The following is a 1,114,613-nucleotide window of genomic DNA, read 5'->3' as shown; positions in this document are numbered from 1 at the left end:
AAAAGCTAGCCTAATTATGTTTAGAAAATTCTTTAATTTACTCTGAACTTTTGAGATAACCTCATATAACCTCTAAATGTAATGTTTAGAAGTTATATGAGTGATTTGCCTTTCACTCTTTTTATCGTGTTCTCAAAAACACTATATACAAAAATTTCTTATTCACCACCATGAAGGTCAGATAAATAACTAAATATACAAGTATTTTCCTCCTTTGGAGATATTATGTTGCATGATACTCCATATTCTCTTGCTATTTCAGCATTTTAAGAAAGGTCTTTTCTGCCTTTAATTTTTTTTTTAAGTTTGTAACTTTGATTTATGAAATTTTTGAGTTTTCAGTTACTTACAAGCAGAGAAATATAAGAAAAGAAAAATGAAAAAAGAGGCAAGCACAAATTCTAAAAGGATAAAAGAATTAAAGAATTATAGTGTCCTGAAGCTTAATAATTTAATGTCATCATAAACATTGAAAGTGTAGTGTATAATCCATGATATACACTACGACTTTTTTTTGTTTTTTTCATGGCACAGTATATCAGAATTGGTGATATATTCAGTGATGATATATCATACTTTTGTCATGTTCATGATATTTATAACCACATTCATTATTTAATAAACAAAAATTATCCTGAATTAAGGTGTAATTTACTGAGATAACTCTCACATTAAATATAACATTTTTCTTGTCAACAGTTTTCATCTATCAGCTATCATTGGAAGTAATTCCAGAGGGGGGGGGGTTCATATGATTTTCCCATGCAAGAAAAAATATTATTATTGTTATTAACAAGAATATTATTATTAACAGTAAGTGTTATTATTAACATACAGTAACAACCATAGAGTATACTGTATGTACCATTTATATTCTTTCACTGTCTGCACCCTCCCCTTCTCAGGGTAAGACATTCTGTGCACCTACCACTGTCAGTGAAAAAAAAAGCTACAATCATTGTGGAGGTTTGGTTTACACACACACACACACACTGCAAAGTGTATTGTACCATTCTTTATATTCATTCACTGTCTGTACTTTCATCTTCCCTCTCAGGCAATTCATTCTTTGCACGCACCACTGTTCATGCAAAAGAATTACTTGTGACAGGTATGGTGGGGAAATCACAACCAACAAGTGGCTTGGATAGGACTAGTTATAGACCTAAAAATGAACTGCTTTACATGCCAGAAATATCAGAAATAAGGAGATGAAATGATTTTCACTTATTGAGTTTATTTTCTCCAAAAATCATTGGAATAAGTGAATCATGGTTGAATGAAGATGATATCGTAATGGGAATAGAAATGGAAGAATACAGTATTTTTCATTAGGATAGAAAAGACTAGAAGGGAGGGGAATTGTTGTTGTTGCTGCTGATGATAGCAGTGGAATTATATCCACATAAAGTAGACATGAAAGAGGGAAATAATGGTAATTGTTATGATGCAATGTAGTGTAAAGTGGAGGTTGACAGGAAAACAGTTGCATGTTGCTATAGGCCAGGGAATGTGGAGGATGGTGATGAATAGATATATAAACAACTTGGATTAGTGAATAATGGAAGGGTAATTGTTATGGCGATTTTAATTATGGCAGTATAGATTGAAATGAAGAGATAGCGCTTAGGAATAAGGAAAATGAATTTCTTCTTCTTATTCTTATTATTATTATTCAGGCCTCCATGGAGTCAAAAGACTCATCGTGGGAGGTCCTTCCTAAGAACATAAAGTCTGTCAAGACTCATCGAGGGGAGGTTCCCCCTAAGAAACACAAAGTCTATCATACCACTCCTTAAACTCATTGACCGTTCTCGCCCTCACCACCCTATCAGGCAATGCATTCCACGGCTCAACCACGCTCCATGCAAAGAAACCACTCCTCACCCTCTTGCTCACAGTTTCCTTTCATAACTTCCAGGGATGGCCTCTTGTCATCACTCCTTCCTGCTGTTCAACCAAGTGAAAGAACTCCCCAGTGTCAACCCTGTAACCACCTCTCAACAGTTTAAAAGTCTCAATCATATCACCTCTACTTCTTCTATCTGCCAAACTCTGCAGTCCACATTCCCTCAGCCAATTCTCATAACTATCCTTGTACAGTCCTGAGACCATCTTTGTCATCCGTCTTGTATCTTTTCCACAGTTAATTTATCCCCTTCAAATCCTGGGGACCAAAACTGAGAACAATAATCCAAGTGTGGTCTGATCAGAGACTTATACAACAGAATGATAACCCTCTTATCTCTGCAGGTCAGTTTCCCTCTCATAATTGCAGCAATCCTCTGTGTTACCTTCAACACCTTTGCAATATCTCCCCTAAACTTCAGGTTTCTATCAATCATCAACCCCAGATCTCTTGTCTCCCCAACTTCCTCCAGTATAACTCCTCCCATAGAGTATGCAGCATCCCATCGATGTTTCCCAAACCTCAAGACCTTACATTTTGCTGCATTAAACTGACACCCCCATTCATTTGCCCATCTATCTAGATTATTCAAATTCTCTTGCAGGGCTACCACATCTGCACTATTACTAATAATCCTTCCCAGCTTCGCATCATCTGCAAACAACTGAATATCCCCTTGCAATCCACTGGCAATGTCATTGATATAAAGGTTAAACAATATAGGTCCTAGTACTGAGCCCTGTAGGACCCCACTTGCAACCTTCTGTCTCCTTGAAACTGCTCCACCATACACAACTCTCTGATACCTATCAGACTGCCAATCCTGAATCCAGTTGACCAATCTGACATCCAGACCCATGTGTTGCAACTTAAATATCAGCTTATCACATGGCACCCTGTCAAATGCCTTTGCTAAGTCTAAGAAAATTGCAGTATATGCCTTTCACTCATCTAATGTTCTTGTAACTTTATTATAAAAGGCTAGCATATTGCTAAAACAAGAGCGCCCTTTCACAAATCCATGTTGACTCTCACAGATAACATTACCCTCATCTGCCCAGTGCTGTATACGGTCCCACACTACTTTCTCCAAGATCTTAACAACTACTGATGACACACAGACTGGTCTATAATTAGACACTTCCAGTCTGTTACCACCCTTATGCAATGACACTATCTTACCTTCCTTCCATTCCCTGGGCATCTTTGCTGAAGCCAGACTTTCATTGAAAAGCCAGGTTAAAGGCACTGTCAGTTCCCTAGCACATTCTCTCAAAACTCGTGGTGAAATACCATCCAGTCCCAAAGCTTTATTGACATCCAGAGTTCTCAGTATCTGAAACACACTCTCCTCCTGTACCTCTAAACCTTGAACCTGCCCTATCCCGCTAGCATTAAAACTGACTCCTCCAGGATGAAATACTCCAATAAAGTGGACATTGAACAATTCCACTATGTCCTCTGCATCAGTCACTCTATTCCTATTTTTATCCCACAATATCATTCTTCCACGGTCATTTCTCCTCCTACTGGCCACATAGCTAAAAAATTCCCTAGGATTTTCTTTGGATCTTAGGGCCAATCTCCTCTCATATTCCAGTTTCGCTTTCCTTACCACACTAGTCACTCTTCTGGCCTGTGTCTTATATTCTTCATGCATCCTCTCTTCACCTGTCTCCTTATATCCCTTCCATAGCCTCTTTTTCACATGCAATTCCTGTTTAATATTGTTTGTCATCCACTTTACTCCAAATTGTGTCCTCTTCTTCACTCGTGGTATACAACTTACCGTGGTATACAACTTACCACAATATCATTCTTCCACGGTCATTTCTCCTCCTACTGGCCACATAGCTAAAAAATTCCCTAGGATTTTCTTTGGATCTTAGGGCCAATCTCCTCTCATATTCCAGTTTCGCTTTCCTTACCACACTAGTCACTCTTCTGGCCTGTGTCTTATATTCTTCATGCATCCTCTCTTCACCTGTCTCCTTATATCCCTTCCATAGCCTCTTTTTCACATGCAATTCCTGTTTAATATTGTTTGTCATCCACTTTACTCCAAATTGTGTCCTCTTCTTCACTCGTGGTATACAACTTACCATTGCTGCTAACAAATATTCTTTCACAATTTCCCACGCACTAACGATATCCTGGCCTTCCAATTCCTCCCTCCATGAAACTTCCCGAAGTTGATGTCTAAGACTATTATAATCACCTGCATTATAATTACACATAAGTTCCCGTCTCTTTGATACTCCTGCATGTCTATTCATTTTCCAAGTCAAAACCATATGGTCACTCTCTCCAACTGGTGGAGAGATATCATCTCAGTTATTATCAACTCTTCTGATGCTATAACCAAATCTAAAACTCTTGAACCTCTTGTTCCCTCTGTTACATGTTGCCTAAGACATTTGTACCTCAAGAATTCTAGAAATTCCATTCCACTATTGCTACATGCATCTTCCTCTCTCCAGTTTATACTACTGTAGTTAAAATCTCTCATAACAATCATTCTTCTTGCACTTGCCAAACTTAGCTGTCTAACATCTCCTGGTTCCCATCCTCCGTGCTCCTGGGTCTGTAGCAACACCCCACTAAATATCGTGTCTTGTCTACCTCTATCTCACACCATATGCTCTCAAAGTCATTTGTCTCACTTCCTTCCAAAGCCTCCACTCTTAGAGGACATAGGTCATCACTTATCATAAGCAGTACCCCACCACCACGCTTTCCCCTCCTATCCTGACAAAAAATGCTATACCCAGCGACTTCTATTCCTGTTATTATATCCCCTTCTGTCAACCACGTGTCAGTGATCGCAATAATTTTTGGCCAGGCTGATGGTACATGCGCCACCAATTCGTCTCCCTTATTGCGGATACTCCTGGCATTAGTATAAAGCATATAAATGCCATTGTTTCTATACCCAGCATTATCCCTTCTAGACTCCACTGGGCTCAGTGTTACCTGACATTGTCTCCCTTCTCCCAAGTATCCATTCCCACAAGAGGCCACCCCTGCTATCATCCTCCCTGGGACTCGTTCAGAACAACAATCTCTCCAGATGCCTGCTTCCTTCCTCATTCAAATGTAAATGGTCTCTCGCATACAATTCCTCTCTTTCCTCAAACGCACTCCAAGCATCCACATATACTATACCAGTCCTCTCTTGTCACACATTCTTGCTATTATGCCATTCAATATCACCGCTCTTCTGTTCAGCTCATCATTATCATACCTAGGCAACACACAACTATTTTTCCTCTCTCTGTCTTCTTCTGTACAGTCTCGAGCAAAAACCTCATATCTCTCGCTGTCTGACTTACATTACCACTCAAGTCATTCGTTCCTACCATCACAATCATCTCATCCACCCTTTCACCTCTCTTAATTGCCATATCCACCCTTTCTATTGTTCCTCCTGGCAAACACTCCTCACGCATCCTATCTTGAACACCACGGATCATTGAGTTGCCATACATTATACCTCTTACCATTCCCTCTCTCCTATTGTTTCCATTCTCTCCTCTTCTTTCATTCCCATAGGTCTCTCTCATTCCCTCTCCTCTACTGCTATTCTCTCTTCTAGCATTCCCATACCTCTCTCTCCTACTGTTTCCATTCTCTCCTCTTCTAGCACTCCCGTACATCTCTCTCATTCCCTCTCTCCTACTGTTTCCATTTTCTCCACTTCTAGCACTTCCATATCCCTCTCTCATTCTGTCTCTGCTACTGTTTCCATCCTCTCGTCTTCTAGCACTTCCATATCTCTCTCTCATTTCCTCTCTTCTACTGTTTCCATTCTCTCCTCTTCTAGCACCCCCATACCTCTCACTCATGCTCCTTAAATTCTCTCTCTCTCTCCTACTCTGATTCTCCTTGCATTTATCTCTTCCATTCTCCTAATCTTATCTTTCATACTTCTGCTCTCATTCACAAGACATTCCACCTCCTCTTTCAACTCATCTATCTCCCTCTGCAGGTCAGTCACTCTTAATCTAAATTGACTCTCCCAAACAAAACCATCTCCTAAACTTTCACAGTCACTCACACCTTCCACACTATCAACTATTATTTTCTCATTCATATATATCTTTTTTTCATTCTCTCCTATCGCACTACTTGTCTTCCTACATTCATTCCCCGTTCCTGGAGCAACAAAGTCGGATATCGATATTTCTAATGCACTTATTTCCTCCAACTGCCTGCATTTTGCGCATATATGCTCTCCGCTCTTTCACAAGCCACATATCTAATTCCCGAGACGCATATATGCCGCAAGTACTGCATGCCACAAAGTCCCTTATGATATTGCTAATAATTGATGCAGGATATTTCTTGAGAGATAACTATCTCAGGCAGTTATCAAGCATGCAAAAGAGGGCATGTGAGGATCGAGAGTGACTGATCTGATCATTTCATCAGAAGATATATTTGTGAGTGGGGTTTCTCACTTTCCTCCAGTTGGTGGGAATGATCATGAAGTGATCACCTGGGTTGAGGCTAGTCATATGCAGATTTCTGTAGGAAAGGATATATACGGAAGTACAAGGCTGGTGTTAATGAGAAACTTTGAAGACAGCTTGGAGCTATAACATCTAATGAGGAGTTGAGCGGTAAGGAAATAAATACTGCTTGGGAACTGATGAAGAAATACTATGAAAGCCAAAAGGGGGGGATAAGGAAAGTGTCAAATGGATGAATGAGGGCTTAAGCATGAAATCTGGAAGAAGAAGAAGGCCCTTTGGAGACAGTACAAGATAAATAATAATGGTAATAATCAGTTACATAAAGAGTATAAAGAACAAGCTAGGAGAGTGACTCAGTAAGGAAAATAAAAGTGGAGTAAGAGCAGAAATTGGTAAATCAGGCGAAGAAAAACTCTAGAGAGCATTTCTAGATATGTAGCAAGTAGAAGGAAGAATTGTTATAGTAAGATGATGTTAATGGATGAAATTTGTAAAATGGTAACTGCTGCAGAAGAAATTGTTGAGGTATTCAGTGATCAATTTATAAGGATGTTTCATCCTGATTAGGGTGGAATCATGAGGAACTCAAGTGTAAAGGACATAGGAGAGAATGGCTTAATTGTGAGTGAGCAGGAGGTATATGAAGAAATAAATAACCTTGATGTCAGTAAGGTGATAGGATTTGATGACATATCACTGCGTGTCTTAAGGGAATGTTCCAGGGAATTGGTAGTAGCATTGGCATGTCTGCTTAATAAGAGTCTTGCAACAGCACAGGTTCCAAGGGAGTCGAAAGAAGGTAAAATTGTTCCACAGCATAAAGGTGGTGATAAGGCCAATCGGTATATCTGGAGTTGTGGTAAAGGTACTAGAAAGATTAACGAGAAGTAGGATACAGAAATGGATTGATAACAACAGTATTCTCTGTGGTTATTAATATGGGTTTGTTAATGGGAGATAATGTTTTACTAACTTATGTACAACTTATGTATAACAAGGTGACAAATACCTTGGACAGGGGAGGTGCATATACAGTGGTGTATTTGGATCTTACAAAAGCCTTTGATAGACTGCCACACAACAAGTTGTTAAATAAATTGAAACAGGTAAGATTGGATAACAGACTTCTGAGTTGGATCAGTGACTGGCTGTCAGATAGGTATCAGAAAGTTGTATATGGGAGTGCAGTATCCCAAAAGAGGAAGGCCACTAGTGAAGGGCCATACTTGCACTTTTCCCAAGGTGTACACTTGTATTTAAGGGTCCCAAACAATGAGGGAGAGGCCCTGCTCTAGGGCCTCTCCCTCATTGTTTGGGGCCCTTAAATTGGTCCCAATTTTTGGGATTCCAGCTAGAGCCTCGTGTGCCTGTGCATAAGTATGGCCCTGAACTAGTGGTGTGCTATAGGGGTCAGTTTTGGGACCATTGTTGTTCAGTTTGTATATTAATGATATTGGGATGGGTTTACCTAGTGATATGCCACTGTTTGCAGATGATGCAAAATTGGGGAGAGCAATGCAGAGTCAAGCAGATGTTATGACCTTATAGGAGGGCTTGAATAGATTGCATGAATGGGCAGGTAAGTGGAACTGTCAGTTCAGTGTTGCATAGGGTAAGGTTTTCAAATTTGGCAAGCAACAATGGGATGCAAAGTATACACTTGGTGGGGAAACTTTAAAGGAGGTAGAGGAAACGAGAGATCTGGGACAAGGATGAAATTCAGGGACCACATTGCACAAGTTGTGAAGCCATCACATCGGATAATGGCAATGATGTGGAAGACCCTGACATACAGAAATAAAGAGGTTATGATGCCATTGTACAAGTTCTTGATTAGGTCTCATATGGATTATTGTGCACAGATTTGGTTCCTGGATTTTCATGGTGATGAGAATACGTTAGAAAGGGTACAGAGAAGATTCACAAAAGTGGAATGTGGAGTACAAGGGCAGATTGAGAGAATGTAAATTGCAAAGCCTCGTGAATAGGAGTAAGAGGTGGAGGATATGATTGAGACATAAGCTAGTCTGGGATTGTTATTAAGAGGCCATTGCTGGAAACTGCATTAGGAGGGTGTGTATGTAGAGGCATGAGGGGCAGGTTCTTTGCATGGAGAGAGTGGTGGTGAGTGGAATGCATTGCTTGAGTGTGTTGTGAATGTAGTCACACTGAATCAGTTTAAGACATTGTTGGATGAGCATTGTGTGCAATAGTCCCACGATGAGTCTTACTTTATGGAGGTCATTTGTTAATAATAATACTCACCACTTCCTTATGCTTCTCAAGGATGGTTCCTTGTCCTTGTTTCTTCCCTATGTCTTGCCCATTGAAAAATTTCTCCTGTATCTATCTGGTAAATACCACCCAGCTTATTAAATGCCTTAATCATATTATCCTTTCATCTTCAAAGTTCTGTCTACTAAACTCTACAGATTACACATCCTCAATTTGTCCTCATAGCTAACTTTTCACAGTACTGAAATCAGAAATCATTTTAACTACTTCTTTGTTATCTGTCAATGATGGGTTTGAGTCCCTTATGAACAAATCTTTCCCATCTGGCTCTATCTCTAGCCATTTCTGTCATCTCTGAACCCATGAATTGTGACCTTTCCATCCTATTCAAATCCCAACAACCAAATCTGAGCACAGTGGCCCAGATGTAGTCTAATAAGAATTTTATAATTGGAGCCATTACACTTTTATCTCTTGTGGTCAATGTCATCAGTATTTCAGTAGTCCTCTGAGTGCCTTCACCACTTTTGCATTGTGTCCCCTGAATTTCTGGTTTTTCTGCTAAGATCCCTTACCATTTTTATCCATTATTTTTTCCACAGATGAAGTGCGCAGTCTTCTAATTCAAGGTTCAAGCTTTATGCTTAGCCATGGTAAATGAATATCCTCACTCACCTACTTTTCCCCCACTTATTACAACCCTCCTGAAAGAGCTGCAACATTGCTGCTATTTATAATAACTATTCCCAGTTTCACATAGCTACATCTAATTGAATATATTCTTCAAACCAATGAGTACTAAGAACTTTATGCTTACGTAAAGTTCCCAATACTGACCTGTGGAACTCCACTTGTAATTTTTCTTTGATGTTGTCAGCTTTGTTGGCTGAAAGTTAGTGTATCCACTCTCTAACCAATAGGCTGCTAGTTCAAATTCTGCCATGGGCATGGATGTTTGTGAATGTCTTTAGGAAGGAGATGAATTTCATCACCCACTGTGAGATTACCCCCACTTATTGAAGACTTGAAGCTGCTTGAAAAAGTTCCATGTTTAGTCTCTAGAGTAGGTTGTTTCCATACTGTAATTATTATTATGATTCAGGCCCCCATGGAGTCAAAAGTCTCATAATGAGAGGTCCTTCTTAGAAAACACAAAATCTATCATACCACTTCTTGAACTCATTGACCATTGGTGCTCTCACCACTCTATCAGGCAATGCATTCCACGGTTCAACCACCGTCCATGCAAAGAAACCACTCCTCACCCTCTTGCTCACAGCTTCCTTTCATAACTTCCAGGAATAGCCCCTCATCCTTGCTCCTTCCCCCTGTTCCACCAAGTGAGAGAACTCCCCAATGTCAATGTTGTAATTACCTCTCAACAGTTTAAAAGTCTCAATCATATCACCTCTCCTATCTCCCAAACTCTGCAGTCCACATTCCCTCAGCTGATCCTCATAACCAACATGTATTGTCCTGAAACCATCGTTGTTATCCACCTCTGTACCATTTCCACAGTTAATTTATCCCCTTCAAATCCTGGGGATCAAATTTGAGAACAGTAGTCCAAGTGTGGTTTGATCAGGGCTTTATACAATGGAATGACGAATCTTTTATCTCTGCAGGTCAGCTTCCTTTTCAGTATTGCAGAAATCCTCTGGGTTACCTTCACCACCTTTGCAATATGTTCCCTGAATTTCAGGTTTCTATCAATCATCACCCCCCCCCAGATCCCTTATCTCTTCTACTTCCTCCAGTAAAGCTCCTCCAACAGAGTATGCTGCCTCCCATTGATGTATCCCAAACTTCAAGTCTTTACATTTTGCTGCATTAAACAGAAAAAACCCCCATTCATTTGCCCATCCATCCAGTTTATAAAAATCTTCTTGCAGGGCTGTCACATCTGCAAACAACTAAATATCCTTTCAATCCACTGACATTGTCATTGATATAAAGGTTAAACAATACAGATCCCAGTACTGATCTCTGTGGCACCCCACTTGTAACTTTCTGCCTCCTTGATATTGCCTCACCATACACAACTCTCTGATGCCTATCAGATAGCTAGTCCTGATCCAGTTGACTAATCTGACATCTAAACCCATGTGCTGCAACTTAAATATCAGCTTATCCTGTGGCATCCTGTCAAATGCCTTTGCAAAATCCAAAAAAATAGCAGAATATGCTTTTCCCTCATCCACCACTCTTGTCACGGTATTTTAATAGGCAATCATATTACTAAAACAAGAGCACCTCTTAACAAATCCATGTTGACTCTCACAGATAACATTACCCTCATCTGCCCAATGCTGTATATGGTCCCTCACTAATTTCTCCAAGATCTTAACTACTACTGATGAAACACAAACTAGTCTACAATTTGACACTTCTGGTGTCCTACCACCCATATGCAATGGTAGTATCTTCTATTCCTTAGGTCAACGGATACTTTTCCCCTCCTATCCTTTAGAAAAATGCTGTACCCTGCTACTTCTATTCCTGTTATTATATCATCTTCCATCAACTGCATTTCAGAGATCCCAATAATCTTTGAACAGACTGATGTTATCAATCTGTTCATCTCCAGTTCACCACCAGTTCATCTCCTTTATTCTAGATACTCCTGTTATTAGTATAAAGCATAAAAATGTCACTGTTTCTATACCTGTCATTATCCCCCCCTCCTGACTTCACGGGATTCAGCGTTACCTGATGTATTCCCCCTTCTTCCAAGCATCTATTCCCACAAGAGGCCACCCCTGCTATTATCCACCCTGGTAATTCTAGTTTCCCTGCATTGATACACTGACTTGTTCAGAGAACAGCAGTCTCTCCAGATGTCTATATATCTTCCTTATTCAAATACAAGTATCTTGCATACAGTTCCTTTTTGTCCTCAAATGTTTTCCAAGCCTCTCTTCTGACACATTCTGGCTATTCATTATTTATGCTACTATATATATATATATTAATACTACTGAATATTACTGAATGAAAAATAAAATTAATAAAAAAAGTAGAAAAAAAATTGTTAGTCCATTCACAATACAAATTTTCTATTCCAGTTTTCATCCATCCAAGTCAGGTTGAGACTCCTGCTTTATAAACAATATGCATACAATAAACTTGCAAACAGCTTAATGACAGTCATAAAGTAATCACAGTAATTAAAATACTACCGATAAAACTGATATAAACAATATAATTACTTGTCAGTGACAAGAAATTACATCAAAAATTCCTGTTTTTATCCTTTACCCAAGCATATAAGCAAACAAGAGTTGTTCAAAAGGAGTTTCTCATTGTTCATGTATGGAATTCCATGCAGTTTTCTGTCAAATGCCTTTGCAGAGTTCAGCAGTATGATTATCTAGCTCTTTACATTTCATATTAGATTATTTCAATAGGTGTTATGTTTCAATTAGTTTTAAGTTGTTATATACAGTGCCTCAGACAAGTCTATTTAATTTTAGCTTAGCTCTAATAAGGTCCCAAGGGAGTGAAAGGAAGTCAAAATAGTTCAATTCCATTGTATAAACGAAGCTCCAAGCTGGAGGTCACAAATTATAGACCACTCCATATCTTACAAATGATGGGTTAACTTATTGAAGAAGTTGATCAAAGGCAGAATACAGGAATGGATTTAGATATAATTAATTGGATATGAAGCTAGTAATATGAGGATTGACTAGGGCAGTGTTATTCATGACTTATTTTTCACGGCATTAACAACACCACACAATTTTATCCAAGAGATGTTTTATTAACTGCTTATATTTCGCTGATTTTCAATTCAGCATCATCAGAGCACAACACACTTGTGCACGTGACAGTGAGTGAGTGAAACTATACAATTGCAATGGACAAGAGATTTAAAGTCCTATTTTTGTGCCATCTAACAAAAAAACAAAACAAAAAAAAAACAGCTATGCAGGAGTTTCTCTTAGGATAACAGTGTCCCAAATTTTTGGCAAATTAATGCAACCATATTTATTAAGGCTGGGAGAATTCTTCAAAGCCATTGCTTACTCAAAAAATAGCTCAATGAATTAGATCTGAAAGATCTTTTGATGGCTTTTTCTCCTTCAAGTATGCATATGTATAAAGGGGATAGTACTTTATAAATCAGCTAATCTTTCCTAACTTTTTATTGTATACATTTTTTTTTTTTTGTTAGGAAATTTATTGAACTTTTTAGTTATCTTACACCAGCTACTTAGGTGGCGCTTTTTGGAATTGTCAGTTATTGTTTAATTTGAGCTTAAAATGTACTGAAGATGCCCGCCATTGTTGATTAATTACTAAAAGCAACTGAATCATAGGCTCACTGCCCCACGTTGTTGAGGGTTTTTTTCGTAGCCCTTACATAACTCCAGGAGACTCCGGATTGGTATGGAAGATATCAAGGAACAGATTAAGACTAAACAAGGAGGAGTCAGAAGTTTTAAAACTTATCATGGCAAAGTTTGAGGCTGACTGGCTGGGTTATTTAAACCTGTATGCCCAAACAAATGATCCAGAAGTAGAGGATGAAGAAACCCAAGGGGAATTCATAACTGTTACACCATCTAAAAACCTCCATCATAACTCACAAGAAGAGCACTCCAACAAACGGAGAACAGCAGACAATCTTTTGGAGGATGACTCGCCCACACAGGACGCATCGAAAAGCTTGGAGAGGGTCCCTCCAGTTATTCTTCAGGACAAGGACAAATGGATTTCTGTCATATCAAAACATCACATACTCCTGGGCAAAAAACTCAGATGAGGGAGTCAAAATCCAGCCAGCTACCATCACTGACTACAGGCAGATGACAAGGCTATTGAACACCAAAAATCTTCCTTACCATACATTCGCTTTACCGAGTGAAAAGACCTTAAAGGTGGTAATATGTGGAGTCACAGAAGGAATCACTCCAGAAGAAATCTCAGCTGATTTAAGCAACCAAAGCCTGACCCCAATCAAAGTAAGTAGGATGCTCAGGTCTGATAAAAGGCCAATGCCTTTAGTACTCGTGCAGATTGATAACACCCAGAAGAAAATATATGAGATGACTGCTGTCTGCGGCCTCAGAATTACTACAGAACCTCTAAGAAAGAGAGCATCAGCAGGACTGCCACAGATGTCAGCGGTTTGGGCACGCCCAAAAGCTATGCCAGGCCAACTTCAGGTGCTTAAAATATGGTGAAGGCTACCAGTCCATCATATGCACCAAGCCAAGATCTACACCAGCTAAGTGCGCAAACTGGGGAGGTCCTCACCCTGCGAACTATAAAGGATGCATAGCACACCCGAAGAACCGTGGGTCTCCCTAAACCGCTCATCCATCACCCAGCAGTGACCCCCTAGGGAACTGTGCAGATCGTCATCCAGTTCAAATAACCACCTTGACAGCTCAGAAAGGAAATCAACCTGAAACCAGGACCAAAACATATGCCGAGGCTGCATGATCCAAGAATACTTCCTCCAACGAATTTACAAACTCCAACCTTGCATCAGTTCTAACCGCCTCACTAGCTACCATGCTTAAGGAATTCAGCAAAACAAATCCTACACCATCCTCCACGAAGAAATTCCTTCAAGGTACCCATTCCATTCTGACAGCACTCAATCATGAGCAATAGGAAATATAAGCCTAACTCGCTTACCATAACTGCATGGAATGCAAACAGATTGAACAACAAAATCCTTAAACTATAAGTGTTCACTCACAGATCTACTCCTGATATAATTCTAGTTAATGAGACTCATCTCAGACCAGCTAATAACCCTAAATTATGGAACTATGCAATGTACAAAACAGACAGACTCACTGCCAGTGGAGGAGGCACAGCCATATTCATTAACTACATAAGCCACAATGTACTGACCAATCCACAAACCAAGAACCTAGAGACAACAGGCATCGAAGTCCATACAAACAATGCTGGCAGTATCAAAATCTATGCAGTATACAACCCACCCAGCATTCCATTACTGGTATCTGACTTGGCTCCACAGACTCCATCATCATGGCTGGAGATTTCAATGCCAAGTATACAGCTTGGTATAGCTTCACAATCAATGACAAAGCCACACCCTAAACCATTACTCAACGTAAAATTCTATTGTTATAGCCGGCACCACAGAGCCCACTCATCACAGTCCAAATGGAAGATCAGACGTACTGGACATCGCAGTCCTTAGAAACATCAGATACCAATACCAACTGGAAACGCTAAACGAATTATCATCTGATCCCAACCCCATTCTGCTCAAGCTCAATACACAAGAACAATGCTCTCCTCTACACTCCTTTATATCATGGGAAAAGCTCTCCAAGACTTTCAGACCACATTGGCCCAACACCCATCATCCATAACAAAGAGGAGATAGATATAGCTGTCAATAACCTTACTTACCAAATTAAAAAAGCATTAGCTTCAGTCACACAAACTACAGTTTTTCATTCCAGTGGTCGGATCCCTGAGGAAATTATGGAACTGATCAGGCTGAAAAACAGAGCCAGAAAGAGGTACCATAACACAAAAGCCCCACAAGATAAAACAGCTTTGAATAATTTAAATAGACAAGTTCAGGAAGCTCTACAAAAACATCGAAATCAAGATTGGGAAACCAAACTGAACACTCTGAACCCAGAGGATAACTCCATCTGGAAATTCTTGAGAACCCTCCACAATAAAAGGCAACTCATACCCCAATTCAGACCAAGAAAGGAACAGCTCACACTGACCAAGAAAAAGCAGAAGCTTTGGTTTACAATTTGGAAACTCAGTGTAACCCCCTCTTACGAGAATTTAAACGTCAGTCTAATCTACAAGATTCACTGCAGAGTCAGACTGGTTATAACAGAACAAAAAGAGAAGGCAGAACTCATCACACCCACTTCTCCAGCAGAAGTTATAAATATCATAACCCACTTGAATAATAACAAGGCTCAGACGGAATCACAAACAGAACAATCAAATTACTCCCCAGAAAGGCCATTGTGCACCTGGTCAATATTATCAATACAATAATCAGATTCAAATATTTTCCCTTAGTATGGAAAATGACTGACATCATACCAATCAAAACGATTGAAAAAACCCTCAATTTCCCAAAAGCTACAGATCTATCAGCCTACTGTCCAGCCTGGGTAAGGTTGCAGAAAAAGTCATCCTTACAAGGCTTCAATCAGCAACATAAACTAGGTACTATCCCTAATGAGCAGTTCGGATTCAGGAAAAACCATAGCACAACACATTAGATTCAATGACTGGTTGAATTTATCATCACAGGTTTTAACTGGAACCTCCACACTGCTGCGGTCCTTATAGACACTGCAAAGGCTTTTGACAAGGTGTGGCACCAGGGTCTTCTCTACAAACTGATCAAATTTAACATGCCAACTAATCTAATAAATATCATAGACAGTTACCTTAAAGACAGATTTATGCAAGTAAAAATAAATGAAACCGTAAACCAGACGCAACATCCTTGCAGGGTTCTCTTCTGGCTCCCCTGCTGTTTTCTATCTACATAGCTGATATTCCACAAAATTCAAGTTCAATACCCACATTATTATATGCGGATGATACTGCTTTATTAGCAAGATCTTTCAGTCCCAAACTAGCTATTAAAAGACTCCAAAACAGTATTCACACATTCGAGAAATGGCTGATGGACTGCAGAATCCAAACAAACCCACTGAAGAATTCAGCCATCCTGTTCACCAAAAAGAGGTTTCAGATCAAGGAAGGCATTCACCTGCTAGGTGTCAAGATCCCATGGCAGAATGAAGTCAAATACACTGGACAAAAAACTCCAATTCACCAATCATATTAAACACAAGCTCAAAGACATCCAAAGCAATCGCCCAGCTCTGCTCCATGATCAACACAAGAAGTAAACTGGATATCTGGAGCAAACTACTCATATATACAAAATGGTAATATGCCCAGTCATCATGCATCTTCTGCACGGAGCCACACCTCGAACACAAATAATCAAAAACTGCAGAGGATACAGAACAAATGCCTGAGAATGATTCTGGATGCCCCATGGTTTATCAGAAACTCCCAGATTCACAAAGAAGTCAACATTCTCTACATCGCATCCTTCCTCCATGATCTAGCAGCAAAGTTCTTCACCAAGACAAATAATCATCCAAACCTGCTGATCAAGCAAGCTTCAGACTACAAAGAAACAGAATTCTACAGATACAAAAGACCCAAGTCAATTCTATGATCAGCTGAACACAGCTAATCTCACTGCCCTTCTTGGGAGAGCTTAACGCTCAATAACTCTCCACTCAAAGAACTCCCCCTCAGACAAAGGGGAATATGAAAAGCATTTATGCTTCACCCATCAAGTCAGCAACGTTCTACGTTCTGCATGTGACACACAGGCGAAAATTATACTATTAAATAATTTTTGTATGTGAGTTTCCGTTATTAATTTTGTATCGATATGTCTACTCACGGTATACCCCTTTTAAAACTTATTGCTAGACTTCACGGAGAGTATTTCCAAACAATCTGCTAGATACAGTAAAGTATTTGTAAAGAAGGCCAAATGCATTAACAGATTAATATTCCTTAAACTTGGTAAGATGGCTCAGGTTATTCCTACCTGTTGTAAAAGAAGGTTTTAGGTCCCCAAAAGCTCATCGGATCTACTTAAAAGCTAGTAGGTCTCTTTTAAATAATCAGCTACACGAAGCTAAAAAATCTCTTGCCCTCTTAAATAGAGAAATTATGGACATCAAAAACGCTCTAGAATCTGCAATTCTTACTTTTAATGATTCTCGTGACAAGCTAAAACGCAAATTTCAATCACTGGTCAGCCTACCTAGATCCAGTAATAATGCTATTGATATAGATAAAGTAGTTATAAATGTTTCCGGATGTCCACTAACAGACTGTGAACGTTTTGTTTTATCAAAAGGACATGATTTCGCCGTTACGCCGAATATGATGCCCCTGATGGATTTTTTTCATAACATAGATAGAGGTATTCGATCCTTATCCCAAAAAACAGAACAGGTTACGTTTTGAATGTGCGAAAATTCTTTTTAATGCCAAGCCACCTCGTCCTAATCTTTCTTACGCTGAGTTTAAAGCATTGAAATCACTGAAGAACAACCATAATTTAATTATTACTAAATCTGACAAAGGGAAGGCTGTAGTGACTCAAGATAGGAAGGAATATGAGAGAAAAATGTCTCTATTACTTCGCGACTATTCAACTTATAGGCCTCTTACATCGGATCCTACCAGGAGTCAATTGAAGAGACTTAATTCTCTTATAGATAATGTATCTACATGGAATGAAGATCAACAGAAAAAAACTTAAAACCTTCTTCGGTTGTCCACCTAGATTGTATGGTCTTCCGAAAGTTCATAAACCAGGCATTTTGTTGAGACCAGTCGTAGATTGTATAGGTTGCCCCACTCACAAAATCTCAAAACGTTTATCAAATTTATTCTCTTCAACTAGAAGAACTGATACTTATAAAAATTACTTCGGATTTCAAAAATAAAATTTCAGATCTTCATTTGAGCGTTTCTGATATCATGATCAGTTTAGATGTTGTTTCTTTATTTACAAATGTGCCTCTTTCTGAATGCATTGAATTCCTGCAACAGGAATTTCCTTCAGACATTGTAAAATTATTTGATTTTGTAATACATTCTGGTTATTTTTCCTTTAAAAATAAGTTGTATCAACAAATTGAAGGAACAGCAATGGGCAATCCTCTTTCTCTTGCTATCTCCAATTTCTTTATGGAACATTTTGAACAACGTATCTTTGACAACATTTCTCCCAGACCTACTCATTGGTTCAGATATGTCGATGACATTTTTGCTGTATGGAATGGCTCTTCTGATGAACTTCAACAGTTTCTCACTAAGTTAAACGCATTTCATCCTAGGATCAAGTTTGCCCTAGAAGTAGAATCAAATAAGCAGTTAGCCTTTTTAGATCTTCTAATTCTTCGTCAACCAGATGGTAACATATTTCTCAGTCTATAGAACGAAGACTCATACAGGCCATTATATCCATGCTGAATCTCATCACCATCCCAGTACAAAGGCAGGAACTATTAAAACACTGGTTCATCGGGCCCACTCCTTTTATTCTTCACATGATCTTTTACAGAAAGAAGTGCAATATATAACTTCTTCCTTTCTATCTAATGGTTATAAGAATTGCTTCATTAAAATAGCTTTGAGTAATTTTAATGTCTTCCTCTTCAAATATAGAACAAATAACGTACATTCTTATCCCTTATGTACAAGGCATTAGTGAATGTATAGCAAAAGTTTTAAAACCACTGAATATTTTTGTTGCCTTTCGACCGTTCAGAAAAATCTCCACCTTTCTCACTTCTCCTAAGCACAAGCTTCCACATCTTAATTTTACAGGTGTCTACCAGATTCTGTGCTCTTGTGGATTATCTTATTTCGGACAAACAGAAAGATCTGCCTCTATTCAGCTAGAATAACACCAATCTTATATTGAATACTTTAAACCTAAAAAGTCTGGACTTGCAGAACTTGCCCTCTTCACTAGACATAGAGTTCATTGGAGAAAGACAAGAGTTCTTCACAAAAGTCGGTTCCTCATGGAACGCCTTTATAAAGAAACGTGAAACTTTACTTCATTCTCCTAACTTAAACATATCCGACGGCTTACGTCTTAGGTCTTACGTCTTACGTCAAGGCGTGGGTGGTCGTGGGATTGTTGGCATAAACCTTAGACTTCAAAAAACCCCAAAGAAAAAAGTCCAACGGCGTTATGTCACACGATCTGGGAATGACTCATGCAGTAATTGAATTGTTTCTCGGGCTGTATGGCATGTGGCACGGTCTGGTTGAAACCACATGTCGTCCATATCCATATCTTGCAATTTAGGCACAAAAAACTGGATTATCATGTCGCGATAGCGAGCACCATTAACTGTTATTGCCTTACCAGCCGCATTTTCGAAGAAGAATGGACCGATGATGCCTCCAGCCCAAAACCCGCACCAAACAGTGACACGTTGTGGATGCATTTGTTTCTCGACAATCACTTGTGGATTTTCTGAACCCCAAATGCGACAATTTTGTCGATTAAAGAAGCCATCAAGATGAAAATGAGCCTCATCGCTGAAGATGATTTTGTTCGAAAAATAAGCATCCACTTGTTCCATAATCCATTCAACGAACTCTCTTCGCTGTGTGTGGTCATTTTTAATAACACTGAACTGTCAGCTGTCACGTTGTCTTTTTTTTTTCTCTCGTTGGCAACACTTTACCGCACAAGTGGCGCTAAATTTAAATCTCGCGTGAATTTTGGGACACCCTGTATATATATATATATATATATATATATATATTTTTTTTTTTTTTTTTGTTAGGAAATTTATTGACCTTTTCAGTTATCTTACACCTGGTACTTAGGTGGCGCTTTTTGGAATTGTCAGTTATTGTTTAATTTGAGCTTAACATGTACTGAAGATGCCTGTGACACAGGCGAAAATTATACTATTAAATAATCTTTGTACGTGAGTTTTCCCGTTATTAATTTTGTATCGATATGTGTTCAGATGTTGCAACTACAGGTAGTAAAGATACCGGAACAATGAAGCCAGAAGAAGTACTGGGCCTGGGTTGGTGAGTAAAGGATGCTATTGTATCCTTTATACATTCAAAATAGCTCTTTCCTGTTCTTGTAACTCACAAGTCATTGCATCATCATCACCATGAGTATCGTTTCTTGCTTTTTGATTATCTTGATTCTTTTGGGTTCAAGGAATGGTAAACTTTATGTTTCCTAAAAACTTAAAAACTTATGTTTCTTAATATGATAAACTTTATGTTTCCTAAAAACGACCTCCCACGATGAGTCTTTTGACTCCATGGAGGCCTGGATAATAATAATACTTATTATTATTATTATTATTTGTTGAGGAACTCTACATTGATGTGGATGGTTGTTGTGGTGTTACAAAATCTGTAATAGATCTGCATCGCTTGGCTCATTCCTGCCTTTCTGCTTCATGTTACTCTTTGCGTTTCAGTGATCCAGATTTATGCATTTCTTTTCCATTCAGGTAGGGGTAATATTCCTGAAATTAAAACTTAATTAAAAATAATCCACGTTGGGAAAAATGAACATCTACAATTACGATTACGCCGCAAGAACACATCGGTGGAAATATGCTTTATAGATGCATCTATTTATTAACAACAAGTTTAACAACCACAGTAATTTTAACTAACAGGGAGCCTGTGTAGCTCAGTGGATGTGGCGTTTGCATACCACGGCGCTTGGCCGCACGAAGGAAGACTTGGTTTCGAGTTTAGTCGGCGACTAGAGGAAATTTTTCTAAGCCTTTTTTCGACCGGTTCCCGAGATAGTCGATCTCTGGCACGGGCAAGCGGGTTTTTCATCCCGTAAACTCAAGAAAATCGACCGTAGAACCCGCATTATTTCAGACATTAAATATATTGTGTTAGGGTTTGGGACCACGAGATGGCGGCACATTTGAGCCGTCTCTCTCTCTCTTCTCTGTGTACCGCTTAATTAGTGATAGCCTTGGGCCATCTATTTCTGATTTTTACCAGTGGAGATTGAACTGCCCATTCAGTCTCCAAAAGTTAGATAGGGCTAAATGGCCTCGCCTACTCCCTTATACGGGAATAAAAAAAAAGGCGTTAGCTGGTTTTTTTTTTTAGCTGTGTAATTTTAACTGTAGAGTACATAAAAATATCATTATTTATTGAACTTGTATTATGCGTACATATTATTATTTGAGAGACTGCAGCTTAAATATATTTACTATCTAGTATTTTTATTCTAATTTTATACAATGAAAGAAAATACATGATATTTAAATTAAAGGGCATAGGGCCACAGCATATAAAAAATATTAATTAAATACACACCTTTTTATAAAACACAGCAAGCACGAGGTGAAGAGCTGAAGAAGCACACTCAAACTGAGGCCGACACAATGAAAAATATTTGCTGTCATTGCAATGTATGCAATAGCTTGATACAAAGTTGACTCCGGCTGCACGTCACGATCCCAGGCTGAAAGCACCATTGTGCAGTCGCAATGTTAAAGATCCGAGCCGGTATAACGTATGCGTCGGCCTCACATAATCCAAATCAGAATTGTTTTTCAAAGGGAGCCTGTGTAGCTCAGTTGTTGTGGCGTTTGCACACCACAGCGCTTAACCGCACGAAAGAGGAATTCTTGGTTTCGAATCTAGTCGGCGACTAGAAGAAATTTTTCTAAACCTTTTTTCGACCGGTTCTCAAAGTTAGTCGATCTCTGGCACCGACAAGCGGGTTTTTTCTCCCGGGGTGCTTAAGGGTCAAAGCTGTATAACTGAGAGGAGACCTCCACATAGCCTTTAAAGGAATGCGGAGAACCGACCAGGGCTTCTGACCTAATGTCCAATCCTCACCTTCTCGTGGTGCACCCTGTTGGGTATCTACTTGGATACTGAACGAACGAGGATGGGCTGGCAATTTGGGATTTAGCCGACCAAATTGTATTCTTATTGGTTAAACCAAAATAAAAAATGATGGTACAACATGACAAAATTTCATGCCGGCTGAGGCATCGTCCGGTTAAACAAGGCCCCAGTTGTTTTCGCCAGGGAACCAAGGCGAACAGCGAAAAGTCAGCTACTGGAACAAATCTGAAAACAAACCCCAACTCAACATCACCAGAGTTAAAGATCGGTACTATCAACGTAAGAAGCCTGAATGGCAAAGAAATGGAGCTAGCTGAGGAATTAGATAAGTACCAAATCGACATAATAGGGGTGACTGAAACAAAAAGGACAAAAACTGGTGATATCTTTCTGAGCAATAAATATAAAATGTTATATTCAGGCAATGACAATCAAGGAAAAGAAGGAGTAGCCATAGTATTCAACTATGGCTACTCCTTTCAAGAAGATTAGCAGTCAGTCTCAAGTAGAGTAACGCGGGCAAATATGAGAATGGGAAACTGGACAACGAGACTTATTTGTGCCTATGGTCCCACAGAAGGTTCTACTAAGGTAGAAGTGGAGGAATTTTTTGAAGCTTTAAAAAAAGCAACTGACACAGTGAAAAAGGAAAAGTTGTTCCTTGTTGCGGATCTAAATAGCAGAGTAGGAAATGATTGTGAGACATACAAAAATATTTTGGGAAAATTTGGAGAAAAGAGCAAAGCTAATAATAATGGCAAATATCTGTTGGATTTCTGCTCAGGACATGGACTGGTTATTACTAACACCATGTTCCAACATAAAAATGTGCACAAATTCACATGGAGAGAAGAGGCTAGGAATAAGAAAAGTCTCATTGACTATGTTATTGTTGATAGTGATGTTTTCTCCCTGGTGCAGGACACCAGAGTGTACAGAGGATTTGAAATTGGAAGTGATCACTATTTAGTCTTGAGCAAGATAAAATTGAATTTCATATCGAAAAGAATGACATCTAAGAAAGTTTTAAAACGAATAAAAGTTGAGCGGCTCTCAGATGTGAACTGTAGACTGAAATATACAAAGATTATTGAAGAAAAAATGAAAGCGTTTGAGAACAGGAATCAAACCTTGGAGATTCAGTGGCAAACTCTGAAGAAAACATTGATTGATTCTGCCAGAGAGGCATGTGGCAAGGTTGTCTGCAAGGATAAAAAAATCAGAACTCCCTGGTGGACACAGAAAGTTAAAGAGGCAGTGAAGGAAAAGAAGAAAGCATATCCAAAGTTCTTGTCAAATAAGTCAGCTTGTGCTCTTAGAGAATATAGAGACAAATGCAAGAATGCTAAACACTATGTAAGACTAGCTAAACAAAAGTCATGGGATGACTTTGGCAAGAATATAGAAAATAAATATCAAGAAGGTGGCAAAATATTCTGGAGGTTGTTGAAGAAGCTTAGGAATGGAGGAAAGGGTGCTGTATAAGGAGTTAGAGATGATAAAGGTGACATGAAAACTGGAGAAAAAGATATCCTTGACATATGGAGTAATTACTTTGATAAACTGCTAAATGAAACATGCAGTGATGACAGCACAGTGGTAAAAAACACTGACCAGGCATGCAAGCAGGAATACATATCCATACTTGAAGTAGAAAAAGCCATCAAAGTCTTGAAATGTCGAAAGGCAGCTGGAGTATATGATATTCGACCAGAAATGCTGAAGTATGGTGGTATAAGAGTCTTACAGTGGCTGCATTGCATAGTTCAGTAAGTCTGGACAGAGGGACGAATTCCCGATGATTGGAGTAGAGCTCTCATAGTACCCATATATAAAAAGGAAAATTAAAACTGAATGTGAGAATTACAAAGGTATTTCCCTACTGAGTGTTTCTATGCAAGTATACTTGATAAACGGTTGAGAAGAATTGTGGAAGAAAAGCTTGGTGAAGAACAAGCTGGATTCAGGCCAAACAGAGGCTGTCAGGATCAGATCTTCACTTTACGACAAATAGTCGAGAAAGCATGGGAATATAACAAAGATCTGTATTTAAGTTTTGTCGATTTGGAAAAGGCATATGATAAGGTACCAAGAGAGAAGTTATTCAATACGCTGCAGTTATATGGTGTCAATGGGGCATTATATCAAGCAATACTTAGTCTTTATTTGAGTTGTAAGTCAGCAGTTAGGATTGAAGGAGGTACAGGAAGATGGTTTAATGTTAAATCTGGTGTGAGACAGGGATGTACATTATCCCCTCTGTTATTCATTATCTATATGGATCACATTATGAAGGAAAGTGGTATTAAAAATGATATCAGAATTGGAGATGTTAATGTCTCTTTGCTTTATGCTGACGATGTTATACTTGTAAATATATCCGCAACAAGTTTGCAAGATTCCCTGACTAAATTGAATAACTGTTGTAATAGATATGGTATGAAGGTCAGTAATACAAAGACAATCAAAATAGGTAGAATCATTGAAAATGTCAACTGTATTGTTAACGAAGAACCTGTGGAACAAGTAAAACATTTCAGCTACTTAGGCACGATTTTTACTGAAGATGGTAAATTAAATATAGAAATAGACAATAGAATCAGCAAAGCTGGTATGGTGGGAAGTCAATTGAATAAATTCATATGGAATAAGAGAGAAATTAGTCGGAACACTAAATTAGCTGTATACAAGTCAGTGTTCAAACCAGTTTTAACTTATGGATCTGAGAGCTGGGTCAGAAGTAAAACACTTGACCAAAGACTAGAGACCGCAGATATGAGAGTCCTGAGAAAGATTATAGGCGTGAACAGATGGCATCAATGGCAATATCATATTAAAAACGAAGATATTAGGAAAGAACTTGACATTGTCTGCATCCAGGAATGCATTAGCAGAGCTAATCTCAGGTAGTATGGTCACTTAAACAGAATGGGCGAGGAAAGATTAGCAAAACAAGTGTTCTCGGCCAGGTTGGCAGCAAAACGACCCAGAGGAAGACCAAGTTATAGGTGGATTGATACGGTACAAAGTGCCTTATACCAGTTCTTCCCAAACTTCTGGATGTCAGGGCCCCCTTTGTAAAAATTAAAATATTTCACGGCCCCCCCTCGAAAAAAAATCGTAATAGAGAGATATATTATTATAATATTTATTGTATTTATATTCAACACAAAACGTACACAGCGAATATTGCAAAAATCAAATGCAAATATTACATTTTTTGCCTCTTACCGTTTGGTTCTGAAGACGATGCGGGCTGTTCTGGTAAAATATGAATACTATCCTTTTTTTTTTTGAGTCTGTTTCTGCTTCTTCTGATTGTTCGCGGAAATTTTTTTTTTATTTTTTATCAGTCACTTATCCATCTCAGGGTTAAATTTTTTAACGTAGAATAGATCAAATAATATCACCCTTTACCGATACTTGCACACCTCAGACTGATAACATGAAATTAGTGAATATTATCTGAATAAGGGAATTCCCCAGACCAGGAACATTTTTCTGTTTTGTGACTTTTCTCCCCTTTAAGGTAAATAAGCCTAACGCGAAACAGATAGCAAAGGCACTCTGTTTATTAAAACGTGCATATGATTAGTGCGGTATTAACAAAAGATCGCGCAACCGAAAGATAAAAACATAGCTGACAATTGAGTTGAAATATGCTAACTCTCTTCAACCGAATTCCATATGTGAAACTGCCATAACTTGTTTACTGAGTAATATATATATATATATATTACTTAGTTTAACACTTTTACGAATTTTAACACGTTTACAATTTTAACACGTGTGGTTGAATTTTATTGCTGCCTTGGGAAATCGAACTCACACACATCTAATTAAAAACAATAGTTTTTAGTTAGATACTGTGTTTGCCCATGCAACATATGGTTTTGTTTCAGTCTATACAGCATAGTTTCTGTATGAGGGGACATGTGATTCATTAATTAGTGTTAATTGCACTATTTGTTGAGAAATATATTACACAGACTCCTCATACCTTATTCACTGGCATAATAAAAGTACTTGTTTTTATTGCCTCTGCAGTATAGTGGCTGTTAGGGAGGGCCCACTGCAAGGGAGTTACTATCTCCTCACATGAACTTTTAAGCTTTTTTCATGTGTGAAGTATATGCAAAACTTTTATTGGTAACAGAAAACTAGCTCGGATGAGAGTGATAATATAAAACGAGTTTGATATGTATATAAAGTCAATATCAACAGTGCCTGATTACGAACGCGTGATGAAAGGGACAGGAAGATTTGGAGCTTCCCTGGAGAGCATTCGAAGTAAATACAATTAACCACTGCTTTGAAATGAAACATATGAATAAGCAATATTTACTAATATTCATTAAGAGCCGAAATACGCAGGAAGCAAAGTTTGTGAACCAATGTGTGAATTTTTCCATTAAAATATAAAAAATAACAAAAAATAATAATAAATAATAAAAGTTAAATACGTTTTTTTTTAAATAAAAAAATCTACTTAGTCTTAAAACATTTTAAATTTGCTTTCATTATTTCACGGCCCCCCTCAACAAAACCTACGGCCCCCAAGGGGGCCGCGGCCCACAGTTTGGGAAGCGCTGCCTTAGACGATAGAAATATAAGATCTGATAATGTTGGAGTCTTGACAAGTAACAGACTGATTTGGAGGAAAATTGTAGATAGGAAGTTAGTAATGATGTAATTTTTTTATGTAGTACTATCATATCCTGTACACCCCTTGTGGGTACATGGCAGGAATTTGATGATGATGATGATGAACTCGGGTTTTTCGTCCCGTAAAATTTAGAAAATCGACCGTAGAACTCACATTATTTCAGACATTAAATACGAGTGTTATGGTTAGGGACCACGAGATTGCGGCACTTGTTGAGCCGCCTCTCTTCACTGCGTGCCGCTTAATTAGTGATAGCTTTGGGCCGGCTATCTCTGATGGGGTACCAGTGGAGATTGAACTACCCACTCAGTCTCCAAAAGTTAGATAGGCCTAAAAAAGGCCTCGCCTACTCCCTATATACGGGAATAAAAAGGCGTTAGCTGATTTTTTTTATATAAAGTATCCTTGAAAAATGATTTTATTAATTTTTTTATTAAAATAGTAATACAACGTAAATTTTAGTTGCATACAGTAATAATATTGGAACTTCTATTATATTTTCAAGATGCTAAGGTCATTAACATTATTAACATATTGTCTAATGTTTAAGGGGCCACTTCATCAGGGGTCCGCTGGCCATCGAGATAGCTGACACACACTGGCTGGTCCGCCACTGGATATAGTAGATGTGTTTAATGAGCAGTTCATTAAATTATTCCATCGTTGTAATTGTAACATAATGCAGAACTTGAGAACACTAGGAATGAGGGAGGAACCAGTGATGGTGAGTGAGCAGGAGATATATGAGGAATTGAGCAAATTTGATATCAATAAGGCTATGGGAGGACTTGATGGTATATCGCTGTGTGTGTCTTGACGGAATGTTCAAGGGGACTTAAAAACAGCTTTAACTGGTTCCTTGGATTAATCTATGACTCATGTTCTACATGAGTCATAGATTAATCCAAGTGTAGAAGGAGTGGAGAGATGGTAATATTCAGCTTCATAAAGTGGGGCGGGTGGGTGGTGGTAATAAGACTAGAACATTAGCATGGATAAGAGATGGCTGACTGATAGATATCAAACGGTGATATGCCGGGGCTCTCAGTCTGCACGGTTTAAGGTAACCAGGGGTGTACCACAAGAATCAGTGCTTGGTCCACTGTTATTTGATCTGTACATTAATGATAATGGGAAGGATATTTTGACAACCGACATACAGATGTTTTATGATGATGCAAATATAGGTAGTGTAAGCAGGAATGCTGCTGATATGCAGAACTTGCAGAATGATTCGAATAGGCTTGAATTGTGGGCATGCGAAAATGGGTGTCAGTTCAATGTGAGTAACTGTAAAATCATTCGCTTCCTCGTGATTAGATATCCAATGTCGTATTATATTGGTGGGACTAGGCTAGAAGAAACTGATGAGGCTAGGGATATTGGAGTATTAATAGATAGGAAATGAAGTTCAGGGGGGTCATGTGGCAAACATTGCAAATACAACTCAAAAGATAATTGCAATGCTTAAACGAACGTTCACATGTAAAGGTAAGGATGTTATTTTACCTCTTTACAAGGCCTTGATAAGACCTCACTTGGACTATTGCATGCAAGTCTGGTCTTATGGTTTCCTATGTGATTCTGATATATTGGAGAGAGTACAAAGCAGTGTTAAAATGATATCAGGATTGTGGAATGCTGATTATGAAGACAGATTGATAATTTGTAGACTGCAGACACTAGCAAACAGAAGAAAGGGAGGTGATATTGAGATTTACAAACTTCTGAAAGGGTCATACAGGATTTTAACTGATGGAATTTTTCAATTTATGGAAGTTGGGGAAAGGACGAGAAGGCATCCTTGGAAACTGAGAATGAAGGCCTCCAAGAAGGGTGTGAGGGCTACATTTTTCTCTCAGAGGGTGGTGCGTAATTCGAATGGATTAACATTGGATGTTGTGAGTGCAAGCAGTCTGAATGAATTCAAGAATAAATGTGATAGCTGTGTGTGTGGTATCTGGCCTCCCTCGATGAGTCTCTGACTCCATGGAAGTCTATCTTAATAATAATAATAATATGCGTTCAAACTTCTAATACTAATAATATAAAAATAATTAGTAAAAGCAAGAGTTAGTTCAAGGATAGGCAATTCTCTGACTGAACCAAACTCTTCTAGATGGGAGGCATATCCAAATGTCGACGAAGAAGAATGAGCAAATATAGAGTTGAGCTTTGTATGTGTGTGTGTGTAGGTGCGTACACGTAGGTACTACGCATACCACATACAAAAAAAAATCAAATATTGCAGGTATAATTTTGAGATTATTTTATTTGATCCACAATTTGTATCTACTATATCTTTATCACACGCATTTCTATTGCGTGGCATATGTAAATTTGTTAATCCGAAGAATTCGATTAACAGACCTCCATCGAAAGATGACAATGACCACTTTCGTGATACTCAAAACTTTTCATATGCTCCAGCAACCTTTAATGATTACGAGCACATCTTATTTCGAGAAGTATCTGGAAGTTTCGAGAAGTATCTGGAAGGCACTAGGCAGCGCACTCGAACGAACTACTGCTTCAGCCATCTACCTGGGACGTTAGTATTAGTACTTAAGTACCACTTGGCGCTGGTAGATGGCTGAAGAAGCATGTTTGTTTAATATTTATTTTTATAGGATTTTATGTAAAGTATCAAATGCACAGCGTTCCTTGTGAATCTGGAAAGCATTTTACAATTCTAAATACCGCAGTATAGCTTAGTGGCCCGCGGGCTTCATTGAAATTATTTTTTATTTAATCGCGTTTTAATGTTAAGTAGCCATTTTTTCAAAATGGCTGGCGGGCTACGGCAAAGAGCTCCCCGGGCCATGCGTTGAAGACCCCTGACTTATGTCAAGTTATTTTTTTGATATCTTCAGTTTTGATATGATTCTGCCACCTAATCACGTCTCTTGTTTTCTCAGAACTTTTATAGCTGTGAACTCGATTATTTCTAACGCTTCTTGGAGTAGTAGATGATTTATCCTCTAAATGAGAACAACAACTTGATTATTAAAGCCCATGAAATTGTTTTAAAAGCACTAATTATTCTTTTAAGCAGAATTTCCAAAGATTTAATGTGCAGTAGGGTTTCAATCATTCCTGTTGGAAACATCATTTGCAGCTGATTTTCCATCCTACCATCTTTACTTATTCTGTTTTCTGCTACAAGTGGGGTCCCACAGGGCTCAGTACTAGGACCTGTATTGTTTATCCTTTATATCAATGACATTGTCAGTGGATTCAGTTGTTTGCGGATGATGTGAAGCTGGGAAAGGTTATTAGTAATAGTGAAGATATGGTAGCCCCGCAAGAGGATTTGAATAAACTAGACTGATGGGCAAATAAATGGGGGTATCGGTTTAATGCAGCAAAATGTAAGGTCTTGAGGTTTGGGAAACTTCATATGCTGTTGAAGGAGTTGTACTGGAGGAAGTAGGGGAGACAAGAGATCTGGGGTTGATTGATAGAAACCATTCCACCTAATATGTCCCCTGAAATTCAGGGGACATATTAGGTGGAATGGCATATTAGAAGGTAACACAGAGGATTACTGCAATGCTGAGAAAGACGCTAACCTGCAGAGATAAAAGGGTTATCATTCCATTGTATAAGACCCTGATCAGATCAAACTTAGACTATTAATTGATCAACTTCATTAGAAATTTTGCCGAAAATGACTAATTGTTTTGAAAGCTTGGAGACAAATAATTACATGAATAAATTTTTGTAATTATTGATTTAATTAAATAATTACATCAATAAATATCTTTTAGCTTTTTTATTTGATGTAATTATTTGTCGATGTAAACTATAAATATATTATTTTCATTTTGCATCTATTTTAAGGATCTTTAATTCTTGGGAAAAACTATTCAGAATTAATCATTTTTAGCACAATTTCATATATAAAAAAATTGACTGGCATCTTTTATTAAAAATCAACTAATTAATTAATCCTAAATTAAATTATTTCAGTTTAAAAGCAACAAAATCATAAAAGTAACAAGTAAAATAATATTAAATTACATAAACTTACCTTTTAAATTTTTTTCTGTTTAAATTTGTTTCACTATAAATTTACAATTCACATTTCACTCAGTAACTCACTAGACACATAGGGTAAACTATCCAGCCACTGTTCACAAATCAGAAAATGATGAACCAAAAACAGGAACACATGACGTATTTTATTGCTGCAATAAAAAACGTGTTCTATGGCTACCCAGCTGTGGGCCGGAAAATGCAACCCATAATAAAATTTTAAGACTGACAAAGTATCCCAGGGTCGAGGGTGTAAGATTATATATTGCAATCAATTTTACGATTATAATTTGTGGAATGTTTTAATCGATTCCGGGGGTGGGGAAGTTCCCCATTACAGATGCTTATTTGTATTAGGAATAATTCGATAAGGCACTACAAAAAAAAATAAATAAATAAAACAACAATGATCAGCTAACACCTTTTATTCCCTTATAAAGGAAGTAGACGAGGCCTTTTAATCTTATCTAGATTTTTGGAGACTGAGTTAGCAGTTCAATCTCTACCAGTAGCCAATCAGAGACAGCTGGCTCATTACTATCACTCATTGTAAGCGGCCACTGATGGAGAGACGAGCAAACAAGTGCTGCCATCTCTTGTTACCTAACCCTAACCGTCTGAAATAATGTGGGTTCTACGGCCGAGTTTCTTAAGTTTTAAGGGACGAAAAAACCGAGGTTCCGGGAGAAAAAACCCACTTGCCTATGCCAGAGATCAACAAACTTGAGAACCGGTCGAAGATAGGCTTAGAAAAAGTCCCTCCATTCGACGACTAGATTTTTAAGTTAAGTCTCTACCTTCGGGTGGCCAGCATAGAGGATGCAAGTTCCATTTCCACTGGCGTACACAGGCTCACTACGGTAATAATAATATTTATATAATAATAATAATAATAATAATAATAATAATAATAATAATAATAATAATAATAATAATAATAATAATAATAATAATAATCTACACAAGCATTAATGGTTTAGAGTTTTTTCAAAATTCATCCACAATTTCTGATGAATTACTTGATTGCTTATTTATCATCCAATGAATTGTCTTTTGGTGAAATTTTTTGTGTAGTTTACTTTGTCTTATTAGTTTAAAGCAAATCTAAAGTTCGTTGTTTGTAAATTGAAACATTTATTTGCTACAGTGACTTATTCTTATATCTAGTTACTTTAAAGGTATGTGTTCTGTGAGTGAATTCAAAATTCAAATTTCTTATTATTTTTAATGAAATATAATGTTTTGAATATATATAATGAAAAAATTGGTTTACCTCCTGCTTGACGGTTGCAGTGTCAATTCTATATCGTATTAACCACACACGCTACAACAATTGTATACTACTGTCTAATGCTAGCCATTTTTCCAGCAAATGATAGACAGAGGATAACGTGTGTGTGTTCTCTGGTTATTTTGTCGGATGAAACAACTGCGATTCGACAAATTATAAACCGTGCCATCTCTGTATGAGACACTGTAAATATACAGTGTCTGTATCGATTTATCGCTCGAATTACAGGAACATGATAGTGATTTTACATTAATGGACCGTGTCACGTGGCTTTCTTGATAAAATTCTTCAAGACAGTTAATACATAGACATTATATTCGTGCCTAAGCAGAGATACAGAAAATTATCAATTCTGAAATTAATGTCTGCTAGAGAACCAATTTTTTATTGTATGTATGTATTTATTTATTTATTTTTGCGCCATCTTTAGCCGACATTACTAACTTAATAGTTTCAGCTTATTCTCTACTAATATAGCTTTCAGGTTTCGTATTTTAAAATGGCACACTTCACATAGTAATATTTAAGCAGCAATTATCTCATCAATCATTGCGAAAACACGTCATGCTGGTACTGTTTCTGTGTCTACATCGCAGAAGAAAATGAAATTAGCAAATGCGAAACAAATACACAGAACAATAGCGACACCTGTGAATGAAAGTAGGTTAAGTGATCTGAAGAGGTAAATTAGAAATTTTTGGTAGCCCTGATTGGTTGATTAATTATTCATTAGAATGCTGTTCATCGTCAGTAGTCTTCTGCAGGTGTGTCTCTTTTATTTTTCAATCTTTACGATAAGATTTCATGTCGAAATATTCTCATTAGCTTGATGCGCCTTAATGACAATTTCCTGTACACATTAAGCGAATCTCTCAACTATTTGCAAATCATATTTTCTGAATTATATTGAAATGTATTCTTAGCTTCTTGTTTAAGAAATTATGAACCGAAAAATAACTAAAGCTCCTAAGATTAAATGGGTGAGAATATTGCTTGCTCTCTGTTGCTTAACTGGATTTCTATATCAAACAGTCACATATATGAAGATGTATTTCACTTACCCGACTATAGTGAACTTGGATATGAAAATTCCTTACATCATTGACTCCCAGCTATAACCGTGTGCGACCACAATGGGTAAGTCTTTAAATTTATAGAAATTTAAATAAATATCATTTGAATTAATATGCATTTTTCGAATTAAAACAGCGCAATAAAGTGTATTAATAGTCTTCAGTACACGTCGTGCTTAAACTGCATCCTATCCGAATTATGCACCTGACTTAATTACGAGTTTCGAATCAGTTAGAATTGTCAATAATTGTTCAATATACCTGACACTTATTATCACAGGTCAGTATAGTAGTATATATTATTACATACTAGTAAGAGAGTATGTCTGAAAGGATTTAAAATGTGATCAAAGGCACTGCTAATTGTATTCTCTCTCACACACACACACACACACACACACACACACACACACACACACACACACACACACACACACACACACACACACACACACACACACACACACACACACACACACACACACACACACACACACACACAAACACACACACACCACCTAGATTTTGATCGTAACAATCATGATCTAGTTGGATTGATGCAGTTAGTAGTGCCTTAGACGAAAATATTAGATGTGACCATTTATTAGGGACTTTCCAAATAACGTATTAATATTGCAAGAAAGTGCTGACTAGAGCTTGTATGTATTACTGTGATGATATCCTGCGCCCATGAAGGTACATATCGGGAAATTGATTATGTTGATTTTAAAAGAAAAATGGATATATTGTACTTCTTTTAAATTGATATACACTATGTTGACAAAAAGTATTTGGACGCCTTACATATAGTACTTTGCAAATTTCGGATCCTACCACATACAGATATTCAGGGAGTGTCTGCGTAAGTCTGGTAATAAAAGGCGGGATGGACTGCATGTCAGTCCATTGCGCTGTACTCGATGTCAAGATGTCAGTTCAGCTGAACATGTGTTGAAAGATGTCCCTGCAGGATTTTAGTGTTGAAAGATGTCCCTGCAGGATTTTCCAGGTTGAGTGAGAGTTCACTGCTGATGTGTGGGATGCGCGAAAATTCCGAGACAGAGCTCGTCGATCTCGGTCAGTGAGTGCCTCCAAGAGCGTTTTCTTGCTGTGGTAGCATCATCAACTTTCCATCTATGAATGACATAAGCATCAAAACGCTCTTGGAGGCACTCACTGACCGAGATCGACGAGCTCTGTCTCGGAATTTTCGCGCATCCCACACATCAGCAGTGAACTCTCACTCAACCTGGAAAATCCTGCAGGGACATCTTTCAACACTAAACTATCTGCAGAGAGTTGCATGCCTTAGGTTACCATGCAAGAGCTTCTGCAAACAAGCCACACATTTCCCCCAAACGACGTTTGGACTGGTGTCTTTTACTCCGTTCTGGACTTCCGTAGATAGATTTGTAGAGCGACGAATCACGCTGCGAAATGTTTGACTCATGTCCGTTTTTGTATCTGGAGATTACCAGGGAACGGTTCCAGCGGAACAGCATCATTCCACCTGTCAAGTTTGATGGAGGGTCAGTAATGGTGTGGGATGTTTCCGTTGGATGAGGTTTGGTCCATTGGTGGACCTGCCCAAAACCATGACATCTAATGGCTACCTGGACAACTTCATGCTTCCGGTGGTATGGAAATACTTTGGCAGTGACCCTTGTATATTTCAGCACTGCTCCATGCACTGCGTGTCCGAGATTGGTTTCCACAAAACAACGCGAAGTGTTGGACTTTCCGGTTAAGAGTCCCAACCTCAACCCCATCGAACATCTTTGGGACGAATTAGAACACCGAATTCGCTCCAGACCGCACTGGCTGTCATTAGTATCAGTAATTGTGGTAGCTTTGTGCAAGGAATGAAAGAATATTCCTGTTGCGACATATCAGAAATTGGTCTTAAGTCTTTCTGACAACAACTACCTGAAAGGTAGTTGTTGTCAGCAAGACTAAAGGTGGTTCCTCTCGGTTCTAGAAATGTAATTAAACCACATGTTTTTAACCACAACTAGGTATCCAAATGCTTTTGTCAACATAGTGTATATCGTAAGCTTTTTCATATCTTTTTTTTTAATTAACGCTTTAGGTTGAGAAAATCAGCCTACTGTGCAGATTTTCCTGATTTATGCGTGAAGGAGAAGAATGTCAGCCTTTTGTGAAGAAGCTCGTTACTGTTGGTTCAAAGAACCGGAGGGAAGTTTACAGTGTGAGTAATTTTCGATTTTCAATAGAGTGCAACTGTAATCCCTAATCATGATAATAATTTGTTCAATAAATTTCAGTAATTTCAGTGACTATATGCCACTTAAGTAATAGTAGTGATAAATATAGTGTACAGCAATAAAAATATGTTGCTGACTCATATTTCCCAAATGCTTTTTTTTTTGTAGTATCTTTCGTGAAAGTAGTTGTTTGTTAGGTAATAAAAACGTAAATTGTCAAATATTCATCAATATAAACCTGTGTGCCTCAGCGGAAGTGACGCTTAGCATCCACAACGATAACCCACCGTAAGTTCGATTCTCGTCACCGACTAGAAAAATTTTTAAAACCCTTTTATCAACTGATTCCCGAGAATTAGTCGATCTCTGGTAGTACGGACAAGCGGGTTTTTCGTCCCGTAAACTTAAGAAAATCGACTGTAGAACCCACAATATTTAAGACACTGGACATAGTGTTAGAATTAGGGACCACGATATGGCGGCACTTGTCAGCTGCCTCTCTTCACCGGTGCTATGTATAATGAGTGATAGCTTTAGCCTACTATTTCTGATTGGATACCAGTCGAGATTGAAGTGCCCCCTCAGTCTCCAAAAGTTGGATAGGGCTAAAACGGCCTCGCCTACTCCTTATAGGGTAATAAATTTTTTTGAAGTAGAAATTTAATTTAAATAATGAAAATAATTTTGAAAAGAAATTGAATCTATGTGAATGTGAATATCATTCGGTAGTGGATTTATGAACAATAACCCGCCGTAAGTTCGATTCCCGTCGCCCACTAGAACGTTTTTAAAGCCTATTATTTTTATGGCTATTTTACCTGCTTTTGTTTAGGAGTGCCCTGTTTTAATGTCATTGGCTTTTTACTCAAGAATTCTTAGGGCATTTTAGAGACAAATATATGTGGCATAATAGAAGAAAATTCGCACATACCTTTTCTTGGATGTTGTTGCCTGTCTTCTTTCTGCGGTGTGCATACTTCTGCTGTTATGGTGATGAAAGGGGAGTGGGGGGGGGACGTAGGCAATGTGGGAGAATTAATTTGAACAAACACGTTTTTTTGTAAAATATATATTATTTTTAAGGGTGGGCGGAGCGCTTTTTTGTAGGGTGGGAAAAATATGAAAAAGGGGGGCTGAAAATAGTAACTGTTTTTTAGAGGAAGGAAAAGGATTTATGGCAAAAGGGGGGCCCTTTTTTTATCTTTTTCCCACCCTACAAAACAAGCGCTCCGCGGAGAGGATGAAATGTATTTAGCGAGAGGATGAAATCTAGTGGAGAGGATGAAATGTATTTAGCGAGGCAGAGTAGAGTGCCCTCCTGCGATGAGCCCTTGGATTACCTGGAGTTGCCGCGTAATAATAATAATAAAATAAGGAATTTCCTCTGAATGAAAGCCATAGTTCTGTCCATTTTTTTTTCTTCTTGTAAAACAGTAAGTGCCAATACCCCTTATTTGTTGGCAGGAGAAATTGAAAATGAAAAGGATATGACCACACGAAAAGAAATCTAAAAATTTCTAAGTTTATAACATATAGTTTGTTAAGCATAAATTTATTATAAAAGTATATAATAAATAAATAAAATGTATACGACAGTTTTTAAGTAAACAATTTATATAGCAAATATAAAAGAATGTTTTACATAGAAACTATACTGAGTTAGCTTTGCATTAGGAACACTCCTACCCCGATTTACATATTCGGTGATAATGAAGTACCACATGATATCAACGTCACTTGTGGCTCCTATAAATGGACACACGTGCCCTCTGTACGTAATCAGTAAACGTTTGCCACTAATAGAGAAACGTGGCGACGTAAGCCAATTTTGACCGCGGGTAGGTGCCAGTATTTCGGAAACAGGCCGCACTTGTGGGTTGCTCCCGTACTACGGTATCAAGGGTGTTCCAGGACTGGATTAATCATGAACAGACATCCAATAGGACTCACATTGGTCAGCCACGCGAGGTTGATCCTAAAGGTCAGCGTCAGGTGCCAGTACTGGTATTTCAGCAACGACGTACAACTGTCACACAGCTCTACCACCAGTACAACAGCGGGGGCAATTCGACCCATTTCCGCATGCACCATGACCATAAGAAAGAAAAAAAAAACCTTTTTGCAAGCAACTGTCTGCTTTTTTTAAATAAATAAACGCATTTTATTTACAGAAAAAATATAATACGAATTTCCACATTTTTAAAATTTAATTTATTTTATTTTATCTTTTACCTGTGTAGCTCAGTGGATGTGGCGTTTGCACACCATCGCGCTAGGCCGCACGAAGGAAGTCTTGGTTTCGAGTCTAGTCGGCGACTAGAGGAAATTTTTCTAAGCCTTTTTTCGACCGGTTCCCGAGTTAGTCGATCTCTGGCACGGGCAAGCAGGTTTTTCCTCCCGGAAACTCGGGTTTTTCGTCCTGTAAACTCAAGAAAATCGACCGTAGAACCCACATTATTTCAGTCATTAAATATATTGTGTTAGGGTTAGAGACCACGAGATGGCGGCACATTTGAGCCGTCTCTCTTCACTGCGTACCGCTTAATTAGTGATAGCCTTGGGCCATCTGTCTCTGATTGGGTACCAGTGGAGATTGAACTGCCCACTCAGTCTCCAAAAGTTAGATAGGGCTAAATGGCCTCGCCTACTCCCGTATATACGGGAATAAAAAGGCGTTAGCTGATTTTTTTATTTTTTTATTTTATCTTTTAGCATTAGTTGCAAAATAAGTTACGAAATAAGTTGCAAAATAAGGGTACGTTTATTTTATTTTATTTATGGACTTGAAAAAAATACAAATGAATAGCGAAATAATACCAATGGCGAATTTCACGAAGTATTTATCCTTTTAATTATTGGCTATCGCTCAATAATTTAACTGATAAATAACTGTTTGCAACTTTGATTTATTTGCTAACATTCTGTTTTCTTTACTTCGCTATTAAAATGTTTTTAGTACCATTAACCCCCTTTCCCTCCATTCGGAAAGAAACTCACCTTCTCTCTCTCTCTCTCTCTCTCTTTTTTTTTGTTGACAATGAAAATTTTTTTGTAAAATCTCAAATACTTAAAAATAATATAAGATGCTTTTGTTTTCCCTTGATTTTTTTAAAAGAATACTTGAATGGTTGTTTATTTAAAATAATTAATTTATACGTATGATTTAAAGTCGGTATAGCAAATTAACGTCGAATTTAAAGTCGGTATAGCAAATTGACAAGTTTTAAAACTTTAAAACAACGCGTAAAATTTAAATAAAAGAAAAAATTATATTCACAAGCAGTGGAATTCTATCGAAAATTATTTTTAGCCAAGGTAATAGCAGTGAGATCTTATATTGACATTTTAAAAATATTTTTTATGTTAGATATATTTCATAACTAATAAGCAAGCAAATTTCTTTTTCCCCTACTAAGGCATGTGTAAATGTCATAATTTGAGTATACAAATATACAAAAATATATTACTGCCATGTCAGTAAATGTCATTTTACATTCAAACCATACGTCAATTTTATTTTATTTTATTCATTAATTCGCAAAGCTGTAGTGATATAAGATTTTTTTTTTAATTCTATACGGAGAATAAATATAAAAATAAAAATGATATATATGTATAATTTATGAGGATATGAAAGAAATGAACTACAAGATTTTTTTTTAAAAAAAACATATCGACGAGGATGGGATTCGAACCCACGCGGGGAAACCCCAATGGATTAGCAGTCCATCGCCTTAACCACTCGGCCACCTCTTTTTTTTTTTTTTTTTTTTTTTTTTTTTTTTTTTTTTTTTTTTTTTTTTTTTTTTTTAAATATACAGTTAATTCTATTTACATACCATATATAATTATATATCACACTTATTATATATTTACCAATCTATATATTCTACAAGATAAATCATATATACATCTGTACAGCGAAATAACATTTGCATGCAATGAAGTAGGAGAGCACTTTTTTTTTCCTGCGGTAGGAGATCTGTTCCAAGTGTCTGTTCCAAGTGACTCAGGTGCTGTTTCCTCTGGTGGAAGTGGAGAGTTAGTATCCTTCCGAATTTACTTCCAATTTGCCCCATTTCCACTAGGAGTGATGAAGGTGTCGTTCTGTTGTTGGTTGGAGGGTTCATCTGATGTAAGGTTGGAGGTTAAGTGTGTCCATTCTTCTGTAGTCATTCTTCTGGACTGGACCGAATTGGTGATCTCCTCCTGGATGTAGTGATGTAATTTCGATATTGTTCCGGGACTGTCTTCCCTTCCATACGCTTGGTCGCATCTGTGAGCCCAAATTGCGTACATCGTTAGGATTAGAACAATTGTTTGCACCCTGTTTATATGTTTTCCTTTTAGCCAGAATAACATTTCTTCATTGATTACTTTGATTTCTGGAAGCCATCTTTTAACGGCTTTCCAAGTTACTTCTGCTTCCTTGCAATATAACATTAGGTGGTATAGTGTCTCCGGTTCCTGGCAAAACTGACATGTTGCATGCCCTTCAAGGGGTATACCTTTAGCCACTATCCACATCTTGGTTGGTAGGCAGGCATGGTGTACTTTAAAGAAGAAGGTTTTATACTTTGGATGTATTGGGAGCTTGAAGATATTGTTTAATACCGGACTGAGTGTGATTTGTCCTCTTCTTAATTCTCTATGTTGTGGTATGGGAATGGTTGTTCTGCTTAGTTTGTAGTATGTTGCTTTTGTTTTTTGACTTATTAAGGTTTCAGTGTTGATGCGATCTGTTACAAATACGTATCCCTCCGCCATCTCTGTAAACATTCTGGGAACTCTTCCGTGAATCTCTGGCATTGTGCTGATTATTCTGTGTGGAAGGCATTTCTGTAGAAATGCTATTGCATATCCGTGGTATGACTTGGTGTTTGCTGTTTCTGCCGTCTTCGCTCTGTTGATAACTGTTTTTAAGTGGATATTAATTAGACCTAGACCTCCTGCTTCTAATTCGTGAAAGAGCGTTGTTCTCCTCATCGGTTCGTACCGAGAGCCCCAGATGTAGGTGGCGCACAGCCTGTGGATCTTGTCTGCCCATTGCCCATGGTACGGGATGTTGTTCACTTTGTACCAGATGCGAGAGGATAAATATATATTACATATTCGCGCTTTTCCTCTTACAGATAGTTGTCTTGGGCGCATAGTATTTATTTTCCACGCAACAGCTGCGTGGAGTTCTTTCCACTGTTTTTCATACGTTTCTGGGCCGCCTATTTTAACTCCCAGAACCGGTAAGTATTCCTGAGTTCTTATGCCTTGAGGAATCTCAGGGTTCTTTTCCCATTTTCCTATTAGCATGCAATGAGATTTATTCAGGTTTACTTTCAGGGCAGAAGCTCTTGCAAAGGCGTCTAGTAATTTCATTGACTCTTCAATGGATGTTTCCGTCTCTAGGGTTAATGTGATGTCGTCAGCATATGCCAATATTTTTGCTTGGCTCTCCCCGTGAATGTTTGTTCCCTTGATTTCTTTGTTGGAGTTGATCGCTCTGATGACTGGTTCTAGTGCAAGGACAAAGAGGGCCATAGATAGGGGGTCTCCCTGTCTCACTGAGCATTTCATTTTAAAAGATGCGGATAGCTTCCTGTTCACGATTACTTGACTTTCTGCATTCTCGTAGAAAGTTTGCAGCCAGTTCCTAAATTTTGGGCCAAATCCCATTTCCTCTACAACTTTGAATATATATACGTGGCTTATGGTGTCAAACGCCTTTTCTATATCCAAGCCTAGTAGGACACAGGGTTTGTCAGTCAGACTGTAGTACTCGTATACTGATCTTAAATGAGTAATTGTGTCTGCTATATTTCTGCCCTTAATTGCACAGGTCTGTGCGGGAGATATTAATTTCTGTAGGTACTTCTGGATTCTATTGGATAGGATTTTTGAGATGATCTTGTAATCGGTGTTTAAAAGTGTTATCCCTCTCCATTGCTTTATGTCTTTTAATTTTTCTGTGTCTGAAGTTTTCGGGATAAGTGTGATGTACCCTGTGCTGAATCTGTCTGGTTTTATTTGTGTTTGGTATATTTCTTGGGTCATTCTCATAAATAAATGCTCGAATTTTTGGAAGTAGTGCTTGTAAAATTCGTTTGTAAGACCGTCTTCTCCTGGGGATTTCTTGTCTGGTAAATGCCTTACTGTTTGCCTGAATTCTGCTGCTGTTATCGGGATGTCAAATTCTTCCGCCTCTTTCTGGGATATCTTAGGTATGAATGGGAGGAATTTGTTTCTGTCCCGTTCCTCGCTTTGTTTTTCCGAAAACAGTGTTGCGAAGTATTCGTGAATAGTATGCAGTAGTTCCGCATCTTCTTGAATGATTTTCCCATCGTAGTGTAAACATTCTATTCTCTTTCTTTCATAATTCCTTTTTTCGAAAATCCAAGCTGTGGATGTTTTGCCCTCATCATTTTCTATGGTTCTTAACCGGGAGCGGAGCCATGCTCCTTCTATTTCCTGAAGTTGTTGCGCCTTAATTTTTTCTCTAATTAGATTTATTTCTTGTTTAACTTCTGGTTTGGTCCGATCCATGTAGTACAGGCTGGATAGTTTCTTTAGATCTGTCTCTCTTTCTTGGTTTTGCTGGTGTTTTCTTTTAGTGCTAATTTTTATGGCTGCGTTTTTAATTTTTCTTTTGAAAGTTTCCCAGGCTATTATTGGATTGACTATTTTTTCTACGTCTGATATTATATTTTGTACTTCTTTGTTGAATTCTTCATCTTTCGTTAAGTTCTGATTAAATTTATACAGTGGGAAATTTCTGTTGACGAATTTTGTTCTTTTTTCCTTGTGAGGGGGTTGAAATTCTGCTATTACCATGTAGTGGTCGCTGAAAGTTACAGGGATATGTTCAACACTGCTCGCAGTGAAGCCTCTGTATTGGGACACGTAAACCCTGTCGATTCTTGAGGCGTTCCCAGGAGCGAAATGTGTGAACTCCTTTTTTCTTGGATGCAAGAATCTGAAGGCATCTGTTAGCCCGCAATCTACAAAGGTCTTGATGTGTCCTTTCTGTGGCGCTTGGGACACTTTCTCCTGATCAATGTAGGGCTGTTCCACGAAGTTCATGTCACCTGCAATTACTGTTATGTTCTTCTGTTGCAGATTTTCTTTGATTATCTGCCAAAATGTTGTTTTTTCTTCACGTTTTGTTGGACCGTACACATTCATTAAGGTTATTATTTGATTGTCGAGATGTATGTCAACTTCTAGGGTCCTGTGCCTGACAGAGACTTCGTGGGACAGCAGTTGCATGTGTGGTGCCTTTTTGATAAGGACAGCTACTCCACCGCTAGAACTACTGCTGGCAGGTTCATTGATTAGGATGTAGTGATGGGCTAGTCTTTTTTCTAGTCGTATTATTGGCTCTGGCGAGTGAATTCTTGTTTCCTGCAGCATTACGATGTCTGGCAATTTTTTGTGAATTTCATTGATCAGCAGGTTTTGGCATTCTTTGGTATTTATCCCGTTACAATTTAGGCTCATTAACTTCATTTTGGTTCTGATTTGTTCTGTTACAATTATTCGGATAGTTTTATGTTTTGCTTCTGGCTCTGGTGGTATTTGGCGTGACCTTAATTTTTGTTCTTCGCTGTGTTTTAGGAGCTACGTTTTGTGTTGCTGGCGACTTGCTACTTGTTTGCCCTTGGGATTTCGGATTACAGGTTATTTGTGACTCATTTGAGATTTCCTGCTTGTCACCTGTACAGTTCTTTCCACTAATCTCTTCCCTCGGTAATGGCTCAGGGCGACTTTCTGGAATTTCACTTTCTCTGCCTTCCCCCCTCTTATCGTCTGATATAGACATTTCTGGAACAGTGGTTTTGTTGTCTTTTTGTAACGTGAAGTTTTTTTTTCCTTCATTGTCAGTTGATGAGTTGTTGCTTCCTTTGTTATTCTCCCTATTTTCTTCTTTACCTTTGTTATGCCCATCTGTGTCTTGCACATCCTCTTCTCCGCCTTCTATGTCTGGGGACTCTTCGTTTTGCCTCAATATGGAAGCGTACGTGCTACCCTTGCATTGATCTGCTGTATGACCTATGCGGTTGCACTTTTCACATTTCGGCTCATTGCAGTGTCTGCGTAGATGTCCGATTTTTTTACAGCGGAAGCAGGATGGCGGTCTTCCTGGGACCACTACTATTCCCATAACCTTTTTCACTCTTATAGTATATGGGATGTCGTCAATTTTTGCACCTTCGTTGAGTTCTATGACTAATTTTTTTTTGTTGCTTAGGACATGAGACCAGTCATCATTCTTAATTGTTGATATATTTTCCAAAAATTCTATTTTTCCGAATCTTTCAAAGTGGAGAGCAACCAAGTGATTTGGTATGTGGGGTGGCATCCAGTGTATTAAAATTTCTAATTTTCTACATGCATTTATATTAATAATTTCACTGGTGCCATTCCTCACTTGGATGTTCCCCATGCTGGCAAATCGTTCTTTAACGGTCAGTTGTTTGAACGACAATAGAAAAGCATAATTGTATTTTAAATGACCTAAATGCCACACATCACTTCCTTTAACTTTGTTTTCCGTAAGGCTTTTAATTATGTCCTCCTCGGTGTAAGGACCGCATTTTGCGTCACATTTAAGAATAACAGTTTTAGACCAGTCTATTTCGGGTGGTAAGTTTAAGGATTTTAATAGGTCCTGCGAGTTAAGACCTTCAGACCGATTTTCTTGTTCACTATCTACTTTAGGTTCAAAATTGTTATTTCTATTCATTATGCTATTCATATCACGAAATGGTTGAAACCAAGAGGTACTTACAGTTCCTTCTAACCTTCGCATTAGCCTGCGAAGCTACGGTTGATCTTCGGTCTTCCTCTGCGGCCTGCAGCTTGGGGGTCGGGGCAAGGGTCGCGCGGATTACTAACAATAGGGAGCACTAGAAAACACGTCTGCACTCTATGAAAGCTAGAGGCACTCTCACCAACCACTCGGCCACCTCGTCCGCATGAAATGTTGCTTTGTTTTACTTGGAAATTGGCGAATCTACTACCGATGCGCCAGTCTTCTTTTCATCTGTAAGTAAACATTAAGTGTTAGTTATTAGTTATTAAAACATTAAAGTGTTAGTTATTAGTTATTAAAACATTAAAGTGTTAGTTTGGTCTCTTAACCATCTGTTATCGAATTCTGATGCAATCTTTCATTTACTTCTCTTTATGTATTCGTTCTGAAATACGATAGTGGCTTTGCTTACAGACTAAAGATTTATTTACATGCTTATTTATTTTTTTATTATTGAACAGAAATAATAAATTACTGTAATGTCATTTCAACAATTCAATTGAAAAAAATCATATAAATTGTATAAAGAATTCTATAAATATTTTTATATGATTTCAATAATATAAAGAACTATTATTAAAAAATATTAACATTAATAAATATTTATTTTGAATACATTTTATATTTGTGATACAAAAAATATAAAAAATAATATATAAAAAATAATTTAACTAAATTTTAGCTTATCTAGACCAATGGTGGCGAACCTTTTTATGTCCGCGTGCCAAAAGTTTACAAATCGAGTTGCTGACGTGCCGGCGCGTGCCAAAAATTTACAAATCAAGTTGCCGACGTGCCCGGTACGTCAGCAACTCATTAATACAACACTAATTAATTAATTAACATTAATTAATACAAAATTAATTACAGACTTTTATTGAGACAAGTTTAAAAATTAATATAGAATTTCACAATAATAAACATAATTTGACATACACATTGTCGTATTCAAATCAATATTAACCTATTATCAATTTATTAATTTATCAATATATCAATTTATTAATGAGATTTTTGCTGTTGTACATTAGATGCCAAATGCTTTATATCAGGTTCATCTTTTGTCACTTTTAGTAATACACACGCGGATCTAGATTCATCAGTCATTTTATTTCTTGAAGTGTCTTTTATAAAATTCATTTCAAAAAATAATGACTCACAAGCATATGTAGACGAGAAATTGATAATATAGCCATCGCTATTTTTTTAAACAACAAAAGGTTTCAGGAATGGCATTCCAAGTTCTCAATATTTCCTCTTCTGCATTCTTTTTAATTGCCCCCAATAATCGATCATTTTCCATTATTTCCAAGTCATTTCTCAAATCGACAAACTTTTGTTTCCATATAGAACTAGATTGAAAATCGATTAGTTGCATTTCTATATCTTCCAAATTCAGCCACTCGAAAATCTCCAAATTGAGTTTATCTGTTGATGTTGTGTCCGGATCCAAAATAAATTTTGATGTCTCTGCAAATTGCCTGAACTGCGTAAATCTTGAAGAAAATTTCGTTGATTATCGACTAAATAACTGTAGAAAACTCTTTTGTCAATTTAACTTGATCCATTTTTTCATGGGATTCTAGATCTGAAAAGACTTCTTTTGTATTTGGAAAATATCGGAAGGTGTTGGAAATGACATCATGATTAAAATTTGGTAATTTAGCTTCGAATGCTTTGATTAAATCAAACATGACAATAATTGTCTTGTTAACGCAGTTTAACATTTAATTCATTTAAAAGTAAACACAAATCAGTAAAAAACATTAATTTCGAAAGCCATTCGACGTTCATTAATTGATTGTATTTTTCAATGATTTTCTCATTATGTAAAAAAAAGTCTGACTTCATCTAAACACTCAACATATCTTTGAAGAGCTTTCCCATGACTTAACCATCGGACGTTGTTGTACATAAGTAAACCATTGTACACCGAGTTTACCTCACTTAATAATTCTATAAATTTTTCGTTTATTTAAAGCGCGTGCCGATATAAAATTGACCAATTTTGTTACAATGCTCATAATATCTTAGAGTGGCACATAGAACCTGCTGATGTATAATACAATGAAAACCCAGAACTGAATGTCCAATATATTTGGTAAATAAATTGACGAACCCATTAGCTTGATAAGGGTAGCAAAAATGCAGTATGAGCAGCAGTTAGCTAAAGCGGCCAAAAAAAATCCTAAGGAGTTTTTTCGATATGTCGCCAGTAGAAGAAAGAATGATTATGGTAGAATGGGATTGATTGGTGAAAACGGAGGAAATATAACCGCTGCGGAGGATATAGTTGAGATATTTAGTGAGCAATTTCTAAAGGTATTTCATTCTTGTGAATGTGACATCATGCAGAACTTGAAAGCAGTGGGAGAGGAGGAGGAGGAGGAACTGTTAGTAAGTGAACAGCAGGTATATGAGGAATTGAATAGACTTGATGTAAATAAGGCTGTGGGACTTGATGCTATTTCACCACGTGTCTTGAGGGAATGTGCCAGAGAGTTAACAACAGCTTTTGTATATCTTTTCAACATGAGTCTCTCACTGGGTCAAGTTCCAAAAGAGTGGAAAAGAGGGTAAAATTGTTCCCATTCATAAGGGAGGTCATAAGAGTAAGGCTTTGAATTATAAACCGGTCTGTGTGTCTGGAGTTGTGGTCAAGGTATTAGAGAAGTTAGTTAGGAATAAAGTTCAGAATTGGGTTGACAATAGAAAAATACTCTTTGGTGGCCAGCATGGATTTACTAAAGGAAAATCGTGCTTTAGCAACCTGCTTACTTTTTATAATAAGGGTATTGCATATACAGTGGTATATTTAGATTTTGCAAAGGAGTTTGAGAAATTGTCACATGACAAGCTGGTAATTAAATTGGAACGGATGGGGCTGAACAGTAGATTGGTTCACTGGATTGCAGATTGGTTGTCTGATAGGTATCAGCGAGTTGTCTATGGAGGAGCGATATCCCAGAAGAGGAAAGTTACTAGTAGCGTACCTCAAGGGTCTGTTTTGGGTCCATTGCTGTTTAATTTATATGTAAATGATATCTGGAGAGGTCTGAATGGTGATGTGCAGTTGTTTGCAGATGATGCAAAGTTGGGCAGAGCTATCAGGAGTGTGGATACTGTAGCTTTGCAAGAGGACTTGAATACACTGTCTGAATGGGTAAATAAGTGGGGATGTCAATTCAATGTTTCAAAGTGTAAGGTTTGAAATTTGGGAAGCAGAGATGGGATGTAAAGTACACAGTCGGTGCGAATATCTTGGAAGAGGTAGAGGAAATGAGAGATCTGGGAGTGATTGTAGACAAGGACCTAAAATTTCGGGGACATGTTACTAAAATAGTGAAGACAACACAGCGGATAATGGGAATGATGCGGAGGACATTGACTTGTAGAAGTAAGGATGTTATGGTTCCTTTGTATAAGGCTTTGATCAGGCCACATATGGATTACTGTGCACAGATCTGGTCACCTGGTTTTCAAAAAGATGAAATTGCGTTGGAAAAAGTTCAGAGGCGATTGACTAAGGTGGTTTCTGGTCTCTGGAATGTAGAATATGAAGACAGATTGACAAAATGCAATTTGCAGAAATTGGTGGATAGAAGGAGGAGGGGGGATATGATTGAGACATATAAGCTGTTAAGTGGTTATTACCAGATTAACGTCGGGGAGGTTTTGCACAGAATGGGTGAGGATAGCAGGAGAACAGGAGGTCATTCCTGGAAGCTGTATAAGGAGGGTGTGAGCAAGGGAGTGAGGAGCAGTTTTTTTTGCATGGAGAGTGGTGAATGATTGGAATGCTTTGCCCGAGAGTGTGGTGTGTGCAGAGATAGTGAATATATTTAAGGCACAGTATGATAAACTGTGTGTATAAGAGTGGACCTCCCACAATGAGTCTTTGACTCCATGAGGTTTTTATAATAATAATAATAATTTCCCTCTCCAGTCATACTGCGAGCACCATCAGTAGTTACTGATACAATTTTGGAGGGATCTATATCTCTTTCAGCAAATGCATTTACAACTGCGTTGCAAATATATATTCCTTTTGTTGTTGTTGTTGATGATGTTAAACTTATCAATTCTTCTTTGATGTTATTCCCAACACAATAACGAATCAAAATTGCTAAACGAGCTGATCCAGTTATGTCAGTACTCTCATCAAGACAAAGAGAAATTAAAAAAAAGATTTTATATCTGTTTTTTGCTGATGAGTTATATTTTTAGCCATTTCTATGATTCTATCTTTCACCATGTTTCTAGCCAAAGGCATATCTTTTATTCTATGAATAATTTTTTCCTTGTTTTCAAAATCTTCAAAGAGAACTGTTGCGCATTTTAACCATGCTTCTTTTATATATTCCTCATCACTAAAAGGTTTCCTGTGTTTGGCAATTATATTTGAAAAAAACTAGCAGCAGTTATATTTGAACGACTGCCGATAAATTTCATTAGGGTTGTTGAGTGGATATTCCTATTTTTAATTGCCCGAGCAATACATTTTTTCTGTTCGTCCTTGCTTTTCTCAAGGAGCGATTTATGGTTTGTCTCATAATGCCGTTTTACTGACGACGTTCTGCACACAACTGTCCCGGAACATAAAACGCATATTGCTTTATTGTCTTTATTAATCATGCCATACTCTTCAGTCCACCAGTTTGGAACTCTCTTCTGCTTGACTGTGATAATTTTCGTTTTTTATTTTCGCCAGCCATGTTCGGTAGAACTGTGCCAAAATAATTCACAGCTTAAATAAAATGCATTTTTTATAGTTTTTAAAAAAAATCAACATTTTATTATATGCCTAAATTAAATTATCTTTATAATTCACATTTACAGTAGCAAAAACAAAACAGTGCACATATGCAACAATAATGCACTTGCCGCTGCTTATTTCTGCCTACTGGCGGATGCGCGGTGCGAAATGCATAATGAAAGCACGTGCGATTAGAAAAGGGAATGGTCAGGGAATTCTAAGGATCAGTCGTTATCAATTCTTTTTCTATAGACTGTATTTTTATTTATTCTTAGTGTATTAGACGGCTCAGTCCCAACAAACTTACTCGTAAATACCGTTCCCACTTTTTTTAAAGTTCATACATTAAACTAACATAAGTATTAATATTATATAAATTAAGTGGATATTAAATCCAACATTATTTCAAAGCCGACTACAGTAACTATAGAATTTTCGTGGGAAATTTGACCAATGAACTTACGGTAATACACTCGCCGCCATACTATCAGTTGCTCTAGCGAAGGGATCGGGAACCGGCGGCCCCGGAGCAGCATGCGGCTCTTGGCTGAACAAAGTGCGGCTCTTTTATATTGAACTAAAAGATACATAATTAATACAAACAACTAAATATTGTTTTTTGATACGACCTGTTCGTGTCGCTAGATACTATGCATGTGACGTGTGTTACGCATGACATTTTATGACACGAACAACTGACAACTACGTTACATTTGAAATACCGCTAAATTTGAGATGGGGGTATAGCTCAGTGGTAGAGAGAGAAGTTGTTTGGATAGCGACCAGTGCAGACGTGTTTTTTTGTGCTCCGTGTCTAAGCTATTTTCCCATTGTAAGTGGATTACTTCGGCTTAAGCCGATCACCAGTGTGATTGCCCGTGTTCCCGCAAGTAATTGCCGTAGGAATGTCGACCACAGTTAAATCTGTAACTCAACTCTGCAAGTCTACAGTATCCAGTTTGGCCACTTTTATTGGAAAAGAAAATACAGAAAAGGATTCTACAATGAAATCTCCAGAAATCGCCGAATAATTCTAAGGATATCGGAATGGACGTCTTGAACTCGCTAAACCTACCTGAAGAACTTGATTGGACAAAAGCCTGCATATTGAAATGCGACCCTGTCGGTGCCCCATACACAGAGGAGGATATAATAGAAGGTTTAAAAGCAAAGGTAAGAGGTTCTGATGTGTGGCACCTAGGTGCGTTAAAATATAATTATGTATTTCTAATATCTTTTAAACACCTATCTGTGAAAGACAATTTTGTTAAACTAAGAGAAATTATTGTTCATAATTTAAAATGTGAAATAATACCCATTAGTAAATGCCGTAAAATTGACATTGTTATACACTGGTTACCCCCCCCCCCCAAATATCAAACAGATTGGTAGCTATGCACTTTGAAAAATTCGGGAAAATTGAAATTTTAGAAAATATCGCCAGTTGTAAAGATAAAGAGTGGGCCCATGTTCTCTCTAATAAGAAAAAATTAACTATAACTCTGAACGAAGATACAAAAGTAGAAGATATACCGTACGTAATTAAGGTTCAAAAAATGACCGGAATAGTCATAATTCCAGGACGACCTCCGGCATGTTTCAGATGCAGGAAAATTGGACATTTGCGAAAGCAGTGTACGGCACCTAAGTGTGATAAATGCAAAAGAATCGGACATGATACGGAAGACTGTAAAGGGCAAACATATGCATGAATGTTGGTTAAACGACCAGCAGTAAACCAACCAAACCAAGAAGAAGAGCTAGAGTCAGTAGATGATGTACAAGAAAATAATAATACTGTACATCATCTAGAAGAAGAAAACCAAATAGGCACTAACGAGGAGGAATTGGAGCGGGGTGATTCTCAAAATACATCAATTGTGCCATCACAACCAGTGGATCCAGAAGGAGAAAAAACAACGGAAGAAAGAGAAAGGAATAGTACTGGTTTAGAAACAGATAAAAATCAGGTATCTATGAGAAAAGAGGGAGAAAAGAATATGACACCTGACGAAAGAGGAAAACATGAAGCAAACGGCAGCGCTTCTACCCCAGGGAGACGTAAAAAAATCCAGTTCGTACCTAATGTAAAAGCAAAAAGAGAAAAAGGAAAAACAGAAAGAAATAAAGCCTGCTAATATATATATATACAAAAATTGAAGAATAAGACAATATACCAGACCCAAGTAGATATAGTAATGCTACAAGATACCAGATTAAAACAAAATTCAGAAGCAGAACAAAAACTACACAGAAATCTGCAGTGCCACTACTACATTCTTGGCGAACAAGCCCAAAGTAATGGCATTGCAGGTTTAATGACTTTGATAAGTAAGAGAAGTAGCATACAATTATTATCACACTCTACTCTAATAGAACACAGAGTGCTAGAGGTTGAAATAGTCTGAGAAGATCAAATAGTGTCGTTAATTAATGTATACGGCCCGGCTGAACACACACAAAAAAAAACACTTTTGGGAGACCCTAGAAACCAAACTAGCAAACACAAGAAATATAATTGCGGCCGGAGACATGAATTTTGTAGAAAACAATATATTAGACATAGAGGTAAAAAATGCTATAACAAAAAACAATTTTTCACACATTATACAGCGATGTCAACTCAAAGACATATTCCGAGAATTACATCCAACATGTAAAGCTTATACTCATTATTCCCCCACCAATGCCTCACGGCTAGACAAAATCTACATAAGCCGATATATGGGATTAGCCGTTAAGGAGGTTTGTCACTTGCCATTGACTTTTAGCGACCACTACATGGTTAAGGGCAAACTTTCTCATGAGGCTAACGACAGAAATATATACACCAACAGAAACTACCCACTCTGGAAGCTAAACAACAGTATAATCAACACAGACACATTTACAACAGAAATAAAAAGAATATTAGACAACATAACAGAAATAGAAAATCCAGTGTATGCCTGGAACCAGTTCAAAATACATTTAAAACAGGCTGCTATAAAAATAGGAAAACATAAGAAATATACAAGAAAAAAGAAGCATAATCAAAGAACTAACACGACAATACAACACAGACAGAACCCTCCCAGAAAATAAAATAGCTATCAACGCTCTTAAAGCAAAATTGAAACAAATAGAAATAAAAGAGACTGAAGGGGCCTGGATACGTGCAAAAATCAGAACAATGGAACATGATGAAGGGAAGTCCAAAGCAGCTTGGCTCTTTGAAGAGCAGAGAAAACAAAAAAACACCATTCATAAAATAAAACATGAGGGGACAGAGGTCGAGGGAGATGCAAATCTCCTCCGATTCTTCCACTCACAATACACAAGTACCGTCTCCCAAAATCAAAGTGACAAAACAGAAACACAAAATTTATTAAAAACCTTACCGAGATTATCAAAGTCAGAAGCTGAAATTATAGATTCCCCCATTACAAAAATTGAATGCAAAAATACTATAAAGTCCCTGTCACTACACAAATCTCCAGGACCTGACGGTCTCACGGCGGAATTTTATAAAGCTTACTACCCCCTGTTTGAGACACTATTTGTGAAAATGCTGAACGAAATACAGAATTCGGAAAGCATCCCAGAATATTTCAACCTCGGTTACATAACACTGATACCAAAAAATAAAGACACCACAAACAACGCAAACTCACAATGGAGAGTCATTACACTCCTGAATACAGACTATAAAATCTTATCCAAAATCATATCACAACGAATTCAAATACACATACATAAAATAATATCAGGATTCCAAACCTGCGGCGTTAAAAACAGAAAAATAGAAGATAATATTCTGACAGTTAGATGCATATATGAACACTACCAGGCAACACAACAACCATGCCTGTTGGTAAGTCTGGACATAGAAAAAGCCTTCGATTCGGTTAGTCACCAGTACCTGAAAGAAGTCATTAAAACTGCAGGTTTCGGGAAGAAATTTCAAAACTTAATGTCAAACATATATAACACTGCACAGTCACGACTCATAATCAACAAGAAACTGTCGACACCTGTTAAAATTGACTGCTCGGTTAGATCATAGATAAGCTGTCTCGGGGAGACAGCTTATCTATGATCCTATTTGCTCTTGCTTTAGACCCGGTGATACGAGCGATATCGGGACATCCCGGCATAGCGGGTACTCATATAGGAGAAGAAGGTAAAACAAAAGTACTAGCCTATGCCGACGATGTTACGTTAACGCTAACCACAGCCGAGTCCTTCACGATTGCTTGTAATGTATTTAAATCTTTTGAAAAGGCATCCGCATTAAAACTCAACTTTCATAAATGCCACGCGATGTTCGTCGGCAGGTGGGCAAATAAGCCAACCGTGCCAAACGAAATTAAAATTAATGAACACCTCCCTCTTTTAGGAATCACCATAGGGGACCAAACCCATCATAACAAGCAATGGGAAGTAGCTCATAACAAAATTACTAAAAAAAATTCACAAATGAGACCCAGACAACTATCAATTAGAAGCAGGGCAAAAATATGTAACCAGCTCTTACTATCAAAAATATGGTACCTTGTAGCCAACATTAATTACAATGGCAACGAAGTTGACAAAATTCACAGAGAATGTGCAAAATTTATTTGGGATTCGAAATACGAACCCATACGAAGGTGTACAATATTTCATGATATAGAAGCTGGAGGACTTGGTTTAATAAATGTACATTTAAAAACTCTAAGTGCAAGAGCAAAAATCATAGAGAGAGCTTACTCAGAACACAAAGCATGGAGTGCATATATCATACACTACACGCGAAGAATAATGCCCCACCAAATAATTTATTCTCTTCCACAATCGAATGGCAAAATACCAAAAATGTTCATTGAAGTTGCGGAAGGGTATAAATTCATTAATAATCATACAGCAATAAAAGATTTCCTCAAAATGAAACCAAAAATTGCACTTATCACTCTCACGCGAGCAGTTATACCACCACCACAACACCGAGAGTTTGAAAAAGGTAAAATTAAATTATCCAATGTACTCAAAAAGGCATTCAGATTACCCATACACCCGAAACTAAAAACATTTTATTACAAGGTTCACCACGCTTGCCTACCCACCAGAATGTGGTGCGCATACAAAGGTATTCCACTTCAAGCCCCAGCCAGATGCTACTTCTGCCTGAACCAGAAACACTATATCACATAATGTTATACTGCCCCCACACCTCTCCAATATGGAACTGTTCAGAAATTTATAAAACACAAAGAACCGGTCACAGAACACACACACTATTCTGGCTAAAGGACGGAAACATAACAATAACCGAAGCAATTGTAATTATAACAACAATGTACTCTATCTGGACATACAGATGTGACAGAATTTATGGAAGAGATACCAGCCCAGATATAATGCAAAAACTTAACAAACAACTAAATGAAATCATAACAGACACAATAAACAGAAAAAAGATAACCAAACACCAATGGCGGAAGACAGGCCTTATCTCTGATGAATATGAAGAAAACATACAAATAATAGAAATAAAAGATCCACCATAAAGAAAAAATGAAAACAAGCCAATATAATTCACTCTGAAAGAAAAAATAATGGAATAGAAAACTAAACACATAATGTAAATATGTATATATAAGTGTAGAAATATTGTATAGTAATGAACAGATCTATTTGCATAAGAGGAAGTATATGTCTTATAATTTTCAGTTGGTAAAAATATGTTAATATTTCAATGGATGTTAAATGACAAAATAACTGCCCAAAAGATTGCACAGGACTCTAGGTGAAAATAGACATTGGGCATGTTATCATGTTGTAAAAAAAAAAAAAAAAAAAATGTAAATAATAATAAATAAATAAATACATAAATCAAAAATGTTAACTGAAATAAGCATGCCATGTACTTATTGCATATATGTTATTGTATTATTTTATTGTATTCATTATCATGCTGTAAATGAAAATTGTTAACTGAAATAAGCATGCTATGTACTTATTGTATATATGTAAATAGTTCGTCCGAATGTACATAGATGCTTTTGAGAAAATAAAATACAGTAGCTCAGTGGTAGAGCGTTCGCTTTGCATGTGAAAGGCACCGGGTTCGATCCCCGGCACCTCCAGTTAAATTAACTTGAAATTTCCATGGTGTAGTGGTGGTTATCACATGCGCAAGGCCCCCGGACGGAAACAGTTTTTCGATAAGGTGGAGGTGTCGCACTGATATGATCGTTGGCTTGTCGAGAGCTCCTGAAAAGATTAGTAGTATTTTGTGTTATCATTGGCAATTTTATTAGAATTTTACGTAGTATTGTTTGCTTTTTTGTTTCTTGGTGTGTCTGTGCAATTTTTGTGTGTTTTCTGTGTTATTTTAATTATTATTTTTAAGATAAGATAGCACACATATGGCACTGATAAAAAAAATGGCGGCCAGGTCGCCATGTTTGTTTAAGAGTTTTGATGTAAACGAGTTTATGCAATGTGCTGTCTGTGAGATGTATGCTTTGTGAAGAGCGGTAGGAGTCTGGTTAGATGGTGATAGTGGAGTTAATATGTGCAGAAAGTGTAAGGAGAATGAGGATCTCAAGCGTATTTCGGGTGGCGAGAGTGATATCGTTAACGATAGTCAGAATGTAGAAAATGGCGGTGTGATAGAGAATTGCGAGGTAGTGCGAGATAGGTGTGAGAGCGTCGTTGAAAGTGTAAATGAAGGTGGAAATAGAAGGTGGAAATGAAGAACGAATGGATGATTTGATTGATAATGAAATTGGTGAGATAAATTCGAGTAGTGAAATCGCACGTTTGAACGGAGCGATACACAGAGCAAAAAGGCAACTGGAGGGTATGGGAAAATGTGTGCTGAACGTACCGACTAATCAACGGCGAAAGTCTGTTACAAAAAATAATAGAATGTTCGTAAACGTCAATAAAATGAAGGAGCGAGTGCTGTATGGGGATTCTCTATTAAGAGGTGTGATAGTTGAGAGTTTGACGAAATCGTACCAGCCGGGTGCGAACATAAAGGACGTCAGCGAATCTATTCGAGTGCAAAAACAGAGGGTGAAAGAGATGAAAATCGTGGCAGGAACAAATGATTTGAAAGAAGACAAAATGGAAATGATAGAGGATGTGAGGGAATTACTTGAGGTAGCAAGAGAGAAGAGTGAGAGAGTTAGGATGGTTAGTATTTTACCACGGTATGACAGTGAAGTGTTTAGAAGGAGGGCCATAATTGCCAATGACTTTATGCGTGGGTTATGCATGGAGAGTGGTGCGGAATTCGTGGATGTGTGCAGTGAGTTTGATGGGCGAGAGGATTTATATAAGATGAATGGGTTACATTGGAATGGAGTTGGTATACGGAGGCTTGAAAAAGTGTTGATGAATGATGTGGAAGTGGATGTACAGACTCAGGGAAACTAGATTTATTAAGGGGGGGAGTAGATATGCAGACTTTAGGGAGCCAGTTGAGTGTATGAATGAGTATAATATGCCCGAGCGAGTACGAAGGACAACAAATCAGAATGGGATAGTTAGTATAAGGCATCAAAGTAGGGATGGGACAAATGGGCTTCTGCAATTCATGTACACTAATGCCAGGAGTATTAGAAACAAGAAGGAAGAGTTTTTGGCCTTGGTTGGCACTTCCAGGCCACAGGTTGTTGGTATTAGTGAAACATGGCTGACAGAAGATGATAAAGCTAGTGGGATTGAATGCGACGGGTATAGCGTGTTCAGGAGTGACAGGGAGAATAAAAAGGGGGAGGAGTGTTATTGATGATAGCTGATGAGTTGCAGCCAAGCAGTATAGAAGTTGAACTGCAGGATAGAGAAAAGATCACATTTGAGGCTGTTTGGTGTGAGATAGAATCTAGCAGAACAAAATATACAATTGGGTGCTGCTATAGACCAGGTGATGGAATAGATGGTGGGGATAGTATGCATAGGCAAATAGAAGAAATGAGTGGAAGGAGGGCAATTATTATGGGTGATTTCAATTATGGTAACATTGACTGGAAATTAAGGGATAACTATCTGCGACAGCATGTAGTGGAAAATACCAGGGGACAAAGAGTGCTTGACCTAGTAATTGCAATTCGTTACAGCCACATTCTCAGTAAAACTGAGAATGTGGCTGTAAAGAACATGACCATGTTGCCACCAATTGGTGAGAGTGACCATAAGGTCATGACTTGGGAGGTGGCTAAAGGAGTGGAATTTACAATTAAGACAGGGTATATGTGAAATTACCGGGCTGGTAAGTATGACAAGCTTAGGAGTGTGCTTGGCTCAGTGCCATGGCATGTAAAACTGCAAGGGCTGGATGTTGATAGTGCATGCGAGGTGGTTAAGAAGTGTTTACAGGAGGCAATGGTCGACTGTATACCAAGAGTCCGAATAATAAATCAAGTAGGGGTTAAATAGATGAATAACAGTATTAAGCTTGAGCTGCAAAAAAAGAAACAATTGTGGAGGGAATTTAAGGAGAAAGGTGACCAACAGGCACAGGAACAGTGTAAAAAGGGGTGGTAAGAAAAGCAAAAGCGGATTACGAAAGAAAATTGGCCATTGCAGGCTAAAGAGAATCCCAAACAGTTTTTTCAATATGTTGCAAGTAAAAGGAAAAATGTTCATGGCAGAATGATTTTAAAAAATGCTGAGGGTAGGGAGGTAACCGAATCAGTCGATAGAGTGGAATTACTGAGCGAGCACTTTGCAAGAGTATATCATCCAGGTGGTCACATTGCAGGAATGGAAGAACCAACAGCTCATACTGGAATTGTGATAAATGAAGTAGAGGTAACTAGTCTATTACAGAACCTCAATGTCAATACATCTGTGGAATTCGATGGTATACCAGCTCGTGTCGTACGTGAAGCGGCTAAAGAATTGTCAGTGCCCTTGACCATTTTGTTTAATTTGAGCCTTGGGTCTGGGTCAGTCCCAAGGAGGTGGAAAGAGGGGAAAATAGTTCCGCTGCATAAAGGTGGTTCCAAGGCTGCTGTTGAAAATTACCGGCCAATGAGCATAACAGGAATCATTGTCAAGATCTTGGAGAAAATAGTCAAGAGGAAAATAGAAGATTGGACAGATGAAAATGGGATACTGTATCGGGGACAGCATGGTATTCTGAAGGGTAGGTCATGCCTGAGTAACTTGCTCACGTATTATAACACAGTGACGGCTGAACTGGATAAGGGTAATGGGTTTACAGTGATTCTACTGGACCTTGCTAAGGTCTTTGACAGGATACCACATGGAATTCTAATCAGTAAATTGCAGCATATGGGGTTGGATATAAGGTTGGTGAGATGGATAGGAGGGTGGTTGACGAAGAGATATCAGAGAGTGGTTTATTCAGGAGTAGAGTCCACAAGACGGCCTGTGACTAGTGGTGTGCCACAAGGATCTGTTCCTGGACCACTGCTGTTTAATTTGTTCATTAATGATATAGGAAAGGATCTGAGAGGAACAGTTCATTTGTTTGCGGATGATGCAAAGTTGGGTAGGGCAATAGTGAATGCAGATGATGTCAAAATTTTGCAAGATGATTTGGATAGATTGGAGGTCTGGGCTAAGGAGAATGGATGTCAATTTAATGTGGCAAAATGTAAGGTTATACATTTTGGGGTGAAAAGACAGTTTACTACATTGGCGGAACTGTACTGCAGGAAATTGATGAGGCACGAGATTTAGGAGTCTTGGTGAATAAGGAATTGAAGTTTAGGGGGAACATTGAAAAAGTGGCCAAATCAGCTCATCAAATCACTTGGTTGCTGAAGAATACGTTGACAAGCAGGTTGTTCCTCTGTATCGAGCCTTGATAAGACCTCATCTCGACTACTGTGCCCAGATTTGGTCACCTAGGTTTCTTCTTGATGGGGAGGAGGTGGAGAGGATCCGGAGGCGAGTGACCAAGATGATAGCAGGTCTGTGGAATGAACCTTATGAGAACAGGTTGAGGATTTGTGGGTTTCAAAAATTGGTTGATAGGCGGAGGAGGAGAGATATGATTGAGACATTCAAATTACTGATGGGTTTCTATAAAATTAATTCAGAAGATATTTTTGAGAACAGGGCTGGTTGTGGGAGGACTAGGGGACATTCACGGCTTTAGTTTCAAATTCTTTTTGATTTTTACCACAACTAAAAAGAGTGATGGATGTTGTGCGAATGATCAATTTCATCCGATTTCAGGCGTTGAATCACAGACTTTTTGACGCATTTTTAGAGGAACTGGGCAAAAGTGCTTTTTAGAGCTGGGTTCTTTACTTTTAGAGTGGTGAATGAGTGGAATGGGCTGCCAGAGTCTGTGGTGGATGCTGTGACAGTGAATGAGTTTAAGGCAAGGTATGATAGATACTGTATGAATGTTGACTTGTTGTGATGAATATGATTTGGGGCCTCCCTCGATGAGTCTAATGACTCCCTGGAGTTGCCAGTAATAATAATAATATTAATAATGTTAACCCTGCCTAAGGTAACTAGCGCCACGGCGAAAATTTGAACTAATTGATCACTGTCCTGTCAAACATCACGGTTTTTAGATACATAGGGATTTTAACTGTCAAAATAAATATTCTGTTAGTTAACTTATTTATTGTGGTACTAAACTGGTGTTTATATTAGTGTCAGGTAATGTTGTGCACAAATTAATTTTTATTATGTTATTATGTTGAATTTGTGTTTTTACTTGCAGGTAAATTTGTGAAAATAACCCTCCTAATATGAGTTCAAGAAAAAGAAAAATAAATGAAGAAAACAGAGGAATCAATAAAATGTGAATAGAGAAATTTACATTTATAGAAGGAAATGGAAATCAGCAAGGTTTAATTTGTCATCTACGACTTCAAAATAACAAATCAAGTAATGTCGAATGACATTATCGAGGAAAACATTTAGACGTCAGTAAAAAATATCCGGAGGGTGATAATTGAAAAAAAAAAAAAAAGCTATTGAAGAATTTCAAAGAAAACATCGCTTCAGCAAAGAAATTTGTCAACTTGGACGAAATCTTCGTCGATACTACTGAAGCAAGTTTTTTGTTATCCCTTGAAATAGCAAAAGCGTGAAAACCTTTTATCGATGGTGAATTTCTAAAATGTTGCATGTATAATGTCTCTGAAATTGTATTTAAGGATATGAAAAATAAGGACAAGATACGTAAAAAAATTAAAGATTTACCTCTTTCGGCTAGAACTGTCAAGGAAAGGATTGTAACAATTTCTGCAGAAGTTTCAAATATGAATTATGGGTATTAATTCTGCCGATTTTATCTCTATTGCGGTTGGTGAATCAAATGATATTTCCAATATGGCAGAATGCTGCGTAATGGTTAAATATATCACATCTTCCGGTATTCGAGAACTTCTCGATCTGCTAACACGCAAAGGACACACTACGGGTCAAGATATTTCAGAAAACCTTCTAACAAGTTTACAGAATAAAAATATAAATATTAATAATATAGTATGTATTGCGACCGATGGCGCGCCTTCTATGATTGAAAAATAAGGGGGTTTGTTTGTTAAATTATTCTCCACTCATATTCCACATGGAGTTATTTCATTCCATTGCATTTTGCATCAAGAGGCTTTAGTTGCAAATTCTTTTTGATTTTTACCACAACTAAAAAGAGTGATGGATGTTGTTGTGCGAATGATCAATTTCATCCGATTTCAGGCGTTGAATCACAGACTTTTTGACGCATTTTTAGAGGAACTAGGCAGTCAATATAAAGATTTAGTGATATTTACATCTGTACGATGGTTATCAAAAGGAAAAGCATTGAAACGTTTTTTTCAGTGTTTAAAAGAAGTAATAGTTTTCTTAACCAAGACGAAAAGCCAAACGGCTATTTTTTCTGGCGAAGTTAATTAAATTAAGGGGATAAAAATTCGGCATGAAACTCTTAGATCGTAGTTTTCGATCTTAGAGTTTCGCATACTGGCTGTAAAATAATAAGGGATTTTTATCCCCTTAATTCTTTTTCTTAACCACTAAAAATTATAACGTAAATCACGTGGAACTTCTCAGTAATTCCGAACGGATACAAAATTTTTGTTTTTTGCTTGATGTGACAGAACATTTTAATAAGCTAAATTTGAAGTTGCAAGGGAAGGGAAACATAGCCTTACAATAACCGGAGGAAGTCCTTACCTTTGAACAGAAACTAAGAATGTTTTTCGAAGATGTTACTGAAGAAAAATTTATATATTTTGAAAATCTAAAAAAATTATAGATTGAATTTAAATCAAGAAAAAGTTGATTGCAAAATATTCGCTGAAATGATTACTGTAATTTTAGATTCATTTACAATCAGATTTCAGGATTTTAAAAAACATCAGGGTATGATGAAATTTATATTACATCTGTGAAATTGCAATTTAAAATTAATAGATATTGAAGCTTTTCCCGGAATATCAATTGCAGAACTACAAATGGAGCTTCTGGAAATTCAGAATAAAAGCATCTGGGTACAAAAACGTCAGGAAACGTCAGCACAAATTGAAGAAAATGAGGAAACCATGGAAGAAACACCACAGGAAATTATATTTAAATATTGGAAGTCTTTCCCAACTAATTATTCAAATACCAGGCGACTTGCTTTTGGGGTTTTGACTCTTTTCGGTTCAACGTACAATTGCGAACAATTTTTCTCTTCAATGAATTACATTAAAAATAAGTATAGGAACAAATTGCCTGATGAAAGTTTGAAAGCCGAATTACTATTAAAATGCACGACATACAATCCAGATTTAAGTAAAATGGCTGAGAAGATGCAAAATCCAAAGTCTCGTTAGTGAATTTTGAATTAAAATAATCAAATATCTATTATAATACATAATGTTGTATTTTTGTTCGGACTAATTCTTTTTGCAATACAAATTGTGACTTTTTTGCAATATTACACTTGCTTAAACATGTTTTGTCATTAAAAACTTAATATTATTTTATTTATTGAACATATAAAAATTTATATGCAAAAATAAAAGTGGTATTTGATATCTGGAAGTACTGAATTAAAAACAAATTTACCTAAGTTTGAACTAACTGCAACTTTGAGTCACCGGGAAAAATCGAATTGAAGTTGCGGCTCCCAAAATTTTGTTTTAATTAATTTTTTTGGTGGAATGGCTCTTTGGTTCAAAAAGGTTCCCAAACCCTGCTCTAGCGGCTAAGGCAACTCGTAGTATGGTGGCGAGTGTATTCCCGTAAGATCTCTGGTCAAATTTCGCAAGGAACGTCTATAGTTTCTGTAGTCGGCTTTGAAATAATGTTGGATTTAATATCCACTTAATTTATATAATTTTGTATCGCCGATGTGAAACCTTTTGGGCTATTTATTTTAGTAAATAAGTATTAATAATTAATTATGGCATAATCATAAAGAGTATTAATACACTTAATGTATACGTTGTAGCATGTCTACAAATATAAAAGTACGCATTTAAATTAGTTATCAATCACAGAACTAATGCTACAATATTGTAGTTTATTCAGGACAACAGCATTAAATTAACTTCTGGTAAGTTTCATTGACATATCCCATTCTGATCACCAAAAATTTATAATATTATTCAGTATTAAAATTGATTATTGTATTATTAAATTGATTTTAATGATGTTGGTTTGAAAAAAAAAAAACGGTAGTGAGAAAAATATTTATGCATTGTAACTCACCATAGAAGTCAGCGGAGCAGGGGAAGCAGCAGAAGGATGTCGACTTGTCGATGAACGCTTACCGTCGAATATAACTTGCCCTCGCGTATAACTGGCACCCCTGATTTCACTTTACGAAAAAATACATTAAAAGGGTTTGCATATATACCTCCCACACAAAAAACAACACACCCTCCCAACAGCCATTATATACTGTAGATGCAAGAAAAAAAAAAAAAGTTTTATTGTATCCCTGAATAAGGTACAGAGGCTTTTGCAGTCTGTGTAATATATTTCTCAACAAATAGTGCAATTAGAGACAGCTGGAATAAAAACGGCGCCTAATTAATGAATTACATGTATCCCTCTCACAGAAACTAAGCTGTATAAGCAAGCAATACCATATTTTGCACTGGAAACACAGTATTTAACTAAAACTATTGTCCAATTTTTCAATTACATGAAATAAGTGTTTGTTTAATTGCATTTGAAATTCTCGATGTCATTAAGACAGATCACAAAGGCTAACTTCAAATAAAATTCTACCACGAATTGAAACATGCCATATAATGCTTGTGTGAGTTCCCATTCCAGCTCAAACAAAAACGAGGCAATAAAAACCAATCATGGGTTGAACCTTTGTGTGAGTTGAGCCCGCCGGTAATGAGAAGTTCTGTCGGAACGATTTATTGTATCCCTGAATAAGGTACAGAGGCTTTTGCAGTCTGTGTAATATATTTCTCAACAAATAGTGCAATTAGAGACAGCTGGAATAAAAACGGCGCCTAATTAATGAATTACATGTATCCCTCTCACAGAAACTAAGCTGTATAAGCAAGCAATACCATATTTTGCACTGGAAACACAGTATTTAACTGAAACTATTGTCCAATTTTTCAATTACATGAAATAAGTGTTTGTTTAATTGCATTTGAAATTCTCGATGTCATTAAGACAGATCACAAAGGCTAACTTCAAATAAAATTCTACCACGAATTGAAACATGCCATATAATGCTTGTGTGAGTTCCCATTCCAGCTCAAACAAAAACGAGGCAATAAAAACCAATCATGGGTTGAAACTTTGTGTGAGTTGAGCCCGCCGGTAATGAGAAGTTCTGTCGGAACGATAAACGACACCCCGTTGTGAATGTCTTAAAACTAAGAAATATATAGTGAATGTTGTTATGACAGTTGCAGATGTTATGGAATTCGGTTGAAGAGAATTAGCATTTCAATCCAAAAATTGTCGGTTCCATTTGTCTTTGGGTCGCGTGATCTTTTGTTAATACCGCACCAATCAAATTCATGTCTTCATAGCTGCTCTCTCCTGTAAAACAAAATTTAACTTGTACGCATTGTAACAATTAAAAAAAAAGGTGGAATGATTTATAAGCGTATAAAAGGATATCACATGTAAATCGTTGACGTGCCAGCAAAATTCTCGGGCGTGCAACCTCTGGCACGCGTACCATAGGTTCGCCACCACTGCCTTAGGCCATAAGTCATACTGGACGGCTAAAGCGTGACCTTTGGACCTTAGCCTACATTCAACTTACTCTCATACACTGCATAGGATAGGATATTCTAATTTAACTATAATTTTATATAAATTTCCATTTTGACTCTGTACAAAATAGGTTAAGTTTCACATTTCTAAATTAAACATTTCTTCACTTCTGCTTTAAAGTTATAATATACATATTTATAATGTACATTTACATTTATAATGTAAATATACATATCAATCAATGATAGTGGTGTCGAGGCTAGCTGGTGAACGGACGTGCTATCGGAGAGCTCCTGAGAGATTTGTGTTTTTTGTTGATTTATTGGTGTTTTGGATTCAATTTAATGGACTTAAGTGTTTAATTTTGGTATATTATTAGAGCTTTATTAACGTGGTTAGTGTACTAAAGTGTTTTATAACATAATCTATGTCGGGAAGTCGCCGCTAGATGAATTCGTAATGAGTAGTGTTCGTGCAAGCTCCAGATAAGATAAGTATCATTTTCAGTTATCGATACAAATTACTTAATATTGTGTAGTTTTGTTTTGTTTGCCTGGCGTATTTTAGTGCGTCTATTTTTGGTGTGTTATAACGTTTAATTTGACAAAACACGTTACAGGTAAATATGGCACCTGTGCGTAGGAAAATGGCGGCCAGTAATGAAGGTTCGCCATCGTTATCAAAGAACGGTAGCATAAAAGAAATGAGTCAGTGTACTAGCTGTGAAATGTACGCTTTGCGCAGTGCGGTCGGAGTGTGGTTAGATGATGATAAAGGATTGAATGTGTGTAGAAAATGTAGGGAGAATGCGGAATTGAAGTGTATTTCGGATCGTGAGTGTGATATTTTTGTCAACCTTCAGAATGAAGGAAATAGGGATATGACAAGAAACGGCAAGGTTGTACATGAAAATTGTGAGAGTGTGAATGTAGAAAGTGTGAATGATAGTATAAATGGTTTCTCAGAGAACAAAAAAGATGAGATAGATGCATTGAGTGAGATCGCGTTGTTGAATGGTGCGATAGAAAGAGCAAAACAGCAGCTAGAGTGCATGAACAAAAGTAGACTGAATGAACCAACCAATAATAAAAGGTATGACAGGAAAAATAGACGTATGAATGTGAACATGAACAAAATGAAGGATAGAGTGCTGTATGGAGACTCGTTAGTACGAGGTGTGTTAGTAGAGGATTTGACAAAATCGTACCAACCTGGTGCGACCATAAAGGACGTAACTGCGTCTATTAGAGAGCAAAAAGAAAGGGTGAAAGAAATGATTGTTGTGGCAGGTACGAATGATTTGAAAGGAGATAAAATGGAAATGATAGAAGACCTGAATGAATTGTTTGAGGTAGCAAAAGAAAAGAGTGAGAGAGTTAGAATGATTAGTCTTTTGCCACGGTATGACAGTGAAATGTTTAAAAGGAGGGCTATAATTGCAAATGACTTTATGCGTGGGTTATGTATGACGAGTGGTGTGGAATTTGTGGAGTGAGTTTGATGGGCGAAAGGATCTATATAAGATGGATGGCTTGCATTTGAATGGTTACGGTGTAAGAAGACTTGAGAAAGTGTTGCTGAATGTAGTGGATGTGCAAATTCAGGGAAACTAGATTTGTTAGGGGGGGGTAGAGATACAGTCCTTATGGAGGCAGTTGAATGTAAGAATGAATATAATATGCCAGAGCAAATAAGGACAACAAATCTGAGTGGGATAGTTAATATAAGGCATCAAGGTAGGGTTGGGGATAATGGGGGTCTTAAATTCATGTACACTAATACTAGGAGTATTAGGAACAAGAAGGAAGAGTTTTTGGCCATGGTTGGCACTTCCTTACCACAGGTTATTGGTATTAGTGAAACATGGCTGACTGTAGATGATATAACTAGTGGGATTGAATGTGATGGGTATAGTGTTCAGGAATGACAGAGAGAATAAAATGGGGGAAGGAGTATTGTTGATGATAGCTGATGAGCTCCAGCCAAGGAGAATAGAAGTTGAATTGCAGGATAGAGAAAAGAGCACATTTGAGGCCATTTGGTGTGAGATTGTGGCTAGCAGAACTAAATATACAATTGGGTGCTGCTATAGACCAGGTGATGGAAAAGATGGTGGTGACAGTATACACAAGCAAATAGAAGAAATGGGTGGAAGGAGGGTGATTATTATGGGAGATTTCAACTATGGTCGCATTGATTGGAGTGAGGAGAGGACACACGGGAAGAAGGAAATGGATTTTATGCGGTTATTAAGGGATAACTATCTGTGACAGCATGTAATGGAAAATACTAGGGGTCAGAGAGTGCTTGACCTAGTAATTACATCTGAGGATTTGGCTGTAACAAATATGACCACATTGCCACCAATCGGTGAGAGTGATCATAGGGTCTTAACTTGGGAGGTGGCTAAAGGTGTAGAATTTTCAATTAAGACAGGGTACATGTGGAATTATCGGGCAGGAAAGTATGACAAGCTTAGGTGTTTGATTGGTTCAGTGCCATGGCATGTACAACTGAAAGGACTAGAAGTTGATAGTGCATGGGAGGTAGTTAAGAAGTGCTTGCATGAAGCAATGGCTGACTGTATACCTAGAGTCCGAATAATAAATCAAGTATTGGTTAAATGGATGAATAACACCATTAAGCTTGAGTTGCAAAAAAAGAAACAACTATGGAGGGAATTTAAGGAGAAGGGTGACCGGCAGGCACATGAACGGTATAAAGCGCAGGCCAGAAGGGTGACGAGTGTGGTAAGAAAAGCAAAAAAGGATTACGAAAGAACATTGGCCATGCAGGCTAAAGAGAATCCTAAACAGTTTTGGAGATATGTAGCAAGTAAAAGGAAAAATGTACATGGCAGATTGATTTTAAAGAATGCCGATGGTAAGGAGGTAACTGAATCAGTTGAGATAGTTGAGTTACTGAGTGAGCACTTTGCAAAAGTATATCATCCAGGTGGTGACATTGCAGAAACGAATAAACCAGTAGATTATACGGGAATTGTGGTTAATGAAGTGGAGGTGAGTAGTCTATTGCATAACCTCAATGTCAATACATCTGTGGGATTGGATGGTATACCAGCTCGTGTTGTACGAGAAGCAGCTAAAGAATTGTCAGTACCCTTGACCATTTTGTTTAATTTGAGTCTCGGGTCTGGGTTAGTCACAAGTGGGTGGAAAGAGGGGAAAATAGTTCCACTGCATAAAGGTGGTTCCAAGACTGCTGTTGTAAATTACCGACCGATTAGCATATCAGGAATCATTGTCAAGGTCTTAGAGAAAATAGTCAAGAGGAAAATACAAGATTGGATAGAAGAAAATGGGATACTGTATCGGGGACAGCATGGTTTTGCGAAGGGTAGGTCATGCCTCAGTAACTTGTTCACGTATTATAACACAGTGACAGCTGAACTGGATAAGGGTAATGGGTTTACGATGATTCTACTGGACCTTGCCAAGGCCTTTGACAGGATTCCACATGGAATTCTAATCAGTAAATTGCAGCATATGGGAATTGAAATAGGGTTGGTGAGATGGATAGGAGGGTGGTTGACGGAGAGATATCAGAGACTGGTTTACTCGGGAGTAGAGTCCACAAGACGGCCTGTGACTAGTGGTGTGCCACAAGGATCTGTTCTTGGACCACTGCTGTTTAATTTGTTCATAAATGATATAGGAAATGATCTGAGAGGAACAGTTCATTTGTTTGCGGATGATGCGAAGTTGGGTAGGGCAATAGTGAATGCAGATGACGTCAAAATTTTGCAGGATGATTTGGATAGATTGGAGGTCTGGGCTAAAGAGAATGGATGTCAGTTTAATGTGGCAAAATGTAAGGTTATGCATTTTGGGGTGAAAAGATTGGCGGTGGTTTACTGCATTGGTTGAACCCTGCTCCAGGAAATTGGTGAGGCACGAGATTTAGGAGTGTTGGTAGATAAGGAATTGAAATTTAGGTGACACATTGCAAAAGTGACCAAAACAGCTCATCAAATCACTTGGTTGCTGAAGAATACGTTGACAAGTAGAGACAAGCAGGTTATTGTTCCTCTCTATCGAGCCTTGATAAGACCCAATCTAGACTACTGTGCTCAGATTTGGTCACCTAGGTTTCTTCTTGATGGGGAGGAGGTGGAGAGGATCCAGAGGCGAGTGACCAAGATGATAGCAGGTCTGTGGAATGAACCGTATGAGAACAGGTTGAGGATTTGTGGGTTGCAAAAATTGGTTGATAGGCGGAGGAGGGGAGATATGATTGAGACATTCAAATTACTGAAGGGTTTCTATAAAATTAATTCAGAAGATATTTTTGAGAACAGGGCTGGTTGTGGGAGGACTAGGGGACATCCATGGAAACTGGGCAAAGTGTGGTTAGTAAAGGTGTTAGAGCTGGGTTCTTTACTTTTAGAGTAGTGAATGAGTGGAATGCGCTCCCTGAGTCTGTAGTGGATGCTGTGACAGTGAATGAGTTTAAGGCGACGTATGATAGATACTGTATGAATGTCAAATAGTTGTGATGAATATGATTTGGGGCCTCCCTCGATGAGTCTAATGACTCCCTGGAGTTGCCAGTAATAATAGTAATAATAATAAAAAAAAAAATCAGCTAACGCCTTTTTATTCCCGTATATACGGGAGTAGGCGAGGCCATTTAGCCCTATCTAACTTTTGGAGACTGAGTGGGCAGTTCAATCTCTACTGGTATCCAATCAGAGACAGATGGCCCAAGGCTATCACTAATTAAGCGGTACGCAGTGAAGAGAGACGGCTCAAATGTGCCGCCATCTCGTGGTCTCTAACCCTAACACAATATATTTAATGTCTGAAATAATGTGGGTTCTACGGTCGATTTTCTTGAGTTTACAGGACGAAAAACCCGAGTTTCCGGGAGGAAAAACCTGGTTGCCCTTGCCAGAGATCGACTAACTCGGGAACCGGTCGAAAAAAGGCTTAGAAAAATTTCCTCCAGTCGCCGACTAGACTCGAAACCAGGACTTCCTTCGTGCGGCCTAGCGCGGTGGTATGCAAACGCCACATCCACTGAGCTACACAGGCTCTCTAGTAATAATAATAGTAATAATATTTATTTCCTTGCCAAAGTACAAGTTTCACTGCCTACAATTAAGATTTGTTAGATCCTGAATGAATTAATCTTTTATCCAAATTTTGATCATTCAGGACAACACCCACTCACTGAACGTTTTTTTTTCCCCTTTTTTCACCATTCGCATTTCTCTTGCTTTTTTTTGGAGGAGGGGGATATCGTTTATTCTACGATTTTCTTTAAGTATTTTTAAAATACGGTTAAAAAGAAAAAAAAAAGCAGTTATCTCTCTGTTCCTAATTATCTGTACATCTGATAGGCTTTGCAGTTTTTCGTTTTGTTGTATTGAAATTTAAAAAAATAAACAAAATAAAAATTTATAGTTATGGTTTGGGACCACGAGAGGGCGGCAGTTGACTACCGTATTCTCTTCCCTGGATGGCAATTAAAAATCATTTACAGTCATAGACCAGCTATCATGATTGGCTAATAGTGGAGATTGGCTGTTTCCCTTTCCCACCAGTTTCCAAAAAGTTAATGCTAAATGTATTTGCCTGTTCCCTTTGGGAAATAAAAGGTATTAGCAGATTCATTATTTTAGTTTAGGGCTAATTATTCAAGTTCGGGTACAATTAACATTCAGTCATATCTCATTTTAATTACATAAAATACATTCATTGCATTTTATAATTTTTTCATTGTTAATATTTAGGTAATCGTCTCCCATACCTTGTAGTTAATGTTTTATGTTAGTGACCAGATGTTTGTTATTAATGCTGATAGGATTTTTTAATAGGTCTTAACACGGTATCTTTTTCGCAAGGACCAGTAGATTTTTTTTCTTTCGGAATCGCGGGGTTGAAATCTTTGAGAAAAGCCGACAGTATAGCACATGCTATTTGAGATAATAACATACCAATTAGAGTTCAGGAACACTAGATGGCGGACGTTCTTTCGTCGTTATCCCTACCCCGAAGTATTGAAATCATCTGTAGCTCTGATCTTAACTAGCGGTGCCGAATAGAAATGGAGACTAACTGCGTACAAATTTTCAAAAGTTGAGTAGGACCGAAAGAAATTTTATCTAATTCCTTTAGAGAATAAAGGTGTTAGGAGATTTATTTCTGTGACACAATATATGTTTGAATAATATCGTAATGTATTTTCCATAAGAATGCTCAATCGATGATCAATCTAATGATTTCAGTGATCTGGACGGGTCAGGAGTTTTCATCAGTAAAACAGATTTTCATCCTACATTGAAGACAAACCACCCAGAAGAACACACTCCGTTTACAGACATAAATAAATAAAATAAACACAATCTTCAGTCCTAGTGATTTTATACTTTAACAATAACGTATCACCTTATTTGTCCAAATTCCAATTAGGTATTCTTTGTTTCAATTCTTATTTACGTTTTGTAGTGGATTCCATTTTAATAAGATCCACACATCCATGCCAACTAATATTCTTAAAGTACTTTAGCATGAGCTTTATTAAATAAAACTCTCACTGAGGGATAAAAAATGAGCCATCATTTTCTTTCTTAGCACAGTTACTCCAGTGGTAGTTCCTAATTTAAATTACGATTTTGTTCCTGGTTTCATTTAATAAATGAAATTTTATTAAAATATGAATCAATTAAAGTTTATACTAATATTCACAATTTTAATTATAAATTTAGATTATCTCCGGTCATTGTTACAGAGTTATATGATAGCTATAGTACTTTCAACATTAATAACGAAGTTATTAATGTTGAAAGTCAATCTATTATAGCTATAGCTATAATAGATTGACTTTCTCTTATTTTGTTTTCAAGTGTAACATTATTTGCCTTGACTCATCATGAAGACTCACTTGTTATATATCGTCTTTTATAGACAAGAAGATAAAAAAAGATATCGAATGAGGAATGTTTTTCCGATTTTCCCCCAGAATGTCAGTAAGTAGACATTTGTGCCTTGATCAATGTAGGTATGTATACACGATAAAGGTATTCGAAGTTGGTTTTTAAATCTTTTTTTTTTTTTTTTTATCTCTTAATAACAGTTTTCACTGTGAGACTTGTAAACTATGTCTTACGATTGTCTCAGTCAAATAAGAAACCGCACAAATTATGGGTGGTTAGTCCAATTACAAAATGTCATGTACATCGATTCCAAGAAGCAGTCATTGATTTGTATATAGGAATCAATGAATGAATTTCCTCATTGAATCTTAAGATGTTATCGAAAGTCAAAATTATGAGAAGAAATAGGAATCATTTTTATTTTGAAATGATTTCTCTCAAAAATTAACGAGCTAGTTCAAGTCGGTGGATGAAAACCAGGGTGATATTAAGACAGGTAATATTAAGGATGCATCGCAAAATGTGGTTGCTGTATATATTGTAATATTTTCAACACAAATAATGGACACACCCGTTATTAATGTTGAAAATAATGGCTTTTGATATTTTCATTTGTCTTTATAGCGTTGAAAAATACGAGGTACTGATCCAGGAGTCACAGTATGCAGAGGCGAAGATACGTATTCGCTGTGTTATTGTTTCCATCATTAGATATTAGACTAGTGGATTGGAATGGCAATTCTGTAGTTCTGCTCTTCATCCGGAAGGCTGTAAGTTTGAATCACTCTGTTGCTATGGATGTTCGTGATTGTCTTTAGGTGGGAGATGAATTTTTGCTTAGTGGGAAACCACTGCCCGCTTATTACAGGCCTGAAGTGGCTTAAAAAATTTCATGTTTGGTCTCTAGAGCAGGGTTTCTGATTATTTAAACAATATAACAGAAATAAAAAAATAAAGATTAAATTAATTAAACTGAAAACATATCATTAACCCTCTCAGAGTACTAACGTCACATAAAAAAAGAATAAAAAAAACGAAAGTGATCAAATAGTTGCGTATTGCGAAGAGCACTATGGAGAAGGACGGTTACCAGTGGGGGTTCCACAGGTTCAGTGTAGAACCATTCAGCTTTTCTGTCAATCAATTGCAGTGATGATGTTTGCAGATATGATAGCTTAGTGTGAAGTTTTGAACTTTGGGATCTACAGATGACTCTCTTACTGGATGTATACATGATACTCGATGAAACAGATTCTTGTCAAAAAAATTGATAGTTCAAAAGACACACTGCAAAGGTAATTAAGACAACACTGGGGAATGCTACTACACTGAAATGGACTGTGATAAAGGTGTAGTTGCAATTAATTCATTGCTAGTACATTTTATAAAAGTCCTGATTAGACTACAAATATTTGAACAACTGTACTTTCTACTTTCCAGATTAGAAAGGAATAAAGAAACTTTAGGGATGGATAAATGTGGATAACAAATACCATATTAGGACTGTGGCAGGATGGCTATGAAGAGAGAGAGAGTGAGAGAGATCAAGGGCGCGTAATTTGTAGAATTTTGCATTTTTTTTATGTGAGAGTCGCTCACTATAGGTTGTAAACCTGTAGTATATTATCACCGTGGACAAGCTAAGGATTTTTACAATTATTTTTATTTCGTTTTTATTTTTTAATATAATCTAGAAGCCTTCCTTTAGAGACCGCAACAATGAATTTTTTCAAGCCAAGCAGTGGTCTCACACCGTGAGATAAAGTTATCTCTCACCTAAAGACAATCACAAACATCAAAGCCTAGGGCAGGATTTCTATCCACAGTCTGTTGGTTGGAAAGTAAGTACATGAAGCACTCAGTCAACCAGACTGGCAAAGTTGAGCAGATAGTTTTTTAATAGACAGAAGTCGGACGAGTGATCTGATCGAGACATTTGGGATCATTAATTTCAGAGGAACTTTAACTAGAGGTTTTAATTAGTGGACGTTTGGTAGAGTTCTTTCTTTCAAAAATAGGGTTTTTAAACAAGAAATCGACTCTTCCTGCATGATATATACCTATTGGGATTTAGCTTTCAAAGAGGGCGGCAGTTGTCTGCTGCTGTTTCCCCGCCACCACCACCACATACACCTGAAAGTAGATTCCCCAACAAGCCATGAGCTCAGCTATTAGTGAAGGTGGAAGTTGCCCATCAATCTTCAAAAAGGACTAAAAGGAGCGATCTTGTTAACTTTGGGAGAATAAAAGTCATTAGAAATCTGCTATTTTTCGTGTTAGAAGTCTTATTTTTCACCTTACCGGTTGCGATAAACTTCTTAATGCAGTGTTACTAGTGACTAGAACCGTCTCAGCAAGGCAGTGACGTATTTCTCCCTTTGCCGAAAGTTAAAAAAAGTTGAGGGGGGAAATCTCTTCTACATGAAGCTCCCTCTTTCGTCTAGTCCTTGAAGAACCTTTATAAGGTGGTCTCATACGGAGGTGGTACGGTTTTTTCATTCCATAAAACAGACAAACAACGAAAAGAGTACACACTGAATTACTAGACATTGTACGTTAACTTCATAGCCTTAGTTGCTTCATCTATAATTATAAATAGTCCAATGTAATTTAATTTCTTTCTTTTTTTTTTGTATTAAACAATAAAGTATGCATTTATCTATTATGAACATTGTCAGTTGTTTCAAGAATTTCCATTCTAATCATTCTAATTTTTTTGCTTTGCAGGATAATTGTCGAAAGAGCGGAATTCATCTTCAGAAGTGAGTTTTGGCAATCTAAGAAGGAGGACACTAAATACGTATTAATTAATCTTTAATCTGACTTATAATAGTGGTAGCCATAATTAAGTTGGATAGTTATTTAATAAATAATTGTTAAAATAATCTACTTTCTAACACTTTACATTTTTAAGTTATAATGAGATCTTGAAACAAAGTAGATTGATACGAATTCGTCAAAGAATCAGAGATAGTAGGATTGGAATTTAGTTTCCTTTAAAGTAAAACCCCTTCTGCAGAAATGCACTTTTCCCTAATTGTTTCTTGCACTTCTCAAAATATTTATCGAAATTCTTTTTGGAATGTCCAAAAAATATCTTCTCGAAATGCCATTTTATAGCCTCGATATTATCAATCCGTCGCCTGTCAGAATATGCCAAGCCTAAGAGCAAAGAAAAAAGTTATATAATTATAGCAAAAATTATAAGTTATTAAAAATGACAACAGCGTAATAATAATAATAATATCGAATGGTTATAAACGTATGGTGCATTAGTCACATCGGTAGGTTAAGAGTTGCAGAATCCTTCAATAAGAGGGTTAAGTTCTCACACCGGATAATGAAAATCATCCGCCACTTAAATACATTTATAAACATACATGATGCAGTATGATTTTAATCCATCCATTGTATTCATTCAGCCAACGAACCTTGCATGCTGAAATGTGATAGAAAGTACCTTATAGAACAGTTCCATGGAGACATCGTCCCATTATGATCACTTGGCCTACAGTTGTTTCAGAATGGATCTGTGACGGATTTCTTTCCCAAAGTATTTATTCCACTTCCTCCTTCATGTGCTCATTTAGGTTGAGATCCAATTACTGAACAAGCCAATAAACTGTGAATAAAGTAACTCGCATACTCCTCGGACCATTCTCAAACGATGTATGCCTTGAGAAATGATGCATTATCCTATTAGAAGTAACCATTACTAGATGCATGAACTGGAGGAGAGGGAGAGGTGAGGAAGCGCAAATACTCGGCAACAATATTCTAGTAGACTACTGCATTACATACCAGTAATACAGACTAACATCTTGTTGATGTTAGTGGCTAACACTCTTGGCAGGGTGACGGTTTCAATTAGAATTGAGTATACGTACATGCTGGCGCCAACAGTCGTAGCACCCTCTGCCACTTGGGTCGCACTGTTGGCCCATTATTGATCGAGCGCACGTATCATCCCTCCCCTCCACACGCAAAGTAATGAAATAGAATTTCATGGACAAAGAAGACACATTGCTGGATGTTCTAGCTATTAAAGTTCTCCGCCCGATAATTCTTTTTTTAGTAATCTGCTTTAGGTTACTATGCGCTGTAGCTTCCCTTAGTCCAGATTACAGCTTTGTCTTTATTATTGATAAACATTCTATTCTTTGGATTCAAGGCTGGGTTTAGGTTTGAAAGTATTTTTTTTTTTTTTAATGTCTTATTTTTTTTCCTATGGCATTGAACCTCGAATGGATAAACGACCCTATGAAGAATGTGATTTTGTACGAGAGAATGTTTCTAATTAACACTCTTGTAATAATAATGATAAATGAAGAAACAGATGATGTGTTATTTTTTAAAACTGAGCTGTTGTATTATATAAATAATTTAACTGTTATTATATGTTTGGCCTATTTAATTGTACTAAGTTGTTTTATTGTTATCCCAATATGATCAGTGAACTTCAATAGCTCAGTTGGTTTCGACGAAACCGTTTGGACGACCGAGGTTCGAATCCCGTCTATGGGACGAAGGATCTATATATCAGGCTTTTTGACTGAAGGTGAGTTAGCCGGTTTCATACAGAAGGAAGGGTTTTGCTTCCGGAAACGCCAAAGACGCAAACAGCTTTTTTGAACACAAATCCTTTGATTTATTGAAATCAAAACTGGAAAATTCTGTTTTCGTTTATTTATTTACATATGTTATTTTTTCTCGTTTAAATTCTGAAGTAATCTTTGCCCCTAATCTGGTTCTTATTTCTGTTTAATAGCTGTTCGTATATCGTTGTCAAGATACGATTTCGACGGATGGAAGTCACTGTTTTCAAGTTGAAGTCTCAATACGAAGTATGTATATCCATTTTGACAATATTGTCCTCCTGATAATCCTAGTGGATCATGTCTATATCACCTAAATGTCTTATTTACTCCTATAGGATTGATTACTGGAGTACATATCAGGTTATTTCGTATTTAGGAATAATTTATTTACTTATTTATTGTTTATTTCTTCATTTATTTGATCACTGAATTCGCCCTTGATGAGGTTCTCCCCCCCCCCCCCCCTCACGAATTTCAATTGAAGGCGGGTTAGCTGATCTCATACGAATTTAGAGAATTTTTCCTCCCGGAAACTGTGTTTTTTAATTGTGCAAACACACAGAGAAACCGACCAATCGAAATGCTTGCTTCGACCATAACGCCAAATAGCTCACAAAGCTTCTTCCCCTCCAATTTTTGGTTCTTATTTGGTGGACGAAATTTTTTCCGATCAAGATTATCTAACTAGTTGGAGGGAGTTTTAAACATTGACGTCTGTCAGGGTAGTGGTGAACCTGCAGTCCATTGCCCAACGCTTTAGACAATCACCTGCAAGATTTTCTGAAAGCACTTCTGAAATCAATACAACACATTTTAGCAGTTTTTTCTTTTTCTGCACACTTTGGATGCCTTCAACCATTCAAAGAGACAATACCATTGACTTGTTTCGAAAGTTAATAGGTTATTAATAGAACCCGTGTAGTATATATAGAGTTCTCGGTCGGGACGGAGAGATAGTGGAGGGAATTTTCTATGAACCCCAACTGCAAAAAACTGATATAACCAATGAGCTTCCTGAAGACGTATATCTAATCGAACAAGTACTTAAACACCGCAAACAGAAAGGAAAGCTTCAGTATTTTGTTATGGTTTTCCCTCATCGTATAATTCTTGGGTTCGTAGCGAAGATGTTTTACTTAACCCTTCCCAGTAACGCCAGTATGAAAATGTTTCCTACTAACATGTGGTGGTAATTCCAAGTGGAATTACCCCACGAGATCAGACTTAAAGGTAAATGGGAAGTTGCTCTTGCCGAAATTCATCTTCCGGGAGAATTTAATAAATCGATTCCGCTTACGATGAGTTTCATATGATACGTGGAATTGGAGGAGTCAACACTGTCGACAACAACAACAACAACATTACAGGAAATAATGTTTTGGAAAAGTCTAAAGAAGAATTTTAAAAAGTGTGCAAGATCCCCCATGGCAGTTACAATTCACCCTCTGAACTTCAAGCAGGGTTTGATGCGAGTTCTGTGATTACCATTTCTCTGAAAGTCCCAAAAGATTATAACCTCTTGATTCCGCAGGGTTGGGCCTTCTACTGGGTTTTAATCATATTGGTGTAAGACTGAAAGGCATAATCACTGGGAAATATCCAGTTGATATAAAGAGGGGTGTAGCCGCATATTTTGTTTATTCTGATTTAATCCAAGAGCAGATAGTTGGTAATACCGTGCACCACTCCACTGTTACGAGTTGTTCAGTGCAGCACTAAGTTTTCCTTCGTGTTTGCTCACCCTGATTATTATCTGTTACGAAAACAAACATTTCAGTGAATCTGCATTGAAACTCGTTCTAACAGTGGCGAGCTGTTTCACTTTCGCGGCGGCAAGACAATAGTTAAATTACACTTCAGACAAGCGAAGGATGACTGATTATCTGATATTACACGCTGCAGTCAGGTGGGTGCTCAAGTATTTGTGGGGCCCCACACCACAGCGTGGGCACGGCTTAGGTAGCGTTTTAAGAAGTGCCTTCTCCTTTTTAAGTCCACTTTTAAAACCTGCAGCTCAATTTGTCTGTCGTCAAGCCTTAAAAGCCTTGACGACCAGCAGATGATAGGTGTATTAGAAGGGTTACCTGTACGTCGCCCCTTTATCAACAGAGCATCAGAAGCTGGGAAATCATTGCTGATAAAGCTCAGAAACGATTACTTCAGAAAGGTCAAGGAAGCAAGAAAAAGAAGGCGATGAATATTAAAACACGCAAGCGTGATGACATCTTTTTCTGAGGATATGATGTCGGAGTTAGATCGTTTTCCCTGCCCTAGCGTCAACTTGTGTGTAAAAAGAAGTTCTTATGTCACCTACCAACCAATATCCAGTACTGACGCTGGAAGTCCTGTGAAATTTTGCATACCAGGTACATCTAAAGAATACTTGGATTTGGGAAAATCATACATTAATCGATAAAATTATGCAGTTTAATATAATTCAAAATTACTTAAAAATGAAATCCATTCATTAAATTGTAATTAAAGGAATGGATTTACAATTTTTGGACATTACAATTAAATCGTTTAATTGTAATGTCCAATATTTAAAGAGACGGAGTAAACACGATAAGCACTACGGACACTCTGCTACTGGCACAAACTGCATATAACCAACAGTGGAACTGCGCTACGGACAGTGCCGCATTACGCTAATAGCTCGCATCTCACTATGACGTGCATATGCTTGTACGGGTAGCAATATGACACTGGTAAACACAATGCTGCTAGCGTCCTTCACCCATCTAGGTGCTACAAGATGGATTTTATCATTTTTTATACAAAATAAGACAATTGTATAGGATTGTTGATAAAATTAAATATTACAAGCATATATAAATAAATTAATTAATATATTTATATATCGAGAAAAATTAGGGGTGTTGCAGTTCTGCAGCGCCTATGCACGAGCCACCCCTGGTCAAAATAAACCAAAAGATTCAGTTCGCTCACCTGTCTGTGTTTGACAAGTCAAACCTGGTATATCCCATCAATCGAGTGCAAGTGCCTTATTTTTCGATTCCAATGGTCATGTCAGATGCCACAAGAGACAACCGGTATCTAGGTGAAATACCATCTACATTAATTATTGGACTGGTCGCTAGTGATGGATTTAATGGCACTTTCAACAGAAATCTTTAATTTTCACCATTTCAATCTGAATTTTCTTGTGATGACAGTTGATGGTATTCAGTATCCCTCGCAACCGTTGACTCCAAACTACGAAGAAAGTCATAGCAGATATTACATGTCACTGTTCACATCACTTGGCAAGTAGAACAGAGACTGTGGTAATGACATTTCTTATGAGGAATACGTAAAGGGAAATGTTCTCTATGGATTTGACTTATCGCCAGATCAAAATATCGTAGCCCACATGTCAGCCTGTTAAGAAGAGGAGGTGTGCTCCTCGAAGTGAAATTTGCTCAACCTCTTCCTGAAAACATCACAGTGGTTCTTTATGCAGAATTTGAGTATACGTTATCCGTAACAAAGGATCGTTCTGTGTTACTGGACTATGAACACTGAACAATTAGTAAGTAAGCATACTAGAGTAAACCCACCACAAGAGAAGGTGGGATTAGGAGTTTGTGAGAAATTGTCACTTCATCCGATCAGACCACAACAGTCGATGTTCGTCGTGAACACAGATCCGACCTGGTTGCCAGAACAACATTGGCGCAACCTATCTATATCAAAGACAAACGCGGCGATTTTTTCGATAGCTTCGGTCGTCCACCTGAAAGAGACATTGTTAACTTTCCGAATATCAACACTAATAAATAGCATTATAACAGTGTGCCTGTAGAAGCTAAGGAATCAGTCACATGTGGTTTGCATTGTGTATATTTTTTAATATTGAGTGTCGTGGTCTTTGTATGCAAAATATTATTAGCAAATGTTATTCTAATGATTTGTGTTAAATGATATTGTTGTCACGTATGCTGTACCAGATCATTTACTGAAAATTAAAAATAATTTTAAAACAATTTCATTTACCATTTTTTCCACACCAGTTTCTTATTCCCACGCAGTCTTCGGAGAGATAAAAAGACGAAATTGGCGTTGGTTCTTCGAGCTCTCCTCTGGATGGGGAGTGGACTGGAAACATTTTCCTCACCTGGAGTGATTGATGTTGATGCCTGATGGGAATGGGGTTGGGTATTCTGTTTGCACACGGTAAGATCCGGATGCTTGTTTTCCGAATGTGACAGCCGTTGTTCCTGTTGCTCTCCTTCTATGTGAGCCAGTTGGTTTTTCAAATCTAAATAGTTCTGCAAAACACTTAAATATGCTTTTACTTTTTCATCTGGATTTTCGTTAGACCTTTTAAAAATGGCAATCATTTCATCATCTAGATTGCACACCTCAAGGGTGGTTGGAGAAGCAAAACATTTTTAAACATACGATTCATTTTCTAATAAGTGAACTCTTATTAGAAATTGATACTGCCTAATAATTGGAACAGTGCTCCCAGTGCTGAAAATCCAGTTTTCTTATAGTAATGAATGGAACCGATTTGTTACTTAGTGTTCATATAATTTCTTTTTCCTTTGTAGGAGTGCCTTTTGGTGATTATTTAGTGGAATATTTCCAGATAAACATTTTTGCAGATTTCACAGAGTATCGTGATTTGGCAGGAGGTACAGTGTTTTAGAGCATCATTTGCCTGTTTGGGAGAGGAATGAGATAAGTACTTGATGAGATATGCATATCGTTTGAGTAGATCAGCCATTCGGGAACATAGACTATATTGGGTTCTTCCCCAGGCAAGATGCACGAGCGTAAGCGTATTATCTGGTGTTTTCTGTCTAAAGCCTAAAATTAAATATGAGTGGGGTTCCCGTGTTATGTCTTTATAAAATCTCTACTAACACTCCCGACTGCCCCGGAAACACTTGAGCAGCAAGATGAGAAATTTGTAATGAGTCTCGTGGATTTTTAAATGCAAAAACATAATGGCTATTGAGAGTAATTGTCCGAAAATGTGTTCCTTGAGAGAATAACTTTTGTGTCAGCAGAACGACACTGAGGTTACGGTGATGTGACCCTTTTATGAAAACATCGGCTATTTCCGTGCTGTCCTTAGCCTGGTGAACTAAATCATCGATTATGAGTAAATTTCTCACATTTGAATCAAATTCAGGTAATTCACGAATTCTATGTTGGTAAATGTTTTAAATTTATCCTGATTTTAACTGTAACAGTATACGATTTGCTCTGGTGGTGGGTTGATTAGATGTTTACATTGTTCTATGAGAGACAATACGAAGGTTGTTTTTCCTGACTGAGTGGCTCCCAAAATAATGCATACATTCATTTACATGCATTATTTCGGAAACTACTCAGCTCCCGAAATAGTGCACATACTGAAAATAATAACATAATTAGACTGTGATTATTTTTATATAATAAGAGATCATTTAAGAATAGATACATACTTGTTCTTTTTTAATACCAGTTAAATCACCCCATCAAGATTTTGTGTGTGTGTATTACACTCACCATGTAATTATACCAAAGTAGAATTAGTAGAATTTTTTAAATTCTAAACTTATTAAATTCTAAAAAAAAAGCGCTACCATGGAATAATAGTAACAATAACAGTGATGTGTATATTGCACAAGAGAAAGGCGACACTGCAGATTATCGTGTGGGAAACAATCATGAATTTTTTTTTTACCTACCAGGTAAAATGTTGTTTAGTGTTCTGTCCACCTTTTGCTTATGGGGTATATGAGTGCAAGAAATTATCCTTTATCCTTCCATAGGGAAAAGTGCATGTGTCTGTTGACACAATGCACTTAGCAAAAGTGTATCAAAATCTTTTGAATTTTATGTTTTTGTTAAAGAGATCGTTTTGAATTGAGAGGTCCACTTGTCATGGACAAAATGTAGCACAGAAATTTGAATGTTTTGTGGCTCACCCCTTACCTCTGCTATCACAGATTCCAGATTAATATCTGTCAAAGCAAGGGAAATTTTAAAGTAATACCTTTGCATTTGGTCACAATCTTACTCCTCCTCCCGCTTTCTGTAGGAATTAGATGTGGGACCCGTCGTAACAAACTCAACAACACCATTGACTTCATCACATAGCTCCCCAAGACCAGTGGACGGTGAATATTCCCCTGGTTTTTCGGCGAAAATGACAGAATCCGTATCAGTGTACAAAAGCAGTCTTTGCAAAGGTTCCATGACCTCATAACTTTATCCTACGTTAGGCAGCTACAAATGAAGAGATGACAGCATTTCCTTTCCTATTTTCAGGCTCAGTGCCTTCATTTGGAGAGTAGGCAACCATCATCTGCTCTTCTGAAACTAACTTGGCATCTTGGATAACTTTGCTGTTATCTAGGAATAGTTCTATGAGGTCTTCATAACAGGAAATCACTTGGGTTTGATTTCTTAACATTTTCATGCCAAGCCTTCCCCATAGGGAATTCAAACAAAGTTTAGCAAGCGAACACTTACCAGGGTTTTTACTAATGTGTTCACTATTTAACATAACACTTTCCCTTAGGAAAAGCTCATCCAGATAAGCTTGCTGGTTTTTACCCTCAGGTCATCCAGATGATTCCTGTTTCAGCTACAGAAATGTATCAATATAGTGAGCAAAGAAGTTTTCTTCACCTTCAAATTTTTTTTAGAAAATTGCCACACACACCTCATATAATTCTAAAACTTTAGAATTATATGAGCAGCAGCAGAATTAGATCTCACTGGTAAGATCTAATTCTGGAGTGCACAAAATGTCTGCAAACAATCGGTCCACATGAGAGCATGTTGGGGCCATTTCAGAAGCACAGTGACCACACAAGGGGAAGATTAATTTTTCATTTACAGTGATGGGCAAAACCGGTAAGAAGAGGTCATCAGGTGCTTCCACTTTTGCATGGCAAATATCAAAGTATACCCCAGGACTATAATCAAAATTATCGAGAATAACTTCGGGATGTCCCATAGGAAATATTTGTATTTCATTACCCATGGATAAAGGCTATTGAAGTCCAAATAGCAAATAACTTACCCTTCTGATTGAGTTTTGTGATACATTTTGTAGTAATCGGTTCTGCCACCATGCAGAGCACTATGAGGCAAAATGGGATCTGGAATTCTAAGAGCAGCAATAAAGTTTTTCATGGCTATGTTTTCTGAAATTTCCTTATTTAGTTGACATTCCCAAATTGAGATTATCTCGAATCCTTTGATACTAAAATAGCTTTTGCGATCCTTTAATAAAAAAGGGTAATCATATATGTGTTTTTATGGGTGGAAAGAATTTGGTCTGTAGCATTTTTGACAACCATGGTGGAAAATTCCGTAAAACTCATATATAATGTTTCCACTTTTCTCATTGACAAAATAAGATCCGATGCGGACTTCACCCCCAACGGAATGGGCATGTCGCATGGATATGTTGTTCTGTTGTTCTAGCCATTTGAGCCATGCCAAAGCCTTTGGACATTGCACGTTTCCACCCCCCCCATAACTCAGAGTAGGAAGTATGGCCAAAGTATTAGGTTTTACAAGGTTCTGGATAAATCCTCTCAAACATACTCCAGTAATTGTTATGTCATGAAGAAACGGGTCGATTTGAATGAGCTGCATGAAGAGAGTGAAAAGTGTTGCAGCTGTCACGCAAAACATGCATGGTGTCCTTTGTATAAGCCAATAGTTCCAGTTTCAGGCAGTATCTAGCCAATTTTCGTACCAATTCTCAAACTCTGTACGAGTTTTTGTTCATAAATTCGGCTGGAAATATGATTTTTCGGGGATGGCTCCATGATAATCCAGCGAATCGGATGTATGGAACGTATGAGAAAAGAAACCCTTACAAAGTTCTGGCAGATCAAATATGGCTGGTAATAGATAGCAAGTATCTGTGATCCATCAATCACTAGGCTGGGCTGGAAATTTTTTGCAAAAAGATATTCCAAAATAAAATACCTCTCAAAATCACAAAAAATTGTGTGCAATCAAACAGACATTTTCGTATTTTGGGTTTGATAGTCTGAAGAATCCTACCATCTTGGTCCTGTTTCATGATATTCTTGACAGAAAACAACTCGTCTAGAAACTGACCCACACAGTTTTCACCCCAGAACATGCGTTGTGACTACCAAAATCAGCAATACACAATACTAGAACATGACGATGATTTTCAGCAATAGTTTCTTTGTCAAAGTAGATCATAGAAAGTTGCTTATTTATGACCTCTGGTTTGAGCACATAACATTTCTGTTTAGGGTGTTCAATCTTGCAATGTCAACAGTAATTTTCAGGTGGACAGACATGGCTTTTATCTGTAAAGAAAGTAGCCAAACATTGCCTGCAATGATGAATTTTTGTACAAATAGTTTTTGGTGAAAATTCAAACTTTTGTTGCCATAGAAAAATCTGTTGCATAACTTGCACAAAAGAAGGTCCTGCACACTATGACTGGCATTTGTGCAACAGTGGATGCATACATTTAAATATCTATGCATTTGCAATTCGATTGCATTTTTGAATGTTTTCAAAGAACTGGGGCAATAATAGACACCCCCAAACAGAGCAGGAACACTATGCGCTAGGTCATAATGATGATTGCGATATAAAAGACAGATATGTTTATTTGCATTTGGTACCTGAAACATCACAGAAAAATCAGCATCTGCCAAAAAAATTACGATTTGGTATTTTGGAGTCAAATGACTGAAATAAAGCTGCCTCTTGAACATCACATGCACTGAGCTGAACCCCTGCAATTTTGTGGAGAGTTAAAGCCCTCTTTGTTTGTATCCGTTTACAATCTAACTGCTCTTGTCTGTATGTTTTAGCATCAGTGTGTGAAGAAACACCCAGAACAAGTGCTCAAGCCATGCAAAGATTGTCTTTGTTATTAATTTCTACAATAGCTTATTTGGTTTTCAGAAATTCATCCAAGCTAAGCAGCATTCTTCGTTTCACATTGGTTCTTCCACTACCTTGATTACTGATATTAATAAGAACAACATCTATTGTAAGATCATTTGCCAATAGGAAGTCACGTTTTGATTGGGCAACAGCATAGAAGGCATGAATTATCCTTTGGATGGTTAATTCAGAGAGTAACATAAATAGTAAATTTATGTTGCTCTCTAAACTGGAGGCACTGATACCCAACGACACATGAGAAAAATTTCCTAAGGTTGATAAATGATGAATCATAATTCAGTATGTTGATGTCAGCATCAACATACTGAATTATGAATGATCAGTAATTAAAAAAAATTACATTCTAGATTTCAGAGATCGCTTTTAGAAAATAAATGTTACTCATCACAAGGTGTTTTTTGTCATTTCTACACTATGCAATCCGTTCACTAACACAATTTTACTATTCATCCATACCCTTTCCCTCACCCTAAACACCAAAAATATAATGACTTATGGACATTTCAGTTAACAGAAAACAGTTGGAATTATTTTAATGAACATGTTTTAAAAAAAAAAAAAAAAACTTACGAGCAGTGGTCATTTGAATTTTGAAATATCATATAAAGTAACTGCACTCAACAAATATTATCTGTTTTGGGTGTATATGATAAAAGAAAAATCTCAACTGATGTTAATATTTTCAAATGATCATTGCTATGATTAAACTATACAAAAGAAACATTAACTTACTTTTTCTCCAGAATGGCTCATCTTGAAACTAATGAACTTCTGAATGCAAATAGATATTCCAAAATAGTTGAAAATAAGGAATCTCTGCAACTATGTATTTATAAAGAATCATAACCAATAAAAAACCAATAACGAGAATACTTGACATCCAATAAGCATAGTTCTCACCATTCACATGAGGTCAAGTTCCAAAGGTTGGTTCATATATCCTTCTGTTACCATTCATCGATATACTCGAAAACCAGAACTGATAATAATCTCAATTAGAATGTGGGTGTCATTAGCACCACATAAGAACTGCTCATAAACATCAAAAGGGAATATATGAGTCATGATTAAAGATAACACTATAGTGTAAATTTCTAAATGTTTGTAACTTTGTAACAGAAAGTTAACATAAAATATACTACCAAAGCTAATATTCAGGGAAATAATAAATACCTATTTATTTGTGCTGGCAAAAGAAGTAACGTAAGAAGGATGAAGAAAAAAGAAAACGATAAGTCTACAGTGGGGGGAAATATGAACTTTCAGATATCAGTAGAGTTATTCATGCTCAATTTCTTTTTGATGAACACTCAACTTTATTTCGTAAAGAAATTTGTATTTCTGATGGAATTATTGTGAGACATGTCATGACAAAATCACCATCTAGGTGGGAGGAATTACCTGAAAGAGTTAAAAAGCAGAATTCTTGGTTAATTAAATATAATCATCAACTGAAATGGGAAATTGATTCACTATCTCTGGACAAACTAAGAGATTGGATAATACAATCAACATGGAAATATCAAATATGGCTTGCCAAAAGGTAGAGAAAAATCAGAAACTTTATTAAAATTAATAGACAGACGTGTACTTGATTTAAATGATATTAGTTGCCCAAAACGTGAAAAAATGACATCTAATTCTTGTACATGCTATTAGAAACATAACCAAATATTTTGTGCTTATATCAATGCTCAATAATATATGTATTGGTTTAAAAGAAATAAAAATGTAAGCCTTAATTTTACTACGGTGACAATTTCCAATGATCGCACAATGAATAAACTTTCACAGATGAGTGTCATAATGTAGAAAACATCACGTGAACATCACGAACACACCGTGGGTAAACATCCTCTAGAGCAGTGATGGCAAATCTATGACACGCGTGTCAGCACTGACACACTTGAGGGTTGTGACACCTTGGATGTTGAAAAATACTGGTATTCTGATGAAAAAACTAATTTCAGTTTATTAATTTAATTGTAAAATATGAATTCATAGATTGTATATCAATGTCCTATTAAATAAATAGCCTAATATGATAAGTCACCATCTATGATTAAGTAGTTAAATTTATAATGCATGTATGCAAATGGCACATCAAACACGTCAATATTTAAAAAAAAAAAAGGATGTTTGACACACCTGGGTAAAAAGGTTCGCCATCACTGGAGAAACAGTGCGGAAGGTGCATATTTCAGTTCATTTAATTTCTGTATGTTAGATTCAGAAAATATAATATTGTAAATAATATTTCAGTCAAATAAAATGTGTAAACTTGAATGAATTACTGATGGTGTCGTTGATGTGTTATGCAAATTTAAGTAAGACCACATATATTTTTGAAGTCAGTGAATTCAGACAACTTTTTTTTCTCAGTTATTCTACTTAGAATTTGTAATAAAGTTAACTTTTAATTAAAAAAGTAATGAACTTTAAGATTTTAAAATTTTGGAGAAATCAAAATATTCGGATGAGTTATGTACATGAAAAAATGTGTGCGTGTGTGTGCTTGATGGAGGGGGGGGACACTAGTGATAGCCAGTAATTAATTATTTCATAAAATTTGAACATGAAAGAAAAAAACGCATGTGTGTTTAGAAAATGTCCAACTGTTACCTAATGACAAGAAACGTGAATGTAAAGAAAATAAAAATTGCTGGCCTCATCTCTTCACTCTAAACTAAAAATTCCCACAGTCAATAGCAGGAACGAAATACCACACACTTATATTGGAAAATTTGTGCTGCCACCTAGGACAATATTCTCCCATAGTTCCACAATCGAGCCAAAGACCAAATATCCTCCCAGAATTCCAATCTCTAATCATTACCCATAATGCCACACGCAAACAAAAAGCTCATCTCATGTCAATGATAAACACAGCCACATCCCAGAATTCGATGCTCTGACCATTACCGAAAAGTACACACTTGAATCAAACACATAATGTGCCGTCACTTATCTAATTCCCATCTTTTCTACATCTCAATCTTGTCAGAATTCCATACTAAAACCATCACCCAGAATTCCAAACTAAAACCATTACCCACAATTTCACATTCGAACCAAAGACACAACGTGACGTCAATGACGGATATGTCACTCAAGGAAATTCCAAGGATTCCATACTCTATATTATCTCTAACCATCACCCAGAATTCCATATGCGAATAAAAAAGACACGTGATGTGTCCCCCAAAATTCCAAACATTCCATACTCATGACGCCACTGACCTTATCAGCCAATGACATCACGAATCCTTATCTTATCTTGATCTTGTTCAGAGTGACCGGACTACTACTTGCCCCCGTTTTGCCGCTATGTTATTTGATGCAGTAGGCAGTAATGCGCTTGAGCAACGTTTCTATCTCCGGAGAGTAACTTGATAGAATGAGAGAAATTAGAACAGAATATGTTCTAAATATTAGAAGTTTTACGGGAGAAATATAGTTTAATCGAAAGGGCGTTTCTTTAGTGAAAATATGCATCATGAGAGAAACAAACATCACATAATTAACGGATGCCATTTAAGCAAAGCTAGCTTGGGTGTAGATACCTTTGTGTGATGTTTATTTTCTTTATGCATAATATAAATTTTGTGTACATTTTTAGTAATAATGCATTTTTTTATATAGCGCTTGCAAAAGCAAGCATTTACACATTCATGCAATACCTAAATTCGCACGAACCACTTTTATTTGTTTGAAAATAAAGATATGAATTTTCTTTGTCTCTCACTCAATCTATTCAGTTATCCTCTTTTTATAATACTCAGAGTCCCAATACAGTGATAATCAGTGAAAATTTATTAAATCACTCTGGTAGAGGACAGACGACATAGTGATGAAAGCAAAAGAAGATCGATGGAATGCAAGAAGAGTGGAATTGATTGTCTAAGTTCGAAGTGCGATAATACATATTCATCCCTTTGATATTCTCTTGCTGTAGAGAATCTTATATATTTTCAAACCGAACATAAAAAAATGAATTCCGTATCTATATATAAACATTTCGATACTAATACATATTTCTTTACCAATTTCATTTGAATCTTTTTTTTTCCTCTTCAAAACTGTGAGACAGAGGCGTAGCTAGGGGAGGGAAGAGGGGGCGGTTCGCTCGTGGCGGCACTTTGAATCTTTTTGAACTTTTGCAGTTAATTCTAAAATACAGTCTCGAGAACTCACTTCAAAATATTAATATTACTGCGAATTTTCCTCACAATTGCTGTAAGTGTTGCTAGTTGTGAGAGGAGTTTTTCTAAATAAAATTGATTAAGAATTATGTACATTACTATGAAATAGACTTCTCCAATGTCATCGACAATGTTGTTAACAGAAAAGCAAGAAAAATAACATTTTAGAATGTTGAAATTAAAGTTTTACTTCAAAAATAAACATAGTTTTAATTTATTTCCCCATACGTCATTCTGACTTTTTGAAGTAATTTTGGTGTGTACTGAGAGGGGCAGCAAACTCAGGGACCTCCCCGGGCAACAAAAGCTCTAGCTACACCACTGCTGCCAGAGGAGGGTTTGAATTTGTGTTGAAGGAAGTCTCACTCATTATTATTAGGTGACATCTCCAAGGAATCCAAAGAGACATCAATGGAGGGCACCAACTCTACAACTCAATCCACCAACTGCAGCAAACCGAATCATCGACACCAACGTCATATACTCTCCACCACCACTAGTATTTTCACAAACATCCATGCAAAAGGCGGGATTTGAACCTGCAGCCTTTTGGATGGAGAGAGGATATGCTAACCATTCCGCCAACCAGGCCGATAAAAGTTTTATGCTTTACAAAAGTTTTCTCTAAGTATAGAAATTTTCTTAAACTAGTTTCATTTCGCTCCTGATTAAAAACATAAGAAATAATAATATAAAGATTATTAGATAATGGAGCTACCTCACTTGTCCAACCTGAGGCTATAAGGATTAATATAAAATTTTATATTAATTTTCAAGATTTCAGTTTTGTCAGAAATTTCTCCCTCACTGCATCAAACCAAAATAATCCAAAATAGACCAAATGTATTCTTGCAACAAACAAATTTATTATTATTACGTGACACCTCCAAGGAGTGTTGGACTCATCGAGGGAGGGCACCTATACTACAACTCTCCTTCTCCACCACTTAATTCACCAAGTACAGTGAACCACCATCATCTACACCAATGCCATCTACTGCCCACCACAACTAGTATTTTTTGCATATAATTTGCGTTCAAGGACAAGTTTTCTGTACATGGGATGAAGAACCCAAGTTTAAGGGAGAAAAAACTTTCTCCCTTAAAAAAAAAAAAAACGTTTTTTTATTTGCTCTGCAGTTATCAGTATCAGTTGAAGGTGATATCACTAAAAGATATCTGCAAAGGAGGAGCTCGCTCATCTCTGATAGGTTGAGCAGAGATCTTCTGGAGGAGAGGTGAGTGAAGGGAATAGGGAGCATTGCAGGGAAGACCACTGTCACCATCTCACTTCCCTTTCACCACCTGCATGTTTTTTCTCCAAAGTTATCACTATCAGTTGGAGCTGACATCACTAAAAGATATTGGAAAGGGGTGAGCTCGCTTATCTCCCCATGGATGAGCAGAGGAGAGGGTGGGTGGGGGAACTTTGCAGGGAAGACCACTTTCAACCTCTCGACTACCTTTTCACTTCCACCATGTAATGTTTTTTTTTTCCATCCCAACAAGTTTGGACATCCGCAAATGGCTACCTTGCTCATCTCATTGGTTATTAGTTTGAGGTGACATCACTAAAAGACATCTGCAAATGGTGAGCTCGCTCATCTCTCCTTGGATGAATTCGAGCCACATATACTTTATGACATCATGGGGCAAAATTTAAGATAAACTCACATCAACATCAAATCCACCAGCATGCAAAAACATGTCTGCGAGTCATCTGTGCAAAAGTTTCATTTTTGAAGGAACAGGGTAAGGGTCAGGTAAACAATACTATAAGGAAAAACAAATGAGTCTAGAGTCTTTTCAGTTACTGCAATTCGTTCATCCACTGCAGCTATTGTATTGTGTTGTGGTGTTTTGTGTCTAGTAAAGTAAAATAATGAGTGAGCCACAAAAGTGTTTGAAATTTTTTTTTCTTCTGGAAAATAGCACGAGACAAAACTTTTCACATAGCTCTAAAAGGATGGAAACCAATCATTATTTTAGAAGACACATATATTGTGATGTATTTGTTCAGGACCACTTGAGAAAAGTTATGCAGGAAGTGGTCTGATATCCTTGGCTACTTGCAAAGAACAGTTGACTATGAAATGGCTCTCGGTGAGTGTTATATTCTGAAATGCCAAGACGGGGAATTAATGCTTGATGATACAGTTGCTGATGGATGTAAAGTTCTCTTTTAGTTGTGAAGAAGCTGAGAGATTTTCACCAAAAATGTATGACATTACATTGATAATCATTTACTATTTTTGGAAACTGAATTACCAGTAATTCGGTATCAGGGGGAAAATTATCACTAATCATCTACATTCATCAATGATAAAATTAGACCTTCAAGATTTTATTCAATTTGATAAAGATTCTTTATTTTGGGATATTTATGAACATTTTACAAAAACTGCTTGTGTATATCTGGTGATGAAAGAATACACAGAAAGTTAATGAGGCATGGTGTCATTTCCAGACTGATGCAATATCAAATGTATGGAGCAGTACTAACTATGGTGTCTGATCTAAAAACTCTTTTGTGTGACCAGCTATTTTGATGTAATGTAACCAAGAAACAGTGAGTAATGAAAAATTTCTTTATTGAACTCTTTGGAAAATGTCAAGAGTGTAAACTAAATATTGCGAAATATTTTTAGGTAATTACATTTTCGATTTTTTCTCAGTGAATATATTTGAAAATAGTATTTCAGCAAAATAAAATATGCATTTGTAAACTTAAAGAAAGATGTGTGCTTTTGTTGTGTTTTTCTGCAGTGAATTTTTTACTCAGTTATTCTAATTAGAATTTGATATTTAAATCCATAATTTTATACCTTAATTCAATTCTGTTTAATTATTGTAAAAACAATCACCACTGTGAAATTAATGCCAGGAACACGAAAAACAAAGTGGTGAAAACTTATATCCATGTAATTGATATTTTAGAAATTATCTAATGCTACCTTTTGACATTGTTTGAGTTATCTGTAAACATTTCGTTCACATAAATGAAAACCCGAACTGGTAGAATTTGGTGGTTTTACAGAGAGAGAGAGAGAGAGAGAGAGCAGATAATATAACCCAAAAACGTGATGTAAACTCTTAAAGTTTGGTATAGAAAAAAAAAGGCTTGAACTCTCCAGCTAACACAAATACAAATTTTACCTTTTCCCACACAAAGTAAGATAAAAACACATCAACAGTATATTCAGCAGCATGCAAGAACATGTCGTTGAGTCATCTGCTTGAAAGGTTCATTTTTGAAGGAATGGTCAGGATAGGGTTTTGTAAGGTAAACAGTACTATAAGGAAAAAACAAATCAAGTTGAGTGACTTTGGACTTAAGGTAATCATTCATCCACTGCAGCTGCTGTATTGTGTTGTGGTGTTTTGTGTCTGGTAATGGAAAAATATTGGGTGAGCAACAAAATTCTCTGAAAGTTTCTTTGTGAAAAGTTCTAATTGTTTAGAATTTAGTAACAGAACATTAACATAAAATATAAGATCAGAGCTAAAAATCAGTGAAATAATAATTAACTATTTATTTGTGGTGTCATATGAAGTAATGTAAGAAGAATGAAGGAAAACGAATATGAAAAATCGACAGCAGGTGAAAAATACGAATTTTCAATTATCATTGCTATAATTGATTGTCAATTTCTTTTGAATGACTTCAAATTTATTTCGTAAAAGAAATTTGTATTTCTGATGGAATTATTTTAAGATATGCATTGACAAAATCACCTTGTAGTTGGAATGAATTACCACACTTCTTTACCACACTTCGTATATTGTTGAAATAAAAATTATGCCTCTTTCTTCTGAAAATATCTTTCATAATTGACGTTTATTCCAAGGCTCAGCTTCTCTACAGGGTCACAGGCTACTTAAACGCAGATACAATATGTACATTGTTAAAGTGGTGGGAAAAATTAAATATAAAAAAGTAATATATAACATTTCGGTAAATAATATCGTATTTGTTATAACAAATATCGTAACGAATATCGCATATGTTATATGAATGAAAAAGCAATTTGTTACCGAAATATTTTTTGCAATCTATTGATAATTATTGTAGCGTATTTTGTAAATTATTGTACTGAATAACAAAACACAACACATTTTAAAACAAGATTGTTTATTAATCACAATCTAATAAGATAAATCAGAACAAACTGTCTTTGCAAACTCTGAGGAGATATAAACACTAAATAATAATCACAAAGTACAGAAGATATTTGAGTAGGATATTAAATAATAATTAACATTAAAATTCTGTTAATCAACACAAACAGAAAAAATAGGAAAAGAAATACACGCCTATAATTACCACCCACTTGTAGTTAATATGAAGAGAATGAAATTGCAAACCATAACATGAATTATTCATCAATTAATAAAATCATAAAATGCTATGCAAGATTAACAATCACAGCAACAAATGAAGAACTGAATTTGTTCATTGTTTGAAAAATCAGATGTTGAACAAATATTTTGTTATATTAATATTTTCAAAATATGAAGCTTTTATTTAGGAAACTATTTCCGCAGAAAATATTCAGTTTAGAACAATCAAAAGCATCTTTTGAATGATTCACAGTAACATCTGGAAAGAATTCGCTCACATCTAAAATATGTTAAACATTCGCTACTATAAAAAGGCCTTAATTCGTGTTTTCATCTTTTTAGCGAAGGCATTGGTATGTTGCAATACAATGAACTGAACCGACCCTTTTCAAATCGAAAGAACTGTGCTGATTTTCTGTAGAAAAGTGTGATTCCGGATATAAATATATTTACTTAATACCTTATTTAAGTTTCTGAACGCATTATTCAAAAACGAGCGGCATGTCTCGCATTTATAGTAAAGTTTCTCCATTAAATTTCTCCAAAAAAATTATATTTAACAAAAATGAGTTTATTATTTCAAAAATCACTTTATTGAGGTCATTTTATTTTTTAGAAAAATGTTCTTATTGCATAGAAAAACGACTTCTCCTGAATGTGAAGTAAAAAATGTGTTTTTAATGTTACTTAGCCATCTGTATCTGGAGCTAGAGTATCTGGCGAGAAGTTAATTAACCAAGATAAAAATAATCTACCAAAAGGGTAAATTATTGTCTTTTCAGTTTGAATGTTTTTGAAAATGTCTGCCATAAATTTTCAAAAAGGCTCCATGTATTGAACGATTTGATGCCTTTAAACTAACTTGACTCGAAAACGGTATCACAGAAAGTGGATTCTAGTGTAAAGTAATAAACGCTTTTAATCCAGACTGAAAATGACTTCCCAAGTTTCCAAAAAATAGCTTCTCCTGACTGCATGTGTAAATTAATAACGGTACACCGCAGATTTTACCGAAAAATTGGTTTTCCTGAGTGCCAACCAGTCACTGCTTTCCAATTCGCTTAATCTAGAAAATAATCTGGCACAAGTTTCCCAAAAAATGATCTTTCATGAATATTAATTAATAAATCGATTCAAATGGAGTATCAAAGATTTCAAAAAAATTCGAAAGATACATACGTTTAGTGATTATCAAGTAATAAATGTGTTTTCATATTATTTGCCTGTAAAATTAGCATACCACAGCTTTCAAAAGTATTTTTTTTCTTGTGTGAACGTAAAATGACTTATCAAGTTACTTCGTTGTGAAAATAACAGCGAACAAGTTATGCAAGATAATGGAATCCCTCCTGTGTATAAAATTATAATTGTCTTTTCAATTTACTTCATATCGAAAAGGCTTTGCCACATGTTGCATAAGTGAAAGATTTCTTATTGTGAACCAATAAGTGGTTTTTAATATTAGCAGACGAGGTAATTTCCTACTCCATCTGTTAACTGAGTATTTTCTAGCGTATTCTGTAAATGATTTCACTGAATAACAAAAACACGGGGCACATTTCAAAATAAGAGTATGTATTAATCACATGTAACCAGATAAATCAGAACAGCTTTAAAAAATGCGTTTACAAGAACAACTGCCTTCGTAAACTCTAAAATACATGAACATTAATTAGAACCACAAGGTAGAGCAGACGTTTCTAAAAATAATATTACGTCATAATTACCACTAAATTACTATTAAACATGACAAAACAGGAAAATAGAGAAAAGAAATACATGTATAACTACATCCTCTTGAATTAAAAAAAAGAGAATGATAAATTACAAATCACAGAATGAATTGTTTAACAATGGTTCAATCAAGAATTGTTGAATGAATGCCAAGTGCAAATCGAGATTTAACAGTGACAGCAACAAATTGGAAACTCTAGTTCTTTATTGTTCAAAGATCAGATGATTAACAAATATTTTACTATTCAACTAATATTTTCAAAATATGAAGTTAATATTTCGTAAACTTTCAGAAAAATGAACCAATTTAGAAGAAAATGAAATGTATCTTTGAATTTTTAAATATACAAGCAAATGGCTTTTGCAACGTATAGCACGACACTCAGTCGTAAACTTTCTGCCTACAATTCTACAAAAATATTACTAAAGAAAACCATTTCTTTAATATTTTACAAATTATGTTAATAACATCATTTCATTTTGCACAAGTTCTTCATATGTTGCACATTAGAAAAAACACTTATACTGATGGTGAACTAAGAAAATTATTTTCAATATAACTCAGCCGCGAAAGCAATGCAGCATGATAGACATAGCATATACAGAAAAATTGCATATGTGAAGTGTAAAGTATTCTTTTCACTTTACATAACTAGGAAAAAGATTGCATTAAAGTTCACACAGTCTCTCTTGATTTTGAACTCTTAAATGCTTTTCGTACTAATGTGATCTCGGAAACGTTTCACGAAGAAATACTTTCTCGTTAGAAATCCTTTCAGATGAAAATGGTCTTTCCTTTCTTCGTCTGTGAACTCATAAGTGGCTATGAAATCCGAATGCTTCAAGCATGCTTCACAGGAAAATGGATTTTACTGAGCATGAACCAGTAAGTGGTTCATGCTCAGTAAGTGGTATTTAAACGGTGAACTACTAAATGGGATTTCATTTGACTTCTCCATTTAAATACCCTCCCACAAGTTTCACAGCAGAATAATTTCAATTCAGTGTGAACCACTAAATGGGATTTTAATTGACTTCTCCGTGTAAATACCCTCCCACAACGTTCACAGGAGAATGGTTTTTCTTTAGTATGAAATAACAAATGGGATTTCAAGTTTCTTGACAGTAAAAATGCCTTCCCACAATTTTCACAGGAGAATGGTTTTTCTTCAGTATGAATTAACAAATGGGTTTTCAAGGTGCTTGAATATGGAAATGCTTTCCCACAAGTTTCACAAAAGAATGGTTTTTCTTTAGTGTGAACCACTAAATGGGATTTTAATTGACTTCTCCGTTTAAATACCCTCCCACAACGTTCACAGGAGAATGGTTTTGCTTTAGTATGAACTAAGAAATGGGTTTTCAAGTGATTTGTCTGTGAAAATGCCTTCCCACAAGTTTCACAGGAGAACGGTCTTTCTTGATTGTGAACTAACAAATGAGTTTTCAAGTTGCTTGAGTACTGAAATGCCTTCCCACAAGTTTCACAAGAGAATGGTTTTTCTTTAGTGTGGACTACTAAATGGGATTTCACTTGACTTCTACGTTTAAATACCCTCCCACAAGTTTTACAGGAGAATGGTTTTTCTTCAGTATGAACTAACAAATGGGATTTCAAGTTTTTTGTCAGTGAAAATGCCTTCCCACAAGTTTCACAGGAGAATAACTTTTCTTTAGTGTGAACCAACAAATGGGATTTCAAATCATTTTTGCGTGAAAATGCCTTCTCACAAGTTTCACAAAAGAATGGTTTTTCTTGAGTGTGAAATAATAAATGGGTTTTCAAGTTGCTTGAATACTGAAATGCCTTCCCACAAGTTTCACAAGAGAATAGTTTTTCTTTAGTGTGGACTACTAAATGGGATTTCAATTGACTTCTACGTTTAAAAGCATTCCCACAAGTTTCACAGGAGAATGGTTTTTCTGTAGTGTGAACTAATAAATGGTTTTTCAAGTTCCTTGATTTTGGAAATGCCTTCCCACAAGTTTCACAGGAAAATGGCTTTTCTTCATTGTGAACTAACAAATGAGTTTTTAATTTACTTGATATGGAAAAGGCTTTGCCACACATTGCACAAGAGAAAGGTTTCTTACTATGAGAGAATAAGTGGTTTTTTTAAGATTACCGGATTTTATAAATGCTTGAGGAAAAATTTCACAAGATACCTTTAGTGAATGATTGTGGTCTAATAAATGCCTTAACAGGTTACCTGATTTCAAATACGTTTCAACAAATATTACAAGACATCGTTTTTGCTAATATGAACTATCGTATGTTTTCAGCTTCTTTGATTTCAAAATATCTTATCGTAAAAGAGGAAACTGAAAGGTGTTCCTAGTGTGTACGATATAAATTCATTTAAGTCATCCGGTGATTCACACTTTAAATGACTGTTTTTTTGTTGAGCATACATCAATAAACTTGGTCTATGTATTTTTTAAATATCGACTATTTTCACCATATGCTTTGCAATGGATATTTTCCAGATTGTTTTGCGTAAATTATTTTTAGTAGTTCTTTCAGTTCATCCGCGTTTGAATTTTTTAAGAATTAATAATTTGTACATTAATGTTGATAGAAGGCAGCATCATCAGCGTTTCTTCTTTGCCTGCATCAGCTAATTTTTAATTTATTTCTTTTCCTACAAACAAAAATTAGAAACGAATTGTCATGAAAATTGTGAAGTTGTTACAGAGACAAAATTTACTTACTTCTACCAAAAATGTTCTTTGGAATACTCTTCATATTGCACAAAGTTGAAGCATACAATGTTCGGAATATACTAATTAACAATGTTCAATCATTAATTATATGAAAGTTCGCTCTTATTTTTACCCCAATTATAGTAATACTTTAGTAATTATAAATCTATATAATGAAGGATTTATTTCATTAGGGGTTTTAGCAATGGAATCACTGCTTTTTAATGACGTAGTTGTGTAAGAGTGATAATTTTCTTCACTCTTCCCTTCAGTGATGAATACAAAATTATAATACAGAATGATAGGTATAAATATTAAGCCTTATATTTATTTATATAAGTCAAATTGTAATGAATTAATGAATGCATTTTTACAAGATTCTTTTAGCAATTGAAATTATTTTTATGATGAATTCCTGGATGGATACTGTTATGTTCAACGTCTCCACTGACAACATTTTTACACTTTTGACATGTGAAGTGTCAATACTGTGCAATCTATATCCAATCAGATCTAAAACGTCTCTCACTTATATGGGAAGCGTATGTTATCAAGAAATCAGCAATTTCACCGCAGAGTTTGCTCTCTGAGATAGTTATTATTATTATCACGTGACAACTCTAGAGACAAGATATCATCGAGGTAAGAAACTCCATTCTACGCAGTCTCTGTCCACGCCACTTAAGTCTTCATCTGGCCAGGCTACATTCCCGCAACTATAACATCTACTGCCATTAATATCATTTTGAAGTAGGTCCGAATCTGCGTGTGAAATTTAAAAGAATATAGAAAAAATAAATAAACAAAAGCTAATTCCGTATGAAATCGGCAAAATTACTTTCACTTCAGAAACCCCACTAAAAGATTCCTCTCTTTACAAGGAAAATCGAAGCAAGTCTTTCCCACCCAGAGAACTCAGTATTACGTGGTCTTTCCAATTGCACTGCAGAATCGATTTCCAGTTGTTGTATAAATTTGATTTTCTTCCCCCACATGATATTTTTTCTTTTCCGTCTTTAATGTCTGAAACGATAATTAATCGTCCTGTGCTCATATGAGCTAAAATCAGGGTTCCCATTTGTCCCGTTTTTTATAAACATGTCCAGAGTTAATTCCAAAATTCGCATGCTTATTGTTATATATCTTACTTGATCAAATACTTTGCGTGTTATAATTTTTATCGTTTTCTATTCCTATAATGTCGAAATGTAAATGCAGTATTAATGATAATATTAGAAGAGAATTTTCTTTCATTAAAGTTGTAGATTTATTTATTTATGCTTATGGCTACATGAAACTGGTAAGTGAAGAGTACAATCACAATTTCCAGCAACAAATGATGAAAATCGTAACATATAAAAGCTCATTACATAAAAGGCACAACCTGCTTTCTAAGTCCTTCTTTTTAAAAAAAATAAAGCAAAAGTAACTTGTCATAATCAAGCCAGGGACAGTTATCGTCCTGCTGCACCAAGTATGACAAGGCTGCATGCTCTCACAACACTTCACAACATGAATGTAGCTGTATCCGAGGTTTAAGTAGAGAGCAGTTGTGTCTTGTGTGAGAAAACTTGATCATTACAGGAGGTCCATTTCGCATTGTATCATCATCTTCTAACATGAGGAGGAGTTCTGCTGATACTATGACGAGGACTATGAGAGTGATTACGAGAATAACGTTTTCGTAGTGAGACGGGATCGTGATCTTCTGTTTCCTCCATAACTACCAGGGGGATTGAGATATCCTTACCATGCCCCCCCCCGCCAGTAGTGTTGCCTTGTGGTACATTGTTGGTGCTTCAGACAAAAGAAGCCTTAGAGATGAATCACAGGCAACATGAAGCTAATGTTTGAAACAAGGCGTCCAAAGGTTTCTAAGTCTCCTGGACTACTTACAATTATGATGAAAGATGTAGATGAAAATGTGGAATGTACTTTATGTAACTGTAAATTTTACATTTCGCATGGTGGTCGGTCAGACGTAGTTAACCACGTGAAAACGAAAAAAACAAAGCTGCTGTTCGAAATAAGGTTTCCAACTGCAGTATAAGTAATTTTTTAATTGTGAAAACCAAGAGTGAAAGGAAAAAAGAGTTATCACTGGCAGCGCAGGAAGCAACCTTTGCGTATCACACAGCGGTGCATAACCACAGCATTAACTCCGTGGACTGCAAAACAACCATCCTGAAAAAAATTTTCAACGATAAATTCAGGTGTTCGCAAACAACGTGCAAGGAAATAATAACCAATGTTATTGCGCCATTAGCGATAAAGCAGATTGAGAAAGAGCTAAAAGAAGTTCGTTTTATATCAGTACTAGTCGATTCATCAAACCACTTTGACATGAAATTAGTGCTTCTGGTCATTAGATACTCTCATCCAGAAAAAGGTGTGAAGGTGAAGTGTTGTAGTTAGTTAATTTAGGTGGTGAAACTTCAGAACTTTTATTTTCTTATGTGTTGGAAGTGTTGCAGAAGTTAGATCTCCTGAAAAAGGTTATTTGCTATGTCAGCAGTAATACAAATACAAACCTTGGTGGAAAGGGAAAGAATAATCTGTACTTCAAAATGCAAGAAAACAAAGTGAACAATTTAATTGGAATTGGTTGCCCTGCACATGTGATACATAATGCTGTGCAGACTGCTTCCGATTGCTTACTTATCGGTCTTCAGTTAATATTAACAAGATTTACAGAGCGCAGCTGTTGAACGTGTTTTTTCATTAATAAATGCGCTCTGGAGAGATGAAAAAAACAGACTTAAAATCGAGACAATCAACGCTTTAATCATTGTAAAGACATATTTTAAGAATTTCTCTTGTGCTGAGTTCTGTGATCAAATATCAAAAGAAAAAAAAATTCTTGAACAGGTCCATAAATCTTATAAATATTTTTCTAATTAAATATATTTGTGATTAATAATCCTTTTTTAAAGTGAATTTAATGTTAATATATGTTTATAGCAGTATCTAATTTAAAGTGCAACATATATACAGGGTGTTCGGGATAAATTTGACATATTTATAATTAATTATATTTTTCCGTAAGTTACATGTATTAACACACACTTCTCTTCATTTAAAAGTTTGGACCCTTCTTCATTCATATACAAGATGTCAGAAAGGATGGATAGCTGGAACCCACCTGAATCATGGAAGAGAATAACTTGTATCATGATGATTCGTGCCCGCCATCAAAATAAGGATATTACGACTGCTGCCCAATGCTCCCTGAATACAGTAAAAACAATCAGGCATGAACTAGAGACTTGCAATGGTGACTACGAGGATGTAGCAAGAAGAAAGATCCCTAGCAGACGATCTGATTGCGTTCGTACAGCAGAATTCCTCGCAAATCTGCAGGAACAGGTGTTGAAGAACCCTGGCATTGGAATTCGGGCTTTGTTCGTGGAGTTGCTAACTGTAGTCAAGCCCTGGATAACAAGGGTAGCCAATGGTAGGCCGTATGTATGGCAGCAGGATTCGGCCCCTTGCCACACCTCTGGGAAAAGTCAAAAATGGTTGTCTGAAAATTTCTACGACTTCACCAGTCCAAATGTTTGGCCTCCAAACTCCCCAGACCTTAACCCCATGGATTATTTTGTATGGGGCGCAGTTGAAAAAGACACCAATCGCACTTCCAGTAATACAAAAGCCCAGTTAATGGATAAAATTAAAACAGTTTTTGCGGCCCTTCCCAGGGAGACTGTAGCATCAGCTTGTTCGAGGTTCCGAAGCAGAATTGAAGCTGTGATCGATGCTAATGGTGGTTATTTTGAGTTAATCTTGTTGATAGTATTGTAATTAACTCTGCCTGTAATGTTTTTTTGTCAATTCATTAAATTTAATAGATACAAAGAAGATTTTCTTTTTCCTTACGAAACTGTCAAATTTATCCCGAACACCCTGTAATAGTTTTAGTTTTGGTTTTCTTAATTTTTAACATGTCCCGTTTTTTTACAAAATGTCCCGGATTTTTTAAGTAAAAATTTCAGAATGTCCCAGATTTTAGTAAAACATTATGGGAACCCTAGCTAAAATGTCAAAGCATGCTACAATCCCCACTTCCTTTTCACTCAGTGCCGGCACTCGAGTACGTATATTTTGCCAAATTTGCATTTATCTCAAATGAGAAAGCCTGAGAAGTACCATGTGGATGTAATTCTGCCTGACAACAATACCACCTCTTCTATTTTCATATCCTCTTCATCTTACCTGAAAACGCAATATTGTTCACACAATATCCCTATTTCGACAACGTATTTCAACCAAATTGCACTGTCGACTGTGATTTCTCAAGTTTAAAATCTTCTTGCGCTGAAGAAGTACTACCAATAAATAGAATAGTGAAGAATAGGAAAATAAAAGTGACAATAGCAGATAGTAAAAGCAATACTACATATATTATAAAAATAGTAAGATCACTGTTCAAATGATAATAGAGAGTTTGATAGTCTAAAAAACAAACAAACTGGAAATTAACTAGAAAGAACTGTGCAATGTTTGTAACGAAGAGCGGTAGCCATACTAGTTACAATACGCATACAAATGAAGACGTTCGCTGCAAAATTAAACTTCTGTATCTATGACGGCACGTACACGTAACACACGTAACGAACAGCATACTACCTGAGAAATAATATATCACATGAAATATATGATATTTAGAGTGCTAGTATAGTATAGTAGAGTAGAGTTATAGTATGCGTTTAAAATAAAAATCAGCTTTACTTATTGCCGGAGTTAGTCTGTTAACATTTTTGTAGTAGTAACGTGGGAGTAACATGGGAGTTTTCATGTAACATGGTAACATTCTGTAACATGGGAGTTTTCCCAGAAATAATATCCATATTTTTGTTGTAGTTTTCAGTATAGGTATTTGTTGTAGGTGCTTGGTAGTAAGTAGTGAAAAGCTTTGTGAAAATTTTCTTTATTAATCTTGGGAACTACATCGTATACAAAGAAATTTATTACGTTATTCTTTCATATGCTATTCTATTATGTAAATAGATTATATAATGGCAAAATATTAAGAATGGCAAACAGGTCGCTAGTTGAATATGTGAAGAAATTAGTAATGGCCATAGTTCTGATTACTCTATTTTGTGTTCGTGTTAACAATCTTTTGATTGTTGTAGTCATCTGCACCCTACAGGAGTACTTTACTGCCGTAAAGAATTTACTCAAGAATAGTATCACGATCTTAATATATATTCCGTTAATTCCGACCTTCAACTTATTTCTTAAAAATAAGATATGGGGGTTCCATTTAGGGTTGACTCTCGATATGTAAACCCAAATACTTTAGTGGGTTTTTTGTTTGTCTGTTTTCATTTTTGATTAAGCCACGGTTACAATTCTGAATACCAGTACAACTCGTTTCATGCCATTTAATAGTTGCACTGTGATTTCAGTTATTTGTGAAGGTGAAATATATATATAAATTTTTATTGATATTGATTTAAAGGCTATTCATTCTAAACCAGTGATTTAGTTTCAACGAATCATGTTTAATCCGAATTTTCAAATCTTCAATGGTTGCTTCTGTATATATATTAATGCAGTTTCATCAGCGAACGATATTATTTTGCCAAAATATTTGTGCTCACACAAATCATCAGGCACTTTAGGACAAAGTTAGTGCCATCACTATGGACGTATTAACCCGAAAGAAGGGAAACATCCAGTGTCCATCTTTTCAAATCCTCCTGGCACCTCGCGAGTTGCATTATATACAAATTCCATGTACAGTATTTGGTGTTTACAACGCCCCTGGTGGGTTAATATTGGAATTTTTTCCCCCTGAGAGATCGCCTCTGCGCAATGCATTCCTGCAAGATTTCGCAGCATTTGGGTCAGTGTGTGTCACTTCACAAGGCCTTAAACAGGGATATTTTAATTTTGAACACCCTGTATATTGAAATTAGGATAGGTACTAGCATTGAACTTGTAGGATTCCGTATTTTATCATTTTGTTATACTCTTGAAGTGTAACAAAATAATAAAAGCTGATATTTGAAGCTGGTATATTGTTTACGCTTCTTCAAATAGGATTTGAAACAATCATTATAAACTATTATAATACCTTAGATATATCAAGAAAACGACTGATGTGTGCATTTCTTTATTTATACAACTAAACTGTTTTGTGAAACGCCAACACCACTTTTTCCGTATCGAATCCGAATCTGAACCAGTACTAATTAGACTCGTAAAAAGATATGTAATTTAGGTAGCTAGCAATCGTTTTGTTTTTGTTTTTTTTATTGGGATCTCAATAGCCTCTAAGACTCGATAATATAGATAGTGGTCTGTAATATCAGATTTCATTTCTGTTATTTCGTTTGAATAACGGAAGACTGAAGCAATCTTTAAGTTTTCTATCAAGTTCCGATGTTCCAAAGATTTATTAATATGTATAAAGAAACTTTAACTGTAACCTTTGGGCATTTATATGAATATATCCCCCAATCTTTTAATCCGATTAATACATTCATTACTTCATCCTTATTTGCTGGATATAGTTAAAATGAATTAGTTATTCATGAGAGGTGACTTACGTACTTCGCACTGTCTGTACAGGCAAAATCAGAATTACCACAGTTGAAAAAGTCGATCATTCATTTCGAGAAGAAAAAAAAAACAGTGAGTCATCATTGCCTTTTCAGAATTCACGTGAATTTTGTTTAGTATTTGCTGTGAATTTGATTACCAACCGTTCATTCTTTCCATTTTTTTTCTTTGGCGTTTTTTAAGCGAAACTTCCGAAGTTTCAATTACTGAAACTTTCTTTGGATTCTTACTATGCTCATTTTGTAATGTTACTTTAGTCCTAATCGTTTTTAATTCATCTGTAATCCAGCGTATGCGATTATCCTTTTTTAACACTTCTTTTAATATATTATGATTTGCCATAGAGCCTCTGCCAATAATGGCTCAGTTAAGTAAGTTTGAGCGCGGTTAGTAGTTGGAAGGGGTACAATCGTTCGATGCTGTTAGCATACTCTCCCTCGATGAGTTCTATGGACTCCCTGGAGGTGTCAAATAATAATAATAATAATAATAATAATAATCTGCATTTAATTATTTTGATGAATCCCTCATATAATTGATTTATATTTAACAGGTCATCGCCTGATAATTTGTAAATTCTTATATTTCTCAAATGTATTCTAATTTATGCTAGTTTCGATTATATCAACACTACTAGAATTGCTCCTATCACTACTGTCCAGTAGAGATAAAGAGGTGGTCTGTTATATTAGATAGATTGCAGAGGGATATCTCATAGGACACTTCATTCTTATAAATATCTGATCAATACAATTTGGTGAATTGCATGCTTATCTCGTATTACCTTCTGTGTATGCAAGAAACCCATGCCAAGATAATATAGTTTTATATTCTTCACTTTTGCTATTATTCTTATTTCAATGCAAATTCATATCACCGATTAGTATAATATTCTTATGTTTTAATATTTTAGAGCACTATTTAACTCAGATAAAATAAATCAAATGCCATCGTCTGCACGATATATAGCAATACCAGTATATTTCTTACTATGTCATAAATGATCATAGTTTCAGCACAGCGTATTTGATTATAGTGTATGTAGTGAATAGTATTTTATTCTTAAAACAGGATTATTCCACCCGGACGCTTAATCACAACAGTCATGAAAGGCATCGTAATCAACATGAGAAAATCCACCAATTTCAAGTTATTGGATTCATATCCCACTTAATACTAGTATATCTATACATCTTGAATTTCTGAGAAAGGCAACATAAAATTATCTAAATTGTACTCATACCATGCAAAAATATAATATTTGCATGGTATGAGTTGGAAGTAGTATCAAAAAAGTTTTTGTAGGTTAGAACACAGTTTTTTTTTTTGTTTTTTTTTGCAGTTGTCGGGCGTGGCGTAGCTAGATCCAAGGTATTCCACTGATAGTTCATATACATTTGGACGAGCATTGTATCGATATGCACAGTTAGTTAGCATTCAGCTTTCGGTTAGTGATTTCTTTGATTTCGTTTCCTGAGTTGGTCTGGTGGTTTAATCCGTAACACGTTTGTGTGTCGTCCTTCCTCATGAAAAATTTACCATCTCTTACCACAAATACTTAACTGCACCCTTTTCCTTTTGTTCTTATTTCCTTTCTTGATAAAAAGTTGCTTGTTCAGTTTGATCAAATACTCATTATATAGAAAGTCACTGGCTTTAGTTGTTCATCAAACTGTTGGTTACAATCCGGTTGACTTTTCTTACCTCCGTCATCCATTTACTTTTAATATTTTTGTGTCACTGAATAAAAACTGGGATTAGGCCAACGAGCGCTGAGTGCAATATATACCAGCTATAATATCATTGATATTGCAAGCTTCACCCGTTTGGAAAGATGCACCAAAATCAAAGAAAAATAAAGAAAACGTAAAACAAATTTCAACATGTTACGGATAATTAAAGGATACAGGACATAATATCTTTCGAGGTAGCTTACACTATTGCTGGTCTAATGGCACTCTTTCTCCTCAAAATGCAAGAATTTTGTCTTATACATGAATTCACTTCCGGAAGGTGCAACGGAAATCAATACAGATTCAAACTGCTACGAACTTTCGCTTCGCAAAGAACATATATATATATGAAGGGAAAGGACATCTCCGAAAGCTAACGAAAATCACATGGCTATAATATCATTGATTTACACGCTTCACCCGATTGGAAAGATGTGCCAAAATCAAAGAAAACGGTATATTCATGGTATATTGCAGACAGTCCATCATAGCATACAAAAACGATGTTACAGGCAGCATCCCCTGTGTTATTCAAACACCCAAGCAGATCAACTTGATATACTTTGTTCACTTACATATCTCCGGTAATTAGAACTCAACATCTCTCATCAAAAGACAAGACCGCAATAATTTACAGTGATATTAGAAGCACTACAGACGGCATTAAAAAGCACTATAACAAATACTTGATTCAGGTTTTACTCCTATAACATATCGCGCGTGATATCCTAAATTCCTAACTTTACATTTTGTAATGACAATATATCTAGCTCAGCGCACCTACATATATCTAGCATATTTTTCCCTGAGTGATAACAGCAGAATTTGAGTTTGCGTTTATAATTTTATAAATTACAGAAACGATAACTTAAAATTGCCATTTCAGCATCGTGCATAAAGTGTGTAATATAATAATAAATAATCTTATAAATTAGAGAATAGCCATGCACTTAAAATCAGCATTTCATGTCCTTAACTGGAAGAAGTTCTATCGAATTATGCGCGCTTTAAAAATACATATATTCTGTAATTAATATCCAAACTACTTACGTCTCACTGTAATTCCTTCCACCTATCCAAAATTACGCCTTTAAGACCCTTTACGACGGTTGTTGTATCGCTAAACTCAAAACAAACATAACACCATTATCAGTTACAACGACTTCGTATTTTTTTTAAAACAACATATTGTACAGCGCCACCTGATAAGGTAGAATTTAAGAATACATTTATTAAAAATAACAAAATGAGAAAGAGCAGAACTCGTACATATATACTGTATTGCGTAACTGAAGTTATAAAATGAGCGTACAGTATTCGCGTTTATTGCATTCATTGCAATATATTATTATTTTTAATTAAAATATCGTAGTATTGTAGTATATAATTATAACAAAGTAATTATTTAGTAGTAGGCTGACCATGTTTCATTGAGACAAAAACGGGACGGAGGTTATGTAATATTCTGCATTCATGAAAAAGTAAGACGATAAAAAAGTTTTATTACATAAACTTATTAAGTTTTCCATTATTCTTCAGTGACAGAACCCATACAAAAATTTAGATAGACATAGACTGGGACTGTAGTTCACCACGATAGCACAATGAATATTTCTCCGATGAAGTGAACTTACGAAGAAAATTTTGGTCTTTCAATATTTTATCATAAAACTTCTCACACTCCATGACACAGTTTTGTCTTACAGCTAGCATAGTCCTCATTGTATCAACACTTAATCCAGATTTCTCCTTTGACCACATACTATTGATAACAGAAAATATTCTCTCAACAGGTGCTGTAGTTCCTGGAAAACAAAGAATAAACTCTATAATATTACAAACGTCTAGACGTTTTTCTCTCATTTCAGAAAAAGTCTGTACCCATCTATTAGATACAGGAATATTTTCTTTATTCCATCTATCCAACTGCCTCACAATTATAGATTTTATAAGGGTCCACTGATCGAATACAAGAGTTTCTTCTTGGTTTCATAGAAAGTTTTAACTACCTCAAAAACATAGCCTCATTAATTTCTCCTGAATCTACTAACATTCTTCAGTTGTTTTTTGATAGTTAATTTTTTTGATAGTTTCAATAATTACAAACACTTCACTTTTTTCTGGACTCTAAATTGTTTGCAAGATTTCAATGTTCATGGCTACTTCTGCAGCTGAAATACAATATTTTTCAATTAAACTAATGTATGTTTGGAACGTAGATAGACCCTTGATCTCTTGAAATGACAACCATAATTTCAAACAGGGTTCTTCAAACAATTTTCGCAACACAACAGGGCATTTTTTATTTGAGAAAGAAAATAAGAACGAAGGCTATTAAACATGCTTAAAATTCTGGCAATTGATGGACCCGAGTACACAAAATCGTGTATTTGCATGCTCTAACAATTTAGAGTAATTGTTTCCTTCAAAGTCACAATAGTTTTTCGGTTCTTCAACTCTGACTTTGTAAACTGTCCGACCACAGATACGAGAACCTCAGCTGGCAATGTGTCAAGAAGAGTCAGTTCATGTAAAAGGAGGGAAAGAAATAAGGCGATGTACGAATTCGTTACCAACACGCAAAATCACGTGCTTTATACGTAAACGTTTCCAACTATTGTACAAGCAAAATAGTTACCACTTTAAAAACTAGAATTTTCATAAAAGAAAAGCTTATTTTCCGACGTATAATAATAAACACTCATCCCATGAAACGCATTGATTACCCTATTATCGGAATGGATTCGCCTTCTTCTCTTATGCACAGAAGTGTCGAGAGGTCTCCTATCTGTGGTCGCACATTATATCGACGTATTTGTATACTTTCACTGCAAAACATTCAATATCAATTGGAAAACAGTCAACAGCACACTGGAGACAACTGTGTAGAATGTGTGCCCCACAACCAATACCGATAATCTGCCTCTTCGGTTCAGTTTCAAGTTTTTGCTACACATTATTTTTACCAAATCTTTTGCAATCCCCAAAATTAGTGTTCGTGCTATCTGCACACAAAGCAACCATTTTAGTTTGCAAGGGAAATTTATCACTTACTTCCGTCAACATAGCACACTGCAGGTCGAATATTTCACCAGGTAAGGAAATGAAGTCTATAATTTTGTCTTGAACACCACAGTTTGGCAAAACGTACCGCAAAGCGGTTGGAAAAAGTTTGATGTCTTTTTTGTTTGATGCATCTAAACTGATTGTAATGCTTTTTGTTTAATTCAAATCCCATATTTCTTCGCTGAATATGTATGGTGATAAAACGATAGTAATACAATATAAATACGGCAATATAATGTGCTTCTGATTTGATACGTGCTGAAGAAAATTTTGGTACATAAATTTTATTTATAAATGTTTACAAGCACTCTTTTGCGCGAAAACTTTCGCCGTGACGTACAGTATGATATGCAACAAGAGCTTCACTTGCTGCAATTTTATCGCTTTCACTGTCAACATCACGTCTCACCATCAACGAGCTGATGTGTTTTCAGCATCCTTATGTTTCTGGCTACGTAGATGTTGGTTGATGTAGCTTCTGCCTCTATATGAGCAACGGAAAAATGGACATTACAATGTTAGCATACCACTTTTGTTCCATCACTACACATTTTGTCCAGTTTAATAAATTTGTTCTTTCTGGTGATCGTCATTAAAAGTGCAGTTTCGCCTCTTTGACATTGTAAAGATAAACTTAAAGCTTTTAAAAAATAAGACTTAAAGCTTCAAAAATTAAGACGTAAAACTTTAAAAAATATGAAATTTAAACCACCGGCATTGAATAACAGTCACAGATTAGCATACAGGAAAAACAAAAACTAACGCTACAGCAGACCAGACGCAGCGTCTGAGACACGCAAGTGTTGCCAACATGTATTCTTTATTTTCTCTGAATAATTCACTGCAGATATCGATATTTAGATTGAACATCCGACTCCATGGCTATACAAATTACGGGTATCCATGATATTGATATATCATTATAGGTTATAAATAATAAGTTATGACTAACAAATATTAAAGTATATTTATAATTTTTATTAAAAACGAGACAAAGTTGACATTAAAAAAAAAAAAAAAACGACGGAACGCCTGGGAAATATGAAAAAAAAAAAAACGGTACTCTCCAGTTCAAAACGGTACGTATGGTCAGTCTATCCGGAAGGCAGTGGCGCACTCAAGATTTAATATTGGGGGGGGGGGGGGGCGACTTGAGTAAAAGATTTACGAATACACACTACGCATTGCATGCGACCTATGAGTGTATCTACAGTGATTGCCAATACATGAGAAGTAATATAGAAATAGAAGACACAACATAAATAAAATAAAAATAATTAATTTTAATTAGGAAAAGATTTTTGGAAAATTTTCTAGTGTTTATTTCCTTTTTCTTTGGGGGGGGGCTAGGGCCCCTTGTTCCCCTCCCTGGGTGCGCCACTGTTAGAAGGCATTCTATATTATTCGTTACGTTCGGTATAAAATTGTGTGCAAAAGAAGGCGAAAGAAAATAAGTATTGTCCGGCATCTACCTAACTAAGAAAAATGTGCTTTTTATTATTTATGATCATAAAATTTTCCTTATGCAAGAAACTATTTATTACCATTTGCCAATGTAATAAATGTCTGGAGTTTATAAAATGCATAAGAAGCGTTTGGAATATTTCGTTATTGTAGAAGCAAAGAGAAGGCAATGTTTTCCTATAATCTTTCAGGGCTGCATAAATATATATTGTATTAAATATTTTTCAGAATGGACGTCGTACATAGTTCATCACAAAAAAAATTAATTTAATAAACGAACAAATCCCTTTTGACATGTCGCCACTGTCTCAAAGCGGAAATATCAAGGCCTCAAAGCAGCTAATGAGACTATCGTCTGCTTTGAGGCCTTGATATTTCCGCTAAATGATTTCTGTAGTGTTGTTTACTTGAGAAGTGACTTGCTCCTGTCTGCTTATTGGAGTGAAAATTTATCGAAGCTTTATGTCAAATTTTATAAGATTATACCATTTGCAGAATTTTGTTTCTTCTAGAAATCTTTATATTGAAATCGGGATGTGTGTAGTATCTCTTCCACTCAGTGACAGCGATTGAAACTGCGGTATCCAATTGGGAAATCATTTTAGTGGAGCTCCTAATTTCAGATAATTAGGTATTAGAAGTGCATGCTATTAAACAATATTTAAAATTAAATAATATATTCATTGATTATATACTTTTACAAAAAATGATTTTTTTTAAAAAAATACAGATAAATAAATAAATAATATATAAATAAATAATAATTTTTTTGGATGGGTGGGTATTTAATTGTATGAATATAAGCCGACTACCCTAAGGTTTAATTTAAAAGGTTTGTTCAAATCTCTCTTTAAAACGAAAGAAAAAAAAAGAAAGGAAGAAAGAGAAATGTTTTTCCTCGCCATTAAATTACTATTCGTAAGAAAAAGGAAAAACGAAGAACCTTCATCAGCAATTTTCAAATCTGAAGGTGAGTGAGCCCGTCTCATACGGTGGTTCAGAGTTTTTTTCCTTCCGAGAAACTCGTATTTTTCCTTCTGCAAACCAGCAAGAAGAAGAAGAAGACATAAGATGCAGACATAGGATACTACTAAATAAGGATTAACCACCTGTCCTACACCGTCGGATCTGGTTTCAAAATTCTGCATGATATAGATCTAGTCGTAAGTGTAAAACATGAAGGAAGAAAAACTTTACGATTTCTTTATTTTCTGGTTTTATCGTTTGTTTCTTTTTATTATTTGTTTCTATATATTTTCTTGTAAGGGCAATTTATATTCAAAGTATAAAAAATGGGCGGAAAGCGCATATGTGAACTTTTGTCCTATAATGCGCCTTCCCACTCCCCTTAGAGGATATATATCCCCCCCCCCTGTTTCTTACATTCGTAGCAATTATTCAAAGTGTCTTCTGTTCATCTACCCCTGTTCACAAACTAGTGGAACACTTTCAAAGATGTCAGAACATTAAGAACGTGGTCGCATAATCTGAATAAGTTCGGGCTTCTTTATTCAACTCTGGTTTCGTAAATAAAATACAAAGAATTAAAGTGCGAAGAATGCAATGACAATGAATCAGTTTACATGACCTATTCATTTCTAAGTAATTCTAATGCTGCATGCAAAGGATCTACGAGTGCGTGTGTGTGTTCTAGGTTTTTATCAAAACTTTTCTTCCCCTTGTATTTGTGAATGGTTTGGCTGTTAACAAGTAAACCATAAACTGAAATATGAGTTCATATTTCAGTTTATGTGAAATTTTATTTAAAATGTGAGTTAAAAAAAGTATGATTCAAAACACATTTTAAATAAAATTTCACTCCGCTTGAGACAGACTGAAGATCCTTAGCGCTACTTCCTTTCTGAGAGGTTTGTAGCGTTCCATTTCGATTCGTACTCGTTGGACAGACAAGAATTAACCTTGGAAGTAAGACAAAAAGAAGGAATATTAAAGAAATGAATATAATGTGAAACATTTTATGTAGATCAGTATGCCATTCGTATTAAGTGGAAAACATCAAGTTGTTACGATACTACTTAAATCCAGATTTAATTAGAAAGCTGCTTCATTTGTACATAACACAATCAGGATGCATTATGGGAAGATGAAGAAATCATTAACAAAACTCCATCCGTTTCAGTTCTGACTTTACAGTGCCAACGATTTGCGGTTAAAAATTGTTGCCATGTAACAGAACATATTTCTGCCACCATGAAAAGCTTTGAACACAAATGGACTGAAGTATTGGACTAAAACAGACACCCACTCCAGGCGAGAATAAAGGAAGTGAAAACTGAGTGACATCCTGGTCCCCATATTTGATATTTATCCAGATACTTGCAACAAAGTATATGGAGATCGGATGCTTTGCATAACATATATTTTGGATACATTGTGTAATGTTTTCTCTTTACCACGGATACCAAAAAAAATGCATATGGACTATTTATACAAGCCCTTGTCATAATGTGACGCTAAATATTAAAACACACGGGAAAAAAAAAAAACGATATTTATTTTCCGTTAAGTCTAGAACAGAGGTTCCCAAAGTTTTATGTCTTGTGTTCTCCCTTAAACATTTTATAAATTTTGCGTCTCCCTTTCAGATAAAGTGAAAATAAATACATTTGACATGAAAATTAGCTTGGAGTGTATATATTTTTATAATATAAAGCTAAATATAAATTCTTCAAATATAAAAAGTAAGCAAAACTCGGCTTCTTGTATTCTGTCTGAGCGAATTTCAATACATTTCAAATGATTCTAAGATCATCTACTGTCGTTTACCTTCTTCAGCAGCAAGGCTCTGAGTAAACTCTACAGTCATTTCTGAAATATACATGGCAATTGAACTATATCAACCTAGCAAAGGTTTTAAAAATGTTTATCTACATGTCGTTAAAAAAAAAAGTGTTTCATGTTAACAACACGCTCTTCTTATAAAAGTACTCCCAATTCCCAAATGTAGGGTACCCATCTTTGGAAAAACTGCGACAGAACTGTCTACTTTAGACAGTTCTATCACTAACATGCTGATAATTTCATTACAAACAGTTTTCAATTAGTCCATTCCAAAGACAAAGAAAAAACAAAATAAAATATTATTTTAAGGTTTTATTCGAATGTATAAAAGAGTCCTATTCTGTGAAGAATCTGTAGTTCATAGTGAGAGGTAATTGTGATTTGTATGCTCAAAGTTTGGCTTTGCTTTACTCAAAGCTGATCACCAGGATTTGGAGGGGTTGAAGACGCTTTAGAGATGATCCGAGGTGAGGGGGGGGGGGAACAAAAATAATTCCAGGAAATAGTCTGAATGATAATAATCTCTCTCTGTTGTGAAATGAATATTTATATAAAAAAAGGAATACATTCTGTATTGCACACTTAATCCTAGTAGTGACAAAAGAATCTATCAACTATATCTTAGTTGTATATAAAACAATGTTATTACTAATACTAGTAATAACAATTACATGTATTAAATCTACTTGCTGTAACAAAACGGAAGTAATTAGCAATGAAGCTTTGTATCATGGTGTTTAAAATAATGGAACACTTCTAGAAAACCAATAAGATTTTATTGTTATTAAAAACTTATTATTCATTTGCATATATTAATTCTATTCATTGTAACAAACATTTGTATCAGTGTTAATTTTTATTTATCTACTTTTGTGCATATGTAATTTATTTGAAAGAACAAATATTAAAAAAATGGCCTCATATTCTAAAAAGATATATTGGACAAAAATGTCATATTTCTCTTTGATTAAATTTCAAATGAAGTTTACATAATTTGTAATTATTATGTAATAGTTAATAAAATAGGAAAAAGTTCTGAAATGCCATACTAATTTCACATGTAATATTTTATTTCTAAGTTAGACTACAATGATATATTATTATTATTATTATTATTATTATTATTATTTCACTGACTAGCAAAATGTTATATAATTTTTGAAATGTCAGTCATCCTCTGTAAAAACAATTATACACTATTGTTAAAACAAGGAAAGAATTCATTCCTTTTTTCTATTCACAATTTAATTTGCTCATAATTTTTTCTTCAACTTTTTTTTAAATTTAAATATAAACTAGAATTGTATTATAACAAAACAGTTTTTCCACTGGTAAAGAAAGTAAATTATTCTTATTTCACCCAAACATACGAAGTAAGTACAAATTTGTACATTAAATAAATTCAAACCTTAGCAGATGGAGAGAGAGAGAGTTATTTTATGGGATGATAGGGTATCCCATAATGCAATGTGAAATAAACTGCTTCTTAGTAGCATAGTCTTGGAGATATATCACATGCAAACTTATGTTCACATATATCTGTGTAAAATAAGGATGAAAATAAGAAATTTTTGTCAATTATTTGTAAGAGGAACGGATGAAAACTAGTTGGTCTAAAACATAAATGAAATTCAAACAAGATCCTACATAACATCAACAACTATATATTTATATTCTGGTCTTGCTAAATATGTGTTTACGTAACGTGTTCTGTGCACGAAAAGCAATTTCGAATACAAAAAGACATTCTCATACCCCCAGCTGTTATTCATTTTGAAAAGATTCTTTTTAGAGAGAATTAATGCATGTCGTTATTAATTGTTTAAGACAAGATGGACTGCTAATGGTTATTCAATAATCCCCTCCTGCTGTTTCAGTGAAGAGGACAATAACGCTCTCATTGTCCCCATGAAGTGCATCGTAGATATTGCAATGACCAAATGTAAATGCATTTAGATTCAATCAATATTTGTCCCCTTGGAAAACCTTGCAGCTTTGTGGGTAAATACAAGTACGTTCAAAGTCCTCAAACTTTACTTCGGTTGCAACAAGTTGAACTGCACAGCAGCTGCAACAAGATGAAAAATAAACCTAAAATAATAACTTGGAAAAATATTTTCTTTTTGTTTTGTTTGGGAGGTTTAATGTACCAGTTATTTCGCTTTTCGCAGCTGTATCTTAGATTTCCAACTAGGATCGAAATTACCATCAGAACTCCTACAGAAATTGATAAACCTGCCATCACCGTGTGTAACCACAATGGGTAAGCAATGAAGCGAACTGCTTGAATGTAATGGTTACAATTATCCTTTAGAAATAAAATCATTAGGACAACTTTTTATATCGTATTAATTTCTCACTGTTTATATTTTCAGACTTGAAAAATCTGCTTTTTGCCGTGATTTTACTGAAATGTGTGAAAAGCAACAAAACGTTACAAAATATTGTGAGGATAACCCTCGTTATTGTTGGCTAAAGGAACCTCTAGAGGTGTATAAGGTAAGAAACATAAAAATAGTTCCAAAAAGAACGTTCATCACAGCAGGTGCAGCACCTGCTTTTAGATTAGTATTCCAATCTGAATTTGATGGGTTCTCAAAAAAGTAAATTGTTCTAACAATTTATTATTATTACTATTATTATTTAAAACAATTACGTAGGTTCACCCGTGAAAGGTTGCTAACATATAACAAATTTACTACCTTCTTGTTTAGCCTAATGATTTGATAATATAGAAATCTGTCTGCGTTGTTCGTTCCTAAACTAAACAAGGATTCAATGTTTGGTTTCCAAAGACCAAACATTGAATACTTTTATTTTGGACCTCCAATAAGCAGAGCAGTAGTTCCACACCGAGTAAAGAAAATAATCTCCTCACAAACATTGATGCTATGGTGATAGTTTAGATCAGTGGTTCTCAAACTGGGTGCCACAAGGGTGCCGCGAAATTTTGAATCGTTTATTTGAAAAAAGCAAAATATTCAATTGCCACAAATAACTAAATCAAAAACAAAAAAATTATATATTTTGATTTTAATGGATGAAGCGTATATAAAAATTATCATTTTTTGTATCACTCTTATTATATCCTGGGATTTCATTAGATCACCGCGTGTCGTAGAAACTAGATATGTGACGGCACATAAATACTGGGGAAAATATTTGAAATATTTCAAATATTTGAAAAATATTTATGGGTTCTCAAAAAAGTAAAATGGTCTAACAATTTATTATTACAATTTACTTAATACACTTTACAATTATTAAATTATTGAATCATGAAATTTTGAATCGTTTATTTGAAAAAAGCAAAATATTCAATTGCCACAAATAACTAAATCAAAAACAAAAAAATTATATATTTTGATTTTAATGGATGAAGCGTATATAAAAATTATCATTTTTTGTATCACTCTTATTATATCCTGGGATTTCATTAGATCACCGCGTGTCGTAGTAACTAGATATGTGACGGCGCATAAATACTGGGGAAAATGAACTAATGAATGGTTAGTTGTCCTGCTGTCTGTTTTAGTATTTCTCTGTTCAGTGTGACAAGTATTATATATGATCATTTCCCCTAAACAAAAATCATGAGTCTTTTGTCATCGGTGAGAATAAACGAAGTACGATATTAAAGTCGTTAAATTCAGTGAGTAGAGGTTTTTCTTATTGTTATATATTCCAACTATAACGAGAGACATCGTAAACAAATGTTTTTCCTTTTTCCATCCGGAAAAAAAATTATTTACTTGAAATAAATTTTAAAATAAAATATTAAAGTTACATACGCCCTTCAAAATCATGAATAATTTTTTCCTTAAAAAAAGAAGTGAAGATTCTGACGATCAAGAAATGTCTACTTGTAGCAAAGCTAACGAACCAATTCGCACTAATAAATTATCAAAAACTGATACTTGCATTAATGAAGCTTTGACTATTTTTAACGTTCAGCAACAAAAAAGCACTAATGAAACAACAGAAACAGAAAGAATAAGTTCATGTAAAAAGGGAACAATGAAAAAGATGTAAAAACTCGTTTATATCAAGAGAGCTATCTAAAAATGGGATTTACGTGGTGTGGTGATAAATTAATTCCCAGACCTAAGTGTATTTTGTGTGGTTTGGTTCTATCAAATGAGGCTATGGTTCGTAGCAAATTATTGCGACATTTCTCCACAAAACATGACAACTTGTCGAATAAAAATCCTGAATATTTCAAAGAGTTTAATAAGATTATAAGAAAAACAAGGTAAAAGTTTTGTAAGAAAGTTTACAATTTCCGACCGAGTTCAAGAAGCGAGTTATTTAGTCGCTGAAATAATTGCGAAGGAAATGAAGCCTCATACTATCGGCGAAACCTTGATTCGTCCGGCCTAGAAATTGTGAGAACAATTTTGGTACTGAGGCAGAAGAAGAAGAAATAAAGAAGATTCTATTATCAAATGATACTATGAGTAGACATATTAATGATCTGTCAGTCGATATTGAAAAGTCAGTTATAACCAAAATAATCGAATCAAAATTTTTCAGTTTGTAGTTAGATAAGTCAACTGATATCGGTGGTAAAGCATACTTGGTTTTACTCGATTCATTGAAGATGATAAAATTATCGAAGAATTTCTATGCTGCAAGGAATTCGAAAAAACTACGACGGTAAAAGATGTTTTTGATATAATGAACACATATTTTAATACAAATGGTCTATCTTGGAAAACTTGTGTAGGTATAGGTACAGATGGTGCACCCTCTGTGGTTGGAATTACAAAAGGGTTTGTTTCCTTTGCTAGAAAAGAAAATGAGAACATTATAACGACTCATTGCTTCATTCATCGTGAATCATTGGTGGCAAAGACAATAGGCTTGGAATTAAAAAGTGTATTAGAAGAAATCCAGATGGTTAATTATATCAAGGCCAGACCATTAAAATCTAGAATATTTGCAGCACTATGTGAAGAGATGCAATCTCATTACAAGAATCTTCTTCTTCATACCGAAGTAAGATGGCTTTCAAAAGGTCGCGTATTGGATCGTGTTTTTGAACTTAAAGAAGAAATATTAATGTTTTTCCAAAATGAAGACAAACCAGAATTCTATAAATTATTACAAGATGATTTTTGGTGTTCCAAACTAGCCTATTTAACAGACATATTCGATCATCTGAACAAGCTGAACTCCAACATGCAAGGAAGAAATGATAATATTTTGACATCTATAGATAAAATTAAAGCTATTAAAGATAAAATAAAAATGTGGAAGATAAAATTAAGCGCCAACAATGTAGAAATGTTCCTTAAATTTGCCTCCAGAAAATGTAAGAACACTGATCTGCAAAAACTTATTTATCATTTAACATCGTTAGAAGAAAAAATTGACCATTATTTTCCAGACATTTCAGTCAATTTATATGATTGGATTCGAAATCCATTTGTAGAGTCAACATCACCAATGAGTGAGTTAAGTCTTATAGAAGCCGAAGAATTAATTGATATAAGTAACGATCGTACGTTGAGATTGAAGCATTCAGAAATGTGTCTGAATTCATTTTGGATAACAACTATGAAGGAGTACCCCAATATAGGATTCAAAGCACTTATCATCTTATTGCAATTTTGTACATCTTATTTGTGTGAACTGGGTTTTTCTGCACTCGTAAATATTAAAACAAAGAAGAGAGAAAGACTAAGGACCCTTGAAAATGAGATGAGAATATGTCTCTCAAAAACAAGGCCTAATATCAAAGAAATATGCAAACAACACCTGGCACATATTTCACATTAAGTTCATATTTCATTGTATGAACCTTTATAATAGCTTTTTTTTTGTATGTTTTTGGGTTGTTTGAAAATAAATCAATTTAGTTTAAATAAAATCTGTTTTCTTTTAAACACGCTTTCCTTCATATCATTAGTATCTGTAATATCAATTTATTTATGGATTATATATGCGAGTTTTTCACAATCAATTAATCGGCACTTTGCTCTCCATAAAAAGCAAATAATACTAGGGGTGCCGTGAAATTTATTTATTGATTTTAGTGTGTCGCCAGACAAAAAAAGTTTGAGAACCACTGGTTTAGATAATAGTTTGCTTTTCAAAAGGTGGCGCTACGACAGTTTCTTATATTTTTGCATTATGCAGAATCTTATATTCATACGCAATAAATGTTATCTTTGCTTTTCATTTTTTTTTTTTCACTTGAAGAATCGTGTATATTTCACTTTTGCGATTTCATTTCGGTGAATTCTTTCATAACTTTCTGATGTGAACGAGAGTAAAACGATTTCCCTTTAATTACATCAGAGAATTTCAACTTCTGTTTCTAACTAAAGAACAAAACGATATCAGTTGCGTCAAAACATTAATTATGAACATGTATCAGGGTTGGTTATAGACTGAGCATTTGTATTAATTATTATTAACTCATTGTTCTCTCATCAGTAAATTTTCACCATACTGTACGTAAAAATTGAGTGATAAACAAACACTATTTTTGTTTTAATTAAATTTTCTGTATAAAGTGCCTTGTAAATTTTCGTTTGCGTTGGAATTTTGTTTTAAGCTTGGCAAATCACATGAAATTAATATTTCATGTTATTATACATGTATCTCCAAGACCTGACAACCATTACCGTATATAAGCGTTTTACTATAGCCGTTAGTTTCAGTATTTATATAATGTCAAAGCTCTTCGCAAGATATTCCCTGTACTTATATAAATACATGCTGGTATTTCCTCAACAGTACAATGAAGATATGGATCTGGAACTTCAACTCATACCGAGAAAAATACTGAAGAAATATATACCGACGTTCTCTGACCTAGTAGAATACTGTGTGGACTTTTCTAGTGGTGAACATCGTAATTGTAGGTAAACATACTTTATAAAAGAGCTATCCAGGTAGAAATAATCAGTCGTATATTACTTATTGAAAAGTATGTCTTATTGAAATTCTGTAATTTATTTCATTATTTATAATTAAATGAGATATTTTAAATTAATTCATTATATATTAAAACAGGAAGCTGGTACTGAAGATAAACCTTTCGTTTATAATTTTAATTCAGTAAATTAAAATGAATGAAACGTATTTAGGATGAGCAGTTAGAGAAAATACATTGAACTCTATAAGGATCATATAAATATAAAATACTATAGTAAACAAATTAATAATTTTCAATGAAGCTTCCTTTGTAAATAGTAGATAATTTAATTCGTCTACTAATTTATTGAAGTATGGATGCACACAACAGATAATTGCATTCTTACTATCCTATCCTCAAGTCACCTGTCTTAGATTGCTATGTCTGGCTAGTATATTATTATGCGAACTCAGTAAATTCTATGATGGATTTTTCTGAATTGCAGGTATGCAGTAAAAACCTGAGTTTCCGTTGGGGGGGGGGGGGGGAGGCCACTCTACTTAATTTTCTAAAACTTATAAAATAAATCTCCAGAATTAAAAAAAGAATAGCTGCCAAAATGAAGCCTCAGAAAAGTTTCTCAAATCGTATACCAAACATTGAAATTTTACCCGAACTATTGTCATGGAAGTCATCACGTGATTAAGATGCAACCTTAAATTTAAAAAAAATAATAATTAATTAAAAAACTACACATATCGGTCACTGAATTAGAAACTTTTATTTAATAATGTGTTGGACCTCCTTTTACCCGAATTACAGCACATATGCGGTTTGGCACAGCTTTCACAAGGTGTTAGATTGCATCTAGGTCTACAACATACCAGGCGTTCACTAGACAGTCCTTTAACTGGCTCAGATTTGACGAAAAGAGGACTTTTCTCCTGGATCTGTTTTTCTAACATGCCCCATAAATTCAGAATGTAAGACGCTGTCATACTCACTGAACAATTATTGCGTGACGAACAGCAAGAATCGTTGGCTGTGGTGATGGTTGTTTCATGTCGTCTATGAAACAATCATCACCTGCTGGATGAATAGTCAACATTGCAGGATGGACTTGATCGGCAACAATGGCCAGATATCTCTTGCAGAGTACTCGACCTTCCAGTAATATCAGGGAACCAGTTCTGTACTAACAGAACATGCTCTATACCATGATACCATCAGAACCTAGAGTTCTGTTTACAAGACAAACTGGTTCATTGCTTCATGGGTGCTCCCGCAAAACTCTCTTCCTGCAGTTAGTACAGAAACAAGGTTTATGTGACTCGTCAGACCACATGACTTTTATTAAGTCTTCCAGTGTCCAGTCAAGGTGTTCCTGACACCACTGTAGACAAACTTTCCAGTTCTTCGCAGAAATCAGTTGTTTCCGTATAGGCATGCGCCTCCTAATATCGATATCCTTCAATTCTCCGCTCATAGTTCGGTGAGATATGAGTTGGGAATAGTATTCATTAAATTCTTCGGTCAATTGCTACGCACAGGAAGTTCTCTTTTCTCCTTACAAGCCTTCACAGATTATGACCATCTCGTTCCTGATAGAAACTCTTAGGACCACAGCTACACTTCTTAGACAAGCAGCGTAGCTTATTTTCCCACTGATTAAACACCCGGGATATCTCGCCTTTTGAGAAATCCTTCTGCTGCTTTCAAAATCTTGGCTCCAACCACATTGTGGGCAGACATGACATGACTACCCACAATAAGGCTTTTATCGAACTCCGAAAGATCCTTTGTTTTTCTCATTGTTTTCAATTATTGACGATTACTGACATCAGCAGCATTCTTAAATAGTTGTCTAGAACAGTGCTTCCCAACCTTTTTCAAGTCACGGCACACCTCACAAGCATAAATAATTTCACGACACACTATGAAGGAACATTTTTCTATTAACATGATTAATTTCTTCTATTTCATACAGGGATTCAATTAATGAGATATTTCTTTCAATTACTTTTGCATTATAGTACAAAAACATTCCAGCTAGACATTCGTTTCAGATAAGTCTTCTTATGCAGCCATAAGCGCGAAATAAACGAAACAAATGGAATGAAAATACCTAATCCATACATCCTCAGTGATTGATATTTGACATAGTTTTTATATCGCATCTATGAATTAATTTGTCAGATTTTGCTGAGTGAAACTGTGAGTAAATTTTTAGAACACTTATTTTATAAAATTATGATGTGAAAATACAAAAGTAAAATTAATTATACACAAAAGAATTACTGACTATGTATAAATATGCTAATAATAATAATTTAATGATAAAATAAACATTTAGGTATTAATATAAATATCTACAGTATTCTTTTGCCACAGTTAATACATATATTTTCTTCTTATTTCAGTGAGATAGTGGGGCTTGTTTCTGTGAACACACCTTTTTTATATCTTAGTCTATGGTCGAAAGAGCTACACGCAATTCATGATCAAGACTCTTCAATGATGATCTCTTTAAATTCTTGATATTGAGCATAGAACAGAAACTTTGTTCACACATGTATGTTGTAGCAAATGGTAAAAGAATGTTTATAGTTTTTTCGCCGATGGATGGAAACTCATTTTTTGCAGTTACCCAGAATTGAGATAATGGAACATCCTTAAACTCAACTTCAAGGGTACGACCACTTTTTAAGTCTAATAACTCCTCCTTTTCTTTCACTGATAAATCGAATGCCATGTGATCTTATGAAGATGCAAATGGATTTCGAACCCAATCGAATTTCTTTGTCTCCGTTAATTCAAAGTAGTGATGAAGCTTTCTCTCAAGCATGCATAGGTGTTGATCTACAAGTTCTAGTAGTTCTTTTTTACGATTCGAACTACAACACCGACTGAACATTTCAAGGGGACCATTTTTCACCACATATTTCCAAAGTTGAATTTTGTTTTTGAATTCATTAATTTTGTCAGGGCAAGTTAATATATTCTCAAGCGGTCCTTGCATTTTTCGATTAAGTTCATTTAGGTATTCAAATATGTCAGCTAAGTAGGCCATTTTTTGCAACCAGTAATTGTCTTCTAACGTAGCTGAATACTGAGAGTTACCCTCAAAAAATACTTTTAATTCTTCCTTCAACTCATGAACTCTGGACAGAACTCTCCCTCTGACAGTCAACGAACTTCAGTATGGAACAACAAAGATTGATGCTCTGATCCCATTTCATCACATAAAATTGAAAAAAGATGCGATTGAAGTGGTCTACTTTTGATCAAATTCACCATTTTTAAATTGTCATTCATTAAGTGTGGACTTTAATTCTAGAGGTAAACTATTTGAAAGGAGAGCTTCTCTATGAATAAAGCAGTGTATTATTTGAACATCAGGGTTTTCAGACCGAACTTCGGACGCCAAGCCTCTGACCTTTCCTGTCATTGCAGCCACGTCATCAGTACATAAACTTACGCAATTTTTCCATGAAATTGTTTGTTTGTAAAAAAGTATTCATTGATCACTTTAAAGATTTCCTTCCCAGTTGTTTGCTTCTGAAGTTCTTTGCAGAATAAATAATGCTCTTTCAACCCTTTCTCATCAGGAATTCGAACAAGTGCAATTAGCTGACAACAGTTGCTAATATCTGTTGATTCATCAACCTGTAAGGGAAAATTTGTTAACTTCACAAATTTTTTGGATTAGTGTTCCTTCTATGCTAACTGACATGTCTTCAATGCGCCTGCTGATCGTATTATTTGAAAGCGGTACTTTTTCAATTTCTTTTATTTCATCGTATTCTAAGCATAATTTTGAAAATTTCCACACAATCCGGTAAAATGAGTGTTTCGACAATTGTGTGAGGCTTCTTGACTTTAGCTATCAATCTCGTGACTTTGTAACTTGCTTCTAGAGCTCCATTAGATACCGTTGGCTGATCTCATGAAAGAACTTTGCATTTGAATTTGAGTTCGCAGACGTTTAAAATAGTTAAAATCCTTATCTATGTAAGAAGGATGCTTGGTAGAAAGGTGTCGATATAGTTTACTTGACACCATCGCTTCATTTGACAACTTTTCCAGGCATATGAGAAATTGAGGCACAGAAGAATTATCGGAGCACACGAAACCAAATTTCAGATAATTCTCTTTATAGAGTCTATGACTATGTTGCGCCTTAAACTTTTTCTTTGGTTCACTTTCTTAGGCTCGCGAATTTGATGGATTTTCTGATTTTTTAAAATATTTGTCCATTATGGTTGGTAACTGAAAATTAAATTTAATAGAATTAAAATATATGCAAATAAACAAGCCATTGAATAGAAAGATATACATCACATGAAACTAAAAATACTACATTATAATCGAGGATATCAAATAGGCATCAAAACATCAAATAGGAACACGAAACTATGTTAGGAAAGTGCCTATTAATGACAGAAAGTCTACGTTTACCAAGCTTAAGCTATACAAATTACACATTAATCATTTTGTAACTCATAATGTCAGCGTCTATGGTCCAAAAAATATCTCAGATACCTTTTGATTCCGAAGAAAACACATTACGAAAAAAATGGTTAACTATAAGAAAAAAATGACTCACCAGTGTTTATTTTATCATTTTTTATGTTCTACAAACTATCACATTTGTTAAAACACAAATTCAGGAAAAAGACGCAATAAGACATTCCCGCTAAGGTGTTTTACACAGACCACTTAGCAACACTGAACATCCACTTGAACGTAGTTCTTACAAAAATGATCCGCTCTTGAAACACTCGACTGGTACTCTCACAACACAACAGACGACTTGGAACTGAAGCAGAGTAATGATCTTCTGAGTCGTAGATGCAAAATGTGAGGGAGGGAGGGAGTAATGGGAGGAATGGCGCCTATGACATTCTGGGAGGTCGCCTTCACACGTGCGTAGCTAGAAAAGAGCAATAAAGCGAAAAGGGAACCACTCGGCAGCCTAGCCCTCCGGTACCGTCGTCCCATAATCAGAACTTTGCGGTTAAACTTTTCGCGGCACACTTCCAGTCCTTTCGCGGCACACTAGTGTGCCGTGGCACGTCGGTTGGGAAGCACTGGCCTAGAATACATGGTGACGCACGTGACCAAGTAGTTTGCATATATACTTCGTGACGTTTACATATATCTGCATAACGATTTCTAATTCAGGGGCTGGTATGCGTAGCAACACAAAGTTTTTATTTCCTTTCCATTATTCGTTCAACGTATCCATATATTGTCATCAAACTTCGTTTCACTATTAAACCACGCTTCTGTTCATTATTATACGCAAATCGAGACTTTCGCACTCAGTTTATTAATTGTACCATCTTCTGCCGAAATCACATTGGCAACAATATTCATTTGCTGTTAACGCTATTGGCACTTTTAATCTGAATGTATAATATTCGATATTCAAACGATGTAGCTTTTTTTTTTTGAATTTTTATTCAATTTTTTTAAACTTCAGTATTATATGCAAATCTAGATTGTTTTTATTAACAGATCTGATACTCCAGTGGAAGTACCTGATTTCAATGATTATTACCCAGTGACATGTTATTCGTTATTCACTCTGCATGAAAAACCCAACAATTCCCCGGAGAAAATTTCGACTTCAGGAGGTAATGTGAAGTGAAAAAATGTCAATAAAAATTACTTTTTTTTTTGATTCTCCTATTTTTTTTTTTTTTTACTTCCTAAAGATTTTAATAAAATAAAGAGTATTTTATATTGTGAGTACCAGTGGTAACAGCTGTGCTAAAAGGGTTGTAGTATACACCTCGAATTTCCACAAGCAAGTTGCTGTCCACCAACCCCTGTTGACCAGACGATATGTTTCATGAAGGTTTCAATAGTAATACACCTGAACAACAGGACTCTAGATTATTACTATAAACGAATATACTATAAACCTCCACACTGTTCTAACTATAACGCATGTGACAAGTATGATCTGTGTGGAGGAGTTTTTCGTAGTATGTAGTAGTTTTTATGAAGACCCTTCTGAATGAAGAAGTCCCTCCAACTTCTGAAAACACATAGATTCTGCTTTGATGATAACAACGTATTGAACATCTGCGAAATAAACACACCCTAAAGATCGACATCACTGAGAAAATTTAAAATACTTCATGTAAATTGGAAGTTAATTTCAGAAGTATAAAAAAATTTGCCACTTAGACAAATATTGTAATTACAGCACAAAGGTGGGCCTCCACCTTTTCTTTACAAGTTAATATTTTGATATTGCTAGTATTATCCCAATATTTGGGCAATATACTTACTAATAAGCACACCTTGGTTTCCATATAAGGATATATGAAATACACGCAAAAATATCACAATCTCATCATTTCAAATTGACGCTTCAAAATTAGCAAAATGAATTTTGTTTGTATGACAAGTGTGTGTATAACCCACAGCTATTGAAGTAAAGTATGAATTTCTTCATGTGTTTCTACACACACACACACACACACACACACACACACACACACACACACACACACACACACACACACACACACACACACACACACACACACACACACACACACACACACACACACACACACACACACACACATACAGAACCAACCAGAGAGAAAGTGATTCTCTATATGTTCCAAAATTAATTTAATTCAATATTCGTCTGTAAATTCGCTGTGATAAAGTTTAAAGTTGTTAACGTTAAACAAGGTTTCTGAGAGATTACGGAAATTAGTAACAATTGCATGGCCCCCACAAGGGTGAAGCTGACAGGGATCTAGCCTGGAGGCCCGGAATTAGGGGACCCGTCTTGTTGGGTCGGCCAGTTAAGTGAGACTAACAAAAGACAAAAAGAAACTTCATAAAATATGAATGAATATGTGCCGAGAAGAACCACTAGCTTTTGCAATCGTTTCCAATCCATTATCCATCTTTTCAGACTTATGGTTATGCTTCTGAACTTCCCCATTCAAAAGGATTTAATTTAGTTTCTGGTTTTCGTTCGCCCGTCTCGCTTTCTCCTTTAACACTGAACACAATTAAAGGCTTGAAAGAATATTTCAGATCTTATAAAGGTATGCTAATGACAATGTTTTGGCACAAAATATTAGCAAATATAATAAGAACATTATTATACAAAGTAAAGGAATATCTCTTGAGGTCGAGTCCGCACTTATAAGAGAATCAGTGCAAGAGATAGAACACTTACGTAACCCGTGGGAAAGTGTTGTCCAAGAAGCAAAAGTAGTTGCTGAAGCAATCGGTGTGGAACCTCAATTTTGCGAAAATCGAGAAACTACTGTAGAACCTGAAGAAGATTTCAAAATTTTCGTAATTTATCCAGTGTTGGATTTCGTTATGAATGATTTAAACACAAGGTTTGATGCAGCAGATAATATATGTGAATTATTCTCACCTATTTTAAATTTCCACAACTTGGATGATGGTTAACTTATCGCAAAAGCAGCAAAACGTGTGAATATGAATGAAAAAGATCTGTTAAAAGAATTATTGAATGAAATTCTTTACCTTAAAAGTATTCGTAAGATAGTTTTTGGCACAGAAACAAGTCTGGTGAGATTTCTGAACACAATTTATGACAAAAACCTGCAAGGTATATTTGCTAATATCTGCCTCGCCATTAAACTATTTTCACAATACCGGTTACTGTTTTTCCAGCTGAGAGATCGTTCAGCAAATTGGCCAATTCATTGAAAACGTGGCAAAGAAGCACAAGTAGCCAAGAACGACTTAATCACCTAGCAATTTTGTGCATCGAAAATGATTTGGCTAAGCGAGTTGATTTTAATGACATTATTGATAAATTTGCGTCGACAAAAGCTAGAAAATATACTTACTAATAAGCACACCTTATTAAGCACACCTGAAATAATTTTGAATATTATTATTAGTTTGTATTATGTAGATATCGGTAGTTTTTAAATAAATATTACTTTTTTGTTATCATTTAAACTAATTGATCCTAAACCATAGAGACTGTATAGCAATGCGTTGTACATGATTAAACCAATATGGCATTTAAATGAGACACTTTCTGGTTATTCTCTTGAAACTTTATAGAATACACTTAAATGAAAAACATTTCCTAAGACATTTGAAGAAGTGTGTCTAATTTTTTACTTATGTATTTTTTTTTCAAAAAATAAAGTGCATTTGTAAATCCAATACAAATTTTATACCGCACAAATGTAATAACTGATTTTATATGGCACAAGTGTGATAACAACTTTAACTTGTTTAATTTTTTTTATATATCAAATAATACGCGCATTTCAGCTTAATCTGAAGCCCAAAATAACAATGTCGAGCATAATCGAATCCTAAGACTCCTCACACGTGGTCCATTCTGTTTTAATATAATGCTGTCCTATTGCTTTTTAGTCTTTCATAATCTCGAAACCAAATATTTAGCGAAAAATTATCGAATCCTAAGACTCCTCACACGTGGTCCATTCTGTTTTAATACAATGCTGTCCTATTGCTTTTTAGTCTTTCATCGGGCAACACGTTCCACTCACTTCAAGATGAAAATATATTCTTTATTCCCACCATGACTTCACTCTTAATCTCCAAGAATAGCAACTTATTTTCTCCCTCCTACCACGAAAAATGTTGCCTGTTTTTTTTTTCAATTCAGCAATATCCCTTCACTTACTTATCTGCTTTTTATCACTTCTTTGCCAAAACACTACAACCGCACTTTAGTTATCTGTCCGCAAAATCCAACATTCTGCAGGCTTGAAGTCATCCACGTCTACACTTTTTTTCTTCGTGTCTCTCTGAATCTGAATGACTAGATCTATGAATAGCTGTCCAGAATGCTGCCATGAGAGAGTCAGTCATTCATAGTGTAGGTTTACTTTAGCGACTTGATATTTAGACTGAAAGCTACATCCATTGTTACTTACACAAATAAAGAGTTTTCAGAAGCTAAATTAGCTGTCAGGGACATCGAGCCATGTCGTTCAACAGCTTTCAAAATAAAATAATAATAAAAAAAAAGAAACATTTTGATGAATACAGATTAAATATTACTAAATATTCAATTCCATAATTTTCCCTTAAAGCTAGTCTCAAGTCAACTAACAACTAACTTGGCTGTGAAAGTAAAAATAGGTGTTATTCTAGGAGACTGAATAAACATAATTTGTCTGATCTGTGTAATGAGAAAAAAAAATTATGGAACGAGAACATGCAACCTCCATATGAGACTTGTTAACTCACTTTCAGTTGAAAAGCTCTTATAAAGTTTCTTCGCCTGCTAGACATGAGGCTCTCCTAGTCAATATTTAATATTCATAATAATCGGAAAATAGTTAAGATTGGGTATCAAATATTTTAATTAGAGATATTTAGGTATATGGCATCCTCATGCCATGTTTAGTTCTTGGATCGTGTAATGTGCTAAAAAGAGATATTAAATGAATTATAATATTTTTTAACTAACGATAGAGTCTCCGATTTTCATTCAACAGACTGGATACGAATCCCACTGCGACATGGATCCTTGAATCGGTCTTCAGGTAGCAAATAATTTTTCTCCTCAGTTGCGACATCAACAACCAGTTTTATTCACTTGAAATTATTTGGAAAATACATTTTTGGTATCTAGACAGAGATTGCAAATTACCTAATGCTGAAACGAATATTAAAAAGGTTAAATTAAATTATATATATAATAAGAAAAAATTGTGAATGATGCAATTCACCCTTAATATTTTATTTATTTATTTTTTATTTTTCTCAATAGGCTATAGAATCATCCTGTCTCCGCAACCAGACCAGTACTTGATAGATACCCAAGAAGTTTTGGGTCAGATCACAGTCCATTCTCCTTTTCATATTCCTTCCTCTTTTCTAGAAGGTTTTCTTGTGAGACAACAGAAATTCTACTCGGTCCATTTGAAAATGGTTTGTACGTTTAAAATATTTTGTCTGTGAATCTATGATTCTCTTATATTGCATTGGTGTTGCTTCCATTTTAACATGGTGTAAATATTATATCACCGGTTATAAATGTTTAGGTAATGTTTGGTATCTAGAAATATCTTTAAAAATTTGTGTGTGTGTGTGTGTGTGTGTGTGAGAGAGAGAGAGAGAGAGAGAGAGAGAGAGAGAGAGAGAGAGAGAGAGAGAGAGAGAGAGAGAGAGAGAGATACAGAGAGAGAGAGAGGAAAAATTCTTGTTTTTTCTTATCACCAAATTGTCAAATAAGCCGTTGAACGCACACACGATTGAAATACATAGTGCTTCACATTATGGCCTGAGGCGTGTAACCTATTAATTCTAATAATTAGGGATTTTTTAAACCAGAAATCTATATTTTATTATTTTTTTCGTAGACTGAGATTCATCTGCTACAGCATCCCTATGCCACTAACTGCACGGATTACTTGAGCCAGTGGAAAGCGAATGGTGGAAAAGGCCCTGTGAATAGAGAAGTAAATAATCCTTTCATGTGCTTTTAATTTTGATAATTCATAAAGCTCAGTTATGTTTAGTGGACACATCCAATATCTCGTTTACACTGGCATTGGTAATAGTAATAAAGAATTTTATATTCTCATTTGCATGAGTTTAGCCATGCTGTTTGATTTTATCTCAAACACTAAGTTAGTCGGACATGAGCAGTACTTTTAGGTTCCGAGTACTCTGTTTTCCCAATTAATAAGTCAATAAAACCGGACGTCAATCCATAAATATATAATGATCGACGTAATCAGAAAATAACATGGACAATGTTATTTTCTGATTACGTCGATTTACTGCCATCTACCAAGGGTTACTTTTAGAAAAGTTTGGTAGTTCCCTTAAGATGATCCAGTGGATCACGTGTTAGCTTAACAATCAACAGGTAAGTCGTAATTCCGCTGTTTGGGAAAGTCATTACCAAGTCGCCGAGATATAGGATTTTCATCCTCGCAACTAAAAAAAATAAAAATAAAAAAATCAGTGATCCTACACTATTTCAAATGGCAGCAGTTGTATATGCAGTATACCTGCCGATCTCTGACAGTTGGGCGTGAGGCCTGTCAATGAATCTAACTTTTCAGGACAGACAAGTGCCTCCATCTGATGATCAAAAATCCTAACAGGTATATGTTTTGTCTCAAATAGTGTGATTTTTATAGTCGACTTTTATCTTTTATCTTTTAAGGAAGAAACCCTACTTTAACGTGCCGGAGTTCGAGTAGTTTTTTTTTTTTCTTCCATAAACTCGGGTTTTTAATCCTAGGTCTCAAAAATATCTACCATTGAACTCACACTATTTCAGATATAATATAGATATTTCATATATGATATAATTCAGTATTAGTGCTTATATATATCATATATCTTACCTGTGTACATGCGCTAACATAATAAGGTCGTTGTTTATTTTAGACATGCGTTGAAGAATGCAAAGTGCGAAGATACCAAGAACAGTTTGGATGCGTCCATACCTCTTTATTTTATCCTCATGATAATCCGATATGTCGCAATGGTAAGTGAAATATTTAATTTTAACGCCCACTTACAAATTCAAAATGGTTATAAAAGTAATGTTGGTTTAGCAGTGTTAATAGTGATCATTTCTAATTTTTACAGTAACTGTCATGTGTTATCTTAAATTCATTCAATGCTAGAATGCACCCACTTCCATGTATTTTGTCTAGAATGCTTGGCAGTTTTATCTAAGCTCATGCAGAAGAGCATGATGAAAAGAATGTACAAATCAGCTTCATGTAAACGCTGCAGATAGCTTCCCGAAAAAGATATGTACATGTATGGATTGGAAATGCTGGTAAGTGCCACATTCAGTTCGAACAAAAAATGAGAGACAGAGAACAGCTTAATTACTATGAAGGTTCAGATGTTGTCCACCATATCTAATATTAACTCAAGAGAACTTACTAAAATATTTTCGTAATATTAGTAGATGCTTCAGCAGTAGAGTCGATATCTGTTACTTGAATGGATATTTCTGACTTTACGATCAAAAATTAATTAAAGAATGTTTTAGCGAAATAAATTTGATGATATAAGAGCTTCACATATTCAAGGTTCATTCCATACTTGAACTGTTCTTCGTATAACAACTATTCACAATAATATCATTTATTATGTATCTTTAGATATGAGTTACCCAGGCCTGTCAGACGAATGTTTGTCGCAATGCCAACAGGAGTGTTAGTAAGTATACATACAATTTACCTTATGTTACACACCTTTACCTAAAATTTATCAAAATTTTATTACTCAAATATATTACGATATATAAAAATCTAAAGAACGAGAGAATAATAATAATAAAGTTAATAAAAATAAAACAAATATGTTCTGCATTCTGACAACCATATTGTCCTTTTCAGTACTGGAAATTATAGAGTTCGCCGACTTTCAACGATTATTATCAGAGGCTATCGTATTAGTCATCGATTAACTCTTGTGACTGGAGCAAAATTGGTACATCAGAATCAATAAAAGATACAGACGTGATAGTGGAAGAAACCGAAGGAATAGTCAGATTACATCAGCTGCTGTAAAGGGAATACTGAAAAAGGGTTGTGTATTCCTCTCATGCATGAATCAGTGGATTCTCTCATCCAGGAGGTGAAAGGGAAGTTCACACTTGGATTGGCCAGAATCCATATCTAAACCCACTAGACTGCCTTTAGAAAGAGTTGAAATAGTTGAAATATTGATTGAGTGTGAGATAACTATAACCCGGATGGAGTCTTTCAGAATGACAACGCTACGGTCTACCCAAAAGTTCGAGGAATTTCAATAGCGAGGGTGCGCTTCGGTTGTAGAACACACTGTAGTACATTACAACTAGCAGTTCCTTTGATAAATCCGTATGCTAACAGCCGACAAGCTAAGAGGCTGCGTTCTTGGATCATGTGCGTTTTAGTAACATCGTGTTTCAGTGGTTCGGCAATTTTCTTCTCCAACTGAAATGGCGGGTTTTAAGGTGGACGTCGAAGGCGTCCCCAAGGAATCTCTCCTAGTCAAACTGTCAACGACAAGTTTTACAATGCGATTTTGAAGAGGTTAAGGAAATTCGGTACAAACGTCCAGACAAGTGGAAGAACAGCCTAGACCTACATATTACACGTTGTTTGACTGTTCTTGGCTTCCCAAAACACGATAGTGATTCCTCATCCCACCCTCTATTCGCCTGACCTCTCCCCGTGCGACTTTTCCTGTTCCCAAGATGAAATTCTGGCTTACATGGAGTCATTTTGACAAGACAGGATATCCAGCCTTGAGGGCTTCCACAGATGTATGAAATCATTTAAAAACCGCTAAGATCAAAATTTCCAGAACTTTTGTATAGCATCACTTATAATCCGTTATTAAAAAATAAAAAATAAAATAATATAAAGGTCATGAATGCTTTTAAGAGCATCGCAGTTAGTTCCATATGCTATCAATATGCTCCAAGGGATGACGAAAAAGTGCAAGCTTAATTAAAAGTAGCTTAGCATATACCTTAGAGGAAGATTCATATCTTTGTTCATATGTATTCACAAGCAGCATAAGCATTACATATAATTTTTGTATTTATTCGTTTCTCTAATTGTATGTCAGGTTCTCTCTTACCAAGAAAATTTCGATTTGGAACTTCCTAAACTTAGGCATGAGGTTGAAGGAACAATTAAATAGCTCAACAACAATAAGATCTCGGGTGCAGATGGAATCCAAACAGAGTTAATTAAGGCCACAGGGGGATAGGGGGTAAGAGTGTTTCATAGATTGATTACAAGAATATAGGAGACAGGATCATGGCTTGCAGATTGGGAGAAGTCGATCTTCGTCCATTGCATAAGAAGGAGATATGAAGCATTTCGAGAACAACAGAACTATTAGTTTAATCTCTCGTGCAAACAAGATTTTATTAAAGATCATCTTAAATAAGATTGAGTCCAAAGTTGAGGCAGATTCCTTAGGAAGAAATCACATCCTTATGAAGAGCATAGACAGTATGACGAATTTAGACTCCCTACGGTAAAGTGTTTCATAGACTACTCTAAAGCTATGGACTGCGTTCAGCATATGAAATTGTGGGAAGTAATGAAATTAATGGGATTTCCTGAAAACATAATCAGTAATAGCTAACCTAACTTATACAATGAGCTAGGAACCACAGTAAGAACATGTGTTAAATTAAGGAATTGGCTTCAGGTCGTCAAGGGTCTTTAGGCAAGGATGCCTACTTTCCCCTCAGTTGTTTACTATCTATGCTGAGGACATCATGCGTGAATTATCAAATGAACTTCAAACAGAAATTAGGACAGGTGATCGATTGATCAGTAATCTGAGGTATGCTGAGGATACAGTATTCCTTTGTAATGACAAGGAAGAACTAGGACGAATCCTTAACAAAGTTAATAAGATCAGGATTACTTCATCTCAAATCTAGTATGACAAAGATTATAGTTCTCAAATGAAATATACAGATGGAATCTCCTGAGAAGCAAGTGTACCGTAATGGAGAAAGAATTGAGGAGTCAGCAAGTTCGAATATACCTGAGATCCGTTATTAATGTGAAGAATTGCTGTTCAGAAGATGACAGAAGAAAATCAGTAATGGCTAAAACAACAGTCAGAGACTTATTTAAAATCTGGAAGGATGGATCTTTCTTCAGATGAACAGAATTGAGGATCTGATATTTAGCTGCTTTTCCAACAGAGACTTAGGGATGCGAGTAACCTAAAGAAGTCTGATAAGAAAAGGATTGCTGCTTTTGAGATGTGGTGTTACAGAAGGCTGTTGAAGATATCATATACTGAAAGCAAACAAACAGATGGGTGCTGAAAGGATCGGCAGAACTTTAAGGCTCCTTGAAGATATTGACGGAACAAAGCTGAAATACTTTGAACACATTGAAAGGATGGAAGGAGGACTTCTCAGAACAGTAAGAGTAGGCAAAGTTCCATTAAAAAAAAGAGGAAAACGTAGACCTTCAATGAGATGGACGGTGTGTCTGGAGTGACTGATCTTCAGAGAGTTGACGTCTCCAGAAAGGCATACAACAGGACCACAGGGCAAGGACTGGTGTGGAACATTACCAAGGAAAGAAGTGACCATATGGCCTCTGGTGTTGTCCAATGAAGCCAATGGAATGGATGAATTCTATATCGCTCGAGAGGACTATATCAGAATCTGCATTTAATTTAATACTGGCTTAAGTTTAATTTGGCTTAATGTTCCATTAAATTAAATAAGTAGGAAACCATTTCGTTGAGATGTTGTAATAAAAGTATTAAATTTTGGTTAAATTTCACCAACTGCTTTATTTTATTAGCTCCGCAAGATATTATTACGAGGTAAAAGAACAGGACCGACTCGTAGATTTTTCTCTTGTAAGTTTCCTTTCTTCTTCACTGAAGAACTGTTATGTAACTCATTTAGCAGTTGAACTTTAATTGCTATTTTAATAATACGTTCACATGTTCGTTCATTTTGTTTAAGTTAATACATTTAATACAATTCCATATTGAAAATATACATAGTTTAGTTTTCCAAACTGTTCAATGCAATTTTTATCTTCTTCTTCTTCTTCTTCTTCTTCTTCTTCTTCTTCTCTTCAAGGATTAGGAATTTGCCTGTTTCTGATTCACTGGTCTTTCCATCTAGTCTCTGGTCTTCCTCTCTCTCTTTCCCTTTGGTTTATATCTATTCACCTCTTTTTATCCTTATTGGTTTTTATCATTATTGATGTTATTGTGCAATAAACATGCACTATGCGTTCTTTTTGATATTTAACATTTCAGTTGATTATTATTTTCAACTTTCCCATTTCTAGGATGAATGCAGACAAAGGAAAATTCCCATTAACAAGTAAGTGTAATTGATTTTTCTGCTATGAAATATCTATAGAGTTCAAGAAAAGTAATTAAAATTAACCCACTTGAAAAAAGGGAAAAAAAATTATTTTGATGAAACTGAAGAAACAATTATAATTAGAATAATTTGGCAAATCTTTCGGGAAAAGATTTAATACATCATGTGAGTTTAATACCTTTTCGCTTTTCAACCCCAAAAGCACTAAAATAATATGATATCAGCAGTGGTGAATCGAAAAGGGTATCACAATTTTCGAATTAAGTATCTCCAATGGATTTTCATTTATCTATGTGAAAACACGCTTTGGGAAATTGTGTTAATTAAATTTTGAAGTATACTGATAAAAAAACGGTTTAAGAAAATACATATACACAGAAAGATCTTATCATCTGATAGAAATGGTTGTGTTCCTAAGAAATATCTTTTGTTTGTAGACCACCATAAACAAAGATATTGTATCTTGTATTTTTGCCAGTTGAACAAATTCACCATACATAATCAAAAATGGAATGGAATTGCCTATTGTGGATTTTAAATTTTCCATAGGTCATGCTATTTCAGGGATATCTATCAGAAAGTGTTGGGCTAAACATGCATTACTATATATAAGAAATAAAATCTATGTTAATTCCTATACTTTAGCCTACGATTCAAGAAAGTATACTTGATTGGCTAGGAAATTTCAATTTTTTAAATTTATTTGTAAAATAAAACTCATCATCATCATCATGCTTATCAAGAATTTAGGCCTAGCATGGCCTGTTCCGGCCTTAGAAGTCATCGTTGAATCGTTTAAGAGGACGTCCTAGTTTTCTAGGGACGTCCTGGTAAAATAAAAATAAATCCTCTAATACCTTTTATTACCAAAAGGAGCAGGCGGAGGTCTTTTAGCTCATTCTCAGTTTCCTGTGATAGTTCAGCTCAAGGTTATACTGTAAATGAATGAAGTCTTTCTGACAGTTGTCTAATGTCGACAGAAGACAACTGCCGCCATGTAGCGTCCTAACTCCTAAGTATATTATGTCTGAATTTCAGTGAGAGAAAGCCATTTATGTATAGAAAGTGGATGAATTGACAAAATTGGTGGACAGCATCTGTGAGGAAGTTACCAATCCTACTGTTATGAACATTATCTACTTTTCGATATAAGTCATGAAATGGTTTCTAGAACATTGTGTGGACTCTGTCTCATCTGCCCACCCAACCACACACATTACATTTTATCTTAGCTAGAGGCCTACTTACAAATCAGCTTAGGGTTCTACTTATTTATTCTTCATCGGTTGCCGCTTATAATAAGTGATAGTCATGGGCCAGCTATTTCTTATTAGCTGCAAGGACTAAAAGGCCTTGCCTATAAAGGAATAAAAAGGAATTAGCTGATTTTTGATTTTATATATATATACAGGGTGTTCGGGATAAATTTGACAGTTTCGTAAGGAAAAAGAAAATCTTCTTTGTATCTATTAAATTTAATGAATTGACAAAAAAACATTACAGGCAGAGTTAATTACAATACTATCAACAAGATTTACTCAAAATAACCACCATTAGCATCGATCACAGCTTCAATTCTGCTTCGGAACCTCGAACAAGCTGATGCTACGGTCTCCCTGGGAAGGGCCGCAAAAACTGTTTTAATTTTATCCATTAACTGGGCTTTTGTATTACTGGAAGTGCGATTGGTGTCTTTTTCAACTGCGCCCCATACAAAATAATCCATGGGGTTAAGGTCTGAGGAGTTTGGAGGCCAAACATTTGGACTGGTGAAGTCGTAGAAATTTTCAGACAACCATTTTTGACTTTTCCCAGAGGTGTGGCAAGGGGCCGAATCCTGCTGCCATACATACGGCCTACCATTGGCTACCCTTGTTATCCAGGGCTTGACTACAGTTAGCAACTCCACGAAAAAAGCCCGAATTCCAATGCCAGGGTTCTTCAACACCTGTTCCTGCAGATTTGCGAGGAATTCTGCTGTACGAACGCAATCAGATCGTCTGCTAGGGATCTTTCTTCTTGCTACATCCTCGTAGTCACCATTGCAAGTCTCTAGTTCATGCCTGATTGTTTTTACTGTATTCAGGGAGCATTGGGCAGCAGTCGTAATATCCTTATTTTGATGGCGGGCACGAATCATCATGATACAAGTTATTCTCTTCCATGATTCAGGTGGGTTCCAGCTATCCATCCTTTCTGACATCTTGTATATGAATGAAGAAGGATCCAAACTTTTAAATGAAGAGAAGTGTGTGTTAATACATGTAACTTACGGAAAAATATAATTAATTATAAATATGTCAAATTTATCCCGAACACCCTGTATATATACAATATACAATTTTCCTTCAAATCAGTCTGTTACTTGTCAAGACTCCAACATTATCAGATCTTATAGTTCTGTCGTCTAAGGCACTTTGTACCGTATCAATCCACCTATATCTTGGTCTTCCTCTGGGTCGTTTTCCTGCCAACCTGACAGAGAACACTTGTTTTGCTAATCTTTTCTCTCCCATTCTATTTAAGTGACCATACCACCTGAGATTCGCTCTGCTAATGCATTCCTGGATGCTGGCAATGTCAAGTTCTTTCCTAATATCCTCGTTTTTAATATGATAGTGCCATTGATGCCATCAGTTCACGCCTCTAATCTTTCTCAGGACTCTCATATCTGCCGTCTCTAGTCTTTGGTCAAGTGCTTTACTTCTGACCCAGCTCTCAGATCCATAAGTTAAAACTGGTTTGAACACTGTCTTGTATACAGCTAATTTACTGTTCCGACTAATTTCTCTCTTATTCCATATGAATTTATTCAATTGACTTCCCAACATACCAGCTTTCTTGATTCTGTTGTCTATTTCTATATTCAATTTACCATCTTCACTAAAAATCGTGCCTAAGTAGCTGAAATGTTTCACTTGTTCCACAGGTTCTCCATTCACAACACAGTTGACATTTGCAATGATTTTGCCTATTTTCATTGTCTTTGTCTTGCTCACCTTCACACCATATCTATTACAACAGTTATTCAATTTCTTCAGAGAATCTTGCAGACTTGTAGCGGATTTATTTAGAAGTATAACATCATCCGCATAAAGCAAAGTGCTGACATTGACATCTCCAATTTTGATATCATGTTTAATACCACTTTCCTTCATAATGTGATCCATATAGATAATGAATAACAGAGAGGATAATGTACATCCTTGTCTGACACCAGATTTAACATTAAACCATCTTCCTGTACTTCCTTCATTTCTAACTGCTGACTTACAACTCAAATAAAGACTAAGTATTGTTTGATGTAATACCCCATTGACACCATATAACTTTAGCGTACTGAATAGTTTCTCTCTTGGCATCTTGTCATATGCCTTTTCCAAATCGACAAAACTTAAATACTGATTTTTGTTATATTCCCATGCTTTCTCAAACCATTTGTCGTAAAGTGAAGATCTGATCCTGACAGCCTCTATTTGGCCTGAATCCAGCTTGTTCTTCACCAAGCTTTTCTTCCACAATTCTTCTCAATCGTTTCTCAAGTATATATACTTGCATAGATCTTGCCAGGAACATTCAGTAGGGAAATACCTCTGTAATTCTCACATTCAGATTTATTTCCCTTTTTATATATGGGTACTATGAGAGCTCTACTCCAATCATCGGGAATTCGTCCCTCTGTCCAGGCTTTTTGAACTATGCAGTGCAGCCACTGTAAGACTCTTATACCACCATACTTCAGCATTTCTGGTCGAATATCATCTACTCCTGCTGCCTTTCCACATTTCAAGCCTTTGATGGCTTTTTCTACTTCAAGTATGGATATGTATTCCTGATTGCATGCCTCGTCAGTGTTTTTTTACCACTGTGCTGTCATCACTGCTTGTTTCATTTAGCAGTTTTTCAAAGTAATTACTCCATACTTCAAGGATATCTTTTTCTTCCGTTTTCATGTTACCTTTATCATCTCTAACTCCTTTTACAGCACTCTTTCCTCCATTCTTAAGCTTCTTCAACAACCTCCAGAATATTTTGCCACCTTCTTGATATTTATTTTCTATATTCTTGCCAAAGTCCTCCCATGATTTTTGTTTAGCTAGTTTTACAGAGTGTTTAGCATTCTTGCATTTGTCTCTATGTTCGCTAAGAGCACAAGCTGACTTATTTGCCAGGAACTTTTGATATGCTTTCTTCTTTTCCTTCACTGCCTCTTTAATTTCCTGTGTCCACCACTGAGTTTTGATTTTTTTATCCTTGCAGACAACCTCAACACATGCCTGTCTGGCTGAATCAATTAATGTTTTCTTCAAAGTTTGCCACTGAATCTCCAAGGTTTGATTCCTGTTCTCAAACTCTTTCATTTTTTCTTCAATAATCTTTTTGTATTTTAGTCTACAGTACACATCTGAGAGCGGCTCAACTTTTATTCGCTTTAAAACTTTCTTACATGTTATTCTTTTCATTATGAAATTCAATTTTATCCTACTCAAGACTAAATAGTGATCACTTCCAATTTCAAATCCTCTGTACGCTCTGGTGTCCTGCACCAGGGAGAAAACATCACTATCAACAATAACATAGTCAATGAGACTTTTCTTATTCCTAGCCTCTTCTCTCCATGCGAATTTGTGCACATTTTTATGTTGGAACATGGTGTTAGTAATAACCAGTCCATGTCCTGAGCAGAAATCCAACGGATATTTGCCATTATTATTAGCTTTGCTCTTTTCTCCAAATTTCCCCAAAATACTTTTGTATGTCTGACAATCATTTCCTACTCTGCTATTTAGATCCCCAAGGACCAACTTTTCCTTTTTCATTGTGTCAGTTGCTTTTTCTAAAGCCTCAAAAAATTCCTCCACTTCTACCTTAGTAGAACCTTCTGTGGGACCATAGGCACAAATAAGTCTCATTGTCCAGTTCCCCATTCTCATATTTGCCCACATTACTCTACTTGAGACTGACTGCCATTCAAGAAGATTAGCCTCGTATTTTGTGTTGAATACTATGGCTACTCCTTCTTTTCCTTGATTGTCATTGCCTGAATATAACATTTTGTACTTATTGCTCATAAAGATCTCCCCAGTTTTTGTCTTTTTTGTTTCAGTAAAAACCGAGATTACTTATAAAGATTTTATAAGATTAATACAACTATTTTCTGCTTATAATAGCCTTCATCAGGTATTCTTAAAGGAAGAGAATAGTAATAAACATTGAAGTATCTACAAACTTGAAAATACAGGTAAAATATCGCCACACATAATTAATACATAAAAAACGTTGTATTTTTTCAAGTTGTTCTAACAGACGTGCCATTGTTTATTGCAAGTATGCGTGCAGACTTGCAATAAATATTATTCTCCCCTAATATATACATATATATATATATATATATATATGTATGTATGTATATATATATATATATATATATATATATATATATATATATATATATATATATATATATATATATATATATATATATATATATATATATATATATATATATATATATATATATTAGGGGAGAATATTCCGGGTGTGCGGTGTTCATCCACGAAATATCAGTATCACCGATATTATATTTTTGCATTTATCTCTGTTAAAGTCTCCCCTAATTGTTTGCAGACTTTGCGTGATTCCTAAAATTAAACACAATATACCAATGCTTCATTGCCCTCTTCACGAGGATAATGAAGCGTTAGTGCTTCATGAAGATGAACTTCTCACCGCGTAAAATTGTATCACATTCCCATTAATAGCCAGGATGTGCTTTCAAAATGCATAACCTATGCGCCCTTTGAAAAGATGTAAAGAGGGCACAGCGGATCGATTTCTTATCGTTCTGGTATTTTTAAATCGCTGAGAAGGTGAGGCTGGGTGAGCTCACATTGAGCAGCTCGCACTCACCTAGCAGCTGTGATTCGTTATTGTGTCAACCAATCCAATTGAAAGTTGTCACTTGTCATGAGCTTTCTGTATCCAATGGCTGTATTACAAACAGTTGTTACATATGTTTTCTTGAACTGAAAATTTGATATTGGATTAGGATAAAAAAAAAACCTAAACGTTTTTCTTGCTATGCAGTGTAGCATCTGTTGAGGTTGCAAAGTTTTTTAACGATACAGAGACATTTTTATTCTAGTCTTCGGAAACAACAGACAATAAAAAAAATATCTATTCCTAAATAAAAATGAATATTCTGTGTATTATAAGACTTTGTTGATCTGCAAAAAAAACCAGCATATGTGAGATTGATAAGCCAGACAAAGCACTGATACTAAAAAAAAAGTAATTAAATAATTAATTAAAAAAATTAATGAATGTAAGTTTCCCGAAAATGCGTAAAACTCAAGAAAATCTCGAGTAAAATAATTATCGCGTAAAACTCAAGAAAATCGACTTTAGAACCCACACTATTTTAAGACATTCAAAATATTGTGTTAAGGTTAGATACCATGAGATGGCGACACTTGTCAGCTGTCTCTTCACTGCGTGCCACTTAATTAGTGATAAACTTGGGCAGCTATCTCTGATTAGATACCAGTGGAGACTAAACTGCCCACTCAGTCTCCAAAAGTTAGATATGGCTTAAGAGACCTTGCTTACTGCCTATACGGGAATAAAATTTTGATACAGTTAGTCAATCTCTGGAACAGGTAAGAGGGTTTTTTGTCCTATGAACTCAAGAAAATCGGCCGTCGAACCCACACTATTTTCAGACATTAAAAAATATTGTGTTAGGGCCCACGAGATGATGACACTTATTAGCCGCCTTCTTCACTGCATACCGATTAATTAGTGATAGCCTTCTGCCAGTTATATCTGATTGGCTACCATTGAATGGCCCACTCAGTCTAACAGTTAGGGCTAAAACGGCCCCACCTACTCCCTATATGGGAACAAAAAGGCATTAGCTGGATTTTTTGGGGGGAGTGGGGTTTTATATATATATATATATATATATAAAATTTTTTTCTCTTATACGGGAGTAGGCGAGGCCATTTAGCCCTATCTAACTTTTGGAGACTGAGTGGGCACTTCAATCTCCACTGGTACCCAATCAGAGATAGATGGCACAAGACTATCACTCATTAAGCGGTACGCAGTGAAGAGAGACGGTCAAATGTGCCGCCATCTCGTGGTCTAACCCTAACACAATATATTTAATGTCTGAAATAATGTGGGTTCTAGGGTTGATTTTCTTTAGTTTACAGGACGAAAAACCCGATTCCGGGAGGAAAAACCCGCTTTCCCGTGCCAGAGATCGACTAACTCGGGAACTGGTCAAAAAAGGCTTAGAAAAATTTCCTCTAGTTTGCCGACTAGACTCAAAACCAAGTCTTCCTTCGTGCGGCCAAGCACCGTGGTATGCAAACGCCACATCCACTGAGCCTTGGGTATACTATGTTAAAGATATTAAGCAATTTTATAAACTTTGTTTTAATTTCCCAAGTAAGCAAACAGACAATTAAGTCAAGTTTGCGCCTTGAATGTAGTTCAAGTCTGAGGCAATGCGTGGTAAGGTGGTGTAACCTCCGATCACTTTCCTTAGTATTTCCCCCTAATGCAAAGCACATCCCCTTACGGAGATGTATGATGCTGTGCATTAAAGGCAAGGGCCATTACCCAGACCGGTTTCGACTTTTATTGAGGTCTCGTCAGTAAGAGACAGACCAAAAAAAATGCCAAGGTTGAAGTAATGCAGAGCTTAATAATTTGGCCTAAACAAGTTGCCACAAGGTGCTTTGACCTTATTAAGTAAAAATCTCAGGATGAGAGTAAGATGTAGGAATTTTTTTAACTTGGGTATATTATGTTAAAGATACCAAGCAATTTTATAAGCTAGGTTTTAATCCTTTTTACCAAGTAAGCAAACAGACTAGTAAGTCAAGTTTGGAAAGTGATCGGAGTTTATTCTACCTTTACCACGAGTTGCCTCAGACTTGAACTACGTTTAGGTGCAAACTTGACTTACTTGTCTCTTTGCTTACTTGGCAAAAAGGATTAAAACCTAGCTTATAAAATTTCTTGGTATCTTTAACAAAGTATACCCAAGTTAAAAAACTTTCTACATCCTACTCTCATCCTGAGATTTTTATTTAATAAGGTCAAAGCACCTTGTGGAAACTTGTTTAGGTAAAATTTATAAGCTCTGCATTTCTTCGACCATGGTATTTTTTTGGTCTGGCTCCCACTGACGAGACCTCAATAAAGGTCTAAATCGGTCTGGATAGTGGCCCTTTCCTTTAATGCATAGCATCATACTTCTCCTTAAGGGGATGTGTTTCGCATTAGGGGGAAATACTAAGGAAAGTGATCGGAGCTTACCCTACTTTTACCACGAGTTGCCTCAGACTTGAACTACGTTCAGGCGCAAACTTGACTTACTTGTCTCTTTGCTTATTTGGCAAAAAGGATTAAAACCTAGCTTATAAAATTGCTCGGTATCTTTAATATATATCTACCCTATATATAGATAAAATGATAAGCCTTTTTATGTCACGTTTTTTGAAACGTTTTGAAACTCAGAGGCTACCCTGAGTGTCGAGTTTTCAAAATTCAAGTAATCAGAATTGAAGGAAAACTGGCCTACCAGTCCAGAACTCGGGGGGGGGACCCTCTTTCGAGTCTTCAAAATTCGAGTCATCAGAATTCAAGGAGAACCGGCCTACCAGTCCGCAACACAGAGGGGTTGGGTGCCATAGGCGTCAGGTGGGGAGTAGCCTCCAGTAGAGTGTGTGTATATATATATATATATATATATATATATATATATATATATATATATATATATATATATATATATATATATATATATATATATATATATATATATATATATATTGTTAAGGTTAGCAGAACTCGAATTGGCGGCAGTTGTATGTAGTACTGTCCCTTTTTAAATGCTCAGGAATTCACTAGTATCTTTGAACCGTCTATCAGTGACAGCTGGGTAGGTTAAAATTGACGGGAGACAAATCTTCAAAACATTTAGAGTTAAAGCGAATTCATCCACTCACTTTGAGAAATAAAATACATTACAAGATTTTTTAGATTTGAATATACGCTAGCCTCTGATGCTTCTTGTGAAGTTAATTTTTTTTCTTCTGCTTGATATTGCATGTAAACTGATGCATTTAAACTGATTGCATGTAAATTGATCAATTCTGCTTTTTTGCAGCTGTTCAAAAATTCACATCGATATTAATTTTTTGAGAATGGAAATTAGCAGCTACTTTCATAAACCAGTCTACATGGTAATTTTATCTTTTATTTTAATTAGTTACTTATTTATTAATTTTTGCTTAGCTTTAGCTGTGTTAATTTCTTCAAGAATAAATGAAATGAGCTCATCTGTGTTTCGCTGACAGTTCCTATAACTGTACAATATCACAGAAGATGAGTCAGAAGGAAAACTCGAAACTTCGAAGATTATAGGAAATGTATTACTAAAAGTATAGAGCTGGAAGTCTTCCGTTATAGCACATCTTTAATGGTAATCAATAATAATAAGCAGACTATTCCTATTTAGTGAAGTTAATATTCGAGAAAGTACAAATGATGTTCAGAGCAGATTCTTAAAAATTCTAACCTCGGATTCAATACTCAGATGAGCTCATTTGTTTTTCGCTCTTGTATGATTATAAGCCTTGCAGAAAACCATAAGTGTTTCTCACAGTTCCTATACTGTAGTTTTTTTTCTGGCTCACAGCTTGAATTCGAACATAGCTCTGTAAACACCATTTCAAATTATCATGAGAGCGAGCCTACTATCCATATCACCTACATCGTATTTAACACCTCGAACCAAGGACTCAGGAAAGAAAGTTTGTAACTGGTTCGAAACCATTTCTCAATTACATAGATTTCCCGTGTTCTGAAATGGATTTCGAAACACCCACGTCGGAATCAGCCACAGTCAGAATCCATATAAATGATTTGAAATGAGTCATCCTAAAATAGTGCATTGTAAAGAAAGCGAGAAAAAAATTGTGACGGTTTCTTCTCTCTTTGAAAGACATAAGTTCGATTCTCCTCATGGAGGACAGAGAGAATCTTTATATGGACTTCCCACTGAGGGTAGTCTCATATATTGGTGGAAGGGTTTTCCTGAATATGTGGGTTCATCATCCCACGAAGCAGAAAAACAGGACACTAAATACACGCAATTAACAGACTTTATACATTGGCCTCATCGTCATTGCTTTGGACATAACTGAAGCAACCCAGTAGTTGTGGAGACTAATTTTTATCATTCCTCCATTATCAATATATGTTGTAGTATCCACTTCACTGGCGAGTTCATTTCAACCATCATGATATATGGTGTACTTCTAGGTAATATTCTCTAATAGGTCTGCAAGACAAATTACATTGATTGCTAAGTAATGTATATTAGGCATGTGTGTACTTCCAACATGATGGAAATAAGTTTTAAAAGAGGTAAACCGTGAGTAGACATATCGATACAAAATAAATAACTGAAAAAACTCACGTAGAAAGATTATTTAATAGTATAATCTTTGAGTAGTTTTAATATGTCTTCCTCTTCAAACACAGAGGAAATAACGCGCATTATTATCCCTTATGTACAAGGCATCAGTGAACGTATAGCAAAAGTTTTAAATCCACTGAATATTTTTGTTGCCTTTCGACCGTTTAGAAAAATCTCCACCTTTCTCACTTCTCCTAAGGACAAGCTTCCACATCTTAATCATCCAGGTGTCTACCAGATTCCGTACTCTTGTGGATTATCTTATTTCGGACAAACGGGAAGATCTGCCTCTATTCGGCTAGAAGAACACCAATCTTATATTGAATACTTTAAACCTGAAAAGTCTGGACTTTCTGAACATGCCATCTTCACTAGACACAGAGTTCATTGGAGAAAGACAAGAGTTCTTCACAAAAGTCAGTTTCTCATGGAACGCCTTTATAAAGAAACATGTGAAACTCTACTTCATTCTCCTAACTTAAACAGATCCGACGGCTTACGTCTATCCCCTTTATGGGAGATAGTACTTTACAAATCAGCTAATCTTTCCTAACTTTTTATTGTATTATTATTTTTTTTTAAGGAAAGTTATTGACCTTTTTAGTTATCTTACACCAGCTACTTAGGTGGCGCTTTTTGGAATTGTCATTAGTGTTTAATTTTGAGCTTAATGTACTGAAGATGCCTGTGACACACAGGCGAAAATTATACTATTAAATAATCTTTCTACGTGAGTTTTTTCCGTTATTTATTTTGTATCGATGATGGAAATAAAGCACATTTTCCATACAGTTAAAGTGATTACCGTTTCCTTTCCCAGTGGATACTCTGTATAGTGGCCCACAAATCTGAGGCCACCGTGTCCAGTCTATGGATAGAAACCATAGACTTTTTTTTGTCTGCCAGGTTGGACGAAACAGCTAATGAGTCCAATTAAATACATGTCATGTTTCTACTTTTATCTGGTACATTTTTGTACATTTTTGAATAAACACATTAACCAGAAATAAGTCAACATGCTTTAATTACTTATCATTTACAACTTCATTTTTTTTCTTCTTTTTAATTCAAAGAGCTAAAATTCTGTAACGTTTCAGTATTTGAAAATATTTACATAAAGTTTTGTACTTGAGATGATCCTTCCAAAGTCTACTTGTTGACTCACCTTCCACATAATGTTCAATGGATCAAAGATTGTTAAGGAAATTTATAAAAATCTGCTGAAATTCAGATTATTGGTTACAATATTACTTAATTTAACTTAAACGAGTAATTATATTATTATTTTTCTCTTTGCAGGATATTGAGATTCTAGGATATGTTGGTGGTTATGTTGGAGCATGGCTTGGAATATCATTGTTAAATATCTACGACTTTCTAATGAGTGGAATTCATTTCATCTTCTCATCTTGGAAACCATTAAAATCATTTCACGTTCCTCGACGTAGAACACGAATAAAAAAGTTTAGTGATTTATCTAGAAATTGTTGAGGTCAAAAATATAAATGTATGAAACCAATGAGTACATATGCAGTCATATATGTTATGCTGAAATAAATGTTTTTCCCATTATCTGCATTTTATTATATAAGACAAGGCATTAATTATCAAATATCTAACATCGCTGCTCACGATTTAAAATATGCGAAAATTGTTAGATTTGTTCATCAGCAAATCAATGCATTATTACAGTTGAGTTACAAGTACTATTTTATGCACCCAGTCAACTACTTTTCTATGCAATCGCTGAAGCTCTTTTAAACCTAAATTACTTTTCGAAATGGTACAAATGTCTGCTATATGACCAGAAAAATCATCGGTATTGAGATCAGTGATGGTTAAGGTATACATCTACTTTTACCTTGACAAAGGTTTTCAACATTCCCTTGATCTAAATTTTGAGATTACTGACGGTAATGAAATTTGTGATGGACGTATAAGAAATGGGAATCATAAGATTATTGCTACATCATACTAATCAGTTAGAATTTTCAGACGTTATTGATCAGTGCTGTTTTTTTTTTCAAAGTTATTATTATTATTATTATTATTATTATTATTATTATTATTATCAGCATAATCACCATTATCATAATTGTTATTAATATTGCTTAATTCACGTAGCACTGAACACTGAACTATTAATAGACTGCAAATTCGTTAACAATATAATTGTAAATAGCTTGAATGACAATAATAATCTCTCTGTGAAATATATATTTATAAAAAAAAAAAAGAAAAAAGAATACATTCAAACTTATACACTTAATCCCTGTAGAGTCGAAATAATGTTAGCTTATCTTAGTTGTATATAAAACAAACAATGTATACATGTATACAAAATTACTATTATATAACATTCTGTACTAAACCGAAAATATAATATGTGAATAGTCTAAATATAAGTAGCCTGTGTGATAATGATAAATTTTGTCAAACTTAAAAAAAATGAAAAAATATATTTAATAAATGTAAAATGCAGCATGCAATAACGCACAACGCATAACGGTACTGACTTGATGGGTGAAGCATAAATGCTTTTCATATTCCCCTCCATCTGAAAAGGAAAGTTCTTTGAGTGGAGAATTATTGAGCTTTAAGCTCGCCCTGAAAGGGCAGTGAGGTTAACTCTGTTCAGCTGAGCATAGAATTGACTTGGGTCTCTTGTACTTGCAAAAATCTGCTTCATTATAGTCTGAAGCTTGCTTGATCAGTGGGTTCGGATGATTAATTGTCTTATTGAAGAACTTTTCAGCTAGGTCATGAAGAAGAGTTGTGATGTAGGGAATGCTGACGTCTCTGTGGATTTGGGAGTTTCTGATAAACCATGGAGCATCTAAACTCATTCTCAGACATTTGTTTTGTATTCTCTGCAGCTTTTGAATATTTGTCTTCGAAGTGTGACTCCACGCAGGAGATGCATAAGTTATGACTGAGCGTATTACCATCTTGTATATGAGCAGTTTGTTCTGTGTATCTAATTTACTTTTTCTGTTGATCATGGGGTAGAGCTACGCTATTGCTTTAGACGTCTTTGAACTTATGTGTTCTATATGGTTGGTGAATTGTAGTTTTTTATCCAGAATTACTCCAAGATATTTTACTGTATTCTGCCATGGGACTTTAACACCTAGTAAATGTATATCTTCCTTGATTTGAGGCTTTTTTCTAGTGAACAGTATGGCTGAGCTCTTCTGTGGATTGGTTTGAATTCTCCAGTCCATAAACCATCTTTGCAGCGTGTGAATGCTGCTTTGGAGTCTCTTAATAGCCAGTTTTGGGCTGAGAGATCTGGCTAATAATGCAGTGTCATCAGCATATAATGCAGTGATTGTTGAGCTTGGGTTTTGAGGGATATCAGCGATATAGATAGAAAACAGCAAGGGGGACAAGAGTGAGCCCTGCGGTACTCCTGCCAGAACCTTGCGTCTGGTTGATACAGTTTCATTTATTTTGACTTGCATGTATCTGTCTCTGAGGTAAGAGTGAATTATTTTAACTAGATTAATAGGTATATTGAATGTGATGAGTTTGTAGAGAAGACCTTGATGCCACACCTTATCAAAAGCCTTTGCAGCATCTAAAAAGACTGCAGCTGTATGAAGATTCCGGTTGAAGCCTTCGGAAATATATTCAATCAGCCTGTGGATCTGCTGAACAGTAGAATGGTTTTTTCTGATTCCAAATTGCTCATTTGGGATTATATGTAGTTGGTCCGTTTGTGATTGAAGTCTAGTAAGGACTACTTTTTCTGCAATCTTTCCAAGGTTAGACAGAAGACTGATAGGTCTGTAGTTTTCAGGCAGTTGAGCGTTTTTTCCCCATCTTTTTGATTGGTGTGACATCTGCTATTTTCCATGTTAAAGGGAAATACTGGAATCTGAGGATGGCATTAATTATGCTGACTAGATGTACAATGGCTTTTCTGGGGAGAAGTTTAATTATTCTGTTAGTAATTCCATCTGGGCCTGGAGCTTTATTGTTGTTCAGGTGGGTTATAATGTTTATAACTTCTGTTGCAGAAGTGGGTGTGAGAGATTCTAGATCATCTTTTTGTTCTGTTATGGCCTGCCTAACTCGGCGGTGAATCTTGAAGATAAGATTGATGTTCAAATTTTCATATGAGGGGTTGCATTGACTTTCCAAGCTGTCGGCTAGAGCCTCTGCTTTTTCCCCATCATTGTGAGCTATTCCTTTCGAGGTTTGAATTGAGGGTAAAAGTTGTCTTTTGGTGCGGAAGGTTCGCAGAAACTTCCATATGGAGTTGTCCTCAGGGTTTAATTTTGTTAGCTTAGATTCCCACTCCCGGTTTCGATGTGTCTGGAGGGCTTCACGTATTTGTCTGTTTAATTTGTTCAAATTTGCTTTATCTTGAGGAGCTCTTGTGTTATAATACCGCTTTCTGGCTTTGTTTTTCAGTCTAATTAAATCCATAATTTCCTCGGGGATCCGTCCACTAGGGTGAAAAACTGTGGTTTGGGTAACTGCCTTTATTGCATTTTTGATTTGATTGGTAAAGTTGATTGCAGCCATTTCTATCTCCTTTTTAGTATGAATAGTAGGGACTGGGCCAATGTGATCAGGTAAGATTCTGGTGAGTTTGTCACAAGATATGAAAGAGTGGGGAGGGGAGAATTGTTCTTGTGTACCAAGTTTAAGCAGAATAGGGTTGTGATCTGATGAAAGTTCATTTATTGCTTCCAGCTGGTATTGGTATCTGATGTTTTTGAGGACAACTATGTCAAGTACATCTGAACTTCCAGTTGAGCTATGATGGGTGGGCTCTGTGGGTCCGGTTACAACAATAGAATTTTGCGTTGCGTAATGGTTTAGAATTCGACCTTTATCATTGATTGTGGAGCTATGCCAGGCTGTGTGTTTGGCATTAAAGTCACCAGCCATGATGATGGAGTCGGAGAAGCCGAGAATAGGGTCCAAATCGGATACCAGCAATGGAATGCTGGGTGGATTATATACAGCGTAGATTTTGATGTTGCCAGCGTTGTTGGTATTAACTTCAATGCCTGTTATCTCTAGGTTCTTGGTTTGGGGATTGGTCAGAACATTGTGGCTTAGATAGTTTTTAATGTATATAGCTGTTCCTCCTCCACTTCCGGTTAGTCTATCTGTTTTGTACATAGTATAGTTCCGTAATTTGGGATCATTAGCTGGCCTGAGATGTGTTTCGTTTACCAGTATTATGTCAGGATTATGCCTGTGAGAGAACTCTTGTAGTTCTAGGGTTTTATTGCTGAGTCCGTTGGCATTCCATGCCGTGATCATGAGAGAGTTGGGATGGAATTTTCTTCTATTCATTGTTGAGGGCTGTCAGAATTGAGTGGGTACCTTGTAGGAATCTTTTCGTGAAGGACGGTGAAGGATTCGTCAAACTGAATTCTTGTACCATGGTAGCTAGTGAGGCAGTTAGTATTGAAGTTAGATTTGAGCCTATATGGTCATGAGATGGAGTAGCCTTTGTTCGTGCTGCCTCTGCATAAGTTTTAGGCATTTGTTTCCTTTCTTGAGTTATTGGGCTACCGATAGTTTGGGCTGGGGTGTGATTAGCACGGCTGGCTTGAGCATCGCTGAATTGTGTTGGAGGGTAGTTTTTTGTAACCCTCGGTTATTTGGGTGTGTAATGCATCCCTTGTAGTTTGCAGGGTGAGGTCCTCCACAATTTGCTCATTTAGCTGGAGTGGATCTTGGTTTTGTGCACATGACTGTCTGGTGGCCCTCGCCACATTTTAAACATCTGTAATTTGCCTTGCAGAGTTTTGGGGCATGGCCAAACCTTTGGCACCTATGGCACTGCCCAGCCATCGACTTCTTCCTTAGTGGTTCAGTAGAAATTCTGAGGCCACATATCGTTGTTAATTCATAAATCTCTTTCTGTGTCTTATCAATTTCTACGAGTATTAGTGGCATTGGTCTTTTATCTGCCCTGAGCATCCTGCTCACTTTCACTGGTGTTAGGTTCCGACTCATGAGATCAGTGGTGACTTCTTCACAGGTGACACCCTCGGTCACTCCACGAAGCACAACCTTGAGATTTTTCTCGCTGGGTAAAGCAAAAGTATGATATGAGAGACTTTTGTTATCCATTAGTCTTGTTAGCTGTCTGTAGTCAGTGACTGAGGCTGGTTGGATTTTGACTCCTTCATCTTGATTTTTTGCCCAGGAATATGCAATTTTGTGTTCTCCAAGGGCTGTGGTGACAGTGGTCCATTTGTCCTTGTCCCTAAGTATTACTGGTGGAACCTTTTCTTTGGGACTTCTAATGTACATGTGTCTTCATCCATCTGGTTCTTCTATGATTCTTCTTCTTTTGTAAGTGTGCTCCCCTTGAGAGATGTTTTGACAGGGGGATTTTGGTGACAGAGCAGCAATGAGATCCTCTTGTGAGATCTCATTCTCCTCCTCGTCTCCATCATTAGAGTGAATGTACTCTTTTATGAATCCTGGCCAGTCAGTTTCTAATTTGTTTATTATAAGTTTGAGCACTTCTAGAAACTGCTCCTTGTTAAGGAACTGGATGTGATCTTTGATGTTGTCCATCTCAAAGTGGCGATTTCCTGCCAGCAGAGATGGGTTAAAAGCAGTATAATAATCCCGCAGGGCCGGGGGCCTGCCAGCAAAGTATCCTGTAGACCTAGACGGACTACTAGCAATATATGATCCCTCAGGGCTTGAAGCCTGCCAGCAAATGTCCTGTAGACTGAGTTAGTCTACTAGCAATGTAGGCCTAGCGAATCGCGCTTGTAATTACAAATTACTTACCTGGATAAAGCACTATGGAAAATAAAGTAACTGTTTATGGTAGCAAGCAATTAACTACTATTACTAATGAATAAGCATAAATATAAATCGCTAAAAACATATCAAACCGATTTATAATTCATCATCAATAATACACGACACTAAACACTAACACACGAGCCGCCATCTTTTTCACACTCCAGCATGCAATAATATATCTACGTTTCATAACTGTGCACTATATTTTCAAACGATTACTGTGTTGGTAATTATTCTGTTATATGAATTCCACATTGTGCAATTATAAAAACATTAAGTTTGAAATGTATAACATAAGAAATTATATTATGGTTGCCTAAATATTATAAAATATATATGTCATTTCTCTGAGAAGTAATAAAAAGTGAACGTAAAAGTGATACAAAATTATTGTATCGAACTGTACGGATGTTTAATACAGAATTGTAAAGTTGTAAAATTGTGTTTCATTGTTTATAAGATTACAATGTAGATGTGTATAACGTATGTGAAAGTACTTGTATGCTGATATGTACACGTGTATATAATGTAAGATAATAATGTAAAATGGTGAATAGATAGGGATAATAATAGCTCAGTGGAAGTGAGACTTGCATCCTCTGCACGAGGCTGCCCAAAGATAGACTTAAGTTCACGTCTAGTCGCCGACTGTAGAAACTTTTTCTGAGACTTTTTTTGTCCGGTTCCCGAGATAGTGCACTTCTGGCACGAGCAAGTGGGTTTTTTCTCCCAGAAGCTCGGGTTTTTGTCCAGTAAACTCAAGAAAATCGAACGTATAGCCCACATCATTTCAGACAATAACATATCATGTTAGATATCAAGAGATGGCAGCATTTGTTTGCAAGTCTCTTCATCAGTTGAAAGCCATTAGTGATCATCTTGGGTACAATATTCAGCTATCTCTGATTGGCTACCAGTGGAGGTTGAACGCCCACTCAGTCTCCAAAAGCTAGATAGTGTTATAAAGCTCTACTTTATTAAAAAGGGAATAAAAGGTGTTAGGTGTCGTCTTTGACAACACTACTATCAACACTATATATCACCACCACCAATAGTATTTTATATATGTATACTGCGTGTGTTCTCATGGCCGATTTGTCTGTACGTTGGATGACAAAACTGAGTTTTGTGAAGAAGAAATCCTTCTAACACCACATGAGATCGACTAGCCTTCAATTAAAAAGCCCGTGTGAAGATTCCTTTCATCACGACGAGAATTTAACTCAGCTCTTTTTTTAATCGAAGGCGGTAAAGTTCTACCGTTCTTCCAATTGCGCTATTGAAGTTATTCAAGGAGGTATTCCTATGGAGGTTATGAGTGCCATAGCCTTGTAGAAATTGGATTTTCTCAATAGGACTGAACCACATAAAGAAAGACCATTATAGGTTCGATTATATTCCCTGAAGGACTCTATTTAGCTGGTTCCTTAGGTTGTCTTTGTCTGCCACAGACAAATAGGTTTTGCTCCTAGAAATTCAGATTTTCACCCTGCATTACAAAAAAATAATAATAAATAAAAAAAAAAATTCAGTGTAGAATTCCGACCATTACAGACAATAATATAAATCTTATTTATTAAGGGTTAAAGATGGAGGAAGTTTTCCGATGTACGCCCTTTCTGAAAAGCCTCGAGTAATTTGATCACTTGAAGTTAGTATAAGTGAAAGCTTGAAGGATAGAGACTGGACGTCTATCTTCAAAAAGTTAGTTAGGGCTAAATATTATTTTGGAATGAAAGGTGTAAGTAGATTTATTTTATATGATTTTAGTTTTAGGTTACAGGGTTTATTTATTTCTTTTATAGTTAGATTTTTTTCATACGTATCAGTCTGTGTGTTGATTTTTATGCGGCATGAAAATCGTCCTATTCTAGTTATTTAGAATATATTGATTCTACGATATTTCTACTTTATGTTCATTAAATACTATCTTTTTAGATAGTTATTTTAAAGGGTGTTTGACTTGTGTTGTTTAATTCCGTTTCAACATCTTTTATCCAATCTTTCATCGCTTTCTAGGAGAAGAAGTCGAGTGTTAATCTCCATCCCTTTTGAAAGCGATGCAAGGCTGGATAAAAGATGTTGAAAAATAATTAAACGACACTTAGATGGACGACCTTGTCATAACAGAAATGATTCAGAGACAAACAAAGGAAGTGAAGAACTAGAGGGTACTAGGAAGAGATGAACTACTTAGCTTTTGGCTAAAGTACCTGACCAAAACTCACTCGTATAGTTCACCAATTTTACAACTTATTGCAAACAAGTTCAATTTGAAGATGCAAGAAGAGCGTTTGTGATTTCAGTTATTCTAAGTAGTTCTGCTTAATAACTTGCTTGCCAACAATTTTGGGAAATGAGTGGAACATACACATGCTGTGTGTATGTATTGTATATATGCATATACAATCCGCATACCCCAAAGCGTTCTGTTCAGGGCTATGCGAATTGTGTTGATACTAATTTCATAGTTCATTTTTATTCATTTATTTTAGTGTTTCATAGCTATTTAGGTGTTTTAAGTTGCATAGAAGACTGTTGAGCAGAGTAGGTATGATAGTATGATTACATAGCGGCTTAAGTTAGGTATACTTAAAACCGCAGCATGTGCTGCTGTTTTATAGATTTAAAAAGTTTAATTTTGACAGATGAACATTTGCAGTATGCACGTAAGCTGTTATACCTTAGTACTATTTCAACATAGTATGGCATAGTAGATACTTTTCTTAGTTTTCATTGGGATCATATCCTTTACTTGGAAGAATTTTGCTGCAATAATACGAAGTTTTTTCTGGGAGTATTCAACTCATTTGATCCGTGGCAGTTCATGTACTGTCCGACCACAGAAGCGCGAGCTGTCGCTGGCAGATTGCCAAGAAGAGTCAATTCATGTTGAAGAGGGAAAAGGAATAAGTAGATGTACGAATTCGTCACCAACACGCGAAATCTCGTGTTTTATACGTAAAATTTTCCAGCTGTTGAACAAGCAAATTAGTTATTACTTTAAAAACTAGAATGTTCGTAAAAGAAAAGTTAATTTTCCAACGTATAATAGTAAACACTCATCACTGATTACCCTATTGTCGGAATGGATTCGTTCCGACAATAGGGTAATCAGTCGGACCCATCGACACTTCTGATATGCGCAGAAGTGTCGATGGTTCTCGCATCTGTGGGCGTACAGTAAAGGCTAAGGTATTTATTATCACATGACACTTCCAAAAATTCATCGAGAGAGGCAGTAGCGCACTTAGAGTTTAACCTTGGGGGAGAGGGAGAGTTGAGAAGACGATTCGAAAATACACACTACGCATCGCATACGACCTATGACTGAGCATCTGCAATGATCACTCATTCATAAGTAGTATAGAAATAGAAGACACGACACATAAATAAAGAAATGAATTTTTTTTAATTAGGAAAAGATTTTTGGAAAATTTTTCCAAATCCCGGTCCCCTTGGCTCCCCCTCTGGGTGCGGCACTGGAAAGAGGGTACCTACTGTACATCTCTCTGTCTCCACCACTTAATCCATCAAATACACCGAACCGCCACTCCCATTATCATTTACACACAACGCCGTCTACTATCCATCACCACCAATTATTATTTAGTATGAATCTGCAGTCTAATAATAAATTGTTTAACATTTTTTTAAAGTGCTTTACCTGTATTAAAATTAAATTAAAGCATTGATAATTTTGCGAGAAAATTGCATAGTTTAGTTATACAAAGGTGGCAGTATAGTACATGCTAATAAAGACGAAGGTGCGTCTTCCGATAGTCCTTTCTTAATGTTAGTAGCCTGGGTAAGCTGTGTTGTGGGAATGTCTGGTAAGTATAAGTATACTTTAGCGAGAAAAATGTTCGTGGAATTTAGTTTTTAGACTTTTGTTTAATGAATCGAGAGAGTTGGTATAATTAATTTAATGAATAATCCTGCTGGATTAAAGTAGTCTTTGATGATTTTAACATTAGTGAAAACTTGAAGCCGTAATCGATCGTTTAATACATAATCAGTGGCTTATACTTGCTGAATATGTATATGTATATATGTATATTCAGCAAGTATAAGCCGTTAAGGTTTATTATTTATTTATTTTTTATTATTAGTTAAGTAGTACATCAGCTGAGAAACGCAAATTTGTGATAGTGGAAAATTGGGTGAAAAACTTACTCGTAGCGATATTCCCACACTGACTAGTAAATGGAACTTCTATACGGTCTTACCGTGTGTGCAGAATTAGGTAAAGTAACTAGCATGAAATTAGTTCTTAATTGTATTTCCTTTGTGAATGATCATATCCTAATGTGAAATTACAAAAAAAAAACCCGCTTCCGTGCTTCTTAATTTCGCTTTTTACGAATTAACGCTCCCCAGTATTATTTGTTCATTATTATTCATATCAATTTTAGCTAACCTTAAATTGTGAAAAATAGAATGTTTTCTTGCAAATGCTTTTATTTACAGCGATTCCTTTTCTATGTAACACTCGCTTCAATGTGGATTTCAATATATACCTCTACTTCATTCGGAATTTATAGCGACGAATTTGAAATTTTCCAGGGGAATTGAAAACCGCCAATACATACCTTAATTTATACGGTATGAATTAAAGATGCCCAGAAATTCTTCATTTAATCCTTTATCCAAGTACAAGCAATGTTTGCACTTGAAGACTACTTGTTTCATTAAGTGGGCTACTTGTATATAGAGGCTAGTGACTTCACATTAATTGCCTTAATATCCTATAATGCTATGCATTATGAGAAGGGCCACTATCCAGACTGATTGAGACCAGTGGAAGCCAGCCCCAGAAGAGATACCAAGGTAGAAGTAATACAGGAGTTCCATACCTTTAAAATACTTCGAATTGTGGAGGTGGTTGTAAGTTTTTATTTAATTGGTTATTCTATAAATTGGAGATACCAAGAATTATATTATTGAGTTGCACCTCCAGGGAGTCCAAAGACTCATTGAAGGAAAGAATGCCAACAGCATCGAACGATTGATCCCCTTCCAACTACTAACTGTTCAAACTTTTTTGCTCGAGCCATTAGTAGCAGAGGCTCTACCAATCGACCATCCTTGGCCGGCAAGAATATTCTAGTTTAATCCTTTATTCAAGTGTAAGCAAACAATGTGTGAAATATGCTGGCAAAGGTTGGTCGATTGGTAGAGCCTCTGCTACTAATGGCTGAGTTAGTAAGTTTGAGCATGGTTAGTAGTTGGAAGGGGGCCAATTGTTCGATGCTGTTGGCACACTCTCCTTCGATGAGTCTTTGGACTCCCTGGAGGTGTCTAATAATAATAATATCTTCACAAATGAGCTATTTGTATGTAACCAAGTAAAAAAAAACTTTAGACAACTATTTCCAGTCCAGGGTAATTAATAAGGTACTGACACCTTGACATAAGGTTTAAATTATATTATATATGTATGTATGTATATATGTAAAATAAATGATGATATATATATCATTTATTTTACATATCATATATCATTTATGTTAAATATACCAAGTTATTTTAAATATAACCTGGTTTTTTACTCCATTTCCCAAGTAAGCAAACGACCCTGCATGTAGTGCAAGACCAAGGCAACTCGTGGTAAAGGTAGGAATAAGCTCTGATCACTATTCTTAATATTTACCCTTAATGCAAAGCACATCTGGAGATGTATGATGCTATGTATTAAAGGCAAGGGGCCACTACCTAGACTGGTTTCGACCTTTTATTGAGGTCTTGTCAGTGGGAGCCAGGCTAAGAAATACTAAGTTTTAAGTAATACAGAGTATACATATTTTACCAACACAAGTTAACATAAGGTGCTCTGAACTTATTAAATAAAAATCTCAGGATGAGAGATAGATGTAGAAAGTTTTTTACCTTGGGTATAATATATGTTAAAGATACCAAATTATTTTAAATATAAACCTGGTTTTTTACTCCACTCCATTTCCCAAGTAAGCAAACAGACAAGTCAAAGGAACTTGTGTTGATAAAATATGTATAAGCTCTGTATTACTTAAAAGTTAGTATTTCTAAGTCTGGCTCCCACTGATGAGACTTCAAAGGTTGAAACTGGTCTGGGTAGTGGCCCCTTGCCTTTTTAATACATAGCATCATACATCTCCTCCAGATGTGCTTTGCATTAAGGGTAAATATTAAGAATAGTGATCAGAGCTTATGAGTTGCCTTTGTCTTGCACTACGTGCACGGTCAGCTAGACTTGCAGGTGCAAACTTGACTGACTTGTCTGTTTGCTTTGCTTGGGAAATGGAGTAAAAAACCAGGTTTATATTTAAAATAACTTGGTATCTTTAACATATATTATACCCAAGATAGATAAATTTTTTGCTTGGAGAGTAGTGAATCAGTGGACTGTATATGGGAAATATGATTTCAGTGTTATTTCAACCTTGGTATTACACCCAACCTGAATGGGGGTGTAATGCTAATTTGCCTTAGTACACCATAATGCAGAGCATATCATTCATGATCCTTGCTGTCCACCTCAACTCATCACATCACTGTCATATTTTGACAACAGACTTCCTTTCTATCACAATATTATCTTTTATTTTTCTCAACAACCTCCTGATATTCAGCATTATACTCTATATACAAGTAGCCCAGTTCATGAAGAGAATGTGCAAACATTGTTTGTTTACACTTGGATGAAGGATTAAACCAAGAATATAATTTCTTGGCATCTTTATAATATCACCAAGTTTAAAAAAAAAAAAAAAAAAAAGTTCATAGGATAGTTTGTTACATTCAATAATTTTGAATATTGTGAACTATTTTGGAGGGCATCCTGCAATGAGTGTCTGGACCAAAGTACATGAGGAAGCTTTGGACTGACGGGAGGTGTAATAAAAGAATAAAAAAATTTGTATTAACTAGATTTATAGTAGCTTAAATACTCTTACTACTCAGCATGATTACCATAAGTTATTTCTGATTACCCTTTATGAGGTACTTTTTAATAACATTTAGCTGTTTGCATTGTATTGTACTTTAGTCCACATCATTTGTGGACTAATTAAAGCGGTGCTAAATTGAATGACATTTAGGCACGGGATGGTAAACAATTTTGCCATCCTGACTTACTGGATGTTACAATATGAAGCTTCAAATTTTCATTTGGAGAAAATGGTTTGTCATTTATGTACTAAGAGAGCCTTCTATTAACTTCTACTGTTCTCCTTCCATACACCCCATTTCAAGTCTTTCAATGACTATTCTGCCATTCAATTATCTTATTAACTCTGCCATTATCTTATTAACATGCTTATCACCTTAATTTACTATACAAATCCATGCTCTCATTCACCCACCCAGAAAGTTTCCTGCCTTTTTGACAGAATCACAGCATGCCATGCATTTCTGCACAATCTGTGAATCATTAGCATTCATCTCTGCTTCTGCTCACTTACACCATAATAGTTTCCTGTGCATTTGTGGATACATGAATTGCTGTATGCTAACTGTTAAGTCAAAATTGATCATGTTTTTTTTAGATGCATGGATGTATGGGGAATTATGATTATGAACATTAAAAATGCTTCAGAATTGGCATATTAGTCAGCAGTTTGGATGAAATGGTTGCAGTTTACAAATGCTAAAGCTAATGGTGTGAATGGGAAAAATTGTGGTCTCGTTAGTATATATAATGCTTGTACATTTGCTGTTGCTTCATACACTTGATACTAAGAGTTTTGAATAAGAACCTACTTGAATAACTAAAGTGAATGCTGAGTAATGCTCATTTAGGATTAATGGGTTCTTAAAGTGACATGTGCCCATTTCATTTGGATATGCTGTTGTGGCTTATGCAACCTGTGCTATTTGTCAATTTGACCCATACGATTGCATTTTTATCTATGTATAAAAGATAAGAGTGTACAACACATCACTGCTCATCTTAATTGACCCAATACAATTAATTGTAGGATAACTTTGAGTACTTTATCAATTGTCCCCACTGCAGATTTGCTTAATGTGTTTAAGGTGTAAAATTTGAAAGAGGAGGATGAGGCTTACCTCCTTAGATTACAATAGTGTTCCATTGTAAATGTGGGCAAAAAAGTTAATTTATTAAAAACTTGCCTACCATGTGAGTTCATGCTTGCAAAACATGAAACTTGAACATAAACAAGAACTTCAATTGGATTGGTTGATGTAATAACTAATTGCAGCCTCTAGGTGCTATTGTCTCAGAGCTTGTCCTGTCTCACCTTGAGTGCTTTAAAACTAATGCTTAAAATTTGACCCACTGCACCATCTGTACATCTTTTTAAAGGTGTATTCTGAACACACACCCAGGCCAGGAGTTGCTTTTAGTTTACTTTTAGGAATTGAATGAAGTCTAGAAACAATTAATGGAGCCTTTAATGGGAATAAATAGAAAAATATATTGGTGACAGTGCTATTCCGTGAATGAGCACTGCACACCCTGAATATCTGCTCCTGGGTTCTTAGCCATAAATATTAATCTTATTGATTAGTCATAGTTCTTGTTTTGGATAGGATCATGAATATATTAAGTGTTTGCATTGTTTCTGTGGTGTAGTAATCATCATGCAAGGTCCCTGGTTCAATTCCACGTTGAAACAAGGGGGAAATATTTTAAGCTCTTCTGTTCAATATAAGATTGATAGTACATATTCCCCCCCCCCCATGCTCTTTGGAGATCCTTGGAGATGTCACGAAATAGTAATAGTAGTGAAAATAGTATTTTGAGAAGCTCATCCCAGCAGTTATGTCACTAGAAGTATTCAGTTGGGACTTGTAGAGATAGGGAAATGCCACAGCTTGCGTAAACATTGCTGACCAACTTTATCCCTCTTATTTCAGTGGCATAAAATTGGATTGCAACCCAGTTTGAGTACCTGTGAGGAGAGGAACTGTCTGGACTTTCAGATTCCATTGAATAATGTTAACATGTATTGTAATCAATTTTCAGAAATTGTACAGTTGTGTAAGCAGTGTGGCATGAGAGGTATCTGCAGTTCAGTTTTGTAATTGAGCTGTTCGTAAACAATGCCAAAATTAAATCTGACTTATGCATCGTTGGAGTGTAGTGTGTATATTACTCTCCTGGAAAGCTAGATACATTTTTAGCACATGAATTGCCATCTAATCAAGTTTTGCTGCCTGACTCAATGAGAAGTTTATATGCAAAAATTCTCAAGAGGGCTGGGATGACCTGGTGAATTTTAATTCCACCAAACCGTATTGTTTGGAATTAAAACATTTCCTCTTTCCTAGGAAGAAAGACCATGCCACTCAATTTTGAAAATATCCTCTTGGCAACCAGGACCAGTTTTCTTTCTCAGGCTTACATCTCCCATCTGATCTATCCTTGCATAAATGCAACAGGTCCATAGCTTCATCCTCCAAAAAAACTTAGTACTTTCTTCCTGCTCAAATAGACACAAGCTCAGATCTGCCCAACCGTGGAATACTTGATTATATATAGAATGAAGATTAATGAAGACACAACATGCTTGTTTAATGATTTCTATGGGTATTTCCATGGCACTTCTTTGAACTGGCTGCTGCCATTTCTCCACTTTCCTATACTTGTACAAATAAGAGCAGCAGCTGGTCAACATACATATACAGTTCAATTCCAAACTTATCTATTGATCTTCCTTTTTACACCTCTGCTCTTTAAAATAGTCTTCCCCAGTGACAACCTTCAGGCTTTCAAATTCCTCTTCCTACTATTTACCCACACTTGGTACTATCATGTCATATTACAAAAATCTTTCTAGTGATTAAGAATGCAATAAATCCAATTTGAAGTGGAGGTTTCTAGTCAGAGGATTCTTCTGTAATGGGACAAGAACATTGGTGTTTACTAATGCTTTAGTATGTTTAGTAAAGTTTCTAGCTTAATTTTTACTATTTTCTATATATGCCCAATGATTAGAATCCTTACCAGAGAGGGATCTTTAAGTCTGCTGCTTAGAACTATTTTCTTTTCTTACTCTTATTACTATTCTCTTTTTACCTTGCTGTTCTTTTACTTCTAATACTGTTATTTCTGAGCAGGATGCAGATAAAGGAAGTGCCTCTGAGATGGAAGATTATGAGATCTGAGGGCATGTTATAGCATATTTATTTTCAGTATGTTGCAGAAAGAATTAAGGACAGACAAAAAGCAAATTTGCATTTAGTGGTGAATTGCCATTTTGTTGGCAGTGACTCAAACTAAAGGTTATACCAAAACCTTACAAAAAAAATTCTGAATGTTTTGAATTTTAATAAATCTAGTATTTGATCTTTGCTGATTTTGTTAACTCAATTTTAGTTTCCATCTAAATATAATTGATTGTAGAGTTTAAATTATAAGGGATAATTATGTATAAGTAAGGTACAGTGTTAGACTAGCTTTGAATGTAAGAAAGATAGAATACTGGATTAGTTAAAGGGTAGAAAATTATATTGCATGTGAAATGTAAAGGATGCAAAGAAAATAGTTCATACTTTCATTGTCAAGGATCATTGCACTACAGATAACAAGCTACTAATGAAAGTAGCATGTAATTTGTTTGTGCAAAATTACTGGTACAAGTTACTGGCTCAGTAGAACTTGATAGTTCTTTTTTTGAGATTTCCCTTATACCAACAACTTGATAGCTTTTAAAGAGATTTAAAAATACTTGTATGTTACTTCAATTGTATAATAGATGTTAAGCACCTATTTTTGTAAATGAAATGTGTAGAGGGGTTTGAAGTTTGTCAGATATGCAGAAATCATAGGCATCTAAAAATGCACAAACAGTGTTTTAAATTGTCTTGACCCAAGAATGAGGCTTTGATATATTTAAGGAATTGATAAACAAGCAGAAGACATACAATTAAGCATTACTTTGACCATATTTGAAATTACATCAAATGACTGCAAAATATTTGCATCTTAGGTTTAATGTGCATGGCTAGTTTAAAAACCCATCTTCAAAAGAAAGGAAATTCTGAAATTAGACTGAATTACAGACCAAGACTGGTGTATAAGTTCTGAATGGTCTTTGAAACCACAAATTTAATGTGGTTTCAAAAAAATGAACTATTACTATTCCTTTCAGCTATTAGAATTATCTAACACCTAACTCAGGAAATTGATTATGATAATGATAGTTCTTAATAGAACAAACTACTAAGTATTTGACCTTTAGCTTTTACTAAATTTTTTAGTTCTCATACATGCCCAGTGATTACAAACTGCTACCAGAGAGGAATCCTTAAGTCTGCTATGCTGCTCACTTTTTTCTTCTAACCTTTATCTTTTCTTTTTGCTCTTATTCCTTCTAACTTCATTTTGAGCAGAATGCAGATAAAGGAGGTGCCTCAGAGATGGAAGATTATGAGATCTGAGGGCAAATATTAACAGATTCAAATTTGTTTCGGTTGTGTTAAATATGTAGTAATTAAATTTTAAAAAAATGTACTGGTCTTTTTAAGGAGTAGTGTGATATGTTAAGTTTAAATGATCTAACTGCAACATTGATACTGTGCATACACATAAAATTAATGTACCTTGTATCCTGTGCTAAAATACTTGCCTTACAGAATGGGTTGAGTGCCCCACCCCCCAATAAAATGGCAAAAATTAATGTTACTGTTTTCTAATTAACTTGTTTCTTAAACGGTATAGTTTGCTAAGATAAGTAAAAGCTAATTTTTTTCTTTTATAGTTTGCTGGCCCATTAAAGTTTAAAACTGTCTCGTTCAGCCTGAATTCGAAGTAAAAAAACAGCTGGATGTTCATTTTAGAAAAAGGAAAAGTACTTAACACTTTTAATGGCTTAAATTTTAGCTTTGTAATAAATTTTTTATGAAGTTTTTAAATAAAGATTATAATTAAGTAAAGAGCTTAATTTCTCATTTCACCATCACCACAGCTGAAATCTCATCTAATTAATAGAACTGCTTCGATTTTGTATAGGGAACAAATTTCAAACAAGTCAACACAATAGACATATCATACCCATCACATTTTATGTAATAACCACATGAAATGCAGGATGGCAGTTTTCTAAGTTTGGAAGGAATTGATTTACTGTAAAGCAGAATGAATACAACAAAATAAAGGTGGAATGACATGAAGATGGCATAACAATACACATACCAACGAAATTTCAAATTTATTCAATCCATCCACATTCAGTTGTTATATTTCCAGCATATCTATTATTAAATAGATATGCTGGAAATAAATATCCATCATCCACTGAATGTGGATGATGGATATTTATATCAATATTTAAAAAGAATAGAAACTGAACTCGGCTATCGAGGAATGAAGTTATATATACTCTTAAACATGTATAAAATCAAATTAGAATCGAGCATAAATGCTCGATGAATACAAAATGAATAGAAATTAAACCATTAGTTAAGCTACCAGTTTCAATAGGGGTCTAAAAGCTGTCTTTCAAGTTTTGAAAAAACAATTGCATGAACAGTACCTGTCAGTGGCGTTATTTATTTATATGAAAAATTCTAAGTGAGGGGTTTCCATTTCCAGAGTTTGTTATAAAGGGTGTCCCAAAATTCATGCAAGATTTAAATTTAGTGCCATTTGTGTGGTAAAGTGTTGCCAATGAGGGAAAAAAGACAGCCTGACAGTTCAGGGTTATTAAAAATGGAGTGCCACACGAAAGAACAATGCATCTTCATTGTTGAGCAATATTTTAAAAATAAGGTTTGGCAGCTACAGTTCGCAATTTTCATACAAAATATGGTCGGAATAGTGATTTAACTTCCTCAACTGTGAAAAGATTAATTAAAAAATTCAAGGAAACTGGATCAATTAGTGATATGATATTATACACTGGCAGTCGTTCAACAGAAAACATCGAAGCAGTTCGTGAGAGTGCAGGAACATCAATTCGGCACTGTAGTCTTGATTTGGGCATTTTGAGAAGCTCTACAGCGTATTCTCATGAAAGATTTGCATCTTTATGCTTACAAAGTTCAATTGACTCAAGAACTGAAGCCTACTGACCACACAGCAAAGAGTTTGTTTGAATGGATTATGGAACAAGTGGATGCTTATTTTTCGAACAAAATCATCTTCAGCAATGAGGCTCATTTTCATCTTGATGGCTTCGTTAATTGACAAAAAAATCCACAAGTGATTGTTGAGAAACATGCATCCACAACGTGTCGCTGTTTGGTGCGGATTTTGGTCTGGAGGCATCATCGGTCCATTCTTAGAAAATGCAGCTGGTAAGGCAATAACAGTTAATGGTGCTCGCTATGGCGACATGATAATCCAGTTTTTTTATGCCTAAATTGCAAGATATGGATGTGGACGACATGTGGTTTCACCAACATTATGCCACATGCCATACAGCCCGAGAAACAATTCAATTACTGCATGAGTCATTTCCTGGTCATGTAATTTCCAGTTTTGGTGATCAGAATTGGCCACCCAGATCATGTGACTTAACGCTGTTGGACTTTTTTCTTTGGGGTTTTATGAAATCTAAGGTTTATGCCAACAAGCCCACGACCACCTATGCCTTGAAGGAGGAAATTGAGTGCTGTATCAACGAAATTCAGCCACATTTATGCAAAACTGTCATGGAATCATGGAAAATTTCAACAAAAGAGTGCGTATGTGCCAGCAAAGCTGTGGAGGCCATTTACCTGATATGCTATTCCATGCATAACCCTGTATACTTTATGAATCAATAAGGAATTACAATTTTTAATTAAAAACCTGTGTTTTTCTATCAAAATTACTTGTGTGAATTTTGGGACACCCTGTATTATACATATTGAATTTAATGTTTAGAATGGAATGTTCTTAATTATAAACATTCAGAATGTCTTGCTCAAATGCAAAACGTGTTTTTTAAGCCATAACTGCAAAGTCTGTCAGAAAATTTTTTTTTTATTGTAACTGTCAATGCTGCACTGCTGTCAAACCTGCCAATGTATGCTCCTTGCAGTGAAGTCAGCAGATATTATAACAGCCATGGCACCCATCCTATGGATCTTCACTGTGATGCCTGGCAATCTTGCCAGGCATACAATACTGATCAATGGGAATTTTGCACCATTCTTCCTGTAGGCATGTAATGAAGTCATGGACTGTTATGGGGTGGATGTCCCTTGATCCCACAATGTTTAGCATAGTTGATCAGGACGCTGTGTAGACTTCAATCAAGTATGGTGATGTTCGTGTCCACAAACCACACATTTACAACAGCTGCATTATGACATGGTGCATTTTCTTGCTGAAAGAGAATACCACAAAGTAGAAATCATTGCACTGTCCAGAATGTTTGTGGCACAACAGAACTATGTACCACTGCATTTCATAGTTGGGATTATGCACTCCAGAATTTTGAATGGAGTTGGTAAGAAAGGCCTTCATTCCTGTGACAATTATTATCTCTTGGAGTAAATGTCTGGACTGAGTGGAAACAATAGGTTGACCATTTAAGGAAGATAAAAAAAAAAAAAAAAAAACTGGCAATTACAATGGAAAAAAGGTTTTCCATTGTAATTGCCAAAGTGCAACAAATTGAGAGTGGCTGAGGGAACGAGTATTTGTTAGTCATTACAAAAATATTCTACATCAGCTTGGTTGGAATTGGAAGAGGGAAGCCAACTCATGTTGTAGACATTAGTTACCAGGGAAGAGGACTTCAATGTTTGGGTAGTGGTTGCAGAAAGTCAAGCTTCAGGGATGAGAAGGTAAAGTGGACTTGCAGATGAATGGTGTAAGTAAACATGCCAGAGAAGGTTAAAAAAAAAAAAAAAAAAAAAAAAAAGGATTCTGGATTTGATTTGCTGCACCATGGAATATCACATGACACAAGTGGTGAAGGACTTGTACAGAGTAGTTTGGAGAGGCAAGATGCACAGTGATTCAATGTATTGTCAAAACAGGATAGCTCTGGATGTCTGTGTACACTTATTTGTTTTTATTTACACTGAATTTATTTTAATAATTTTTTATACATAATTTTTGGTGTTATTAAAGGGAGTTAATTTACCTGCATTAACGCTACAATACAATTATTTTTCTTTCAAGAGTTGATTTTGGTGAACAATTGTTCATACAGTAGGGACATGCAGTAAGATGTAGATCCTTGAAACATGTTATCCATATCCATACAGATAATACAGATAATAGCCTTTCTCCTTGTAATACAATGGGTGTGAATAGTGCCCTCCACATATTAACTTCATGGTCTGGTCAGCAGTTAATTAGGCCTCCTGATGAAATAATATTGGACAGTCCTGTGTACTTATATCTGGTAGTGGCCCAGTAGTATAAAGTATATCAGGCATAGCTTTTTGAAGGGTATTGCACAGAATGAAAACGGAGGAGGAATAAACCCAGAATTTATGATTATGATGAAGCACGGTATTGGCCACCTGGTAAGCAAAACTGGTGTATCACCAGTTTGCAGGTTATCTAGTGCTTGGAGGGTCTGGCTAAGATTTCCTCCAGCTAAATATTCTGTTGCAGTACAACAATAGAAAAGCTCATAGGTCCTACCAAAATCTGTTTTATAGAAATCAACCACACCACAGAGGTGTTGTATTATGCATCGCCTGTCCATTAATAGTTGCTAGAAGGTAAGGAACAACGTTATTATGGCACTCCATGGTGTCTTAGAAGGCATTATGAAAGACCACAAATTTATTTGCTGAATGGTTTGCCTATTTTCTGGGAGAAAACCCCTATCATGAGACCAACTCTCCTTCCACTGAGTCCACACGGCTTCTCGTGATTTGAATTGAAGTGCTTTCCAACTGAAATAAGTGCACATTGCATCATTCTTCCAAGAGTGCTATCATTCAAAATTTGGTCAGATAGTTGGAACAGTATAACCTACAAAGGTGCCTGTAGAAGAGGGGACCCATACCTGCAACTTTCTCCCACATTTTAACTTGATTAGACCAACTTTTTCAGAATTCTAGCAACATATTCCAAATTTCACTTCTTCCATGACTTCTTGTCATGGAAGAAGTGAAAAGAATAGGAATGGGATGGACAGCTTTTGGAAAATGGAAGAGATTTTTAAACGGCAAAATAAAATCTGAGAACAGAGCAAGACTGTTCAACCAATGTGTATTGCCTGTTATGATGTACGGAGCAGAAACCTGATCAATCAAAAAAGGAAATGCAAAAAACAGAAGAATGGAAAGATGTCTGCTAAACATGACTCGGAGCTAGAACAATTTTTAGATATTGGAGAAAACAAAGGGAAATGGACGGAACACAGTTTTACTGGAGTAGCAGCCACAATCAGCTGGATGACCTGAAAGAAGATGGTCAGATGATAGATGATATAAGAAAAACAATTGAAACTCTTTGGCACCAAGCTCAGGATAGAAACAGATGAAGAGAACTGGGAGGCAATTATAGCCAGAAGTGGCTATAAAAAGGATTAAAAAAAAAAAAAGGTTGATTTAGTACAATCGCCTTCATTTTTGTCCTAATGGGAAGAAATTCAGAGGAATGTATGTATAAGAAATTATTACAAATTTGGTCAAAATTGGTTGATGTACAGGTGAGGCTCAACCCACTTGCCTGTGGCAAATAGATTTTGCCAGCTAGTGAGTAACTGCAAACTGAACAAAATAGCTTTTTAAACTGTCTTTTTACTTTAAACACACAGATGCAGCATCACTGTCAGGTTATGGAACTCTAATCACTTAAGACAAAATATTAAAATAATGATGGTCTGGGGAGAACACATTTGTTGCATGGCAAGTATGATTGCATAATTTGTTGAGCCCTGTGTACAGAGAAGCCCCCCACCACTATAACTTCCATTTTTGTCTAATTAGGCTGAAATTTTCAGGGAACCAAACACAACATAAGGCAGCCAGAAAGAAATTCAAAGTTAAGCAGCTTTCAGAGGTGAACTGTAGACAAAAAATCAAACCTTGAGATTCAGTAGCAGACTGAAGAAAACATTGGTTCATCAAGAGAGGTAAGTGGTGAAGTTGGTTGCAAGGAAAGATCATAACTCCATGGTGGACTTAGGAAGTTAAAGGTAGTCATGGAAAGGAAGTGTATTAATAAAAGTTGGCGACATAACAAGGGTACAAAGTGCATGTGGCAAGTGTCTAACTTGCACCCCCACACACACACAACCCCAAAATGTTATGTTTTGCATGTGTGGTGGGCACCTCTTTCACCATGGCACTGTTAAAAGTTCCTAGCAAGCAAGTCATCTTGAGCACTGAGAAAATACAGAGAAGAAAGTAAAACAGCTAAAAAATAAAGTTAAGGGAAGACTGGTAAGAATAAGTCAGGAAGATGGCAAAATGTTTCTGGAGACTTGGAAAAAAAATGAGAAAAGAGTAATGTAAAAGCAATCTGAGATGTAAATGTGACATGAAGATAGAGATATTCTAGATGTCCGAGTAATTGCTTCAAAGGATTAAGTAAAACGAAGTGACAGTAGTGGTAGAAAATATTCAAGAGGAATAGGATTTGCATTCAAGAGTACACATTAATACTTGATCAGATCAGAAATGCTTAAATAAATGTAGAGGTATAAAAGATTTTCTTGCAGTAACTACTGCAGAATTCATGTTAGAGGTTTGAATGTCAGATGGACTAGAGCTCTCATATCTATTTTTTTGAGATTTGAGATGGAAAATAAAGCAATGCAAGATTTATGCAAGCATAATTAAGAGGCTATGATGACAGTGACTAGAGAAAAATCTGTTCAAATGACAAATGTCACATTTACACCATATATAATTGTATCATTTTATAGAATAATACATAGTCTATATATGATGACAGTGACTAGAGAAAAATCTGTTCAAATGGCAAATGATACAATTATATATGGTGTAAATGTGACATTTTATAGAATAATACATAGTCTATATTTAAGTTGTAAGTCAGCAGTTAGAATTCAGATATACAGGAAGATGGTCTGATTATAAAATCCAAGGTAAGACAAGAATACACCATATCCATTATTCATGATATATGGATCATAATATGAAAATTGCATTAAGTCTATCAAAATTGGAGATGTTTGTTTCAGATCTTTACTTTATGGAGATGATGATATACTTGTACCAGTCTGCTTGATTCCTTAATTAAATTGGGTATATGGATCATAATATGAAAATTGCATCAAGTCTATCAAAATTGGAGATGTTTGTTTCAGCTCTTTACTTTATGGAGATGAAGTTATACTTGTACCAGTCTGCTTGATTCCTTAACTAAATTGGGTAACTGCTCTAACAATTTGGTATGCAGACCAGCAATATAAAAAAAATTACAAAAATATAGGCAGGAACAAAAACATCAATCATCCTGAAGTAAGAACCTATGAAAAAGCATTTCAGCTATTTGTTATAAGTTAGCATGTCAGCCTAGTTGGCTAAGCAATTAACATACCTGCTGTCCAACAGGGTGGGTTCAAACTCAAAGCAGATTTCTGATAGTTTGTAGGTGGTAGATGAATTTCATTGCTCAGTTTGAAACCACCAGCCTGCTTATTGGAAGCCTTGAGTCTTAAGTTCCATGTTTAGTCTTGAACATGGTTTTCAGACTAAGTAAAAAATGTAAAAAAAAAAAAAAAAAAAAAAAGAGACAAAGAAAAAAAAAATTAATCAAAATGGATTTTTTATGGTATTGAAGTGAACACAAGTTATTTTCTGATCTTAAAAGCTAATATTTTGCTGGTATTATATTATATCCAGCATCTTCAGAGCACACAAAGTATGTTACAAATGCGAGACAGCCACAATCTGGTATAACAGTGGGGCTAGTATAAGTAATTGCAGCGTGCAACACAGGACTAAAGTCCTAATTAGGCACCATCTAAGTAAAAAAAAAAAAAAAATAGTCCAAAAAATTTTGTCATTTCAACATGTGCAACAAACACAAGCCTTTCCACATGTGTGAGCAGAGCTAATCTCATATGGAATGGACACCCAAACAGAGAATGGGGAAAGAAAAGTTTGCAAAATATATATTTGATGTCAGAAAAAGAGGTAAAGGAAGAACCCAAGATCTTTGTGTACTGGTGTGTAGTTAGACATGCCTTAGATCAGTGCTTCCTAAACTTTTTGATGTAAAGGCACCCTTGGAAAAATTAAAATATTTCATGGATCCCCATCGGAAAAAATCTTATTACATATTATATTTGTTTTATTTATATAAACATAAACTGCAAATATTACATTTTTAGAATCTTACATACACATTTGACATGGCACACTTAGTCTTAAAACATTTTAAATTTGTTTTCATTATTTTATGGGGCTGCAGACCACAGTTTGGGAAGTGCTAACTTAGACTGAAATATAAGATGTGATTATTAGAATCCTGCCAGATGACTTATTTGGAGGAAAATTGTTGAAAAGAAGTTAATTATTCAAAATTTTCATTATTACAAAACTAACCAGAAATAACTTGCATAAATTTAAATCCTTTATTTCTAGAATTTTTGGCTATGTTTTATAGCCACATTCAATACATTATAGGAAACTAACTACAAAAAAAAAAAGCAATTTAATTGAAAGTGCATGATATATGCACTATCAGCTGCAGGAGAATAACTCCATCTGCATTAACAGATAAATAAAATATTTCCAATTTAAACAATTAATTACAATTTATGAAACACATGAATGGTGAGTATTAGTTAGGATAATTTCCCAAAATTGAGAAAATTTAAGGCAATCATTTTTTGTTATGGTGGGGATTGTGAATGTGTGCATCACAGCTTTCTTTGTACAGTCTTTCCAGAAAAAAATAGGGAGAGATAATGAAGAGATAATGAAGATGTTTAGTTTATAAGTGGGACAGAAAGACTTTTAAATCAATCTGGCAAAGAAGTCTTGTTATTTTTAAGGAGGATTAAGATGCAGGCTATAATTATTTTATTGATATAGTTTTTGTATTATGACCATTAGAGAGTTAAAGGTAGCTCTAATAATACTGGACAACAGAATTTTACAAGTCATACCCCCTGATTAATTTAGTCATTTCTTATATACATTTCTAGGTGCTGAACACGACAATGAAATTTGGCTACAGTTTGTGAGAGATCTGCAATAGTTTCTTATTTCTTATACAACAGAGTAATACATACTCATCACATATCATTTGTATAGCTACTCAGGATCATTGCTAGCGAGCGTCAACCAACATGGAAGTGGACCACTTTCCCAGGTATCGTTTTTCCAATTTCCTGATGGAAATGTTCATTACACTCATCACTAACCGTGCTGCAGTTGTCAGGGAAGAAATCCGAATAGGAATGGAACAAGAGTCATTTTAAGGACATGTTGCAGCAAGTTTGTGATGCAGAGACAAGTCCTCAATCAGTTCCTTGTAGTTTTCTGTCATGACATTTCTGAAGAAGCTAGTTGACACCAGATGAAATGTGTCCCAAGCTTTTTTTCTCATCACCCTGTTTAAGCTTGTCTAACATCTTGTCAATGAAGAGCTCTCAGATCTGAGGACCCACTAAAAAAAAAAAATTAATTTTTGCTTCACTGAGTCAAGGGAATTTATAAGCTAGGTACTTAAAAGCTGAACCCAGTCTGGTCCATGGCTTTAACAAAGTTTTTACCAGACAGAGTTTCATATATGTAGGGACAGTAGCAGAATTTTGTGAGTTTCAGAAAGTGCTGGGTGTTGCACATTCTTCTCTCTGACCTTCAGCGGTTAACTTACAGGCCAGCCTCCTCTTTTCACACAAAATCTTTGCTTGGCTGTGTGTGTATATATATATATATATATATATATATACATATACAGCCGAGCAAAGACTTTGTGTGAAAAGAGACTGGCCTGTCAGTTAATCTCTGAAGGTGTGTAAGTAAGGCAAACAGACTTGCTTGTCTGTTTGCTTACTTGGGAAATGGAGTAAAACCAGGTTTAAAATAGCTTAGTATCTTTAACATATTATTTCTTTATTAGTTCCACACCAGGCATATTTACTCAGTTGGCTAACTGGTACAGAATAAAATCCTGTAATCCTATGAACCTTGAACAAAAATGAAATGGTTAATAAAGCTGCATTGCATGTTTGGCATAATGCACAACTAATTCTAAGATAAAACTAGCAGAGAACTATAAAATAAAGTTTTGTTTGCTCTTCTTTGGGAGAGTTTGTTACATATTACATATAAGTTAAATGACAAGAGACCTTTACTGTATTAAAGTTGAAACGAATTAATAGTTCAAAAATGGTTTAAAGGGGAAGTCGCCGCTAGAGGGATTCGTAGTGTGCTGTGTTCGTGAAAGCTCCTGATAAGATGAGTGTTATTTTCAGTTATCATTGATAAATTTACTTTAATATTGTGTAGTTTTGTTTGCCTTGCGTATCTTAGTGCGTCTGTTTGTGTGTTTTGGTGTTTATAATTTGATAAAATACGTTAGTAAGTGTGGCTCCAGTATGAAGGAAAATGGTGGCCAGTAATGATGGTTTGCCATCTTCTTTCAAGAATGGTAATGTAAAGGAGATGATTCAGTGTACTATCTGCGAAATGTACGCTTCGCGAAGTACGGTTAGATGATAATAAAGGAGTGAATGTGTGTAGAAAATGTAGGGAGAATGAGAAATTGAAGTGTATTTCGGATCGTGAGTGTGATATTTTTGTCAAACTTCAGAATGAAGAAAATAGGGTTATGACAAGAAACGGTGAGGTTCTACCAGAGAATTGTGAGAGTGTGAATGATAGTATTAATGGTTTTACAGAGAGTAAAAAAGATGAGATAGATGCAATGAGTGAGATCGCGTTGTTGAATGGTGCGATACAAAGGGCAAAACAGCAGCTAGAGCGTATGAGCAAAAGTCGACTGAATGAACCAGCCAATAATAAAAAGTATGACAGGAAAAATAGGCATATGAGTGTGAACATGAACAAAATGAAGGATAGAGTGCTGTATGGAGACTTGTTAGTACGAGGTGTGTTAGTAGAGGATTTGACAAAATCGTACCAACCTGTTGCGACCATAAAGGATGTAACTGAGTCTATTAGAGAGCAAAAGGAAAGGGTGAAAGAAATGATTGTTGTGGCAGGTACGAATGATTTGAAAGGAGATAAAATGGAAATGATAGAAGACCTGAATGAATTGTTTGAGGTAGCAAAAGAAAAGAGTGAGAGAGTTAGAATGATTAGTCTTTTGCCACAGTATAACAGCGAAATGTTTAAAAGGAGGCCATAATTGCGAATGACTTTATGCGTGGGTTATGTACGACGAGTGGTGTGGAATTTGTGGATGTGTGGAGCGAGTTCAATGGGCGATCTATATAAGATGGATGGCTTGCATTTGAATGGTTACGGTGTAAGGAGACTTGAGAAAGTGTTGCTGAATGTAGTGGATGTGCAAATTCAGGGAAACTAGATTTATTAAGAGATGGGAGTAGATATACAGTCCTTAGGGAGGCAGTTGAATGTATGAATGAATATAATATGCCCGAGCGAATAAGGACAACAAATCAGAGTGGGATAGTTAGTATAAGGCATCAACGTAGGGTTGGGGCTAATGGGGGTCTTAATTCATGTACACTAATGCTAGGAGTATTAGGAACAAGAAGGAAGAGTTTTTGGCCATGGTTGACACTTCCAGATCACAGGTTATTGGTATTAGTGAATCATGGCTGACTGTAGATGATATAGCTAGTGGGATTGAATGTGATGGGTATAGTGTGTTCAAGAATGACAGGGAGAATAAAATGGGGAGGGGAGTATTGTTGATGATAGCTGATGAGCTACAGCCAAGGAGAATAGAAGTTGAATTGCAGGATAGAGAAAAGAGCACATTTGAGGCCATTTGGTGTGAGATTGCGGCTAGCAGAACTAAATATACAATTGGGTGCTGCTATAGACCAGGTGATGGAAAAGATGGTGGTGAGAGTATGCACAAGCAAATAGAAGAAATGAGTGGAAGGAGGGTAATTATTATCGAAGATTTCAACTATGGTTGCATTGATTGGAGTGAGGAGAGGACACATGGTAGGAAGGAATTGGATTTTATGCGGTTATTAAGGGATAACTATCTGAGACAGCATGTAATGGAAAATACTAGGGGTCAGAGAGTGCTTGACCTAGTAATTACATCTGAGGATTTGGCTATAACAAATATGACCAAATTGCCACCAATTGGTGAGAGTGATCATAGGGTCTTGACTTGGGAGGTGGCTAAAGGTGTGGAATTTTCAATTAAGACAGGGTACATGTGGAATTATCGGGCTGGAAAGTATGACAAGCTTAGGAGTTTGATTGGTTCAATGCCATGGCATGCACAACTGCAAGGACTAGAAGTTGACAGTGCATGGGAGGCAGTTAAGAAGTGTTTGCATGAAGCAATGGCTGACTGTATACCTAGAGTCCGAATAATATATCAAGTAGGGGTTAAATGGATGAATAACACCGTTAAGCTTGAGCTGCAAAAAAAGAAACAACTATGGAGGGAATTTAAGGAGAAAGGTGACCGGCAGGCACATGAACAGTATAAAGCACAGGCCAGAAGGGTAACGAGTGTGGTAAGAAAAGCAAAAAAGGATTATGAAAGAACATTTTTCATGCAGGCTGAAGAGAATCCTAAACAGTTTTTTAGATATGTAGCAAGTAAAAGGAAAAATGTACATGGCAGAATGATTTTAAAGAATGCCGATGGTAGGGAGGTAACTGAATCAGTTGATATAGTTGAGTTACTGAGTGATCACTTTGCAAGTATATATCATCCAGGTGGTGACATTGCAGAAACGAATAAACCAGTAGATTATATGGGAATTGTGGTGAATGAAGTGGAGGTGAGTAGTCTATTGCATAACCTCAATGTGAATACATCCGTGGGGTTGGATGGTATACCAGCTCGTCTCGTACGAGAAGCAGCTAAAGAATTGTCAGTACCCTTGACCATTTTGTTTAATTTGAGTCTCGGGTCTGGGTTAGTCCCGAGGGGATGGAAGGAGGGGAAAATAGTTCCACTGCATAAAGGTGGTTCCAAGACTGCTGTTGTAAATTACCAACCGATTAGCATATCAGGAATCATTGTCAAGGTCTTAGAGAAATTAGTCAAGAAAAGAATACAGGATTGGATAGATGAAAATGGGATATTGTATGGGGGACATGGTTTTGTGAAGGGTAGATCATGCCTCAGTAACTTGCTCATGTTTTATAACACAGTGACGGCTGAACTGGATAGGGGTAATGGGTTTACAGTGATACTTCTGGACCTTGCCAAGGCCTTTGACAGGATACCACATGGAACCCTAATCAGTAAACCGGAGAGGATGGGGATAGATATAGGATTGGTGAGATTGATAGGAGGGTGGTTGAAGGAGAGATACTCGAGTGGTTTATGCAGGAGTGGAGTCTAAAAGATGGCTTGTGTCTAGTGGTGTGCCGCAGGGCTCTGTTCTTGGACCACTGCTTTTCAATTTGTTCATCAATGATATAGGAAAGGATTTGAGAGGAAGTGTTCACTTGTTTGCTGATGATGCAAAGTTGGGTAGAGCAATTGTGAGTGCACAGGATGTCAAAATTTTACAGGATGATTTGGATAGTTTGGAGGACTGGGCTAGGAAAAATGGATGTCAATTTAATGTGGCAAAGCATAAGGTTATGCACTTTGGGGTGAAAAGAATAGCAGCAGTATATCGCATTGGTGGAACCGTACTCCAGGAGATTGATGATTCCAGGGATTTGGGAGTGTTGGTGGATAGGGAATTGAAGTTTAGGGGGCACATTGCAAAAGTGACTAAATCAACTCATCAAATCACTTGGCTTCTGAAAAATACTATAACATGCAGAGACAAACAAGTTGTTGTTCCTCTGTATCGAGCCTTGATAAGACCCCATCTGGACTACTGTGCCCAGTTATGGGCACCAGGGGTTCTTCGTGATGGGGAGGAAGTGGAGAGGATCCAGAGACGAGTGACCAAGATGATAGCAGGTCTGTGGAATGAACCTTATGAGAACAGGTTGAAGATTTGTGGGTTGCAGAAATTGGACGATAGGCAAAGGAGGGGTGATATGATTGAGATGATATGATTGAGACATTCAAATTACTGAAGGGTTTCTATAAGATTGATCCAGAAGATGTTTTTGAAAATATGACTGGTGGTGGGAGGACTGGGGGCCATGCATGGAAGCTGGGCAAGAGCGTGGTTGACAAGGGTGTTAGAGTTAGGTTTTTTACTTGGAGAGTGGTGAACGAGTGGAATAAGCTTCCAGAATCTGTTGTGGGTGCTACGACTGTGAATGAGTTCAAGGCAAGGTATGATAGATACTGTGTCAATGTCGAATAGTTGTTCTTGACATGATGTTAGGGCCTCCCTCGATGAGTCTGTCAACTACTTGGAGTTGCCCGGAACAATAATAACGGTTTAACAGCGGATGTGTGGTGGCATATGTACTTTGAAGGAATTGTCATGTTTTGAAACATAACTGCATGAGATCCAGTCTATACATGTACATGAGATTGTTGATGATGATCAAATGATGTAAGGTGTCTTAATTTTTATTGCACTGAGTATGTGCACATGGCATTTCTAGGTGTCCTTTTTTATAACTAAGCAGTTGCAGTCTATGCAAGGCATTCCTGTTTACTGCCAAAGCACATGACAACCTTCATTGGTTGTATGATTGGCTAATCTGGGTTTGTGTTTTCTCTTCTTTTCCACATCATTAACATGTTCTGAAAATCTCTCTTTCTAAATTGTTCAACATTATGTTAATGATGTGGAAAAGAAGATTGGCTAATCTGAGTTTGTATTTTCTCTTCTTTTCCACATCGTTAACATGTTCTGAATATGTATCTATCTCTGTCTCTAAATTGTTCAACATTATGTTAACGATGTGGAAAAGAAGAGAAAATACAAACCCAGATTAGCCAATCATACAACCAATGAAGGTTGTCATGTGCTTTGGCAGTAAACAAATGTCTTATATAGACTGCAACTGCTTTGCTAGAAAAAAGGACACCTAAAAATGCTATGTGCACGTACTCAGTGCAATAAAAATTAAGACACCTTACATCATTTATCATCATTCATCAACAATCTCATGTGGAGAGACTGAATATCATGTAGTTTCTTCTTGTTGCGAGGCTTATACGCTGGTTAGACATGATAACTAATATTTAAGGAATTGACAGCGTATACTAGAAATATAGATTAAATAAACTTTAATATATACATTCCGATATTTCGGCGAACGTCATGTTGCCATCTTCTTGGGAACTTACTAAAAGACACGTGCACACAAGTACTAATAACAGCAAATGAGACTGAAGCTAGGAAGCTAGCGTTTCCTAAAGTCCTGATTAGAAATATACAGGGTGTTCGGGATAAATTTGACAGTTTCGTAAGGAAAAAGAAAATCTTCTTTGTATCTATTAAATTTAATGAATTGACAAAAAAACATTACAGGCAGAGTTAATTACAATACTATCAACAAGATTTACTCAAAATAACCACCATTAGCATCGATCACAGCTTCAATTCTGCTTCGGAACCTCGAACAAGCTGATGCTACAGTCTCCCTGGGAAGGGCCGCAAAAACTGTTTTAATTTTATCCATTAACTGGGCTTTTGTATTACTGGAAGTGCGATTGGTGTCTTTTTCAACTGCGCCCCATACAAAATAATCCATGGGGTTAAGGTCTGGGGAGTTTGGAGGCCAAACATTTGGACTGGTGAAGTCGTAGAAATTTTCAGACAACCATTTTTGACTTTTCCCAGAGGTGTGGCAAGGGGCCGAATCCTGCTGCCATACATACGGCCTACCATTGGCTACCCTTGTTATCCAGGGCTTGACTACAGTTAGCAACTCCACGAACAAAGCCCGAATTCCAATGCCAGGGTTCTTCAACACCTGTTCCTGCAGATTTGCGAGGAATTCTGCTGTACGAACGCAATCAGATCGTCTGCTAGGGATCTTTCTTCTTGCTACATCCTCGTAGTCACCATTGCAAGTCTCTAGTTCATGCCTGATTGTTTTTACTGTATTCAGGGAGCATTGGGCAGCAGTCGTAATATCCTTATTTTGATGGCGGGCACGAATCATCATGATACAAGTTATTCTCTTCCATGATTCAGGTGGGTTCCAGCTATCCATCCTTTCTGACATCTTGTATATGAATGAAGAAGGGTCCAAACTTTTAAATGAAGAGAAGTGTGTGTTAATACATGTAACTTACGGAAAAATATAATTAATTATAAATATGTCAAATTTATCCCGAACACCCTGTAGATTAAATAAACTTTAATATATACATTCCGATATTTCGGCGAACGTCACGTTGCCATCTTCTTGGGAACTTACTAAAAGACACGTTATTAGTACTTGTGTGCACGTGTCTTTTAGTAAGTTCCCAAGAAGATGGCAACGTGACGTTCGCCGAAATATCGGAATGTATATATTAAAGTTTATTTAATCTATATTTCTAGTATACGCTGTCAATTCCTTAAATATTAGTTATCATGTAGTTTATGCTGCATGAACAGTGGATTTGATAAAATCCTGATTTTTAAGAGGTGTGAGGTGGTTCTAGGAAGATGCAAAAATTGTATAAAAAAAACTTTTATTCTTCATTGTCCAAGGAGCCTTTTTCAAAATCTCTTCTCATACTATATCCAGTGGTGAGCTATAAGGGGCTCGTGTAAGCCCTTTGTTAATTTTTTCTCAAATTTTGCAAGCCCTTTGTTCTTCTTCACTTTTTTTTTTCAAAAAAAAAAAGAAAAAAAATAATTTTTGAAATATATTAAGCAAAAAACTCATACCTAACAAAGTGATTTTATTAAATAAAATATTATAGTTACTGTTACCATTTTACAAATAAGAATTCACTTTTTGTAATCACATAAATAAATCTACTCTATACTTTAAAATGAGCTGAAACGGATGTAGGCTGTAACGTTTTTGTCAAGTTCTTTGAAATGTTTTGAAACTCAGGGGCTAACTTGACTGTCGAGTCTTCAAAATTCGAGTCATCGGAATTCAAGGAGAACCGGCCTACCAGTCCGTAACATGGGAGATTGGGCGCCAGAGCCCCCTTTTGAAGACTCGACACTCGGGGGCTACCCGGAGTGTTGAGTCTTCAAAATTCGAGTCATCAGAATTCAAGGAGAACTGGCCTACCAGTCCGGAACACAGGGGGTTGGGTGCCATAGGCATCAGGGGGCAGAGCCCCCTAGTAGGATTATAAAATACTGCCCCTTGATTGGTATCGTTGATTATCACTTGAAGTATAAAATAAAAACAAAAGAGAAATATAACGTACTTCAATATTATTGTGTTTAGATAATATTTATTTATAAATTATTTGTCAATAAAACTTCTGTTGCAAACAAAAGAAATTTATTTTGTTTATAAAAAAATGCAGACTTTCATATGTGTGATTATAAAAGATTTTACTCTTACTATATTTTGATAGTTAAAAAATGTTTTTCTTATGTAAGATAAATTAACACAGATGATTGTGTGCAAATATTTCATGTTTAGATCATGAAATATTTGTTTAAAAATGATAGCCTTTACAGGTTGATTGTCCCCTTATACTTTTTGATTGGCATTTGTACACAAGCTGTATTAATAAACGTTTTTGTGTGAAATACGGCTTTTTTTTTTTGCTCGATGATGTGAGCCCTTTGTTAAAATTTCCATAGCTCACCACTGCCTATATCTATTTTAAGATATCTGCATCAGTGATTTTTCCACTCTTCCTGCCATGAAAACTACAAACTGTGTGCATGTACTTAGAAAACAGTAAAATTAATGCATGTGAGTAATGACTAGTTGAGTAGTTCATATACTCACAGTGCAAGGGGGGGGGGGACTGATCACATCATTTGTAATGACTGCATTTTAAGTGCACATTAGCCTCTGTAGTTGTCAGTATAGACGAAGCCCTTTGGCTGGAAAGACCTAGGTTTGATTCCTGTCTATGATGTGAGAAACCTTGATCTGGTCTCTTTTGACTAAAGATGAGTTAGCCAGTCTCAGAGGTAGATGTTTTTTTTTTCATCTGGAAACTCGTGTTGTTCGTCCCTCAGAACAGGCAAATTGGTCCTGTGAACATACATGGATTTACAGTCATAAGATACGTATACTTATACTTACCGGTAATTCCACATTAGGAGGGTTCACCCCCTCCCACACACAAAGAGATTGGGGGAGAAAGAAGGGTGAACCCCATACAAATTAATAGCGCACCATTCATAAATTTAGTAAGCAGTGTAAATAGTAAAGAGGTTTTCTTTTAACTAAATGCTGAGAAGTGGAGAAGAATTATTTGAGTGCCTAAGTATTAAAAATAATTAAACATTAAACTTGATAGAATTGTTCAACAGGCTTTTATTTCAAAGATGGAGGATTCCATTAGAGTTAGCTTATACAAAATGACATCAGACGCACAAATATTAGCACCAAGACTTAGCTGTATGATGCTCTACAGCATCAACAGAAGCTATTTGCATTGTAGGTGAAGGCAGTTAGTTTGGCACAGCAAATTGTCAAAAAGTGACCAATGTAGTCAGTTAATATTGGTTAATATAGTATTCCACATCTTTTATAAAATTATTTGAACTGGCTTAACAAATCACAAGTAACAACACGAGCCACCTGACATTTTCAACAGTACAGGAAATAAATATAAAAGAAATTCCTATGAAATGAAATATACTAATGTTTCAAAGATATTATTTTATAAGTTACATTTGTAAAACATTTAACAAAATTTAAAAGAGCATGGCAAATGCTTTTTTTGAAAATTTTTCTAGGTAATACCTATATAATAATGTAACAAAAGACACGTCAAATAGTTGCACTGGTTTATGGTTACAAAGTTTAATCTACAAAATTGCAGACTAAATTTTACAAATAAAAAAAAAAATCACGAATCTTCATTTTATCAACCAAACTAAGTTTTAATAAACTATATTTCATTTATTTTTTTCCTTATTTAAATTATAATATGAACAATAATCAAATTTGTAAAGACAATGTTGAAAACAATAGTTTTTTTTGTTATACATTTAAAACTTCATGAAAGGCACACTCTGCATTTCAAATAGCACTTATTTCAACACCATTAACACAAAAAAGTTCTTATGTATAATTTTCAGTCATATCTTTCTTGTTCTATAACTTTTTTTTTTTTTCATTTATCAGAAATGGATAATTTATTTTGTATTTGAATATCACAAAATACATTATATTGCAATAATGTTTTCAGTAAGCTTTATACATGTTTCAATTCTAAATATGGATACAATTTTTAAATAGGGAAAAAAAAAAAACAAATTGGGATTCACAATGTGCTTTTTCTTCAAATAAATGCTCACCATAAGTCACTTTAATACCATACGATATACTGCGTGTATATATATACACACACACATACACACAAATAAAATGTATATATACAAAACGAATGAAAATTAATTTCTCTAAATAAATGTACTCATAACACCTATCAGGGTATGAAAACATGCTAAAAAATGTATGACTTATTGAACAAGACATTAAGTCAAAAAAATTAAAAATTTATCCATTCTTCTTCCTTTCCCAGAAGTTTACTTTTCAAATAAATAATTGATACCTATTATAAACTTAAAGGGGAACATTGTATATCTTTAATTTTTAAAGATATACACTGATATCACTAAAAGATTATTTGTATATGCATATATGTTTCTGTTTTCAATGTATGCAGTATTTCAGATGTAATAAAAATTTGTAATAACCTACTGATATAAAGATGCAAAGACTTTTTTTCAAATGTAGTGCATCCTATCCGTTTTAGGGTTCATATGTATTAAATATTAATGACTCTAATGCAGAAATTTAATCATACGAATAAAATGTAAATACAAGAGATTAACCAATAATACATTTTTGTCCAGTAGTTAAAATGTTAACTACTTGACTCAAAACAAAGCAATCAATTAAAAACTGGTTAACTTATAATGCATTTGTGTTCAACGTTTTCAGTTAAGGGAGTAAATATGATCTATCAGTAGTTGTAGCAGTAGAAAACTGTCATGCTATATGTGTGTGTGTGTATATATATATATATATATTTTTGCATAAATGCAGAAATTTAATCATACAAATAAAATGTAAATACAAGAGATTAACCAATAATACATTTTTGTCCAGTAGTTAAAATGTTAACTACTTGACTCAAAACAAAGCAATCAATTAAAAACTGGTTAACTTATAATGCATTTGTGTTCAACGTTTTCAGTTAAGGGAGTAAATATGATCTATCAGTAGTTGTAGCGGTAGAAAACTGTCATGCTATATGTGTGTGTGTGTGTGTGTATATATATATATATTTTTTTTTTTTTGCATAAATTATTTTACTTCAAAAATATGAAGTAAAATAATTTAATATTGGTTTGTGATAACATTAAATCCTTAAAGAATTTTCTCATATAATGCAGCTGAGTAATTTACATTTAGCTGGGATACTTTTATTTATTTACTATGAGAGTAAAAAGAAATATTGCAACTTGTAGCAATCTATGATAATTAGTAAGTCACCTGTCATCTTTTAGGAAATGATATTACCCAACAAAAATTTCGAATATCTTTGCTGTTAATTAAAGAAAACCTCAGTTACTTAACCATAATTTGTTGATTCTTATATATATACATATATATGGTTACATAACTGAGGTTTTCTTTAATTAACCTGCGATAAGTCTGAATAATAATACAGATAATATTTGTTTATCAAGTTTCATAGATCACTATTTTTGAAATTAACATAATACTTATTTCTATTTAATCTGTGGCATATGAACATTTCCAGTTATTAAGTTAACAAATACAAGCACTATTTTAAGAAGATTATGAAAAGTTGATTAAAACTAGTATAATAATAGCCAAATTTAACAGAGTGAAAATTAAAACCTGAAGGAATTACCATATACACAACTTTGCTATAGGTTCTACAACCTCTTATGTGTGGGAATGATATTATAAAAAAATAAATTAACTAGTGGTTTAATTTCACCAAGAACTGATTTAATGTCTAAATAAGATTTATTAATAAACCACTAAAAGATTTATCATATGGTAATTTCATCACATTCATGAATTGCATTTATATTCAAAACCATGAACATAACTGTGAAAGTAATATTCTGAAGAAGAAAAATAAAATTAAAAAAACAGACCGCCTAAAACTGCAATTAAGATAACCCTCTTTATTAAATTGAATATAAAATAAAAACCATTGTGAAGAAAGGTTTAAATAAATCTTTTTTTTTTTCGGTAGTTTTGGCATAACTACAATGACATTTCACACTAATATAACATCTGAATTCTCAAATAAAAACTAACATAAGAACATAACTAATAATATTACTGAAAAAAAATTATACTAATTATAACTCAGTACTGATATTTGAAACAGATTTGCTAATTACTGCTAATGGCATCTGGAATTGCTTCTTTTTTTAATATTTCCAGCTAAAATTAATTATGAGGTAGACCACTGAAATTGTATGGACAACAGTTAAAAAAAAAGTTTGGCAGTATAAGAAATGCAAAGAGCATTATACATGGCTAGTGTAAAGACAAAATGTGTGTGTTAGCATGGAATGTTCAGAGAGTCACACTTATCTAACAAACAGAAATAGTATCCCAATGTAATTCAGTATTTTCAATTTATAATTGAAAATTTAATTCAACATTCCACAACAGTGCACATTAAAAATCATTTTTTGTAGGTAGTAATAAAGACAGCGTATAATACAGATTTCATTTTTCCTTGTAATAAATATAAATTATGTAAAGCTACACTCAATGCCACCTAAGAAAATAAAAATTATACAGAATGCAATTAAGAGATAAGTCACAGAAAGATTTCCTAAAATGTAACCATATGATTAAACAATGGCATCCTTAAGAAATGTACATAATTTGTATTAAGGACAACACTAATTTACAAGAGGTCTGGAAGAGTGAAGATATCACTTATTCCACAAAAGTGGCAGTGTAACTATCTGGACATCTTGTTTCTTCTTTCTATCCAGTATGTACATTCATCACATATTTGTCTTATGGCAAACAACTTTTTCTTTTTTTTTTTGTACTTGCCCAAACAGGATCATGCCTGACAGTCTCTATAAAAGGCTGATCTTTCCTCAATTACCTGTAAGTGTTCCATCATTTGTTTATTTAATTGGTCCAAAATTTCAGAGTGGTCTTTTAAGTCTTTTTCATTCTTATCAAACTGATCTTCCATTTCTAGTAAACAAAAAATGAGAATCAGTGTAGTCAAAAACAAAATAGATTTTATAAGTATCTTTGAAAGTAAAAAAATTACTTTGTCACATTTTCAAAAAAATATATATATTTATATCAATGAATACTATTTTGGAATTTTCATGAACTTATTCACTTTTGATATGGTCCTGGCCAAATGCCCACTAAAAATATTAAATTTTAACCAAATTTTACATTTCTGCACCTTTATATATTTTCCTCAAATTTGCACTTCATTTCTTAATCTTAAAACTACAAAAACCTTACCTGATTATCCTTCAAGGCAAAAGACTTCTTTCATTATTTAACCTGAAAATGCATACTTCTAATAGGCTGATGATTTGAGTATGCACACTTCGTAAAGCTTTGTTAGTGTTATGTCTTAGCTTAACTCAATGAAGGCAGTTTGCTGCAAGGTCACCACAAAAATAATCATTGCAACCTATGGCCATTTGATTGGGTTTGGCACAAGCATCTTACTTAATAGTAAGTTCCCATCACATAGTCTGACTTCTCCAACTTGATTGCCAATTTTCTATCTGGACACACATTATGTGCATCCAGACAGAAACATCTACTTCCTTTTATATATATATCAATGACATTCTGAAAACTGGAGTTAACTGCAAATTCAATACATAGTTTTGCTGAATGGTATGTTGTATCCTCATTCAACAAGACGTGCTCTACACAAATCGCCAAAACTTTCAGAATATCAATTTTTACAGACCTGAATTGCCAAATGTTTTTAAATCATCATCATCATCTGCCTTATACCCTCTTTTACCTTGCGGTGTCGAGGGTCCATTGATCATCGGAACTCACTCCGTTTACAGGATAAGGTGGTCAGCCTTATGCCCCGGTGTATCCTATGGCCTGTAGTGTTGGGTTCTCAAGGCCAGTTTGCCTGCTTTGCGGGATGAAAAACCCTGCTGTCCACGCCCAAGACTGGCTAACTTGGCTATGGCTGAGGAAAATCCTTCAGCTCCTCACGTCACCGACGGGAATCGAACCTAGGACATTCCTTCATCAGGCATACGGTTGCGAAGCGCATAGCCACTAGGCTAACCACGCGGACTGTTTTTAAATCTAGTTCTGATAACTTTGATGCCAGCTAGTCAGTTTCTGTTTCTTCTAGTCTTACTTTTGATAACTGACAAATTTCTAGATAAGATGGAATTTCTCTTCTTGGAACTATTCTAACCTTGAATATTTTTCAGAATATTCAAGGTTAGAATATTCTACATTACAAATGGTAATGTAGAATCAACCTGAAGTAAAACTTCAGGTGATACCATTTGTAATTATAGGTAAATATACCTATGAATATTTACTAACTTTATACAAATCAGAAGTCTGTCTAATGAAATACTGCTCTTATATTTGGGGTGTTGTAAGTGCTCACTAAAAATATGTGGCTTAGTAGAGAAGAGACCAATTAGGCAGTTAATAACCCATTTCTAACTAATTCACTCGACTCTTGCACACAAATATTCAGTTTCTGGACACTAATAATCAAAAGTTATATTGTTACTTTTTCTGCTCTCTTCTAAATAAATCTGTTGAAACACATGCAGCAACTGTTCAGCACCTCTTCATATTCACAGAACAATTTTTTGCCTCTTCATTCATTCCTTTAGCTGCTATCTTTTGGAAGCCTTATCCTCCCTCAGTGTATTTCATAAATCTACAGAACTTCAGATTTCGTTGTTAATAATTTTTCTTTTCCTCCTCAACTTTCTACTCGCCCATAGGCATTAACATACTATAGGTTGAATAACCTCTCTCATGTATTCACTAAAATAACTATTTCATATTGAAATACCCACAATAAAGCTTTGTTCCTCCTGCAGAGTGCATAGTGCATACTCATGAACAGCAAAGGCTTCAGCTAACATTGAAGTTATAGACTCAACTTTATTGTGGACTAGACCAGGGGTCGGCAAACTGTTGAGACGGAAGAGCCAAACCTGTCCCTCACAACAATTTAAAAATTATTCGAGAGCCATAAATATATTTTTACAAATAAGGAAAATTTAAAGTAACGTTATAGTAAATTTATAATAATATAATATATAACAAGTTATAATAAAGGCCAAGTTGCCTTTATCACCTTAATGCAGTTTCTGGATGCACCCAGCCAAAAGAGAATACTAAGTTGCAGAAACAGCAAAGCGACATGGACTCTGCTTTCACATTTCGCCATTGCCAACGTTGCCTTGCCCAAGGGCGCTCACTTATTAGTCACTTTGTAGCTCTGCAAATGACCTCAGATGCCGAGGCACCCTAAAACTTAATCCTAATTAGTCATCATTATGTGAATAAAATCCTTTAAAAATTTTATAACTGAAACTATGATAGTTTTATTTTCATTTTCAATTTTACTTCAGAGTCACATGTGCATACCCAAAGAACTGCATGTGGCTCGCGAACTGCAGGTTGCCAACCCCTGGGCTAGACTATGCTTAAACATATATACTGTAATTACGTAGGCAAAGTGGATACTAGATTCAACATTATTTCAAAACAAAACGTTTGTAGAAACTATGAAAGTTTTGTAAGCTGACCTGTGAGCTTACGAGAATACAATCCTTGGCATCCCCAAGTTGCCTTAACTTGCACTACTTAAAAAACAAGGGGGCTGCCCAAGCATCCACATATTCACTTTTTATTAGTGCATTTTTTTAAGGGTTCATTGGTCTGACAGCTGTTTTGAACTGGCTTTATCATGCTTTTTATCCAAGCACTGATTCTCCACAACTTATGCCAAAGCAGTCTAAATCTAAACCAAAAATTCAGCATATGTTCAATGAATGAAGTCAAAAACTCCAGCCTCTTGCTCAAGCTTACAGTAAACTCTGTAATATCTGAAAAAAAAAAAAACATCAACAAATCCAAAGCAGACTTTGTAAGGTCTAAATGTACTAAGCTTGTTTCCTATTCAAATGGCAGGTTAAGTCTTTGGGCAATGCAACCTCTGCTTGTCCATATTTCCACTTCTCTCCCATCTCCTAAAGATAAGGCAGACTCTTTGCATTAGTGGTTTTCAACAGCTCTTGTAGAGACAAGGCAAATCTCTTCCTATTAATCCACACACTGTCCACAGTATGCCTCCTGTGATCTTTTACTAGGAGGACATCAGAATAATACTCAGCCTTGATAAGTCTCCTATCCCTGATGGTATTCCCCCAGTTGTACTAAAAGCTTGTGCTCCAGAACTTGCACCAATCTTGTATTTCCTCTTCAGGATGTCATACTCTTCTGACATCTATTCAACAGCTTGGAAGCAAGCTTTTATTCAGCATTTCCCAAAAAGAGAGATAAAAGTCAACTATCAAACTATGTTGGAAGTTTTTTCACTTGGTTATACTATAAATTAAAGATACCAAGAAATTATATACTTGGTTTAATCCTTAATCCAAGTGTAAGCAAACAAGTTTGCAGCTTAACTATTTTCAGGAATGGGGCAACTCGTATAAAGAAGCTAATGACTTCACTCACTTGCCTTAGTATCCCCAGTCCTGAAAACAGTTCAGACACAAACTTGTTTGCTTATGCTCAGATTAAACCATATATATAATTTCTTGGTATCTTTATTTCATAGTATAAACAAGTGGAAAAACTTCCAACAATTTTCACTAATTCAGAGTATTTTAATAATAAGATGTGACACCTTTTGGCAACTCATATATGAAAATATGACTACTACATTATTTCAACCTTAGTATCACATTTGGGTCTAGCTCCCACTGATGAGACCGCAATAAAGGTCGAAACCAGTCTGGGTAGTGAACCCTTCCCATAATGCATAACATTATACATGTCTGCAAGGAGATGTGCTCTGCATTATGGGATGTGAAGTCATTAGCTTCTTTATATGAGTTGCCCCAGTCCTGAAAATAGTTCAGGTGCAAACTTGTATCTTTAATTTATATCAAACTATGATCCTATTGCTCTGGTTTGATTACTCTTGAAAATGATGAAAAAGTCATCAGCAGCCAACTACTTCACTACTTGGGACTCACTAATTACCACCAGTATCAATTCCACCATTCTTACTCCACAGTGGATTTCCTGGCTAATTTCACTCACCTTTGGACACAGGCATGGAAAACTTTTGAGAAACTTAACTGGTTGTTCCCAATATTTCCAAGGCATTTCATTTAGTCTGGTACTGTGGCCTTCTTATCAAGCTATCATGTTATGGTATTCCTCCTGCTCTTTGTGAGTGGATTGCCAACTTCCTCTCTGGTCATTCATTATGGGTCATGGCACACCTTTTCCTTTAATCAAAATTTTAAATCAGTGGTGGTGTACTCAGGACTCTGAACATCACCTACACTCTTCCTCCAACACCTTCATGATCATCTCTCTCTCTAAAATCCAATCCTATTGAGAGCTTTGGTGTTAACAGTATTCTCCATTCCTCTTTCATTCTCAAAACGTTGTAGCGTTCAGGTGATTAATGCTTCAAGATCCTCTATAACCAGTGCATTAAACACCAATCTCCTTGCCATTCTCAAGTGGGGTGAAGATCTTAAGAAGAAAGACCATCACTCTCCCTCACCATGGACAATATTCTACTTGCCAACCAAGACCAGTTTCTCTTCTTAGATTGACTTTCACATCCAACCTATGCTAGCACAAACACATCATGCATCCATACCCTCTTTGGCCTCCAAAAACCTTTGTAATCCTTTTTGTTCTAAACAGTACTTCTCTTCTGCTTAACTCCTGACACTTTATAAGTCTTAAATCTGCTCAAACTTAGAATGCTGTTCTCACATTAGGAGTGGTGTGCCTTGAACCGCTCTCAGAATGCTTGATTATATATTCAGAAGAGAGCTATTTGCTTAACTGACAACTTCCCCTTCACCAAATCCCTCCACTCACTTTCCCACAGGTGCTTTGTTGCTGCCTTATGTCTTTTCTATAGACATTTCCATGGACACTGATTCACTGAACAGGCCATTACCATCCCTTCACTGTCCTTAAACCATGTATAGCACAGCTCTAAACTTATTGAACCAACTTCTCGACCTCCTCTTTCATTCTCTACACCTCTGCTCTTTGGAAAGGTTGTTATTATTGGAGAAAACAGTAGTTACTACAATGATTACAACCCTCAGCTCTTCAAGAAACAGACCAACATATTTCTTTCTTCTCTTTAATCACCTGCCCGCACACATAGCACTGTTGTATCATAGGTCTTGGGACATCATGTGTGTGTGGTGCTGATATATAAGAAAAGAATAGTGGATCAACACAGACCATAATTAAACATTTGACATTACCATTCTTTCTATTACCACTCCTTCATAAACAAAAAATCTGACATCATTCTCTCAGCCCTTCTGCAATCCATTAATTTATTGATGCAATTTGATGCATGGAGCAATTTGTCAAATGCCTTTGCAAAATTCAGAAATGTCAAATGTTATTATCACTATCATTTTAGCCTTCCAAAAGAGACCTAAGTCCATCAAATGTAGCCTATCAAAGGCATTAACTCTTAATTACTTTAATACGTCTTCTGTCCAAGAAGTTTTTCAGAAGAAAACTTCTCAAGGATTCTAGAAGATTGGGTTTGAGGCTATCTGCTGAAAAGACATGCTGTTATGAAGCTCCTGCAAGATTGGTGATTTTTGTTTTATTGAGTGTTTTCTTAGATTAAATGGTGCATCTTTAGTATATTGTTGTAGTTTTTTTAGTGTATTTATTGTAACACTAAAAAAACTACAACAATATACTAAAGATGCAATCGTAGAAATATTGTCAGTTTTTAATAGTCTTAAGAATGGCATTTCTTAAGACTATTAAAACTCACCAACAGGGCAGTGAATACACAATTTAAAGTTGTTACTTCATGATGATAATAATATAACAGAGGAAATATCCTGATTAAAATAAATTATTAGAAAATCAACCAGAGAATTGGAAAAAGTAGAAAAACATTTAATGAAACTTATGATATGAAAAAGGATCAGAACAAGAAGCGGCAGGAAAGCACTGCACTTGATAATAATAATAACAACAAGGTAAGTCAATTAAAATCTAAAAAAAGAGGTGATATGGTACAAAGATTCAATCATAAATTTGTGCTTACCGAGGACTAATACGTAATAGAAAAACAGAAAGGAAAAGTGAAAGAGATGGTAGTTTTTGTTGGAACCAATAATTTAAGTAGCGACAAATATGATATGAGAGAGAGGATATGAAAGATCTATTGGAAGAAGCTAGAAGAAATGTGAGAGAGCAAAAATTGTAGGCTTGCTACTCAGGACAGTACAGAGTTAAGAAGCAGGGCAATGACAGCAAATGATTTAATGCACAAGCTGTATAGAAGAAATGGATGAAATTTTTTAGACGTGTGGAGTGCATTTGATGGCAGAAAAGACTTGTATAAGAGGGGACAGCCTGCACTTGAATGGATTTAACATCAGACGTCTAGAAAAATTACTTACTGAGATGAGACTTAATGCAAAGTAAGGAAAACTAGATCATCATGGGAGTGGGGAAAATGTGTGTAAAAGTTCAGCTATAGTATGCATATATATGATAAAGATATGAATGGCTTTGAACATGGTTATGCATCTGGCAAAGAGATGGAAATGTATTATTATTATTACATCATACCTCCAGGGAGTCCAAAGACTCATTGAGGGAGGACATCTACTCTACAACTCTTCATCTCACTACTCCACAACCTTCATCACTTAACACCAATGCCATTTACCACCGACTACTACCACTAGAACTTTCACAGTAAATCACAAACATCCATGCTCATGACAGGATTTGAACCCACAGCCTTTTGGCTGGAGAGTGGATATGCAAACCACTCAGCCAACCAGGCTGGTATGCTTTGGGTTCAGATCTTTTGAGTGTGTCTGCAAAGGAAGGTCTATGTGCAAATGCCAGGAGCATCAGAAAAAAAAGGGGGTTGAGAGTTTGTAAATATGTTGTGGCCTAAGATTACTGGCATTAGTGAAGTCTGGCTATTACAATTAGATATTTTAACTGGGACTGAGTGTAAAGGATATGGTATTTTTAAAAATGACAGAAGAGACATGAGAGGAGGGGGGGGGTACTACTAATGATATCAAAACGCATGAAAAGTATAACAGTAATAATGTCCCATGTAGCAGTGAGTTTGAGGCTATCTACCTTGAAGTGGAGGCTAACATCATGGGTGCTGCAACAGACTTGGAAGTTCAGTTGTAGAGGACAATGAAATGCATCGTCAATTTACTCTAATCAACCATTATAATTGACTTAAATTATCAAAACATCGATTGGATAGAACAGAAATCTCATGATAAGAATGAAGGGGAATTTATTAAGTTGTTGCAAGACAACTTTCTCGAACAGCATGTGAAAGAAGGAACCTGAAGGCAAAGAATGTTAGATTAGAATCAGAAGGGGTTTCTGTTAAGAATATGACTTATTTACCACCAGTTGGTGACAATGATCATGCTGATCTTTCCTGGGAAGTAGCTAATTATATTAATGTTCCAATTAGGAAAAGAAACTGAAATACAAAGCTGGGAATTAGAAGAATAATATCATTGGGCCCATGGTTTCAAGAATGCATGGGAATCTTTGAAAAAGTGCTTAAATGAGGAGGTAGTATATAAATGTATCCCTGGAATTCAAAGAATAAATACTGTGGGAGTGAAATAGATGGCAACCTTATTAAGCAAGAGATCCATGGGAAGATTTTGTGGAAGGAATATTGTGAGAATAAGAGTGAGAGGGTTTATGAAATATATAAAGTGCAGGCCAGAAAAGTAACAAGTATTGTGCAGAAAGCTAAATGGGATGGTGAAAAGAAATTGGCTATGCATGCTAAAGGCAATCCAAAAAAGTTTTATCGTTATGCTTCAAATAAAAGAAATAATGGATGTGGAAAAATAACTTTATTGAATGCAGATAGTATTCCAGTGTCAGAAACAGAAATTGTTCAATTATGAATGCTCACTTTACTAAGATATATCAATCAGGTGTATGTAACATGGTGCATAGTGCTACTACTATGTTGGATGAACAGTAAGAGGTGCATGAGAATGAAATTGAAAGGCTATTGCATAACCTGGATAATAACTTGGCAAGAGGGGCAGATGGAATGTCAGCATGTATGCTAAATGCATGTTCAGCTGAAATGGCTATGCCTTTGACAAGTTTGTATAACTTGAGTCTCAGTTATACAAATATAATCTCAGTTATATAGTATGTCTCTCTACCCATCTCTGTATGTGAGAAGTTGATAAGAACTCACATACAGAGATGGGTAGAGAGACATACTATACTCTCCAAGGAACAGCATGAATTTACCAAAGGAAGGTTATGTTTTAGCAATTTGCTCATATAAAGAAGAGAATGTTGGATTTTGCAAAGGCATTTAATAGAATACCACATGAAAGGCAGTTGTATAAACTGGATTACTTTTCTGGTGTACCTCAGGGTTCAGTCCTTGGACCATTGTTTGTTCAATCTACAAATAATGACATTAGGAAAGGTCTAGTACAGGGGTCAGCAATCTTTTTTTTTGGATTGAAGAGCCATTTTTAAAATTATATCTGCTAAAAAAAATTTAGGGAGCTGCACGCAGTGATGAGCAACCAATGGTCCATGGTTGCATGCTCAGGTTTTTTGTGTGGTCCACGATGTTTGTTTTGTATGGCAGAATTAGTATATTTTAATTAAAAATCTATTTTATGAATGTTGATTTGGATTTATTTGTGCAGGTCAAAAAATTAAAATATAGCTAAATAATGAAAATAAATTAATACTTGCTTATCAAAGAAAAAGAACATTCTTTATGCTGATCGAACCGAGTATTTGATTTACTATTTAATTGCTCATCATTGTTTTAAATTTAGAAACTACATTGAAAAATATAATTAAATTATTTATTCTTTTTTTTTTTTTTTTTACAGTAATACGTTATCATACTTGTAATGGGATGGCATGTCACATGAAATTATATGATATTTTTAAATATTAAATAATAAAACAAAGATTTGCTCCCCCTTACAAAAACATATGTATAAAATCCAATAACATGCCTATTTCTTTAATTTTTTTTTTTTTTAAATTTAAAATATCTTCTTAATGCGACTTTTGCTGTTGAACTTCTTCGGATAGTTTCTCAGTATGCGGTGAATATGCTGTAATTTTCATTTTCAAACATGACAAAAGACTCATGTTGTTTAGTAGGTTCTCAACTTACTTTTAATAAAATTCATATTAGAAAATATTTGCTCACAGAAATATGTCGATCCGAAAATTGATAGAAGTCCAAATCCATACGTTTGAAATCACCGAATTTAAGTGGCAGGTAAACAATTCCACATGTCAAATATAATCTGATCTTGCTTTTTAAGATCTTCTATTTCAGACCATTTTTTTTGTATTGCATGGGTAGATTTTTTGTCTTTCCAATTCCTCCAGGTCAGCTTTAAGAGTTCTAAATTTTGAATTCCACAAATCCTGGGTTTTCAGGTCCTCTAACTGAAGTTGAAATGCAGCCTCATCAATTCCAGCAAAAGGTGAAAAAATTTTAATTCGGCAGGATTAATTTCAAGTGGTCACAATAAAAATGACATAGTTGCCTTGTTCTTTCTAAATTTCTCAAATCTCCCATTAAATGCAGATCACATATTTACCACAATTTCTTTGAAAAAGGTTAAATGTATGGAATTATTATCAGCTTGGTATTGTTGATATTTCTTCAACATAGGAAAATGTAATAATGTGCCTTTCTCTAAGTCTGTCGCAAAAAAATATAATTTTTGTTCAAACGAAATCACGTCTAAAAGCAAAACTGCTGTATTATCCTTTCCCTGTAGTTTCTTATTTAGTGTATTTAAATGGGAAGTCATATCCACCATAAAGTAGAACTTTTGTAAAATGTAAATGTAAAGAAGGATCATCGTGTATGATTTCAAAGAGTTCAAACATGAAAGTATTAAATTTTTCAGCATCGCATGTACTATTTTCAATTGTAAAAATCGTTGACTTAATGTAAAATGTCCTTAATTCATTGCAAATGCTAAATTTAGGGTTTTTAGTTTCTAATTTAATAAATAACATTAATTTTGCATTATTCAAAAATAGACTGTTTAATAACGAAAAGAGCCGCAATTATTCATTCAAAGAGCCGCAGGTTGCCGACCCCTCATCTAGTAGGAGATGTGCAATTGTTTGCTGATGATGCAAAGATAGGCAGGGCAATCAGGGATGCTACTGATATCCAACACTTACAGAATGATTTCAATAAGCTGGAAGTTTGGGCAAAAGAAATATGGCTGTCAGTTGAATGTTAGTAAGTGTACTGTATGCCCACAGATGCAAGACCTTTCGACACTTCTGTGCATGTCAGAAGAAGGAGAACCCATTCTGATAATAGGGTAATCAATCCGTCTTGTGGCATGAGTTGTTTATTATTACACGTCAGAAAATTAACTTTTCTTTTATGAACATTGTACTTTTAAAGTGGTAGCTATTTTGCTTATAACAGTTGGAAAATTTTACGTATAAAGCACGTGATTTCGCGTGTTGGTGACCAATTCATACATCCTTTATTTCTTTCTCCCCTTCAGCATGGATTGACTCTTCTTGGCACATTCCTAAATTAGAGTCTCGAATCTGTGGTCGGACAGTAAAGTTATGCACTTTGGAGTGATGAGATTTCCAATGGCATATTATATTATTATTATAAGAGAGACCTCCAGGGAGTCAGAGACTCATCAAGGGAGGCCACATACTACACATGCCAGTTATCATACTTATTCTTGAATTCATTCACACTGCTTGCACTCACAATCTAATGGCAATCCATTTCAATCATGCACTACCCTCTGAGAGAAAAATCTAGCCCTCACACCCTTCTTGGCAGCCTTCATTCTCAGCTTCCAAGGATGTCCTCTTGTCCTTTCCCCACCCTCCATAAATTGAAATCCTGTATGACCCTTTCAGCAGTTTGTAGGCCTCAATCATATCACTCCTGTTTGCTAGTGTCTGCAGTCTACAAATTCTCAATCTGTCTTCATAATCAGTATTCCACAATCCTGATATCATTTTAACACTCTTCTTTGTACTCTCTCCAATATATCAGAATCACAATGGAAACCAGACCTGCACACAATCCAAGTGAGGTCTTATCGAGGCCTTGTAAACAGGCAAAATAACATCCTTATCTTTACATGTGAACATTCGTTTCATTGGAAATACAACTCAAAAGATAATTGCCATTGCAATTATCTTTTGAGTTGTATTTCCAATCTTTGCCACATGGCCCCTAACTTCAACTTCCTATCTATTAGCACTCCAAGATCCCTAGCCTCATCAGTTTCTTCTAGCCTAATCCCACCAATATAATACGACATTGGATATCTAATCATGCCGAAGTGAATAACTTTACATTTACTGACATTGAACTGACACCCATTTTCCCATGCCCACAATTCCAGCCTATTCAAATCATTCTGCAAAGACTGCATATCAGCAGCATTCCTGATTACCCTACCTATCTTTGCATCATCAGCAAATAACTGTATGTCACTTGTCGAATCCTTCCCGATATCATTAATGTACAGATTGAATAACAGTGGACCAAGCACTGATCCTTGTGGTACACCACTTGCAGACTCGATCCCCCTGTATACCACTGTTTGATATCTGTCAGTCAGCCATCTTCTTATCCATTATATAACCCAAACCCATTTTCTCCAATTTATGCAGCAGTCTGCCATGCTGTATTCTGTTAAAAGCCTTAGCAAAATCCAAAAGTATCATGGTGTATCCATTCCCGTTGTCTAGTTCAATGGTAACATTGTTATAGAATGTGAACAAGTTGCTAAAACATGACCTTCCCTTAGTAAACCTATGTTGTTCATTGCAAAGTTGAGATTCAGTGTCAACCCATTTCTGAATGCAGGTCCTAACCAAATTTTCCAAAATCTACACTATCACTCCTAAGATACTAATTGGTCGATAGTTGGATACATTGGTCTTTGCACCACCCTTGTGCAATGGAATTACCATACATTCCTTCCATTCCTGCAGAATCTTCCCTGTTCTGAGACTCATATTAAACATCCTGGTCAAAGGAATGACCAGTTCTTTTAGCACACGTGCTGATATCAGTCCCTATTGCTGAATTCTTATTCAGTTTGTGCAACAGCTCTAATACCTCGGCTTCACACACCTGCGTTTCTTCATCTAGTGAAGAGGTAACAGTGAGCTCAATGTTGCTTTCACCAGGTTGATAGCTTTTAACGAAATGGGCACTCATTAACTGAACAACCTCTTCTGCATCTGTAACCCTCACAGCATCTGGATTTAGAAGAGTTATTCTTTCATATTCATTCTTTCTTTTACTTGCAGCATATCGATAGAATTCTTGTGGGTTGTCTTTAGCACAGAGCTAGTTTCTTTTCATAATCAGACTTTGCTTTCTGTACAACAACTGTGACTATTCTAGCCTGCTGCTTATAATATTCATAACAGGCGTCACTCTTATGCAAATGGTATTCCTTCCACATCATCCTTTTCTTACGAATATCTTGCTAAATAATATTACACATCCATTTGACTCCTACTCTATTTATTCTTTGAACTCTCGGGACACGTTCTGATTTCACATCATTTAAGTATTGTTTAAATGCTTCCCATGCACTGTCGATATTCTTTCCATTCAGCAACTGATCCAAGTGGGGTTACAAATATTAGTGGGGTTATGCTACAAAAAAAAAAAAAAAACTGATAAGGCTAGGGATCTTGGCATAATGGTGGATAGGAATTTGAAGTTCAAAGGTCACATAGCAAGGTTGCAAATACAACTAAGTGGATAATTGCAATGTTGAAGCAAACCTTGACAAAATGGCACCTAGACTACTGTGCACAGATTTGGTCTCCTGGGTTTCAAGTAGATAAAGAAGCTGTAGAAAGGGTGCAAGGAAGAATTGCAAAGATTATATTTGGATTATGGAATTTAAATTATGAAGACAGATTATAGATCCAGCAATCTCATGTTTGGTATTAAAATATTTTTTTAAAAAATCTCATAAAAAATCAAAATCCACATATCAGAAAAGGTTATTTAAAAAAGCACAATTACCTTGTAATTCTTTAAGTTTACTATTAGCATTTTCTGCTAACATTCTTGCTCTTTTACGTAAACCTTCAGCTTTTTCTTTAGCAGCACCACTTATTGAAGCTTTATCATTTAATGCTTGTGCAGCTTCATTGTACTTTTCTTCTAAATCATTGGCATCCTATATAAAACATAAAGTAGAAAAAAAAAGCTAAATGTTTCATTTAGCTTAAATTTATTGTAAACATAACTAAAAACCTATATTTGAGAATGGTACAACCTTTTCTTATCTGAGGTCTAATGTAGAGGTACATCATGTATATGGCAGTAAAATATAATTTTAATATGCTCAAAAAAATTCCGGTAGAAGGGCTTATATGTTGGCTATTCATAACTATTATTACTGAAGAAATTACAACATATAATAAATATTAATTATAACTTTAATTAATACTTCCAATATTTCGACGAAGTCAAATTGTCATCACCAGGAATCCCAGAACAATGATATATGCATGCAGGCACACAGCTTAAATGAGGCCAAAGAAAGGCAACTAAAGTTGGGACTAGAGTCCTAAATAGCACCCCCAGTGAAGTAAATTGGGTGGTCTTGGTCTTGTCACCGGGCTGAAGATCTGAGGATGAGCGCTTCTGAAATCTGGGGCAGTTTCATGCCCAAACTTGTTGAGGTTTGGAAATTTCCTCAGGAATGAGGCAGATTCCAGGAATAACTGCTCATATTTGTATTTACTGCAGTGCAGTAGAGTGACCTTCTTCCAGCATATCTTGTGGTGTGGTCCAAAGCCTGATCAGCAAGTCCAGAGTGTGGTGGTGATAGTAATGGTGGAAAGGGATGTAGTCTGTGTGTTCAGAAATTTTGACATTGGTTGCTCTGCCTTTTTGACCATAGTGGGACATTTTGCAACTGCAAGGGACATAGTAAACACCTGGCATGCTAGAGAACGTAGTGGCTGGTCTTTGGTAGAGCAGATAAGGGATGGCAATTTTTTATGTGGTCTGTAAGTGGTTGTAAGGTTGCATTTCTTTAGGATTTTTGTTATGTGTCCTGTATATATGGAATGGTCATAGATTTTGTGTGGTCTCTGTTCTGAAGGGGGTGGGTTGCATTTAAAGGGGGGGGTTAATATTTTTTGGATTTTTGTGGGGGTTGTAGCCATTGGCTAAGAAAGTGTTGAGAATGTGGGCAAGCTCAGTAATTAGGATATCAGAACTGATGAATTTTTCCTGTTATATAGGGTTTCCTCAAAAATAATAATTCGTAAAAAAAAATGCGATTAGTATAAATAACTATCGTGTAATTTAACCTAGTAGGATGATAATAATAATAATAAAATTGAAGCTTGATGCCTGAGCCATAAAATATTTATGATGACACTGGCATATCAGAACTACATTCCTCTCATCCTTTAAACAAGCCATTGTGGTACTGGATTTTGATTAAAAAAAAATATATATATATATACACACACTCATGTTCACAGAAACTGCATCACCTGCTATAACCATGTTTTTTTTTGGTAATTAAATTTGAATGCCTATTTGAAAAGGGATAATAACACAATAATTGTCACGTATAATGAAGACGGTAATATAGCATTTTTAATATTTTTTTAGTAATATATGGCTCTTTTCAGTATAATGTTACATACAGCTAATTCTCTTTTTACACGACTTTTTATTACACAATTTCGAAATAACACGGTTTAGAAAACAAAAGCAATTCTATTTTTAGACAGAATATTTTGATTTAACACGGTTCAAATGGTGCTTATTTTTAAAATTTCGTTTTGAATTCAGTTCTGTTACAAAAAGTATTTCCATTGTAATTATCATTTCCTAGAATGGTCATATGTACTTAAACTTGAATTTTGGGGAACTTTCTCGATATTTTAAATATTAGGGATTACTCTATGCTACAGAATGTAGACGATTGCGGCTACAATTGTGGCAACAAAAAATCAATTTTTGTAGTTACGATTCCCCGCAGTTAAGCCGATAGATGATCCTTTATATTCACTTGCCATTGGTTCCTGGAAACAGGAGGGTGCTATGCCAATTCCTCAAAGTTAAGTTGGTCCATTACAGGAGGCCCGCCTAAATAAAGCTGCTTGGAAGGAGTTCAGCTGTTTGCTAAACAACCATTTAGTGTTTACAATTTGAAATGGTTACAAGTCTTGTGTTTTGTTTGTGCAATAGAGTTTGTGTCTAAGACCATGGGAAAGGCAATGAAAGGTGTGGATTTCAGCACGTTACCAGTGCATTGGAATTATACAAAGATCTAGTCAAAAAGATATCAACGATTATAGTTCGCGGTTAAAAAAAAAAAAATCAACCTTCAGAATTATTGAAAATTAATGCTAATTTAGTTCCTTTTACTGAAGAAAATATTTCACCATTGCAGTATGAACAGGGTAGCCAAAGTGTTTCAAGTGATGGAAGTGATTTAATTCCAGTCTCACACAAAAGAATGTGGCTACTGTCAGAAAGTGATGGCGAATAAAATTTAACTAATAACTATATGTGGGGGTGTATTTGGATCTTTTTGAATTTGTTTTATTATTGACATACTATTTTCTTTAAGAAAGATACATATGTATATACATTAAATAAGTATTTAAAATTAAAAAAAATATTCCATTAAAATTAAATAGTATATTTTCAAATGTTTTATTTGAAAATAACTTATTGTTCATATTGGGTTTTCACATCTGGAACCATTGTTCTATTTTTCCATATACACTGTATTCTTTTTTACACGGTTTTCATTTACACGTATTTTTCTGGAACCAATCTACCATGTAAATTGAGAACTGGGTGTAATTAGGAAATGACAACAAACTTGAGAAATTTGCTAATATTTCAAAATGTAGTGGACAGTGATATTTTCTCTGGAAAAACAAATACTGGTATTAAAATTTTGTTCAACTACAAAGTTTTACTAACATTCAAAGCTAAAAATCCATTTTTGCTGTTTAGAACTTCGTGAGTCCTCCTATTGCCTTTATTACAGCTTAGCATCAGTAGGGCATTGACAAAATCAATTTCCTGATGGACGCAACTGTCAATTCATGGTTTCATACCCTTATAATGGCTTCTTGGAGCTCCTGAAGTGTTTTTGGCTTCTTCTTGTGTATTTCAGTCTCCATTTGGTACCACCCACAAATTCTCAAATGGGGTTGAAATCTAGGCTGTTTCCTGCAGTAGTCACTGAATCGAGCATTCATTGAGCCACTTATTAACCTGCAACAGAAACTAAAGCTTTTTTAAGTACTAAACTCCAATCATATGGTACATTTGGGGGTTATTAGTATTACTTACACTTTTTGCCCTATGACAAGGGGCAGGCCAATCCTGAAAGATGCAATTCATCATTATGGTAAACTGGTCTCTGATAGTAAGCAGCAATCCTTCTAAAATTTTCTGGTACACTTGTGCATTCACTGAACCTTTTGTGAAATGCAAGTGACCAACACCATGATACGACATGCAGCTCCAGATTATCTGACTGGCTGAGAATTTGACTGTTGACACCAGACAGTCAGGATTGAATTTTTCCCTTGATCATCTTTGAAATGTCTGCACTCGACACCCTTCAGGTTAAACTTTTTCTTGTCAGAAAAAATTACTCTTTTCCACTGATCAGGAGTCCAATTTAACCGATCCAATCTAATTATTTTGGTTAACAAAGGCTTCTTTTTAGGGTGCTTGGCTATCAGTCCCTATCGAATGAGTCTTCTCCTGACAGTTACAGAGCTTGCCACTATTCCTGTTTGTTCTTCCCAGTCCTGTTTGAGTTCTCTGGATGATGCATGGCGATTTTTGAGGCAGAGCTGCTTTAGAACTTGATCTTGGCATGGTGTAGACAGTGGCTTTCTTTCTGTCCCTTCTTCCTTTCAGCAGATCCAGTTTCCTTCACTTTCAACAGCTAGATTGACTACAGGACACCTTTTTAGCTATTTCAAGAGAGGAATAGCTTTCTCTATTCAAAGCTTGAATTGCAATTTTTCTGTGAGATGTTAACTGCACATAACTAGCCAGCGATCTCAGCACAAAAATGTGAAAACTAGCTTTTGCTGTCTATTTATTATTATTATTTCATGACACCTTCAAAGGAGTCCATTCATTGAGGGAGGACACCTACTCTACAACTCTCTGGCTCCACCACTTAATCCACCAATACACCTAACCACCACTACCATCATCAAAAATACCACCAGTATTTTTTGTCAGTAAATTGTGTGTGTTCTGAAGGCCAGTTTGTCTGTATGCGGGATAAAAAACTGGAGTTTCTGGGAGAAAAAACCCTGTTACCTCCATGTGAGATCAGCTAACTCACCTTCAATTATAAAAAAAAAAACATATAAAGATTCCTCTCTTCACAACAAGAATCAAACTTAGGTCTTTTCCAATAGAAAGAGGTGCTTAAGGGTCAAAGCTGTATAACTGAGAGGAGACCTCCACATAGCCTTTAAAGGAATGCGGAGAACCGACCAGGGCTTCTGACCTAATGTCCAATCCTCACCTTCTCGTGGTGCACCCTGTTGGGTATCTACTTTGATACTGAATCAACGAGGATGGCCTGGCAATTTGGGATTTAGCCGACCAAATTGTATTCTTATTGGTTAAACCAAAATAAAAAATGATGGTACAACATGACAAACTTTCATGCCGGCTGGGGCGTCGCCCGGTTAAACAAGGCCCCCGTTGTTTTCGCCAGGGAACCAGGGCGAACAGCGAAAAGTCAGCTACTGGAACAAATCTGAAAACAAACCCCAACTCAACATCTCCAGAGTTAAAGATCGGTACTATCAACGTAAGAAGCCTGAATGGCAAAGAAATGGATCTAGCTGAGGAATTAGATAAGTACCAGATCGACATAATAGGGGTGACTGAAACAAAAAAGACCAATACTGGTGAGATCTTTCTGAGCAATAAATACAAAATGTTATATTCAGGCAATGACAATCAAGGAAAAGAAGGAGTAGCCATAGTATTCAACACAAAATACGAGGCTAATCTTCTTGAATGGCAGTCAGTCTCAAGTAGAGTAATGTGGGCAAATATGAGAATGGGGAACTGGACAATGAGACTTATTTGTGCCTATGGTCCCACAGAAGGTTCTACTAAGGTAGAAGTGGAGGAATTTTTTGAGGCTTTAGAAAAAGCAACTGACACAATGAAAAAGGAAAAGTTGGTCCTTGTTGGGGATCTAAATAGCAGAGTAGGAAATGATTGTGAGACATACAAAAATATTTTGGGAAAATTTGGAGAAAAGAGCAAAGCTAATAATAATGGCAAATATCTGTTGGATTTCTGCTCAGGACATGGACTGGTTATTACTAACACCATGTTCCAACATAAAAATGTGCACAAATTCACATGGAGAGAAGAGGCTAGGAATAAGAAAAGTCTCATTGACTATGTTATTGTTGATAGTGATGTTTTCTCCCTGGTGCAGGACACCAGAGTGTACAGAGGATTTGAAATTGGAAGTGATCACTATTTAGTCTTGAGCAGGATAAAATTGAATTTCATATTGAAAAGAATAACATGTAAGAAAGTTTTAAAGCGAATAAAAGTTGAGCAGCTCTCAGATGTGAACTGGAGACTAAAATACAGAAATATTATTGAAAAGAAAATGAAAGAGTTTGAGAACAGGAATCAAACCTTGGAGATTCAGTGGCAAACTCTGAAGGAAACATTGATTGATTCTGCCAGAGAGGCATGTGGTGAGGTTGTGTGCAAGGATAAAAAAATCAGAACTCCCTGGTGGACACAGGAAGTTAAAGAGGCAGTGAAGGAAAAGAAGAAAGCATATCAAAAGTTCCTGGCAAATAAGTCAGCTTTTACTCTTACAGAATACAGAGACAAATGTAAGAAAGCTAAACAGTGTGTAAAACTAGCTAAACAAAAGTCATGGGAGGACTTTGGCAAGAATATAGAAAATAAATATGAAGAAGGTGGCAAAATATTCTGAAGGTTGTTGAAGAAGCTTAGGAATGGAGGAAAGAGTGCTGTAAAAGGAATTAGAGATGATAAAGGTGAAATGAAACCAGGAGAAAAAGATATCCTTGAAGTATAGAGTAATTACTTTGAAAAACTGCTAAATGAAACAAGCAGTGATGACAGCACAGTGATAAAAAACACTGACCAGGCATGCAGTCAGGAATACATATCCATACTTGAAGTAGAAAAAGCCATCAAAGGCTTGAAATGTGAAAGGCAGCAGGAGTAGATGATATTCGACCAGAAATGCTGAAGTATGGTGGTATAAGAGTCTTACAGTGGCTGCACCGCATAGTTCAGAAAGCTTGGACAGAGGGACGAATTCCCGATGATTGGAGTAGAGCTCTCATAGTACCCATATATAAAAAGGGAAATAAAACTGAATGTGAGAATTACAGAGGTATTTCCCTACTGAGTGTTCCTGGCAAGATCTATGCAAGTATACTTGAGAAAAACGGTTGAGAAGAATTGTGGAAGAAAAGCTTGGTGAAGAACAAGCTGGATTCAGGCCAAATAGAGGCTGTCAGGATCAGATCTTCACTTTACGACAAATAGTCGAGAAAGCATGGGAATATAACAAAGATCTGTATTTAAGTTTTGTCGATTTGGAAAAGGCATATGACAAGGTGCCAAGAGAGAAGCTATTCAGTACGCTAAAGTTATATGGTGTCAATGGGGCATTATATCAAGCAATACTTAGTTTTTATTTGAGTTGTGAGTCAGCAGTTAGAATTGAAGGAAGTACAGGAAGATGGTTTAATGTTAAATCTGGTGTGAGACAGGGATGTACATTATCCCCTCTGTTATTCATTATCTATATGGATCACATTATGAAAGAAAGTGGTATTAAACCTGATATCAAAATTGGAGATGTTAATGTCAGCTCTTTGCTTTATGCGGATGATGTTATACTTCTAAATAAATCCGCTACAAGTCTGCAAGATTCTCTGACTAAATTGAATAGCTGTTGTGATAGATATGGTATGAAGGTCAGTAATGAAAAGACAAAGACAATGAAAATAGGCAGAATCATTGAAAATGTCAACTGTGTTGTGAATGGAGAACCTGTGGAATAAGTAAAACATTTCAGCTACTTAGGCACAATTTTTACTGAAGATGGTAAACTAAATATAGAAATAGACAACAGAATCAGCAAAGCTGGTATCGTTGGAAGTCAATTGAATAAATTCACATGGAATAAGAAAGAAATTAGTCGGAACACTAAATTAGCTGTATACAAGCAGTGTTCAAACCAATTTTAACTTATGGATCTGAGAGCTGGGTCAGAAGTAAAACACTTGACCAAAGACTAGAGACCGCAGATATGAGAGTCCTGAGAAAGATTAGTGGCATGAACAGATGGCATCAATGGCAATATCATATTAAAAATGAGGATATTAGGAAAGAACTTGACATTGTCAGCATCCAGGAATGCGTTAGCAGAGCTAATCTTAGATGGTATGGTCACTTAAATAGAATGGGAGAGGAAAGATTAGCAAAACACGTGTTCTCTGCCAGGTTGGCAGGAAAATGACCCAGAGGAAGACCAAGATATAGGTGGATTGATACAGTACAAAGAGCCTTAGACGATAGAAATATAAGATCTGATAATATTGGAGTCTTGACATTTAACAGACTGATTTGGAGGAAAATTGTAGATAGGAAGTTAGTAATGATGTAATTTTTTCATGTAGTACTGTCATATCCTGTACACCCCTTGAGGGTACATGGCAGGAATTTGATGATGATGATGATGGGAGCAAAGTACTGTCGTTCTTCCAATTGCACTACGGAGTTGTTATATTTATAGCATAAAAGCATACAAATGCTCTATATATAACATTTGTAGCGTTAATAGCATAAAAATTCTGACTTAATAGCAGCAACTATTACATTTTACAGAAACCAGTGGAATGATAGATGATGCCATACAACGAAATATCTAACGATAAACCAATTAAAATGACATTTAACCACTAAATACTATATTTATATAAGGTGATGCAGTTTCTATGAACATGAGTGTGTATATATATATATATATATCCTCTTAAAGACCAGGACAGTTTGCTTTTAATTACCATAATTTAAAATAATTCCATACCAAGCTAACTTCCATACTCACAAAAAAAAAAGATAATTAAAAACCACTGACAACAAGCAATTTACAGACAAAAAAAATACTAGTGGTGGGCAGTAGATGGCGTTGGTATGATGGGTAGTTGCAGTTCGCTGCAGTTGGTGGATTGAGTAGTGGAGATAGAGAGTTGTAGAGTAGATGCCCTCCCTCGATGAGTCCTAGGACTTCTTGGAAGTGTCATGTAATAATAATAATAATAACAAACTCAACCAAGACAAGATTATTAACTTCACTGGAAGGTTAAGGAGAGCAATATGCTAATTCTATCAGAAACTTCAGTTTAACAGTGCAAAATTTGTCTTAGCTTAGTTAAAAATAATAGAAAGTAATAGAAAAGTAAATGAATATAATTTTCCTGCATATTTAGTGTTTGTAGATTTCGAGAAAACCACTGATTCTTTATATCAGTCAGAAATAATAGCTTAAAACCATCCCAAGAAAATTATATTATTAAAAAATATAAAGTTAGATCAGGGAAAAGAATTCAGCAATGAGAGTGGAGTAAGACACAGAAACTTGATATTGCCCAAACTGTTTTCTGTCACCATTTCTGACACCATTTAAGGACTACATTCTGCAAAGTATCCAACAAGACTTTGTACCATGCTGTGCATTCAGCATGTTTGCATCTTGGCAATTAAAAATGTGGCAGGTAAGAGACAGAGGAGGAGTGCATGTCTCTGCATAAAATGTAGACAATTGGCAGACTTCAGTAACATTGATATTAGCATAATCTCGTCTCAGGAATAGTCGTAGCGGTGTGCCATAGTGAGTGAGTGGTGGGCAGAAAAATATGAGTAGTGTGGTTAAGTGAGTGGAACATGCTGATAAATATAACATTAGGGCATGTAGTAGATTTGAAGAAGGGTGTTGATTTTGGCAATGTGTCCCCTAAATTTCAGATCCTTATCCACTATCACCCCAAGATCTTTATTTCCTTCACCTCCAACAATATTATTATTATTATTATTATTACCCCAAGAAGTCAAAGACTCATATTGTGGTGCTGAATACTGAACGAACAAGGATGGGCTGACAATTTGGGATTTAGACAAAGTGTATTCTTATTGGCTAAACTGCAAATAAAATGATGGCACAACATGACACAATTTCATGCCGGCTGGGGCGTCACTGGGTTAAACAAAGGCCCGTTGTTTTCGCAATGGAACCAGGGCGAACAGCGAAAAGTCAGCTACTGAAACAAATCCAGAGTTCAAGATCAGTACTATCAACATAAGAAGCCTAAATGGCAAAGAAATGGACCTAGCCAAGGAATTGGATAAGTACCAGATTGACATAATATGGGTGGTGACTGAAACAAACAAACAAAAAAAAAAAAAAAACTTGTGAGATCTTTCTGAGCAATAAATAAAAATGTTATATTCAGGCAATGACAATCAAGAAAAAAGAGTAGCCATAGTATTCAACACTAAATATGAGCCTAATTTTCTTGAATGGCACGCACCATCAAGTAGAGTGATGTGGGCAAATATCAGAATGATGAACTAGATAATAAGACTTACTTGTGCCTATGGTCCTACCACAGAAGGTTCTAGTAGAGTAAAAGTGGAGGAATTTTTTGAGGCTTTAGAGAAAGCAACTGACACAATGAAAAAGGAAAGGTTGGTCCTTGCTGGGGATCTAAATAGCAGAGTAGAAAATGATTGTCAGACATACAAAAATGTTTTGGGAAAATTTGGAGAAAAGAGCAAAGCTAATAATAATGGTTGGATTTCTACTCAGGACATAGACTGGTTATTACTACACAATGACCCAACATAAAATGTACACAAATTCACATGGAGAGAATGTACAGAGGATTTGAAATTGGAAGTGATCACCATTTAGTCCTGAGCAGGATAAAATTGAACCTAAAAAAAAGGACAAGTAAGAGCGTTTTAAAGCAAATAAAAGTTGAGCAGCTCTCAGATGTGAACTGTAGACTAAAATACATAAACATTATTCAAGAAAAAATGAAAAAGTTTGAGAACAGGAACCAAACCTTGACGATTGAGTGGCAAGCACTGAAGGAAACATTGATTGATTCAGGTAGAGAGGCATGTGGTGAGACTGTCTGCAAGGATAGAAAAATCAGAACTCCATGGTGGACACAGGAAGTTAAAGAGGCAGTGAAGGAAAAGATGAAAGCATATCAAAAGTTCCTGGCAAATAAGTCAGCTTGTGCTCTTAGAGAAAAATACAGAGACAAATGTAAGAAAGCTAAGCACCGTGTAAAACTAGCTAAACAAAACTCATGGGAAAACTTTGGTAAGAACATAGAAAATAAATATCAGGAAGGTGTCAAAATATTCTGGAGGCTGTTGAAAAAGCTCAGAAATGAAGGAAAGAGTGCTGTAAAAGGAATTAGAAATGATAAAGGTATACGAAAACTGGAGAAAAAGATATCCTTGATGTATGGAGCAATTACTTCAAAAAATTGCTTATTAAATGATACAATCAATGACAGCACAGTGGTAAAAAACACTCAACAGGCATACAGTTAGGAATACATATCCATACTTGAAGTAGAAAAAGCCATCAAAAACCTGAAATGTTGAAAGGCATCAGGAGTAGATGATATTCAACCAGAAATGCTCAAGTATGGAGGTATAAAAGTCTTGCTGTGGCTGCACTGCATAGTTCAGAAAGTCTGGTTGAATTCCAGATGATTGGAGTAGAGCTCTTTTAGTAACCATATACAAAAAAAGAAATAAAACTGAATGGGAGAATTACAGAGGTATTTCCTTACTGAGTGTTCCTGGTAAGATTTATGCAAGTATACTTGAGAAACGGTTGAGAAGGGTTGTAGAAGGGAAGCTTGGTGAAGAACAAGCTGGATTCAGGCCAAATAGAGGCTGTCAGGATCAGAATTTCACTTTACGACAAATAGTTGAAAAATCATGGGAACATAACAAAGATCTGTATTTAAGTTTTGTAGACCTGCAAAAGGCATATGACAAGGTGCCAAGAGAAAAGTTATTCAAAATGCTACAGTTATATGGTGTCAATAAGGCATTATATCAAGCAGTACTTAGTCTTTGAGTTGTAAGTCAGCAGTTAGAATTGAAGGAAGTACAGAAAGATGGTTTAATGTTAAATCTGGTGTCAGACAAGGATGCATATTATCCCCTCTGTTATTTATTATCTACATGGATCACATTATGAAGGAAAGTGGTATTAAACCTGATATCAAAATTGGAGATGCTAAAGCTCTTTACTTTATGCAGATGATGTTATACTCCTAAATAAATCCAGTACAATTCTGCAAAATTCCCTGACTAAATTGAATAACTGTTATAATAAATTTGCTATGAAAATCAGCAATAACAAGACAAAGATAATGAAAATAGGCAGAAACATTGAAAATATCAAATGCATAGTGAATGGAGAACCTATAGAACAAGAAAAACATTTCAGTTACTTGGCCATGATTTTTAGTGAAGATGGTAAATTAAATATGGAGACAGACAACAGAATCAACAAAGCTGGTATGGTAGGAAGTCAACTGAATAAATTTATATGGAATATGAGAGAAATTAGTGAAAACACTAAATTAGCTGTATATAAGATAATGTTCAAATCATTTTTAACTTATGAATCTGAGAGCCAAAGACTAGAGACCACAGATATATAAGAGTCCTGAGAAAGATTAGGTGAGCAGATGGCATCAATGGCAATATCATATCAAAAATGAGGATATTAGGAAAGAACTTGACATTGCTAGCATCCAGGAATGTGTTAGCAGAGCTAATCTCAGGTGGTATGGTAACTTAAACAGAATGGGAGAGGAAAAGATTAGCAGAACAAGTGTTGTTTGCCAATTTGGCAGCAAAAAGACTCAGAGGAAGACCAAGATATAGGTTGGTTGATACAGTAAAATTTGCCTTAGAAGACAGAAATATAAGATCTGATAATGTTGGAGTCTTGACAGATAACAGATTGATTTGGAGGAAAATTGTTGATAGGAAGTTAGTAATGATGTAAGTTCTTCATACAGTACTACCATAATATCCTGAACATCCCCTTGAGGGTAAGTATCAGGAATTCGATGATGATGATTGTCGATGGTCTCACTTTTTCAGTCTAAGGATCCACCTAGCTAAGATTTCTTTTCAGAATCATGTATTAATTTATCGACTGCTAAGTTTTCAAAAACTTCCTAAAACAAAATTCTCTGGCCTGCATTCTCAGACTTCCATTATCTATCTTCTTGTTTTCTCTCGTTACCCTGGTGTCAAATGCTCTCTGTCAACTCTCAACTAGACATAAGATGAGCATTTGACATAATAAGATGGTCTAGAGTTTTTACTGTACTGAAATTAACAATATTTATCAGAATCCTACTGAAGAATTGTTTGGAGATCAGAATTTAGGGTTAGCAGTTGACATTCAGGAGGTTTTGGTGATCTATAGTGAAAGTTTGTCAATGAGAAAAGGAATGCAGTGTATTGTCATAAACTTGCCCTTGGATTCAAAGTCAAGTGAAGTATCCAACTACAGAACTGTAACAGAAAATAAACATGCCATGCCATGGATATAGACTACTATTAGATCCAATGGAAGAAAACTTTTTTATACAGAAGTAGTTCAGGAGGTAGAAAGAGACATTATAAAACCAAAATGTGGAAAGGAAGATGAAGCAGGTGACATTCTACTTGAAATGCATAAATATGGAGGTACAAAAATCTTTATGCAGTGCATATATTGTCAATTGAATGAATCCCCCATCTGCTGACTCCATGGAGGGTGTAATAATAATTCAGGAAATGCTGTACCAGAATATTGGAATAGAGCTTTCATTGTATAATTATAAAAAATGGTAAGAAAACTCAATGTAAGAATTATGCATGAATTTTCCATACTGAGTTCTAGGAAATCCTTATACAAGTAGACTTGAGAAAAGGGTGAGAAAAATTGTTGAAGAAAAGTGGTGAAGTACAAGATATGCTTATGCAAAATAAGAGTTACATATTTATACTTTGACATAGTCAAGAAATGAAAGGAATATATAATAAGGATCTCAAAATGCTGTTGATCTCAAAAAAGCATATGATAGCCTATTCTTAAGTTACAAATGAGAAGTCTGAATTTATGGATATAGAGAAAAATAGTGTTTAATCAAACCATCTCCACTATATAATTATGGACCACTTTATTAAGGAAAATGGTGTTATAGTTTGTGTTTTTCCAGTCTGGAAGAGCAGCTTGGAAGAACCAGAAGAAAGCTATTATCCATCTGGAAGAACACAGAAACTATGTCCATTATCTAAACTACAGCTGTTTTGAGATGGCATGCCATGGATATAGACTACTATTAGATCCAATGGAAGAAAACTTTTTTTATACAGAAGCAGATGTAGATATGACTATTTCTAGAATCCACCACAGCACCTCAACATTCTCCAAATCTAAACAAATTTGTCTGCCTTACATGACCAAAACTCTGGAAGACCATCATTTTCACCTTCATTAAGATTCTATCACTGCATGTATAGAAGGTACTAGTTAGGAATGTAGGAACCCACCTTTTTACAATCAGTCTGTATTTGCCTTCTTGTTGGTGTGACTGAGTAAGTATGTAGTGTATTTTTTTATGCCAATGAAGAGGTTGTGACCAAGCTGAGATATTGGCCAAATAATTTAATAACCAAATAAATTTTATTAGTTTATTATTATCTCTAGATGTGTGTTTCCATCTCTAAACAACAAGTGATAATCAATGTTGTCTTAGTATTCATACCAGCTATGGAGGCTCCTAAGTGTGGTGAGACAAAGAAGGAATGATTTTAGGTACAGCATGATGTACCTTAAAATCATTCTCTCTTTGTCTCACCACACTGTTTCAATAGAGTAAAGACTTCTCATAAGGAGTTAAAATATTAAAAAAATAATAAAGTCCAAAAATTCAGATAATCATCAGCACTCATGCTTTATTAGCCTAGAAATTTAGCTGAGAATTCAGTTTAGAAATAAATAGATCTCATTCTGATTAGAAGTTGAGTGCTATTGGAAATTCAGAAATGGTACTTACCTTGTCAATCTAAGAGCAGCAGGCAATAAAAAAGGCATAAAATAATCACAGATTGAGAACTTTTTTCTCTAATATATAAATAATACTTTTTTGGTTTGATCAGAACATATGTCACAAAAATAATTATAATATAAACATGAATTGCAAGTTAATTCTCTATACATATTGCTTTCTGCAGAATGATAAAATAAGAGGTAATTAGTATTTTTTAGGTTCAGAGTGGTCTGTAATTTTAGAGTAAAGACAGAATTCATTTAAGAGGCAATCAAGGCTTTGTCAAGAAATCTTTTTATGACATTCTCTGGCTCTCTTTGTTCCAAACATAGAAATGAAGTATGTAGCCATCCTGGCAAGTCTAATAAGATGATAAGACGCCTGTTTGGTATATGGAATAATGCTGTGAAACTCCTCTAAAAATCCCCATTGTCCTGTCTTCATCTTAATGACAAACTCTTCCACCAATGACAGTTAATCCTATCCATGTAACTTGAGCATAATACTTTATATGCCTGATATGTGGACTGAAGGCCTCCAAATCCACAATTCAACTTTTCTGCTCAAATATTCAGATCTTCAGTTCCCAATGGAAAGGCAGTTCTTAAAATAAAAAATCAACATATTGCAAGTGACTTGAGACCAAAACTCCACCTGCATTCTCACCATATACCAACCTACACAACAAATGTAAAACCACCATCTATAAATCCAAATCTGATTCTGAATGGACCAAATGCAGAAAATCCTCTTGCAGAAATGACAACTGCACTCGATATCTCTTGCAAACTTACTGCAACAACTACTGTCCATGTGTGCTTTCACCAATATAACAAGCATCCAGAGACAAAGTCAACCTCCAAATGTTACACATGACCTAGACCAGTGTTTCCCAACGTGGGGCATACACCCACAGGGGGACAATTTGAATATTTTAGGGGCAATTAGAAAAGGATGTTGCATTCATCACCTCATTATCGATATACTCAAAAAACTCACCATTGTCGGCGATAAATTGTCGATGTTGCAATCCTGACTTTCTGAGAAAAAAAGCTGATATCACTAATACAGCAGTCAACATAAATACAGTATCAAGAAGAACTCAAAGAAAAGCAAAAAGATGAGTCTATTAGAACTTTATTCAACATAAAAGGAACAATGGCATGGCTTTCTGATGAGACAGAAACAAAACCAAAATTCAACTAGTGTTGTAAAAAAAAATACTGTTTCTCTTCCCATTGTCATATTTAGTTGAATGTGGCTTTAGTGCTGTAAAGCCACATGCAAACCATGGGGATTGTAAATGACTAAATTAGTACCTCAATTAAAAACTCTTTGCAGCAAACGCAAGCTCAAGGATCGCATTAACTTGGATTTTATTTTCCAAGTTCAGTTCGATTTACGTTTTATAATATACAAAGTGTAATATAAAATTTATATTCATTGAAGAAAGTCAAATTAAAAACAGTTTTACCTATGTTCCTTTTTTATTTAAAGTACATATTCATACTATACTTTTTCAGAACTTGGTTGACTATTATGTTAGGGGTAGGGGGCATCAAAATCTTTGAGGCGTTCAGGTGGGGCATGATCCAAAAAACGTTGGGAAACACTGACCTAGACAAATCAATACCAGAAACAGTAAACTACCTCTTTCTAATCTTTCATATATTCCAGAAAAACAGCAGAAGAATTTCAAACAACCTAGATTCTTCTGATATTCTGGAGGTACTCACTCAACTGTATTTAACAGTTGTACTCCAATCTTCATTATATATCATCTCTGTATTGTTTTATACTCAGATGGTATCTACTTTACATCATGGAAGTAAACCTATATTCAACCTAATTTAGAACAATGGAGATAAAATCTACCATCAAAATATTGATTCACTTCCTCCACCTCAGTCCTCTTCAAAATAATGGCAAGGGTCAATAACATTGAACTTCTACCACTTGGAGGCCTACTAATATGGATTTTGCTACTGTAGGTACATAAAGATCTCCTGGCTTAGATCAGCCAACCTCCAGACATGTACTATGGAATGGTTTGGCAAAACCAATGGTCTACCTTTGTAATTGGATACGTGGTTTTCTTTTTGGCCCACCAAATTTCCCACCAATGCAGGAGTGCCCAACAGTTCTGTTTAATTGTCTACCCTCTTTCCTTGAAAATAAATAAATGACCTTATCTTACACACACTGATTTCAAACGCTAAAATTTTGCTGATGATGTACCAAATTCCTTCTATTCATTTGACAAAGCTTTGCAGCAGACAATAAGTTTCTGGATATTTGTTCATCCTATTAAATATATCTGGAATGACCACATACAATATTTGGAATAAGTACTTCTTCAAGAATATCCAAGCTTTTTTTTTTTTTATGGTTTGGCAAAACCAATGGTCTACCTTTGTAATTGGATACGTGGTTTTCTTTTTGGCCCACCAAATTTCCCACCAATGCAGGAGTGCCCAACAGTTCTGTTTAATTGTCTACCCTCTTTCCTTGAAAATAAATAAATGACCTTATCTTACACACACTGATTTCAAACGCTAAAATTTTGCTGATGATGTACCAAATTCCTTCTATTCATTTGACAAAGCTTTGCAGCAGACAATAAGTTTCTGGATATTTGTTCATCCTATTAAATATATCTGGAATGACCACATACAATATTTGGAATAAGTACTTCTTCAAGAATATCAAAGCTTTTTTTTTTTTTTTAAACAAAACAAATACTTCCCTTTTCTTGCTGGATGGCAAAGATCATGGTATTAATGGCAGCAAGGTAAAAAAAAAGTTTGTTGTTAAGTATTAGGATATTTATTCTAAATTTAAAGTGACCTTAATCATTGATTTTGGCAGAAGTCATCTGTTTTCAATAACCAGGTAAGAAACTGATGTATCACTATATTATTAAAATATTATGAATCAGAGAAAGTTGCAGGAAGTTTTTTTTACTTGATTGTAAAGTAAACTGGTGTCCAAAAGCTAAGGATGAACTACATATTTATCTGTATATGAAAAAATTTTCATGATTATCACCAAATATGGCCATAAATTTATTGCCAGCATACTAATAAATTATTACACAAAACACGTGTTTTAAATTTCATATAAATTAAATTGCAATACATTTTTGGCAAAAACTGCAAATTTCTAGGCTGTAGTTAAGGAATTAATGTACAGTGCTTACAGAAAACTATGTGGAGAGACATTTCAGTATGGAATATATCCATGCCAAGCTGCAATGCAGGTCTCACGTCGTACTATGCTTAGCACCGAGTGATTCAGGTGTTCTTTAGATAAAGTCGCCCACTCCTTCCTCAGAGCAAGGAAAAGGCCTTGTTTGTTTTCTGGAGGAGAATTTTGAGCAGCAATGCATCTCCTTATTGAATCATAAACGTGTTCTACATGTTTGAGATCTGGGTAGTGTGCTGGCTACTTGATTTGATTAATATCATTGGTCTCCAGAAGTATCTCCACTGCTCATGTACGATGTGGCGTGGTCTTCAGGAAAATAGGCCTCATTGTTACAAATGTCTTGCCACAGTTTGTTGAGATATCTACGTACCTGTGCTTGAACGAAGCTGACCTGCCATGGTGCACTGATCATGTTTTGTTGTTATAACTAACCAAAAATATGTTTTCATGTTCCGTGATAGAGCAAGGACGACATCTGGAACATGCTCCATTGGTTGGAGATGCTGCCCACAGCATGGATGCAACACTATGCAGGATTCCAAACTCTCTACTTCTGCAGCCTTCTTTAAGCTTTCCAATAATTCTTCCTTGCATGAAATCATCTAGATGATGTCTTTGAGACATTACAAGACATCCAAGTTTGCAACTTTATTCCTTCACGAAAACAGCTTTCTTCAACCAAAATTTGCATAGCACAGCTTTTTACTTTTTATCCTGTTGAGTGCTACCACATGATCCCTTTGCACGTGAGTCTAAAATCTGAAAGTGCACTTGCTTTCTACTCAAAATTGTCAGTTATACAAATTGCCACAAACTGTTTCATCTGACTTTGTGGTTGCAATCTTTAGAAATAGTGTTTATCCTAAAGTTTTGGACATCAGTGTGCATTATACTTGGCAAGTAATTATACTGCTGTTTTAATCCTTAGAAAGTTTGCATAAGTATCGCTACACAGCTACTCTACTTTTATTTATAGCAAGCTGTGCTTGCAGCATGTATGCATCCCACCAAATAACTTGGACACTCCTGATGGCATCACTCCAATTGCTCTCAAACATTGTGTTCCCAAGCTAACACCCATCCTGCAGAGTCTCTACAATTTATCATATATACAGTATATCTGGTACTGATTCCAATGCACAGAAGCAATCATATCCATCCTATTCCAAAATAAAAGGCCAAAGAAGTCCATCAAACCATCTGTTCTGTTCTCTACAAAATAAAGGAGGAAATTATCAATAGCCAACTCCTCCTGTGCTACTTAGAGGCTCACCAATTAATCAGCAACCACCATTTAAGATCCACAACTGACCTCGTTCATAGCTTACATCACCCACCACTGAACTCGTGCCATGGAAAGATTCGGAGAAATGTGCTGTTGCCCTTGACATTTCCAAAGCTTTCGACTGTGGCCTACTAAACAAATTGCTATCCTTTGGGCTCCCTGCCACTCTCCATAATTGGGTAGCCAGCTTTCTCTCTGGTCATTTTCTGCAAGTCATGATAGATGGCTCCCTCTCTTCAAGCTTCTTCAATACCAATGCTGGAGTGCCTCAAGGCTCTGTCCTATCACCTATTCTCTTTCTCTTGAACATGAATCACTACTAATCCCATCCAGAGCTTTGCAGATGATAGTACTCTCCACTCATCCTACTCATTTGACAAACTGTACTGGTTGTAGATGATCTTGTAGCCTGGAATGCCAGAGTATTCTTTCCATCTTTCAATGGGCAAAGACAAGCTTACGATGTCAGGAAAACACAATCTTGCATTTTCTCTCATGAAAGAGATTTTAGCTCACCTACCCTTACCCTTAGTAATACACAAATCATCAGACAAGATCAGACCCTCTGGCTCAGACGAACATTTACCTCCGATCTCTCTTGGCATAAACACATCTAATCAATAGCCTCCCCAGCACCCAAAAAAACTAGGCATTCTCTGTTCAAGAGACTATTTTACACCCAACCAACTCTTAACTATATACAAATCTGCCCATGCTTAGAATATTGCTTACATGTTTGGGGTGGTACAACTAAAACTTCCCATAAAATCCTTGATGCTATCTAGAGGCAAGCAATTAGGTTGATAGATGATCCCTCTCTTACAGATTCACTTCAACCTCTATTTCACAGATGCAATGTTCCAGTACATTCTATTGATAAAAAACATTCCTTCACTTTCTGTTGCACCTGTTAATACAAGAGAAGTAGCCATGCAGCATCCCTTTAATGTGCAACTGCAAACACATTGAATCTGCTTATCCTCTTGCTCTTTTATTCCACTATCTCTGTTCTCTGATGACAGGAAGTATTCCCAAACAACTCCAATGTTCTATTCATTGCAATTTTTTTTTTCATTATTCCAAACGTTTTTTTTTTCTTTCTTTCTTTCATTCTTGATCTAAGTTGTGAAGATAGCTTTTTTTGTTAATGATTACACAGTCTATTAATGACTGCAGTCCTATGAATTAAAACATCTTTTTTTGAAAAATATGTTTCAATTCATAACATGATGAAAAATCTTTCAGTTTATTTTTATTTTGATTACAGTGTTATTCTACATATTTGTCTACAATCTGTGGTATACTTTGGTTCCTTACTTGAGTGTTCAAATCATCAACATCATCAAATTCCTGATATATACCCTCAAAGGGTGTACAGGATATGATAGTACATGAAAAATTTACATCATTACTAACTTCCTATCTACAATTTTCCTCCAAATCAGTCTGTTAAATGTCAAGACTCCAATATTATCAGGTCTTATATTTCTGTCTTCTAAGGCACTTTTTACTGTATCAATCCACCTATATCTTGGTCTTCCTCTGGATCTTTTTCCTGCCAACCTGGCAGAGAACACTTGTTTTGCTAATCTTTCCTCACCCATTCTACTTAAGTGACCATACCACCTGAGATTAGCTCTACTAATACATTTCTGGATGCTGACAATGTCAAGTTCTTTCCTAATATCTCCGTCTTTAATATGATATTGATATTTGATGCCATCTGTTCACATCTCTAATCTTTCTTAGGCCTCTCATATCTGCAGTCTATAGTCTTTGGTCAAGTGTTTTACTTCTGACCCAATTCTCAGATCCATAAGTTAAAAATGGTTTGAACACTGTCTTGTATAGAGCTAATTTAGTGTTTTGGCTAATTTCTCCCTTATACCATATAAATTTCTTCAGTTGACTTCCTACCATACCAGCTTTGTTGATTCTGTTGTCTATTTCCATATTTAATTTACCATCTTCACTAAAAATCATGCCTAAGTAGTTGTAATGTTTTACTTGTTCTATAAGTTCTCCATTCACAATGCAGTTGATATTTTCAATGTTGCTGCCTATTTTCATTGTCTATGTCTTTTTAATGCTGACCTTCATACCATATCTATTACAACAGTTATGCAGTTTAGTCAGGTAATCTTGAACACTTGTAGCGGATATATTTAGAAGTATAACATCATCTGCATAAAGCAAAGAGTTGAGATTAACACCTCCAATTTTGATATCAGGTTTAATACCACTTTTCTTCATAATGTGATCCATATAGATAATAAATAACAGAGGGGATAAGGTACATTCTTGTCTGACACCAGATTTAACATTAAATCGCCTTCCTGTACTTCCTTCAATTCTAACTGCTGACTTACAACTCAAATAAAGACTAAGTATTGCTTGATATAATGTCCCATTAATAACATATAACTCTAGCATTTGGAATAGCTTCTCTCTTGGCACCTTGTCATATGCCTTTTGCAGATCTACAAAACTTAAATACAGATCTTTGTTACATTCCCATGATTTCTCAACTATCTGTCGTAAAGTGAAAATCTGATTCAGACAGCCTCTATTTGGCCTGAATCCAGTTTGTTCTTCACCATGCTTCTCTTCCACAATCCTTCTCAACTGTTTCTCAAGTATACTTGCATATATCTTACCAGGAAACTCAGTAATGAAATGCCTCTGTAATTCTCACATTCAGTTTTATTTCCCTTTTTATATATGGGTAGTATGAGAGCTCTACTCCAATCATCGGGAATTCGTTCCTCTGTCCAGGCTTTCTGAACTATGCAGTGCAGCCACTGTAAGACTCTTATACCACCATACTTCAGCATTTCTGGTCAAATATCATCTACTCCTGCTGCCTTTCACATTTTAGGCTTTTGATGGTTTTCTGTACTTCATGTATGGATACGTATTCTTGACTGCATGCCTGGTCAGTGTTTTTTTACCACTGTGCTGTCATCACTGCTTGTTTCATTTAGCAGTTTTTCAAAGTAATTACTCTATAGTTGAGATTCCCGCTAGAGGGCTTCACGGTTCGTAGCGTTTGCAGAGAGCTCCCGAATAGATAAGTATTATTTTGAGAATAAATTGGCAATATTGATTTAATCTTGAGGTGGTATTGTTTGTTTTTGGTAGCTTGGTGTGTCTGTGAGATTTTTGGTGTGATTTCTAGTAGTATTTAGTAGTTTTCTAGTAGTTAAGATTGATAGTATAGCACATGGCACGAGTGCGACGAAAAACAATGGCGACCAAAAATTTGCCGTCTTTGCCCAAAAAACTTGAATGTTAAGGAATTCGTCCAGTGTGATATGTGTGTGTGTATGCGTTCCCAGAAGAGGCTGGAATTTGGAGAGATAATGATAGTGGTGGGAGACAGTGCCGAAAGTGAGGAAATGAAGTGTGGGTCAGATCGTGAGATAGTTGTAGAAGAAAACCAGAATGTGAGAGAAAATAGTGGTTTGACAGTTGTACAAGATAGCAATGAGAGTGGTGATGAGAGAGTGGAAGAAATTATACAGAGAGAGAAAATGGTTTGAATGATAAAAAAAAATGAGAAATTAGCTGTAATGAGTGAGATCACATGGTTACGTGGAGTAATTCACAGGGTGAAGCGGCAGTTGGAGAGACTGCAAAACTCTTTCCCGAACGGCACGGCAAACGGAAATAAACAAGTGTACGAAAGGAAAATAAGCATATGATTGGGAGTGTTTCAGTAATGAAGGAAAGAGTGTAAGTAAGAGGTGAGATAGATGAGAGTTTAACTAAATTGTACTTACTGGGTTCAAAAATTAAGGATGTAAGTGAGAGTATTAAAGTGCAGAAACAGAGGGTGAAAGAAATGATAGTTGTAGCGGGAACAAATGATTTGAAAGCAGATAAATTTGAAATGAGAGAGGATGTGAAGGAATTATTAGAGGTAGCGAAAGAAAAGAGTGACAGAATTAGGATAGTGAGTCTGTTGCTGCGGTATGACAGAGATGAGTTTAGGAGGGCCATAATCGCAAATGACTTTATGTGCAGGTTATGCAGACGGTGTGGTGTGGAGCTTGTTGATGTGTGTCGTGAGTTTGATGGGTGAAAGGATTTGTAAAAGATGGATGGCTTACATTTGAATGGATTTGGTGTGCGAAGACTGGAAAAAGTGTTGCTGAGTGAAGTGAGAGTGGATGTGCAAAATCAGGAAACTTGAACTATTAAGGAGGGGAGGAAGTGAATATGCTGACATCAGTGAGGCATTTGAGTGTAAGAATGCTTATAATGTACCCGAGCCAGTACGAAGGACAGGAAATCAGAATGGGATAGTTAGTATAATGCATCAAGATAGGGGTGGGATAAATGGACCTCTGAATTTCATATACTAATGCCAGGAGTATTAGGAACAAGAAGGAAGAATTTTTGGCCTTGGTTGGCTCTTCCTGGCCACAGGTTATTGGCATTAGTGAAACATGGCTGACAGAAGATGATATAGTTAGTGGGATTGAATGTGTAGGGTATAGTGTGTTCAGGAGGGACAGAGAGAATAAAATGGGGAGAGGAGTGTTATTGATGATAGCTGATGAACTGCAACCAAGGAGAATAGAAGTTGTATTGCAGGATAGTGAAAATAGCTCATTTGAGGCTATTTGGTGTGAGATTGAGACTGACGGAACAGAATTTCCAGTTGGGTGCTGCTTTAGACCAGGTGATGGAATAGATGGTGGAGATAGTATGCATAGGCAAATTGATGAAATGAGTGCAAGGAGGGTAATTATATGGGGAATTTCAACTATGGTAACATTGATTGGAAGGAGGAGAGGACAACTTCAGGAAGGAACTGGCTTTTATCCAATTACTGAGGGATAACTATCTGAGACAACGTAATGGAAAATACTAGGGGTTCGAGAGTACCTGACCTAGTAATAGCATCTGAGAATTTGACTGCAATGAATATGACCATGTTGCCACCTACTGGTGAGAGTGATCATAGGGTCTCGACCTGGGAGGTAGCTAAATGTGTGAATTTCAATTAAAACAGGGTACATGTGGAATTATCGTGCTGACAAGTATGACAAGCTTAGGAGATTGCTTGGTTCCATGCCATGGCATGTAAAACTGCAAGGGATGTGGTCAAGGAGCATTTGCAGGAGGTTATGGCTGACTATATACCTAGCTTCCGAATAGTAAATCAAGTAGGGGTTAAATGGATGAATAACATCTTTAAACTTGAGTTGCAAAAAAAGAAACAACTGTGGAAGGAATTTAAGAAGAAAGGTGACCTGCAGGCATAAAGCACAGGTATAAAGTGCAGGCCAGAAGGATAACGAGTGCGACGACAAAAGTAAAAACGGATTTATGAAAGGAAATTAGCCATGCAAGCTAAAGAGAATCCCAAACAGTTATTTCAATATGCTGCTAACTGTACACGGCAGAATGATTTTAAGGAATGCCGATGGTAGGGAGGTCACTCAATCAGTCGATATAGTGGAATTACTGAGTAAGCACTTTGCAAGAGTATATCATCCAGGTGGTGACATTGAAGGAATGAAGGAACCATTAGTTTATATGGGTACTGTGGTGAATGAAGTGGAGGTGAATAGTCTATTACAGAACCTTAATGCGAATACATCTGTGGGATTGGATGGTATATCAGCATGGGTCTTACGTGAAGCAGCTAAAGAATTGTCAGTGCCCTTGACTTTATTGTTTAATCTGAGTCTCGGGTCTGGTTTAGTCCCTAAGGGGTGGAAAGAGGGGAAAATAGTTCCACTGCATAAAGGAGGTTCCAAGACTACTGTTGCAAATTACCGACCAATCGGCATATCAGGAGTCGTTATCAAAGTCTTGAAGAAAGTAGTCAAGTTAAGAATACAGGAATGGATTGATGAAAATGAGATACTGTATGGGGGACAGCATGGTTTTGTGAAGGATAGATCATGCCTCAGTAACTTGCTCAGGTTTTATAACACAGTGACGGCTGAACTGGATAAGGGTAATGGGTTTACAGTGATACTGCTGGACCTGGCTAAGGCCTTAGACAGGATACCAAATGGAGATCTAATCCATAAACTGCTGCAATATATGGGAATGGATATAGGGTTGGTGAGATGGATAGGAAGGTGGTTGATGGAAAGATATCAGAGAGTAGTTTACTCAGGAGTAGAGTCCAAAAGACAGCCTGTGACTAGTGGTGTGCCACAGGGTTCTGTTCTGGACCACTGCTGTTTAATTTGTTGATTAATGATATAGGAAAGAATATGAAAGGAACGGTTCATTTGTTCGCTGATGATGTTAAGTTGGGTAGGGCAATAGTGAATGCAGAAGATGTCAAAATTTTGCAGGATGATTTGGATAGATTGGTGGTCTGGGCTAAGGAGAATGGATGTCAATTTAATGTGGAAAAATGTAAGGTTATGCATTTTGGGGTGAAAAGATTAGCAGCAGTATACCACATTGGCGGAACTGTACTCCAGGAGCTTGATGAGGCCAAGGACTTGGGAGTGTTGGTGAATATGGAGTTGAAGTTTAGGGGGCACATTGCAAAAGTAGCTAAATCAGCTCATCAAATCACTTGGATGCTGAAGAATACTTTGACGAGCAGAGATAAGCAAGTTTTTGTTCCTCTGTATCGAGCCTTGATAAGACCCCATCTAGATTACTGTGCCCAGATCTGGTCACCTAGGTTTCTTCTTGATGGGGATGAGGTTGAGAGGATCCAGAGGACAGTGACCAAGATGATAGCAGGTCTATGGAATGAACCTTATGAAAACAGGTTGAAGATTTGTGGGTTGCAGAAATTGGTTGATAGGTGGAAAAGAAGAGATATGATTGAGACATTCAAATTGTTGAAGGGTTTCTATAGGATTAATTCAGAGGATATTTTTGAGAACAGGACTGGTGGTGGTGGTAGGACTAGGGGACATCCATGGAAGCTGGGCAAGAGTGTGATTAGTAAGGGTGTAAGAGCTGGTTTTTTTAGAGTAGTGAATGAGTGGAATAAGTTGCTTAAGTCTGTTGTGGGTGCTGTGATAGTGAATGAGTTCAAGGCGAAGTATGATAGATACTGTGTGAATGTCAAATAGTTGTGATGGATATGATGTTTAGGGCCTCCCTCGATGAGTCTAAGGACTCCTTGGAGTCGCCTGTAATAATAATAATAATAGTTCAAGGATATCTTTTTCTCCTGTTTTCATGTAACCTTTATCATCTCTAATTCCTTTCACAGCACTCTTTCCTCCATTTCTGAGCTTCTTCAAGTTTTTCTTCTTACAGAATATCAAGGGCACTAGTTAGCCAAGCGCTGTGGACGTGTCTAAGAAGAGCTCCTGATTGTGATAAGTTATACTAGGAATAATTAAGTATATATGCATAATTGTTCGAGTAAGAGTGGCTGTAAACGTTGTGTGCTGCCAGTATTATTAGTGTGGGAGATTTTTCTTGCCTAAACTTAATTATGATATTGTTATTATTAGACTTAGTAACCTGCAGGAAAAAAAAAAAAAATGGCAGCGGCATCGTCATTCCATGCCTTTAATTTAGATTTCAGTCGTTTCGTTAAGTGTGAGGTCTGTTATATGTATTCTTTCGATTACATAAATGATTTGTGGATGTTTAGAGCGGATGGAAGAAGGGTGTGTGCAAAGTGTGACCTGAACGAGGAACTGAAGAATGCAAATATGAAATTAATGACAGAAAGTGTTAGTAGCGAGAATGTCGTGGGGAAAATGAGTGCACGTTTGAAAGAGAAGGATGGTGAGAAAGAGGAGTGAAAAAATGTTAAAAAATCAGTAGAAAAGAAAAAGAGTGATTTGAAAACCATAACAAATGTTAAAAGGGATGAAAGTGAGGCGAGAGTGGCGGAAGGAAACAAAATTGAGAGAAAGAATGAAACTAGAAATGGTGGGATGCAGAAATTGAAAGTGAAAAAAATCGAAAGAATGGATGATAGCGAAAAAAGAATGAAAGATGGTGAAAGTTGGATGCATGCTGCACTGAAAGTACTGAAACAAAAAAAGATGAATGAGAGTGACAGTGAGAAGAATGATAGCGAAAGTTGTATGTTGGACCGAAAGTATGGAAACAAAGAAGGATGAATGAGAGTGAAAGTGAGAAGAAGGGGTCGAGAGTTGAAAAGACTGAATGATAGAATGTGTTGTAAGATTTGGAAGTTGAATTGGATTGGATGAGGCAAGAAATGAAATGGATGTGGAATGAAATTAAGAGAATTCAGGTCAAAACTATTAAAATAAATCATAATGGCATGAAAGAGTGAACGAAAGATGAGCGAGTGGCATTGTATGGTGACTCCATTATTAAAGGTGTGCTAGAGGATAGAATGCACGAGGTATGTTTTCCAGGTAGTAAAATGCAATGCCTCAATCACACAACTGAGTGATTGAGGTATTGGATATGAGGCAGGAGCGAGCAAAAGAGTTAATAGTATTAATTGATACGAATGATTTCAGAGAAGACAAAGAGAGTGTCAGAATGGATATCAGGAGGCTGATTGGAAGGATAAAAGAGAATAGTGTGACAGGAAGGGTAGTTAGTGTGTTGCCTAGGTATGACTGTGGTGAAATGAGGTGGAGAGCAAGGATTATGAATGATATGCTGGCTGAAATGTGTGAGGAGATGGGAGTACAGTTTGTTAATGTGTGGAATGAGTTTGAGGGACAAAGTGAGCTGTATGGGAGTGATGGACTACATTTGAGTGGTTATGGTGTGAGTCGCTTGGAGAGACTGCTGCTAGAAGGTAGAGGAGTGAATAGAGAAAATGAATCAGATTCAGAGGTAAGTGATGTGGAAGAGCAGGAGAGTAAGACAGTAGAGATTGAAGAGGTGGATATGAATGGGGAAGTGAGTGGTATGAGTATAGAAAATGAGAGAATGAGTGTGCAAGAGGAGCAGGGAAACGGGGAGGCTCAGGGTGGACAGGGGTGCACAGCGTGAGAAAGGTGGATGCTCCAAGAGGAGGTGAGAGCATGTGTAGGCAGGAAAGGAATGGGATGACCAGGGATCAAGAGGAAACAGTTGGAATTGAAAAGGTTTCTAAACTGAAGAAGCAGAAAGGGAAAGAGAATGGAGAGATCACATCGAGTGAGTGGTATCAGTGGAACTAGCTGTAGATGCAGAAATGAGCTGTTGTGTTTGTATGCAAATGCTAGAAGTATAAGAAACAAGTCAGATGAAATGGTTGGACTAATTGCATCTGTTCACCCAAAGATTGTCGGAATAATTGAGACATGGTTGGAAGAGGATTACATCCTGACAGGAATAGAGATGGAAGGGTATGATGTGTTTCATGAGGATAGAAGGATGGGGAGTGCTATTGATGATAGAGAAAGAGTTATGTCCATACAAAGTAGAGATGCAAGACGGAAACAGTGCCAGTGGCTTTGAGGCAGTATGGTGTGAGATAGAAGTGAATGGAATCAAATACTTGGTGGGATGTTGTTATAGACCAGGTAATGTGGATGGTGGTGATAGTGAAATGTATAGTCATAGCCAAGCCAATAAGAAAAGGGTGATCATTATGGGTTATTTTAATTATGGCAATATAGACTGGAATGATGAGATAGCAACTGCAAGTAAAGAAAATGAGTTTCTTGAGTTTTTGAGGGATAACTACCTCAGACAGTATGTAACAGAGGGCACACGAGGATTGAGGGTCTTGAATTTGATCATCTCATCAGAGGATGTAATTATAAATGAGGTGTCAAATCATCCCCCAATTGGTGAGAGTGACCATAAGGTGATTACCTGGGTGGTTGTCAGCAGTGCGAGGACCCCTGTGAGAAAAGGGTATATGTGGAACTACAAGGGGGGTGGGGATTATGAAGAGCTCAGGAGACAGCTTGCGGGTGTAGCATAGAATGAGGAGTTAGCTGGAAAAGAAATCAATGCAGCTTGGGGGATTTTCAAAAACTATCTAGTAGATGCAATGTCTAAATGTATTCCAAGGGTGAGAAGATTAATAAGGTAGGTGTGAGATGGATGAATACAGATTAAGCATGTGATACAGAGAAAAAGGGCATTGTGGAGGCAGCATAAGAAAAGTGGAAATAACCAATTCCATGAGGTCTACAAAGACCAGGCAAGGAGGGTGACTTGGTTGGTGAGAGTAGCTAAAGAGAAGTATGAACAGCAGTTAGCTAATGAAGCCAAAAAGAATCCTAGGGAGTTCTTTCGATATGTAGCCAGCAAAAGAAAGAATGATTATGGAAGGATAACATTGATTGGAGAAAATGGCATAAAGACAGCTGTTGCAGAATGTGTGGTGGAGATACTTAGTGAGCAGTTCATAAAGATCTTTCAATCTTGTGAATGTGACTTCATGGAGAGATTGAGAGCAGTTGATGATGGGGAGGAGAGACTAACCGTAAGTGAGCAAGAGGTGTTTGGGGAGTTGAGTAAACTAGATGTAAATAAGGCTGTGGGACTTGATAATATATCACCGCGTATTCTGAAGAAATGTGCCAGAGAGTTGACACCTTCCTTGACATATTTTTTTAATACGAGTATTGCATTTGGTCAAGTTCCTAAGGAGTGGAAGGAGAACAAGATTGTGCCACTTCATAAAGGAGGTGATCGAACTCAAGCATCGAACTATAGGCCTATCTGTGTGTCAGGTGTTGTGATTAAGTTGTTGGAGAAGCTTGTGAGAACTAGGATCCAGAGTTGGATTGACAACAATGGTATTATCTTTGATGGACAGCATGGATTTGGTAAAGGGATGTCATGTTTTAGTAATCTACTGGGTGATTATAAAATAACGTCAAGTGTTCAGAGCCCTCTAGTGAGTAATGTATTGGACAAAACACACCAATATTCGGTAGACGTACACAGTGGAACAGGATTTGATTTAATGAAATAAAAGTACCAAAAGTCGCCAACAGGGTAAATTTTGGTGCTGCCAAATTAATTTTAGTAGGTGTGACTAATGAATGACTAAATGGCAAATGAGAGACAGCACACATCAATTTCATGACGTTTATTGTTAATTACAAATGAGGTTCAATATGACCACCATTCTGATGTTCCAGGAACTGCATACGGTGCACGACATTTTCCACTGTGGCTCGCAACATATCGGAAATGATCTGTCTAACGTGTAACGTTATTCGATCTTTCAAAGTTGGAATATCGGGTACATGTCCTTGATACACAATGCTTTTAAGAAATCCCCACAGCCAAAAGTCACAAGGATTGAGGTCAGGCAATCTCGGTGGCCGTGGCATGGGAAATGCATGACTAATGATTCTTCTGTCAGAGAAATGTTGTCACAAAACAAATTGTACCTGAAGTCCAATGTGGGGTGGTGCACCATCCTGCATGAAGATGGTCGAATTGAGACAGCCTCTCTGCTGCAGTTGTGGAACCACAAAGTTCTGTAGCATATTGACATACTTGTTAGCATTGACGGAACAGGTCACTGGTCCATTTTGGCGATTTTCCTCGTAAAAGTATGGACCGATGATAAAAGATGCCATAAATCTGCACCACTATGTGACTTTCGGCGAGTGGATAGGCATCTACAGACACACGTGTGGATTAGATGCAGTGCAAATGCGACAGTTGCGTGTATTAATATTGCCGTTCAAATAAAAGTGCACTTCGTCACTCCATAAAATCTGCCATGGCCATGCATCATCCACTTCCATGCGCGCTAAGAATCTCAAAGATAAGTCGATTCATGTGGTCACATCACCAGGGCATAATTCTTGAACATGACTGATTTTATAGGAGTAAAACATCTGATGTAGGATTTTCCACACAGTTGTGTATGCGATATCTGTTTATCGGGATATTGCTAGTGCACTGCTGGTACCCTGCACATTCGTCATCTCTTGTTCCACAATAGCAGTTGCAACGTTAGTGACGGATTGGTTTGCATCCCCTGCCTACCTGCACTGCTAGATTTCCAGTAGTTTCAAATCGCCGAATCAGTTTTCATAAGCTTGTTACTCTAATCGGTCCTTTTCGTAAATTTTTCATACGCTGAAAATCATGAAGATAAGCACTGGCATTTATTGTTCTGCTGATAATAGTTTGACTAACAAAGCACGCTCACGTAAGGTAAGAGGCATTGAAAAGCAGTTCGTCTATGAATGATAAGAAATCTCACAGGCTTTCCTTTTATTGCATGATTACTCACAAGAAACACGAATTAATGCAAATAATGCAAATAATGCAAATTAATGCATTTTACTCTGTAAACAGCACCAAAATTTCCCTTGTTGGCGACTTTTGGTACTCTTTTTTTTTTTTCGGTTAAATCGAATCCCCATGTTCCACTGTGTATACGTCTACCGAATATTGGTGTGTTTCATCCAATACATTACTCACTAGAGGGCTCTGAACACTTGATGTTATTTTATAATCACCCTGTACTTACTTATTACAATAAAGTGACTGCTTCCTTGGACAGAGGAGCAGGATACACAGTAATGTACTTGGATTTCGCAAAGGCTTTTGATAGATTACCTCATTATAAGTTGACAGTCAAACTAAAGCAGATGGGTTTGGATATTAGATTAGTGCATTGAATTGGAGACTGGCTATCTGATAGGTATCAACAAGTTGTGTATGGGGGTGCGATATCCAGGAAAAGGAAAGTTACTAGTGGAGTGCCTCAGGGGATCTGTTTTAGGGCTTCTATATTAATGATATTGGCAAAGATTTGGATGGAGATATTCAGTTGTTTGCAGATGATGCAAAGTTGGGAAGAACCAGAAAGAGTAGTGAAGATGTTGTGGCCCTGCAAGAAGACTTGGATAAATTGAGTGATTGGGCACGGAAATGGGAATGTGAGTTCCATGTTGCAAAATGTAAGGTTTTAAAATTTGGAAAACAAAGATGGAATGTAGAATTTATGCTTGGTGAGAATATATTGTTGGAGGTAGAGGAAATAAGAGATCTGGGGGTGATAAGGATCTGAAATTTAGGGAACACATAGCCAAAATTGTGAAGACAACACAAAGGCTTCTGGGAATGATGCGGTGGACACTGACGTGTAGAAGTAGGGAGATTCTTGTTCCGTTGTATAAGGTTTTGATTAGGCTACACATGGATTATTGTGCCCAGATTTGGTCACTGGGTTTTCAGAAGGATGAAGAGATGTTGGAAAGGGTCCAAAGGCGACTGACTAAGGTAGTTTCTGACCTCTGGAATGTCGAGTATGAGGAAAGATTGAGAAGATGTAATTGGCAAAGTCTGGTGGACAGGAGGAAGAGGGGAGATATGATAGAGACCTATAAGTTGGTAAAGGGTTGTTATAGGATCAATGGTGGAGAAGTTCTACAGAGAATAGTGGGAGACCAGGGGAGAACCAGAGGTCATTCCTGGAAACTGTATAAAGAGGGTGTGAGTAGGAGAGAGAGGCAGGTTTTTTATGTGCAGAGTTGTGAATGATTAGAATGCCTTGCTTGAGAGTGTGGTGTCTGCAAGGAGTTTGAGTGTGTTTAAGACACGGTATGATGAGATGTGTTTGTGATAAAAGGACCTCCCAGATGAGTCTTTGACTCCTTGAGGTAATAATAACAATAATAATATCTTGACACCTTCTTGATATTTATTTTCTATGTTCTTGTCAAAGTCCTCCCATGACTTTTGTTTAGCTAGTGTTACACAGAGTTTAGCTTTCTTACATTTGTCTCTGTATTCTCTAAGAGCATAAGTTGATTTATTTGCCAGGAACTTTTAATATGATTTCTTCTTTTCTTTCACTGTCTTTTTAACTTCCTATGTCCACCATGGAGTTTTGATTTTTCTATCCATGCACACAACCTCACCACATGTCTCTCTGGCTGAATCAATCAGTGTTTTCTTCAGGGCTTGCCACTGAATCTCCAAGTTTTGGTTGCTGCTTTCAAACTCTTTAATTTTTTCTTGAATAATATTTGTGTATTTTAGTCTACAGTTCACATCTTAGAGCTGCTCAAGTTTTATTCTCTTTAAAACTTTCTTACATGTTCTTCTTTTCAATAAGAAATTCAATTTTATCCTGCTCAAGACTAAATGGCGATCACTTCAAATCCTCTATACACTCTGGTGTCCTGCACCAGTGGGAAAATGAAAACATCACTATCAACAATAACATAGTCAATGACACTTTTCTTATTCCTTGCCTCTTCTCTCCATGTGAATTTGTGCATATTTTTATGTTGGAACATTGTGTTAGTAATAACCAGTCCATGTCCTGAACAGAAATCCAACAGGTATTTGCCATTATTATTAGCTTTGCTCTTTTCTCCAAATTTTCTCAAAATATTTTTGTATGTCTGACAATCATTTCCTACTCTGCTATTTAGATCCTCAACAAGAAACAACTTTTCCTTTTTCATTGTGCCAGTTGCTTTCTCTAAAGCCTCAAAAAATTTCTCCACTTCTACTTTAGTAGAACCTTCTGTGGGACCATAGGCAAAAATAAGTCTCATTGTCCAATTCCCCATTCACATATTTTCCCACATCACTCTACTTGTTGCCTGCATTTAGCCTCATATTTAGTGATGAATACTATGGCTACTCTTTTTTCTTGATTGTCATTGCCCGAATATAACATTTTTATTTATTGCTCAGAAAGATCTCAAGTTTTTTTTTTTTTGTTTGTTTGTTTCAGTCACCACCCATATTATGTCAATCTGGTACTTATCCAATTCCTCAGCTAGCTCCATTTCTTTGCCATTCGGGCTTCTTATGGTGATAGTACCGATCTTTAACTCTGGTGATGTTGAGTTGGGGTGTGTTTTTAGATTTATTCCAGTAGCTGACTTTTTGCTGTTTGCCCTGGCGAAAACAATGGGGACCTTGTTTAACCGTTCAATGCCCCAGCCGGCATGAAATTCTATCATGCTGTACCATCAATTTTGTATTTGGTTTAAGCCAATAAGAATACAATCTGGTCAGCTAAATCCCAAATTGCCAGCCCATTCTCGTCCGTTCAGTATCCAGGTTGATACCTAACAGAGTGCATCGTGAGAAGGTGAGGATTGGACATTAGGTCAGAAGCTCTGGTTGGTTCTCCGCATTCCTTTGAGGGCTATGTGGAAATCTCTTCTCAGATATATAGCTTTGACCCTTAAGCACCCCAGTGTTCAAGTCTTACTCTGCAATTATTAATAATTTTTATTACAATGTCTCATCAGCTCTTTTTTCTTTTTTTTTCTCCAAAACAAAACATTTGCCTACCTTCATGATATTTATCTTCTACACTTTTTCCCAAAGCCTTTCCATGAATTTTTGTTTATTTATTTATTTTTTTTTTTTCACACAGCTTTCTCTTCCATTTTCTTGGTCTCCAAGACACATTATTGCTGGCATACAACAGCTAGGAACATTTTTTTAAGATTTTTTTTCTTTTCTCAGATTACCTCTTCAACATCTTGAATCTATCAAAATATTCTAATTTTTTTTATCCATTCACAACTCCATCACATACTTTCCGGTTATGCACTATGTTCAAGTTTGGTTTTTGTTTTCTCAATAATAATACTAATGATATTTATACATTTGAGGCTACAGTTCACTCTAAAAGTTTTTAACATTGATTCTTTTTAAAACCTTTAGTAGATATTTTTCTTTTCAATATGAAAATCCGTTTAATCCTACTCAAAACTAAATGGTGATCATTTCTTTCAAATCCCCTTTATACTTCTTGCATCTACCCCTAGATATTACCACCAACAATAACACAGTCGAGAAGACTTCGTATTTATTATATGCTCTTTTCATGTGAATTTAGTATCTTCATGTTGGAATATGATATTAGTAATTCCTAGTTTGTGTCCTTGAATAGAAATCCAACAAATACTTATTATCATTACTATTAGTTCTGTGCTCTTCTCCAAAATTTTTAAAATCAAAATTTTTTTATGTTTGAGATGCATTTTTCCATTTTGTTGTTTAGGTCTCTGACAAGAACTACCTTTTCCTTTATCATTTTTTTGCTTTAATTACTTGAAAAATTCCTCTACTTCTTTTTAACTAACTTTCTTCAGGACCACAAGCATTCAAGAAGCTTATTTATTTTTATTTTATTTTTTAATATGATTCCATTCCACTGAAAGGGTGTAATCCTATAATATACTGGTGTCAAAAACCTATTTCTGAAGATTACAACCAATTCAGAGGGATGAGCTTGTGGCAATATGGATATGATTTCAAAAGAAAGTGGGTACACATTCAAATTGCATGCAAAGGGATCATGTAGCACTCAACATGATAAAAGACTGTGCTACACAAATTGCGTTTGAAGGAAGCTCTTTTTGTGAATAAAGTTGCAAACTTTGATGTCTTGTAATGACTCAAAGGCATCATTTAGATCAGGGGTGTCCAACCTTTTAGCTTCCCTGGGTCACATTGGCAGAAGATGTGTTGATTTGGGTCACACATAAAATACACTAACACTAATGATAGCTGATGAGCAAAAAAACGTAGAATATATAGTTAACATATTTAAGTAATTTAAACTTCATTAATTCATGAATTTTGTATTATAAAAGTAAAGGACATGACAGCAACATGAAATTAGTGAGATGTTTGACATTGTTTTTGAGACACTAATGCTTCGATATTTGGTTCGATGGAAGTAGTTGCAATTCTCAGAGAGTTCTCAAGGTGCTCATCAGATATTTTGGTTCTAGTTTTATTCTTTGTGTGCTTCATCCTTGAAAATAGCTGCTCACAAATGTAGGTGCTTCCAAATAGCGATGACATGTATAAGGCATGATTGTGAAGTGAGGGATTTTTTTTTCTGGGAAGATATATCTTATAGAAGTCCAGTAAAGAGACATGATCAAATTTTTCTTTAAGTTGAATGTCAGATTGTAGCTCTATGCATTCCATTATGAAAATTGGCAGGTAATATGTTTATGTCAACTGAAAATGGAGTCGCAAAAGATTGATGATTTTTTTTGGAAATCTTGAAACCTGTTCTCAAATTCCTGTATCAAATCAAGGCTGCATATTTTTCGTTGTCCATAGGACTGTGTTTAGCCAACATGTCAAAATGCATAAAATTGTTCGCCTTAATTTGAGATTGACATAGTTCCAGTTTCATTTCGAACGCTGTTATAGTTTGAAACATAGTATTGATCAGTTAGTTTTCACCTTGAAGACGCATGTTTAATTCATTTAAATGAGCGATCAAGTCTACTAAAAATGCCAAATCTGTGAGTCAGTTTTCGTCAAGTTCTGGCACAAATTTTGTTTTTGATTCCATAAACGACTTGATTTCATTTCGCAAATCATAAAATCTTTTCAACATTTTACCTCGACTTAACCATCTTACTTCCGAAAAGTAAATGATGTCCCCATAGTCAGCATCCATAAATTTAAGTAATTCCTGGAATTGGCGATGATTCAATCCCTTGGCCCTTATGAAATTTACAGCCTTGATGACAACCTGCATGACGTTATCCATCTTTAAAGCTTTTGCGCATAAATTTTCTTGGTGTACTATGCAGTGATATTTCATTATATGTAAATTTTGGGAGGCAATTGCATCGTCTTTTATTAATTTTACAAGTCTATCTCTTCTACCTATCATCGCCGAGGCACCATCAGTAGCTATACCAGATATGTTTACAATGGACAAAGAAAATCGCTTTAACGTATTTTTCATTGCTTCGTATAAATCTCGATTAAGTTGTGGCTTTTAATGGCACTAAAGAAGCCATTTCTTCAATGATATTATATTCGTCATCAATACCTCTAAAAAAATTGCCAATTGAGCTGTATTAGTAGCATCAGTACTTTCGTCTATCGCCAAAGCATAAAATTTAAAATTAGCAGCTCTACTCTCCAAACCTTTTTCAATAGATTTTCCTATTTCATCAATTCGCCTGGCTATAGTTTGGTGAGACAAACTGATTTTAGAAAAATCCCCTTTTTTATCAGGGCAAATTATATCTGCCATGCTTTCCATACACTGCTTAATAAACTCACCATAGGCACACGGTTTTGATTTTTTTGCTATCAAGTTTTCAATCACATAACTAGCTTTTACAATAGAATCCGTTTCAGTTGTTATTTTTTTAAAAAAAAACTTTGTTGAGATGATAGACTTTTTTCAGTTCTGCTATTTTGTCTTTACGACACATTCCTTGACACGCACAAAATTTCACAGTATGTTTTTGCATGTAATGCCTTTTCAAATCGTAGTCTTTGAAAACTGGCACAAATTCCCTACAAATTAAGCAGATTGTCTTAGTATTTGCATCAACAAAAAAAGTAATCATCTGTCCATTTTTCATTGAACAATCTTTCTTCTTCTATAATTTTTCTTTTTTTTTTTTTTTTTGGTTTGGTTTTCTTTGGAGACGCCGTGGAAGCTATGCTGGAATTAAAAAAAAAAAAAAAATAGATTGAAAATTAGAAAGCAAGGTTTAATAATAACCAAATCGCCAAATTTTTACCACTAAAAAAATTACTCGCCAAATCACCACAAACACACGTAACGTCTGCACCTTTCTTTGGTGTCAACTCGACTGTTTACAATTGCACATTGAAAGCCATACCAGCGTATCCATGGCGCAGATAGAGAGACATCTATTGCGTGATAAAAGTAGGAAGCAAGAGTGCTAGTGCACCATTTATTATGTGGAGAGGTAACTACTCGCATGGGCGGCAATTCTGAATAAATACAATTATTTGAGAATGATTTTATGAATCTCTCATTGCTAAAGATTGTGTTAAATTCATCGCTTATAAATTATTAGCATGTTAAAATTGTATTTGTAGCATTATTAATGGTATTTTTAGTCACAATCTCATAAAGTTTGTAAATTTACGATTTTTTGTTGGGTTGCATGCGGACCGCGGGTCGAACAAGCAGGATCTAGATGATTTCACATGGGGAAGAATTATTGGAAAGCCTGAAGAAGGCAGAGGAATTACTGATATTGCCAGAGTTTGGATTCTCATACTAGCATTGTATTCAGACTCTGGGCAGTGTTTCAATCCAATGGAATGTGTTCCAGATGTTTGCTAAGAGATTGCCCCCCTCTACCATGGAGCACAAAGACAGATTTTTGGTTATAACAGCAAAACATAATCATAAATTTTGGGCAGAAAGGGTATGCAAAATCTCACATAATTGTCTTGTTTAATATGTTTGTTTTTACAAAATGAGAATTTATTGTTTATATGAATTACATCTCTGTTATGTAAAATATTAATCAAAATGGTAATTATGTCCTTTGCATTATTCAAATTGTCATGTGACGTAAGAATTGTAATAACAGGAGATGTGTGTGTGTGTGTGTGTGTGTGTGTGTGTGTGTGTGTGTGTGTGTGTGTGTGACATGGAGTTTTTGCTGTGAACCTCGGGAATGAGCATGTTGGAAAAACTTTTGTATAAGAGCTGTCGTTTTGTAAGATGGAGAGTTTTCGTAGATTAGAAGGTTGGAAGAAAGGAAGTCGTCATCGCAGATAAGAAAACGAAGAGGCAGTAGAAAAGAGAGAGTAGTCATTGTAGTTGTTGTCAGTAAGACAGAAGTCGACTGGAAGGGCGTAGTTATTGTCACTGAAAAGACACGAGTCAGCAACAAAGTAAATAAGTCAGTGGGAAAGTATAAAAGCTATCACCAGAAAGATGAACAAGAGAATTGACAGGAGAGTAGGAGAATGTCTGAGAACTTTCTTAAATCACTTTCCAAGGATAAGGAACTGTATAGCAAATGTATGCTGAAGTGATAAATGCATCTATGAAGTAATACAGAATCCGTCAAGCCCAAGGAATTGCATTTGGACTACTCAAGTAATATGCTTTTTGTAAAATATTCCTATTGTTTATGAGACCTGTTTTTAATATCTAATTTGGGTAAGTCGAATGACAGATATGTTAAGTATATGTTTGTACATGTTGAACAGAATGTTAAACTTATTGGTAAAATTAATTTGTATTTGTTCTAAGCATTGAATAGGATATGAGGGAGATTTGTTTGAGTTCATTAATGTTAATTTAAAATTAGTTATAAAATGTTTCTTGTGATCAATAATCTCTTGTACATAAATAAAGTAAATATTATGAATTTTATTGAGCTTCATTAATTTGTGCTACATAGAATTACTGAAGTCAATTCATTATCCCAGGATATGAATCTGGAATAATCTAACCAACAAAGTTAAAATTTAAATTATTGTTAATTTACTCCATGACTATTTCTAGTTATTGGTTGGACATAAGGGAGAATAACACACACTTATTATATAAAATAGTATAAAAATCTTAAACACACTAAAGGGCTGTTGATGTGCAATATATAGCCTCTTGCAGTCAAATCATCCCAACCCTCCAGCAGTAGAGCCTGTTTCCACAAACAAGGTTCTGGTGAACCCGGTGAGCATTGCCATCGAAAAGGCATATCTTCCCTAGTTGGAGGATATGCCAACTTAACCGCTAGGTGGTAGATCTTTCATCACCCAGTGAAATGTCACCATAGAGTTATGAACACATTCAAAAATTTCGAACGAAATTTATTGGCAAATTTAATCATGACAGATTTTAAAGTGGCTTCAATAAATGCATTATATGAAACATCTCCAAATAATCAGCAAAAAGGTTGCTTTTTTTCACTTTTCCCCAGTGTATATTTCACAACATTCAAGCTAATGACCTTCAACAACGATACGAAACTGATTCCGAATTTGCAATAAAAATGTGCACGATATTGGCAATTGCTTTTGCGCCATCTACAAATGTTGTACGTGCTTTTGAAGAATTATGTGAAAATAATGACTATCCTGCTGAAGCTCAGTCTGTTCTGCACTACGTAGAAGGAGGCACTTGGATTGGCAAACCTGATCGTTGATCACTTCGTCATCCACGTCGATCACTTGAATATAAATTGCATTGAACATAAATACAATAAATATTATAATAATATATGTCTATATTACAATTTTTTTTTCGATGGGGGGCCATGAAATATTTTAGTTTTTCCAAAGGAGGCCTCGGCATCCATAAGTTTGGGAAGCACTGCACTGGGAAGCTGCTGTGGAAGGGTTACCAAAAACAAACAGCTCATGTGAAGGATAGCACTGTGGGTTCAGCGAACTAATTGGTGCTTCTCATCTGACAATATGGAAGTTTCTAAAAACTTTGAAGGATGAGCAACATTTCAATGAGGGGGAAAATAGAGCAAATATATAGCTGGCAACCAACCTCCTCCTGGTAAGAAACACTACCGAGATACTGCAAAACACTTCAGCTCATCATTAGTGATTATGAAAATCGTGAAACTCTTGATTACTTAAGAGGACTTGCCCATAATATTTTATTTTGAAAACTTTGTGCCTGTGCATTCACTTTTTTGTTTTAGGTTGGTCCATACTATTTTTTTCCCATCCTGCTCAATTTTGAACAGTATGAAATTAAAAGTGTTTCTTTTCATGATCATCAAAACAGTCCTTTTCAGCACTACAAATATTGATAGAGAGATGCCTGATTGTACTGATTCCAGTTCCTCTTGAAGAGAAATTTTTAAGTTGTTTTAATAACAACAGAATAACAATTGCTCCTTTGAAGTGGCTAATAGTACAATTTTGGAGGAATAAAATAAAAACAGAGAGAACCACCACGACTTTCATGCCTTCTAGGTACACAACACTTGTTTTAACATGTTTTAGTGGATAACAAAGTTCAAATAATTTTAATTTTCACTAATAGATTTCATGTTATCTTTTCATGTACAATATCGTTTACAGTGTTCTTTTACCTATTAAAAATAAGTCTCGATTATTACAACTGCCGATTGTTTTCAGAAATCTGAGATCTTTAATAATCCTTTCTGGTTACTAGACAGGTCATCACTAGGCTAAAAGCTACGTCTTAAGATTGCCATGATATGAGTTGGATATAACTATTCTCCCTAAATATTCTTAAATATGGTGCTCTTTCTCCCTCATCATCCTATCCCAGTTCTGTAACAATTAATATTCCATCTAGAGCCTGTAGTAAGAAGGAATATGAATAACTTTATACGTAAATTTCAAAAAAAAAAAAAAGTTTTTTTTTCACATATATCTGTGATGAATTTTCATGCGATTAATTTTCCCCATGATTAAATTTCCAGTGATGAATAATCTCTAAGATGAATTTTTCTCCACGATGAACTGTCCGGACATGCTATGTTGATAGTGCCTTTCAATTCTGTTGACTTTGCAACTTTTTTTGTAGCTGAAGATATTGTTCACCCTGGTTTCTGGACAACAATGAATATGACAATGAAAATGCAAAATTGGCTATGGTTTACGAGAGATCCATAATAGTTTCTTATATAATAGAGTAATGCATATTTATCACATATGCTGGTAAATGTCCGCTTCTACATCCAACATTGCTTTGCCTGTTGTTTGTATAGCTGCTCAGAATCATCTATATTGAGTGTCCAATATAGCCAACATGGCAATGGACCACTTTCCCGGATATCATTTCTCTATCGTTGCAATTTCCTGATGGAAATGCTCAATGTACTCATCACTAACCATGCTGCAATTGTTGGAGAAGAAATCCAAGTGGGAATGGAGCTAATGGATTTTTGAAGATAGTTCAACAGATGTTTTAGGTTGTCGTACGTTGCTTTCATGTACACAGCATGTCCGACTGGAACAGATGGAAGCTGGTTTCCATTATGCAGCAATACCACCTTGAGACTCAATTTCAATGAGTCTATGAATACTTGCCATTCGTGCGAGTCATGTTTGATTCAAAGGGCATCCATCAGGCCATCTACATTGTAGCAAAACACAATGTCATTTTCCTTAAGAAGTAAGGTGCAAATTGCTCAATGACAAGTGCAAAACGAAGTGACTCAAACATTTCTGCTTCAGAAGATTCCATTGTGGAAGTCTTGATCCCAGTAACTCAGCTTTGGCCTTGGACAGCTCCAGATTGCAAAAAAAAATCATTCAGTTCTTTTTGTGTGTGACAATGTGTGGTGCAAATGATGCACCATGGCCAACAAATGGATCATCATTAGATGCCGAAGGCTCAGAAGAACTCGACATCGGTTTGCCTCTGTCCTTATCATCCTCTGAATCGATGGAAAATTATTTCAGAGGTTCAGGAACAGAAAGTCCTTCACCATGTGGAACTGGTCAGAGAGCAGATGGTATATTCAGGTACACTATTGTCCACTTCCTTTTACTCATGATGTCTCCTGAAACAGGTGGTAATATGTAGAAGTAGCAGTTATTTGCATGATTGCTTGGCTCCCTCCAAACCATAGGAACATCAAACAGATCAACACTTTACTGCCTTTCAGCCATTTTGGGAGATTTCTAGCACATGTACCACAGCATATGTGTGGGGCCCAGGCCTTGTCCTGATACCCAATCTTACATCCAAAATAAAGTTGATATGCATTTTTCACTAACAGACATCACTTCCCTTCAAATGTAACAAAAGTTATTTGCACTATTAACACAAGTACAAGACATCACTACTGTTGGATCACTTCTGCAGTACTTATGATGCAGCAGTAAATGGGAGTGTATCCCAGGAAGTTGCACAAGCAATTGCTCACCCTATGAGATTTCACTTTATACTAATGACTGCATCATCTTATGAGAGCAGTCATGACCCAACTGCATTGCATCAGCCAATGATGCAATAGCTCCTGCAGATGTTGTGTATGATTGGCTGATGCAATATGACACAATATGTTGCAATCAGGAGATTGAAATACAGCATTGCCAAATGATACCTATATATGGAATGCAGAATGTGTCTCTCCTAAACAAGAGTCAATCGACAGATTCATTGCCATTTTCATGTTCAGCACATCGAAATGAGTAAAAAGTAAGAATAGCAGTGATATTTTCATTTCAGAGGCAAACTGTGTGTTGTCTAGTGTTTCCTGCTGAAAATTGAAGGGAGGGATGTGTTTCATAGGCCACTGCTACAAATGGAATGACATGTGGCCCTTTTGTACCATCATATTTGTATCAACAAATATGATGATGCCATGGCCACTTTGATGGTTTTATAAGCCGCTGCTCCAAATGGCATGACATGTGCCATAATATTTTTTTTTACAAATATGATGGTATAAAACTGTCTGCCTACCATCCTTGTTTGTTCCTTTAGTAGCCATCTAGTTGTATACAGAATGAACAAGGGAAGGTTCACAACATGGGAAGGTGCAAATTGGACATTTGGCAGAAGATGTCCAGTCAGTTCTCTGCATTCAAAAGCAATGTGGAATTATTTGATATGTATACCACAGTAAATAACTGGTAATTAGTTTACAGAATTAACAACGCATATAAAGTATATTAATTAAAGGTAACTTTAATGAATAACTTCTATATTTCGGCAATGTCACGCTGCCATCTTCAGGAACATAAAGATATGGTATGTGCATGCAGGCACTTACAAAAAAACTCAACCCACTTTAAGGCCAGTATAGAAAACCTCTCACTCCAACACACTGACATTATGATCAGTTTTGATGTCTCCTCCCTATTCACTAATGTCCCACTCAAAGAAACCCTAGAGCTCATCCAAGCCAAGTTTCCTCCCGATATCTCAGCCCTATTTCAGTTCACAATGAACTAGGCTATTTCGTTTGGCAAGGAAAGTTCTACAAACAGATAGAGGGGACAGCCATGGGTTCACCACTTTCCCCACCCTTGGCCAATTTCTTTATGGAGACCTTTGAAGAGAAAGCCTTAAACTCCGCCCCACAAAAACCCACTATTTGGCTTCGTTACGTGGATGATGTGTTCGCTATTTGGCCACATGGCTCAGACTCACTCCACTCCTTCCTAACACACTTAAACAACCAACACCCCAGAGTCCAGTTCACCTTAGAAAAAGAGGAAAACAACACTCTCCCCTTCCTAGACACTTTAATCACCCGCCAGCTTGATGGATCTTTGGTTTTCTCTGTTTACAGAAAACCCACCCATACTGGCAGATACATTCACCAGCAATTCCCCCACCCCTCACAACAATATGGGGTTATAAAAACACTATATAACAGGGCAAAATTAATCTGCTCAGATGACAAGGCTCTAACTACTGAACTAAACCACATCCTCAACACTTAGCCAATGGCTATAACCCCCAAAAAATCCAAAAAATACTCAAACCAGTAAACCACAACCCCCTCCCCCCCTCCACAATAAAGATTACACCAAGTCTATCACCATCCCCTACATCCAGGGCACCTCTAAGAAAATAACCAATATCCTCAAAAAATATGACCTTACTTCTCGTTACAGACCATATAAAAAGTTGGCATCCCTTATCCGCTCTACCAAAGACCAACCACTTCCCCTAGACCTACCTGGTGTATACCAGGTCCCTTGAAGCTGCAAATTGTCCTACTTTGGTCAAACAGGCAGAACAACAAATATCAGGATTTCAGAACACAAAGACTACATCCAGTTTCACCAGTACAGCCGCTCTGGGCTTGCAGACCATGCCTTAGATACCCACCATAAAATTCGTTGGAAGAAAACAAAAATAATACATCGCAGCAGGTTTAAATAATACGAAAGATTATTCAAAGAATCTTCAGCAGCTCTAAAAAACGTTCCTAACCTCAACAAATTTGGGTGCATGAAACTACCCCAAATTTGGGAGACTTACATTATGAGAACTTCAGCCAAACTGCCAAGACTACCAAATTAGCCCACCAGAGGGCACCATTAGGACTTTAGGAACAATATTAGTTTCTTGCTTTCTTCCTCATTTGCTTTGTGAGTGCCTGCGTGCACATACCATATCTTTATGTTCCTGAAGATGGCAGCGTGACGTTGCCGAAATATAGAAGTTATTCATTAAAGTTACCTTTAATTAATATACTTTATATGCGTTGTTAATTCCATAAACTAATTACCAGTTATGTCTGACCAATGTACAAGCCTTGCTACTAGAATCATGATCATCCACAGTAAATAATTTTATTAAGCTAAAATTGAATAGCTATTTAACGTTAAAGCTCATCAAAAGTCACAAATCTAAATTGAAGAGCAATAACAGAAATTTGTATACAACAAAACAGTGAAATGCATTTTATAACAATAAAATCCTTAATCATTTTAACATAAGCAATTAAGAAACTGACACGATAAACACTGCTGGGAATAATTTAAGACACATACACAGCAATAAAACAAGGGTTTGAATCCCCTTGTCAGGAAAACAAAAGTGCAGTATGAGCAGAAATTGGCAAATCAGACGAAGAAAAATCCCAGAGTTTTTCAGATATGTGGCAAGTAGAAGGAAGAACAATCATGGTAAGATGATATTAATGGATGAAAATGGTTACTGCTGAAGAAGACATTGTTGATGTATTCAGTGATCAATTTATGAGAATGTTTTATCTTGATCAGGATAGAATCATGAGGAACTTAAGTACACAGGACATAAGAAAGGATGGCTTAATTGTGAGCAAGCAGAAAGCATTTGAGGAAATAAATAACCTTGATGTCAATAAGGTGATAGGATTTGATGACATATCACCATGCATCTAAAGGGAATGTTCTAGGGCAGTGGCTCCCAACTTTTTTTGCACTTGTGTACTACCCCTTTTAAACCCATTTCTATAAATAGCACCCCTTGTTTTTAGAATAGCAGTGATTCAAACTTAACATTTATTGTTCCATAACTAATGTTTTGCATTTTGTTTACTTTACTTATTTTTCCGCTATTACTGATTATTTCTCATGTAACCCTGAATGGCCCAGCACGTACCCCAGGGGTATGCATACCACCGATTAGAAACTGACGTTCTAGAGAATTGGCAGTAGCATTAACATACCTGTTTAATAAGAGTCTTACAACAGCACTGGTTCCAAGGGAGTGGAAGGAGGGTAATATTGTTCCAATGCATAAAGGTGTTGATAAGGGTGTAGCTTCAAATTATAGGCCGATCTGTATATTTGCAGTTGTGGTAAAGGTACTGGAGAGATTATTATTATTACTATTATTCAGGCCTCCATGGAGTTGAAAGACTGATCATTGGAGGTGCAAATTGGACATTTGGCAGAAGATCTCCAGTCAGTTCTCTGCATTCAAAAGCAATGTGGAATTATTTGATATGTATACTACTGTAAATAATTTTATTAAGCTAAAATTGAACAGCTATTTCATGTTAAAGCTCATCAAAAGTCACAAATCTTAAGAAACAAAGTCTATCAAGACTCATCGAGGGGAGGTTCCCCCCCCTAAGAAACACAAAGTCTATCATACCACTCCTTAAACTTATTGACCGTTCTCACTCTCACCACTCCATTAGGCAATGCATTCCATGGTTCAACCACCCTCCATGCAAAGAAATCACTCTTCACAGTTTCCTTTTGTAACTTCCAGGGATGGCCTCTTGTCATCACCTCTTCCCACTGTTCAACCAAGCAAAAGAACTCACCAGTGTCAACCCTGTAACCACCTCTCAACAGTTTAAAAGTCTCAATCATATCACCTCTCCTTCTTCTATCCACCAAACTCTGCAGTCCACATTCTCTCAGCTAATCCTCATAAATATCACTGTACAGTCCAGAAACCATTTTTGTTATCTGCCTTTGTACCCTTTCCACAGTTAATTTATCCCCTTCAAATCATGGGGACGAAATCTGAGAACAATAGTCCAAGTGTGGTCTGATCAGGATCTTATACAACGGAATGACAACTGTTTTATCTCTGCAATTCAGCGTCCTTCTCATTATTGCAGCAATCTTCTGTGTTACCTTCACCACCTTTGCAATATGTCCCCTAAATTTCAGGATTCTATCAATCATCAACCCCAGATCTATTGTGTCCCCTACTTCCTCCAGTATAACTCCTCCCATAGAGTATGCAGTGTCCCATTGATGTTTCCCAAACCTCAAGATCTTACATTTTGCTGCATTAAACTGACACCCCCCATTCATTTACCTATCTATCTAGCTTATTCAAATCCTCTTGCAGGGTTGCCGCATCTGCACTATTACTAATAATCCTTCCCAGCTTCACATCATCTGCAAAAACTGAATATCCCCTTGCAATCCCTGGACAATGTCATTGATATAAAGGTTAAACAATATAGGTCCCAGTACTGAGCCCTGTGGAACCCCACTTGTAACCCTCTGCTTCCTTGAAACTGTCCCACCATACACAACTCTCTGATATCCATCGGACAGATAATCCTGAATCCAGTTGACCAATCTGACATCCAGACCCGTGTGCTGCAACTTAAATATCAGCTTATCATGTGGTACCCTGTCAAATGCCTTTGCTAAGTTTAAGAAAATGGCAGTACAGGCCTTTCAATCATCTAATGATCTTGTAAATTTATCATAAAAAACTAGCATATTGCTAAAACAAGAACGCCCCTTCACAAATCCATGTTGACTCTCACAGATAACATTACCCTCATCTGCCCAATGCTGTATACGATCCTTCACTACTTCCAAGATCTTACTAATACTGATGACACACAAACTGGCCTATAATTAGACACTTCCAGTCTGTTACCACCCTTATGCAATGGCACTATCTTACCTTCCTTCCATTCCATATGCACCTTTCCTGCAGCCAGACTTTCATTTAAATGACAGGTCAAAAGCACTGTCAGTTCCTTAGCACATTCTCTCAAAACTCTTGGTGAAATACCATCCAATCCCACAGCTTTATTGACATCCAGAGTACTCAGTAGTTGAAACATACTCTCCTCCTGTACCTCTAAACCTTGAACCTGCCCAATCCCTCTATAAAACTGACTCTTCCAGGATGAAATACTCCAATAAAGTGTTCATTGAACAATTCCACTATGTCCTCTGCATCAGTCACTCTATTCCCATTTTTATCCCACAATATCATTCTTCCACAGTCATTTCTTCTCCTACTGGCCACATATCTAAAAAATTCCCTGGGATTTTCTTTGGATCTTAGGACCAATCTCCTCTCATATTCCAGTTTCGCCTTCCTTACCATACTAGTCACTCTTCTCGGCTGTGTCTTATACTTTTCATGCATCTTCTCTTCACCTGTCTCCTTATATCTCTTCCATAGCCTCTTTTTCGGATGCAATTCCTGTTTAATATTGTTTGTCATCCACTTTGCTCCAAATTGTGTCTTCTTCTTCACTCGTGGTATACTACTTACCGTTGCTGCTAACAAACATTCTTTTATAATTTCCCATGCATTAATGATATCCCGGCCTTCCAATTCCTCCCTCCATGAAACTTCCCCAAGTTGACGTCTTAGACTATTATAATCACATGCCTTATAATTCCACATACGTTCCCCATCTCTTTGATACTCCTGCATGTCTATTCATTTTCCAAGTCAAAACAATATGGTCACTCTCTCCAACTGGTGGGAGCGATGTCATCTCAGTTATTATCAACTCTTTTGATGCTATAACCAAATCCAAAACTCTTGAACCTCTTGTTCCCCCTATTACATGTTGCCTAAGACATCTGTCCCTCAAGAATTCTAGAAATTCCATTCCCTTATTGCTACATGCATCTTCCTCTCCCCAGTTTACACAACTGTAGTTAAAATCTCCCATAACAATCATTCTTCTTGCACTTGTCAAACTCAACTGTCTAAACATTTCCTGGTCCCAACCTCTGTGCTCCTGGGTCTGTAGCAACACCCCACTAAATATCCTGTCTTGCCCACCTCTACCTCACACCATATGCTTTCAAAATCATTAGTGCCACTGCCTTCCAAAGTCTCCACTCTTATAGGACATAGGTCGTCACTTATCATAAGCAGTACTCCACCACCATGCTTTCCCTTCCTATCCTGCTGAAAAATGCTGTACCCAGCGAACTTCTATTCCTGTTATTATATCCTCTTCTGTCAACCACGTCTCAGTGATCCCAATAATTTTTGGCCAGGCTGATGCTATCAGCTCCACCAATTCCTCTCCCTTATTCTGGATACTCCTGATATTAGTATAAAGCATATAAATGCCATAGTTTCTATACCCAGCATTATCCCCTCTAGACTCCACTGGGCTCAGTGTTACCTGATGTTACCCATTCCCACAAGAGGCCACCCCTGCTACCATCCTCCCTGGGACACACTGACTTGTTTAGAACAGCAATCTCTCTAGATGCCTACGTCCTTCCTCATTTCAAATGTAAGCAGTCTCTCGCATACAATTCCATGTCCTCAAATGCACTCCAAGCATCCAAATATTCCAGTCCTCTCTTGTCGCAGATTCTAGCTATTATGTCATTCAGTATTGCTGCTCTTCAGCTTGTCATTATCATACCTAGGCAACACACACACACAATCTTTCCTCTCTGTGTCTTGTTTTGTACCACCTCAAGCAAGAATCTCATATCTCTCGCTGCCCTATTTACACCACCACTCAAGTCATTTGTTCCCACCATTACAATCATCTCATCCACCCTTTCACCTCTCTTAACTGCCAAAGCCACACTTTCTATCGTTCCTCCTGGCAAACACTCCTCACGCATCCTATCTTGAACACCACGGATCATTAAGTCGCCATACATTATACCTCTTACCATATTCCCTCTCTCCTATTGTTTCCATTTTCTCCTCTTCTTTCATTCTCAGATCTCTCTCTACTGTTTCCATTTTCTCCTGTTCTAGCACTCCCATATCTCTCTCTCATTCTGTCTCTCCTACTGTTTCCAATCCCACCTCTTCTAGCACTCCAATACGTCTCTCTCTCATTCAGTGTCTCCTACTGTTTCAATTCTCTCCTCTTCTAGCACTCCAAGACCCCCCTCTCTCTCTCTCTCTCATTCAGTGTCGGCTACTGTTTCAATTCTCTCCTCTTCTACCACTCCCATGCCTCTCTCTCATTCCATCTCTCCTACTGTTTCCATTCTCTCCTCTTCTAGCACTCCCATACCCCTCTCTCATTCATTCCCAAAACTCTCTCTCCCCTACTCCGATTTGCCTTGCATTTATCTCTTCCATTCTCCTAATCTCATCTTTCATACTTCTCCTAAGACATTCCACCTCCTCTATCTCCCTCTGCAGGTCAGTCACTCTTAATCGAAATTCACTCTCCCAAACAAAACCATCTCCTAAACCTTCACAGTCACTCACGCCTTCTACACTATCAACTATTATTTTCTCATTCATATTTTTTTTCTTCATTCTCTCCTATCACACTACTCGTCTTCCAGTATTCATTTCCCATTCCTGGAGCAACAAAGTCAGTTATTGAGATATCTACTGCATTTATTTCCTCCGAAGATTGCTGAAAATTAGATTGTACCTAGATTGCTGAAAACTAGGATAGAAAACAGAAATGGGTTGATAATAGCAGTATTCTCTGTGGTTATCAGCATGGGTTTGTTAAATGGAGATCATGTTTTACCAACTTACTTATGTACTATAAGAAGTGACAAATACAGGTATCCCTCGATTAATTAATCCCTGGATGTTACTGGGTATGTCAAAATCGCGTTAACCAAATATAATAATCAATGGTAAAAATTGCAATTCGTCCATGATCGATTACTGTATTGATGATTCATTTTATATGATACTCTTTTAGGAAAGATAAAAAATGAATGCAAATAAATGTTTAATAAATTCTTGTACCTAGATTAGTCACTGCAAGTTTTTTATCAAAAAAAAGTTATCCAGAGTCATTTGAACAATTTTAATTTTTTTCTTATCAGCATAAATTCTATGATAACAAGCAAAAATGACTCTCTAGACCTCAGCAAACAAGCATATTTCGATTAACATCTGGATCCATATCCATTACAGGAATACACTGTATAGCGCAGTTAATTGGTTCCAAGAAGCGTCCGTGCTTTATAAAAAGACCTCGAACCACGTTCGAGGTCTATTTATAAAGGTTTTCAATTTAATTTGTTTATTACAAAAATTTAGGATAATAAAAATGTTCAAAAATGAAAAAAAAATGTTATTTTTATTAACTAAATAACAAATAAAATCCTTTTAAACCGATATAAAAGTTGTAGAAAACAAAACAAACGTTGCTTCAATTTTAGCATACAGTAATTTACTTTTTACTAAAGTAGTCTTTTTAGTGTTCGTTGAACCATCCTTGTCTTTTCAAGTACTAGATCTCTGTAGCATTTGATGGCATTATTGAGACTTTGTCTTACTTTGATGCTTCTTTCCAAATTTGGATCGGCATTTATGAGAAAGTTGGAAGCTTCGTCGATTTTTCTCACAAAAGTTGAAAGGTCAGCAAAGGAAAATTCTTCAACCATGACATCAGTGGGGGTCATCTTCATTGTCTTCTGCTTCATAGGCTCATTGTTGTTCCAACTCCAAAAGGGTTTCATCATCCAGATCATTTGAATGAAAATCAATACATTCGATCATATTGTTACAATCTAAACTTGTAAAACCAAGATCTTAGCCCATCTGCGCAATTTCTGTTGAGATTTCCTTTTTCTGTGTTGCAAAGGCAACAAAGTCCTTTGAACAATGCGGCAAGATATTATGCCTCTTATGTTGCTTTGAGTCACCTCTTGCCAAGATTCATAAATATTTTGAATGGCATCTTTTATGTTAAATTTCTTCCAAAATTCACTCAAAGTCCAAGAATCTTCTTCTTCTGCTGCAGCTTTAATAGCTTGAGCAAAAGTTCGTCGTAAATAGTAAGCCTTGAAAGTGGAGATAATGCCTTGATCCATTGGCTGTAGAATTGATGTTGCGTTTGAAGGGAAAAAATGAATCTTGACATTTTCATCTAAGTCAATCAATAGAGTTGGATGGCCTGGCTCATTGTCTAATAAAAGCGAAATTTTGAAAGGAACATCATTCTTTTTACAATAACTTTTAACTTCAGGGCAAAAACAAGTTTTAAACCAGTCTTCGAAAATTGAACGAGTCACCCACATTTTTTTTTATTTGAATGCCAATGAATGGATAAATTGTTCTTTGTAAAGCCGTTAAGAGCTCTTGGGTTTTCCGCTCTGTACACTAACAGTGGCTTCAATTTTAAATCACCTGATGCATTACCTCCTAGTAAAAGTGTCAATCGGTCTTTTGACACTTTATACCCACCTTGTGTTTTTTCCTTCTCTGCTAGAAATGTGCACGATGGCATTCTTTTCCAGAACAAGCCAGTCTCGTCAGCGTTAAAAATTGAATCATCTGTGTAGCCTTCCTTCTCAATAAGCTCCTTCAATTCATTGGGAAATAATTCTGCAGTTTTAGTGTCAGCACTTGCGCTTTCACCTTGGATTCTTACGTTATGGAGTCCCATACGCTTTTTGAAATTGTAGAACCACCTGCGACTTGCTATAAATGTTTTACTGGTTGTACCTCCTTCATTTTCGCTTTCATTTTCTTTTATTTTGTCATATAGACTTGTTGCTTTTGCCTGGATTATCATTTGACTCAAATGAATCTCTTTTCTGATTACAATCTTCAATCCAGATCATTAGAAGGCGTTCCATATTTTCCATTGTAGAAGATCGATTTCTCATGATCACTTTTGACATATAAGAAGCGGTGCTCATTCCATGTTGTTTAATCTTTTCTTTGCTCTGAATAATTGTTCGTACAGATGACTCATTCATTGAATTCTCACATGCTATTTTAGCAAACAAAGCGCCATTGTCGTGACATTTTATAATTTCAAGTTTCTTCTCTAATGTCAACCACTTGCGTTTTTTTTTTACTCCAACAGTGTCTTTTTTGTTTTGTCTCTTTTCACTCATACTTATTAATAAAAAAATATTAAATACTAATATTAACCTAAATAATAAAATGCCGTGGGGAAAGAACGTGTCTACATGAGAACCAATCGAATAACTACTGCATAAACGTGGCTCTCGACTGTCACTTGCAGTGCACGGGAGTAGCCAGTCGGTGTTAACAATGTTAGTGTAATAATGATAAGTGTAATAACAAAAACCGCGTTAGACCAAAACCCATGTTGTTCAAAACCGCGCTATACAAGGTATTCCTGTACTTCTAAACTGCGAAATATTCCATCCAGTTCTTTGATTATCTCCTTTGGAACATCATATTCACATTCTATTTGTTCATTGTCTTCATGTGTGCATTGTTGTTTAATTTTAAGAAGATCGTTGTCACTGAAATCTTTTGAATTTGAATCCAATAATTCTTTAACATCTTCTGCAACAACACCATCAAAACCAAGGTCTTCACCAATTGCAACGATTTCTTCAACCACGTTGTTCACAGGATTTTGAAAACCACCTAAGCCATTAGCACATTCTGGCAAAAGGTTTTTCCAAACAGCTCTCATGCACTAGAAGACATTTGCTCCCACGAGTCATGAATGTTTTCAATTGCATGTTTTATGTTAAAATTTTTCCAAAATTCTTGGAAAGTAATCGCATTTTTTTTCCATTGTTGTTTCTACTGCCTTTGAGAATGTCTTTTTAAGAAAATAGGCCAGGAAAACACTCCTCGAGGTTTGCATGATTTTGCGTAGTAAATTTAAATTTAAATATAGTAAATATAAAATTTTTCCAAAATTCTTGGAAAGTAATCGCATTTTTTTTCCATTGTTGTTTCTACTGCCTTTGAAAATGTCTTTTTAAGAAAATAGGCCAGGAAAACACTCCTCGAGGTTTGCATGATTTTGTGTAGTAAATTTAAATTTAAATATAGTAAATATAAATTCGCATTAATTAAAACTTTTACTGCATATATAAAGGGACTGTCACAATTAATTTTGCTGTGTTAATCAAATCTAGCGTTAAGCAAGGGATACCTGTACCTTGGACAGGGGAGATGCATATACAGTACAGTGGTGTACTTGGATTGTGATAGACTGCCTCATGACAAACTGTTAAATAAATTGAAATAGATGAGAAGTCTGTGTTGGACCAGTCACTGATCCAACTCAGAAGTCTGTGTTGGATCAGTGACTGGATGTCAGATTGGTATCAGAAAACTGTATATGGGGATGCAGTATCCTGAAAGAGGAAGGTCACTAGTGGTGTACCGCAGGGGTCAGTTTTGAGACCATTGTTGTTCAAATTATGTGTTAATGATATTGGGATGGGTTTAACTAGCGATATGCAGCTGTTTGCAGATGCAGAGTCAGGCAGATGTTATGGTATTACAGAAGGACTTGAATAGATTGCATGAATGGAGAGGTAAGTGGAACTGTCATTTCAATGTTGAAAAGTGTAAGTTTTTGAGATTTGGCAAGCAATGATGGGATGCAAATTACACTTGGTGGAGAAACTTTAAAGGAAGTAGAGGAGATGATAGATCTAGGAGTAATGGTGGACAAGGACCTGAAATTCAGGTGCCACATTGCACAAGTTGTGAAGATGTGACATCGGATAATAGCAATGATGTGGAGGACCCTGACAAACAGAAATAGAGGGGTTATGATGCCACTGTAAGGCTTTGATCAGGCCTCATATGGATTATTGTACACAAATTTGGTCACCAGGTTTTCATAGTGTAAAATCGTGTATAGAAGGAAATTTATGTAAAACACCTTATATACCGATTTTACCAATAAACAAGATAATTCCAATAAAAATTCTCGTGATTTAATAGTGAAAATCTTTATGTTTTAATGAACTGGAATTAATAAATTGTTAATAATTGAGTATTGTAGCCTACAAATGTTTTGCAATAGAACAAAGGAAAATAAGTGTAAAATAATTTGTGTCTAAAAGAATCCTCTAGTCAGCGATAATTCCAGACGGATTATCGTATTAAGTTATAACCTGGGGCATCTACCATCATGAAGGTCAACATTTCACAGAGATTTTCTGCCTTATTGCAACAACCAGAAAAGGTGGCAGGTGCAGAACATCGAATACCCAGGGGAGGACAACATAAGCAAACCCAAGGTCATCGGAGCCGGATAAATAGAGGGTCAATGTAGCGAGTCGAGGCTTTTATTCCTTCTTTGGGTTATTCATCTTACGAGTCAGGTATGCAGTACTGGTCAAGTTCTTGGGTCAGCAAGAAGTTACGAGGTCACGTGGAGTTCCGACCTGAGGTTATAATGTATGCGACGGCAGCGGAGCTTTGCTAACATTGTGGGAGATGATTTGTAATCACCATCGGAGTCCTGCATTCCAGACAGAAAATGCCAAGAGAGCAACATGACTGAGATTAGCAGTTTTGAAAGAAATTTGATGTCGTGTTTCCATGTCACTGAGTTCCTGATGTTCGTTGATAATAAAGAGGGGATCTCACAAGCCCCAGAAAAGGTTCCCGAGTTCAGTGCAAAAGACAAATGGTAACCGAAAGAGATGATTTCAAGGATCATTCAGAGAAGTCCAGATTTATGTTCAAGTAAGGTCTTTCCATTGTTTAACTTGAGAAAAGGATTGTGATGGTGTTTAATTAAGGTTTTGTTTAGATAGGATGCTTGAGGACTTTAGGCCTAATGCTGATATTTGAATTGTTTTGCCCTATGTGAGAGAAAGCCTAGTTTAGATATTTAGGTAATACATATTGTGTTTAATGTTGTAGCTATTGCATAAACTTGCAAATGTTTATCTGAGGATGATTTGAGTTCATCTAGGTTAATGTTTAAGACACGTGGTCCTACTAGAAGTAATTGCATTGAGGGATTAAATGTAAACGTAATTTTGAGTTGTTATTTGGAGCAAAGAAGCAAAATCCACTTGTAACTTATATTTGACCTTTTTGTATATTGCATTAGTGATGAATAAATTGTTTTCTTGTTTAAATAACTTGCCTTATTCCTATTTCCAATGCACTACTTATTAAACTCAATTCTGTGTGTCTTAAAGTAGATACTGCCACGACTGTAGATCAGAAGGTTTAAATTGCTAGATTTTACTTATTATTACGAGAGGAAGGTTCCGTGTGTGTTTTTTTTTTTTTTGGAGGGAGATTCACCTCCCATCTACGTATTTTGGTAGTGCAGCTAGAAATAAAATAAATTTTCCAAAATTCTGTTTAGAATAAATCAGGCAAAGTGGTTGGCTCCAGCTCGAGGCGATTTCTTTGTTCTGTGAGCTTTGCACACCAGTATTTGTAGCCAAACAGATAAGAGAGTAAACAAAGTTAAGAAGATAAGTTTAAGTGAGATAACGTAGATTTACAAAGGCATAGCAGATGACAAAACTATAATAAAAAGAATTAACAAAAGTTTAAGAAAGATAGAATAACTGATAAGACAGCATGTTTTTATCATGGTTTAAATAATTTGATTTGACTAGAGATAAAATAAACCATATGTGTTACAATGGTGACAAGGATATGTTGGAAAGAGTTCAGAGAAGATTCACAAACGTGGTCGGTGGTCTTTGGAATGTGGAGTACGAGGACAGATTGGGAGAATGTAAGTTGCAAAGCCTTGTGAGTAGGAGGAAGAGGAGAGATATGATTGAGACATATAAGCTAGTCAGGTTGTTATTAGGTTGACATGAAAGAGATTTTTCATTGAATGGAAGAGGGGGGGGATATCTTCAGGGACATTATTATCATCTGTTCATGGAGGACAGATGATAATAATAGCATGGAGGCTTGTGAAAATTTTTTCAGTGAATTTCAGCACTAAGTATAATACTACCTTGCTTACTGAATGCCTAAAGTGACTTGAAAAAAATTATTATGTTTGTTCTCTACAACAGAGTTTCTGAATTATCTAAACCTTAGTTTAATAATACTAATGTACTATGGATTTACAACCTTTCATGGATGTGTGTGTGTGTGTGTGTGTGTGTGTGTGAAAAGTGCAACATATAGTATAGCTTATCAGCAAACAGACAGATGGCAATTTTTTTTTCTGTTAGCAAACACAAATGCTTTTTTGTGTTTTCTAACACAAAAAGCATTTAAATTCTGTGTACAGAAATTAAAAAAAGAGACAAACAATAATTATAAATTATCTCACAACTATACACATGCATGCATACCAGTAATTCCAACATACCTTTTCTGCTTGATCAGCTAATTTTACAGCTACGTCTGCTTCCAAGGAAGCTTTCTTGGCATTAAGTTCATTTTCAATGAATTTCTTTTTTAGACGATCCAAACGATCTTTGAGTCCTTCCACATCTTCAACTGATTTATTGGCAACTGCTTGAGCTGCATCGGTTTCACTTGCGATCTTAAACATTAATAAAGAAATTGAGACTTTTTTTTTTCATGAATTTGTGAAGATGTTAAAAATATAAGTAAAAATAAAAATAAAACTGAAATTTATTTACAAATTTTTATATTAGTTACTGTAACTATCATTACCATTACTACTCTTTAACATCAGATCTCCATGGAGTCAAAAAACACATTGCAGGAAGTATACATTTTGAAACACAAACCTTGCCAAACTGTGTTTTAATTCATTCTGTCTGCATTCATTACACTGTCAGGTAATGCATTCCACTCACCAATCACTCTACAATAAAAGGACCTGCTCTTTACTCCCTTGCTCAAACTCTCCTTATAGTGTCCAGGGATAGCCTCTCCATCCCATTATATGAAAAATTTCTACATCCTAAAGACTGGTTACCTTTCTAATATAGCCTCATAACCACGAAAACCAGGTGACTACATCTGTGCACAATAATCCATATGAGGCCTGATATATATACAAATGTATAAAGAACCTGATATGGTTCCTTATACAAAAGAATCATAATCTCTATATTTCTGCACATTAAGGTCCTCTGTATCTTTGCCATAATTTAATGTAATGACTTCACAACTTCTCTAATGTAACCTCTGAACTTCAGGTCCTTGTCTGCCACACTTCCAGATCTACTGCTCCTCAATCTCCTTCAAAATTTCTCCACCAACTGTATACTTTGCATTCCATTGTTGCCTACCAAATTTTACATGTTTCGTTCTTCATCATCTGCAAACAGTTGCATATCTCCAGTTAAATCTAAAACCAACATCATTAATATACAAGTTAAACAATGATGGTCTCCCAGTGGTACATAATTAGTGACTTACCACACCTCCCATGTACAACTTGCTGATACCTATCTGACAGCCAGTCACTTATCCAACTCACTATTTTAGTATCAATTCCATCTACTTCAATTTAGTTAACAACTTGTGTGTCAATCTATCAAAAGCTTTCACAAAACTTAAGTCTACCACCATATATGCATCTCCCTTGTCCAATGCATTTGTTACCTTGTTATAGTATATAAGTAAACTGGTAAAACATGACTTTCCTTTAACAAATCCATGCTGACAATCACAGAAAATATTGCTATTATCAACCCACCTCTCTATCCTAGCTCTCTCACTAACCTCTCCAAACACCTTAACCACAACTCCAGATAGCCAGATTGGCACATAGTTTGCAGCCTCAGCCATATCACCACCAATGTGAAATGGAACAATTTTACCTTTCTTTGGGACTTGTGCTGTTATGAGATTCTTGTTAAATAGGTAAGCCAGAGGTGATTCTAACTCCCTGAAACATTCTCCTAAGACATGTGGTGATATGTCATCAAATCCAATATACTGCCTTACTGACATCAACTTTATTTAACTACTCATATGCTTCTTACTTGCTCATCTTATCTCATTTTCTCCACACTTGATGATCTTATGATTTCACACTGATGAACTGCTCACTGTATACCTGGACTATCTAACTAACCTTATCGACTGAGTCACCTTCCTGGCTTGCTTTTATTCTTTGTATGTCACTGATTATTATCTTATTCATCATATGTTCATGAATTTGTTGATCTTTCTTTCCAAAAAATTTGTTTTTCTGCAACTAATGAGTAAATAAATAAACATGCCTATCAGTAGGCTTCAGAGGAAATGTCTTACCATTTCTGTGCTTCAGAAAATATCCAAAGATATCCAACAAAGAATTCTAAGCATATAATTCTTTGTTGTCCGGACAATCCTTACATTTGATAAATTACTCCTACTTCTGTCATAAGATATATGTAATGCATTTTGTCTTAAAATTCGGAAACATCATACAAGCAACGCTAGTTAAAAAAAAAGGAGTATAATTTTTCTCTCTAAAATAACGCTTAGAATAAAGTTTTATTCTTCACTTAATCTTTCAATTATCTCACCTCCAAATGAACAAATCTTCGAATAACTCATCCTTGAATGGATTAATGACTTCTGGTAATTATACCTCAGTTATCCAACCCTTTAATTGTCCAAATTGGATTTTTCCTACTATGGTTGGTTAATTATGGGATTGATGAATGTGCTAACGTACCCCAATAGCCTATATGCTAAAAGAAATAAAATTGTAATACAGTTTGGGAAAAGTTAACTCTTTAAAACAATATTTAAGAGACCCTCTTTAGATTTATAGCTTCCAGTGACTTATTCATGTTGAGGTTTTTTTGGAAAAGAAAACTATGTGGATACTGAAACATAAATAAATAATTTACTAACTAGAATTAATTATTTACAGCCAATGTTTCAGTAGCTTAAGCTAGCATTATCAGAGGCGATTTAGCATTACATGCTCAGTGAAGACAGAAACTAAAATGATCGCGATAACAAGAACAGTCAGGTGCATAGAGGGTGACAGCAGCACTTTTCATAGTGATTTCTATTGTCAATACAGATGTGTAGATAGGACAGTGTGCCAAAATCTGTCAAAATCATACTCCAAATCATACTGTTATTTAACTGGGTTGTACAAAATTTGTACTGCTTCCAGGAACAGTGTCTCTCTCTCTCTCTCTCTCTCTCTCTGATTTAAAACGGGATTTTTAAAGTAGCCTTTCTTAAAACTTATGAAGTGGTCTTTCACTATGGCATGTTGATACAGTCTGCTTTTTGGCTCTCCATTCCGCAAGTATTTTTTGTGTTCTTTTTTCCTGACCAAAGTAGTTCATCCTTTCTGTCCAAAATATTGGGTTCCACACTTGCAGGGGAATGCTGCAGACACCTAGGAAGGAGAGATGGTCTAGGCATGGGTTTCTCAAACTGTGTTGTGTGGAACACTAGTGTTCTGCAGAAGGTGAATAGGTGTTCCACGAGAAGTTCTGGAATTTGTCATTTTAGTTTTCTAAGCATTTTTCATGAATAAATATTTTATAGTAGAAATATTCTGAGGAGAATAACATTCGTGAATATGTCAAAAAGCTCAGACACAGAACGCCTAATAACATCTGTGTATCGTTAATTTTCACACATCGAAACCTTTCAACATTTGGGAAAGGGAATACCACTGTTCATGACGGGTCATAAAAATTGCCTGCAAGTGGATTATAACAATGGGTGGCATATCCTCTATTCTCAAAACTGAAGGAAATGACATCTGTGTAGAAAATGTCAGTGACCAAACGGCATATTTTTAAACATGGAAAAACATGAATTATCGTTAATTTTCACACATCGAAATCTTTCAACGGTAGTGAAAGAGAATACCGCCATTTATGATGATCATAAAAATTGCCTGCAAGCCAATTACAACAATGGGCGGTGTGTTCACAAAACAAAACGAAATAACATCTGTGCTGCAAATGTTAGTAATCAATCAGCAAGGAAGTATAAAGAAAATTTTTCCACTGAAATTGATGAAGGTAGCCTTGTATCCGGTTCTCAAATCTATTAATACTGAATACTTTCTTTGCAAGTTCGTACTGCAGTGTGTAAGTGCTTTTTCTGAAACCGGAGTGCCATGATTTTATTAAAAGTAATAGGAATACAGATTTAAATTCTAATATGAATAAGAGACAAGGCACTTTGTTTAATTTTGGTATTAAGAAATCTCTTATTGAAGGTGTTTGTAACGGACCAGATAGTGAGCCATCCACCTGAAGCCTACAAAGATCTCCAGGATTTACAAAACGAGGGGAGAAAATTACCAGCACACAGGAGAAAAAGTCTGAATTCACTTGTAAGTACTTATAATAATATTATAAATATATTTGGTGATCAGAATAGCATATGTCAATGAAAATCATAAATTAATTTAATGATAGTTTAAAATAAAAAAAAACCCAGCTAATGCCTTTTTATTCCCGGATATAGGGAGTGGTCCTATCTAACTTTTGGTGACTGAGTGGGCAGTTCAATCTCCACTGGCAGCCAATCAGAGATGGTTGGCCGAAGGCTATCACTAATTAAGCGGCATGCAGTGAAGAGAGATGGCTCAACAAGTACTGCCATCTAGTGGTCCCTAACATAATATATTTAATGTCTGAAATAATGTGGGTTCTACGGTCGATTTCCTTGAGTTTACAGGACAAAAAAACCCGCTTGCCCGTGCCAGAGATCGACTAACTCGGGAACGGTCGAAAAAAAGGCTTGGAAAAATTTCCTCTAGTCGACGACTAGATTCGAAACAAAGTCTTCCTTCATGCGGTCAAGCGCTGCAGTGTGCAAATGCTACATCCACTGAGCTACATACGCTCTATTGATGTTTAATTAATTATTAATTAATAATAAAAATCAGCTAAATTACCAATTAATATTAATTAATACATTACAAAATAACCAAGGTGTTCTGTGAAAATTTCGGTATTTGTGAAGTGTTCCGGCATAGAAAAAGTTTGAGAAACCCTGGTCTAGGCAATCCTTAATTTGTCTTAGTCAGGTAGAAATATTGTTTAGATAGTTTAAAATAAAAAAAAAAAAAACCAGCTAATGCCTTTTTATTCCCAGACTATCTAACTTTTGGTGACTGAGTGGGCAGTTCAATCTCCACTGGCAGCCAATCAGAGATGGTTGGCCCAAGGCTATCACTAATTAAGCGGCATGCAGTTTGTATACAGTTCTGATTCTGTTATTTTAGGAGGAAGCCTAGATTATCTGTTATGCCTTTGATGTAGGGTAAAAATATAGTCTGGTTTTTGGGGAGGAAGAGAATTTGTTGTTCTTTTTAAGGAGTTTGGCAAGGTTTTTTTTTTTTTTTTTTTTTTTTTTTTTGTATCCATTTTGTTGAAATAATGGAGGATGAAATGTCTTTGCCCTGGAAGCTATAGTTTTGAAAATTCGAAGCTTCTGAGTAGGATGGTGGTGTAAAGTGGCATGATTGATATCTTCCTATGTCTGTGGAGACTTGTGGTAAACTTATAAACACTGTTTACAAGTTATTTCTCGTAAATCTGAAATCAAGGTATTTTAGCTGGAACAGCCAGCTCTCGAAACAAATTGAAGGTGTAGCAATGGACTCCCAACTTTCCTCCTCCATTGGAAACTTATACATTTGAATCTTTGGCACTTAATTCTGCCTCCCCAAGCCCAAAGTATGGTTAAGGTACATAGAGATTTGACTGCATGGCCAAGAGGTTAGGTTCTTGTTAAACTTTGTACATTTCCTCAATCATATCCATCCTGGATTTAATTTCATTGTGGAAGGGAAAAAAGGAGCTCTTGCCTTCTTGGATACTTTAGTTATAAGACAAGCAGAGACATGCTTGTCTTATAACTAAAGTGGATCTCTCATATGTTCAGTTTACCATAAGCCCCCCCCCCCCCCCCACACACACAGAAAGATACCTATATGACACTTCACACAATCAACCTGTCCAGAAGCTTGGAATTTTCAAAACCTTAGCCTCCAGGGTAGAGTGAATTTCATCCTCAGTACAAGCACTGCACCTGAGCAACAAGCTTTACTCATATTATTCAAACAAAATGGATACAGACTCTGGCCAAACTCCTTAAAAAGAACAACAAATCCCCTTCCACTCCCCCCCCCCCAAAAAAAAAACAGACTATACATTACACTATATCTTCCCTACATCAAAGGCACAACAGATAAACCAGGCTTTCTCCTGAAATGAGAGAATCAGAACTGTATACAAACCTCTTAAACAAAATTTCTACCTGCTTTAGACAAATTACAGATTGCCTAGACCCTCTCCTTCCTAGGTGTCTATAGCATCCCCTCTCAGTGTGGAACTCAATATTTTGGATGGACAGGATGAACTAGGTAAAAAGAACACAAAAAATACATCTGGAACAGAGAAGCAAAAAAGCACTCTCTCAACATGCCATAGAGAAAGACCATTTCGTAAGATGGAAGAAAGCTAGGCTGCTTTATGATTTTAAACAGATTTTAGCACACTGCCCTATCTATGCATCTGCATTAACAACAGGAATCACCACAGAGTGACACTGTCACCTTCCACACACACACACACAACTGTCCTTGTTATCAAGATCATTTTAGTTTCTGTCTGCATTGAGTGTGTAGTGTTAAATTGCCTCTGATAATGCGAAACGTCGGCTGTAAATAATTAATTCTAGTTAGAAAATTATTTATTTATGTTTCAGGGTCCATGCAGTTTTCTGTTCCAAAAGCTTCGACATGAATAACAGTGGCAGCTATGGAAATTTAAACATGGAATTCCAGTGATCACTGTTGAAAGAGTCGCTTTCAGATAAATCTACTGGTCTCTGTTTTTTCCACTTCTTTATTCTCATCCCTCTACAATCAATATTTCATTGAAATATCAACAAGCAACATGATGATTCACACCTGTTGATTCCTGAAGTATGTTCAGGTGTGCACTTGCTTAAAACTGCCAGTTAAACTTAACAGATTCTTCTTCTACAGGCAGGACAATGTAAAATAAGCTTTTTGAGGTAAGAAAAACAGTTCTATTTTAGTCTCAAAGCTGTTAAGGAAAAAAAAGATGACAAGCCAAGTTCTTGAATTCAGGATTTATTCAGAATTCAGAGTCACTCCAAGAGCATAGTTTGATTAGCTGTCACAGATCCAGGGATTTTTCTTCAGGCATTTACAAAAAAACATTTTCAATATAGGTGGTCAAGGTCAACATCTGATCACATAAACTTCCGTTAGGCCTATATGGGTATATTATGGGTATGGGTAGATGATTGGAGAAACCCTAATTGTACAGCAACTGTTTAAGGAATTTTAGGCAGATGCTTAAAAAAGCAACAGATCAATAGCCTGTAGCAAGAGATGGGTCTTTCCCAAGTTTTAAAATAGCTATTAGGAGAAACGTCTGGTAAGTGGTTCAGCTGAGAACAGAAAGAAAGAGATACAAGAAAAGAGAAAGAAATATTTCACTAAGAGAGAAAGAAAAATTAAAGAGAGTCTTGTACAGTAATTCTATTATAAGAGGTGTGCTTGATGAGAGAATGACAAAATTGTGAGGTACAAATGTTAGCAAGGCTATTAGAATTCAAAAAGGTAAAGTGAAAGAGTTGTGTTTTGGCTTAAACAAATGATTTGAAAGAAGAAAAGTATGGTATGAGGGAGAACATGAAAGAGTTACTGAAAGTAGCAAAAGAAAAGAGTGAGAGAGAGTTACGATACTGAGACTGTTTAGTACTCTCTAAGTACCAAGTCCATTTAAAGCCATTTGAATGGATTTGGTGTTCAGAGTTTGGAAAAAGTGTTGTTGAATGAAGTGAGATTGGATGTGCAAAAGGGAAACTGAAGCTTTTAGGGGGGAGGGGGAAGCTATTGAGTGAATACACAGATATCAGTGGGGGCAGTTGAGTGTAAGAATGTGAAAAAAATGCCTAAATCAGTACTGCAGGTAACAAACCAGAATGGGATAGTGTATGGGGCCATTGCACTTTATGTACACTTGCATTTGAAGCAAGGGACTTTAGGACATTGGTTAGTTCATCTTGGCCAAAGGTTAATGGCATTAGTGAGAGGTGGCAGACAGAAGATGGTATAGCTAGTGGGATAGAATGTAAAGGATGTAGTATTTTCAGGGAGGATAGAGAGAAAAGAATGGGTGGGGTGGTGAGTATTGTTGATGATAGCTGATGAACTGCAACCAAAGCAGGTAGTCAACTGCAGGCCAGTGAAAATAATGCATTTGAGACAATCTGGTGTGAGACAGATGCCATGGAACAAAATATACAGTTGGTTGCTGCTGTAGACCAGGGGATGTGAAGGATAATGTGGATAGATGCATCAAATAAGCTCAATGAGTTGAGGGAGGATAATTATGATGGGGGACTTCAACTATGGGAACATAGACTGGAAGAAAAAAAGGACACATGGGAGAAAGGAAATGGAATTTATGCAGTTACTAAAGAACAATTATTTGAAGCAGCATGCAATGGAAGGTACTAGGGATTTGAGAGTGCTAGATCCAGTAACTACATCAGAGAATTTGTCTATAACCAAGATGACTACACTGCACCAATTGGTGAGGGTGATCATATGGTCTTGACCTGGAGGTGGCTAAATGTGTGGAAGTTTCAGTTAAGAGGGGGATATATGTGGAATTACAGGGCTGGTAAGAATGACAAACTTAGGAGATTGTCCAATCTAATTGGTGAGGGTGATCATATGGTCTTGACCTGGAGGTGGCTAAATGTGTGGAAGTTTCAGTTAAGAGGGGGATATATGTGGAATTACAGGGCTGGTAAGAATGACAAACTTAGGAGATTGTCCAATCTCCTTATTGTAGTCACAGTAAGGAGATTGGAACAGTGCCATGGCATGAAAAAGCAGTCTGGACGTTGATGCTGCATGGGAAGTGGTAAAGAAGTGTTTGAAGGAAGTAATAGTAGACTGTAAGTAATAGCATGCATAGAATCAGGAGAATAAATCAAGTGGAAGTTAAAAGGATGAATATGATCATTTAAGCAGATGTTACAAAAAAGTGGAGGAATTCAAAGAGGAAGGTGACAGCATGCACATGAGCAGCACAAAGCACAAGCCAGAAGGGTGACCAGTATGGTAAGAAAGGCAAAATCAGATAATGAGAGGAAATCAACAGTGCAGACCAAAGATAATCCCAAGCAGTTCTTTCGATATGCTGCAAGTAAAAGGGAGAATGTTTATGGTAGAATAATTTTAATGAATATCGATGGTAGGGAGGAATAGCTGAATAGTTGAATTACTATTCAAATAGTTGAACTGAATAGTTGAAATAGTTGAATTACTAAGTGAACACTTTGTAGGAGTATATCATTCAGGTGGAAATATTGTAGTAACAAGAGAGGTAAGGAATTAAATGGAAATAGAGTAAATGAACTGGAGATACATAGGAACAAAACCTTGATGTGAATACAGCTATGGAATTAGATGGTATACCAGCTTGAGTTTCATAATAAGGTGCTGGAAAATTGGCAGCACCTTTGAGCACATCGTTTAAGTCTCAGCTCTGGGTTGGTCCCAGAGCTGAGACTTAAAGTAGAAAGGTAGAGTAGAAAGAGGGAAAAATAGTTATATTGCATAAAGGAGGCTCCAAGATTGAGGTAGCAAATTACTGACTGATCGGCATCTCAGGAGTGGTGGTCAAGGTTTTGAAGAAGTTTGTTAACGGAAAAATCCAGGACTGAGTAGACAGGCATAGAATACTATATGGTGGGCAACATGGTTTTGTGAATAGCCAGGCCTCAGTAACTTACCTTTTATTATACAGTGACAGATGAGTTGAATAAAGATAATGGGTATATGGTGATACTACTGGACTTTGCAAAGGCTTTTGACAGGATACCACATGGAAGTCTGATAAATAAATTACAGCACATGAAGATAGATATGAATTTGGCAAAATGGATAAGAGAAGACCTGTGACTGGCATGTTGCAGGGTGTGTATTTGGCCATTGCTATTTAATTTGTACATTAATGATATAGGAAATGATATGAGGAAACATCCAGTTGTTTGCCAATGATATAAAATTGGGTAGAACAACGGTCAATAATAATAAGGTTATTTTGGCGTGAAAAAATTATCAGCTGTACACCATATTGATGGAAATGTACTCCAGGACACTGATCAAGATAAGGATTTGTGGTGTTAGTGGATAGGGAGTTAAAATTTAGAGGATATATTGCACAAGTGGCTAAAAATGTGCATAGGATTATTTGGCTGAACGATATACTGAAAAACAGATATAAGCAGTTCGTGTGTAGAGGCTTAAGTGCTGTGAGGACATCATGTTAGAGGCTTAATGGATTTTTTACAACACTCAAAAAGAATTAAAATAGAATTTAATACTTCCTATATTTCGTCCTAGTCACTAGAACATCTACGGGGATTACAAAAACAATTAATGTAACATGCACACAAATATCATACAATACTAAGCCCAACCACGTGGGTGACACTAAAGTCCTATCTAGGTGGAGCGCCCTGTAAGGGCAGTAGTAGGTGGCCTGGAATGTAAGGTGGGGCCTCTGGTGATGAGTGTTTCCCAAATCTTCGGAAGCTTAATGTAACCGTATTTATTAAGATTTGGTTGGTTTCTGAGAGCTGCTGCTGCTTCTAAGAAAAGTCTCTCTTTCTTGAATTTGCTGAGGTGGAACATGGTGGTTTTCTTCCATGATACTCTGTAGGTGGTGTCCAAAACATGGTCAGCCAAGCCTGAATGGCCACAGTTGTGTTTACAGATGTAAGACTTGTGTTTCTCCAGGCAGATGGATGCTGATCTGCCTGTCTGTCCAAAGTACGCCAGCTTACAGGAACAGGGTACTTTGTAAACTCCAGGCAGCGAGAGAGGAGGGAGCTGATCTTTCGTAGAACGGATAAGGGTAGCAAGTTTGCAGTGGGGCTTATATGCTGTGTGTAGGTTGTACTTTTTTAGTATCTTGGCTATTTTTTTGGATGTGCCATGGATGTAGGGTATGGTGATGGCATTTTTAAAATCTTGTTTACGAGAAGGACGGGGAATGGGGGAGGAACTGATTATTTTTTTGATACTGTGTTCGCTGTAGCCATTGGAGAGGAAAGTGCTGTGTATGTGGTTAAGGAATGTGAAGAGAGTTTTTATTTGGAGAGTGGTAAATGAGTGCAATCAAGGGAGGCCCTAAACATTATGGTCCTTTTTCTAAGATGCCATTATACATATTAGCCAACCATTTAATGGCATTTGGACAACAGTTTTAGAGAAGATAAGATATGAAATTCCTTTTTCAGATCTAGAAAGGAATTTCATGCCTTATCTTCTCTAAAACATAATAAGAACATATGAACAACTGCTGTCCATAGTTATTACTATGAACAACAGTTGTTCATGAATGCTGGATAGATGATCTAAGCCAGCTGCTTTCTAGAGGTGTGAAAGCTAGCTTGTGAAAGAAGGGATAAGTGATAGAGCATATTTCTCTTGGATTTTAGCCTTCCTTTATCTCTCTTGTAGCACATTTATCATGCGAAAAAATCATTAGAGAGAAATAACATGCTTTACAATGTCTAACATTGGCATTGTTAGACATCTTATTGTTAACAATAAGATGTTAAGACTAAAATGTCTCACATTGGCAGGGTAATGTTTCTCTGAAGCTCTAGTGCTGGAATGTGAAATCCACAGATGCCATATGGCCATTCCGATGCTCAGTGATGTGCCATACCAGACCTCACCATGTAGTTCTGTTGTATGCTTTTCTGGAGACTTCAACTTTATGAAGATCAGTCACTCCACACACACACACACCATCCATCTCATCGACTGTCTACCCCTTCCTCTTTTTCCAGGAACTTTACCTTCTATTATTGTCCTGAGACGTCCTCCTTTCATCCTTTCAATATGTCCAAAATATTTTAACTTTCTTCTTTCAATATCATTAAGGAGCCTTAAAGTTCTACTGATCTTTTCTAACATTTGTATTCATTTGTATGCCTTTCAGTATATCATATCCTCAAAAGCCTTCTGTAACACCACATCTCACATCCATAAGTTGCTGTTTGAAAAACAACTGCATCCAAAATCCTCAACTTTGTTCCCATGGAGATAGATCCATCATTCCTGATTTAGACAAGTCTCTGACTTGTTTTAGCCATTCCTAATTTTCTTCTGAACAGCAATTCTTCCCATTAATAATGGATCCCAAATACTCAAACTTGCTGCCTTCCTCAATTTTTTTCCATTAAGATACATTTGTTTCTCAAGAGCTTACCTGTTTGTATTTCATTTGAGAAGCATAACCTTTGTCTTGCTAGGATTGAGTTGAAGTCCTTTGTTATTACTGATCTTGTTAACTTTGTCAAAAATTTGTCCTAGTTCTAATTTGTCATTACAAAGGAGTACTGTATCATCATCATACCTCAGATTACCGATCAATCTATCTCCTATCCTAATTCCTGTCTTGAGTTTATACAATGCTTCATAAATGATGTCCTCTGCATAATACTAAACAAGTGAGGAGAAAGTAAACATCCTTGCCTAACTCCTTTTCCAACCTGAAGCCAATCAGTCAATCCAACACCTGCTCTTACTGTGGCTTCTTGCTCCCTGTACAAGTTGGCTATTAACCTGATAGTGTGTTGAGGAAAACTCATTCTTTTCATTACTTCCCATAGTTTCACATGCTGAACAAAGTCAAAAGCTTTAGAGTAGTCTAAGAAACACATTACCAGAGGGAGTCTGAATTCTTCATATTTTTCTGTGATTTGTCTATGACAAAGGATTTGATCTCTGGTGTCCTTAGTTTTCCTAAAACCTGCTTGTTCCTCGGACATTTGTGCCTCAACTTTGGTCTCAATCCTATTTAGCACCTCAACTCTCTGTTCAAAATCCTTCCAAATCCATAGCCTCATCAATTTCCTATAGTCTAGAGTCATCAATGTATTATGTAGTTACATAATCTTTTTATCCCAAACCTTACTTTGTCACATCAAACTGACAATGATTATCTTATACTTGCTCACACTGCCAATTTATTTAAATCATCCAGAAAATCTCTATATTACCTTTGTTAACTACTGTCCTCTCAGATTTACATCATCAGCGCACAACTGGATATCCATCACTATATCATTAATATACAAATGAAACAGCAATGGCCCTAGTACAGAGCTGTGGGACACTTGACATATTCCACTCTCCAGATCTGCCATTCACCCTGCTATCTATCAGCATCATATCAATTCCTATATGGCACCCTTCCAAATGCCTTTGCAAAGTCCAGCAGCATCATCATGCAGCTATCATTATAATGAAAACTATTATGGCCAGTCAGGACGAGCAGATCATATAGGGTCTACTAGTCCCTAATACATTATTATTATTGTCAGCTACTCATTATCATGAAAACTATTACAGCCAGTCAGGACGAGCAGATCATATAGGGTCTACTAGTCCCTAATACATTATTATTATTATTAAGAGACCTCCAGAGAGTCAGAAACTCACTGAGGGAGGCAATACCATTTGGCTATACCGGCTGTTATACCTATTCTTGAATTTATTCACACTACTTGCACACACAACATCCAATGGCAATCGAATCTAAACACATGCCACTCTATGAGAGAAAAGCTACTGTATCAGAATCATCATGGAAACAAGGAGACCAGTCCTGCACGCAATAATCCAAGTGAGTTCTTATCATGCCCTTGTAAAGAGGTAAAATGGCTTCATTACATGTCAAGGTTTGTTTCAGCATTGCAATTATTCTCTAAGTTGTATTTACAATTTTTGCTATATGATCCTCGAACTTCAACTTCCTGTCTACTAAAACTCCAAGATACCTAACCTGATCAGTTTCTTCTAGCATAATATAATATGCCATTGGATATCTAATCACACCAAAGTGCATGACCTTACATTTATTAACATTGAACTGACAGCCATTTTCCCATGCCTTTTCAAATCATTCTGCAAGTACTGCATATCAGCAGCACTCCTGATTACCTTACTTATCTTTGCATCATTAGCAAATAGCTGTATGTCACTTGTCAAATCCTTCCCAATGTCATTAATGTACAGATTGAATAATAATGGACCAAGGACTGATCCTTGAGGTACACTAGTGGTTACTGTGATTCTTGCACATTCACCCCCCCCCCCCCATATACGATTTCTTGATATCTGTCAGTCAACCATCTCTTATCCATGCTAATAATTTATAATCCAATCCTATATTCTCCAATTTATACAACAGTCTGCCATGCTGTATTTTGTCAAAAGCCTTAGCAAATCCAAAAGTATCATGGTGTATCCATTCCCACTGGCAATCGATAATAATAATATTATCATTGTCTAGTTCAATGGTAACATTATTATAGAATGCAAGCAAGTTGCTAAAACATGACATTCCTTTAGTAAACCCATGTTCATTGCAAAGTAGGATTCTCTGTCAACCCACTTCCGAATGCGAGCCCTAACCAAAATCTTCACCACCACCAGCAGTCCTGTGAAACTGATTGCTCGATAGTTGGATACATCGGTCTTTGCCCACTCTTATGCAATGGGATTACCATACAATCTTTCCACTCCTGTAGAAAGAATTATTGCTAGAATGGAAGAACATCTTTGCCTGCTCTTATGCAATGGGATTACCACACATTCTTTCCACTCCTGTAGAAAGAATTATTTCTAGAATGGAAGAACATCTGCAATCTCAATGAAGAATCTACAAAATAAGTAAAATATTTCAGCTATTTAGGCACATTTCTTGGTGAAGATGGCATATTAAAGATGAAAATAGAGAGCAGATAGCAAAGCTGATATGGTGAGGAGCCAGCAGAATAAATTTATATGGAATAAATATGGAATAAAGAAATGAGCTAAAACACTAAACAAGCAGTTAAGACAGTATTCAAACCAATATTAAATTGCGGATCTGAGAGTTGGGTTATAAATAAAACAGAAATGATCAGAGACTAGAAAGCTAAGATATGAGAGTTTTGAAAAGAAAAAAAAATTAGGGAAGTGAACAAATGGCACCAATGGTAGAATCATATAAAAAATTGAGTTATCAGGAAGGAACATGAACATTGTTTGAGGAGAGCTAATCTAAGGTGGGTATGGTCACTTAAAAATGAATATTGGAGGGAAAAGTAGCAAAGTCAGGTGTCTGATGCCAAGACGTGCAGGAAAAGACTCAAAGAATGGCAAGATCTAGGTGGACTGATATAGTCAGAATTGCCCTAGAAAACAGAAAATCTGCCAACAGTGGAATGCTGATGACAGATGGATTGGAGAAAAATTGTTAACAGGAGGTAAGTGATAATGTAAACTTAATCTTGTAATACTATCATAGTATCCTGCATGCCCATGAGGATACATATCAGGAATTTGATGATGACACTTAACATCATAAAGATCCTATTTCAAACTACAGTTGACCCTAGAACAACGCATGGGTTAAGGGCACCGACCCTCCGCGTTGTTCAAAAATCTGTGTATAACTTTTGACTCCCCCAAAACTTATCTGCCAATAGTCTACTGTTGACCAATAACATAAGCAGTCTTACCAATAACATAAACAGTCGATGAACACATATTTTGTATGGTATGTACGTATTATATTTTTACAATAAAGTAAGCTAGAGAAAAGAAATGTTATTAAAGAAAATCATAAGGAAGAGAAAATACATTTACAGTACTGTATTTATCGATACCGTAAGTTTATGTCATCTGTTTACAAGATGAATCATATGTCTGTTCTGAATCATATGTACTTACATCAATATTGTCTTATATGGTTAAAAATAAAATACTATGTATTACTCACATTAGACACCAGAAATGAAAAGATAATGCAAAAAAAAAAAAAAAAAAAGAAATTCACATTTATTTGCAGGTACAACGATTCAGGATAGGATTCATTCTAGGCTTTATGGTAGCCTAGCCTATAGACTTCTGGTTCCCATCTGCCATACGGCCGCGGGAGGGTAGCTATATGCTACCATTCTAGGGAGAGATGATTATGAGCAAGATGGTTTCCCATTGCCTTCCTTGCCGTAAGTATTTATGACTGCAACCTGTGTGTTCACGGGGCCGGTTTGCCTGCTTGCGGGATGAAAAACCTCAGATAAACTGGCGGAAAAAACCCTGCGGCCCACGCCCAAGACCGGCTAACTTGGCTATGGCTGAGGAAGATCCTTAAGCTCCTCACGTCGTGGACGGGAATCAAACCTAGGACACTCCTTCCCCAGGCATATGGTTGCGAAGCGCAAAGCCACTAGGCTAACCGCGCAGACCGCCTATAGACTAATGAATGAATTGTTATAAAATTTTAATTTTATGCTAATTAAGTAATTTAAATAATTAACTAATAACAGTTAATTTTACACAGTTATGATTTAATTAATATATATATATATATTAATTAAATCATAACTTTGCACTACCTTTAAACTTGAACTACATTCAGGCGCAAACTTAACTGTTTTGCTTACTTGGGAGAAGGAGTAAAAAAAACCAAGTTTATAAAATTACTTGGTATCCTTAATATATATTATTTAAAAAAAAACGGCTTTTCAAATTAATTTCCCACCTTGCCTCAACCTCTCCCCACATTTTCCTAACCCCCCTCCCTTTTAACAGCCTAACAGCAGAAGTATGCAGAATGAAGACAACCTAATATCCAAACAAATTATGTGCAAAATTTCTGCCTCGGCTAGTCTGCATATATTTATCATTAAAATACATCTATAATGCTCTAAGAAATTCTTGAGTAAAAACCAATGTTTTTAAAATAAGGGATACTCCTAAATGAAAACAGACAAAAATAGTAAAAATAATAGTTTTTAAGAGGAGTAACATGGGAATTTTCCTGGAAATAATACTTACATTTTTATGTTTGTTTACATTTCTCTCGACTGTGAATGCCCATGTATGGTCTGTAAGTGTTTGTGTGCATAAGTGTTGATAAATTTTAGCTTTTTATAATATTTTGTGTATATTTTATGGTAATAAATGATAAAATAGTCTACTGTCTATATATATTTTATGCATTCATGACAAAACTAATTTTCTTATTTTTTTGATATTTCTAAGCTGCACAGTTCATCTGTAAGTTTTTCAAATTGTTGCAAATCTTCAAAAAAGTTTCCATTATATTTATTTTTAAAAAAATACTTATAAGTTGACTCACACAGTTCAAAACTGCGTTCTTCAAGGGTTGACTATATTTTCAATGGTACAAAAATACAATGCTAATACTATCACTCTCGCTTAACAAGCTTATAATAAGATTAAAAAATAAATTTCTATATATGACAATGAGCCATTTTTAGGGGAGGAGGGTTTTATATTTAAAAAAATACCTGGGTGAGATCTATTTCAGCAGCACCTATGTCATTTTTAGCTTTGTCAATGGCTTCTTGGGCTTTATCCTGAGCTGCTCTGGCTTCCTCTAAAGCATCCTGAACTTGCTTGGCAGTATCCAAAATTGCATCAGCATTCTCTCTTAAAAATTAATTTCATGTATTTGAATTCCAAACAATAATGAACAATTTTTTATAAGTAAACACTGCAATTATCATACCAAAGTGCATGACAAAGTGCATTAATTTATATATAATTTAAATTATATATAAATTAATGGAATATGTTTAAAGGTTTTTAATTCAAACATCATATTCTGATAAAAGGAATCAAGTTATAAGAGCTGTTAATATATACATACTGGCCACTGAATTAGAAACCTTTATGCAGATGTATGTAAACATCATTTATGCAGTGTATATGCCAAATATTTAGCCACATGTGTCATCAAACATTCTAGACAATTATTTAAGAATGCAACTGCTGGTTAGCACTCATCAATGGCATTGATCACAACGGGAAAAACAAATGATTTCGGAGTTCAATAAAGCGTATATTGTGGGTGTCCATTTGGCTGGAGCCATGATTTTGAAAATAAGCAGAGCTGATTGGTTTCTCAAAAGATGACATATCCTGGGTGTTTAATTAGTGACAAAATAACCCACGTTTCTTTTCAAAGGGGAGTTACTGTAGTTCTAAGGCAGCATGTTAGGAAAGAGATTGCTGTCATCTGAGAAGGTCATCAAGAATTTAGTCTTGAGCAGGATAAAATCAAATTTCATATTGAAAAGAATAACATGTAAGAAAGTTTTAAAGCAAATAAAAGTTGAGTAGCTCTCAGATGTGAACTGTAGACTAAAATACACAAAGATTATTGAAGAAAAAATGAAAGAGTTTGAGAACAGAAACCAAACCTTAGAGATTCAGTGGCAAGCCTTGAAGAAAACCCTGATTGATTCAGCCAGAGAGGCATGTGGTGAGGTTGTCTGCAAGGATAGAAAAATCAGAACTCCATGATGGACACAGGAAGTTAAAGAGGCAGTGAAGGAAAAGAAGAAAGCATATCAAAAGTTCCTTGCAAATAAGTCAGCCTGTGCTCTTAGAGAATACAGAAGCAAATGTAAGAAAGCTAAACACTGTGTAAAACTAGCCAAACAAAAGTCATGGGATGACTTTGGCAAGAATATAGAAAATAAATATCAAGAAGGTGGTAAAATATTCTGGAGTTTGTTGAAGAAGGCTGAAATGGCTTAAAGAGTGCTATAAAAGGAATTAAAAATGATGAAGGTGATATGAAAACGGGAGAAAAAGATATCCTTGAAGTATGGAGTAATTATTTCGAAAAATTGCTAAATAAAACAAGCTGTGATAGCACAGTGATAAAAAACACTCAACAGGCATACAGGCAGGAAATACATATCCATACTTGAATTGGAAAAAGCCATCAAAGGCTTGAAATGTGGAAAGGCAGCAGGAGTAGATGATATTTGACCAGAAATAGTTAAGTATGGTGGTATAAAAGTCTTACAGTGGCTGCACTGCATAGTTCAGAAGGCGTGGACAGAGGGACGAATTCTCGATGATTGGAGTATAGCTCTCATAGTATCCATATATAAAAAGGGAAATAAAACAATGTGAGAATTACAGAGGTATTTTCCTACTGAGTGTTCCTGGTAAAATTTATGCTAGTATACTTGAAAAACGGTTGAGAAGAATTTGGGGAAGAAAAGCTTGGTGAAGAACAAGCTGGATTCAGGCCAAATAGAGGCTGTCAGGATCAGATCTTCACTTTATGACAAATAGTCGAGAAATCATCGGAATATAACAAAGATCTGTATTTAAGTTTTGTCGATCTGGAAAAGGCATATGAGAAGGTGCCTAGAAAGAAGCTATTCAATACGCCATAGTTATATGGTGTCAATGGGGCATTATATCAAGCAATACTTTGTCTTTATTTGAGTTGTAAATCAGCAGTTAGGATTGAAGGAAGTACAGGAAGACAGGAAGATAGTTTAATGTTAAATCTGGTGTGAGACAAAGATGTACATTATCTCCTCTGTTATTCATTATCTATATGGATCATATTATGAAGGAAAGTGGTATTAAACTGGATATCAAAATTGTAGATGTTAATGTAAGCTCTGTCCTTTATGCAGATGATGTTATACTTCTAAATAAATCTGCTACAAGTCTGCAAGATTCTCTGACTAAATTGAATAACTGTTGTAGTAGATATGGTATGAAGGTGAGCAATAAAAAGACAAAGGCAATGAAAATAGGCAGAATCGTCGAAAATGTCAACTGCATTGTGAATGGAGAACCTATAGAACAAGTAAAACATTTCAGCTACTTAGGCACAATTTTTAGTGAAGATGGTAAATTAAATATAGAAATAGACAACAGAATCAACAAAGCTGGTATGGTAGGAAGTCAATTAATAAATTATATGAAATAAGAGAGAAATTAGTCAGAACACTAAATTAGCTATATACAAGACAGTGTTCAAACCAGTTTTAACTTATGGATCTGAGAGCTGGGTTAGAAGTAAAACACTTAACCAAAGACTAGAGACTGCAGATATGAGAGTCCTCAGAAAGTTTAGAGGTGTGAACAGATGGTATCAATGGCAATATCATATTAAAAACGAGGATATTAGGAGAGAACTTGACATTGTCAGCATCCAGGAATGCACTAGCAGAGCAATTCTCAGGTGGTATGGTCACTTAAGCAGAATGGGTGAGGAAAGATTAGCAAAACAAGTGTTCTCTGCCAGGTTGGCAGGAAAATGACCCAGAGGAAGGTCAAGATATAGATGGATTGATACAGTACAAAGTGCCTTTGATGATAGAAATATAAGATCTGATAATGTTGGGGTCCTGACAAGTAACAGACTGATTTGGAGGAAAATTGTAGATAGGAAGTTAGTAATGATGTAAATTTTTCATGTAGTATTATCATATCCTGTACACTCCTCCCCTAGAGGGTACATGGCAGGAATTTGATGATGTTTCCAACTCATATCTCACCAAACTATGTGCAAAGAATTAAAGAGGATCAGTATTGGCAGTTGCATGCTTATACAGAAACCACTGATTTCTGCAAAGAACTGGAAAGTTCGTCTTCAGTGGTGTCAGGAACACTGTGATGGGACATTGGAAGACTGAAAACAAGTCATATGGTCCAATGAGTCAAGGTACACCTTGTTCTGTACTGACGGTAGCCAAAGAGTTTGGTGGAGTCCCATGAAGCAATGAACCCAGCTTGCCTTGTAAACACAGCTCAAGCTTCTGGAGGTGGTGTCATGGAGTGGGATATGTTCTGTTAGAATGGAACAGGCCCACTGATACTGCTGGAATGTCAGGTGTCCTCCCAGGAATATGTGAATGTTGTTGCTGATCAAGTTCATTCTGCAATGCTGACTTTTTACCCAGCAGCTAATGGTTATTTTCATGTACGACAATGCTACTGTCCACCATGCAAGAATTGTTGGACAATGGCTCAGCAAGCATGACAGCGACTTGCACTATCTTCCCTGGCCACCACAAAGCCTGGATTTGAACCCCATTGTGAATGTATAGGACACGTTAGAAAAAACAGATCTGGGAGAAAAGTCCTCTTCCATCAAATCTGAGCCAGTTAAAGGACTGTCTTGTGAATATCTGGTATCCTGTAGATGTAGATACAATCCAACACCTTGTGGAATCTATGCTAAACCACACATGTGCTATAATTTGGGCTAAAGGAGTTGGAAGTTCCCCCCCCCACTTGGTTAGACTATAATAAATTTAGTTTAATCCTTTATCCAAGTGTAAGCAAACAAACTTTGCACATGAAGTATCTTCAGGACTGAGGCAACTCGTCGTAAAGGTGGATCAAACTCGCATCACTCCTTGTCTTGGTATCTCCCATAATGCAAAGCACATCGCCTTGCGGACATGTATAATGCTATGCATTAAGGGAAGGGCAACTATCTAGACTGGTTTCAACCTTTATTGAGGTCTCATCAGTAGGAGCCAGACCCAGAGGTGGTGATACTAAGGCGGAAGCAATGGAGAAGTCATATTTACCTATACAAGTTGCCAAAAGGTGTTTCACCTTATTATTAAATTACTCTGGATTTAGAGAAAGATGTTGGAAGTTTTTTTTTTCCCACTTAGACTATAACTGGGAAGTGGCCCTTCCCTTAATGCATAGCATTAAGCTTGGTCCACCTTTACAACAAGTTGCCTCAGTCCTGAAGATACTTCAGGTGCAAACTTTGTTTGCTTACACTTGGATAAAGGATTAAACTAAAGTTATTATAGTCTAACCAAGTGGAAAAAAAATATGACTTCTCCACTGCTGCCACCTTAGTATCACCAGCTCTGGCTCCCACTGACAAAACCTCAATAAAGGTCAAAACCAGTCTGGGTAGTGTCCCTTCGCTTAATGCATAGCATTATACATGTCTACAAGAAGATATGCTTTGCATTATGGGGGATACTAAGACAAGGAGTGATGAGAGCTTGGTCCACCTTTCCCACTGGTTGCCTCAGTCCTGAAGATACTTCAGGTGCAAATTTTGTTTGCTTACACTTGGATATAGGATTAAACTAAATTTATTATAGTCTAACCAAGTGGGAAAAAAAAAACTTCCAACATCTTTCTCTAAATCCAGAGTAATTTAATAATAAGGTGAAACACCTTTTGGCAACTCATATAGGTAAATATGACTTCTCCATTCCACCTTAGTATCACCACCTCTGGGTCTGGCTTCCACTGATGAGACCACAATAAAAGTCGAAACTGGTTATAAGCTTGGGTGATGAATAGCAATGCTATGGCCCATGAAGTTTTAACTGAGGCTTGGCTGTTGCTGTCACCCAGGTCCTGGGTGGGGTTGGAGTGGGAACAAATGGTAATGCTGTAGCCCATGAAGTTAACTGAGGCACGGCTGTTGCTGTTACCCCTCTAATAACATATGAGCAAATGAGTGGCTCTGCTCGGTGGTGGGGTGAGCCTGCCATGGGGTAGAGTCAACACTGAGAGTTCTTCTCAGTGGCAGAGTGAGACTGTTACTGAGGGGAACAATGCTGAGTTTTGGGAGTTTGACCTGTACTTGAACATTCAATAAAGGTTGAAACCGGTCTGGGTAGTGGCCCTTCCCTTAATGCATAGCATTATACATGTCTGCAAGGAGATGTGCTTTGCATTATGGGAGATGCTAAGACAAGGAGTAATGACAGCTTGGTCCACCTTTACCATGAGTTGCCTCAGTCCTGAAGATACTTCAGGCGCAAACTTTATTTGCTTACACTTGGATAAAGGATTAAACTAAATTTATTACGAGCTAAAGGAGGTCCAACAAGGTATTAAATAAAAGTTCGAGTATGTGTAATAGTGACACATTCATAATATAGGTGTCCTCCTGTGATGAGTCTTCGGACTCCTTGGAGGTGTCATGAGTAATAATAATAAAATACTATTTTATAACATGCTGTTTTATAATTATAACTGCCATATTTCAATAACTGTAAAGATGTACCATTTATTCAAACAAGATCAGATTTCAGATAGGTTATACTAGCAGTAAAAATTCAAAAATTCAGCAATTTTAATATAGATGAGTGAATATTCAATTGGGATGCATTTCTGAAAGGTGATTAAATCTCAGAGCTGTATTTTCTACTGGGTTAGATGTTAATAACAAGGAGATTACTAATAACTTCAGCAAAAATCGAATGTTTACTTTATCGGTGGTAATATACCAGTTTTTAATAATGCAATTTCAAAGCAATAAAAAACAAATAAACATACCCCTTATAAATATTTTACTGGCCTGCATCAGCTTAGCTCACTGGATATGAATTATCAATTGTATAGAGATAAGATTCAGGAAGGAGAATGGAAAGGGAACACTACACTGCTTGTGTAAAGAATTATGCAGTTCAGTACAGTCACATGACTACTAATACATGTTTTGTTGGCAATTATCTGTTGATAATAAAATGAAAAACCCTAGAAAGATGCTATAGAGAGATCTGTAGGCAATATTCACTATCAAAGATTAATTATATTTTTTCATGCTATGCTGAATTCTAGAAGTTTCCTTTTTGTGCATTTACCACTTCTCATAGTTAAATAGGTAAAACTTCAGTAGTTGAATTATTGGAAGGGAGGGAATCATAATGTGCAAATACTGAACAGATGAATTGGTTGTTAGAACCCACTAATAATAAAAATCCTTGTCACCAACAATCCCTGGAAGTGAGCAACTGCCCAACTTCATGATATTTTTTTTTCTTCATAACTATGATGGTCACCTTAGAGAGGATACAGTCACTGTAGTAACCTCTAGTAACTATTAATCAACAATAAATACAAAATGCATTTATTTTGCATATGAATATTAATAATTGATACTATTTCAATCTAACATGGTTAGAGAATTGTGGCAAACTTTTCATAACACAGCATTTTTGAGCTTGTGTGTGTGTGTGTGTGTGTGTGTGTGTGTGTGTGTGTGTGTATGTGTGTGTGGAGGGAGGGGGAAGAAGGGACCCCTGCTATTATCTTGGATGTAATTTTTCAACATTTCCATTCTTTTTGGTGAATCCCCACTGTTGACTTGATAGTTGTTATTCAAAAATAAATTATTGGGAAATCCCTTTTTTTTCTATCTTTTATTTTGTTGGGAAGTGCTAGGTTCTGTACTATTGAACTTGTACTTGTTTGAGACCATTAAAAGTGTGATTCTGAAGCATTCAGTTCATGATTTTTAAGGTTTTTTGTAAGGTCATTTAGGTTTTTATTTGATTGTTTTATAAAATTTTTTTTAACATCAATAAAAAGACTTGAAGCATTTGAGATGTGGTTATACAGACGAATGTTAAAAATCCCATGGACAACAAAAACGTCCAATCAGGAAGTACTGAAACAAATGGGGAAATCACGTGAACTTTTAGATACCATAAAAAGAAGGAAAACTGCATATCTTGGTCACCTACTTCGTAATGAAAAATATAAGATACTTCAATTGATTATAAAAGGGAAGATAAATGGAAGAAGAGGACAAGGAAGACGAAGAAAATCTTGGCTGGCAGATATCAGACAGTGGACTGGTATGGACTCTGAGAGACTGCTCAGAATAGCTGAGAATCGCTCAAAATTTGCCAAGGTGGTCGCCGACCTCCGATAGAAGATGGCACTCAAAGAAGAAGATAAACTTTTTACAGGTACTATTACTAAACTTTGTTCTTAGGAACTGCATTGAAATAATTTCTTTGTTATGAATTAAATTCCAACCCTAAATTATGCCTAATGAAAGTTAAAAAAAAAATACCACTCAAAAGAAATTATTTCTCTAGAATCAAAAATACAAATTTTGGATCACCATAAAAAATGGGAGAAAGGCATTGTAAGAATAAGATGTTATTATTATTATTATTATTTAGGCCTCCAAGGAGTCAAAAGACTCATGGCATGCTTAGTAGTGATGAAGAGGAAGAAAATTAAACAAACGTACATTATCTGACATATCACAGTTTGTAAGACAAATGTTCAGTTATTACTATTATTGATAAAAATTAAATTTCTGATAGTTATAAAAATAAGATGATGTATTTTTGCTAGCTTTTGGAACATATCCTCCCCCCTTTTTTTTGTATTGGTTCTTGGTCCCATGGTTTCACACCACACGAGATTTTACAGGAACCTAATTACCATGTAATATGAAGGTTACTTGTACATATAAAAACAATTATAAATTATAGCAGTAATGTTTCTATTGATATAAGAATATTTTGTTAAAACAACAGAAAGCTATATGATATTTAACATTCTGTCCACTGATAGTCTGCACTACTATTATTTTTTAGTCACATGAAAATGATAATGCTCATTATGCTTTATTTGAATATAAATACATCTCCTTTGCAGTTGACATTTAGGTTTCTTTGCATAGCAAGATTTACGAGTCACGTCCAGAAAGTAAGGTTCATTCAGGATTTCCTGCCAAATAAGATATGGGAGGAGGAGGATCAAGCATGTGTGGTAGCATAGAGTGACTCATTAGCTAGCTGTTGACCATTTTACCTTCGTTCTGTTATTGTTTGTTGTCTTCTATGAATAATTTATAATGAGTGCTGTAATAAAAAATTCCACCAGTTGCGAGGTTCATGGTGTGATACAGCTTTTGTTGGCAGAAAACAATAGTGCTGCAGAAAGTCACTGACAACTGTGTAATCAATTCTGTAAGGTTTATGGGCATAACATAATGAGTGATAGTAAGGGTAGGCAATGGTGTTGTTTGTTTAAAGAAGGGTGCAGTGGCAGTGTGTGTGTGTGTGACAGATGATTTGGTGGAAACGACACCATTGCCTAACCTTTCTGTTATTTATTACATTAGGCCTGTAAACCTTACACAATCATCGATCAATTTCTGTGGCATTATTGTTTTCCTCAAAAAAAAAAAAAAAAAAAAAAAAAAAAAAAAAAAAAAAAAAAACGTATCACACCATGAACCTTGCAACTAGCTGGATTTTTTATTCGTAAAACAAACAATAATAGAACAAAAGTAAAATGGTCAACAGCTAGCAAACGAGTCACTCTATGTTACCACACATTTGCAACCTCTATCCGATATCTTATTTAGCAGTAAATTATGAATGGACCTTACTTTCTAGATGCACCTCTTATTATCATGCTCTTCACTACCAAATCAGGCACAGATGGTAGAGCCATGACAGTGTGGGTATACCTATTTCTGACATTTAAAGTAGCTTAGTGAGTTAGGGATGCAGAAGCTATAGACTAATTGAGATATTCTGCTTTTACCAATGCCTAACCTTAGTAGTGATGAAGATTTCTGTTTAATATTTAATTGCTAACTGTAATGAAAACTTTTATAAATAAAAATTTATTTCATTTTACTTACTTTGCTCTGTCTGCCCTTTCTTTAAGTTTCTTAGCTAAATTCAGATCGTCCCTTGTAGCATTCAGAATGGCATCTATATTAGTTAAGCTAGCTATCGTATCATTTATCTGACGTGCCAAATCTGTGATCTGTTCAGGTCTCAGAGATATAGAGAGTGCTAAACACTAGTAAAAATAGTTAAAAATCAGTTAAATACTGTATAGCATAAAAATTTTGTCATAATACAATTATCACTCAATCATCCAATAACAATGGGAAGTTGATTTGCTAGTTGAGTTACGTAAGGTTGATGTGGTTAACTGAATGTACAGCTAACCTGTTCCAAAAGCCAGATTACATGCTGGCCACCCATTGAAGATTGGTAAATCATAGGTTTGATTATTTGAAAGTGAGATAATTAAGAGATCACCATAATTTTTTCTTCCGTCAATAGTAGTAATTATCTTTCTCTAATCATTTAAATTTTATTTTTCACCATAAAGTCCTTGTAAAAAAAGTCAAATGTTTACATTGTTTTGCTTTTATGTGATCAGTTAAACCAGAAATCACATTTATATCACATCAAGACAATTATGTAAAAGCAAAACAATGTAAACAATTAACTTTTTTTTTTTTTTACAAGGACTTTATGGTGAAAAATTAAATTTAAGTGATTAGAGAAAGATAAGTACTGCTATTGAACATGGAGACTGTTCAATAGCAGTGCTTATCTTTCTATATCAGAGCACTGCATTTAGCAATTAATCTTCAGTCATTCCACAGAGAAGGAATAAGACTACTGTAATATATAATCTCCATACTGGTTTATGGTATATGAATTTATAGTTTATGCTTAATTGCTGAAGTAATACCATGAATCAATTTTGTGTGATTGGCTTTTATAGTGATAAAATAAGAACTATAAGAATTATCGGATTGGCATTAAGATACTAATTTGATTTCTATCCTTCATATATATATATGTGTGTGTGTGTGTGTGCGTGCGTGTGTGTGTTAGCATGTGAAAACTAATCCCATCAAAAAAGTCACATCACAACCAGTCACAGAATACAAAAAAAGCCAGAATCCCTTCACTAAAAACTCAATTTCACATCCATTTTACTAACATCTGCAGCATTAACACAAACATAAATGACATTCACCATTACTTGCAGTCTTCCATACCACACATCTTAGTCCTGACAGAAACTCAGATTGCAGCTACATTTACTACTGTCCACTTCCAATGTCTCCTGACAGAGAATGGCTAATTTCGAATCCCTGCTTTTGACCATCTCTGACTCAAGGTTTCCTTGCACCATTCCCTAACATTCACTTGTTGCATTTACTGGTCTCCAAACCCTGATAACTACTCAAACCTCTTCACATTCCTTTCCATTTTTTTCTGCAATCCAGTTATTCAAATACTGAAGTTACCTTCCATGGCAACCTCAATGCCCACAATTCTAAATGGCTTCCCTATTCCAACACCACTGACCAAGTTGGAGGAAAAGAATAACCAAGACAAATCATACATTTACCTACTGGAATTTCTGATAACCCACTTCACTCTCTAAATACTCTATCTCTTTATGACCAATTTTCTTTCCAGATACTCTGCAGAGGCCACTTCTCCTCTTGGGAACCCAGAGAACAATCTTGTACATCTCATCTCTCACAGAATGCCCTTCCTCCGACCACTAATAACCTTGCATCCTCTGGCACTGCAAAGGAACCAACTGGGATGATGTCCAGAATTTCTACTCCTCCTTTCCTTGGTCTGACTATTGTTTCTACTCAACTTACTCTAACACTTTCTTTTAAGGTTACATGGTGATCAGCATTCATATTAATTAAATTAGGGAAACAAAACACACGTGTTAAAAAGATTATTTTACTGATTACAAATAAAATAATAACTTTACGTTTCGACCTCTGTATTAAGGTCATCTTCAGAAGGATACATTCAGAAGTATAAGAACAAGCTACATGCTGTTGCACACTACACAAGTAAATTACATCTACGTTGTTAGCTAATCTTTTTTTCTCTTAGCCTGCCCTCTAGTGGGGAAAAAAAAACTACAATAAACTCTGCTAAAGTCCTCATGTACTAGGATTCTTCTGGAATTATACAGTTATATTACGATTATCTTCTGGATTTGTACAGGTTGCTATTGAATGTTCAAGGGAAAAAAAAAAAAAAAAAAACACTTCACTGGGTCTTGTATTGAGATTTTTCTTTGTGGTTGCTATGAAGATTATTCTAACACTTGCTGTGAATGAGTCACAGAAATTATTCCAACAAAAAAAAAATTGCCTCCTCTCACACATGAAAGTTGTGCCTTCTAGTCCATTGCTAAGGCCATTGGATGCAACTTCTGCTCTAAGTACTTCTACCTCTTTCCCATCCTGATGGCAACACTGTTACTTCATCCAAAGATAAAGATGACCTCCTGGCATCACTTTTTTTTAAACTTGCAATCTAGGCAACGTATATCTCCTGTAGTTTTTCAACAAAAAGACAAAAAAACTACCAAATAACTTGAGTAATAAAAAGTTTTCTGGTCCTGATGGCATCTTTCCATCCTGCATCATTTCTACAATCTATCATACTATCTGGTATTTATCCTAATGCATGGAAGCAATCTCATATCCATCCTATTCCAGAAAAAGGCAATAGAAGGCAAATGACAAACTGCTGACCAATTGCTATCACCTCTTCCTCTCCAAAATAATGGAGATAGTCATCAATAGCCAACTCCTCCACTACTTAGAGGCTCACCAATTAATCAATGACCACTAGTATGGATTTTGCCATTCAAGATCCATAGCTGACCTCATAGCTTACATCACCCACCACGGAACACATGCCATTGAGAGGTTTGGAAAAACTTATGCTGTCATTTCCAAAGCTTTCGACCATGTGTGACATAAAGGCCTGCTAAACAAATTACCATCCTTTGGTCTCCCTGATACTCTCTGTAATTGGGTAGACAGCTTTCTCTGCAGTGATTCTCTGCAAGCGATGGTAGATTGCTTCCTCTCTTCAAGCTTCATAAATTCTGGAGTACCTATCACCTACTCTCTTTCTCTTGAACATAAATGACCTACTTACAATCACCACTAATCCCATCCACAGCTTTACAGGTGATAGTACTCTCCACTCATCCTTTCCATTTGACAATTCATGTACTACTCTGGTATTCCAGGCTACAAGATCATCTACAACCAGTGCCTTAAACATTGATCTACATTTTATCCTTCAATGGGGCGAGGGCAATCTTGTGGTGTTCAATATCAGGAAAACATACTCTTGCATTTTTCTCTCACAAAAGAGATCTCAGCTTACCTACCCATACCCTCAGTAATATACAAACCTCTCTGCTTGGACTAACATTTACCTCCAGTATCTCCTAACATATAAACATATCACATCAACAGCCTCCAAAAAAAATTGGGATTCTCTTTTCTTCAAGAAACTATTTTACACCCACCCAACTCTTAACTATATACAAATCCCAAATCCACCCATGCTTAGAATGCTACTCATATGTTTGGGGGAGTACACCTAAAATTTCCCTTAAAATCCTTAATTGCTCATCTCATGTCCAGAGATGAGCAATTAAGGCTCCTAGATGATCCCTCTCTTGCAGATTCATTTCAACCTCTATCTCACAGATGCAGTGTTCCAGTACTGTGTCTATTCTAAAGGTATTTCCATGGTCACTGCTCCAGTGAATTGGTAACCATCATTCCTCCACTTTCTGTTGCACCTTTTAATACAAGAGTAGCAGCTGTCCAGCATCCCATTATTGTGCAACAGCAAACACATCAAATCTGCTTCTCCTCTTCCTCTTTTATTCCATCTCTGTCCTCTGGAACAGTCTTCCTCATGAAGTATTCCTAAACAACTACAACCTGCAGCTTTTCAAAAAAATAAAAAATAAACTTGTATCTCAGTCTTCATCTGCACCTCCATACACAGCACTGATTTGTTTGTTTCTCAACCTCTTATGTATGAGATTATATATATATTAAAGCTGCTAAATGATTCTGAAGGATTTGCAGTGATTGTTCAAGTGTACAAAAGTGCAGCATTCAGATTTCTGATTTTTTTTATTTAGTTTAATGACAATACAACTGCATTAAAAGAAGAGGCTAGGAACAAGAAAAGTCTCATTGACTATGTTATTGTTGATAGTGATGTTTTCTCCCTGGTGCAGGACACCAGAGTGTACAGAGGATTTGAAATTGGAAGTGATCACTATTTAGTCTTGAGCAGGATAAAATTGAATTTCACATTGAAAATAATAACATTTAAGAAAGTTTTAAAGCAAATAAAAGTTGAGCAGCTCTCAGATGTGAACTGTAGACTAAAATACACAAAGATTATTGAAGAAAAAATGAAAGAGTTTGAGAACAGGAATCAAACCTTGGAGATTCAGTGGCAAACTCTGAAGAAAACATTGATTGATTCTGCAAGAGAGACATGTGGTGAAGTTGTCTGTAAGGATAAAAAAAAATCAGAACTCCCTGGTGGACACAGGAAGTTAAAGAGGCAGTGAAGGAAAAGAAGAAAGCATACCAAAAGTTCCTGTCAAATAAGTCAGCTTGTGCTCTTAGAGAATATAGAGACAAATGCAAGAATGCTAAACACTGTGTAAAACTAGCTAAACAAAAGTCATGGGATGACTTTGGCAAGAATATAGAAAATAAATATCAAGAAGGTGGTAAAATATTCTGGAGGTTGTTGAAGAAGCTTAAGAATGGTGGAAAGAGTGCTGTAAAAGGAATTAGAGATGATAAAGGTGACATGAAAACGCGAGAAAAAGATATCCTTGAAGTATGGAGTAATTACTTTGAAAAACTGCTAAATGAAACAAGCAGTGATGACAGCACAGTGGTAAAAAACACTGACCAGGCATGCAGTCAGGAATACTGACTTTTTCTTCTTCAAGTATGGATATGAATACATATCCATACTTGAAGTAGAAAAAGCCATCAAAGGCTTGAAATGTGGAAAGGCAGCAGGAGTAGATGATATTCGACCAGAAATGCTGAAGTATGGTGGTATAAGAGTCTTACAGTAGCTGCACTGCATAGTTCAGAAAGCCTGGACAGAGGGACGAATTCCAGATGATTGGAGTAGAGCTCTAATAGTATCTATACATAAAAAGGAAAATAAAACTGCATGTGAGAATTACAGAGGTATTTCCCTACTGAGTGTTCCTGGCAAGATCTATGCAAGTATACTTGAGAAACGGTTGAGAAGAATTGTGGAAGAAAAGCTTGGTGAAGAACAAGCTGGATTCAGACCAAATAGAGGCTGTCAGGATCAGATCTTCACTTTACGACAAATAGTCGAGAAATCATCGGAATATAACAAAGATCTGTATTTAAGGTTTGTCGATCTGGAAAAGGCATATGACAAGGTGCCAAGAGAGAAGCTATTCAATACGCTGCAGTTAGAATTGAAGGAAGTACAGGAAGATGGTTTATTATATTATAATAAACCATCAGCAATATTATATGGTGTCAATGGGGCATTATATCAAGCAATATTTAGTCTTTATTTGAGTTGTAAGTCAGCAGTTAGAATTGAAGGAAGTACAGGAAGATGGTTTAATGTTAAATCTGGTGTGAGACAAGGATGTACATTATCCCCTCTGTTATTCATTATCTATATGGATCACATTATGAAGGAAAGTGGTATTAAACATGATATCAAAATTGGAGATGTTAATGTCAGCTCTTTGCTTTATGCGGATGATGTTATATTTCTAAATAAGTCTGCTACAAGTCTGCAAGATTCTCTGACTAAATTGAATAGCTGTTGTAATAGATATGTTTTGAAGGTCAGCAATAAAAAGACAAAGACAATGAAAATAGGCAGAATCATTGAAAATGTCAACTGTGTTGTGAATGGAGAATCTGTGGAACAAGTAAAACATTTCAGCTATTTAGGCACGATTTTTACTGAAGATGGTAAATTAAATATAGAAACAGACAACAGAATCAGCAAATCTGGTATGGTGGGAAGTCAATTGAATAAATTCATATGGAATAAGAGAGAAATTAGTCGGAACACTAAATTAGCTGTATACAAGATAGTGTTCAAACCAGTTTTAACTTATGGATCTGAGAGCTGGGTCAGAAGTAAAACACTTGACCAAAGACTAGAGACCACAGATATGAGAGTCCTGAGAAAGATTATAGGCGTGAACAGATGGCATCAATGGCAATATCATATTAAAAACGAGGATATTAGGAAAGAACTTGACATTGTCAGCATCCAGGAATGCGTTAGCAGAGCTAATCTCAGGTGGTATGGTCACTTAAACAGAATGGGCGAGGAAAGATTAGCAAAACAAATGTTCTCTGCCAGGTTGGCAGCAAAACGACCCAGAGGAAGACCAAGATATAGGTGGATTGATACGGTACAAAGTGCCTTAGATGATAGAAATATAAGATCTGATAATGTTGGAGTCTTGACAAGTAACAGACTGATTTGGAGGAAAATTGTAGATAGGAAATTAATAATGATGTAATTTTTTTCTGTAGTACTATCATATCCTGTACACCCCTTGAGGGTACATGGCAGGAATTTGATGATGATGATGATGAACTGCATTAAATCTTAATAAGTTGCTTTACAATCAATCTATTGTGTAGTGAAATCTCACTATAGCAAAAGTTATTATAACAAACCTGATCACTACTGAAAAGTCCTAACTAAAGCCCAATAGGCACAATGCTGTACTAAAAAAATACAATTCACTAATAGCAAACCATTCAATTAGTCTTCAAGAGTTTGCTACTGTGAGAGTTTATTATAACTGTAATGCACTAATATCGTCATAATTGATGTACTGGCATATTACAGGTCCTAGAGAACTCTGTGTGTAGGATTCAGATTTCTTTTTGAAGTTTACAATAATCATAGAGAAATATGCTGCCAGGATATTACATTTTTATAAAAAATTTGGCATGGTGAAGTAAAATACGATTTCACAAAATAATGCCAGAATTTTAAATGTAAATTCTTTTCATACCAACCTTATCACAATTACCTAATGCAAGATAATTGTTCACTTCTTCAAACAGTTTTGTGTAATGGTACATCATCCTAACAAAAAGGTCAGTGTGTTTTATGATAAACAACAACATTCGAGTCAGTGATTCAATATACACATCATATGAGTCAGGAATTCGTGTGAAATGAGAATAAGTAGTGTGCATTACACTACTACTATACAGCATAAAAATGCTGTGTCCATTTTTCTTCAGAATAATGGACACAGATATCTCTTAGATATGTTAGAAAACTAATCTCTTCAACAGCTTGATGGATGCACTGATATCATTTCTCAGCTAGATGTAGTACTGCTGAATTATGTATTAAACTTTGGAAGCCCACTTTCTGACTGATGGCAAGGTAGAAAATGACTAATTTCAGCCATTAATTCCAAGTAGGATGTGTACTCATCAAAAGTGACCATACTACAAGAGTTAAAAGAATAAATGAGAAAATAATCAGTTTTACTAGATGTGGTAAAGTACATATAGCAAGACCTAAGGTTTCAGACTGGATGTTATACAGGATGACCATAAAATAACTTTCCCCTCTTTGGAGGTACCTGTAGCTAAAACCAATAAACAAAATGAGACCAAATTTTATACTGAGACTTTCGAAGGCATGAGAGATTATTTCTGCAAAAAAAAATTCAGTACCAAAAGTCGCCAATAGGGGAAATTTTGGCACTGGCAGAACTAAAAAACAAGTGGATAATTACATTAAAGGCAGATAAAATGGAACAATAACAATAACACAGGTGTAAGTGACAGCTGTGTCACTAATTCCAGCTGGATATGTGGCACGTTACAATGATAATAAGAATAATAATTAAACTAAAACAACAACTTGTGAGAGAGACAGAAATTAATGCAGTGATTGAACTCACAGGAAATAATGTTTTATTCATCAGAATCAGGGTATGTAAGCTGGATATGTGGCACGTTACAATGATAATAAGAATAATAATTAAACTAAAACAACAACTTGTGAGAGAGACAGAAATTAATGCAGTGATTGAACTCACAGGAAATAATGTTTTATTCATCAGAATCAGGGTCCCCTGGCATACACTACTTTCAATGTGCTGACCTTTCTTGTGTACAACAAATTCCATCCGGTGTGCGACATGCTCTACAGCTGAGCGTAAGGAGTCAGACTGGATGTTCATAACAGCCCATTTTATGTTCTCTTTCAAGACATGCAAGTTGGGAATGCCACAACATACAGGTAAAGGTTTTAAGGTAAAACAACTTAACAAGTAAAGCATGCTGAGGCAAGGTAGGAAGCATATTGAGCACAATTCGTCAGTCATTCGAATAACTGCCTGAAAGTTCCCAATCCCTTTTTAAGACTCGGGAGGTCGAATCTGATCTGACAGATACATGCTAATTGTTAACATGAATATTCTTTAACCTATCTATTGTATAGGTTGAGGGTCAAGAGTAGCTGTGCATGAGTATATTATGAGTGCTATTTCGCACTTTTGTTGCTGTCAGTTTGGTTTAACACGTGTTATTCAAAGATTTGTGATATTTGACCTGTGGAGGTTGCGGCAAATCTGACAGATACTTGCTTATTTTGTAACAAAAATTTTTATTCTTTATATTTCTTTGTTTCAATAATTTCTAGATTGTAACTGATCCATCATGTATTACTGAAATAGAGAGCCAAAGGCTTATTTTTATCATACATATTCTCTAGGAGATGTGCTTTACATTTATAGAAAATACTAAGGAAAGTCATCTGTAGCTTGTTCCACCTTCGCAACGAGTTGCACTACTTATGCTTGTTTCCGTCGAAACTTTTAGTTTCTATATATATTTTCGACATGAAACTCTTGTAGTTTCTATATTCGGCTATGAAATAATGATGGATTCAATATTCACTTAATTTGTACCATCAAAGTATTATATTTGCAGTGTTTGTTCTTTATTTTTTTTGCATTTTAGCACATACTAGTAATGAATGTATCTCTCAGATATACATCGTGTTATGCTACAAAATTACAACCTCGACCTCCTGCAGGTTAAGTAGAATTGGTAGTGCTGTTGTCACATACGCACAGTAAAATTTGCATAATCCTTTTTACCTGCGTTTACTGCAAATATTTGACTGCTTTCAGCTCCACCAACACCGAAATTTCCCCTATCGGCGACTTTTGGTACTAAATCTTTTTTTTTGCGAAAATCATCTCCCCATGCCTTCAAAAGTCTCAGTATAAAATTTGGTCTCATTCCGTTTATTGGTTTTAGCTACAGATGCCCACAAAAGAGAGAAAGTTATTTTATGGCCACCCTGTACTTCATTCCAAAAAACTATATTCCAAATTGCCAGCCAGGTTGGCCGAGTGCTTAGCACATCCGCCAAAAGTCAAGCTGCAGGTTAGAATCTTGCCGTGGGCATAGATGCTTGTGCTTGTCTGTGAAAATACTAGTGGTAGTAGTGGGCTGTAGATGGCATTGGTGTAGATCATAGGTTCCCAAAGTAGGCAGTACTGCCCCCCCCCAGTGGGCACTGAAGCCTTCCAGGGGAGCTATAGTGGGATGAGAAGCATTTGGGGGTGTTCAGGTAGTCTAGGGGTCAGTGGCTCTTTATAGAAGAAATTAATAATATATATTTAAAAATTAATTATTTTCATGATTTTGCGATTAGATAATCATTTAAAATTTAAATATTGAATTTTAATTCATCTTATGCCTGTCTTACATGATCAATTTTTTTATCAATTTTCTATTTCAATTATTTAATCATTTGAAAATTTACCATGTCAGATAGAAATAGATGTTCAATTTTCTCATTGACATAGAAAATTGACGTGTCATACAGGATAGGATATTTTAACTTCTATTTTTTATATACTTAAAAAATGCATTCATTTTTTGCTATTGTAAAAATTGATCATACCATACAGGCTTTAGTCTATCCATGCAGCAGACGAGTCTTAACTAGTAGTATATCGGTCAACTATTATGTAGGTAATTCACTCAATTCAGCATGTTTTGACAGGAATATGAGTGCTTGCAGTGACTTGTTCAAAGCACGAGTACGATGGTATCGCAAACAAGTCAATGCATGCAAGTCGATTCGGGCTAGATTTCAAATCTATAAATACCAGTGGTTTAGGAATAAGTTTCATTATTTTTTGTGTGCTTTGCCAACAATCATCAGTCGAAAGTGTGATAGATGAGCGGAGTCATACAAAGTGTAAATTAAATCTTTTATTTTGTGAATATTTTTGAATTTTATTACTTCATTATGTCTGAATATAAGAAGAAATGTCGACAGTACAGTATTGAGTATTTGAAATATGGTTTTATTCAGTCTCAAATATTTGAAATATGGTTTTATTCAAACTGTTATAATGGGGGCATTACAAATGTTGAAAATTTATTTATCACTAGGTTAGACTATAATAGATTTAGTTTAATCCTTTATCCCAGTGAGAGCAAACAAAGTTTGCGCCTGAAAATATCTTCAGGACTAAATATAGTGTTGTACTATCTTATCCAGTAAGTAGTGCAACACCAAGGCAACTCGTGGCAAAGGTGGAGCAAGCTACCAGGCACTTCTAACCCAGTATCTCCCATAATGCAAAACACATTTCCTATGTGGATATGTATACTGTTATGCATTAAAGGGATTGGCCATCTACCCAGACTAGTTTCGACCTTTATTGAGGTCTCTTCAGTGGGAGCCAGGCCCAGAGCTGGAGATACCAGGCAGAAGCAGTAGCAAGTCATCTGTGCCTATGGGAGTTGCCAAAAGGTTTATCACCTTTTTTAAAAATTACTCTGGATTTAGAGAAAGATGTTGAGTAATTTTTAAAAAAGGTGATAAACCTTTTGGCAACTCCCATAGGCACAGATGACTTGCTACTGCTTCTGCCTGGTATCTCCAGCTCTGGGCCTGGCTCCCACTGAAGAGACCTCAATAAAGGTCGAAACTAGTCTGGGTAGATGGCCAATCCCTTTAATGCATAACAGTATACATATCCACATAGGAAATGTGTTTTGCATTATGGGAGATACTGGGTTAGAAGTGCCTGGTAGCTTGCTCCACCTTTGCCACGAGTTGCCTTGGTGTTGCACTACTTACTGGATAAGATAGTACAACACTATATTTAGTCCTGAAGATATTTTCAGGCGCAAACTTTGTTTGCTCTCACTGGGATAAAGGATTAAACTAAATCTATTATAGGGGGCATTACAAAATTTATGTCTTGCAAAGTGGGCAGTGGCCCGAAAAAGTTTGGCAACCTATGGTGTAGATGATGAAAGTAGTAGTAGTTAGTGGATTGAGTGGTGGAGAATTGTAGAGTAGGTGCCCTCCCTCGATGAGTCTTTGGACTCCCTGGAGGTGTAATAATAATAATAATAATTTATTATTACTTTTTTTTTTTAATGTGATTCCCACCTGTAAAAAGGTGTAAAACTACAGTACATTAGCAAGTAGACTGAGGTTTTTAAAATTTTCTTTTTAATATTTCATTTATTTTAGACACCAAACAAAAAGCTTTTCAAGCCACTTCAGGTCTTTAATGGGTAGAGCAGTGGTCTTGTGCTAGACAATGAAATTCCTTTCCAAACTAAAGATGTTCACAAATATCTGTGTTCACAGTGGGATTCGAACCCACAGCCAGTCGGATGGAGAGCGGTTACACTAACTTGGCTAATCAGGCTGACTAAGATGCACATATGTATTTAAATAATTATGTGCATTTAAAATAATGGAAATCCTACACTAATGATAAGTGAGCACCAAGATGTAGTTATAAACTTCAGTTACATGATGAAATCAATTGAAAACAGTCATTTAAAAATGTCTTAATTAATCTAGTGAAACAGGATCAGAGAATTCAACACAGCTAACCTCATTAGCCAGTACTCTAATTTCTGCAGGGCGAGCTCCTTCAGATTGTAGAAAATGGTCAATTCGATCTAAAAGCACCTCTATTGCAGCTGTAGCATTTTCTGATCTATTTTTAGCAGTCTGTGCACGTTCAAATGCCAGCCGGGCCTCTTCTAATGCCTCATCAGCATCCTGTTTGGCTTCCTCAATCTGAAAATAATTATTAAAAAAACAAAAAAATAAAATTATTAAAAGAACAAAAGTCCTTTTAGGGTGTTTTTTTTTTAATTAGAAACAGAAAAATAAATTTTTATAAATACTAGTTTTGTAGGAAGTTTTTGGTATTGAGACCACATTGTAATATAAGGAGATTATTCAAAATAAACTTTTATAACTTCACAACTGTTTTTAACAGTTGTGAAGTTATAAAAAACATCTAAATGTGTAATTAATCATTAATAGACTTTGTTGTGTAAAATTTTTATGTACCATTTCCCCCAGATGATGTAAGTTGTAAGACTTACATCATCAGGGAGGTCTAATTGTTTTAATTGTTTATTTTTAATAAACTCCTTATATTACAATGTGGTCTCAATACCAAAAACTTCCTACAGAACTGCTTAACCACAGAAATCTACGTGTAACATAAACACTAGTTTTGCTTCGTTCAATAATATCATTATTCAATATTTCCATTATTATTATACGAACTTGCTTTATTATACAAGTGAGATATTAATACCACATTGTCGACGAATAATAGGATATTTAATATTTCATCATCAATGTTTATTCCGCCTTTCATGTCAATTTTTTGAATGATGATGTCCAGAGTGTGTATTGAGATAAGACATCGCCCTGAATCCTCTACTTCAGTTAATTTTAATCAGGTGATTGAAAAGGGTGATATTTGTTGCCTTCTTTGTATATATCTTTTATGAGCTGGATATATGCTATTTCTACTCATTGTTCTGTTAAAGCTTGGACTATTGCGTTATGTTCAACAGCATCAAATGCCTTTTTAAAATCTATAAAAAGAAGACAAAGTGGAATCTGGTATTCTCTGCATCTTTCTGTTAGTTGAGTAATAGTTTGAATCTGATCTATTGTGGAAAAGCCTTTTTTGAAACTGACCTGTTCTTTGCAGCTATTTTCATTAATGGAGGTTTTTATTCTGTTTAGGATAACTCAGGTGAATATTTTATGTGTGTGTGATAATAGACATGGGCTTGTAATTACTGATGCCTTTTTTTATTACTTTTTTGTGCAGAATTATGGTCTTTGATGTTTTCCATTCAGTAGGTGCCTTCCTTAATTGTATATATCGAATAAACCAGCTGACATATTTTCTCTTAAACTTATTCACAATGGATGCACTCACTAGTTCAACAAATAAACTGTTCCACAAACTCACTGCTCTGTAAGGACAAATCTAGTGCTCACTCCTTTCTTAAATGCACACAAACTTAATTTCCATGGATGCCCCCTTGTCCTCTCCTAATCTTCCAAATAACAAAAACCCTTTCTTTACACACCTCTAGCATATCGATTCTTTCTTCTATTTACCAGTGTCTGAAATCCACATACACTCAGTCTATCCTCACACACAATCAACAATCACAAAATCATCCATCTTTTTACTCATCTTTACACCCTGTCCACAGCTTCTTTATCTCATCCAAACAAAGGAGACCAAATCTGCACATGGCAGTCCAGGTGTGATCATATTAAGGCCTTGAAAAGAAGCAAAATGACTTCCTGATCATAACTATCATTTTTCAGGAAATATGTCTTGGCTGTCCTGTCTGTTTAGCTGTAGTAGGACAGTCTGCAACTACAAGGGACCTGGCAGATATGGAATGTCAATTTTTTTATTTGGTCTATAAGTGGTTGTAAGGCTGTATTTCCTTAGGATTTTTGTTAATTTTTCAGATGTGTCCCAGATATATGGAATGGGATAACCAAGAGGAAAAATTTTTTTCCTCTTGGTTATCCTATTATTAATTATTATTATTATTATTATTTAGGCCTCCAATGAGTCAAAAGACTCATCATGGGATGTTCTTCCTAGGAAACACAAGTCTATCAAGACTCATCATGGGAGGTCCCTCCTAGGAAACACAAAGTCTATCATACCACTCCTTAAACTCAATGACCATTCTCACTCTCACCACTCTATCAGGCAATGCATTCCACGGATCAACCATCCTCCATGCAAAGAAACCACTCCTCACCCTCTTGCTCACAGTTTCTTTTTGTAACTTCCAGGGATGGCCCCTTGTCATCACTCCTTCCTGCTGTTCAACCAAGCGAAAGAACTCCCCAGTGTCAAACCTGCAACCACCTCTCAACAGTTTAAAAGTCTCAATCATATCACCTCTCCTTCTTTTATTCACCAAATTCTGCAGGGGATAAATTAACTGTGTGGAGAGAATGTGGAGGGGATAAATTAATCCCCTCCACATTCCCTCAGCCAATCCTCATAACTAACATTCTACAGTCCTGAAACTGTCTTTGTTATCTGCCTCTGAACCCTTTCCACAGTTAATTTATCCCCTTCAAATCCTGGTGACCAAATCTGAGAACAATAGTCTAAGTGTGGTCTGATCAGGATCTTATACAACGGAATGATAACTCTTCTATCTCTGCAGGTCAGTGTCCTTCTCATTATTGCAGCAATCCTCTGTGTTACCTTCACCACCTTTGCAATATGTCCCCTGAATTTCAGGTTCTATCAATCATCAACCCCAGATCTCTTGTCTCCCCTACTTCCTCCAGTATATCTCTTCCAATAAAGTATGCAGCATCCCATTGATGTGTCCCAAACATTTTGGGACACATGGAAAATGTAAAATCAATGTCCAATGGGACATTGATTTTACATTTTGCTGCATTAAACCGATATCCCCCATTAATTTGTCCATCTGTCTAGCTTATTCAAATCCTCTTGCATGACTACCACATCTGCACTATTACTAATAACCCTTCCCAGCTTCACATCATCCCCAAACAACTGATTATCCCCCTACAATCCACTGACTATGTCATTGATATAAAGGTAAACAATATAGGTCCCAGTACTGAGCCCTGTGGGACCCCACTTGTAACCCTCTGCCTCCTTGAAAACGTCCCACCATACACAACTCTCTGATACCTATCGGACAGCCAATCCTGAATCCAGCTGACAAACCTGACATCCAAACCCATGTGCTACAAACTTTAATTAAATTGGATAAATAGAAAGAATATGTTCAAAATCTATACACAGAAAATAATAATGATAATATTTCCAAAGATACACATTTATGAAAATAATGATTCAATTTTTTTTTTTTTGAAATAACAGAAAAAGATATTAATTAAAATAACATAAAATCTTAAGAACATTCAAATATGGAGGGAAACAATTAGCAAAGAATTACATCATATTCTAAATACAGCATTCAAAGAAAGAAAATATCAAATGACTAGTAAAAAAGCCTAATCGTTTTACACATCATTAAAATTATGGACAAAAATAATTGGAAATATAATAAAATAATGTGATTGAATTATCTGATGAGTAACAGGATATAGAAAAAGATAGATAAAAAATCCACGCAATATTTATAATAAAGCAAATTTATAATAAAGAAGATATTTTATTGACCTTGTATATATATGGTGATTCAAAAAGATGGACTCAATTTTGTACGGCTATATTTCCTGAACTATACATTGTATGTGAATGATCTACATAACACTTGAAAGAGGAGGTCCCAAAGTTTGAAATACTACCATTAGAGCACTTGCCTATCTCACAGCCTTGCAGCAACGTCAGTTGTGAGCAAAATGGCTACTATGTAGCACAAAATTTTTTGCATTCATGAGCTCATTAAAACCTAATTGGTGACTGAGTTGAAGCGTGCGTTTTGTCATCGTTTCAACATTGAACCTCCAATGAGGAAGAGCATTTGTCATTAGAATTATCAATTTGAGCAAACAGGTTGTTTGTGTAAGGGAAAAAGGTAGGGCAGAATGTGTGTATATCGGAGGAGAATGTGAGATGAATTTAACAGAGTTTTGAGCGTAACCCATGCAGTGGGGGGGGGGGGGCACATTGAACATCTATAAACTTTAATTGTGAGTATAATCAAATATACTTTATATCATATTTGTCACTAGTTCTATGTTTGATACATAGACTTACAAAATTGAGTCCATCTTTTTGAATCACCCTGTATAAAATATATATATATATATATATATATATATAACTCCCACATATGAAAGGCTGCAAGTCCTACAGATGATGTGTGGCTGGGATTGAGCAAAGTAATCAGCTAACATTCCTCTTAAAGAGTTGGAAGTTGTGGTCTTGGGAAATACTTCAAGGGGGAAGGAAGTTCTACAGAACTGATAATAAATGGAATGTATTTGTAGTCTTGGGAATTACTTGGGAATTAATGTAGTCTTGGGAAATACTTCATGGGGGGAGGAAGTTCTACAGAACTGATATAAATGGAATGAAGTAGAGTTAACCCTCGTATAACGCTGTACCTATACAACATGGTTTCGACATAACTCTTTCTTCTTCTTTCACTACGTGTTATTCCCGCTTCCTCTGCAGGGTCCGCATGTTACTCAGATGCGACTACTTGTTAGTACCACTCCCAACTGACCTGTCGCCTAGTCTGCCGCTGGGGGGGGGGGATATATTTTTGGCTGTATAGGCGTATGTTCACGGGGCAGGTTTGTCTGCTTGCAGGATGAAAAATGCCAGATAAACTGGCAGAAAAAACCCTACTGCCCGCGCCCAAGACCGGCTACCTTGGCTATGGCTGAGGAAGATCCTCAAATTCCTCACGTCTTTGACGGGAATCGAACCTGGGACATTCCTTCCCCAGTCATATGGTTGCGAAGCGCAAAGCCACTAGGCTAACCGCACGGACTTGGTTTCGATATAACGTGGTCTACAAATTGTAGTAACCCTTGTTCAATGCGGTATTATTCAACGCAGTTTCGATAAAAATATGGTCTACAAATTGTAATTACCCTTTATCTTTTTATATATTTTTCACCATGCGACTTAAAAAATCAAATTTTATCTGCGTTAAATTTGTGTCTGCCCATATCGTGCATGTAGTTATAAGTAGCGAATTTATATTAGGGGATATACCCTTCAGCAAGCATATACATCAACTGTTTACCATATAAAGTGTTTATTGTTGAAAATTGTCTTCGTTTTCTGCCAGGAAAGTGCATTAAAATCATAAGTGTGTTAATCTCAAGCTGAGCATTTTATTTTCTGTTGAGTTACATAATTAATATGTAATGCTTTTTTTTATGTAAAAAATTTATTTTTATAATAATGGCCACAGACTGCAACAAAAGGAAAAAAACCAACATTGAAAAGAAAATTAACTTCTCTCAAAGAAAAAAATTAAAATCATGGATCAGTTGAAAAATGGTGAAAACCAAGAGTTGTTGCAAGGACTTTGAATTTAAAACAAAATGAACATAAAATCCGAGAAAGTGATATTGCTGGGTCAACAGTAAATGCAAAGCCTAATGTACGCGATATTCTAATGGAAAAAATGGAGAAATCTCTAATGATTTGGATAGAAGATTGCACTCAAAAGAAAATTCCTTTGGATGGAAATTTTATCAAACAAAAAGCACTCACAGTTTATAAACATTTATAATGCAGACCAGGTGTTCAATGCGGATGAATCCAGGTTATATGGGGAAAAAAATGCAAAAAAACGCACCTATATTTCAAAAAATGAATGATCAGCTTCTGGATTCAAAGTTTCCAAAGATAGAATTACTCTATTGTTTTGTAGTAATACATCAGGTGATTATATGATAAAACCAATGTTTATTAACTAATCCTCGTGCTATGAAAGATTAAAATATGCACTTTATTTTATTTTGCCTAAAACATTTATGCATTATGTACAATGAAGTTTACGTACAATTTGTAATTTTTATACTTTTATACTATGCATTTTTTCTATGTGATCCGAGTCTCGTATAACACGGATATTTATATAATGCGGCATTTCTATGGAAATGCCGCATTATATAAATATCCGTGTTATACGAGGTTTACCTGTATTTCCCAAGACTAAAACTTCCAACTCTTTAAGAGGAACGTTAGCTGATTACTTTGCTCAACCCCATTATGCCCGCATTTCTGCTAAATGTATGCAACAACATTAACAACAGGCTCTGTAACATCCTTTTACAGGTGAACGTTTGAATTACTAAACCAGTTAATCCCAGTGTGTGTGGGGCATAATGGATACCAGTTCTGCTAGAAGTATTCATGGAGATATCTATGAAATGACACAATGCTGAAATGAAGTGATCTACAACAGCGCTTCCCAAACTGTGGGCCGTGGCCCCCTTGGGGGCCGTAGGTTTTGTTGAGGGGGGCTGTGAAATAATGAAAACAAATTTTAAATGTTTTAAGACTAAGTAGATTTTTTTTATTTTAAAATAAACATATTTAACTTTTATTATTTCTTTTTTGTTATTTTTTATATTTTAATGGAAAAATTCACACATTGGTGTTGGTTCACAAACTTTGCTTCCTGCATATTTCTTCGGCGCTTAATGAATATTAGTAAATATTGCTTATTCATATGTTTCATTTCAAACCAGTGGTTAATTGTATTTACTTCGAATGCTCTCCAGGGAAGCTCCAAATCTTCCTGTCCCTTTCATCACGCGTTCGTAATCAGGGACTGTTGATGTTGACTTTATATACATATCAAAACTCGTTTTATATTATCACTATCATCCGAGCTAGTTTTCTGTTACCAATAAAAGTTTTGCATATACTTCACACATGAAAAAAAGCTTAAACAAGTTCATGTGGGGAGATAGTAACTCCCTTGCAGTGGTAAACAACACCCTCCCTAACAGCCGCTATACTGCAGAGGCAATAAAAACAAGTACTTTTATTATGCCAGTGAATAAGGTATGAGGAGTCTGTGTAATATATTTCTCAACAAATAGTGCAATTAGAGACAACTGGGATAAAAACACACTAATTAATGAATCACATGTCCCCTCATACAGAAACTATGCTGTATAGACTGAAACAAAACCATATGTTGCATGGGCGAACACAGTATTTAACTAAAAACTATTGTTATTAATTAGATGTGTGTGTTTGATTTCCCAAGGCAGCAATAAAATTCAACCGAACGTGTTAAAACTAAGTAATATATATATATATATACAGGGTGTTCGGGATAAATTTGACAGTTTCGTAAGGAAAAAGAAAATCTTCTTTGTATCTATTAAATTTAATGAATTGACAAAAAAACATTACAGGCAGAGTTAATTACAATACTATCAACAAGATTTACTCAAAATAACCACCATTAGCATCGATCACAGCTTCAATTCTGCTTCGGAACCTCGAACAAGCTGATGCTACAGTCTCCCTGGGAAGGACCGCAAAAACTGTTTTAATTTTATCCATTAACTGGGCTTTTGTATTACTGGAAGTGCGATTGGTGTCTTTTTCAACTGCGCCCCATACAAAATAATCCATGGGGTTAAGGTCTGGGGAGTTTGGAGGCCAAACATTTGGACTGGTGAAGTCGTAGAAATTTTCAGACAACCATTTTTGACTTTTCCCAGAGGTGTGGCAAGGGGCCGAATCCTGCTGCCATACATACGGCCTACCATTGGCTACCCTTGTTATCCAGGGCTTGACTACAGTTAGCAACTCCACGAACAAAGCCCGAATTCCAATGCCAGGGTTCTTCAACACCTGTTCCTGCAGATTTGCGAGGAATTCTGCTGTACGAACGCAATCAGATCGTCTGCTAGGGATCTTTCTTCTTGCTACATCCTCGTAGTCACCATTGCAAGTCTCTAGTTCATGCCTGATTGTTTTTACTGTATTCAGGGAGCATTGGGCAGCAGTCGTAATATCCTTATTTTGATGGCGGGCACGAATCATCATGATACAAGTTATTCTCTTCCATGATTCAGGTGGGTTCCAGCTATCCATCCTTTCTGACATCTTGTATATGAATGAAGAAGGGTCCAAACTTTTAAATGAAGAGAAGTGTGTGTTAATACATGTAACTTACGGAAAAATATAATTAATTATAAATATGTCAAATTTATCCCGAACACCCTGTATATATAATGAATGTTATGGCAGTTTCACATATGGAATTCGGTTGAAGAGGGTTAGCATGTCAGCTATGCTTTTATCTTTCAGTTGCGCGATCTTTTGTTAATACCGCACCAATCATAGGCACGTTTTAATAACCTGCCTTTGCTGTCTCTTTCACATTAGGCTTAATTACCGTAAAGGGAGAAAAGTCACAAAAGGGAAAAATGTTCCTGGTCCGGGGATTCCCTTATCGGTAAGTGGTGATAATATTTGATCTATTCTATGTTAAAAAATTTAACCCTGAGATGGATAAGTGGCTGATAAAAAATATAAAAAAATTCCTGCGAACAATCAGAAGAAGCAGAAACAGACTCAAAAAAAAAAAAAAAAAAAAAAAAAAAAAAAAAAAAAAAAAAAAAGGACAGTATTTCATATTTTACCAGAACAGCCTGCATCGTCTTCAGAACCAAACGGTAAGAGGCAAAAAATATAATGTATGCATTTGATTTTTGCAATATTCGCTGTATATGTTTTGTATTGAATATAAATACAATAAATATTATAATAATATATCTCTCTATTATGATTTTGGGGGGGGGGCGTGAAATATTTTAATATTTGCAAAGGGGGCCCTGACATTCAGAAGTTTGGGAAGCACTGATCTACGAGACATAGTCTGTGAAAGAAGAGTCATCAAATGACCAAACTGTTATCTTCTGAATAGCATCAAGAATTTTTAGAGAGGTTTTAGGTGCACTACCCCAAATGTGAGAGCAGTATTCCAAGGTTGGGTGAATTTGGAATTTGTACACAGCAAGTAACTGCAGAGATGAAAAGTAACATCTTGAGTGAAAGAGGATGCCAAGTTCTCTGAAAGCTGAGAATATTATAGAAGTGATATGATTATACCAGGAAAGGTCAAGTGTAAGAGAAGAGATATCTGAGAAGAGAAAAGTCTGAGAAGAGATTTCTGATCTTGTTTAAAGCTACTGTTTAATTTGTACATTAACAATATAGGAAAGGATCTGAGAGGAACTGTTCAGTTATTTGCATATGATGCAAAATTGTGTAGAGCAATAGTTAATACAGATGATGTCAAAATTTGCAGGAAATGATTGGGATAGATTGGCAGACTGGGCAAAGGAGAATGGATGTCAGTTTAATGTGGCAGAGTGTAAGGTTATGCAATTTGGGGTGAAAAGCTTACCAGCTGTATACTACGTTGGTGGAACTGTACTCCAGGAAATTGACAAAGCCAGAGACTTGGGAGTGTTACTAGATAGGGAGTTAAAGTTTAGGGGCCGGCTAAAGCAGTCATCAGATTACTTGGTTACTGAAGAATACTTTGATCAGCAGAGACAAGCAGGTTATTGTTCCTCCTTATCAAGCCTTGATAAGACCTCATCTTGACTACTGCATACAAATCTGGGCACCAGGATTTCTCGATGAGGAGCAAGTGGAGAGGATCCAGAGGCGAGTGACCAAGTTCATAGCTGGTCTATGGAATGAACCTTATGAGAATAGGTTGAAGATCTGTGGGTTACAGAAATTGGTTGATAGGTGGAAAAGGGGGTGATATGATTGAGACATACAAATTACTGAGGAATTTTTACACGATTAATTCAGAGGAAATTTTTCAGAACAGGTCTAGTGGTGGAAGAACTAGGGGCCATTAATGGAAACTGAGTAAGAGTGTAGTTAGCAAGGGTGTTAGAACCAGGTTTTCTGCTTGAAGAGAAAATGAGTGGAATAGGTTGCCAGTCTGTTGTGGGTGTCATGACTGTGAATGAGTTCAAAGCAAAGTAACCGTGCAAATGTTGGATAGTTCTTGACATGATGTTTAGGGTCTCCCTCGATGAGTCTAAGGACTCCTTGGAATAGCCCATAATAATAATAATCTTGACTGTTATATTGGGCATTGTCAAAGGTAAGGATAGAGGAACTAAGGTCATTTTTGTGAGAAAAAAAAAATTTGAAGGCATTGAAGATAACTAAATTGGTATTGCCTTATTGCAGGGATGGTGTGGAGATCAGGGCACTTACTGTAGATGATCTTGAAGCTTGAAATGGTTGAGCACTAAAGGTTTGTTATAGGAGTAGGATGGTGGTAGAGAATGCTATCATCAATAAAACTGTGAATAGGATTTGAAGTCAGTAAGAGCAGGCCATTTATGAATATTAGGAAGAGATCACCTGAGGAACACCTGCATTAATCGGAAAATCTAAAGTGGAGCACCTTCCAATATTACACACACTGAACAACTTGAACAAATATGGCAACTCTCATATGCCTTGGAAATATCAAGTGCAAATAGCACAGGTTTCTCCAAACTTTTCCATTGGTTGTGAGAGGTGGGTGATGTAGGCAAGGAGATCTGTTCTGGATTTTGACTGGTGAATCCTCACTGGTCGCTGATCAGTTGATTGTTCTCCAGTTCAAAAGACACTGCTATTGTTGATCTTGTCCATTACTTTAAGATAACACTGAGGTGAGGGGAATAGATTAATAATTTGAAGGTAGACACTAATTCCCCCCCCCCCCCACACACACACCTTTTTCTTTTTTGAAATGGCTGCATATGGGCTTGCTTCCATGCTGTAGGTTGAATGCCAGCTGAGTATTTTATCCCACAAATGGTGCTCAAGAGCACATCACTAGAGCGAGCACAATTTTGTGGGATTACATCAGGACCAGAAGCCTTTTTCGGGATTCAGGTTCTTTAAGATTCTTCTGATTTTTTTCTGACTGGTAGTCACAGGATGCTTGTGATACAGTGTTCCAAGTAAAGAGAGAAGTGATTTTGCTTGGTCATCTATTCTGGAGTTGGAAGAGAAGAATGATGTCAGGCAATCAGCTGTATATGGTTGCAATACTGTGATAAAGATTTTTTTTTTTTTTCAGATTTTCAGTCCTGAAGATACTTCAGGCACAAACTTTGTTTGCTTACACATAAAGGATTAAACTAAATTTATTATAGTCTAACTAAGTGGGTGAAAAAAAACTTCCAATTGTGATAAAAAAAAGAGGAAGCATAGATGGACAAAAGTTGTGCCTAACAACTTTTGTGAACAATCAGAATGAATGACTACCACTGGCATAGGTGGCAAGTTTTCTATATGTAGCCCTTTATAAGTCAGATTTAGCCCTGTTAATGATGGATTTGCATGCATTGCAGGCTTCAGTGAAGGCTGAGAATGAAGCTGGAGTTTTGTCTTAAGCTGCTTATGATAAGCTGTTTTCTTTTCTTGGACCACCCAGGCACAACTTTTGGAAAATTATTGCTTGGATATAGGATGGGAATTTTGAACTGAGTGGAGAATGAAGGCCATCATTCCAACATAGATAATTTTTATGTAACAAGATCACAACTCTGAATATGGAGAATGGAAACAGTAATCTGACCATGGAAAGAGAGTAAAAATCTCAGAGATCTTCCCACTTGACATTATTGTACTGTCAAAGAACTTAAGATTGTGAATGGTTGAGAGGAATGTGTTCCACTAGAAATGACTTGGATGTTATTGCAATCTGAATTACAAAAAAGGGAAGCTTGCTTTAACAGTGCACCTGGAAGGAGAACTAATTAAGAAATGATCCAGTGTTGGGTGAATGGACTGCCAATTCTGGTTGGAAGATAGATGATTTATTTCAGGTCACTGCATAGAGAAAATGCCTCTGCTTTTCTTTCAGCTTGGTCAGTGGAGTTCAAAAAAGGGAGCCAATTAGTGTTGGAAACATTAAAGCTACCAAGGAGATGACTTCACTCTTAGGGAAATTGGATTGCAGGAAATCAAGCTTCAAGATTAAGAAGTCAAAGAGGTCAGAATGATATAGATATTATTTCTGAGAAAATTCCCATGTTACTCCTCTAAAATATTATTTTTATGGCCAATATAACCTACTTTTGAAACGTCAAAATGGCTCACACCCCGTTACTCCTACCACTGACATTTTCCCATCAATCCTGCCTCTTCCCCAAAAAATAGTTTCTATTTTCAGATCCTTCTATCACCTCCCCCCCAAAAAATGCTCTCTACCCCCACCAGTTTTTTTCAAATAATACCCCCACATTACTTTACCCCCACTTTTCCAAACCCCCTTCCTTGAACAGCAGATGAATGCATATCACTGGGATAAGGAGACAGCCAACAACATCTGGAAAAGGTATGTCCAAATATCAGTAATGCCCTAAGATTTGAGTAAAAAGCTAATGACACTGAAAAAAAGGGGAACTCCTAAATGAAAGTAGACTATATTAGCCATAAAAATAATAGGTCAGAATGATTTTCAGAATTATATTAAGGGAAACAGAGACAGATGAAGGATACACAATGATGGAAGGAAATCCTAAATAACAGAAGGTCAAAAAACGAGTAGATTCGAGATTAGACATCCTCTGACAAGGAAAACGAGATTGCACAAGTATCACCCTTGTGACAAAAGGAATCATGTAGGGTATAGGATAGTTAAGATGAGCTGTGGTTGTTGTGACAGAGATTTGGGGTTCTTTACATTCAGATTGGTAAAGTGAATGTGGAAAAAAATTTTTGTAAGTTTTTTTAGTTAAATTTTTTTAGCTAAAGCATTTGACAGAATTGTGTTAAAAGACACACTAACCAAATTAATAATAATAAAAAAAATACCAAATTAAATTTAAAAACAAATTACAAAACAAATCAGTACAAAACTATTAAAATAAATAATGATGGAATGAAAGAGTTAACAAAAGATGAGCGAGTGGTGGTGTATGGCAACTCCATTATTAAAAGTGTGCTGGAGGACAGAATGCACAAGGTATGTTTTCCAAGCGCTAAAATGAGTAGAGTGATTGAGACATTGGATATGACGCAGGAGCGAGCAAAAGAGTTAATAGTATTAATAGGTACGAATGATTTAGAGAAGCCAAAGAGTGTGTCAGAATGGATATCAGGAGGCTGCTTAGAAGGATAAAACAGAATAGTGTGACAGGAAGGGTAGTTAGCGTGTTGCCTAGGTATAACAGTGGTGAAATGAGGCAGAGAGCAGGGATTAGGAATTGATATGCTGGCTGAAATGTGTGAGGAGACGGGAGTACAGTTTGTTAATGTGTGGAATGAGTTTGAGGGACGAAGTGAGCTATGGACTGCTATGAGTATGTATGGGGGAGATGGACTGCATTTGAGTGGTTAAGGTGTGAGTCGCTTGGAGAGACTGTTGCTGGAAGGTAGAGAAGTGAATAGAGAGAATGAATCAGATCGAGTGGGAAGTGATGTGTAAGAGTGGGAGAGTAAGACAGGAGAGATTGAAGAGGTGGTTATGAATGGGGAAGTGAGTGGTATGAGTATAGAAAATGAGAGAATGGGTGTGCAAGAGGAGCAGGGAAACGGGGAGGCTCAGGGTGGACAGGGGTACACAGCAAGAAAGGTGGATGCTCCATGAGGAGGTGAGCATGTGTAGGTAGGAAAGGAATGGGATGACCAGGGATCAAGAGGAAACAGTTGGAATTGAAAAGGGTGAAGAAGCAGAAAGGGAAAAGGCCCCAGTCGAGCATGGAGAGATCACATTGAGGGAGTGATAGTATCAGTGGAACTAGCTGTAGATCGAGAAATGAGCTGTTGTGTTTGTATACAAATGCTAGAAGTATAAGAAACAAGGCAGATGAAATGGTTGCACTAATTGTGTCTGTTCATCCAAAGATTGTCAGAATAAGTGAGACTGATTGGAAGAGGATGATATCCTGGTAGGAATAGAGATGGAAGGGTATGATGTGTTTCGTGAGGACAGAGGGGGTAAAAAGGGAGGGGGGGAGTGCTATTGACAATAGAGAAAGATTTATGTCCATATAAAGTGGAGATGCAAGTGGGAAATAGTGCCATTGGTTTTGAGGCAGTATGGTGTGAGATAGAGGTGAATGGAATCAAATACTTGGTTGGATGTTGTTATAGACCAGGTAATGTTGATGGTGGTGATAATGAAATGCACAATCAAATTAGCCAAGTAAATAAGAAAGGAGTGATCATTATGGGTGATTTTAATTATGGCAATATAGACTGGAATTATGAGATAGCAACTGGAAGTAAAGAAAATGAGTTTCTTGAGTTTTTGAGGGATAACTACCTCAGACAGTATGTAACAGATGGAACACGAGGATTGAGGGTCTGGGATTTGGTCATCTCATCAAAGGATGTAATTGTAAATGAGGTGTCAAATCATCCACTAATTGGTGAGAGTGACCATGAGGTGATTACCTGGGTGGTTGCCAGCAGTGTGAGGACCTTTGTGAGAAAAGCGTATATGTGGAACTACAAGGGGGGTGGGGTGATTATGAAGAGCTCAGGAGACAGCTTGCGGGTGTAGCGTGGCATGAGGAGTTAGCCGGAAAAGAAATCAATGCAGCTGGGGGGATTTTCAAAAACTGTTTAGTAGGTGCAATGTCTAAATGTATTCCAAGGTTGAGAAGGTTAAATAAGGTGGGTGTGAGATGGATGAATACAGAAATTAAGCATGAGATACAGAGAAAAAGGACATTGTGGAGGCAACATAAGAGAAGTAGAAATAACCAATTCCATGAGGTCTACAAAGACAAACCAAGGAGGGTGACTTGGTTGGTGAGGGTAGCTAAAGAGAGGTATGAACAGCAGTTGGCTAATGAAGCCAAAAAGAATCCTAAGGAATTCTTTTGATATGTAGCCAGCAAAAGAAAGAATGATTATGGAGGGATGAAATTGAGTGGAGAAAATGATATAAAGACAGCTGTTGCAGAATGTGTGGTGGAGATACTTAATGAGCAGTTCATAAAGATCTTTCAATCTTGTGAATGTGACTTCATGGAGGGATTGAGAGCAGTTGATGATGGGGAGGAGAGACTGACTGTAGGTGAGCAAGCGGTGTATGGAGAGTTGAGTAAACTAGATGTTAATAAAGCTATGGGAATTGATAATATATCACCACGTATTCTGAAATAATGTGCCAGGGAGTTGACACCTGCCTTGACATATAATTTTAATATGAGTCTTGCACTCGGTCAAGTTCCTAAGGAGTGGAAGGAGGGCAAGATTGTGCCACTTCATAAAGGAGGTGATCAAACTCAAGCATCAAACTATAGGCCTATCTGTGTGTCAGGTGTTGTGGTTAAGTTGTTGGAGAAGCTTGTGAGAATTAGGATCCAGAGTTGGGTTGATAATAATGGTATTATCTTTGATGGACAGCATGGATTTGCTAAAGGGAGGTCATGTTTTAGTAATCTACTTACTTATTACAATAAAGTGACTGCTTCCTTGGACAGAGGAAAAGGATACAGAGTAATATACTTGGATTTCGGAAAGGCTTTTGATAGAGTACCTCATGATAGGTTGACAGTCAAACTAGAGCAGATAGGGTTGGATATTAGATTGGTGCATGCATTGGATTAGAGACTGGCTATCTGATAGGTATCAACAAGTTGTGTATGGGGGAGCGATATCCAGAAAAAGGAAAGTCACTAGTAAAGTGCCTAAGGGGTCTGTTTTAGGTCTATTGCTGTTTAACTTGTATATTAATGATATAGGTGAAGATTTGGATTGAGATATTCAGTTGTTTGCAGAAGATGCAAAGTTGGGACGAACCATTAAGTGTAGTGAAGATGTTGTGGCTTTACAAGAAGACTTGAATAGATTGAGTGATTGGTCACGAAAATGGGGATCTGAGTTCAATGTTGCAAAATGTAAGGTTTTAAAATTTGGAAAACAAAGATGGGATGCAGAATTTATGCTTGGTGAGAATATATTGTTGGAGGTAGAGGAAATAAGAGATCTGGGGGTAATAGTGGATAAGGATCTAAAATTTAGGGGACACATCGCCAAAATTGTGAAGACAACACAAAGGCTTCTGGGAATGATGCAGAGGACACTGACATGTAGAAGTAGGGGGATTCTTGTTCTGTTGTATAAGGCTTTCATTAGGCCACACATGGACTATTTTGCCCAGATTTGGTCACTGGGTTTTCAGAAGGATGAAGAGATGTTGGAAAGGGTTCAAAGGAGACTGACTAAGGTAGTTTCTGACGTCCTGAATGTCTAGTATGAGGAAAGATTGAGAAGATGTAATTTGCAGAGTCTGGTGGAAACGAGGAATAGGGGAGATATGATAAAGACCTACAAGTTGGTAAGGGGTTGTTATAGGATCAATGCTGGAGAAGTTTTACAAAGAATAGTGGGAGATCAGGGGAGAACCAGAGGTCATCCCTGGAAACTGTATAAAGAGGGTGTGAGTAAGGGGGTAAGAGGCAGGTTTTTTTTGTGCAGAGTTGTGAATGATTGGAATGCCTTGCCTGAGAATGTGGTGTCTGCAAAGAGTCTGAATGTGTTTAAAATATGGTATGATGAGCTGTGTGTGTGTGATAAAAGGACCTCTCAGATGAGTCTTTGACTCCATGAAGTCTTGGAGTGGTAATAATAATAATAATAATAAAACAAAACATCTAGAAATAACACTAAATTACTATGACATTGCACAAAATGAAGAACAAGAACAAGCATGAAAAGCTAGTGGAATATGTGGTGAACACCTGAGTGAATAAGAACATCATTATTATTATAATACAGGTATTTCCATGGAATCAAAAGACTCATTACACTAAACTTTATAACACACAATACCTATCATACGGCTCCTTAAAATCATTCACTGTCAAACTGGTGACAGATCACAAATCAGTCACCAGCATGGTCACTCATCTCTGAATCCTTTCAACCACTTCCTGATCCCAAAGAAACCCAAGCAACCAAATTTATGCATAGTGGTTAAGATGTGGCTGAATTATAACATAATAAAGAGGAATAATAACCTTCCTATCTTTACTTGGTAGCATGTTTTTCAACATCCAGCTAATACTTGGAGTTATTTTACCAACTTTTGCAATAGCCCCTCTGAACCTGAACTCCTTGTCCATTAACCCCAAGTCTCCAGTCTCATCAATTTCCTGCAATCTAGTACCATCAATGTGATATGCAGTATGTAACCATTTCAACTCAAAGTGCATAATCTTACATTTTGCAACATTAAATTGACAATCATTATCCTTCATCCACAATGCCAATTTATTTAAATCATCCTGCAGGATATCTACATCACCTTTATCAATTATTATCCTTCCTAGTTGTGCATCATCAACAAACAGAATACCCCCACTCCTTATATCTTTCCCTATATCATTAGTATATAAATTAAAAGAATAGTGGTCCTAGTACAGAACACTGAGGCACTCCACTAGTCATCCTCATTCTCCTAGATTCCACTTCACCATATACTCCTATGTGGTGTCTGTCAATCACCAAAACTATCCATGCTACCAGATTCACATCCATTCTCATTTACTCAACTTTAGTAAGTTTTCCATGCAGTATTCTGTTAAATGCCCTTACAAAATCTAGCAGTATCATGGTAGCTATTTTCTTTATCTAATTCTGCTGTCCTTCTATTATGAAATGTTAGTAAATTACTAAGGCAGGACCTACCTTTTATAAAGATATGCTGTCCTCCACAGAGTATTATATTCATCTCCACTCACTGGTGGATTTTACCTTTAACCAAATTTTCCAATACTTTAGCCACCACTTCTGTGATATTAATTCATTTGTAATTTACTACTGCTGTCTTGGAGAAACCTTTATGTATCTTACCCTCTTTCCATGCCCTTGGAACCTTGCCAGAGCTGACACAGATTGAACAACTTCATCAGAGGCAATGCCAATTCTCTTGCACATTCAGGTCGTACATGGGCCGACAAATCATCTAGTCCCAATGCTGTACTGACATTGATATTTTTCAACATGCTGATCATCTCCTATCTACCTTAATATTCTGATACCAGACTGTTACATCAACAACTGAAAAATCTCCACTTGGATGGCACACTTTTGCTAAGTGATCAACACTCAACTATTTTTGTTTGTTTCTGTCACCTTTCTATTATCACCATTAATTAAAGTCATCCTTTCTCTTACATGATATATAATGAAAAACACTCTTCTGGATTTACTTTAGCCTTTTAGCTAATTTTCTCTCATAATCAGATTTGACATTTCTTAACATACTACTCATCCTTCTTGCTGAGTATTCTGATCACCATTTTCTTTATATTCCCCCCACGATGTTTTCTTTTTTTGCAGTTGTTGCTTTATATCTCTATTCATCCACTTAATCCCCACTTTGGTTATCCTCCAAGTGGAGATTAAGAAACAAAAATAAGAATCTACAAAGATTACAAATACTAACATGTGCAGCAAAAACACATGCAGAATTACAATTAGACAAATGAAGAAAACTGCTGAGATGAAAATATTAAGAAAAAGTGAACTGCCCATGAACCTTAAATGTTATTTAAGAGAGTGGTCTGAAAAGTTCTCAGCCTCGACCATAGATAGCAACACTATCGGCAAGAGATTTTTTTCTTCTTTTTTTCTAAGTTGCTATACCTGTCATAAGCATCCATGTGAAATTGTAAGTCATTCTATCAAGTAGTTTGTTTTATACAGCTGTCTGAAGCAAAAGCGTTGTCTGTATCCCTTGAAATGGATATATTGAATTATGGGACCTCTTCTACTTTGTTTCTGACAATTAAGAAATGGGCTGCCAAGTTTAAATGTGGCCATACCAGCCTTGAAGATGATCCACGTGAAGGATGTCCAAAAAGTGTAACAACACCACCAGAAATCATTGATCAAGTGCACGATATGGTATTGGATGACCGGCAAGTCAAAGTGCATGAAATTGCTGAGACTATAGGCCTTTCAAAAGAACGCATAGGATATATTTTGCACGAAGAATTGCAAATGAAAAAGTTTTGTGCAAGATGGATGCTGCGCTTGCTTACAGTAGATCAAAAACGCACTCACAAAAATCTCTGAACATTGCTTGGAGCATTTTAACAAGAACAAAACCGAAAGAACGTAGGATATATTTTGCATGAAGAATTGCATATGAAAAAGCTTTGTGCAAGATGGGTGCCACGCTTGCTCACAGCAGATCAAAAATGCACTCGAATGAAAATCTCTGAACAGTGCTTGGAGTGTTTTAACAAGAATAAGATTAATATTAAGAAAAAGTGAACTGCCCGTGAACCTGATTTTGTGCATTGATTTATTACTATGGATGAGACTTGGATTCACATTGCAAGCCAGAATCCAAACAGTAGTCAAAAAACAGTGGACAGAAGCCAGTTGTTCAGCGCCAAAGAAGACAAAGTCAGTTCCATCAGCAGGTCATGGCATCAGTGTTTTGGGTTGCTAAAGGCATTTTGTTTATTAATCATCTTGAAAAATAGTAAACCAATAACTGGGGAATATTATTTCGATCTTTAATCAGACTAGATGAAAAAATTCGTGAGAAAAGACTTGGCTTGCAGAAGAAAAAAAAATCATATTTTTTGGCAATGGGAAAATTAAGGGATCTGCACTATGAATTGTTGGAACATCCACCCTATTCCCCAGATTTGGCTCTCTCTGACTTCTATCTCTTCCCGAAACTAAAACTCTCCCTCGCTAGTCAGCGTTTTTCCTTCGAATCAAGAGGGTGATTGCAGCTGTAGAGGGGTATTTTGCAGATCTTACTGAGAACCACTACAGGCATGGAATAATGGTGTTGGAATAAATGTATTAGTCTTAAGGAAGATTATGTTGAAAAATAAAAATAATTTTGAAATTATAAATCCGTTTTTTTATCGTTAAGCCAAGAACTTTTCAGACCACCTTCGTATTAATACTTTATCAATTAAATTTGGTTGGTAATTTAATGTATTCTTTTCTTATCAATTTTTATGTATTATACTTAGACATAATTTGCAATCTATTAGTCTAAGGCTAATTATGTAGAATTATATACACTTATGACAAGGAGACTCTATCATCCAAAATCTTTACAGCAGTCCTTCAAGAAATATTTAATAATATAAACTGGACAAACCTTAGTATAAAAATTAATAACAGAAACTTAACACACCTAAGATATGCAGATGATATCATAATTTTTGCAAACACTCCAGAAGACCTTAATATAATGATAGAAGACCTATATCATGAAAGCAGAAAAGTTGGTCTAAAGATAAACAGAGAAAAAACTAAAATCATGTTTAATTATTTTGTAACACCAAAAAACATAATAACAGAAAACAATTTCTTGGAAAGAGTCTCTTCATATACATACTTAGGTCATCTCATTGATCTAAACTGTGGACTCCAAAAGAAAATAAATAGGAGTTCCAAAAACTTCCAATGAAATAAATAGGAGAGTTCAACTTGCCTGGAGTGCATTCAGAAAATTGAAAAGAATGACATTCCAGTCATCTGATATGGTTGTAAAACTTGGTCGCTAACAAAAGCACTGGCAAATAAATTAACAACTCAAAGAAAAATGGAGAGGTTCTTAACCACAAGTGACTAAAATGGAAATGGGCCAGACATCTATCCAGAAGAGAAGAGGAGCAATGGACCACCGTACTAATGAACTGGATTCCCAAGGAAGGGAAATGATGCTGAGGACATCCTAAAAGAAGGTGGAGTGATGAATTGTCAAATTTTGTTGGAAAAATTGGTCAACCACTACCAAGAACAGAGAAAGGTGGAAACAATTGGAGGAGGCCTTTACCCAGCAGTGGACAGAAAATGGCTGAAAAGAAGATGTTAAAAATGATGCAATTTAAGTGTACATTATTTCGTGACAATAAGATAATTTTGCATAAAGGTTATTCTCTTTAAAATATGAACCACTGTTGAGATTTGACTTTTAATATAAATGACAAAAATTATATCTCTTTCTGAATATACTGCATTATTTAATTAATTCAACATATATTAGCTTACTATTTGTTTACCATCAAAATTTATTTGGCATCTTCTTCTTCTTATTTTTTTTTTTTTTTTTTTTTTGTGGCATGATGGGAGTAACATAGAAAAAACTTCTTGTGTAGAAGAGAGGAATACCACAGCTAGTTTCCCAAACTAGCCATGGTATTTCATGACAAGTTTCTCAAATACTGCTGTGACATATACAATACTGAGCTTCATCATGTTCTTGACATCCTGTGACAAAACAAAGCAATAAACTACAAAGATTAAGTTAAGCTGGAGAAAATCAGAACACATCTGAATATTGTGGAAGTTTTCCATAATGAAAATTTGCTCAACAGTAAGTACATTTAACACCTTCAGCAGTTTGTGGAAAACAAATTGATAAGCTGCTTAGGAATTTTCTATAGCTCTTGGATGAAAACTAAATATTGATAAATCACTTTTCATAATAACTTAAATAAAAATCAAATTAATTTTTAGTAATATACACAGTAAAGATTAATATTACATAACACTATTTTGTGAAATATATTGAAGCATTTTTACACTTACATCACCTAAAAGCTCTTTAGCCTTTTCTTCTTTTTCTTTCAAAGATTTTTCTGCATCTTTAGCTAGTCCAAGGGCATCCTCTGCACGAGTAACAGCTCCATCACTACAACCAAGGCCTCCACAGGTGTCACAACCAGCACCACCACAAAGAGAATCACAACTGTCTACAGTGCCAGACCCACTACATACCTAATAGTGAAAATGAAAATATATTTTAAATATATATTTATTGAAATATCAAAGGAGATGATTTTCTCCTTCGCACTTATCATTAATTTCTAGTGTACAAACTTAAAGAGTTGTACAAAATACTATGAGAGTGCAGTGCAATTACTGTCATTATCAGTTTCCACCAACAATTTTCCTTTTAAATTTTCTTATTATTTATTAAGCCTCTGATTCTATCCATATTTACTTTTCTGTCTTCTAGAACACTCATAATGCATCAATTCGTTTAAGCCAACTTAAATATAAATGAACTGATGGTAAAAAATGGCAGGAAAGCAACCTAAACAGACTTTTAGGTTGCTTTCTTGTCATAACAATGTTCTATTTAAACAATTCTACCATCTTGGATTAGCTCTGTTTACATATTTTTGAATATTAATATTCTCAAGATGTTTTCTAGTATATTCATTTTAAATATGGTGTCAATGATGCCATCCATTTTTCTATTAAACTTTCTCAGAATTCTCATCTGAGGTCTTCAGTCTCTAACAGGCCCTCCCCTAACATTCAGGACCCTAAGCAAGAGTACAAAAGGAAGCTCACATATCATATGTTTAAATATTTAAAAGTTATAAATCACGGTAACAAACTGTTAAATAAAATACATTCTGACCTCCTGTTATGACAATATAGCTTCATAACAGCAAAAATTGAAAAATATGTGTAAAAGTGTGATATTCTATATTAGAGCCTCTGAATGCTCTGAGCAGGCACTCATTGGTAATGTGTGTAGTCAGTCTGATTTTCTGACCTACAATTGCATGCTGAAAAAATCTGCATTCCCCATTTATGGAGTGAATAACTGCATCGACTGTGGCTGATCTGCATTCTGTTGACATAACCCAAATGTTACAGGGAAGTTCAAATCCCGCAGGATGTTGACTACTGAGGAGAGGTTGCCGCTTTACAGAAGCCCTGTGAATCCACTCTGAGCAATGCAGCTAGCTCATTGTAGTTGCCAGAAGCAAGTTTCTAAACATATTCAACTGAATCCAGAATTTATATCATGGTAAATAGGAAGAGATATATCCTCCAATAATTTATTGATCTCATGGTAGGTTCCTATTTCTCCTTATATGGGGTGGTTCTATGTGACTTAGAACTGGAAGTAAAATAAAAGTGTTGTTCTAATAGTACTACTTATAATTTGCACTGTCTAGTTTTAAACTGTGGCAATTTTACTTGTGTGTTGACTGATCAAGCCAAACAGTACTCAGCTCTCGAGTATACTAATCTCAGTACAGAAGCAAGGAGAGTAGATGCATATGCTCCCCAGGATATACCAGCCAGCTTGATGAGAATATTATTCCTTGTTCTCAGTTTAGCAGCCACATTTATTATATGATCATGTTCTATTCAAAATAATACCAAAATACTTGGGATTAGGATAGCAAGGTAAAGATGTCCCATTTAGAGAAATATTTAAAGTGAGGTTAGCCATCTTATTATTTAGATGAAAGCAACAAACAGGACTGTCTTCATTACACTCTATGTAAATCTCCATTTCCTAAAATATCCCCATGCAAGATATTCTCCAAAACCTTGAATCATTTATCCAAAACCTTTACAATCAAGGTCATTGGCATAGGCAAACTGCCAAGAGCATGTTTGCGGGAGAGCTGCTATATACAAGTTGAATAGCAATGGGGCAAGCACAGATCCTTGGGGAAGGCCATTATTTACTCTTCTAGGTTTGCTTTTCTCATTACCCATCATGACCTGGATGATCCTATCAGAAAGCATCTTGTTCAGTAAGTGAGGCATTTCATTGCATTTTGTAATATTCAGGAACTTGTAAATAATCCCCATTTTGCAGACTGTCATAAGCCACAGTAAGGTCTATGAAGACAGCTCCAGTTTTTAAGCTGTTCTCAAACTTGCTTCCATGTGTGTAGTAAGTGCAAAAACCACTTGTAAATAATCCCCATTTTGCAGACTGTCATAAGCCACAGTAAGGTCTATGAAGACAGCTCCAGTTTTTAAGCTGTTCTCAAATCCTGCTTCCATGTGGTAAGTAAGTGCAAGAACCACGGCCCTTGCAATTTTCACATGATCTAAAACCAGCTTGGTCAGGAGGAAGAGGAAGATCAAAGTGATAGCTCTATTATAAATAAGTCTTTTTAACAACTTGTAGCAAACACTAAGAAGAGATATTAGCCTATAGCTTTCTAATCAATTAGCAGGATTCACTGGTTTCAAAATGGCTATGATTTTCACTTATTTAAACTTTGCTGATAATCTACTTGTGTTTAAAATATTTCTGAAGAAATCAGCTAGCCACTTTATCAGCTTTTTATTACAATGTATTAAAAATTCTGGATGAATACCATCAAATCCTGGAGACTTTCCTCGTTTCATTTCCTTAATAGCCATCTTAAATCATAAGCTCCTCTTCAGTGAATGATGAGATACTGAAAGAGTCAGCAGTCTGTCTTTTCAAAATAGATAGCTTATTCTGTAAAAAATTAGAATGTTGATGATCTGACTTGGCTCTAGTCAGTTTCATTTGGAATGACTTCAGCTTTGGGTTAGACATGGTGTGAGGAACCATCCAGTTTTATAAGAAAACTCGATGCCGTACTTTCATGTCTGAAGTTCAAATTTGTAACTCTCATTTTTCCTACTTTTTCTAGCTTCATCTGATTCATGAAACAGTTTATTGGCCACATCTCTTCATCTACTCTCTTGATAGTTATGTTTTTCACATATTTCATTCCATCCTAGTATATATTCTGTATAAGATCTCTTGGGATGGTTTTTTTTTTTTCCCTTTTTTTTTTGCTGCTGTGGCTATGATCATATTCAGAAATCTATCATGGTTTCCAATTTGAAGCAGTATCCACTTAATATTTTTATCTAGCCCAACAAAAAATTCTTTCCAATTAGCCTTAGTAAAATTCCAATGAGGCAGTGATGGGGAATGAATAACTTGTATTTGGGTGCCGACTTCCAGTAGTATGGGTCAATGTTGGGAATGCAGGAAGAGTGATAGTACCTGTCTTGTAATGGGAAGTGTTTCCAAAGGTGTCTCTGGTAGTAAAAGATCGGGGTCAGTTTATGTACTCCATCATTTTGATTTAATAATAGATATACGAGGTGGTATCAAAAAGTTTCGAGACTAGCTCTGTTTACGAGAAATTATTTTATTTATCTACGTTTACACACTATCACCTTCAAAATAGTTCCCCTTGGATATCATTACAGTGCTCCCGGCGTTCTTGCCACTTCTGGAATGTGTCCTGGAAGTCTTCATTTCGAAGCATGTCAAGCACCTTCTGCGATTCGCGCTGGATCTCCGCAATGGTGTCAAAACGGTGACCTTTGAGCTGGATCTTCATCTTCGGGAAACAGGCGAAGTCTGCAGGAGCCAAATCTGGTGAGTAGGGTGGGTGTGGAAGTGAGATCATTTTGTTTCTGGCAAGAAACTCACATGTGAGGAGAGTTTGATGACAGGGTGCATTGTCGTCGTGGAGCATCCAGTTTTTCGCGTACCACAGATCTGGCCCTTTTCGCCGAATGTCCTCCCTCAGATGTCTTAAAACCTGGCAGTAGAACTCGCTATTGACAGTCTGGCCCCTGAGGACAAATTCTCGATGCACAATGCCGTGAATGTCGAAAAAGACAATGAGCATGCACTTGGTCGAGCTGCAGACCTGCCTCGCCTTTTTTGGTCATGGAGATGATGGGCTCTTCCACTGTGAAGACTGTTGCTTCGTCTCAGAGTCGTACCCGTACACCCAAGTTTCATCACCGGTAATGATCCTCGACATGAAGAATGGGTCATCCACGGCATGCTGACAGAGTTCTTGGCAGACTTCGACGTGGTGTTTCTTCTGCTCCTGGGTCAGCAGTCTGGGGACAAACTTGGCAGCAACATGGCGCATGTTCAAATCACACGTGAGGATTGCCTGGACCGTTCTCTGACGATCCTCATGCATAAGTTGCCGAATGGTTTCGACATTTTTGGGGGTTGAGCTCGTTGAAGGTCTTCCTGATCTCTCTCATCATCTTCCAGTGATGTTCTTCCACACTTGAAGCACACGTGCAACTCAAAACACCTCTAATGACTCATTGCAGCATTGCCGTAAACTTGCCGAATCATGTCAAACATCTCTGTGGCAGATTTGCCCAGATTTCATGCAGAATTTCACGTTTGCTCTTTGTTCTAACTTGCTGTCCATGATGAAATCGCAGATGTGGTAATGCAGGTGGTCAGAATAGCATCAGTTGCACAGCTCCCGATGTACACAGGATGATGTCTTCTGGCACACTGACTTATGAAGGTTGGTGCTCCCTGTGACTGTGCCAGCTGTCAGCATGTTACAAACCTAGTCTTGAAACTTTTTGATCCCACCTCGTTTCATTGGAGTCAACTCTCCTGTCACTGATTTAATGTTTCCTTTTTCTTTTTTTTTAAAGGTATTTTAGATAGTACTTATCCAAAGAGCAGAGGCAGTTTCTATGCCAGTCAATTCCTATGGGATTTGATCTAAAAAAAATAATCTAAAGAGCACTTACCCAAAGAGTAGAGCTGGCTGTCACTAAACACACGTATAACCACAGTGATTAGTTTTAATAAGCAAATATCCCAAGTATCTTGGGACATCCTCAGTACAGTAATTCAAATGATACTAGGAATTACATACAGTTAGGGCGCATGATTACAATGGAATCTCAATGTGTGCGCAGTAACATGTTATAAAAATAAATTAAAATATAACTGGGGGAAAGAATCTCCACAGGGTATCTCCTTTATGGATTTACACATTCAAAGAAAAGAAGATGGTTCCGTCGCCATGTTATATTGTAAGCCTACATTTTCAGGTCACTACACTCACAATTCTTCCGCTCATCATCCATCTCAGAAATTTGGCATCATTAAATCACTAGTTACCAGAGCACACAAATTCTGCTCCTCTGAAGAATCTCTAAACCAAGAACTAGAAATAATCAAAAATACAGCCATATTAAATGGATATAATCTTAAAACAACTCAAAAAATCATCAGTTACTTCCCCACACATCAACGTAGACAAGAAGAAGCCCATAGGATTTCCATACCTCATGTCAAAGGCATCTCCGAACGTCTTTCAAAAATTATGAACAATTTTGCCACTACTTACAAACCCATCAACCAGATCTATAACTTGTTACCTTCTCCTAAGTACAAACTCTCACCTCTAATGTTACCTGGCGTTTATGAGATCCCATGCTCCTGCAATTTGTCTTACTTTGGACAGACAGGTAGATCTGTTGAGAAACGCATCTTGGAACATGAAGACCACATTTGTCTTTTTAAACCGCAGAAATCTGGTCTGTCTCAACACGGAGTTGAAAACCCAAACCATAGGATCCATTTGGAAAAGTCGAAACTTTTACATAGATCTTTATTTAAACATGAACATCTATATAAAGAAAGTGCTGAAGTCCTACTACACAGACCAAATTTAAACTGCAACGACGCTCTTACTATTCCTAAAGTTTGGAAAATTCTCATACAAATTGTGTAAAATAGTCTCTTTTTATATGTTCCCCCCCCCTCCAGTTATATTTTAATTTACTTCTATAACACGCATATTGAGATTCTACTGTAATCATACGCCCTAACTGTATGTTATTCCTAGTATTGTTTGAATTACTGTACTGAGGATGTCCCAAAGATACTTGGGGTGAAATATTTACGTATTAAACTAATCACCGTGGTTATACGTGTGTTTTTAGTGATGAATTCACCACACGTTTCATTATATAAAAACGAGTAGAGTCTATGTTTGGCACATGGCAGGAGGGAGGGATGGAATGATGTTGGGTAGAGATGGATCTCAGTATGGTAGCGTTTTCTTTATGAATTTTTAATAGAACTTGTGCCATTATAACATTTATTATACACATGTATTCACAAGAATTCAATAGTAATATAGTATAAAAATAAATAAAATAAAAGTTATAGGTTTTTGCCTACTGCTGAGTAGCTGAGACTTAGCATGGTGCATATTTTTCCTGAGACTGTGCAGTACTAGTGTGCTTGGCACATTGCAGTCTAGTGAAGCCAACACAGACCCAGATCCTAGAGTAACCTGGGCTTAGAGCAGTGGCATCACATGCCCATTTGGGTTGGGTGTGCTGTCGCATGGTTTATGCAACCCACGATACAAAATTCACATCAATTTGACCATGTGATTGCATTTTTATTGATGTATGAAAGTTTTAAGAGTGCATAGGATCATAACTGATCTTAATTTGTCCAATGCAAATATTTGTAGAATAACTTTGAATACTTTAATTTACAATTAAAGTAATTTTAAATATGGAAAGCATAAAGGTCAAATGCTTCATGCACACCATTTATGTAAAAAGCACAAAGGGTATCGGTGTCATAAAAACGTTAGTTCACACTTGATGCATACAAAGATAATCTAATCTCACCATTTCATAGTGAGATTAGATTATTATTGGCAAATACTAGAGTGAGACATGGATAATTTAAATTTTGATATGATTTTTAAATACAGTCATGTAATACGCACAGAAATAAAAAAAATAATTCAAAAGTAACTAAAAACTCGTTTTACTTACAAGTTCCAACCTCCTTCGACTATAGTCATAAAATACGCGAAAGTTGGCAGAAAATGAGACATTCGTTACATCATCAACACTTAAACGTGTGGACAGACTTATGTGTTCGTCGAACATGTTGTTTATTATTTTAACGGTATAGTAGAACACAGAAACTAAGTAAATAATTAATTTATTAACTTGATGCTGATATTTCGCTGGTGTTCTGATGTTGTTTTAGTCTCGCGTATTGTGACAAACAGTGTTTTTGTGCTTTGAAGATGCTGGTTATAACACCAGCGAAATATCAGCATCAAGTTAATAAATTAATTATTTACTTAAATAATAATATTTGGTTAACCGATCAAGTGTTGATCAATATTTTATTAATTAACTGGACCAACTAGTTTCGCCACACTTATCTGTTGGCTTCTTCAGGGCACTAACATATAGGTTTAAACACTCTCACAATTATGCGTAACTGCAAAACTGACAAGAATAAAAACTGACTAGAATACTTTAATTTACAATTAAAGTAATTTTAAATATGGAAAGCATAAAGGTCAAATGCTTCATGCACACCATTTATGTGGAGAAATGAGGCTATCGTCTCATTTCTCCACAACTAACCATGTCATCGAGTGGGACAAAAGCTGTTCCCCCTACTTAGAGGAAGATTACCATTCAAGAATGTTCAAAGAAGCAGCCACAGTCGCCCGTTCTATTGTGAACCTTAACAGAAATCAAGGCCTAATACTGCCAGAGATATGGAAAACCCTAATCAGAGCCTTAAAAACGGAAGAAATGAACTTTAATACAAACTACAGAAGGTTCCTCAGCAAGAGCTAGCTGATCTTGTACACGCGATGCGTGTTTCACTCACGTTCGATACTATTTCATTTGTAATTATTCTAGTCAGTTTTTATTCTTGTCAGTTTTGCAGTTATGCATAATTGTGAGAGTGTTTAAACCTATATGTTAGTGCCCTGAAGAAGCCAACAGATAAGTGTGGCAAAACTAGTTGGTCCAGTTAATTAATAAAATATTGATCAACACTTGATCGGTTAACCAAATATTATTATTTACTATTTATGATCAAGAAAACAACCTTCATGATAATTATTTACTTAGTTTCTGTGTTCTACTATACCGTTAAAATAATAAACAACATCATCAACACTGTTTGCCCATTGTAAATATGGACAAAAAAGTTATAAATTATTTACAGAAAATTATAAATCATCACCATCAAATTCCAGACATGTATCTTCTAGGGGTGCACAGGATATTATTACAAGATAGCACTACATGAAAAACTTGCATCATTACTAATTTCCTATCTACAATTTTCCTCCAAATCAATCTGTTACCTGTCATATTTCTGTCTTCTAAGGCACTTTTTATTGTATCAATCCAATTATACCTTGGTCTTCCTCTGGGTCTTTTTCCTGCCAATATGGCAGAAAACACTTGTTGTGCTACTCTTTCCTCTCCCATTTTGTTTAATTGATCATACCACCTGAGATTAGCTCTGCTAACACATTCCTGGATGCTAACAATGTTAAGTTCTTTCTTAATATCCTTGATTTTAATATGATATTGCCATTGATTCCATCTATTCACAGCCCTAATCTTTCTCAGGACTCTCATATCTGAGGTCTCTAGTCTTTAGTCAAGTGTTTAACTTCTAACCCAGCTGTCAGATCCATAAGTTGCGGATGGAAGAAGGGTGTGTGCGAAATGTGACCTGAACGAGGAATTGATGAATGCGAATATGAAGTTGATGACAGAAAGTGCTAGTACCGATAGTGTCGCGAGTGCACGTTTGAAAGAGAAGGATGGCGGGGAAGACAGGCGAAAAAATGTTAAAAAATCAGGAAAAAAGAAAAAGAGCGATTTGACAACCGTAACGGATGTTAAAAGGGACGAAAGTAAGGCGGAAAGAAACGAAATTGAGAGAACGAATGAAAGTAGAAATGGCGTGGTGCAGAAATCGCAAGTAAAAAAAATCGAAAGAATGAATGATAGCGAAAAAAGAATGACTGATGGCAAAAGTTGGACGCATGTTGGAACGAAAGTACTGAACCAAAGAAAGATGAATGACAGTAAAAGTGAGAAGAATGATAGCGAAAGTTGGACGCATGTTGGAACGAAAGTACGGAAACAAAGAAAGATATGTGAGAGTGAGAAGAATGATAGTGAAAGTTGGACGTATGTTGGACCGAAAGTACGGAAACAAAGAAGGATGAATGAGAGGGAAAGTGAGAAGAGGGGGTCGAGAGTTAGAAAGTTAGAAAGATTTAATGATAGAGTGAATGTGTCGCGAGGTTCAGAAGGTGAATTGGATTGGATGAAGCAAGAAATGAAATGGATGCGGAATGAAATTAAGAGAATTCAGGTCAAAACTATTAAAATAAATCATGATGGCATGAAAGAGATAACAAAAGATGAGCGAGTGGTGTTGTATGGCGACTCCATTATTAAAGGTGTGCTAGAGGATAAAATGCACAAGGTATGTTTTCCAGGCGGTAAAATGAGTAGAGTGATTGAGGCATTGAATATGAGGCGGGAACGAGCAAAAGAGTTAATTGTATTAATTGGTACGAATGATTTGAGAGAGAACAAAGAGCATGTCAAAATGAATGTCAGGAGACTGATTGGAAAGATAAAGGAGAATAGTGTGACAGGAAGGGTGGTCAGTGTGTTGCCTAGGTATGATTGTGGTGAAATGAGGCGGAGAGCAAGGATTATGAATGATATTCTGGCTGAAATGTGTGAGGAGATGGGAGTACAGTTTGTTAATGTGTGGAATGAGTTTGAGGGACGAAGTTAGCTGTATGGGAGCGATGGACTGCATTTGAGTGGTTATGGTGTGAGTCGCTTGGAGAGACTGCTGCTGGAAGGTAGAGAAGTGAATAGAGAGAATGAATCAGATCGAGAGGGGAGTGATGTGGAAGAGCTGGAGAGTAAGACAGGAGAGATTGAAGGAGTGGAAATGAAGGTGGAAGTGAGTGGTATGAGTATAGAAAATGAGAGAATGGGTGTGCAAGAGGAGCAGGGAAACGGCCAGGCTCACGGTGGACAGGGATACACAGCGTAAGAAAGGTGGATGCTCCAAGAGGAGGTGAGAGAATGTGTAGGCAGGAAAGTAATGGGATGATCAGGGATAAAAAGGAAACAGATGGAATTGCAAAGGGTTCTAAAATGAAGAAGCAGAAAGGGAAATGGCCCCAGTCCAGCATAGAGAGATCACATCGAGTGAGTGGTATCAGTGGAACTAGCTGTAGATCCAGAAATGAGTTGTTGTGTTTGTATACCAATGCTAGAAGTATAAGAAACAAGGCAGATGAAATGGTTGCACTAATTGCGTCTGTGCACCCAGAGATTGTCGGAATAAGTGAGACATGGTTAGATGAGGATGACATCCTGACAGGAATAGAGATGGAAAGGTATGATGTGTTTCGTGAGGATAGAAGGGATAAAAAGGGAGGGGGAGTGCTATTGATGATAGAGAAAGAGTTATGTCCATACAAGGTAGAGATGCAAGAGGCAAATGGGGCCAGTGGTTTTGAGGCAGTATGGTGTGAGATAGAGGTGAATAGAATCAAATACTTGGTGGGATGTTGTTATAGACCTGGTAATGTGGATGGTGGTGATAGTGAAATGTATAGTCAAATAAGTCAAGCAAATAAGAAAAGGGTGATCATTATGGGTGATTTTAATTATGGCAATATAGACTGGAATGAAGAGATAGCAACTGGAAGTAAAGAAAATGAGTTTCTTGAGTTTTTGAGGGATAACTACCCCAGACAGTATGTAACAGAGGGCACAAGAGGATTAAGGGTCTTGGATTTGGTCATCTCATCGGAGGATGTAATTATCAATGAGGTATCAAATCATCCACCAATTGGTGAAAGTGACCATGAGGTGATTACTTGGGTGTTTGCCAGCAGTGCAAGGACCCCTGTGAAAAAAGGGTATATGTGGAACTACAAGGGGGGTGATTATGAAGAGCTCAGGAGACAGCTTGCAGGTGTAGCATGGAATGAGGAGTTAGCTGGAAAAGAGATCAATGCAGCTTGGGGGATTTTCAAAAAATATTTAGTGGATGCAATGTCTAAATGTATACCACGGGTGAGAAGGTTAAATAAGTTAGGTGTGAGATGGATGAATAAAGAGATTAAGCATGCAATACAGAGAAAAAGGGCATTGTGGAGGCAGCATAAGAGAAGTGGAAGTAACCAATTTCATGAGTTCTACAAAGACCAGGCAAGGAGAGTGACTTGGTTGGTGAGAGTAGCTAAAGAGAGGTATGAACAGCAGTTAGCTAATGAAGCTAAAAAGAATCCTAGGGAGTTCTTTCGATATGTAGCCAGCAAAAGAAAGAATGATTATGGAAGGATGACATTGATTGGAGGAAATGGTATAAAGACAGCTGTTGCAGAATGTGTGGTGGAGATACTTAATGAGCAGTTCATAAAGATCTTTCAATCTTGTGAATGTGACTTCATGGAGAGATTAAGAGCAGTTGATGATGGGGAGGAGAGACTGACTGTAAGTGAGGAAGAGGTGTTTGGTGAGTTGAGTAAACTAGATGTAAATAAGGCTGTGGGACTTGATAATATATCACCGCGTATTCTGAAGGAATGTGCCGGAGAGTTGACACCTGCCTTGACATATTTTTTTAATATGAGTCTTGCACTTGGTCAAGTCCCTAAAGAGTGGAAGGAGGGCAAGATTGTGCCACTTCATAAAGGAGGTGATCGAACTCAAGCATCAAACTATAGGCCTATCTGTGTGTCAGGTGTTGTGGTTAAGTTGTTGGAGAAGCTTGTGAGAACTAGGATCCAGAGTTGGGTTGACAACAATGGTATAATCTTTGATGGACAGCATGGATTTGCTAAAGGGAGGTCGTGTTTTAGTAATCTACTTACTTATTACAATAAAGTGACTGCTTCCTTGGACAGAGGAGAAGGATACACAGTAATATATTTGGATTTTGCAAAAGCTTTTGATAGAGTACCTCATGATAAGTTGACAGTCAAACTAGAGCAGATGGGGTTGGATATTAGATTAGTGCATTGGATTGGAGACTGGCTATCTGATAGGTATCAACAAGTTGTGTATGGGGGTGCAATATCCAGGAAAAGGAAAGTCACTAGTGGAGTGCCTCAGGGATCTGTTTTAGGGCCATTACTATTTAACTTGTATATTAATGATATTGGCAAAGATTTGGATGGAGATATTCAGTTGTTTGCAGATGATGCAAAGTTGGGGCGAACCATAAAGAGTAGTGAAGATGTTGTGGCCTTGCAAGAAGACTTGAATAAACTGAGTGATTGGGCAAGCAAATGGGGATGTGAGTTCAATGTTACAAAATGTAAGGTTTTAAAATTTGGAAAACAAAGATGGGATGCAGAATTTATGCTTGGTGAGAATATATTGTTGGAAGTAGAGGAAATAAGAGATCTGGGAGTGATAGTGGATAAGGATCTAAAATTTAGGGGACACATCGCCAAAATTGTGAAGACAACACAAAGACTTCTGGGAATGATGAGGAGGACACTGACGTGTAGAAGTAGGGAGATTCTTGTTCCATTGTATAAGGCTTTGATTAGGCCACACATGGACTATTGTGCCCAGATTTGGTCACCTGGTTTTCAGAAGGATGAAGAGATGTTGGAAAGGGTCCAAAGGCGACTGACTAAGGTAGTTTCTGACCTCTGGAATGTCGAGTATGAGGAAAGATTGAAAAGATGTAATTTGCAGAGTCTAGTGGAGAGAAGGAAGAGGGGAGATATGATAGAGACCTACAAGTTGGTAAGGGGTTGTTATAGGATCAATGGTGGAGAAGTTCTACAGAGAATAGTGGGAGATCAGGGGAGAACCAGAGGTCATGCCTGGAAACTGTATAAAGAGGGTGTGAGTAGGGGAGTGAGAGGCAGGTTTTTTTCGTGCAGAGTTGTGAATGATTGGAATGCCTTGCCTGAGAGTGTGGTGTCTGCAAGGAGTTTGAATGTGTTTAAGACCCGGTATGATGAGATGTGTGTGAGATAAAAGGACCTCCTAGATGAGTCTTTGACTCCATGAGGTCTTGTTTAATAATAATAATAATAAGTTAAAATTGGTTTGAACACTGTCTTCTATATAGCTAATTTAGTGTTTTGACTAATTTCTCTTTTATTTCATATAAATTTATTCAGTTGACTTCCTACCATACAGCTTTCTTGATTCTGTTGTCTGTCACCATATTTAATTTATCATCTTCACTAAAAGGGAGGATGTCAAGGCTAGCTGGTGAAAGGACGTACTGTCGCAGAGCTCCTGAAAGATTTGTGATTTTTGTTGATTTATTAATATTTTGTTAGATTTAATTGTGTAATTTTAGTATATTATTGTAGTTTTATTAGTGTAGTTAGTGTACTAAAGTGTCTTATAACATAATCTATGTCAGGAAGTCGCCGCTAGAGGGATTCGTAGTGTGTAGTGTTCGTGAAAGCTCCTGATAAGATAAGTGTTATTTTCAGTTATCATTGATAAATTTACTTTAATTTTGCGTAGTTTTGTTTGCCTTGCGTATTTTAGTGCGTGTGGTTGTGCGTTTTTGGTGTTTATAATTTATAATTTGATAAAATACGTTACTAATAAGTATGGCTCCAGTATGAAGAAAAATGGCGGCCAGTAATGATGGTTCACCATCTTCTTTCAAGAACGGTAATGTAAAGGAGATGATTCAGTGTTCTATCTGCGAAATGTACGCTTTGTGGAGTGCGGTCAGAGTGTAGTCAGATGATAATAAAGGAGTGAATGTGTGTAGAAAATGTAGGGAGAATGAGGAATTGAAGTGTATTTCGGATCGTGAGTGTGATATTTTTGTCAAACTTCAGAATGAAGAAAATAGGGATATGACAAGAAACGGCGAAGTTGTACCAGAGAATTGTGAGAGTGTGAATGTAGTAAGTGTGAATGATAGTATTAATGGTTTTACAGAGAATAAAAAAGATGAGATAGATGCAATGAGTGAGATCGTGTTGTTGAATGGTGTGATACAAAGGGCAAAACAGCAACTAGAGCGTATGAGCAAAAGTCAACTGAACGAACCAGCCAATAATAAAAAGTATGACAGGAAAAATAGGCGTATGAGTGTGAACATGAACAAAATGAAGGACAGAGTGCTGTATGGAGACTCGTTAGTACGAGGTGTGTTAGTAGAGGATTTGACAAAATCGTACCAACCTGGTGCGACCATAAAGGATGTAACTGAGTCTATTAGAGAGCAAAAGGAAAGGGTGAAAGAAATGATTGTTGTGGCAGGTACGAATGATTTGAAAGGAGATAAATTGGAAATGATAGAAGACCTGAATGAATTGTTTGAGGAAGCAAAAGAAAAGAGTGAGAGAGTTAGAATGATTAGTCTTTTGCCACGGTATGACAGTTAAATGTTCAAAAGGAGGGCCATAATTGCGAATGATTTTATGCGTGGGTTATGTATGACGAGTGGTGTGGAATTTGTGGATGTATGGAGCGAGTTCGATGGGCGAAAGGATCTATATAAGATGGATGACTTGCATTTGAATGGTTACGGTGTAAGGAGACTTGAGAAAGTGTTGCTGAATGTAGTGGATGTGCAAATTCAGGGAAACTAGATTTATTAAGGGAGGAGGGTAGATATACAGTCCTTAGGGAGGCAGTTGAATGTATGGATGAATATAATATGCCCGAGCAAATAAGGACAACAAATCAGAGTGGGATAGTTAATATAAGGCATCAAGGTAGGGTTGGGGCTAATGGGGGTCTTAAATTCACGTACACTAATGCTAGGAGTATTAGGAACAAGAAGGAAGAGTTTTTGGCCATGGTTGGCACTTCCAGACCACAGGTTATTGGTATTAGTGAAGCATGGCTGACTGTAGATGATATAGCTAGTGGGATTGAATGTGATGGGTATAGTGTGTTCAGGAATGACAGGGAGAATAAAATGGGAGGAGGAGTATTGTATTGTATGATGATGAATTGCAGGATAGAGAAAAGAATACATTTGAGGATATTTGGTGTGAGATTGTGTATTTAGCAGAACTAAATATGCAATTGGGTGCTGCTATAGACAAGGTGATGGAAAAGATGGTGGTGACAGTATACATAAGCAAATAGAAGAAATGAGTGGAAGGAGGGTAATTATTATTGGAGATTTCAACTATGGTCGCATTGATTGGAGTGAGGAGAGGACACACGGGAGGAAGGAATTGGATTTTATGCGGTTATTAAGGGATAACTATCTGCGACAGCATGTAATGGAAAATACTAGGGGTCAGAGAGTGCTTGACCTAGTAATTACATCTGAGTATTTGGCTGTAACAAATATGACCACATTGCCACCAATTGGTGAGAGTGATCATAGGGTCTTGACTTGGGAGGTGGCTAAAGGTGTGGAATTTTCAATTAAGACAGGGTACATGTGGAATTATCGGGCTGGAAAGTATGACAAGCTTAGGAGTTTGATTGGTTCAGTGCCATGGCATGTACAACTGCAAGGAGTAGAAGTTGATAGTGCATGGGGGGGGCAGTTAAGAAGTGTTTGCATGAAGCAATGGCTGAGTGTATACCTAGAGTCCGAATAATAAATCAAGTAGGGGTTAAATGGATGAATAACACCACTAAGCTTGAGCTGCAAAAAAAGAAACAACTATGGAGGGAATTTAAGGAGAAAGGTGACCGGCAGGCACATGAACGGTATAAAGCGCAGGCCAGAAGGGTAACGAGTGTGGTAAGAAGAGCAAAAAAGGATTACAAAAGAACATTGGCCATGCAGGCTAAAGAGAATCCTAAACAGGTTTTTAGATATGTAGCAAGTAAAAGGGAAAATGTACATTGCAGAATGATTTTAAAGAATGGCGATGGTATGGAGGTAACTGAATCAGTTGATATAGTTGAGTTACTGAGTGAGCACTTTGCAAGTATATATCATCCAGGTGGTGACATTGCAGAAACGAATAAACCAGTAAATTATACGGGAATTGTGGTGAATGAAGTGGAGGTGAGTAGTCTATTGCATAACCTCAATGTCAATACATCCATGGGATTGGATTGTATACCAGCTCGTGTCGTATGAGAAGCAGCTAAAGAATTGTCAGTACCCTTGACCATTTTGTTTAATTTGAGTCTCGGGTCTGGGTTAGTCCCGAGGGGGTAGAAAGAGGGGAAAATAGTTCCACTGCATAAAGGTGGTTCCAAGGCTGCTGTTGTAAATTACCAAACGATTAGCATATCAGGAATCATTGTCAAGGTCTTAGAGAAATTAGTCAAGAAAAGAATACAGGATTGGATAGATGAAAATGGGATATCGTATGGGGGACAACATGGTTTTGTGAATGGTAGATCATGCCTTAGTAACTTGCTCACGTTTTATAACACAGTGATGGCTGAACTGGATAGGGGTAATAAGTTTATAATGATTCTACTGGACCTTGCCAAGGCCTTTGACAGGATACTGCATGGAACCCTAATCAGTAAACTGGAGCAGATGGGGATAGATATAGGGTTGGTGAGATGGATAGGAGGGTGGTTGAAGGAGAGATACCAGAGAGTGGTTTATTCAGGAGTGGAGTCTAAAAGACGGCTTGTGACTAGTGGTGTGCCGCAGGGCTCTGTTCTTGGACCACTGCTTATCAATTTGTTCATCAATGATATAGGAAAGGATTTGAGAGGAAGTGTTCACTTGTTTGCTGATGATGCAAAGTTGGGTAGAGCAATTGTGAGTGCACAGGATGTCAAAATTTTACAGGATGATTTGGATAGTTTGGAGGACTGGGCTAGGAAAAATGGATGTCAATTTAATGTGGCAAAGTGTAAGGTTATGCACTTTGGGGTGAAAAGAATAGCAGCAGTATATCGCATTGGTGGAACCGTACTCCAAGAAATTGATGAGGCCAGGGATTTGGGAGTGTTGGTGGATAGGGAATTGAAGTTTAGGAGCACATTGCAAAAGTGACTAAATAAGCTCATTAAATCACTTGCCTTCTGAAAAATACTTTAACATGCAGAGACAAACAAGTTGTTGTTCCTCTGTATTGAGCCTTGATAAGACCCCATCTGGACTACTGTGCCCAGTTATGGGCACCAGGGTTTCTTCGTGATGGGGAGGAAGTGGAGAGGATCCAGAGACGAGCGACCAAGATGATAGCAGGTCTGTGGAATAAACCTTATGAGAATAGGTTGAAGATTTGTGGGTTGCAGAGATTGGACGATAGGCGAAGGAGATGTGATATGATTGAAACATTCAAATTACTGAAGGGTTTGTATAAGATTGATCCAGAAGATATTTTTGAAAATATGACTGGTGGTGATAGGATTAGGGGCCATGCATGGAAGCTGGGAAAGAGCGTGGTTGACAAAGGTGTTAGAGCTAGGTTTTTTACTTGGAGAGTGGTGAATGAGTGGAATAAGCTTCCAGAGTCTGTTGTGGGTGCTACGACCGTGAATGAGTTCAAGGCAAGGTATGATAGATACTGTGTCAATGTCGAATAGTTGTTCTTGACATGATGTTAGGGCCTCCCTCGATGAGTCTGTCGACTCCTTGGAGTTTCCCGGAACAATAATAATAATAATAATAAAAATTGTGCACAAGTAGCTGAAATGTTTTACTGGTTCTATAGGCTCTTCATTAAAAATGCAACTGATATTTTCAATGCTTCTGCATATTTTCATCCTCTTTGTCTTGCTATTGCTGATTTTCACACCAAATTTATTACAATAGTTATTCAATTTAGTCAGGGTATCTTGCAGCCTTGTACTGAATTTATTGAGGAGTATAACATCGTCTGTTTACAGTAAAGAGCTGAGATTAATATCTCCAATTTTGATATCAGGTTTATTACCACTTTCCTTCATAATGTGATCCATATAGATAATGAATAACAGAGAGGATAATGTACATCCTTGTCTCACACCAGATTTAACATTAAACCATCTTCCTGTACTTCCTTCAATTCTAACTGCTGACTTAGAACTCAAATAAAGACAAAGTATGCTTGATATAATGCCTCATTGACATATAACTATGGCGTATTGAATAGCTTCTCTCTTGTCACCTTGTCATATGCCTTTTCCAGATCGACAAAACTTAAATACAGATCTTTGTTATATTCCATGACTTCTCAACTATTTGTAATACAGTGAAAATCTGATCCTGACAGCCTCTATTTGGGCTGAAACCCGCTTGTTCTTCATCAAACTTCTTTTCCACAGTACTTCTTAAGTATGCTTGCATAAATCTTACCAGGAACACTCAGTAGGGAAATATCTCTGTAATTTTCACATTCAGTTTTATTTCCCTTTTTTATATATGGGTACTATGAGAGCTACTCCAATCATCTGGAATTCATCCCTCTGTCCAGGCTTTCTGAACTATACAGTGCAGCCACTGTAAGACTTTTATACCTCCATACTTGGAAATTTCTGGTTTAATATCATCTACTCCTGCTGCCTTTCCACATTTCAAGCCTTTGATAGCTTTTTCTACTTCAAGTATGGATATGTATTCCTGATTGCATGCCTCGTCAGTGTTTTTTTACCACTGTGCTGTCATCACTGCTTGTTTCATTTAGCAGTTTTTCAAAGTAATTACTCCATACTTCAAGGATATCTTTTTCTCCCATTTGCATGTCACCTTTATCATCTCTAACTCCTTTTACAGCACTCTTTCCTCCATTTTTAAGCTTCTTCAACAGCCTCCAGAATATTTTGCCACCTTCTTGATATTTATTTTCTATGTTCTTGCCAAAGTCCTCCCATGACTTTTGTTTAGCTAGTTTTACACAGTGTTTAGCTTTCTTACATTTGTCTCTGTATTGTCTAAGAGCACAAGCTGACTTATTTGCCAGGAACTTTTGATATGCCTTCTTCTTTTCCTTCACTGCCTCTTTAACTTCCTGTGTCCACCATGGTTCTGATTTTTCTAATCTTGCAGACAACCTCACCACATGCTTCTCTCGGTGAATCAATCAGGGCTTTCTTCAAGGCTTGCCACTGAATCTCCAAGGTTTGGTTCCTGTTCTCAAACTCTTCTTTCATTTTTAATTCAGTAATCTTTGTGTATTTTAGTTTACATTTCACATCTGAGAGCTGTTCAACTTTTATTCGCTTTAAAACTTTCTTACATATTATTCTTTTCAATATGAAATTCAATTTTATCCTGCTCAAGACTAAATAGTGATCACTTCCAATTTCAAATCCTCTGTACACGCTGGTGTCCTGCACCAGGGAAAAAACATCACTATCAACAATAACACAGTCAATGAAACTTTTCTTATTCCTTGCCTGTTCTCTTCATGTGAATTTGTGTACATTTTTATGTCGGGACATTGTGTTAGTAATAACCAGTCCATGTCCTGAGCAGAAATCCAACAGATATTTACCATTACTCTTAGCTTTGCTCTTTTCTTCAAATTTTTCCAAAACATTTTTGTATGTCTGACAATCATTTCCTACTCTGCTATTTAGATCCCCAGCAAGGACCAACTTTTCCTTTTTCATTGTGTCAGTTGCTTTCTCTAAAGTCTTAAAAAATTCCTCCACTTCTACTTTAGTAGAACCTTTTGTGGGAGGACCATAGGCACAAATAAGTCTTATTATCTAGTTCATCATTCTGATATTTGCCCACATCGCTCTACTTGATATTGCCTTCCATTCAAGAAGATTTGCCTCGTATTTAGTGGTGAATACTATATCTACTGCTTTTCCTTGATTGTCATTGCCTGAATATAATATTTTGTATTTATGGCTAAGAAAGATCTCACCAATTTTTGACTTTTTTGTTTCAGTCACCTGTATTATGTTGATCTAGTGCTTATCCAATTCCTCAGCTAGTTCCATTTATTTGCCATTGAGGCTTCTAGTACTGATAGTACCAATCTTGAGCTCTGGTGATGTTGAGTTGTGGTGTGTTTCAGGAAAATTATAAATATATATTAAAAAATTGTCTGTATGGGTATCATAAGCATGTCAATTCACACTTCATGCGTGCAAAACAGATGAAACTCAGAAAACAAAACAAAACAAAACAAAAAAAAAACTCATGAAAAATGAGAACATTCAGTTGGATTGCTTTACACAATAAACAATCACAACCACTAATGATTTCCAGGTGCTATTGTCTCAGCACACACCCTGCCTCACCTTCTGGATTGTTTAAAACTACTGGAATGCTAAGAATTTGTCATGCTGCGCCATCTACACATCTGTTTAAAGAGCTCAAAGGTGTCTCTATTTGTGACTGCACACCTGGGTTATTAGCCTGAATGTAAAGAATGTTCATGAATCGAAATGCCACCTCTTCATGAGCATTAGCATATTGTGTTTTATTTTAGCAATCATGCAAACAATTAGGGGCACTGTTTTAGAGGTTGAAACTGTACTAGTCTGGGTAGTTACTCTTTTCATAATGTATAGCAATATAGATATCCATGGGGGGGGGACATCCTCTGCATTAAAATATAAAGAAGCAATTTAATGTGAAAGTAAACAGCCTCTATACACTAGCTTAAATCATGAAAAAACTTCACATACAAATATTTGTTTACTCATTTAAGTAAAGGTTTAAAACAAGAATATGATTTGTCTAGTATGATTTAGTTTTCATGCCCTTGCTCAATGCACTCTTACACAACTTCCAGAATGATTTCTTGTCCCCCCCCCTTATGTCACAAGAAATTTCTTCCCATCTATCCTACAAATTCCTTTTAGAAATTTATATGTTTCTATCATACCTCCTCTTTTTTGTGTATGAACCAACATTTGTAATCCACAAACTTTTAATCTATCTTCACAGAGAGAGAGATTCCATAGACCTGCCACCATCTTGGTCATTCATCTCTGGATGAATCCTCTCCACCAATTTTTTATTTTTTATTTTATTTTTTTTTTTTTTATTTTTATTTCTCATCTCTAAGAACCTTAGCTAACCAAATCTGTGCACTGGCCAGATATGATTGTATCAGCTGGTTGTGCCACACCCATCTTCTCTTTTCTTTGATTTTGCTCCACTGTACTACTCTTTGATATCTGTTTCCATCTCATCAGTTTCATATCCATCATTATTTGTTCCATTTTACATAGTAGGTCTCTGTATGGTCTCTTATCAAATGCTCTTGCAAAGTCCAGCAATATCACATTGTAGCCATTTATTTTATCTTTGTTTAACCTACTTTTCCAGTACCTTATCAATCACCCTTGAGATACTGATTAGTATATGATTTGATACTTCTACCTTGCAGATTTCCTTACGTAATGGAAGTAGTTGACAAATGTAGCATGTGCATATCAAATGCAAATCATCTGTCTACAGGCACTCTCAGAACACCAAAGAGATGGAAATCGCATTATCATGCAGCAATCAGAATGTACATTATACTTCCTTTAAGAAACTGAAGAAGTACACCTTTAAGATTTCAAAACAGAGTTGGCATTATCTTCTTTGAAAATAATACTTAAATGAAGATAATACTGCTTGCTTTGTATCTTTTTCCAGGAGTAGCAATTGTCTTTGTAATGATGTACTATAAGAACCTTACTCCATTACAGTAATGAAGCAAACATCTATGAGAGAGTTCTATTTTAAAAGCATTGTGAACATCTATGTTGCATTGGCAATCAATGCATAGTATTCTGTAGTCAAGATGGCCTATAATGGGATATAATGTATATTCTGATTGCTGCATGATAATGCAATTTCCATCTCTTCAGTGTTCTGAGAGTGCCTGTAGACAGATGATTTGCATTTGATATGCACATGCTACATTTGTCAACTACTTCCATTACATAAGGAAATCTGCAAGGTAGAAGTATCAAATCATATACTAATCAGTATCTCAAGAGTGATTGATAAAGTACTGGAACACAGTATTCAGTGTGATGGCAAGCTTATGGGAATGTCACTCAGTTTAATTCATTTTCCCTGTATTTAAGATAACTGCAGAACAAACAGTGTTGTCTACACTGAACTGCTTAGATGCTAAGCAGTTCAGTGTTTAGATGTTTAGATGCTTAGATGTAGGTTAAACAATGCTCATTTTGAACCCTGAAGATACTTAATGTACAAACTCTGCTTATGCTTGGATATGGAATTAAAACAAGAATATAACTTCTTGTCTATTATATGAGTAATTTACTTGATAACCAAGCAGAAAAACATTTTACCACTATCTCTTATTTTGAATATTTTAAAATGGTGATACACCATTTTACTATTTGTATATGAAAAAAAAACAAAAAAACTTCTGCATTGATTTAATCCCGATATCTTCCCAAGTTCCCACAGAATAGACATTGGAAAAATTCAGCAAAATCAGTGGATTAACTGCTGATACTGATAAGACAAAATTAAAAGTTTTTGGAAAGTGGGATCTCAGAAGCATTCCCTTTAGACTAACTCTCTATGAGAGAACCTCTGACTATATTCAGAATTCCTGAAGTACAGTTCCAACAGTTACTGAATATTACCAGTTCAAAAACTTATATACAAAAACATTGAAACCTTAAAAGACCGAAAAGCCACATTCCTTTACTTCTAAAGCCATAGTACTTAAAACCGTTATTTCCCTCCATTGCGAAGAATTTATGGAGACAAAAACGCACATGATGGAGTAATTACTTTACTTCAAAGAATCTGGAGGACCCATCTTCTTCTTCTTCTGCAGCTTCTACCACTTAAGTGGGGTCACTGTTTGTAATGAATCTCCTCCACACCTTCCTGTCTTGGGCTGTCACCACATCCAAGTTCTTCATCTTCAAGTCCTCTTCTACCAGCTCCCTCCATCTCTTCTTTGGCCGCCCACGCTTCTGCCTTCCTTGCACATCCATCTACATGACCCTTCTTCCCACATATTCGTCCTCCCTCCTCATCACATGACCAAACCATCTCAACCTTGCCTCCTGTATTTTTGCTCCTAAGTTCGTAACTTTCACTGTTCCCCTGACATAGTCATTTCTCAGACGATCCTTTCTGGTCACACCACATATCCACCTAAGCATTCTCATCTCTGCTACTTCCATCCTGCTGATGTTATTTTTCTTCAGGGCCACAGTTTCTATAGAATATGTCATAGCTGGCCTCACTACTGTCCTATAAATTTTGCCTTTCAGATTGATCGGCACCCTCTTATCGCATAACACTCCAGCCATCTCCCTCCAGTTCCTCCAACCCGCTTGTATCCTGCATCCCACTTCCTTCTCAGCTCCTCCATCTTCTTCCACTGTTGAACCTAAGTATCTAAAGTCTCTCACCTTCCTAACGACATTTCCTTCCAGTTCCAGATCTGTCTCCTGGCTGCCACTGCCCACTGCGCAACACATATACTCTGTCTTACGTCTGCTCAGTCTCATACCTCTCTCTTCCAGTACTTTTCTCCATCTTTCCAGTTTAGTTCCCGCTTCTTCTCTTGAATCTACACACAGCAAGATGTCATCTGCATACAACATTGTCCAAGGCACATCTTCTCTCACCTCCTCTGTTACCACCTCCATCACAATATTAAACAGAAACGGACTTAATGCTGACCCTTGATGCAAGCCAACTGTTACTTGAAAACTTTCTGTCTGTCCCAAACAGGTCCGAACACTTGTCTTCACATTTCTGTACATTTCCCGCACCAACCTGACATATTTCTCTGGCACCTTCTTCTCCCTCAGACACCTCTAGACTTCTTGCCTTGGCACTCTATCGTATGCTTTCTCCAGATCAATAAATACCAGATGTAGCTCCCTTTGTTTCTCTCGATATTTTTCCATCATCTGTCGTAACCCAAAGATAGCATCTGTTGTTCATCTACCAGGCATGAATCCAAATCGTTCCTTTGCAATCTCCACCTCCTTCCTCAATCTACCATCAAGAACCCTTTCTAGGATCTTCATTGTGTGGGACATCAACTTTATTCCTCTAATTTTTACAGTCTTGTGCATCTGCTTTACCCTTGTAGATGGGAACAAGAGTACTCTCCCTCCATTCCTCGGGTATATTTTCCTGTTGGCAAACTTTCATGAACAGGTCCCACAGCAGGTCAATTCCCTCCTCTTCCCCCAGTGCCTTCCATGCCTCCACTAGAATTCTGTCGGGCCCCACCGATTTTCCATTCCTCATCCTCTTCATGGCCTCCGTCACTTCTATTCTACTGATGTTCTGCACCATCCCCTCAGAAGGCTGCCCATCTCCTCTGTGAGTCCTTGCATTTTCCTCATTCAAAAGTCCCTCAAAGTATATTTTCCATCTGTTTCTTATGTCCACATCCCTCCATAATACTCCTCCTTCAGCATCTTTGATCTGCCTCACATGTAAGATGTCTTTTGCTGCTTTATTTCTACATTTCGCTAGTTGGTAAATTTTTCTCTGTCCTTCCTTTGTTTCTAATTGATCATACAGATCTTGATATGCCATGGCCTTCGCCTGTGCCACAACTCTCTTGGCTTCTTGCTTTCTCTCTTTGTACACCTCTCTGTCCTCTTCCACTCTGGAGGACCCATCTGCAACCTATATAGTATACAGAACATGATGGCAGAACCCTAACACAAGAAAACAATATAAGAGGACTGTAGAGATGTGTTTAATGTAGTTCCACTATAAAACATTTTATTTTTTTATAAATTTTATTTTATATGTGTTATTTGTATATTACGATACTTATTATATCTATAAGAAATTTATTTTATTTTGGTAATTTATTATCATCATTATTATTATTATTATTATGAGCAATTCCAAGGAGTCCTTAGACTCATCGAGGGAGGCCCTAAACATCATATCAAGAACAACTATTTGGCATTCGCACAGTATCTATCATACTTTGCTTTGAACTGATTTACAGTCATGGCATCCACAACAAACTCTGGCAGCTTATTCCACTCATTCACTATTCTCCAAGCAAAAAACCTAGTTCTAACACTCTTGCTCAGTTTCCATGGGTGGTCCGTAGTTCTCCCATCACCAGACCTGTTCTGAAAAATTTCCTCTGAATTAATCTTGTAAAAACCCTTCAGTAATTTGAATGTCTCAATCATATCACCCCTTTTCCACCTATCAACCAATTTCTGTAATGCACAGATCTTCAACCTGTTCTCATAAGGTTTATTCCATAGACCAACTATCATCTTGCTCACCTGCCTCTGGTTCCTCTCTACCTCCTCCCCATCAAGAAAAAACCCAGGGGCCCAGTAGTCAAGAGGGGTCTTATTAAGGCACGATAAAGAAGAACAATAACTTGCTTATCTCTGCTCGTCAAAGTATTCTTCGGTAACCAAGTGATCTGATGAGCTGATTTAGCCACTTTTGCTATGTGCCCCCTAAACTTCAACTCCCTATCCACAAACATCCATATCTCTGGCTTCGTCAACCTTCTGAAGTACAGTCCCACCAATGTGATATACTGCTGCTAATTTTTTTCACCCCAAAATGCATAACCTTACACTTTGCTACATTAAACTGACATCCATTCTCATTAGCCCAGACTGCCAATCTATCCAAATCATCCTGCAAAATTTTGACATCATGTGCATTCACTATTGCCCTACCTAACTTTGCTTCATCAGCAAATAAATGAACAGTGCTTCTCAGATCCTTTCCTATATCATTAATGAAAAAATTAAATAGCAGTGGTCCAAGAACAGAACCCTGTGGCACACCACTAGTAACAGGCCTTCTTTTAGACTCCACTCCTGAATAAACTACTCTCTGATATCTCTTCATCAACTACCCTTCTATCCATCTCACCAACCCTATATCCATCCCCACGTGCTGCAGTTTACTGATTAGAATTCCATGTGGTATCTGGTCAAAGGCCTGAGCAAAGTTCAGCAGTATCATTGTAAATCCATTACCCTTATCCAGTTCAGCCATCACTGTATTATAAAATGCGAGCAAGTTACTGAGGCATCTACCCTTCCCAAAACCATGCTGTCCCCCATATAGTATCCCATTTTCATCTATCCATTCCTGTATTTTTCTCTTGACTAATATCTCCAAAACCTTGACAACGATTCCCGATATGCTGATCGGTCAGTAATTTGCAACAGTAGTCTTGGAACCTCCTTTATGCAATTGAAGTATTTTTCCCCTCTTTCCACCCCCTCATATAATTTTTATTTATTTTTATTTTTTTTAACAGAGGTCAGGCTAGGGTAAATGATTAACAAAGCATTTAGATTTAAATGTATTTAAAAGTAGACATTACTTTTGTGTACTGTCATGTAGTTTGTATCCTGTGCATATGTATGTTTTCCTGATGGTGACTTCCTTACAGAAGTTGAAACGTCGAGTGTAATTTTTATAATTCATAAGGGTGACATATTGCACTGGATTTAGTTTGCTGAAAGATAACTTTTTCATATTTGAGTTGATAATATTAGGTTAACTTATTGTAGTTTTTGTTTTAAACGGATGTGTGATTGACTGAGTTATTTAGTTTCTAAGTAAACCTTGTATTTTTTTTTCAAATGCGAGATTGTCAGCATGTCACCAATGCAGAAAAATCATGTTATTGGGTAATGATTTGAATTTGTGGAATTTTGTGCAGTGTGTGTGTGTAAATTGTATTCACTGAGATAATTAAAGGATATGTGGAAGGAAATTGAAACTGGAGAGAAAGTTGTATTAAACGTTTCAAAAATGAGTGCTTATTAGGCAATGAGAATGCAGCAAATGGTAGTAGTGTGCCACGGCATAAAGCACTGCAAGATAAGGATATATGTGAAGGGTGCAGGGGAAAAACAACTTCAGTCCACGATATTGACTTCCGAAAAAAATATAATTAAATTTTCCTTGTTGTCAAAATGCAAGTAAACATAGCATAACAAAATAAAAAAATAACAGACATGGTACATTCATGTATATTAAGCATAATTAATTTAAATAGTACTTAAAAATTAAAAAAACAAATGGCAAATAGGTTGAATTTACAAAAATTGGACTGAAGTTGTTTTTCCCCTGTACCCTTCATATATTAGTAGTGCATGGGAGATAGTTAAAGGAATTTATTTTAAGTTAATTCTTTGGTATACATATAATTTTATCATTTACATAAAAAATTACAATTACAATAATAGTCAAGGTGTTTCTGGCAGCGTTCATTGGTGTTGTGTTGCGTGACGGCATGCTCAGTGCGAAGTTCACATGTTGTGTGTTCAGAACCAAGGCTGCAGTGAAGGAGCATGATGCAACATGGGCAAGTGCTGCCAGTATGCCTCGGATTCATTACGTGTTTGATTTTGAATTAATTTTTGGTTGTTTCACGTTCGGAAACCTTTTACTGTTGCCAAATTTTTCACGACCCCGACATTCGGTTACGATCCACAGTTTAAGAAGTTCTGATCTAGAGGAAGCAGTATTAAATTGTATACCTAAGGTAAGTAAGGATGGTTAATTAGGTAGGAGTTAGATGAATGAGTAATATCATTAAGCATGAGCTGCAGAAGAAGAAAATGCTGTGGAGGGTATACTATTATTATTAAGAGAGACCTCCAGGGAGTCAGACTCATCGAGGGAGGCCACATACTACACACACCAGCTATCATACTTATTCTTGAATTCATTCACACTGCTTGCACTCACAACATCCAATGGCAATCCATTTCAATCATGCACCACACTCTGAGAGAAAACTCAAGCCCTCAATCCCCTTCTTAGCGGCCTTCATTCTCAGCGTCCAAGGATGCCCTTTCATCCTTTCCCCACCCTCCATAAATTGAAAAATTCCATCAATTGAAATACTGTATGACTCTTTCAGAAGTTTGTAAGTCTCAATCATCTTTCCTCTTCCTCCTGCAAACAGGAGGAAGAGGGGAGATATGATTGTCAGTCTACAAATTTTCAATCTGTCTTCATAATCAGTATTCCACAATCCTGATATAATTTTTAACACTCTCCTTTGTACTCTCTCCAGTATATCAGAATCACAACGGAAACCAGGAGACCAGACCTGTGTACAATAGTTCAAGTGAAGTTTTATCAAGGCCTTGTAAAGAAGCAAAATAACATCCTTATCTTTATATGTGAACGTTTGTTTCAGCATTGCAATTATCTTTTGAGTTGTATTTGCAATCTTTGCCACATGACCCCTGAACTTCAACTTCCTATCTATTAACACTCCAAGATTCCTAGCCTCATCAGTTTCTTCTAGCCTAATCCCACCAACATAATACGACATTTTATATTTAATCATGTCAAAATCAATGATTTTACATTTATTGACAATGAACTGACATCCATTTTCCCAAGATCACAATTCCAGTCTATTCAAATCATTCTGTAAGTACTGCATATCAATAGTATTCTTAATTACCCTACCTATCTTTGCATCATCAGCAAATAGCTGTATGTCGCTTGTCAAATCCTTCCCAATATCATTAATGTACAGATTGAATAACAGTAGACCAAGCACTGATCCTTGTGGGGTACACGATTTGTTACCTTAAATCTTGCAGACTCGCTTTCCCCATATACCACTTTTTGATATCTGTCAGTCAGTCATCCTCTTATCCATGCTAATATTCTATAACCCAAACCCATTTTCTCCAATTTATGCAACAGTCTACCATGCTGTATTCTGTCAAAAGCCTTAGCAAGATCCAAATGTATCATGGTGTATCCATTCCCCTTGTCTAGTTCAAGGGTAACATTGTTATAGAATGTGAGCAAGTTGCTTGCTCACATTCTAATACAGCTAGTGTAGTCTAATACAGCTGTGGGATTAGACCTTCCCTTAGTAAACCCATGTTCATTGCAAAGTAGAGATTCACTGTCAATCCATTTCTGAATGAGAGCCCTAACCAATTTTTCCAAAATCTTCACCACCACCACTCCTCAGACCAATGAATCCAACTGGTCAATAGTCGGATACATTGGTCTTTGCATCACCCTTGTGCAATCGAATTACCATACATATCTTCCATTCCTGCAGAATCTTCCTGTTCTGAGACTTATATTAAACAGACTGGTCAAAGGAATCGCCAGTTCAGCTGAACACTCTTTTAGCACGTGCTGATATCCCATCAGTCCCTATTGCTGATTTCTTATTCAATTTGTGCAACAGCTCTAATATCTCATCCTCATACACCTGCATTTCTTCATCTAGTGAAGAGATAACAGGGAGCTCAATGTTGCATACACCAGGTTGATAGCTTTTAACAAAATGGGCACTCATTAACTGAACAACCTGTTCTGCATCTGTAACCCTCATGCAATCTGGATTTAAAAGAGTTATTCTTTCATATTCATTCTTTCTTTTACTTGCAGCATAATATAAATATGATATAAGTATAAACATAAATATAAATACCAGCATGGCAAGGAAGGCAAAATCAGATTATGAGAAGAATCTAGTCAAGGGTGGCAATTAAGAGGAAGAATGACTATGGAAAATTAACCTTAATGAGTGATGATGGGCATGAGATGACAGAAGCAGATAAAATAGTTGAATTACTGAGTAACCACTTTGCAAGGGTATATCATAGTAGTGAAGTTACTACTTTTACATATGTGAGAGACACTAATGTAGAAATAGAGTTGGATGAATTGGAGGTTCTTAGGAAACTGCAGAATCTCAAAGTAAATACAGCTGTGGGATTAGATGGGATATCAACTTGGGTTTTGTAAGAATGTGCAAGAGAAATGGCAATGCCTCTGACTATGCTCTTTAAGTCTCAGCTCTGGTAGAGTTCCAAGGGAGTGGAAAGAAGGCAAAATAATTCCTTTGCATAAGGGAAGTTCTAAGACTAGAGTAGCAAATTAAAGACGAATCAGTATCTCAGGCAAGGTGGTAAAAGTACTGGAAAAATTTGTAAAAAATAAAATTCAAGAATGGTTGGATAAGAATATAATACTGTATGGGGCAACATGGCTTTGTGAAGGATCACTCATGCCTTAGCAATTTACTATCTTTTTATAATACAGTAACAGCAGAATTAGATAAAGGAAATGGCTACACAATGATTCTGCTGGATTTTGCAAATCCAGCGTTTTGCATTCTGTTACGCAAATGTCACACATTCTGGAACTCTGTTTCGCAAATTAGAACAAAGAGGTATAGATATGACACTGATTAAATGGATAAGAGGGTGGTTGCTGGATAGATATCAAAAGTGGCAGAATCAAGCCAAAAAACAGGTGACTAGGTTTGCTGCAAGGTTCAGTGCCAGGACCATTGCTGTTTAATTTATACATAAATGATATAGGAAAAAACCTGAAAGGAAATATTCAGTTGTTTGCTGATTATACAAAATTAGTAGAGTAACAGTTAATCTAGGTGATGTGGAGAGCTTACAAGATGATTTAAATAGGCTGTCACTAAGGGCAAAAGATAATGGGTTCAGTTTAATGTGGAAAAATTTCAAGTTATGCATTTTGGGATAAACAGATTACAAGTTGTGTATCACATTGATGGCACTGTACTCCAGGAAATAGATGAAGCTAGAGATTTATGGGTGGTGGTAGACAGAGAGTTAATGTTTAGAGGACATATTGCTAAGGTTGCTATAGCCCATAAGATTACTTGGCTATTGAAGAACACATTAAGAAGTACAGATAACTAAATTGTTATTCCTCTTTAGAGGCCTTGATATGCTCACATCTGGATTACTATGCTCAAATCTTGTCTTCTGGGTTTCTTGTGGATGAGGAAGCAGTAGAGAGTATCCAGAGGCGATTGACCAAGATGGTGAGTGGTGTGTTTGGAATGTTCCCTATGAGGATAGATTGAAGGTGTGGATTGCAGAAGTTGGTTAATAGGAGAAAAAGAGGGGGATACGATAGAAGCATTTAAGTTGCTTAAAGGGTTTTATAGGATAGATGTAGGGGAAATGTTTCAGTACTCGCCTAGAGGGACCAAAACAAGAGATCATTCCTGGAAGCTGAATAAAGGTGTGGTTAGCAGGGGTGTGAGGGCTAGATTTTTTGCTTGGAGAGTTGAAAATGAGTGGAATGGGTTGCCAAAGTGAGTTCGGAGTGCTTTTGTCTGTTAATGGGTTCAAGGAGAGGCATGATAGATTGTGTAGATAGTTTGGGTCTACTGTGATTAGTCTTTGGACTCAATGGAGGAGTACCATACAATAATAATAATTATAAGTAATGTAATTACTCCAACATGTGTTTTTGTCTCCATAAATTCTTTACAATGAATGCTGATTACTATGTAACTTTAAGGAAAGAACTGCTATATGTTGTTTTATATGTAAGTTGAATGAACCTCCCATAATGAGTCTGTCGACTCCATGGAGAGTGTAATAATAATCTTCACTGCTCAGTTGTACATAATAAATACTATGTACTACTGAAGAAAAGCAATTATATAGTAAACCTGTGCAATGTTTTTTGGTCCAGCCCATACTAAGTTAAAAAAGAATCAAAGAAGCATGAAGGCTTTGGGATTACAGTGTTAAAATTCTGCTATTTAAGTAATACAGCTTCAAAAATCCATAAAATGTTGCAGACATTCTCTGGTACTACCTAAGTTTTCATCTTCCCCTATTTGGAGTAAATGTTTATAAAGATCAAAAAGGTGAGACTGTTCCTGAATACTACAACATTCCATGCTTAACTCTATGATTGCTACAACATTCTAGCATTGACATTCTTTCCATTAATAAAAGAAAAACTTGGAGTAAAGAATCTTTAACTTCTTTCACCACAAACTTCCATAGTTGAGTACTGACAGCAATAGTTTATTTTTCTGAGGTTACCCTAACAGGAGGTATCTTTCTTGTGACCTTCCAATAAATGCCATCAAATGGAGATACTTTAACACCAGAGATCAAATATGTGACATCTGTTACTGACTGGAAATAGTAGAAAATGCATTCAACAGCCATGAGTATTTAGAACAGATTATGTAATATGGGCATTTCATTACTTACAACAGAATAGCTTTCCCTCACCCCCAGTCAACAATGAAAAAAGAATTTTAATTTTTATAATTAATGAATTAAAATACCACTGATAGAAAGTTAGGAAAGTTGAAAGCTAGCAGTATGAAATACAATACAAATGCTTTACAATATCGTACTGTGGAAATTTTATTGCCAGTCAAACAAGTTTTGTATTTAGAAAGAAACATTCTAGGAGATACCAAATTTTTGACTAGGTGGTGTAGACCACCTACATTATGCAATATTCACCATGGGGAGATAAAATTCTGCCTATTTTTACTATGAGAGGTATTTTAAATGGTTCCATCCTCTTAATTTACTGCGGTATTAAGATCAACTGCAGGGATGACTTCTGCCTTTTGTTGTCATCACTAGATATTTTGAAGGCCCTCTGAGTGTTTTGATAATGCCTCATTTTTTTGGACAGGATGATGATGATAGCATTTAGATATATTCCAGTGTTAAGTTTTTTTCTGTAGACTTCAAATGAAAGATTGCCTTGATTTGCAACTGAAATTAGAACATCTAGGAAATGGAAGTAATCTGTTTTTTTTTTTTAAACTTCTAATATGAAATGGATTTTATGGTTTAAGTTCTTAAAGAATTCTATAACTTTGTGGAGAGTTTCTTCAGATGCTGACCAAATTACGAAATTCTGGAAACCCTGCTCTAGAGACTAACATTCCTAGCAGGAATGTCTCTACATTCCTAACAGGCCATTTGGAGATCTCCTCCCACATATCTTGCTTTGACTGTTAAGCAACATGCTACATTAATTTAATCTCTATTTATTGGTGTGTATGACAGAAAGAGAGATCGATGCAGCTCTCACAACATCATACCTTGCTCAGCACCAAGTGATTCAGGAGTTCTTGAGGCAAACTAGCCCACTCCTTCAGAGCAAGAATAAGGCCATGTTTGTTTTTTGGAGGGGGATTTTCAAGCAGCAGTGTGTCTCCCTATTGTATCCCAAATGTGTTCTATGAGAGTGAGATCCAGGTAGTCTGCTGGCCACTTGATTCAATTAATATCCTCTTCTTCAGAAGTATTTACACTGCTTATGTACGATGTGGTGTGGCATTCTCATCCATAAAAATGAATTCACCTACAGCACCACGGAACAATCGAACATGACATTGAAGAACAATGTTGTTCACCATTCATAGTCTCTTTTTCCAGCACTTATAGCTCAGTGCATCCATTAAGCATAATGCCTCCCCAACACCATGACCTTAGCACCACCATATCTATCCCTTTGAAGAACATTCTTGCGATGGTAAGCAGAACCACTTTCACACCAGATCAAGTGTCATATAGAATTGGAGGAAAGATTAAAATGACACTCATCTGTACAGATTTACGTTAGTCCAATTTTTATGCATACACCACCACTGAAAATGTGCTCTATGATGAGCTGTGATGAAGTGAAGCAGACTATAGGCCTTCGGATGTATACGCTATTTGTCATAAATGTCCTGCCAGAGTTTGTCGAGATATCTGTATACCTATGCTTGAATGGAGATTACTTGCAAGCTGACCTGACATAGTTGGTTGATTACGTTTTGCTGTTGAAACCAAAAATCTGTCTTCACACTCCATGGCAACCTTTTAGCAAACATCTGAAACACATTCCATTAGTTTGAAATACTACCCAGAGCCTGGACACAATGCTATTTGAGATTCCATGTGTTGAGACTAGAGTGCTGTGAAGAATTCATATTGGAGGTTTAATGGAATATTATCAGCACTGAGAAAGGATTAAAACTAATTTTAATACTTCCAATATTTTGTCTCAGTCACAGAGACATCTTCAGGGATTACAAAAAACTTTTTGTAACAACACACACAAATAAAATACAACAGTGAGTGAAACTAAAGTCCTATCTAGGTGGTGCATCTACATTCTAGGCCACATGTGCATGTGGCCTAGAATGTATTCACAAACTCTCCCCCCCCACCCCTCTCAGCAATATGGCATTATTAAAACTCTAACCATTAGAGTCCACAATTGTTGTTTCAGTGAAACTGCCCTTTCAACCGAACTCAAACACATACACAACACCTTCCTTTCCAATGGCTACAACGATTACAGAATTAAAAAAAATTATCAAGTCCTTCCCCATTCCCTGGCCATCACTCTTCAGAAGGACTTCAGAAATGCCATCACCATACATACCTTACATCAGGGTTTCTCAAACTGTGTTCCGCGGAAGGTGAATAGGCGTTCCATGAGAAGTTCTGGAATTTGTCATTTTAGTTTTCTAAACATTTTTCATGAATAAATATTTTATAGTAGAAATATTCTGAGGAGAATAATATTCGTGAATATGTCGAAAAGCTCAGACCCAGACCACCTAATAACATCTGTGTATCGTTAATTTTCACACATCGAAACCTTTCAACATTTGGGAAAGGGAATACCGCTGTTTATGACGGGTCATAAAAATTGCCTGTAAGCGGATTATAACAATAGGTGGAGTGTTCTCAAAACTAAAGGAAATGACATCTGTGTAGCAATGTCAGTGACCAAGCGGCATATTTTTAAACATGGAAATATCCATGAATTATTGTTAATTTTCACACATCGAAATCTTTCAACAATCAGGAAAGAGAATACCACCATTTATGACCGATCATAAAAATTCCCTGTAAGCCAATTACAACAATGGACAGCATGTTCTCAAAACTGAACGAAATAACATCTGTGTTGCAAATGTCAGTGACCAATCAGCAAGGAAGTATAAAGAAAATTTTTCCACTGAAATTGAAGATCAAAGTAGTCTGTATCCTCAAATCTATTAATACTGAATACTTTCTTTGCAAGTTCGTATTGCAGTGTGTAAGTGCTTGTTCTGAAACTGGAGTGCCATGATTTTTTTAAAAGTAATAGGAATACAGATTTAAATTCAAATATGAATAAGAGACAAGGCACTTTGTTTAATTTTGTTATTAAGAAATATCTTATTGAAGGTGTTTTTGACTGAACAGATAGTGAGTCATCCACTTCAACCCTACAAAGATCTCCAAGATGTACAAAAGGAGGGGAAAACTACCAGCACACAGGAGAAAAAGTCTGCATTCGCTTGTAAGCACTTATAATAATATTATAAATATATATGGTGATCAGAATGGGATGTGTCAATGAAAATCAGCACAAATTAATTTAATGATGGTTTAATTCATGTTTAATTAATTATTAATTAATAATTAATTATCAATTATTAATTATTAATAAAAAATCAGCTAAACTATCAATTCATTATTAATTAATATATTACAAAATAACCAAAGTGTTCTGTGAAAATTTCAGGATTTGTGACGTGTTCCGTCAGAAAAAGTCCGAGAAACCCTGCCTTACATCCATGGCACATCAGAAAAAATAGCCAGATCATTAAAAAAGTACAACCTCCATACAGCTTTTAAGTCCCAACATAAACTTGCTACCCTTATCTGTTCCACCAAAGATCAGCTCCCTCCTCTCTCTCAGTGCCTGGAGTATATACTTTGTTCCTGTAAACTGGCTTATTTCGGACAGACAGGCAGATCAGCAACTATCTGATTTAGAAGAACATAAGTCTACATCTGCAATCACGATTATGGTCAATCTGGCCTTGCAGACCATGTTTTGGATACAACCCACAGGATCTCCTGAAAAAAAAACCACCATGCTCCACCATAGTAAATTCAAAAAGAAAGACTGTACTTTGAATCTGCATCTGCAGTCAGGAATCAACCTAATTTAAACAAATATGGTTGCATAAAACTTCCCAAAATTTGGGAAACATTAATTATCAGAGATCCCTCTTTACATCCTAGGCCACCTGCAAATGCCCATAGAGGGCACACCACCTAGATAGGACTTTACACTCACTGTTGTATTTTATTTGTGTGTGTTGTTACAAAACGTTTTTTGTAATCCCTGAAGATGTCTCGTGACTGAGACGAAATATTGAAAGCATTAAAATTAGTTTTAATTCCTTTCCCAGTGCTGATAATATTCCATTAAGCCTCCAACATGTACTTCAGTTCAAAATCTGGTAATATCAGTAATTTTGTGGCATGTCAATCTTTCCAATAATTCTTCCCCATGTGAAATCATCTAGATGATGTCTTTGAGACATTACAAGTTTGCAACTTTATTCCTTCACAAAAAGTTTCCTTCAAACACAATTTGCTTAGTGCAGCTTTTGCCTTTTATTTTGTTGAGTGCCACCAGGTGACTCTGCATACAATTCAAAAATTGAAATGTGTACCTGCTTTCTACTCAAATTCATCAGTTATACAAATTGCTGCAGGCTGATATCTGAAATTGTGGTTGTAATCTTCAGAAATAGTTTATCCTCAGGTTTTGAACACTAGTGTATAATCAACAAACTTGTAAGAAAATTATGCTAAATGTAGAACTTTTTCTTTTTAAATTATCAATTTACTTACCAGTTTGTTGATTAGGGGTATCTGGTCTTCTAAATCAGTTATTCGATGACCTGTCGTATTTAAGGCTTTATCATTCTCAGAGTAAGTCTCGTCATAGCGATTTGCTGCTTGATTCAAAAGGCGTTCTGTTCGTTTACGATGTTCTTCTGATTCATAAAGAATTGCTGCAGTCTCTTGAACCCTTCTCTCTGCAGCTTGGGACCTTTTCTGTGCATCTCTGGTTATATTAAGAGCTCCTACAATAAAGAATATAAAAGGAATGTGAAGAAAAATTACTCAGAGATCAGAAATAACATGTAATTTCATACACATGTTAAAGTTATCAAACAAACAAACAAATAAACTGGACAAAGTTAAAAATATGAAGAGGAAGTGTGATTAACAAAGTACAGGCAAAAGTAATATTTCATTTAATTAATTACAGTGCAATATTATATGGGATCCTTCATATATGCAAAATTGAGAAATAATTTGTCTTCAATGTGAAAGAAAAAGCTGAACAATTTTTGGCAATGGAGCAGACTCTTTTTTTTTTAATAACTAGGTTTAAACTGTTGATTTTAATAATGTTTAAAATGATGGATATTAATTAACATACCTGTGTCTTGAAGGTAGGAATGGTGAAAACTTGACTAAAGATTTTGATTGGATTTGAGATGGTATGCAATTTAAAGTGGTGGATAGAAGATAAGTGACAAGTGTAAAAAATATATGAAAGTAGACAAGAATTTTAAAACCAATGACGAAAAAGTTAAAAAAGAAAAGATGAATTTGTGAACTTTGGAATTCAAAAGAACTGAGAATAAAAAAATGTATTATATACACATTAAGCTTGCAATAAACATGATTGGTGTGTATATAATAATACCCCCATGTACCCAACACTTTATACTGCATACCATCTCCATTCCAATCAAAGTTATTAGTCAAGTTTTCAACATCCTTACCTTCAAGACACAGATATGTTAATTAACATCCTTCATTTTAAAAACTATTAACTTCAAAGTTTAAGCCTAGTCATTTAAAAACGGGAAAAATACAGGTAACCCTTGTATAACATGGTACTTATACAACGCAGTTTCGATTTAACACGGTCCACAAATTGTAGTATCCCTTGTGGAATGTGGTACTTATATAACGTGGTTTTGATATAAGAAAGTCTACAAACTGTAGTAACCTTTATCTTTTCATATATTTTTCAATGAGCGACTTAAAAATCAAATTTTATCTTTGTTAAATTTGAGTCTGCCCATATCGTGCATGTAGTTATAAGTAGCGAATTTATATTAGGGGAAATACCCTTTAGCACACATGTACGTCAATTGGTTACCGTATAAAGTGCTTATTGTTGAAAATTGTCTTCATTTTTCAAAAGTGCGTTAATCTCAAGCTGAGCACTTTATTTTTTGGCGAGTTACATACAATATGTAATGCTTTTTTTTTATTAAAATTTTATTTTTATAGTAATGGCCACTTGGAGCACTTTTGTGATATGGTTGAAAACAAATTAGTGAATTAATTGATGGGGAAATAGATTTAAATGAGGAGGAACTGGTACAACTAATAGATGACGGCGAACCAAAGAAGCGGAAAGTTCTGCCAAAGATTCTTTATTGTGATGAACCCATTAAAGAATTCAGTTTAAAGATATTAGCAGAAGGATTGAACTTGGCAAAAAAAGTTATTTTATGGATAATGATCTCTAATGGAGCGCTCCGGAAAATTCACGAAACAATTGGATATTTGTTTAGCTCCGTATTATGAACTTAATAAAAAATTGCAGCATAGTGGTAAGCAAGGGCTTATTACTGACTTCTTGATAACTAAATCAGCTTAAGTATGCAATGAGAATTATACAAATGATGTCCAAGAGATTTCAAGTGATGACGACATCCGGCCACTCGTAAATAAAGAACATCTTACGAAATGTTAGTTTTGAAGAGAGTGATGACAATTAAAATATACACTTTATTTTATATTGTCTAAAACATTTATGCATTATATGTAATGAAGTTTACATATAATTTATATTTTTTTATAATTTTATATTATGTATTTGTTTCATAGTTTATATGTTTTCTTAACTTACATGAATTACTTGAATTAAATAAAAATACATTTTTGTTGGATATGTCATTGTTTATATAATCTTAAAAAACAAACGATTTCAGAAACTAACCCTACTTTCTCTACGTGATCTGAGGCTCACATAACACGATTTATATACCGCGGCATTTCTATGGAACCTAACATCCGCGTTATAGGAGGGTTACCTGTAGCTTAGCTTTTTCTTTCACATTGTAAACATTTTAGGAGCATTATGATTTTCAGTAATATAAAGTATTAATTTGCCTTCTTTATATATTATAAGTATAAAAAGCTGCCTACTCTTTGTTTAATTAAGCTGCCTATACTTTGTCTAATTCAGGCTGGTCAAATGAGTAGAGAATTTCTTTCTGGCACAGTAACAGTTAAAGTGTAATTAACCAAAACAATAAACTTGACAGGAGTTGAATCTGTGCATGATTCATATTCACTATTTAAGTGAAAATTTGTATATCTTCTTCCTGAAGAGGATATACAATCTTCTTTATATGGTATTTTTCAATTGAAGGTGAACTAGCAGATCTCATACAGAAGTAGGAGGGTTTTTCCTTCCAGAAACTCGGGTTTTCCATCCCATGTACAAGCAAATTGGTCATGAGAACACCAGCAATTTACGATGGCCAAAAAATACTGTTGTTAGTGGTGGGCATTGATGGTAGTAATGTCACTGCATTGTAATCAGAGAATTAAGTAGTAGGGGGAGACAGAAAGATGTATGTAGTGGAGTACAGTAGAGTAGAGTACCCTCCCACAATGAGTCTTTGGATTCCTTGGAGCAATCCAAGGACTTGAGTTATTATTACTATTATTAATAATAATAGTAATAATAATGAGAACTCTGGCATACTTCTGTGTTGAAATAGCCACTCTTGGGATATATGAGTGCAGGAATGATTGTGAAGAAATGGGTGTAGTTTCCCAGGTTCTGAATCTGAATGGCAGGTAATGATATTACGTAATGGTAACTGTAATATCATGAAGGACATGTTGAAATGCATGTATACAAATGCACAGAGTATATCAGAAATAAAGGAAAGGAGTTAGCAATGGTTGGCTCAACTTGGCCAAAAATTATTGGCAAAAGCAAGACCTGGTTGTCAGAGAATGATGTAGTTACAGGGATAGAATATAATGGATGTTGTATTTTCAGAGAAGAGAGAAGAAACAGGAGGAGGGGTATTATTAATGATAGCTGAAGATCTTCAACCAACAAAAATAGAAGTTAAGGAAGATTGTAGTTCTGATGGAAATGGTACATTTGAGGCTGTCTGTGTGAGATAGAGGCAACAAAATATACTGTTGGCTGCTATACCCACCAAGGGTCCAGAAGATGTGGATGACATGCATCAGCAGATTAACACAATGCGTGCAGGAAGAGCAATTATTATAGGACACTTCAACTATGGTGATATATATTGAAAGGAAAAAATGGCAAAATGCAAATGAAATTTATACAGTTACTAAGGGATAATTATCCGAAGCAGCACATGATGGAAGGGACCAGGAGTTTGAAAGTGTTAGATCTGGTAACAGCATCAGAAGATCTATCTACAGTAGTGATTGGACCTCTGATTAGGGAAAGTGACCATGCAGTCTTCTCCTGGGAGGTTGATCACCATGTGGAAATTTCAGTCAAGAAAGGGTTTATGTGGAACTACAAAGCTGGTGATTATAACAAACTTGGGAGGCAATTAGAAGCAGTGCCATGGCATAAGAAACTAGATGGATTGAATGTCATTAGTGCATGGGAAGTGGTCAAGAATTGTTTGAGCAAGGCACTATCAGAGTGCATAATACTCAGGGTCAGGAAGATAAACCGAGTAGGGATTAAGTGGAAGACTAACAATATAAAGTAGGAGCTGGAAAAAAAAAAGCATTCTCATTATTATTACTATTATTATTAATGGTAATAATAATTCAAGTGCTTGGATTGCTCCAAGGAATCCAAAGACTCATCATGGGAGAGTACTCTACTCTACTCTACTGTACTCCACTACCTATCTCCAATTACAATGCAGTGACACTACTACCATCAATGGAATCAATGCCCATCATCAACAACAGTATTTTTTTGGCTGTAAATTACTCTGGATTTAGAGAAAGATGTTGAAAGTTTATTTTTCACTTGGTTAGACTATAATAAATTTAGTTTAATCCTTTATCCAAGTGTGAGCAAACAAAGTTTGTGCCTGAAAATATCTTCAGGACTGAGGTAAGGTAGTACAACACCGGGTGACTCACAGCAAAGGTGGATCAAGCTCTCAACTCCTTGTCAGAGTAATTTAATAATAAGGTGGCACACCTTTTGGCAACTCCTATAGGTAAGGATGACTTCCTATTGCTTCTGCCTTAGTATCTCCACTCTGGGCCTGGTTCCCACTGACGAGACCTCAATAAAGGTTGAAACCGGTATGGGTAGTGCTCCCCCCCCTTAATGCATAGCAGTATACATGTCTGCAAGGAGATGTGCTGTGCATTATGGGAGATACTGAGACAAGGAGTTGAGAGCTTGAACCACCTTTGCTGCGAGTTTCCCGGTGTTGTACTACCTTACCTCAGTCCTGAAGGTATTTTCAGGTGCAAACTTTGTTTGTTCACACTTGGATAAAGGATTAAACTAAATTTATCGTTATACTTAGTTTCTCGCTTGCCACTTTCCAGGAATGCGCATGCTCACCAAGAAGTTTGATGTGTGATTGACAGCTGACAAGAACAGCGTTCGGTATAAGGGTAATGGGTGTAAACAAGAAGAGTGTTTGGAAGAAAATTAGAACACAGGCCAGCAGACATCTAGATTCATAGGAAACTGATTTTTTTTTAATGTGACAGTTGGAGGAAAATTAATAAGTATATTCAGATATAAGTATAATAAGACCTAGTTAATACCAAGTTTGTAGTGAACAGAACTTACTTCATATATCTAATAATTTATTAGGACACCTCTCGGCAATACTCATAGAAGGGTTGTAGGTTCTGTTCGCTACAAACTTGGTATTAACTAGGTCTACCTACTCACTGATGAGACTTCAATAAAGGTTGAAACTGGTCTGGGTAGTGACCTTCTCTCATAATGTAGAACAGTAATACAGCTCCTAGGAGCTAAGTTCACATTATGGATAAATATCAAGAATAGTGATCGGAGCTTGCTCCACCTTTGACATGAGTTGCCTCAGCTTGCACTACCTTAAGGATCAGTTGCTGCAGTATCCAGGTATATGCTTATGCTTGGAATCGGCGAACTTTATATAGTTTCTACTATATTCAGCATGAAACTCTTTGAGTTTCTTATTCGGCTAAGAAATGATATGGGATGTAATATCCCTTAACTTAAACAAGTCATATGTCGCTGAATTGAAGCCTTTGGCTCTTCATATATCTAATAAAATATTCAAGAACTTTCTTGCAATAGTCTTTGCAGTTTGATCCTTCATCGACACTGCTTCAGGAAATCTAGTTAGCATATCTATGGCTATTAGAATGTACCTATTACCTTTTTTAGTAATTGGCAGTGGACCTACCACATCAATAGCAACAGCCTGAAAAAGTCTAGTTGGAATTGGAAGTAGTTGTAATGGAGCTTTTCCTCTGAAAGTGGATCTTATTTGGCACTTATGGCATGATTTGACATATGTGAGTATGTCACTCTTCATACCTTTCCAGATATAATGATCCTTTATTCTTTCCCAAGTTCTAGAAAATTCTTGTTGTCCTGCCAAGTCAGAATCATGGAAAGTGTACATAATCCAAGGAATCATTTTAGTTGGTGAATATTTTCACTTTCAACCTTCCATCTTCCATTGGTCTAGATAAGAGTAACCCATCTTTATCTAAATATAAGTTTTCCAGGTTTAAAAATGTATCCAGTTGAGTTTCACCCTTCAATACTGCTTCATAAATAGTTTTAAGTACGGGATCATCTTTCTGAGCTTGGACAATCTCGCCCTTTTCCCAAATTTGTGAACTAGGTTCCTTATTCTTTAGATTCTCAATATTAAACACGTGATCATTATCATCAACATGTTTAAAAACTTCAGGAGACTGCTCTAATTTTCTTTTGTCACCTGATTTCCTGTCTAAATGGCATTCTAGTCCACACAAGGACACTGTATTATCAGTAAAATTGCATGCAAAAGCATGATGTTTCAGAAGATCAGTTCCGAATATTACTTGTACATTTGGATTTGATGATTCTGGAAGAACTATTAATGGATGACAAACTTTCAATGGAAAACAAGGAATTGAAATAAAAGCATCTATTTGCTTATCAGCTGAAATTTCTGATTCAAATATACCCTTTAATTTTATTGGACAACTTAAAATTGAAATGTCATTTGGAATTAGAGGTTTAATTCTGTTAAACAAACTATAAGAAATGAGTGAAATATGTGCACCTGTGTCAAGCAAGATTTCACAAGGCACATCTTCAATAAATCCTTGTGGAACTGTCAAAGGATTATCTCTATTAGCATAAGGAGCTAATGATACATCAAACTCTCTTATAGGGTTGGAGCTGTCTTTAGCTTTACCCATGTATGATGAGTAGTTTGACATTTCTATCCTTGCCAGTATGATATTGAAATAATAATTATTCCCAGATTTTTCTTAATTCTCTGATTTCTTATGTTGAAAACAAGATTTTTCCTTAACATAACAGTCTTTAGCAAAATGACCAGGTTTATTACATCTGGAACCTTTTGGATATTGTTAAATCAGATATCATCTTAAACAGAAGTTCCTGTCCTTCTATTATTGCTCTCTGTTGTCTTTCTATTTCTTCACTAAGAAATGTTTTCAGTTCCTCTAATTTTCCCAAATCATGTAATCGTACCTTGGAATCAGATTCTGGAACATTTTCTGTTAGATTTACAGAAATTTCCTTAGTCTGTTTCCTTTTCTTAGCACCTTTTAATTTTTGAAACTTTCCTTCTCTCACTTTATCTGTAGCCACTGTGTTAGGAGAATGAGTTTCATTATACTGAAAAGAGTTTACCTGTTTATTATTTTCAGAATGAAATATATCTCTAAGTCTCTTTTCCTTTTTCCAAACAAGTTCAAAACACTGTTCAAGATTTTTAACCTTTTTCTTGTATGCTGTTTCTTTCAATTTATCTTTAAGGCCATGTCTAAATTGATTAAACAGCAACCATTCTAAAGAGGATTTCTCTTCAGATGAAACATTAAATTTATGAGCAATGTTTCCAAAGTCTACAATAGTATTCTGAAAGAGACTCCCTATTACTTTGAATGCACTGATGAATTTTCCAAATGTTAGGCCCTAATTCTCTTACACTTGAAAATTCTGATGTCAGCAAACTTTTAAATGTTGCATAACTGTCAGTGTCTCTCAGTAAAGGAGATGTGTTTAAGAATGTTTTGACTTTGCCCAATAATTTATTACAAAGTATAATTAATAAATGAAAATCTGACCATTTTCCTAAATCCCTAATTTTTTCTGCATATTTCAAAAATTTTTCTATGCTTTCACTACTATCTCCTGAGAAAGAAAGTATTACTAAAGTTGGATCGATTAACTTAAAAAATTCCTCATCTTTAACTAAAGAAACTTCACTACTAGAATTGCTATCTCCTGTAGCCATTTTACTTGAGTCAAGATTTACTTTCTGGATTCTAAAAATAAGTTAAGTCATAACCAATCCTGTCGTCGACTGTGCCATTGTATAAAGAAGGAGATTATTTTCATTTTGAGATGTTTATATACAGATGATCTCTGTTCAACAATTATTTTTTTTATTTCTGAGTACACCTATATATTAGTATATTTATTTATTGCACAAGGATTTACTCTGATTGGTGCAGTGACCTCTTTTTTATTATTTCTTTCAGAATCCAAAAAAATCACTGACTCAAGACCAAAATACAAAATAAACACATTTAATAAAACACAAACAATATATATACACTTCAAACAACTTTACATAACTATAACTAATTACAGAGTTAATTGGATTCAAGGCCTTTTAAAAATAAACTTACACTTAAGACTAGACTAAACACTTTGTTTGCACAATGACAAAATGTTCATAGTCAGTTTCTCTCTCTGTCAAGGCCCTTCTCCGAAAACATGACTTATTTCTTCATTTTCATAGGATCCTTTCTCATCACTTATGTAGCACACATTAATTCTTCCTGACTCAATTCTGTCTCTTTTTTAGTAAAAATAATAGTTAGATCCGGCATCCTTAATACAGATGAAACTTCCTAATCAGAGTTTTCTTGAACATTCCTTTTGAATGTAAATAGCAATTTCTTCTTTTATTCCCTAATGCTTATTGACAGTCTTAATTCTTCCACTTTAAAAGAATTCACAGTTCTACGATTCCCTTTTCGGAATCTACTATAAATCTTCCAATTAGTGTTTCTTCCAATATTCCTTTTAAAATGCCTATAGCAATATTTCCCTTTTATTTATCAATACTTATTCCACTTTAAAATATCATAGTTCCATGATTCCTCTTTTCGGAATCTACTATTAATTTTCCTCCGACTGTCACATAAAAAAAACTCAGTTTTCTCTAAATCTAAATGTCTGCCGGCCTGTGTTCTAATTTTCTCTCCAAACACTCTTCTTGTTTACACGTTACCCTGATACCGAACGCTGTTCTTGTCAGCTGTTAATCACACATCAAACTCAACAAGCATGTGCGCTCCTTGAAAGTGGCAAGCGAGAAACTAAGTATAATGGTTGACACGTTGTCTCCGTTAGTGACAAGAGAATGTCTTCATAAAACACAACTTAATATTTTAAACTACAAAAAAATTGTTTAAAGTAACACAACTATTCAAATCCGGTAAGTACATCAATTTTTTAACTTCTTTACATATCATTCTGACAGAATAATTTCAATAACGGGCACATCGCAAGTGCCGACAATGCATGTTATGAAACTAAAACTAATAAACATACTAACATAAACAATATGTAATAATATTCAGAATTTTAAATTATGATTATTTTTACAATATCCTGTATATCCCTTGAGGGTATATATCAGGAATTTGATGATGATGGCTCCATGACAAAAGTAGCAAATTACACACCAATTAGTATCTGTGGAGTGGTGATTAAAAGTAAAATTCAGGAATGGGTGGATAGAAATATGATTTTCTATAGGAGGCAGCATGGCTTTGTAAAAGGTAGGCATGCCTCAGTAATTTAATCACATTTTATGATAAGATGACAGCAGAACTGGATAAAGGAAATGGCTACACCATGATACTGCTAGACTATGCAAAGGCATCTGAAAGAATACCACATAGGAAAACTATTACATAAGTTGGAGCAAATGGAAATGGATATGAGGATGGTGGCATGGATAGGGGAGTGGCTGACAGACATCAGAGGGTGGTGGGGTGGTGTATGGTGGAGTGGAATCAAGATAAATGAGGGTGACTAGTGGAGTACCCCAAGCTCTGTACTAAGACCATTACCCTTTAATTTGTACATCAATGATATGGCAGAAGATTTGAAGGGGGGCATTTGGTTGATAAAGGTTATCAACCAAACTCAATTCAATGTTGTAAAATGTAAGGTAATGCACTTCAGGATGAGAAGATTACACCCTTTGTATCATACTGATGGTACTTTACAGGAAATTGATGCGTCTAGGGATCTGGGTGTGATGGTGGGTAGAGATTTGAATTCAGAGAACATATTGCAAGAGTTGGCAAAATAGCTCAGAGGATTACTTGGATGCTGAAGAACACATTGACATGTAAAGATAGGAAGGTTATTATCCTTCTTTATAAGGCCTATGATTCAGCCACATGTTGGCTACTGTGGCTGAATCATAGGCCTATGTGAGTTCTATACTTCTACACCTCTCTCTCTCTCACTCACTCTCTCGTTTTTTACTTCTTTCCCTCTCATAAAATCGGTTTATAGCATGCACTTGCACCATTTGGTCACCTTCATTTCTTGGGGATGAGAAGGTGGTGGAGAGGATTCAGAAATGAGTGACCAAGCTGGTAACAGGTCTATGGAATGTTTGTTATGAAGACAGATTGAGGATGTGTAGGTTGCAGAATTTAGCTGACAAGTGGAAGAGAGGGGATATGATAGAAACTTATAAGTTACTAAAGGGATTCTATAAGATTGACACAGAAGAAATTTTTCAATACATGGGGAGTAGGGGAAAAACAAGGAATCACATTTGGCAGTTCGCTAAGAGTGTGATTAGTAAGGGTGTGTGGACTAGGTTCTTTACTTAGAGAGTGATGAATGAGTGGAATGGACTTCCAGAGGTGGTCGAGTACCCCAACAGTGAATAGGTTTAAGGGGATGTATGATAGGTATTGTGTCTCCCATAATGATTCTTTTGACTCATTATGGGGTGCCCATATAAATAATTATAAATAAATAATAAATAGTTCATTACTAAACCAAAGCAAGCCATAATTATCAAAAGCCAATATTATGATTATGATCATGATGCATCATGTCCTCGTATATGAGGATGTGATGCGTTTTAATTAAAAGAACAAAAACACATTTTTCTTTAATAATCATGAATATTTATATGATAAATATTTATAAGCCCTCAACTTACATGGTTAATTCATTCCAAAAAAATCCAAACATTAATCTGAACATTATGGATTCATTATCCATAATGTTATGTTACACATTCATTATAAATATGTAATATTGTTATTTACGGTCTATACTTCAACACCTCTCTCTCTCGTTTTTTACTTCTTTCCCTCTCATAAAATCACTTTACAGCATGCACTTGCACCATGGGTTTCTCTTATATAAGACTTGTCGGCATTCATTGTTGTTATGTCTTCAATCAAAATCACCAATAATTTTTCATTTCTTCTATTAATATGCCTTTTTTTTTTCTTGGAAGTGATCATAAATTGCATTGGCTAAACTTTTCATGTACTGCATAATGCAACTTTTTCTTTTATGATAATTCTAACTGTTGATTCATTCATTTCATAAGCATGCTATGAATTTATTACCTTTTCATGTTGTTTAATAATTTCTACTTTTAGTGTCCATAGTTATAATGCACCTCTTCTTGTCATTGTGAATACATGTATTCTCATCACTTTTGCTTTTCTCACACATATTTAAGGTATATATTTTGTTTAGAATAATTACCCACTTAGGTTGATTTAAAAAAGATACACCTTATTCTCAAGGTAGAAACAAACAAAAATGGCAATGATATTAACAGCTGCATGTCAGCTTGATAGGAAAGATATTATGGATTCAGTCATATTTTATAGCCAAATGCAGAAAGAAACTTTTAAATGTTTTGAAAATTTACCAGAGAACATATGAGAATACAACCTTTGAAGTTACTTTGTACATTTTGAGTAGTGCTAACCAAGGTAACTCCAATGCTGAAGGTTATATTCTTATAAGCGCTCTGATAAATTTTCAAAACCTTTTTAAGATTCTTTCTACATCTAGCATAAAATATGGCTGAATCCATAATATCTTCAATTTTAACATCTTACTTGTGCTAAACTAAAGCCGTTTTGGCTCTATGTTTTAGCTATCTATTATGTTCACAAAATGGCACTTAAAATATGCCACTGCTAGTCTTAAGCTGTATATCTACAAACCTACATAACTTTAATCTGTACAAGTCAAGGTCTTACTGTATTATAAATATTATAATTATTTAATAATTATAATATAAAACTAACCTTCTACATTGGCCTCCTGTAATGCTGTTGCATTCTCCTTTAAAGCTTCAGCTTCATTAGTTAAATCCTGGGCTCTCTTTCTGAGATTAGCTAGTTCTAAATTGGCATCATAAGTCCTCTGAGTGGTATTATCAAGCTCTTCATCTAACAAGCTCAAACGTGACTGACTTTCAGTAAGATTGTGTCTATGAATAATAATTTTCAAATTACTATGCTTTTTTTTAAAAATATGATTATTATTTTAATATATATATAACTACACTATAACAATCCCCTTCTTAATATAACTGCACTATTTTGCTCCATATAAGCAGTGGACATTGCTTAGTATTATTACTAGTTACTGCAGTCAGCTAGTGATTATAACATGATTAACATATAATAATCCAACACACCTGCATATTACTATGAGTAGTAGAAAAGAAATTTAGCACCAGGGAGGAATACACTGCTTGGAAAGAAGCCAATGTACACAATAGTGTGAGGAACAAACAGCCATGATAGGACCTCCATTCACTGCAATGACTGCAGTGGGGGGGGTCACTGACTTCCTTTCAAGCAGTGTATTTTGATGATTGTCTTGAAAATAACTATGTCACAACTGTTGGGAAATACTGAAGAGCACAAATGATTCCAGAGTGTAGCAGAAAAAGAACAGCTGGTTTTCGGAAACTGTAGCTACAATGCATATGGATCTTGATAAGTTGCTGCTTATCAGGGGCAAATATTCCAGGTGTGCTAGGTGTGCGGTTCTCATCCACCGAATAGCAATACCACTGACATTATATTTTTGCATTTATTTCCATTAAAGACTCCCCGATTGTTTCCAGATTTTGCATGATTCCTAAAAGTGAACACAATATACTTCATGAAGAGCACACTTTTCGATATGTAAACATTGCATCACATTAGCATTAATAGCCTGGGTGTGTGTTCAAAATACATACACTTTTAAGTCCTTTGAAAAGATGTACAGAGATGGCGCAGTGGGTCAAATTCTTAGCTTTCTAGTAGTTTTAAACTGATCAGAAGGCGAGGCAGGGTGAGCTTTGAGACAATAGCACCTAGACATTGTGATTTGTTATTGTGTCAACAAATCCAATTGAATGTTGTCATTTGTCATGAGCTGCTGTTTTCGTTTTCTGAGTTTCATCTGTTTTGTGTGTGTGAACTGATGTGGTAGGCAAGTTTTTAATATATAATTTTCGATAAATTTATCGAAAACACCTCCAATTTTGATATCAGGTTTAATACCACTTTCCTTCATAATGTGATCCATATAGATAATGTACATCCTTGTCTCACACCAGATTTAACATTAAACCATCTTCCTGTACTTCTTTCAATTCTAACTGCTGACTTACAACTCAAATAAAGACTAAGTATGGCTTGATATAATGCCCCATTGACACCATATAACTGTATCATATTGAATAGTTTGTCTCTTTGCACCTTGTCATATGCCTTTTCCAGATCGACAAAACTTAAATACAGATCTTTGTTATATTCCCATGATTTCTCAACTATTTGTCATAAAGTGAAGATCTGATCCTTACAGCCTCTATTTGGCCTGAATCCAGATTGTTCGTCACCAAGCTTTTCTTCCACAATTTTTCTCAACTGTTTCTCAAGTATACTTGCATAAATCTTACTAAGAACACTCAGCAGGGAAATATCTCTGTAATTCTCACCGGGAATTCGTCTCTCTGTCCAGGCCTTCTGAACTATGCAGTGCGGCCACTGTAAGACTTTTATACCACCATACTTCAGCATTTCTGGTCGAATATCATCTACTCCTCCTGCCTTTCGATATTTCATGCCATTGATGGCTTTTTCTACTTCAAGTATGGATATGTATACCTGACTGTATGCCTGTTGAGTGTTTTTTACCACTGTGCTATTGTAAAAATATGTTATTTTAATTGTCTTATCTTATCATACCTTATATTATCTCTTATACCATCTCTAATTAAATTTTGCCTTCTGTTAACTCTTACATTAAAGCCTTCTTGAACCCCTATCAAATCTTTATATTATACTATTTTTATTAAGTCGTGTCTTATATTAAATCCTCATTTGCTGCACCTTTGTAAATTCTATGTTATCTCATTTAAACTTATCTTCTTAACTTTTACTATACCTCTGACTTATGGCTGCAATTAATAAAGCTCACGTGTGCAAATTTACAGAACAAAGAAATTGCCTCAGGCTAGAGCCAATCACCTTGTCTGACCCACTGGTGTTTATTCTCAACTGAATTTGGAAAATTTATTTAGTTTCTAGCTGCGTCACCAAACTCGTGGGTAGGAATTGAATCTCCCTCCAAAGAAAAACACACAGTAAAACACATGGAACCTTCCTCTCTTAATTCTAAGTAAATCTAGCAACCTAACTTTCTGTTATGCAGTCATGACAATATCTACTTTTAAGGCTCACACAGATTCGAGTTTAATGAGTAGTACATTGGAATTAGAAATCACGCAAGTTATTTAGACAAGAAAACAATTTACTTAACATCAATGAAATGTACAATGGGTTAATTTTAAGTACTAAGTAAATTAGCTTCTATGCTTCAAATTACAACTAATGACTACGTTTACAATTAGTTCCTCATCATAACATTCTGCAGGTTTAGGCAATTGCTATAACACACTAAATACACGATTTTTCACCTTAAATTTTAGCCAGACCTTCTCTCACATATAACAAAATATTGCAAGTATCAGCATAAGGCCTAAAGTCCCCAAGTATCACTATAAAACAAGTCCCTTAATTAAATCACCTTCACAATCTAAATTTTCTTTCTAACTAAACAATGGAAAGTTCTTACTTGAACAGAGGTCTGTACTTCTCTGAATGATCCTTGAAATCATCTCCTTCTGTTATCGTTCGATTTTAGCATTGAACTAGGGTAACTCTTCTGGGTTTTGTGAGATCCTTCTTTATTATCAGCAGACATCAGGAACTTGGCAGCATCAAAACTCGGCACCTAATTTCTTCTAAAACACTTATCTTAGTTGCATCGGTCCCTCGGCAATTTTCTATCTGGTATGCAGGTCTCCGATGGTGATTACAAATCATCTCCCAAGATGTTATCATAGCTCTGCTGCTGATACGTCGTATCATCATACTTCTCGACTCCAGGACCACGATAACTTCTGAAACCCATAGCTTCAGGTCGGAACTCAATGTGACCTTGAAACTTCTCACTGACCTGGGAACGGGAGCAGAAAAACTCTAACTCCAGAAACCAAACTGAATCGCCACACTGAGCTCCCCTTTCTTGCCATCGCAACCCTCTATTTATCTCTCTCCAATGACCTTGGATTCACTTACGTCATTGTCCCCTGGTTAACTCGGTAGTCTGCACCCATCACCCTTCTCAGTCATTGCGTGCAGGCGGGAAAATCCCATGCACTGTTGCCCCTCGAGGTTGCAGTTGCCCCAAGTTATTACTTAATACGATAATCCGTCTGGAATTACAGGTGACTAAGAGGTTTCTTTAGATACAATTTATCTCACACTTGTATTTCTTTGTTCTTTTACAAAACCCTTTAAGGTGACAATATTCAGTAATATACAAAAAATATTATTTCCAAATAAAAAAATATAAAAATTTCTCTATTAACTCACAAGAAATTCTAGTGAATTTTGTTTATAAAATCGGTATACAAGAGGTTTCTGAATAAAGTTCCTTGTATACACGATTTTACACTATAACTGCTTGTTTCATTTAGCAATTTTTTGAAGTAATTACTCCATACGTCAAAGATATCTTTTTCTCCCATTTGCATGTCATCTTTATCATCTCTAACTCCTTTTACAGCACTCTTTCCTCCATTTCTAAGCTTCTTCAACAGCCTCCAGAATATTTTGCCACCTTCTTGATATTTATTTTCTATGTTCTTGCCAAAGTCCTCCCATGACTTTTGTTTAGCTAGTTTTACATAGTGTTTAGCTTTCTTACATTTGTCTCTGTATTGTCTAAGAGCACACAAGCTGACTTATTTGCCAGGAACTTTTGACATGCTTTCTTCTTTTCCTTCACTGCCTCTTTAATTTCCTGTGTCCACCATGGTCCTGATTTTTCTATCCTTGCAGACAACCTCACCACATGCTTCTCTCAGTAAATCAATCAGGGCTTTCTTCAAGACTTGCCACTGAATCTCCAAGGTTTGGTTACTGTTTTCAAACTCTTTTTCATTTTTAATTCAATAATCTTTGTGTATTTTAGTCTACATTTCACATCTGAGAGCTGTTCAACTTTTATTCACTTTAAAACTTTCTTACATGTTATTCTTTCCAATATGAAATTCAATTTTATCCTGCTCAAGACTAAATAGTGATCATGTTTGTAATAGATTTCTTGGTATGATATGTACACAGATGATTAAGAAATTAACTATTTTTTTAACTTAAAAGCTAATATTTCGCTGGTATTATATCCAGCATCTTCAGAGCACACAACACAAAGTATGTTACAAATGCAAGACCACCACAATCCGGTGTAACAGTGAGGTTAGTATAAGTAATTGCAGTGTGCAACAGAAGACTAAAGTCCTAACATAACACCATCTAGGTTTAAAAAAAAAAAAAAAAAAAAAAAAAAAAAAAAATGCAAAGTTTTGAAATAGTAGTCCAAATGAAAGTCTTAGAAAGTTTGAAAAAATGAAATAAAATAAAAGTAATAAATGTTAATTTGGTCTTAAGATGACTGACTCCCAAATCTTTGGTAGATTTATACAGCCATACTTGTTAAGGTTTGGAGTATGTTTTAAGGCTTCTGTTGATTCCAGGAACAACCTCTCTGACTTGTAGAAGCTTCTGTGCATTACTTTTGTTTCTTTCCAATTGATCCTGTGTGCAGGGGTATCCAAAGCATGGTCTACCAGACCCAACTTGGGTCTGGTTTGTTGTTTTGCATTTGTGACAAACTTGGTGTTGTGTGCTCTGAAGATGCTGGATATAATACCAGCGAAATATTAGCTTTTAAATTAATAAATAGTTATTTTCTTAATCATCTGTGTTCATATCAAACCGTGAAACCTATTACAAACATGTCTGATGAACACATAAGCCTATCCACACGTATAAATAGTGATCACTTCCAATTTCAAATCCTCTGTACACTCTGGTGTCCTGCACCAGGAAGAAAACATCACTATCAACAATAACATAGTCAATGAGACTTTTCTTATTCCTTGCCTCTTCTCTCCATGTGAATTTGTGCACATTTCTATGTTGGAACACGGTGTTAGTAATAACCAGTCCACGTCCTGAGCAGAAATCCAACAGGTATTTGCCATTATTATTAGCTTTGCTCTTTTCTCCAAATTTTCCCAAAATATTTTTGTATGTCTGACAATCATTTCCTACTTTGCTATTTAGATCCCCAACAAAGACCAGCGTTTCCTTTTTCATTGTGTCAGGTGCTTTCTCTAAAGCCTCAAAAAATTCCGCCACTTCTACCTTAGTAGAACCTTCTGTGGAACCATAGACACAAATAACTTTCATTGTCCAGTTCCACATTCTGATATTTGCCCACACCACTCTCTTGAGACTGCCTGCCATTCAAGATTAGCCTCATATTTAGTGTTGAATACTATGGCTACTCCTTGTTTTCTTTGAGCTTCAACTTCCTGTCTACTAAAACTACAAGATCCCTAACCTGATCAATTTCCTCCAGCATAATCACACCAATATATTATGACACTGGATATCTAATCACGCCAAAGTGCATGACTTCAATTTATTGACAATTGAACTAATATCCATTTTCCCATGCCCACAATTACAACCTATTAAAATCTTTCTGCTAGTATTTCACATAGACTGCATTTCTGATCATGCTACATATCGGATGGTATTTCACCACGAGTTTTGAGAGAATGTGCTAGGGAACTGACAGTGCCTTTGACTTGGCTTTTTAATGAAAGTCTGGCTGCTGTAAAGGTGCCCATGGAATGGAAGGAAGGTAAAATAGTGCCATTGCATAAGGGCAGTAGCAGACTGGAAGTGTCTAATTATAGACTAGTTTGTGTGTCATCAATAGTTAGTAAGACCTTGGAGAAAGTAGTGAAGGACCGTATACAGCATTGGGCAGATGAGGGTAATGTTATCTGTGAGAGTCAACATGGATTTGTGAAGGAGTGCTCTTGTTTTAGCAATATGCTAGCCTTTTATGATAAAGTTACAAGAGCATTAGATGAGGGAAATGCATATACTGCCATTTTCTTATACTTAGCGAAGGCATTTGACAGGGTGCCACATGATAAGCTGATATTTAAGTTGCAGCACATGGGTCTGGATGTAAGATTGGTCAACTGGATTCAGGATTGGCTGTCCAATAGGTATCAGAGAGTTGTGTATGGTGGGGCAGTTTCAAGGAAGCAGAGGATTACAAGTAGGGTCCCACAGGGCTCAGTACTAGGACCTATATTGTTTAACCTTTATATCAATGACATTGCCAGTGGATTGCAAGGGGATATTCAGTTGCGGATGATGCGAAGCTGGGAATGATTATTAGTAATAGTGCAGATGCTGCAGCCCTGCAAGAGGATTTGAATAAGCTAGATAGATGGGCAAATAAATGGGGGTATCGGTTTAATGCAGCAAAATGTAAGGTCTTAAGGTTTGGGAAACATCGATGGAACACTGCATAATCTATGGGAAGAGTTATACTGTAGGAAGTAGGGGAGATAAGAGATCTGGGGTTGATAATTGATAGAAACCTGAAATTTAGGGGACATATTGCAAAGGTGGCGAAGGTAACACAAAGGATTACTGCAATAATGAGGACACTGACCTGCAGAGATAAAACAGATATCATTCCATTGTATAAGACCCTGATCAGACCACACTTGGACTATTGTTCTCAGATTTGGTTCCCAGGATTTGTAGGGGATAAATTAACTGTGGAAAGGGTACAAAGGCAGATCACAAAGATGGTTTCAGGACTGTACAATGATAGTTATGAGGATCAGCTGAGGGAATGTGGACTGCAGAGTTTGGTGGATAGAAGAAGGAGAGGTGATATGATTGAGACGTTTAAACTGTTGAGAGGTGGTTACAGGGTTGACACGGGGGAGTTCTTTCGCTTGGTTGAACAGCAGGAAGGAGTGATGACAAGAGGCCATCATTGGAAGTTATGAAAGGAAACTGTGAGCAAGAGGGTGAGGAGTGGTTTCTTTGCATGAGGGTGGTTGAACTATGGAATGCATTGCCTGATGGAGTGGTGAGAGCGAAAACGGTCAATGAGTTCAAGGAGTGGTATGATATATGTTTCTTAGGGGGAGGGTCTCCCCTCGATGAGTGTTTTGACTCCATGGAGGCCTGAATAATAATAATCTTTCATCATCAGCAAATAGCTGTATGTCACCTGTCAAATCCTTACCAATGTCATTAACATACAGATTGAATAACCCTGACCAAGGACCTGATCCTTGTGATACACAACTGGTTACCTTAATTTTTGCAGACTCACATCCCCTGTATACCACTTATATAACCTATAAAACTTTAATCTATCCAAATCTATAATCCATTTTATAATCCAAACCCATATTCTCCAATTTATGCAAGACTTCCATGCTGTATTCTGTGAAAAGCCTCAGCAAAAGAGTGGCGCTAGCATCGGCGTAGCACGTGGCGGTGAATTTGAGCAGTGCAGAAGAAAGTGATTTTTAATCAGTGAATAGTCCGTTTTTTTCCCCATTTTTCTACGTTTTTGAGTACTAAATTGTTTCTCTGAATACGAGCGTACTTCAGTGGTTGTTTTTTGGAAGTTAGTTGCTGTCGCGATATAATATATTTTGGTTACCATCGGAATCGAATGCATAATGTTGGAAGACAAAACAAAGCTAAGTTTTCATTACTGTATTTAGTTATATTTCATTTTATTTAGTGTACTTAAATGTTTTGTTCTGCTTGTAATTGTTTGTACTTTTTTTTTCTTATTTATTTAACGGAATTTATTAATTGAATAATTAACGATTACGCTACTTGGCAGTAAGGAATGATGGCAGATTCAGCTGCAGTCGCAAGTGGCGTATCGCCAAGTCCTCTGCCATTAAGAACTCTATTATAAGCAATATCATAAGGGTCTATGTGGCATGCAGTACTTGCGGCATGTATGCGTCTTGGGAATTAGATGTGTGGCTTGTGAAAGAGAGCGGAGAGCGTATGTGCGCAAAATGCAGGCAGCGGGAGGAAATAAGTGCATTCGAAATATCGATATCCGACCTTGTTGCTCCAGGAACGGGAAATGAATGTAGGAAGACAAGTAGTGTGATAGGAGAGAATGAAAAAAATATATATCTGAATGAGAAAATAATAATTGATAGTGTGGAAAGCGTGAGTGACTGTGAAAGTTTAGGAGATGGTTTTGTTTGGGAGAGTGAATTTAGATTAAGAGTGACTGACCTGCAGAGGGAGATAGATGAGCCGAAAGAGGATGTGGAATGTCTTGTGAATGAGAGCAGAAGTATGAAAGATAAGATTAGGAAAATGGAAGAGATAAATGCAAGCCGAATCAGAGTAGGGGGAAGAGAGAGAGAGAGAGAATTTTGGGAGTGTTAGAAGAGGAGAGAAAGGAAACAGAAGAGAGGGAATGAGCGAGAGGTATGTGGGTGCTAGAAGAGGAGAGAATGGAAACAGTAGAAGAGAGGGAATGAGCGAGAGGTATGGGAATGCTAGCAGACGAGAGGATGGAAACAGTAGGAGAGATGGAATGAGAGAGAGATATGGAGGTGTTAGAAGAGGAGAGAATAGAAACAGTAGGAGAGATGGAATGAGAGAGAGGTATGGGAATGCTAGAAGGCGAGAGGATGGAAACAGTAGGAGAGACGGAATGAGAGAGATGTATGGAAGTGCTAGAAGAGGGGAGAATGGAAACAGTAGGAGAGAGAGAGAGAGAGAGAGTATGGGAATGCTAGAAGAGAGGATAGCAGTAGAGGAGAGTGAATGAGAAAGACCCATGGGAATGAAAGAAGAGGAGAGAATGGAAACAATAGGAGAGAGAGAGAGAATGGTAAGAAGTATAATGTATGGCGACTCAATGATCTGTGGTGTTCAAGATAGGATGCGTGAGGAGTGTTTGCCAGGAGGAACAATAGAAAGGGTGGCTATGGCAATTAAGAGAGGTGAAAGGGTGGATGAGATGATTGTGATGGTAGGAACAAATGATTTGAGTGGTAATGTAAGTCGGGCAGCGAGAGATATGAGATTTTTGCTTGAGGCTGTACTGAAGAAGACTGAGAGAGAAAAAATAGTGTGTGTTTTGCCTAGGTATGATAATCATGAGCTGAGCAGAAGAGCGGTGATATTGAATGGCATAATAGCGAGAATGTGTGACAAGAGAGGACTGGCATATGTGGATGCTTGGAGTGCGTTTGAGGAAAGAGAGGAATTGTATGCGAGAGACTGCTTACATTTGAATGAGAAAGGACGTAGGCATCTGGAGAGATTGCTGTTCTGAACGAGTCAGTGTGTCCCAGGTAGGATGATAGCAGGGGTGGCCTCTTGTGGGAATGGATACTTGGGAGAAGGGAGACGACATCGGGTAACACTGAGCCCAGTGGAGTCTAGAAGGGATAATGCTGGGTATAGAAACAATGGCATTTATATGCTTTATACTAATGCTAGGAGTATCCGGAATAATGGAGAGGAATTGGTGGCACAGATAGCATCAGCCTGGCCAAAAATTATTGGGATCACTGAGACGTGGTTGACAGAAGAGGGTATAATAACAGGAATAGAAGTCGCTGGTTATAGCATTTTTCATCAGGATAGGAGGGGAAAGCATGGTGGTGAGGTACTGCTTATGATAAGTGATGACCTATGTCCTCTAAGAGTGGAGGCTTTGGAAGGAAGTGAGACAAATGAATTTGAGAGCATATGGTGTGAAGTAGAGGTAGGCAAGACAGGATATTTAGTGGAGTGTTGCTACAGACCCAGAAGCACAGAGGATGGGGACAAGGAGATGTTTAGACAGCTAAGTTTGGCAAGTGCAAGAAGAATGATTGTTATGGGAGATTTTAACTACAGTAATATAAATTGGAGAGAGGAAGATGCATGTAGCAATAGGGGAATGGAATTTCTAGAATTCTTGAGGGACAAATGTCTTAGGCAACATGCAACAGAGGGAACAAGAAGTTCAAGTTTTGGATTTGGTTATAGCATGAGAAGAGTTGATAATAACTGAGATGACATCTCTCCCACCAGTTGGAGAGAGTGACCATATGGTTTTGACTTGGAAAATGAACAGACATGCAGGAGTATCAAAGAGACGGGAACTTATGTGGAATTATAATGCAGGTGATTATAATAGTCTTAGACATCAACTTTGGGAAGTTTCATGGAGGGAGGAATTGGAAGGCCGGGATATCACTAGTGCGTGGGAAATTGTGAAAGAATATTTGTTAGCAGCAATGGTAAGTTGTATACCACGAGTGAAGAAGAGGACACAATTTGGAGTAAAGTGGATGACAAACAATATTAAACAGGAATTGCATGCAAAAAAGAGGCTATGGAAGAGATATAAGGAGACAGGTGAAGAGAGGATTCATGAAGAACATAAGACACAGGCCAGAAGAGTGACTAGTGTGGTAAGAAAAGCGAAATTGGAATATGAGAGGAGATTAGCCCTAAGATCCAAAGAAAATCCTAGGTAATTTTTTAGCTATGTGGACAGTAGGAGAAGAAATGACTGTGGAAGAATGATATTGTGGGATAAAAAGTTGGAATAGAGTGACTGATGCAGAGAACATAGTGGAACTGTTCAATGAACACTTTATTGGAGTATTTCATCCTAGAGGAGTCAGTTTTAATGCTAGAAGGATAGGGCTTGTTCGAGGTTTAGAGGTACAGGAGGAGAGTGTGTTTCATATATTGAGTAGTCTGGATGTCAGAAAAGATTTGTAACTGGATAGTATTTCACCACGAGTTTTGAAAGAAGGTGTTAGGGAACTGACAGTGCCTTAACCTTGGTTTTCAATGAAAGTCTGGCTTCAGCAAAGGTACCCAGGGAATGGAAGGAAGGTAAGATAGTGCCATTGCATAAGGGTGGTAACAGACTAGAAGTGTCTAATTATAGGCCAGTCTGTGTGTCATCAGTAGTTGTTAAGATCTTGGAGAAAGTAGTGAGGGACCGTATACAGCATTGGGCAGATGAGGGTAATGTTATCTGTGAGAGTCAACATGGATTTGTGAAAGGGCGCTCTTGTTTTAGCAATAAGCTAGCCTTTTATAATAAAGTTACAAGAACATTAGATGAGGGAAATGCATATACTGCCATTTTCTTAGACTTAGCGAAGGCATTTGACAGGGTGACACATGATAAGCTGATATTTAAGTTGCAGCACATGGGTCTGGATGTCAGATTGGTCAACTGGATTCAGGATTGGCTGTCTGATAGGTATCAGAGAGTTGTGTATGGTGGAGCAGTTTCAAGGAGGCAGAGGGTTGCAAGTGGGGTCCCACAGGGCTCAGTACTAGGACCTATATTGTTTAACCTTTATATCAATGACATTGCCAGTGGATTGCAAGGGGATATTCAGTTGCGGATGATGCGAAGCTGGGAAGGATTATTAGTAATAGTGCAGATGCTGCAGCCCTGCAAGAGGATTTGAATAAGCTAGATAGATGGGCAAATAAATGGGGGTATCGGTTTAATACAGCAAAATGTAAGGTCTTGAGGTTTGGGAAACATAGATGGGATGTTGCATACTCTATGGGAGGAGTTATACTGGAGGAAGTAGGGGAGACAAGAGATCTGGGGTTGATTGATAGAATCCTGAAGTTTAGGGGACATATTGCAAAGGTGGTGAAGGTAACACAGAGGATTGCTGCAATTATGAGAAGGACACTGACCTGTAGTAGAGATAAGAGGGTTATCATTCTGTTGTACAAGTCTCTGATCAGACCACAATTGGACTATTGTTCTCAAATTTGGTCCCCAGGATTTGAAGGGGGTAAATTAACTGTGGAAAGGATACAAAGACGGATGACAAAGATAGTTTTAGGACTGTACAAGGATAGTTATGAGGATCGGCTGAGGGAATATGGACTGCAGAGTTTGGTGATATGATTGAGACTTTTAAACTGTTGAGAGGTGGTTACAGGGTTGACACTGGGGAGTTCTTTCGCTTGGTTGAACAGCAGGAAGGAGTGATGACAAGAGGCCATCCCTGGAAGTTACGAAAGGAAAATGTGAGCAAGAGGGTGAGGAGTGGTTTCTTTGTGTGGAGGGTGGTTGAACCGTGGAATGCATTGTCTGATGGAGTGGTGAGAGCGAGAACGGTCAATGAGTTTAAGAAGTGGTATGATAGACTTTGTGTTTCTTAGGGGGGGACCTCCCCTTGATGAGTCTTGACAGACTTTATGTTCTTAGGAAGGACTTCCCACGATGAGTCTTTTGACACCATGGAGGCCTGAATAATAATAATAAAATAAAAAAGTAATATGGTGTATCCATTCTCCCTTATCTAGCTCAATGGTAACATTATTATAGAATCTAAGCAAGTTGCTAAAACATGACCTTTCCTTAGTAATTTTTTGAATGAAAACTATTCATTCCAAAGTAGAGATTCTCTGTCAACCCATTTCTGAATGTGAGATCCAACCAACTTTTCCAAAATATTCATCACCACTCCTGAGATGCTGATTGGTCGATAGTTGGATACATCAGTCTTTGCACCACCCTTATGTACTGGGATTACTGCACAATCTTTCCTGTTCTGAGACTCAAATTATATAGCTTAAGGTAAAGGAATAGCCAGTTCAGCTGAACACACTTTGAGCATCCATGCTAATATCCCATCAGTTTCTACTGCTGAATAAGAATTCAGCAGTAGAGACTGATGGTGATAACTTTTAGCAAAATGGATACTCATCAGCTGAATAATCTATTCTGCATCAGTCACCTGCATACATCATACAATCTGCATTCAGTAGAGTTATTTTTTTTTACATTCATTCTTTCTTTTACTTGCAGCATAATGACAGAATTCTTTTTGGGTTGTTTTTAGCTTGTAGAGCCAGTTGCTTTTCATACTTAGCTCTCCTTACAACAGTTGCGACTCCTCTGGTTTGCTGCTTAACTGACATCATCCTTATGCACAAGATATTCCTTCAACACCATGTTTTTTTATGTATCTCTTGCTTAGTCAGATTACACATCCATTTCACTCCTATCTTATTTAATCTTTGAACTCTAGGGATATATTCTGTTATTGCATCATTTAAGTAATTTTTAAATGAAATGCTTCCCACGCACTGTTGATATCGTTCCCATCCAAATAATTGATACCTTGGCACATAACCCAGCATACCCTTCAGGTGGCCATAATTTCTTGCTTTGCATTTCAGTATGTAACCTTTTCTGATGGAACATTCATAAACTTAGCCACTTCCCAAGTGAGTACCACATGATCACTATCACCAACTGGAGGCAGAAAAGTTATGTCTTCGACTGAAATGCCCTCTGACATTATAATCAAATCTAACACTCTTTGACCTCGAGTTCCTTCTGTTGACATGCTGCTTGAGGAAGTTGTCTCCCAACAGCTTAATAAATTCAGTTTCATTATTTTCATGAGATTTTACTGCTAACCAATCAATGTTTGGATAATTAAAGTCCCCCCATTATGATTACTCATTTTGCACCCATCATCTTTATTTGGTGACGCATTTCTTCATCACTAGCAACTGATCCACTAGGTCTGTAACAACACTTCACTATGTATTTGATATTGTTAGTTTCCACCTCCCACCAGATAGCTTCAAACTCACTGCCACATGAAAAACTATGGAAGGTCCAATTTTGCAACTGACTTTTAAGCTAGAAACTCACAGCCAGCTATTGCATCAGGTGCAATAGCTGCCTGCAATGGCACTGTCATGATGGATAACCAAATTTAACATAAAACCTTGCCAGCACTTTTGAATAACAATGTTGGCTCACTGTTTGTCCCTGTTTAATGAATTCAAAACGAATTATTCCTTTATAATAATAAAAAAAAAAGAAAGAAAAAGAAACAAGCATGTCTTGATCTGTAATTGTGATATTCATGTCACAATCTTGGTGAAGATGATATTTTCCATTGCATGCTTTGCCATTTTGTTTCTGTGTCATATTGAAAACATTAAGTTTCATCAGTAATAACTCTATCAAAAAACAGTCAACTGCGAAGAAAGATTAGAACCAACATGAAGTTGCTACTGCTTTTGATATTCCTGAAAATTCAACTCAAACTCAAAAATGAACTCAAAATTAATGGAACCATCTTTACAGAAAATGTTCTCATTCCCAAATCATTCATCAACATCTTCCTCACTGTTTCAGTCTAAATTTAATTCCTCTGCCATTAATTGAACACTTAATCATCTGCAGGATCAAACTAATAGCTGCAATCTTTCCACATTTTCCTATGTTCAATGAGTTTGTGATCACATAGTTCTTTCATTATCTTTTGTGTCTTCCCCATTCCTCTTTTAACTCTTGTCCACTTGTAGACTACTCTTAACACTTCTAGAATTTTGCTTGCACTTTTACCTAACTTTGCACCAAACGTAACATTAATGCATTGTTCTAAATTCACATGTTCACTCATTTATCCACTGAAAACAACAACATGCACATGCAAATTTTACCACAGCTTGTCAACTACTGGCTTGAATGTTTTGGTACAACTCAAAGCAAATAGTACTATTTCCAAACATGCAGAGTCACATGTTCCCTGACTCATGATACATGTAATAGTATGAGGCTATTTCAAGAGGTTCATTGTCACACCTTGTATTAAAAAAAATTACATCATATGCTCCTACATTCAAGACAGCAGGATGCTGCTACAACAGCATCCTATGACAACAGAAAGCTAGTTCCCATCTCTCTCTCTCTCTCATTTCTAGCTTCTCAGAACCTACTAGAAGAATCTTCAAATTTTACCTGATACCTACATATTTTCACATCAATAAAATTTCTAATTTTTGATAACCATGAAAGACTGACATTTGACTACCTTTAGTTGGTGTATATCGGATTCCTTGTGATTTTAATTTAGTATATCTTGGAGAATGATCATTCTAGAAAAAAAGAATTAGGGATCATTAGTACTAATGTACATTAGAACATTAGTACCTTAAGTACTAATTCATTAATGATATTAATGAATTAGTACATTAGTACTTAAGGTACCAAATATAGTACATTAGTACTATATTTGGTACCTTAAGTTTCTTAAGTTGGGTTTGCACAGAATGGTGCAAACCAACTTAGGTGGGTATCATTTCAACATTGAAATAATACCCACCTAATTCATAACAGCAGTTTTAAATATGTAATGTCTGCCTGAGGGCTATTCACAGGCTTTATTATATTGTCTAAATTTAAATCAGAATGATTTTCTCTCAATCCGAAAACCATGGAGATTCTCATCCTTAGCACAAAATGACCAATCGTTTGTTTGATAAAAATACTTTTTTTACTTATTAATTTTCAATATATTTTTGCTGTGCTGAACAAATTTTTATAATCTATTAGAATGTCACAGATGTTATTAAAACTGGAACTTATTCTTCTTTCTTCTCTATATAAATGACCTTCTTTCACTGGCATTAATTAAACCTTGCTCACAGTTTTGCTGATGATATATACTCCATTCCTCCTACTCATTTAAGGCATTCAAATATCTGAAGATTCAATATCTTTTTATAATAGCCAGTGCCTTTGAAAACACTGATCTACATATTATCCCTCAGTGAAAGATGATAATCTAGTCACCTTCAATGCTTCTTTTTTTTCCTTGCAAAAAAAAAAAAAAAAGAAAAGAAACACTTTGCTTTCATTTCACATACCTTTGAGGATAACCAGGTCACCTGACAAGACAAGATCTCTCTTTTTGAACTAACATTTACCCTTTCCTTCCAGAAACATATCACACCTGCAGCAGCCTTAGCCTTCAAAAACTTGATATCCTCTTTCATTCAAGCCACCATTTGAGTGAAAAAGATACCAAGTTTTTCCAAGTTTGTGAAATCTTAGAATATCTCACATTTAGAAATGTACCAAAAAACTATCAAGAAATTTTTGATAGTTGAAAGTTCATTTTTCACTTGGTTAGACTATAATAAATTTAGTTTAATCCTTTATCCAAGTGTCAGCAAACAAAGTTTATGCCTGAATGTATCTTCAGGACTGGGGTAAGGTAGTACAACACTGGGCAACTCATTTCAAAGGTGGAGCAAGCTAACATCACTCCTATCTCAGTTTGCTTGCTCACACTTGGATAAAGGATTAAACTAAATTTATTATGGTCTAACCAAGTGAAAAATAAACTTTCAACATCTTTCTCTAAATCCAGAGTAATTTAATAAAAAGGTGGCACACCGTTTGGAAACTCCTATAGGTAGAGATAACCTTGCTATTGCTTCTGCCTGGTATCTCCACATCTGGGCCTGGCTCCCACTGAAGAGACCTCAATAAAGGTCGAAACTAATCTGGGTAGTGGCCCTCCCTTTAATGCATAACATTATACATATTCGCAAGGAGATGCGTTTTGCATTTTGGGAGATACTGAGATAGGAGTGATGTTAGCTTGCTCCACCTTTGCAATGAGTTACCCGGTGTTGTACCACCTTACCCCAGTCCTGAAGATACATTCAGGTGCAAACTTTGTTTGCTCGCACTTGGATAAAGGATTAAACTAAATTTATTATATAATTTTTGATAGTGTTCATTTGCTAATCGGTGATCCATCTTTCACATTCATTCCAACCACTATCTCACAGGCAGATCTATTTCTGCCTTATGTTTTTTCTATACATGCATTACTTCCATGGATGCTATTTGCTAAACCTACAATAACATGGAAAACAGCCACCCAAAATTCATTTAAAGTTCAACTGTTGCCAACCAAACCTGCATTTCCCACTCTTCTTTCATACCATCTACCTCTGTTCTGTAATTTCCCAAAGATTATAACTTTCAGCTGTTTAAAAAAAGGACTCCTTCTCTCTCCCAATAATAACAATTAACACTACTTACCATAGGTTCTGAAACCTCTCGCATGTGGGTTTGACATTAGAAAAAACATTTTTTTTATTTGTTCTCTTAATTTAGACAGGAATGGAATTTCATCATAAAAAATAAGATATTTAAATCCATAAAAATATTAAACAAATTTAATTCTTGATTAATAACACCAAGGAATATAATTTTTAAATCTGAAAAATTTCTTTTAAAAACTTAATTCATTATCATACTAGAAATTTAAACAGATTATATTCATTCTGAAAGATACTTTCAAACTTGTAAATTGTATTAGTGAATGATAGATAATGCAGCTGACTAGTAAAGCATTAATTTTTTGCATTCTTTTAAGCATTCACTAAGTACTGTTCGACAGCTGATTTAAAATTTTCAGTTTTCTCTAATATTTCAAACATCTCTGCTGCAATATCCATTGTGCAATATAACATTTACAACTACAGACACGTAATGCATAAGAGTCAGGGATGAGAAACCAAGTCAAATTCAAATTTAAAAAAAATTGATATTTTCTTGGGCTTAAATTGGAAAAACAAAGTGAACTGACATTTTTAACAAAAAAAAAAAAAAAAAAATCAAAATTTGACCCAGAATTGAAGCAAAAGAAAATAAAAAACTTGAATCCAAGTTTAAATAATGAAAAAAAGATGAGTTTAAACCAAAAGAGAGAAAATACACCTATAATTACAACACAAGAAAACTATATCTGGAAATATTCTGGAGGCTATTGAAAAAGCTCAGAAATGGATGAAAGAGTGCTGTAAAACTAATTAGAGATGATAAAGGGGACATGAAAACTTGAGAAAAAGATATCCTTGATGTATGGAGCAATTACTTTGAAAATTTGCTAAATGAAACAAGCAGTGACAGCACAGTGGTAAAAAACACTTAACAGGCATGTAATCAGGAATATATGTCCATACTTGAAATAGAAAAAGCCACCAAAAGCATGAAATGTGGAAAGGCAGAGGGAGTAGATGATATTCAACCAGAAATGTTCAAGTATGGAGGTATAAAAGTCTTGCAGCTGCACCGCAAAGTTCAGAAAGCCTGGAAAGAGGGACAAATTCCAGCTGATTGGAGTAGAGTTCTAATAGTAACCATATAAAAAAAGGAAAATAAAATTAACCAAAAAATTAACAAAATTTTTTTGTTAATTTTTTTGAGTGTTTACTGAGTGTTCCTGATAAGATTTATGCAAAGATATCTGAGAAACGGTTGAGAAGGATTGTAGAAGGGAAGCTTGGTGAAGGACAAGCTGGATTCAGGCCAAATTAACAAAAATTTGATCCAGAATTGAAGAAAAAAGAAAATAAAAAACTTGAATCCAAGTTTTTATTTCTCATCTGAAATAGCATCAATAATTCCTTCACTCACTAAGCTCATTGGAACACGTGCAGCTGCTGCACAACATCCCTTCACAGTATACCTAGAAACAAACAGAACAAGTTTCTTTTCCTTTATCCCTGCAACCGCTGCACTGTGGAACAGTCTCCCACCTGCTGTGTTTCCCAAGGAATAGAATTTAAAGTCATTCAAATCAAATGTAAACAAATTCCTCCTTTCCTAACCCACTACCCATACATGGTACTAATGTACTATAAGTTGACCAACTAACCTTCTGTGTATGGGCTCAGCATAAAAAAAAAAAAAAAAAAAAAAAAAAACAGGATCAGATTTTCACTTTGCAACAAACAGTTGAGAAGTCATGGGAATATAACAAAGATCTGTATTTAAGTTTTGTAGACCTGCAAAATGAATATGACAAGGTGCCATGAGAAAAGCTATTCAAAATGCTACAGTTATATGGTGTCAATGGGGCATTATATCAAGCAATCTTTATTTGAGTTGTAAATCAGCGGTTAGAACTAAAGGAAGTACAGGAAGATGGTTTGATATTAAATCTTGTGTCAGACAAGGATGTACATTATCCCCTCTGTTATTCATTATCTATATTTATTTAAATTAAGGGGATATTAAATCCCACATTATTTCAAAGCCGAATAAGAAACTCAAAGATAGAAATCATCAAAGAGTTTCATGCCAAATATAGCAAACTATAAGAGTTTCAGTGGATTGTAGCGTAAGCTACAGCACATGGTACCATACCAGGGCAACTCATAACAAAGGTGGGTAAAGTTCAGATCACTATTCTTAGTATTTCCCATAATGTAAAACACAACTCCTTCCACCATAATGTATAACATCATACATCTCCTAGGAGTTGTGTTTTACATTATGGGAAATACTAAGAATGGTGATCTGAACTTTACCCACCTTTGCTACAAGTTGCCCTGGTATGGATTGTTTGTGATAGGCCGTATCAGACTGCATACCCAGGGTCAGTAGGATAAATTGAGTAGAGGTTAAATGGATGAGTAGCAATAAAAAGCAGGAGCTTCAAATAAAAAAATAAAAAAAAACACTGTTGAGGGAATACACACAAAAAAGGTGATTATGAGAAATACAAAGTGCAGGCATGAAAGGGTGACTAGTATGGTACAGAATACTAAATCAGATTATAAGAAAAAATTAGCTATGCAGGCCAAAGTAAATTCAAAAGAGTTTTTTGCTATCTAGCAAGTAAGACAAAGAATGATTGTGGAAGGATAACTTACTCAGAACCGATGGTAGTAAAGTGAGAGAAGTATAAGAAATAGTTGAGTTGCTAAGTGATCACTTTGCAAAGGTGTATCAGCCAAGTTGAGACTTTGCAGTTACTGATGTGGAGATTGAGGTATACGAACTGAAGGTGTTCAGCATTTTGAAAAATATCAATATGAATACAGCAGTGAGACTGGATGGCATGTTGGCTTGTGTGCCACGAGAATGTGCAAGAGAACTGTCAGCACCTCTGACGATGTTGTTTAATCCAAGTCTAAGCTCTAGCAAGATTCTAAGGGATAACTTACTCAGTGGCTGATGATAGAAGTGTGAAAGAAGCAGAAGAAATAGTTGAGCTATGAAGTGATCACTCTGCATGAGTGTCAAGACTTTGCAGTTCCTGATGTGAGAATTGAGGTAAACGAATTGTACATGCTCAACATTTTGAAAAATATCAATGTGAATACACAGTGGGGTCTGGATGGCATTTTGGGCAGTGTGCTACAAGAACGTGCAACAAAAATGGTAGCAGCTCTGGAGGCTCCAAGGGAGTGGAAAGAGGGTAAGATTGTTCCATTATATAAAGAGTGGCTCCTAGACAGAAGTAGCAATTACAAGCCAATCAATATCTCAAAAGTGGTGGTTAAAGTATTGAAAAAGTTGGTCAAAGGTAAAATTCACAATTGGATGCAGAGGAATATGATACTCTATGATGGACAGCATAGCTTTGTAAACGACAGGTTCTGCCTTAGTAATAAAGTGACAGTGGAATTGGATAAAGAAAATGGTTACACTACAATAGCTGGACTTTGCAAAGCCATTTGCAAAGTCCAGCTGATAATGCTGGGTATAGAAACAATGGCATTTATATATTTTTAATACTAATGCCAGGAGTATTCGGAATAAGGTAGAGGAATTGGTGGCACTGATAGCATCAGCCTGGCCAAAGATTATTGGGATCACTGAGACGTGGTTGACAGAAGAGGATATAATAACAGGAATAGAAGTAGCTGGGTACAGCATTTTTCTGCAGTATAGGAAGGGAAAGCGTGGTGGTGGAGTACTGCTTATGATAAGTGACAACCTATGCCCTCCAGGAGTGGAGGCTTTGGAAAGCTGTAACACTAATGATTTTGAAAGCATATGGTGTGAGGTGGAGGTGGGCAAGACAGGATATTTAGTGGGATGTTGCTACAGACCAAGGAGCACAGAGGGGTGGGGACCATAAGATGTTGAGACAGTTGAGCATGGTAAGTGCAAGAAGAATGATTGTTATGAGAGATTTTAACTACAGCAGTATAAATTGGGGAGAGGAAGATGCATGTAGCAATAAGGGAATGGAATTTCCAGGCAACATGTAACAGAGGGAACAAGAGATTCAAGAGTTTTGGATTTGGTTATAGCATCAGAAGAGTTGATAATAACTGAGATGACATCTCTCCCACCAGTTGGAAAGAGTGACCATATGATTTTGACTTGGAAAATGAATAGACATGCAGGAGTATCAAAGAGACGGGAACGTACGTGGAATTATAAAGCAGGTGGTTATAATAGTCTTAGACATCAACTTCGTGAAGTTTCGTGGAGGGAAGAATTGGAAGGCCGGGATATCATTAGTGCATGGGAAATTGTGAAGAAATATTTGTTAGCAGCAAGGTAAGCTGTATTCCACGAGTGAAGAAGAGGACACAATTTGGAGTAAAGTGGATGACAAACAATATTAAACAGGAACTGCGCGCGAAAAAGAGACTATGGAAGAGATATAAGCAGACAGGTGAAGAGAAGATGCATGAAGAATATAAGAGACAAGCCAGGAGAGTGACTAGTATGGTAAGGAAGGCAAAACTGGAATATGAGAAAAGATTGGTGCTTAGATACATGGAAAAGCCTACGGAATTTTTTTTTTAGCTATGTGGCCAGTAGGAGGAGAAATGATTGTGGAAGAATGACATTGTGGGATAAAAATGGGAATAGAGTGACTGATGCAGAGGACATAGTGGAATTGTTCAATGAACACTTTATTGGAGTATTTCATCCTGGTGGAGTCAGTTTTAATACTAGAGGGATAGGGCAGGTTCGTGGTTTAGAGGTACAGGAGGAGAGTGTGTTTCAAACATTGAGTACACTGGATGTCAGTAATGTTATGGGACTGGGTGGTTTTTCACCATAAGTTTTGAGAGAATGTGCTAGGGAACTGAGAGTGCCTTTGACCTTCTTTTCAATGAAAGTCTGGCTGCGGGAAAGGTGCCCATTTGACTAGAAGTGTCAAATTATAGGCCACTTTGTGTGTCATCAGTAGTTAGTAAGATCTTGAAGAAAGTAGTGAGGGACTGTATACAGCATTGGGAAGATGAGGGTAATGTTATCTGTGAGAGTCAACATGGATTTATGAAGGGGCGTTCTTGTTTTAGCAATATGCTAGCCTCTTATGATAAAGTTACAAGAGCGTTAGATGAGGGAAGAGCATATGCTACCATTTTCCTAGACTTAGCAAAGGCATTTGACAGGGTGACACATGATAAGTTGATATTCAAGTTGCAGCACATGGGTCTGGATGTCAGATTGGTCAACTGGATAGGTATCAGTGAGTTGTGTATGATGGAGCAGTATCAAAGAGGCAGAAGGTTACAAGTGGTGTTCCACAAGGCTCAGTGCTGGGACATATATTGTTTAACCTTTATATCAAATGACATTGTCCATGGATTGTAAGGGGATATTCAGTTGTTTGCAGATGATGCGAAGCTGGGAAGGGTTATTAGTAATAGTGCAGATGTGGTAGCCCTGCAAGAGGATTTGAATAAGCTAGACAGATGGGCAAATGAATGGGGGATTTCGGTTTAATGCAGCAAAATGTAAGGTCTTGAGGTTTGGGACACATAAATGGGACGCTGCATACTCTATGGAAGGAGTTAAACTGGAGGAAGTAGGGGAGACAAGAGATCTCGGGTTGATGATTGATAGAGAACTGAAATTTAGGGAGACATATTGCAAAGGTAGTGAAGGTAACACAGAGGATTGCTGCAATAATGAGAAGGACACTTAACTGCAGAGATAAAATGGTTATCATTCCATTGTATAAGACTCTGATCAGACCACACTTAGACTATTGATCTCAGATCTGGTCCCCAGGATTTGAAGGGGATAAATTAACTGTCGAAAGGGTACAAAAACGGATAACAAAGATGGTGTCAAGACTGTACAATGTTAGTTATGAGGATCGGCTGAGAGAGCGTGGACTGCAGAGTTTGGTGGATAGAAGAAGGAGAGGTGATATGATAAACTTTTAAACTGTTGAGAGGTGGTTACAGGATTGACACTGGGGAGTTCCTTCGCTTGTTTCAACAGTGGGAAGGAGTCATGACAAGGGGCCATTCCTGGAAGTTATGAAAGGAAACTGTGAGAAAGAGGGTGAGGAGTGGTTTCTTTGCATGGAGGGTGGTTGATTCATGGAATGCATTGCCTGATGGAGTGGTGAGATCGGGAACGGTCAATGCATTTAAAGAGTGGTATGATAGACTTTGTGTTTCCTAGGAGGGCCTCCCTCGATGAGTCTTGATAGACTTGTGTTTCTTAGAAAGGATCTCCCATGATGAGTCTTTTGACTCCATGGAGGCCTGAATAATAATAATAATAATAATTTGAAAGAATACTACATGGAAAACTATTACATAAGTTGGAGCAAATGGGAATGGATATGAAGCTGGAGGCATGGCCAGATGTGTAAGTAACAGGCAGACAAACATTACAGAGCAGTATATAGAGTGTAATCAATGTGAATAAGGTAACTAGTGAAGTACCTCAGGGCTCTGTACTATGGCCACTACTCTTTAATCTGTATTAAGGATATAAGGAATGATTTAAGGTAGGATATTCAGTTATTTGCTGATGATGTAAAACTGGATAGGACAACAGTTCATAAAGGTAAAGTAGATATCCATAAGGATGATTTAAATAAACTAGAATTGTGGGTAAAGGATAATGGTTATCAATTTAATGTTACAAAATGTAAGTTAATAATGCTCTCCAGGATGACATATTGATGTAATGAATTGCAGGAAAATGACAAGGCTAAAGATTTGGGGATGATGGCAGATAAAGATTTGAAGATCAGTGGACATATTGCAAAAGTTTGCAGAATAACTCAAAGGATTACTTGGATGTCGAAAAGTACAAGTAAAGATAGTTGGATAGTAGGAGGTGATAGAGAAAATTCAGACAATCGATCAAGCTGGTGACAGGTCTGTGGAGTACTCACTGTGAGGACAGATTGAAGGTATGTGAGTTGCCGAGTTTAGTTAATAGAAGGGAGGGGACATGATAGGAACTTAAAAGTTATTAAAGGAGTTCTATAAGATTGACACAAAAATTTTTTTCAATATATGATGGACAGAGAAAGAGAACTAGGGGTTGTCCTTTGAAGTTGTGTAAGAGTGTGGTTATTAATGATGTGAGGACTAAATTTTTTACTTGGAGAGTAGTGAATGCATGGAATAGACTGTGGTAGTTGTGAAACCCCGACAATGAATGAGTTTAAGGAGAGGTATGAAAAAGTATTGTGTAAGTAATAGTTAGCATGGGTCTCCAGCAATAAGTCTTTTGACTCAATGGAGATAACTATATAATAATAATATGTCATATAAAAGAGTCGCATCTGGTTGGATTTTAATGAACATATTTAGTAACATAGCTATTTTATTTAAAATAGGAATGATCAATTCATAACAAATATCAAATAATATATTAGAAAATTTTCAGAAATCTAAAAAATGGAATTGAAACCGATGTGTATAAACCGAATTGATAAAAAAATAAATAAAATAAATAATAACTTGAATTGGAAAACATGATAAAAGTGAAATTGAAACAAAAATCAATATTTCTAAAAGGTTTGAACTTCAACTGAAACTTAAGTTGTTATTTTTTCACTTTCCCATCCTTGATAAGAGTTCAATTACATCTGTTAGTTAAATAACATGGATGCCATTTTTATTTTATTATTATTTTTTTAAATTCAAAATTTGAAAAAGTTCTTTCTTGACAATTATTTTACCTCAACTGATTCACAAGTTCTTGCAGTTCTTCAATGTCTGCACCTGTTATATTTGCACTAGCCAATATTTCTCTTACTTCCTCCAGCTTGCCTTCCATTTCAGCAAATTCTTCAGTATAAGCTCCAGTCGTGCCTATCTGTTTAATATGACTTGCAGCATCAAGAAGCTGTTGAGTATGTTCTGTTACAAAAACCGAAAAAAATAAAAAATAAAAAATTTAGAACAGATTTCACAACTTTCCAGAGACTGATTTTCATAATGGCTCATACAAAAACAAGTTTTTTAAAAGAAAATTCATTGACTTCAAGGAATAAACAACTTGTACAAAAACATGCAATCTTGACAATGCAACTAATATGATGAGAACAAAAAACTGAAAATTAAATGTGAGGATGGATTATTTGAAAGTTGTGAAATTATAAGCTCACTCTTTGAATTAGAAAGCATTAAAATGATGAAAGTGATCTTGTGAATTTCCTTCTCCTATTAGCAAAAGCAGTGCATCCACATATCTAATAAGTTACATCTCATAAACAAAATAGTAAATATTAGTCATATGTGATTCATATTTATAAAAAAAATATGCAGTGCAAATGAATCAAAGTATGGCAGCCTTCAAGTCTTGAATGACTAAATAAATTATTTCCACTTTGAGGACATCAAATTAAAATAAACCTAACCTAAGCTATCATCCAGGTATAGAAATCTTAATTTGTATGGAATTAGCAATTTTAAATTAAACCAGATCACTGAAATATTTAATATATGCAATTAGAGCAAGCAGCATCATTATGAGTGAGGGAGTAAAAATCTGCACTCAGGCAATTACTTACCATAATGTGTAGTATAAGGTCCTGAAGGAAGCAATTTAAACAGAAAAAAAAAATCAATTAGGTAGGATTCCAAAGTTTTTAGAATGTGAAAAAGTTTTTCAGATGAAAGCTGATTATTCATGAAAAAAAAATAGGACATAATAGAATTAAATGAGAGAAAGCATTTTAACTATATATATTATCAATATAATAAATTATAAATAAAATTATCAGCAAATGTAAACTTTTTTTTAATAATTTATTTCTGCAGTTTTGCTATGAGAAGAAGCTTTTGTTATATATAAGTATTATTTCTGGGAAAATTCCCATGTTACTCCTCTAAAAAGAAACTATTATATTAATGGCTAATATAGTCTACTTTCGTTTAGGAGTGCCCCCCCTTTTTTTTGCAATGTCATTAGCTCTTGACCTAAAATTCTAAGGCATTACTGAAGTTATAAAACTAATACATGAAGAATAAAAATTGCAGAAATTTTGGACATACCTTTTTGGATGTTGTTTTCTGTCTCCTTATTTCAGCAATGTGCCTTCATATGCTGTTAAAGGAAGGAGGGTTTTTTTGGGGGGAAGTTGGGGTAAAGTAATGTGGGATGTGGGGGAATTATTTGAAAAAAAAACAAGGTTTTTTAATATATGTATAATATTATTATTATTAAGGATGGGTAGAGAGCATTTTGGGAGGGGAGGGGGGAGAGAAGGATCTGACGATACATTTTTTTTGGGGGGGGGGAAGAGAAGCTATTTAATGGGAAAAGTCAGGGGTGGGAGTGATGGTGTGTGAGCTGTTTTGACAACTGTCATCTTCGGAACTCATGGGGGAAGTGGATACTATGTCATGTCAGTTAGGTGTTTCTGTCTATGGTGTACTTGAGTTGTTGTCTCCTATTGGTCAGAGTCGTGACCTAATTTTTATGTTATGGAGCTTCCAATTCTCAGACAATGGGAGAAGTTTGTTTTGATTGTCAGGTTGTTTTACCTGGTTTTGGCTGTTTTATTGGTGTAATTTATAAGGTGTGTTAGGTAATTACGATTTTGAAAAATTTGTTAACTTCTTTATTTCTGTGTTGAGATAATTAAGGTTTGTTGAAAACTTATAAGCATTTATGAATTGTGTTAAGATGACTGATTTTTTTAATCAAATAAGGATGGTATGAGTTAAAATGGAGTTAGTTTTCAATATGTGTGGATTTGTGGTATATTTTCGTGGCTATTTTGTTGTTTGTTCTGACTAATGTCAAGTTTAGGAAATTGATGGATTAGTTTTCATGTTCGGTTTCCTATGGTGAATTTTAGTCTGTTGTTTAATCATTAAGGGATGCCTGTAAGGTGGTGATGCATGTTGGTTCTCCAATGCATAGAATATCATCCACATATCAGCCATAAAAGGTGATGCCAGGAGGGGGGGGGGAGAGAAGGGTTGAGTAAGAATGATTCTATGTGTGCTAGGAACAATTCAGCTAAATGTCTGCTGATGTTTTGTCCCATAGAGTCTGAAAATTTGGATGTACATGTTGTTGTTAAAGCTGAAGTAATCTCAGCAAACTTTTTCAGCTTAACAACAACTCACTTTTGACATGCTCCACTTCTGATACTCTCTTTTGGAATAATCTTTGATGAAGGATTACTTCCCATAATCCTTCATCATTTATGCTTTTCACACACAGAACATTTATCCTCACTAATGAAAATATCACACTGTACAAAATGTTACATCGTATAAAATCTCCCATGTTAAATTCGCTAAATGATAATATATTGGCTGCTATTGCACTGTTAAATTGCTAGACCAGGTGGTTGAGTGGAGTATATCCAATGAATGGTGAAAGATCACTGCCCTACTTATTGGAGGTCTGTAGTGGCTTGAAAAAGTTTACTCATTCTCCAATCAACAGGCTGTGAATTTGAATCCTGCTATAGTCATGAATCATGGATGTTTGTGAATGTCTTCGGGTAGGAGATAAATTTCATCACTTGGCGAGAGATCACTGCCCACTTATTGGAAGTCTGTAGTGGCTTGAAAAAGTTTCATTTTGGTTTCTAGAGCAGAGTTTCCTGATAATATAATATATATTACTTTACATTTTACCTTATACTTTAGATAACTCATTTAAAATATCACATGTATCTAATAGGTAGTGATATATAAATAGATATAGTATTTATTTCAACTACAAAGAGTTTTACAGCCACTGACATTTTTTGCCTCCATCCTGAGTAAGCATGATTCCTTTGCTATTAGAATAATCACTGGAATAAGTGAAACGTGGTTGAATGAAGATGATATCATAATGGGAATAGAAATGGAAGGATACAGTATTTTTTGCGAGGATAGAAAGGACAAGAAGGGAGGGGGAGTGCTGCTGATGATAGCAGGGGAATGAAGTCCACATAAGGTACACATGAAAGGAGAAAATAGTGGCAATGGTTATGAGGCAGTAATGTGGTGTAATGTGGAGGGTGAGAGGAAGACATATTTAGCTGGATGTTGCTATAGGCCTGGGAATGTGGAGGGTGGTGATGAAGAAATGTATAAACAACTTGGTTTAATGAACAAATATGGCAGTATAGATTGGAATGAAGAGATAGCATTTGGGAATAAGGAAATGAATTTCTCAAGTTCTTGAGGGTAACTATCTCAAGCAGAGCATAAAGGAGGGCACGAGATGATCGAGAGTTCTAGATCTGATCATTTCATCAGAAGGGTTTCACACTTTCCTCCAGTTGGTGAAAGTGATCATGAAGTAATCACTGTGTTGTGGCTAGTCATATGCAGACTTTTGTGAGGAAAGGATACATGTGGAATTATAAGACTGGTGATTATGACAAGCCAAGGAGACAGCTTCAAGCTATAACATGAAACGAGGAATAAGGAAATAAATGCTGCATGGGAACTTACAAAGGAAATACATAACAGCATCAAAGTGTGAATGTATTCCGAAAGCTAAAAGGCTGAATAAGGTAGGTGTAAAATGGATGAATGTGGAGCTTAAGCATGAAATCTGGAAAAAGAAAGTGCTTTGAAGGAAGTACAAGATAAATAATGGTAATAATCAATCGCATGAAGAGTATAAAGAATGAGCAAGGAGAGTGACTCAGTTAGTAAGGAAAGCAGAAGTACAGTATAAGCAGAAATTGGCAAATCACGCAAAGAAAAACCCTAGAGAGTTTTCTAGATATGTGGCAAGTAGAAGGAACAGATTGAGAGATGTAAATTGTAGAGCCTCGTGAATAGAAGAAAGAGTGGGAATATGATAGAGACATATAAGCTAGTCAGGGGTTGTTATCGGGTCGACATGGAGGAGATTTTTCATAGAATGGGAGAGGGGAGTAGGATAAGAGGCTATTGCTGGAAACTGTATAAGGAGGATGTGAGAAGAGGAGTGAGGAGTAGGTTCTTTAGATGGAGAGTGGTTGGTGAGTGAAATACATTGCCTAAGTGTAAATATAGACACATTGAATCAGTTTAAAGCATGGCTGGATGACATTGTGAGCAATAGCGACTCCATGGAGGTCAGATGTTAATAATAATTATTATTATTATTAACAGTACTCCTCTTGCTTTTCATCTTTTCTCCTTATCTCCATTTCTATTCCTGCCTATATATGGCATAACCAGGTTTTGGCTATGCCGATTATCCAGAGTCTCTGTAGCTCAGTCGGTATAGACGAAGCCCTTTGGATGGAAAGAGCTGGGTTCGATTTTCATCAGTGATGTGAGGGACCTTTATCTGGTTTCATACGGAAGTAGGTTTTTTTTACCCAGAAACTCGGGTTATTTGTCCCCAAGAACAGGCAAACCGGCTCCATGGACACACGCAGATTACAGTAATGAATATTGCCCTTAGGGGATGCAGCAAGGAGTGACGAACCAGCTGCATTAAAAATTCATTGTGGAAACCCTTCATTTGGGGGGAGGGGAGCTCTAGCAATCTTATGGATGATATCAATCAATCAATTATCCTCAGGTACACTGATTCAATTAATGCCATAAAACTCAACACCCTTATTTCTGATATATGTACTTTTTTTTTTGCATTAGAATAAAAATATAATAGCTCACATAAAGTCCTGTGAGCCCTGCATATTTGATTACTACTCACTTGCGCTGCCTCACTTGTCCACGAATGGTTGGATTGGATTTTAGTGGTACAAGCTGGATTGGATGAGCTGGATGTTTTCTCTTGCAGATTTACCCCCCCCCCACACACTGCTCCAAGAAAAGGCCTAATTTTTGTGCCTTTTACTCTTATTGGGCACAAATAGTAAGACCATTATAAGCACATTGACAATGTTCATATTTCTGACATTAAAAGAGGTCATACAGAGTAAATCGGATGTCCTACTTTTACAGATAACGTTTAAGAAAAGTACCCTATTTTAATAACAGTTTACCACTGCTGATTTGAAAGTTATATTTTTCACTTGGTTAGACTATAATAAATTTAGTTTAATCCTCTATCCAAGTGTGAGCAAACAAAGTTTGTGCCTGAAAATATCTTCAGAACTGACTATGGTGTTGTATTACCTTACTGGGGTAAGGTAGTACAACTCCGGGCAACTCGTAGCAAAGGTGGAGCAAGCTACCAACACTCCTATCCCAGTATCTCCATTAATGCAAAACACATCTCCTTGCAGATTTTACAGATAATGTTTAAGAAAAGTACCCTATTTTAATAACAGTTTACCACTCTGATTTGAAAGTTCATTTTTCACTTGGTTAGACTATAATAAATTTAGTTTAATCCTCTATCCAAGTGTGAGCAAACAAAGTTTGTGCCTGAAAATATCTTCAGGACTGACTATGGTGTTGTATTACCTTACTGGAGTAAGGTAGTACAACTCCGGGCAACTCGTAGCAAAGGTAGAGCAAGCTACCAACACTCCTTTCCCAGTATCTCCCATAATGTAAACCGCATCTCCTTGCAGATATGTATAATGTTATGCATTAAGGGATTGGCCACTACCCAGACTAGTGTCGACCTTTATTGAGGTCTCTTCAGTGGGAGCCAGACCCTACCCCAGTAAGGTAATACAACATACAACACCATTATCTTTCCCAGTATCTCCTATAATGTAAACCGCATCTCCTTGCAGATATGTATAATGTTATGCATTAAGGGATTGGCCACTACCCAGACTAGTGTCGACCTTTATTGAGGTCTCTTCAGTGAGCCAGACCCTACCCCAGTAAGGTAATACAACATACAACACCATTGTGAGTCCTGAAGATATTTTCAGGCGCAAACTTTGTTTGCTCACACTTGGATAAACGATTAAACTAAATTTATTATAATCTAACCAAGTGAAAAATAGACTTTCAACATCTTTCTCTAAATCCAGAGTAATTTAATAAAAAAGGTAGCACACCTTTCGGCAACTCCTATAGGTAAAGATGACCTCACTATTGCTTCTGCCTGGTATCTCCACCAGTGGGCCTGGCTCCCACTGAAGAGACCTCAATCAAGGTCAAAACTAGTCTGGGTAGTGGCCAATCCCTTAATGCATAACATTATACATATCTGCAAGGAGATGTGTTTTGCATTATGGTAGATACTGGGATAGGAGTGTTGGTAGCTTGCTCCACCTTTGCTACGAGTTGCACTACCTTACCCCAGTAAGGTAATACAACACCATAGTCAGTCCTGAAGATATTTTCAAGCACAAACTTCATTTGCTCACATTTGGATAAAGGATTAAACTAAATTTATTATAAACACTGCTGATTTGTTCTTGTATGCACTCTCAAGGGATATAGAGGATACTATGATAGAGTAGTAGTAGTACATAATGAAGTTTGTGTTATTACAAAAGTGCCTGCATAGAGCAATTAGAAGAACAACAGTACATTGGCCTCGACTGGAAAAAGCCTGAGTTTGATTCTCATCATGATGAGAGAAATCTTTATACGGACTTTTTTCAATTGAAAGTGAGTTAGCTGATGTCATACAGAGGTAGAAGGGTTTTCCCCCCTCCCGGAAACTCGAGTCTTTCACAGACAAACTGGCCATCAGAACACACAATTTATATACAAAAAATACTGTTAAAGGCAGTGGTGATAGGAGGTATATGGCATTGATATAGTTATGTGTAGTAGGTGAATTAAGTAGTAGTGGGGAGATGGTGAGATGTGTGTAGTGGATTGGAGTGAAGTTCCCTCCCGGGATGAGTCTTTGGACTCCTTGGAAATGTCATATAATAATAATAATAATAATAATTACTAATGTCCTATCAACAATTTTCCTGAAAATGATTCTTTTATTTGTCAGTACTCCAATAATGATAGAGCTTGCATTTTGGTCTTCTAAGGTACTTCATACTATCAATTCATCTAGGGTCTTTTCCTGCTATTCATGCACAAAACATCTGTTTGGCTAACTTTTCCACTCCTTTTTTTTTAAATGACCACACTACTTAAATGGCCATAAGCTCTGTTCATACATTCTTGAACTAAATCTTTATTTTTCATATGATCTTAGCATTGATGCTGTGGGTTTACTCTTCTAATTTTTCTCAAAACTTGCATATCCTGGTCAGCTGTTTTTTTTCTAACATCTCAGATCCATAAGTGAACACTGGTTTGAATACTGTCAGGTATACTGCTAGTTTAGTGTTTTGGATAATTATCCCATACAAATTTATTCAGCTGACTCTCCATCATTCCAGCTTTGCTAATTCTGATGTCTATTTTCTTATTTAATTCGCCATCTTCACTAAAAATTGTGCTACATAGCAAAAATGTTTAATTTGTTATATAGGTTCTCCACTGGTTCCTGTCCATTTTCATATTTTTATCTCATTATTCAATTTGAAACAAGTGTCTTGAAGATTGTAATGAATTTAGTTAGGAGTATTAACTAAAGAACTGAGTGTGATACTCCTGATTTGTAGTTTAATGCTGATGTACTTCATAATGTAATCCACATAGATGATGCGTGTAGAGAAAGCATACATTCTTGTCTTACATCTGATTTTACATCAAACCATCTTCTAATATATCTTTCATTTCTGACTTGAAACACTACTACTTAAATATAAACTACATATTGCTTTCTATACTGTCATGTTTAACCCATATCTGCAAAACTTAAATACAGATCCTTGCTATATTCTCAGGATTTTTTTAACTACTTTTCTTAAATGGAACATCTGATAATGACAACCTCTATTTGGCCTGAACTCTGCTTATTTATTCTCCAAGTTTCTCTTACACAATATTTCTTAACCTCTTTTCAAGAAGTCTTACATCAATCTTACCTGTACACTCAGCAGGGAAATTCTTCTGTAATTCTCACATTCAGTTTTATTTCTCTTTTCACAGATGGTACTATGAGAGCTTTACTTCAATCATCCAGAATTCTGGATGATAATTCAGAATTCAGAAGGCCTGATCTTATGATCAGGCCTTCTGAATTATGCATTACAACCACCACAAAACATTTATGCTTTCATAAGCTAGAAAAGTTTTGAGTATTGTACGGAAAATTAAGTTGGAGTATAAAAAGAAAATGCCTGCACAGGCTAAAGACAACCCAAAAGAGTTTTATCATTATGTTGCAAGTAAAAGAAAGAATGACTGCGGAAGAATAACTTTACTGAATTTGGATGATAATAAGCTCTATCAACCTGGTGTATGTAATATAGTGCACAGTGCTATCACATTAAATGAAGAGATAGATGTGCACGAGAAGGAGATTCTAGAGTTGTTGCATAACCTTGATAACAATTTGCAATTTGGACAGATAAGATATCAGCATATGTGCAAAAGGAATGTTCAGCTGAACTGGCTAGGCCAGTTACATGTTTGTATAATTTTGGTCTTATTTCAGGAAAGATCCTACAGGAATGGAAGGAATGTATGATAACCTCATTGAATTAGGGAAGTGCAAGCCAGATGTACCTAACTATCAACTTCTCAGTATCTCTGGAGTGACTGTGAAGATTTTAGAGAAATTAGTAAGAAATTGCATACAGCAGTGCGTCCCAAACTTCTGGATGTCAGGGCCCCCTTTGCAAAAATTAAAATATTTCACGCCCCCCCCCCTCGAAAAAAAATCTTAATAGAGAGATACGTTATTATAATATTTATTGTATTTATATTCAATACAAAACATACACAGCGAATATTGCAACATATATTACATTTTTTGCCTCTTACCATTTGGTTCTGAAGACGATGCGGGCTGTTCTGGTAAAATATGAAATACTGTTTTTTTTTTTTTTTTTTTTTTTTTTTTGAGTCTGTTTCTGCTTCTTCTGATTGTTCGCAGGAATTTTTTATATTTTTTATCAGCCACTTATCCATCTCAGGGTTAAATTTTTTTAACATAGAATAGATCAAATAATATCACCACTTACCGATACTGGCACACCACAGACTGATAACATGAAATTAGTGAATATTATCTGAATAAGGGAATCCCTGGACCAGGAACATTTTTCTCTTTTGTGACTTTTCTCCCTTTACGGTAATTAAGCCTAACGCAAAACAGACAGCAAAGGCAGGTTATTAAAACGTGCATATGATTGGTGCAGTATTAACAAACGATCGCACAAACGAAAGATAAAAGCATAGCTGACAATTGAGTTGAAATGCTAACTCTCTTAAACCGAATTCCATATGTGAAGCATTCATTCATTATATATATATATATATATATTACTTAGTTTTAACACTTTTACGAATTTTAACACGTTCGGTTGAATTTTATTGTTGCCTTGGGAAATCGAACTTGCAAACATCTAATTAATAACAATAGTTTTAAGTTAGATACTGTGTTTGCCCATGCCACATATGGTTTTGTTTCAGTCTATACAGCATAGTTTCTGTATGAGGGGATATGCGATTCATTAATTAGTGTGTTTTTATCCCAGTTGTCTTTAATTGCACTATTTGTTGAGAAATATATTACACAGATTCCTCATACCTTATTCACTGGCATAATAAAAGTACTTGTTTTTATTGCCTCTGCAGTATAGTGGCTGTTAGGGAGGGTGTTGTTTACCACTGCAAGGGAGTTACTATCTCCCCACATGAACTTGTTTAAGCTTTTTTTCATGTGTGAAGTATATGCGAAACTTTTATTGGTAACAGAAAACTAGCTCGGATGATAGTGATAATATAAAATGAGTTTTGATATGTATATAAAGTCAACATCAACAGTCCCTGATTACGAGCGCGTAATGAAAGGGACAGGAAGATTTGGAGCTTCCCTGGAGAGCATTCGAAGTAAATACAATTAACCACTGCTTTGAAATGAAACATATGAATAAGCAATATTTACTAATATTCATTAAGCGCCGAAGAAATATGCAGGAAGCAAAGTTTGTGAACCAACACCAATGTGTGAATTTTTCCATTAAAATATAAAAAATAACAAAAAAGAAATAATAAATAATAAAAGTTAAATACATTTCTTTTAAAATAAAAAAAATCTACTTAGTCTTAAAACATTTTAAATTTGTTTTCATTATTTCACGGTCCCCCTCAACAAAACGTATGGCCCCCAAAGGGGGCCGTGGCCCACAGTTCGGGAAGCGCTGGCATACAGAAATGGGTGGACAAAGAAGATATACTTTGAGCAACGTCATGGGTTTACTAAAGGGAGGCCATATCTGAGCAATTTGCTCCTATTTTATAATAATATTATGGCTGAGTTGGATAAAGGGAATGGATACAACTATGATACTGTGTTGGACTTTGCTAAGGCATTTGATAGGATATCACATGAAAGGCTGTTGCATAAACTAGAGAATATGGGATTGGAATTTATTGGCTTGGATAAGTGGGTGGCTGACAGACAGGCATCAGAAAGTAGTATATGAAGGATGTGAAGCTACCAGATTTAAGTGACCAAATGTGTGCCCCAGGGATCAGTCCTTGGATACTGTTGTTTAATTTATACATTATTGATATTGGAAAGGGGCTGAAAGGAGATCTGCAGTTGTTTGCAGATGATGCAAAGATAGACAACAATCAAAGATGCTATTGATAGATTTCCATCCCATTCAAATCACCCTGTAATTGCTCCAGCATTTACAGGGTGATTTGAATGGGATGGAAATGTGAGCAAATGATAATGATTATCAATTCAACGTTAGTAAGTGTAAAGTTATGCACTTTAAAGTGGTGTGATATCCAACAGCATATGGGATTATGCTTGGAGTAACTGATGAGGCTAGAGATCTTGGAGTTATGATGGACAGAAAGTTGAAGTGCATAATCGCATACCAAACATTGCAAATACAGCTCAGAGGATAATTGCGATGTTGAAATAAACATTGACACGTAAGGATTATAGAATAGATTATGAAGAGAGAGAGAGTATGTGGACTGCAGACACTGGTAGACAGAAGAAAGAGGAGTGATATGACAGAGGTTTATAAATAGTGTTATGGTGTAAAATCTCGATGTAGCTTAAAAATACCAAAGCGCTATACATCGATTTTTTTACGGAGGTCAAGTCCCATGAGAATGTTGTAAAAATAACCTTGTTTGTCTCTGTATAGTTTGTACTAGATATTTTTGCAAATAGCCCTTTGGAAATTAACTGTATATACTCCTTTAATAAGAATATGTTAGAGTGTTAAAAACAAAGGCGATGTTTTTGCCGCAGGAGCTGTATGTAATAGATCTACATGGCGGCATAAGAAGGGTTGTTTATAAACTTTGTGTGTATGAGAAAGGCTTACAAGCTCTGCACATAAACACCTCCAAAATCAGTCAGAAAGGTTCAAACAACTTTCCGATGGCCGGCAACTTACATTCAAAAGTGATAAGAAGTGTCCTTAAGAGAATCAATTGGCATTGACTCTCTTAAGGAAACTGTTGGAAATTGATATCAAATTTGCAAAAATAACTCTAACCTCTTTGCAAGTAAACTAGGAGTTTAATAAGTTGAATTTGTAAGCAGAGAATTAATAGGTTTTTGAGTTACAGAGATTAATTAATGTTGAAGTAAAAAGGTTCTAATTTGTGCTAAAGAATTTTTATAGGTGGATAGAGAAAGCAATCTCCCTATTGTTTAATTCATGTATATTTCATAGTAATGTAAATAAAATGTGTTCTGAATTTTTTGTTAAAGGAGTGCTGCCTGATTGTTTATATTACAACTGCACTGTTCCTAAAAATATCGGACTTGTGAGTGGGAAACTAAGTGAGATAGCCAAAGTGTAAAGTTAAGTAAAAGAATAGGTCATGACTGTTTGTGTAAAGTTTTATTGAAGGAATTTGTGTTAGAGAGAGAGAAATCTGCTGGCCGTATTATTGAGTTTTATGCTAATTAAATGATATTAGTGGCGCAGTCTAAATTAAATAAATTTTCTAGTATCTTAGGCATAAGACTCGTAGTGTGAAGGGTGGATAAACATAGTACGTAATAATATAAGCAAGAAAGATTTAGAGAGAGAAAGCATGCACAGCAGCGAATTAGAATAAAGTATAAAGATAAATATTTTAAAAATAACGGTATATAAGGTATAGAAAAAAAATAAAGACACTTAAAATAAAGAGAAATTAACAGCATATGATTACAATGGGATATAGGTTGATAAAATTTTTCATTATATGGATGGTGAGGAGAGGACAAGGAGACATCTGTGGAAGTTGAGTGTGCAGTTAAGACGTTTATTGCATTTACTGATACCCACCACTGTCACTATCACTATGGCATGTCGGGTCTAGCAGACCACTAGCAGACCATGCTTTGGATATGCCTGCACATATACATACTTAGGTCATCTCATTGATATAAACTGTGGACCCCAAAAGGAAATAAATAGGAAAGTTCAACTTGCCTAGAGTGCATTCAGAAAATTGAAAAGCATTTTTCAAAACAACGATGTCCCACTCTGTTTAAAAAGGAAGACATTTAACAAGTGTAGACTTCCAGTCATCACATATGGTTGTGAAACTTGGTCGCTAACAAAAGAGCTGGCAAATAAACTAATAACAACACAAAGAAAAATGAAGAGGTTGATGCTAGGCATCACATTAAAAGATAAAAAGCAAAACACCTGGATAAGAAGCTGACTTACATCACTCTTCACCATAAGCGACTAAAATGGAAATGGGCCGGACATCTATCCAGAAGAGAAGATGAGCAATGGACCACCATACTAACGAACTGGATTCCAAAAGAAGGGAAACGAGGTGGAGGATGTCCTAAAAGAAGGTGGAGTGATGAATTGTCAAATTTTGTTGGGGAAAATTGGTCAGCCATTGCCAAGAATAGAGAAAGGTGGAAAGAACTGGAGGAGGTCTTCGTCGTCTAGCAGTAGACAGAAAATGGCTGAAAAGAAGATGAAGAGCCATAAAGTGAGTGGAACAGTTTGTCCATTGAAGTAGCAAGCGTAACTAGTGCGAATGAGTTTAAGCAAAGGAATGACAACTAGTGAGGATGGTGTAAGACCTCCTTCAATAAGTCCTTGACTCCCTGGGTTCCAAAAAACATATACTAATAATAATACTTTTTGAGCATTTGTGTGAGTATCTACTCCAGCTGCCTTTCCACATTCCAGATTTTTCTACTTCAAGTATTTAGATGTACTCATGATTTCATTGCTCTTGAATATTTTCTACTTCTTTTCCCTCTTCTGTTACTCTTGAACAATCTTTCAAAAAATTTAACTCCAGATGTCTCAAATATCTTTATCTTTAGTTTATGTCATCTCTGTGATTTCCAGTTCATTTTATAGTATTCTTTCCTCCATTTCTTAGCTTTTTCAATAGCATTCAGAATGTGTAAAAAAGGCTCTTACTGCTGAAATCACTCACTTATGCCACACCTTAACCAATGGCTACAATCCCCATAAGATAGACAAAATATTAAATGCTCCCCAGAAACACCACTGACCACCACGGAGAACTACAACAAAACAGTCACCATCCCATACATTAAAGGCACATCAGAAAAGATATCTAGAGCGCTCAATAAACATCAAGCTTGTTCGTGTGATCAAGCTTACTATGGTCAGGCAGGAAGAACTGTGGACATCCGCCTCAGTGAACATAAAAAATACATCTGGCACTATCGCTATGGCAAGTCAGGTCTAGCAGAACATGCTTTGGATATGCCTGTACACAGGTTCAACTGGAAGAAAACAAAAGTGCTGCACAGAAGCTTTTACAACTCAGAGAGCTTGTTCTTAGAATCAACAGAAGCCTTAACCTCAATAAGTATAGCTGTATAAATTTGCCTAAGATTTTGGAGAAAGTCATCTTAAGACATAACTAGTATCTGCTTTCTCTCTCTCTCTTTTTTAAACATAGAGGGCACCTAATTAGGACTTTAGTCTTTGTGTTGTAGCTATAATTGTTCAAACTAGTTCCATTGTTACACCAGATTGTTGTTGCCTCGTGGTCTGTGATAAACTGTTTTTTTTGTGCTCTGAAGATGCTGATCAGAATACCAGCAAAATATCAGCAATAAGTGAATAAATAATTATTTGCTTATCAGTCTGTGTTCTACTATATACCGCCAAAATTAATCAACAAGCATTCAGAACATTTTGTCACCATTGTGATATTTATCTTCTGTATTCTTACCAAAGTCTTCCCATGATTCTGCCAATGAATAGCTTTTGTTTAGCTTCTACAACTTGTCAAAGGCTTTTTTAAGCTACTATATATTTTAAACTTGAAGCTTAATTTTATTAAAAAATTAATATCAGCTGATATTTCTGTAACACTATCATTATCAGAAAAAACACTGTGAAACAGCTAATGAATATTAAAATTAAATCAATGTTGATAATTATATTGGAATGAAAAGCAACTTCTCTGTAAAAAAAAGTCTCATATTGAATCAAAATTTAACTCATTCCCTTTACTACTAAAGAGTGCATCTATGGTGGTGTATGCAAAATTAATTTTTAATGTAATCTCAATAACTCTAGTCAAACTGATTGATCTGACAAAGTTAGATGTGAGGATCATATATAGCCAGTCTGGTTAGTAGACCTGTTCTCCAACCAACAGGCTGCTGGTTTGAATTCTGCCATGGAAATAGATATTGGTGATTGTTCTTAGGTTGGAGATGAATTTCACTGCCTGGTACAAGACCACTGTCCTGCTTATTGGCGGCCTGAAATGACATGAAAAAGTTCCATGTTTGGTCTCTAGAGCAGGGTTTCTAGACTGTAAAAAATAGATTAAAAAAAAATTATATAATTGATAAAAAATCGGAAAAAAATCCTTAGCCAACCCATGGTAACAAATGGATAATAGGACTATATGATTGCAAATAACCTTTTGCGGGTTAAAAAAAAAAAAAAAGATTACATTCATTTCAAACAACTTGGAATGTCTGGTTGGTTGGGAGGTTTGTTGTTTACTGGTGCAAAGATATCGCATCATTACAATGTTTATAGCTATACACAAGGTGATAACAAATAAGTACATAAAAAACATTGCTAAATAAATTACTAAAATGCTATGTAAAAGAGCACAAAATTTAAAAGAAATTAATATGCCATATCTACATACAAGGGTGGTCTGAAAAGTTCTAGGCCTCGACCATAGATGACAAGAACTTTTTTCTTTTTCTAAGTTGGTACATCTGTCATAAGCATCCATGTGAAAATTGCAAGTCATTCTATCAAGTAGTTTGTTTTATAGAGCTGTTGGAAGCAAAAGTGTTGTCTGTATCCCTTGAAATGGATAAAATTGAGTATCGCACAGTTATAAAATTCTTTGTAAAAGAAGGTTTAATGCCAAAAGAAATTCATTCGAAGTTCATAAAAGTTTATGGGCACTCTTCTCCTTCATTTTTAACAATTAAGAAATGGACCTGCCAAGTTTAAACATGGCCATACCAGCCTTGAAGATGATCCACACGAAGAACATCCAAAAAGTGTAACAACACCAGAAATCTTTGATCAAGTGCACGATATGGTATTGGATGACCGGCGAATCAAAGTGCATGACATTGCTGAGACTGAGGCATTTCAAAAGAATGTATAGGATATATTTTGCATGAAGAATTGCACATGAAAAAGCTTTGCGCAAGATGAGTGCCACGCTTGCTCACAGCAGATCAAAAACACACTCGCATGAAAATCTCTGAGCAGTGCTTGGAGTGTTTTTATAAGCATAAAACTGATTTTGTGCATCGATTTATTACTATGGATGAGAACCGGATTCATCATTGCATGCTAGAATCTGAACAGCAGTCAAAACAGTGGACAGAAGCAGGTTGTTTTAGCGCCAAAGAAGACAAATTCAGTTCCTTCAACAGGAAAGCTCATGGCATCAGTGTTTTGGGATTGTAAAGGCATTTTGATTATTAATTATCTTCAAAAGGGTAAAACAATAACCAGGGAATATTATTCTGATCTTTTAACCAGACTAGACGAAAAAATTTGTGAGAAAAGACCCAGTCTGCAGAAAAAAAAAATCATCTTCCATCAGGACAACACACCTGCCCACAAAGGTGCTTTGGCAATGGGAAAATTAAGGGATCTGCACTATAAATTGTTGGAACATGCACCCTATTCCCCAGATTTGGCTCCCTCTGACTTCTGTCTCTTTCTAAGACAAACTCTTTCTCGGTGGTCAGCATTTTTTCTTCGAATCAAGAAGTGATTGCAGCTGTAGAGGAGTATTTTGCAGATCTTACTAAGAACCACTATAGGGATGGGTTAATGGCACTGGAGCATCGCTGGAATAAATGTATTAGTCTTAAGGGAGATTATGTTGAAAAATAAAAACAATTTTGAAATTATAAATTCGTTTTTTGTTGTTAGGCCGAGAACTTTTCAGACCACCCTTATAATTTACATCATCATCAAATTCCTGACATGTACCCTCAAAGGGTGTACAGGATATGATAGTACTACATGAAAAATTTACATAATTACTAACTTCCTATCTACAATTTTCCTCCAAATCAGTCTGTTACTTGTCAAGACTCCAACATTATCAGATCTTATATTTCTATCGTCTAAGGCACTTTGTACTGTATCAATCCACCTATATCTTGGTCTTCCTCTGGGTTGTTTTCTGCCAACTTGGCAGAGAACACTTGTTTTGCTAATCTTTCTTTGCCCATTCTGTTTAAGTGACCATACCACCTGAGATTAGCTCTGCTAATGCATTCCTGGATGTCGACAATATCAAGTTCTTTCCTAATATCCTCATTTTTAATACGATATTGCCATTGATGCCATCTGTTCACACCTCTAATCTTTCTCAGGATTCTCATATCTGCAGTCTCTAGTCTTTGGTAAAGTGTTTTACTTCTGACCCATCTCTCAGATCCATAAGTTAAAACTGGTTTGAACACTGTCTTGTATACAGCCAATTTAGTGTTCCGACTAATTTCTCTTTTATTCCATATGAATTTATTCAATTGACTTCCTACATACCAGCTTTGTTGATTCTGTTGTCTATTCCCATATTTAATTTACCATCTTCACTAAAAATCGTGCCTAAGTAGCTGAAATGTTTTACTTGTTCCGCAGGTTCCCCATTCACAACACAGTTGAAATTTTCAACAATTACCTATTTTCATTGTCTTTGTCTTTTTAATGCTGACCTTCATACCATATCTATTACAACAGTTATTCAATATAGTCAGGGAATCTTGCAAACTTGTAGCGGATTTATTTAGAAGTATAACATCGTCCGCATAAAACAAAGAGCTGACATTAACATCTCCAATTTTGATATCATGTTTAATACAGCTTTCCTTCATAATGTGGTCCATATAGATAATGAATAACAGAGGGGATAATGTACATCCTTGTCTGACACTAGATTTAACATTAAACCATCTTCCTTTACTTCAATTCTAACTGCTGACTTACAACTCAAATAGAGACTAAGTATTGCTTGATATAATGCCCCAATAACACTAGCGTTTAGAATAGCTTGTCATATGCCTTTTTCCAGATTTACAAAACTTAAATACAGATTTTTGTTATATTCCCATGATTTCTCAGCTCTCTGTCGTAAAGTGAAAATGTGATCCTGACAGGTTCTATTTGGCCTGAATCCAGCTTTTTCTTCACCAAGCTTCTCTTCCACAATCCTTCTTAACCATTTCTCAAGTACACTTGCATATATCGTACCAGGAACACTCAGTAATGAAATGCCTCTGTAATTCTCACATTCAGTTTTATTTCCCTTTTTATGTATAGATACTATTAGAGCTCTACTCCAATCATCAGGAATTCATCCCTCTGTGCAGACCTTCTGAACTATGCAGTGCAGCCACTGTAAGACTTTTATGTCACCATACTTCAGCATTTCTGGTCGAATATCATCTACTCCTGCTGAATTTTTACATTTAAGATCAAATCATTGATCCTACATTGACAAGATATGCCTGAGTGTATATGGCTCAGCCAGATTAGAAAAAATTTCATTCCTTTCCTTAGTGAAACACTGGCACACCCCCACAACATAGCAAATGGTATGATGAGTAACACATTTACTCGCACATAGGCAGATTGAAATGTCCTGGCCTCACTTACCATGACATAACTACTGACTATCATGTTAAACATCAAGAAACAGTACTTCATTAGTCCCTTTAACTTTGTGAAGTTATTGAAAGACTTCGGTAAAGACTTACTACATATAACCAGTCTGAATATGAAAAAATTCCATGTCAATTTCCACATCTGAGAGATAGTTATCTGAAAGATAAACATTTAATTTTAAATGATTGTTTAATTATTTGACTCATCTATACCAACTGAGCTATGGAGGCCAATAATTAAACAATCATTTAAAATTAAATGTTTATCTTTTTGGCCTGAATTTGGTTGAAAAGATCTGGTTTCAAATTCCATCTATGATGCGAGGAACCTTTATCAGGTGTTTTCAATCAAATGGCAAGTTAGCCAGTCTCACCCAGAGGGCTTTTTTCTCCTGGAAACTCAAGTTTTTTTGCCCCTCAGAACAAGTAAATCAGTTCCGTGAACAGACAGATCTACACCCATAAATACTTGTCCTTAGGGGATGCAGCAGAGAAATAGCAAGTCAGCTGAATTAAATTGCCTAAATCACCTAATCAGGAGACTCAACCTATCTTGGAGGATGAGAAATGGATGGGATGTCTAATTATTTAATTTTTTTTGTGTCTTAACTTTATTGTGTGTGCATGTGTGAGGAGAGAGGTTGCTTTTCTTTCTGGTGTAACTGTAACTTGACTTGACTTTAATAGTCATTAATTGTTTGCATAATCATTGTATTTGTTCTGACAATGATAGTGTTATACTAGTGACATATTAGCTGTTATTAATTTTTTCAATAAAATTAAGTTAATAATTATTGTGTTTTTATATGTTTTGTTATTTTCCATAATTCATACAGAAGTAGAGAGCCAAGGCTACCCCAGAAATTATATCAACATTGCTAAGACATCACTGAACTCTGCAGATAAGCCCATTATTGATCAAGATTGTGCCATCCAGGTAGTGTGCACCTTTCTGGAGGTCCACACATCACATCACATAACAGGTCTAGCAGCAGGACACTGGATAAACTGAAAAGGGCTAGCACTCACTCACTTTCTCTCTCTACAACCTTCCTTTAACATCATGTGCTTAATGGACTATATACTGCACTCAGAAAGGATTAAAACAGAATTTAATACTTCCTATATTTCATCTCAGTCAATGAGACATCTTCAGGGATTACAAAAAACTAATGTAACATATATACAAATAACACAAAATACTAAGCCCAACCACGTGGGTGACACTAAAGTCCTATCTAGGTGGAGCGCCCTCTAAGGGCGGTTGCAGGTGGCCTGGAATGTAAAGTTGGACCTCTGGTGAAAAGTGTTTCCCAAATCTTAGGAAGCTTAATGCAACCGTATTTATTAAGATTTGGTTGATTCCTGAGAGCTGCTGCTGATTCTAAGAATAGTCTCTCGTTTTTTGAATTTGCTGTGGTGGAGAATGGTGGTTTTTTTCCATGAGATTCTGTAAGATATATCCAAGACATGGTCAGCCAGGCCTGACTGACCATAGTCGTGGTTGCAGATGTATGACTTATGTTCCTCCAGGCAGATGGTTGCTGATCTGCCTGTCTGTCCCAAGTACCCCAGTTTACCAGAACAGGGTACTTTATAAACTCCAGGCACTGAGAGAGGAGGGAGCTGATCTTCTGTAGAGCGGATAAGGGTAGCAAGTTTGCGGTGGGGCTTAAATGCAGTGTGTAGGTTGTACTTTTTAAAAATTTGTCTATTTTTTTGGATGTGCCACGGATGTAGGGTATGGTGACGGCATTTCTGAACTCTTTCTAAAGAGAAGACCGGGAAATGGGGGGAGTAACTGATTATTATTATTTTAATACTGTGATCGCTGTAGCTATTGGAAAGGATAGTGTTATGTATGTGGTCAAGCTCAGTTGTAAGGGTGGCTCCACTGGAACAAAATTTGTAGGCTCTCTTGGTAAGAGTTTTGATAATACCATATTGTTGAGCATGGTGGTGGTGGGAGAGTTTGTGAATGTATCTGCCTGTGTGCATGGGTTTTATGTATACAGTGAAAGAAAGTGTACCATTAAGAAGGGGGTTTAACTAAGGTGTCTAGGAAGGGTAAACTTGTTCTTTTCCTTTTCCATCGTAAACTGGATTCTTGGAAGTAGGCTTGAGGTGACTGAGGAAGGAGTCTAATGTGTGTGTGGGCCATGAGGCCAAATAGAGAACACGTCATCTACATATCTTAGGCCAAATAGAGAACACGTCATCTACATATCTTAGCCAGATAGAAGGTTTGAGATGGCTGAGTCTATGGCTCGTTTTTCAAAATCTTCCATATAAAAATTGGTAAGAGGGGTGAGAGAGAGAGAGAGGGGAGAAACCCATGGTGGTTCCCTCTATCTGCTTGTAGATTTTGTTCTTCCTAGAAAAATAACCAGAATTGATGGCAAAGGAAAAGAGATCTATGATGCCAGACCGGAGGGAGATGATCTACAAAAGATCAGCTCCCTCCTCTATCAGCGCCTGGAGTTTATAAAGTACCCTGTTCCTGTAAAGTGGCATAATTTGGACAGAAAGGCAGATCAGCAACCATCCGCCTGGAGGAACATAAGTCATACATCTGTAATCATGACTATGGTCAGTCAGGCCTGACTAACCATGTCTTGGATACATCCCACAGGATCTCATGGAAAAAACCACCATGCTCCACCACAGCAAATTCAAGACACTATTCTTAGAATCAGCAGCAACTCTCAGGAATCAACCAAATCTTAATAAATATGGTTGCATTAAGCTTCCTAAGATTTGGGAAACACTTATCACCAGAGGTCCCACTTTACATTCCAGGCCACTTACAACCACCCTTAGAGGGTGCTTCACCTACATAGGACTTTAGTGTCACCGACGTCACCACTTGCGCTTAGTATTGAGTGTTATTTGTATACATGTTACATTAGTTTTTTGTAATCCCTGAAGATGTCTCATTGACTGAGACGGAATATAGGAAGTATTAAATTCTGTTTTAATCCTTTCTGAGTGCTATATACAATCCATTAAGCCTCCAACATGATGTCCTCACAGCACTTAAGCCTCTACACACGGATCGTTTAGCATATGTGAAATCTATCTTAGAATACTTCTGAACAGGAGGTATAGTGTGTAAGAGTAACAAATTTATGCTTGCAACCAGATCTTTAAATTTAAGAGAATTCAAAATACTTAGAAATAAAAATAAAAATAATTCAAAATTGTGCAATTATAGTGATTAATAAATGAGATCAGGTATTTAAATTTTATTTAAGAATATGACTAATTAAATCATTATAGTTAATCATGATAATCCATTAATTTTTTAAAAAAATACGGTTTGTAAACAAGAAGATCATTTTTTCGTTACCTTTCAACTCCTGAAGTATACGATCCCAGTTATCAAAACACTCTCCGCAAGGATCACAGTAAGGAGATTGCCCAGTGTACCCTCTTGCACAACGATCACACTGTTCACCAGCAACACCTTTAAGGCATACACAGGATCCATCTTCTCTTTTACACTGAAGTGTGGAGGAACCATCTCTGTTACAGTCACATGCTGAAAAGGTAAGTATCAGATAAGAAAAACACATCCTTTATAATTACAGTAATGATAATTAACAGAAAATATACGTCAACCAATTACTTATGCTCACTATGAGTTATCCCTGCCATCTGGGAATCAATGAGTATTTCATAGTGAGCTTGAATTAAATACTACAGCCTATAAAGTATCTAACAAACTTTTTTTAATGATGATAATTCCAATGAGAAAAGTTTATAAACAAACTATAGTGCAAATATGTGTGTGAGGGGAGGGGGGGGTTAGTATTAAATAACCTGGAAAAACTTACTCCAGAGATCACACATGGTCTGTAATACAAGTCTGTCACCAAAAAAAGTGACTAATCAGTCTATTCCCCCCTATGGGAATAGCAATATTCAAGATCACCTATCACCTAAAGACATAAATATCCACAAACGAGAATTGAACACAAGCCAATAGACTGAAAGAAGAGATGCTATCTATTCAAATAATAAGACTTAATAATAACTATTTACCCAAACTTTTCATCGTCATTGATTTCCCAATATGTATCTTAAAGTTATGTGTGTACAGGATACTATGACAGTACTACATGATTAAGTTTACATTATTATTATCAACAAATTTCCCCCAAATTAGTCTAAAACTTGTCAGCACTCTGATATTGTCACATCTTATTATTATTATTATGTGATACCTTCAGGGAGTCCAAAGACTCATCAAGAGAGGACACTTACTCTACCTCTCCATCTCCACCACTTAATTCGCCAACTATAATGAACCGCAACTACCTTCATCATCTACACCAACAGCATCTTCTGCCGACCATCACCACTAGTATTTTCACAGACAATCCACAAACATCCATGCCCACAGCGGGATTCGAACTCACAGCCTTTTGGTTGACAAGTGGATACATTAACCACTCGGCCAACCAGGCCGGCTGTTATGTTTATTCAGTGATAACTGTGCATTATTCATTCTGTATAAGTTACACATACACAGTTAAAGAATGATATAATTAAGATAATTAACTACAAATATTTCAATTAACATATCGTGAATTGCTGTCAGTGTAAAACAGTTGGAAATTAAAAAATTAAATAACAATAAAGGCATATGGAGAATAGAATCGATCCTTACATGCAGTCACGAGACAGCTAAGATACTATTAGGACCAAATGAAGTGTGCATGTGTGTGATTTACAAAAAAAAAAAATTAAACATCTGTACATGTAATAAAAACTTATGTAATTAAACAGTATCATTCATAATTATAATTTACCATATTTTTGACGTTAAGGTCGAGATCTGGGAGATGTAGAAATACATCGCCCAAATAAAAAGAGAATTGGATGGTTCCTTATCAACATTTATTTTTTGCAAACTTTCCTTTGTTGGGTGAGTGCACTTATTAGATTTTAGATCGCCATCCCTCACAGAAATATGGCACTATGAAATGCCTTCTTTCCAGAGCTCATATTATCTCTTTTTTGTCTACTTCAAGAAGAAATTTCTAGAATTAAAGAAACTGCCATTCTCAATGGTTACAACTCCAAAACAGTAGAGAAGATTATGAACCCTTTTTCTCCACCTTCTAAAGGGTGTCCCAAAATTCACGCAAGATTTAAATTTAGCGCCATTTGTGCGATAAAGTGTTGCCAACAAGAAAAAAAAGACAGCGTGACAGCTGACAGTTCAGGGTTATTAAAAATGGAGCGTTACACGAAAGAACAACGCACTTTCATTGTTGAGCAATATTTTAAAAATAATGAAGATTTGGCAGCTACAGTTCGCAATTTTCGTACAAAATATGGTCGGAATAGTGATTTAACTTCATCAACTGTGAAAAGATTAATTAAAAAATTCAAGCAAACTGGATCAATTAGTGATCTTATACACTCTGGCCGTCCTTCAACAAGTCGTTCAAGAAAACATCGAAGCAGTTTGTGAGAGTGTTGCTGAGAGTCCAGGAACATCAATTCGGCACCGTGGTCTTGAATTGGGCATTTCGAGAAGCTCTCTACAGCTCTCACGAATGATTTGCATCTTTATGCTTACAAAGTTCAATTGACTCAAGAACTGAAGCCTACTGACCACACACAGCGAAGAGAGCTCGCTGAATGGATTATGGAATGACAACAAGTGGATGCTTATTTTTCGACAAAATCATCTTCAGCGATGAGGCTCATTTTCATCTTGATGGCTTCATTAATCGACAAAATTGTCGCATTTGGGGTTCAAGAAAATCCACGAGTGATTGTTGAGAAACAAATGCATCCACAACGTGTCACTGTTTGGTGCGGATTTTGGGCTGGAGGCATCATTGGTCCATTCTTCTTCGAAAATGCGGCTGGTAAGGCAATAACAGTTAATGGTGCTCGCTATCGCAACATGATAATCGAGTTTTTTTGTGCCTAAATTGCAAGATATGGATGTGAACGACATGTAGTTTCAACAAGACGGTGCCACATGCCATACAGCCCGAGAAACAATTCAATTACTGCATGAGTCATTTCCTGGTCATGTAATTTCCCGTTTTGGTGATCAGAATTGGCAGCCCAGATCATGGGACTTAACGCCGTTGAACTTTTTTCTTTGGGGTTTTTTGAAGTCTAAGGTTTATGCCAACAAGCCCACGACCACCCATGCCTTCAAGGATGAAATTGAGCGCTGTATCAACGAAATTCAGCTACACTTATGCAAAACGGTCATGGAAAATTTCGACAAAAGAGTGCTTATGTGCCAGTAAAGCCATGGAGGCCATTTACCCGATATGCTATTCCATGCATAACCCTATACTGTATACTTTATGAATCAATAAGAAATTACAATTTTTAATTAAAAACCTGTGTTTTCTATCAAAATTACTTCTTGCATGAATTTTGGGACACACTATATTAGAAGAGAGGACTCATAAATTTCAGAGTGCATTTCTTACACCTTAAAAATGTTTAATATTACCACAACTTTCCAGCATATAAATTCAATTAGCTCTTTGATATCATCTTAGTACAAGCCATTAGGAAAAAGAAAACCAGGACGTCCTCTTAAACGATTCAACGATGACGTCTAAGGCCAGAACAGGCCATGCTAGGTCTGTTCCGGCCTTAGAAGTCATATTAAATCCTTGATATGTATGATGATATCATCTTCAAAAGATAAAAAATTCCATTTCTACTGCTACCTGGAGTCTATTCAGTCCCATGCAACTGCAAGTTATTTTACTTTGGGCAAACCCAATCTGTTTCAGAAAGGCATACGTGTCTTTCTGAACATCAATCCCATATTACCTCCAAGAAATGGAACAAATTGGGTCTAGCAGAACTTAAGATTGCTAATACTAGCCACAAGATCCTTTGGAATGATGCAAATTTACTACCTAGAGACTCCATTGTGTCTTTTCAAACTGTTTCATTTTTTCTTTAATAATGTTTGTATAGTTGAATGGGGTGTATGGAGAGGTATTACCCTAGTATCAATGTCAGCTGCTGATCTCAAGGTCAGGATATTGGGCTCTGGTTCTTGAATACACACAACTCTCACTTACGGCTCCAAGAAGTTGGTAGTGCACACCAGTGGCTACACCTCGGTAACCTGCCTTGGCTGGCAGGCTAAACTAAGTGAGAGTATCAGCAATATAGAATGTTGTAAATAGGAAATGTCAACCTTTATGTGCACTAAGTCTGGAATGGTCAAGATGGCAGAAGAATCAGCATTGACTGATCAATGGCATCAAGGGCATGACAGCAAGATGTGCGGCACATCGAGGGCACACTCCTGATATCTAAGGGACGTGTGGCCAGCCGTGGTGGAAGAGATTGGAGCCTCACCACGTATTTATCCATGGTCAACCATGAAACACACCATGTCACAATATGAAGTTAGAGATGTGGTTGAGACCTCTGCAACCATCAGCTTTTATAGCTACAGGAAAAAAGAGCTTGAAACGGGAATTGTAAGACAAGAACTAGTAAGGTAGTGTATGAAGATGATATCCCAAATGGGAAGGATATTTCTCAGATGTCCCTTGTCTGAAAACCAGGAACAATCTCTTGAAAAATAGTAACATGGAATGTAAGGACACTCTATGAGGCAGGCAAATTAGACAACTTAATCCAGGAATTAGAAGTGATGAAGGCTGATATTGCAGATAATCAGTGAAGTGAGGTGGACAGATACAGGCATAATAAGAAAAAAAAAATCACACTATAATCTACTATGGCAGTGACTTACAGCTTAACGGAGTAGTTCTAGTCCTAAATAATAGAATTGCAAAATCTCTAGATGGATATTAGCCCATAAATGACAGTCATTACAGTCAAAATAACTGCACAACCATTCAACTTGTATATTATCCAAGCATATGCATCAACCCAAGACCACCCAGATGAAGAGTTGGAACAATTTTATGAAGAACATCCAAACGGCAATCTCTAGTGCTAAGTCAGATGATATTATTATAATGATGGACGACCTAAATTCAAAAGTGGGTTCAGAAAAAAATCTCATTTTGCATGGGAAACCAAGGGCTTGGAATCAGAAATGAAAGAAGTGAAAGACTGATTCAATTCTGTGAAACCAATGACCTAATAACTGCAAACACATTATTTAAACATCCTCCCAGAAGACTATATACATGGAAAAAGCTCTGGGGGACATCTATAGAAACCAAACTGACTATATAATAATAAGCAAAAGATTCCGAAATGCAATAACACAAACAAAAACATATCCTGGGGCAGACATAGGATCAGACCACAACCCAGTGATTGAAAAAATCAAAATAAAAATTAAAATACCAAGCCAACTATTCATAAGAGAAACTTATAATTCAGATTACACTTAACAACCGAGAAGTAAAGGACTGCTTTATAAAAGAATTCACAAAATCCCTTAATAAGTCTGACAACACAACTCACACAGAAAATAGAACACCAATTGATGAAATTAACATGAACTGGCAAACATTCAAGAATATCATCAACAACTTTATTTAAAAGGAAAAGAATAAACCTTGGATAAATGAAAAATATTAAAGTTGACAGAACAAAAAAAAAAAAAAGAAAAAAGTTAAAGAACAAACCTAAATATAAAAGCATGAATAAAGAAATAAAAAAAAAAAAGAACGTAGGAAAGCCAAAGAGGAATGGATTAAGAATAAACGTAGAGATATAGAAAACATAGAAGTAGAGAAATGCATGAAAAGATTGGAGAAATGACAAATACAGTTAATCATGCAAGTGTTATTAGAGACTGAAGAGACCATATTCTAATGGATAAAAAAAAGAAATCATGGAAAGATGAACTGAATACACAAGGAAGTTATACGAGCAACAAAGAAATAATATTTCCTAACAGACAGATCTAGAAGGGACCATCCATTTTACTTTGTGAAGTTGAACACACCGTCAGAAAACTAAAACCACATAAAGCTGCAGGAATAGATAATATCTTGGCAGAATGGTTGAGGGCTCTAAATGAAGGAGGACTGAAATTCCTAACAAAATTATGCAATAAGATATACAAGGCTAGATTTCTACCCAAAGGTATTAATCACTGAATTTTCGTACAATTCCTAAAAAAAAAAAAAAAAAAAAAAAGCTACAAGATGTGTGAAGAGTCCAGGACAATTAGCCTCATCAGTCCTCTTATGTTATTCTTGAAAGAAATAAAAGAAAAATAAACATAGAAATAAATGATACACAAAGTGGCTTCACGGAAAATGTAGATACAAAAGAAGGTATTTTCGTCAGAACAATCATAAAAAAAAGATATCTAGAAAAACAAAAAGATGTGTACCTCTGCTTCATAGATTACAAAAACTGAACATTGTCAAATGCTGAGCATTCGACAATGTTCAGCATGAACAATTAATCGAAATCCTTTCAAAAATAGGCATGGATGGAAAAAACATTAGGCTAATAACTAATCTTTGCTGGAAACAGACCGCATCTTTGAAAATAAATAGAGAGACCTCAGAAGAATTCCCAATTCAGAAAGGTGTGAGACAAGACTGTGTCTAGTCTCCAATTCTCCTGCATAGAGAAGAAATATTTAATAAAATTAGTAACCTCAAAGGAATCACTGTAGGGGACAGAAACATTAATAACCTAAGATAGACAGATAACAGTTCTTCTAGCTGAAAACAAATATGATCTCAAGATTCTTACAGATGAAACCCTCAAGTACAGCAAACAGTATGGCCTCAGTTTCAACTTTAAAAAGACAAAAATCATGATAAATTCAAGATAAAAGAAAATACCAAAAATATGCATCAATATAAAAGGAAATAAATTAGAACAGGTGCAAACATACATATACCTCGGACACTTGATCACAGAGAATGGCAAGACAGAAGATGAAATTAGAAAAAGGAATGAAATCGCAAGGTCAACTTTCAAACAATATGAAAAATCTACTGATATCTAGAGAATTAAATCTGAAAACAAGACTAAGAATCTTCAAATGTTACATACGGTCCACATTATTATACAGAGTAGAGACATGGACACTCTCTAATCTGAGTGTGAAAAAACCGGAGGCCTTTGAAATGTGGATGCTGTGAAGAATTATGAGGATATCGTGGAAAGACAAACGTAGAGGTACTAGAGATGCAAGTATAAACAGAAGCCTGATAAATGAAATTAAAAAGAAAAAAGTCAGCTATTTTGGACATATTTTCAGACATAACTGCTTACAAAGGACACCAAAAAAAGGATAAGACCCCCCATCTGGACTTCTGTGCCCAGTTATGGGCACCAGGGTTTCTTCGTGATGGGGAGGAAGTGGAGAGGGTCCAGAGACGAGTGACCAAGATGATAGCAGGTCTGTGGAATGAACCTTATGAGAATAGGTTGAGGATTTGTGGGTTGCAGAAATTGGACGATAGGCGAAGGAAGGGTGATATGATTGCGACATTCAAATTACTGAAGGGATTTTATAAGATTGATCCAGAAGATATTTTTGAAAATATGACTGGTGGTGGGAGGACTAGGGGCCATGCATGGAAGCTGGGCAAGAGTGTGGTTGACAAGGGTGTTAGAGCTAGGTTTTTTACTTGGAGAGTGGTGAATGAGTGGAATAAGCTTCCAGAGTCTGTTGTGGGTGCTACGACAGTGAATGAGTTCAAGGCAAGATATGATAGATACTGTGTGAATGTTGAATAGTTGTTCCAGACATGATGTTAGGGCCTCCCTCGATGAGTCTGTCGACTCCTTGGAGTTTCCCGGAACAATAATAATAACAATAATAATAATAATAATAATAAAAAGGACACTTCTCGAAGGAACTGTCGAGGGAAAAAGAAGGAGAGGAAGACAAAGACTGGAGTGGATGAAAAATATAAGACTGGACTTCTCCCTCATATGAGGAATGCAACAGAGAGGTGCAGAATAGGACATTGTGGAGACACATGGTAGTCGATCTCCTGGAGGGAGAAGACAACTGACAGGATAGGATAGTTGCGTATTTACAATTCATCTAAGAATGAATTCTGATTCATTCTTGAATTTGATTCTTTCTAAAATTTTCTTATATATTATTATTTTCAATATTATTATCAACAGACTTCCATGAAGTCGAAAGACTCATTATCGAAGTTCTCACTCTCAAATGCACAGGTCATTGTACCTTGACAAATGCATTTACTGTCCCTGCATTCACTACGTTTTCAGGCAATGCATTCCAATCACCCACCACTCTCCATACAAAAAATCTATTCCTCAGTCCCTTTCTCACACCCACCTTATACAGATTCTAGGGATAGCCTCTTGTTCTCTCCATCTCCAGATATTCTATGAAATATCTCATCCACAAAAATCTGGTAATTACCCGTTACCAACTTATATGTCTCGATCGTGTCTTCTCTCTTCCTTCTATCCACCAGGTTCTGCAATTTGCATTCTAGAGACCAGAAACCATCTTAGTCAATCATCTCTAGACCCCCCCCTCCAACATTTCATCACCCATTTGAAAACATGGCAGCCAAATCTGTACACAGTAATCCATATGCAGCCTGATCAAAACCTTGCACAATGGAATCAAATATCCTTACTTCTACATGTCAGTGTTCTCTCATCATTCCCATAATCTGCTGTGTTGTCTTCACAATTTTAGCAAAATGTCCATGAAATTTCAAGTCCTTATCCACCATAACCTCCAAATCTTTCATCTCCTCTACCTCCTCTAAAATATCCCCACCAATTCTATACTCTGCATCCCATCTTTGCTTCCCAAATTTTAAAACCTTACATGTTGCAACATTAAAATGACATCTCCCCCCCCCCACACACACACACTCTCACTCAGATATCTATTTAGATCCTCTTGAAAAGCCACAACATCTGCTCTATTTCTCATAACTGTCCCCAACTTTGAATCATCTACAAATAACTGTATATCACCACTTAAGCCCTTCATTATATTTTTAATTTATTTTGTTTAATTTACATACAAACTGGCCAAAACAAACCCCCAGGACACACCACAAATGACTTTCCTTTTCTAGGATATGACTCCCCCATACACAACCTGCTGATACCTATCAGACAGCCAATCTCCAATCCAACGCACTAATCTACTATCCAACTCCATCTGTTCCAATTTAACTACTAGTTTGTCATGTGGCAATCTATCAAAAGCCTTTGCAAAATCTACATATACGACTGACGAATAACAAGGCGACAAATACCAATGTATTCGTCACCTTGTTATAAGTAAGTAGATTATTAAAACACGATCTTCCTTTAGCAAACCCATGGTGTCTATTAAAGAGAATTCTACTGCTGTCCAAACAAGTTCTAAGTCTTTGTCCTCACTAGCTTCTCCAACACCTTGACCACAACTCCAGACAAGCAGATTGGCTTATAATTCAAAGCCTTTCTTATCATCCCCTTTATGAGGAGGAACAATTTTGATATTAATTTTTATACTACTTAAAACTAAGTGATGATCACTTGCAATTTCAAATCTCCTGTATACTCTTATGTCCCGAACAAGCATGAAGATATCACTATCAACAATAACACAGTCAATAGGCTTTCCTTATTGTGATTTCTCTCCATTTGAACTTGTGCACACCTTTATGTTGGAGCATGGTGTTAGTCATGACTAGTCCATGCCCTGAAAAGAAATCTAGCAGTAACTAATCATTATTATTAGTCTTGCCCTTTTCTATGATTATTTCCAAAACTTTTTCAATGTTCTTTATATGAGCTGCCTTCTCTAATGAGCAAAATGTTCTTCCACTACCTGAAACTGACTTCCACTCTGCTAGAAGTTTATCTTCATATTTGGTGCTGAATGCAATCGCCACACTTCCTTTCTTCGATCATTATTGCCTGAATATAACATCCTGTATTTATTATTTAGTAGGATCTCACTTGTTTTAGTCTTCTTTGCCTCAGTAACACCAATGTGGTACTTCTCCAGTTCTTCTACTGATTCAATTTCCTTTCTGCTGATACCCCTTATGTCGAAAGTGCCTATCGTCAATTCTATAGTTTAAACACAACTGAGTTTAAACTAAACAGTTTAAACATTTTATATACATAAAACATTTAGTATACATAAACATGAATTCCATTACAGAAAACTTATTATTATGAGGATTAGCCAAGATCTCAAATATTTGATCCAGTAGCTAACTTTTCACTGTTTGCCTCTGTTCACTGATGAAAAAGAAAGGGACCTGGTTTAACTGGGTAATGCTCAGCAGACATGACATTTCATTGTGCCATACCATCATGTCTGTTTTTGGTTTAACACGTTCGCTGCCACGCTACTTCGACATAGTCTGTTCCTGTGTGCCAAGCAATTTCACTTCTTCAAGGTCAGTACGGTAATCTCGTTGCCGGCGGTAAGCGTCATACGAGTATACTCGTAGTTGGCTTGTGCAGAGCATATACTATCTATGAGAATACACAGTTTTGGTGCTAGCTCCACAAGCCAAGCATTTTCACTTCTTCAAGGTCAGTACAGTAATCTCGTTGCCGGCGGTAAGCGTCATACGAGTATACTCGTAGCTGGCTTGTGTAGCTGGTTTACCAACTACGAGTATACCCGTAGTGGGCAGCGAACGTGTTAAGCCAATACAGATGCAATTTGGTTGGATAAGTCCTAATTTGCCAGCCCATCCTCAACTGTTCTGTACCCAATGGATACCTACCAATGGAGCACACCACTTGAAGATGAGAATGAACATTAGATCAAAAGCCTCAGTCAGTTCTCACATTTCTTAAAGGCTAAGTGGACGTCTTCTCCCAGTTATCTCACTTTGGCCCTTGCTCACAAACACAAGCTCTCGACATAATGCCTAACCACCAATGAAACATACAAAATAAAACAAAGATAATACATAAATAGAAAATAAAATTACTTAAATTGGCATTTCCTCATGACATTTTGCCAACTATAGAGACAAACCATATAATGTTTTTACTTCTCATTAAATTTAGAATGCATTACAATTGTAAATATGCTATACATGTTTACCCAAAAAACTGTTCTCAGCTGTCACTACAAAATAAAATATTATTTAAATTTTTTTATATGTAAAACCATGTATGATATGCATCGATGAGTCTTTGGACTCCTAGGAAGTGTCATGCAATAATAATAATAATAATGCTATTCTGCAAAGAATCTGTACATCATAAAGAGAAATTCCTTTGCAATTTGTAGAAACTGGTACGTGAAGGTTCTACTCTAATAACATGGAATCTGACTTGTCCAAAAGTTTTGCATTAAGCAGAACTTTTTGTAACCACAGCATATATCACCACATTTAAGCCTTTCAGGTGACACATCTATCCCAGCTGCCTTCATGATTCTGAAGATGATGTCATCTCCATAGTATGATCCATCCATTCTAAAGTATCATCCATCTTGATTAATTCATCCTTGTTGTTATATCGACAATTCTATATTATTTATGCTTAATTTGGTGTTTACTTAAATCTATCCTTTCTTACCTAAAACCTTATACAATCAAAATCCTACCAGCTTCTCTATTGTTATATATTTACCTTTCGTTATTTATTCTTTCTTCTCTTACTTTAATCTTATTCTTATATCTAGGATTGTTTCCTCTTCGGATACTGGCAAATTTATATTTTGCTGCGCCAGCCAGTATCCTATAGCAGAAAAGATCCTTGTTCAGGGAGACAATACTAGAGGCTGAAGATTACTTACACAATATCTTACTTAATGATTAACCAAATATTTTGGTCTGGAAATAGCAGACCATACTCAGTGGTATTACAAGAACAGTTTTTTAAAAAAATAATAAAAGCTAGAATACTAACAATAGCTCGTTAAAAATAGGACAGTCTAATCAAGATTACTCTTTTTTTTTTTTTTTTTCCCCAATCATGTCTCTACTTCAAAATATTCCGTTTCATAGTTAGTGATATAACATCGTGTGGCATGTTCTATTTTTAACAATCTATTGTTAGTATTCTAGCTTTTATTTTTTTTAAAAAAAACTGTTCTTGTAATACCACTGAGGATGGTCTGCTATTTCCAGACCAAAATATTGGTTAATCATTAAGTAAGATATTGTGTAAGTAATCTTCAGCCTCTAGTATTGTCTCCCTGAACAAGGATCTTTTCTGCTATAGGATACTGGCTGGCACAGCAAAATATAAATTTGCCAGTATCCGAAGAGGAAACAATCCTAGATATAAGAATAAGATTAAAGTAAGAGAAGAAAGAATAAATAACGAAAGGTAAATATATAACAATAGAGAAGCTGGTAGGATTTTGATTGTATAAGGTTTTAGGTAAGAAAGGATAGATTTAAGTAAACACCAAATTAAGCATAAATCATATAGAATTGTCGATATAACAACAAGGATGAATTAATCAAGATGGATGATACTTTAGAATGGATGGATGATACTATGGAGATGACATCATCTTCAGAATCATGAAGGCAGCTGGGATAGATGTGTCACCTGAAAGGCTTAAATGTGGTGATATATGCTGTGGTTACAAAAAGTTCTGCTTAATGCAAAACTTTTGGACAGGTCAGATTCCATGTTATTAGAGTAGAACCTTCACGTACCAGTTTCTACAAATTGCAAAGGAATTTCTCTTTATGATGTACAGATTCTTTGCAGAATAGCATCATTATTATTATTATTGCATGACACTTCCTAGGAGTCCAAAGACTCATCGATGCATATCATACATGCTTTTACATATAAAAAAATTTAAATAATATTTTATTTTGTAGTGACAGCTGAGAACAGTTTTTTGGGTAAACATGTATAGCATATTTACAATTGTAATGCATTCTAAATTTAATGAGAAGTAAAAACATTATATGGTTTGTCTCTATAGTTGGCAGAATGTCATGAGGAAATGCCAATTTAAGTAATTTTATTTTCTATTTATGTATTATCTTTGTTTTATTTTGTATGTTTCATTGGTGGTTAGGCATTACGTCGAGAGCTTGTGTTTGTGAGCAAGGGCCAAAGTGAGATAACTGGGAGAAGACGTCCACTTCGCCTTTAAGAAATGTGAGAACTGACTGAGGCTTTTGATCTAATGTTCATTCTCATCTTCAAGTGGTGTGCTCCATTGGTAGGTATCCATTGGGTACAGAACAGTTGAGGATGGGCTGGCAAATTAGGACTTATCCAACCAAATTGCATCTGTATTGGCTTAACACGTTCGCTGCCCACTACGGGTATACTCGTAGTTGGTAAACCAGCTACACAAGTCAGCTACGAGTATACTCGTATGATGCTTACCGCTGGCAACGAGATTACTGTACTGACCTTGAAGAAGTGAAAATGCTTGGCTTGTGGAGCTAGCATCAAAACTGTGTATTCTCATAGATAGTATATGATCTGCACAAGCCAACTACGAGTATACTCATATGACGCTTACCGCCGGCAACGAGATTACCGTACTGACCTTGAAGAAGTGAAATTGCTTGGCATACGGGAACAGACTATGCCGAAGTAGCGTGGCAGCGAACGTGTTAAACCAAAAACAGACATGATGGTATGGCACAATGAAATGTCATGTCTGCTGAGCATTACCCAGTTAAACCAGGTCCCTTTCTTTTTCATCAGTGAACAGAGGCAAACAGTGAAAAGTTAGCTACTGGAACAAATATGGCTCAGAAGAATTGAAGATAGGCACTTTCAACATAAGGGGTATCAGCAGAAAGGAAATTGAATGAGTAGAAGAACTGGAGAAGTACCACATTGGTGTTACTGAGGCAAAGAAGATTAAAACAAGTGAGATCCTACTAAATAATAAATACAGGATGTTATATTCAGGCAATAATGATCGAAGAAATGAAGTGTGGCGATTGCATTCAGCACCAAATATGAAGATAAACTTCTAGCAGAGTGGAAGTCTGTTTCAGGTAGTGGAAGAACGTTCTGCTCATTAGAGAAGGCAGCTTATATAAAGAACATTGAAAAAGTTTTGGAAATAATCATAGAAAAGGGCAAGTCTAATAATAATGATTAGTTACTGCTAGATTTCTTTTCAGGGCATGGACTAGTCATGACTAACACCATGCTCCAACATAAAGGTGTGCACAAGTTCAAATGGAGAGAAATCACAATAAGGAAAGCCTATTGACTGTGTTATTGTTGATAGTGATATCTTCATGCTTGTTCAGGACATAAGAGTATATAGGAGATTTGAAATTGCAAGTGATCATCACTTAGTTTTAAGTAGTATAAAAATTAATATCAAAATTGTTCCTCCTCATAAAGGGGATGATAAGAAAGGCTTTGAATTATAGGCCAATCTGCTTGTCTGGAGTTGTGGTCAAGGTGTTGGAGAAGCTAGTGAGGACAAAGACTTAGAACTTGGGTGGACAGCAGTAGAATTCTTTTTAATAGACACCATGGGTTTGCTAAAGGAAGATCGTGTTTTAATAATCTACTTACTTATTCATCCTTACATATTCACCTATTAACAAATTGTCTTCTCATTTTCCTTCTTCTAAAGACAAACGCTCAACTTTATCTCTTCCTGGAGTTTATCAAATTCCTTGCAACTGTGATCTCTCCTATTTTGGACAGACTGGACGTTCTCTTGAAAACAGAATCCAAGAACATCAATCCTCCATTCTTCACAATAAACCTGAAAAGTCTGGATTGGCTCAACACGGGATTGAAACTGACCACAGCATCTTTTGGTCCAGGACTTGCCTCTTACAGAGATCCCGTTATAGGTTCGAACGTTTGTTCAAGGAAAGCGTGGAGGCCTTGCTCCATCGTCCCAACCTGAATCGTAATGACTGTATATCTATATCAAAAATCTGGGAAAGTCTAATCAAGATTAGTCATTAATTTTTTTTTTTTTTCAATCATGTCTCTACTTCAAAATATTTCGTTTCATACTTAGTGATATAACATCACGCGGCATGTTCTATTTTTAACGATCTATTGTTAGTATTCTAGCTTGTATTTTTTTTTTTAAAAAAAACTGTTCTTGTAATACACTGAGGATGGTCTGCTATTTCCAGACCAAAATATTTGGTTAATTAAATATCTTTCTTGTGTTTACCTGCATATATCCTTCAGTCTTATGTCACAAGTATCCTTAAAACAGCAAATATCTTACTTAAACTGCCGTACAGATTTAGATTATTGCAGTCCTGACCTAAATCTATTATTATATTCACTCTCTAAATCCTTCCCACCAAAATAGGTTCTATTTTTTAAGTGGTAAGTTGGAATCATAATCAGTTATGATTTAGTATTGAGCATAATCACTCAATTATGCTCAATACTAAATAAAACTCGAATTAAGAGGTTAACACTTTCTAAATTAATTAAATCTTATAACTGCATATTGGGATAAATAGCAAATGATATGAAGTTAAGCTAAATACCTTTCAGTAGTATTACTCGCAAGAGAAAACTAACAAACATTCTAATGTTACTGAGATACTAAATTCTACTATTCTTATCGCATCAAGTTAATCCTATCACATACAAAATTACAAAAGATCTCTTCCAAACAATTCTTCTTACTCTCAAAGGAGGTTAACTTTCTAAATAGAGACTGTTCACAGAGTTCTTTAGAATACAGTTCTTAATTTCACATTCGTAAACAATCTTCTCTCTTCTAATGAACTTTCACACAAAATTAGAGTAATTGCACCTTACCGAGCTTTTTCCGCATCGTTCTGCACCAGTGTATGTCTGGATACTTCTCATCTATTGGCTGTTCATACGCCAACGTAGGAGTTACGCTATCTTCATTCCTTCTACTGAAAACGGACTCAAATCTTTGCGTTTCAGGAACAACTCGATGGGACTTTTCAGCAATGGCTTGATTCTGCTAGGACTGGAATTTTTACCTTCAGCATTGCAATGCTTGCAGTCCGACATCTTATCACACACTTCACCCCCCCCCCCCCACGTGAAACTGCCCGCTAACTTTCGAACCACCAAAACAGGAAAACGTTACGACCAGAGAGCCTTTCCGATACAGGCTCAACCCCTTATATTCTTCTATAGAGCGCCCTCCTTTTCCAGTCCCCTTTTTTGCACACAGCCCTTATTTTTTCACCCCTTTGGGTTCATCCTTCGCTTTTACGATGCTGTTATACTTGGATACAATACATGGCAACATAATATTCTGGGTAAGCTACAGCCGCTAGCGTTACGCTGTACACATGTAGCTTTATGCCTTCCAGAAATTATTACTTAGCAACTTTTTAATCATATCGCTATGTATTGACATGATATGGATTTTGAAAATTTGACAATGTATTTCACTTTTGATTTCAGTGAGCTAATTTAAACTGAAGCTAGAAGTATGTACCTTTGTATGATCTTTAAACCATTGAAAAAATACTAAAGATATGTTTTCTGTATTTTATTTTGTAATTAATGCTGTAGTCCCTTTTAATAAATACTTGTTAGTATTATCCCAAATAACTGAGAAATCAGATATTTTGAATATTTATTAAAATATATCAACACAACTGAGTTTAAACTAAACAGTTTAAATATTTTATATACATAAAACATTTAGTGTACATAAACATGAATTCCATTACAGAAAACTTATTATTATGAGGATTAGCCAAGATCTCAAATTTAGAAATGTATAATAGGTCATTAATGTAAAGTGTGAAACTTATTAGATTAACAATATGGCAATTAATGCCATAACATGTTAATTTATCAATATATGTGTTTCTTGTCAGCATAACTTGTACCTAGTCATTGTTGCGTAATTTAGTTAAGTACAATAGCTATACAGGACATTTGTCTTTGGTATTTATTTATTTATTCTAAATGTATTAAATTGATATTAATTTATGCATCTTGTATTTGGTATAATAAATTTAAAAATCAGATGCATTCTCAGTTCAAACTTACATAAAAATGAAACTAATTTTGATATTTTCTCATCACCCTTTAATATAGACATTAAAAAAGAATTTCAAATGGAAATAATTGATTTGCAAAGCAACACTGAACTAAGAAATAAGTTTCAAAATGTTAGTCTTATTGACTTTTATAAGAGTTACTTTCCAACTAATAAATTTATATTGCTGGCTACCCATTCCAGGCGAATAATGAGTTAATTTGATACTTATCTGTGTGAACAACTTTTTTCGAAGAAAATTGTAAAAAATGATAGTCAAAATTGCCTTTATGACGAGCTAAAAATTATATTAGAATTGCAATTTCAAACATACCTCTCAATACTGAAAAGCTTGTTGATGAGAAACAGAGCCAAATATCTCAATGTACTCTTTACTAGCTAGCATTCCAGTTACCTAGCAACAGCTGCTCTAAAAACAACAACTAACATGCATGTCTGTTACTGAGATTCTGTTACTGTGTTATTCCCTAAGGATTATGATATATGGTAAATAACTTGACTACTTACAACTGTATTCAAGTTTCGTTATGTTACTACTTAACCACATGACAGTTCCCCGCCAATGTAGCTGACAAAATACAGATGGAAACTGCCTGTTTATTAAATTCAACCAAAAAATTAAGCAGCAACCTAAACAAATCAGATAAACTGGCCCTCAAATCCCTTAAAAATAACCGTGACATTATTATCACTAAAGCCGATAAAGGGAATGCCACTGTTGTTTTAAATCGGACAACCTACATTGAAAAAATGAACCATTTGGTATCGGACCACAACACCTACCAAATGGTAAATTACAACCCCGTGCAACGTAACAAAAAGAAAACTACTGAACTACTTAAATCAGTTAACACGTGGCCGAAAGAAACAATCAAAAAATTAATACCGCAGTATGTGCCCGCGCACCCAGAATTTATGGCCTACCAAAAGTACACAAAACAAACACGCCATTACGTCCTATTGTGGAAGGAATTGACAGTCCGAATTACTACTTAGCCAAAAAATTAGCGGCCACACTCAAGGAATTGGTTGGTCATTCCCCTTCCTACATAAAAAATACACAACAATTCATAAACAAAATTAAAAATATTACACTCAACGACCAAGATCTATTAGTCAGCTTTGACATAACTTCCCTTTTCACCAATGTCCCAATCAATGATACTATCCTACTCTTACAGAACATATTTCCACACGACATCACGGCCCTCTTTGCCCAAGTACTCCGCTCCGGATATTTTGTGTGGCAAAACAATTTTTACTTTCAAAAAGAAGGTACCGCCATGGGCTTTCCACTCTCCCCCCCAATAGCGAACTTTTATATGGAAGATTTTGAGCAACGAGCTCTAGAATCGACATGCCTAAAGCCCAAAATTTGGCTCAGATACATCAACGATATTTTCGCCATTTGGCCCCACGGCCGCCAAGCACTAGATATATTCCTAGGCCACCTGAAGAACAAACAACACAAACGCATCCAATTTACCATTGAAATAGAAGAAAAACTCTCTTCCGTTCCTAGACACACTTGTCACACGTCTTCCTTCAGGCTGTCTCTCCTTCTCAGTTTACCGCAAACCTACATACACAGGCCAGTACACACACAAAACTTCTTATCACCACCCAACACAAAAACTAGGGGTTATAAGCACCCTTAAACACAGAGCTCAAACCATTTGTTCAACTGAACAAGCTCTTAACCATGAATATGAGACCATCAAACATACCTTTATAAAAAATGGATACAGTATAAAAACCATTCACAAGATCCTTCACAAAGATACCACTAATAACAAAAAAGATTTCAAGAATGCTATTGCTATACCATATGTTAGAGGCATTTCAGAAAAAATAGACAGAACACTACACAAATGCAACATCAAAACCACCTTCAAACCCCCGACAAAATTAAGACACCTACTCAATTCTTCCAAGGATCCCCTGCCACACTTAGCTCACCCAGGGGTTTACAAAATAGATTGCACATGTAACATACCGTACATAGGGGAAACAGGACGAACCATCCCAATCAGAAAGGATGAACACAAATGTCACATAAAATATCTCCATTTTGGAAAAACCGGCCTTTCTGACCACGCACTCGAAACATACCACAGAATTGACTGGAAAGGTACCAAGTCCCTACACCGCACCAAAACCTGGTTTGAGCGGAAATTCAAGGAAGCATGTGAATTGCTCAAACATGATCCGAATCTGAATAAAAATGATGGTCTAACAATTCCAAGAATGTGGAGGACCCATCTACAACCTTCATAGCCACCACAAAGAAAAATCTCAATACAAGAAGACTTGGTGAAGTGTTTTTTTTTTTTTTTTTCCCCCCCTTGAACATTCAATAGCAACCTGTACAAATCCAGAAGATAATCGTAATATAACTGTATAATTCCAGAAGAATCCTAGTACATGAGGACTTTAGCAGAGTTTATTGTAGTTTTTATTTTATTTTTGTTTATTTTATTTTTATTTTAATTTTTTATTTTATTTTTATATTTTTTTATTTTTTTCTTTCCACTAGAGGGCAGGCTAAGAAAAAAGATTAGTTAACAACGTAGATGTAATTTACTTGTATAGAGTGCAACAGCATGTAGCTTGTTCTTATACTTCTGAATGTATCCTTCTGAAGATGCCCTCAATACAGGGGTCGAAACGTAAAGTTATTATTTTATTATTAATCAATAAAATAATCTTTTTAACACGTGTGTTTTGTTTCACTAATTTAATTAATATGAATGCTGATCACCGTGTAACCTTAAAAGAAAGAGACACATGACAGTTCCGATAATACTAAGCATATAACTGCATTACTACATGTGGAAACATACATATATACTTTTAGATTATCTTATATAACAAAAACTTATTTCTCATCGATGAAATTTTCAAACAATATATATATAAAAGTGTAAAAAATGAACATAACTAGTAACTGAATTATATGAGATTGTTACAAGTAAAACCAGATGAAATATTGAATAAAAGAGTTTTAACATCTGCAGACACAGGAAGTGATCACTGACGATTGAGAGGAAAATTTAGAATCCAACAAAATATTAAAGTACACTGGTGTCCAGAACTACAGACAACTACATTTTTACCTGTATATGAAAAAAATTTCATAACTACAGTCAAATGTTGACATAAATTATTGCCTGCATACTAATAAATTGTATCATACAAGAAATATGTTATAAATTCTGTACAAATTAAATTGCAATATGTTTTTGACAAAAGTTACAAATTTCTGTTACTGTTTTCTGTAAACACTGTAAATACAGTGTTTATAGAAAACTATGCAGAGAGACATTTCAGTATGGAATATGTCCACCCTGAACTACAATGCAGCTTTCACAATGTTGTACCTGCTTAGCACAATGTGGTTCATGAGTTCTTGAAGCAAACTGGCCCATTCCTCTTTCAGAGCAAGGATAAGGCCTTGTTTGTTTTCTAGAGGGGAATTTCGAGCAGGCAATGTGTCTACCTATTGCATCTCAATTGTGTTCTATGGGAGTTTAAGATTGGGGAGCGTGGTGGCCATTCGATTCAATTAATATCCTCAGTCTCCAGAAGTATCACCACTGTCATGTACAATGTAGTATGGTACTATCATCCATAAAAATGATTTCTTTGCCTACAGCATCACAGAACAATCGAACATGACATTGCAGAACTTCACTGCCATATGTTCACTAGTCACAGTCCCTTTTTTCCAGCACTCGTAGCTCAGTGCATACATTAAGCATAATGTCTCCCTCACACCATGACTCCAACACCGTCATACCTATCCCTTTCAAGAACATTATCTTGAAAGGGATAGGTACGCAATGGTAAGCAGTACCAGTTTCATGCCAGATCAAGTGTCATCTAGAATTCGAGAAAAGGCTAAAACAACTCTCATCTGTAAAGAGTACATTAGCCCAATGGTGCCTTGCCCCAATTTTTATGGATACGACACCACTGAATCCATACTCTACGATGAGCTGTGGATAAAGTGAAGCAGCCTTCAGGCATATAGGCCTACTTGTCACAGACTAATACCCATGCTTGAATGGAGACAACTTGCAAGGTGACCTGCCATGATGCATTGATTATGTTTTGCAGTTTTAACCAAAAATCTATCTTCATGCACCATGGTAAGTGAGGACGACCTCTTAGAAAACATAACATCTGGAACGCATTCCATTGGTTTAAAATGCTACCCAGAGCCTGGATAAATACTATATGAGATTCCAAATTCTCTGGCAATATCAGTAATTGTGTGGCCTTCTTCAAGCTTTCCAGTAATTCTTCCCTGTAATCATCTAGATCAGAGCTTCCGAAACTGTGGGCTGCGGCTCCCTTGGGGGCCGTGAAATTATGAAAACAAGTTTGAAATGTTTTAAGACTAAGTGTGCCATGTCAAATGTGTAAGTAAGATGTTAAAAATATAATATTTGCATTTGATTTTTGTGATATTCACTGTATATGTTTTGTATTGAATATAATACAATAAATATTATAATAATATATGTCTGTATTACAATTTTTTTTTTTTAATTTTTTATGAAATATTTTAATTTTTCCAAGGGCCTTTACATTCATAAGTTTGGGAAGCACTGTTCTAGATGATGTAGAATCATCTAGAATAATCTAGAAATCATCTAAATGATGTCTTTGAGACATAAGACATCAAAGTATGCAACTTTATTCCTTCATGAAAAGTGCTTTCTTCAAACACAATTCACTTAGCACAGCCTTTTGCCTTTTATCCTGTTGAGTGTAACCATGTGACCCCTTTGCAAGCAATTCAAAATTTTGAATGTGTAGCCACTTTCTACTCAAAATCATCAGTTATACAAATCACCACAAGCTGATTTGTCTGAATTTGCAGTTGTAATCTTCAGAAGTAGTGTTCATCCTTAGGTTTTAGAATACCAGTGTAAAAACCAAAACAAATGACTACAAGGAAAATTAATTTAAGGTTAAATTATTACAAGAAGAAAGCATAATAGTTTACCAAAATAGGCTAAAAGAATGGATTTAAAAAAAAAAAAAAAGAAGTTAACTGTAATGAAGAAGATGTAAATTCTCATTGGGAAAAAATGTAAAATTAACATTAAACAAGCAGCATATGAAGCACTGGGATGAAACAAAGTGGAAAATATAAAACAAGACAGACTGGTAGTATACTGAAGAAATAAAAGCACTATCAGAAACCAAAAACTGCATTTAATACACATTTACAAGAAAAAAACAAATATAGTCAAATATGAAGAATATAAAAGAATAAGAAATTATTTAAATAACAAAATAAGATGCATAAAACAAAAATATTGGGAAGGTGATTCTAAACAACTGGAATATGAAATTTATGGCACACAGAAACAAGCATGGAAAATTATCTAAAATCAAAGAAAAGAAATTTGTGAATACATAAATATATTAATCATAGAAAGAAATCATAAATCAGACATATAGAAATCATAAAACAATGGGAAAACTATTTTACCAAATTAGATGAAGGCGAAGAAGAAATAAAAATGTCTGAATACCAAAGCCAGTAAACACAAATGAAATTGAAATAAATCATAATTTAATAGAATCAGTCATCTCAAAATGAAGAAACAGAAAATCATCTTTTTATCATTATTATTCTTATTATTATTCAGGTCTCCATGGAGTCAAAAGACTCATCATGGGAGCCCCCCCCCCCCCCCCCTGAGAAACACAAAGTCTATCATATCACTCCTTAAACTAATTGACCATTCTCGCACTCACCACTCCATCAGGCAATGCATTCCATGGTTCAACCACCTCCATGCAAAGAAACCACTCCTCACCCTCTTGCAAACAGTTTCCTTGCATAACTTCCAGGGATGGCCTCTTGTCATCACTCCTTCCTGTTGTTCAACCAAGCGAAAGAACTCGCCAGTGTCAACCCTGTACCACCTCTCAACAGTTTAAAAGTCTCAATCATATCACTTCTCCTTCTATCCACCAAACTCTGCAGTCCACATTCCCTCAGCCGATCCTCAAAACTAACATGGTACAGTCCTGAAACCATCTTTGTTATCCACCTTTGTACTGATCAGAGACTTATACAATGGAATGATAACCCTTTAATCTCTGCAGGTCAGTGTTGTCGTTCTCATTATTGCAGCAATCATCTGTGTTACTTTCACCACCGTTGCACTATGTCCACTAAATTTCAGGTTTCTATCAATCATCAACCCCAGATCTCGTCTACCCTACTTCCTCCAGTGTAACTCCTCCCATAGAGTATGCAGCGTCGCATCGATGTTTCCCAAACCTCAAGACCTTACATTTTGCTGCTTTAAACCAGCACCACCATTCATTTGCCTATCTATCTAGCTTATTCAAATCCTCTTGCAGGGCTATCACATCCACACTATTACTAATAATCCTTCCCAGCTTCGCATCATCAGCAAACAACTGAATATCCCCTTGCAATCCACTGACAATATCATTGATATAAAGGTTAAACAATATAGGTCCCGGTACTGAGCCCTGTGGGACCCCATTTGTAACCCCCCCCCCCCCTGCCTCCTTGAAACTGTCCCTCGGGCAGCCAATCCTGAATCCAGTTGACCAATCTAACATCCAGACCCATGTGCTGCAACTTAAATATTAGCTTATAATGTGGCACCCTGTCAAATGAAGAGCGCCCCTTCACAAATCCATGTTGACTCTCACGGATAACACCACCCTCATCTGCCCAATGCTGTATACGGTCCCTCACTACTTTCTCCAAGATCTTAACAACTACTGATGACATGCAAAGTGGACTATAATTAGACACTTCCAGTCTGCTACCACTCTTATACAATGGCACTATCTTACCTACCTTCCATTCCATGGGCACCTTTCCTGCAGCCAGACTTTCATTGAAAAGCCAGGTCAAAGGAACTGTCAGTTCCCTAGCACAGTCTCTCAAAACTCATGGTGAAATACCACCGAGTCCCACAGCTTTATTGACATCCAGAGTACTCAGTATTTGAAACACACTCTCCTCCTGTACCTCTAAACCTTGAACCTGCCCTATCCCTCTAGTATTAAAACTGACTCCTCCAGGATGAAATACTCCAATAAAATGTTCATTGAACAATTCTACTATGTCATCTGTATCAGTCACTCTATTCCCATTTTTATCCCACAATATCATTCTTCCACAGTCATTTGAACTGATGAAATTTATAAATGAATGGAGACATATCATGTAAGGATTTTTGTCACGAAGACTTGCGAATTCTCTTTAAACTGCGTACTTGTGGCAAGGAGGCACGGCAGTCGTAACAACGGAAGCAGACAACGCTTAGGACTGTTTTTAGCAAAGTTTCTGCCGAGTTGTAGAACAAAGTGAGAGAACAAGTACAACATTAGTGTTTGAAAGCAAATATAATTTTCTAGTTAGATCATATACTACAGTATAATAGGTCATCGGCATTGCAAAAAAGAGCTATGAGTTAATTTCAGCGAGCATTCATTCTGCGTAATGATCAAGACTTTCACCAGCTTTACCATTCATCACGAGTCCGAGTTTTACTGGCGCAGTCGATAGGACCTACAAGGTGAGAGTAATTCATTATGTAAATGCATGCTCCCATGCTTTAGAGTTCTATTTTGATTATTTGGGTGAAAGTCTTTTAATACAAAACAAAAAAAAAATGGCGTTCAGAGTTTGTTCAATTCTGGAACAGTAATAGTTTTGATTTCTCACCAGAGAAAGAATACATCAGTATTCAAATTTTGTTCCATCCTGGAACAGTAGTACAATAGTTTGGATAAAAGAAAAATACGCCAGTGTTCAAGCTATATTTTTGTCCCAGATAAATCAGAATAGTTTTTTTTTTTTTTTTTTTTCATTTTAAATTTATTTTGTTCTGTTCTGCATTTACAGATTTGTCCTGTTTTGCATGTTTGTTCTATCTTGGAACAGTCAGTACTTGTGATTTCTCACCAGAGAAAGAACACGACAGTGTTATCATAGTTCATTTTTGCATACTGTTTTGATAGTTCTGTTTCGAGATTTAAGTTATTATATAGTAGCGGTGTAAAATCGAAACTATTTCTTTTTTGTTTTCGCTTTGTTTTTATATATCCACACACACACACACACACACACACACACACACACACACACACACACATATATATATATATATATATATATATATATTTGTGTATTTGAAAGTGTAGTAAATTGTGTAGTTGAAGTTTTTTTTTTTTTTTTTTCTGATAATATTGTAAGATTTATCTATGTTTACAAATGATATGTTGAATTTAGTTATGAATCCAATAATCGCCAAATATATACATCTCTTTATGGGCATTTAAAAAAAAATAAAAATTGCAATTGATTCCTTTTTGAGGGTGATTTCTTTTTTATCAGTAAAGAGAGTTATTGTTAAGCACCATGGCTTATTTAACCAAAGGTAGAAAGGAAGATTTACGTAAATTGGCTGAAGAAATAGGAGAGAAGCCAACTGTTGAAATGAAAGTGATAGATCTTAAAATGATTATTACGGGAAGTAAATTTTATGAAGAAGAATTTGTTAAAGGGATGTTGGAGACTATTATTAGTAAGGTGGGGTAAGGTGGTACAACACCTTTGCAACGAGTTGCCCTGGTGTTGTACCACCTTACCCCAGTCCTGAAAATACTTTCAGGCACAAACTTTGTTTGCTCACACTTGGATAAAGGACTAAACTAATTTTATTATACTCTAACCAAGTGAAAAATAAACTTTCAACATCTTTCTCTAAATCCAGAGTAATTTATTAAAAAAGGGTGGCACACCATTTGGCAACTCCTATAGGTGGAGATGACCTGCTAATGCTTCTGCCTGGTATCTCCACTTGGGCCTGGCTCCCACTGAAGAGACCTCAATAAAGGTCGAAACTAGTCTGGGTAGTGGCCCTTCCCTTAATGCATAACATTAGACATATCCACAAGGAGATGTGTTTTGCATTATGGGAGATACTAAGATAGGAGTGTTGGTAGCTTGCTCCACCTTTGCAACGAGTTGCCCTGGTGTTGTACCACCTTACCCCAGTCCTGAAGATACTTTCAGGCGCAAACTTTGTTTGCTCACACTTGGATAAAGGATTAAACTAATTTTATTATTATTTCGAAGAGTGGATTGGTGGCCTTGATATCAAGGATTTTGAAGGGTTAAAAGATTTAATTATTACGGATCAACTGAAGAAGAAAGTACCACATGAAGTGAGAGAACATCTCTTAGACGACTGGGCAAAATTCGTTTCTCCAACCAAGTTAGCTGACAGACTGGACGAATACGACAGTGTTCGTAGTACATCAAGGAAGCCCATTGGAGCTATTCCGAAGGACAAGGTTACTGAAAAGTTTAGACCTTATACTCTACCTGCTGAGTGAACATTCAAGAATAAGTTATCTCCCTCTCAAAGTCCACTGAGATGGTACCAGCCGCAGTGAATTGATGATTCATATAAGCCTCACTACAAACCAACTTGTTTTACTTGTAGAAAGGAAGGTCATATCGCCAAGTTTTGTATGAAAAATAGTCAGCCAAAAGGTACTCCTGCTACAGCACACAGTAACCTAGTTCAAACGTCTACCACTGGGGATGACAATAAATCAGGTGTGCTGACTGCCAAAATTTCCATTCCAGTATCCAAATCAGTAGACATTGGTCGAAACGTAGATGATTTGAAGGTCGTCAAAATCAAATGTGGAAGTAGGGTTTTAAATGGAATAATAGATACGGGAGCGCAAATATCGGTAGTGTGCGAAGATTTAGTGGCAGATACGCCCCATGATGGAGAAAGTAAGATAGAAATATCTTCTGCTTTCGGAGAAAATGAAATAACACCCTTGAGAATTTTTGAAATGAAAATTGATGATAATTTACATGGTAATGTTCCAGTCACATGTGCCTTCTCAAGAAGACTGGTTACCGATCTGCTACTGAGCTCCTCTGCCTATGAAATACTGGTCGAAAGCGTCGAGCTACATGAGAGTAGTCATCATTGGGAGACAACAGTTCTGAAATCAAAAGATTTAAGTGATAAACGGTCAGAAGATAATGAAGACGAAGACATGCCTTCGAAAATAACCAGTACAGCATTGGCAGTCAGTACGATAGAGTCCCCACCAGGTGCAGAAAATGAGTGTATACCAGAAAAAACAAAATTCGAATTCGGCAAACTTCAAGAGGATGATGAGACACTCCGAAGGTGTTTTGAATGGGCAAAAAGGCAGAAAAATGCCTATGCATTTGACAATGGAGTTCTGCTTCATAACGAACATATTTGTGGAGAGAATATTAGACAAGTAGTGCTACCGTGTGTGAAACGAGAAAATGTCTTAAAGATGGCACATGAAATCCCTCTTGCTGGCCATCTCGGCGAAAAGAAAACCCGTCAGCGAATCAAGTACTCATTCTTTTGGCCTGCCATTAAACAAGATGTGAAAAAATATTGCGAAAGCTGCAAGGAATGTCAAATGAGAAGGACTGCTACATATAGAGATAGAATCCCCATATGACCTATTGTCAGACCAGAAACTCCGTTTGAGGTATGGAGTGTGGATTGTGTCGGACCGTTAGAACCTCCATCGGGAAGAGGACATCGATTCATAATATGTGCTGTTGATTTATGCACTAGATGGGCCGAAGCCATACCTGTCAAGGAAATAAGTGCTAAAACTACATGTAATGTTCTGATGAGGATTTTTACTCAGACGGGATTTCCTAAAATGGTCTGTACCGACCAAAGTACGAATTTCACATCTAAACTCACTCAAGCTTTTGAAGATCTGCTAGGCATAGCTCCACGTTTTTCCACTCCAGGACATCCTGAGAGTATGGGCGCTGTCGAACGTTGGAACAGAACTTTAAAAGAGATGATGAATAAGAATATACAGGAGCATGGAAGAAACTGGGATTTACATCTTCCCTATCTTTTATTCGCATACCGAGAAGTACCACATAGCACTACTGGGTTATCACCTTTCCAGATGGTATATGGAAGATTACCTCCAGGCCCCTTATCTTTGTTAAAGGAAATTTGGACTGGTGGACGAGGCATCCCAACCACTGCCTCTCGCTCGATTGAAAATTATTTACAAGAGCTTCTTGAAAATCTAAGAAAAGCTCATGAAATTGCATCCGAGAATGCCAAAGGGTCTCAAGAACAATACTCCTCCAGATATAATCTTCGTTCCAAAGAAAAATCCTTCATTGTTGGTGAAAAGGTTTTAGTATTGTTACCTTCATCCTATCATAAGCTTTTAAATACTTGGACAGGACCTGCTACAGTCGTCCAACTTACTAGACCACATTCTGCGAAGGTTGAGATGAAGAATGGAAGTATCAGGGAGCTCCACATAAATAAACTTCGACCATATATTCAAAGAATTAATCATGTCGGTCTAGTTTTCGAGCTAGATAAAGATTTCGGAACACTCCACTATGCACCCGCTGACAAGATGAATAAATCAGTCGAAGATATTAGGAAACACCTTGAGGATATGAAAGCTCTCTTGACGGGAGAACAAAAACAAGAACTTTTTGACATCCTGCGGAAATATGCAGATGTTTTTAGTTCCAAACCTGGTCATGCCAAAGTTGACGGACGCTCCATCAAAGTTACAGAGAACTGTTCCCCTAAGAGACTCAAACCCTATAGGGTGCCAATCGCTCTACAAAAGGAAATAGATTGACAAGTCAAAGAACTGTTAGATATGGGTCTCATTGAGCCAAGTGTCAGTGAATGGGCTCATCCCGTGGTTTGTGTGGCTAAGAAAAATGGAAGTGTCAGACTATGCATTGACTTTAGACTGCTAAATAGTTTTACTATTCCAGATGCTTATCCAATGAAAATAGCTTCTGGTGACTATCAATGGAACGTCTTACCGTTTGGAATGAAGAACGTTGGAAGTACATTCCAGAAATCAGTGGATAAAGCACTAGCTCCTCATAAGGCATACTGCCGATCTTATATCGACGATTTGGCTATATTTTCTAAAACATGGTCTGAACATCTCACCCATATAGATGAAATCTTCAAAACATTAAGAGAGGTGGGTTTAACAGTAAACCTAGAAAAATGCGAATTCGGGAAAAATCAAGTGAAGTTCCTCGGTCATTTGATTGGATCCGGTCAACATTCCCAGGACCCAGAGAGGGTCGAGGTTATAAAAGGTTTAGCGACACCAATGACAAAGAAGGAAGTAAGAAGTCTACTTGGGCTGGCTAGCTACTACTGTGACTACATACCACGATTCTCCCAAATTGTATTACCACTGACAAATCTGACTAAGAAAAGTGTCCCAAACAATATTCCTTGGACTACTGAAGCTTTTACGAAACTCAAGGAAGAGCTTATAAAAATGCCTTCTTTGCATACTCCAGATCTCGACAAGCCGTTCCAGTTGTATACAGATGCATCAGCAACAGCAATTGGCGCATGCTTAGCTCAAAACAATGAACAAGGAAAAGAATTGCCCATTGCTTTCTTCAGTAAGAAACTAAATTCCTGTCAAATGAAATGGTCAACTATTGAAAGGGAAGCTTTTTGTGTCTTGGAGGCGTTGAAAAAGCTTGACACATGGGTATTTGGTGCTGAAATACAGGTAATTTCAGATAATAACCCTCTGAGCTATCTAACTAAAAGTGCCCCTCATGGTGCCAAGTTGTCCCGATGGGCTTTAGTCCTACAACATTATAATATGACCGTTATGTATAGAAAGGGTAGTCGTCATGGTAACGCCGATGCCCTTTCCAGATTAAAAACTGATATAATTAATTAATGTTATTGGCTTGTTTCTTAATAATGATTATATATTTACTTGATGTTTAGTTAATGATGATTATATAGTTTTTTTTTGTGTTTTGTTTGTTTGTGGGAGCTGCATCGCACCATAAAGCTCTCACCCCATTTCTTGTATTTTAGAGTCAATTACTCACCTGAGTTTTCTTTTAGATGCAACTTCGACACTCCTGTGATGGATATGCTTCCCCCAAAGGGAGTTGTAAGGATTTTTGTCACGAAGACTTGCGAATTCTCTTTAAACTGTGTACTGGTGGCGAGGAGGTGCGGCAGTCATAACAACGGAAGCAGACGACGCTTAGGACTGTTTTTAGCAAAGTTTCCGACAAGTTGTATCCATTTTTTTTTTTTTTTTTAAATGTGCCCGAAGTGAGAGAACAAGTACAACATTAGTGTTTGAAAGCAAATATAATTTTCTAGTTAGATCATATACTACAGTATAATAGGTCATCGGCATTGCAAAAAAGAGCTATGAGTTAATTTCAGCGAGCATTCATTCTGCGTAATGATCAAGACTTTCACCAGCTTTACCATTCACCACGAGTCTGAGTTTTACTTATCATCATACCAATATTTAAAAAATGGAACAAAATCTGAGCCCCATAACTATCGAAGAATAAACTTACTTTGTACCACCCTAGAAGAATTAGAATCAAGCCTAAATTATAATGATAAATGTCAAATATGCCATAAGTGAAGATTATGTACTGATGTGATATTTGTTAAAAAGCATCATCCATAACGCTAATCACGGGTATAGACCATACTGGTCTGTTCCAGTCTCATTATCGCCGGCCTGATTGGCCAAGTGGTTAGAGTATCTGCTCTCCAGCCTAAAAGGCTGTGGGATCGAATCCTGCCATGGGCATGGATGTTTGTGATTGTCTGTGATGGTGGTTGGCGGCAGATGGCGTTGATGTAGATGATGAAGGTAGTTGCGGTTGGTGGAGTGGTGGAGACGGGGAGTTGTAGAGTAGGTACCGCGTAGAGTAGAACTCCCTGGAGGTGTTAACAATAATAATAATTATTATTATCCATCCAATATCCTTTTTTGAGGTATACCCTGCATTCTCTTTCCTGTTAAAAAGCAAATAACAAAAAAACAAACCAATAAAACAAAAAGAATTTAACAAACCAATAGTTATCTGCTCAACCGGCTTAAAAAAGGCCTTTTCAACAGAATCAGATTACAAAAAATCCCTATAAGGAAAGGGATCAGACAAGGTGATTCTTTTAGTCCATGTTTATTTAACATAATCATGGATGAAATAACAATAGAATTTAAGAAACAGAAATTAAATAGAATAAAAATTTAAAAAGAAAATTTAAATTTGGATGGATGTGCAAATGATGTAGTACAGATGATCCCCAAAAGATTATTCAAATTCAACAGATATACGGCAGTTTTAACACACACATATATCAACACAGAAATCAAAAACAATGATAACTGCAAAAGAACCGGTCAGATATAAATTAGAACTAAATGGAAACTGGAATAAGTAATGAAATTTAAATACCTAGGAATAATTTTGAACAGTGAAAATATAACACAAAATGAAGTAAAAGAACAATCTATGAAGGCTAATAAAATATAAAGATGTCTATAACAGATAAATACAAGATTCAAAATGAAAATAATAATAAAAATAGTTAACAAAACAAAATATGATAGAATTAAAAATGAAAAGATTTATGAAGCATGTCAACTACAACTCATAAACACATGGATAAAAAGAGAGAAGATTGGTTAATCAATATGTTATTTGACGGATGGATCCAAAAAGAAGAGTTAAACTAACCAGAGACTTGAAATGAAATATGAAAAGACCAGTTGATAGTTCTCACTTTTTTTGGTAGACCAAAAAAAGTGAGGACAGACTGCCTGCATTGAAGATGCAACAAGCTGAAGCTTAAAGCAAGAAGACTTTGATCTCTCTCTCTCTCTCTGGTTAATTTCTAAAGCTAGATCTGCTGTTGAAATACCCAAATAATAACACATTTTGGAAAATTATGGAAACAACTACTGTGTTTGAGTAAAACTTTAGTTTAATATAAACCAAAATCAACACTCCGTTGTTGAATTTAGTTTATATTAAACTAAAGTTTACTCAAGCACGGTAGTTGTTTCCATAATTTTCCAAAATGTATTCTGATCATGTAAGAATAAAAGAAAGGACCCAAATAATAAGATCAGCTTTCTTGGTCATGGCATATATACCACAACCTAACACAAATAGGACCATCTACCAACCAGAATACCAAACACCTTTTCTGCTCTTAGTAATTCAGACCACAACCTTGCCCAGTCTCCTTCACTGTGGAATAACATTCACTCGAGTATTCTTGTACTTTTGTCCTCAGGCAATCCATGGGTGCCAAATGGAATGACTCCTGTGACTACTGCTACTCCTCCTTTCTGTATTCCAACTACAGTTTCCATTCTCCCTATCAAAAACACCTGCTCAGACTGAATAACAGAAACAATCACTCCTGAAATGACAGCCTTCTACAGAAAATTCTCAACCACCTACACCTCCTTGAGGCATGTCAGGAATTTGATGATGATGATCATCATCATCCAAACAATTGTTCCTGAACAAGTATATCAAGCACCTCAAGACAAAACTCAGCATATGGCAATCAAGCCTTATATTTTACCTTGCCATGGCCCCCATGGGTGCAACTTTTGTCCATACATATCCCCACTGTTCTCACATCCAGATGTACTTTGGCAACATCTTCCAAAGACAAGGCTGACTTACTGGCATCACTCCTCTAATCTTGCAATGATGACCAAGGAAAAGCACACCCCACTTTACAAAGAATTGCTCATCCCAAGCTACTTCTAGTTCTTCACCAGAAAGAAATCAATAACTTGTATACCAACAAATCATCTGGTCTTCATGATACCCTCCCACTACCATGCTAAAAACTTGTGCTCTAGAATGAACACATCCTATATTGTCTCTTCAGCCTTTTTTACTCAACTGACATCTACCATATAGAATGGAAACAAGTTTGCAATCAGTCCATTATTTGAACTAATCCAAATCCAAACTTACTGAACCAACTTGTTTTCCTGCTGTTTCATTACATCTACTTCTGTTCTTTCAAACACCTCCCTCACTCTGTCTTCCCCAAAGAGTATAGCCTTCAACTACTTAAGAAACATGAAAAATTGTGTACCAGCACACTGCACTACTATGCTGTAGGTCTCTCATGTGTGGATCAAATACATAAAAAAGAACAAGTATGGTTAAGATGCGGAGTCCCTTTATTTGATGTCTGTGAATAGTATATATAAAAAATTTATAGATAGCACTTTTTTGGGGGCAAGAATGAACTGGATGTAGAGAGAATCACTCTTTTTCTGTCTGATCATCATCTCTTCCTAATATATGAGTATTCTTATTTTTCAGCATGTCAGGTAATATTACCTAATTTTGTTGACATGGATGAAATGAGTTGTATGCCAGTCTAAGTGGACTTTCTATAATCATCAAGTGATGTGTCACCTGCTTTTTTTTAATAATTGGCATGTCTAGAATGGAAGTTTGTTATTCCTCACTCTCTCTCTATTTGATAGTGAGCTTTATTTTGTGATGGAGACAAATAAATTCAAGAAGTTATTCAGATCATCTAGACTGTTGCCAATCAATAAAAATATTGCATAACAGCACCATGTAGAAGCTTCAAAATAGTTTACAACAATACTGCTTCAACAAATTTCTCCATGTTCAAGTTTGTAATCAGTGGAATATAAACACAGAAAAACAGAAAAAAGAAAACAAACATAGAAACCTAGAGCTAACACATATTGTCAAATAAAACAACCTCAGATGGTAGTTACTTGATATATTATTTATTTTTTTATAAATGTAACAGAAGAAGCCATTTTTTATATAGAAAATTTGTTTCCATATGATACATCAGGATTTTTTAAGAAGTGTCTTTACTCCTTCTACTTCAAATGGTAAGGCAAGATTAACAATCAATAACATAGATTAGTTATAGGTTCTTCAAAATCATTGTCAGTTATAAATTTATACATGGGAGATTGCAAACTTGTACAGCATCCCTTTCCAGAAATGTCCTAGTATTTATGAAATCTTTACTTGTTTCTGTGGTAAGGTTAACTTAAGTCAGACTGGAGTAAGTTATGAAGTTTGGGAAAGAAAACATCATAGCAATATTGCATAGTGAAAATGAACAGGTGAATTAGGTCTTGCCTCTTTGCAGAAAATGAGGAAATGGAGTGGTCATTGATTTTGATGTCTCATTTCAAATATAACATCCTGTTTAGTTTCTTCAAAGAATCTTGCAAAGTTGTTCACTGGAATGACAACCCGAAAAGGAACAAGGGTCTCATTTTGCATGATATCTGGAAGTCACTCATCTGGTCTTATGGGAGCTTGCAAAACTATCCATGAACTATATGAAATAATGAAATGTATCAAGCATACTACTAACGATCAGCTCTGAATTGTTATGTCTTATCTTAAAAACATAGTTTACAGTGAGTCTTAGTAAATTTCCATGTTTTCTAATTATTGTATGCATTTACATATTTCTTATGTATCAGGGCCTTACACTTTCCATGAGGCAGGCAGGGCCTGAGGCATTAGAGTGCTCTCTCCAGCTCATTGTTTGGGCCCTTAAATTAGCTGGGGGAGCCCCTAATTTTTTGGGGCTCCCCCAGCTAGAGCCTCATGCACCTGTGCATATGTACAGTCCTGTTAGTTATTATACATATTTAGATATGTTCTAGTTATTGTATACATTCAATAATACTATCAGATAAATGACAACAAAAAATGTTAGTACGCTTGTTTAAAATGAAGTAATATTAAGTATTGCGAATGGAGTATTGCGAATAATGAATAAATTTATATGAAATAAGAGAGAAATAAACAAAAAGACCAAATGCTAGCAGTATTCAAAATAAAAGCAGATGAAGAAAATGAAAAGAAAAACAGTAAAATCAGACCCAGTAAAAACAGATATCAAGAATTGATTACAGGTTTAAATCTAAATAAATCAAATATGGAAAGTTGGAAACCTTCTCTACAGACTAAATACTTGATGTCGGACAGGAAGGGCAATGGAAAACTGCCTTGTTCTCTAATCGCTATTCTCTAGTAAAATAGCATTGGTATCTCAACCAATATTTAGATTGACATACTCCAAAAAAAGAAGAGTTATGTTTAAATCATAACTGTAAGATGATATAAACTTGGTTTAATAGGTCAGAGATTTTTGATACAGAATGTTAGCCTACTAGTTTCGTCATCAGGCAGCTTTGTCTGGGCAAGATAACTCTATACAAAACAGCTTAAAGGGAAAAAAAAAAAACAAGCTTAAATTACAACTAATACATAATAATTGAAGGATGAAAACTATCAAATTCATATGAACCATTACATGAACGCATGTATGTTGTCAGTTGGTCGGTCATTGTTTAGCAGGTGTATCCTATAATTGGCTGTGAAGGTGAACTCTGATGTCCTGAGGGATCTTATGAGTGATTTCCAGATGTCACCAAGGATTATACCTTAGTTTCTGCTTAGGCTACCTGTTGGATCACTACTGCAGATTCTTTTATTGAGCGGGAGGTTTAGTCATCTTCTATGTACAGCATAGAAGATGACTACACCTCATTATCCCATTCAATAATGTGGTTTGTGTTGGAAAAATGGAAAGCTAAACTAGAATTGTCTTCTCTGTTATTGTTAACGTCTCTCATATGTTCCTTTTTTCTTATTTCTAAATTTCTAGAAGTTTGTCCAATGTAATTCAATCTGCAAGAACATGGGATGTTGTAAACTCCAGGGTGTTTGTAGAAATCAATCTTGTATTTTGGTGACTGTAACATATTGCAAACAGTTATCTTGCCCATACGAAGCCACCAGTCAGATAGCAAAACTAGTAGGCTAACATTCTGTATCAAAAATCTCCACCCTATTAAACCCAGTTTATATCATCTTATAATATACAGAGGTCGAAAATAACATTCATCATAATTCATAACTGGCTAAGTAAAAAGCATCATTGCTCTCCAACCAACAAACTGTGGGTTTGAATATGATCAAGAGCATGATTGTTTGTTACTCTGCATACTAGAGGTCTGAAGTGACTTGAAAAAGTTTGGTCTCTAGAGAAGGGCTCTTAAATTAGCTAACCTTTATCCATAGTATTAATGTACTACAGGTTTATAGCATTTTGTGGATAGGATTAACATTAAAAAAAAAAAATGCATTTTTCTTCGGGTCAGTTTGTCTGTTTTGCAGACAAATTGACCTGACCTTCTTGTGTCCTAGAAGAGATTTGAATCTAGGGCTCTCCAGCCAAAAGGCAAATGTCACGTTATCACCACTTGATATAACGTTAATCACGTTTAAATTAATGAAATTGAGTAGAATGAATTTCACTCAGTCTCATACCATTAAGTTAAAGCATCTAAAGAATTAAAACTAAAGGCAAATTGTGCAAGTTATATAGAAATATAATTTCTATAAAAATAATTTGAAATAAAAATAATAAACTCACGGAAACATTTAACCTTTGGATTGCCCCAGAAATTGGTTTGGCATTCATTGCATTTCCTTCCTCCATGACCAGGATGACAGTGGCATTGTCCATCAAACTAAAAACAGAAAATAACCGTACTATTATAACTTTAAAAGTTTAAGCTTTTAAGATGTTATTTAATAACATCTTAAAAACAGTTTAAACAAAGTACAATTCTGACTCTCAGTTAGCTCATATACAAATGAAGTCAAGAATAATGATTACAGATTTAAATCTAAATAAATCAAATATGGAAAGTTGGAAATCTTCTCTACAGACTAAACATGGAAATTTTTTTCAAGCCATCAAGACTATTAATGGAGTGGTGACATGTGATATATAGATTTTCCCCGTAAAGTCAACCCCTCCTTCTTGGTATGGCCTGTTTTAACAAATGGTGCTCTAGTGAGATGAGGGGGAGGTGACTGTCACTATGCCTTATAAGCATATATTCCATAGCTGGAAGAAATGCTAATTAGATGTATATTTCTAAGCGGTAGATAACACTTTCATTACCCAGTGAAAATCCCTGCCCTAGTTATTGGAGGCCTTGAATGGCTATTACTATTTTTGTCTCTATAGTAGGGCTTTTCCAGTTTCTGTTCCCCATTCCTTTCATCACATATGAAATGCAGGTGATATATGATATCGTCACATATGATAGCCTTGCTATGCATGCTCTATACACCATAATTAATGAACAAGGGAGCCAGCACCTCCTCCATTCAAGGGTACAACAGTGAAACTATTACCAAAGACCAGCTGCTAGATAATACACGGGTTCAAACCTGTTGGCAACACTTAGGAAAGCTCCTTGATGAGCTGGTGATTAAATGCTCACTCTGCCAGGTTGTATCTAAAGAGAATCTGAATATAGCAGATTAAGGGGAAGGAAGCTATCAAGTCCACACCTGGAGTCTGGGATATGTAAGTTCTACACCCTTGTTGTATGCCATGCTCTACAGATTTTCACAATATTCCAGTAACATGAAAGTCAGTTGTTAGAGATCTAAACACAGAATAGGAAATTAATACTAGATATATAGATAATGGAAAATTTGGAGGAGAGAGAAAAGGAAAGGAAGGCTGATAGCCCTGGTATTATTATTTCTGTTCAAGTCACAGATTACTCATCACTACACCATGTTCTGACAAAGATTTGCACAAATTCTCGAGCACCTCTTCATGTTTCTTTTTCAAGAATGGGTTTGATGTTGTGAGGAGTGCAACATGTATGCGTAGTGAAATGTAAAATAAGTGCTTGTAGAGAGAGACTGAAGAGAAGATGACAGAAGGTATGGATTTGTAGAAAGCATGATACAGACTACAAGTTATCAGTGAATGTGAAACAGACTGAAGGAATGAAAGTGTAAATGTGGATGCCAAAGACTGTGTGAATAACAGAACAAAAGTGAGTGAGGGAGTGAAAGAATGCATGAATGAAGAAACAAAAGTAAGTGATGTGGAAGTAAAAAAGAAAGTAGGAATGAGGAAATGGAAGAAAGGTGTGCCAGAACAAGAAGTGACAGAGAACAAAATTACCAGAATTCAAGATGTGAAGAACGAAACGTTCGAAATAAGAAATGAAATGAGAAATATGCAAAGTGTTATTAAACGTTTGATGGAAAGAAATGAAAGAATGCAAAAGAATAGAATGAAGGAAAATAGAGAAAAAGAGGTGGTGGATGATTTGATAATAGCAATGTATGGAGATTCCATTATTAGAGACATGGAAAATGAAAGATCCATAAGGTCTGCTTTCCAAGAGGGAGAATGAGCCAGATATTTCATGCACCGGATATGAGAAGGAAACAAGCAAGAGAGTTAGTGGTGATTGTGAGAGCAAATGGTTTGGTTGGACATAAGGAGAATGTAAGGATGGATATCAGGTTTATTGAGAAGAGTAAAAGATAACAGTACAGTAGGAAAGATCAGTGTGTTGCTGAGGTATGACAGTGATGAGTTGAGATGGCAAGTGCAAATGATGAATTCATTTTACACAAATTACAGACTGTACAACCATGTTTTAAATAATCATTTTAATTTCCCAACGTTTCGATCTTCATATTAAGATCATCATCATCTGGAGTATACACATATAAACAGAGACAAGCTATATTACATTTCACACAGTGTGCTAAAGAGATAATGATTTGATCAATGGTTATTCTACTGGCATGACCTCTAGTGAAAATAAAATAAAATTAAAATAAATAAATGAAATAAAATAACTACATCAAAGCTATATTCTATTTAAGACAACATCAGAGAAACATTCTTTCATATAGATAGTTTTATTACAGTAAAAATGATGTCCTAATTTAACATGACAATTGTTATATTAGATTTAAGATCCAGGATTATCTATGGTCCTATTTATAATTAACTCTTAGGGTCATATTCTTGGGATTTTTAGACCCTCATTATTGTTAAGATTAGGGTGGTTGATAAGAATCTCATAGGCCTCCTTAATTTATGTTCATACCATGTTTCGGTGTGATGTAAACAACAGGTGCTTTTCCAGTCAATTCTATGTAAAGTGTTCAGGGCATAATCAGAAAGTATGGTCAAGCTGGAGTCTGGAAAACACGTTGTTGAATGAGGTAAAATTGGAGGCATAAAATCAAACTAGAGCTAGGGAGGGGGGGGGACTTTTTGAGTGAGTTTGCAGATACCATAGATACAGATATAAAGACCATTTTGATTCTTTTTAAAACTTTCTTACACATACTTCTTTGCAATATAGCATTCAATGTTATCTACTCAAACTAAACAGTAATCACTTCCTATTTCAAATCCCCTGTACACTCTTGTGTCAATGAGACTTTTCTTATTTCTTCTCTTCACGTAAATTTGTGCACATTTTTATTTTAGAACATGGTATTGGTAATAACTAGTCCATGTCCTGAACAAAAATCAAGCAAGTACTTACCATTATTATTAGCTTTGCTCTTTTCTCCAAATTTTCCAAAAACACTTCTATATGTTTGGTAATCAATTCCTACTCTGCTGTTTAGATCTCCAAAAAATACCACCTTTAGCATTTTCTTTATCTTAACTACCTGCTCTAATGACTTCAAAAAATTCCTCCACCTCTTTCCTAGTAGAACCTTCTATCCCTAGGCACAAATAAGACACATTCTCCAATTCTCCATTCTGATATCCGTTCCCATCATGCTACCTGACATTGTGCTTCAAACCATTCAAACAAGATTATCCTCATATTTCATTCCTTACTTTTGTAACAGGAATGCTTGCTAAATAAATAAATAAAAATTAGTGTTGAATACTATAGCTGACTTTTTTCTTTTTTTTTTGCTGATCATTATTGACTTAATATGACATTTTTTTGTATTTGTTGCTTAGATGAATTTCGCCTGTCTTCTTTGTTTCAGTAATAAGTATTATGTCAATCTGGTACTTACCCAATTCTTCTCTTATTTCCATTTATTTTTCTCTGATGCTTATTATGCTGATGGTCCCAATCTTTAACTCTTTTGATGTTGAGTTGGAGTTTTTTCCAACAGCTGACTTTTTGGGGTTTGCCCTGGTTCTCTGACATAAAGAAAGTGACACTCAAGCTGGCATGAAATTCTATCACTTACTGCCATTATTTTGGTTTAAGCCAATAAGAACAGAGCTTGGTCAGGTAAATCCCAAATTGACAGCCCATTTTTGTTCTTCTATTCTTTCAACATCCAGGTAGCTAATTCCTACTTATAGGGTACATCATGAGAAGATGAAAATTGGATATTTGGTCTGAAGCACTGATCAGTTCACATTTCTTAAAGGTTATATGGGTCTCTCAGTTATCCACCTTTAATTCTTAAGCTGCTAAACTACAAGAAAGTGAAGGGTATGGGAATTTTGTAAACCTCAAAATCTGCCAAATTACAACACAGAACAAACTTTTTTCCCTTGGCTACGGATGCTGCAAAACAGTGGCCATCGGATTTCATTGTTCTGGAAATGATGAACAAACTGCTCATAAATATGTCATAAGCTTAGATCATTTGCTCTACCAACTCCATATGAACGAAAATAATGCTCAACAATAAACATCTTTTCTTCCAATGTCAACACCAATGCTACAGCGAAATGCAATGGTGTAGACTACATATGCTGTTCTATTAGAGTGCATGTGGCCGAACAGCACATTTCATTATGCATGTGCCGAAGGTGTGTCTAAGTTCAGTACTTTTTTTGCACCATATCGTATGAAAAATCAAAAGTAAGGAGAGTACTGTACTGCGATTCTATGATCAAAGAAGTTTGATAACAGAGCAAGATGAAACTGTTTCTCTATGCAAAGATTAAGAATGTTAGTGAATGCAGAGAAGGAAAAGAATGAATTCTTTCAGCAGTGTCACTAACATCCATTCTTTTGGTAAGATTTGACAGGTGACTAATACAGTATAAGTAAAGATATGAAATAGTTACCAGAAGAAGAGAAAGAATAGTGAAAGAGTAAAGAGTGTAAATTTTTTGCCAAGGTATGACAGGAGTGAAATGAGAAGAGCAATGATTGTTGAGTGAATACAAACATTACATAGGAGGAATTATGTGCAATTTGTACATTTATAAGGAAATATAATTGGAAAAAAGGGACTTTTTCCCAATTATCAAGTATTAAAAATATTAAATATTTATCAAGGATTGAATGGGTATACAATTTGTTGCATACCATGTTCAAACAATCCTTGACCACTTCCCATGCACTGATGACATTCATTCCATAATTGCCAGCATTCTAGTTCCACATAAACCCATTCTTGACTGAAATTTCCACATATTGAGCAATTTCCCAGGACAAGACTGCACGGTCATTTTCCCCAATTGGTGGTAGAGTTACTACTGCAGTTATAGATAAATCTTCTGAGGCTATTACCAGATCCAATACTCTCAAACCTTGGTTCCCTCCATCACATGCTGTTTCAAATAATTCTCCCTTAGTAACTGTATAAATTCCATTTTCATTTTGCTATGTGCCCTTTCCTCCTTTGAATCTATATCACCATAGTTGAAGTCTCCCATGGTAATTGCTCAGCCTGCACTCATTGTGCTAATATGCTGATCGCTATCCACATTGCATTTATAGACCTGATTCAGTGGCAAACTCTGAAGAAAACATTGATTGATTCTGCCAGGGAGGCATGTGGTGAGGTTGTCTGCAAGGATAAAAAAAATCAGAACTCCATGCTGGACACAGGAAGTTAAAGAGGCAGTGAAGGAAAAGAAGAAAGCATATCAAAAGTTCCTAAGTCAGCTTGTGTTCTTAGAGAATACAGAGACAAATGCAAGAATGCTAAACACTGTGTAAAACTAGCTAAACAAAAGTCATGGGAGGACTTTGGCAAGAATATAGAAAATAAATATCAAGAAGGTGGCAAAATATTCTGGAGGTTGTTGAAGAAGCTTAGGAATTGAAGAAAGAGTGCTGTAAAAGGAGATAGAGGTGATAAAGGTGACATGAAAACGGGAGAAAAAGATATCCTTGAAGTATGGAGTAATTACTTTGAAAAACTGCTAAATGAAACAAGCAGTGATGATAGCACAGTGGTAAAAAACACTGACCAGGCATGCAGTCAGGAATACATATCCATACTTGAAGTAGAAAAAGCCATCAAAGGCTTGAAATGTGGAAAGGCAGCAGGAGTAGATGATATTCGACCAGAAATGCTGAAGTATGGTGGTATAAGAGTCTTACAGTGGCTGCACTGCATAGTTCATAAAGCCTGGACAGAGGGATGAATTCCCGATGATTGGAATAGAGCTCTCATAGTACCCATACATAAAAAGGGAAATAAAACTGAATGTGAGAATTACAGATATACATCCCTACTGAGTGCTTCTGGTAAGATATATGCAAGTATACTTGAGAAACAGTTGAGAAGAATTGTGGAAGGAAAGCTTGGTGAAGAACAAGCTGGATTCAGGCCAAATAGAGGCTGTCAGGATCAGATCTTCACTTTACGACAAATAGTTGAGAAATCATGGGAATATAACAAAGATCTGTATTTAAGTTTTGTCGATTTGGAAAAGGCATATGACAAGATGCCATGACAGAAGCTATTCAATACGCTACAGTTATATGGTGTCAATGGGGCATTATATCAAGCAATACTTAGTCTTTATTTGAGTTGTAAGTCAGCAGTTAGAATTGAAGGAAGTACAGGAAGATGGTTTAATGTTAAATCTGGTGTGAGACAAGGATGTACATTATCCCCTCTGTTATTCATTATCTATATGGATCACATTATGAAGGAAAGTGGTATTAAACATGATATCAAAATTGGAGATGTTAATGTCAGCTCTTTGCTTTATGCGGATGATGTTATACTTCTAAATAAATCCGCTACAAGTCTGCAAGATTCTCCGACTAAATTGAATAGCTGTTGTAATAGATATGGTATGAAGGTCAGCAATAAAAAAAACAAAGACAATGAAAATAGGCAGAATCATCGAAAATGTCAACTGCGTTGTGAATGGAGAACCTGTGGAACAAGTAAACATTTCAGTTACTTAGGCACGATTTTTAATGAAGATGGTAAATTAAATATAGAAATAGACAACAGAATCAGCAAAGCTGGTATGGTGGGAAGTCAACTGAATAAATTCATATGGAATAAGAGAGAAATTAGTCAGAATACTAAATTAGCTGTATACAAGACAGTGTTCAAACCAGTTTTAACTTATGGATCTGAGAGCTGGGTCAGATGTAAAACACTTGACCAAAGACTAGAGACCGCAGATATGAGAGTCCTGAGAAAGATTAGAGGCGTGAACAGATGGCATCAATGGCAATATCATATTAAAAAGAAGGATATTAGGAAATAACTTGACATTGTCAACATCCAGGAATGCATTAACAGTGCTAATCTCAGGTGGTATGGTCACTTAAACAGAATGGGCGAAGAAAGATTAGCAAAACAAGTGTTCTCTGCCAGGTTGGCAGCAAAACGACCCAGAGGAAGACCAAGATATAGGTGGATTGATACGGTACAAAGTGCCTTAGACGATAGAAATATGAGATCTGATAATGTTGGAGTCTTGACAAGTAACAGACTGATTTGGAGGAAAATTGTAGATAGGAAAATTGTAGGTAGTTAGCAGTGATGTAATTTTTTTCATGTAGTACTATCATATATTCTGTACACCCCTTGAGGGTACATGGCAGGAATTTGATGATGATGAAGATGAGAATTGCTGCCAGTTTCACTTGTGAAATATAAGTGAGAAATCACTTTTAAAAACAATAAAACAAGGAGCATGTATTTACATCAACTTAATCCAGAGCACCACCTGGCCAAGTCAAATGGTTTTTCATGTTATTACACATAATTAAAATATCATTCATATTACATGATGGAAGAAAGAAGAAAAATGAAACCAGAATATGATGTAAAGTCCACTTGCGGTTTCTGGCTACTTTATTCTTCCAATGTATTAATAAAGCAGGTATTACACCATCTAGTGGTGTCTAGTACCAAATATCCTGGCTTTGGTACTAGGCACTTTTATAAAAAAAAAAAAAAAATAAATAAAATATCATAATCCTATAAAATCAGTCAGGGATGTAAAAGCTATTGTATATGGGTGTTATACTAACCTCATTGCATTCAGGAGAAGAAGATCCTAAAGGATCACAATCACAGGGCTCACAGCCTTGTCCACTAGCAATTTTCCAATGGTTAGTCACACAACGGTCACAAAATTGTCCAATTACATTTGGCAAACATGGACACTGACCAGTAAATGAATCACAGGGTCCACCATTAGGATCTGTTCCCAAAAGATTGCACACACATTCTGGAAGATTTTAAAAAAAAAGGAAAAAAAATATTTAAATTATAAGACATCCACAGTTCACTCTTAAATACTAGAAAATATAACTACAAACTGACATAATTACACATTATGTTGAATAATTCAAAACATACTGTACTCTTCATAATCTAAGTTAACTTGATTCATGTTTTTGATGTTCAAATTTAACAATTTAATGGACTGTATATTACATACAAAGTGTGATCAAAAGTACAGTGAATGTAGCCACAGCACTCGATCTATCAAAGGGAGTGAATGGCTTTCGATACACAACACAAAGCTCAATTATTGCCGCAGAGGCTTAAGACGTCTTCTGTCTACAAAAATAAAAGCCTAAATGGAATGCTTATAAATGCATGCATTTATTAAGAAATAAATATTACTTCTTTCTGAAGTAATGAGCTTGTGCAGCAAGCATGGAGAATTCGCTCTTGCTTGCAGGAGCCATCTGTTAGTCATATGATAAGTTTCAAGCTGATCAGTTTGCTTACTTAGTTATAAATCCAGTTTTTGTGTACATGTGATTTGCATCATCACAAAAAGAAGCGGTGTTTGGCAATTTTGTTGGAATTGCATAATCATGTTACTTTGGATCTGAACTTTTTCCAAAACATCATAACAGGAAACAAATCTTGAGTGTGTGTGGTTATGATCCTGAGACTAGGATTCAGAATTCACACTGGAAAACACCCAATTCACATTGGCTGAAGAAGGCATACCAATCGAAATTCAATGTGAAAGTATCATGATGGTCTTTTTTCGATTTGGAGAGGATTGTGTGAATGGAGTTTATACCTAGAGGCACTACATTCAACTTTAAATATTATAAAGAAGTTCTGAAACATCTGCAGGGCAGGCACTGTGCATCAAAAAAGACTGCAGAAATGAGGAAATGGTTTCATATTGTATCACGACAATGCTCCATGCCACACATCCATTCTTCTTCAACAGTTCTTGTTGGGGAAAAAAATTTACCATATGCCTGCATCTGCCATATTCAACAGATTTAGCATCCTGACTTCTGGCTCTTTCCAAAATTGAAATTGACAATGATGGGGAAAGTGTTTTGCAGCAATACAAGAAATTGAAGCAGCCACAACAACATGCCTTAAAGAATTAAAGACAGATGGCTTCCAGAAATGAGTGAGCTAGTGAGTGGAGCTATCATTTTAATGTTCCAAAGTGCAAGGTCTTGAAATTTGGTAGACAAGGTTGAGATGCAGCATATACAATTAATGGGGAAATTTTGAAGTTGGTGGAAGAGATGAGAGAGATGGTGGACAGACACTTGAAGTTTAGAGGTCACACTGCTAAAATTGCAAGAACATCACAACAGATTATGGCAATAATGAGAAGGACATTATTGATAGGCACAAGAAAAGAGGTTACAGTTCCCTTGCACAAGGCTTAAATCAGGACACATATGGACTGCCATGTGTAAATCTGGTCTCCTAGTTTGTTTGCAAGGGGATAAGGATTTATTGTAGAGGGTCCAGAGAAGGATTACTATGTTGGTGTCATTCTACTGAATGTAGATGTGAGAAGAGAATGAGGGAATGCAAGTTGCAAAGTTTTATGAACAGAAGGAGAGGGGATATGATTGAGACATATAAGTTAGTGAGGTTATTGAGTTATAATATTCAACACTAAATACAAAGCTAATATTCTTGAATGACAGGCAATATCAAGATTTGCTGTGGAGTAATATCAAGTGAACTGGACAATGAAACCTATTTGTTTCGATGGTCCCAAAGAAGGTTCTACTAAGGTAGGAGTGGAGGAATTTTTTGAAACTTTAGAGAAAGCAACTGACACAATGAAAAAAGAAAAGTTGGTCCTTGTTGGGGATCTAAACAGCAGAGTGGGAAATGATTATCAGACATACAAAAATGTTTTGGGAAAATTTGGAGAAAAGAGCAAAGCTAATAATAATAGTAAATACCTGTTGGATTTCTGCTCAGGATATGGACTGGTTATTACTAACACAATGTCCCAACATAAAAATGTACACATATTCACATGAAGAGAAGAGGCAAGGAATAAGAAAGTCTCATTGACTATGTTATTGTTGATGTATTCTCACTGGTGCAGGACACCAGATACAGAGGATTTGAAACTGGAAGCGATCACCATTTAGTCTTGAGCAGAATAAAATTGAATTTCATATTGAAAATAAGAACATGTAAGAAAGTTTTAAAGCGAATAAAAGTTGAGCAGCTCTCAGATGTGAAATGTAGACTAAAATACATAAACATTATTCAAGAAAAAATGAAAGGGTTTGAGAACAGAAACCAAACCTTGGAAATTCAGTGTCAAATCCTGAAGAAAACATTGATCGATTCAGCTAGAGAGGCATATGGTGAGGTTGTCTGCAAGGATAGAAAAATCAGAACATCATGGTGGACACAGGAAGTTAAAGAGCCAGTGAAGGAAAAGAAGAAAGCATATCAAAAGTTCTTGGCAAATAAGTCAGCTTGTGCTCTTAGAGAATACAGATACAAATGCAAAAAAGATAAACACTGAATAAAACTAGCTAAAATTCATGTGAAGACTTATTATTATTATTATTACCCCAAGACCTACCAGAGGAGTCAAAGACTCCTTTGGTAGGTCCTTTTATCACACACACAGCTCATCATGCCATGCCTTGAAAACATTCAAACTCTTTGCAGACAAGGCATTCCAATCATCTACAACTGTGCACAAAAATAACCTGCATCTCACTCCCCTACTCACACCCACTTTATACAGTTTCCAGGGATGATCTTTGGTTCTCCCCTGATCTCCCACTATTTTCTGTATAACTTCTCCAGCATTGATCCTATAACAACCCCTTACCAACTTGTAGGTCTCTATCATATCCCCCCCCCTCTTCCTCCTGTCCACCAGACCCTGTAAATTACATCTTCTCAATCTTTCCTCATACTCGACTTTTCAGAGGTCAGAAACTACTTTAGTCAGTCACCTTTGGACCCTTTCCAACATCTCTTCATCCTTCTGAAAACACCAGGTGACCAAATATGGGCACAATAGTCCACGTGTGGCCTAATCAAAGCCTTATATAATACAATCTCCCTGCTTCTACATGTCAGTGTCCTCCGCATCATTCCCAGAAGCCTTTGTGTTGTCTTCAAAATTTTGGATATGTGTCCCCTAAATTTCAGATCCTTATCCACTATCATCCCCAGATCTCTTATTTCTTCCACCTCCAACAATATATCCTCACCAAGCATAAATTCTGCATCCCATCTTTGTTTTCCAAATTTTAAAACCTTACATTTTGCAACATTGAACTCACATCCCCATTTCTGTGCCCAATCACTCAATTTATTCAAGTCTTCTTGTAAGGCCACAACATTTTCACTAATCTTCATAGTTCATCCCAACTTTGCATAATCTGCAAACAACTGAATATCTCCATCCAAATCTTCACCTATATCATTAATATACAAGTTAAACAGTAATGGCCCCAAAACAGACCCATGAGGCACTCCATTGGTGACTTTCCTTTTCCTGGATATCGCTCCCCTCCCCCATACACAACTGTTGATACCTATCAGACAGCCAGTCTCCAATCCAATGCACTAATCTAATATCCAACCCTATCTGCTCTAGTTTGACTATCAATTTATCATGAGGTACTCTATCAAAAGCCATTGAGAAATCTAAGTATATTACTGTGTATCCTTCTCCTCTGTCCAGGGAAGCAGTCACATTATTGTAATAAGTAAATAGATTAATAAAACATGACCTCCCTTTAGCAAATCCATGCTGTCCATCAAAGATAATACCATCGTGTCAACCCAACTCTGGATACTAGTTCTCACAAGCTTCTCCAACAACTCATCCACAACTCCTGACACACAGATAGGCCTATAGTTGGATGCTTGAGTTCAATCACCTCGTTTATGAAGTGGCACAATCTTGCCCTCCTTCCACTCCCTAGAACTTGACCGAGTGTAAGACTTGTATTAAAAAAATATGTCAAGGCAGGTGTCAACTCCCTGGCACATTCCTTCAGAATACGTGGTGATATATTATCAAGTCCCACAGTCTTATTAACATCTATTTTACTCAACTCCCCATACACCTCTTGCTCACTTACAGTCAGTTTCTCCTCCCTATCATCTACTGCTCCCAATCTCTCCATGAAGTCATTCACAAGATTGAAAGACCTTTATGAACTGCTCATTAAGTATCTCCACCACACATTCTGCAACAGCTGTCTTTATACCATTTTTTCATATAAATGTCATCCTTCCATAATCATTCTTTCTTTTGCTGGCTACATATCAAAAGAACTCCTTAGGACTCATTTTAGCTTCATTAACCAACTGCTGTTCATACCTCTCTTTAGCTACCCTAACCAACCAAGTCATCCTCCTTGGCTGGTCTTTGTAGACTTCATGGAATTGGTTATTTCCACTTCTCTTATGCTGTCTCCACAATGCCCTCTTTCTCTGTATCGCATGCTTAATCTCTTTATTTATCCATCTCACACATACCTTATTTAACCTTCTCACCCTTGGAATACATTTAGACATTGCATCTACTAGATAGTTTTTGAAAATCTCACAAGCTGCATTGATCTCTTTTCCAGCTAGCTCCTCATTCCATGCTACACCCACAAGCTATCTCCTGAGCTCTTCATAATCACCCCCCCCCCTTGTAGTTTCACATATACCCTTTTCTCACAGAGGTCCTCACACTGCTGGCACCCATCCAGGTAATCATCTCATGGTCACTCTCACCAATTGGTGGATGATTTGACACCTCATTTATAATTACATCCTCTGAGGATATGACCAAATCCAATACCCTCAATCCTCGCGTGCCCTCTGTTACATACTGTCTGAGGTAGTTATCCCTCAAGAAACTCGTTTTCTTTACTTCCAGTTGCCATCTCATCATTCCAGTCTATGTTGCCATAATTAAAATCGCCCATAATGATCACACTTTTTTATTTGCTTGGCTAATTTGATTATACATTTCATTATCACCACCATCCACATTACCTGATCTATAACAACATCCAACAAAGTATTTGATTCCATTCACCTCTATCTCACACCATACTGCCTCAAAACCAATGGCATTATTTCCCTCTTGCATTTCTACTTTGCATGGACATAATGCTTTCTCTATCGTCAATAGCACTCTCCCTCCTTTCTATCCTCACAAAACACATCACCCTTTAATCTCTAGTCCTTTCAGGATATCATCCTCTTCCAACTGTGTCTCACTTATTCCAACAATCTTTGGTGAAAAGATGCAATTAATGCAACCATTTCACCTGCCTTGTTTCTTATACTTCTAGCATTTGTATACAAACACAACAACTCATTTCTGGATCTACAGACTTTAATATCAGGAATGTGGCAATATATTCCGGAGACTGTTGAAAAAGCTCAGAAATAGGGGAAAGAGTGCTGTAAAAGGAATTAGAGATGACAAAGGTGACATGAAAACTGGAGAAAAAGATATTCTTGATGTATGGAGTATTTACTTCGAAAAATTGTTAAATGAAACAAGCAGTGACAGCATAGTGGTAAAAAAACTCAAAAAGATTGCAATATCAGGAATCAGCTACTGGAACAAATCTGAAAACAAACCCCAACTCAACACCACCAGAGTAAAAGATCGGTACTATCAATGTAAGAAGCCTGAATGGCAAAGAAATGGAGCTAGCTGAGGAATTAGATAAGTACCAGATCGACATAATAGGGGTGACTGAAACAAAAAAGACCAAACTGGTGAGATCTTTCTGAGCAATAAATACAAAATGTTATATTCAGGCAATGAAAATCAAGGAAAAGAAGGAGTAGCCATAGTATTCAACACAAAATACGAGGCTAATCTTCTTGAATGGCAGTCAGTCTCAAGTAGAGTAATGTGGGCAAATATGAGAATGGGGAACTGGACAATGAGACTTATTTGTGCCTATGGTCCCACAGAAGGTTCTACTAAGGTAGAAGTGGAGGAATTTTTTGAGGCTCTAGAAAAAGCAACTGACACAATGAAAAAGGAAAAGTTGGTCCTTGTTGGAGATCTAAATAGCAGAGTAGGAAATGATTGCGAGACATACAAAAATATTTTGGGAAAATTTGGAGAAAAGAGCAAAGCTAATAATAATGGCAAATATCTGTTGGATTTCTGCTCAGGACATGGACTGGTTATTACTAACACCATGTTCCAACATAAAAATGTGCACAAATTCATATAGAGAGAAGAGGCTAGGAATAAGAAAAGTCTCATTGACTATGTTATTGTTGATAGTGATGTTTTCTCCCTGGTGCAAGACACCAGAGTGTACAGAGGATTTGAAATTGGAAGTGATCACTATTTAGTCTTGAGCAGGATAAAATTGAATTTCATATTGAAAAGAATAACATGTAAGAAAGTTTTAAAGCGAATAAAAGTTGAGCAGCTCTCAGATGTGAACTGTAGACTAAAATATGGGAAGATTATTGAAGGGAAGATGAAAGAGTTGTTTGAGAACAGGAATCAAGCCTTGGAGATTCAGTGGCAAACTCTGAAGAAAACATTGATTGATTCTGCCAGAGAGGTATGTAGTGAGGTTGTGTGCAAGGATAAAAAAATCAGAACTCCATGCTGGACACAGGAAGTTAAAGAGGCAGTGAAGGAAAAGAAAAAAGCATATCAAAAGTTCCTGGCAAATAAGTCAGCTTTTACTCTTACAGAATACAGAGACAAATGCAAGAAAGCTAAACAGTATGTAAAACTAGCTAAACAAAAGTCATGGGAGGACTTTGGCAAGAATATAGAAAATAAATATCAAGAAGGTGGCAAAATATTCTGGAGGTTGTTGATGAAGCTTAAGAATGGGGGAAAGAGTGCTGTAAAAGGAGTTAGAGATGATAAAGGTGACATGAAAACAGGAGAAAAAGATATCCTTGAAGTATGGAGTAATTACTTTGAAAAACTGCAAAATGAAACAAGCAGTGATGACAGCACAGTGATAAAAAACACTGACCAGGCATGCAGTCAGAAATACATATCCATACTTGAAGTGGAAAAAGCCATCAAAGGCTTGAAATGTGGAAAGGCAGCAGGAGTAGATGATATTCGACCAGAAATGCTGAAGTATGGTGGTATAAAAGTCTTACAGTGGCACTGCATAGTTCAGAAGGCCTGGACAGAGGGACGAATTCCCGATGATTGGAGTAGAGCTCTCATAGTACCCATATATAAGAAGGGCAATAAAACTGAATGTGAGAATTACAGAGGAACACCCTACTGAGTGTTCCTGGCAAGATCTATGCCAGTATACTTGAGAAACGGTTGAGAAGAATTGTGGAGGAAAAGTCTGGTGAAGAACAAGCTGGATTCAGGCCAAATAGAGGCTGTCAGGATCAGATCTTCACTTTACGACAAACAGCCAAGAAAGCATGGGAATATAACAAAAATCTGTATTTAAGTTTTGTCGATTTGGAAAAGGCATATGACAAGGTGCCAAGAGAGAAGCTATTCAATACGCTACAGTTATATGGTGTCAATGGGGCATTATATCAAGCAATACTTAGTCTTTATTTGAGTTGTAAGTCAGCAGTTAGAATTGAAGGAAGTACAGGAAGATGGTTTAATGTTAAATCTGGTGTGAGACAGGGATGTACATTATCCCCTCTGTTATTCATTATCTATATGGATCACATTATGAAGGAAAGTGGTTTTAAACCTGATATCAAAATTGGAGATGTTAATGTCAGCTCTTTGCGTTATGCGGATGATGTTATACTTCTAAATAAATCAGTTACAAGTCTGCAAGATTCTCTGACTAAATTGAATAGCTGTTGTAATAGATATGGTATGAAGGTCAGCAATAAAAAGACAAAGACAATGAAAATAAGCAGAATCATTGAAAATGTCAACTGTGTTGTGAATGGAGAACCTGTGGAACAAGTAAAACATTTCAGCTACTTAGGCACAATTTTTACTGAAGATGGTAAATTAAATATAGAAATAGACAACAGAATCAGCAAAGCTGGTATGGTGGGAAGTCAATTGAATAAATTCATATGGAATAAGAGAGAAATTAGTCGGAACACTAAATTAGCTGTATACAAGACAGTGTTCAAACCAGTTTTAACTTATGGATCTGAGAGCTGGGTCAGAAGTAAAACACTTGACCAAAGACTAGAGACCGCAGATATGAGAGTCCTGAGAAAGATTATAGGCATGAACAGATGGCATCAATGGCAATATCATATTAAAAATGAGGATATTAGGAAAGAACTTGACATTGTCAGCATCCAGGAATGCATTAGCAGAGCTAATCTCAGGTGGTATGGTCACTTAAATAGAATGGGAGAGGAAAGATTAGCAAAACAAGTGTTCTCTGCCAGGTTGGCAGGAAAACGACCCAGAGGAAGACCAAGATATAGGTGGATTGATACGGTACAAAGTGCCTTTGACGATAGAAATATAAGATCTGATAATGTTGGAGTCTTGACAAGTAACAGACTGATTTGGAGGAAAATTGTAGATAGGAAGTTAGTAATGATGTAATTTTTTCATGTAGTACTGTCATATCCTGTACACCCCTTGAGGGTACATAGCAGGAATTTGATGATGATGATGATGGAATACATAACCATACTTGAAGTAGAAAAAGCCATCAGACACCTGAAATCTGGAAAGGCAGTGGGAGTAAATCAACCAGAAATCGTCAAGTATACAGGTATAAAAGTCTTGCAGTGGCTGCACTGCATAGTTCAGAAGGCCTGGACAGGGGGATGAATTTCAGATGATTGGAGAAGAGCTCTCACAGTACCCATATATAAAAAGGAAAATAAAACTGAACATACAATATATAAAACTTAAAGTATAAGCCATTAGGAAAAAGAAAACCAAGACGTCCTCGTAAAAGATTCAACGATGACTTCTAAGGCCGGAATAAGCCGCTCTAGACCTAAATCCTTGATAGGCATGATGATGAAAACTGAACGTGAGAATTACAGAGGTCTTTCCCTATTGAGTGTTCCTGGTAAGATTTATGCCAGTATGCTAGAAACAGTTGAGAAGGAATGTGGAATGGAAGCTTAGTGAAGATAAGCTTGATTCAGGCCAAACCAAAGCTGTCAGGATCAGATATTCAGTTTATAACAAATAGTTGAGAAATCATTGGAATATAACAAAGATCTGGATTTAAATTTTGTGGATCTGGAAAAGGCATATGATTAGATGCCAAGAGAAAAGCTATTCAAAACACTTCAGTTATGTGGTGTCAATGGAGCATTAGATCTAGCAATACTTAGTCTTTATATGAGTTGTAAGTCAGCAGTTAGAACTGAAGGAAGTATAGGAAGATGGTTTGATATTAAATCTGTTGTCAGACAAGGATGTATATAGTCAATCTCAGCTTTTTACTTTATGCAGATGATGTATGTACTATACTTCGAAATAAATCCGCTAGAAGTCTGTAAGATTCCCTGACTAAATTGAATAACTGTTGTAATAGTTATGGTATGAAGGTCAGCAATAACAACACAAAGGCAATGTATATAGGCAGAAGTAATGAAAATATCAACTGCATCGTGAATGGAGAACCTATAGAACAAGAAAACGTTTCAGCTACTTAGGCACGATTTTTAGTGAAGATGGTAAATTAAATATGGAAATAGACAACACAATCATCAAAACCAATATGATAAGTGAACTAAATAATTTATATGGAATAAGAGAGAAGTTAGTCGAAATACTAAATTAGCTATATACAAGACAGTGTTCAAACCAATTTTAACTTATGGATCTGAGAGCTGGGTTAGAAATAAAACACTTGAAACAAAGACCAGAGACTACAGACATGAGAGAAAGATTAGGACATGAACAGATGGCATCAATGGCAATATCAAATTAAAAACAAGGATATCAGGAAAGAACTTGACATTGTCAACATCCAGGAATGCGTTAACAGTGCTAATCTCAGGTGGTATGGTCACTTAAACAGAATGAGAGAGAGAGAAGGGGGGAGGAAGATTAGCAAAATAAGTGTTCTCTGACAGGTGGCAGGAAAAAGACCCAGAGGAAATCCAAGACATAGGTGGAGTGATACAATAAAAAGTACCTTAGAAGGCAGAAATATAAGATCTGATAATGATAGAGTCTTGACAGATAACAGAATGATTTGGAGGAAAATTGTTGATAGGAAGTTAGTAATGATGTAAGTTCTTCATGTAGTACTATCATAATATCCTGTACACCCCTTGAGAGCACATGAATGAGGTTCCTTCGAGGGATTGGGGGCTGACAAGACTCGACAGAGTCAAAAGCTCTGCAATTCGGGGAAATTCTCAACCGCAGCTTCTCCATGTTGAAAGATCACAGTTACGATAGTACAGGCACCTGGTCAGAATGCCACAAGAGAGGCTCCCCCAGCCTTTGCCAAGCGAGAGGGTGGGAGGCCACGTGGAAGGCGAAAGACTCGCTAGATAGATTATATCTAAAACCTTGGAAAAAAGTCAGGGAGTCCCACCAGAACACCTGAGCTTAGTGGCAGAGGATTGTGACCATTGGAAGTTCCTCTTGCAGCTGCTGCCCCCACAACCCAATTAGGAAAGATGGGCCTTGAAGATGGATGGATGGATTGTTGATAGGAAGTTAGTAATGATGCAAGTTCTTCATGTAGTACTATCATAATATCCTGTACACCCCTTGAGAGCACATGTCAAGAATTTGAACGATGATGATGAAGAAGCTGGTGAGGGGTTGTTGAAAAATTAATGTGGAAGAGATTTTTCATAAAGTATAGAGGGAGACAAGTAGAACTAGATGCCATCTCTGGAAGTATGAAGAGGGTATGAGCAGGGGAGTGAGGAGCAGGTTCTTTGCATGGAGAATGATTGGTGAGTGGAATGCATTGTCTGCTAGTGTTGGTGAGTGCAGAAACTGTGAATGGGTTTAAGGTACAGTTCGATCTTTATTGCACAAGAGAGTATGGACCTCCTGTGATGAGTCCTTTTGAATCTGTGCAGGAAAAAACATTAATAATAATATTTCCCTTTTTACAGACGTACTATAAGAGCTCTAAAAATTAAAGATGCCAAGATTAAATTCTTAGTTTAATCCTTTATCCAAGTGTAAGCAAACAAATTTGCACCTGAGATAACTTCAGGACTCAGCTACTCATATAAAGTGGCTAATAACTTCACATCACTAGCCTTAATATCCTATAATGCAAAGCACATATCCTTTCAGACACATATAATGCTATGCATTATGGGAAGGGTCACTACCCAGAACTGGTTTTGACTTTTATTGAGGTCTCATCAGTTGGAGTGTGCTTTGCATTATAGGATACTAAGGCAAGTGATGTGAAGTGATTAGCCTATATATATACACAAGTTTCCCAGTCCTGAAGTTACTTCAGGCACAAACTTTGCTTGCTTATACTTGGATAAAGGATTAAACCAAAAAAATATATGTTATATATGGAAATATGATGTCTGCATTACTTCAACCTAGGTATTGTTTCTGGGTCTGGTTCCCACTGATGAGACTTCAATAAAGGTCGAAACCAGTCTGGGTAGTGACCCTTCCCATAATGCATAGCATTATACATGTCCAAAAGGATATGTGCTTTGCATTATAGGATACTAAGGCAAGTGATGTGAAGTCATTAGCTTCTATATACGAGTTGCTCAGTCCTGAAGTTACTTCAGGCACAAACTTTGCTTACACTTGGATAAAGGATTAAACCAAGAATATAATTTCTATTCAAGAATTTAATCTTTAATTTATAGTATAACTAAAGTGGAAAAACCTTCGACATCTATAAGAGCTGTACTCCAACTATTCAGAATTCTACCCTCCAACCATGTCCTCTCTATTATCTTCTTTAGCAATTGTAAATTTTTTATACTTCCATATCTGAGCATTTCCAGTTCAATATCATCTACTTCTTATTTCTAGAATTCAGATTTCCTGCTAGTTATGTTTTTCTCTCTACTTCCAATACTGAAATGTACTGGAACTGGGAGGTGAGATAACCAGGAAACTGACTATTCTATCACTAATTATCTAATTTAATAATTTTTCAAATTATATCATACTCATCATCGCCACAAATATTCTTACCTTCAGCTTTTATCATTAATTCTTTCAGGCGACTCATTCTTCATTTCTAAGCTTTTTTCAAAGCCACCAGACCATTTTGCCATCTTTGTGATACTTATCTATATCTTTCCATAAATTTTATTCCGCTACTTTTACACATAAGTTTTCATTTCTTAAGTCTATCAGGAGGTTCTGATTATTATTATTATTATTCAGGCCTCCATAGAGTCAAAAGAGTCATCGTGGGAGGTCCTTCCTAAGAAACACAAAGTCTATCAAGACTCATCGAGGAAAGCCCCCCACACCTCACAAAGTCTATCATACCACTCCTTAAACTCACTGACCATTCTCGCTCTCACCACTCCATCAGGCAATGCATTCCATGGTTCAACCACCCTCCATGCAAAGAAACCACTCCTCACCCTCTTGTAAACAGTTTCCTTTCATAACTTCCAGGGATGGCCTCTTTCATCACTCCCTCCCGCTGTTCATCCAAACGAAAGAACTCCCCAGTGTCTACCCTGCAACCACCTCTCAACAGTTTAAAAGTCTCAATCATATCACCTCTCCTTCTTCTATTCACCAAACTCTGCAGTCCACATTCCCTCAGCCGATCTTGATAACTAACATGGTACAGTCCTGAAACCATCTTTGTTATCCGCCTTTGTAGCCTTTATATAGTTAATTTATCCCCTTCAAATCCTGGGGACCAAATCTGAGAACAACAGTCTAAGTGTGGTCTGATCAGAGACTTATACAACGAAATGATAACCATTTTATCTCTGCAAGTCAGTGTCCTTCTCATTATTGCAGCAATCATCTGTGTTACCTTTACCACCTTTGCAATATGTCCTCTAAATTTCAGGTTTCTATCAATCATCAACCCCCAGATCTCTTGTCTCCCCTACTTCCTCCAGTATAACTCCTCCCATAGAGTATGCAGCGTCCCATCAGTTTCCCAAACCTCAAGACCTTACATTTTGCTGCATTAAACTGAAACCCCCATTCATTTGCCCATCTATCTAGCTTATTGAAATCCTCTTGCAGAGCTACCACATCTGCACTATTACTAATAATCCTTCCCAGCTTCACATCATCTGCAAACAACTGAATATCCCCTTGCAATCCATTGACAATGTCATTGATATAAAGGTTAAGGTTAAACAATATAGGTCCCAGTACTGAGCCCTGTGGGACCCCGCTTGTAACCCTCTGCTTCCTTGAAACTGTCCCACCATACACAACTCTCTGATACCTATCGGACAGCCAATCCTGAATCCAGACCCATGTGCTGCAATCTTAAATATCAGCTTATCACGTGACACCTTGTCAAATGCTTTCGCTAAGTCTAAGAAAATGGCAGTATATGCCTGTCCCTCATCTAATGCTCTTGTAACTTTATTATAAAAGGCTAGCATATTGCTAAAACAAGAGCGCCCCTTCACAAATCCATGTTGACTCACGGATAACACCACCCTCATCTGCCCAATGCTGTATACGGTCCCCCACTACTTTCTCCAAGATCTTAACAATTACTGATGACACACAAACTGGCCTATAATTAGACACTTCCAGTCTGTTACCACCCTTATGCAATGGCACTATCTTACCTTCCTTCCATTCCATGAGCACCTTTCCTGCAGCCAGCCTTTCATTGAAAAGCCAGGTCAAAGGCACTGTCAGTTCCCTAGCACATTCTCTCAAAACTCGTGGTGAAATACCATCCAATCCCACAGCTTTACTGACATCCAGATTACTCAGTATTTGAAACACACTCTCCTCCTGTACTTCTAAACCTTGAACCTGCCCTATCCCTCTAGTATTAAAACTGACTCCTCCAGGATGAAATACTCCAATAAAGTGTTCATTGAACAATTCCACTATGTCCTCTGCATCAGTCACTCTATTCCCATTTTTATCCCACAATATCATTTTTCCACAGCCACTTTTCCTCCTCCACATTGCTAAAAAATTCCCTAGGATTTTCTTTGGAACTTAAGGCCAATCTCCTCTCATATTCCAGTTTCGCCTTCCTTACCATACTAGTCACTCTTCTGGCCTGTGTCTTATAGTAAGAAGTTGACGAGGCTAGGGACTTGAAGTTATTGTGGACAGACAACTTAAGTTTCGAGGGCATATAAACATTGCATGCAAATTCAACGGATGTGTCCACAGCTGAATTAATCAATGTTTTCATCAGATTTTCCAACTTCTACCCTAAACAAGTTTTTGTTTTCAAACTTTTTTATACTTTTCCCAATTGATATCTGCATATTGAAGTATGTAGTTCACATCTGAAATCTGCTTAACTTTGATTTATTTGAAAGGTATCACAAACTTTTCAAATAAATCACAAATTTTTCTTTTCAATGTGATACTTATTATTACTATTCAAGCCTCCATGGAATCAAGAGACTGATCGTGGGAGGTCCTTCCTAGGAAACACAAATTCTATCATACCACTCCTTAAACTCATTGACCGTTTTGCTCTCACCAAAAAAAAAAAGAGTGGGCAAAGGATTTCCCCTCCCTTTTTTTTCTATTTTTTATTTTTTTTATATAGTTCAGAAACTATGCTCGAGAGACCAATGGTATTTTTTTTTTCAAGCCACTTCAAACTTCCAATAAGCAGGGAGGTGGTCTCACATTGGATAATGAAATTTATCTCCCACCTACAATCGCAAACAGTCCACTAAAAATAAATGATGATCACTTCCATGTAATCTGAAACCATATGAATATATTGCTGTCAACAATAACATAATAAATAAGTTTTTTTTTTCTTATTGCTTGAATGCTCTATGCAAATTTATGCACCCTTTTATGCTGGAACATTGTGCTGGTAATAATGAATAACCTGTGTCTTAAATATGCCTATATCTCCAAATTTCCCTGAAACATTTTTGTATGTTTGTGATCCATTTTCTGCTATGTTGTTTGAATTTGAAAAGAATCACTTTTATTAGAGATACCAAGCAATTTTATAAGCTAGGTTTTAATCTTTTTTCCCAAGTAAGCAAACAGACAATCAAGTTTGCACCTGAATTTTCTACAAGAATCACTTTATCCATAATTCGTAAGACCTAGATTCAATTCCCACCAAGAACATGAATAATCGTTATCAGAGCTTTTCAAGTGAAGGTGGGTTAATCGGTCTCATATGGGTGACTCATTTTGGTCATCTCCACAACAAGCAGTTTGGACATGTCCATATTTCTGATGTGTAAAGCATCTCAGGGGATTAGGAATGAAAAGCATAAGAGGGCAGTTGAGATACCCTGCTCTTACAGATGTTGGAGGTTTAGGCATATCAAAAGGAAGGATGATATTCTTGGCGACCATCCCTACTTATTAGAATGCATCTCATACCTGTCACTCCTTGATCTGTAAGATCTGAACACATCTACTCATCAGAACACCAAGGAGATCTCATTCTGATATCACTCCTGTATCAGGTGTTTTATGACATTACTGAGATGTTACAGATCTGATGATATGTCCAAGTGAGCTCATTGAAGTGAGATGATCGAAATATTCCAATTTTCATTGAAAGTGAAATCCAGACTGTGACTGATATTCCACTCATTGATGTTGCACTCAGTAGTTTTACAGAATGTTGCTGACGTGACATTTCAACAAGGGTATCGCCAGGACAAAGTTTCTTAACTGTTTTGGACCTGACAGTCCTAAACCCTTCTGATGAAGAAAGAGGACACTTTACCTACTGACTTTTCAACCGTTGCATGAATGATTAGAAAAACTAGTACATTTATACTGGTATCATGTCATTTGTTTCTTACTTCTGTTATCAAATGATTAACTATAGTATCAGAATTAACTTGAATGGGACCTTCTTAGGGCTCCTGAAACATTTGAGGATGAAGAATTCATGCTCAAGAGACTTTTTATTTGGCAGCAGAGCTTCCCCCAACTTGGATTTTTCATCCTGTAAATTCAAGAAAATCAACTGTAGAACCCACACTATTTCAGATAAGAACATATCCTGTTAGGATTAGGTATCAAGAGATGGCAGCACTTATTTGCAAATCTCTTCATCAGTTGCTGCTTATAATTAATGAGGGTCTTGGCCAGCTGTCTCTGACTGGTTACTAGTGGAGACTGAACTACCCACTCAGTCTCCAAAAGCTAGATAGAGTTAAAAAGGCCTTGCCTACTCTCTATAAGGAAATAAAAGGTGTTAGCTGATTTTTTTTATAAACATATTATCAAACATAATACTGTAATAATATTATAAATTATCATATTATGATAATCAAATTATCATATCCTAAATTATTATATCTCTTGAAAATGCTCTCAATCAAAACATCAAGATTACTATAACTTAAGTAAAAGAATTTTATTCCACATGATGTTACGTGCAGCCTACTCTGCAAATGCTGCATAAGTTACGCCAAACACTCCTCATACAAACAAAATAGTAATAATCCTCAGAGTGCGATATATATATTAAAAAAAGCCAAAAATATTTTATCAACTATTTTACCTAAGCACTGCTGTCTTGTAGCATCACCATAGTGGCCTGGAATACAACGTTCACAATGATGGCCTTCTGTACTATAGAGGCAGCGCAAACATTCTCCTGTATGAGAATCACAGTTTCCAGGCTGAGTCTCATCTACATTGTTGTTACAATCACATTTATGACATTCTCCACCTGGAACTGTTGGGTCTCCAAAATAATTATTGGCACAACGATCACAGCGCTCACCTTTAAAAAAATATATATTTCTAAGTTTGCGACAGTCAATTTTTTTAAAGAAATCGTCACAATATGTATGTCACGTATATTAAATCAAGGAAATAGTATAATACAGCACAAAAACAATTTCAATATAGCAGTTTTCCTTGTGGCTAGAGGAAATCATCCTATAAACTTCTTTTTTTTTTCACTAAGATTTTATTTTTATTCAACCAAATGGACAAAACTAAATTGTGACAACCAAATTGTAGACTGTAACTACTCCTTAATATTTATTTGGTCTAGTTTGAAAAATTACTAGTAAATGATCATTTTTTTTCAAATGAATTCAAGATAATTTCTTTGCCATAGGCTTAACACTCACCATACAATCTTATTTCCCGTAGTAAGATTGTTTTCTGTAACATTAGCTGTTAAAAATGTGAATTATTATACAAAATATTAGTTATATTGTAATAAATAATTCTGACTGATAATTATGTTTACTTTTGTAAATTTTAGAGATGTTTAACTGGGTATGATTAATTACAATATCTTTATTACACTGCAGTTAAGTAGTACAATGCAGAATAAATATGATGGGAATTGCTATTTTTTGAAATAATCTAATCATTACAATGAGGCTAAAGGAAGTGTGGAGGCAGGAAGTAGATTAGAGTGGGGGGGGGGGGCATCTTCAGATGCATTTAACAAAATATATATGTGTGCATGCAAGTTATTCTGCAACTCTAGCTGAAAGAAAAAAAAATTGGAATGGCTTGAAAAACTTTTCAAGCCATTCCAATTTTTTTTCAACTGGATAATCTGCAAGGAACAAATGTGAAAAAAATTATACAATGCAATCCATAATAAAGCTTAATGGTATAACTAACACCAAGAGGGAAAACTACATTTATTAAACTCATTTCCTTATATGGCAGGCACCCTCTATGGGCTGATAACTACAAAGTTAATTCAGAAAAATCCAGCTATTAGGTTTTAAAATGATAGTCTCTATGTTTGGTAAATTAATGCAACCATACGTGTTGAGGTTGGGAGAGTACTTCATAGCTGATGCTGATAGCATCTCAGACCTGTAATGACTTCTACATAAAAAAGATGTTTTTTTCCATCTGATCCTATGTGAAGGAGTATCCAGAGCATGGTCTGCCAATCCCAACTTGCCACACAGATGATGCATTTGACAAAATATATAAACCCGTTTAAGAGTCTGTTTATATATCTGTATATGAGTGTGCTGAAAAGTTGTGATAATCACCATGAAGGAATCGAAATAGAACCATGTAACTTACACATTATTCTACATATTCCCCATGAAGTGTTATACACTTGTTATAATGCCACTACATCATTTGCAATCCTCTGAGAAAAAAGTCTTTCCCCTTGTTGCACAAACCAGTCCTCAGCTGCAGATATGACTTCATCAAGTTCATTTTGTTCCTTTCGAGTATTTTTTTTAAATTTGGGAATAGGAAGTCAGATGGGGCCAGGTCTGATGAATATGGGTGAGACAGACATTGAAAGTCCAAGTTGTGTATGTTGGGTTTCATGAGCAGCGTGAGCAGGTACATTCTCCTGCAAAAGTAACATGCCTCTTCTCAGTTTCGTGTGGTGTTTTTCCTTCAGTACCTCCTTCAATTCCTACAAAGCTGTTGAATAAACGGCTAATTTCACCTTTTTTGAGGTACTTGATAAGGATCACACCATCCATATCACACAGAACCTTCCCTTCTGACTTTTGAGTTCAGACCTTCTTTGGACGTGGAAAATCTTTGGGTCTCAACACCATTGACTGTTGTTTGGTTTCTGGGTCATAGTGATGAAGCCATGTTTCATCAACAGTCGCAATATGAGCCAAACAATTTGCACGTGAAAATGACCCAAAATCCCTTGAGATGACAGCACACGTTCTCTCTTTTGGTCAGCATTCAAACATTTGGGGCCCCACTTCACTGAGAACTTCTGCATGTCCAGATGTTAGTGGATAATTACTCCAACTTGTTCCCTGAATATCCCCAGAGTCTTTGCATGCTATTCACTGGTGTTCATCTATCATCAAGAATCATGGAATGCACTGATGTTTTCAGGTGTGATCACTGTGAAAGGTCTTCCTGACCTAAGAGCATCTGTTGCCTCAGGATGCCCAATTTTAAATTTGGCCACCCATCTAGCAACTGTTGGATATACTGTGGCACAGTCCCCTAAAGTCTCACACAAAGTTTGGTAAATCTCAGTTTCGGATGCAGTATGAAAAACTTGATGACAACCCGCAACTCTGTGTTGTTTTCGAATTTTTTTAAACCTTTGACATGTCTTCTTATATATCATAAAAGAAAAAGAACAAATCATTACAATTTGATGAAACACATGGGGGGTTAAAGGGTTTTAAGATATATTCTTTCTTGTAATTATATCAGTTACTTTAATATAATTTTTGTTGTATGTGTTTATCAGAAATTTTCAGTTCCCCACCTTGTATGTGCATGCATGCAAGTTATTCTGCAACTTCAGCTGAAAGAACTTTATTCAAATTTAGTATTTCAAATTGCACTATAAAGATGAGGTATTGTTATTGTGCTCTCATGATGCTGTGATTACTGTAGCCATTGGAGAGGAAAGTGTTGTGTATGTGGTCAAGCTCAGTTATAAGGGCAGTTCCACTGGAACAAAGATTGTGGGCTCTCTCTCTTGGTTAGAGTTTTAATAATGCCATATTGTTGAGCGGACTGGTTGTGGGAGAGTTTGTGAATGTATCTGCTTGTGTGTGTAGGTTTTCTATATACAGTGAAGAAAAGTGTACCTTTAGGAAGGCGTGTAACTAAGGTGTCTAGGAAGGGTAAACAACTGTTCTTCTTTTTCCATTCCTAGATAACTTGGTTACAAGGCTTCCTAATGGTACACTATAGAAAACCTACGCACACAGGCAGATACATTCACAAACTCTCCCACCACATTCCTGCTCAACAATATGGCATTATTAAAACTCTAACCAAGAGAGCCCACAATCTTTGTTCCAGTGGAACAGCCCTTACAACTGAGCTCGACTACATACACAACACTTTCCTCTCAAATGGGCTACAGCAATCACAGTATTAAAAAAATAATCAGTTCCTTCCCAATTCCCCAGTCTTCTCTTCAGAAAGAGTTTAGACATGCCGTCACCATACCCTACATCCGTGGCACATCCGAAAAATATCCAAGATTTTAAAAAAGTACAACCTACACACAGCATTTAAGCCCCACTGCAAACTTGCTATCCTTATCCATTCTACAAAAGATCAGCTCCCTCCTCTCTCAGTGCCTGGAGTTTATAAAGTGCCATGTTCTTGTAAGATGGGGTACTTTGGACAGACAGGCAGATCAGCAACCATCCACCTAGAGGAACACGTCATATATCTGCAATAATGACTATGGTCAGTCAGGCCTAGCTGACCATGTCTTGGATACAACCCACAGGATCGCATGGAAAAAAACCACCATGCTCAACAGAAAATTTAAAAAAGAGACTATTTTTAGAATCAGCAGCAGCAGCTCTCAGAAATCAACCAAATCTTAATAAATACAGTTGCATTAAGCTTCCTAAGATTTGGGAAAAACTTATCATCAGAGATCCCACCTTACATTCCAGGCCACCTACAACTGCCCTTGGAGGACACTCCACCTAGACAGGACTTTAGAGTCACCCACATGGTTGGGCTTAGTGTATGCATATGTTACATTAGTTTTTTGTAATCCCTGAAGATATCTCAGTGACTGAGATGAAATATAGGAAGTATTAAATTCTGTTTTAATCCTTTCTGAGTGCTGTGTACAATCCATTAAGCCTCCAACATGATGTCCTCACAGCAGTTAAGCCTCAACACATGGATAACTGTTAACCAAAAGAAAATTAAACAGGTTTAGTCTTTTATATATTTGGGACAAATGTTTACATGCAGAGGAAATTCCCCTTAAAGAAATAAAAAGAAGAATAGAGATAACAAGAAAAGCCTTTATTGATATAAAAACTGTTCTAACATCCAGAGACATTAACATAGACACAAGAAAAAGATTAATAAAATGCTATATCTGGTCAAGCCTTCTCTACAACAGTGAAACTTGGACTCTAAATAAAGAAGCAGAGAAAAAATTAGAAGCTTTCAAAATGTGGACCATCAGAAGAATGTTGAAAATATCACAGACAGAGAAAATGAAAAATGAAGATATTTTAAAGAAAGCAAAAATGAAAACAATATTAATAAAAATCAACGAAAACTTAAATATTTTGGACATCTAACTAGCCAAGAAGGCATTCAGAAATTAATATTAGAAAGGAAATTGGATGGAAAAAGAGGCATAGGTAGACCCAGGAGAATGTGGTTTGAAGACATTAAGGACTGGACTGGCTTGAATTACCATAAATGGTCCAGAGCAGCAAAAGAAAGAAAAAAGTTCTGTGACATGGTTACCAACCACCTTCTAGGGGGATGATACTTGAAGAAGAAGAAAAAGATAACACTGAAAATGGAAGTTTTGAGCTGAAGGTTGAAAAATATTAACCACAGAGATGCTTTTCAATAATCTAAAATGAGGGGAAAGAATTATGTTTCTATCTCAGCATAGCATTGTGAGGAGGCAGAAACATATTCTTTCTGTGAAATTAAATTCAAATATAAAAAATACCAACTTAAGTTCATCATAAATGGATATCAAGTGAAATAGTATCTAAAGGTTAGTTAGTTTCATCAACATGCCACACCTACCCCTAGTTAGTTTCATCAGCATGTCACGCCTTCATTTCAACTCTTAATGAGTTGTTTACTTAGGTATTATCCAAATCACTGACTTATAAGCACATTGATTTGACATTACAATGGTCAAAGGGGGAATGCTGTATCATCACATGGAATTTATTTTTTATTGTCAAAAACAAATAGAGATTTTTCCACTTTCAGTCTCTTACAACATTTAGCACTATTGTTATTGGTGTATTTATACACATTCCTACAGCACCAAATATTTTTCTTTTAACATGTTTGTACCAGGCAGTGCCTGCATTTGTAAACCACTGGTGGGAACTAGCTTTAGCATATGTATGCCACATGTAGCATATGTCAGGTAGTAGTTGCATTTTCACAAAGCATATACGCTATGTTAGTTGCAACTTTTTGGTAGAATTTTATTTGTAAAATTAGCATTTATGATGTGTCTAGATGATACTGAATATCTCAAATGTAATTCAAACTGTATGTTAGGAACAAATGTGTTTAGTTAGCTGCTATGTTTAGCACTATAATAAATCTGTTTTGCTTGCATGCATGAAAAGTCTGTGAAAGGGGAATATATATTTCCATTATGAGTGTCACTCCAATTGTCTCTAATTACACTAATTGTTGCTAAATATAGTACACACTGTAAATTCTCTTCATTGTATTGAGTGATAAATAAAGCCACTTGTTTTCCTTGCTTCTGCAGTATAACATTTGTTGAGGTTGGAATGTTTTTCATGGTATAGAAATACCATGAAAGATATTTCTATACTACATCATTTTTTATTCCAGTCTTTGGAAACAACAGATGAAGTAAAAATTGATCTATCTCTGAATAAAAATGAACATTTCTATGTATTATAAGAAGTGGTTGAGCTACAACAAAATACTAGTAGATGTGAGATATCTATTATTGATAAGACAGAAGAACGACTGTCACAAAAAAAAAAAAAAAAAAAAGTAATGAATATAGGATACCCAAAATGTTCATTCTAAACATTACTTCTCTTTGTCTAGCAGCTTTTAAATTCTGAACAGCTGATGTTGATATATAACCATGCTTTAGAATACTGTTTTCACATCTGAGAGTGGCACATCAAAAATCTTCCTCAGAAGATGTGATTTCTCCAGAAGTGTGTAAATCACTTAATAGATTCCTCCCCCACCTCCTCTTTCTTTCTCTATCCACCATTAGGAAGAAAAAAGCAGACTCACAATGTATATCCTCAAAGAATATTACACAGTAATTTGGCAAGCATCCTCCATTCCCTACTTCAAAAAAAATTGCTTCAACAGGTTGTTCAAGGAGCCCTCTGCAGTCATTTGCTTAAAACTCAACAGAAATCAAGGAATGATCCTTCACAACATCTGGAAGTCATCAATTAATATGGGTAATGTTAAAGTTTTTGTTAGTTTTTACTTATGTTATGCAACCTCCTGATGCTGCTGCTAGCTATACAGACAGCAAAACGCATAGAGGAAATACATCTATATAAATAAAAAAATATATATAAGTTAAAACCTGATATTTATTACTCAAGACAGATATGAAATTAAGTGGATCAATATCAGCTGTTTTACTGTGGTCACATGTAATTTCCTCAAAGCAATAATTCTTGGGTACTTTTTAAAAAGGAGAAGAAAAATAACAAACACGGATCACGAAATTTCAGTGAGACATTGCAACCCTACTAATAATACTAAATGGTGAAAAACAGCAAAAAATCTAACTAACTAAATAAAATAATTTCCTGCATAAACCAGAAGATGAGAAGGTCACTTCTTTATGAGTTACATAAAAATATTTCTGATCTTTTAATTTATCAGCAGTATTAACTGACAAATTTTACGCATAACTTACCAGCATACCCAATATCACATAAACAAATAACATTTTGTGTGCGAGAATCCAATTCACAAGTTTGTGCATGACTAATTCCACTGTCTATGGTTCCTGGGCAGGGACATGGTCGGCATGGAATATCTACTCCAAATCTTGGATCTCCATAATAACCTGATTCACATCTGCAAAATAAATAAATAAATAAAATCATTCAACACTTAAATATTTTGCACTATAATTATTTATTTATTAATACCAATAAGCAAACAGTAATGACTGAAGTATGCAGCTCAAAAATATGAATAAAAATGAAATATGAAAAGATCACCAGATATGTAAGTATATATAATTATGGAGTAGACATTTTTACAGATCATATAATAAGTACCAATTTGAATTTTTCTGTGATTAATTTTATGGTTTGAACATAAATCAATGTTAGCCTGAAATTAATTTGTCTTACGTTGTTGTAGTTATAGCCTTTCGACTGTTTAGGGGCAGCTATATATGCCACCATCTAGGTAAATGACTATGAGCAAGGTGGTTCCTGTTGCCTTCCTACATCCTATAACTATACATTTTGTGTTCAGGGGGCCGGTTTGCCTGCTTGCAGGATGACAAACCCCAGATAAACTGATGGAAAAAACCTTGCTGTCCACACCCAAGATCGGCTAACTTGGCTATGGCTGAGGAAGATCTTTAAGCTCTGCATGTCATCGACATGAATCGAACCTAGGACACTCCTTTCCAAGACATATAGTTGCAAAGTGCAAAGCCCTTAGGCCAGTGGTGTTCAACCTTTTTTACTATGCTAGTTACTTTTCTATAAAAAGTTATTCGGCGATCTACTCTCTTATAAGTTATTCGCCGATCTACTCTCTTCTATAGATCACGTTCTCCCAACCTGATATCTGATTATGCAAAAATAAACAACTAAAAAAAAATACACAACTAAAAACTTTATTTGTGTATTTAAAAATTTATTTATCACTTTTAATTATTTTAATACAACAACAACAACAAAAAAAAAAAAAAAAATATATATACTGGAATAAAATATTTATTTCTCTATTTTGGAAAACCAGGTTAGAAAAAACAACAGATTGATTACAAACTCACAAGTTACAGGACATGCTGGTTGATTTAAAAAAAAAAAAAAAAAGTTAATGTGAAATTATGCATTGTTTGGACCTCGCAATATTTTCATAGTCAAGTTGATATGAAGAAGTGGCCAATCGCAAACAATCATCCATGTGATCATTTGTAATTTGGTTTCTTAATTGATTTTTTATGACTGTCATATTTGAAAAAGCGGATTCTGACAAGCATGTCGATCTGAAACACGACAAAATTTTTTGCGCAATATCAGTTAATATTGGGAATTTTTCATGTGCATACTTCCAAATGACTTCATTGTTTATTGATTTTAAATGTAAACTATTCTGAATGTTTATTATCTCAAGCTCTACTTCAGCTTGGTTTATATCAAACAGCCCATTAATTTTATTTAAAATTTCTGTGATGTTCAAGTTTTCTTGAAATGAATTATTGATAAAAGATATGTAATGATTTCAGTTTTATTAAAATCTTTAAATCTTGAATTTATTTCTTCCTCAACTAATTCTATTTCACGAATAAATTCTTTTAAATCATAGCGAAGCATTTCTTGATTTTGTTCAAAAATTTTTAATAAATATGGGAGATGTCTAGATTTGCGATCATTAATATTTTTCTTTAATAAAAGTAAGTATTGTTGAAAAGTTTTTATTGAACTTAACATGTCAATTAAATTTTTATCTCTACCTTGTAACTCTAAATTTAAATTGCTTAATTTTGTACAGAAATCTACTAAAAATGATAAGTGTAACAACCATCTTTTATCACTCAATTGTGGATAAATCCTTTTTCATCAAGAAAATTTTTTATATCGTTAATTAATACAAGAAATCCTTCTAAACACTGACTTCTGCTGAGCCAGCGAACATTATTGTACAACAGAAGTTCTCTATCATCATCTGCCTATAATTTAAATAACCGCTGTTGCAGGGCTTTTCCTCGAACAGAATTTACAATTTTAAATGGAATATCCAAAACATCTTTTTTGTTTAATCTTTTACTACACAGTACTTGTTAGTGAATAATACAGTGGTATGTTAAAAAATCTGGATATTTGTCATTATTTTTACATAATGAAATGAAGCCTGATTTATTACTATCATTGCAGGAGAACTACCAGTAGTAATAGACACAAGTTTATAAAGCAAAAGTTTGTGTTGTTTCACAAATTCATCAAATGCCGAAAAATGCCTTCTCCCCTAGTCCTTCCCCATAATGGTAAAATTTTCAAAAGTTCTTCTTTACTTGAATAATCTTGAAATACCATGCGAATAAATACCATTAACTGAGCAATATCAGTGAAGTCATTTGATTCATCAAATTGTAATGAAAACGCAACACACTGGTGAATGTCTGACATTAACCTGGCCTGGAAACTTTTCTCCGGCAATTGGAACTTTTTCTTTCGGCAATTTGAAACCTTGTCTGTGGCCTAGAAGTAGTCTCTCTCTAGCGACGTCTCAAACCGAGAAGCTCCTTTCTGGAAGGAGGGAAACTCCTCTCTCAAGCAAATGTAGATCTAGGAAGTCTATCTGACGGCGACTCTGGACCGGGCGGCCTCCTCTCTGACAGCAATTCTGGAACCGGGACCCCTTCTGCTTGCTTCAGTCCCTTTTTATTAGGCCTCCTCTGAGACCTCGCATGAAGTCTGGCAATCCCAAAGAATCGGTATGAGTATTTCATCTTAAGTTTCAAGTTCGGCACGCCTTTTGTTCTCCTCCGCTTTCTTTTGATTGCAAGTTGACAGCCATTGGAAAATTGTTTGAACTCTTTCTGATTGACTTCAGAGATGTTTACACTTAGAGCCTGCAAGCCATTCTCATACATACAAGTTTCAATAACAATCTTTCTAATGCCGCCATGTACAGCTTCGGCGACAAAAACATTGCCTTTGTTTTTAACACTGTAACATATTCTTATTAAAGCAGTATATACAGCTAGCTTCAAAAGAGTTATTTACAAAAACATCTAATACAAACTATACTGAGACAAACAAAGTTTATTTTTTTTATAATATTCACATGGGACTTAACCTAAGTAAAAAATCGATGTAATGTGCTTTGGAATATTTAATATTTAAGCTACAATCGAGTTTTACACTTTGCTTATAATCGTATTCACTCAGCACGCTGTTTGACTTCCACTGATCCAAATTAATTCATTTACACGGATTTATAAGAAAATTACTGATTTGACAATTTTAACGAAAAATAAATAAACAATAGCAATACACTTAAAGCGAATTAAAAATAATACAAAATAATGATTTTTTTTTATTTTTATTTTGGTTTAATCAATAAGAATACAATTTGGTCGGCTAAATCCCAAATTGCAGCCCATCCTCGTTCGTTCAGTATCCAAGTAGATACCAAACAGGGTGCACCACGAGAAGGTGAGGATTGGACATTAGGTCAGAAGCCCTGGTCGGTTTTCCGCATTCCTTTAAACGCTATGTGGAGGTCTCCTCTCAGTTATACAGCTTTGACCCTTAAGCACCCCTGATGGTATGACATGACAAAATTTCATGCCGGCTGGGGCGTCGCCCGGTTAAACAAGGCCACCGTTGTTTTCGCCAGGGAACCAGGGCGAACTGGAACAAATTGGAAAACAAACCCCAACTCAACATCACCAGAGTTAAAGATCGGTATTATCAACATAAGAAGCCTGAATGGCAAAGAAATGGAGCTAGCTGAGGAATTAGATAAGTACCAGATCGACATAATAGGGGTGACTGAAACAAAAAAGACAAAAACTGGTGAGATATTTCTGAGCAATAAATACAAAATGTTATATTCAGGCAATGAAAATCAAGGAAAAGAAGGAGTAGCCATAGTATTCAACACAAAATACGAGGCTAATCTTCTTGAATGACAGTCAGTCTCAAGTAGAGTAATGTGAGCAAATTTGAGAATGGGGAACTGGACAATGAGACTAATTTGTGCCTATGGTCCCACAGAAGGTTCTACTAAGGTAGAAGTGGAGGAATTTTTTGAGGCTTTAGAAAAAGCAACTGACACAATGAAAAATGAAAAGTTGGTCCTTGTTGGGGAACTAAATAGCAGAGTAGGAAATGATCGTGAGACATACAAAAATATTTTGGGAAAATTTGGAGAAAAGAGAAAAGCTAATAATAATGGCAAATATCTGTTGGATTTCTGCTCAGGACATGGACTGGTTATTACTAACACCATGTTCCAACATAAAAATGTGCACAAATTCACATGGACAGAAGAGGCAAGGAATAAGAAACGTCTCATTGACTATGTTATTGTTGATAGTGATGTCTTCTCCCTGGTGCAGGACACCAGAGTGTACAGAGGATTTGAAATTGGAAGCGATCACTATTTAATCTTGAGCAGGATAAAATTGAATTTCATATTGAAAAGAATGACATGTAAGAAAGTTTTAAAGCGAATAAAAGTTGAGAAGCTCTCAGATGTGAACTGTAGACTAAAATACACAAATATTATTGAAGAAAAAATGAAAGAGTTTGAGAACAGGAATCGTGCCTTGGAGATTCAGTGGCAAACTCTGAAGAAAACATTGATTGATTCTGCTAGAGAGGTATGTGGTGAGGTTGTCTGCAAGGATAGAAAAATCAGAACTCCATGTTGGACACAGGAAGTTAAAGAGGCAGTGAAGGAAAAGAAGAAAGCATACCAAAAGTTCCTGTCAAATAAGTCAGCTTGTTCTCTTAGAGAATACAGAGACAAATGCAAGAATGCTAAACACTGTGTAAAACTAGCTAAACAAAAGTCATGGGTGGACTTTGGCAAGAATATAGAAAATAAATATCAAGAAGGTGGCAAAATATTCTGGAGGTTGTTGAAGAAGCTAAGGAATGGAGGAAAGAGTGCTGTAAAAGGAGATAGAGGTGATAAAGGTGACATGAAAACGGGAGAAAAAGATATCCTTGAAGTATGGAGTAATTACTTTGAAAAACTGCTAAATGAAACAAGCAGTGATGATAGCACAGTGGTAAAAAACACTGACCAGGCATGCAGTCAAGAATACATATCCATACTTGAAGCAGAAAAAGCCATCAAAGGCTTGAAATGTGGAAAGGCAGCAGGAGTAGATGATATTCGACCAGAAATGCTGAAGTATGGTGGTATAAGAGTGTTACAGTGGCTGCATTGCATAGTTCAGAAAGCCTGGACAGAGGGACAAATTCCTGATGATTGGAGTAGAGCTCTCATAGTACCCATATATAAAAAGGGAAATAAAACTGAATGTGAGAATTACAGAGGTATTTCCCTACTGAGTGTTCCTGGCAAGATCTAGGCAAGTATACTTGAGAAACAGTTGAGAAGAATTGTGGAAGGAAAGCTTGGTGAAGAACAAACTGGATTCAGGCCAAATAGAGGCTGTCAGGATCAGATCTTCACTTTACGACAAATAGTTGAGAAATCATGGGAATATAACAAAGATCTGTATTTAAGTTTTGTCGATTTGGAAAAGGCATATGACAAGGTCCCAAGAGAGAAGCTATTCAATACGCTACAGTTATATGATGTCAATGGGGCATTATATCAAGCAATACTTAGTCTTTATTTGAGTTGTAAGTCAGCAATTAGAATTGAAGGAAGTACAGGAAGATGGTTTAATGTTAAAACTGGTGTGAGACAGGGATGTACATTATCCCCTCTGTTATTCATTATCTATATGGATCACATTATGAAGGAAAGTGGTATTAAATATGATATCAAAATTGGAGATGTTAATGTCAGCTCTTTGCTTTATGCAGATGATGTTATACTTCTAAATAAATCCGCTACAAGTCTGCAAGATTCTCTGACTAAATTGAATAGCTGTTGTAATAGATATGGTATGAAGGTCAGCAATAAAAAGACAAAGACAATGAAAATAGGCAGAATCATTGAAAATGTCAACTGTGTTGTGAATGGAGAACCTGTGGAACAAGTGAAACATTTCAGCTACTTAGGCATGATTTTTTCAGAAGATGGTAAATTAAATATAGAAATAGACAACAGAATCAGCAAATCTGGTATGGTGGGAAGTCAATTGAATAAATTCATATGGAATAAGAGAGAAATTAGTCGGAACACTAAATTACCTGTATTCAAGACAGTGTTCAAACCAGTTTTAACTTATGGATCTGAGAGCTGGGTCAGAAGTAAAACACTTGACCAAAGACTAGAGACCGCTGATATGAGAGTCCTGAGAAAGATTATAGGCGTGAACAGATGGCATCAATGGCAATATCATATTAAAAACGAGGATATTAGGAAAGAACTTGACATTGTCAACATCCAGGAATGTGTTAGCAGAGCTAATCTCAGGTGGTATGGTCACTTAAACAGAATGGGCGAAGAAAGATTAGCAAAACAAGTGTTCTCTGCCAGGTTGGCAGCAAAACGACCCAGAGGAAGACCAAGATATAGGTGGATTGATATGGTACAAAGTGCCTTAGACGATAGAAATATAAGATCTGATAATGTTGGAGTCTTGACAAGTAACAGACTGATTTGGAGGAAAATTGTAGATAGGAAGTTAGTAATGATGTAATTTTTTTCATGTAGTACTATCATATCCTGTACACCCCTTGTGGGTACATGGCAGGAATTTGATGATGATGATGAATAATGATAAATAAAATATTATGTTTTCAGTTTTAATTAAATTTGTAAGTAAGGAGGAATACACAAGAGATCGACCAAACATCGCTCTGCGATCGACGTGTTGAACACCCCTGCCCTAGGCTAACCATGCAGACATGTCTTATATATTGGCTCTAATAATTACTCTTATACAGAGATTTGAGGTGACTGAAAATGAATCTTATTTAAGAAATTTATCCATATAAGAATTAATGAAGATTTTGTTTTAGGATTTCTATAATGATATGTATTTCAACCTCTAGTCATCTCCATCATTCTTTTAAACTTTGTTTATTCAATGTTCTCTGGCACTGAAATAGTTGGAATAGATAATGTAATTTCCTATTTCCTGGCCATTTTTGACATCTAATGATCACAACAGTTGACAGTAATGTACAAAGGATAACAGCAAAATAATAAGAATGGAAACACAGATTGCTGTAATGGAATCAAATGACACGTGCATCAACTTATGGCATTAAGAAATTTGTTAACTTCCAAAGAGGTGAGAAACAATATTTCACATATCTTAAAACAGAGATATGCTAGAGAATTTGTGAAGGTCTGAAAAAGTAATCAAAGTACATTACATGTGTTAATAATTGCTATAGATCAAATTCATCGAGAACTCAATGCATTCAGGTGATGTAAGTTTTTTAAAGATGAAGAAAAATGATGTCTGACAAGAGTGGAAGTGGAAAACCTTCATTATAGATTTGACTAACAAGAATACTGATCACTTGCTGAAGGAGGGTAAAGAATTATTGTTAAAGGTACTGCCAATTTTCCAGATGAAAAATTGGTTCACCTTGGTTCACCATAGAATAAGAGCCAGATTAAACAAAATCTAAGTATGTTCAAGGCGGAATTTCAGTGATAAATCAAAATTTATATGAAAGTCTGCCAAAAAATTCTGACTCAAGTAAAACAAAATTCTCATTGTGATTTTTCAAGTTTTTTTTTTTAACTTGGTTATAAAGTTGGTAGAGCAAATTGTCCAAGCCTATAAAGTGTTCGTGAGCAGTTTATTTATCGTTTCCATAAGTGCACCCTAAGCAATAGTGTCATTATTGCCTTAATTGAGAGGTTGGTGAACCCTGTTCTCCAAGATGACAGAGAACCTTTGCACATGCTATGAAACCTGTCTTGAAAGCCAAGGTACTCATTTCAAGTGCACAACTTATCGCCATTAATACTTTATTCAACCAAGATTCCACCGATAGTTGTGGATGTACATATCATATGTAAACATATGTTTCTTTGTTAATAAACCCATTTTATCCATAACATATATCGTTGTAGTTATTCAGTACTTTTTTTTGGTGCCATACTGTACAACAAATATATTTTACTTAGCACTGGTAATAACAAACTTAATTATGCATAATTAAACTAAATTATGACTTCATCATCTGTGCTAATTTTTGTTCCTTTCAAGTGTTTCTTTAAATTTGGGAATAGAAAACAGTTAGATGGGGCCAGGACTGGCAAATAGGGTGAGTGAGGCAGACAATGAAAGCGCAAGTTGTGTATTGTCTGTTGGGGTTCATGAACAGTGTGAGCAGGTGTGTTGGTCTGCGAAAGCAACACACCTCTGCTCAGTTTTCTGCAGTGTTTTTTTCCTTACTGTTCAATTCCTTTAGAGCTGTTAAATAAACTGCTGCTATAACAGTTTCACCTTTTTTGAGGTACTTGGTAAGGATTACACCATCCATATCCCAAAAGACAATAACAAGAACCTTTCCTGCTGACTGTTGGGTTCTGAACTTCTTTGGCCATGGAGAACCTTTGTGTCTCCACTCCATTGACTGTTGCTTGGTCTCTGGCTCATAGGGTTCAATCCATGTTTCATCAACAGTCACAGTATGAGCCAAAAAATGTGCACCTGATTTCTCAAAATGACCCAAAATCCTGAGATGACAACACGTGTTATATCACAGACGATATATCTAAGAATCATCTCTTCTCAATGCATGTCCCTATTCTTTATTTAACTTCTTTAAAACCAACATGAAAAGAAAAACAAATAATTACACTGCCACTGTAGTTTTAAAAATAAATCTCTCAAAAAAAAATTATATCACAAAAACATAAAAACACAAAAATTTACCAAATCACCAACAATCATTGCATAAATGCAAGCTTAACACTTTCATTCCATCAGATTGCATCAGACAGAAGCCAACTTGATCATATGTCACATTCTTTCTTCATCAGGTAAACCAAGTGTTGCAATTTTTTTTAATGTTTTTATTTATATTTTTCTGTTGTTGGAAATTTCCATGAAAAACAGGCATTTTTGAACTATCTTGATGATGTACTTTCATACAAAAGTATTACAGAAATAATATTACAAATGTCAAGTAATTAAAACACTATTCAATTTTTAAAGCTTTATTTATTAATGGAATTGATTAGGTTTGTTTTGAGATATTATGTATATACAACAAGACTACAACTTGATAATGGCATGATCTTTAAAATAGGGGAAAAAAAAGACAATATTTGCAATAATTTGCATTTGTTTTTGTGTATCTAAACAACACAGTCACTATTATTACACTATTGTGCTTGCTCTGATTGAGTTACGGAAATTATCCACGTGGAAACGAACACCTATATTTCACTCCATTCAAAATTCTACCCAATATGCATATATCAAGTGGCTTGAGACAAAAACTTCACCTTCATTCTCAGCCTACACTGAAGACAGTATCAACTACAAACTGAGCAATAAATCTAAATCTGACGATAAAAGAGCTAAATGTAGAAAACTCACTTTTTATGCAAATGAAAATTGAGGGTCCTCACAAATGCCATAAGTGTAGCATCTGTTCAACTGTGCATACCCTTTTCATTTTTAGCTGTAACACAAAGCAGCAAAGGTTGGTCGATTGGTAGAGCCTCTGCTACTAATGGCTCACAAAAAAAGTTAAGCAAGTTTGAGTGCAGTTAGTAGTTGGAAGGAGTTCAATCATTCGATACTGTTGGCACACTCTCCCTCGATGAGGCTTTGGACACCCTGGAGGTGTCTAATAATAATAATAACAACAACGATGACCACCTAGAATTATTCTTCTTTTTTAAATTCTGCAAACAAATGACCAGGGCAAACTTCCACTTCCTCTAACCATACTTTCTGTGTACTATTTCCAGAAAGACATCAAAACAAATCTTGAATAATCTAGATACCAAAATTTGTAGTCCAGAGCTAAAACCTGTCCTTATATCGCCTATATCTCCATTATACCATCTATAAACTATACGAAGAGGTCTGAAAAGTTCTGATAAACATCTAGAACAAAATGATATTAAGGCAACTGATATAACCACAAGAAGAACATACTAGTAGCAGAGTCATTAAGGTAACTTATGTTCTTAGTTGCTTTAATATCATTTTTGTTCTAGGTGCTTATCAGAACTTTCTGAACCCCCCTCCCCACCACCATCATCGTATATGCCATTTTGGAAACAAATGCAACTGGATATAACTAGTATCAACCATTAACTGGGTTTCTGGTTGTTTATTACTATCATTCCTGATGTTCTCAAGGCTAACTAAGAAATTTGGTTCATTTTAATTAAATGATGTTTATACCTTCATTAATGATACTAAGGTACTAGTGTATGTAGTGTTTCTCCAGAGAAACTGTAAACTTATTTTTTTTTTCATTTCATGTGTCATGGCTGCTGCATTAATGTGTGTAAAACAGCAAAAAGAAAAAAAAACAAACAAACTAACTCCCAGTTTATGTCTGCCTGTGAAACCTTGAAATTTACCCATTAAAATTTGTTTGAATACACCAGATACATGTTCATAATAAGAGTTAGGGATTTTAATGTCTGCCAATATAATAGATATATTTAAGCAAAGATAATAACCAACACATATTACTGAGAAATATATGTAGGTACCTCAAAGTATCTAAAATAATCTAAATTTATTTCTAATATAAATGTTTATTTAACATATGGCTTACTAAGCAAACTAAAGGAAGATTTTAATTATAGGTGGCGTATTGTTTGTGCAGAGAGGTTATTAGTGCTCTGGAAGGATAAGTAACTTCTTCAGATTTCAGTGAGTAATATATGGTTAACTTATTATAGTTTTTGTTATAAACGGATGTGTGATTAACTATAAGTAAAAAAAAAAAAAATACAAGGTTTATAAGTAAACTTGTATATTTGTTTCAATAAGATATTGTCAGCATGGCCCAATGCATGGTAGAACAATGGTGGCAAGACCATGTTATTGAGTGATTTGAATTTGTGGATTTTGTGCAGTGCTGTGTGTGAAATGTATTCGTCGAGAAAATTAAAGGATATTTGGAAGAAGGTTGAAACTGGAGAAAGAGTATGTATTAAATGTTTCAAAAGTGAATGCCTATTAGGTGACCAGAATATAGCAAATAATAGCAGAGTGCATAATATTGACAGTAGGATGGAAGATATCAGAATTAATGTCGAATGTGTGGGCTTGGTAATAGAGGAAAACAAAATAGAGATAAATAAAAGAATAGTGCACTTGAATGTTATCCTTCACTAATGCAGAGGAAATGTTTCAACATTTCCCCTGCATCAGTTAACCTTTGGCTAGAAGGGCCAAAACAAGGGGTCATCCATGAAAGTTGAAAAAGGCATGGTTAGTAAGGGTGTGAGGACAAGATTTTTTGCTTGGAGAGTTGTGAATGATTGGAATGGGTTGCCAGAGTCAGTTGCAAGTGCTTTGTTAATGGGTTCAAGGAGAGGCATGATAGATTGTGTGCATAGTTTGGGTCTCCCACGATGAGTCATCAGGCTCCATGGAGGTGCCCATTCAATAATAATAATAGCACTTGTTATTCAGATGAACACTTTTAGATCACCTAATTTTATTAATTTAATTTTTTTTTTAATATTTTGTTATTTTATCAAATAGATTATATAGTTCTGATCAATTATAAATGCATATATGATTTCCTGAAACCACAGAGAAGTCTGAAATCTCAAAATCCCACCCATCTTCCATACATGAGTAGTTTTTATATTAGGCTCAATGGTCTGTTACAGTCAAGTATCTCGGCATCTTTGAAACATGATTATTACCACAAATGGTAGTGTAGCACTGAAACTGTGCACTGAATTTCAGATATCCCACAAGTTAAAATATAAAAATGACTTAATTCAAAGTTAAGAAGTTAGTAATCAGAAACAATCCGTAAAGTAGCTTCTTAAACATTTGTTTGATTTTTTTGTATATCACAAGCAAGACCTTTTTTGAGATGGTATTATTTTTGACTACTAAAGTCCAACTTAGATGTAAAATAAATTTAGTTATTTTAGATTTGTTAGTCTTTCTGAAAAGATAATAGATATTGGGGTGTAATAATTTGTATATCTAGTGTTGAAATGTTACTAATTATTATTATTAAGAGACCTCCACGGAGTTAGGGACTTACAGAGGAAGGACAATGTACCACACAAACCAGCTATCATACTTATTCTTGAATTCATTCACACTGCTTGCATATACTACATCCAATGGCAATACATTCCAATCATGCACCAACCTACGAAAGAAGAATCTAGCCCTCATTTCTTTCTTAGTGACATTCATTCTCAGCTTCTAAGGATGCATTCACGTCCTTTCCCTACCCTCCATAAAATGAAAAATTACATCATGAAATCCTGTATGACCCTTTCAGAAGTTCATCGTCATCATCAAATTCCTGTTCTCAAACTCTTTCATTTTTCCTTCAATAATCTTTGTGTATTTTAGTCTACAGTTCACATCTGAGAGCTCAACTTTTATTCGCTTTAAAACTTTCTTACATGTCATTCTTTTCAATATGAAATTCAATTTTATCCTGCTCAAGAATATATAGTGATCACTTCCAATTTCAAATTCTCTGTACACTCTAGTCCTGCACCAGGGAGAAAACATCACTATCAACAATAACATAGTCAATGAGACTTTTCTTATTCCTTACCTCTTCTCTCCATGTGAATTTGTGCACATTTTTATGTTGGAACATGGTGTTAGTAATAACCAGCCCATGTCCTGAGTGAAATCCAACAGGTATTTGCCATTATTTTTAGCTTTGCTCTTTTCTCCAAATTTTCCCAAAATATTTTTGTATGTCTGAAAATCACTTCCTACTCTGTTATTTAAATCCCCAACAAGGACCAACTTTTCATTTTTCATTGTGTCAGTGGCTTTTTCTAAAGCCTCAAAAAATTCCTCCACTTCTGCCTTAATAGAACCTTCTGTGGGACCATAGGCACAAATAAGTCTCATTGTCCAGTTCCCCATTCTCATATTTGCCCACATTACTCTACTTGAGACTGACTGCCATTCAAGAAGATGAGCCTTGTATTTTGTGTTGAATACTATGGCTACTTCTTCTTTTCCTTGATTATCATTGCCTGAATATAACATTTTGTATTTATTGCTCAGAAAGATCTCACCAGTTTTTGTCTCAGTCACCCCTATTATGTCGATCTGGTACTTATCTAATTCCTCAGCTAGCTCCATTTCTTTGTCATTTAGGCTTCTTATGTTGATAGTACCGATCTTTAACTTTGGTGATGTTGAGTTGGGGTGTGTTTTCAGATTTGTTCCAGTAGCTGACTTTTTGCTGTTCGCCCTGGTTCCCTGGCGAAAACAACGGGGGCCTTGTTTAACCGGGCGACGCCCCAGCCAGCATGAAATTTTGTCATGTTGTACCATCATTTTGTATTTTGAGAAGTTTCAGAAGTTTGTTCTTTCAGATGTTTGCAAGTCTTAATTATTCATTCCTCTTTCTCCTGTTTGCTAGGTTTTTTTTTTTTTAATGTCGAGCCAATACATGACAGGTTGGTTGATCAACCTAATAGTACATTAGTACCATACATGGGTAGTGGGTTGGGAAAGGAGAAACTTGTTTACATTTGATTTGAAAGACTATATATTATATTTCTTCGGAAACACAACAGGGGGGAGACTGTTCCACAATACAGCGGTTGCAGGATGAAGGAAGACAAAAAGAAACTTGTTCTGTTTATTTCAAGGTGCACTGCCAAGGAATGTTGAGCAGCAACTGCACGTGTTCCAATGAGCTTAGTACTAATGGGGGAATTTTTTATGTTATATCAGGTGAACATTTCTCATGGAAATATTTGTAGAATATACATATTGTGGAAACCAAACATCGATGCAAAAGTTGGGAGGAGCGAGTTGGTAAGAGACGGGTCATTAATGTCTAACTGCTCTGCTCTGTACTGAGTCAAGCATTTTGAGGGAGGTTTTAGGAGCATCATCCCATATGTCAGAGCAGTATTCAATAGCTGGGTAGAATACTGCTCTGGGTAGATGTGTATAACGTTAATAGCTGTTCAGGGGTAAAGTAACATCTTAAGCAAAAGAGAAATCCTAGTTTTTTTGAAGCTGAGGATGCAATGGTTGTGACGTGTTTATGCGAGGAGAGGTTTGATGTCAGGATAAGTCTAAGAAAAGAAATCTCAAATTGTCTGGAAATTTGGGAATCATCAAAAATAATACTGAGAAAAAATGGTTCTTTTTTTATGAGAAATAAGACAGAAATGGGTTTTATTAGCATTGAAATTGATGAAGTTATCTGAACCCCATTGGAGAATGGCTTGAAGATCAAAATTGAGGGCAGGTTGATCTTCTGCAGGTTGAGGTGAGTTGTGTACAGTAAGATTTATCAAATGAAAGGGAGGAGTGCAATGTGCTGTCAAAACTGTGATTGGGTCGGAGGTCAACTGAAGTAGGTCACTGATATATATATATATAGAAGGAAGAGGGTTGTGAGAGAACAGAACCTTATGGAACCCCAGCATTACCTAATGCTGGGGTTCCATAAGGTTCCATAAGTGTAATGGTGAGAGGATAAGGAACCATCCACCATTACACACAGTGTGTGTCCAGACAGAAAGCTCGCAATCCAACTACAGAAGTCCCGAGAAGACCAAATGATAGTAGTTTCCTTAGTAAGCCTTTGTGCCAGACCTGGTCAAAAGCTTTGGAAATATCAAGTGCAACCACTTGAGATCTGCCAAACTTCTCCATGGCATTTGTCCAGAGATGGGTGACATATGTGAGCAGATCTCCTGTTGATCGGCAGTGACAGAATCAATACTGGTGGTGATTTATCATGGGTGCCTTCAAAGTAGAAGTTGGGAATTGGTGATTTTTTTCCATTACTTTAGACAGGACTGAGGTCAGCGAGATAGGCCGGCAGTGACTTGTTATATTTCTTGGGGAATGGGTCGAATATAGGCCAATTTCCAATTTCCATAAGGTTCTGTCCTCTCACAAACCCTCTTCCTTCTATATATATATATATATATATATATCAGTGACCTACTTCAGTTGACCTCCAACCCAATCACAGTTTTGACAGCCAATCACAGTTGCCTGTATATTCGGGGTATGCGAATATACAGGCAACATACGATAAGAGTCAGTACTGGTGCAAACTTTCAGGACAAACTGGAGGAATGCCATCAGGGCCAGGAGTCTTTTTTATGTCTAATTTGGACAGTATTTTTCTGATCTCTTTCTGGCAAAAAAAGACATAGTGGGGCATTATATGTTGGGCATCTGTGAAGCCAGAAGATTGGCTTTTTCTGTGGGTGATGATGCAACAGCGCCATCTGAGTATGATAGGGGTGGGAATAGTGTCTGCAGTCTATAAATTCTCAATCTGTCTTCATACTCAGTATTCCATATCATTCTTAACACTCTTCTTTGTGCACGCACGCACACACACTCTCTCTCTCTCTCTCTCCACTGTATCAGAATCACAACAGAAATCATGAGACCAGATATGTGCACAATAGTCCAAGTGAGGTATTATCAAGGCCTCGTAAAAGAGGCAAAATGACATCCTTATCTTTACGTGTCAAAGTTGTTTCAGCATTGCAATTATCTTCTGAGATGTATTTATTTGCATCTTTGCTACATGGCCCCAATTTCAACTTCATATCTAGCTAACCCTCCAAGATCCCTAGCCTGATCAGTTTCTTCTACTCAGCAATATAATACGATATTGGATATCTAATCATGCCAAAGTGCATGACTTTACATTTACTGACATTGAACTGACATCCATTTTCCTATGCCCACAATTCCAGCCTATTCAAATCATTCTGCAAGCACTGCATATCAGCAGCATTCCTGATTACCCTACCTACCTCTGCATCATCGGCAAATAGCTGTATTATTATCACCCAAGACCCCACAGAATCAAAGACTCATCTAGAAGGTCCTTTTATCATACAAATAGCTCATCATACTCGTGGATAGGCTTATGTGTTCGTCAGACACGTTGTAATAGATTTCACGGTATCTATTTATTAACTTAAAAGCTAATATTTCACTCAGAGCACACAACACAAAGTTTGTTACAAATGCAAGACAACCACAATCCGGTGTAACAGTGGGGTTAGTATAAGTAATTGCAGTGTGCAACACACAAGACTAAAGTCCTAATATTGCACCATCTAGGTTAAAAAAATTGCTCTCACTGCTGAACTTTCTCACCTACATCACACCTTCTTAACCAATGGTTATAATCCCCATAAGATAGATAACACACTAAATGCTACCCAGAAATCCCCCTCTATCTACCACAGAAGACTACAACAAAACTATCACCATCCCATACATAAAAGGCACATCTGAAAAGATATCTAGGGTGCTTAACAAACACCAACTACACACAGTATTTAAACTTTTTGTAACATTAGCAACTCTCATCCATTCACCTAAGGACAAATGCACTCCTTTATCACATCCAGAAGTCTATGAAGTGCACTGTTCTTGCCTACTACGGACAGACAGGAAGAACTGTGGACATCCGCCTCAGTGAACACAAAAAATATATCCGACAATTTCGCTATGGCAAGTCGGGTCTGGCAGACCATGCTTTGGATACCCCTGCACACAGGATCAATTGGAAAGAAACAAAAGTAATGCACTGAAGCTTCTACAAGTCAGAGAGAGGTTGTTCCTGGAATCAAGAGAAGCCTCAAAACATACTCCAAACCTTAACAAGTATGGCTGTATAAATCTACCAAAGATTTGGGAGACAGTCATCTAAGACCAATTTTATTTTTATTTTTTTTACCTAGATGGCACCATATTAGGATTTTAGTCTTCTGTTGCACACTGCAATTACTTATACTAGCCCCACTGTTACACCGGATTGTGGCTGTCTTGCATTTGTAACAAACTTTGTGTTGTGTGCTCTGAAGATGCTGGATACCAGCGAAATATTAGCTTTTAAGTTAATAGTTATTTTCTTATTCATCTGTGTTCATATCATACCGTGAAATCTATTACAACAGCTCATCATACTGTACTTTAAACACGCTCAAATTCTCTGCAGACACCACACTCTCAGGGAAGGCATTCCAATCATTCACAACTCTGCATGCAAAAAACCTGCTTCTCACTCTCCTGCTCACACCCTCTTTATACAGTTTCCAGGGATGACCTCTGGTTCTCCCACTGTTTTCTGTAGAACCTCTCCAACATTGATCCTACAACAACCCCTTACTAACTTGTAGGTCTCTATCATATCTCCCCCTCTGCCTCCTATTAACTCAACTCTGTAACTTGTATCTTCTCATCTTTCCTCATATTCGACATTCCAGAAGTGACTGACTAAGATAGTCAGTCGTCTCTGGACCCTTTCCATAATCTCTTCATCCTTTTGAAAACCAGGTAACCAATATGGGCAGAGTAGTCCATTTGTGGCCTAATCAAAGCCTTATACAATGGAACAAGAATCTCCCTATTTCTACAAGTCAGTGTCCTCTGAATCATTCCCAGAAGTCTTTGTGTTGTCTTCACAATTTTGGCAATATGTCCCCTAAATTTCAGATCCTTATCCACTATCACCCCAAGATCGTTTATTTCCTCCACCTCCAACAATATATCCCCACCGAGCATAAATTTTGCATCCTATCTTCATTTTCCAAATTTTAAAACCTTACATTTTGCAACACTGAACTCGCATCCCTATTCCTGTGCCTAATCACTCAATTTATTCAAGTCTTGTAAGGCCACAACATCTTCTCTACTCTTCATAGTTCATCCCAACTTTGCATCATCTGCAAACAACTGAATATCTAGATCCAAATCTTTGCCAATATCATTAATATAGAAGTTAAACAGCGATGGTCCTAAAACAGACCCGAGGCACACCACTAGTGAGTTTTCTTTTCCAGAATACTGCTCCCCCAAACACAACATGCTGATACTTATCAGATAGCCAGTCTCTGATCCAATGCACTAATCTAACATTCAACCCTATCTGCAGTTTGACCTATCAATTTATCATGCAGTAATCTATCAAAAGCCTTTATGAAAGCTAAGTATATTACTGTGTATCCCTCTCCTCTGTCCAAGAAAGCAGTCACATTATTGTAATAAGTAAATAGATTACTAAAACATGACTGACCTCCCTTTAGCAAATCCATGCTGTCCATCAAAGATAATACCATTGTTGTCAAGCTAATTCTGGATCCTAGGTCTCACAAGCTTCTCCAACAACTAGGATCCAGAATTAGCTTGACAACAATGGTATTATCTTTGATGGACAGCATGGATTTGCTAAAGGGAGGTCAGTCATGTTTTAGTAATCTATTTACTTATTACAATAAGGTGATTGCTTTCTTGGACAGAGGAGAGGGATATCATCAAATTATAGACAGGCCTATAATCTGATGATTGAGTTCTATCTCCCCCCTCCCTTATAAAGTGGCACAATCTTGCCCTCCTTCTACTATTTAGGAACTTGACCCAGTGCAAGACTCATATTAAAAATATATGTCAAGGCAGATGTCAACTCCCTGGAACATTCCTTCATAATACATGGTGATATATTATCAAATCCAACAGCATTATTAAGATCTAGTTTACTCAACTCCCCTTACACCTCTTGCTAACTTACAGTCAGTCTCTCCTCCCCATCATCAACTGTTCTCAATCTCTCCATGAAGCCACATTCACAAGATTGAAAGACTTTTTATGAACTGCTCATTAAGTATCTCCACCACATTTTCCACAACAGCTGCCTTTATATCATTTTCTCCAATTAATGTCATCCTTCCATAATCATTCTTTCTTTTGCTGGCAACGTATCGAAAGAACTCCCTAGGATTCTTTTTGGCTTCATTAGCTAACTACTACTACTCATAACTCACTTTTGCTACCCTTACCAACCAAGTCACTTGCCTTGATTGGTCTTTGTAATCCTCATGGAATTGGTGATTACCACTTCTCTTATGCTGCCTCTATAATGCCCTTTTTCTCTGTATCACATGCTTAATCTCTTTATTCATCCATTTCACACTACCTTATTTAACCTTCTGATCCTCGGAATACATTTAGACATTGCTTCTACTAGATAGTTCTTGAAAATCCCTCAAGCTGCAGTAATCTCTTTTCTAGCTAACTCCTCATTCCATCCTACACCTGCAAGCTGTCTCCTGAGCAATTCATAATCATCTCCCCCCCCCCCTGTAGTTCTACATATACCCTTTTCTCAAAGAGGTCACACTGATGGCAACCACCCAGTTAATCACTACATGTTCATGGTCACTCTCACCAATTTGTGGGCAACTGCCACCTCATTTATAATTAAATCCTTTGATGAGATGATCAAATCCCTCATACTGAGGGTTCCCTCTGTTACATACTGTCTGAAGTAGTTGTCCCTCAAAAACTCAAGAAATCCATTTTCTTTAGTTCCAGTTGCTATCTCATCATCCCAGTCTATATTGCCATAATTAAAATCACCCTTTTTTTATTTGTTTGGCTAATTTGATTAAACATTTCATAGTCACTACCATCCACATTACCAGGTCTATAACAACATCCAACGAAGAATTTCATTCAAAACTACTGGCACTATTTCTCTGTTGCATCTCTACCTTGTATGGACATAACTCTTTCTCTATCATCAATAGCACTCTCCCCCCACCCTTCTATCCTCATGAAACACATACCCTTCCATCTCTATTCCTGTCAGGATGTTGTCCTCATCCAACCATGTCTCACTTATTCCAACAATTTTTAGGTGAAACAGACTCAATTAATGCAAACCATTTCATCTGCCTTGTTTATTACACTTCTAGCATTTGTATACAAACACAGCAGCTCATTCCTGGATCTACAGCTATTTCCAATGATAGCACTCATTCGATGTGATTTCTCCAAGCTCAACTGAAGTCATTTCCCTTTCTGCTTATTCAGTTCAGTCTTCAAATCCAACGGTTTCCCCTTCAGGTCATCCCATTCCTTTCCTGTCTACACATGAATTTACATCCTCTTAGAGCATCCACCTTTCTCATGCTGTGTTCCCCTGTCCACCTTGAGTCTCTCTGTTTCTGTCTGTCTGTCTTGCACACCCATTCTCTCATTCTCTGTACTCATGCCACTCACTTCCTCATTCATAACCACCTCTTCAATCTCTCCAGTCTTACTCTCCCGCTCTTCCACATCGATCAGACGTGGAAGAGCAAGAATGCATCTGATCTCCCACTTGATCAGATGCATTCTCTGCACTACCTTCTGGCAGCAGTTTCTCCAAGTGACTCACACCAAAATTATTCAAATGCAGTCCATCACTCTTATATAATTCACTTTGTTATGCTTACTACCTTTCCTATCACACTATTCTCTTTTATCTGTCTAAGCAACCTCCTGATATTCAATCTGACGTGCTCTATGTTCTCAGTCAAGTTATTTGGACCCATTAAAATTACTAACTCTTTTGCCCGCTTCCTTCTCATATCCAATGCCTCAATCACTCTACTCATTCTACCAGTAAAACATACCTTGTGCATCCTCTCATCCAGCACACCTGAGTCACCATACAATGCCTGTATGTTGCCTTTCAAATTCTTCCCAATATATCATTAATGTATAGAGTGAATAACAATGAAACAAGGACTGATCCTTGTGGTACGCCATTAGTTATTTTATTATTTCAATTTTATTTATTTTATTTTTTTGTATTAATCTTTGTACTGATTATGGGCAGTACTACCCTTATATCATGTCCAGACTTGATATAGGCCTAAGCCTTTACAAGTGTTTTACCCTATACCTGCTCTAGTTATCATTGTAGTCATTCTCTGGTGGCAACGCCATGTCACCAGTGTGCCTGTAGGGCCCCAAGGAAAGAACTTTTATATTCTTCTGTGTAAGCCCAAGACCTTAAATCTTGCAGACTCACATTCCATGTATACCACTTTTTGATATCTGTCAGTCAGCTATCCTCTTATTATTACGGGCAACTCCAAGGAGTTGATAGACTCATCGAGGGAAGCCCTAACATCATGTCAAGAACAACTATTCGACATTCACACAGTATCTATCATACCTCACCTTGAACTCATTCACAGTCTTGGCACCCACAACAGACTCTGGCAGCTTATTCCACTCATTCACCACTCTCCAAGTAAAAAACCTTGCTCTAACACCCTTGTTAACCACGCTCTTGCCCAGCTTCCATGGATGGCCCCTAGTCCTCCCACCACCAGTCCTATTCTCAAAAATATCTTCTGAATTAATCTTATAGAAACCTTTCAGTAATTTGAATGTCTCAATCATACCACCCCTTTTCCACCTATCAACCAATTTCTGCAACCCACAAATCTTCAACCTGTTCTCAATAAGGTTCATTCTATAGACCTGCTATCATCTTGGTCACTCGTCTCTGGATCCTCTCCACCTCCTCCCCATCAAGAAGAAGCCCTGGTGCCCATATCTGGGCACAATAGTCTAGATGGGTCTTATCAAGGCTTGATACAGAGGAACAATAACTTGTTTGTCTCTACTTGTTAAAGTATTTTTCAGCAACCAAGTGATTTTATGAGCTGATTTAGCCACTTTTGCGATGTGCCCCCTAAACTTCAACACCTTTCAACAAAATTTCAAAATTTCAACACCTTATCCACCAACACTCCCAAATCCCTGGCCTCGTCAATCTCCTGGAGTACGGTTCCACCAATGTGATATACTGCTGCTAATCTTTTAACCCTAAAATGCATAATCTTACACTTTGCCACATTAAATTGACATCCATTCACCTTAGCCAAGTCCTCCAAACTATCCAAATCATCCTACAAAATTTTGACATCCTGTGCACTCACTATTGCTCTACCAAACTTTGCATCATCAGCAAACAAATGAACACTTCTTCCCAGATCCTTTCCTATATTGTTAATGAACAAATTGAACAGTAGTGTCCAAGAACAGAACCCTGCGGCACACCACTAGCCACAGGCAGTCTTTTGGACTCTACTCCTGAATAAACCACTCTCTGATATCTCTCCATCAACCACCCTCCTATCCATCTCATCAACCCTATATCCATTCCCATATGCTGCAGTTTACTGAATAGAATTCCATGTGGTATTCTATCAAAGACCTTAGCAAGGTTCAGTAGAATCACTGTAAACCCATTCACATTTATTGGATTCACATTTAACATAATCCACCATGTTAAAGCAAGACTCGTAAATATCATTTGTTGTTAGTCTCTTACTTCTAAATTATTATTCATATAATTACTTGGAGTCTGTTTATTATTGTTTAATTAATTAATCTAAAATATGTATTGGTACTGATAGGACTCTGTATTAAAATATCATTCAGTTTATTTTATTAATTCCTGTGTAAATGTTTTAAGAAATTGTGTGTAAGTAAATTTAAATGTATATTATATGAATTGTGATTTTTTTTTTTATTAACATTACTGAAAGAGAAAGTAATTTTATGTAATTCTTCTGAATGCATTTGATTGGCTGTTGTCAAGGAAATGATGGAGTTAATTTTAGATAGTACGTGCGTGGAGCGTGAGCTATGGTATTCGAAGGGAGAAGGAGTTGATATGAGCTGAACTGGCTAGAACCGGATCTTGGTGGGAAGATTGAAGGTATTTTATTGGAAAACAAAAGAAAGAAGGGGAGAAGCATTCAGGACAGCAAGGAGTAAAGTAACGGGTGGCAGCAGAGGGATTTGGATATGCTGCAAACAGACTTGGAAAGAACCGGGAAATTAATAGACAATTAGGAATATTTATATGGAATTCTAAAATTAAGACTAATTCCAATTGTTTTGAGGAAGAATAGTGCAAAGCTGAAATTAATGCACAGAAAAAAAACAAGGAATAAGTAGATTACCTAAAACGAGTGCGTCAAGACTTGTGAAGCTCTATGTTTAATATTTCAGTTATATAGTGAAGATTCCCTTTGAATAGTGTTACTTCAAAGTGATAGTTAACCTCAGTTTTTAAGTGTGCCTATAGTGAATCCGATGTGCAAAGGATGTAACCCGGTAGGGGAAGTCCATTTTTTTTATATTTCAGCATGAAGAAATAAGAGTTAGCTCCACTTGATATGTGGCATTCTACTAAAATTAGCTGAAGTATGGAGCTTTAAAGTGTTTCCCCCCCTTGAAGTGATAACTGCCTCATAATTGAATTAAGTGTTTGTTGACTAAGAGAGAATTAGAGAGTTCTACTATAAGAGTATTTACTGTAAGATTCTGTAACATTGAACTGTGTGAACCATTTTAATTATTCGGAAGAATGTAGAATTGACAGCTGGATGTCTGATGCCTAATGTTTTATGTTTGTTATGGATACCTCAACTAAGTTGATTTGCATTATCTTGTTTTCAAAGTTATTCTCCTTCGTTGCACCGCTCATAAAAAATATCGGACCTTGCGGAAGCCTTAAATGATATTAACCTCGGCCTGTATAAAGTGAGATTGGAAAAGTTAATTGATGATTGATTCCTCTACATTATATAAACTAGTCTGAATATAAGGTGATGCAGGATAATATCAATTTCTCTATATTCAGATCAGTATCATTCAGCATCTAAAAAATAAAAATGGATAATTTAAATAAGAATAACGTTCCAACAAGATGGCGGATTCAAAGCCAGGATGTACGATCCAACAGTATCCCATTTTCATTATCCAATCCTGTATTTTCCTTTTGAATATTTTCTCCAAGCCCTTGACAACGATTCCTGATATGCTGATCGGTCGGTAATTTACAACAGCAGTCTTGGAACCTCCTTTATGCTGTTGAACTATTTTCCCCTCTTTCCACCCCCCTGGTCAAGGGGGTGGAAATGGTCAAGGGCACTGACAATTCTTTAGCCACTTCACGTACGACACGAGCTGGTATACCATCCAATCCCACAGATGTATTGACATTGAAGTTTTGTAGTAGACTACTCACCTCCACTTCATTCACCACAATTCCCGTATAAGCTATTGGTTCATTCATTCCTGTAATGTCACCACCTGGATGATATACTCTTGCAAAGTGCTCACTCAGTAATTCCACTATAAAAACTGATTCGGTTACCTCCTTATCATCAGCATTCTTTAAAATCATTCTGCCATATACATTTTTTCTTTTACTTGCAACATATCGAAAAAACTGTTTGGGATTCTCTTTAGCCAGCATGGCTAATGTTCTTTCATAATCCGCTTTTGCTTTTCTTACCACACTCGTTACCCTTCTGGCCTGCACTTTATACCATTCACGTGCCTGCCGGTCACCTTTCTCCTTAAATTCCCTCCACAGTTGTTTATTTTTTTACAGCTCAAGCTTAATGGTGTTATTCATCCATTTAACTCCTACTTGATTTATTATTCGGACTCTAGGTATACAGTTAGCCATTGCCTCCTGCAAATACTTCTTAACCACCTCCCATGCACTATCAACATCCAGCTCTTGCAGTTTTACATGCCATGGCACTGAACCAATCAAACTCCTAAGCTTGTCATACTTACCAGCCCGATAATTCCACATGTACCCTGTCTTAATTGTAAATACCACACCTTTAGCCATCTCCCAAGTCAAGACCCTATAATCACTCTCACCAACTGGTGGCAACGTAGTCATATTCGTTACAGCCAAATTCTTAGATGTAACTACTAGGTCAAGAACTCTCTGACCCCTAGTATTTTCCATTACATGCTGTCGCAGATAGTTATCCCTTAATAACCGCATAAAATCCAATTCCTTCCTCCCATGTGTTCTCTCCTCCTTCCAATCAATGTTACCATAGTTGAAGTTATCATTGTATTATCCATGCTAATATTTTACTACCCAGACCCATTTTCTCCAATTTATGCAACAGTTTTCCATGCTATATTCTGTCAAAAGCCTTAGCAAAATCCAAAAGCATCCTGGTGTATCTATTCTCCTTGTCTAGTTCAATGTTAACATTATCATAGAATGTGAGCATGTTGCTAAAGCATGACATTCCCTTAGTAAACCCATGCTGTTCATTGCAAAGTAAAGTTCTCTGTCAACCCATTTCTGAAAATGAGCCCTAACCAATTTTTCTAAAATCTTCACCACCACTCCTGAGATGCTGATTGGTCGATAGTTCGATACATTGGTCTTTGCACAACCCTTGTGCAATGGGATTACCATACATTCTTTCAGTTCCTGCAGAATCTTCCCTGTTCTGAGACTCAAATTATACAGAATGGTCAAAGGAATAGCCAGTCAGCTGAACATTCTTTGAGCATCCATGCTGATATCCCATCAGTCTCTATGTCTCTATTGCTGAATAAGAATTCGGCAATAGGGAGAATATGCTGCATACATCAGGTTTCAACAATGAGATCATTTCCGGGATATCCCATCAATAGGGACTGATGGGATATCCCGTGCTGATATCCTATCAGACCGTATCGCTGAATTCTTATTCAGTTTGTGCAACAGATCTAATACCTTCTCTTCATACACCTGAAATTATTCAGAAGAGGTAGCAATGAACCCGATATTGCATACTCCAGATTGATAGCTTTTAGCAAAATGGGCAATCACTAGTTGAACAACCTCTTCTGCATCTGTCACCCCTCACATCATCTGCAGTCAGAAGCTTTATTCTTTCATATTCATTATTTCTTTTACTTGCAACATATCAATCGAATTCTTGTGGGATGTCTTCAGCTTGCAGAGCCAGTATCTTTTCATATTCAGACTTAGCTTTCCTTACAACAGTTGTCTCTCTTCTGGCCTACTGCTTATAATTTTCATAACAGACATCATCCTTATGCACACAGTATTCCTCCCACATCATCCGTTTCTTATGAATCTCTTCCTTAATAAGATTACACATCCATTTGACTCATACTCTATTTATTCTTCAAATTCTGGGGATTTGGATATTACATCATTTAAATATTTTTTAAATGCTTTCCATGCACTGCCTATATTCTTCCCATCCAGCAACTGATACCATCTGCTAAACTCAGTATACTCCTCAGTTGATCATAATAGTTACACCTTTAACTGAAACTCCCTATGACACTATAGTGAAATTTAAAACTCTTTGACCTCAAGTTCCTGCTGTCACATGCTGCTTGAGGAAGTTACCCCACAACACCTCAAAAATTCGGTTTCATTCTTCTCATGAGATTTAACTGTTACCCAATCAATGTTTGGATAATTAAAGTTGACCATTATTATTACTCTTTTTGCAGCCATTGTCTCTATTTGGTTTTACAATTCTTCATCACTAATGCAAAAAAAACCTCTACCTCCGGTGATAGCCGGTATCATATGGAGGTAGAGGGTTTTTTCACCCATAAACTCGGGTTTGTCATCCCCGAGAACAACCAGTCCTAAGGGATGGTTGAGGAAGGGAGAAACCAGACATAAATAAATCACTAGCAACCAATCTACTAGGTCTGTAACAACATCCCACTATGTAATTGATCTTCTTAGATTTCACCAGATGGCTTGAAATTCACTGCCACATGAAATACTGTTACTAGCACTATAATCATAGTTCTCACCACTAACTGGATTCAAGTCATCTGATATCATTAGCAGCATGAACCTCCACTCCTATCCTGTCTATCCTTCCTAAAAATACTGTACCCTTTACACTCAATACCAAATAGCATGTCTGATTCTGATAGCCAGGTCTTGCTAATGCCTATGATCTGAGGTCCCAACATGTTGACAAAGGCAACAAACTCTACCCATCTGTTTTTGATACTCCTAACATTCGTATATAGACATAAGCTACCTGCATGTTCTTTTGTATACTCCAGTCTGCATGACACAGTTGGATAACTTGCAGATCTCTATTCTTCTCTGCCTTATACATATAGACATCTTTACATATGTTTGATGGGTCCAAACCAGACAAACACAAAGTCGAAATCATTCTCTCCTCATAATCATTTCTATGATAATGCTCATTCCCCTAGTTAGCACAATTTTATAACATTACCAGAGTTACATTCATATCCTCACCATTTCTCCCATAATAATTTAGTTTTCCTGACTCTTGTGTTAGGTCTAATACCAGTTATTAGTTTTCAAAAACATCTGATACCAAACACATTCAGATGTAGGTCGTCCCTCTTAGACAAATCTAATCTTCCCTCATACTCACTTCACATATCTGAAAATTCTCATCCATTCCTTCTACACAGCCTACGCATTGAATCATTTGTCATCAAAGCTCTTCTTCTTCTTAATTCATTTTTATCATATCAAAGTAATATCCTTACTATTTTCGCTTTCTCACTCTTCACGCTTGCCTTTTCCAGCAAGTCTTTCATGTCCTCTCTCATACTGAACTTATTATTATTACATGACATCTCCAGGGAGTCCAAGGACTCATTGCGGGAAGGCATTCTACTCTAATTTGTAAATACATCTCACACTTTCCTACTACTTAATTCTCCTAATATTACGCTACTACCACCATTAATGCCATCTACTGCCCATCATCGCCAACAACAGTATTTTTTCACCACAAATTGTGTGTGTTCTGAAAGTTGATTTGTCTGTATGTGGGATGAAAAACCCAAGTTTCCAAGTTTTCAATTGAAGGTGAGTTAGCTGATCTCATATGGAGGTAGCAAACTCACCTTCAATTGAAAACGCCCATATAAGGATTCCCCTCATCACTATGAGAATCAAAACCAGATCTTTTCCAATCGAAGGATACAATATTCCACTGTTCTTCCAATTGTGCTACAGAGGCACACTAGTTATAGCTAGTTAAGTTGTTAGCACCTACTACAATTACAATCTCATTTACTTTCCTTTTCTGTTTTTGAATTGCATGTGCTGTATTTACTTTTCGCTCCTGGAAAACTTGACATTATAATCTGCTTATCAACAGCATTTTTTATGATAGAATCACCATTCCAAATAATATCCTTCTTTTTACAAACAACGTTACTTACCTGATTCCGTGCATTGTGTTTATTTTGCTGCTTAATTTTCTTTTCCTCCTATGTTTATTCAAATGCTTCTTGAATTTCCCTGCATTGTCTCTCTGATAATCTGCTTTAATTTTATTTTGGAAGTTAATTCATTTTCATTAACCTCCTCAATATCTTAAGCTCCTTAGCAGGACAAGCCTTCTTGTTCTTGACTTTGCTGCTCTTCTTAGCATTACATTTCTTGTGAGTGTTTGGCATCATTTTAAATTATACTTATTATAGCAAATCTTAACAAAAAATATGTTATGAAACACTAAAAACACAGAAATTTACACTAATATATGACAATACACTTTTCTAAGAGAAAAACACGATAAAACAGTGATAATGTTTGTTGTTACTTATGAGGGAAGCAAAAGTTACTGCTGTATTCAAGTTTTAAAAATAATTAGGTGAACTTAGTGCATAGAAGTCTGTGATATGAAGAACTATTATAATGTATGTTACTTTCATTTTGAAATTATAATTAAATAAACTTTCCTGCAATATGAAAAGAATTCTATTGTTTTTCAAGCACAGTGCTGAAAACAGTAGTGGCAGTGCACAATGGTTGACTGGAGTGGAAATTGCTCTAATTTAATTTAGAGTATGTGCAGAAGTGAAAAGAATTTTATGGGATGTTGTTGTTGTTGTCAAGTCCACTGAAGAGCTTCTAGATATGACCATGGAACTGTAGAAACTGTTTTGCCAATCTGCTGAACTTTGATGAAGTAGAGCTTATCTCTAGGTTATTGTCAATTTTCTTTAGAGCAGCAGCGATAGCTGGACAAGAATAGATATGGAATGTCGCTAAGCATTCATTTGTTTGGAAATAGGAAAGAAACAGCAGGAGAAAAACTGTGGACTTTCTTTGTCTTTAATATATGAAGACTGAGAGAGGATACCATTTTTATAAAGAGATAAGTATGAAGTTTATTGTAGTTTTTAATCCATATATGATTTATTTTGTTAAAGCTGAAGAAAACTTTATTACTCTCCAGTTCATATAAAAATGGGTCCCTGTAAAGTTTCTTTTATTTAGGATTCTCAGTCTTAAACGCTACTGAAACAGATGAAATGTTTTTTGTTATTTCTGCAGAAGCTTTGCTATAGAAGGCCAAGTTGTTCTAAAGTGATAAAACTGCTAATAACGTTGTTAGTAGTTTATTCAATGAAGTTAATAAATTTAGTTTAATCCTTTATCCAAGTGTGAGCAAACAAAGTTTGCGCCTGAAAGTATCTTCAAGACTGGGGTAAGGTAGTGCAACACCAGGGCAACTCCGTGCAAAGGTGGAGCAAGCTACTATCACTCCTATCTCAGTATCTCCCATAATGCAAAACACATCTTCTTGCGGATATGTCTAATTTTATGCATTAAGAGAAGGGCCACTACCCAGTCTAATACATAACATTAGACATATCCGCAAGGAGATGTGTTTTGCATTATGGGAGATACTGAGATAGGAGTGATAGTAGCTTGCTCCACCTTTGCATGGAGTTGCCCTGGTGTTGCACTACCTTACCCCAGTCCTGAAGATACTTTCAGGTGCAAACTTTGTTTGCTCACACTTGGATAAAGGATTAAACTAAATTTATTATATTCTAACCAAGTGAAAAATAAACTTTCAACATTATTCAATGAAGCTTGCTGTGACTTTCATATGGAAAGTGAACCAAGTTAATGAGGAGTCTTTGAAGAAAACATCTCTTGTTTTCATCCATGTTCTGTGATGTTAAGATGCAAGAAGAATTTGACTGCCCGTTGTTGCTATACAGAGAACAGGTTTTTGTGGTAATCTTTCTCCTTCATGAATTCAAGAAGAAATAAAAGTTTCTGCAGGAAAAAAGAAACTGAAAGTTAAAAAATTTTTATCCATATCAAATAATAAATGTTAGCTTGTAATATTTGAGTAGAGGCTGTAGCTAGAGCCTTTTTTTATGTTTCCTGGAGTTTTAGAGTTGTGATTTGAAGAAAGTACTGGCACTTGCATAGTTAAGTTGTGTTGTAAGAAATTTAGTTTAATCTTTTATCCAAGTGTGTGCAAACAAAGTTTGCGCCTGAAAGTATCTTCAGGACTGGGGTAAAGTGGTACAACACCGGGCAATTCCTTGCAAAGGTGGAGCAAGCTACCAACACTCCTATCTCAGTATTTCCCACAATACAAAACGCATCTCCTCGCGGATATGTATAATGTTATACATTAAGGGAAGGGCCAGACTAGTTTCGACCTTTATTGAGGTCTCTTCAGTGGTAGTCAGTTTGCAGCAACAACCAATTTGCAGTGAGTTTTCTTGATTTTCTTTGTATTTTGTTTATTTTTTCATAAATTATTATTAATTAAGCCACCTTGGGGCCGCAGAGGAATAGTGATAGCAGCAAAGTGAAAAGGAAAGTTGTTAGAACCACGATAGAGATGAAAAAAGAAATCATATCCAAACATGAAAAATGGCATTCGTGTATCAAATCTTGCTACGCAGTTTGATATGGCGAAATCAACGATATGTACAATACTCAAAAATAAAGAGGCGATTAGGAGAGCTCATGTTGCAAGAGGAGTGAAAGTTCTTACTAAACAAAGATCGCAGACGATTGAAGAAGTGGAAAAATGGTTGCTGATTTGAATAAACAAGGAACAGTTAGCTGGTGATAGTGTTTCTGAGGCTATAATTTGTGAAAAAGCGAGGCGATTACATGACCTGTTAAAGAAAAACCCTGGTACGAGTGCTGATACTGATGTGTTCAAAGCTAGTAGAGAGTGGTTTGAGAAATTTAAGAGGAGAAGCGGCATACATAGTGTGGTTAGGCATGGGGAGGATGCGAGTTCGAACCGAGAAGCTGCTGAGAAATATGTGCAAGAATTTAGTAACTATGCAAAGGCTGAGTGTTTTCTTACTCAAGAAGTGTTCAACTGTCATGAAACCGACCTATTTTGGAAGAAATTGCAAAGAGGACCTACATCACTCAGGAGGAAAAAGCATTGCCAGGACACAAGCCAATGAAGGACAGGCTGACTTGCTATGTGGAAACGCAAGTGGGGACTTCAAGGTCAAGCAATTGCTTGTGTACCACTGTGGAGGAGTTAGTGGAAGATCACAGGAATGAGCTCACCACGGAAGAACTGGAACACCTTCAGAAGGAGCAGGAAAAGACGGAGGTGGAGGAAATGTCTTCAGACACAGAGGAAGGGATTGAGGATGTTCCTAGTTCTTTGATCAAAGAAATGTGTGCAAAATGAGGTGAAGTGCAAAGTTTTGTGGCAAGATATCACCCTCACAAAGCTGTAGCAAACCACATCATAAACCATTTCAATGACAGTGCCATGTCTCACTTCAGAAACATTTTAAAACACAGGCAAAAACAAATCTCATTGGATAGGTTTTTAGTGGGACAGAGGCTCAGTGTGTCTCAAGCAGAGTCAAGTGGTGCCAAGAGACAGAAAAGAGAAAGAAAAAAAAAAACCAGAAGGACAGTAACCTGATGTTTTTATGGAAGGAGACTCCCATTACTCACCTCCTTCTACTTATGCCATCAACTCTCCTCCGTATGTATAGTTAAAGTGAAATTAAATTTTCGTTTTTATTTTATCTATTTATTATGTTTATTCTTTTTATGTAAGATTTTATGCATTTCATTATGTTTGTATACGATCTTATGCATGAAGTACTATTGTAAAGATTAAAATAAACAATCGTCTGGGGTTCGGGAACAGATTAATCCATTTTACATTAATTCTTGCAGAAAAACGGTTTCAGTTTTCAAACAATTGAGTTTCCGAAGAACCTTCAGGAACGAATTAAGTTTGACAACCGAGGTTCCACTGTATCTAAAAATGGTAAAGACCTGTTTGTCTCTAATTCAATTTAATTCAAGGATGAAGGTTGTTGAGGTATGTGACAAAATCTTTTAACTAGGTAACAGAACCAGGCTAGATGGTGTAAATATCATTGACATATCTTTGACAATTTTTAGGCTGTGTTCCTCAATGCTGAAAAGTTTTTGTTTCAAACCACTCTATAAATAAATAGGCTTGCTAAGAGAGAGAGAGAGAAGAGCCCTTTCCTAGTCCTTCCTTCATTTCAAAATATTCATCTTGAAATTTTAAAAATGTGCTATCAATGCAGTATTTAAAGAGATCCACTGTGCCTGGTGGGAAGAGGTCTTGTAATAGTTGTATGGTTTCTTTTCTTGGTACACCGGTGAACAGATTTATTATGTACAAGCTTGCAACTATATCAATAGGAACTATTATGATGTCTTTGATTAGGAACCATTATGATGATTTTCTATGGAGTGTATTGTATTCTTTACATAAGAGGATGTTTTGGCTAATATAAAAGCTTAGTATTTGCTAAATATTTTGATAGCAAAGAAGTTGAGGGGAATCTAACATCAACGATAGTCCTCAATGGCAAGTGCTGTATAAGCACCTTAGGAACTCCATATTTTCTTGGAACCAGGGGATGTCTAGACTCAAGATGTTTGTTTCCTCAGAGCAGTTCATCATGATCTTATTAAGTTGTTGAAATTATGGAAATATCCTGTCGGGATGTGATCCAATTTTTCAACTGAATAGGAAATGTTAGCAGTTATGTAATGCTAGGATGGCAGGAAAAAGATTGAGAGTGAGAGGAAGACCAAGATGTTAAATTGAAATGGAGGTTCCTGAAAAGACTGCTGAAATGTAAGATCTGACAACATTGGAGTTGTAACAGCTAACAGACTAATCTGGAGGAACACTGCTGATAGGAAGTTAGTAATAATGTAAACTTTTCATGTAGTATTATCATAGTATCCTGTACATCCCAGGGTACATATAAGTAATTGTTTTTTGGTTCATTTTGATAAATGGATAAATATCACTTGCAGCTTACTAGTTGACTGCATTACTTCTACCAAATGGCATAATCCTTAATTTTTTAAAAATAATCCCAAACATTTGGCTTTTTTTTCACTCATAAAACAGGCAGACTGGATCTATAAGCACGCACATGCATGTGTGCTTATAGATTTTGTGTGTGTGTGCACGCATGCACACACACAAAAAACAGATTCCGTAAACTATGAATCTGAGAGAGCAGAGCTAACCTCAAGTGATATGGTTTGAGATTAGCTCTGCTCACACATTTCTGAATGATAATGTCAAGTTTCTTCTTAATATCTTTATTTCTAATATGATTGTGCCACTGATGCATCAGTTCCCTCCTCTAATTGTTTTCAGACAAATTGTGGTCCAGTCATGATCAATTATTTCTTTTCTAACACAGCTCACAGATTCATAAGTCAAAAAGTCAAAATTAGTTTACATTGTCTTGTACACTACTTTAATATTCTGACTAATTTCTCTCTTATTCCATATAAATTTATTCAGTTGACTCCCAACCCATATCAGATTTTCTTATTCTGTTATCTATTTCCATAATTAAATTGCCATCTTCACTAAAAATTATGCCTAAATAGCTGAAACATTTTACTTATTCTCTAAGTTTCCCCATACAGGATGCAATTGATGTTTTTGATGTTTCTGCCTTTTTTTTTTTCTTCACCTTCTTTGCTTTTATATTGCTAATTTTCATACCAAATTTGATACAGCAGTTACAATTCAGTTTAGAAATCATGTACATTGTACTGGATTTATTTAACAGTATAATATCATCTGCATAAAGTAAAGTGTTCAGATTAACATCTCCAATTTTGATATCTTCTTTCATAATGTGATCCATATAGATGATTAATAGGAGTCGATATGTGCACACACCCTTGTCCCATACCTAATTTTACATCTAACTATTTTCCTGTACCTCTTTCTAACTTGACTTGCAAACTAATGTTTTCAACAGCTTTTCTCTTGCCATTCTGTCTATGCCTTTTCCCGATCTACAAAACTGAAATGCAGATCCTTGTCACATGCCCATGATTTCTCAGCTGTATGCCTTAAAGTGAAAATCTGATCCTGAAAACTTCTAATTCATTTGAACCCAGATTGTTACTCTTAAAGTTCACCTTAAACTTTTTTTATTTTTTAAAGCCTCTTCTTAGCTATGCTAGCATAAATCTTTCCTGGAACATCAATAGAGAAATTCTTCTGCAATTCTCACATTCAGTATATTTCCCTTTTATCTAGATGGATACTATTAGAGGTCTACTCCAATCATCTGGAATTCAACTTTTTAATCAAGACTTCTGAATCATGCAGCGCTGCCAATGTAAAACTCATAACTCCATGTTTGAATATTTCTGGTTAAATATCGCCTACTTCAAAAGTCTTTTCAGATTTCAGGTTTTAATGGTTCTACCTCAAGTACATATCAATATACACACTACATCTAACTGCATTTCTAATTTTGCTTGAATATTTTCTACCAATTGTGATTGTGACTTATTATCTCAATCTTTCAAAGTAGTTACTATGGACTCCAGAGTACTATCCAGAGATTTCTACTCTGGATATAGAATCAGGGATTCTACATGGCCAGAGTACATATACAGTATACTCTTTCCATTTTGCTAACTTTCTGATATTTACCTTCTGTATTCTTATCAGTCTTCACATAATATTTGTTTAAAGACTCACAAGCTGCTTCACTTACTTTTTCTGTATATTCTCTTAGAGTGCATGCTGACTTACTTGATAGGAACTTTTGATATGCTATCTTTTTTCTATAACTACCACTTTATAACTTCTTCAGCTCATTATGGAAATTCTTATTTTTCTATCCTTGCAGACAAATTCACCACATGTCTCTCTAACTGAATCAATCTGCGTTTTCTTCAGTCTGCAACCGAGTCTCCAAGGTTTATTGTTTTCAAAATTTCATTTTTTCTCCAAGATTTGTATATTTGAATCTACAGCTAACCCCTGAAAGCTGCTCCACTTTAATTATTTTTAAAACTTTCTTACATATTTTCTTTTCAATATGATATTCATTTTTATTCTGAGCAAAATGAAATGGTGATCACATTCTATTTTGAATTTCTGTATACTCATTTTCTGAACAAGCATGAAGATATTGCTATCAACAATAACATAATCAATGAGAGTTTTCTTATTTATCTTGACTTCTTTCCATGTGAATCAGGAAACATCTTTATGTTGGAATGTGGTTTTAGTAAGGACGAGTGTTTGTCCTTAACAGAAATCCAGCAGGTACTTCCTGTTATTATGAACTTTGCTCTTTTCTTCAAATTTTTCCCAAATGTTTCTATCTGTGCTGTTTTCATTTCCTATTCTGCTACTTAAATCTCCAACAAGGACCACTTTTTTCTGTTAAGTAACTTCTCTAATAACTCAAAAAATTCCTCCACTTCTTGCTTAGTAGAACAATCCATGGTACAAAAGTCACAAGTAAATCTATTTGTCCAATTTCCCATTCTGATATCATCCTGCAAAATTTTGACATCATGTACATTCACTATTGCTCTACCCAAGTTTGCATTATCAGCAAATAAATGAACAGTTCCTCTCAGATCCTTTCCTATATCATTATTGAACAAATTAAACAGCAAGGTCCACAAACAAAACCTTGCAGGCCTTCTTTTGGACTCCACTCCTGAATAAACTACTCTCTGATATTTCTTCATCAACCACCCTCCTATCTATCTCACCAATCCTATATCCATCCCTATGTGCTGTAGTTTACTGATTAGAATTTCATGTGGCATCCTGTCAAAGGCCTTAGCAAAGTACAGCAGTATCACTATAAATCCATTATCCTTATCCAGTTCAGCCATCACTGTATTATAAAACGGGAGCAAGTTACTGAGGCATGATCTATCCTTCACAAAACCATGCTGTCCTCCATACAGTATCCCATTTTCATCTATCCATTCCTGTATTTTGCTCTTGACTAATCTCTCTAAAACCTTGACAACAATTCCTGATATGCTGATCAGTCAGTAATTTGCAACAGCAGTCTTGGAACCTCCTTTATGCAATGGAATTATTTTCCCTTCTTTCCACCCCCTCATGACTAACCCAGAGCTGAGACTTAAATTAAACAATATGGTCAAGCGAACTGACAATTCCTTTGTCGCTTCACATAAGACTCGAGCTGGTATACCATCCAATCCCATGTGAATCAGGAAACATCTTTATGTTGGAATGTGGTTTTAGTAAGGACGAGTGTTTGTCCTTAACAGAAATCCAGCAGGTACTTCCTGTTATTATGAACTTTGCTCTTTTCTTCAAATTTTTCCAAAATGTTTCTATTATCAGCCATTGTAAGGTTCTGTAATATACTATTCACCTCCATTTCATTCACTTCAATTCCTGTATCAGCCATTCATTCTCTCATTTCTGCAATATCACAGCCTGGCTTAATGTAGCAAAGTGTAAGGTTATGCATTTTGGGGTGAAAAAATTAGCAGCAGTATATCACATTCGTGAAAACTGTACTCCAGGAGGTTGACGAAACCAGTGATTTGGGTATGTTGGTGGATAGGGAGTTGTAGTTTAGGGACACATAGCAAAAGTGGCTAAATCAGCTCATCAGATCACTTGGTTACTGAAAAATACTTTGACGAGCAGAGATAAGCAAGTTATTGTTCCTCTTTATCAAGCCTTGATAAGACCCCATCTTGACTACTGTGCCCAGATTTGGGCCCCTAGTTTTCTTCTTGATGGGAGGAGGTAGAGAGAATCAAAAGGTTTTTTTATTTTGTATCTAAACACAAATAGTACAGTAGTAAGTAAGTGGTACAACATGATTTACAACAAATTAGGATACATTACAATGAGATCAGCTTAGATTTGGTAGGTGAATTATACAGGGAATAATAATTAAATATGAAAAAAAAAAGGAAACTATAGATAACTTATATACAATAAACATGGTCAGATGTTTATTGCATATAAGTTATCAAAACCTCATCAAATGGGGCTACCTCACTGGGCCAGTGAGGTAGCCCCATTTGATGAGGTTTTGTTTGCAGCGTCCTGTCGTCCGGAGTCTGTTTAGGCTTTTCCAAGTATTCCAGTCCAAGTGGGCACCATGTGGAAGATGTTCGGCTGTTGGAATACCAGTATTATTTTCAGGATATAATGCAAGCCATTGTTGAAGTCTTGTTTCTGGGAGGTTTTTAGGTGGTTCAATACTTGTCAGGAAGCTATGTCGGGATCTTAGTCTTTGGGACACTGCGGTCTGGCCAAACAGTGGGTGGCGTTCATCACTCATTTGTCTGCTTCTTTCATCAGCTGAGAATGCAGATCTTCGAATTGAAGGGGGTGCAATACCAGCCAAAGTATACAGGTCTTTTAGTGGTGTTGGTTTCAGGCATCCTGTAATTAAGCGGCAGCTTTCATTCAATGCTGGATCAAGTTTTTCAGCATGGCAGGATCTGGACCACACTGGGCAGGCATATTCAGCAAAAGAATAGCAAAGGGCCAAGGCAGAAGATCTCAGTGTGCTAGGGTCTGCACCCCATTTGGAGGGGGTAAGTTTTCTTAGTATGTTGTTTCTTGCATTCACTTTTGCCTTTGTTTTTTCTATGTGGGTTTTATATGAGAAGGTGCGAACGAGAGTCGCACCGAGGTAGATTGGTTTCCAGGAATGTTCTATATTAGAGCCTTCCCAAGAAATCTGTAGCTTCCTGTTGGCTTCCTTATTGTTAAGGTGGAAAAGGGCAGTCTGGGTTTTCAAGGAATTTGGTTTTAGTTGATTGCTGGTATAGCATGTGGTTAGACTATTTAAGGCAAGTTATAGAGTAGTTTCAATGGACATGAATTTTTTTGACTGAGTAGCTATGGCAAGGTCATCAGCATAAATAAAATTTCTAGTTCCTGGAAAGATGGGGAGATCATTGACGTAGATGTTGAAAAGTAATGGTAATAACACATGCTTCCCTGGGGAGGCCATTTTTTTGGTGGTGCCAGTGGCTCTTCCTACCCCCAAGGTCCACATAAAAGTGTCTGTTTTCCAAGAGTGATTGGATCAGGAATCCAGAGGTGAGTGACCAGGATGAATAGCTGGTCTATGGAATGAACTTACGAGAACAGGTTGAAGATCTGTGGGTTACAGAAATTGGTTGATAGGTGTGATATGATTGAGATATTCAAATTACTGAAGGGTTTTTACCAAGAATAATTCAGAGGAAATTTTTCAGAACAGGTCTGGTGATGGGAGAACTAGGGGCCATCCATGGAAACTAAGCAAGAGTGTAGTTAGCAAGGATGTTAGAACTAGGTTTTTTACTTGGAGAGTGGTGAATGAGTGGAATAAGTTGCCAGAGTCTGTTGTGGGTGCCATGACTGTGAATGAATTCAAAGCAGAGTATGATAGATACTGCACGAATGCCAGTTGTTCTTGATATGATGATGTTTAGGGCCTCCCTCGATGAGTCTAAGGACTCCATGGAGTTGCCCTTAATAATAATAATATTGCTTGCCATTTAAAAGTTTTCTTGTATTTAGTGTTTAATACTATAGCTGCTCCTTCCTGTCCCTGATCATTATTACCTGAATAAATGTAGCATCTTGTACTTGTTATTCAGGAGCATCTCTCCTGTTTTTGTCTTCTTGGTTTCAGTAACACCAATTATGACAACTAAATACACAAGTGCACAATAAGCAGCGTATTCACAATTTTGTAGATATCACACCATACTAAGACCATGCTCATTTCTTAAAATACAAATTATTAATACTTTTAATAATTTTTAAATCACTCTATATATCCCCTTAATACCATTTCTGATTTTATATATATGATAATTAACTACACCTGAGGGCAACTTCATAGCCTCATGAAAAAATCCATGACACTAGAATGGAAGAAGAAAGACCATACAGGTTTAATTTGTTACCATGAGAAACCTTTTTTTTTAAAAAGTCTTTTTTCAGCCAGTTCCTTAGTTAATTGACTGAAATCCCCATGAAGACACCAAGCATTTATATGGTCTCAACTGTTTTTCAGCTTAAAAATCTGACTACAGAACTTACGATATATTCACACAATAATACTAGTTAGGATTAAGGATGCAAGACAGCAGCAGCGACTTTATTATTTTCATCTTTTCACATTGGCTAGCAATCATGATAATCTTCCAGCAACGGTGAATGTGGACATCGGCTATGGACAATTTCTCAAAGATTAGGAGCCAAGGAGTGCTGTCTATAGCTTTTGTGAAAATAAACATATTGAGGATTTACAAGGAGGAGGGGGGCTAAAAAGTTCTGATAAACAACTAAAACAAAAATTAATGGTTTGTGTAACAATGGAGACTTTTTATCTCAGAGGATTGCAAATGATGCAGCAGCATTGTAACAAATGTATAATACTTCATGGGGAATATGTAGAACAATGCGCATGTTACATGGTTCTACCTCAATTCCTTCATGGTGATTATCACAACTTCTTAGCATACCCTAGTATTTTTACAAGTGTGACCTTTTTTTTTTTTTTTTCTGTGGTCTAAAATTATATCTGTGTTCACTTAATTCTATATCAGCATTCTCTATGACTCAGAATTCATGTAATTATTAGGTGATCCCACATGCTCTAAATTAGATGTGCAACTGACCATTCAAAATTCTTCAGTTAATTTCTTTGTACACGTCCCCCCCACTTCCCAAAAAAAATTCATATCAGTAATATTAGAAGTGGCATCAAAATATTCTTTTTCTGAAATTACTCAATATGATCATAAGATTAAATATTACTTAATGAAGAAATAGCTTATCTCAGAGAAGCATGGGAATCATTAAATTTGATGCTATGCCTAATTACAGAATACTCCTCATGATTTAATGATTTAATTCAAGATAGAAATTATGTTATTACTGTTATTATTTTGGTAACCTCCACGGAGTCTGTTACCATCTTCAACAAATACTACAGTTTATTATTATTATCATCATCATCATCAGATCTCGAAGGAGTCTAATGACTCATCATGGGAGGTCCAACTGTCACTCACACAGTAGATCATACAGTGCCTTAAATGCCTTCACTGTATCTGCACTCACCACATTCTCATGCAATGCATTCCAATCACCTACCACTCTTTGCAATAAACCTACTCCTCATCTGCCTGGTCCCACCCTTTTTATATAGCTTCCAGGGTATAAGAAACTCTGTTCCCCCCATTCTGCTAAAAAAATCCTCATCCATATCACTCTGGTAATAACTACTTAATAACTTATGTGTCTCAATAATATCCTCCCCCCACCTCTTCCCCCCTATTGACTAGACTGTAAATTACACTCTTTCAACCTATCCTCATACCCAACATTCAATAGACCAGGAAACCAATTTAATCAATAGTCTCTAGACCCCTTCAAATATCTCTTCATCCTTTTCAAAACTAGGTGACCAAATCTGTTCCATGGAACCCAATCAAAGTCTTATAACATCCTTACTTTTACATGTCAGTGTCCTCTGTATCATTGCTATAATCCTCTGTGCTGTCCTCACAATTTTAGCAATGTGCCCTAAAATTTTAGGACTTTGTCCACCATTATCTTCGGATCCCTCATCAGGAGATGAAGGATATATTTTCTGATAGATATATATATATATATATATATATATATATATATATTATTATGATTATTATTATTACGTAACACCTCTAGGGAGTCCAAAGACTCATCGAGGGAAGGTGCCTACTTTACAATTCTCCATCTCCGCCAATTCACCAACCGCAATTATCTTCATCTACATCATCTACTGCCGACCACCACTAGTATTTTCACAGACAATCAAACATCCATGCCCACGGAGGGATTCGAACCCGCAGCCTTTTGGCTGGAGAGCGGATACGCTAACCACATGGCCAACCAGGCCGGTAATATATATACTTACTTATATACACAATATATATATATAAATATACTTACATAAATCTTTCCTAGAATATTTTGTAGGAAATTCCTTGTTTTATTTCTCTTTTATATAATCAATATTTAAACAAAAGTTAAACAATACTTCAATGATGCGATATCAGAATGTGTCCTGAGAGTTCGAAGAATAAATAGAGTAGTAGTCAAATGGATGTGTAATCTTATTAAGCAAGGGATTCATAAAAAAAGAATGATGTGGAAGGAATACCGTCTGCATAAGGATGATATTCATTATGAACGTTATAAGCAGCAGACTAGAATAGTCACAACTGTTGTATGGAAAGCAACGAGCATGAAAAGAAACCGACTCTGCATGCTAAAGACAACTCACAAGAATTCTATTGATATGCTGCAAGTAAAAGAAAGAATGAATATGAAAGAATAACTCTTCTAAATCCTGATGGTGAGGGTTACAGATGCAAAAGCGGTGGTTCAGTTAACCTTCCTACCGGCTAGGACGTCTATAGACGTCCAACTAAATCTGGATAAGATTCAGCCCACCTGTTGAAAGAACCTGGATAAGAAGTGCAATTTTACTATCATGTCCATTAGAAAGTGTGATAATCCCTCACGCTGAAGAGAACGGTTAATCGGATTATCTCGCGTTCGTAGCTGCAGTTGCCTATAACAAGAAACGCACTTCCTTTTTCCATGCTGGATAACTGGATTTTAGTTATATAGGATAGAATAAAATAGAGAAATTATTTATATTTTTGTTTTCTCTTTTTATTCTACAATACAATTTTAATGTCTGGCCAAAATAAAGATCTTGCATAATTTCTTCACTTAAATATTGCCTTACCTTGGAGAACCAATTTAATTTTTTAATTTTTTTGCGCTAATTTTTTTCTAATCGCTTACTAGTCAAATGATTTTTCTTTGTTCTCGAAGAAATTAATTCACGATAATTATTTGAAATATTCTTTAATAAAAAAAAGAAAATAAAACCGGCTGCCGACGTTCCAGTTTATATTATTTTTATTTTTGCACAAAACCATCGAAAGCGAATAATACTTCACAGATTTTCTTTAGGACATGCTGGAGCAACTTAGCTTTATAGAGAATAACATGAAATTGTTTAATCATAACCCTAAATTGTTTCTTCATGTTGTATAGTAATTTATTGTTCTTTGTACACAATCTTGGTTTCCTTGTAGAATTGGTCATTACAAAATGAAATTAACAGTTATGATTAATATTTTCTGCATAATTCAGATATTTTATTCTCCAATTTTTAAAGTAAGCGATACATTTGCTTATTTTTATCATTCAAAATATGTAGATCAAATGTGAAATTTCACTTCCTTTCACAATAGAATTGAACTTTATTTCGCCTCTGATAGTTTAACCCCCCCCCCCCCCGTTGTATCACTATCACATACCCGAAAACTGTTATGAAACATAGGTACAGTTTTTATTTAATTCGTTATTTTTCTCTAGTAATTGTTCCACATAACTTTAAATTTTCGATACTGAAACTATGTGGTGATTATTATAAATTAGCAAATTATAAATCAGAAAATATACATATTATTTCCTCATTATTATAAATCAGGAAATGATGTGATATTCGGATATAGGTGAAATTAATATTTGAAAGCACTGTCATCCTTCAAATGCATTATCAGAATAAAGTGAAAAACCAAACAAGAAATTTCTGCCTGTAAAATATTCAGATATTGCTTGAGGCTCTTCAGTGTGCTGCATGCTCTATTGTTCTGTTTCTCACTGGGGGGTTAGTAATCTCCATTAGCTTTGAGCTGGGCAGAAAGGAACTACTGGGCAGAAAAGAATAATTAGTAAGTATATTCAAGACACAATTCATTTACAAGATGGCAAGCAGCAGCAGTAGCAGTGACACTCATGGTAAGAAAAGAAAACTTCGTGGGATGCAGAAAAGTTGGAGCCTTCGCCTTTCGAGCAGCTCTTGTTCTACTGATGAGGAGAGAAATCTTTCTAGCTCTGAAGATAGCGATTCTGCCTGTACTTTAGATATGTCTTCGTGCAGAAAATGGGTGATCGCCACTGAACGTACACCAGCTTGTCCACGGTTTCCCTTCATAGGTAAGCCAGGAATTACTGAAGACTTTGACTCCAGTAATATTTTAAGTTCTTTCCGTCTATTTTTAGACGATGATATTCTTTCCTTCATAGTGGAACAGACTAACCTTTATGCTTGCCAACAACATCAGCAAGTTGAGTACAGTCCGCATTCTCGCAGTAAACTTTGGAGCCCAATAGATATCAACATGCTCCTTACATTTATAGCACTCTTGATTGTGCAAGGTATCGTGAAAAAGCCCGCTCTCGAAATGTATTGGTCTACAGACTGGATTCTGAACACGCCAATGTTTCGTGATGTTATGACTGAAAAACAGTTCAGTCTCATCATGAAGTATTTGCATTTTCAGAATAACGAGGAATACGATCAGGCAACACATCCTTGCCCAGTCCTCAACAAAATTTATGATTTTCTGATGAAAATCCGTCAGAAATGTAGATCACTCTACATTCCTGAGAGAGACTTGAGTATCGATGAAAGCCTTATGCCATTCAAAGGTAGACTGAAATGTAAGCAGTATATTCCCAAAAAGAAAGCGAAGTATGGAGTAAAATTTTTTATGCTTTGCGAATCCGAAAGTGGATATCTTTGGGATTTCAAACCTTATACGGGAAAGCAAACTGTAATCGAGCATGATAAATATTCGGATCTCCCCTTGTCGATGCGTGCAGTAATGCAGTTACTAGACCCTTTACTGGGGAAAGGTTACTGCATTACAATGGATAATTATTATATGTGTCCTGAACTCGCTGATTTGCTTTTACAGCATCGTACAGATAGTTATGGTACTGTAAATGCAAAAAGGCGAGATATGCCTCCAGATCTGGCTCCAGGAAAGCTATCGAAGGGGGAAATCCGAGCTTATCAGCGAGGGAAAGTCTTTGCACTACGTTGGAAAGACAAAAGAGATGTTTTTCTGCTGTCTTCCCTGCACAATCCATCAACGGAATCCGTGGAGAAGCATGGTTTGAAGAAAGAAAAACCTATTGCTGTGTGTGCATACAACGACACTATGGGTGGAGTCGACAGGTGCGATCAGCAGCTATCATTCTACTCTGTAATGAGGAAACAGCATAAAAAATATTACAAAAAAGTGTTTGGACATGTATTAGATTTTGTTATTTGGAACAGTTTCCTCCTGCACAAGAAAAAATGTTTGTCTACCATAACATATCTAGAATACAGAACAGAAATTGCGAAAGCATTGCTGCATGCACATGCGCCTTCTTCAGCAAGCAGAAAAACAGGAAATCCTGCCAGACATCTGAGGTTGAACGCTGCTAACTCCAACCATTATCCGGAAAATCTACCACCAACGGCTAATAAAAAAAAACCTGCACGCAAATGCTATGTATGTAATAAAAAAAATATCAGAAAGGAAACAAAAATCTGGTGCCCTGAGTGTAAAACTGCTTTGTGTGTTTACCCTTGCTTCAAGATGTTCCACACTGTTCAAGAATTTTAAATTCTGAACAGTATGAAATAAAGAATGTTTGTTTTCAAGGCCATCAAAACAGTCCTTTTCAGGACTACAAATATTGATAGAGGGATACCCGAATGTACTGTTTCTTTTTTCATCTTGAAGGCTAATTTTTAAGTTCTTTTTATGACACAGAATGATATTTTCGAAGGAATAAAATATAAGAGGAACTGGAAAGAGTATTCCAGGTAAAGTATTTCACCAAAACAATAAAAAATAATGAAATAAAATCTACCCTATATATATATAGATAGATAGATAGATGTAATAACTTTTTTTTTTTTTAAACTTGGGGATATTGTATATTAGGATAACCAAGTTATTTTATAAACTTGGTTATAAATTTCAAAATAACTGGAAAGGCGAGATATGCCTCCAGATCTGGCTTCAGGAAAGCTATCGAAGGGAAAAATCCGAGCTTAGCAGCGAGGGAAAGTCGTTATTTTATAAACTTGGTAAAAATAACCAAGTTTATAAAATAACTTGGTTATCCTAATATATATATATATATATATATATATAAAATGATAAGCCTTTTTATGTCATGTTTTTCGAAACGTTTTGAAAGTCAGGGGCTACCGTGAGTGTCGAGTCTTCAAAATTCGAGTCATCAGAATTCAGGGGCGGGACCCCCTTTCGAGTTATCACAATTGAAGGAGAACTGGCCTACCATACCGGAACACAGGGGGGGTATAGCCCCCTAGTTAATAAATGAAATATATAAATAATAACGGGAACATTTTCACCTTGCCAACACTCAACATTGATGTGATATGGGTTCCAAATTTCTTGTTTGAGATATATATTACAAAGTTTTGTAATAAAAATTTCTGCTACAATGGAGTTTGGCAGAATCAACAATATTATTACTACCTTATTTCTGTTTCTCGTGTGGGAGAAAAACAGTAAAATGTCACTCTTATAATTATATGAGATGTTATAATGGCAAAAATAGTATGAAAAAAGTCATTTGCACTTTCTCTTCAAAACACAAAGAAAGAACATTGTAAATTCAGCCAGTGGAAAAGAAAATACTACATATTTTTCTTCTATTATCTGATTTTTTTTCTTGTAGTACAAAGAAGAAATCACTGCATAAACATGAAGTCTGTAGGAGGGAAAAAATCTGGAAATTGGTTACATTATAACGAATAGAGAAATCATGTCAGAAAAAATATTCACATAAGATTCTAATCTCAGCAGACAACATTTTCTTCTAGATTAGATATCTAAAGTAACTGAACCTTTGCTACTATTTTACACTGAAATGAATGGGTATGTTCCCCAAGTGATTTACGTTTGTAACAGTTGTCTTACGAACGATTTATGAAATAAATTATCTGAAATATCAGCAGATTGATTAGGTATATACCCCCCCCCTCCCCCCCAAAAAAAAGAAGATTATGAAACGCATATGCACCTTTTCTTTTAAAATAATTCAAATCCTCTTTTTCAAGATAATTGTATGAAATAATTTATAATTTTTTGATAATAAAAGTGAAATTGATTATTATAAATTAAGAAATTATTTTGGCATAAATAATGTATAAGCATGTAAACGAAATGTCAGCATTTCTGTTAGGATATCGGTAATCAACAAACGAAAAGAAAACAAGACATTCTTGGTGTATTCTGCATTACAGCTTGAGGCAATTTAGTGCAACTTTAGTGTTCTCCCCTTTCTTTCTCAATAGCACTGAGAGCAATAAGCCTTCAGCTTTTCTTCCAGCTAAGAGGATATATACCAAGTATTTATAAGACGTAGATTACTTCAGAAATAGCTTCCAGCAGCAGAAGTAATATTTAGATTTTTTTAAAGAAAAACAAACAAAAATAATACTACCGAACTTTCTTTTGTGTGGTATGCATATAAACAATTTTGCATGGTGAAAATATAGCATATTATTTCTAAAATTTCACATAATTTCAGCGGGCAGTAGAACAGCTGGTTTTACATTGCAAATAAATAGAACAGAATTAGAAGTTTCACAATACAATCTGATTGCCGTATATCTTTTGTCAAAATGGTAAAATGAAGTAATTGATTTTGAATGCTGTCTAGAAAAGCTTTCAAACCTGTGAGTTCTAGGAGAGGATAAGGAGGGGGGGGAGAAGCATTAGAAAATCTTCAAAATGAAAAAGAATTTTGAATCATTCCGTATATGATATTTTTCCCATTATATTTTCAACATATCTACGAGGATGTGCACTAGATATTATCGTAATATGCATAATACAAATAAATAAATAAATAAATGACGAAGGCGAAGAATCACTGCTAAAATATCATTGGATATAAATTTTTGATACCAAAAAGACACAATCGGAAACCGAGTAATGCACTGTAGCAATTTAACATTTTTTTTTTGTCTTTATGAATAACAAAAAATCGTTTCTAAAACTGAAATGAGATGATCCATATAATGCTATTTCGCTAGAAACGAAAGAAAAGGGACATATTTATTTCAATAAATATTGTTTAAAAATATAAATATTTGACATAATATTTTCAAAGCAAACATTTGAAAATTCTGAAATTCGAAAAAAAATATTCAATTATTATACGTAAAGTGAAAGATCAATCAGTGCAACTCTTCCAGTTCACTGATTTGTAGAATTACCAAGTATTTATAACACGTAGATTATTTCAGAAATAGCTTCCAGCAGCAGAAGAAGTAATATTTAGATTTTTTTAAAAGAAAAACAAACACAAATAATACTACTGAACTTTCTTTTGTGTGGTATGCATATAAACAATTTTGCATGGTGAAAATATAGCATATCATTTCTAAAATTTCACATAATTTCAGCGGGCAGTAGAACAGCTGGTTTTAGATTGCAAATAAATAGAACAGATTTAGAAGCTTCACGATACAATCTGATTGCCGTATATCTTTTGTCAAAATGGTAAAATTAAGTAATTGATTTTGAATGCTGTCTAGAAAAGCTTTCAAACCTGTATAGAAATTTAGAGTAGGTATGCAATTCAGTTCCAGGAGAGAATAAGGAGTGGGGGAAAGCATTAGAAAATCTTCAAAATGAGCAAAAATGTTGAATCATTCCGTATATGATATTTTTCACATTATATTTTCAACATATCTACGAAGTTATGCACTAGATATTATCGTAATATGCATAATACAAATAAATAAATAAATGACGAAGGGGAAGAATCACTGCTAAAATATCATTGGATATAAATTTTTTAAACCAAAAAGACACAATCGGAAACCGAGTAAGGCAATTTAGCGTTTTAACATTTTTTTATATTTTGTCTTTATGAATAACAAAAAATCGTTTCTCAATCTGAAATGTGATGATCCATATAATGCTATTTCGCTAAAAACGAAAGAAAAAGGACATATTTATTTCAATAAATATTATTTAAAAATATAAATATTTGACATAATATTTTGAAAGCAAACATTTGAAAATTTTAAACTTCGAAAAAAAAATATTCAATTATTATACGTAAAGTGAAAGAACAATCAGTGCATCTCTTCCGGTGCACTGATTTGTAGAATAAAATAAACCAAATTCACTATCACTAAATAGATTCATTGCAAAAGCTGATCAGTGGGCATTTCAGGATTGATTTTTTTTTCGCATATGTGAAATTGGTTTCAATTTTTGGGAAGAGACACAATAAATCATTTTAGAGGAAAGAAAGGTCAAATAACTTAGGACAGTAAATGAAATTCTAAGCAACACAACAGACGTAAAGACAGGGGGGGGGGGGGGGAGACAAAGGTCACTCAGCAACAGTTAATCCACTAATGCTATAGAATAGCCGTAACGAGATTAACGGCGGAGGAAGGTAATGGCATGATAAAAGGTAGAATGCCGACGAAGTTTTGATCCATGAAAAAAGCTAGGGAGAGTTGAATATTTAATCCACACCGGCCGGTTGGGAGGTTAATGAGTAAACATTTTGTTAAAAGCTATCAACCTGGTGTATGCAACATTGAGCTCACTGTTACCTCTTCACTAAATGAAGAAAAGCAGGTGTATGAGGACGAGATATTAGAGCTGTTGCACAAATTTAAGAGTTTAGCAATAGGGACTGATGAGATATCAGCATGTGTGCTAAAAGAGTGTTCAGCTGAACTGGCCATTCCTTTGACCACGCTGTTTAATGAGTCTTAAATCAGGGAAGATTCCACATGAATGGAAGGAATTATAGTAATGCCATTGCACAAGAGTGGTGCAAAGACCGATGTATCCAACTATCGACCGATTAGTATCTCAGTGGTTGTGAAGATTTTGGAAAAATTGGTTAGGGCTCACATTCAGAAATGGGTTGACAGTAAATCTCTACTTTGCAATGAACAACGTGGGTTTACTAAGGGAAGGTCATGTTTTAGCAACTTGCTCACATTCTAAAACAATGTTACCATTGAACTAGACAAGGGGAGTGGATACACCATGATACTTTTAGATTTTGCTAAAACTTTTGACAGAATACAGCATGGCAGACTACATAAATTGGGGAAAATGGGTCTAGGTTATAGAATATTAGTATGGATAAGAGAATGGCTGGCTGACTGACATATCAAAAACTGGTATATGGGGAATGTGAGTCTGCAGATTTAAGGTAACTAGTGGAGTACCACAAGAATCAGTGCTTGGTCCACTGTTATTCAATCTGTACATTACTGATATTGGGAAGGATTTGATAAGTGACATACAGTTATTTGCTGATGATGCAAAGATAGGTAGGGTAATAATTCATGCTGATGATATGCAGTACTTGCAGAATGATTTGAATAGGCTGGAATTGTGGGCATGGGAAAATGGATATTAGTTCAATGTCAGTAAATGTAAAGTCATTCACTTTGGTGTGATTAGATATTCAATGTCATATTATATTGGTGGAATTAGTCTACAAGAAACTGATAAGACACCTGATGAGGCTAGGGATCTTGGGGTGTTAATAGATAGGAAGTTGAAGTTCAGAGGTCATATGGCAAAGATTACAAACAACTCAAAAGATAATTGCAATGGTGCAACGAACATTCACATGCAAAGATAAGGATGTTATTTTGTCTCTTTACAAGGCCTTGATAAGACCTCACCTTGGACTACTGTGCACAGGTCTGGTCTTCTGGTTTCAGTTGCAATTCTGATATATTGGAGAGAGTACAAAGGCAAGTGTTAAAAATGATATCAGGATTGTGGAATACTGATTATGAAGACAGATTAAGAATTTGTAGACTGCAGACACTAGCAAACAAGAGGAAGAGGAGAGATATGATTGAGACTTAGAAACTTCTGAAAGGGTCATACAGGATTTCAATCGATGAAATTTTTCAATTTATGGAGGGTGGGGAAAGGACAAGACGGTATCCTTGGAAGCTGAGAATGAAGGCTGCTAAGAAGCAGGTGAGAACTAGATTTTTTTCCTCTCATAGGGTGGTGTGTGATTGGAATGGATTGCCATTGGATGTTGTGAGTGCAAGCAGTGTGAATGAATTCAAGAATAAGTATGATAGCTGGTTTGTGTAGTATGTGGCCTCCCTCGATGAGTCTCCGACTCCCTGGAGATTTCTTGATGATGATAATAATAATAATAATAATAATAATAATATAAGAAGAGTTCTATTTGAATCTGGAAATTGAGAAATGGATACAACAAGAATAGATAATGTTCAAGTTGAAATATGGAAGTATCTGAAAGCTTTACAATGACTAGCTTTTCAACTGGCAATAAAATTTAATTTTTCTAAATAACTAAGCCAAACATTTACAATATTCTTATCTTCAGTTTCATATCATCTTTATTATCTTTTATTCCTTTTATAGCACTCTTTCTTTCATTTCTAAACTTTTTTTTTCTGACAGGCTCTAGAATAATCACTTGCATTTTCCTTATAATTACACACACACACACACACACACTTCATCTAGGGTCGCTTAAGTGTCAAAGCCAAATAAATGGGAGAAGATCTCTACTCCGCCTTTCAAAAATGTGGAGAACCGTCTGTGGCTTCTGACCTAATGTCCAATTCTCACCTTCATTTGAGGTGCCCCGTTAGTAGGTATCTACTGGGTAATGAACAAGCAAGGATGGGCTGGCAATTTGAGACTTCACTGACAAACTGTATACTCTCTATTGGCTTAACACCAAAAATGCATATGATGGTACCACATATGATTTCATACTGGATGAGGTGTCAGACAACCAGGGTGAGGAATGGAAAGGAAATTGAACTTGCAGAAAAACTGGAAAAGTATCATGTGGATATAACTGGCATGAACAAAACATGGGAGATTTTACTAAATAATAAGTATAAGATGTTATTTTCAGGCAATAATGATCAAGGAAAAGAAAGAGTAGCAATAGCATTCAATATCAAACCTGTAGGTAAACTTCTTGATTGGAGGCAGTTTCAAGTAAAGTTATGTGGGGCAAACTTCAAAATAGGGAAATAGGCAATGAAACTTATTTGTGCCTAGGGCACCATAGAAGGTTCTTCTAAGGAAGAAGTGGAGGAATTTTTTTGAGATATTGGAACAAGCAGCTGACATAATGAAAAAAAAGTGGTTCTTGTTGAAGATCTGAAGAGCAGAATAGGAAATAAATCCTACCAGAGGCATACAGGAACATTTGGAGAAAAGGGCAAAGCTAATAATAATGGTAAGCATTTAATGGACTTTGCTCAGGACATGGACAAGTCATTACTAACACCATGTTTCAACATAAAATTGTGCACAAGTTCATGTGGAGAGAAGATACAAGAAATAAGAAAAGCCTCATTGATGACATCGTTGTAGATAGGTGACATCATGCTGGTTCAGGATACCAGAGTGTACAGAGAATTTGAAATTGGAAGGGACCATTACTTAGTAATAAGCAGTATAAAAATATATATCACATTGAAAAGAACAGCATGAAAGTTTTAAAAACAATTAAAGTTTAGTAACTTTTACAGGTATAGACTCGACTATACAAACATTATTGAAGAAAAAAATAAAACAGATTGAAATGAAACAAATCTTGAAGTTATAGTGGCAAACTTTGACAAACATTGATTGATTCAGCTAGGATGTGAGCAGTGAAGTTGTCAGCAAGGTTAGAAAAATAAGAACATAGTAGACATAAGTTAAAGAAGCAGTCCTGGAAAAGAAGAAAGCATTCCAAAAGTTCCTAGCAAACAAGTTGGCAGATGCACAAAATGACTACAGAGAAAAATATAAGAGAGCTAAACTATACATAAAAGTAGCTAAACAAAAGTCATGGGAAGACTTTGGTAAGAGTATGGAAAATGAATATCAGCATGGTAGCAAAATATTCTGGAGGCTATTGAAGAAGCTTAGAAATGGAGAAAAGAGTACTGTAAAAGGAATAAAATATGATAAAGGTGACATTCAATATCCTGCTTATAAAGTTAATTACTGTGGTTATCGTGTTAAGTTATTATTTATAGTTATGCCATGGGTGACATGAAAACTGAAGATAAGGATATCTTAGATGCCTGGTGTAATCACTCTGAAAGAGTGTTAAACAAACCAAACTGTGACAGAACCATACTAGAAAATTTTCAAGAGGAATGCAAAGAGAAATACATATCAATACTCGAGGTAGAAAAAGCTGTCAAAAACTTGAAATGTGGAAAGGCAGCTGGAGTAGATGATATTTGACCAGAAATGCTAAAGCATGGAGGCATAAAAGTTTTGTAGTGGTTACACTGCATAATTCAGAGAACCTGGTGAGGAAATTGAATTCCTGATGATTGGAATAGAGCTCTTATATTACTCATCTATAAATAATAAAGGGGGGGGGGGGAATAAAGCTGAATGTGAGAACTAAGAGAAATTTTCATGTAAGATTTATGCAAGCATACTTGAAAAGAGGTTGAAAAAGATTGTGAAAGAGAAACTTGGAGAAGAACAAGCTGGGATCAGGCCAAATAGAAGCACGTGGCAGTGGATTTGAGCTGTTGTTAAAAAAAGTGTTTTATAAAAGGTGTATAGTGAATTCTTTTGTGAATTGTGTTCCATTTTTTTCTCAGTAACACAAGGGTTGTTTAGTGGTGCTGCTTTAGAGTTTCGTTGTTACAAATTGTGTTATTTTTGAGTTACCGAGAATGCGAGGTCACAGTCGGGAGTATTGGGGGCAGAAGAAAAGATAAGTTATTCGCTATTTGGTATAGATAAATATAGCATTTATATACAGGGTGTTCGGGATAAATTTGACATATTTATAATTAATTATATTTTTCCATAAGTTACATGTATTAACACACACTTCTCTTCATTTAAAAGTTTGGACCCTTCTTCATTCATATACAAGATGTCAGAAAGGATGGATAGCTGGAACCCACCTGAATCATGGAAGAGAATAACTTGTATCATGATGATTCGTGCCCGCCATCAAAATAAGGATATTACGACTGCTGCCCAATGCTCCCTGAATACAGTAAAAACAATCAGGCATGAACTAGAGACTTGCAATGGTGACTACGAGGATGTAGCAAGAAGAAAGATCCCTAGCAGACGATCTGATTGCGTTCGTACAGCAGAATTCCTGGCAAATCTGCAGGAACAGGTGTTGAAGAACCCTGGCATTGGAATTCGGGCTTTGTTCGTGGAGTTGCTAACTGTAGTCAAGCCCTGGATAACAAGGGTAGCCAATGGTAGGCCGTATGTATGGCAGCAGGATTCGGCCCCTTGCCACACCTCTGGGAAAAGTCAAAAATGGTTGTCTGAAAATTTCTACGACTTCACCAGTCCAAATGTTTGGCCTCCAAACTCCCCAGACCTTAACCCCATGGATTATTTTGTATGGGGCGCAGTTGAAAAAGACACCAATCGCACTTCCAGTAATACAAAAGCCCAGTTAATGGATAAAATTAAAACAGTTTTTGCGGCCCTTCCCAGGGAGACTGTAGCATCAGCTTGTTCGAGGTTCCGAAGCAGAATTGAAGCTGTGATCGATGCTAATGGTGGTTATTTTGAGTAAATCTTGTTGATAGTATTGTAATTAACTCTGCCTGTAATGTTTTTTTGTCAATTCATTAAATTTAATAGATACAAAGAAGATTTTCTTTTTCCTTACGAAACTGTCAAATTTATCCCGAACACCCTGTATATGTATATATACATTTAGTATTTATATATATATATATATATACATATATATATGTATGTATGTATGTATGTATGTACTGAGGTTGATTTACTCGGTTGTTAAACATATTTTTTAAAAGAATTGAATGACATTAACCGAGAGTAAAGGAAAAAGGTTTAATGGTATCACATGACTAGTTTCGGTTTTTTAAAGCCTTCTTCAGGTGTTTTCATAAAAGAAAAAACATTAAACATTGAAGATAAAAACTGTGAACAGCACAGGAAAGTCACTATACATATTTAACATGAAAACATTGTAGTTAACGTATTCAAAGCTGTTCCTTCGTTGACCACATTGTTAGTTGAGTGTGTGCATATATAGAATCTCGTGAGCGCCAGTATGTGATCACAGCAGAATGACAGTCTGCGAGGTTGTAGCTTAAATTATTATTTAAATGTACAGGGTTGAGGATGATTTCTCTAGATTCTACAATTTTTCTCTCCAATTCATCACGGCAATAGAAAATGTTGTTAGATCTATCTCAAAGGATTGTATGACTATGGTTCTGATCATCAGAATCGGCAGAAAAAAGGATATGACTGGATAAAGCACTGGCACATGTTCTCTTGTAAGTGATGTCCCTCCTGTGCTCCTCCATACGCAATTCAATAGACTCATCCGTCTGGCAAAGTAAGGAATGTCGCAGTCACACCATATCTTGTATACACCGGGATATTTCAGATTAATCTGAAACACGTGCATGTGTTTCAGAGAACACGTGCCAGTGCTTTATCCAGCCATATCCTTTTTTCTGCCGATTCTGAAGTTCATAAAGCAAAGAGCTACGTTTGATATCTTTCATTACTAATATCAGGTTTAATGCCACTTTCTTTCATAATGTGATGATGAATAAAAGTGGAGATAATGTGCATTATCCCTGATTTTACACCAAACCATTTTTTTGTATTCTGACTTCTGACTGAGAAATATAAAGTATGTATTGCTCTGTATAATGTTCTATTCACTCCATATAATTATTGAAAAGTTTTTGTCTGGGCACCTTATTGTATGCCTTTTCCAGATCTACAAAATATAAGTACAGATTCTTGTCATATTCCCATTATTATTATCCAGGCCTCCATGGAGTCAAAAGACTCGTCGTGGGAGATCGTTTTTAGGAAACACAAAGTTTATCATACCACTGCTTGAACTCATTGACAATTCCCACTCCAACCACTCTCTCTCAGGCAAGGCATTCCAAGGTTCAACCACCCTCCATGCAAAGAAACCACTCCTCACCCTCTTGCTCACAGTTTCCATTCGTAACTTCCAGGGATGGCCCCTTGTCATCGCTCCTTCCCACCGTTCCACCGAGTGAAAGAAACTGCCTCTCAACAGTTTAAGTCTCGATCATATCACCTCTCCTTCTTCTATCCACCAAACTCTGCAGTCCACATTCCCTCAGTCGATCCTCATAACTCATATTGTACAGTCCTGAAACCATCTTTGTTATCTGCCTCTGTACTGAGGACCAAATCTCAGAACAATAGTCTAAGTGTGGTCTGATCAGGGTCTTATACAACGGAACGATAACTCTTTTATCTCTGCAGGTCGGCATCCTTCTCAGTATTGTATCAATCCTCTGAGTTACTCTCACCACCTTTGCAATATGCTCCCTGAATTTCAGTTTTCTGTCAATCATCACCCCCCCCCCAGATCTCGTCTCCCCCTACCTCCTCCAGTGCAGCTCCTCCAATCAAGTATGCACCCTCCCATCGATGAATCTCAAACCTGAAGACTTTACATTTTGCTGCATTAAACCGACATCCCCAATTCATTTGCTCATCTGTCTAGTTTATTCAAATCCTCTTGCAGGGCTGCCACATCTGCACTATTACTAATAACCCTTCCCATCTTCACATCATCCGTAAACAACTGAATGTCCCCTTGCAATTCACTAACAATGTCATTGATATAAAGGTTGAACAATACAGGTCCCAGTACTGAGCCCTTTGGAACCCCACTTGTAACCTTCTGCTTCCTTGATATTGCCCCACCATACACAACTCTCTGAAACCTATCAGTCAGCCAATCCTGAATCCATTTGACTAACCTGACATTTAAACCCATGTGCTGCAACTTAATTATTAGCTTATCATGTGGCATCCTGTCAAATGCCTTTGAAAAATCCAAAAAAATGGCAGTATATGCCTTTCCCTCATCAACTGCTCTTGTCACTTTATTATAAAAGGCAATCATATTATTAAAGCAAGAGTGCCCCTTAACAAATCCTTGTTGATTCTCACAGATAACACTACCCTCATCTGCTCAACACTGTATATAGTGCCTCACTAATTTCTCCAAGACCTTAACAACTACTGATGACACACAAACAGGCCTATAATTAGACACTTCTAGTCTGCCCTTATGCAATGGCACTATCTTACCTTCCTTCCATTCCCTGGGTACCTTTCCCACAGCCACTTTTATTGAAAAGCCAGGTCAATGGAGCTGTGAGTTCTTTAGCTCAATCTCTCAAAACTCGTGGTGAAATACCATCCAGTCCAACAGCTTTACTGGTATCCAGAGTACTCAGTATTTGGAACACACTCTCCTCTTGCACCTCTAAACCCTGAACCTGCCCTATCCCTCTAGTATTAAAACCTCCTCCAGGATGAAGTACTCCAATAAAGTGCTCAATGAACAACTCCACTATGTCCTCTGCATCAGTCACTCTATTCCCATTTTTATCCCGCAATGTCATTCTTCCACAATCGTTTCTCCGCCTACTGGCCACATAGCTAAAAAATTCCATAGGATTTTCTTTGGATCTTAGTGCCAATCTCTTCTCATATTCCAGTTTTGCCTTCCTCACCATTCTGGTCAATCTCCTGGCCTGCGTCTTATATTCTTCATGTGTCTGTCCTCCACCAATCTCCTTATATCTCTTCCATAATCTCCTTTTCAACTGCAGTTTCTGTTTGATATCGTTTGTCATCCACTTTAAACCAAATTGTGTCTGCTTCTTCACCTGTGGAATACAGCTTACTATTGCTGCTAATAAATATTCTTTCACAATTTCCCAAGCACTAATGATATCCTGGCCTTCCAATTCTGCCCTCCATGGAACTGCTCCTAGTTGACACCTAAGACTATTATAATCACCTTCCTTATAATTCCACATACGTTCCATTTTCTTTGATACACCTGCATGTCTGTTCATCTTCCAAATCAAAACCACATGGTCACTCTCTCCAACTGGTGGGAGAGATGTCATCTCACTTATTATCAGCTCTTCTGATGTTATGACCAAATCCAAAACTCTTGAACCTGTTGTTCCCTCTATTACATGCTGCCGGAGACATTTGTTCCTCAAGAATTCCAGAAATTCTATCCTCTTCTTACTACTTGCATTTTCCTCTTCCCAGTTTATACTGCTGTAGTTAAAATCTCCCATAACAATCATTCTTCTTGCACTTGCCAAGCTCAACTGCATAAACATCTCCTGGTCCCCACCCTCTGTGCTCCCTGGTTTATAGCAACACCCCACTAAATATCCTGTCTTGGCCACTTCTACCTCACACCATATGCTTTCAAAACCATTTGTGTCACTGCCTTCCAAAGCCGCCACTCTTAGAGGACATAAGTCATCACTTATCATAAGCAGTACTCCACCACCATGTTTTCCTTTCTTATCCTGCCAAAAAATGCTGTACCCTGCTCCTTCAATTCCAGTTATTATATCATCCTCTGTCAACCATGTCTCAGAAATCCCAATAATCTTTGACCAGGTTGATGTTTTCAGTGCCACCAATTCATCTCCTTTATTTCGGATACTCCTGGGATTAGTATAGAGCATAAAAATGCACTGCTTCTATACCTATCATTGTCCCCCCCCCCCTCTCGACCTCCCTGGGGTCAATGTTACCTGATGTCGTCCCCCTTTCCCCTGCTGTCATCCACCCTGGGAATTCTAGTTTCCCTGCATTGACACACTAACTCGTTCAGAAAATAGAAATCTTTCCAGATGCCTTCATCCTTCCTCATTCACATGCAAGCAGTCTCTAGCATACAGTTCCCTTCTGTCCTCAAACATCCTCCAAGCATCCACGTATTCCAATCCTCTCTTCTCACACATTCTGGCTATCATGCGATTCAGTATTGCTGCTCTTCTGCTCAGCTCGTCACTATCATACCTGGAAAACACACACACAAAATCTTCCCTCTCTGCGTTTTCTTTTGCACAACTTCAAGCAAGAATTTCAGATCTCTCGCCACCCGATTTATACTGCCTCTCAAGTCATTCGTTCCTACCATCACAATCATTTCATTCATCCTCTCACCCCCTCTTAATTGCCATAGCCACATTTTCTATCATCCCTCCAGGCAAACACACCTCTTTCATCCTATCTTGCACACCAGAGATCATCAAGTCTCCATACATCACACCTCTAACCACTCTGTTCCTTGATTGCTTACCTGCATCCCTCGCTCTCTCACCTCTAACCCTTTCTCTCTGTGTTCCCCCTACTTACCTGCTGTCCTCACATCACTCTGTCCCTGGTTACAGTACTCCCTCGTATTCTTCTCATTTACTCTCTCTGACTGTTTTCATTCTCCCCTCTATCATTCCCACAACTCTCTCTCACTTCCTCTCTTCTACTGTTTCCATTCTCTCCTCTTCTATCATTCCCTCTCCTCTATTGCTCCTATTCTCTCCTCTTCTAGCATTCCCATACTCTCTCTCATTCCCTCTCTCTCTCTCTCCTATTGTTTCTATTCTCTCTTCTAGTATTCCCATACCTCTCTCTCCTACTGTTTCCATTGTCTCCTCTTCTATCATTCCCAAAACTCTCTCTCTCTCCCCTACTCTGATTCGCCTTGCATTTATCTCTTCCATTCTCCTAATCTCATCTTTCATACTTCTCATCTTATTCACAAGACATTCTACCTCCTCTTTCAGCTCATCTGTCACTCTCTGCAAGTCAGTCACTCTTAATCGAAATTCATTCTCCAAAGAAAACCATCTCCGAAACTTTCACAGTCCCTCACGCCTTCCACACTATCAACTATTATTTTCTCATTCATATTTCTTTCTTCATTCTCTCCTATGACACTACTTGTCTTCCGATATTCATTTCCCATTCCTGAAGCAACTAGGTCAGTTATTGATATATCTAATTCATTTATTTCCCTAAATGCATCTAGTGCAGGGTTTCTCAAACTGTGTTCCACAGAGGTGAATAGGTGTTCTGCGAGAAGTTCTGAAATTTGTCATTTTAGTTTTCTAAGCATTTTTCATGAATAAATATTTTATAGTAAAAATATTCTGAGGAGAATAATATTCGTGAATATGTCAAAAAGCTCAGACCCAGAACACCTAATAACATCTGTGTATCGTTAATTTTCACACATCGAAACCTTTCAACATTTGGGAGAGGGAATGCTTCTGTTTATGACAGGTCATAAAAATTGCCTGCAAGCCCATTACAACAATTGGTGTCATATCTTCTGTTCTCAAAACTGAAGGAAATGACATCTTTGTAGCAAATGTCAGTGACCAAGCTGCATATTTTTAAACATGGAAGTATTCATGAATTATCGTTAATTTTCACACACTGAAATCTTTCAACAATCGGGAATGATAATACCGCCGTTTATGACCAATCATAAAAATTGCTCGCAAGCCGATTACAACAATGGGTGGCGTGTTCTCAAAATTGAACGAAATAACATCTGCATTGCAAATATCAGTGACCAATCAGCAAGGAAGTATAAAGCAAATTTTTCACTGAAATTAAAGATCAAGGTAGTCTGTATCTGGTTCGCAAATATGTTACTACTGAATACTTTCTTCGCAAGTTCATATTGCAGTGTGTAAGTGCTTGTTCTGAAACCGGAGTGCCGTGATTTTTTTTAAAGTAATAGGAATACAGAGTTCAAATCTGATATGAATAAGAGACAAGGCACTTTGTTTAATTTTGGTATTAAGAAATCTCTTATTGAGGGTGTTTGTGAAGGAACAGATAGTGAGTCATCTACCTCAAGCCTACAAAGATCTCCAGGATGTATAAAAGGAGGGGAAAACTACCAGCACACGGGAGAAAAAGTCTGCATTCACTCGTAAGTACTTACAATAATATTATAAATATATTTCGTGATCAGAATGGAAATGTCAATGAAAATCAGCACAAATTAATTTAATGTTTGCCTGAACAAACTACGACATGCTACAATATTTCATTAGTCCAGTGATTGATAACTAATTTAAATGTAATTTATATTTGTCAACATGCCACACCATATACAGGGTGTTCGGGATAAATTTGACAGTTTCGTAAGGAAAAAGAAAATCTTCTTTGTATCTATTAAATTTAATGAATTGACAAAAAAAACATTACAGGCAGAGTTAATTACAATACTATCAACAAGATTTACTCAAAATAACCACCATTAGCATCGATCACAGCTTCAATTCTGCTTCGGAACCTCGAACAAGCTGATGCTACAGTCTCCCTGGGAAGGGCCGCAAAAACTGTTTTAATTTTATCCATTAACTGGGCTTTTGTATTACTGGAAGTGCGATTGGTGTCTTTTTCAACTGCGCCCCATACAAAATAATCCATGGGGTTAAGGTCTGGGGAGTTTGGAGGCCAAACATTTGGACTGGTGAAGTCGTAGAAATTTTCAGACAACCATTTTTGACTTTTCCCACAGGTGTGGCAAGGGGCCGAATCCTGCTGCCATACATACGGCCTACCATTGGCTACCCTTGTTATCCAGGGCTTGACTACAGTTAGCAACTCCACGAACAAAGCCCGAATTCCAATGCCAGGGTTCTTCAACACCTGTTCCTGCAGATTTGCGAGGAATTCTGCTGTACGAACGCAATCAGATCGTCTGCTAGGGATCTTTCTTCTTGCTACATCCTCGTAGTCACCATTGCAAGTCTCTAGTTCATTCCTGATTGTTTTTACTGTATTCAGGGAGCATTGGGCAGCAGTCGTAATATCCTTATTTTGATGGCGGGCACGAATCATCATGATACAAGTTATTCTCTTCCATGATTCAGGTGGGTTCCAGCTATCCATCCTTTCTGACATCTTGTATATGAATGAAGAAGGGTCCAAACTTTTAAATGAAGAGAAGTGTGTGTTAATACATGTAACTTACGGAAAAATATAATTAATTATAAATATGTCAAATTTATCCCGAACACCCTGTACATAAGTGTACTAATACGCTTTATGATTATGCCATAATTAATTACAATTAATTAATCATTCTTATTACAATTAATTAATCATTCTTATTACAATTGCTTTTACATTATTTGATACAGTTTAGGACTTTTCTTACAAGTATTGTTACAATTCATATTTACTTTTGTGTATTGCAGTCTTTTTTTACTATTTTGCATTATTCATTTACTTTTATATTATTCGACATTTCTTATTTATAATCTTATTGTTTTTCATACTAAAGTTACCTTTACAACACAATTCTATTTTTTATTATAGCTCTGACAAATATTGGAATTTAAATATTATTGAAAAAATACCCATGGAATCTTGTTTAAAGACAGGAACTTTAACACAAGGAGGAGCAAGTACTTCTGCTGACACATCTACTCGTATGATTGGAGAAGATATGGAATTGCAAACAGTGGTCTCTTCGAAAGTTAATATTAAAGAACAAGAGTCATCTAAGAACAGACCAAAACGAAAGTACCATGAAAGTTATTTAAATTATGGATTTACGTGTATTGGCAATACACATGCTCCTGATGTTTTATGTAATAAAATACTAGTAAACAGTTCTTTGGCTCCAGCTAAATTTCGTAGGCACTTCGAAATGAAACACACTGATTACAAAGGAAAAAGATATACTTTTTTTTAAGAGATGACGTGACTCGCTAGAAAAATCTAAACTTAAAATGGCTACAATTGCTACAACTGAAAATGCAACAGAGGCGTCTTTTCGCATGAGTTACCGCATTGCACTTCATGGTGAAGCTCATACAATTGGTGAGATGCTCATTAAGCCTTGTGTGAAAGACATTGTAACACACATGTTAAACGAACAGGTTGCTAAAAAAATAGATGCAGTACAATTATCAAATGATACTGTTTCACGCCACATCAAAGATCTTTCTGCTGACATAGAAAAAGAGCTAATTCATCGACTTAGACTGCAGCGAATATTCATTGCAAATGGATGAATCTACAGATGTCGCAGGACTCGCTGTATTACTAGTGTTTGTTCGTTATGTATTCGATAAAAGTATTGAAGAAGATTTACTCATGTGCGAATATCTATAAGAAAAAACTACCGGAAAAGATATATTGAACTGTATTAATAATTATATTACAAAACAGGAAATTGGTTGGGAGAAGTGTATTGATATTTGTACAGATGGTGCTCAAGTAGAAAAGATGAAGGGAGTTGTAACACGTATCCTGCAAGTAGCTACAAGAGCCACCAAAAGTCACTGTGTTTTGCATAGACAAGCACTAGTAACAAAAAGAATTCTTACATATTTAAAAACTATTTTGGATGAAGCCGTAAAAATGATCAACTATGTAAAATCCAGATTATTTAAAATTTTGTGCGATGAAATGGGTAGTGCACATAACGCACTTTTATTACATACTGAAGTGAGATGGCTATCCAGAGGAAAAGCATTATTGAGGTTTTTGAACTTCGTAGTGAGTTAATGGTCTTCTTGATGTCACATAATTTAGGACAAAATTTTATTGAATTATTAAGAAATTCTTCATGGTTGATGAGTCTTGCATATCTGGCAAATATTTTTACAAAAGTGCAATGAAATTAACTTATCATTACAAGGAAAGAATATTACAATTTTTAATACAAGAGATAAAATTGCATCTTTTGATAGGAAGTTGCAATTCTGGATTTCTACAGTTGAACAGAATAATTTTGATTGTTTTCCCACCTTGCATGAATTTTTGACTGAAATAAATTCAAAAGTAAATGAAGAAATATCTAACGTAATTTTAGAACACTTGCATGACTTGCAATCAACCCTTTTGCAATATTTTCCAAAATCCAGTGAGGACATTCCTGGGTTCTGAATCCATTTACAGTGACAGCTAAGCCAGCAGGCTTCAGCACAAGTGACTATGAAAATCTAATTGACTTAATTAGTGACTCTGATTTAAAACAAAAATACAAGGAACTACAAATAAATGATTTCTGGACAAGCGTGTCAAAACTAGCTATTCTTGTTTTACTTCCTTTTACAACGACATATTTATGCAAGGCAGGATTTTCATAGTATGCTGCAACCAAATCAAAGTCCAGGAACAGATTCGACGCTACACCAAATATGAGAATTCAACTTTCTAATACTGTGCCTGATATCAAAAGAATTTGTAATTCAAAGACTCAAAAACATCGGAGTCATTAAGGACTTAATTTACAATATACGTTTTACTATTTTTATGTGTTTTGTTTTTACTAACTAACATTTGACAATAAATGATTGTTTTTTCTTAACGCTTAGATTTACTCATTTATTTTATTTATATTTACCTAACCTACAAAACTAGCACACAGGAGAAAAAGTCTGCATTCACTCATAAGTACTTATAATAATATTATAAATTTTTGGTGATCAGAATGGGATATGTCAATGAAAATCAGCACAAATTAATTTAATGATGATTTAATTAATGTTTAATTATTAATTAATTATCGATAATTAATTAACAATAAAATAAGCTAAGTTACCAATTAATTATTAATTAATACATTACAAAATAACTAAGGTGTTCCGTGAACATTTCAGGATTTGTGAAGTGTTCCGTCGTAGAAAAAGTTTGAGAAACCCTGATCTAGTGCAAGTATCCAGAATTCTCTAACTAAATTGAATAACCACTCTAACAAATTTGGCATGAAAATCAGCAATAAAAAGACCAAAGCTATGAAAATAGGCAGGACCACAGAAAACTTCAGATGCATTCTGAATAGAGATCCTACAGAATAAGTAAAATATTTCAGCTATATAGGCACAGTTTTTAGTGAAGGTGGCAAGTTAAATGTAGAAACAGACAACAGAATAAGCAAAGCTGATATGGTGGGTAGACAGCTGAATAGATTTATGTGGAATAAACAAGAAATTAGCCAAAACATGAAACTAGCAGTATACAAGACAGTGTTCAAACTAATTTTAATTCATGGATCTGAGAGTTGGGTCAGAAATAAAGCACTTGATCAAAGACAATCCCACATGACATGATTTCCTAGCTGTATATAACAATGATTTCTTGAGATTCTAACACTGGGACTTAAGTTTTTTCTTGTTTTCTAATTCTTTTAAATGTCTCCATTCTGAGAAAAATTAGGGGAGTGAACCGAAGGCAAAAATGGCAGAATTGTATTAAAAATGAACTATTAGAAATGAACTTGACATTATCAGCATTCAAGAATGTGTCAGCAGAGCAAATCTAAGGTAGTATGGCCACTTAGAATAGCTCAGGAAAGATTAGCAAAACATGTTTGATGTCAAGATGGCAGGAAAAAGAGAGACCCCAGAGGAAGACCAAGATCTAGGTGGATTGATTCAATCAGAAATGCCTTAGAAGGATGGAATGATAGATACAACAATATTGCAGTGCTCACACATAATAGACTGATTTGGAGGGAAACTGTTGATAGGAGATTAATAATAATGTAAATTTAATCTACATTATTATTAATCTCCTGAAACCTGAAAACCCCTTAAGGTATATATCAGGAAATTGATGATGATGAAGAAAATTCAGCTCTTCAACCTTTTTCATATATTTTCTAAGAGCAAATGCTTCTCTAATTGGCCAGAAACTTTTTCTATGATCTCCACCATGTCCCCACTGCCACACCAAACAATCCCTCATGACATGATTTCCTAGCTATACATAATAATGATTTCTTGAGATTCTAACATTGGAAGTTTTTCTTGTTTTCTAAATCTTTTAATTTTATCCAGCAATAGTTGTGCATTTTAAGCTGCTGTTTACATTTTCAAACTGATCAAACAAGCCTTCTTAGAATTTTGACAATTTTGTCCTGATCTTCATTTTTATCCAGCTCAGAAACAGTGATCATTTCCAATTACAAATCCTCTCTAAACTCATATTCTGGAATCAGTCTGAAGATATTATTATTAACACTAATGTGATTAAGAAGACTTCTGTATTTTCTCCAATGATGATAATAACATCTTTGTGGTGAAACATGGTATTAGCAATGACTTCATCCAAAGCAGAAATCCAGAAATTATTATTATTATAAAAGGATCAGTGCTTGTTCCACTATTATTCAATCTGTGCATTAATGATATTGGGAAGGATTTGACAAGTGACATACAGTTATTTGCTGATGATGCAAAGATAGGCAGGGTAATCATGAATGCTGCTGATATGCAGTCCTTGTATATTTTGATTTGTTTCATTAGTTAGTTTCATTTGATTTATTTTGATTAGTTAGATTTGAATAAGCTGGAATTGTGGGCATGGGAAAATGAGTGTCAGTTCAATGTCAGTAAATGCAAAGTCATTCACTTACGCATTATTACCAATTTCGTATTATGTCGTATTATATTGGTGGGATTAAGCTAGAAGAAACTGATGAGGCTAGGGATCTTGGAATGTTAATAGATAGGAAGTTGAAGTTCAGGGGCCATGTGGCAAAGATTGCAAATACAACTCAAAAGATAACTGCAATGCTCAAATGAACATTCACATGTAAAGATAAGGATGTTATTTTGCCTCTTTACAAGGCCTTGATAAGACCTCGCTTGGACTACTGGGCACAGGTCTGGTCTTCTGGTTTCTGATGCAATTCTGATATATTGGAGAGAGTACAAAGGCGAGTGTTAAAAATGATATCAGGATTGTGGAATACTGATTATGGATTATGAAGACAGGTTGAGAATTTGTAAATTGCAGACACTAGCAAACAGGAGAAAGAGGACTGATATGATTGAGACTTACAAACTGCTGAAAGGGTCATACAGGATTTCAATTGATGGGATTTTTCAATTTATGGAGGGTGGGGAAAGGACGAGAGAGCATCCTTGGAGGCTGAGAATGAAGGCTGCCAAGAAGGGTGTAAAGGCTAGTTTTTTCTCTCAGAGGGTGGTGTGCGATTGGAATGGATTGCCATTAGATGTTGTGAGTGCAAGCAGTGTGAATGAATTCAAGAATAAGTATGGTAGCTGGTGTGTGTGTGTGTGTGTGTGTGTGTGTGTGTGTAATATGTGGCCTCCCTCGATGATTCTCTGACTCCCTGGAGGTCTCTCTTAATAATAACAATAAATTATTATTCACCCTATTTGCTATAAATTTGCTATAAATTATTATAGCAAATTTCTTAGAATGAAAACCGGAGTTTCTGGGAGGAAAAAAAACCCTTCTACCTCTGTGTGAGACCAGTTAACTTACCTTCAGCTGAAGCCTTTATAAAAGTAAAGGTTCTTTACATTCTACATGGGATTTGAAATGGGTCTTTAAAACTAAAGGCCATCGTTATTACCAACTAAACTACACAGGCTCATATTCTTCAAACTGAACAGTGATAGTTAATAATATAATACAGAAATACTTTCAACAAAAAAAAATTAATGTATTTAAGATATGGAAAAAGTTCATCACCTGTCACATTTTGGACCAGCAGTAAAATCTCTACACTCAATACAATAGCCAGTATGAGAATCGCATGTATCTGCATGTCCGCTGCAGTCACAACGCTGACAACTGGGATAATTCCAGTAACCAGGTTGGCATTCATCACACTGTCGACCATACGTATTAGGACGGCATTTACATTGACCACTCTGAGCATCACAGAAATTATCAAGGGAACCAACACTATTACAGTCACAAGCTGAAAATGGGGAAGAGAAAAAAATACAGTACTGTATATCAACGCTAATAGTGATTTCTATCACGGAACCAGATACATAACTGACGTTAATCTATGTTAAAATACAAAATTTGCAAATATCTTACAATACAAATTCTCAACAAATGTGAAGGTTATACAACAATTAGGCCTGATTAAAAGTATCTGAGATTTAATGTAATATTTTCAGTACAAATTAAATCTGTAATGTATTTTTCTAGTTATGAAACAAGTAGTTTTTTTTTTCATGGAACCAATTGGATAACAAAAATTAATATAGAAATGCAGCAATTTTTCTATACACATAAATATATATTTATGTATATCAGCCCCACCAAGAGGTCTCGAGGAGTATAACATGACAGCAGCATGTGTCAGCATGTAATTAAGAGAAGAAAGGAATCTAGTAATGTTCTTCTTAAAGAGCTTGATCATATATTCATTAGAGAAAAATGGTGTGGGGACTTTTCTAAAGGACTGATACATGCAATGAAAGAAGAAAAGAATAATAAATTTGAGGTACAATGAGTTTGGAGCTGAATGGTACATAGACGCTTACCAGCAGCAGCAGCTTGCGTTCATATATGATTAGAGGGAAGTAGAGAAATAGTGCTGCTGATCCATGGAAAAGGATCTACAGAAAAAATGCATCTATATCAGGCATTCTGAGCAAGGTTTCTGGTGCACCATCCCAAATAAAAGAAGAGTACTGTTCTTACCTATTGCTCTTATCTCAATTCTGTATAAAGTAATGGAGAAAACTGCATGTAATTAGGATCATAGTATGGATCCACAGGAGATGTCCAGGCCTACAGCACACCTCTGGACTCCTCCCATATGGAAAGGTTTGGAGAAACCTGTACTGTTGCACTTGACATCTCCAAGGCTTTAGATAGGGTCTGGCAATGAGGGCATCCTAACAAACTACCATCATATGGACCGCCTTCGTCCTTATGTAATTAGATTGCAGGTTTTCTCTCAGATGGTTCATTACATGTAATGGCAGATGGTGTTCTCTCTTGAGATTTTTTGTTAATGCCAGTGTTCCTCAGGGCTCTGTCATTTTACCCACCCTCTTCCTGATTTATATAAATGACCTGCTCTCATCAATTATAAACCCTATTCTTTATTTTGCCAATGACAGCACGCTCCACTCATCCTATTCACATGACAAGCCTTGCAGTGCTCAAACAGCTCAAGTTTCATGATCATTTATAATAAGTGCCTTCACACTGATCTCCACTGTATTCTTGATTGGAGTGAAAGAAACAGTCAACTTCAATGCTTCCAAAACACAGTTTTGCTTGTTTTCTTGAAAAAAATACCTCAGATTTTCCCCACTTATTTTTGATAATGCTCAGTTCAACAGTCAAGACCAAATCTCTCTTCTCAGACAGATTCTTATCCCAAATCTTTCTTGGCATAATCATATCATTTTTATAGATCATCAGCTTCCAAAAAACTTGGCATCCTTTTCTGCTCAAGATGGTACTATCTCTTCTGACCAATTACTTACTCTGTATAAATCCCAAATCCAGCCAACGTTGGAATACTTGCGCTAATGTTTCAGGTGGTGCATCTAAAGATCTCCCTAAAAATGATTAATGCTGTTCAGAAAAGGACAGTTTGGTTGGTTGATTAATGACACATCTCTTACAGACTCTCTTCAGCCACTTTCCCAAAGAAGATCAGCAGAATTATCATCTATCATGCCTCCCATTTCTGCCATATTTACAGGAACTTGAGCAATAGCTGCTCAGCATCACTTTACAGTCAAACTGCATATTCAATGAACTTGCTACTTCAAGTCATCTTGCATTCCATCGATTTCAATTCTGTGGAACAGTTCTCCTCCCCCCTCCCCCAAAAAAAGCATTTCCAAAGGAATATAACCTCAAGCAGTTTAAAAAGAATATCAACAGATTGCTCTGCTCCTGACTCCTGCCCACCCATGTCATTTATTTGCTATGGGTCTTTCTGCCCTCATGTATGGGCATAATATATATATAAACTACATATTAAAAGACTGAAGAAAATTGATAAACTCACAGATTGCAAGGGGGGGGGGGGAATAGGGACTTGAAGTATATAGAGCATATTGCATGAAGGGCAACAAAAACCACTAGATCAGTTGAATGTACAAATGAATTGAAAGCAGAGATAAGAAAGTTCTCTTTATAAGAAACAAATCAGTAGGATATATTGCTCTTGATGTAGCTGAGGGCTGCTGCTAGATGGACATCAAAGAGCAATATATGTTGTTGTTGTTATTATTATTATTATTGTTTTGTGTCAGCTTCAAGGACTCATCATGGGAGGGCAATAATTGCCCTCCCATGATGAGTTGGCATTGATTGCCTGGTTTCAGATTCTGGCTATTTTGGGGTACCCCCCCCCCCCTCATGAGCGAGAGCATGCTGGTGGGCTTTGTTTGCTACTGCACAGATATAGAGCTGAGGCTCTATATCTGTGCAGTAGGCTCTATATCTGTGCCAAGATTCAGCAAAATGTTTTGGGCAGAGTCAAGAGTCATTATGATTTTTAAGTTTTTTTTTTTAGCTATATGAAAGAGCAGACTTTTTTATGTCAATCATGATTTTTTGGAATCTTGAGGATATTGAACCAATGAAATCAACAAAGGTTGAAACTAATCTGCATAATAATCATCATCGTCATCACCATCAGTGGCTATAACAGGCACTTAAGCACCCACGACCTTCCAAAAATCTTTGGATTTTGTAACCATAATTTGAGAATAATTTGGTTAGCCCTATGCCTATAAGTATTCTTTGTCTGTAAATTGTATAACACATACATAACACTACTGCCTGGTTTGCCTGGTTGTGGGATAAAACATCTGAATTTCAGGGAGGAAAAAAAATTGCCACACCACTATGAGACTGGCTAAATCACCTCCAAATGAAAAGCTCTGATAAAGGTTCTTTGCATCTTAGATAGGATTCAAACCCAGGTCTTTCCAACCAAAGAGCTTTGTCTAAACTGACTGAGCTATGGAGGTTTTCATATAGTAGGAACTTCCCATAATATTTCTGCATTATGGGATACTAAGGGGAACTTTGTTTTCTTACACTTGGATAAAGGATTATACAATATAATTTCTTGTCAGATATATCTCAGGGCTTTTGTATTATATCTTTAATACCTGCTAAGATTGAAAATTGAAGTTTAGCAAGTATTATTCCAATTCATAGGATGATTCTCTGAATAAAATGCAGAATTACAGACCAGTCAGTCTTATTAGTATTACAGACAAGGTAAGGAAAAAATTAATTAGGAAATGTAAAGGCGAGATCAATTGTGACGAACCTGACTAAACCTTAGATTACTTTCTTTTTTTAATCACCTGGATCTCAGAATAATCCTCTTCTAAACATTACCTCCTGTCATTTATCTGTCAACCAGTTTCCTATGAACACCATTAGGATCATCCATACCTTTGGTGCATTTTAGTACATTTAAGCAGATTCATACATAAAATATATCAAAGGGTTGTTTCTTCTTCTCTCCCGTAGTCCTAAATGGACCGTTGGGTCACTCCTGGCTGGTAGGCGATATTCTTTGTTAGCCTCATCATCTCAGTCTCTTGTTCTTGATGTCAGTTGAGAAAGGGAGGAATTTGTCAATTTTTTGATGTTATCAGTCCATTTTAATCGAGGTCAGCCCCTAACCCTTGATCCTGGAACGACTCCTTCTAGTGCTTGTTTTGGAATGCCATTAGCACTCTCCACATGTCCGAACCATTTCATCTGTCTTCTTCTGATGACTGTCAGAATATTTTCCCTTTTTCTCCTGTCTATTGAATCAATCAGTTTTCGGACATTTTCATTGGTTTAGTATAGGGAATTCTCAAAAGTCTTCTGTAAGTTTTCATTTCAAAAGACAGGAGTCTCATATCATCTTCCCTCAATAAAGTCCAGGCTTCTCAACCATACAAGAGGATAGAATTCACCAAGATGTCAATTAGTCTAATCTTAGTCTGGTTGTGATTGCTAGTCTGCTATCACCCCACAATGGTTTTAACTTCTGTAGGGCTATGATTGCCTTAGCAATTCGGTATTTAATGTCGGTTTTTGAGCGACCATCTTGACTCAATGTGTTTCCTAAATAAGTGAACTTATTTACATTCTCAATTTGTTTATTGCCAATCTGTATCTTTAAGAATTCAATGTCTGATTTATTTTGAGGTTATGATTGCTTTTGTTTTTTGTAGGTTTATGTATAATCCATATTTTTTTAATGTTCTGAAAACACGGCTGGTTATCTTTTGTAATTCTTCTTCACTTTCTGCCAGAAGATCGATATCGTCTGCAAAACATAAGTTATTTATTCTTAGTCCACCAACTACTATTCCAGTGTCATATTCATGAAGAGCTTCATCTATGACATATTCCGGAAAACAATTAAAAAGAAGAGGGGATAAGATGCATCCCTGTCTTACCCCTCTGTTCTGCCCAGAACGGTTCACTGCTGTAATTTTTAATTTCAATTCTCATATCAGATGAGGAATAAAGATATTTAATAATCCTAATGATTTTGCTGTCAATACCATAATGTTCTAAAATTTTCCATAATGCCTCAAAAGCGTTTTGAAGGTCTAAAAAGTTGTGACAGATTATTTTGTTATGTTCTATGTATTTTTCACCTAGTATGCGTATTGTAAAAGTATGGTCGATTGTACTTCTGAACTTCCGGAAACCCGCTTGTTCATCTGATTCAGCTTTCTATTTTCTTTTCAATTCTTTTACAATAGTATTTTTAACAGGATTTTGCTTGGAGACTAATAAGGCTTATTGTTCTGTATTTGCTACATTTATTGCTGTTTCCCTTTTTAGGAATAGCTACAAGGACAGAAGTCTGCCCATCAGAAGGCCAAGTCTCTGTGTTCCATACGTCCTGGAATAAATTTAGCAAGGCGTCTATGATGATGTCACCTCCTTCGCGTATCAGTTCCATTGCAACACTAATTCCTGGTGATTTTCCTATTTTTGAGGAGCCAACTGCTGCAATGACTTCTTTTAATATCGGGTAATCTGCTTCCTCCGAACCTCCTGGCAAAATTCCATCCAAAATATCGTCAGTCCGTTGAGGGTCCTTTTGAAAAAGCTTGGTTGCATAACATTTCCATCTATCAACTATTTTCTGGTTATCTGTGATAGGAGTTCCATCTTCATCTTCTATGCTCCAATTAATTGCAGTAAAAGATTTGGTTAACTTATTGATAATTTGAAAAATACTTTTAGGATTATTTTTATTTAAGTCCTCTTCTATATTTTTACATTTATCTAGTATCCATAAGTTTCTAGCATGTTTGATTTCTATTTTAATAATCTTAGTAATATTTTTATACTGTTCTCTATTATCACCGCTATTAATATGAGATTTCAAATATCTTCTTTCATTGCATAGGTCCAAAATATTTTTGGTTATCCATGGCTCATTGACTTTCCTTTTGTATCCAAGAATTTCTTTAGCTGTCTCAGTTATCTTTTATGAGAAGTATTTGGTTTTAGATTCGATATTATTATATTTCTTGAAGCTTGTGTCAAAAATTTGTTTTAATTTATATTTATATAGTGTATTTATTTGGGGATCTTTTAATTTTTCTATATTACATCTTTTACGAGTTGATTTTGTAGGTAATACTTCCCTCATTTTCATATTCATAGTTGTGATGACCATATTGGCTCCAGGAAATGATCTGGTTCTTGTGAGGTTGATGGAGTTTTTAAATTTTGTGCTTACAAGGATAAAGTCGATTTGGTTATGTGATTTATCATCAGGGGAAGCCCATGTCCATCTTCTGGAAGGTTTATGGGGAAATAGAGTGTTAGTAATGGTGAACTCATTTTGCCTCACAAAATGAGTTCATTTTGTGAGGCAAAATTTATCAATTCAAAACCTCTTTCGTTTGTCTCCCCATAGCCATATGGTCTGACAAATGAGAGAAAATCCTTGCCGATGTCTGTTCCAATTTTGGCATTCCAAATGCCCTGTACAATCAAAAGGTCTTTTCTATTCACTCCGGTGATTGTTGCATTAAGTTGACCATAAAACTCCTCTACTTCAGAGTCCTCTTGGCCTGTGGTTGGGGCATAGACTGTATATTGGTGATATTGAATGGTTTTCCTTTAAAAGAGGTATACCATGAGTAGACATATCGATACAAAATGAATAACGGAAAAAACTCACGTAGAAAGATTATTTAATAGTGTAATTTTCGCCTGTGTATCACAGGCATCTTCAGTACATTAAGCTCAAAATTAAACACTAACTGACAATTACACCAGCTACTTAGGTGGCGCTTTTTGGAATTGTCAGTTAGTGTTTAATTTTGAGCTTAATGTACCGAAGATGCCTGTGATACACAGGCAAAAATTATACTATTAAATAATCTTTCTACGTGAGTTTTTTCCGTTATTTATTTTGTATTGAATGGTTTTCCTCTTAGGCGGACTAGAGCAATTCTGCTATTGACAGGATTGAATTCCATGACAGAATTTTGTGACGATTTGTGTATCAAAAACTCGACACCTTTTCTGCTGCAGTCACATTCAGAGTAAAGAAGCAAATGTCCTTCATCTGTTGTTAGCTCTACTGTTTTGGGCCATCAAATTTCACAAAGTCCCATAACAGTCCATTCATATCTTTTTAGTTCGTGCTGTAGTAATTTGAGTTGACTGATTGTAGCAGAGTCCCAATATTCCAAGTTCCGGTCATTAAATGGTTGCGGAGTCTGAATCTGGATCCAGTTTTTTCATTATTTTTGTCAGTGATAGTGGTGGTGGTGGTGGTAGTAGTGAAAGTCACTAACTTCTCATTGCCACCCCTGTAACTGCTACCAAATGGCAACACGGACCTTGTTGAACTGGGCGACGTCCAAGCCGGCATGGTGTGCTTTGCTAAATCCTTCGCCACGAATGTCTAATGGGCAGTAAATTAGACTAAGACTAATTAAGGTTTGTTTAAACCCAAATAAATCGACACATTAATAACAAAAATAACAAAAATATTTTATTGCATTAAGAAACTAACAGTACATCACAGTGTATGTAAACAACAAGAAGATTCAAAGAGCAGGAACAAGGTAAATATAACAATTAGTTTACCAAACTATTTTTGGCAAACCAGCTATTGTATTTTCCTTGTATTCCTGTTCTTTTAATTCACTTGTTGTTTACACACACTGTGATGTACTGTTAGTTTCAAAACAAAATATTTGTGCTTTTCATTGAAGTTTATTGAAGTAATATTACTTTGATTATTACATTATTTTCGTTGTTTGATTGTAATGCTATGGATACTTTAAATTTTAGACTCGTTAAATCACCAAACTGATTATCTAGGTGACAGAACAGGAAGCCGCATTTAGATGCGAGTCTAAGAGTCAGGTGTGTAAGGAGTCAATTATTCTAGGGCTCAGTGCTGGGGATTCTCATTCTTTAACGTATTCATAAATGATGCAGGTTCCTGTTGAAAAGATCAATTCTTTAATCTTAGAAGATTAAAGTGAAAAATTGGTAAAGTGAAAAGGAAAGTGGGTTCAAATTTAATGTGAACAAATGCAAGTATATTTAATTTGATAAGAAGTTAGTATTAGATGGATATAAGATGAACGGACAGGATTAAGAAAGCATTAAGAAATATACTCAATGGACAAAACATCAGAGATAGGGGTGATGGGAAGTTGACACTGGCATCCCCCCCCCACACAAAGTGAAATGTACCCAAACTGAATGCAGATGGAAAATGGATAGACAACAGAACTTCCCAACAGTATATCACGATCAATGAACATGGATATATGTAGCGATCTTAGCAACTTTAATTGTGAACATATTATTGCCTCATGAAGAACCCTAGGATTCTTGAGGGCAACCGTATCAAAAGTCTACCACGAGTATACCATTAACGGATGTACCAGCACCCACCAAGCAAGCGGTGGCCAACCACATGCCACTGACGACTGTGATCGATGTAGACTGTCCAAGCTCATATAGACCAACTGCAGGGCAATGATGGCATCATATTCAGTTTCAATGTTGGAGGTCAAAGCAGCATCAGCGAGCGAACAGTACAAGAGCCAACACCCTACCACTGTTGACAACTCGTCATTGAGCACTGCACCTCGCCTGTTGTCAGGACCATCAAAACTGGACCTCTGCAGAGTGGATCAATCACATTTTCTGATGAATCCCATTATCTGTTGTACTAAGCTGATGGGAGGGTGTGACATCGACAGCATAAGGCCATGGCCCCATCGTGCCAAGTTGGCTCTGTGATGGTTTGAGGAGCCTTCTCATGCGACACATTAATTCCCTTAGTGTGTCTAGAGAGGTCCTTAAATGCTGCAAACTACCAGAATGTCTGGCTGATCACCTATACACTTTCACTGTATTTGTGTATCCTACAGCCAATGGTCTGTTTCAGCTGGACAATGCACCACCTCACAGGGCTGCAACAACCCAGGCATGGCTCGAGGAACACTCATCTGAGTTTGGAGCCATCCATTGGCTCCCAAGGTTTCCCTGGATTTAAATCTGATCAAATCTCTCTCTCGGATGCCATAGAGCAAGACATCAGATCCATGTATGTAGGACCAATCTAAGGTGCAGTTTTGGACAAGACATGGCTAGAATTGCCTCCGGCATCTGGTGGAGTCAATGCCACCGAGAGTACAAGCTGTTATTCATACTAGAGGAGGACCAACACGCTATTAGGTAGGTATCTCTAATGTTTTGTCCATTGATTGTACAAGGATGTGATATGTTGCTTGATAGGGAATTTTAAGTTTAGAATCACTTTGATAAGAGAACTAGTAAAATTCAGGAAATTGTAAATTTAATCGAAGGACACTTCAATTACCAAAGAAAGAAGTTACCATATCATTAAACATGTCACTTCAGAGAAGGATTGATAAGTGCATGGAAGAATTGCTTGAATTGGTTGAACCATTAATCTTTTTTATTGTTAGGGTTGAAGCCATGTGGGATATCCTTTGCAATTTAAGAAATAATGAGATGGTTGATACAGATGGATTACAGGTTAATTAAATATGTATATATAATTTGTATCATTGTCCCATTCAATTTTGTTCGAATATCTGCTCTTCAACCTACAAGTTTGAATTCCGCAATAGGCATGGATATTTATAAATGTTTTTAGGTGGGAGATGAATTTCTCCACCCAATGCAAGACTACTTCCCCACTTACTGTAAGCCTGAAGTGGTTCAAAAAAGTTCAATGTTTGGCAAATTATGCGAAAAATAAAATAATAAAAGTGAATAAAAGAAAAAAAATACAAAAAACTTTTAAAAAGTCATAAAAATATAAATATATAAGTCCACCCACTTGTAGTAATGTACTATAGGTTTATGATCTTTTATTGGTGGGGGAAACATAAAAAAATGATTATCTAATTTAGCAGCATTGAACATGTTATTTCTGTTCTAAGTTTCTGTATAAATATGTAAATATTTAATAATAATAATAAAGATGAGAAAATGAAGGAGAAAGAAAAGAAAAGATAAGACAATCCAATCTATATGTGAGGTGGTGAATCTCACACTAAGTAAATTTTGGCCACAGTTGTCATGAGTTACCACTATTCACCCTTCCCAACATATTTGGTGGGTCAGTCTTAGTGCTGAGTTGGTTTTCTTCTTTGGGTGCTCTAGTTTTCTTTTGAAAGCATAATGTTGGAGGGGATATGATAGAAATATATGAACTATTAAAAGGATTTTACAGGACTAACATGGAAGACTTTTTTCAATACGTGGCAGGAAGGAAAAGAAAACAATGAGCCCCCTCCAAAAAAAAAAAAAAAAAAAAAAAAAAAGTTGTGTAAGAGTGTGGTTAGCAAGAGTATGACTAGCTTTTGTGCTTAGAGGGTGGTGAATGAGTTCAAGGAGATACATAAGTATTGTGTGAATAATGTTTAGTATGCATCATGCAATGAGACTTTGACACCATGTAGATGCCCAAGTAACTAGATATGAGGAGAAAAAAAAACAGGTGTTGTGCAGAAGAGCTCATAATCAGGACCAACCCCTAGTTATACAGGTATGATGACCACATCATCATGAGCCATTATCAATCCATTATTGGATGATAGCCTCTCCAAGATGATTCCCAGATTGTCCATCAATGGCTTTTCTTCTTCATTGCTCCTGTAACTTTGATGATCTGATGTCAATCTGCTGTCGCTGGTTATTTCACTTCCTATGGTATCCAATCCATAATTGGTCTTGTCATCAAGTAATATGTCCAGCCCACTGCCACTTCCACAGAGACTTTGGTTTGGATTTATCTAAGTACTTTTTTTCTGATTCAGATTTGTGATATCAAGCATATATCTTTCCGTATTAAATTATTATTCTTAGTTTGAGTTTCCTTTACACTTGATGTCCATATTTCTCAACCATATGCTAATATAAAGAGAATGCACTGGTTAAAAACAATTATTACTATGCCTTTTTTTCAGGCATAGTAATAATTGCCTCTTGAATATCAACTGCTTTCCTAATGCTTTCCAGTCAAGTATTGCTAGTCTTTTGACTTCTTTCAAGGTATAATGATCCCCTCATAGCTATTATCCTAAGTAAATGTAGTTATGTGTTCAATTTCATCAGAAATGATTTTTTATTTTGCCTAATTGCACATAGCTATTGAATACAACTCTGACTCTTCTATATGTTAATCTTTATAGCCAGCCATTTTGCTAGCAATTTGGAGTTCACAGATAAATGATCATGTATTTCTCTGAAAACAAAAGGTATAAAAATATTCAGTTTAAATCTATTATTGCAATGGAATCTGAAACTCTTAACAATATATTCATTCAAATACCCTTTCCTCACAAATTATACCTATGACAGTTTAACTTTGCATTCTTCCCTATTAACTAATAAATTATCTTAGTATGTGTGTGTATATATATATTCATTTTTAATATAAACTGACTAAATATATATATATATATATATGTATATGAGTCAAACTTCTCTTTTGTTTGTTTTATTTCATTTTATTCAACCACATGCTAAAAATGGAAAAAGTTGGATTTTACAGGCACCTCCATGGAGTCTGAAGACTTATCGCAGAGACCCAATCTATCCACAAAGTCTATCATACTTCTCCTTGAACATGTTAACAGACAAAGCACTCAAAACTGACTCTGGCAACCCATTCCAATCATTCACAACACTCTAAGCAAAAAATCTAGTCCTCACACTCCTACTTACCACACCTTTATTCAACTTCCAGGGATTACCCCCCACCCCTTGTTCTGGTCCATCTACGTGAGTGCTGAAACATTTCCCTACATCTACCCTATAAAATCCTTTAAGCAACTTAAATGTTTCTATCATATCCCCTCTTTTCCTCCTATTAACCAATTTTTGCAATCTACGCACCTTCAATCTATCCTCATAGGGAACATTCCACATGCAACTTACCATCTTGGTAACTAGCCTCTGAATCCTCTCTACCACTTCATCATCCACAAGAAACCCAGGGGACCAGACTTGAGCACAGTAATCTAGTAATCAAGGCCTTATAAAGAGGAATAACAGCTTAGTTATCTCTACTTGTTAATGTGTTCTTCAATAGCCAAGTAATCTTATGGGCTACCTTAGCAACATGTCCTCTAAACTTTAACTCTCTGTCTATTACACCCCTAAATTTCTAGCTTCATCTATTTCCTGAAGTACCGTGTCATCAATGTGATACAAGGCTTGTAATCTATTTATCCCAAATGCCTAACTTTACATTTCTCCACATTAAACTGACACCATTAACTTCTGCCCATACTGACAGCCTATTTAAATTGTCCTGCAAACTCTCCACATCGCCTTGATTAACTTGCTCTACCTAATTTTGCATCATCAGCAAACAACTGAATATTTCCTTTTAGGTTATTTCCTATATTGTTTATGTAACAAATTAAATGCCTTTAAAACATCCAACAAAATCATGTAGCCATTTCCTTTATCCAATTCAGCTGTTACTCCATTATAAGAAGTTAGTAAATTACTAAGGCATGATCTACCCTTCGCAAAGCCATGTTGACCCTCATACAGTATCATATTTTTATCTACCCATTCTTGAATTCTCTTTTTTACCAATTTTTCTAGTACTTTTACCACCATGCCTGAGATACTAATTGGTCTATAATTTGCTACTACAGTCTTAGAACCTCCCTTATGTAAAGGAATAAAGGAATTATTTTCTCCTCTTTTCACTCCCTTAGAACTCTACCACACTTGAGACTTAAATTAAATTACCTAGTCAAAGACATTGAAAGTTGCCTTGCACATTCTCGCAAAACACTAGCTGATATCCCATCTAATCCCACAGCTATATCAATGCAATAAGCCAAAAACCAGATGATAGGAAGCCTCTTGTAAACGAGAGTGATATTCACAAAAAAAACTAATAGCAATGATTAGTTTTGATTTTTGTGCATTGATGTGCATCATAGCAATGATGATTTTTATAAAGAAATAATAGCCATTCAGAAATTTCAGAAAACAGAGAGAGAGAGAGAGGAAACTTTTTAAAGTAAACTAATATTTTGCTTTCTAAGGTAGCTGAAGTGTCAGTTTTTATATTACAATTTGGTAATGTGTGTTATTTAATGATTCTGTAAATTAACAAACATTGAATTGGTATCATTTATTACTTTTGTTATTATAATTTTGCAGGAAAAAAAAAAAAAAATATATATATATATATACACACACACACACACACACACTTACGCCTACAACCAGATGGTCCAAATCCATATGTCCCAGGTGCACATCTGTCACATCTTCTCCCAACTACATGTAATTTACAAGTACACTGTCCCCCAAGATTATCACAAAGTGTACTTAAGGCACCAGTAGGATCACAGAAACAGTCTAGAATAAATAAATATAAATAATTACACACACACATACAAAGAAAATATAGGTTCAGGTTATACTCATAGTTATTTCTCATATGTGTCCACGACACAAATTTTAATATATGTTAAGTGCCTATCAACTTACCATTTGCATTAATACAACAATCTTCACACATCCTTGATGGAATTTCCGAGCCAATTTCAATTATAAAACAAAACTAACAACACCTATTCACTAATGTGTGATTAACTGTGTTGAGTATGTATAAAATCAATCTGATATACAATGGTGTCCAAAAACCTAAGGACGAACTACATTTTTACCTGTATGTGAAAAAAATTTTCATGACTACAGCTAAACATGAACAAAAATTATTGTCAACATACTAATAAATTATATTATACAAAAAATGTGTTATAAATTTCATATAAATTAAATTGCAATACATTTTTGGCAAAAGTTATAAATTTCCTAAGGACATAGTTAAGGAATTAATGTGTGGAGCTTACAGAAAACTATGCAGAGAGACATTTCTGTAAGGAATATGTCCACTTTGAACTGCATTGTAACTCTCACAATGTCGTACCATGCTTAACACCAAGTGATTAAGGAGTTCTTGAGGCAAACTGGTCCAATCCTCCTTCAGAGCAAGAATAAGGCCTTGTTTTCTTTCTGGAAGGGAATTTCGAACAACAATATGTCTCCCTATTCAGATCTGAGGAGTGTGCTGGCCACTTGTTTCAATTAATATACTCAGTATCCAGAAGTATCTCCACTGCTCATGTACAATGTAGTATGGCACTAAAACCCATAAAAATTAATTCTTTGCCTACAGCACCATGGGACAACAAACATGATGTTGAAGGACTTCATTGCATATCGTTCACCAGTCGTAATCCTCTTTTCCAGCACTCATAGCTCCGTGTATCCATTAACCATAATGCCTCCCTACACCATGACTGCAGCACTGCTGTATCTATCCCTTTCAAGAGCATTCTTGCAATGATAAGCAGTACCATTTTCACACCAGATCAAGTGTTGTCTAGAATCATAGGAAGCTAAATTGATTCATCTGTAAAAAGTACATTAGCCCATCGTTGTCTTGTCCAATTTTTATGAATTCAACATCAATGAAAACATGCACTATGATGGACTGTTGATAAAGGTATGCAGACTACAGGTATGAGCATATAGGTCTTCTTACACAAGATGTTTTGCCACAGTTTCACAGTTTGTCTAGATATCTGCATAACTGAATTTGATCACTGCTGACTTGTAAGCTGACCTGCCACAGTATGTCAATTACATTTTGCCATTATAACCAAAAATCTGTCTTCATACTCCATGGTAGAGCAAGGGTGACCTCTTAGCAAACGTCTGGAACACATTCCATTGGTCTGAAATGCTGCCCAGAACCTGGATACAATGTTATGGGATATTCCAAAATCTCGGGGAATATTAATTCTGCAGCCTTCTTCAATGCAATGATTCCTCCCCATGTGAAATCATCTAGATGATATCTTTGAGACTTTACAAGACATTCAAGTTTGCAATGTTATTTCTTCATGAAAAGAGCTTCCTTCAAACACAATTTGCTTAGCCCAGCCTTTTGTCTTTTATTCTGTTGAGTGCTACCACAACCCTTTTGTGCACATTCGAAAATCTGAATGTTTAACTGCTTTCTGCTCAAAATAGTCAATTATATGACTATTTCGAGCACCATAAGTGGATTCGTCTGAAGTTGCGGTTGTAATTTTTAGAAATAGTGTTCATCCTTAGGTTTTGGACCAGTGTATACGTACTGATATAATCTGATATTTTCCCAGAATCATATCAATAAACAAAAATTTATTATGCAGTAATTTCTTAACTGTCTGAAATAGCTGACCATTGAACAGGTTAGTGTTTCATTTCACTTCTGGTAATTATACCTTCAGTTATCCATCCCCTTCAAATATGCAACTAGCAAATTTGTCTCCTCAAATGAGATAATTGAGAGGTTACTGCATACACACCTGCAGAAATCCACTTGCCATATGTAAGTTATCAGAGATAAATGGCAAATGAATTTTCTTCCTTGACTCCTTCTGGATCTGAAATCCTTACTTACTTTGAACACTTCATCATTCCTTTTTAAAGAATAACAAAAACACTTGCAATTTTAGTTGTTAGTTTTCTCTAAAAGTTATAATATGAATCAGTCATCTTCACTTTCTTTCATCCTTTTATCTTTAAATATCTCCTTTAAGGTTCAGAACTTTATTTTTCTTTCTATATGAAAGACTATGAAAAGTGAACAGCATAGCCTCCATATCTCCTTCCCCAAGATATCCAGTCATCATTGTCGTAACATAACAATTGACAACTTAAACTTTTTCCCCCTCCTATTTGAAAGACTTCATAAATATCACTAGAGTTTCAAAAATCTCTCTTATATCTCTCACAACAACAATATATGTTCTTTTCATTTCACCCATGCTCCACTATGCATCACATTTTCAACTTTCGTTTCAATCATGAAACAAGAAAATGAGACGCTATTACACATATCATTACAGTACTTTAGATTAATGAAAACACAATCTCACACACTTAATGCAAAACAAGTAAGTTTCTAATATTATGAATAAATCTCAATTAAAATAGTGATCATTTTCAATAAATAAAATTTTATAATCAAATCAATGCATTAATTCAGATTAATATTAACCTTAAACACACACAACATATATAATAGGCAATTTGTTATTTAAAAAAAATAATTGTCCTTTTCTCACAAAATAAAATGATAATTATAAACTCAAAAATTAAAATTGGCACAATTTGATTAAACAATGTAGTACATCTAAAAAATCTTATTTTTCAACACCTTTAAGTATGCAATTGTAATATAGTAAGTTTATTTTCACAACTCATAACAAGCATTAGCTTAGTATAATTAAATTCTTGAAGATGTTATTTAAAAAAGAAATTATCTTGCAAAGACAAGTCAAACTATGTGTCAAAACTCAGTCTGCTACCTACTTTCTTGTTGTTTTTCATTAAATTTATTATTTCTCTCCATAACATTTGGTTTTTTAAAACATCACCTATCAGAGGTGATATTCGGCTGGTACAGACTGGTACGGCTGTACCAGTTGTTAAAATTTTCAAAATTTTCCATACCAGTTGTTAAAGGTGTTATTCAATTTTATCATGAGACCACCGGTTAATTAAATTAATAAAGAAAACACACAAGTACCCAGGGTACGATTTATCAGTGCATGCATAATTGGCAGCACTTGGTCACAAGCAGTGACCCATGCATAACAACATACTCGGTGTGTTTTTTACTTTATTTACAAACACCCACATTTTCAAATTTCAACCGTACAATAAGCTGATAATGCCCGATCGAAACCGATGTATTGATCGGGCATTATCAGCTGTCATCAGGTGATACTCTTTCTAATGTGTATGTTTTGGATCATTTGAACAACAGTCGACTGACGACGATTATGGTGTATGCATGTAGAAAGAGTTAATGTTCAAAAGTATGATATTTTAAAATTCATTTCAATTTATAATTAATTGTTAAAAATTTTCTTTGCTTCATCCTCAGAATGAAAAAGCATTTTCTGGATGACTTTTTAAGTAAATCTAAAAAAGTAAACAATAATGACACTGAACAGCTACCTGAAAAATTTCCGAATTCTGAACAAGCAAAACATTTACGAACATCTGCCAGGAACCAAAAAAAATGTTCTTCGATTTTTGCTGAAACTCCAGACTTTTTTCCTAACATTACGCTAGCACAGTCTGTGCAAAAGCTGATAACATTTTCATGTAGATATTTTTCAAGAATCGAAATTAAAGTTTTAAAAATTATTTCCAATGTTCCTTCCAACTCGACAAGATCTATAAAAACTGTTACACGATCTTCGAAATCTTGAATTTCAGATTTCAAATAAACTACTGAAATGCTTTTGTGTGAAATAGTTCAAGCTTTATCAATAATAATTGAAATTTTATGACCTGTATTCATCAGATTTCCAAAAATATTTCTTCTTATTTCTGTGGAGATATGCTTCGCAACAAGTGGAACCATAAATCTTGAATGTAATGCAACTCCCAAATCTACATTTTTTTTCTGTAAAGCTATTAAATTTTTAAAATCACTGAATGGTTTATTGTTTTTAATTATGAAATAGACAGTATTAAAAATGTTTACTGTGCTGTTTAAATACCTTTCATTAGCCATACGGAAAGTTTTTGAAATAATGTTTTTTTCTGCTGTTTTGATTATTTCCCCTGCTTTCTTGTATGATGCGAATTTTCTATGTTTGACAGAACATGATTTACACTCTACTAAAATGTGTAAATGTTTAGCACTTTCAACATTTAACAATTCTACTTTTGAACACTACCGACATCCCACATTTTCATCGCTAATAATATTAAGCCACTTGTATTTAGTTTTAAAATAGTTCAGTTGTTACCATCTTGAACTAATTCCTGTGTGACATTGCAAGATGTTTCAGGTTGTTACAATTGTCGTTGACTTTCAGAAGTATCGTAATTCTCTCTCTTGTTATATTATCAGTGGACAAAGAATGCATACATAATGGATACTTATAATGATATTAAATATTATTTCAATTTGGTTTGTATGCTTTTGCCCAAGGTTTAACTGAAAATTATGATATACAAGGGTGTGGTGAAAAGTTGTGGTAATAACCATAAAGGAATTGAGGTAGAACTATGTAAATCACATATTATTCTACATATTCCCCACAATGTGTTATACACGCGTTACAATGCTGCTGTATCATTTGCAATCCACTAAGAAAAAAGTCAATGGCAAGAGCCACGCCTGCTGACTTTTGGGTTCAGAACTTCTCTGACTGTGGAGAACCTTTGTGTCTCCACTCCACTGACTGTTGCCTGGTCTCTAAGTCATAGTGTTGAAGCCATGTTTCATCAACAGTCACAATATGAGCCAAAAAATGTGCACCTGATTTCTCAAAATGATCCAAAATCCTTTGAGATGACAGCACACATTCTCTCTTTTGGTTGGCATTCAAACATTTGGATCCCACCATATATTTCATTCTGTTAGCCCTCTACTCCACACCAGATAACCTCAAACTCACTGGTACATGGGAATTCTTACCATCAGTTTTCTTGCATTTTTACCCTAACTAGACATAAGTTGTCTGATATGATTAGTAGTATCTCCCTCCTCTTCTATCATTGCTAAAAATAGTATATCTGTTATGTGCAAATTATGAAATCGCACAATTCATGAACTGCATAATGCGCTTGTACAGTTCGTGAAATGTGTAGAATTTTGCACAATTCATGAAATGAGCATTACATTTTCCTCATTTCATGAATTGGGTGCATAGTAACAGCAGCAGTGCATGATGTGCGGAAACTCACAATAAACTGGAGAAGAGCATTTGTTATTGGTTGTTGCTGCAAGTTGCTGTGCTTTTAGAAGATTTTTTGTAATAGTATTAGTCAATACTTTTATAAATTATAGTAAATTTATAAAACATTATATCAGAATTCCTTTCATCATATTTAGTAAGGTTAGTTTTTCATTGGTGTGAGTTGCAGGATGATTTCGATAGATCGGAGGTCTGGGCTAAGGTGAATGGATGTCAATTTAATGTGGCAAAATGTAAAGTTATACATTTTGGAGTTAAAAGATTAACAGCAGTATATCACATTGGTGAAACCGTACTCCAGGAGATTGATGAGGCCAGGGACTTTGGAGTGTTGGTGGAAAGGGAGTTGAAGTTTAGGGGGCACATTGCAAAAGTGACTAAATCAGCTCATCAAATCACTTGGATGCTGAAGAATACTTTGACGAGCAGAGATAAGCAAATTATTGTTCCTTTGTATCGAGCCTTGATAAGACCTCATCTCGACTATTGTGCCCAGATCTGGTCACCTAGGTTTCTTCTTGATGGGGAGTAGGTTGCGAGGATCCAGAGGTGAGTGACCAAGATGGTAGCAGGTCTATGGAATGAACCTTATGAAAACAGGTTAAAGATTTGTGGGTTGCAGAAATTGGTTGATAGGCAGAAAAGAGGAGATATGATTGAGACATTCAAATTGCTGAAGGGTTTCTATAGGATTAATTCAGAGGATATTTTTGAGGACAGGTTTGGTGGTGGGATGACTAGGGGACATCCATGGAAGCTGGGCAAGAGTGTGGTTAGTAAGGGGGTTAGAGCTGGGTTTTTTACTTTTAGAATGGTGAATGAGTGGAATAAGCTGCCAGAGTCTGTTGTGGGTGCTATGACAGTGAATGAGTTCAAGGCAAAGTATGATAGATACTGTGTGAATGTCAAATAGTTGTGATGGACATGATGTTTAGGGCCTCCCTCGATGAGTCTAAGGACTCCTTGGAGTCGCCCATAATAATAATAATAATAAAAATAATAATATGTGATGATTAGGTTTTAAAGAGCATTTCTTATTGTTTGTTGCTGCAAGTTGCATCTTACATAATATGTGACGATTCATCACTATTAACTTAATAAAGTGATATTTTAGGTTTTAAACATCCACATTTGTTAAATTTTAGATCCCTACATCCAAAATGGAAGATTTAGAAAACGCTGTTAGAGAATGTGATATCTTATGGAATAATGAATTCAAACAATATGTCATAAACCTTCTAAATGATAATAGATCTGGGTTTAAAAGAAGTAGACAAGAATATCATCTTAGAAGTAATTATGCTACATCAAATTTAGTTGGTGTAACGAAAGTAGTGACAAAAAATGGTCGATTTATGGCAACAAATTAATCCACTATTTCTATTATTCGTGATATTCATCTCTCTACTGGTCACAAAGGCAAGACAAAAAAACCCACAAGAAAATAACGGAAAAGTATGCTAACATTACACAATGAATTCTTTCCGAATTCATAAAACAATGTGAAAGATGCAGAGAGAAACTAAAAAGGAAGAAATGAGCAGAAAACATAATTGCTCATTTCATGAATTGTGCAAAATTCTACACCTTTCATGAACTGTACAAGCGCTTTACGCAGTTCATGGAATGAGCAAAAATGTTGCGCATTCTATGAATTGTGGAATTTCATAATCTGTACGTAACATATGTTTAAAATGTAATGCTTATTTCATGAATTGCAAAAAATTCTACACATTCCACGAACTGTACAAGCGCGTTATACAGTTCATGGAATGAGCAAAAATGTTGCGCATTCTGTGAATTGTGCAATTTCATAATCTGCACGCACATATCCATTACATTCAATCCCAGTGACCATATCTGATTCAGACAGCCAGGTTTCACTAATGCCAACAATCTTAGGCCATAAAAACGTATTTAACAAAACAACTCAACCACTTTGTTTCTAATGCTCTTGGCATTTGCATATAGACAAAACAAATTACTACCTGGCCTATTCTTATAATTAGATATACAATCTATTTGGCCTTATTGTAGAACTTTCTTCTCCCCCCCAGACATAATGAAAAGGTTCAAACCCATTATATAAACCCATATTAAAACCACTGATATTTTTATTATATTTGCATACCATAGCTGAACTTTCACACACATTTTTCCCATTCCTCCCTTCATGATCTAATTTTCCTGGATCTCTACATTAGGTCTCATCCCAATAAGTAATTTTTCCAGACTCCTGATACCAAATGAATTCAAGTGGAGGATTTAAAAAAATAATAATAATAAAATAAAATAAACCATTACATGTCTATATGAGAATGGCTCACTCACTTTGGCTGTGAGTGTATGCATCTTAGAAGGGATTTAATTCTTGGTCTTTCAAATTGCAGACGCTCTCCTCACAACTTTGCTACAGAGGCAGTCAACAATAATTTGCTGAATTAATAAAAACCTAGGACTTTGATACCATTGGAGAAATTACATGACTAGAAGAAAGTGGAGTAATGAAGGTGGCCTATTTAGTGGAGCAGTGCCCATGAAAATACATAAAGACAATGTGGAAACAGAGCATCTAATAGGCAGATTATCCTCTTCTCAAATATCAGACATTCTTATGGAGGTTTTCTGTGCCATCCCCAAATCTGAGAACAACATTCTAAGGTTGAGCAGATCTTGGATTAATAAAGTCTTAAGATTTGGAGTGATGCTCCCAAGAATTCCCCAAAAATACCTGACTAAGTACACAGGTGAGATGTTTAGGTTTTGTCTCTTTTACACAAATTGAAATTTCTCTTTTGCATAAATATGTTGCATGTATTGATATAGATATTTCCATGGTGGAAATCTATCCCATTCTCCTCTAAATTTATTATGATATATGAAATGGATAGTCACCACTCCTTTCACAGTTCATCTTCAATCTCAAAGTACATCCCACCTCTTTGTTTATTCTCTCTACTGCTGTTCTTAGGAATGGATGCCTTTCTTATGCATTTCCTAATGAGTACAATTTGTATGTTTCCAAATCAAATGTTAACAAATTTCATCTTTCTTGTCACCTTTCTATCCACTGTCAATGCTAATGCACACCATATGTTGAACTACTGTATAAGGGATCACCATCATCTTCTGTTTCTTACTGGGCCTAATGGTGTTATAGCAAAGTAACTTAGATACTAGAACCTAATTATTGCTTGTGATAAGGTGGTTAATCCTGCCTACTATGTCTCTGAATTGTGTATGTCTTCTGGAGTTGCTTGTTTTGTAGGATGAAAAACCCAAGTTTCCAGGGAGGAAAACTCTGTCAACTCCATATGAGACTACTGACCTTCACCTGTAAAGCTCTAATAAAGGATCTTTGTGTCCTGGACAGGATTTGAACTCAGGTCTTTCCAAATAAAGGGTTGATACCAAATCAGTTACAGAGGCTCTGCATAAGAAATATTATACATATATATATATAAAAGATAGGAATAGAAATTAAAGGATAAGAAGACAAAAAAGAGAGAAAGAATAATGTTAATGGTAAGAAAATAATTATATTACTGAAAACAGAAGTAAAGGAAAACAAGAGGTATAAATAGCTTTGATATCAGGTTATCTGATACCACATTATCTGTTCTGAATTTAAGATAAAATAATTAAATAACAATGTATCTAATATGATGTTACTGATTTAGGAATGAAGATTATAATTGTTTAGGCAAACTGATTGCACAAATTAAAAGGAGAGTGATCACAGTGGGAGATTTTAATTAACGAAATATGGACTGGATAGCATATATCATCAAGAAACACATCCACAAATTCCTTTATTCTATTAATCACTTGCCCACATATAGCACTGTTGTGTCATATATCTTATTAAAATATCCCTTTTTAAGGCCCTGTGAAGTGCCACCCAGTGATCCAAATGCTGCGAAAAATTGCAGGAATGCATTGCACACCATGCGAAAACAATATCTGGAAATAAAAAGTAGTTCCAAAATTCACCACCAAGGAGCATTGCTTGGTGTACTGAATGTAGATATAGTAATTTTTTTGTGTATAAGAAGGAGAAAAGAGAAACATCGATAACACATTCACCTCCATTATGCATTCATGTGTTGTACTGTTCAATGAGTTGCCCTTCCCAGTATGCCAGAAACTGCATCCTTTGCACAGTGTGCTCAATGGCAGAATGCAGCAGGTTGGGAGGACAGATGTTGCAACATGCTGCATTATGCTGCCTTTGAGTGCTAGCAAGTTATCAGGATGCTCCTGATAAATCCTGTCATTGAGAAATCCCCAGAACCAGAATTCAGAGGGATCAAATCAGGTGAATGAGGAAACTATGCAGTGGGAAATGCACAGCTGATCACTCTGGCTTCTGTGAAATGTTCTTGAAGAACCTCCTGCATGGATTGACCGATGTGTGGAGGAGCCCCATCCTGAATGAAAATGACTGAATCCATGCACAGGTGCTGCTGTAGCTGTGACACAAAAACATTGTTCGTCATATCACGATACCCCTCAGCAATAACTGAGCAGGTCACATGACCCAACTGGTGAATGCCATTAAAAAAGAATGGTCCAATGATAAACAATATAAACCTGCACCAAACAGTAACTTTGGGTGAATGCAAAGGAATTTGTTGGATTGTATTCATGTTTTGCATAGGCAATACCTGGCAATTGTGGGTTATTCAGAGAGTGAAAGTGAGCCTCATCATCCACGACCATGCAGCATCCAACTCCACTCAAGCAAGGAATGTTAAAGCAAATGCCAGTCGATTTTCAAAATCCTGGGGGCACAACTCCTGTGTCAAGGTTATCTTGAATGGGTAAAAATGCAGAATCTTCCAGAGAATTTCCCAGGCAACCTCTGGCAGACCTAACTCCCAATGAATCCATTTTTTCAAATTGACTAATCATTCATCCCAGAGCGTATAAAAATAGTGGAACTCGTCAACACGTGTTCAGGCAACAAAATTTGCAGAGTGCAGCAACATCATTGCAATTGTTTAGGTAGAACAACTTCACATGCAAAGTTGTACTACACGCTGGGGCATGGTTAGTGCCATCACTGTGGATGGTATTAACAACTAGAATGAAAGGAAAAATCCCATATCCATCTTTTTAAACCATCCTGGCACTTGCCAAATTGTGCAATATACAAATTCCACGCATTTGGTGTTGATATGCCTCTGGTGAATTTTGGAGCTACTTTTTTCTTTCTTTCTTTTATATTACTTCTGCATGAGACACAATGTATTCCTGCAAAGTTTGCAGCATTCACTGGATGGCTCCAGAAGACCTTAAACACAGGGATACTTTAATTTTGATCACCCTGTATGTGTGTTAAAGATACCAAGAAATTAGATTGTTTAATGAAAAATCTCTTAATGTTTAATTCGTATATTAATGATGCTGGAAATAATCTGAGAGAGAATATCTAGTTGTTTGCCTATAATGCTAAAGATGAAATGAAAGATGAACATGCAACTATTTTTTTATTTGCATAAAAGACAATGCTGTTCGCTTGATATGTTGTCCTTGATATCTTTTCTGATACTACCAGAAAAGATATATACAGGGAACTGCAAACTGTTCTTAATCAAATATCCCAACAGAAAAGATCATTAGTATAACAACAGATGAAGCTCAAACCATGGCTAGTATGAATGATGATCGGGATTATTATCCAGAAACATAAAAAGATTAACAAGATGCAAAATAATTATTTCTCACTGCATTTGCAGCAAGAAAATTTGAGTGCAAAAGTTTGCAAAATGTTCAATGTTGTTAAACAGATCATTAAAATTGTAAATTTTATTAGATCTCGAGGACTGAATCATCACGAATTTAAAGAATTTTTTGAGAGATATGGAGAGCAAATATGGCAATATCCTTTTTTAACACCGAGGTTTGATGGTTAAGTCACGACACAATGCTTAAGCATGTGTGCGATTTGAAGAGCAAAATTCAATTATTCTTGGAGATGAAAGACAACCCTTACTCTTGAGAGACACTTGTGACATTATGATTAGGAATTATAGACACGTTAACACAAGAATATTTTAATATTTGCCAAATATTTCAGTCTGAAACTAACAGACTATTTTCAGTGGCTACATAGGAAGAAAGTTTTTAACAAGGTGGAATACCAACAATTGATCATTCAAAAATAGAACGAGCTGCATGATGTTACATTGCTAAGCATTAAAGATAGGAAAAATTTCATCAGTGATGATTAAATTATAGGTATTAATTCACAATTTCATATAATAATATTAAAAATCATCACTCTGATGAAATTTTTCCTCTCTTTAATGCGTGGCAATGTAACATCACGCGGCTCGTTCTACTTTTGAATGATCAATTGTTGGTATTTCACCTTGTTAAAAACTGTTCCTATGTAGCCACTGAAGATAGTCTATTAATTTCAGACTGAAATATTTGGCAAATATTAAAATATTCTTGTGTTAATGTGTCTATAATTCCTGAAAGACAACCTGTTTCCAGAATTTAATGACAAGGATTGGATGTGTGACTTTGCATTTTTATTATTATTATTATTATTAGACACCTCCAGGGAGTCCAAAGACTCATCGAGGAAGGGCATCTACTCTACGACTCTGCTTCCACCAACTGACTGCACTACGTCAACCACCACCACCACTAGTATTCTCACAGACAATCACAAACATCCATGCCCAGGAGGGATTCAAACCTGCAGCCAAGAAGGGATTCAAACACACAGCCTCTTGACTAGAGAGTGGACACGCTAACCACTCGGCCAGATTGGCTGGCATTGACAGTTTTGACATTTTGCATTAACATTATTCAACATTTGAACAAATTAAATGCAAATCTTCAAGGACAGAACAAACTGATTAATGCAATGTTTGATAAAATAAAAGCCTTTGAAAAGAAACTACAAATTTGGAATTGGCAAATGGAACCTAATAATATGGCTCTTTTCCCAATTTTGAGAAGAGAAAATCTGCCTGAAATGAAACAATATGCAGAGGAAATACAGAGACTACAAGAAGAATTCAGTTAGCGGTTCAAAAATTTACACGAAAATTAAACTAATTTTAATATTCTCTCATCACCATTTAATACAGACGTTTAAAGGGTTCCCAAGGAATTTCAAATTAGCCGACCAAATCGTATTCTTATTGGTTTGAACCACAATAGGAAATGATGGTTCAGCATGACAGAATTTCATGCCGGCTGGGATGTCGCTGGCATTGTTGGGGATTCCCCGTTGTTTTCACCTGGGAATTGAGGCAAATGCTGAAAAGTCAGCTACTGGAACAAATCCTAAAACACACAACAAACTCAACATAAGAAGCCTGAATGGCAAAGAAATGGAGCTAGCTGAGGAATTAGGTAAGTACCAGATCGACATAATAGGGGTGACTGAAACAAACAAGACCAAAACTGGTGAGATCTTTCTGAGCAATAAATACAAAATGTTATATTCAGACAATTACAATCAAGGAAAAGAAGGAGTAGCCATAGTATTCAACACAAAATACGAGGCTAATCTTCTTGAATGGCAGTCAGTCTCAAGTAGAGTAATGTGGGCAAATATGAGAATGGGGAACTGGACAATGAGACTTATTTGTGCCTATGGTCCCACAGAAGGTTCTACTAAGGTAGAAGTGGAGGAATTTTTTGAGGCTTTGGAAAAAGCAACTGACACAATGAAAAAGGAAAAGTTGGTCCTTTTTGGGGATCTAAATAGCACAATTGGAAATCTCTTTTCTCCAAATTTTCCCAAAATACAAAAATATTTTGGGAAAATTTGGAGAAAAGAGCAAAACTAATAAAAATGGCAAATACCTGTTCGATTTCTACTCAGGATATGGACTGGTTATTACTAACACAATGTTCCAACGTTAAAATGTGCATAAATTCACATGGAGAGAAGAGGCAAGGAATAAGGAAAGTCTCATTAACTATGTTATTGTTGATAGTGATGTTTTCTCCCTGGTGCAGGATACTGGAGTGTACAGAGATTTGAAATCAGAAGTGATCACCATTTAGTCTTGAGCAGGATAAAATTGAATTTCATATTGAAAAGAATAACATGTAAGAAAGTTTTAAAGCGAATAAAAGTTGAGCAGCTCTCAGATGTGAACTGTAAACTAAAATACGGGAAGATTATTGAAGGGAAGATGAAAGAGTTTGAGAACAGGAATCAAGCCTTGGAGATTCAGTGGCAAGCCTTGAAGAAAATATTGATTGATTCAGCGAGAGAGGCATGTGGTGAGGTTGTCTGCAAGGGTAGAAAAATCAGAACTCCATAATGGGCACAGGAAATTAAAGAGACAGTGAAGGAAAAGAAGAAAGCATATCAAAAGTTCCTGTCAAATAAGTCAGCTTGTGCTCTTAGAGAATACAGAGACAAACGTCACACTACACTAAATACTGTGTAAAACTAGCTACACAAAAGTCATAGGAAGATTTTGGTAAGAACATGGAAAATAAATATAAAGAAATGGCAAAATATTCTGGAGTTTGTTGAAGAAGCTCAGAAATGGCTTAAAGAGTGTTATAAAAGGAATTAAAAATGATAAAGGTGACACTGGTTAAAAAGATATCCTTGATGTATGGAGTAATTACTTCGAAAAATTGTTAAACAAAACAATCAGTGACAGCACAGTGGTAAAAAACACTCAGGCATGCAATCAGGAATACATATCCATACTTCAAGTAGAAAAAAATCATCAAAAGCCTTAAACGTGGAAATGCAGCTGGAGTAGATGATATTCGACTAGAAATGCTCGAGTATGGAGGTATAAAAGTCATACAATAGCTGTACTGCATAGTTCAGAAGATCTGAACAGAGGGACGAATACCAGATGATTGGAGTAGAGCTCTCATAGTGCCCATACTTAAAAAGGGAATAAAACTGAATGTGAGAATTACAAAGGCATTTCTCAACTGAGTGTTCCTGGTATGATTTATGCGTATACTTGAGAAACAGTTGAGAAGGATTGTGAAAGGGAAGTTTGAGAAATCATGGGAATATAACAAATAGTTGAGAAATCATGGGAATATAACAAATATCTGTATTTAAGTTTTGTAGATCTGTAAAAAGCATATGACAAGGTACCAAGAGAGAGAAGCTATTCAAAGTGCCTTAGAAGATAGAAATATAAGATCTGATAATGTTGGAGTCTTGACAGGTAACAGATTGATTTGGAGGAAAATTGTAGATAGAAAGTTAGTAATGATGTAAGTTTTCCTGTAATACTATCATATCCTGTACACCCTTGAGGGTACATGTCAGGAATTTGATGATGATGATGATAATTGATTTGCAAAGCAACGCTGAACTAAGAAATAAGTTTCAAAATGTTAGTCTTATTGACTTTTATAAGAGTTACTTTCCAGCTGATAAATTTCTATTGCTGGCTACCCATTCCAGGCAAATAATGAGTTTATTTGGTAGTACTTATCTGTGTGAACAACTTTTTTTGGAAATGAAAATTGTAAAAAATGATCTTTGAAATCACTTGATGACGAATGACTAAAAAATTGTATTAGAGTCGCAATTTCAAATATACCTCCCAATATTGAAAAGCTTGTTGATGAGAAACAGAGCCAAATATCTCATTAATTAAATTTCAGCAGCTATTTAATTTCTTTTGATTAAAAGAAATTAAAAATGTCCTAGGAATGTATTTATACCTGTGTATATATTGAAAGTATTACTAATAAAAAGTAAATCAAATTTAAAAAATTTTTCATCATAAATCTATGTCGAAAATAACAAATTCCACCCCATAAATTAAATTTTTTTTATTAATATATTAAATTAGTTAATATTGTGTTCGTTGCGGCCCGTAAGGAATCTTAGGTTTTCATTTGCTCATCACTGATACAGACTATTGTGCATAGATCTAGTCACATGGATTTCTTGGGAATGTGGAAGGGGTAGAGAGAGAGAGAATTCAAGGGTGAGTGACCAAAATGATGGCTGATTTGTGCAGTGCTCCTTACAATGACAGATTGAATGTTTGTATTAAATTTAACTAATAGGCAGAAAAAGAGAGGATATAATAGAAGCATATAAATTACTGAAGGAATTTTATAGATTAGATGTTCAAGAAATTTTTCTATACATCATTGGATGCAAGAGAAGAATAGCATCACTTCTGGAATGCTTAGAAAATGGTAAATGAATGGAACTGGATGTCAGAGGCAGTCATGAGTATATTGCCAGTGAGCAAGTTTAAGAAGAAAGAGAGATAATAGGGATTCCATGACGATAACAGTGTAATGATGATAGTAATAATAATAATAAAATACCAATCAATATAAAAATGGAAGAAAAACACAGTAAATACATAGACAATCCAATCTTGTACTAGCAAGTGTAATAAAAGCATAAGAAATTAAAAAAAAAAAAAAGATAGACAAATGCTATTGATGAAAAACAACATATAGACTGTTCCTTCAAAACCAATAAACAGGAAACAGAAGAAATATATAAAAAATGATACAATTAATGTAAAGAAAGCTCACTAAGATACTTGGGAAAGATTTATTAATAAAATAGAAGATATACAGGGAAGATAAAAAATATCCTACAAAAATTAAAGAAATTAAATAATGAAGAAAGAGATATAGCATAAATCAATATAATACATGAGAAACAATGGAGAGAGCATAATAAAAATTGATGATATTTCCCAAAATAACAGTGAATAAATCAATATATATATAAGTTTAGAAAAATTAAAAGAAGCAATAAACGTATCAAAAAATAAAAAAGTAAGTGGATTAGACGACATAAATACAGAGCTTTGGAAGTATGATGGAGAATATTTACATTAGGGATTCTTAAAGCTAATAAGTAACTGTTGGAGATAATGTGAAATACATCAGATTGATTACAAACTAAGATAAACTTATTAATTAATAAATAATTATAATCTTCTGAATGAAAGACTTAAAACTATTGCAATTTTAGATAAATTACACACATACCCATACATATACACGTCTGTGTGCATGTTGATCAGATTATAAAAATATTGCAAACAACAATAAAACAAGGTATTATTAATTATGACTATTATTATTCAGGACTTCCATTAGGTATGAGACTCATCATTGGAAATTTGTTTCAGACAACTCACAACACAAAATATCCTACCATTCCTTAAACTTAATTTAATGTCTGCATTCTCACATCCCTCTTAGGAAATGCATTCTATGGTGTGACCACGCTTCATACAAAGTAAAATGCTACTTCTCATACTCTTACTCAAGGGATAGTCATTGTCTTCTATCCAGCAACCCTTTGCAGATTGAATGCCCTCAATCTTTATAACCAATATTTCACAGTCCTGATATAATTTTTGTTATCTGCCCTTATACCCTCTCCAAGGTTTCTTCATGTCTAGTGACAGATCTGAGTAAAGTAATCCTGATGTGATCTGATCAGGGCATGATATTACAGAATATTTTCTTAATTCTGCTGATATTTAGAGTTGTCTTTACCACCTTGGCAATATGTCCCATGAACTGTGAATTTCTATTCACCATCACTCCATGATCTCTTGCCTCTTCTTCCTCCAGTACAGTTTCATCGACAGAGCATGAAGACTCCATCAGTAGACACCAAAGTTGGTATCTACTGATGGGAATCTAAAGAAGGTACATAACAAAAAATTTACATTTGACTATAACACAATCTTAAAATTTTACAAAAAGCAAATTTCGTAGCATTTAAAGACAAAGACCATATTAGATCAAAAATTGTCAAAGGAGATAAAACAACAGGACAAGTGATACTATTTAATTAAGTTGCATAATAACATATTTAAAAGACAAAGATATTAATGAAAAAATAATAACTTGCATAAAATCTGGAAAAAAAAAACTGAAAAATGTAAGAATGGACATTCAAGCTCTGTTATATGGTTCTTAAAGATGGATTGTTAAAAAGAAAAAAATCAAATATAGGCAACAAAAATGAGATTTTTAAGAAACAATTACTGGATGCACAAAATTTCTCCCTACATAAAACATTGTTTTATGAAGAGAGAAAGGGAAAAGTGAAGTGGATATATACAGAGACTGAAGGGAAAACACACACACACATAATGAGAGAGAGAGAGAGAGAGAGAGAGAGAGAGAGAGAGAAAGACCGATTACAAGATGGAAAGACCAACAAAGCCAGGACACAAGAATAAAAAGAAAATACATAAGCATCTTTAGAAGGTATATAACATAACAAACAAAATCATGAAAAAACAATGACACAATTAAATAGGAAAACTCACAAAACTTACGTGATTACTTACCATGAGCTTGCCCATAAACATGGAACCCAATACTGTACAAATATTTTTTGCATACATCTGGAGGAACTGGACGTACAACAGAATAAAATGCCTGACCACAACGAAAACGCTCAAATTCTTGTCGTCTGTATTCATTTACGACTGAACCTTGGAAGAAAGGTATGCTATCGATTCTTGGTATCAAAGCTATCTGTAAAAATAAAATGTTTCTCAAAGTTATGAAGAACATAATGTATGTACTTTTTTAATAAATGGTAACAGATATCGTATAATAATTAATTATATTCTGATTAAATGCACTTTATAAAATTATGCACAATGCCATTAAATTATTGAAAAATACTGCAAAGTCATAAAAGGGTGCTCTGGATGAAGCCAGGGCACCCTTTCAAGCCAGAGCTTGAAAGCTACAGATTAATCATCTGTAGCTTTCAAGTGTTTATGTGTGAGTGCTGATGCAGGAGTCGTGTGTGTTTCGGTTTTGTTCAAAAGTGAAAGCAAGATGGCAGCTGCTTTGTCTCTAAGAGATCTAAACTTTGATTTCAGAATGTGCAGAATACTATATAAATTCATTAGATTACATGGATAAGGTGTGGATTTTTAAAGCAGATGAAAGGAGAGTACATGAAGCGTGACTTGAATGTGCAGCTGATGAGTAATGTATTAGTGATGTAATGTATTAGTGACTGCTGAAAGTAAATTGAATGCAATGAGAAGAATGAATGCTCATCTTCTTATAGGGAAGAAAGATAAGCTCATCTTATAATAAAAGTGGGTGAGTGATCTTTCTTGCACAAAAAGTCATTCTAAAAGGTGACAGTAGAATGAATGACAAACAATACAGGTAGAGAAAAGGGGATGGTAGAGTGAATGGTATAGTAGCAGTAAATGAAACAGTAGAGACTTGTAAGACTGAGGAAGAAGCGAAAGACAGTGGAAAAGTAGAGAAATGTAGGCAGTATGGTAATAAAGGTGGTACAAAAGATATGAAGTTGCAAGTTTTTTCACTTGGTTATGCTATAAATTAAAGATGCCAAGAAATTATATTCTTGGTTTGATCCTTTATCCAAGTGTAAGCAAACAAAGTTCGCACATGAAGTCACTTCCTGACTTGGTTACTTCTATATAGAGGTAAACGACTCCACATCAATTGTGTTAGTATCCCATAATGCAACCCACACATCCTTCTTAAAATGTATAATTCTATGCATTATGGGAAAGGCAACTATCCATACTGGTTTCGACCTTTATTGAGGTCTCATCAGTGGGAGCCAGACCCAGAAGTGATACCAAGGTTGAAATAATGCAGAAGTCATATTTCCACATAAAAGTAGCTAAAATGTGTCACATCTTATTATTAAAATACTCTGCATAAGAGATAGATGCTGAAAGTTTTTCACTTGCTTACACTACAAATTAAAGATGCCAAGAAATCACATGGTTTCATCCTTTATCCAAGTGTAAGCAAAGTTTTCGTGTCAAGTCACTACACAACTGGGTTATTTGTATATAGAGGCTAATAACTTCACATCAATTGCCTCAGTATTCCATAATACAATGCACACATCCTTATATGATGTTATGCATTACAGGAAGGGCCATAATTATTATTATTATTATTATTTCGGGCGACTTCAGGAGTCCTTAGACTCATCGAGGGAGGCCCTAAACATCATGTCCACACAACTATGCGATTACATTCTCACAGTATCTATCATACCTTGCCTTGAACTCGTTCACCGTCATAGCACCCACAACAGACTCTGGCAGCTTATTCCACTCATTTACCACTCTAAAAGTAAAGAACCCAGCTCTAACACCCCTGCTAACCACACTCTTGCCCAGCTTCCATAGGTGTCCCCTAGTTCTGCCACCACCAGTCCTGATCTCAAAAATATCCTCTGAATTAATCCTATAGAATCCTTTTAGCAATTTGAATGTCTCAATCATATCTCCCCTTTTCTGCCTATCAACTAGTTTCTGCAACCCACAAATCTTCAACCTGTTCTCATATGGTTCATTCCATAGACCTGTTATCATCTTAGTCACTTGCCTCTGGATCCTCTCCACCTCCTCCCTATCAAGAAGGAACCGAGGTGACCAAATCTGGGCACAGTAGTCGAGATGAGGTCTTATCAAGGCTCGGTACAGAGGTACAATAACTTGCTTGTCTCTGCTCGTCAAGATATTTTTCAACAACCAAGTGAGTTGATGAGCTGATTTAGCTACTTTTGCAATGTGCCCCCCTAAACTTCATCTCCCTATCCACCAACACTCCCAAGTCCCTGGCCTCATCAATCTCTTGGAGTACAGTTCCACCAATGTGGTATACTGCTGCTAATCTTTTAACCCCAAAATGCATAACCTTACATTTTGTCACATTAAATTGACATCCATTCTCCTTAGCCCAGAACTCCAATCTATCTAAGTCATCCTGCAAGACTTTGACATCTTCTGCATTCACTATTGCCCTACCCAACTTTGCATCATCAGCGAACAAATGAATTGTTCCACTTAGATCCTTCCCTATATCGTTAATGAACAGATTAAACAGCAGTGGTCCAAGAACAGAACCCTGCGGCACACCACTAGTCACAGGCCGTCTTTTGGACTCTACTCCTGAATAAACTACTCTTTGATATCTCTCCATCAACCAATCACCTATCCACCTCACCAACCCTATATCCATTCCCATATGTTGTAGTTTACGGATTAGTATTCCATGTGGTATCCTGTCAAACGCCTTTGCCAGGTCCAGCAGTATCACTGTAAACCCATTTCCCTTATCCAGCTCAGCCATCACCTTGTTATAAAACTTGAGCAAGTTACTGAAGCATGATCTACCCTTCACAAAGCCATGCTGTCCCCTGTACAGTATCTCATTTTCATCAATCCATTCCTGTATTTTTCCCTTGACTACTTTCTCCAAGACCTTGACAACGACTCCTGATATGCTGATCGGTCGGTAATTTGCAACCGTAGTCTTGGATCCTCCTTTATGCAGTGAAACTATTTTCCCCTCTTTCCACACCTTCGGGACTAAACCAGACCTGAGACTCAGATTAAACAACATGGTCAAGGGCACTGATAATTCCTTAGCCGCTTCACGCAAGACCCATGCCGGTATACCATCCAATCCCACAGATGTGTTCACATTAAGGTTCTGTAATAGACTAGTCACCTCTACTTCATTCATCACTATTCCCGTATAAACTAATAAACTAATGGTTCCTTCATTTTTTCAATGTCACCACCTGGATGATATGCTTTTGCAAAGTGCGCACTCAGTAACTCCACTATATCAACTGATTCAGTGACCTCCTTACCATCGTCATTCCTTAAAATCATTTTGCCGTGTACAGTTTTTTCTTACTTGCAGCATATTGAAATAACTGTTTGGGATTCCCTTTTGCTTGCATAGCTAGTTTCCTTTCATAATCCGCTTTTGCTTTTTTTTACCACACTCGTTACCTTTCTGGCCTGCACTTTATACCGTTCGTGTGCCTGCAGGTCAACCCTTTCTTTAAATTCCCTCCACAGTTGTATCTTTTTTTGCAGCTCAAGCTTAATGGTGTTGTTCATCCATTTAACCCCTACTTGTTTTACTATTCGGACCCTAGGTATACAATCAGCCCTAACCTCCTGTAAATGCTCCTTGATCACTTCCCATGCTCTATCGATGTCCAGCCCTTGCAGTTGTACATGCCATGGCACTGATCCAAGCAATCTCCTAAGCTTGTCATACTTGCCAGCACGGTAATTCCACATATACCCTGTCTTAATCGAAAATTCCACACCTTTAGCCACCTCCCTGTTTGCTTTTTCTGTTGCCATTATCTGTTTGCTTACACTTGGATAAAGGATGAAACCAAGAATATAATTTCCTAGCATCTTTAATTTATAGTATAACCAAGTAAAAAATCTTCCAACATCTATCTCAAAATCCAGAGTATTTTAGTAATAAGGTGTGACACATTTTGCTACTTATATGAAATATGACTTCTGCATTACTTCAACCTTGGTATCACTTCTGGGTCTGTCTCTCACCGATGAGATCTCAATAAAGGTAGAAACTGGTCTGGGTAGTGGCCCTTCCCATTATGGGAAGCATTATGTTAACTAGGAGCATTATCATAGATTTGAAGAAAGGAAAGGAATAATGGAAACCAGTTCGGTGAAGCAGTGCTCATTGAAAACACGTAAAAAAAAAGTTATAAGGCAGAAACAGAACATAGGTGATATAAAGTGATTGGAATGAGAGTCTGAAAAGTGGGGAGAGGGGGGGGAAAATCATCAAATATATATATTCTCTTCTATATAATAACAAGACAAATGATGAGAGGTTTTTAGTGCACAACCTCAAATATGAGAAAAGTAATGTAAGGATGAATGGATTTTAAAATTATTACAGGAAATCATCTGTCATGCAGCACAGTAAATAACTGGAGAGAATATCCAATTATAAAAGCATAAGAAGTAATTAGCGAGAGTAGCATTTCGAGCAGAAAAGGACACCCAGTATTTTGGAGGCTGAATGTGATGTAGATTTTGTATGGAGAAACCATACAGAGGTCAGCTCTAGAAGAGAATGCTAAGCACTGTAAAAGGTATAGAGGGAGTGAGGTGAGATCTCTCCTCGACAGCATTGCTTCGAGAGTGCTGAAATTGATAAGGTTATTCTCAACCCAATGAGCAATGGCAATGAAGAATAACCATTTCTTCTGTTTATGGAAATTTTCAAAGTTTACAATATTTGAGCATTGTAAAGTTTATCAAAAGAAGAACAGAATGTACTGGCATAATGTACATATCAGCAAAACTATGAATGGGTTTTAAAGTGAGAAAGAGTCATTTATTTACAGAAAGAATAGCATAGGAGAAAGTACTTATCTCTGAGCTACTTGAGCAGATGTTTAGAAATTTGAGGAAAGGGAATCATCTGTAATGTAGCACAGTAAATGAATGGAGAGAGAATATCCACTTATAAAGGCTGGAAAGTAAGTAGGACTCAATGACATATCTGATCAAATACACTGGAAGAGTCAAGAGCAACCACATCAATATCTCCAAACTTTTCTATGGCTTCTGTCAAAGGTAGACAATACTTGCTAGGAGATCCACCAGATCTCCTAGTGTGGCAGACCACGTTGGCAATTGGTGATTAATTGGTGGGCCTGGAGGTGGTGAGGAAGAATTCTGATGATGGCCAACTCCATTATTCAAGAGAACTGAGCTGAGAGTGCAAAGATAATAATTTGATGGTTTACTTTTTGATCACTTTTTTGAAATGAGACAAAGACAGGCTTGCTGGCTTTCATACTGTTAAATGAATAATTAAAAGAAACACATGTATTAAGCACAGTGAAAATGATTTGCTTGTAAATATTTCATCCTAATTATTTTAGGACATCATCAGTACAGTAGTTTAAACAATAATAGGAATAACATACAGTTAGGGCGCATGATTACAATAGAATCTCATTAAACGTGCATAATGTCTAATAATTATTTTACACAATTTTGTATGACAATTTCCCATGCTTTAGGAATAGTAAGAACGTCATTGCAGTTTAAATTTGGTCTGTGTATAGGGCTTCAGAACTTTCTTTATATAAACGTTCATGTTTATATAAAGATCTATGTAAAAGTTTAGACTTTTCCCAATCGATCCTATGGCTTGGATTTTCAATTCCGTGTTGAGAGAGGCCAGATTTCTGCGGTTTAAAAAGACGAATGTGGTCTTGATGTTCCAAGATGCGTTTCTGAACAGACCTACCTGTCTGTCCAAAGTAAGACAATTGGCATGAGCATGGAATCTCATAAATGCCAGGCAACATCAAAGGTGAGAGTTTGTCCTTAGGAGAAAGTAACAAGTTGTAAATTTGGTTGATAGGTTCGTAAGTAGTGGAAAAATTGTATTTCTTCATAATTTTAGAAAGACGTTCAGAGATGCTTTTGATGTAAGGTATGGGAATCCTATGGACTTCTTGTCTGGTTTGATGTGTTGGAAAGTGACTGATGTTTTTTGAGTTGTTTTAGGATTATATCCATTTAAGATGGTGTATTTTTGATTACTTCTAATTCTTGGTTTAGAGATTCTTCAGAGGAGCAGAAGTTGTGATTATATCCATCCTAAATGGATATAATCCTAAAACAAATCAAAAAATCATCACACTTTCCCACACATCAAACCAGACAAGAAGAAGTCCATAGGATTCCCATACCTTACGTCAAAGGCATCTCCGAACGTCTTTCTAAAATTATGAAGAAATACAATTTTGCCACTACTTACAAACCTATCAACCAAATTTACAACTTGTTACCTTCTCCTAAGGACAAACTCCCACCATTGATGTTGCCTGGCATTTATGAGATTCCATGCTCATGCCAATTGTCTTACTTTGGACAGACAGGTAGGTCTGTTTGTACATCTCGGAACATCAAGACCACATTCGTCTTTTTAAACCGCAGAAATCTGGCCTCTTTCTCAACACGGAATTGAAAATCCAAGCCATAGGATCGATTGGGAAAAGTCTAAACTTTTACATAGATCTTTATATAAACATGAACGTTTATATAAAGAAAGTTCTGAAGCCCTACTACACAGACCAAATTTAAACTGCAACAATGTTCTTACTATTTCTAAAGTATGGGAAATTGTCATACAAAATTGTGTAAAATAATTATTAGTTTTTTGTTTTTTTTTAACTTCTGTAACACGTTACGCACGTTTAATGAGATTCTATTGTAATCATGCACCCTAACTGTATGTTATTCCTATTATTGTTTAAATTACTGTAACTGATGATGTCCTAAGATACTTAGGATGAAATATTTACAAGTAAATAATTTTCACTGTGGTTAATATGTGTGTTTCTTTTAATTATGATCTCACCACAGCTTTCGTTATTTTAAAAAAAAAAAAAAATTAATAAATGAATAAGAAAGATTGTAGAGACAATATAGGATAGATGCAAGTATTGCACACCACTGAGGAGATACTGGACCAGAAGAGACTTGTTAGTATCCAGACAATTCAGAATTCTTCTGCTAACAAAAGGCCAGAAAAGGCATGGAATATATTTTTGGTATAGTAAGAGGTGATTTGCCGAGATCATCTATGCAGGTGTTGCCAAATAGTGATATTTGGATAATATAATGGTGATACTATCTGGACATGTGTGTATAAATGAGAGAGATGGAGAAGAAACATGGAAGAGCAGAAATAGAATTTGAATGGAATGGCCTGCAGGAACCATTTAGCAAGTTCAGGAAATTTCACTTTATATTACAGACTTTCCTAATATCTTACCACTTACTGCAGATCTCTTACAATAAAATACATATAGAGGGTTCCGCTTGTTGAAGGTTCAAGCCTGTGCAGCTTCAAAAATACAGCACATTGATAACAGCAAGAATGTTGGTAGATACTCTTACAAATGGGTTTTCTCTTACAAATGTTTCTGAAATCTTTTGTAAAAGCTTTCAAAGAAAAAGTTTACAAGAATATAATCAAGTCTAATTTCTGGATGTTTCTGTACCAGTTACCAAGAGTAACCTCTTGGTAACTTAATTAATGAAGCATTCAGGAGAGCTAGCACTCACTCAAAGAAATGAACAATTAATTACACACCTTCAAGATTGGTTTGTAAGTTACAACAAGTATGCTTTGAAACACAAACAATGGAAGCTCACTGAATCACATATCTTCAAGAATGACTTATAATTTATGGTTATGGACAGATTTAACTACAATATCATGATTTATAGCACTATAAAACTTGCAACATCAAGGGATAAGACAAACAAATGCATATCATTACATTATGCAAAATAATAAAAACAAAGATTACTACTTACAGAATCTACTAACACAGAAGCGGATGGTGTTTCTACTTCTCTATCATAGTGCTTAAACTCAATACGAACTTTATAATTCTTTCCTTTTTCTAAACAAGCAGGTGGAAATACTACTGCATATCTTTCCCCTGAAATGCAATATCAAAATTAAAATATATCAGTCCATTAGTCTCAGTAATATGAAGTCCATTAGTCTCAATAATTTGTGCATACGACAGAAATCAAATTTTGCAATACTTATAGTGATTACAATGTTAAACTTAATAAAATTACCATAAATGCTGAAAGCAAAAAAAGAAAAAAAATTACCTGATGGAAGAGATACAGTCTTTATGTCATCCTGAGGAATAGTATTAGCACAAGGTCCTGTAGGATCAACCAGTCCAGGTCGTTCTAAAATCACTTTAGCCTCTTCCCACTGTCCAGGTAGCTGAAACACATAAACTATAAGCATATTATAAATAATAAAATATTTAAAATTTTCCTATATGCTAAAATACTACAAATTTCATAAATAAATAGATATATGAAGAAAATTTTAAAAACAAGTCAAATGAAAAACTTCAATTTACAATATAAACTTCAACAAAATTTTAGACAGAATATTAATAGATTTAAAATTAATTCACCAAAATAGAACTCAGAGATTGTCAGATAACAAGCAGATGAAATGGAAAACACACAGAAGAAAAACATACAAATATGTATACATCTTGTATCTCATTAGAAAATGTATTAAAAGGAGACTTTATATTAGCGAGTATGCAGGATACTATCCAAGAGTTTCTCCCCCCCCCCCCCCAGAGCAAGAAAGTAAAGATTGTGAGTGTGCTGCTTTGCTATGACAGGACAGAACTGAGAAGAAGGGCCATGATTACCAATGAGTCAATGAGAAAATCATGCAGGTGGAATGGTGTGTTGTAGTTTATTGATGTATGGAGTGAGTTTGATGGATGAAAGGATTTGTATATGCCTAATGAACTGCATTTGAATGGTTTTGGAGTTAGACGTCTGAAGAAAGTATTGTTTAGTGAGAATGCGGTAGTGCAAAAACAGAAAAACCAGAGATATTAGGGAGGGTGAAATCAAGCATGTGTCTGGCCATCCCTGTGATAAATGAGCATGGGTATAGTAATGATTATGCAATGTTGAATGGGATTTCACAGGTCTCGAATTTAAATAAGTTGGTAATGACATCAAAAATTATAGGTATCACTAAGACCTGGTTGACTGAAAATGACATAGTTACAGGGATAGAATGTAAAGGGCATTGTATTTTCAGGGAAGATAAAAGGAACAGGACAGGACGTGGGGTATTGCTGATGATAGCTGCAGAATTACAACCAACAAAATTAGAAGTTAAAGAGGATATTAGGTCTGAGGGGAGATGGTTCATTTGAGGCCGTCTGGAGTAGAATAGATGCAAATAGGACAAAATACATTGTTGGGTGCTGCTAGACCAGGAGATCCACAGGAAGATGTAGATGCCATGTATTGGCAAATCAGCACAATGAGTATAGGCTGAACAATTATTATGGGAGACTAACTATGGAGACACCAATTGGATGGAGGAAAGGGGACATAGCAAGATTGAAGTGGGATTTCTACAATTGCTAAGAGATAATTACATGAAACAATGTTATAGAGGGGGGGGGGACAAAGGGTTTGAGGGTGTTGGATCTGATAATAGCATCAGAAGATGTACCCATTACCAAGGTAGACACTCTGCCTCCAATTGGGGAGAGTGACCATGTTCTGAGAAGTTGCCAAACACATGGAGTTCTCTGTCAAAAAGGGTTTATGTTCAACCATAAGGCTGTTGATATGAGAGACTCAGGAGTCATCTTGGAACGTGCCATGGCTTGAGAAGCTATAAGGAGAATATCGGTAGTGCATGGCAAGTGGTCAGAGATTGCTTGAGGGTAGTAGTAGTATCAGACTGCATACCAAAGGTCAGGAGGATAAACCAAGTTGGAATTAAGTAGATGAGTAGGGCTATAAAGCAAGAGATGTAAAAAAAGAAAACACAGAGGAAATATACAGAAAATAGTGATCAGCATACTCACGAGTATGCTGATCACTTGCAGTACAAAGTGCAAGCAAAAAGAGTGACTAGTATGATAAGGAAGGCTAAATCAGACTATGAGAGAGAATTAGCCAAACAGTCCAAGTAAACTCAAAAAAATTTTTTTTGTTATGTAGCAATAAGAGGAAAATGACTATAGTAGAATGACTAAACAATGCTGAAAGCAGGAAGGTGAGTGAGCTAAAAGAAATAGTTGAGTTGTGTTACGTCATTGGTTACTCCTATATTTTACTTTTATTACTCCTTTTATCACTATTTTTCTATTCTACAATCGGACTTAAGAATTATCTCTATTTTGGGGCTTGTCTCCTTTTCGGACATTAACAAATTTATATTTTTAAGCTACGCCAGCCAATATCCTATAATAGAAGGGACTCTTATTCAGAGAGACATTCCCAGAATTTCATGCATATGCCCATTAACAAAACTCTTTACTATGGCCAAGTAGATTTCAACTAACAGTCGTAACCTCTAATCTAAACCTATAAACTTTCAATTCCCTCCTTCTTAGGTTCTAATTTTATGAGTGGTAGTTTGATTCTCATATTCAGGCAAAACTCAGGTATAAAAACAAAACATGTTTATTTGGATCTTAAGACACCTACAACTATAATATATCACACATTCAATGGACTCAAGGTCATGCAATATCAATTCATACTAAGTTAATTCTAAAGTCATACTAAACAATACTAGACAAAGGAAATAAGCACAGTACTATATAAGCAATAATTCTCTTCCATAAGTTACACATTAATATACTCCGATTTAACGTCAAAGAAATTCCAATCAGATTCTATCTGCTACACTTGTCTCATATATTGAATTCTATCTCACTCATATATATTCGTTCCAAGACAATTTGTCTGATGGACACCAGCTATTACAAATCAGAATAATCACTTAGAGTTCTCTAGTAAACTGTCCAAATTCAATCAATATACAATTACTTTCTTTCCTCTAATGCAACTGAGTAACATATAACAAAATTTCTGTACTTTACCAACTCTATGCTGGAAATCAGGTCTGCCAGATCTGTCTACCTTTTGTTAAACACGACTGTACTTCGATCGTGTCCACGTGCTGGTTCTGGTTGGCATCTGATTAGGCTGTACTTCACACATGACAGTGTTCACACATCTACGTTGTCCTTGATTAGCTGCAGGACATACTTGTATCTGCTGCCGCTTCTAAGGAAACGTTCACCGTTCCTCTCTGATGGGACATTTAGCAAAGGCTCGTAACTACTGATGCCGACAACTCACGTTTAAGTTCCATCAGAAATCTATCGAACATCATTAGGAATGGGCTTGCCGTCTGACATCGCTGCCCCATCTCACATCCATCTCGAAACGAAAAAACCAAAATTCCAGGAGTAAAAAAAGCCTTGAAAAACGGTGTGCATTGCCTTTTATTCCTATTTCTTAGTGCCCTCTTTTCCTTCTGTTTTTTTCACATGGCACTTCTCGAACTTGCCCCCTGGTTGATCCCGTATTCTCCCTCTGCTCCAGGAGTGCTCTTTTCCTGGAAAGCGAACTAAAGTTACCTTCTGCGTATGCCACTGCCTGAGGCCCTATGCTCAACCTGCACGGCTCGCACGCGACCTTTGGACTACTGTTTACAACTTACTCACTGACTTACTGTATACAAAATTGTCTTAATGAAAGTAATATTTACACACAAATTCTCTACTTAACAATTTTGAACAGACAACATTAAATCATAATAATTTACATGAAGGGAACATATATTCTTACCCACACTTAGTAATTTCTTTTATTTTCTGCTGGAGTGCAAGTTTCTCCTACAGCTTTTAAATTAAGCATGTTAAATCCTGAATGAATAGTTTCCTTTTCCAAGTTCTTCATTCAAGATCTAACAGTTGCCAAGTGATCATTTTGCAGAAGTGTATCATCCAGGTGGACATTTTACAGTTGCTGATGTTACAGAGACACAAATTAAATTGAGGTAGATGAACAGGAAAAGTTCAGCATATTAAAAAACATGAATGTGAGCACAGCAGTGAGACTGGATGGCATCAACCCATCTATTACATGAATGTGCAAGAGAATTGGCATTTCCTCTGATGAAGTTGTTCAATCTAAGTATCGCCTCTGGCAGAATTCCAAGGGAGTGGAAAGATGGCAAGACAGTACCATTGCATAAAGGTGGCTCCAAGAAAGAGGTAGCAAACTACAGACCAATTAATATATCAGGAGTGGTCATTAAAGTATTGAAAAAGTTGGTGAAAGGTAAAATACAACAGTGGGTGGATAGGGATGCAATACTCTATTGTAGGTAGCATGGATTTGTAAAGAGTAAGTATTATAGTCTTAGTAACTTTTTCACATTTTATAACAAAGTGACAGCAGAATTAGATGAAGATAATGGCACAACCACGATACTGCTCAACTTTGCCAAGGCATTTGACAGAATACCATATGGAAAACTATTACAAAAACTGGAAAGGATGGGAATGGATATGAGGCTAGTAGCATAGATAGAGAGATGGCTGATGGATAGACACCAGAGAGTAGTATATGGTGGGGTGGAGTCCAGGAGAATGATGATGACTAATGGAGTACCACAGGGTTCGGTACTCCATTAGTCCACTACTCTAATTTGTATATCAATGATATAGGAAAAGGGGGATATTCAGTTGTTTGCTGATGATGCAAAGCTGGGAAAAGCAATAGTTGATAAAGATGTAGATATCCCAAAGGATGATTTAAATAAATTGGCATTGTGGGCAAAGGATAATGACTGTCAATTTAATATTATAAAATGATGTAAGGTTATGTACTTCAGGTTGAAAAGGTTGCATATGAATTGGTTTGCAGGAAATTGATGAGCTAAGGGACTTGGGAATAATGGTGGACAAAGAGATGAAGTTCAAAAAGCATATTGCAAAAGTTGGTAAAACAGCTCAACGAATTACTTGGATGTTTGAAAAACGCACTAACATGTAAAGATAAGGAAGTCATTATCCCTCTTTAAAAGGCTATGATTTGGCCATATCTTGACTAGCGCACAGATTTGGTCACGTGGGTTTCTTGGGGACCAGGAGGTGGTCGAAAAGATTCAGAGATGAGTTACCAAGATGGTGACGGGTATTTGGAATACTCCCAATGAGGATAGGTTGAAGGTTTGTTGGTTACAAAGTTTAGTTGATAGGCAGAAAAGGGGGGGACATGACAGAAACTTTTAAAATATTAAAGGGAAAATTTTAAAAAATTCACTTACATCAATTTTATAAAATTGATGCAAGTGAAAATTTTCAATATATGACAAATAACCAGAGAACTAGGGGCCATCTGTGGAAGTTATGTAAGAGTGTGGTTAGTAGATAGTAGAGAGATATGATGGTTGATTTGGATCTCCTGTGATGAGTCTCCATACTACATGGAGATGCTGTAAATAATAATAATAGTAATATTGAATGATGATTTATTATAGTCATTTCAGCAAATTTTCAGTGTACTGATTTTTTTTTTTTTTTTTTACTAATTGATGCTATATTAGTAGGTGATAATGAGTTTGCACATTAGGTTTGAATCTCATGCAATTAAAATAATGTGATATATAACTGTAATATACAACTTATAATCTTTTCAGCCCCAAAGTGCATACCTTCCATTGAACTGAAGCACCCATTGTTCTTTGAAGCCAACTGACTTAATCATCCTACAGGATCTCTACCGCATATTTATTTACTACTTTCTTACCCAGTTTAACATTATCAGCAAACAATTAGATATCTCCCTCCACCCCAATGTCCAAATTAAACAACAGCAACCAAAGTACAGTCTGTGAAACAACCACTGGTCACCTGCCTTCTTGATTCTTCAATACATAACCTACTCTTTGATATCTATTTCAACTTACTGATCGTATTTCTTATATTTTCCCATCGCCCTCCCTTGCTCCTGATTAATGATGCTACTGGATTTATCTTCCTAGTTGTGGATATGTGGTTTGATAATGATTTGCTCAAATGCCTCTTGAAAGCTTCCAATGTACTGCTCCAAGCTGCATCCTAAGTTCATCATAATCATCTGTTCTGTACTTCTAAAATGAAAATTCTGCATGCTGAGCCATCTAAAAGCAGAAGAAATAGTTTAATTACATGGTGATTATTTTGGTGGGGAGAGTGATCAGTCACCTTAATTTGGCAGATGCCAGATTAAGATGACTGATCACTTTCCATAATCATACTTCATTTTGCTTGTCATGTAGCAAAAGATCTCTATGGGATTTACTTTGGCCTGTTCAGGTCAATTTCTCTCCAAATCTAATTTTGCTTTTTTCTCCACAATGCTGGTGTCCCTTCTTTCAGGTGCTTTGTATTGTTCAAGAACCTGTTAAATCAACCTTCTCATATACCCTCCACAGTATTCTATTTTTTTTTATACTTCCTGCTCAATGATTATGATGATACTGATTTATTTAAGATCCACCTCAATTATTCTCCGAACACCTGGTAAGTAATCCGATAATGTAACTTAAATATCCCTGTATGCACTGCTTCATTCTTTGCAGTTTCTTTTATTATGGCAGTGTCCCAAGCTGCTTCCCGAGGATGTCATACTTATTAGTCTTGAAATTCTACATATACCTTCTTAATTGAAGATCCCATATGCTTCATAACCATCCAGATCAAAAGTGCATGATCTCTCTCTAGAGAGAGAGAGAGAGAGAGAGAGAGACACACACAAAGTGATTAACTTGGTTATGGAAAAATACTCTGATGCTAACCATTTGGAAAAAATGGTACACAAAATGGAAACCACAGTAAATTCCATCTCATATTCCCTGTGTGATCTTTCCTCCTTCCAATCAATGTCCTCTATAGGTGAAGTCCCCACAATACAAAGACTGTGAACAAAATGTTCACACCATTCTTCCAGGTGTGAACCAGGAAGAATGGTGTGAACATTTTTAGATTCTTAGAGTGAATTCAATGAACAAAAAGATATAATACTTTAATGTATTTTGAGAAGTTGTCAGGAGAAAGTGTTGTTAATTTTGTTAAGAAATAGGAAGTACAAAATCAGGAATGAGTAGTATGTGCGTGAGAGAGAGAGAGAGAAAGCACCCTTCAGACAATTGAGCGTGGAAGTAGGAATCACCAATAAAAGAAATGCTAAATATGATTTCTTAAGTCAATTTAACCACTGAAATTACATCAGGATTCTATTATAGCACTACATGAGTAAAATTACATTATTACTAACTTCCTATGAACAATTTTCCTCCAGATTAGTCTGTTATTTTTCTTAACTTCGATATCGATGAATTTTATATTTTGGTATTCTTAGTCTTAAGTCCTTCTGAGTCTTCATAGGCCCACAGAAGGTTCTACGAAGGTAGAAGTGGAGGAATTTTTTGAGGCGTTAGAGAAAGCAACTGACACAATGAAAAAGGAAAAGTTGATCTTGTTAGTGATCTAAACAGCACAGTAGGAAATGATTGTCAGACATACAGAAATATTTGGAGAAAAGAGCAAAGCTAATCATAATAACAAATATCTGTTGGGTTTCTGCTCTGGACATGGACTGGTTATTACTAACACAATGTTTCAACATAAAAATGTGCACAAATTCACATGGAAAGAAGAGGCAAGGAATAAGAAAAGTCTCATTTACTATGTTATTGCTCATAGTGATGTTTTCTCCGTGCAGGAAACCAGAGTGTACAGAGAATCTGAAATTGGAAGTGATCACCATTTAATCTTGAGCAGCATAAAATTGAATTTCATATTGAAAAGAGAAAAATATAAGAAAATTTTAAAGCGAATAAAAGTTGAGCAGCTATCAGATGTGAACTGGAGACAAAAATACACAAACATTATTGAAGAAAAAATGAAACAGTTTGAGAACAGGAACCAAACCTTGGCGATTCAGTGGCAAGCCTTGAAGAAAACACTGATGGATTCAGTCAGAGAGGCATGTGGTGAGGTTGTCTGCAACGATAGAAAAATCAGAACTCCATGGCGAACACGGGAAGTTAAAGAGGCAGTGAAGGAAAAGAAGAAAGCATATCAAAAGTTCCTGGCAAATAAGTCAGTTTGTGCTCTTAGAGAATACAGAGACAAATGTAAGAAAGCTAAACTGTACAAATCTAGCTAAACAAAAGTCATGGGAAGACTTTGGTAAGAACACAGAAAATAAATATCAAGAAGGTGGCAAGATATTCTGGTGGTTGTTGAAAAAGCTCAGAAATTGAGGAAAGATTGCTGTAAAAGGAATTAGAGATGATAAAGTTGGTATGAAAACAGAACATAAAAGATATTGTTGAAGTATTTACTTCGAAAATTTGCTAAATGAAACAAGCAGTGATGACAGCACAGTGGTAAAAACACAGAATAGGCATGCAGTCAGGAATATATATTATTATTATTATTATTTGTCACCTCCAGGGAGTCCAAAGACTCATCGAATAAGGGCATTCCACCATTCAATCCACCAATTGACTGCAACTACACCAACGCCATCTACCACCGACCACCACCATTATGTTGCGTCTAGTTCGTCCCTTCTTTTCTTTATAATGTGTATCTTGTATCTCTTTCATTGATATATCGGGACAACTTATTCAAGTTTAGCCTTTATTATTACAGTCGCAATATCAAATTCTATCGCATATGTCTCCACATTAAGTAGGTTGCGTTATTGTTATGCATTCCACATTAATAATAAACTAAGCATTATATCTTGCTTCTCTTATGCTCCTTCTTATGTAATTTAACCTTTAAGGGCCACCAGAAGTTTACCCGTTCCCTGAATTCTATAAATTATCCTGATCACTCAGGCAAATTTATTTTTTTACTGCGCCAGCCTGAGTCTTAAAGTTAGAGATATGCTCTGCCTTTAGGTTAATTACAGAATATCAGGTGCTACTATCAATATAAATCTAATTCCTAGAAACTTGGCCTCTCTGGCATAATTTTACTCTTATTTGCAGTCGTGCCCTTACTTTCAATTGGGACACACACACGCGTTCTTAGGTTTGATATTTTATGAAGGGTCAGGGTCAGTCATCATGATCAGAAACACATATAATTAAAGAATCAAAACATTTACTAAATTCAATTAGCAATTACTTAAATTAAGGGGATATTAAATCCCACATAGTTTTAAAACTGAATAAGAAACTCAAAGATTGGAATCAGAGAGTTTCTTGCCGAATATAGTAAACTATAAAGTATCGGCGACACTAGCGTTAGCCAATGCAAGTGATCCTAGCACGTAGTACAATACCGGACGACTCGTTACAAAGGTGGGGGAAGTTCAGATCGCTATTCTTAGGTATTTTCCATAATGTAAAAACACATTTCCTAGGAAATGCACACACATTTCCTAGGAAATGTGTTTTTACATTATGGAAAATACCTAAGAATAGCGATCTGAACTTCCCCCAAAAGCATACATTTCCTAGGAAAAACACATTTCCTAGGAAATGTATGCTGTTATTAACAGCATAAATTTCCTAGGAAATGTGTTTTTACATTATGGAAAATACCTAAGAATAGCGATCCGAACTTCCCCCACCTTTGCAACGAGTCGTCCGGTATTGTACTACGTACTAGGATCACTTGCATTGGCTAACGCTAGTGTTGCCGATACTTTATAGTTTACTATATTCGGCAAGAAACTCTCTGATTCCAATCTTTGAGTTTCTTATTCAATTTTAAAACTATGTGCGATTTAATATCCCCTTAATTTAAGTAATGTTTTCATTGCCGAAATGAAGCTTATTAGCTCTTTATACTTAAGCAATTAGCAATGCTATACAAGTTAAATTGATCTTCAAATCTAATGTTACCTCTACCTTTCATTCACTCTCACAGTCTTAAAGCATTTTAGTACTTTACTTCAAAATATCAGTAAATTCAATAACTCAATACATATTACATTTATGATTATAACTCATTTTGGACATTAAGGTACTTTAACACATTTTATGACCTCTCTCGGAATAAACATAAAAGAATCTCTATCTGGTTGAAAGTCCTTAAAGTTCGCTTCAAGAAAACATAGTCATTTACACAGATCTTAATTCTTCACTCTTTCTTTTAATACAAATTTCAGATTGCATTCTTTTAAATGTTAGTCAATTCTCAAAAGAGGCTAGAATAAGTGAGAGTACTTATCTATTCTCTTTCTTCAGTTTTCTACCGTCTTTCATTCTTTGTTTCGAATTTGGTTGTCTCGACCTTATCGCCACGTGGGATACACGTGCTCGCCTGGGCTGGGCACTAGCCTTCTGCTTAGGTTTTACGTCGATGATCTTCTCACCACGGCCTGCGGTTAGTCTTACCAAAACTCTACTGCGGTGTCATACTGAACTCTATCGTAAGTCAGCCCTCAAAAATGAGAGCTGAACTGCGAAGAACTCTCAGAGCACATGGAGAGAAACTCAGGAACAAGAAAAAACGGGGTCATTTACTTCCGTGTCGCTGGTTTTATTCGCTCTCCTAGAGCGCCACCTTTACGAGTTTGAAATATCTTATCGTCTCACCCATTGGTCTCCGTTTGGGTGACTTCACCAATTAACATACGGGACTTCTTGTTTCGGGGAACGTACGCGTCATGATGCCTTCTAAGATGTGATGCCCGTGGGTGCTTTCCCTGATCTTACAGTATTTAGGGTGATCTTTGCTCTATGTTATTGAATAGTACACATTCTTTCACTTACAATATTTCATTAATAATTCCTCTCTTATTTTGCCCCTTTTTCTGACTTACATTCATGACTAGAGAGCAGAAACGCTAACCACTCGGCCAGCCAGGCTGGCAATGAAGATGATGATGATTTTTAGCTGTTTGTGTGATTTTGTTCTCTTGTATACTGCAGAATGTCTTGGAATCCTTACCTTTTTTTGTATATAGAAAATGTTACTACTTTTATCATTTTTGTTTTAGAAAAATATGTGTTGAAATCTCAACAAATTTCATTTGCATTTTAAATTTATATCCATATTTGAAGTAGAAAAAGCCATCAAAAGTCTGAAATGTGGAAAAGCAGCAGGAGTAGATGATATTCGACCAGAAATATTCAAGTATGGAGGTATAAATTCTTACAGTGGCTGAACTGCATAGTTCAGAAGGCCTAGACAGAGGGACGAATTCCAGATGATTGGAATAGAGCTCTCATAGTACCCATATATTAAAAGGGAAATAAAACTGAATGTGAGAATTACAGAGGTATTTCCCTACTGAGTGTTCTTGGAAAGATTTATGCAAGTATACTTGAAAAAATGGTCGAGAAGGATTGTGGAAGAGAAGCTTGGTGAAGAACAAGCTGGATTCAGGTCAAATAGAGGCAGTCAGAATGAGTTTTCACTTTACAACAAATAGTTGAGAAATCATGGGAATAGACCAAAGATCTGCATTTATGTTTTGTAGATGTGGAAAAGGCATATGACAAGGGGCGAAGAGAAAAGCTAATCAAAACGCTACAGTTGTATGGTGTCAATGTAGCATTATAGCAAGCAATACTTAGTCTTCATTTGAGTTGTAAGTCAGCAGTTAGAATTGAAGGAAGTACAGGAAGACGGTATAATGTTAAATCTGGTGTCAGACAAGAATGTACCTTATCCCCTCTGTTATTCATTATCTTTATGGATCACATTATGAAGGAAAGTGGTATTAAACCTGATATCAAAATTGGAGATGTTAATCTCAGCTCTTTGTTTATGCGGATGATGTTATACTTCTAAATAAAGCCAGTACAAGTCTGCAAGATTCCCTGACTAAATTGAATAACTGTTGTAATAGATATGGTATGAAAGTCAGCAATAACAAGCCAAAGACAATGAAAATAGGCAGAAGCTTTGAGGATATCAACTGCATTGTGAATGGAGAATCTATTGAAGAAGTAAAACATTTCAGCTAACTAAGGCACAATTTTTAGTGAAGAGGGTAAATTAAATATGGAAATGGACAACAGAATCAACAAAGCTTCCTACAAGAAGTCAACTGAAACAATTCATATGGAATAAGACAGAAATTAATCAAAACACTAAATTAACTCTATACAACAGTGTTCAAGCCAGTTTTAACTTACAAATCCAAGATCTTGCTTCTGAAATAAGACACTTCACCAAAGACTAGAGACTGCAGATATGAGTCCTGAGAAAGACTAGGGGCATGAATAGATGGCATCAATGGCAATGTCATATTAAAAACAAGGATATTAGGAAAGAACTTGACTCATAATCCAGGAATGCATTAGCAGAGCTAATCTCAGGTGGTATGGTCACTTAAGAAGAATGGGAGAGAAAAGATTAGCAAAACAAGTGTTCTCTGCCAGGTTGGCAGGAAAAAGACCAATAGGAAGACCAAGATATAGGCAGATTGATATAGTAAAAAGTGCATTAGAAGATAGAAATATAGGACCTTATAATGTTGGAGTCTTGACAGGTAACAGATTAATTTGGAAGAAAACTGTAGATAGGAAGATAGTGGTGATGTATTATAAGTTTTTCATGTAGTACTATCATATCCTGTACATTCCTTGAGGATACATGTCAGGAATTTGATGATGATTGATGAAGTTTTCCAATTATTAAACAAGAGAAATTCATCTGTCCTGAGATTAAATAGCACGCATCAAGATGGGGCTATGACAATCATATTCATACTCGCTTTTAGGCTGAATAAATTATTTCCTTTAATATTTGGGAAAGGGGAAAAAATTTAAAATTAAAAGCAGATAACTCCTGCATATCTTAAGAGGCAAAACCATATCAGGAAAAAAAAAAAAAATATGACAACATTTTCAGGACAACAAAAAGCAAGTATTCCAATAATTTATTATTATAAGTTTAACATATGGGGTGCTTAAGGATCAAAGCTGCATAACTGAGAGGAAATCTCCATATAGCCTTTAAAGGAATGAGGTGAACCGACTAGGGCTTCTGACCTAATGTCCAATCCTCACTTCTTCTGGTGCAACCTGTTGGGTATCTACCTGGATACTGAACGAACGAGGATGGGTTGGCAATTTGGGATTTAGCTGACCAAATTGAATTCTTATTGGCTTAAATCAATATACTAAATTATGGTGCAACATAACAAAATTTCATGCTGGTAATGGAGTCGCCCATTTACACAAGGCCCCTGTTGTTTTCGGCAGGGAACCAGGGCGAACAGTAAAAAGCCAGCTACTGGAACAAATCTGAAAGCACACCCCCAACACAACTTCACCAGAGATAAAGATTGGTACTATCAACATAAGAAGCCTGAATCGCAAAGAAATGGAGCTAGCTGAGGAATTAGATAAGTACCAGATTGACATAGGAGTGACTGAAACAAAAAAGACAAAAACTGGTGAGATCTTTCTGAGCAATAAATACAAAATGTTATAATCAGGCAATGACAATCAAGGAAAAGAAGGAGTAGCCATAGTATTCAACACAAAATACGAGGCTAATCTTCTTGAATGGCAGGCAATCTCAAGTAGAGTGATGTGGGCTAATATCAGAATGGGGAATTGGACAATGAGACTTATTTGTGCCTATGGTCCCACAGAAGGTTCTACTAAGATACCACAGAAGGTTCTACTAAGGTAGAAGTGGAGGAATTTTTTAATGCTTTAGAGAAAGCAACTGACACAATGAAAAAGGAAAAGTTGGTCCTTGTTGGGGATCTAAACAGCAAAGTACGAAATGATTGTCAGACATACAAAAATGTTTTAGGAAAATTTGGAGAAAAGAGCAAAGCTAATAATAATGGCAAATACCTGTTGGATTTCTGCTCAGAACATGGACTCATTGATACTAACACCATATTCCAACATAAAAATGTGCACAAATTCACATGGAGAGAAGAGGCAAGGAATAAGAAAAGTCTCATTGACTATGTTATTGTTGATAGTGATGTTTTCTCCCTGGTGCAGGACACCAGAGTGTACAGAGGATTTGAAATTGGAAGTGATCACTATTTAGTCTTGAGCAGGATAAAAATGAATTTCATATTGAAAAGAATAACATGTAAGAAAGTTTTAAAGCTGTATAACTGAGAGGAGACCTCCACATAGCCTTTCAAGGAATGCAGAGAACCGACCAGGGCTTCTGACCTAATGTCCAATCCTCACCTTCTTGTGGTGCACTCTGTTGGGTATCTACTGTGATACTGAATGAACGAGGATGGGCTGGCAAATTGGGATTTAGCTGAACAAATTGTATCCTTATTGGTTAAACCAAAATAAAAAATGATGGTACAACATGACAAAATTTCATGCCGGATGGGGCGTCGCCAGGTTAAACAAGGCCCCTGTTGTTTTTGCCAGGGAACCAGGGCGAACAGCAAAAAGTCAGCTACTGGAACAAATCTGAAAACAAACCCCAACTCAACATCACCAGAGTTAAAGATCGGTACTATCAACGTAAGAAGCCTGAATGGCAAAGAAATGGAGCTAGCTGAGGAATTAGATAAGTACCAGATCGACATAATAGGGGTGACTGAAACAAAAAAGACCAAACTGGTGAGATCTTTCTGAGCAATAAATACAAAATGTTATATTCAGGCAATGAAAATCAAGGAAAAAAAGGAGTAGCCATAGTATTCAACACAAAATACGAGGCTAATCTTCTTGAATGGCAGTCAGTCTCAAGTAGAGTAATGTGCGCAAATATGAGAATGGGGAACTGGACAATGAGACTTAATTGTGCCTATGGTCCCACAGAAGGTTCTACTAAGGTAGAAGTGGAGGAATTTTTTGAGGCTTTAGAAAAAGCAACTGACACAATGAAAAAGGAAAAGTTGGGGATCTAAATAACAGAGTAGGAAATGATTGTGAGACATACAAAAATATTTTGGGAAAATTTGTAGAAAAGAGCAAAGCTAATAATAATGGCAAATACCTGTTGGATTTCTGCTCAGGACATGGACTGGTTATTACTAACACCATGTTCCAACATAAAAATGTGCACAAATTCATATAGCGAGAAGAGGCTAGGAATAAGAAAAGTCTCATTGACTATGTTATTGTTGATAGTGATGTTTTCTCCCTGGTGCAAGACACCAGAGTGTACAGAGGATTTGAAATTGGAAGTGATCACTATTTAGTCTTGAGCAGGATAAAATTGAATTTCATATTGAAAAGAATAACATGTAAGAAAGTTTTAAAGTGAATAAAAGTTGAGCAACTCTCAGATGAACTGTAGACTAAAATACAGAAAGATTATTGAAAAGAAAATGAAAGAGTTTGAGAACAGGAATCAAACCCTGGAAATTCAGAGGCAAACTCTGAAGAAAACATTGATTGATTCTGCCAGAGAAGCATGTGGTGAGGTTGTGTGCAAGGATAAAAAAATCAGAACTCCCTGGTGGACACAGGAAGTTAGAGGCAGTGAAGGAAAAAAAGAAAGCATATCAAAAGTTCCTGGCAAATAAGTCAGCTTTTATTCTTACAGCATACAGAGACAAATGTAAGAAAGCTAAACAGTGTGTAAAACTAGATAAACAAAAGTCATGGGAGGACTTTGGCAAGAATATAGAAAATAAATATCAAGAAGGTGGCAAAATATTCTGGAGGTTGTTGAAGAAGCTTAGGAATGGAGGAAAGAGTGCTGTAAAAGGAATTAGAGATGATAAAGGTGACATGAAAACGGTAGAAAAAGATATCCTTGAAGTATGGAGAAATTACTTTGAAAAACTGCTAAATGAAACAGGCAGTGATGACAGCGCAGTGGTAAAAAACACTGACCAGGCATGTAGTCAGGAATACAAATCCATACTTGATGTAGAAAAAGCCATCAAAGGCTTGAAATGTGGAAAGGCAGCAGGAGTAGATGATATTCGACCAGAAATGCTGAAGTATGGTGGTATAAAAGTCTTACAGTGGCTGCACCACTGCATAGTTCAGAAAGCCTGGACAGAGGGACGAATTCCCGATGATTGGAGTAGAGCTCTAATAGTACCGATAAATAAAAAGGGAAAGAAAACTGAATGTGAGAATTATAGAGGTATTTCCCTACTGAGTGTTCCTGGCAAGATCTATGCAAGTATACTTGAGAAATGGTTGAGAAGAATTGTGGAAGAAAAGCATGGTGAAGAACAAGCTGGATTCAGGCCAAATAGAGGCTGTCAGGATCAGATCATCACATTACGAGAAATAGTTGAGAAAGCATGGGAATATAACAAACATCTGTATTTAAGTTTTGTCGATCTGGAAAAGGCATATGACAAGGTGCCAAGAGAGAGAAACTATTCAATAGCTACTTTTATATGGTGTCAATGGGAAATTATATCAAGCAATACTTAGTCTTTAATCGAGTTGTAAGTCAGTAGTTAGAATTGAAGGAAATACAGGAAGATGGTTTAATGTTAAATCTGCTGTGAGACAATGATGTATATTATCCCCTCTGTTATTCATTATCTATTTGGATAACATTATGAATGAAAATGGTATTAAACATGATATCAGAATTGGAGATGTTAATGTCAGCTCTCTGCTTTATGGTGACGATGTTATACTTCTAAATAAATCCGCTACAAGTTTGCAAGATTCCCTGACTAAATTGAATAATTGTTGTAATAGATACGGTATGATGGTCAGCATTTAAAAGACAAAGACAATGAAAATAGGTAGAATCGTTGGAAATGTCAACTGTGTTGTGAACGGAGAACCTGTGGAACAAGTATAATATTTCAGCTACTTAGGCACGATTTTTAGTGAAGATGGTAAATTAAATACGGAAATAGACAACAGAATCAACAAAGCTGGTATGGTAGGAAGTCAATTGAATAAATTCATATGGAATAAGACAGAAATTAGTCAGAACACTAAATTAGCTGTGTATAAGACAGTGTTCAAACCAGTTTTAACTTATGGATCTGAGAGCTGGGTCAATTTGCATATTAAAAACCAGGATATTAGGAAAGAACTTGACATTGTCAACATTCAGGAATGCATTAGGAGAGCTAATCTCAGGTGGTATGGTCACTTAAACAGAACAGGCGAAGAAAGATTAGCAAAACAAGTGTTCTCTGCCAGGTTGGCAGCAAAACGACCCAGAGGAAGACCAAGATATAGGTGGATTGATATGGTACAAAGTGCCTTAGACGATAGAAATATAAGATCTGATAATGTTGGGGTCTTGACAAGTAACAGACTGATTTGGAGGAAAACTGTAGATAGGAAGTTAGTAATGATGTAAATTTTTCATGTAGTACTATCATATGCTGTACACCCCTTGAGGGTACATGGCAGGAATTTGATGATGATGAGTTTAACATAATATATGTAATTTAAACAAATGCAAAAAATTTAAGTAATTGGTCAGTGTAAAAATAGTTTACAATTTTGTTTGGTTTTTTAAATAGAATGAAGTAATACTACCTGATAGATGACCCCATTAATATCGAACCACATCTGAGCAGCATTAAAGAGAGCAACATGATTCATGAGTATAATTCTTTTTCAAGATTTCTGCTGATAATGTATAAAATTTTAGTTTTCTAGAAGTAATCTGTATAATGAAAAACTGTACTTCACTAGAGAAAGCACTTAATGAGATCATTCTTAGCAAGTTAATAGTTTTCATTCCTAAACACTACATTAGATTATCAATAAATGCAGCAGGCAATGTCTCATTCCTGAACAGTCACGGATTACCTGTACGTTAATCAATATTATCAATATAAGGACAAAATAGAAATAGTCCAATGTAGTCTTAATCTACTGATGATCAAATATAATAAGAAAAAACATGAAACTTAACATTTCAGTTGGTTTCATTGTGGAAAAAATAATAATAAAAATAAATAAATAAAAATCATTAATTCTTGATATGAATCTCAAGAGATCAACAGGATACTGCTAGCAGTACACAATTAAACATAATTAAGTGTACATTATTCAAAATATCTTATCAACAGAGTTGTTCCAGTTACTTAGCAGGTGTTATGTCGTTGTTTTCTTAAATATTTTACCTCTATTTCTAGGATAGAAATTCTTATCCGAAGAAACTTTCCCAGAATTCAAGTAATACCTTATATAGATTAAGTAGTTAGGTAGATTGAGTTCTCAGTATACAGCCATGGCCTTGACAATCTTAAATTCCCCTTCTTTCCTCTAAACTTAGGTTCGATATTTTCGTGAGTGGTAAAATTCAATCTCTTATTCAGACAAACTCAGGTATACATGGGAAAACACATTTATTATTTATCTAAGAACATTACAATTTAAATAAAACATATAATCAAGCAAATCAAGGTTAATACTAAAATATAAGTAAAGCAGGGTAATTATAATCAAACAGACAGGCTATTCAAACACACTCATGAGAATCTTATGTTCATCTATATCACAAACATGGATGTCGGTATTAGACTAGATTACTGCTACTAACGACCCATACACATTAAACTTGGTCTAGACAACTTATGAACGTAGACTACCAGTCCAATTCGATTAACATAACACAGGAAATTGTCTCAAGATTTTCTCTCTCTTGTTTTTTAAACTCTGTCCATTTTACACCTTCATCACCAATAGATAACACATAAAAAAGAAGATTTGTACATTACTATCTTGTTAGATGATTTCTCAATCCTTCCGTCTGTTCTTTGTTATAGATTGTCCTTCTGTACGATGGATTGCTGCCACGTGCTCGTCCCGAATTCGCTACTTGTTTCTTCTGGGCTTATGAACTTTTCACGTCGCTGCTTCTAACACGATTTACCTTCAAAGGAATCCTTTTGCTGCTTTCTCATCAGTTAGATCCACACCGATGGTCTAAAACTCGAACATTGCCGTCATCTCGTGCTATATTTTCTTTGATTCACGTAGCTCAGCAACAGGTAACACGCTGCCGCTTTGCCGTCTTTACACATCTTGTCGGGTATCAGGCATGCTGATCTGCTTGGGAACTTCGAGCAGGAGACCCATGAGGAGGGTACATGCGACCAGTGAACACCACAGGAACAGGAGAAAAATGTAAAAAGAAGCAAAAAGGTCCCTCTCAACGATGTGAACCCTTTTTTAAATCCCAATATAGCGTCCTCTTTCCGCACTCCAAACTTGTCTACGACGCTCTCCCATTTGCTGTCACCGAGTGACGTCACCTCCTTGCTGTACGCACATCGCTTTTTTTTCGGGGAACACGAATTTCTTGCGCCTTCTACAAATGCCTACTTATCGCTTGTTACGTCATCTTTGGTGGTAAAATTGCAACCTTTGAACTTTCATTCACACGATGATACACGACTTTATACATGGCATATTTTAACATTGATGTTTTTTGACAAATCAAAATTCCATCTAGTTTAGATAGTAACCTTAAACATAGTACAATTTAATATTTATTTCCTCCTTTGATTTCATTTTAATTTAAGATTCAACTTCTTTTATATTTTAATTCCTCTTTAAGCAAAGTTAATATCTGCATCTTCACATATTATGTCTGTTTTTGCCAAGAGTGCAAGTGTGCCTTTGCTTGATATTGTTCTTGTTAAATCTTGAATGGAGTAGTTCTATTCTTGATAGAGCCATCATTCAAGATCTAACACAGGCCTCCATATTCTCAAATCTAACATTACAGTCCTTCTAAGGTACCACTGAATGCATCCATATAACTAAATCTCAAGTCTTCCAGTGAGCTTTTATTTTTTATATTATTTTGCTAACCTTTCCTCTTCAATTCTGTTTAAGTGATCATACCACCTTAGATCTGTGCTCACACATTCTCATATGCTAATGATAAAGATTCTTTCTAATATCTTCATTTTTAATATGATTTTTTCAGTGGCACCATCTGTACATTCACAACTCTCGTATCTGTGGCCGCTAGTTTTAGGTCAACCATACATTCCATGACTAATTCTCAGATCAGTAAGTTAAAATTCATTTGAGCTATCTTCTATACTTTATTCTAGTTTAGTATTTTCACTAATTTCTCTCTTATTCCATATAAATTTATTCAACTAGCTTCAAACCACACCAGGACTGTTTATTTCCAAATTTAATTTAATTTGATATATTTTACAGCATATTTTAAAAATGTAACATGATCACCAACATGTCATGATTGCAAGTATGCCGAAACAATCTTTGCTAAATGTGGTTGCAATAAAAGTGCTTATAAACTAAAACAGTTTTCTCTTTGCACCTTGTATACCTGTAACTGTTTGAAGTACCATATTTACTCAAATATAACTTGCCCTCGCATCTTGCACCCCTGATTTTACCTTATGAAAAAAGAAATTAAGTAGTTTTGTATATACCTCACACATGAAAAAAGTTTTAAAACTTTAAGAAATAGATAGTGAATGTTGTTATGGTAGTTTCAGATATTCTGGAATTCGGTTGAAGAGAATAAGCATTTTCAACTCACAATTGTTGGCTTGCCTTTGTCATCGAGTTGCGGAATCTTTTGTTAATACCGCACCAAACATATGCATGTCTTCATAGCTGCGCTTTCTCTAACTGGCTACCATTGCTATCCATTTCACACACACTGCTTTCACTTCTCATTAGAGATTCCATTCTTTATCTTGAATTATGAAGTTCAGATTCTGTTGTGATTTAAAAATCGAAAAAATAGAACTTATTATTATTATATTGGCATCTTCATGGAGTCAAAACACCGATTGCAAGAGACCCACACGAACCTTTATACACACAATACCTCTTCTTAAACTTATTCACTCTTTGGGCACTCAACTGATTCTGGCAATCCATTTACTCATTCACCACTCTCAAATAAAAAATTTAGTCTGCACATCTTTATACAACTTTCCTCGATCCTCCCTTTTTTTTGTGGTTCTCACACACAAAATTTTTCTGTAAACCTATAGTACATTAGTACTGTTGGTGGGTAGCGATTTTTATTTTTTGCTTTTATTCCATTTTCATTCATTTTTTTATATTTTTTGTATTTTTTAATTTAATTTTTACATAGGCCAGAAACCCTGCTCTAGAAACCAAACATGAAAAATTTTCAAGCCACTTCAATCCTCCAATAAGCAGATTGGTGGTCTCACAATGGGTGATGAATTTCATAACCACCTAAAGATAATCACAAACATCTGTGCCCACAGTGGGATTTGAACCCACGACCTGTTGGTTGGAGAGTGGATAAATGTTAGCCACTCAGTCAATTAGGTCAGCCCTTAGTTCTCCATCTGTATTAACCATGTACTGAAAAATTTATTGTGTCAATTTTATAGAATCATCCAAACTTTGCAACCCACGCACCTTCCAACTATCCTCCTAGGGAGCATTCGCAGACCTAACACCAGATTGATCACTTGTCTCTCCACCACCACCACCTGTTCATCAAGAAACTAAAGTGACCAAATCTGTGCATAATCAACATGCAATTGAAGCACAGCTTTATAAAGAAGGATAATAACCTCCCTATCTTTACTTGTCCTTTAAGCAATTTTTCCAACTGTTGCACAAAATGCACTCTGAACTTCAATTCCATGTCCACTATTACCCCCAATTCCCTAGCCTCATCAATTTCCTGTAATCCAGTACCATCAATGTGTTACAAGTATGCAACCTAAACCTGAAGTGCATAACCTTACATTTTGCAACAGTAAACTGACAATCATTATCCTTTGCCCACAATACCAATTTATTTAAATCATCCTACAGGATATCTGCATTACCTTTATCAACTGTTACCTTCCCCAGTTTTGCATTATCTGAAAACTGAATATCGTTCCCCTTAAATTTTTTCCCTATATCATTCACATATAAATTAAAGAGTAGTGGCCCTAGTACAGAACTCTGAGGTACTCCACTAGCCATCCTCATTCTCCCAGACGTCAACATATACTACTCTCTTTGGTGTCTATCTGCCAGTCACCCCCACAATCCATGTTACTAGCTTTATATCCATTCCCATTTGCTCCAACTTTTGTAATAGTTTTCCATGCAGTATTCTGTCAAATGGCTTTGCAAAGTCTAGCAGTATCATGGTGTAGGCATTTCTCTTATCTAATTCTGCTGTGAATATAATAAAATGCAAATAAATTACTAGGGCAGGACCTACCTTTTGCATAGGTATGCTTGCTCACCATAGAGTATCATATTGCTATCTGCCTACTACTGGATTTTATCTTTAACCGACTTTTCCAATACATTAACCAGTACTCCTGATATATTAATTGGTCTGTAGTTTGCTACTTCTGTCTGGAGCCACTTTTATGTAATGGAACAATCTTACCCTCTTTCCACTCCCTTGGAACCCTGCCAAAGCTGAGACTTAGATTAAAACAACTTTGTCAGGGGCAGTGCTCCAACGGGCTGACATACCATCCAGTCCCACTGCTGTACCCATATTGATGTTTGTCAACATGCTCAGCACCTCCTGTTCATCTACCTCAACTGTCACATCTGCAACATCTCCACCTGGATGATATATCCTTGCAAAGTGATCACTCAATAACACAACTATTAGTTCTGATTCTGTCAGCTTCCTACCATCAGTTGATTAAAGTCATCCTTTCATAATCATTTTTTCTCTTATTCATTACATAGTGAAAAATGTCTTTTGGATTTACTTTGGCCTGTTTAGCTAGTTTTCTCTCATAATTAGATCTGACCTTTCTTACTAGTTACACTTCTTGCCTGTATACTTTGTAATGCTCATGAATATGTTGATCATCTTTTTGTATATATTCCCTCAACAATATTTTTAAATTTTTTGCAACTCCTGCTTTATATCGCTACAAACCACTTAATCCATGCTTGGTTTTGTCGTCTCAGATACTGTTTCTTTCAAACAATTCCAACTGAATGCTGTAAGTGAAAACTAAAAAGCTGAGTTTGTGTTACAACTGATTGGTGTTGAGATAATTATCAGTTATCTAAACAATAATAAGTTGTTGTTGTTCAATCACAGGTCAAAGTACTACTGAATATCTTGAGTCACAAGCTATTCAGTAGTACTTTGTAGGACAATCCCACCTAATTGTCCTACAAAAGGACAATTAGGTGAGAATTTAAACTTTTAGTATTATTCCTGATTAATTCATGCTGTTTTGAAACTTATAAAAAAGTAGATACATCTGTAAAAGTCCTTTAAATGATGGAATTTTTTTTGGATTGAAGATCTGGAATCAGCACTTTGAAAGACAAAAGATTCAACATTTACAGTTATTAAAAAAAAAAAAGAAGCTTTAATTTGTTCATTGCTATAATCAAAAATAACCACAATAACTCTTCTTTAAGACTGTAAAAGACTATGAAAAGCAATAGGACTGAAATTATAAATTTGTGTATTCTGGATATAACAGTGTGAAATAACTTTATTCAAAAAAAAAAGTAAAAAATAGCTTTAAATTGATAAAAAATATTTAATATTAACCAAGGAAAAAATTCTTACTTTTAACAAAATTTCTTACCTGTGGCTCATAACGAATTACAATATCATATTCCATAGATGCTGGTACATCTCCAATATCAAATTCTAAATGTGATCCTTCAAAAACTCTCATAAAACCTAAGCCTGTCCATGTAGAGTCTCTATCAGGATATGGTTCCCTAACAAGAACCTGGCAGTCCTAAAGGAAATATTGTTGATCATGTCATATAAATATGATTAAATTACTATTAATTGTGAAGTATATATTAAAGTTTATTTTAATTTATATTCCAGTATACGTTGTGAATTCCTTAAGTTATTTAATAATCATGTGTAGCCAATGTATAAAGCCTTTCTACAAGAATATGAATTGCAAAAATACGAACTAAAATAGTCTTAGTTAATAAAATAAAAGAATACGAATAAGCCTTTTAAAAGATAGACTGTCCAGTTTTATTAAGTAAGTTAGAAATGGATAACTAGCTACCCACTGATTGAATCTTCCCCCCCACCCCACCCCATACATCTTATAATAAAAGTATTTATCTTGTATATACACATCAAATTATGAGAAAAATATTTTATAAACAGTGCAGTGAAAAAGTAATGAGAGTCAATTCAAATAAGCTAAAATAAGGATAAGGGAGTGTATTTGCTTACTGGTTGCCTTCAAAATAATTCACATAGTACTAAATATACATGTTATAGGTTCTCCACATCATTCTGCAAAAGGATGACGACAACAACAACAACCTAGTCACCTTCAATAAACAGTTTTGCTCATTTTCTCACAAAAAAGAATTTAGTTCCTCACCATTTACTTTTGATAATGCTTAACTTAATGGTCAAGACCAGATCTCCCTTCTTGAACTAATTCTTATTTCTAGTGTTTCCTGGCATAATCACATCACTTCTATAGCATCTTTAACTTCCAGAAAACTTGGCATCCTGTTTTGCTCAAGATATTACTTCTCTTTTGTCTGGTTAACTTTTTTTTTTTTTAAATGTGGTTCTCATCTATGAAAGGTTTCTGTAAATGTATAACAGATTTGTACTGTGGGTGAACCAGGGATTTTTTTTTTTTTATTACTATTATTTTCTTTTTGGTATTTTTTATTCACTTTTTACATAATCCAGAACGCCTAAACCAGTAAACCAGAGGCCACCACAGGTCTCCAAATATGTGAGGCAGTGGTCTCACACCAGACAATTCATCTTCCACCTGAAGAGAATGACAAAGCCATGCACATTGCAGAATTGAAACCTGCAGCCTATTGGTTGGAGAGCAATATGCTAAGTACCTGGTCAATCAAGCCTGCTTACTCTGTACAAATCTCAAATTCACCCAATCCTGGGAATACTTCTCAAATTTGGGATGATGCACCTAAGACTCCTCTAAAAATTCTTGATGCAATTCAGAGGACAGTGGTTCAGTTAACCAATGAGCTTTCTCTCTCTCTCTCACTCTCACATACAGACTCTCCTCAACCATTATCTCTTTGTCTCTCTTCTACAGATATTTCCATAGTTACTGTTCAGCAGAACTAGCATCTTATGATCTCCATTTCTGCTAAACCTACACTAGAACATGAGCAGTAAATAACCAACATCCTTTTACAGTTGAACTGCAGCTTCACCAAACTTGTTACTTCTGGTCATCTTTTATTCCATCTTCCTTGGGTTTGTGAAACAGCCTTTCGCATTGAGGTATTCCTCAAGGACTACAACCTCCAGCTCTTTAACAGGAATATCAACACCAACTTTAAGAAGAATATCGCTCTCACACACCAGAGGTCTTGTGGCCTCTGGTGTGTGGGAGTGACACACAAAAAAAGTTTAATCATCCTCTTAGACTTGGAGGAAAGTGGAACAATGATTGGAGTCAGTTCATCAGAAAAGTGAGTTCTAGTATTCTTACACTGGTGCTTCTTCATCATCATCAAATTCCTTACACTGGTGCTTCTTCATCATCATCACATTCCTGACATGTACCCTCAAGGGGTACATGTACAGGATATGATAGTACTACATGAAAAATTTACATCATTACTAACTTCCTATCTACAATTTTCCTCCAAATCAGTCTGATACTTGTCAAGACTCCAACATTATCAGATCGTTTTCCTGCCAACCTGCAGAGAACACTTGTTTTGCTAATCTTTCCTCGCCCATTCTGTTTAAGTGACCATACCACCTCACATTAGCTCTGCTAACGCATTCATGGATGATGACAATGTCAAGTTCTTTCCAAATATCCTCATTTTTAATATGATATTGCCATTGATGCCATCTGTTCACACCTCTAATCTTTCTCAGGACTTTCATATCTGCAGTCTCTAGTCTTTGGTCAAGTGTTTTACTTCTGACCCGGCTCTCACATCCATAAGTTAAAACTGGTTTGAACACTGTCTTCTATACAGCTAATTTAGTGTTCCGACTAATTTCTCTCTCTTAATATCTCTTAATATCCCTTAACTTAAATAAGTTCATGTCGCCGAATTGAAGCCTTTGGCTATTCATTATAATTGTTAATTTAATAGGACACCTCTTGGCAATTCTCACAGAAGGGATGTAAGTTCTGTTCGCTACAAACTTGGTATTAACTTGGTCTACCTATTCACTGATAAGACCTCAAAAAAGGTCAAAACCAGTCTGGAAAGTGACCTTCTCTCATAATGTTGAACAATAATACAGCTCCTGGGTAAATATCAAGAATAGTGATAGGAGCTTGCTCCACCCTTTCTATGAGTTGGCTCAGCTTGCACTACCTTCAAGGGTCAGTTGCTGCACTATCCAGGTATTTGTTTATGCTTGGAATCGCCAAACTTTATATAGTTTCTATATTCGGCTAAGAAACAATATGGTATATAATATCCCTTAACTTAAATAAGTTCATGTCGCCGAATTGAAGACTCTAGCTCTTCATTATAATTAGTAATTTCTCTCTCATTCCATGTGAATTTATTCAAATGACTTCCTACCATACCACTTTTGTTGATTCTGTTGTCCATTTCCATATTTAATTTACCATCTTAACTAAAAATCATGCCTAAGTAACTGAAATCTTTTACTTGTTGCACAGGTTTCCCCATTCACAACACAGTTGACATTTTGAACAATTCTACCTATTTTCATTGTCTTTGTCTTTTTAATGCTGACCTTCATACCATATCTATTACAACAGTTATTCAATTTAGTCAGCGAATCTTGCAAACTTGTAGCGGATTTATTTAGAAGTATAACATCGTTGCATAAAGCAAAGGACTGACATTAACATCTCCAATTTTGATATCATGTTTAATACCATTTTCATTCATAATGTTATCCATATAGATAATGAATAACAGATGGGGTAATGTACATCCTTGTCTCACACCAGATTTAACATTAAACCATCTTCCTGTACTTCCTTCAATTCTAACTGCTGACTTACAACTCAAATAAAGACTAAGTATTGCTTGATATAATGTCCCATTGACACCATATAACTAAGTGCATTGAATAGCTTCTCTCTCTTGGCACTTTGTCATTTGTCATATGCCTTTTCCAGATCGACAAAACTTAAATACAGATCTTTGTTATATTCCCATGATTTCTCAACTATCTGTCGTAAAGTGAAGTTCTGATCCTGACAACCTCTATTTGGCCTGAAATCAGCTTGTTCTTCACCAAGCTGTTCTTCCACAATTCTTCTCAACTGTTTCTGAAGTATACTTGCATAGATCGTGCCAGGAACACTCACTAGGGAAATACCTCTGTAATTCTAACATTCAGGAGTATATGATCGAATATCATCTACTCCTGCTGCCTTTCCACATTTCAAGCATTTGATGGCTTTTTCTACTTCAAGTACGGAAATGTATTCCTGACTGTATGCCTGTTGAGCATTTTTTACCATTGTGCTATCACAACTTGTTTCATTTAGCAATTTTTTGAAGTAATTACTCCATACTTCAAGGATATCTTTTTCTCCCATTTTCATGTCACCTTTATCATCTCTAACTCCTTTTACAAAGCTTCTTCAACAACCTTCAGAATATCTTACCACCTTCTTGATATTTAATTTCTATGTTCTTGCCTATGACTTTTGTTTAGCTAGTTTTACACAGTGTTTTGCTTTCTTACATTTGTCTCTATATTCTCTAAGAGCAAAAGCTGACTTATTTGCCAGGAATTTTTGATATGCCTTCTTCTTTTCCTTCACTGCCTCTTTAACTTCCTGTGTCCACAAGGGAGTTCTGATTTTTCTATCCTTGGAGACAATCTCACCACATGCCTCTCTGGCTGAATCAATCAGGGTTTTCTTCAAGGCTTGTCACTGAATTGCCAAGGTTTGGTTCCTGCTCTCAAACTCTTTCAGTTTTTCTTCAATAATCTTTCTGTATTTTAGTCTACAGTTCACATCTGAGAGCTGCTCAACTTTTATTCGCTGTAAAACTTTCTTACATGTCATTCTTTTCAATATGAAATTCAATTTTATCTTGCTCAAGACTAAATAGTGATCACTTCCAATTTCAAATCCTCTGTACACTCTGGTGTCCTGCACCAGGGAGAAAACATCCCTATCAACAATAACATAGTCAATGAGACTTTTCTTATTCCTTGCCTCTTTCTCTCCATGTGAATTTGTGCACATTTTTATGTTGGAACATGGTGTTAGTAATAACCAGTCTATGTCCAGAGCAGAAATCCAACAGGTATTTGCCATTATTATTAGCTTTGTTCTTTTCTCCAAAATATTTTTGTATGTCTGACAATCATTTCCTACTCTGCTATTTAGATCCCCAACAAGGACCAACTTTTCCTTTTTCATTGTGTCAGTTGCTTTTTCTAAAGCCTCAAAATATTCCTCCACTTCTGCCTTAGTAGAATCTTCTGTGGGACCATAGGCACAAATAAGTCTCATTGTCCAGTTCCCCATTCTCATATTTGCCCACATTACTCTACTTGAGACTGACTGCCATTCAAGAAGATTAGCCTCGTATTTTGTTTTGAATACTATGGCTACTCTTCTTTTCCTTGATTTACATTTCCTGAATATAACATTTTGTATTTATTGCTCAGAAAGATCTCACCAGTTTTTGTCTTTTTTGTTTCAGTCACCCCTATTATGTCGATCTGGTACTTATCTAATTCCTCAGCTAGCTCCATTTCTTTGCCATTCAGGCTTCTTATGTTGGGGTGTGCTTTCAGATTTCTTCCAGTAACTGACTTTTCGCTGGGAACAAGGCCCCCATTGTTCCCTGGCGAAAACAATGGGGGCCTTGTTTAACCAGGCGACGCCCCAGCCAGCATGAAATTTTGTCATATTGTACCATCATTTTGTATATTGGTTTAAGCCAATAAGAAAACAATGTAGCTGGCTAAATCCCAAATTGCCAGCCCATCTTCTTTCGTTCGGTATCCAGGTAGATAACCAACAGGGTGCACCACGAGAAGGTGGGCATTGGACAATTGCAAATGAGGAAAAACAGAAGCCTTGGTCGGTTTTCCACATTCCTTTAAAGGCTATGTGGAGGTCTCCTCTCAGTCATACAGCTTTGACCCTTAAGCAACACATTAAGCTTTCTTGTGTTAAATAAATTCTCCCAGATGATGCTGTCAAAAATAAGTAGTGAAACATGTAGGTTTAATTTAAACAATGAGAGTATTTTCTTCATGAAAAAATTACTTCTAAAGATGCAGCAAGCAAAAGGCAGAATGATTATGAAATGGTGACACTAGTGGATGATGGCAGCGTAACCACTGCAGAGGATTTAGTTGAATTATTATAAATTAATGAACATTGTTAATATATTTCATACTGATGCAAATGATATCACGTTATCAATATAATAGAGTCAAATATTACAGATACTAAAATGTCTCTAACATGTCTTCTACAATCGCTCTCAGCAAAATGTTTATTTCACACTACAAAAAACGTCAAATTGGATCATATCTGCAATTTCTACTCACGTTCATTCACCTGGTTATGGTGTTGGTTTTGATGATTCTGATGCATTCTTAGAATATGTTACAAACATTATTCTTATACCCATGAGTAATTCATGTCTCATTCTCTGAACTTTCATTTTATCCAGGTCTTGCCCTCCAACAGGTATGCCAATCCCGCCCACAGTAAAAGTTTAGTGTATGATAATCAGTTGATAAGTAAGTCCCCAACCCAAAATTTCCACTTGTCTTATTCCTAAATAGCAGTTTAAGAATGGAGCAATTTTGTGCCTTATAATCAATTGTTCATAACTTCTGGCCATCTTTGCTTCCTCCCTTCTACATCCTGACAGTCTTGCAACATCACTAAAACATAAAGCTGACCTCCTTGCACCATACTTTCCTCTAACTCATACATTAATGACTAAGGAACCTCTCGCTCTATAATACTTCACACTCAATGCCTCTAATAATCCCAGCAAGAGATCAGGAAAATCCAGAGCAACCTGAATACTAAAAATTTTTTGGTTTCAACACTATTCTTCTTTTTCCTTAATTCATATTCTCCAAGGTTTTCCACTTGGTTTATATTATCTATTTACACTTTCCTACTGTACACACTTGCCAGTCTGTTCAGACTTATGCAGGATGGATTGGTACTCAACAATGAGGTAAAATGCATTACTCAATGAATTAATCCAGTAATGGACATCTATTAAATACTGATCTCCATACCATTATCAAGAGAAAGGAAAGATAATCTAGTCTATTTTAGTTGTAAAATCCTGTGTTAATTCATACAAAAAAATAAAATAAAATAAAAATCTTTATTAAATAGAATTTAGACAGTATTTCTCTCCTGAATACCACTGCTTAAAATAAATAAATCTCCCAAATCCACTTAGCAATAGACTAATCCTCCTAAATTTGGAAAAGGAACCAAAAACATTACTTAAAAATCCTAGATTTAGTTCAGTTAACAATTCCTCGTATGGCTTTTCTGCTGATAATTGCATGGAGAAGATTCATCCGAATTTTCAACTTCTTCATGAAAACATAATCCCACCTCTCTCTCTCTTTCTCTCCATTGGTGGGATTGGTCGCCACAAGAGCAGACTGATGTGTGTGTGTGGAAATATATAGACATGAGGGACAGTTTATGTTGATAATGATAAAAATGAAACAGAATTCAGTAGTATGGTATTCCTTATTAAAGAGGAACATAGTAGATTAATGGAAATAATGCTGACTTTCCCCAAACCAATTTCAACCCAATCAAATAGCATACAACTTTTAACTAAGTGAAATGTTAGGTTCTGAAAATGAACCAGTTATTTTTCACAGACAAGAGTGACACATAGCTCTAGACTGCAAACAATAGGCATGCTAAATACACATCACAAATTTAAGGCTCTTGAGAGCAACACCTGTATTTTTGAATTTTTTCATACCACAGTCTCTGTTTTTCTCTTCATTCCCAACATATAATAGGAAATATTATGTGTGTGTATGTGAATTAATTTAGAAGATTACAAAGTTATGTATGTTATAAAATTACTTACTGGCGATCCTCTTGATAGCTCTGCTTCATAAACCATATAATCTAAGTTGCCTGCAAAGAATCCAGGTTCAGGTTGATCACAACGACGACCAGATACATGTGAACGGCATCTACACTGCCCAGTCACTACGTCACAATTATTGTCAAAAGAACCACCTGGATCACAATCACATGCCTTGCAACCTTCTTCGTCTTCACTCAAACCCCAGTACTCAGGCTAGAGGAGAAAAAAAGTTGGCACCAATTTGCATTACTTGTACACTATAATAAATTAAATGTTTTTTATTATGTAAATATGATCAAATTCTTCAGTATATTTTAATGGTAAAAAAGTCCCATTTTTGTACTGATATTTATACAGAAATCTATATCATAATGTAATTCCATATACTCAGTTATAATAAACCTGTTCCCGTGATTTTTTCTATTTGCCACAAACTTCAGTGGTGAATATTCTTAAGTACTGATAGTTATATTTAGAACTTCATATAATTTTCTTTTAGTTTTTATAAAAAGCAATCATCACATGAATTTGTTTTAATTAAACTTAATTTAACTGATTTCTTAAAATCAGTTTTATAATATATTTAGCTAATTTATAAATTTATCAGTCAAAATATTTTGTGGAGTTAAAAAATAAACTACCAGCATCAAACTTTTACGCTTGGATACTACCTCCCACCGAATCAGTTTTTTAGTATCAATTCTGGCAGAAAACTATTCCATAGGTGGTCCTATAACAATACTTACTTTGGCCATAACTCCAACCAACAACCTCCTATGGACAAATGCTTCAGAACAGTCTGAAAAATCTTCACACAGTCTAGCAGCTGCTTGAGATATTTCCAAGGCATGTCATGTGATCTTGTTTGGTAAAATGACCTTGAACAGGCCATCAGGCTATAGTCTTCTTTAGAGAAGATGGATTATTATCCTCCAATTTCATCAATAGATCCCTGCTAATCCTGCTCTATGAAAGCAATAGCAAGAACATTTACAACTACTTACTTAAATGTGATCTCCACAACTGTTTTCCAATGGAGGAAAAGATAACCTAGCCAAATTTATAAACCCAATCTTGTATCATTTCTAACAAAAAAATGCTTTGTCTGGTTTTATTTTTAATGCCTTTCCAATCTCTAGTTAAAAAGATTCCAGCAGATTCCTTCTTATAATAGTTTCTCCCACAGGAAATCTCTAGGAGAAACCTACATTTGTACCAGTCTTGGCATGTAAAGCATTATCTTCAAATCTGAACCACTGCTTACCGTCTACAAATCACAAAATATATCCTACGGAAAGATACTTCCCATAAGATGCTTAAAATTGTAGACTTCATTCAACAGAGATAGCAATGAAATTTGCAGTCAAGTCTATTATTGTAACTTGGTTTACTCCCTAGCACAAACATTCAGTTTCTGTCTTGTACCTCTTAAACTAAGGTAGTGTACATCTAATTTGCATCTATAATTACATCACTCTCTCTCTCTCCTCAAGTCCTATCAATATTCAAGGAAAACAACCAAATTAATAACAATTTTTCAGTTCAGATTTGTACCCACTGCTCTCCTTTTTTTTTTTTTCCACCCAATTACTAACAATGTCCACTGAAAAAATCTCCAGCAGTATTTCTATTTCTTCTGAATGTCTATAAATATACTACAGATATTCAAATGTTTAACAACCTGCTTCTTTCTACATATCACTGGCCTATATGTGATCCAGCTTGTAAAAGGTTTAAACTTTTTTGTAGGTAGCAGTTTCTGCTCTCTCTCTCTCTCTGTGTGTGTGTGTGTGTGTGTGTGTGTGTGTGTGAGAGAGAGAGAGAGAGAGAGAGAGAGAGATAAGAGATGAAACATGGACAGAACATGATTACAGCACTCTGTTACTATTAACTTTGCTGATAATGAATGACGAAAAAATTTTCGTGTACTATGAATTTTTTCCACCAATAATGTGAAATAATTTCAATAATTTTCACCAATAAGGTGAAAATTATTGAAAGAGTCACCAAGAAAGGAAAGGGAGCTAGTGCATACCATATGATTCAACAGACATTTGCACACCTGCTGTGTTGGAGCTAAATGGAAAATATGATTTCCTATACAGATCAAATAATGGAATTCAATGATACCATGAAAATTATACCAATTACAGACAAGCAGAAAAAGCAAGCTGTTGAATATAATGAATTTCATAGCAGAATCTTGAAATCTATAACAATCACTACATGCTGGCTATGTGATAGATTGACAATTTCTGACAAATTATTTTAAAAAATAAATAAACAAAGACAGTGCATAAACTGTCATTATTCTGCTTTTCTATATAATCTATTTTATATACATTTTAAATGCTATTCTACATACATTTTTCTATATAGAAATAATAACAGCAAAGTAAATTTCTGAAACTATCATTATTTCTGCATTTCTGAAACACATGAATAGAATCATAGAAAACCTCCTATCAAACAATATTCAGTCTATATTTAAGATGTATCTAAGATGTAAGTCAGCAGTTAGAATTGAAGGAAGTACAGGAAGATGGTTGGATGTTAAATCAGGTGAGAGACAAAGGTGTACAAGGGGGAGTGGGGCGGGTCTGGAAAGTTCTGACAAACATATAGAACAAACAAAATGATATTAAAGCAACTGATATAAACACAAGAAAGAACATACTGGTAACAGAGTTATGAAGGTAACTTATTACTATTATTATTCAGGCCTTCATGGAGTCAAAAGACTCATCGTGGGAGGTCCTTCCTAAGAACACAAAGTCTATCAAGACTCATTGAGGAGAGGTTCCCCTTAAGAAACAACAAGTCTTTCATACCACTCCTTAAACTCATTGACCGTTCTCGCTCTCACCACTCCATCAGGCAATAAATTCCATGGTTCAATCACCCTCCATTCAAAGAAACCATTCCTCACCCTCTTGCTCACAGATTCCTTTCGTAACTTCCAGGGGGTCCTCTTTCATCACTCCCTCCCACTGTTCAATAAAGCAAAAGAACTCCCAAGTGTGAACCCTGTAACCACCTCTCAACAGTTTAAAAGTCTCAATCACATCACCTCTCCTTTTTCTATCCACTAAACTTTGCAGTCCACATACCCCCAGCCAATCCTAACTATCACTGTACAGTCCTGAAACCATCTTTGTTATCCGCCTTTGTACCCTTTCCACAGTTAATTTATCCCCTTCAAATGTTTGTTTTTTATATTATCATATGTTCTTTCTTGTGGTTATATCGGTTGCTTTAATCTCATTTTTGTTCTAGGTGTTTATCAGAATATTCTAGACCCCCCCCCCACTCCCTCGTACATTATTTCCACTGTTAGCATCATCTATATGGATCACATTCTGAAGGAAAGTGGTATTAAACCTGATATCAAAATTGTAGATGTTAATCTCAGATCTTTACTTTATGCAGATGATGTAATACTTCTAAATAAATCCAGTTCAAATAAGCATGATTCCCTGAGTAACTGCTATAATAAAATGGGTATGAAAATCAGCAGTAAATAATAAAGACAATGAAAATAGGCAGAAACACTGAAAAAACATCAAATGCATCCTGAATGAAAATCCTATAGAACAAGTAAGACATTTCAGCTATGTAGGCACAATTTTTAGTTAAGATGGCATATTAAATTCAGAAATAAGCAGCAGAATTAGAAAAGCTCGTATCAGCTGAATAAATTTGAAAATAGTCAAAACACTAATCTAGCTATATATAAGACAGTGTTCAAACCAATTTTAACTTATGGATCTGAGAGCTGAGTAAGCAACAAGGCTCTTTTTTCAAAGACTGGAAACTGCAGATATGAGAGTTCTGAGAAAGATTAGGGAAGTGAACAGATGCTTTCAATGATAGTATCATATTAAAAAATGGAGTAGCATTTGTACTAAAAAATAAGATTGCACAATCCTTACTTGGATTTTGGCCCATAAGTGACAGGATAATTGCATTAAAAATTTCAGCTCAACCTTTTAATATTTTTATTGTCCAAATATATGCACATACTTCTGATTACCCAGATGAAGATGTAGAATGTTTCTATGAAGACATTCAAAATGCATTAAACAATGCTAAATCAGATGACATAACTATCGTTATGGGAGATCTAAATGCTGAAGTAGGCTCAAAAAAGATCTCTTCCTGAATGGGAAACTAGGGCCTGGGACATAGGAATCCAAGAGGTGAAATATTAATACAGTTCTGTGAAGAAAACAAACTGGTAATAGCAAATACTTTATTTTGCCACCCTCCTAGAAGATTTTACACATGGAGAGGTCCTGCAGACAGCTGTAGGGACCAGATTGACTCTATAATGATGAAAGAAAGACTGGAATAACATCTTGCAAGCCAAAACATACTCAGGGGCTGATATTGGATCAGATCACAACCCTGTGGTCATTAAAGCAGCAATAAAATTAAAGAAAACAATGAAACTTCTAAACATAGAAAAATATGATCTTGGCTCCCTTAAAAATTAAGAAATACAAGATAAATTTTTAAAGGAACTGGCCCAATCCACTGCTGTTAATGTTCCTGATCCCACCAACTATCCTTACCCTAAAGATAAGACTGAGGATAGATGACAGAAATTTAAAGAGGGCATAAAAAAGGCAGTAAAACAAAACAATTCCCAAATTTGAGAAGAAAATGAGTAAACCCCTGGATGAATGACAAAATACTGAAAATGATGGAGGAAAGAAAGAAACACAAAAATCGTCCTGAATACAAAAAACTTAAACAAGGAGATCAGGAAAGATTGTAGGATTGCAAAAGAACTGGCTCAACAACAAATGCGAGGAAATTGAGCTTCTGGACAAAAAGCACAAAGAACTTCGTGGAAAAGTTTGGGAGCTAACTAGCAAAATCTTGCACAAGGGTAGGCTTTCATTGCATTGAAGATACCAGTGGAAACATCTTAATGGAAAAAGACAAAATAATGGATAGATGGGTAGAGTATTCAGAGGAACTCTACAATCATGATAGAATAGATAAGCCAATGCAAGAAGATTTGGAGGGGCCTCCTATTCTTACCTGGGAAATAACAAATGTCATTAGGAAAATGAAACCAGGAAAGGCTCCAGGAATGGATGGAATTATGGCAGAATATCTAAAGGCTTTAGATGATAAGGCTATAAGATCACTGACTGACATATGTAACAAAATATATGAAACTGGACACCTGTCAAAAGATTTTAAGCACTCAACGTTCCTACCAAGACCTAAAAAATCTAAGACAACCAAATGTGAAGAGCACAGAACAATCAGTCTGATCAGTCAGATAGCAAAAGTTATGTTATATATTGTCCTAGAAAGAAATAAACATCAAATCAAAATGGAAATTAATGAAACACAATCTGGTTTTCAGGAAAATAAAGGAACTAGAGAAGGACTCTTCAACATTAAAACTATTATAGAAAGATATCTGGAGAAGCAGAAAGAAATCTACTTATGTTTTATTGACTACACAAAAGCCTTTGACAATATACAACATGAACAACTAATCAAATGGATCAGAAATTTAGGAATAGATGGTAAAGATACCAGATTACTGATAAATCTATATTGGGAGCAAACTGCCTCAATAAAAATATCAGGAGAAATCTTGGAGGAATTCCCAGTAAAGAAAGGTGTCAGATAAAGTTGTGTTCTTTCTCCTATATTGTTTAACCTCTATACTGAAAATATCTTCCAGCAATTAAAAGAATTTAAAGGAGTCAGCATAGGAGGCAGGAATATAAACAACTTAAAATATGCAGATAATACAGCACTGCTAGCTGAAAAAAAAAAAGATCTTCAAAACCTACTAGAAGAGACGTTGAAGCACTGAAAAATATAGACTTAATTTCAACTTAAAAAAAACCAAAACCAAAAGGGGTGCTTAAGGGTCAAAGCTGTATATCTGAGAGGAGTCTCCACATAGCCTTTCAAGGAATGCGGAGAACTGACCAGGGCTTCTGACCTAATGTCCAATCCTCACCTTCTCGTGGTGCACCCTGTTGGGTATCTACTTGGATACTGAATGAACGAGGATGGGCTGGCTATTTGGGATTTAGCCGACCAAATTGTATTCTTATTGGTTAAACCAAAATAAAAAATGATGGTACAACATGACAAAATTTCATGCCGGCTGGGATGTCGCTCAGTTAAACAAGGCCCACGTTGTTTTCGCCAGGGAACCAGGGCAAACAGTAAAAAGTCAGTACTGGAACAAATCTGAAAACAAACCCCAACTCAACATCACCAGAGTTAAAGATCGGTACTATCAATGTAAGAAGCCTGAATGGAAAAGAAATGGGAAGATCGACATAATAGGGTTGACTGAAACAAAAAAGACCAAAACTGGTGAGATATTTCTGAGCAATAAATACAAAATGTTATATTCAGACAATTACAATCAAGGAAAAGAAGGAGTAGCCATAGTATTCAACACAAAATACGAGGCTAATCTTCTTGAATGGCAGTCAGTCTCAAGTAGAGTAATGTGCGCAAATATGAGAATGGGGAACTGGACAATGAGACTTAATTGTGCCTATGGTCCCACAGAAGGTTCTACTAAGGTAGAAGTGGAGGAATTTTTTGAGGCTTTAGAAAAAGCAACTGACACAATGAAAAAGGAAAAGTTGGGGATCTAAATAACAGAGTAGGAAATGATTGTGAGACATACAAAAATATTTTGGGAAAATTTGGAGAAAAGAGCAAAGCTAATAATAATGGCAAATACCTGTTGGATTTCTGCTCAGGACATGGACTGGTTATTACTAACACCATGTGCCAACATAAAAATGTGCACAAATTCACATGGAGAGAAAGAGGCAAGGAATAAGAAAAGTCTCATTGACTATGTTATTGTTGATAGGGATGTTTTCTCCCTGGTGCAGGACACCAGAGTGTACAGAGGATTTGAAATTGGAAGTGATCACTATTTAGTCTTGAGCAGGATAAAATTGAATTTCATATTGAAAAGAATAACATGTAAGAAAGTTTTACAGCGAATAAAAGTTGAGCAGCTCTCAGATGTGAACTGTAGACTAAAATACACAAAGATTATTGAAGAAAAAATGAAAGAGTTTGAGAACAGGAATCAAACCTTGGAGATTCAGTGGCAAACTATGAAGAAAACATTGATTAATTCTGACAGAGAGGCATGTCTGTAAGGATAAAAAAAATCAGAACACCCTGGTGAACACAGGAAGTTAAAGAGGCAGTGAAGGAAAAGAAGAAAGCATATCAAAAGTTCCTGTCAAATAAGTCAGCTTGTGCTCTTAGAGAATATAGAGACAAATGCAAGAATGCTAAACACTGTGTAAAACTAGCTAAACAAAAGTCATGGGAGGACTTTGGCAAAATATAGAAAATAAATATCAAGAAGGTGGCAAAATATTCTGGAGGTTGTTGAAGAAGCTCAGGAATGGGGGAAAGTGTGCTGTAAAAGGAGTTAGAGATGACAAAGGTGACATGAAAACGCGAGAAAAAGATATTCTTGAAGTATGGAGTAATTACTTTGAAAAACTGCTAAATGAAACAAGCAGCGATGACAGCACAGTGGTAAAAAACACTGACCAGGCTTGCTGTCAGGAATACATATCCATATTTGAAGTAGAAAAAGCCATCAAAGGCTTGAAATGTGGAAAGGCAGCAGGAGTAGATGATATTCGCCCAGAAATGCTGAAGTATGGTGGTGTGAGAGTCTTACAGTGGCTGCACTGCATAGTTCAGAAGGCCTGGACAGAGGGACGAATTCCCAATGATTGGAGTAGAGCTTTCATAGTACCCATATATAAAAAGGGAAATAAAACTGCATGTGAGAATTACAGAGGTGTTTCCCTACTGAGTGTTCCTGGCAAGATCTATGCAAGTATACTTGAGAAACGGTTGAGAAGAATTGTGGAAGAAAAGCTTGGTGAAGAATAAGCTGGATTCAGGCCAAATAGAGACTGTCAGGATCAGATCTTCACTTTACGACAAATAGTCGAGAAAGCATGGGAATATAACAAAGATCTGTATTTAAGTTTTGTCGATTTGGAAAAGACATATGACAAGGTGCCAAGAGAGAAGCTATTCAATATGCTACAGTTATATGGTGTCAATGGGGCATTATATCAAGCAATACTTAGTCTTTATTTGAGTTGTAAGTCAGCAGTTAGAATTGAAGGAAGTACAGGAAGATGGTTTAATGTTAAATCTGGTATGAGACAAGGATGTACATTATCACCTCTGTTATTCATTATTTATATGGATCACATTATGAAGGAAAGTGGTATTAAACATGATATCAAACTTGGAGATGTTAATGTCAGCTCTTTGCTTTATGCGGATGATGTTATACTTCTAAATAAATCCGCTACAAGTCTGCAAGATTCTCTGACTAAATTGAATAGCTGTTGTAATAGATATGGTATGAAGGTCAGCAATAAAAAGACAAAGACAATGAAAATAGGCAGAATCATTGAAAATATCAACTGTGTTGTGAATGGAGAACCTGTGAAACAAGTAAAACATTTCAGCTATTTAGGCACGATTTTTACTGAAGATGGTAAATTAAATATAGAAATAGACAACAGAATCAGCAAAGCTGGTATGGTGGGAAGTCGATTGAATAAATTCATATGGAATAAGAAAGAAATTAGTCGGAACACTAAATTAGCTGTATACAAGACAGTGTTCAAACCAGTTTTAACTTATGGATCTGAGAGCTGGGTCAGAAGTAAAACACTTGATCAAAGACTAGAGACCACAAATATGAGAGTCCTGAGAAAGATTATAAGTGTGAACAGATGGCATCAATGGCAATATCATATTAAAAACGAGGATATTAGGAAAGAACTTGACATTGTCAGCATCCAGGAATGCGTTAGCAGAGCTAATCTCAGGTGGTATGGTCACTTAAACAGAATGGGCGAGGAAAGATTAGCAAAACTAGTGTTCTCTGCCAGGTTAGCAGCAAAACGACCCAGAGGAAGACCAAGATATAGGTGGATTGATACAGTACAAAGTGCCTTAAACGATAGAAATATAAGATCTGAGAATGTTGGAGTCTTGACAAGTAACAGACTGATTTGGAGGAAAATTGTAGATAGGAAATTAATAATGATGTAATTTTTTTTCATGTAGTACTATCATATCCTGTACACCCCTTGAGGGTACATAGCAGGAATTTGATGATGATGACGACGAAAAAAACCAAAACCATGCTGGTAACAAGAGAAAAAGGGAAAATACTCCATATAAATATTAAGATCAGAAGAAATACTTTAGATCAAGTAGAGAGTTATATATATATTTGGGTCAACCAATTACAGAGAATGGAAAGTGTGATAAGGAAATATTAAGAAGAATAGAAATTGCTAGATCAACCTTCATTAGCATGAAAAACATTCTGACCTCAAGGGAAATTCACACAAAAACAAGAATTAGGCTGTCCAAATGCTACATATGGTCAACACTGCTATACGGAGCAGAAACCTGGACAATATCAAAATATTGTGAAAATAGCCTGGCTGGCCGAGTGGTTAGTGTATCTGCTCTCCAGCCAAAAGGCTGCGGATTCGAATCCCGCCATGGGCATGGATGTTTGTGATTGTCTTTGGAAATACTAGTGGTGGTCGGTGGTAGATGGCATTGGTGTAGTTGTGGTCAGTTGGTGGATTGAGTTGTGGAGACAGTTGTAGAGCAGGAGGTGCCCTCCCTCGATGAGTTTTTGGACTCCATGGAGGTGTCAAATAATAATAAATAATAATAATAATAATAATAATAATAATAATAAACTAAAAGCCTTTGAGATGTGGATCCTCAGAAGAATTCTTAGAGTCCCATGGATTGCCAAAAAACTTTAGAAATATTAGAGATGATTAGAGAAGATAGGAATCTGTTGAAAACCATTAAGAAAAGAAGAACCACCTACCTTAGTTACATACTAAGGCACAAATCCCTACAAAAAACACTTCTAGAAGGAATGATACAAGGAAAAAGAAGAAGAGGAAGACAAAGAACAGATTGGATGGGAAATATTAAGGACTGGACCTTTTTTGTCCTATGAAGAATGCAAAAGAGAAGCACAAAACCATACATGGCGGAAGCTCATCGTAGTCAACTTCTTGGAAGGAGATGACATCTGACAAGACAAGACAAGATTAAAAATGAGGATATTAGGAAAATTTGACATTGTTAGTGTTCGAGAATATGTTAGCAGAGCTATTCAGGTGATATGGCCACCTGAACAGAATGGGAGAAAAAAGACCAGGAAGGCCAAGATCTAGGTGGATTGATACAGTAAAAAGTGCATTATTAGACAAAAATATAATATCAGATAATACTGGAATCTTGTCTATAGGAAGTTAGTAATAACATAACTTTTTCAAGTAGTGCTATCATAATATCTTGTACATCCCCTGAGAGTATATATATGGAATTTGATGATAATGATGACAATTTGTGATAATATTCTCAAATAACTTCATCTCTTACATTTACTAAGCTAGTCAAGCACCACTATAGTGCAATTAGTAGAATAAGGGGAAACGGCCATTGTTTCCAAATTTCTTTCTTTTTTTAAGTTAAAAGAAATTTAGTTTATGAACTTTTTAATTTATAGAAGTTAAAATTACATTTTGCAAATATTATATTTTGCAAATCAACATTCCTATGGCATCTTCTGAGCACAAAGAGCATATGCACTTCAGTATTAGTTAGAGGTAGTACTACTTAAATGATATCTATAAGTGATGGTATGAATCAGTAATGCAGTAATAACAAATTATTACTGCAAATGGAAAATCTACATATCTACATCTCAGATTACAACATTTACACAAAAACACACTTGAAAATTACTCACCAAACACTGGTTGCAGTCTCTTCCAACAACATTACGTTTGCAAACACATTCACCAGTATATACATTACATCCTTGGTTACCTATGGTTCCTTGAACATTGCAACTGCATGCTAATATTAATTTAAAAAAAAAAATAATTCTTATAAATTTTTATTACAAGAGTACTATTAATTTTCTAAAATAAATAAAATATTATATAGAATATAATATTTTAATTAAAATTAGAATATAAAATGCGCAGGTATATATTATATACCTGAACATTTTATCATTCAGGCAATGCTAACTGTTAACCTGTTCTTATGGTTTGAATTGCAAAATATGGTTTGAATGGCAAAACATTCTCATCTTCAATTTAATGACAAAACATTCTGCCATTCTTCAGTTTTAACACTAACTATGTGGTCTTCAGTCAAATACATTAAGAAAATCCAATGTGTCAAAGTGCATTATCTCCCCTGTTCAAAATAACTATTACTTTAGTAAACATGATTAATTTCCACAAAAAAGAACTCTTCTTAACCCATCATATCTCACTGCAAAGCAGGTTTATTTACATTGATATTACCCAATACACATCCTACTCCTAACTATATTATCAATAACCTTAACTACTATTCCATATACAGTCAGCTTTCATATAACAAAGTGTTAGAACACACTTACAGCATGAGTGTGTTGTAAAATCATTTGTTATAGGATGAGTGTGCTATAACAAATATTGTTATAGCACATTCATCCTATAAAAAACTACTCAAAAGTTCAAGCCAAAGTCCTAATAACATCAATGCTACTCTAAAGGATAGCAAGCTATTGTCCTGATAATTTTACATGTCACTATATCGAAAACTGAACTGGTCCATTATTTACGCCAGTTCTGTTGTGTCCTTTTATGTCTATTATAATACATTATAGCTATAAGGTTCTGGTTGATTATTTAATCACAAGCTAATTCATTTCATCTGGTAACATCTAGTTTCTGCATTTATTTATATAATTTATTTGACAATATTTGAAGAGTTATTTAAATAAATAACCTTTAAGCCCATTCCACTTTAAAGTGGAAATGGTGTGCCTGTTCCCACTGTTGTCACCTTTGCAAATTGCCAAAATTCTTTCTGATGAACCATGAACCAAATATATAATGAATTATAAATATTCTATATAATCAATAAACGAGGTTTATGTTAAAGATACCAAGCTATTTTAAACCTGGTTTTACTCCATTTCCCAAGTAAGCAAACAGACAAACGTCAAGTTTGTGCCTGCAAGTGTTGCAAGTCTAGCTGACCCTGCACGTAGTGCAAGACCAAGGCAACTCATGGTAAAAGTAGAATAAGCTCTGATCACTACTCTTAATATTTACCCTTAATGCAAAGCACATCTCCTGGAGGAGATGTATGATGCTTTGTATTAAAGGCAAGGGGCCCACTACCCAGACCGGTATCGACCTTTATTGAGGTCTCATCAGTGGGAGCCACACTGGAAATACCAAGATTTTAGTAATACAGAGCTTATAAGTATTTTACCAGAATAAGTTACCATAGGGTGTTTTAACCTTATTAAATAAAAATCTCAGGAGGAGATATAAATATTACATTTATAAATGTTACATTTATAAAAATCTCAGGAGGAGATATAAATGTTACATTTATATCTCCTCCTGAGATTTTTATTTAATAAGGTTAAAACACCTTATGGTAACTTGTTCTGGTAAAATACTTATAAGCTCTGTATTACTAAAATCTTGGTATTTCCAGTGTGGCTCCCACTGATGAGACCTCAATAAAGGTTGAAACCAGTCTGGGTAGTGGGCCCCTTGCCTTTAATACAAAGCATCATACATCTCCTCCAAGAGATGTGCTTTGCATTAAGGGTAAATATTAAGAGTAGTGATCAGAGCTTATTCTACTTTTATCATGAGTTGCCTTGGTCTTGCACTACGTGCAGGGTCAGCTAGACTTGCAACACTTGCAGGTGCAAACTTGACTTGTTTGTCTGTTTGCTTACTTTGGAAATGGAGTAAAACCAGGTTTAAAATAGCTTGGTATCGTTAACATTTATTATACCCAAGGTAAAATACTTTCTAAATGAGGTTTATGTTTTACAGAAAAGATACATGTTATACATTTTAAACATATCTAGAAAATATTTTATATATGTATATAAAAGTTATTTACATTCACAGCCATCAGGATTTTCTGTCAAGAAATTCCAGAATCCATTTTTACACCTATCACAGCGTCTTCCTTCAACATTTCTTTTACAATGACATCTTCCAGCTACAAGTCCAGAAACTGGATCTGTACGTGAATCACAAATACCTTCATCTAAAGAACCACGAGGATCACAGTCACAAGCTATAAAGATAATTAAAATTTAGAAAATGAAGCTGGATAACAGAACATATTAATATATGTGCTCAAAATTAACAGCTTCAGTAATGACTAATTAAATCATGCATGAAATAAATCACAATGGGAAATAATTCTGTAAAGGTCAAGTCTTGAAAGATAGAATCTTGTGATTGCTTAATCTTTAAAAGACAATACTGCTGAAAAATATATTGATTATTGTATAATGTAATTAACTGAATTTTCATATTTTTTCCTCTTATTTTAATTTCTTTATCACATGTAGTAGCCAAAGATAGGTGAGAAAAAGTGATACATGAACATAAACAATAAACCACATGCAACAGTAAACATTATGGGGTGAATGCATGGGAGAATAATGTGAGTTACACATATACCCAGTTATCTGTCAAAGAATGTGTGCATGAAATGTGCAAGAATATAAAATATCTTTGCTATACAATCTTTGCTTTGCATTTTTAAGTCCATAGATAATACTATTTTTTTGTGATCATTGAGCAACTGTTTGTATGCACTGATAAAAATAAATACTTAGTCTTACCAAAATGAATTATTTTTGTGTTATAAAACATGTTCAATAAATTTTTATTTCAAACAGTGTCGAGCTAACATCTTTAGACCAATGTTAAATCAAGTCACAGCAGCTTTACTCCCCCTTCTCCAGTTAAACTGCGAGAGTGTTGCTGAAATCCTTTGCTTCTTGATTGTGGATAGCCAGTAAGTAGAATATTAGTATACTTAGAATGGAAGTCTGCTGTTTAAATTTTAGTGCCGTATATTGACTTGTATGGGGAAAACATACAGAGGATATTTTCAGTGTTGGAATGCTGTGATATCGTAAAAAGGCTCTATATTTTGAATGTAGATTTGATTGATCTGATTTTGCTGATTTGAGTATTATACATGGATAACATTTCTTTGGTAAGTTGTCAATCTGTAAGTTTAGTTGTGAGTAGCAGAACAAATCTGAATAGTCAAGTAAGAAACTGGAGACATTGTATCACTAGGCATTATCAAAGTATAGTTGATGGATTCTGTTGAAAAGTGTACTTGAAATTATCTATCAAGGCCATCTTATCATGACTTCCTTGCTTGTGTGCCATGTGTTTACTGATGAAAATCATGCAGCCTTTTAACTTCAGTAACAAAACATTAGAAATGTTGAGAAAATGTTTGTGTCAGGCTTAGCTGGACATTTTTATACGAACCTCCCCACACACCAAAGTCTTCAGAACTTCTATCACATTGGTGCTGTCTGTGGGCACCAGGTTAAGAGGAAAGAAGAAACCTGTTGGTGTTTTTTCTTGACCAGCTTTAGGATTCAAGTCTTATGTAATAAGTTCTTATGATGTCTTATGATACTTAAGATGTAATATAAATGCATATTATTAAAAAGTTAATTACTGTGGCATACGTGTGAATTTATAGGGTGATACAATACCTCCAAAATTATTCACAGCATGCCTAGAAAAAATATTCCAACTTCTTGATTGGGAAGGGAAAGGTCTGAAGATAAATGGAAAATATTTAAGCCATTTACGCTTTGCAGATGACATAGTTATCTTTACTTCAACTGCGCATGAATTACAGACTCATATCCATGAGCTCCAAATTGCTAGCAAAATAGCAGGCCTAAAGATAAATCTAAAGACCCAAATTATGTTCAATAGCTATGTCCAACCAGAAATAATAAAAATCAATAATGAGGAAATTAAACAAGTAGATCATTACATATATTTAGGACAAAAGATATCAATGGAACAAAATATGGACGAAATTAAAAGGCGCACGATGCTTGGGTGGAAAGCATTTGGAAAATTACATTCAATATTTAAAAGCCAACTACCATTATGCCTGAAGAGAAAAGTTTTTAACCAGTGTATTCTTCCTATACTGACATATATCTGTGAAACATGGACACTGAATGCAAAGGAAATTCAAAAATTAAGAACAACACAATTTAGTATGGAAAGAAGTATGCTTGGTATCACAAGATTGGATCACAAAAGGAATACATGGATAAGAAATGAAACCCAAGTCTCTGACATCATAGGAAGAGTGAAACTTCTGAAGTGGCAACGGGCTGGGGATGCACATGATCTTGCTCGAAGACAAGATCAACGATGGACAAAAGAAGTACTAGATTGGATTCCACTAGAGTAAAAACAACCACGACGCCGACCTAAATCACAGTGGATTGATGATATCATCAGATTTGCAGGAGTGACATGGAAAAGGTGAGCCATGGACAAACAGTTCTGGAGTAATCTTGGAAAGGCCTTCATCCAGCAGTGGGTCGACAATGGCTGATGATGACATGCGAATTTATAGTTATGAATACTCCACAAGTTTCTCTATATAAGAAATACTACAATTAAATGGAGTAAATGGAATATTATATAGAGCAATACATAGTCTGTATGTGAGTTGTAAGTCAGCAGTTAGAATTGAAGGAAATACAGAAAGATAGTTGGATGTAAAATTGGGGGTAAGACAAGGATGCACATTATCTCCACTCTTATTCATCATCTAAGTGGATTGCATTATGAAAGAAAGTGAGATTAAATCTGATATTAATAATCAGAGATATCAAACTCAGCTCTTTGCTATATGTAAATGATGTTGCACTCCTAAACCCATCCAGCACAAGTCTCCAGCATTCTCTAATTAAATTGCATAAACAGCTGTAACAAATTTGGCATGAAAATCAGCAATGAAATAACTATGAAAACAGGCAGGAACATAGAACATTTCAGGTGCATTCCTAATGGAGAAATTATATAGAATAAGTAAAATATTTCAGCTACTTAGGAAGTCTTTAGTGAAGATGGAAAATTATATTTGGAAACAAATAAGGAAGAAGCAAAACTAGTATGATATGGAGAAAAACTGAATAAAGTTATGCTAAGTGGGATAGTAAATCCTGTATTATTTTACAGCCGGGTACGAAACTTGGAGATTGAAATCTAAGAGTTTCCTGCCGAAGAACTATCGGCAAGTCCAGGCGTAAGTGACCACCTGGGTAGTACAACACTAGGACAACTCGTTGCAAAGGTGGAGCAAGCTCCGTCGCTATCCTTAATATTTTCTCATAATGTAAAACGCAGCTCCTAGGAGATGTATTACTGTTTTTCATTATGAGGAGAGGTCACTACCCAGACCGGTTTCGACCTTTATTGAGGTCTCATCAGTGAGTAGGTAGACCTAGAATACCAAGGTTTAAGTGTACCGAACTTACATTTACCCCTACTAATGAATTGCCAGACCACTGTACCCATATATTATTATTACTACGATAAAGAGCCAAGAGGCCTCTTATTGAATAAAGTTATATGGAAGAAAAGAAACATAAGTCGAAACATTAAGATAGCAGCATACAATACAGTGTTCAAACCACTTGTAAGTTATGGATCTGAGAGTTGGGTTAGAAATAAAGCAACTGATCAAAGATTTTTCCTGAACAAATTGTATCAATGGTAGAATTATATTAAAAATGAAGATATTAGGAAGGAACTTGATATTGTCTGCATTCAAGAACATGTCAGCAGAATTAATCTAAGGTAGTTATAACACCCAAATATAATGAGAGAAGAAAGGTTAGCAAAACAAGTGTCTGATGCCAAGATGGCAGGAAATATCCAGAGGAAGACCAACATCTAGATGGATTCATTCAGTCAGAAGTGTCTTAGAAAAATGAAATGTTAGATATGACAATATTGGAATGCTGATAATAATTTGGAGGAAAATTGTTGACAGGGGATTAATAATAATATAAGATTAATCATGTAATGCTGTCACAGCCTGAACACCCCTAGAGGGTACATAACAGAAAACTGATGATATGATGACGATGAACTTTCTTTCTAAAACAGTCTTTTTTCTGAATCATTAGAATTTGTATTATAATTAGATGACATTTAAAAAACAGAACAAGTTAATTTCTTCTTCAAGAAAATATATGGTTCTTGACATAAAACTAAAATTTCAACAAAGATATTCCAAATTCTTAAAGGCAAAAAAATACCCAATTTGATGAGAACACTTATAGCAAGACTAAGAATAAAAGTGGCTGATTCTATAAGTCTTTTAGACTCTATAGGGTCATTCCACAGACCTGCTATCATCTTGGTCACTCGTCTCTGGATCCTCTCCACTTCCTCCCCATCACGAAGAAACCCTGGTGCCCATAACTGGGCACAGTAGTCCAATGGGGTCTTATCAAGGCTCGATACAGAGGAACAACAACTTGTTTGTCTCTGCATGTTAAAGTATTTTTCAGAAGCCAAGTGATTTGGTGAGCTGTTTTAGTCACTTTTGCAATGTGCCCCCTAAACTTCAATTCCCTATCCACCAACACTCCCAAATCCCTGGCCTCATGAATCTCCTGGAGTACGGGATAATAATGTTAAAATATTTGAAACACTATTCATATTGCATTTTTTTTACCTATAATTATTAACTCTAAACACCAAACAATCTGAAACTGAAAAGCTATAAGCATAGCTAACAAAATGATTATTATATATCCATTCTTATTATACCTAAATGTAGAAACTTAAAGTTTCAAAATTTACCAGAGCTTATGATAATATAATCTTTGGCAATACTTAAAACACATGGACCCTGCCAGGAGCATATATTTGCCTTTTTATTAGTGCTTTTAGGTTTCACTGTCCTGTCAGCTGTTTCAAACTGTTAGTTCTCATCAAAGATCAAGAAAGAACTTGAACAGGACATGAACCTTCAGTTTAATACCATGGGAATCCCATGTTGGAAAACTATATTAGTCACGAGTGAACTGTCAACTCTCAGAAAGTACAAATTATAGAGCCAAAAACTTCGATCAGGCTAGTTTAGTTAACAAAATGAAGTATATTATATATCCATTCTTATCAGATATAAAAATTTAAAAGTTTCAAAATATGTAGTTTCAGAATGTAAAGGCTCCTGGGCAAAGTCCATATCTTTTAATTACCAATCCAAGTGGATGGAATTAATACAGAAAATGTAGAACAATTCACATATTTGGGAATTAAAATGACATATGATTTGGACTGTAAAAAAGAAATAAAGATCAAAATTGCAAATGGAAGAACAAATATGAAGGCCATGAATAACATCTGGAAAAGTAGTGATCAGCCTGCAAACAAAACTAAGAGTAATGGAAACATGCATCTTCAGCGGTGTACTGAATGGATCAGAAACATTTTGTCCTTCGAAGAGTCTTAGATATGTCCATGTGCTCCTTGAAATGCTTTGGCTATGTCGATGATTTTGTATGTAATAGAACTGTTGTTCAGGATTAGGGTCTACTGCTTGCAAGGTGTTTATAATTGCTGGACAGGTAAACATGTGAGTGGGTGTCAGTTCAGTATTAGGGCAGTAGTTACTACAGTTTCTATATGTTCTCATATCATCTGTATTGGTCTTCATTCCTCTAAAATGTCCTGTTCAGAGTCTTGTTATCATAGTGGTCTTTCTGTCAACATTGATTTCAGGAATTTGGTGCTGTATCCCTAATTTTAGTGGAATTAGTTTAGAATTTGCTAGTGTGTTAGCATCAGCAAGAGTTGTCATGTTAGTTTCTTGCTTGAGTTCTCTGGCCTCTTTTGATAATTTATCAACTGCTTCATTGTAATCAATATCTACATGAGCAGGAATCCATTGTAAAATGCAACTTTTTCCCAAACACTAGTTTGTTTAAGAGTTTATGGATGTCTTGTGTGAGCTTGGTATTGCCATTTTTGATTGCCTCCATAGCTGATCTTGAGTCACTGTAAATTATAATTCCTCTTATTGTTGAGATGACAATAATTTTAAGTAGGCTTTGAGTGCTTTATTTATTGCATAAAGTTTGCTGGTAAAATTGGAAGCAATTCTCACAGATTCAACTTTTATTGAAAGTTTTTCACCTTTCGGGAGTACAGTAACCCCCCAGATTATGTAATCTGCGACTTAAGCAAATTCGCAGTTAAGTAATAAATCTCGAAAATGTACTAGCGCGTATGAACATGTTTGCAGCTTTTGCATCTTTGACATCCATTGCAGTATGCAACGACATAATGTTAACTAGACTCGGCATTCACAGCAAATGTAACGAATAGTAACAGGCAGTGACAGGTTACCGGTAAATGCCGAGAGCAGCAGAGGGCAAGTGTACAAAAGCCGTAACATTCAAACTGAAACCTACCAATTAGAAATAAGGACTCCGTAAACTATTCCTCCTTTCCCCGACCTGTCAGTAGTCCATGCCTCGCGCAGTTAGTTTAGTCACTTGTTTATCACCATTAGTATTCGTTGTTTATTTACCCTTAAAATGGATTCGAAACGCAAAACTGAATGCGCTGGTAATAAATCTAAAAAACAAAGGTCTGCAATTACTTTAGAAGAAAAGTTGAAAATAATTCTTATGTATGAAGACGGAAAAATTATATCGACAATAGCTCGGGATATAAATCGACCTATTTCGACAGTGAATACTATCTTGATATATTCTTATATATGAATACTTCACTATCCTACGATAGTGAAGGATAAAGTTCACATTTTTCATACTTTTATAGTTTATATTCGAGTGAATACTGCTGCATGATGTTTCATTTATAAAATAATACTGTGTAAGTAATATACATATCTGTATATATAAATACATATAATAATAATAAATATTGCAGTTTCTTACGAAGTTAAACTTAAGCAATTTACAAATCCAACTTACATAAAATTGAAGTTACGTAAAGGTTTACAGAATGCATTACTTACGTAACTCGGGGGGTTACTGTATAAGGAGATCACTAACGCCTCCATTAATCATATTGGTGTCTGACGATCCATCGGTATAACAAATAACCTGTTTGGAGGATGAAAGAAGGTTGATAGTATTTAGGCCTTTTTCTTTGAACATTTCTTTTAATTCTTTTTTTGTACAGAGTTTGGTAAGGTATAGATTTATGGAGGAATTTGAAGGTAAATGAATGGAAAATAGAGGTTCTTTGCTTATGTGGCCATTTAGATCATCAAGACCTATTTCCTTCCTGATAGTGTCATCATATTGTAAAGTCTCCATTTTTGATTCCAATGTTCATAAATTTTTAGGGAGATATGATTGCTTTGGTAGCTTCTGATATTATTAATGAATTTTATGGTGGCAAATTTCTGTCTGTCCTCCAGCAGATCAAGCCCACATTCCTGTTGGGCTCTGATGTTGTTAGTGGATGAGACTGCACCAATGATAATCTTGGATGCTTTTGCTTGTACTTTGTCTAATTTTTCCTTTAACGATGAAGCTGAAGGTGACCAGACAGATGCTGCATATTCCATTATTGGCCTTATTGTTCAGCAAAGCTTTTTCAATATATTTAGTTTTTTTGAGAGCCCTGTTGGAGGTCTCAGAGATGTGTTGTGCAAAACGTAATTCCTGATTGCATAATACCAAGTTTGGTATTATGTTTAGATTTGTTTGGATTTGCGACTTTTTCAATTAGCCTGTTGTGGATCATGACTGAGATTGTAGGAATGTCTATTTTTCCTGTCTGTACTAAAGATGCCTAGTTTTGCTTTATCTGGGTTGATTTTGAGTTTAAGATCAGAAATGTGGGTAATAAATAAGGAATCAAGAAAAAGAATTTTGGCATTTGAAAGAAACTTGTTACAGGAAGATTCTAAGAATAGGATGGATACAGAAATCACAAATGAAGAACTCTATCAGAAGATACAACCAAAGGAGAATCTAATGCAGAGGATTATAAAATGGAAGCTGCAATTATTTGGACACATCTGCAGAATGAATGAGGATCAGAAGATAAAGACATTTATGTTTGGTATTATGGATGGTGTAAACAGAAGAGGTAGACCATACAGAGAATATATAAACGAGATAAAGGACTGGTGTGGAATGGGTGTACAGAAACTGCAGCGCTATGCACTGGACAAAGAAAGGTGGAAGAAGATAGTTAAGGAAGAATCGAATACCAATGGGCAGTGATAATGATGATAAAAAATAAGCAAGCATACTAATTCTACTTGCCCAAGTAGAATTAGTATGCTTGCTTATTAATACAAGAACTGTATTAATGGAATCGTTCCCCATGTTAATCGATGATGAGCCTCCATAGCTCAGTCATTATAGACAAATCCCTTGGGTTGGAAAGACCTGGATTTGATTCCCATTTGTGACATGAGGAACCTTTATCTGGTCTCTTTTGACGAATGGTGAGTTAGCCAGTCTCATATAGTGGTGGTGGGGGAGGGGGTTTCACCGAGAAACTTGGATTTTTCATCCCCCAGAACAGGTAAATCAGTCCCGTGAACACACATGGATTACAGTCGGGGAATACTTACGACAGTCCTTCCAGTCATAGGTCTGATTCGTCAGCACCAAGCCCATATAAATATGGGGGGGAGGATGGTGCCGTACCTCTCTGTAAATTCACACGAAATTATTCACACGAAATAAATAAATAAAATCAATGATAACACCCAAGATATAAGGAAAGAAATGTAAATATGAATTCAGAAAGTAGATCTTTAATGACATGCTGCATCCTATTCCTTTATATGACTATTTCAAGTCTTCTGCAAGATTTCTGTAACCGTCACTTTTAGTAGGATCTACAAAATTGGCAATAAAAGTTTTGAAAGTCTCTGCTGCATTTTTTGAGTAATTTTTAAGATGTTATCAAAACTCTCCATAAGTTTATGAATCTGTGCTCCAATAAAAAAAATACCCTTAAAAAAAACAAAAACAAAAAAAAACAGGTATTAAATGTTGGGCAAGGGGGACACATATACAGTGGCATACTTAGAGATATTGCAAAGGCTTTTGACAGACTGGCACAACCACAAGTTGGTAACTAAACTGAAACGGATGGGAATTGAGTGACAGATTAGTGAGTTAGAGAGGCAATTGGCTCTCAAACAGGTATCAGCAAGTTATGTATGGGGAGTACAGCATCCCAGAAGAGGAAAGTCACATTTAGGTAGGCAAACATATATATGTAACTACAACTTTGTGTTCCACTCCAACACATTGATGGATAAAAACAAAGCTAGAATTTATTAGCAAGAATATAATTATAACAGTAGTATAAATAATTATCATTAGAACAATTCTAATTAATCACTGCTTATGAATAATTAGAAAATCCTGAAAAAAAAAAAAAAACTAGTACAAACTGGGAGTAGAAAATAGTCTCTCTCATCTAAATTGACAGGATTGGCAGATACATTTTATAAATCAAATATTCACTTACGCTGGCAAATATTTGGATCTCTAATATCTCGACCAGGATCCTGATAAAAGAAAGGTTTACAATGCTCGCAGTTTCTTCCCATAGTATTGTGCTGGCACTCATCACATACCCCACCACTGGCTCTTCCAGTGACTTCCCAAACAGCTGGATCAAAATGACATCTTGTGGAATGACCATTGCAACTGCATTCTACAGAGGGAAAAAAAATTAAATAAACATTCTTCTCCAGAAAAGTGTGTGCATGTGTGTGTACACACACACCAAAACAAGCAATATATTAAATTTATCTGAAAGAACAAAAAACTAATAACTCTATAGACTAAAATAATGTTTACATCCAAGTGATTCAAAGGTAACTCTTAAAGAAGAGGAAAACAAATAATGTCAGCATGAAAGAGGTATAACGAAAGACCCATGTGTGGCATTGTATGGTGATTTGATTATTAGGAGTGTGGAAAACAAGAAGATGCACAAGGTTTGTTTCAGAGAGGTAAAATGAATAGAGTGATTGAGGTGTTGGATATGAGGGGGCAAAGGAGACAGTAGTGGTAGTAGGAACAAATATGACTTGACTGGAAACAAGGAGAATGTAAGATTGGATATCAGGAAGCTGTTGAGAAGCTAAAAGATCATATAATAGTATGATAGGAAAGGTAATCGGTGGTGTGTTGCCCAGGTATGACAGTGATGAGATGATGCAGATGGCAAGAAGTATGAATGATATGTTAGCAGAAATGTGTGAAGAAAAAGGAACGCAGTTTGTTAATGTGTGGAATGAGTTTGAAGGAAGAATTGAACTATATAAGAGTGATGGGATGGATTTGAATAGTTAGGGTGCAAGTTTTAGTGCATTTGGTACAAGCACATACCCAATATTATCCTAATATCAGTATGTCCATATCTGGCTTTGATCACCTCCCGTATCCTTTGAGGGAGGCTTTCCACCAATGTGTGGCAGATATCACGTGGAATTTGTCTCCATGAGAAGACTGCTGCTGGAAGGGAGAGTAATGAGTGCAGAGAATGACTCTGGGTAAGTAAGAAGCAATGTGAAAGAGCCGAAAAGTAAGTAAAGAGAGACTGAAGTGGTGATGATGATTTATGGTTTTAATGGTGCAAGGACAGAAAGGTCATACTGCACTATATTAAAGATTATAGTAGTACACAAGGTAAGACAATCACAAACATCCATGCCGACAACAGGATTTGAGCCCCTGACCTGTTGGTTGGAGAGTGGGTATGTTAACCACTGAGTCAACCAGTTAAACGAGGTGTAAGAAAAGCAGCTGGATTTGAAGAAGATTCTGAGATGAGTAAGGAGAAAAAGAAATGACTTGAGGAAGGTATGGAGAAGTCACATCTAATAAATCTGAAACTTGTTATAGATCTAGGAATGAGCAGTTATGTTTGTATATGAATGCTAGAAGTATCAGAAACAAGAGAAATGAAATCGTTGCATTGATTGAGTTCATTCACCCATAAAATTGCTGGAACAAGTGAGACATGGTTGGATGAGGATGACATTCTGACAGGAGTAGATATGAAAGGGTATAATATATTTCATGAAGATAGAAAGCATAAAAATGGAGGTGGAGTGCTACTGATGATAGAAAAAGAGCTGTGTTCATGCAAGGTAGAGATGCAAGGGGGAAATAGTGATAGTGGTTTTTAAGGCTGTGTTACCAGATTACTAAATGGTACCACATTAATAGGTCTATAGCAACATCCCATGAATACTTCATGGGTTGAAGTATTCATGGGATACTTCATAGTGTTAGTGTTCAGGTAATAAGCAAATTAGTCAAGCAAATGGGAAAAGGGTGATTATAGCAATATATATATATTGGGATGATGAAGACCCTCTCTCCTCATGTGCCCTCTGCAACATACCTTAGGTGGTATGTTACAGAGGGCACATGAGGAGAGAGGGTCTTGGATTTGATCATCTCATCAGAGGATGCTATTATAAATGAGGTGTCAAATCTCCCTCCAGTTGGTGAAAGTGACTATGAAGTGATTACCTGGCCAACCATGTGAAGACTGCTGAGAGGAAAGGGCTAGTGGTTGAGCCATTTCCTCTCAGAAAGCGCTGAGAGAAATTATAAGGCTAGTGATTATGAGAAGTGCAGGAGATAACTTACAGCTGAAGTATGGAATGAGTAGTTGAGTGGAAAGGAGATCAATGCCTAAATGCATTTGAATAGGCAGAAGGTTAAATAAGGTAGGTGTGAAATTAAGGTAGGCATTATGGAGGCAACATAAGAGAGGAGTGGAAATAATCAATTCTATGAGGAATACAAAGAACAGCAAGGAGAGTGACTCGGTTGATAAGGGTAGTAAAAGTATGAGCAGAAGTTAGCTAATGAAGCCAAACAAAATCCTAGAGAGTTCTTTTGATATATAGCCAGCAAAAAAAAAAAGAATGATTGTGGTAGGATGGCACTGCTTGGAGAAAATAGTATAAGGACAACTGCTGAAGAGGATATACACTATCTACCAACAATTGTCCAGACACTTTAGCAATTTACATTTGATAGCAGCAAGTGAATTCTGATATCAGGTATCTCCATATCTGGCTTTGATCACCTCCTGTACCCTTTGAGAGAGGCTTTCCACCAATGTGTGGCAGATATCAGATGGAATTTGTCTCCATTCCTCCATCAAAGCAGCACTGAGGTTAGTGACAGATTGAGGACGTCAGGACCTCAATCGCTGCTCCAATTCGTCCCACAGGTGTTCGATGTGATTGAGGTCTGGACTCTGCACATCCCAAGGCAGTTGCTTAACACCCGTCTTTCTTCATATCATTTCATAACAGCTGCAGCTTTGTGTGGCATGGGACATTGTCGTCTTGATAGTAACATGAGTCTGTTCCATAAAAACTCCACAGTGTAGGCAGCACCTGATTATCCAGAATATCAAGGTGCCTTCATGGAACCATGGACAATGACCAGTGGTCCCACTCCAAACCAGCTGAATGCACCCCAAACCATTACTCCACCACCACCAAAACTTTACTGTGGGTACAACACACTGTGGTAACATGCATTCACCATGCTGCCTCCACACCCCAGCCAGACTGGAAACTGGTGAACCTTGATTCATCACTCCAGAGTAACATTTTCCACTGGTCAATTGTCCAGTTCACACACTCTTTGCACCAGGCCAGATGCATTGTTGTGATGTTTGGCTTGTGTGCTGCTGCTCTTCCATAGAAACCCAGTAAATGTAGTTCTTTTCGTACAGTATTAGTGCTCACCATGGTGTTACTGGCACACTGGAATTCATCACAGATGGTTCTGTACCAATTGTTGCCGGTTTTTGAGTGCCACTCATTTCAACACCTTCCTGACCCTGTCAGTCATTTTTGGCAGCCACCATGGGTGTTTTCCTGCACTAGTGATGCCAGAACATCTCCATTTATTGATCACATTACCAACGGTTGATTTTGGATGCTCCAGTTGAATGGCAATGGCACGTGTGAACATGCCACCAACATGACAGCCCACGATGACATCTCTCTCTCGAAGTCACGGAGTTCGCATTGTGTTGCCATACTACCTGTATTCAACTGCTATGATGAAATTCTGCTTCATACTATCTGCACACTAGTTTTTATGTTATTAACAAACCTGGAATGTTCCATAACTTCAAATAACAGGGGTGTCCAGATAATTATTGGTACTTAGTGTTGTAGTTGAGATATTTAATGCGCAGTTCATAATAGTCTTTCATCATTGTGAATGTGACATCACAGAGAGCTTGAGAGCAGTGGATGATGAGGAGGAGTGAATGACTATGAACGAGGAAGAGGCATATGGGGAATTAAGGAAACTTGATGCTAATAAGACTTTGATTCTAGATGATATATCACTGTGTATTTTTAAGGAACGAATGTGCCAACGTGTTGATATCTGCACTAATAGATCTGTTTAATATGAATCTTACACTGGGTCAAGTTCCAAAGGAGAGGAAGAAAGGAAGGCAAGATTGTACTACTTCGTAAAGAAGGTGACAGAATTCAAGCATCAAATTATAGGCCAATCTGTGTGTCAGGTGTTGTGGATAAAGTGTTGGAGAGTCTTGTTTTAGTAATCTACATACTTATTACAATAAGGTGACATCAGCATTGGATGTGGGCAGTGCTGAGCTATAAAGGGCTCGCCTGAGCCCTTTGTTAAATTTTTCTCAAATTTGAGAGCCCCTTGTTCTTTTTGTTTACTTTATTATTTTTTCAAAAAAAAAAAACATACTTTTTTGAAATATATTAAGCAACAAACTCATACAGTAACCAAACAAAGGGATTTTATAAAATAAAATATTATAGTTAGTGTTACTACCATTTTACAAATAAGAATTCCCTTTTGGTAATCACATATAAATAAATCTACTCTATAATATAAAATGATAAGCCTTTTTTGTAACGTTTTTGTATCACATTTTTTGTCAAGTTATTTGAAATGTTTTGAAACTCAGGGGCTACCCTGAGTGTCAAGTCTTCAAAATTCGAGTCATCAGAATTCAAGGAGAACCGGCCTACCGGTCTGGAACTCAGGAAGGTTGGGCGGTGTAGGCGCCGGGGGAAGAAACCCCCGCTTTCGAGTTTTCAAAATTTGAGTCATCAGAATTCAAAAAGAACTGGCCTACCAGTCCAGAACTGGGGGGGAAGAGCCCCCCCCCCCCCCCACACACACACTCAGACTATAAAATAAAGCCCCTTGATTGGTACCGTTGATTATCACTTGAAGTATAAAAACAAAAGAGAAATATAATGTACTTCAATATTGTGTTTAGAAAATATTTATTATTTATAGATTGTCATAAAAACTTCTATTGCAAACAAAAGAAATTTATTTTGTTTATAAAAAATGCGGAATGATTTCTTATGTGCGATTAAAAAAGATTTTATTCTTATCATATTTTGATAGAAAAATGTTTTTCTTATGTAAGATAAATTAACAAAGACGACTGTGTGCAAATATTTCATATTTAGATCATGAAATATTTGTTTAAAAATGATACCCTTTACAGGTTCATTGTCCCCTCATACTTTTTGATTGGCATTTGTACACAAGCCATATTAATAAAAGTTTTTGTGTGAAATACAGCTTTTTTTTGTCGACGATGCGAGCCCTCTGTTAAAATTTCCATAGCTCACCACTGGATGTGGGAGATGGATACACAGTAGTATACTTAGACTGTGCAAAGGCTTTAGATAGATTACCACATAATAAGTTGATAGTCAAACTAGATCGGGGGTTGGATATTAGACTAGTGCATTGGATTGGAGATTAGAAGTCAAATAGGTATCAACAAATTGTGTATGGGGAAGAAATATCCCAGAAGAGGAAGGTCACTAGTGGTGTGCCTCAGGGATCTGTTTTAGGGCCATTGCTGTTTAACCTGTATGCTAATGATATTGGAGAAGATTTGAATGGAGATATTCAGTTCTTTGCAGATGATGCAAAGTTGTGATAAACTATGAGAAGTAGAGCAGAAGTTGTGGCCTTACAAGAAGACTTAAATAGACTAAGTGAATAGACACAGGGGCAGGAATACCAGTTCAGTGTTACGAAATGTAAGGTTTAAAAATTTGGAAAACAAAAATGGGATGTGGAATTTATCCACCTTCATCCCAAGCTCTCTTATATCACCCAACAATATACTCCACCAAGAGTAAAGATCTGAAATTTAGAGAGCATACTGCCAAAATTGTGAGGATTCTGGCAATGATGAAGAGGATGCTTGGTAGTGTTTTCAAAGAGCTCCCGAAAGCTAAGTATAATTTTCAGTGAAAAATGGAATATTGGTTTAAATCTTAACGTAGTATTGTTTATTTTTGGTAGCTTGTTGTCTCTGTGTGATTTTGGTGTGAATTCCATTTTAGCGCCTCCGTAGCACAACTGGAAGAACGAAGGTACGTTGCGCCCTTTAATTAGAAAAGGCCTAAGTTCGATTGCCGTCGTGATGGGAGGAATCTTTATATGGAATTTTTCAATTGAAAGTGAGTTAGCTGATCTCATATGGAGGTAGCAGGGTTTTTTTCTCCCAGAAACTCAGGTTTTTCATCCCACATACAGACAAATCAGCCTTCAGAACACACACAATTTACAGAAAAAAAATACTAGTTGTGGTGGCGATTGTGGGCGGTAGATGGCACTGGTGTTGCTTGGTAGTAGAAGTTCGGTATAGTAGTGGAGACAGGGAGTAGTACAGTGGGTGTCCTCCCGCGATGAGTCTTCGGACTCCTTGGAGGTGTCACGAATAATAATAATAATTTAACTTAGGATTTTAAACATATGTTTCATAGAATAGACATGGCGCCAATGCGACGAAAAATAATGGCGTCCAAAAATACGACGCATTGGCGCCATGTCTATTCTATGAAACATATGTTTAAAATCCTAAGTTAATTATTATTATTATTATAATAATTTATAATTATTATAATAATCGTGAGATTGTTGTGGTTGAAGAAGGCCAGAATGTGAGTGAAAATAGTGGCTTGATAGGGAATTGAGATGTTGTACAAGATGGCAATGAGAGCAGTGATCAAAGAGAGAGTGAAAGCAATTATACAGAGAGAGAAAATGGTTTAAATGATAAAAAAAATGACAAATTATTTGTAAGGAGTGAGATTGAGTGGTTACGCAGAGTGACACACAGTGCGCAGCGGCAGTTGGAGCACCTGCAAAACTCTTTCCAAAATGACTCGGCTAACGGAAATAAGTGTTTGAAAGGAAAAATAAACGTAAGAACAGGAGAGTTTCAGAAATGAAGGAAAGAGTGTTGTACGGTTATTAAGAGGTGTGATAGATGGGAGGTCAACTAAATCGTACTTACTGGGTGTGAAATTTAAGGATGTAAGTGAGAGTATTAGAGCACAAAAGCAGAGGGTGAAAGAATTGATAGTTGTAGTGGGTACGAATAAATTGAAAGGAAATAAATTTTTTATGAGAGAGGACTTGAAAGTATTGTAAAAGGTCACAAAAGAAAAGAGTGACAGAGTTAGGATGGTGATTCTGTTGCCATGGTACGACAGAGAGGAGTTTAGAAGGAGGGCCATAATCACAAATGACTTTATGCGCAGGTTATGCAGACGGTGTGGTGTGGAATATGTGGACGTGTGGAATGAGTTTGATGGGCGAAAGGATTTATACAAGATGGATGGCCTGCATTTGAATGGATTTGGTGTGCGGAGACTGGAAAAAGTGTTCTGAATGAAGTGAAAATGAATGTGCAGAATCAGGGAAACTAGAACTACCAAGGAGGGGGGGGGAGAGAAGTGGATGTGCAGACATCAGTGAGACAGTTGAGTGTAAGAATGGTTGTAACGTACCCGAGCCAGTACTAAGGACAAGTAATCGGAATGGGATAGTTAGCATAATGCATCAAGATAAAGGTGGGACAAAGGGACCTCTGCATTTCATGTATGCTAATGCCAGGAGTATTAGGAACAAGAAGGAAGAATTTTTGGGCTTGGTTGGCTCTCCTAGCCACAGGTTACTGGCATTAGTGAAACATGGCTGATGGAAGATAATATAGTTAGTGGGATAGAATGTGTGGGTTATAGTGTTTAGGAGGGACAGAGAGAATAAAATGGGGGAGGAGTGTTATTGATCATAGCTGATGAACTGCAGCCAAGGAGAATTGAAGTAGTATTGCAGGGTAGTGAAAAGAGCTCATTTGAGGCTATTTGGTGTGAGATTGAGATTGGCAGAACAAAATACACAGTTGGGTGCAGCTATAGACCAGGTGATGGAATAGATGGTGGGGATAGTATGCATAAACAAATTGATGAAATAAGAGGAAGGAGGGTAATTATTATGGGTGATTTCAACTATGGTAACATTGATTGGAAGGAGGAGAGGACACATGTGAGGAAGGAACTGGATTTTATTTAATTATTAAGGGATAACTATCTGAAACAGCATGTAATTGAAAATACTAGGGGTTTGAGAGTGCTTGATCTGGTAATAGCATCTGAGAATTTGACTGTAATGAATATGACAATGTTGACACCTATTGGTAAGAGTGATCATAAGGTCTTGACCTGGGAGGTGGCCTAAAGGTGTGGAATTTTCGATTAAGACAGGGTATATGTGGAATTACCGTGCTGGCATGTATGACAAGCTTAGGAGATTGCTTGGTTCAGTGCCATGGCATGTAAAACCGCAAGGGCTGGATGTCAATAGAGAATGGGAAGTGGTCAAGGAGCATTTACAGGAGGTTATGGCTGATTGTATACCTAGGATCCGAATAGTTAAACAAGTAGGGGTTAAATGGATGAATAACACCATTAAGCTTCAGCTGCAAAAAATGAAACAACTGTGAAGGAAATTTAAAGAGAAAGGTGACCTGCAGGCACACAAATGGTATAAAGCGCAGGCCAGAAGGGTAACGAGTGTGGTAAGAAAACCAAAAGTGGATTATGAAAGGAAACTAGCTATGCAAGTTAAAGAGAATCCCAAACAGTTCTTTCAATATGCTGCATGCAAAAAAAAAAAAACTGTACACGGCAGAATGATTTTAAGGAATGCCGATGGTAATGAGGTCACTGAATCAGTCGATATAGTGGAATTACTGAGTGAGCACTTTGCAAGAGTATATCATCCAGGAGGTGACATTGAAAGAATGAAGGAACCATTAGTTATACAGGAATCGTGATGAATGAAGTGCAGGTGAATAGTCTATTACAGAAACTTAATGTGAATACATCTGTGGGATTGGATGGTATACTAGCACGGGTCTAGCGGCTAAAGAATTACCAGCGCCCTTGACCATGTTGTTTAATCTGTGTCTCAGGTCTGATTTAGTCCCGAAGGTGTGGAAAGAGGGGAAAATAGTTCCACTGCATAAAGGAGGATCCAAGACTACTGTTGAAAATTACCAACTGATCAGCATATCAGGAGTCATTGTCAAGGTCCTGGAGAAAATAGTCAAGGGAAAAATACAGGAATGGATTGATGAAAATGAGATACTGTATATGGGTGTCAGCATGGCTTTGTGAAGGGTAGATCATGTCTCAGTAACTTGCTCAAGTTTTATAACACAGTGACGGCTGAACTGGATAAGGGTAATGGGTTTACAGTGATACTGCTGGACCTGGCTAAGGCCTTTGACAGGATACCACATGGAATTCTAATCCGTAAACTGCAACATATGGGAATCGATATAGGGTTTGCAAGAGTGAGATGGATAGGTGGGTTGCTGATAGAGAGATATCAGAGAGTAGTTTATTCAGGAGTAGAGTCCAAAAGACGGCCTGTGACTAGTGGTGTGCCTCAGGATTCTGTTCTTGGACCACTGCTGTTCAATTTGTTCACTAACGATATAGGGAAGGATCTAAGAGGAACAGTTCATTTCTTCGCTGATGATGCAAAGTTGGGTAGGGCAATAGTGAATGCAGAAGATGTCAAAATCTTGCAGGATGATTTGGATAGATTGGAGTTCTGGGCTAATGAGAATGGATGTCAATTTAATGTGACAAAATATAAGGTTATGCATTTTGGGATGAAAAGATTAGCAGCAGTATACCACACTGGTGGAACTGTACTCCAGGAGATTGATGAGGCCAGGGAATTGGGAATGTTGGTGGATAGGGAGATGAAGTTTTTTTTTTTTTTTTTTTTTTTTTTTTGCAGTGGCTGATTTAGCCACTGCAAAAGTGGCTAAATCAGCTCATCAAATCACTTGGTTGTTGAAAAATACTTTGACGAGCAGAGACAAGCAAGTTATTGTTCCTCTGTACCGAGCCTTGATAAGACCTCATCTCGACTACTGTGCCCAGATTTGGTCACCTAGGTTTCTTCTGGATGGGGAGGAGGTGGAGAGGATCCAGAGGCGAGTGACCAAGATCAAGATGATAGCAGGTCTATGGAATGAACCTTATGAGAACAGGTTGAAGATTTGTGGGTTGCAGAAACCGGTTAATAGGCAGAAAAGGGGAGATATGACTGAGACATTCAAATTGCTGAAGGGTTTCTATAAGATTAATTCAGAGGATAATTTTGAGATCAGGACTGGTGGTGGAAGAACTAGGTGACATCTATGGAAGCTGGGCAAGAGTGTGGTTAGCAAGGGTGTTAGTGCTGGGTTCTTTACTTTTAGAGCAGTAAATGAGTGGAATAAGCTGCCAGAATCTGTTGTGGGTGCTATGACAATGAATGAGTTCAAGGCAAGGTATGATAGATACTGTGAGAATGCCAAATAGTTGTGTGGACATGATGTTTAGGGCCTCCCTCGATGAGTCTAAGGACTCCCAGGAGTAGCCCGTAATAACAAAAAAAAAAAAATAAATAAAAATAAAATGCTGACTTGAAGTAAGGGGATACTGATTCCATTGTAAAAGGCCATTTGGTTTTCAAAAGGATGAAGAGATGTTGGAGAGGGTCCAGAAATGATTGAATAAAATAGCTTCTGATCTCTGCAATGTTGAATATGAAGAAAGGTTGAGAAGATGCAATCTGCAGAGTCTAGTGGATAGGAGGAAGAGCTGTGATATGATACAGATGTACAAGTTGATAAGGAGGTTGTTACAAAATTAACATTGAAGAGGTTTTTCATAAAATGGTGGGAGATTGGGGAAGAACAAGAGGTCATCCTTGGAAGCTGTATAAGGAGGGTATGAGCAAGGAAGTGAGAAGCAGGTTTTCTGCATGGAGAGTTGTGAATGATTGGAATGCAGTGCCTGAGAGCATGGTGTCTGAAGGGAATTTGAATGTATTTAAGGCAAAGTATGATAAGCTGTGTATATGATAAAAGGGACCTCCTAGATGAGTCTGTGACTCCATGGAATCTTAGTATGATGATGTAATAATAATAATAAAGAAGAACTGAAAAAAAAGTGTGAAGTGGTAGGAAACAATGTTGAAATGAATCCATGAAACATTAAATACCAAACACAAAGTTGCCAAGAAAAACGTTTTACATCAATTGATCAACAACTTACTTTTACATGCATTAGTTTGTCTCCCAATAGCTGGTCTCCATGGCTGATCATTGAAAAAATCATCACACTGCTCACAATTAAGTCCTTTTGTGTTATGTGTACACTCACAACGGCCATACACCTGCAACATAAAAAAAAAACAAACATAAAAACGTGTAACAGGAGGTCACTTACCAGTAATTTCTCTAGAGGAGTTGCTAGTAAGGGAGTCATTTTTTTATTTTATTATTATTATTTGCAGTAAAAATAAAAAATAACAATAGTAATAAAAACTATTCCAAATTATAAATGAATTAGAAGCTGACAATGCTGAATATATGTTCTGGTGTTAACGCTTAATAATACCCAAGTTTATATGCAATGTATTGACATACCTCAAAATTCCAATAGTGATATTTGGAATGTTCACCAAACAACTAAATATTCTCAATCACAACACCACTGCAAATGTTTTACTTTTAGGTGGTTACAACCTCCCTAACTTGATTGTAACTTCTGTTTGTCAACATATAAATGCTAATATTAACTGTACTTAACATAGTGTACCACTAGTTTTCATAATGTTCCACAACCTAAGTCAATGTACAATAGTACAAGTAATGATCATGAGAAAAGACTTAAAGGGATAGATCTTGTTCTCATTAATTCAGATTCCATCCACACTATTATCACTATTCACATAATAACTACACAAAGAACAACTATAACTTTAATAGATAAGACCATGCCTCTATGTCAATGTTAACCATGCTGCCGGCCAAGACGTCTATAGACGTCAAGGTTATCATGGATCGAAGTGCATATTAAAATTGTAATACCATTGATATTACATTGAAATATATGATGGATATGAAGCATACGAGGACGCGTATTTGACCCATAATGGCCAGTAAGGTGGTTAATTAGAAAACACTGACATGATGCGAAACAGTACTAGTGCATTTTATATTCCCTTTACTCCTGAGAAAAATATTACTAATTCCAAGCAGTCTGAAATTATGATTTAGGAGTACAAGATGGTCTCTTCTTCCTCTAGGTTTATATTCTAGTGCTAGTTTAGGAATCCTATTGTTATTCATTCTTTCTATGTGGTGAAGCCAATTTTGCTGGTATTCTTCTATTTCTTGTAAGATGTTTTTTTGTATCTAATCATTCAATTATTTCTTTCTTTTGTTTTTCTTTTTATCTAATCTAGTGAGTCCCAGGAGAGGTCTTAGAAACTTCATCTGTGCTGCTTCCAATCTTTGTCTGTTTCTTTGTTTTAGAATCCAAGTTTCCTTCCAAATTTAAGAGATGTTTTAGAGGTCATATTATGTAATCTTAATTAAGTTTCTTTAGTCATGTGTTTTCCAAAATTTCTTTTAATTATGCCATTCATTCTGTTGTAAATTTGTAGTCTTGTTTCCAATTGTGAATCAGTATTGCATTAAGAGATTATATTTCCTAGGTAATTAATTGAATTCTGTAACTTGTTCTATTATTTTATTGTTAAGCATAATTTTGGGTTTTGCCACACATTGCCATAGCTTTTGTTTCTGCTTCAGAAATTTTCATTTTAAATTTTTTTGCTATTTCATTTAGATGGTTAGTTGCAATTTGGAGTTTCTCTTCTGAATTTGAAATTAGTATAATAAATTTAGTTTAATCCTTTATCCAAGTGTAAGCAAACAAAGTTTGCACCTCAAAATATCTTCAGGACTGAGGTAAGGTGGTACAACACTTTGGCAACTCACAGCAAAGGTGTACCAAGCTCTCATCACTTCTTGTCTCAGTATCTCCCATAATGCAAAGCATTATGGGAGATACTGAGATACATTATACATGTCCTTGCAGACATGTATAATGCTATGCATTAAGGTAAGAGCCACTACCCAGACCGGTTTCAACCTTTATTGAGGTCTCGTCAGAGGTCTGCCTCCCACTGATGAGACCTCAATAAAGGTCGAAACCGGTCTGGGTAGTGGCCTTTACCTTAATGCATAACATTATACATGTCTGCAAGGCGATGTGCTTTGCATTATGGGAGATACTGAGACAAGGAGCGACGAGAGCTTGATTAACCTTTGCTGCGAGTTGCCAAAGTGTTGTACCCCCTTACCTCAGTCCTGAAGATATTTTCAGACGCAAACTTCGTTTGTTTACACTTGGATAAGGATTAAACTAAATTTATTATAGTCTAACCAAGTGCAAAATAAACTTGAAATTAGTACTTGATCTTCTGCATAAAGTATTATATTAAGCTGTATATTATTTGTTAGTTTAATTCTTCTTATAGGATTTTGTTTATATAAATGTTGAATAGAATTGGGGATAAGCCACAGTCTTGTTTTACTCTGTTATTTATAGTTATAGGTTCTGATTATGTTCCATCTGCAAATTTGATGCGAATTTTTGTTTCTCTGTATAGACTTTTTATTGTTTTAATTAACTGAGGAGGTATTTCATCATCTTGTAATATTTTCTATAGTAGATTTCTGTTCAAATAATCATACACTTTATCATAGTCAAGAAATAGAAGAAATGTGGGCAGGTTAAATTCTTTTCTTTTTTCTATGATCTGTTGCATTGTGAAAGAAACATCTGTGCATCCTCACCCCCTTCTAAAACCACACTGTTCTTCTTCTATATAATTTTCTGTATATTTAATTAGTCTGTTCTTTAAGATATTTGTATATAGTTTAGATGCTATTATTAAGAGAGTAATGTCACTGTAATTTCCACATTTGTCCTTGGGACCTTTTTTGTGAATATTTATTACTATTCCAGTTTCCCAATCTTTTTGAATCTTTTGATATTTCCAGATATTATTGAAGAGTTTAAGTAGGTTTTCTTTAAGATATCATCTGCATATTTGAAGAGCTCAGCATATTTTCCATTTCTTGATTTTTTAAAATTCTTTTTCCAATTCTTCCATTACTATTTCTTCTATACTTTCCTGTATATTGACATATTCAGTTTTGTGAGTTTTGTCATTGTTTTCCTTTTTTTCTTATTTTCCATTCCACAATATTTTAGTGTTCTATCCAATCCTCTTTGGAAATTAGATTATTTCTTAATTGGTCATTTTCTGCTGTTTGTAGTTGCCTGAAAATTTTAAAACCTGTTCTTTGTGGCTCTAATGATTTAACATATTTACTCCAATCTTCTCTGTGTATATTTTTCTGGAAAGTGTATATTCTTCTGGAAAGCTTTCTGACTTCAGCCTGTAGTTTCTTATATTGTATATAGCCAGAAGTGTTTTTGCTCTGCAGATAGATTTTAAAAGTCTTGTTTTTTTCCTTTTGATTAATTCTTTTAAGTCATCATTCCAAGTTCTTAGCCATTTTTTTGTTTTTCCTGGATTTGTAACCTAAATTTTCTTCTGTTGATTTTAGTATAGTTTCCTTTATATTATTCCAGTCAGATTCAATACTGTTATGGTTTATTTTATTTTATCTCTTATTCTGCTTTTCTGTAAGTTTCTAACACTCTCCTATTCTAGGAGGTGAATTTTAAACTGTTTATTAGATGTTGATTCTTTATCTTTCATTCTTTTGAAGTATGTAGTTCTTTTCATAAATTCAAATCTGCTTTCAACTAACATGTGATCACTATTGATTTAGCTCCCTCTAAAAACCCTTGTATCCTTGATATTATTATTTAGTTTGTTGTTAATAATAATATAATCTATTACTGATTTAGTTCCTCTTGCTTCCCATGTGCATTTATGAAGAAAGCATTGCTTTCTTCAGGCAAAATTAGAGACACTAATCTCAGTTCTGTACTGATTTTTAGATTGTTAAATATGCAGAAGTCTCTTAACAAAATTCCATTAATGATTACCGATTCCCCTCTGATCCAAAGCATCGTGTTATTGGGTTACTCCACGCAGTTAGCCTAGTTGCTTTACGCTTCGCAACCATATGCCTGGGGAAGGAGTGTCCTGGGTTTGATTCCCATCAGTGACGTGAGGAGCTTAAGGATCTTCCTCAGCCATAGCAAAGTTAGCCGGTCTTGGGCGAAGACAGCAGGGTTTTTCCCCCAGTTTATCTGAGATTTTTCATCCCACAAGCAGGCAAACCGGCCCCATGAACACACACACACACGGATCTACAGCCATAACCCCATTAGTGGGCTCAGCTCGCCTCAATAGGGACACGGGAGAAAAGGGAGGAAACTCCATATGAATAAATAAATAAATTGGGTTACTTCCCACTCTAGCATTGAAATCTTCCATCAAGATTATTGCTTCATTTTTACTTGTTTCATCAATACATTCCTGAAGTTTTCTGTAAAATTCTTCTGTTTCTTCCTCTTTTCCATCTACTAGTGCATAAATTCTGAAAATATTGAATGTTTCATTCATAATTTTCATTCTAACTTTGATTATTCTGTCTGATACCCAAGTATAATCCAAAATTTTGTTTTTCCATTTTTTATTAATTCAAATTGCAACCCTAGATAAAGCCCATTTGTTCTTCTGGAGCTTCTGAGAAGATCATGACATAATCTTCCAGAATTTGAGATTCCTTCTTTTTCTTTTTTTGTCTCAGTTATTGCTACTATATCAATGTTTTTATTTTTTAGTTCTCTGTTTAGCTCGTCAATTTTCTGTGCGATTCCATGGACATTCCAAGTCCCTGTCCATTAGCTGGGTAATTCCGATTGAATCCATCCTATTTTTCTTCTTCAGAGCTTTGTGAGTAATTGAAAAGGCTACCAACCTTTCACGGGTTAATTTGATGGTGGGGCTGCCACTTAAGGCCTCCGAACCTGCCTTCTGGGAGGGAGAGCAGCCTCCCACTGCGTGAGATGAAAGAAAATAATATAATAGGAAAGATTCATCCCTAGCCCTAGATAATTCTAATAGCAGTGGAGGGAAGGAGCAAGAGGAAAAGCCAGAAAGAAAGACGAGTAGGGACCAAACTACAGATAATATCCAGATGTATATGGCAAGGTCCAGCATCAAGTACCTCGGGTTCACCACAACCGTACTTACTAAAGTGAGCCTTTAATGACATACATACTTATTATAGTATAAGAATCTCACAAACACACTCATGGTGCAGCTGACAAGATAAGTAGGGTGTATAAAAGAACTATACAAAGAGTAAAGCTGTTCAAAGTGCTCCAGTTATACGATGTAAATGGGCCATTATATCAAGCAATACATAGTCTCTATTTGAGTTGTAAATCAGCAGTTAGAATTGAAGGAGATACAGAAGGATGGTTTGATGTTAAGTCAGGTGTGTGACAAGGGTGTACATTATCTCCATGGTTATTCATCATCTATATGGATCACATTATGAAGGAAAGCAAAATTAAATCTGATATCAAAAATTAGAGATACTAATCTCAGCTCTGTACTTCATGCAAATGTTATATTTCTAAATAAAACCATAACAAGTCTGCAGAATTCCCTGACCAAATTGAATAGCTGCTATAATAAATTTAGTATGAAAATCAGCATTAAAAAGACAAAGACAATGAAAATAGGCAGAAACATTGAAAACATCAACTGCATCCTGGATGGATAACCAATAGAACATGTAAAATATTTCAGCTATTTAGGCACAATTTTTAGTGACAATGGCAAATTAAATTTGGAAACAGATGGCAGAATTACCAAAGCTGGTATGGCAGGAAGTCAAATGAATAAATTTATATGGAATAAGAGAGAGAGTATAAAAACATTTCTTGCCACTTTGCCTCTACCAACCATCTCATTGAGTGGGATAAGAGCCATATGCCCTATATAGAAGAGAACTACCATTCAAGAACCTTCAAGGAAGCAGCTACAGTCGCCCGCACAACTAGAAACCTAAATAAAAATCAAGGTCTAACCCTACTAGAAATCAGGAAAGCTTTAATCAGATCATTAAACATCAAAGAAATGAACTTTCATGCCAATTACATCATGTGTCATAACAAATAAATCACGTTCCCGAGACACACGCATTGTCTCGTACAATACTAATTTTTGTATGAATTAGAACCATCAGTTATAACCTAGTCTGTTACCTTCGTATAGCTTACTAATTTGTATTCCCTGAAGATGCCGATAGAAAAATCGGTGAAACATGTAGGATGATAAATTAAAAAACCACTTGACTAACATTATAAAAAAGTGTAATAGTTTATATACATAATAATCAAGAAAGAATACCACACAAGAGAGAGAGAGTAGTTAAAACACTAAACTAGCTATATATAAGACAGTGTTCAAACCAATTTTAACTTATGGATCTGAGAGCTGGGTTAGAAATAAAACTCTTGATCAAAGACTGGAGACCACAGATATGCGGGTCCTGAGAAAGATTAGGAGACTAAATAAATAGCATCAATGGCAGTATAAAAAAAAAAGGGATATTAGGAAAGAACTTGACATTATTAGTATTCAGGAAGTGTTAGAGCTAATCTCAGGTGGTGGCCACTTAAACAGAATGGGAGAGGAAAATTTAATAAACGTGTTCTTTGTCAGGATGGCAGTAAAAAGACTTAAAAAGACCCAAAGAAAGAATGGTGGATTGATATAGTAAAAAGTGAGAAAACAAAAATATACACTCCTGTTCATAGAAACTGCACATCATCTGACTGGCTGAGAATTTCACTGTTGATACCAGACAGTCAGGGTTCAATTCAATTTTTCCCCTGATCGTCTTCGAACTGTCTCTCTACTGTCGGCGTCTTGCAGGTTAAACCTTTTCTCATCAGAAAAAAATTACTCTTTTCCACTGATCAGAGATTGATTTGGCATGTATCTCTTCACACCAATTTAACTGAGCCAATCTTTTTTTTTTTTGGTTAACAAGGGCTTCTTTTTAGGATGCCTGGCTTTCAGTCCCTGTCGAATGAGTTTTCTCCTGAATGCCACAACTCTCGTTTGTTTATCCCAGTCCCGTTTCAGTTCTCCGGACAATGCACAGCAATTTTTGAGGCAGAGTCTCTTTAGAACTCGATCTTGGCATGGTGTAGACTGGATTTCTTCCTGTCCCCTTTTTCCTTTCAGCAGATCTGGTTTCCTTCACTTTCGACAGCAGCCATACCACAGTAGATTGACTACACCCTTTTAGCAATTTCATGATAGGAATAGCCTTCTCTATTCAAAGTTTGAATCACACTTTTTTCTCCAAGGTATTAACTACACATACTAGCCATAGTGATTTCAGAAATGAAAATGTGAAAACTAGCTCCTTGCTATTTATAGCACACAAAATTCTGACAAATAGCAAGAACTATTACATTGTACAGAAACTTGTGGGAATAATAAATGATGCAATACAATGAAATATCTAATGATAAACCAATGAAAATGAACATTTAACTACTAAAACTACTTATGTAAGGTGTTGCAGTTTCTATGAACATGTGTGTAAGATCTGATAATATTTGAATGTTGACAGATAACATGCTAATCTGGAGGAAAATTGTTGATAGGAAGTTAGTCATAATGTAACTTTTCATGTAGTACTATCATAAGATCTTGTACATCCCTGAGGGTATGTACAAGATCTTATGATATCGTCGTCGTCATCAAATTCTTGACGAATTTGATGATGAAATTTTGAGCAGCAATGTTTCTCCCTATTTGTCCCAAAAGCGTTCAATGGGGGACTGAGATATGGGAAGCATACTGGCCACTCAATTCGATTAATATCCTTGGTCTTCAGAAGTATCTTCACTTCTCATGTATGATGTGGTGTGACATTGTCATCCATAAAAATTAATTCTTTGCTTACAGCACCACAGAACAATTGAACATGAGGTTGAAGAACTTTGTTGCAATATCATTCACCAGTCATATTCCCTTTTTCAACACTTACAGCTTGGTGAATCCATTAAGCATAATGCCTCCCCACACAATGACCACAGCACTGCTGTGTCTATTCTTTTCAAAAACATTCTTGCGATGGTGAGCACTACCATCTGCGATGGTACCACTTTCATGCCGGATCAAGTGTTATCTAGAATCAGAGAAAGGCAAAACAACACTGATCTGTAAAGGGTACATTAGCCCATTGATGTCTTTTCCAATTTTTATGGATACAACACTGCTGAAAACATGCTCTACAATTAGCTGTGGATAAATAGATGCAGACTATTGGCCTTCAAGCACATAGGACTACTAGTCACAGACATCTTGTCACAGTTTGTCAAGATATCCACGTACCGGTGATTAAATGGAGCCAACCTGCAAGCTGACCTTTCCTGGTGTATCAATTATGCTTTGCTGTTATAACCAAAATTCTGTCTTCATGCTCCATGGCAGAGTGAAGGTAATCTCTTTGCAAATGTCTGGAGCACATTCCACTGACTTGAAATGCTGCCCAGAGCCTGAATATAATACTGTGTGAGATTCCAAACTCTCTAGCAATATCAGTAATTTTGCAGCCTTCTTCGAGCTTTCTAATAATTCTTCCTCATGTGAAATAATCTAGATGATGTCCATGAGAAATTACAAGATGTCTAAGTTTGCAACTTTATTCCTTCATGAAAAGAGCTTCCTTCAAACACCGTTCACTTAACACAGTCTTTTGCCTTTTATCCTGTTGAGTGCTACCACGTGATCCCATTAAACATGATTCAAAAATTTGAATGGTACCCATTTCTACTTGAAATCGTCAGTTACACAAATTGTCACAAGCTGATTTGTATGAATTTCAAGTTGTAATCTTCAGAAATAGTATTCATCCTTGGGTTTTGGACATCAGTGTATGCGCACGCGTACACACACACATGCTGAATCACAAGCCACATTGGTACGTACTACATATTGGGCTGAGAATAACTGCTTCGTCAACCATTAACCATGGTTGACAAAGCAATTAACATGGAAAATATATAAATAATTAAAAAATACACAAATAAAATATAAAAAAAATGCCATAATTATATTAGGAAAACCACATCAGAAGTTATTTGTTTCTTATAGTCCTGTTAATTTAAATTTCTGTTTACTGCCTGAGAGTTATGTTGTTATCCAATTAAATTTCTCTTCTTCTGGTATTCACTATATTAGTTACTCTTCTTGTTTAGATGCTATGTGGGTCATAGGTGAGCCATCCAAATCCTTGAGACTTGCAGGCCATCATTTTGTTGAGACTTGGTTGGTTGATAAGAATTTTATAGGCTTCCTTGAATTTATGTTTGTACAGTAGCCCCTCCCCCAATCTGCATTTCGGTATCCGCGGTTCGAAAAAAGCATGCAAAACGATCGAACGCCACACCGGTTGAAACATGCATATGTGCAGGCTGAAAATTTGTCGAAACAAGCTTGTTTTGCTAGGCGCATGGACTTAAACCTGCGTGTTTGTTCCTGTTTAGTTTTACTGGAATTGTTGAAGAAAGGAGTCAATTGTCTGTCATTGCAATTAAAATTGTGTTTAAATTCAAGCAAATAAATTGTGAAAAATTTAAAACTGGCTTCAAAACCTAAGAGAAGACATGAAGTGTTCAGTATTAGTGAAAAATCAAAGATTATCGATATGATTGAAGTACAAAAAAGTCGATTGCAACCGTTGCCAAGATCTATAATAAAAACGAAACTTTGATACGTGAAGTGTTGAAGAACAAAGAAAAAATTCGTGCCAGTCTTTCCATTGCACCCAAATCTGCAAAAGTTACAGTGCGTGATAAGACGTTACTCAAGGTAGAGAAAGCTTTGAATTTGTGGGTGGAAGACATGACAAGAAAAAGGATTCCTATTGATGGTAACACGTTACAGCAAAAAGCATTGATCCCATATGAAGATATGCAGCCACAAGACGAAACAGAAGAGGAAAAAAAGTCATTTACAGCAAGCAAGGGCTGGTTGCATAGATTCAAAACTAGGTTTAATCTAAAAAAAATAAAAATTACGGGTGAATCTGCATCGGCTGATGAGAAAGCTGCAGCATTGTTTCCAGCAGAATTTTAAAAAATTATTGCAGAGAAAGGTTATCATCCTAAGCAAGTTTTTAACTGTGATGAAACCGGCCTTGTTTGGAAGAAAATGCTCCAACAGACCTACATTCATAAAACTGTGAAGCAAGCACCAGGCTTTAAAGCATTTAAGGACAGATCGACACCAGTACTTTGTCGCAACGCAGCAGGTCATATAATTAAATCTGGCCTTGTTTACCGAGCACAGAATCCATGTGCCCTTAAAAACAAAAACAAAAGTTGTCTACCTGTTTTTTTGGCAATCAAATCCGAAAGCATGGGTCACGGCCGTGTTATTTGGAATGGTTCCATCGATGTTTTATTCCAGAGGTGAAAAAATACTTTAAGAGGGAAGGATTACCATTTAAAGTTTTATTGATAATAGACACCGTTCCAGGACACCCTGAGTCACTAGTCACCGAAGATGAAAATGTTCAAGTGGTTTTCTTCCCACCTAATATGACCTCATTGCTTCAGCCACTCGATCAAGGTGTCATTAGATGCTTCAAAGCCTCATATGTTCGGGAGGTTTTCGATATGATTCATGCAATGGTTGAGGATTCTGCCGATGTTGGAGTCATGGAATGCTTTAAATCATTCTCAATTGCAGATGCAATTGTATTCATCAAGGGAGCGATGGAAGCATTGAAACCAGAAACGGTAACTGCATGCTGGAAGAATTTGTGGAGTGATGCCATTCATAATTCCCAATACGTCGCTGATATTAACTCACAGATAACAATGATAATTAACACAGCACGGAAAATAGGTGGAGAGGGATTTGACGACATGACAGAAGAAGAATTGAATGATTACATAGATGGACACTGTGAGGTATTCACTAACGAGGATCTTGCCAAATCTTCTACAGAAGAAGATGACGATGAGGGATGAAAGTGAACAAGAACCACCAGCATGGACACTTGAAAAACTGAAACATTAAAGGAACAGATAATGAATTATGATTCAATGATGGAGCGCAGCATAAAAATTATTCGCATAATAACAGAAGCTTTGGAACCTTTGCAGAACCTGTTTACTGAATTGAAGAGACAAAAACGGCAGCTTCCAATAACAATGTTTTTTAAAAAAGCTTCTACTATCGATGATCCTCAGCCGTCTACATCATTTGCTCAGTAGGCAAGCAAGCAGCCGACTGCTAAAGATTTGGAAGGTGAATAAATATGTAGCTGAACACAACAAGGTGTTCTGATCTCAGTTGATTCTTCCTAATAAAAATAAATTTTATTAACAACTGCATTTTCATTAGCATGTTTTCTCATTTTGTTCTGCATAATTATTATGTGGGTTAAATTTCATTTGTTTAAAGACGAAGTTTTATTGAATGAGGCAAATTTTTGGTTCATACTACTCAGGGATGCTTTCTACCGCATTTGAGCACACATTCCATTGCTCCTCGTAGATTCTAAAGAGTAAAAATTGTTTCATGATCATTTTAAATAAATATGTAATATTATTATCGAGGAGCAAATGGAATGTGTGCCCAAATGCGGTAGATAACATCCCTGGATAGTACAAGTGCATTGGTAGTCTAGAAATTACCTGATTTAATAAAACAATAACTCTTTTTTTTATTATTTATTTAGCCATACAATTTAGTGTATATATTATATATTAACTACATAACATATTCACTAAAGAACCCTACAGTCCTAGCGCGTGAGACTAAGTCAATTTACTAATAATTTCCTGCTTCAATTTTGCTATATATGCGCAAAAATCTGGGTCTAACTAGTGGTTCGCTACTATCCGCGGTTTCAGGTATCTGCGGAAGACGATGGAACCAAAAACCCTGCGGATATGGGGCCTTACTGTACTGTGTTTTGGTTTTCCAGTCAATTTAGTGGCATGTTTCAAGTGCATTGTCAGGAAAGTCTACTTTTCCGAAACCATGTGTCATTTATGTTCTCTCCTAACATACTTATTTTTAATATGATACTGTCACTTATGCCATCTATTCACTCCACAATCTCCAGTTTTTGATCAAGTATTTTATTTGAAGTGAAAATGGTTTTGGTTTGAACACTGTTGTATATACAGCTAATTTAGTGTTTTGACTAATTTCTTTCTTACTCCACATAAATTTATTCAGCTAACTTTCTCCCATACCGGCCTGATTAAATACGATGGCAAATTAAACATGTCTATTTTCATACAGGCAGTCAATGGGTTACGGATAAGATACATTCCTGAGAAGTTAGGTCAGATTTGTATGTAATTTGAATCCCTGATGAACAGCACATATACAGTAATAATAATAATAATAATAGCAATACTATAATGGCTCATATGTGGCAATAATAATACAGCTCTCCAATGTCAGTACAGTACTGGTTTAGCTGTTGTTTTTTTTCTTTGTTCAATAATTTCTAGATTGTAACTGAAAATAAATTAACCATCATGTATTATATTTGCAGTGTTTTTTTTTTTTTTAAAGTTTTATCGCATTTTAGCACATAATAGTAATGAATGTATCTCTCAGATACACGTGACCTATGCTGCAGTTTTTTCGACCACAATCTCCGCAGGGTTAAAGATTCACACTAATGTTTCATCAATGCCTTGCTTACTAGAAGGGACATTTTTAAACAAGAAGGTAGGCAAACATTAATTAGAAGATGATGATGGAGATGGTGTTGGAGAGAATGAAGTGGATGCTGTAGAATCAGGATTTGAATCAGGATCAGATTCTCAGGCTAGAGAGGATGGATTTGGTGCTATGGAATCAGGATTTGATTCTGTTGCTGGAGGAGGAGAGCTTAGCGCTGAAGCTGGATTCTTGAAAAAGGAATCTAGGGTTGTTTGCATTGGTCTTTTTCTTTTTTTCATCATAAATGTCCTTGTAGGTTGATGTTTTGCAGTGTTAAAAAGACCTGTACGGTAAACCTTTGTAAGCTGCTCAATGGGCTTCAATGAGGCTTCAGCTAATTCTTTTGTTGTAAACTTTCTTGGCTCTGGATCTTCTGATTCGTCATGTTCTTGTGTTTCTATCAGCTGCTTCTCTATCTCTCCATAAGGTCTTCATTGGTTAATTTTTGTGAATGGAATTCTAGTAAGTCAATGACATCATTTTCATTGATGTCCAACTGCAGTGCATTGACACTATCCACCACCGATTTTCTGGCTTCTGTGATGTCTTCTGTGAATCCACAAAAATTATCACAGAATTGAGGGCACAGCTTGTTCCACCCCCCCCTTCATTGTTGATTGCTTCACTTACTTCCAAGAATCAGCAATGTTTCTGATGGCATCATAGTTATAATTCTTCCAGAACTCTCTCAAGGTCATCACATCATCTTCGATAGCCCTGACTGCTGGTGGGAATGTATGCTGTAAGTAATAAGCCTTAAATGCAAAAATGACACCTTAGTCCATTGACTGTAGTAATGATGTAGTGCTTGGTGGTAAAAATACAACCTTACATTTGGGTACAGATCATCTAAAGATGTTGGATGCCCAGGAGCATTGTCTAACATAAGCAGAATTTTAAAGGGAATTTTCCTTTCTGAATGTTCCATAGCAGGAATAAAACAGTTCAAGAACCGATCTTCAAACACTGCAATTTGACCCAGGCCCTTAAATTTACTTCCAAATAATGGAAAAGCTAATTTGTGGATTTTTGCTTTGGAGACATGATCATAAGGGTAATCAAAGACTCACAAAATTGAATAAAAAAGCGTAAAGATGCTGTGCCAACAAACCGCTTACATCATGTGCAGGTTTATATCTCCATAGTTGAGCATTCGACCAGGAATGCTCAACTATGGAGGTATAAAAGTCGTACAGTGGCTGCACTGCATAGTTCAGAAGGCTTGGTAAGATGGACGAATTCCAGATGATTGGAGTAGAGCTCTCATAGCACAATATATAAAAAGGGAAATAAAACTGAATGTGAGAATTACAGAGGCATGTCATTACTGAGTGTTCCTGGTAAGATATATGCAAGTATACTTGAGAAACAGTTGAGAAGGATCGTGGAAGAAAAGCTTGGTGAAGAACAAGCTGGATTCAGTCCAAATAGAGGTGTCAGGATCAGATTTTCACTTTACGACAGATAGTTGCGAAATCGTGGGAATATAACAAAGAGCTGTATTTAAGTTTTATAGATCTGGAAAAAGCATATGACAAGGTGCCAAGAGAGAAGCTATTCGAAACGCTACAGTTATATGGTGTTAATGGGGTATTATATCAAGCAATACTTAGTCATTATTTGAGTTGTAAGTCAGCAGTTAGAACTGAAAGAAGTACAGGAAGATGGTTTAATGTTAAATCTGGTGTGAGACAAGGGTGTACATTATCTATAGGGAAAAAGCAAAAAACTGAGATTAACACCTCCAATTTTGATATCAGGTTTAATACGGACGATGTTATACTTCTAAATAAATCCACTACAAGTCTGCAAGATTCCCTGACTAAATTGAATAACTGTTGTAATAGATATGGTATGAAGGTCAGCATTAAAAACACAAAGACAATGAAAATAGGCAGAAACATTGAAAAAATCAACTGCATTGCGAATAGAGAACTTATAGAACAAGTAAAACATTTCAGCTACTAGGCACGATTTTTAGTGAAGATGATAAATTAAATATTGAAAAGACAACAGAATCAACAAAGCTGGCATGGTAGGAAGTGAACTGAATAAATATATATGGAATAAGAGAGGAATTAGCCAAAACACTAAATTAGCTGTATACAAGACAATGTTTAAACCAATTTTAACTTATGGATCTGAGAGGGTTAGAAGTAAAACACTTGACCAAAGACTAGAGAATGCAGATATGAGAGTCCTGAGAAAGATTAGAGGCATGACAGATGGCATCAATGGCAATATCATATTAAAAATGAGGATATTAGGAAAGAACTTGATATTGTCAGCATCCAGGAATGCATTAGCAGAGCTAATCTCAGGTGGTTTGGTGACTTAAACAGATTGGGCGAGGAAAGATTAGCAAGATAAGTGTTCTCTCCCAGGTTGGCAGGTAAACGACCCAGAGGAAGACCAAGATATAGGTGGATTGATACAGTAAAAAGTGCCTTAGAAGACAGAAATATAAGATCTGATAATATTGAAGTCTTGACATTTAACAGACTGATCTGGAGGAAAATTGTAGATAGGAAGTTAGTAATGATGTAAATTTTTCATGTAGTATTATCATATCCTGTACACCCCTTGAGGGTATATATCAGGAATTTGATGATGATGAGATCTCAATTTTTAGATCAAGTAGGGATAATATGTACCCATGTCGCACACCTGATTTAACATCAAACCATCTTTTTTGTACCTCCTTCAAGTCAAACCGTTAACTTATAGCTCAAATAGAGACTATGTATTGCTTGATATGATGTCCAATTTACACCATATAAGTGTACCATTCTGAAGAGTTTTCCTCTTGTGTTATGCCTTTTCCAATCTATGAAACAAAGATAAATCCTTATTATATTCCCAAGCCTTCTCAACTATTTGTCTTAAAGTGAAAATCTGATCCTGATTTAACTGTATTTCGCCTGAATCCAGCTTGTTTTTTTATCAAGCTTCCCTTCCACAAATTTTCTTAGCAGTTTCTCAAGTATATCTGCATAAATCTCACCAGGAATACTCAGTAGGAAAATACCTCTATAATTCTCGCATTAAGTTTTATTTTCTTTTTTATAGATGGGTACTATGACAGCTTTACTCCAGTCATCTGGAATTCGACCCTCTGACTAGGCCATCATAATTATGCAGTGCAGCTACTATAAATAAAACCTTTATATATCCATATTTGAGCATTTCTAGTTGAATATCATCTACTTCAAGTATTGATGTCTTCCTGACTGCATTCCAGTTGGGTGTTTTTTACCACTGTGCTGACACCACTTCTTTCATTTAGCAATCATTCAAAGTAGTTACTCAAAAATCCAGAATAATCTTCATCTTCACTTTTCAAGTCACCTTTATTATCTCTGATTCCTTTTACAGTACTCTTCCCTTTATTTCTAAGCTTTTTCAATAGCCTCCAGAATCTTTTGTCAACCTTCTGATATTTAGTTTCTATGTTCTTACCAAAGTCAAATGATGACTTTTGTTTAGCTAGCTTTACAAAGTGCTTCACTTTCTTACATTTTTCTCTGTATTCTCTAAGAAACACAAACTGACTTACTTGCCAGAAACTTTTGATATCCTTTCTTTTTTTCCTTGACTGCCTCTTTATTAATTCCTAAGTTCATCATGGGGGTTCTGATTTTTCTATCCTTACAGATAACCTCACAACATGCTTCCTGAATCAATCACTGTTTCTATGGGGTTTGTGAGTGAATCTCCAAGGTTAGATATTTGTTTTCAAATTCTTTCATTTTTTCTTGAATGATGTTTGGCATTTCAGTTTACAGTTCACCTCCGAAAGCTACTCAATTTTCATTTGTTTTAAAACTTTTTTACATGCTCTTCTTTTCAATATGAAATTCAATTTTATACTGATAAACACTAAAGAGTAATCACTTCCTATTTCAAATCCTCCATATACTCTTGTATCCTGGACCAGTGGGAAACCATCACTATCAACAATAACATAATCAATGAGACTTTTTCTTATTTCTTGCATCTTCTCCCCGTGTGAATTTGGGCATATTTTTATGTTGGAACATAGTGTTAGTAATAAATAGTCCATGTCCTGAACAGAAATCCAGCAGGTATAAATCCCCAACAAAACAAAACTTTTCCTTTTTTGTTGTGTCAGATGTCTTCTCCTTGAAATATATCTTGATACCTTGAAAAATTCCTCCATTTGTTTCTTAGGAACCTTCTCTGAGATCAAAGGAACAAATAAGTCTCATTGTCTAATTCCCCATTCTGATATTTGCCCATATCACTCCTTGATAATACCTGCCATTCAAGAAGATATCTTAGTACATTCATTCATTTTTCATTTCATTCATCTTCAAGGCCCACCTTTCCTAATTGGATTGTGGGGGGGAGCAGCTGCAAAAGAGACTTCCAATGGTCACGATCCCCTGCCACCAAGCTCAGGTGTTCTGGTGGGACTCCCAAATGTGTCCACCCAAGGTTTTGGACATAATCTATCCAGTGAGTCCTTGGCCTTCCACGTGGCCTCCCACCCTCTGGCTTGGCAAAGAAGGCCTGCTGGGGAGCCTCTCTTGTGGCATTCTGACCAGGTACCCATACCATCGTAACTGTGATCTCTCAACACAGAGAAGCAGCAGTTGAGTATTGAGAGTTTCCCGAATTGCAGAGCTTCTGACTCTATTAAGTCCTGTCAGCCCCGCAATCCCTCAAAGGAACCTCATTTCAGCTGCTTGGATTCGTGTCCGCATTCTTTGGGTCATTACCCAGCTCTCATGACCATAGGTGAGGATGGGGACATAGACTGTATTGAAGAATTGAAGACAGCCAGCTTTGCCTTCTGGCTTAACTCCTGCTTCAATACTACCGAACGGCCAAGCTCCCGCAATATTGTGCTTGCTGAGCCAATTCGAGTATCTAGCTCTATGTCCCACTTTCCATCACTCACGAATATGGACCCAAGGTATTTAAATTTCTCCACCTGCCTCAGTGAGACTCAGCTTGTGCACTGGGATGGTTGCCTTGAGACCACAAATGTTTCAGTTTTGGCCACACTGATCTTCATCCCAGCTTCTGCACAAACAGCTACAAACCTATCCAGGGTCCACTGGAGGTCATCTATGGCAGAGCTAAGCAGAACTAGGTCATCTGAAAAAAAAACAGACATCCAATGCTACATCTTCCAATTCTGACACACTCACTGCCTCAGCTGTGCCTATCAATCCAGTCCATAAATATTATGAAAAAGGAGGGGTGACAGAACACACCCTTGATAGAGACCAATGGAGATTGTGAAAGGTTCAGACTTTGTGCTGTTTACCCTGACACAAAACTCTGGACATTCATATAGGGACTTGATGGCAGCTAATAGTTGGCCATCCACTCCATACTCCTGTACTACTTGCCAAAGCTCATCCCAAGGAACCCGTTCATATGCCTTCTCTAAGTCCACAAAACATGTGTAGACATTCTTGGCATATTCCCAAGATTTCTCAAAGACTTGCCTTAAAGTGAAGATTTGCTTCTACCAGGACAAAAGCCACATTGTTCTTCTTGGAACTTCGACTCAACCATGCTCCTGCATCTTCTTTCCAAGCACCTAGAATATACTTTCCCAGGCAGGCTGAGCAGAGAGATGCCATGATAGCTGCTGTAATTTCTCGTCTCCATTCTTGAAGACTGGTATTATTATGCCTGTCTGCCACTGCTTTGGTGCTCGGCCAGAGAACCCCATCTCAATTTAAGGCTTTTAGCATTTCGGGCCGAATTTCATCATCACCTTGTTTGCATTTGCATAGGATGAATCTAATCTTTCTCCAAAGGATTCCCAAGCCCTCTGCTTTGCTGCCTCAGCAGTAGCTTTTTGCACCTCAGCGTACCAGAAAAGCATCTAAGGTGAGAGCTTTACTGACCCTAAGTCATGTTAGGTAGGCCTCCTCTTTTGCCCAGACAGCTTTTTGGACCTCTTGGGTTCTACCAAAGGTGTCCTTTTCTCACTGCCCATTGCCATGCTGAGCCACTTTTTGCCACAGCATGGGAGTGCAGAGGCAGTAACAGCTGTTCTGAACAGCTCTCACTCCTCCTCAACATCTGAAGTATGTCTGGGAATCTCTTTGAACCTAGAGGAGATGTCAATCTGTAAATGTCTTCCTCACAACCTCATTTTCCAATGCCTCCCATTTCACGCAGTATACCTGCTTAGGTCTACCATCGTTGATGGTAGCATTTAGTTTCTGTAGCCGTAGAATGCAGACAACAAAGTGGTGGTCAGTTGACAGTTCTGCCTCTCTCCTCACACAAACATCCAGCATTGAGGAAAATAGGTCTGTTGAGACTATAAAGAAATCAATCAGAGACCTTTGTCCAAGTGTATTCCTGTACCAGGTATACTTATGGGCTTCTTGGTGCTGGAAGAAAGTATTCATTATGGACAAGCTGTTTGTACAGCAGAAGTCCAATAATTTCAACCCATTTGCATTAAGGTCAGGGTCTCCGTTCCTCCCAACCACACCACCTCCGTGTCTGGTCATCTGTTCCAACATGTGCAATGAACTCACCATAGCAGGACTGGTTCCATGTCTGCCACCCTGTTCAAAGCAGCATCCACTTCCTCTAAGAAGGCAGATTATTCTGGCTCTAGATTAGATGCATAGGTTGCCCCACAGCCTAGTTGTGGTTTTTCATCTGAAGCCTTAACACACATACCCATTCCCCCCAATGGGATCCACTCAGCAACACAGTCTGACAGCCAGGGGCTTATGAGTATCCCCACACCTGCCTGAGCAGACATTGTCGGGCTCACACCAGAGTAGTAGAGCTTCCACCCCTCATCCAGGTCGACAGTTCCAGAGCTCTCCTCTTGGTTGAAGAAAGCCCGACAATCTATTATAGTTGGTACCCTTTCTATCTGTTGCTTAAAAAGTCATTTGTTTTTGTCTTCTTTGTTTCAGTCACACATATTATGTCGGTCTGGTACTTACCAAAATGGAACTAGAAGTTCCAATGGAACTGCTAATCCCATTTCTTTATCATATGATAATAGCACCAATCTTGAGCTCTGCTGATGTTAAGTTGGGATGTTCCAGAATTTGTTCCAGTAGCTGACTTTTGTTGCTCACTCTTGTTCCATGATGGGAAGGCATCAATGAGGAGCCTTGTTTAACTGGATGATGCCCCAGCCAGCATGAAATTCTATCATGTTGTACCATCATTTTGCATTATGGTTTAAGTCGATAGGAATACAATTTGGTCAGCTAAATCCCAAATTGCCAGCCCAATCTTGTTTGTTCAGTATCCAGATAGATACCTAGCAGGGTGCACCACAAGAAGGTGAGGATTGGACTGATATAGGTCAGTTCTTTGCATTCCTTAAAAGGCTACATGGAGGTCTCCTCTTAGTTATGCAACTTTGATCGTTAAGCACTCCATGCAAACATGCTGAATCTGCTTCTCCTCTTTCTCTTTTATATCATCTACCTCCATCCTCCAGAACAGCCTTCCACAAGAAATATTCACAAATAACTACAACTTATAACGTTTAAAAATGTTATAAGTTATAAACTGCTATCTGTATCCTCACTTGCATCCCCCCCCCCACACACACACACAGAGCACTGATGTATTTATAGGTCTTTCAACCTATTGTGTACTGAATCAACATAAAGTTGACAGTGTTCCAACCAATGTTAACTTATGGATCTCAGAGCTTCTTTATTTCTAAACTGGCTCGTAACTCTCTTTCAGATCAAAGATCCTGGGTTGGAAATAAAGCAGCTGATCAAAGACTAGTTACTATACATGAGAGTTCTAAGAAAAATCAGGGCAGTAAAGGGACAGACGGTATCAATGCAAAATCATATTGAAAAGAACTAGCCCTTGAAGAAAGGTTGAGAAAATATAATTCACAGATTCTAGAAGATGAGAAGATGAGATAGAGACATATAAGTTGGTAAGGTTTTTATCAGATTAACATTGACAAGGTTTTTCATAGAACAATGGGCGATGGGGGAGGGGAGTACAAGAGGTCATCAATGGACTTTATAATGAGCAAGGAGAAGCAGGTTTTTTGCATGGAGAGTGGTGAATGATTAGAATGCAATGCTGAGAGTGTGGTGAGTGCAAAGAATATGAATGTATTTAAGGCACAGTTATGATGAGTTCCTCTCTCTCTCTCTGTATGTGTGTGACAGAGGGACCTCTCATGAGTCTATGGCTCCATGGAGGTCTGAAGATGATAATAATAATGCTATTTAAACTACTTTAAAATGAACAAAATGCTATCAGTGCAATGTTTGTCATATACTTCAAAATCGGTGTAGTTATTTCCACTTCATAAAATTCATTCAGTGGCAGGAATGCAAAAAACTTATGCAAAAATATTACTTCATGATAGGCCAATGCAACTGTGATATATAGCATGAGGCCCACTGTATGACAGTAAATATGCTTCAGTCTCTTAGCAGTCCATGTTCAGCTCATCACCATTCAAGTTTTCTTGGCAATCATTGGCATGTTGAAAATTATAACTTGCTGTCAAACTATATTTTTAACAACTTTTCCAATACTTAGTTGGAGAAAGGATTGTGTCAGGTAAGAAAAGGACACTTTTTCTTTTCTGAGTAGCTTAATTTTTATAAACTTTGAATGAATCACAACAACATGGTCAACATTGTTCATCTTAAAATTTCATGCTATGAATGTGTAGAAATGATAATCTGACTAATATACAAAACATGAATATCATGTCAAAAGCAATGATATAAGAAGAAATAATTCAGCATGTAAGTGAAAATAGCAAAACATACATAACTAAATATAATGAGATATTAGGGTTGAAATGATAAATCATTCCAACCCTATCATTATTTTAAATAACTTTCAATACAAGTGAAGAAAAATGTAAACATAAAAAACTTAAAACCTATGTGATCACTTAAGAATTTCTGAATCAGACTATGTTATACTTACCATATCAGGTCGAGACATCTGTCCTGGATCTGCAATACAGCGACTTGCATGCCCATAGCAAGAACAACTACCTCTCACGACCATATCATAAATAGCATAATAATATTTTTCCTTTATTTCTTCACGAGAATCAAGTAGATTGTCTCCTAGTGTATGCAATTTTGTAAAATTAATCCTCAGATTAGTCATCTTAAGTAAATTTTGAACTTCTGGGCTGTAAGGATCATCAATAGGAATATTTGGAGGAAGAACTCTGAATATTACCTGAAAATAAACTTTTTTCCTTATTTTTTAATTAATAAAAATAAATCAGTAAAAAAAAAAATATATATATATATATATATGTTTGTTTTTTTGTTTTGTTTTTTGCAGATTTATGCTTAGATTCTAAAGAACTATTTATTCAATATGACCAATATGCTTCATGGAATAAAATATATTCTCATTCATCATTCTCATTTGCCTATTACCTTCTTTTACCTTGCAGTGTCGAGGGTTTATTAATCATCGGATCTCATCCGTTCACAGGATAAGGTGGTCAGTCCTACGCTCCAATGTATCCTATGTCCTGTAGTGTTGAGTTCTCAAGGCCGGTTTGCTGCTTTGCAGGATGAAAAACTCCAGAATAAACTGAGGTTTTTCATCCCACAGGAAAAAACCCTACTGTCCACACCCAAGACTGGTTAACTTGGCTATGGTTGAGGAAGATCCTTCAGCTCCTCATGTCACCGACGGGAATCAAACCTAGGACACTCCTTCCCCACGCATATGGTTGCAAAGTGCACAGCCAATAGGCTAACTGAGCAGACTAAAATAAAACTAAAATAAAATATATTATGCTATTCAATTTATATTTAATATATTTAATTAACGGAACATAACTAATACTCAGAAGTAGACAAAAAAAACTGTAAATTACAATGCAAAACAATTTTGTGTATGTCTGATTTAACTGACCAGCTCTGATTAGTTTCCTACTAGTAACAAGTAATGCAAGCAAATGAAGCTTTGCAAATGAAGCTAAGATAAGTGCAGTGTTTTAATTAAATCATAATTACATTATTTCCATTTCATTAATTAATCTATTCTATATATATATAAAAAGATAAGCCGAAATTTGAAACGTTTTTATGTCACGTTTTTTGTCTCTTCATTGTTTTGAAACATCCAACAATGTGTTTGCTGTAATGAGACAACAATTTTGTTGGACATTTCAAAACAATGGAGAACCGGCTTACCAGTGCAGAACTTGGGAGGTTGGGTGCCATAGGCAGGGAAGCCCCTCCCCATGGCACCCAAGAGAGTGGAAAGAGGACATATAATTTCTTCACATAAACGGGGACTCTAGAGATAATAAATTTTACAAACCAATCAATATCTCAGAAGCAATGGTTAATATATTGGAAACGCTGCTTAAAGAAATTCCTGAAAAACAAGTATTCCCTTAAGGAATCGATAGATAGGAATAGAGTACTTGATGAGAGGGAACATGACTTTGGAAAGGATGGGTCTTGCCTTAGTAACTTACTCACTTTCTATAATACAGAAAAATATAAAACTTGATTTGATATTACCACAAAACCCTATCTAATAAACTGAAGAATGGGGATGATATGAAGCAGGTAATAGATATGAGGATGACATTAAATAGTATATGATGGAGTAGAATCAAGAAGGCATGTGACAAGTGATGTGTGCTTAGACCACTGATATTTACTTTGTATAATAATATTACTGGGAATAATTTGGGAGAATATCCACTGTTTGCTGATGATGCTAAACTGGGAATGACAATAAAGGAGGTTTAGAGACCTTGTAGGATGATTTAAAACAGATTGACAATGTGGGCAAAACATAATTTGCAAGTTCAATCGAGTTCAATTTGCAAGTATAACATTATGGACTTTGAGCTTGAAAATATTACAAACTGTGTAAATACACTGATAGGGAGTAACAAAGGAAATTTATGAGACCAGTATTGGTGGGGGGGGGGGGGGGGTAGTAAAAGTTGAAGTTCAAAGGATTTAAGGAAGGTTCAATATGATATATAGAGAAAACAGTCGGATCACTGAAGTTATGCAAAATAGCTAAAATGTACTTGTTCTCCATTCAGGATACAGTTGATGTTTTCAGTGTCCATGCCTATTTTCACAGTCTTTGTCTTTTTATTGCTGATTTTCATAACAAATTTATTACAGTAGGTATTCAATTTCGTTAAAAAAAATCCTGCTGACTTGCACTGGATTTATTTAGAAGCATAACATTATCTGCATCAAATAAAGAGTTAAGATTAACATCACCAATTTTGATATTAGGTTTAATGCCACTTTCCTTCACAACGTTGTTCATATAGATAATGAATAACAGTGGGCATAATATGCACTCTTGTACACACCTGATGTAACATCATACCATCATCCATCAATTCTAACTGCCGACTTACAACTGAAATATAGACCATATAATATAATGTCCCATTTGCGCCATATAATTGTAGCATTTTTAAAAGACTTTTCTCTTAGTCATGTTGTCATATGCTTTTCCAGATCTATGAACCTTAAATACAGATCCTTCTTACATTTCCATGACTATGCAATTATTTGCCTTAAAATGAAAATCTGATCCTGGCAACTTCTATTTGAACCCTGAACATAGAATAGCCAAATTTCCCTTTCACAATTTTTCTTAGCTTTTTCCAAAGTATGCTTGCATAAATTCCTCTCCTCAGATAGAATGCAGTCTGGCACTGCTCTTGTCAAAAAACTCTTTAATAATTAACAGATAGGTGCAACTGACTTCTGTTCCCTCCAATTCTTCATTTCCAATTCATTTTAAAGCTATCTTTAAGGTCATAATTTTTGCTCTGATGCATATTAGAGCTATATGCATCAGAGCAAAAATTATGACCGAAAATTCTGTGGTCGTTCTCTTCAACCAAAGAAAGAATAATCACCTACTTTACAGAGCCACATCCTCTGATATCATACCAGCCAAAATTCTTATCCTTTAATCCACTTAGCCAAATGCAGTTAAAAGAAATTATCACTTAGTAACTTAAGGGAGATAAGGAGAGAGTTGAGTATAGAATGGAATGGTGTGAAATTGGTCAATTATCCATAACCAACTTACCTAGGTGTTAGACTAGATAGGACCTTAAATTATTTTATAATTTAAGGTCCTTAAATTATTTTAAATTATTATAAGTGACACATAGAGAAGACAGCAGCTAAAACTCAAACACATAATAATATTCTGGACCAATTAACATAATCTCGGTGGAGTGCAAGTACTGTGCACCTCTGCACTGGCACTTTGCTTTTTGACAGTCAAGTATGCTAGCCCTGTTTGGGAAAGATCATTACATGTCAAAATTATTAACAAGGTCTTAATGAAAAAAGTCTTAATGAAACACGTTGGCATATTACCAGCTGTCTTAAGCATACAAAAATTGACCATCCATACTCACTGTCTGGTATTACACCTCCTCACATCAGAAAGATAACACAGGGAAAATATGAGTGGAAACAACAACAACTAAATGATGAACAGCATCCTTTGTATAGACATGATGCAGCACATAGGAGGCTAAAGTCAAGAAATAGTTTTACTCACTCAATGGAACCATTGGTTGATTCCATAAAAGCTACAAGGTCAACAATGTGGCAAGAACAATCTCCAGAGGCTCGAAGCTTAAATGAATCTACTCCTACTGGCTTACATCTAGACTGGCAAAGATGGAAGACATTTAATAGACTTTGTTCCTGAATGGGCAGATCAAAGAAGAATATGGTCAGATGAGGCTACACAGACAATGACAGCTGCTCATATGGGGAAACACAACCCATGAAACATTTTCTGCAATGCTACTTAATAGACATTAATAATATATGTACCTGAGAAGATTTAATGCAGTGTAATAAAACAGCCTTAAAGTATATTAGTGACTGGATGAGTGAAATTTTACCTTTTATGTTTATGCATAATATTTTACGCAAGTAGCATTTCTGTGTATGGGGTGCGATATCCAGGAAAATGAAAGTCATTAGTGGAGTGCCTCAGGGGTCTGGTTTTAGTGCTATTACTGTTTAACTTGTATATTAATGATATTGGCGAAGATTTGGATGGAGATATTCAGTTATTTGCAGATGATGCAAAGTTGGGACAAACCATAAAGAGTAGTGAAGATGTTGTGGCCTTACAAGAAGACTTGAATAAATTGAGTGATGGGGAACGGAAATGGGGATGTGAGTTCAATGTGACAAAATGTCATCATCAAATTCCTGCCATGTACCCTCAAGGGGTGTACAGGATATGATAGTACTACATGAAAAATTTACATCATTACTAACTTCCTATCTACAATTTTCCTCCAAATCAATCTGTTACTTGTCAAGACTCCAACATTCTCAGATATTATATTTCTATCGTTTAAGGCACTTTGTACCATATCAACCCACCTATATCTTGGTCTTCCTCTGGGTCGTTTACCTGCCAACCTGGGAGAGAACACTTATCTTGCTAATCTTTCCTCGCCCAATCTTTTTAAGTCACCAAACCACCTGAGATTAGCTCAGCTAATGCATTCCTGGATGCTGACAATGTCAAGTTCTTTCCAAATATCCTCGTTTTTAATATGATATTGCCATCGATGCCATCTGTTCACGCCTCTAATCATTCCCAAGACTCTCATATCTGCGGTCTCTAGTCTTTGTCAAGTGTTTTACTTCTGACCCAGCTCTCAGACCCATAAGTTAAAACTGGTTTGAACACTGTCTTGTATACAGCTAATTCAGTGTTCCAACTAATTTCTCTTTTATTCTATATGAATTTATTCAATTGACTTCCCACCATACCAGCTTTGCTGATTCTGTTGTCTATTTCTATATTTAATTTACCATCTTCAGTAAAAATCATGCCTAAGTAGCTGAAATGTTTTACTTGTTCCACAAGTTCTCCATTCACAACACAGTTGACATTTTCAATGATTTTGCCTATTTTCATTGTCTTTGTCTTTTTATTGCTGACCTTCATACTATATCTATTACAACAGTTATACAATTTAGTCAGAGAATCTTGCAGACTTGTAACAGATTTATTTAGAAGTATAACATCATTCGCATAAAGCAAAAGCTGACATTAACATCTCCAATTTTGATATCATCTTTAATACCACTTTCCTTCATCATGTGATCCATATAGATAATGAATAACAGAGGGGATAATGTACATCCTTGTCTCACACCAGATTTAACATTAAACTATCTTCCTGTACTTCCTTCAATTCTAACTGCTGACTTACAACTCAAATAAAGACTAAGTATTGCTTGATATAATGCCCCATTGACACCATATAACTGCAGCGTATTGAATAGCTTCTCTCTTGGCACCTTGTCATATGCCTTTTCCAAATCGACAAAACTTAAATACAGATCTTCGTTATATTCCCATGATATCTCCACTAGTTGTTGTAAAGAGAATATCTGATCCTGACAGCCTCTATTTGACCTGAATCCAGCTTGTTCTTCACCAACTTTTCTTCCACAATTCTTCTCAACCGTTTCTCAAGTATACTTGCATATATCTTACAAGGAACACTATGTAGGAAAATACCTCTGTAATTCTCACATTCAGTTTTATTTCCCTTTTTATATATGGGTACTATGAGAGCTCTACTCCAATCACCGGGAATTCGTCCTCTGCCCAGGCATTCTGAACTATGCATATGCAGTGCAGCCACTGTAAGACTTTTATACCACCAGACTTCAGCATTTCTGGTCGAATATCATCTACTCTGAATTTCCACATTCCAAGCCTTTGATGGCTTTTTCTACTTCAAGTATGGATATGTATTCCTGACTGCATGCCTGGTCAGTGTTTTTTTACCACTGTGCTGTCATCACTGCATGTTTCATTTAGCAGTTTTTTCAAAGTAATTACTACATACGTCAAGGATATCTTTTTCTCCTGTTTTCATGTCACTTTTATTATCTCAAACTCCTTTTACAGCACTCTTTCCTACATTCCTAAGCTTCTTCAACAACCTCCAGAATATTTTGCCACCTTCTAAATATTTATTTCCTATATTCTTGACAAAGTCCTCCCATGACTTTTCTTTAGCTAGTTTTACACAGTGTTTAGCTTTCTTACATTTGACTCTGAATTCTCTAAGAGCACAAGCTAACTTATTTGTCAGGAACTTTTGATATGTTTTCTTCTTTTCCTCCACTGCCTCTTTAACTTCCTGTGTCCAATATGGAGTTCTAATTTTTCTATCCTTGCTGACAACTTCACCACATGCCTCTCTAGCAGAATCAGTCAAGGTTTTCTTCAAGGCTTACCACTGAATCTCCAAGATTTGGTTCCTTTTCTAAAAACTCTTTCATGTTTTCTTGAACTGTAGACTAAAATGTGTATTTTAGTCTACAATTCACATCTGAGAGCGGCTCAACTTTTATTCACTTTAAAACTTCCCTACATGTTATTCTTTTCAATATGAAATTCAATTTTATCCTGCTCAAGACTAAATAGTGATCACTTCCAATTTCAAATCCTCTGTACACTCTGGTGTCCTGCACCAGGGAGAAAACATCACTATCAACAATAACATAGTCAATTAGACTTTTCTTATTTCTTGCCTCTTCTCTCCATGTGAATTTGTACACATTTTTATGTTGGAACATGGTGTTAGTAATAACCAGTCCATGTCCTGAGCAGAAATCCAACAGATATTTGTCATTATTATTAGCTTTGCTCTTTTCTCCAAATTTTCCCAAAATATTTTTGTATGACTGACAATGATTTCCTACTCTGCTATTTAGTTCCCCAACAAGGACCAACTTTTCCTTTTTCATTGTGTCAGTTGCTTTTTCTGTCAATTAGACTTTTCATTAGACAGTCTGTGGGCCCATAGGCACAAATAAGTCTCATTGTCCAGTTCCACATTCTCATATTTGCCCACATTACTCTACTTGAGACTGACTGCCATTCAAGAAGATTAGCCTCGTATTTTGTGTTGAATACTATGGCTACTCCTTCTTTTCCTTGATTTTCATTGCCTGAATATAACATTTTGTATTTATTGCTCAGAAAGATCTCACCGGTTTTTGTCTTTTTTGTTTTCAGTCACCCCTATTATGTCGATCTGGTACTTATCTAATTCGTCAGCTAGCTCCATTTCTTTGCCATTCAGGCTTCTTATGTTGATAGTACCGATCTTTAACTCTGGTGATGTTGAGTTGGGGTTTGTTTTCAGATTTGTTCCCATAGCTGACTTTTTGCTGTTCGTCCTGGTTCCCTGGCAAAAACATCGGGAGCCTTGTTTAACTGGGTGATGCCCCAGCCAGCATGAAATTTTGTCATGTTGTACTATCATTTTGTATTTTGGTTTAACCAATAAGAATTCAATTTGGTCGGCTAAATCCCAAATTGCCAGCCCATCCTCGTTCATTCAGTATTCAGGTAGATACCCAACAGGGTGCACCATGAGAAGGTGAGGATTGGACATTAGGTCAGAAGCCCTGGTCAGTTCTCTGCATTCCTTTAAAGGCTATGTGGAGGTCTCCTCTCAGTTATCCAGCTTTGACGTTGCAAAATGTAAGGTTTTAAAATTTGGAAAATAAAGATGGGATGCAGAATTTATGCTTGGTGAGAATATATTGTTGAAGGTAGAGGAAATAAGAGATCTGGGAGTGATAGTGGATTAGGATTCAAAATTTAGGGGACACATCACCAAAATTGTGAAGACAACACAAATGCTTCGGGGAATGATGCGGAGGACACTGACGTGTAGAAGCAGGGAGATTCTTGTTGCGTTGTATAAGGGCTTTGATTAGGCCATACATGGACTATTGTGTCCAGATTTGGTCACCGGGTTTTCAGAAGGATGAAGAGATATTGGAAAGGTTCCAAAGGAGACTGACTAAGGTAGTTTCTGACCTTTGGAATGTCGAGTATGAGGAAAGATTGAGAAGATGTAATTTGCAGTCTGGTGGACAGGAGGAAGATGGGAGATATGATAGAGACCTACAAGTTGGTAAGGGGTTGTTATAGGATCAATATTGGAGCAGTTCTACAGAGAATAGTGGGAGATCAGAGGAGAACCAGAGGTCATCCCTGGAAACTGCATAAAGAGGGTGTGAGTAGGAGAGTGAGAGACAGGTTTTTTTCGTGCAGAGTTGTGAATGATTGGAATGCCTTACCTGAGAGTGTGGTGTCTGCAAGAGGTTTGAGTGTGTTTAAGACACGGTATGATGAGATGTGTGTGTGTGATAAAAGGACCTCCCAGATGAGTCTTTGACTCCATGAGGTCTTGGGGTGGTAATAATAATAATAATAATAATATGTTACTTTTTTTTATATCTATTCTTTTAAATGTATACTTTTAATCATTTATATATATGCTCTTCTGTTTTCTGCAGTTTGAAATAAATAAATGAAAAGTAACTTTACGAATTATTAATGTAAGGAACAGCTTAAACATCACCAGAATGTACTGCAGTGCTTCATGATATAAACAACACCAAATAACAAAATAAATGTTGTTGTTTTTATTAAAATATTTTATTGACTACATCCGTTTCCACCACTGCAGCTGCCTTGGATACCCACTACAGGATGTAATGGAAAAACACTTTACTCCATATTTGTTAATTTGAGGAGAAGACCAACTATCCCAACCTAAACAAATATGGTTATATCAAACTGCCACTCATATGGGAAAACCTTATCAGCAGACATTCAGCCCAATGGCCAAGAACACCCCAAGCAAAGCCAATACATGGCATAATTATAGAACTTTATGCCATCCTGTATCTCTCCTGTTTCATCTTTGTTACTAAAGTGTGCCTGCATACATATGTTTGATAACAGTGTATTAATCCCTGAAGATGTCAATTTAACTTTGGTGAAATATAGGAAGTAATAATTAAAATTTTTAGATATTATCTACTCTACGTTGTCAATTTCCTGAAACAACAAAATGCATGAGAATCAACAGATAAGCCTAAACACCAGGAATACAATTTTATTGTTAATACTAACATAATGTAATATGTAATGAACTGACTATACAATTAAACTATATAACGAAATAATGAATTTGATATGACTCATTTATAAAATCAAGCATACAACAAGTTACGTGAAGCATGAAAGAACTCAGCCAAGGTTACAAAGTATTTCTCTTCTGCAACTCTCTGGACAGTCACAAGGAGACTATTAGGATTGTGGAAACTTAGAACTAAAGTTATTAACAATTGTAAGCAAACACAGCTGAAAGGCAAAGGAGAGTAAAGATATTTTCAAGATAAACTATATAGCATAGAACAGTTTTAACAATAAAATTATTAAGTTTAATTTTACTATTAACCAGTGGCGGCCCGTGAAGTTTTAAGTGGGGGTGCTGCCTATACAAAATAATTTTTAAAAAATTCTTTTTTTTCCTAATCAGTAACCATTTTATTAATAAATAAATCTATAGATTTATTTATTAATAAAATGTTTACTGATTAGGAAAAAAAAGAATTTTTTAAAAATTATTTTGTATAGGCAGCACCCCCACTTAAAACTTCACGGGCCGCCACTGCTATTAACATTACATTAAAATTTCTAAATCTTACCCAGTTGGGTATCTACTTGGATATTCAACGACACGAGGATGGCAATTTGGGATTTAGCCGACCACATTCTATTCATATTGACTTAAACCAAAATATAGAATGATGGTACAACATGACAGAACTTCATGCCAGCTAGGACGTCACCCAGTTAAACAAGGCCTCCGTTTTTTTCACCAGGGAACCAGGGCAAACAGCAAAAAGTCAGCTACTGGAACAAATCCTAAAACACACCACAACTCAATATCACCAGAGTTCAGATCGGTACGATCCACATAAGAAGCCTGAATGGCAAAAAAAATGGAGCTAGCTGAGGAATTGGATAAGTACCAGATTGACATAATAGGAGTGATCTTTCTGGTGAGATCTTTCTGAGCAATAAATACAAAATGTTATATTCAGGCAAGGACAATCAAGGAAAAGAAGGAGCAGCCATAGTATTCAACACTAAATACAAGGCTAATCTTCTTGAATGGCAGGCAGTCTCAAGTAGAGTGATGTGGGCAAATATGAGAATGGGGAACTGGACAATGAGACTTATTTGTGCCTATGGTCCCACAGAAGGTTCTACTAAGGTAGAAGGGGAGGAATTTTTTGCAGCTTTAATGACACCAGCATGTACAGAGGATTTGAAATTGGAAGTGATCACCATTTACTCTTGAGAAGGATAAAATTGAATTTCATATTGAAAAGAAGAACATGTAAGAAAGTTTTGAAGCAAATAAAAGTTGAGTAGCTATCAGATGTGAACTGTACACTAAAATACACAAACATCATTCAAGAAAAAAATTAAAGAGCTTGAGAACAGGAACCAAACCTTGGAGATTCAGTGGCAAATCCTGAAGAAAACACTGATTGATTCAGCCAGAGGCATGTGGTGAGATTGTCTGTAAGGATAGAAAAATCAGAACTCAATGAACTCCATGGAAAGAAAAAAAAAAAAAAGCATACCGAAAGTACTTGGCAAATAAGCTAGCTTGTGGTCTTAGACAATACAGAGACAAATGTAAAAAAACTGTACACTGTGTAAAACTAGCTAAACAAACGTCATGGGAAGACTTTGATAAGAACATAGAAAATAAATATCAAGAAGGTGGCAAGATATTCTGGAGACTGTTAAAGAAGATCATAAATGGAGAAAAGAGTGCTGTAAAAAGAATTAGAGATGATAAAGGTGACATCAAAACAGGAGAAATAGATATCCTTGAAGTATGGAGTAATTACTTTGAAAAACTGCTAAATGAAACAAGCAGTGATGACAGCACAGTGGTAAAAAACACTGACCAAGCATGCAGTCAAAAATACATATCGATACTTAAAATAGAAAAAGTGTCCGCACGGTTAGCCTAGTCGCTTTGCACTTCGCAACCATATGTCTGGGGAAGGAGTGTCCGAAGTTCGATTCCCGTCGAGGACATGAGGAATTTGGGGATCTTCTTCAGGCATAGCAAAGTTAGCTGGTCTTGGGTGCAGGCAGTAGGGCTTTTTCTGCCAGTTTATCTGGCATTTTTCATCCTGCAAGCAAGCAAACCAGCCTCGTGAACATATGCTTCTACAGTCAAAAAAATATACCCCCTTCCCAGCAGACTAGGCAACAAGTTGGCTGGGAGTGGTGCTAACAAGTAGTCGCATCTAAGTAACACACAGATCCTGCATAGGAAGCAGGAATAACACATAGTGAAAGAAGAAGACTTGAAGTAGAAAAAGCCATCAAATGTGGAAAGGCAGCAGGAGTAGATGATATTCAATCAGAAATGCTTAAGCATTGAGGTATAAAATCTTACAGTGGTTACACTGCATAGTTCAGAAGGCTTGGGCAGAGGGATGAATTCCAGATGATTGGAGCAGAGCTCTCATAGTACCCATATATAAAAAGGGAAATAAAACTGAATGTGAAAATTACAGAGGTATTTCATTACTGAATGTTCCTGGTAAGATATATGCAAGTATACTTGAGAAACAGTTGAGAAGGATTGTGGAAGAGAAGCTTTGTAAAGAACAAGCTGGATTCAGGCCAAATAGAGGCTGTCAGGATCAGATTCTCACTTTAGGACAGATAGTTGAAAAATCATGGGAATATAACAAAGATTTGTATTTAAGTTTTGTAGAATTGGAAAAGGCATATGACAAGGTGACAAGAGTGAAGATATTCAAAACGCTACAGTTATATGGTGTCAATGGGCATTATATTAAGCAATACTTAGTCTTTATTTGAGATGTAATTCAGCAGTTAGAATTGACGGAAGTACAGGAAGGTGGTTTAATGTTAAACCTGGTGTCAGACAAGGATGTACATTATCCCCCTCTGTTATTCATTACCTATATGGATCACATTATGAAGGAAAGTGGTATTAAACCTGATATCACAATTGGAGGTGTTAATCTCAGCTCTTTGCTTTATGCGAATGATGTTATACTTCTAAATAAATCCGCTACAACTCTGCAAGATTCCCCGACTAAATTGAACCACTGTTGTAATAGATATGGTATAAAGGTATATGGTAAGAAGACAAAGATAATGAAAATAGGCAGTTTCTGTTTTTGTTCACATTTGATGTCCGTAGATGCTGTAAGGTCACCACCATACCTCACATGGTTTTGGCAATGATGTCTTCTGCTGGAATAAGTGGTAGGGTCGCAGATTTCCTTTCCACACAAAGTTTGTAGGACAATCACAAACATCCATGTCCACGGTGGGATTCGAACTTGCAGCCTCTTGGCTGGAGAGCGGACATGCTAACCACTTAGCCAACCAGGCTGGCAAAAAAAAAAATAGTTAGAAGCATTGAAAATATCAACTGTATTGTGAATGGAGAACCTGTAGAACAAGTAAAACATTTCAGCTACTTAGGCACAAGTAGCTGAAATTTTTAGTGAAGACAGTAAATTAAATATGGAAATAGACAACAGAATCAGCTTTGTTGATTCTGTTGTCTATTTCCATAGACAACAGAATCAACAAAGCTGGTATGGTAGGAAGTCAACTGAATAAATTCATATGGAATAAGAGAGAAATTAGTCAGAACACTAAATTAGCTGTATACAAGACAGTGTTCAAACTAATTTTAACTTATAGATCTGAGAGCTGGGTAAGAAGTAAAATACTTGACCAGAGACTAGAGACAGCAAATATGAGAGTCCTGAGAAAGATTAGGGGCATAAACAGATGGCATCAATGGCAATATCATATTAAAAATGAGGATATTAGGAAAGAATTTCCCATTGTCAGCATCAAAGAATGCATTAGCAGAGCTAATCTCAGGTAATATGGTCACTTAAACAGAATGGGAGAGAAAAGATTAGCAAAACAAGTGTTCTCTGCCCAGTTAGCAGGAAAAAGACACAGAGGAAGACCAAGATATCGGTGAACTGATACAATTAAAATGCCTTAGAAGATAGAAATATAAGATCTGATAATGTTGGAGTCTTGATAGGTAACAGACTGATTTGGAGGAAAATTGTAGATAGGAAGTTAGTAATGATGTAAATTTTTGATGTAGTACTATCATACCCTGTACACCCCTTGAGGGTATATATCAGGAATTTGATGATGATATCTTAAATATCATAAGGAGACATATATAAGAAAAATGATTATTCACATACATGAACCTGGGAATATATGTGTATGTGTACACACACAGTAATTTTTTTGTAAAACAGTAGGTACCAATACTGTTTTTTTTTTCCCTAGCTGGAAATATTAAAAATTAATAGGATATGAAACAAGAAAAAAATTATAACAAATAGACAGGCCTGCAACACAGCACCCTATCACAATGTCTCTTTCAAACTCTGTCGGTTCCTTTCTCGCAGTCATTTCACCAGAACACAGTTGCACTGACCTGGGAGCATCATATTCCTCCCATTTATACTGGCTACAAACACATGATCTGTTATATGGCATGATGCCCCTTGCCCGTGGGGATGTCCGTTAACTTCTTACCAAGCAGGGTAATATTCAGTTGTTTTGCTGATGATGCAAATGTTGCTGTATACCTTTATTAACTTTATTAACTGTATAACAGTTAATAAAGTTGATATAAAGCTCTTGCATGATGATTTAAATAGACTGGAAGTATGGACAAGGAGAATGGTTGTTGGTTACATGTGGCAAAGTGTAAACTTATGCATTTAGGATAAAAAAAGTTATTGACTCTACTGCATTGATGAACTATACTCCAGGAAATTGATGAAGCTAGGGATGGGATCAGGGGAAGGGAATATGGAGTTGAGGTTCAGAGGTCATATTGCAAGAGTAGCTAAAATAGCTCATAAGACTACTGGTTATTGAAGAACATTCTGACAAGCAGAAAAAAGGATGATGTTATTATACTTCTTGATAAGGCTCATCTGGACTACTATGCACAGATTTGGTTCTCCTGGGTTTCTTGGAGATGAAGAGGCAGGGAGATCCACAAGTAAGTGAGCAAGATGATGGGAAGTCTATGGGATGCTCAATATGAGGATAGGGCAAAGATTTGTTGGTTGGTTACTGAAATTGATTGATTGATGGGTCATAGAAGGGAGATATGACAGCAACATAGTACACAAGTTCAAAGTTAAATAAAATAAATTCTGTGTGACTGTTGATTAGTGCTTGGTGAAACATTAGTGAAAAGACCCCCCTTAATAAGTCTGCAAACTCTATTGAGCCTATGTGATAATAAACTTTGTCCTGTTTGGTTTGCTTAATCTTATACTTAATAACCTTAATCCATCTCATTACCATAGCTCTTTTCATGAATTTTACAAACTTAGTTGTTCTAATATCATCAAAAATATCTCTTTCTATTTCCATGACATCTGGAAAATAATGTTAATTATAATTAATGACAAGGACCACTTATGATTATACCTTTCATGATATGACTATACTATCCAAAAGATGCTCTTATTAATGAAATAAAGAGCCAAAAGGCTTCACTTCAGGATGTAAAATTATTTAAATTAAGTTAAATTACGTTAAGTAAGCAAATACCCAGGTATTTGCTTATGCTTGGACTCGCCCAACTTTTATAGCTTGCTATATTCGGCATGAAACTCTTTGATTTCTATCTTAGAGTTTCTTATTCGGCTTTGAAATAATGTGGGATTAAATATCCCCTTAATTTAAATAATGACTCTTATTATTAACATAGGCACTACATGGAGTCAAAGGACTCATCACAGAAGACCCACTCTATTCATTAGCACGATACCTATCATACATCTCCTTAAACCTATTTACTGTTGGGAGTGTGCTCACAACCACCTCTGGCAACCCATTCCACTCATTCATCACTCTCCAAAAAAAGAACCTAGGCCACACATCCTTACTAACCACACTCTTAGATAGCCTCCAAGTGCCCCTTGTTTCACCCTACTCCCCATGTATCGAAAAAATTCTTCTGTGTCAATCTTCTTATAGTATCCCTTTAGTAACTTACAAGTTTCTGTCATATCCCCTCCCTCTGCCAGTCAGCTAAACTCTTCAACCACAAACCCTCCATCAGGAACATTCCACAGACCTGTCACCATCTTGGTCACACAGCCTTATGATAGCTATGATATAATCACAGCCTTATAAAAAGGGATAACAACCTCCCTTTTACTTGTCAATATGCTCTTCAGCATCCAAGTAATCCTCTGAGCTATTTTGCCAACTCTTCCAATATGTCCTCTGAATTTCAAATCTCTGTCTACCATCACCCCCAGATCCCTAGCATTATGAATTTCCTGTAAACTAGCACCATCAATATGATACGAAGTGCATAATCTTTTCATCCCAAAGCACATTTTACAACACTGAATTGACAACCATTGTCCTTTGCCCACCCTGTCAATTTATTTAAATCATCTTGTAAGATATCTACATCACCTTTATCAGTATTACCCTTCCTAGTTTTGCATCATTGGCAAACAATGGAATGTTCCCCTTCAAATCTTCTGTTATATCATTAATATGCATTAGAGCCTGTGTAGCTCAGTGGATGTGGCGTTTGCACACCGCGGTGTTTGTCTGCACGAAGGAAGACTTTGTTTTAAATCTAGTCGTCGACTAGAGGAAATTTTTGGCCAGCTAGGCTGGCCAAGTGATTAGCGTGTCTGTTCTCCAGTCAAGAGGCTACGGGCTCGAATCCCGCTGTGGGCATGGATGTTTGTGATTGTCTGTGGAAATACCAGTGGTGGTGATCGGCGGTAGATGGTTGGTGTAGTTGCGGTCAGTTGGTGGATTGTGAGCAGTGGAAGCAGAGCTGTAGAGTGGATGCCCTCGATGAGTCTTTGGACTCCCTGGAGGTGACAAATAATAATAATATACAAATTAAAGAGTAGTGGTCCTGGTACAGAGCCCTGGGGCACTCCACTAGTTGCCCTTATTCACCTTGATTCCACTTCACCACCCTCTAATGTCTGTTTGCCAGCCACTCCCTCTATCCATGCAATCAGCCTCATATCCATTCCCATTTGCTACAACTTATATAATAGTTTTCCATATGGTATTCTGTCAAATGCCTTTGCATAGTCCAGCACTATCATGCTGCAGCCATTTCCTTTATCCAATTCTACTGTCACCTTATTGTAAAATGTGTATAAATTACTGAGGCAGAACTTACCTTTTTACAAAACTATGCTGCCCCTATAAAGTATCATATTCCTATCCACTCATTCCTGAATTTTACTTTTAACCAACTTTTCCAATACTTTAACCACTACTCCAGAGATACTAATTGGTCTGTAATTTGCTACTTCTGTCTTGGAGTGACGTTTATGTAATGGAACTATCTTCCCTCTTTCCACTCCCTTGGAACCTTGCCAGAGCTGAAACTTAGATTAAGCAACTTTGTCAGAAGCACTGCCAGTTCACTTGCACATTCTTGTAGCACACGAGCAAACATGGCATCCAAGCCCACCACTGTATTCACATTTATATTTTTCAATATACCGAATACCTTCAGAGTTTCATCTACCTCAATGCTCACATCAGTCTCTGTCACCTCAGTATATGCAAAACCACCACCTGGATGATATACCCTTGCAAAAGTGATCAGTGAGTAACTGAACTATTTCTTCTGTTTCTGTCACTTTCCTACCATTAGCACTGAGTAAAGTTATCTTTCCATAATCATTCTTTCTCTTACTTGCTATGTAATGAAAAAACTCTTTTGGATTTACTTTGGCCTATTAAGCTAATTTTTTCTTGAAATGTGACTTGCCATGCCCTTCTTGCTTGTGTTTAATACTGCTCGTGGGCATGTTGATTGCCTTATTGTTTATATTATATTCCTTCCACAATGCTTTCTTTTTTTGTAGCTCTTGCTTTATATTGCTAGTCAGCCACTTAATCCCCCTCAGTTTATCCTCCTGAGCCTGGGACACTCTGATCTACTTTGCTCAAACAATCCTTGACCACTTCCCATCCACTAATCACATTCATTCCATGTAGTTTCTTATGCCATGGCACTGCTCCAAGTTGCCTCCTAAGTTTGTCATAATTGCCAACTTTGTAGTTCATCATAAACCCGTTCTTCATTGAAATTTCCACATGTAGAGCAACCTCCCAGGACAAGACTACATGATCACTTTCCTCGACTTAGGAAGAGTTGCTACTGTATTTATAGGTAGATCTTCTGATTCTATAACCAGATCCAACACTCAAATCCCTGGTCCCCTTCCATCACATGCATTTCAGATAATTATCCCTTAGTAACTGTATAAACGCCATTTCCATTTTGCCATTTTCTCTTTCCGGTTTATATCACCATAGTCAAGTCTCCCATGATAATTGCTTGGCCTGCACTCATTGTACTAATCTGCTGATGCATGTCATCCACATTTTCTTCCTGACGTAAGGTCTATACCAACAATATATTTTGTCCTCAAACAAGCCATTTCCATCAGATTTACAATCTTCCTTGACTTCTTTTTTTGTTGACTGAAGTTCTTCAGCTATAATTAATAATACCCCCTCCTCCCATACTATTTCTTCTATCTTCTCTGAAAATACAATATCCATTATATTCCATCTCTGTAACTACATCATTCTCTGACAACCAGGTCTTGTTGATGCCAATAATTTTTGGCCAACTTGAGCTGACCAATGCTAGAAACTCCTCTCTTTTATTTCTGAAACTTCGGGCATTCGTGTACATGCATTTCAACATTCCCTTGGGCCTACAGTTACCTTTACATAATGTCATTACCTGCCTATTCAGATTCAAAACCTGAGAAACTACATCCAGTCTTCACAATCATTCCTGAACTCATACTTATCTATACCATGGTGGCTATTTCCATGTAGTCATTCCTGCATTCACTCATTTGTCCCAGGGGTGAATAGACAGATGCTTAATTGCTTTTCCCCTTAATATTTCTAGGTTGCCTAATTTTGCACTCCCACCCTCTCAGTGAACTACACTTTCTCAAAGCACCTAACTCCATTTAAGTGTAGTCCATCAGACTTATACAGGTCCTTACGTCCATCAAATTCACTCTACACATCTATAAACTGCACATCATTCCTCCTGCACAATCTTCTCGTTGACTCATCAGCAATCATGGCCCTTCTTCTCAATTTTATCCTATCATACCAAGACTCACAATCTTTACTTTCTTACTCTTCATTTTTGATTCTTCTAACAACTCTTTCATATCCCACATGTTGATATCGGTTGCTTCAAATCATTTGTGCCTGCCAAAACAATTAATTTGTTCACTTCTTCTGCATGCACATGAAACACATGCTTTCTTCACTTGTTCATTAAGTATGCCTCTTATGATCGAATCTCCCAAAAATACTATCTCTTTTCGCCTCATTTCTCATACTTTTCTGCTTTCCCATTCACTCGTTGTTTCATTCTCCGTCCTCTGTACCACATGCCCATCATTTCTCCAGTCACTCAAGCTCATGTTTTGTCCTGTGAAGGAATCCATGTAAGCATGCAATTGCTTTCTGCACTAGCATATCATCCACATTATTACTTTCAACCACTTCCTTCAAACTCTCATTCATATTTCATGCACTATCATTCATTACTATCACTACATTGTCCACAACGCTTGACAATTCTGCCTTATAACCATTATATCAGCCACTTCACTTCTGCTCCCGACAAAACTTGCATTGCTTATACTTACAAAACATTTCGAACAAATATTTTCTTCATTCTCCCTCTCATACAACAAACCACTCACTCTCGCAAATGAATACATTAAACATATGCTACATCACACTAAATCCCAGATGTTGTACATCAGTCAACATTGATGTCTTGGTCACCATTTTTCTCGTATACATCGGTGCCATAATGAAAATTGTTTCTGAAAGTATATCGCATAATAATAGTTGACTAAACAACACCACTTAACAACACACTCAAAAATAAACAAAATAAAACCAATTATATATAACCGCATCGCTAATATCTACTAAAAAATAATGACTTATCTGAGCAATCCTAACTCATTCAAATTTATTATTGTCTCACCAATAATGCCTTGATTTTGAGATTTAGATATACTTACTTCTCCCTCTGTGGAAGGTTCTACTCCTGAATAATGAGATTCACATACTACATCTGTAATCTGCTGCCTTTGTCTTCGAGGAATTCCAGGAAATGATTCTCCACAGTCATATGCAAAATACTGATATACCTGTATAATAAAAAAGTCAGATTTGAATGTATTTATATGATTATTGCATTGCATACTAATATATAATCACAGTAAAACCCCCGTTTATACATTCTCGCAATTTACGTTTTCCTGCGATTTATGTCATTCTCTGTTGGTCCCGTCTTAAAACCTATTCTTACGATATATTGTTATCCCGCCATTAACAACTTGATGTGGACGTTATTTCCCATGGTTTGCATTTTTTTCTCGGGTGACAATACTGATTTTTGAATTGATTTCTGTGAAAATCTCTGCATTTCTGTTCCCAGATGGCATTGCTTTCGGCTGTAGTTTCGTTTCCACTATCACGGTGACTTGCACGCTTGCAATGTAGTGATGAGCAATACCGTGATTTTTCAATCACAGTACGAACTGATATTGCAGAATTTCTGCTACGTAATTTAGCATGTGAAAGTTGCAGTGGTGGATTATCCATGTTAGTAACATGGAGAAAAAAGAGAGAAAATGTATTTCTGTAGAAGAAAAGATGGCAATTCTGCGACGTGTAGATTGGCATGCAGGAACACGTGAGCATGAAGCAAAAGATCTTGGACTCTCCGTGCCCTCTTTGAACACGATAGTAAAAAACAGGTCAAGCATTGAACCTAATGCAAAGCAATCTGGCGCTATGTCAAAAAAAAAATGAAAAGCAAAAACAATCAACAATTAAAGATTTTTTAAATAGATAAATGTAAGTATGTAAGTAATTGTAAATTCATTTATTTTCAGTTATTAAATTTTGTAATCTAGTATGTAGACTCACATACTAGCAGTAAGTCATCTTTTAGCCTTTTTACACTTTTTTCCATCAGTCCCCTGAAAAGTGTAAAAAAGGGGTTTTATTGTATATATTATCATTATATCTTTAATTACATTTAACATGCAACATAAATTTTGTATGGTCGAATTCAAGTGCCATATGTGTGCTCTAAACTTGAACCTATGAACAATTGCTTCAAGATGAAGCACCTTTTGGGAAATAAAACCCAAGACACATCCCAGTTGGTGTCCCCCTCCCCAGGGAAATGTTGGGTATACTTCCAGTAGACTAACATGGCGGTGAAGCGTGTCAAGGTCAATCACCTGATAAGCGGAATTTTGTGGTTTAAAAAAAAAATAAGAGACAAAGAACAATTGTATAGTGAAACCTCTATTCCTTTTTCTCAAAGAGAAGTTATGAAGCCTGTTGATGAAAGTCTTCAAGGAAGCCCAACAAGAAAAAGTAGGAAGAGGTATTCACTCAAAACATCAACTCTGGAAAAACCCACTCATTGTATCCATGTACAATGAGTGGATACGAGTTAAAAGAACATACCCTCTTGAAATGTTGAAAATTTCATAAACTTTGAATCAGAGCAGAGTCAGCAAACTTTGATGCAGTCTACATCCAATAACACAGATGGAGAACAGATTATGAATGTAATGAAGTAACATCAAACTGCAAAAAAACAAGCTTTCATTTATACATCAACAGATAAATCTGGTAATGGAGGAATCAAAATTCTACTCAACGAAAGGATCTATAGTCACATCTCATCTATCTCCAAAGTCTCTGATAGAATAATGGCTATAACATAAACTCAAACCAAAAGCAACAATAACCAGTATCTACACATCTACTGAGACTAGATGAAAACTCCAAGAATGCTTTCTAAAATCAACTCATAGACTTTCTCTACACTGTCTCAACACACAAACTCCATATCATAGGTGAAGATTTTAATGAACAAATAGGATATCAGATATTTCAGGATTTAAAAATTAAAAAAAAAATATATATATATATATACACATGGGCCTTTCATGTTCCACAATACAACAAATGAAAATTGATATCTTCTAGATGAACTATGCAACACTGATAACTGTGTCAATTTACAGAGCAAATTTTCAGCTGAAAACATCCAAATGAAACAAAATCACAAATTGATCATATTTTAATCAATAGAAAGCAGGTAAGATCAGCTCAAAATTACAAAGCTTTCAATAATGAAGAATTAAATTCTGATCATAGAATAGTAAGTGCACATATAAAACTCTGTCTCAGTGCCAAGAATAGCAAATAAATATCACTGGAATAATCTAACTCTTCCTACCATGCAAACTCAGTATAAAGAAGTGCTACAAAACAAACTAACAGAAGACCCAATACCTGAAGAACCATCCTGGAGCTTCACTTAGATTGTGCAATCCAGCCATAAAGTAGAAGCAAAAACTTTGGTCATTGACTTTATTTTCTCAAAGGATAAACAAATCACTGAAGAACTGAGAATTAAGCAGCAATACAGAATTAGAGGACATGCATGCAACCTATATATTCAGCTAAAAGAACTAAATGATCTAGTATATATGGCCTTTCAAAACTACAAGGAAAAGGAAAACCATATCCAAACTATCTAGTCAGAAATTAGAACTATATCAAAATATCCATTAAACCAGAGAAATGTACTAAAAATCTAATTCCTTGTGCACCAAAGAAAGACAGCCTAAAAGACTAAGAATGAAAGCTAAAAATGAACTCTTAATGTGGAACAACTACTTCAATGGATAGAGAAAAGAGCACATTTCAGGATAGAGAAAAGAGCACATTTGAGGCCATTTGGTGTGAGATTGTGGCTAGCAGAACTAAATATACAATTGGGTGCTGCTATAGACCAGGTGATGGAAAAGATGGTGGTGACAGTATGCACAAGCAAATAGAAGAAATGGGTGGAAGGAGGGTGATTATTATGGGAGATTTCAACTATGGTCGCATTGATTGGAGTGAGGAGAGGACACACGGGAGGAAGGAACTGGATTTTATGCGGTTATTAAGGGATAACTATCTGCGACAGCATGTAATGGAAAATACTAGGGGTCAGAGAGTGCTTGACCTAGTAATTACATCTGAGGATTTGGCTGTAACAAATATGACCACATTGCCACCAATCGGTGAGAGTGATCATAGGGTCTTAACTTGGGAGGTGGCTAAAGGTGTAGAATTTTCAATTAAGACAGGGTACATGTGGAATTATCGGGCTGGAAAGTATGACAAGCTTAGGAGTTTGATTGGTTCAGTGCCATGGCATGTACAACTGCAAGGACTAGAAGTTGATAGTGCATGGGAGGTAGTTAAGAAGTGCTTGCATGAAGCAATGGCTGACTGTATACCTAGAGTCCGAATAATAAATCAAGTAGGGGTTAAATGGATGAATAACACCATTAAGCTTGAGTTGCAAAAAAAGAAACAACTATGGAGGGAATTTAAGGAGAAGGGTGACCGGCAGGCACATGAACGGTATAAAGCGCAGGCCAGAAGGGTGACGAGTGTGGTAAGAAAAGCAAAAAAGGATTACGAAAGAACATTGGCCATGCAGGCTAAAGAGAATCCTAAACAGTTTTTTAGATATGTAGCAAGTAAAAGGAAAAATGTACATGGCAGATTGATTTTAAAGAATGCCGATGGTAGGGAGGTAACTGAATCAGTTGAGATAGTTGAGTTACTGAGTGAGCACTTTGCAAAAGCATATCATCCAGGTGGTGACATTGCAGAAACGAATAAACCAGTAGATTATACAGGAATTGTGGTTAATGAAGTGGAGGTGAGTAGTCTATTGCATAACCTCACTGTCAATACATCTGTGGGATTGGATGGTATACCAGCTCGTGTTGTACGAGAAGCAGCTAAAGAATTGTCAGTACCCTTGACCATTTTGTTTAATTTGAGTCTCGGGTCTGGGTTAGTCCCGAGCGGGTGGAAAGAGGGGAAAATAGTTCCACTGCATAAAGATGGTTCCAAGACTGCTGTTGTAAATTACCGTCCGATTAGCATATCAGGAATCATTGTCAAGGTCTTAGAGAAAATAGTCAAGAGGAAAATACAAGATTGGATAGAAGAAAATGGGATACTGTATCGGGGACAGCATGGTTTTGGGAAGGGTAGATCATGCCTCAGTAACTTGCTCACGTTTTATAACACAGTGACGCCTGAAGTGAATAAGGGTAATGGGTTTACGGTGATTCTACTGGACCTTTCCAAGGCCTTTGACAGGATTCCACATGGAATTCTAATCAGTAAATTGCAGCATATGGGAATGGACATAGGGTTGGTGAGATGGATAGGAGGGTGGTTGACAGAGAGATATCAGAGAGTGGTTTACTCGGGAGTAGAGTCCACAAGACGGCCTGTGACTAGTGGTGTGCCACAAGGATCTGTTCTTGGACCACTGCTGTTTAATTTGTTCATAAATGATATAGGAAATGATCTGAGAGGAACAGTTCATTTGTTTGCGGATGATGCGAAGTTGGGTAGGGCAATAGTGAATGCAGATGACGTCAAAATTTTGCAGGATGATTTGGATAGATTGGAGGTCTGGGCTAAGGAGAATGGATGTCAGTTTAATGTGGCAAAATGTAAGGTTATGCATTTTGGGGTGAAAAGATTGGCGGCAGTTTACTGCATTGGTGGAACCCTGCTCCAGGAAATTGATGAGGCACGAGATTTAGGAGTGTTGGTAGATAAGGAATTGAAATTTAGGGGACACATTGCAAAAGTGACCAAAACAGCTCATCAAATCACTTGGTTGCTGAAGAATACATTGACAAGCAGAGACAAGCAGGTTATTGTTCCTCTCTATCGAGCCTTGATAAGACCCCATCTAGACTACTGTGCTCAGATTTGGTCACCTAGGTTTCTTCTTGATGGGGAGGAGGTGGAGAGGATCCAGAGGCGAGTGACCAAGATGATAGCAGGTCTGTGGAATGAACCGTATGAGAACAGGTTGAGGATTTGTGGGTTGCAAAAATTGGTTGATAGGCGGAGGAGGGGAGATATGATTGAGACATTCAAATTACTGAAGGGTTTCTATAAAATTAATTCAGAAGATATTTTTGAGAACAGGGCTGGTTGTGGGAGGACTAGGGGACATCCATGGAAACTGGGCAAAAGTGTGGTTAGTAAAGGTGTTAGAGCTGGGTTCTTTACTTTTAGAGTAGTGAATGAGTGGAATGCGCTCCCTGAGTCTGTGGTGGATGCTGTGACAGTGAATGAGTTTAAGGCGAGGTATGATAGATACTGTATGAATGTCAAATAGTTGTGATGAATATGATTTGGGGCCTCCCTCGATGAGTCTAATGACTCCCTGGAGTTGCCCGTAATAATAGTAATAGTAATAATAATAAACTGTTGAATAATTCATCAGTGAACTTCTATATAATAATGCAAGAATTTGAACCAAACTAAAAACCTAAAAAAATGAGATAGCACCTAGATTGGATGGTATAACAGCAGAGGCTATTAAACATAGAGGAAAAGATTTAGAAAGAACTGTTAAATATCTGTAATACAGTTCTGGCCACATGCAACATTCCATCACAATGAAGAGAAGATCTAATAACATCAGTACTCAAAAAAGGGCAATCTAAACAACCCAGAAAATTACATAGGAATCACACTCCTGCCTACCATACTGAAATTTATAATAGGAATGCTTCTAAACTGAACTGAACTGAACAATATGTAACACCTCTGTTCAAAAATCAAACAGTTTTCTTAAAAAACAGACACATTGTAGAAACATATCTACTGCCTTAGAAGGTTACTAGAGTTAAAAAGCTTCCTTTAATCTTAAACTTCATAGATTTTTCAAAAGCCCTGATTAATCAATAGACAAAAGATGTTCAAAATAAGATATTACGGCATACCCTTGAAAATAATCAAAGCAATAGGAGAACTGTACCAGAATCACTATACAACAGTAATGGTTAATGGAGAGATCACTGAGGACTTGCCAATTTCCAGTAGAATTCTTCAGGAAGATTCTTTGGCACCAAATCTTTTTATTATTACCCTTGATTATGTATTCAGACTCATAGAAAATTAGTATGGAATAAGTCTAGACCAGCAGTTCTCAAACTTTTTAAATTTTGTACCACATAAATGAGAATCAAGAAATATATGTACCATTATTTTTTACTGAAATATCACATAATTATCTTAATAAAATACATTTTCACATAAAATAATATATCATTCTTAAACTTGCAACAATATATTGCTTTTGTTTTTCATTATGTTTAATATGTATAATTTCATTATGTATAATACTCGTTACAATATTAAAATACATTTTTCTGAACATTTATTAAAATATTCTGTGTAAAAATTGTACCACCAAAAATAACGTAATGTACCATTATTGGTACATGTACTACAGTTTGAGAAACGATGGTCTAGATGATTCGGCAGGACAAATCTATATAAGCAGTCTCTGCACTGCAAATGATGTATTGACACCGACTAACATTCAGACTGCCCAAAACCACCTAGATAATTTACATAAAAATGAAGCACTGATTGGGTCGATAGTCAACAGCAGTAAAACCTAAGTCCTAAAGAACAGATCAGAATGAAATATTAGACAAAATGAATTTCAGTGGCTTGGTTTCTACATTGATGCTCTAACTGACATAATGAAAAGGAAAGTGAAAAGCGCTTCAATTCCATAAAAGCCTAACTAATATCTAGAAATCCAATCTCCACTATAATTACCAAAAGTTGTCTGTGCAAAACTGCTGGTCAAGCCATATTTACATATGGTTTTCAAAAATAGAACATCACCACTCAACAAGCAGTGAATATTATCAACAGCATTGGGACAACATGTCTTTGATCAATATTAGGATACACATATTCATATTAATAATATTGTCATTCTTGAAGAAACCTAGCAAAGATTCCCAATACAAACAATTCAAAAAAGACAGCTGAGGTGGTTGGGACACAACTTAGATATTGATATTCACCTTCACCTACATTCAGTGCTCTCTATAGACCAACTAATGTACACAGAAGATGACCAAGAAAGCTGTTTTGAAAATACATAAGCTTATTTTTGAAGATGAGACTTATGGGCAATCTGACATTTATGAGTTGGCACAAAACAAAGCAACTTGGCTCACTTTCATTAAATAGGCTTTATCTCCATGAATCGTTATATGAATATTTCTGTATATATCTTCCTCTTCATACAAGAATAAATGATGATGAATGCCTTTTATTCCCCAGAGGGAATAGGTGAGGCTATTTAGACTTACCACACTCCTTTTGAAGGCAAATGGGCAGCTGATCTCCACCTTTAGCCAATCACAGAAAAGCTAGCTGAAGACTATTAGCGATTTTAATTGGTAATTAGGAAAGAGAGTATGACACACAACTGCCATTATCTCGTGGTCCCTAATCCTATATATTATTATCTGAAATAGTGAGAGTCCTATGGTTGTTGTTTTTTTTTTTTTTTTGAGTTTATGGGATGAAAAACCTGAATTTCCAGGAGAAAAAATCTGCTTGACAGTACAAGAAATTGACTAATTCAGGAACAAGTCAAAGAAAAGATTAGAAAAAGTTCCTCTAGTGGGTGACTAGAATCAAACTTAGAATGGTCTCTCTTCAGGCAGCCTAGTGATATAGATACAAACACCATCTCCATATAGAATTACACAGGTGTGGAAATTGTTTTATCTGGTTAATATTAATTACAATATAAACATAAAAATATCGTTTAATATTATTTGGGAAAAGGAAAAAAGAAAGTTAATTTAGTTGTACATAAAAATTAAATATATTCAGATGTGTACATAAAAATTAAAATTGGCACAGTAAAGCATAATGAACTGAATTTTCTACTTTTTTAGAAACTATTTTAATATAAACATTAAAAGAGAAGTAATATCAAACTGCATACCTAGGACAGGAGGATAAGTCAAATGGGATATAAACATTCTTGTAGAGAGGCTTATACGCTGGTTAGACATGATAACTAATAATTAAGGAATTGACAGCGTAGACTAGAAATATAAATTACATAAACTTTAATATATACTTTCCGATATTTCGGCAAACGTCACGTTGCCATCTTCTTGGGAACTTAATACAAAGACAAGTGCACGCAAGTACTACATAACAGCAAATGAGAACAGAAGCTAGGAAGCTACCATTTTCCTAAAGTCCTGATGGTGCCCCCTGGCAGGCTATATTGGTAGTTCTTGGTCTTTGGGCTGAAGTTCTTCTGATAAATGTTTCCCAAATTTGGGGCAGTCTCATGCATTCAAATTTGTTGAGGTTTGGCATGTTCCTAAGGGCTGAGGCTGATTCCATGAATAGTCTTTCATATTTGAACTTGCTGCGGTGTATTACTGTGGCTTTCTTCCATCTTATTCTGTGGCGAGTATCCAGAGTGTGGTCTGCAAGCCCAGAGTGTCTGTACTGGTGAAATCAGATGTAATCCTTGTGTTCTGAGATTCTGATATTTGCTGTCCTGCCTGTTTGGCCAAAGTAGGATAATTTACAGCTGCAATGGACCTGGTATACACCAGGTAGGTCTAGGGGAAGTGGTTAGTCTTTAGTGGAGCGGATAAGGGATGCCAATTTTCTATATGGTCTGTAACAAGTGGTCAAGTCATGTTTTTTTAAGATTTTGTTGATTTTTTCTGAGGTGCCTCTGATGTAGGGAATGGTGATGGATTTAGAGTAATCTTTTTTGTGAAAGGGGGGGGGGGGGTTGTGGATAACTGGTTTAAGTATTTTTTGGATTCTTTTTTTTTGGGGGGGGGGGGGTAGCCATTGGCTGAGAAAGTGTCACGGATGTGATTTAGTTCAGTGGTTAGGGCGTGATCATTTGAACAGATTATTTTTGCCCTGTTGAATAGTGTCTTAATAACTCCATATGGGGTGCTTAAGGGTCAAAGCTGTATAACTGAGAGGAGACCTCCACATAGCCTTTAAAGGAATGCAGAGAACCGACCAGGGCTTCTGACCTAATGTCCAATCCTCACCTTCTCGTGGTGCACCCTGTTGGGTATCTACTTTGATACTGAACGAACGAGGATGGGCTGGCAATTTGGGATTTAGCCGACCAAATTGTATTCTTATTGGTTAAACCAAAATAAAAAATGATGGTACAACATGACAAAATTTCATGCCGGCTGGGGCGTCGCCCGGTTAAACAAGGCCCCCGTTGTTTTCACCAGGGAACCAGGGCGAACAGCGAAAAGTCAGCTACTGGAACAAATCTGAAAACAAACCCCATCTCAACATCACCAGAGTTAAAGATCGGTACTATCAACGTAAGAAGCCTGAATGGCAAAGAAATGGAGCTAGCTGAGGAATTAGATAAGTACCAGATTGACATAATAGGGGTGACTGAAACAAAAAAGACCAAAACTGGTGAGATCTTTCTGAGCAATAAATACAAAATGTTATATTCAGGCAATAACAATCAAGGAAAAGAAGGAGTAGCCATAGTATTCAACACAAAATACGAGGCTAATCTTCTTGAATGGCAGTCGGTCTCAAGTAGAGTAATGTGGGCAAATATGAGAATGGGGAACTGGACAATGAGACTTATTTGTGCCTATGGTCCCACAGAAGGTTCTACTAAGGTAGAAATGGAGGAATTTTTTGAGGCTTTAGAAAAAGCAACTGACACAATGAAAAAGGAAAAGTTGGTCCTTGTTGGGGATCTAAATAGTAGAGTAGGAAATGATTGTGAGACATACAAAAATATTTTGGGAAAATTTGGAGAAAAGAGCAAAGCTAATAATAATGGCAAATATCTGTTGGATTTCTGCTCAGGACATGGACTGGTTATTACTAACACCATGTTCCAACATAAAAATGTGCACAAATTCACATGGAGAGAAGAGGCTAGGAATAAGAAAAGTCTCATTGACTATGTTATTGTTGATAGTGATGTTTTCTCCCTGGTGCAGGACACCAGAGTGTACAGAGGATTTGAAATTGGAAGTGATCACTATTTAGTCTTGAGCAGGATAAAATTGAATTTCATATTGAAAAGAATATCATGTAAGAAAGTTTTAAAACGAATAAAAGTTGAGCAGCTCTCAGATGTAAACTGTAGACTAAAATACAGAAATATTATTGAAAAGAAAATGAAAGAGTTTGAGAACAGGAATCAAACCTTGGAGATTCAGTGGCAAACTCTGAAGGAAACATTGATTGATTCTGCCAGAGAGGCATGTGGTGAGGTTGAGTGCAAAGATAAAAAAATCAGAACCCCCTGGTGGACACAGGAAGTTAAAGAGGCAGTGAAGGAAAAGAAGAAAGCATATCAAAAGTTCCTGGCAAATAAGTCAGCTTGTGCTCTTAGAGAATATAGAGACAAATGCAAGAATGCTAAACACTGTGTAAAACTAGCTAAACAAAAGTCATGGGAGGACTTTGGCAAAATATAGAAAATAAATATCAAGAAGGTGGCAAAATATTCTGGAGGTTGTTGAAGAAGCTTAGGAATGGAGGAAAGAGTGCTGTAAAAGGAATTAGAGATGATAAAGGTGAAATGAAAACAGGAGAAAAAGATATCCTTGAAGTATGGAGTAATTACTTTGAAAAACTGCTAAATGAAACAAGCAGTGATGACAGCACAGTGATAAAAAACACTGACCAGGCATGCAGTCAGGAATACATATCCATACTTGAAGTAGAAAAAGCCATCAAAGGCCTGAAATGTGGAAAGGCAGCAGGAGTAGATGATATTCGACCAGAAATGCTGAAGTATGGTGGTATAAGAGTCTTACAGTGGCTGCACTGCATAGTTCAGAAAGCCTGGACAGAGGGACGAATTCCCGATGATTGGAGTAGAGCTCTCATAGTACCCATATATAAAAAGGGAAATAAAACTGAATGTGAGAATTACAGAGGTATTTCCCTACTGAGTGTTCCTGGCAAGATCTATGCAAGTATACTTGAGAAACGGTTGAGAAGAATTGTGGAAGAAAAGCTTGGTGAAGAACAAGCTGGATTCAGGCCAAATAGAGGCTGTCAGGATCAGATCTTCACTTTACGACAAATAGTCGAGAAAGCATGGGAATATAACAAAGATCTGTATTTAAGTTTTGTCGATTTGGAAAAGGCATATGACAAGGTGCCAAGAGAGAAGCTATTCAATACGCTGCAGTTATATGGTGTCAATGGGGCATTATATCAAGCAATACTTAGTCTTTATTTGAGTTGTGAGTCAGCAGTTAGAATTGAAGGAAGTACAGGAAGATGGTTTAATGTTAAATCTGGTGTGAGACAAGGATGTACATTATCCCCTCTGTTATTCATTATCTATATGGATCACATTATGAAGGAATGTGGTATTAAACCTGATATCAAAATTGGAGATGTTAATGTCAGCTCTTTGCTTTATGCGGATGATGTTATACTTCTAAATAAATCCGCTACAAGTCTGCAAGATTCTCTGACTAAATTGAATTGCTGTTGTAATAGATATGGTATGAAGGTCAGCTATAAAAAGACAAAGACAATGAAAATAGGCAGAATCATTGAAAATGTCAACTGTGTTGTGAATGGAGAACCTGTGGAACAAGTAAAACATTTCAGCTACTTAGGCACAATTTTTACTGAAGATGGTAAACTAAATATAGAAATAGACAACAGAATCAGCAAAGCTGGTATCGTGGAAAGTCAATTGAATAAATTCATATGGAATAAGAAAGAAATTAGTCGGAACACTAAATTAGCTGTATACAAGACTGTGTTCAAACCAATTTTAACTTATGGATCTGAGAACTGGGTCAGAAGTAAAACACTTGACCAAAGACTAGAGACCGCAGATATGAGAGTCCTGAGAAAGATTAGAGGCGTGAACAGATGGCATCAATGGCAATATCATATTAAAAATGAGGATATTAGGAAAGAACTTGACATTGTCAGCATCCAGGAATGCGTTAGCAGAGCTAATCTCAGATGGTATGGTCACTTAAATAGAATGGGAGAGGAAAGATTAGCAAAACAAGTGTTCTCTGCCAGGTTGGCAGGAAAACGACCCAGAGGAAGACCAAGATATAGGTGGATTGATACGGTACAAAGTGCCTTAGACGATAGAAATATAAGATCTGATAATGTTGGAGTCTTGACAAGTAACAGACTGATTTGGAGGAAAATTGTAGATAGGAAGTTAGTAATGATGTAATTTTTTCATGTAGTACTGTCATATCCTGTACACCCCTTGAGGGTACATGGCAGGAATTTGATGATGATGATGATAACTCCATATTGTTGTGAGGGGGGGGGGGTGATGGGATTGTTGGTGAATGTATCTGCCTGTATGGGTGGGTTTTCTATAAACTGAGAAAACCAAGGTTCCATCAGGTTGGCGGGTGACTAGTGTGTCTAGGAAGTTGAGGTTATTGTTTTTCTCTTTTTCCAGGGTGAACTTGATTCTAGGGTGTTGGTTGTTTAAGTGTGTTAGGAAGGAGAGGAGTGAATCCGGGCCATGTGGCCAAATAGCGAACACATCATCAACGTAGCGAAGCCATATGGTAGGTTTTTGTGCGGCTGAGTTTAAGGCTTTCTCTTCAAAAGTTTCCATAAAGAAGTTGACCAAGGGTGGGGAAAGTGGTGAACCCATGGCTGTCCCCTCTATCTGTTTGTAGAATTTTTCCTGCCAAACGAAATAGCCTGAGTTCATTGTAAACTGAAATAGGGCTGAGATATCGGGAGGAAATTTAGCTTGGATTAGCTCTAAGGTTTCTTTGAAGGGGACATTCGTGAATAAGGAGGAGACATCAAAACTGACCATTATATCACTATGTTGGAGTGTAAGGTTTTCTATACTGGCTTTGAAGTGGGCTGAGTTTTTTATGTGCGATGGTGTGTTGCCAGTATAGTGTGAGAGCGCTTTGGCTAAATGCTTGGCTAGTGTGTAAATGGTGGGATCAATGCCATCCACTATGGGACGTAATGGTACGTTTTCTTTATGTATTTTTGGGAGCCCATATATGCAGGGGGGGGGGGGTCTAGAGTTATACAGTTTTAGTCTGTAGGTAATCACCACAGGCCAAGAAGTGACCTTCTTAAGGAGCCTATGGAGTTTTCTAATTTGAGAGTTGGTGGGATTGTATTCAATAGGGAGGTAAGTGGCTCGATCTAATAGTAATGTTTTAAGCTTACCTGTGTAGTCATTGAGACTGAGTACCACAGTGGCATTCCCCTTATCCGCTTTGGTGATAACGATTTCTTTGTTTTTCTTCAATTCTTGTAGTGACTTGTATTCACTAATGGATATGTTGGTTTTTGGAGGTTTTGCTTTTGTGAAACATAGGCTACATCCAATCTAATATCGTTGGCGATGTGGTTTGGAAGGTGGCGAATCCCGCGTTCAATTTGGATCATTAATTCCTCAGCTGGTAATTTCCTAGGAGCCATGGCGAAGTTGTGACCACGTGACAGAGCGTTGAGTGCTTCAGGCTTCAAGATAACTGAAGAAAGGTTAACTACAGTGTTGGTTTGTAGTTTAGGTTTGGAAGCCGAGTTTTTTATTAATTTATCAAACTTGTTGATATGTCGACTCCGTATTTTCGAATTCTTTATTAGCCGCTGTACACGAGACGTCATGTAGGACTGATCAAAGCTCGTGATTAAGTGTATTTGAAAGCTCATTTTCTAGTGCTAAAATACCTCTGTTTATGTCGGCAAGGGAACCGCGTGTAGCAGTAATTTGCTCCCGAAGTAAAACCTGGCTCGTCCAGTTGTAGATACGGAGAGCTTTCTGTGAAAAGAAGCGGTGTTTAAATTTTACACAGTTAGAGATGACTTGATTATCCCGGCAGCGTTTTAGGAATGCTAGACAGTTAAGTTGTCTGGATGACTTCAGCTTCAGTTTGCCATAATGGCGGGCCTTGTGTGCGAAGGAATCTCTGTGGATGATCGTAATTCTTGTAGAGAGGCTTATACGCTGGTTAGACATGATAACTAATAATTAAGGAATTGACAGCATAGACTAGAAATATAAATTAAATAAACTTTAATATATACTTTCTGATATTTCGGCAAACGTCACGTTGCCATCTTCTTGGGAACTTAATACAAAGACAAGTGCACGCAAGTACTACATAACAGCAAATGAGAACAGAAGCTAGGAAGCTACCATTTTCCTAAAGTCCTGATGGTGCCCCCTGGCGGGCTATATTGGTAGTTCTTGGTCTTTGGGCTGAAGCTCTTCTGATAATTGTTTCCCAAATTTGGGGCAGTCTCATGCATCCAAATTTGTTGAGGTTTGGCATGTTCCTAAGGGCTGAGACTGATTCCATGAATAGTCTTTCATATTTGAACTTGCTGCAGTGTATTACTGTGGCTTTCTTCCATCTTATTCTGTGGCGAGTATCCAGAGTGTGGTCTGCAAGCCCAGAGTGGCTGTACTGGTTAAATCAGATGTAATCCTTGTGTTCTGAGATTCTAATATTTGCTTTCCTGCCTGTTTGCCCAAAGTAGGATAATTTACTCGGAAAAAATCAACAAAATCTTAAAAAAACATGACTTGACCACTTGTTACAGACCATATAGAAAATTGGCATCCCTTATCCGCTCCACTAAAGACCAACCACTTCCCCTAGACCTACCTGGTGTATACCAGATCCATTGCAGCTGTAAATTATCCTACTTTGGCCAAACAGGCAGGACAGCAAATATCAGAATCTCAGAACACAAGGATTACATCCGATTTCACCAGTACAGCCACTCTGGGCTTGCAGACCACACTCTGGATACTCGCCACAGAATAAGATGGAAGAAAGCCACAGTAATACACCGCAGCAAGTTCAAATATGAAAGATTATTCATGGAATCAGCCTCAGACCTTAGGAACATGCCAAACCTCAACAAATTTGGATGCATGAGACTGCCCCAAATTTGGGAAATATTTATCAGAAGAACTTCAGCCCAAAGACCAAGAACTACCAATATAGCCCGCCAGGGGGAACTATCAGGACTTTAGGAAAATGGTTGCTTCCGTTCTCATTTGCTGTTATGTAGTACTTGCGTGCACTTGTCTTTGTATTAAGTTCCCAAGAAGATGGCAACGTGACGTTTGCCGAAATATCGGAAGGTATATATTAAAGTTTATTTAATTTATATTTCTAGTCTACGCTGTCAATTCCTTAATTATTAGTTATCATGGGATATAAACAGATGAACAACATTATTAAAACTAGATGTACTAATAAACAAAATGTTGTGGAGCGAATACACCCTCTGTCCAAAAAGAAACCGAACTTTTCGAAAATAGAAGAAACTAGTGGCGCCACTTGTTGTATCTTTTTGTTGTCGAAAGTGGCAACCTTCATTAGTGTTGTGTCAACTGTTTATGACATTTGTTTCATTAGAAGCTGAGTTATAGTGACAAGAATGACAGTATGTTTTGATGAACGGTCGGAAAATCAGTTTCAAACAGAGAGCTGAGATTGACTTTTGTGTTAAGTTGGTAAAAGTTTTACCGAAATGCATCAAATGCTTCAAAAGGCATACAGTGATGAATGCTCATCCCATACTCAAGTTTACGAGCGGTTTAAGAGATTTCAAAGTGGTCGCGAGACGTTTGAGGACAAAAAGCTAGGCCGTCCAAAAACTGGACTGAGCGAAGTTAACATCCAAAAATTGCGTGATTTCAGCAAAGAAAACCCCAAATCATCCATGAAATTGATTGAAGATGAATTGGGGATTCCAAAATCAACTGTGCACAACATTTTGACCGAGAGTTTGGGCCTTCGTAAATTGAATTCACGATTTGTTCCCCACAAGTTGACCGACAACCAAAAAATGTGTTGAATTGAATACCTCATTAAAACCACTCATAAGGATTCAAACTTCCTTGAAATGATCGTTACTGGTGATGAAACGTGGTGTTTTGAGTATGAGCCCAAAACAAAGTGCCAGAGTGTGCTGAGTGGTGACTACTAGAAGAGGGGCATCCGAAAAAAAATCGCTTGGAGAAGTCAAAAGTAAAGACAATGCTGATTTGTTTCTACAATTCCAAGAGCATTATCCACAAAGAATTTGTTCCGCCTGGCCAAACAGTCAATGGTGAGTTTTATCTCAAAGTTTTGAAGCGATTTATTGCAAGAATTCGTCATGTATGCATGAATATCGTGATGCAGGCAGATGGTCACCTTTGCACGATAATGCACCATCACATTGTTCGCACATTGTGAGACAGTTTTTGAGCAAAAACCAAGTTTGTGTGTTGGATCACTCGCCGTATTCACCTGATTTAACACCCTGTGACTTCTTTCTCTTTCCCTGACTTCATTTGACGATGAAAGGAAAGCGATATGAAACAACTGAAAATGTTCAAGTGACAGTAACCACGATCCTCAACAGTATCCCAAAAACCGATATAAAAAAAAAAAAACTCATTTAACGAATTAATTGAACCATGCCAAATGCTGTATCAAAGCTGAGGGAGAGTATATTGATTGAAATAAATGATTTGAATAATTATAATTGGCCTGCGTTTTATTTTCTATCAAAAGTTCGGTTTCTTTCTGGATAGAGGGTGTATAAGGAGAAAGGTAATCAACAGGCACATGAGCAATAAAAAGCACAAGCAAGAAGAGCAACCAGCATAGCAAGAAATGTGAAATCACATCTGAAAGGAAATTAGCCAAGCAGACCAAAGGAAATCACAAATAACCCACCCACTTACATGGGGAGTAAAAGAAAGAATAATTATGGAAAACTTTAATGAATGTTGATGGTAGGGAAGTGAGAGAACAGAAGAAATAGTCAAATCACTAAGTTATCACCTTGAGAGTGCAAGAGAAATGAGTGTTCTTGTCTAGACTGTTTAAGTATCAACATTGGCATAGTGTCAAGAGAGCAGAAAGAGGACGAGATAGTCTCATTACATAAAGGAGATTAAAAGACACTATGCCAATGTTGAGACTTAAACAGTCTAGACAAGAACACTCATTTCTCTTGCACTTTCAAGGTAATCACTTAATGATTTGACTATTAGTGTGTCAGGAGTGGTAATTTTGGAAAAGCTGGTTAAGAGAATATGATACACTGTAGGCGACAGCATGGTTTTTTATGAAAAGGAGGTCCTGTTTTAGCAATTTACTTCCTTTCTACAATTAAGTGACAGCTGAGTTGGATAAGGGGAAACAGCTACACCGTGATGTGCTAGACTTTTCAAAGACATCTCACAGGACTTGATCATATAAAATAAAAGAAATGGGGATGGACATTAAGCTGGTGACATTGATGAGGGTGACTAATGAACAGACATTAAAGAGTAGTATATGACAGAATTGAATCAAGGTGGAGGCAGGTGACCAGTAAAATGAGATATGGCACTGTACTTGAGCAACCGTCGTTCATTTTGTACATTATTGATATTGGGAATTATCTGAGAGGAAATATCCAGATGTTTTGCAATGATGTTAAACTGAGAGAAGGCAACAGTTAGTAAAGATTCCTGTAGAGATTCTGCAAGATTATTTGAACAGACTAAATAGGCAAAGTGTAATGGTTGCCAGTTGCAGGATAACTTTCTCAAGCAGCATGTGAAAGAAGAAACTCAAGGTGAAAGAGTGTTGGATTTGCTCATAGCGTCAGAAGGGATCTCTGTCAAGAATATAGCTATTTTACCATCAATTGGTGACAGTGATCATGCTGTTCTTTCTTGGGAAGTATCTACTTGTATTGAAACTCCGATTAAATCAGGTTACATGCTGAATTACTAAGCTGGAAATTATGATCAAGTTAGAAGAATATTATCTTTGGTCCCATGGTATCAGTTACTGAATGGAAAAAATGTCAACAATGCATAGGAATGAAATGGGGATGGACAATCTTTGAAAAAGTGCTTGAATAAGGCGGTACCTGAATGTATCCCTAGTGTTCGAAGAGTAAATAGGTTGGGTGTGAAATGGATGTGCAGCCTTATTAAGCTAGAAATCCACAAGAAAAAGATGATGTGGAAAGAGTATCGTGAGAATAAGAGTGAGAGGAGTTATGAAATATATATATATAAAGCTCAGGCCAGAAAAGTAATGAGTATTGTGAGACTAAAACAAAGTATGAAAAGAAATTGACCATGTAAGCTAAAGGCAATCCAAAAGAATTTTATCGTTATGCCGCAAACAAAAGAAAGAATGAATGTGGAAGAATAACTTTATTGAATGCAGATGGTACATGATTGTCGGAAGCTAAGGAGATTGTTCAGTCAATGAGTGCTCACTTTGCTAAGATATATCAACCAGGTGTATGTAGTATGGTGCACAGTGCTACTGCTACGTTGGATGAAGAGTTAGAGGTGCATGAAAATAAGGTTGAAGAGCTTTTGCATAACCTAGATAAGAATTTGTCAACAAGGACAGATGGAATATCTGGCCATTTGTTAAAGGAATGTTCAGCTGTGGCTAGGCCTTTCACACATTTGTATAACTTGAGTCTCAGCTCAGGAATGATACTACAGGTATGGAAGGAATGTAATATAGTTCCATTGCACACTGGTGCAAAAACTGATGTGTCTAACTACCGACCTATTAGTATTTCCGGTGTAGTAGTGAAGATTTTAGAGAAGTTAGTAAGAACTCGCATACAGAAATGGGTAGACAATCATTCTACACTCTGTAGGGAACAGCATATGTTTACTAAAGGAAGGTCATGTTTTAGCAATTTGCTCATATTTTATAACAATATTACGGCCGAGTTGGATAAAGGAAATGGATACACTATGATAATGTTGGTTTTTCTAAGGCATTTGATAGGGTACCACACGATAGGCTGTTGTGTAAACTGGAGAATATGGGATTGGAATATAATCTATTGACTTGGATCAGGGAATGGTTAACAGACAGATATCAAAAAGTGGTATACAGTGGGTGTAAATCAACCAGATTTAAGGTAACCAGTGCTGTACCTCAGGGTTCAGTCCTTGGACCATTATTGTTCAATCTATACATTAATGACTTCAAGCAGGGTCTATCATCAGATTTGCAATTGTTTGCTGATGATGTAAAGATGGGCAGGGCAATCAGGGATGCTACTGATATTCAGCAATTACAAAATGATTTGAATAGACTGGAAATCTGGGCAAACGAAAATGGCTCTCAGTTTAATGTTAGTAAGTGTAAAATTATGCACTTTGGCATGATTAGAGATCCAGCAGCGTTATGCTACAAGAAACTGAAGAGGCAAGGGATCTTGGTGTATTGGTCGATAAGAATTTAAAGTTCAAACGTCACATAGCAAAAGTTGCAAATACAATTCAGAGGATAATTTCTATGCTGAAGCAAACCTTGACATGTAAGGATAAGGAAGTAATATTGCTTCTTTATAAGGCTTTGATAAGACAACGCTTGGATTACTGTGCGCAGATTTGGTCTCCCGGGTTTCAAGGGGATAAAGAAGCTGTGAAAAGGGTGCAAAGAAGAGTTACAAAGATTATATCCGGATTATGGGATTTAGATTATGAGGACAGATTGCGAGTATGTGGATTACAGACTCTGGTTAACAGGAGAAACAAGGGTGATATGATAGAGGTCTATAAACTTTTGAATGGGTGTTATAGCATATCAAATGATGAAATTTTTTGTTATATGGAAAGTGGGGGAGAGAACACGGGGGCATCCATGGAAGTTAAGGTTGTTCTCAGCCAAGAAAGGGGTAAGAGCTAGGTTTTTCTCTCAGAGAGCAGTGAGTGAGTGGAATAATTTGCCCTTAGGGGTAGTGAGTGCATCTAGTGTAAATGAATTTAAGGGAAGGTATGATAGTTGTGTTGGATAATTTACAGCCTCCCTCGATGAGTCCTTGACTCCCTGGAGGGCTCAGATAATAATAATAATAATAATAATAATAATAATAATAATATAAAAAAAAATATTAAACATCCCTAAACCTACAAACACAACAGTGCTATATGTGGAAACGGGTGAAGACCAAAGAAGTAATCTATCAACAAATTTTTTTTGAAACAGAAACGGTTGTATTCATCGGGGAAAACAGTACAGAAAAAATTTTTCCAAAGAACAGAGGTAGAAGGAAGAAAGGAAAAAAAAAAAAAAAAGACAAGAATGTCTGGAGTTGAACATTGTATGGATATTGGCCAGTGGCTACTTGTGTTATTATATGATTAGAGGAAAGGGGAGGAGTGGTACTGGCTAGTGTTTAGTTGAGCCATGAAAGTATCTATAAAAAGCATATTGCAGAAAGTTTGCTGGGAAGGAGGAAAGGGGGGGGCAGAGGTTCACCTATTAGGCATATTACTTGCTTCTGTATACAATTAAGAACTCATATGAAGATTTTGGTACAATATCCCAAATGTGAAAATAATAATCTACAATCATTCAGATTTTGGATTTGTGAAGTGTTATGCGTTGACTAAGAGAGAAGTTTTGAATGACAAAAAATACCAAGTTTCCTGGAGGCTATAAGGATAAGCCACGGGTGAAAGTCAGTCCAAGAAAGGAAAATTAATCTTGACTGGAAATCAGAACATTATCAAATGGAAATGAAGTGTATCTTTCTTCATTCACTAAATTATGGAGATCAAGAGCCTTATTAGTATAAGATTAATGAGGGTTTTTCTGATGTCCTTTTGGCAAAAGTTCAGAGGAAGCATGCAGTAGGCAGTTTGTGGAAGTATGCGAGGTGATTTGCTTTGGTTGTCCAGGCAGGAGTTGGAGGAAAAAAATCTGATGCCAAGAGGGCTGCCTTTTCCTTGGGTGAGGTTACCATAGTGCCATCATGATGCAAGAGAGGTGATAATATGGAAGGGCAGAAGTTATGTCCAACAGCCTTCGTAAGGAGGAGCAGAAGGCTCAACTGACAGATGAGCAAGAGGCGAGTCTGTTTTGGAATCATTGATAACTTTTTACACACGTTTCTAGCTGTTGTATAAGTTTAACAAGAAGCTGGAGTTTTCAATTTAAGCTGTTGAACATAGCTGTGTTTTTATCATGGATGGCAGAGGCACATTTTTTTTTGAGAACCAAAAATGGATACTGCATGGGGCTTTGCAGTGGAGTGGGTAATGAAGGCTCTCATTCTAGTGAGGATTATTTCTGTTATTCGTTCAGTGCGGATGTCTGGATCAGGAGAGCAAAAGAAATAATCTGACCATGGAAAAGAGGCATAAAAATTCTGGAAGTTATCTCAAATGGCATAACTGTAGTCCATAAAGTACTGGGCTTGGCTGGGAGGGAGGAGAACAAACTGTATAGAGAGAGAGAGAGAGAGAGAGAGAGAGAGATTTGAATAAGATTATGGTCAGAGTTGCCAAGGGGAGAGAAGACATCCACAGTGTATTTAGAGGGAGAGATAGTTAAAAACAAAAAGATCCAGTTTTAGAAGAATAATTAAATTTTCTGGAATATTGGTAGGTAGGTTAACTATTTGTGTTAGGTCAAGACTGACGGCAAATGATCAGCTTCCCTTTCCTTGATCTATGAAGTTGGAGGGGAGCCAGTTTGCTGCCTTGGAAAACAATCTCAAAATTTTGGTAGTTAGTTTGCATGAAATCAATTTTTAGTGATAAGTAGTCAAAAAAAGGGAAGTATAATTGTCAGAGTTGGAGGAGTCCCTTCATTTGCTTCAAAGGCAGGCAAATGACAGCTGTAAAGTGAGACATGGAAAACTTGAGCCAGAGCAGGTTAAAAAGAAGGGATTCCAAGTCGGATAACCTTTGGCAAGGAATATCAATTTTACAAAAGCACATATTCTTCCCTTTTTGCAGAATGTGTTATACAGGATATAGTTGGGACAGCTGAGGTAGGCTGTGGTCATGGAGGATGCCAATTAGGTTTCTGTTAGGAAAATAAGATCAAGTTTTGATGTCTGTAAGTGGTGGTGTATATGACTGATGTTTGTATTGCTGCCTTGAATGGTGGTGAAATTGAATCTTTATGCTTTAACTTTATTTAAAATTATTCTTTAACTAATAAATTAAATTAATAAATAAAATCAATAAAGATACCCATTCCAGAAAAAACTGTCAATTATAAATGTACTTGGATTAGGAGATCAGAAACAATAATTAGACCATGGCAAGAGATACACAAATTTGAAGGTATTTCCAATTAGCACCTCAATAGAGCTGCATTACATGGGATCAAGACTACGAGGATAAGGGCAATCTGCAGAAAATGAAACATGGACAAGATTACGGTCAGAGTTGCCATGAGGAGAAGTAACATCAATGGTGTATTTGGAGAGAGGGTTATTTAAGAAAAGCTCCACGGAAGATTTTCATTGGTACACAATTTGTATTAGATCATTACTGACAGCAAATGATTTGGCTTCTCTTTCAGCTTGATCCTTTCAATCAGGAGAGGAGGGAAGTTGTGTGAATTATAGGTGTTGAAATCTCCAAGGAAGATAATCTCACTGTTTGGGTAATTAGCTTATTATGTGATCAACTTTTACAGATAAATAATCTAAAAGACCAGTATACGAGGGTAATCTGAAAGGTTCTTGGCCTCGACCATACATGGTAACACTATCTGCAAGAGATTTTTTTTTCTAAGTTGGTACATCTGTCATAAGCATCCATTGAAATTGCAAGTCATTTTATCAAGTAGTTTGTTTTATACTGCTGTCTGAAGCAAAAGTATTGTCCGTATCCCTTGAAATGGATAAAACTCTTTGTAAAAGAAGGTTTAACGACAAAAAAAATTCATTCAAAGTTCATAAAAGTTTATGGGCACTCTTCTCCTTTGTTTTTGACAATTAAGAAATGGGCTGCTGAGTTTAAACGTGGCCATACCAGCCTTGAAGATGATCCATGTGAAGGGCATCCAAAAAGTGCAACACCACCAGAAATCATTGATTAAGTGCATGATGTAGTATTGGATGACCGGCGAGTCAAAGTGCATGAAATTGCTGAGACTATAGGCATTTCAAAAGAACATGTAGGATATATTTTGCATGAAGAATTGCATATGAAAAAGCTTTGCATAAGATGGGTGCCGCGCTTCCTCACAAAAGATCAAAAACGCACTTGCATGAAAATCTCTGAACAGCGCTTTGAGCATTTTAACAAGAATAAAACTGATTTTGTGCATTGATTTATTACTATGGATGACTTGTATTCACCATTACACACTAGTATCCAAACAGCAGTCAAAACAGTGGACAGAAGCCAGTTGTTCAGCATCAATGAAGACAAAGTTGGTTCCATCAGCAGGAAAGGTCATGGCATCAGTGTTTTGGGATGCTAAAGGCATTTTGTTTATTAATTATCTTGAAAAGGGTAAAACAATAACCGGGGAATATTATTCCAATCTCTTAATCAGACTAGATGAAAAAATTTGTGAGAAAAGACCCGGTTTGCAGAAGAAAAAAAAATCACCTTTCATCAGGACAAGGCACCTGCCTACAAAAGTGTTTTGGCAATGGGAAAATTAAGGGATCTGCGCTATGAATTGTTGGAACATCCACCCTATTCCCCAGATTTAGTTCCCTTTGACTTCTATCTCTTCCCAAAACTAAAACTCTTCCTCACTGGTCAGCGTTTTTCTTCGAATCAAGAGGTGATTGTAGCTGCATTTTGCAGATCTTACTGAGAACCATTACAGGGATGGGCTAATGGTGCTGGAGCATCTCTGGAATAAATGTATTAGTCTTAAGGGAGATTATGTTGAAAAATAAAAATAATTTTGAAATTATAAATTCGTTTTTTCATTGTTAGGCCAAGAACTTTTCATACCACCCTCATAGTTATCAGATTTATGAGACGAGTGAAGGCAGCAGATGAAGACGGCAACAAAGTGAGAAGACAAGGACAATGTGAGACAAAGAAGACAATGAACTCAACATAAGCACATGCTCTGTCCTACTTAAGGAAGGTAGAAGTAATGTGGAAAGTTCAGGTGAGTTGTAATCATAGAAGAGACCAGTTAAGGTTAAGTGATGAATAATAGATAATGTGGATGCCTATAAATTAAATGGTGGTGCCCATCACTGATGTTAATTCTGGATATTGACCCAGAAGTCAATGTTTAAGGGTTTTATTTTACATGAAATTTTGTTGGGGTTTTTTTTGCAATTTCATGAGGTATGTTTTTGACAATTGTTTTTTTTTTTTTTTTTTTTTTAGGGGGGAGGTACAATTTTTTGTTCTATTTTTTATATATTTTGAAATTTTTTGCTGGGAGATTTTATTTTACCTACAGCGATATTATGCTTTCTCATGTTAACTTTCATGATGAAATATTGGGAATATGTATAGTAAGGGCATGCAGTAGGGATGAAGCACAACTCCCACACAAGAAGTGCCCAGACTCTAATTGAAGTGTGACAGTGTAAGCTGCAAACCACTATTCTCAGGCTTCCTTCAGACACAACCTTTCAGAGTAAGCAGTAGGATTATTTGCAGCCCGCCTGAAGCATTACCCACAGGTTTAGTTTTCTATATTATCTGGCAACCAGTCTACGGAAGCTGTTTTACTGCTGTACCTGTCAATGAAGGATGTGCTAGCTCTCCAGTTAATGTGGTATGGAAATCATGCAAAAAAACCAACACAAACTGCATGTGTGAAGAAATGGTGAGAACAAAAATTAGAAACCCTACTCTGGAGTAGAAACATGGCAATGGTCATTACAGCTGTGTATTATGTTGATGAGATTACCATGCAGGAAAATGATGAGACTATGGATCTAGAATGGTGAACAGGGAGTTGATGTTTATAGGTCATATCCAAACAGTGGGTAAAATAGTTCAAAGGATCACTTATATTTGTGTGATGTTGACAAACCACAGACAGACAAATGTGTGTAAGGAGGTTATTATCTTTCTTTATAAGGATTGTACTGACCTGGATTATGTTCACATATTGACTGCTAAGATTTTTTTGTGGTAGGATAGAAGTGATAGAAATGATACAGAGGCAAATAACCAAAATGGCAATGTGTCTATGAAGCAATCTATGGAAATAGGCTGAGAGTATGTGGGATAGATACAAAATTTAGCTAAGAGCCAGAAAAGAGTGGATACGAAAGCAACATATAAGTTACTTAAGAGCTTTATAGAGTAACTGCTAAAGAAATTTTTATTTTTTAATGAAATATATGAATAGAAAGAGAGGAGAGGGAACAAGGAAGGATGGCATGGTTAGCAAGGTTATGAAGACCAGATTTTTTGCACAGAGAGTAGGGAGTGAGTAGAATGGGTTGCCAGACTCAGCCATTAATGATCTATCAAGAACAAGTTGAAAGTTTTTCCACTTGGTTACACTAAAAATTAAGGATGCCAAGAAATTATATTCTTGGTTTAATCCTTTATCCAAGTGTAAGCAAACAAAGTTTGCATGTTAACACGTTTGCTGCCATGCTCCTCGGGCATAGTTTGTTCCCGCACGCAAAGCGCTTTCGCATCTTCAAGGTCACTACGAGTAATCTCGTAGCTGGCTTATCAGACAGAATTTTGATTCATACACCAACTACAAGTAATCTCGTATCACCCCCATCCATATATTACATGCGCTGACGAATGTGTTTATTGCATCTAGTCTCTAAAAACCTTCAGTTTCACCATGACCAGTAAAAGAAAACTTACTGATAAAGAATTAGAAGTTTATGCTAATATGAGCAATGAGGAATTTAATGAATTCATCATCACAAATGGAAGGATAAGAGGGAAGTTCTTTCCGTTTCAAATATGCACAAATTTTAAATGGTTGAAGCAAAAAATCGGAATGGTTAAAATTCAATTAAAACCAAATATCGTTAGAGACTATAATTTGGGTATGTCAGGCATCCATCTTTCTGATCAAATGCTTTCTTACTATTCGCCCTTACGAAAGACAATTAGATGGCCAAAGAAATTGGTAATACGCATTCTTGATATATACATTCAAAATGTGCATAAATTTTATAATATAATTACTGGAAACGCAATGACTGCATTAAAATTTAGAGATCAATTTATCTCAGTTTTTGTTGGAATGGATAAGCTTACAGCATCACAGATTATCAGCAGGATTCAGGATCTTCATTATTTGGAAATTTTACCACCTACAGAAAATAATATTTGCCGACAAAGCCATGCCGAGTATGTACACGAAACAAACAACGACTTGAAACACGTTATTATTGTCCTGTGTGCCAGGAAAAACCACAATTGTGTGTGGAAAATTGTTTTAAAGTGTATCATTTGTAATTTGAATAAATTGGTTTTTATTCTATTGATTTCATTTTATTATTTTTATTGATTTTTATCAGTTTTAAATTGATTTACAAATTACGTGTTATACTACGGATTAGCTCACACTTGGCATAGGAGGTTGGTAATCGACATACGAGTATATTCGTAGTTGGCTTCTGAGGCACATACATAATATACTATATTTTAGTTGAAATTATTTCCCTTCTATCAAGCCCCCAGACGTGCTCTCCGCTTTATTCAGAATCCAAGGGTCCAAATTAAGATAATTATACTTAGGGTTAACTCATGTTTGGCATAGGAGGTCGGTAAATCGACATATGAGTATACTCGTAGTTGGCAGCGAACGTGTTAAGTAACTTCACGACTGAGAAACTCGTATATAGAGGCTAATGCCTTCGCATCACTTGTCTTAGTATTCCATAAAGCAAAGCACATATCCTTATGGACATGTATAATGCTATGCATTATAGGAAGGGTCACTACCAGACCAGTTTCAACCTTTATTGAGGTCTCATCAGTGGGAGTCAGACCCAGAAGTGGTACCAAGGTTGAAGTAATGCAGACGTCCATATACAAATAGACGTCCAAATTCCATATACAAGTAGCCAAAAGGTGTCACACCTTAAGGATATCACCTGTCTCTGGATTAGAGACAGATGTTCAAAGTTTTCATTGGCATCTTTAATTTATAGTATAACTAGCAAAAAAACTTTCAACATCTATCTCTAATCCAGAGTATTTTAGTAATAAGGTGTTACACCTTTTGGCTACTTGTATATGCAAATATGACTTCTGCATTACTTCAACCTTGGTAACACTTCTGGGTCTGGCTCTCACTGATGAGATCTCAATAAAAGTCGAAACTGGTCTGGGTAGTGACCCTTCCAATAATGCATAGCATTATACATGTCCATAAGGATATGTGCTTTATGGGATACTATGTGAAGTCATTAGCCTCTATACATACGAGTTGCCCAGTCATAAAGTTATTTCATGCACAAACTCTGTTTGCTTACACTTGGATAAAGGATTTATTTACTATCAAAAACAAGTTCAAGAAGAGACAAGATAGATAATAGGGTTAGTATGGATCTTCCACAATGCGTCTTGAGACTCCATGAAAAATGCCCATGTAATAATAATAATAAAAACAATGTTTATATATGTGAGTTAAGGATTACCTTCCACGTTCTACCAAAGTCATGAGAGCGTTCAATTAACATAGCAGATGGCCGAAAGGTTTTGAAAGTTATTATCAAGTGAGTAAAGTGAAATTCTGCTTCCAAATCAAGCTGGATGTTGACATTTTCAACTCCATTTTCTGACTGCCACCATGCTTTTCGCTTCTTTCCAATTCTGTAATAAGTGAAAAAATAAAATAAAATGCTAATCAAATGAAAAATATCTAAGAAATAAAAACATTCTGCAGCAATAAAACTTAGTAATAGTATAATAAGTATGTCATAATAGTCACACACTTTCAGAAATGGGGAAATAAAGCTTTTAAGTCCCTTAAAAGCTTTTTTCTCGAAATTGCAATTTGGATATAGAATATTCATCCTATTAAGCTGTGCTTTTTTTCTTTTTTTTTGGAAAAAATATAACTCTTTCCATATATGTACATTAATTGTAAAAGAAAATTTTACCAGAAAAAACGAAATCCTTATCTTGATATAAATCTGATGAATATCAGAATTTATGGTTTGAATTCCAGTAAGAAATACAACTGGAGTTCATTCTTATCTGCATTTTTACCAAAGAAGAACTACTTCATGAGAATATTTATGTTAAAAACAAAAATACTGAAGTAATTTTTGTAAACTGAATTGTCTAGTAGACTTTTACTGCTGCTGTCAAGGGAAATGTTTAACATTTATCATTATCAAATTCCTGATAGGTACCTTCAAGGGATGTACTATATTGGTACTACATAATGAAATATGCATTCATACTAGCTTTCTATCAACTACTTCCTTCCAAATTACAGGTAACCCTTGTATAACGCGGTACTTATACAATGCAGTTTATATATAAAGTGGTCTACAAATTGTAGTATCCCTTGTTCAACGTGGTTTCGATATAATGCAGTCTACGATTTCTAGTAACCTTTTATTTTTTCACCGCAGGACTTAAAAATCAAATTTTATCTTCTTTAAATTTGTGACTGCCTATATCGCACAAGTAGTTATAAGAATCGAATTTAGTTTTATTGTATCACTGAATAAGGTACTATACAGAGGCTTTTGCAGTCTGTGTCATTCTCAACAAATAGTGCAATTAGAGACAGATGGAATAAAAACGGCACTAACTAATAAATCACATGTCCCCTCTCACAGAAACTATGCTGTATAAACTTAAGCAAAACCATATGTTGCACCGAAACACGGTATCCAACTAAAAACTATTGTCCAATTTTTCAATTATGAAATAAGTGTTTGTTTTATTGCATTTAAAATTCTCGATGTCATTATGACAGATCACAAAGACTAACTTAAAATAAAAGACTACCAAGAATTGAAACATGCCATATAATGAATGTGTGAGTTCACCTGCCACCTCAAATGCAAACAAGAAGCCATAAAATTCAAACCAAGGGTTGAAACGTTTGTGTGAGTTGAGCCAGTCAGTAATGAGAAGTTCCATCGGAACGATAAATGACATCCTGTTGTGAATGTGTTAAAACTAATAGTGAATGTTGTTATGACAGTTTCAGATGTTATGGAATTCGACTGAAGAGAATTAGCATTTCACCTCAACACTTGTTGGTTGCTTTTGTCTTTGGATTGCGTGATCTTGTGCTAATACCACATCAATCATATGCACGGCTTTATAGCTGCTGTCTTGTGTAAAGCAAAATACAGCTTGTACATATTGTAACAATTAAAAAAAAACTTGAATAATTTATAAGCGTATAAAAGGATATCACTGTAAATCGTTGACATGCCAGCAAAATTCTCAGATGTGCCACCTCTGGCACGAGTGCCATAGGTTTGCCATCTAGGGTTTTCTGAATAAAGTGTTTATCGTTGAAAATTGTCTTTGTTTTCTGTCAGGAAAGTGCATTTAAAATCATAAGTGTGTTATTCTCAAGCTGAGCAGTTTATTTTCTGGTGAGTTACATACATATGTAATGCTTTTTTTTTTTATGTAAAAGTTTATTTTTATTGTAATGGCCACTAAAACTGCAATGAAAGGGAAAAAACCAACATTGAAGAGGAAATTCATTTCTCTCGAAGAAAAAATTTAAATCTTGGATCGGTTGAAAATTGGAGAAAAACCAGGAGTTATTGCAAGGACTCTGAATTTAAATGAATCAACAATTCAAACAATCAAACAAAATAAACATAAAATCCGAGAAAGTGTTATTGCTGGGTCAACAGTAAGTGCAAAACGTGTTGCTTGTGCTCGCGATATTCTAATAGAAAAAATGGAGAGATCTCTAATGATTTGGATAGAAGATTGCACTCAAAAGAAAGTTCCTTTGGATGGACACCTTATTAAGCAAAAAGCTCTCAAAGTTTATAAACATTTAAAAGAACTTGATCAAGATTCTTCAGAAGAAATCTCTCAGCATGGATTTTGTTCCAGTAAGAGTTAGTTCGAAAACTTTAAAAAGCAGTTTTCTTTGTATAATCTTAAAATCCAGGGAGAATCAGCATCAGCTGACATTAAAGCTGCCCAGAAATACCCAGCAGAACTTTTAAAAATCATTAAAGAAGGTGGTTACAGTGCAGACCAGGTGTTCAATGCGGATGAATCTGGGTTATATCGAAAAAAAATGCCAAAACGCGCCTATATTTTGAAAAATGAAAGATTAGCTACTGGATTCAAAGTTTTCAAAGATAGAATTACTCTACTGTTTTGTAGTAATGCATCAGGTGATTACATGACAAAACCAATGTTTATTAACCAATCCGCAAATCCTCATACGATGAAAGGGCTCGACAAGTCCACCCTACCTGTTTATTGGTGGGCCAACAAAAAGGCATGGGTTACAGCTAGCATGTTTGAAAATTGGCTTTTCAAGTGTTTTCTACCCGATGTAGAAAGTTACACAAAGGAAAAGAATATGGACTTCAAAATTCTACTAATTTTAGATAACGCATCAGGCCACCCAACAAATTTAAGCCATCCGAATATTAAAATAACTTTTTTGCCACCTAATACTACTTCACTTATTCAACCACTCGACCAAGGAATAATATCAACATTTAATTCATATTATATTCGGCGAACATTTCAATTAATTTTGGAAAAAAATGGAATCTAATCCAAACATTACACTGTCTCAAGCATGGAAAGAGTTTTCAATATTGAATTGCGTAAAAATTATTTCTCTGTGCATTAAGGAATTACAACCTTCTACGCTGAATGCTTGCTGGAAAAAAATATGGCCTGAAGCCGTTCTAGGTCAAAATTTCGTACCTCCAGTGGATGCTGAACCAAGTCGTATAATAAACGGCGCACACATTTTTGGTAGAGAGGGCTTTTGCAATATGGTTGAAAACGAAATTAGTGAATTAATTTATGGAGAAACAAATTTAAATGAGGAGGAACTGGTACAATTAATAGATGGCATCGAACCTAATGGCAGGGAAAGTTCTGCTGAAGATTCTGATTGTGATGAATCCGTTAAAGAATTCAGTTTAAAGAAATTAGCAGAAGGACTGGACTTGACAAGAATGTTAGAAAGTTATTTTATGGATAATGATCCTTCAATGTAGTGCTCTGGAAAATTCAAGACAATTGGATATTTGTTTAGAGCCATATTATGAACTTAATAATAAATTGCAGCATAGTGGAAAACAAAGTCTTATTACTGACTTCTTGATGACTAAACCAGCCAAAGTATGCAATGAGAATTATACAAATGATGTCCAAGAGATTTCAAGTGGTGACGACCTCCGGCCATTTAAAGAACATCTCTGTCTTCAGAAATGTTATTTCTGAAGACAGTGATGACGATTAAAATATGCCCTTTTGTGTCTAAAACATTTATGCATTATGTGCAATGAAATTTATGTACAATTTGTAATTTTTATAATTTTATACTACGTATTTGTCTCACGGATTTGTCTCACGTATTTGTCTCACGCGGACCCTGCATAGGAAGCGGGAATAACGCGTAGAAGAAGAAGAAGAAGAAGTATTTGTCTCATAATTTATGTTTTCTTAACTTACATGAATTACCTGAATTAAATAAAAATATTGTTTTTGTTGGATATGTCATTGTTGTTTATATAATTAAAAAAAAAAAAACGATTTCGGAACCTAACCCCTACTTTTTCTATGTGATCTAAGTCTCATATAACGTGATTTATATCACGCGGCATTTCTATGGAACCTAACATCCGTGTTATATGAGGGTTACCTGTAATCTGTTATTTGTCAGGTCTCCAATATAGTCTTATCTAACATTTCAGTCTTTTAAGGCATTACTAACAGCATCAAATCCATCTAAATCTTGGGCACCCTCTGGATCTCTTCCCTGCTATCCTGGGATCAAATCTGTTCTGTCTGCCTTTCCTCTACATTCTTTTTAAGTAACAATACCATCTTAAATTAACTTTGTTCACACATTCCTGAATGCTTATCGTGACAAGTTCCTTCATAACATCTTCATTTTTAATATGATACTACTATTCATTCCACTAAAAATTGGGTGAACAGATGACTTATCTACTCAAGTGATTTGATCAAGTGTTTTATTCCTAACCCAACCATCAGATCCATAAGTTAAAACTAGTTTGAACACTATCTTGTTTTACTGCTGGATTCCAGGCTAATTTATCTTTTATTCTATATAAATTTATTCTACTGCTTCCCACCATACCAGCTTTATTTATTGCATTATCTATTTCCAAATTCAATTTGCCATCTTCATGAAAAATTGTGCTAAACGGCTTAAATATTTTAATTGCTGTATGGTTCTCCATTGAGAACATAACTGATGTTTTTCAAGTTCCTGTTATAATAATTTTCAACCTTTTATTTCAGATAAAATTTGTTAAAATGATCAATCAATTTAGTTAAGGAATCTGCAGACTGGTATCAGATTTACTAAAAATTTACATCAAACTATTTTCTTGTATCTCCTTAGATTAGCTCTGTTCACACATACTAATCATGTCAAGTTCCTACATAACATCTTCATTTTTAATATGATACTGCCACTGATACAATTATTCATTGCATTAAAATGCAGCGTTTAACATATTTTCTTGATTCCTTGATATATGCCTTTTTTGGATATACAAAACTTAGTAATAAATCCTAATTATGTTCCCATGACTTCTCAATTATTGGTAAGAAATGGTTGAGTGAAACTCTGCCCTTTGGCAACCATCGTTTTGAAACCAGATTGTTCATCTGCATGTTTATCTTTTATGATTTTTCTCAGCTTTAGATATGCTTGCATAAATCCTAATTGATCACCCAGTAAAGAAATTTTGTATAATTCTCACATTCAGTTTTATTTATATTTTTAAAGATGGGCATTAATAGCTCTACTACAATCAAATCTACTCAAATTTCACCTGACTAGGCTTTGTAAATTACACAGTGTAGCCACTGCAAAACTTATTTTACCTCCATATCTGAGAACTTTTAATATTATCTTTGTCTTTCCACATTTCAGCTTTCTAAAGAATTTTTCTATCTCAAGTACTGACAAACTATTGACTGCATTCCTCCTGAATATTTTATACCACCAGTCTGGTATGTCTTGTTTCATGTAAAAATCTTTTAAAGTAATTACTCCAAGACATCTAGTTCTTAACTTAATGAATAGCTTAATTTTTCATGTCAACTTTGTCATCTAATTCCTTTTACAGTACTCTCCCCACCCCATTTCTAACTTTCTGAACAGCCCAAAACATTTTGTCACCTTTTTGATATTTATCTTTTATATTCTTAACAAGGTCTTCCCATAACTATTTAGCTATTGAAAGTTTATTTTTCACTTGGTTAGAGTATAATAAATTTAGTTTAATCCTTTATCCAAGTGTGAGCAAACAAAGTTTGCGCCTGAAAGTATCTTCAGGACTGGAGTAAGGTGGTACAACAGCAGGGCAACTCATTGCAAAGGTGGAGCAAGCTACCAACACTCCTGTCTCAGTATCTCCTATAATGCAAAACACATCTCCTTGCGGATATGTCTAATGTTATGCATTAAGGGAAGGGCCACTATCCAGACTAGTTTCGACCTTTATTGAGGTCTCTTCAGTGGGAGCCAGGCCCAAGCTGAGATACCAGGCAGAAGCATTCGCAGGTCATCTCTACCTATAGGAGTTGCCAAATGGTGTGCAACCCTTTTTTAATAAATTACTCTGGATTTAGAGAAAGATGTTGAAAGTTTATTTTTCACTTGGTTAGAGTATAATAAATTTAGTTTAATCCTTTATCCAAGTGTGAGCAAACAAAGTTTGCGCCTGAAAGTATCTTCAGGACTGGAGTAAGGTGGTACAACATCAGGGCAACGAGTTGCCCTGGTGTTGTACCACCTTACTCCACTTGGATAAAGGATTAAACTAAATTTATTAAACTATTTAGCTACTTTTACCCATAACTTAGCTGTCATGCATTTTTTCTCTGTATTCTCTCAGGATGCCCTATGACTTATTTGCCAGAAACTATTGATATGCTTTCTTCTTTGCTTGGACTGCCTCTAACTTTTTGAGTTCACTATGAAGTTCTGATTCTATCTTTGCAGACAACTTCACCACATGCCTCCATGGCTGAATCAATCAATGATGTTTGCTTCAGATTTTTACACAGAGTCTTAACAGTTCTTATTTTCAAACTTATTTTATCTTGAATAACATTTGTAAATTTGAGTCTACAACTTCACCTATGAAAGCTGCTTAACTTTGATTATTTTAAAAATTTTTGTACATAATTTTCTTTTCAATAAAAAATTCGTTTTTATCCTACTCAAAACTAAATGTTGATCACTTCCTATTTCAAATCCACTGTATACTCTTGTGTTTTAAAGAGTGTGAAGATAACACTATTGACAATAATACAATCAAGAAGACAATTTTGCATGCATGCTCGTGTACCCTTTCATGTGAATTTATGCATATCTTTATGTAGTGCTCTTGTTCTAAAACAATATGTGCAAGTACTCATTCTTTGCTATGTGTAAAAATTAAAAGGATGTGAAAAAAAAATTATTTTACTGGTATTTTTACTTCATGATATGATAATTAATGTTTTTGGAATATGAACAGTAAATAAGTAGTATATAACACATTGAGCTTTACTGAGCATAAAATTATTGTACAAATATATAAAAATAGGCAAAATGTATAAGAAAATTTTAATAAAAAATTTTATATAGTAAATATAAAAAATTATATCAAATTAACATTGGAAGTAAAAATGTAAATGTCATTAAATAACTAGGCTTATCTGCATGCTAACTAAATGTGTAAAACAATTACTGAATATTATAAATTTCTAAATCATCAGTCACATGTTACTGTATAGGTGCTGGTATGCTGTACCATTGCATATTGTCCCCAAAAAAAACATAGTCTTTATGTGAAACAGTGTTTTTAATGACTAGTCCATGCCATGAACAGAAATCAAGTTGGTACTTACTATGATTATTAGCTTTGCCCTTACCTCCAAATTTTCCTAAACATTTTCTATCTAGCTATTTCTTACTCTACAGTCTATATCTCCAACAAGAAACAGCTTTTCTTTATACTCAGCTGTTCTCCCCCCTCCCCAATGATTTGAAAAACGCCTTAACTTCTTTTTTAGTAGAGTCTTCTGTGGAACCATAGGCACAAACACATCTCATACAATTTCTCATTTTGAAATTGCTTGCCATTCAAGAAGCTTCTTTTCAGTGATACTTCTTATACTGCCTATCTTCAAATGTGAAGAGAACCTTTGTTCCATCTATATCTCCAACAAGAAACAGCTTTTCTTTATACTCAGCTGTTCTCCCCCTTCTCCAATGATTTGAAAAACTCCTTAACTTCTTTTTTAGTAGTCTTCTGTGGAACTATAGGCACAAACATGTCTCATACAATTTCTCATTTTGAAATTGCTTGCCATTCAAGAAGCTTCTTTTCAGTGATACTTCTTACACTGCCTATCTTCAAATGTGAAGAAAACCTTTGTTCCAGTAACTGACTTTTCACTGTTCACCTGAAACAAAGGTACTCTCTACACAGTTGAAGATAGGCACTATCAATGTACATTTGCTGTTCTTTACTGAGTGACCCTCTAGTCAGCATGACATTTCATCATGTTGGAACAGCTTATAAGATATGCAGTACCAACTCTGATTGGATCTCTGCATTCCTTACAAACTTCGTGAAGATCTCTTGTCACCTTCCAGTTATCCAGCTTTAACCCTATAGTTTAATGTTCTGTAAACAATTTATATACAATACAATTGGAGAGAATGGATATTTGAACTTAGAAATACACACACACACACACACAGTGATCTTTCAATTATTCAACCCTCAATTAAGCCAATTCTGAGTCAGCCAATTCTAGAATGGGTTGGCATGTCACCTGGACTCCTGGTACACTACTATGTAACAGAGCCTTCAAATAAACAATCAGCAAATGATTTTCAACACCAATTAAATAACTCTGTGTGTGCTCATTTGAGATTTCAGAAACTAAATAAACTAAATATGCCCTACTCAATTGTTTGCCATTCTGATAACTGAAATACAATTACAATCACCTATCCATGGTGCTATCAATTGTACAACACCATGTACAATTACATGGTGCTGTACCAGAAATCAGTTGATACGTAAGAGTCATTTCTGTGTCTTGAACATTGAAGTGTTATTATTTTGAAGGTTGAATAATGGTAGGTTACTATATTTAGTCTAGCAATCCTTCATTTAGTAGCTTAGTTTAGAGTTAAAATTATCAAAACTCTGAGAAATTCCTTCATTTCTTTAAATGACTTTGGATTCAGTAATGTTGCTGTAACAATTTTAGTACACTCTACAAAAAGTGTATTTTAATTTTCTGGGGGGTGCTTAAGGGTCAAAGCTGTATAACTGAGAGGAGACCTCCACATAGCCTTTAAAGGAATGCAGAGAACCGAGCAGGGATTCTGACCTAATGTCCAATCCTCACCTTCTCGTGGTGCACCCTGTTGGGTATCTACTCGGATACTGAACGAATGAGGATGGGCTGGCAATTTGGGATTTAGCCAACCAAATTGTATTCTTATTGGTTAAAACAAAATAAAAAATGATGGTACGACATGACAAACTTTCATGCCGGCTGGGGCGTCGCCCGGCTAAACAAGGCCCCGGTTGTTTTCGCCAGGGAACCAGGGCGAACAGCAAAAAGTCAGCTACTGGAACAAATCTGAAAACAAACCCCAACTCAACATCACCAGAGATAAAGATCAGTACTATCAACATAAGAAGCCTGAATGGCAAAGAAATGGAGCTAGCTGAGGAATTAGATAAGTACCAGATCGACATAACAGGGGTTAAAGATACCAAGCAATTATAAACCTGGTTTTACTCCATTTCTTCCAAGTAAGCAAACAGCCAAATGTCAAGTTTGCGCCTGCAATTTACGCAAGACTAGCTGATCCTACAGGTAGTGCAAGACCAAGGCAACTCGTGGTAAAGGTGGAGCAAGCTCTGATCACTAATCTTAATATTTACCCTTAATGCCAAAACACATCTCCAAGAAGGGGATGTATGATGTTTTGTATTAAAGGCAAGGGGCCACTACCCAGACCGGTTTCGACCTTTATTGAGGTCTTATCAGTGGGAGCCAGGCTAGAAATACCAAGATTTAGTAATGCAGAGCTTGTAAGTATTTTACCATAACAAGTTACCATAAGGTGTTATAACCTTATTAAATAAAAATCTCAGGAGGAGATATAAATGTAGAACTTTCTACATAATAGGGGTGACTGAAACAAAAAAGACCAAAACTGGTGAGATCTTTCTGAGCAATAAATACAAAATGTTATATTCAGGCAATGATAATCAAGGAAAAGAAGGAGTAGCCATACTATTCAACACAAAATATGAGGGTAATCTTCTTGAATGGCAGTCAGTATCAAGTAGAGTAATGTGGGCAAATATGAGAATGGGGAACTGGACAATGAGACTTATTTGTGCCTATGGTCCCACAGAAGGTTTTACTAAGGTAGAAGTGGAGGAATTTTTTGATGCTTTAGAAAAAGCAACTGACACAATGAAAAAGGAAAAGTCGGTCCTTGGGGATCTAAATAGCAGAGTAGGAAATGATTGTGAGACATACAAATATATTTTGGGAAAATTTGGAGAAAAGAGCAAAGTTAATAATAATGGCAAATATCTGTTGGATTTCTGCTCAGGACATGAACTGGTTATTACTAACACCATGTTCCAACATAAAAATGTGCACAAATTCACATGGAGAGAAGAGGCAAGAAATAAGAAAAGTCTCATTGACTATGTTATTGTTGATAGTTTTCTCCCTGATGCAGGACACCAGAGTGTACAGAGGATTTGAAATTGGAAGTGATCACTATTTAGTCTTGAGCAGGATAAAATTGAATTTCATATTGAAAAGAATAACATGTAAGAAAGTTTTAAAGCGAATAAAAGTTGAGCAGTTCTCAGATGTGAACTGTAGTCTATACACAAAGATTATTGAAGAAAAAATGAAAGAGTTTGAGAACAGGAATCAAACCTTGGAGATTCAGTGGCAAACTCTGAAGAAAACATTGATTGATTCTGCCAGAGAGGCATGTGGCGAGGTTGTGTGCAAGGATAAAAAAATCAGAGCTACCTGGTGGACACAGGAAGTTAAAGAGGCAGTGAAGGAAAAGAAGAAAGCATATCAAAAGTTCCTGGCAAATAAGTCGGCTTTTACTCTTACAGAATACAGAGACAAATGTAAGAAAGCTAAACAGTGTGTAAAACTAGCTAAACAAAAGTCATGGGAGGACTTTGGCAAGAATATAGAAAATAAATATCAAGAAGGTGGCAAAATATTCTGGAGGGTGTTGAAGAAGCTTAGGAATGGAGGAAAGAGTGCTGTAAAAGGAGTTAGAGATGATAAAGGTGACATGAAAACAGGAGAAAAAGATATCCTTGAAGTATGGAGTAATTATTTTGAAAAACTGCTAAATGAAACAAGCAGTGATGACAGCACAGTGGTAAAAAACACTGACCAGGCATGCAGTCAGGAATACATATCCATACTTGAAGTAGAAAAAGCCATCAAAGGCTTGAAATGTGGAAAGGCAGCAGGAGTAGATGATATTCGACCAGAAATGCTGAAGTATGGTGGTATAAGAGTCTTACAGTGGCTGCACTGCATAGTTCAGAAAGCCTGGACAGAGGGAGGAATTCCCGATGATTGGAGTAGAGCTCTCATAGTACCCATATATAAAAAGGGAAATAAAACTGAATGTGAGAATTATAGCGGTACTTCCCTTTATTATACTTCAGAGGTATAATGAACTTAAGGCTACTGCATCAAATGGAAACTGTTTTTTCTTTCCTTAGTCAAGTGAAGTTTCTAAAAAACAGAAAATATATAATTTTAAGCACATCACAACAATAAAGTATAAAATATAAGGAATTGCAGAAGAAAAACATGAAGAATCTGGGTTCAGGCCACACAGAGGTTGTCAGGATCAGATTTTCCTATACTTTTCCTTCAATTATAACTGCCAACTTGAAACTTAAATATAGATTATGTACTGCTCTATATAATGTTCCATTTATTCCACATAATTGTAACATTCGGATGGCCTTGTCCTATACTTTTTTCCAGATCTACAAAACTTAAGTATAGAACCTTGATTTATTCCCACAATTTCCTGTTTGTTGTAAATTATAAATTAAAGATGTCAAGAAATTATATTCTTGGTTTAATCCTTTATCCAAGTGTAAGCAAACAAAGTCTGCATGTGAAGTAACTTCACAACTGGGCAACTAGTATAAAGGGGCTAATGACTTTGCATCACTTGCCTTAGTATCCCATAATGCAAAGCACATATCCTTATGGACATGTATAATGCTACAAATTATGGGAAAGGTCACTGCCTAGACCAGTTTCGACCTGTATTGACTTCTGTATTGCTTCAAACCTTGGTATCACTTCAGAGTCTGCCTGATGAGACCTCAATAAAGGTCGAAACCAGTCTGGGTAGTGACCCTTCCTATAATACATAACATTATACATGTCCGTAAGGATATTTTTTTTGCATTATAGGATACTAAGGCAAGTGATTTGAAGTCATTAGCCTCTAGATACGAGTTGTCCAGTCATGAAGTTGGTTCATGTGCAAACTTTCTTTGCTTACACTCGGATAAAGGATTAAACCAAGAATATAATTTCTTAGCATCTTTAATTTACAGTTTGCAACAAAGTTAGGAAACTGGGAATAAATCAAGGATCTATACTTTAGTTTTGTAGATCTGTAAAAAACATAGGACAAGGTGCCATTCAGAATGCTACAATTGTGTAAGGGATAAATGGAACATTATATAGCACAGTACATAATCTATATTTTAGTTATAAGTTGGCAGTTAGAACTGAAGGAAAAGTACAGGCAGGTGGTTTGATATAAAATCTCACTTAAGACAAGTATGTACTCTATCTCCACTCTTATTCAATGTGGATCACATTATGAAAGAAAGTGGCATTAAACCTGATATCAGAATCAGAGATATCAACTTAGCACTTTGTTTTATGCAAATAATGTTGTATGCCTAAACAAGTCCAGTGCAAGTGTTCAGGATTCTTTAACAAAATTGAATAATATCTGTAACAAACCTGGCACAAAAATTAGATATTTAGTGGGATGTTGCTATAGGCCAGGATACATAAGAAGTGATAAGCAGGAAATGTTTAAGCAGATCAGTTTGGCAAATGCAAAGTGAGTGATCATTATTTGAGATTTTAACTGTAGCAGAATAAACTGGGCAGAGGAAGTAGCATACAGTAGTGAAGGAATGGAATTTCTGGAATTCTTGAGGGACAAATGTCTCAAACAACATGTAGTAGAAGGAATATGAAGATCAAGAATTTTGGATTTGGTCCTTGCATGAGAGGGTTCATTGTAACTGACATGTCAATCTTTCTTCCATTGTCATGAGTGACCATGCAGTCTTGACCTAGAGGCTGAATAAACATGCAGAAATATCAAGGAGGAAGGAATTTATGTGGAATTATAAAACAAGTAAATATAATAATCATAGAAATCATCTTAGGACAGTTCTATGGATGGAAGAACTGCAAGGGAATGATATCAACAGTGCATGGAACTAGTGAAGAAATATTTATCAACAGTAATGGCAAATTGCATTCATCAAGTGAAAAAGATAACACGATTTGGTACAATTAGTCATCATGAACCCTTAATAAGAGGTTCATGATGAATTAATGCAGCTAGTTCTTCACTCCTGTGCTGCATCAATGTGTATTCACGGGACTGGTTTGCCTGTTCTGGGGGAAGAAAAACTCAAGTTTCTGGGTGAAAAAAACCCTACCTCCATACGAGACCGACTAGCTCACCTTTCATTGAAAGAGACTAGATAAAGGTTCCTCACGTCACTGACGAGAACCGAACCCAGGTCTTTCCAATCAAAGGAATATGAAAAGAGATTAGCACTACTACAATCCAAGGAAAATCCTAAGGAATTCATACATTGTGAGCAGCAGGACATATGATTACAGACAAATGACCCTATTATATGGAAAAGGGGTCAAGTGACCGATGCAGATGACACAAAATGGAGCTGTTTAATGATCGCTTTATTGGGGTCATTTCATTCAGGAAATGCAAGTTTTATTCCTGGAGGGGTGGGGAAGGTTGAAGGCTTAGAAATGCATGTGGAAAATGTATTTCAAATACTAAGTACTACTCTGAAAATTAATTTTACTCTGTGTTTTAAGACAATATGCTAAGTAATTGACAGCTTCATTGATCTGGCTGTTCAATGAAAGTCTACCTACCTGGAAAGTACCCAATGAGTAGGAGGGTAAAGTAATGCTACTGTACAAAGTCGGTGGTAGAATGCATGCACCAAACTATAGACCTGTATGTATTTCTTCTATAGTCATTTAAGATTTTGGAGAAACTAATAACAGATCACATACAAAATTGGGAACATTAGGGTAATATTATCTGTGAAGGTCATTATGAGTTTATTAAGGGGTGCTCTTGTTTCAACAGTTTGCTTGCCTTTTATAATCAAGAAGCAAGAGCAGTTGATGAGAGAAAGGCTGCATAACAATGATATTGTCAGTGGGCTGCAGGGAGGTATTCAGTTATATGCAGATGATGTGAAGCTTGGAAGGGTTATTAGTAATAGTGCCAATATGGTAGACCTTCAGAAAGATATAAATAAGCTGGGAAAATGAGCAAATAAATGGGGATATTTGTTTAATGCAACTAAATGTAAGGTCCTGAAATCTGGGATCCACTGGTAGAAGGCTGCATACTCTGTTGACAGATCTAAACTAGAGGAAGCGGAGAAGGTTTAAACGGAATGGGAAAGGAAAGGTTAGAAAAATAGATGGCTCATGCCAAGATGGCAGAAAAAGACCCACAGGAAAATCAAGATCTAGGTGGACTAAAATTGATGCAGATATAGGTACCTGCATAGAAGGAGTATAAGTTCTGATAACATTGGAGTGTTGACAAGTCATAGATTAATTTGAAGGAAAATTGTTGATGGGAGATAATAATGATGTAAACTTAATCATGCAGTATTGTAATAGTATCATGTACACTGAACTTCTTATAGTATCATGTGCACCCTGTACACAATAGTATCATGTACACCCTGACACTGAATTTCTTATGATGATATAAAAAAGTCAGCTAGTAGATTTTTTATAGTACACAAAATAACATTATATGATGCTAGTCAGATGAACAGCCAACTCCATAAAGTTGACACTTTCATTATAAAACCATAAAATTTAAGTGATTTAGCCTCAAGTGAGCAATTTTATTAAAGAATTTTTTTAAAAAATGTTTAGTATTTCATTAAAATATATAAACTAATTTAATTAATTCATTAATTCAGGTTTCATAATCAATCTGGAGATTGGTAACCATGGTCTGCTGCTTCATCATATCCTATTCTATGCATCTACAAAACATTTGGATGGTACTTTTTTTTTTGCCTGTCCACTGCTCTATGCTCTTCATATAACATCCGAGTATCTTCTTCTTTATAGTTTTCCTGTAATGATCATGCTGGCCAGTCCTCCTTCACTTAATGTATACTGAAAGAATTTAACTTTCCTCTTCCCAATGTCATTCAAGTAAACTTTTTTCTTTTTTAATCATAAAATTATTTAATTCTAAATTTCATGTTATAGTACAAAATGTTGGAAAATCATATGTATACTACGAGTAAAACCTCACCAGGTCATAAAGTGCATAAAGTTACACATAGCTATGTAATACTTTGTCAGAGAAAAGTTTTTTGCTTGGTAATTAAGTACAGTAATCTATCCAACTTTCAAAACAAAGATCCTTCAATTAATCGACTCTTGAATGTCATCGAACTTCTCGAACAGCATCATGTACTTCAACTATCAACTCTATTCAGTTATCAGAAGGGCAAATTGCTTTCATGATGTGGTCAGATAAATGGCAAATTACTGTAATTAATTTCTTTCTTGTCTATTATTTACATGTAATACATCATCGTCATTATATGAGTATATAATAAGCGGAGAGCGGTTGGAGTTATGGTTAGATGATGATAGTGGAGTGAATGTGTGCAGAAAATGTAAGGAAAATGAGGAATTAAAGTGTGTTTCAGGTCGTGAGTGTGATATTTTTGTCAAATTTCAGAATGTAGAAAATAGCGATATGATAAGAAATTGCGAGGTTGTACCAGAGCTGTGAGGGTGGCATAGAAAGCGAGAATGAAGGTATTAATACAGAGCAAATTAATGGTTTAACAGATAATAAAAAAAATGAGATAAATGCAATGAGTGAGATCGCACGATTGAGCGAAGTGATACATAGGGCAAAGCAGCAGCTGGAGCTTATGCACAAATGTCTACCGAGTGTACCAGCCAATAAAAAAAAGTATGATAGGAAAAATAAGAGTATGATTGTGAACGTAAACAAAATGAAGGAGCAAGTGCTGTATGGAGATTCGTTAGTACGAGGCGTGATAGTAGAGAATTTGACAAAATTGTACCAACCTGGTGTGACCATTAAGGACGTAAGTGAGTCTATTAGGGAGCAAAAGCAAAGGTGAAAGAAATTATAGTGGTGGCAGGTACGAATGATTTGAAAGGAGATAAAATGGAAATATAGAGGACCTGAAGGAATTGTTTGAGGTAGCAAAAGAGAAGAGTGAAAGAGTTAGGATGATTAGTCTTTCGCCACGGTATGACAGTGAAGGGTTTAGGAGGAGGTCCATAATTGCAAATGACTTTATGTGTGGGTTATGCAGGATGAGTGGTGTGGAATTTGTGGACATGTGGAGTGAGTTTGATGGGCAAAAGGATCTATATAAGATGGATGGTTTGCATTTGAATGGATTCGGTGTAAGGAGACTTTAAAAAGTGTTGTTGAATGAAGTGGATGAAGTTTCCCCCCCCAATATGCACAGAATATTGGGGGGGGGGAGTAGATATGCAGACCTTAGGGAGGCAGTTGAGTGTATGAGTGAGCATAATATGCCCGAGCAAATAAGGACAACAAATCAGAATGGGATAGTTAGTATAAGGCATCAGGTTAGGGAAGGGGATAACGGGGGTCTGCAATTCATGTATACTAATGCTAGGAGTATTAGGAACAACAAGGAAGAATTTTTGGCCTTGGTTGGCACTTCCAGACCACAGGTTATTGGCATTAGTGAAACATGGCTGACAGAAGATGATATAGCTAGTGGGACTGAATGTGAGGGGTATAGTGTGTTCAGGAATGACAAGGAGAATAAAATGTGGGGGGGGGGAGTATTATTGATGATAGCTGATGATGAGCTGCAGCCAAGAAGAATAGAAGTTGAATTGCAGGATAAAGAAAAGAGCACATTTGAGGCCATTTGGTGTGAGATTGAGGCTAGCAGAACAAAATATACAATGGGGTGCTGCTATAGACCAGGTGATGGAAAAGATGGTGGGGATAGTATGTATAAGCAAATAGAAGAAATGAGTGGAAGGAGGGTAATTATTATGGGAGATTTCAACTATGGTAGCACTAATTGGAAGGAGGAGAGGACAAATGGGAGGAAGGAATTGGATTTTATGCAGTTATTAAGGGATAACTATCTGCGACAGCATGTAATGGAAAATACTAGGGGTCAGAGTGTATTTGACCTAGTAATTGCATCTGAGGATTTGACGCTAACGAATATGACCACATTGCCACCAATTGGTGAGAGTGACGATAGGGTCTTGACTTGGGAGGTGGCTAAAGGTGTGGTATTTACAATTAAGACAGGGTACATGTGGAATTATCGGACTGGTAAGTATGACAAGCTTAGGAGTTTGATTGGTTCAGTGCCATGGCATGTAAAACTGCAAGGTCTGGATGTTGATAGTGCATGGTAAGCGGTTAAGAAGTGTTTGCAGGAGGCAATGGCTGACTGTATACCTAGAGTCCGAATAATAAATCAAGTAGGGATTAAATGGATGAATAACACGATTAAGCTTGAGCTGCAAAAAAAAAAAAAAACAACTGTGGAGGGAATTTAAGGAGAAAGGTGACCTGCAGGCACATGAACGGTAAAAAAAGCCCAGGCCAGAAGGGTAACAAGTGTGGTAAGAAAAGCAAAAGCGGATTATGAAAGAACATTAGCCATGCAGGCTAAAGAGAATGCTAAAACAGTTTTTTCGATATGTTGCAAGTAAAAGAAAAAATGTATACGGCAGATTGATTTTAAAGAATGCCGATGGTAGGGAGGTAACCGAATCAGTTGATGTAGCAGAATTACTGAGTGAGCACTTTGCAAGAGTATATCATCCAGGTGGTGACATTGCAGAAATGGAAGAATCAACAGCTTACACAGGAATTGGGGTGAATGAAGTGGAGGTGAATAGTCTATTACAAAACCTCAATGTCAATTCATCTGCAGGATTGGATGGTATACCAGCTCCTGTCATATGAGAAGTGGCTAAAGAATTGTCAGTGCCTTTGACCATTTTGTTTAATTTGAGTCTCGGGTCTGGGTTATTCCCAAGGGGATGGGGAAAGAGGGGGAAAATAGTTCCACTGCATAAAGGAGGTTCCAAGACTGCAGTTGAAAATTACCAGCCGTTCAGCATATCAGGAATTGTTGTCAAGGTCTTGGAGAAAATAGTCAAGAGGAAAATACAAGATTGGATAGATGAAAATGGGATACTGTATGGGGGACAGCATGGTTTTGTGAAGGGTAGATCATGCCTCAGTAATTTGTTCACGTTCTATAACACAGTTATGGCTGAACTGGATAAGGGTAACAGGTTTACAGTGATTCTACTGGACTTTGCTAAAGCCTTTGATAGGATACCACATGGAATTCTAATCAGTAAACTATGCATATGAGAATGGATATAAGGTTGGTGAGATTGATAGGAGGGTGGTTGATGGAGAGATATCAGAGAGTAGTTATTCAGGAATAGAGTCTAAAAGACGGCTTGTGATTAGTGGTGTGCCGCAGGATTCTGTTCTTGGACCACTACTGTTTATTTTGTTCATTAACGATATAGGAAAGGATCTGAGAGGAACTGTGCAACTGTTTGCAGATGTTGCAAAGTTAGGTAAAGCAATAGTGAATGCTCAGGATGTCAAAATTTTTCAGGATGATTTAGATAGTTTGGAGGACTGAGCTAAGGAGAATGGATGTCAATTTAATGTGGAAAAATGTAAGGTTTTGCATTTTGGGGTGAACAGATTAGTAGCAGTATATCACATTGGTGGAACTGTACTCCAGGAGATTGACGAGACCAGGGATTTGGGAGTGTTGGTGGATAGGGAATTGAAGTTTAGGGGACACATCGCAAAATCAGCTAAAATCACTTGGTTGCTGAAACCACTTTAACAAGTAGAGACAAACAGGTTATTGTTCCTCTGTATCGAGCCTTGATAAGACCCTATCTAGACTACTGTGCCCAGATATGGGCGCCAGGGTTTCCTCTCGATGGGGAGGAGGTGGAGAGGATCAAGAGACGAGTGACCAAGATAATAGCAAGACTATGGAATGAACCTTATGAGAACAGGTTGAAGATTTGTGGGCTGCAGAAATTGGTTGATAGGCAGAAAAGGGGTGATATGATTGAGATATTCAAATTACTGAAGGGTTTCTATAAGATTAATTCAGAAGATATTTTTGAGAATAGGACTGATAGTGGGAGGACTAGGGGCCATCCATGGAAGCTTGGTAAGAGTGTGGTTAGCAAGGGTGTTAGAGCTAGGTTTTTTACTTGGAGAGTGGTAAATGAGTGGAATAAGCTGCCAGAGTCTGTTGTGGGTGCCATCTCTGTAAATGAGTTCAAGGTGAAGTATGATAAGTATTGTTCTTGACATGATGTTGGGCCTCTCTCGATGAGTCTAAGGACTCCTTGGAGCTGCCCGTAATATACAAATGTATTATTTGACACGACTTATATACACATATAAGTCGTGTCACATAATACACGACTTATATGTGTATATAAGTTGCATTTCCTCAATCTTTTTTCATGTGAAAAAAGCAGACACCTGAAACCATTCTGGTCAATTGTCTCTGAAACTTTCATTTATATCCTCATCTCCTTGAAAATCATGTGACCAATTCTGTACACAGTAATTCATATGTCTCGAGCAAGGCCTTATACAAGAGAATCATAATCTCCTTACTTCTTATTAGATATAGAGTAATGTTTTGATAGTATGTAAAATTTATTTAAATAGTGCTATTTCAAACCAAATTAAACTTTGTATATTGCAGCTTGTTTCTATATAAAATAATATGTAGCACTTCTCTATATAAGTGACATGAAAAAAGATTGAGGAAATGCAACTTATAGAGCCTTTTCCATGAGGAAGAGGTGCAATTGAGACATACAAAATGGTAAAAAGTTGTTAATGGATTAATGTAGAAGAGATCGTAGAACGTAGGAAAAATGGGGTAAAACAAGAAGCTATCTCTGGAAGTGATATGGATATTAAAGATGTGAGCAGGGAAGTGAGGAGTAGTATTTTTGGTGTGTATAGCATGACTGGCAAGCAGAAACATATTGCCTGAAAGTGTGGAAACAATGAATGAATTTAAAGCATGGTTTTTTTTTTCTCTCTCTCTCTCTCTCTCTCTCTGTGTGTGTGTGTGTGTGCATGCATGTGTTTGTGTGAAAGAGGAAAGAGTGAGCGACAGTGGGACACCCCAAACAATGAATCTTTGGATTCCAAATAGCACTGATAATGATTATAATTCTCCCTAATTCACAGCTCTTCCCCAGTCAAAGTGTATCAGGTTCCAACATTCCTGAACTGCATTTATGCTAAACAAACAAGACTTTTTTAAGGAATTGGTAAACAAATTAACCTAAAAAATTAGCCTAACTGGAACAAAAGGACTCCCAACCATTTTCTAAAGTTTGGGAACTTTTTTTTTTTTTTTTTTTAAAGAAATCAGAAAACATTTTTAGATGCTATGATGAGCAATCAAGTCCATCTTAATACTAACCTGAGCTATAACCTCTCTGCCACTTCTCAGCTATCTAACTTTGGCATACACGAGAACATGCCTGCATCAACATGCTCAACAATACTATGGAATCCAGAATGCCTTCAATTGTCAATAATCTATTTGTAACTTAATTTATTGCTATTCTTCTCTTGTAATGTATATTTTTTATGTTTCTGTTTTCATGTTATCCATCCAATAAAACCCTCTAAGAAGAAAGAGAAAAAACTAGTTATGCATTCAAAGAACATATAGTTTCTATTTTGTTATCCCTTGGCTTTTAGACATTAAATTTCTTCCACCACACATACACACTTTCTTGAGTGCCATCATATCATTAACTATTTTTTCCTGTTAATTCTTACCAAGATTACAACGTTCTTCACATACTTGTGGTGAACAGTCACTGTATGTATTTACCTCAAAATATGTACTGGAACTCAACAATGAAAATTGAAATTTTTCAATCAGATCCTCTATGCTCCATTATTGAAAATGAAACAGCATGAGTTACAGAAAGCAAGCTTACATAAATGATTAATTATAATATCATATTCAATATTGCACAAAAATTCAACTAATAATATATTAAACAAGTGCTTATTACTTCGGGGTGCTTAAGGGTCAAAGCTGTATAACTGAGAGGAGACCTCCACATAGCCTTTAAAGGAATGCGAGAACCGACCAGGCCTTCTGACCTAATATCAAATCCTCACCTTCTCGTGGTGCACCCTGTTGGGTATCTACTTTGATACTGAACAAACGAGGATGGGCTGGCAATTTTGGATTTAGCCGACCAAATTGTATTCTTATTGGTTAAACCAAAATAAAAAATGATGGTACAACATGACAAAATTTCATGCCGGCTGGGGCGTCGCCCGGTTAAACAAGGCCCCTGTTGTTTTCGCCAGGGAACCAGGGCGAACAGCGAAAAGTCAGCTACTCGAACAAATCGGAAAACAAACCTCAACTCAACATCACCAGAGTTAAAGAACGGTATTATCAACATAAGAAGCCTGAATGGCAAAGAAATGGAGCTAGCTGAGGAATTAGATAAGTACCAGATCGACATAATAGGGATGACTGAAACAAAAAAGACAAAAACTGGTGAGATCTTTCTGAGCAATAAATACAATATGTTATATTCAGGCAATGACAATCAAGGAAAAGAACGAGTAGCCATAGTATTCAACACAAAATTTGGGGATTTTCAAAAACTATTTAGTAGATGCAATGTCTAAATGTATACCACGGGTGAGAAGGTTAAATAAGGTAGGTGTGAGATGGATGAATAAAGAGATTAAGCATGCAATACAGAAAAAAAGGCATTGTGGAGACAGCATAAGAGAAGTGGAAGTAACCAATTTCATGAGGTCTACAAAGACCAGGCAAGGAGGGTGACTTGGTTGGTGAGAGTAGCTAAAGAGAGGTATGAACAGCAGTTAGCTAATGAAGCCAAAAAGAATCCTAGGGAGTTCTTTCGATATGTAGCCAGCAAAAGAAAGAATGATTATGGAAGGATGACATTGATTGGAGGAAATGGTATAAAGACAGCTGTTGCAGAATGTGTTGTGGAGATACTTAATGAGCAATTCATAAAGACCTTTCTATCTTGTGAATGTGACTTCATGGAGAGATTAAGAGCAGTTGATGATGGGGAGGAGAGACTGACTGTAAGTGAGCAAGAGGTGTTTGGGGAGTTGAGTAAACTAGATGTAAATAAGGCTGTGGGACTTGATAATATATCACCACGTATTCTGAAGGAGTGTGCCAGAGAGTTGACACCTGCCTTGACATATTTTTTTAATACGAGTCTTGCACTTGGTCAAGTTCCTAAAGAGTGGAAGGAGGGCAAGATTGTGCCACTTCATAAAGGAGGTGATCGAATTCAAGCATCAAACTATAGGCCTATCTGTGTGTCAGGTGTTGTGGTTAAGTTGTTGGAGAAGCTTGTGAGAACTTGGATCCAGAGTTGGGTTGACAACAATGGTATAATCTTTGATGGACAGCATGGATTTGCTAAAGGGAGGTCATGTTTTAGTAATCTACTTACTTATTACAATAAAGTGACTGCTTCCTTGGACAGAGGAGAAGGATACACAATAATATACTTGGATTTCGCAAAGGCTTTTGATAGAGTACCTCATGATAAGTTGACAGTCAAACTAGAGCAGATGGGGTTGGATATTAGATTAGTGCATTGGATTGGAGACTGGCTATCTGATAGGTATCAACAAGTTGTGTATGGGGGTGCAATATCCAGGAAAAGGAAAGTCACTAGTGGAGTGCCTCAGGGGTCTGTTTTAGGGCCATTACTATTTAACTTATATATTAATGATATTGGTGAAGATTTGGATATTGGTGAAGATATTCAGTTGTTTGCAGATGATGCAAAGTTGGGACGAACCATAAAGAGTAGTGAAGATGTTGTGGCCTTGCAAGAAGACTTGAATAAATTGATTGATTGGGCAAGCAAATGGGGATGTGAGTTCAATGTTGCAAAATGTAAAGTTTTAAAATTTGGAAAACAAAGATGGGATGCAGAATTTATGCTTGGTGAGAATATACTGTTGGAAGTAGAGGAAATAAGAGATCTGGGGGTGATAGTGGATAAGGATCTAAAATTTAGGGGACACATTGCCAAAATTGTGGAGACAACACAAAGACTTCTGGGAATGATGCGGAGGACACTGACATGTAGAAGTAGGGAGATACTTGTTCCAATGTATAAGGCTTTGATTAGGCCACACTTGGACTATTGTGCCCAGATTTGGTCACCGGGTTTTCAGAAGGATGAAGAGATGTTGGAAAGGGTCCAAAGGCGACTGACTAAGGTAGTTTCTGACCTCTGGAATGTTGAGTATGAGGAAAGATTGAAAAGATGTAATTTGCAGAGTCTCGTGGAGAGAAGGAAGAGGGGAGATATGATAGAGACCTACAAGTTGGTAAGGGGATGTAATAGGATCAATGGTGGAGAAGTTCTACAGAGAATAGTGGGAGATCAGGGGAGAACCAGAGGTCATCCCTGGAAACTGTATAAGGAGGGTGTGATTAAGGGAGTGAGAGGCAGGTTTTTTTCGTGTAGAGTTGTGAGTGATTGGAATGCCTTGCCTGAGAGTGTGGTGTCTGCAAGTAGTTTGAATGTGTTTAAGACACGGTATGATGAGATGTGTGTGTAAGATAAAAGGACCTCCTAGATGAGTCTTTGACTCCATGAGGTCTTGTTTAATAATAATAATAATAATAATAATAATAATAATAATAATAATAATAATAATAAAAATACGAGGCTAATCTTCTTGAATGGCAGTCAGTCTCAAGTAGAGTAATGTGGGCAAATATGAGAATGGGGAACTGGACAATGAGACTTATTTGTGCCTATGGTCGCACAGAAAGTTCTACTAAGGTAGAAGTGGAGGAATTTTTTGAGGCTTTAGAAAAAGCAACTGACAAAATGAAAAAGGAAAAGTTGGTCCTTGTTGGGGATCTAAATAGCAGAGTAGGAAATGATTGTGACACATACAAAAATATTTTGGGAAAATTTGGAGAAAAGAGCAAAGCTAATAATAATGGCAAATATCTGATGGAATTCTGCTCAGGACATGGACTGGTTATTACTAACACCATGTTCCAACATAAAAATGTGCACAAATTCACATGGAGAGAAGAGGCTAGGAATAAGAAAAGTCTCATTGACTATGTTATTGTTGATAGTGATGTTTTCTCCCTGGTGCAGGACACCAGAGTGTATACAGAGGATTTGAAATTGGAAGTGATCACTATTTAGTCTTGAGCAGGATAAAATTGAATTTCATATTGAAAAGAATAACATGTAAGAAAGTTTTAAAGCGAATAAAAGTTGAGCAGCTCTCAGATGTGAACTGTAGACTAAAATACAGAAAGATTATTGAAAACAACACCAGAGTGTACAGAGGATTTGAAATTGGAAGTGATCACTATTTAGTCTTGAGCAGGATAAAATTGAATTTCATATTGAAAAGAATAACATGTAAGAAAGTTTTAAAGCGAATAAAAGTTGAGCAGCTCTCAGATGTGAACTGTAGACTAAAATACAGAAAGATTATTGAAAACAAAATGAAAGAGTTTGAGAACAGGAATCAAACCTTGGAGATTCAATGGTAAACTCTGAAGAAAACATTGATTGATTCTGCCAGAGAGGCATGTGGCGAGGTTATGTGCAAGGATAAAAAAATCAGAACTACCTGGTGGACACAGGAAGTTAAAGAGGCAGTGAAGGAAAAGAAGAAAGCATATCAAAAGTTCCTGGCAAATAAGTCGGCTTTTACTCTTACAGAATACAGAGACAAATGTAAGAAAGCGTGTAAAACTAGTGTGTAAAACTAGCTAAACAAAAGTCATGGGTGCACTTTGGCAAGAATATAGAAAATAAATATCAAGAAGGTGGCAAAATATTCTGGAGGTTGTTGAAGAAGCTTAACAATGGAAGAAAGAGTGCTGTAAAAGGAATTAGAGATGATAAAGGTGACATGAAAACGCGAGAAAAAGATATCCTTGAAGTATGGAGTAATTACTTTGAAAAACTGCTAAATGAAACAAGCAGTGATGACAGCACAGTGATAAAAAATACTGACCAGGCATACAGTCAGGAATATACATATCCATACTTGAAGTAGAAAAAGCCATCAAAGGCTTGAAATGTGGAAAGGTGGCAGGAGTAGATGATATTCGACCAGAAATGCTGAAGTATGGTGGTATAAAAGTCTTACAGTGGCTGCACTGCATAGTTCAGAAAGCCTGGACAGAGGTACGAATTCCCGATGATTGGAGTAGAGCTCTCAAAGTACCCATCTATAAAATTGGAAATACAACTGAATGTGAGAATTACAGAGGTATTTCTCTAACACCATGGAACACCTAACACCTTGCATAGATCTTGCAGTGTTCCTGGCAAGATCTATGCAAGTATACTTGAGAAACGGTTGAGAAGAATTGTGGAAGAAAAGCTTGGGGAAGAACAAGCTGGATTCAGGCCAAATAGAAGCTGTCAGGATCAGATATTCTCTTTACAACAACTAGTGGGGGGTGCTTAAGGGTCAAAGCTGTATAACTGAGAGGAGACCTCCACATAGCCTTTAAAGGAATGCGGAGAACCGACCAGGGCTTCTGACCTAATGTCCAATCCTCACCTTCTCGTGGTGCACCCTGTTGGGTATCTACTTTGATACTGAACGAACGAGGATAGGCTGGCAATTTGGGATTTAGCCGACCAAATTGTATTCTTATTGGTTAAACCAAAATAAAAAATGATGGTACAACATGACAAAATTTCATGCCGGCTGGGGCGTCGCCCGGTTAAACAAGGCCCCCGTTGTTTTCGCCAGGGAACCAGGGCGAACAGCGAAAAGTCAGCTACTCGAACAAATCGGAAAACAAACCCCAATTCAACATCACCAGAGTTAAAGATCGGTACTATCAACGTAAAAAGCCTGAATGGCAAAGAAATGGAGCTAGCTGAGGAATTAGATAAGTACAAGATCGACATAATAGGGGTGACTGAAACAAAAAAGACCAAAACTGGTGAGATCTTTCTGAGCAATAAATACAAAATGTTATAATCAAGCAATGACAATCAAGGAAAAGAAGGAGTAGCCATAGTATTCAACACAAAATACGAGGCTAATCTTCTTGAATGGCAGTCAGTCTCAAGTAGAGTAATGTGGGCAAATATGAGAATGGGGAACTGGACAATGAGACTTATTTGTGCCTATGGTCCCACAGAAGGTTCTACTAAGGTAGAAGTGGAGGAATTTTTTGACGCTCTAGAAAAAGCAACTGACACAATGAAAAAAGAAAAGTTGGTCCTTGTTGGGGATCTAAATAGTAGAGTAGGAAATGATTGTGAGACATACAAAAATATTTTGGGAAAATTTGGAGAAAAGAGCAAAGCTAATAATAATGGCAAATATCTGTTGGATTTCTGCTTAGGACATGGACTGGTTATTACTAACACCATGTTCCAACATAAAAATGTGCACAAATTCACATGGAGAGAAGAGGCTAGGAATAAGAAAAAATCTCATTGACTATGTTATTGTTGATAGTGATGTTTTCTCCCTGGTGCAGGACACCAGAGTGTACAGAGGATTTGAAATTGGAAGTGATCACTATTTAGTCTTGAGCAGGATAAAATTGAATTTCATATTGAAAAGAATAACATGTAAGAAAGTTTTAAAGCGAATAAAAGTTGAGCAGCTCTCAGATGTGAACTGTAGACTAAAATACAGAAATATTATTGAAAAGAAAATGAAAGAGTTTGAGAACACTAATCAAACCTTGGAGATTCAGTGGCAAACTCTGAAGGAAACATTGATTGATTCTGCCAGAGAGGCATGTGGTGAGGTTGTGTGCAAGGATAAAAAAATCAGAACTACCTGTTGGACACAGGAAGTTAAAGAGGCAGTGAAGGAAAAGAAGAAAGCATATCAAAAGTTCCTGGCAAATAAGTCAGCTTTTACTCTTACAGAATACAGAGACAAATGTAAGAAAGCTAAACAGTGTGAAAAACTAGCTAAACAAAAGTCATGATAGGACTTTGGCAAGAATATAGAAAATAAATATCAAGAAGGTGGCAAAATATTCTGGAGGTTGTTGAAGAAGCTTAGGAATGGAGGAAAGAGTGCTGTAAAAGGAATTAGAGATGATAAAGGTGAAATGAAAACAGGAGAAAAAGATGTCCTTGAAGTATGGAGTAATTACTTTGAAAAACTGCTAAATGAAACAAGCAGTGATGACAGCACAGTGATAAAAAACACTGACCAGGCATGCATGCAGTCAGGAATACATATCCATACTTGAAGTAGAAAAAGCCATCAAAGGCTTAAAATGTGGAAAGGCAGCAGGAGTAGATGATATTCGACTAGAAATGCTGAAGTATGGTGGTATAAGAGTCTTACAGTGGCTGCACTGTATAGTTCAGAAAGCCTGGACAGAGGGACGAATTCCCAATGATTGGAGTAGAGCTCTCATAGTACCCATATATAAAAAGGGAAATAAAACTGAATGTGAGAATTACAGAGGTATTTCCCTACTGAGTGTTCCTGGCAAGATCTATGCAAGTATACTTGAGAAACGGTTGAGAAGAATTGTGGAAGAAAAGCTTGATGAAGAACAAGCTGGATTCAGGCCAAATAGAGGCTGTCAGGATCAGATCTTCACTTTACGACAAATAGTCGAGAAAGCATGGGAATATAATAAAGATCTGTATTTAAGTTTTGTCGATTTGGAAAAGGCATATGACAAGGTCCCAAGAGAGAAGCTATTCAATACGCTGCAGTTATATGGTGTCAATGGGGCATTATATCAAGCAATACTTAGTCTTTATTTGAGTTGTAAGTCAGCAGTTAGAATTGAAGGAAGTACAGGAAGATGGTTTAATGTTAAATCTGGTGTGAGACAAGGATGTACATTATCCCCTCTGTTATTCATTATCTATATGGATCACATTATGAAGGAAAGTGGTATTAAACCTGATATCAAAATTGGAGATGTTAATGTCAGCTCTTTGCTTTATGTGGATGACGTTATACTTCTAAATAAATCCGCTACAAGTCTGCAAGATTCTCTGACTAAATTCAATTGCTGTTGTAATAGATATGGTATGAAGGTCAGCAATAAAAAGACAAAGACAATGAAAATAGGCAGAATCATTGAAAATGTCAACTGTGTTGCGAATGGAGAACTTGTGGAACAAGTAAAACATTTCAGCTACTTAGGCACGATTTTTACTGAAGATGGTAAATTAAATATAGAAATAGACAACAGAATCAGCAAAGCTGGTATGGTGGGAAGTCAATTGAATAAATTCATATAGAATAAGAAAGAAATTAGTTGGAACACTGAATTAGCTGTATACAAGACACTGTTCAAACCAGTTTTAACTTATGGATCTGAGAGCTGGGTCAGAAGTAAAACACTTGACCAAAGACTAGAGACTGCAGATATGAGAGTCCTGAGAAAGATTAGAGGCATGAACAGATGGCATCAATGGCAATATCATATTAAAAATGAGGATATTAGGAAAGAACTTGACATTGTCAGCATCCAGGAATGCGTTAGCAGAGCTAATCTCAGGTGGTATGGTCACTTAAAGAGAATGGGAGAGGAAAGATTAGCAAAACAAGTGTTCTCTGCCAGGTTGGCAGGAAAAAGACCCAGATGAAGACCAAGATATAGGTGAATTGATACGGTACAAAGTGCCTTAGACGATAGAAATATAACATCTGATAATGTTGGAGTCTTGACAAGTAACAGACTGATTTGGAGGAAAATTGTAGATAGGAAATTAGTAATGATGTAATTTTTTCATGTAGTACTGTCATATCCTGTACACCCCTTGAGGGTACATGGCAAGAATTTGATGATGATGATGATGATGCTTATTACTTGTTACTCTTATTTTTGGCCTTTCCACCAGAAGGCAAATTCATCTAGAGTGGAAATGGCATGAACTCCATGTATTACATGAATTCATATTTATACCTAGATATCAATGTAACTACTACCATTATTATTAAGACCATACTTAAAACATACCTTGAAACAATATTTTCGATACCATGATATAATTGCAAATTCCCTCTCTCTCTGGATCTGGGACTGGAATCACACTGAAAACACTTTTTTCTTTCCTTCAAATGACTTACAATACAGTAACGTTCAGTAGTTCTTGTGCCACATGTGGATGAAGCCCAAAGTTTATCTTCACGACCAATGAGCAAGTTTCCTGTAGCAGGGTAACAACTAGATTCCTCACATGCATGTGGTGAGGACAATCCCTGAGTATATACACCTAAAAATAAGTAACAAAAGTGAAGTAATTAATATTTTTAATGCTTCATAAGTTTATATTGTCAAAAATTAACTTGTGTGTGAGTATAATAAGAGTTGAGTAAAATTATTTGTAAAATGATTGAGTAAAATGATAAATAAATAAGGAATCAAGAAAAATAATTTGGGCATTTGAAAGAATTTGTTACAAGATGATACTAAGAATAGGATGGGTACAGAAAATCACAAATGAAGAGCTCTATTAGAAGATACAACTAAAGAAGTATCTAATGCAGAAGATTATACAACAGATACTGTAACTATTCGGACACATCTGCAGAATGAGTGAGGACCAGAAGATAAAGACATTCATGTCTGGTATTATGGATGGTGTAAACAGAAGAGGTGGACCATACAGAGAATGGATAGATGACATAAAGGACTGGGTGTGGAATGGGTTTACAGAAACTGCAACACTGTGCACTGGACAAAAAAAAAGGTGGAAGAAGATAGTGAAGGAGAAATCGGACATCAGCAGGCAGTAAGCCCATGGTTCATGATGATGATGAAAATGATTTGAACCAGAAAAAAAAAAAAAGAAAGAAACCTGTAATGTAATATGTATGTATCATATTATATTACATGCTCCAACCTCAGAAAACACAAAGTCTATCATCCCACTCATTAAACTCATTGCTGTCAACATCTCACTATCCTCTCTGGCAGTGCATTCCACAATCTTATCATACTTCAACCAGAAAGAAAAAAGTGGACTCATAGCACACGTCCTCAAAGAATATCACATGGTAAATTGCCAAGCATCCTGCATGCCATTCTTAGAATTACCGTATTTTTCCATGCGAAAGAGTAAACGAAAGATGAGTGAGTGGCATTGTATGGCGACTCCATTATCAAAGGTGAGCTGAATGATAGGATGCATAAAGTTTGTTTTCTAGGCAGTAAAATGAGTAGAATGATTGAGGCATTGGATATGAAGAGGGAGCGAGCAAAGGAGTTAATGGTTTTAATCGGTACGAATGATTTGACAGAGGACAAAATGGATATCAGGAGGCTGCTTAGAAGGATAAAAGAGAATAGTGTGACAGGAAGGTGGTCAGCGTGTTGCCTAGGTATGACTGGTGAGATGAGGCAGAGAGCAAGGATCATGAATGATATGCTGGCTGAAATGTGTGAGGAGACGGGAGTGCAGTTTGTTAATGTGTGGAATGAGTTTGAGGGATGAAGTGAGCTGTATGGGAGCAATGGGCTGCATTTGAGTGGTCATGGTGTGAGTCGCTTGAAGAGACTGCTGCTGGAAGGTAGAAAAGTGAGTAGGGTGAGAGAGAATGAATCAGATCATGCAGGAAGTGATGTGGAAGAGCAGGAGAGTAAGACATGAGATTGAAGAGGTGGTTATGAATGAGGAAGTGAATGGTATGAGTATAGAAAATGACAGAAAGGGTGTGCAAGAGGAGCAGGAAAACAGGGAAGCTCAGGGTGGACAGGAGTACACAGCATAAGAAAGGTGAATGCTCCAAGAGGAGGTGAGAGCATGTGTAGAGAGGAAAGGAATGGGATGACCTGGGATCAAGAGGAAACAGTTGAAATTGAAAAGGGTTTTAAAACGAATAAGCAGAAAGGGAAATGGTCCCAGTCGAGCATGGAGAGAGAGATCATATCAAGTGAGTGGTATCAGTGGAACTAGTTGTAGATCCAGAAATAAGCTGTTGTGTTTGTATACAAATGCTAGAAGTATAAGAAACAAGAGAGATGAAATGGTTGCATTAATTGCATCTGTTCAACCAAAGATTGTCAGAATGAGTGAGACATGGTTGGAAGAGGACGATATCCTGACAGGAATAGAGATGGGAGGGTATGATGTGTTTTGTGAGGATAGAAGGGTAAAAAGGGAGGGGGAGTGCTATTGATGATAGAGAAAGAGTTATGTCCATACAAAGTAGAGATGCAAGAGGGAAATAGTGCCAGTGGTTTTGAGGCAGTATGGTGTGAGATAGAGGTCAATGGAATCAAATACTTGGTTGGATGTTGTTATAGACCAGGTAATGTGGATGGTGGTGATAATGAAATGTACAATCAAATTAGCCAAGCAAATAAGAAAAGGGTGATCATTATGGGTGATTTTAATTATGGCAGTATAGACCGGAATGATGAGATAGCAACTGGAAGTAAAGAAAATGAGTTTCTTGAGTTTTTCAGAGATAACTACCTCAGACAGTATGTAATAGAGGGCACGTGAGGATTGAGGGTCTTGGATTTGGTCACCTTATCAGAGGATGTAATTATAAGTGAGGTGTCAAATCATCCACCAATTGGTGAGAGTGACCATGAGGTGATTACCTGGGTGGTTGCCAGCAGTGCGAGGACCTCTGTGAGAAAAGTGTATATGTGGAACTACAAGGGAGGTGATTATGAAGAGCTCAGGAGATAGCTTGCAGGTGTAGCATGGAATGAGAGCCAGCTGGAAAAGAGATCAATGCAGCTTGGGGGATTTTCAAAAACTATCTAGTACACGCAATGTCTAAATGTATTCCAAGGGAGGGAAGATTAATGGATGAATAAAGAGATTAAGCATGTGATACAGAGAAAGAGGGCATTGTGGAGGCAGCATAAGAGAAGTGGAAATAACTAATTCCATGAGGTCTACAAAGACTACGCAAGGAGGATGACTTGGTTAGTGAGGTAGCTAAAGAGAGGTATGAACAGCAGTTAGCTAATGAAGCCAAAAAGAATTCTAAGGAGTTTTTACGATATGTAGACAGCAAAAGAAAGAATGATTATGGAAGGATGACATTGTAGGAAAAGATGGTTTAAAGACAGCTGTTGCAGAATGTGTGGTGGAGATGCTTAATGAGCAGTTCATAAAGGTCTTTCAATCTTGTGAATGTGACTTCATGGAGAGATTGAGAGCAATAGATGATGGGGAGGAGAGACTGACTGTAAGTGAGCAAGAGGTGTTTGGGGAGTTGAGTAAACTAGATGTAAATAAGGCTGTGGGACTTGATAATATATCACCACGTATTCTGAAGGAGTGTGCCAGAGAGTTGACACCTGCCTTGACATATTTTTTTAATACGAGTCTTGCACTTGGTCAAGTTCCTAAAGAGTGGAAGGAGGGCAAGATTGTGCCACTTCATAAAGGAGGTGATCGAACTCAAGCATCAAACTATAGGCCTATCTGTGTGTCAGGTGTTGTGGTTAAGTTGTTAGAGAAGCTTGTGAGAACTAGGATTCAAAGTTGGGTTGACAACAACGGTATTATCTTTGATGGACAGCATGGATTTGCTAAAGGGAGGTCATGTTTTAGTAATCTACTTACTTATTACAATAAAGTGACTGCTTCCTTGGACAGAGGGGAGGGATACACAGTGATATACTTAGATTTCACAAAGAATTTCGACAGAGTACCTCATGATAAATTGACAGTCAAACTAGAGCAGATGGGGTTGGATATTAGATTAGCACATTGGATTGGAGACTGGCTATCTGATAGGTATCAACAAGTTGTGTATGGGGGAGCGATATTCAGGAAAAGGAAAGTCACTAGTGGAGTACCTCAGGGGGTCTGTTTTAGGGCCATTACTGTTTAACTTGCATATTAATGATATAGGTGAAGATTTGGATGGAGATTTGTTTGCAGATGATGCAAAGTTGTGACGAACCATGAAGAGTAGTGAAGATGTTTTGGCCTTGCAAGAAGACTTGAATTAATTGAGTGATTGGGCATGGAAATGAGGATGCGAGTTCAATGTTGCAAAATGTAAGATTTTAAAATTTGGAAAACAAAGATGGGATGCAGAATTTATGCTTGTATGAGGATATATTGTTGGAGGTGGAAGAAATAAGAGATCTGGGGGTGATAGTGGATAACGATCTGAAATTTAGGGGACACATAGCGAAAATTGTGAAGACAACACAAAGGCTTCTGCGAATGATGCGGAGGACACTGAAGTGTAGAAGTAGGGAGATTCTTGTTCCGTTGTATAAGGCTTTGATTAGGCCACACATGGACTATTGTGCCCAGATTTGGTCACCTGGTTTTAAGAAGGATAAAGAGATGATGGAAAGGGTCCAAAGGCGACTGACTAAGAGAGTTTCTGACCTCTGGAATGTCGAGTATGAGTTAAGATTGAGAAAATGCAATTTCCAGAGTCTGGTGGAGAGGAGGAAGCAGGGAGATATGATAGAGACTTACAAGTTGGTAAGGAGTTGTTATATAGGATCAATGCTGGAGAAGTTCTACAGAAAATAGTGGGAGATCGGAGGAGAACCAGAGGTCATCCCTGGAAACTATATAAAGAAGGTGCGAGTAGGGGAGTGAGAGGCAGATTTTTCTCATGCAAAGTTGTAAATGATTGGAATGCCTTGCCTGAGAGTGTGGTGTCTGCAGGGAGTTTGAATGTGTTCAAGGCACGGTATAATGAGCTGTGTGTGTGTAATAAAAGGACCTCCCAGATGAGTTTTTGACTCCATGAGGTCTTGGGGTAATAATAATAATAAGACGATACTATTTTCTAAAATTTTTAAACCAAAACTTGGGGTCGTCTTATACATGGGGGGGGGTAACTGTCTGAGAGACCCATGGTTGCCGTGATGAAACTGCCGGCATGTTATCTCTGTAGACAGGCTTCCACCAAACACTAGCCTTTGTTAACTCTGTCAATTGACGTCATTAATGGCTGATTTTGAATAAACTAATCAAAACTCTGAAAGCATTCATGTCTGCAACTCATTGGCAGGGTAAGTTAATGCATTAACAATATTTTAAGTGCTAGCCCATAAAAATGTCCAAAAAAAACAAGATATGCCCAGAACTGAGAGTGATGCATAATTTCTTAGTATGTATCTTTAAAATATTACCTAATTACTAAATATACTTTGAACATTTAAAAAAATATCAAATGCATTCTGTTTTATGTTTAAAATATTGATTGCCTAATTTTGGGTTCAAAAAAGTAGGGTTTGTCTTATACATGGGGGCATCTTATACACGTAAAAATACAGTGCTTTGACAGGTTGTTATTCAAGGAGCTCTCTGAAGTCATTCACTCAAAAGAAAGACTAAATAGAAATCAATGAATAATCCCTCACAACATCTGAAAATCACTAATTAGCATGTTTAAAATTAAAGACTTTTCCTATGCCAGCAATCACATACAGAGTTTACACAACAATGGAGACTGCACTAACATGCCTCATGATACCATATTTACTCGAATATAACTTGTATATTAATGATATTGGCGAAGATTTGGATGGAGATATTCAGTTGTTTGCAGATGATGCAAAGTTGGGAAGAACCATAAAGAGTAGTGAAGATGTTGTGGCCTTGCAAGAAGACTTGAATAAATTGAGTGATTGGGCAAGCAAATGGGGGTGTGAGTTCAATGTTGCAAAATGTAAGGTTTTAAAATTTGGAAAACAAAGATGGGATGCAGAATTTATGCTTGGTAAGAATATATTGTTGGAAGTAGAGGAAATAAGAGATCTGGGAGTGATAGTGGATAAGGATCTAAAATTTAGGGGTCACATCGCCAAAATTGTGAAGACAACACAAAGACTTCTGGGAATGATGAGGAGGACACTGACGTGTAGAAGTAGGGAGATTCTTGTTCCATTGTATAAGGCTTTGATTAGGCCACACATGGACTATTGTGCCCAGATTTGGTCACCTGGTTTTCAGAAGGATGAGGAGATGTTGGAAAGGGTCCAACGGCGACTGACTAAGGTAGTTTCTGACCTCTGGAATGTCGAGTATGAGGAAAGATTGAAAAGATGTAATTTGCAGAGACTAGTGGAGAGAAGGAAGAGGGGAGATATGATAGAGACCTACAAGTTGGTAAGGGGTTGCTATAGGATCAATGGTGGAGAAGTTCTACAGCGAATAGTGGGAGATCAGGGGAGAACCAGAGGTCATCCCTGGAAACTGTATAAAGAGGGTGTGAGTAGGGGAGTGAGAGGCAGGTTTTTTTCGTGCAGAGTTGTGAATGATTGGAATGCCTTGCCTGAGAGTGTGGTGTCTGCAAGGAGTTTGAATGTGTTTAAGACCCGGTATGATGAGATGTGTGTGAGATAAAAGGACCTCCTAGATGAGTCTTTGACTCCATGAGGTCTTGTTTAATAATAATAATAATAATAATAATAATAACTCATCCTCTTGTGTATCTCACACCCCCGATATCTTGCATATTCTGCACACTTTTTACACATAGAAAAAAAAAGTGTAAAACTTTAAAAAATAGATAGTGAATGTTGTTATGGCAGTTTCAGATATTTTGGAATTCGGGTGAAGAGAATCAGCATTTCAACTCAATAATCGTTAGCTTGCCTTTGTTGTCGAGTTGCACAATCTTTTGTTAATACCCCACCAATCATATGCGAAACCAGAAGTAGCAATAGTGAACAGTAGATTTTTGGTAAGTCATACTCATTTTCAGTATTTTTAAATCATGGGGATCTTATAATTCCAAAATGATAAAAGGACAAGCAATAATGAAACTGTTTGTTTTAATTTAATTACAGAAGCATTATCGCTAAAGATTCAAATATATCGTGCAATGAAGGTGAGCCACCAATCGCATAAATAACATCGATAATTAAAATTTAAATGCATTCATTTTATAAATAATGTGAGCAATTATAAATTATAATGAATACTGAGAATTTAATTATAAACATCAATTTCATTTTTTCCTGAAAAACTTTAGTTTCCGAAAATCCCTACATGTATCTCGCATCATGATTTTCTAACTTTAATTTTGGGGGAGAAAAGTGCGAGTTATATTCGAGTAAATATGGTACTCAAGATGAGACTATCATTCCAGTCTTTTCAACTATAGATATTAACTGCAGTTGGAAAACATTTAAATTTTTGCAGTTTTTTAATTAAGTTAAGAAACCTTCTAATCATGCTGTTAGTCATATAGAGAGCAAAATGAAGAAGAGATACATGTAGTATAAATAAACAACTGCATACAAGTTAAAAACTTGGTTATTATCAATCAATACTTATCACTCTCCCAATTGTTACTCCCTTGCACAACTTCCAGGGATGGCCCTGTCTTCTCTCATTGTTCTACCATATGAAAACTGCTCCTCTCCATGCAAATGCTTCCCAACAGCTTAGTCTTATTAATAACATATTTTTATCTTTAATAAATTTAGTTTAATCCTTTATCCAAGTGTAAGCAAACAAAGTTTGTGCCTGAAAATATCTTCAGGACTGAGGTAAGGTGGTGCAATTCCTAGGCAAAGATGGACCAAGCTCTCATCACTCCTTGTCTCAGTATCGCCCATAATGCAAAGCACATCTCCTTGCAGACATGTATACTGCTATGCATTAAGGGAAGGGCCACTACCCAGGGTACAAACTTTGTTTGCTTACACTTGGATAAAGGCTTAAACTAAATTTATTATAGTCTAACCAAGTGGAAAATAAACTTCCAATACCTTTATCTTCTACCCACTAATCCGTATAGATTACATCCTCAATGGGTTCTAATGTTAATTTTGTTACTGACCTTTAAATCCCATTATCCAAGCCACGTCCTCCAAATGTGTGCTTCGACAGTCCAAGAAAAGAAAAAGCTTATCTTTGGTGGCTTGAGCAAAAACTCTTCGTTCACAATCTACAATGAAGCCTGCAACACTTGCAAGTCAATCAATGTAGAAGCTTGCCACTTATGTCAGTGGTAGTCATACCTTCTGGTCCCTAACATAAGCTGTTAGTGAACTTTTGTCCATCTGTGCTTCTGCCTCTATCATCAAGGACGGTAGTGCAACATCACCTAAAAATTAAGTTGATCTGGCATCATTCTGCTCATCCTACTTCAGAATAGATGACCAAGGCAAATCACCTCCTTTACCTGTAATATTGCATAACATAACTCCTGTGACCACCAGAAAGAAGAATTTTGAAAAACTTGGATACAAAAAAGAGGCTTCTTCCACCAATTATGCTCAAGAGGTATGCACCTGAACACCAGTTTTTTAATCTATCATATTATACACAGCTGGCATCCAGGTGATAAGTGTCTATTTTTCTTTTTTTTTAATTCTTCACATTACAGTATCCTAATGTTAGGCAATAACTAGCACACATCAATGGCATGCACATATAGTGTACACTATTGATGCATACTTTGCAATTATATGCTGATGCCTAACTAATACCTTTCTCAGGTATTCTGTTTGTCATTTCACTGATGCATCCTATGTGTGATGTTCCTTGAAGGGCTCGGCAGGAAAGTATATTGATGTCTTGAGGATTTTACACATCACATGCCTCTATTTGAGCAAAAAAGACCACAAGCTAATCTAAATAATGTCTTTTAATACCCAAATTAGAGGCATAATAATTTATCTTCATTTGTCAGATAGGACGACAACAATACCACTCTGGATGCCAAAAGATCAGATTTTTTATGCCTACCTCAGTCCTGATATTGAGTTCCTTTCTCAATACTTTCTATCCTTTCTATTTTAGCCGGTTCTTTAAGATAGTACACATTGCATCATGTGTCTTAACTTTATATCGTAGGTTCTAAAATACCTTGAGCTATATGTGTCAATCGCTCTCTCTGAACCCATCCAACCCTACACGAAGTATCTATATCAGCATTTCTCAACCTTTCTAAGCCCAAGGACCAGTAAAATTCCTGAAACAAATCTACGGACCACTAAGTTATGTAATTTTTTTTTTTAAATGTATGTGGGGATTACCAACATTTTGGGAAAACTGTGCCTTTCATAACATAATAAATTTAAAAGCATGTTTTGAACACATATGGAAACATAATTAACTAAGTTTGAAGTAAACAATTAAAAGTATATCATCACTGAACAAAGTTATTTTTATTAAACAAATAAAGCTATCAGTTACCGATTTGCTGTGGGCATATAAATGGATATGTCAGTGTCATCCTACTGATAACCCCATTCATCTGCCCACACTCATTAAGCTTACCCCACAACAACTTTTTTTTAGCGCCATTGGTACCATGGGCAAATGAATGGGGAATGTCGGCGAAGTCCAGCTGAAACCTTCATTCATCTGCCCACAACGACGTTTATCTATAATCTCCATTTATGTATCCACAGCAACGTTTATATTTTATATGTTATCCCCATTCATCTGCCCATACTCATGAAGCTAGCCTCACAACTTTTATCTTCAAGCACTCTCTGATTCGATCTGCGACATTTAAACTGTTCCATTCGCTAAGAGCATTGTGAGACGAGGGAAAAATGTTGTTCTTATCTTACTCCATTCATCATAATACTGAATATGAACTTGACATCCATGAATTCCATCATGGATGACATCCCTTGTCCTGTCAAAACCATTCTGTGTACATATACCCAAAAATTTCACTCAGAACATCCGAAAGCCATTAATGCCCCCCCCCCCCCCCCAAACACACACGCTTCTGGCTGATATGAATCGCCTTATTTCCCTGACAAGTTTTCCATGATCAGCAAAAAAAATTAAGACATCCTGTTATGTGAGGTCTTTCCTGATATCTATAAACAGTCCAAACCACAATGTCAGTCGTAAAGTGCCATCCATGTGGTCAGGCGCATTTTTCTGCCAGCGACCGTATGTTGTATATACCATACGCATTCGATTTGTACTAATCGTGTTATGATGGTTTTAATTATATCCGTCCTGTTTCATCGTAAACTGGCAGATTCATTAATCATTTGGTTTTATTTATATCCGTCCTGTGTGCTGCTTGTATTCGTTACGTTGTGATGTGTGTTTCTGTACAATCCATGACCGTATGAATGTTGTTGTCTGCATGCAACGAATTTGGTGTGCTTGGCCGCATATTCCCGCAAGCAACCGTACAAGATATGGAACTTCGCTAAACAGGATGTGCGCAGCTATCCTCCTTGCCAGCAGCGCTGAGCCTCACCATGACATCACATTGCATAACTTCATTTCATTACCCGATTTTGTCTGATTTTGGAAATGGATTAATTCCAAAACCAGTAACGAGAATAATCAGAAACTGTAGTCCAAATAACATGACATAATTATGTTACTACTTACTTTTACTGAGATGGTTCAGCTTCTCAGCCTTTGCAGAGTTGCTAGATATCTGGCTCAATATTGGTGAACTTCAGTCGAAGATCAGCACACACACACACTAAGATGATTTCTGTATTTGGTTTTTATTTGAAGGAGCGATAAAAATCCTTTCTCACAAGATAGGTTTTAAAAAACTGCATTACAATTTTCAATGCTTCTTCAGATAATTTGGGAAATTCACTTCTCACTGAAGGCGAGATCCAAAATCGAGCCAAACCAAGATCATGGAATTGCATTTTAAGCCCACTGTCACTTGAAAGCTCAATTAACTGTTCTTTTTGCGATAACAAAAGGTCGTTCTCATGACTGCAAGCCTGAAATGGATCGCGATCCCACAGAAATTTCTTATAAAAGTTATTTGGAAAATATGTTTAAAAATTCCGTTTTTCAGATTTTTGAGGTGGTCACAAACTATTTTCAGAAACTCAGAATCAACAAAATTATAATTTTCCACTAAAAAGGATTCCAATGTTGGCAAATTTGCAAATTGTCTGTCTTTTACATAATTAATCCATAAAAACTTTTTTTTTTCTCGAATGCCTTTATTTTGTCGTAGGCATCAAGAACAGTTAAAGAATTTCTCTGAAGGGAGAGATTTAGTTCATTTAATTTAAAAAAATGTCTGAAAGATAGGATAGTGTTGATAACCATACTTCGTCAACAAGGAGTGATGCAAAATTAGAATTACGTTCATTTACAAACAATAAAACTTCGTGCCTTAATTGAAATAATCTTGTTAGTACTTTGCCCTTGGAAAGCCAGCGAATTTCAGAATGAAGTAAAAGTTGTATATATATTCACTACCCATTTCATCACAGAGTACTGAAAATAACCCATTATTTAACGGTCATGCCTTAATAAAATTAACTAGCTTTATAGCATTGTATAGCACAGTTTGAAATTCTGGTGGCATTCCTATGTACAAAACAATATACCCGATTCATATCCAGATTCACTTCCTTGACCATAGAAACAACCCCCAACTATGCCTGCCTGTAACAGCACGAGCACCATCCAAACAGAAGCCCATGCATTTTTCCCACTGGATCCCTTTGTGTATTATGTAATTATTGAGAGTGTGAAATATTTCTTCTCCGGTTGTTCGGGATGACAAAGTTCTACAAAACAGAATATCGTTATGAATGTTGTTATCGTGCGCATATCTTACATAGCATATTACCTGAGCATTATCTGTAACATCAGTAGTCTTGTCTATTTGTAACGCATAATAAGGGCTCTTCTTAACTCTTTCGATTATCTGAGATTCTACGTCACCTGCCATATCATTAATTCTGTGACCTACAGTGTTCTTGAAAGAGGAGTCAAAACAACATCTTTTAGTAACTTATTGCCAAACATAGTTTTTACCACATCTTTTATAGCTGAAAGTAGTATATTTTCCCGATAGAATGAGGTTTCCCTATTTTTGCTAGGCGCAAACTTGAGAGATAGATGCTTCCAGTGCCTTGCTATTAATCGAACCATTGGCCGAAACTACATCTTTCCCATGATTTAATGTCGCTAAGCATCATTGAAATTGGCTTTATTTTTTTCAATTTGCTTATTTTTCACATCACAATGTTTAGTTTCTAAATGTTGCAGTTTCGCAGGTTTCATTCACTTGTTCGACAACACTTCATAACACAAAACACATTGAGGCTTATGTTCACTTTCATCTCCACACCAAGTAAACCCTTTATATGAATATGAACTGTTATATTTCCTATTGTATTTTTTCTTTTAACTGCTTGTTTCTTCTACTTTAATAGTATCAGATTTATCTGCCGTTACAATACTTGTATCACATCACTTGTTTCATTTGCTCTTCTTTTCAAAATCCTAGTTCTAAGCCAATCTTCTATTATCAAAAAAGGTTTCCGAAAAATATATAAATACTGGGGTTAACTCATGACATACTTTGTCCAAGTATCATTTAGCACTTCTGAAGGTAAACTGAGCCTTGGTGGAAGGAGGAAAACCTTCACTAATAAAAATCAATAAACAACAAGCAATTTGTTGAAATATGGATAACACATACAAAGTGAGCATATTGTTGTTCACTTCACCACTCTTATTATTCGTCATTCTGCAGCTACAAATTATTGTAGTGCCAGAACAATGAGTAATAAAAGAGGAGTGAAGTGAACAACAATATAGTTTTATTGCTTCTGCCTTTGAACAGTCTGATGCTATTTGTTGTTTTTTTTTAAGTCTCCATTTGATTTCAATAATTTTTACTTACTTATTCAATTTTAATTTGTTTGGATAACTAAAAAATATAAATTTATTTAATTAATTTAAGTCTGCTGCAGACCACCTGTCCCATCGTCGCAGACTGCAGGTTGAGAAACACTAATCTATATTATGTCTACCACAGGCTACAAGACTGGGTGTATATACTTCCATCCAGATAACATTCTTGTTCCTTCATGTATCCAAAGATGTTGAGAAAGAACACTTTCTGAGCCAGTGAAGGGCTTCTTGTCAGTAGGAGATATAAAAGTCTTTTCCACAACAACAAGTACATCCTGTAGTAGTCCAATTCAAGATTGAACTGCTTGATGTTCTATCTATTATATCAAGTCTATTCAGGATGGCCAAAGTTGGTTTTCCTAATACTAAAGAATGAACAATTTAGGTAGTACAAATTTATTTAATAATGCAAGTTGCTGAGGCTGCAATGGAGCTTTATGATGCTTGTCCAGAAATAGTAAAAGTTGACTTGACCAAGGTCATCATCCAACAGCCAAAAATATTAATTCTAAGTACTGCCAATGATCCAAAATACTGCTAGATTTAAGAAGTTGGTTGGAAACATTAAATATGTAATCCTGTACTTTCGTTTTCCTATCATAATTTGATGGTAAAAGACTCGTCTTCATTGAGCAGTATGGTCTAACTCCTGAAGACCAATCTAAGTTTCAGTAACAAGTGTCAAATCATCTGAAAATGGCATTGCATTATTTGGCATACATTCAAATTAAAACCAATATATGGTAGCATAGATGAAAGAAAACCATCAATAACAATATTAAAGATAAATGATGATGAGGGTTCTCTTTGTCTAATGCCATGTATAGAAGGAATAGATGGCATTTTATCTCCAATACTAATTATAATAGATGACTTACTATATAACCCCAGAAATATAATCTTTAAAAAGAACAGGACAACCAATGCTTGAAAGTGCTTCAAGAACAGCATTATAAGAGACACAGTCAAAAGCCTTTCTGTAAATCCAGCAAAACAATCATAAGTGGAACTTGTAATCAACGAGCTTCAGAAAATATGGCAGTTAATATGATGAGACTACTCTTTGACTCAGTCAGTATAGACGAAGCCCTTTGTTCGAAAAGATCTGAATTTGAATCCTGTCAGTGATGTGAGGAATTTATCTGGTCTCTTTCGACAAAAGGTGAGTTAGCCAGTCTCATAACGTAGGGGGTTTTTCACCTGGAAACTCGAGGTTTTTGTCACCCAGAACAGGCAAACTGGCCACATGAACACACACACACATCTACAAACACAGGACACAATGGGAGGCATAGGGCTAACCACCTTATCCTCTAGTTACGATTGCAAAGTCCAAGAACACTTGGAAAGGTCGTGGGTACTTAACTGCCTGTTAGGACCACTGATAGGATAGGAATATGATTATATTTCAACATTTCTATCAACATGAATGAAGGCTCTTTGCTTAACATCACAAGGAAATATCTTCTGTAAATGCTTTACCAATATTTTGTGGGATAGTCTAAAGAAATATAGGTGCTATATTTCTTATATCAAAGTCATATATATACATATTATTATTATTAAGAGAAACCTCCAGATAGTCGGGACTCATCAAGGGAGGCCACATACTACATGCATATCATACTTATTCTTGAATTCCTTCACACTGCTTGTACTCACAACATCCAATGGCAATCCATTCCAATTATGCAGCACCCTATGAGAGAAAAATCTAGCCCTCACCCCCCTTCTTAGCAGCATTCATTCTCAGCTTCCAAGAATGCCCTCTTGTCCTTTCCCCACCCTCCCTAAATTGAAAAATTCCATCAATTGAAATCCTGTATGACCCTTTCAGAAGTTTGTAAGTCTCAACCATCAATATATCCTTTTCACTTTTCGTATAAGGGATATACAATCAATGGACAAAACATAAGAGATAAGAGTGATGGGAAGTTCAGATTGGAATCTCCTGCACAGAATGAAACATAACCAAACCGAATGCAGAAGTAAATAGGCAAACATCAGAACCTCCCAACAGTGTATTGCAATCAACGAACATTGGTAAATGTGGTGATGTTAGCGACTTTCATTGTGGACTTATTATCCTCGCAAGACAGACAGGTCATTGTATCGCCTAAAGAGGTAAGAAGTCTGAGGTTCTTGAGGGCAACCATATGAAGGTTGCAAATATACCATCAATGGACTTACCAGTGCCTAGAAAGCAAGTGGTAGCAGACTACATGCCATTGATGACTGGGATCGATGATGAGACAGTCCAGGCTCATACAGACCAACTTCAGAGCAACAGGTGGTACATGTCCTAATCATGTACCACCATGGACAGCTTGTCATTGGGTATTGCTCCTCGTCTGTTGCCAGGACCATCAAAACTGGACCTCTGCAAAGTGGACCAGAGTTGTGTGGTCTGATGAATCCCATATCAGTTGAACTAAGTTGATGGGAGAGTGCAGGTGTAGCGTTGACCGCATGAGGCCATGGTCTCATTGTACTAAGTAAGCTCTGTTCAAGGAGGTGGTGGCTATGTGATGGTTTGGGGAGCCTTCTCATGTGACACATTAGGTCCCTTAGTGTGTTTTGGAGAGTTCCTCAAATGCTGAAAGCTACCAGAAAGTACTGGCTGATCACCTACACACTTTCATGGCCACACATCCCACAGATGATCATCTGTTTTAACAAGGCAATATGCCACCCTGCAAACACCCATGCATGACTCAAGGAACACTCATCTGAATTTGTGATCATTTAGTGGCCTCAAGGTCTCCAGATTTAAATTTGATCGAAACTCTCTGGGATACTGTCAACTGAGACATCAGATCAATTTATCCTGGACCGACATCTAAGGGACAGTTGTGGACAATGCTGTGGACATAGCTGGAATTACATTCAACAACTGCTGGAGTCAATGCCTCAGAGAATACAGGCTGATATTCGCACTACTGGAGGATGACACACTATTAGGTAGGTATCTCTAATGTTTTGTCCATTGGTTGTGTATATATCTTCTGCATTACTTCATTCATTTTAAAAATTTTATGGAATTTACAACCGTGTTAAAAAAACTTTTTTTATTATCCTAACATTTCGATCTTCACATCAAGATCATCATCTGGAGCGTACATAAATATACAGGACAAACTGAGTTACATCATTAACTGTAAGCTAGAGAAACAATGATCTGATCACATGTAATTCTACTGGCGTGACCTCTGGTGGAAAAAAAAAAATAATAATAATAAAATAAAATAAAAAATAAATTTTTACATCAAGCTAAATTCTATTTTTACAATGACAGGAATAAACATTCTTTTAGATGGTTTTCTTTCAGAAACAATTGGTGTCCCATTTTTAGTATTACAATTCTTATTTTTGATTTACAATACAGGATTTTCTACAGTCCTGTTTATAGTTGTTCTTGGTGAGGAAGGTCGAATATATACCTTCCATATGTTTGGTATTTTTAAACCATCATTGTTGTTCAGATTGGGGTGGTTGCTGATAATCTCACAGGCTTCCTTGAATTTCTGTTCATACCATGTTCTAGTGTAATGTAGACAGCTGGTGGTTTTCCAGTCAATTCTGTGTAAGGTATTCAGGGCATGATCAGAAAGGCCAGCTTCACCATAATTATTATATTTAATGTGTCGTTTATGTTCTTTTTGTCTAATAGGAATAGCGCGTCCTGTTTCTCCTATATATGGTATGTTGCAAGTACAATAAATCCGGTATACTCCAGGGTGAGCTAGTGGAGGGAGTGGGTCTTTGGATGAGTTGAGTAAGCTTTTTAATTTTGCAGGAGGTTTAAAGGTGGCTTTGAGGTTGTACTTTTGTAGTACTCTGTTTATTTTGTCTGATATTCCTTTAATGTAGGGAATGGTTATAGTTGTACTGTAGTCTGGTTTGTCTTTGTTTTTTGTGGTTTTGTAGAGAATTTTGTTTATAGTGTTTTGGCTGTATCCATTTTTTTGTAAGTTATTACTGATAATTTAAAATTCGTCTTTCAGTGCCTGTTCACTGGAACAAATCGTCTGAGCTCTGTTTTTTAGCGTGTTGATGACATCTAGTTTTTGTGTTGGGTGGTGGTAGGAGTTTATGTGTATATAATGTCCTGCACGTGTCGGTTTTCGGTAAACAGTGAAGGAAAGATTGCCCGAGGGAAGACTTGTGACAAGTGTATCCAGAAACGGAAGTGTGTTGAACCTCCTGCAAAACCCCAATCTGAACAACAATGATGGTTTAAAAATCCCAAACATATGGAAGGTATATATTCAACCTTCCTCACCAAGAACAACTATAAACAGGACTGTAGAAAATGCAGTATTGTAAATCAAAAATAAGAATTGTAATACTAAAAATAGGACACCAATTGTTTCTGAAAGAAAACCATCTAAAAGAATGTTTATTCCTGTCATTGTAAAAATAGAATTTGGCTTGATGTAAAAATTTATTTTTTTATTTTATTTTATTTTTTCCACCAGATGTCATGCCAGTAGAAATAACATGTAATCAAATCATTGTTTCTCTAGCTTACAGTTAATGATGTAACTCAGCTTGTCCTGTATATTTATGTACGCTCCAGATGATGATCTTGATGTGAAGATTGAAACATCGGGATAATAAAAAAAAATTTTTTTTAACATGGTTGTAAATTCCATAAAATTTTTAAAATGAATTATTCAAATCCTCTTGCAGGGTTACCACATCTGCACTATTACTAATAATCCTTCCCAGCTTCATATCATCTGCAAACAACTGAATATCCCATTGCAATCCACTGACAATGTCATTGACATATAAAGGTTAAACAATATAGGTCTCAGTACTAAGCCTTGTGGGACCCCACTTGTAACCCTCTGCCTCCTTGAAACTGTTCCACCATACACAACTCTCTGATGCTTATCGGACAGCCAATCCTGAATCCAGTTGACCAATCTAACATCCAGTCCCATATGCTGCAACTTAAATATCAGCTTATCATGTGGCACCCTGTCAAATGCCTTTGCTACGGCTAAGAAAATTGCAGTATATGCTTTTCCCTCATCTAATGTTCTTGTAACTTTATTATAAAAGGCTAGCATATTGCTAAAACAAGAGCGCCTCTTCACAAATCCATGTTGACTCTCACGGATAACACCGCCCTCATCTGCCCAATGCTGTATACGGTCCTTCACTACTTTCTCCGAGATCTTACAAACTACTGATGACACACAAACTGGTCTATAATTAGACACTTCCAGTATGCTACCACCCTTATGTAATGCCACTATCTCACCTTCCTTTGATTCCATGGGCACCTTTCCCGCAGCCAGACTTTCATCGAAAAGACAGGTCGAAGGCACTGTCAGTTCCCTAGCACATTCTCTCAAAACTCGTGGTGAAATACCATCCAGTCCAACTTTACTGACATCCAGAGTACTCAATGTTTGAAACACACTCTCCTCCTGTACCTCTAAACCAAGAACCTGCCCTATCCCTCTAGTATTAAAACTGACTCCACCAGGATGAAATACTCCAATAGTGTTCATTGAACAATTCCACTATGTCCTCTGCATCAGTCAATCTATTCCCATTTTTAACCCACAGCATCATTCTTCCACAGTCATTTTTTCTCCTACTGGCCACACAGCTAAAAAATTCCCTAGGATTTTCTTTGGATCTTAGGGTCAATCTCCTCTCATATTCCAGTTTCGCCTTCCTTACCATACTAGTCACTCTTCTGGCCTGCGTCTTATATTCTTCATGCATCTTCTCTTCACCTGTCTTCTTATATCTCTTCCTTATATCTCTTTTTCACTTGTAATTCTTGCTTAATTGTTTGTCATCCACTTTACTCCAAATTGTGTCCTCTTCTTCACTCATGGTATACAACTTACCATTGCTGCTAACAAATATTCTTTCACAATTTCCCACACACTAATGATATCCCAGCTTTCCAATTCCTCCCTCAATGAAACTTCTCCAAGTTGACATCATAGACTATTATAATCACCTGCCTTATAATTCCACATACGATCCTGTCTCTTTGATACTCCTGCATGTCTATTCACTTTCCAAGTCAAACCAATATGGTCACTCTCTCCAAATGGTGGGAGAGATGCCATCTCAGTTATTATCAACTCTTCTGATGCTATAACCAAATCCAAAACTCTTGAACCTCCTGTTCCCTCTATTACATGTTGCCTAAGACATTTGTCCCTCAAGAATTCTAGAAATTCCATTCCCCTATTGCTACATACATCTTCCTCTCCCCAGTTTATACAACTGTAGTTAAAATCTCCCATAGCAATTATTCTTCTTGCACTTGCCAAGCTCAACTGCCTAAACATCTCCTGGTCCCCACCCTCTGTGCTCCTTGGTCTGTAGCAACATCACACTAAATATCTGGTCTTGATCACTTCTACCTCACACCATATGCTTTCAAAATCATTAATGTCACTGCCTTCCAAAGCCTCCACTCTTAGAAGACATAGGTCGTCACTTATCATAAGCAGTACTCCACCACCACGCTTTCCCTTCCTATCCTGCCGAAAAATGCTGTACCCAGCGACTTCCATTCCTGTTATTATATCCTCCGCTGTCAACCACGTCTCAGTGATCCCAATAATGTTTGGCCTGGCTGATGCTATCTGCTCCACCAATTCTTCTCCCTTATTCCGGATACTCCTGGCATTAGTATAAAGCATATAAATGCCGTTCTTTCCATACCTAGCATTATCCCCTCTAGACTCCGCTGGGCTCAGTGTTACCTGATGTTGTCCCCCCTTCTCCCAAGTACCCATTTCCACAAGAGGCCACCAAGTGGTCAATATGTGCTTCATCTTGAACACAGTTATTGCTATACCGATTTTGGTGAAACGTAGCCCATATGTAAAGATTGTAAAATGTATGCTCGAATAACATTCTGCACAGTTTCATACAATGGTTTAAATATGAAAATTCGGAATACATATTAAGAGATTACATTAGTAAGAATCTTACTGTAATAATTAAAACACCATCAAATGTATTAGATGGTTTATTTCGAACTTACAAAGTAAAAATACAAAGAAAAAATACCAAATTAATGTGAAGGATGAGCCTTGTGCATTTTTAAAAGTTTGTTAATATCGGGTTCAACTTTCATTAAAAATCTGACATGGTAAATTTTCAAATGATTAAATAATTGAAATAGTAAATTGATAAAAAAACTGATCGTGTAAGACGGGCATAAGATGAATTAAAATGCAATATTTAAATTTTAAATTATTATCTAATCACAAAATCACAAAAATAATTAATTTTTAAATATGTATTATTAATTTCTTCTATAAAGAGCCACCGACCCCTACACCACCTAAACGCCCCCAAATGCTTCTGATCCCACTATAGTCCCTCTAGAAGGCTTCAGCGCCCAATGGGGGGTGGGCGTTACCACCCACGCCCACTTTAGGAACCTATGCTCTATATACAAGTAGACTGCAATAAAGATACTTTGTGAACAAAATTTGTTTGCTTATACTTGAATAAGGATTAAAACAAGAATCTATTTTCTTGTCAAGCATAATATACTTTATAGCCAAGTGAAAAAACTACCTACAACACTAAGAACTGCTCTCACATTTGGAATGGTGTCCCTGAGAGTTTCCTTAAAAATACTTGACATAGCACAGATGAGAGAAATTAGGCTGTTTAATGAATCAATTCACTTTAGTCCACTCTCAATCACACAAATGTTCAGTTTCTGAAACTTGCATTTTCTATGAATATTTCTATGGTCACAGTTCAGTAGAATTTGCATCAGATTCCCCCCACACACAAATGCACACATATTATCCTTTAAATATATCCATGCTTGGATATATTTGGTGTGAGGTAGAGGTGGGCAAGACAGGATATTTAGTGGGGTGTTGTTACAGACCCAGGAGCACAGAGGGTGGGGACCAGGAAAAGTTTAGACAGTTGAGTTTGGCAAGTGCAAGAAGAATGATTGCTATGGGAGATTTTAACCACAGTAGTATAAACTGGGGAGAGGAAGATGCATGTAACAATAAGGGAATGAACTTTCTAGAATTCTTGAGGGATATTGAACAGAATGTCTTAGGCAACATGTAATAGAGGGAACAAGACGTTCAAGAGTTTTGGATTTGGTTATAGCATCAGAAGAGTTGATAATAACTGAGATGACATCTCTCCCACCAGTTGGAGAGAGTGACCATATGGTTTTGACTTGGAAAATGAATAGACATGCAAGAGTATGAAAGAGAGGGGAACATATGTGGAATTATAAGACAGGTGATTATAATAGTCTAAGACACCAACTTGGGGAAGTTTCATGGAGGGAGGAATTGGAAGGCTGGGATATCATTAGTGCGTGCGAAATTATGAAAGAATATTTGTTAGCAGCAATTGTAAGTTGTATACCACGAGTGAACAAGAGGACACAATTTGGAGTAAAGTGGATGACAAACAATATTAAACAGGAATTGCATGCGAAAAAGAGGCTATGGAAGAGATATAAAGAGACAGGTGAAGAGAAGACGCATGAAGAGTATATAAGACACAGGTCAGAAGAGTGACTAGTATGGTAAGGAAGACGAAACTGGAATATGAGAGGAGATTGGCCCTAAGATCCAAAGAAAATCCTAGGGAATTTTTTAGATATGTGGCCAGTAAGAGGAGAAATGACTGTGGAAGAATGATATTGTGGGATAAAAATGGGAATAGAGTGACTGATGCAGAGGACATAGTGGAATTGTTCAATGAACACTTTATTGGAGTATTTCATCCTGGAGGAGTCAGTTTTAATGCTAGAGGGATAGGGCATGTTCAAGGTTTAGAGGTGCAGGAACAGAGTGTGTTCCAAATACTGAGTACTCTAGATGTCAGTAAAGCTGTGGGACTGGATGGTATTTCACCACAAGTTTTGAGAGAATGTGCTAGGGAACTGACAGTGCCTTTGACCTGGCTTTTCAATCAAAGTCTGGCTGCAGGAAAGGTGCCCATGGAAAGGAAGGAAGGTAAGATAGTGCCATTGCATAAGGGTGGTAGCAGACTGGAAGTGTCTAATTATAGGTCAGTTTGTGTGTCATCAGTAGTTAGTAAGATCTTGGAGAAAGTAGTGAAGGACCATATACAGCATTGGGCAGATGAGGGTAATGTTATCTGTGAGAGTCAACATGGATTTGTGAGGGGCGCTCTTGTTTTAGCAATGTGCTAATCTTTTATGATAAAGTTACAAGAGTTAGATGATCTAACTCTTGTAACCTCATCTAACTTTATCTTTTATGATAAAGTTAGATGAGGGAAAGGCATATACTGCCATTTTCATAGACTTAGCAAAGGCGTTTGACAGGGTGCCACATGATAAGCTGATATTAAAGTTGCTGCACATGGGTCTGGATGTCAGATTGGTCAACTGGATTCTGGTTGGCCAACTATTGGCTGTCCGATAGGTATCAGAGAGTTGTGTATGGTGGGGCAATTTCAAGGAAGCAGATGGTTACAAGTGGGGTCCCACAGGGCTCAGTACCGGGACCTATATTGTTTAACCTTTATATCAATGATATTGTCAGTGGATTGCAATGGGATATTCAGTTGTTTGCGGATGATGAGAAGCTGGGAAGGATTATTAGTAATAGTGCAGATGCAGCAGTCCTGCAAGAGGATTTGAATAAGCTAGATAGATGGGCGAATGAATGGGGGTATCAGTCTAATGCAGCAAAATATAAGGTCTTGAGGTTTGGGAAACATCGATTGGATGCTGCATACTCTATGGGAGGAGTTATACTGGAGGAAGTAGGGGAGACAAGAGATTTGGGGTTGATGATTGATAGAAACCTGAAATTTAGGGGACATATTGCAAAGGTGGTGAAGGTAACACAGAGGATTGCTGCAATAATGAGAAGGACGATGACCTGCAGAGATAAAACAGTTGTCATTCCGTTGCATAAGACCTTGATCAGACCACACTTGGACTATTGTTCTCAGATTTGGTCCCCAGGATTTGAAGGGGAATAAATTAACAGTGGAAAGGGTACAAAGGCAGATAACAAAGATGGTTTCAGGACTGTACAATGATAGTTATGAGGATCAGCCGAGGGAATGTGGACTGCAAAGTTTGGTGGATAGAAGGAGAGGTGATATGATTGAGAATTTTAAACTGTTGAGAGGCAGTTACAGGGTAGACACTGTTGAGTTCTATCACTTGGTGGAACGGTGGGAAGAAGCAACGACAAGGGGCCATCCCTGGAAGTTACAAAAGGTATCTGTGAGCAAGAGGGTGAGGAGTGGTTTCTTTGCATGGAGGGTGGTTGAACCATGGAATGCATTGCCTGATGGAGTTGTGAGAGCGAGAACGGTCAATGAGTTTAAGGAGTGGTATGATAGACTTTGTGTTTCTTGGGGGGGGGGGACCTCCCCCTCGATGAGTCTTTATAGACTTTGTGTTTCTTAGGAAGGATCCCCCACGATGAGTCTTTTGACTCCATGGAGGCCTGAATAATAATAATAAATGTAACAACACACATACAGCAGCTATTCAACACTTCTTCACAGTTCAAACAAACAAAGATGATATGCCTGCAGTAATTCTTATTTTTTTTCCACATTTTATTCTTATCCACAAAGACATACAAAATTCCCCTACAAGGAGACTAAAATCAAGAAGCCATAGTTGGAGAACAGCAAAGGAATTAATAGATGAATCTTTCAACTTGACTGATAGATGGAAAGATGAATGGCACCAACACTATAACAATTCCAGATTAGCTATATCAGACCCTACATCTAAACTACCTGGATTTGGACTACCATGTCATCTTTGGACAACCTTAAGCTGCATTAGAACTGGTCGTGGCAGGTGTAAACACTATTTACGTACATGAAATGGACCAAATCTTCTGCTTGTGACTGCAGTTATCACTCTCAAACCATTGACCATATTTTAATGGACTGCTCGATATATGCTTTTGAGGGCACTATACAAGATATACATAATGTTCCAACAGAAGCTATAAACTGGCTTGAAATATTGAAAATTGTTTTGTAAAACTTTCTTTTATGTTGTTTTTAGTGGTCATACATCTGCTACATTGGTGTATTGTGTTTCTTGCTGTATTTTAGCTGTATTTTACCATCATACTATAAATAAATATAATAAGTAATTCTTATTGCAGGCATATCTCACAACCCTGACATCACAGAAACAGTAAAATATAGACTTTATTTTACAGTAAAATATGACTAAATTAAACAAAATATGGAAAAATAACAGCATTTCAACAAGCCTCAAATTAAAACTCTATAAAACCATTATTACATCTATGACAATTTATGGAACTGAGACATGAAGCCTCGATCAGAAATAAATACAGAAAATTAGTTCATTCAAAATGAAATGCTTTAAGAAAAATAAATAAAAATCACTGGTCGAAACACACACACACATACACACACAAAAAAGAGCAAGTCAAACACGAACATAGAAAAGATATCATAGCAATACTTCTTAAACAGCAATTAAGATGGTTTGAACAGCTCCTGAGAATGTCCTCTTAGAGATTACCAAACATAGTCATGAATGGAATGGAATCATTGAAGGAACACAAAGAGGCAAACTAAAAAGAACTTGGCTACAGTCTTTGAAAGAAAGGTCACAATTATTGAGCTTCAGAGAGATGACAGATATTTCCAGAGATAGGGCCAGATGACAAAGATTTGTTCATAGGGGACTCAACCCATCATCTGACAGATGAGAAAGAAGAAGCATTCTTATTTTTCACTTTTGCTTACACTACGAAGATGCCACAACAACATGTTCAAAATATCAAAATATGCAATCATTAAATGCTTGCTTTTGTGAACTGAAAAATAAATATTTTAATTAATTTTACTTAAAATTACTGTCATAAATAGTAAATGAGATAAACTTATGGAGCAGTTGTTACCTTACCAAATCTTTAAGTGATTATAATGAGAAGTTATAATTTTTTTTATGTGATCATTATGAACTTTTATAATGGAATTCTACTGTAAACACTTACCATTAGCAATCTTAAAACAATTTCATGGTTTTTAGCCACTAAACAAAACTAAAAAAGCAAGTGGCTTTTAAACAGTGTTTTAAAAAAGCAAGCAGCTTTATAAACAAAAATCCTGTTATTAAATATTAATGTTTTTCTCTTATTTTCTCAGTCTACTACTACTTACAGCTAAATATACTTGTCTAGACAGCAAAGAATATACTCTGCTATCAGAACAAAATATAAAATCATCACTTCTGTTTTGATCTGTTAAAACTCAGTGAAAAGAGAATTCTTTCTACTTGGTCATTTCAATTCATGCTTTCAATATTTCTTTGCATGAAAATGATACAAGTGCAACCATTCTATTAGCAAAGTGGACATCTCTAAGAACATAATATAACTGACTTATTAAAAAAGAAAAAAAACTTAATTTACGATGCAATGAAAAATATAAATCTTAGGTGACAAAGTATTTTGGAAATCTTTTGGACATTAATTTGGAAAGAAAGAAAGTAAAATATTTATTTATATTCAACTGTCTTTTATCTTACTAAAGTAAAGTGTTATCAAAACAGGATCTAACATAATATATACAGTGGTATCTCGCTAATCCGAACCTCTTTAGTCTGAACCGTCCAGTAATCCGAACTGCAGTTTGAAATAAAAAAAAGTTTTATTTATCATGTATTATTATTTTGTGTACTATTATTTTGCATCCAAACTGTACTCCATTGTTGCAATCAAAGGATCAGAACATAAGATAATCCATTAAATTAAAATATCGTAAAGACCTGTTTTTAAATGTAATTTACCAAAATTATGACGTTACCACATCAATAAAAAATATAAATTTGAATGATGTAGCATTCGCAGTTGCTGCTGCTTGGGAAGCCTCGAGCCTGAAGCAATTCGAGCGTCATGGAAAAAACTGTGGCGTTCTAGAATTTACCAAGATAACTATGGTGACATACAAAAAGAGGAAATTCAAAACGTGCATAATTTAGTTAAAAATAGAAATCCAGATGTTGAAATTTAAACAAACAGATGTTATGGAATGGATTACAGGTAGGACCGAAAGTGAATTCGAAATCAAATCAGCTGTTGAAATTATAAATATGACGATACCGAATGAATCAGAAGACCGAATGACGATAAAGAACTCGGAGAAAAAAAAAATCAAACATGGAGAGGCAGTTGACAATTTAATATGTGTATAGAATGGGTTAAACAGAATGATATGCCATTCCACAAAATTTTATTGCTGATGCAGCTACGAGAAGAAGCATTCGAAAAAAGTTTAGCTTCCAAGAAGCAAAAGAAAATCAGTGACTTTTTTTTACGGAGAAATAAAAAAAAAAAAACGTTTTTGTGTGTTATTTTGTAAAACTTTTTTTGTGTTGTGTACAAGAAAGTGATATTTTTTATGCAAATTAAGTTATGTACTGAACTATGCAATTTTATTAAATCAAAATCCTCAGCAATACAGATATATATATATATATATATATATATATATATATATATATATACACAGTAGCTTTTTTTCTATCAGTTACTTCATTTATTTACAGAATTAAATTGTATACCATTAGAATCTGGTTATTTTTGTCTTAAACGCTAGTTATTGTTGTTGCTAGTTATTGTTCGATAATCCAAACCTTTCACTAATCAGAACGATTACGGTTTTTATTAGTTCAGATTAGCAAGATATTACTGTATATATACATGTTATGGCAAGCCTTATAAAAGGGTCATTAGGATAATATGTCATAGTGATACTATGAGCAGATTTCTCCTCAACTACACTAGCCACTTTGTCACTGACTAGTCAGAGTGATCATGCAGCTTTTATGAGGAAGATCATTAAACATGTGCCACTTTTAAAAAAAATATATCTGGAACTGCAATATGACAAACTAAGGAAGCTGCTTTTAGTAGTGCCATGGAATAGGAAACTGCAAGAGAAGGATATTAGCATAATAAAAAAAAATGGTCAAGGGTTTGAAGAAAATATTATTAGACTGAACCAAAAGGCAAAAAGATAACCAGTCAGTTAAATGGATAAGTAGCATGAGCAAAAAATGTTGTAGAAGGAACAAAAAAGAGAGATTAGATTATTAGCAAGACCATGAACAATACAAAGCACAAGCAAGAAGGGTAACCATCATGATAAGGAAGACAAAATCAGATTATGAAAGGAAATTCATTTGAGATATGTGAAAGGTTAAAGGAAGAGTAACAACTGAAGATAACTTTAATGAATGCAGATGGTAAGAAAGAGAAAAAAGCAGAAGAAACAGTTGAATTACTGAGTGATCACTCTGAAAAGGTATATCAACAGGTGGAGAAAATGAAATGACTAATGTAACAAGGGCTGATGTGAGAACAGGGATAGATAACATTGAAATGCTTAGATGGGATATTAGCCCAAGTGTTGTAAGACAGTGCAAGAGGAGTAGTAGTAGTATGCCTTACAAAAAACTTCTTTATCACTTTTGAGGGAGGAATGGTGTGTGCGTAAAGCGGGAGGGGGGGGGACAGCAAGGCTTTGTGAAAGGAAGATCTTGACTTAGTAATTCATTCACTTTCCACAAGAACGTTTCAACTGAGTTGGATAATGGAAATGGCTATGACATGATAATGGTAGACTTTGCAAAGGCATTTCACAGGATGCCTCTTGAAACCTTAGCCTACATAGGGTGGCTGATGGATATCAAATAGCACATGATGGAGCAGAATCAAGGTGAAGGCAGGTGACTAGTGGGGTACCAGTAGGGTTCTGAATTTAAGCCACTGCTATTTCATTTATACATTAATGATACCAGAGATGATGTGAAGGCAATATCCAGTTGTTTACTGATTCAATCGATGTGAAACTAGAGAGGGCATCAGTTAATAAAAAATAATGAAGGGATTTCTGCAGAATGATTTAAACAAACTTAAAAAGTGGGCAGTGATAAGACTATGCACTTTACCAACAAGAATGACAAACTGTGCATTACACTGATGGGATTACACTGCAAAAATCTGATGAGACTAGGAATGTAACAGTAAAGGGAAACTTAGAAGAAACGGAGAAGTTAGGAGGACATACTACAACATTCAGCAAAATATCCCAAACAAAGCTTTAATGTCAAAGAATACACTAAGGTTTCGATACAACCACATCTGGACTATGTGAACAGATTTTCCCATAAATTTTATTAAGATGAAGAAGCAGAGAGAGAATTTAGAGTCAGGTGACCATGATAGTAAAAAATCATAAAGACCCTGTTGAATCCTGTCTATGAGAACATGTGGAAAATTTATAGGTCACAAAATTTGGTTAATAGGCAAAGAAGAAGGGACTAAGAGAGTTTTAAAGAGCAGTTAATAATAATAATTATTATTATTTACTAAAATACAGAGGAAAAAGGCTTCACTTCGGTGATGCAAATTTATAAAAATTAAGTGAATATTAAATCTAACATTATTTCAAAGCTGAATATGGAAACTACAAAGTTTCACATGAAATTTGACCAGACAGCTTGCGGGAATACACTCGCCGATATTTACAAGTTGCCCTGGCCGGATCGATAATCGCTATCCCCAAGCGTCCATATATCCCCCTCCAACTGGTCCATTTTGAAAAGGTTTCACTGGCCTGAGAGCTGTTTCAAACTGATTGTTATCATCAGAAACCAGGCAGAAACCTTAAGAGAGCAAAAATTCTCAGTACTAAGGAACTTGAAACATCAGAGAGGTGTGTTTTTCATAAGCCTTGTGAGTGAAACCTTTTCAAAATGGACCAATATGGACGCTTGGGCATAGCAATCATCTCTCCTATAAGGTCTGGCTAGGACAACTCGTAAATGTCAGCAAGTGTATTCCCGTAAGCTCTCTCTGGTCAAATTTCATACAAAACTTTTATAGTTTCTATATTCAAGTTTGAAATAATGATGGATTTAATATCCACTTAATTTTTATAAAATATTATTATTATTATTTAGGACCTTCAGGGCCTCCATGGAGTCACAAGACTCATTGTGGGAGGCTCATCTTAGAACAACATGAAGTTTATTATACTATTCCTAAAATCTGCTCACTATCTGATATAGAAGAAATTTCTTCAATACATGGGAGAACAAGGTGCCATCACAAAAAAAAAAGCAGCATAAGGTTAGGGTTAATTTTTTTCATGAAGAGTAGTGAACGAGTGGAATGAATTGAAGAGGTGCTTATGAGTGCTCTGTCAATGAATGTGTTCTAGGGAAAGATATGATATATTGTATAAAAATGGAGTGGGACTTCTGAGTCCTCAACCCAATGGAGATGCCCTAATAATAATAATGTATATAACTTGTTTAACACAGCCATGTATACAGAACAAAATGTACACGTTACAAGCAAACTGTAAATTAACAATTTACAGTTGGCTCTCAACTATGGCAAACTCATAGGGATCACAGAAATAGTTTGTTATAGTGGATAATTTGGATGTTTACATAGCATTGAAATTTGGATATTTTCTTATCATAGTACTGTATCTGTAGGGCTTAAGACAGGAATTTTGTATAGTTTGTTATAATGCGTGGACCTGTTATAGCAATGTTTGCTACAATGAAAACTGACTGTACTAAAAGTTTCAATAATGAACTGAATTTTTTTTTCTTCTCTCTTTATACATATAAAATTATGTAATGAAATAAAGAACTTAATGTAAACCACTAATATTTCCCACAATGAATCTCTGACTCCATGGAGGTCAGATGTTAATAATATTTCATGATGAGTATTTCATCACATCATCAGAGTGAAAACACACAATGAGAACCAAAGCTACATGAAGAAAGTAAAAACTGAACAGATTACAAAGTGCTTCTGTTGTGATGCTTTCTAGCCAGTCATGCGATACTACTAGGAACCTGTGGGAACTGAGAACATAGTCGTTAACAACTGTAAACACACACTGCCTAAAAGCAAAATTGGAGCAAAGCTCATAAGATGTAAAAGGATATTTCCTTTTACATTGATCACTAACATAAATTAGGATATATGCATTAAGAATGGCCATACAGAGATGCATACAATAAAGATGATAATTAGCATACAGTGAATAGAAGTATATAAGACATGCCAAATGGATCAAGCAGGGAATATACAGGCAGCCCTAGGTTTACAATGGTTCAATTTACGGCGATTCACAATAACACCGGATGCCTGCGCGTGCTTTCATACTGTAGTGTGGTCTGACTGAGAAATGACACTAGTAGGCACTCTAGTGTTTAAGTATTTACCAAGCTAGTACGACGTACATGTATCAAACCTAGTTTTACTGTTGAACCTACCTAATTGTTCTAATTTTTTTTTTTTTACATGCATACGCATTTAAATTGATAAAGTACATAATTACATACCATGTCTGATAAAAGAAGTGCAGGAAAGTTAGCAGAACTTGGTGTTAAGAAGACACGGAAATCAATCACACTTGAAAAGAAGATGAAGGCGATTCAAAGAATGGAAGATGGGCAGACACGTGCGATAGTATGAACTTACCTCCATCGACTGTTATTACTACAATTGTAAAAAATGCAGATAGAATAAAACAGTCTGCGCAACAATCTACGGCAGTATTAAATGCAAAAGATGTAAGTTATTGCATGGATAAACTTCATGAAAAAATTTAAAAATCATTATGGGTAGATGACTTGAATCAGAAAAACATTCCTCTGATGCAGGCTGTTATAACTGAGAAAGCAAAAACAATTTTTGAGGATCTTAAAAATACAGATGGAGGTGAAGAAACATTTTTAGGAAGCAAAGGTTGGTTCATGAGAGTTAAGTCTCGAAGTAAGTGCCATAGTGTCAAATTATGTGGTGAGGTGGCAAGTGCAGATGTTGGGGCAGCGGCTGCTTTTCCTAAAGAATTTCAAGACTGTGTAGAATAGAACAAGGAAGTTATCCTCCTGATCTCATTTTTAATGTTGATAAGACTGGACTCTACTGGAAAAAATTGTCATCACGCACCTTCATTTTGAAGAATGTTCCACTCCAGGTTTTAAAGCTGCAAAAGATAGATTACACTTTTGTTGGGTGCAAATGTTTCCGGAACTTTGAAGCTTAAACCAATGTTGGTGTACCATTCACAGACACCAAATGCCTTCAAGGGTCTAAAAGCCATGCTGCCAGTCTATTGGAAATGGAACAAGAAAGCTTGGGTTACACAAGATGTTTTTATAAATTGGTACACAAATTATTTTTGTCCTACATGCTTCACTTCTTTAAAGAAAATGATTTGTCAGCCATGCCATTGCTTCTCTTGGATAATGCCCCTGGACATCCTTAAAACCTTGCTGAAGTAAGAACACCATTGGATGTCAAGGTAGTTTACATGACCTAAACACAACATTGCTTTTGCAACCGATGGATCAGAGGATTATATCAATCTTCAAAGCCTATTACCTCCATATAACATTTATGGAAATGGTAAGAGCTTTTGGACACCTCAGGAAAAACTATTAAAGACTATTGGCAGTCATTCAATATTTTGAAGGGCATTAACAACATCAAGGCAGCTTGGAATGAAATGAAATGTCAGCAAAGCATTTAAAAAGAGCATGGCGAAAACTTCTTCCAGCATTTATGCACGACTTCGAGGAATTAGAGCAAGAGGAGAATGTTATTGAAGACATTACCAACTTGTGCGAGAGGTGGGATTGGATGATATAACAGCTGAAGATGTGACAGAAGTCTTCGAGAGCCATGATAAACCGCTTTCCAATAAAGACTTAAAAGAATTAGCCAAACAATTAAGTCAACATCCAAAGTAGGAGAAAGAAAATGAAGAAGGTCCTCTGAGAGAGATATAAAAATGGCCGATTTACAGCATATCCTTGCAAGCATAGGGACATTGACTGATAAACTCTGCGAAATTGACCACGATTGGGAATGGAATGTGAACGTAAAAAGGAGTGTAATCGCATCTATTCGACTTTACACTGAACTGCTTAAAGAAAGAAAAAGAAAATCCAGGCAGTTAACACTGGATACTTTTTTTTTTTTTAAAAATGCAGATGATCTGAAACTTCAACATAGAAATATGTAATATCTTTTCGAAGTATCATATTTTTTGTATATAATTTTGTTTTCATTATTAATAATTTTATTTTAACAAATATATATGTATGTATTATCAAAGTTTTAAATATAATAATGTTACACATACTTCATGTGCATATTTTTTGACTGCATGGAACATTACTTTGTACCTCCCAATAAAACTGGGTTCGTTTTATGCCGATTCGGTTTACACCTGTTTTTTTCAGGAACGAAAGTGAGGCATAAACCAAGGGCTACCTGTATGTATATATATAAACACACACCACACAGTGGCTGATAAGTCACGAATTGATTAAAACATTTAATAACTTTTTTTATTTATTAATTCATTTTTTTTTATTATAATGAACCTTTTTTTTTATTTTTTTTTTATTTGTTATGAAAAACCACATCATGTAAATACTTTCAATTTTTGACTTTACACAAAGACTGGCACTTTCTACAGCATGTTCCATGACAGCTGTTAATGTTTCTGGCTTCAAGTCTTTCTCTAATTTCTGCACAAATGTTCTCCTACAGCTGTTGGATTGTCTGGGGTTTGTTCACATACATCTTTTCTTTAAGGTAACTCCATAAAGTTACCTTAAAAAAAAGAAGTCAGGAGCTATCATATCTGATTCATTGTTGGGTTGTGAACTTTTCCATGATTAATTTCCCAAATGTTCCTTAGAATATCTAAAAATATAAAACAAAATGAAAAAAAATTAATATTTAAAAAAGTTTTCACATTTTAAACCCTTTCATGATTTATGGGCCACTTCTTGGTATCTTTAACATATCTATATAGCCATATATATGCAAATAAACTAACAAAAAAAAAGAGAAAAAACTGTGTAAGCATTGCAGATACATATTAAATTTGAACATATGATCATTTATGAAAGTTAAGAGTCATTAGTTCTCAGAATTTTGAAATTATTAAGCTATCATTCCAATTAAGATTATGGTAATTCCAAACAGCTTCATAACATTCTTTGAAGAGTTGGAAGTTCTCCCCCCCCCCCACTTGGTCAGACTATAATAAATTTAGTTTAATCTTTTATCCAAGGATTAAACTAAATGTATTATAGTCGTAACAAATGGAAAAAAAAAAAAAACTTCCAACATCTTTCTCTAAATCCAGAATAATTTAATAATAAGGTGAGACACCTTTTGGTAACTCATATAGGTAATAATAAAATTAGTTTAATCCTTTATCCAAGTGTAAGCAAACAAAGTTTGCGCCTGAAAGTATCTTCAGGACTGGGTTAAGGTGGTAGTACAACACCAGGGCAACTCGTTGCAAAGGTGGAGCAAGAAAGAAAAATAAACTTTCAACATCTTTCTCTAAATCCAGAGTAATTTATTAAAAAAAGGGTGTCACACCATTTGGCAACTCCTATAGGTGGAGATGACCTGCTAATGCTTCTGCCTGGTATTTCTACTTGGGCCTGGCTCCCACTGAAGAGACCTCAATAAAGGTCGAAACTAGTCTGGGTAGTGGCCCTTCCCTTAATGCATAACATTAGACATATCTGCAAGGAGATGTGTTTTGCATTATAGGAGATACTGAGATAGGAGTGTTGGTAGCTTGCTCCACCTTTGCAACGAGTTGCCCTGGTGTTGTACCACCTTACCCCAGTCCTGAAGATACTTTCAGGCGCAAACTTTGTTTGCTTACACTTGGATAAGGGATTAAACTAATTTTATTATACTCTAACCAAGTGAAAAATAAACTTTCATATAGGTAAATATGACTTCTCCATTGCTTCCACCTTGGTATCACCACCTCTGGGTCTGGCTCCCACTGATAAGACCTCAATAAAGGTCGAAACCGGTCTGGATAGTGGCCCTTTCCTTAATGCATAGCATATACATGTCTGCAAGGAGATGTGCTTTGCATTATGGGAGATACTAAGATAAGGAGTGATGAGAGCTTGGTCCACCTTTACCACAAGTTGCCTCACTTCTGAAGATACTTCAGGTGCAAACTTTGTTTGCTCACATTTGGATAAAGGATTAAACTAAATTTATTATTCTTTGAAGAGTCTTTTGAATTTGAAAGAACTTGCATGAAGAATTTTTGTCTTGTCTTATGGGATCCTGAGCTAGTAGAAACTCCATCTTTTGCAAGAGCAGATTTCTCAGCTTGGAGGTAACAGATGTATTTTGGCCGGACTGGTCGTCTGGCCAAAATAGGAGAAATTACAGAACAAGGAATCTGGTACATTTGTAGGTGAATCAAGTGCAAAAGTTTGTCTCTTGCCGAAGGTAGGATCAAGGAAGTCTTGTTTATTGGCTTAAAGGTTATCTGGAATTCAAATTTTTTTAGGAATTTTGAAATACACTGGCCTGGTTGGCCGAGTGGTTAGAATATCCACTCTCCAGCCAAAAGGCTGCGGGTTCAAATCCAGTTGTGGGCATGGATGTTTGTGATTGCCTGCGAGAGTACTAGTGGTGGTAGTCGGCGTTGGTGTTAGATGATGAAGGTTGGTGGAGCAGTGAGACCTAGAGTTGTAGAGTAGATACCCTCCCTCGATGAGTCTTTGGACTCGCTGGAGGTGTGATGTAATAATAATAATAATAATACATTCAGAGAATGTCTTATGTAAGGAATAGAGATTCTCTTGGTAGTCAATGATAGACTATTAAAAGAATAATTCTCCAAGATGAGCTGTGATTTGGATGAAACATATCCATTCAGAAATATGTCTTTTATAGAATGTAATTCTTCAGAAGAACAGATGACATTTCTCGGCCTCGACCATAGATGGCAACACTATTGGTAAGATTTTTTTTTTTTTTTTTTTTCTAAGTTGGTACATATGGCGGGAGGGTGATTAAAAGCCATAGTAACCCATCTAAATATTATTTCCTTCTTGGGTATTTATTTCCTGGGAGGAGGGGGTGCAAAAATTATTCTTCAAATTAGGAGAATAACTTTTGCACACCTGTAAGGAAAATTCCTTAAATACACACAATGTGCTCCAATTTATAACATTTATGTGTAAAAAACATGAAAATAATGCATTTGTGCACTTGACTAAAAATTGCATTTCTTGGTGTTTTCTGTTTAAAAAAGCTTTATTTTCCCACACCTTGTTGTAGTATAGCTCATAATGCAAACGTATGTAGACAAGCCCTGTAGACAAAAAGTGTTGACAATGCTGATTTTTGTGAAACCTGATGCATAGAGTTCTGAAGAATATATCTTCCTGTGAAAATAAGCTTTGTATAAACTGAAAAACTGAAAGCACAATCTGCTTCCTTCTTTATCAGTGAATCCAAGAAGGGATGGAATCCATTATTTTCCTTTTCTAACATAAATTAACATAAATGTAAGGCAGTGTCTGACACAAACAATGTATAACTGTATTCCGAGGATTAGGTGAGTAAATAGAGTAGGAGTGAAATTTGAAGTGAAATCAAGCAAGATGTGTTGGAAAAGAAAAGGTTATGGAGGAGGTACAACACAGTTGGTGGTGATCAGATCCATGAAGAGTATAAACTGCAGGCTGGAAAGGTGATGAGCATGATAAAGAAGGAAAAGGTTCAGTATGAGAGGAGATTGGCTGGTGAAGCCAAGGTAATTCTTACACTATATGGCAAACAAGAGAAAAAATAATTATGGCAGGTTGATGCTGGTGGACAGTCATGGCAGCAGAGCAAATGCTGGAAAGGATATATTGGCATTATTGAATGACCACTTTACCAGCATTTAGCATACTGGTGTAAATGAATAATTTGCAACATGTGGAAGGGAGACATGTCATAGGAGAAGTGGAAGTCAAAGCATCAAAAGGTGTATCAGGTGTTTGAGTTAGATGTTAATAAAGCTGTGGGAATGGATGACATATCACCACGTATTTTTAAGGAATGTGCACGAGTTAGTTATGTCCTTGATCTGGTTATTTAATGAAACTTTTGCAGTGGTTCCCAAGGAGAGGAAAGAAGGCAAAATAGTACCACTCCACAAACATGCTTCTAGGACAGAAGTTTGTAATTGTAAACCAGTCTATATAACTGCAGTTGTAGTCAAGGTGTTGGAGAGATTGGTTAGAAATAGAATACAAGATTGGATTGATGGACACAGTATTCTTTATGATGGTCAGCATAGATTTGTAAAGGGTAGGTCTTGTTTTAGCAATTTACTTGCATTTTATGATGAAGTAACGAGCATCTTCGATAAGGAAGAATCACATCAAGTGATATTCTTGGACTTTCCAAAAGCATTTGATAGATTATCACATGATAAGCTAGTGTATAAGTTGCAGAGGATGGGAATAAATAGCATATTGGTTAGATGGATTGGTCATCAGCTCTCTGAACAATGCCAGCAAGTTGTGTATGATAGAGAAGAGCATCTCAAAAAAAGAGGGTAACCAGTGGCATGCCTCAAGATCCTGTTCTTGGGCACCTGCTATTTAACTTGTTTGCAAACGATATATCATGTAGACTGAGTGGGGATCTTCAGCTGTTTGCTGATGATGCAAAGTGGGAAAGAATTATAAGTAGCAATGCTACTATTAATTCCCTTCAGGAAGATTTGAACAGACTTCTGACTTGGACAAAGTAGTGGGATTGTATTTTTAACATTAATAAGTGCAAGGTGTTGTATTTTGGAGTGCAGAAATATAAGGCTGTGTACTATTGATGACGCTGTAGAAATAGATGAGATTCTATTTCGAGATTTGGGAGTCATGGCTGACATTAGACCGAAGTTTAGAGGGCATATTGCAAGTGTTACAAAGACTGCACATCGTGGTGCCACTATGACAAGAATTACACTAACATGTAGGGATAAGGAGGTAATTGTGCCACTACTATGTCCTGTCTTTAGGAAATTTGTAAATTTTGCCAAAAATGTATTGCAATTTGTATGAAATTTATAACACTTTTTTTGTGTAATATAATTTATTAGTATGCTGGCAATAAATTGATGTCCACATTTGGCTGTAGTCAGGAAAATGTTTTCATATACAGGTAAAAATGTAGTTCGTCCTTAGCTTTTCAACACTAGTGTATTTTATCATTACATTGCAAGTAAAAGAAAGAATGAATGGGGAAGATATCTTTAATGAATGCAGATCCCCCCCCCCTTTGTGTCAGAAGCAGATGAGAATTTTCCAATAATGAATGCTCACTTTGCTAAAATTTATCAACTTAATGTATGCAACATGGTAATTGGTGCTACCAATTAGGTTGGATGAAGAGATAGAGGTGCATGAGAAGAAGGTTCTGTGAAATGTGAAAGAATTCTGTGAAATTCTTTCCATTTCTGTGATTTCACAGAAATGGAAAGAATATATGATAGTCCCATTGTATAAGGGTGGTGTAAAAACACATATATAACTACTAACCTATCAGTATCTCTGAAGTGGTGGTGGAAATTTTAGATAAGATAGTAAGAACTCACAGACAGAACCAGGTTGACAGACAGGCTATACTTTGCAAGGAACAGCACGACTTTACTAAAATTCATGCATGTGAGTAATTTGTTTATATTTTATAATAATATTATGGCTGAATTGGATAATGAGAATAGATACACTATGATACTGCAGATTTAAGGTGACCAGGGCATACCTTAGGGATCAGTTCTTGGACCACTGTTGTTCAGTCTATATATTATTGATATTGGGAAGGACCTTCCAGAAGATGATTTAATTGTTTGCTGATGAATCAAAGGTAGGCAGTGCATGAAGGATGCTACTGAGATATAGCACTACAGAATGATCTGTATAGGCTGGAGCTTTGGCCAAATGATAATGGTTGTCAATTTAATGTTAGTAAGTGTAGTAACACACTTTGTGTGTGATGAAATTTGATGAATCTTAACTCCAAGATCCCTTGCAATTAAGGTGAGGGATCTTGGAGTTATGGTGGATAGAAAGTTAAAGTTTAAAGGTGAGATAGCAAAAACTGACATGTAAGGATGTCATATTTTGCCTCTTTATAAGATTTTGATACAACTATACCTGAACTATGCTGCACATAGTACAATCCAGGTGTAGATATAGCACAGTCCTATAAACCACTCTTTTAGAAGTTTATAGGGCTCTTTCTCATGTTTACCAATGTCTGCAATCCATATCCTCTCAATCTGTCCTCATAATCTATGTTTATCTTTATAACTCTTCTTTGCACCCTTTCCACAGCTTCTTTATCTCCTTAGAATTCAAGAGGCCAAATCTGCAGATAGTTGAGTTCAGGTGTAATTGTATCAAAACCTTATAAAGAGGCAAAATATGACATCCTTACCTGTCAGTTTTTGCTATCACTATATGATATGACTATTTTGTAGTCATATCATACACTATAAATTCTGTGTGGTCTAACCAAATTTAAACCACACAGAATTTAAAGTGTATGATATGACTACAAAATAGTCATATCATATAGTGATAGCAAAAACTGACAGGTAAGGATGTTCACTATATCTGAGGAGATGAAGAAGCCGTGGAAGGGTGCAAAGAAGAGTTACATAGATAATATCAGAATTATAGAACACAGATTATGAGGACAGATTGAGAGGATTGGACTAAAGACACTCATAAACATGAGAGAGTACTATAAACTGCTGAAAGGATGTTACAAGATATCAGTTGATGACATTGCTTGTTATATGGAAAGTAGGGAAATAACAAGGGAAATTAAAGGGTTGGGAGCTAGATTTTTCTCTTCCAGAGTAGTGAGTAAGTGAAACAGTTTCCCTGATGAAGTGATGAATGAGTTTAACCACCTTACCGGCCATTATGGATCAAATACGCATCCTCATACGCTTTGTATCCATCATACATTTCAATGTAATATCAATGGTATTACAATTTTAATATGCACTTCGCATCATGATAATCTTGACATCTATAGATGTCTTGGCCGGTAGCATGGTTAAGATAAGGTATGACAGCTGGTGTTGATGATATATATTTCCTCCCTTGATGAGTCTTTTATTCCTTGGAGATATCTGATGATGATAAAAATATGAGGCAATTTAATCATGCAAAAACATAACACTTCAGTAGTTTTGACACTCAATTTAATATGGATAGCGATTATGTATGAGACAAAAATTTATGCTTCAAGATGTTAAGATGTGACTTTATAATTATGAATGCTTGCTCTTGTTCAAGTTATCCATACTATAACGCTTTTTTTAAATATTAATTTTACAATAGAAGAATGGGAATTTAAACTATTAATAAACTATTTCAGTGTTAATATTAAAGAAGAGATTAAGAAAATGAAAAGTTAATAAAGGTAAGGTTTTATACCATGAGAAGAGTTGCCAGTTAGCTGAGAGCGTCTAGGCCCGCCTCTGTGACGGGATCCTTTGTAGCATGAAAATCAGAGAGAAAGACAGCAAGTGTGACAGAAGGAAATTTAATTAACTTCAAGGTCAGTTTAAAAAAATAACAAAACACATAACACACATATTACATGGTATCATATATTAAATAAAATCCTGGAAATCATGTCCATCACCACTTATTATAAAAGGCAAAATTAATACCAAAACCACTAATTCTAAACTGAAGATGAAACTTCCAATATATACCAATCAAAAAATTTAATGATGCAGCCTTTATGATTGTTATCTATATGACAGGTAAATTCTGTGTAGTCTAACCAAATTTAAACCACTAAGTATGAAGTTCACTATATATTTCTTGTCATAAATACAAAGTCATAAATTAGATATGTGCACTTAGGTAACAACCTCAAAGGTGTGAAATAGTTGTTAATAACTGCAGGATATAAATGTAAAAATACTAGCACTTCTTTACTAAATAAAATATATTACTAGAATAGTAAAAGAATACAGATAAGAGCTCTATGCAAATTTATATATATATATATATATATATACATATATATATATATATGAAGCTTGATTAGGTTGCTAATTTATTTATTTTTGCATTATTAAATAAAAATATTAAATTAAATACTGGTTTATTTAGTAAGATGTTCGGAATGTTATAATACTAACACAATCATCTACATTCAGAAAACAATAATTTCAAATCATGTAAATGTGTAATCTTACTGTCTATTTGTAATTTAAACCCATAACAAAATAAATTTATAATGGTAAATTTCTTTTTCTTTTTTTTTGATAAACTGATCACATAACTGTTTAAAAAAACTTTTTAATGTAATAAATATACTTTATTAAATCTAAATCATACCAGTTTGTCCTAGTGGATGTGTTTCTTCGGTCCCTTCAAATTTTCTGTGGCCTGTAACTAATGTGCCATTTGCAGAAGATTTGTAAGATGATCCTCTACCTCCATACACAGAGCCATTATAGAAACTTCTATATGATGTTATGTTATATCTGGACCCAACAGTTCGGTTATAATATACTGTTTGGTGACCGTAATGTGTATACTGCCTTCTTGAGGTAACAGAAGATTTTCTATAAGACTGTGGATAAGTGAGAGAAGAAAAGTGATCATCATTATCTTTATGATCACCATCATTAATTTTATGTGGCAGTTTAAAAGTATTGCTTCCAGAAGGTGAAAGACTTTTTGACCTGTGTGTTACACCAATTTTATCGGAAGATATAATCTCATCACTGCTTCCAACTGAGGAAGAAGAACCATGATGGGGACGTTCACTTAGTGAAACGGAAGGGCCAGTTTTTGAATGGATATGATGAGTAAACGTTTCCCTATCTGGCATTCTCTGTCCTTTTACTGATGAACCATCAATAAGTCTTTCTTGAAATCCTTCTGAGCCATCTTCGCCATAAGATGTTTGTTCACTTGAAGAAACATGGCTGCTTTCTCTAGTAATTTCAACAGATGTCTTTCTATGCTCATCATCTGATCCACTTTTACTGTAGTTTGTCTGCCTACTGTATGATTTTTGACCTCTATGATGGCCACCTCCTGGAAGTCTTTGTCCCCATGTATAGTTGCGATACCTGCTAGCAGTCCAATCAAAAGGACGTCGTCCACTTTCAGCATCATCTGGCTTCTTGTGCTCAAAATAAGATTCACGATGCACCTCCACTTGAGATCTTGCACTACTTTGATCCACATCTCCATCAGCAAGTACTTCAGTATCTGGTTGAAGAGTGAAAGAGTGCCTTCAAAGAGAGATCTTACCATTTTATTTAATTTTTTAGGTGAGTAAATTAAGCCCCTTGAATGTTAGTGCTCTCAAAATGATTATCATTTTGATTCCATCCTTTTCTATTAGCCACTTGATATTCTTACTTTTAGCTTAATAATTCACCTGAGGCTATGTGCATAATGCTCCTTTCACCATTATAATAAATGCGATTAAAGGCAAGATGTTATATTGTAAGTGTAGCAACTTAAGTTTACAAAGTCTGCAAGCTTAGGAGCAGAAAGAATACTCCTTAAACAATTTTATGCAAATGCTGATATAGTAAATATTAAGTTAATTAAAAAAAATAGCTTTTGCACTCAATACACAGAAGTTAGATTTTAGCATTGCAATGTTTTTTCCCTACACCACCACCAATACTAACATAATTTGAACTATAAAAATGTAAAAAGTAACCTTTATGATCAAATAAGCATATGTGTTACATGATCTATTAACAAGTCAAAATGGATAATATGGATATTAGTCTTACAAATTGATCATAAATATTTATATAAAAAAAAAAAAACTAACAAATGGCAGTTATAGTTGGTTGCAAATTCTAGGAATAATCTCTTTGATTTATTTGTTCATGTATAAAAGGGAAGCTTCCTCCCTCCCATATTAGATCCAGTAATTTGTGATCATGGCATAGCAGCTGTAAATGATATCTAGACCATCCTAGAAAACTTCCTTTGCTCTTCAAAGCTTTCCTATTTTGAACAAACAGGAAAACTGTCAACATCCATCTGGAGGAATCCAAAATTGTCCATCATATGCTACAGCTGCTCTGGAGCAGCAAACCATGCCATGGATATAAGTCACCAGATCCAATGGGGCAGGAGAGGAGAGAACCTCCCTTTTATTTAGAAACAAACATAAATTGGAGAGATTATTCCTAGAATTTGAGACAACATTATAGCATTCACCAAATCTAAATAAATTAGGTTTATAATTACCAAAAACATGGGAGACTTATTTTGAGACTCAGCAAGTTTCCATATGCCACACCCATAGAGGATCCTGCCTTTCATACTCTGTCTGTATTTGCCTTCCAATGTGCACATGCTTTGTATTATTCTTTGTGTTCATGAAGATAACTTTGTGACCACGGTGAAATATTGGCATAGTAATTTATTAGCTGAATAAATATAGTTAGTAATGATTATCTCTAGATATATGTTTTTTCTATTAAACTTCAGCATGCGTGAAGTGTTGTTGGAAGTTTTTTTCACTTGGTTATACTATAAATTAAAGATACCAAGAAATTATATACTTGGTTTAATCATTTATCCAAGTGTAAGCAAACAAAGTTTGCACATGAAGTATTTTCAGGACTGGGGCAACTCGTATAACGAAGTTAAGATCACATCACTTGCCTTAGTATCCCATAACGCAAAGCACATCTCCTTGCAGACATGTATAATGCTATGCATTATGGGAAGAGTCATTACACAGACCAGTTTCGACCTTTATTGAAGTCTCGTCAGTAGGAGCAGGGTGTAAGGTGTAAGTGTGTGACACCTTTTGGCAACTCGTATATGAAAATATGGCTTCTGCATTACTTCAACCTTAGTATCACCTCTAGGTCTGGCTCCCACTGACAAGATCTCAATAAAGGTCAAAACAGTCTGGTAATGACCCTTCCCATAATCCATAACATTATACGTGTCCACAAGGAGATGTGCATGTGACTTCACATCACTCAACTTCCTTATATAAGTTGCCCCAGTACTGAAAATACTTCAGGCACAAGCTTTGTACCTGAAAGTTTTCCACAAATTTTGTAAGCAAACTTTGTTTGCTTACACTTGGATAAAGGATTAAACCAAGTACAGGTATCCCTTGCTTAATGCAGATTATTATCGCAGCAAAATTAATTGCGGCAATCCTTTGATATACGCGGCAGGAGTTTTGATTAACTTGCCTTTAAATTTACAACGCAAAATCATGATCACTCCATGAAGCTGCTAGCCTCGTGGTCATCCAAATTCTCTTAATGATCTGTGTGAGCATGTGAAAGTTTTATTTTTCCCACCAAATACAACATCATTGTTACAACCTATGGACATGGGAGTCATTGCAACTTTCAAAGCCTATTTTCTTAAAAAAACATTTCAAAGGCAGTTGAAACAACAACGGGTGAAAATCACGAAAATCATGCCACGAGGCTGGGAAAATCCTGAGAAAATCATGCCACAAGGCTGAGTGCCAGCCAGTTACTTCACTGCTAGCATTAAGAGTGGGTGCATTACATGCTCCAGTTGTTCTGTTGTAAGTATTTACAAATTACGTTCTTAGTAAATTTTACAGCCCATTGATCATGTCGAAGAATAAGAGCAATCCCACAACCGGGTCATTAAGTGAAAAAAAGAAGAGGAAGGTAATTACCCTAGATACAAAGCTTGATATAATTAAAAGATTTAAACGTGGTGAAAGTAAAAGTCTCTCAGGGGACCCTGTAACCCCTAGAGAGCGCATCCCCTGGGTGCCGGATAGGGAAGCCCACCATGTGTGTCTGTGTGTACATGCGTGTGCGTGTGTGTATACATATATATATGGTGGGGTGGTCCGAATATACTGAATAAGGACTCGTGGACCAACAGGACCTTCCCTTACAACAGGACCTTCCCTTACAATCAAGATGATTGCCCCAAAAGGGGCAATCATCTTGATTGTAAGGGAAGCGGCACTCCCATAGACCCCTAGCCGGATCTATCCTCTCCTTCTACTTTGAGGAAGATCCACTTACTTTAATCTTTCCTATAAGGCCTTATCAGCCAACTCTTCTTACTTTATGACCCTTATGCTATTAGAGTACTCGAGGGCCATGGGGTCTTTTCATTTCTGGCCTTACAACTATGCCCTCTCTATAAACCTTACTATATTTCTTCTATAATCTACTCTTTCCCCTTCAATATACCCTATTCCTCCTATGGGTTTAAATTCAGAAGAAGGCTAGTTCAGAAGCCTTAAGGTAGCAGCCCTACCACTGAACTATTCCATCGTCAGGCTAGTCCCCTGACATGGAGAGCATAATCCTACTTGTAAGCTGACAGAAAAAGATAATCGGATTGAATCTATGGGAAACGACCCTGGAATGGAAAAGGGAAAACGAAAATGGAAACGACAAAATATAATACACATAGCAAACTGGAATGTAAGAGGAATAGCATATAAAGAAATAGAATTAGACCAGTTATTAAATGAAAAAAATTTTAAAATAGCAGTAATCACTGAAACAAAAAAGAAATTAAAAGGAACTATGAGAACTGAAAATTTTAATGTGATATACAGTGGAGTCGACAGAGACCAAAGAGCACAAGCAGGAGTCATGATTTGGATTCATAACTCCCTTTCAAAACAGTTAAAACATTATAAATTATGGAATGAAAGAATAATAGAAGCTAGAATAAAAATAGATAGAGGCTATTTAACAATAATTAGTTTATATGCCCCAGAAGAAGGAAGAGAACAGGATAATATTGATTTTTATAATCAGCTACAAAACATATATAATAAAATAAATAAAAATGATTACATAATTTTAGCAGGAGACTTAAATGTAAGAATTGGAAACACGAAAATTATTAATAATATAGGAATACATCGAGAACACACTCTAAACAGAAATGGTAAAAAATTGATTGACTTTGTAGTTTATAATAACCTAAAAATAATGAATTCCTTCTATAAACATAAAGACATAATAAATATACTTGGGCAGCAAGAGGATGGAAATCAATATTAGATTACTTCATATTAAATGAAAAGACATCAAAATTTTCACTAGATGTTAGAGTTCACAGAGGATATGAAATAAGCAGTGACCACTTCCTTGTTAAAATAAAATTAAGATTACCACCTAAATGGCTACAAGTAACAAGAACAGAAAGAAAAATTGAAACATTTGTTTATAAAACAAGACTATTGAATGACACAAATGTACAATGGCTATATGAACAAAGAATTAACCAATATCTAGATAAAATAAAACAAAATGAAGAAATAGAAATAGAATGGCTTAATATAAAAACGATACTAAATGCAGCAGCAAATGAAAGCTTAGGAAAGACCAAAAAATTCAATAAAAAAAAAAAACTGAAGATCTGGGATGATACAATCAAAGAAATAATCAAAAATAAATTTAGTTTAATCCTTTATCCAAGTGTGAGCAAACAAAGTTTGCGCCTGAAAGTATCTTCAGGACTGGGGTAAGGTGGTACAACACCAGGGCACTCCTTGCAAAGGTGGAGCAAGCTACCAACACTCCTATAGCTTGCTCCACCTTTGCAAGGAGTGCCCTGGTGTTGTACCACCTTACCCCAGTCCTGAAGATACTTTCAGGCGCAAACTTTGTTTGCTCACACTTGGATAAAGGGTTAAACTAAATTTATTATACTCTAACCAAGTGAAAAATAAACTTTCAACATCTTTCTCTAAATCCAGAGTAATTTATTAAAAAAGGGTGGTACACCATTTAGCAACTCCTATAGGTAGAGATGACCTGCTAATGCTTCTGCCTGGTATCTCCACTTGGGCCTGGCTCCCACTGAAGAGACCTCAATAAAGGTTGAAACTAGTCTGGGTTGTGGCCCTTCCCTTAATGCACAACATTAGACATATCTGCAAGAAGATGTGTTTTGCATTATGGGAGATACTGAGATAGGATTGTTGGTAGCTGTGTTGTACCACCTTACCCCAGTCCTGAAAATACTTTCAGGCAAACTTTGTTTGCTCACACTTGGATAAAGGATTAAACTAAATTTATTATACTCGAACCAAGTGAAAAATAAACTTTCAAATAATCAAAAAAAAAAAAGAAGCCTATCACAAATGGTTAAGCAGTAAAAGATTAGAAGATGAAATAGAATATAAAAGAATACGAGCCACAGCTAAAAGAGAAGTCAGAAAAAGACACAGAGAATCATAGAATAAATTTGTTTCTAATTTAGAACATGATTTATATAAAATAAGACCCAATGTATTTAAGATTTTGAAACACCTAAATGCAGATACCAAAGAAAACATAAAATTAAACACTGAATTGAAATTAGAAGAATTTCTAAATTACTACACAGAACTGTGGACAGACAAATATTTTAAAAAGACAACTGGCAAACAATTAACGAAAATGAAAAGGAAATAACTGAAGAAGAATTAGAAATCAGCCTGAAAGAAACAAGAAACGGAAAATCACCTGAAGAAGATAAGCTAGGTTCAGAACTATATAAATACGCAGGAACAAGATTCAAAGAAAGACTCTTATTATTTTTTATTAAAATTTACTCAACTGGTATCCCCCCCAATAGAATGGAAAAAAGCAATTGTGATTCCTATCTTTAAGAAAGGTAATAGAGATGATCCTAAAAACTATAGAGGTATCAGTATATAAATTCCTGTTACAAAATATATAGCAGAATCTTAAATAACAAACTAATGAAATATTCCGAAAACTTTATTCTAGAGGTACAGAATGGATTTAGAAAAGGACGATCATGTATAGACCCAGCCTTTTGCCTAAAATTAATAATAGAGAAAAGAAGAGAATATAATTTAGAAACACATATTGCATTTATTCTTTGAAAAAGCATTTGACAAAGTTAAAAGAAACATATTATTTAACATATTAAAAGAAAGACAAATACCAAATAATATCCTAAAAGCTATCACAAGCATATATAAAAATAATCAAATACAAATAAGATTAAATCACGAGCTATCATATACAAGAGAGATTATTATTATTATTATTATTATTACGGGTATCTCCATGGAGTCAGTAGACTCATCGCGGGAGACCCAAGCTAGCAAAACAATATCTGTCATATCTCTTCTTGAATTCATTTACAGATGAAGAGCTCACAACAAAGTCAGGCAATGAATTCCACTCATTCACCACCCTCCAGGCAAAAAACCTTGTTCTGACACCTTTGTTAACCACACTCTTCTTTAATTTCCAGAGATGACCTCTTGTTCTTCCATCACTATCACACAGCTGAAACATTTCCCCTGCATCAATCCTATAAAAACCTTTTAGTAATTTGAATGTTTCTATCATATCCCCTCTTCTTCGCCTATTAACCAATCTCTGCAATCCACAAGCTCTCAATCTATCAATGTAGGGAGCATTTTTTATATCACTCACCAACTTGGTCACTCTTCTCTGAACCCTCTCCACAGCCTCCTCATCTCCAAGGAATCCAGGTGACCAGACCTGAGCACAGTAATCCAAATGTGGAAGTATCAATGCTTTATAAAGGGGAATAATAACCTCTTTATCTCTGGATGTCAGTGTGTTCCTCAACAACCAAGTAATCCTATGTGCAATCTTGGACACCTTAGCAATGTGTCCTCTGAACTTCATCTCCTTATCTACCAATACCCCTAAGTCCCTAGCCTCATCAATCTCTTGGAGTACCTTTCCATCGATGTGGTACACAGCTGGTAATCTTTTAATCCCAAAATGCAAGACTTTACACTTTTCCACATTGAACTGACATCCATTTTCTTTTGCCCATTTTACCAGCTTATTTAAATCCTCCTGCAAACTTTCAACATCAGCTTGATTTTTTTTTGATTTTTCAACATCAGCTTGAGATAAACCAAGGGGTCCGACAGGGATGTCCCCTCTCAGCAACTCTTTTTAATATCTACTTAAATGAAATAATAATAAAATGGAGTAAAAATTTACATCAAGGAATTAAACTTTCACCTACAGTTAACTTAAACACTCTCCTCTTTGCAGACGACCAAATAATAATTACAAATTCTGAAGATAACTTACAGAAAGTTATTTTAAATCTAAATGAGATATCCAAAGATTATAGTATAATAATATCAACGGAAAAATCAAAAACTATGGCCTTTAAAGGACAACATCCAGCAAGAACTAAAATAGTAATAGATAACAAGATCTTAGAACAGGTGAATTCATTTAACTACCTAGGATGTATGATCACATATGAAAATGAAGAAGATATAAATGTAAAAATTGCAAAATATTTAAAAATAACAGGTGTAATTAACTCTATATTTAAACCAAACCTAGTTCAAAAACAAACCAGGCTAAAAGTATACAATACATTAGCCTTACCGGTCTTAATGTATGGAAGCGAAATCTGGACAATAAAACAAAAAGACAAACAAAGATTAACAACAGCAGAAATGAAGTTTATGAGAAAAACTGCAAAGTATACCCTATTTGATCACAAAAGAAACAAAGATATTATGAAAGAATTAAACCAAGAACCTGTTCGAAGAATGAAAACAGAAGCATTACCAAAACAAGCCTTAAAGTACAAGCCATTAGGAAAAAGAAAACCAGGACATCCTCTTAAACGATTCAACGATGACCTCTAAGGACAGAACAGGCCATGCTAGGCCTAAATCCTTGATACGTATGATGATGATGATGATGATGAAAGTAAAAGTAAGATCGGATGCAAATTTGGTTTTAATGAGTCTACAATACAGACTATTTTATCTAAAGCTGATGAGCATTGCGAGCAAGGTAAAGTGGCATCTACATCTGCAAGTATGCAATGCACACGTAACCGGAGTGCTATAATGGTTGAAATAGAAGATCTGTTGATTATTTGGCTGGAAGACTGCAATCAAAAGAGAATTCCAATTAGTGCCTATAATATCATGGCCAAAGCTCTAAGCCTGTTTTCAAGACTTAAAGAGACCAAATATAAATAAGACAATTCAAAATTCGCAGCTAGCAACAGCTGGCTTGAAAATTTCAAATCTAGAGCTGGACTAAAGAATTTGAAAATAACAGGTGAAGCTGCAAGTGCCGATGAAGATGCTGCATCCATATTTCTTGCTGAGCTGAAGAAAATTATCGAAGAAAATTATTACGATTATCGTCAAATTTTCAATTTAGATGAAACCAGACTCTATTGGAAAAAAATGCCATCTAGAACTTTTATATCAAAAAAAGAAGCAGCACAGCCTAGCTATAAAGCATCAAAAGATCACTTAACTGTTATGCTTGGAGGGAATGCTAATTGAGATTTTAAATTGAAGCTGCTGCTGCTTGTCTATCAAACTCAGAACCCAAGGGCTTTAAAAGGATGTAACAAGAACTCTTTACCTGTAATTTGGTGGGCAAATCAGAAGGCTTGGGTTAACCAAAGTCTATTTGATGATTGGTTTAAGTCTTATTTTTGCCCGACAATTGAAACTTATTGAAAGAGAAATAACTTAGCTTTCAAAGCTCTTTTGCTTTTAGACAATGCACATGGTCATCCAAATTCTCTTAATGATCTGTGTGAGAATGTGAAAGTTTTATTTTTCCCACCAAATACGACATCATTGCAACTTTCAAAGCCTATTTTCTTAAAAAGACATTCTCAAAGGCAGTAGAAACAATAACAGGAGAAAATGCGATGACGCACCATGAATTTTGGAAAAAATTTAACATTAAACACACAATTGAGAACGTTCGTGACTCGTGGGAGCAAGTGTCTTCTAGTTGCATGAAAGCTGTTTGGAAAAACCTTCTGCCAGAACGTGCTAATGACTTAGGTTGTTTTCAAAATCCTGTGAACAAAGTGGTCAAAGAAATCATTGCAATTGATGAAGACCTCGGTTTTGATGGTGTTGATGCAGAAAATGTTAAAGAATTATTGGATTCAATTCAAAAGATTTCAGTGACAACAATCTTCTTGAAATTGAACAACGCACATATGAAGACAACAAACAAATGGAATGTGAAGATGAGGAAATAACAGTCAAAGATAGAATATTTCACAGTTTAGAATCGCTTAAGCAGCAAGTAATGGATATGGATCCAGATGCTAATCGAAGAATGCTTGTTTGCCGAGGTCTGGAGAGTCATTTTGCTTGTTATTGTAGAATTTATGCCGATAAGAAAAAAAAACTAAAACTGTTCAAACGACTCTATAACTTCTTTTGATTAAAAAAAATTGCAGTAACTAATGTAAGTACAAGTATTTATTAAACATTTACTTTGCATTCATTTTTTTATCTCTCCTAAAAGAGTACCATATAAAACGAACTATTAGTGCAGTAATCGATCAGGGACAAATTGTACTTTTTACCATTGATTATTAGATTTGATTAAAGCGATTTTGATATACGCGGTAACATCGAAGGATAAATTAATCGCGTTAATCGAGGGATACCTGTATATAATTTCTTGGTATCTTCAATTCATGCATGAAGTGATACCAATTAGTTGCCTTGTCCATAAAATATCACTCACTCACACACACAAATTTGTGCTTCAGAATGAATACTCACCCTGTATCACCTATTCAAGCTTCCATGCTCATATGGGCAGCTATTCAACAGCATAGAAGAAAGCATATATCCAGCTGATCACCAAAAGAGAGAGAGAAAAGTCAGCCATCAAACTATCATACCACTACCTTTACCTCCATCCTTTCAAAAGCAATAGAAAAGGTCAGCAGCAGCCAACTTCACTAACTGGAAATCCATCAATTAATTAGTTACACCAATATGGATTCTGTCAATCTCATTCCACAGTGGACATCCTATCCAACCCTATCCACAAGCTATGAAAAGGTTATGAGAAACTCATGTGTTTCCTCTTGATATTATATTTTCACAGTATTTGATCAGATCTGGTATACAGGCCTCCTTACCAAGCCACCATCTTATGATAGTCTTTCCCTTCTCTTCATGACTTTTTATCACTAACCTCAAATCCTATCCATAGTTCTGCTGATGACAGCAAATTCCATTCCTCTTTACATTTGAATCACAAATAATGCAGTGCCTAAACAATTCAAACTCAATTTGCTTTCCATTAATTATGACTTTCAGATTTCCAATGAAAATGCTTGATGCTATTTGGAAGAGGGAAATCCACTTAACAGATCACTCTCTCTCAGGGACTCCCTATAATCACTTTCTCACAGGTGCAGATGCTATGTTTCTACATTATGTCTTTTCTACAGATATTTTCATAGGTACTGTTCTATCTAACTGGCTACCACCATCTCTCTTCTTTTCTCTAAACATTTAAAACATAAACAGTTGCCAGTCAACATCCATATACAGATTAGCTTCAAACCTATGAAACAAACTTCTTATCATCTTCCTGTCTACCACTGATTGCAAAACACAACTTTCCCACATTGTTTTCCCCAAAGACTATTAAAATCTCTAGGTGTTCAAAGCAACAGACTACTTTATTCATAACCACATGTCCACAAAAGACTACACTGCTATCTTATAACAGTCAAAAAATTATGTGAATATAATAACAATATCTAACTTTGTGATATTGATCAAGCACATGATACCAACCAAGAAAAAAATAATTCTTAATGCTACATCTGTATCTGTACAGTGTGAAGGAAACCTTATACAGAGTCTTGATAAATACTGTTACAACTTCCATACACACCCGTGCTGCCCACAGAATTGTGTGAGCCTGGTTCTGTTAGTGGTGCAGTGCACAGCCAACATTTGTGTGTGTGGTTATCAGTTTGGTTAATTTGAATTTGTACTGAATGTCCTTTACTATTTTTGTATAAATCAGATATGAAATTTTGTAAAATATAAACTTGAAATTGTATCATTATTCTTTATAAGCTAAATATATGCCGTGTGTACTATATACCAACTTGGTACTTAATCTCTTGATGAGTAATACTGCCCCCAGCAATACACGTGTGCTAAAAATTGCAAGTCATGCTCCTAGTAAGTAAGAATCCCACCAGACGAACTTGTGGCACTGATTACTGCACATTATTCACAATCATACCACTATAGTACAAGCTGGTGCTTATGGTCAAGATGACAAGCACTGATTGAAGGAAAAGAAGGCCCAATAGAAGAGAATAGCGCGAGATATAAAAGTTTTGTCAAGGCCTGAAAAATTCTCTTATCTTCTCTGCTCTTGTGGTATGTTTTTTTCGCTCTTGGAGATGAAGCTCTGATTTCGTGAAGGTCCTTTATTGCCGTAGTCTCTCACTCACAGCTCGGAGAGGTCATATTCCGTATGTCTCTGCAGTTAGAGTCCAGAGTCGACGATGTTCTTATTATGCCGAGCAAGCGTCGGAAGCAGAAAGGAGAGTGCTCAGCAAGTTTTCAGTGAAGTCTGTTCCTGAAGTAGCTAATACAGATCTGAACATCCTGTAGGATGCCTGTGGAAAGCACTGTAATCCAGTAAAGAGAGGTAGCAGATCGACTGATCTGGTAAGAGCATGCAATTCTCTGTACTTATAGTAATATTGAGGGACGTGTCTAGTTATATTGTGTGACCTTGTTAGAATGATTGTAAGTTATATTAGTGTTCCAGTAGAACGTGTATAGTGCTAGTAAAGGTTCCTTATGAATGTTTGTTCCGAAGGATTCATAAGGATCCGGTAAGACTGATCCAGTAAGAGCATGCAATTCTCTGTACTTATAGTAATATTGAGGGACGTGTCTAGTTATATTGTGTGACCTTGTTAGAATGATTGTAAGTTATATTAGTGTTCCAGTAGAATGTGTATAGTGCTAGTAAAGGTTCCTTACGAATGTGCTGGTTCCTCTTAGAATGTTTGTTCGAAGGAACGTGTTTAGTAATGGAAATATTGTAAGTTCTTAGAGAATGTGGAATAAGATGTAATTACTGTTCTAATAATTAATGTAGTCTATGTTCAAAGAGAAAATTGTTCTAAGAGAAAAAGTGTCACGTGGCGATTTAATCTTGCGAGACAGATAAGTTTAATTATCGTTCCCTGTACTATTGTTGAACTGTATGGCTCTTGTGGATCATGTTGCTGAGTTTTGGAATATTGCTTGAAGGACTGATATAGAGTAGACTCTTAATATTTAGTTAGTACTGTGATAAATTCAAGGGAATTGGCCCCTTAAGCAACTGTTTGGAATATTGTGTTGACGCACTGAATTGTATGAGAAGTTACCTATGTGGATGAGAGATGTCTAGAAGTATCTGATAATAATTGATGTGTGCATGTGAATTTTAATAGTATCTTTTAAGTTGTCATGTTCTTCATATTAAGTTGATCAATTAGTTCCTTATGAAGATTTCTATGAATTGTATCTTTAATCCAGTAATAAATGTATTTTGTTTTAATAATTGAAGAAGTGCTTGCCTGATTAATCTTCATTGCACCACTCATAAAAATTTCGAATCATGGCGGGAAACCCATTGTATAAATAAGTATATTAATTTGACGACCACGACTAGAATTTATAAGTTGAATCGTGATCAATTATTTAAGAGAATTAAGTGAACTATTTGTTACTGATAGTCAATACCTTGATGTTATGCTCTCAAACATCTAGACACAGAGTGGTGCAGGTTTATTTACAAATAAATTTCTCTGAGTCGATAAGGGTAATTACTAATCAGTGGGATTTAGGGGATATTTGTAATATATTTCTAAGTTCTTCTAAATTTTTTTAAGGGAATCGAACCAAGACAATCAAGATTTATTGTAGTCTGGAATTTATGCCCAAGATAGGAATAAAAAGTTAATGCCATTGTAGAGGAGCAAATTAACTATTCATGTAATTAAGATAAAGTAAAATCAGTAAAATATGTAACCAAGCGACAATGTAACACTGTAATTGCACATCACAAGGCTGGAATGCAGCCACCTGTTATTTTCAATGTGCTAAAAACACCCAGGATCAGTAGGATGTTTATGTATTGGACTATTAACCATTATAACAATGCAGAAGATGTATCTAACTGCCAAAGAATAGGTTGACCACACTGCATTACAATGTAACAGCTTGTATGGACTATGAAGACATGCCTCCACCATAATTCTGTGAGAATACAGAAAGTGATGTCACAAGAGATGAACATTTCGCAGAGAACAATGTCATATGTACTAACTGCAGCAGAGGGTGATAAAATCAAAGGCACTTCTGTGGGGGTACATGAACAACAGACACAGAGCTATTCACTTTACGGATACAATTTTCACCATTGAAGAGTTGTTTAGCTGCCAAAACGATCAGGTATATGCCCCAGATGGTCGCACAGCACATGCCATAGCACTCAGGATTAAGAGAGGCCATCACCCTGTGACAGTGATGGTTTGGTGGGGGGTGACATATCTAGGGATATCCACAGATATCCCTAGATATGTCAGAGGAAGATTAAGGAAGATTCTACTAGATAAGGCAGAGGAAGACTAAGATATTGGTATGTTGATGAAATTAGTAGAAACTAAAGAATTGACCATATAAGAGGCATAGCATACAATACACCAACTTGAAAGAAATTTGATCTTGTGAAATATTAATTGTACAGGAAAACCTCGCTTAATGTGATTAATTAATCCTGCAATTAATGCGTGCTAAGCAAATACAATAAACAATAGGAATAATTATAATTCATCCATCAGTTAGCGTAAATTTGGGAAAAAATACAGTATTAGCTATATTAGAGGATAAAATCATCATAGTTAATAAAAATCAATTGCTTAAATTTTTATTTAATGTTTAAACATTTGATTTAAAAATGCTCAAATCAAATGTTAAAAATGTTTAAACAGCTACTTTTCTACAAAAAAATTGAATAAAGATGTTTGAATAGTGCTTGACTTTTTCATCTTGTCATACAATTTGCGATACCTGGTGATCGCTTTATCTCTGCAGACTTCGAAGCTTCATTCCATATCAGGATCAGCATCAAACAAAATTTCCTTAGCATGCTCAAAATTATTGAAAACTAGCTCAAGTTCTTTTGCAGTTAGCTTCTTAGCCATGACATCATCTTCTTGTTCGCACTCCTTATCTTCTTCTTCTTCATATGCATGCAGTTCTTCTAGATGAAGGAGATCTCACTTAACTGTTCTGAATGGGAATAGAGCAAGTTTCTCACATCTCCATTATCCAGTTCATTAAATCCAAGTTCTTTTCCAATTGTGCTGATTTCTTCAGAAATGTTAGATTTTGGATTTTGCGCATGATAAGCTAACATAGGCTTCAATTTAAAGCCTATGTAATTTATACTGTAGTTATTTATACTGTAAAACATTGCCTCCTAATAAAAGCATAAAAATAAAAGACGATTTTTAAGATCTTTAGATACTTTGTATCCTGGTGGAGATGCTTCAGTTTTAGCTAGGAAAGTTTTTGTTGGCATATGCTAAAAGAGACCAGTTTCGTCGACATTGAATATTTACCAATCGTCTTAATCACCCTCCTGAATTATCCTTTGCAATTCTTCAGGAAACTTGGCTGCAGAATTTTTATCAGCACTAGCAGATTCCCCAGTTATTCTTACATAATGCAGTCCAGTTCAATTTTTAAAACAGTCAAGCCATTCTAAAACTGCAGTAAAGCTTTCACATTCCTCTTGAAATTTGGTCTCTTTCAATGAGGTAAAAATATGGAAAGCTTTTGTCTGAATATTTCCTGTTCTAAGAGGTATTCTTTTTTGGTTATAATTCTCAAGCCAGAGTGATAGAAGATGCTCCATCTCAATCATTAAATGGCTTCTATTTCGAGTGACCTGCATGCTTAAAGAACCAGTAGCAACTTTCCTTGTTCTTTGTATTCTTTGCTCTTATTTAATATAGTCTGAACTGTAGACTCACTGTATCCCAGGTCTCACACAGTCATTGTATTACTAGGGCCACTTTCATGTCTCTTAATGACTTCCAGCTTTTCCGCTCGCTGCTGATTGGCAACAAAAAATTTTGCATAACGTAAAAAAATCACATTAACTGATTAATCACTTGCTTAAAGGGGGTAATAGTATAATTTCACTCAACCGCACTAACTGATTATCGAATTTGCATTAAGCGAGGTTTTCCTGTACTGGACATTCAGATACATGTAGCAACATGTATCTGGATATACCCAGAAAATGACGATGAGATTACTGACTAAAGTGACATTATCTGAAGAAATGTAAGGATTACCTCAGCCTGTGATAAAATGAAAGAAACATTCACACTATACAGAGCACACAGAATCTAAAACTAGTAACTGTTGGAAAGTTGGAAGGACCTAGATTTCAAATCTAGAGCTTTCCAACTTGAAGATCAAATGTTTGCATCATCAAGGTGATTCATGCCATATGAAGAAATGCAAAACATTTCATGGAAATATATTTTAAAAAATATTACCCGCTGAAAACAAAACTGCATTAAAAGAAAGAAAGAATGGGAAAGGGATATTGTTGATGATAGCTGATGAACTGCAACCAAAGAGAGCAAGAGTTCAACCTAAAGATCAGTGAAAATAGTGCATCCAAGGCCATCTGATGTGAGATGATAGTTAGAAAACCAGTGAAATATTAGTGGGTTTAATAAACATTTTTTCCTCTTTGGTGCTGTTTATACTGTAAAACATTATTATGCATAATGATATTAATGCCACATGTGGGTAAGAGGATGAGAAGAAAGGAGCAATCTGTTTACATTTTTTTGAACAACTGAAGGTTGGGGAAGGCAGAGTGGGAGAGGCTGTTTCAAAGAACAAAAGTAGATGGAATGAAAGAGAAGGCAGTGAAGTTGGTTCAGTGAGATTCAAGATGGATTGTAAAAGGGAATTGGTTAGCAGTGACACTTGTTATAATGATTTTAGAGGAAAGTTGAGGAATAATAGTGGTCAATTCAGCAGAGCACTGTCCATGAAAGTATCTGTAGAAGAGGCACAAGGCAGAAACTGAATATCTGTAAGACACATTCAGTTTCTGCCTTGCCTGCCTGCCCTCTTTTTGATAGAATTGAACAATCTTAGAGAGAATTTTAGTGCACCACCCCAAATGTGAGAGCCATATTACATGGTTGAGCAGATGTGAGATTTGTAGAGTTAGCAGCTATGACAGTGTAAAGTAGTGTTATGTGCGAACAAGTACACTAAGTTGTTTGGCAGCTGAAGAAGCTATGGTTCAAATGCATTTTTGTCATGAAAGATTGTAAGTATAGGTGAGTCCAAGAAGGGAAATCTGATCATGTTTTCATATCTCGGTATTATTGAAGGTAAGAGAGAAAGGGATGCGAGCTCTTTCTTGCAAGAGATCAGACAAGATTGAATTTTTGTGGCACTGACATTTACAAGGTTGTCCTTGCCCCATTGGGATATAGTTAGGAGATCAGAATTCAGGACATTGGACTTGATGGATCTTGAGGATTCTAATACTTGAGCACTACAAGGTTTGTCAAATAAAAAGGAGGAATGGAGTGTCTGTTATTGGCATAGCTATGATGGAACTTGAAGTCTGTGAGAGCAGGTCATTTATATACAAGAGAAAGAAAGTGGGTGAAAGAATGGAACCTGGGGTACTCCTACATTGTTGGTGGGATATGATAAAGTGTCAGGTTGTGAATTTTGAGGTGAAAAAATTAACAGGTTTATACCATATTGATGGAAATTGATGAAGACAGGGATTGAAAGTTAGTGGACAGGGAATTAAAGTTTAGAGGGAATATTGCAAAAGTGGCTAAAACAGTGCATCAGATTACTTAGTTACTGAGGAACACTCTGAACAAGTAGAATTAAGCAGGTTATTATACCTCTTTATAGGGCCTTGATAAGGCCTATCTTGATTAGTGCACACAGATCTCATCACATGGGTATTTTGGGAAGGAGGTTGGCTCCTAGTTCTCTGATTATAAAGTTCTTTGCTATACATTGAAAAATTTTCACTTGTATCCATTTTACAAAACCCCTTTAATATCTTAAAAGTTTCTATAATGTCCCTTCTTTTCTGCCTATCTACTAAACTTTGTAACCCACAAACCTTCAACCTATCCTTATATGGAGCATTCCACAGACCTGTCACCATCTTGGTCACTCGTTTCTGAATCCTCTCAACCACCTCCTGGTCCCCAAGAAACCCAGATGACAAAATCTGTGTGCAGTAGTCATGATGTTCATAGCCTTATAAAGAGGGATAATAGCTTCCCTATCTTTACTTGCTAGCGTGTTTTTCAACATCCAAATATTCTTTAAGATATTTTACCAACTTCTGCAATATGCCCTCTGAACTTCAACTCTTTGTCCACCATTATCCCAAGTTCCTAGCCTCATCGATTTCCTGCAATCCAATACCATAAATATGAGGGACACTGTTCCACTATATGCAACCTTTTCAACCCAAAGTGCATAACCTTAGATTTTGCAACATTAAATTTGCAATCATTATCCTCTACGCACAATGACAATTTATTTAAATTATCCTTCAGAATATCTACATCACCTTTATCAACTATTGCTCACCCCAATTTTGCATCATTAGCAAACTTTAGATGGTTTTGCCCATACTTTCAGCCTATCTAAATAATTTGCAAGAGCTCTTCATACATCACCTTAATTAACTATTATGGTACTCAAATTTTACATCTGCAAAATCACCTGCCTCTCCCCACTATTCTTTGGTATCTGTCCATAAGTCACTTGGTGCACTGGATTCACATTCATCCCCATTGCTCCAATTTGTTAACAGAGTTCCATGTTGTATCCTGTCTAACACCTCTGCCAAATTCAACAGCATCGTCATGCAGTCATTCCTTTTATCTGAGTCACTTCCAATATTATTAATAAATATACCATTAATCAAACAACACCCCTTTGCAAATAAACAGAATAAAGAGACTAAAATTCAATAAACTGAAAAGCCCACGGAATGATAACAGCTTACCTCTCTGCTTATCTGGACGCCTTCGGTTATCAGCTCGACGATTTGCTCGAGATTCTGATGCAGCTTGCTGACCAATTACATCTAAAATTTAATTAATAACATACAAAATTAAAATTTAAAATGTAGTATAATGGATCTTATAGCAATTTATACTAATACACAATTAGGAGTGGACATCACAGTGAATCTTAGCTCAATAATTCAGTTGCAATAATCATCACCTGAGTATGGTAAATTAAATGAATACTGTAAATTGATATTCTCTGAATTATAACAAAGATTATCAGAATGTTAAAAATTAATTTTTTAATAAAAATTAAACTCAATTTGTGGAAACAGAAGAGCATGACTTGTCCTGCTGAAAGTCAGTTCTTATAGAAGAACATCAGCGACTTATCTTAAATATAATAAATAAATATTAATATAATTTAAATAATTATATTTATATAATTAAATAATTATATAAATTTAAATAAATATAAATCTGTGTGCAGTAGTCAAGATGTGGCCAAATTCATAGCCTTATAAAAGAGGGATAATAACTTCCCTATCTTTACTTGCTAGCATGTTTTTCAACATCCAAGTAATTCTTTGAGATATTTTAAATTGATTAGTTGAAAAGTGAGAGGATAAGGAACCATCCACCATCACACATAGAGCTAGTCAGAAAGATTGCAGTCCAATTGCAGAAGTCATGGGACAAACATCCCTCGATGAGTCATTGGACTCTCTGGAGGTGACAAATAATAATTTTTAAAAAAAATAATAATAAACCAAATGATGAAAGTTTGTTTAATAGGCTTTTGTGCCAGACACAGTCAAAAGATTTGGAAATATCAAATGCAACCACTTGAGATTCATCACCACTTGAGATTCATCAAACATCTCCATAGAATTTTACAGAGGTATTCTAACACCAAACATGGCATGAAATTTGAAGCATTAGATCTAAATCCGATCCATAACAAAACTAGAGCACTTGTGTAAAATATAAAAAATGCCCAAAGAATTATTTTAATTCTTCTCCTCCTCCTTCACAGACTCCACTACTGTTTTCATTGTTCAAATAATTTCAACCAAATCTGGAAGAAATGTTTCTTAAGTCTTAAGTTTCTTATAAAAGGGAGAAAATGCTTCCTTTGTAGACACTCTGCAAGTCACATTGTTCAACTGATTCCAACCAAATTTTGACCAATCAGATTAAAATGAATAAGGATAATTATATTAAAGTTGTGAATCAAAAGTTAAAATGCAAAGAAGTACAGAATGATAGTTTGATATAAGGTATCTAAACTGTCATTCATAATCTGTATGGAACATATTAGAAAGAAAAGTAGTATGAAACCTGATGTCAAAGTTTGAAATATTCAGCTCAGCTCTTTTCACTACGTAGATGATGTTATTCCCCTAAATAAATCCAGTACAAGTCATCATGTGTCTAACTAAACTGAATAACTACTGTAAGAAATTTGATATAAAAAATCAGCAATAAAAACACAAAAACAGAAACAAGAAAACATCAACTACACTTCCAATGGGAAACCAGTAAAATATTATAGCTATTCGTATGCAAGTTTTAGTGCAGATATTAAATTTCAAAATAAATAATAGAAAGAGCAAAGCCAGTATGATGGGGATTCTAAATAAATTTATATTGATTAGAGAGAAATTGTGGATGTCAAAGTCAACTATAAAAGAAATAGAATTGATAAACTCCACATGGAAAAGTTTTAAAAAAAAACAAAAACAAATAAGATTTAGACTACATTAGGAAAATTGAAGAAATAAATAGGACTCAAACAGATGAAACCGAAAATCTTTGGAAAACAGGAAAAGAAATATTAATTAACTTGGGAAGGGAAACAGGAATTGATAAGAGACCCAATAATAAATAGATAACATCTGAAATTTTAGAAAAATGTGAAAAAAAAAAAAAGAAAACTAAAAACAAAAATAAACAGACATACCTCAGAAGAAAAGGAGAAGAAATACAAACAGCTCAAAAATGAAATTGATAAACTGCAGACTCTTTCTTCTTTCTTTCCTGTAGTCCTAAATGGACCGTTGGGTCACTCATGGCTGGTAGATGATATTCTTTGTTAGCCTCCTCCAATAATCTCGGTCTCTTGTTCTTGATGTCATTTGAGAAAGGGAGGAATTTGTCCATTTTTTGATGTTATCAGTCCATTTTAATCAAGGTCAACCCCTCGCCCAACATTACATCATTACTACAACTACTGGGCCAGAGAGTCATTTCTGCATTTAAGGCTTATTACTTACGGCATATATTCCTGCAAGTATTCAAGGCTACGGAAGATGGTGCGATGACCTCGAGAGAGTTCTGGGAGAATTATAACATCCATGATGCTATCAAAAACATTGCTGATTCTTGGGAGGAAGTGAAACAATCAACAACAACTAAAAGGATGTGGAACAAACTGTGCCCTCGATTCTGTAATGATTTTCATGGATTCACAGAAGAAGCCATCACCAAAGCCAGAAAAGCTGTGGTGGATAGGAGCAATGCACTGCAATTGGACATCAATGAAAATGATGTCATTGATTTACTAGAGTCCCATTCACAAGAATTAACCAATGAAGACCATACGGAGATAGAGAAGCAGCTGATGGAAACACAAGAACACAAAGAATCAGAAGATCCAGAGCCAAGAAAGTTCACGACAAAAGAATTAGCTGAAGCTTTCATCTCATTGAAGCAGGATTTGCTACACTTGAGGAGCAAGATAATAGCATTCAGCAGTTTACAAACGTTTACTGTACAGTTAGTCAGAACATCAGCTGCTACAAGGCCATTTATGAAGAGCAAAAGAAAAGGCTGTGCAAACAATCCTAGATACCTTTTTTCAAGAAATTGACTTCAGTGGTAAGCTCCACTCCTCCAGAAACAGAATCAAATCTTGATTCTCCAGCACCAGGTCCATCCTCTCTAGCACCATCTCCATCATCATCTTCCAACAATCTTCTTGATGCAACCTTTAATATTCTTTTTTGAAATTTCTCCTATCTAAACTTTTTGTATGAGTTTGTTTTTATGTTCTGTTTGTATGAATTAAAAGAAAGAGCACAATAGTTCCTGTAACTTATTATTAGAGTACAGGGATATTATTATTACAGCATTACACGTTATTATTATTGCCACATATGAGCCATTATAATATTATTATTAGCGCATATGTGCTAATCATCAGGGATCCAAGTTACATACAAATCCGACTTAAAGATGTCCTCAGGAGCGTATCTCATTCGTAACCCAGGGACTGCCTGTACTTGTCCCCTTTTAATACGTGAGAATATTTTATGAGCATAACTTATTATCATTTAGTTGCACTAAATGATAACTGTAACTTGCCCTATCATTTAATTTAATCTGATTATCATTTAATTACCCCCCTTCCCTTCACTTTCCAAAAGTTAGTTAGGGTTAGGGTCCCTTCACTTACCCTCTGTAGGGAATAAAAAGTGGTAGCAGATTTATTTATTTATGATTCTTGTAATAAGACCAGTCGGTGACTATACAGTACTTAGATGAGAGTTGCTGCCAAATTCCTGATAAGGGTAGTTCAGGAAAAACCTTCCACCCGAAAAAAAAATGCACTCTATTAAAAGCTTCATTTCATCAATAATCGAAAAGTGCATTAAATATAAACTATCCTAACACATTCCCATGGAAATGAGAATAATAAAATCTCTGCAGTAGGTTAGTGACCTATTTCTTGATGATCAGGCTGCACTCCGTTCAAGTGCTATTCTGTTGTAGCAACACAAGCAAAACGGAGGGAATTAAAATAGCACTGCGAGAAATACAGCAACCATAATGCCTGTCCCGTTACAATTAAAAGAAAGTAGATACATTCTACTTAAGTAGATAACAATCACTTAGAACAGGGATCTTCAACGCATGGCCCACGGGCCATAGGTAGCCCAAGGAGCTCTTTGCTGTGGCCCACCGTCCATTTCAAAAACATAAGTACTTAACATTAAAACGTGATTAAATAAAAAATAATTTCAATGAAGCCCGCGGGCCACTGCAGTATTTAGAATAGTAAGATGCTTTCCAGATTCACACGGAATGCACAGTCAAGTAATTATGTCAATAATTACTTGACATAAAATCCTATAAAAATAAATATTAAACAGACATGCTTCTTCAGCCATCTACCAGTGTCAAGCGGTACTTAAGTACTAGTACTAACGTCGCAGGTAGATAGCTGAAGCAATAGTTCATTCGAGTGCGCTGTCTAGTGCCTTCCAGATACATCTCGAAGATTCTTGATACTTCATTATTTTCATATAAATATAAGAGGATCTCATCCACAGTCAGTCAGTCATAAACAGTGTGATATTCATGTATAAACACATGCAGGTTCGTCATATCAGCCATAGCCTAGTGTGGTTTTATAATGCCAGACTTTTTTCATCAGTATGAGACAGTAGAGCACTCAGGATTTAATATTGGAGGGGGGCTCCAAGTTGAGTAGATGATTTGAGAATACACTCTACACATCGCATACGACCTATGACTGAGCATCTGCAATCATCGCTAATTCATAAGTAGTATAGAAATAGAAGACATGACACAACATAATTAAAAAATGATTTGTAATTAAGAAAAGATTTTTGGAAAATTTTCTAGTGTTTTGTTTTCCTTTTACGGGAGGCAGAGCTACTGGCCACCCCTTCCCCTCTGGGTGAGCCACTACTGTGAGGCATTCAGTGGATAATAACCGTTACACGGCCATTTTGGATCATTTTTTGGGTTCACCTTCCATCACTATTCTTGTCGGGTTTTTAATGAAAAGTGGACTAATTTGTACTTTTTTGTGCCGATCGATGATAAGCCAGTGTGTTTAATTTGTCATGAATCAGTGTCAGTATCGAAAGAATACGATATAAAACACCACCATGAGACAAAGCATGCATCCAATTTATTATTACGGGAACTCCAAGAGTCCATAGACTCATCGAGGGATGCTTTAACATCTTGTCAAGAACAACTATTCGACATTCACACGGTATCCATCATACCTCGCCTTGAACTCATTTACAGTCATGGCACCCACAACAGACTCTGGCAGCTTATTCCACTCATTCACCACTCTCCAAGTAAAAAACCTAGCCCTAACACCCCTGCTAACCATGCTCTTGCCCAGCTTCCATGTATGGCCCCTAGTCCTCCCACCACCAATCCTATTCTCAAAAATATCTTCTGAATTAATCTTATAGAAACCCTTCAGTAATTTGAATGTCTCAATCATATCACTCCTTTTCCACCTATTATCAACCAATTTCTGCAACCCACAGTTCTCATAAGGTTCATTCCATAGACTTGCTATCATCTTGGTCACTCATCTCTGGATCCTCTCCACCTCCTCCCCATCCATAAGAAACCCTGGTGCCCATATCTGGGCACAGTAGTCCTTGATAAGGCCCCATCTGGACTACTGTGTACAGAGGAACAATAACCAGTTTGTCTGCTTATTCAAGTATTTTTCAGCGACCAAGTAATTTGATGAGCTGATTTAGCCACTTTTGTGATGTGCCCCCTAAACTTCAACTCCCAAATCCCTGGCCTCGTCAATCTCCTGCAGTACAGTTCCACCAATGTGATATACTGCTGCTAATCTTTTCACCCCAAAATGCATAACCTTACATTTTACCACATTAAATTGACATCCGTTCTCTTTAGCCCAGTCCTCCAAACTATCCAAATCATCCTGCAAAATTTTAACATCCTGTGCACTCACTATTGCTCTACCCAACTTTGCATCATCAGCAAACAAATGAACAGTTCCTCTCAGATCCTTTCCTATATCGTTAACGAACAAATTGAACAGTAGCGGCCCAAGAACAGAACCCTGCGGCACACCACTAGTCACAGGCCATCTTTTGGACTCTACTCCTGAATAAACCACTCTCTGATATCTCGCCATCAACCACCCTCCTATCCATCTCACCAACCCTATATCCATCCCCATATGCTGCAGTTTACTGATTAGAATTCCATGTGGTATCCTGTCAAAGGCCTTGGCAAGGTCCAGTAGAATCACTGTAAACCCATTACCCTTATTCACTTCAGGCGTCACTGTGTTATAAAACGTGAGCAAGTTACTGAGGCATGATCTACCCTTCCCAAAACCATGCTATCCCCAACAGAGTATCCCATTTTCATCTATCCAATCCTGTATTTTTCTCTTGACTATTTTCTCCAAGACCTTGACAACGATTCCTGATATGCTGATCAGTCAGTAATTTACAACTGCAGTCTTGGAACCTCCTTCATGCATTGGAACTATTTTCCCCTCTTTCCACCCCTTGGGACTAACCCAGACCCGAGACTTAAATTAAACAAAATGGTCAAGGGCACTGACAATTCTTTAGTCGCTTCACTTACGACAGGAGCTGGTATACCATCGAATCCCACAGATGTATTGACATTGAGGTTTTGTAATAGACGATTCACCTCCACTTCATTCACTACAATTCCCGTATAAGTTGTTGGTTTTTTCATTCCTGCAATGACACCACCTGGATGATATACTCTTGCAATAAAGTGCTCGCTCAGTAATTCCTATTTACTGTACTTTACTGTACAGTAATTTCGATCACCTTCAAGGGTGGCTTCATGTGGATGTGAACTGTATCCGAATTGATTTAAAATGTCAACAGGGTACATTTAAAAGGCAGAGGGAAGAAAGTGAAGCATGCATCAAAGTAAGTTATGTAATAGGTGAGAAAACTGCTAAAAAATCAAAAGCCTTTTTGGACAGCGAGTTTGTGAAAGAGTGTCTCATTGCTGCTGCTGGAGATATTCTGTGCCCAAATAATAAGGAAGTGTTTAAAAAACTGAGTTTGTCTGGGTAACTGTAGCACGACATGTCAAAGAACTTGCCAGTGACATTAATGAAATTTAAAAAATGGTCGTCAGAATTTATCATATTCACTTGCTTTAGATGAGTGCATAGATGTGAAGATACAGCACAACTGGTTATCTTTGTCAGTGGCATTGATAACAATTCAATGTGACAGAAGAACTGCTAATGCTCGTACCTATGAAAGGAATGACAAAAGTCACTAATATTCTTGAAGCTGCAAGAAAATGTTACAGCGGTTCGACGTCAGCTTAACCAACCTCAAGGGCGTGGTAACTGATGGTGCCCCTGCTATGGTGGGAAAGAATGAAGGGTTGTTGCACTGCTACAGAAAGAACCGGAACTAGAAGGAAAAGATTTCATCCATTACCACTGTTTAATCCACCAGAATTTGTGTGCAAAATATATTAGTTTTGAGAATGTCATGAAAGTTATTGTGACTGTCATCAACATTATTAAGGCAAGAGGATTGAATCATCATCAATTCCAAGAGTTTTTCACCAAAGAGTGTGAAGCTGATCACGGCAATGTGGTTTATTATAGTTGAGCAGAGGGAAGATTCTTAAAAGTGTCTTTGACTTAAGGAGCGGAATACAGCAGTTCATGCAAACTAAGGGGAATCTGATTACAGAATTTAATGATCTGAAGTGGATGACAGACTTTGCCTTTGTGACTGACATCTCGTTGCATATGAATGACCTAAATACGTGGCTACAATCCAAAGATCAACTGGTGCACACTCTGTTTGATCACATCAAAGCTTTTGTGGCCAAACTCAAACTTTGGGAGGCACAACTCGCAAAAAAGAGACTTAACTCATTTTCAGCTTCTCGCTGAGTCCAACTGCTCATCTGTTGATAAATACGCTACAAAATAAGCACTTGTGAAAGTGAGTTCAAAGAGAGATTTAGTGATTTTCTTAACCAACAGTCTTCTTTAGATTTATTTTCAATACCATTCACTGTCAATGCTGCTAAAATGCCATGCTCCAGTGGCAGATCTGGGCACAGGTGGAGGAGGCGGCCTCCTCTGGCCCCTCAAGACTAGGGGCCCCGGCCTGCACTATGTCGGTACTGTTATTTAATTGTAACTATATAATAAAATAAATTCTATGTTCATTTTTGTTTTCCAAATCGACCGCTTCAAATAAAGGTGGTATAAATGGTTGAGGAACTAATGAAATTCTTGTAACCTTCAGTATCCTTTATCCTTTGTTGTGGTTCGGTTGTTGTAATTGTAATTATAAAATAATTGTTTTGAATATATATGCATATTTAATATTTTAGCCATGAAACGAACGTACTTGTCTGGGGCAGAAAAAAGAAAACGACGAAAGGAAAAAGAAAAATTATCACTCTCTCTCAAAAAAAACTCCTTGGAGGTCTTTTTGACTTCATCTTCATCTAAACTTCAGAGCAACGAAGATCGTCAACCAACACGTGATGAACGAGACGAAAAAGAAGAAGATAGTCTAAAAAATGATAACATAATAAAAAACGCTGAACGAAATGAAGAAAATTCTGCGAAGGAAGAAGAAGGTGCCAAATATGACGAAACAACCGACAATGCTGAACTTGAACGAGATGTGCAAGACACAGAGGAAAATGCCGAAGAAGAAAAAGAACGAGGTGCTGATGCAGATCAACATAAACAACCAGATTCCGATAATTTTCCAAAAGATATCGCTTTATGGCCGTGCAAAATATCGGAGAAAATGGTAAATTACTTCATAAATAATAAACCGTACAATATCGGAGACATAACATCTTGAAAAGTTGAATATAAGGACAGAAATCAGACGTACTACAGAAATATTTCAAGCGTTCATTTTTACTGTGAAAAAGCAAATGGCACAAAAGAATATCGAGAATGGCTTATTTTTTCAGAAAGTAGCAAAATGATTTACTGCTATGTTTCAAAATGATCTACTGCAAACTTTTTACACGTTCTATTACTAAATGTGGTACAGGATATAATGATCGGAAAAATCTTAAACGCGCATTGAAAGAACATGAATGCTCTAAAGAACATATTTCCTCAATGTTGATTTAAAAACAAAGATTGTCGATAATTGGACGTATCGATTCTCATTTGATTAATCAGATTAATATTGAACAAAAATATTGGCGAGATGTTTTAAAAAGAATTGTAGCCACAGTAAAGTTGTTAGCAAGTTTGGGTTTAGGATTTTGGGGGCACAGAGAAGATGAACGTGTTGGTGGTGTAATTAACAAAAGAGGAAATTTTATAACTTGTATAGAATATTTATCCCAATTTGATGAGTTTATTAAAAATCATTTAACAAGATATGATACTATCGGAAGCGGGAATGTTAATTACTTATCTCATACGATATGTGATAAATTTATTGCTTTAATGGGGACTGAAGTAAAGGAGAAATTAATTTTGGAAGTTAGAGAAACTCTGTATTATTCGTTGATCGTCAATTCCATACCCGATGTGAGCAATATAGACCAGTTAACTTTTATATTGAGATATGTAAATAGTAAAGGAGATGTGCTGGAATGGTTTTTTGGTTTTCTGCAATTAAATAACCATTACGCAAAAAATTTAGAGGAACTCGTTTTTAACAATTTAAATACTGTATCTTTAGATATAAAAAATTGTCGTGGCCAAACATAACGACAATGTGGCAAATATAATGGTCTACAAGCAAGAATTAAGATGTTGAACGAATCAGCAATTTTCATTCCATGTTCCACTCACACACTTAACATTATTGGAAACTCTGCTGCAGAAGCTTGTTCAAAGGCTATTTATTATTTCGATTTCGTACAGAACGCATATATTTTTTTTTCTAAATCTACGCAACGATGGAATTTACTTACAGACAGTTTTGCCGATACAAATTCCAAACATATTAAAAGAATCAGCGACACAAGATGGTCATCACGAGCTGATGCCGTATCTGCTTTGCGATTAAATTATAAACATATTAAAACTGTTCTTATTAAAATAGGCGAAGATGAACTTGAAAAACCAGATAATAGATTGCAAGCCAAAACATTGTCAAAATATTTCGATAAATACGAAACTGCAGTGTTAACAATATTATGGGATAGATTATTGCAAAGAACAAATAACACAAGTCTTTCGCTTCAAGAAGTTCAAACACATTTGTTGCAATATGTAAAACTTTTAAAATCTTTGCATAATTTTATAATGGATGTACGAAATGATTTTGAAACCATAGAATGACATGCAAATCTATTAACTGATGAAACAAATTATGAAATAAACCGGATAAAGAAACAAAAAAAGACATTTTGATGAATTAAATACAGCATCAAATAACACGAACGCGACAATTCTAACAGGTCGCAAATTGTTCATCGTAGAAACTCATAATATGATTTGTGATAGATTGAGTACCGAAATTTCCACCAAAATTAATATGTATTCTAATGTGTTAAGTCATTTTCAATTATTTTTTGATCACGATATGAGTAAAGACAACATAAACGATTGCATTTCTAAATTGGGAAATACAGTATATATAAGAATGATATTGAAATTAGCTATTTCAACGACGAAGTACATCATTTCTTAAAATACATAAAAGAAGAAAAAAATCACATGTCCATTTCAAATGTACAAAGCAATCATTAACAGATTGCAATCAACTTTTCCAAATGTCGAAACAATACTAAAAAATTTTTTAACAATGCCTATTTGTAATGCTTCTGCAGAAAGATCTTTTTCCGTCCTTAAGTGTGTCAAGAATTATTTAAGAAATTCATTGGGGCAAGATCGACTATCAAATTTGTCACTGATGTTTATTGAAAATTCTATAGAATTTTTAATAAACATTTCAATAAACATCAGTGACATTAGAATTTAATTTATTAATTAACAAATTTGCTGCTGCAAAAAGTAGAAAAGTGCCAGTATAATTTCATAAAATACTTATGTACAAAATACAGACTGTACCTGAATGTGATTATAATATTATCGAATTGTTCCTATAATATGTAATATACAATTAAAGTTACCTACCTATTTTCATATTTATATGTATAGAAAACGTTTATCATTTTTGTTGTGAAGTAATTATTGTTACGTATGTATGTGTATGCATTGTGCAATTATACATAAAATATTAAGAAAAAAATTAAAATGAATTGTTTGTAACTTAATAATTTAAAGGGCCCCGAAAATCGCAAACGCCTCGGGGCCCCTTAATGCCTAAATCCGCCACTGCCATGCTCAGTACAAATGGAGCTGCATGAACTTCAAAACAACTCTTCTTTGAGAGAAAAATTATTCAATATGTCCTTGCTAACATTTTACAAGGACTACATTTCTGAGGACGCATTCCCTAATCTTCGCCGGCATGCCTTGAAGATGTGAGCAATTCTTCTCCAGAATGAAGCATGTGAAGTCCAAGACAAGAACTCAGATTATGGACCAACATCTCGAGAATACTCTGTGCATAGCGACTTCCAACATTGATGCCAACATCGAAAAGCTAGTCAAGGAAAAACATTGCCAAGTTGCCCATTGACATTGTAAAATATGAATGTTTTCTTCATTATCTTTTATTAAGTATTGATTGATTTACTTATCATGAACACGACTCCTACCTACGCTCTTAAAGCTGAGTTTGTTTATTTTTATAGGATTTTATGTAAAGTATCGAATGCACAGCATTCCTTGTGAATCTGGAAAGCATCTTACAATTCTAAATACCACAATATAGCTTAGACTACAAGAACATTTCCAGGACTCTAACACACCTATTCCAGAATACAGGGTGTTCGGGATAAATTTGACAGTTTCGTAAGGAAAAAGAAAATCTTCTTTGTATCTATTAAATTTAATGAATTGACAAAAAAACATTACAGGCAGAGTTAATTACAATACTATCAACAAGATTTACTCAAAATAACCACCATTAGCATCGATCACAGCTTCAATTCTGCTTCGGAACCTCGAACAAGCTGATGCTACAGTCTCCCTGGGAAGGGCTGCAAAAACTGTTTTAATTTTATCCATTAACTGGGCTTTTGTATTACTGGAAGTGCGATTGGTGTCTTTTTCAACTGCGCCCCATACAAAATAATCCATGGGGTTAAGGTCTGGGGAGTTTGGAGGCCAAACATTTGGACTGGTGAAGTCGTAGAAATTTTCAGACAACCATTTTTGACTTTTCCCAGAGGTGTGGCAAGGGGCCGAATCCTGCTGCCATACATACGGCCTACCATTGGCTACCCTTGTTATCCAGGGCTTGACTACAGTTAGCAACTCCACGAACAAAGCCCGAATTCCAATGCCAGGGTTCTTCAACACCTGTTCCTGCAGATTTGCGAGGAATTCTGCTGTACGAACGCAATCAGATCGTCTGCTAGGGATCTTTCTTCTTGCTACATCCTCGTAGTCACCATTGCAAGTCTCTAGTTCATGCCTGATTGTTTTTACTGTATTCAGGGAGCATTGGGCAGCAGTCGTAATATCCTTATTTTGATGGCGGGCACGAATCATCATGATACAAGTTATTCTCTTCCATGATTCAGGTGGGTTCCAGCTATCCATCCTTTCTGACATCTTGTATATGAATGAAGAAGGGTCCAAACTTTTAAATGAAGAGAAGTGTGTGTTAATACATGTAACTTACGGAAAAATATAATTAATTATAAATATGTCAAATTTATCCCGAACACCCTGTATTTAAACACAAAAAAAGCAACATCAAAAAGAAAAATAGAATACGGAGTACAGGGAAGACAGAAATAGCAGTTCATGCCCTTGAACAGAAACATACCCCGCAAATTGACAAGGCCATAATAATAAACAAACAAGACAACGAAACAATGCTTAGAATATCGGAAATAATTGCCATAAAATGTGACGAAAACTCAATCAACGTCCACCGACCCTACCTAATTTCCAAGGGTTGGAAGCTCCACAATATAAAAATGAGGTCACGACTCCGACCAATAAGCGACAACACAACCCCCCCCCCATCGCCACCCCCAAAACAGATACACCAAACCATCATGACATAGCCCTACACTTTTCCGTAATGTTCCGATGACGATACAGGATCGAAACGGCTTGCACGCCGTTAACGCTCTCCCTCCGCCCCGGTTTCCCATATAACCCTTCCCCAAAAAGCGCCCTTATATTATAAAAAAAAAAAAAAAAAAAAAAAAAAAAAAAACGGGTTTTCTAATTTATCAACCCCCCCCTCCACGTTTCCGAACCTTACCCCCCCCCTTTTTTTTTAACAGCAAACAGCAGAAGTATGGAGAAAAAAGACATCCTAACTTCTAAACAAGGTATGTGCAAAATTTCTTCCTCTATTAATCTGCATATAATTACCTTTAAAATACACTTATAATACCCTAAAAATTCTTGAATAAAAAGCCACTGTATTTAAAATAAGGGACACTCCTAGACGGAAACAGGCAAAAATAGCCGTAAAAATAATAGTTTTTAAGAGGAGTAATGGGAATTTCCTAGAAATAATACCTTATTTTATGAAAAGAATTATATTTTTTCAATTATCGTTACACGAAACAGATGCACTGCGATCTAACGCAGTGTCAGAATTATCGCATTCGGCCAAATGCAGCTAGACTCGCCGTATTCGTTTGCGCTTGTCATTGCACGTTACAAGTGATTCCGCCATTGCTCGTTTGGGCAGTGTCGCTTACAGATAAATTGTATGCATGCGCGCGTTATTTCTGTGAGATACGAAACTTTTATTATTGGTGTTTGTTCGTCATTTCGAGTAATTCATCAGATTATAGAAAGGAAGGAAAGAACAAGGTAGAACTGCCGTTAAGTTATCAGATAACTAGATAGTATTTAAAATAATCAGAGAGTAAAGAAAAGCAATCGATGTGTTTGAAATGTATGGCATGCAAAGAGATTTCAGTATTGGGATTTTTGTTGAAGTTGCTTGCATTCTTTTGTATTTTTTTCTTTGTGTTTTGAAGTAGTCAGATACGGGTCGGGTCTTTTGCAATCACAGTAATGTTCACTTAAAAACGAAAAATATATAGTTTTCTATTTTCTTTATTATGATCCACACCATGCTGCAAAAGCTGAAATTCGCCACCCATGATCAATTATCAATGAGAAAATCAACAACCATGACTATTACTTTATGCATAAATTCCCCCAAATATACAGAAACCAGAGTGTTTTGTTTGACATAGTTATAATTCAAGGTTTAATACACACGTCGAAGATATGCAATATCTCTGGCGTTTGTATATTAAATTGCTTTAAACGTATGTGCATTATTATGCAATGCAAAAACTAAAGAAATAAATTAAAAAAATAAGGACAGATTTTAATGTAAGAGATATTTAAATGCATCAGGAACCGTGCTTTAAAATAAATAAATGCATGCTAGACAAACTGAAATAATCTACTGTACTGTGATATGCCAGCAAGATCATAGATCATATCGATTTTTAAATGAATGAATGAATGAAATAAATCAATGAAATAACTTTCGCCCATACAAGGTTGCGTGTGAGTAAGGACGATCCAAAAGAAGGGGATTACTGAACTATTCCTCTAATAAATCACGCGTTAGCTAACAAACGAAGTCAAATGCTGAGTTGAAGGTCACCAACGTAATCATGATCTAATCTGGTTGAAGCAGTCGCTAAAATAGTGTGTTTTAGATGGTTTGTCATATACAGAGCGATGTGCAGATCTTGAGCAAATACATATTACAAATATCTCTTTATTTTCGTCAGAGACTATGGAGGGTTGTCCTTTAGGTAATCCAACTTGCAGAATACCAATATCGCTGCGAGAATGGGCAGTCGATTGTAGGAACATGCAAAGGTATTGGAAGGCCAGGAAGTAAATCTTCATTCGTGGCCTTCTCCAATATTTTTGATAATTTTCGATAAAAAATCCTACAAAAAATATAGAAGACAGGGAATTTTTGGTTGAACTGGTTTTGGAATGCGACTTATTCAAAACGGAAACCTCTTCACTTGAAGTACTCCCTCTGCACGGCGCTGATCAAGTGTGCAGTATGCTTAGCGATACTATTTTCCCCATGTCAACAATTACGTTTTTTTTTTAATTTTGCTCGAGGATGCTTACATATATTAATCCCTTGTAATGCCTTTATGAATGTAGTTTGCTTAGAGACAAGAAGAATGGCATCATCTAAATAAGAAATAATGTCAAACAGTTTCGCTTAATCTAATATGCATTATTCAACAGGTACAGGATTTTGTTTATCAAATATGTCTATGACAACATTCCTGTGGTATGATAACAACCTCTGTTAATGAGGAGAAGATCTGTTAAAAGACCAAATGAAAGCGGTGTTTCCTTGTTTCTTTGTGTAAAATTGGAAGATGGTGCCAAGATTTTCTTAATTTGAAATATAGGTAAAATTTACTATAAATTCACTCAACTGAAAGAAGTGCTGCCGTTGTATTTTAGTACATCATCGTGTGGGAAGGGTTAAATAATATCAGATATCTGCTCAGGAGTCTAGCCATGATTAAATCAGTGTCATACTAGGCAATGAATCGATTCGTTTCATCATCAAGTATACTCAGAGCATCAAAGACAGGAATAATAAGAACATTAAAAAAAAAAAGGGGGGGGGGTCTTCTTTCAATGTATCAACTGAAACATCAATTGGTGTTTCAGTTTGTGGAATATCAACTGAAACGTTCCCAAGAACAGGATGTTGTTTTAGGATTCATTTACACCCTCTTTTCACAAAGTGCATTCCTTTCTTACATACTAAACTCATCGAGCTACAGGTCAACAAATCTGACAGATTTGGGTACACCGAAGACAAATCTCTTTTCATAATACGCTTCTGAATGATAATTTTCCGAATATCTGAGAAAGCACTATAAGAATCACCTCATTATTTGCTTGCAGATGTACGAGAGAATATAATGTGGTATGAATCTATGGGAAAGCGTTTTCTCGTGGAACAAAATGAAGATGACCGTAAAGATGACTGCATAAAACTTTATGCAGTCATCTTCATGGATTGTTGCAAGTTGATTTTCATCATCGGAATACCACTTTAAAAAAATAAAAAAAAAAGCCGGTAAAAACTAAACACAAAATGATCCAGCCGGGAGGGGGGGGGAGTGATTCTGTTATTAATTTCCTGAAAATCATTAAAAATAAATATAAAAAAAAAACCGTAACAGAATCCATGAATACAGAAGAAATCATCCATTTTCACAATGAAAATCCAGCCTTATTTTGGCAAAAGTACCGTTTACCTAGTTCTTTCATTAATGTCCAATAGAAATGACAGATATTAACCGTGAGTGATCATAAATACCAAATTTCATTAAAATCAACACAAGTAGGAATTATTATATATGTAGTGAAGAGGATCAGATGTATTTAGCGAAGTAGAGTCGAGTGCCCTCCCACGATGAGTCCTTGGACTCTCTGGAGGTATCACATAATCAGGGCCGACGTTACCATTTAGGCAAACTAGGCAACCGCCTAGGGCGAAAGCCATGAAGGGGTGCAAAAATTCAAGCTATGCTTTATTCATACTGTACTAAAATATCAAAATTAAATAGTGATATATTATTATTATTATTATTATTATTATTATTATCTGAGACCTCCAGGGAGTCAGACTCATCGAGGGAGGCTGTAAATTATCGAACACAACTATCATACCTTCCCTTAAATTCATTTACACTAGATGCACTCATTACTCCTAAGGACAAATTATTCCACTCACTCACTCCTCTCTGAGAGAAAAACCTAGCTCTTACCCCTTTCTTGGCTGAGAACAACCTTAACTTCCATGGATGCCCCCCGTGTTCTCTCTCCGCCTTCCATATAACGAAAAATTTCATCATTTGAAATGCTATAACACCCATTCAAAAGTTTATAGACCTCTACCACATCACCCCTCTTTCTCCTGTTAACCAGTCTGTAATCCACATACTCGCAATCTGTCCTCATAATCTAAGTCCCATAATCCGGATATAAACTTTGTAACTCTTCTTTGCACGCTTTCCACAGCTTCTTTATCCCCTTGGAACCTGGGAGACCAAATCTGCGCACAGTAATTCACGTGTGGTCTTATCAAAGCCTTATAAAGAGGCAAAATTACTTCCTTATCCTTACATGTCAAGGTTCGCTTCAGCATAGAAATTATCGTCTGAGTTGTATTTGCAACTTTTGCTATGTGGCCTTTGACCTTTAAATTCTTATCCACCAATACAACAAGATCCCTTGCCTCCTCAGTTTCTTGTAGCATAATCCCGCTAATATAATATGCTGCTGGATCTCTAATCACGCCAAAGTGCATAACTTTACACTTACTAACATTAAACTGACAGCCATTTTCGTTCCCCAGATTTCCAGTCTATTCAAATCATTTTGTAATTGCTGAATATCAGTAGCATCCTTGATTGCCCTGCCTATCTTCGCATCATCAGCAAACAATTGCAAATCTGATGATAGACCCTGCTTGAAGTCATTAATGTATAGATTGAACAATAATGACCCAAGGACTCAACCCTGAGGTACACCACTGGTTACCTTAAATCTGGCAAATTGACACCCACTGTATAACACTTTTTGGTTATCTGTCTGTTAACCAATGTTCCAATCCCATATTCTCCAGTTTACGCAACAGCCTATCGTGTGGTATCCTATCAAATGCCTCAGAAAATCCGACATTATCATAGTATATCCATTTCCTTTATCCAACTCGGCAGTAACATTGTTATAAAATATGAGCAAATTGCTAAAATGTGACCTTCCTTTAGTAAACCCATGCTGTTCCCTACAGAGTATAGAATGATTGTCTACCCATTTCTGTATGCGAGTTCTTACTAACTTCTCTAAAATCTTCACTACTACACCGGAAATACTAATAGGTCGGGAGTTAGACACATCAGTTTTTGCACCACCCTTGTACAATGGAACTATATTACATTCCTTCCATTCCTGTGTTGATCATTTCTGAGCTGAGACTCAAGTTATACAAATGTGTGAAAGGCCTAGCCAATTCCGCTGAACATTCCTTTAACAAACGGGCAGATATTCCATCTGTCCCTATTGACAAATTCTTATCCAGGTTATGCAAAAGTTCTTCAACCTTATTTTCATGAACCTCTAACTCTTCATCCAACGTAGCAGTAGCACTGTGCACCATACTACATACATCTGGTTGATATATCTTAGCAAAGTGAGCACTCATTGACTGAACAATCTCCTTAGCTTCGGACACTCGTGAACCATCTGCATTCAATAAAGTTATTCTTCCACATTCATTCTTTCTTTTTGCTTGCGGCATAACGATAAAATTCTTTTGGATTGCCTTTAGCTTGCATGGCCAATTTCTTTTCATACTCCGTTTTAGCTCTTCTCACAATACTCGTTACTTTTCTGGCCTGAGCTTTATATATTTCATAACTCCTCTCACTCTTATTTTTCCACATCATCTTCTTGTGGATCTCTAGCTTAATAAGGCTGCACATCCATTTCACACTCGCCTCATTCAAGCACTTTTTCAAAGATTCCCATGCATTGCTGCCATTTTTTCCATTCAGTAATTGATACCATGGGATCAAAGATAAGTTAATCATAATTTCCAGCTTTGTAATTCAGCATGTAGCCTGATTTAATCTGAGTTTCAATACAAGTAGATACTTCCCAAGAAAAAACAGCATGATCACTGTCACCAATTGGTGGTAGAATAGCTATATTCTTGACAGAGATCCCTTCTGACGCTATGAGCAAATCCAACACTCTTTGACCTCGAGTTCCTTCTTTCACAAGCTGCTTGCGAAAGTTATCCCGCAACAATTCAATAAATTCCTGTTCTTTCTGATCATGAGATTTCTCTTCTACCCAATCAATGTTTGGAAAATTAAAGTCACCCATAATAATCATTCGCTTGGTACCCATAAGGCTAAATTGACGATGCATTTCTTCCTCCCTACAACTAAGCTGCCAGGTCTGTCGCAACATCCCCACCATATATTTCATTCTGTTAACCTCCACTTCACACCAAATAGACTCACACTCATCGGTACATGGGACATTGTTACCATCATTGTTTTCGTGTATCTCTACCGTAACTGGACTTAAGTCATCTGATATCATTAGTAGCACTCCTCCTCCTCTCCTATCATTCCTAAAAATAGTATATCCGTGTAAAGATTTTTGTCACAAAGACTTGCGAATTCTCTTTAAAACTGTGTACTTTGGCGAGGAGGCGCTGCAGTCGTGACAGAAGCAGACGACGCTTAGGACTTGATTAGCAAAGTTTCCGCTGTGTGTGGTATCCATTTTTTTTAAATGTGCCCGAAGTGAAAGAATAAGTACAACATTAGTGTTTGAAGGCAAATTATAATGTTTTTGTAGTTTCAAGAATCTTGTAAAGCAAGTTTGTGTCAAGTTTTTCAGAAATAAATAACATCACTAGAGTTACATCAGTGAAATGCGTATGAATGTGTTCTAAAAGTATACGTATAAGCGAGCATTCATTCTGCGTAATGATCAAGACTTTCACCAGCTTTACCACTCATCACAAGTCCGAATTTTACTGGCGCAGTCGATAGGACCTACAAGGTGAGAGCAATTCGTTATGTAAATGCATGCTCCCATGTTTTAGAGTTCTATTTTGATTATTTGGGCGAAAGTCTGTTTTAATACAAAACAAAAAAAAAAAAAAAAATAGTGTTCGTAGTTTGTTCCATCCTGGAACAGTAGTAGTTTTGATTTCTCGCCAGAGAAAGAATACGTCAGTATTCAAATTTTGTTCCATCCTGGAACAGTAGTACAACAGTTTGGATAAATGAAAAACACGCCAGTGTTCAAGCTATATTTTCGTCCCAGATAGTTCAGAATAGTTGTTTTTTTTTTCATTTTAAATTTATTTTGTTCTGCAGTTACCGATTTGTCCTGTTTTGCATGTTAGTTCCATCTTGGAACAGTCAGAACTTGTGATTTCTCGCCAGAGAAAGAACACGACAGTGTTATCATAGTTAATTTTTGCATACTGTTTTGATAGTTCTGTTTCGAGATTTCAGTTATTATATAGTAGAGGTGTAAAATCGGAACTATTTTTTTGTTTTGTTTTTATATATCCACATATATATATATATATATATTTGTGTATTTGAAAGTGTAGTAAATTGTGTAGTTGAAGTTTTTATCTGATAATATTGTAAGATTTATCTATGTTTACAAATGATATGTTGAATTTAATTATGAGTCCCATAATCGCCAAATGTATACATCTCTTTTTGGGCTTTTAAAAAAAAAAAAAAGAAAAAAAAAAGTGCAATTGATTCTTTTTTTTAGGGTGATTTTTTTTTTTATCAGTAAAGAGAGTTATTGTTTAGCACCATGACTTATTTAACCAAAGGTAGAAAGGAAGATTTACGTAAATTGGCTGAAGAATTGGGAGAGAAGCCAACTGTTGAAATGAAAGTGATAGATCTTAAAATGATTATTACGGGAAGTAAATTTTATGAAGAAGAATTTGTTAAAGGGATGTTGGAGACGATTATTAGTACCAGACTCGAGGAAGAACTGATGAAGAAAGAATTAGAAGCTCAACGGCGGAAGGAAGAACTAGAAGCCCAATGCCGGAAAGATGAATTGGGGGCCCAACAGAAAAGAGAACAAATGGAGTTCGAGTTGAAGAAACTGGAAATTGAAGCGCGTGTTCAACCAACCTCAACTCCAGTATCCAGTGACAATAAACCATATTGTCTTGAACTAATTAAGCTAATGCCTAGGTTTAGATTACAAGAGGATGACATTGTGATATACCTATCCCTGTTTGAAAGACAAGCTAAGAGAACAAAAATAGATGTTAAAGACTGGATATCATGTCTCTTGACTTTGTTACCATTTGAGATTGTCCAATTAATTGGTAGAGAGTCAGAAGAAAATTGCGAAGATTATGAATATATTAAAACAATTCTACTAAAGAGATTTAGACTGAATCCTGAAAGTTTCAGAAAAAAGTTTGTGATGCACCAAAAGGTTGCTGAAAAATCTTGGAGGGATTTCTGTTATGAAATAACTAATTATTTCGAAGAGTGGATTGGTGGCCTTGATATCAAGGATTTTGAAGGGTTAAAAGATCTAATTATTACGGATCAACTGAAGAAGAAAGTACCACATGAAGTGAGAGAACATCTCTTAGACGACTGGACAAAATTCGTTTCTCCAACTAAGTTAGCTGACAGATTGGACGAATACGACAGTGTTCGTAGTACATCAAGGAAGCCCATCGGAGCTATTCCGAAGGACAAGGTTACTGAAAAGTTTAGACCTTATACTCCACCTGCTGAGCGAACATTCAAAAATAAGTTATCTCCCTCTCAAAGTCCACCGAGATGGTACCAGCCGTGGCGAAATGATGATTCATACAAGCCTCACTACAAACCAACTTGTTTTACTTGTAGAAGGGAAGGTCATATTGCCAAGTTTTGTATGAAAAATAGTCAATCAAAAGGTACTCCTACTACAGCACACAGTAACCTAGTTCAAACGTCTACCACTGGGAATGACGATAAATCAGGTGTGTTGACTGCCAAAATTTCCATTCCAGTATCCAAATCAGTGGACATTGATCGAAATGTAGATGATTTGAAGGTGGTCAAAATCAAATGTGGAAGTAGGGTTTTAAATGGAATAATAGATACGGGAGCGCAAATATCGGTAGTGCGCGAAGATTTAGTGGCAGATACGCCCCATGATGGAGAAAGTAAGATAGAAATATCTTCTGCTTTCGGAGAAAATGAAATAACACCCTTAAGGATTTTTGAAATGAAAATTGATGATAATTTACATGGTAATGTTCCGGTCACATGTGCTGTCTCAAGAAAACTGGTTACCGATCTGCTACTGAGCTCCTCTGCCTATGAAATGCTGGTCGAAAGCGTCGAGCTACATGAGAGTAGTCATCATTGGGAGACACCGGTTCTGAAATCAAAAGATTTAAGCGATAAACGGTCAGAAGATGATGAAGATGAAGACATGCCTTCGAAAATAACCAGTACAGCATTGGCAGTAAGTACGATAGAGTCCCCACCAGGTGAAGAAAATGAGTGTATACCAGAAAAAACAAAATTCGAATTCGGCAAACTTCAAAAGGATGATGAGACGCTTCGAAGGTGTTTTGAATGGGCAAAAAGACAGAAAAATTCCTATGCGTTTGACAATGGGGTTCTGCTTCATAATGAACATATTTGTGGCGAGAATATTAGACAAGTAGTGCTACCGCGTGTGAAACGAGAGAATGTCTTAAAGATGGCACATGAAATCCCTCTTGCTGGCCATCTCGGCGAAAAGAAAACCCGTCAGCGAATCAAGTACTCATTCTTTTGGCCTACCATTAAACAAGACGTGAAAAAATATTGCGAAAGCTGCAAGGAATGTCAAATGAGAAGGACTGCTACATATAGAGATAGAATCCCCATACGACCTATCGTCAGACCAGAAGCTCCGTTTGAGGTATGGAGCGTGGATTGTATCGGACCGTTAGAACCCCCATCGGGAAGAGGACATCGATTCATAATATGTGCTGTTGATTTATGCACTAGATGGGCCGAAGCCATACCTGTCAAGGAAATAAGTGCTAAAACTACATGTAACGTTCTAATGAGGATATTTACTCAGACTGGATTTCCTAAAATGGTCTGTACCGACCAAGGTACGAATTTCACATCTAAACTCACTCAAGCTTTTGAAGATCTGCTAGGCATAGCTCCACGTTTTTCCACTCCAGGACATCCTGAGAGTATGGGCGCTGTTGAACGTTGGAACAGAACTTTAAAAGAGATGATGAATAAGAATATACAGGAACATGGAAGAAACTGGGATTTACATCTTCCCTATCTTCTATTCGCATACCGAGAAGTACCACATAGCACTACTGGGTTATCACCTTTCCAGTTGGTATATGGAAGATTACCTCCAGGCCCCTTATCTTTGTTAAAAGAAATTTGGACTGGTGGACGAGTCATCCCAACTGCTGCCTCTCGCTCGGTTGAAAATTATTTACAAGAGCTTCTTGAAAATCTAAGAAAAGCTCATGAAATTGCATCCGAGAATGCCAAAGGGTCTCAAGAACAATACTCCTCCAGATATAATCTTCGTTCCAAAGAAAAATCCTTCATGGTTGGTGAAAAGGTTTTAGTATTGTTACCTTCATCCTCTCATAAGCTTCTAAATACTTGGACAGGACCTGCTACAGTCGTCCAACTTACTAGACCACATTCTGCGAAGGTTGAGATGAAGGATGGAAGTATCAGGGAGCTCCACATAAATAAGCTTCGACCATATATTCAAAGAATTAATCATGTCGGTCTAGTTTTCGAACTAGATGAAGATTTCGGAACACTCCACTATGCACCTGCTGACAAGATGAATAAATCAGTTGAAGATATTAGGAAACACCTTGAGGATATGGAAGCTCTCTTGACGGAAGAACAAAAACAAGAACTTTTTGACATCCTCCAGAAATATGCAGATGTTTTTAGTTCCAAACCTGGTCATGCCAAAGTTGATGGACACTCCATCAAAGTTACAGAGAACTGTTCCCCTAAGAGACTCAAACCCTATAGGGTGCCAATCACTCTACAAAAGGAAGTAGATCGACAAGTCAAAGAACTGTTAGATATGGGTCTCATTGAGCCAAGTGTCAGTGAATGGGCTCATCCCGTTGTTTGTGTGGCTAAGAAAAATGGAAGTGTCAGACTATGCATTGACTTTAGATTGCTGAATAGTTTTACTATTCCAGATGCTTATCCAATGAAAATAGCTAGAGATTTATTATTTGAGGTAGGACAAGCAAGATTTATCACTGTAGTTGACCTCACCAAGGGATATTGGCAAATCCCTATGGAAAAGGAAGCAAAGCCCTTCACCGCATTCGTGACGCATTCTGGTCACTATCAATGGAATGTCTTACCGTTTGGAATGAAGAACGCTGGAAGCACATTCCAGAAATCATTAGATAAAGCACTAGCTCCTCATAAGGCATACTGCCGATCTTATATCGACGATTTGGCTATATTTTCTAAAACATGGTCTGAACATCTCACCCACATAGATGAAGTCTTCAAAACATTAAGAGAGGTGGGTTTAACAGTAAACCTAGAAAAATGCGAATTCGGGAAAAATCAAGTGAAGTTCCTAGGTCATTTGATTGGATCCGGTCAACATTCTCCAGACCCAGAGAAGGTCGAGGTTATAAAAGGTTTAGCGACACCAGCAACAAAGAAGGAAGTAAGAAGTCTACTTGGACTGGCTAGCTACTACCGTGACTACATACCACAATTCTCCCAAATTGTATTACCACTGACAAATCTGACTAAGAAAAGTGTCCCAAACAACATTCCTTGGACTACTGATGCTGATGAAGCTTTTACGAAACTCAAGGAAGAGCTTATAAAAATGCCTTCTTTGCATACTCCAGATCTCGACAAGCCGTTCCAGTTGTATACGGATGCATCAGCAACAGCAATTGGCGCATGTTTAGCTCAAAACAACGAACAAGGAAAAGAATTGCCCATTGCTTTCTTCAGTAAGAAACTAAATTCCTGTCAAATGAAATGGTCAACCATTGAAAGGGAAGCTTTTTGCGTCTTGGAGGCATTGAAAAAGTTTGACACATGGGTATTTGGTGCTGAAATACAGGTAATTTCAGATCATAACCCTCTGACCTATCTAACTAAAAGTGCCCCTCATGGTGCCAAGTTGTCCCGATGGGCTTTAGCCCTACAACGTTATAATCTGACTGTTACATATAGAAAGGGTAGTCGTCACGGTAACGCTGATGCCCTTTCCAGATTAAAAACTGATATAATTAATTAATGCTATTGGCTTGTTTCTTAATAATGATTATATATTTTCTTGATGTTTAGTTAATGATAATTATATAGTTTTTTTTTGTGTGTGTGGGAGCTGCATCGCACCATAAAGCTCTCACCTCATTTCTTGTATTTTAGAGTCAATTACTCGCCTGAGTTTTTTTTTTTAGATGCAACATCGACACTCCTGTGACGGATGTGCTTCCCCCAAAGGGAGCTGTAAAGATTTTTGTCACAAAGACTTGCGAATTCTCTTTAAAACTGTGTACTTTGGCGAGGAGGCGCTGCAGTCGTGACAGAAGCAGACGACGCTTAGGACTTGATTAGCAAAGTTTCCGCTGTGTGTGGTATCCATTTTTTTTAAATGTGCCCGAAGTGAAAGAATAAGTACAACATTAGTGTTTGAAGGCAAATTATAATGTTTTTGTAGTTTCAAGAATCTTGTAAAGCAAGTTTGTGTCAAGTTTTTCAGAAATAAATAACATCACTAGAGTTACATCAGTGAAATGCGTATGAATGTGTTCTAAAAGTATACGTATAAGCGAGCATTCATTCTGCGTAATGATCAAGACTTTCACCAGCTTTACCACTCATCACAAGTCCGAATTTTACTATCCGTTACACTCGATCTCACTTACGTATCCGATTCTGATAGCCAAGTTTCACTAATGCAACAATCTTAGGCCACATCGTATTCAAAAATATGATTTAGGTATCGATTCCTTTTCCTTATCCCTCACACATCACACTATTTTACTATTTAACTCTTGGTTCTTTTTTGTTCCTTACCGCTATTCAAAATTCAGTTAAGATAAATATTTTAAAACGTTAACATTTTAAAATAATAAATTTCGGTATTTTATAACTTTTTTTTTTTTGTAAATGAATTATAACAACTTATATAATTTGAACAGAATTTTCAAATTAATTAAAAAAGAAAATAAAAAATTCCTATTAATTTGCCTATTAATTTAACCTGAAAGACAATTTTATTTTGTTTAATGTCAATTAGAAACATTTTAGTTTATGTGGGGATTTTCCAAACAATGTGTGGAGAAAGTGGGGATTTTCGGGAAAAAAGCCCTGTGACCCGAAATTTGCTGAGTCGTGTGACGTCATGGCACAGCGATAGGAGGTCTACTCTAGTAGGCGCCTGGAACAAAAACATAATAAATAAAAAATATTTTTTGTTTCAAATATCTTTGAAAAAGAATCTATTCAGAATATTTGTGAAAGACGAACGTGTAACGTGTTTCAATATCTCCATAAGTTGTTCCAAGTATCCAGCGATTGAATCAGGTAATTCATTTCATTTTCAATAATCAATTATTAAAAATTAATTTGTTAAAAATAATTTAAAAAACATTTAATTTTTCGAGTTCATTTTAGTGTCCAAAATGAATTAACGATAAATTAATTAATAATAACGTGTGAGTAATTAATAAGCGTGACTTTTTTAAAAATACTTTTATTTTTATAAGAAAGTTTATTTATAAAAGTATAATTTTTTAGTTAACTATGGCTGATAAAAAAACGACCATCTGGAGATCAGTATCGGAAAAGAAAATCAGAAAAAGCTAAAGAACTAGCGAAGCAAGAGGGTTCTTTCTTGAAATATCTCTGCACAAGAGAAACAACTAATAAAGATGAACATGATAATTCTTTTGCTGAATATACGTAAGGTGAATGTTGTGTTACTCTTATTAACGATAACGATCCAAGAACAGATGTGCAAAATAAAGAAAACGAAGATACCAAAGACAAACCAGAAGAAGATACTACTATTCCTGTATTAAATTACAGCGATTCTACGGATTGGCCTTCTCATTTTAACGATAATTTTCAACAAATCTTAGTACAAAATGGACCACAACAGATTGTGTTACGATTTCCCCAAAGATTCACAAATAAGATTTTCCTCTTTACACTACAAGAGGATACTACCGAACAATGAAGTAGTGTACCGTCAACGGTTAATATATTCAGTATCAAAGGATGCAGTTTTTTGTTTTTGCTGTAAAATATTCAGTAAAAAAAAAAAAACTACATCAATTCTACAAAAATCAGGAGTCAAAGACTGGAAAATATTGGAGTAATCCTTTCTTCGCATGAGAGGCGCACTTCTCATTTAGAAAACTATCAAACTTGGAAAGAACTTGAATTGCGATTAATCGCAGAAACAACTCTTGATAATTTCAACCAGCAAACAATCAGAAAAGAAGAACAATACTGGAGTCAAATATTGGAACGTTTGATTGCTTTAGTTAGAGTACTTGGCACACAAAATTTTGCATTTCGCGGTACTAACGAAAAGTTGTACACTGCCAGTAACGGTAATTTTTTGAAGTTTGTTGAATATTTAGCTCTCTTTGATCCTGTAATGAAAGAACATGTACATAGAGTCAAAAGTCAAGAAATAATGACCCATTATTTAGAAAAGATATTCAAAATGAGCTTATACAAATCTTGCAAAAGCTATAAAAAATAATATCATATCCCTTGTAAAATCAGCAAAATATTATTCAGTCATCTTGGATTGCACTCCAGACGTTAGCCATGTTGAACAGCTGACAATTATTGTACGTTTTGTTGATATTGTCATTCCATCAGACAGTGAGATGTCAAAACCTGAGGTAATAGTAAGAGAGCATTTTTTAGGATTTATTCCTCTAGAGCAGGGGTTCTCAACCTTTTCCAGTGGCATATCACTATATTTAATTCAAGATATTAGATGTACCAGTAAGGCAGTGGCTGACGTACCACCAGTGGTACGCGTACCATAGGTTGAGAATCCCTGCTCTAGAGGAAACTACAGGTTCATTCATAACAGAAACTTTAATTGAACATCTAAGGCAAGTGGAATTACCGATCGAGAATCTCCGTGGTCAAGGATATAATAACGGAAGTAATATGAAGGCCAAAGAAAATGGTGTTCAAAATAGAGTTCTAGATATAAATCCTCGGGCCTTCTTTATTCCTTGTAGTTCACTCTCTAAATTTAGTGGTCAATGACGCTTCCAGGTGTTGTTTAGATGCAACCAGCTTCTTTACTTTAGTTCAACAGATTCATAACTATTTCTCTGCATCTACTCATCATTGGCGAATTCTTTCTACTTGTATCTCGGACTTGACTATTAAACCGTTGAGTAACGCAAAATGGGAGAGCCGTATCGACGCTTTAAAACCACTAAGGTATCATCTTGTCAGTATATATGATGCACTCATGCAAATTTTTGATGACCCAAGATTAAATAATTCAACTGGAAATACTACCCGACATGAAGCAAAAGCCCTTGCTGATTCCATTTGTAAATTTAAGTTCATAGTATAGGGTGTCGCGTGATATAACATCCTTTATGAGGTAAATATTTCAAGCAAAATGATACAGAGAAAAGAAGCTGATTTAAATTCAGTTACGAAGCAACTACAAGTAACCAAAGAATACCTTCTAGAATGTAGAACTGATAAGGGTTTTGAAAAAATTTTAACTGATGCTGTTGAAATTGCAAAAGAACTGGAGATTCAACCGAATTTTGAAATAGAAAGAAACAGAAAGAGAAGACAAAGACGGCAGTTCGAATATGAATGTCAAGATGAGGCTTTACAAGATCCTCAGGAGAAGTTCAAAATAGAATTTTGAATACTATTGTGTCTTGGATATGGCTATACAATCAATTGAAGAGAGGTTCCAACAACTACAGCAGCATAACGTTCTATTTGGATTTCTGTATGATATATATAATATCACTGAAAAAACAACTGCTGATTTACTAAACGATTGCAAAAATCTTGAAAATGTTTTGACTCATAATACTAATAAAGATAGTGATGCCAAAGATCTCTGCAGTGAACTTCAAGCAATAGTTCGAAGACTTCCAAAATTCATGCCACCACAAGAAGTACTATTCTTTATAGTACAGCAAAAGCTTGTCGACTGCATACCCAACGTTTTTGTTGCACTCCTGACAACTTCCAGAATTCTCCTGACACTTCCAGTTTCAGTAGCAAGTGGAGAACGTAGTTTCTCAAAGTTAAAACTTGTCAAAACATACTTGCGCTCAACAATGTCCCAAAACAGGTTAACAGATTTGGCAACAATTACATTCGAACACGAGCTAGCTTCTACACTAGATTTAAAGGAAATGGTAGATTTTGCAAAATTGAAGGCAAGAAAAATTAAAATTTGATTTTCATATATTATACATATTGTATATTACTTTGTATATTATTAATAAACATGCCAAAATAAGTTTTATTTTTTATATTTAAAATTTCATTTTAAAAAATATCTTGTGAAATAAGGGGCGCACTTGTAAACTTTGCCTAGGGCGCAAAATAACCTGACACCGGCACTGCACATAATAATAATAATTATTATTATTTCGAAGCCTTTTTGCCAATAAAAACGACCCAGTTATTATTTCAAATTGTCCCAGCAATAAAAGCGCGATGATAATATAAATAATAATAAAATCACAAAGCAAGGACAACTTGAACAAAGAAAATTATTACTGCCTAGAAGCGTATCCATTTCAAGACATTGACGTTTATGGACAATACCGTAATATATGATCGTATAATTTTCGATACAAGATATCAAATGTAATAGAGCATATATTTCTGAGGAGAAAAGTCATCGGTGAAGTTCCACAGCACTTCTTTGACCGCTACTGTTTAACCTATTATTAACCTATGTGTTAATAATACTTAAGAAGGAATTTGTGGATAATGCAAAGCTGAACAAAATTATATAGAATGATGCCGGTATAGAGCTCAGAACAATATTAATAGGCTCTGGGTGTATGAGAGAGAAAGAGATTAAAATAAAGCCACGTGTGACAATTCGAATTTGTAATTTTGATCCTACAAATATACTACTCGTCACTAACACTAGACATGAATTCACTTCAACGATAAAAGATTCCATCCAGAATGGCTTTTCGCTGACACAATTTCGTACCACTTTATAAATGAAAAGTTAAGTATAATTAATGGAACAGCAAAATATTTGTTTTTAACTGTAAATCCACCCTCACTCTCTCTCACACACACATCACAGAGAGAGAGAGAAAAAAAAAACTTTATGCAATGATTACACTTCATAAAAAAAGAAACTAACAACCTTGCCAGCAGTTAAATAAGTCAATTTAGCCTTCAGGGTTCACTCACATGGTGAGATACAAGTGAAACCGCAAACTTGGCACAAGACATTTCAGCTGAAAAACAGAACACGTGGTGCTAGCTAATTAAGAAGTCATGGAGTTGTTTGCATTTAAAAACATACCACGCTCGTCAACCTCACCTATTTTTGTTTTCAGTAATCTCATATATGACAGAAGGAGATAGGGAGATCGACTTTTGATTTAAAAAAACTGAATATCAAAGAAAGAAGAACTGTTCCACGATAACAGTAAAAAGAAAGAATTCAGAGGGAGAAAAGCTGGTTCAGTGAGTTTGCAGATGGACTAGATGTGGACTTCTTTGTTGAAAATATGGAGGAGAAATTCATCACAGACAAGAATTACACCTCCTCATCAATACTGTGATGTTTATACCCTTATTTTGTTAGAACTCCTACACTCAAATCAATATTTGAATCTTGTTATATCTTTCTTTTTATAACACTCGCACTACAATATGTGATCAATCTGACAACTGTAGCAAAAAGCTACGAGACCTTTTATTAAGATACCCTAGTAAAGTTTAGATGTTAAATAAAAATTCTTAATTAACAACCAAAACAAAGAAAGACAAAACCTAAAAGAGTTCCAGGATTTTCATACTCTCGGTATGAGCAAATAATAAAGAAATATACGGAATTTCAAAGCTGTCAAAATCCTCACGCTTGTTAATAATCGAAGCAATTAAAATGAAGTTTTCTGAAGGAAGTGGGGGGGGGGTATCGTAAGCTTTGAGTGTATTTCCACTCATAGTTAAACATATCATTTCCTGATAGAAACATTTCTGAGTAGTGAAATAGTTCAGATCACAAACGAGCTTTCCAAAACTGAAATCACTGAACAATTTGTGAAAGGCACATTAAAATGAAATATTTTAAATGTTTCTAATTTTAAATCAGCGACAATAACATTAACTGACCTCTTTAAAAAAAAAAAAAAAAAAAAAAAAAGTTTCTGTTCGTAGCGAGGGCGTTAAGCGATTAGATTTAAACAGAAGAGAGCATGGTGTCTCATTCGGTGGTCTAAAAAATACTATTTTGTAACAAATGACAAAATCGAAAATGTTATTAATGGAGAAATAATTTTACTGAGATTAGATTTAAACAGAAGAGAACATGGTGTCTCATTCGGTGGTCTAAAAAAAATACTATTTTGTAACAAATGACAAAATCGAAAATGTTATTAATGGAGAAATAATTTTACTGAAATATATAAAATGCGTAAAGTAATTATAAAGCATTATACACCAAACAATTCCCTTATCTTATTTACAGCTAGTATTACAGCTAGTATTTGCAAATACTATTAGTATTTGTAACGATGCTCCTAATATAATAGGAAGGAGACTAAACAATTCTTCTGTTGTAAATCCATAAAATTTCGCATTTTCATTGATTTAGAGAAAGAAAAACAAACGCACATTTCAAGAAGTTTATTATTTATTTATTTTGGTTTTAATGTCAATTTCATCCACGAAAGGCCTATAAGAGTGTTCAAAACAGTAGATGGAATAAGCTAGATAATCTGGGAATCATACTGTAATGACCCAACATGAAACTACATCAGGCCACTAATAAGCAAACACCATGTGGTCCAACAGCAGTGATGAAAATCTTTTACGATCAAAAAATACTTACAAAAAATATCCATACCCCAGCGCAAGGCGCGGAAAGAGGTTCCCAGTCGCAAGAAGTTGATGTTAAAAAATAAAATAAAAAGATTGTAGATTAAAATTAACGAATGGTATTTTCGTACTGAACAGTCACAGCCCCTCTATTCATTGTTTGAATTTTAAATCGTACATATCATGGATTACTTACAATGTATGAGAAAGTATTTTTAATATATTTATATCTTTTGCATTACTTCCTCATATTACTAATATCACTAGAAACAATTTTTCATAAGTAAAATATCCTATTTTGATTGTGATAAATTAATTGAATCTAAGGGGGGAAAAAAAACATGTACTTTGAAGAAAAAGCCCCAAATTTTCAAATTCACACTGAAAAGTATTTAAATAAAGGATAATAAAATAGCAATGGATATATACAGTCATCTTTTAAATAATTTTCTATGCGGATATAAATGCTAAACTGAAGCCTTTGGGAGTCTTTTTCAATGCTTATGATATACGCACCAATCATTTTTCGTTTTTCTTTTCTTTTTTCTGAAAAAAAAAAAAAAAAAAAAAAAAAAACATTAAGCGTGACTAGCGTAGCATTCAGAGCAGTTCTGCCTGGTTTCTGATCAGAATAAATTGAAGTAGACTGTCAAACAACTCCTTTCATCAAAAGGAATAATAAAAGGCAAATATAAGAGCTCCGAGATAGAGTTTGTCTTTTAAGTAGCAAAACAGTAAGGTAACTCATGATGGAAATTGTATTTTTCATGCACTCTGGATCACTAGATTAAAAAAAGTTTCGCGTTTCAAAAATAATTCCTGTTCGTCTCCTTGACTTTAAAAATAATAATGGATATTAAGTACTTTACTTTATATATATATATATATATATATATATATATATATATATATATATATATATATATATATATTCATATTCCGAAGCATCAAGAATTTATAGGATTTTTTTTTTTTTTTTTTTTTTGTAATATCCCAAATGTAAGAATAGTATTCTGAAAGAAGAGAATTCGGAATTTACAGCGTTTAAGTAACTTGACAGATGAAGACAGTATCCTGGGGATTGGGGGGGGGGGGGGGAGTAAAGTCATCGGAGGCTGCTGAGGAAGTTACAGATGTGACGGAAGAGCAAATACCATCCAAAGAAGGGAAAGCTCTAGTCTTGTCTGGTGAAGTACATATGAAAAAAATAAAGGGAGGTGACGTAAGATATTTTTGAAATAAAAAAAGTGGGACTGTTTTGAAAGTATTGCAAGTGACTAAGTTTTCATCGCCCAATGAAGAATGATATGGAGATCACTGTTTATTGTAGAGGATCTTCAAGCTTGGAATGCTTGAGTACTGTAGAGATTATCAAATGAGTAGGATGTACGGAGCGTGCTATACATCAACAAAAGCTAGGATAAGGTTTTAGATCACTGGGAGGTTAAGCATAGAAGACAAAAAGCATGTGATGGAACCGAATCCTGAGGCACTCCTGCACTGGTATGGAAATCCGAAGAGAGAAAAACCAGAAAACTAACCACTCATTTAGAAAGGGTGAAAAGCACAGTAAAGTAACAATTTGCAGAGCAACGCTCTATGCCAATCCTTATCAAATGTCTCGATAATGTCAAATGCAAAAGCACATGTTTATCCAAATCTTTCCATGGCACGCGTCAAAAGGGTGGTTGATGTAGACAAGAATCTATCAAGGATTTAGCGTGGCGAAATTCGTACTGATGGAACTACAGCCAGAAGGTGAAGTCAACTTAGACATTCGGTGCAAGGAGAGAGAGAGAAAGAAAGAGAGAGCATGGCGGGAGGGAAGATGCACAGTTTATGGCGCAGGATGCAAAAATATATTTTAGTCTAACTAGCTGGACCAGCACATAACTAACCCTGGAAACCACTAGTCTAGAACCTTATGTAATCAAACTAAATTCCTATCGTGAGACACTGTAAGATTTACGGTCTTTCTTCGTTTTATACACACACACACGTATATATATCCGGCTAGTACAGAGTAATAAGGCAAACATAGCAGCATTTATAAGTAAAGAATATAAACGTTGATTCACTTCGAACACCACTTGTTATAGCTGCAATTCCAAAGGACAGTGAAAAGTTATCACGATGTGCATATATTCAGGTACATGTGCATTTATTATCGCAACGTATGAATCTAGATTTCCCAAAGTTCCCTTAAAATAACATAAATATATTATACTTCAGAATCTCTGCAGTGACTCTTCGACATGATATGCACCTAGGACATACATGAAACATTAAATCTAATTAATGAAAGAAGTACAGCACTTTAAAGAGCACTCTAAGAAATTCTGCCTAATCGGGCTTTTTTTTTTTTTTTTTTTTTTGCTTCTTCCACAGACACCTGTACAGATCAAGTAGTTTAACCAATTTTGACACATTATAAGACTGCGCTGTTCATCCGATTTCTACCAAATAAGGAATGCAGTTGTTTAAGGTCCCCTGGAAATTTCGATAAAAGTGGAACAAAGTAAAGTAAAATTTAAAGTATGCCAACTTTAAAATGTGACATTTTTAATGCTGATTTCAGAAATAAGTTTTCCTTAAGTGACACTGACAGTAAGCTATTGTGCACCCGCGAAATGCAAGATATCTTTCACAATGATGAATTTTTATATCAATCTACAGATGAAAAGTTGAAAGCCTATATATAGTACATTCTAGTACGCAGAGGGGGGGAACAGGGTGGAGAGCATGAACGCTCTGCTCTGCGAGCAGAGTGGTATCTCACAGTGGTACAGATGCTACAAGGTACTTGAAAAAAAAGGTTTGTGTTTTACAGCAGAGGAACCAGATTATCTAATTTTAATCCATCTACGCTATTCAATGTACGATAGGTTTATAGCCTTCCATGAGTAGGATTCATATTCAAAAATTAATCTGAGAAATCTGCTCTAGTGAGCATGAAAATTTTTTCAAGCAATTTCAGGTCTCTGATATATTTAGAGAGTGACAAGTAGGTGGAGACGAAATCCATGCAAACTGGTGAAAGAAGTTACTTCTGCCCCCTAACTGGGTATGGCTCTTTTTCAGGGTGATTTTTAATGCGAGATGTTCGTTTCTCGTGCTCGCTTGTGAAAAGAACATTACTTTTATCGCATATATTTTTTCTTCGGAAATTATATGAAACGTCATGGTTTGTCTATGTTGAATAATTTCTTAACTGCTTTTAATGCATAAAAGATTGTTTCTCTCCACAGAACAGAACTGCTTGCTGAATCCTGTCTTGCACAAGAACGCGAAAGCCAAAATCTAGAATATAAAACTGGAAATTACAGAAACATAACGATCTGAGATACAACGGAAACTCCTATATTGATCAGATAAGAAAGTTTTGTTTCCAGAATCAGTGGCGTACTCAGGATTTAATCTGGGGGGGGGGGACGAGTTGAGTAGAGGATTTGAGAATACACACAACGCATTGCATACGACCTATGACTGAGCATCTGCAGTGATAGCCAATACATGATACCCGTGATCTCTGGCCCGACTCGGGCAAAGTATCGCCCGAGCACTACTTCGTTCGCTTTGCGTTCACAAAGGCCGTGATTCCCGAGAGCCAGAGAGTATTCCCCTTATGTGACCGCTAATTCATAAGTAGTATAGAAATAGAAGACACGACACAACATAAATTAAAAAATAAAGAATTTTAATTAGGAAAAGATTTTTGGAAAATTTTCTAGTATTTTTTCCTTTTTCTTTTTTTTTGGGGGGGGGGGGGGGGAACCAGGGCCCCTTGGCCCCCTCCCTGGGTGCGCCAATGTCCAGAATTCGAATGACCACCACCTGAACTATCAGCTACTTATACTCGATGAAACATCATTTTATAATGTTTTCAAACCGAGATACTGTTCGCTTCACTCTTTTTAGATTATACATCTTATTTGATAGAAAAGAAATTTGAAAGTTCAAGCTTGTCCACATCTAAATCACTGTTTCACATGTTTCCATACGTAAAAAACAAACGCACATGCTTATTTTGCTTTTTAACGAATGCGGTTAAAAAAATGGACATTTTTTTTATTGTAAATTGCTATTAAGAATTACAGCGTACCAGCTTCATCAAATTTCTTCAAATGAGAGTATACCAAAATGTTTATTGACAATGCTGAGCTGAGTAGCTATAATACAGCACTAGATTTCATTGATCTCCTTTATAACTTTAGATGGTCTTTTGGAGTTTTAAAGCTAGTTCAGTCTTCTCCCCCCCCACACACACACACACAGCGTGTATTCTGGTTGGCTGAATAAAATAGCATCTTCGCTTCCGCCAAAAGTGAGAGAAAATGTAATAAAGTTATATACAGTAGACTATCGATTATCTTGAGACATCGGTAAATTAACTTTCCCGGATAACCGAATTCTCGATTAATTGGCATAAAAACTGCAATATGACATTAATACAAGTATATTAAGAAATTATGAATGAAATACATATATTATTTATTAATATATGTATTATATATGTCTTATTAATATACAGGTATTAGAGGATATATTTAATAAAACAAAGATGGTTTTCTTTTCCCTTTTGTTCCGTTAACATGGAACGAAAATTTCGCATCATTTTTTGACAAGGAAAAAAAAAAAAAGACATTCTTGTTGTGCTGGGTACATAATCAACTGGAAAAACTCTACTTCATAGACAACGTTATACATACGAGTAGTATTACGTATAGAACTAAGTTATATATGACACTGCATTGTACCGATGTATTTAAATATCAAAAACAATATTAGATGTAATACTTCAATATTAGAAATATGTCTTTTGAATATTAGATGTGTTACTGTAACAAAATAAGGTAAATCAGTCCCCAAATAATGAGGAGTTTGCTGTATAATTCTCAATAACTTGACAGACAGACATTGGTAACAATATCTGTGTAGACATGTTACTTTTAAGATTGATATGGAACTAAAACAGAACAACAACAACAACAACAAAAAAAAATCCAAAGTCTGGGTTCAATACTGGAGGGTGGGGGATTTAGGAATCAAGATGGATAAATGATAGACTTGAGTGTAAATAACTAGGATCCTCTAATACCTGTATATTAATAAGACATATTTAAAAAAATAAAATAAAAAGAAACATTGACGCTGACAAATTATAATACAAGACAACGCAGGCAAAACTACTGGCAAAGAAAAAACAATATAAGAATAAACTGTAAATTGTGTTTAAGAAATATCTTATTCATAATACTTCATTAACGGTAGAAAAAAAAGAAAAGTTTTCGCACAGTTCCATTTATATTCATCCCATAATCGACTAAGTAGATGACTATTTCCTGCATTCTTCTGCTCCCTTCCCTGCTGCGCCCACGTTCCAATAAAAACATACGTATTCGCCCACGTTTTTTTTTTTTTTCCCTCTCTCCCTAATTGTTGTTATATCAGTTAGGAAATTACAATGTAGAAATAGAGAATGCTCATAAATTAATTTTAAATTTTAAAGTGGAATAAAAATGAATAAAATAAGACATGAATAATGAGTTTTGCTGTATGGGTGAAAGAGGACGTTTCTCAAGTTCAGTGGTTCCAAATGATGAAGCTATACTACTCCCCACCCCTTCCACTCTAACAGTTCGCAGAATGAACTATTACAGTATTATAGAACTATTATAGTTAACAAAAAATAATAACAACAACAAATAAATAAATACAAAAATGAATTTGTTGATGAGAAAGTAGAATTGGTCGCAATTTAAAAGAAACTATTAGGCTGAAGGAATTTTTATTAGTGATATCAGCAATACGTCAGTGATATTATACCAATGAAGTATTGCTGGAATTTCAGAGCCATTTAAGTTCTTAACAATTAAAATAATGTCAGCTGAGGTAAGCTGCAGTATAACTCATACTTTAATGTGATAAATCGCTGTGAGAAATTAGTTCCGATGCAAAAAAAAATAAAAAATCTAGAAAAATTTGAATCGCAGTAATATCATTGCATAATGATAAATTCAACGACTTAAATTAAATATCGGATACTAAGTTTTCCGCTGACATGTGGAGTGCTGAATCGAGATGTCAGCCATGATAGTAATGCCAGAAAGTACCTGAATGTGAACAAGTAGTACGAGCAGTTTATAAAGCTATGGGGAGGAAACATTAACTAGTTCACAAGCTAGATTCAGAAACAAACACTATGATCATTTTCCATAAAAAGTATACCATACAACAAGCATACTAAACTACTGAAGTTAATTAACCTGTAAACTACATAATTGGATTCAGGGTTTTGAATCTAGCTAACAAAAAAAGTAATATATTATCTCATAAAAATTAAAACTAAAAAGAAAACATCTTCCATGTATAAAAGAAAATTGAAGCTAATATGTTCGGTTGGAGTTCAGCAGCAACTGCTTTCTGACATTTTTATTTTTTATTACTGGCTTATGGCATTACTTAAATTCAGAGGGGAATTCACATTCTCAACAATTAAAACAATTTCAGTTAAACTCCTCTCTCTCCCCCACTTCCTTTCTCTAGAAGTTGAAGTTGCATCAGTTGATGCAACCTACAGGTGTTTGAGATGTTTTATTTTCTTCTCCGCTCTTCTACAACCACCACTGTCTATATTAACACGACTGTGCCAAAATCGTCCGGAAGGGAGAAACCTTATGTAATGTAATATAATATAATGTAAGAAGCAACAATAGTTTAAATTTAGTCGAAAACGGTTGTATGATGCAACCTGTAGAAACGTCAACAGAGGAAACAATCCCCCTCCCCCCCACCAAAACACCTCCCTCCATTTTAGTCTGATGAGCTGGAATTTTCCAGAGGACATTAAGCAACGTAGAAACATCTATAAATTTAAAAGGTCCACCCCCCCCCCCTTCATTACAATCCTAATTTCTCATGGGTAATAAACGTAAGGAGAAACTATATTTCATCTTCTTTCACTAGGCGTTATTCCCGCTTCCTATGCAGAGTCCGCGTGTTACTTAGATGCGACATCACTCCCAACCGACCTGTCGCCTAGTCTGCCGCTGTGTGTGTGTGGGGGGGGGTATATTTTTGACTGTAGAAGCGTATGTTCACGGGGGTCGGTTTTCCTGCTTGCGGGATGAACGACGCCAGATAAACTGGCGGAAAAAAACCCTACTGCCCTCCCCCAAGACCGGCTAACTGAGGAAGATCCTCAAGTTCCTCATGTCTACGACGAGAATCGAACCTAGGACACTCCTTCCCCAGACATATGGTTGCGAAGCGCAAAGCCACTAGGCTAACCGCGCGGACCAAGAAATTATATGTTCTCCTAAAGATCGACTACATCCTCTTGAACATCTAGGAGCGTATAAAGTTCTTGGTGCCTGCAAGTTAGTCTTTGGACAGACTGGTATATCTTGTCAAAATCGTTGATACCTGCAGAAAAGAAAATGGAGAAAAAAAAAAAAACGACGTTTTTGTGCATTTTTTAACAAGTTTCAAAAATGCTCAAATTTATTCATTAACTTGCTATAACAATTCCAAGTCCTTAAACTGTGTTCTGTTGAACAGCTCTGTTAAATAAGGATAGTAAACCAAAAGTATTCCACTGTGTGGCTTTTAAACTAAGAACTGTAAATCAATTAGTGACTAATCTTATTATTGGAATCGTTAGGAGAACAAAAGTCGACCTTTCTGAACTTGAGATCTCATTGAACATTATCAAAACACTACTTTCACTCGATGGTGGTATTCGACAGGATAAACTCTGCCAGATTTTAATGGTAAATTCAATTAAAGGAAGAACACCTTAGCACTCTGAAAATTGCGAAAAGCGTGTTTTTTTCGAAAAGCGTAAATATCACCGTTTAAAAGATTTCGATCAAGTTGAAAAGCAGTTTTCTTATATTGCTCAAATCTCCTGAAAATTTCAACCCAACTTAAAGAGAAAACTTCAACCTGATAATTAACCTGAGATCAATGACGTGACAAATATCCATACAAAATCGTGAAGTTAATATAAATCCAGACTTCTACAAAGCTTTCTAAAACTATTATAGAAATTCGTAATTTCAAGGCATTCATTCATCCATAAATATTTCCAATCATTTCTAGTATACTTCACTTTTGGAAATGCAACTTCAAAAATCAATGTGCTTCAATAAATAACCGAGGTCCATTTTTGCGAGTTTTCATATAGAGATTTTTCCCCCCACTGAGCTATTTTAAACTATGATATATTTTTCAGAATGATTTTTTTTTTTTTCGAAAACCAGAAATGAAGTATACCCGTGCGGTACAGAAACACCTTGTCATTTTCTCTTGGATTGTAGAGCCTCCGTAGCTCAGTCAACATAGAAGATCCACTTTGACTAGAAAAACATGTATTTCAATCTCGTCTATGATGCGAAGAAACTATTAAGGATATAGAAATGGAAGAATTTTTCCTCCAGGAAACTCGGATTTATAATCACGGAAACCAGCCACCGTAAATCTAAACCAGCCAACCAATTGCTATCACCTTAAATCTAAACCAGCCAACCAACTGCAATGACCTTAAATCTAAACCAGCCAACCAATCTTAGCGGATTAGTCAAAACCCGTTAGGTGAGTTCGAGATCTCAATGCACATATACCCTAAAATGCATTTATTCTTGTGCTTGAACTGTTCTAATTCTTTCTTTGATTTATTAATTTTACGGGCACTCATATATATATATATATATATATATATATATATATATATATATATATATATATATATATATATATATATACTGACTATAACCGAGACTAGAATAACAATTAAATTTATTCAAAACGCAACATGTTTCATCGGATTGTCCGACCTCTTCAGGCGTGGGAACATAGAAAGCAAGTAAACACTATAAGAAACATCGTATCACTATAAAACGACTATTATAAAATTCAGTAGCTTTGAATTGTAGCTACAGTCCGTGTTGAAGTTCTAATTGTTAAGTAGCTTCGTGCGTCTGATTTCACGTGTGTGCCAATATCGGATAGCAGAGCTGAAAGAGTCCGGTAGATTATAGCTAAGGTTATTATTTATGTGATGAGGTCCATAACAATTTCCTTAGACTCGACTATGCGTCGCTCTACCTCGTCACGGCATATATGAAGGTTTGAGGTTGTTGTCCAGTTTATCTCATGTTGACGGCCTTCATCATTTGTGTTTACTAAAAACAGTACATGGCTTGACAGGGCACTTGCTCTAGTTCTTTTGTAGGCAATGTCTCTCTATTGTTCTTCCAGACGTACGAGGATGGATTTTTCAGTTTGGCCATAGTATTGCTTCCCGCAGTCACACGTGATTCTGTACACTCCTGGGGATTGTAGATGGTTGTGAGCTTGTTTGTATTTGCTTAAAATCGATCTTAGTTTAGGAAGAGTAGAGAAACAGGTTTTTATGTTGAACTTTCTTAAAATTCTTTTTAGTTTCGTAGAGAGCGAGCTGATATATGGTAAGGAGATATAACCTTTTGGATTGTCTTGTGTTTCTGAGTTGTTTTGATGGTGGCGGTATAGATGCTTATTAATAGTTTTCGACGAGTAGCTATTACTTGTGAAGGTTCTTTGTAGATGTTGTAGTTCATTTTTTAGATCTTCATCATCTGACAGTATAGATCTGGCACGATGTGCTAGGGTTGAGATGATACCCACTTTCTGTGCAGGATAGTGATGTGAGGACGCATGCAGGTGTCTATCTGTGTGTGTAGATTTTCTAAAGATTGATATTTTAATATAATCAGATGTCTTAGTAGCGAACATATAAATCCGAATTTTTAGGTTTTAATTTGTTTTTTGTTTCAGTTCAAAATAGTTTTGGTTTAGTTTACTATTTTCGGTTTTGGTTATAGTTCACTATTATGGTTGAGTGCTGCGTGTTTTAATTGTCTCTACGATGTTTATTAATAGTGCTGTGCATGTTTAATAGCGTAAACAAGTCAACATTCGTAGTGTTTATTTCATTTTGTGTAGCTATAAAATGGATACATCTACAAGAAAGCATTTAAAAATATGTACTCTTTCTCAGCACACATCCATTACTCAAAGACAAATTGCCAATGAGTGTGGTGTTGGTTTGGGCAAAGTTAATACGATTTTAAAGAGATTTATGTAACAGGTACCTTTTTTTCCGGACAGAAAAGGAATGTGTGGCCGAAAAAGGGAAACTACACTTACTCAAGTTCGTTTATAATTTAGGAAAAGCAAAATAAATCCAAGATTGTCTGCTGTATAGTTTAATCGAGACTTGGCAGGCAGTAGGATTAATGTTTCTGACATGACAGTCCGTCGAAAATTATTGGAAGAAGGGGGGACTGCTCACAGACCAAAGAAAGAGGCAACTGTTGATGAAGACTATGCAGAAAACGAGGCTCCAGTGGGCAAAAGTGCACAAAGATTAGACTGCTGAGAATTGGATGAAGGTCATATTTTTAGATGAGAGCCATTTCTTTGTCCAAGGAGAGCAAGTACCCGATGTTCGCAAATCAGCAACCGAGAATACTTGTACAGCCCACTATCAACAAGCTCCTTAACACCCAGCTAAAAAGATGCTCAGGGGGTTGTTTTAAACATGACGGTCCAGGATCACTTGTGCCTTTTGCCAGTATGCTGAAAAGTGACTAATACATATTTTTCCCACAGATCCAGAAAGACAAAGAACTCATCTTCCAACAGGATCTCTCGCAAGCCACACTTCAAAAAAAAAGTGAGTTCCTCAAAAATGACAACATCCAATTGCTTCACTGGCCAGGTAACTCTCCTGACCAATAGAAAATGTGTGGGCCATAGTGAAAAAGAGACTTGGAAAATTAAATTGATACAAAAGATAATTTAATGCAATCCATTATAAAAGTATGGTTTCAACATGCAGAATTAAGAAAAATGTGTTCTATGTTGGTAGAGTCCACGCCTAATCAATGAACTTATTAGGAACAGAGGAGCACATATAAATTATTGGATAAAGTTGGAGATTAATTTTTGTACTTATTTTCTTGCGGAATTAAAATTTTTCTTTAAAATGTGTGTTCAGATTAATTTGTTCGCCAACTGTATAATACTACCTTCTGCGCTCTTTGGCCTAATTCCCAATTCAGACTTTGTACGTTCCTTCCAAGACCTGTTTAGCAATATTTTAGGGTTTATTAGCCATTACTTCTATTTGTAAGCCATTTTGTCTCTGAATCATAACCATTATAACATCGGCGAAAATTGTAACTTTTGTTTCGGCAGCGTAAGACAGTCGCAATAGCGAATCGCACTGTGTGCGCCGGAATCCAGATTCATAAGAAGAAGCTGCGGATAGCTTAAGATGTGGTTTTTCAATGTCTTGGCTACTATTCTAACTTTAACTGTCTGTAATATTGAACATGTTGTTTGGGCATTGAAATTCCCTTAACTGATTAATTATGGCAAGCGCCAGCATCGAAGGTTCCTTGAAAGAGATCAGTAGTACGTGTTTTTTTTTTTTCTTTCTCTTTCTTCCCTTCCTGAAGTTCTTTCGTGTGATTTTTAACTCTTTCATAATAACGTGTACAATTTTTGACTGCTGCCTAAATGCATAAAAATTTCGACTTAGTAGGACTCTTGAAAAGAAAACTCTCTCTCTCTATGTATATATATATATAGAGAGAGAGCTTTTCCATGTTAAGGAAAATATTTTCTTAAGGTATCCCGTATAGAAAGCTATTATAATTCAAGAAACATTATAAAGAGCTTGTCGCTGGTTATTCCATCACCTACCAAGGGTTTTTCTTAGACCCAGTGATTCCGTATCGATAGGATTTCATTAGGCTTAATTTTTATCATTGAGAGTAATTCTATGAATGTTTTGTAAATTTCATCTGTGTGTGTGTGTGTGTGTGTGTATATATATATATATATATATATATATATATATATTCATTTCCAAGGTTTTGATGTAGTCGAAATATTACAGAATTTTCTTTTTCCTGAATTCATTTTCAAGTTTGTAATTTTGGATTAATAATTGTATTTGGCTTCATAATTTCTTCATGTAATCTGCCGTATGTTCGTCTGAGTGTATTAACGCGTTTTCTTAAAAACTGTTAATTCTTCATTCCATCAAGGTAATAATTTTTTGTTGTCGATCTGTAACTACTTAGTATTCTGAGTATTTGCTCGTAAGATTTTTTTCAAACATGATGAATGCTCAGAGATCATTCTCTGCTAATTCCCAAATGCCTATCTAGATTAAGACGTTGTTCGTTGTTAACCTTTAGATGAAGTTTTCAAATTCTCATTTTAATGCTTGGGCAAACGTATTTAGTTTAGCTTTCTTAGCAACTTAAGAGTGACTGTAGTAGTTTAACTCGTGAATTCTGATTAAAATTTTTGTTTCTAATAAAGAAATTTAATATACGATTTATCGATTATTTTTATAATTTCTATAATTTGTGCTCGTATATATTTCTATAATTTATACGAGCACAAATTATAGAAACAAAGATCTGGTAAAAGTATCTTGGCGTCCATTTCTATACATATATTAAACAACAACACTAATACGCCATCCTTTGGGAAAGAGCTTTTATTGACTCAAGAATAGCAAACGATACTATTTTATCCCTGATCTCTGAATGGAAATACGAGAAAGAATACTCTTGGTCAGATTTCCATTCAGAGATCAGGGATAAAATAGTATCGTTTGCTATTCTTGAGTCAATAAAAGCGCTTTCCCAAAGGATGGCGTATTAGTGTTGTTTAATATATGTATAGAAATGGACGCCAAGATACTTTTACCAGATCTTTATTTCTATAATTTGTGCTCTCGTTAAACCATGAAAGAGAATGGGCACTGCTATCCATTTCAAAGATTGTCATGGTTTCTACGAAATCCACGATGCTTCCTATGTATGTTATTTCGCCATGATAATCAAAGTTTAGGCTCGCAACAAAATTTTGATTTCGAGGAATAAATCTGGATCAATGGGTAAGCGCAGCAAATATCAGGATTCCTTACTAACTAGTTTTAAGTATCTACAGTTTCTGCTTTGTATGCCGCTTTGAATAGCCGAGAGACTCCGTAGCTCAGTCAGTATACAAGAAGCCCTTTGGTCGGAAAGACCTGGGTTCGATTTCCGTCAGTGCCTGAGGAATCTTTATCTGGTCTCTTTCGATTAAAGGCGAGTTAACAGTCTCCTACGGAGGTGGAGGGGTTTCACCAGGAAACTCGGGGTTTTCGTCCCCCAAAACAGGCAAACCGGCCCCGTGAATACACATGGATTACAGTCATGAATGCGTCCCAGCCATATGCCGGTTCTAAGCCCAGATAAAATTGGAGGTTGGGGAAAGCAATAGTGAACTACCCTGTAAAAATCTCACCAGGAATACTTTGTGGGGAATGTCTACAAAGTCACCTACGGTCGGAAACAACTGAAAAGGAAAATCAGGTCAGGTTGAATAGTCGTAGTTTTTTTTTTTTTCCTTGGCTGTTCCACATAATCCACAAGTCATCATTTTGAAACTAAAAGCGCCGTCATGAAGACCTGAACGGATGGGCGACTCTAGAAGTGTCACGGAATACTTCGCATAAGCCTCGTTGCAGCCATCATTGCGGAATATTTTACCATTATGTGCGTATTTACATTATAATTAACAATTTTCTTGTAAATATAAATACAATATTATTTGCAAAGGATTTAACTCATTGCACGTTATCTATATACTGTGTTTCGTGTTGGGTTAAAATGCTCAACGTGAACTCTCAAGCTTGAAAACACACACACCATATTATTATTTGTATATAAGCCAAAGATTGGATTTTCTAACTTTCTCAGGCAGCTTAGGACATCTATATACAAATGAGCGCATCAACTGATAAACTTCGAAAAACATAGTTATTTAAAGAAATTCAAAGTACAAAACGTACTGTAACAAAGCAGAAACCATCAATCATGTTTAACTCCCTTCAACGTATCAACTTTCATTTGATGAAATTGAAATGAATCATCCCTGGCCCAATGGCGCACTCAGGATTTAATCTTGGAGGGGGGGGGGGGGGTAGACGATTTGAGAATACACACTACGCATTGCATACGAGCTATGATTGAGCATCTGCATTGATCGCCAATACATGATACCCGTGATCTCCTCTGGCCCGGCTCGGTCAAACGAAGTAGCGCCCCGAGCATTACTTCGTTCGCTTTGCGTTCACAGCGGCCAGGATTCCAGAGAATTATAGGGTCATCTTATGTGACCGCTAATTCATAAGTAGCATAGAAATAGAAGACACAACACAACATAAATTTTAAAAATAATAATAATAATTTTAATTAGGAAAATATTTTTGGAAACTTTTCTAGTATTTTTTTTAAAGGCCCCTTGGCCCCCTCCCTGGGTGCGCCAATGTCTATGGCAATTTATAAGACATCCTCATGAGGTAAGTAGGCAATAATGATTCGTTCAATATCTTAAAAAAAATAATAATAATAAAAAAGGCGTATTCGGCAATATACTGGTTCGTTCCAACTGCTGAATCACTAGTTGGAACTGAGAGTTAATATATTGAGACCAGGCTTAGATTTGGCTTTCCCACCCATTCCAATAGGTGGGAGAGCTAAATGATTCATCACGTCTATAACTTTCTGCAGTTCTATACAATAAAAATAAATTTTGAACTTCAGATGTTAAACTCTGATTCCAATAATACTATATGAATATAGAAGCAATAGCTAAGGCTAATAATCCAAGTTTGATGAAGAAAAAAGTTTCCCTAAAGCAAGACTTTTGTAATAAATAAATATGTGCAGGCGTACTTCCATCATTTTCTGTTACCCCCCTTTTTTTACTCTCCTTAGACTGTCATTATTAATGGGCTTCCTTTAACAGAGAAGTACATAAGGTGGGGCAGCATGAACTCACAAATTATCCAATTCCCACACAAACAGGGATGATTCATCACATTTGTAACTTTCTTTCGATTCATATTATCAAAAATAATTCTGAGCTTCGAATGTGAAGTTTGTTTCCCGTAATACAAGCGATGACTAAGGCTAATAATCCGGGGTTGCAAAAAAAACAAAAAAAAATCTAACGCAGCAGTTGTTTAACTAAACATGTGCAGTTGTGCATGTATTGCAGTACGAATTGCATCAAAGCTTAAAATTAAAAATAAATAAACCTCCTTTCCTCTGGTTCCCTTCCGGGTATTTTATTCCAAAGACTCAGAAATATCGATCATATAAATCATGCTATTTCACACAGAAGTCTATGAGAAACGTCATAAATTCAACAGATCATCCAATTTCCATTTTCTCTCCAACATAATTAGGTGTGGCACTACTAACAGGATTGTGCTCAACAGGTTAGTTTTAATTCTGAGGAGAGACCAATCCCGCAACCATGAAACCGACAAACGCAGTGCTGGATGAGAAATTATTAATCAGCAGGTGATCCATATACTTCATTTACTAATCATGAACAACCAACCAATACGCATATTATGAGATTTTCCACTCTATAGGATGCTCTGTGTATATCACTCAAATATTAACTTCTCCCTCATTTTTACAAATCGTTTGGATTTCATGGCACTAACGTACTACAGGTTTTGCAATCTCCTCGAAACTACTACACAGGTATATTCTAATGTACCTGTGTAGTAGCTTCGAGTACCTTCAGTGACATCAATTCGGCAGAGGAAAGATTTACACGTTCGATGCCGTCGCTGAACATAGAAACTTCCCCCCCCCCCCCGCTGATTCCCGAGTTGGTTCATCTGTGACACATGCAAGCGGTTTTCCTTCCAAAAAAACCTGGGTTTAATATTCCTATAACTCAAAAATGTTGATCACATAACCAACACTATTTCACGCAGCAATACCAGTTCAAGGTAAGGAACAAGAGATGGCGGTAGCCGTCTGCTATTACCTTCATCACTGAAAAGTAGAAATCAGCTGTTTAATGATTTCTAAACGTTAGGACAAAGTATAATAAATTTAGTTTATTATACTAATGCATAGCATTGTACATGTCCGCAAGGAGATGTGCTTTGCATTATGGGAGATACTAAGACAAGTGATGAGAGCTTAGTCCACCTTTACCACGAGTTGCCCCAGTCCTGAAGATACTTCAGGAGCAAACTTTGTTTGCTTACACTTGGATAAAGGATTAAACTAAATTTATTATAGTCTAACCATGTGGGAAAAAAATTCCAACGTTAGGACAAAGTGTTCCACTTTACTTCCTTTGCGTAATGAAAATACTTTACTGACTCATTTATTATTATTTACATTTACAAATAATTTAATAAGCAAGAATTATTTCATTATTTATTTTTACATACATTCGAGTTACGCACACCTAAGAGTCAAAAGGCGATTCGATCCTCTGGCTAAAAGGAAATGGTTGCAAAGAGTTTCCCTCAAAACATTATCTATCAGTATAAGCGCAATTACTTAATTTACTTGCATAAGTATTGTGCAAGTAAATTAAGTGAACCCATTCAATGGTCACTGCATAAAGCAGAAAGTAATGTTGTCGTGGGATGATGACAATAATGCCTCTTAGTCTGACACTTGAAATAATTGAAACTATTACATTGGCATATGCACACAATATATTCCACAGTGCCAGTTACGTATACTTCTTGACATAAGTATCTGATTTGTTTCTTAAAATTAAATCCAACATCGAATTTATCCTGTAAGAAGGCCATTTCACATAGTCTCTAACTTAACAATAAAGATGAACTCATTATATTTGTTCTATTATGATACTATTATGTTCCCTGGTAAATTGCACAGTTGTGCTGTCTAGTCGTTCGGCCTAAATGCAAGGAATTCCTCTAACGGTCATCATAAAAGTTTGCACCACACCCAAGAAAATTATGACGCACACAAATACAGTACAAACAAGGGTTGGAAACTAACACCATTATTTTAGATGGCCCTTCAGGCTTCTATTCAGTAGAGTGATCTCGCATTGGATGAAAAGATATTCACAAACGTCTATGCTAGTGGATTTCGAACTCAGCTTACAGGTCGAAAAGTGGAGACGCTATCTAATCGTCTAAGCATATAATCCTTAATAGAAGTCCTCAATCAAATCTTCTGTACTGTGGAGAAATTCACTAAATTACTACCAACTGATCCTTTTGACTACGATGATATCTTTCTGAACACCTTCAGTTCTGATATCCATTAAAAAATATAGATAACAAAACATATGAGCCGTAATGGTTTCAGGGCAGTTCGTACAATCAAAATCTCGTCCATTAATTTTCTCGTCCAGTAGGACATTTCGTCCAATGCCATTTGTACAATTGAAAATAACTGGACGAAATGCCCCGAAACCATTGCAACAATTTTAATCCAATATATTACACTAACTAGAACCTTATACAAGGAAATGATTACAACCAATATATATATATACACACACTAGTATTCTTGTATAGTAACACCATTCATTGTCACAACAAATGAACCTAAAACCGTTTTGTCAATCTGCTTTTTTTTTTATGTGACCCCATCCATCAAAAGTTGTAAACCTATATACATTAGTACCATGGGTGAACTAAGGATTTTTGTATCTTTTTTTTTTGTATTTTTATTATTTTTTTACATAATCCGGAAACCCTGATTCCAGAAACTCAGAAATCAAACATAGAACTTTTTCAAACCACTTCAGGCCTCCAATAAATGGGCCGATAGTCTCACACCAGTCAATGAAATTTCTCTCTTACCTAAAAACAATCTGTTGATTGGAGAGCAGCTACTAACCACTCAGCCAAGCAGATTGCAGACATGATTTTGTTTTGGTTGATTTTTAAACTTCCAATAGCAATTTCATTAAATTCCAATAAAATTTTGATTAAATTCTCTCAAACTAGGAAAGAATGATAATTATCATTTCGAACTATACTGATAATAAGAAAGGCCAATTAGGGAGGATTTAGCATCGTCATTTCAAATCTTTAGTCAAGTAGTCTTAAATCATTTCAAAGATTTACCTTAGCACAACAGCGCTAAATGTACATTATACTAGCAAGTTTTTTTTGTTTTGTTTTTTTACCGTCTAAATTTACTTTATTCCAATAACTCTATTAAATGGTGGTACTTCTGTAAAAGTTGACAAATGTATCTGGTATAGCTCATTTATGACACTTCGATCCGTTTTGAGCTTATGCACTCTAGACATCTATCTTGGTCTTGCCCAATTTTGTCAGTCTAAATATAATTAAAATCGACACTTCGACAATTTTTAATACAGATCTTAAATATCATTTATAATATTCCATTCGCCCAGCGTGGAACTATTAATATTAGCCTGAATCATTCTGCTAATAAAAATGCTCTAAGGGAAACAAAACTTGAACCAGATGGACAACCTCAAAAGTACATCCTGAATTTGTTCATGTCTCGACACGCTTTTCGGAAACTCCTTACATTCCTGCTTGAATTGAAACAAGAAATGTTAATGACTCCATAACATTTTTGTGAACAATCCAAATAACAAATTTCAATAAAATCCATCCAACGGGAATCTTGAAAGAGCTTGCACACGTATGGATCTAACGGGTACTTACATTTTGCTAAAATCCACCTTCTATGTCCCTTATTTTAATTATAACCAACAGACTTCTGAGTTGTCTAATAAATATGATTTCTGAACTCTTATTCAGCACGATTCACTATCCAACAAAATAACTAAATTCTGATATGCGACAAAATAGGGAATTCAAATAACTTTTTGTAATACAGTGTATGCGGAAATGCAGAATAACCTATCCCATATTTTTCTCCGCCAACACACAATGCTGCGTGAAACTGCGCACTATAGTGCAAACTAAAGTAAATCGGTACAGAATACTTGATTTGCAGACCCTGATCTTTCATATATTAAGTGCTGCATCCTCTCGTTCTGTTAAGTTTATAACTGCTGCATACTTGAAAAGGAAGAAAAACTTACTGTAGCTACTGTACATTACTGCAATGGTTGATTTTTGCGCTACAGGTAATATTATTATTATTATATGACACCTCCAGGGAGTCCAAAGACTAATCGAGGGAGGGCACCTACTTCACAACTCTCCGTCTCCACCACTCAATCCAACTACAATGAACCGTTCTACTTTCATCATCTACACTAATGCCATCTACTGCCGACCACCACCACTCGTATTTTCACAGACACTCACAAACATCCATGCCCACGGCAGGATTCGAACCCGGCCTTTTGGCTGGAGAGCGGATACGCTAATCACTCGGCCAACCAGGCCGGCATATGAAAAATAAATTGCAAATTAAAAAAAAAAAAAAAAAGAATTTGTACTGTGCTTATTCGCCTTGCAATTTCAAGAATTATGATCCATTATATAAATTAAATACAGTTTCTTCTGCAGAAGAATATAACTCGTGTTTGGTGATATATGATAACATTCCATCGCAGCTTAAACACAGTATCTCACGATGAAGGAATGTCGTTACATATAGGCTAACATCATCGCCGGTATTTCCGTCTTTTTCAACAGACGATTCACTTGATTTCTCAATTTCGTGTTTTTGATGCTGCTTTCAACGGTTTAAGGTTCTTGAATAAAGTAGTTTTCCCTGCTTTTCATGCATTTTCTCTTCCTTCTTTCTATTGATTTCTATGATACAGCTTTCACATATGCGTAGGGAGCCACCACAGTTGTCAAAAAACGACAGTTTTCTTTGGTTAAAAAGGCATGAGTCCGAACCCATCTAGTACATGTTAACTCGCCTTCAGATTTTTAATCTGAAGGCGAGTTAACCAGTCTCAATTAGGTAGTGATAGAATGAAGACAGTTTATTAATCGCGGTAACCTTTGCAATGGGTTCGGAAAGATTCCACCTGACTGCACATATTACATATCATCGACTGCTCAACTTTCTCCATACCTCATTTGGAAGAAAATTTCGAATCATGCTTTTTCAAAGAACGAAACGAAGTTATGCGGGTTTTGTGATCCTAAATAGGAATCGAATCATAGTTTGAAAATATTTTAATGAGCTCACTTTGTAATATATGAGAACTATATTACTGGAACAATGATAAGTGATTTGGAAGTTTATTTTGCACTTGGTTAGACTATAATGAATTTAGTTTAATCCTTTATCCAAGTGTAAGCAAACAAAGTTTGCGCCTGAAAGTATCTTCAGGACTGAGGTAAGGTGGTGCAACAACATGTCCGCAAGGAGATGTGCTGCTTTGCATTATGGGAGATACTGAGACAAGGAGTGATGAGAGCTTGGTCCACCTTTGCTCAGAGTTGCCTGGTGTTGCACCATCTTACCTCAGTCCTGAAGATACTTTCAGGAGCAAACTTTGTTTGCTTACACTTGGATAAAGGATTAAACTAAATTTATTATAATGATAAGTGATGATTACTTTTGTTATTCTTCTATCCGCAACAAGTATCATCACTGGGTATTTGAGACTGAGAATTTTTAACATTGAGAATAAATAACGTAAGCATTGAGTAACTGCGGCAAGGCACTTAAAGTCCCCGAAAACTGCTGTGCAGAGAATGAGAAGCAATTAACAATAAATACAATATATGCCTTGCACTTGAGAGAAATAGCATCTGAGCAGGCATAGCGATTAGCTTATCCGGATAACTCTCTAAAATATTTTCACACTATAACTGCCGGTTCAAATCCCGCGATGGGTATCATCGATAATTGTGACTGTTAGGTGGGAGATGACCCACTCTTATCGTCTGGTGTGAGACCGACCACCTTCACGCTTGAGACTTCAAGCGGCTTGAAAAAGTTCAACATTTAGTCTCTAAAATGAGATTTCTGGACTATGTAAAAATATATACAAATATATAAGTAATAAAAAAATCCTTAAGTCCACTAATGTACTATAGGTTTATATAAAATATATTTTTCATTCCTTAAAACAAGTCTAATCAATGGTGAAACATGAAAAAAAAAGTTTTCTTTATCTTGACTTGGTCGAAGTCCTCACACAAATACGAATTAGATCAATATTTTAATAACAGAAAGAAGGCTATCGTAACTACATCAACGATATTGATGATTAATTATTCTTTTTATTAAAAAAACAGTGATCAATTATCGAAAACATCCAATTACTGGAGAAAGACATTAAATTAAAATGAAACATATGCATAATCTGAAGACATCCTATTGTCCAAGAATGTGCTGGTTGATAATAATCACATAAAATTTGTCAGTACAACCTGTACATACACTCTTCATACTGCTCTCTAAGATGACTCGCACTTTTATATCCAGAACTGATGCTGCTCTTCACCAAAAAAGGGCGTAGCTTCTGTTCTCTTCCCTCTCTTTTCCATTCTATTTTCATTTGTTGATTTTCTGCTATTTATTCTTTGTTTTGCCGATCCTGAAAAAATTTCCACTTTTTCCTTTGCGATGGTCGAATACCTTCTTTTTCTTTGCGTCATCTGCTTTGAGTTGTGGCAATGAAAACTAAATGAAATATTCAAAAAAACAAGACCAACAATTGGTAAAGATGATCTAATGTTAACAGTATCAGTGTTTTTTTGATGATTTGTCTAGCTATCATCATTATTCTGTCTCTAGTTCTTTTTCTCTCTCATTGATAGTATGAAAATTTCTTCGGAAAAATCTGATTTGAAAGGATGAATTCCTTCGAAAAACTCAGCTTTCCCAACTGTAGCTCTTTTTGGGATAAGCCGGTCCAAATACATTTGGGTTATCAATCTTCGTCAGCTTCTGTAACGTAGCTAGTCTTCAGAGGCAAAAAAAAAAAAAAAAAACAGAACGAAAGAAAGAACAATCCTAATCAAGGATTTAAGAATTGAATAAAACATGATTCAATGAGAGATATGGAAGAGAACGAGTAGCAGAAATGTCTTCTGCAGGCTTTACCCAGCTGTCAAAATTCTTAAATTATGGTATCCATAGTAATGTTACTGTAGGACTGTCAGTGAACAGGTTTGGTTTCAACCGACTGTGCTTAAAAAATTAAGATTAGAGTACAGCAATACAAATAGAGGTGGTACTAAAAGAAGGAGCGGTTTAAAAAAATTATTGTTTTTCGAAAACATTACAAACTAATCTTTCTCTCCATAACATGCGACTTTAAGCATTGTATGTGCTACAGCTAAAATTCCATTTCCATCTATGGCTGAATGTGCTGTGAAATACTTTGGCTTACGTTCGTTTGCTTCGGTTGGATTTAGAGATGAAGTACCTATGAGGGGAGGAGGGCTGAAACGTTCTGATAAACATCTGGAACAAAAAAAAGATATCAAAGCAATTGCTATAACCACAAGAAAGAACATATCTTAAAACCCTTTAACCCCATGTTTCAAACTGTAATAATTGGTTCTTTTTCTTTTAGGATATACAAGAAGACATATCAAAGGTTTTGAAGAAATTCGAAATTAACCCAACTTTTGAACACACACACTCGTATGGCCAATATAAGTACCGTTAATTTCCAGGTCTCTGAACCGACTAACTCTGAACTAAGTTAGTTGGTTCAGAGACCAACTAACTTATCTTCATTTGAAAAGTCCTTATAAAGTTACTTAAATATAAAGGGCCAATAGGCTTCATTTCGGCGATATAAACATTATTTAAATTAAGGGGATATTAAATCCCACATTGTTTTAAAACCGAATAAAAAACTCAAAGATTGGAATTAGAGAGTTTCATGCCGAATATAGTAAACTATAAAAGTATCGGCGATTAAATTACTAGCGTGAAAAAGGCTGAAACCGATCTGGGTAGTGACCTCCCGCCATAATGTAATAACAGCATACATTTCCTAGGAAATGTGTTTTTACATTATGGAAAATACCAAGATTAGCGATCAGAACTTTACCACCTTTGCTGCGAGTTGCCCGAGATTGTACTACGTACTAGGACTACTTGCATTAGCTCACGCTAGTAATCACCGATACTTTTATAGTTTACTATATTCGGCATGAAACTCTCTGATTCCAATCTTTGAGTTTCTTATTCGGTTTTAAAACAATGTGGGATTTAATATCCCCTTAATTTAAATGATAGTCCTTATAAAGGTTTATTTATTTTTGGCTTCTCACAAGACATAAGAGAGGAGTGAAAAACTAAGTATTTCCAACAGAAATAAAATCTCGCAACTATCACGCAGGCGTTTCTGAATTGTAAATTGCTATGCAGCATCGTCTTAAGTCCTCAAAAATTTGTGGCACTGAATTTGCTAAGCAGCTTTATAGAATACCTTCATATGTAACATAAGATATCACCATCTGTCTAACTTTCTCACCCTTCCTATTGTGTTATCTAAATTATTTTGATAGAATAAACTATTTAAAATCTGGTTATGAGCAAACACCCAAGAAACGAGTATACAATAACGAAGTAGTTTTAATAAGGGCAAGAGTACGCGCATATTTTATTAGCAGTCATTACTGGTTCGATTATTTCTTTCGAGCACCCAAGTATACAGAAGCAATTCTTTCCTACATATACAAAATGACTTAGTTTATGTAGAGTGTAATCCTTAAGCTATAATTAAAAAAAAAATCTACTTTTATAACAAAAACAATTTTTTTCCTGGCAAGTGTAGATCTAGTAGAAATATAAATTTTAACGGTCGGTTATACAACCATATGTGTATGACGTTGCAAGATTCGCTTGCTATCATGTTCTGAAAAGTACTGTATGCTCCTACTTCCCTTTAGCTTATTCATCGACTATTCTACATTTACTTTATCACTGTGCTATTAAATGCGGTAGGGACAATATTCAAATAGATTTCGATCATAAATACTCAATAATCGAATATTGCATAACTTCATTTTTTCGCTATTTTTTAACGCCAGCTTTCTGAACATTTCTGCAAATGTTCAGAAAGTTGGTTGACTCTAAAATATCAATGCAACATTAAAAAAAAAAAAATGATAAAATAGCTGTTTATGACCAAATTTAATCTTCTCTCCAATCAACTAGCTATGGGTTTGGATCCCGCTGTGGCATAAATATTTGTGAAGGTCTTCAGGTGAATTTCAACGCTCGGTGTGAGATAACCGCTCAGCTTATTAGAGGTTTGAAAACGCTCCATGTTTGGTCTCTACAGCAGGGTTCCAGGAATATTTAATCATTAACCTATCATAATGTGCTATCGGCAAAAGTTTCGTGGATAAGACTGCCATAAAAAATACACAAAAAATATTTCTTCACTACTAATTTGTTTACTTTCCTTCCTACCCAATCAATTCACGAGATTCTCCCATAACTAGATTTATACAAACGGGATTATGATTTTCAAATGTTTTTTTTTTTTTTAATTCTTCGAATCTATTTGAATTCCTGATGGTTTATCACTTTAAAATAAAAATATATATATGTTTTCTTGTTATTACTACATTTATAGAAATTAAACGCGCTTTCCATATAATGCATTTTCATGTTCCCATAAATGACGAATCATAATTTCTGATGAGTTTATGAAATGCAACTTCCGGAGAATAAAATATTAAATTTTTAAGTGTGAACATATTTTTTATATTATATTATAAACTGAGGAATTTCATTCTTTACAAAATTAATGGGTGTGTGCAACCAGTTTTTTTTTTTTTTTTTTTTAGAATATACGAGGCTGTTTAGCCAAATAAATGGAAGCTTATATACAGTATTAGGCATCTTAAAACGAGTGGGAAGTTGGGAAAAAAAAAGCGAGAACATTAAATCGTTGACCTCAATTTTGTCAATTCAAAAAAGTATCACTAAAGGAACGCACTGTCCATTACGATGTCTGGACAGAAAAGCACATTTAAAGAATAAAAACAACAAACTGCCATTTAGCTGTCTGGAATTTCTTGCAAACGGAACAGATTATATCAGACATATATTATTATGATTAATTCATAAGATCAGAAATATTCGCAACATTACTTGTTGTGAAATAAATTTATAAATTAATTAGTAAAGAGAAGGATTATTTCTTAATCATTCAATTCACTTATAAAGCGAACTCTAAAAAAAAAAAATTTTTTTTTTTTAAATAGAAACCGATGGTGTATTACAACTGCGGGTATGATAACAGAATCCAATCCTATTCAAACATTTTCATTTCATTTCCGGCCACCGGGTTTTGATATCCCAAGTGATATCATCTGCAGGAATGTTTCTTAATTTTTTTTTTTTTTTTTTTTTTTAAGAACTGCAGAGATCCCTAAAAATTACAGAAAAGGAATTATGACTATGAACCGTTATTGCAATATTTTAATCAAGAACCCATATGATACATAATCTACAAATAATAAAGTAACATAACTGTTCTAGTTATGTCAATTTAATAAAAAAAATATAGTATTTTCCCATTTCACTGAAGGCCTCTTTCGGAAATTATATCTATACTAATATACTAAATGTCTGTATGCTTGGGGAATTCCTATAAGTTTTTGCGGAACCCTAAGGTTTCAAGGAACACAGTTCAAGAAACACTGATCCAGAGCCTCAAGACCCACAAACCTCCCTCCCACCACCACAGTGGGATTCCAATTCACTGCAATCTACGGTAAAGCAGACTCGCTGCACACCATATATTTTTGTTGTAATCAAAAGCGCCATATCAATGCTGTGGTGAGTCATGAACTATAAGCTATTACAGGAATCATTACAGCCAAGATCTGGTCTAAATCCAGTTCTAAGTCAAATATATTATCAAATCTACCACTTTTATTTGACAGAAGTATTCCACGAAACAGAGCAGAGCATGATAAATTTGAATTGCAAAACCTACTTTTAAAAAAAGCGCAGTTTAAAAATAGCGAAAAACCACTTAGTCCTTTTTATCTTTTCCTCATCTAGACTGTTTTATTCAACCGATTTTGACTAAATCTGGAATACAGATATGTCTTACGTAATTTATTCTCCGAAATGAACGAATAGAAAGGGAGAAATCCTTCAGAATCCCCCCCCCCACACACACACACAACAACATGTATCATTCCATTGATTGCAACTAAATTTGTAATACAGTTGTTTATAACTCTGTTAAAGGTCTCCTGAGAAATTCAGGCTAGCTGCACTTAAATGAAGGCTGGTGGAAACGGCAGAGGAAAATCTTTCTCCTCATTTAAGTTGGATCTGAAAGCCTGTGCATTGTATTCCTTGGTAAACACCCTAGGATGGAAGGCTGTGCCACAGTACAGCAGCAGCAGGAATAAAGGAAGAGGAGAAACGCGTTCTATGAGTATGGAGTTTGACTGTGAAGGGATGTTGGGTGGTAACTGGTGTTTCAATGGATTTGGTAGAGAGAGAGAGAGAGAGAGAGAAGGGGGGGGGGATTTTTGGTGACAGTTCTGATGAACATTACCATGGAAATATTTATATAGAGGATGCATGCAGTAGATACCACAAGACTGTGCAAGAGTGGTTGGAATGAGTTGGCAAGAGATGAGTCGTTAATTAGTCTGGCTGCTCTGTACTGCGTACAGAAGGGGGTACCTTTCGAGATGTGCTAGCATTACTCGATGGATGGGGGGGGGGGGATTTGTGATTTTTACAGGGTTAATAGCAGTCGGGGTAATGTAATGTCTTGAACGAAAGAGGAATCCTAATTTTTGGATGACGGGGATGCATTGGTTTTAATGTGTTTATGCTAGGAGAATCATGATGTCATGGTAATCTCAAGGAGAGAGAGATCTCATCTTGCCTAGAGATTTGGCTGTTGATAATGTTTTTTTTTTTTTGGGGGGGGGGGGGGAAATAAAGCAGAAATGTGTATTGCAGGCATTGAAATTGACAAAGTTATCCGAGCCTTATCGAAGAATGGTTGGGAGATCAAAATTCAGGCTTGCAGAGATGGTTGCTCTGTGAGCTGTGGTGATTGGTTTGGTGCAGTGTTTGTCAAGTGAGGAGGGGGAATGTAGTGTACTGTCATCAGTTAAAGTGTTATTGGATTGCTGGCCAACTGGAGCAGGTCATTGATGTACAGAAGAAACATGATGGGTGATGGGACAGAACCTTTTGGCACCCCGCATTATTTGCACAGCTAGAAGATAGGGAACCATCAGCCATCGCATGCAATGTGCGTCCAGTAACAAAACTGGCGACCCGGTTGTAGAAGTCACAGGACGAACTGAATGATGGAAGCTTACTTAATAGACCCTTGTGCCAGATCAGGTCGAAACCACTTGGGATTCGCCAAGTGGTTTCGACCGCTTTTATTAGTTTATTAGTTGAGTACTTTCAAGATAACAGACGTTGGCTGTTGATTATTCTCTCCATTATTTTAGAGAAGACTGAGGTGAAAAACTGGGAAATAGTTTGATGGTAGGGATCTGTCAGCCTTCTTGGGAATAGGTTGGACACAGGCTAATTTCCAAGGCATAGATGCCAGTGGAGTATGAGAGCATGCAATATAGTACAACTATATTACAAAAATTTCGATAAAATTTGAACATATTGTTGTTTCTTACATTGTTGAAGATTTTTCTGATATTTTCCAGCATAGATGAACCAAAATAGGATATTGTAAAGGAGGAAAAGCAGTAAAATGCCAAACACCGCTACTTGTCACATCGCTCAAATGATTTTGACAATTTACTTCTCGCCTGGTTTATCAACTTCGTCTAAAGAAATAATGGCCTGTAAAAGAAGTGGGCCAAGTGCCAAGGAAAGAGGTAGAAATCAGAAGCAGGTACTAATTGTTTTCGCTGATAAAAAGGTAAATTCCTCTCTTCTTGAAATTCAAGAATACCATAAGATCAGCGACAACAATACCAATAATAAAAAATGTCAATACAGATCACTGCTTTTCATAATTATGGAAGTATCCATAGACAAGCGGAATAACGTATTAAAAATAATACACTGAAGAATTAATAATCTTAGCAACACTTTGTAATTCTTATGCTGCTCAGTAACTTACAGTGAACGAAATCCACCATTTTGAAATCATGCTTGGACTTGACTCTTCTGATATTACTTACTTTTTTTTTCTTTTTTTTTAGATGAACAAAAACTACGGTACATTTCCATAATTTATCTGTTAATTTAAAGTAATAAAAATCTGCAAACTTCAAAAAAAAAGAAGAAACCAAACTTTTAGTCACCATTCAAGTTCTAAAGCATTTGGTCCAGATGTCAAATACACATGAAAATGCGAAAGAGTAAAGTAGCGACAGAAAGTGGGAAATTACGTACCATATAGTTACCACTGAAGTTGCAAAGAATCAACATCATTACGATATTCTGAAATTAAACTTTTCACTTCCAATGAAAATTAATGAAATTAATTTTCATTGAATTAATGAAAATCCCATTCATGAAGTCAACAGCCCACATCTCATTCAAAATGGTGAGTAGTAGAATTAAATAAACTGGGGGGTCCCACCCTTAGAGGGACCAAATATTAATTTTATCATACTCTTTCATCGACCCTCCAAATAAGCGGGATGGGTCTCAATATTACACACGTGTGCTTTGCGTTTCACCATACGTTTTCTATGAAGTCATGGTATTAAATCACACGATGATTTAATGCCATGGGTGATCCTTAAAAGTAGCGATACTTCTAAAGGAACTTTTTTTAAAAGGTCTCTATACTGTTTATAATACTACATTTCTTATTTTTACCACTGCGCGTTAGGCTCAATAACCGATCACGGCCAAGTAACTTGGCTTTGTGAAACCTAACTAATGCTCGGGTAGGGCAGTTAATCCTGTCTCATATAGCGTTTCATGACTGTCAATTGCCATAAAACGCTATAGAGATGAAAAACCCGAGTTTCCAGAAGGAAAAGAACATCTATGAGACCGGCTAACTTACCTTCAAATTAACCTTACAGGATTCGAATCCAGGTGTTTCCAACCAAAGGGCATTGTTTGATGATGTTTCGTTCAAAAATCTACATAAATGCTTTACTTTAACAACCGATTTAATATTTTTCTCCCCTCCCCCACCCCAAGCATTCCATTTCAGATTTAATGTTTACAGGAACCAACTACATTTCGACAATCATCTATGCTAATGGTTGATATTATAATAAATAAATAAAATAACAGGGATCGAAAGAGCTGTTAGGACTAGTTTATGAAGTTTTATAAAGGGAAGGAAAGAAAAACTGCATAAACCAGTCACATTACACTTTCACTGTTAATTTAATATTTTTGTATTTAATTTTGTTCTCCCCTGAATCTGGACATTAAGGTGACAAATGATGGCGTCAGCGATAACACAATAGCATACCACATCATCTCAGGAATATCCAACTAGGGAGAAAAATGGATACTGTATTTCTATTAGTATAATTTGAACTGATTTGTTTACATATAATCATGCCTCTGCAATGCACAGATAGGACAGTACAATGTATGCATTTTGGCTGGTGAGGAGGTAGGGTTCGATCTTGCAGTGACGTAAAGAACATTTATAATTGAACATTTTTGAAACGTAAAGAACATTTTCAATTGAAGGCGATTGAGTATAAGGGCAAACTTCCCCATGAAACTAGTGGCAGACAGAACACACACACAAAGGTATAAAGGCTATCCATCCCATTCTATCGAACCTGGCCTGAAGCATTTTATGACGAGGACCTGCGTGCAATACGTCAAAGTTATGATTCAAAGAAGCAGGGAAGATAACCCTTTGTCAGGCCAACAATTGTTGTAGCGGTTGGTCAGTAACTTTAACAAACCAGTTAGATTGTAGTGTAGCTTGTTCTCTGTATATAATGTGTATGCCCCAGAAGATGACCTTGACATAAAGGTCGAAACGTCGAATGTAGATTTTAGTTTTATTAAACTAAAGTTTTTATTCAAACATGGTAGTTATCTCCATAATTTTCAAAAATGTAAGGGAGATTATGTTGAAAAATAAAAATAACTTTGAAATTATAAATTCATTTTTTCATTGTTAGGCCGAGAACTTTTCAGACCACCCTCATAGTAACTACTATCGAGAGAGACACGAGCCGACTAAAAAAAAAAAAAAACTGTGCTCAAATTATCAATATGAATGTAATTTCCAAAATGCTCCTTTCTATCATGATAATGTTAGAATATTATTAAAAATATAGTATAGTCACTACATTTATAAGTACTTATTTATTTACATTTAATACATTGTGCTTACTACAATGTATAAATTAACAACATTTTAATAAACTACGAGATATTGGTCGTAAGATGTATTGATATTAACAAACTGCCTTTTAGGACTAACATAATAATTATGTTATTATGTCAGCCCTAAAATAATATAATAATAAATAATAATTATATTATTTATTATTATAATTTATTTATTTATTATTTATTATAATAAACTAACACATCATTTAAAATTGTATCGAAATTTGGATTTGTTTTTCAACATTGTTTCTATAATTGCGGTGTCCTGACTTAATGTACCAGTACTAGAGTTAATGTGCACATCTTATATATCACCATCACCTTGACGTGTTAGGCTCAATGACCTATCACGGCCAAGTAACTTAGCTTCACAGAAACTCAATTAATTCTTTTGCAGGGCGGTTTAATCTGCATAATTTATAGTAACATTTGACTGTATTCTTATGCCGGTTTGTTTGCGAGATTTAAAAAAATAATAATAATAAAAAAAATAAAAAACGAGTTTCCGGGGGGGGGGGGGGAACTGCCACCTACATATGAGATCTTCAACCGAAGACACTTCATAAAGGTTATTCGCGTCCTAGACAGAATTCGAACAGTTCTTTCTAGCCCAAGGGCATTGTCGATACTGACCGATGACAGAAATTGAATCCAGGTTTTTCCCACCAAAGGACAATCCTCATTAACGAAAAAGCAAAAGAATACTCCCTATCTTTCTTCTAGGGTTCGAATCCTGTCTAGGATGCGAACAGCCTTTACAAGAGCTTTACAGTTGAAGGTGAGAGCTGGTCTCATACGGAGGTGGCAGAGTGTTTCCTCGACTCGAGTGTTTCATCCCGCAAAACAAACAAATCCGCAATATACGCAGCTAACATAATACACTAGCGTCATCACGGCGCTGCAAAACCTGCAGCACATTACCAAGTGGGTAAGTGTTTAAGAACAAAGGAATCTATTGATGTTTTCCTTGGTAATTGCTCTTTTAATGTCGAATGACATTAAAAGAGAAAATGCAACATCTTCATTTGGCTAGTGTCTAAAACTTTAAATATGATCCACCTAGATATAAGCAGTAAAAAATAAATAAATAAAATGGTTTGCACTAAAGTTTGTTTATAAAGATTACGTCTGAAGTTTACTTCTCGCAATTTATGATACTAATTATACCATTAGAGTTTGGGAACTACGTAACAAGATGGCTGGAATCAATGCTTGTAATCTCTAATTGAGGAAGAAGGAGATCAACCCATTTTATGATAAAAAATAAAATAAAAATTAAGGTTTCTATTTCTCATTTATATATTCTCTGGTTGACAGAAATCTTAACTTGGATATCGGTTTATTTTTTTGGATTTCATAAACAGTGCCAAAGAGACATCGCTGTTGAAGTAATATTTGGATATTATTTCCGTCCTTCCCTTAAAGATGCTATCTTAGGGAAGTGCGTCCAACAGTCTGGAAAAACAGTGGTGTATGCAATATACTCGAACAAAACGTCAAATGTATAATCCTTTCTCTTAAACTAGCGGTACTAAAAATTACCAGCAATATAGTAGAAAACAGTAAAACATTTACACTGTTTTTATTAAAATATTTATATTCCGATGATACATAAATGTATAAATACAAAACACAAAGGTATAAATAATATAGAAAACTCCATGTCTAGTTTCTACGTGTTATCATCCAAAGCGTTTCAATGTTTTAGGTTCATTTATCATGCTGGTTTACTTATCAGTAAAATCAAATTACCCGAATGATCCTTCGTTAACACAAATCTATACTTATTCTTGATATAACTCAGAAGAAAAAGTTCTGCTCACATATGTAAGTGAAGAAAACTTTGTATGCGCGCAAACCGAGAGAGAGAAAAAGATATTTGGGTACTGGAAAAGACAAGGACGTGTAGATGGATTTGTATGTAATTGCCCTGATAAAGATGAAATTAGCGAGAATTTTACAGACTTCGTGAGTATGGCTAAGTTAATCAGTCCTCAAAGATTTTTTTTATATTTTTTTTTCCTTCTGAAAACTATTTGGAGAACAAATCCATCTCATAGAGACAAATGGAAACTTACAATAAAAATTACAAGATGAAATAAATAAACCTTAATTCCCTATATAAAGAAGGCTACTTCTTAGCATGTCATCAGAAGACGACATTTGAAAAGATAAAGGAATAAAGATTGTTATGCAAACACCTCGCAGTGGACTAGCTTAAAATATGGAAATTAAACACCATTTATGTTGAAAACTAAATAATCACGCAGATTGCATTGCCATAAGTGTACAAGAGGTTTCAAGATATAGTAGCAAGCCAAAATGAAGTTAGTTCGAAGAGCTTCGTGGGCCTTATCAAAACTTAAGTGTTCTGATTGGTGCTCAGTCCCAGTACCCAGCTACTGTGAGAAGCACATAAGTGGTAAACATAAATCACAATGTGATCAATAATGCGTTGGGTTAGTAACCGTCTGCAGCTTCTCTACTCAATATCTACGGAAGTCTGCTGGAAATTGATTGGACCCAAGTGATGAGTTGCGAGTGATGACAAAAAAAAAAAAAAAAAAAAAAAAATCGCCAATGTATACTAGTGGACCCTCTCCTTGCCTTCAACACCATATCACCGTAGTTGGCTTGGACGAAATGTCATCTCGGTGACGATGTTGAACAAAATATGTTGCAGAGGAGATTTTCGTTGCGTGTAGTGTTTTCAATCGAGTTTTATAATCTGCAGCTTTCCCTCCTAAAGAATATCTGCAACGCTGTTCAGAGAGAGCTCAAAGAGTTTTTCAAAAAAACATTCATCCTATATCAGTTATCATATTTATGCAAACAAAAATACCTTCTCGGATTTTCTGATCACTGATACCAGGAAATCTAAACTTAAGATATTTGAAAACTACCTCGTTTTCACTGGCTGTATTAAACAATTATTCATTAAGCTTAATTTAATATGAATAGAAAGCAAAATATAATAATATCCAACTAATGGTTTTGAGATGAGTTTTTAAAATAAAATAAAATAAATGATACAAAACAGTTGCTATTATTTGATATAATACTGCTGTTTCTCTTATACCTGCTGTTGCTTGTGCCTAATAACAATGTCATACTTGTAGAAGACACACAATTAACAGACCTAATACGCTGATCTGTATGATCAGTATTAGGTCTATTAATTGTGTGTCTTCTAGCCAGTTTGCTTCTTTTGTGGGATGATATAAAATGGCAAACAATATTGCAATGAAATGATTAGGTTCTGCCTGCCATTCGCAGAGGAAGCAGCAATATTTGACCACATTGCTTATCAAAAGTTATCCTGACACAACTTCCTAGAGATTGTAAATTATTTTTAAAGGAAAAATTATGACTATGAGCACTGGAGGGGGGGGGAGCATAATGATGCATTAAATCCCTATCTTTAGCTGATAGTTAGAATGGGCACAAGAAAGGACTAAATGATTGAAATTCCAGCGAGGCATCTAAGGCCGTGACACATGTCAATTAACAGCGCTATTCTACAGTCGTGTTTTTTTTTTTTTCTTCGGAAGTAAAAACCGAGTTTCCGAGAGGAAAAAGACGAATGAGACTGACTCATCTTCAAATGAAAGTTGTTATAAAGGTTCCCTCACCGACTAGACAGAATTCCAATCCAGATCTTTCCATCTGAAGGGCAAAATGTCGGGTAGTCTTCACGACTGTTCAACGAAGACACTTGAGGTAAAGGCGACACAATACCGTAACAAATGGATTCGTGGATATTAACACCGTTCTAATATCCACGAACCTATTTGTTTAGTAATTGTAGTAACGGTAACCATTAATTTATAGCATTTTTTAAACGTAGAGTTGGAATATTTGGCTGAGGTGAAGATTATTTCTCTAACAAAAACTTGTAAACAGAATTTGTAACCGCGTTTAAATTTTTGTTTATAGTGCTGCTACACATTTTAGCTTCTAAAAGATAAATATAAATAGTTTTGAAAGTTTCATATTTGGCTCTGTAATGCATTTGATGAGAATACGACATGCATCACAGGGTCAAATATGAAACTTTCAAGGTATATTTATCTTTTAAAAACTAAAATATGTGTAGCAGCACTATAAACAGAAATTTAAAAGCTGTTACAAATTCTCTTTGCAAGTTTGTTAGTGAAATAACCCTCACAGCTCTACGTTAAAGGGGGGGGGGGGGATGTTATAAATTCATGGTTACTGTTACTACAATTACTAAGGACTTCTTTGGTGGAGGTCAAGCTAGCACACAACTTTCACCATCTTCCGCTTCCACCCCCCCCCCCCAGAAGTGCACGTGTTTAAACTTACAACTCCAAACCCAATCTCCGCCCTACTATTCTCTTTCTCTACATTCATCGGCAGGCTGCAGCCAACATGTGCAGCAACCACCCTAGTTGCCAGCGTCGCTGCAGTTTGTCTTATCGCCACCAAATGGTGGCGAACTTCCGCTCCACAGAGGAGGGAGGGGGTGGAAAGGACTCTTCCTTAAGTGTGTTGGTGACAGTTCCCTTAATCAATGAAGTAGAAAAACATAACAGAATGTGTCGAAAATTTTGATGCGTTAATAAAGAGATTAAAAAGCCGTACATTTCTTTCCTTTTAATTCAGTTCTTTTTTCGGGGTGTGTAGAATTTCATTTGATTTGATATTATTTGATAGACGGACCTATTCTTCACTGGAACGTATTTGGAATTGTGCCAAATAAAGGCAGCCAACAGTTTCAATGAGTGATATGTAATATTTCACATAGCTACGAAATACAGATCGCCCTGTACATAGTGGAAAAAATAAATCTAACCCAAGTTTTGAATGTGTAGTAATGTTATAATTCAACTAGAAACCAAACTCGATTTATGGTCTTTTTAGTGGTTTTAATTAATAGCCAATAACAAATATTTTAATGATTTTAATTAATGTAATAATCAATGGAACATATCCCTAAAAGCAATCACTTCATACTACAACAGAAATATTGTAATCAAGTTATATGATTTCTGACAAATTTCTTACACATAAGAAAACTGAAAACAGTTTCGATTACTGCATGATTTTTTTTTTCTCTCCGTTTTTCATTTTGTTTTTAATCTTGCATATGAACAAACGCGAAATTTATTCTCAATCAATACAGCATTTTCGAAACCCTTTGAACATTTTGCTACTCACTATTACGGTTGTATTTTTAATTTTTTTTTTCACTTAGTCACTATTCTTATAATTCTAAACATCCAAAACTCGATCTTCAACATTACATTAGTTCTTTTTTTGACAAAAATCCAACAGTTTCAAAGCTGCAAAACAGACATCAAAATGCAATTTAACAGAGCATGTGAAAGACGCTACGGACACATACCCATCCCTCATCACTTGCCGCTGAACTCTGGTGGTGTGGGTTCTGCGTTATATCCCGCTATACACTTAAGCAAGGAGGAGTCTCTTTCCTTTTCTCCCCCCCCCCCCCTCCCCCCCGTCCGCCACCACTCCCGTGAACGAACCATCACAATTAGCCAAGTGCCAGAGAATGACCTCCTTTGAAACGCCGGGTCGGGTTAAGATCCCGATTACTAGAGCAGACCCATCTGCGTTCTCTACAGCTCGTTCGCTTGTTTAATTCCAGGAATAGGCTATCTTCAGAACTGATGTTTCTTATATTCTCTTGAAAATAAAGTCATAATGAACTGTTTTCTGCTGAGAAAGTCGGTAAAAGATAAATAAATAAAAAATTGTGCCAAATAATATCCGTTGTATAAACAGCATACAAAACATGAAACAAGCTCGGTTCTCACCGCTGAATGTATACTTAATAAAGGAAATAGATAACCGCTGCGTATACAAAAAAAAAAAAAAAAAAAGTTTTTCGATATTATATCACTAGCTAAAGTAAAAAAGGTATACCACTAAGCAGTAACCGAAAATTTAAATCATACTCAAAATAGGGTTCAGCAATTAAAAAATAAAAAAGTAAATTTTCCGAAGATCTTTCATAAGTTCCCCCCACCCAAAAAATAAAAGATTTGGAAAATATTAATATAACAAAACTGCTTCTAGAGATAAAAAGCAATCGCACACCGGTGATCCTAGACAGATATACAATTAGGAAGCTCTGGACGTAACAAAATTTTATGTAGCTGATGTTCAAGCAATGAATTCCTTTAAAAACAATAAAATAGATTTAAAAAAAACTTTAATCGGTTAGGTAGTAACCTGGCAAATATTATAAAGAGAAAGAATGTGGTTCGTTCATGATCGGTGGAATTAAAACCAGTGAATTGATTGCATAAGATTTTAATTTACAAACTACAACAAACTTTTCTAATTTCAGCAAACTTTTTTTTAATGAAGCAAGGATGATATGCAATGATGCAAAGTAAGAAATCCAAAGCATAATAATAAAAGTACGGTAGTACAAAATAAAAAAGGGCGTGGCGATAAGCTTCAAGTTGTGTCACTTCACGATCTCCTTGTAATTCCACATGCGTAGAGAAGGCTGACAGAACATAAACAAGAAACAGCCTTGGTGATTTTCATTCAAATTTATGCAGAACACAGCACATTTATTCTCTTGTGTAAACACAGTTTTAAATTTTGTTAATCAGTTCAACGGTAGGCTGAAACATGGAAAAAGAAATAGATTTTAATACTTCAAAAGTAATACTCTTCTTAAAGTATCATTTTCCCATTGAATACAATTAAAAAAAAAAAATCTCCATTCCAATTATAAGAATATTATTTTCGTTTCTTTCCCATGTTACGCAATGAAGTTAAGATATATCACTATTCCTTTATTTGCCGTGTGTCTGCAATAACGACAGGAGTTTCGATATCAGTTACTGATTTCAACAATGAGCAAATAAAATTACTTATGGATATCGTTATGGCCTTAGAGTATAAATAAAAACTGCAAAAGTTTACATCAGGAAAAAAAAAAACCTCCATAATCAAATATCGAAAAGTCATAATTTATTTCAAACTTTACGTCAGTCTTAAATTTCGTTCTCCACTGTTCTACCAGAATAAAGCTAAAAAATAAAAAACTCAAAACACACTGGGGCAGCAAAGTTTTTTCCGAGAAAAATTCTTGTATATTAATCACTTTCATATTTTAAAACAGTATGAGTTATAACTCCTTTAGAAACATATATACACCTGTGACTATTGTACGTGAGCAAGTGAACTCACCTGGCACTAAAACGACCGTAGCAAAGAGAATCACCAGCACGTAAACCAGCCGCCGAACCTCCATGCCGAAACTTCCGCACTAGTACAGCCACACAACACCCACGACCGCTCCCAGACAGTTACTGCACTCCTGCCCTCTAGCGGTCTAATAGCGTCTCGCAGATGGCTTCAACTTTCGGCGGTATTTCTGCAAAAGAAAAAGAAAAAGAACGCAGTCTGCAGTCAGTACAGTCTTAAGCGACCAATGTTCAATAACGACCGACTTAATTCGCAAAGTGCCGGATGGATGTAAGTTCCTTTCCGGCTCGCTCGTACACCATTGCTGATGCTAACTCGCGACTGGTTCCAGCGACGAATTCTCATACCCCCACTGCTATACGCCTTCACGCCGCGCAGCCATATTAGGTAACTAGAGCCAGCCACTGTGGGATGGTAGGCCGTACCGTCCCAAGGCTACAAACGACAGTGTAGCCATAAAGACTACGACGGATCGTAGACCGCCTACTAGCAACAGATCCCATCCTTCCGGGGTAGAAGGTAAATTTTCTTCAAGTTCGCGGTGATAAGCAGAAATGTTAGGTAACTCAACATTTGTGGTGATGTAATAATGCTAAACTAAGTCACCTGTTAATATTTCAATGAGATACAGCAACATCTAACAATTACATACAGACAAGTTAGGCAAAAAAAATGTCCTGAAGAAGAGAAATAAACGTCTACATAAAAATCTAGTGTAATTAAGTTGCTTCTTCGCAACACTCAATCTGAATATTTAGCATCTTTAAAATAAGTTGGAAGCATTAACCAATCAGTTATTAAACAGTTGATATAACAGAAAGAGTCAAATTTGCTTTAGACAGAGAACGGTGGAAGGCTCTTATCCAAGTGGGACTCAACCCGTCTTGACGACGGAAGAGAAGAACGTAATCCTTTATTCCATAACAGACAATTTCAACATTTATAAAAATTTACTAGCAAGTTCTAGCTGTAAGCAATAAAAAGTACACGCTACAGAACATTATGCATCTTTTAATTAGGAAAACAATTAATGAGTTACTTGGAAGATACATTAATGGTATGAGAACATCAGAATAACGATAAACATTAAGATGGCATTACCGTACTACTCTCAAAGTTCCATTATTGCTCTAAGCAATGTATATATATATATATATATATATATATATATATATATATATATATATATATATATATATATATATATATATATATATATATATATATATATATAAAAGTAAACTGGGCTGTTAATGATGCCATGGTAGCTATTTGTCATACGAGTACCCACTACTTGACCAATAAGAGCCGAAACAGTTTACCGAACAAGAGGCCCAGGTGGTTTTATTTGATTTTTTTTCTCATTTTTTGCGTACCTCGGGCTACAAACATCTGTGCTCTAGCATAGGAGCTGTCTCTCGATTCAGCAATCTCAGAACTTAATCATCTTATGTTTCTGTGAGATGTTTAAGAAGATTCAGTGTAGTAGCATTCGATTTGTCACAAAATATGTCCCACAACACAATATATGTTTTTTTTATTGTAAATTTTTTTGTTTTGTTCACTTCAGATTCCTCTTTTTTCAAGGAAAAATAAGCTTTGTGATGATATGCATGTAGCATTTTTTTTTTTTTTCCCAAATAAGTATTTCAAATTCATTTGAAAATTTCAGTTGTACCTTAAACAGATGTTTATAATAATGTACCAAAACTGCCTCGGACAAATGATAATTTGATACAAGACTGAATATAAAATTTTCTCACTCTATATATTTTGAAGAAAACATATACTGTATATATTGTTGAATTGCAAAAATGGCGTGTAAACTAGAGAAAAGTCGATTTAGGAAGAGGAATGAGCTGAATAGTTATATTAAAATTCGTACCTTATCTCAGGGTGTCAAAATCAGGCTGTGTCGGGCGAAACACGGACAAATTGAAATGAAACTCCCCACCCTCCCCATCCCAAAGATTTACAAATAACACCCACTGCACAATGTATAAATGAAATACAATGTAATAAACAAATATCATGTGCCTTACTGTATAAGAAAATAATTAATATTTGCGTGATAGTAAAGACGATTTGACGCCATGCTCTTGTATCAATAACAGATTCCGCTTACATGGCAAAGAAGTCAGCGTTGTTTCATCGTCAATTGCCAAAGTGCCGCAACCAAGTAGTAAGATGTGTACTATTACTTCGAGTTCAACTAGACTAAATTCACAGTGTTTAAAATCTTGGAGAGGGGGGGGGGGTGATCTCGGCGATATTTTAGAGCGATGCAAGCGAAAAGCTAGTTTCTTAGAATAATAAAATTTTGAACAATTTATAACATGTATACATATTATAAATTAAGTATCGTTACATATGAACAGTCTTAGGGTGTAAGCAGTAGAGAAAGGCTCGTGGCACTTTAATAGCTGTCATAATTCAAAAGTACCTTCAATAATAATGACTCCGTTATCATTAACTTGAAAAAAGTCAGTCACGATGAGGAACAAAAAAAAAAAAAAAAAGTTGATGGAGTAAAAGGATCTTGAAAGAGACAGAGCAATGCCCTATATGCTTCTCGCCAAGGAGGGCCACCATTTTTTAAGTCTACAGTACATTAATATTTAGTCAGCTAAGGATTTTTTCAATATTATAATGTTTTGAATTTTTATTCATTTTTTTTTTTACATAGTCGGGAAAACCTTGCTCTACATACCGAACATAGAACTTTTTCAAGCCACATCACTTCTCTAATAAATAGAGCGGTTGCCTCATACTGGATAATTAAATTCGTCTCTCCCGCGGCGGGATTCGCACTCTCGGATTAAAACGGATACGATATCCACTGCGCAAACCAAATTTGTTAGACCAAATTTTATTACGCTGTCTCATTCCATATAACCTTACACTTATTATATAGAAATTAAACGTATGCGTTTAATAACAGCATGAACGAATATCGTAAGTGCATGAAAACAGTCCCAAACTAGTAAAATCCATATTGTTTCTCAGCAAATAAAAATAATATAATTTTACATTTCACTGAGTCTGCCATTCCATTTCCAGAACAATATTTGATATGCAGAAAAGTTAGTATTAAGAGACCGGAAATATCATATATGAGTTAATGTGGCTTTGATTATATTAAATTACCAGGCCTCGGAGTCTTTGCACATTATATAGAAATTCATCATCATCTGACTAAGGTGGATTGAGACTAAACCATGAACAACGGCCTCGTTTTCCTTCTTTTTTTTTTTTTTTTTTTTTTTTCCAGTCCAGTCTATTTGCAGCCAAGTTTTTAGATTTCTGTAGGATTTCAGTCCACTCATACTCTTGATGTTTTATATCCATTTCATCCTTGGAATGAGGAGGCATTTAACACGTGCATGCATCCCATTTTCAAAGTACGGGTGAGGGAAAATACGCATCCTCTAGATTTCCCGCAGAAGATGGAATCTGTATTCGAACAACTGCCAATACGTGAATCAGTTTCAAAGAAGAATTATGTATTACCAAAGAACAGGTGCGGCTCGTGTATAGGCAGTGCGGAAATGCAGCACCCCCAATTTTTCTCGATATATAAATACCGTAATCCCTCAATTAGTGCATCATTTTTTTTTCGATACCCAAATTCGATTACTGCGCCTATATACATCTTAAAAATAAATGTTACAATTTTAAAAAGTTAATATCTATACATTTTTATGGCTAACTATTTTAAAAAATCACTCACCAGAATGAAATAATTTAGTTACCGATTTAAAACATTTTACAAAGTTATTTTTAATGGCATACTACACTACTTCCATGTACACTATGTTCCAAATTTTTACCGCCAAATTTATGTCGTCTGCTATAGTACGCCCACAGATTCGAGACCCTTCGACACTTCTGCGCATGTCACAAAAAGGAGAATCCATTCCGTAATAGGGTAATTAATCCGTCTTCTGGGATGAGTTGTTTATTATTACACGTCGGAAAATTAGCTTCTCTTTTATGAACATTGTAGTTTTTAAATTGATAACTATTTTGCTTGTATAACAGTTTGGGAAATTTTATCTATAAAGCACGTGATTTCGCGTGTTGGCGACCAATTCGTACGTCCTTCATTTCTTTCTCCCCTTCAATGATAACGTCCAAGAATTAATTAAATCTCATTCTGAAGAATTGAGTGATTCTGACCTGCTAAATTTAGATGCACAGCGGGAAGATCCCGAAGAATATGAAGAAAATTTAACCACTGATAGTCAGCCAAAAGAGATTCCACAGAAACAATTTTAATTTTCGTACAATCGAAGTTTTGAAGCAGCAATGCTTTGAGGATGCTTCTGATCCTGATGAAGAGAGAAGCAGTAAAATTTGCAGAAGAGGCAATAGGGAAATACCGTCGGTTGTAGGAAAAAAAAAGAAAAGAAATAAAATGCCCGCCAAACTACGTTAGCTCAATTCTTTGTTAAGAAGTAGAATAATAAAATTTATATTCTGAATATGTGTTTATTGTCTTTGAGCTTCATGGTTTTCCTTTAACTAGGCCCTGAGACATACCTTAATTCTTTTATAAAAAAATTAAGGTACAAAAAAGAAATTTGAGGAACGAATTATACTTTTTCACATAGGTTATTATATTCGATTAATGCGTCTGTTTTAAGGAACGCATTAGGCGCATTAACCACTGTTGTTTATATGCAGTTTGCGCCAGTAGTAGATGTTCGTAGCTGCTAAATTATTTAACAAGGATAAATTAGCTAATTTTAAGAATAAATTGCCTACAGAAGAAATAAAACTGACCACTGAAGCATATCCTATGATCAACAAAGAAAAACTTGAAACTGAACTTCGAGTATTCTACAGTAGACCCGACATGCATGATTATTGTAAATTAACTGACTTGTTAAAATTTATAACAAAATAATTTAGATTGTGTTCTTAGTGAAATTACTGTATTGATAAAAATTCTCTTGACAATTCCTATGACTACATCAGAGCCTGAACGCTATTTATCAACATTAAATAGAATAAAAACATTTCTGAGGAGCACTATGAATCAGGATAGGTTAAATGCACTTGCGATGATTTTTTCAACGGAGAAAAAAATTCTTCAACAGTCACACAAACATCAAGAGAAAAGTTATTGACCTTTTCTCTCGAAACAAAACAAGATGGATGGATTTTATTTTTAAGTAATTCTGAATTATACTAAACTGTATAATTTTATCGATAATAAACAATATTTTTTCATGAAACAAAACAAAACAAGAATATATTTATTTTCAAGTAATTTTGAATTATACCAAACTGTATAATTTTATCATGTTTAATTTTTTCTTTTAATTTTTACCATAATTTTGATATTTTATCCAAACACATATACACTGTACTTACAGTGTGTATGTATGTTTCGAAAGTTGCAGCATCTCCACGATTTGAAGCCACGAGCCGCTACTGCCAAAGAACCAGTCAGATATCAAAGCTAATATTTATATTTTAAAAAAATGAAAATATCAAATCTTATTTTGGATAAGTGGACGTATTAGAAGTAAAAAAATATGTGAGTATTTATTATAATAAATAAAGAGCCAAAAGGCTTCAGTTCGGCGATGTAAAATTACATAAGCAAAGTGGATATTAGATCCGGCATGAATTTTCGGTATTATTTCAAAGCCGAATGTAGAAACTATGAAAGTTTCGTAAGTTAACCAGAGAGCTTGCTGGAATACATTCCACAGCATCCTCGAGTCGCCTTAATGTGGACTACTTGAAAGACATAGGCTCTGCCCAAGCCGTCTTGTGGATGGTAAATCCTCGGTTTTACCGGTAAATCCTAGCATTTACCATAGTGAGGTGGTAAAAGTCCGAAAAATGTTTGTAAACGCTTCCATTTCGGGCTTTTACCAAACCATTTCGGTAAATGCCAACCAATACCAACTGGTAAAGCCCGTTTTGTTTATATTATAATAAGTAACTTTGTCAATTTAAATTTGAAACAATGTCCAGAATAACATTAAACATAACTGCTTTATTATTTTACTACATTTAATTAATGTATTATAAGAAAATGTTCATGAAATAAAAGTAACTTATTTACCTAACCTAAACCTATCCTTCCGACCACTTTGTAGTGTTGTTTGTTTCCAACATTGTTTTACTTTTAGCTTCTTTCACTTCATTCAACAGAGAATTGTATCTCTCACTTGGTAAATACAAGTTGTTATCCTTCTTATTATTCACAAAAGATCGTAAAACTTTTTCCGCACAATATCACTCATTTTCATGAAGGAAATAAAAAACGTAAAATATATTAGTACAAAAACAAACTGATTCTAGATCGTAGCCGTTCACACCTGTCTATACTCGCACTGCACTCGGGCTTTTACCAATTGGTGTTGGTAAAAGCCTGAAATGGAAGCCTTTACAAGCGTTTTTCGGACTTTTACCACCTCACTATGGTAAATGCTAGGATTTACCGGTAAAACCTAGGATTTACCAATTTCAGTAACATATATATTCGCCTTTCAGTAGTCCATTTTTGATAAGGTTTCACCTGTTGGTTCTTTTCAGAGACCAGGCACTGTATAAGTAAAGGCCTCTAAAAATTAGGAGATTCCCAGACCATTCTAAATGAGTGACGAAAGGATCCTCCAACTTAGTGGTGGTTCTACTCAGTGACGGGCTCATCCTACCATTCACTGAGTGAAACCAACTCAGCGTTTCTCTGACATTTCAAGATCCTTGAAATGTCAGAGAAATGTGTTTTTCGTAAGCGAAAAATCAGTTGGTGCGTAAAAGATATTATTAAAATAAAGAGCCAAAAGACTTCAATTTGGCTATGTAAAATGATATAAGCAAAGTGGATATTAAATCCAGCATTATTTAAAAGCCGAATGTAGAAACTATGAAAGTTTCGTAAATTAACCAGAGAGCTTGCGGGAGCCTGAAATAATGCAGGATCTAATTAAGATATAAAATTTACAGCAATTTTCTATAATATGCGTTTAAAATAAAAATCAACATTTAGTCCCATAAGGTAGTCTCTTAATCTTTTTCTAAAAGTGCATCTTGATGTTAGACTATTTCATTAGGCCGCTTATTGTAACTAAGTGTTCACAATATATGTGAAAATTTTCTTGGTTTGCCTTGGGTTCCAGCTACAATGTAAACCATGGTCTACATCAGGGTGTCCAAAGCACGCCCCGCCTATGGGTTTTGATTTTACGAGCGTAAAAATAAAATAATAATTAGAATCGAAGGCGTATTAGATTTTTAATTCTATCACTAACGTGTTTTTCAAATATTAGACTTAATTCTATCCACGTGTTTTTCGAATATTAGATATGTCAAAGAAGAGTTCTTACACTGTTTTGTTCCAACGCGCATACTCCGGGTGCTCACGGGGAACGTGAGCGCGCGATTAGTGCGCAATTAGTGTTGTTCGTTTGTTCAGCTTTTGAGGTTATGTCGCTGCTACTCACCAAATTACTAAATACGCAATGTGATGCAGCCCTCGGATTTTTTTTTTTTTTTTTCTAATGCGGCCCTCGGATAACCCTGGTCTACATTATATACAGAAAAATTCACAATGTTATTTCTTACATATAGTATACAATTATATATATAGAAAGTTTCTGTAATGGCAAAATGTTAAGAATAGCAAACAGGTCATTAGATGAATATGCGAAGAAATCGGTAAAGGCTATAGCTCTGATTATTCTATTTTGTATTCGAATCAAAGGAAGCAGACTATTATAATAATCTCCACCAAGTGATACCATATTGAACTGAAATGTTTACCCATGAATAGTATAAGCATCTTAAAAATGCCGAATTGACACATTTTTAACATAATATATTCTGCTAATTTCGAAACTTAACTTGTTTGTTAAGGTTCGAAACCTGAACAAACAAATTTTCCCAACCTGAAATGGGAGTTCCATTTCAGGTTGCTGTCAATATGCCATTTTATAGTTATATGGCGATTTAGCTTATATGTTAAGGTTGGTATTAATTTTAAGGCTATTATTGCTGACCACTTATTTAGTTTCAAAATGTCATAGTTAATCTGATTTTCTAATTCTCAAAGGGTATTTTAGTATACATTAATGCCGTGTCATCAGCGAACGATATTATTTTGCCAAAAAGTCTGAACTCTCACAGATCATTTACATGTGGGGAAGGGAGACTGAAAAGTTCTGATAAACACCTAGAACAAAAATTATATTAAAGTGACTCTTCTTAGACATCATAAAAGAAAAAGAACAAATTTTTACAATTTGCTGAAACATTCGGGTTAAACGGTTTTAAGATATGTACTGTGGTTATATCAGTTGCTTTAATGTTTTTGTTCTAGGTCAGGGGTTTTCAATGCGCGGCCCGCCAGCCATTTTGAAAAAATGGCTACTTAACATTAAAACGCGATTAAATAAAAAAAAATGATTTCAATGAAGCCCGCGAGCCACTAAGTTATACTGCGGTATTTAGAATTGTAAGATACTTTCCAGATTCACAAGGAACGCTGTGCATTTGATACTCTACATAAAATAATATAAAAATAAATATTAAATAGCCATTTACCAGCGCCAAGCGATACTTAAGTATATACTAGTACTAACGTCGCAGGTAGATGGCTGAAGCAATAGTTCGTTCGAGTGCGCTGTCTAATGCCTTCCAGATACATCTCGAAGGTTCTCGATACTTCGTTATTTTCATTTAAATTCAAGAGGATCTCATCCACGATCAGTCAGTCGTGAACAGTGTGATATTCGTGTATAAGCATACGCAGGTTCGTCGTGTCAGCCATAGCCTATTGTGGTTTTATATTGCCATATTTTTTTTTTTCATTAGTGTGAGACATGTTCAGTGAATAATAACCGTTACACGGCCATTTTTGGATCATTTTTTGGATTCACCTTCCATCACTATGGCGTCTACGAGTAAAAAGCGTAAATCAAGTGATCCTTGTCTGGGTTTTAATGAAAAGTGGACCAATTTGTACTTTTTTTTGTGTCGATCGACGATAAGCCAGTGTGTTTAATTTGTCGTGAGTATCAAAAGAATACAATATAAATCGACACTATGAGAAAAAGCATGCGTCCAATTTCGATCACCTTCAAGGGCAGCTTCGTGTGGACAAAGTGAACCGTCTCCAAATTGATTTAAAATGTCCAGCAGGGTACGTTTAAAAGGCAGGGGAAGAGAGCGAAGCATGCGTCAAAGTAAGTTACGTAATAATAGTTGAAAAAAATTGTTAAAAAATCAAAAGCCTTCTTGGACGGCGAGTTTGTGAAAGAGTGTCTCATCGCTGCTGGGGAATTCTGTGCCCAAATAACAAGGAAGTGCTTAAAAAACCGAGTTTGTCTGGGGTCACTGTAGCATGACGTGTCGAAGAACTTGCCAATGACATTGAAGGAACTTTAAAAAAGCGGTCGTCAGAATTTACGTCATATTCACTTGCTTTAGATGAGAGCACAGATGTGAAGGATACAGCACAACTGGCTACACCTTTGTCCGTGGCATTGATCAACAATTCACTGTGACAGAAGAACACAGTGAATTGTTGCGCTCGTACCTATGAAGGGAACGACAGAAGACACTGATATTCTTGAAGCCACCAAGAAAACGCTCCAGCGTTTCGATCTTAGCTTAACCAGCCTCGAGTGTGTGGTAACCGATGGTGCCCCTGCTATGGTGGGAAAGAACGAAAGGGTTTCTTGCGCAGCTCCGGAAAGAACCGGAACTAGAAGGAAAAGATTTCGTCCATTACCACTCATTAATCCACCAGGAGAATTTGTGCGCGAAAACTATTGGATCTGAGAATGTCATGAAAGTTATTGTGACTGTCGTGAACATTATTAAGGCAAGAGGATTGAATCATCGTCAATTCCAAGAGTTTTTGATCCAAGAGTGCGAAGCGGATCACAGAATACAGCAGTTCATGCAAACCAAGGGGAACCCGATTGCGGAATTCGACGATCCGAAGTGGATGACAGACTTTGCCTTTGTGACCGACATCTCGTTGCATATGAATGACCTAAATACGCGGCTTCAACCCGAGATCAACTGGTGCACACTCTGTTTGATCACATCAAAGCTTTTGTGGCCAAGCTCAAACTTTGGGAGGCACGACTCACAAAAAAAGACTTAACTAATTTTCAGCTTATCTGAGTCCAACTGTTCGTCTCTTGATGAATATGCTACAAAATTAGCCGTGTGTTGCGAAGTGAGTTCGAAGAGAGATTTTGTGATTTTCGTAACCAACAGTCTTCTTTAGATTTATTTTCAATGCCATTCAGTGTCAATGCTGCCGAAATGCCAGGCTCAGAGCTGCTTGAACTCCAAAACAACTCTTCTTTGAGAGAAAAATTATTCAATGCGTCCTTGTTTACATTTAACAAAGACTACATTTCTGAGGATGCATTCCCTAATCTTCGCCGGCATGCTTTGAAGATGTGCGCTTTGTTAGGAAGCACATACTTATATGAGCAGTTCTCCAGAATGAAGCATGTGAAGTTCAAGACAAGAACTCGGATTACGGACCAACATCTCGAGAATACTCTGCGCATAGCGACTTACAACATTGATGCCAACATCGACAAGCTGGTCAAGGAAAACCATCGCCAAGTTTCCCATTGACATTGTAAAAAAATGAATGTTTTCTTCATTAAATTATCTTTTTTCAAGTATTGATGTATTTACTTATCATAAACCCGACTCCTACCAACGCTCTTAAAGCTGAGTTTGTTTATTTTTATAGGATTTTAAAGTATCAAATGCACAGCGTTCCTTGTGAATCTGAAAAGCATCTTACAATTCTAAATACCGCAGTACAGCTTTGTGGCCCGCGAGCTTCACTGAAATTTTTAATGCGGCCCGCACTGTCTGAAAGGTTGAAGACACCTGTTCTAGGTGTTTATCAGAACTTTTCAGCCCCCTCCCTCAGATATTAAAAATAGGATAGGTCCTAGCGCCGAACCCTGTGGTACTTTGTATTTTATTATTTTTGTTGGGCTATTGAAGATCCCATAGCTAATATACTGTTTTCTGTTATTTAAATAAGATTTGAACCACTCATTTGTAACGTCTCTAATGCCACATCTAAACATTTTCAGAAGTCCTGATGTACACAGTCGACTGCTTTAGAGATATCAAGAAAAACAGCTGCCGTATACATTTCTCTATTTATCTCACAATAAAATGTTTCATGAAAATCCAATAGCAGTTTTTTCCGTATTAAGTTCGGATCTGAACCCGTACTGATTAGGCACGTAGAAGGAATTCAGGTAGTTATTTAATTTTTTTTTTTTAAATTATGACTTCAATAACCCTTGAGAATGTAGATAATATTGATATGATATGGGTCTGTAATTTCATTTGTTACCTCCTTTAGATAACGAAAGAAATGAACTATGCGTTCTATAAATTCCCCGTGTTCAAATGATTTATTTATAATATGTGTAAAGAACTTTAACTTATGCATAATTATGATATGTAGCTTTTGGAGATTTATATTATCACATCCCATTTTTTTTTCCATTTTTGAATCCAATTACTACATTCTTTACTTCATCCTCATTTATTGCATATGGATATACTGAATTCTTTATCCACGGGTGGCGACTTACTGCTTTGCCCTGTCTATAGGATCAAAATCACTACTAGCATCAAGTTACCATTAATTTCGTTAAGAAAGTGGTGACATCACTGTACTCTGGGAATTCACGTTTTTTCTGTGTTGTATCGCTAATTATGATGATTACCAACTTCCATTCTTTACTTTTTATCATTCATACAAGAAAAAAAAAAAATCGTTAGGCGAGTTTTCTTTTGCGCACTTTATTTTTTCCTTTAAGCATTTAGAGAAATTTAAATTAAATTAAGGGGATATTAAATCCCACATTATTTCAAAGTCGAATAAGAAACTCAAAGATAGGAATCAAAGAGTTTTATGCAGAATATAGTAAACTATAAAAGTTTCGGCGGTTTGTAGCGTAAGCTAAAGCACATAGTTCAACACTAGGGCAACTCGTAGCAAAAGTGGATAAAGTTCTGATCACTATTCTTAGTATTTCCCATAATGTAAAACACATCTCCTAGGAGATGTATGATGTTATACATTATGGTGGAAGGACACTACCCAGACGGGTTTCGACCTTTATTGAGGTCTCATCAATGAGTAGGTAGACCTAGATAATACTGAGGTTATAGCGAAGAGAACTTATATACTTTGCTATACGAGTTGTCAAAAAAAGGTGCACCCATAAATTACTTAAATAAAGAGCCAATAGGCTTCACTTCGGCGATGTAACATTAATTTAAATAATGGTACATCGCCGAAGTGAAGCCTATTGGCTCTTTATTTAAGTAATTTATAGAAATTTTTACAGAGATTTTTCAAGCCCTAAATTGTAGGAATTCTTCCTACATTTATTACATAGCATTTCTTTCATCCTAATCACATTTTTATTCATCAGAAATCCAGTGTATATGATTATTATTTTTTTTTTTTGCATTCCTTCTTTTAATATATTGCGATTTGCTAACTGCACAATTACTCATTTTGATGAATTCCTCATATAGTTCAGTTTAATTTTAAATTACTTCGTATACCCAAGAAATGTTCGTCGCAATTGACATATTGACATTCTGAATATTGTGAATTCTTTTTCTTCAACCTTTTGGTTCTGCCCACTGCTGGACGAAGTCTCCCCCCATGATTTTCCAGACCGCTCGGTTTTCTGCCTCTCCCATCTATCTCTCTCCTGCAATCTGTTCCAGTTCATCCCTCCACCTTCTTCTCAGTCTTCTTTGTCTTGCTCCATCCATTGGACTCCAGTCTGTTGTTTTTCTAGTCCATCTCCCGTCATTGCATCTGGCAATATGGCCAGCCCATCTCCACTTAGCCTGTTTAATGTATTTTACAATATCTATGACACCTGTTTGAGATCTTATCCAGGTATTTGTCTTCCTATCTCTTAATGTTATTTTTAGCACACTTCTCTCCGTGTGATGTTGTGTTGTTCTCTTCTTTAACAAAAGCCCTAAACAAAAAGCTGACAAGCTTTTTGTTTAGGGCTTCTGTTGTCTTTTTAGTCCTTTTCAGACTCATTGATATCCCTATGAGTCCTTTTTAGACTCATAGGGATATCACTTCTGAATATGTCTCTCATTTTCCCATAAGCCATTCATCCAAGGTGAATTCTTCGTTCAATCTCTTTTCTTTGGCAATCCTCAAAGGATAACAATTGGCCCAAGAATACATATGAAGTAACTTGTTCTATTTGACAGTTCTATGGTTTATGTATTTATTCATCATTATTTTTGTTTTTTTTCTCTATTTATTTTTAATACAATTACTTTGGAGGCTTCATTTAGCTGTTTAGCTTTTCTTCCAGATCATCTGCTATTAGGACAATAGCATATGCAAATTTCAGATGATGCCACCTTTCTCCATTTAGTGAATTACTCAAAAAGAAAAAAAAAAAAAAAAAAAAAGAAAAAAAGTGGTTATGACGACATACTGAAGCGAAAATGCAGAAATTTGGACGTGAAGACAGTCGAAAATTTGCTCTAAAAGACGGTCGAAAATTTCCATAAAATTGTTTTTGTTTTTTTCTAAATGCAGTACTTTATCTCTGAACAACTACTGTACACAAGTCACAAATCCATCCGACCCTTGAATATTATTATCAAGAGACCTCCGGGAAGTTAGGGACTCATTGGAATCCATTCCAATCGCACACCACTCTATGAGAGAAAATTCTTTCTCTCGCCCCCTTCTTGACGGCATTCATTCTCAAATTTCAAACATGCCCTCTCGTCCTTTTCCTACCCTCCATAAAAAGAAAAATTCCATGTACTGAAATCCTGTATGACCCTTTCAAAAGTTTGTAAGTCTCAATCATATCATCCCCTCTTTCTTCAGTTTGTAAATTCTCAATCTGTTTTCATAATCAGTATTCCACAATCCTGATATCATTTTAAAACTATCCGCTCTATTAGAATCACGAATGAAGCCAAGAGATCAGACCTAGGCACAACAGTTCAAGTGTGGTCTTGTTAAGGCCTTGTAAAGCAAAATGACTTCCTTATCTTTACAAGGTTCGTTTCAGAAGCGCAATTATCCTCAGAGTTGTATTTGCAATCGTAGCTATAATATCCCTAGAACTTCAAATTCTTATCTCCTAAAAGTACAAGATCCCTAGCGCGATATCTCATCACACCAAAGTGCATAACTTTACTAACATGGAAGTCACAGCCGTTTTTACATACCCACAATTCCAGAAATTCAAATCATTCTGCAAATACTGAATATCAATCACATTCCTAATTACCTTGCCCACCTTTGCATGATCAGTAAATATATCTTTATGTCGCATGTCAAATCCTTCCCAATGTCATTAACGTATAGACTGAATAACAGTGGACCAAGCATTGATTCTTATGGTGCACTACCAGGGGCGAATTCTCCATGCTTGCTGCACAAGCTCATTAATTGAGAAAGAAGTAATATTTATTTGTTAATAAATGCATGCATTTATAAGCATTCCATTTAGGCTTTTATTTTTGTAGACAGAAGAAGTCTTAAGCTTGCGCGGCAATAATTGAGCTTTACGTTGTGTATCGAAGGCCGACGCTAGTCAAGCTACCTTGGCTTGCTCGGTTGTGGGAGCATCCAGGTCCTCGCTTCAGCACTGTGATTTCATGCGCGCGCATAGCCATTCCCGCTCCCTTCACGTCATCTCACCCTGTTGCTTAAACACGGGCCATACGCAGTCAAAGTAGTTCTAGCCAGTGAGCTTCAGCCAGCCTTTACAAGTGTGCGTGTTGCTTGGGAAAATTAAGTTACAACCAACGTTTTATGACGATGTTATTGACCAGTTCATAAAGAACTGTAGGGTAGAATTTGTATTCAAGTAGCTAAATTGAAAAATATAGAATATCATTTGTAAAATAAATGTTGTATTTGTATGATTAAATGTACATAAATTTCTATATACAGGTAATCCTCGTATAACGCGGTACTTATACAACGCGGTTTCGATATAACGCGGTCTAAAATTGTAGTAACCCTTTGAACACGGTACTTATACAACACGGTTCCGATAAAAACACGGTTTACAAATTGTAGTAACCTTTTATCTTTTCATATGTTTTTCACCGCGCGACTTAAAAATCAAATTTTATCTTCTTTAAATTTGTGTCTGCCTGTATCCCACATGTAATTATAAGTAGCGAATTTATATTAGGGGAAATACCCTTTAGTACGCATGTACCTCAATTGTTAACCGTATAAAACGCTTATTGTTGAAAATTGTCCTCGTTTCTGCCAAGAAAGTGCATTAAAAATCATAAGTGTGTTCATCTCAAGCTGAGCACTTTATTTTCTGGTGAGTTACAAACAATATGTAATGCTTGCTTTTTGTGTAGAAAATTATTTTTATAGTAATGGCCACAAACTGCAACGAAAGGGAAAAACCAACATTGAAAACAAAAGTAATTTCTCTCGAAGAAAACTATTCAAAATTTTGGATCGGTTGAAAAATCGGTTCAAAGTCCCTGCAAAAACCAGGAGTTTTTGCAGGGACTTTGAATTTAAATGAATCAATAATTCGAACAATCAAACAAAATGAACATAAAATCCGAGAAAGTGTTTATTGCTGGGTCAACGATAAGTGCAAAGCGCGTTGCTCGTGTACGCGATATTCTAATGGAAAAATGGAGAAATCTCTAATGATTTCGATAGAAGATTGCACCTCAAAAGAAAATTCCTATGGATGGAAATCTTATTAAACAAAAAACTCTCAAAGTTTATAAACATTTATGGTGCAGACCAGGTGTTCAATGCGGATGAATCCGGTTATATTAGAAAAAAGTGCAAAAACGCACCTATATTTCGAAAAATGAAAGATCAGCTCCTGGATTCAAAGTTTCCAAAGATAGAATTACTCTACTGTTTTGTAGTAATGCATCAGATGATTACATGACAAAACAGTGTTTATTAACCAATCCTCAAATCCTCGTGCTATGAAAGATTAAAATATGCACTATTTTATTTTGCCTAAAACATTTATGCATTATGTGCAATGAAGTTTAAGTGCAATTTGTAATTTTTATACTATGTATTTGTTTCATAGTTTATGTTTTCTTAACTGACATGAATTACCTGAATTAAATAAAAGTATTTTTTGTTGGATATGTCATTGTTGTTTATATAATTTAAAAAAATGATTTCGGAACATAACCCTACTTTTTCTGTGATCTGAGACTCGCATAACGCGATTTATATAACGCGGCATTTCTACGGAACCTAACATCCGCGTTATACGAGGATTACCTGTACATAGTTTTAAATGGTCAGTAATTCATTATTTTCCGCTAATCAGACTTCAATCACACCTCTCATTCCCTAAATGATAACAAGAGCAAGCGTGAATTTCAAGACCAGCATTCGCCCCTGTGCACTACTGGTTACCTGAAATCTTACGCATACACACACATCTCCCATATATCACTTTTTGATATGTCAGTCAGCCATTCTGTTAACCGCGCCAATATTTTATAATCCAGTCCAATGTTATCCAATTTATGTAACAGTCTTCCATGCAATATCTGTCAAAAGGCTTAGCAAAATTTAAGAGTATCATGGTGTATCCATTCCCCTTGTTTAACTCAATGGTAGCGTTAGTACAGAATGTCAACAAGTTGCTCAAACATGATCTTCCTTTAGTAAAAATCCATGCTGTTCATTGCAAAGTATAGATTTTCTGTCAACCCATTTCTGTATGTGAGCCCTAATAAACTTTTCCAAAATCTTAACCATCAATCCAGGGATACTAATAGGTCGATAGTTGGATATATCAGTCGTTGCACCACCCATGTGCAACGGGATTGCCATACATTCTTTCCACTCCTGTGGAATCTTCTCTGTTCTGAGACTCCAATTACATAGCCTGGTCAAAGGACAGGCAGTTTAGCTGAACACCCTTACAGCATCCGTGCTGATATTCCATCAGTCCATATAGCCTTATTCTTATTCAGCTTGTGCAACAGCTCTAGTACCTCCTCCTCATACAACTGAATTTCTTCATCCAGCGAAGAGGTAGCAGTAAGCTCAATGCATGCGCTAGGTTGATAGTTTTTAGCAAAATGACCATTCATTAGTTCAACAATCTCTTCTGTATCTGTCACCCACATACAATCTGCATTGTATGTCACCCATTCATACAATGTATGGCATTGCATGTCACTGTATGTGGGTGACATAAGAAACTGGATCTGCAAGCTAAGGGCAATCCAAAAGACTTGTATCGTTATTCTTTCATATTCATATTTTCTTTTACTTTCATCACAACGATAGAAATCTTTTGCATTGTCTTTAGCTTGTAGATCCAGTTTCTTTTCATACTCACCCTTAGCTTTCCGTACAACAATTGTGAATCTTCTGGCCTGCTGCTTATAACTTTCATAACTGACACCTTTATGCACACATGATGTGGAAGGAACACCATATATCACATGTGGTATTCCTTCCACATCATCTTTTTCTCACAAATCTCTTGCTTAATTAGAATTACACTACATTTTACTCCTACCTTATTTATTCTTCAAACTCTAGGGACACGTTTTGATAGTGCATCATTTAAGTATTTTTTAAACGCTTTCCATTCACTCTCAATATCCTCACCATCCAACACCTGACACCATGGCACAGAACCCAGCATCCTCAGGTGGTCATAATTTCCTGCTTTGTAGTTCAGCATGTAACCTTTTCTAAATAGAAATTTCTAACACTTAGCCACTTCTCAATGAGTACAGTGATCACTGTCACCAACCGGAGGCAGAGTAGTTACGTCTTTAACTGAAATTCTCTCCGACACTACAATCAGATCTAACACTGTTTGACCTCGAGTTCCTTCTATCACATGTGATTGAACATTTGTAATAGCTCAATAAATTCAGTTTCATTATTTTCATGAGATTTCACTGCTACCCTATCAATGTTCGGATGATTAATCTCACATTATGATTACTCTTTTCGCACCCATCATCTTTATTTGGTAGTGCAATTCTTCGTGTGAGGACGTGTGATGGGGACACGAGCGCAGCAGATATTTGTCCGTTCACTAATCGGGATTTCTCTTTCTCTCTTCAAAATTTTGCCGAATGTATACTCAGAAAAAACTGGAAATCAAGACGGAAAGAAACGATGAGATGGAAAATCGATTGTCGTCATCGCCTGGCCAACGCTGTAGTAAAGTACATTCTCTTACAAGAACTGGAGATATTTTACAGACAAATCAAAGATAATCTGCGCGGTGTACTGGAAAGATCGACAAGCATCCCTTGGTTGGAAACTTTGTTCAAGAATGGGAGGGCCATTTTCTACAGTACTTTCAATCAAGGCTGCGTTAGTTTCAGATGATGGTATCAGGATTTTTTCCTCCCGTAAATAATGGGCAGATATAACAGAGACCTCTGCAATTTTTGACGCACGAAGAATGCAGTTGCCTCATTGCCCCGTTAAGCAGCTGCTAAAATGAAGAGCATTTAATTCTTTTTAGAAAATTACAGTGATTGTTTAATCTTTTAAGATTCATAACTATCATGATACAAACTCATGGTGAAAATAAAGCACATTATCACTTTATTAATGAGTGTTATTAGTTATTACTAATGAACTGAGAATTTGGAATGTCTGAAGTTGATATCATATCCTCTTTGCATCCCGCCCCCCGCAATTTCTTATTATTTGATCAAATACTATTTTGTTTCTATTTGAAGCTCATGTGTAAGAAGAGCCATTAGCCAATTACAAAATGCTGAACTTCGTTGCAACAACTAGATTAGCAAGATGACTATTAACGGTCCGTTCTGCAGTGAAGTAACTTGCGTTTTCGTTGTGTTGTGGAAAATAGCGACGTTGCAATTGATTTCAATGCAAAACATTTTTAAAAAAATCGTACACTCCCAATAATATATATTCAATTAAATACGTTTATATAATTTTAAATAAAAATCATACATTTATAATTCAATCTAAATGAGTTTTCTAAAAGACTATTACATATAATCGAAATTTAAAAAAAAAAAAAAAAAATATTGTATATTAACCGAGCAGTTTTCAAATTAAAACAAATTTTGAATTACAAACAGGAGAATTTCCAGTTTAAAATTAAACTGGTGACGTTTAAATTTAAAACTTCGTAATTTTGCAATAAAACAGACGCATACCTAAAGGAAGAAGTATTCGTCTTTGTACAATGCACATTACGATTGCAAATTTATTTTGTATCGAATTACAAAATAAATCGGATGAGTTTGCCATTCCCATACAGAAACAATCGTTTATTTTTTTCCCTCTCCGAAAGTCGGATTTTTCCTCACGCAAAACAAACCCGCCAAAGCACACACAGCAGAAACAAAATTCTGGGAGAAGCTACAGAAAACTTATGAAACAAAAATGTCTGCAAATTTCTGATTCAGCAAAAAAACTTTTAATTTCGAGCTCATATTTTTATTTATTATGATTATTAGTTTAATTTCAAGATCTCGCTCCTGGTGTTATATGAGCGTTTGAGATTTGCAGTGACCGGCTGTATGTCTTCCTGTAGACAATTCTCGGTTTCTTATCGTTTTTTCGGATGTTCAGACATGGAATTGAGACGAATCAAGAACCTGGCAAGTTGCTAGGCACATATCCAAATGACGTCAATGTCACTACAGCTCTTCCGAGGTTTTCTTATGTATATTCTGTCTCCGTACATGAAAGTTAATGGAAGAAGTAGACGCAAAGTTGGGAGGTCTGTTTAGAATTATTGCTAAGACAACTGAAACCGTGCTTTATCGGCTCTGTAGTTGCCTCTGCACCTTCACCTAAGACCTAGTTGCCTGAAAAAGGTTCAGGCAACTAGGTCTTAGGTGAAGATTTAGAAATCTACTAAATTACGTAGATTTAGAAAACTACTTCAGAGATGTCAAGGATAAGACTCTGAAGAGAACCAGTAATATTATTTAGCTTTATATTCTCTTTTAGAATTTATAGTAAGAGGACTTCGGCATGCCATTAAGTTTAATGACTTTATAAATTAACGATACTGTCAAACATCATTTATAAACGATACAGTGGTACTTGCAAATATGGTGTGCACCATACACACTAACGTGCCATTTACTATACACAAAAGCCTAATGTTGCCATGAAAGCAACGTTACATTCGTCATAGTCAAACAAATTTTATCATAATACAGATTTAATCTTGAAGCTATATTATAAATACATAGTCATTGTGTGGAACTAACTACTGAAAATTGTTTTAAAATATATGAATAACATTAAAAGGGATTACGTGGTGTTTAATGACAACATATTCCTTTTCATAAGACATTTAGATAATTTACAAACGCCTGACAAATTTTATCTTATTTACGTTCGATATACTTTGCACTGCTCAACATCGATAAGCGACAGCCGTGAACAAGAATAAATATCGATAAATAAGACCTCCACTGTTTTCTTCAGGACCACAGCTTAACAGTGATAAGTCAGTAACTGCAACAATTGCTGACTTATCACTGTTCATCTACCCCACCGCAACATAAGTGAAGATAGGCATATCTTCAATTAAGCATCCATGAAGAAGCGAGACTAGCAGAATTACTGAAATAATCATGCGGAGATAATTAGTTTCTGAGAAAAAGACTGGACACATGAGCTCATTCTAAACTGTTAAACTATACAGTAATATGATTCATTCAGGCAATGGTGAAGAAAAAGAAATGAATAACGATCAGCTTCTTGAATCGGATTTAATTTCAAAATAATGTGGTTGGTGAAATTTTTGCAATTGGGAAATGGAAAAAGAAATAATAAAATCAGTATGAATAACATTTTTGAGGGATGGATAGGAACTGTTGTCTGTACTTTAAAATCAAAGGAGAAAAAAAAATGTGAAGAGAATGTAACTGAACAGACTACAAAAAAATATTATATATATATAAAATGATAAGCCATTTTATGTCACGTTTTATGAAACGTTTTGAAACTCAGGGGCTACCCTGAGTGTGGAGTCTTCATAATTCGAGTCATCAGAATTCAAGGAGAACCGGCCTACCAGTCCGAAACACGGGGGAGGGGGGGCGTAGCCTCCCTTAGTATATATATGCATGCACACATACACGTGGTGTGCGTGCACACAACCCAATCAAAATATTATGACCCCTGTTATTTCACAATCGGCCACACGAGCATCGCATCGCCAGTACAGTTTGACAGCGATTAACACGACTTCCGGGTATTACCACCGAATTCGCTGGTAATACCCGGAATTCTATATATGAATTCTATATAACATCTCTGTAATTACATGGATCAAGAGATCCAACGTTTCAATCCATCCAAACATTCCAAGAACTATGAAAAGCAATCCTGACAAATGACGTAGCACAGTATATCAGGGGCGAATGCTGGTCTTGAAATTCACGCTTGCTCTTGTTATCATTCAGGGAGTGAGAGGTGTGATTGAAGTCTGATTAGCGGAATAATGAATTACTTACCATTTAAAACTACATATTTAGAAATTTATGCACATTTAATCATACAAATACAACATTTATTTTACAAATGATATTCTATATTTTTCAATTTAGCTACTTGAATACAAACAACACGCACACTTGTAAAGGCTGGCTGAAGCTTACTGGCTAGAGCTACTTTGACTGCGCATGACCTGTGTTTAAGACGACGTAAAGGGAGCGGGAATGGCTATGCGCGCGCATGAAATCACAGTGCTGCAGCGAGGATCTGGAAGCTCCGACAACCGAGCAAGCCAAGGTAGCTTTGACTAGACGAGCAAGCATCGGCCTTCGATACGCAACGCAGGAGCTCAATTATTGACGCGCAAGCTTAAGACTTCTTCTGTTTACAAAAATAAAAGCCTAAATGGAATGCTTATAAATGCATGCATTTATTAACAAATAAATATTACTTCTTTCTCAACTAATGAGCTTGCGCAGCAAGCATGGAGAATTCGCCCCTGCAGTATATGTCCCCTAAAACGTTCAAAGGTCATATCGGTCGTCATAAAAACAATAGGAACAAAACATGAAACTTATTTGTACCTATCTTCACGGTAGCAGAAATGTATGAATCATTGAAACAGACAGCAAAAACACATGAAACTTCTAGTCGGAAACGTTAGAGCGCAGAGTATTATCCTGCTCAAAATTGTACCATCTGAGCAGGTAAGAATATCCTGCTCAGATGTGCCTTAAGATAGTATATAAGGTGGTGCGTGATTGGAATGGATTGCCATTGGTTATGACTGCAAACAGTGTGAATGAATTCAAGAATAAGTGCGAGTATGATAGCTGGTGCGTGTAGTATGTGCAGTGCCAGATTTACGTATAAGCTAAAAAAGCTACGGCTTAGGGCCTTGCATTCTGCAGGGGCCTCAAATATATATATATATATAAATAAAAATTGATTAAAAAAAATATTCGTAGAAAAATCACTCAAATGAAGTCAGACATATCACGATGATAATTTCTAAATAATTTTAAATATACAAAATATAACATAAAAATAATTTTGGCGCATTGTAAAAGTGATTGAGATATTTTGTCTTCTTTTTTTTAAAAGCCTTATTTGTCGTTTTTAAAACCCTTTAATTATATAATTATTTCTGTGATTTTGTAAACGCATACTTTATTATTATTTTAATAAAAATTAAAAGACTATATTTTCATATATTAAAAAGGCGTATATATTTAAAATTTTTCTGAGACCAGCTGATGTAATTTAAAACAGTAGGGGGCCTCTGGGTTTTGTATAGCTTAGGGCCTCAAAGTCAAAATCCGGCCCTGAGTATGTGGCCTCCCTCGACGAGTCCCTGACTCCCTGGAGGTCTCTCTTAATAATAATAATATACCAAAAAGTTAAGAAAAGGAATAAAAATTGCCACAAACGTTGATGAAATGAGGACCGGAAATTCTGGGTTGCTCTAGTAATTTCAAAATTATTAGATGGAATAACCAGCGAGAGAAAAGCAGTAAAAATGACCAGGGAACGTGGTAATTAAGTATATTTCACTACTGGTGGATAGACAGGAAGCTATTGGAAATCTTAAATATGAAGAGGCATATTCGATGATATGCAGATGATATTCGATCAGAAATACTCAAATATGGGGAAATAAAATTGTTATCGCGTGGTTTGAACTGCGCAATTCAGAAACTTCGTCATGGTTATTCCATATGATTAGAAAATAATTCTCATTTTGCCCATATAAGATTTGCGCAAGCATATGCTTAAGAATAGTTAAAGAGAATAAGAAAACTGAAGACAAAGCCCGTGAAGAATAAGATGGGATCAAGCCAAAATATAGATTGCCACGGCTAATGTAACTTTTAACTAATTTGTATACTTTAAGCGCCTCAGTACTGCAAATGGAAGAACGATGGAAACTGCGCCCTTCGCGTGGAAAAGATCTGAGTTCGATTATCGGGACAACAGGAATTTTTATATGGAGTTTTTATGAAGGTCAGTTAGCCTATCTCATCTGGAAGTAGCAGAGTTATTATTCCTCCTGGAAATTGGGTATTTTCTTCTTGCATACAGACAAATCGGCCCTCGTACATACGCAATTTCTAGACAAAAAATACTGTTAGTGGTGGTAGATAACGATATGCGTAGGTAATGGATTGTGATGTAGTGTGTAAATGGAAGAAGTGCAGACTGTGGGTTGCGTAAATTGGGATGCTCTCCCACGATGAGTCCTTGGACTCCTTGCAGTTGTCACGTAATAATAACAGTAACAATTATTTTATTGATCGCTTGGTTGGACTAAGAGAATAGGATCTTTGCTAACCTATATGCTAATAAATTCGAATTCTGATGTGGCAGAGATGTCTGTCAACGTCTTTAGATGGCGATTGATTTACATCTCCTATTGTGAGACCACCACACTACTTTATCGAAAAGTCTGGAGTAGGTTGATAGTCTCTAGAGCGGAATTTCCAGCTCACTTAAAACATTAGCCGCCGGCGGTACTAAAGTTAATTGCAACCAAACATTGTGAGATTGTCATTAAAAAAATAAACCAATATAACTATTTTATATTAATTACATTAATTGTAAATATTAAATTTAGTTATAAATGTAACTTTCAGGTCTGTTTTTTACTCTCCAACCAACAAGCTGTAGATTTAAATTCTACTGTGGCATGAATGTTTATGAGTCATTAGGTGATAAATGTTATCCGTTGGCAGTGTGAAACCTTTATCCCGCTTGCAGGAGACCTAAAACATGATTCAAAGAGTTTCATGTTTGATGTCTAGAGCAAGCCACAAAATTGTTTTTATAATTATTAAAGTGAAAGCGGCCAAGAAAATTTAGATTTAGTCAACAGATGCCAGCTAAAAGAAGTCTGAGAACATCTCCAATGAATAAATAAAAGAATCATAAATGTTCGGGAAATGGTTTAGAATCAAACATCGAAGAAGCTAAAACGAAATGCATGTCAACTCCGTGCAGCAGCTGGATATTTGTGATAAGAAACGTCTTACTCCTTCCATCTGAGTGGTTACCTGAGTTTCTGTTAAAAGACTTAAAATATTCCTCGCGTCCTTCCAAGGTCTTCTTAACCAAAGGACACACATCGATCCTCCGATCGAAACACGAAGAGATGTTTTGGTAAAATTACCGATACGCTGTAATCAAACGTCCCAATAGCTGTTTAAGGTAGAGTTTAGAATTTTAAGGCTGGGTGAGCATGATAGCCAGCATGCCATATTTAAGGTAAAGCATCAACGGATAGACAATCTGAAACAAGGGTTACTTTCTTTTTTTTTTTAATGAAACTTGGAAACCGAACAACTAAACAATTTACAGACATAAGACACTCGTCACCTTAGTTGTTTTTCTCTAATGTCTAATTCGACTTGGCCCATCTATGATATAAATGTACTATAGAGTTTTACTTTCCCTGTGTCATGCTATAAATCATGATATGATATGGCGCAGTATGACCTTTGCTGTCCTTGTACCATTAAAACCATAAATCATCAGTGACAAACAATTTCGGTAGCAAGTCACTGAACACTGCTATTACAAGACTTATTAGGACCAAAATCCAATCTGCCGTGACATGGGTTCCAGTCTGTTATTTTTTATTCGGGCGAGTATTCAACAGATCTTGCCAAATCTGAAGCACTTCGAAAATAGAGAAAATAAAGTCATTTTTCTTCGCATTTTCCTCTGCAGACCGTGCTTATAATTCGCACCGCTGGGCTGAATTCGAAATTTTGGAATATTGGTATTTCTTACATTGCTTAGTCCCCAAAGAAATTCAATTCTATCTGACGATTTAAATGAAGACTCACATTTTAAAAGTACCGTTGATAGCAAAGGGCTAGATAATCTAAAACTATTCCAGAGACCAAATGTGATGATACTTTTTACAAACCACTTCTGGCCTCCAATAAGCAAAGTGGTCTCGCACTAGGTGAAAAAAATCTTGTGCCACTTAAACTTTCATAAACATTCATAGCAGTGCGATTCGGACCAACGAAAACACACAAATGCTACAGTGATAACAGTTGTACAAGTAAGAAGCAAGATACTACGTGGAAATGATATATAATGCTTTTCTGAAGGCTGAGAAGACTACAGATGTGTGTTTGTGCCTGGATGGGCAAGTCAGTCCAAGAAAAGAAACCTGTTCTTGATTTGGAGAGTGAATATAGCAAAATTAAGGGTAAAGGAAAGTAGAAATATGACTGTTTTGGTAGCAGTCAACTTGCCCTTATCCCAACTATGGAATGGCAAAAAAGATCAGTGTTTAAGACATTTGTCGTGGAAGATCTTGAAGCTTCAATCATTTAAATACTACAAAGTTTGTGAAGTGAAGAAAAATAGTGTACCATCATCAGCAAAACTGCGGACAGGATATGAGTTGGGAATGGGTTATTAATGTAGAGGAGCTGAAGCCCGAATGAACATTGTTAAAACTGTATATAAATCTTAACTATAGTTTGCACGAATTCCAGTAAACTGCTGTTTCTCAGAAAGTTTAACTATTTACAGCCTAACACTATCGTAAAATTAAGTATTAAAATAAATATGAAAGGAGCACATATCCTAAGACAACAAATTTTTGAGACCGTTAATTTAAAATCAATTACACTGCTATTTACATGGAATAACTTTTTAACTTCTAAGCTTCCTTGTACATCTATAACTGTCTCATCATCAACAACAAAAAAGTTACATATTTATAAATATGTAATAAAACGTTGCTTTCTTTTCGTCGCATCTTATTATCTGCAGCACTGCAAAATGCATTTACTCTCAAAATTTCGTAGCTCTAATTTTCTGATTCTGATTGGATTGAGTTAATAATCTCGAGATGTTTGTAAAGGAACAAACAGAACATGCAAAAAAGCTTCTCAAATATACAATAAACACTAAGAGCATTATTTCCAATTATGAAATAATTAACCTGGTATTTTCAAATAACGTCTTAAAAGATATTAAAAACTGTTAGATTCCTGCAAGATATATGAAAATATAACTTAATTTACCTGTTCATTTACCGTCAGCTAATTCACTTGTCTTCTTCGTCTAAAAAATTTATATATTTATTAAAAATGAAACACGAGTGTTTAACTGCGTGATCGTAGCAGTTCACTGAATCGGTAGCCTCCAATTTCCTTTTCCGGATGAACTAGATCACCGTACGCCAAAAACGAAATAACTTCCGCTGTAGTTTTCCGCTGCCGGTACACTAGCCGATAACAGGCCTAATCCATGATGCCAATTGCTCAAAATCGTTAGTATAGACAAGTATATACATGCAATTTCAGGGTAACAGAAATTAGAAGAGAACTTGGATATTCCTTTAGAAGTTTTTCATTGTTCACGTTCTAAGGCACAAAGATGAATGTCAAGCACTGTGCTAAGCTATTTCCTTATAACTGACATATATGTAAAAAAGTAACCAATACTAAGGGGATTAAATTCGTCTTAAAAGCAGCTACTTTACTGATATTTTTAATAATTAGTGGTATTGTTCTTATTGCTATTATAATACTAATCGAATTTCAAAGAGGAACTAAAACAAACAAAAAGGGGGGAAGAACTAAGTAGGTAACCGCATCTAAACTGAGCCCGATCCCTGCTTCTTCAGTTTTTATGAAAAAGTTTCAAGTTTTTAAGAAATCTCACTGATTTTTAGAGGAAATGGATAAACCAAACAACTGACTGAAATAATTTTTCGAACAATCCGATCTGTGGTGTTGGCTGCATCATTTTATTTTCTTTACCCTTCTCTATTTTGGTCCAAGTGGGAGAATCTTGGAGTACAGAAATTAAACTATATGACCAGATTAAAAAAAAAAAAAAAAAAAAAAAAGCAGAACCTTCTTGACAGAAAACACGTAGCTACACGTTACAGGAAGTGATGTTTTCAAGAACAAAGAAAGTACGGCACAAAATATCAGCAAGGAAATTATACAAAAGCGTAATTGAGAATGCATGAAATTCGCTCCTTATTTTAATACCAGAATAAATAAGCGCACCGCCTCTTCCTACAACTCGGGAAGGGAGAAAGGAAGAAGAAAAATTACAGAAAACGTTGTAAGAAACTATGAAATTACCCTCCGATTTTTACATATGAAATATAACCACACTGCCCATTCCCGCAACTACTAGAAATCTTAACGAAAAAAACTGAATAAACGACGACTTTCTTACCTCGCCCTCCCACCTCCCCGCCAAAACAAATTGACATGCTGTCACAATACCTCTTGTGCTCTCGCAGTGCAGATATCAAGAATTTTCGCCGCTCCCATTAAAGGATCACAGAAATCGTGCTGATTTCTGTGATCTAGAACGGTTTTTTTTTTTGGGGGGGGGGGGGGGAATTATCACAGAAAACTAGGCATTAGTATTATTATTAAGTTGCGAACCTAAATTAATGCAACTGTATAGCTTCGCCTCAATATTCATACAATATACAGGTTTAAGTGGGGTAGTGAACTCGAAAAAAGCTAAATGACCAAACCAATATCGCCTTGGACATAAGAACGAACTAATACGTACTGGAGCCACAGTACTGACTCAGAATGCAAAGTCCAACACTGTGCGATCTCATCAACGTGTACTAATAGTAATATTACACCAATCAAACTGTGTGGCTCTACTAGAAGAGAGAGAAAAGATATCAGTGTTTCATCTGTTACCTGTTAACTCAGCCTAAGCTGAAAATACTCAGCTTTGGCGGAGTTAACAGTTTGGGAAGTAGAGAAATAACTGAACCATCCATTATCAAGTTTTACGTTGAAAATGGAAAAATAAACACCCAATTACGAAGGGGAGACTGAAAAGTTCTGATAAACACCTAGAACAAAAATTATATTAAAGCAACTGATATAACCACAAGAAAGAACATATCTTAAAATCCTTCAATCCCCACGTTTCATCAAATTGTAATGATTTGTTCCTTTTCTTTTAGGATATATAAGAAGACATGTCAGAGGTTTGAAGAAGTTCGAAGACACAGATGCTAGTCGTCATCGAGTTTTTCGTGCTGAAAGAAAAGACCGCAACTGAAATTCGGCAAACTGTGTGAGACTTTAAGGGACTGTGTCTCAGCATATCCAACAGTTGGCAGATGGGTGGTCAAGGTTAAAACCAGGCATCCTGAGACAACAGATGCCCCCAGGTCAGGAAAACCTTCCACAGCAATTACACCTGAAAACATCGATGCAGTGCATACCATGATCCTTGATGATAGACGAATACCAACCAAAAACATTGCAGAGACTCCGGAGTTATCCAGGGAACGAGTTGGGGTCATGATCCACCAACATCTAGACATGGAAGCTCTAAGCGAAATGGATCCCCAAATGTTTGAATAATACCAACCAAAAGGGAGAACATGTGCTGTCATCTCAAGGGATTTAGGGTTATTTTGAGAAATCAGGTGCAATTTTTTGGCCTGTGATGAAAGTGATGGCTTCATCACTATGACCCAGAGACCAAACAACAGTCAATGGAACGGAGACACAAAGGTTCTCCACAGCCAAAGTTCAGAACTCCATAAAGGTTCTTGCCATTGTATTTTGGGATATGGATGGTGTAATCATCCTTACCAAATACCTAAAAAATGTGAAACTGTTACAGCAGCAGTTTATTCAACAGCTCGGAAGAAACTGAAGGAAAAACGCTGCGGGAAAATGGGTAGAAGCGTGTTGCTTTTGCAGGACAACGCATCTGCTCACGAAACTCAACAGACAATACACAACTTGGGCTTTCAATATCTGCCTCACTAACCCTATTCGCCACACCTGGCCCCATCTAACTACTTCCTAGTCCCAAATTTAAAGAAACATTTGAAAGGAACAAAATTTACTACAGATGATGAAGTGATCTCTGCAGCTGAGGACTGGTTTGTGCAACAAGGGAAAGACTTTTTTTTCTGAAAGTATTGTAAATGATGCAGTAGAGTTGTAACAAATGTATAACACTTCATTGGGAATATGTAGAATAATGTGTAAGTTATATGGTTCTATCTCAATTCCTTCATGGTGATTATCACAACTTTTCAGCACACCCTCGTAACACTACAGTGAGTGCAAGTCAAGGATCAGAGATAGCAGATGTGAAAGACAATGGAAGGCGATAAACATAACGGAAGTCTACAGTTGGGAAGCACAATACGAGTGTAACGCTAAAGAAGGTATCAACACAAAACACAGTGCAATATGTTATCGGTGGGCGTGGAATGAATCACTTAACAGCAAGTAGTGACAGTGAGTAAGAAGGAGAATATCATGAATCTAAATATCACAGATGTAAAAGGAAACAGACAGGTGTAAGGAATATCAACAGGAAGAGGTACTGAACGTGAAAAAAAAAAAAAAAACGGCGACTGGTTAGGATAAGATCGTGGTTCGTTGAGTGGTAAGTAGGAACGAAGCAACCGGTATGGTTATTGCGGGATGAAAAATCCAAGTTTCTAGGCAACTATGGCTATGATGCCAGTATATCATGCCTGGTATATTTGGCGCTCTCCTCGACTTTCCAGAATGGAAACTCCTGATACCCACCCCCATATGACATGTAATAGTGAGGTAATGTTAAACTAGTCGATGAAATTCATCTAATCACCTAAAGGCTTGAAAGCCTTTAGGTGACAGATTCACAAATATCCATGCTGCAGCGGGATTCAGATCCAGTCGGGTGGAAAAGTTACACCCCACTTAATGATGGAAGTACGCTAATATAACCCGGATTCAGTAATGCAGATAAATATGGAATTAAAAAGTAATCAAAAATTATTTTTCGTCTATATGGCACGATAAACGCAATACCTAGATACGTTTGATTTGCCATTCCAACACATACCAAATATGTTACATGGCGACCAAACATATACATACATACATTCAGCTCAAACTACTTATTTAACACTGCTTTCAAACTTAAAGGTTTCCTAAAGTAGTGCTTTCCAGATTAAAACACTCCATTTTTAGTAAAAAGGGAAAAAAAATCAAGAAATGAAGATTAACAAAATTTGGCAGTTCTGAAGTACAGAATCATCTGAAAAAAAAAAAAAAACTTTAAAGAATACACTTGGGGAAAAAATATTTACAGAAGAAAACACTTGGCAAGACAAATTATGTAAAGAAGCCTTTATGGAAACGAGAATCATCAAATTCATACAGACACTCCTGATATGAATTTGAAGAGAAATTAAACCAGAAATGTAATAACTAAATACAATTATACGGATTTTCAACATTTTAAGGTTTATATGTGCATCAGTATCAAATAAAGGCTCATTTGACATTCTGCCACGTTTTGCTGTCCATATCTGCAGAGTGGTATGAAACTACCACTCTGCTTAACTGGAGGCCTGAAGTGGCTTGACGAAAGTTCCGTATTTAGTATTATCTAGCACAGAGTTTCCTGATAATCTAACCCCTGTCTGTCCTCGGAACTAATGCTAATACAGGGGCGGCTCGTGCATAGGTAATGCGGAACTGTAGCACCCCCAATTTTTCTCTATATATAAATATATACGTATATTAATTTATATTTGCTTGTAATATTTAATTTTAATCATCAACAATCCTATACAATTCTCTTATTTTGTATAAAAAATAATAAAAATCCATCTTGTAGCACTTAAGAGGGCGAAGGATGCTAGCAGCACGCTGTGTGTTACGATTAAAGTGATAAATCCGGATATTATTAATAATTTACGAGAATTAATCACTTTAACCGGTTAAAGTGAACAATTCCTAGAGGAGTCTAGTAAATGTAATAAAAACATGTTTATAGGTTTTTTATATATAGGTTTTCATTCTCAATAGAAATTATAACAGCTTAGGTTAGGTTAGTTTATAAAGAAAAAAGTAAGAAAGTACTTATTTTGCACTCAATGAAATTAGAAATCATTATAAACTAACCTAACCTAACCTAACCTGGATGTCGCATGTCGAACAATGTAGTCGTAGTTGGTCGTGGGCAGATTAATGGGGATAAAAGATAAACGTTGTTATGTGGCAAGCTTAATGATTGCAGGCAGATAAATGGGGATAAATAAAATAGATAAATAAAAGTTGTTGTGGGCAGATGAATGGGGATATTAGATAAACGTCGTTGCTGTACCTCGTTCCTCATCAATGGAGAAAAACCCTGATCAGTTCCTCTCTGATTTATCAATTATTCCCATTCATCTGCCCACAACAATTTTTATTTGTTATCCCCATTTATCTGCCCGCAATCATTAAGCTCGGCCCACAACAACGTTTATCTTTCATCCCCATTAATCTGCCCACGACAAACTATGACTACACTCTGGTTCGACATGCGACATCCAGGTTAGTTTATATTAGATTAGTTTATAATGATTTCTGATTTCACTGAGTGCAAAAGAAGTACTTTCCTTACTTTTTTTCATTATAAATTAACCTAACCAATAAGGGTTAGGTTAGTTTAGTTTATAATGATTTCAAACCGATAAAGGCTAGGTTGCTTTAGTTTATAATGACTTCTGATTTCATTGAGTGCAAAAGAAGTACTTTCCTTACTTTTTTTCATTATAAGTACCTAACCAAACCTAAGCTGTTATAATTTCTATTGAGAAAGAAAACCTATATAAAATACCTATAAACATGTTTTTATTACATTTACCAGACTCTTCTAGAAATTATTCACTTTAACCGGTTAAAGTGATTAATTCTAATTATTCACTTTAACCGGTAATTATTAATAATAACCGAATTTATCACTTTAACCGTAACACTGTGTTTACCACAGTGTCATGTTGCTAGTATTTGCTACGCGCGCAAGCATATGCACGTCATAGTGAGATGCGAATTATTAGCGTAATGCGGTACTGTCCGTCGCGCAGTTCCACTGTTATTTATATGGAGTTTGCGCCAGTAGTAGAGTGTTCGTAGTGTTTATCGTGTTACTCCGTCTCTTTAAATATTTGGAACATTTGTTATAGTTTTTATTTTAGAACATTATTGAGGTTATGATAATTGATTTTATATTTAAGTAATTTTGAATTATTATACCAAACTGTATAATTTTATCGATAATAAACAATATTTTTTCAAGTTTACTTTTTTTTTTAATTTTTACCATAATTTTGATATTTTATCCAAGCACGTATACACTGTACTTACAGTGTGTGTATATTTCGAAAGTTGCAGCACCCCCACGATTTCAAGCCACGAGCCACCACTGGCTAATAAGTGTACTCTATGTAGGCTTAGAGCATTTCACTGACATGATTTGCGAGTCAGCATGTGCTCTCAAAAATACAGGAAAATAATTTGAAAGAAATAATAATATACAAGATAAAGATCATGAAGACGGCAAAAAAGGTCTTTAAGCATACTGATAAAGCCGACAAATGGCAGAAAGAATATTGTAAAATATATTAAAGATAACAAAAATAAAGATATTCTGGACGTGTGGAGTAATTTGAAAAACTGTAAAATGAAACAAGTAATGACAGTACAGTGGCAGAAAATTATTTAAAGCATACGCAATCAGGAGTATATAATTTGAAGTAGCAAAAGCCATTAGAAAGTGAAGTGTGCAGTCAGTTGGAGTAAATGATAATCGGCCAGAAATGCTCAAATATTGAGGTAAAAAAACTGCATAACGGAGTTACGATTGATGAAATGGAACGTGCTGTCGTAGTGCCGTCTATACAACAGTAAAATAAGATTAATGTAGGAATTACAAAGTTTAAGAATTTCCAGGGTTCCAGGCAAAGGCAAGATTTATACGAGTATACTATCTTCCACTAAAATTCTGGAAGATAAACTTAGGACAACTTGTGTTTGAGACAGACAGGGGTTGTTAGGATCAGATTTTATTTCAAAACAAGTAGTTGAGAAATCATAGGAATATAACACAGGATCTGTGTTTGAAAAAGATCTGAAAAAGGCATATGATATATCAAGAGAAAAGCTAGCTCTTCAAAATACTGCAACTATTCGTATATGGAATAAATGGAACATTATACAGCAATATATTGTGCTTCTTGATATATATATATATATGTAATAAATTTTTTAACTTGGGGATACTGTATATTAGGGTTACCAAGTAATTTTATAAGCTTGGTTATTTAACTCCTAATCCCAAATAAGCAAACAATTAAGTTTGTGCCTGAAACATAGTTCAAGTCTAAAGATGGTACAACACCAGGGTAACTCATTGTAAAGGTGGGTAAAGTTCTGATCACTATTCTTAGTATTTTCCATAATGTAAAGCACATCTCACTAAAAGATGTATACTGCAATACATTATGGGTGGGGGTCACTACCCAGACCAGTTTCACTGAGGAGACCTCAAAAAAGGTTGAAACCGGTCTGTGTAGTGACCCCACCCATAATGTATTGCAGTATACATCTTTTAGTGAGATGTGCTTTACATTATGGAAAATACTATGAATAGTGATCAGAGCTTTACCCACCTTTACAATGAGTTACCATGGTGTTGTACCATCTTTAGACTTGAACTATGTTTCAGGCACAAACTTAATTGTTTGCTTACCTGGGATTAGGAGTTAAATAACCAAGCTTATAAAATTACTTGGTAACCCTAATATATATATATATATCAGGAAGCTGGTTTGCTGTAAAATCATATGTAAGTTATGAGTGCACACTAGCTCCCTGCTGATTCATAATACATATTATTATTATTATTATTACACAATTATATCCATGAAGTGTGCAGACTCATCATGGGAGGCCCACTAAAATTTCATCAAATGCTAGCTATTATTCGTAACAATAGCTGTCAAATTGGCTTTGAACTCGTTCACTAACAATGTACTCAAGTGACACATATTGTAAGACACACAGAAATAACATAGGTATAGCTGTATCAAATCCCCCCTCCTTCCCTCCCCCCTCCACACACATTTTTCAGCCTATCAAACCAATTTCTCTAATCCACAAATCTTCAGTCTGCCATCATCTTGGTCATTCCACTCTGAATTCTCTCTCTACCTCATCCCCAGGTGAGCAGATCTGTGTACAATACTGATCTTTGAAGAAGTCTCAGGCCTGTGTACAGATCTACAGCATTGTCAAAGCCTTGTAAAGAGATATAATAACCTACTTATTTCTGCTTGTCAACATATTCTTCAATAACTAATTCTATGAGATATTTTAGCAACTTATGTAATAAGCCCACTGAACTTGACTCTGACAGTCCATCCACAGCATCTTCAAATCCTCATTAATTTTGTTTGTCCAGTTCAGACTTATCAAACATGTGCAAGGATGTCTACATAAGGCACTAGATAAGAGGATAGAGAGAGATCTGCAAGTTGTCCAACTGTGTTGACTACAGAGAAGAATACACAAAAAAAAAAGCAAGCAGGTAACTTATTAGGTCTGCACATGAATGCCAGGAGTATAAGAAACAAAGAAGTAGAGTTGGGACCTCAGATTGTAGGTATTAGTGATGGGCTATTAAAAGGAGATATGCTAACTGGTATCAAATGTAAAAGTACAGTATTTTAAGGAAAGATAGACATGATAGAAGAGAAGGAGGTGAGAGTGCTGCTAACGATATTATATGACTTGAATCCAGTTAGAGTTGAGACCCCATAACTGCAATACCAGTAACAGTTTTTCATATAGGATTAAGTTTGAAACCATCTAGAATGAGGTGGAGTCTAACAAGATCAATATAGTGGGTGTTGTTGCAGACCTAGTGAAATGGTTGCTAGTGACAAAGAAATACACTGCTAAATAAAGATGACTGGTGAGAAATGAGTAATCTTAATGAGGGACTTTAACTGTATAGCTGTGAAAGGTAATGAGAAGCATGAAACTGAATTTATTGAGCTGTTGCGAGACAATTTCCTCCAACAGAAGTGTGACGGAAGGAACGAGAAAAGTGTTAGATCTGATTAAAGCGTCCAAAGAGATATTAGTTAAAAACATAACTATTCTGCATTTGGTTGGTGACAAGTAGTACTTACTCACTTGGGAAGTGGCTAAGTTTATGAAAGTTCCATTCAGAAAAGGTTGCATTCTGAAACTACAAAGCAGGAAATTATGACCACCTGAGAAGTATGTTGAGTTCTGCACCATGGTATCAGTTCTTGCATGGGAAGGATATAGACAATGTATGGGTCTATATTAAAGTATTTAAAAAATACTGAAATTATGCAATATCAGAATGTGTCCCTGGAGTTTGAAGAATAAATATCTTATTAAGCAAGAGATTCATAAGAAAAATATGTGGAAGGAATACCATGTGCATAAGGATGATGTTAATTATGAAAATTATAAGCAGCAAGCCAAAAGAGTCGCAAATATTGTACAGAAAGCTAAGTCTGAGTATGAAAAGAAACTGGATCCACAAGCTAAAGAGATAATCCAAAAACGAATTCTATCATTAGGCTGCAAGTAAAAGAAAGAATGAATATGAAAGAATAACTACTACTGAATGCAGATGGTGCGCAGGTGACAGATGTAGAAGAGATCGTTCAACTAATGAGTGCCCATTTTCCTAAAAGCTATGCAACATTCATATTTGAGCAACCAGTTCACATTCTAGAATAATGTTACCATTGAATTAAATAAGGGGAATGGATACACCATGATACTTTTGGATTTTGCTAAGGCTTTTGACAGAATATGGCATGGACAACTCTTGCATAAATTGGAGAATATGGGATTGGATGATAAAATATTGGCATAGATAAGAGGATAGCTTACTGCTAAATATCAAAAAGTGATATGTGAGTCTGCAAGATTTGAGGTCACTAGCGATGTGCCACAGTGATTAGTCATTGGTCCATTATCATTCAATCTATGCATTAATGACATTGGGAGGTATTTGGCATGCGACACCACTATATGCTGATGATGCAAAGATAAGTAGGAATAATCAAGAGTAATGGCTGATATTCAGTACAGTACTTGCAGAATGATTTGCATAGGCTGGAACTGTGGGAATGTGAAAATGGCTGTCACTTCAATGTTAGTCAAGTTGTGAACTGGTGTGATGCGATATCCAATGTTATATTATATTGGTGAGATTATGCAAGAAGAAACTCATCAGGCTGGGGGAGGAGGGGTTTCCTTGGAGCTTTAGTAGATAGAAAGTCAATGTTCAAGGGCCATTATAGCAAAGATTGTAAATACAACTCAGATGATAATTGCAATGCCAAAATGAAGTTTGACATGTAAAATGAGGAAGTTATTTTGCCACTTTACAAGGACTTGATAATACCTCACTTGGATGTGAGCAGATCTGGTTTCTGTGGTGATTCTGATACAGTGGAGAGTGTACAGGTGTTCAAAATGATAATCAGGATTGTGGAATACTAATTAGTAAAATAGACTGAGAATTTGTAGACTGCAGACACTAGCAAACAAGAGGGATGGTATGACTCACAAACTTCTGAAAGGGTCATACAGATTTCAGTAGATGAAAATTTTCATTTTATTGAGGATAGGGAAAGAATGCAAGGGCATCCTTTGAAGTTGAGAATGAATGTTGTTATTCTGTTTGATTGTTGTGATTGGAATGGATTGCTGTTGGATGTGGTGTGTGCAAGTAGTGTGGATGAATTCAAAAACAGGTATGACAGGTGGTGCATGTAGTATGTGGCCTCCCTTGATGAATCCCTGACTCGCTGGAGGTTTTTCTTAATAATAATAATAATTTTTTTACAGTCCAATACATTAATCTTTTCATCCAAAATACATATCCTTATATTTGGCACATTATACTGAGAGCCATTCTCCTTTGCTCATACTGTCAGTCTGTGTGAATCCTTCAAGATTTCAACATTATGTTTATTAACTACTGCTCTACCCAGTCATGGGTAGAGCAATAGTTAATTTTGGCTACCCATTATTCACGAACAACTGAATATTTCCCCTCAAATCATTTCCTTTCTTATGTTAGAATTTGACAGCAGTGACAAATACAGATCCCTATGGTACAGCTAGTCACTGCTGTCATATCCTGCCTGCTATACAGTATTTCATTCCTATCCACCCATTCCTGAATTTTACTTCTCACTCCTGAAATGCTGAATGGTTAATAATTTGCTGCCTCTGTTTTGAAGTTTCCTTTATGGACTATTTCCCCTCTTTCCATTCCCTTGTCATCCACCAAAACTTACTAAAACTGAACAATCTGATCAAAAGGTACTACCAATTATCTAGCACATTCTCGTAATATGTGAATTGATATCCCATCTATATTCATATCAAAGTTCTGTATAACACGTTATGCACATCTACTTCCTCTATCTGTTTCCTTGACACATCTGTTACTGTAATATCTCCACCTACATAATATTCTGCAAAAGCTATCACTCAATATTCAACTATATCATCTGCTTCAGTCAACTACCTACTGTCAGCATTTGTTAAAATTATTCTATCATGATCTTTTTTTCTTCTATGTGTCACACAGAAGAAATGTCACATACTAAAAAAAATTCTTTGGTATTAATTTTGGTTTACCTAACAAATTTCCTCTCATATTGTGAATTCTACTTTTTTTTTTTTTTTTTACCATACTAGCATCTGTTTGGCCTGTGCTTTATATTGCTCACAAACTTGTCAATCACCTTTCTCTTTAAATTCCCTTTGCATACTTTTTTTTTTCAGTTTCTGCTTAATGATGCTACTCCTCTGTTTAAGTTTTACCTCATTATCCTCCAATTCTAGGTATGCAATTACTTCCTTCAAATATCCACTCGACCATTTGCCATGCACCACTAATAGCCTTTCCGTGCATCTTATGCCAGCACCATTCCAAGCAGTTTCCTGGGTTTGTCATAATTATGAGCTCTGTAATTCTAGATAGAACCTTCTCAACTGAAAATTTCACATGTTCTAAGCTGCCTCCCAAGTCAAATACATGATCACTCTCACCAATTTGGATCATAGCATTATGAAGAAAAGTAGCATAAAACCTAATAACAAAACTAGAAATAATAAATTCAGGAGGTACTATACTCCTAAACAAATCCAGTATAAATTTTCAAGACTAACTAAACTAAATGAAAATCAGCATTAAAATGACAAAAACTATGAAAATAGATAAGAACATGGAAAATATCAATGCAACTTTATTGTCAATAGTGAACATAAAAAAATAAGTAATATAGTTCAACTATTTAGGCACAGCTGTTAGTGATGATGATGATGATGGCAAACTGCTGGCCAGATTGTCTAAGTGGTTATCATATCTGCAGGTTCAAATTCTGCCATGGGATTATGTTTATGATAGGATTTAGGTGCAGACTGAACTAAAATGCATCACCTGACGTGAGACCACCACCCCAGTTACTGGAAGCTTGAAGTGGCTTAAAAATGTTCCATGTTTGGTCTCTAAGAGCAGGGTTTCAGGATTATGCAAAACATAATAAAAAGAAATACAAAAAATTATATATATAAAAAAACTTCATAAAAATACAAAAAAATTCTTAGCCCACCCACAATATAAATGTAATGTGCTATAGGTTTACAAAAAGATTTTTTTAGGTGGGCATCATATAAAAAAAAATAACAATAGAGATAAATTATATTTACAAATACATAACAGAGAAAGCAAAAGTAGTACAGTGGGGAACCAGCTGAAAAAATTTATATGGAGTAAGAAAGAAATCAGCCAAACACTAAATTAGTAATATACAAGAGTGTTCAAACCAATTTCAATTTATGGACCTGAGAACTGGGTTAGAAATAGTTGATCAAAGACTAGAGACTTCAAGAACTTATTTTTCTCAAGAACTCATGATGTGCGAGTTCTTCTGAAAAATTATGGAAGTGAACAGATAGTATCAATGACAGAACATAACTGCTACCATTTAAGAATGTGTAAGCAGAACTAAGAGATGATGCCAGGATTAGATAAAAAAAAAAAAAAAAGCTCAGAGGAACACCAAGATCTAGGTGAATTGATGCAGTTAGAAGTGTATTAGAAGATCAAAATATAAAAGACAACAATACTGGATCCTGACAAATTTGGAAAAAAATTGTTGATAGGAAGCTAGTAATAACATACACTCAATAATGTTGTGCTATCATAGCATCCTTTACAACTCTTGGGGATACATATCAGAAGTTGATAATGACTTAAAATCCAACAGTATTAGGGCACACACAAAATCAGGAGGACATATGGCATTGTGTACTGTTGTGCAATCTTACTTCTTTCTCATGGTAATGCAAATATCTGTGAAGTTGTTGATCTGCAGAGAAAAATCCTGATTCATAAAATAACAATCACTGTGTGAGATTGGCTAACTGAGGGATTTTCAACTTTCAGTTGAAAATCCCTCATAAGATAATGTTTCTTCCAGAAAGGATATAAATACAGATTATTCCAATCAAAGATTATGTTCTAACTGCATTAGAGACAATGTTTACAATTTGGTTATAAATTAAATACATTTTTAAAATGTATTAAATTCAATGATAAAATTTAATGAAAATTATCATTTTTTAAAATTATTACAAACTTCAATATAAATTTAATAATAAATACATAATAATGTTAAACTTTCAGATTAATCAAAAATCATTTTTATTAATATTAAAGAGAAAGGGGACAGCGCTTCCGTAACGCAATTGGAAGGATGACGGTACGTTGCGCCCTTCGATTAGAAAAGGCCTAAGTTCGATTCTCATCATGACGGGAGGAATCTTTATATGGACTTTTTCAATTGAAGGTGAGTTAGCTGATCTCATATGGAGGTAGCAGGGTTTTTTCTCCCAGAAACTCGGGTTTTTCATCCCGCATACAGACAAATCGGCTCTTTAGAACACACGCAATTTACAGACAAAAATACTAACTGTGGTCGTGGTAGTTGTGGGCAGTAGATGGCGTTGATGTAGGTGATTGGTAGTAGAGGTTCAGTGTAGTAGTGGAGACTGAGTGTTGTATAGTAGGTGTTCTCCCACAATGAGTCTTTGGACTCCTTGGAGGTGTCAATAATAACAATAATAACTTCTGCTACCTGAAAAAGTCTGAAAATTCTATGGTATTATTATTACTTGACACCTCCAGGGAGTCCAAATACTCATCAAGGAAGGGCATCTACACTACATATCTCCACCACCCACAATCCACCAACGCTATCTACCATCCATCACTACCACTAGTATTTCCACAGACAATCACAAACATCCAAGCCCATGGCAGGATTTGAACCCACAACCTTTTGGTTGGAGAACAGATACACTAACCACTCAGCCAACCAGGTCGGCAGACTCATCGAGAGAGGATACCTACTCTACAACTCATCATCTACACCAATGCCACCTACCGCCGACCACCACCACTATTTTCACAAACATCCATGCCAACGGTGGGATTCAAACCCACAGCCTTTTGGCTGGAGAGCAGATACGCTAACCACTTGGCCAACCAGGCCAGCTATAACTCCATTATTGATCAATTTTGTCACTTCTTTGTCAAATCAGAATTAATTAAGCATGATGCTTTTCAAATTTTTTCTTCGACTCATGGCACAATATATTATAGAATACAAGAAATTATAGTATATAATAGTATGGCATTATAAAGGGTTCACATTTTAGAAATTATCGACTTTACGACCATGTTATAAATAACTCTTTTAATATCCTGATGTTTCGATCTTCATATTAAGATCATCATCATCTGGAGCATATACAAATATACAGGACAAGCTGAGTTACGTTACATACAGTAGGCTAGAAAAACAATGATTTTGAAAAATCATATGGATGCTCCAGATGATGATCTTAATATGAAGGTCAAAACATCAGGAAATTAAAAGAATTATTTATAACACGGTTGTAAAGTCCATAATTTCTAAAATGATTGCTGATCACCGTGCAACACTAAAAGAAAGGAGCATCATAAAGGGTCAGTCGCACCTTAGTAATTTACTTACTTTTTATAACTGAGTAACAGCTGAGTTGCATAAAGGGAATGGCTACATGATAATACTGCTGGATTTTGCAAAGGCATCTGACAGGATATCACATGAACTCTGTGATCCAAAGTGGAAAAAATTGGGGTGGATATGAAACCGGTGATATGGATACAAGGGTAGCTGACAGACAGATACCAAAAGTAATATATGAAGGAGTAGAATCCAGGAGAAATCAGGTGATTAGTGGTGTGATAACAAGGCTCTGTGCTTGGATCACTACTAATTTAATTGGTACATAAATAATACAGGATATAATTTGAAGAGAAGGTTGCATACTGGTATATGCAACATTGAACTCACCATTACCTCTTTGCTGTATGAGAAAACTAATGTACTAAAGTAGTTGCACAAAATAAGAATTTTGCAATAGAAACTGATGGGAAATCAGCACAGATGCTAAAAGTGTGTTGAGCTGAACTGGCTATTCCCTTGATCAAGCTCTATAATTTCAGTCATAGAACAGGAAAGATTCCACAGAAGTGGAAAAAATGTATGGTAATCCCATTGCACAAGGGTGATGGTGCAAAGACTGACATATCCAAATATTGACCAATCAGTATCTCAAGAGTGGTGGTGAAGATTTTGGAAAAGTTAGTTAGGGATCTCATTCAGAAATGGATTGACAGAGAATCTCTACTTTGCAATGAACAACATGTGTTTACTAAAGGAAGGTCATGCTTTAGCAACTTGCTCACATTCTATAATAATGTTAACACTAAGTTAGACAAGGGGCATGGATACACTGTGATACTTTTGGATTTTGCTAAGATTTTTGACAGAAAACAGCATACAGACTGTTGCACAAAGTGGAAAATATGGGATTGGATTATAAACTATTGGTGGATAAGAGGATGACTGACTGACATATCAAAAAGTCGTAGACAGAGGTGTGAATCTGCAAGATTCAAGCTAACCCCAGTGGTGTGCCTGAAGGATCAGTCCTTGGTCCGTTGTTATTCAATCTGTACATTAATGCTAATGAGAAAGATTTGACATGTGAAATGCATCTATTTGCTGATGATGAAAAGATAGGTAGGGTAATTAGGAATGCTACTGATATGCAGTACTTGCAGAATGATTTTAATAGGCTGGAATTGTGGGCATGTGAAAATGGCTGTCATTTCAATGTTAATAAATGTGGTGTAATTAGATATCCAATGTCTATTACATTAGAGGGATTATGCTTGAAGAAACTAATCAGGCTAGGGATCTTAGAGTATTAGTAGACAGGAAGTTGAAGTTCAAGGGTCATATACCAAAAATTGTAAATACAACTCAGAGAATAATGGCAATGCTGAAACGAACCTTGACATGTAAAGATAAGGAAGTCATTTTGTCTCTTTACAAGGCCTTGATAAGACCTCACTTGGACTATTGAGACCTGGTCTGGTCTCTGTGGTGATTCTGATACAGTGGAGATAGAGTGCAAAGGAGTGTGTCAAAAATGATATCAGGATTGCAGAATACTGATTATGAGAATTTGTAGGCTGCGCACACACACACACTAGCAAACAGGAGAAAGAGATATGATATCGTTGAGACTTACAAACTTCTGAAAGAGTTATACAGAATTTCAGTAGATGGAATTTTTTTTATTTTATGGAGGGTGAGGAAATGAGTGAGGACATCCATGGAATTTGAGAATGAATGCTGCCAATAAGGAGGTTAGGGCTAGATTTTTCTCTCATAGAGTAGTGTGTGATTGACAGTGGCGAGCTGACCGAGCAGCTGCCTGGGGCTCCAAAACTAAGGCCAGCAATAGAGCCTTGTATCTATGCAACTTTGAAAAGGTGAAGTAGGGTCTTATTTCTTATTAAAAGTCCATAGGGAGAGTGAAGAATGTATTGATAGCAACAATAAACGGTAAAATAAACCACCGCTGGATAGCAGTGACTTCATTTTATAACAGTCATCATCACTATTCATTATGCGTGATATTTTTTTTTTTTAATATTTAAGAGAGGATGGATCGCAAAGAAATTCAATTAAAAATATCATATACTATAAAGTTGTTTTAATTGAAGCTCGAATTATAAAAGTTTAGTAAACAAATCAAAAATGTACATAATATTCAGTAGGCGAGGTAGAAGCGTGTGCAAAAGGTTGAATATTGGTACGACGTGCCGCATTGGCTAAACCAATTAACTAATTTAAAACTCTCTTGGAAAAGTTGTCAAACAAAGGTTTTCTCCATATTGATTCTAATTTTAGGTGTTAGTTCATTGAATTAGAATTATACAAGATCGTCTTTGTCCATTCTGTGTTTTTGTATGTGTTATGTGTTTTGAAATTATTAAGTATTTCTTTTTGTTTTATTTTGCCTGTCCTTGAAATTTATAATAATACTAGTGATTTAGTGGTAAGTTTTACATTTCATTATTTTTACTATTAAATCTCCTTTTATTGATAATTCAATTTTTTTTTTTAATCATAGAAATTTGAAATATCGAACCCTTCAAAATGTCTTCTAAAAAATTATCTGGAGCAGAAAACCATAAAAGAAAATTAGAAAAAGAAAGAAATATTTCTTCTTCTTCCTAACATGGAATTTAGGCCAAGTGGCCTGTTCTGGTCTTGCCATCTCTTTCTTGGTCTTCCGATTTTTCTTTTTCCACTTATTTTGTATCTGTATAATATTTGTGGTCTGCTGTTGTCCATTCAATTTAAATGTTCTAGCTATTTTTGTTTATACTGTCTTATGTAGTAATTAACTGGTTTTATTTTCAGGGATTGTAAGATTTTTTCATTTGTTTTGTGGTCCCCACTTGGTATATCCAGCTGTTTTTCTGAGGAACTTCATTTCTGCTGTTTGAATTCGTTTTTCATCTTTCCTTTTCATGGTCCATGTTTCACTTCCATATAGTAGAGTTGGTTTTGACAAGACATTATATAGTCTGATTCCAGTGTGTTTTTGTACTAGGGATGGCTTAAATATAATATTTATTATGCCATTTACTTTGACAAAGTTTGATATTTTAGTGTCTGTCTTTTTCTTCTTCGTATGATAGATCACATCCTTAGTATCTGAAAGTGTTTACTTGTTCTAGTATTTTATTATCTAATCACTATTTTACTTCTTATTGGGTTTTCTCCTTTGAATGCCATTATTTTTGTTTTTTCTTTAGATATTGTCATATTATATTGCTTTGAGATATCATTTAATGATTTCAATGATCTTTGTAAGTCATCTTCTGATGTAGCTAATACTATTTGATCATCTGCAAATAGTATCTATCTTCATTTGCAGGGTCTTTTGTATACCAAATGGGTTATACTGTTTCCAGATTGTTATAATTTTTATTTATATATATATATATATTGAAAAGCAAAGGTGAGAGAGTACATCCTTGTCACACACTTCTTGATATATCTTTCCATTCTGAGATGTGTTCTAATTTAACTGCTCTTTTATTTCCTGTATATATATTTCTTGAACGGATTGTAAAAGTTCATTTGGTATGTTTAAATCGGTTAATATTTTAAACAATTTTTGTCTACTAATTTTGTCAAAGGTTTTTTCATAATCAATAAAGGCCACGTCGTGTGTTTCTTTTTGAAATTCTCTTTTCTATTAATAATTTTAAAGTAAAAATTGGATGTATGCAGTATCAGCCTTTTTGGAAACCATTTTGTTCTTCTAGTAATTTGTCTTCTACAAAGAAGAATTATTTTATTAGAAGAAATATTTCTAAAAGTGCAAAATATTTAACTAACTTCCTAAAATCAACAAATTCATCTTCACCTGACTTTACTTCTTTTAACATTTCAATAAAAGAAGATGCATCACGTGATGAAAATTCTAGAGAATTAAACTCTGATGATATAAGTCTAAATGAAAAAGATCAAAAAAATGAAAATAATGATTTACAAATTTCAATTCTTCTTATTATTATTGTGCTATCTTCTATCGAAGATCAGCGACTATCTTGGCAAACAAACTGCGCTCTTGTGCTAATCTGAGCAGTTGTGCACTGCTCTTTCCTGTCCACATCTTGATGTTGTCAAACCATGATATTCTTTTTCTTCCTCTAGTTCCTTTGCCATCAATTCTTCCTACCAAAATAGTTTGTAGAAGTTGGTATTTGCTGTTTCTCATGATGTGGCCAAGATATGATGTTTTTCGTTTCTTGATTATTTGTACAAGATGTTTAGCTTTGTCAATGGATTTTAAGACATCTTCATTGGTAATTTTTTCTGTCCATGATATCTTTAGCATTCTTCTGTATAGCAACATCTCAAAGGCTTCGATTTTCTTGATGGCTGTCGCCTTCAATGTCCATGTTTCAACTCCATAGAGCAGAATAGACCACACGTAGCATTTCAGCATTCCGCATCTGACTTCCATGTTTAGGTCTTTATTGCAGAATAGCGTTCTCATTTTCATGAAGGACTGCTGTGCAACTTCAATCCTTGTCTTTATATCTATTTCTGGATCCCACCGTTCATTAAGCCAGCAACCAAGATATTTATATCTTGACACTTGATCAATATTTTTCCCATTGAGTGTCAGTTTCATTGATGAGGCTGGATGTTTGCTGATGATCATGTATTTTGTCTTGTTGATGTTTATATTTATTCCCATTCTTTGGCTTTCTATGTATACTCTGTCAATGAATTTTTGGAGATCCATAATATTATCTGCAATTAGCACGGTGTCATCTGCATATCATAGGTTGTTAACAATCTTTCCATTTATTGTGATTCTCTCTGGACATTCTTCCAATGCTTTTTTAAAGATTACCTCTGCATATATGTTGAACAGGAGTGGTGAGAGCACACATCCTTGCCTCACTCCTCTTTTGATGTTAATATCACTGGTGGTAATGTTGTCTAATTGAACGGTAGCTGACTGATTCCAATACAGATTTGCTATTAGTCTTATGTCTTGTTCGTCTAGCTTTATTTGTTGAAGGACTTCTATTAAGTTAGTGTGTCTGACTTTGTCGAATGCTTTTTCAAAATCTATGAAACACATAAAGACAGATTTCTGTTTTTCTATGCATTTTTGTATCAATATTTGGGTACAGAAAAGGGCCTCTCTAGTACCAAAACCATTCCGAAAGCCAAATTGTGTTTCACTTAGAGTTTCTTCACTTTTTCTATAAATGCAATTCTGAATTACTTTCAAAAATATTATTAATGTTTGGCTCATTAGACTAATAAGTCGGAAGTCACCACAGGAATTCGCTTTGGGTTTCTTTGGGACAGTGATAAATGTAGATTTGAGCCAATCTGATGGAAATTCATCACTTTCATATATTTTATTAAATAGTTTTTCAAGAAATTTGATGTTATCTGTTCTATTAATTTTAAAAATTCTGTTTGCAAACCATCTAGTCCACTGGCTTTTCCTGTTTTACTTGTTCGTATAGCATTCTCTATTTCGCATTTCATGATTGCTGGTCCTTGAATGTTATCTTTTATATTTATAGGCTTCTGTCTAGTATCATTGAAAAGTTCTGTTACATATTTTATCCAAATCTGTGCTTTATTCTCTTCTTCTAGAACTATTTTTCCATTTTCGTCTCTTAGAGACACTATTTGCTTTTTCCTCAGTTTTCCGGAAATTTCGTTGATTTTCTTATACAGATTGAAATTATCATGTTTCTTCTGAAGTAGTTCAATTTCAGTACATAAATTTTTCATCCAATTTTCCTTGGCTTCTTTTATTTTTTTCTTGATGATGTTATGTGTTTCTGTATACCTGGCTAGGTCTTTGTTTTTGTACATTCTTCTTGTATCAATAAGAGAAAGAATCTCATCTATCATCCATTCCTGTTGTTTTATATTATTCACATAACCTACTTCTTCAATACTTGTTGTTGTTACGATGGCATTCTTTAAGCTATTCCAAAGAGATTCCACACTTTTATTTTCTTCTATGTTAATCTGTTGTAATTGCAGGTTAAGCTGTGTCTTGGCACTTTTATTTATGTTCGGGTCTTTCAGGTTTTCTAAATCAATTTTCTTTTTCTTCTTTTGTGATTTTTTAGCTGATTTTAATCTAAGACGTACTTCTGCAACTATGGGATTGTGGTCTGATGAGATATCTGCTCCAGGATAAGTCTTTGCACTCTTTATACTACTGTGGAATCTTTTATTTATCAGTATATAATCAATTTGATTTCTGACAATATTATGTTGGTTATCTTGAGGCGATTTCCAAGTGTACAGTCTTCTGGGTGGAAGTTTAAACCAGGTATTTGCTATTGTTAGCTCTTCTTCCTGACAGAACTGGACTAGGCGATCTCCTCTGTCATTTCTGGTGCCTAAGCCATGTTTGCCAACAATTTCTCCATCACCCCCTCTTCCCACTTTTGCATTGAAGTCACCCATCACTATGTTTATATCATGTTTCTTTGTTAGGTTTTTAATCTCTTTTAGGTGTTCATAAAACTCTTCAACATCTTCTTCACTTTTGTCAGCTGTGGGTGCATAAGCTTGGATGATATTTATGTTAACAGGGTTTCTCTTAAGTTGTAACAGCATTATCCTTTCAGAAAATGGAATCCAATTTAACATCGACAGCGACAGCTACACCATGTCGATGTTTGTTCTCATCATTCCCAGAGTAATACATTGTTGTATTATCTTGTTGACACTTTCCAGATCCTGGCCATCTTGTCTCGCAAATTCCCAAAATCTGGATGCCCAGCCTCTTCATTTCTCTTGTGGCATTTCTTAATTTGCCAGCTTCATACAGAGTTCTGATATTCCAAGTTGCAATTTTAAAAGTGGACACCGTTTGCTTTCTGCTCCACAGTATTACAGACGTACACAATATAATCATATTGCCATCTGCATATCTCTGATCACAAGCTTTTCCGTCATCATTTGGCTTCAACCTTGTGTCAGTACTGACAATGCTGCTTCTCAATGTCAGGGGCAGTGACCCCAGCAGGTGCTTATTTAATGGCGGCACTACTCGCCATGCCACCGAGTTGTCATTGGGCTTTGTGAGGTTTTAAGTGAAACAGAGTTGCCACTTCTGCTCCCCCACACCCTGATAGCTCAGTCGATGTTGGTCCACGGCTGCTTATTCGCTAGATTGCTCTGCTTATATCGCAGCTAGCCTCCATATCTGAAGGCTGTTCCCCGATCCGCCACCTGGGGACACATTTCAAATTCAAAAGTGACAAATTTCAAAGAAAACCCCCGCAGAACATTTCTGAAAATACTTTTCAGTATAACGATCCTGAAATTTCCCATTAAACTCTGCAGTTCGCGATTATAGTTTATCTTCAGATTTATTAGAATGTACCAGAGATGAAAGCACTGATTTCGTTTATCCCAGAGACACAGAAAATCTATGTTTTTCAGCATCAATGTATTATAGAATAACCCCAAATGGTGAAAAATATTTACGAAAATGGCTTATTTATTCAATGAGTGCCAACATAAGTATTTTGTATTTGCTGCAAATTATTTTACTCTAATAAAGTAACTTCAGCCTTAAGATCAGTTGGTCATTGTAAGTGGAAACATATAAATGATTACTTAAAGAGTTTGAAAGTTTATTTTTCACTTGGTTAGACTATAATAAATTTAGTTTAATCCTTTATCCAAGTGTGAGCAAACAAAGTTTGCGCCTGAAAATATCTTCAGGACTGGGGTAAGGTAGTACAACACCAGGCAACTCGTAGCAAAGGTAGACCAAGCTAACATCACTCAGTATCTCCCATAATGCAAAACACATCTCCTTACAGATGTGTATAATGTTGTGCATTAAGGAAAGGGCCACTACCCAGGGCCACCACCTTTTTATTAAATTACTCTGAATTTAGAGAAAGATGTTGAAAGTTTATTTTTCACTTGGTTAGACTATAATAAATTTAGTTTAATCCTTTATCCAAGTGTGAGCAAACAAAGTTTGCGCCTGAAAATATCTTCAGGACTGGGGTAAGGTAGTACAACACCAGGCAACTTGTAGCAAAGGTGGACCAAGCTAACAATCACTCCTATCTCGGTATCTCCCATAATGCAAAACACATCTCCTTAATGCATAACATTATACATATCTGCAAGGAGATGTGTTTTGCATTATGGGAGATACTGAGATAGGAGTGATGTTAGCTTGGTCTACTTTTGCTACGAGTTTCCCGGTGTTGTACTACCTTACCCCAATCCTGAAGATATTTTAGTGCAAACTTTGTTTGCTCACACTTGGATAAAGGATTAAACTAAATTTATTACTTAAAGAGTCATGAAAATTCACCAAACATGTAAAAAATTATTTCAAATTGGTTGAAACAAATATGAGATTTCAAAAAAGTAAAACAATAGATCAAGAAATGCAGTCAGTTACTGTTAAAGAACGAGAGCATTGGAAAAATGTATTGAAAAGGCTATGTGATATTATATTATTTTTATCAACCCATAACTTGGCTTTCCACGGTTCATCAGATACTCCAAATAATGGCAATTTTTTGGGTTTGATAGAATTATTGAGTAAATATGATGTCATTATGCACGAACATGTACGTTGCATTTTGTCAAAGGAAACCCATGTAACATATTGCAGCAAAACTATTCAAAACAAAATAATTTCTCTTTTGGAATCAGCTGTTTGCAATGATATTGTTAAACGTGCCAAAGAAGCAAAATACTTTTCAATTATTTTAGATTGCACCCCAGATATTAGTCACAAAGAACAACTTTCTTTTATTTTATGATTCATAGATTTAACAGAGTCTATTTTAGTTATTCAAGAACATTTTGTTTCATTCTATAAAATCAATGAATCTACAGGAGAATCATTATATGATAAGGTCATTTAGTTACTTTTAGATTTAAAATTAAATATTAATGATATTAGAGGACAGGGCTATGACAATTGGTCCAATATGCAAGGGAAAAGCAAAGGTGTTCAAGATCGTTTACGGCAAGTAAATCCCCGAGCATTTTACATACCTTGTGGCTGCCATTCTTTAAATGTAGTTATAGGAGATGTAGCAATGTCTTGCTCACAATCTGTTTAATTTTTTCGTGTTATTCAATGGCTTTATACATTATTTTCAGCATCCGTTGCTAGATGGAAAATTTTAACTGATAATGTACCAAATTTCACTGTTAAAGAAGTATGTGAAACTCGTTGGGAGAGTCGTATTGAATGCATAAAGTCAGTTAGGTCAGATTGTCGAAATTCATGATGCACTGATAACACTTAGTGAAAATTCAACCAATGCAGCCACCAAATCTGAATCTTTAACACTAGCAGAAAAACTTTGCGATTATTCCTGTTTAGTTATGTTAGTGATGTGGTATGACATACTTCATCAGATTAACATAGTTAGCAAATCAATGCAAACAAAAAGTATGGATTTAAAAACAGTTATAAATTTATTAAAATCATGTACGAAATTCATTAGACAATACCGTACACTAGAATTTGAAAATGCTTTGACTCTAGCTGAGGAATTAGCAAAGCTTTTAGGAACGGAGCCAATATTTTACTGAAAAAAGAATAATTTGTAGGAAGAAATTATTTAGTTATGAATCTGAAAACACTCTTGTTACTGTTCATGAGAGAACAAAGTTTAGAATAACGATATTCAACATCATTTTGGACACGATATTAACATCTCTTGAAGAAAGATTTGAACAAATAAAAACGTACCAGCGAAATTGGGTTTTTTTTTAATATAACTAAAATAGGCGATTGAAATGAATTAAACAAACAATGTATGGATTTGCATTCAATTCTTTATCATGAAAATAATAGTGACATAGACGGGAATGAGCTCTTTGAAGAAATTAAATCTCTAAACAGTTTACTTCCAGAAAACATCAATTCGCTATTGGAAACTTGACAATTTTTAAAAGCAAATAATTTGCAGAATATAATTCCAAATACGTGGGTTGCATTGAGAATCCTGCTGACAATTCCTATTACAGTAGCAACAGCTGAGAGAAGTTTCAGCAAATTGAAACTTATCAAAACATATTTGCGATCAACAATGGGAAGTGAGAGATTAAATACTTGAGCCTTACTATCTATTGAAAATGCAGTTGTTCAGAAAATAGACACTTGCGAAAGAATAAAAACTTTTGCAGATTTAAAATCAAGAAAAATATATATGTAAATTATAATTGATAAAATCAAAAGTGTAAAACCCATAATATTTTTAATAACCAAAAATTTTAGTAATTTTTTTCTGTATGTACTATTTTATTTTATTTTTTTTTGTTATTGAATAGAAATTACAAGTAGAAATCTTGAAGTTATGAAATTATTAATCATTTGAGAAAACCTATACCTGCTTAAAATCAGGAAGTACTAAATATTAAAAAAAAAAAAAAAAAAAAACCTCGGGGTGCTAAAGGAGGAGTTTGCTGGGGGGGGAGCAAAATTGTCTTAGTCCAGCTATGCAAATATTGTGAATGAATTCAAGAACAGATATGACAGCTGGTGCAAATAGTATGGCCTCCCTCGATGAGTTCCTGATTCCTTAGAGGTTCCTCTTAATAATAATATTCAGTTTTTGTTTTGTTTTTTTCATATATATATATTTAACCCATACAACAAGAGTTAGAAGATCCTACATCACATCAGTGTCACACGTAAGGTGCAAGCAAAGACCAAGAGAGAGGAAATATATTGCCATTTCTATTGAAGAGGTGGGAGTTGTAGTTATTGGGAAATATATTATGAGGAAGGCTGTTCTTCCCGAAAATGCATGTAGATGGAATAAATGCAGAAGAGAAGAAGCAAGTTTAACGTTTGCATTTGTACTAAAAAGGGATGCTGGGCAGCAGCTAGTTTTGTTTTAAAAGATCCAACAGAAGGCAAAGGAATGATGTTTGCCAGTTCACTGGAACATCAACCATTAAAATAAATGTAGAAATGACAGAACCAAAACAGTCCACCTGAAGATTGACGCTGAAATGAGTCTATTAGGGAAGGGCTATGATGAGGTGAATTGCTCTCCTCTGTACAGCAACAAGAATTTTTAGGGGGGGCTTTAGATGCACCACCCCAAATGTGTGAACAGTATTCTAAGAATTGGTAAATTTGGGATTCATATATGGTTAGTAGAGTGGGTGGGTGTGAAATACCATCTCCAGCAGAAAAGAATACCCAGATATGACAGTATTGAGTTAAGAAAGAGGGCGATGATAGCACGGGCTGTGTAGAAGATATGGATGCGAGTTTTAAGATGTGTGGGGGTATGTTTGATGGCAACAAAGACTTGTATAAGAAGGATGGCCTACACTTGAATTCATTTGGCATCATAAGCCTGTAGAAATTACTTCTTAGTATGAGACCTAATGCAGAGAGTCAGGGATACTAGATCATCAAGGGAGGAATGGGAAAAATGTGTGAAAAAGTTCAGCTATGGTTTGCAAACGTGATAAAGATATGAATGTCTTTGAACATGGTTATGTATTTGGCGAAGGGGTGGAAAAATTTGCTTTAGGTTTGGACCTTTTAAGTATTATTATTATTATTACTTAACACCTCCAGGGAGTCCAAAGACTCATCGAGGAAGGACACCTACTCTATAACTCTTCGTCTCCACCACTCCTTTAACCGCAACTACCATCATCATCTATACCAACACCATCTACTGTCGACCACCAGTATTTCCACAGACAATCACAAACATCCATGCCCACGGTGGGATTCGAGCCCGCAGCGTTTTGGCTGAAGAGCGAATACACTAACCACTCAGCCAAGCATGTCTGGGGAGGGAAAAGAGAAAATTCTAGAACAAGACCAAATAGACTGCATATCTAATACTAAGAATAAGCTACATTGTAATTTATTATGTCTATTCACAAATGCCATAAACATTAGAAACAAAAGGGTTGAGTTAGTTACTTTATTGAATACCATGTGGCCTAAGATTGTTGGCATTAGTGAAACCTGGCTATCAGAATCAGATATGGTAAGTGGGATTGAGTGTAATGGGTATACTATTTCTAGGAATGACAGAAGAGATAGGAGAGGAGGAGGAGTGTTACTAATGATATCAGATGACTTAAGTCCAGTTAGGGTAGAAATAAAAGAAACAATGATAATAACAATGTCCCGTGCAGCAACGAGTTTGAGTCTATCTGGTGTAAAGTGGTGGTTAACAGAATGAAATATATGGTGGGATGTTGTTACAGACTTGGTGGCTCAGTTGCAGGGGATGAAAAAATGCATTGCCAATTTAGCCTTATGGTACCAGACAGGCATCAAAAAGTGGTATACAGTGGGCATGAATCTGCTAGATTTAAGGTTGTGTACCTCAGGGTTCAATCCTTGGGCCATTATTGCACGGGACATTGTTATTATTGTCTTGTTTTTAATGCTCGTGGAAAGGCTTAGACATTGGTTATACATTCTTACTAAATAGTTTAAGGAAATTACAACATACAATAGAATATACATTAGAATAAATTTTAATACACTTCCAATATTTTGGCAACGTCACGCTGCCATTTTCACAGGAACTTAAAAACAAGACACGTGCACGCAAGCACAACACACAGTAAATGAGGACAAAGCAGAAAGCTATTCTTTCTCCTAAAAATCCTGATGACACCCCCTAGCAGGCATTTTTGGCCGATTGAGCTGAAGGTCTTCTGATGTAGGTTTCCCAAATTTGGGGCAGTCTCATGCAACCAAATTTGTTGAGGTTTGGATTTGTTTCTTAGGGCTGAGGCTGATTCCATGAATAGCCTTTCATATTTAATTTACTACGGCGTATTATCGTGACTTTCTTCTACCATATTCTATGGCAGGTATCCAGTGCATGGTCTGCAAGATCAGAGTGGCTGTATTGGTGAAACTGGATGTAGTGTCCTTGTGTTCTGAAATTCTGATATTAGCTGTCCTGCCTGTTTGGCCAAAGTAGGACAGCTTACAGCTGCAAGGGAGCTGGTATACACCAGGTAGGTCTAAGAGGGGGGGGGGTCTTTAGTGGAGTGGATAAGAGATGCCAATTTTTTATATGGTCTGTAACAAGAAGTTATGGTTTTTTAGGATTTTTGTAATTATTTTCCGAGGTGCCTCGGATATAGGGAATGGTGATGGAGTTAAGAGTAATCCTTGTTGTGAAGGGGTGGGGGGGGGTCTATAAATTCTACAAACAAACAGAGGGGACAGCCATGGGATCTCCACTCTCCCCACCCTTGGCCAACTTTTATATGGAGACTTTTGAAGAGAAAGCCTTAAACCCGCTCCACAAAAACTAATCATATGGCTTCGCTATGTTAATGATGTGTTTGCTATTTGGCCACATGGCTCTGATGCACTCCTCTCCTTCCTAACACACTTAAACAACCAACACCCAGGAATCAAGTTCACCCTGAAAGAGGAAAAAAACAACTGCCTTCCTTTCTTAGACACACTAGTCACCTGCCAGCCTGATGGAACCTTGGTTTTCTCAGTTTATAGAAAACCTACCCATACAGGCAGATACATTCACCAACAATCCTCCCCCTCACAACAATATGGAGTCATCAAGACACTACACAACAGTATCTGTTCAAATGACAATGCCCAAAACCACAGAACTAAACCGCATTCTCAACACTTTCTCAGCCAATGGCTACCCCCCCCCCAAAAAAAATCCAAAAAATAGTGAAACCAATAAACCACAACCCCCTTCACAACAAGGATTACTCTAAATCCATCAACATTCCCTATATCCGAGGCACCTCGGAAAAAATTACAAAAATCCTAAAAAAAACATAACTTCTTGTTACAGACCATATAAAAAAATTGGCATCCCTTATCCACTCCACTAAAGACCAACCTTCCCCCCCCCTTAGACCTACCTGGTGTATACCGGGTCCCTTGCAGCTGTAAGCTGTCCTACTTTGGCCAAACAGGCAGGACAGCTAATATCAGAATTTCAGAACACAAGGACTACATCCGGTTTCACCAAATACAGCCACTCTGATCTTGCAGACCATGCACTGGATACCCGCAATAGAATACAGTGGAAGAAAGCCACGATAATACGCCATAGTAAATTAAATATGAAAGGCTATTCGTGGAATCACCCTCAGCCCTAAGAAAGAATCCAAACCTCAACAAATTTGGTTGCATGAGACTGCCTCAAATTTGGGAAACCTACATCAGAAGACCTTCAGCTCAATCGGCCAAGAATACCAACATTGCCTGCTAGGGGGTGTCATCAGGACTTTTAGGAGAAAGAATAGCTTCCTGCTTCGTCCTCATTTACTGTGTGTTGTGCTTGTGTGCACGTGTCTTGTTTTTAAGTTCCTGTGAAAATGGCAGTGTGACGTTGCCGAAATATTGGAAGTGTATTAAAATTTATTTTAATGTATATTCTATTGTATGTTGTAATTTCCTTAAACTATTTAGTAAGACTATACATTAATGACATCAGGAAAGATCTAACATCTGATGTGCAATTGTTTGCCAATGATGCGAAGATAGGCAGGGCAATCAGGGATGCTACTGATATTCAGCAATTACAAAATGATTTGAATCGACTGGAAATTTGGGCAAATCAAAATGGCTGTCAATTTAATGCTAGTAAGTGTAAAGTTATTCACTTTGGCATGATTAGAGTTCCAGCAGCATATTATATTAGCATGGTTATGCTACCAGAAACTGAAGAGGCAAGGAATCTTGGCATATTGGTAGATAGGAATTTAAAGTTCAATGGTCACATAGCAAAAGTTGCAAATACAACTCAGAGGATAATTGCAATGTTGAAGAGGACCTTGACATCTAAGGATAAGGAAGTCATTTTGCCTCTTTATGAGGCTGTGATAAGACCACATCTGGATTACTGTGTGCAGATTTGGTCTCACAGGTTCCAAAAGGATAAAGGAGATGTGGAAAGAGTGCAAAGAAGAGTTACAAAGATTATATCTGGATTATAGGATTTAGATAATGAGGACAGATTGTGAGTATGTGGATTGCAGACTCTGGTTAAGAGGAGAAAAGGGGTGATATTTAGAAGTCTATAAACTTTTGAATGGGTGTTATAGGATATCAACTGATGAAACTTTGCATTATATGGAAAGTGGGGAGAGAACACAGGGGCATCCATGGAAGTTAAATTTATTTGCAGTCAAGAAAGGGGTAAGGGCTAGGTTTTTCTCACAGAGCAGTGAGTGGAATAATTTGCCCTTAGGGGTAGTGAGTGCATCTAGTATGAATGAATTTAAGAGGAGGAATGATAGCTGATTTGGGTGATACATAGCCTCCCTCAATGAGTCCTTGACTCCCTGGAGGTCTCAGATAATAATAATATTTCGTTTAGTAATGTTTTTATTTAAAGTTTGTTTTTTTTCTCACCAGAGGTCAGGCTAGGGTAAATGATTAACAAATTTTAGATTAATCTTACTTTTGTGTAGTGTCATGTAGCTTTCCCATATATATATATATATATGGTTTCCTGATGATGACCTCAATAGAGGTTGAAACGTCGATTATTTTCTTAATTATAATTATACAGAGGTCAAAACGTCGATTATTTTCTTAATTACAATAAAGTAATTATTCCAGCACTTTTGTCTCCATAAATTCTTCACTATGAATGCTGACCACCATCTAACTTTAAAAGAAAGCTTGATAGGGTAAAATGAGGAGAAACATTTAAGTTGCTTAAAGTGTTTTACAGAAATGATAAGATGAAATATTTCAGCACTTGGATAGAAGAGGCAGAGTAAGAGGTCATACCTGAAAGTGTGAGGACCAAATTTTTCACTTGGAAAAGGGCAAATATGTGGAATGGATTGCCAGAGTCAGTCATGAGTGCTTTATCTATCAGTGGGTTCAAGGAGAGGTACGATAAATCTTGTGTGGATAGTTTGGGTCTCCCGCGATGAGTCTTTGGACTCCAGTCAGGTTTTCCCATGCAATAATAATAATGCCTCTTTAATCAAGCTGACAGAGTGCTCAAGGACAACCCATTCCACTCGTTCATTACTCACTATCAAAAAATCTGGTTCTCATGGCGTTGGTAGAGGTGACCCTTGTTTATTCCAATCCTGTTATGGAAAATTTCTTCATACATCTACTTTATAAAAAAAAACACTTTAGTAATATATATGTTTCTATCATAGTTTCTCATTTCTATCTATCACTAAATTTTGTAATCCACAAACCTTCAGCCTACTCTCAAAAAAGCACTCAAGAGACTGATAACCATTTGATCAACCACATCAAAATCCTCTCCAATACTTCCATCTCTCCAAGAAACCCAGGCAACCAAATGTGCAGAATACACCAGTTGTGACTGTATCAAAGCCTTATAGAGAGGAACAATAATCTCCTTACCTCTAATAAATAAGTGAGGATTAATAACCTATTCATTTGATAGTGTGTTCTGTAACATCCAAGTGGTCGTTTAAGTTTTGACCACTATATTGTACAGGGGTCAAAATTGTTTGTATTAATTTCATTAATACAATACACTTGCTATAATCGTTCCAACTCAAAATGCAAAACTTTTACACTCTGCCACATTAAAGTGATAACCATTATCCTTTGTCAATAATGTCAGTCTATAATGATATTAAAATAATAATAATAAAATAAAACTAAATTAGTATTTATTTTTATTAGCTTACTGCAACATGAGCATCATTCAAGGAGGGAGAGAGAGAGAGCAAAAGAATTGGTTACAATATTCAAAATGTTAACACAAGAATAAGTTAAACATCACAAGTCATACTGTCATTATCTCGATCACATCTGAGTGAGCAGGAGAAAATACTATTAAGGTTCCAAGGAACCAGGTCAGGTATAGTTTTGTAATTAAAAATATTAATAATAAAAATTATGAACAGTTTATGGCTATTACTTCCCAAAAAACATGGAGAAACACAGTCTGTTTAATTAAGATCAGGCCGATAACAGTGTTTCCATTTCAAGGAAAAGATGATCAAATTTACATCCACCATAGTGTAACATCTTTGTTTGATTCCAATGAACTATGTCTAGTGTTGATGACGTGAGAAGCAAGGCCTGAACCCCCCCCCCCCCGATTATAGAAATCTTATGTAATCTTGGTGTTCTTCAATTCTAGTTCATTTTCATTTTTTATTATTGATTTTTTTCTAATTACAAAGCTATACTTGACCTGGTTCCTTGGAACTTTAATAGTCTTTTCTCCTGCTCACTCAGCTACAAAGACACGTGACAGTATGACTCGTGCTGTTCAATCCATTCTTGTGTCAATATTTTGAATGTTTTAACCAATTCTAATGTTGTAACCAATTCTTTTGCTCTCTCCTTGAATGATGCACATGTTAGAGTAAGCAGAATATATAGGAATGTAAGTAAATTCTAATTTTCATTATGTGCTAAGCCTTTTTTTTTTTTTTTAATATATCATTATGTCTACCACGCATATTTCCATAAAATGACTAGTAAAATCATTCTATTTATATCATCTTGCAGGATCTCTACATAACTGCTATTAACAACTGCCCTCCCTAATTTTGCATCATCAACAGCAGAATGATTTGGGAGAGGGAGTAATATCAATCATGTACCAATTAAATAATAGCTTTGCAATACACCTCTGATCACCTACCTTCTCTGGATTTTGAATTCTACTCTGACATGTACATTTTAATGTAGTATATATCAGAGTAGTAACTCTGACATACACTGGATATGAAACTGATGTCATATCACCAGTTCCATATCCATCCTCATTTGTTCTAATTTATGTAACAGAGTTCCATGTGGTACACAAAGGCCAATATTCCCATCCAATGCTCATCACCTTTCTTAATAAAATTGTAGATAGTTAAAACACAAAGCACTCAACCAAAATAGTGAATTAAAACCAAAACTGAAAATAGTAAACTGAAACCAAAACTAAAATTATTGTGAAATGAAACAAAAACCAAAAACTTGACAAAAATTTTGCTTGTTCAGATTAAATTGTTTGCTATTATATACGAACTGAAAAGGACATATGGGGGGAGGGAGGGGATGATAGAATTTATGTAACTACTAAGAGATAATTATCTAAAACAGCAGATGATGGAGAATAGCAGTATTTGAGAGTGCCAGATCTGGTGATAACATTACAGAATTTGTCTAAGAGAGCCTCAAATGCACTGCCGTTCTTCTGATTGGGTGCAATTTATCCTATCATCAACAATATGCCTCTGCATATCTCCCCTAAATATACAATGCCCTTCACATTCTATCTCTATAAACTACATCACCCTTCAACAACCAAGTTTTGCTCATACCAATAACATTGCTAAGTAGAACTAATCAATGCCAAAAACTCATCCGTATTCTGGTTGCTTCCTGTATAGTATTCATGAATTGCAATATTTCCTTGCACCTGCAACTATCCTGGCACCATGTAACAATTGTAGAGATTGACACAAAGTAACCAGAGTTATACAATACATGCACAAAGAAACTTGTTATATTAGGTAGAAAACTATCCTGTAAAATAAGAAATGTGTCACAATCGAGGCATTGGTGAAAATGACAGATGCATAAAAAGTGAATGAATCTTTTTTTTTTTTTTTAGTGTGATGTTTTTAATTTTGTTTTCAAAGGTATTGTGTGGCAGAATACTTTTTACACCTACAGAAAGCAGGTACAACAATTCTCTAGATTCCTCTACTTGAAAACCCAAAGTTTGGATCACATCCATTAAGATATTTTCATTATGCAGCCTCACAGCTGCCAAACTTCACACATTTTTCTCAGCTTCCCAAAAGCCATACCAAATGTGTTCTGGTGCAATTCTGTTCGTGTTGGGTGCAATTTATCTGCTATCATCAACAATATGCCTCTGTATATCCTCGCTAAGTATACAATGCCCTTCACATTCTACCTCTACAAAATACATTTTCACAAATGACCCACACAAATGCAACTTAATGGCACACTGAAATTTGATCCAAAATTAAAGATCTTATTCAGCTCCTCCTTTCTTCCCCTGGCCCACTCTGGAGTGGGCTACTGAATTCAGGATGCACAATTCCTACCAGAAAAAGGAACATTGTCAATAACTATGGAATATGTGGCCTTTTTGATCATGCACAGGATATTCTACAAAGAAATGAAAAAGGTATCTATTCTTTAAGCCATCCCCAAACATGGTGCGAGGATAAATTTAAAGAAGCCTGTGAAATTCTAATCATCAACCCTTATCTCAACAACAATAATGGCTTAAAAATTCCAAGAGCATGGATGGCATACATTCAACCCATATAACTTTTGTTCTAACAGGCCATCATAATTAGGATTATAGATCTCCAGTGATCTCTTATTCCAGGACTCTAGTCAGTAACATACTCCAAGCATAATTTGACAATAAGAAACCTCGGCCTTTATTTGAAATATTGATTAGGCCACCATTAATGGTGTAGCATTTACTGTTATTTTTCCTTAAAGGATAATACTATGAATGAATTTGATTTCTGACCATATTAAAGAGGACTTTAACTTTGATGCACTCTCTTTTTCTTACATTTTTTACACTAGAGGTCAGGCAAACAGGGTAGTGGTTTGTGATATTTTGGCATACTGCTTGAATTGAAACATAATTTGTTACTCTTTTTCTCTCCACCCCCCCACTCTCTCACTCTCTCTCTATATATATACTGTGTACATAGATACTCCAGATGATGACCTTAATATGAAAATGGAAACATCATGAAATTAAGGTTATTATTATTATTCCTAACATGGTAGTAGTTTCCATAAGTTCATCACAATGGATGCTGATCAGAGTGAAAAAAAAAAAAAAAAAAAAAAGGATTTTGTATACTCAGTTTTTCATCATCATCATCATCAAATTCCTGCAATGTACCCTCAAGGGGTGTACAGGATATGACAGTACTACATGAAAAATTTACATCATTACTAACTTCCTATCTACAATTTTCCTCCAAATCAGTCTGTTGCTTGTCAAGACTCCAACATTATCAGATCTTATATTTTTATATTTCTATCGTCTAAGGCACTTTGTACCGTATCAATCCACCTATATCTTGGTCTTCCTCTAGGTCGTTTTCCTGCCAACCTGGCAGGAAAACAAGTGTTTTCCTGCTTTCCTGCTGGAGAGGTGTTTTCCTGCTGGAGAGGAAAGATTAGCAAAACACTTGTTTTGCTAATCTTTCCTCTCCCATTCTATTTAAGTGACCATACCACCTGAGATTAGCTCTGCTAACGCATTCCTAGATGCTGACAATGTCAAGTTTTTTCCTAATATCCTCATTTTTAATATGATATTGCCGTTGATGCCATCTGTTCACGCCTCTAATCTTTCTCAGAACTCTCATATCTGCGGTCTCTAGTCTTTGGTCAAGTGTTTTACTTCTGACCCAGCTCTCAGATCCATAAGTTAAAACTGGTTTGAACACTATCTTGTATACAGCTAATTTAGTGTTCCGACTAATTTCTCTCTTTTTCCATATGAATTTATTCAATTGACTTCCCACCATACCAGCTTTGCTGATTCTGTTGTCTATTTCTATATTTAATTTACCATCTTCAGTAAAAATCGTACCTAAGTAGCTGAAATGTTTTACTTGTTCCACAGGTTCTCCATTCACAACACAGTTGACATTTTCAATGATTCTGCCTATTTTCATTGTCTTTGTCTTTTTACTGCTGATCTTCACACCATATCTATTACAACAGCTATTCAATTTAGTCAGAGAATCTTGCAGACTTGTAGCAGATTTATTTAGAAGTATAACATCATCCGCATAAAGCAAAGAGCTGGCATTAATATCTCCAATTTTGATATCAGGTTTAATACCACTTTCCTTCATAATGTGATCCATATAGATAATGAAAACAGAGGGGATAATGTCCATTCTTGTCTCACACCAAATTTAACATTAACTATCTTCCTGTACTTCCTTCAATTCTAACTGCTGACTCACAACTCATTATATCATATTGCTTGATATAATACCCCATTGACACCATATAACTGCAGCATTTTGAATAGCTTCTCTCTTGGCACCTTGTCATATGCCTTTTCTAAATCGACAAAACTTAAATACAGATCTTTGTTATATTCCCATGCTTTCTCGACTATTTCGTAAAGTGAAGATCTGATCCTGACAGCCTCTATTTGGCCTGAATCCAGCTTCTCAACCTTTTCTTCCACAATTCTTCTCGACCGTTTTTCTCAAGTATACTTGCATAGATCTTGCCAGGAACACTCAGTAGGGAAATACCTCTGTAATTCTCACATTCAGTTTTATTTCCCTTTTTATATATGGGTACTATGAGAGCTCTACTCCAATCATCGGGAATTCGTCCCTCTGTCCAGGCTTTCTGAACTATGCAGTGAATCCACTGTAAGACTTTTATACCACCATACTTCAGCATTTCTGGTCGAATATCATCTACTCCTGCTGCCTTTCCACATTTCAAGCCTTTGATGGCTTTTTCTACTTCAAGTATGGATATGTATTCCTGACTGCATGCCTGGTCAGTGTTTTTTTATCACTGTGCTGTCATCACTGCTTGTTTCATTTAGCAGTTTTTCAAAGTAATTACTCCATACTTCAAGGATTTCTTTTCTCCTGTTTTCATGTCACCTTTATCATCTCTACTCCTTTTACAGCACTCTTTCCTCCATTCCTAAGCTTCTTCAACAACCTCCAGAATATTTTGCCACCTTCTTAATATTTATTTTCTATATTCTTGCCAAAGTCCTACCATGACTTTTGTTTAGCTAGTTTTACACACTTTTACACTGTTTAGCTTTCTTACATTTGTCTCTGTATTCTGTAAGAGTAAAAGCTGACTTATTTGCCAGGAACTTTTGATATGCTTTCTTCTTTTCCTTCACTGCCTCTTTAACTTCCTGTGTCCACCAGGGAGTTCTGATTTTTTTATCCTTGCACACAACCTCACCACATGCCTCTCTGGCAGAATCAATCAATGTTTTCTTCAGAGTTTGCCACTGAATCTCCAAGATTTGATTCCTGTTCTCAAACTCTTTCATTTTCTTTTCAATAATCTTTGTGTATTTTAGTCTACAGTTCACGTCTGAGAGCTGCTCAACTTTTATTCGCTTTAAAACTTTCTTACATGTTATTCTTTTCAATATGAAATTCACTTTTATCCTGCTCAAGACTAAATAGTGATCACTTCCAATTTCAAATCCTCTGTACACTATGGTGTCCTGCACCAGGGAGAAAACATCACTATCAACAATAACATAGTCAATGAGACTTTTCTTATTCCTAGCCTCTTCTCTCCATGTGAATTTGTGCACATTTTTATGTTGGAACATGGTGTTAGTAATAACCAGTCCATGTCCTGAGCAGAAATCCAACAGATATTTGCCATTATTATTAGCTTTGCTCTTTTCTCCAAATTTTCCCAAAATATTTTTGTATGTCTCACAATCATTTCCTACTCTGCTATTTAGATCCCCAACAAGGACCAACTTTTCCTTTTTCATTGTGTCAGTTGCTTTTTCTAAAGCCTCAAAAAATTCCTCCACTTCTACCTTAGTAGAACCTTCTGTGGGACCATAGGCACAAATAAGTCTCATTGTCCAGTTCCCCATTCTCATATTTGCCCACATTACTCTACTTGATACTGATTGCCATTCAAGAAGATTAGCCTCATATTTTGAGTTAAACAGTATGGCTACTCCTTCTTTTCCTTGATTATCATTGCCTGAATATAACATTTTGTATTTATTGCTCAGAAAAATCTCACCAGTTTTTGTCTTTTTTGTTTCAGTCACCCCTATTATGTCGATCTGGTACTTATCTAATTCCTCAGCTAGCTCCATTTCTTTGCCATTCACGCTTCTTACGTTGATAGTACCGATCTTTAACTCTGGTGATGTTGAGTTGGGGTTTGTTTTCAGATTTGTTCCAGTAGCTGACTTTTCGCTGTTCGCCCTGGTTCCCTGGCAAAAACAACAGGGACCTTGTTTAACCGGGTGACGCCCCAGCTGGCATGAAATTTTGTCATGTTGTACCATCATTTTTTTATTTGGTTTAACCAATAAAAATACAATTTGGCCGGCTAAATCGCAAATTGCCAGCCCATCCTCGTTCGTTCAGTATCAAAGTAGATACCCAACAGGGTGCACCACTAGAAGGTGAGGATTGGACATTAGGTCAGAACCCCTGGTCGGTTCTCCGCATTCCTTTAAAGGCTATGTGGAGGTCTCCTCTCAGTTATACAGCTCTGACCCTTAAGCACCCCTACTCAGTTTTTTTGAGTGATTAATGGAAAGGTTTTGAATGGTGAGGAAGACCAGAGATCTTGTTTAGTGGAAAGAAAGTCACTTTTGTTCCTTGATGACACAATATTATTGAAATCTTGTCGATGTAATCATATATATTTGTATCATATGTAAAGGAGCAAAACCAATCCTTTAAATGCCTTTTTTGTTTCCCCTGTTATTTCTGGTAGTTGTATATTTTTTTGTGCTTTTGTTTTTTTTTTCACTCTAATAGAATTCTTACTTTCTCATACATCTCTCATTTCTTTATTGTCATTAAGAGGATGTGAAATAAGCTCAGACTGCTTTTGTTATGTGCATAGTTCATTTACAGCAATACATTATCAAGTAGTAAGGACTGCATACTTTTCATTGCTTTCAGTTGAAATCAGTAGTTGCATGAAAGTGTGGGCACGTGCATTAAAGTATGAAGTGTTTAGTGTATGTGAGAGAGAGAGAGAGAATGGCAGGTATGTATAGTACCGTTGACAGGGTGTAGCATGAAGGCAGCCTGCCTTACAGCACAGATTAATAAGGGCTCTTCTTCAGCCATATTGTGGTAGACGGCATAGCTACGCTAACAATTAAAGTTAGCGTAGCAAGGGCGTAAAGAAGTTTTTCCAAGCTTAAACTGATTAAAAATTATTTGCGCATAGCAATGACCCAAGAAAGATTGGTTGGTCTAACAACTATATCAATAGAGGCAGACATAGCTTATAATTTAAATTTAGAATAGCTTATAAACAGTTTTATTGTGTGATATTCCTGTAGAGCAAACATTTAATATTATTATGTAATCGCTTTGCATTAATGTTTCTTTTGTAATAAAAACAAAATAGCAATTGATGATTTTCTTATATTTTTGTCTTATGGTCCATCAGGGGCAATATTTAATTGTTTGCCACAGGGCATGATCTAATCTGGTGACAGCCTGAGTATGTAAATACTGCTTATGGATGATCCAGGAAAGGCAGGACTACTTTTGTCAAGAAAGAAAAGAAGATTGAAAACTAAGGAAAAATGGCATTTGATTTGGTTGAGGAATCAACTCCAGCTGCCTGTTCGAATGGGTCATGCATTAAGAGTTACCTACCATACACATGCACTAATGCCAGAAGCATCAGGAATAAAAGTGAGGAATTCTTAGCATTGGTAGATATAATGGAACCAAAATTAATTGGCATTAGTGACAATTGGCTAGGAGGATACTGTTACAGAAATAAATTGTGATTCAGTGTATTCAGGAAGAAGAGACAAGATGGGGGGAAGGGCACAAGTACATTGCTAATAACTGCAGAGGAATTAAATCCAACTATAATAGAGGTCCTGAATGTTGGTGGTAGTAGTATAAGTAATACAGGATGGAATTGAGACTGTTTGGTGATTAGCAGGAAAAAAATACATCGCTGGATGCTCGTAGAAGTCCAGGTCATCTCAAGAGGACTATAAACTCCACACAGAGAGAGAACCATTATATGGCTACAAATAGGACTTTCATTAGGATAATTTCAACTATGGGATATAGCCTGGAGGGAGGAAAAAGTATGCAAGAAGAGAAAGGGATTGATGGAACTACTGTGAGATAAATCTCTCATTTCGTCAACAAATCTTAATGTGAATGGTTTTTTTTTTTTTTTGTTTTTTTTTTTATCCGTCCTTTAAATCACGCGTAACTATTATACACAGTGGTGTAACCCGTGGGGAGGAGGGGGAAAAAAGGAAAGGAAGGAGCTGCCGAAACACTAGTTTTATTCACTTTTATGCTACGCTCTCCATAAACTACTTTTGCACCTAATAAATTCTTTAAAAATGTGTGAATTAAATTGCATAATAATATATAAACATTTTAAATATTTTCGCAATACTAATATTGCGAAAATATTAGTATTGCGAATAGTATTGCTAATGAAAATTCAAATATTAAAATTCGAATCTAAAATAAAATAAAAAAAAGTACCGGACGGATGAGCCAGTGCGCTCAGCCCACTGCACCACTGATTATATGCAAAGTTAACTCAAAGAGAAAATACTGTAATTAAAATGCCTAGTGTGTATCACACACACATGTATATATAAACATACGTAGCTTACCTTGCTCTTAATCTCAAAGCGACATTTTATTCTGCTGTTCTTGACTAAATTACAAATAATCGAATAACCAAATATTTACTTTTTTAAAAGCTATCTGATTTATAGTTATTCCGACAACCACCGTCAACAAACCTCACATGGTTGAAGTTCCAAAATACCACACCAAATTCGCCTCCAACAGACGTTATCCTTTCGGCACCGTTCACAAAGTGCTAATTACTATAAGCACTTTGCCTTGAATATTATTTATTACAATAATCTAAAGGGTTTTTAAAAATCTCGATGAATTTACTTTCTTGAGGAGAGAGAGAAAAAGCAGGTAGCATTCGCCAGCCCTAACTTTTGTAAATCAGTTATCAATTTGTAGCCTGCTTCCAACTTTGTCATCATTTCCTAATCCCAACTTGCATATTATAGAGTGAGTATAATGGGTGTGTGGGGGGGGGGGGTCTGAGATGTAGGATTAAAGAGCTAAGTTCAAAGTAGGAAAACCCTACTTTGCCTGCACCAAAAACCCTAATTGCCTCCACCAAAGATCGACTTAATAGGAATTTATTATCTCCTGTTTCTTCATTAAGTTCTGGGATTCACTGTAATAGGCCATTTCACATTTTCAATTCCACTCCACGGTCCACACAGACTGCAATCCATCTGGTTCCCATATGAAACGTGTTTCTGTCTGCTTTGGATGTGTTTTACCTGTATTTTGCATCTGTACTGATATTAGCTGCTTCCTTAAAGAAAATCTTGCAATGAGATTGGCTAAATTATATCACTTATAGTGTTTTCTCCTATAAAGTTTTTTTTAAAAAAAACAATGTGTGCATTTAACGTCATTCTTCCGATAAAGCCACCCAAAGATAATGTTCCCCCCCCCCCTCTCTCTCTAAACTGAATCATTTTTTAGGTGAATTTGGATTTACAGACTAAAACTTCCACAGGTCTGTGCAAATCTGAAATCTAAAATTTCTGATGTTGACAGACAGACAAACTATTCAAGAGACTGGCAAGAGTAGAATAATATGACAAATCACTAACAAAACTGTCGCATCGTACTATATCATTTTGAATAACGTAATGCAAAATATGGACATCTCTCATAGCATGTTTTTTTATATTAACCAAATTTTTTAAAGAATATTCAGGGTATCCAATGAAGGAACTGATAGCAATATTCGTAATATTCATTTTTTCTTTTCTTTTTTTCAATAGAATAACAAGTTGTGTTGTCAAGTGTTCTTTCACTGAAAACTTTATAAGTTGTAATATATGATGCAAGCTATGAGATGTTGATTTGTAACGGATTGATATACTCTTAAAGTGAGATTCATGCCAAAACATTAGCTATGTCAGAGCATTTGATAATGATTTTTTCCCTTTAAATGACAATGTATACTTGTTATGATATTCCCACACACAAAAAGGTTTTAAATGTGACTGTACTTTAAAAATATGAGGTAAATATTTTCGTGAAATTACATTATGGATACCGTGATTCATTTAATGTTGCCACTTCAAACTTCTCGCTAAAGAAATTTTGTTCACTTTTGGTGAAAACAAAATTTTACCATTTTTTAGACAACAATAGATTTCTAAACCTGAAAAAAAAAAAGTCGATAATTTGAAATTAACGGCATGGTAAATAAATATGAATGTTACAGAGCAGAAGAATCTTATTAAAAACATATAATTAAACATTTTTAACAGAACTTGTGTTCATTCGTCTAATGCAGTGCCGGATTTACGTAAAAGCTAAAAAAGCTGCAGCTTAGGGCCTCGCAATCTGCTGGGGCCTCAAATAAAAAAAAACAAAAAAATCAGCTGATGTAATTTAAAACAGTAGGGGGCCTCTGGGTTTTGTATAGCTTAGGGTCTCAGCAAGTCTAAATCCGGCCCTGATCTAATGTTATGCATTATATAGACAAAGATCTCTGGACATCATCGAACTAAACAGTAAGTATTCTTTATGTTACAAAATCAATAACAAGTTGATATACTCATCTGCGACCTCTTTGCATTCCTCTAGTCTCTTGGGAATGCTTTTCACTAGGATTTAATCATTAGCGAAATGCGACTCTTTTCCTAGACCGATTTGGTTTAACTCTAGTTTGCTGCTTCAGTTCATTCCCAAGATATTCCATGGCGTTAAGATCAATGATCTGTATAGCCAAGCTCAGAAAACTTATACTAGAAACATGCACTACAGGATGCATGGTTCAATCATACACGAGAGGTGGTCGTTGGTATTAGTTGGATTTGTCTCCATAGTATGCCACATTGCTAAGACAGACCTTGGAATCAGTCTATCTGATTGTTTGGTTGTGTTTGAGCACCACAACCAAAGAATTGCCTTTCCATGAAAGCACCTCTCAAACCATAACATTTCCAAGCTTATGTAAGAAAATAAGCACTTCAGTAAATGACATTATCCACACCTTCATCCAACCATCGTTGCAGTTCTTTTGATCTACAGTGTTCAATTGTGTTCAATTCTCTCTCTCTCTCTCTACTGATCAATTTCCGAATCTGGCAGAACCTCTGACGTACACACATTTGCACTGTCAGTTGTGTATTATATCCCTTGCGTTAGACATATGATTCTACGGTTTGAATTACAGCAAAGCTTTTGAGGTCAGTTTTTATGACTGTTAATTTTTCCTTCTTCTTGCTGGTTTTCCTGTTTTGCAGCGTGAAAAATCTTATTTTGAGGAATGAAAAAATCTATCGGTGTATGTAACCGGCGTATTCTATGGCGTTTCAGCTTCAGCTGAAAATGTACTGGATGGCGTTAGTTCATGATATTATCGATGGTATCATAGCCTAATCATTTACATATCATAATTGACAATGCAGTGTTATCTAGTTCTGTAGTGATATCCTGATTTGAATCAACACAGTGTACTTAATGAACAGATGCTGCAGTTTCATGATATCCTAATCGCCTTTCATCCTTAAGTGCATATCAAATAGGAAATAAGAAACTGCTACCTTGTTTTATGCAAACATTCAAGGCATCGACGGTCTACACTCCAAGAAACTAACTATAAATGCAAATAGTGGTAATGGTCGCTATGTGACGATTCTGTTGGTGAAGCTATATTCTTCATTCCCCAATAAAGATGATTAAAACAAGCTTTGTTGAGCACTCTTAGAGGTTTGACGTCATCGTGGTCGCAGTTTTTTTTTTTTTTTTGTTATAATAGTCTCAAAGGAAAGATGCTCATTGTTCTCGTTGTTACAGACATGACAACTTTGTTCTGACTAACTTCATGGCATTTATCCAAAGTGGGGGATGAGACTTGATTTTTCTTAACTATTCTTATTCATATGAAATATGTGAGAAATTGCACCGAAATGGCATGGTCCACTGTAAACTGAAAAATAGCAGGGAAGGGGAACATAGCATGAGAAAGATCGAGGCCCAAATAGGAAGAGAACGTGTGAGTAGACATGAAAGGAATAGAATGGCCAATGATGGAAGGGGAACAGTTAGGTTTGCAGAGGACATTGGGATGGGTAATGAGAGAGAGAGAGGATGGCTCGAAAAAGATGTGAAGTCACATATAATTAGTGGCATCAAAGAAACTTATAGATCCAGAAATGAACTGTTTGTGTGTGTACGAATGCTGGAAGTATCAGAAACAATGAGAACGAAATTGTTGAATTGAGTTCGTTCACTCAAAAATTGTTGGAGTAGGTGAGACGTGTTTGGAAGAGAAGTGACATCTTGACAGGAATAGAGATGGAAATATATGATAACGTTTGTGAAGATTAAAAAAAAAGGTAAAAAGGAAGTGGAGTACTGTTGATGCAAGATACAGATGCAAGGAAGAAAACATGGCAGTGATTTTGAGGCAGTATAGTGTCAGACAGAGTTGAATTATATGAAATAATTAGTCGAATGTTGTTAATTAGACCCGGAAATGTGGAAAATATTGACCGTCAAATGTATAAGCAAATTACCCAAGCAAATGATAAATGTTGATCATTATGGGTGATTTTATTATTGCAATATACAGGTAGCTCAGTGAATGTGGCGTTTGCACACCAGGACACTTGACCTCATGAAGGAAGACTTGGTTTCGAATTTAGACGGTGCTTAGAGGAAATTTTTCTAAGCCTTTTTTTCGACCGGTTCCCGAGTTAGTTGATTTCTGGCGCGGGCAAATGGGTTTTTTCTGCCGGAAACTCGGGTTTTTCGCCCTGTAAACTCAAGAAAATCGACCGTAGAACTCACACTATTTCAGAAATTAAATATATTGAGTTAGGCACCACGAGATGGCATTACTTATTGAGCCGTCTCTTCACTGCATGCCGTTTAATTAATGATAGCCTTGTGCCAGCTATCTCTGATTGGCTACCAGTGGAGATTTAACTGCCCACTCAGTCTCCAAAAAGTTAGATAGGGTTAAAACAGCCTTGCCTACTCCCTATACGGAAATAAAAGGCTTTAGCTGATTTTTTTAAATATTGGGATGATAAATTAGCAGCTGAAATTAAAGCAGATGAATTACTCGAGTTTTTGAAGGACAACTACCTCAGACAATGGTGGGTACTCTAGGATCAAGGGTCTTGGATTTGATAATCTCATCAGAGGATGTCATTATAAAGGAGGTTTCAAATGTCCCTGCAGTTGGTGAGAGTAATCATGAAGTGATTACCTAAGTGATTGCCAGTAATGTAATGACTCCTGTGAGGGAAGGGAATATCTGGAACTACAAGGCTGTTAGATATGATAAACTCAGAAGCTTGCAGATGTAGCATGGACTGGGGAGTTGGGTGGAAAGGTGATCCATGCCGCTTAGGGGATGTGCAAGAAGTATCTAGCAGAAACAATGTCTAAATGCATTCCGAGAATTTTAGAAGGTTAAATAAGGTATGTATGAAATGGATGAATCCAGATATCAGACATCTAGTGCAGAGGAAGAAGAAGAAGGCATTATCAAGGCTACATAAGATGAGAGTGATAATAATCGGTTCCATGAAGAGTAAAAAAGAATAAGTGAGGAGGATGACTCAGTTGGTAAGGATAGCAAAGACGCAATATGAGAAGCGGTTGGGGAGTTCTTTCAATATATAATCAGCGAAAGAAATAATGATTATGGAAGGAGAACTCTAATTAGTGAAAATGGTAAATGGACAATTGCTGCAGAGGATATAGTTCAGATATTTAATGTGCAGTTCATAAAGATCTTTCATCCTTGTGAATGTAGCATAATGGAGAATTTGAGAGCAGGGGATGAGGAGGGAAGACTGACTGTGAGTGAGGAAGAGGTATATGGGGAATTAAGCAAATTTGATATTAATAAGACGGTGGGAATTGATGATATATCACTACATGTTTTGAGCGAATGTCAGGGAGTTAACACCTGCTTTGACATATTTATTTAACATGAGTCTTACATTGGGTTAAGTTCCAAAGGAAGAAAGAAAGGAAGATTGAACTACTTTACAAGGGAGGTGTAGAACTCAAATTATAGGTCAAATATGTTAGGTCGTGTGATTAAAGTGTTGGAGAGGTTAGTGAGAACCATGTTCCAAAAATATATTGTCAACAGTGATATTCTCTTTGATGAATTTGCTCAAGGAAGTAATCTGCTTACTTATTACAATAAACGGACATGTGCACTGGACAAAGGATGGATACATAGTATACTTAGTATATTATGTATCCATAGTATACTAAGTATACTTGATATTAGATTAGTGTATATAATTGGAGACTGGCTCGCTGATAGTAATTAATAAGTTGTGTATGGAGGAAATAATACCTCAAGAGACAAAAGTTACTAGTGGGTCTGTTTTAGGACTATTGTTGTTTAACGTGTGTGTCAATGATATTGGGACATTCAGTTGTTTGTGAAACGTGCAAAATTGGGAAGAGTTATGAGAAGAAGAGCAAATGTGGCTTTACAAGAGGACTTGAACAGACTGTGTGAATAGGCATAGGAGTTGAATTGCCAGTTCAATGTTGCAAAGTGTAAGGTTTTTAAAATTTGGAAAACAAAGATGGGATGTAAGGCCTGCGTAGCTCAGTGGAAGTTGTGCTTGCGTCCTCTGCGCTTGGTCGCTCGAAGTCAGACTTAAGTTCAAGTCTAGTCTCCGACTGGAGGAACTTTTTCTAAGCCTTTCTTCTACCGATTCCCGAGTTAGTCGATCTCTGGCACGGGCAAGCGGTTTCTTCCTCCTGGAAACTCGGGTTTTTCGTCCCATAAACTCAAGATAATCGACCGCAGTACCCACATCATTTCAGACAGTAACATATCTTGTTTCGGTTAGGTACCAAGAGATGGTGGCACTTGTTTGCCAGACTCTTCATCGGTGGCTGCTATAATTAGTGATAGACATGGGCCAGCTATCTCTGATTGGCTACCGGTGGAGATTGAACTGCCCACTCAGTCTCCAAAGCTAGATAGGGTATAAAGACCTCGCTTACTCCCTGTAAGGGAATAAAAGGTGTTAGGGGATTTTTCTTTAGATGGGATGTAGTGTGTATACTTGGTAGGAATATATTGGAGGAAATAAGACATCTGGGTGTGATGACGGATGATTCGTTTAATTTTAACATTATGATTTAAAAGTAAAAGTCTATTTAGTAATTACACTTCTGTGAATATTAACAGGCTTACAAAAGTTAGAAATTGTTATATCAGGTAAAAGTATAAGACAATACGGTTTTAGTCCCTCATAACCTATATCTTGGATCTAGAAGCCTGTTACAGCCAAGAACTTACTTTGTATAAACCCAGTTTTGTTAGTATAAAAAGTCCACACATAGCAGAATACTTGTGAGTTTCTGGTGGGGAGATGAAAAAGAAAACCTGTTACCTCTGTATGAGACTTGTTAACTGACTTTCAGTTAATGCCCGTCTAAATGACTTTCAGTTAATGCCCGTCTGTTACTAGTATCTAGGCACGTAATTACTATACCGTAAAGCTGTGTACTATGGAGAACCCAAGAACGTCAATGGGGAAAATAAAGAGTCTGAGAACAAAACACCAGTTTTAAGGGTTCCACTGAATTATTTTTTTATTTTTTGATGACAATCCGCCCACGAGGTTGTCAAATTATAACATGTTAGTATTGTAGGTTTGGTAATGGTTACATAAAGGAACCAAGCTCTAGAAACAAAACGGTATTTTTGTATCCCACCAAAGCGAAGGGTGGTGGTGTCACACTGGACGAATATCATCTATAGCGTAGATGATATTCGTCCAGTGTGTTCGTCCAGATGATATTCGTCCAGGTTTCCCTTCAAACAGGGAAACCTCATGCTTGTGAATATTTTTAATGCATAGATTCTACGCATTAAAAATATTCACAAGCATTCATGCATAGCCTATGGGTTAAAAAAAGGAGACGCAAAGTTCCCTATTTCGCCTCCTCTTTACCAACAATGACTTGCTAAATGATGCTAGTCAGAGAAGAGATTGAAAAAATTGCAGTGACGCTACGGCAATCATCCTAGATCAGAGTTTTACTACTTCCAGCTATAAAAGATGTGGTAAAAACGATGTTTGGCAACAAGTTACTAAAAGATGTTGATTTGATTCCTCTTTCAAATGACACTGTCGGTCACAGAATTAATGATATGGCAGGTGACATAGAATCTCAGTTAATCGAAAGAGTTAAGAAGAGCCCTTATTATGCGTTGCAAATAGAAGAGACTACTGATTATTCAAATTAAGGGGATATTAAATCCCACATTGTTTTAAAACCGAATAAGAAACTCAAAGATTGGAATCGGAGAGTTTCATGCCGAATACAGTAAACTATAAAAGTATCGGCGGTTACTAGCATGCGCTAATGCAAGTAGTCCTAGTACGTAGTACAATCTCAGGCAACTCGTTGCAAAGGTGGGGAAAGTTCTGATCGCTAATCTTGGTATTTTCCATAATGTAAAAACACATTTTCTAGGAAATGTATGCTGTTATTACATTATGGTGGGAGGTCACTACCCAGACCGGTTTCAGCCTTTTTTGAGGCGGTTTCATCCGGGACGGACCTCCCCCCCCTTCTCCTCCCCCCTAGTTACGCCACTGGCTAGCCACAGTGTCATATTGCTACGCGCGCAAGCATATGCACGTTATAGTAAGATGCGAGCTATTAGCGTAATGCGGCACTGTCCGTCGCGCAGTTCCACTGTTGTTTATATACAGTTTGCGCCAGTAGTAGAGTGTTCGTAGTGCTTATCGTGTTTACTCCGTCTCTTTAAATATTTGGTCATTGCAATTAAAGGGTTTAATAGTAATGTCCAGAAATTGTAAATCCATTCCTTTAATTACAATGAAAGGAATGGATTTTATTTTTAAGTAATTTTAAATTATACTGAACTGTATAATTTTATCGATAATAAACCATATTGTTTCATGTTTAATTTTTTTTTTAATTTTTCTATACTTTTGATATTTTATCCAAACATGTATACACTGTACTTGCAGTGTGTAGTATATTTTAAAAATTGCAGCACCCCCACGATTTCAAGCCACGAGCCGCCACTGATAATACTATAGCCTGAGAACGGAAGATTTAAAGAGTTGAAGTTATTTCTGATCATATCATATTGGATTTCACCAGCATCATTTTTACATGCTTTTCTCACTAGATGGCAGCAATGAGAAAATACGTACAAGTACTCTTAACATAAGTAAAAATAAAATAAACGTGGGTGGTCCTGCAATGCTTTGCTGGCAGATGGTGAATTTGAAGAGCCGTTTCAAAAAATAAACCATTGTCCTATATACTGATATCCAGAGGGGAAGAAGCCTCATTCTCTTCGAAAGAGAGAGAGGTGATTATTCTTAGAAGCTTTTTCGTAGGTTATTACTGTATAAACGAATAAGAGATTAAAGAAAGAAAACAGGGGGGAAAAAAAAGAAAAGGAAAGCATTCACGAGCGCTAATTAATGTACATTTATTTTAAAAACATTGACGAATTTAGTCCACGTAATTAATTTTATTTTTTATCACAATCCCAACCACGAAAGACTATATTCTTTATATTACCGTGAGTTATATAGGTTAGATTAAAAGGCTAGATGGCGTTTCTGAATATGTATCAACATTACTAAAGAAATAAAACTTGATGCCAACATTCTTTCCTATTAATAAACTCTCATCTTGACTGCCTTCTGCTAAGAGCAGATGGCCATCTCTTACTCTTCCACGCGTGTACCAATATCCATGTGAATGTAGTCTTTTATTTATTTTGGATAAACTTATCGTTCTGTAGAGAAACGAATATACAAGAATCAATCTTACATCACTTAAAATAAACCTGAGAAGTCCGGCTTAGCACAGCATGATGTAGATGCCGAACATAGAATCTTCTAGTCACGAAACCGAATTACTTCATCGATTTATTTAACGTTTATTTAAGGAAAGTGAGGAAGCTTTGTAAAACACCCGAACGTAAATCGAAACGATTGTATGTCTTAATCAAAAATATGAGAGAGTCCCATTCTTCGTAGTCATATTTAGATTATAAATATTTTAGCATATTTATAATCTAAATATGTTAAAATATTTAGATTATAACACATGTGCCTCTGAAAACGCGTTTCGAACGTAGATCTTTTCAATCAAAGGACATTGTCACTATCGCCCGATCTACAGAGGTTCTGGTGGTCTCCGACTGGGTTGAAAATTATTTATCAACTAAGTTCAGGTAAGATATATACTGCACATGGAGATACGCTTCATAAATGAAATTTCAGAGAAGACTGCCCAGTAGCATCAACAAAATCACTTCTGGCATTGGACCACGAAGAGGATTCTCTACTCCTCCTCGAAATGCGAATCAATTAATTTTTCAATTATTTCTTTTCACAAATAAATAAAAGTTCCGTCCTATAGTTCGTGGTCTTTTATAAAATAACATTATAGCGACAAAATATCCAAATGATTCCGAGAGAATCATTAAAATGTTGTGTTGTGTCCTCAACTTCGATTCTGTTTTTGATCTCTTTATATTTATGCCATATGGCCTCAGCATAAAGGCCTCTGCAACAAGGTCGAAATAACAAGACGCGGTCTTTGACTTCGAAAGGTTATGTTCGAATCTCATTGAATATTTTTCGACTGAAAGTATGCTAGCCGATCTCAATATGGAGGTGATGGAAACTTTTCTATCTGAAAACTCAAGCTTTTCTCCCTCTCTCCAGACAAACTAGTCAAACACCCACATCAAGTCATAATACTTATTTGTCTATGGTCGTCATAAATGAATAATAACCACTACGCAATAAATAATTTGTAAAAAAATCTTTCTTTTATTTATAGTGAAATTCAATACACTTTAAACCTCCCTTAAATAAATAAATAATAATAATAAAAACTAATAAATAAAATAAAATAAAATAATAATAAAAAAATCACGTAAACTGCATCTAAACCGCATAATTCCAACCATACAAATCATGTCAACCACAGCAATGAGCGTAAGCAAACTGGCATTTGTTTTCCGCCCACTTTGATCAATGTGGAAAAAGTATGTCAGCGAAATATGTAGAGATATTTCCTTCGCAAGTCTGTATTTATTGAGTACAATACATAAGGGTCCGTTGCTTCCAGCTCACAACAAAGTGAAATATAATTCAAGGACCACGTGACCTTTCTCCAATTAATATTAGTCCAATTATTGGTAACGTTCTACAAACTGCTAACTAAATTTCCGAATTCAACGAATGTCTTTAATGCTATATTTACCATATAGACATGGAGGGAGAAATGAAAATGGATAATAATAATAATAACAAGTAGTTATATGGTATAATGATTCATTTACTTTAATTAAAGTTGAAATTACAGTTAGTAGAAGATTGCCTGTGACGTAACAGATGCCTGTTTCATTCAGTCACCGATCCTATGTTTTTGTAGGATGAAACCAGTGACGAATTCTCCATGCTTGCTGTGCAAGCTCATTAATTGAGAAAGAAGAAATATTTATTTGTTAATAAATGCATGCATTTATAAGCATTCCATTTAGGCTTTGATTTTTGTCGACAGAAGACGTCTTAACACGTTCATTGCCAATCACGCGATATCGCGCGATGCGAGTTCTCACCAAACGGCCGATCACGCGTTATCGCGTTGACGTCGCTAACTAAATAAAAAAATAAAAAAAATTTGGCCACCACACGAAATTCCAATTTTCAGCTTGGCAATGAAAGTGTTAAGCTTGCGCGCAATAACTGAGCTTCGCGTTGTGTATCGAATACCGATGCTTGCTCGTCTAGTTAAAGCTACCTTGGCTTGCTCGGTTGTAGGAGCTTCCAGGTCCTCGCAGCAGCACTGTGATTTCATGCACGCGCATCGCCATTTCACGCAGTCTCACTCTGTTGCTTAAACACAGCTCATACGCAGTGAACGTAGCTCTAGCCAGTGAGCTTCAGCCAGTCTTTACAAGTTTGGTTAACTGCTTGGCGGGGGGGGGGGGACTGCGTATGTCAGGAGTGTCAAACTCAATTGGACGCGGGCCATTTGCTATAAAACAGTATCTCAAGTGGGCCTCAAAAATTTTTCGACTAAAAAAACCTACACTAATTAGAATCGAAGGGAAGTGAAAATATGTGTATAAATAAATTGGAAAATTAATAACAAAAATTTTATTTATTCTAAGCATTACAAGACATAAAATAATAGTACAATGATTATGACAACTAAAAAAAAACAATATAAAGAATATTTTTATTATATTAATATTTACAATAGATAACATTTAATCCAAATTAAACCGAAATTACATTTTATTTGAATAAATCAAATATTTATATATTTATACATACATACATACATCTTCAGGCTCCACCTTTCCTAATTGGGTTGTGGGGGCAACAGCTGCAAGAGGAACTTCCAATGGGATCCTCTGCCACCAAGCCCAGGTGTTCTGGTGGGACTCCCAAATATGTCCACCCAAGGTTTTGGATGTAATCTATCCAGCGAGTCTTTGGCCTTCCACGTGGCCTCCCACCCTCTGTACCAACGTAACTGTGATCTCTCAACACGGAGAAGCAGCGGTTGAGTATTGAGGGTTTCCCGAATTGCAGACTTTCTGACTCTGTCGAGTCTTGTCAGCCCTGCAACCCCTCGAAGGAACCTCATTTCAGCCGCTTGGATTCGTATCCGCATTCTTTTGGTCATTACCCAACTCTCGTAACCATAGGTGAGGATGGGGACATAGACTGTATTGAAGAACAGCCAGCTTTGCCTTCTGGCTTAACTCCCGCTTCAATACTACCGAACAGCCAAGCTCCTGCAATATTGTGCTTGCTGAGCCAATTTGAGTATCTAGCTCTACGTCCCATTTTCCATTATTCGTGAATATGGACCCAAGGTATTTAAACTTCTCCACCTGCCTCATTGGGACTCCACTTACATGTAGAGTGCACTGGGATGGTTGTCTTGAAACCACAAATGTTTCAGTTTTGGCCAAACTGATCTTCATTCCGGCGTCTGCACAAACAGCTACAAACCTATCCAGGGTCCGCTGGAGGTCATCTGTGGAAGAGCTAAGCAGAACTAGGTCATCTGCAAAAAGCAGACGTCCAATGCTACATCTTCCAATTCTGACACACTCGCTGGCTCGGCTGTGCCTATCAATCCAGTCCATAAATATTATGAAAAGGAGGGGGTGACAGAACACACCCTTGGCAGAGGCCAATGGAGACAGTGAAAGTTTCAGAATTTGCGCTGTTTACCCTGACACAAAACTCTGGGCATTCATACAGGGACTTGATGGCAGCTAATAGTTGGCCATCCACTCCATACTCCTGTACTACATGCCAAAGCTTATCCCGAGGAACCCAGTCATATGCCTTCTCCAAGTCCACAAAACATGTGTAGACATTCTTGGCATATTCCCAAGATTTCTCAAAGACTTGCCTTAAAGTAAAGATTTGGTCAGTTGTGCTTCTACCAGGACGAAAGCCACATTGTTCTTCCTGGAACTTCGACTCAATATATTTATACATTCTAAAAAAAAGTATAAACCCTCATTAATAATCATCACAAATATTATATATATATATATACTATATATATATATATATATATATATAATTTTATATATATATATAAAAAGGGGGGGTCTATATTTTGGAGAATTTTTTGAATTGAATTTTTCAAAAAATTGAAAAATTAAATTGAAAAAGATAGAATATCCTTTGTTAAATAAATGTTGTATTTGTATGATTAAATGTACATAAATTTCTAAATATATAGTTTTAAATGGTCAGTAATTCATTATTCCGCTAATCAGACTCTTCAATTACACCTTTCACTCCCTGAATGATAACAAGAGCAAGCGTGAATTTCAAGACCAGCATTCGCCCCTGGATGAAACATAATTAAATCGCTATTCTTTTTTTCTTTTTTTTTTTTTTGAGAATGAAACAAGAATTTTTTTTTTTTTTAAAGGAAGCTATACATCACTCAGAAATAAAGATTATTTTCGAAGAAATTTTCGAATGTAAATTTAAAAATAATCTCTGTATAAACAGGGAGTCTATAGAGTAGGACAAAATATTCTTATAAAATATGAATTCATGAACTACGAGTATGTCACCAAAAGTCGTGGAACATCTAAGAAATAGTGACAAAGATTAAACAAATTTCACATTTGGCCGATTTCATAGCATTTAGTTTACGTCATAAATTTCCACCTACTTCTGACAAGCTTTATGGGAAATTAACTTTCATTCTTCACGCAGGACTGTCTTGAGTGCCATTGGTAATATGAGCATCTAGGGATGTTCACAATGTTGTTCTGTTTCATTCAGCAACTGTACTATCGGGATTGCATAGGCGCTCTAAACTGGCTACTCTATTTCCCGTTAGGTCCATGCCTTGCTGGCAAGGTATGGAATCGTTTTTCAATTTGTAATCTTTTTTCAGATTACAAACATGTAAAATTTATTTTTTGTTTGTTTATTTATTTTATTTATTTTTTATTTTTTTGACAGTTAGTTATCCTATCGGCACTACTAGTTGTCAAATTTCTTTCTACTTCTCTGAATATAATTATCCTTTAAATATTACTCAAAGAATAACTATTTTTAACCTTTTCTAAATTGGAAAGGTTAAAAAATAGGGAAATGGACTATGGACTATATCAGTGATGGTCAAGTGCTGCCAAGGCTCCTTGCATAGCATAAAATTGTGATTTTGGAATGTTTTCGCATTTATTCTATATAATTTTATTAGTTTTTAAAATCTGATACTCTTGAAAAGTAACCACAAGTATTCCCATAAAAGGATATGTGAATACATAGAATGAGCCTATGTTCAGTGACACTGTTGTGACAGAAGACTTCAAAACACAATTCTAACAAGCAGGTCTACGTTCAGTTGAAAAAAAAAGGAAACCCTAATTATAAGACCTTCAGATGTATTTTCGTAACAAAGCCCCTAAGAGGAATTTGTTTTGATATGTACAAAAACGAAGTTCAGTCGTTTTTGAATGTGTAATATTGCATTCGCTGTGCTGAGGAGGAATGATAATTTAGGAAGACATCTTTGCAAAATCAACAAGAAAGAAAACAACTTGGAATGGATGTTTACTACAGTAGATTTGGACTTTTTTTTATTGCTAGATAAAAGGCAATGTTCGTAATTCTTACTAACATTTATTTGTATGTATTGTTTTTTTTAAATCCTGATTTCCTATTAAAAGTCTGAGCCAAAGATAGATTGAAGAAAAAAACCTACTAAGAGTTCCTCTACTTGTGAAAGAATGATGACAGATGCTTAACTTCGCAATGATATTAACAGGGAGCCATCGAGAAAGAGACAGAAGGTCTGATACTTGCTGCTCAAGAACGAGCACTACAATCGAATGCGATCAAGGCAAAGATTGAAAAAAAAACAAGGAATAATACCCACAGGGCAAAGATGAAGAAGAAATACTGGACGATATGATTAGTTCTTGCAGCAGTATTGCTCCATCAGACTGTAAACGAAGACAAGACTTTGCAAAAGTTACACACCAGGGTCGTCGTAACCCATTAAACAACTAAGGCAATGGCTAGGAGCAGCAAGTTTGTAGGGCGGCCTCCCCTTTTAAAAAAATAAAAAAATTGCATATTTTCTTGACTTTATGGACTGCAAAATAATGCTTGCCTAAGGGCACCATATACTAACAATGGTCCTGCTGTACATTTATGTAGGAGCTCATGTACAAAAGATGGCTTCTTAACTTGCAAAAACCCCTTTTGAACATATAACTAAAAAAAAATTATTGAAAATTAAAATATGAAGATATTATCGAAATTTAAAATTTTATTATCCGCAATAAATATTTATGAACTTGAGTTTTCTTTGTGTAGTAAATCAATAGCCCTCCAATGGTAACATTGGAGAACTGTTGATTTATTGCAAATTATCGCGAGGGTGTTTCGAAATTCAATTCGATGTTCATCAAGCTGTTGACAACATACCTCAGGCTGACAGATATGGAGCTTGAACTAAAGACGGCCATATTGGAACATATGAACCATTATTTCAAACATATGCGCCTTTTTTCACTTTTAAGGATAATTGTTGTTGTTGTTGTTATATTTAAGGGGGAAAATGTATTTTTATTATTATTTTTTTTTTTGAAGAAAACAGCAATTGCTGTTCTTCAATTAATATACATATTCAATAAACTATTGAATTAAAATCAGAAATGTCTTGGTTAGGTCGTGATCGGATCTTTACTACAAATGCCAATGAAAGGAATATTTTATTTCATTTATCTTGCCTGAAATTCTGTAAAAAAAGTTCTTTAAATAATTTGGTGTCAATATATTTTAAAAATGCTTCTGGTTTGATTCTAGCCTGAAGGAATTTGCACCGCAATTTCCGAATCAAATACACTATGTTGACAAAAGTATTTGGACACCTAGCTGGGATAAAAAATGTTTTAATTACATTTCTAATACTGAGCGGGACCACTTTTGATCTGAATGACAACAACTACCGTTCGGGGCATGCTTTCAACCAATTTCTGATACGTCGCAATAGATTATTCTTCCATTTCTTGCCCATTGCGGATGCTGATGACGGCCGCTGTGGTTCTGGAGTAAATTTGACGTTCTAATTCGTCCCTGAGATGTTCGATGGGGTTATGGTCTAGACTTTGAGTCAACCAGTCCAACATTTCAACGTTGCTTTGTGGAAACAAGTCTCGGACACGCAGTGCAGCATGGCATGGAGCACTGTCATGCTGAAAGATTCAAGGGTCACTGCGGAAGTATTTCCACAGCGTCGGAATCATGAAGTTGTCCAGATGCCCATCAGATGTCAAAGTTTTGGACACCTCCACCAACTGACCCGTCCCATCCAAATGAATTAAACCATTACAGAGCCTCCATCAAGCTTGACAGTTGGAATGATGCAGTCCTCCTGAAACCATTCCCAGGATAATCTCCATATCCAAACACGACCATCAGAGTGAAACATTTGGAAGCGTGATTCGTCGCTCCACAGAACCCTTTTCAAATCATCTATGGTTCAGGAATGGTGAAAGACACCAGATATGTTGTTTGGCGTTCAGTGGGGGATGTGTAGCTTGTTCGCAGCAGCTCTGTCGTGAAAACCTAAGGCATGCAACTCTCTGTGGACAGTTCTAGTGCCGACAGACGTCCCTATAGCATTTTCCAAGTTGACTGCGAGGTCCGCTGCTAATTACGTGCGGGATACTCGAACATTCCGAGACAGCTGGTCGATCTCGGCCAGTGAATGTCGGTGGCTTCACAGGGCGTTTTCCCGCTGTGGTAGCACCATCAACTTTCCATCTACGAATAATATAAGCAACGGTGGATTTCTGTATACTAGACGGGCGTCACATAGATCATGGTCTATAGCAGATTTCTCAGGCTGTTTATCTAACTCATACCCTACCCTTGGAAAGCGCCCATTCAGTTAGTATCAACACCCTTTATTGGAAGGACTTGGTTCTACTCCTGTGCAAGACAAGAAGAACCTTTACAAGGGCTTTTCAACTGAAGGTGAGCTAGCTTGGGAGACCGGGTTTTCCCACAACAAACTAGAGCTTTTAAACTGGCAAGACAGGCATAACGGCCATAAAACACACGAAATTAGCAAACACAATACACTGATCGCATAGCTGCACTTGCTTCGGCGGTATATGCAAAACAACAGCCCACTCATAGTAGAAAATGTACAACAGGCTTGCGGTTTTGAGTTTCGGAAATACGGCAGAAGGAAGTGCAGTCATATGGCCAGCGTTCTGGATTTGTTAATTCGGTATATTCTCTGGCTAGCTTGTCTGTCTTGCAGAATGTAAAAACCCTGTATATTTCCTTATGAGACTGGCTAAATATATCTTCAGCCAAAAATCCATTATGAAAGTTCTTTAAGTCCTAGATGGGATTGTCAAAAGATATTGTCGTTATCGACCGAGCTGCTTGTGGGGCTCTCGTAATAAATTTATAACCTTTCGTGGGCGGGATTCATATAAATAAAGTAATCGAAGTTTACATGAATGCTCCAATTATTTTTTTCGTTAATATTTACAACAAATTCAAAAGCTATTTAGATCCATACCAGGAAAGTATATAAGGCCATAGATAAAAATAAAAGATAATCATGATAATAATAAACTGACAAATATGACCAATATATCAAGCAATCATTTTTGCACTGAACCAAAAAAAAAAAAAAAAAAATCATCTAATACCTTTTATTCCCCTATAGGAAGTATATAAGAGGGCGTTTAAGCCCAATCCAACTTTTTGGAGACTAAGGAGAAAGTTTAATTAGAGATAGCTGGCCTAAGACTATCACTAATTATACAGTACGTGGCATCGTGTGAAGAGAGGCGGCTAACAAATGCCGCCATCTCTTGGTTCCTAATATATAAAATAGTGTGGGTTCTACCGTCAATATTCTTGAGTTTACAAGACGAAAAACTTGACTTTCCAGGGGAAAAAAAAAAAAAAAAACCTGCTTGCCCGTGCTAGAGATCGAATTCGGGAACTGATCTGGCTCGGTAAAAGTTTCTCTATTCGGCAACTAGAATTGAACTTACAACACTCTTTTTCCTAGTGATTTGCATAGTTCAGAGGTTGTCATCTATTATTATTAATAATATTAATTTAATATTATTTTAAGTTGCCTTAAATTATAGTAATTTGATTAATTTGAGTAATTATAGTAATTCCAGAGTTAATTATAGTAATTTTGGTCTAAGACTATCACTAATTATACAGTACGTGGCAACCTGTGAAGAGAGGCGGCCGACAAATGCCGCCATCTCGTGGTTCCTAATCTTAACACCATGTTTACTGTCAGAAAATAGTGTGGGTTCTACCGTCTATATTCTTGAGTTTACAAGACGAAAAACTTGATTTTCCAGGGGAAAAAAAACCTGATTATAGAATTGCTTCTCGCAATTCTATTATCTTCAAACCATGGTGGTTTATATGTAAATTCGTATGACCAATTTTTTTTTAATTAGTTTATATTTAAGACATTTCTTATTACATTTGTGACATATTTTGGTTTTTCCATACTTATTTCTAATTACATAAGAAGATTTGGATAACAATAATTATATTCTTAATTACATTCAGTTTTGTACACTTTAATTAATACTTTTACTATTTTTAATAAATAATTTTTACTAATAATATTTTTACTCTTATTGATAATATAAATTGTTAATCGACTTAGCACACTGTTTAATTTAAATCTTGATATATATTTAATACTTTCTCTCTCTCTCTCTCTCACACACACACACACACACACAAAAAAAAAAAAAGTTCCTCCTGTTCAGCTATCTTGGTGATTGACCTTTTGTTAGTTTGATGGGAAGTGAAGCTCTAAGAACTCCCATTCTTCTACATTGATCTTTTTTCAAAAGGAGAGAGTTCTTCATTGCATCTTGATATCCTGACAAAGTTCCATCAGTACCTTCAAGAAGCCACTTCCACTGAGCTACAGAAGCGCTCGCAATGAACCATCAATTACTTAATTGTAATTAATTAATTATATTAATTCATCGCAATAAAATCATGGTTTAACTTATTTTTTCCAAGAAAGTATCTGTGTAAATTAAGGTTGATTATAATTCATTAATTTCCCCCTCTCTGAATGAACTCGTAAACAAACTAACAAACAAAAACGATTTTTACTGCTTTTCATTTAGAAAATTTTTATTATAATGTCGCCAGAAATAAATTTTTTAAACAATAGTGATTGAATTAGCAGCAACTCCCTCTATGGAGATGTCCGTTGGCACTGGTTATGAAACGCAGTTTCCTAATTTACAAATACAAGTATAGAAATTATACGCTATTTAGACAAAATATTGAATAAAAACAAATTGATTTATAATTAATTTTAGATTTACAATCATTTCAAATTACTATAATTTAAGGCAACTTAAAATAATATTAAATTAACATTATTAATAATAATAGATGACAACCTCTGAACTATGCCAACCTACAATTGATTTTGACTTTTCGAAGGATTTTATGTTCGGGATTAATATTCTCTTATATCTCTTAAAGTGTTCATGTAGCCATACAGGATGGCTTTCTTCTTCTTCCTATTATATCAACGACTTTCTCTCACGAACTTTAGATTTTATCTCTACTTTTACTGGTGGCAGCTTACATCATTCTTTCTCCTCATTTGATAAACCGTGGAGGCTTTAAACATTCCAAACTTCAAGTCATCCGCAGCTAATGCCTAAACAGTGATCTTTATGGCATTTTTCAGTGGACTGAGGCTAATCTAGTCAACATCAATACAACGAAAGCATAGCCTGTTTTCTTTCTGCAAGAAAGAAAAAAAAACTTCCTTCATACCTTTCTTTAGATTTGCTAATGCAAAGGCTTTCAAAAATCAGATTCACCTTCTCGAGATCTCGAAGTAACTTTTATCTCCAGCCTTTACTTCCAAAAACATGTGACAGCTAGAGTTTCTTGAACCTTCAAAAATTACAGCTTCCTCTTCTATTTTAAACGCCACTTCTCGCCTTACTGATAATTCTGTACAAATTGCATCTTTGTCTCCTTAGACCACTGCCCTCGCATTTGGAAGAAATGCATCCAACTCCTTAAAAATCCTCCTCAATATTATACAGAGAAGATTGCGAGGCATGATGTGACTAGGATATAAATAAACTTTTAAATTAAAGATGCAACAAAATTATATTCTTGTTTAATCCTTTGTCCAAGTGTAAGCAAACAAAGTTTGCACACGAAGTATCTCCACGTCCACGCTACTTGTATATAGAAACTGCCTTCGCGTTAATTTCCTTGGTATCCAATAATGTAAAGCATACATCCTTTCGGGTGTGTATAAGCATTATGGGAAGGGCCACTATCCAGACCAGTTTTGATCTTGACTGAGTTCTTATCAGTGGGAACCAAACCCTTAAAAACTTTGCCTATGTTAATAAAGCAATTTGGCTGTTTGAAGAAATGGATCCCAACATGGCAAGATTCAAAAGTAGTCAGAATGATGCAAGCTGCAATTCCTTGCTACAGAGAAATTTATGCAGAATATGTAATTTTATGTTATAATTTGTGTATTGTATTATTTCACTATAAACAAAGACTAAAATGAGTTAAAAATAACAAAATATGCGCACATATTTTAGCATTCAGGCATATTAATTGTTAACACATCCTTATGGTTCATATAATGATTTACGACTTACGACGGGATCGTCGGAACCGAACCCCATCGTCGAGGGCCTACTGCGTATAAGTTCTTATCTAGAAAGAGAGAGAGAGAGGGGGGGGGGGAAAGAAAGAGAGTTCAAGGCGGAGTGTGGAATGGAAATGGGTGTGGTCTGGAACTGGCCTGGTTTTTGCTAGTGGCTAGTTGACCAAAGTTAATTACTTTTGTTCAAAGTTTTCTTAATGTTAAAGAAAACACCTTTTGCCATGATTTTCACCAGAATGAAGTAAAAAAATATTTTATCAGACGAAAACAAGTTTTCATCCTAATTGTGACACAGCATCGCAATAAAAATGAGAAAAATTCCGAAGTTATATGAATTTCAAATCTACGAGCAGAATCTACAGTAAAATACGGAAAATACAAAATAAAACAGTTTTTTTGTTGTTGTTGTTTTTCTTTAATAATGCTAAAATGTTAAAGGGGACCCCTGAACGATGATTATCCGCAGTGCCTCTTTCCTCGTAGAACCGGTTCTACTTAAATGCTAAGGTTTGAATTGACAAGGGGAAATTTCTTCCCACATACACACAAACTTTCTGTTGGCCTAAGTGGATTTTGGAATTAATAAGATTGAATCAGTCAATTGATATAAAAACTATGGAGCTGCTTGGTATACCAATAAAAATTTGGGAATCAGATGAACTCAGATCGTCTATTCATATAAAAACAGAAACAAAATAGAAATTTGCTGTTTCAAACAGTGAACAGCAATCAATGCGCTATTTCAAGGGTGTGTTTTTTTCACATCACAATGTCTCAAATGTCTAACGATTAACCTAATTAAAACTAAACTAATCAACTTCATTAACTACTAATAATATACAATATGTCCATAATGTCGGATGACGAAACCGCTCCATTCTGCTAACAAAAGAAACAGGTTAAATGTATGACAGGCACGTGGAATCCTTGAGGCTATCTACGGCTATTGGTGCCGTTAATTTGTTTCCGTGCTCTACTAAGCGTAATGTTACAAGCGTATGAGCCTCCTACGACCAATCAATGCATAGCACACCTGTACGTACAGTAACTGTGGGTCTGTTTCGTCGACCGGCTACTCGTATATGCAGCACAGAACACGCGTTCCGTTAGACGACACCTGTTTGAAGAGAAGACTTGTTCTACATCCCCCAACGTCCCACAAACTGTCCTAGTTAGCCGTTGATAGCGACATCAAGATGGTTGTGTTTACTATTGGATCCAGCGCTAGCAATGTAAGTGAAACTTTTACTGATTCATTCATACAAGGAAACAGGATTGTCGTGTTAATGTGAACTATCAGTACCGCAATAGCTGGCATCGTTTTTCGTTTTATAACGATTGCCCTCAGTCAAGCTGACTCACTCTATTTAGAGTTAATTTAGCTATTTTCCTCATCAGTGATTTCCTCAGTGCGATAGTTAGCATATAGATTGTCATATCTTTATTTCCTTTTTTCATATATTAACAATATTTTAGGCACTTCAACTAGAAGACTTTGCGACAGTGCCTTTATTCGGATTGCACTTCACGATTGAGTCTTTTCAACGTTTTTCTGGACATTTTAAAACACACGTACTACTACTAATAATAATAATATAAACTTCACCTGCATTTCTAACAATTATTAAGAATTTTAAAGCAGTAAATTTGGCTAGTGACATCTATAATAACCCAAAATATTACCAACAATATTTCAGTTTATTATTATTATTATTATTCCAGTTAAACATTAAGCACAAAAAACTATATTATATATATAAACAAAACAATCTGCTGTGGCGCTGTGATCACTGGATAAAAACGACTGGTTAACAAAGGACAAGTATGTCGTCTGCAGTAGTTTCCGTGACCATAAAATAAATTGTGATTAAAATACAAGGTGAAAAGCTTCCTGCAAATTGTCTCATTACTATTATTATTATTATTAAAATTTTTATGGGAATTTCACACCTACGAAAAATTGGAAACTTATCGTACTTTAGCGCTGTGGGTAAGCTAAAATTACAAAATCTAGAAATCGCTCTACAGACCAAACTTCGAACTTTTTCGAAACACTTCAAGCATTCAATAAATAGAGTGATGGTCTCACACCTAACGATGAAGTTCATCAACCACTGAGACTTTCATATCCATGTCACATGTAAACGAAATGGTTGGACGAAAACGCATGTCCTCGCCCCTTTTTTTTTTTTTTTTTGATAAGGTCAGTTTTTATGGCAATGTTAATACATAAATCGCTTTTTTTTTCTTTCTGCAACAGTTCAGTTATAAATGTGGATACACAGGTTCCAATATAACGTAATGATCAGATATTCGAATAATGGCTTTTTTTTTTCTCTCTCTCTCTGAAATAAACTTTCAATACCACCTGGTCGTTATTCGAGAAATAAGTCGATTATCGGAAAATAGCATTATGTTCCATCCCCAAAAGGTTACGGGTGCATATCGGAATCTAACATTTCTACATATATAGTGCAAAGGAAAAGACAACTCATTTAAATGAAAAAAGTCTTGTTCTGCTAACTTAATCAAACGCTTATATTCTTCGTTTGGGCAAGAGGAAACGAACACAGCATCATGCCTTAGCTGATGTTTTTCGATGAGAAATACTTTCTCGTTCATCGAAAAACATTGCGTTTCTTCTAGTTGGATGCCAACGTTTATTATAATTTTTTTCTCCTTTTTTTTATGATATTCGAGATCTAAGGTTTGTAACGTGTGATGATGATGGCTTGTGATATTTTTTGAATGCCATTGTTCATTCTTCGTTTTATTATCTTAAAAAAAAGTAAAGTAAACGGAGTCGCATCGGTTTCTATTGCTCACGATTATTATCTATTTCACAATGATATATAGCTCTAGAAATTCAGAAATTCCGAATTACAAGATGACCCCGTAAACTTAATAATAGTGATACTATTCTATTCTGTAGTGTGCTTCCATACGAGCCATTGTTTAATACATTTAAATAACTGTTATATTTGAAAATCATCAAGTATAGCTAGCTTTTTTTTCTCTCCGAATCTAAGTTGGCTTTGAATTTTGGAAAAACAAAAATCAAAAAGTGTTTAAGATTGAGGGAATAATTAGGGTGCAGAAGAAATGCAATCTCAATCTTGCCTTTGGCAAGACTGCCTTTATGAACATTCTTGCACAGATAATACAACACAATGAACGGGAGCATTGTTATGGTGGCGAAATTAATTCTCCGTTTGGTGGAGTTTGATCTGCACTACATTTTCATGTATTTACGCTCGTCGAAGAACGTTCCCAATTTTTACCAACGCTAATAGATGTCGTTCGATTTTTTTTTACTCCCAATTTGGCGAACAAATCAAATTTGAGTTCTGTCTATTTCTGAAAGTAAGTTTCACATCTAGAAATTTTCCTGCAGTAGTTTCACACTTGGTTTTGAAGTCGGCCATTTTTTGATGAAAAAAAAACTGAAAAGTATACAACACAATCAGACTTCAAGATTAAAGCAACTTGTAATTATTTATGAAACCTCACAAGTGATTTTGACTTTATTAACACTGTGACTTCAAAGACCAACTTAAATTAGGAAGGTAATAGATCCAAATATTGACAGATGGTTTAAAACTTTCTGAGCCTCTGTCCTAAATACAATTAAGAACTTCAGTCACAGAGAAGACGATAGCAATACATTTCAAACACTGTCGGCCATGTAAAAGGAGTTAGTAAAATATGTCAAGTAATACGTCAGTTCCAAAGTTTAAAAACATGTATGATTTGTCCTTCACCTACAACAGCGTTAAATGAGAAATATGGGAGTTACTACAAAGCCTTATTCTTGAGGCAAATATCTCAAGAGGGCGTACCAAAATTTCTCTAGAATAGGACTTGTTTATAGGTCAGCGTTATTACAGAACTTGATGGGCAGTGAGTTTTGCAATAATTTTTTCGTACATATCATTGTTGTCCTGCTGTGTGGATGCAAATGAATAAATTCATAAATACTGTGGTATAAATTCATCTAGTCAAAATCTTGGTATAACTAGAAAATATTTTCCCTAGGAATAATTGAAGATGTGATGAGAGATAATCATAAAACGGTGAGTTGCGCAATAACATTTTTGTATCACAGAAATAGAAATGAACGCATAGTAGTTGTTGGCTTATGTGCTGCACGCGCATATGCCCCTACTGCGTATATATATATATATATATATATATATATGTGTGTGTGTGTGTGTGTGTGTGTGTGTGTGTGTGTGTGTGTGTGTGCGGTGTTGAGTTCTCAAAGCCGGTTTTCCTGCTTTGCGGGATGAAAAACTCCAGGATAAACTGGGGAAAAACCCTGCTGTCCACGCCCAAGACCGGCTAACTTGGCTATGGCCGAGGAAGATCCTTCAGCTCCTCACGTCACCGACGGGAATCGAACCTAGGATACTCCTAGGTTCGATTCCCGTTTTTTTTTCACATTTTTTTAACGAAAGAAGTCAAATATATAATTAATAGATCAGGTATTATCGCTATTGTTCCCTCCATATTGGTGGCCAATCCACATATGCGCATAGAAATTTGAAGAAACAGTATTAACAGGCCACACTCGAACTAAATATTTGCTGTTTATTATTATTATTATTTTATTATATATATATATTTTTTTATTTATTCGTATGGGGTTCCTACCCCTCGTTTCTCATCCCTCTGGTAGGACTAGTGGAGCCCTCCTAATGAGGGATTATGTATTTTTAATGTAAATCCGTGTGTGTTCACGGGCTAGTTTGCCTGTTCTGAGGGACGAAAAACCCGAGTTTCCCGGTGAAGAAACCCTCTGCCTCCGTATGAGACCGGCTAACTCACCTTTCGTCGAAAAACCAGATAAAGATATATATGGACGGGAATCGAACCCAGGTCTTTCCGACCACAGCTTCGTCTATACCGACTGAGCTACGGAAGATCTATTATTATTATATTGAATTTCCATGGAGTCTCACGAGTCATCAATGGGGGGGAGCGCTTCGCCTTACATCGATCTACTCCATAATGGTCACTCCACCACTACACGTATTTTTTTATCTCTGTTAACTGCGTGTGTTCTCTGGCCTGCTTCCCTGTTTTGTATGAGGAAAATCCCAGCTACCTCGATGTAAAAACTGCTAACTTATCTTCCATGTAGACTTATTGTACAGCTATATGGAAGAGAAGAGTTGAACGCTTTTTTATTGACAAGATGAAAGAAATGACAGTGGTATAGATATTACTGAATGATTATACTTAGGAGAAAATAAAGTTTATCCTGGAAGTCGAATCCGAAAACAAACTACCACTCTTGGATAGCCTCATCATCATCGTATAAAAAAAACAAGAATTATTAGACACTAGGTTGAAACTTTATTAGATTAGATGATATCATGAAAAGATGGAAAAAAAAAGAAGAATTAGTTCATCTCTTCTACAAATTCACTATAGTAATAGTGGTTACCACAATAATCTTTACGATTATTACAGAAAAAAATTATAGAAATAACAAGCCTCGTTGTGGAAAATTATATTTTTTTTGCAGGCATCAGCTGTGTTACAAAATGGTGAAAACATTTTCTTGCAAATACCAGCGATCGTATATGTTACGCACAGTAACATATACGCTTTTCCTAATAGTGTTGGTCTTGGTCTTTATTGTAACATATACGTTTATTGTGGTTTCCAAAAGGTAAACATTCTCTTTAAAAGTATCCAAATGTCTATACAAATACAAATGCGTTCGCATAAGAAAACCTGGTACAGCAGCAAAAAAAAAAAAAAAAAAAAAAAAACGGGAATAATTCAGCATATAAAAAGAAAAGCAAAAACAAAAAAAGCGAACTTGGTCAAGTAAGAACTAGGAATATCAATCGATGACAGAAGTAATCCCCACATAAAAACGTACGTGTACATTGTTCTTAGAAGAAAAGGGTGGGTTAGGTTAATGAAAATAAAAAAACAAGGGGTGGGGGAAGAAAAGCAGACCTGTTTAATGAGTGAAAAACTTAATGACATTATACGTCTAAGTGAACCTCACGATGCTACTAGATGCTCGTGTAGGAAACGCGTTTGCTGGAGTCATTATCTTAGTCGAAGTAACCCGAAGTCTACTGTCTATATTTCAATGCATGGACTTTCCCTTAATCCACTCTACGCATATAACGTCAGCTATGACTAGGTACATCGTTGACAATCGTTTTAGCTAAAATTTGTAACAAAAATAAAATGATAAAAGAACATTAGAATAATTGGAAAAAACACATACAGTAGACAAAAGATTGAAGATAACCGAAGGAAGTAATTACTGAACAGTAAAGAGATTAGGAAGTCTAGAAATAAGAAAGAAAGTATACAGGCTTGTAGCGTAAATCTTGAAAGAGGAAGTAGTTTCAATAGGACCAGTTTTAATGGTAAAATTGAGCAAACTGATTCGAAACGATACAAAATTATTGCTATCATTTGAAATCGTTTTGTCGAATATTTGCCAATAAATTTACAGCTGCTCAGTCGATATTGACGACGCCTTTTGAGTGGAACAAACATAGGTTCGAATTCCTTCTACGACGTGAACCTTTATAAGGACTTCTCAGCCGAAGGTGAGTCAAATGGTCTCATACAAGAGGTGGGAGGGTCTCCTCTTCCCGAAACCCAGATATTTTCATCTTGAAAAACATACAAAATGGTCAGAAGAATACACACAATTAACAAACAATACACTGGCCTTGGTTGTTTCAGCTGTAATTTTTAGGATTTGCAGCACAATGACGCAGTTAACCAAGTTGGCAAATTTTTCACTAAACTGTTGTTCTATTTGTGTAAACAGTGACTGCGGTGGTTCAGTACTACTCTGTCACGTAGTTCAGTACTACTCTGCCATTGTAAGTCGTTTAACGACTTTATGGTCAGTACGTTAAACCTATACTTTCATTTCACAGATATTTTTTAATTAATCCAAACAGCAGTTCAATGCGTATTTTGTTTGCAGTAACTACACGCATCACCGTGTCCATTGCAAATCAGTAAGTATTGCAATTCTATAGTAAGGAATGTAACTAGTAATCAAGGACACTCACTTTTTCAAACAAAATAATTGTCATAGAACAAACAGAATTACAAAATTACAAAACAGATAAACATCTATCAAATTACCGTAAGCGAATATTTGTTACCATTCGTTTATCATAGACACAATTACAGGTAAACGTGATATTTATGCATAATGGTAGGTGCAATTCTTATAATATAATTGAGAAGCAAATATTCGACCTCTAACAGTGAATATGGAACATAACTTTCTTCAAAAAAATATTCTTCTTTTCAAAATCAATTATAATTCCTTTGTAGGATTACGAAGATTGGACATCTCTTGTAGTTATGAATGGTAATGAGAAAGTTAATTCTCTAGAGCCGCAATTTTCAACCGGTGTTCCGTGGCACATTGGTATGCCACGAGAGGTCTTCAGGTGTGCCGCAAGATTTGTGAAAACAAATTAATTGAAAGAAATAATATCGTAATTTGCGAATTTATTTATCTTGTGTGTGTAAATCAATCAAAATTATGCCTATTTTTATGCCAGATCGTCACAAAATTAAAAGAATATATTTTTAGTGTGCCGCAGAATTTTAATAATTAATCTAGGGGTGCCATATTATGAAAAAGGTTGAAAATCACTGCTCTAGAGCGATAATTCTGAATATTTGGAAGGAGAAACTGATAAAATGGTGTATGGCGTAAGATATCTGTTGGTGTCCAAAAGTTTATTTATTTATTTTATTGAAGAAATCAAAGCTTCAGGGATTGATGTCAAAAACAGTATGGTAGGATAGATGTTCTAACGACACATTTCACCAGATGGCTTCTAAATTGCATTGATAATGTTCCCATTTTCAATGCAATTTAGATCGAAGATAATTAACATGACTGGAGGAAAGAACAATAGCACTGCAAGCGGACAGTAAACTATGCAATACAGTGTGCTGAAGAAATATCTTCAAGGTAACAATCAGTTTCACATTTGTTGCAGAAATCTTTGATGGCGCAACTCGCTGCCTAGGCGTTTCCGTTCTAGTTCGTAGGACTTCGTACAAGTCTTGTATAATATATTCTTGATCAAGGATACAATTGCAGTGTTGTTCTAGTTTTGTAAACACTTTCTGGACTACTGAACAGCAAGCATCTTTCTACCTCAAAACGCTGGACGCATTGCAATTACAAGTGAACGCTATAAACATACTGCTTTAAAGCATAGCACTGCTGCCACCACATCCCACGCATAAGACTTCAGATTGTGGACTTGCTAATACATAAAATATATAAGTGACTATTAGCCCTGTGGAAATTGCGTTTGTGCCCATAGATCAAACCGAGAAAGGTGGCACAGGCAAACAGACAAATAGGGTTTTTCATCCCAGAAATCCGATTTTTATAGCCAATCAAAAAATCGATCACATGATTTCACACATATTTCATATATATCTGTTAAGGATTAGAACTAAAAAATGGAGGCACTTGTCTGTTGTAAATTTCTCCCCTGAAAGTCTTCATTTATTCATTGGTAGCTTTGTGCTCAGCTACCAGTGATGTTAAAGCATAGATCTTCAAAAAATACTTAGAAGTAAAGAAGCTCTGTATACTTCCTCCGAGAATAAAATGCATTAGATAGTTATATTTTTATAATATATGCATATAATTCAAGGCTACCGATTATTTAGAAGACTTCGGCTAAAGATCACAGTAGACAGCTGGCGCCATATTCTCTTCCTATATCCAAACTGGTATTATTTAAAATGTTTAAATCACCATAATTTACGTTCACTGCTATTCTTTGCATTAACCGAAATATTGGTAATGAAATTTAACTAAATTTCTATTTTCTTTGAATTTAAATGTTTCTATAAAGAAATATTTTTAAAATACTCGATAACTCTACAGCTGCGGGTAATAATAATTCCATCCTGTCACTTTATACTATTACTTAGTTATATATTTATATTCACGAAGTAGGTCATTAAGCGGGACAAGCATTTATGGTATCGCTCGCTATCACCTTTTAACACACGTATGTTAAAAGTCGACCATTCAGAGCTTGACGCTTATTTCTCTTGCTGACGTAATTCATTCATGCTGCTTTTCCAGACGACAAGGAAACATGCACTGATTATAGCGCCACTCAATATATACGTATTGAGTTTGTTTTATTTCCTACAACTTCGTACTGTAGAAAATAAAATTTGTTCGAATCTACAAAAAATGGAATTGCGTCGATACAATATTGAAATTCCATTTACTTATTTTGTTCTTTTTTTATTGATAAATTATGCTTACTTATGAAACAAATGTGCTCAATTATATATTCCAACGTAATGATAATTATCAATGCACTGATGCGTTCCACGTTTTTTTTTTTTTTTTTGGCATTCTGCCATTTGATGCGATAGCATTGCATACACACACAGAAAGCATACAGTTACATAAGTAATTTTTTTTTTTTAATTTTTTTATTTTCTGGATCCCAAGGCTAACTAAGATGACAGCCAGAGATTAGAATGCCGCTTCATAAATCTATAACGTAAAAAAACAATTTTTATTCTCTCACAGAAAATGAGTAATTTAAGAATATACTCTAAAGATATCAATTAGCACTGGTTGTTTCTTCAACTCAGTTTAAAACAAGAACAATTCAAGTTTTGAGCTAACTGCAAACTAATTAATGTGAATTCAAGGTTGAATATTTAAGAGCCTACTTAGAATTCTCGTTAAACTGGCCATAAGCCAGACTGTCTGAGAAACTGGTTATGGTATAAAATAAATGCAACCGGAAAAATATTCTACAAGTCAATTTCATTTTATCGTATTATACTTTTTTTATTTTAAGAGTTTGTCGCCGCAAATTTACCTTGAATTGTTCTATATGGCACTCTTCTATGAACGGTGCTAGATGAATTTCATCCCCTGGTGTGAGCATTTGAAAAATTTTCACATCTTTGCTCTCAAGAAAGGATTGCTGATTACTAGCCTTTATCCCACTTACATTACTAATATTAATGGAAGTTCAGGGCCTTTCGTGGGATTCACATTTAAAAAATCCCACGTACATACGCTACTGTTTTAAACTCGTTTAACTGCGTATTAATTATTTTACATTCTAAATCCTGGTTATACGACCTTCTATGCACAGTGTTATTGAAACCTTACTATGGTAGGATGATAATTTAATACACATGGGAGGTACAAATGAAAGAACAACTAGCAAGCGTTTTATCTCGGCATCTTGACTAAATGTGAACTCAATCAAGGAAACGAGGATGGCCTAAAAAGTTCTCGGCCTCGACCATAGATGGCAACACTATCTGCACGATTTTTTTTTTCTAAGTTGGTACATCTGTCATAAGCATCTGTGTGAAACTGCAAGTCATTTTATCAAATAGTTTGTTTTATACAGCTATCTGAAGCAAAAGTGTTGTCTGTATCCCTTGAAATTTGAGTATCGTGCGGTTATAAAATTCTTCGTAAAAGAAGATTTAACGCCAAAAGCAATTCATTCGAAGTTCATTAAAGTTTATGGGCACTCTTTCTCCATCGTTTTCGAATATTAAGAAATGGGCTGCCGAGTTTAAGCGTGGCCGTACTAGCCTTGAAGATGATCCACGCGAAGGACGTCCAAAAAAAGTGTAACACCACCAGAAATTATTGATCAAGTGCACGATATGGTATTGGATGACCGGCGAGTCAAAGTGCGTGAAATTGCTGAGACTATAGGCATTTCAAAAGAACGTGTAGGATATATTTTAGATGAAGAATTGCATATGAAAAAGCTTTGCGAAAGATGGGTGCCACGCTTGCTCACAGCAGATCAAAAACCACTCGCAAGAAAATCTCTGAACAGTGCTTGGAGCGTTTTAACAAGAGTAAAACTGATTTTGTGCATCGATTTATTACTATGGATGAGACACTTGGATTCACCATTACACACCATAATCCAAACAGCAGTCAAAACAGTGGATAGAAGCCGGTTGTTCAGCGCCAAAGAAGACAAATTCGGTTCCATCAGCTGGAAAGGTCATGGCATCGGTGTTTGGGGATGCTAAAGGCATTTTGTTTATTAATTATCTTGAAAAAGGTAAAACAATAACTGGAGAATATTATTCCGATCTTTTAACCAAACCAGAAGAAAAAATTCGTGAGAAAAGACCCAGTTTGCAGAAGAAAAAAATCATCTTTCATCAGGACTTGCCCACAAAGGTATTTTGGCAATGGGAAAATTAAGGGATCTGCACTATGAATTGTTGGAACATCCACCCTGTTCCCCAGATTTGACTCCCTCTGTCTTCTGTCTCTTTCCGAGACTAAAACTTTTCCTAGCTGGGTCAGCGTTTTTCTTTGAATCAAGAGGTGATTGCAGCTGTAGAGGGGTATTTTGCAGATTTTACTGAGAACCACTACAGGAAGGGGATAATGGCGCTGGAGCATCGCTGGAATAAATGTATTGGTCTTAAGGGCGATAATGTTGAAAAATAAAAATAATTTTGAAATTATAAATTCGTTTTTTCATTGTTAGGCCGAGAACTTTTCAGACCACCCTCATACTACCAATAACTTATTCTGAAATCCGTCACTATTGTAGAGAAGTCTTCACCATAGGCGGTTCATAGATTTTGCAATGTGATAGACGAAGGTAGCGGTGGGAATCCTACGATGCATTGTTTGAATATTAATATTAATTTTCAGTATGAGGTTTTATCATCTGTTGATCAGTGAGTTGATGTCTTGCTCAAGGAGGGAACTTTCGCCTACGCAAAACAGATAAACGTAGAATACACTCACTTCACTAGAAATAAGTTTATTTATTGGCCTTAGCTGCCTCTTCATTAGTATAATCATCGCCGGCAAGTTAGGTTCCTTCAATTCGCACGAAAAACACGAGGAAATAAGTAATAATATTTATAAATAAATAAATGTCACAGCTAACAAACATATTCGCGACATTATACTTGATGTATTTTAACTGTTACCGTTTCAATTGTCTTCGTTAAAATTAAAATAAATTTATATTATTTCACATGATACAAAAATATTGTCTATCAGAAGCAAAATAACTTTTTTACATAATAAGCAAAGTGCAAGAAAATGAGTGTGCGAGAATACATTTACAGGGCATGATTTACTTCCAAGAGAACAATTTAAAATCATCAGGTATTCAAGAGTGAATCCAATATGCGCAGGGAAAAATATTATTGTCCAATTTTAGCCCAAATGATTTTTTTTTTTTTTTTTTTTGAACATGAAATTTCATCAAAATCGATTCTCGAGTGGTTTCATTCGGATAGACAGAAAGAAAATAGCAGGTGCTGCTAGTTTGTGAATGCATCTAAAACTTATTGAAAGATCTTATTTAGAAATAAGTTACATTCTCAAAACAAAAATTTATACATTGAAAATTGGTAAAATGAAGTATGATTTCTCAGTACCCAGAAATAATAATAATAATAATTTTTTTTTTAAACATTTTATTATGTCTCAGTATAAATTACATACAATAATAATATTTACAATATTTACAATAAGGTTTATACAGAATTTTTGAATTTAGAATATAATAATAATAATAATAATAATAATAATAATAATTTTTTTTTTTTTTTTTTTTTTTTTATAAACGACTTATTTGTTTTTACAATGAAAATGATAAGGTTTACTATCACACAGAGTATCTGCACACACACAATGAAAAACATATTATCTTTTCTGTACAGTACGAAAATTCGTATTACAAAATGCAGAGTACATTTTATAAATATGAATATACATTTTTTTAAACTAGCTAAATATGGATTGGCACCAATGTGCACACAATTCACGATACAATGCAGTAATGCAGCATACACACACAATTCAATAATAATAATAATATTTTTTTTTTTTTTACATTTTATTATGTCTCAGTATAAGTTACATACAATAATAATATTTACAGTATTTACAATAAGGATTATACATTTTTTTTTATGTCTCAGATGAATTGCATACATAGTTGCTGTAGTAATTATATGTATATAATATTTATAACACATTACAAGTGTGTATAACAGATACTTGCAAGTTAGTAATTTTCTTCCTCGAAGCTTAGCAGAGCTTATCTGAAGATATAGATGACAGAGGGTGGTGGTTTCATGGTTGTGTTCCTATAGTGGTCACAAGCTAGGTGTTGATTTTACTGTTTGTTGGTACGTGTTTGAAAGACTTTGACTGCTATTACAGTTTAACTCTTTTTTTTGTGCAAATAGGGTTGGATTTAGATATGGTGTGTTTGTTTCTTTGTGTTCTTGTAGTGGTAGTTTTTAGAGAGGGGGGGGTTGTCGTGGTTTGTGTGTGTGTGTATGTGTGGTGGGGGAGAGAGAAACAGGAATTGCTCTAATTTTCATTCTCGCTATAATATTTATATAGTGCCTGTTTCAGCTCTCTGTATGTTCCTAGGTTTCTGTTGTTGAACGGCAGTTTGTTTATCATGTCAGATACGTAGAAGTTTCGGGTGGCTTTGCCGTAGTGATTGTTGTACTTATATGTTATGTAGTTTGTTGACTGTGTTCTTGTTATTTGATATGTTGTTCTGGTTACTCTATATGTTGGGCTGTAGTAGTGTTTTAACATGACTGTGTAGTGGCGTAAGTGCTTCACCTTAAATATTTTGTGTTTTGTCCATGCTTCCTGCATAAGAGTGGGTTGTTCCTTTTATCTTGCAACCATCGTAGCCTGTTAAGTCTGTAGTCTGCGCAGAATGCGTATGATGTGATTGCATATCTTAAAATGTTTTCACATAATGCTTTATAGATTAGTATTTTTATGTGGGTTGGGGCAATGTCTTTTAATCTGTATAGTTTGCTTGCTATTATCCTAAGCTTGGTATGTAGGTAGTTTGTATGGCTATTCCAACTTTGATCTGCATCGAAGTGAAGTCCAAGGTAGCGTGTTGTTTTCACCTGTGTGATGGTTGTGATTTTAGGTTCTGCACTTTGTGTATAGGAGGATGAATGTTTGATAGTGAGATATTTAGTTTCTATGGGCAGGGTTTGGGGGTTTTTGAATATCATTAGCTTTGTTTTTCCAGGGTTTATATATATGCAGTTTTCAGTTAACCAGTTAGTGATTTGATTGATGTCGTGTTGCATATTTGTGTAAGCGATATTTGCATTGTTGTGAATGGATACTATGGCAGTGTCGTCTGCATACTGGAAGATTTTACTTTTTAGGGGGAGTTGGCTTATGTCGTGTGTGTATATTTTAAATAGAATGGGAGATAGAATAGCTCCTTGCGGTACTCCACAGGTTACATGTACCTCTTTGCTGTGTGCTGATCCTATACGTGTGATGTGCTTTCTGTTTTTCGTGTATGCTTTAAACCACTGGAGTAGACGACCTCCAATTCCGATATGGGTAAGTTTCGTTAACAAGGTTTTATGTGTTAGTGTGTCAAATGCTTTTGTTAGGTCAATGAATACCACTAATGCTATTCTGTTTTTATCCAATGCAGCGTTTATTAGATCTGTGAAGTCTTCCAGGAGTGTTGCTGTTCCTTTATTTTTTTGAAAGCCATATTGTAATAATAATAATAATAATAATAATAATAATAATAATAATAATAATATGGCATGGACAGACTACAAGAAAGCATTCGATTCCCTCCCACACTCCTAGTTCCGAAAATTACTCGAAATATTATTATTATTATTATTATTATTATTATTATTATTATTATTATTATTATTATTATTATTATTATAAAAACCTCCATGGAGTCAAAGACTCATCGTGGGAGGTCCACTGTTATACACACAGTTTATCATACTGTGCCTTAAATATATTCACTGTCTCTGCACACACCACACTCTCTGGCAAAGCATTCCAATCACTCACCACTCTCCATGCAAAAAATCTGCTCCTCACTCCCTTGCTCACACCCTCCTTATACAGCTTCCAGGAATGACCTCTTGTTCTCCTGCTATTCTCACCCATTATGTGCAAAACCTCCCCGACGTTAATCTGGTAACAACCACTCAACAGCTTATATGTGTCAATCATATCCTCCCTCCTCCTTCTATCCACCAATTTCTGCAAATTGCATTTTGTCAATCTGTCTTCATACTCTACATTCCAGAGACCAGAAACCACCTTAGGCAATCGCCTCTGAACTTTTTCCAACGCAATTTCATCTTTTTGAAAACCAGGTGACCAGATCTGTGCACAGTAATCCATATGTGGCCTGATCAAAGCCTTATACAAAGGAACCATAACATCCTTACTTCTACAAGTCAATGTCCTACGCATCATTTGGGGGGTGGGGGGGGGGGGGGGTGGGGGGGGGGGGGGGTGGGGGGGGGGGGGGGTGGGGGGGGGGGGGGGTGGGGGGGGGGGGGGGTGGGGGGGGGGGGGGGTGGGGGGGGGGGGGGGTGGGGGGGGGGGGGGGTGGGGGGGGGGGGGGGTGGGGGGGGGGGGGGGTGGGGGGGGGGGGGGGTGGGGGGGGGGGGGGGTGGGGGGGGGGGGGGGTGGGGGGGGGGGGGGGTGGGGGGGGGGGGGGGTGGGGGGGGGGGGGGGTGGGGGGGGGGGGGGGTGGGGGGGGGGGGGGGTGGGGGGGGGGGGGGGTGGGGGGGGGGGGGGGTGGGGGGGGGGGGGGGTGGGGGGGGGGGGGGGTGGGGGGGGGGGGGGGTGGGGGGGGGGGGGGGTGGGGGGGGGGGGGGGTGGGGGGGGGGGGGGGTGGGGGGGGGGGGGGGTGGGGGGGGGGGGGGGTGGGGGGGGGGGGGGGTGGGGGGGGGGGGGGGTGGGGGGGGGGGGAGCGTATCGCCCTTGTAATTACAAATGACTTACCTGGATAAAGCACTATGGAATATAAAGTGACTGTTTATGGTAGCAAGCAATTAACTACTATTACTAATAAATAAGCATAAATAAATCGCTAAAAACATATCAATCAAATTCACAATTCATCATCAATAATACACGACACAAAACACTCGTTATAGTGAGCGTCAACTGTATATCGATCAGGTTACGGCACACTCCCGTGTAGGAATGATTTACAGCTAAATCTATTTATTCATCAAAATCATCAATACAAAAGTTTTCGCGCAACGTCAAAATTCCCCCGCTCATATGACGAGAATATGCAAAATAAATATTGTATAATAATAATAAAATAAAAATAAAATGAATTGCGCCAAATTATATTACAGCCGTGCAGATGATTAACCACTTCATTCTCAAGGAGAATTGTCGATCTGCGACTGCGCAGAAGATATAAAGTGCGCTATCATAAACAACAATCAACTTAAAAGAGTGAATAAAACCAAAAAAAAATAATAATCTTCTTCTTCTTCTACAGCTTCTCCCACTTAAGTGGGGTCACTGTTTGTTATGAGTCTCCTCCACACCTTCCTGTCTTGGGCTGTTACCACATCCAAGTTCTTCATCTTCAAGTCCTCTTCTACCAGCTCCCTCCATCTCTTCTTTGGCCGCCCACGCTTCCGCCTTCCTTGCACATCCATCTGCATGACCCTTCTTCCCACATATTCGTCCTCCCTCCTCATCACATGACCAAACCATCTCAACCTTGCCTCCTGTATTTTCGCTCCTAAGTTCGTAACTTTCACTGTTCCCCTGATATAGTCATTTCTCAGATGATCCTTTCTGGTCACATCGTACATCCACCTAAGCATTCTCATCTCTGCTACTTCCATCCTGCTGATGTTATTTTTCCTCAGGGCCACAGTTTCTATAGCATATGTCATAGCTGGCCTCACTACTGTCCTATAAATTTTGCCTTTCAGATTGATCGGCACCCTCTTATCGCATAACACTCCAGCCATCTCCCTCCAGTTCCTCCAACCCGCTTGTATCCTGCATCCCAATTCCTTCTCAGCTCCTCCATCTTCTTCCACTGTTGAACCTAAGTATCTAAAGTCTCTCACCTTCCTGATGACATTTCCTTCCAGCTCCAGATCTGTCTCCTGGCCACCGCCCACTGCGCAACACATATACTCTGTCTTACTTCTGCTCAGTCTCATACCTCTCTCTTCCAGTACTTTTCTCCATCTTTCCAGTTTAGTTTCCGCTTCTTCTCTTGAATCTACACACAGCAAGATGTCATCTGCATATAACATTGTCCAAGGTGCATCTTCTCTCACCTCCTCTGTTACCACCTCCATCACAATATTAAACAGAAACGGACTTAATGCTCACCCTTGATGTAAGCCAACTGTTACTTGAAAACTTTCTGTCTGTCCCAAACAGGTCCGAACACTTGTCTTCACATTTCTGTACATTTCCCGCACCAACCTGACATATTTCTCCGGCACCTTCTTCTCCCTCAGACACCTCCAGACTTCTTGCCTTGGCACTCTATCGTATGCTTTCTCCAGATCAATAAATACCAGATGTAGCTCCCTTTGTTTCTCTCGATATTTTTCCATCATCTGTCGTAACCTAAAGATAGCATCTGTTGTTGATCTACCAGGCATGAAGCCAAATTGTTCCTTTGCAATCTCCACCTCCTCCCTCAATCTACCATCAAGAACCCTTTCTAGGATCTTCATTGTGTGGGACATCAACTTTATTCCTCTGTAATTTTTACAGTCTTGTGCATCCCCTTTACCCTTGTAGATGGGAACAAGATTACTCTCCCTCCATTCCTCGGGTATATTTTCCTGTTGGCAAACCTTCATGAACAGGTCCCACAGCAGGTCAATTCCCTCTTCCCCCAGTGCCTTCCATGCCTCCACTGGAATTCTGTCGGGGCCCAACTGCTTTTCCATTCTTCATCCTCTTCATGGCCTCCGTCACTTCCATTCTACTGATGTTCTGCACCATCCCCTCAGAAGGCTGCCCATCTCCTCTGTGAGTCCTTGCATTTTCCTCATTCAAAAGTCCCTCAAAGTAGATTTTCCATCTGTTTCTTATGTCCACATCCCTCCATAATACTCTTCCTTCAGCATCTTTGATCTGCCTCACATGTAAGATGTCCTTAGCTGCTTTATTTCTACATTTCGCTAGTTGGTAAATTTTTCTCTGTCCTTCCTTTGTTTCTAATTGATCATACAGATCTTGATATGCCATGGCCTTCGCCTGTGCCACAACTCTCTTGGCTTCTTGCTTTCTCTCTTTGTACACCTCTCTGTCCTCTTCCACTCTTGACTCATCCCACTTCCTCTTAGCTGTCACTGCCACTTGTACATTATTATTCCACCACCAACCCTCCTTCTGCTCTCTAATCTTTCCAGATGTCTCACCAAGCACCTCGATTGCACAGCTCAGGATTACTTTTGAATTATGTTTCCACCAATCTTGTACACTTTCCAGTCCATCCGACATCCTCTCTAACACTCTCTCCCGAAAACGATTCCTCACACTCTCCTCTTTTAAGCGAAACCACTTAATTGTCTTCATCCCATGGCAACCAGAAGTTCTTATCTTCGATCTTATTTTAAAGTATGCGCACAGCAGTCGGTGTTGTTGTGCTACTTGATCTGTTGGAATTACTTTACAATTTGTCACAACCTTAAGATGTTTTCTTCTAGTCAAAATGTAGTCAATTTGTGAGCTGTTGTTACTTCTAAATGTTGTTACCACTTCTAAAAAAAAAAAAAAAATAATAATAAAATAATAATAATTAAAGATAATAGCTGAAAAGTGGACGTTTAGGTCACTAGTGTAGGATAACTTTTGAAGCATTTTCCTATAGTACATGCCTCTAAGTTCCTCGGCGATTAGGCTAATGAACTTCACAACCATAGTCTTAGACTGTGAACACTACATACCAAGTCTATGTACACTGTCTAGTCAGAAAGCAGAAACTTTATGTTGGTATCATGTAGGATGTCTACATTCCTTAATGATACTCTGAATTGAACATGCATAGATGCCACTAGTGTTTTAAGTTGAGTAATGATAATAATAATAATAATAATAATAATAATCCGCTGTCATTTCAGGCTGTTAAGGCCTGCGACATGACCGGATTGACATCGGTAATCATAATTTTAGAAGGTGGTAGTCATGTGCTTAAATATGTAATTTTTTGTGTAAACTGCGCCCAATTTTCTAGAACAATTCCCTCCCCACCTTTCAACTCCGCACGAGACCGGCTAACTCACTTTCCGCTGAAAAGCGCTACAAAGGTTCTTTGCATCCTAAACAGAATTTCAACTTATGGTTTCCAACAAAAGGAGCTTCGCCGAAACCGTCTGAGCTGCAGAGACTCCTTGGAAAATGTGTAGGAAAAAGCCATTAATGTAGCAATAATCCCTGTATAGGTCAAGGTGGATGGTGAATTCTACTGTCTTGTTTCCTATATCTCAGGAAATTTCATATATATATATATATATAAATAAAAAAAATAAAAACAGGTAAAAAAAAGTAAATATTTTATATCAATATTTCACTTAGAGTAACTGAGACATTTTCAAGGTTCATAATAATGAAACCGCCAAACACTTTGGAGACTGCGGTCGTCCACTCCCATCTTCAATAGCAAAAATAAGCCGCCATTTGCCCTCTAGGTACACGAGGACGGAAGTAAAATACCTGAATAGTCGCTTGAAACTTCGATTTCTTAATTACGTATGGTGCACCTTTGTTATCATTAACCTTGAAGATACCTAAGTTACCACATATTTTAATACCTGAAAACAGGTATTAACATATGTGATATTAAACAGGTATTAAAACAGCCTGCCTCTGGGGAGGGGGATGTATTTTTTGGCTGTAGCAGCGTGTGTTCACGGGGCCGGTTTGCCTGTTTTGGGTGACGAAAAGACCCTTTACCTCCGTCTGAGACCAGCCAACTCATCTTTAGTCGAAGGAACCAGATAAAGGTTCCTCACATCACTGACGGGAATCCAGGTCTTTCCGACGAAAGGGCTTCGACTATACCGACTGAGCTACGGAGGCTCTTGTACTGCGATAAGCCATTAAATTATTTTATTAATATGATAACCAACACATAAGATTGAATACAATAGTTAGCATGTAATCTGAGTCGAGCTGATATCAGGAACTGTAGCAGCCAAAATATGACTGATTTTCTCATCTTGTTCCTCAATCCACACAGATAATACACCTGTTCAACATTGCAGAATGTCGATGAGTCGAAATAATCAATATAATAATGTGTTATCTTCCATTAAGAGACAGCAGTGGTTCTAATCGATGTTATGTGAATTCCATATTTCGAAGAATGCAGGTAGAAATAAGATATGAATCTTCGCACTCTAACGAAAAACAGTAAACAGAACAGTAGCTCCCTCGCAGTAAAGCAACGTGATGTAACAAGTATGGAAATAATCCGAGGGGGGGGGGAGTGCTTTGAAGCTTTATGGCTCTATACTTGAGCAATTAATAAAAAATTGATCTTCACAATTGGTATTTTTGTATAGTGATGTTCATTATCACAGAGTTGAACTTATTTCTGGCATTGCATTATAGATTTACATTCATTCTGTAACATATAATTTGTCGAATTGTTTTGCATAATGTTCCCATCAAAAACGACTATATTTAAACCAAAATTCAGATAAATCACAAAATTGTCGTATGTTAACTGCAGGCCTGGCGGACTGAGTGGTTTAAAGTGATTATCTTCATAGGTGGGAGATGAATTTCCTCGCCCGGTGTAAGACCATCGCACCCTGCTTATTGAAAACCTGAAGGGGTTTGGGAAAAAAAAAAAAAAAAAATTACAGTCTGCAGCGCAAGATTTCCGGATTATGAAAAAATAAATACAATTGAAAAATCTCTTAACCCCCCCCCCCCCCCACGATACAGATGTACTATAGGTTTACAACCTTTTGTGGATGAGAATCACATAAAATAAGAAAAAAAAATGGAGTTGATATACCAAAATAAGTCGAATACCAAATTGCATTTAATTCTCTTCAGTCAGAACAATATTTCAATCTTGTCGATTGTCTTGCTAATAAAAAAAAAAAAGAGATCCACCTGTAACCAAAATTAAGTTGAGTGAACATATCTTACTATAGACCTTAAATTGCAAATATCATTTAATTCGATCCACCCAGAGATTGAAATCTAAACTGAGATGGCTCAAAAGAAAATGAATAAATAATGAATGAATTTTACGCACTTAAAAAAAATAACAATAATAAAAGAGACACACAGAGAGATTTCTGCAATTCATGTTCGACACGCTACAGTACAACATGAAAGACATTACACTGATATTTATGTAGAAAATTATTCGTAATTCCAAAAACATCTTACTGCGTCTAATGAATGTGGAACACGTTTAAACATGGCAATTTATTCAGTTTCTGTTTTAAAACAGGGTTGCTTATGTCATTTGTCATGGAGTCAGATGAGGTCTTTCAACCTTTCGCGAGTTTATAACTCTATGAGAGAAAGCTAAAGTTAAAAATTAGGTTACATGCGGGACGTTTCTTTCGTATAGGTTGTTTAAGTATGTTGAGTCAAACGCAAGTAACCTTGGTCAGTACAGTAAGAACAGGTTACAGGTTTTTGTAACAGTTTCATTTTATTTTTTTATCTCTGCGATTTTTATTGCGTGACACTTTTGGAATAATAGGCAGGACACACGACACTTTTTTTTTTTTATCTTTTTTGATTTTTTTAAATCAGAAACTGAATCTATTTTTATAATTTTTTCTTACTTTTTTTTGTTGTTCTAATTTTATATATTTCTCCCAATTTCGATCGTATACACTCTGCTAATTATTTTACAATTATTTTTGACTGAAATGTTCAGGTGATTATTTCAGTTCTTTCTTTCTGTAGTCATCGTTTATAAACAGTACCGTATCGACTTCTTAAAGAGAGTAGTAATAAGTAAACTGGAAATTATAATAAATTACTAACAAAAACATCTGCTTTGACGGTTATGCACGAATAACGCAGTTTGCTAATTCGAATGGTGAATGGCCGAGGATAAAGAGCCTTCAAGATTCGATTTGGCTATGCATAAATTTAAATTTATGGACTAGAATAAAGTTATAATAATAATAAAAAATAAATGCAGTTGGCTGCGTGCAAAACATTTTTGCTTGTTATTACTACTATTATTATGCGATACTTCCAAGGAGTGATAGGGGAGCCATTCAATACCGGCCGGGTGGTTAGCGTATCCGCTCTCCAGCCAAAAGGCTGCGCGTTCGAATCCCACCGTGGGCATGGATGTTTGTGATTGTCTGTGAAAATACTAGTGGTGGTGGGCAGTAGATGGCATTGGTGTAGATGATGCGGTTCGCTGTAGTTGGTGAATTGAGTGGTGTAGACGGAGAGTTATAGAGTAGGTGCCCTCCCTCGATGAGTCTTCGGACTCCCCCAAAGGCGTCAAATAATAATATACACGTCACTATCCCTATCATCTATCAATACACTACATGATCCATCATTTGTACACTACATCATCTATCCCCCTTACTAACTGTACTTTTGTCTATTGACTGCGTGTGCTCTCTAGCCGATTTGATTGTATAAGAGATGAAAAACTTGAGTTTTTCACACCATATGCATACTATATATTGTTACTGTAAAAATATAATAATAATGTTCATGACGATTAACAACACTTTGAATAGGTAAATTTGAATATTTCTTCTTTTAGATAAACAATTACTGAACTGTGTATCGCTGTGAACATTCCAAGGTAATCGTCAAAGTGCGAATGATCTTCAAATAATTACAGTTCATAATACATAATAAATTAGCTTATGCGCAATAGCTTTTTATGAGCATGAGACACAAGCAAAACATATTTTGCAAACCAACATGAAACAATGTATAAATCTGCTATTTAATATGATAAGGGGAAAAGCCTACCCAATGGGGGGGGGGGGATGCCTTCGTGACAAATAAAAACTCCACTGGTTCAAATGGCGTCTGTTTTTATGCCTTTTTATCGTGTAATTCTAACTTAACTAGACTTATGAAAGCATTAGTTTATTTTTGTTTCCCCCTCCCCTTGACAACTCATTTTTCTTTCTCCTGCAAAACAAACTGACCCTGAGGGCGCATATAACTGTCAGACATAATACATTGAAGCTTTTATTACCTCGTTTACACAGCTTCACACACACACACACACACACACTATCAGTGTATTTTGCTTCAAAGGAAAGACCTCTTGATTTCTAGGTAAAAAAAAAAAAAAAAAAAAGGTGGCTACATTGTAATTATTTAGCCATACACTGATGAGAGAAATACCCATTCATCACCTGCACACTCTTAACTGTCAAATACGTCACACATGGAGGAAATGAATAAGTTTTCTGGAAATTTCATGCAATACAGGTAAACATCCGTTGAGAGAGAAATTTTACCCAGTGCAACGTTTCATTTTGTCATGCTAACAGTAACAGATAATATGAATTATTGCGAAATAGCATTGATAAATATCTTTTTTCGTTGAATAAAACAATGGATAATTTCCTCTCATTTCGTGTATTTGTTGCGATCGTATAGATATGTCACGTATATGAGAAATATGAAACTTCCAGGAAATAGTAGGTGGCTATTTATTCATTCATTCGCAATGTAGGTGAAGAATGAAACACACATAATCTCATATAAATGAGTTTCTTGACAGTATGGGATATTTAAATAGTATATTATCCAACTTCTTAATAAAACATTAATTTGGATCTTTATAGATGCTGCAGCCAAGTAAGAAGCTTGCTCACCAGGTGGCAGCAGCCATCCATGGCTTATGTTCTAATTCTGGCTATCGTAAGTATTATTTTATTTTATTTGTACGGTAAAGTTATGTGAATAATGCTTGGAATTCTGGCTGAATTGTTTTTTTCAAGTCAGACCAAATCTCCAAATAATCAAAGTTGTAGTCTCACAGGGCGATGAAAATCACATTTGATTGAATATCATTGCCGGAATATTAAGAGAATAATATTTAATAATATTTATTAATTTTAGAATACATAATATATTCACAATGTGAAATTACTCATTTCGAAATATGTGAAATTTGGCGCATGAACTCTAGGAGAAGATTTAATAAATTAGTTTACTGATTTTATGCATGCTGGTGCTGAGTTGTTAATATGCATTTATTTACTGCATTATAAGGTTACTTTACACGTATTTTCATATGTATATTTGTATCAAATTTCCTATATCACATAGCACTGCCGTTTCAATTCATGTTTTGCTACCTTTTTTTTTTTTTTTTTTTTTTTTCATATACATCTGTTGGGCCTAGACTTTATTCACAAACTAGAATTTATTTTATTCTGGTCACAGACTAGATTCCAAAAAGCTCGAATGTTTTATTTTACTGCAATTTCTTTTTTTTCAGAAAATCACAAATGTTAATAGATATTTGTCATAGACATGTATTTTTTATCTCTTTGAAAAAACACGGGATTTTAATCTTGCAGATCAGCAAAATCGATCGTCGAACACACACGCAAACAAATGCAAAAAAAAAAAAAAAAATCTGATTACGAGAAGATTACTCGTAAAAAAGATCACCTCTTAACTAAAAGTTAAGGCTAAAAGAGTGCCATCTACTCCCTTTGAGAAATGGAAACGATTTTACAGAATTTCTTGAAAAGGTACATGAAATGAAAACAAAAAGTTTCATATGATATTCATGCTGCTTCAACTTACTTCCCCAGAAGCACATAAAATATGGCAAACACTATTTTCAGGCAGACCAATCATTTCAAATATGTGAAGTTGATTTCATCATAGCCGCTGTAGCGCAATTGGAAGAATAGCGGAACATTGCGCCTTTCGATTGGAAAAGACCTGGTTCGAGTGTCGTCGTGATACCGGGAATCCTTATATGGACTTTTTCAGTTGAAGGTGAGTTAACCGATCTTAGGAGGATTTTTCTCCCGGAAACTCGGGGTTTTCATTCTGGGTGCAGACAAATCGGCCTTCAGAACACACGCAATTTACAAACAAAAAATACTGTTGTTGGCGATGGTGGGCGATAGATGGTGTGGATGGTGGAGAATTAAGTATTCAGATGTATTTAATGAAGTAGAGTAGTGTGCTATCCCACGATGAGTCCTTGGACTCCCTAGAGGTGTCACGTAATAATAATAATAATAATTCTATCGATATGCTCCAAGTAAAAGAAAGAAGGAATATGAAAGAATAACTCTTCTGAATAAAGATGGTGTGATGGTGACAGATGCAGAAGAGGTTGTTCAATTAATGAGTGTCCATTTTGCAAAAAAAGCTATCAGCTTGGTGTATGTAACATTGAATTCACTGGTACCCCTTCTTAAGAAACTCAGGTGGATGAAGAGGAGATATTAGGACTCGCATTTAAAAATGGGTTGACAGTGAATCTCTACTTTGCAATGAACAGCATGGGTTTACTAAAAAGGTCATGTTTTAGCAACTTCTTAAAATTATATAATAATATTACCATTGAACTAGACAAGAGGAATGAATACACCATGATGCCTATGGATAAGGCTTTTCACAGAATACAGCATGGAAGACTGTTGCATAAATTAGAGAATATGGGTTTGGATTATAAAATATTAATGTGTTAAGAGGATAGAGGATAGCTGACTGACAGATATCAAAAAGTGGTATACGGAGTATGCGAGTTTATAAGATTTAAGGTAACTAGTGGTGTATCACAAGGATCAGTCCTTGGTCTGCTGTTATTCAATCTGTGCATTAATCATATTGGGAAGGATTTGACATACAGTTATTTGCTGATGATGCAAAGATGTAAGGTAATCAATAATGTGGATGATATGCAGTACTTGCAAAATGATTTGAATGGATGGAATTGTAAGCATGGGAAAATAGCTGTCAGTTCAATTTCAGTAAATGTAAAAGCATGCACTTTGGCGTGATTACATATCCAATGTCGTATTCTATTGGTCGGATTATGCTAGAAGAAACTGATGAGGCTAGGGATCTTGCAGTGTTAGTAGATAGGAAGTTGAAGTTCAGGGGCCATGTAGCAAAGATTGCAAATACAACTCAAAAGAGCATTGCAATGCTGAAACAAGCGTTCACATGTAAAGATAAGGATGTCATTTTGCCTCTTTACAAGGGCTTGATAAGACCTCACTTGGACTATTCAGGGCAGGTCTGGTCTCCTGGTTTCCGTTGTGATTCTGATATACTGGACAGAGTGCAAAGGAAAGTGTTAAAAACGATATCAGGATTCTGGAATACTGATTATGAACACAGATTGAGAGTTTGTAGACTGCAGACACTAGCAAACAGGAGAAATAATCATATCATAATTATTATTATTATTATTATTATTATTATGTAATTGAGACTTACAAACTTCTGAACATACAGGATTTTAATTGATGGAATTTTTCAATTTATGGAGGGTGGGGAAAGGACAAGAGGGCATCCTTGGAAGCTAAGAATAAAATCCGCTAAGAAGGGGGGTAAGGGTTAGATTTTTCTCTCATAGGGTGGTGCGTGATTGGAATGGATTGCCCTTGGATGTTGTGAGTGCAAGCAGTTAGAACGAATTCAAGAATAAGTATGATAGCTGATGCATGTAGTATGTGGCCTCCCTCGAAGAGTCCCTGGCTTATTATTATTATTATTATTATTATTATTATTACTAAGGTCTCTCTTAATAATAATAATAATAATAATAATAATAATAATAATAATAATAATTCATTCAAATACCCTAGTGATACAGTTGTTTTTTTTAGAATAGATTTAAGAGAAAAATCTTTTTTTTTTTCAATCTTAAGCCGATATTCGGCACTTCAAAAAGACAAAGTTTTCTTAATTATTAACATATTTCTTATTAATAATTATTAATAATTGTAATAATACGTTGCCTGTTTAGCGCGTGCGCGGTTAGTTTTCGCCACTTGAAGTCACATACATAAAATATATATATTAAATAAAGAATGGAAAGCTAAGAAGAGTACACAGAAGCAAATGCAGGAGCATCGGCAACATTATCCCGTGCAGTGCTCTTCTCTTCGTAAAAAATAGTTTTGTGATGATAAAAAATCGTCCTTGTAAAATTATGGAAATGAGTACTTCGAAAACTGGAAAACATGGACATGCCAGGGTACATCTTGTACGATTGGATATCTTCACAAATAAAAAATATGAAGACCTATGTCCATCAACCCATAATATTGATGTCCCAAATGTCAATCGATCCGATTTTCAGCTTATAAATATTAGTGATGATGGCTTTGTCACTCTGATGAATAATGAAACACGGGATGATCTTAGAATTAACGAAGGTGACTTGGATCAAAAAATAAAAGAAGAATTCCTCAGTGAGAATATTTCAGTTATTGTGACTGTGTTGGCAGCTGTTGGAGAAGAATCTATAGTTGCTTGCAAGAATGCTAGCTGAAACTTTTAGGGATCTGTAGAGAATATAGAAGTTTTCTACTATATACCTGCATCAAATTAAACTTTAATTTGTGGTGTAAATTTAATCTGTGACCTACTCTCTCTCTTTATTTTTTTTATTTTAGATCCTATAAAATTCTTGTCACTCAATGTATTAATTTTGTTTTGAAATATATATATATATATATATATATATATATATATCTTCAATCTTATCTAGCTATAATCATATTTATGCACAAATTTATTTTAATTGTTTTATACCTTCTTCTTGCTTTCCAGATTTTCCTTGAAATTAATGCAATACTCTTTAAAAGATAGTGTTATTCACAATTCAAAGCTTTTACCATATAAAATGTTTTAATATGCTGTACAGATGTTTATTTGTGCATTAATAACAGAAATAATTATATTTTATTAATACATTGTTTAAAGTTAAGAAGTTATAAAAGATAACTTTATTTATAATCAGTGGAAGATAGTTTTTCCGCAATAACTACTTACGCAATTTTTTTTTAACTACTAGCTTTCGAAAACTATTCTTTTATATAATGAAAAGAAAGCGCCTGTAAAAACTTCTCCTTGAGACTTGTTTGCTTGTAATAAACATCTTACATTTTTTAAAAAAAATACAACAATTAACTATTGTTAATTATTGTATTTCTTAGACAACAGGAAAAAGTAGGAGTATTTAAAAACTAAACACAAGAATTAATGTAGGAGAAAATATGAAGAAAAGGAGAAGTAATGCAAATATCTACTAGATTTCTGTGAAGGACATGGGCTAGTCATTACTAATAACATGTTCCAACATAAAAATGCACATAATGACTGGAGAAAATATGCAGAAGTAAGAAAAGTTTATGATGTTAATGCTGACAACGGTATCTACAGTCTTCACGATACAAGAGTATTCAGGAAAACTTGAAATAGCAAGTAATTACTGTTTAGCTTTGAGAAGAATAAAAATTAATATAAAGTATAAGATATGAACGAAGGCTGAACCATGAAATATTATTAGGGGGGGGAAGTAAAAGTTTGAAATCACGAACCCAACATTAAAGACCACTGTCTATTTTTTTTTTTTTTTTTTTTTTTTTTTAAGAAATTGAAAATTTGAAGTAAACATTGATTTATTCAAGTAGAAAAGAAGTTTTGAAATTGTCAGCAAAGATAAATAAATCTGAATTTTAAGGTAGACACAAAAAACAGTTTCCTGCAAATGAAGAAATCGTATCGCAGTCTTCTGGTAAGTCGACATGCACCCTTAGAGAATACAGAAAAAAACATGAAAGAAAGGGTGAAGTGAATGTAACTGAGCAAAATCATGGGAAGAATATAGAAAATAAATATTATGAAGACGGCATAATGTTCCAGAGGCTACTGGGAAAAAAAAGCTTTCAGTTATCATGTCACATAATAATTAAAGATATGGGTATTCGGGATGTCTGGAATACTTCATGTTAAACTAAATTCAATAACTACTGTAACAAATATAGCATGAAATTCAGAAACTAAAAGGCAACTAAGAAAATGGACAGAAGCATGAAAAACATCAACTGCATTCTCAAAGGGTAAAATATTTTAGCTATTTAGGCACAGGTTTTAATGAAAATGGCAAATTAAATATGGAAATAGATCATTTGGTGTGATGGGGAGTCAAACAGATTTATTTGGAATAAGAAAGAAATTAGCCAACACATTAAACTAGCGGAATACAGGATTAGGAAAACAGATATGCGAGTTTCTGAGAGAGAGATTAGAAACTCTCACATCTAATATAATAATACATCTCCTCACTAATTTTTCTAATATATTATTAGAAAAATTAGTGACGAGATGGCATCAATGGCAGAATCATATTAAAAGAAGACAACACCGAAGCTGCCATAATTCGAAACACAGCATTTCACTGAAACCATAATATGGTTTCAGTGAGGTTTCAGCCGGACAGGCTGTAGTTGATATCTGGTAGCGAGACTATTTAAAACCCGAAATTCTCACAGAGGATAACAACATTCTGAATGCAACTCGTTTATATACTGCTGATAGCTCGCATACGTGTTTTATATGTTACATTTAAAACATGCCATGCCATGATACTTTTCTTTACTGTACATACTGCTATCTCTTCAGAGCAATATATCTGTTACAATGTAAACACCTGCGTGTCAACTCCACCTGGTAGGAAACAATTGAACCACTGGCTTAACTATGAGTTCCTCCTACCAAGCACTTAGATTACGATCGACCTTTTGAAGCCTTGAGAATTTTTATTGTGCTTCCTCAGAGGCCTTGTTAGGCCTACTTAATCTCTCAGGTTCTCTGAATTGGGGGGGGGGGGGGTCGTGAGATGTAGTTAAGTCTCATTCTTGAGAAAGGACGCTACACAGTGGCCATTGTTAAATACAATAGCATAATTTGCATGAGTCACACTAATTTCAGATATTAACTGAAAATATTTCTTCTTCCTCATTTTATAAATCAAATTAAATAAACTACACATGGATTAAATTCATTGAATAAGATGTTTGGCATGTTTATCATAATATAGGAAGGATTGTAAATCATAAATATTCTGGTCATAACTTTGTTGCAAAAGCAAAGCAGTTTTTTTTTTTTTTTATCGTTCATGAACAAAAGTGAATAAGCCTTATCATACGGATCTGATAAGACTAATTCAGCAAAAAAAAAAAGTAGGGTTTTATGCTGTCAAGAGATATGAGATATTCTGGGACATAAGATAGCGGCAATAAATAAAGCCTTTTTCTAAAAATCTAAAACAAGGACGAGAATAACAGAGTTATTGTTTTAGATTTAATAATCCTGAATGTAAACGTTCGAATCCATTTAAACATTGGTATTTATTGCTCATGCGGCATTCAAATTCAATACACACAAAAATTGCTTGCATTTCCAGGATTTTTTTTTCTTAAAATTTATTTCTTTTCCAGAGAATGTAAGACATCTGTTTCATCAGACATCGATACCTTGTCCTTTTGTGGAACGCCTTAATCCCCTTTTCCTACGTAACTATGGCACCTCTCTTTTGAATATGTATGTCGAAAGATGTCCTTTTATGTCACGCCATCTTGCGACTTCACAAGTGGCATCTGTAACTAAAAAAGGTAAGTTCATTGACTGATGTTATATATAATATGTATGTGTGTCTATTTTTCGCCATTTTTTAATGTGAATCCTATCCATGAAAGACTGTAAACCTATGGTATATTTAGTAGAATGAGAGGACTATGAATTGGATAATTTGGAAGTGTTAGAGAATGAACATAGTATTTTTTTCAAGTTACTTTATTCTACCCAATAAGATGGTGGTGATGTTACATTGGATAGATACTGAAAATCGTCTGCCACCTGCTATTCACAGACATCCATGTCCATAGTGGGATTCGAACCCACAGCCTGTTGGGTAGATTCGCTATCCAGTCGCAGTGATGGATCCGATCTTTCATTTGGAGAGCCAACTGACAAATATGATGAAGACTGGAATATTACGTTGAGGGGGAGGGAGGGGTAAGAAATGCTTATGATTATTTTTTAGTATTTTCAGATTTATCATTATAATTTAATTTAACTGTTCATTTAATACAAATCAAAAATAAATAAAAAAATCAGCTAACGCCTTTTTTCCCCGTTTAGTCAGTAAGCGAGGCCAATTTAGCCCTATCTAACTTTTGAAGACTGATTGGGCAGTTCAATCTCCACTGGTAGCCAATCAGAGACAGCTGGCCCAAGGCTATCGCTAATTAAGCGGCACGCTATCTCGTGGTCCATAACCCTAACACAATATATTTAACGTCTGAAATAGTGTGGGTTCTACGGCCGATTTTCTTGAGTTTACGGGACGAAAAACCCGAGTTTTCGGAAGAAAAAAACCGCTTGCCCGTGCCAGAGATCGACTAACTCGGGAGCCGGTCGATAAAAAGGCTTAGAAAATGTTCCTCTAGTCGGCGACTACATTTGAACCCCAAGTCTTTCTTCGTGCAGTCAAGCGTCATAGAGTGCAAACGCCATTTCTACGGAAAAGAAAAATATGAAGATATCAGAAAAAAAAAAAAAAAACCCCTAAAACTATGACAGTTGTCAAGGAACTCATAAGATGTAAATTAGAAATAAAATGGAGATTAACTGAACAAGTTAGTAAAAATTTAAATAGGAATGAAAATAAACAACTATGGCATCAAACAAAATTAAGTGCGGGAAAAAGCGATAAAAGCTAGTGGAATATCTGGAAGCCTCAACAACCTCATCTAGAAGAATAAGAACACGAGCAAAGAAACAAACAAACATAAGAATCTATAAAGGAGTAATCAGGCAAGTACTGACATATACAGCAGAAACATGTGCAACAACTACAAAAATTAAACATTTATTGGCTGTATCTTACAACTTGAGATGAAAACATTAAAAAGAAACTGAAAATGAAACAATATTAAACAAAATCCGGAGCTCACAAAGTTGTAAAATACAGCCAATAAATGATTCGATACAAAAACGGAAAGAAGAATGGAAAAATTCATATAGAAAGAATGCAGGATAACAGATGGGCAAAAAATTAAAGAACAGGATACCAAAGAGAAAAAGAAATAGAAGACCAAGATGGAGGGATGGTCTTTGAAAACAGCGGCACTCCAAGCATTTGTGCTTAATAGTGACAAAAAGCAGTTACTATTGTTATTTGTTTGTTAGTGTGTTATTATTTGCTAAAATAAACAACTACTTATTTATTAATAAATCATAAATATATTGTATAATAGCAGTACAATGTTTTTACAACATTCTCAATTCATCTAAAACGTATATTTTCACGATTTCCCTTTTTTATTTTAATTTTTTTAGAACCCCAGCGTAAAACTCAATGTCCCTTTCTGGCCGAAACAAGATCAGCTACGAACGAAGAGAGTAATAATGGGCATGAAGATGTCAGAAGTGTAGAAGCTAAAGGTATGTTGAAACTTTTGATTAAATATCAAAGTATTTAATGGGGATGTTCAAATGCTATAAGGGTTCCTAAATTCTTAAAAATCTTTTTTTTTTTATTTTTTTTTTTAATATTTTAGGTTTTTAGATTATCTTTTTTGTCATTGAAGTCAGAGTAGTAACCCAGAACAACGCTTTATGACTATGTCGTCTGAAAAAAAAAAAAAAAAAACCTATGGAATAACTAATAACTATGGATCCAATGAGCTTTTTTTTACTATTGTAAAGTTCACTGTAGAAAAAAAATAGAAAAATTCATTTTTTTTTTAAAGACTCATATTACGGTCTTTCTGATCATCTCGATGAGATGAGATGAGATCGCACTCATCTCATCCTTGCCTGAAACTTGGTATCATACAAGCCCTTCTCATCGAGCCTTAATAATTTTAATTTTCTGAAATGAAGATCTTTTTAGCACATGATACGAACGCATAAGGAGGTCTAATGGTTATAATACACCTGCCATTAACAAATAATATAAAAATATACGCAAAGACAACATTTAAAAGCAGAAATCGAATGGCATTGTTATACAAGTTATACTCTGTTATACAAATTTGGCAATTTCCAATGTTTGGAGTTGATATAAAAATATGAGAAAATGCTCATGTGCTAAAAATAATAATCTATTCCACTTCTTTCTCTCCAGTTAAGAAACTAGTTCCTTCTTTCCCTCCACAAACGACAATGCACATCATTCCTTTCAAGGTGTTTATAGAATTTCTTGCGCATGCATTAACTATGACCAAACTGGTCTGTCTGCTGAAGTGCTGCATTAAGAACATAAGGACTACATCCATTTTCAAGAATATGGAATGTCAAAATAAGCTGATCATGATCTGAATACACGTAATACACGTCATATTAAATGGCAAAAGCTGACGATTTCTTCGTCATAATTCCTATAAATATTATTCAAATCTTTCTACACGAGCCAAAAATAAAAATGACTCTATTGTGAAAAAAAAAAAATATGGAAAATATAATAAGAAATAAACAAATCCTCGGAAGACGGAATTTTTTTAGCCCGAACCGCCTATCGGAAATCAATAGTAAGTAGTGGTCTCCAGCCTTAACTGTCACTGATGAGTTAGGTTCATAACTACCGAAATATTCTGAAGTCTTCGGGATTACGCAAACAGTCGCCATTTCGTGTTCCTAAACCTTAAATGATAATATTATCTGAAATAGTTCTATATCCAATCCTATACGTCTGCCTAAAATTTCTATTATTATTAAGAGAGCCCTCCAGGGAGTCAGAGACTCATCGAGGGAGTCCACATACTAAACACACCAGCTATCATACTTATTCTTGAATTAATTCACACTACTTGCACTCACATCATCCAAAGGCAATTCACTCCAACACCCTCTGAGAGAAAAATCTGACCCTCACCCCATTCTTAGTGGCATTCATTCGCAGTTTCCAAGGATGCCCTCTCATCCTTTCCTCATCCTCCCTAAATTAAAAAAATTCCATCAATTGAAATCTTGTATGACCCTTTCATAAGTTTGTAAGTCTCAATCATATCATCACCTCTTTCTCCTGTTTGCTAGTGTCTGCAGTGAACAAATTCTCAACCGGTCTTCATAATCAGCATTCCACAATCCTGATATCATTTTCAACACACACTCTCTCTCTCTCTCTCTCTCTCTCCACTATATCAGAATGACAACATATTAGCAGAAAATAAAATAAAATAAAATAAAATAAAAACGCCTCTAGAAAAGTTCCTCTGCTCAGCGATTTGGATCGAACATATAATTCTTGTCATCCTAGTAATAAACATCTAAAATATATACGTATCATTATCATAAATTTCAAATTAAGTTCATTTTTATTTATATATATATTTCTGAATCACCCAACAGATCGACCGTATAATTCGCACTGTTTCAGACAACAATACGAATGTTACCGTTTACGATCACTGATTGTATCTGAGCACGCTTGAACCAGCATTCTTTCAAATGTTTGGAAATCTCTTGAATTCACATTCTGACTGTTACTGGGATTCTAGAACTTATCGCCTTCTCTATATGAGACCGACTAATTCGTCTTTGAAAAACTCTTTTTCTTTTTCCTTTTTTTAATGCTTCTCACTTCGTGATGAATTCAAAACCAAATCTTTTCCAAACACGACTACACTACAAAGGTTCTTTGACGATATCGAAACACTTGATTTTTTTTTTTTTTTTTTTTTTTTTTTTTGTCGAGAAATTCCTAACGATTTTAAGACATTAAATATCTCATATCTTAAAAACTGAAATAACCGAGTTGCTGAATATTCCAGACAGCTTGTTGCAAAGCATAGTTTCATATCTTGAACTCTCTATTTATTGTTTATTACGGTGTGTGTGTGTGTGTGTGTGTGTGTGTGTGTGTGTGTGTGTGTGTGTGTGTGTGTGTGTGTGTGTGTGTGTGTGTGTGTGTGTGTGTGTGTGTGTGTGTGTGTGTGTGTGTGTGTGTGTGTGTGTGTGTGTGTGTGTGTGTGTGTGTGTGTGTGTGTGTGTGTGTGTGTGTAACCTTATATATATAACCTTACTGGTAAAAGACAGTCTTACGTCTTTCAGCGAAAAATTCTTAATTACAATTTTTAAAACTGTATCAGATGTTAAAATTATGCTAGAATTAACTAAAAAAATAAGCAATGCAACTCTATTTCTTATTCCAGTCCAGGACATTTACCTACTGTTTGCATGGCAAAATACGTACCAGCTGGAGGTTATAAGATAGCAGCTAAAGATAGGCATTGTGCGGACAGGGCTAAAGATAGCCGATCTTCCCGAGGAACAACATAAAAATCGTCCAAAATACAAGAGAATAATTAAATGTACAGGAGTTGCATTAAAAAAGCCCCAGGATACATAAACGAGTATGTGTGCTTTTGCCTGGCGAAGACAAATATATATTTAGTTGCTGACTGAATTAAACGAAAATAAAACCATGCTCGTCATAGATATGTGTGAGATGATTCAGTATATTGCAAAACTTTTGCAAAAGTACTCATAAATAGAGCAGAGATGAAAATTAGACCGTTAGGAATGGCTCCCCAGGAATTTGAGAAAATAAAATAAAAATGTCATACGATATGTAGGATAATTTCCATTTAAAAAAAAAAAATACCAATAGAAAATTTTACTGATAACATCAAATGAATTTCTTTCAAAATTTGTAAGATGTTATCCATAATTTTTTTTATATTTTTTTATTTTCACGTTCCGCCCTGACGGATTAATTGTGAATTTTAAATTATTAATTAATCAGCCACCTATTCATAATCAGCTGCTTCCTTTTGCTTTTAAATTATTCGGTTATATTTTATAAATTGAAACAAAAAATTCTGATATTGTTTTGTTTAGTGTATGATATCGGAAAGAAAATGGCATTCACAATTCAGTACACCATTTAGCAGACGAAATAATACAGTATCTTTTTGTAAATATTAATACGAAGCATGGGTGTAGCTCGCGATCGTTAATGAGTCCGTTACCAGACAATACCTGTATGAACTAGTTTGTGTATTACGTACGCAACTACAAAAAAGAAATAATGAGGCGATTATAAAGACAGGAAATAAAGACAATATTTCTCAGCCATGCCAATTTTCTGCGAGATAGAACATATACGTAATAATAAACTTAGCTTTTTTGTTGTTTGTTTGTTTCTTTTTGATTGCTCAGCTGTCAACTGGCATGAAAATTAAAGTAAAACAAACGATAAGCCGATACTAAATGCTTCCTGTTCAGCAAAAGGCGAAAGTTGTGTGGGTTTATACAGTTGTTTTTGTTGCTTTTTTTCCTTTTTTTTAATAACAGAAGTCACGGCTTTCTTTGCAAGTGTGAATTTCTTCAAGAGGATACTCACCGTACGGGTAGTTATACTCTTTAGAACGAGAAGTATTTGTGTAACGTGTACTATTTGCTTAAAATAGAATTAATCGTCATGATTGTTACAATGTGTTACTGTTATCTGAGATTTAAAAACAAAAAACTGTACGTTAGATCTCTACAAGACTAATAAAACTCCTGCCCTGATGGCCAACTTCTAATACCAGGCAACATACCAACACAGACACAACACGAGACTGAGAGAGAGCAGTGTGTTTGTTTACAAACGTTGATGCCGCGAAAGAAATTTCATTTCAGCTTCATATTCTACTTTCATCTTTTTGTAGCTCTCCAACTTTGCGAACCACACCATATTATTGATACTGCCATGATTTTATAAAATTTTATTTGTGTTTTGTGTCGAGATTCCATAGTTTTATAAGCTGATTTCTGTATGATTATTAAATGGTTACTTGCAAAACGCATTGCGTTTATTGTCGTATAATGATATACATATATATATATATATATACTAGGGGGCACCTCCCCTGACGCCTACGGCGCCCCCCCCTCCGAGTTCCGGACTGGTAGACCGGTTCTCCTTGAATTCTGATGACTCGAATTTTGAAAACTCAAAGGGGGAGAGTCCTCCCCCCCCGGCGCCCAACCCCCCGAGTTGCGGACTGGTAGGCTGGTTCTCCTTGAATTCTGATGACTCGAATTTTGAAAACTCGAAAAAGGGGATTCCCCCCGGCGCCTATGGCGCCCCCCCCCCGAGTTACGGACTGGAAGGCCAGTTCTCCTTGAATTCTGATGACTCGAATTTTGACTCGAAGTTTGAAACTCAGGGTAGCCCCTGAGTTTCAAAACGTTTCAAATAACTTAACAAAAAACGTGACACAAAAACGTTACAAAAAAGGCTTATCATTATATATATATATATAAAATGATAAGCCTTTTTTGTAACGTTTATTACTTTGATTATATAGCAATATGAATATTGCTATATAATCAAAGGCCTTTTATTCCTATGATTTGTTTTAGTGTAAAAGCACCGTTGGTTCGACTTTTCCTAAATCCAGCTGTTTCTCTAATAACAAAAACTAATATCCTTGTAATTTTCACGTCAACTTCTATTTACAACTTAAAGACGATATTATTTTATTATTTATCAGACATATTGTAGGTAATCCAACACATTTAACAGAAACAAAAGGGCATCACTTATATTTAATTAACGCTGAGGTAATTCTACGCATCTTGGTGCTTCTCATTTCCTGTTAGAGATAAAGTTTCCTCTATTTCCAGTGATTCTATTCCTATATTATATAAATATATATATATATATATATATATATATATATTTTTTTTTTTTTTTTTTTTTTTTACTAAACGTTGGATTATATCATGGTTGTCTGTAATGTTGTCTGCATTCTTCTTTTGAGATTCCCTATGCAAAGTTCCCTTTGCATATTTAATATGCTACATTTTCAACGAATTTTCTTTAAGTGTGTTATGTTGGTCTAATCTTGTAGAAAAAGTAGTCCCATTGACGAAATACAGAGACATATCTTGGGTCAAAAGGACTGCTAAACGTGATTATTTTATTTGTTTATTGCACCTCCGTAGCGCACATTTGGAAGAACAACGGGTCATTGCACCATTTGAATGGAAAAGATCTGAGTTCGATTCTCGTCGTGAGGAGGAGAATCTTTATGTGTCAATTGAAGGTGAGTTAGCCGATCTTGTACGGAGCTAGCAGAGGTTTTTGTTTGCCCAGAAACTTGTGTTTTTCATCCCACATACCAGCACATCGACTATGAGAACACACGCAGCTTACAGACAAAAAAAAGACTATTGGTGCTATTTGGATGTAGATGGCGTTGTGTGTGTGTGTTGACGGTAGTTGGAAGGTTAAGTAAGAGAGAGAGACGATGAATTGTGTTTAGTGGAGTAGTGTGCCCTCCTACGATGAGTCCTTGGATGTATCACGTAATAGTAATATTTTAATCATATTTTATTAAATTCTATTTCTATTTTATTTATTTTATTATTATTTTTTTAAACAGAAAAACCGTTTGCCTATAACGAGTTCTTTCGGGAACAGATCCTTAAAAAGAAGAAGGATTATTCGTATCGAGTGTTTAAGAAAGTGAACCGACTAGCTGACAACTTCCCTCGTGCAGAAGAATTCAGCAACGGACAAAAACCAATCACCGTGTGGTGCAGTAATGACTATCTAGGCATGAGTCGCCATCCTCAAGTCCGCGATGCTGTAATGTAAGCATGAACAGAAATTTTGTTTCTTTTACGCATCTAATAAGTTATTTACAGGTGCGTGTTGAAGCGAGAAGGGTGCTCCAACATCCTTTAAATGCTTAACTATTCAAAAACTATATCAATTTTCTCGTAGGAAAATCAAATCAGTAAAATATCATCAGTGTGAACATTTCTGTGTTCAAAATCTGTATTTTCCCTTTTTTCGACATCTTGTGTTGGTTCTTTACAGAGATATCCTTGAAAAGCACGGGGTAGGAGCAGGCGGAACAAGAAATATCTCTGGCAATACCACATTCCACGAGGAACTAGAACAAGAATTGGCTTCGCTGCACGAAAAAGAAAGGGCATTACTGTTCACTTCCTGTTATGTCGCGAACGACTCCACCTTATATACTTTGGCCAAAGCGATTCCAGGTAAGCTGACATGATAAAGGAAAGTGATACAATCAATATTGTTCTTTCTGATTATTACTTTGATAGGTCATTTATGAAGTGGGAAAAAAAAAAAAAAAGAAAGAAAGTCCTTTAGAATACATCCTAGTTCCGTAAAGTATAAAGTCACTTTCACATCATATAAGTTCACTTAAAATTAAATTTTAAGATTTATTATTATTATTATAAAGATAACAAAGGAAGTCATGTGAAGAAATTTCAAGACGCAAGGCATAAAATTCTAAGTATGGATTGTTCGACTGGTGCTAAAGACGTGAATGACACAATAACGATATAAAGGAACATATACAGCATATAAACTGTTACATATATTTTATAATAGATATATAACATATACAGTACATACATTACGGTTCATAGAGAACATATCACAGTAGAAATAGGATAAAATATTTGTTATGTCCTATTTCCATTGGAGCCATTCAGGGAGACTTTTGAGCACCATATCTTCTTGTTAATACCCTTGCCTTGGCTACGTTTGCGGACTCACAGAAAATAAATTTTGAAGATTCTTCAGGAAAAACCCATATAAAGAGTGGTTTGTGGAGATGATGTTGTAACATTCAGAATACCCAAAACCACCTAGATAATTTATGTAGAAATTAAAAATGCAGCACTGATGGGGTTGACAGTCAACAGGAGCAAAACTAAAGTCCTAAAAAAAAAACAGAATTGAAGGAAATTGAACTAAATGATCACACTCTCGAAGAAATAAAACAGTACTCTGGTTCTTACATCATCGCTAAAATTATTACCAAAATTTCTCTGTACAAAACCACCAATCAAGCCACATTTACGTATGGTTCCCGAATGTGGAACATCACTACTCAACAAGCAGTTCATATAATCAATAGCCTTGTAACAGCATACCTTCGATGAATATTAGGATATACAGTATATGGCAAAATCACTTTCCTAATATTGCCATTATTGAAGAAGGCCAGCAAAGATCCCCCTAATAGAAACAATTTAGAAAAATAAACTGAGACGGATTGGACACAAACTTAGACATTCACCCTGGCCTACATATAGAAGGAAGGAGGACCAAGACGACAGTTTGGACAATATATAAGTAAAATTCTTTATGAAGATGAGACTTATGATCCGTCTGATGTTTACTAGGTTGACACATAAAAGAGTAACTTGGCACACGTTCATTTAATACACTATCTCCACGAGTTGTTGCTATATGCATATTTCTGTATATGCAGTATTTCCTTATTCATACTTGAATAAACTATACTGGTTATGGCGATGATTTCATTATTGACTGAAAAATCAAATAATTTATATCATAGTCAGGAAAATACTTTATGGTTATTGAGACATTTATTAAATTCAGAACACATAAATATACAAGGAAGATAATTATGCTATATTTTACGATAAAGAGCCAAGAGGCTATTTTTCCGGCGACATAAATTAAGTTAAGGGGGATAGTAAATCCCGTATTATTTTACAGCCGGGTACGAAACTCGGAGATCGAAATCTAAGAGTTTCATGCCGAAGAACTATCGGCGAGTCCAAGCGTAAGTCATCACTTGGGTAGTACAACACTCGGGCAACTCGGAGCAAAGGTGGAGCAAGCTCCGTCACAATTTTTAATATTTTCTCATAATGTAAAACGCAGCTCCTTTGCTCCGAGTTGCCCGAGTATTGTACTACCCAAGTGATGACTTACGCTTGGACTCGCCGATAGTTCTTCGGCATGAAACTTTTAGATTTCGATCTCCGAGTTTCGTACCCGGCTGTAAAATAATACCGGATTTACTATCCCCCTTAACTTATGCTATATTTTAATAATCTATACTTTATATAATACTGATTTTCATATTAGGATGTCACATATTCTCTGATGCTGGCAACCATGCTTCAATGATTCAAGGAATTCGAAACAGTGGAGTTCCGAAGCACGTATTTCGCCATAACGATCCGCGACATCTAGAAGAGTTATTAAGTTCGATAGATATTTACGTGCCAAAAGTTGTGGTTTTCGAAACAGTCCATTCTATGACTGGTGAGTATGAAATTTACTTCCCCAAAACATTTAAAAGTAATGGTATTTTAAGACAGGATCTTCGGTTACTTATTATAAATATAAAGAAAGAATAGCATTATCCTAATTACTATGGGATTTTTTTTTGTGTATGTGTGTGTTTGTGAATTTTATCCACGAAAGTTTGCATGTCTGCACTACATTAGTAGTCCCTCGAGTGAACTAAGGATTAATAATCTGGTTTTCTTGCTTTAGAGACCAAATATCGAACTTCTTGAAGCAATTTCAATCCTCTAATAAGCAAGATGATGGTGGTGGTGGTCTTTTACCTAACAGTGAAATTATCACCATCTAAAGACATTCACGAACATCCGTGGGATTTGAACCAGCAGCCTATTGGTTGCAAAGCGGGTATATCATCCACTCGCCAATCAGTCGCAAATTTCATTTGAGTTACTGAACTTCAGATCGAATGATAGTGGTAATATTATTCTAGGGTCATCCCGAGGAAACTCTGTGAGAGTTTTACTTTCTAGCCAAATGTGAAAAGATTTCTCTCGGTCTTTTACATCCACAAATCAGCAAAGCCAAAGTCTTCAAACTCGCTCCTTGTTGGTTTACTTAATTAAAAATGAAGATCAAAGAGGATTCCGTCCAAAGAGTAAATGTTTGGAATTTTGATCATTTATATGAGTTGTTTTTATATTTATGCTCCGTATAGCCCAGGAACCACGAGAGGGTGGGGAGGGGGAAATGATTGATTTATAAAACTCTACTGTACCATACTATAAATTTATATTCCTGATTGAAACTACAATAAATAAATAAAATAAAGCAAACCTGTAATTTAATTGTAATGGTTAATAATGAGATTTCTTCCACAAATATACACTGCCGTAATAGTTTCCTGTAATTTTGTTATAATTGATCTAGATTTATCACTTCTAAATCTGATTAAGTCTTCTGTGTTTTCCTTCTCAAACATCGGTATTTAATTGAAATACAAACAAAAGAAAACCTTTAAGATTTCCTTCTACCATGGTTCCTCGCATGACAAGACCCTGCGACATTATCAGTACCTGAGCATTCAGAGCAAACTTAAAATAGTTTCTTGTTAGTCTCTTTTAACTATAATTTATATATATATATATATATATAGAAACGAAAAATATTGTTTGTAGCATTAAAATCAACTCATTGTGAAATCAGAAATATTTAATTAATGCCATCAATTTCTTATAATCTAAATTCACCCTTTAGGAGGTATCTGTTATTTTTAATCTAAACATAAGAATAAATGTTCTTCTTTCTTTGGCGATAAGTTCAGCAGTTTTACTTTTCTGGACTGAAAGCATTTCCTTAAAAGGATTTATTCGTCCCTATCCGGTAATATGATCTCCCGCTTTCTAATAATAACTGACACAAATACCATGGAGGTCTTCTGAGTTCTTTAATGAGCAGCAGTGTGAGTACTTATAGCAGAACCAGCAGGAACCTCTGCGCGACAAGCGCAGCTCGCAAAGTCTCTTTGAATCGAATAAACGCTGTTGCAAATGCCATTTATTCATCAAAAGCTTTGTTAAATATTTCCATTATTCAAATTCTAGAGGATTTGAAAGGAAGGATTGATTTTAAAAATATTTCTATATAAGGGCGGCAAATTATTTCTATATAAACCAAATCGGATTAAGCGAGTTGTCCTCTTTATTACCTGATATGCTGCCTTAGCAATTGCATAAAATATCTCCATGATTTAAAATCTGGAAATTGTGGTAGCAAGGAACAATACGTGGATATCAATAACTATGCTGTTCAAACGATTTTAATGCCTCTCGGTTACAGAGAACACCGTTCCATTTTCTATTACTTTCCTTGAATGTAGATGCCACATTAATAATTCAGACTCTCGTCTCGAGTTATCGGTTTCTATCGTCATTATGAAACAGCATGAACGGCGATTCATGGAACGAAACCAGCTTTTATCATTCAGCAGGGATAATAAACATGCTATCACTGCAGGTAACTGCAAGCCTTCGTAGTTCAGTCAGTAACGAACGACAACGCCCTCTATTCGGAAAGATTTATGTTCGAATAATAGTTCTGGATACTTCTAGGAAACAAATGACCAAGGACCTTTCAAGCGAAAGGAAAAGTAGTCGGTTTTATACGTAGATGGAAAGGATTTCCCCACACGGGGACTTGGGTTTTTCATCTCGCGAAATAGGATAAGAAATATCACTTGCGACATAGTTGCTTCGGTATTAGTTGCATAGTACAATTAATAGCATGGGTAACTGCAGTAGATTGAAATGAAGTGTAGACCCGAGTGAAAGAAAACGGTTATTGATTTTATTACAACATATGGAGGAACACGGACATTATTGCTTGCTAGAATTCTACAGTTTTCTGAGATACCAAGTACACATGACATGGATTTAAATATCGCACCGAGCACATGCTTCGATTTTGACTGAATGAAGGTGATTGTTGGATGCTTAACTATAGACTGTAGAGAAGTCTCAAAAGCCACAAAATATAAAACAATAGAAAACACAAAAGAAACTTTTTTTTAAATAGAATAATTTCCCAGACAATAGCTATACGATGACCCATCAGAAAGTCATATGATTAATTTTTCTGCTACTATATATTACCTAATAACTTTTAATGGTTAGTAAAACATTTCACAAGAGGAAAAATAATCACATGCTTTTTTTTCATATACAATGGGTATATTAGTATCGCATAATATCAGATGCTGAAACTGCGTGAGAATATAAAATTTTGCGTTAAACTTGTCACGTAGGAAACAAAAAGAAAAGGCATACTGAAATTTGGTTCCAAATTTACCTGGTTTTCATAACGTCTAAATAAAAAGATTGTATCACGAAATAAAGCCATGTAAGAATATGTTTCTATTATTATTAAAAATCATTATCATTATGAATTTCGTTCTTCGCAAAAATGATTGATTGAGAGTGCAATTTTAACATGATACAGAAGCTTATCGGAATGTCTAAGAATTTCTATCTGAAAGGAAAGAAAATACATAATACTGGTGTCAAATGATTGGCTGTTGCAAGTGCAGCAACCACACGTCACTACTACTAATCTAGTATTATATGTTTGCACTGTCCTCAGGATAAACCAGACTCTTCTACTCCTCACCTAAAGAGTCAAGAATTTCAGAGGCAGCTGCCATTCAAGAGAGTCAAAAAAAAAGTGGCTTCCAAATTGTTTTGGGCTCCACTTTGGATGAAATGCAACAATATCAATAGTAATAAAGCGGTACTTACAGGCACCTAAGACCCACACTGCCAGTTATCCTGGGATTTCCTAATCATAATTTTAGGATAAGGTGGTTAATCCAGTGTCTAAATATATATTTGTTGTGTAAATTGCGTTTTTGTGTGTTCTCCTACTGGTTTGCCTGGATGCTGATGAAAATTCCTTTTCTGAAAGGAAAACCCTTCCCACTGGGTATGAGAATGGCTAACTCACCTTTAATTGAAAAAAATATTTCTAATATTTCTAATTTCCTGATTCATTTTCTAATTTCCTAATTAACTGCAGAATAATTCTGGAGGAAGTCTTCTGCATGATCAGCAACGTTGTCTGACTCTTCCAACACACACACACACACACACACACACACACACACACACACACACACACACACACACACACACACACACTTGTATATCACGCACCCTATATCATGCTCAGGAATTTAATAATAATAATAATAATAATAATAATAATAATAATAATAATAATAATAATACCCTTTTAAAACTGCAAGACTCAGTAGGGGGCACACACCAACTGAATAACAATAGAGAATTTTTGAAATTACTGATAATTGTGGAAGCTTTTTCATTTGGTTATACTATAAATTAAAGATACCAGGAAATTATATACTTGGTTTAATCCTTTATCCAAGTGTAAGCAAACAAAGTTTGCTGCTGAAGCATTTTCAGGACTAGGACAACTCCTATATAGAATTAGTACAACATACAATTAGTACCTTAGTATCACCTCTGGATCTAGCTCCCATTGATGAGAATTCAATAAAAGTCGAAAGCGGTTTGGGTAGTGACCCTTCTCATAATGCATAGTATTATACATGTCCGTAAGGATATGTGCTTTGCATTATGAGATACTAAAGCAAGTGATGTGAAGTCATTAGCTTCTATATACGAGTTGCCCCAGTCCTGAAAATAGTTCAGGCCCAAACTTTGTTTGCTTACACCTGGATTTAAGCCAAGTATATAATTTCTCGGTATCTTTAATTTATTACTGATAATTATTAGTTTGGTACGGCACGAAACTATTCTGCTTTCCTATCTATGGCTGTACATTTTTCAACGATCAGATCACAGAAATACTTCTTGAAAAGAATATTTCAGGAATATTGTTGTTGTTGTTGAACCATGCGTTTAATGTATCTCGTAAAACAACAACAACAACAACCAAAAAAAAAAAAAAAATTCATTGTCCAGTAAACAAAATTGTAAAAGTTAAAAAAAAGGCTAGATTTTTTAAATAAAAACTACGCTAATTTACTAGAAAGATACTATTTATTTCATGAAGCACACACACACACACACACACACACACACACACACACACATACACACACACACACAACTTAACATGCGGCGTCTATAATTGAGTTATTTTAATCGTTCAGGAAAAGCAAGAAGAGATGAGAGGCTGTTGAACTGCACGATCGGTACTACTATTCTGTCTGGCGCACAGTGACTGTCGTGCAATGAACGTATCATCACTGAATACTAATAAAACATTAAGATTTTAATGTTTTAACTAATAAAACATTAAGATTTTAATGTTTTATTAGTGTTCAGTTTTATGTTCAGTTTTATTAGTGATTAGCTCATTAATGATTTTCACTCATATTAAAAATGCGGTGCGGTCAAAGTCACATTGTTAATGTGACTTTGACCCAAGGAAAGTTACAATCAAACTAAATATGAAACTTAACAAGAGTTAATACAATGAAATTGCAGATTCCAGGCCTACTCAAGAAAGATCTTCGCAACCTATGTTCTTAGAATTTGACCGATCTGAAACCTTTTCCATTTAACTTCAGTAAATGCACGAAAGTATACGTAAAATAAAATATTTTGCCACAGGTAAGGTCACTGTAATCTTTTATAAAAAATAGAAATTATTTGCCGTTTTTATTGGAGGCCTGAAGTGGCTTGGAATAAAGTTCTATATTTGGTTTTTAGAAGCTGGGTTTCGGGATTATCTAATCCTTAGTATATCCACAGTACTAATGTATGATTGTTGCGCAACTAATATCGGATGGCATTCATATTAAATCTTTGAAATATTGTTAATAGAAACAAATGTTGCAGGTGCCGTGTGTCCTCTTGAAGAAATGTGCGATGTGGCCCACCAGTACGGCGCTTTAACCTTTGTCGATGAGGTCCACGCAGTAGGATTATATGGAAGACATGGAGGAGGAATTGGAGATCGAGATGGAGTGATGGACAAAATGGATATCATCTCAGGAACGCTTGGTAAGTTGATTACTTAATGGACACAAGTTTGGGAGAACAATTATTTTGAGGGCTGACTCAGAATCCCATAATTTATAAATTAATAACAGTAAGTTTGGCAACTTGACCAAACTCACCTAATAATTAGAATGAACGGTGATGTAATGGAAGAAAATTCAAAGAAAATAAGTTGAGTAGGTTGAAGAACTTTTATTGTTGTCATCCAACGCTCTTGTTTTCTTTCCTTGTAGGTTAAATTCTTTACAATGCCATTCTAATATAGACCTTGCGTTGTTTGCAGTAATGTTTATGATTATTTAGTGAGAACTAAATCTGAAATATTTCTAATAATTACTTAATAATATAATTAATAATGTAATAAATTAAAGGAAAAGTTGTTGCACCGATCGTTTTCGTTTGCTCAATAAGCAAGTATTTATTCATGTTTATTTAGGACAATTTTTCTCCTTCGTCCTCATGGTTAAACTTAAATACTGTATGTAACGTATTTGATTTTTTTTTAAATTTTTTATTTATTTATTGAATTACCATTTTGTGTTTATTTATTGAATTTTCTGAGCGTAAACAGTAAAATATAATTCTCTCCAAAGTGCTGGAGATATTTCAGTTGTAACGAGAATATCAAATATTAAATAATATATAATATTTAACCCTTAGTAATGCTTTTTTTTTATCGTGGCAATCTCAACGAAAATCCTATATTGGCTTTACAGTGATTACAATATTTAAAATATTAATATATAATTTGTCGTAAATCAAAAATCAGTTTTTTAATTATTATTAAACTACAAAGGTAAAATATAAACTTTAACATTATTTTTCAAAATATTATTATTATTATTATTATTATTATTATTATTATTACAAAACAGTATCATAGCATTGTAAACGAAGCAATAGTGAACGATGAAATCAGAAAAACAGACTGGATGCAGATAGCATCTTTAGACTCTGCTGAAGCTGTATATAATAATCTTAAACTTGCATTTAACAAAATATACAACAAAGCATTAACAAAAATACCCCCAAACGAAACAAAATCCATGGATAACAGACAACATACAAAGAAAAGATGCCCTATGGAAACAACTTAAGAAGTCACCGAACAATATCGCTTTAAAAGCTGAATACAAAAGAAAACGGAATCTCCTAACAACCCAGATTCGAACGGCAAAAATAAACTATTACAGCAACAAATTAACAACAGCACAGAATGACATAAAGGAAACCTGGCACCTGATTAATGAAATGCTGGACAATATACACAGAACCACTGCCACAGAAACAATAAAACACAGCTTTGCCTGCGACCCCAAATCCCTTAAACAGTTGGCAAACAACTTTAATCAGCACTTCGTGAACTCTGTCCAAAAGCTACAAGAAACAACCTTTCCTCACACATACGAACATTCTCCACTAGGTCCACGAGCAACCCAGTCGATGTGGTTCCCCATAGTAACAAAAGAAGAACTATCACTGGCAATTCAACAAATTAATCCTAACAAAGGACCGGGGATAGACGGAATCAGACCAAAAGACATCAAGAAACACTCAACGGACCTACTTCCAGTTATACAAAAACTGTTAAATAAAATCTTCGAAACGGGACACATACCTGAAACACTGAAGACTGCACTAATCACACCCATACACAAACAGGGAAAAAGAAACATAATAAGTAATTACAGACCTATCGCCACGCTGCCTGTAATCAACCAAATCATGGAGCGCATTGTACATCAGAAACTCTCCACATACGTTGACTTCAAATCATACCCAAAACACAATATGGCTTTCAAAAAAATAAAGGAACAGCAACACTCCTGGAAGACTTCACAGATCTAATAAACGCTGCATTGGATAAAAACAGAATAGCATTAGTGGTATTCATTGACCTAACAAAAGCATTTGACACACTAACACATAAAACCTTGTTAACGAAACTTACCCATATCGGAATTGGAGGTCGTCTACTCCAGTGGTTTAAAGCATACACGAAAAACAGAAAGCACATCACACGTATAGGATCAGCACACAGCAAAGAGGTACATGTAACCTGTGGAGTACTGCAAGGAGCTGTCCTATCTCCCATTCTATTTAATATATACACACACGACATAAGCCAACTCCCCCTAAAAAGTAAAATCTTCCAGTATGCAGACGACACTGCCATAGTATCCATTCACAACACTGCAAAAATCGCTTACAAAAATATGCAACACGACATCAATCAAATCACTAACTGGTTAACCGAAAACGGCATATATATAAACCCTGGAAAAACAAAGCTAATGATATTCAAAAACCCCCAAACCCTGCCCATAGAAACTAAATATCTCACTATCAAACATTCATCCTCCTATACACAAAGTGCAGAACCTAAAATCGCAACCATCACACAGGTGAAAACAACACGCTACCTTGGACTTCACTTCGATGCAGATCAAAGTTGGAATAGCCATACAAACTACCTACATACCAAGCTTAGGATAATAGCAAGCAAACTATAAGATTAAAAGACATTGCCCCAACCCACATAAAAATACTAATCTATAAAGCATTATGTGAAAACATTTTAAGATATGCAATCACATCATACGCATTCTGCGCAGACTACAGACTTAACAGGCTACAATGGTTGCAAGATAAAATGATAAAACTGATATTCTGGGAACAACCCACTCTTATGCAGGAAGCATGGACAAAACACAAAATAGTTAAGGTGAAACACTTACGCCACTACACAGTCATGTTAAAACACTACTACAGCCCAACATATAGAGTAACCAGAACAACATATCAAATAACAAGATCACAGTCAACAAACTACATAACATATAAGTACAACAATCACTACAGCAAAGCCACCCGAAACTTCTACGTACCTGACATGATAAACAAACTGCCGTTCGACAACAGAAACCTAGGAACATACAGAGAGCTGAAACAGGCACTATATAAATATTATAGCGAGAATGAAAATTAGAGCAATTCCTGTTTCTCTCTCCCCCACCACACATACCCACACACACAAACCACGACAATCTCCCCTCTCAAAAAACTACTACTACAAGAACACAAAGAAACAAACACTCCATGTCTAAATCCAACCCTATTTGCACAAAAAAAAAGTTAAACTGTAATAGCAGTCAAAGTCTTTCAAACACGTACCAACAAACAGTAAAATCAACACCTGGCTTCTGACCACTATAGGAACACAACCATGAAACCACCACCCTCTGTCATCTATTATCTTCCTCAGATAAGCTCTGCTAAGCTTCGAGGAAGAAAATTACTAACTTGCAAGTATCTGTTATACACACTTGTAATGCGTTATAAATATTATATACATATAATTACTACAGCAACTATGTATGCAATTCATCTGAGACATAAAAAAAAAAAAATTCTGTATAATCCTTATTGTAAATACTGTAAATATTATTATTGTAAGTAACTTATACTGAGACATAATAAAATGTAAAAAAAAAAAAAATTATTATTATTATTATTGAATTGTGTGTGTATGCTGCATTACTGCATTGTATCGTGAATGGTGTGCACATTGGTGCCAATCCATATTTAGCTAGTTTAAAAAAATGTATATTCATATTTATAAAATGTACTCTGCATTTTGTATATCGAATTTTCGTACTGTACAGAAAAGATAATATGTTTTTCATTGTGTGTGTGCAGATACTCTGTGTGATAGTAAACCTTATCATTTTCATTGTAAAAACAAATAAGTCGTTTATATAAAAAAAAAATAATAAAAAAAATTATTATTATTATTATTATTATTATTATTATTATATTCTAAATTCAAAAATTCTGTATAAACCTATATTTCTAAAAATAATTAATTTATTGTAAAATTCAGATTCATCAATATCTGTATTTAATTTTTGATACAGCTGTTTGCAGCAAAATATTAATTCATTTTCTGTCATTTTTCTTATTCATTTCATATCATAAAGAAATCCAAATGATTTTTGGTGAATTTCATACAATTCAAGTCTTTTTTTGACAGATTGTAGAGCAGTATCTAAAATTACAAAAAAAGAAATTTATCCTAAAATTATCTTTGTCATCACCTATGTGTGATTCATCAGGCGTTTCATAATCAAAAAATACTTTTCTTCGACGTACTCAACTTTCTTTAAATTTAATTTCTATTTCTAATAGATTTGACAGTTCTTTAGCAATCTCAAAACAGCTATCAAATCCTGAGATTCTCTGGTCTTCAAAGTACTGCACTAACTCTTTAATATGCTTAGTTGCTACGTCTATGGGAATTTTTGCATTTTGTAATAGTACTTGACTTACTAAATTAACTTTTGACAAAAGCTCATACCAAATTACAAGGCTTAGTATAAACTCAAATGAATCTATTTGTTCATATATTGAAACCACTTCTATTTTGATAGTATTATCTGATGGAGTTTTAAATAATTCTTTTAGTGCATTTAAAAATTCTGGAATTTGAAAACGTACAGCTCTAACTGATTCTATTTTACATTCCCATCTTGTATCACATAACGGTTTTGGAGTTAATTGTTTAACAAATTTCTTTAATATGCCCCAACTTTTGAGGCAAAATAAATAAATCTAATATAGATTGAAAACTGCTATTGAAAAAAAAATTCTGATGTCGGATAACCTAAAACCAGTTTACAAAATATATTTTTTAAGATGTTTTGTTTTGTTTTTATCACATAAAAAAATTGCCATGCCAGTAAGTGTATATACTTACTTGTTCATAAAATCATAAACTAAAATCAAAAAACTCTTTAAAATTATTAAAAACACCTGTGTTAAAATGCACTTTTCCCTATTTGACACTATGTTGTACGATATTGTTATATATCTTAGAGTAGTTTCAAATACTACCGCTCTAGCGCTACGAACTTATTTCGCTTAGTATAACAACAATAGTTGGTTGTAAAATTATATACATATATTTTTTATATAATAATATTTTTATATAATAATTACAATATTAATTTATATAATAATTTAAAAAATTAATTAATTTTCTTTTTTCAATTTTTTGCGCTTTGCGGGGCCCTGTGCCACCGCACAGTTCGCACACCCACGAATACGGCCTTGGTAGTTGGATACATCATATGGTAAACGAGGTGCATATCTGCCATCTCAGCGTTCGTAAAACGATGCATGTTCTTAGTACGACGTCGAAAGCTTGAATGAGGAAGCCCCAATTGCTCACCTGGAGCGCTGGCGAACAGCGCCACCTATCACTTTCGGGTGGCGTTTCCGGTCATGCTTTCCTATGTGAATATGGTTGATTTTGATGTTCTCTATCTCCCCCTCAAAGTTTGTACGTGAAATTTTGAACCACCCTGTATATTCACGTCTGAGTTACTTGTATATAGAGGCTGATGACTTCATATCACTTGCCTTACTATGTATCCCATAATGCAAAGCACCCCCCCCCCCTTTCGGACATGTATAATGCTATGCATAATAGAAAGGACCACTGCCTAGACCAGTTTCGACCTTTATTGAGGTCTCTTCAGTGGGAGCCAGACCCGGGAGAGATACCAAGGTTGAAGTAATGCGGAAGGCATATATATCTCCTAGGAGGGATCTTCACATATAGGCCAATTTTATTATTATTATTATTCCTACGATTAAAAATGCGAAACTATTTTTTTTATTAGTATAACTCTTTGTTTTTATATTTATTCACTTTACTGTTTGGAAATATTTTCATCTGCTTTTACTGTTGACAACACTAATAGAGTAAAGTATAGATAACTAGCCATTCAGGCCTCTTTGCAGATAAATTTCTTCTTGTAGAAATGTGAATACCTCTGTGTCCATTCGACCCCATACATAAATCATGAATATATTTTCCGCTCAATGAAGAGATAAAAATTGCTTATCCTAAGAGTCAATAGATGGAGCGACTTTGTGACGATTGAAACCCGTAACCTGACTTTATCTAAAACACAACTATAAAAAATAATGTGGAAATGTGAGGTTTTCTGACATTCAGGCAACTCAATCATGTAGTTGATTTTTAATTAATCGAAAAATAATTGAAAATAAATAGAAGTGTTTATATTTCAAAACTTTGCCTGTTAAATTATTTAAAGGTAACAATTTATTTTATGTTATGTTATTGTACTGTCATTATAAGTAATGCTGACGAACAGTTAGTTACCTACGCCTTCTAGCTAGTGTTTTGATTATTATTACCACTTTCTTCCCCTCGTGATTTTGATTATCGTTATTTAATCATCTGTTGTATTAAACTGGTCTGAAACCAACTAGTTTAATGCCACCACTTAGCTCACGAATTTCTCTCTATAACCTACTTTTTTTTCCTTTTTTTTTTTTTTTTTTTTTTTTTTTTGTACCAGGTAAAGCCTTTGGCGGCATTGGTGGTTATATCGCTAGTTCACATTCTCTAGTAGACATGATACGAAGTTACGCAGCAGGATTTATATTCACTACGTCACTTCCACCGGCCATCCTCAAAGGGGCGCTAACCTCAATACGAGTAAGTAAAGTTTAGTGTTCTAATTATGGATTAAAAAAAAAAAAAAAGAAAGAAATAAAAAAGAAAAGGGATGAAGAAATATTAAAAATATTTGGAAGGAGGTAAAACGATGAAGATACGAAAATCTGCGAATTTGCAGTATGGCTGTTTCGTAGGTGATGATTCGCCGGGTGCATCATTAATTCCTTTCACGTTTCACATACTGCATACTTGAAATCGAATGGGGAGCGGTGGTGGAATGTCACACTTAATGCATTCTCTTTCACCTTCCCCACCCCAATAGGAGGAGATTTATGCAATGCGCTACGCTCTGAGTGATCATTTGTGTCTCATGAAGCACCACACGTTCCCCACTCTTGCAAAAATAAAAATAAAATTAAATAAAAATTTAAAAAACCCTCTCTCTTTAAATGCAGCTACTCCAATCAGCAAAACACAGTTGGTTACCGCATTTCTGTTCCACATCACAGTGAGAGGTGAAGGATCTGCGTGGGTGGAGAATACTGGTACAACACAGGAGAAGAGTTTTACGTAGTTGCGCTCTTTTGTACCGTATCCTCTGTCACGGCACGTGGAATCTTGCGGAACCTATATGTTCTTTCATTATTTATGGAAGGTGAAGATATGCCACCGGTCATCATGACATTTTTCGGATAAATACAGTCGGGAAAATATCATGATGACCAGTTGAGAAACACTGCACTTACTCTTTAGTGCAGTGTTTCTCAACCATTCTGTAGTAATCGCCTCTTAAAAGACTTTTTTTTAATCAATTTTTTTCCTAATCATTCCTATGCCCAAATTATCTCCTACAATTTCCTATACCAATATATTATTTTCATAAGGGTTTATTGCGCCTTTTTTGCCATGTTTCAATAATGAAATCGAATAGGGACGAAGAAATCGCTATATAAAAGGAAGACTGCGAATGCAACAATTTTCTCATTCCTATTGGATGATATATATGAATCATGGCGATAAAATGGCAGCAGATCTTTATGCAATGAACATATGACCTATAAATCATAGGCGATATATTTTTGTCAGATGCGCCATTCGTGGTTGTAGACATACTTTCCCCTCTTTGCATCTTATATATATTTCATGGAGTAGAAATGTGGTAATTAAAAGTGCTATGGGGATCACAGGTGTTTTGTTGATTGGAGTAGCTGCGTTTAAAGAGATAGCTATTTTTTGCAAGGAGAGGGGAGCGTTGCTTCAGGAGACACAAATTTTCACCACCACCCCCGCTGAGAAACGTGGCTTTAATGGGAAAGATAGCTCCGAATCCCACAAAGGCGTCAGAAACATTTTCTAAGGGAGGAATTTCCAGTCTTGAAAATAATTAACGGGTTTTCCATCCAGGAAACTTGGAATTTTCCTCTTAACAATTCTGAACAACCAAAACTTGTCTGGAATTACCATGTTTCAATTGCCACTCTTTGACAACCTCAAGCTAAAACCATGTATATATCAATTTAAATCCGCAATGGAAATGAATGAGACAAAATTCTCTAACAAAGATTACGATAACATAGAATACAAAAAAAAAAAAGTAGTTCTAAAATCCTTCGAAGATGGCTGAGACATTGGTAAGAACGACGTATAAGATGTTTGTGAGTTTTGCTTTACAGGATATTAAAAGGAAAAATAAAACTGACAAAACGGCTTTAGATTTAAAAAAAAAAACTTTCTGCCTGGATAATAATAGTCACCATGATCTCTGAACTAGTCTCAACTGATATCAATATTGTAATTTCAACAAAGGACACCTTTTTCTGTAAATTACTTAATTACGTTGATTATTTTGACATCGATTTTTAGGTTAATTGGAAACTTTCATTGGAACATTCGATTTTTCCAATTTCAGATTCTGAAAAGTGAGGAAGGAAGAAAACTAAGAGAAAAGCACCAAGAAAATGTAACATATTTACGTCGCTTATTGATGGAAGCAGGAATTCCCGTTGTTCACTGCCCAAGTCATATTATTCCTGTTCATGTGAGTATTTCTAAAGAGAATTTCAAATAAAATGCATATTAAACACGCATAAACACGTTCAAAAGGAGTGGCTGCTAAGGTTCGGTTCTGCCCCTTCAAGATATATGAAGTAGGTATATACGCATAGTTTCTTGTAGGGCACAATTCTGTGCCCATGATCATGATCATGGTCAGACCCAACCCTGTGCAAGAGCCCTGGCACATGGGAAGGGGTACGTATTATAACAGAACGTGGTATTTAGCTCTTATTATAGCTATATCAAATAATCATAACAATTCATTAAATTAGAAACAGTATTAATATTCAGTCCGATGCAAAGAAAGCAAAATATTCACCATTGACGTTAAACCGCATTCAAAACAATCGTTTATACTAAAACAAAAGTATTACAAGAAATGCCAGCTTCACGTACATTCGAAATACTTGGGTTTCGACTGTTAATACTATCGTGATTAAAAGACATAATGAAAGACTACACGTAAATCATGTAGGGAAACGAATAAAGAATCAGTACAAAAACATATTTAACGATCAGTTTCTTATCATCGGAGTGCGCGCACACGTCATGTGAAGAAAGAACAAGGCGCATTTTTTTTTTTTTTTTTAGACTTCTAGTGAGCTCTTATATTCCAGAAGTATCGATTACTTTCAATAAAATCTTTCCTAGTGTTTACTACATAACCAGACCTCTCGTACGATGGAGACACAGCAGACAAATTCACTTAAAAATTAACAGACACCGCCACGGTTCATCTTTCACGTGGAACGACAACTTTTTGCCTAATGAAAAATATACGATTCATAATTACATAAAATATTTGTCTCTTTTTATATAGTTTTTGTGCATTGTGTTTCGATACGAAATGAAATTATTTATTTTTGCTGCGAATGTAGGCGTCACGTAATAATAATCAAAAATCACAAAATCAAAGTTATTGTGCAACGCTACTTTAAGCATATTTATTGCAAATGTATAAGATATTTGCATTAAATATAAAAACGTGCTCATTTATATACTGTATTACAGAAAGAATTCTGTAATTTTCATTGCTTTTTAAAAGCAATTAAGTATTTTTTTCCTTCGTAACTTTATATTATTACTGGGGAGATACGCCCTCCCCCGGCACCTACAGCGCCCAACCCCACCCCCTTGTTCCGGACTGGTAGGCCGGTTCTCCTTGAATTCTGATGACTCGAATTTTGAAGATTTAAAAGGGTGATTCTCCCCCCCCCCCTCACCACTGGCGCCCAACTCCTCCTGAGTTTCAGACTAGTAGGTCGGTTCTCCTTGAATTCCGATGACTCGAATTTTGAAGACTCGAAAGGGGGTTCCTCCCCCCTGGCGCCCAATTCACCCCTGCGCCCCGAGTTCCGGACTAGTAGGCCGGTTCTCCTTTAATTCTGATGCCTTTCGAATTTTGAAAATCGAATAATTAGAATTTCATTAAATAATGATATCAAAAATGAAAAACATATGTTAGGTTAAAAATAATGAATTTTTGAAATTAAGATTTATTTATGTTTTCTTTTTAACCACAACGAAAAAAAAAAAAAAAAAAAAACAGCAGAAAGTGCTAACGTTTTTGCAACGGATAACATAACTTTTAAAGCAAACGTAAAATTATTCTTATGAAAAATAAATAAATGGATGTATACCTTTAAAACATAAGAAAGTTGATATTTAAAAAGAAAAAAAAATCAAAACTTCGTGAAAATTGAGACTTCTTAGTTTTCGCGCCCTTCTCTTGATCCCTAGAAACATTGAGCTGGAGATAAGAGGAAGGCTCGTGAAGAAGCACTGAAATTTATTTATGCAATTTTTAATATCAGCTTTCTTATACTTTAACGTTATGTATATAACCATTTATTTATGTATTTACCATAAGAATAATTCTACCTTCAATTAAAATTATGTAGGCTGACATTCCTACGCTTTTAGTTATTATAAAAATCACAATTCTCCCTGCAATAATTTAAAAAAAAAAACTGTATTGAGTTCATTATATAAGTACAATTCTAGTTTTGTGAAGGTTGCATTCTTTTAAAGCTGTTCTAAAAACGAAAATTCCTTATAGTTCGTAAATTTGTAATTTTGTTGCGCGATACATTCATAACACAAGTAAAATCTCCTCAACGGCCACATACAAATATATAATAATACAGTACGTCTTCCTCCCTCTCCCCACTCTCAAAAATAACTTGTATACATGAATGAAGTCGCGAACTAGATATGCTGATATTTTAACTAGCGAATTGTACTTACCGTTCTCTAGTTTAATATTCATCTTGATTCACAGCGAAAGAAATCATGCATTTTAAATATATTTTAGAACAATTATTACGGAAATCATTTATCTTAGCCACAACACTATACAAGGACACGTTTTAACATGACAGAAGAACAAGAAATAAAAATACCGTGATCTACAAATAGTGACTTGTGAAAAACAAATACGAAACTCACCGGCTTACAATTAAATTTATGGAATCAAGGATAGCTGCTGTACCGCATAAAATGTAAATATTTAAGCGAATATGACTTAAATTATTTGAAATAATTTAAATTTACAGTTCATAGGTGCGTGCGTGTATTTGAATATATTTTCAACTACCATTTTAATAATTAATAATAATGTAATAACTATAATTTTAATAAATATACAATGTGATTATTTAAATAATTATTTAAACTGTAGCTGAATGAATATTCAGCCATTATTATTATTATTATTATTATTATTATTATTATTATTATTATTATATTTTCTTTTATTAGCTTTTGTAACGTTGCCGTTTTTTTTTTGTTTTTTTTTTTTAACTTCGAGTTTTTAAAAATTAGAGTAAAATAAATCTGGCTACACATGTAGTTTATTTCATTTTATATTACAAAGAATATACAAACATGATCTTTGAAAATGTGTGTAGTCATGGTGTGTAGCGCTGGTAAACATTTATCCCCATTTCAAATATGGCTTCCGATTGGTGCTGAGTTCAGTGTTCATCTGCATTTTCAGCAAGTCAGAACTTAAGAATGAATGATATCCTTTTTCTGGATATTACGCAGCTTTTATAATTTTTAAAAAAATGTGAATAATATATCAGAAATGGAAATTTTTACAATTTAGTGCCAACATTATTACGTGTGTATCAGTCATAACGTTGTGTTTTCCATAAAGTCTAGAATACTCGAACTAGCCGGTCTTGTTTTGCACAATATTCGCACGGTATCATTTTTCTTTCTCGTTTTTCGCACACATAAATATGAAAATGTCGACATACTCGGTTACAACAAATATGAAAATGGTCAACATTTAATATGATCCTGTTTCTTTCTCATTGCATTAAGATAGTACTCATGAATTTTTTTAGTCACTGGTTTTCTGAATATGCCCCCCCCCATTCAATTGCTCGATTCCCATATAAATAGAAATTTCCTGATAACTATTAACTAGAAACCCCATAAAAAAACACATCGCGTAAAGCAAGAACCCAAAGTTAAAATTATAAACACACATAAAAATTAGTTATATTAATTTAAGTTAAGGGATATTACATCCCATATTTCATAGCCGAATAAGAAACTCAAAGAGTTTCATGCCGAATATAGAAACTATATTAAGTTCGCCGAATCCAAGTGTAAGCAAATACCTGAATAGTGCAACATCTGACCCATTTGGTAGTGCTACACTGAGGCAACTCATAGTAAGGGTGGAGCAAGCTCCGATCACTATTCTGAACTAGTGGGTTTCACATTATGGGTAAATACCAAGACTAGTGATCGGAGCTTGCCCCACCCTTACTATGAGTTGCCTCAGTGTAGCACTACCGAATGGGTCAGCTGTTGCACTATTCAGGTATTTGCTTACGCTTGGATTCGCCGAACTTAATACAGTTTCTATATTCGGCATGAAACTCTTTGAGTTTCTTATTCGGCTATGAAACAATATGGGATGTAATATCCCTTAACTTAAATAAGTTCATGTCGCCGAATTGAAGCCTTTGGCCTCAATTCGGCGACAATTCACTGCCATAAACAAAGATTTCGAAACTGTTGATTTTTTTGGATATTATCCGAAATGTCAATAACAAACTTTTAAATAGCTGAAGTAATGGACTTAGTAAAACATTACTTTGAGTAACTCAAAATTTGCACACTACTGGAATTCGTCAAACCTTTGCTGGCCTTACATTCACATCGGGAAGTAAATTTTACGTGCTTTTAACTTGGCAATCTTTTTTTAGTTCAGGTAGAGTTTTTGTTACCAGAAGAAACTTGAGTTTTAAATAGAAAAATTTAGAAAAATCACCTGCAGAACACACACACACACACACACACACACACGTAATACACTAGTTAGTATTAGGTACACGAGATGGCAGTAGTTGTCTGCCCTATTCGTGTCACTTTCATCAATTCAAGCTTGCTAGAAAGATGACAAAGGTGGACCAGCTGCCACTGACCTCCAAAGAGTTAGGGATACTACGTGTTTGTTGTTGTTGTTTTTTCCTCTTCTTCGAGGGAGATGTGGAAGAGAAGGAAACACATACATTATTTATTACTTTTTAAAAAAATTTTTTCTAAACTTAAAGACTTTCTAACTCACTGAAAAGGAAAAAGTTTTATTCTAGACTTTGAATTTCCAATCCATATAAAATTCCATTAGAAATCGACTACAGAACAGTCGATTTCTAATGGCTTTTTATTCCCCAAAGAAACTGGCAGAGTTCCTTCCAAACTATCCATTGAAAACTGATGAACAGGCTGTCCCCATTCCTTTAGCCATCAGCGAGAGTTGAATTCATGACTCCCGTTGATTTTGAATACATCGGGAAGAGAGAGTACACAAGTTAGCTACTGCTGTCTCCAGTTCCTTAACCCTAACTCGTATTGCTGTCTGAAATGGTGGGTTTTTGGTTTTTTGCGTAATTAAAAACCCTAGTTTCCTAATGTAAACATCCGTATACGTTCTCCAAAGATTGACCGTAATCAAAATTATTATTTAATATCCTGAAATGACAATAGCAAGATATCGTTCATTTGGTCTGCCCACACAAACACCTCTCGATACAGTTGCTGTAATAAGGACGGCACATTTTCTTCTCATCTCATCTCATCTCATCTCCCTTTTTCACTCTTTTACCTTGCGGTGTCGAGGGTTTATTAATCATCGAACCTCAGACCGTTCATGGGATAAGGTGGTCAACCCTACGCCCAGGTGTATCCTATGTCCGTAGTGTTGAGTTCTAAGGCCAGTTTGCCTGCTTGCGGTATGAAAAGGATAAACCCCAGGATTAACTGGGGAAAAAAACCTGCTGTCCAAGACCTACTAACTTGGCTATGGCTGAGGAATCTCCTTCAGCTCCTCACGTCACCGACGGTAATCGAACCTAGGGCACTCCTTCCCAGGCATATGGTTGCGAAGCGCACAGCCACTAGGCTAACCGCGAGGACTGTTCTTATCACAACAATTTCATACTTAGCATTATTTAGCGCAAATTGAGAACGAAAAATTACTCATTTTAAAGCAAAATAGAAATGTCTCGAAATCTTCCCGTCATCAATGCATGGCGATGGTAAGAAGTAATCCTAATAGGTTCTTAACAGTGGTTGTACTTATTTATGTCAGAAGCCTGGCGGTTTCCTTTATTATTATTATTATTTTACAGTGCAGTAACCATAATCACTTAGTTAATCTTACATCTACTATGGATATGAAGAAACATGAAGTGACTGGTGTTTCTCGTTCAGAGAATGGTTTATGAAAATAGGAGCGGTTGCTCAAGTTACAAACTGTAACTGCTAACCTGCAAAGATAGCTTCACTGGTGTCTCTCTAAACCATAAAAGCTGGACTGATACGAATGAGGGAAGATATATTTCAATAAGTAATGCTTTGGGGATAAACACAAATGAAGAATTAAATTTTGGAGAAACTACGCCAAGCAAGATGTCCTGCTGTATTATACGCCAACAATAGAGAAAATATTGAATGGGGAAAAAAATAACGGTCTCTGGGTATGCTTTTGTCAGCTTATTCTTTGTCGCTGATCGACTAGAGTTGTTGACCAAATAATACACCCAACATTATCGTGGGTATGTTGGATCAGCAATACTCGTAATAATGACCTTTCATCCATTGGATCTCAACTGCTTGGCTATCGAATATCGAATTGAGAAGTGTTCTTCTAGGCGTTTAAATATATTTTGCATCCTTTAATGTTGTCCGAAATGTAATTCGATCTAAACAGTCCGATTCATGGTCCGAATCGTGTTATAGTTGCCCAGAAATTTTCCATTTTTATTATAGCACTGTTTACAAAACAGAAAACTTAATATCCGAAACAAATAAATGAAATTTATTTATTTTAAGTATTAAAAACAATTTATTTTTTAATTTTAGGTTGGAGATCCGTGGTTTTCTTCGAGGATATCCAATCTGCTGATAACGAAACATGATCATTATGTGCAGGCTATCAATTACCCTACGGTTCCACGAGGACAGGAAAAACTCCGAATAGCGCCTACTCCATTTCATACGAAAAATATGATGGACTCTTTTGTTCATGATTTGGTGGCTGTTTGGAATGAACTAGGATTAGAACTAAATAAGAAAATGTGTTCAAAGGTGAGAAAATACAGTAATTAAATATAATTAGAAAAAATATTATTCTAAATTAATATATATATATATATATATATATATATAGAGAGAGAGAGAGAGAGAGAGAGATTTACCTTGGGTATACTATACGTTAAAGGTACCAAGCAAACAAAGCACCTTGTGGCAACCTGTATTGGTAAAATTTATAAGTTCTGCATTACTTTAATCTTGGTATCTCAGGGTCTAGCTCCCACTGAGATCTCAATAAAGGTTGAAACAGGTCTAGGGAGTGGCCCTTCCCTTAATGCGTAGCATCATACATGTCCGCAAGGAGATGTGCTTTGCATTATGGGAGGTACTGAGGAAAGTGATCATCAGAGCTTACTCCACCTTTACCACGAGTTGCCTCAGACCTGAAAATACTTCAGGCGCAAACTGCTTGTTTGCTTACTTGTGAAAAAAGGATTAAAACGATGTTTATAAAATTGCTTGGTATCTTTAACACACACACACACATACAGGGTGTTCGGGATAAATTTGACATATTTATAATTAATTATATTTTTCCGTAAGTTACATGTATTAACACACACTTCTCTTCATTTAAAAGTTTGGACCCTTCTTCATTCATATACAAGATGTCAGAAAGGATGGATAGCTGGAACCCACCTGAATCATGGAAGAGAATAACTTGTATCATGATGATTCGTGCCCGCCATCAAAATAAGGATATTACGACTGCTGCCCAATGCTCCCTGAATACAGTAAAAACAATCAGGCATGAACTAGAGACTTGCAATGGTGACTACGAGGATGTAGCAAGAAGAAAGATCCCTAGCAGACGATCTGATTGCGTTCGTACAGCAGAATTCCTCGCAAATCTGCAGGAACAGGTGTTGAAAAACCCTGGCATTGGAATTCGGGCTTTGTTCGTGGAGTTGCTAACTGTAGTCAAGCCCTGGATAACAAGGGTAGCCAATGGTAGGCCGTATGTATGGCAGCAGGATTCGGCCCCTTGCCACACCTCTGGGAAAAGTCAAAAATGGTTGTCTGAAAATTTCTACGACTTCACCAGTCCAAATGTTTGGCCTCCAAACTCCCCAGACCTTAACCCCATGGATTATTTTGTATGGGGCGCAGTTGAAAAAGACACCAATCGCACTTCCAGTAATACAAAAGCCCAGTTAATGGATAAAATTAAAACAGTTTTTGCGGCCCTTCCCAGGGAGACTGTAGCATCAGCTTGTTCGAGGTTCCGAAGCAGAATTGAAGCTGTGATCGATGCTAATGGTGGTTATTTTGAGTAAATCTTGTTGATAGTATTGTAATTAACTCTGCCTGTAATGTTTTTTTGTCAATTCATTAAATTTAATAGATACAAAGAAGATTTTCTTTTTCCTTACGAAACTGTCAAATTTATCCCGAACACCCTGTATATATATATATATATAAATGCAATTTCAGAATGGTAATGGCTGATAGAAACCTCAAACTCAACCCTGTTTCCATACTAAATGATTTTCTGAGTAGAGCAACTCTGCTGAGTGAGATAACGATAGGTTACCCCATTTAGCAAAGAAAACCGTTCTGAGATCGGTTATTTCTCAATTTTCTTTTGAATAATTTGGATGGTATTTTGTAATAGTTTGCCATCTTAATAAAATACTTTGTTCGTACCTCTTAATGGCATCCAAGATATGCAATATTTAGGTTCTTGTCAATAGTCGGGTCTCACGTAAACCTAGTTTTCAATATAGAAAAAACATGCTTATTGCGCTATTCCATTTAACTAAAACTTTAGCACCCAATAAAACAAAAAAATCCAATATCCGCATGATATTAGATTTATTTCGCACAGAAATCTTTAAGAGTGATTTGCTCCAAAGCCTCAAAGCAAGCCCTGCGATCTTCTCCAATATCTGTCGTTTATTTAACAACCGTTTTTTTGAGTCTTCCTTTGATTCTCTTTCTTTGCTTTAGAACAGGGGTCGGCAACCGGCGGGCCGCATGCGGCCCAAACTTACATTTTTGGCGGCCCATAATAGATTGACCCTACTTACATGGCATGTGGCCCGTATGTTGAATTATTTAAATAATGCATTTTATAATATGAATAATAAATTAAAAATAATTGTATACCTATACTTCGTGATATTGCCGTGCAACTTGGCACGAGTTAACTGTGTGACTCATCATGAGTGGGGATAACAAAGGCGACTTCATCCGCCCACAACCGAGGTTTTGGCGCACTTTTGCAGTCGCGTTCCCTGGTTCGTCTTTTAATATAATTCAATAACATCAACTATTATTTTCAGAGGATATATATTTGTTAAAAATAATTTCAAAAATCGGTTCAAGAAAACGTAAAATTGCAGATGAAGGAAGAAGGTTTAATGATAAATGGAACAGCAAGTATCTCTTTATTGAAAATGGGGGTGTTCTATTTCTATCAATGAAAGACGTTATAGACATCGCGATACAACCGTAAATTACATCCGCATCCGACTCAACAGTCTGAAACACCGCCAATTTCAAGAATTCTTGATAGAAATAAAATCGGAGTGTAAGGACGTTATCTCCTACTCAGCTGTTAGATGGTTAAGTAGAGGTGCTGTGCTAAAATCAATTTTTAATTTACATGAAGAAATAGATATTTTCATGAGGGAACATGAAAATACTGCTCACAACTATCGGATAAAAAATGGATTATGTCTCTTGCATTTACGGGTAGATATTACAACGTACCTTAATGAATTTAATGTGAACCTGTAGGGCCAAGATAATTGCCTAGTCGAACTGTTTTCTGACATAAAAGCTTTTGAAGAGCAAACTATGTTTGTTGAAGAAACATATATAATGGAAGAAAATCTACATCATTATATATGTTGCAAATCTGCATCTACAACTGGATGGCAAACACAAAAGGAAATTTTTGTTGGTATCATTAAAGATTTACAAACGAAATTTTCAACAAGATTTGTGGATTTTCATAAAAATAGCATCGAAATGCGATTATTTTTGAACCCTTTTAATGTCGACATTGATGACGTACCAAACCAACTACAGATGGAAGTTTTGGAACAGAATGAAACATTGAAGAACGCATTTTCGTTAGAAAAGTTGAAATATTTTATCGATGCTTAGCAAAAAGTTTTTAGAAAAAGTAAATTTTTTTCTCTACTGACTGATGAGCATTTGCATGCTTCGATTCGAATTTGCACCTTGGTTTATAAAGTGGATCTAGATAATTTGGCTAAGGGAAAACAATCACAAAAGGCACATTAGGCAGGCAGACACACATATTGTGATGCATAAACCATATTGCTTTGTTTTTACGTGATAATAAGTTTCATTTTCATACTTGTTTCATATCTCGTATTTTAAATATTTCTGTGTTTTTTAAGATTGATATATTAAAAATTGATAAATGAAGTATTTTTATCACTCATTATTTTCTCTTAATTAAACGCTTGCGGCCCGATTATTAAAAATAAATATTCAATGTGGCCCGTGAGTCTGAAAAGGTTGCCGACCCCTGCTTTAGAATGTAATCTTTCTTTAAGGTAACGGATATGCATCGTTCAGTTTATATGCCCTAAATTTGTTTATTTTTATGAATTTATAATTCGTTTTTCTTTTAATTGTTTTAATATATTCTCTATTTTGAGGTCAAATCATGTATATTCTCAGATCATCTCATTTAAATTATATTTTAAATTTCATTTCACTTGCTATTTTAATTCTGTGGTTATATTGCGATGATAGTCACATTTTGCCTTCATACAATAGCGTGAGTCCAGCTGAAATATTATATATTTCTCGAAATGTTTCTCCTCGTACTAAATTAAGCTTTGAGTTACATTATAAGCTATTCCGCAACACAATTAGAAGAATGACGGTTGGAAAAGGCCTAAGTTAGATATTCTGGTCGTTACGAAGAATCTTTATGTATATATACATTTTTTTTTCCTTTCTTCAATTGAAGTTGAGTTAGCCGATCTCATACGGATGTAGCAGGGTTTTTTCTCCAGGAAAACTCGAGTTTTTAATCCTGCATACAGGCAAATCGGCCTTTAGAATACACGCAATTTACAGAAAAAAAATACCGATGATGGTGGGCAGTAGATGGCGTGGTTTGTAGACGATGATAGCAGCGGTTCTGTGTACTTGGTGGATTAAATGGTGGGCACAGAGAGTTGTAAATTAGAGTGTCCCCCCCCCTTGATAAGCCCTTGAAGGTGTGAAATCATCATCATAATAATTTATTAAGCCTATAATTTGTATGAAATTTAGAATCTTTTATCTTTCTCACCACATGTTAGCCATGTATGATAAATATTATTTTTACTTACGATATATACATCAACATTGTATTACTGAAAGAATGTTTATTTATTTTTTCTCCCATTAATTTTAAATTTGTTATTTCAGGAATGTTACTTTTGCAAGCAGCCTGTGTATTTCGAACAACTTCAGTCCCGAATGCCACCGCCATGTGGCGCTCGTATTGGATGTCCTCAACTAGCAGTTATGGCATAGAAGAAATTTTCTCTCATATATTTAACATACGGGAAATAATTAACATATTTAATATATTCTGAATTTATAGAAAAGGAAGTGGAAAATTTTTAAAATATTTTTGGAAAGGAATATTTATCAGCAATAAATGCATATGGCAAGAGATGTTATACCATATTTGGACTTCCATTCATTATTCTTAAAGTGGATTTCAATTGGGGAACACTGTGGGAAAGTTTGTTTATTTTTTTTTAAATTATTTATTTACAATTAGTCGCTTAGGTACAAAAATGAATTTCGCCAACTCCCTTTAGGAGATAAAAGGCGTTCGAGAATTTTCTTAAATTTTTATTTTTATACAATTATAATTACTAGGCTCTCTTTTACGATTTGAAAATCTCACCTGTGTACCACCATTTTACTAGCATTCTACATTCTATTATTGCAAACGTGGGTTTATATGTTGATTCCATATAAACCCAAAGTCCTTTAGATCATCACTAATACTGTAATTATTTAATACCTTTAATGGTAAGCGGTGGAAAAGTCAGTTAAAGAGCTGACAAGGTGTAGGCGGAATTACTCACAAATACTGTCACCCACACAAAGAGAACTAAATCTCCTAGTCTGTGGTTCCTATAGTTATCATTCCCTCACATCGTACATTCGGACTTTCTCCCGAAGCACAAGCAACTCTGAGCAGAATTATCAATTTGCTAATGAATAATTCTGCTGATGAATAATCCAGTGAAAAAGCACAATTTCTTCAATTTGAATTATGTGTAAACACACACACACACACACACACACACACACACACACACACACACACACACACACACACACACACACACACACACACACACACACACAGTGAATTAGCCGCTTATCAACCTACCCCATGATGTATATATTAAACTGACAAAGGGAAAATGTGATTAGAAATAAAAAAATATCTTATATAAAGTCGATAAATTTGTACCATTCCGAAAATTAAGAATAATTCACATGATATGCAAAATTTACAAATGATAAACTTATAAATTCAATCATTTATTTAATTTGCTTGAATAATATCGAATTATTTGTAATGCAATGAGGGAGTTCGCAAAAATTATTTGTTCTAGTACCCAAGATGGATAAATAACGCGAAAGTTGTTTCAAAAAAACCAACTGTCACCCCGATCAACTCTAAAAAGATTTCTACCGGCATTCTGAGCAGTAAAAAATGGGGGGGGTGGGGGGGGGGGGGGGTGGGGGGGGGGGGGGGTGGGGGGGGGGGGGGGTGGGGGGGGGGGGGGGTGGGGGGGGGGGGGGGTGGGGGGGGGGGGGGGTGGGGGGGGGGGGGGGTGGGGGGGGGGGGGGGTGGGGGGGGGGGGGGGTGGGGGGGGGGGGGGGTGGGGGGGGGGGGGGGTGGGGGGGGGGGGGGGTGGGGGGGGGGGGGGGTGGGGGGGGGGGGGGGTGGGGGGGGGGGGGGGTGGGGGGGGGGGGGGGTGGGGGGGGGGGGGGGTGGGGGGGGGGGGGGGTGGGGGGGGGGGGGGGTGGGGGGGGGGGGGGGTGGGGGGGGGGGGGGGTGGGGGGGGGGGGGGGTGGGGGGGGGGGGGGGTGGGGGGGGGGGGGGGTGGGGGGGGGGGGGGGTGGGGGGGGGGGGGGGTGGGGGGGGGGGGGGGTGGGGGGGGGGGGGGGTGGGGGGGGGGGGGGGTGGGGGGGGGGGGGGGTGGGGGGGGGGACACCAGGGAGTTCTGATTTTTTTATCCTTGCACACAACCTCACCACATGCCTCTCTGGCAGAATCAATCAATGTTTCCTTCAGAGTTTGCCACTGAATCTCCAAGGTTTGATTCCTGTTCTCAAACTCTTTCATTTTCTTTTCAATAATATTTCTGTATTTTAGTCTACAGTTCACATCTGAGAGCTGCTCAACTTTTATTCGCTTTAAAAACTTTCTTACATGTTATTCTTTTCAATATGAAATTCAATTTTATCCTGCTCAAGACTAAATAGAGATCACTTCCAATTTCAAATCCTGTGTACACTCTGGTGTCCTGCACCAGGAAGAAAACCTCACTATCAACAATAACATAGTCAATGAGACTTTTCTTATTTCTTGCCTCTTCTCTCCATGTGAATTTGTGCACATTTTTATGTTGGAACATGGTGTTAGTAATAACCAGTCCATGTCCTGAGCAGAAATCCAACAGATATTTGCCATTATTATTAGCTTTGCTCTTTTCTCCAAATTTTCCCAAAATATTTTTGTATGTCTCACAATCATTTCCTACTCTACTATTTAGATCCCCAACAAGGACCAACTTTTCCTTTTTCATTGTGTCAGTTGCTTTTTCTAAAGCCTCAAAAAATTCCTCCACTTCTACCTTAGTAGAACCTTCTGTGGGACCATAGGCACTAATAAGTCTCATTGTCCAGTTCCCCATTCTCATATTTGCCCACATTACTCTACTTGAGACTGACTGCCATTCAAGAAGATTAGCCTCGTATTTTGTGTTGAATACTATGGCTACTCCTTCTTTTCCTTGATTGTCATTGCCTGAATATAACATTTTGTATTTATTGCTCAGAAAGATCTCACCAGTTTTGGTCTTTTTTGTTTCAGTCACCCCTATTATATCGATCTGGTACTTATCTAATTCCTCAGCTAGCTCCATTTCTTTGCCATTCAGGCTTCTTACGTTGATAGTACCGATCTTTAACTCTGGTGATGTTGAGTTGGGGTTTGTTTTCAGATTTGTTCCAGTAGCTGACTTTTCGCTGTTCGCCCTGGTTCCCTGGCGAAAACAACGGGGGCCTTGTTTAACCGGGCGACGCCCCAGCCGGCATGAAATTTTGTCATGTTGTACCATCATTTTTTATTTTGGTTTAACCAATAAGAATACAATTTGGTCGGCTAAATCCCAAATTGCCAGCCCATCCTCGTTCGTTCAGTATCAAAGTAGATACCCAACAGGGTGCACCACGAGAAGGTGAGGATTGGACATTAGTTCAGAAGCCCTGGTCGGTTCTCCGCATTCCTTTAAAGGCTATGTGGAGGTCTCCTCTCAGTTATACAGCTTTGACCCTTAAGCACCCCTGCATTTTATAATATGAATAATAAATTAAAAATAACTGTATACCTATACTTCGTGATATTGCCGTGCAACTTGGCACGAGTTAACTGTGTGACTCATCATGAGTGGGGATAACAAAGGCGACTTCATCCGCCCACAACCGAGGTTTTGGCGCACTTTTGCAGTCGCGTTCCCTGGTTCGTCTTTTAATATAATTCAATAACATCAACTATTATTTTCAGAGGATATATATTTGTTAAAAATAATTTCAAAAATCGGTTCAAGAAAACGTAAAATTGCAGATGAAGGAAGAAGGTTTAATGATAAATGGAACAGCATCGTGATACAACTGTAAATTATATCCGACGCAACGGTCTGAAACACCGCCTATTTCAAGAATTCTTGATAGAAATAAAATCGGAGTGTAAGGACATTATCTCCTACTCAGCTGTTAGATGGTTAAGTAGAGGTGCTGTGCTAAAATTAATTATTAATTTACATGAAGAAATAGATATTTTCATGAGGGAACATGAAAATACTGCTCACAACTATCGGATAAAAAATGGATTATGTCTCTTGCATTTACGGTAGATATTACAACGTACCTTAATGAATTTAATGTGAACCTGTAGGGCCAAGATAAATGCCTAGTCGAACTGTTTTCTGACATAAAAGCTTTTGAAGAGCAAACTATGTTTGTTGAAGAAACATATAATGGAAGAAAATCTACATCATTATATATGTTGCAAATCTGCATCTACAACTGGATGGCAAACACAAAAGGAAATTTTTGTTGGTATCATTAAAGATTTACAAACGAAATTTTCAACAAGATTTGTGGATTTTCATAAAAATAGCATCGAAATGCGATTATTTTTGAACCCTTTTAATGTCGACATTGATGACGTACCAAACCAACTACATATGGAAGTTTTGGAACAGAATGAAACATTGAAGAACGCATTTTCGTTAGAAAATGTTGAAATATTTTATCGATGCTTAGCAAAAAGTTTTTAGAAAAAATAAATTTTTTTCTCGACTGACTGATGAGCATTTGCATGCTTCGATTCGAATTTGCACCTTGGTTTATAAAGTGGATCTAGATAATTTGGCTAAGGGAAAACAATCACAAAAGGCACATTAGGCAGGCAGACACACATATTGTGATGCATAAACCATATTGCTTTGTTTTTACGTGATAATAAGTTTCATTTTCATACTTGTTTCATATCTCGTATTTTAAATATTTCTGTGTTTTTTAAGATTGATATATTAAAAATTGATAAATGAAGTATTTTTATCACTCACTATTTTCTCTTAATTAAACGCTTGCGGCCCGATTATTAAAAATAAATATTCAGTGTGGCCTGTGAGTCTGAAAAGGTTGCCGACCCCCTGCTTTAGAATGTAATCTTTCTTTAAGGTAACGGATATTCATCGTTCAGTTTATATGCCCTAAATTTGTTTATTTTTATGAATTTTTAATTCATTTTTCTTTTAATTGTTTTAATATATTCTCTATTTTGAGGTCAAATCATGTATATTCTCAGATCATCTCATTTAAATGATATTTTAAATTTCATTTCACTTGCTATTTTAATTCTGTGGTTATATTGCGATGATAGTCACATTTTGCCGTGATATATAGCGTGAGTCCAGCTGAAATATTATATATTTCTCGAAATGTTTCTCCTCGTACTAAATTAAGCTCTGAGTTACATTAAAGCTATTCCGCAACGCAATTAGAAGAATGACGGTTGGAAAAGGCCTAAGTTAGATATTCTGGTCGTTACGAGGAATCTTTATGTATATATACATTTTTTTTCCCTTTCTTCAATTGAAGTTGAGTTAGCCGATCTCATACGGATGTAGCAGGGTTTTTTTCTCCAGGAAAACTCGAGTTTTTAATCCTGCATACAGGCAAATCGGCCTTTAGAATACACGCAGTTTACAGAAAAAAAATACCGATGATGGTGGGCAGTAGATGGCGTGGTTTGTAGACGATGATAGCAGCGGTTCTGTGTACTTGGTGGATTAAATGGTGGACACAGAGAGTTGTAAATTAGAGTGCCCCCCCCCTTGATAAGCCCTTGAAGGTGTGAAATTATCATCATAATAATTTATTAAGCCTATAATTTGTATGAAATTTAGAATCTTTTATCTTTCTCACCACATGTTAGCCATGTATGATAAATATTATTTTTACTTACGATATATACATCAACATTGTATTACTGAAAGAATGTTTATTTATTTTTTCTCCCATTAATTTTAAATTTGTTATTTCAGGAATGTTACTTTTGCAAGCAGCCTGTGTATTTCGAACAACTTCAGTCCCGAATGCCACCGCCATGTGGCGCTCGTATTGGATGTCCTCAACTAGCAGTTATGGCATAGAAGAAATTTTCTCTCATATATTTAACATACGGGAAATAATTAACATATTTAATATATTCTGAATTTATAGAAAAGGAAGTGGAAAATTTTTAAAATATTTTTGGAAAGGAATATTTATCAGCAATAAATGCATAATGCATATGGCAAGAGATGTTATACCATATTTGGACTTCCATTCATTATTCTTAAAGTGGATTTCAATTGGGGAACACTGTGGGAAAGTTTGTTTATTTTTTTTAAAATTATTTATTTACAATTAGTCGCTTAGGTACAAAAATGAATTTCGCCAACGCCCTTTAGGAGATAAAAGGCGTTCGAGAATTTTCTTAAATTTTTATTTTTATACAATTATAATTACTAGGCTCTCTTTTACGATTTGAAAATCTCACCTGTGTACCACCATTTTACTAGCATTCTACATTCTATTATTGCAAACGTGGGTTTATATGTTGATTCCATATAAACCCAAAGTCCTTTAGATCATCACTAATACTGTAATTATTTAATACCTTTAATGGTAAGCGATGGAAAAGTCAGTTAAAGAGCTGACAAGGTGTAGGCGGAATTACTCACAAATACTGTCACCCACACAAAGAGAACTAAATCTCCTAGTCTGTGGTTCCTATAGTTATCATTCCCTCACATCGTACATTCGGACTTTCTCCCGAAGCACAAGCAACTCTCAGCAGAATTATCAATTTGCTAATGAATAATTCTGCTGATGAATAATCCAGTGCATCCAGTGAAAAAGCACAATTTCTTCAATTTGAATTATGTGTAACACACACACACACACACACACACACACACACACACACACACACACACACACACACACACACACACACACACACACACACACACACACACACACACACACACACACACACACACACACACACACACACACACACAAAGTGAATTAGCCGCTTATCAACCGCGCCGATGTATATATATTAAACTGACAAAGGCAAAATGTGATTAGAAATAAAAAAATATCTTATATAAAGTCAATAAATTTGTACCATTCCGAAAATTAAGAATAATTCACATGATATGCAAAATTTACAATGATAAACTTATAAATTCAATCATTTATTTAATTTGCTTGAATAATATCGAATTATTTGTAATGCAATGAGGGAGTTCGCAAAATTATTTGTTCTAGTACCCAACATGGATAAATAACGCGAAAGTTGTTTCAAAAAACTTACTGTCACCCCGATCAACTCTAAAAAGATTTCTACCGCATTCTGAGCAGTAAAAGGAGTCACCCGCACACAAATAATACAGATACGAGATGTTTCAAGAAAAATAAGTTTTATTGCTTCTACATCTTCGGTTACAGCAATTAAGACATACTTCGATAGCGGGATTAAAAACCCGAGTTTCCGGGAGGAAAAACCCTGCTATCTCAGTATGAGATCGGTTAAGTCACAATGAAAGAAACCTCTGCAAACAATCATCCCGTCAGGAGTAAAAATGAAGTTGTCTTTTCCGTTAGAAGGACGCAATGAATGGTCAATCATCCAACTGCTTCATGAAGACTTGCATTTCTGAAAGCAGCTACAAAAATATCGTCTTTTGTATTTGAGGTGTGTCTTCTGAATTCAGCAATGGCAACTCTTTCATGTTTCACTGAAACTCTCTCTCTCTCTCTCTCTCTGTTATCTGTAAAAAAAAAGGAAACGAATTCATTATTCAACCGGATCTTTAGACGAGATTTCCCTTTCGGAAGGACACCAGCACGAACAATGAGTGTCACCGTTTCCTCCCCCTCCTAACGGGCAAACATATGCTGCGCTGGTGGCCCCACCCCATCGTCCGGATCCGGTTGTGCTGATCGATACTCAACTTAACCTAACTTACATAACTAATTGGCTCGTGGCTGCCAGCTCAGAAGAGCGGCTCTACACGGCCTGTATGTGACGAACCCCTTCTGGATGGACACGCGGCATTTCAACTACTCAAGACGTTGTGTAGGAACAATCACCGTATCCTCCATACTCCTAACGATCAAAGTTCGACTACAGCAAAGTGCCGTTCAGTTAAAAGCCAGCACGCCCATCGTTCGTCACATGATCACCTTCAAAGAAAAAACAAACAAACAAAAACAAATAAATGAACCAAAGACCTGAAAATCAAAATAAGAAAAGAAAACCTATTATGAAACCAACGTTGAATTTCCTAATTAATACATAAAATTACCATCAAAGGGAATATAAAAATTAGATGAATATATAAACACTGTCATTAAGAATGATATATAAAATTAGATTTCTCTTGCATTTTACACTCGCCACTCGTTAACACCATTTACTCGCATGCTAGTTACCAATCTACCATTGATCTGATCTTTTCCTCTTTTTGCCGACTTCTGTAAATTCACTTGTGACATTGCAAATATACTTATCAAATACTGATCTTGCTATCTTGAAGAATCAATCACTCTGGTAAATGTGGTGTTCACTTTGTAATGTGAACAGAAGAACCCATTCCATTGTATGGATTCTTTTGTTGTGAAAGTGAATTTCAGTTTTCCTATCAACAATCGAAAGCATCCTAACTGAGGCATTTGCTGTTGAAACAACAATTGTTGAATCTTCATTGTGTAACACTTTCATTGCCAAGCTGATAATTGGAATTTCGTGTGGTGGCCAAATTTTTTTTATTTTTTCAATAAGTTAGCGACGTCCACGCGATAACGCGTGATCGGCCGTTTGGTGCGAGCTCGCATCGCGCGATATCGCGTGATTGGCAATGAACGTGTTAATACAGTTTTCCTGTATGAAATAAATAAAACTATGACTAATTTTAAGATGAATGGGAAGTAATGTTTCTGTGAAAAGTGGAAGTGAAAACAAAGGGTGTGACCCTTGTTTATTGCACCTGCTTCACGTGCAGTCATTTAAGTAAATAAATAAAAAATGATTTGTGTTTTGTTTGTCATGGGTGTGTTTCTATCTCCCCATGATGCTATGGGGAAGTAGAAAAGTAATTCTCATCGCTCGGTTTCGATTAGTCGGAAGCATCTCTAAGTTGAAGTTCAGCTACCGTTTCCACTTTGGTTAATATTTTTCAACCATCGACTCAAAGCTTTCGTTTTCAGTGCGTTCTTACAGCTTGTTAAAAAAAGAAAGTAAGGACTGTGATTTGTTCCGAACGTTCGATGAACAACACCTAAGTTTTTGCAGCTGAGTTACGACGAAATCTGCCTTCGATTTGAAAAACCTGGTTTCAATCCTGTTTCTCAGACGCAAGGAACATGCACAGATATATTTTGACCAAAGGCAAGTTAGACAACTTCATAAGAGGTTGTTCGTAGCACACGTTTTTCACCTCTGAAAACATAAAATGCTGCCACACAACACAAAGACGCACTCATCAGTTTATTAATTTTGTTCTGAATTCTTTAGTTCAGTTTTCCCAAATGGCTGGAATTCCGTGGAGTCCTTGGAGCTGCCACACGTAATAATAATAAAAAAATTGCCCATGCCTAAGAAGGCGTACACCGATGACACTAAAATTTTAAAAGGAGTGAATGAATACTGATAGTTTGGGAAACAATCTTTCGGCACCAATTTAAACAACTATTTCTTTAGTTAATTCGACCATGATTCCAACCAAACGAAAGAGAAACTAATAAAAATAAATAAATAAATAAATTACGGGTGAGAAAAAATTAAAGGGTCCAAAAGAACTTAAAAAATCCTGATTATATTCGATATCCAATATTTCTGCGATTTGCTTTTTTAATTCTAGTTCTCAAAAATGAACATAAACAAACTGTTTTTTCTATAAATGTTGAATGTATTTCCCACAGTTCACTATCTGTTTCTTATTGTCATACTTGACTAAAGCGGAATTATACGCAAGATATTTTCATAAATAAATCCGTTCTATCCTTCAATAACGTATTCGTTTAATCAGTGGGTTCCTTCTAATTCGCCTCACATTAAATTTCATTCGTTTGACTTTAGCCCGAATACAATTATTGCCGGTCCGAAAAATAAAATAAAATCTCTCTCTCTCTCTCTCTTCAATCCATCAAAATTTAAAAAAAAAAAAAAAAAAAAGATTTACTGTTGAATATCCGGAGGATCGAAGACAAATTTGAAACGAAAGTTACAGAATTTATTTCTTTAGTGTTTTGACTAATTTCTCTCTGATTCCATATAAATGTATTCAGTTGACGTTGTTGGATCCTAATTCGTCTTAACACATACTTTGGATCCGATATTTAGTTATTACGATGTTCTTAAACAATTGATAGGTTGCTAGTTGATTTCTAATCCAAATAGAGAGAAAATTTATATTTATAGATTGCGCCACTCTATATCTAAATTAGTTCAAGAATTGAAGAAAAACCAACTCTCAACTATTTCTCTTTATATGTTGTTATTATGTTTACAGGCCGAGTTTATTTAATTTACTTATCTCTCCCGCTTTGGTTCGAATATTTTAATGGATGGTGCAGTAAAAGAGATTCAGGCAAAATACAACTTTAGATTAACAAAAACAAACATTTAATTTTAGGATCACAATTTATACACTTAAGTTCAAATCACTAAATGAGATATTATAAACATTTTAGCTTTTCTGATTAATATATATATAATTCATATAATTTCAAATATAGTCATATAATTTCAAACAATGGTAAATCTGTTGTCCTAAACACAGCTTTCACAAAATTCAATTAACCACTTGGTAAAGCTCAAAGTCATAAAGTTCCTAAGTAACCAATTACACAAATATCTCACAGTTAATTAAGTTTCAAATACAATATAATGGCGGCAACACTTCCTCACAAGTATACACTTTTAATTTCACACTTCAGCTAATCTCCGCAAAATGTTACTGTTAATATAAGGATATTTTTAGGAAGAAACACACACACACATCTCTGCACAGGAATATCAATGGTTGGAATATTCTTACCAATAATCTTCCTTTTCATCTACTTATATACGAACACTTTTTATAACTTTATACACTTTAAAGAATTAACAGCACTCATTAAAACAAATCTTCTTAGTACTAACTGAATTAATTAACGGTCACAATACACATAATTAAACGTTCTTGCACGAAGTAAAACGCTTGTACTATCTTAGACATCACTTGATTAATTCAGTATTCTACTAATCACTCATGAACTAAGGTAACACACAATAATTCCTTAACTTGAAGTTTTGTGCACAGTTGCCTATTCCTCCAGCATTCAATTAATCTTTTAGGCACTATAATTCCTAACACAGCTATCGTTAAACTCAACCTTGTTGCCTCTAATTATTCTCTGCTATGCTTCAAGTTTCCGTGTGTCCTTGAAAAGTCGGCCCTGAAATTAATTCTCAACTAAAATATAGCTAGTCATTCAGTAGTCACTTAGCTATCTTCCGTTGCTTTATTTCTTATTCTGCAACTTACTAGCTAACCCGCTCCACGACTAGCAGACTTTAATTAGCTACTTGAGTGACTCGCTAATATCGCACACTCATTCCCCGAATCAATCTCCTTTTTTGATTCCTTCTCCGAATGCCGAATTAGAATATCCTCCTTTTATTTCAGAGATTTTTAGCTTTTATATCGTTTCTTCCCGCCTAAATTGTTCTCGTGCTCTCTTTAACTAAAATCCTTTCCAGTAAACTTTCAACATTCTCCCTCACGCTCTGTTCCAAACTCGTGCAAGCTATCTAACATACGTTTCCATGACAACAAAACGAAATATAATAAAATTGCGGCATTGCATAACGTTATACCTCTATAAACAGGAACAAATAAAGAATATTTTACATTTCAATTAATACGCAGTTAAATGTTGAATACAAACTCCTATAATATTAACATAGCAATAAATAAAAATAACTTAATAATAGTTTAATACAGAGTTTTTTCTTTATTAGTACACATTCTTGATTAAATAATTAAATATTAAATCAACTTATAGGTAGGTATATGAATATTAATTTATAAATAAGTGATTTACATTAAATAATGTAAATCACTTATATAATTGTAAATCACTTATTTACATTAAATAATGTAAGTCACTTATATAATTGTAAATCACTTAGTTACATTATTAATGTAAATCACTTATGGGGGTGGAAGGGGTGGTGAAGCGCAATACATAGCCTCTCCCACTCAAATGTCAACCTCACCTTCCCGTGGTCGATCCTGTTCTAAAAGTACAAACGAGGCACTGGCGACCGAGTATGGGCGGTATAACCTTAACACCCTAACAGAGTAAATGCTATTAGATCTGCCTGTCCAGAGGCGTTAGGTAGCAGCCCTACCACTGGACTTACCCAGCGACAGGTTAGTAACCTGCCCTGGGGAAATTCAAAATACTTTCAAGTTTCATGCAAAGAAAAGCCGGACGGACTGTCAGGGAAAAGACCACAACCCAGGAAACGGTAAACGAAATTGGAAAAAGAAACACATAATGAAGATTGCAACATGGAATGTGAGAAGCATTGCACACAAAGAAGAAGAACTGGATAAACAACTAAACCAAGCTAACATAAAGATATGTATAGTAACAGAAACAAAGAAAAAACAAAAAGGTACAAAAGAAACAAACAACTATATACAAATCTACAGTGGGGTAAAAAAAGAAGAAAGAGCAAAAGCAGGTATAATGATTATGGTACATAAATCCCTAAAGAACAATATTGTATATTACAACTATTTGAATGAAAGACTAATATAAATTAGACTCAAGACATTAAGAGGCCACATAACAATAATTGGTGCATATGCACCAGAAGAGGGAAAAGAAGAAGACAGTAATATATTTTATAAAGAATTACAGAATGCCATAGATAAAACAAACAAAACTGACTATTTACTGCTACCAGGAGATTTAAATGCCAGAATAGGAAACAAAAAATACAAAACAAACATAGGTAAATTTGGCGAAGATACATGTAATCAAAATGGTCGCAGATTGCGCGATTTTGTCATTTATACTAATATGAGAATAATGAATTCAATGTTTAAACACAAGGAAATACATAAATATACTTGGTCAGCCAGAGGATACAAATCAGTAATTGACTACGTTATCACAAATTTTAAATTAGCGGAGTTAATTTTAGACGTAAGAGCATATCGAGGCTTTGAATTAAACTCTGATCATTATATGGTATCAGCAAAAATTCGTTTTAAACCAAAGTGGCTAAAAACACATAGAATTGAAAATTCTTACCAGCCAAGCTACAAAATTTCTTCATTACAGGATCCTCAAGTTAGACTACAATATTAAAAATGCATAAACTTAAAAACAGAAACCACACATGAATCAAGGGACAGAAGATGAATGGGAAAATTTGAAACAAATTCTCACAAAAGCAACAACAGAAACCTTAGGAATAAAGCACAAATGGATTAGAAAAAGAGGACTACGAGACTGGAACAAAGAAATAGAAAATATAATAAAAACCAAAAAGGACAGTTACCAGAAATGGCTAAATTCCAAAACAATAGAAGCAGAAATAGAGTATAAAAGAAATAGTGCAATTGCAAAACGAGAAGTAAGGAAAAAACATAGAGAAAGATGGAACAATTTCGTAACAGAACTAGAAAAGGATTTATTTAAGCCACAACCCAAAACCTATAAAGTAATAAAATACATGAATAAAGAAATAAAAGAAAAGATAAAAATACAAACAATAGATTTAGAAAAATGGGTGACCTATTTCCAAAATCTCTGGACAGATGAGAACAATGAAATAAAATTTTATAAGACAAAGAATGACCTAATAGAAAATATCACAATGTTAGAACTGAAAAATATAATAAAGAAGATGAAAAATAGGAAAAGACAATATAAATATTGTCTTCCAGGAGAAGACAATATAAATATTGAACTATACAAAAATGCAGGTGAAAAATTTAATGAAAGACTTCTGAAATTTTTTAATATGGTTTGGATGTCCGGAAAAACCCCTAACTCTTGGGAAAAAGCACTGGTCATCCCAATCTATAAAAAAGGAAATAAAGACAATTGCAATAATTATAGGGGAATTAGCCTGCTGAATACAGGATATAAAATATATGCAGGAATATTAAAAGAGAAACTAAGCAGCATTGTAGAAAACAAATTACTAGAAGAACAAAATGGCTTCCGAAAAGGCCGATCCTGCATAGATCCAATTTTTACTTTAAAATTATTAATAGAAAAGAGAAGAGAAATTCAAAAAGAAACACATGTGGCGTTTATTGATTATGAAAAAGCTTTTGACAAAATTAGTCGACAAAAATTGTTTAAAATATTAACCAATTTAAACATACCAAACCAACTTTTACAATCTATTCAAGAAATATATACAGGAAATAAAATAGCAGTTAAATTAGAACACACCTCAGAATGGAAAGATATATCAAGAGGAGTACGACAAGGATGTACCCTCTCACCTCTGCTTTTCAATATATATATAAATGAAATATTAACAATCTGGAAACAGCATAACCCATTTGGTATACAAATGACCCCGCAAATGAAGATAGATACACTACTATTTGCAGATGATCAAATAGTATTAGCTACATCAGAAGATGACTTACAAAGATCATTAAAATCATTAAATGATATCTCAAAGCAATATAATATGACAATATCCAGAGAAAAAACAAAAATAATGGCATTCAAAGGCGAAAACCCAATAAGAAGTAAAATAGTGATAGATAATAAAATACTAGAACAAGTAAACACTTTCAGATACTTGGGATGTGATCTATCATATGAAGAAGAAAAAGACATAGACACTAAAATATCAAACTTTGTCAAAGTAAATGGCATAATAAACAGTATATTTAAGCCATCCCTGGTACAAAAACACACTAGAATCAGACTATATAATGTCTTGTCAAAACCAACTCTACTATACGGAAGCGAAACATGGACCATGAAAAGGAAAGATGAAAAACGAATTCAAACACCAGAAATGAAGTTCCTCAGAAAAACAGCTGGATATACCAAGTGGGACCACAAAACAAATGAAGAAATCTTACAATCCCTAAAAATCAAACCAATTAATTACTACATAAGACAGTATAAACAAAAATGGCTAGAACATTTAAATCGAATGGACAACAGCAGACTACCAAAAATATTATACAGATACAAAATAAATGGAAGGTTTAATACCACTTTTCTTCATAATGTGATCCATATAGATAATGAATAACACAGGGGATAATGTATATCCTTGTCTCACACCAGATTTAACATTAAACCATCTTCCTGTGCTTCCTTCAATTCTAACTGCTGATTTATAACTCAAATAAAGACTAAGTATTGCTTGATATAATGCCCCATTGACACCATATAACTGCAGCGTATTGAATAGCTTTTCTCTTGGCACCTGGTCATATGCTTTTTCAAGATCGACAAAACTTAAATACAAATCTCTGTTATATTCCCATGCTTTCTCGACTATTTGTCGTAAAGTGAAGATCTGATCCTGAAGCCACTATTTGGCCTGAATCCAGCTTGTTCTTCACCAAGCTTTTCTTCCACAATTCTTCTCAACCGTTTCTCAAGTATACTTGCATAGATCTTACCAGGAACACTCAGTAAGGAAACACCTCTGTAATTCTCTTATTCAGCTTTATTTCCCTTTGAAACAAGCAGTGACAGCAAATGTTTTTACCAATTTGCTGTCACTGCTGTTTCATTTACAATTTTTCGAAGTAATTACACTATAAATCAGGGTTTTTTTTTTTCTTCAGTTTTTCACATCACCTTTATCATTTCTAATTCCTTTTACAGCACTCTTTCCTCCATTTCTGAAATTTTTTCAACAGCGTCCAGAATATTTTGCCACCTTCTTCATATTTACTTTCTATATTCTTACCAAAGTCTTCCCATGACTTTTGTTTAGCTAGTTTTACAGAGTGTTTAGCTTTCTTACATTTGTCTCTGTATTCTCTTAGAGCACAAGCTGACTTTTTTTTTCGCCAGGAACTTTTGATATGCTTTCTTCTTTTCCTTCACCGCCTCTTTAACTTCCTGTGTCCAACATGGAGTTCTGATTTTTCTATCCTTGCAGAGAACCTCACCACATACCTCTCTCGATAAACCAATCAACGTTTTCTTCAAGATTTGCCACTGAACCTCCAAGGTTTGGTTCCTGTTCTCAAACTCTTTCATTTTTTCTTGAATCATGTTTGAGTATTTTAGTCTACAGTTCACGTCTGAGAGCTGCTCAACTTTTATTCGCTTTAAAACTTTCTTACATGTTCTTCTTTTCGATATTTTATCCTGCTGAAGACTAAATAGCGATCACTTCCACTTTCAAATCCTCTGTACACTCTGATGTCCTGCTCAAGGGAGAAAACATCACTATCAACAATAACATAGTCAATGAGACTTTTCTTATTCTTTACCTCTTCTCTCCATGTGAATTTGTGCACATTTTAATGTTGAAACATGGTGTTAGTAATAACCTGTTCATGTCCTGAGCAGAAATCCAAAAGTATTTGCCATTATTATTAGCTTTGCTCTTTTATCCAAATTTCCTAAAATATTGTTGTATATCTGACTATCATTTCCTACTCTACCATTTACATCTCCAACAAAGACCAACTTTTCTTTTTTCTTTGTGTCCGTTTGCTTTCTCTAAAGCCTCAAAAAATTCCTCCACTTCTACCTTAGTAGAACCTTCTGTGGGACCACAGGCACAAATAAGTCTCATTGTCCAGTTTCCCATTCTCATATTTACCACAGCACTGTACTTGATATTGCCTGCCATTCATGAAGATTAGCTTCGTATTTAGTGTTGAATACTAGCTACCCCTTCTTTTATTTGATTGTCATTGTCTGAATATAACATTGTGTATTTATTGCTTAGGAAGATATAATCAGTTTTGGGTTTTTTTTGTTTCAGTCACCCCTATTATATCGATGTGGTACTTATCCAATTTCTCAGCCAGCTTCATTTCTTTGCCATTTAGGCTTCTTATGTGTGAATTTTTATGAGTGAATTTTTAGCCTTGTTCTAATGCTCAAAATATATTACCTTATTTTTTTCACCTAATTTACACGTTTTTATTTCTTTTTCAATTTAAAACATCTCATTCACTATCAAGTTATTTGATTACAGGCGGAATCCAATTTATATAACAAAGAAATATTTTTTTCAAACAGGAAAATAGTTTATGTAATTAATTTATGTTAATTCCTTCGTAGATTGTTTGTCCCTGCCAAAAGTATCGGCATGAAGATATTCTTAAATATATCCCTCGCTGCTGTTTCCCAAATCTGAATTTCCAATCTATTACAAGTAGCACTATTTATCTCTCATCTTCTGTTATAAACTTAAGCCTACCTGTAATAAAAAATGAAACATACCTGTATTCTTATTCTTCCAACACTCTGTCTTACCCTGAAGCAGGTGCAGAAACGCGCCGGCAATATGTGCAATGTGTGCAACGCACACAGGTGCCAGGATAGTAAAGGCGCCAAAGATTTCAGGCGAGGAGGAAATACTTTAAATAATATTATTCATTAACTATATCAAAATAAATTACATTTTTGTTTAAATTTTAATTATATGTTATAGATTTGTCTTAAACAAATTATTTATAATCATTTGTTTGTTATTATTCCTTAAGATCTTATTTTATTCTGATCCTAGTTCTAACAAGTGGTTTAGTGTAAACAAGTGATAACTTGAACTTGCGTGAGTTTTCTGTTTACAAGATGACGCGCGTTTGAATTTGTTTAATCTTGTTTAACGTTAAGGAGACGAGAGAGAATGCAGCAACTATCGTGGCATCTCTCTGCTCAGGCTGCTTGAGAAAGTATATGCTAGGTGCTTGGAAAGAAGGTGCAGGAACATAGTTGAGTCAGAGTTCCAGGAAGAACAATGTGGCTTTCGTCCTAGTATAAGCACAACTGACCAAATCTTCACTTTAAGGCAAGTCTTTGAGAAATCTTGGGAATATGCCAAGAATGTCTACACATGTTTTGTGGACTTGGAGAAAGCATATGACCGGGTTCCTCGGGATAAGCTTTGGCAAGTAGTACAGGAGTATGGAGTGGATGGCCAACTATTAGCTGCCATCAAGTCTCTGTATGAATACCCGGAGTTTTGTGTCAGGGTAAATAGTTTTAACTTTATTCTATATTCTGCTGTTATCAGTAGAATATAGGCAACATATTGCAATGTACCCGAATCGTCATGAGAAAAATTTAAATCATTTGAACAATTACAAAAAATGGACAGAACTGATTACATCCTTAAAAAATAAAACTTGTATTGATCATTTGCAACAAACAGTTTTAGATAATGAAAGGAAACGTTGGTATGAAGTTATAAAAAGAATCATTTTTGTAGTACAGTTTCTAGGCAAACAAAATCTAGCTGTTCTTGGTAAAAGTAATAAACTTTACGATCGCAATAACGGCAATTTTTTTTAAAATGCATTGAGATGTTAGAAAAGTTCGATCCTTTTATATCACAAGCGACGTGTAGCTAATAATCCTGACTTTAAAAAATATGCCCTCCTATTTAGGAGATAAAATTCAAAATGAAATACTCACTTTCTTGGCATCAAATATTAAAAATAACTTTTTTATAAAGTGGGGGGGGCGCCGACTAAAGTTTTGCACACAGGCGCCGGACACTACTGGCGCGCCCCTGAGCAGGTGCAGTTGTAGTGTTGGCGTAAGCTTAATTTCACAACACGAATTAGCTTAGTGTAATTATATACGTGAACATACAAGATGAAAAGATTTTTGTTTAATACTGGTATTTAATAAACACAATTATCTTGCAAAGAGAAGTCGGTAGATCATGTTATGGACCTGTGAAAAGTGAGTCTAGCTCTTCCGTGGCTCATGCTGACTATTTTCTGTTTTCGTAAATTTCATTATTTGCCATTCCTATCAAATTATTTTTATGGATAATTTCATTATGAAAGAAAAATGAAAGAAATTCAATTGGTTGTGTTACAACGACGATGTGTAATGTATAAACGACTTGGGAGCTGTGACAGAAAATATAGTTTACTACAACATTTTCAAGGCTCTTTTAAAGTGGAGACATCTAGTTTTCATAAGACATTCAATTTTCACACACACAAAATAAGCTGTAATTAGAGACTTGGCCAGAAATCACCCGGGAAACACATCTCTAGCTACTTTCTAAACGAAGGAGGATTTTAAAATGTTTGAATATCCGAACTACCTTTTTTGAATATAGCGTAAATATAAAACTAAATTCAATAAACCAATTTGCTGACTTCAAAAACATCAGAGGTACAATAGTCAAATTATTGCATCTGATTTGAATGTGACAGTACCAAAATTATATGAAATGTAAAGAATTTGGGCCGAATTCCTGCTGATGTCGTTAAAAAAAAATAGTTCAAGAAATCGGACTACAGCAGCGAGTCTTCTAGATCAGCCCTTCCCAAACTGTGAGCCGCAGCCCCCTTGGGAGCCGTAGGTTTTGGTGAGGGGAGCCGTGAAATAATGAAAACAAATTTAAAATGTTTTAAGACTAAGTAAATTTTTTTTATTTTAAAAGAAACGTATTTAACTTTTATTATTATTATTTTTTGTTATTTTTTATATTTTAATGGAAAAATTCACACATTGGTGTTGGTTCACAAACTTTGCTTCCTGCGTATTTTGACGCTTAATGAATATTCGTAAATATTGCTTATTCATATGTTTCATTTCAAAGCAGTGGTTAATTGTATTTACTTCGAATACTCTCCAGGGAAGTTACAAATCTTCCTGTTCTTTTCGTCACGCGTTCGTAATCAGGGACTGTTGATATTGACTTTATATACATATCAAAACTCATTTTCTATTATCGCTGTCATACGAGCTAGTTTTCTGTTACCAATAAAAGTTTCGCATATACTTCACACATGAAAAAAAGCTTAGAGGAGTTCATGTGGGGAGATAGTAACTCGCTTGCAGTGGTAAACAACACGCCCTCCCTAACAGCCACTATACTGCAGAGGCAATAAAAACAAATACTTTTATTATGCCAGTGAATAAGGTATGAGGATTCTGTGTAATATATTTCTCAACAAATAGTGCAATTAGAGACAACTGGGATAAAAACACACTAATAAATGAATCACATGTCCCCTCATACAGAAACTGCTATACTGTATAGACTGAAACAAAACCATATTGTACATGGGCAAACACAGTATCTAACTAAAAACTATTGTTATTAATTAGATGTGTGTGAGTTCGATTTCCCAAGGCAGCAATAAAATTCAATCGAACGTGTTAAAATTCGTATATATAATGAATGTTATGGCAGTTTCACATATGGAATTTAGTTGAAGAGAGTTAGCATTTCAACTCAAATGTCAGTTATGCTTTTATCTTTTGATTGCGCGATCTTTTGTTAATACCGCACCAATCATATGCACGTTTAATTAACCTGCCTTTGCTATCTGTTTCGCGTTAGGCTTAATTACCGTAAAGGGAGAAAAGTCACAAAAGAGAAAAATGTTACTGGTCCGGGGATTCCCTTATTCAGGTAATATTCACTAATTTCATGTTATCAGTCTGTGGTGTGCCAGTATCGGTAAGTGGTGATATTATTTGATCTATTCTACGTTAAAAAATTTAACCCTGAGATGGATAAGTGGCTGATAAAAAATTTTAAAAAAATTTCCGCGAACAATCAGAAGAAGCAGAAACAGACTCAAAAAAAAAAAAGGACAGTATTTCATATTTTATCAGCACTGTTCTAGATCAGTGCTTCCCATACTCCTGGATGTCAGGGCCCCCTTTGCAAAAATTAAAATATTTCACGCCCCCCCCCTCGAAAAAAATCGTAATATAGAGAAATATTATTATAATATTTATTGTATTTATATTCAATACAAAACATACACAGCGAATATTGCAAAAATCAAATGCATATATTACATTTTTTGCCTCTTACTGTTTGGTTCTGAAGACGGTGCGGGCTGTTCTGGTAAAATATGAAATACTGTCTTTTTTTTTTTGAGTCTGTTTCTGCTTCTGATTGTTCGCGGAATTTTTTTTTAATTTTTTAACTTAGAATCGATCAAATAATATCACCACTTATCGATACTGGCACACCACAGACTGATAACATGAAATTAGTGAATATTACCTGAATAAAGGAATCCCCGGACCAGGAACATTTTTCTCTTTTGTGACTTTTCTCCCTTTAAGGTAATTAAGCCTAACGCGAAACAGACATCAAAGGCAGATTATTAAAACGTGCATATGATTGATGTGGTATTAACAAAAGATCGCGCAACCGAAGGATAAAAGCATAGCTGACATTTGAGTTGAAATGCTAAACTCTCTTCAACTGAATTCCATATGTGAAACTGCCATAGCATTCATTATATATATATATATATATATATGTAGGAAGTATTTTTACCTTGGGTATAAATATGTAAAAGATACCAAGCAATTTTAAACCTGGTTTTACTCCATTTCCCAAGTAAGCAAACAGACTAAAAGTCAAGTTTGCGCCTGCAATTGATGCAAGTCTAACTGATCCCACAGGTAGTGCAGGACCAGGGCAACTCGTGGCAAAGGTGGAACAAGCTCCGATCACTAATCTTAATATTTACCCTTAATGCCAAAACACATCTCCAAGAAGGGGATGTATGAAGTTTTGTATTAAAGGCAAGGGGCCACTACCCAGACCGGTTTCGACCTTTATTGAGGTCTCGTCAGTGGGAGCTAGGCTAGAAATACCAAGATTTAGCAATACAGAGCTTGTAAGTATTTCGCCAAAACAAGTTACCATAAGGTGTTTTAACCTTATTAAATAAATCTCTGGAGGAGATATAAATGTAGGAAGTATTTTTACCTTGGGTATAAATATGTAAAAGATACCAAGCAATTTTAAACCTGGTTTTACTCCATTTCCCAAGTAAGCAAACAGACTAAAAGTCAAGTTTGCGCCTGCAATTGATGCAAGTCTAACTGATCCCACAGGTAGTGCAGGACCAGGGCAACTCGTGGCAAATTTAATACAAAACTTCATACATCCCCTTCTTGGAGATGTGTTTTGGCATTAAGGGTAAATATTAAGATTAGTGATCGGAGCTTGTTCCACCTTTGCCACGAGTTGCCCTGGTCCTGCACTACCTGTGGGATCAGTTAGACTTGCATCAAATGCAGGCGCAAACTTGACTTTTAGTCTGTTTGCTTACTTGGGAAATGGAGTAAAACCAGGTTTAAAATTGCTTGGTATCTTTTACACACATATATATATCTATCTATCCCAATGGCTTTAACAGGCCTTTAAGGCCCACAACCTTCCAAGAATGCTTGGATTTCGTAACCGAAATACGAGGATAGAATGGTCACTCCTATGCCGCAAGGTATTCTTGGTTGTATCCCTGTGTGTTCACGGGGCCGGTTTGTCTGCTTGCGGGATGAAAAACACCAGATAAACTGGCGGAAAAAACCCTACTGCCCGCGCCCAAGACCGGCTAACTTGGCTATGGCTGAGGAAGATCCTTCAGCTCCTCACGTCTCCGACGGGAATCGAACCTAGGACACTCCTTCCCCAGGCATATGGTTGCGAAGCGCAAAGCCACTAGGCTAACCGCGCGGGTTATATATATATATATATATATATATATATATATATATATATATATATATTACTTAGTTTTAACACTTTTGTTTAATGCTTTTATCTTTCAGTTGAATTTTATTGCTGCCTTGGGAAATCGAACTCACACACATCTAATTAATAACAATAGTTTTTAGTTAAATACTGTGTTTGCCCATGCAACATATGGTTTTGTTTCAGTCTATACAGCATAGTTTCTGTATGAGAGGACATGTGATTCATTAATTAGTGTGTTTTTATCCCAGTTGTCTCTAATTGCACTATTTGTTGAGAAATATATTACACAGACCCCTCATACCTTATTCACTGGCATAATAAAAGTACTTGTTTTTATTGCCTTTGCAGTATAGTGGCTGTTAGGGAGGGTGTTGTTTACCTGCAAGCGAGTTACTATCTCCCCACATGAACTTGTTTAAGCTTTTTTTCATGTGTGAAGTATATGCGAAACTTTTATTGGTAACAGAAAACTAGCTCGGATGACAGTGATAATACAAAACGAGTTTTGATACGTATATAAAGTCAATATCAACAGTCCCTGATTACGAACGCATTCGAACGAACGAGTATTCGAAGTAAATACAATTAACCACTGCTTTGAAATGAAACATATGAATAAGCAATATTTACTAATATTCATTAAGCGCCGAAATACGCAGGAAACAAAGTTTGTGAACCAACACCAATGTGTGAATTTTTCCATTAAAATATAAAAAATAACAAAAAAGAAATAATAAATAATAAAAGTTAAATACATTTCTTTTAAAATAAAAAATCTACTTAGTCTTAAAACATTTAAAATTTGTTTTCATTATTTCACGCCCCACCCCTCAACAAAACCTACGGCCCCCAAGGGGGGCCGCGGCCCATAGTTTGGGAAGCGCTGTTCTAGATGATTCAGGTATTTTAAATGAAAAGGAAATTCATCCATTATACAAAATGAATAGATAAAAATCGCATAATTCCTCTCTAAAAAAAAACAACAACTCAGTGATGGTATATTTTGATAGAATAGAGAATGAAATGAAGCAACCTCGTCTTTCCAGAAAGAGTGTTAATTGGTTAGCATGCATCTGGAACATAAGTAGCACATTGGCTGCTGGTGGATGGGGGTGGATTAGTGGCAAAATTAAGAGACATGCCAGCTCTTGCAAATTATCGCACCTAATTTGAATTTAGTCATAAATTCTATTAAACATGTTCCTTTTATTGCTGAAATTTGAAAGGTGGTAATTATACAACACACACACACACACCGCACACTGAGCGAGGAAAAAAAAAGTGACTAGTAGATGTAACTGGTATTCCTCAAGCCCTGCACGTAACTACATACAGGTGTTTCAAATTAAAGTACCCCTATTCAGAGCAATCTGTAGAGAGAACTATTAGACGAAATACCCTCGAAATTTGATATAATACAGACGAAATTTGATATACCCCAAACAGATTATTAGATTTTGACAATTTAAAAAATAAAAATAAAAAAATGACCGATAGAGGAAATATAGCGCTGTAACTTGAACAAAATTACATTAATATGAACTGGATGGAAATGGTATGCGATTGTGAAATGATTCAAAGTCCATGACAAACGAAGTTCTTCGATGGTATTTATTTCGCTCGTTTCATAAAATAATGTGATATAAAAAAATAAAAACGTAACTCACGGGAGTTAAGGTCTGGTGAATGCGTGGCCATTTCATAGAAAAGAGTCAGTCTCGCTCCTTCGTTTATACCTGGCTGGGGGACTATTCGTCTCTGATAGACGTGAAATCGATGAATATAGAGTGACTCATGATGCTCCCATTTCATCTGTTCTGTATTATTGTTATATTTGGAATTAAACCCGAAGAAACTAAGACAAGGACGCCAGTCCATTCTGTGTTATTTTTCTGGCCGATTTTCTTGAAAAAAAAAAAAAAGCGGTTTCCGGTAGTTAAAATTGGAGTATCAACCCCCCCCCCCCCCAAAAAAAAAAAAAATTATGCGAGTTCTTCACATATTCGAAGCCATATATATTCGAGAAAGATTAGACTACATTCTGCAATGTGTCACTCCTAAATGGGAAGTCTTAACACAACACATTTAGGAGATGACACCAGTACATCCACGAAAAGTTTTTTTCTCTGTTTCTTTTAACATCCACCAAACGTTTTTTTTTTTCGTAGATGTTATTTCCATGCACGAAAAGTTGGCGAGTTTGGAGTTGGAGTTGAAATGAGAAAGAAAGTTGAATAGCAGCTGCACGCATTATCGCATTATCAGAGATTTTTATGAAAACGTCAGAATTATCGGTGATATTTGATGAACAGCGATCATGAAAAAATGTGAAGTAAATGCTAGCAGCAGAAACGGAAATTCTTTGTAACAGTGAGAGAGAGAAAGAGAGAGAGAGAGTAGAGTGAGTTGTTCAGAGATCACCATTGATTAACATAACTGTTCTCTTTGGTGTTCAGTCAAGTATTTTTAGGGAGCAACTCCGAATTTTAATGCAATATTCAATAAGTGACAGATTTGTGATTTATATTTAGTTAAGCTGTATCGAGAAGTAACTACTTGAATAAAGATACATTTTTTGATGATGAGGTTGCGATATTTGTAACGTATTTATGCCAAGAGAGATTGCAGGTTGGAATAATCCAGATAAGATAAATCTCGTCATATCGGTGTCAACAGTAGGAAGAATTGAAGAAAATAATTTTTTATTTTATTTTAAGAAATATAATATTTTTTTAAAGAAACAGTGTTATATATTTAATTTAGTGTTATTTATACTTAAAGTGTTTGTTACTTGATTAAATCCTTTCTCGTTGAAAACCTCATTCAATTAAAATCCTATCGGCTGCTCTATTGTTATGTCGTTACTTTCTCTATATATTCTGTTTTATATTTATATATATATATATATATATATATATATATATATATATATATATCTATTCTATCTTTCTATCGCTATTTTACTTCTTCAGATATCGGGCCTAACATACTTATATCTAGGATTGTTTCCTCTTCGGATACAGGCGAATTTATATTTTTCTGCACCAGCCAGTATCCTATAGCAGAAAAGATCCTTGCTCAGGGAGACAATACTAAATTCTGAGGCTTTCTTACACAATATCTTACTTTAACACTGCTGTATAGATTCCGATCATTGCAGTCGTCACCTAAATCTATAATTATATACACTTCCTAATTCCTTCCCGTCAAAATAGGTTCTATTTTTATAAGTGGTAATTTGGAATAGTAATCAGGCATGACTCAGTTTTAGGTAAATATGACATGTTTATTGGAATATCAAAACAGAATACACAAAAAATTCATACACTTAATTTGACTCAATACTAAATTTAAAGACTCGAGTTAAGAGGTTAACATGCTCTAAATTAAATCAAAGGTTAAGAAACATCGTAAAAGCATGCGAAACACAATAACTGAATACTGCGATACATAGCAGATATGAAGTTAAACTAAAATTCCTGTCTGTAATGTTATTCATAAGATAAACAAACATCCTAATGTTACTCAGTTACTAAAATCCACAATTCTGATCTCATTAAGTTAATCCTATCACATACAATTACTAAAGATCTTTTCCAAACAATTCTTCTTACTCTCTCAAAGGAGGTTAACTTTCTAATTAGAGACTGTGAACAGAGTTCTTTAGAATACTGTTCTTACTTTCACATTCGCAAACAATCTTCTCTCTTCTAATGAATTTTATACACAAAATAGAGTAATTTCACCTTATCGAACATTTTCCGCGTCTTTCAGCACCACGTGTACATCTGGTTACGTCTTGTCTATTGGCTGTCCATACGCCAACGTAGGGGTATGGACAGCCAAGATTTAAGTCCGAAAACGGACTTAAATCTTTGCGTTTCAGGAACAACTCGATGGGACTTTTCAGCGACTGCTTGATTCTGCTAGGACTGGAAAATTTTACCTTCAGCTCTCCGTAGAATCCCTCTCTATTTTCAAGAAAGCCTGCTGTCCGACATCTTATCTTAGCACAGACGCTTCATCCCCCCGTCTTCATCCCCCCATTCAGCGTCTGTCTCCATAATTTTGGAGACAGACGCTGAATTAAAAAAACCACAAGTATAAGAATTCTAAAAAAATCAGGGAAGTGAACAGATGGTATCCATGGCAGAATCATTAAAAATAACGTAAGAAATTCAGGATTGGATTTTAATTCAGCGTCTGTCTCCAAAATTCGATCAAGACTGTTACAGACAATAATACAAGTGTTAGGATTTAGGGCTACGAGATGGCGAGAGTTGTCTACAGCTCACTCACTCCCCCCCCCCCCATGAAAGGCCTTCACATCCATTGACAGTTTAAACTCACTATCAGTGAAGGCTGGAGAACAGAGACTGGCTGTCCACCAATCTCAAAGAAGTAGGTTAGAGCTAGATGACTCTGCCTACTGACTTTTGTGGATAAAAACGTTAGAGGATTTATTTATTATTTGTTTTAATAGATGTATTGTTATTATTATTATTATTATTATTATTATTATTATTATTATTATTATTATTATTATTATTATTATTATTATTAAGAGAGACCTCTAGGGAGTCAGAGACTCATCGAGGGAGGCCACATACTACAGGCATCAGCTATCATACTTATTCTTGAATTCGTTCTAACTGCTTGCACTCACAACATCCAATGGCAATCCATTCCAATCACGCACCACCCTCTGAGAGAAAAATCTAGCCTTCACCCCCTCTTAGTGGCATTCATTCTCAGCAAGAGGGAATCCTTCCAAGGATGCCCTCTATCCTTTCCCCACCCTCCATAAATTGAAAAATTCCATCAGTTGAAATCCTGTATAACTCCTTCAGAAGTTTGTAGGTCTCAATCACATCACCCCTCTTTCTCCTGTTTGCTAGTGTCTGCAGTCTACAAATTCTAAATCTGTCTTCATAATCAGTATTCCACAATCCTGATATCATTTTTAACACTCTCCTTTGTACTCTCTCCAATATATCAGAATCACAACGGAAACCAGATCTGCGCACAATAGTCCAAGTGAGGTCTTATCAAGGCCTTGTAAACAGGCAAAATAACATCCTTATCTTTACATGTGAACGTTCGTTACAGCATTGCAATTATCTTTATTCAAGTAGTTACTTATCGATACAGCCACTAATTACCTAAATATAAAATCACAAATCTGTCGCTTATTGAGTATTGAATTAAGTGCTTGCTAAAATTACTTGCTTCCTCATAGTTTTCCATTCCTCTACTGCAGCGTTTCTCAACCTGTGGTTCGCGACGATGAAACTGGTGGTTTAGATAATTTGGTTAATTACCTAAACAAATTAAAATTGAATAAGTAAGTAAAAATTATTGAAATCAAATAGAGACTTAAAAAAACAACAAATATCGTCACAATGTTCAAAGGTGGAAGCAATAAAACTATATTGTTGTTCACTTCACCCCTCTTTTATTATTTCATTCTGTCGCTAAATTTGTAAATTCAGAAACGTTTTTTAATAATGGAAAAGTGGCTTAGAACTACGACTTTGAAAAAGAAGAGCAAATGAAACAGGTGTAGCTAACCCTAATTGTGATACACGTAAGGTTGTAAAGGCGAGTAAATCTGACACTATTAAAGTAGAAGAAACAAGCAGTTCAAAGACAAAATACAGTAGGAAATATAACAGCTCATATTTGGAATTCGGGTTTACTTGGTGTGGAAATGAAAGTGAACAGAAACCTCAATGGGTTTTGTATTATGAAGTGTTGTCGAACGAGTGCATGAAACCTGCGAAACTCCAACGACATTTAGAAACCAAACATTGTGATGTGAAAAATAAGCCAATTGAATTTTTTCAGCGACGCTTAGGGACATTAAATCATGAGAAAGATATAATTTCGGCCATGGGTTCCATTAACAGCAAGGCACTGGAAGCATCCTATTTCCTAAGTTTGCGCATAGCGAAAACAGAGAAAGCTCATTCTATCAGAGAAAATTTGCTACTTTCAGCTATAAAAGATGTGGTAAAAACTATTTTGGCAAAAAGTTACTAAAAGTGTTGATTTGACTAAATGACACCGTCGGTCGCAGAATTAATGATATGGCAGGTGACGTAGAATCTCAGTTAATCGAAAGAGTTAAAGAAGAGCCCTTAGTATGCGTTAAAAATAGACAAGATGTCACAAATGATGCGCAGTTAACATGCTACATAAGATATCAACATTCATGATGATATTCTGTTTTGTAGAACTTTGCCACCCCGAACAACTGGAGAAGAAATATTTCGCACTCTCAATAATTACATAATACACAAAGGGATCCAGTGGGAAAAATGTATAGGTTTCTGTTCGGATGGAGCTCGCGCCCTTACAGGCAGGCATAGTGGGGGTTGTTTTTATAGTCCGGATATGAATTGGATACATAGAGAAGAGTTAGCTTCCAAATAACAGGTTATTTTCAGTACTCTGCGATGAAATGGGCAGTGAATATACACAACTTCTGCTTCATTCTGAAATTCGCTGGCTTTCCAGGGGCAAAGTACTAACAAAGACTATTTCAATTAAGGCACGAAGTTTTATTATTTGTAAATGAACGTAATTCTGATTTTGCATCACTCCTTGTTGACGAAGCATGGTTATCAACACTATCCTATCTTTCAGACATTTTTTTTTTCCAAATTAAATGAACTAAATCTCTCCCTTCAGGGAAATTTTTTTTAACTGTTCTTGATGCCTACAACAAAATAAAGGCATTCGAGAAAACACTGGTTTTATGGATTAATTATGTAAAAGACAGACAATTTGCACCCTTTCCAACATCGGAATCCTTTTTAGTGGAAAATAATATTTTTGTTCATTCTGAGTTTGTGGAAAGGGTTTGTGACCACCTCAAAACTCTGAAACGGAATTTTGAAACATATTTTCCGAATAAGTTTCATAAGAAATTTCTGTGGGTTCGCGATCCATTTCAGGCTTGCAGTCACGAGAACGAGCTTTCGTTATCGAAAAAAGAACAGTTAATTGAGCTTTCAGGTGACAGTGGGCTTAAAATGCAATTCCGTGATCTTGGTTTTGCTCTTCAGTGAGAAGTGAATTTCCGGAATTATCTGAAGAAGCATTGAAAATCGTCCTGCAGTTTTCTACAATCTATCTTTGTGAGAAAGGCTACGCCTCTGTAACTTAGCGGTCCGTAGAATTGTTTTGGGTATTTTACTGGTCCATGGGCTTAGAAAGGTTGAGAAACGCTGCTCTACTGCATCACTCTGGAGGTAAATCATCATCATCATCATAACGCTAATTACGGGTATAGACCATATTAGTCTGTTTCGGTTTCATTATCTATCTAATATCCTTTATTGAGGTCTATCCGCCTTCTTTTCCAATTGGTTGATATTTTAGTATTTGTTTAGGATGTCGGGTGTAGGCCATTCGGTTTACATGTTCTATCCATTTTTGTTTATAATTATTTAGTTTTTCTTCTGTTGATTTTGTTTTTAGTTCTTTTAAAATATTTTCGTTCCTTTTTTGGTCTAATAATGTATATTTTGCAGTTCTTCTCATAAATCTCATTTCACTTGTTTTTATTCTTTGTTTATTGCCCAACTTTCACTGCCATATAATAATGTGGGCACTGCTAAAGTATTGTATATTTTTAAGCGTGTTTCTATTTGTACTATATTTGGGTTGAGTGTTTTATTTATCAGGCCTATAATCTGTAAAAAGTTTGAAGTTTTTAATTTTATGTCTTTTTCTCCTTCATATGATATTTCACATCCACGATAACTAAAATTATTTATCTGTTCTATTATTTTATTATTAATAACTATTTTACTTCTAACTGGAGTTCGTCCACAAAATGCCATTGTTTTAGTTTTATCTATGAATATTTTCATTCCAAACTGTTCTACTATAACGTTTAAATTATATATTGCTCTTTGTAAATTTTCTTCCTTATCTGATATTAGTACCTGATCATCTGCAAATAGTAGCGTATTTATTTTGTTATTCTGGGAAATTTCTGCACCTGGATTATTTAAGGTGTTCCACTGTATTAATATTTCATTAATATAAATATTGAAAAGTGTTGGAGGCAGAAGACATTCCTGTCTTACTCCTTGGTTTATAGATTGTTTTCAGATATTTTTTATACAGACAAATCGGCCCTTCAAAACACACGCAATTTACAGACAAAAAATGCGAGTTGTGGTGGGCGATAGATGGAGATGATTCGTAGTAGAAGTGCGATGTAGTGGTTGAGACTGTTGTAGGTATCCTCCCGCGATGAGTCTTCGGACCCCTTGGAGGTATGAGGAATAATAATAATAATAATAATAATAATAACATCTGCATTCATGTATTTTAGTATTTTATGGGCATGGGTCTTATTCTGAATATGTCATTTTCTAGATATGATACAAAATTTTCCCACCTATCTCTGTGTCTCTTTCTGGTTTCTCTTTCGGGTATTTCTGTATGCGGAGTTTCAAATTAAAGTATTATAATTCAGAATAATCTGTAGAAAGAACGTAGACGAAAATACGCTTAAACTTGGTGGGTACCTTAACAAGACAAAAAGAATTAGTTCAATAATGACCGATAGAGAAAATATAGCTCTGAGCGAGAAAAAATGGTAGTGAATTTCGCGAGCCGTAAGGCAGTATAAACGAAGGAGCGAGACTCGTTCCACATATATATGGAATGAGAGAAATAAACACCATCGAAGAACTTCGTTTGTCATGGACTTGGAATCATTTCACAATCACATACCATCTCCATCTAATTCACATTAATTGTCAAATCTGATAATGAAGTCATATCTGCAGCTGAGGACTGATTTGGTCAACAAGGGAAAGGCTTTTTTCTCAGAGGATTTGAAATGATGCAGTAGCGTTGTAACAAATGTATATCACTTCGTGGGGAATATGTAGAATAATGTGTAAGTTACGTTGTTCTACCTCAATTCCTTCATGGTGATTATCACAACTTTTCAGCACACCCTGTAACCAGTTCATTCGTCATAACATTTGATACAAACATTTACAAAGAGATGCACGCACGAGTATTGAAATCATCTTCGAGAATAGTTACAAGTTAACATACGAATGATTCCTAAATGTAGAGGAATGTTCGGACCACATGGTTGGAATTATACGAATTTAAATTTTAATGTAATTTTAACCACGCAGTTAGAAATTTAACCACGCATCTCGATGACAACCATCAGATTGTCATCGAGATGCATCGGCCTAATAGAGGTCTGTCGAATGCATGCCACTTAAACTTCCTTGAGATTTTTTAGTTATTGAAAACTTAATTATATAATACACTTGCAGTCATCTGTGACATCATGGCAATAAATATATTAAGACAACCATTTTTTTTTATATAATTTGATTACTTTATAAAAAAAAAAAAAAAATCAACTAACGCCTTTTTATTCCCGTATATCTGGGAGTAGGCGAGGCCATTTAGCCCTATCTAACTTTTGGAGACTGAGTGGGCAGTTCAATCTCCACTGGTACCCAATCAGAGACAGATGGCCCAAGGCTATCACTAATTAAGCGGTACGCAGTGAAGAGAGACGGCTCAAATGTGCCGCCATCTCGTGGTCTCTAACCCTAACACAATATATTTAATGTCTGAAATAATGTGGGTTCTACGGTCGATTTTCTTGAGTTTACAGGACGAAAAACCCGAGTTTCCGGGAGGAAAAACCTGCTTGCCCGTGCCAGAGATCGACTAACTCGGGAACCGGTCGAAAAAAGGCTTAGAAAAATTTCCTCTAGTCGCCGACTAGACTCGAAACCAAGCCTTCCTTCGTGCGGCCAAGCGCGGTGGTGTGCAAACGCCACATCCACTGAGCTACACAGGCTCCGATTACTTTATAAAATAATCAAATTTAAAAAAAAGTGCGGTTTTTCTATAAGACTTTTCGTGTACCAGTGGAGGAAGAGGGGGGGGGGGGCGCTGACAGCCATTTGCGAAACACTGAACCGTGCCGTGGCATTGAGACTAAAATTATTAAATTGATGAGTGCGTCTTTGTATTGTGTGGCAGGCTTTTCTGTTTTCAGAGGAGAAAAACGTCTCCTAGGAAAAACCTCTTATGAGGTTGTCTAAGTCGCCTTTGGTCAAAATATGTCTATGCATGTACCTTGCGTCTGAGAAACGAGATTCAAACCAGGTTTTTCAAATCGAAGGCAGATTTCGTCGTAACTCAGCTGCAAAACCTTAGGTATTGTTCTTCGAACGTTCGGAACAAATCACAGTCCTTACTTTCTTTTTTTAACAAGCTGTAAGAACGCACTGAAAACGAAAGTTTTGAGTCGATGGTTGAAAAATATTAACCAAAGTGGAAACGGCAGCTGAACTTCAACTTAGAGATGCTTCCGACTAATCGAAACCAAGCGGAGAGAATTACTTTTCTACTTCCCCATAGCATCATGGGGAGATAGAAACACACCCATGACAAACAAAACACAAATCATTTTTTTTTATTTATTTACTTAAATGACTGCACACGAAGCAGGTGCAATAAACATGGGTCACACACACCCTTTGTTTTCACTTCCACTTTTCACAGAAACATTACTTCCCATTCATCTTAAAATTAGTCATAGTTTTATTTATTTCATATTTATTTATTTATTTATTTCAGATTTATTTATTTCATAGAGGAAAACTATATTAAACAATGAAGATTCAACAATCGTTGTTTCAACAGCAAATGCCTCAGTTAGGATGCTTTCGATTGTTGAATTTCGAAAGTGAATTTCGAAAAACTGAAATTCAGTTTCACAACAAAAGAATCCATACAATGGAATGGGTTCTTCTGTTCACATTACAAAGTGAGCACTACATTTACCAGAGTGATTGATTCTTCAAGATAGCAAGCTCAGTATTTGATAAGTATATTTGCAATGTCACAAGTGAATTTACAGAAGTGAATTTACAGAATTTACAGAAGTCGGCAAAAAGAGGAAAAGATCAGATCAATGGTAGATTGGTAACTAGCATGCGAGTGAATGGTGTTAACGAGTGTAAAATGCAAGAGAAAGCTAATTTTATATATCATTCTTAATGACAGTGTTTATATATTCATCTAATTTTTATATTCTACGTATTAGTTATGTATTTTTTGTATTAATTAGGTAATTTTATGTATTAATTAGGAAATTCAACATTGGTTTCATAATAGGTTTTCTTTTCTTATTTTGATTTTCAGGTCTTTGGTTCATTTATTTGTTTGTTTGTTTTTTTGTTTGAAGGTGATCATTCTCATTCGTTGAAAAGCCCCACATGTGACGAACGATGGGTGTGTTGGCTTTTAACTGAACGGCACCTTGCTGTAGTCGAACTTTGATCGTTAGGAGTATGGAGGATACGGTGATTGTTCCTACACAACGTCTTGCGTAGTTGAAATGCCGCGTGTCCATCCAGAAGGGGTTCGTCACATACAGGCCGTGTAGAGCCGCTCTTCTGAGCTGGCAGCCACGAGCCAATTAGTTATGTAAGTTAGGTTAAGTTGAGTATCGATCAGCACAACCGGATCCGGACGATGGGGTGGGGCCACCAGCGCAGCACATGTTTGCCCGTTAGGAGGGGGAGGAAACGGTGACACTCATTGTTCGTGCTGGTGTCCTTCCGAAAGGGAAATCTCGTCTAAGGATCCGGTTGAATAATGAATTCTTTTCCTTTTTTTACAGATAACAGAGAGAGAGAGAAAAAGAGAACGATTTGCAGTGAAACATGAAAGAGTTGTCATTGCTGAATTCAGAAGACACACCTCAAGTAGAAAGAACGATATTTTTGTAGCTGCTTTCAGAAATGCAATTCTTCATGAAGCAGTTGGATGATTGACCGTCCATTGCGTCCTTCTACCGGAAAAGACTTAACTTCAGTTTAACTCATGAAGAGGTGATTGTTTGTAGAGGTTTCTTTCATTGTGACTTAACCGATCTCATACGGAGATAGCAGGGTTTTTCCTCCCGGAAACTCGGGTTTTTAATCCCGCTATCGAAGTATGTCTTAATTGCTGTAACCAAAGTTGTAGAAGCAATAAATCTTATTTTTCTTGAAACTTCTTTATGCGTGATATTATTTCTGTGTGTGTTTTTGACTCCGTTTACTGCTCAGAATGCACTGGAAATCTTTTAAAGTTCATGGGATGACAATTTGATTTCTAAAAACATAACTTTAAGTGAAATTTTCACATCATTTATCCATCTTGGGTACTAGAAAAAACAATTTTGCGAACTCCCTCATTGCATTACCAATAATTCGACATTCTTCAAGCAAATAAAATAAATGATCGAATTTATAAGTTTATCATTGTAGCTTTTGTATATCATGTGAATTATTCTCAATTTTCGGAATGGTACAAATTTATCAAGTTTATAAGATTTTTTTATTTTAAAATATTTTTCCTTTGTCAATTTAATATATACATCGGCAGGATTGTTAAGAGGCTAAGTTACTTTGTGTGTGTTTGTGCTCGCGCGTTACGCATAATTAAAAATGTAGAAATGGCGCCCTCAGATTCACTAGAACAGTGTTGTGGAAATATCTAAAAGGCATCGTATAAGGCAGAAACAGATTTTCTGCATGATCAAGAACAGAAGCAGATTCCTGCTTGAGCTTGTAAAAGACCATTTTCTCTAATTAGCGAATAAATAATTATTCTGCTGACACTTGCTTGTGTCTAAAAATAAAGTTCGAATGTACGATGTAACAGGATAATAATTATAGAGGCTTCAGTCCATGAGATTTAGTTCTCTTTGTGTGGGCGACATATTTGTGAATACTTCCGTCTACACCTTGTCAACTCTGACTTTTCCATCACTAACCATGAAAGATATTAAATAATTGCAGTATTAGTGAGGGTCAAAAAGGGCTTTACGTTAAATTTGTATGGAATCCATTACTTAATGCAGTCCATCATCTATACAATACGCCATCAAACATATTAAATACATTGGTCACAAGCATGATATTTATGTATTCATTGGATCTAATCCCTCCCACTTGTTAGAGAATGCGAAGCTTGAAATTCTCACTTTTTTTTTCATCTTTCTGAGCTCAAAATTTCCTTCGATTATTAATATATCATTCATTTTCTGTCTTTTCGTTGCCCCGTTTCTGATAATCATTCCGTTCTTTTTGATTTACTTATTGTAAAACTTGATTTTTTTGCAGTCCATTTACTCAATGAAGTAGTCTTTCTTAACGACTTCAGTGAACAAATCTCGAACTGTTTCTTCCTTCTTTAATTCCACTGATCACGCAGAATAGATATTCCCATATTATTTGCTGTTAGTAATGATCCGACATGAATACATCTACTTCCCACCAAAATACCAGATAACCGCACCATTCTACTAACACGATTCAACTGTTCTTAATCATCCCTTCCAAATGCATGGAGGCAGCTCCCCTCTCACTAATTCAGACCATGAAGTCGTTCAAGTTTTCTTTTCAATGTAATGTCCGTCATCCAGCCACTCTCAATTTCGTGTCCATTAATACAACAATGCTGAAAAACGATAGAATGATTCACGTTTTTCTCAATGTCGATTCCACTCTCTAGATACAAACATTTCCTCTGATCAAATCGCAAATAATTCTTACTAGAACGAATCACTTAGGCTAAGCCACTAAAGAGGCTTTGACCATTATCCAGGCTCTTGTTCTCTAAAAAGTATACCAATGGAATAGAAGAAAAAAAAATGCAAGTATGTAGTAGTGGAGAGGACGAGATATACACTAACTACCAATAATTGTCCGTACACCTGAGCAATTTACAATTGATACCTCAGGCGAACCATAATACCGGGTATGTCCACCTTCGGCTTTAATCACACCCTTGGAGGGAGGTGGAATATATTCCTCATTCAAAGCAGCAGTGTTCAGCAACAGATCGAGGACGTGCTCCTCTGGACCTCAATTGCCGCCGCAATTCATCCCACAGGTGTTCGATTGGGTTGAGATTCGGACTCTGCACAGGCAAGAGCAGTCATTTAATACCCATCTTTTCATACCATTCCATAACAGCTGCAGCTTTGTGGCATGGGGCATTGTCGTCTTGATAATAACACGGGTTTCTTCCATAAAAACCCCACAGTGTAGGCAGCACCTGATTATCCAGAACATCAAGATACTGAGCTGCCTTCACGGAAGCATGGACAATGACCAGTGGTCCCACTCCAAAAGGAGCTGAATGTGCCCCACACCATTACTCCGCCACCAAACTTTACTGAGGATACGACACACTCTGGTAACAAGCGTTCACCAGACCGCCTTTACATTCACACCCTGCCATCACACTGGAAATAGGCGAACCTTCATTCATCGCTCTAGAATACCGTTTTCCACTGGTCAGTTCACACTCTTTGCACCAGGTCAGATGATTTGTCCTGTTCGTTGTTGTGATATTCGGCTCGTGTGCCGCTATTCTTCCGTGGAAACCCAGTAACTGTTACTGGCGCTCTGGAACTCATCATGGATGAGCTGGGCCGATTGTTGCCGGGTTTTGCGTGCCGCCCCTTTTAACACCCTCCAGTCCCTGTCAGTCATTTTCGGTGGCAGTCCTGGGTGATTACATCTCCAACCGTTGATATAGGATGCTCCCGTTGAGCGGCAATGGCATGTGTGGACATGCCACCAATATGATAGCCCACGATGACACCTCTCTCGAAGTCGCTGAGTTCACATCATGTTACCATACCACCTGTATTCAACTGATACGATGAACTGCTGCTTCCTACTATCTGTACACGAGATTTTATGTTATTAACAAACCTGGAATGTTTGATAACTTCAAATAACAAGGGTGTCCGGACAATTATTGGTAGATAGTGTACATTACAGACTTAATGAGATATACACTATAATGAGATACTAGCCCAGGCTCTTCAGTTCAGTAAAGCATCATCGCATTTCTAAGTATCAGCGCGTGAGTGCTTGCGCGCGCGTGTATTTACCAGATCTATTGCCAAACACGGCAACAAAACCAATAAACGATAGCTAATATCATCTTCACAAGCTCCAGAATGAAAGCTGATATATTCCTCCTCACCCAAATCCATCTGAAAAAAAAAAAAAAAAAAAAAACTTCACTTCTTGTAGCTAAATAATTGTAAATTACAAGCAACACTTTAATTCAAAATCAGTAAAAAAAAAGTAACAAGAATTGTAAACAATAATTTGTAAAAAAATAACAGTAAAAATTTCATGTATTATGTTATTTTTCTTTTTTAGTTTTCTCTCTCTTAGCACAATTAGATTTACTAGATTATAAAACACTTGTGTGTTTGATGTATTTCTACTAACTTTCAGAATAACCATGGAAGTCATAAAAAGTCAAAAAAATTGATACATTCCTTCTTGAGAAAACCCAATCTTTGGCGTGTCATTGTCATTATATATGTATATATGCACGCACGCACGCGAGCGCACACACACACACACACACACACACACACACACACACACTTCGGAACGGGCTACTGAAAAAAGTTTTTTTTTTTCTTTCGGTATTTTGTTCATTTATATAAAAATAAATTAATAAATAAATATTTTTTTATAAAAAGCCCTGTATTTTAACCAAAGACTTAAAGAGTAAATTAATTTTCTTTCTTTCACAGTTTTGGTTCATTTGACTTGAGCAGAATGATACAAGTCTCAAAGATATTATTCATTTGCTTATTTCATTTTCATTTTTTAATTCTGATTTATTTAGAAATTTATTTCATATTTAAATATTCATTTCGGTAGTGATTTTTTTCGAAGTTTTTTGTTCGACCACAACAAACAAACAAACAAAAAAAACCGTTTACGTCACTGTTACGTTCCAGAATCCTACAGATCTTCATGGATTCTACCTATCTCCTTAACGAGCTAAGAATTGAATACATTCGTTCGCTTTCGGTTGCATTTTCAAATGGAAAACAGAGGTGACCTTGAGGTACAAATGTTGACTAAAGGTAGATAAACCAGTTTACTTTTCCTATTTAGCAACACCCGAAATAAGTGGGTGGGTGTGACAAATTGGTGATCTTTTCATGATATCCAAGTACGGCTGAGACGTCTTAGATGTAGATGTAGTTTCGGCATTGTAACATGTGGGATAAAAAAGATTTGGTAACAAACGGATACAACAAACTTCTAAAAGTATTTAATGCCCATAGATTGCCCTTGATTTTTTTTTTTTTTTTTTTTTTTTTTTTCTGTGCACTAAAATTCGAAAATACAAACCAGTATGAAATTAAGCAGGAAACAGAGAACAGGATGGTGGGAGAAATAAAGAACGAGAGCTACTTGGGGGCAACTAATGGATGGGCGACGAGCGACATACAGCCCCTTCCACTAAAGCCAATCGCTACCTTCCTGCGGTATGGCCTGTTTTTCGCAAACAGGAATCTAGTGAGTATTGCTGCTACAAACGCATACCTTCCCAGTTGGAGATGCTAACTAGACCCTCTCATGGGCATGCCGAGCACACTGTAGACCCCGATCTCTCCATTCGAGTGTATAGCAGTAAAATGGTTCTGCAAACAGGCCACTAAATAGTACACGGGACCCTACCCATTAGTAACATATCAAGAAACTTCAGATAGCGAAAAACCCCTGCACTTGGTGCCAGCTACATACCAAACCAACTTCTCATCCATCCTCCTCTTTCATGCCTTCTACTTCCGTACTCTAGAAGAGTCCCACCCCCACCCCCACACCCATTTCCCCGAAGGACGCAACCTTCCGTTGTTCAAAACTTATATCAAGTATTTTTTTTTTTTTTTTTTGACCATTTGTGTGGACTGTATCACTAACATGATACACAGGTCTCGCAAACCTCTTGTATGTGGGATATATGTATATAGGCATATCCGCTTTCCAACTAACATAGTGCGAGTTTGGATCCCCGCTGTGGGCAATAGATGCTTGTAATTATCTTTAGGTAGAAAATGAATTTATTCGGCCGGTGTGAAACCATCTCCCCGCTTATTGGAGGTCTGAAGTGGCAAAAAACTTCCATGATTGGTCTCTCTACAGCACAGTTTTATTCATAAAAACTGACAAAAAATTCTTAGCCAGCTCACGTTGCTAATATAGTACAGATTTAACTTTTGTGAGTAGGAGTCCCATAAATAAATAAATAAATATATATACTAAGATTTTAATCCCTCCATAAAATTAAATGCAAATTCGAAGCAATAATATTTTAGCAACTTCCACGATTAATTTCTTTTAAATGATAATTTTAAATATTACAGATTTCGGAACATGTATTTCCTCTGACATTACCGGTATTTTCTTTAAGATATAATGAATATTTAGTTATGAAGAATATATATATTAAGTATATAAAGAATATTTAGTATTTTGACCTTCTGTTATTAAGTTATATATGATTAATATACAACTGCATAACACGATATGGATTTTAACGGAAGTTTCGTATAACGGTTAATTTTCCTCCCAAAAGTTCCGGGTGAGACCAGTACAGAAATCCTCCCCCCCCCCCATATATTGTGATTTAAAAAATACAGAAATAATTATTTATATATACGCATCATGCGATCTTGTTTTAGTTATTTCGTATGTTGTGATGTTTCACTCCACAATGAAAGCATTAGCTCAAAGACTGCTAGCTGATTTAACCAGTTTCTTTTATGGAAATAGGCCACACCAAGAGAGAGAGAGAGAGGGGGGGGGGAGGTGTACAGTGCGTATGAGTGAAGGGAGAAATTTGCTCCGTTAAAGAGTATGACAAACATTGCACATTCTATGTAAAATGTTAGTTGCCAATACAGGTATAAAAATGTCCAGTTGTAGTATGTGTACTAAATTAAAACGCCAAATTTTCTTTATTAATTATTGATTTTGTTAAGTAACGTGTTATTTTACTAGATTTATTTTATGTCGCTCACACCCATAAAAAATAAAGCTATAGCACATTTTAGTGCTGTGGGAATGTAGTTGGGTGAATGAGCGTTGTATTTACACTTTAAAATCGATTCCCCCCCACCCACTCTTACCTCAGATGTTTGCGGTGGTATCGGCAGCTACAATTATTTTGAAGGAGGACTACAGTGCCTGACGTGCCCTGTAACTGAGTAGATAACATTTGATATAAAAGAGGTTTCCATATGACTGCGCTGTGGTACCTTGTAAGTAAACAAGCTGAAGTGGTAAACAACATTCCATTATATAGCTAATATTACTCATGCTGTCAAACTTTTCTATATTGATATAGAGTAAGTGAAATGATGACGTCATTTTTTATTTAATTTTCATGGCGCAAAGACAATGACATCGTTTCTACCAGAATAACGTGAAAGTAATATTACTGTGAATGGTGTGTGTGTGTGTGTCACAGCTGTTTAACAGAAAATTATAAATAAGCAAATTTCATTCATTAAACCGAATAGCGGGGAACTATACACCAATGCATTTACCTCTACGGAATTTTAGAAAAAGGAATACCGTCGTAGCACTATACACAGAAACTCGCAGATTTGGATCAATACTTGCTCGAAGTAGCAGATGATCAATCAAATTAACAGTCACGTCTGCTGACAACGATGTGATACATAAAGCAAACGTACCGAAAAATGTTTTTGTACGACTAGCGAGAAATCTGAGGAAATATAATTATTTATATTTAAAGAGAAAAATAATAACTAAATGATGAATATGGGAATTCCCTCACATGTTTTGTTTCACTGCTAACCTCTGTTTTGCTATTTAAAATTATAGAAGTTGAGAACTAGAGAAATATAGAGTAACAAAAGTTCCCTTTTAAAAATAAATAAAATATATAAAATAAAAATAAAACAAAAACTATAATTCAAGCATGATATTTCAGATTGACCACTTGAGTCATCTAACATATTAAATGCAAGCAGGTCAATGCTTCGCGTTTTTTATAATGGTTACTAGCGTAGTGTGGATCTAATATGCTACGTATTCGTATGAGAGAGTTCGAAATGTTGTTGGTTATTTGGTATGCCTTGAGAGAGTATAACTTCAATGGATTCTTTGAAACCAAGAATTCATCATACATAATGTTTGGAAGTCGCTCATACGATATCAAACCTTTAAAATAATAATAATAATAATAATAATAATAATAATAATAATAATAATAATAATAATAATAATAACGATTTAAAAGTTATACGCTATAATGAGCTACTTAGCATTAACATGTAATACACTAAATGATTCACGTGGTTAACTGTAATATCATTATTTATTTATTTGTTTTCTAATTTTTAGTTTATATACAAACAAAATATAATATACAAAAATACAAATAACTACTTAACAAACAAATACTTAAATACAAAATTAGTTTTCTAATTTTGTATTTAACTTCCTGAAGAGGCTTAACGTACCCCTTAACGTACCAATTAAAAATCAGAACGCAGGCGTTTTTCTGCGAATTTTTTTGGGCGAGTTTTGGACGAGGGTGATTTACTAGATCAAATTCATCATTATTTGAAAAATAATGATGAATTTGTGCAAACACAAACGAAATAGCCGATACACGCCGTTGGCCACTTTTCTCGGCTGAAAGGAAATAGGCACAAGATTGTCTAGCGTCTATATTCGGTTGTATTTATATGTGAAAGCAAAATTCAAAATCAATTTTGGTGCAATAAACAAAAAATGTCAAAGACGTCTTTGTATGTTAAGGAGTTAATAGCTGTTTCTGTGTTAACTCTACATTTTTCACTATTTATAGCGAAAAATGTACAGATTAACAATTATTTAACTTTCTCTCTTTCATCCTGATGAAATAGTAGTAACATCTTGTAAAGATAAAGTAGACATCTTGCCATGAGTATTCTTCTCCAATTCTTTTAGACAGCTAAAACAAATTTCTTCTACTATACGAAAAACTACCCACAATATACCTTCTATGATTTTTCACCACACGGAATTGAGAAAAAATAATACTCAAACAGTCTTGATATTTGATAAGCCTCCAGTCAGGATGATATTCCTCCAGTTGCGCTAACAGCTTGTGTTACAGAACTGACACTCATCCTGTAACACCTTTCTGAGTTGTCGTAATCATCTGGCATCTGTCCGACAGCATGGAAGCAAGTTTCATGACAGCCTGGTCCAAAAACGGGAGATAAATGATCAGGCATCAAACTATCGTTCCAATACTTTAACCTCATCATCATCATCATCATCAGATTCCTGACATGTACCCTCAAGGGATGTACAGGATATGATAGTACTACATGAAAAATTTACATCATTACTAACTTCCTATCTACAATTTTAATCCAAATCGATCTATTATCTGTCAAGGTAACAGATTGATTATTTCTATCTTATATTTCTATCTTCTAAGGCACTTTTTACCGTATCAGTCCACCTATATCTTGGTCTTCCTCTGGGTCTTTTTCCTGCCAACCTGGCAGAGAATACTTGTTTTGCCAATCTTTCCTCTACCATTCTGTTTAAGTGACCACACCACCTGAAATTAGCTCTCTGCTAACACATTCCTGGATACTCTAACCTCAATAATCTCTAATGTGATGGAGAAGATTTTGGACAGACAGCTTCTATTCACCCACAAACCCATCAGCTAATTGCTGATAGCTAAATATGAATTATACCATTCTGCAGGAAACTTCTTTAGTAACCTTACCACCCTTTGGACACAAGTTATGGAAAGATTCGATAGTGTCTGGCATCGGCTTTAGTCATTCGTTGGTTGTCGTGGTCATGATTCCTTCTCAACTGATTTCTTGATAAATGCCAGAGTAACCCAAGGCTCTGTGCTTCAACTACCCTTTTACTTCTATACATGATCGTCTTTCAGTAATGTCCAGTCCTATTTTGCTGAAGATTCCACTCAGCTCCCAACACTTTAAAAATCTAAAAAAATTGTTTTCAAATGTGGAATGTCGCTCAAAACCCTCCTCAGAATGGTTGATTTTATTCAGAAGGAAGCTATTCGCTTAACACATGACCGCTCCTTTACTGACTATCACTTTCCAAATCATCTTGCACTCTGCTTCTACATAATATAGGTATGCCGAATGCTGGAGTCCACTGAAATGGTCACAACCATTATTTCTCCGCTCTTACCTCTAAACTGCAAGCTCACCGAACTGCTTTTGAAGCAATCCTCCCCATACCGTTTTCCCAAATGAATACAACCCCCAACCTCTTTAAGAAACAAATTAAATTTCTTCCTTCTCTTTCTCTTTCTCTTTCTCTCTTTTTCTCTCTAAAAATATGTGCGTGCGTGGGTGTGGGTGTGTATGTATGTGCGTGCCTGCTTACACATATATACACACTGCTTCTTTCACTATCCATAAAATATTGAATGATTATGATAGACTGTAAAGATGATAAAAGATGGATGTTAATTCTGGAGCAAAAGATTTAAGACAAACGAAGAACAATAGCAGGATTAGGATCAGGAATTTTGCTAGTATCCAAGATTCTTCTGATGTCATTCTGGCAAAAGACTTCACGAGGATGCAATAAATCTATAGCAAGTGTAATTTGCGACTGTCATCTAGAAAGAAATTGAAATTCTGTAGGCCAGCTTTGTTTATGGATGAGGCTGTGCTGCCCCACTTGAAGGATCAGGGGGACAGGAATTACACCCAGTGACTTTGGCTACTGTCCTAGAAGACATGGCTGTTATTTGAGCAGAGGAACATGTTTGGTATTTAGCCCTTTGAAAAGACGATTTAGGAGTTTTTTCTGTTATAGTATTGCAAATTATAATGCGGTCTACGTGTTGACATGAAGATTTTTTTTTTCTGAAGCCATCTGTAGTTTACTGAATATTTTTGCCTGAATTACCTTGGTAAGTTAGTTGGCAAAGTAAAGCTTAGAAAAATGAGCAACAATTTTTAAGTAAAGTGGAGAATAAAGCCTTTGTTCCAGGAAAAAAAGGAAAAATTATTTCAGTTTTGCTCTAAGCAAGTGTTCGGATCAAAGAGTGAAAACTATAAACATGTTGAAAGTTTATTTTTCACTTGGTTAGACTATAATAAATTTAGTTTAATCCTTTACCCAAGTGTGAGCAAACAAAGTTTGCGCCTGAAAATATCTTCAGGACTGTGGTAAGGTAGTACAACACCGGGAAACTCGCAGCAAATTGGAGCAAGCTAACATCACTCCTATCTCAGTATCTCCCGTAATGCAAAACACATCTCCTTACTGATATGTATAATGTTATGCATTAAGGGAAGGGCCACTACCCAGACTAGTTTCGATCTTTATTGAGGTCTCTTCGTGGGAGCCATGCTCAGAGGTGGAGATACTAGGCAGAAGCAATGATTAAACTAAATTTATTATAGCCTAACCAAGTGAAAAATAAACTTTCGACATCTCTGAATCCAGAATAATTTAATAAAAAGGTGGCACACCGTTTGGCAACTCTTATAGGTAAAGATGACCTTGCTAATACTTCTGCCTGGTATCTCCGCCTCTGGGCCTGGCTCCCACTGAAGAAACCTCAATAAAGGTCGAAACTAGTCTGGGTAGTGGCCCTTCCCTTAATGCATAACATTATACATATCAGTAAGGAGATGTGTTTTGCATTATGGGAGATACTGAGATAGGAGTGATCTTAGCAGGCTCCACTTTGATGCGAGTTGCCCGGTATTGTACTATCTTACACCAGTCCTGGAGATATTTTCAGGCGCAAACTTTGTTTGCTCACACTTGGATAAAGGATTAAACGAAATTTATTAAACCGTAATTATATCACAAGGAAGGAACATTGCATGGGCGATCCTATTTATCACAAGTATAGTGCCCGATGAGGACACGGAATTGTAAATGGTTGTGAGACGGCTGTCCAAAATTGGGACGAAAGTATAGTCTAAGTTACTAGATTATACTAAGATGAGAACTGTAGTTTCTTGCATACTATACTTGGATGGAGAAATAATTAAGAAAATATAGCCTGTTGAGAAATTTCTGACGATTATTTGTTATTTTGGTAATTTTTAATTATTCAAAACATCTATCTATCCGCGCTCGATTTCTCATAAATGCCCTACAACAGTAAATATCACACAAATGCACCACTGAGTATATTTTCACTTCTGCCACTAGAGGTCTCTCTCTCTCCACCACATTAAGAATGACAACAGCTCAAGTGCCTGTAAATTTAACAAACTTCTACAAAGATGCCCTTCGACGATGGAAGAAGCTAAACCTCCAGCACACAGTGAAGACAGCATCCCTACCTGAAATCCTCATGGAACCCATCTTTCACAACACGATGGTAAGAAGCCCGATCACTCAGAAAGAATTTTTCTTTCCTCCATGGAGCTGGCGAAACGTGAGGATCTTGGGTGACATTCTTTCTCCAAGCCTCACCTGGCGCTTTCCAAATTCGCTCGAAAACCTAGAATATGGGAATGAGTCTGAACAGATAGACACCGTAAAGGCCGCGTTTCAAGCCGCTATGCCTGATAGCATAACAGAAGTGGGGCTTAGCCCTCCAAACTCAGAAGTTTTGGCGCCTATCTTTCTGATAAAAACCAATAACTCATGGGAGAAACTTACACCCAGCAACACCAACAAGATCTATAGCACACTAACACAACAGTCGAACCAAAGCACTTTGTTGGAAAATCCTGCATCATCTGATCAAACACTATTTCAATGGGATCTACCATATCGCACAAGAGCCATCAAGCCTGACGCAGATATTCAGTGGAGAATGTGGCATAACATATTACCCACTCCTACTATATTACGAAAATTTAACTCAAACGTCTCAGATAACTGCCTCTTCTGCTACCAATTAGGAACGGTCCGGCATATCTACTTGGAATGCCCAGTCAACACTAAATTAATCAGTTTGACTCGGGAAACGGCAGCTCTTACCTGTGGTAATCTTCATACAGAAGAGGAATATTTCAATCTCGTCCATGTGGAGTCAAATAACCATTCATTCTGCAATTACCTTTTCATCACCGCAAAAGCGGTAATATACAACTTCTACCTCAGACATACAAGACCAGACAGCACAGCAACTTCACAGAGAGAGGCAACTGACCACCTCACTGCAGCCTTCCAACAAAAGGTGAGATGTCGGATCCTACACGAGCATCACCACCATAGGCAAAACAACACCTTAGATCTTTTCCATCAAGAATGGAATCCACGGAATCAACTCCTGGCTGAGCAGGGCGACTGCATTATAATCCACTTTCCAGCATAGAAGTGACACCTTTGCCCCCCCCCCCCAAAAGAAAGGGGGAAGAAAGAAGGATTGTTGTGCTTAACAGTGCGAAAGTTAATCAGCTGGCACTCTCATGTTTATAGATAATATTGTGCAATAGTAACTTCTATGTTCTTCCACATTTATGTTCTTATGTTAAAATAAGATCTTATGTTATCATGTTAAAATAACTCTTAATGGCTTTAATTTATTTAAAAAAAAATGTAATTAGCCTTATAAGTGACTTCGATGTAACATACCTCAACAAGAGTATGAGCATGTAACCTCTCTGTCTGACTGCAGAGAACCAAAAACCGGTTAATCCTGTATATAAGATTGTTATGTTTACAATAAAAAAAAATCCATCTATAATGAACTGGTTGACTTCTTTCAGCATTATCAACCAGATAAGAGGTTCCATACATGGCCATCGCAATTAAAATATTACATTCAAAACACACTGTTCCTCTAGTTAGAAACATCAGTCACATCCCGTCCTACATCTCGGATCATTGCTTCATCAGGCTGCAACTTTCATTATCTTGGAAAGCATCCATATCAGGAAGCACTTATTGGATTTTCAACAATACTCTCCTACAAGACTCAGATTATGTATCAGATTCAGACTTTGATATCTACTCTCACTCACTCGAAAGCAAATATAGAACAAATGAAACCACATGGTGGCTTCTCCTAAAATAACAAATAAAATCTTTTAAACACATCTACAGTTATCAGAGGAATCAACAGAGGAACATCAGTATCTAACAAATCGAACAGCAGCTCCTGCATCTCCCATAAGATAATGCTGCATATCACTCAGTCCCAGGTTATGCAAAGACACTTAGAATTATCCGCAAATGGTGCCTAGATCGCGGCACACACATAAACCTTTCAGATTCTTCAACAAAATTTTTATTCCCGTCTGGGAAAAAATATCAGGTAGGAAACTGCATCTTAGCAATTACACTACAAAATGGCAGCATCATAGAAAATCACAGAAGATTCAAGGACTCACAACAGAGTTTTTCTAAATCTCCTGGGACCGACACGGACCGCCTCACCATAAAATACTGCAAGAAGTTTAATTCAATACACTTCCACAATCCGTCACGATCCCATTAGCACGACTGATACTAAAGAAGGGGGGAGACCACACAGACATTCGAAACCGGCATCCAATATCACTAATCAATACAGGTTGCATAATCATTTTCAAAGATATTGCAAACCGACTTAAACCCACACTGCCTGAAGTTATTCACCAATACCAACCTTATTCTGTTTCAGGAAGATCAATACACGATAACCTGCATCTAATAAAAGATGTCATCCACATCGCGAACAGTCAAAAAAAAAAAACTTCGCACTCATCAACTTTGACCAGGAAAAAACCTTTGAAAGAGTGGAGCACGAGTACCTTTACGAAGTCCTAAGGACATTTGGATATTGCTCTCTCATTATTGCAACAGTCAAACTACTAGACAGGGATGCACGTTTCTATTTAAAAATAAACAACCGGCTCATCTAGAGGGATCGTTGTAGGATATAGTCTCTCTGGACAACTATATATACTAGCCATGGAAACCCTCTCTCTCTCTCTCTCTCTCTCCAAACGAACTAAAATAACAGAACCACATCTGAAAATCAGCTTATCAGCATATGCTGATGACGTCACTATTATAATACGTAATGACGAAGAAATGAAAGTAATCGAAGCAGGTCACAGACAATACGCACAAACTTCAGGGGACCAAATTAAACTCTGCAAAACCCACAGGCTTTTGGGCAGGCAGATGAAAGTATAAAACTGATTCTCCGATTATCCGTTTAACCACCTTACCGGCCATTATGGATGAAATACGCATCCTCTTACGCTTTATTATCCATCGTATATTTCAATGTAATATCAATAGTATTATAATTTTAATAAGCACTTCGCATCCATGATAACCTTGGCCGGTAACTGGTTTAAATGAAGGGTAAAAATGCTTAGGCACACGCCTTGGCAACATCCAAATATATATAATACGTTAAACTGAACACAAGTGCGCAATCACCACAAGTAAATGCTAGAAAGATGAAAGAGCATGCGTACAATGTATTCACTCAGAGGAAGAGTCCTTATAATCAACCACATGGCTAGCGAGTATGCTGTGGCACAGCTTCAAAGTACTAACAACCTTCTAATGACTTTCGCCATCACATCCAAAAGGGAATCGCACATTCTCTTTGGAACAAAACTAACTAGTCTTCAATTTATAAGCCACTCAATAGGGGAGGCCAAGGCTGATCTCCCTTGAAAAAAAAAAAAAACTACATCTTACGGAATCAGCTGGCTCCTCCATACACTTCGTACCGATCAGACATTTTCAACAACTCTCGATCACATTATGAAATCATCTACCAGAGGACTTATATTGTTCACAATCTTCCAAATGGTCAGCACTGCACACCTCTGAACAGACCTACTTTTTTACAGAGATGCTCGACAACGTTGGAAAAATATAGAACTTCACGCACTCACGGGATCAACAGAGTCAGCTAAGCTTACAAAGAGAAATATAACATCCCACAACTGGCTAGCACTATTTTATCCCTACATGAAACTGGGCAGTAATTAAAATCGTAGGGGACATTCTGTCAAGAACAAGCGGAAGACATTCACTTGCTACAAAACATGAAAACAGTATCAACAGGTGTAAGCTTCCATTATAAAAGCTTTTCCAGATATTGCCACTCTCATCTCCCTCCTCTGCAGACCTGCCCATGCCACTCGTTTTTCAATGGGATCTCCCTATACAAATCAAAGTGTAACACACCAGATGCAGGGATAGCGGAGACTATGGAAAACTCATCTTCAGAACTTCTACTAAGGTCCACAAATTCCAAATTAAAGAATCGGATCTTTGTCTGTTCTGCAACTTCTCTGGTACCTTGAAATATATATCTGACCTTGCAGGCGTAGAATTCTGTGGCTAATTTGTTCAAAAGATATATTTCGGTGATTACTCCACATTTTTTTTATTATTCAGTTATATAAAACACTGAAATAATAGTTCCCGACAAGTTTCGTAAATCGTAGGATTTATATCTTCAGCGAGTAAATAGTATAACTTAAAGTTTAAACAAGAGAATTAATAAATACACATCATAACCGTCTGGCTATTCATAAACTCAAATAACAGAAAGCAGATATATAACGTTATTGAAGGTGAACAATACTGGACGATGTCACGTGTTCTTCTCGTTCATACAGTCCGAGCTCAGATTGAGGTAGATTTTTTATTAGAGATGACCACACTTGACGGAGAATTAAACCTTGATTTTTATTGCATTGGGTTGGGTTTTTAAGCATATTAGCAGCTTCTTTAAATTTTCTTATATAACTGTTGTTTTCTTTGTATGACATCGTTATTTTATGCCAGAGTACATCGTGTCCAGTGGAAGTGGTATGGAAAGCAAGACCCGTTTTTTGTTCTCTTTTATATTGTACGTCTTTTTGGTGTTCAGACATGCGTATTTCTCTAGATCTTCCTGTCCTACGTAGCAAATCCCGCAAGAGCAATGGAGATTGTAGACTCTTGGTTTTTTAAGAGATGATGAGGTGGTTTTGGTGGATGTAGGAATCTTGAGATTTTTTCCATACGAAGGAAGGCTACTTTTATGTTGCGTTTGTTCATTAATTTGGCTAGCTTATCTGTAACATTTTTGATATAAGGAAGCGAGATTGCGTTTTTGTAATCCTGTTTTATTGTGTTGTTAGCTGGAGGCATTTTAAGGATTCTCTTGATGGTTTTGTTTTATATCCATTCTGTTGGAGGATTTGTGTTAAGTATTTTAGTTCTTCATTACATCTTTCTTGTGTGCTGGAGATATTGTATGCTCTATCTCGAAGAGTTTTAATTAAGCTTATTTTTTGTGAAGGATTGTGGTGTGAGGTTGCATTTAGAAATTTTCCAGTGTTTGTCGGCTTCCTATATACTGAGAAGGAGAGTTTACTTTCTTCATTAACTTCTAATAGAATATCCAGAAAACGAAGTTTTTTATTTTTTTTTCTTGTTCTAAAGTGAATTTTATGGTGTTGTGCAAATTGTTGAGATAATCTTTGAAATTGATAAGTTCATCTGTTGGTCCACTGAATATGATGAAAATATCGTCTACATAGCGTCTACATTTTTGGTTTTTTATGGTAATTCTTAAGAGCATTGTTTTCAAATTTTTCCATAAATAGATTTGCTAATACTGGTGATAATGATGAACCCATGGCCTGGCCTGGCCTTCTTTTTTGGTCCCAGATTCTATCTTTATAGGTGAAAAAAGCATTGTTTATTCAATGCTTAAAAAGATTCAAGATGTCCGGAGGGAAGAGATCCGGAGGTGGATCCGCTTCCTTATATCGAAAATGTTACAGATAAGCTAGCCAAATTAATGAACAAACACAACATAAAAGTAGCCTTCCTTCGTATGGAAAAAATCTCAAGATTCCTATATCCACCAAAACCACCTCATCATCTCTTAAAAAACCAAGAGTCTACAAACTCCATTGCTCTTGCGGGATTTGCTACGTAGGACAGGAATATCTGGAGAAATACGCATGTCTGAACACCAAAAAGACGTACAATATAAAAGAGAGCAAAAAAAGGGTCTTGCTTTCCATACCACTTCCACTGGACACGATGTACTCTGGCATAAAATAACGATGTCATACATAGAAAACAACAGTTATATAAGAAAATTTAAAGAAGCTGCTAATATGCTAAAAAACCCAACCCAATGCAATAAAAATCAAGATTTAATTCTCCATCAAGTGTGGTCAGCTCTAATAAAAAATCTACCTCAATCTGAGCTCGGACTGTATGAACGAGAAGAAGAACACGTGACATCGTCCAGTATTGTTCACCTTCAATAACGTTATATATCTGCTTTCTGTTATTTGAGTTTTATGAATAGCCAGACGGTTATGATTTGTATTTATTAATTCTCTTGTTGAAACTTTAAGTTATACTATTTACCCGCTGAAGATGTAAGTCCTACGATTTACCATACTTGTCGGGAACTATTATTTCAGTGTTTTATATAACTGAATAATAAAAAAATGTGGTGTAATCACCGAAATATATCTTTTGAATATATCTCACCTGCCCTGCAAACGAAACGATACATGTCCTGAACACTGCCTCCAGTACCTCTAGCAATCACACACACACACACACACACACACACACACACACACACACACACACACACACACACACACACACACACACACACACACACACACACACACACACACACACACACACACACACACACACACACACCCCAGAACACTATTGGTATCTATTCTATACAGAAAAAAAGAGATTCATGTGTGATTTACACAGCAGATTCTCCTTGGTCTATTATTATCACAAAGAAATAAGAACTGTAGGGTAATTCATCAAAGAGTTCAACCCAACTATTACCCTTTTCTGGATTATCGATGGTAATATATTTCATGTAGCTGAAAGATAGCTAAAAGTGCTCTTGGATTGTAATCTTGCCTCTGTAATCAAAAAACCTCATCCTCTCTGCCATTCAGTTGTCATTTACAGGGTGTTCGGGATAACTTTGACAGTTTCGTAAGGAAAAAGAAAATCTTCTTTGTATCTATTAAATTTAATGAATTGACAAAAAAACATTACAGGCAGAGTTAATTACAATACTATCAACAAGATTTACTCAAAATAACCACCATTAGCATCGTTCACAGCTTCAATTCTGCTTCGGAACCTCGAACAAGCTGATGCTACAGTCTCCCTGGGAAGGGCCGCAAAAACTGTTTTAATTTTATCCATTAACTGGGCTTTTGTATTACTGGAAGTGCGATTGGTGTCTTTTTCAACTGCGCCCCATACAAAATAATCCATGGGGTTAAGGTCTGGGGAGTTTGGAGGCCAAACATTTGGACTGGTGAAGTCGTAGAAATTTTCAGACAACCATTTTTGACTTTTCCCAGAGGTGTGGCAAGGGGCCGAATCCTGCTGCCATACATACGGCCTACCATTGCCTACCCTTGTTATCCAGGGCTTGACTACAGTTAGCAACTCCACGAACAAAGCCCGAATTCCTATGCCAGGGTTCTTCAACACCTGTTCCTGCAGATTTGCGAGGAATTCTGCTGTACGAACGCAATCAGATCGTCTGCTAGGGATCTTTCTTCTTGCTACATCCTCGTAGTCACCATTGCAAGTCTCTAGTTCATGCCTGATTGTTTTTACTGTATTCAGGGAGCATTGGGCAGCAGTCGTAATATCCTTATTTTGATGGCGGGCACGAATCATCATGATACAAGTTATTCTCTTCCATGATTCAGGTGGGTTCCAGCTATCCATCCTTTCTGACATCTTGTATATGAATGAAGAAGGGTCCAAACTTTTAAATAAAGAGAAGTGTGTGTTAATACATGTAACTTACGGAAAAATATAATTAATTATAAATATGTCAAATTTATCCCGAACACCCTGTACCTCTTTTCTCTTGTATGCCTAAGAAAAAATCTTTTGTTCTCTGTAATATATTATTGAAATATGTAACCAGCCATTTTTGTTGCATTTCCTTTAAATGTATATACACGCATTTTATATATATATATTTATGACGTGCAGTTTTCATTCTCAGAAGAAGAATAATACTCCAACCTCGTCTATGCAACCATATACACAAATATATTTGATCAAATTTAATCAAAAATATTCACTTGAGAACTGATCTCTTTTCAATTCCAGTGCTGATGGAAGAAAGCAAGGATCTTGTTCTCCATGTGATAATATTCCTGGAAGAAAACGTCTTCTTATCTGCTGTTTGAAGGATGCAAGCAGTTGGTCGACTGTGTCTCGAAGAGAAAGTGAAAGTGTTGCGTCATTTGCTTTAATGTGTCAGAGATTAAACTTGAGTACTGTTTTTACAGTGATGACGAGATAGTCCAAGATGGAGTGGTTTCTTGATGGCGGTTGGGTGTATAGACAAGATTGGAGTATTATTCTTATTCAATGAAAACTGCACGTCAGCGCTGCATTTTACCTGTACCATGAGATTACTTTGTTATTAAACGAACACTCCAAGTAGGTGTGCCAGACAGTTCCAGTTCGGTCAAGGAACTTCTCCGAAATGTCTCATTAAATTTGTATAGAATGGTAAGAGTGAAGAAGAAGAAAATGCGTCATATTTTCAATTATATATCAGTATCAGATTCCATGATGCTAATACAATACGGTAGATGCGAGTTAGATTATAATTGCTAAGATGGCAAAAGATTCCCTTGCTAAGCTCTTTTCTGTGTGAGATCGATTGGTATTGTATGCATTTTATGCATGTTGGAGGAACTGATTTCCGTTGAGGTATTATTAGATTGCACTAAAAAAATGGAAGAATTCGATTCTACTGTTTGCTGCTACAAGATGGCTATGATGTGACTTTCAGCATGGTAATCTGAAATACAGATTTGATAATGCCAATCTGTTCAGCTTGGATTCCATATTCTGGGGTTTCTAGGAATACCTGGTTGATCGAGTGGTCAGCATATCTGCTATCCAGCCAAATGGCTGCGGGTTCGAATTCCACAGTGGGCACAGATGTTTGTGATTGTGAAAATATTAGTGGTGGTGGTGACCAATAATAATAATAATAATAATAATAATAATAATAATAATAATAATAATAATAATAATAATAATAATAATCTAACTCTCACATTGTACTGTAAAACTCAATGTTGCTTAGAAATACCAAAGCGCTTTACATCGATTTTTACTGAGGCCAAGTCTCATGAGAATGTTACAAAAATAACCTTGTTTGTCTATATATTTCATGCTAAATAATTTTTGTAAATAACCCTATGGGAACTGATTGTATTTACTGTTTTATTTAAAATTTCTAGAATGTCAACAACAAAGTCAATGCTTTGCCATCAGAACTTTGTATAATAGCTATGTTTAACAGCATAAGAAAGTTGTTTACGATCAAGTGTATGAGAAAGTTGTTTGCGAGCTCTGCGCATGAACACCTTTAAAGTTAGTATCAAAGAAATCCGCTAGTTTCAAAGAAGTATCCGCTGCTTGACAAGACAAGGAAAAAAGTGCGCATGGAGGAGAAGAAAGAATTGGTCGACCTTAACAAAAAGATCAAGGAGAACTGCCGATTTCTTTGGGGTTTACAACACTTGGTGCAAGGTCCCGAGAAGGCGAAAATAAAAGGGGGGACTGAGTCGAACATCGAGAGAGGGAAGTCCATGTCTAGTTGCCGAGAGAGGGGAGTCCAGGTCCAGTTGCTGACAAAGGAGAGCCAAGATCCAGTTGCCAAGAGAGCAAAGGTAAAGCTCTGTTACCGACGAGAGCCATAGGCTGTCGGTGGAGAATCAGAAATAGTCGGACTCAGAGGACCACACTTACAGGTGACCCCCATGCCAGAGGAAAAACTGGCAGAACAGTCGATGCCAAGTGTACCATTCGGATGTCCTATTGTTACAGGAAGTCAACCGAAGCCAAAAGCTACAGAACGATCTTGAAGCCCGACTGCTGAAACTTCTTGCCTGAACTTTTGAGCACCAGGAAGATTGCAGTCCAACACCCGCTGATTTTCTGATGAAGCTCCCATTTGAAACTAGACTCTCTGGATGGAAACCTAAGGCCTGAGATCAGAAAAAAACCATAGAGACTTTGATGCAGGACTTTTGGAAGGTGTTGTGACAAAGAGCCTCTGTAAGTGTATTACATCCTTTAATGTACATTCTTCTTGTAATTTAGGAGATATGTCTTAGATGGACTGATAAGAAATAGTAATGAGAAACATCTATAAGAGAGTCCTCTGATTTGTTGTTAACTGGAATATAAATTGTAAGATAACTTGCCATAGCTAGTTAATCTCTTAATGAGTAAATTAGAGTTTTAATAATTTGATTTAATGAGCAGAGAAGTAACAAAGTAATCATATTGTATAGTCATTTAATATTGAAAAGAGAAAGTTTGTTTCTTTATACCAAAAGTATAAGGATAGGTAGAGAGTGTAACCTCCCTATCGCTCATTTAATGTACTTTGTTTCTATTGTAAATAAATGTCTTTTAATTACATGTCAAAAATTAGCCTGTGTAGCTCAGTGGATGTGGTGTTTGCACACCACGGCGCTTGGCCGCACGAAGGAAGACTTGGTTTCGAGTCTAGTCGGCGACTAGAGAAAATTTTTCTAAGCCTTTTTTCGACTGGTTCCCGAGTTAGTCGATCTCTGGCACGGGCAAGCAGGTTTTTCCTCCCAGAAACTCTGATTTTTTGTCCTGTAAACTCAAGAAAATCGACCGTAGAACCCACATTATTTCAGACATTAAATATATTGTGTTAGGGTTAGAGACCACGAGATGGCGGCACATTTGAGCCGCTCTCTTCACTGTGCACCGCTTAATTAGTGATAGCCTTGGGCCATCTCTCTCTGATTGGTACCAGTGGAGATTGAACTGCCCACTCAGTCTCCATAAGTTAGACAGGGATAAATGGCCTCGCCTACTCCCAGTATACAGGGAATAAAAAAAAGGCGTTAGCTGATTTCTTTTATATGTCAATAGAGTGCCACCTGATTGTTTATTTTACAATGCACTGTTCCTAAAAAACGTAAACTTAAGAGCGGGAAACCAAGTAAGATAGCAGAAGTGTATAGTTAAGCGCAAATAGACCATGACTGTTTCTGTAAAGTTTTACTGAAGGAATTTGTGTTAAAGAAATCAACCGTCCATATTATGGAGTTTTATGCCAAATAAAAGATACTGGTGGTGCAATCTTATCGAATAAATTTTCTAATATCCATAGGCATAAAACTCGTAGTGGGAAAGGTAGATAAACTGAATACACAATCGTAAGATGGAATAGTGAGAATAAGAAAGAAATATATTAAAAAAACAATAATAATGGTAGCAATGAATAGCAGCCGTTTACAGTACTAACTTGCAATAAGATCTACTTATCTTTCCATATTGAAGATAAGATAAGATATATTTTATCATATATACGCTTTTTGTTCCCATACAGGGAGTAGGCGAGGCCGTTTTTTTTTAGCCCTATCTAACTTTTGGAGACTGAGTGGGCAGTTCAATCACCACTGGTAGCTAATCAGAGATAGCTGTCCCAAGACTCTCACTAATTAATCAACATGCAGTGAAGGCGGAGGCTAGTAATGCCGCCATCTGGTGGTCCCTAACACAAAATATTTTTAATGTCTAAAAATAGTGTGGGTTCGACGGCCGAGTTTCTTGAGTTTACGGGACGAAAAACCCGAGTTTCCGGGAGGAAAAACCCGCTATCCCGTGCCAGAGATCGACTAACTCTGGAACCGATCGAGAAAAGACTTAGAAAAAGTTCCTCTAGTCAGCGACTAGATTCGAATGCCTTTCGTCGTGCTGTCAACGCTGTAGAGTGCAAATGCCACTTCTACTAAGCTACACAGGCACTTCTATATATAAATATATATATATATACACACACACAGGGTGTCCCAAAATTAACGCAAGAAGTAATTTTGATAGAAAACACAGGTTTTTAATTAAAAATTGTAATTTCTTATTGATTCATAAAGTATACAGTATAGGGTTATGCATGGAATAGCATATCGGGTAAATGGCCTCCACGGCTTTGCTGGGACATACGCACTCTTTTGTCGAAATTTTCCATGACCGTTTTGCATAAATGTGGCTGAATTTCGTTGATACAGCGCTCAATTTCCTCCTTCAAGGCATGGGTGATCGTAAACCTTAGACTTCAAAAAACCCCAAAGAAAAAAGTCCAACGGCGTTAAGTCACATGATCTGGGCGGCCAATTCTGATCACCAAAACGGGAAATTACACCACCAGGAAATGACTCATGCGGTAATTGAATTGTTTCTCGGGCTGTATGGCATGTGGCACCGTCTTGTTGAAACCACATGTCGTCCACATCCATATCTTGCAATTTAGGCACAAAAAACTGGATTATCATGTCGCGATAGGGAGCACCATTAACTGTTATTGCCTTACCAGCCGCATTTTCAAAGAAGAATGGCCCGATGATGCCTCCAGCCCAAAATCCGCACCAAACAGTGACACGTTGTGGATGCATTTGTTTCTCAACAATCACTCGTGGATTTTCTGAACCCCAAATGCGACAATTTTGTCGCTTAACGAAGCCATCAAGATGAAAATGAGCCTCATCGCTGAAGATGATTTTGTTCGAAAAATAAGCACCCACTTGTTGTTGTTCCATAATCCATTCAACGAACTCTCTTCGCTGTGTGTGGTCAGTAGGCTTCAGTTCTTGAGTGAATTGAACTTTATAAGCATAAAGATGCAAATCTTTCGTGAGAATACGCTGTAGAGAGCTTCTCGAAATGCCCAATTCAAGACCACGGTGCCGAATTGATGTTCCTGGACTCTCAGCAACACTTTTACGAACTGCTTCGATGTTTTCTATTGAATGACTTGTTGAAGGACGGCCAGAGTGTATAAGATCACTAATTGATCCAGTTTCCTTGAATTTTTAAATTAATCTTTTCACAGTTGATGAAATTAAATCATCAACTGTGAAATCATCAACCATATTTCGAAAATTGCGAACTATAGCTGCCAAACCTTTATTATTTTTAAAATATTGCTCAACAATGAAAATGTGTTAAATATATATATATATATATACTGTATATATGTTAAAGATACTAAGAAATTTCATAGTTGGTTTTACTCCTTTTCCCAAATAAGCAAAACAAAATTTAGCACTTGAAATATATTCACGTCTTGGCTACTTGTATATATAGGGGCTGATAACTTCAAATCACTTGCCTTAGTATGTATCCCATAATACAAAAGCACACCCCGTTTCAGGCGTGTATAATGCAATGCATAATGGGAAAGGCCAGTACCCAGACAGGTTTCGATCTTTATTGAGGTGTCTTCAGTGGGAGCCGGACCAGGGATAGATACCAAGGTTGAAGTAATGCAGAAAGCATATATATATATATATATATATATATATATATCATATACAAGTAGATAATTATGTATATATCTTGTATATATCTCATATACAAGTATACAAGTCACCACTCGGTCAAGGTGCTTGACTTTCTTAATAAAAAATCTCTGGATGAGAGAATGAGGTAAAAAGTTTTTTACCTCGGGTGTATTACACATTAAAGATACTTTCTTTATATTATACTTATATTACTTATAATTATATTATATTTATATTACTTTCTTTTATACTAAACCAAGTATAAAAGAAATTTTTTACTTGATTTTAATCCTTTTCCCAAGTAGGCAAAACAAAGTTTTGTGCATGAGATATGTTCAAGTCTGAACTACTTGTATATATAGAGAGAGACTGATAACTTCATATCAGTTGCCTTAGTATATATCCCATAATGCAAAGCACCCCCCCCCTTTCAGGCATGTATAATGCAATGCATAATGAGAAGGGCCACTACCCAGACCAGTTTTTCTGTATTATGTGCAGGGTTACCTCTCCAAAAAACTTGTGATCCCCCAACAATGAGTGACCCGAAGGATCTTTTAACTCAGCATTGTTTCACTCAGCAACAGGATCAGCAAAAGGATTAAAACCAAGTATAAAATTTCTTGGTATCTTTAACGTATGTTACGTCCGAAGTAAAAAACTTTCTAAATCTTTCTCTCATCCAGAGATTTTATATATATACATATAATATATATAAAATCAGTGCTTTTTTTTCTGGTGGTACTCAACGTTACGCAGTACGCAGTACGGGCACCTTTTTTCTTAAGTTTTTAAAACTTTGCGATTTATTGACAGCAAAATGTTTTATTAATATTCCAGTAGATGGTGCTGTGTTCACGAATTAAATTTTCAGTTTTGATTACTCATAACTTGGTACCCTGCTTTCCTAAGTTGGTATCCTCAACCGGAAACAGGAAGTTGTGTTCACTTCCGATTGCTTCCAATATCAGTTTATCAGGTCTATATTCACTCTGCAACAGGCAGGTGTTCACTTGAGTTTTGAATTAATCTACAGTAAGTTAAATCAGCGCAATCATTGTTCAAAATGAGTAAAATAAGTAGTTACTTTATGCCAAGTCTTGCCGTCGATAAACACATGGAACGAAAATTTCAGCTGAGTCGGCAAACGGTAAAATCAGTCATTTTGAAGAATCTCGCAAACAACAGTTAATGTTATTACGAAAAAGGATTTACGATCATAAGGAGAGTGCAGCGCACACATTGTGCCAAAAAAGTAAAATATGAAGCAAAAAACGAAACATTAGAGAAAGTTTTCCTAAATACGTTGTCTCATAATAAAGATGTAATAGGAAAACTGTTTCGAACCGCTTACAAAGTTTCGAGGAGAAATCAATAATTTAACAACTTGCAAGCCGAAATAAATTTACAGGAACGTAATGGCCTAGACATGGGATATATTCTTCGTTCTGCAAATGCTGGCATTAGCATTGTGAGCCATATCGCAAATGAAATGAGAAAAATATTAATAGACAATATAGTGAACTCCAGGAACAAAATATCGTTACTTATTAACGAATCGACAACTGTGAGTAACACAGCAACATTGATTGTTATTGTTCGTAAAATCAGTCATTTTGAAGAAATGTAGTTCTTCCTAAACTTTCGGCTCCTGTGAGTCTTTTCCCAGATTTGATCGAATTATCAGATGTAACTGCTAGAGGAATTCTGAACTCTTTAATTAGTCATCTTGAGTGTTTAGGATTATCTGAAGATTATTTAAAGTATTATTTATTGTCTGTAATTTGTAATGGTGTAGCCGTGTTGTTTGGTGTGCGTAATGGTGTAAGGAGGCTAATGCAAGAGAAGTTTCTTAGGGTTATTTTCTGGCACTGTGCTAGCCATCGCCATGAATTGTCTGTTAGTGACACAGTGAACAATGAGGCAGGAGTGAATCGCTTAAAGACTTTCATGGACAAACTTTATGTAACTTATCATGCTTCACCTAAGGAAGCTAGGGAACTACAGGAATGCGCAGCGACTCTAGAACTTCATTTTCTTAAAATTGGCAGAATTTTAAGCACTCGCTGGGTTGCATCTATTTTTCACACTGTTTCTGCAGTGTGGCAAGACTTTGAAGGTTTCTCTCAGACGAATCTTATAGTAACTTCAACTAGGTCATCTCTGCTTATACGGACTTCTGCACTGATGTTCTTCAGGATAGTAGGACATTGTGATTGATCCTCCTCTCACTGAGTTCAACCCTAGCAAATACGTGGACTCGTGGCTACATCAAGGTCATCATTCTGCAGTTGATACCAAAAGCAAGAAGCGATCTAGACACGACGAGGGAATATCGGAAGATATGTTAAATGTCTGGAAGTTGCTGTAATAACATCTTCATGGTGTGTACTGGCATCACCTTTTTTTTCCAGAAAAAAATCACTATATAAAATATATATAAAATTTTTACACACACACACACACACACGCGCGTGCGTTACCTTTAAAGTGGTAAATCCAGTTATTATTAATAATTACCGGTTAAAGTGAATAATTAGAATTAATCACTTTATCCGATTAAAGTGAATAATTCTTAGAGGAGTCTGGTAAATGTAATAAAACATGTTTATAGGTTTTGTATATAGGTTTTCGTTCTCAATAGAAATTATAACAGCTTAGGTTAGGTTAGGTAAGGTTAGTTTATAATGAAAAAGAGGAGGAAAGTACTTCTTTTGCACTCAATGAAATCAGAAATCATTATAAACTAACCTAACCTACTACTAACCTAACCTAAACTAACCTGGATGTCGCATGTTGAACCAGAGTGTAGTCGTAGTTTGTCTTGGTCAGATTAATGGGGATGAAAGATAAACATTGTGGGCCGAGCTTAATGATTGCGGGCAGATAAATGGGGATAACAAGTTGTTGGGGTAGATGAATGGGGATAATAGATAAATCAGAGAGGAACTGATCAGTGTTTTTTTCTATTGATGAGGAAAGAGGTACAGCAATGATGTTTATCTATTGGTTTCCCGAGTTAGTCGATCTCTGGCATAGGCAAGCGGGTTTTTCCTCCCGGAAACTCCGGTTTTTCGTCCCATAAACTAAAGGAATCGACCGTAGCACTCACATTATTTCAGACAGTAACATATCTCGTTAGGATTAAGTACCAAGAGAGGGGAGCACTTGTTTGCCACTCTTCATCGGTGGCTGCTATAATTAGTGATAGACATGAGCCAGCTATCTCTGATTGGCTACCGGTGGAGATTGAACTGCCCATTCAGTCTCCAAAAGCTAGATAAGTAAAAAGGCCTCGCCTACTACCTATAAGGGAATAAAAGGCATAGCTGATTATATATATATATATATATATAACCAAAATCTTTGTAGAAATTTATCCCAACCTAACCACTGCCCTAAGGATAGTGGTTAGGTTGGAACAGTTCCTCTCAACATAGGAAGTGCAGAAAGAAATTTTTCTAAGCTTAAACTGATTAAAAATTATTTGCGAACAGCAATGACCCAAGAAAGATTGGTTGGTCTAGCAACTATATCAATAGAGGCGGAGATACCTTATAATTTAAATTTAGAAGAGCTTAAAAACAGTTTTATTGTGTGATATCCCCATAGAGCAAACATCTAATTAATATTATTATGTAATCGCTTTGCATTAATGTTTCTCTTGTAATAAAAACCAAATAGCAATTGGAGATTCTCTTATATTTTTGTCTTATAATTGATCAGGAACGATCAATTATAAGACATCACGGTAAAGTTCATAACTTTGCCGTGATAAAACTCGGTGATGGCACTGAGTTTCATCACGGCAAAGTTATGAACTTTACCGTGATAAAATTTTCAGAGGCATATTATATTAGCGGGGTTATGCTACAAGAAACCGATGAGGCCGGAGATCTTGGCCTAATGGTGGATAGGAATTTGAAGTTCAAAGGTGACATAGCAAAAGGTTCAAACACAACTCAGAAGATAATTTGCGACACTGAAGCGAATCTTGATATGAAGGATAAGAAAGTCATTTTGCTTCTTTATAAGACCTTGATACGACCACAACCGAATTATTGTGGGTAGATTTGGTCTTGTGCGTTCTAAGGGGATAAAGAAGCTAGAAAGAGTGCAAAGAAAAGTTACAGAGATTATATCCGGATTAAGGGATTTAAGCTACGAGGACAGATTGCGAATATGTGGATCACATACTCTGGTTAACAGAGAAATAAAGATGACATGATAGAGGTATATATAAACTTTTTGAATGGGTGTTATAGGATTTCAACTGATGAAAAATTTAAGAGAAGGTATGAAAGTTGATTTCGATGATTTATAGTCTCCCTTGGGGAGTCGTTGACTCCCTGGAGGCCTCAGATAATAATAATGATAATAATAATAATAATAGTGACGAATGGCTAACTAGTGTAGCTCTCTCCCTGTAGGGAATTGCTGCTGTTTGAGTTAGAGGGAGGATTACTGGCAAACAACTAATTTTTATTTAGATACTGTGTTTGACGGTGTAACTTATGGTTTTGCTTGAGTCTATATCGCAGTTTCTGTGGGAAGGGAATCTGTGATTCATTGGTAAATGAATCACAGATTCATTTACCAATGAATCACAGTTTTTATCCCAGTTGTCTCTAATCGCGCTAAAAGTGCGATTAGATAAAAATCAACCGTTTTTATTCCAGTTGTCTCTAATCGCACTATTTGTTGAGAAATATATTAAACAGACCGCAAATATCTCTGTATCTTGTTCAGGGATACAATAAGACTACTTGTTTTCCTTGCGTGTACAGTCACAATTGGAGAGGGCGTGTTGTTTACAACGGGAGTGAATTACTGTCGCCATGATGTGAACTTACTTAAACTTTCTGTCCTGTGCGAGGTATACGTGAAACTTTTTAATTTTTTTTTTTCGTAAAGTAAAATCAACGGTGCGAGTTATACGGCATTAACCAATGAATCACAAGTTATATTCGAGTAAATACAGCATTTCAACTATGGATAAGTACATTGGTACCTTCTTTAAACGGAAAAATAGCTCGGATGACAGTGATAATACAAAACGAGTTTGTAATGACAGTTTGTGTGTAGTTTCGGAAGAGAGAGAGGTCTGTAACGAATCCATGACAACACAGAATTCCTATTAGTTGCAATGCGATAATATTAATTAATACGTTGAACGAAAGGAATGATTTGCCGACTTGCTGGACACTCGACCAGTAGATCGCATTCAAAGGTAAATAGAATTAGTTATTTTGTAAGGATGGTGGTTTGGCGTGTATAACATATACAAAGGTAGAGGCCCTAGGCTCAAGTTCTTCACATCAGAGTATTCACTTAGAATAACATAACTATGCATCATTGCACAGTTTCTTTACACATGCAGCTCATGAATGAAATCGAGAGAGTAAAGAAAAAGCAACATTTCAAGGGCTAGCGGTAAACTTGAAGCAATACTTCATAAACGATTTAGGAATAATGATGGATGCGTTATCTAAGCTTTCTAGCCTCTCAGAATCTTTTCAAAAACAAACCATGACTTTAACTAGAGCAAACCAACTCCTGCACAAAACAAGAGAAGTGTTTAAAAGTCACAAAGACAGGAGGTAAGCCCTGATATTTTTGTGCACTTTCCTGTACATTTCACTAGTTATATTTAAAATTAAATTTACTGATATGAGTAAACCCATATATTTGTCTATCTCAAATTGAATTATCTTTTAATATGTTAGAAATATTATATTAATTTTCTATTTGTATTTTTGTATTTGCATCTGTATTTGTATTTGTATTTAGTGTTTCTGGTGGTGTGGAAGAGAAGGCCTGATGGCCTTAACTCCACCAGAATAAATAAATAAAAAATTAAAATAATGTTGCTACAATCTAGCAATAGCCTTACATTAATGAACATTACTTCAAGGGCCCGGGACTTATTCGTTTAGAATTTAACCACTGGATGATAGACTGCATTAAGCAATGGATTTAATGTAAATTTAATGTGAATATTTTGATCTTCACTAATACTGCAATTATTTAATACTTTTCATGGTTAGCGATGGAAAAGTCAGTTAAAGAGTTGACAAGGTGTAGGTGGAAGGATTCGCAAATATGTCGCCTCAAAAGAAGAACTAAATCTCTTGGACTGAGGCCCTATAATTATTATCCTGTTACATCGTACATTCGGACTTTATTCCTAGACACAAGCAAGTGTCAGTAGAATAATTATTCATTCGATAATTGGAGGAAATGGTTTTTTACAAGCTCAAGCAGAAATCTGTTTCTGTTCTCGATCATGCAGAGAATCTGTTTTTGTCTTTCCCGTAAATCGGTGGGCACCATTTCTACACTTTTAATTATGTGTAACACACACACACACACACACACACACACACACACACACACACACACACACACACACACACACACACACACACACACACACACACACACACACACACACACACACACACACACACACACACACACAAGTAACTTAGCCTCTTATCAACCCAGCCGATGTATATGTTATATTGACAAAAGAAAAATATTTTAAAATAAAAAATCTTATAAAGTTGATAAATTTGTACCATTCCCAAAATTGAGAATAATTCACATGATATACAGAAGCTACAATGATAAACTTATAAATTCGATCATTTATTTTATTTGTTTGAAGAATGTCGAATTATTGGTAATGCAATGAGGGAGTTCGCAAAATTGTTTTTTCTAGTACCCAAGATGGATAAATGATGTGAAAATTTCACTTAAAGCTATGTTTTTAGAAATCAAATTGTCATCCCATGAACTTTTAAAGATTTCCAGTGCATTCTGAGCAGTAAAAGGAGTCAAAAATACATACAGAAATAATATCACGCATAAAGAAGTTTTAAGAAAAATAAGATTTATTGCTTCTACAACTTTGGTTACAGCAATTAAGACATACTTCGATAGCGGGATTAAAAACCCGAGTTTCCGGGAGGAAAAACCCTGCTATCTCCGTATGAGATCGGTTAAGTCACAATGAAAGAAACCTCTACAAACAATCACCTCGTCATGAGTTAAACTGAAGTTAAGTCTTTTCCGGTAGAAGGATGCAATGGACGGTCAATCATCCAACTGCTTCATGAAGAATTGCATTTCTGAAAGCAGCTACAAAAATATCGTTCTTTGTACTTGAGGTGTGTCTTCTGAATGCAGCAATGACAACTCTTTCATGTTTCACTGCAAATCGCTCTCTTTCTCTTTCTCTCTATCTCTCTGTTATCTGTAAAAAAAGGAAAAGAATTCATTATTCAACCGGATCCTTAGACGAGATTTCCCTTTCGGAAGGACACCAGCACGAACAATGAGTGTCACCGTTTCCTCCCCCTCCTAACGGGCAAACATGTGCTGCGCTGGTGGCCCCACCCCATCGTCCGGATCCGGTTGTGCTGATCGATACTCAACTTAACCTAACTTACATAACTAATTGGCTCGTGGCTGCCAGCTCAGAAGAGCGGCTCTACACGGCCTGTATGTGACGAACCCCTTCTGGATGGACACGCGGCATTTCAACTATGCAAGACGTTGTGTAGGAACAATCACCGTATCCTCCATACTCCTAACGATCAAAGTTCGACTACAGCAAAATGCCGTTCAGTTAAAAGCCAGCACGCCCATCGTTCGTCACATGATCACCTTCAAAGAAAAAACAAACAAACAAAAACAAATAAATGAACCAAAGACCTGAAAATCAAAATAAGAAAAGAAAACCTATTATGAAACCAACGTTGAATTTCGTAATTAATACATAAAATTACCATCAAAGGGAATATAAAAATTAGATGAATATATAAACACTGTCATTAAGAATAATATATAAAATTAGCTTTCTCTTGCATTTTACACTCGCCACTCGTTAACACCATTCACTCGCATGCTAGTTACCAATCTACCATTGATCTGATCTTTTCCTCTTTTTGCCAACTTCTGTAAATTCACTTGTGACATTGCAAATATACTTATCAAATACTGAGCTTGCTATCTTGAAGAATCAGTCACTCTGGTAAATGTGGTGTTCACTTTGGAATCTCAACAGAAGAACCCATACCATTGTATGAGTTCTTTTGTTGTGAAAGTGAATTTCAGTTTTCCTATCAACAATGGAAAGTATCCTAAATGAGGTATTTGCTGTTGAACCAACGATTGTTTTTTCATTGTTTAATACAGTTTGCCTCTATGAAATAAATCAATCTGAAATAAATAAATATATATGAAATAAATAAAGCTTGGACTGATTTTAAGATGAATGATACATAATGTTTCTGTGAATGAGGGAAGTGAAAACGAAGGGTGGTCAAGAGTGATATGTGTTTTATTTCTCATGGTTGTGTTTCTACTTCCGCCTAATGCTATGGGGATGTAGAAACGTAATTTTCTCCCCTCATTTTAGATTAGTCGAAAGCACAACTGTGCTTAATATTTTTCAACCTACTGCTCAAAGGTTTCGTTTTCTGTGTGTTCTTATAGCTTGTTAAAAAAAAAGAAAGTAAGGACTGGGATTTGTACCGAGCGTTCAAAGAACAATACCTAAGTTGTTCTTGGAACGCTTGGTAGAAATCAGTTGGGAGGAAATCTGCCTTCTATTTGAAAAAAAAAAAAGGTTTTGATTCTGGTTTCTAAAACGCAAGGTACACACACACAGATATATTTTGACTAAAGGCAAGTTCTAGGCTGTCTCCAGATTACATCGTGCCCTGAGGCAAACAATTAAATATCGCTCCTGATCGATTATAAGACAAAAATATAAGAAAATCTCCAATTACTATTTTATTTTTATTACAAGAGAAACATCAATGCAAAACGATTAGATAACAATATTAATTAAATGTTTGCTCTATGATGATATCGCACAATAAAACTGTTTTTAAGCTCTTCTAAATTTAAATTATAAGCTATGCCCGCCTCTATCGATATAGTTGCTAGACCAACCAATCTTTCTTGGGTCATTGCTGTTCGCAAATAATTTTTAATCAGTTTAAGCTTGGAAAAATTTCTTTCCGCACTTCCTATGTTGAGAGGAACTGTTAAGAATATCCTTAGGGCTGTGGTTACGTTGGGATAAATTTCTGCAAGCTTTTGGTTATATATATGTGATAAAATTTGGTGAGGACCACTTTTCTCTTGTATTATTTTTGAGAGAACTTTTAATTCTTCAAATAAATCTATTGTATCTACATCAGATGTAAAATATCTTGTTGCTCTAATACGGCGCCTACGCAATATGGCTGAACGAGCGCCCTTAATTAAGCGGCGTCGTGAGGCAAGCTGCCTCTATGCTACTTCCTGTCGACTGTACTGTTTACTCTAACTAACATTAAACTGACAGCCATTTTCTTTTTCTCAAATTTCTAGCCTACTCAAAGTATTTTGTAAGTGCTGGATATCAGTAGCATCTCTGATATACCTGCATATCTTTGCATCATCGGCAAACAATTGTATATCTCCTGTTAGACTCTTCAAAATGTCATTAATGTAGAGATTGAACAACAAAAGTTAGTGCGATTCTAGACAGAAGCTTGCATAAATGAAAGGAACACAAAAATTGTGCAAACTAATGTCAAAACCCCCTCAATATTCTTCCAACAATATTAGCAAGGAGGATATGAATGTTGTGAGAATATAGAGGGAGGTTTATGGACGTGTTTTCGGTAATTGCCTAGTTAAAACCCGAATTTCTTTGGGTAAAAAAAAAAAAAAAAAAAAAAAAAATTACTTTAACATAGTTTTAAGAATGACTACTGTCTGAAGGCTATAAAAGTCTCAGTCAAAACAACACTATTATGGCTTTTTTTAGTTAATTATTTTAAGTAATCAGAAATTTTTCTTAACTTAAAAATATGATAAAATATTGAAAATATCAGGTTTGTTTTTCGAAGTTTCATTAATGAAACTACTTCTTAAGTATCAACTTCGAGCTTGAGTTAGTAATTATGATATGCTAGGGTGTATAATCTTCCACCTTCCTTTTTATTTTTTATAATTCTTCTTTCTACACCCATAAATTACTTAATCATTAATGAAATGCTAATCTAACAACAATGCTGTGTAATTTCTTATGGTTTTATATCTGTTGTTATTATCTGTGGGTATCTTTTCTGTATACTAAAATTATTACATTATATGAAATATTTCCTTTAATTAATAATATCTATTAAATATGCAATAAATTACTATTTTATTCACATCAATTATTGAATGCTGTAAGCATTTTTTAATTATTTCACCGCTCTAAAATTTATTTCATAATTTAACAATCATAAAAAGAACAAAAAATTTGTAGCCACTTTGCAATACAGTATATTGAAGTTCAATATAAATTGTTTATACAGTACTAGTTGTAATGAAGAATGCTTTTTTTTTTTTTGTGAGATTATTAATTTCCTCCGTTAGAGGGATGAGCATATGTTAAGCTGTCAAACTAATAAGATGGAATCGTTTCGTTTCACTCCGGTCATGCCGTCCAATGTATATAATGTCTGTGGGTTGTATTCGTCCCACTACAGTTATGGAAATCTTACCGGTGAAGGAGGCCACTCAGTACGTTGTTATTTTTAGTGAAGATTCTTGTAATTTGTTCCTCGACACACTTTTACTTACGTTGTGAACCTTATGAGCTCTTAAACTTGGCTCCGTTTCAGCTGGCACACGATTTAGGAAACAAGGTTCCAAATGACAACTCAAAAAATACACAGTGGGTCAACTGCGCGTAAGACTTGGCATGCTTGCGACGGAGTTAAAACAACTACCCACCGTCTCCGTTATCAGTTAGCGGAGGATGGCTGCAAAGAAAGTCAGGTATCCCTTGCAAAAAGTTTATTATATGAGTTGACAACCAGTGCCCAGGAACAACGGATAAATGCAGAGTTAGCTGTCCAGTGGCTCCATCGTGCTGCTTCACAAGGTCACGACGAAGCAGTGGCCTTATTAGATCAGTGCTATCAAAGTGGCATAGGTGTCACACAAACAAATAGAAAGCGCGTGGAACAGTGCCTCAACAGAAGTGAAATTGAGAAGCTTGCCAACAAGGTAGGTCATAGCATATTTCGTTCCGTTTCTTTGGACTGGGATGAAGCTATAACCATGGAGGTTTTTCAAGAACACGCAGTATTAATGTTAAACAATGATAGAGAAGGGGAAACTGGTGTAAAGATGGACCCACCGACATTTAATTCTACCAATGATGTGGGGGAACATGATCCTTTAAAAAGGAGAAAATCTTCCAAAAATATAACTTCTGTAGAAATTGTTTCATCTGTACGGCAATGCTTAGACGGAGAGATGCCATTAATAGCTTTAAAAGATTCTCCCACTACGCATATTCCCAAAGGACGGGTAATTGTAAACATGATAAAGTATCCGTGGGTACTTTTTTGTTCATGTTTTGAAACATTTATAGAAGGATTTTCATCAACTGTACCAACAGTCACTACCATCATGATGTGTTGTACCGTATGGATGTTGGTGCTCATTTTTTCGCCGTCCACTTGGCTTACATCCCGCCACCTGTCACAATTTGCGCTTTTCTCGACGTGCCTTTGTAGCTTTCTCATCATGGTGTCATGCACTTGCTATATTATATTATTAAATGTTGGCTTTTCCAGTGTGTGTCAGTGGTTGAATTTGGTAAAACTGTTTGAACCAACAACAGAAATGACTGGAGTGAAGAAGAAATATGAAAGAAAGAAATTTATGCCATTGCTTTTATTCTTAGGAGCAACATCCATCTTTATTTTTACATATCCTTTAAAAGGCAAAAATAATTTTTCATCAGATATGCTTGTGTTATCCTTGCTATTAATGTTATGGACAGATAGGAGTATAACAAGTCACACATATTCTGTAAAAATGTCTTTGGCATTAAATGCACTATTATGCTTATACAAATCAAACATTTTGGATACACTATCGTTGGGGTTGTTTAGTGGCTATGATCTCAGTTTTTGCTTCCATCTTGGAAATTTTCAAGTCAGACTTAATTCTTTCACTCTTTTAATATTTCTGCTCATTTTCTTATATATTAAGATAGCTCTGAGTAATTCAAGGCAAGGATGGCGAAAAGTATTGCTTCCTCATTTAATGACAATTGTTTGGATGAATGTGGGACTGTGGCATTTAGAACACACTCAAGTACAAGATTTTATGCTAAGTTTCATTTTCTTATTGGCAGTTCTTCTACTTGCAAAACTAATTGGTGCATTTGGAAGTCTTGTAGTAATGTCTATTACAAGGTGTTGTTTTACTTCCTGTAGCAGTGGCATTTCACCAGTTTTGCTTATTTTGACGCTAATTCTGTTTACAATTTGTTATCCAGCTAGTTATCTACTTGTGCAGCATTTTAGAAAGATGCCAAAGTTCAAATTCATTACTTTAATTTTTGGAGGACTCTTAGGATTAGTTTTCTTGGTGAAGTTGGCACTGTCTCCAGATGTCACAGCTGTCAGTACCATTCTGCCATGGGACCAGTATCAGATATATTGTCACAGGCCTGCATGGGACAGCACCAACATGGCTGAAGTTGAAATAGCTTGTCTTCCTTTACAGCATAGTAAGATAGCTACAGAAGGTACTGTGAATTCTGTCAGCATTGCGAGTGTTGAGAACCATCTACAAGTCATTACAGATATTTTGCCATCACCTCTTTCAAAGTGGATGCAGTGTGCCTTTGGAAAGCCATTTCCTAACTGCACTGATCGAATTTTGACCCCAACTCAACAGGAGCGTTGCTTACTTTATGAAGCAGTGGGCTTGAAAGGATGTCATTTATTTGATTGGAATCAATACAAATTTGAAATAGTGCTGGAAATTGCAGCTCGCTTCTCACCAGAGCTCCAAGTCATTACTGATGATGCGTGCAAAGAATTTATTACGATGCTAAAAGAAGGAGATTCCGTTTATGTAGTTGGTACCCTTGAAAGCAATGTGGGTCGTACAAAACCAAGACTTCATCTTCACAGTGCCTCATGCATTAGTTGTTATGAGGAGATTTCCTGTGAACCAAAAAGAACTTCTTACCAGATCGACTGGAATCCTTCAATCCAGTATTTTACATCATTTTATTTTTCTCCACTTTTGGAATATGTGCCAATTCAAGCTGCACCAAAGTAATTTTTTAATAATTTCTAATCACATTTTTTTTTCACAGAACTGGTAATAACTAAAAAATGGTTTAATTTTTAATTTTCTTGTTTACAAAGATAGTAAAAAAACAAAAACAAAAATGTCAGTGTTTGCTCATCAGAAAAAAGAAGTGTTTTTGCATTTATAAGCTGTTGGTTTTGATAGTACATTAGTTTTATTATAAAATATTTAATGTATAATGAACTTTGTATAGGTTTGGTTATTGTGTATTTAAACAATGCTAATTATGCTACAACTCACTTGGGCTTTTGTTTTTAATGCATAAAATTCATTTTATGAATGGCTTCCCGCAACTCATGCTTTTGATGGGGAAGAAAATTATTCAGTCCACACTGAAAGTTAAGTGAAGTGTAATTTAGAGATTTCCAAACCTTTTATTATTCAAAATACCTTTGAGGTGGAATAGATATTTTGGAACATCTCTGAAGAATTTTTGTTTGAGTAATCAGCTAAATTGTTTTCTTCTTGACATTATCAACTTTAGGAAGATTCTTGTAAAAACAATAAATAAATATTATTATTATTATTATTACGGGCAACTCCATGGAGTCGACAGATTCATTGAGGGAGGCCCTAACATCGTGTCAAGAATTCACACAGTATCTATCATACCTTGCCTTGAACTCATTCACAGTCATGGCATCCAAAACAGACTCTGGCAGCTTATTCCACTCATTCACCACTCTCCAAGTAAAAAACCTAGCTCTAACACCCTTGCTAACCACACTCTTGCCTAGCTTCCATGTATGGGTCCCCTAGTCCTCCCACCACCAGTCCTATTCTTAAAAATATCTTCTGAATCAATCTTATACAAACCCTTCAGTAATTTGAATGTCTCAATCATATCACCCCTTTTCCGCCTATCAACCAATTTCTGCAGCCCACAAATCTTCAACCTGTTCTCATAAGGTTCATTCCACAGACCTGCTATCATCTTGGTCACTTGTCTCTGGACCCTCTCCATTTCCTCCCCATCACAAATATTGAATCCAAAGTTTAGTTTTAAATAATAATGATATCATGGTGAGCTTTGATGTCGCCTTATTTACAAATATCCTCCTTTCTGACACTTTAAATTTACTCAAAAATGTTTTCTCTCTGATATCATTGATCTCTTCAGTTTCACCATCCATACTGGTTACTTCACTTGGAAGGATGCCATATAAACAGGTACAGCTTTATAATACTCCTTTATTTATTGGTCCTTTGTCCAGTGTCTGCAATGTCAAAAAGATTAACAAAATAGTTGTTCCTCACATTCCTCTGAACATACAGATTACAGTAATGCTATTACTATTCTCTGTGTCAGGGCCATCTCATGGGGAAAAAAATACTTTAAAGAAATAATCTTCATGCTGCTTTCAAATCTCATTTGAAGCTGACTGCCCTCATCAATTCTCCTAATGATTCATTTCCTCCCCCTCTGTTTCACATGTTTACAAGGTTCCTTGTTCTTGTAACTTATCATATTATGGTCAGACTGGAAGATCTGTCAACACTGCCTTAACACAAGAAATACATCTGCTGTCACAACTATGATCAGTCAGGTCTAGCTGGTCATGCCTTGGATACTTTGCACAGGATCAAATGGGGAAAAAAAAAAAAAAACTGCACTGCAACAAATACAAACTTCAAAAATTTTAGAATCAGTAGCAGATTAAAAAAAAATACCTTACTCTAAATAAATATTGTTGTGTTAAATTTACCAAGATTTGGGAAATATTAATTCCAAGACCTCGTGCCCAGCAGCTAAGGCTAGCCAAAAGCTCCCATAGATACACTCCTCATAGGACTTTAGGCTTCTGGTGTAAATTCTTCCATTCATCATCGTCACGAACCATGGGCTCACTGCCTGTTGGTGTCCGATACCTCCTTCACTATCTTCTTCCACCTTTCTTTGTCCAGTGCACAGTGTTGCAGTTTCTGTACACCCATTCCACACCAGTCCTTTATGTCATCTATCCATTCTCTGTATGGTCTACCTCTTCTGTTTACACCATCCATAATACCAAACATAAATGTCTTTATCTTCTGATCCTCATTCATTCTGCAGATGTGTCCAAATAATTGCAGCTTCTGTTTTATAATCTTCTGCATTAGATTCTCTTTTGGTTGTATCTTCAGATAGAGCTCTTCATTTGTGACTTTCTGTACCTATCCTATTCTTAGAATCTTCTTGTAACAAGTTCTTTCCAATGCCAAAATTATTTTTCTTGATTCCTTATTTATTACCCATATTTCAGATCCATACAGTACACCATTAAAAATGCATGTTTCCAGTACTCTTAGTTTTGTTTACAGGCTGATTACTTTACTTTTCCAGATGTTATCCATGGCCTTTGGATTTGTTTTTCCATTGTTTTGTGTTTTTGTGTATGTATTATTACAATTTTAATAATGTATCTCTGAAGATGTCTTTGTGATAGCAATGAAATATAGGAACAATTAAACTTGTTTCATTATTTCTCTCTGCTGTTTCATTCCATTAGATAATAATTTTCATAATTTGTAATAACACCACTCTCCTGGAGCAGTACCATGTTTCCACCCTAGAATAAGGGAACGGAGTAGGGATGTGATGTGTTTGTCAGGAAAGGCTATCAATAAATATTAATCTCAGAAGAGAAATTTGATCTTGGAGAATAGAGATACTACCAAATACATGGGGAGGTGAAGTTTCATCTTTTTTTTTAAATAAGACTATCCTTTAGTAGCAGTAAACTAGATTGTCTTCTCACCACTCAAGAATGGCACAGAGATCAATATTTAAGATATTGGTTATGAGAATCTTGAAGCTTTAAATGAGGAATGAGCACAACCATGGCTGAAATTTGAGGTTAGTGAGAAGGTCATTCTATAATATATACAAGAGAAGGAAGGTGGATTAGTTTGGATTTATGGCTAAAGCAACTCAGGCTGTGAGGTCAGTGAGGGGTAGAAGATAGACTAAAAGAATTGCCCATATCAGAAAAAGTATAAAGACCGTAGACCGTTGCAAAGACTGTTTATTATTAAAGTATTGAGATATTAGCATTTAAAAAAAAATTTTTTTTTAAATATCACACTAATCTGTCCTTGCATACTTTTCTCTATAAGCTTGGATCCCAGAGCTGCACTTAACTGATAAATGCACTAGATGGTGATAACTTTGAACACTGAGCTTTTCTCCTTGCTGCCCTGTTCAACATTAATGTGAAAAATAATAGTATAAGATATTTGTGCATAGTGCTATTTTCTAATCCTCATAGATTTAGACTAGATAGCAATCCGTTTCATGCCTTTTTTGTTTCCATTTATTTTATGTTTTGGGTAGTTTGTTAAAGAATTGTTCATCTGGTTTAAATGTTCTGTTACTTTTATTACAGAAAAATTCATGCAAATTTTTAAAAATCAGTTGTACTAACAATAAACAAGGCTGGTATTTTACTACTGTAATAAGGTATGTTCAAAAGTATTTCAAAATTCATCATTAAACTGGCCTGGCTGGCTGAGTGGTTAGCATATCCACTCTCCAGCCAAAAGGCTGCTGGTTCGAATCCCACTGTGGGCATGGATGTTTGTGATTGTCTGTGAAAATACTAGTGGTGGGTAGTAGATGGCATTGATGTAGATGATGATGATAGTTGTGGTTCGTTGTAGTTGGCAGATTGAGTGGTGAAGATGGAGTGTTGTAGCTACTCTACAACACTCCATCTTCACCAAATAATTATTGCCTAAAGCCATTGCTATCTATTTCAATCCATTGCTTGTAGATTGGAGAATAGAATGCCATCTAATCAGGCTGGCAACAAAATGGAAAATTTTTTTCCCTCTAATTTATTGGATATTGATGCATTAGAGCAGTGGTTCCCAACCTTATATTATTTGTGTATCCCCTTTTAAACCCATTTCTATAAATTGTACCCCTTGTTTTTAAAATAGCTGTTTTTAAATACTGACATTTATTGTTCCATAACTAATGGTTTGCATTTTGTTCTTTACTTGTTTTTCTGCCATTACTGGTTATTTTTTTGTATACCCCTGAATGGCCAAACAGCACGTACTCCTGGGAGTACGCACACCACTGGTTGGGACCCGATGCATTACAGTAATCTTTTATTTACGTATTGTAATTTTGTGATTTGAGCCATTTTTCTGTATATTTTTATTAATACAAAGTTAGAGTTTGTGGTGTCACCTGACCTAAACATAACAATTTTTAACCAAACTAGTTTTTTGGAGGTGAATACAGTCAAAGGACTGGTGAAGAAGAAGAAAACTGGAGAAATTTGTGCTAGATTTCTCTCTTTCTCTCTCTTGAAAGGGTGGCAACAAAATGGAAGATTTAAAAGACCTAATAAAACATCAGTTAGGATCTTTTTTTTTTTTTTAATCTCAGATCTAGTTACATACCTCACTTTCATAAGAGTTGAAAAGAGTTAACCAAAAATTGCAGGGCATATTTGTCAAATAAGTATCTGATAAGGACACCCCATTTAGCTGTGTTAGAAAATGCAATGGTTTTGAATTTCTTCAACAAAAATTTTAGATGTGGCCTGACGTGTCATATTGGTAGAGAATTCTGAAATACACTACCATAATTCTCTTAGAATGATGTTAGTTGGAAGATGTGTTAATGTTTTTTTAGAAAGAAAACCACACGGGACTTTATTTGTGATCATACCATCATCCTAGCCAAAAATCAGGTGCCAATAAAACTTATTCACTGAGCTAACCCACTTCTGTTAGTAATGCTACCTACTGAGGCATTAGTACCACATGAAGCACATTATCAAAAAATGCACCTTCTTGTTGGCCAGTTGTCAACCAAATTTAAGTCATTTGGTTTCAGAGTGGCTTTTCACCTAATTAATAAACTTCCCCCCCCCCCCCCAAGCTCTGCAAAGCTGATCCCCCACTCCATGGCCTACCTTGTCTATCCAATTCCCCGCACCTGTGGTTTATCATACTTTAGCCAAAAACACAGTTCTGCAGCTGTTTATGATGAACACTTAGACTATATTAGATTTAGATTCTATAAGCCAGAGCAATCTGAACTTGCTTAACATACCATCTCCTCTAAACGTAATATTCTTTAGCAAAGATCAAATTGAAAAACCTTGCTCCATTGCATCAATCTGAATAGATTTCCTTTTTATGGCAAATTGTTCTTCACATAGCTCTCCCTAGTTTCCATTTTTTTATTTTTAAATGTCCTTGGTACTTTAGAACATTTTGGACCATGCTACTTTAGTCTATTCACGTATAATTGACACATGCTTGAGTCTTTGTTACTTGTGCCTTGTTTATTTTTGAATTTATACTGAGGATGCCCTTGATACTTAATTTAAAAATGTATTGATTTAAAATTATGTGTTCCATTGTATTAATTATTATTTTTTTTGTCTCACTTCTACTTACTATGCATTGGATGAGCAGGAAACTATAATCATGTTCATAATAATTCTACTATGATCATCTCTAAATATTTTATTTTATTTTGAAAATTTTTGTGTTGTGCTACATATTATGGTCTACCAGAGCAGGTAGGTCTGCCCCAATAGGCCAGAATGGTTGAAGCCAAAATACATAAAGATCTATCACATGCCAATAAGAGGTATTCTAGAAGTCATTTATTGGTGACAATGCCAAGCCACTAGTGTGCCCTGCAAAGTTCTAAGTGACAAGATTTTAATGTCTGCTGAAGTAATGCCTATCGAAGTCAAGTCTTTGTAACTCTCATTACACCATACACCACGAAGGGAAATGGTAGCACTAGTGAAATGAGGAGCTAAATATTTACTACATAAACCCTAGAACCAAACACTATTACAGACATTAAATGTAGTGTTAGGATTTAGAGATAGTAGCATTTGTTATCAGTCTTTCTTCATTGGATGCACTGTATTATTAATGATGGTCTTAGGCCAGCTATCTCTGATTGGCTGCTAGTGGAGACTGAACTTTCCCTCAGTCTCCAAAAGTAAGATATGACTAAAACACTTACTAGGTGTTTTAGTCACCTACTAGGAGAATCAAAGGAGTTAGCATATTTTATTTATTTTAGAGGATGAAGGATACCATTTAGAGTAACTATAATGATTTTAATGAGTTATGACTCTCAACTACCAGAACGATTGTTTTAATACTTGAAGTTGGATCAGTTATAAGGAAGGCAGAAATTCTTGGAAATACCATGAGTTAATGGATAACTCAAGTTGCAGTTTGTTTCATATAAAACAAACGAATATATAATAGTTACATGACTTCCAGTTATGATTTGATTTAGGGTTTTGCTATTAGTTTCATATTTAATTTATGTAGGCTGTTATACACTTTGTCAGAATGGATTTAGTTTGTCTTTTGATCCTAACCTCTGATTATGTCAGATGAGCTGACCTGCCCCAAGATAAAAGGGGTAAAGATGTCTTGTGCTCACTAGTATATCCAAGACCCTGGGTTGTTTCCTTGATGTAGACTTAGTTTGGTTACACTTGGTATGGACAAAGTTAGAGGAGTAAATTTTTGTCAGTTATATATAATGACTTGTCTGTGCAGTTAGTCTAGTGGGTGTGCATTTTGCAACCATATGCCTGGGGAAGGAGTGTCCTAGGTTCGATTCCCGTCAGAGACGTGAGGAGCTGAAGGATCTTCCTCAGCCATAACCGAGTTAGCCGGTCTTGGGACAGTAAGGTTTTTTAACCAGGTTATCCTGGAATTTTTCATCCTGCAAAGCAGGCAAACTGGCCTTGAGAACTCAACACCACTATGGACATAGGATACACCCAGGCATAGGGCTGATCACCTTATCCTGTGAACGGTTTTGGTCCGATGATTAATAAACCCTCGACACCGCAAGGTAAAAGAGGGAAAAAGGAAAATGAGAAAATGAATGAGATGTAATGACTTGGAGAGAGTTATATTTTCCTTGGAGTGAAAACAGTCATACGCTTACAAAAACTTATTCAGGAAATTGGAAAAAAATTCATAACTTTTTTCCAATATAATAAATTTAGTTTAATAAATTTATTATAGTCTAACCAAGTGAAAAATAAACTTTCGAAAAAACTTTTTCCCAATATGGAAATCCCACTGGTTCCTTTACATCAGCGCATCCAAGAAAGAATGCCTTAAGGAAGAATCCTTTTATCACTGGCAGTTTTTAGCTGCAATTCCATCTCAATATCCAAATTGAATATCATAGAATTGGTCCAAGCTATCATCAGAATACATATTATCGAGAAATTTTAATAGCTGTAAGGAAAGGTTCTTGTTATATCTTTATTGGAATGCCTTTCTTGATGTTATTTTTTCATTGCTTTTCAGGTTTATGCAAGATACATTAAAAGATGAAAGGCAATCTGTTTTAAATATCAGTTAACAAATGTGAAACTTTCAAAATCTTTTCAGTTTGGTGAAAGTGTTTACTATTCCTTCTGTTTATCAGGCAATGTATGATATCTTTTAGATATCATCCTACCGTTCATACATTGGCTGTTTCTTTCCACAGCAGTGGGAAAGAGTAAATATTTCTACTGTATTTTCTAAGAATGGCTTTTGGTATTACTTGACTTCCATTGGTTCATTATTGGGGAGGGATTTGCTTTTTTTTTTTTTTTTTTTGTCAATCCCACTCTTGCACAGTTGGAAATCTCTAGCACATTTAGTATCATGGGTAGAGTAACAGTTAATCTGGGAACCATGTGTAGAAATTAATAGATTTTTTTAAAGCCCTTCAGGCTTCACTAAGCAGGGTGGTAATCTGAAAACAAGACAGGTAGATGATGGCAATGTTCATAAATATCCATACCAAATTGTGGAATTGAATCCACAGTATTGGGGTTGGGCTGAAGACTTATCCTCTAGACCAATCAGGCAGGTTCAGAAAGTTGTTACATCTTTCTTATACTCATTTGCTATCAGAGTACTCGCTTACCATACCACTCTACATCCCGTTTAATATCCTGAGGAGCTTCTATAGATCAGCCTGTATTGGTGATATTCTTCTTTGGTTTGAAAGCCCTGGGTTCAAATCTTATCTAAGATGCAAAGAACCTTATAAAAGTTTTTTGCATTTTAGACATTTTTATGAAGTCTAACAAGGAAAGAGCTTTTCAACTGAATGTGAGGTGGCAAGATGTTCCTCCTGGAAACTCAGGTTTTTAATCTCGCAAACCAGCCAGAAAATGGTTAATGAATCGTCATGTAATGTCAAATGCAATCCTATCTTATTTCCCAAAATAAAGACTATGCCTCACTTTTGATAATATTCTGCTTGCCAATAGGACCAGTTTTTCCAAACTTGGGTTAACATACACATCTACTTATTCTGGCACAAGCACATCAGGTCTACAGCCTCCAAAAAGTTTGGTATTTTCTTTTATTCCAAACATTACTTTTCTCCTGCTCAATTCCTGATATTTTATAAAGCTCAAATCCACACAACCTTAAAGTACTGTTCCCACATTTTGGGGTGGGGCACTTAAGACTTCCCTCAGAATTTGTGCTTGTATTCAGTAGAGGGAAACTTGTTTAATTGATAAACCCTCTTTCACTGACTCTCTCCAGTTGCTTTCCCATTTAGATGTTCTGTTGTTGATGCATGGACACTGCTTCAACTATCCACTACCATCCCTTGACTTTTCTCTAATCATGTATGAACATGAACAGTTGCTGGTCATTACCCATATAGATGTAGTTCTGCTCCATACTTGTTGAACAAACTCTTTATCCTCCTCCTTTATTCCTTATACCATTTGATCTTTGGAACAGTCTTTCCCATACTGTTTTTCCCCCAATGATTACAACCATCAAATGTTCAAGAAACATATGAACAAATTCCTTTCTTCTTTCTAACCACTTGCTCACATGTGTTACTCATGTAATGTCGCAGGACCTCTCATGTGTAAAAATCCCTACTTATCCAGCTATGAACCAAAAGTTGGTTGAGAGATGTAAAAGAGGAGAATATGATAGAAACAGTTAAGTTACTAAAGGGATTTTATAGGTTTGATACAGAAGAAATATTTCAATGCTTGACTAGAGGAATAAGAACAATGTCATATACCTGAAATTGAGTAAAACTTTGTTAGCAAGGGTGTGAAGACTAGATTTTTCACTTGGAGAGTGGTAAACGAGTGGAAGGTTTTGCCTGAGTCTGTTATTTTTCAGTCAATGCATTCAAGGAATGGTGTAATTGGTATTGTGTGAATAGTGTGGGTCTCTTGCAGTGAGTTTCTGGATTCCAATTTATTATAGCCTGGTTTTTGTGCTGTAATACTAAATATATTTTAATTTTTATCATTCTAAATGCTAATACCACTCTATAAATGTCTACTAAATTATTCTGTTCTTGATTTAAATTGTGATATATTGTTTTGGATTATAACAAGAATACAAGATGGTGGCAGGCATCTGCTGTATCCTTGTGATTTGTCTATGCATGTGTCACTGCAGATTGCACTAACTTTTGGGTAATAATGAAAGTGGATATCAGTTACCAACTAGTTTTCAAAAAGTTAAGAGTAGAGAGTACTGCCTGCTCTTTGGAGAATGAAGATTTATTTATATTTTATAGCAAAAGCACTAAGGGAATTTGTAGCATAAAAAATTATGGTTAGACTGTGTACAGTTAATTTATTATTAGTTTTTGTTCCTTTGTCATGAATGTATATTTTTATGTATGTTATAAAATTTGGATATGTTTGATGTTTTCTGATTAGACTGTGATATAGAATAGTGGTTCCTAAACTCCTCTTCCCATCCTAAAACCAGTGTTTTGTGCTGCTTGCTTCAGAAAAAAATTTTGATAATTTCGAATCACTAACAAGAAGCATTATCTTTCTCATATTTTGATAACATGAGTAGATAGTTTGCAAAAAAAAAAGTTTTCTTTTTAATCTAGATAAAAAAAAATATATATTGAATACCCACCAGATAAGACGCACACACACACACACATACACGCTCTCTCTTTTTTTCCCTTGCAAAGAAAACACGAGTTTATAAATTCACAAAATGCAATGCACACTTCAAAGCCAATACTTTTTGAATTGTAGTTTGGGAACTATTATAGAATTTTCAGGGTAGACTGTTTATTCAAATTAACTTAATTTAGAAGTTAGAGTTGTATTGAAGAAAGTTTATATTTAGTGTCACTAAGTGCCTGATAAATTCTAAAATAAATTTTGGGTTTGTGCAGTAAAAATATTCTTTTTTTTTTTTTTTTATGTAATTTTTACCTGATAGAATCAACAATGATTGTATTGTACAGTGAAATCACATTAGTACATCATACCTGTGTTATCATATGTCATCCATATTTTATAAGCTGTAATTTATTTATTAACATTTTTATACAAATAATGTCATTGTGTATTCAGGTGAATTGAATTGCACCATATTTTAAAATAACTGTCTTGGTTACTCAGTAGTGCTATAGATTCATCTTATATTTTCAGTGTTGAATGTTTAACATATAAAACCTCACATCATCAATGTTATGCTAAAAATTCACTGTAGTATATAAAAAAAAAAAAAAAAAAAAAAAAAACTGTCATAAACAATTTCTTTGTTATAGCAAGAATTGACTACAATTCCACATTTCCAGTTGAGAGGATTTAGTTGCTGTTTAAATTACAAAGACTTCACTATTTGCACTACTGGTCATCGAAATTAAGAATGAAGATAAAATTTGAACATTTAACTAGTAAGCCTGGCCACTTAGCTTTTTGAGTAGCTTAAGTGCTGTTCATATAAATCAGTGGTTCCCAATTTTTCCTCCTAACACAACCTGTTATGCCAAAGAATATTGCCTAGTTGTCTCTTATATAAATCTTTCTTAGTGTTTCCTTTCTCTGCTGATTTCAGAAACCTAATGGCAAATGCATGATTTTTAGCATTTGAAAGATTATGAAATTATGTAAAAGTTTTTAGTATTTTAGTCTCTGCTGCTATTATTACAGCGGCAGAAAATGTTGGCAGTTATTTGAATGATTTGAAAACAGATGCAGAATGATTTAAAATACAACAGAAGTGTGATTTAGTCTTTTCCACAAGTTCACATCCAGTTTCTGATTGTTTCTCACTGCTAACAAATAAATGATAGAGTAATTGAGACCAAATATATTACAAGATCTGATTACTGATTTTCAGACGTTATATATATTAAGCTTTGATTGCAGTTTTAAGATATTGCTCTAAAATGTAACTACTGGATTCTTTAAACTGGCAATAATGGAAATTATATTCTGACAATTATATATGTCCTAATAGACAATATATAATTTCCTAATGGAAATTATATTCTGAAATTATATATGTCCTAATAGACAAATCAACTGCTTTTATATTCATAAAAGCAGTTGATTTGTCTATTACGACATTGTTAGACTAAATCTTATCTTGTAATAGCCCCACTACAGCATTTTTCCTTTTTTGATCTTCATAAATTTGGGCAGTTGTATGGCTTGTTACAAGTGCAGTAAAATTTGTAGATACAGATTCTAGCGAATGGATTCTTCCTATGGAGAGGAAAGGATACAAATAATGGAAGCCTATAAATTGTATCCTTTCTTGTATAATGAGTGTGGAGTTCTCATAACTATAGAATCCATAACTGTAGAATCACACATTTACCACAGTAAAATTAAATTTATTATGCAGATATTTCGTCTTGCATATCATAAGATATCATCAATGCAAAAATGCACTGATGATGTCTTATGTCGAGCACATGCGTTAAATTGGAATCCCTCTATGTATGCAGTCGCGTGTTCATGCTTTTGGACTGAAAATAAATTAAATAATTAATTAAAAATAAAATTAAGAGATTACAACGTATTTAATACAGTTGATAACAATTTCCCATACTTTTGGGATTGTAAGGCAGTCATTATGATTGGGATTAAGTCGAAGTAAGGCTTTAGCAATTTTTTTGTATAAACGTTCATGTTTATGTATGGATCTATGTAGTAGCTTGGTGTTTTCCCATTGAATTCTGTGGCTAGTGTTTTCAATTTCATGTTTTGCCAAGCCAGATTTGTGAGGTTTCACAAGCTAGATATGGTCTTGATGTTCAGAGATACATTTACTGACAGACCTTCCTGTTTGTCTATAGTACGACCCAAATTGCACAAATTTGATACTTTGTATACATCAGGTAGCATCAGTGGTATTATCAAAAAATTCAGAACATACCATGTTCGGAATGTGGATTCTATAGGTCACATATAAAATCTCAAGATTTCTGTCTGACCTTCTCCAACCCCCATTGGCCACTCAGCTTCTTTGATATAAAAAAAAAAAATTCCACAGAATTTCTTGCAAGAATAAAAGACTATCAGATACAGGCATGTTGGTAAGCTTTGACATTCTCTCTCTTCACAAAGAGGCAGATTTTCTAGCCCAAAAATTTCCATTGGACATAGTGGACTTATTCAAATTTAATTACATCTGGTTACTTCGTGTGGAAAGATAAAATATATAAATGAGGAACAGCAGTGGGCTCAATCCTATCACATAACCTGGCCAACTTTTATCTTGAACATCTAGAAGAAAGAATCTCTTGATCCAAAACCAACAATTGGACTGTGGTACATTCATGATGTCTTTACAGTTTGGAGTTGCACAGAATCATATCTTGTTCATTTCAACAAAAAATCAACATCCTACAATCATCAAAAGGTATTTCCTTTCTAGATGTAACTCATCCGACATAAGTAAGATAGATCCATTTCCACTTCTGTCTACTTTTTACAGGTCATTATATCAACAATACATCAGCACACCATCCATCCCCAAAATATGGCATAATAAAATCCCTAGACAAAATTTGTTTTACCGTAGAATCTCTAAAACAAGAACTGGAAACTATCAAAGAAACAGCTATAACTCAAGAATTAATGCCAAAAATAATTAACAACTCCTATAAAGCAATCCAAACAAGAAACCCACAGGACTCGTATATCATACATTAAAGGCATTTCTGAACAGGTGGCAAAAATTATGAAAAAATATAAATTCGTTGTTACCTATAAACTCGTCAACCAAATTCATAACCTGCTACCTTCTCTGAAAGACAAACTCTCACCATTGATGCTGCCTGGTGTATACAAAGTGTCATATTTGTGCAACTTTTCTTACTATGGATAAACAGGAGGAACTGTTGATAAACATCTCTGAACATCAAGACTCATCCAACTTCAGAAATCTTGCTTGGTAAACATGGAATTGAAAACACTAGCCACAGGATCCAAGAGGAAAACACCAAGCTTTTACATAGATCATATGTAAATATGAATGTTTATACAAAGAAATTGCAAAGCTCTACTTGGGTCAATGACCTAACATCAGTCGCAATGATTGCCTTACTATTCCAAAAGTGTGGGAAATTGTTATCAACTGTATTAAATAAATTATCTCTTATATTTTATTTTTAAGTAATCATTTTAATTATTTTCAGCCCAACAGTTTTAATCCATGAATACAGGTATCCCTTGATTAACGCAGTTAATTAATCCCTCGATGTTACCGCGTTAATCAAATCTAATAATCAATGGTAAAAAGTACAATTCGTCCCTGATCGATTACTGTATTAATAATTCGTTTTATATGGTACTCTTTTAGGAAAGATAAAAAAATGAATGCAAAGTAAATGTTTAATAAATACTTGTACCTACATTAGTTACTGCAATTTTTTTTAATCAAAAGAAGTTATATAAAGAGTCATTTGAACAGGTTTATTTTTTTTCTTATCGGCATAAATTCTACGATAACAAGAAAAACGAATCTCCAGACCTCGGCAAATAAGCATTCTTCGATTAACATCTGGATCCATATCCATTACTTGCTACTTAAGCAATTCTAAACTGCGAAATATTCCATCCAGTTCTTTGACTGTCATTTCCTTTGGAACCTCATCTTCGCATTCCATTTGTTCGTTGTCTTCATATGTGCGTTGTTCAACTTCAAGAAGATCGTTGTCACTGAAATCTTTTGAATTTGAATCCAATTATTTTTTAACATCTGAGGTCTTCACCAATTGCAACGATTTCTTTGACCACGTTGTTCACAGGATTTTGAAAACAACAAAAGTTTTTCATTAGCTTTTCATTAAAAAAAAAGTCATTAGCGCATTCTGGCAGAAGGTTTTTCCAAAACTAGATGCCTTACTAGTTGCTTTCATGTAACTAGAAGACACTTGCTCCCACGAGTCACGAATGTTCTCAATTGCGTGTTTAATGTTAAATTTTTTCCCAAATTCGTGGATCGTAATCGCATTTTCACCCGTTGTTGTTTCAACTGCCTTTGAGAATGTCTTTTTAAGAAAATAGACTTTGAAAGTTGCAATAACTCCCATGTCCATAGGTTGTAACAATGATGTTGTATTTGGTGGGAAAAATAAAACTTTCACATTCTCACACAGATCATTAAGAGAATTTGGATGACCACGAGGCTAGCAGCCTCGTGGTGTGAGCATGATTTTGAGTGGTATATTTGAGGGTGCGTTAATCAAAACTCGTCGCATATATCAAGGGATTGTCACAGTTAATTTTGCCACGATAATCAAATCTGTGTTAAGCAAGGGATACCTGTATGTACATAGAGGGATTCTAATTTAGCATGTACTCTATTGTTTCTTTATTCAAATTCCTTATTGTTTGCTATTTGTGCTGATGTCTTATGCTGTGCAAAATGAAATATCTGCATAATGAAGTTAATTTTACTGTGGTATTAGTAGTAGTAGTACGGGCAACTCCAAGGAGTTCTTCGACTCATCGAGGGAAGCTCTAACATCATGTCAAGAACAACTATTCAACATTCACACAGTATCTATTATACTTCGCCTTGAACTCATTTACAGTCATGGCATCCACAACAGACTGTGGCAGCTTATTCCACTCATTCACCACTCTCCAAGTAAAAAACTTAGCTCCAACACCCTTGCTAACCACACTCGTGCCCAGCTTCCATGGATGGCCCCTAGTCTTCCCACCACCAGTCCTATCCTCAAAAATATCTTCTGACTTAAGAAACCCTTCAGTAATTTGAATGTCTCAATCATATCACCCCTTTTCCACCTATCAACCTGTTCTCATAAGGTTCATTCCATAGACCTGCTATCATCTTGGTCGCTCGTCTCTGGATCCTCCCCATCAAGAAGAAACCCTGGCGCCTAAATTTGGACACAGGTCTAGGTGGGGATCTTATCAAGGCTCGATACAGAGGAATAATAACCTGTTTGTCTCTGCTCATCAAAGTATTTTTCAGCAACCAAGTGATTTGATGAGCTGATTTAGCCACTTTTGCGATGTGCCCCCCCCCCCCCCCCCCAAAAAAAAAAAAAACTTCAACTCTCTATCCACCAACACTCCCAAATCCCTGGCCTCATCAATCTCCTGGAGTACAGTTCCACCAATGTGGTATACTGCTGCTAATCTTTTCATTCCAAAATGCATAACCTTACATTTTGCCACATTAAATTGATATCATTCTCCTTAGCCCAGCACTACAAACTATCCAAATCATCTTGCAAAATTTCGACATCCTGTGCATTCACTATTGCTCTACCCAACTTTGCATCATCAGCAAACAAATGAACAGTTCCTCTCAGATCCTTTCCTATATCGTTTCCTAGTGTGAGCAAGTTACTGAGGCATGATCTACCCTTCACAAAACCATGCTGTTCCCCCATACAGTATCTATCCATTCCTGTATTCTCGTCTTGACTATTTTCTCCAACACCTTGACGATTCCTGATATGTCGGTAATTTGCAACAGCAGTCTTGGCACCTCCTTTATGCAGTGAAACTATTTTCCCCTCTTTCCACCCCCTCGGGACTAACCCAGACCCGAGACTCAAATTAAACAAAATGGTCAAGGGCACTGACAATTCTTTAGCTGCGTCATGTACAACACGAGCTGGTATACCATCCAATCCCACAGATGTATTGACATTGAGGTTTTGTAATAGACTATTCCCCATCAATTACCACCATTTCTCTATAAGCTGTTGGTTCCTTCATTCCTGCAATGTTGCCACCTGGATGATATACTCTTGCAAAGTGCTCACTCAGTAATTCAACTATATCAACTGATTCGGTTACCTCCCTACCATCGGCATTCTTTTAAATCATTCTGCCATGTACATTTTTTCTTTTACTTACAACATATCGAAAAAACTGTTTGGGATTCTCTGTAGCCTGCATGACTAATTTTCTTTCATAATTGCTTTTGCTTTTCTTATCACACTCGTTACCCTTCTGGCCTGTGCTTTATACTGTTCATGTGTATGCAGGTCACCTTTCTCCTTAAATTCCTTCCACAGTTGTTTCTTTTTTTGCAGCTCAAGCTTAATGGTGTTATTCATCCATTTAACCCCTACTTGATTTACTATTCGGACTTTAGGTATACAGTCAACCATTGCCTCCTGTAAACATTCCTTAACCACATCCCATGCATTATCAACATCCAGCCCTTGCAGTTTTACATGCCATGGCACTGAACCAAGCAAACTCCGGTAATTCCACATGCACCCTGTCTTAATTGAAAATTCCACACTGTGGTATGAATATGATTCTATAGTTATTTGTATCCATTTTATTCTGAGGGTCTCTTGATGCCAACATTTTCCTCTCTCTTTGGTCTTTCAGACACATCTCAATCCTTTTTATTTTTTATCTGGTAGTCCAATGTTTAACATTGTTCCTTTTTTTTTTTTTCTCTCATTTTACCAGTATTATTTTGTTAATGGCCATGTCTCTGATCCTTATGTCATAACCAGGATGACATATTGGTTGAAAAGCTTGACTCTATCAGGTCTTATTTTACAATCATGAGAATGCTTTTCAATTTGTCAAAAACCATCCTGCCCAGCTGAATTTCTTTTTTTATTTCTTCACATGCCTTTTTCCTAAAGTAAAAACTTTTCCAAGCTGTGTGTATTATATTCATGTATTTGGTCTATTTTATTAATGTCCAATGTTATTTGTTCTGTTATTTGGTTTTCTTCATTATTTGTCATTTTAATTTTTCCATAGTTTATATATAATCCCATTTTATTTGATTACCTTATCTAGTCCATTCATTCTTGCATTTCTTCTAGCCCTATATTGTTCATTAATAATACCTTGTCGTCATCAGCATATTGTAAATGATGGGTTTTTTTATCACGCCAGTTTAGTTCACTTAGGGCATATTCTATTGTGCTCCAAGTTAAATTTAATAATTGGATGAAATAGTATATCTCCTTAGTGCACTCCTTTATTTTAAATGGACTACTTTGTTCATCAATAAGGATGCTAGCAGTTACTTTTTTATATTATTAGCTGTATGTTAAAGAATTTTTATAGTCCCTAAAAGCTAAGTACATTGGTAGGTTGTAGTCTACATTATTCTTCTTAGATAATCGAGAAGAGATCACAGATTAAGAAATTGAAATAGTTTAATTTTAAGAATTGCAAAAATTTGAGGGTTTTGCAATGACTTGACACTTCATTTATGGAAATGAATACACAAGAGAATGTATGCAGATGTTGGTTATGCTAAACTCTTTTCTGAATCCATCTTGTGACAGAAAACTAAGTTTGTAATTTTCTTATTACTCCTTTTCAGCAAGATTATCATAATAGCATTGTCCTGGTTGTTTAATATATCCTATTTAGGCACTTATTAAACAGTTTCAAGTTGTTCTGTTAATGTTTCTCCTACTGCTTTGATCAGTCTGGATAGTTATCACATATTAATAACGGGAGTAATTAATGTATATAATCAAGAAGAGATCACAGACCAAGAAATAGTTTAATTTTAAGAGTTGAAAAAATTTGAAGGTCTTGCAATGACTTGACACTTTATTTGTGGAAATGAATACATAAGGTTATATTTTTGTTTCTCTATAGTGCTGTATATACGATGTATCTGTACCTATCTTATCAGATATGTACCAACCAGATAATTTGCTTTCATCAAGTGCTTAATTATTCCAAATTATAGTTTTATTTTTTTTATCAAAAAGAGGTAGAAATTTAAAAATTCTTTGTCATGATACCCACAAAAAATATTTAATGCCAATGAGGGAGTGCTACCCACAATGGGAACCACTGATGTAAATCAGCAATTGTTTTCTAGCTAACATAAAAAATGGAGTTTAATAAATTATAGATACAAAGAAATTATATTCTTGGTTTAATCCTTTATTCAAGTGTAAGCAAACAGTTTGCACCTGGACTATTTTCAGGACTAGGCAACTTGTATATAGAGGCTAATGACTTTGCATCACTTGCCTTATATCCCATAATGCAAAGCACACATTATTGCAGACATAATACTATGCATTATGGGAAGGTTCACTACCCAGACCGGTTTTGACCTTTGACTCATTAGTGGGAGCCAGAGATGATACTAAGGTTGAAGTAATGCAGAAGTCATATTTTTATATACAAGTAGCCAAAAGGTGTCGCGTCTTATTATTAAAATACTCTGGATTAGAGATAGTTCTTGGAAGTTTTTCCACTTGGATAAAGGATTAAACCAAGTATATAATTTCTTGGTATCTTTAATTTACAGTATAACCAAATGGAAAAACTTCCAACAACTATCTCTAATCTGGAGTTTAATAAAGTAAACTATATTTAATATACAGCATACATTAATTTTAACATATTAAGTGAATTTATCATTCTTACTATATTATTATGTAACTTTTCATTTAATCTCGGCAGGCAGGCAGAATGCAAGATTAATGTCCAGTTTATATAACTAGTGCAGAATATCAGAAGCTTGATCTAAAAGTTGATCAAGTCTTGGTCTTAATCCTTGATGTAATTTATTTGTATTTAAACAAGTTTACATGACTTTCCATTAAAAAAAAAAAAAAAAAAGAGAGAGGGGAGGAGGATTTTGTACTTCATGAAGCAAGCAACAGGTGTGGTATTGTAAACTGATATGGGCACTAGTTATATTTTGAATTTATTTATGTATTCCATATAGAAATATAACTGATATTATAAACACTGCCATATTGTTCAGGCGATGTTAAAAAAACAGGAATGTTTGAATACTCAACTCTTGGTATTGCCACATAGAATAGTATTAAAAAAAAAAAGCTGTCACACAAGTAAACTGGTCATATGATAAGATATGCTGAATGGCATTGTAATTCAGCAGTGCATTACTGTAGAAAGTGTAAGAATTGTGAAGGCACAAATACTATCAACCACCAAAAGAATTTATATTTGTTGTCTCAAAGGCAAATAAAAATCTTGTATATCTTTCTATAAAGGAATGTAAAAACAAGCTTAAAATGCATTTTAAAGTGTGTCCTGTTTCATCCTGTCATAAGAATGCTACTCTTTGGCTAACATCAGGTACCAAAAAAAAAAAAAAAAATCACTGCTCATCACATTCAGAGTTAGACTAGACAGACATATTTGTAAATTATGAGTGAACATAAATGATTTAATCATTAACCTGGTGATTTATTTTTTTAATGGTCATTTTAATCATGCAAATAGCTGAAAATGTAGGCTGCCATCTTACAAAATCAGTCAGAAAAATGGTTTAATATAAATGTATTAAATATAAAGATACAACAGTCAAGTTGGCCTTCTTATACAACTGTAGTGAA

The 1,114,613-nt window shown here is 35.9% G+C and overlaps 3 protein-coding genes, 1 non-coding gene and 1 pseudogene across 5 annotated transcripts; 3 read left to right on the top strand and 2 right to left on the bottom strand.

Moving 5' to 3' along the window:
• Nucleotides 1–39,044: 39,044 nt before the first annotated feature.
• On the bottom strand, nt 39,045–39,126 carry TRNAS-GCU (transfer RNA serine (anticodon GCU)). Its single transcript has one exon. It is a non-coding gene; the product is annotated as a tRNA-Ser (tRNA).
• Nucleotides 39,127–115,259: 76,133 nt separating this feature from the next.
• Nucleotides 115,260–147,828, top strand: LOC150101911 (epithelial sodium channel subunit beta-2-like). Its single transcript, XM_090399928.1, has 11 exons — nt 115,260–115,378; nt 115,491–115,614; nt 125,484–125,619; nt 129,759–129,919; nt 130,351–130,449; nt 131,393–131,492; nt 132,124–132,181; nt 135,301–135,358; nt 135,802–135,836; nt 145,024–145,099; nt 147,637–147,828. Exons 1-11 carry the CDS (start codon nt 115,260–115,262, stop codon nt 147,826–147,828), a joined length of 1,158 nt encoding a protein of 385 aa, XP_090256054.1.
• Nucleotides 147,829–182,449: 34,621 nt separating this feature from the next.
• On the bottom strand, nt 182,450–936,882 carry LanB1 (laminin subunit beta-1). Its single transcript, XM_090400882.1, has 33 exons — nt 936,768–936,882; nt 870,005–870,191; nt 801,185–801,265; nt 742,765–743,020; nt 713,740–713,914; nt 686,460–686,588; nt 667,342–667,605; nt 645,888–646,008; nt 634,937–635,125; nt 625,491–625,670; nt 623,311–623,420; nt 612,456–612,671; nt 605,000–605,158; nt 581,858–581,978; nt 581,549–581,676; nt 573,689–573,878; nt 555,814–555,957; nt 542,785–543,016; nt 476,697–476,860; nt 469,872–470,096; nt 453,075–453,274; nt 445,445–445,541; nt 409,509–409,700; nt 387,846–388,026; nt 363,145–363,329; nt 351,358–351,593; nt 315,241–315,429; nt 293,781–293,969; nt 281,858–282,021; nt 272,943–273,084; nt 255,982–256,158; nt 199,517–199,673; nt 182,450–186,375 (listed from the first exon to the last, which is right to left on the bottom strand). The coding sequence occupies exons 2-33, from the start codon at nt 870,066–870,068 to the stop codon at nt 186,236–186,238; spliced, it is 5,397 nt and encodes a 1,798-aa protein (XP_090257008.1). The 5' UTR covers nt 870,069–870,191; nt 936,768–936,882; the 3' UTR covers nt 182,450–186,235.
• A 21,691-nt stretch (nt 936,883–958,573) lies between these two features.
• Nucleotides 958,574–1,023,728, top strand: LOC150101908 (5-aminolevulinate synthase, erythroid-specific, mitochondrial-like). Of its 2 annotated transcripts, XM_090400663.1 has the most exons (12): nt 958,574–958,685; nt 981,112–981,187; nt 987,754–987,927; nt 989,657–989,761; nt 995,698–995,908; nt 996,138–996,322; nt 998,199–998,378; nt 1,003,742–1,003,906; nt 1,010,293–1,010,432; nt 1,012,303–1,012,431; nt 1,018,833–1,019,057; nt 1,023,465–1,023,728. In XM_090400663.1, exons 1-12 carry the CDS (start codon nt 958,650–958,652, stop codon nt 1,023,570–1,023,572), a joined length of 1,734 nt encoding a protein of 577 aa, XP_090256789.1. In that variant the 5' UTR covers nt 958,574–958,649; the 3' UTR covers nt 1,023,573–1,023,728. The 2 variants fall into 2 exon arrangements, with proteins under 2 accessions (XP_090256789.1, XP_090256790.1); XM_090400664.1 differs by lacking the exons at nt 958,574–958,685; nt 981,112–981,187 and adding an exon at nt 987,564–987,659.
• Nucleotides 984,337–984,800, top strand: LOC150101909 (eukaryotic translation initiation factor 5A-1 pseudogene; annotated as a pseudogene).
• Nucleotides 1,023,729–1,114,613: the final 90,885 nt, after the last annotated feature.

The sequence above is a fragment of the Typopeltis vanoorti genome, chromosome 11 (assembly GCF_054136105.1).
Source record: "Typopeltis vanoorti isolate ZY-2024b chromosome 11, IOZ_Tvanoo_1.0, whole genome shotgun sequence".
NCBI classification, from domain to species: Eukaryota; Metazoa; Arthropoda; class Arachnida; order Uropygi; family Thelyphonidae; genus Typopeltis; species Typopeltis vanoorti.
Note: the sequence above shows the minus strand (reverse complement) of the source record. Positions and strands in the feature narration are given on the sequence as shown.

Bases quoted from the DNA above. Each gene is read 5' to 3' on its own strand.
- LOC150101908 (XM_090400663.1), top strand. From the start codon at position 958,650: ATGGTTGTGTTTACTATTGGATCCAGCGCTAGCAAT. The intron at 996,323-998,198 runs GTAAGCTGACAT...TTTTCATATTAG, and splicing joins TTTGGCCAAAGCGATTCCAG to GATGTCACATATTCTCTGAT. The intron at 1,019,058-1,023,464 runs GTGAGAAAATAC...TTGTTATTTCAG, and splicing joins ATAAGAAAATGTGTTCAAAG to GAATGTTACTTTTGCAAGCA.
- LanB1 (XM_090400882.1), bottom strand. From the start codon at position 870,068: ATGGAGGTTCGGCGGCTGGTTTACGTGCTGGTGATTCTCTTTGCTACG. The intron at 555,958-573,688 runs GTAAGTAATCAC...TATTTATTCTAG, and splicing joins TGTTTATGGGCAAGCTCATG to ACTGTTTCTGTGATCCTACT. The intron at 476,861-542,784 runs GTGATGAACTTT...TTTATTTTGCAG, and splicing joins GCTGGTCCAAAATGTGACAG to ATGTGAATCAGGTTATTATG.
- LOC150101911 (XM_090399928.1), top strand. From the start codon at position 115,260: ATGTACCAGTTATTTCGCTTTTCGCAGCTGTATCTTAGATTTCCAACT. The intron at 125,620-129,758 runs GTAATGTGAAGT...TTTTCTCAATAG, and splicing joins GAAAATTTCGACTTCAGGAG to GCTATAGAATCATCCTGTCT. The intron at 135,359-135,801 runs GTAAGTTTCCTT...TCCCATTTCTAG, and splicing joins GACTCGTAGATTTTTCTCTT to GATGAATGCAGACAAAGGAA.